Source organism: Symphalangus syndactylus, chromosome 14, assembly GCF_028878055.3.
Source record: "Symphalangus syndactylus isolate Jambi chromosome 14, NHGRI_mSymSyn1-v2.1_pri, whole genome shotgun sequence".
NCBI lineage: Eukaryota > Metazoa > Chordata > Mammalia > Primates > Hylobatidae > Symphalangus > Symphalangus syndactylus.
This window is the reverse complement of record NC_072436.2, coordinates 23,736,347-24,889,779: the sequence shown is the minus strand read 5'-3', so window position 1 is coordinate 24,889,779 and position 1,153,433 is coordinate 23,736,347. Positions and strand designations below refer to the sequence as shown.

Below are 1,153,433 nucleotides of genomic sequence, written 5' to 3'. Positions count from 1 at the left end.
GAACTCTAAATTTCTCTTTGGCAGCAAATACTGACAATCAGGTATTTTCCCGAAGTGATAGACTCACTTCTTCATTTTTTTTTGAGTTGGAGTCTCGCTGTCACCCAGGCTGGAGTGCAATGGTGTGATCTTTGGCTCACTGCAACCTCCGCTTCCTGGGTTCAAGCAATTCTCCTGCCTCAGCCTCCCGAGTAGCTGGGATTACAGGCATGTGCCACCACCCCCTGCTAAATTTTGTATTTTTAGTAGAGACGGGGTTTCACCATATTGGCCAGGCTGGTCTCGAACTCCTGACCTCGTGATCTGCCCGCTTCAGCCTCCCAAAGTGCTGGGATTACAGGCATGAGCCACCAAGCCTGGCCTCACCTCTTCATTTTTAAGAAAATGTTTGGTACACACCCAAGTTGAAATCATTGCTTTTCACAGCACAGCAGCAGACTTTGCCTTCTCTATTCCACTCACAGAAAAGTGAACGGGTAGGGCGTACCTCTCTCAGGCAGTGGGCGCATGTGATTCTGGTGGCCCCACTTTTCCCTGTCAATGTCGAATAGCACATCCCACTCGCTCTGTGACATGCTCTCCAGCTTCCTCTCCTGGACTATTAACTTCAGGCACTTTATCCGCTCCCCAGAGTGGGAGATGAAGTCAGGTCTGTGAAGTTGAAGCGATTCCTAAGGAGGAGAAAAAGCCTGGACCTCACTTTAATGACACAGTCTACGCTCCAGATGCCTAGAAAAACACCACCTGCCCAAGAGGGTTGGAGAAGCCTGATTCAAATGCTGAGAAAATACCTAGAGTTAAAGAATCCTCAGACACCTCCCTGTGGGGGAGAGCTCCAGCAGGGAACCCACAAGGATCAAAGACAGACACGCCTTCAGCATAGACCAGGAACTAATGAAACTGCCTTTGCAAAATTATGATTGAGACAGTGAAAGAGATCTAACTTAACTGACTCCATCTTGTTTCTAACCTCCAAGCTGTCCTTTTTCATTCCTGGGCATAGGCTGAACTAACTTTGGTGGAAACTTAGCTTATAGTTTATAGTTTAAACAAAGATGTTAACAGCACTTTCCTAAAGCAGACCTCCTTCTTGCCTGGGGACTAGATTGGCTTTGTAGGACTAACGTTAGCCACAAGATTAGAAATTATGGTTTAGGAGTCATACAGCTGGAGGCTACAAGATTCTGGCCCTCCCTAAACTGCTCTTAACATCAGTGCATGAGATATTTTGCAGACACTCAACTTAATGGATCAGCTGGCACCACCCAGATCAATAAACTGGCTCATCTGATCTTGTGGCCGCCACCCAGGAACTGACTCAGTGCAAGAAGACAGCTTCAACTCCTTATGATTTCATCCTTGACCAGTCAGCACTCGTGGCTCACTGGCTTCCCCCACCCACCAAGTTATCCTTAAAAACTCTGCTCCCTGAATGCTCAGGGAGACTGATTTGAGTAATAATAAAACTCCAGTCTCCTGCACAGCCGGGTCTGTGTGAATTGCTCTTTCTCTATTGCAATTCCTGTGTCTTGATGAATTGGCTCTGTCCAGGCAGCAGGCAAGGTGAACCCCTTGACTGGTTACATGAAGACTGTGGCAATTACAACTCTCCCAAATATCAACGTGATACAGCTCTGCCCATGGTGCTATTTTAAAGACCTATTGGAACAAATACATCATTAATAACATTTCCTTTATCCCCCAAGGGACATATCAGAAGAGGCTTGGTTTCCTTTAAATCTGACATGGAGCAGAAACAGGAGTTGTGGATGTGGAGGAACATGCATGAGGCTGCACAAGTGTCAGGCCACCGGGCCCTCCACACACAGGGACCCACAAGCCCGATGAGCAGAGCTGCAAATCCTTCCTCCTGTGGCCTTGTCCCCATATCCTGACGGTGATGCACCATCTATGGTTAAGAGTAAGGCAGCCTTTGATGGATGATGAGAAACCCAGCCCTCGTGCTTGAAAGCAGGTGAACTGCGGAGGTGCTTGAAAAGAGGGTCTCAGGCCTACACCTCAGCTCGCCAAGTGACAGAGCCAGCTTCTCTGCGCCTTGCCCTTCTTCTCCCTACACGTAGGGCTAAAGTTAAGTCAACGTCACCGCACCTGCAGGGTTGTTCTCACAAACGGCTTCAGTGGATCTCTGCCATCCTCTCTGCCTGGGCCTGCCAGGGAGCCCCAATCGTCCAGGTGCTGCCCCTGCTAGTTCTCCTCCTGTAGAGGTTCCCTCCAGGGCCTAGTCTTGGTTATTGGTTCAAACCAGGAGACGCCAGGGCCACAAGTCTTGGGCACGTTTTCCTTCTTCGATCTAGACTCCATATTTTCCACAGGAACAAACCAGGAAACCCCTACAGGAAATAGTTTTTACAAGGAAAACAGATTTTTCACTTTTTTTACAGCCCCACCCAGCTTTCATCAAGGACATGCATATGATACAGGCTCTCAGGGGTCTCAGCTGTCAGCAGCCACAGGGTGCCCTTGAGTCTGGTTTCACTGCAGGGATGACTGTGTGACTGCAGTACTGGATACTTTGAAAATCTGACAAGGTGGTGGCTGGGGATAGGTGAGTCCACACAGTGTCACTTGGAAACAAAGCATCTTAGCATTGTAGGTGTTAAAAGAAAAACTTTAGCTGAATTAAATTTAAAACACTTTGAGCAAAAAATGATTCGTGAATCAGGCGGCCTCCTGAGCCAGAATAGGCTCAGAGACTCCAGTGCACCCATGTGGTGGAAGATGATTTATGGACACAAAATGATAAGCAGTGTATGGAAAGTGGAAGTAAGCCACAGAAACAGCCAGATTGGTTCCAGCTCGACATTTGCCTTATTTGAACATGGTTTGAACACTGGGCCACCTTTGATTGGTCAAAACATGGTGAGTGGCAAAGAGTAGGCTATAGTCCATTTACAAGCCCGTTTAGGTTACAGTTTGTGGAGTACAGAGAACCCTTTAGGGTGAACTTAAAATATGTAAGGAGGCCGTAGGCTAAACTTATTTAACACAAGGAACTTGAAATTCACTAGTTTCTCTGCCACAAAATCTGGAAGGAGAAACACCTTCACGGGAATTTTCCTTGTTCCTTTTTAACTTTTGTCCCCAGGAAACAAAGAGCACTTTCACTTCAAGTTTTTCTTCTGACCAAGAAGCAGTCACATCACTGTCCTCTTCTAGTTTAGCCTCACTGGAACTTGGAGTCTGGGAAGTTATCCTGATATTGTGTTTTTTGGCATCGTTCACAGTCTCCAAGTTACCCGAGGACATCTCTGGGAGCAGCCTTGAGCCTGAGTGGGCAGGTTTATTCAAGGAAGGAAGGGAACCCTCTTTAATGTTTCACACACAGAATGCCTTTGTGTGGGGTGAGGGATGGGAGGAGAAGGAGAGAAAGAGAAGGAAGGAGGGGGAGAGGGAGGAAGAAAAGTTTTTTATTTCTAGGTCAGTTTAGACATTAGCGGGAAAGAAGAACTAATATGGGCTCAAAGGGTAAAGGATTTCGATTCAGATGCCAAGTGAGAAAGACAAACCCCAAGTCCTGCCGGCAGTCACCCCGGTAAGGAAGTGGTGGACAGAAGTAAAGGCAGGACCCAAGAGGAGAAGGCAATCAAAAGGGAGGTTTACTTGTGTTTGATAAAATTTAAAGTGTGTAGAAAGGCATCATTGGAAAAGCTTCCTTTCCACTCTTGTTCTCCATTCACTCTGTTCACAACCCCACAGGATTCCAGATAATTGTTTTACATTCAAGCAATTCTTTTCCCTCCTTTATTTGTTAAAAAAAATGCAAGTTGTAGTATGATACACACTGCTGTGCACTTTGATTTTTTTTCTTTTTTTTTTAAATTGTACTTTAAGTTTTAGGGTATATGTGCACAATGTACAGGTTTGTTACATATGTATCCATGTGCCATGTTGGTGTGCTGCACTCATTAACTCATCATTTAGCATTAGGTGTATCTCCTAATGCTATCCCTCCCCGCTCCCCCCACCCCACAACAGTCCCTGGAGTGTGATGTTCCCCTTCCTGTATCCATGTGTTCTCATTGTTCAATTCCCACCTATGAGTGAGAACATGCGGTGTTTGGTTTTTTGTCCTTGCGATAGTTTACTGAGAATGATGGTTTCCAGTTTCATCCATGTCCCTACAAAGGACATGAACTCATCATTTTTTATGGCTGTATAGTATTCCATGGTGTATATGTGCCACATTTTCTTAATCCAGTCTATCGTTGTTGGACATTTGGGTTGGTTCCAAGCCTTCGCTATTGTGAATAGTGCCGCAATAAACATACGTGTGCATGTGACTTTATAGCAGCATGATTTATAGTCCTTTGGGTATATACCCAGTAATGGGATGGCTGGGTCAAATGGTATTTCTAGTTCTAGATCCCTGAGGAATCGCCACACTGACTTCCACAATGGTTGAACTAGTTTACAGTCCCACCAACAGTGTAAAAGTGTTCCTATTTCTCCACATCCTCTCCAGCACCTGTTGTTTCCTGACTTTGATTTTTTTTTTTTTTTTAATTATGTGTCTTGGAGATCTTTCCATACTGGTATAGACAGACCTTCCTCATTCTATGTAGGATTTCATTATCTGGATATACAGTAATTTATTTAACAGTTTGTCTATTGATGGACAAATAAGCTGTTTTAATTTTCTGCTATAACAAACAATGCTTCAATGGTTAATTTTGTACACTATTTTGCACATATGCAAGTATCTGTAGGTTAAATTCCACATGTGCACAGTATATCATAAATTCCAAAAGTAAAAATGCTGGGTGAGCTGGGTGCAGTGGCTCACACCTGTAATCCCAGCACTTTGGGAGGCTGAGGCAGGCAGATCACTTGAGCTCAGGAGTTCGAGACTAGCCTGTGCAATATGGTGAAACCTCGTCTCTACCAAAAAATACAAAAATTAGCTGGGTGGTGGCACATGCCTGTACTCCTAGCTACTTGGGAGGCTGAGGTGGGAGGATCACTTGAGCCTGGGAGACGGAGGTTGCAGTGAGCCAAGGTCATGCCACTGCACTCCAGCCTTAGTGACAGAGTGAGACCCTGTTTCAAAAATAAAAATAAAATTCTGGGGGAAAGTAATTTAGATAGGAATTGTTAAATTACCTTTCACAATGAACCAACTTCTACTTCCACAAGAATATACAAGGGACTCTATTTCCCTACACTCTTGCCATCAAATTTGAATTTTTGCTAATCTGATTGGTGAAAAAAGGCAGTTGAATATAGTTTTAATCTTCATTTGAGAGAGGTTGCATATCTTACATATTTAAGAGCCATTTGTATTTCAATGGAAAAGTTTGAATTTAAGTAATTGTTTTGCATGTATGCTCTTATTTAATTTGTGCTGGTTGCAAAGTGCAGACTTTGAGCACAAGAAACTACTGGTAGATGATGAAATAGAGCAAATCACGTGGTTTCCTACCTGGAAAAAGAAAAGAAACCTTGATATCATTACTGCAACCAATGTCAGTTTCCCACAGGATAAGCAAGCTACAAGTCTCCAGGAGCCCTTTTTAATCCAATTCAAACTGTTCAGATGTAGTTGGGGGAAGCCTGAGACAATGTGCACATGCTGCCATGTATCTGTAATTGTAGTTGGATAGGACCTGAGCTCTTGCAAGATGATAAGACAAAAAATCCTGGCTGTATTCACGGGGCTTGGAACAACTCTGATGGGGATGTTAGGCAAACATTAGTCTGGTGCCTCTTCAGAATGAAATTCTGAATTGACATCTTCATATAATTTTGATGTGAGATAAAGAGGGCTGGGAATAGCTAAAGAAAGTGATGAGCTGCCGAGTGCTCTCCAGCAAAGAGCAGACTCAGACACATAAAGTAGGACAGACACCAAAGACCTGCAAGGCTCCTGAGAAGTCCTGAATGAGTGGAGTATTGCAAAAAATATTGAAGAGTCCCAAAGGCCTTTTAATTATGTTCAGAGCAAGTAGAGCAATGAAGGCAGTTTCAGGGATTGCAGCTGATACTGGACTGACTGTTGGTGATAAAAAGATGAACAATATATGGTTGAACAAACACTATAGTATAAAATAGTATTTCATAAACTTGCACGTTATAAATATCTCTGGCAGAGGGTAAGGATGGCTAACCCAGAATAATGAATTGGAATCTCTAGGGGAGAAGTCTGGGCATCTATATTTTGAATAAATACTAGGGAATTTTCTACTTAGGTCTGGTGGAGGTGAACTAAAGCCCAAGTGAGGACAGGAAACTGAGAGCATCTGATCCCTTGAACTAGATAAACTATATTCCAGGGCCTTCAGGAAACTTCCAACAGAATCCTGGAGAAGAGGAGCTATGTTAGACATTAGAAGACAAGGCCGGGCGCAGTGGCTTACGCCTGTAATCCCAGCACTTTGGGAGGCCGAGACGGGTGGATCACGAGGTCAGGAGATCAAGACCATCCTGGCTAACATGGTGAAACCCCGTCTCTACTAAAAATACAAAAAATTAGCTGGAAGTGATGGTAGGCTCCTGTAGTCCCAGCTACTTGGGAGGCTGAGGCAGGAGAATGGCATGAACCTGGGAGGCAGAGCTTGCAATGAGCCAAGACCACGCCACTGCATTCCAGCCTGGGCGACAGAACGAGACTCCGTCAAAAAAAAAAAAAAAAAAAAAAGACAGGACATGCTTTCATTTACAGAAAGGTTGGTATTGCAAATTGGTGAGTTTAATACTGATGACCCATTAAATTTAGGCTGGACCACCAATTTGATAATTTTCAAGGAACTGGAGGTCGAAGAAAAGATTTGCACATTTCAGCTGGGCTCAGTAAGGCAGGCAGAGTAAGCCCTGCCTGATTAGTCTTGTTTTCCCTAGTAGATATGGTCACTGAGTGACCAAAAAAAGAATGTGTAGTAGAGTACACCTAGATTGGAATAAAATGAGAAAACATTTCATGGCATCTTTGAGGGCTACATGGGTTTGATAATACAAGTTGATAGAACCATAACTGGTTGAACCAACCTTACCCAAATATAATTTCAACATAGAGAGATGCCTTTACTGAGGGGTACATCTTGCATTTGACAACAAATATTTGCTAAGCACCTGCTGTGTGCCAGTCCCTGGGTTTGGCTTGGGCTATTCCTTCTTAGGATTTTACACATCAATGTCATGGAGATATGGAAAGCGGGATAATTTCCGTACAAGGTGCATGTGGGAGTGCCTGAATGGCTGTCAGTTTCCCAAATAATAACAGGAATGATGGGCTAAATCTAGCAAGAGGATATTGAGTAGGGGTAATTCTAAAGGTCTGCACATCAGGCAGGAGGAATGGCAGCAACTTTAATGCAGGAGAAAAAGCTCTATGTCTGGAGTCCAAAGACCTAAGCCAGTCTAAGATCTTCTCTTTCTTAGCTGTCTCTACTCAGGCAAACTACAGCCCCTTTCTGCCTTTATATACGAACACAGGTGCATAAGGGGACATGGACAAAGACAAGCACTGCCATGTTCTGTGGTTCTGGGAGGCTGGCAGCAACCTGGGTGCCTACCACAGGAAAGTTCATGGCTAAATGGGTAGATGTACTCCAGGGAGCATTATGCAATGATTAGAAACCTGAGTTAGATGTACTTATAGCAATGTAGCTAGATCTTGACAATGCAAAACTTAGGAAACATGAAAAATAATGCTATACCTTTTATATGCGTTGATAGTTCATTCATACTTACAAATTATATACTTTTTACAAATTCATGTAAATTGGAAGATATTTACATAATAAGATGGTTGCCTATGGGGAGACAGAAATGAGGATGGGATATGGCAATAAAATTTGAAAAGAGAAGTCATGAACTGAGGAGTACATTTCACTCAACCCTTGGCACCTGAGGTTAAAACAAAATTCCACTTTATCTTGGCATAGAAACTGCATATAATACTCTCTAATCCTATTATTTCACTATGCTTCTAGAATTCATTATGACTAGATTGGAGGTCTGAAAGGGTCTTTTAGACAGAAAATAGAAATACATGAGAAGTTTGAGAATTCACCTTCCCAACTCATAACTGTCATTTCATGTTTGATCAGTCTGGCTTACCTCACTCTCTTATTAATGTCAAGCAAAATAACTTTTATGATTTCTTATTAGAATATGCATGCTTCTTGTAAAAAAATTAAAATTTAGGAGATTATAAAGGAAAAACTCATAATCCATACTTTTAATCTGTTTATGTTGTATTTTGTGCCAGTCATATATACACATATATTTTATTCTTGTCATATGTATACATATCTATATACACATATATAAATATATGTATATATATTTGGGATTATCATATGTATGTATAGCTTTATATCACTCCTTTCTTCTCTTAACGTATGATGAAATTTACCCTTTGGATTCTAAGATATGGCTTTTGACTATAATTTATCTTCATGTATGGGCATGATTGTAAAGACTGATGATATCAACTGTGGTTTGTTTTTTGTTTTTTGTTTTTGAGACGGAGTTTCCCTCTTGTTGCCCAGGCTGGAGTGCAATAGCACGATCTTGGCTCACCACAACATCTGCCTACCGGGTTCAAGCGATTCCCCTGCCTCAGCCTCCCGAGCAGCTGAGATTACAGGCATGCGCCACTACGCCTGGCTAATTTTGTATTTTTAGTAGACATGGGGTTTCTCCATGTTGGTCAGGCTGGTCTCAAACTCCCAACCTCAGATGATCTGCCTGCCTCGGCCACCCAAAGTGTTGGGATTACAGGCGTGAGCCACCGTGCCCAGCCCAAACTGTTTTATAAAAAATGTAAGAAACATTGATAAACATTTAAGTAAACATTAATAAAGCTCTCAATTACTTTTCTCATGGAGGTCTCTCTGTTTGGTAGTTTGCTTGTGTCATTTATTTGCCCACTTGCTGGAAACATGAGCAAATATAAATAAGGAGAGGTCAAAAATGCAGAGAAATCATTCACTATCTTCAGCTTTTTCTTCGTAAAGAAAAACTGTTGAACTTGACCTTTTGTCTTCACTTTTTGTACTGACAATAGTAAACTGTCTCTTCTCCCCCACCAGAAGACAACCAGACACAGAGGAAAAGAGATGCGGAAAGGGGAGGGGATAGAAAAAAGAGAGAAAACACACAGAGAAAGCACAGAGACAAACATAGCAGTAACATAAGAGATATGGGTAGGGAGGAAAGAGTAATCAGAACAAGAATGGAGGCATAAAACAGACACAGTGGGAACCAGAGAGAATGAGGGTGGGGCATGCAGGGCACAAATGCGCATGTGGGTGAGCAGAGGCAGACAGAACAGAGATCAGTCTGTTAGACTGGCAAAGAGATCATAGAGAGAGAAGAGGGCCTGGACTGCAGAGACTGCAGGGAGACAGCACGGGGCAGGGAGACACACAGAAAGATGGAGTCAAATAAGGAGGAGGGATGAGCAGGAAGCTGCAGTTATTCCCTTACAATGACTCCTGAACCCTCAAATGTACAACAAGGTAAAAATGTCCTGGGTAAACAAGCTCAGGAAAAAAGGCATTAACACATTTAAGGAAATCTAGGTCAAAGACAAGACAATTCAAATAAGAAGAAATATAAATGGTCAAAAACATACAACAAAAAATAAAAGCTCAGTGGATGTCATTAAAGAAATGTGAATTGGAATAGATACCATATTCCTAGTCTGTTAGACTGGCAACTGTGAACAAGAGTCACACAATGCTATTGGCAACTATGGATCAGGATGAGCAAATAATTGATTAGACCTCTCAAGAGGACAATTTTGCTGCAAGGATTAAAAATTTTTAATGTGCATACTAGCTAATCCAGAAATTTCATGTTCAAAAATATACCTCAAGGAAATAGAAGAATTCATAAAGATAGAAAAAGACTATTCATCAATCTGTAGATAATGATAAAGAAATATTTTAAATGATTTAAATATCTGTTATTAGGGAACTAATTAAACAGTATAAGTATACAATGGAACTCATAAAGCAATTAAAAATACATAAATCTGTATTTAACACAGAAAGATGTCTATTATATATTAAATGAACAGTTCCAAAACAAAAGTTGGAAATTAGAGTTTCAAATCACTTGGTATAATTCCATTTTTAAAAATAAAACAAGGTATGTGAATCATAAAATATAAAACTGGAAGATTATTTATAAAATGTTAATCGGGACTGTTTCAGGATGGGGAGAATTATGGATGAATTTCAAGGTCTTTTTATTTTCTATGTTGTCTGAACTCTTTATATTTAACTATCCTTTTACCTTTATACTTAATAAAAGGTTACATATTTGGTAATAAAGAGAAAGATGTAAGGTGGTAGAAACATCAACAGAAGCCATCCTGTCACACTTGTCCTCCCCAGTCCATGTGAGGAACGAATAAAGCATGGTTCCAGTGAAGAGGAAGCAGCCTATAGAAACAGAGAAGCTGAGGAAATAGGAGAGAGAGAAACACTGAGAAAACAGATGATGGATTTTAGGAAATAGACAGGTGTAATGAATCTCCTCTTCCATAACTGAAATATACAAACAAACAAAACATGACAAGAACCTTCAGGATCCAGAGAAGGGGCTCACCTCATATCACAAATTTAGAGCTAATACACAGCTCTTTCTCCACAAAGGATCATACATACAGAGGGTGAAAGGTGAGTCACTGCATTCAAAATACCCTACGGATAGCCCACTTTTGATAGAAAAGGTGATTGAGGTAATATGTAGCCCAGGAGAAAGAGATACACTTCTCAACTAGAGACATGCAACTCTGTTTAAAAAAGAAAAAAGCATTTCTGCCCTAGCTTAAATGAAGATTAATCATATACCCCTTCTAGCCAGAAAGAAATCAGAAAAGTGTCTGGAAAATTATCTCTTAGATCTAAATAGCTTAGCTGCATTATAAAGATTTGCTAGAAAAAAAAATCAGGCCCAGCAATATTACCGTACACTAGGAAGCCACCAAAGCAGCCAACAGCCACCTTAAAGAAGCACAAAAGCAAAACCTCAAGGGCGGCCGGGCGCGGTGGCTCACGCTTGTAATCCCAGCACTTTGGGAGGCCGAGGCGGGCGGATCACGAGGTCAGGAGATCGAGACCACGGTGAAACCCCGTCTCTACTAAAAATACAAAAAATTAGCCGGGCGTGGTGGCGGGCGCCTGTAGTCCCAGCTACTCGGAGAGGCTGAGGCAGGAGAATGGCGTGAACCCGGGAGGCGGAGCTTGCAGTGAGCCGAGAGGGCGCCACTGCACTCCAGCCTGGGCGACAGAGCAAGACTCCGTCTCAAAAAAAAAAAAAAAAAAAAACCTCAAGGGCACGTCCCATAGAACTAGGTATTTCCCTTAGCCTGCAATTGGTAAAGCAGCCATCAGTTTGTGAGTTTTAAAACAATCACAGAGAAAATTGCCACTTCAGGAGGTTGTACAGAGTCCTAGAATCATCTACTTCCTCTCTGGCTTCCCCAAGCTCCAAGGAACAAAATTAATACAAACCACACACAATTACCAGTCATGTCCTGGCAAGGGGATTCAAACAGCAACTTATAAACATGTATAAGGCAATTAAAGAGAATTCAACCACATTACTATGGGCAACTAAATGGTATCCATAGTGAGTGAGAGCCCATGGGGGATCTACACTTCCTGCGGGAACCTGTGCAATCCTGGGATGGGAGATTCCTCCTGACCCCCAGGCATATAGACTGATATAGAGAGCTGCCTGCCCAGAGTGTTTACAGAGGCAACACTCAAGTTCACAAGGGACCTCCATAGGCCTTGGACCCCAGAGCAGCCTGGTGCCATCTGCCATACCCCTAATACAAGCTGCAGTTGTGGTGCCTGGGGGTGGTAAGATTGCTCAACTCCCCCTCACAAGACAATGCTTGATGCCAGCTTCTAGCACAGTGACCCCACTTCTGTCTAAACTCTGCGGATGGGTGGAGCCCCATTCTCTCCTACGAAGCACCCAGATGGTGGAGTGAGCGACTCAAGCTACCCCTGCTGCTCATAGCCGGGAGGTGCATACTTGGTGGGGCTTCCTACACAGCAGACCCATTTTTGCCTGAACTCTTTAGGTGGGCAGAGCCCTGTCTTTCCCTGGGAAGCACTCGGACGGTAAAGCAGGTGACTCCACCCACTCCTGCTCCTCCTAGCTGTGTGGGGCACACCATTTGGGGCTCCAAGCATACTGGACCCAACTCTCTCTGAATTCTGTTAGTGGCACAGCTCTGTGTTCCCCTGGGAGGCACCCACATGGTGGAAAACTAACAATGAAATTCTGGCCTTAAACTAGACACTTAACCAATTGGAGCTAGTAAATATCTACAGAATAATCCACCCAACAACCACAGAATATATAATCTTCTTATCCACACACAGAATATATTATAAGGTGGACCACATGCTTGCCCATAAAGCTCTCAATAAATTTTTAAAAAAGAAACATATCAAGCATACTCTTGGACCACAGTGCGATAAAAACAGAACTCAACACCAAGGTGATCTCTCAAAATAACACAAAAACATGGGAATTAAAGCACTTGCTTCTGAATCACTCTTGGGTGAGCAATGAAATTAAGGCAGAAATTTAAAAATTATTTGAAATTAATGAAAATAGAGACACAAATTACCAAAACCCTTGGGCTACAGCTAAAGTGGTGTTACGAGGAAAGTTTATAGTGCTAACTGCCTTCATCAAGAGGTTAGAAAGATCTCAAATTAACCATCTAACATTGCACCTAGAGGAGCTAGACAAAAAAAAAAAAAAAAAAAAAAAAAAAAAAAAAAAAAAACAATTCAACTTCAAAGCTAGTAGAAGAAAAGAAATAACTAAACTCAGAGATAAGCTGAATGAAATTGAGACCCAAAGTCCATCTCAAAAGATCAATGAAATGAAGAGTTGCTTTTTTGAAAGAATAAACAAGATTGATGGATCACTAGCTAGATTAACAAAGAAAAAAAGTAGAAGATACAAATAAGCACAATCAGAAATGACAAAGATGACATTACAACAGATCCCACAAAAATACAAAAGATCCTCGAAGACTATTATGAATGCCTCTATGCACACATATAAGAAAATTTAGAGAAAATGGTTAAATTTCTGGAAACACACAACCTACCAAGATTGAATCAGGAAGAAAGTGAAAACTTCAACAGACCAATAACAATAACAGACCAAGGAATGGAATCAGTAATTAAAAAAAAAAATACCAACTAAAAAGAGCCCTGGATCAGATGGAGTCACAGCTGAATTCTACCAGACATACAAAGAACTTATATAAATCCTACTGAAACTATCCCAAAAAACCGAGGAGAAGGGGCTTTTCCCTAACTCCTTATACAAGGCTAGCATCATCTTGATATCAAAATTTGGCAGAGACACAATGAAAAAAGAAAACTTCAGGCCAATATCGCTGAAGAACATAGATACAAAAATTCTCAACAAAATACTAGCAAACTGAATCCAGGAGCACATCAAAAAAGTTCGTTCACCACCATCAAGCATCAAGTATAGTTTATTCCTGGGATGGAAGGTTGATTCCACATATGCAAATGAATAAATGTGATTCACCACATAAACAGAATTTAAAAACCATATGATCACCTCAGTAGATGCACAAAACATCTTCCATGAAATCCAACACCCCTTCATGATAAAAACCCTTAACAGACAAGGCACTGAAGGAACACACCTCAAAATAATAAGAGCTATCTATGACTAACATAGAGTCAACATCATACTGATTAGGCAAAAGTTGGAAGTATTCCCCTTGAGAACTGGAACAAGACAAGGATGCCCATTCTCACCACTTCTAGTACTGGAATTCTGAGCCAGAGCAATTATGGAAGAGAAAGAAGTGAAAGGCATCCAAATAGGAAAACAAGATGTCAAACGATTTCTTTTTGCTGATGATATGAGTTACACAGAATACCCTAAAGACTCCACCAAAAGCCTCCTGGAACTGATGAACAAATTCAGTAAAGTTTCAGGATACAAAATCAGTATCATTTCTCTATATCAATAACGTTGTAGCTGAGAACCAAATGAAGAACACAATCCCATTTACAATAACCACAAAAACTGAAATACCTAATCAAGGAGGTGAAAGATCTCTACAAGGAGAACTATAAAACATTGCTGAATGAAATCAGAGATGACAAATAAATGGAAAAAACTTCCATGCTTATGGATGAGAAGAATCAATATTATTGTTAAAATGGTCATACTTCCCAAAACAATTTACAGATTCAATGCTATCCCTATCAAAATAGCAATATCATTTTTCACAGAATTAGAAAAATGTATTCTAAAATTCATTTGGAACCAAACAAGAACCCAAATAGTCAAAGCAATCCTAAGCGAAAAGAACAAAGCCAAACATTACCCAACTTCAAACTATACTATAAGGCTACAGTAATCAAAACAGCATGGTACTGCTACAAAAACAGACAAATAGACCAATGGAACAGAGTAGAGAACTCAGAAATAAACCTGCACACCTACAACCTTCTGACCTTCAAAAAATTGGCAAAAATAAGCAATGAAGAAAGAACTCTGTATTCAATAAATGGTGCTGGGATAACTGGCTATCCATATGCAGAAGAAACTGGACCCTTACCTCTCACTATATTAAAAAAAATCAAGGTACATTAGAGGTTTAAATGGAGGACCTCAAAGTATAAAAATCCTAGCAGAAAACCTAGGAAATACCCTTCTCAATATTGGCTTTGTAAAATAATTTATGGCTAAGTCCTGAACAGCAATTGTAACAAAAATAAAAAATTGATGATTGGTACCTAACTAAAGAGCTTCTGCACAGCAAAATAAATGATCAATCAAGAGACAACTCACAGAATGGGAGAAAATATTAGGATGCATCCAAAAAAGATCTAATGTCCAGAATCTGTAAGGAAATGTAAAAATTAAAAAAGCAAAAATCAAATAATTCCATTTGTAAAAAAGGGCAAAGGAGCTGGGCATGGTGGCTCACACCTGTAATCTCAGCACTTGGGGAGGCCAAGGTGGGAAGATCACTTGAAGCCAGGAGTTCAAGACCAGCCTGGCCAATATGGAGAAACCCCATCTCTACTAAACGTAAAAAAATTAGCCAGGTATGGTGTTGCATGCCTGTAATCCCAGCTACTCAGGAGGCTGAGGCATGAGAATTGCTTGAACCTGGGAGGCGGAGGTTGCAGTGAGCCAAGATCGTGCCACTGCATTCCCGGTTAGGTGACAGAGTGAGACTCTTTCCCAAAAAAAAAAAAGGTGGGGGAGAGCAAAAGACAGGAAAAGACACTTCTCAAAACAAGATGTACATGCAGCTGACAAACATGAAAAAATGCTCAACATCACTATTCATCAGAGAAATGCAAATCAAAACCACAATGAAATAACATCTCACACCAGTCAGAATTCTGATTATTAAAAAGTCATAAAATGACAGATGCAGTCAAGGCTGCAGAGAAAAGGGAATGCTTATACACTGTTGGTAGGAATGCAAACTGATTCAGCCACTGTATAAAGCAGTTGGGAGATTTCTTAAAGAACTGAAAAGAACTACTCTTCAACCCAGCAATCCCACTACTGGGTATATATTCAAAGGAAAATAATTCATTCTATCAAAAAAACTCATGTACTCACATGCTCATTCCTGCACTATTCACAATAGCAAAGACGTGAAATCAACCTAGGTGGCCACCAATAGTGGATGGATAAAGAAAATGTGGTACATATACAGTATGAAATACTGTGCAGCCATAAAAATAAAATAAAATAAAATAAAATCATGCCCTTTGCAGCAGGATGGATGGAGCTGGAAGCCACTATTCTAAGCCAATTAATGCAAGAACAGAAAACCAAATACTGTATGTTTTCACTTACAAGTGGGAGCTAAACATTGAATATACATAGACATAAAGATGAGAATAATAGAAGGTGAGGACTTCTAGATAGGAGGAAAGGCAGAGAGAATGGGCTGAAAAACCACCTATTGGATACTATGCTCACCACCTGGGTGATAGGATTATTTGTACCCCAAACCTCAGTGTCAAGCAATATACCCATGTAATAAATCTGCACATGTGCCCTTTAATCTATAATAAAAATTGAAATTATTTAAAAAAGGAATTAGGAAAAGATAAGCTCTACATAACTAAAGTTCTATGTAATTAAACCTCAAACAGGTAGAAGGAGGAAATTGCTAAATGTTAGAATGGAAATAAATAAAACAGAGATTAGGAAAATGCAAGAGAAAATTAAAGAAACCAAAAGTTTGGTCTTTGAAAACATCAACAAAAACTGAAATCTTCAACTAGACTCACCATGGAAAAACTGAAGACTCAAATCACTAAAATTAAGAATGGATGAGGGGATACTATGAACAATCATATACAAGATATTAGACAACCTAGATGAAGTAGACAAATTTCTAGATAAAGAAATGATCAAAATCGATTTAAGAAGAAATAAAAACTCTCAGTAGGCTTATAATGAGAAAAGACTGAGTTAATAATTAGAAAACTTCTCCAAAAGAAAAGCTTGGACCAAGTTTCACTGATAAATTCTGCCAAATATTTAAAGAAGAGGTAACACCAATTATTCACAATCTCACACAAAAAACATAACTAGAAAGATCACTTCTTGATTCCTTCTATGTAGGCCAATATTATCCTGATATCAAAGGCAGACAAAGATATCACAGGAGAACTGCAGACCAATATCCCTTGTGAATACAGATATAAAATACTACAAAAATACTAGCTAACTGAATCCAAGAAGACAGAAAAGGGATTACATATCAAAACCAAGTGGGATTTATCTTAGGAATGCAAGGTTGGTTCATCATATGAATTAATCAATTTAATGCACCATATTGATAGAACAAAGGAAAAACATACAATCAGCTCAACAGAAATAGAAAAGGTATCTGGCAAAATAAAAAACCCTTTCATGGTAAAAACACTCAACAAACCAGGAATAGAAGGGAACTTCCTCAACCTGTTAAAGGACATCTACAAATAACTCACCCCTAACATTATGCTTAATGACTGTCAAGCTTTCCCCTTTAAGATTAGGAACAAGACAAGGACATCCATTCTTGTCACTTCTATTCGACATAGTTCTGGAGGTTCAAACAAAGGCAATCAGCAAAGAAAAAGAAAAAAATAGCATGAGATTAGAAAGAAAAAAGAAAAACCATCTTTATTTTAAGATGACATGGTATTCTATATAGAAAATCCTAAGGCACACATACACACACAAATTGTTAGAGCTGATAAGTTCAGCAAGCTTGTACAATCTATAGTCAATATAAGAAAAATCAGTTGTATTTCTATACACTAGCAGTAAACAGCCAAGAAACGAAATTAGGAAAACAAATTCATTTACAATGACATTAAAAAGAAGAAAATATATAGAAATACATTTAATGACAGATGTGCCAAACTGAAAGAAGTAAAAAGTATAAACATTGTTGAAAGAAATGAAAGAAGACTTAAATAAATGGGAATATATCTCATGTTCGTTGATTGGAAGTCTTAATATTGTTAACATGTCAATACTCCTCAATTCCAACTATAGATTCAATAACATCCCTACCAAGATTCAAGCTACCTTTTATTTTTTTCAGAGGTTGGCAAGCTGATCCTAAAGTTCATAGAACCCATAAATAGCTAAAACAATTTTTTACAAGAAAAACAAAGTTGGAGGACTCACAAGTCAAAATTTACCACAAGAACACAACAATAAGACAGTGTGGTGGTGGCATATGCAGAGACATATGGATTAGTGAAATAGAATTAAGAAACTAGAAATAAACTCTTACATTTGTGGTCAATTAATTTTTGGCAAAGGACCACAGACAATTTAATGGAAGAAAGAGTAATCTCTGCAACAAATGTTGTGAGGTCAACTGGATATCCATACGCAAAAGAATGAAACTGTATCCGCTGCCTCACATCACATACAAAAATTAGCTAAAAAATGATCCTATACCCTAATTTAAGAGCTAAAATTATAATACTCTTAGAAGAAAGCAAAGAAGTAAACTTTTTTGTGTGTGATGTTGGGTTAGGCAATAGTTTTAGACCCAACATGAAAAACACAAATGATAAAATTAGATAAATTGGATTTTGTCAAAACTAAAAATTTTGTACTGCAAATGATACCATCAAGAAAGTGAAAAGCATCCCAAAGAATTGGAGACATGTTTTCAAATAATATAGTGAATAAGGGACTGCTATTCAGAATATATGGAGAACATGTCGAACCCAATAATAAAAGAACAAAAATAAGCCAATTTAAACATGAGCATAGGATCTGAATAGAAATTTCTCCAAAGAAGATATTCAAATGGCTAACAGGCACTTAAAAAGGTGCTCCTCATTATTGGTCATTAGAGAAATGCAAATCAAAACCACAATGAGATGACACTTCACATTCATTAGGATGGCTATAATCAAAAGTCAGAAAATAACAATTATTGATGAGGACGTGGAAATATTGAAACCCTAATATGATCCTGGTGGAAACAGAATACGTTGCAGCCACTTTGGAAAACAATTTGGGAGTTACTCAAAGGTTAAACAGATGGGGGCGTTCCAAGATGGCCAAATAGGAACGGCTGTGGTCTGCAGCTCCCAATGTGATCAACGCAGAAGATGGGTGATTTCTGCATTTCCAACTGAGCTCTGAAGAGAGCAGTCATTCTCCCAGCATGGCGTTTGAGCTCTGAGAATGGACAGACTGCCTCCTCATGTGGGTCCCTGACCCCCATGTAGCCTAACTGGGAGATACCTCCCAGTAGGGGCTGATAGACACCTCATATAAGTGGCTGCCCCTCTGGGGCAAAGCTTGCAGAGGAAGGATCTGGCAGCAATATTTGCTGTTCTGCAGCCTCCGCTGGTGATACCCAGGCAAACAGGGTCTGGAGTAGACCTCCAGCAAACTCCAACAGACCTGCAGCTGAGGGACCTGACTGTTAGAAGGAAAACTAACAAACAGAAAGGGATAGCATCAACATCAACAAAAAGGCCATGTACACCAAAAACCCCATCTGTAGGTCATCAACATCAAAGACCAAAGGTAGATAAAACCACAAAGATGGGGAGAAACCAGAGCAGAAAAGCTGAAAACTCTAAAAATCAGAGTGCCTCTTCTCCTCCTAAGGATTTCAGCTCCTTGCCAGCAAGGGAACAAAGCTGGATGGAGAATGACTTTGACAAGTTGACAGAAGTACGCTTCAGAAGGTCGGTAATAACAAACTTCTCCGAGCTAAAGGAGGATGTTCGAACCCATTGCAAGGAAGCTAAAAACCTTGAAAAAAGATTAGACGAATGGCTAAGTAGAATAGTGTAGAGAAGACCTTAAATGACCTGATGGAGCTGAAAATCACGGCACGAGAACTTTGTGACACATGCACAAGCTTCAATAGCTGATTTGATCAACTGGAAGAAAGCGTATTGGTTATTTATTAATGAAATAAAGCAAGAAGACAAGGTTAAAGAAAAAAGAGTAAAAAGAAACAAACAAATCCTCCAAGAAATACGGGACTATGTGATAAGACCAAATCTACGTCTGATTGGTGTACCTGAAAGCGATGGGGAGAATGGAACCAAGTTGGAAAACACTCTTCAGGATATTATCCAGGAGAACTTCCCCAACCTAGCAAGGCAGGCCCACATTCAAATTCAGGAAATACAGAGAACACCACAAAGATACTCCTCAAGAAGAGCAACCCCAAGACACATAATTGTCAGATTCACCAAGGTTGAAATGAAGGAAAAAATGTTAAGGGCAGCCAAAGAGAAAGGTTGAGTTACCCACAAAGGGAAGCCCATCAGACTAACAGTGGATCTCTCGGCAGAAACCCTACAAGCCAGAAGAGAGTGGGAGCCAATATTTAACATTCTTAAAGAAAAGAATTTTCAACCCAGAATTTCATATCCAGCCAAACTAAGCTTCATAAGTGAAGGAGAAATAAAATCCTTTACAAACAAGCAAATGCTGAAAGATTTTGTCACCACCAGGCCTGCCTTACAAGAGCTCCTGAAGGAAGCACTAAACTTGGAAAGAAACAACCAGTACCAGCCGCTGCAAAAACACGCCAAATTGTAAAACTCATCGATGCTAGGAAGAAACTGCATCAATTAACAGGCAAAATAACCAGTGAACATCATAATGACAGGATCAAATTCACACATAACAATTTAAATCTTAAATGTAAAAGGGCTAAATGTCCCAATTAAAAGACACAGACTGGCAAATTGGATAAGAATCAAGACCCATCGGTGTGCTGTATTCAGGAGACCCATCTCACACGCAAAGACGCATATAGGCTCAAAATAAAGGGATGGAGGAAGATCTACCAAGCAAATGGAAAGCATAAAAAAGCAGGAGTTGCAATCCTCATCTCTAATAAAACAGACTTTAAACCAACAAAGATCAAAAGAGACAAAGAAGGCCATTACATAATGGTAAAGGGATCAATTCAACAAGAAGTGCTAACTATCCTAAATATATATGCACCCAATACAGGAGCACCTAGATTCATAAAGCAAGTCCTTAGAGACCTACAAAGAGACTTAGACTTCCACATAATAATAATGGGAGATTTTAACACCCCACTGTCAATATTAGACAGATCAATGAGACAGAAGGTTAACAAGGATATCCAGGACCTGAACTCAGCTCTGCAACAAGCAGGCCTAATAGACATCTACAGAACTCTCCACTCCAAATCAACAGAATATATATTCTTCTCAGCACCACATCACACTTATTCTAAAATTGACCACATAATTGGAAGTAAAGCCCTCCGCAGCAAATGTAAAAGATCAGAAATCACAAGAAACTGTCTCAGACCACAGTGCAATCAAATTAGAACTCAGGATTAAGAAACTCACTCAAAACCGCACAACTACATGGAAACTGAACAACTTGCTCCTGAATGACTACTGGGTAAATAATGAAATGAAGGCAGAAATAAAGATGTTCTTTGAAACCAATGAGAACAAAGACACAACATACCAGAATCTCTGGGACACATTTAAAGCAGTGTGTAGAGGGAAATTTATAGCACTAAATGCCTACAAGATAAAGCAAGAAAGATCTAAAATTGACAGCCTAACATCACAATGAAAAGAACTAGAGAAGCAAGAGCAAAAAAATTCAAAAGCTAGCAGAAGGCAAGAAATAACTAAGATCAGAGCAGAACTGAAAGAGATAGAGACACAAAAAACCCTTCAAAAAAATCAATGAATCCAGGAGCTGATTTTTTGAGAAGATGAATAAAATTGATAGAACACTAGCAAAACTAATAAAGAAGAAAAGAGAAAAGAATCAAATAGACGCACTAAAAATGATAAAGGGGATATCACCACCAATCCCACAGAAATACAAACTACCATCAGAGAATACAATAAACACCTCTACACAAATAAACTAGAAAATCTAGAAGAAATGGATAAATTCCTGGACACATACATCCTTCCAAGACTAAACCAGGAAGAAGTTGAATCCCTGAATAGACCAATAACAGGCTCTGAAATTGAAGCAATAATAGCCTACCAACCAAAAAAACTCGAGGACCAGATGGATTCACAGCTGAATTCTGCCAGAGGTACAAAGAGGAACTGGTACCACTCCTTCTGAAACTATTCCAATCAATAGAAAAAGAGGGAATCCTCCCTAACTCATTTTATGAGGCCAACATCAACCTGATACCAAAGCCTGGCAGAGACACAACAAAAAAAGAGAATTTTAGACCAATATCCCTGATGAACCTCGATGCGAAAATCCTCAATAAACTACTGGCAAACTGAATACAGCAGCACATCAAAAAGCTTGCCCACTATGATCAAGTGGGCTTCATCCCTGAGATGCAAGGCTGGTTCAACATACGCAAACCAATAAACGTAATCCAGCATATAAACAGAACCAAAGACAAAAACCACATGATTATCTCAATAGATGCAGAAAAGGCCTTTGACAAAATTCAACAGGCCTTCATGCTAAAAACTCTCAATAAACTAGGTATTGATGGAACATATCTCAAAATAATAAGAGCTATTTATGACAAACCCACAGCCAATATCATACTGAATGGGCAAAAACCGGAAGCATTCCCTTTGAAAGCTGGCACAAGACAGAGGTGCCCTCACTCACCACTCCTATTCAACATAGTGTTGAAAGTTCGGGCCAGGGCAATCAGGCAGGAGAAAGAAATAAAGGGTACTCAATTAGGAAATGAGGAAGTCAAATTGTCCCTGTTTGCAGATGACATGATTGTATATCTAGAAAACCCCATCGTCTCAACCCAAAATCTCCTTAAGCTGATAAGCAACTTCAGCAAAGTCTCAGGATACAATATCAATGTGCAAAAATCACAAGTATTCCTATACACCATTAACAGACAGAGAGCCAAATCGTGAGTGAACTCCCATTCACAATTGCTACAAAGAGAATAAAATACCTAGGAATCCAACTTACAAGGGATGTGAAGGACCTCTTCAAGGAGAACTACAAACCACCGCTCAACGAAATAAAAGAGGACACAAACAAATGGAAGAATATTCCATGCTCATGGATAGGAAGAATCAATATCGTGAAAATGGCCATACTGCCCAAAGTAATTTATAGATTCAGTGCCATCTCCATCAAGCTACCAATGACCTTCTTCACAGAATTGGAGAAAAGCTACTTTAAAGTTCATATGGAACCAAAAAGGAGCCCACATTGCCAAGACAATCCTAAGCCAAAAGAACAAAGCTGGATGCATCACGCTACCTGACTTCAAACTATTCCACAAGTCTACAGTAACCAAAACAGCATGGTACTGGTACCAAAACAGATATATAGACCAATGGAACAGAACTGAGGCCTCAGAAATAAGACCACATATCTACAACCATCTGAAATTTGACAAACCTGACAAAAACAAGAAATGGGGAAAGGATTCCCTATTTAATAAATGGTGCTGGGAAAACTGGCTAGCCATATGCAGAAAGCTGAAACTGGATCCCTTCCTTACACCTTATACAAAAATTAATTCAAGATGTATTGAAGACTTAAATGTTAGACCAGAAACCATAAACACCCTAGAAGAAAACCTAGGCAATACCATTCAAGACATAGGCATGGGCAAAGACTTCATGACTAAAACACCAAAAGCAATGGCAACAAAAAACAAAATAGGCAAATGGGATCTAATTAAACTAAAGATCTTCTGCATGGCAAAAGAAACTACCATCAGAGTGAACAGGCAACCTACAGAATGGGAGAAAATTTTTGCAATCTACCCATCTGACAAAGAGCTAATATCTAGAATCTACAAAGAACACAAACAAATTTAGAAGAAAAAAACAGACAACCCCATCAAAAAGCAGGCAAAGGATATGAACAGACACTTCTCAAAAGACGACATCTATGCAGCCAACAGACACATGAAAAAATGCTCATCATCACTTGTCATCAGAGAAATGCAAATCAAAACCACAATGAGATACCATCTCATGCCAGTTAGAATGGCAATCATTAAAAAGTCAGGAAACAACAGATGCTGGAGAGGATGTGGAGAAATAGGAACGCTTTTACACTGTTGGTGGGTGTAAATTAGTTCAACGATTGTGGAAGACAGTGTGGCGATTCCTCAAGGATCTAGAACTAGAATTACCATTGGACCTAGCAATCCCATTACTGGTTATATACCCAAAGGATTATAAATCATGCTACTATAAAGACACATGCACACATATGTTTATTGTGGCACTATTCACAATAGCAAAGACTTGGAACCAACCCAAATGTCCATCAGTGATAGACTGGATTAAGAAAATGTGGCATATATACCCCATGGGATACTATACAGCCATAAAAAAGGATGAGTTCATGTCCTTTGCGGGGACACAGATGAAGCTGGAAACCATCATTCTCAGCAAACTATCACAAGGACAGAAAACTAAACACCGCATGTTCTCACTCATAGGTGAGAACTAAACAATGAGATCACTTGGACACAGGGTGGGGAACATCACATACTGGGGCCTGTAGGGGGGTGGTGGGATGGGGGAGGGATAGCATTAGGAGAAATACCTAATGTAAAGGATAAGTTAATGGGTGTAGCAAACCAACATGGCACATGTATACCTATGTAACAAACCTGCACATTGTGCACATGTACCCTAGAAGTACTAAAAAAAAAAAAAAGGTTAAACAGAGAGTTACCATATGACCTACCTATTCTACTCCTAGGTATATCCAAGGGAACTAAAAAATTATGTAAACACAAAAACTTGTACACAATTTATAACAATTTATAACAGCATTATTTGTGAAAGTGAAAAAGTACAAATAACCCAAGTATCCACCAATTCATGAATATATAAAGAAAACATTGTAAATCCTCATAACGGATTTCATTCTGCAAGCCAAAAAATTAAGTATTGATACATGCTACAACCTTAAAAATATCATGTTAAGTCAAAGAAGCTAGATACAAAAAGCTACATATTTTACAATCCCATTTATGTGGAATGTCTCAAATAGGCAAATCCATAGAGACGGAAAGTAGATTAGTGGTTGCCAGGGCTGAGGCAGGGGTGCAAGAACAAGGATTATGGGAGGTAACTGCTAATGGGCACACGGTTTCTTTTTGGGGAGACAAAAATGTTCAGGAATTAGGGGTGAAAGATGTATAACTTTCTGAATATATAAAAACATGCTGAATTATATACTAAAAATAATGAATTGTATGGTATGTGAACTTTATCTCAATTAAAAAAAAACACAGCTTGACCAACATTGAGACATACCCTAGAAAAGTAACTAGACTTGAAATCTTAAAAACCTACAAGAATCCAGAAATAAGTAAAGCTAGTCAATGTAGCAATACTACTATGATGAGCCGATGCAAAATCCACAAAATATAACAATTATTGGTTAGTTGGGGGAATGTCTGTATGTGGGGGCACAGGTGGGGAGAAGTGCAATCAGTTTCTTAATTTTTCATATGATAGAGTCAATAGATACTGTTTCGTGTCTGAGAGTGATAGATTGAGAAAGTGGTTGAAGCATATCAGTTAATTAGATTACATGGCTACTAAGTTATCAGAAAAACAGCTCAAAGAAACATGTATTATGGCTGGGCACAGTGGCTCATGCCTGTAATCCCAGTACTTTGGGAGGCTGAGGCAGGCAGATCACGAGGTCAGGAGTTTGAGACCAGCCTGACCAACATGGTGAAACCCCATCTCTACCAAAAATACAAAAATTAGCTGGGCGTGGTGGTGCACGCCTGTAATCCCAGCTACTCAGGAGGCTGAGGCAAGAGAATCACTTGAATCTGGGAGGTGGAGGTTGCAGTGAGTCGAGATGGTGCCACTGCACTCCAGCCTGGGCGACAGAGCAAGACACCGTCTCAAAAAAAAAAAAAAAAAAAAAAAAAAAAAGAAAGGAAAAAAAAAGAAACATATATTACATAGCAATAAAAAAAGATTGGAAATGGCAATAAATCAGTAAAAATCATAAGATAGCCTGGATAGCCAAAACAATTTTGAAAGAGAACAACAATGTTGGAGGACTCACACTTCCTGATTTTAAAACATATTACTGGCTGGGCACAGCATCTCAGATGTGTAGTCTCAGGACTTCTGGAGACCCAGACTGGAGAATCACTTGAGCCCAGGAGTTTGATACCAGCCTGGGCAACATAGTGAGACCCCATCTCCGCCAAAAAAAAAAACCAAACAAACAAAAACAAAAACAACCACTGAAAACCCAAACATATTACCAAAGGTGCAATAATCAAAACAGTGTGATAGTAGCATAAAGACAGATGAATAGACCAATGAAATATCATAAAGTGCCCAGAAATAAACTCTGGCATATATGGTTAAATGATTTTTTTTTTTTTTTTTTTTTTGAGACAGAGTCTTGCTCTGTCACCCAGGCTGGAGTTCAGTGGTGCAATCTCAGCTCACTGCAACCTCTGCCTCCCGGGTTCAAGCGATTCTCCTGCCTCAGCCTCCTGAGTATCTAGGACTACAGGGGTGCACCACCATGCCTAGCTAATTTTTTGTATTTTTAGGAGAGACGAGGGTTTCACCTTGTTGGCCAGGCTGGTCTCCAACTCCTGACCTTAGGTGATCCACCTGCCTTGGCCTCCCAAAGTGCTGGGATTACAGGCATGAGCCACTGCACCTGGCCCAGATGATTTTTGACAAGGGTACCAAGAACACTAAATGGGAAAAGTACATTTTTTTCACAAATGATGCTTGGAAACCTGGATATCCACATGCAAAAGAATGAAGTTGGACTCTTGTCTTATATAAAAAAAAACTCAAAATGGATTAAAGACCTATGTGTAAGGCCTAAAACTACAAAAGCCTTGGAAGAAAACAGAGGAGAGGCTTTGTGACATTGAATGTGGCAATGTTTTCTTGGACGTCACATCAAACGCACAGGCAACAAAAGTGAAAATAGACAAATGGGACCACACCAGGCTTAACCTGTGCATCAGGGGACACAATCAACAGACTAAAAGACAACCTATGGAATGAGAGAAAATATTTGCAAATAATGAGTCTGATAAGGGGTTAATATACAGAATACACAAATAACTCTTAGAATTCAACAACGACAACAAAATCAATAAGCTGACCAAAAATGGGCAAGGGAATTGAATAGACATTTCTCCAAAGTTGATATACAAATGGCCAACAAGCATGTGAAAAGATGCTCTGTATCACTTATCATCAGAGCAATGCAAATCAAAACAACAATGAAATATCACCTCACACCCACTAGGATGGCTATTATAAAAAAAAAAAGAAAATAACAAGTGTTGGTGAGGATGTGGAGAAAATGGGTCACATGTGTGCTGTTGGTGGCAATGTAAAATGGCACAACTGCTCTGGAAATCAGTATTGAGCTTCCTCCAAAAGTGAAACTTAGAAACACCATTTGATTCGGCAATCCCTCTTCTGAGCATGTCTCCAAGAGCACAGTAAGCAGGGACTCAAAAAGCTAATAGCATACCCATGTTCACAGCAGCACAACTCATAATAGGCAAAAGGTGGAAGCAACACAGATGCCCATTCACTGAGGAATGGATACATAAACGTGGCACACACAACCCATGGAAAATTATCCTGACTTAAAAAGGGAGGAAATCCTGTCACATGCTACAACATGGATGAATCTTAAGGATCTTATGCTAAGTGAAATGAGTCAGTCACTAAAGGGTAGATATTTTATTTCTCTTATAACACAAAATCAGGAATTAAAAGATATTTCTTATCTTCCAAACTTGGTATCGACAAATTCACAGAGACAGAAAGTAGAATGGTGGTTACCAGAAGCTGGGGGAGGAGGACAAGGGAAGTTGTTATTCAATGGGTATAGAGTTTCAGGTTTGCAATATTCAAATGTTCTGGAGATCTGTGTCACAACAATGTGAATATACAGTAATTAACATTACTGACCTGTACACTTAAGAATGCTTAAGATGGCAAACTTTATGTTAGGTGTTTTTTACTCCTCCCCACCGTTTGAAATGGAATTTAGTTTAAGAAATATTAACTTAATAAGTTTACCAGAAGAGGAAAAAAACAAAAGGGAAAATGATGAAATTTAAACCAAACATATTTGTTACAATGATGAACTTAAGTAGAATTCACTTCAAAAAAAGACGTTCAAATTGGGTGGGTGGAAAAAAAGTTAAATTCAAGTAGTTGCTACTTCCACTTGAACGAAGTGACTCAGAAAAGCCAAAAGTAAAAGGATGGACAAAGAGCAACGGTGCAAATCCAAATTTAATAAAACTGTATTGGATGAAGTAGAATCAAAGGCAAAACATACTCAAAATGTAAAACAAAAGTTACTTTATATGATTTATGGTATGATTCACAGTGAAAGAAGTGTCATTAATATTCATGCCATTAATATTTATGTGCCAGACATAAAATAAAATATATATAACCAGGCCCGTAATCTCAGCACTTTGGGAAGCCGAGGAGGGTGGACTGCTCGAGGTCAGGAGTTTGAGACCATCCTGGCCAACATGGTGAAACCCCCATCTCTACTAAAAATACAAAAATTAGCCGGGCGTGGTGGTGCACACCTGTAGTCCAAGATACTTGGGAGGCTGAGGCAGGAGACTCGTTTGAACCCAGGAGGCAAAGGTTGCAGTAAGCCAAGATTGCGCCACTGCCCTCCAACCTGGGTGACAGAGTCGGATTCCTTCTCAAAAAAAAAAAAAAAAAAAAAAAAAAAAAAAAAAAAAATATATATATATATATATATATATATATATATATATAAAAAACCATTCAATTAACAAAAGATATATTCAATTAACTTAAAATATACTCTTTGAAGCTCTCAACAGATTAAGGAAATCAATATTCAGGAAGAATATAATTAATTTAATTAATAAAAATGATTTAATAGATGTATATTAAGAAATGCATCGTTAGGTGATTTCATTGTTGTGTGAATATCACAGCATATGCTTACTCAAACCTAGATGGTACAGCCTACTATGCATCTAGGCTATAAGGTACAGCCTATTGCTCCTAGGCTACAAACCTGTACAGCATGTCACTCTACTGAATACTGTAGGTCATTTTAACACAGTGGTATTTGTGTATCTAAAATATCTACATAAAGAAAAGGTGTAGGAAAAATATACTATTATATACTATTATAATCTCATGGGACTGCTGTCATTTATATGTTCTGTGGCTGACTGAAACGTTGTTGTGTGGAATCTGACAGTGACTGGAATGTCATTCTCTATTTGGAGGGACTGGGACCAGATTCATCTGGTTGGGTGGTCAGAAGCGGACGGAGCAGGTAGCACTAAGCTGGATCTTGAAGAAAGAATAGAGCCTTAGTCACATATGGGAATTTGGTCAAGTATGTCCTGGCCACTGGCAACAGGATGGGGGTGATGGGGCCTTACTGGTGAATCTCACGTGCCTCCAGACAGAGCTGCTTCTCTGGGCTTGTGAGGCTTTATGCGAATTCCAGCCTCACTAAACACTTGTCAAACCCCTGCCTGCAGGGTCAGCATGCTGTACTGAAAAAGTAAAACAGTGCAGGCTTTGGAGCCAGAGCTACATTAGGTTTGAGCTTTCACTTCCCATATGGGGCCATGGAGAGGAACCCTCAGGTTTCTGAGCCTCAGTTTCCCATTTGCCAAACGGGGATGTTAATAATACCAACCTCAGCTCCAAGGCTGTTGTGAACATGAAATTGCACAACATAGGAAGCCATCTTTCTCACAGTACCGGGCATCTCATAAGTTCTTGGTAAAAAACAGCTATTGCTTCTTCCCTTTATGTTCTAGGCAGTAGTGCTGAGGCAGGCAGTGGAGTAAAATAAGACTCACTGCTGGTGGGAAAGTAAACTACAGCTGACACTTTGGAAAACAGTTTGGTATTTCCTCCAAATGCTACACAGGATTAAAATATGAACCAGCAATTTCACTCCTAGGTATACATCGAAAGAATTGATAATAGGTTTTCAAACAACTGCTTGTACATGAGTGTTCACAGCAGCACCATTCACAATAACCAAAACGTAGAAACAAACTAAATGTCCATCAATGAATGAATGAATGGATAAACAAAGTGCAGTATAAACATACATGGAATATTATTGAGCCCTAAAAAGGAATGAAGTACTGATGCATGATGCAACATGAATGAATTTTGAAAACATTAACTGAAAGAAGCCACACATAAAAGGTCAGATATTGTACAGTTCCATTTATATGAAATATCCACAATAAATAAATCCATAGAGACAGAAAGCAGAGTAGTGGTTGCCAGGGATTGGGGAGAGAGGGAAATAAAGGGTAACCACTTAACAAATAAGGATTTTCCTTTTGCGGTGATAAAAATGATTTGGAACCAGAAAGGGGTGGTCGTTGCACAATATTGTGAATGTACTAAATGCCACTGAATTGTACACATTAATAGGATTAATTGCAATAATAAAATAAAACAGGACACGGGTCTTACCTTTAGGAGCTCACAATCACACCTGAGTCCCTTTAGATTCCCAAGCCTCAGTTTCACTGTCTGAAAGCAGGGCCAAGTGCCTAGAATGTGCAAAGACCTTCAGAGTTTATCTTTTATGCAGAGAATCCCTCATAATTCCTCTTTTCAGAGGTAACGGCTACCAACATTTGGTGGAACCACTCAGACTTTTCTCTCTGCATGCTTGTTTGTGGATATCATTTTTCAATACCATTTTTCCAAAAATAAATTCAAACATATTGTTTTAGAATCTTTTCTTGCTTGGTGCTATAGTTGGACAATGTTTTTCATGTCAGTAAACCCTCATCAGCATTGGTCATGGCTGTGAGGTACTGTGCTACAGAACTAGAGCAGGATTTATTCAGCCAGTCCCCTCTTGTTGCACTTTAGGTTGCTTCTATGTCAATAAACTTTACAGTGATAAACATCCTTATACAAACATCTTTGCACATTTGACCAGTTATTTTCTTGAGCTCTAACCCTAGAAGTTGAATTTGGATCAAGTCTTTTCAAAGGACTTGGAGGTCGAGCAGGGTGGCTCACTTCTGTAATCTCAGTGCTTTGGGAGGCTGAGATGGTAAGACTGCTTGAGCCCAAGGATTAGGGACCAGCCTGGGCAATATAGCAAGACCCCCATCTCTAAAAAAAACTTTTTTTTAATTAGCCAGATGTGGTGGTAGGTGCCTGTAGTCCCAGCTACTTGAGAGGACAAGGGCAGAGGATCACTTGAACCTGTAAGTTTGAGGTTACAGTGAGTTATGACTGTGCCACTGCACTCTGGCCTGAGCAATGGAGCGAGACTCTGTTTTGATTTTAAAAAAGGATTTTGACATGCTGTGTAATGATTCACCAGCAAGGATCTCTCATTTCAGTGTTCCATCAAAAATGTGTGTCTGCACATTTCTTTGTGCTTGTCCTACATTAGCTCATACCATTCTTTTAATTCTTTACCATAACGATAGGTAAAACCTAGATAGTATTTTGATTTTTATTTATTTGATTTCCAGTGAGTTTTTTGTATATTCTTTTTTGTACACTTTTAAAATATATTCATATACCATATTTGCTTCTTCTTTAAAAAATTCTCCATTCTTATCCAGAGTCCATTCTATCCATTTGGCATTTTTTTCCTATTAATTATTAGTAAGGAAACATGAACTTTTCTGTTTTGAGGAAAGCTTCTATTTGAGGAACACTCAAAATGGAAGCCTGAAAAAGAACCATCAAAGAGGGAAAGACAGACCAGGAGAGAAGGGGGTAGGAAATTAACCCATGCGTTAAAGCAGCTGGGTGGCTGCTGTACCCAGAAGCCTCCTCAGTTGACATTATTTGGCTGACTCTTAGTTGCTCTGCTAGGAGCCAGTCTCTTGCACATCTCTGCTCTGATCTTATTTCCCTTACATCTAAGCTCTGGACTGACTCCAGTGCGTTAGTCCATATGGGCTGCTGTAACACAATTTCCATAAACTGGTAAACACTTTACATTTAGCTTGTAAACAGAAATTGATTTCTCACAGCTCTGGAGGCTGGGAATCCAAGATTAAAGTGCCAGTAGATTTACGTCTGGTGAGGACCTGTTCCTCGTAGATGGCACCTTCTGTGTATCCTCACATGACAGAAGGGGCAAACAAACTCCCTTGGGCCTTTCTGTAAGGGCACTGATCCCATATGTGAAGACTTCATCCTCACGACCTAATCACCTCCCAAGACCCCACCTCTGAATACCATCACCTTGGGGATGAGGTTTCAACATAGGAGTTTTGGGGGGACATATTCAGACCATAGCACCCAGGTACCACAAGTGGCTTTAAGAATGCAGGAACTCCCTCAGCGTTCAGCACGTTTGAGGACTATAAAGCATTCCTGGTACTTGGCAGTTAGGAGACCCCTGATGATCTTACCAGGGGTGATTTTAGAGGGTCCATGGAGCCAGCAGCCAGCAGTGAGGAGTGGAAATGAGGTGGCTCCATGTGGAGGTCAGCGTGCTCTTCTGGGCTTACTGTGAGTGACAGCACCATTCGGAGGTAATGGAGGTGAGAGATCTGCACTGGCCACTTTTGGAGTGGAGCCCGGGGAGAGAGTGAGTGAGTCTTCCCTCCAATTAGCAACTGCCTTCCTGTGCGTGTCCGAGTGTAAGGGGTGCTTTCTATGGCGTATAGAAGAATGCTGGGTTATAGATAAGGATGGGGTTCAGATGCTGCAGGGTGATACTGAGCCTGGGAAGCCTGTAAGTTTCATCACAGAACTGGCTCCTCATTGGCTCTCTTCTTCTCTCCTAGCTCCACCCTGTCAGATTCTGTCCTTACTGAACAGAAGAGGCAACTACTGGACAACTGCTTATCATTTCTCTCCCCCTCAAAGGTACAATGCCTCTCCTCTGACCCTCACTCTTAGTTGATAATATCCCTTCCTACTTCATTGTTAAAAACCAAAACACAACAGAAGAGGCAATGGAGAGAACTTCTGCCAAGCCCAGCACATGAACAGTCAGTCAACACTGTCAGTCCGTGTTCACATTCCTGCCTGCCCCTTTTGCATGACTGTCTCATATAGGCCAGCCCCTCCCAACCAATCAAGAGCACCATCCCAAAGGTATCCCCACCGTTATACCATCACTGTTTGGCTTGTCTCTGGATCTCTTCAGCAAACAATTATTTCACCTACATACCAGAAAGCAAAACCTTATTTTACTTTAACTCTTATTTTAGGTTCAGGGGTACAGGTGCAGGTTTGTTATATAAGTAAATTCATGTCATGGGGGTTTATGGTACAGATTATTTCATTACCCAGGTACTAAGACTAGTACCCAAAAATTATTTTTCTGCTCCTCTCCCTCCTCCCACTCTCCACCTTGAGGAAGGCCCCAGTGTCTGTTGTTTCCTTCTTTGTGTTCGTAAGTTCTCATCATTTAGCTCCCACTTATGAGTGAGAACACGTGGTGTTTGATTTTTTTTTTTTCCTTTTTTTGAGGCAGAGTTTCCCTTTTGTTGCCCAGGCTGGAGTGCAATGGCGTGATCTCGGCTCACGGCAACTTCCGCCTCCCAGGTTCAAGCGATTCTCCTGCCTCAGCCTCCAAAGTAACTGGGATTACAGGCATGTGCTACCAAACCTGGCTAATTTTTTTTGTATTTTTAGTAGAGTCGGGGTTTCTCCATGTTGGTCAGGCTGGTCACAAACTCCCAACCCCAGGTGATCCACCCGCTTTGACTTCCCAAAGTGGTGGGATTATAGGCATGAGCCACCGCACCCAGCCTGGTTTTCTTTCTTTTTTTTTGAGACGGAGTCTTGCTCTGTCACCCAGGTTGGAGTGCAGTGGCGCAATCTCGGCTCACTGCAAGCTCCGCCTCCCAGGTTCACGGCATTCTGCTGCCTCAGCCTCTCCGAGTAGCCGGGACTACAGGCGCCCACCACCACGCCCGGCTAATTTTTTGTATTTTTAGTAGAGACGGGGTTTCACCGTGGTCTCCATCTCCTGACCTCGTGATCCGCCCACCTCAGCCTCCCAAAGTGCTGGGATTACAAGCGTGAGCCACTGTACCGGGCCCCAGCCTGGTTTTCTGTTCCTGTGTTAGTTTGGTAAAGATAAGGGCCTCCAGCTCCATCCATGTTCCTGCAAAAGACATGATCTTGTTCTTTTTAATGGCTGCATAGTATTCCATGGTGTATATGTACCACCTTTTCTTTATCCAGTCTGTTATTAATGGGCATTTAGGTTGGTTGCATGTCTTTGCTATTGTGAATACTGCTACAATGAACATTCACATGCATTTCTATGGTAGAATGATTTGTATTTCTCTGGATATATACCTAGTAATGGGATTGCTGAGTCAAACAGTAGTTCTGTAACGAACCTTTTTGACTGCACCCTCCTCTGCAGCTGCCAGGCATCTCCCTGTTTCACTCTGTGGCAAAACTGCTCCACGGTGTCCTCTGCACTCAGCTCCAGTTCCTCTCCTGTGAAACCTTCCCCTGTCAGGAGGTCTTTGGGGACCACTGAACCAACGCTGCTCCTGTCAAGGTCATCAGTCATCCCCATGTTGCTGCACCCTGTGGTCAATATCAGTCACTTCCCAGGCCCCATCTCACTTGACCCATCACAGAAGCCTTCGACTCTGTTGATATTTGTACCATGAACTTTATTCCACAAAGAATAAAGTTTTGAAAACCAGATCTTGTCATCAGTTTTTAAAATTGTTATAATGGATACATACAAAGGAAACTGTGGAATGCATATATTAATATTCAGGTTAGATACAAACGTGCCCTTCCCACCCTGTTGAGTCTTACACATGTGGGGATATTATTCCCCTTGTACAAATTAGGAGAGGGGGGTCAGAGAGGTTAAGACACCTGCAGGAGGCAGAGCTAGGATTTGAACCCAACTCTGACTCTAAAATCTGTATCTCATCCAATAGGCAGCACTGCCCTCAAGGAAGATCCAGGTTTTTTGAAGCCTGAGGTAAATATATTACAGAGCCTGTTTTCAAAATATAAAATTATAAAACCACAGTAGGTTTTTTTTTTTGTAAGGTGCTGGTGCAGGGGAAAGAGGAACTTTGAAGCCTAAGCTTTGTTAGCTTCCCAATAAAACGTGACTCTTCCCTATTCCTGCCCTACTGAGAATACCCAAACTGCCTGTCTGTTGTTCACCCACTCAATACGCACTTACCGAGCACCTACTACCTGTCAGGCTTGTTGTGGGCACTTAACATACGTGAGTGAACCAAAGAGCCAGAGATCCCTGCTTGCAGAGCCTACTAAATACAAATCAACAACAGATGCATATCCTTAGCATTTAGAGCAGGTTAGAGGTGATAAGAAAACTTGGAGCCAGCTATGGAGATAGGGAATGGCCAGGCAGGCTAGGGGTGAAGTGCATTGTGAAATAGGGTGTTCTGGGTAGGACTGGCTGAGAGGAAGGCCTGGGATCAAGGTGTGGTAGAAACCTAGTCACCCTTGAGGCTGCAGGGAAGGTACTCTGCTGATTGGTTATGAGGCACTTATGGCGTTGATCAGCAAATTGGCCTCAAGTACCTAGGGCTGAGTGGTCCGGGGCAAAAGATCAGCCCAAGGCGAAGCAGCTGGTTATCAGGCACTCATGGCCTTGATCAGCAGATTGGCCTAAAGTACCTGGGGCTGGGCAGTCCAGGGCAAAAGATCAGCCCAAGGGGAAGCAGCCTTGTCTGGTGTTCCCCTGACAGCAGGAACACACCTGTGTGTGCCACCAGCCTTGGCCCAACTTCCAGCGGCAGCAAGAGCTGTGGAGCCCCAGGTCGGCTGCCTGAGGCCAGTTATGCACAAGCGGGGTCCCCCGCCCCTGCTCTCCTGATGGACAGTGACAGGATATGAGAAGTTGGCGATGATGTTCCCTAGGGAGAAGAGCTGAGGGGTGGCAAGAAGGGCCTAACCGAGCAGTGGGGTCTGGGTGGGGGACACGTATCTGGAGCCCAGGTGCAGCCAGCCAGGGGCGGGGGAGCACAGGCCCAGGGGCAGCTCCTGTGCAGGGACCTGACTGATGGCTCCAGGTGTGGGTGGTCACTGAGAGGGACGCCTCGGCAGAACTCGGGCCCTTCTTCTTGGTGGAGGCCCAGTTGGGGGAGGGGTGCACCAGTGGGACAGAGAAGGGTCTTTCCAGGGGGACCAGGGGGCACATGTGGAGCCTGGGCAGATGGGGTGGCCAGGGTGGGACCCATAACCCTGCTCCACAGGAACCCCCAGCTCCCCAGGGCACCCTATCCCCCCCACCTCTGCCCACAGTGAACCTGCCACTGCCTCTAGGCCTCCAGTGGGCCAAGATCCTGCATGTGGGAGGGGGAGTCAGAAATGCAACTTCAAGGAGTCAGTCCCAGTTGCTTGGGCAGGTTGGTGGCCCCAGCCCAGAGCCATGGCTTCCTGGGCACCCCACCCCATCCCTGTCCGGTTCCCAGGAGAGGGCTCCATCTCCTTCCTCCTAGTTCACATTCACCTTGACCAACACCTGGCACCCTGGTGGGACACCCCCACCCCCAGTGGGGGGTGCCCTGGACTAGCAGGGCCAGGCCTCCTGGGGCCCCCTGAGGTGGAGAGGGGGCACAGGGTGGGACTAGGGTATGGGTAACCGCCACACACAGTCACCCAGGAGTGTCAGCAATGAAAGAAAATGAATTCGTCTTTCCAGACAGTATGGGGTCTTCCAGGTAGTGTTTCTGCTACTGCTGAACTGAGTGAACTGAGTGCATGAGCCTTGGGGAAGGCCTAGGCGTGGGTTCTAAACTCCTTCCCAGCTGCTGACCCCCAGAGCCCATCTTCTGGTCGTGGAGAAATGGAATTATAAATAAAATCTTCTCCCACCCCAGCAAGCCTCTCTGCAGAGGAAGAAGAGAAAGAAAAACACTTTTATCCTTGAAAAAGCATTAACCCAGAGTGAGATGCGCCTCACAGGCAATGAACTGCTAAGACGCTGCAAAGACAGAAAGAAATCTCACCGCTAATCTAGCCAGTGGGTCCAAACCATTGCACACGTTCTCAAGAGAAGCCATGCCTAGTCCTCAGGTCAGGGGACTGCACAGCACTTTTGATCACACCGAGTTCATCAGAGATTCAACCTCAATTCACTCGACAACCTGCGTCTGCTATCTGACTTCATACAAAGGAAAAACAACCCTTATCTTTATGATAGGAGGTAGATTTATCACACAGCGCAAAAGTTAGGTTCCCGCCCTCCCATGGAGACTGGGAGATAGGGTCCTGGCTGCTCTGATGATAGCGTTTCAAAGACTGGGCTCCCAGGTCCTTCACGAACATAGTCCTGGGTTGCAAAGCTGGCAAGAGGCTTATTTAGCTGTCAAAAAGCTTTGCATGCCCCTCAAAGGGGCAGAGGAAGGATTTAAAATGACAAGTTTTCCAAAGAAAACGCTCTAAGGGACAGAGGATACCTCTTCCTTTAACAAGAAGAATTAAGCCTCATCATTGTTTTTTGTTTTTTTTTTTTCCCGAACATTGTTTCTGAGAGCATTGCCCCATGACTCCTGAGATGTGCCACTAGTTCTGCCGAGCCTAACATGGGGTCTTTGGAGTGAAAATTTCTGTTTTTCCTTATTGCTTAAAAAAATTAAAATCTCAGCTTGTTAGTATTTTGTATAAATCTGCATTCCTTTCAAGAAAACCTTATCTCTGAGGAAGTGCGGTGAGATGTGGTTAAGGCAGCTCCCCAGGCTGGGCTGCTGGTTTGCCCCCGCCCCTCATATAGGCTTCCCTGGTCACCCCTCACTGTCGCAAAGTAAGACCTGAATATGAAAGTTTTCACATGCAGCCCAGATCCACACGCCTTTGGGTTTGCACTTCAGGCATTGTCTGCAGCAAGTGCTCAGTTCCAGGCCAGCTTCCAGAAGCTCCAAGACTCATCCCTTTATTCCGGAATTGAAAATGAACCGAAACTGAGGACTTTTAAACTGGAAGACATTTCAGAAATGATCAAATTTAATAGTTCCCAACCTTCTGGGATCACAGACACCTTTGAAAATCTGATGTAGAAAGTGAGCCAACAAATTTGCAAACCATTGCAAGTTTAAGGAGCCGCTGTGGTGCCCGTGTAGCAGCCCTTCACGTTTTAGTTGAGGAGGCTGCAGCTGAGCCCTGCCTTCCGAGGCAGAGGTCTGAGTTTTTAGTGGGAACAATAGCATCCATGTCACAGCAGGCAACAGAAGCTCACTGGCTACACCAAGTCTGATTTAGAAAACTCTGGGCCTGGCGTGCTGGCTCATGCCTGTAATCCCAGCACTTTAGGAGGCTGAGGCAGGCAGATCACGAGGTCAGGAGTTCGAGACCAGCCTAACCAACATGGAGAAACCCTGTATCTACTAAAAATACAAAAATTAGCCAGGCATGGCGGCGTGCACCTGTAGTCCCAGCTACTTGGGAGGCTGAGGCAGGAGAATAGCTTGACCGGCATGAATGTTAAAATAGGCATCATTAGATTATTCAGAATGGACTCTGTGACAATCAGTTACAGATTATGAACAAGACTTAAGGCCTTGCAAGGCAAGAATTAACACACACCCTAGAAACCACAGAGTCTCCTTCAGTGGGTTTTAAATTGACCCAGGATATTGTGGCTGACTTTCCTACCTGACTCTGGGACAGCATCATGTGGCAGAGGCAGACCCTCTCTCTGAACTGAAGCATTTCTTTTTACCAACTTCACGTCTTTAGACAAAGCTGAACTCTTTCAACCAATTGCCAATCAGAAAATCTTTGAATGCACCTGTGATCTATAAGGCCCCTTGCTGCTTCAAGATATCCCACCTTGTTAGGCCGAGTCAATGTACACCTGTCATGGATTGATTTATGATGTTACTTCAATTCCTGTCCTCTCAAATGTAGAAAACGACGGCCCCAGCATACGTTTTCAGGACCTCTTGAGATCCCCAGACCATGGTCACTCATATTGGCTCAGAAGACACCTCTTTTAGATCATCTAACAGTTTGGTGTTTTTGTTAACAGGCCCCACCGCAGGCCTTAGCACACCCTTTGCTCAGCTTGGGTTTCCCAAACCGGCTACCGGCCCCCAGCCCTCCACTCTCAACCAGCACACTCTTCATCTCACCAGCAGCTCCACCTGTGCTCACCTGGGTGGGCCTCTGTTGGCTGCCGATCTGCACCCATTTCCCACCCCTCCTGACTGCAGGGCGCCCCCTCTGTGGGCAGTGCTCACTGTCACTCAGCCCCTCAGCCCCTCAGCCCCTGAGCTCCCTGGGGTTCTCCATATCTATGGGGTGCTGGCATCCTTCGGCCAGGAGTCCTTTGATAGAACCTGGATTCTGCTGTGAAATGTACAGTCCCCAGAAAGTGTGACTGAGTCCCCGTGTAAACCTTCTCTGTCACCTGGAATGTGGGGCATAGCCCCCACCTTTCTGCTGTGGGTGAGCAAGGAAGCAGACAACATCAACTGGGCTGGCAAACATCCAACATCCTATGCAGTGTCAGTCTTGGGAGGAAGCTGACGCCACGCACAGAATGGCAGAAAAACCAACAGGTCAAACCTACTTTCAGGTCACTCTGTCTGTCTTCCTGGAGTTGGCAGTTTCATGGGCCATTAGATCACCTCTCTTACTTATGACAATTTTAGGTGGCTTTTCAACAAGTGCAGCATAAAAGTCCTAACTGTCAAGTTCATCCTCCTAACAAAGTTATTCTGGATGTGATGTCTCCACCATCGTCCTGTTCCCAGAGCCCCATCAGGTGTGTCTTCCTGGGCGGCAGCCTCGCTTCCAACATCTGGTGCCTTCATGCCAAGTCCAGGCCCGGCACACCTCAGGCCCTTGGGAACTGTTCGTTGAATGAATAAATGAATCTTTCAGGTCTGACAAGGAAAGCCCAGGCTTTTATCAGGAAAGCTACAAAAATGCAGAAGTCACAGTAAATCCTGGGAGCAAGAGACGCCTGAATGTCAACTGAGGTCACTGTGTTTTGAGGAAGCCACAGCCAGGGGTGAGCATGGAGGGAGAGACAGCACACAGGGACAGAGCACAGACCTCTCCCCCTCCATGTGACCGGCAGGTTTCTGACTCTGAATATTGGTCAGACTCACACTAGAAGTACTCTGGTAATTTGGAGCAGGTGCTCACCTCTTGTGATTCCTAGGCCAACTCCTGCTTGATGCTGAAATGTTCTGAGAACACTCTACAGATGAGCCATGGACTTACTGCCCAGACTTGAAGCTCGTTAGACTGTTCCTTGGAGGTGGTATTGGGTGCCAAAGATCCGGAATCTCAGCAGCCTCCACCCACTGGCCCTGGGTCCCTGCTGCTGGCTCCCAGCTTCTGGTCTCTGCTGAGAAAGGCTGCAGGGCAGCACCTTTAGGGGAAGCTTTGACTTTTCCAAATCTGGGCTCTCTCCAGTGTTTTCCTGAATGTTCCTACTGGAAGCCTGGCTGTCGTCTCTGAGCCCTTCCTCATCCTCATCCCTGTGTGAATCATTCCAACTCCTGCCGTTTCTGCCCCAAATGCACCTCCATGTGGCTCATGTCTCCCCTTCTTCACTTCCTCCCTCTGGTGAAGCCACTGCTGTCTCATGGGCCTCTGCTAGCCCGGGCGGCTTCTTTGTGAACACAGCTAGGCACAGCCTCAAGCCATGCAGCCCACTGGATGCAGAGTTTAGCAGGCAAGCAATGCCTTTGAGCAAATAAGAAAAGTTTGCCTTTTCCTTTGGCCAGTCTCAGCTTCGTGCCATGTCTCATGGCTTGGCAATGGGAGGCCCGAATTTAGCTCCTACCAGCCCCTCGGGGCCAGCTGCTCTTGTACAGTGAGCACCTGCATCCCTGTACTGGGGGCCCTGCTCTTGCCTGGATGCGGCACGAGCCTTGAGGGGTAGCTGCTTCCATTCCTACATCCTCATATCCATTGTCCACCTGCAGCCAGAGTGAAGCACACACACACATGCGCGCGCACACACACACACCCCTTCCCCCCTCCATGTATATCAATGTCCTCCCCTTGCTCTTGGAATAGAGTCCAAACTACCTAACCTAGATGACGGGCTCAGCATGGCTAATCATCAATAGGTTAGCTAATCTTTGGAAGGGAAGTTTCCCTTCAATAGCATGTAAGTTGGTGTGGAAAAGGGCTTTTTCTGTTAGGTTTTGCTTTTGCCTATCTTGTATATGTTGCGTCCTTGTAATCGGGCCCCTTGAGATTTCAGCACCACACCATGTTTCGGTGACTGAAATAATGAACATTCTGATCAGACCCTTGCTGGCTTGCACATGTTTAACCACTTGCTTTTGGTCCAATATTCCTTGTTCCCACAACATAATGATAAACTCCTCATGTACTGTTTCTTTCCCCAGCAGGAAGACATTCCTTCAGGGTCAGGAAAAGTTTGCAGAAGAAATGAATGCCTTGAAGGGCACTGTGACCAGCTGCTGACACCCAGAAGCCTGGTTGCTCAACCTGTTATCTGAGACTGAGGAAACACAGACTTTTCCTCTCAATCTCCCTGAACTGCCCCTTCCTCACTCTGCAGCTGCATAAAAACATTCTGCTGCTGCTTCTTTGTTGAACTGAATTTGAGAGATCTTGCTCTGCTGGCTTCTTGCTTTGGCCAAATCGAATAAAACTTTATCTGCAAGCACTCATGTGTCAGTGTTTGGCATCAGCTCCACCTTGGGTACAAGAGCATGAATTTGGGCCTCCCTAACATCTGCAGTGCAAAATATTTAACAATGAGTCCCAGGTGATTGCCTGTGGGGTAGCTTCTGGGTTTCTGCTTCATTCAGTCTTTTTGAGTCCCATCTGTTTCAATTTTCCAGTGCCAGGATAGTGTTGCATAAGAACAACCATAAAATGAAATCAATATTTATTTAGCTCATGAGACTGAAATCAGCAATTTTGGCTGAGCTTGGCTGGGCAGTTCCTCTGGTCTCAGACTGTATTGTGCAAATGCAGTGGGATTGGCTGAAAGACTAGGTCAATGGTGCTTTTTCGTTTTCCCACAGGCTAGCTCAGGCTAATTTTTTGTACTTAGTAGAGTTGGGGTTTCACCATGGTGGGCAGGTTGGTCTTGAACTCCTGACCTCAGGCGATCTACCTGCCTCGGCCTCCCAAAGTGCTGGGTTTACAGGCATCAGCCACTGCACCAGGCCATATTCTACCTCTTGGAGAGTAGCTTCTACCTGTCTGAAACACTGGGATGTCTGATTGGCTATAAAATCCAAGACCCCAAATATGGATTAGCTTTAGATTCCATACAACTAGTATCCCAGTACCACCAAGAGTGAGTCCCCAGGAACCCCACTGGAATCTTTCCTCAGTGGAAACTAGCTTATCTTTGTCTATTTCAAAGCTAGTGCTAATTTCAGTTATTGACTCTTTTGGCCTCCAATCATAAGAGCTGTTAGGAGAATTTTTAGGTGAAACTATTTGAAAGGCAGAAGTGAGCCAGACTAAACAGCAAGATCTGAGGCAACGAGGAGGCAGAATGAAATATGCAGATTATCCACAGACCCAGTATAGGCCCTTGGGAGTTGAAGAACAGGGCCACATAGTTGCATTTGAGCAGGGGTCAGTTAGATTTGTTCATTAATGAATCTGCATAGCTCCTGAACAAAATCCACTGGGAAATGGACCTTTTTGTGCCCCTCCCATTTTATGTTTTCTAATTAAATTTCTAAGTTCAGGATGAAATCCATTTATAAATAGAGTAGTTAATACCATTTCAGTCCCTGCAGGAGATACTCCTTGCTAGTACTTTGAGCCCAGAATGTTTCACAGTATTTCTAAGCAAGTTCTGTAATCTGACACTGGTACATTCTTTCTTTGGTTTACAAGATTGTATGATGTACCAATCAACTTCTGCGGAAAAATTTTAGCACTTGAATTTAAAAGATTTTCAGCAAATTTTTTCCTTTTTTTTTTGAGATGGGGTCTTGCTCTGCTACCCAGGCTGGAGTGCAGTGGCACAGTCATGGCTCTCCATAGCCTCAATCTCCCAGGCTCAGGTGAGCCTCCCACTTCAGCCTCATAAGTAGCTGGGTCTACAGGCATGTGCCATTGAGAGGTGACAGCGTGGTGACAGTGTGCTGGCAGCCCTCGCAGCCCTCGCTCGCTCTCGGCGCCCATTCTGGCCATGCTTGAGGAGCCCTTCAGCCCACTGCTGCACCGTGGGAGCCCATCTCTGCACTGGCCGAGGCCGGAGCCGGCTCCCTCGGCTTGTGGGGAGGTGTGGAGGGAGAGGCACGGGCAGGAACCGGGGCTGTGCGGGGCGCTTGCGGGCCAGCTAGAGTTCTGGGTGGGCGTGGGCTTGGCGGGCCCTGCACTTGGAGTGGTTGGCTGGCCCTGCCAGCCCCGGCAGTGAGGGGCTTAGCACCCAGGCCAGCAGCTGCGGAGGGTGTGCCAGGTCCCCCAGCAGTGCTGGCCCAGCGGTGCTGCACTCTATTTCTCACCAGGCCTTAGCTGCCTCCCCGCGGGGCAGGGCTCAGGACCTGCAGCCCGCCATGCTTGAGTCTTCTCCCCCCACCCACCCCCTGCCTCCCGGGGCTGTGGGCTCCTGCGCAGCCTGAACCTCCCTGACTTGCGCTGCCCCCTGCTCCATGGCACCCGGTCCCATCTACCACCGAATGGCTGAGGAGTGCGGGCACACTGCACAGGACTGGCGGGCAGCTCCACCTGCAGCCCCAGTGTGAGATCCACTGGGTGAGGCCGGCTGGGCTCCCGAGTCTAGTGGGGACTTGGAGAAACTTTGTGTCCTGCTAAGGGATTGTGAGTGCACCAATCAGCACCCTGTGTCTAGCTCAGGGTTTGGGGATGCACCAATCGGCACTCTGTGTCTAGCTAATCTGGTGGGGATTTGGAGAATCTTTATGTCTAGCTAAGGGATTGTGAATGCACCAGTCGGCACTCTGGGTTTATCTCAAGGTTTGTAAATGCATCAATCAGCACTCTGTGTCTAGCTAATCTGGTGGGGACTTGGAGAATCTTTATGTCTAGCCAAGGGATTGTGAATGCACCAATTGGCACTCTGTGTCTAGCTCAAGGTTTGTAAACGCACCAATCAGCACCCTGTCAAAACGGACCAATCAGCTCTCTGTAAAACAGACCAATCGGCTCTCTGTAAAAAGGACCAATCAGCAGGATGTGGGTGGGTCCAGATAAGAGAATAAAAGCAGGCTGCCTGAACCAGCAGTGGCAATCCTCTTGGGTCCCCTTCCAAGGTGTGCAAGCTTTGTTCTTTGCTCTTTGCAATAAATCTTGCTGCTGCTCACTCTTTGGGTCCACACTGCCTTTATAAGCTGTAACACTCACCGCGAAGGTCTGCAGCCTCACTCCTGAGATCAGGGAGACGATGAATCCACCAGGAGGAATGAACGACTCTGCTTGCACCGCCTTAAGAGCTGTAGCACTCACCGTGAAGGTCTGCAGCTTCACTCCTGAGCCAATGAGACCACGAACAAACCAGAAGGAAGAAACTCCCAACACATCCAAACATCAGAAGGAACAAACTCTGGACATGCCACCTTTAAGAACTGTAACACTCACTGTGAGGGTCCACAGCTTCATTCTTGAAGTCAGTGAGACCAAGAACCCACCAATTTCGGACACACCATCATGCCCAGCTAACTTTCTGTATTTTTTGTATAGACAGGGTTTTGCCATGTTGCCCAGGCTGGGATTTGCAGCAATATTTCTAGCTCCTGTTGGGCCTTCTCATGAAGAGGTTTTGGGGGGGGCAGTGGGGGCAGCGTCTTTAATATCTTCCTCAGGTTTGTTCCATTCTGCTGCTGCCATCCATTTTTGAGCTTCACCAGGCCTCCATATCATATGAATAAACTGTTGTATGAACCTTTGTCAGGGAGTGCTGGATCATAATCTCCTATGAGGATTCTGAACTCCTCAGTCAATTTTTGAGGATTTTCTCTTAGATCAGGGAAGTCTTCTACAATAGCTCTAAGCTCAGTTTTAGACCATGAAGTGAAAGTGGTTACAGCAGGCAGGCCTGGATAATCAGAAGGTCTTCCTTTGTGAGGTGAACATCTGATTCCTCTTTTCATCATCTTCAGAGTGAAAGCTTAATTTAGGAAAAAGGTTAGTAGATTCAGAGTACCTAGGTAGAGAGGAATAAACAGAAGAATCAGTTGGGGTTAGTTCAGTCAGAGTACAGTTCTGTTTCATCATGTCCTTAGTCTGTTACTTAAGCTGTTCATTTGCTTTTGCAAAGAATCTTTTAAGGAGGCAATTTTTCATTCGTTTAGTCTTTTAGAGGCTTCCATGTACCAATGAAAGACTACATCCCGCTGTTTTTGTGGGGTTTTTGATCCTCCCTTTTCTAATATGCCTTGCAAATAAACAATTTTATACAAATTAAAACTTCCCTATTGTGGCCATCGTTTCTCTAGTAAGGTTAATCTATTTTTGTAAAAATGTACACGTTCTGGGCCTATAATTTTATATGTAAAATTAGATGGAGTCCCAGAAGGTAGAGTCCCAGAATCTTTGGATTGAGACAAACCCATTATCAAAAAAAAACCAAAGTGCTTACCAGAGATCTGAGGCTCTAACAGAACCCAATCCAGTTAATTACTGATTCAAATTTGATCCTGAACCCAGTCTACTTAAATTTTTCTCCAATAAACTTGGAGAGCTCCAATTAGAAAACAAATTAGTGGAGCTCCGAATCCAAGAGAAAACCCATCTACAACCTCCAGTTACAATCAAGAGAGCAGTGAGCACAACTGGCCTGGTCACCTGGTGTTCCTGGAGGTCACCAGAGTTTTACTTCAAATTGCACTTCCAACACCATATCTGTTAAAACAAAAACCTTAGACAAACTAAATTTAACGGAATTTAATTGAGAAGAAAAAAAAAGACAATTCGTAAATCAGGCACTTCCTAGAATCAGAGCAGATTCAGAGCAACAACAGAGATGCTATGTGGTCGAACAAAATTTATGAATAGAAAAAGGAAAGTGACATGCAGAAAACTGAAGTGAGGTACAGAAATAGCCAAATTGGTTACAGCATGGTGTTTGCCTTATTTGAACATGGTTTGAACAATAGGCTGCTTGTGAGTCACTGAAGTATGGCTGCTGGGATTGGCTGAGGCTCAGCTATTGCTACAGAAGCATCCTTCTAAGTTAGGTTTTCAGTAGGCCTACCTACAAAGTTAGGTTATGGTTCATCCTTAAGGACTCAAGTATGGGAGTCAGGAGGCTTTCTCAGGCCAGATTTTAGTTTGATTTAATAGTTCCAACTTTAAGTCAGTCCTTTGCTCCAATATCTGATCACAGGCTATTAGAAGCAGCCAGGCCATTTCTTGAATGCTTTGCTGCTTAGAAATTTCTTCTACCAGATACCCTAAGTCATTACTCTTAAGTTCAGCCTTCCACAAAGCCCTAGGACATAGATACAATGCAGCCAAGTTCTTTACTAGGGCATAACAAGGGTGAACTTTGCTCCAGTTCCCCATAACTTCCTCATTTCCATCTGAGACCTCATCAGCCTGGCCTTTACTATACATATTTCTGTCCACATTTGGTTAAAACCACTTAACAAATCTCCAAGAAGGTCCAAACCTTTTTTAATCTTTCTGTCTTCTGGGCCCTCCAGACTCTTCCAGCTGCTGCCTCATACCCAGTTCCAAAGCCACTTCCGCATTTTCAGATATCTTTATAGCAACACCCTACTCCTCAGTACCAACTTTCTGTGATAGTCTATTTTGCATTGCTATAAAGAAATATCTGAGACTGGGTAATTTATAATGAAAAGAGGTTTATTTGACTCCCAGTTTTTCAGGCTGTACAAGAATCATACTGCTGGCATCTGCCTCTGGTGAGGGCCTCAGGAAGCTTTTACTCATGGGGAAGGGTGAAGGGGGAGCAGGTGTGTCACATGGCAAGAGAGGGAACCAGAGAGATGCCAGGCTTTTTTAAACAACCAGCTCTCACATGAACTAATAGAGCAACAACTCAGTCATGAGAAGGGCACCAAACCATTCAGGAGAGATCCACTTCTTATGACCTAAACACCTCCTACTAGGTCCAACCTCCAACATTGGGGGTCACATTTCAAAATGAGATTTGAGGAAGACAAATATCCAGACTATATCTACCTTCTAGAGGGGACAGGGCTTCTGCTCCTGGAAATTCAGACCCAGGAATAGGACTTGGCATTCTTCTGTTCCATCTTCTGCCCACTCCCCAGCCACACAGAGCTACTGCTACTTCTTCAATACCTGAAGCTCTCTTTCTGCTTGAGACCTTGGGCCATGCTGTTCCTTTTGCCTGGAACATTCTTATCCCCACCCCATCCCCTTGTTAGTTCAGTGACTCCCTAGCTTCTGAGCCAGGAGGAAGCAGTTCATGCTGTTTTTTTTCTCCCCCCAGCAGTTATTGTAATTTAGTCCTTTGCTACTCAAAGTGTGATCCCCAAACCAGTGCAGCAGCCTTGCTTAGAAGTGTGTTAAAAATAAGTGTGGGGTCTACGGCCGTACCACCCTGAACGTACCCAATCTTATCTGATCTCGAAAAATAAGTGTGAGTACGACGTTTATTATGCCCACAAGATTAACATTAGCAGAATAGTATGAATCCTGTACAGCTTCTTCCTAAATGCAACACAGTGGCCGCCCTCCCATGAGGCAGAGAAATTCAGGTGTTTCCTCTGCTGGTCGATGCTCCCATTGCCTGGGCATTGATGGGCAGTGCTGATTTGCTGATGGCCAGGGAGAGAGGAGGGGCCAGCTGCCCTGACTGGTGCTCATCTTCCTTGGACCAAGTCCACACTCACTGCCAAGGGAGTTAAAAGCTCTTCTTTCCTGAAGGACTCAGATAGGAGGCCCAAAGCTGTAGGAGGGAATGTGTCTGTGTTTGTGAATTGGGGGAGGGTATTATTGGGGCAAGATAGTGGGCGAGGTAACAGGAAGTTAAACTGGAACTTCACACTGAGGCACTGGATATAATAGGTAAGAAATTCTCCTGTGAGATCTGACACAAAAATGAGGAAATGCCAAAGGAGGCTGTCAAGGACAGTTTGGGGTTGCCAGGGTTTGAGGGGAAGGGGATGTGAGGAGTGATGGCTCCATGACGACAGGTTTCCTTCCTGGGTAATGAAAATGTTTTAGGGCTTGATATGGGTGTTGCTTGCAAAACACTGTGAATGCACCAAATGGCAGGGAATTGTACACTTGAAAATGGCTAACTGTATGTTATGTAAATTTTATCTCCAAGTATTGGGAAAAAAGAAGAGTTTAGGTGGCTCTAAAACTCACAAGGAGTATAAGAAGGGTCAGAGAACTAAGACATTGAGGGATTTTTTTTTATGGGGAGAGTTGCTGCTGTGCTGAATCTGCCCTCACCTAGCCCCAGCCAAGGGGCCGATGGGCGGTGCCACTGTGACCCCCAGACAGCTTCTTGGCCAAGGTGATTCCAAGTCCTCCTCTGCCAGGGAGCAACAGGACTGATGTTGACACTTGCCAGAGGAATCTGAAAGTCAAAGTCCACACCTATTTACCTGGAACTCTGGCAGAGGTAGAATGTTGCTGGGTGTGTGTGTGTGTGTGTGTGTGTGTGTGTGACAGCGAGAGAGACAAAGAGACAGGGAGACAGACAGAGAGACAGAGAATGTGGGGGGAGAGAGAGAGATGAGATGGTGGGGAGAGAGAGACAGAGAGAGAGAGGAAACAAAGTGGGGAAGAGGAAGGTAGAGAGAGAGTGAAAGGAAAAGAAAGGAATGACAGAGAGAGAGAGGGAGTGATCGCTTTGACTGAACTGGGGCCATGGGCAGTGGCAGTGGATAAGCCCAGCCCTTGGGAATGTAGGGCCTTCCAGGGAATGGCAAATGCAGATTTGTGATTTGTATAGGGAACTCTCTGGGCAAGCATAGGGTAGGTGACTGATAGTTTTCCAGAAAGTAGGAAGGAGGGAGGGCATGATCTAAGATAATTTTAGAGATCAGTGACTTGGACCCATAAGTGAGAAAATCTAGACTGTTAATTCCAAACTTCCTTTCACCTTTCTTCAGCTAATAAGTAATTTGTTCAATTTGAAGGATGGTATTTTGTTCTGAACCTGGTAAAATTGTAACGACATTCAGATTTCCTTTTACATATTGCTTACTGGTTAAATTAGAATTTCTTTTTTGCTTCATTTTTGTTTTACACGTGTGCATGTGTGAAGATGTGCGTACATGCAGGGGAAGTCTGCCAGCCTGAGACAATCTCACGTTCCTTTATTTTCCCCTATTTTTTATTATGGCATAATATATATAACATACAACTAACCATTTTAATGCGTACAGTTCAGTGGTACTAATTATATTCACAATGGTGTGTAACTGTCACCACAATCTATTTCCAGAAGTTTTTCATCAACATGCAAAAATCACAAGCATTCTTATACACCAATAAAAGACAGAGAGCCAAATCATGAGTGAACTCCCATTCACAATTGCTTCAAAGAGAATAAAATACCTAGAAATCCAACTCACAAGGGATGTGAAGGACCTCTTCAAGAAGAACTAAGTACTAACTGTCAAGTTCATCCTCCTAACAAAGTTATTCTGGATGTGATGTCTCCACCATCGTCCTGTTCCCAGAGCCCCATCAGGTGTGTCCTCCTGGGTGGCAGCCTCGCTTCCAACATCTGGTGCCTTCATGCCAAGTCCAGGCCTGGCACACCACAAGCCCTCGGCCACTGTTTGTTGAATGAATAAATGAATCTTTCAGGTCTCACAAGGAAAGTCCAGTCTTCTATCAGGAAAGCGACACAAATGCAGAAGTCACAGTAAATCCTGGGAGCAAGAGACGCCTGAATGTCAACTGAGGTCGCTGTGTTTTGAGGAAGCCACAGCCACGGGTTAGCATGGAGGGAGAGACAGCACACAGGGACAGAGCACAAACCTCTCCCCCTCCATGTGACCGGCAGGTTTCTGACCCTGAATATTGGTCAGACTCACACTAGAAGTACTCAGTGGTGTTTTGGAGCAGCTGCTCACTTCTTGTGATTCCTAGGCCAACTCCTGTTTGACGCTGAAATGTTCTGAGAACACTCTACAGATGAGCCATGGACTTACTGCCCAAAATTGATGCTCCTTAGACTTCTCCTTGGAGGTGGTATTGGGTACCAAAGATCTGGAATCTCAGCAGCCTCCACCTGCTGGCCCTGGGTCCCTGCTGCTGGCTCCCAGCTTCTGGTCTCTGCTGAGGAAGGCTGCAGGGCAGCACCTTTAGGGGAAGCTTTGACTTTTCCAAATCTGGGCTCTCTCCAGTGTCTTCCTGAATGTTCCTACTGGAAGCCTGGCTGTCGTCTCTGAGCCCTTCCTCATCCTCATCCCTGTGTGAACCATTCCAACTCCTGCCGTTTCTGCCCCAAATGCACCTCCATGTGGCTCATGTCTCCCCTTCTTCACTTCCTCCCTCTGGTGAAGCCACTGCTGTCTCATGGGCCTCTGCTAGCCCGGGCGGCTTCTTTGTGAACACAGAGCTAGGCACAGCCTCAAGCCATGCAGCCCACTGGATGCAGAGTTTAGCAGGCAAGCAATGCCTTTGAGCAAATAAGAAAAGTTTGCCTTTTCCTTTGGCCAGTCTCAGCTTCGTGCCACGTCTCATGGCTTGGCAATGTTAGGCCCGAATTTAGCTCCTACCAGCCCCTCTGGGCCAGCTGCTCTTGTACAGTGAGCACCTGCATCCCTGTACTGGGGGCCCTGCTCTTGCCTGGATGCAGCACGAGCCTTGAGGGGTAGCTGCTTCCATTCCTACCTCCTCAGATCCATTGTCCACCTGCAGCCAGAGTGAAGCACACACACACATGCGCACGCACACACACACACCCCTTCTCCCCTCCATGTATATCAATGCCCTCCCCTTGCTCTTGGAATAGAGTCCAAACTACCTAACCTAGATGACGGGCCCAGCGTGGCTGATCATCAATAGGTTAGCTAATCTTTGGAAGGGAAGTTTCCCTTCAATAGCATGTAAGTTGGTGTTCTGTTAGGTTTTGCTTTTGCTATCTTGTATATGTTGCGTCCTTGTAATCGGGCCCCTTGAGATTTCAGCACCACACCATGTTTCAGTGACTGAAATAATGAACATTCTGATCAGACCCTTGCTGGCTTGCACATGTTAACCACTTGCTTTTGGTCCAGTATTCCTTGTTCCCACAACATAATGATAAACTGCTCATGTACTGTTTCTTTCCCCAGCAGCAAGACATTCCTTCAGGGTCAGGAAAAGTTTGCAGAATGAATGAACGCCTTGAAGGACACTGTGACCAGCTGCTGACACCCAGAGGCCTGGTTTCTCAAAGTGTTATCTGAGACTGAGGAAACACAGACTTTTCCTCTCAATCTCCCTGAACTCCCCCTTCCTCACTCTCTAGCTGCATAAAAGCATTCTGCTGCTGCTTCTTTGTTGAACTGAATTTGAGAGATCTTGCTCTCCTGCCTTCTTGCTTTCGCCACATCGAATGAAACTTTATCTCCAAGCACCCATGTGTCAGTGTTTGGCATCAGCTCCATGTTGGGTACAAGAGCATGAATTTGGGCCTCCCCAACATTTGCAGTGCAAAATATTTAACAATAGGTGTGGCATAGCCTGTGACCAACAGCCAGAACACACACCAGCCACACACAGCCACACATGTCAGCCGAATATCAACCTTGCTAATGGCTGAAATGACCCCCAGACACGGGAAGTGCATGGCACACAACTGTTGACTGAATCAATGAATGGGTGTAGGTGGGGGTTGGTGAGGTGAGTGCAAGGAACTGCCAACAATCGATGCTTCGTGGACCAGGGAAACCTCAGCACGGAGAAGCCTAGCTGGGAAGGGCCTTGTTGCCAAGCGTGGGGACTCAGCCTCTGGCCAATCGTGACTGATTGCAGGGTGAAAGGCACAGTTCTCAGGCTCGTCGTATATGTGTACAGGGACCAGGGTGGATCATATATGTGGACAGGGACCGAGAGTACCAAGTGTGCCAGGTGGCAGAGAGAAGCTCCGGGCATAAACAGGCAAGAGAGGTGGCAGGCCTTCCAGAAGGGCAAGGGACCCCAGGCAGTTCCAGACCCTAAGTCTCCCCCTCCAGGCCATTCCCTTTGACTATAAAGGGGAATGCACACTGGGCTCCCTTCTGTGTTACAGCCCACCTCTTTGACCCTAGGGTTTATGATTACTGAACATTCAGGATCCAACCAATGAGGCAGCCAGCCTGCTTTCAAGGGGTGGGCAAGCCCAGGACGGTATCTCCTGGATGCCAGTGAGCGGCTGAGAGCTGAAGCTCCCTGGACACTCAAGGCTCTTGTGGTGACAGGTGAGGGGACTGGGTGGAAGGACAGTGCTCTGAGCATGCACCTTCCATGGGATCCAGAGGCTGGGCTGTTTTTTGTGCTTGGCTCTTATGCCACCTCAGCAACCTAAAAACTCACAATAAAGCTGGAGGGAGCGTTTCCTGAAACTTGTGTTGGACACAGGATTTCTACGATGTATGATCCCTAGAGAAGGACGAAAGGGTTGCACGTGTGGCCTGCCTGAGGTAGGTGCCCCCTCAATGCACAGAGAAGCTGAGAGAGCCAGAAAAAGGAAACAGAGGGAAGAGCAGTGGGTAGTTCATCTATCAGGGCTTTATAGAAGGTATTTTATTCAATCTTCACAACAACTCTAGAAGGTAGGTTTTCTTCTCCCCTGTTCTATAGATGAAGAAATGGAGGCTCAGAGAGGTTAAGTGACATGCCCAAGGTCACACAGCTAGAAAGGGATGGAACCAGATTCCAATGCAGGTCTTTCTGACTCTACTTTCTCCCAGTGGCAGAGGCCTGCTTCCTCATGGGCAAAAGCGGAAAGACACACCCTTGAGCAGGTCTCCCTGTTCCTGCAAGTCTGGGAGCCATGCAGGCACTCACATGATATTCTCTCTCTTCCCCAGGCCTGGCGTAAAGGTGTGTAGGGAGGCCTAGCTCTGTCTCCCAGACTTAGAGATTTCAGACACAGAAGTCTGTCCATGGCTCCTTATCACATCCGCAAATACCAGGAGAGCGACCGCCAGTGGGTCGTGGGCTTGCTCTCCCGGGGGATGGCCGAGCACATCCCAGCCACCTTCCGGCAATTGCTGAAGCTGCCTCGAAGCCTCCTACTCTTACTTGGGGGGCCCCTCGCCCTACTCCTGGTCTCTGGCTCCTGGCTTCTGGCCCTTGTGTTCAGCCTCAGCCTCCTCCCTGCCCTGTGGTTCCTTGCCAAAAAACCCTGGACGGAGTTTGTAGACATGACATTGCGCACAGACATGTCTGACATCACCAAATCCTACCTGAGTGAGCGTGGCTCCTGCTTCTGGGTGGCTGAGTCTGAAGAGAAGGTGGTGGGCATGGTAGGAGCTCTGCCTGTTGATGATCCCACCTTGAGGGAGAAGCGGTTGCAGCTGTTTCATCTCTTTGTAGACAGTGAGCACCGTCGTCAGGGGATAGCAAAAGCCCTGGCCAGGACTGTCCTCCAGTTTGCCCGGGACCAGGGCTACAGTGAAGTTGTCCTGGACACCAGCACCATCCAGCTCTCTGCCATGGCCCTCTACCAGAGCATGGGCTTCAAGAAGACGGGCCAGTCCTTCTTCTGCGTGTGGGCCAGGCTAGTGGCTCTTCCTACAGTTCATTTCATCTACCGCCTCCCTTCTTCTAAGGTAGGGAGTCTGTGATCTCTTTCTGTGTGTATTGGTCAGAAGAGAATCCATTCAGCTGTAGCAGCAAGCAGTCCCCAACCTTTCACTGCAATGACCTTTCAATGCAATAAAAGCTTATTGTCCATTCACATCTGAGTCCCATGTGATTGCTTGTGGGGTAGCTTCTGGGTTTCTGCTTCATTCATTCTTTTTGATTCCCATCTGTTTCATTTCTCTAGTGCCAGGATAATGTTGTATAAGAACAACCATAAAATGAAACAAATATTTACTTAGTTCATGAGTCTGAAGTCAGCACTTATGGCTGAGCTTGGCTGGGCAGTTCCTCTGGTCTCAGATTGCATTGTACAAATGCAGTGGGATTGGCTGAAAGACTAGGTCAATTGTGCTTTTTCGTTTTCCCTCAGGCTAGCTCAGGCATGGTTTCATAGAAATTGCAGAGGAGCAAAAACAAAAGCAGAAGCAAACAAATGTGTTTTCAAACTCCTGCATGTGTCACATCTTCCCCAAACTCAAGGAGAGAGGAACCTGCCTCTGTAGTGAGAAGGGCTGCAAAGTCACATAGCAAAAGGGTGGAGTGCAGCCTCGGGAGAAGAATTGGGGCCAGAGACACAATCAATCCACTCTAACTCTAGGGTCTCTGCGGAGGGAAGAAGGTGGCCTCTGAGGGGAGTGTAGGATTTACCATGGGCTAGACCTGGAAGTAGTATAACTCTTCCAGGGGATCATAACAGGATACTTGAGACTGGGTAATTTATAAGGAAAAGAGGTTTATTTCGTTCATGGTTTTGCAGGCTGTACAAAAAGCATAGTGCAGGCATCTGCTTCTGGTGAGGGCCTCAGGAATCTTTTACTCATGGTGGAAGCTGAAGGGGGAGCAGGTGTGTCACATGGTGAGACAGCAAGCAAGAGAGATGCTAGGTGCTTTCAAACAACCAGCTTACATGTGAACTAACAGAGCTAGAAGTCATTCATTACCACGGACAGAGCACCAAGCCATTCATGAGGAATCCACCCCTATGACCGAAACACCTCTCACTAGGCCCCACCACTAACATTAGGGGTCATATTTCGACATATTATTTGGAGAGAACAAACATCTAAACTATATCAGTCTGCCCCTTAACCCCAAATCTCATGTCATGTCACATTGCAAAATACAACCATCCCTTCCTAATAGTTCCCCAAAGTCTCAACTTGTTCCAGCATCAACTCAAAAGTCCAGAATCCATAGTTTCATCTGAGCCTCAAGGCAAATTCCTTCTACCTATGAGGCTGTTATATCAAAAACAAGTTACATACTTCCAAGATACAATTGTGTTACAGGTATTGGGTAGGCATTCCCATTCCAAAAGGGAGAAATTGGCCAAAAGAAAGAGGCAACAGGCCCCACACAAGTCTGAAACCCAACAGGGCAAACATTAAATCTGAAACTTCCAAAATCATTTTCCTTAACTCCATACTGGTGATAGGAGTGGGCTTTCAAGGCCTTAAGCAGCCCTGTCTCTATGGCTTTGCTGGGTGCAGCCCACATGGCTGCTCTCACAGGTTGGAATTGAATGCCTGTGGGTCTTCCACGCTGAGGTTGCAAGCTGCTGGTGACTCTGCCTTTCTGGTGTCTGGAGGGCGTTGGCCCCATTTCCACAGCTCCACTGGGCAATGTCCCAGTGGGGACTCTGTATGGGGGTTCCAACCCTATGTTTTCCCATGGCTCTGCCCTAGTACAGGCTCTCTGTGGGGTCTCTGCCCCTGTGGCAGGCTTCTGCTTGGGCAACCAGGCTTTTTGATACACCCTCTGAAATCTAGGTGGAACCTCCCAAGCCTCCTTCACTCTTGCATTTTGCAAGCTTGCAGACCTAAAACCATATGGAAGGCTGGGCATAGTGGCTCACACCTGTAATGCCAGTACTTTGGGAGGCTGACGCATGTGGATCACCTGAGGTCAGGAGTTGGAGACCAGCCTGACCAACATTGTGAAACCCCATCTCTACTAAAAATACAAAATTAGTTGGGCATGATGGTGCATGCCTGCAATCCCAGATACTTGGGATACTGAGGCAGGAGAATCGCTTGAACCCTGGAGGCAGAGGTTGCAGTGAGCCGAGATCGCACCATTGCATTCCAGCCTGGTGACAGGGCAAGACTGTCTCAAAAAAAGAAAAAAAAAAAAACCATATGGAAGCTCCCAAGGCTTAGGGCATATACCCTCTAAAGCAGTGGTCTGAGCTGCACCTGGGGCCCTTTGAGCCAAAGCTAGAGCTGGAGAAGCTGGGATGTGGGAAGTAGCATCCTGAGGTGACATAGGGCAATGGTGCCCTGGGCCTGGTCTCTGAAACCATTCAGTCCTCTAGGCCTGTGGGCCTGTGATAGGAGGGGCCTTCTGAAATGCCTCTGAGGCCTTTTCCCACTGTCTTGAATATTAACACTTGGCTCCCTTTTAGACATGCTAATGTCTCTAGCAAGTAGTTGCTCAGCAGGCTGCTTGGATTCCTCCTTGTCTACCACATGGCCAGGCTGCAAGTTTTATAAATATTTACACCCTCTTTCCATTTTAATTATAAGTTCCGTTAAAAGAAATCCATTAGACAAATTACATTTCACAGAGTTTAATTGATCAAGAAAAATAAATAATTTGCAAATTGGGCAGCCCTCAGAATCACAGCACACACAGACAGACACTAGGGATGCTGTGTTGTCAAAGCAAATTTGTGGACAGAAAAAAGAAAGTTACATACAGAAAATGGAAGTAAGGTACAGAAACAGCCAGACTGGTTACAGCTTGGTGTTTGCCTTATCTGAGCATGATTCAAACAGTCGGCTGCCTGTGAGTGGTTGACGTATGGCCAATGGGATTGGCTGAGACTCAGCTATTGCTAAAGAAGCATCCTCCTAAGTTAGGTTTTCAGTCTGCCTACCTACTAGTTACGTTACGGTTCACCCTTAAGGACTCAACTATGGGAATATGAAGGCTTCCTCAGGCCAGATTTGAATTTCATTTATCAATTCCCCTCTTTTGGTCAGACTCTCAATTTAGAGAAATTGATCAAAACTTTAGGCATTGATGCCACTCTCTCACTATTGTGAACTGTCTGTCTCAGTATGGAATTCACAAGTCTTTTTTTTTTTTTTTTTTCTGAGTCAAAGTCTCGCTCTGTCACCCAGGCTGGAGTACAGTGGCGCGATCTCAGCTTACTGCAAGCTCCGCCTCCTGGGTTCACGCCATTCTCCTGCCTCAGCCTCCCAAGCAGCTGGGACTACAGGCACCCACCACCATACTTAGCTAATTTTTTTTATATTTTTAGTAGAGACGAGGTTTCACCGTTTTAGCCAGGATGATCTTGATCTCCTGACCTCATGATCCGCCTGCCTCGGCCTCTCAAATTGCTGGGATTACAGGCATGAGCCATCATGCCCGGCCAGTTCACAAGTCTTTATTGGTGTGACTGTGAAGTTCACAAGTCACAGCTTCACACTAGGTGAATGATTCTTTACGTTCTTGCTGACCTAGTCGAAGTGAGACCATTCAGTTCTCAATGTATGGCTGCATACAAAACATTTAAGACTTGAGAGGATGCAGCACACCAGGGAACTATTATTATGACTATCAAGAGAATAATATCAAAATACCAAGGTGCACCCCTTAACAAGAGTTCTTATGAAATAAATGAAACCAACTTAAACAAGTCAAAGTTCAGGCAACATAGGCAGTTCAACAATATTAAAGTTTAATTGGTCATAGTTCTTGTTTGAAATGTGATAGCAATTAAGGACCATAGTTCACTGTAAAGTGGCCTGATTTAAAGACATAGCCATTTTCATTGTTACTCTGGTAACACAAGCCATACAAACCTGGACACCTACTAGAAGACATATAAAGACTAGAAACCTTTGGGAAACCCAAGCTTACCATCCACCATTTAGGGTGTCTACAAACCAGCTGTTAGTTGCTGCTGTAAACACACCATGTTTTCCTCTTGAGAGACTTCTTTACTGTATTTGGTGTCAGTGTCTAAAGAAACAGCAGTATCAGCCACCTCTACATTAAGCTTTCTGTAGTAACAAAATCAGGAGACAGATAAGTGCAGCATTCCATTTTGTTCAACACCAAACATAGACCCCAGCTTGAGTAAAAAGGAGATATGAAGCTGCATGATGTTCCGTTAACTGTAACATCTACCTTTTGTTTTTTTGTTTTGTTTTTTTTTTTTTTTTTTTTTTTTATTTTTGGGACAGGGTCTCGCCCTGTCACCCAGGCTGGAGTGCAGTGGGGTGATCTCAGGTCACTACAACCTCTGAATCCTGGGTTCAAGCGATTCTCCTACCTCAGTCTCCCAAGTAGCTGGGACTACAGGCACACGCCACCATGCCTGGCTAATTTTTTGTACTTAGTAGAGACGGAGTTTCACCACAGTGGGCAGGCTGGTCTCGAACTCCTGACCTCAGGCGATCCACCTGCCTTGGCCTCCCAAAGTGCTGGGATTACAGGCATGAGCCACTGCACCAGGCCACATCTACCTTCTGGAGAGTAGCTTCTACCTGTCTGAAACACGGGGATGTCTGATTGGCTATAAAATCCAAGACCCCAAATATGGATTAACTTTAGATTCCATACAACTAGTATCCCGCTACCACCAAGAGTGAGCCGCCCGGAACCCCAATGGAATCTTTCCTCAGTGGAAACTAGCTTATCTTTGTCCATTTCAAAGCTAGTACTAATTTCAGTTATTGACTATTTTGGCCTCCAATCATAAGAGCTGTTAGGAGAATTTTTATGTGAAACTATTCGAAAGGCAGGAGTGAGCCAGACCAAATAGCAAGATCTGAGCCAACAAAGAGGCAGAATGAAATATGCAGATTATCTACAGACCCAAAATAGGCCCTTGGTGGTTGAAAAACAGGGCCATCTAGTTGCATTTGAGAAGGGGTCAGTTACATTTGTTCATTAATAAATCTGCATAGCTGCTGAACAAAATCCATTGAGAAACTGACCTTTTTGTGCCCCCCTTACAGCATGTTGCAAGGGTTATAAAACACTTAGTAAAAAGAGACCCCGTTGAATTTAATCTGGTGACATTATACAAGCAATTACTTGCACTCACATAGGTAATTCCCGTATCTTAAGTGCATGATGCCTGAAAGCACAATATATCTTTTGCAGGCATCACTTGGACTGGTTTTCTATATTTTGGTAATGATCAGGTTATTAATTGAAACAGTTAAGGCAGGGTGTGGTGGCTCATGCCTGTAATCCCAGAACTTTGGGAAACCAAGGCTGGCAGATCACTTGAGGCCAGGAGGTTTGAGACCAGCCTGGCCAACGTAGAGAAACCCTGTCTCTACTAAAAATTCAAAAATCAGCTGGATGCGGTGGTGCATGCCTGTAGTCCCAGCTACTTGGGTGTCTGAGGCAGGAGAATCCCTTGAACCTGGGAGGTAGAGGCTGCAGTGAGCCAAGATCAGGTCACTGCACTCCAACCTTGGCAACAGAGTGAGACTGTCTCAAAAAAAAAAGAAAAAAAAAAAAGGAAAAGTTAAAGTGTTGCTTTTAATGAGTGCAGGGAAGCAAGTAGCAATGGTGTTCAGGATATCAAGGATAGCTTTCCATCCTTCCCTTGGAATTTGGGGGTGACTCTCATTGGGAACACGGAGAGGCATTGGCATTAGTGGAATTGTTTATTTTTTTTGGCAATAAACAACAAACCTAATAACCCACAAACTCTGGTTCTGTGCTAGAGCATACGCTCAAGCTAAAGCCATCCACTGGTTATGGTCTCACGGATTTTCCTGTAGGGAAAAAGAAAGAATTAGGGCAACAGGAAATGAGGAGAAAAGAAAAAACGTAAGGCTTTCATGATGATACAGGAGTCTTGATCTGTGATCTTGGGAAAGCTGTCCACAGCTAGAATGCCATCGGCTCTGGAGAGATATTTCCTTAGACAGCTTTACCTTAAAGTCTCCAGCACGTGTACAGTTCCAGGAGTCTGCAGAGGTCCTTTTGAGTTGTGAGGTGTGGACCCAAGTTTCAAGGCCCTGAAGCTTCGCTGCAGTGTAGGTGTTGAGAAGAACTCAGCATGGTCCCTTCCAAAGAGTTGTCAAGAGGAGCCTTCCTCTGATGTCATTTCCAGAAGACACAATCTGCAGGTTCTAGACTGTGGAAGGTTTGATTATCCTCAGTTGCTGGTGTTGAAAATCTTCCTTTATCTGGTGAAAGTACACTTTGGTATAATGGCCTTGCAGTACTTACTCATATCAGAATTTAGGAGACAGAAAGATGCGTGAGGTTTTACTACTGGGGCATAGGCCTTCTAGTGACTATTTCATAAGGGGTCCACTTATGTTTTTAAGTGAGAGTGGATCTGATTGCCATTAAATCCAATGATAGTACCTTTGGCCAAGGCAACCCAACTGATTCAGTTAACTTTGCAATTTCAGTTTTAATATGCCATTTGTTCTTTCAACCTTTTCAGAAGACTGAGGGCGATTGGGACAATGGTGGTGCCACTGTGTCCATAACACCTTGTTTAACTGCTTTATAACTTCCCTAATAAAATGAATTCCCCCATTGCTGGGGATTTTTCCAGGGATGTTCCATAAAGGAAACACATTTTCTAATATTTTCTTAGCTACTGTCACAGCATCAGCTTTCCTACACAGGAAGGCCTCTACCCAACCAGAAAACATGGAAACTATTACAAGAACATACTGAGACCCCCATTGAGGGTGGCAACTGAATGAAGTCCATCTATAATTGTTCAAATGGTCCATTAGGTGGTGAAAATACAATATATCACCTGAATCTTTTGTTTTTCCAGGACTATGGTTTGACAAGCCAACACTGGTTATAAAATATTCTAGCAGGCTCAGCGCAGTGGCTCACGCCTGTAATCCCAGCACTTTGGGAGGCCGAGGCAGGTGGATCACAAGGTCAGGAGATTGAGACCATCCTGGGTAACATGGTGAAACCCCATCTCTACTAAAAATAAAAAAAATTAGCCGGGCATGGTGGCACACACCTGTAGTCCCAGCTACTTGGGAGGCTGAGGAAGGAGAATCACTTGAACCAGGGAGGCGGAGGGTGCAGTGAGCTGCGATCACAACACTGCACTCCACCCTGGGTGACACAGTGAGACTCCATCTCAAAAAAAAAAAAAAGTATATTCTAGCAATTTTGGAACAGTTATCCCACAAGTACTTTTTCACAATTTGGATGAATTTTTCTGTTCCATGATGAGTTGTAGAGTACAGAGCTTTTGACAATAGAAGCTTCAAAGACTCAGGAAAGACCAGGCAGCCATCTAGGCCCTCTGCAAGTTTGCGCTTAATATTGAATTTATATCCTTTTAGATACTAGTTTTGTTTTTCCAAATCAGGTGCTTTGCATTGTTTATTAAATATGTCATTGTAAGGTAGTTGGCTTCAATTAATCTTATGGAGTTCATTCCGATTTCATATCCTAACAGTTTCAGTGCTAGTTGATTTAGCATAACAATCTGTTAAGCATTCCCTTGATATTCAGATTCAGTTCTGGAGGTATGAGCTTCAATCAATAACAGCAGTCTAGGAGTTTATCTAATTGGAGTCCATTTTTGATGGTGGTCCCACTAGAAGTGAGAAACCCTTAGAGTTTCCATATCATGCCAAAATCATGTACTACTCCTAAAGCGTATCTACTAGCTATCTAAATACTTACTGATTTGTCTTTAGCTATATGACAAGCTTGGGTGAGGGCAAAAATCTTCGAGGGTTAAGCTGACTTATAGAGCTTAGACTAATAGAGCTAATAGAGGAAGGGGACCCTTCTCTATTAACTCATTTTGGTGGTAACAGCATATCCTAGTTGATATTTTCCTTCTGAGCTTAGGACTCATCAACGAAAATGTTAACTCAGGATTGTCCAGTGGACTAACTTGTAAATCAACATGAGGGGCCACTATTTCTGATGCTACACTTACGCAACTGTGGTCTTCACCATCATCAGGCAGCAGTAATAGAGTGGCATGGTTAAGTAAATTGCAGTGTTTTAGATAGAGATTAGAAGGAGATAGAGTATTTCATAAGATGATAGTCTACTTACTAAAAAATGCTGGGTTTGGGTGGAATTTAGCATGTGGGACTTCCAAATTAAGTTCATTTCCTAAAACCAGATCAGCTGAAGCTTCTTTCAGCCTGGTTGCTGCTGCTACTGCTTTTAAACAGGATATACCTTAGCTACTGGGTCTAATTGCAGGCTATAATATGCAATGGGCCTATGTTTCTCCCCATGTTCCTGGGTAAGACTCCCAAATGCCTGATTATTACTTTCATGAGTCAATTAGGTAAACAGTTTACTGCAATTTGGAAGTCCTAAAGCTGGAGGCTGATATAAGGTCAATTTTATTTAGCTAAAAGCCTGCTCATGACTATCATCCCAAGGTAAAGGCTCTGGTACAGCATTTTTTAGGGAGCTCATACAATGGTGAGGTTATTAAGGAAAAATTCAGAACCCAGGAATTTTATATCCCGCAAGTCTAAGAATATATCCTGCAAGTCCAAGAAAATATCCTGCAAGTCCAAGAAAACCTCTTAATTATCTTTTGGTTGCAGGCAAAGGAAAATTTTGAATAGTTTTTAACTTTTTAGGTGAGAGGGAAATCCCTTCAAGTCATGTCCCAAATAATGGACTTTTTTTCCCCTTGAAAACTGACGTTTTTCTATTGAAGCTTTGTGACCTTGATGTGTGAGTTGCTGTAAAAGGTAAACTGAGTCCATTTCAGGGTACTCTTTAGTGGGAGAGCATACAATAAGTCATCTACATACTGAATGAGAGTAGAATTTTGAAGAAACTATAATGTCATAAAGTCCTGATGCAATGCCTGGGAAAATACAAAGAGGCTTCGGTAAACCCTTGCGGCATCACAGTCCATTTCCAAGTGAAGGCAAACAAGCATAGACTCTCCTTATGAACTGGATTGCAAGAAAAAGGCTGAGCAGAGATCTAATATTGTGAACCACTTAAGAATCAGCATATATCTTGGATAATAAAGTATTAGGATTTGGAACTATAGGAAACCTTGCTACTACAATTTTGTTAACTGCCAATAAACCTTGAACAAATCTTCAACCTCATCCATTTAGTTTATTTTAACCAGTAGGATTGGAGTGTTACAAGGGCTGCTGCATAGAATTATAAATCCCTGTTTAATTAAATCTTCTACAATTGGCGAGAGCCCTTGAATTGCTTCTAGTTTTCGTAGATATTGGGTAATTTAGGCAAAAGTTTACAGTGGTCTATTTGGACGTTAATAGGTCCCACACTTTAAATTCTTCCTGTATCAGTTGAGGAAGAGGCCCATAAACATTCAGGTATTTTTGGAAGATCAGGCATTACAGGCCTGAGTTTCAATCTTATTAATTTCTGCCTATAGAGAGCATTAACAATTCTGGTTCAGGAGAATCAGGAAACTGATTCTTATTCCAAGGAAAATTTTACACCCTCTCCACTTTTTAAATTTTTTTAATTTAAAAAATTTCAATAGTTTTGGGAGTACAGGTGGTTTTTTGGTTACATGGACAAGTTCTTTAGTGGTGATTTCTGAGATTTTAGTGCACCCATTTCCCAAGCAGTGTACTCTGTACCCAATATATAGTCTTCTATGCCCTTTCAGCTTTGAAAGTAAATCTCCCCCTAGCAAACTTGCTGGAGCAGTATCACCTAGTACAAAAGTGTGATTTTCTGAAAAATGCCCCAACGTCAGTTGGATGGGTCCAGATATGGGAACCCCTTGAATTTGATTTGAAACTCCCACCACAGAAATAGCCTCTTTAACTCTGAGGGATCTGTTGGCTTATGAAAGTGTGTTTTATGATAGTGGCAGATAAGGTAGCTCCGGTATCCACCAAGACTATACATGAGTCCCCATTTATTGTAACCTCTGTTTCTCCATATTCTTTTAAGGGTATTATGAGGAGTAATATACTGGCAAATCCATCAGAGCCGCTTCAATGCTGATTATCTTCAGGAGAGCTAAGGTCTCTTGTGCTCCCTCTAGTGGTTAACTCAGACTGGCCTAAAGGGAGGGTAATTGGTGGACTGGTATAAAAGGGCACAATCCCTTTTCCACTGTCCTGGTTGTTTGCAATAAGGCAGACATCGTAGGGTGAAGAATTTCTTGCTCTAACACCTCTTGGTTGTGATTTAAAATGAGAATGAGAAGATCCCTTTGGTCTTGGCCCCTGTAACTGTTGTAATTGAAGAGCCATAAGCTTGTTAGCCTTTTGGGTTTTTTCTTGCTCTACAGTCCTCTCAAAATGTTCAGCTAGAGCCACCAATTCAGTCATGGCTGTAACTTCCCATCCCAGTTCAGGTTTTCTAATTAAATTTCTAAGTTCGGGATGAAGTCCATTTATAAACAGAGTAGTTAATACCATTTCAGTCCCTGCAGGAGATACTCCTTGCTAGTACTTTGAGCCCAGAATGTTTCACATTATTTCGAAGCAAGTTCTGTAATCTGACACTAGTTCATTCTTTTTTTGGTTTACAAGATTGTATGATGTACCAATCAACTTTTGTGGAAAAAATTTGGTATTTGAATTTAAAAGATTTTCAGCACATTTTTTTCCTTTTTTTTTTTTGAGACAGGGTCTTGCTCTGCTACCCAGGCTGGAGTGCAGTGGCACAGTCATGGCTCACAGTAGCCTCAAGCTCCCAGGCTCAGGTGATCCTCCCACTTTAGCCTCATAAGTAGCTGGGTCTACAGGCATGTGCCATCATGCCCAGCTAACTTTCTGTACTTTTTGTATAGACAGGGTTTTGCCATGTTGCCCAGGCTGGGATTTGCAGCAACATTTCTAGCTCCTGTTGGGCGTTCTCATGAGGAGGTTTTGGAGGGGGGTGGGCGGAGGCGGGGTCTTTAATATCTTCCCAGGTTTGTTCCATTCTGCTGCTGCCATCCATTTTTGAGCTTCACCAGGCCTCCACATCATATGAATAAATTGTCATATGAACCTTTGTCAGGGAGTCCTGGATCATAATCTCCTATGAGGATTCTAAACTCCTCAGGCAATTTTTGAGGATTTTCTCTTAGATCAGGGAAGTCTTCTACAATAGCTCTAAGTTTTGGACCATGGAGTGAAAGTGGTTACAGCAGGCAGGCCTGGATAATCAGAAGGTCTTCCTTTGTGAGGCGTACATATAATTCCTCCTTTTTCATCATCTTCAGAGTGAAAGGTTAATTTAGCAAAAAGGTTAGTAGACTCAGAGTACGTAGGTAGAGACAAGGAAAAGAAACAGTTGGGGTGAATTCAGGCAGAGTACAGTTCTCTTTCATCATGTCCTTAGTCTGTTGCTTAAGCTGTTCATTTGCTTTTGCAAAGAATCTTTTAAGGAGGCAATTTTTCATTCGTTTAGTCTTTTAGAGGCTCCCATGTGCCAATGAAAGACTATATCCCACTGTTTTTGTGGGGTTTTGATCCCCCTTTTTTCTAATATGCCTTGCAAATAAACAATTTTATACAAATTAAAACTTCCCTATTGTGGCCATCTTTTCTCTACTAAGGTTAATCTATTTTTCTAAAAATGCACAAGTTCTGGGCCCATAATTTTATATATAAAATTAGATGGAGTCCCAGAAGGTAGATTCCTAGAATCTTTGGATTGAGACAAACCCATTATCAAAAAAAAAAAAAAAAGAAAGAAAAAAGTGCCTACCAGAGGTCTGAGGCTCTAACAGAACCCAATCCATTTAATTATTGATTCAAATTTGATCCTGAACCCAGTCCACTTAAATATTGCTCCAATAAACTTGGAGAGCTCCAATTAGAACACAAATTAGTGGAGCTCCGAATCCAAGAGAAAACCCATCTACAACCTCCAGTTACAATCAAGAGAGCAGTGAGCACAACTGGCCTGGTCACCTGGTGTTCCTGGAGGTCACCAGAGTTTTACTTCAAATTGCACTTCCAACACCAGAGCTGTTAAAACAAAAACCTTATAAAAACTAAAAGACTTATAAAACTTTTATAAATTTATAAAAACAAATTTAACAGAATTTAATTGAGAAGAAAAAGAAAAAAGACGATTCGCAAATCAGGCAATCCCTAGAATCACAGCAGATTCAGAGCAACACCAGAGATGCTATGTTGTCGAAAAAAACTTGAATGCTTTGCTGCTTAGAAATTTCTTCTACCAGATACAATAAGTCATTACTCTTAAGTTCAGCCTTCCACAAAGCCCTAGGACATAGATACAATGCAGTCAAGTTCTTTGCTAGGGCATAACAAGGGTGAACTTTGCTCCAGTTCCCCATAACTTCCTCATTTCCATCTGAGACCTCATCAGGCTGGCCTTTACTGTACATATTTCCATCCACATTTGGTTACAATCACTTAACAAATCTCTAAGAAGGTCCAAACCTTTTCTTATCTTTCTGTCTTCTGGGCCCTCCAGACTCTTCCAACTGCTGCCCGATAACCCAGTTCCAAAGCCACTTCCACATTTTCAGATATCTTTATAGCAACACCCTACTCCTCAGTACCAACTTTCTGTGATAGTCTATTTTGCATTGCTATAAAGAAATATCTGAGACTGGGTAATTTATAATGAAAAGAGGTTTATTTGAATCACAGTTTTTCAGGCTGTACAAGAATCACACTGCTGGCATCTGCCTCTGGTGAGGGCCTCAGGAAGCTTTTACTCATGGGGAAGGGTGAAAGGGGAGCAGGTGTGTCACATGGCAAGAGAGGGAACCAGAGAGATGCCAGGCTTTTTAAACAACCAGCTCTCACATGAACTAATAGAGCAACAACTCAGTCATGAGAAGGGCACCAAACCATTCAGGAGAGATCCACTTCTTATGACCTAAACACCTCCTACTAGGTCCAACCTCCAACATTAGGGGTCACATTTCAACATGAGATTTGAAGACAACAAATATCCAGACTGTATCTACCTTCTAGAGGGGACAGGGCTTCTGCTCCTGGAAATTCAGACCCAGGAATAGGACCTGGCATTCTTCTGTTCCATCTTCTGCCCACTCCCCAGCCACACAGAGCTACTGCTACTTCTTCAATACCTGAAGCTCTCTTTCTGCTTGAGACCTTGGGCCATGCTGTTCCTTTTGCCTGGAACATTCTTATCCCCACCCCATCCCCTTGTTAGTTCAGTAACTCCCTAGCTTCTGAGCCAGGAGGAAGCAGTTCATGCTGTTTTTTTTCTCCCCCCAGCAGTTATTGTAATTTAGTCCTTTGCTACTCAAAGTGTGATCCCCAGACCAGTGCAGCAACCTTGCCTAGAAGTGTATTAAAAATAAGTGTGGGGTCAGCTGGGCGCGGTGGCTCACGCCTGTAATCCCAGCACTTTGGGAGGCAGATCACCTGAGGTCCGGAGTTCAAGACCAGCCTGACCAACATGGAGAAACACCGTGTCTACTAAAAATACAAAATTAGGTGGGCGTGGTGGCGCATGTCTGTAATCCCAGCTACTCCAGAAGCTGAGGCAGGAGAATGGCTTGAACCCGGGAGGCGGAGGTTGCTTTGAGCCGAGATTGCGCCACTGCACTCCAGCCTGGGCAACAAGAGTGAAACTCCATCTCAAAAAAAAAAAAAAAAAAAAAAAAAAGTGGGAATCTATGGCCATACCACCCTGAACGCACCCAATCTTGTCTGATCTCAAAAAATAAGTGTGGGTACGACGTTTATTATGCCCACAAGATTTACATTAGCAAAACAGTATCAATCTTGCACAGCTTCTTCCTAAATGCAACACAGCGGCCACCCTCCCATGAGGCAGATAAATTCAGGTGTTTCCTCTGCTGGTCGACGCTCCCATTGCCTGAGCATCGATGGGCAGTGCTGATTTGCTGATGGTCAGGGAGACAAGAGGGACCAGCTGCCCTGACTGGTGCTCATCTTCCTTGGACCAAGTCCACACTCACTGCCAAGGGAGTTAAAAGCTCTTCTTTCCTGGAGGACTCAGATAGGAAGCCTAAAGCTGTAGGAGGGAATGCGTGTGTGTTTGTGAATGGGGGAGGGTATTATTGGGGCAAGATAGTGGGCTCATGGTAACAAGAAGTTAAACTGGAACTTCACGCTGAGGCACTGGATATAATAGGTAAGAAATTTTGCTGTGAGATGTGACACCAAAATGAGGAAATGCCAAAGGAGGCTGTCAAGGACAGTTTGGGGTTGCCAGGGTTTGAGGGGAAGGGGATGTGAGGAGTGATGGCTCCATGACGACAGGTTTCCTTCCTGGGTAATGAAAATGTTTTGCGGCTTGATATGGGTGTTGCTTGCAAAACACTGTGAATGTACCAAATGGCAGGGAACTGTACACTTGAAAATGGCTAACTGTATGTTACGTAAATTTTGTCTCCAAGTATTGGGAAAAAAGAAGAGTTTAGGTGGCTCTAAAACTCACAAGGAGTATAAGAAGGGTTAGAGAAGACATTTAGAGATTTTTTTATGGGGAGAGTTGCTGCTGTGCTGAATCTGCCCTCAACTAGCTCCAGCCAAGGGGCCAATGGGTGGTGCCACTGTGACCCCCAGACAGCTTCTTGGCCAAGGTGATTCCAAGTCCTCCTCTGCCAGGGAGCAACAGGACTGATGTTGACACTTGCCAGAGGAATCTGAAAGTCAAAGTCCACACCTATTGGCCTGGAACTGTGGCAGAGGTAGAATGTTGCTGGGGGTGTGTGTGTGTGTGAGAGACAGAGAGAGAAGGCAGGGGGAGAGAGAGAGGGGAGATGCTGGGGAGAGAGAGACAGAGAGAGAGAGGAAACAGAGAGTGGGGAAGAGGAGGGTAGAGAGAGAGTGAAAGGAAAAGAAAGAATGACAGAGAGGGAGAGGGAGTGATCACTTTGCCTGGACTGGGGCCATGGCAGTGGCAGTGGATGAGCCCAGCCCTTGAGAATGTAGGGGATTTCAGGGAATGGCAAATGCAGATTTGTGATTTGTATAGGGAACTCTCTGGGCAAGCATAGGGTAGGAGATTGATAGTTTTCCAGAAAGTAGGAAGGAGGGAGGGCATGATCTAAGATAATTCTAGAGGTCAATGACTTGGACCCATTAGTGAGAAAATCTAGACTGTTAATTCCAAACTTCCTTTCACCTTTCTTCAGCTAATAAGTAATTTGTTCAATTTGAAGGATGGTATTTCATTCTGAACATGGTAAAATTGTAATGACATTCAGATTTCCTTTAACATATTGCTTACTGGTTAAATTAGAATTTCTTTTTTTGCTTCATTTTTGTTTTACATGTGTGCAAATGTGAAGATGTGCGTACATGCAGGGAAAGTCAGCCAGCCTGAGACAATCTCCCCTTCCTTTTTTTCCTCCTATTTTTTATTACGGTAAAATATATATAACATACAACCATCTTAACGGTGCCTGTGACTCCAGGTCTAGATGCTGGCTTTCACCACTTGACAGGGATTCCCTGCAGTGGGAGAGGTTCAGTGGCCTGGGGCTGACTCATGTCTGAGAAACCCAGAGTGTGGGTTTCAGGGCCTAGCTAGGCTGTGGCCATGAGGTGATTCTGCATTCCTAGAGTTCACCCCAGCATAGGATGCGTAAGTGTTTCCTGAGGACAAGGTTTGGGACATACAAGAGGCTGGCACTGGGCCAAGAAGACTCTGAATCTCAGTGGAGTGACTGCTAGAAACCAGGTTTTGGGAGAAGGAGGAGGAGGACCAGAAGCCGGAGGAAAATCTATTGCCTGCATTGCTGGAGTTATGATCCAATATTCCAGAGGGAGGCCTCAGAAGAAGCCATGAAAACACCCAAGAAAGTCAGCTTGAGACAATGAACTGCCAGGGTGAGAGGGCGGGATGCCAAGCTGTGGTCCCCATCCCCACCACATAGATACACACATACAGATGGGTCAGACACCTCCCTGTGCTGCTGAGAAGGAGAGCCCTGTCAGGCAGGGGCAGAGGGGACTATGCTCCCCTAGACGGTGCGAGAGGCCTGGCAGGGGAAGAGAGAAGATTTTAACTCAAACTCAAGTGGGGAGTTTCGATTATTACACTTTTACTTATGGAGTGGAGACTGGGCTTTCAGTGAGAAGTCAGCGTGGTAGAACGTGTAATCCCCTGATAGTGATCAAAACAGTCGAGGCATTAGGTGAGTTCTTATCTCCAGTATAAGGAAGAAACTCTTCAATTGAGCAGGCTTACAAAAGGCAGTGAGAGACAGGTGCAGCTGGGTCCTAATATTCACAGCAGCATTGTTCGTAAGACCTACACATTATATGTAGTTATAAATCTGTTTATCAAACTGCTTACTGTAAGATTAGAACATATCTGATATAATAAAACTACTCACATAAATTACGGTGCATAATAAAATGAATACCCCTGAACCCAGCACCTGAATGAACTAGAAAGGTCACTACATTTGACAATACTTTCAAAACTAAGTGTCTCTTCTCCAATCCTAGCTCCCTTAAGATGTAACCACTATTTTAAGAAAAAATCCATCTGTCTGTCTATCATCTATCCATCTATCTGTTTGATCCTAAAATGACATGGGTCCCTAGGTGTCCCTGCACGTTTACCTTGGCTTGCTATTGAACCTTATGATGAAAATATCATACAATATATTCTTCTATAGTTTTTTTTTCCCTACTCAACATCGTCTCGAAGACTAAGTTTGATGTTCTTTAATTTTCCCTTCTGTCTAGAACTCTTTTGCATGACATACCACTTGTCATTCACCCATTCTCTTGTCAAAAGACACTTGAGTTGTTTCTAGTTCTTTGCTAGGGTGAAAGGACATGTTTGCTGAAGATGTCTTTGTGAACCTTCCTGGGCTGATTATTGCTATGCACTTTTCAGAAGTGCTGAATTATAGAGTGAATGCAAGCTTCCTCAAGCAGTGTGTGAATTCCAGTTGATCGATATCCCTGTCAACATTTAGAGTGGCAGACAAAGCTTTGTGCCAATCCAACGAGTGTAAAAAGGTATTTTATTCTATCCATAAAAGGCATTTCCCTAATTAATAATGAACTCAGTCTACATTTTATGTTTATGGGCTATTTGTGTTTTTCTATAAAGTTGCCTGCTCATGAGTTTATTTAGCCCATGTGTATTATTAGTCCATTTTCATACTGCTATGAAGAAATACCCAAGACTGGGTAATTTATAAAGAAAAAGGCATATCTTACATGGTGGTAGGCAAGAAAGCGTGTGCAAGGGAACTGCCTTTTATAAAACCCTCAGATCTCATGAGACTTATTCACTATCACAAGAACAACATGGGAAAAACCTGCCCCCATGATTCGATTACCTCCCACCAGGTCCCTCCCACAACACATGGGGATTATGGGAGTTATAATTCAAGATAAGATTTGGGTGTGGACCAATCACAGCAGAACGTGAAGGAAGAGCAAAGGTACATCTTACGTGGTTGTAGGCAAGAGAGGGTGTGCAGGGGAATTGCCCTTTATAAAACCATCAGATCTCATGAGACTTATTTACTATCAGGAGAACAGCATGGGGAAAACCCGCCCCCATGATTCAGTTACCTCCCACTGGGTCCCTCCCACAACATGTGGAAATTATGGGAGCTACTATTTTAGATGAGATTTGGGTGGGGACACAGCCAAACCATATCCCCATATTTCTATGAATTGTCTATTTGTTTTAAAGAGACTTAAATATAAATTGTGTTTTTAAAAAACCGACTCATAGAAATTCTTTATATATTCTGGATACAAATTCTTTGCTGGTCACATGTGCTGCAATTATCTTCTCCCATTTTGTGCCTTGTCTTTTCACTGTCTTTATGGTGCCTTTTGATAAACAAAACATTTATCAAGATGCATTTATCAGTCTTTTTCTTTATGGTTAGCACTTTGTCCCTTAAGACATTTTTCCGTTCGTACTCTCATATTTTCCTCTAAAAATTGTAATGGTTTTGCCTTTCACACTTAAGTCTTTTTTCTTTTTGGTTTTTATTTCTATTAAAATTATGTATGTATCTCTTTTAAACAGCCAGGGTTCGATGCCTCTGTCATGTGAAACAGCAGCCCTTACATTCCCCGGCACCTCTTTCACAGGCTGTGTGGCTCCTGCTCCATTGTCCAGGTCTAGCCTGTCTGCTATCAGCTGCTGAGGAGGGTGAAGACAAGTCTCCTCCATGCATATAAGCACTCCTCCCCCTGCTCAGCTTCCCAGTGTGGTTAGATGGCCCTTTGGGCTACTTCACTATTCTGTGTTATTTTAAGCTAAGCTATACAGTAAGCCATGATGACTTATCCTTTCCTGAAGGCTTTTGATTTGTATCTTTTCCCTTAGAATTGATACTTTTCTTTTTGCCATTGTTCAGTTTTCTGTGTATTTATCACTTATTCAATGCCAAACTCTATCAGATGTCCAAATGTCTCCTCTTAATATTTAGATGACCTGATTTAACGATTAGATCTCCCTGGTCTTTTCCAGCACCTCTGATCTCTCATTTGGATTGTTTACTTTCCGTGTGCCATTCAACAAACTCCACTTAAAAAAAAAAAAAGATAGGGGTCTCACTATGTTGGACAGGTTGATCTTGAACTCCGGGCCTCAAAGGATCCTCCCACCTCAGCCTCCCAAAGTGCTCGGATTACAGGCATGAACCACCACATCCGGCCCCCATTCAACAAATTCTTATTGAGCCGACCACATGCTACATGTTGTGCTAGGCTCCAGAGAAACAAGGAGAACAAGATGGTTGTCATTCTTGCCTTTGTGGAGCTTACCACCAAATTCAGGGGAAAAAAACCCCAACAAATTCTGGAGCAATGTTTCTTATCCCTAATTGTTTGATTGGCTGTGGAGCTGATGCCTGCCTATCATAAGACGGCACCAGTGTGAGGGACTCCTGAGTATGAGAGGGGTCTTCCCCAGTTTCCCGTATGGCCAAGGCTCTCTGCCTAAGTTAGGGATGAATACGGAGAAGTCTCTGAAGCACCTTCCACCTTTTCTCAGTTCACCTCTGTCTCATGAAATGAAGACTGTGATAGCCATTTTGTCAGTCCAGCCCTATACCTGTCTCATAGTTCCTTGAGGTTCCTGGACTTAGTGGAGCAATGGTGAAGCTAGACGAACACTGTGATGAGACGGTGTCAGGGATCAAAGGAATATGTGAATTTGGCCATGACTTTCTGGGGACAGGCTGGACCACTGAACCCCAAGCCCCACGCAGAAGTCTAGCAAGTTGGGCTGACCTCTCAAGAGGGCTCTATTTTCTCCAGAGTGGAGCCTTGGATCTCATCTCTGCAACAATCAGAGTATCCAAAGTAAAGCCACCAGCATTGGAGGAAATGGGTCCAGGACAGAGTGAGACACACACACACATAGGCAGCGATTTTACTCCAGTGTCTATGGAGGAGATGGCTTGGGCTACTGAGCACTTTTTGGCCCATCATAGCTCTCTGAAAGGCTGGCGAGGAGCACATAGGGCTATGGCTACTCGGGCCAAGAAAATTAATAGTCCACGTCTATGTTCCTTGTGACTATGATCCACTTAAAACGTGGCCTAGTCAGGTTTGGAAAATAATGCCCCCATCACCACCAGCCCAGCCTTGTTGGTGGTGGAGTTTCCTTAGATCAGGACTCTCATCTTGGGCAGCTGCAAGAGCCAAGGGCTATGGAGATGAGCCAGGAGTGCCCCCTGGTGGCCAATGTTAGCTTTAATTTTAATACCATTCCCTTTTTCCCATGCCCACTCCCCACCATCCCCTTTCATGAGTATTTCGTGAGAAACTGGGAAAGGGCTGTAAGCAAGGCTTCAGAACCAGTAAAAATAAGTCTGGTATCAGAGGTAAAATCACCCAGCTCCCAGACTCATAAAGACATAGACTGTGTCAACAGTTCAGCTTGGCCTCACTTTCTAAGGACTGGCTATAGACACAAGACAGGGCGGGCCCCCAAGGAGTGAAGGAATTTAACGAATTTGAGCAATTAGCCCGTTTTACAGCCTTCTGCCTTGCAGACTGTTTTGTCTTAAACCCTGTGTGGAAGGTGGTCACCTAGTCAGTTGGAACCAGCTCCTGACAGATCCCAGCAACTTACAGATGAACTCACTTACAGTGAACTTTCCTTATTACAACGCTAAATCCTGCACCCTGGGAGAGCTATAGTTTCATTACCATAAAATGCATCCTATGTGCTGGCATGATGACTCCCTCCATCTGTGTCACTGGGACCCCTCCTCTTCATGTGATGATGCACCCTCTCCCCTCTCGATCACTCCATAAAGCCTTCCTGTCATTTTCTCTTAGGAGACACTGCTTTGGCGAATATTCCCAGAGCTCTTCCTACTTGTGACAAGTACTAAACTCCTATTGATCAAAACCTGTGTTCTCAGCATCTTTTGTTACTCACCAGGCAAACAAACCCTGCTTTTTTTTTTGGAGGCAGTGGGGTGGGAGGGACTGGGAAACAAATCTGGTTGATCCAGATGGGACTATGGACTGAGCCCTGACTCGACCTCCCTTATAGGCTGCTCACAGACGAAGCAGCAGTCTGAGGAAGCATGAGTGGGTTCAGTTGCCTAAGTTGCTGAGGGGGAGATTGGTGAAGGGCCTCAGGGACACCCCCGCCCCCACCAGAAGAGCAGAAGTGGCTGCTTGGACCTTTCATTTGGTGCAATTTTGAGGCAGTAAGTGGTGGTGGTTCTGTGAACTGACTAAAATAATGGTTTTGGTTTTGATCATTAGGACTCTGGGTTGTCAGGTTTAGGACCTAGTTCAAGGGATCCAGGATTGTTGGGAACGGGCAGGACTCCCCTTCAGGTCTAGGAGTTGAGAGACATCTCCATCCATTTTAACAAGGGGAAGCCCTAATATAAAGACAAGGACTCTCATCTTTAAGACTTTGTCCCTGTCTGGTATATCTGTAGGCTGAATGCTTGTCACTTTTGGCAATATTTATGCATCTTTGTGGCCTGAATGAATGTGAAGTCTGGATTCCCTTCCCCTTAGTCTGTGGTAATCCCTAAAATATTGGACTTCCATTTCCCAGCAGTCACAGAACTGTTATTGATTTGAAGAGGCCTAATTTAGAAGGCGGCAGTTTGGGTGGGATTATAATTCCTGGAACCAAAATACAGTGATGTAGAGTTTACATGAGCAGAGTGTGCACCCTCTCCAGAAAGAACACCTGGCTCACTTGATTGATTTACATACCTCCCACCACTCAAGCTGGATCCAGAACTACTCTGGAATATCCATGAGATCTCCAGGGAAGCTACCCAGACTGAACATGATCCTGGGAGAGGCAACCCCTATTATCCTCTCCTAGCTCCCCAGCACCTCCACTCCATCGTGGCCTGGGTGTAGTGGCAAGCTGAAAGGACCAGAAATATCCTACAGGCTAAGAGTTACAGGATTTGTGTCATCACCAATCCCCAGTGGAAGCTCCTTGGAGGGTGGAATCAGACTTCTGGGCAAAGACCCTAGAATATGGGGAACCAGGTCTCAATACTGGAGAAGAGCCCATTACAGTGCCTTCTCCGGCACTGAAAACTATTTGGATACCCATATCCATGACCAAAAAGCAAATGATATATTACCATAACACCATGTGGCCCCATTGTTCCCTAGGGAATCAGGAGAGGTGGTCTGAACATGAGTTACCTACATACATTAATAATACAATTCTCCAACTGGGACTTATTTGGTAAGAAACAAGGTAAATGGGATAAAATACCCTATGTATAATGTCTTATGGCCCTCTTATCAACACCCAGCCCTACAGAAGAAATGCAGGATATGTAATTGGTCAAAGGACCAAAGGGAACAATGTTGCTAATTCTAGAAGCCCCTAGACAGGAAGAACCAGTCATGTGGGGACTTGTAGGGAAGGGAATGAGGAGGAGCCTCTCCTCCTTCAAGAGAAGTGAGGTCCTCTAGTCCTACTCAAAAACTAGAACCTTTGCCAATACAGGGAAGTAACTCCCCTACTTCCTCGGGAATTAAACTCTCAGCACCTCTAGGGAAAAGCAAGGGTCTTCCTCCATACTTGCCAGGCTCTCCAAATTTTGTGGAGCTGGCTGTGGCTCCTGCTATGGCAACAGCAGGCCCCAAAATAAACAATAAAAAATCAACATAAGACCAATATATGATAGAGAAAAATCAATAAAACCCAAAGTGGGTTATTTGGCAATACTAGTGAAATTTATACACTCCTTGGAAAGAGTGATCAGGTAAAAATGACAGGAGGCAAAAATAATATCAGGAATGAAAATGGAACATCACTGCAGATCCTAGAACCTCCAGACATTAACAAAAGGATATTATAACATTGGATCAATCAATTTGTAAATTTCTAGGAAATGAAAAAATTCCTTGGAAAACACAACTTACCAAACCTTGGCATAAAAGGAAAACTGAAATCTGAATAGTTACTGAAAAAAATGATTTCCACAAAAGAAAGTTCAGGCCCAGATGGTTTCACTGGTGAATTCTCCTAATCATTTAAGCAATGAATTACATTACATTCTTCTAGAGAATAAAAAAGAAAAACCTCATCCCAACTCATTTTATGAGGCTTGCAGATGTATCCCTCTTTGCCAGGCAGCACCACTCACCACTCCCCTTCTGACTGGTGGCTGGCTTACTTCCCTCATGCCTCTGAGCAGCATATTCCCATAATGATCTGGCCGTTGTTGATCCCCGTTATCACTGGGGTCCCAGTTTGGGTTGTGTTGGGACTGACACCTCAGTAGTCAAGTAGATTTGGTAGCTCAAGTTACCAGCATAACAAGTTCCCTGAGAGGGAACCCCAGAGTGGGATGGTTCCCACCCAGGCAGGCGTCTGAGGGAGAGGGAGGTTTTGCTTGGGTCTATGCACCTCTTACAACTGCTGATTTGTATAATGAGAAATTCCATCTTAAAGGCTTGCTGGTGAGCCCATGAGAGTTCAGAACTCTCATAAGGGGAATATTCTTCACACATAACCTCACTTGGTCAGACATGCAGACTTTAATGGCAACTCTGCTCATGGCGGCAAAGAAATCTACCATCATGGCCAAAGCTAAGGAAGAGGCAGACAAGATGTAAGCTGATAACATGGGCTACCAAACCTACTTGGCTGCTGAGGTGTCAGTCCCAACAGCCGACCCAAACTGGGACTCCAGTGATAACAGGGATCATTACAGCAATATGCTACTCAGAGGCATGAGGGAAGTAAGCCAGCCACCAATCAATTGGGGAAAACTCCAGGAAACAGAACAAGATCCTAATGAAAATCTATTCCAATTCCTAGAGAGATGACAAGTATGCCTCTGGGATTATCCCCCTTGGGACCCTGACTGTGGACAATAAGGAGATAAGGCATGCGTAAGAAACATTACAGCTGTTACAGGTAGTACAGTTATCCAAAAGGTTACTGGTGGTCCACTGTTTGGGTCACCAGAGGGGAATTCTGAGGTTATAAAAGGAAATAACCTAGCCGACACAGATGCTAAGAAGGCAGCATGAACAGTTGAACGTTTGCAAATCACCCTGATCTCCAGATTTGTCACTCCACAAGTTTCGGCCCTATTACTCAGAAATTAGAAAAATCCAAATGGGAAGGGTATCTCCCACATTAGGATTTGGAAAGATGAGCTATTAATGACAAAGGAAGACTCTAGATTCCAGAAAACCTAGGCTGGGCTATAATTAAATATGTCCATGAATCATCACATTTTGGCATCCGTTCTACACTACTCTAAAGAAATACTTGAGACTGGGTAATTTGTAAAGGAAAGAGGTTTAATGGACTAACAGTTCCACATGGCTGGGGAGGCCTCAGGAAACTTACAATCATGGCAGAAGGCAAATCGGAGGCAAGCTTAGGCTTTCTCACATGGCAGCAGGAGAGAGAAGAGTAAGGAGCAAAGGGGAAACAGCCCCTTATAAAACCATCAGATCTTGTGAGAATTCACTATCACAAGAAGAGCATGGGAGAAACCTCCCCCATGATTCAATCATCTACCCAGGTCTCTCCCTAGGCACGTGGGGATTACGGGGATTACAATTCAAGATGAGATTTGGGTGTGGACGCAAAGCCTAACCATATCAAAACCTTAAGCAATTGGTTGATGAGGGTAATAAAGGTACCCGATCCAAGTGGTAAAATAGACTAAATCTCTAACAGATGCCACAAATATATACAAAATAATGCTCAGATCAGGCTCTCTGTGCCTCAACTAAGGGGCGGGGGCGGGCATACCAGGAGAAGAATGGCAAATAGACTTTACAGTGATGCCCCAGGCACCTGGAAACCTCATGTACCACCTGATTTGTGTGGACACTTTTACTGGCTGGATAGACCTTACCTTGTCACACAGAAAAGGCAAATGATACCAGAGCTTTACTCAAAGATAACCTCTCAAAGTGTGGCTTACCTTGATTGATCCAGAGTGACAATGAAGCTGTCTTTGTTTCCAAAGTTAGCCGGGGGTATTCTCTGCCTTGGAAATCAAATGGAGGCTACATGCAGACTGGAGGCCCCAGTCATCTGAAAAGGACGAAGATACTAATAGAACCATAAAGGTCACTTTAGCTAAACCATGCCAGGAAACTCATGAAAGCTGGCTACAGTGCCTTTCCATCACACTAACATGAGTTCAGCTGGCACAAAAGGGAAAATGAGACTTAGCCCTTTTGAATTACTATACGGAAGAGCTTACCCTGGCACAATGGAACCTTTGACATGCCCTGATGGTGAGACGGAGAGGGATGTAAAACGTATTGTATATTTAGGAAAATTACCACAAGCTCTCAATCCAATATGTTAACCTGTCTTCCAGTTCCCACTGATGTTAAGCTTCACCTATATCAACCTGGAGACTGAGTTCACCTTAAGACTTGGAAATCTAAATCACCTCAAGACCAGCTAAATCCTATCTGCACTGGGTCCCACCCTGTACTGATAACCACTCACTCTTCTCTTAAATTGCAGGGGCTCAGACCCTGGATCTGTCATTCTGATTGAAGCCTTCACCAGCGCCCTCAGACCAGGCTTCATTAGATCCAACTTATTCCTATGAACTGGCCTCTGATCTTAAGCTCCTCTTCCAGAGAAGGGACATAGATAAGTAAAATGTGCCCTTGCAATGCTCTCGATATATCAGGAATTTCTTCATTCTTAGAGGAATCTCTATGCTCTTTTACATTCTGTAAAAACTCTTAACTGGTGCTAAATCACCGTATAGTATATACAACGAACTTGGTCTCTCTCTACTGGTTAGTCCCTTTTATTACCATGGCCAGCGGTCTCTGGGAAGACAATACAATAGTCAGTTTTCCCCACATCACAGTGAAGAGAAATAGCCTGTTCCAATGCTGGATATGCTATGGGCACCCACGAACTTGGTCTGCCCAAGTGACAGGACTTGTGGCAATCCTCACATTTCACTTTCACCCACAGAACTGGAGAAAGCTCCCCTTCCCTGCGGTTACCCTCTTCCCAGAGAGTGAGAAACTCCCTTGCATCACCTCGACTAGTGCCTCTATAGCCAATGCCACCTAGGTGTCAACCTTGCTAAATGGCTCAGCTATACACCAAATATGCAGAAGCTGTGAAATTCCACCAGGGCAGACTTACTACACTGACACAGGACCAGACACAAAAGGGAGGTAACCGGTCTCCTTGAACACTACCACCTGCCACCCCAATATGACTTATTGGTGTCCTGACATGAACATCACTAAAAAATACTGAGGACAGAGCAGTAAATGCAGTTCATGGTGAGGAATACCAAGTCCCAGTTTCTGGTACACCCAGGTAAACAGGCCAACTGCTTATAAGAATAATGTCTCAGCTGACTGCAGGGATAGGGACCACCTGCGGGGTGAGCCTGCCTCCCTTCATGTAAGAATAATGGCACCTGGAGCCAAATAGCACAACTATTAAATGCCTTTTTTTTTTTTTAGAGACTGAGTCTTGCTCTGTCACCCAGGCTGGAGTGCAGAGCCACGATCTCAGCTACTGCAACCTCCGCCTCCTGGGTTCAAGCAATTCTCGTGTCTCAGTAGCTGGGATTACAGGTGCACACCATCATGCCCGGCTAGTTTTTGGATTTTTAGTAGAGACGGGGATTCACCATGTTGGCCAGTTTGTTCTTGAACTCCTGATCTCAAGTATCTGCCTGCTTCAGCGTCCCCAAGTGCTGGGATTACAGTTGTGGGCCACTGCGCCCAGCTAAATTATGTTTATCCCCAAATGAGAATGTGCCCCTCATGGGGCATGTGTTCATCTGTGGGTCCCCCACAAACATCTACCCCATGCTGGTTTGCCTTGAGGTTCTTTCCCTTTACCCCACTTGGCATCGCTCATCCCTGCATGGAGAATGTTTGGATGGAAGGACAATGTACAATTGGCCTGTGAGCCCCTCTGATATTGAGACTGTTGAGGCGGGTCTACTACAAGTCAGGCCAAAAAGAGCAATGAGTTGGGGCCGGGTGCGGTGGCTCACCCGTGTAATCCCAGCACTTTGGGAGGCCAAGGCGAGCGGATCACGAGGTCAGGAGATCGAGATGATCCTGGCTAACACGGTGAAACCCTGTCTCTACTAAAAATACAAAAAAATTACCCGGGCATGGTGGCGGGCGCCTGTGGTCCCAGCTACTCAGGAGGCTGAGGCAGGAGAATGGTGTGAACCAGGGAGGCGGAGCTTGCAGTGAGCTGAGATCGCACCACTGCACTCCAGCCTGGGTGACAGAGCGAGACTCTGTCTCAAAAAAAAAAAAAAAAAAAAAAAAGGCAATGAGTTTAATTTGTGGGAGATGGGAGCAGCATCCAGGACGGCTGCTCTTTGGGGATATGCTTATCATGAAACCACTGTAAAAAACTTGATTAGAAAACTTGAGTCTTTAGCATCCTCAGTTGACTCCTTGGTTACTGTGGTGCTAGATAATGGTACAATATTAGACAATCTTTTAGTGGAACAGGGGGGAGTGTGTGCAGTTACTAATTCCTCTTGCTGTCCCTGAGTAAACATCTTAGGGGAAATAGAAGTTGACATTAAGAAGATCTATGCCCAAGCCTCTTGGTTACATGCTTTTAATCCACAGGGCCATAGTTCTGACTATTTGGAAAGCTATCAAATGGGCAATACCAATTACTTGGTAATATTCTGCCCCTAGTAGAACTACTAACTTTATTGTTTGTACTACTGTTGTTTGGTCCCTGGATCTTCAATCTCTTGGTAAAATTTGTATCCTCCAGATTACAAAAATTTCAACTGCAGCTTCCAACAACAATACCAGCCCTTACAGCCTATCTTGGGAGACCTCAAAACACATTTAGATTTAGTGTCTAGAGATTTTCACTCCCCTAATATCTCTGGACACGGCATCCCTAATCAGCATGAGGTTACAGAAGAACGACCCCTCAAGAATGAGGAGTGACATATCTCTAGGGGAGGAAATTTGTAGGCCAATAGGAAGGAATCCAGGAAGTATAGGAATTTTGTCAATTCAAGCAATCAGCCTGTGTTACAGCCTCTTGCCTTGAAGCCAGTTTTATCCCAAACCCTGTGTGAAATGTGGTCACCTAGTTGGTTGGAACCAGCTCCTGAAAGACCCCGACCACTTAACAGATGAACCCCAGTGAACTTTCCTCATGACCGTGCTAAAGCCTGCACCCCAGGAGAACTGTAGCTTCATTACCATAACATGCAACCTGTGTGCTGGCACCATGACTCACTGCATCTGTGCCACCGGGAACCCTCCTCTACATGTGATGATGCACCCTCTCCCCTCTCCACTGCACCATAAAACCCTCCTGTCACTTTCCCTCAGGGAGACACTGCTTTGTCCCAGTGCTGTTGCTTGTGACAAGTAATAAAATTCCTACTGATCAAAACCTGTGTTCTCATGGAAAGTCATTTGTTACTCTCCAAGAGAATAAATCCTGGTTTGTTTTTGTTTTGATAATATCCAGACAGTGTTCCAAACAATCATTCATTTGATCATTCCAAACTGTCATTGGGAACATACAAAACGCATCGTGATTTACAGTTAAAAGACTGCTTTCTTCATATATTCTCTCCCCTGAAAATACTTGCACTGGTGGTCTTTGCTGGGGAGGGGATGAAATAGAAGCTGCTCTCAGGGAAGAGGACTGAGGAGGCTGGAGTCTCACCTCCAGGAGGGAAAAGGGTGGTGCTTCCCAGGTTAGGTGTGATCTAGGCCTAGGATGAAGTAATTCAAAAGTGAATCCCACCAGAGTTCAGAACCAGGGGCAATGATGCAGCCTCCGCTTGGGCTTCCTGCACCTGTGCAAGAACAAAAACCAAACCAAAACAAAATAAGAGGCTCAAGGTCCTGCCACGCATGGGGAAAGTCTGACGGCTGCAGGAGTGGCTGCATGAGGTGGTGACTCTGTGGTTTGTAGCAGGTGCTCTCAGCCCCCACAGAACTGTGCAGCGTGGGAAGCCATCCTGGGCTCTGGGGCAGAACCGACACTGAGGGAGTCCCTGGGATTGTGAGGTTGATGCCTGGATTCTTCAGCCTGCACTCAGCCAAAGGTCTCCTGGCACAGGACAGGCAGGAAGACTGCAGTTGTGAGACTCTCCACAACATGACCCCTTCCTGCCACCTTCTGTGCTTTGACATTGCCTCAGGAACATGCCCATGGCGGGTGGCCTGGGGAAATACTGTTATAACGTGAAAGCAAGTCCATAGATTTCCGGTTTAAAGGAACCCAGTGGAGATGCTAACAAGTTCTCCTGAGGAGGTGCACTCTGGCTGGGGCTGAGAGGAGCTGGCTGGCAACTGCCACCTGGGCCACCCAGGACCAAATCTAACTGCCCTGGGAAGGTGTCTGGATGCCACAGCTTTGGGCCTAGAGAGAGTCATGCTCATCATTCCTCATCAGACTCCATCTTTGCCTGGGTTCTTTGCAGACCCAGGTTTGAGACAACAATTTGTTTCTATTCTGAATAATAATGTCTCACAAGAGGTGGAAATAGTCACATTGTTTTAGAGTTTATGTAAAGAGCAGCTTAGAGGTATTAACACTCTCATTTTACAGGGAAATTGGCCAAAAGTGCTTCATTACCTTGTCCAGCAAGAAAGGAAAGAACTAGGAGTCGACCTCATGCACCATGGGTTCTTTTCCCAGTGTCCTCTTCGTGGCAGGGAGCCCAGGGGGCAGGATCTGAAAGCTCTGAACTGTGCTTGAGGGCAGGGTCTGCTCTTAGACCCAGCCTCCCAGGAAGTCTTCCTGGTGGACAACTGGCCCTTGCCAACCTTAATACTGGGGTTTGCTGAACTTAGAGTGAGGCTATTGAAAACCTTCCTCCAGCACTTTGGGCCTTAGCTATAATTCCAGGACACATGAAAAAAAAAATCCTGTTACACTCTGATCCAGTTACCAGGTTAAGTGCTTTATCTCATTCATTGACTCATCTGTTTCAGAAGTTGTCCTTTATGTTGTAACTGCTGGTTTCATGTGTAATGATAAATGGTCTGAGGCTTTAATCCCAAAACTGAGTGTGGGTGGAGGAAGATCCATCAGCCAAGGCTGGTTGCCTTTTTCCCCAGCCTACACAGAGAGTCCCTCGGGGAGCTGGACTGGAGCTGAGAGGAGCTCTGGACCCAAGACGCCTCTCCTGCAGCATTCTCTGGGTGTACCCAGAGGGCATCTAACCAGACACCCGCTCCTCAAAGCCCACAACAGTGCTCCCACTACAGCACATTGTGTTTCTAAAGAGACAGGCTACATTTCATTCTAAGAGCCCATTTCCCTCAACTGATGCATTTAGACACCTCGGTGGAGACAATGCATAGCTCCTTGCATCTCTCCAGATGGGAAAGAATTGTTTACTATGAGTTACTCTAAAGTTTTTATTTTCTAAAAGTATAAAAACACATACAAAATGGGACTCATCCTTGAGAAATGATCATATCATTGTAACACACAGCCCAGTGGATACGCCCATTATGCAGAAAGTATTGCTCCCAAACCATTAGGAATTTTAATCACCACTCTGCTCCAGACTCTTTAGAAGTTACTATTTCTAAAATACACATGGACAAAGAATAAGCTTTATTCAGCCAGACTCACAAAAGTAAGGATTGTGCTTCTCTAGTTTCATAAAATAGAATTCCAAGGCTCTGAGGAAAATAAACTTGTGTCAGTCCCAGGGAACTTTTCTCCCCAGAAGGTGATTAGTCACTCTCTGTAGAAGAAAAGAAAGGCAGGAAAGAAGTTAGATATTACTGCCATCAGAGGCAGATGCCTCTCCTCCCCACAGCCATGTCACCAAGGAAAATCAGTGTGGTCCTACTCAAATCTTGTTCATTTTACTCTGCTTCAGAAACTATGGTTGTCATATAAAAAATACTTCCTGAAAGGTTCAGGAAAGAGGATCTGTAATCAATATCTATTATTTCTATAGAGACACAGATAATCCATCAGTTCCCACATACAGTAGCATAAGGAGAGGCCTGGCCCTGCGATGCTGACGCACCAGACAGGCGGTGTGGTGCCTGGGGCCTCCACCTGAGGCACCAGCCTGGGTTCTGGGGCCTGCTCCAGAAGCAGCTCCCATCCCACATCAGTCTGGTGACCGACGGGGTGAGAAGGAAACAATTACAGTGAAGGATATGGCCCTTCAGACATAGGAGCTGGTCTACTTTCTCAGAGAATTAACTGGTAGCACCAACCCTGCCTCATGAGGTTCTTGGAATTGCAGCAACACTGACTCCACTGGGACGATGGGCAGGGCATGGTCACAAGTTGGAGGCCTCTGACCATCCAAGTGGACAACTCTTATGCCGCAGTTACACATTTTCCAGTTTAACAGTTCTAGAGGTATCTGACTCACCAATGAGGGGCATGAAATCACCACCTGGGACTCTGGAATAGAAACTTGATAATTCTGGTATTTCCACCATGATATGTCAATGAACTCCTGTGTGTGAAATTTGGTTTCACTCCAAATGAATGCATGGAAAGGGCCTTACACAATTATGGATGGGGAGCTAAACCTGATTTGAAGTCTAATTACAGATGCCTTCTTCCAGATTTCAACACTGGTCCGGGGCACTCTAACTTCATTCCTCAAATGCGGTTCATTCTGACTGCACACTCAACAGGCAACGTGTTTTCTCCATTTCTCTTTCCCCCAATAAAACCGATCCATCCCACTCTAGACAGAGGACCCACTGACCTTTTTATATAGCTGGGCTCGCAGCCGGTATGACTTATATTCTGATTTTCTCTTCTCTTCTTCTCTCTTTTTCTGTACTTCTGGAAGCTGCTCATAAATCCTTAGAAAGGACACCAGTGAAAGGACAGAAAGCGGGGAGGTTACCAGGGTGCAGAGGCACGAGATCTCCTCTCACCATCCCTCCCTATGCCTCCCACTCTCCAGGAGCTCATCCCTCCCAGAAAGGCCCTGGGCCCCGTTAGATACTCCTGGCCTGGGGGCTCAAAATCTGGAAGGGGAGACAGATAAATACAAACCCAATAAAATCCTAATAGTGCTTACGTCTGGGAAAGAAGTGGGATAAAGGGGGGAAAGGAGTGAGATAAATGAGGTGAACTTCTACTTTCCACTCTACATGCAAAAATGGATTGTTTCAATATAAGATAATGAACAGTGTTACTATTGTGTTTGTAAACACAAGTGAAATTATGGAAAAGTACTGAAATGGTCACATCTATAAAATGTTCTAGAGGAGAAGAAACTTGGTCTGGTGGAAGGAGGTTGGGAAAGGCTCCAGAGAGGAAATTAGAGGTAAGTTGGGTCTTAAGAATAGATAGGAGCTCCGGGTTCGGTGGCTCAAGCCTGTAAACCAAGCACTTTGGAAGGCTGAGGTGGGTGGATCATGAGGTCAGAAGTTCAAGACCAGCCTGGCCAAGATGGTGAAACCCCATCTCTACTAAAACTACAAAAAAAAAAATTAGGTGGGTGCAGTGGCAGACACCCGTAATCCCAGCTACTCAGCAGGCTGAGGCAGGAGAACTACTTGAACCTGGGCGGCAGAGGTTGCAGTGAGCCAAGATTGAGCCACTGCTGCACTACAGCTAGGCGACAAAGTGAGACTCCATCTCAAAAATAATAATAATAAAACAATAATGATAGATAAGAGCAGAAACGGAATGGGGAGAAGAGCAGAAGACACTCAAGGCGGGGAAAATAAGTGTTGGTAAAAATGGAGTCGAGGCTTCCTGAAAAGGAGTGTAAAGGAATAGGTGGGAAACAGGTGGGGGTGAGGGTGAGGTGGGCTGCGGAGGATCTTGTGGCCACGTGAAAAACATGGGATCTGTTCTAGCAGGGGTTGGGTGGCAATGATTTTAAGTTGGGAGACACACAAATGTGCATTTGATAAATGCACTCTCATTGTAAATACGTTTCCAACAAAACAACGGTTAAATAGATTATGAAGTATAATGGAATGTATATGTTACAAGTATGTTTCATGTATATGAAACAAAACTTTCAGAATTTTTAATGTCATAGGAAAGGTTCACAACATAATGTTGCATAAAATAAAGCAAGATACAAACTTGTATATGCAGTATGGTCAACAATTAGAGGAAAAAAGTGTGTGTTATGCAGGTCTCTGCAACTTTCCCACGCCTCCCACCAAAAACAGAACTAGTGTTAGGTTTAGATGGAAGGATGGTAAGTGATACTCATTTTCTTTTTTCTACTTTTCTCTATATTTCCTAAAGTTTTCTATAATCTGGAAAAAAATTACTAGATTAATGCAGGGCTCTGCAGGAAACAGATTAGAGAAGGTGAAGGTATCTCCTGAAGTCCACTCTGGAACAAGTGCTTCCAAAGAGCTACGTTCTTTCCTCTTGAAATCTTTCCTTCTCACGGGAACCTTTAAATATCTTTGGTAGAGACAGGTGATGACAAAAGATGAGTAACACAGGCTCCAGAGATACAAATCCTTAATAGGACACAATTGAAGGCCAAACACTGGGCTTTAACCCCAGCTGTGACCCTAACTTGCTGGGTTACTTCTCCTCTCTGGGTTGTAGTTTCCTAAATATTAAGAGTTACTAGATGATAGTTAAGATTCTCAGATGGAAACAGATCACTTCCTTTAAAAGAAGCCACACAAGAAATAAACGTGAATAGAAGCAACCTAATGAAAATGTACGTACCAGTTTAAAAACAGTTTAAAAAGTCTCTCCAGAAGATGGGCACTGAATCCACTCATATAAGTATACTTCCGGTCGAAAGCATTGATATGTTATAGGAGATGTCCTGCCTGTCTTCCTGTAGGCAAGCTTCCTAGTCCCTTACATCAGGGACTGCTCTTGCTGAAGTGAGACTATAAGTAGCTGCCCCACAACAAACCCTGTATAATTTCCCCTAATTCCATTTTGTGATCTGAGTTAGAATGAAGCAGTGGTTCAAAAACATTTTAGACTTAGGGCCCCCTTCACACTCCTAAACGTTGAGGATCCCAATGTAGGTTTTATCTATTGATACTGTATTAAAAATTAAAATTAAAAATTAAGAAAAACTTTATTTTTTAATTCACTTGAAATAACAATAAGCTTGTGACACGCTAACATAAGAAACTTGTATTTTTAATGAGAAATAAAGATGTTTTGCAAAACAAAAAAATGTTAGTGAGAAAGGTGGCACTGTTTACATTTTTTAGAAAACTCTTTAATGTCTGGTTTAATGGAAGACAGCTGGACTCGTTATCTGCTTCTGTATTAAGTCTGTTGTCCCATCTTGCTCTGGTTAAAGTATACATTAAAAATCCAGCTTACGTACAGATTTTCCACGTACTTGGAAATGAGAGAAGTTATTGTAATATTCTTTTCAGGTAACTCTTGATCTTCTTTGATACTACACCCAAACTTGGTAAGTGATAGTTTCTTTTCTTTTCTTTTTTTTTTTTGAGACAGAGTTTCGCACTTGTTGCCCAGGCTGGTGTGCAGTGGTGCAATATTGGCTCACTGCAACCTCTGCCTCCCAGGTTCAGGCAATTCTCCTGCCTCAGTCTCCAGAGTAGCTGGGATTACAGGTACCCACCACCATGCCCAGCTAATTTCTGTAGTTTTAGTAGAGAAGGCTTTCACCATGTTGGTCAGGCTTGAACTCCTGACCTCAAGTGATCTGCCCACCTTGGACTCCCAAAGTGCTGGGATTACAGGCGTGAGCCACTGTGCCTGGCTGACAAGTGGTAGTTTCTTAAAAATTAGTTGCAAGGTGGAATCTGAAAACATGTCAGTAAATGTTTCCTATTCTGTTACATAAAAATCCATCAGTCTATCTTGTACTATTTGAATGAATCTTCTATCTATTCCCTGATTTTGTAACAAAAAGCAACAATTATTCAGAAAATCCTGGTCCGGGGAGTTATGCAGATCTTCCAAATGTTGACAAATGTATTTAGATAACATGAAAAACATCACATTTGTTAATGTCACTGCTTATCTCATCAGAAAGGTCTAAGTACTAAGAAGTCATCAAGCCCATGGTGGTGAATACAAGTTTTCTAGAATTCTATTGTTGGCTTGAAAACTCACATTTTCTTTGGCAACAGATACTGTCGGACATTTTCCTGAAGTCACAGACTCACTTCTTCATTTTCATGAAAATGTCTGCTACAAATACAAGTCAGAATAATTGGTTTTCTGTCAGTTACTCTTTCAAGTAAAAGTCATGTTCCATGAAAAAGGCAGCTGGTTCAGCTCACGACACAAACCATGGCATAAGTGCTTTTCCTTGAAACAGTCATCATCTTTCACTGTGCAAAGGAAGTGCTTCCTGTGTACCTCCATTTACACTGCTTCCTTGTTCTTCCATCACACTCCTGGCAGGAGGCTGTGCAGGATACAATGCCTACTAGACTAGTACAGTTTGGTGCCACTGTCTTGAATAGTGGTAAGACACCAATGGTTTTACTCCTCTCCCATTACTCTTGCATCATCAGTGCAAATAGCCAACACAGCAAAAAAGGCACAGAACAACCTGGTGTCATTCTGAAATTAGTTTTGACCTTGCAAATCACCTGAAAGGGTCTCAGCAACTTCCAGGACTCCACAGACCACTCTCTGAGAACCACTGGACTAAAGCATCCAAAGCATCCCTTTGGATTGCCTATAAGGGCTGACTAGATAGAGTAAAAAGAAGATTTCAAGAGGAATGCTTAAAGTCCATGAGATAAACTGTTTTAAAGTACCGTTACTTCAGAAGCATTATGCCAACTAAGAGACTATTCTTATTAAAGCAAGTCTCCAAAGAACGCCTAAAAAAGTCAATCTTAACTTATTCACTGGCATTCTCATGATCAATATATGAATATCTGAAATGAATTAATTTTTTAAAATTTTATTTATTATTTTTTGAACACAGAGTCTCAGTCTGTTACCCAGACCAGAGCGTAATGGTGTGATCATAGCTCACTGGAGTCTCAAATTCCTGGGCTTAAGAGATTCTCTCACTTAAGACTCCTGAGTAGGTAGGATTACAGAAATGTACCACCACATCCAACACTCAACTGAATTAATTAATGAGTAGCTAATGCTCGTTCATCATGGCACAAAATTCAAAAATTATAAAAGGTCAAAAAATCTACTACATCAGTTATCCTTTCCAAAGGCAATCAGTATTACCACTGTTTTCTGTCTTCCAGAAATATTCTATGCATATAAAAGCATACACATCTACATAGGTACAAATACTTATTTTTAAAGACCACAAATGGTAACAGTGTTCACATGCTTCGAAGATGTAATTTTTTTAAAAAGTTTAACTTAATGTGTTCTGGAGAACACTGTTCTTTCTCATCCTATTGGATCAATTCCTAGAAATGGGACTGCTAAAATAAAAGGTGTGGCCCAAATACATATTTATTTCAAAATAATCTTTTTTTTAATTTTTTTGAGATGGAGTCTCGTTCTGTCACCCAGATTGGAGTACAGTGGCGCCATCTAAGCTCACTGCAACCTCTGCCTCCCAGGTTCAAGGGATCCTCCCGGCTCAGCCTACTGAGTAGCTGGGATTACAGGCTTGTGCTTCCACACCTGGCTAATTTTTGTATTTTGAGTAGAGACGGGGTTTCACCATGTTGGCCAGGCTGGTCTCGAACTCCTGACCTCAAGTGATCCGCCCACCTTGGCCTCCCAAAGTGCTGGGATTACAGGCGTGAGCCACCGCACCCAGCCTAAAATATTCTTTATTTACATTTAGGTTTCTAATAAAGAGGAGCCTAAGACATGCAAATTAGTGAGGAGTTTTTCATCTTTTGTATATGAGTCATTCATACCATGATGTGCTATTTTTTTTTTCAGTGCCATAAGTGAGAAATGACTCTCACAACTTTCTCATAATGTTTAAACTTGAGCATAATACCTTTATTCTGGGTGCAAGCCAGAGCTCCTGACCACTTGGTGGCCTGGTTTACACTTGTATACGTACTCTTGTTTTCTTGGTCTTACCGTTTGGACCTCTGAATCATTTCCTTCTTGCTGATAGGCTTGTTCTTCTGGATAGCCAGGAAGACTAAGCAAGAGAAGAAAGGGTTTTCAGTGGACGGTGACTTAACCCAGAGGGTGTGGTGCAAGAGCTGGGAGAGGGAGCTGCTAGGACTTGGTGCCCCTACCCTGAGCTGGCAAGACTGAGTGGGGAGCAATGAGCAAGACAAGCCAGAGTTAAACTAGGGTAACAGGGACAGCAGCCTAAGGCCCTAAGGACCTAACACTCTGTAGCAAAGACTAGGCTTTGAATTAGAAAACTGGCCAGTTTCTAGGTAAGGTTGGATGAAAGAATTAGGTCGTGCTTTGTAGTTTTCACAGCTTTCATTATTTTATCAAGATCTGCTTATCATAATTGTTTAGAATGCATACTGCAGAGGAGGGCATCTGGGTTCAAATCTTAGCTTTTACTTACTAGGTATGTCATCTTGGGAGAGGTACTTAATCTCCCTTTGATTCAGTTTTCTCACTATAAAGTACATATATTAATAGTACCTACTGAGAGTGTTGTAAGCGCTAATGTGAACAGTGCCTGGGCAAGATGTAAGGACTATGTGTTTATTATTATTATTACCATCCTAAGAGGTAGGCAAGCCTGGAATCAGCCCCATCTTTTCAGGAAAAGATGGAACTTTTGGAACTAACTTGCTCACAGACACAGAGCTGGTTTAAGATGCAGTGACAGGCCGGGCGCGGTGGCTCACGCTTGTAATCCCAGCACTTTGGGAGGCCGAGGTGGGCGGATCACGAGGTCAGGAGATCGAGACCACGGTGAAACCCCGTCTCTACTAAAAAATACAAAAAATTAGCCGGGCGTGGTGGCGGGCGCCTGTAGTCCCAGCTACAAGGAGAGGCTGAGGCAGGAGAATGGCGTGAACCCAGGAGGCGGAGCTTGCAGTGAGCCGAGATTGCGCCACTGCACTCCAGCCTGGGCGACAGAGCGAGACTCCGTCTCAAAAAAAAAAAAAAAAAAAAAAAAAAAAGATGCAGTGACAGGGCTAGAGTAACTGGGCTTACTTGGATCATGAATGTGCCGACAGCTAAGGTGGGGAGGTTCTGCTAGCTAAGAAGGTTTGAGTCTTGGCAAGAAAAAGGTCGCTGTCTGCCCATGTAACTGGCCTGGCCTGGCCTTTGGCAGGACTCTGCAGCACAGCAGCAGACTTGCCTCCTCTATTCCACTCACAGGAAAGTGAACGGGCAGGGCGTACCTCTCTTGGGCAGCGGGCACATGCGATTCTGGTGGCCCTGCCGTTCCCTGTCAGTGTTGAATAGCCCATCCCGCTCGCTCTGTAACATGCTCTGCAGCTTCCTCTCCTGGACTATTAACTTCAGGCGCTTTATCCGCTCCCCAGAGCGGGAGATGAAGTCAGGTCTGTGAAACTGAAGCGATTCCTACGAAAAAAAAAAAAAAAAAGAGAAAATGCCCAGCCTCAGATTAATGATGCAATCTACTCTCCATATGCCTGGAGACATACCACCTGCCCAAGAGGTTTGGAGAAGCCTGATTCAAATGCCGAGAAAATATCTAGAGTTGAAGAATTCTCTGACACCTCTCTGTGGGGGAGAGCTCCAGCTTGGACCCGCAGGGATCAAAGACACACCTTCAGCATAGGGCAGGAACTAAGACTATGGTGATTACAACTCTCTGAAATGTCAGCACAATACAGCTCTGCCCATGGTGCTATTTTAAAGATCTATTCAAACAAATACATCATTAATAACATTTCCTTTATCCCCCAAGGGACATATGAGAAGAGACTTGGTTTCCTTTAAATCTAACATGGAGCAGAAACAGGAGTTGTGGACATGGAGGAACACGCATGAGGCCGCACAAGCATCAGTCCTCCGGGCCCTCCACACACAGGGACCCACAAGCCCAATAAGCAGAGCTGCAAATCCTCCCTCCTGTGGCCTTGTCCTCAGATCCTGAGGGTGATTCACCATCTATGGTTAAGAGTAAGGCATCCTTTGATGGATGATTAGAAACCCAGCCCTTGTGTGAAAACAGGTGAACTGTGGAGGTGCTTGAAAAGAGGCTCTCAGGCCTACACCTCAGCTCGCCAAGTCACAGAGCCAGCTTCTCTGCGCCTTGCCCTTCTTCTCCCTTCACATAGGGCTAAAGTTAAGTCAACGTCACTGCACCTGCAGGGTTGCTCTCACAAACGGCTTCAGTGGGTCTCTGCCATCCCCTCTGCCTGGGCCTGCCAGGGAGCCCCGACTGTCCAGGTGCTGCCCCTGCGAGTTCTGCTCCCGCAGTGGCTCCCTCCACGGCTTGCTCTTGGTTATTGGTTCAAACCAGGAGATGCCAGGGCCACGAGCCTTGGGTACATTTTCCTTCTTTGATCCAGACTCCACATTTTCCACAGGAACAAACCAGGAAATTCCTACAGGAAATAGTTTTTAGAAGGAAAACAGATTTTTCACTTTTTTACAGCCCCACCCAGCTCTCATCAAGGACATGCATATAATACAGACTCTTAGAGATCTCAGCTGTCAGCAGCCACAGGGTGCTCTCGAGTCTGGTTTCACTGCAAGGATGACTGTGGAACTGCAGTGCTGGACTTTGAAAACCTGACAAGGTGGTGGCTGGGGGTAGGTGGGGGCCACATAGAGTCACTTGGAAACACAGAGGCAGCATCACAGGGGACTTGAAATTCACTAGTTTCTCTACTAGAAGATCTGGATTGAGAAACTGACCTTCATGGGAATTCTTGTTCTTTTTTAACTTTCTGTCCCCAGGATAACCGGTAAAGATTATTTTCTCTTCACGTTTTTCTTCTGACCAAGAAGTCACATCACTGTCCTCTTCCAATTTAGCCTCGCTGGAACTTGGAGTTGGGAAAGTTATCCCAACATCTCGAGTGTTTTTTTTGGCACCGTTCACAATCTCCAGGTTACCTGAGGGGAAGGATCATAGGTGTCTCTGGGAGTAAACTTGAGGCTGAACTGAGATTTATTCAAGTGAGTACATGAACCCTTTTTAATGTTTCAAAAATACAATCCCTTTGTGTATGATGGAGGGATGGGAAGAGAGAGGAAGAGAAGGAAGGACAGGGGAGAGTAGGAAGGAAAAGAGGGAGAAGAAAAAAGAAAGGGTTTCATTTGTAAGTCATTTTAGGTATTAGAGGGAAAGAAGAATGAATATAGGTTCAAAGGGTAAAGAATTTCAACTCTGATCCCAAGGCAGAAAGACAATAAATACTTAGAGTCCTTTTGGTAGTCACCCAGGTAAGGAAGAGCTTGACAGAAGTAAAGACAGGATTTGAGGGGAAGAAACAAATCAAGAAAGTTTATTTATTTTTATTTTATGAAACCAAAAGGTATTGAAAGGCAATAGCTAAAAATCCTCCTTCCTACTTCTGGTCTCCATTTACTCTGTTCACACCACCATATGGTTCCAGAGAATTCATTTTGCACATTTAAGCAATTCTCTTCCCTCCTTTATTTCTCTTATTAAAAAAATTAATATTGTAGTATGCTATACGCTGTTCTGTATCTTTTCTTAAAATCAATTATATGTCTTGGAGAACTTTCCATGTTAGTACAGAGAGACCTTCCTCATTCTATGTAGAATTTCATTCATTATCTAGATATACAATAATTCATGTAATCATTCAGCTATTGAGGAACACCTAAATTCATTTTAATCTCCTGCTATAAAAAACAATGTTTCAGTGGTTAATTTTGTACACTATTTTACACATATGCAAGTATATCTATAGGTTAAATTCCACATATTCATAGTATATCTACAGCAGACATTTCAAAGGTAAAAATGCTGAGTGAAAGTAATTTTGATAGGACCTGTCAAATTGCCTTTCACATTGAACCAACTTCTACTCCCACTGGAATATACAAGGGAACCCATTTCCCTACACTCTTGCCCACAAACTTGCCATCAAACTTGAATTTTTGCCAATCTGATAAGATGAAAACTGGCAGTTGGATATAGTTTTATCTTCATGTCCTTTATTATGATTGAGGTTGAGTATCTTGTATGTTTAAGAGCCATTTCAATGTATTTCAATGAAAAAGTTTAGATTCAAGTAATTACCTGCTTGTGTGCCCTTGTTTAACATGTGTACATTTTGCTTGTTGCAAAAAGTAGAGTTCGAGCTCAGGAAACTACTGGCAGAAGACGAAACAGGGTCAGAAGAAATCACATGGTTTGCTACCTAGAAAAATAAAAGAGATCTTGTTATTATTACCTGCAATCAATGTCACAGTTACTCACAGGATAAGCAAGCCAACAAGTCCTCTTTCTAATCCAATTCAAACTGTTGAGATGCATGTAGAGGAAGCTTGAGATACTGTGAACTTGCTGCCTTGTATCTGTGATAGGGAGAATATTGTAGTTGGATAGGACTTAAGCTGTTGTAAGGTGGTAAGACAAAAAAAAAGCCTGGCTATTTTCACTGGGCTTGGAAAAACTCTGAAGAGAATGCTAGCCAAACATTAGCCTGATGCATCTTCAGAATGAAATTCTGAAGTGACACCTGCATATAATTTTCATGTGAGAAAAAGAGGCCTGGAGATAGCTAAAAAGAGTGATGAACTGAAGACAGTGCTCTCCAATTAAGAGGTGACTCAGACACGTATACTGAGACAAACACCAAAGACCTGCAAGGTTCATGAGACGTCCTGATGAGTAGAGTATTGCAAAAAGTATTAGAGAGTCCCAAAGGCCTTTTAAATTACGTTCAGAGCAAGTAGAGCAATGAGGGCAATTTCAGGGATTGCAGCTGATGGTGGAATGTTGGTGGATGACAAAACGATTAACAAGATATAGCTGAACAAATACTATAGTGTGAAACAGTACTTCTTAAACTTGTTCATTGTTATTATCTCCATTGTTAATAAGGACAGAGGGAGGCTAACCCAGAATAATGAATTGGAATCTCTAGGGGAGGGGTCTGGGCATCTATATGTTGAATAAATGTTAGGGAATTTTCTACTTAGGCAGGTCTGGTGGAGGTAAATTAAAGCCTGGGTGAGGATAGGAAACTGAGCATATCTGATTCCTTGAACTAGATAAACCATATTCCAGAGTCATAAAGAAACTTGTAACAGAATTTTGTTGAGTAGATCTATGTTAGATACTTGAAGAAAGGAAATACTTTGATTTTCGGAAAGGTAGGCATTGCAAACTAGTGGGCTGAACACTGATGACATGTAAAATTTAGGATGCATCACGAATCAGATAATTTGCAAGGAACTTTTGAAAAAAAAGATGAGCAGATTTAAGCCAGGCTCAGTCAGGCAGGCAGAGCATGCCCTGCCAGGTTAGCCTTGTTTTCTCTAGTAGATAAGGTCACTTTACTGGCTAACCAAAAGAATATGTAGCACACCATACCTAGATTTGAACAAAATGCCAGAACATTTCATAGCATCTTTGAGGGCAAGATGGAGTTATATGGGTTGGATGATAATACAAGTTGATAGAATAATAACTGACTGAACCAACCTTATCCAAATATAATTTCAAAACAGAGAGATGTCTTTACTGAGTGGTACACCTTGCATTTGACAACAAATATTTACTAAGCAATTACTGTGTGCAATCACTGGGTTTGGTGCTGGCTATTCCTTCTTAAGATTTTACACATAAATGTCTTAGATATGGAAAGCAGAAGAATTTACATACAATACTCATCAGAGAGAGAGCCTCTGTCAGGATCCCAAATAATAACAGGAATGATGGGCTAAATCAGAGCATGTTTAGTAGGGGCAATTGTAAAGGCCTGCTCATTAGGCAGGAGGAATGGCAGCAACTTTGATGCAGGAAAAAAAAAAAAAAAAAAAGCTCTGCGTCAGGATTCCAAATAGCTAGGCCAGTTTCAGGTCTTCCCTTTATTAGTGGTCTCTACTTAGGCAAGCCACAACCTCTTTGTGTCAGTTTCCCCATCTAGAAAAGGAAACAAAATCTGCATTTTAGAAAGAACAGATGATTTAGATGGTAAAATATAAAACACTAATATAAAACTAGAGACTACCATGATGTTAAAAAAATTTTTTTATTTTCTCCTTAAAAAAAAAGGAACATGAAAAAGAAGTGACTGATATGAAATACATTATACCTTCTCTGCAGCTATAAAAGAGGGGAAGAAAGCATGTTAGGTACTAAAAAAGTATATGTAGGTGTTTGCTTTTTTATTTATAAAATGTCTCTGAAAGAAAATAATCCAGATTGAAAGGAAGAAGTAAAACTGGTTTTATTTACAAATGACATGATCTTCTCTGTAGAAAATACTAAGGAATCCTCAAAGAACTAGAACTAATAACCAAGGTTACCCACATTGCAGAATATAAGATCAATAAGATAAAAAAAAAATTGTAGTTCTATATTCTAGCAAGTGACAACCTGAAAATAAAATTAAGAAAACTATCTCACTCACAATAGCATCAAAAAGAATAAAATATTTAGGAATAAAGTTAACAAAAGAAGTGCAAGGTTTGCACATTAAAAACTAGAAAACATTGCTGGGAGAGATCAGAGGTCAATATAAATGGTGAGACATTCACCATACATGGATTGGAAGTCTCAAAATTGTTAGGATGGCAATTATCCCCAAGTTAATCTGTAGATTCTACACAATCTCTATCAAAATTCCAGCAAGCATTTTTCAAGAAATCTACAAAATGATCTCAACTTTATATGGAAATGGCAAGGACCACAAGGGCCAAAAGTTACTGGAAAAAAAAAAAGAGAGAGAGGTAGAGGACTTATATTTCCTGATTTCAAATCTTATAAAGTTACAGCAATCAAGGCATTGTGGTATCGATATAAGGATAGATATAGATTGGCCGGGCACAGTGGCTCATGCATGTAATCCCAGCCCTTTGAGAGGCCAAGGCAGGAATTCGAGACCAGCCTGGCCAATATGGTGAAACCCGGTCTCTACTAAAAACACAAAAATTAGCTGGGTGTGGTGGTGCACACCTGTAGTCCCAGCTATTTGGGAGGCTGAAGCAGAAGAATCGCTTGAACCCAGGAGACAAAGTTTGCAGTGTGCCGAGATCGTGCCACTGCACTCCAGCCTTGACAACAGAGTGAGACTCCGTCTGAAGGAAAAAAAAAAAAAGATATAGACATATCAATGGAACAGAATGAAAATTCCAAATGAAGCCTTACATATGTGATCAATTAGTGTTCAACAAAGGGGCCAAAGCAACGAACTGGAGAAAATAATATTCTTTTGAACAAATAATGCTGGGACAATTAAATATCCCTATGCAAAGAGATGAAGTTAGACAACACACCATACACAAAAAGTGTACTAAAAATGGATTGTAGACCTAAACATAATAATTAAAACAATAAACTTTTAATGAAAAACATAGGAGAACATCTCTGTGACTTTGGTTAGGCAAACAGTTCTTGAATATAACACCCCAAGTACAATCCACAATCCATAAAAGAAAAACAGTTTAAACGGGACTTCATCTTTACTGTATTAAAACCATTTGCACTTCAAAAGCCACAGCCTGGGAGAAATTATTTACAAAAAATACATCTGATAAAGGACTTATAACCAGAGTATACAGAGAGCTCTTTCAACTCAGTAGGAAGATAACCTAATTTTAAAATGGGCGAAAAGATTTAAAAAGACACTTCATCAAAGAAGATATGAGTGGCCAATAAGCACACAAAATGTTCAACATCATCAGTCATTAGGGAAATTCAAATTAAACTCACAGTAAGATACCACTTCACACCTACTAGAATGGCTATAAATAAAAAGGTGGACAATAGCAAGTGTTGACAAGGAAGTGGAGAAACTGAAGCCCTCACACATTGCAGGCGAGAATGTAAAATGATACAGCCACTTTGGAAAACACTCAGGCAATTTCTGATAAAGTTAAACATAAACCTATCATATGACCTACCAATTTCACTCCTGAGTAAAAACCCAGAAGAAATGAAAATGTATGCCCACACAAAACTTTTACACAAGTATTAATAGCAGCATTCACATCCAAAAAAATCAAACAATCCAAATGTCCATCAACTGAAAGATTAGCAAAATGTGGTATATCCATAAAATGGAATACTATTCAGCAACAAAAAGGAACCACTGATGCATACTACAGCATGGATGAACCTTGAAATCATTATGTTAACAAAAAAAGGCAGATACAAAAGACCACATCTGATGCCATATACATAAAATCTCCAGAAGAGGCAGAAGGCAGACGAGAGGTTGCCTGGGGCTGGGAACGAGGATTGACTGCAAAGAGGTACAAGGGACCTTTTGGTAATGACAGAAATGTTCTAAAACTGGATTTTGGTGATGATTGCAAAACTCTGTAAATTTACTAAAAGTTAACTGTACACTTAAAATGGATGAAATTTTACTGTATACCTCTGGGAAGGAGTGTTGGGTGCTGGGGAACAGGAATAAGAAGGACACTCCTGATCAAATATTTTGTACCATGTGGTTGTACTGTATTACCAGTTCAAGAAATGAGAATAAACAAAACAAAAACTTGTGGGGAAGGGTGTGGCAGTAAAGATTTAAGGAGTTCAACAGGAATAACACACGTTAGGCCACACACATGGTCCAGCCACTGAATGGAAGGTGATAAGTTGTGTTGGTCAACACGCTCTCACTACCTGAAGCACAACAAGCTTAGCTGAGAGGGACACATTTAAAAACAAGATACCAACAAACTTATACCCAGGAAAGCTGCCAAACTCAGAGAATAGAAACCACAGCCCATGTGGAACAGTTCATGGAGTGAAGACATGAGAAAAAACACATCAGGAAAGGAGGTGGGGGCCCGAGAGGCAGAGGGCTAGGTCTGTTTCCTGTGCCTTCAGAGAGCAGCTCTGAGAGCAGAGCCAGGTATTCCAACGCAAGGAGATATTGGATCTAAGTTAAAGCCTTTGAAAACTGGAGCCTTAGGCAAATGGAACTGGCTGCCCCATAAGCAGCACATGAGAGGTGGAGCTACTAGAGGGTGGCCTGTCATTTGGTGCAGATGCAGCAGAAGTGCTGATGGGAGTGGGTAGGATCACAGGACTCCAATGGTCCCTTCCAAGTCTGAGGTTCTGTGAACATCCTGCACTTCCAAAGGACACAAGCAGTCATGGTGTGCACCACAGGGTATGAAAAAACTGACACAATTACACTGGGTTATATGAGGAGCCTTGGAATGTTTCCGTTTTCATTTCAAATTCTTTTTTAGTAATGCTTGCCTATGAAAAGGTAAATATTTAAAAATAGAAAAGTCTAAGAATAAATTCTCTCTCAATCCAATATAATTATCCAGCTCAGTAGGAAGAGGACAATCAAAGGGAGAGACAAAAACAATTGTTTACTAGGATGTGGAAAAACTGAAACCTTCACATACTGCTGGTGGGAATGTTAAATGGTGCAGTCATTTTGGAAAAGTCTGGCAGTTCCTCAAATGATTAAACATAGAGTTGTTGTATGACTAATTCCACTCCTAGGTATATACCCGAGAAATGAAAACATATGCCCTTAAAAAAACTTTTACATGAATGTTCATAGCAGTTTTGTTCACAATAGACAAAAAACAGAAACAACACAAATGTCCATGAACTGATGAATAGATACAATGTGGTATATTCATAGAATGGAATGTCCTTTGGCCATTAAAAGGAATGAGCACATGCTATGAGGTGGATGAACCTTAAAAATACTATGTTAAGTTAATGAAGTCAGTCACGAAAGACTGTATGATTCCATTTATATGAAAGGTCCAGAACAGGCAAATCCATAGAAACAGAAAGTAATTGGTGGTTGCCTGCAGGCTGTGGCAGAGGTGGGAGGTTGAGGAAATGAAGATTGATTGTTAATGTTTACAGGATTTTTTGGAGGGTGTTTAAAATGTTCTAAAATCAGATTACGGTGATGGTTGCACAATTCTGTGACTATATCAAGACCCATTAAACTGTACACGTTAAACAGGTGAAGTTTACGGCATGGGAAATATTTCAAGAAAGGCATAAAATGCACTTATTTATTGTAAGCCAACTGAAAAAAAATGTGGACTATGAAGTCTTGTTTGGAGAAAAAAGCTTATACTCTATAGTTCTGCAACTCCTATGTTACCGAAATCAGAAAAAGATCAACCTTGGAAGGTGATAAACAGTGTTGTTTTCATGTAATAAACCACAAACAATCCTAACAAAAAGGTGGGCACTGGATGCTGTAGGTGTGATGGAGCACTACTTTAAAGCTGGGCCAAGCACAAACTGTCAGAACCATGCCATGTGATGTTGAATCCATCCACAGATTCACAATAATAACAATACACACACCTGCACTCATGTCCCACAATTTGTGCTGAGGACCCATCATGGGATAGAACTTTTTTTTTTTTCTGAATCCATTTATATATGCGGTCAGTAAACCACAACAGTCCACTTTCTTTAGTCCGTGGTAGAGTCCCACACATCTCCTCTAATGATCTCCTCATCCCTCAGGCTTGGGTGTGGAGTAGCCCACTGAGTCCTCTGCAATGGAGCTGACACATAAAAGATTTAGGTGACTATATATTAAATGACATCATCAGCCACCATGGGTTAGGCTTTCTGTTGTACACAATCTTGGAAGGAAATATATGCTGGCTGGCTGCTTCTGTTTTAATTTCCATTATGAGAGCAAACTCACCTGTTGCTGTCTTATACAAGAGTAAGAATAGAAAGTAAATGCACCATCTCAGAGATGTTTCAGGGTTTTTGTAGTACTCTTTAGCTTAATTAAGAACTAAATGAGACTCATTCCCATATTTATTGATTAAAGACATGAGACAGACCTAGAAATAAAAGCTTTTCAATTAAAAAATTACTTGTTAGGTGGAAATTGATCTTAGAAAAATATATCCAACATAGGAAAAGGGCCATGTTTTCTGATATGACCCTACACTGCTATTCCTCAGGTAGGAGGATTGGTACTGCTGGCCTTCAGCTAGCCAGGTGCCTGCTGGGAGATGCTTTTCCTTTAGAGGCATGGGTTTATGCTAATTCATTTATAATCACTCAGGTTTAGGACCAGAGACATACATTGATACAATGGTCAGAGTCAAAATGAGAAATACAGTCTATGGCACCAAAAGATTGTCTTTTCTCGTGAAAAGTTTCTAGAACTGTGTCAATCAACCAGCAAGTATATTTTCAATAAAATTTACTCACCACCAAGGGGTGACACAATGACCAAGTGTCTGTCCAAAAAGTAATGCTTTGACATACATTTAATTCCTAATAAAAAAAGATTGCAGAAGCAGGAACTCAGTAACTATCTATTACTTACCTTTTGGAAATTAGAACTAGTTATCTATTTCTGCCAGTGTGGTTGATCAGAAAACTATGGAAAATCTTCCTCAGAAAATTAACAATGTACTGTGCCTGCATAACAGGTTCTTGAAAAATTTATTTTGGTATGTGAAGAAGTAAAGATTGCAGAGAACAAAGAATTTTGAGTGAATCCAAAATTCAAACAATAGTTAAGAAAATGTATGGCTAAAATGCAGTGGAAATTATTACAGTCAATGATCATTACAACTGAGGTAAAAAAAACTCTAATGGGATAATAAAGTTTCCCAGATAACAGTAGGGCTTTGGGTTGGACAGAAAGAAAATGAATCAAGAGCTAAAACACTCAATTAACTCATAGGAAAACCAGAAGGTTGACAAATGATTATACAATTTTGTAGAGGGTGATAGAGCAAGACAGCATGTTTCCCAAAGGTTTTTCTATCAGCTTTGAAAAATTGCAGCCTGGAAGTAGCCCTATACATTTATTTTATTCTTTGCATTCTCCCAAATATGTTTCCTCTTGGCTTTACTAGCGATGAGAATTACCACCACCTTTACATGGATGACTCTCAAATCTTCATCTCACTCATGATATCCTCATGGGGCCAGATCCATCCAGCTTGTTAAATATTTTCACTTGGATGATCTGATCCAACTTCAAGTTTAATAAATAAAACTCCTTCATATTTCAGTCAGAATTAATTTCCTCTTCAGGTCTGTCGATTTTTATAAGGTGTCCATATGTTATTTCAGTTGTCTTGAATGGAAATTTCAAAAGAACCATGCCAATTATTTACCAATTCTAACTGATTGGAGTCTAGCTTAACAAAAGAACATTAGATTTTTCTAATAAATTAATTTATTGACATTACTTTATTTAAAAATCTTTATTGGCAACTAGCTACCATTTGGAAATAAATTTATACCTATCACACAAAAATAAATTCCATGTAGATTAAAAGCTTAAGCTTAAATTAAAGCTTAAAGCTTCCATATCCCTCAAAAAGTATCAAAAGTAAAGCACGGTAATTTTTTAAAAACAAATCTTGAGGTTGGAAGATCTTTCTTAGCATGAACACAGAAATACAGAAGTACATAACAATACTATTCCAATATTAACACAATGTAATTAATTAATGCTTAAAAATCAATAGGAAGCCAGGGACAGTGGCACATGCCTGTAGTCTCAGCTACTCAGGAGGCTTAGGTGGGAAGATTGGTTGAGGCCAGGAGTTTGAGATCAGCCTGGGCAACATAGCAAGACAACATATCTGAAAAAGAAAAAAAAGTGGCCAGTTGTGGTGGCTCACGCCTGTAATTCCAGCACTTTGGGAGGCCGTGGGCGGATCACAAGGTCAGGAGTTTCAGACCAGCCTGACCAACATGGTGAAACCCCGTCTCTACTAAAAATACAAAAAAATTAGTCAGGTGTGGTGGCACGCGCCTGTAATCCCAACTACTCAGGAGGCTGAGGCAGGAAGATCGCTTGAACCCAGGAGGTGGAAGTTGCAGTGAGCCGAGATCGTGCCACTGCACTCCAGCCTGGGTGACAGAGCGAGACATCTCAAAAAAAAAAAAAAAGAAAAAAAAAAGTAATAAAATAGAATTTAAAAAACAGCAACTATAGTGGTCTCCAAATATGTTTATAAAAATGAACAGGAAAAAAACCTTCAGAGAAAAACAGGCAAAGGACACACAAAGGTAATTCTCAAAGTAAGAAATGTAAATGGCAAATCTAAAACCTAATATAAATGCAATTTAAAGCATTAGCAAAATTCAAAATTATAGTTGTTAAGTTCAGTTTTACTGCATTACAGTTACAGATATGGGCTTACTTACAAAACTTCTGCTTTGAGAATTCATCAATATTTTGTCTAATGTACAATTAATTTTGTAATTATTCCATGGGTATTTGGAACAACTGTGGATGCTGTGTTTTGACAATGAAGTTTTACCAGATATTTAAATCGTTTTTAAATATTGTTATAAAAATTTTCCATGTATTTTCTCACTCATATATATAAATCTGAGAAAAGCTTATTAAAGTATGTCACTCTGTGCTTTTGTCAATTCTATAATTATGTTGGATGAATGAACAAATGAATGTATTCTGGTTGAAAGCATGGTAAATTATATAAAAAACTCTCTTCCCATGGAAATTAAAGAGATACTCTAGATGTTCAAGACAAGTATCATCTCATTAAAAAGAAAAAAAAAAAAAACACCTATCTTCCCATGGTATAGAAACTTGTTTTACTAGTGTTCTGATAAAAATTAGAAATAATTGGCAGAGAAGTAGAAAAGGAAATTTTCATGCACTGCAGGTAGGAATATGACCTGGAAAGCAATTTGGTACTAGTGTAGGAAATTAAGTATACAAGCCTGTAAGCCGAGAATTCCACTTCTGGGTATATATGCTAAAGACAGTTTCAGACAGATGCATAAGGGGACATGGACAAAGACAAGCACTGCCATGTTCTGTGGTGCTGGGGAACTGACAGCAACCTGGGTGCCCATGATAGAAAAGTTCATGCATAAGTGGGTAGACGGGTAGACGCACTCCATAGAGCATTATGCAATTAGAAATCTGGATTAGATATACTTACAGCAATGTAGGCAGACTTTGAAAATACAAAATTTAGCAAACATAACAAAAATAATGGTATACCTTTTACATATGATGAAAGTTCATGCATACTTACAAAATACGTATTTTGTAAGAACTCATGTGATCTGAAAGATATTTACATAAGACTGATTTCCTGTGGGGAGACAGAAATGAGGATGGGATATGGTGATAAAATTTTAAAAGAGGGGTCATGAACTGAGGAGTACATTTAACTCAACCCTTGGCACCGGAAGTTAAAAGGAAACTGTACTTTATCATGACACAGAAACCATGTATACTAGTTCTCTAATCCTATTATTTCACTATACTTCTAGAAGGGTTCATTATGACTAGTTTGGGAAGCTCAAAATGGTCTTTTACACCCAAAATAGAAGTCAATGAGAAATTTGAGAATTCACCTTCTAAGCTTATAACTAACATTTTGTGTTTATCAGTCTGGCTTACCTTATTCTATTATTGTTAAACAAAAACAACTTTTATAGTTTCTTATTAGAAACCATTTACTTCTTGTAAAAAATAGACAAAAATACAAAAGAAAAAATCATAATTCGTATTTTTATAATAATTTCAGGGTTTTTTTTTTTTTTTTTTGACAGAGTCTCGCTCTGTCGCCCAGGCTGGAGTGCGGTGGCGCAATCTCGGCTCACTGCAAGCTCCGCCTCCCGGGTTCACACCATTCTCCTGCCTCAGCCTCTCCGAGTAGCTGGGACTACAGGCGCCCGCCACCACGCCCGGCTAATTTTTTTGTATTTTTTTTTTTTTTTTAGTAGAGACGGGGTTTCACCATGGTCTCGATCTCCTGACCTCGTGATCCGCCCGCCCCAGCCATAATTTCAGTTTTTTGTTCTATGTATGACATATATTTTGTTCCAGTGATATTGATATGTATACATATACATACACATATGTATGTATATTTGGGTTATAATATGTATACATCATTTTATATCTTAACTCTTTCTCTGTAAACGTATAAAAAAATTTATGCTTTGGATTTCAGGATGCTGCTTTTGAGTGTAATTTCTCTTCATATATAGGCATGTAAAGTCTGATATGAACTCCATTTTACAAAAATATATGAAACATTAATAAACATTTAGTTGGACATAAAGCTCTCATTTTCTTTTCTCATGGAGGTCTCTCCGTTTGGTAGTTTGCTTGTGTTGTTTATCTGCCCACCTGCTGGAAACATGAGCTAATATAAATAAGGAGAGATCTAAAATACAGAGAAATCATTCACCATCTTCAGCTTTTTCTTAATAAAGAAAAACTGCTGAATGACCTGTTTTCTTCACTTTTTGTACTGACAATAGTAAACTATCCCTTCTCCCCCACCAGAAGACAACCAGACACCAAGAAACAGAACTGCAGAAGGGAGACAGGAAAGAAAAAGAGTGAAAATACACAGAGAAAGCACAGAGACAAACATAGCAATAACATAAGAGATAAGGGTGGGGGAGGAAAGATTAATCAGAAGAATAGAGACACATAACAGACACACTGGGAACTAGAGAGAACGAGAGTGGGGCATGCGGGGCACAAGTGCATGTGTGGGTGAGCAGAGGCAGACAAAACAGAGAAGCAGACAGAGTGCAAAGAGATCATAAAGAGAGAAGAGGGCCTGGACTGCAGAGACTGCAGGGGAGACAGCATGGGGCAGAGAGAAACATAGAAAGAGCAAGTCAATAGTTTCTTTGTTATGTCCTTTTCTGGTTTTGGTATTAGGGTGATATTGGTTTCACAGAACGATTTAAGGAGGATTCCCTCTTTATCTTTTGGAATTGTTTCAGTAGGATTTGTGCCAATTCTTCTTTCAATGTCTGATAGAATTCAGCTGTGAATCCATCTGGTCCTGGACTTTTTTTTGTTAGCAGTTTTTTAAATTACTGTTTCAATCTCACTACTTTTATTGGTCTGTTCGGAGTTTCTATTTCTTCCTGATTTAATATAGGAGGGTTGTATATTTCCAGGAATTTATCTGTCTCCTCTAGATTTTCTAGTTTGTACGTGTAAAGGTTTTCATAATAGCTTTGAATGATCTTTTGTATTTCTGCGGCATTGGTTGTAATATCTCCCATTTTGTTTCTAATTGAGCTTACTTGGATCTTCTCTCTTCTTTTCTTGGTTAATCTCACTAATGGTCTACCAATTTTGTTTATCTTTTCAAAGAACCAAAAGACCAATATCCCTGATGAACACAGATGCAAAGTCCTCAACAAAATACTAGCTAACCGAATTCAACAGCATATCAAAAAGATAATCCACCATAGTCAAGTGGGTTTCATACCACAGATGCAGGGATGGCTTAACATGCACAAGTCAATAAATGTGATACACCACATAAACAGAATTTAAAATAAAAATCACATGATCATCTCAAAAGATGCAGAAAAAGCATCTGACAAAATTCAGCATCCCTTTATAATTAAAACCCTCAGCAAAATCGGCATAGAAGGGACATACCTTAAGGTAATAAAAGCCATCTATGGCAAACCCACAGCCAAAATTATACTGAATGGGGAAAAGGTTAAAAGGATTTCCCCTGAGAACTGGAACAAGACAAGAATGCCCACTTTCACCCCTGCTATTCAACATTGTACTCGAAGTCCTAGCTAGAGTAATCAGACAAGAGAAAAAAATAAAGAGCACCCAAGCAGGTAAATAGGAAGTCAAACTGTCACTGTTCACTGATGATATGACTGTATACCTAGAAAATCCTAAAGACTCATTCAAAAAGCTCCTAGATCTGATAAATGAATTCAGTAAAGTTACAGGATACAAAATCAATGTACACAAATCAGTAGCAGTAGCACTGCTATGCACCAACAAAGACAAAGCTGAGAAACAAATCAAGGACTCAATCCCTTTTACAACTGCAAAAAAAAAAAAAAAAAAAAACCCTTAGGAATATACCTAACCAAGGAGGTGAAAGATCTCTACAAGGAAAATGAAAACACACTGCTAAAAGAAATCATTGATGACACAAACAAATGGAAACCTATCCCATGCTCATGGATGGCTAGAATTAATATTGTGAAAATGACCATATTGCCAAAAGCAATCTACATATTCAATGCAATTCCCATCAAAATACCATCATCATTCTTCGCAGAACTAGAAAAAACAATCCTAAAATTCATATGGAACCAAAAAAACAGCACACACAGCCGAAGCATGACTAAGCAAAAAGAACAAATCTGGAGGCCTCATTATTACCTGACTTCAAACTATACTACAAGGGTATAGTTAACAAAACAGCATGGTACTGGTATAAAAATAGGCACCAAGACCAATGGAACAGAATAGAGAACAACTGATCTTTGACAAAGCAAACAAAAATATAAAGTGAGGAAAGCACACCCTATTCAACAAATGGTGCTGGGATAATTAGCAAGCCACATACGGGAGAATGAAACTGGATCCTCATCTCTCACCTTACAAAAAAATTAACTCAAGATGGATTAAAGACTTAAATCTAAGACCTGAAACCATAACAATTCTGTAAGATAACACTGGAAAAACTCTTGTAGACATTGGCTTAGGCAAAGAGTTCATGACCAAGAACCCAAAACTAAATGCAACAAAAAACAAAAATAAATAGATGGGACCTGCACATCAAAAGAAATAATCAGCAAACAACCCACAAAATGGGAGAAAATATTTGCAAATCATGCATCCGACAACGGACTAATATGCAGAATCTACAAGGAACTCCAACAAATCAAGAAAAGAACAAATAATCCCATCAAAAAGTGGGCAAAGGACAAGAATAGACAATTCTCAAAAGAAGATATACAAATGGGCTAGGTGCAATGGTTCATGTCTGTAATCCCGGCACTTTGGGAGGCCGAGGTGGGTGGATCACTTGAGGTCAGGAGTTCAAGATCAGCCTGGCCAACATGGTGAAACCACTATTAAAATACAAAATACAAATACAAAAAATTAAATACTAAAAATACAAAAAATTAGCCAGGTATGGTGGTAGGCACCTGCAATCCCAGCTACTCCAGAGGCTGAGGCAGGAGAACTGCTTGAACCTGGGATGCAGTGGTTGCAGTGAGCAGAGATTGTGCCATTGTACTTCAGCCAGGGCGACAAGAGCGAGACTCCGTCTCGGGAAAAAAAAAAAAAGAAAGGCCAACAAGTGTATGAAAAAATGATCATCATCAGCCAGGCGTGGTGGCTTATGCCTGTAATCCCAGCACTTTGGGAGGCTGAGGTAGGCAGATCACGAGGTCAGGAGATCAAGACCATCCTGGCTAAGACAGTGAAACCCCATCTCTACTAAAAATACAAAAAAATTAGCCAGACATGGTGGCACCTGCCTGTAATCCCAGCTACTTGGGAGGCTGAGGCAGGAGAATCGCCTGAACCTGGGAAGCAGAGGTTGCAGTGAGCCAAGACCATGCCACTGCACTCTAGCCTGGGAGACAGAGTGAGACTCTGTCTCAAAAAAAAAAAAAAAAAAAAAAAGCAAGCTCATCATCATTAATTATAAGGGAAATGCGAATTAAAACCATAATGAGATACCACATTACTCCTGTAAGAATGGCCATAATTAAAAAAATAAAAATAAAATAGATGTTGGCATGGACATGGTAAAAAGGGAATATTTTTACACTGCTGGTGGGAATATAAATTAGTATAACCATTATGGAAAACAGTATGGAGATCCCTTAAAGAACTGAAAGTAGAACTACCATTTGATCCAGCAGTCCCACTATTGGGTATCTACCCAGAGGAAAATATGTCATTATATGAAAAAGATACTTGCACATGCATGTTTATAGCAGCATGATTCGCAATTGCAAAAACATAGAAGCAGCCTAAATGTCTATCAACCAATGTGTAGATAAAGAAAATGTGGTACATATACACCATGGAATACTGCTCAGCCATAAAAAGGAATAAAATAATGGCATTTGCAGCAATGTGGAGTTGGAGACCATTCTAAGTGAGGTAACTCAGGAATGGAAAATCAAATATTGTATATTCTCATTTATACAGGGGAGCTAAGTTACGAGGATACAAAGGAATAAGGATGATATAATGGATTTGGGGACTTGGGGGAGAAGGGTGGGAGGGGGGTGAGGAATAAAAGACTACACATTGGGTACAGTGTATACTGCTCAGGTGATGGGTGCACCAAAATCTCAGAAATCACCACTAAAGAACTTATCCATGTAACCAAAAACCACCTGTTCCCTCCAAACTATGGAAATAATAAAGAAACAAAGCAAGCAAGCATATGAAACATTAAATATTAGTACCCAGAAAAGAGGAGCAAAATTAACAGAGTTTTGAATTAAGAACTGTTAATCAAAACTTTTATAACCAACCCAGTTGTTGTTCTGGTACATAAAGGTAACAGTCTCAAATTTGCAAGAACATAAAAGATGATCACTCCTGAACATTTAACAGTCTAGTCAAGCAATAGATTGAAATTAACAAACTCATAAATAGGTATGTGAAAAGGCTCTTGGTAAATACTGACCCTATATTTAAATACAACTAATGTAAAATAACTCATGATCTTATAAAATGGAAGTAAAATGTTCTAATTCTTGAAACAGAAGCTAGTCAATGTAGTAATACTACTACTATAAATGAGCTGAGACAAAATTCACAAAATATAACCACTATTGGTTAGTTGGGGAAAATTATGTGGGGGATAGGTGGGAAGAAGTAAAATCAGTTTCTTAATTTTTCATATGATAGAGCCAATAGATAGTTTCATATCTGATAGTGATAGAGAAAGTGGTTGAAGCATATCAGTTAATTAGATTACAGTTGCTAAGTTATCAAAAAACCAACTCGAAGAAACATGTATTACATAGCAATCAACAAAAAAGATTGGAAATAGCAAGAAATCATTAAAAATGATAAGAAATCCTGAATAGCCAAAACAATTTTGAAAGACAAGAACAGTGTTGGGGGATTCACACTTCCTGATTTGAAAACATATTACCAGAGGAACAGTAATCAAAATAGTGTGATATTAGCATAAAGACAAACAAGCAGACCAATGAAATAAGAAAACATGCCCAGAATAAACTCTCACATATATGTTCAAATGATTTTTGACGAGGGTGCCAAGACCACTCAGTGGGAAAAGGATAGTTTTTTCAACAAATGATGCTTGGATAACTGGATATCCACATGCAAAAGAATGAAATTGGACCCTTATCTTATACCATGTACAAAAATTAACTCAAAATGGGTTAAAGACCTAAATGTAAGACCTAAACCCATATAACTCTTAGAGAAAAAGCTTCATGACACTTAATGTGGCAATAATTTTTTGAATATTACACCAAAATCACAGGCATCAAAAGCAAAAATAGACAAACGGGACCACACTAAACTTAAAAACTTGTACATCAGGGGACACAATCAACAGAGTGAAAGACAACCTATTGAATGGAGAAAATATTTGCAAATCATGTATCTGAGAAGGGGTTAACACACAGAAAATATAAAGCAGTCGTAACAACAACAACAAAAATCGAATAACCTAATTAAAAAACGGGCAGGCCAGGTATGGTGGCTTATACCTATAATCCCAGCACTTTGGGAGGTCAATGGGGAAAGACTGCTTGAGCCCAGGAGTTCAAGACCAGCCTGGACAAAACGAGACCCCGCCTCTAAAAAAAAAAAAAGTAAAAGTGGACTTGAATAGACATTTCTCTAAAGATGACATACAAATAGCCAAAAAGCATATAAAAAATGCTCAGTATCACTAAGCATAAGAGCAATGCAAATCAAAACAATATTACCTCACACCCATGAGGATGGCTACTATAAAAAAAAAAAAAAGTGTTGGTAAGGATGTAAAGAAATTAGAACCCTTGTACACTGTTGGTGGCATTGCAAAATGGTACAACCACTATGGAAAACAGTGTTGAGGCTCCTCAAAAAGTTAAAAATAGAACTACTATATGATCTGGCAATCCTTCTTCTGGGTATGTATCCCAAAGAATTGAAAGCAAGGTCTCAAAAAGACATTTACATACCCATGTTCACAGCAGCACTATTCACCATAGCTAAAAGGTGGAAACAACCCAAATGTCCATCAATGAATATAGATAAACAAAATGTGGTATATGTAAACAGTAGAATATTATACAGAATTAAAAGGGGAGGAAATCCTATAACATGCTACAGCATGGATGAATCTTTAAGATCTTACACTAAGTGAAATAAGTCAGTCACAAAAAGACAAATCTGTATGATTACACTCATATGAGGTATCTAAGGTAATCAAATTCATAGACAGGAAGCAGAATAGTGGTTACCAGGAGCTGGGGGAGGGGGACAAGGGCAGTTGCTGTTCAATGGGTATAGAGTTTCAGGTTTGCAATATGAAAAAGTTCTGGAGATTGGTTTCAACATAGTGTGAATACATTTAACATTATTAACTTGCACACAAGAACAGTTAAGAAGGGAATTTTTTGGTATGTGTTTCTCACCACACACAAGAAATTCACCCCTCTCCTTACTTTGAAATGAAATTTAGTTGAACAAACCTTTATTTAATAAATATATCAGAATGAAAAAAAGCCAAAATAATAAAATTTAAATCAAACATATTTACAACAATAAACTTAAATGGAATAAATTTGTTTCAAAAGAGAGACCTTCAGATTGGGTGGGAAAAAAGTTAAATTCAGATGTTACTAACACTTGAGTGAAGCGACTCAAAAAGGCTAAAAGGATGGGCAAAGAGCAATAGTGCAAACGCAAATTTTAAAAAAACTGTACTGGATGAAGTAAAATCAAAGGCAAATATATTACAAATGTAACACAGGCTGGGCACAGTGGCTTACGCCTGTAATCCCAGCATTTTGGGAGGCCAAGGCGGACAGATCACGAGGTCAGGAGATCAAGACCATCCTGACCAACATGGTGAAACCCTGTCTCTATAAACTACAGAAAATTAGCCAAGCATAGTGGTGCACACCTGTAGTCCCAGCTACTCGGTAGCTGAGGCAGAAGAATCACTTGAACCCAGGAGGCAAAGGTTGCAGTGAGCTGAGATTGTGCCACCGCACTCCAGGCTGGGCAATAGAGACTTGTCTCAAAAAAAAAAAAAAAAAAAAAAAAAAAAAAAAAAAAAGAATGCCCATCATGTACCCTTATATTGATGTCACTCTAGTTATTTTGATGGTCAGAGGGACGCACAACTCCACCTGGGAACGACAAGCAAAAATGGTAGAGTAGAGACCTCCAAGGGAGACAGTGCCTTCTCTAGAAACACCAAAAAATATGGAAAACTGTCAAAACCAACCTTATCTGAACTTTAGAAGATAGTCAAAGGTTTATAGTAACCAAGTGTTTGCTAAACCAGGAGAAAGGCCATCAGCACAAGGTAGAAGAACTTTGTAGCATTTTAACTTAGCCTTCTGCTATCCCCTTACCTAGCATGGTGGTCTTAAAGATGGCAGCCCTTGGTCCTGATGTAGGTATCTGCTCCCAAAGAGAGCACGGAGTAGTACCTTGTTCCCAAGGAATTGTGTTTGTTTTGACATGTCTGAGTATTAACCGTGGACTGACACAAGGGACCTGCCTTAGTTTCGCCTAACATAACTCTCTTAGAGTGAAAAAGTAGTTTTATAGAGGAAGAATGTTCCTTGAAAATATTGAAAACCAAATGAACAAGGCACTACTGCCTGGAGCAAAACTTAACAGTTCGAGGGAAACAACAGACATACTAAAAGCAGGAAAGAAAAACTGAGAATCTTTGGGGCATAAGGGCTTGGAAAATTTCCCATGTATACCAGGGAAACTAGAAAGTGCATGCACAGAGCAAGATGCATGTTCAGAAAAGACCTGAGAAGACCAGATGCTTTCATCACTGGTTGATCTTTAGGCTCAGTACAAGCAGGAAGCAAGTCTAAGGCAGAGTTGTGAATGGCCTGGCTAAGCATTGAAGGAGTGTCCAAATGCAGAAAATCTGCAAAGACTTGGGGAATTTTCTTTTTTCTTTTGCTTTTTTTGGCCCCAGGCATTAAGAAAATCTCTATCAAACAAGTGGCTAGCTACTGAGCTAAAGGAACAGAAATATCACACACCAACAAACAGTACAGTCGTTACAAACATAATTTAGAAAAGTCACTAAGTAAACCAACAACTTTAACTTACAACAAGCAGTAACTACAAACCCTAAAGAAGGGGAGGAAAATCTGATGTCCAGAGTTATCACATCTTAATATTCAAAATGTCAAAATTTTAACAAAACATTATGAGGCATGAAAAGAAACAAGAAAGAATGGCCCATTCACGGGTTAGAGGAGAGAAATAAATAGAAATTCTCCCTTAGGAAGAACACACAGTAGACTTACTAGGCAAAAGCTTTAAATCAACTGTTTTAAACGTGCTCAAAGGGCTAAAGGAAACCATGGATAAAGAACTAAAGGAAATGAGGAGAACAATGTCTCAACAAAGAGAGTATCAATGAAGACAAAGAGGAATCAAATAGAAAATATGAAGCTGAAAAGTACAAGAGCTAAAATGAAAAATTCACTAGAGCAGTTCAATACCAGATTTGATCACACAGATGAAAGATCAGTGAACTTGAAGATAGGTGAAATGAAATTACGTACTCTGAGGGACAGAAAGAAAACAGAAAGAGATGAGTGTGATGGTGCATGCCTTGTAGTCCCAGCTACTCACGAAGCTGAGGCAGAAAGATTTCTTGAGCCCAGAGTTCGAGGCTGCAGTGAGCTATGATTACATCACTGTACTCCAGTCTCGGAGATAGTGTGAAACCCTACTCTAAAAAAATAGAAAATGAAAGAAAACAGAATGAAGAAAAATGAACAGAGCTTAAGAGACTTGTAGGACACCATCAAACTTACCAACGGATGCATATTAGGAATCCCAAAAGAAGAGAGAAAGAAAGGGGCAGAAGGAATATTTGGAGAAATAATGGTTGGAAACTCCTCCAACTTGATAAGGGGAAAACATGAATCTAAACATCTAAGTAGCTCAATGAACTCTTAGTAGGAAAAACTGAAAGAGAGCCACATGTTATAATGAAAATGTCAAAGCCAAAGACAGAGAATCTTGAAAGCAGTAAGAGCAAGGGCAAGCACAGAAGGGATCCTCGGTAAGATTAACTGCTAATTTCTCACCAGAAACCATGGAAGACAATAGGCAGTGAAATGACATATTTGAAATGATGAAAGATAAAAAGTGTAAGACAAGAAATCTATCTCCGGCAAAACTTAAGAATAAAGGAGACTTTGGGAGGCCGAGGTGGGTGGCTCACCTGAGGTCAGGAGTTCAAGACCAGCCTGGCCAACACGGTGAAACCACGTCTCTACTAAAATACAAAAATTAGCTGGGTGTGGTGGTGTGCGCCTGTAATCCCAGCTACCCAGGAGGCTGAGGCAGAAGAATCACTTGAACCCGGGAGGTGGAGGTTGCAGTGAGCCAAGATCGCGCCACTGTACTCCAGCCTGGGTGACAGAGTGAGACTCCGTCTTAAAAAGAAAAAAAAAATAAGGCCAGGTACAGTGGCTCATGCCTGTAATCCCAGCACTTTGGGAGGTCAAGGCAGGTGGATCACCTGAGGTTGTGAGTTCAAGACCAGCCTGGCCAACATGGTGAAACCCCGTCTTTACTAAAAATACAAAAATTACCCAGGCGTGGTGGCAGGCACCTGTAATCTCAGCTACTTGGGAGGTCGAGGCAGGAGAACTGCTGGAACCCGGGAGGTGGAGGTTGCAGTGAGCTTAGATTGTGCCACTGCACTACAGCCGAGGCCGACTCTATCTCAAAAAAAAAAAAAAAGAATAAAGGAGAAATTAAAGACATTCCCAGCTAAACAAAAGTAAATTTGTTACAAGTAGACCTTCCCTATAAGGAATGATAAAGAGAGTACTCCAAGGTGAAATGAAAGGACACTTGACAATACCTTGAAGTTATACACAGAAATAAGGCTTAAAGCATATACATAGAAATAAGGCATAAGAAATAAGGGTAAGACAATTACATAGGTAAAAATAAAGTCCCTATTATACTTCTGGTTTGTAACTCTTCCCTTTTTCCTTATCTGATTTTAAAAACGAATGCATAAAATAATTATAAATCTATTTTAGTGGTGACAAAATGAAGATGTAATCTGTGACTGTAACAATTAAAGAGGAAGGGACGGAGATGTCTACCCACAGTTTTTGTGTATCATTAAAGTTAAGGGGAAGAACAGAGATGTATTAACAACAGTGTTTGTATATTATTGAAGCTAAGTTGGTTTTATTTCATATCAGGTTGTTATATGTTTAAGATATTAATTGTAATCCCCAATGTAACCTGTAAGAAAATAACTATGAAATGTTTAAAAAAAAAAAAAGAAATGAAAAGGGAATAAAACTGGTACACTACAAAAAATCAATTAGATACAAAGAAGGCAGTAGAAATGAAAAACAAAAAAGATATGACATAAAACAAACAACACGGGGAAAGTAAGTCCTTTCTTATGAAATTAAATGTAAATGGATTATACTCGCCAATTAAAAGGCAGAGAGGGCAGAATCGATTATAAAAAATGACCATCTATGTTATGTCTAAAAGAGACTTGCTTTACATCCAAAGACACACAGAGTTAGAAATTAAAAGGATAAAAAAGGTATTCCATGCAAATAGTTATCCAAAAGAGAGCTGGGGTAGTTACCCTAATATCAGATAAAGTAGACTTTACATTAAAAATTGTTACAAGAGACAAAAAGAGGGTTTTGTACTGATAAAAGGATCAATCCATGAAGAGGATATAACAATTATGAACATACACACATCTGACAACAGAGCCCTAAAATATATGAAGCAAAAAACTGACAGATTTCAATGGAGAAATAGATAGTTCCACAGTAATAGCTGGTGACTTCAATAATCCACTTCTGATAGCCATAGAAAAACTGGACAAAAGACTGATAAGGAAATTGAGGACCTGAACCACATTATAAACCAGCTAGACCTAACACAATAGAGAACACTCCAAACAGCAACAGAATACACATTCTTCTTAAATGCATGTGAAATTCTCAAGGACAGATCATATGCAAGGTCATAAATGAAAGATTGAAATAATACAAAATATATTCTCTGATCACAGTGAAGTAAAACCAGAAATCAATAACAAAGAAAGGTGGGGAATTCACAGGTAGAAATTAAACAACACTGTCCTAAACACCCAATGGTCAAAGAAGAAATCAGCAAACACTTTCAATGAAAAAGAAGACAAAACATACCAAAATTTATGGCAAGCAATGAAGGCAGAACTTATCTACAAAAGCAAGGCTCAAAGAGACATTTATAGCTACAAATGCCTACATTAAAGAATAATCCCAAATGAATAACCTAACTTTGAATCATAAGAAATGAGAAGAAAAAAAAACTAAATCCAAAGCAAGCAGAAGTAATAATGCAGATTCAATGGAGATAAATGAAACAGATTTAAAAAAAAAAAAGATAAACAAATTTCTAGAAACACAAACTACAGAAACTGACTCAAGAAGAAACAAAATCTAAATAGACTTAAAAGACATTGAATCAATAATGACAAAAAAATTTCCCCAAAGAAAAACACAGGACCAGATGGCTTTACTGGTGAATTCTACCAAACATTTAAAGAATTAACATCAATCATTAACATTAATCCTTCTTAAACTCATTATCAAAAACTAAGGGGTGGGAAAACTTTCTCATTCTATAAGGCCAGTAGTACCCTGATATAAAGGCAGTAAAGACATCACAAAAAAACTATAGACCAATATTCCTTGTTAATATAGATGTAAAAAGTCCTCTTCAAATTCTAATAAACTGAATCCAGCAGCATATGAATAGAATTTTATGATCAAGTGGTATTTATCTCAGGAATGTTAAAGTTGGTTCAAAATATGATTATCAATAAATATACACCATATTAACAGAATAAAAGAAAAAAACAGGCCAGGCACAATGGCTCACGCCTGTAATCCCAGCACTTTGGGAGACCGAGGTGGGGGTGGATCACCTGAGGTCAGGGGTTCGAGACCAGCCTGGCCAACATGGTGAAACCCTGTCTCTACTAAAAATCCAAAAAAATAGCTCGGCATGGTGTCAGGCACCTGTAATCCCAGCTACTCGGGAGGCTGAAGCAAGAGAATTGGTTGAATCCAGGAGGCAGAGGTTGCAGTGAGCTGAGATCACGCCATTGTACTCCAGCCTGGGCAACAAGAGCGAAACTCTGTCTAAAAAAAAAAAAGAAAAAGAAAAAGAAAAAACTAGTAATCTCAATAGATGCTGAAGAATTTGGCAAACACCAAAATGCTTTGATGACAAAAACACTCATCAAAATAGAAAAAGAAGGGAACTTCCTCAACATGAAATCCTAGAGATCCTTAAAAATCCACACGAAAAAAGAGTTAATAAATTCAGCAAAGCTGCAAGATACAAAATTAGTATGTAAAAATTATTTATATACCTCTACATTAGCAATGAATAATCCAAAAATGAAATTAAGAAATTGCACATATGATAGTATTAAAAACAATGAAATATTTACTAAAATTCATGAAATCTCAAGGGACCCCAAACAGCCAAAATAATTTTGAAAAAAGAACTAAGTTACAGGTTTCACACTACCTGCTTTCAAAACTCATTATAAATATACAGTAAATCAAAACACTGCAGTATTGGCATAAAGAGAGATATACAGACTAACATAATAGAGAGCCCAGACAAAAACCCTCACATATATGGCTAAACCATTTTTGGCAAGAGTACCAAGAACATTCAATGGGGAAAAAACAAAGTCTTTTCAACAAATGATGTTGAGAAAACGGGATATTCACATGCAGAAGAATGAAGGTGGACCCTTATCTTACACCATACACAAAAATTAACTCAAAACGGATCAAAGACCTAAAAGTAAAAGCTAAAATTATTAAACTCTTAAGAAGAAAACTTTCATGACACTGGATTTGGCAAATATTTCTAAGATATGACACCAAACGCACAAGAAACAAAAAAAAAATAGCTAAATTGGACTACATCAAAATTTAAAACTTCTGTATGTCAGAAGACACGGTCAGCAGAGTGACTGTGAAAGAGGCAACCTACAAAATGGGAGAAAATATTTTCAGATCATGTATCTAGTAAGAGATCAATATCCAAAATATACAGAAAATCCAGACAACTCAAAAACCAAAAAATCAAACAGCCAGATTTAAAATGGCCAAATGACTTGAAAAGACATTTTTCAAAAGAAGATATACAAATGGTTAAATAAGCACATAAAAAGATGTGCAACATGAATAATCATTAGGGAAATGCAAATCAAAACCACAATGATACTCACACCCAATTGGATGGCTAGTTTATATATTAAAAAATAGAAAATAAGAGTTGGCAAGGATGCAATAAAATTGAAACCCTTGTGAACTGCTGGTGCGAATATAAACTAAAGCAGTCGCTGTGGAAAAAAGGAGGAGGGTTGGAGGATCCCTTATACACTGCTGATGGGAATGCAAAATGGTGCAGGTACTATGGAATAGTCTGGCAGTTCCTCAATAAGCTAATCCACAGAACTACCATATGGCCCAGCATTTCCATTCCTAGATATATACCCAAAAGAATTGCAGACAGGTGTACACAAATGTTCTATATACATTCTATATTCTATTCACAATAACCAAAAAGTGGAAACAACCCAAATCAATAAATGAATGGATAAACAAAATGTGGCATATACATGCAATGGAATAATACTCAGCTATAAAAAGCAATGAAGTATTGATACATGTTATGTCATGGATGAATATTCAAAACACTATGTCTAAGAGAGAGAAGCCTGATGCCAAGGTCATATATTAAATGATTCCATTTATATGAAACAACCGAATAGGAAAATCCTCAGAGACAGAAAATAGATTACTGGTTGCCAGGGGCTGGTGAGAAGAGGGAACAGAGAGTCACCGCTTAATGGGTACAAGGTTTCCACTGGGTTAATAAAAAATTTCTGGAAATAGATAGTGGTGATGGTTGTAAAACACTGTGAATATACTCAACGCCACAGAATTATATACTTGAAAATGATCAAAACTGTAAACTTTATGTCATGTGTATTTCACTACACACACACAAACCCTCTCCTGGATCCATTTATCTATCTCCCCTATGGAACAAAAGCCTTACTCTGTATCATTCCCAATTCTTCACTTACTTTAGAAAAAAGCATACTCTGTTATTTATATATGTAAACACTGCTAAAAGCTCAATGATGAGAAATAATATTTATAATAAATTGTCTGAACATCTCATGCCTCCCTTTCTCTAGACCAGTGGTCTCCAATTTCTTTTGATCATGTAATCCCACTGAGAAAAAATTTTTTTGGCATAAATGGTCAAAATAGATATTTATTTATATGTTATGTCACTACTGTACTCATAAAATATACACAAAAATATAAATTTTAAAAAGTTGGGAAAAATGAATATAAATTCAAATATTTTTCGTTCCATACTCCACTGAACCATTTTGCAAGCATCCTTCTTTGGAGAGCATGTCTAGTGATACTTGAAATTTTCCTCTTGGGTTAAAGCAATGGCTTACATTTATTGAACCCTTGAGATCTCCCTTATTAACACCATAAACTAAGGAATGTGATAATGGCCTTATAGGAGGATACCCTTTGTTGCACTGCGGTGCCTTCTTTAAGAAGACAGATGAGAGAAATTTATCTTAGGTCTCTGTATCAGAAATATCTGTAATGTTTCTAAAAATTTTGTTCTTTTTATATTAAAAAATGACTGTAATTGATCACAAAATTCTAGCAACACTAAGTGCTAGAAAACATAAAGCCAAATTTGTAGCTCTTTTCTAGCAACCACATCCACAAGGCTTATTTATCTTCCTTCTGGCTTTGACTTGTCTTTCCATTATTCACAATTCCTTATTTACTCATTTTTAAAAAATTATATTGTAGCTCACCCCCGCTTCAATTTTTCAAATCAACTCCATTCTTCGATTACAAAAAAAAAAAAACAAACCTGTATTATTTATGTGTTTGTCTGTGTGTGTGTGTTTAAAAGAACCTCAAATATATTTCTTTAAAGACAGAGAGGAATGAATTAAAAAAAAAAAAAACAAATAAACATAAACCCGGCAATATTGTTCAGGATAGAGATCATTCTAACCTCAAAGCTCCCCCATTTCGGGGGTAAACTTTGCAGATTCTGAAGGATCTAGCAGCAAAGCCCTTCATTCAAAAGGTAATTCGTAAATGAATGTTGATGAAAATAATGACAACTCACAATAGCACTGTACTACACTTTCTCACTCTTTTCCAGTTGGTAAGAAATGGTATTGAGAGGAAAGGGCAAATGGCTTGCTTTTTTCACCTGTGTGCAAAGCTTAACTAAAAAGTCCATGAAGAGGGCAGTCACATTGCCAGATGGAATTTGTAGCCATGTACCTGGATGTGTCTCCTTCTGGTGTGCTCAGAAGTCACTAGGGGATGACCTGTATTCAACACTTTCTTGCTGTGTTTGCTCCGCTTCTCAAGGTATCTCCTCTGTTGGTTGGTGATGCTGCTATATAATTTAATTCGTCTGGGTGACAAACATACTCTTTCATGGCCAAAAGCTTGAATCAACCGGGCAGTGTCAATAGTGGAAACAGAGCTACTCCTCTCGTGCAGAGCCATCTCTCTATCTGTTTGGGTCAATGTATCTGATTCGACAATAGAAGTGGTGCTGGAAAGGATGTTGGTGGTAGTATCTGTGAGCAGCTCACTCTCCTCTGAGGGCTGACAATCCGAAGAAGTGTTGCTTATATAATTAAAACCTGGCTGTTTACTCAGAATATATTTATCAAATTTAATCTGTTCAATTTTAATTTGATTAGGCCTCCCAGCTCGATGAGGGGAAAGCACCTTGCTTTTTTTAAGCTCTCCTGTGTTTTTATGGCTTTTCTCTAGGCTTTTAAACCGCTTCTTTTTCTGAAGCTTATTTCTCTGCTGTTGTCTACCACTCCATTCTTTCACACTTCGTTCCCCTCTGCTAGCATCATGTGTACTTTCTGAGACCTGGAGAGAATGTGTGATTGGATTCTGAAGAATTTTAGCCAAACGATCAAGTCGGTCCACCAAGGACAGTTCTTTCCTGTCACTCAACTCGGGCTGTCTCTGTTGCCTCTGTCGCTCTCGATACTTGTTCCACAGTTCATTCAAACTCACAGTGTGCTGAGTTGTTTGCTCTGGGGTGACCTTCTGATCCCTTTTTGGATCATTAATTTGTCCATTATATTTTGGATAATCTCTAGCTTGACTTTTAGTAGTATCCATCACTTCTTTGTTTCCCAAATTCACATTGATGCTGAGGCTCTTTATTCTGGTATAATCTGTCTTAGTCTTGTCCATGTTTTGATAAGGAAGGGGAAGACAAATGTGTTCTCTATGTTTGTCTGGATGATGCTGAAAGAAATCTTTCCAAGAATGTCTCATGAAAACACTCTTTCCCAAAGATTCATGGCAAATATCTTGATCACTTGGTAGGTGTACGGGATGATGAATGTAAAACTTTGCTGACCTGAAGACAGAATGGGTAGTATTTTCAAATTCTGAATGACATTCGGACTCTGAAAAGGAGAAAAAAAGATTTTGAAAGAACTTAAAAAATTAGCATTCTGTTTAGAAATACTATTCACAATTCTTTAGATACAGAACAAAGACTAAAGGAAAGAATAGTTTATATAACGTATCAGAAAATTCACTGCCTGCACAAAAGACTCATGCCTTGTTCTTAGTAGCCTCACTGGTACAGTAAAAGTTTAAGAGACATGAATTTTGGCCTGGGCTCTGCCACTGACCGGCTATGTGACCTTGGGGAAGGCACTTCAGTTCTCCAGATCATAAAAGCAACTGCTATATGTATTTACCACCTGTTCCGTGTAGGGTGTTATGATATATGCTCTGCATCTATTTTTTTTAATTAATCCTGCTATTAAACCTGACAGATATTGGTAACCCCATATTCGACTAAGAAACCTGACACTTCATTCTCATAATCAGTAATTAAATGGACAAATTTTTTTAAAAACTCTTTTTACATATTTTAGAGCCCTTTGAAATTCCTTTTCTGTGGATGATCTTGACTTTTTTGCCAAATTTTTTTTATTGTGGTAAAAAACACATAAAATTTACCACTTTCTATCTTCACTTTTTGACAACCATCGCTTTATATCAAAAAGGCATTTTTAGACATAATATCTTACAATTTTCTATGGTTTGAATGTTTGAGTCCCTCTAAAATTCACGTTGAAACATAATCCCCAATATAATAGTATTAGGTAGGAGGTGATTAGGTCATGAAGGCTCCACCTTCATGAATGGGATTAGTGCCCTTTGGCCTAAAGGCTCCAGTTTGGCCTTTCCCTGCCTTCCACCACATGAGGATAAAGCAACAAGACACCATTTTGGAAGCAGAGACTGGGCTCTCACCAGACACCCAATCTGCTGGTGCCTTGATCTTAGATCTGCAGAATTTTGTTACAGCAGCAGGAATGAGCTAAGACACAATCATAAACCCTAATTCTAATCTCTAATATGACATCAAAACACTGTTTTAGAGTTCTACATCATGGTCAGAAACAAAGATACACACATGCAATGATGGGATGCTTTTCACCCACACTATAGATTACTGGCAAGCAGAGTTTTCATGAAATACTCTAGGAATCCCTACGGACTTCCCCAGAGTAGAGTGGGACACACAGGGCCTGCATTTATACCTAAAGTATGTAGACTATACAATTTTAGAATTATCTAGAAACATTTACAAATTGGGAGATTTCATTTAGATTCTACAGGTTAAGACTGCAGCTTCTGCACTGAACAAATACAAACAAATATATAATTCTAAATTAGGGGCTACAAAGAACAAAAACAAGCTGATATAAGAGAAATTTAACTGGGAAATGGTAGCTAGAGAAGACTTCTCTGAGGAGGATGAGATGTGAAGTAAAAATGAGAGCTAAACAAACAAACAGGCAGAAGAACATTCTGGGCTAAGGGATCACTTTCTGTGGATGTCCTGAGGCAGCTGCCACCTATGCCAATCCACCTGCTCCCATAACCTTTCTGGATACAGAGACAGCATCACCTCTCCCATTCTTTTAAAGGCAATTTCCTCCACTGCTGCTCTGGAGCCCAACTCATCTTCCCTTCCAGACCTTGCTTCCTTTCCCTATCATCTCTCTCTTCTATCTTTCAGGTTCTCCCTCTCTACTGGATCATTTCCAATGGCTTGAAAACATCATTTAGTATGTATGTTTAGAAAATCCTCACATCTTCCTCCAGGTACTGGCCCACTTCTCTGCTCTTCTTCATAGCCAAGCTTCTAAAGAGGAACCTATTTTCCTCACCTTTACCTCTCTCCCTACCCCAATTCCCTCTTCAAATTACTGCAGAGTACAGCCATACTCCTGGACTAAAACTGCTCTTGCTAATATGATCAATGACCTCAATGTATGGCCAATTCCAGGAAATGTTCTCATTCTATATTCTCTTTCTAGGTAATCTCATCTCTCCCTGTGGCTTTTAGTACCATTTTCATGCTGTTACTTATTTTCAAATTTACATTTCAAGCTATGATTTTTCTTGAGTTCCAACTATATACATGATATATCCACTTGGATGTCACAGCCATCTAACTGAGCTCTATTCTAGCCTCCTTGACAACTGTACCTCCCCTAGTCTTCCACATCTCTGTAAATGGCACATCATCCTACTGCCCAAGCCAAAATCTGGGAGTTATTCTTGATAGTTCCAACTTCCTCCTCTTCCTGTTCCTGTCATTAATCCTTCACCAAACAATCACATATCTATTTCTATTTCGTGTCACAATACTGCAAGTCTCTAATAGGTCTCCTGTACCTTCTTGTACTTTTCCAATCTATTTGTCAAATAGTGGTCAAAGTAGTCTTTTAAAAATATAAGCTGGACTTGTCATTTTCTATTTAGCAATTTTCAATGACCTTCTCTTACACTGAGAACAAAGCCCAAACTCCTTAACAAGAAGTACAAGTATACATAACTTTTCTTCCTCATTTTGTACCACTCTTCCTGATAACTATACTTCAATCATGCTGGCCTTTCCCCTGCTTCATCAAATAGCATGAGCAAAAGCATAAAAGTAGGAAAGCACTGAGGCAATAGGAGATAGTGCAAATATTCAGTATGTATGGCTTATTTCATTTATAAAGCAGAGGAAAGTAAGGTAGCAAAGGTTATTTGGGGCCAAATTCTACAGGGCCTGGAACACTAGGCCAAGGACTTTAAATTTTATTCTTGAAAGAAATGAAGAGCCAGTATACCATTTTGAACAGGGGAGTAACATAATTATGGCTGTATTTCAGGAAGGATACCTTGGCAACAGGATAAATAAAGCAAAAATCTGAAGGGCTATCTAGAATTCATTAAAGCAGTAAGTGAAACGATAAGGAAATAGATAACATTGCTTTAAAATGTTTATTCCCTAATATCAGTATTTTCAGTGAACATAGTCCTCCCAGACTGGGACTGAAGTAAAATACAGAGAGAATAGTAGAAAATAAGTAAGCTGAAGGCTGGGCACGGTGGCTCATGCCTGTAATCCCAGCACTTTGGAAGGCCAATGGGGATAGCTTACTTGAGGTCAAGAGTTCAAGACCAGCCTGGCCAACATGGTGAAACCCCAACTCTACTAAAAATACAAAAATTAGCCAGGTGTGGTGGTGCACACGTGCAATCCCAGCTCCTGTGGTGGCTGAGGAAGGAGAACTGCTTGAACCCAGAGGTGGAGGTTGCAGTGAGTCAAAATCGTGCCACTGCACTCCAGCCTGGACGACACAGCGAGACTTCATCTCAAAAAAGAAGCAGCAGAAGCAGCAGCAAGCTGAATTCCTTAAGTATAAAGGGCTTTATAGAACAACAGGATTTGATAATCACCATCATCTCATGACACTTTGTTAAGAGTAAAGGTCAGATAAGTTGAAGTAGTTATTTACTTCTGATAATGGAATTAATTTTATGCATAACATTTGCAAAATTCTCCCAGAATATATAAAAGTACACTGAAAATATCATTTACTGCTTTTCATTTATTTTTAAATATCTTTCATACCTAGAACTGCAGACTTTTAAAAATTAAACATGCAAAATATTCAAATAATGCAGACAAATTTAATATGAAAAGTAAAGTTCTCCTGGTTATCTCTGAACCTCCTAGTTCCACTTTCTGGTGATAACCAATATTAAACAAGTTTTCTTACAGAAAAATTCCTGCCAAGTAGAGTAAAACTACTTGTTCAAAGCAAGATTTTGTGTATCTACAAACATTTTATATTAAACTGATTTACTTTACCAAAATTTAACCAAATATTTAGGTTGTTTCCAATAGTTTATTCTTCCAAAGCATGCTGCAGTGAACATTTGTCTGTGTGTTTATGTGTAACTTTATTTTATTTTTCTGGGTACAACTTTATCTGTGTATCTGTAATTCCCTTAAATGGAAGTCTGGGTGAAAAGGGAATATTTATTTCAACATTAGTTAGATATCATCCAATTGTTCCACACTTTCAAAAATGTTGCAACAAATTTGCACTTCTAATGATAGTCTTATAAGAGTACATGAATGTTTCCCCATGTACTCAACAATACTAAGGATAATCAAATCTTTTCATCTGTGCTATTGTGACAGGTAAAACAAAATTTGTGGTTTAGTACATTCTTTATTAAGACAGTTAAGTATTTCTTCATATCTTTAATGGCCATTTGCATTTCTTTTACTATAAACTTTTTGTTCAGGTCCTTTGTTTTCCTTTTAGGCTGTCATTGATTTGTAAAAAGCTCTTTGCATAGTAAGAAAATTAGCCCCTTTTCTCAGTTTCTCAATTTTTAAAAATTGTTTTCCCATTTTTCATTTATAAATTGATTTTGCATTGATATTTTCTACCATGAGGACACTTTAATTTTAATATACACATTTATCAAATCTTTGGCTTTATGACTCCAAGATTTTGCCAGACCTTGAAAGCCTTCTTCTGCTCAAATTTATTAGAAAAGTCAGATAACCAGAACTTTTATGATCTCTCTTTTTTATACTTGGATCTTTTATACTTACATTTTGGTGACAGGAGTAAAGTAGGGCTACAACTTAAAATTCTCACAATACTCCAAATGGCTAGCAAAGCATCTTGGCATTATTTGTTGAATAATCCATCTTTTTACAAATGGATCTGAAATGGCACCTTTATCATAGAGTAAGTGCCCACTGTATTTAAGTATTTTCACTGATGTATCAGTCTCTTGTCCCAGTAGCATCCTTTTACTATTATCACTGTATAATTCATTTAAATACGCTGTAAATTGTAATACTGTGATATAATAAATACATATTTTTGCCTTATCCCTAGCTCCTCGCCAGAACTACTAAAACTCTTGTAATTTCCATTTAGGAAAACGTGGTAACAGCAATAGGGCATCTTTTATTATGACATTTGGTTTTTGTACCTGGCTCTTGAAACAGTTCAGGAATGAGTGATAAAGGTTCAAGGAGGTTCTGTTATTCAAAACAAGTCACTTTTGATCACACTTGAGTTTATGTTAATGAGGTGAATTTTAGAAAGCCCCTTAGGATAGGGGGCCTGTTTACCAAGGGAACAACCATATGTTTAGAGGGCTGGAACTTCCAGCCCCAACCCCCCATCTCTGGGGAGAGGACAGGGACTGCAGGTTGAGCCAATCACCAATGGCCAATGATTTAATCAATATTGCCTACGTAATGGCACCTCCATAAAAACCCTAACAGACAGAGTTTGAAGAGCTTCACATTTGGTGAACACAGGAGAAGCTAGGAGGATGGCAGGCCCAGAGAGGACGTGGAAGCTCTGTGCACCTTCCCTATACCTTGCCCATGTATCTCTTCATTTGGTTGTTCATGCATATCCTTTGAAATACCCTTTATCAAGAAATCAGGAAATGTAAGAAAATGTTCCCTAAGTTTTCTGAGCCATTCGAGCAAATTACCAAATCTGAGGAGGGGGTCATGGGATTCTCCCCACCACCCCAATTTGGAGCTAGTTGGTCAGAAGTATAGGAGGCCAAGCCATGCAATTGGTATCTGAAGTGGTGGGCAGTCTTGTGGGACTGAACCCATAACCTGTGAGGACTGTGCTAGGTACAGGTTGTTAGTGTCAGAACTGCTTAATGTGAGGGGAAACCCCACACATTAGGTGTGAATACAGTAGTCCCCCTTATCTGTGGTTTTGCTTTCTAAGGTTTCATTTACCCATAGTCAACCATGGTCCCAAAATATTTAATGGGAAATTCCAGAAACAATTCCTAAGTTTTAAATTGCACGTCGTTGTGAGTAGTATGATGAAATCTCTTGTCATCCTGCTCCATCCAACCCTAGGATGTGAATCCTCCCTTTATCCAGCATGTCCATACGTTTACAGTACCTGCCCCTTAGGCACTTCATAGCTGTCTGGGTTATCAGGGTGACTGTCATGATACTGCACTGCCTGTGCTCAAGTAACCCTAACTGTAGTTAGTAGTAGCCCCAAAGTGCAAAAGCAGTAATGCCAGCAAATTGGTTATGCCAAAGAGAAGCTGTAAAGTGTTTCCTTTAAAAAGATGAAATTTCTTATTTATCATCTATCTATCCACCTGTTTTAATGTCAGAATGCATTAATTTTTTAAAATAAACTTTTAATTTTCGAATAATTTGGATTTACAGAAAAACTGTGACAACAGTACAGATGATTCCCTATATCCCATACCCAGTTTCCCCTATTAACACCTTACATTAATACAATATATTACAATGAATCAATCAATAAAGTTACATTATTATTAACCAAAGTCCATACTTTGTGTTGCCTTGTTTTGTACATACTGTTCTTTTTCTGTTCCAAAATTTTATCCAAGATACCACATTACATTTAATTATCATGTCTCCTTAGGCTTCTCTTAGGTCTGTGAGAATTTCTTAGGCATCCCTTGTTTTTCACGACTTTGACAGTTTTGAGAAGTACTGGTCAAGTATAAATGTCCTTCATTTGAGTTTGTCTCATGTTTTTCTCATTAGACTGGGGTTATGGGTTTTTGGGAAGAAGATTTCAAAGTTAAAATATATTTCTCATTACATATTAAGGGTACATACTATCAACATGACTTACCACTGTTGATGATGATCTTGATGACCTGGCTGAGTCAGTTTGCCAGAATTCTTCACTATACAGTTATTCTTTTTCCCCCTTCCTATAAAAATACACTCTTTGGAAGGAAGTTACTATGTGCAACCCATTAGTTAAGAGTGGGGAGTTATGTTCCACCTCCTTGAGGGTGGAATGTCTACATACATTATTTAGAATTCTGCACAGGAGACTTGTCATTTCCCCCCATTTATTTATTAAATCATTTACTTATATCAGTATGGACTCATAGGTATTTATTTTATACTTTGGTTATGATCCAATACTATTGCTATACTACAGAAATTGTCCCAGCTTTAGCCACTGGGAAGTTTTTTACTTGGTTCCTGTGTTCCATTGACATATTCCCCATCCCTGTGCATTTTTTTGTTTTTCTTTACTTTCTGGCACCACAAAAGGGTTCAGGCTCATCTAATATATTTCCTGTCCCAGTCTGAGAATCAGGCATTTTGCCAAGGAATCCTGGAAATTTGTCATTGTGGGTCTCATTTCTGTTTCTTGTTGTTGATAGTGTTTCTACTAATAGTGCCTTGACTATGAGCTTGGTATTTTAGGGAATATTTTGAGGTCTGGGTTGAAGTTTCTTCAGAGAGATGTGCATTTGCATCCGAAAGGCATGTGAGTTTGCAATACCAACCTACTGCCATTGTTAAATAAATTCTGGGCTTGAGGTTTTTCAGAACACACATGTAGTTTACTGCACTAATAAATTATACCAGTACAAAATTAATGACTGTAAACCTGTGTGAACACTAGTTTGTGGTTATAAATTCTGAAGATAAATTTTGTCTTCTCTCCCCAAACTCATTATCAAGGTTAAAACAGGCAGTTTTCTTCCCGTCCCCTTCTACAAGGACGTGTTTATCTTTTATTCTTACAGTAAGAGTGTAGCCCACTGGAGGCCTACTTTACATGGGAATTTCCTTTAACATTCTTCATTATGGGCGGGCCCTAAGTTTCATGTTATATCCCCAACTTAATGGTCCCATTTGTATGAAAGTCCAGAATAGGGAAATCTACTGAGACAAAAAGTGGATCAGTATTTGCTTAAGTCTCAGGGTTTCTTTTTTGAAGTGAAGAAAATATTCTAAAATTGATTAGTGTGATGGTTGATTGCACTTATCTGTGAATACAGTAAAAATCATTGAATTACATATTTGATTTTGTGTGTGTGTGTGTGTGTGTGCATGCTCTGTCTGCACTTCAGTCTTGCTCTGTCATCCGGACTGAAGTGCAGTGGTGCGATCTTGGCTCACTGCCGCTTCTGCCTCCCGGGTTCAAGTGACTTTCCTGCCTCAGCCTCCTGAATAGCTGAGATTATCGGCATGCACCACCATGCCTGGCTATATTTTGTATTTTCAGTAGAGATGGAGTTTCGCCATGTTGACCATGCTGGTCTTGAACTCTTGATCTCAAGTGATCCACCCACCCCAGCCTCCCAAAGTGCTGAGATTATAGACATGAGCCACTGTGCCCGGCCTGAACTACATATTTTAAATGGGTAAATTATATCTGAATAAAGCTGTATGAAAAAATGTTCTATGGTCTTTTGGAAAGGGTGTTTTTTTTTTTTAAGTTTAACCCACATAGGTTTATGCACGCATGCACACACACACACACACACACACAGCCACACACACCCCACATCAACCTCATTACTTGTATTGTTCCCAGGCGTTTTTTAAACTTCACTTAAAAAAAACAATTTTCATCTCCACGATCTGTCATAAGCTAATTATGTGTGTTCAAGCTCCCCAGTATTATTTTGTATTTGTCCATTTCTCTTTGAAGGTTTCCTAGGGTTGTCTGTTTTTTTTCTCCCTACAAGCAAATTCCACTGTCTGATCCCCCCATTAAGCACCTTTTGCCTCACAATCTATCCTAGGAGTTGTTTTCATATAATTCCATACCTTCATTTTTTTTTTTTTGAGATGGAGTCTCACTCTGTCACCCAGGCTGGAGTGCAGTGGCATGATCTCGGCTCACTGCAAGCTCCGTCCCCCAGGTTCACACCATTCTCCTGCCTCAGCCTCCTGAGTAGCTGGGACTACAGGCGCCCGCCACCATGCCCGGCTAATTTTTTTGCACTTTTAGTAGAGACAGGGTTTCACCATGTTAGCCAGAATGGTCTTGATCTCCTGACCTCTTAATCCGCCCGCCTCAGCCTCCCAAAGTGTTGGGATTACAGGCATGAGCCACTGCACCCCGCCCTCCTTCATTCTTTTTTAAGGCAACATAAATTTTCTTATTGATTGAGCTCCTGGTTTTCGTTTTATGAATTTTTTATGCTAAGTTAGTTGATGTTTAAAGATTTATGCAAAATATCCTCATTGTGGATTGCAAATCAGTATAAAAATATACTTCTTCAATTCCTGCAAAACTTTTGGCGAATTTAACCTCATCTATATTAATGTCCCCAAATTTCTTTTTGATACATCTCTAAGTTTTCTTTTTGCTTTCCACCTTTCTCAGTAATTTTACTTTTGATATGTTTGTTATATAGCATGGAACTGGGTTTGTTTTTTAATATAATCCAAGAAGTTTTTTCTTTAATATAGGTGAATTTAGTTTACTCGTATATAGACTTGCATGCTTTGCTGTCTTTCATTTTATGGCAATTTTTTGTTTTTGTTACAAATTTACTGTTTTCTTTTTCCCTCCCTTTACCTCCATGCTTACCTGTTTTTCTAAATATTTTGGATGTTTTATAGTTTAATTTTAACTCTTTTAGGGGTAAACTTTATAATTTTCTTTTTTTTTTTTTTTGAGATGGAGTTTCACTCTTGTTGCCCAGGTTGGAGTGCAATGGCATGATCTCAGCTCACTGCAACCTCTGCCTCCCAGGTTCAAGCGCTTCTCCTGCCTCAGCCTTCTGAGTAGCTGGGATTACAGGCATGCACCACCATGCCCGGCTAATTTTGTATTTTTAATAGAGATGGGGTTCCTCCATATTGGTCAGGCTGGTCTCAAACTCCTGACCTCAGGTGATCCACCTACCTCAGCCTCCCAAAGTGCTGGAATTACAGGTGTGAGCCACTGCGTCTGGCCTATAATTTTCAACACTATACTTACTTACACATGTATTTTTTGATTTTACAACTTTAAAGGTGAAGTTTGCTCATTTATACCTCCTTTAACCTCCCTGTCCTCTACCTGTCCCCCTGTCTTTTAGCATTTTCTACTTGTTTTTTCTGTATGGAGGCCTGCATGATTCATTCTTTTTCTTTAAAGTTCAGTACTATCGCAAACATACATCTCAGTATTGGACACTATATATAAAATTTTCCTAGGACTTGGTACGCCCTTTTAAATCGCAGATTCAAGCCAGATGTGGTAGCATGTGCCTACAGTCCCAGCTACTCTACAGGCTGAGGTGGGAAGATCACTTGAGCCCAGGAGTTTTGAGGCAACAGTTAGCTATGATCACACCACTGCACTCCAGCCTGGGCAACAGAATGAGACTCCATGTCTAAAAATACATACATACATACATACATACAATTGTAAGTTCCATTCTTCCTTATATCTTTATTTTTCTATTATCTTCTTTAGAGGCAACAACAGATATCATTGTGTTGGATTTTCACTGTCAGTCCTCAAATTCCATCATTTTTTTTTAATTGCTTTCATCTCTTTCTTCTAACTGCTACTTTTTTTTTCATTTCATCTTGTTCTCCTATCCCCTAAATTTCCCTTTCCATTTCATTATTCTATCAATTTTTATTTCATATACTTCATGTCTTCTAAAATTATTCAGAGTGTAAAACATTTAGAAAAAATTTTCTTATCTTCTAGAGTATGCTTTTACAGATTATATTTCCATCTTTCTTTTGCAAGCTATGTCTCCCACACTAACCCCTGTAAAGCTGCAATGTTATATTTCTTCATCTTATGTATTATTTTTGTGTGTGACAAAAAGTATGACATTAAATTAACCATCTTAGCCATTTTTAAGTGTACAGTTCGGTAGTGTTACGTATATTCACATTGTTGTGCAACAATCTCTAACTCTTTCATGTTGTAACACTGAAACTCTATACATACTAAATACTAATTCTCTGTCCACCCTCTCACAAGCCTTGGCAATCACTATTCTACTTTCTATTTCTATGATTTCAGCTACTTTAGGTATTTCATATTGAGGTGGGAAATTAAATAAAAATAAAATTAAAAAGAAAGAGAAGTCAGTTTTCCTGAATTAGGCTGACTTGTCCCAGAGGCAGCAACAGGCACAGCCCAGACCCAGGAAAAGTCTTGATAATATTATCTAATGTGCTCTGGAGACTCTCCCAGCACTCCCTCAAAATAGGGAGTAGAAAAAACAAATTTTCCTTTGTTTTATGGAATGAGTTTATAGATTCCTGTTCTCTGTAATTAGTGACTTTAAGTGTTCTGTTTTATCTAAGAAGTACAATGAAGGTCATGAGAAGCCTGAGTAGGCCTGAACTACAGCTGCCTGGGCACCATAGTGAAGGTTATGGGATAAGCCCGTGCCTAGGCAAACCTAGATAATGGACATCTGGGTTGCAGAGCAACGGTTATGTGCAATCCTGAGTTAAGAATCTGTTACAATTTGATTAACTGTCTTCGTCCTGCTTCTGTATCCCCGCTTTCATGCCACTGTAAGCTTGCTTCAAGCTAGCCCACCCCCTTTTGTGAAGTGTGTATAAAAGTCAAGTGCTGTCTTTGTTCCGGGCCCAGCCTTTGGACGTGAGTCTGCTGGGCCTGAGTGCACTCAATAAAAGATTCTCCTGTTTAAACCCCAGGTCTCTCTCATCCTCCTAAATCCTGCAACATTTGCAAGAAACCATATGGTATTTATCTTTTTGTGACTGGTTTATTTTGCTTAGTATAATGTTCTTGAGGTTCACCTACCTTGTAGTATGTGATAGGATTTCCTTCTTTCTTAAGGCTGCACAATACACTATTTGTATTGTACACAATACAAATATGTATGTAACATATTTTCTTTATTGACAAATAATTCCCATTTTCTTAATACATTCATCTGCTGATGGACATGTGGGTTGCTTCCACCTCTTGATTATAAATAATGCTGCAATAAACATGATTATACAGGTATCTTTTTGAAGTCCTGTTTTGAATTCTTTAGGTTATATGCCCCGCAGTGGCAGTGGGATTGCTGGATCATATAGTAATTCTTTTTTATTACTCTGAGGAACCTCCATACTATTTTACATTAATAGCTACACCATTTTACATTCCCACCAATGGTGAACAAGGGTTTCAATTTCCTTGCATCCTCATGAACATTTGCTATTTTGTTCTTTTGATAGTGGTCATCCTAACAGGTGTGAGTGATATCTCACTGTGGTTTTGATTGGCATCTCTCTTATGATTAGAGAGATTGGGCATCTTTTTATATGCTTGAAATGGCATTTGTATATCTTCTATTGTCTACTCAAGTCCTTTGCTCATTTTAAAATAAGTTATGTTTTTAAAAATAAGTTGCTTGGGTTTTTTTTTTGCTATTGAGTTGCATAAGTTCTTTATATATTCTGAATACTAATCCCTTATCAGATCCATGATTTGCAAATATTTTCTCTCATTCTGTAGAATGCCTATTCACACTCTTGTTTACTTTCGCATGCAGAAGTTTTCAAGTTTGATGTAGTTTCATTGGTCTATTTTTGCTTTTGTTGTCTGTGTTTTTGGTGTTACATCTGAGAAATCACTGCCAAGTTCAATGTCCCGAAGCTTTCCCCTTATGTTTTCTTCTGGGAGTTTTATGGTTTTAAGGTCTTACATGTATGTCATTAACCCTTTTTGAGTTAACTTTTGTATGTGGTGTAAAGAAAAGGTCCACCTTTATTCTTTTAAATATGGATATCTAGTTTTCCCAACACCATTTGTTGAAGAGACTATCCTTTCCCCATTGTGTAGTCTTGGCTATTGTCAAAAAATCACTTATTCTGTATATTCTTGATGTAAGCAGTTGAACCCGGACTATTTCCAAAATCCAGTATGGGTAGATTAGCTCCTTGACTCTTTTCTCTCCTTATGTAGGCTGTTCCATCTTCCTCTAAGAGGTAAAGCTTGATGGCTAGGTAGTAATGTCTTGTGTTCTATATGCTTTTATGTCAGAAAAAGAGGCCCATGGACAAATAGAAATAAATGTGATTTATTGTAATTTTTTAAAAGTTTGTATTGATGGTCTCACTGTCTTTGCTATAGTCTTCTGGAATGCCTTTAAGATTGTCTCTGTTTGGGGACTGAGACAAGATACTTCACTTCTAAAACTATCAGCCTTAGGTATTTATTTATAATCCTGTTTCTAAGTTGCTAATATCTTTTCCAAAAAGTAACAATTATTTTACAAATCTATATATATAGTAACCTAATAGTAGCATCAAAGTACTTTACACAAGAAAGTTTTAAAAAAAGAAAAGGAATTTTTGTTTAACCATGAGGCTATATTCTCATCAGAATGAAATGGAAACACACTAACACTGACCCTCACATACACACAGACACACACACTCACACACAACCCAATCCCATTACCTTCAATATTGATCTGTAGGGATTCTTTATTGCTTGGCCAGGCTTCCTCGGGAACTGTCCTCTTCCTATGGATCTCCTCTTTCTGTGTAATGGCTTTAGTGTCTGGCGAGTTCTTAATTTCTGGGTCTCCTACTTGAGCTGAGTGCTCTGCAGCAGCAGCAGCACTGGAATCTATGAAAGGGAAATTAACACACTATACAGACAGGAACTTGATGTAAAATATTTTTAAATGTCTCTCAAGTACGTATTATGTGAAAGGCTTTGTTAGTGATATTGAAGAAAAAAGATGACTCAGAAATGCGTTTAGAAAATAATTGAAAATTGGGGCAAAAAGTCACATACATAAACAGATATGCCATAAGAAACAGTCAGAAAAAGAGGTATCGGTATTCAAAGAAAGAAAAACTAATTGCAGGTGGGAGTACCACAGAACTCTAGACAACTGATTTTGGCATTAGAAGAGAGCTAAGATGGGATACACATTAAGATCGAAAAAAAAGGGTGACTACATAACAGAAGAATGGTGTCAGGAAAGTAACTTAGCATCTAAGAAACCGAACAAGTATATAGCATTTGATTATGGAATTTATAAGGAAAAGAGGTGAGAACTAGTGTTAGAAAGTTGTTTGGGAGTGGACTCTACAGTTCTGGAAGACAGTGCTAAAAGAGTTTAGATTTTATCCTTACAGGCAATGAAACACTAAAGTTTTTGATTAGGAGATTAACATGATCAAAACTGTTTTTGGAACATTCACTTAGTAATAGTAAAATGGGGTAAAATTCAGAAGTGTTGCCCAGAATACAATCTAACCTTTTTAAACAAGCAATACCTAAAGAAGAGAAGCAGCTAATTATGTTCTAAAATGTTTTAGTTTACAATTGTGGCAGAAACTATCAATACTACCTGTCCTCTAATATCCACTTTCCTTCTCCTCTAAACAGAACCCTAACTTTAGCTGGGCACATTGTTATTAGAATAACAACTCAATTTCCCAGCTTCCCTGGTACATGTGACCATGTGTCTAAGTCTGGCCAATAGAATGCAAAAGAAATGGTACATATAGCTTCTCAGAAGTATCCTTAAAGGAAGGAACGTGCTTTTTCCTTTCCTTTCTTCCTGCTGGTTGCAATATGGGCTGATGGCTACAGCTTAAGAATGAAGGCCAAAAATGTTAGAGTAACAAGAGAGCAACAGCTTTGTTCCAATACTCTGGAGTACCAGGTCAACTCTGGATGCTTGTCTCTGGAGTTTTACAAAAAAGAGAAAGAGTTTTCTGTCTTCTTTAAGCCTATGTTATTTTGCTTTTGTTTTCCTCTCTCAGAGTCAAAACTAATCCTAGCAAATACACTATTAGAGTTATTTAAATCAGCATAATCCCTCTGAAGTAAAGTAACTGATAGGTAGGAAGTAAACAAGCTGAATTCCTAAATAAAGGATTATGTACAAAAATGGTATTAGAGGGTCCGTGTCTCACAGAATTGAGAGATTTTATCAGCAGAGGTAAAAAGTCCATTAAATGAATTTCTGGAAATGAGATTAATTTGTTTACTGTATCCAAAACCCTCCAGAAATATCTCAATTTCAAATACGTTAATTTTACCTGCCAAAGTATATAAAAATATAGCTAAATATACCTTAACTATTTCATATATACATGAGATAGAAGAGAGCTGAAGACGGCAAGAAGAAAATAGAGAATATATTTCTGTTTCTGTTCTTAAGGGAATAGTCTAATTTTAGAAGAACGGAAGAAAATAATACGCAGACAATCCAGTTTAGCTACCTGCAGTATCTTTCTGCAAAGATTCTTTCTCTTTAGCCTGGGCAGCCTCAGTCACTGCCCTTGTACTGTGGATCTCTTTCTGTTTTTTGTCTGAGAGGTTCTCATCCCCAGTGATTAGCACTTGAACTGAGGCATCTGGAATAACGACATCATTTGATTTCAGAAAAGGAAAGATAATGAACACAACAGACAAGTAATCCTCCCCCAAAATTACAAACAAAACCCCAAATCCATTTATATATTAGGAAAAAAGTACCTCTTAGGCTCCACCTGTATAAAAACTGTGACATGAATTGAAAAATTTTTTGTATTTTACTGTGTACAACAACAGTTTAAATAAAATAACATTCTAAAGCCGGGCGGGGTGGCTCACACCTGTAATCCCAGCACTTTGGGGGGCTGAGGCGGGTGGATCACTTGGGGTCAGGAGTTCGAGACCAGCCTGGCCAATATGGTGAAACCCCAACTCTACTAAAAATACAAAAACTAGCAGGCATCGTGGTGCACGCCTGTAGTCCCAGCTACTCAGGTGGCTGATTCAGGAGAATCGCTTGAACCCAGGAGGCGGAGGTTGCAGTGAGCTGAGATTGTGCCACTGCACTCCAGCCGGGATGACAGTGAGACTCTGTCTCAAAAAAATAAAATAAAAAAATAAATAAAATAAAATAAAATAAAAACATTCTAAATAAAATCTGTTCCTTGATGAAACACGTTTGATGCAACAGTAAAAAAAGCAAAAAAAGGAAAGATCAGGTATGTTTTTCCAAGGGAAAAAAGTTTTTATCACTTATGGAGTCAATTTTTATATTTCATATAATCCAAGAAAAGCACTTTTATCATCTAGATTTTATATACAGTATTCTCATACAATTTTTAAAAAATTCCTTGCAGTTATAGCCTTTTAAACTTGTCTAATACTATTTCTCTTTTCTATTTTTCTTGATCATTTTTGAATTTTTTATCTGTAAGTATATTTTTCAACAAAGAAATCAGAAAGGCAATAGAGATTGCCAAAAATGCAAAGAACCAGTTAACTCTTGCTACTTCTTTTAAATTCATACATTTTTCTTACTTCTTATTACTTCAATCCTCCTAATCTCTTTTATCTAAATGTCTTCTGAAATGTTTACATCACTAAAAAATGTTTTAATGTTAATAAAATATTTCAGGCATACCAAAAGTATAGGCAACAAAATGAACACCAAAGTATTTACCATAGAGCTTAAGAAATAAAATATTACAAATATAATGTTCCTTGTGTAAAGTGTTCCCAATGATGCCATTCTCACTTCTCAGTAGCAGCCTTTATACCAAATTTAGAGTTTATCAATATCAAGGATGTTTTGTAATTCTTTACTACATTGCGTATATTAACCAACAATGTACAGCATTGTTTTGTAAGTTTCTTTAAAACTTATATGAAGGGTACAATACTGTCTGTACCTTTACGGACCATGCCTTTTTCACTCAATATTATGATTTTGAGATTTAGTCAATTAATATGTCTTTGATTCTCAATGTTATGTATTATTCTATTGTATTAATATATATGAATACACCTCTGTTGATCAACTTAAGGCTATTTCCTATTTTGAAAAGCAGTGCAATGAACATTCCTGTGAAATGTCTTTGCAGGTGGCATGCATTATAAATATCTTCTCCCAGGCTGTTTCATGTCTTTTAATTGTTTGATATCGTTTATGCAAAAAATTTTTCAGCTTAATAATGGCATATTTATTATATTTTCCCTTTAGGGTAGGTGCTTTGTGTGTCCTGTTTAAGAAATCTTTTATTATCACATGGTCATAAGGACAGACCACCTAAATTCTAAAAACTTAGTTATCCCATTTACTTTTAATATGCCTGGTATACTATACATTTCTGTTTAGTGTGCGGCAGTGATTTATCTGATTTTATTTTTTCCAGATATATATTCATTGGTTCAAACTCTATTGAATAGTTCCTCTTCATCCTTTCTCCACAGACTGTTATGCCATCTCTGTGTACGTTAGGTTTCCACATTCATGGATATGTTTCTGGGTCACCATTCTGTTTCATTTTTATTTCTGTTTATTCCTTTGCAAATGATGTCTTAAATAAGCTACACATGTAATAAGTCTTGATGTCTGGTATGGCAAGATCCCTTATCTTATTCTTTAAATATACTTTTTTTGATTTTCCATAAATATTTTATAATCAGCCTGTCAAGTTCCACGAAAAATCCTACTGGAATTCTGAGTAGCAATGCATTTAATTTAGAAATTAATTTGGCGACATCTTTATTATTACAATTGTGTAATTTTCCAACAATTTAGGTCTTAATATATTTCAACGTAGTTTTATAATTTTCTCTTTAAAATAGTTTTACATGCCCTTTTAGATTCATTTCTAAGTACCATATTGTTTATCTTACACACCCTTTTAGATTCATTTCTAAGTACCATATTGCTTTTTAAAAGATCTTTTTAATTGTACAGTGGAAAATATGGGGGGAAATGTGCACATAAAGAGCTCACTGAATTACAAAAAGCAAGTGTATATAACCTTACCCAGGTTAGGAAATAAAATCTGGCTAGAAACTTACACACTCCCCTCATTCTTCCTTCCATCTCCCCCATGCTGGGGGTAACACCTGATTTTTTTTTTTTTTTTGGAGACGGAGTCTCGCTCTGTCGCCCAGGCTGGAGTGCAGTGGCGCAATCTCGGCTCACTGCAAGCTCCGCCTCCCGGGTTCACGCCATTCTCCTGCATCAGCCTCCTGAGTAGCTGGGACTACAGGCACCTGCCACCACGCCCAGCTAATTTTTTTTTTTTTTTTTTTTTTTTTTTATTTTTAGTAGAGACAGGGTTTCACTGTGTTAGCCAGGATGGTCTTGATCTCCTGACCTCATGATCCACCCACCTTGGCCTCCCAAAGTGCTGGGATTACAGGTAAGAGCCACCACACTCAGTGCTACTTTCTCTATTTCCTGGTCTTCCACATTTCTGAAATGTATTGTTGAATTTACCTACACGTTCTTGCAATTTTTCCTGAATATGTTTGAGAATACACATATAAGCTCACAATTTTATCTTTCCTGGTATATTTGACCCTTTTATTAGTATGAGATAAACTCTTGTATCTACCTTTAATGTTTTTTCTCTTTGCCCTGGGATTCTATTTTGTCTATATTAACACTAGCTTTTCTTTAGTCAGTATTTGCCAAATGTATTTTTTTCTTCTTACTTTTTTGAGGTGAAGGACGATATAAATTCTGATTTAATAAAAATAACAATGTATATGTTTTAAAAGTCAAATAGTTTCATGAGGCTTATAAGAAAAGTCAGCAGTTCCCTCTCCTATCCACTACAGATCCCCAATTTCTTTTTTTTTTTAATTGTTATTATACTTTAAGTTTTAGGGTACCTGTGCACAATGTGCAGGTTTGTTACATATGTATACATGTGCCATGTTGGTGTGCTGCACCCATTAACTCGTCATTTAGCATTAAGTATATCTTCTAATGCTGTCCCTCCCCCCTCCCCTGACTCCGCAACAGTCCCTGGAGTGTGATGTTCCCCTTCCTGTGTCCATGTGTTCTCATTGTTCAATTCTCACCTGTGAGTGAGAACATGCGGTGTTTGGTTTTTTGTCCTTGTGATCGTTTACTGAGAATGATGGTTTCCAGTTTCATCCATGTCCCTACAAAGGACATGAACTCATCATTTTTTATGGCTGCATAGTATTCCATGGTGTATATGTGCCACATTTTCTTAATCCAGTCTATCGTTGTTGGACATTTGGGTTGGTTCCAAATCTTTGCTATTGTGAATAGTGCCGCAATAAACATACGTGTGCATGTGTCTTTATAGCAGCATGATTTATAATCCTTTGGGTATATACCCAGTAATGGGATAGCTGGGTCAAATGGTATTTCTAGTTCTAGATCCCTGAGGAATCGCCACACTGACTTCCACAATGGTTGAATTAGTTTACAGTCCCACTAACAGTGTAAAAGTGTTCCTATTTCTCCACATCCTCTCCAGCACCTGTTGTTTCCTGACTTTTTAATGATCGCCATTCTAACTGGTGTGAGATGGTATCTCATTGTGGTTTTGATTTGCATTTCTCTGATGGCCAGTGATGATGAGCATTTTTTCACGTGTTTTTTGGCTGCATACATGTCTTCTTTTGAGAAGTGTCTGTTCATGTCTTTTGCCCAGTTTTTGATGGGGTTGTTTGCTTTTTTCTTGTAAATTTGTTTGAGTTCATTGTAGATTCTGGATATTAGCCCTTTGTCAGATGAGTAGGTTGCAAAAATTTTCTCCCATTTTGTAGGTTGCCTGTTCACTCTGATGGTAGTTTCTTTTGCTGTGCAGAAGCTCTTTAGTTTAATTAGATCCCATTTGTCAATTTTGGCTTTTGTTGCCATTGTTTTTGGTGTTTTAGACATGAAGTCCTTGCCCATGCCTATGTCCTGAATGGTATTGCCTAGGTTTTCTTCTAGGGTTTTTATGGCTTTAGGTCTAACATGTAAGTCTTTAATCCACCTTCAATTAATTTTTGTAAAACGTGTAAGGAAGGGATCCAGTTTCAGCTTTCTACATATGGCTAGCCAGTTTTCGCAGCACCATTTATTAAATAGGGAATCCTTTCCCCATTGCTTGTTTTTGTCAGGTTTGTCAAAGATCAGATAGTTGTAGATATGTGGCATTATTTCTGAGGGCTCTGTTCTGTTCCATTGATCTATGTCTCTGTTTTGGTACCAGTACCATGCTGTTTTGGTTACTGTAGCCTTGTAGTATCGTTTGAAGTCAGGTAGCATGATGCTTCCAGCTTTGTTCTTTTGGCTTAGGACTGACTTGGCGATGTGGGCTCTTTTTTGGTTCCATATGAACTTTAAAGTAGTTTTTTCCAATTCTGTGAAGAAAGTCATTGGTAGCTTGATGGGGATGGAACTGAATCTATAAATTACCTTGGGCAGTATGGCCATTTTCACGATATTGATTCTTCCAACCCATGAGCATGGAATGTTCTTCCATTTGTTTGTATCCTCTTTTATTTCATTGAGCAGTGGTTTGTAGTTCTCCTTGAAGGGGTCCTTCACGTCCCTTGTAAGTTGGATTCCTAGGTATTTTATTCTCTTTGAAGCAATTGTGAGTGGGAGTTCACTCATGATTTTGCTCCCTGTTTGTCTGTTATTGGTGTACAAGAATGCTTGTGATTTTTGTACATTGATTTTGTATACTGAAACTTTGCTGAAGTTGCTTATCAGCTTGAGGAGATTTTGGGCCAGATCCCCAATTTCTAAAGGCTACCATTTTCAACTCCTTTAGCTATTCATTCGAGGATCAATATCCTTATTTCCTAATAACATGCTTTATACTACCATATCATTTTATATTCCAGAAATTTATACTACCATATCATTTTATGTTCCACAAATTATCTATTGATTTTCTTCTAAGATCAATTACAATCTCGTATCTTTCAGTTCTGGGATCTATTCTTATACTATATACTAAGATCTATGGATTTATCTCATTACAAAACCCTCTTACCCATACATATCCTTTCATCCTATCTTCTGAAAAGTTTTAGCCCTATATTAACGTTCAGTGTTTATATGTCACATAAATAATGGTCTGAGTGATTAAATCAATATTCAATTGAGTCGATATTTAGCATTTACATATGATTGTTTATATAATTATTATTCACAGCTAAGCCAGCTAGTATACTGTAATTACATTTATTTTCTATTACAAACTTCTGCTTTTCCTGAAGAATTAATAACCGCTTTGTTTTTGCATTTTCTGAGTTTCTATGTGCCAATCCCTACTTCATCCTTATAGTTGCAAATAGAACTGAAAATCTCCTGTAAGTATAGTCAATCACATAAGGTATCCTACAAATTTGACTTTTTCCTTGCAAGCTTCAATCTGAATGGGTTCTAGGCCTTGTGTACCACCGCCACAGTGAGAATGCATTTCCCATTTCCTGTGTTGGCCCCCTCCATTTCCTCAATCCCATGTTTTCTTTCTTTCCTTCTTTTGTAACTTAAATAAACTCCCTTGTTTTAGTGAAATAATTTTCTCTCAGAATTCCAAGGTATTATTCCTTTGGTTTCTAACTCTGTTTATCACTTTTGAGAAGTTTGATGCCAGTCTCATTTCCATTTATTTATATGGAATGTATGTTTTCTTTTTGGAAGCTGTTAGAATCTCTTTTCAAATAAGTTTTAAAATGTCAAGGTCATGTGCCTTGGTGTGTATTTTTATGTACATGGTAGTCCCTTTTAGTATGAAACCTCACATCTTTCAGTTCTGAAATTTACTCCTATACTAGTCCTTTGGTTCCTTCTTTTTTGCCTTCTCTATTGTCTTTACAGAATACCTGCTTTGGATGTTGAAACTTTGGGGACAATCTTGAATTTTAAAAAATCTTTTCCCTTCTCTTTATGTTGTATTTTTGAAGAGATTTTCTCACTTTTATATTCCACCCCTTCCACTGAGAATTTTACTTATGATATTTTATGAGCTCATTTAGCTATTACATAGGTCATTGTTCAGTTTCCCAGGCAGGCATTCTCTCCTCTATTCTTCTTTAATTCTCTAAGGCGAGAGGTTCTGAGGCTAGGCTTCTCTCAAGGTGAAATGGCTACTAAGGACTAAGCCAGGAGGAGGGCTTTTCCTTAGGATGCAAAGTCTGTAAGTAGACCAACAGATGGGAGATTGTAGAGGTCCTCAGATAACTGAGCCTGACTTTATTTCAAACATATCATCCTTACCAAATGAAGCCTGGGAGTGAGGTAAAGCTGGTGAGTTCTTTGTGCAGACTTCTGACAGAGTTCACTTCTTTCCTGCCAATTTTTCCACATCTACCCTCACCTGAAGTATCTGACACTGGGATCTTACGGTTATCTGTTTCAACCAAACTGCCACTAGCATATGGATAGTGGAAAACATGTAACGGATTCCCTGGTGCATAAGAGTTTTCATTTATGAACTATATTTTGTAAAAAATTATTTTTTTATTTACTTGGCAGTGTCAATGTTAGCTGGTAGATATGCTTCTTTTGTCTTTTTTTTTTTTTTTTTTTTTTTTTTTGAGACGGAGTCTCGCTGTGTCGCCCAGGCTAGAGTGCAGTGGCGCGATCTTGGCTCACTGCAAGCTCCGCCTCCCGGGTTCACGCCATTCTCCTGCCTCAGCCTCTCCGAGTAGCTGGGACTACAGGCGCCCGCCACCGCGCCCGGCTAATTTTTTGTATTTTTAGTAGAGACGGGGTTTCACCGTGGTCTCGATCTCCTGACCTCGTGATCCGCCCGCCTCGGCCTCCCAAAGTGCTGGGATTACAAGCGTGAGCCACCGCGCCCGGCCGCTTCTTTTGTCTTATTTCAAAAGACATTTATAAAAAGACTTCACTGTGTTTTGAAGTAGAACAAAATTATCTAAAAAAATGTGTGCTTTAACAAGCAGACCTCATTTATTTTTCTCACAAAGGCATTGATGCTATCACACGAAGTCATTAACACTATGCCAAAACTAGAACATAGAGCCACCCTATGTTTAAAAACTGCCCTGGGATCAGTAGCACCTATTTAGCTAATAGTTATACACAGGAACAAAAAAGTATAAATGTAACAAACACAGGCAATTATACATACAGAATTTTCAGTGGCTACTGGAGTTTTCATTTAATAAACATTATCATCTATCAGCTACAAAAGTATAATGGCAGGGGTGCAGAAGAAAAAAAGCTTTTATAAAATAGTGGGGGCCGGACACAGTGGCTGATGCCTGTAATCCCAGCACTTCAGGAGGCCGAGGCAGGCAGATCATCTGAAGTCTGGAATTCAAGACCAGCCTGGCCAACATGGTGAAACCCCACCTCTACTAAAAATACAAAAAATTAGTGTGGAGGCGGGCGCGCCCAGCTACTTGAGGCTGAGGCAGGAGAATCGCTTGAACCCAGGAGGTGGAGGTTGCAGTGAGCCAAGATCGCGCCATCGCACTCCACCCTGGGCAACGAGATCAACACTCCAACTCAAAAAAAAAAAAAAAAAAAGATTGAAACTCAAATACCCACAGTGACCAGCAGACAGATAAGGTGGATGAATGAAGCAGACTGGGTCTCAGAGCTGTGGGGATGGAAGCAAACAAGAGAATGGATGTCCTGCCTGCAGGGGGACAGCCATGGCTCAGCTGCAGCTGATTACCACCATGAATGAATGTGAGCCAAAGGGCAGCCAGATTTTCTGATTTTTCAAGGAAAATCAAAAATCTTAGTTTTGAATGTTGGCGGAAAATTTTAAAAATTTTAAAACAACATGGGGGCTGGATGTGGTGGTTCATGCCTGTAATCTCAGCACTTTGAGAGGCTGAGGCGGGTAGACAGCTTGAGGCCAGGAGTTCAAGACCAGCCCAGGCAACATAGCGAGACCCCCATCACTACAAAAAACCCCCCATCACTAATAAAAAGTATTAGCCAGGCATAGTGGTGTGTGCCTCTGGCCCCAGCTACTCAGAAGGCTGAGGTGGGAGGATCACTGGAGCCCAGGAGTTCAACGCTGCAGTGAGCTATAATTGCATCACTGCACTCCAGCCTGGGTGACACAGTGAGACCCTGTCTTTAAAAAAATTTTTTTTAAAAATCATGTCAGCTATATATCTCCCTACAGAATCCAGCCTATAAGACATTACTTTGTAATATCTGACAGAGATAAACTAATGTGGCAATTTAATCAAGATTTTCTATGGATCTTAGTATCTAAAACATACTTGATTGGGTATTATTTCATTTCAAAAGTTGTATCACATTTTATTCCCTGTTGTGAAAATGAAGTTCATAGTTTTCAAAAATCTCTGAAGCACAATAAAGGATTTTATGAAATTTTGCCTTCTTGTATATGCTCAATATAATAGCAAGGAGAAAAGCTTGTATAACGAAACAGAAAAAAAGGATAAAGATTGGACAGTAATCTCATTTAGGATGAAAAGGGGAGAAAAAGCCACAAAGTATACAAAGCCAATCCAGTTACCTGCATTTTCATTCCGCAAGGGTTCTTCTCCCACTGGCAAGGATGCCTTAGTCAATACCCTCTTACTGTAGATTCCTTCTTTATGTTTAATGTTAACAGTGGCTGAGAGGTCATCATCTCTTGTGCCTAGCACCTGAGCTGGGAAGTCTGGAGCAACGGCATCATTGGATCCTACAGAAAAATGGGGAAGTAATACAAAACACAAATAGCAACATGAGATTGAGAAAGACTTTTTAAAAATTTGCCTCTTAGACCAATTCTATGAAAAAAGCACTACAGACTGGGTGCGATGGCTCATGCCTGTAATCCCAGCACTTTGGAAGGCGGAGGCAGCTGGATTGCCTGAGGTCAGGAGTTCAAGACCAGCCTGGCCAAGATGGTGAAACCCCATTTCTACTAAAAATAGAAAAATTAGCCAGGCGTGGTGGCAGGTGTGTGTAATCCCAGCTACTTGGGAGACTGAGGCAGGAGAATCGCTTGAACCTGGGAGGCAGAGGTTGCAGTGAGCAGAGATCGTGCCACTGCACTGCAGCTTGGGTGGCGGAGTGAGACTCGGTCTTTAAAAAAAAAAAAAAAAAAAAAAGAACAAACAAAAAAAACTACACTACAATGGGTAGGATAATCAGAAGGAAATGTCAGTCAAACTGAAGTTATAAGCCATGTAAAATAAACTCTAATAATACAAGGCAGAGATGCGAATGATATAAAAGAAGATGTAAAATGGAGAATCAGTTCAGGAGAGAGAATATTTCCAGCTCACGATGGTTTTGGAGGAAGGAGAAAATGGATTGTATCTTAGAAAAAAAGTAGTTTTTTGATATAGAGAGGAAGGAAGAAAGGCATTTTAGGCAGAAGTTATAGCATAAGCAAAGACAAGAAGTATTTAAGAATAGTGGACACTTTATGGTCAGGCTGGATTGTAGAATACATTAAGGACAGTGGGAGAAGATATTAAAAAATAGTTGTTTGGGACAAAATTCAGCAGTGCATGGGATCCCAAGCTGAAGAGTATAAACTTTATTGTATATGAAATGCAACATAATGGAATATTTTTAAATAAAATAATAATATATTTAGCTATGTTTCCAGAAGATTCATCTGACAATACAAAAGACAAAACACTAAAAGGAAAATGACAGATGATAAGTAAAAGAGATTTGAAAGTATTTAATTTTCTTTTAAAATATATTTCGATATTTCTACATTCCTTGATAAAATAATCTATAATCCATGCCACATCTAACAGGCAAAAGAACATTTCTGGACGTATAAAGGCTTATACTAATCTTAGATGATTTTTCTAAGATCCTGTATTTCCTGAGCTCCTAGTATGTGCATGGCCATAAGAGCTGGGTAAGTACCTGTATCATTAGTACAGTGCACAATAAGCCATGAATAGTTTTGCAGGACAGATTGCAAGGAAAACACCAAGCCTTCTGGGCCAAATAGATTATACTGGGCTCTTCTCAACTTCTATAACATCACTTTCTCTTATTTGCCTCTTACTTCTCCGGAAACTTATTTTTTATCTTTTCTTCTACCAAATCTCTCAGTGCTGGAGTTCCTCAAGGAGTCAGAACTGGCCTCTCTTCTCTTCCTAGGTAAACTTATCGACCACCAAGGTATATGCTGATGACCAACAAATAATGTACCATTGGCCAAGACCTTTCTTCTGAGCATCCAACTCAGCATTCAGGGACATGGCCAGCTCTTACAGCACTTTTATGGAAATTAGAAAAAGATGTCTCTTTCTCAAATCAAAATGTTTAAGTTACTATATATTGTAGCACAACACAAACAACTGTCAATGGTAGTCATTCTCTTCACAAATTCTCCCAGGGAGTACACACCAGCAGCAGCATGCACACGCACAGTCTGCACCACCACCCCTTGTTCTCCAAGAGAGATGACCCCGTCAAGTTCAGAGTCAGGTGAGGAACAATTACGTCCCTGAGAGCAGTGAATGAATAAGCAAGAGAATCAACCTCAGAGGAGGTGAGAGGCAGCTGAGAGAGTGCAACCACACATGTGTGCGTGTCAGTGAATGTACATATACTTATTTTCCTGTACCTGTGCATAGCTATAGTATGTGCGAGTATAGATTTATGTTTGGGGCAGCACAAGAGTTAACATTATTGCTGCAGAACTCTAACTAAAGATCTGGAATATTCATGCCCATCTGTGTGTTTTCATAAAAGTATATATTTATAATGTGAATAATGTCACCTTATATGTGGCACTATTACCTTAACATGTGTAAAGAAACTCTGCCTACATTCAATTGTAGACCCAACATCTCTATGTGGATGTATAACAGGAATCTCATTTTTAACATGTCCAAAGCAGACATTTTGATCATCTTCCCCAAATCTGCTTTTCTTCCTCAATCTCCACCTCAGTAAACGGCACCTCTATTCACCTAGTTGCTCACGCCAGACATTTTCTTCACGCTTTTCTGCCTCACTCTCCATACTCTTATCACCAAATCTAGGAGAAACTATTTCTAAAAGGAAGCTGACTGTCCATTTCTCCCTATCTCATAGATAACACTGTGATACTCATGCTACCATCTATGGTACTGTCTACAGCAACAGCCTTCTAAATAACTGGTGTCTCTACTTGCACTTTAACCTGGCCCACCATGGCTCTCTGCCTTCCCATCTATAAACCATTTCTCCACATAGTGGCAAGAATAAACTTTACAAGTATAAATCAAACCATAATTGCAGTAGTACCATAATAAAATCCAAACACTTTAATACAGTTGACAAGATCCTGCATGATCTTCAACCTACCTATCTTTAACCATATCTACCCATCACTATGCTCTACCCTGTTAAATAAAATTTATGGGAGTCCATTCCTTTAGACTGAGCTCCTGCACTAGGCCCCAGGAGACCAAGCCAAAATGTAGTCACTTGTCCTAAATGCCATACAATCCAACTGAAACTTTAAGGAAAAAGGAAAGATCCAAAATGGACTTTTCTAAAAACAAGAGATTCACAGCAACTAACTGAAAAAGGGGCCAGTCACCCTGAGCTGGCGTAAAAAGGAACTTATCTCTGCTTTAATCTTTACCAGGAAAGTAACCTTATGTTAATCAATATGCTTTTTTTGGTATTACAGATGATCCACCACTTACAATGGAGTTATGTCCTGGTAAGTCCATCATAGGTTGAAAATATTGTTAGTCAAAATGTATTTAATGCCCCTAACCTACCAAGCATCATAGCTTAGCCCAGCCTACTTTAAACCTACTCAGAACACTTAAAATAGCCTACAGGTGGGCAAAATCATCTAACACGAAGTCTATTTTATAATACAGTGTCAAATAGCTCATATAGTTTATTAAATACCGCACTGAAGTACAGTTTCTACTGAATGTGTATCACTTCCATACCATTGTAAAGTCAAAAAATAGTTAAACGGAACCATTGTAAATTGGGGACTGTCTGTATTGTGTTTCCTTGTTCCTGGTCTGGCTACCTTATCAGAACCAACTGCTCTTCCATGCCCAGTGCACCTTTTCTATATTATAGTATGGGATGTTGCCTGATTCATGAATCGCTACAAAAACCAATCAGATCTTTAAATTTGTTGAAATTTCAACCCATGCTGCCTTCTTTCCATTTGTCAAATGCATCAAGCTCTTTTCTGCTTCAGGGGCTTTCCCCATCTTGTTCCCTCTCGCCAGAACATTCTCACACTCCACTCTTTGCCTACCTAATTCATTCTCATCCTCTAGAGTTCAGCTCAAAAGTTTCTTCCTGGAAAATACCTTCATAAGTTCATAAAACAAAACTGGGTCTACTTGTTTATCTTGGAACTCTTCTTTATTTTCTTAGCATTTATCACTTGTAATTACGTACTTATTTATGGTTTATTTGTTTAATATCTGTCACCCAACGTGAATATAAACTCCATTATAGTTTATTTTGAGCAATACTGAAATTGTAACACCTACCACAGTGTATCTGCCTGGAACACAGTAACATCTTTAATACCTACTGTTTGAATAAACAAATGAACATGAGCTGACAGCTTGCTATCATTAAAAAAAAAAAAAAAAAAAAAAAAAAAAAAAACAAAAAAACAAAAAAACCTGATCATTGTAGAAAATTCAGGAAAGTATGAAGGAAACAATAAAAGAAAACCCAACTAAACCTTGGTTATATATCCTACTAAGTGAACATTTACAGGGATCATACCATATATAGTCTCATTACTATTTTTTCACTAAAGTAGAGATACATTTTAAATGGAATTTAGGGTTTAAAGTCAGCATGTGAGGTGAAAACTTTGCTATAGAGGGTCAAAATCACCCTTGAAGGTACCTTAGGAAGGCATATGTGGAAACTGACATTGTGTCTGCTCAAGAAACCCATCAGGGTCCACTTTTTCCTCCAGGCTTGAAACACATCACTGCGCCTGAATCTGAGCACCTGATGAAGTACCTGACATTGTACCAGAAAAACATTTCTTCAAACTCTAGAATCATACCCAGATAAGCAGGTAAGATGCTTACACCATAAAAGGCAAATGAGGACTACAATTAACTCTGAGAATGAAGTTTCCAATCTTTCATTACATACTCTTCTGTAGTCATATGTTCATAAAGGGTAGAGTGCATGCACAAAACACCTGTACTTTTAAAATTCTTTCTCTCCTCTTTTGTTAAGTATATTTATTTGAACTTGCTTAAGTTAAATACATGTAAGGGACAATATCAACGTATGCTAAAATTATTTATCACAGCTAAAGACATCTCACTGAATTCCACTCATCTAATTGTTTATGCTATCTTAAAGTTTCCTATATTTCTCGTTCTGTTACTTTGCTAATTTCGTATACTCAACCCTGATTTGGAAGACAGGTATCTACTTCTAAAATTCAATTAAGATTTTTGGTAACTTCTTAAGTTTTTTTTAACTGTGGTAAAATATACATAAAATGTAACCATGACCAGGTGCGGTGGCTCATGCCTATAGTCCCAGCACTTTGGGAGGCTGAGGCAGGAAGATCACTTGAGGTCAGGAGTTTGAGACCAGCCTGGCCAACATGGTGAAACCCCGTCTCTGCTAAAAATACAAAAATTAGCTGGGCGTGGTGGCGGGTGCCTATAATCCCAGCCACTCAGGAGGCTAAGGCAGGAGAACTGCTTGAATCTGGGAGGCGGAGGCTGCAGTGAGCTGAGATTGTGCCACTGTACTCCAGCCTGGGTAACAAAGCAAGACTCCGTTTCAAAAAAAAAAAAAAAACCCACAAAAAAGTAATCATTTTTAAGTGTACACTTCAGTGGCATTAAGTATATTCACACTGTTATGCAACCATCACCACCATCTATCTCCAGAACTTATTCATCTTCCCAGACTTAAACTCTGTACCCATTAAATAGTAACTTCCCACTCCCCCTACCCCCAGCCACTGGTAAACACAGTTCTACTTTGTGTCTCCATGAATCTGACTTTTCTAGGTACCTCATATAAGCAGACTGACTTATTTCAGTTGGCCTAATGTCTTCAGAGTTCATCCATGTTGTAGCATGTATCAGAATTTCAGTCCTCTTTAAGGCTGAATAATACTCCATTACACATATATGTTACATTTTGTTATCCATTCATAGATCAGTAGACACTTGGGTTATTTCCACCTCTTGGCCATTGTGAATAATGCTGTTATGAACATGAGTGTACAAATAGCTCTTGAAGATCCTACTTTCACTTTGTTGGGGTATATATTTAAAAGTAGAATTACTGGATCATACTATAATTCTATGTTTAATTTTTTGAAGAATAGCCACAATGTTTTCCATAATGGCTATACCATTTTACATTCCCACCAGCAATAAGCAATGGTTCCAATTTCTCCATGTCCCTGACAACACTGATAATTTTCCATTCTTTGCTTTTTTATTTTTATTTATTTTTTTATTATACTTTAAGTTCTAGGGTACATGTGCAAAACGTGCAGGTTTGTTACATATGTATACATGTGCCATGTTGGTGTGCTGCACCCATTAACTCGTCATTTAACATTAGGTATATCTCCTAATGCTATTCCTCCCCCCTTCCTCCACCCCACAACAGGCCCCGGTGTGTGATGTTCCCTTCCTGTGTCCATGTGTTCTCACTGTTCAATTCCCACCTATGAGTGAGAACATGCGGTGTTTGGTTTTCTGTCTTTACGATAGTTTGGTGAGAATGATGGTTTCCAGCTTCATCCATGTCCCTACAAAGGACATGAACTCATTTTTTATGGCTGCACAGTATTCCATGGTATATATGTGCCACATTTAATTAATCCAGTCTATCGTTGTTGGACATTTGGGTTGGTTCCAAGTCTTTGCTATTGTGAATAGTGCCGCTATAAACATACGTGTGCATGTGTCTTTATAGCAGCATGATTTATAATCCTTTGGGTATATACCCAGTAATGGGATGGCTGGGTCAAATGGTATTTCTAGTTCTAGATCCCTGAGGAATCGCCACACTGACTTCCACAATGGTTGAACTAGTTTACAGTCCCACCAACAGTGTAAAAGTGTTCCTATTTCTCCACATCCTCTCCAGCACCTGTTGTTTCCTGACTTTTTAATGATTGCCATTCTAACTGGTGTAAGATGCTATCTCATTGTGGTTTTGATTTGCATTTCTCTGATGGCCAGTGATGATGAGCATTTTTTCATGTGTCTTTTGGCTGCATGTCTTCTTTTGAGAAGTGTCTGTTCATATCCTTCACCCACTTCTTGATGGGGTTGTTTCTTTCTTGTAAGTTTGTTGGAGTTCATTGTAGATTCTGGATATTAGCCCTTTGTCAGATGGATAGATTGCAAAAGTTTTCTCCCATTCTGTACGTTGCCTGTTCACTCTGGGTTCCAATTTCTCCATGTCCCTGACAACACTGATAATTTTCCATTCTTTGCTTTTTTATTTTTATTTTTTTATTATACTTTAAGTTTTAGTTTCTTTTGCTGTGCAGAAGCTCTTTAGTTTAATTAGATCCCATTTGTCAATTTTGGCTTTTGTTGCCATTGTTTTTGGTGTTTTAGACATGAAGTCCTTGCCCATGCCTATGTCCTGAATGGTATTGCCTAGGTTTTCTTCTAGGGTTTTTATGGCTTTAGGTCTAACATGTAAGTCTTTAATCCATCTTCAATTAATTTTTGTAAAATGTGTAAGGAAGGGATCCAGTTTCAGCTTTCTACATATGGCTAGCCAGTTTTCCCAGCACCATTTATTAAATAGGGAATCCTTTCCCCATTGCTTGTTTTTGTCAGGTTTGTCAAAGATCAGATAGTTGTATATATGCGGCATTATTTCTGAGGGCTCTGTTCTGTTCCATTGGTCTATATCTCTGTTTTGCTACCAGTACCATGCTGTTTTGGTTACTGTAGGCTTGTAGTATAGTTTGAAGTCAGGTAGCGTGATGCCTCCAGCTTTGTTCTTTTGCTTAGGAGTGACTTGGTGATGCGGGCTCTTTTTTGCTTCCATATGAACTTTAAAGTAGTTTTTTCCAATTCTGTGAAGAAAGTCATTGGTAGCTTGATGAGGATGGCATTGAATCTATAAATTACCTTGGGCAGTATGGCCATTTTCATGATATTGATTCTTCCAACCCATGAGCATGGAATGTTCTTCCATTTGTTTGTATCCTCTTTTATTTCATTGAGCAGTGGTTTGTAGTTCTCCTTGAAGAGGTCCTTCACATCCCTTGTAAGTTGGATTCCTAGGTATTTTATTCTCTTTGAAGCAATTGTGAATGGGAGTTCACTCATAATTTGGCTCTCTGTTTGTCTGTTATTGGTGTATAGGAATGCTTGTGATTTTTGCACACTAATTTTGTATCCTGAGACTTTGCTGAAGTTGCTTATCAGCTTAAGGAGATTTTGGGCTGAGACAATGGGGTTTTCTAGATATACAATCATGTCATCTGCAAACAGGGACAATTTGACTTCCTCTTTTCCTAATTGAATACCCTTTATTTCCTTCTCCTGCCTGATTGCCCTGGCCAGAAATTCCAACACTATGTTGAATAGGACTGGTGAGAGAGGGCATCCCTGTCTTGTGCCAGTTTTCAAAGGGAATGCTTCCAGTTTTTGCCCATTCCGTATGATATTGGCTGTGGGTTTGTCATAGATAGCTCTTATTATTTTGAGATACATCCCACCAATAACTAATTTATTGAGAGTTTTTAGCATGAAGGGTTGTTGAATTTTGTCAAAGGCCTTTTCTGCATCTATTGAGATAATCATGTGGTTTTTGTCTTTGGTTCTGTTTATATGCTGGATTACGTTTATTGATTTGCGTATGTTGAACCAGCCTTGCATCCTAGGGATGAAGCCAACTTGATCATGGTGGATAAGCTTTTTGATGTGTTGCTGGATTCGGTTTGCCAATATTTTATTGAGGATTTTTGCATCAATGTTCATCAGGGATATTGGTCTAAAATTCTCTTTTTTTGTTGCATCTCTGCCAGGCTTTGGTATCAGGATGATGCTGGCCTCATAAAACGAGTTAGGGAGGATTCCCTCTTTTTCTATTGATTGGAATAGTTTCAGAAGGAATGGTACCAGCTCCTCCTTGTACCTCTGGTAGAATTCAGCTGTGAATCTGTCTGGTCCTGGACTTTTTTTGGTTGGTAAGCTATTAATTATTGCCTCAATTTCAGAGCCTGTTATTGGTCTATTCAGAGATTCAACTTCTTCCTGGTTTAGTCTTGTGAAGGTATATGTGTCCAGAAATTCATCCATTTCTTCTAGATTTTCTAGTTTATTTGCGTAGAAGTGTTTATAGTATTCTCTGATGGTAGTTTGTATTTCTGTTGGATCGGTGGTGATATGCCCTTTATCATTTTTTATTGCATCTATTTGATCCTTCTCTCTTTTCTTCTTTATTAGTCTGGCTAGAGGTCTATCAATTTTGTTGATCTTTTCAAAAAACCAGCTACAGGATTCAGTGATTTTTTGAAGGGTATTTTGTGTCTCTATTTCCTTCAGTTCTGCTCTGATCTTAGTTATTTCTTGCCTTCTGCTAGCTTTTGAATGTGTTTGCTTTTGCTTCTCTAGTTCTTTTAATTGTGATGTTAGGGTGTCAATTTTAGATCTTTCCTGCTTTCTCTTGTGGGCATTTAGTGCTATAAATTTCCCTCTACACACTGCTTTGAATGTGTCCCAGAGATTCTGGTATGTTGTGTCTTTATTCTCATTGGTTTCAAAGAACATCTTTATTTCTGCCTTCATTTCGTTATGTACCCAGTAGTTATTCAGGAGCAGGTTTTTCAGTTTCCATGTAGTTGAGCAGTTCTGAGTGAGTTTCTTAATCCTGAGTTCTAGTTTGATTGCACTGTGGTCCAAGAGACAATTTGTTATAATTTCTGTTCTTTTACATTTGCTGAGGAGTGCTTTACTTCCAACTATGTGTTCAATTTTAGAATAGGTGTGGTGTGGTGCTGAGAAGAATGTATATTCTGTTGATTTGGCGTGGAGAGTTCTGTAGATGTCTATTATGTCTGCTTGGTTCAGAGCTGAGTTCAATTCCTGGATAGCCTTGTTAACTTTCTGTCTCGTTGATCTGTCTAATGTTGACGGTGGGGTGTTAAAGTCTCCACATTATTGTGTGGGAGTCTAAGTCTCTTTCTAGGTCTCTAAGGACTTGCTTTATGAATCTGGATGCTCCTGTATTGGGTGCACACATATTTAGGATAGTTAGCTCTTCCTGTTGAATTGATCGCTTTACCATTATGTAATGGCCTTCTTTGTCTCTTTTGATCTTTGTTGGTTTAAAGTCTGTTTTATCAGACACTAGGATTGCAACCCCTGCCTTTTTTTGTTTTCCATTTGCTTGGTAGATCTTCCTCCATCCCTGTATTTTGAACCTATGTGTGTCTCTGCATGTGAGATGGGATTCCCGAATACAGCACACTGATGGGTCTTGACTCTTTATCCAGTTTGCCAGTCTGTGTCTTTTAATTGGAGCATTTAGTCCATTTACATTTAAGAGTAATATTGTTACGTGTGAATTTGATCCTGTCATTATGATGTCAGCTGGTTATTTTGCTCGTTAGTTGATGCAGTTTCTTCCTAGCCTTGATGGTCTTTACAATTTGGCATGTGTTTGCAGTGGCTGGTACCAGTTGTTCCTTTCCATGTTTAGTGCTTCCTTCAGGAGCTCTTTTAGGGCAGGCCTGATGGTAACAAAATCTCTCAGTATTTGCTTGTCTGCAAAGGATTTTATTTCTCCTCCACTCATGAAGCTTAGTTTGGCTGGATATGAAATTCTGCGTTGAAAATTCTTTTCTTTAAGAATGTTGACTATCGGCCTCTTCTGGACTGTCTCTTCTTGACTGTCCACTCTCTTCTGGACTGTAGAGTTTCTGCCGAGAGATCAGCTGTTAGTCTGATGGGCTTCCCTTTGTGGGTAACCCGACCTTTCTCTCTGGCTGCCCTTAACATTTTGTCCTTCATTTCAACTTTGGTGAATCTGACAATTATGTGTCTTGGAGTTGCTCTTCTCAAGGAGCATCTTTGTGGCATTCTCTGTATTTCCTGAATCTGAATGTCGGCCTGCCTTGCTAGGTTGGGGAAGTTCTCCTGGGTAATAACCTGCAGAATATTTTCCAACATGGTTCCATTCTCCCTGTCACTTTCAAGTACACCAATCAGATGTAGATCTGGTCTTTTCACATAGTCCCATATTTCTTGGAGGCTTTGTTTCTTTTTATTCTTTTTTCTCTAAACTTCTCTTCTCACTTCATTTCATTCATTTGATCTTCCATCACTGATATCCCTTCTTCCAGTTGATCGAATCGGCTACTGAGGCTTGTGCATTCGTCACGTAGTTCTCGTGCCATGGTTTTCAGCTCCATCAGGTCCTTTAAGGACTTCTCTGCATTAGTTATTCTAGTTAGCCATTCGTCTAATCTTTTTTCAAGGTTTTTAACTTCTTTGCCATGGGTTCGAACTTCCTCCTTTAGCTCGGAGTAGTTTGATCATCTGAAGCCTTCTTCTCTCAACTCGTCAAAGTCATTCTCCGTCCAGCTTTGTTCCGTTGCTGGTGAGGAGCTGCGTTCCTTTGGAGGAGAAGAGGCGCTCCGATTTTTAGAATTTTCAGTTCTTCTGCTCTGTTTTTTCCGCATCTTTGTGGTTTTATCTACCTTTGGTCTTTGATGATGGTGACGTACAGATGGGTTTTGGTGTGGATGTCCTTTCTGTTTGTTAGTTTTCCTTCTAATAGTCAGGACCCTCAGCTGCAGGTCTGTTGGAGCTTGCTGGAGGTCCACTCCAGACCCTGTTTGCCTGGGTATCAGCAGCGGAGGCTGCAGAACAGCGAATATTGGTGAACAGCAAATGTTGCCACCTGATCGTTCCTCTGGAAGTTTTGTCTCAGAGGAGTACCCGACTGTGTGAAATGTCACTCTGCCCCTACTGGGGCATGCCTCCCAGTTAGGCTACTTGGGGGTCAGGGTCCCACTTGAGGAAGCAGTCTGTCTGTTCTCAGATCTCAAGTTGTGTGCTGGGAGAACCACTACTCTCTTCAAAGCTGTCAGACAGGGACATTTAAGTCTGCAGAGGTTTCTGCTGCCTTTTGTTTGGCTATGCCCTGCCCCCAGAGGTGGAGTCTACAGAAGCAGGCAGGCCTCCTTGAGCTGCAGTGGGCTTCACCCAGTTTGAGCTTCCTGGACGCTTTGTTTACCTACTCAAGCCTCTGCAATGGAGGGTGTCCATCCCCCAGCCTCGCTGCCGCCTTGCAGTTTGATCTCAGACTGCTGTGCTAGCAATAAGCGAGGCTCTGTGGGCATAGGACCCTCCAAGCCAGGCATGGGATACAATCTCCTGGTGTGCCATTTGCTAAGACTGCTGGAAAAGCGCAGTATTAGGGTGGGAGTGACCCAATTTTCCAGGTGCCGTCTGTCACCCCTTTCCTTGGCTAGCAAAGGGAATTCCCTGACTCCTTGCGCTTCCCGGGTGAGGCGATGCCTCGCCCTGCTTCGGCTCATGCTCGGTACGCTGCACCCACTGTCCTGCACCCACTATCCGACAATCCCCGTGATGAACCCAGTACCTCAGTTGGAAATGCAGAAATCATTCGTTTTCTGGGTCGCTCACGCTGGGAGCTGTAGACTGGAACTGTTCCTGTTCAGCCACCTTAGCTCCCTCTGCTTGTTTTTTAAAATAACAGTGATTCTAATGGGTGTGAAGTGGTATCTTACTATGGTTTTGTTTGGTATTTCCCTCATGATTAATGATGTAGAGAAGATTTTCAGGTGCTTATTGGCTATTTGCACATCTTCCTTGGAGAAACATCCATCAGATTCTGTGCCCATTTATGAATCAGATTGTTTGGGTTATTGTTGAGTTGTAAGAGTTCCTCACATATTTTAGGTATTAATCTCTCATCAGATAAATGATTTGCAAATATTTTCTCCTATTCTGTGAGTCACCTTTTCATTCTGTTGACTGGATTTTGTGTACAAAAGTTTTGAATTTTTATAAAGTCTCACATATATATTTTTCTTTTGTTGCCTTTGTTTTTTTGTTTTTGTTTTTGTTCTTTGAGACATGGTCTCACTCTGTTGCCCAGAATGGAATGCAGTGGAGCAATCATAGTTCACTGCAGCCTTAAACTCCAGGGTTCAAGTGATACTCATGCCTCAGCCTTCCGAGTAGCTGGGACTACAAGCGTAGGCCATCATGCCTGGCTAATTTTTAATTTTTTGTAGAGACAGGGTCTTGCTATATTGCCCAGGCTGATCTCAAACTCCTGGGCTCAGGCAATCCTCCCTTCTCAGCCTCCCAAAGTGCTGGCATTACAGGCATGAGCCACCGCACCCAGCCTGGACATTTAAATAATACAATGCAGCAACTCTGGAAACCAGATTCTACTTCCATCCCAGGGTTTGGTGTTGTTGCTTTATGTTGTTTTAATAACTTCTCTGAACTAATTCTGTAAAGTCTATATTCTTTTTATACATGGCCACTGAAGTTACTACTCAATTAGCTTAGTGGTCAGCTAATGCCTGAACAGGGATTTCCTTAAATGCCTAGGACCAATAAATCTCCCAGCCTTCATCAAATGGCTCCACACATATGTTGGGATGTACTTTCAACACTGACCTAGGCAGCTGTCAACTCTACCTTAGCCTTCCCTTTTCTTCTTGTACAGATCCTCAAGGTTAGCCAGAGATAAGACCTAGCACCTTGGGTCTTTCCCGAGCATACACAGGCCTATGCATGTATGGCGTCTCCCAGAGTCTTAGGAATATGTCAGAGCCTTTCAAAGAATCTATCAACATCTTATCCTCAACTGTTCCTTTTAAGCTTTTCAGTTAGTTTATTGTTTACCTCAACTGCTAGTCCGCACCTCAGCCACTATGATATTAAAATACTTGTCTGTAAATGTTTTTGATAAACATCTTTCCCTACCCTTCACCAGAGGCCTTTAGCACTGGATGGCCCCCAGTCAGGTCAAGTAAAGATAAGCCTTTTGTGTGGAATCTTCATGGAACCACTAGATAGGTCAAATATTAACAATTCTTTGGGAAGGAAGTTTTAAAAGAGGCCCAGCTCCATTTTGCATCCTCTGGTCTTGGAAAAGAAAGCTATATTTCTTAAGGCTATCACTGAGCTGAGGTACTGGGAATGGGACTAGGGCAAGTTAAAATGCTAACGCTTACTGTGCTTAGTGGGATTTGCCCATTTTTCTTGAATAAATACTCCCTGGGTTGCTATTAAGACTGGTTTATTTGCAGACATTTATCTCTTTCTTTGGATGGCTGTTTCCTTTGCCCCAGTTTTTTGCCATCGTTGTTGTTTGCATGAATTCTATTATTTATCTATTTTCAACTGAAGAACAGTTATTTGGCCCAAATATTTGCTAACAATGATGTATGTCTTGCTCTTGGCCCCAAACTCTAATTGGCTCCTCTCATAGCTATAGATGTACAACATATCCATAGATAATGGCTAGGAATTAGAACAATTCCTAGGCTTTCATCCAGTGTAGGTCTACTGGTCTAAGAAAGGATTGTTTTCTATTCCCAACTTCCTCACTCTCAGAATAGATGAAGAACATGAAAAAACAATCTCAAGTGTGTATGGCAACTAGATCTCTTTTTGTCGTACTGATGCTTACAGTACTTTATTACAGAAACTATATTTCTCAGGATACAGTGTGCCAGTCCTGAGTCATTTTCTCCTCCCATCACCTACACTGTTCAATCTTTCTCTAAGTTAATCTCTCCAACCAGACGGAAGTGTTAGTGATGTATATCGATAGCAGGACACTGGAGGCCTCAGAAAATACTGGCACATCTGACCAGGTTTCTATGGTTTACAGACATTCTGTCTTCTGAACTATGAGTAAGTGGGATAGAAGATTTTCCTACCTACAATCAATTAAGTGAGCTTGTTTTCTTTCTAGTAGCCATTAACAGTATTTTTAAAACCATAGCCTTGCAAGGAGTAAACATTTCTTCATTTATGGCTATAAACTTAACAATCTTAACTTTTGGTGAGTATTTTTGTGGTTCTTTTTTTTCAATGCCATCATTGTGGGAAATTAGGCGAGGTTATATCAGAGGCTTTAATGTAGTTACTATCAGAAGCTAGTTTGGTTCTCTTTCATATAAAAGTAACAAAAATGTCTGCCTAAGACCAGGAGCAACTTCTCCTTTCTTTGTAATTTCTACACATATAATGATATTTATAGACAATCATGGAAAAAACAATTTGTCTAAAGTGAACCAAGTCACATCCTGTCAACAACTCAAAATACTGTCCCACCAATCAAAACCCTACACCACACCAACTCTGCACCCTTAACTTAAAATCTCCATAGGAAATATTTATCTAGTGCCTCCATGGGGTATTATTCATTTCCTAACTCTGCAGCTCTTCTGTAATGGATTCACAGGGATGCTGCAGGATAGTTTAAAATTCTAGGAAAAGGACAGTGATAAACTACTAGCTCAAGGTCAAAGTGTCAACATCAGATAGTGCTATGTTCCTTTCAATGCTGTTGTGCCTTGGCAAAAGCTGGATTTTTGGCAGCTGCTGTAATAAAAAGCAGAAAATAAAAGGGTTCAATCTCATCTCATGGTTTGGGAAGTTGCACAGTGTCCAACAGCTACACATATGTCATTAGTAAGTAATCACTGTTATTTATGAACAAATTCTTTTTTCAAAAATCAAAACCAAAAATAAATAACAAATTTGTTAAATTAGTTGTTAGAGGAAAACAATTAGTATTTATGTCCTAATTTTTTAGTTGCTATTTGAAAAAAAAAATTGCTTATTAAAGCGGAGAAAATAAATCAATGAAACAATAAGGGTACTGTGAACCAAGAAAGCTTAGAAACTTTGCCCTAGACAGAGCCCACTAACCCAAATAATGATCCATACAATTTCCTTCATCAAATATTTATAAATGCTTATATGTATATAATATATCTGATCAAATAACTCACCTATCTGAACCAGAGATCAAGGTATGAAAAGTTCCATATTTCACTGAAAAATTAAAGAGCACTGGACTTTTGTCACTCCAGAATCAACTAGCCAATACACAAATAAAATATCAAATAATAAAACTTTGAATAATTTCTGCATAATACCTGAATGGGAGCTTTCAACGGTGGTATCTGATTTGGAATCTGGAGATGGAGGAATTTGTCTTAATTGTGGAACATAATACATCTTCTTACTACCAGAAGGCTTATATGGCAATAATAAAGGCTGGCCTAAGGAGGTAAAAATCAGAACAATTAATATGAAAAACATTTGTTAATTCACTGAACAAATATGGAATGCCTTCTATGTTTCAGGCAGTGTTCATGACTTTTGGAATTTATGAGTGAACAAAGAGAAATTTATCTCTGCCTTCAAGAAGAATGAGAATTCTAGAGGAGGAAAATATACAGTAAATAATTAACATACTAAATGAGTAAATTATCTAGCATTTTAATAAATTATAAGTGATACAGGGAAAATATAAAAATGCTGAAGGTAATTAGGAATACAGGAGAAATTGGGGTTTAAATGCAGGGGAAACAGTTTAAGTAGGATGGTAGGGATAGGTTTCATTGAGATGATCTTTTGCAATCCATTCCATATATAGATAACTCTAACTAAAAAACATCTTATCTTACATTGAACCCTAACCTGGTCATAATTAAGCCCTTATACTGGTCTTATTCTGCTTCCAGAGTCATAGACAATAAGTCTAATTCTCATCTATGTGACAGGGCTTCAAAACATAGTTTCCAGTGCAAGAGTATGAATTTTCAATATTAAGAAAATACATAAAAGTAAAAATTACAAGGTCCTACCACTCAAGGATAATTATTGTTAACATTTTAATGTATAACTTACCGATCTTTTCTTGTTTTTTATTTGTTTACAAAGTTGTCTGCATATGGTATGCATAATTTGAAATTCAGCTTTTCTACTTTCTATTTGTAATAAAAATATTCATTTTACTTCCTATTCTTCATATTTTTATGGTTATACCACAGATTAAATATAGTCAACTCTTAGCCTAATGTTGAAAATGCAGGTTGTGTTAAAATGTTCAATTACAAAGAATTCTGTGAATAAAGATTTTCCCGTTTATACTTATTCTCCCCCATCACCCACCTGAGGTAAATTCTTTTTACAAAGTGAAAAATTATACCATTCATGATGTTTGTTTGTTTGTTTGTTTGTTTTTTTTGAGACGGAGTCTCGCTCTTTCACCCAGGCTGGAGTGCGGTGGCGCGATCTCAGCTCACTGCAGGCTCCACCCCCCGGGGTTCACGCCATTCTCCTGCCTCAGCCTCCCGCGTAGCTGGGACTACAGGTGCCCGCCACCTCGCCCGGCTAATTTTTTGTATTTTTAGTAGAGACGGGGTTTCACCGTGTTAGCCAGGATGGTCTCGATCTCCTGACCTCGTGATCCACCCGCCTCGGCCTCCCAAAGTGCTGGGATTACAGGCGTGAGCCACCGCGCCCGGCCTCATGATGTTTTTAAAAAAGTACTGACTGCTAAATTGTTTATTAATATGTCTGTGACAATTTAGTCTTCCTCCAACAGCACCTGTATAGTCATTAAGAAATGATTAATTGCTAATAGGGGTAAATGGAACCTCATTTTAAAAATATGCCCTCATCTTACTATTATGGACTTTTTTTTCTATATACTAGTTTTTCTTTCATGATTGGTAGAAACTGTCAAATATACCCTCATGTCCAACTTCCCTCCCTCCTTACATCTATCCATCTATATACACTTCCAATCTCCCTTACAGCCATGTGTGAACGTATGGGTGACTTTGTTCAGCCCATGGGAAGAGTGCAAGAATATGTGAAACTTCCAGGCATTCCAGTAAAGGCATCCCATTAAAGCCCCTCACTTCCTAGATACTGCAGATCATGATAGCTGTAGCAGTTACTCTAGACCCAGAAATGGAAGTCACATTTCCAGAGATGGAAGGATGCCAGAGCCACCAGATATGCAACTCAGCTATCTGCTCTAGACTACTTACCTGTAATTTAGGGTTTCTGTGATAAAATAGCTTATACCATAGCCTAAAGCAGTAAGAAAAGTCTTCCATTCCCAGGAAAGTCTTGGTGATATGCTGGAATCAGAGCCAGTTGACTTGGGGGTATGCAACCTAGTAAGACACCAGCCAAAATGGCCAAGGGAAGCACTTGCGCCACTCCATACCCAAACCTAGACAGCACAGCTTGCAGCTCCAGGAGAGGGTCTTTCCTTTCACTTGGGAAGATGGAAGATTAAACAGACCTTTGTCTTGCAACCTGGATACCAGCTCAGCCACAGTATGATAGAGATGCCAGGCAGAGTCCTGAGGCCTCCATTCCATGACCTAGTTCCTAGACAACATTTCTAGACACACCCTGGGCCAGAAAGGAACTTGCTGCCTTGCAGGGAAGGACCCAGTCCTGGCAGGATTCATCACCTGCTGACTAAAGAGTATTTGGGTCCTGAATAGTCAGCAGTGGTAGCCAGGCAGTACTCACCTGGGTGAGACTCAGAGATGTGCTTGCTTCAGGTGTGACCCAGCACATTTCCCAGCTATGGTGGCTATGAGGAGAGACTCCCTTTCGCTTGAGAAAAGGAGAGGGAAGATTAAATAGGACTTTGTTTTGCAGCTTAGGTGCCAGCTCAGCCACAGAGGGGTAGAGTACAAAGTAAGCTCCAGGAGTTCCTGATTCCAGGTGTTGGCTTGTGGATGGCATTTCTGGACCTGCCCTGGGCCAGAAGGGAGGCCATTGCCCTGAAGTGAGAGACTCAGGCCTAGAAACATTCACCCAAGCTGACGAAAGAGCCCTTGGGCCTTGAATGAATATCAGTGGTAGGCAGCCAGCAGTCACCACAAGCCTGGGGCAGTGGTGGCCATGGGGAGTGACTCCTCTGTTTGTGGAAAAGAGGAAAGAATAAGAAGAACTTTTTGTCTTGTGGCATGGATGCCAGTTCAGCCACAGCAGAATAAAGCACTAAGGTTTCTGACTTCAGGTCATGGCTCCCAGACAGCAATTCTGGACCTGCCTAGGGCCAGGGGGAAATCGCCACCCTGAAGGAAAGCACACAAGACTGCCTGGCTTTGCCACCTGCTGATTGTAGAGCCCCAGACCCTTGAACAAACATAAGCAGTATCCAGCAAGTGGTTCCTGTAGACCTCAGGCGTGTTCTGGCTTCAGGTCTGACCTAGAACAGTCCCACTGGTGGTAGCCACAGGGGTGCTTGGGTCACACCAGCTCCAAGCAGCTCAGCATAGAGACAGACTCCATTTCTTTGGGAGAAAGTAAAGGAAAAGAACAAGAGTCTCTACCTGGTAATCCAGAGAATTTTTCTGGATCTTATCAAAAACTTCTGATATGGTTTGGCTCTGAGTACCCAACCAAATCTCATCTCAAATTGTAATCCCCATGTGTTGAAGCAGAGACCTGGTGGGAAGTGATTAGATTATGGGTGTGGTTCCCCCACCTTGCTGTCATGATAGTGAGGGAGTTCTCATGAGATTTTGATGATTTAAAAGTGGCAGTTTCCCCGAGCTCTCTGTCTCCTGCTGCCATGTAAGATGTGTCTTGCTTCCCCTTCACCTTCTGCCACGATTGTAAGTTTCCTGAGGCCTCCCCAACCATGTGGAACTGTTAGTCAATTAAACCTCTTTTACTTATAAATTACCCAGTCTCAGGTAGTATCTTTAAAGCAGTGTGAAAATGAATACAAAGAATTGGTGCCAGAAGTGGGGCACTGCTATAAAGATAACCTGAACATGTGGAAGCAACTTGGGAACTGGGTAACAGGCAGAGACTGGAACAGTCTGGAAGGCTTAGAGGAAGACAGGAAGATGTGGGAAAGTCTGGAACATTCTAGAGGCTTACTGAATGGTTTTGACCAAAAGTGCTGACAGTGATATGGACAATGAAGTCCAGGTTGAGGTGGTCTCAGATGGAGATGAGAAACTTGTTGGGAACTGGCGTAAAGGTCACTTTTGCTATGCATTAGCAAAGAGACTGGCAGCATTTTGCCCCTGACCTGGAGATCTGAACTTGAAAGAAATGATTTAGGGTATCCGGTGGAAGAAATTTCTAAACAGCAAAGTATTCAAGAGGTGACCTGGCTTATTCTGAAAGCATTCAGTTACATACATTCACAAAGAGAGGGTTTGAAATTGGAATTTATGTTTAAAAGGGAAGCAGGGCATAAAAGTTTGAAAAATTTGCAGCCTGACTATGCAGTAGAAAAGAAAAACCCATTCAAGGAATTCAAGCTGGCTGCAGAAATTTGCATAAGTAATGAGGAGCCAAATGTTAATAGCCAAGACAATGGGGAAAATGTCTCCAGGGCATGTCGGAGATCTTAATGAGAGTCCCTTCCATCACAGGCCTGGAGGCCTAGGAGGGAAAAATGGTTTTGTGGGCCCCACCTAGGGCCCAGCTGCTCTGTGCCGCCTTGGGACTTGGTGCCCTGTGTCCCAGCTGCTCCAGCTCCATCTGTGGCTAAAAGGACAGCTCAGGACATTGCTTCAGAGGGTGCAAGCCCAAAGCTTTGGCAGTTTCACGTGGTGTTGGGCCTACAGGTGCACAGAAGACGAGAGTTGAGCTTTGGGAGCCTCCACCTAGATTTCAGAGGATATATGAATGCCTAGATGTCCAGGAAGAAGTCTGCTGCAGGGGCAGAGCACTCATGGAGAACCTCTACTAGGGCAATGCAGACTGGTAATGTGAGTTGGAGCCCCCACTAACAGTCCCTACTTGGGCACTCTCTAGTGGAGCTGTGAGAAGAGGGCCACCATCCTCTAGACCTCAGAATGGTAGATCCACCAACAGCTTGCACTGTGCACCTGGAAAAGCCACAGGCACTAAACACCAGCTCATGACAGTAGCTGTGGGAGCTGTGGGAGCTGTGCCCTGCAAAACCTCAGGGGTGGAGCTGCCCAAGGCCGTGGGAGCCAAACCCTTGCATCAGCATGCCCTGGATGTATGACATGGAGTCAAAAGAAATTTTGGAGCTTTAAGATTTAATGACTGCCCAGCCAGGTTTCCAACTTGCATGGGGCCTGTAATCCCTTTGTTTTAGCCAACTTCTCCCATTTGGAATGGGACCATTTATCCAATGCCTGTACCCCCACTGTATCTTAGAACTAACTAACTTGTTTTTTATTTTACAGGCTCACAGGCAGAACGGACCTACCTGCCTTGTCTCAGATGAGACTTTGGACTTGGACTTTTGGGTTAATGCTGGAATGAGTTGATTCTGGGGGACTATTAGGAAGGCATGATTGGTTTTTAAATGTGAAAAGGACATGAAATTTGGGAGGGGCTGGGGTGGAATAATATGTGTCCCTAGCCAAATCTCATCTCAAATTGTAATCCCCACATGTTGAGGGAGGGACCTGGTGGGAGGTGATTGGATCATGGGGGCAGTTTCTCTCATGCTGTTCTTGTGATAGTGAGGGAGTTCTCATGAGATCTTGATGGTTTTAACATGGCAGTTATCCCTGAGCTCTCGCTCTCTCCTGCTACCATGTAAGACGTGCCTTGCTTTCCCTTCACCTTCTGCCATGATTGTAAGTTTCCTAAGGCCTCCCCAGCCATGCAGAACTGAGTCAATTGAACTCCCTTTCTTTATAAATTAACCAGTTTCAGGTAGCATACTTACAGCAGTTTGAAAATGGACTAATACAACCTCCAAGGTGGTACCTCTACAAGTCTGCAAGAGTCACAGTGTTACCAGGCTTGAGGTGCCCCCTAATGGAGATATGGCTACAGTGACCAAAAACTCACCATAACACCCAACTCCCTTTGAATTCCTTGAAAGCATTCCCAAGAAGGATGGGTATAAACAAAAGTCAGACTGTGAAGACTACAATAAATACCTAATTCTTCAATGCTCAGACACCAACAAATATCCACAAGCTTCTAGACCATCTATGAAAACGTGACCTCACCAAATGAACTAAATATGACACTAAAAACCAATCCTGGAGAAACAGAGATGTGGAACCTTTCAGAAAAAGAATTCAAAAATATCTGTTTTGACTGGGTGCAGTGGCTCACGCCTATAATTCCAACACTTTGGGAGGCCGGGGCGGGCAGATCACCTGAGGTCAGGAGTACGAGACCAGCCTGGCCAACATGGTGAAACCCCATCTCTACTAAAAACACAAAAATTAGCCAGGTGTGGTGGCACACCCCTGTAGTCCCAGCTACTCGGGAGGGTGAGGCAGGAGAATTGCTTGAACCCAGAGGGCAGAGGCTGCAGCGAGCTGAGACTGCACCACTGTACTCCATCCTCGGTGACAGAGCAAGAGTCCATCTCAAAAAAAAAAAAAAAAAAAAACTGCTTTGGGGAAACTCAAAGAAATTCAAGATAACACAGAGAAAGAACTCAGAATCCTATAAGATAAATTTAACAAAAAGACTGAAATAATTAAAAAGAATCAAGCAGAAATACTGGAGTAGAAAAATACACCTGACACACTAAAGAATGCATCAGACTCTCTTAACAGCAAAATTGATTAAACACAGTGAGCTTGAAGACAGGCTATTTGAAAATACAGTCAGAGGAGACAAAAGAAAAAAAGGAATAAAAAAGAATAAAGCATGCCTACAGGATCTAGAAAATAGCCTCAAAAGGGCAAATCTAAAATAAAAAATAAAAAGCAGTAGACTAAATCCTCCTATCCAAACACATACAGTGGTTGAATGAATGCATAAAAAAACAAGACCCAACCATCTATTTCCTACAAGAAACACAATTAACCTCTAAAGACCACGAATAGACTAAAAATAACGGAATGGAAAAAGATATCCCACGCAAATAGAAACCAAAAGAGAGGAAGAATAGCTATACTCATATCAGACAAAATAGACTTTAAGACAAAAAGTATAAAAACAGACAAAGAAGGTCATTATCTAATGATAAAGAGGTCAATTCAGCAAGAGGATATAACAACTGTAAATATATATGGACTCAACACTGGAGTACCCAGATATATAAAGCAAGTATTCTTACAGCTAAAGAGAGAGATAGAACCTAACACAATAATAGCTGCAAACTTCAACATCCCACTTTCAGTATTGGACAGATCATCCAGACAGAAAAATCAACAAAGATACATTGAATGGACCTAATAGATATTTACAGAACATTTCATCCAACGGCTGCAGAATACACATTGTTCTCAGCACATGGATCATTCTCAAGGATAGGTCATATTTTAGGCCACAAAACAAGTGTTCAAAAATTTAAAAATAACTGTAATTACATCAAGTCATTTCTCTGATCACAGTGAAATAAAACTAGAAATCAGTAACGAGAGGAACTTTGGAAACTATACAAATGCATGGAAATGAAATAATGTTTCTGAATGACCAGTGGGTCAATGAAGAAATCAAGAAAGAAATTTATAAATTTCTTGAGACAAATGATAATGGAAATACAACATACCAAAACCTATGGGATACAGCAAAAGCAGTACTAAAAGGAAAGTTTATAGGTATAAGCACCTACATTAAAAAAAACATAGAAAAACTTCAAATAAACAACCTAACAATGTATGCTAATGAACTAGAAAAGAGAAAATGCAATCTATAATTAGTAGAAAAAAAGAAAGATCAGAGCAGAAATACATAAAATTGAAATGAGAAAAACATCACAAAAGATCAATGAAACAAAAAGTTTGTTTGCTGAAAAGATAAACAAAATCGACAAACCTTTAGCCAGATTAAGAAAAACAGAGAGAAGACTCATGTAAATAAAATAAGAGATTAAAAAAGGCGACATTACAACCTATACCACAGAGATTTAAAGGACGATGAGACACTACTATGAGCAACTTTACACCAATAAATTGAAAAAGCTAGAAAAAAAATTCCTAGAAACATACAACTGATCAACCAGGAAGAAATCCAAAATCGAAAGAGACCAATAACAAGCAACAAGGTCAAAGTTGTAATAAAAAGTCTCCCAGCAAAGAAAAGCTGAGGACTCAATGGCTTAACTGCCGAATTGTACCAAATATTTAAAGAAGAACTAATACCAATCCTACTCAAACTATTCCAAGAAATGGAAGAGGAGAGAATACATCCAAACTCCTTCTACAAGACCAGTAAACCAAAGACACATCAAAAAAAAAAAAAAGAAAAAGAAAAGAAAAGAAAACTACAAGCCAATCTCCCTCATGAATATTGATGCAAAAATCCTCAACAAAATACTAGCAAACCAAATTCAACAACACATTAAAAAGATCATTCATCATGACCAAGAAGGATTCATCCCAGGGATGCAAGGATGGTTTAACATATGCTAATCAATCAACGTGATGCCTCATATCAACAAAATGGAGGACAAAAACCACATGATCGTTTCAATTGACGCTGAAAAAACATTTCTTAAAATTCAACATCTCTTCGTGATAAAAACCCTCAAAAAACTGGGTATAGAGAACACATACCTCAACATAATAAAAGCCATATATGACAGACCCACAGCTAGTATCATACTGAATGGGGAAGAAACTGAAAGCCTTTCCTCTAAGATGTGGAACATGACAAGGATGCCTACTTTCAAAACCATTATTCAACATAGCACCGGAAGTCCTAGCTCGAGCAATCAGACAAGACAAAGATAGAAAGGAGATCCAAATTGGAAAGGAAGAAGTCAAATTATCCTTGTTTGCAGATGATACAATCTTATATTTGTAAAAACCTAGAGCATCCACAATCAATAAATTCAGTAAAGTTGCAGAATACAAAAATCAACATACAAAAATCAGTTCACATTTCTATATGTCAACAGTGAACAATGTGAAAATGAAATTTAAAAAGTAATCCCATTTACAATAGCCACACATAAAATCAAATACCTAGCAATTAACCAAAGAAGTGAAAGATCTCTATAAAGGAAACTATAAAACACTGATGAAAATAATTGAAGAGGACAACAAAAAAATGGAAAAATATTCCATGTTCATGAATTAGAAGAATCAATATTGTTAAAATGTCCATACTACCTAAAGCAATCGGTATTCCACTGAATCTGTATTCAAGGCAATCCCTATCAAAATACTAATAACATTCTTCACAGAAATAGAAAAAATCCTAAAATTTATATGGAACCACAAAAGACCCAGAATAGACAAAGCTATCCTAAGCATAAAGAACGAAACTGGAAGAATCACAATACCTAACTTCAAATTATACTACAATACTATAGTAACCAAAACATCATGGTACTGGCTTAAAAACAGGCACATAAACCAATGAAACAGAACCAGAGAACCCAGAAACAAATCCACACACCTACAGTGAACTCATTTTCGACAAAGGTGCCAAGAACATACACTGAGAAAAAGACAGTCTCTTCAACAAATGGTGCTGGGAAAACTGGTTATCTACATGCAGAAGAATAAAGCTAAACCTCTGTCTTTCACCATATACAGAAATCAAATCAAAATGGATTAAAGACTTAAATGTAAGACCTCAAGCTATGAAACAACTAGAAGAAAACACTGGGAAAACTCTCTAGGACATTAAAGATTAGCGAAGATTTCTTGACTAATACCCCACATACACAGGCAACCAAAGCAAAAATGGACAAATGGGATCACATTATGTTAAAAAGCTTTCACATGGCAAAGGAAACAACAGTGAAGAGACAAACCACAGAATAGGAGGAAACATTTGCAAACTATCCATCTGACAAGTGATTAGTAGCCATAATGTATAAAGAACTGAAACAACTCTACAGGAAAAAAAACTAATAATCCAATTTAAAAATGGGCAAAAGATCTGAACAAACATTTCTCAAAAGAAGACATATAAATGGCAAACAGGCATATGAAAAGGTGCTCAACATCAGTGATCATCAGAGAAATGCAAAGCAAAACTACAATGAGATACCATCTCACCCCAGTTAAAATGGTTTTATTCAAAAGATATACAACAACAAATGTTGGCAAGAATGTGCAGAAAAGGGAACCCTTGTACACTGTTGCTGGGAATGTAAATTAGTACAACCACTACAGAGAACAGTTAGTTTGTAGATTCCTCAAAAAACTACAATTAGAGCTAACATATGATCCAGCAATCCCACTGCTAGGTATATAACCAAAATAAAGTAAATCAGTATGTCAAAGAGATAAATCTGCACCCCATGTTTATTGCAGCACTGTTCACAATAGCTAAAATTTAGAAGCAACCTAAGTGTCCATCAATAGATTAATGGATAAATTAATCTATTACATATACACAATGTAGTACATATACACAAAGGCAGTACATATACACAATGGAATACTATTCAGCCATAAAAAATAATGAGATCCTGTCATTTGCAGCAACATGGATGAAATTGGAGGTCATTATATAAAGTGAAATAAGCCAGGCACAGAAACAAACTTCACATGCTCTCACTTATTTGTGGGATCTAAAAATTTAAACAACTGAATTCATGGACACACGTGAGAGAGAAAGAAGGCTACCAGAGGCTGGGAAGGGTAGTGAGCAGTGTGGGGAAAGTGAGGATTGTTAATGGGTATAAAAATATAGTTAGATACAATCAGTAAGACATAGTATTTGATAGCACAACAGGGTTTACAGTCAATAATTCATTGTACATTTTAAAATAACCAAAAGACAGCTAGGCATGGTGGCTCACATCTGTAATCCAGCACTTTGGGAGGCCGAGGCAGGCAGATCACTTGAGATCAGGAGTTCGAGACCAGCCTGGCCAACATGGTGAAACCCCATCTCTACTAAAAATACAAAAATTAGCCAGGCATGGTGGCGGGTGCCTGGAATCCCAGCTACTCAGGAGGCTGAGGCAAGAGAATTGCTTGAACCAAGGAGGCAGACGTTGCAGTGAGCTGAGATCATGCCACTGTACTCCAGCCTGGGTGACAGAGCAAGACTCCATCTCAAAAAAATAAATACATAAAAAATAAAATAAAATAACCAAAATAATATAACTGGATTGTTAACACAAAGAATGGATAAATGCTTGAGGTGATGGATATCCCATTTACCTTGATGGGATTATTATACACTGTATGCCCATATCAAAATAGCTCATGTACCTCATAAACATCTATGTCTACTATATACCCAGAAAAATTAAAAATAAAAATAAATTTGTAAAGATAAATTAAGCAGTTCAAAAAAACAGTTCCATTAGAACTTTGTGCAGAATTACAGTATAAATTTATGTGGGAATAAATGATATTTTTACAATATTCAGCCTTCCATTCTAGAATCATACCTTTCTTTTAATTTAGTCAATTATTATTTTCTATCTTTACAAAAAGGATTAGTGTTTCCTGCATTAGGTCATTTAAAATTTTTGTTTAGGTTATTTCTGAGCATTTCATAGGGTTGTATTGCTCATATGATTATGAATTTTCAATGTAGCTACCATTTCTCATGGCCGAACGCCTCCAGCTCCTTCCGTTTATCCTTATTCTTATAGACCACGGTTTTCTCTTATATCCTGTAACCATTTCTAGATGGACTCCTAGTTGCTCATCTCTAGTTAATAAAACCCAAAATCCTCTAGACTGATTCTGATTGTCCTGGAGTAGAATGAGCTCTCCTTCTCTGGAAACAATAATCTTTTCTTTTTTTGGTGGGGAGCGGGAAAGGAGTCTCACTCTGTCACCCAGGCTGGAGTGCACTGGCACGATCTCTGCTTACTGAAACCTCCACCTTCCAGATGCAAGCAATTCTCCTGCCTCAGCCTCCCAAGTAGCTGGGATTACAGGCACGTGCCACCATGCCTGGCTAATTTTTGTATTTTTAGTAGAGATGAGGTTTCACCATGTTGGCCAGGCTGGTCTCAAACTCCTGACCCCAAGTGATCTACCCTCCTCAGCCTCCCAAAGGGCTAGGATTACAGGTGTGAGCCACCACGCCTGGCCAGAAACAATAATCTTTATATTACTTAGAACTGTGTCACCATCCTTGGCAACTCTATCATTCTGATGACATTTTGGCAATGAATTCCACATTGTTAGTAGCCTGCTTCTAAGGAAGAAACTCACTTCCAAATGAAGGAAATGAGACAAAAAGTTGATGCCTAAAGGGATTTACTGTCCTTATCCATGCCTTATGGACCATAACTATGCTAAACCTAAAAAAATAAATAAATAAATAAAGTGAGTGAGCTATTTACTGAAAAGTGTTATGGCATAAGCTGGGGGACACCACTTTCTGAGTCTATAATGCTTTCTTATGGGATTTGGGATATGCTCTGAACCATAGATGGTACTTGCCTATACCGAGCACCACATAGAACGCATGCATTTGGGAACAAAGAAGCTTTTTAAGAAGTTTTTGCTTTCAACCTTTGTGACTATGAGTGTTGTTAGATGGAAGATCTTAGAAATAAGAAAGGGACAATTCCACCAGGGACAGGAGCCACCTAGCTACTTAACATTTTTTATATCACTAAAGCAAAACATAGAGCAGCTTACAGATTGCTGACTAAATCTATGATTGACCTGAATTATCCAGAAGAAATAAGGTTACTTTTAAAAAGAAGTAAGATTAACACCTAGAGGTATTAATTTCTATCACTGGGCATGGCAAAGTGACCTCTAAAGAAAGTCCAGTCAAGAAATTAATAAAAAATGACCTTGGCCAGGCGCAGTGGCTTACACCTGTAATCCCAACACTTTGGGAGCCTGAGGTGGGCGGATCACGAGGTGAAGACATCAAGATCATCCTGGCCAACATGGTGAAACTCCATCTCTACTAAAAATACAAAAATTAGCTGGGCATGGTGTTGCGCGCCTGTAGTCCCAGCTACTTGGGAGGCTGAGGCAGGAGAATCCTTGAACCCAGAAGGTGCAGGTTGCAGTGAGCCAAGATCATGCCACTGCACTCCAACCTGGAGATAGTGCGAGACTCCATCTCAAAAAAAAAAAAAAAAAAAAAATGGACCTCAACCTTAGTCTGAGACAACTTAGGAATATTTGTACCACTCTATCAGGCAAAAAGAAAAAAGAAAAAAAAAAGCTGTAGCCTCCAATTCTATTTAGTCGTTCCCATAGTTATTGTTAGAATACTTATTTATTAATTTTCTTTCTCCATCGGTATATATTAAGCTTGATAGCAATGGCTGAATATGTCATGCAGTTCACAGGGTTGGAGAAAATTAACAGCAACGATTGGACAAAATTACAAGGGACCCAGAGCAGAAATGACTATCACATGGGGATGGACCTGAGACAAATAAAGAACTTTTTGAAGTTCTCCAAAACTTTGTTTGGATGCAGTAGTCTTAAGGTTACACTGGACTGCCTGTCTAGGGGAAGAAGTGAATACATAGCAAATAATGGCTGCTTCTGGGAAAGGAAAAAAGCACTGGAGAGGGGTAGAGGAACTTGTTAATTCAGACTAATGGGTAAGTAGTCACGTAGTTAACATACGATTCTTTGTACCTTAAAATGTTTTGTACAAAAAAAAAAAACAAACAAAAAACAAACACCTCATAAAATTTTACTTTTGACCCACAGTGTTGAAAACAACACTTATTACTAAACCAAATAATATTGATTCTTTGATAAAAAGTTTATATGAACCATAAATCATGGCCTCTATAAATTGATCCATTTGATGACAGAAGTTTAAAATATGCTTTTTTTTTTTGGAAACGGAGTCTCGCTGTGTCGCCCAGGCTGGAGTGCAGTGGCATGATCTCGGCTCACTGCAAGCTCTGCCTCCTAGGTTCATGCCATTCTCCTGCCTCAGCCTCCCAAGTAGCTGGGACTACAGGCGCCCGCCACAGTGCCCGGCTATTTTTTTTTTTGTATTTTTAGTAGAGATGGGTTTCATTGTGTTAGCCAGGATGGTCTCGATCTCCTGACCTCGTGATCCGCCCACCTCGGCCTCCCAAAGTGCAGGGATTACAGGCGTGAGCCACCATGCACTGCTTTTATAGTTGTTTCCTCTCTTGTGTTTCTGCCACCACCCTGAGAACACCACACTCTAGGATAGCTATTGACCCATTAGCCTGAGTCTCAGAAAGAAGTATCTGGAACAGACCCAAACCATTTCTGCAGCTTACAGCCAGCCCAACCAAAGTTCAATTGACCCATAAGCCTGTGAGTAGGAAAAACAAATGTCTGCTGTTATAAATCATGGAGATTTTTTAGGTTGTTTGTTATACTGTATCACTGTAACAACAGGTAACCAACACATAAAGGTGTTCTTTGTGATAATTTATTAAACTATATATATATTTTTGGTATGCTTTAATTTCACAAGAAAAATGTTCAAGAATTATAACCATCTTAGTATATAAATGCACTTACTTAAATTCAATGCAATTTAAATGCTGAACCAAACAATTTTCTTTACATTTAGGTATATTCCATCTATATGTGTAGATGGACAAGTTTTTTGTATAAGTAGAGAAACATAAGATGTACTTTGAATAGATTTGTCCAAAATAGTAAATATTTTAAAAATAAGTAAAGTCTCCATCTTCATTTGGGGAAGAATGGAAACTTAATTGTTAATTTTCCTGCTACTTACCCAAAAAAGAAAATAATTTACAATTTGCTCTAATTCTAAATGTTATATGGTACTATCAAAATATCACTGAAACTATAGCATATAAAACACTCTAAATGTTCACCTTATGGTACAGACTGCTACCTATTCACCAAAATCCATTTCTTCTTCATTTTGGAAAACACAGCTAAACCACATTCCTGGCCAGCGGAAAGTGATTTGGGTTACTTCCAGACCTGACATGTAAACATCTCCTATATGTGCTCCTCCATGCTTTTTGTTCCTTCCAGTTGACCATGAAGGTAAATCCAACATAACCTTGGGTTATGTATTTTAAAGAAAACAGAGCAAGAAGACAACCTGGGTCTCTGGCGATTGCTTTATAAGTAAGAGATAAACTGCTATTGTGTTTGCACTGTCACATGTTTATGCATCTATTTGTTATAGTATTTAGTATATATATATACTCTCTCTATATACACACTAATAGTAGTAACATTACTATAATACAAGATATTTATCTGCCCTTTTAAAAGCAGACCTCAATTACTTTCAGTTGTTATGAACTACTTGCATTTTTATTGCAAATATGAGACAAAAATAAGTTTTAACCACAAACGGCATGAGTTCTACATGTTAACTCTGCTAGAAATTAAGATAAAATATAATAAATCATATTCTCTTGACAGCTATGCAAATAAAAGACAGATATAATCATATGGACCCTAATTCTTAAATTAAAATTAGGTTTTCTGACTAGAAAGACACAACCACAAATTTCTAAGATAACTACACAAAAGAGCTGGTCTAACAATCTAAAATGCAATCACATTCTCTTACCATCTGTGCCACGAGAAAAAGTAACCTGCTGGACTGAAGATGATGAGGCAAACTTGACAGGAGCTTTGCGTAGCTTCTGGTTACCAGGCTCTATAATTTCATGTCCATGATCTTCAGCATTAATAAAAATCTCAGATGAAAATAGGGTCTTTTCTGGACTTTCTGTTGTTATCTGAGTGACTGCATCAGATGACAATTTTTCAGAGAAGGCAGAAAGTGAAGTCTTCATCTTCTCTGGTAATCTGACCAAAAAAGAGAAAGAATACAGCAGGTTATATCCTTGGTCTATTAGAGACTGAAATCTCTTTCCAAAAGTGGTTTCAAGGAATATTTAAGTAGCTATAGGAATATATTGTGGACACATCAATGTCAAACATTATTAAGGTAAAATTTCAGCAGTACCCTTTATTTTGTTTGATACAATGTTATCACACGTTTACTTTTATCTTAAAACCTACTTTTAATTTAGAATGTTAAATTATATAATTTAGTTGAGGAAATGCTATTTTTCAGCTGAATTGAAAATACATTTTTTTTAAATTACTGGATGTCCACTATAAATTAGGGGACCTGTGCTAAATACACACAGTGTACAAAGATAAACAAGAAACAGAGCATTCTGTCAAGGAGTTCTGGGAGAACCAGGAGTTTTCAAGGTTGTAGTTATATCTTGAGATCATAGGGAATTAATATTAAAACAGAGTGGAGCAAGTAAATAATTGAATACATAAATAATTGGAAAGAAGCAGTAAATTCTGCTTTAAGAAGAAGTCCAGATAACAGATGTGAATACCTCCCATCAAAGAAGGTTAAGCTTAATCTTCCCCTCCTCCTTTGTGTATGCACTGAACTGAGTGACCGGATTTCAAAAAACAGAATATAAGAAGGAAGAAATAGTAACTTATTTCCATCCTGGAGACACCTAGCAAGCACTGCCTTATCCAAGTGATCAGTTAACATCACCAGTGATGATGTGGATACCACATATGCAACCTAGACAATACCATTCCAGACACAGGAACGGGCAATTTCATGATGAAGACACCAAAAGCAATTGCAACGAAAGCAAAAACTGACAAGTGGGATCTAATTAAACATAAGAGCTTCTGCACAGCAAAAGAAAAATTATCAATAGAGTAAACAGACAACCTATAGAATGGAAGAAAATATTTGCAAACTATGCATCTGATAAAGGTCTAGTATCCACCATTTACAAGGAACTTAGTGGGCAAATGACATGGCAGACACTTTTTAAAAGAAGATATATATGCGGCCACCACGCATATGAAAAAACCTCAGTATCACTGATTACATAGATGCAAATCAAAACCACAATGAGATACCATTTCACATCAATCAGAATGGCTGTTATAAAAAAGTCAAAATATAACAGATGCTGTCAAGGTTGCAGAGAAAAGGGAGTGGTTATACACTGTTTGTGGGAGTGTAAATTAGTTCAACCATTGTAGAAAGCAGTGTGGCAATTCCTCAGAGAGCTAAAACCAGAACCATTTGACTCAGCAATCCGTTGCTGTGTACATACCCAAAGAAATATATATCATTCTACCATAAAGACACATGCACACAAATGTCCATTATAGTACTATTCACAATAACAAAGACATGAATCAACCTAAATGCCCCATAAATGACATACTGGATAAAGAAAATGTGGTACACTTACACCATAGAATACTATGCAGCCATATAAAAGAACAAGATCATGTCTTTTGCAGAACATGGATGGAGCTGGAGGTCATTATCCTTAGCAAACTAATGCAGGAACGAAAACCAAATACTGCATCCTCACATCTATAAGTGGGAGCTAAATGATGAGAAGTCATGGACACAAAGAGGGGAACAACAGACACTGGGGCCTACTTGAGGGTGAAGGGACAGGGGAGACAAACAAAAAAAAAAAACTACTGGGTACCAGGCTTAGTACCTGGGTGACGACATAATCTGTAAACAAACCCCCATGACACAAGCTTACCTACAGAACAAACTGGAACATGTACCCCCTGAACCTAAAAGTTTAAAAATAAAAAGTAGGTCAGGTGTGGTAGCTCACGCCTGTAATCCCAGTATTTTGGGAGGCCGAGGTGGGTGGATCACCTGAGGTCAAAAGTTCGAGACCAGCCTGGCCAACATGGTGAAACCCCATCTCTGCTAATAATACAAAAATTAGCCAGGCGTGGTGGTGCATGCCTGTAATCCCAGCTACTCAGGAGGCTGAGGCAGGAGAATCGCTTGAACCCAGGGGGCAGGGGTTTCAATGAACCGAGATTGCGCCATTGCACTCCAACTTGGGTGACAAGAGCGAAACTCTGTCTCCAAAAAAATAAAAATAAAAATAAAATGAAAAAAAAAAAAGATGTTAACAACAGGAGAAGCTAGGAGAGAGGTATAAGGAACTCTATTATATGTGTATCTTTTCTGTAACTCTAAAATTACTTGAAAATAAGGCCTGGCACAGTGGCTCGCACCTGTGATCCCAGTTCTTTGGGAGGCTGAGGCAGGAGGATCACTTGAGCCAAGGAGTTAGAGGCCACCCTGGGCAATGCGGCAAGACGGTCTCTACAAAACATAAAAAAAATAGGCACAGTGGCATGCGCCTATAGACCCAGCAACTGAGGAGGCTGAGGCAGGAGGATTGCTTGAGACCAAGAGTTCGAGGCAGCAGTGAGCTATGACTGCACCACTGCACTCCAGAGCCTGGGTAACAGAGCAAGACCTTGTCTCTATAAGAAAAAAAAAATAATAAGAAGAATAAAACTTTCAAAAAATCACTTGAAAATAAAGTTTCAAGAAAAGAGAACAATGTTGTATTGTATTAGAGTAATATCTAGAATACATCACAAAAGTAGAACTTTTGAGTCTCTACCATACTCCTACCATTCACTAACTGAAAAGGACAATTATGAGAAAAGAAAAAAAGGTCAATTTCTCTTATGAACATAAATACAAAAATCCTAAACAAAATGTTAGACAACAAAATGTAATGCATGTGTGCGTATGCTGTGTGCTTGCTCTCATTTTACACACACATACATTTGTGTGTAGTTGAATCTCTACCACGATAGTTTACCCCAGGAATGCAAGGTGAGTTAACATAAAAAAAAAAAGTGATTAACCACCTCAACAGAATAAAGGAGAGACACACATGACCATATCAATATAGGCAGAGACAGCATTTAATAAAACTCAGTAACTATGTGTGACAAAAACTCACAGCAAAGAGAAACTACAAAAAACCCTAAAGCAATCATTGTTTTACAGTAGAATGTTGAGAATACTGCCTGTGAGATTAGGAACAAAATAAGGATGCCAACTCTTACCACTTCTATTCAATATTTTAGTAAAGGTGTTAAATGGTATTAGCAGTAAGGCAGGAAAAAAGAAGAGGTATGGATAAGAAAGGAAGAAATAATAGTTACTTTTCATATTTGATAATTGTGTACATAGAAAAATCCAAAAGAATCTACATGTAACTTACTAGGATGTAAGTAATTTTTTAGAAAAGTTGCAAGACACAAGATCAAATTTTTAAAAGTCCATTAGATTTTTCTTTATCATGGAAGTTATATTCTCTGATGGCCAGTGAGGATGAGCATTTTTTCATGTGTTTTTTGGCTGCATAAATGCCTTCTTTTGAGAAGTGTCTGTTCATATCCTTTGCCCACTTTTTGATGGGGTTGTTTTTTTCTTGTAAATTTGTTTGAGTTCATTGTAGATTCTGGATATTAGCCCTTTGTCAGATGAGTAGGTTGCAAAAATTTTCTCCCATTTTGTAGGTTGCCTGCTCACTCTGATGGTAGTTTCTTTTGATGTGCAGAAGCTCTTTAGTTTAATGAGATCCCATTTGTCAATTTTGGCTTTTGTTGCCATTGCTTTTGGTGTTTTAGACATGAAGTCCTTGCCCATGCAGGATGAGAAGGTTGTCATACAGGGTAAAGGCAGTGTGGTGAGTCACTACGCAAGCAAGGTAACAGGAGTCAGTCTGACCTTGAATGTCAGAACCTGAGTGAGGAGGCTGTCTAAATGATGTAGCCTGGCATCTTGAGTCAAATCCTAAACAAGATGAGGGCATCCAAGTAGAGGGAGACCAATGTGAGGTGTCATGAGCCTATGTAGTATGAGGAAGAAATCCATGTGAGGGGGTACTTCAGCATGGGGAGTCAGAACCTAAGTGGGGTGGGGACAGTGTCCATATGTTGAGGGTGATGAGCATTCTGACACGAGGAAGTCAGAGACCAAGTAGGGAGGGGTGGTATACATGTTGAGGAGTGGTCTAGCATGGAGTGCCAAAGCCCAAGCAGGGTGAAAAGAGCATCCACCCAAGGAGACAGATTGAATAAAGTGTTTGAATCCAAGTGGAGAGTTAGGGTCATCCTTGCTGGGGAGAGGGTGGCAAGAGATGAGAGAATTCGTTACATAAAGCATACTGGAAGTGAGGTTACTCACTATTAGATATGAAAGTTATGAAAACAAAGAAAAAAGTAAAATAAAAATTAGAAGAACATATGGTTTTTAATATATACAGATAGAAAAATAAATATTAATGTAAATAAGTGTAGGGCTGGGAGCAACACATATGCCTAGTGTTTAAATCCTAACCTCTAAATAGCACATTCCACTGGAAGAACAGGCTTCTTGGAGAAGTGGTTGATTCCAGAGCTGGAGAAGGAAAAGTATAAGATGAGTCTGAAATATCTTGTGCCAGAAAGCAAAGACATGATCAAAAGATGACAGGGACATATGAAAAGGATATAGAGCCAGCTTGAAGGGGCTGCCACTAGCCACCAAATCTGTATTTTGAGCATCAAAACAAATTACAATAGTAATAATAAATAGAACAAGAAAACTTGGTTTTGTACAATGTAAAAATTTGCAAGTCTGAAATCTAATAAAGAATTGGTATCCAGAATATATAAAGATTCTCTAAATTCAACAGTAAAAAAAATGCAATTAGAAAAGGAGCAAAACAATTTTAATAGAAAACATATAGATAGTAAATGGGCATATTAAAAATGTTCATTGTCAGTAGTAGAGAAATGCAAATTAAAGCAATAATGAGATAACCCCTATATTCCAATCAGGAAGGCTAAATTAAAAAAAAAAATCTGACAGTGGACAGGCGTGGTACCTCACGCCTGTAATCCCAGGGCTTTGGGAGGCCAAGGTGGGCGGATCACAAGGTCAGGAGTTCAAGACCAGCCTGACCAATATGGTGAAACCCCATCTCTACTAAAAATATAAAAATTAGCCAGGTGTGGTAGTACGCACCTATAGTCCCAGCTACTCGGGAAGCTGAGGCAGGAGAATCGCTTGAACCCGGGAGGCAGAGGTCACAGTGAACTGAGATCACGCTACTGAGCTGAGATCGTGCTACTGCACTCCAGCCTGGGTGACAGAGTGAGATTCCATCTCAAAAAAATAAAAAAATAAAAAATACTGACAGTATAAATGCTGATGAGGATGTGGAGGAACTTGATTTCTCATACATTGTTATTGGAAATGCAAAATGTTATAACCACTCTGGAAAACACTCTGGCCGTTTCCTATAAAATTAAACATATACTTACATACAACCCAATAATCACACTCCTGGGTATTAATCCTAGTGCAGTTTCTCAACCTTAGCACTGACATTTTGAAACAATTCTTTGTTGTGGAGGACTGTCTTGTGCATTCTAGGATATTCCACAGCACCTCTGTCTTTTATTTACTAGACACCAGTAGCATTTCTTTCCTAGTCATTACAATCAAAAATGTCTTCAGACATTTCCCATGTTCCCTGAGAGGTAAAATCACTCCTAGTTGAGACCCACTGTCATAGAGAAATAAAAAATTTATGGTCATGTAATAACCAGTACATGAGGGATTCCCGGGCAAGATGGCCAAATAGAACAGCTCCAGTCCGCAGCTCCCAGCAAGACCAATGCAGAAGGCAGGTGATTTCTGCATTTCCAACTAAGGTACCCAGTTCATCTCATTGAGACTGGTTAGACGGTGGCTGCAGCCCGCAGAGGGTGAGCAGCAGCAGGGTGGGGTGTCGCCTCACTCAGGAAGCACAACGGGTTGGGGAACTCCCTCCCCTAGCCAAGGGAAGCCATGAGGACTGTTCTGGCCCAGACACTAGGCTTTTCCCACAGTCTTCGAAACCCACAGACCAGGAGATTCCCTTGGGTGCCTATGCCACCAGGGCCCTGGGTTTCAAGCACAAAACTGAGTGGCCATTTGGGCAGACACCGAGATAGTTGCAGGAGTTTTCTTTTCATACTCCAATGGCGCCTGGAATGCCAGCAAGACAGAACCCTTCACTCCTCTGGAAAGGGGGCTGAAGCCAGGGAGGCAAGTGGTCTAGCTCAGTGGATCTCACCCCCAAGGAGTCCAGCAAGCTAAGATCCACTGGTCTGAAATTCTGACTGCCAGCGCAGCAGCCTGAAGTCGACCTGGGATACTCAAGCTTTGTGAGGAGAAGGGCGTCCACCATTACTGAGGCTTGAGTAGGTGGTTTTCCCCTCACAGTGTAAAGAAAGCCGCTGGGAATTTCCGACTGGGCGAAGCCCAGACTGCCTCTCTAGATTCCTCCTCTCTGGGCAGGGCATCTCTGAAAGAAAGGCAGCAGCCCCAGTCAGGGGCTTATAGATAAAACTCCCATCTCCCTGGGACAGAGCACCTGGGGGAAGGGGCAGCTGTGGGCGCAGCTTCAGCAGACTTAAACGTTCCTGCCTGCCAGCTCTGAATAGAGCAGCAGACCTCCCAGGACAGCCCTCGAGCTCTGCTAAGGGACGGACTGCCTCCACAAGTGGGTCCCTGACCCCTGTGCCTCCTGGTGGGGAGACACCTCCCAGCAGGGGTCAACAGACACCTCACACAAGAGAGCCCTGGCTGGCATCTGGCGGGTGCCCCTCTGGGACGAAACTTCCAGAGGTAGGAGAAGGCCGCAAACTTTGCTGTTCTGCAGCCTTCATTGGTGATACCCAGGCAAACAGGGTCTGGAGTGGACCCCCAGTAAACTCCAGCAGACCTGCAGCAGAGAGGCCTGACTGTTAGAAGGAAAACTAACAAACAGAAAGCAAAAGCATCAACATCAACAAAAAGAATGACCATGCAAAAACCCCATCTGAAGTTCACCAACAGCAAAGACCAAAGGTAGATAAATCCACGAAGATGAGGAAAAGCCAGTGCAAAAAGGCTGAAAATTCCAAAAACCAGAATGCCTCTTCTCCTCCAAAGGATCACAACTCTCACCAGCAACAAAACTGGATGGAGAATGAGTTTGACGAATTGACAGAAGTAGGCTTCAGAAGGTGGGTAATGACAAACTTCTCCAAGCTAAAGGAGCATGTTCTAACGCAATGCAAGGAAGCTAAGAACCTTGATAAAAGGTTAGAGGAATTGCTAATTAGAATAACCAGTTTAGAGATGAACATAAATGACCTGATGGAGCTGAAAAACACAGCACGAGAAATTCGAGAAGCATACACAAGTATCAATAGCTGAATCGACTAAGTGGAAGAAAGGATATCAGAGACTGAAGATCAACTTAATGAAATAAAGTGTGAAGACAAGAAATATGGGACTATGTGACAAGACCAAACCTACGTTTGATTGGTGTACCTGAAAGTGACAGGGAGAACGGAACCAAGCTGGAAAACACTCTGCAGGATATTATCCAGGAGCACTTCCCCAACCTAGCAAGACAGGCCAACATTCAAATTCAAGAAATACAGAGAACACCACAAAGATACTCCTCAAGAAGAGCAACCCCCACTTTGGGAGGCCGAGGCGGGCGGATCACGAGGTCAGGAGATCGAGACCATGGTGAAACCCCGTCTCTACTAAAAATATAAAAAATCAGCCGGGCGTGGTGGCGGGCGCCTGTAGTCCCAGCTACTCGGAGAGGCTGAGGCAGGAGAATGGCGTGAACCCGGGAGGCGGAGCTTGCAGTGAGCTGAGATCGTGCCACTGAACTCCAGCCTGGGTGACAGAGCGAGACTCCGTCTCAAAAAAAAAAAAGAAGAGCAACCCCAAAACACATAAAAGTCAGATTCACCAAGGTTGAAATGAAGGAAAAAATATTAAGGGCAGACAGAGACAAAGGTCAGGTTACCCATAAAGGGAAGCCCATCAGACTAACAGCAGATCTCTCAGCAGAAACCCTACAAGCCAGAAGAGAGTGGGAGCTAACATTCAACATTTTTAAAGAAAAGAATTTTCAACCCAGAATTTCATATCCAGCCAAACTAAGCAGCATAAGTGAAGGAGAAATAAAATTCTTTACAGACACGCAAATGCTGAGGGATTTTGTCACCACCAGGCCTGCCTTACAAGAGCTCCTGAAGGAAGCACTAAATATGGCAAGGAAAAACCAGTACCAGCCACTGCAAAAATAATAATAATAATAATAATAATAAAATGTAAAGACCATCAACACTATGAAGAAACTACATCAACTAATGGGCAAAATAACTAGCTAGCATCATAATGACAGGATCAAATTCACACCTAACAACAGTAACCTTAAATGTAAATGAGCTAAATGCCCCAATTAAAATGCACAGACTGGCAAACTGGATAAAGAGTCAAGACCCATTGGTGTGCTGTATTCAGGAGACCCATCTCATGTGCAAAGACACACATAGGCTCAAAATAAAGGGATGGAGGAAGATTTACCAAGCAAATGGAAAGCAAAACAACAACAACAACAACAACAAAAAACAACAACAAAAAAAACCAGGAGTTGAAATCCTAGTCTCTGATAAAACAGACTTTAAACCAACAAAGATCAAAAAAGACAAAGAAGAGCATTACATAACGGTAAAGGGATCAATGCAACAAGAAGAGCTAGCTATCCTAAATATATATGCACCCAATACAAGAGCACCCAGATTCATAAAGCAAGTTCTTAGAGACCTACAAAGAGACTTAGATTCCCACATGGTAATAGTGGGAGACTTTAACGCCCCATTGTCAATATTAGACAAATCAATGAGACAGAAAATTAACAAGGATATTCAGGACTTGAACTCAGCTCTGGACCAAGCAGACCTAACAGACATCTACAGAACTCTACACCCCAAATCAACAGAATATACATCCTCCTCAGTACTACACAGCACTTATTCTAAAATTGACCACATAATTGGAAGTAAAACACTCCTCAGCAAATGCAGAAGAATGAAAATCATAACAAACAGTCTCTCAGACCACAGTGCAATCAAATTAGAACTCAGGATTAAGAAACTCACTCAGCCGGACGCAGTGGCTCACACCTGTAATCCCAGCATTTTGGGAGGCCGAGGCGGGCGGATCATGAGGTCAGGAGATCGAGACCATCCTGGCTAACACAGTGAAACCCTGTCTCTACTAAAAATACAAAAAGAAATTAGCTGGGCATGGTGGCAGGTGCCTGTAGTCCCAGATGCTTGGGAGACTGAGGCAGGAGAATGGCGTGAACCCAGGAGGCAGAGCTTGCAGTGAGCTGAGATCGCACCACTGCACTCCAGCCTGGGTGACAGAGCGAGACTCAGAAAAAAAAAAAGGAAAGGAGAAAGGAAAGGAAAAAGGAAAGGAAAAAGGAAAGGAAAGGAAAGGAAACGAAAGAAAAGGAAACGAAAGGAAAGAAAAGAAAACTCAAAACCGCACAACTACATGGAAACTAAATAACCTGCTCCTGAATGACTACTGGGTAAATAACAAAATAAAGGCAGCAGTAAGTAAGTTCTATGAAACCAATGAGAACAAAGGCACAACATACCAGAATCTCTGGGACACATTTAAAGCAGTGTGTAGAGGGAAATTCATAGCACTAAATGCCCACAGGAGAAAGCAGGAAAGATCTAAAATCGACACCCTAACATCACAATTAAAAGAACTAGAGAAGCAAGAGCAAACAAATTCAAAAGCTAGCAGAAGACAAGAAATAACTAAGATCAGAGCAGAACTAAAGGAGATAGAGACACAAAAAACCCTTCCAAAAAAATCAGTGAATCCAGGAGCTGGTTTTTTGAAAAGATTAACAAAATAGATAGACCGCTAGCCAGACTAATAAAGAAGAAAAGAGAGAAGAATCAAATAAACACAATAAAAAATGATAAAGGGGAGATCACCACTGATCCCACAGAAATACAAACTACTATTAGAGAATACTACAAACACCTCTATGCAAATAAACTAGAAAATCTAAGAAATGGATAAATTCCTGGACATATACACCCTCCCCAGACTAAACCAGGAAGAAGTCAAATCCCTGAATAGTCCAATGACAAGTTCTGAAATTGAGGCAATAATAGCCTACCAACCAAGAAAAGCCCAGGACCAGATGGATTCACAGCCGAATTCTACCAGAGGTACAAAGAGGAGCTGATACCATTCCTTCTGAAACTATTCCAAACAACAGAAAAAGAGGGACTCCTCCCTAACTCATTTTATGAGGCCAGCATCATCCTGATACCAAAACCTGGCAGAGACACAACAAAAAAGAAAATTTCAGGCCAATATACCTGATAAACATCGATGCAAAAATCCTCAATAAAATACTGGCAAACCTAATCCAGCAGCACATTCAAAAGCTTATCCACCAAGATCAAGTTGGCTTCATCCCTGGGATGTAAGACTGGTTCAACATATGCAAATCAATAAATGTAATCCATCACATAAACAGAACCAATAACAAAAAACCACAATTATCTCAATAGATGCAGAAAAGGCCTTCGATAAAATTCAACACCCCTTCATGCTAAAAACACTCAATAAACTAGGTATTGATGAAACATATCTCAAAAAAATAAGAGCTATTTGTGACAAACCCACAGCCAATATCATACTGAATGGGCAAAAGCTGGTAGCATTCCCCTTGAAAACCGACACAACACAAGGATGGCCTCTCTCGACACTCCTATTCAACATAGTATTGGAAGTTCTGGCCAGGGCAATTGGGCAAGAGAAAGAAATAAAGGGTATTCAAATAGGCAGAGAGGAAGTCAAATTATCTCTGCTTGCAGATGACACGATTCTATATTTAGAAAACCCCATCATCTCAGCCCAAAAACTTCTTAAGCTGATAGGTCACTTCAGCAGTCTCAGGATACAAAATCAATGTGCAAAAATCACAAGCATTCCTATACACCAATAATAGAGAGCCAAATCATGAGCAAACTCGCATTCACAATTGCTACAAAGAGAATAAAATACCTAGGAATACAACACTCAATGGATGTGAAAGACGTCTTCGAGAACTACAAACCACTGCTCAAGGAAATAAGAGAAGACACAAACAAATGGAAAAACATTCCATGCTCATGGATAGGAAGAATTGATATTGTGAAATGGCCATACTGTCCAAAGTAATTTATAGATTCAATGCTATCCTCATCAAGCTACCATTGACTCTCTTCATAGAATTAGAAAAAAACTACTTTAAATTTCATATGGAACCAAAAAAGAGCCTGTATAGCCATGACAATCCTAAGCAAAAAGAACAAAGCTGGAGGCATCATGCTACCTGACTTCAAACTATACTACAAGGCTACAGGAACCAAAACAGCATGGTACTGGTACCAAAACAGATACATAGACCAATGGAACAGAGCAGGGGCTTCAAAAATAACACCACACATCTACAACCATCTGATCTTTGACAAACCTGACAAAAGCAATGGGGAAAGGATTCCATATTTAATAAATGTTAGAAAAACTGACTAGCCATATGCAGAAAAGTGAAACTGGGTCCCTTCCTTACACCTTATACAAAAATTAACTCAAGATGGATTAAAGACTAAACATAAGACCTAAAACCATAAAAACCCTACAAAAAAACCTAGGCAATACCATTCAGGACATAGGCATGGACAAAGACTTCATGACTAAAACACCAAAAGCAATGGCAACAAAAGCCAAACTTGACAAATGAGATCTAATTAAACTAAAGAGCTTCTGCACAGCAAAAGAAACTATCATTAGAGTAAACAGGCAACCTACAGAATGGTAGAAAATTTTGCAGTCTATCCATCTGAAAAAGGGCTGAGATCCACATAATTGGAAGTAAAACACTCCTCAGCAAATGCAAAAGAACAAAAATCAAGGAAATTTAATTTACTTAAGAATGAAAACAAGGAACTCAAACAAATTTACAAGAAAAAAACAAACAACCCCATCAAAAAGTGGGCGAAGGATATAAACAGACACTTTTCAAAAGAAGACATTTATGCAGCCAACAAACATGAAAAAAAGCTCATCATCACTGGTCATTAGAGAAATGCAAATCAAAACCACAATGAGATACCATCTCACGCCAGTTAGAATGGCAATCATTAAAAAGTCAGGAAACAACAGATGCTGGAGAGGATGTGGAGAAACAGGAATGCTTTTACACTGTTGGTGGGAGTGTAAATTAGTTCAACCATTGTGGAAGACAGTGTGGCGATTCCTCAAGGATCTAGAACTAGAAATACCATTTGACCCAGCAATCCCATTACTGGGTATATATCCCAAGGATTATAAATCATTCTGCTATAAAGACACATGCACACATATGTTTACTGCAGCATTATTCACAATAGCAAAGACTTGGAACCAACCCAAATCCCCATCAATATTAGACTGGATAAAGAAAATGTGGCACATATATACCATGGAATACTATGCAGCCACAAAAAAGAATGAGTTCATGTCCTTTGGAGGGACATGGATGAAGCTGGAAACCATCATTCTCAGCAAACTAACACAGGAATAGAAAACCAAACACTGCATGTTCTCACTCATAAGTGAGAGTTCAGAATATATGGGCACAGGGAGGGGAACATCACACACTGGGGCCTGTTGGGGGGTGAGAGGCAAGGGGAGAGATAACATTAGGAGAAATACCTAACGTAGATGACAAGTTGATTGGTGCAGCAAACCACCATGGTACATGTATACCTATGTAACAAACCTGCACGTTCAGCACATGTATTCCAAAACTTAAAGTATAAAAAAAAAAAAGTACATGAATGCTCATAACAGCTTTATTAGTAATAAGCATTGGAAACAATGTCCTTCAACAGGTGAATGGATAAACATAATGTATAAATTCCATATAATGGAATACTGACCAATACAAAGAAATTAACTACTGATACACACAAGTTGAATGGATCTCCAGGTCAGTATGCTGAGTAAGAAGAACACATCTCAAAGTTTACATGTTATATTCCATCTATGTAACACGCTGGATTCCATCTATATAACTTCTCAAAATGACAAAATTATACAGTAGAAAAACAGATCACTAGCTTTCGGGAGTTAAAGAAGGCTGGCTTGAGGGAACAGGGTGTGACTAGAAAAGGGAAGGCACAAGGGAATTCCTTCACAGTGACAGAGCACTTCTGTATCTTGATTGTGATGGTGGTTACATGAAGCTATGCATGTGATTAAATTTTACAGAATTATACATATATGCATTAGAATAACTGAGTGCAAACTTGTGAAATCTAATTAGCGTCTGTAGTACAGTTGACTGTATTGTGCCAATATCAATTTACTGGTTTTGATAATGCATTATAGTTTGTAAGACATTACCAATGGGGAAGCTGAGTGGGGACCTCCCTTGGCTATTTTTGTAACCTCTTGTGAGTCACATATTTTTCTTGTGAGTCTATATGTATTTTCAAATAACAAGATAAAAAGAAAAAAGGTAGCAATTGATCATAACTCACTGAATAAGAAAGATTCTGTACAGATATAAATAAACAAGTAAGCTTGCTGATGAATAAGATGTTTACATAATTTAAATGTACCTTTCCATAAAACACTTAATTACAAAAGAGAAAAGAGTAGCTTGTTTGGGGTATTAAGGTGCCTAAGAGCTTTCATGCCTACTGTGGGATGAAAAGGTACCTGACAGCCACAACCTTATTGAGTTTTAAAGTGATAAAGGTACCTAACAGTCACAACCTTATTGAGTATTAAAGTGATAACTGTCAACAACAGGACAAATTAAAATTGCATGACACTTCATAGGATGCAATGAGTAGAATTCAATGTTACTTCTTTGATTTTCCTACTTAAGATAACTAACCTGAATGTAATCCTGAGGAAACATCAGAGAAAACAAATTGGGGACATTCCACAAGATAACTGGATTGTAATCTTCAGAAGTGTCAACATCATGAAAGTTAAGAAGAGACTAAAGAATTGTTCCAGACTAAAAGAAATGGAAGATACATGATAACTAAATGCAACATATGAGTCTGAACTGCTTCCTGTTGTTATAAAAGACATTACTGGGAGAACTGGAGAAATCTAAATAATGTCTGTAATGCACTAGTATGAATTTCCTAATTCTCATGGCTTTATTGTGGTCATATAGGAGAATGTCCTTTTATAGGAAATGAGAATATATTACACAAAAGTGATTGTGCAGCAGGTCAACAACTATTCCCAAATAACTAAGGAGAATGAGAAGTTCCTTGTGCCATATTTACCTTTTCTATAACTTTGTAATTGTTCCCCTCCCCACAAAATACTCCAAAGAAGATCTAAAGGAGAAACAGAAAATAACAAAAATAACTGGAGATGTATGCTGTTTTCAAATGCTGATTAAACAAGCAGATAAAAATTCAGTAAAGAGGACAATTTCAACAATACAGTTGATCAACTGGACCAATGTAATTCACTACATCAGTAGAAAAAAGGAGAAAACATGTATGATCATATCCATAGAGCAGGAAAAACATCTGAAAAATTAAATATCCATTCATGATAAAACTCACTTAGAAAACACCCTCAACCTGATAGAAGGCACCCATTAAAAATCTACAGGTAATATTAAACTTAATGACGAAATACTAACTCTACTCCCCTACCCTCCAAGAATAGGGAACAGGGCAAGATGTCTGCTTTTACTACTTGTTTTGGTATCATATTCAATGTTCTATCCAGTGCATTAGGCAAGAAAAAGAAAGAAAAGGCATGAGAACTGCAAAGGAAGGAGTAAAACTGCTCTGTTCTCGGGTGAAATGATTATGTATGAAGAATAGACTTTATACCTGAGGATCCCAGTAAATTTAAACAAGAAACTCTTGAAATCTTAGAGGAGTTACTGAACATAAAACAGAGAACAAATAGATATATTTCAACCACTGGAACTTTTGCCTTGTATAAATTCTCTACAGCACTCATTGCCCTAAAACATCCCACAGTAGGCATGAAAGCTCTGACCCAAAGAATAATAAATTAAAATTAAAATTAACTTGTTGGGACCTACAAATTGGCATGACAACAGTATTTCTATATATAAGCAACGAACAATGAGAAAGCTTAAATTTTAAAATGCCATATACCACAGTATATTAACTACTTAGGAATATATTTAGTAGAAGATGTATAAAATCTACACAATGAAAATTACAATATGTTACTGGGAAACATTAAAGATGACTTAAATAAGTGGGGAAGAAAAACCTCACCATGGTTATGCATAGGAAGACTGGAAATTCAAATGCCAGTCTACAAAATTTATCTACAGATTCCATACAATCCCAAAAAAAATCCCAGTATGCTTATTCTAAAATTTGTATGAAAATGCAAAGGACTTGATAGCAAAAATAATTTTGAAAACAAAAACAAGGTTGGAGGACATAACCTGACTTCAAGACTACTATAAAGCTACAGTAATCAAGACATTGTGGTACTGGTGTAAAGATAAATAAAAAGAACAAAGACACAGAGTAGAAACTCTAAAACTTACACATATAAGGCCAAATAATTTTGACCGAGGTTCCAGCTAAATTCAATAAGGAAATAATCATTTTTTGAAAAGTGGTGCTAGAATATTCCTAGGGAAGAAAATGATCCTCAACTGCGTAACTTACATCACAAATGAAAATCTGGAAATAGATCACAGACTTGATCACAAAGTTAAGACCATAACATTTCTACATGAAAATACAGGAGAAAACTTTTACAACACTTGATTAAGCAACATTTTCTTAATTAGGACACAAAAAAGTACTAATCATTAAAAAAAAATTACCAAAGTAGATTTCATCAAAATTAAAGCTTTCTGTTCCCCAAAGACACCATTAAGAAAATGAAAATCACACCACAGACTATGAGAAAATATTCACAATACACAGAGGATTTGTATCTGGAATATATTATAAAAATTCCTATAATACTGAGACAAATAATCCAATGGACAAAAGTGAACAAATACTTCATAAATAAAATCATGCAAATGGGCAAGAGACACAGAAAAGATGCTCAGCATCATTAGTCATCATGGAAATACAAATTAAAATTACAATACCATACTGTTTCATACTCACATTTAGAACGAGTGAAATTAAAAATAACTGTTAATACCCAGTGTTGGCAAGGATGTGGAACAACTGAAACTCACATATGCAGTTAATGGGAACAAAAAACAGTACAAGTGGTTCTAGTTCCAGGTTAGCATATCTAATCCTAGATGAGATGAGCTATAAAACCTAGATAGACTACATGGAGTAGCTATTGGAAGACTCTGGAAAATAACAGAAGCAGGCAGATTGAAGAACACAATATTTGAAATATCATCAAAATGGCAATGAGTTTGCCATCATTTTTGTTTCCTCTGTCATTCCTTGGCCTGAACTCAATATAGCCTGAAACCTTAAGGTGGGTATTAGCATAGACAGAAAGACTTCACAGCAAAGCCTTCTAGTTCAGGCTTCAGGAATGAAAGAAGGGTCTCCCAATACTCTAGAGTGTGGAATCCCCTTTTTCCTTATCTCTGTATATTAGTCATAGCATCCCAGTAATCTCAGGGTGGTAATGGTACAAGCAGTAACAGGCTGGCAGAAGCCTAAAGTTCTGAGGAAGGGAAACCTTCAACTTACACCAAAGGAAATGTGGTCTCAAGAGTGACCACACCTGGTTGGTTTTTTCTCCTTCTGTCCTGTGCCACTTGGCCCTGACACAGAAAGTACATAGAAAAAGGATAAAAGTACCTAGAAAAGGGCCACTAGGCATACACATGGAGGACAGATGTGAACAGCACTGCAAAATCTCTGAAAACTGAATGGACTTGGAACAACAACCTACAGAAGGCTGGCTGGAATTTTTAACCTGAAACTAGTTGGGTCATTGTCTGCTAAAACAAAAACATCAACATTCTCTATAGCATTTAAACAAGACTTGTCATTTCATTACATGTCATTATGAAATACAATCCAAAATTATTCATCATATTTAGAACCAGAAAAATCTCAGCTCAAATGATGTCTTAGTCTGTTTGCACTGCTATTAAGGAATACTTGAGGCTGGGTAATTTACCAAGTAAAAAGGTTTATTTGGCTCACAGTTCTGCAGGCTGGGCAAGAAGCATGGGACCAGCATTTGCTTCTGGTGAGGAACTCAGGAAGCTTCCAATCACAGCAGAAGTGGAAGGGGAGAGCCCACATCACACGGGAAGAGAAAAGAAGTGGAAGGTGGGGAGGAGGGGAGTCATTCTTTTTTAAACAACCAGCTCTTGGGTGAACTACGAGCCAGAACTCACTCATTACCACAGGGAGGTCACTGAGCCATTCATGAGGGATCTGCCCCCATAACCCAAATATCTCTCTTTAGGTCCCACCTCTAATAGTGGGGATCAAATTTCAATATGAGATTTTGAAGAGACAAATATCAAAACTAAATCACATGGGAACAGACACCAAGGCTAGGATAAAAGAGATATCAGAATTCCCTGACAAAAACTATAAAACAGCAGAAATAAATGAAAACTGGATATTTACATGCAGAAGAATGAAGCTAGACCTCTATCTTTCGCCATATACAAAAATCAAATCAAAATGGATTAAAAACTTAAACCTAAGACCTCAAACCATGAAACTACTACAGAAAAACATCCAGGAAAATCTTTAGGATATTGGTCTGGGCAAAAATTTCTTGAGCAATACCCCACAAGCACAGGCAACCAAAGCAAAAATGGACAAATGGGATCACATAAAATTAAAAAGCTTCTTTACAGCAAAGGGTACAATCAATAAAGTGAAGAGACAGCCTACAGAATGGGAGAGAGTATCTGCAAACTACCCATCTCACAAGGGATTAATAACCAGAATATATAAAGAGCTCAAAAAATTCCACAGGAAAAAAATCTAATAATCCGATCAAAACACTAAAACTAAAAAATACAATGAGATATCATCTCACCCCAGTTAAAATGGCTTATATCGAAAAGACAGGCAATAACAAATGCTGGTGAAGATGTGGAGAAAAGGGAACCCTTGTATACTATTGCTTGGAATGTAAATTAGTGCAATCGCTAAGGAGAATAGTTTGAAGGTTCCTTAAAAAAAACTAAAAACTGAGCTACAATATGATCCAGCAATCCTACTGCTGAGTATATACCCAAAAGAAAGGAAATCAGTATATGGAAGACTGATTTTGTTACTCAAAAGCAATCTACAGATTCAATGCAATCCCATGTTTGTTGCAGCACTGTTTGTGGTAAGCTAAGATTTGGAAGCAGCCTATGTGTCCATCAATAGATGGATAAGAAAATGTGGTACATATACACAGTGGAGTACTATTCAGACACAGAAAACGATGAGATCCAGTCATTTACAACAATATGGATGGAACTAGAGATCATTACGTTAAATGGAATAAACCAGGCATAAAAAGACAAACACTGCATGTTCTCACTTATTTGTGGGATCTAAAAATCCAAACAATTCAACTCATGGACATAGAGAGTAGAAGGATGGTTACCAGAGGCTGAGAAGGGTGGTGAGGGGTTTGGGGAGAGATGGGGATGGTTAATGGGCACACACACACACACAAAACATAGAAAGAATGAATAAGACCTACTATATAACACAAAAAGGTGACTATAGTCAATAATAACTGTACATTTTAAAATAACTTAGAGAGTGTAATTGGATTGTTTGCAACTCAGTGGATAAATGCTTGAAGGGATGGATACCCCATTCTTCACAATGTGCTTATTTCACACTGCGTGCCTGTATCAAACATCTCATGTACCCCATAAACATATACACCTACTATGTACCAATGAAAATTAAAAAGAAAAAAAAAAGAAATTTCTACAGCCACCTCAATCTTTCGCAATCACCACCCAGAGCAGTTAGCAGCCACCAACATCAAGGTAAGACTGCCACAAGCAAAAAGTAACTCACTGAAGGTTCAAATAATTGTTAGCATTTTTAAACAATAAAGAATTTTTAAATTAAGGTATGTACTTTTTTTAGACATAACGCTATTACACACTTTATAATAGAGTACAGTATAGTGTAAACATAACTTGTATATGCACTGGGAAACCAAAAAATTCATGTGACCGGCTTTATTGCAGTGGTCTGGAACTGAACCTGCAATATATCTGAGGTATGCCTGTAAACCTATAGGCTTAAAAAAACTCAGCAAACCCTGAACAAGATGTACCAAAGAAATCTATACCTAGAAAAAGAAGACATTACATTAAAAAGACACGTACACACACTTGTACAGCAGCACAATTTGCAACTGCAAAGACATAAAAACCCAAGTGCCCATCAACCAATGAGTAGATAAAGAAAATGTGGTATATATACACCACGGAATACTACTCAGCCATAAAAAGGAATGAAATAATGTCTTTTGCAGTAACTTGGATGGAGCTGGAGGCCATTATTCTAAGTGAAGTAACTCATAAAAACCTAAGTGACCATCAACCAATGACAATTTTTAAATTAAGGTAGGTATATTTTTTTAGACATAACGCTATTATACACTTAATAGAGTACAGTATAGTGTAAACATAACTTGTACATGCACTGGGAAACCAAAAAATTCATGTGACTGGCTTTATTGCAGTCGTCTGGAACTGAACCTGCAATATACCTGAGGTATGTCTGTAAACCTATAGGCTTAAAAAAACTACATATTGGGTATGGTGTGCATATTACTCGGGTGATAGGTGCACTAAAATCTCAGAAATCACCACTAAAGAACTTATCCATGTAAACGAAACAATCTTTACCCCAGAAACGATTGAAATGAAAATTTAAAAATTAAAAAAAAGAAGAAACCCATATCTAGAAGCATAATCAATGTGCTGGAAAAAAATTAAAATAATTAGAGGAAAATGACACATTGTTCTTACATAGAGAACAATGACTCAAATGACTATGAATTTTTTGTCAGAAACCATGGAATCCATAAGGAAGGAGCATATTTTTTAAGTGCTGAAAGAAAAGTACTGCCAACCCAATCACATGATCCATTTAAAAATCAATTAATTGGACTTGATCAAAAGGAATCACCTTTGTTCGTTGAAAGACTTTGTTAAGAGGATAAGAAGACAAGTCGCATACTGTGAAGAGATATTTGCAAATAACATATCCAGAAAAGACTCGTATCCAGAATGTATTAAGAACTCTCAAAACTCACCAATAAGAAAGCAAAAACCCTATTTAAAAAGCACTTCACCAAAGAGGATGGTAAATAAGCTCTTGAAACGGTATTCATAATAATTAGCCATTAAGGAAAGACATGCAAATTAAAACTATGTTGAGATACCACTGTACAACTATAAAAGTGGCTAAAATATATTGACAATTTACGCATTGGTGAGGATGTGGGGTAACTAGAATGCTCACCCATTGCTAGCAGGAATGCAAAATGATACGGACACTCTGAAAAACTAGTATTAGTTTAGCTCTGAATAATTCTTACAAAGTTAAATATACACCTATACCATATAACTCAGGAATCCTCTTCCTTAGTATTTACTGTAGAGAAACAAAAACCTGTATATAAATGTTTACAGCAGTTCTAATTTTAATGGTCCCAAAATAGAAACAACTCAAATATCCTTCAGTGAGTGAATGGATAAACGAACTGAATTACAATAAAATATTATTGCTTTTAATAAAGCAATACAAAAGCACTACTGATCCACACAAGATGGATGAGTCAAATGCATTTTGCAAAGTAAAAAAATCAGACCCAAAAGGCTGTTACGTATTTTATGATTCCATTTGTGTGACACTCTAGAAAGGCAAAACTCCAGGGAAGAAAACAGACCAGGGACTGCCAGGGGTGAGGGATCAGGGGAAAGACTGTCTCCAAAGGAACGGCATGGGGGAATTTGGGGATTGATGGAACTGCTCATATGAAACTGTAGCAATGGATAGAATCGTAAAGCACAGAAAGTGAAGTTTATAAGTACGTAAATTTTTAAAGGTCAACCAGGATATGAGGCAAAGATGGAATGCAGAATGTGACTAATGACTCTAACTATATTATAAATGAATCACGTACTCATACTGAAGAATATGCGGAAGGGAGATGCTGACTTAAGAAACTTTAGCAAACAGCATTTTTGTCTAGATATTTTAATGATTTAAATTCGAAACTGCAGATTAACACTGTACTCTAGATGCAGAATTTGTTTTCCATGTGGGTATGGGCTATGAATTCTGAAACTACTTTATTTATATACTAGGGTAAATATATTACAGATAATGAGAGGCAGTTTTATTGCTATTAGAGACAGAAGTTACAAATAATGAAAGGGGAAAGGCTAGAATCAACTCTGTGGATGTGTACTGGAGTCAGAGGTATCAATATGGACACACGATTTAAAACACACACACACGTTAAAAGGTACAGATATGAGTATACACATAAATTTACAAATCTACCTATATTTCTTAGCTTTATTCACCGAGAAAGGCTAGACACAGCAACATCCCACCAGCAATGAGCATGCCAGGTACTTACATCTTGCTTTCTAAATACTATACTCCTTCCTCCCTTCAAAAATAAGAGGGTTTTTTGGCTGGGCATGGTGGCTCACGTCTGTAATCCCAGCATTTTGGGAGGCTGAGGTGGGCAGATCACCTGAGGTCAGGAGTTCAAGACCAGCCTGGCCAACATGGTGAAACCCTGTCTCTACTAAAAAATACAGAAAATTAGCTGGGCTTGGTGGTGCAGACCTGTAATCCCAGCTACTCTGGAGGTTGAGGCAGGTGAATTGCTTGAACCCAGGAGGTGAAGGTTGCAGTGAGCCAAGATCACGCCACTGCACTCCAGCCTGGGCGACAGAGCAAGACTCCGCCTCAAAAAGAAAGAAAACAACAACAACCACCAAAAAAAAGAGGGTTTTTTAATGAAACAGTTGATTTCAGCTCTGGGGCAGGGTACAGGAGCCAACCTAAAAGTGCTCTAAATAGCTAAAAAGAGAACTTGAGCAACAAAATAGTAATGGTAGCATTGGATTATAATCCAAATAATGAAATAAACACTCATGAGCCTACAGTAATGTAAATAAATAACCTAGGGCGGAATAAATGAGGGAAGAACAATTCTCCTTACAAAAGAATTCCAATTAACAAATGTAGAAGAGATGAAAGACATAAAAAAATTAAAACACTGGAGTAATAACTGCTACAGCCAAGATCCACTCATGAATGCTAAAATTAGTAGTCAAAGTTTAAACAGAAACAGGTTACTTGTATAGTCTAACAAAATCTCCCTCAAATGTTTAGTATCTCCAAAGGAAAAACAGTAACTTTACAGTGGAGAATCCTAGCAGATACCACTTTAGCCAAGTGACCAAGGTTAACATCACCAGTAATGTATATCAACATAATGTGCTCTCTGTTGTGATGTACTGAGAATGCATAACCCTAATCTAACCTTGAACCATCAAACAATACTAAATTGAAGAAGCTTCTTCAAAATAACTGATTAGCACTCTTCAAAGCGTCAAGGTCATGAAAGACAAAAGACTGGGAAACTGTCATAGATTAGAGGAGTCTAAGACATGACAACTAAAATGCAAGATGGAATCCTGGGTTGGATCTGAAACAAAAAAGGTTCATTCGTGGGAAAACCTGGTGAAATCAAAGTTAGACTATATAGTTTTATACCAATAATAATTTCTTATTTTGATAAATATTTTATGGTTATGATGTTATGGTAAGATGTTAACATAAATGGAAGCTTCAGTAAAGGTTACATGGACAACCTCTAAGATGTCCCCCAATGACACCTACCTCCTGGTATTCAGGACCTTGTGGAATTCCCAACCCTTGGGTGAGAGCTTTAGACAGTGACTCATTTCTACTGAAAAGAATGTGGCAGAGGTGACAGGATGACACATCCAAGGGTAGGTTACAAAAACTGTGGCTTTTGTTTTGGGCACCCTCTCTTGCCCTCTCACTGACTCACTAAGGGAAGCTTAGGTGTCATATTATATGAGTGCCTTATAGAATCAAAAAGCCCGTGTCTCTGGCCAAAGCCATGGCCATGTGAGTGAAGCTGGAAGCACATCCTCTCAGGCAAGCCCTGTGATGAGACCACATACCTTGCAGCCAATACCTTGTTTGCAACCTTGTGAGACAACCTAAGCCAGAAGTACCCAAATAAGCTACATTTAGATTTCTGACCTACATAAATTTTCAGATGTTTATTAAGTTGCTACATATCAGGGTAACATGACACACAGCAATAGATAATACAGAAACTCTCTGTGCTATTTCTGCAACTCCTCTGTAAGTCTAAAATTATCTCAAAATGAAAAAGTTTGAATATATTTTATACACATATACTTTATAAATATTTTATACACACATACTTCATAATTTTTTTTTTGAGGCGGAGTCTCGCTTTGTTGCCAGGCTGGAGTGCAGTGGTGCAATCTTGGCTCACTGCAGCCTCCGCCTCCCAGGTTCAAGCAATTCTCCTGCCTCAGCCTCCTGAGTAGCTGGGATTACAGGCGTGCGCCACCATGCCCAGCTAATATTGTATTTTTAGTAAAGATGGGGTTTCTCCATGTTGATCACGCTGGTCTCAAATTCTCAACCTCAGGTGATCCGCCCACCTTGGCCTCCCAAAGTGCTGGGATTACAGGTGTGAGCCACCGCACCCAGCCCTTTATAAATATTTTATAAGGTATTATATATATATATTTACTTATATATATGTTTTATGCATCTGTGTGTGTGTGTGTGTGTGTGTGTGTGTAGTTTGAATTATTTATGGACTGTGGAGTTCGATAAACCTAGGTTCAAATGCCACCTCCGACGCTCAATGGCCATGTGATCTTGGGCAAAATATTTTCTCTAAGTCTCAGGTTTTTTGAATCCACAACTGAGGTAATAATATCTATTTCTGATTATTACACTAAGTATAAGCATCCACTACAAATGTACACCCTGAACCCATGGCATTATTGTTAGTTCACATATATAATCATTATTATTTTCTTCTCATTCATAGCTTTATCTGATTTTTAAGGTATTCAGAACAATATCTTAGCATTTAACCTTTGAAGAGTTTAAAAATTGTATATGAAATTGTCAATGTTTTAATTTCTAAACTTCTCTTTTTTTTTAAAGTATCAATACTGACCAGCCTTGCCAACATGGCAAAACCTCGTCTCTACTAAAAATACAAAAATTAGCCAGGCATGGTGGTACACACCTGTGGTCCCAGTTATTCAGGTGGCTGAGGCGGGAGAGGAACCCAGGGGGCGGAGGTTGCAGTGAACTAAGATCACATCACCGTACTCTGGCCTGGGTAACAGAGCGAGACGCTGTCTCAAAGAAAAAAATTTTTAAAGGTATCATTACTGATCTCTATAGCACTCTACTATTTTTAACATTGAAATCAGAGATTGATCTTGTTTTTTTGCCCGAATCTATTATCTCAATCCCTAACTTTTAGAGCTAGAAGGGACTTTTCAGCATTCCAACCCTTTCCTTCTACATGAGTGCCAAGGATATTAAGTCAGTTGTCCAGGATCATGGTTAGAAGTGTTGGAATTAGGGTTCAAATTCTAGGACAGAGTACTGTGTAGGGGAACAAATCCTTACTTTGATTAACAGAATGCATTTGAATGCTCTTTCTCTTGCCTAGAAACAACATCTTTTGGCACAAGTAACAGTCAGCATCTCAGTTTCCCAGTAGGAAAATAGAGATCTCATCACCTGCTTCATAGGATCATGATGAGAACTAATTAAGATAGCATATCTAAGTTCCTTATTGCCATGACTACTACCACATGTAGATTATGAATAAACATTTCTCTCTTCCTCCTTTCCAAGCCTAGTGCTCTCCACTGTGGTATGATGCCTCTTAAAATACTAAACATACAGGTAGTTCTGCTTCACCATATTGTAAGAGGCTCATTAAAGTAAAACTGAATTAATGGCAAAGTGCTAAAATTGGGCTGAATAATATAAATCTAACGGACTTATCCCTGAATTGGGTTTCCTTTCCTACAATACTCTATGAGGTGGGGCATCATATCAGGGAGCACATTATGTTGACAGATGTTTTACTGGTGATGCTAATCTTCATCATTTGACTAAACTGGTATCTGCCAGGATTTTCCACTGTAAAGCCACTTTCTTTGTAAATACTAAATATTTGAGGGAAGTCATAAAATGGAACCAGAGAGCTGGAGAAGAGAGAGAGAGAGGGAGAGCAGAAGAGAGAGAGCGACCAAGCACCCGTGTACGTGTGTGCAACCTCCAAAGGAGATCTTCAGCATATGTCCAACACAGTAAATCAGTATCATTGGATGATCAAAGATTCTTTTCAAGGTCATTCAATTTTTTAAAACACTTGATGTCAAGTCTTGCCAAAAGCCCTCTGAAAGTATAAACGCATTACTGTCATATGTTCTCTCTTACTTGACACATTTATTCTTTGAAAGACTTGTAGTAATTAGCCAGACACAACCTCCACTCAGAGAAATCACACTGCCTTTCCCCCAAGAACCGATATCTACTTAAGTATTTGAAACCCTTTATCACAAAGTCCATCCAGCTTGCTTGTTATCACAATGAGACTCACCGATCTGCAGATACTGGGGTCCCCTCTGGATTGGAATGTCCTTCGAAATCTGAAATGTTCACTTGTATTTGCCTTGAGGTTACTATCTGGCTATTCTGAGAAGGTATGGTTTTCAAGTCCTGAGTAATAGTGTTACTGTCTAGAAGAGAAGGCTGTACGACTTGGAAATCCAGTGAAGATTTAGGTCCTAGAAAACCTAAAGATTCTTGATCCTGTGCTACAGGTTTACTGGTCAATAATTTGGAGGTTGGTTCCAGTGATCTCGAAGATACAGTATGTAAGTCAAAATTAAACTCACTATTCATCCTCGCTTTAGAAGCAGCATCCAATGAATGGAATCTGTTATTTAAAGTTCCACTATCCAACTTGGAAGAAGTCTTGGGACAAAGAGTTATACGAACAAAAGAAAGTGCTTTTCTATTTGAAGGAGGAGTAGATGCAGATGTTGCTAATGTACAGTGATTTGGGGCTGACTGGGAGACCACAGTATTGAACTTGGCTTCAACATTTATATTAGAAATGTGTGATTTAGGCTTATGTTGATTATTCTTTTCCACTACACAATCCTGACCTTGAGGAAGGGGAAAATGGTGTTTATTCATTAGGTCTTCTACAACTGGCACTTTGGTTTGGCATTGTTCAAGAGAAATGGGAGAAGAAAGGTCTGAAGCTATAGAATCCTGACCTTGAGGAAGGGGAGAATGGTTTTCTCTCATTTGATGATCTACATGTAGGGCTTTGCACTGTTCAAAGAGTTCTCGTTGTTCAAGAAAAATGCAAGAAGGAAGGTCTGGAGCTACATAATCCTGATGTTGAGGAGAGGGAGAATGGTGTTTCCTCACACAGTCATCTGCATGTGGGGCTTTGCTTTGTTCAAAGAGCTCTCGTTGTTCAAGAAAAATGCAAGAAGGAAGATCTGGAGTTACAGCTACATTCTTCTCTTTTACTCCTAGTCTGGAACTCGATCTGCCTACTCCTAGGGTGGAACTTAGTCTGCCCGTGCTAATAAGGGTATGGTTATCAGAAATTTGAGTTTCCTTGAAATTGCTACAATTTGCACTGGTACTGGGCTCAGAATGACTGCCTGTAAAGTCTGATGTTTCTAAGGGTTTTTCTTCTTGAAAAGAATGCTCAAAATCAACAGGTAATTTCTTGCTTTGCCTTCTACCTTCTGCTAAAATAGTCACTTCTTTATCTGGTGAATTACTATGCATTTTAAATGATGAAGGGGAAGAGGTTTTCTGTTTAAGATCTCTAGGAGGATTTTGTTCTTCAGTGAAATGAGAATTAAATACCCCCACAGATGCTCCAGTACACTGGCTACCTTCAGTAACACCAACCTTAACAACAGAGGAATTAGAAATGCATTTAGAATGTCGGTGAGACGAAACAGTGATGGAGGTAGAAAACTTTTTCACGGGTTCTGGGGATGACACTTGTGATGAAGAATGAAAATCCACTTCTTTAGGTGGCACAAAAGCAGGTTCTACTAATTCTGACAGCCAAGGGACCATCTTTTCATGGAATGGCATTCGAAGACCTTTGCTGATTTTGAATTCATCAGGTATAAAGTTTTGAAATGGAGAATGACTTTTTAACTGCAAGGAATTCCAAACTTTGAAATGGGAGTTGTTCTGGTCTAAAGATGCAGAAAGGTTGACGTGCTTGGCTCTGCATGATGATGGGCTCTGCCATCCTCTGGTCATTTCTGAGGGTTCAGCAGATCTGAAAGCACAAAGGTGGCTATCTAGTTGTGGATGTTCAGAAGTTAGAGTCCGGGAACATCCTTTTTCATGGCTCTCAATAATAATGTGACTACATACAGCTTCTGGCTTGCATCCCATTCCCCGTGGACTCTGTAAACCCTAGAAGATATAAACAAGCAGGTTCTTATTTGAAGTAGTCCAAGTAGTTATATACAAATCAGTTTTATACAAATCAGTTTTATACCCACACTAAGATTAGACCATGAAGGTCATGTCATTCTTTTATAATATAACAGGACAAAGAGCACAGCAAGAAAAAAGACAGTTAACTACAGAATAAAATGGCTCACAATGATTAACACCACTCAGAGAGTTCTTCTAAAAAATTTCCACTAAAGTAAACAGCAAAGATTACTACTGTCCACCAGTAAGTATTCTCACCTTTCTTTTAATAATAGAAATCCCTTACTCAAATGTTTGCTAGCCACATAGTCACCAAGTGGGAGACATTTCCTGTTTCTTCTGCAGCTAGTTGTAACCACATTACTAGGTTAAGGCCAATGGGATATGAATGAAGGCATCAAGTACAACTTCTGCTTCCTGTCCTTAAAATCAATTTCTTGACCTGCATGTTCCCCCAATATCACCACCACTATCATCACTATTTTTCTTGCCTGCTGAAAATGGTAATGCATGGAACAACCTTGGAAGTCATGTGTAAGACAGCTTAGTTGTCCAGCCAGCTTGGGTCCCTGGATGACATCAAGGAACAGAGCTCACTTTCCTAACATGAACAATTACATGAAAAAATAAAATTCTATCTTATTTGAGCCACTCTATGTTTGGCTATTACAGAAGCCTGACCTACATCCTAATATTTTACCCCTAAGAATGGGGGGAAAAAAAACCAAGACCTTGTTTCCTGGCACATAGCATCAGTACTCAAAGCTACCATAAATACAACATTTCTTTGAGGTTTCTGTGTTTTACCTATAAAGTCATTATAACTTGGTATTCTATTTGATGATATAGCCACATCTGATTTCATATAAAAATATTTTAAATTATGCTGCAACTCCCCAGGTGATGGAATAGATATATTTTTGATGGCAGCAGCATCCCATCTGGAGTGGCTGCTGCAATGATGCCAGCTGCAGTGGGGAAGGAGCAGCTAGGGCTGCTCGCTCTACCAAGCTGGTGGGAGCCAGGAACAGGCAGAAGCCCCACTCCCTTCTGAGTTGGAGGGGCGGGAACCCTACCCTCCTGGGCACAGCTGCAGCTGCCCAGTCACAGCTGTGGACCCACCACTGCACTCTCACGGATCTTGGAACTCCCCCTGGCCCCTGCAGGCTCAGAAGTGCCTGCTCCCACTGCCAGGCCTCTCCCCACTCCTGGTTCCCGCTCCAATTATAGAGCAAAGTTGAGGCCAAGCCCAGGCACTGTCGCGACCCAGCCAGGTGTGCGCACACTTGGGACAGCACTGACACACCAGTCCAGAACATATAAAGGACACTTACACCTCAAGAACAACAACAACAAAACCTGATTCAAAGATAGGCAAAAATAATAGACATTTCTCCAGAGAAGGTATACAACTGGCCAACCAAAAATGAAAAGAAGCTCAATATTACTAATCATAAGGAAAATGAAAATCACCACCACAATGAGACATCACTTCAGACCTGTTAGAATAGCCATTATTAAGAAGGAAACAAACAAACAGACAGACAAACAAAAAAACAGAAAATAACAAGTATTGGCAAGGATGTGGAGAAATTAGTACCCTCGAACACTGCTGGTGGGAATGTAGCAGTGTAGCCCTTATGGAAAACAGTATGGATCTTCCTCAAAAACTTAAAAATAGAATGATTATATGATCCAGGAATTCCACTTCTGGGTCTATACCCAAAAGAAGTGAAAGCAGGATCTTGAAAACATAATTATAACAAGCATGTTCACAGCAGCACTATTCACAATAGCCAAATGGCAGAAGCAACTCAAGCGTCTATCAACAGATGAATGGATAAACTTTTGTTTGTGGCATACACATACAATGGAATAATATAATCTTAAAAAAGAAGGAAATTCTGACCTTCTTCTGGTTAAAATTCTGGGTGAATTTTAAGAATATACTACTGAATGAAATAAACCAGTGGCAAAAAGACATATACTGTGTGATTCTGCTACTATAAGGTACCTAGAGTAGCCATATTCATAGAGACAGAAAGTAGAATGGTCGTTGCTAGGGCCTAAGGGGAAGGGGAAAATGCGGAGTTGTTGTTTAATGAATATAGAGTTTCAGTATTACAAGATTTAAAAAGCTACAGAGATTGGTTAAACAACAACATGAATGTACTTAACACCACTGAACCATACACTTAACAATGGTTAAGATGATAAATTTCATGTATATTTTATTACAATTAAAAAAATAAACATTTTAATTGCCTCAAATAGAACCACAGATCTAAATATAAAAACTAAATCTCTCAGAAGAAAACGCTAAATCTTTGTGACCCTGGGTTATGTACTGATTTCTTAGATATGTCACCAAAAGTGCAAAGAATAAAAGTCTGATAAGTTAGAGTTCATCAGAATTTAAAACTTTTGTGTATCAAAGGTCACCATCAAGAAAGTAAAAAAGTCTACAGAATGGGAGAAAATATTGGTAAGTCCATAAATCTGCTAAAGGTCTAATATCCAGAATATAAAAAGAATGCTTGCAATTCAACAAAGTAGTAAAGTGATAAATTTATAAATGGGTAAAGAATTTGAATAGGTATTTCATCAGAAAAGATAAATGACCAACAAGCACATGAAAAGATGTTCAACACCATTAGTTGTTAGAACTAGGTAAAAAACACAATAAATACCCCTTAACACCCAACCAGGCTATAATCAAAAAGACAGAAAAAGACAAATGTTGGAAAGGATATGGAGAAATTGAAACCCTCATATACTGCTCATGGGAATGTAAATAGTGCAGCTACTTCAGAAAAAAGTTTAGAAGTTCCTCAACATGTTAAACATGGAGTTACTATATGTCTCAGTAATTCTGTTAGGTATATACCCCAGAGAAATGAAATGCCCACCCTAACACATAAACACTTACTATGTTCATAGCAGCACTATTCACAATGGCCAGAGTGGAAAATCAAAATGTCTACCAACTAATGAGTAAACAAAATATCTATACAATGAAATATAATTTGGCAATAAAAAGGGATGAAGTACTGATTCACATTACAACATGAATGACTCTTGAAAACATTATGCTAAGTAAAAGAAGGCAGTCACAAAAGATCATATATTACAATTCTGTTTATATAAAATGTCCAGAATTGGCAAAAAAGAATTGGGAGAGAAAGTGGACTGGTGTTTGCCTGGGGCTAGGGAATTGGGGGAGAGGGGTGAATGACAACAAAGTTCTAAAATTATGCTATTGTAAAATTCTATAAATAAACTATACACTTTAAATGGGCAAACCTTATGTATTACAGTAAACTATACTGAGATAAAGATGTTATGAAATTACTGGTTAGCTAAAATATGTCTTTTACTAATTTCCAGAGACTATTTTACAATTAAAATTATCTCTTCTCAATAGATCTACATGAGTTTTATCAGGTTATATTATTCTCTCATCATCCAGCTTAATGACACATCAGCCAGGTGCAGTGGCTCAAGCCTGTAATACCAGCACTTTGAGAGACTGAAGTGGAAGGACAGCTTGAGCTCGGGAGGCGGACGTTGCAGTGAGCTATGATCCAGCCACTACACTCCAGCCTGGGTGACGGAGCAAGACCTTGTCACAAACAAACAAACAATGTCAAAGACTTCATATAACAAACCAAAAAAGAAATAAGTAGTTCTTCACCATCATGTAAACCAATACACAGACACACACACACACACACACACACAGAGTCAACAAGCACTAAAAAGTAAAAATCTACTTTCTACATATAAAAGAAATGTATTACCATGTGATACAAAACTTACTTAAAGATCAATAAGCTTTTGGAAACACTTGTTTAAAAAAATAGTTGTCTCAATTTTTTTAATATATAAATTACTACAGTATTTATGGCAGGAATAACTTTGTAAGAAGCTCATAGTTTTGTATTTTATGACTTCAAAACCAGATTAAAAAAAAATCTGTTAAAGCTGACTTCATTAGGGAAAGTATATTTCTACTAATAGAACCAACACCCATGCTAAATATTTAACAATTTGACTATAATGTGTCATGGTGTGGGTCTCTTTGAGTTTAACCCATTTGAAATTCATTTTTCATCAAATTAGGGAAGTTTTCAACCATTATTTCTTCAAATGTTATTTCTGCCCCTTTCTCTCTCTCTTCCCACTAAGAATCCCCTAATGCATATGTTGGTATGCTTGGGGATGTCCCATAGCCCTGTTCATTTTCCTTATTCTTTTCTCTTTCTGCTCCTCGAATGAATAAATCAACTGACCTTTCTTCAAGTTCACTGATTTTGTTCAGACAACTCAACTCAGCTATTGAATCCCTCTAAAGAATTTTTGTTACTGTACTTTTCAGCTGCAGAATTTCTATGTGTTTCCTTTTTATAATTTCTCTGTCGATATTTCTTTTTGGTGGGAAATCCTTTCCTTGGTTTCCTTTAGTTCTTTGCTGATGGTTTTGTTCAGCTCATTGAGTACTTTAAGGTGGGCTTCCTCAGGGATAGTTTCATTAATTTCTCTTTTTTCCTCTGAATGAGTCACACTTTATTTCTTTGCATGCCTTATAATTTGTTGAAAACTGGACATATTGAATATCATAAAGTGACAACTCTGGATACTGGATTCTCCCCTTTCCCTGGAGTTTGCTGTTACTGCTTGTTGTAAGTGTTGTTTAGTGACTATTTCATAAAGCTTACATTCTTTGTTGTGCATGGAACTGAAGTCTGTGCTCACTTAGCTTCAGGGTCAACTACTATTTTGACAGTTTCCTTAAACACCTGCAGCTAAGGAAAGAAAAAAGGTAATAGGAAAGAAAAAAAACACTCCCAGTCTTTTTTGCTCTGTGTTGGGGCATTCCATCAAACCTAAGCCAGGCTGTTTACAACTATATCTTAGCCTTCACATCCTACTTAGGCAGAGCCTGAAGGTCAGCTAGTGGTGAAAGCTTAGGGTCTTCTCAAGCCTTCTCTGAGGAGTTGTCCAATCCTAGGCATGTGCATAGCATTCTCAATTTCTCAGCATACACAAATGCATTTAAAAGTCCTTATACCACCCCGTCTCCTTTTCAGCTGTTCCTTCCTGGCTTTTTGTCTACCTATTCATTGTCCTAATTTTTATCCCCAGACTCAGGCTTCTACAGCTGATACTCTGGCTTTTAAATACTTTTGACACATGATGACAGACAAGCCACCCCAGTCCCAGGAAAGCTCTGAGTTGTGTAAAACAAAAGGAAGCGCTATACTGGTCCTTCAGATACTTCAGACAGGTTAAAACGATCACAATTTTTTGAGAGCAAGATCTGTACTAATCCTTCTGGTGCTAACAGCCTGCACCATGAGTGCAAGCTGCTGTCTTCAAAGTCATTGTTAATCTAGGCACAAGGAATGGTAGGTGAGCAATTTAAGGTGCCATAGTGTTCTCTTTCTGCAGCGCTACAGCTCCCTACTTTTCCTGGTTTTTAATGTTAACTAAATTCCAGAGTTCTATGAAAACTAATCCTGATAGTTTCTGGAAGCTTATTAGGTGTTTTTGTAAGAGCCCTAGAGTTCCCTACTCCACCATATTATATGACTTTTCTCACAAATGTCTTATATGCATAACAAAAGTATTTGACTTTGATTTGCTGATTGCAAATTTCAAATACACATTCTTTATCATATTTGAGGTATTATTCTACTATAAAGAAATATCCTACTCTAAAGAAATATTTTTAATTATAGATTTTATTTTTATTCCCAAATACTTTTTGGAGCTTAATGAAATAATTATGATTTCTCCATTAGATCTAATGTAAAAACTTGTTTATAAATTTCCTAATATTAAACTATCTGCTTTCCCTGTGATACCTATGTAACATCAGTTCCCAATTTCCCCTTCCTCCCAGTCCTTGGCAATCACCATTCTACTCTCTGTTTTCTAAATTTGACTATTTTTAGATATTTCATATAAGTGAAATCATTCAGTATTTGTCTTTCTGTGACTGGATTCTTTCACATAGTGTAATGTCTTACAGGGTCATCCATGTTGTCACATACAGCAGGACTTCCTTAAGACAGAATAATATTCCATTGTATGTATATACCACATTTTCTTTATCCATTCATCTATCGATGTTTATACATCTTGTTTATATATCTTGGCTACTGTGATTAATGCTATTGTGAACATGGGATCTCCTCAAGATTCCGATTTCATTTCCTTTGGATATGTATCCAGAAGTGGGATCATGTGGTAATTCTATTCTTATTTTTTAAGGAATCTCCATACTATTTTCCACAGCAGCTACACCATTTTACATGCCCATCTACAGTGTACAGGGTTCTAATTTCTCCATATCCTCTCCAACACTTGTTACCGTTTGTTTTGTTTTGATATCAGCCATCCTAACAGATATGAAGTGTTAAGTCACGGTGGTTTTGATTTGCATTTTCCCGATGATTAGCGATGTTGAATATCTTTTCATATACAGCACCTTACACATTTGTATGTTTTAAGAAATGTTCATTCAAGTCCTTTACCCATGTTTTAACCAGGTTATTTGTTTTTTGTTTTGGGGATTTTTTTTTTTTTTTTTTGCTGTTGAGTTGCAGGTGTTCCTTATATACTTTGGATATTAACCCCTCATTAGATACATGGTTTGCAAGTATTTTCTCCTATTCCATAGATTACCAGTTCATTCTCTTAACTGTTTTCTTTGCTGTGCAAAAGCTTTTTAATTTGATGCAGTCCTGTTTGTCTATTTTTTTAATTGTTTTTTCTGTAGCTATAAGTTGTTTTCTGTTAAGACTTTGGTAATAACCACAAAGAAAATACCTACAGAAGATATACGAAAGAAAAAATAAAAAAAGGAAGGATCAAAGCAAAATCAACAAATCACAAAGGAAGACAGCAAGAGAGGAGAAAAGGGACAAAAGAACTACAAAAAAGAAAATAATTACAAAATGGAACTAGTAAGTCTTTCTCTATCAATAACTACTTTAATGTAAATGGAGTAAACTCCCTAATCAAAAGACATATAGTGGCTGAATGAATTTTAAAAATAAGATCTAACTATATACTATCTACAAGAGACTCACTTTAGATTTAAGGACACACAGGCTAAAAGTGAAGGAATAGGAAAATATATTCCATGCAGATAGCAACCAAAAGAGCACAAGTGTGGCCATACTATCAGACGATATAGACTTTAAATAAAAAACCATCCCAAGAGACAAAGAAGGTCATATGATAAAAGAGTCAATTCATTAGGAAGATATCACAAGTATAAACATATATACACCCAACATTAGAGTACCTAAATATATAAAGCAAACACTGACAGAACTGAAGGGAAAAATAGCAATACAATAGAAGATGTCAGTACCCCATTTTCAATAATGAATAGAACACACATATACTGAATATTCCACCTAACAGCTGCAGAAAACAGTCTTCTCAACTGCACACAGAACATTCTCCAGGATAGATCACATATTAAGTCATAAAACAAGTCTGAACAAATTTAAGAAGACTGAAATGATACCAAGCTTTTTTTCCCAAGCACAAGAGACTAAAATTAGAAATCAGTAACAGAAGGAAAACTGGGAAAATCACAATTATGTGGGAATTAACAACACACTGTTAAAACAACCAGTGGATCAAAGATGAAATCAAGGAAAATTTAAAAAAAGACAAAAACACAACAAATGAAAACTTACAGGATGAAGCAAAATCAGGACTAAGAGGGAAGTTTCTAATGATAATTGCCTATTTTTAAAGGAAGAAAGATCTCAAATAAGCAATTCAACTTTACACCTCAAGGAACTAGAAAAAAAGAACAAAACTAAGCCCAAAGTTAGCAGAAAGAAGGAAAGAATAAAAATTAGAGCAGAAATAAAAAATAGAAAAACAGGAAGAAATCAACTAAATTGTTAGTTTTTGAAAAGGTAAAAACAATGTTAACATTTAGCTAGACTAAGAAAAAACTAGAAGACTCAAATAAATAAAATCAGAAATAAAAGTGGAGACATCACACTGATGTGAAAGATTCACAATTTCAGGTATGTCTTCTGAGGTTTTTGTTAATGTCCTCAAGTAAATTACGAAGTTTTTATTAGTGTATTAGAACTGTTTATACAGCACAGGAGTTATCTATTACTTGATAGCTTGAGTCACCCATACAAACATCTAAGTCAGGCATTGTTTTTTTCTTTTCGTTAAGAATATACCAAAAAGTTGATAGAATGTTAAAATAAACATGTGAATTCCTTCTATTTAGATTCAACAATTGTCGAACATTTTCCGCTATCCCTCCACAAAGCTTTATCCCTCCACAAAGATTTATCCCTCCACAAAGACACTGTGATTTGACACTTCAACCCTAAATAATTCACCTATCATATAACCACAATGTCATTATCACACCCAGGAAATACTTCATAATGTTACCTAATATTGAGGTAGGTCAGGTACTTTTCTTGGAAGCTAAATGTTTGATCAATAAAGTTTTTCTCTCTCATCATATTTAATCTATTACACGCTTCTGTTTAATTACATTATCTAAGAAAATCAGTCATTTCATGAAAATTTTATACCTAAGAAGAGTTATACATTATATTCTCTTATTATTTCAAATTTTCTAAGTGGTATATCTGGCATGCTCCTTTTCATTTATAACATTGTATGTTTTTCCTTCTCATCTTCTAGCTAGTCAGAGCTTGTCTTTTGATTTGGAATTTTTCCAAGGTCCAAATCTAGATTTTAATGCTCAATTCTATCATTTTTCTGTTTTCTAGTTCATTAACTGATAGGTTTTATTTTATAATTTCCTTCTTACTACTTTCGTAGTTTGGTTTGGTTTATTTTAGAGTACAAGTAAAGTTTATTTCATGGTTTTTTTTCTAAACTTGCTGAGTTACTGGTCCATATACTAAATGATATAAAGTACTGACTTCAAACTTCTTTTTTTTTTTTTTTTTTTTTTTTTTTTTTTTTTGAGACGGAGTCTCGCTGTCGCCCAGGTTGGAGTGCAGTGGCGCAATCTCGGCTCACTGCAGGCTCCGCCTCCCGGGTTCACACCATTCTCCTGCCTCAGCCTCCCGAGTAGCTGGGACTACAGGCACCCGCCACCTCACCCAGCTAATTTTTTGTATTTTTAGTAGAGACGGGGTTTCACCGTGTTAGCCAGGATGGTCTCGATCTCCTGACCTCGTGATCCGCCCGCCTCAGCCTCCCAAAGTGCTGGGATTACCGGCGTGAGCCATCGCGCCTGGCCAAACTTCTCTTCTTCTATTACCAAACAGAAGAGAGAAGGAGAAGAGAGTATTCTGCCGAGAGAAGTCAGTAAATCATTGGGTACAGTGTGGATCTCGTTCTCATAGCATGGAAGGGGCCAAAATGATCTCAATAGTTTTTGACAACAAGTAATCTAAGAGAGTTTCCTTTAGGAGCCTACGAATGTGATTTGTTGGCCTCTGCATTTCTGTGGGGTAGAGGACAGTTAAGATAAATCCTCACCGTGGTTTGGAATTGTATCTGAACATAAAAGTTGTACCTTGATGTAGAAAATAAATAGAAAAAGGACAGAAACAGGTTCCTCCTTATTGTTAATTACTTTAAAAGTAAATAAATTATCCAATCAAAAGAGATTGGCAGAATGATCCAACTATATACTGTCTACAATAGACTCACTTTATAAAATTCTAACATGCTACAACATGGATGAACCACATGAGGCTAAGTGAAATAAGCCAGTCACAAAAAGACAAATATTGTATTATTCCATTTATAGGAAGTACTCAGAGTAATCAAAATCATGAGACGAAAAGGAAAATGGTGGTTGCCTGGGGCAGATGGGGAGACAGAATGAGAAGTTATTATTTAATGGGTATAAGTTTCAGTTTTACAAGACGAAAAGAGTCTTGGAGATGGATGGTGGTGGTGGTTGCACAACAATATGAATGTACTTAACACCAGTAAACTGCACACTTAAAAACAGTTAAGAGGTAAATTTTGTGTTATGTGTATTTTACCATGATAAAAAAAATTTAAAGAAACATCTGCCTTGATTCATTGAAGCAGTCTGTGCCAGCTGGATATAGAGCCTTATTAATAAATACAATGTACTTTCTATGTACTTAGGACTTCTATTAGCCTTTCAAAAGAAATTTTACTATTCTCCAATAAAAGATCTCGTAAATCTTGTTAGATTTATGCCTTGATGCTTTTTATAAAGTTTTTGCTATGATTAGAAATGGTTGCCTTAAGTTCCTTTTCTACAATTTCAATTGTATCTCTTTTTCAATGTTTCCTTTTAATTAATATATAATAAATCTTTAATAAGGTGTACAAATCTGAAGTCAGGCAGTTTATTTTTTATATGTGCTGACAGCAATGTAAATGCTGCCCATATCCAAATATACAAAAACTTCCTATACCTGAGAAGACCTCTTGTGCCTCTTCCCAGTCAATACCACACACCTGACTCCACCAGAGGTAACCATTCTTATCACTTTTCTCACCATTGATTAGTTTTTGAATTTCATATGAATGGAATTATTCAGTATGACTCCTTCGTGTCTGGCTTTTTTGCTAACCATAACGTGTGTGACAGCTTTCAAGGTTGTTGAGGCAGTAGTAGTTTGCTCTCTTTTATGGCTACACAGGATTTCACTGTATGAATAAAGCATAATTGATTCATCTATTCTACTCTTGATATACATTTATGTAGTTTTCAGTTTGGGGCTACTATAATTATTATTGACCACGTCTTCTATTGAACATATGTACTGATGTTTCTTGAGTACGCACCTAAAAAGAAGTAGGAATGAAGTGTCCCAGGTTAGGCATATGTTTACCATTATGAAATAACTATAAATTATTTTAAGAGTTTTGTACCAGTTTACCTTCCCATCAGCAATAAATGACTGTTCCAGTTGCTTCATAACTTTACCAATATTTAGTATTGTTCTCTTTTTAATTTTAGCTACTCTGATATAAAGCAGTATCTCATTATGGTTAATTTGCATTACCTAACAGGCAGTGATACTGAGAATGTTTTCAAATTCTTACTGTCCACTTGGATATCTTCATTTATGAGACACCTACTGAAGTCTTTGGGTAGGAAGAATTGATTTGCATGACTTCCTTATATATTCTGAATTTATGTCCTTTATCAAATATATGTATCCGAAATACCCTCTTCCACTGTGTAGCTTGACTTTTCACTCTTCATGGTGCCTTTTGATTACCAGACATTCTTAATTTTCATGAAGAGCAATTTAGCAATCCTTTCTTTTATGGATAGTGTATTTTTGTTCTTGTTTAAGAAACCTTTGCCTAACCCAACATCATGAAGAGATTTTCAAGAAACTTTATTTTACCTTTCAATGTAAAGTCTATGATCCATCTCAAATTAATTTTGTAGTAAGGTATGATGTAGGGGACAGGGTTATTATAGAAATTGTAACACATATAGTTATCAAGCTAAACTAAATAATACCTAACTTTTTCCCAAACAGTTAAGAAACTTGGAAAAACTTAACTCCATTTATACAGCTTCTAACCTGTAAGATATTGTTGTCATATATTTTAAGTTTATAACATTTTATCTCAGTCATGAAGGTCCTAGTATTTTTGTTTCATATACTTAAGTATTTAGCTTTATTTATCCACAGACTTAACACATCTTTTGCTCTTTAATATTTCCTACATCACAAATTTCCCATATTAGATTATTTCCCTTTAGTCTGAGATAACCACTTAGAATTTTTTAATGAGTACTGAATGAACTGTTTTTGTCTAAAATCATTTTTATATTACCACATTCTTAAAACAGATTTTCACTGACATGCAATTCTAGGTAGATATAATTTATTTTCTTTCAGCACACTGAAGGTATCATCCTAATATATCACCTTTCATTGTTGAAAGAAATCATAATGGAAATTTAAAAATATCTGGAATGGTATAATTAATAATTATATTACATATAAAACTTGTGGGTTGAAAGACAGAGTTGGGGCTGGGAAAGAAATTCAATCTGTTGCAGGCATGATGAAGAGTGGGGCTGAGGGAGAAACATACAAGGGAGTTTAAACAAGTAAATATATGAAGGATAATGGGAGCCAAGTTTCTTACTATCAGGGAAGTGAGTTACAAATAAAGAAAGAAAAAAAGGCTAGAATAACCCTGTAGTACTGGAATGGAATTGGATGTACTAGTATAAACTCAGCTCTCATTTTACAATAAAAGTAATAGATAAGGAAACAGGCATACAGAGGAGAGGGGGGTGTGTGTAATTATGTACATACACATTGTCTGCTGAAAGGGCATAAAGGCAACAGCATCATAGTATCAATAAGCACACCAAGCATACAGATCTTAGTTTCCACATGCCACTCTCTGCTAAAAAGAACCAGGGCCCCTTGGAGAAATGGACAGCTCTAGGGTTGGTGAAAAGAAAATATAAGATATTCCTAGAGTATCTTCCTATCTCAGAAAGTGGGTGAATGCTCATGAAATGAGGGGATCATGAGAAAAACACACAGGAACCAGCTTAAAATGGTTCCAATGGGCAAGTGTGGGATAATTTGAGTATCAAAATAAACAATGATAGTGATAGGTTGTGAACCTCTGAGTAAAAGAAAAATCCGAGAGTCCATAATGATATAAATAAATAAATGGAGAAGGGACACTTTTAACTTACCACAGAATTCCAATGAATGAATGTTGAAGCGATTATGGAATTTTTTTCAATAACCAAATTAAAGCTATTTTATTAATAAATTATTCAGGCAAGTATAAACACTAGATCCTAAACTAGAGATATTTACAGTCTCAAAGAATCTCTCCCTAATATTTATTAACTTATTAATTAATATGTAAAATACACAAACCAGCAGACACCACCTTAAGCAAGTGGTATGAGTTAACATTACAAGTATTGAGACAAATCAACATAATGTGCCTCCTGACAAGCATGAAAAGCACATCATTCTGTGGCTTTCCTACATAAAAATCAAATCTGAATCAAATCATGATAAAACAGCAGATAAATTCAATTTGAGGGAAATCTGCAAAGTAACTAGGTTGTACTCTTCAAAAATGTCAGTCATGAAAGAAAGAAAAAACAGAAGAAACACTCTATACTAAAAAAAAAATCATTTAAAACATGACAAACACTGAAGTAATTTATAACAGGTTTTTCATCAACATTAATATCTACAGGGACATTCAAAAGCTGCATGTGACAAGGGACAACTCTTCATTGTGTGGAACTGTCTTGTACATTATAGAAATAGTAACATACCTGACACCTATCTACTGCATTCCAGAAACAATCCCCAATTACAGTGATGACCCAAGAAAAATCACATAATTTTCCAAAACACCTCTTTGGGAGGCATTTACTACCCCTGTCAAGAACCACTGCCTTCCACAATCTAGTCTTCTCCCTTTCACTCTCACTCTCCAAACACACTGGCGTCCTCCCTTTCCTTTAACACTCCCTTTCCTTTCACACACTCTACCTCAGCAACTGTGTGCATGCTATTTCTGTCTGGAATGCTCTTGTCACTGATAACTGCCTTACTTTCTCACCTTACTCAGATATTTAATTCAATACCTCTTTCTCAGGTTCTGCGTTGACCATTCTGCTTTGTCTCCCTGGCTCTTATCCCACCATCTGACATTTATTTTACTTGTTTGGTTGTTATCCATATACTCTTCCTTAATGTAAGCTCATGATGAAGAAATGTTTGTCTATTTTGTTCAGTGGTGTGTCCTCAGCCTATAGATGAGTGATGGTGCATATCAGGCATTCAATATGTATTTTTGGAATGAATGAATAAATGTCCAACAGTAGGGTAGTGAATAAATTCTTAAGTTCATACAATGGGATATTATATACCCGTAAAATTAGGCTTTTAGAGAAGTTTTAAAGGGAAATCCTAATATATTTAAGTTAAAAAAATGAAAGGTCCAAAATTGTACACAGTGTGGCCAATATGGGTTCCCTAAGAACAAGGCATATCTAGACAAACACTATTTCGCAACTACTCGGTTAATAGACTGAAGAAAGTCAATCATAAGATGGTGAAATACAAGATGGTTGAATGACAGTGTAGTGAAGTACTCAACAGAGGTGTGAGAGTAATCTTATTCAAAAGTTTTAGACTTTAGACTTTTTTTTTTTTTTTTTTTTTTTTTTTGAGACAGAGTCTCCCTCTGTCGCCTAGGCTGGAGTACACTGGCACAATCTTCGGCTCACTACAATCTCCACTTCCTAGGTTCAAGCGATTCTCCTGCCTCAGCTTCCCGAGTAGCTAGGATTACAGGCATGCACCATGACACCCAGGTAATTTTTGTATTTTTAGTAGAGACAGGGTTTCACCATGTTGGCCAGGCTGATCTCGAACTCCTGACCTCAAGTGATCCACCCACCTTGGCTTCCCAAAGTGCTAGGATTACAGGCATGAGCCACCGCACCCAGCCAAAAGTTTTAGACTTTTTATCCATAGCCCTTAGTAAACATTTTTATTGCTAATTTGGATAAAAATGCTTATCAAATACACAAATGGCATAAAGCTGAAAGGGATATTTTAATAAAATAAATGACCAAATTTAGATTAAAAATCATTCCAATAGGCTTGAACACTGATATAAAAGCAATAAAAAGAAATACAGGAGAGTTAAAAAGTATTATACAGGGTGAGGCGTAATGGCTCATGCCTGTAATCCCAGCATTTTTGGAGGCCGAGGCGGGCGGATCACTTGAGGTCAGGTGTTCAAGACCAGCCTGGCCAACATAGTGAAACCCCATCTCTACTAAAAATACAAAAATCAGCTGGACGTGGTGTCATGCGCCACTCACGCAGCTGTAATCCCAGCTACCTAGGAGGCTGAGGCAGGAGAATCACTTGAACCTGGGATGTGGAGGTTGCAGTGAGCCAAGATCACGCCACTGCAGTCCAGCCTGGGCAATAAAGTGAGACTCTGTCTCAAAAATAAGAGGATTTTTTAAAAAGTATTATATAGATACAAGAAATGAGAATAGGAATTTTTTTTTTAATCAAAATTTTTATTATTATTATACTTTAGGTTTTAGGGTACATGTGCACAATGTGCAGGTTTGTTACATATGTATCCATGTGCCATGTTGATTTCCTGCACCCATTAACTCGTCATTTAGCATTAGGTATATCTCCTAATGCTGTCCCTTCCCCCGCCCCCAACCCCACAACAGTCCCCGGAGCGTGATGTTCCCCTTCCTGTGTCCATGAGTTCTCATTGTTCAATTCCCACCTATGAGTGAGAACATGCGGTGTTTGGTTTTTTGTCCTTGCGATAGTTTACTGAGAATGATGTTTTCCAGTTTCATCCATGTCCCTACAAAGGACATGAACTCATCATTTTTTATGGCTGCATAGTATTCCATGGTGCATATGTGCCACATTTTCTTAATCCAGTCTATCGTTGTTGGACATTTGGATTGGTTCCAACTCTTTGCTATTGTGAATAGTGTCGCAATAAACATACGTGTGCATGTGTCTTTATAGCAGCATGATTTATAGTCCTTTGGGTATATACCCAGTGGCTGGGTCAAATGGTATTTCATGAGTGAACTCCCATTCACGATTGCTTCAAAGAGAATAAAATACCTAGGAATCCAACTTACAAGGGATGTGAAGGACCTCTTCAAGGAGAACTACAAACCACTGCTCAATGAAATAAAAGAGGATACAAACAAATGGAAGAACATTCCATGCTCATGGGTTGGAAGAATCAATATCGTGAAAATGGCCATACTGCCCAAGGTAATTTATAGATTCAATGCCATCCCCATCAAGCTACCAATGACTTTCGTCACAGAATTGGAAAAAACTACTTTAAAGTTCATATGGAACCAAAAAAGAGCCCACATCGCCAAGTCAATCCTAAGCCAAAAGAACAAAGCTGGAGGCATCACCCTACCTGACTTCAAACTATACTACAAGGCTACAGTAACCAAAACAGCATGGTACTGGTACCACAACAGAGACATAGATCAATGGAACAGAACAGAGCCCTCAGAAATGATGCCACATATCTACAACTATCTGATCTTTGACAAACCTGACAAAAACAAGAAATGGGGAAAGGATTCCCTATTTAATAAATGGTGCTGGGAAAACTGGCTAGCCATATGTAGAAAGCTGCAGCTGGATCCCTTCCTTACACCTTATACAAAAATTAATTCAAGATGGATTAAAGACTTAAATGTTAGACCTAAAACCATCAAAATCCTACAAGAAAACCTAGGCAATGCCATTCAGGACATAGGCGTGGGCAAGGACTTCATGTCTAAAACACCAAAAGCAATGGCAACAACAGCCAAAATTGACAAATGGGATCTCATTAAACTAAAGAGCTTCTGCACAGCAAAAGAAACTACCATCAGAGTGAACAGGCAACCTACAGAATGGGAGAAAATTTTTGCAACCTACTCATCTGACAAAGGGCTAATATCCAGAATCTACAATGAACTCAAACAAATTTACAAGAAAAAAACAAACAACCCCATCAAAAAGTGGGCAAAGGACATGAACAGACACTTCTCAAAAGAAGACATTTATGCAGCCAAAAAACACATGAAGAAATGCTCCTCATCACTGGCCATCAGAGAAATGCAAATCAAAACCACAGTGAGATACCATCTCACACCAGTTAGAATGGCCATCATTAAAAAATCAGGAAACAACAGGTGCTGGAGAGGATGTGGAGAAATAGGAACACTTTTACACTGTTGGTGGGACTGTAAACTAGTTCAACCATTGTGGAAGTCAGTGTGGCGATTCCTCAGGGATCTAGAACTAGAGAATAGGAATCTTGGCAGCAGTTCACGGTTTTTGTTTGGTTTGGTTTTGCTTTTTTCCTACAACTTTAAGTTTTGAAAGCAGTACATGGTTTTTTTTTTAATGCCCAATTATGCTGTGACCATTAAAGATCTCACAGTACATTGACAGAAAGAGAATTACTGAATATATTTCATGCTGGTCAGATCAGAAGTGAAATTGTGTTTCATCTAATTCAGGACACCTTATTTTAAGAAAAACACAGACAAACTAAAGTCTACCCAAAGGAAGGCAACTTGCTTGCTGAGGGATCTGGAAATATGAACGCAATAAAATAATTTTTAAAAATAGGGAAACACAGATCACTGAGAAAACTATATACTTTTAAACAAATGATGCTAGGATAGTGCTCACTTTGGCAGCATATATACAAATGGTGCTAAGACAACCAATTGCCCATTTTATTATTCTTATTATTTTGTCAATTTTGTTTTTCACAAGCATATACGTAAAACCTAAAATCCAATCTAATTTGTACTTTTCAAACACTTTTCCAAAATTGAGATAATCCAAATAAACTGTATCACTGGAGAATAGTTTTCTAAGAAACTTTGTATGAATCAGGCCATGAAATTCTTGTATGATAGCTATATCAATTCTTTCAGGATTAATAATAGTAATAATAGCTGCCAGTTATTGAGTACTAACCAGACATCACACATTCTACTAAGCATTTTATAGGCATTATCTCACATAATCCACACCAAAACCCTCTAAGATAGGCATTATTATACCCTATTACTGTGCAAAATAGCAGACAAAATGCCTTATCCACAGGAGAATGAATAAATTATCATGTAATCACACACTGGAATACTGTACAGTAATAAGGAACAAATGAAAACTATGCATATCTACATAGAAGCAGCTCAAAACCCTAAGACTGTGTGAAACACTCAGTTCTCAAAAGAATATGTATCATATTGATTCCATCTATAGAGTTCAAAACCATACTGAAGAGAAGGAAAATCATTATATATCAAAATAAGAAATAAAAAGGATATGACTGGGAAAGGAGAAACACAAAACTTCAACAGTATTTGGTAATGTTCTATTTCTCAAGCTCGATAGTCAATATATGGGAATTATTTTTACTTGCTGCTATTCTTTACATAAATGATTCATATATACTCTTTTCTACATATGAAATAGTTAATAGAAGGAAAATATGTACTATTAAAATGAAAGTCATTTATACATAAGCTATTATAGCTGTGTACTCAAGTATTTAAAATAAACATTTGAAAATAGCTGGACTTCATCTGGATTTCAAGATACCACTTTCAAGAGAAAATAAGGGTGACATTTAGTCTTCTCTGTTCTAAAAAAAATTGATAAAACAAGCAAATCGGTTCTTATTTTTCTAAGAAGATAAATTTTTCAAAATATCAACTTGGAATCAATAAAAACTTAACATATCTAGACTGTAAGAATCTAATACTTACATCTTAACTTTTGAAAAATTAAGATGCCTGCCTACGCACAGTGGCTCATGCTTGTAATCCCAACATTTTGGGAGGCCAAGGCAAGAGGATCACTTGAGCCCAAGCGTTCAAGACCAGCCTGGGCAACGTAGAGACTCTGTCTTTGCCAAAAATTTAAAAATTAGCCGAGCAGGGTGACACATGTGGTCCCAGCTACCTGAGAGGCTGAGGTGGGAGGATTCCTTGAGTCTAAGAGTTCAAGGCTGCAGTGAGCTGTGATTGCACTGCTGCACTTCAGCCTGGGCAACAGAGCGAGACTCTGTCTCAAAAACAAAACCAAAAAAGGCTTTAGCCAAATATTATCAGCAACTCAACTGATGCCCAAGTAAGAGATCCTAATTCCATCACCCATTCTTTCATATTTACTTTTTTCATTTCCAGATTTCTTTTATACCTTGGACAAGTCAGTTGTTCTTCCATGACCAAACAACTCTGCCTTGATCTCTTCTACTTTCCTCCTGTCATCTTCATTTAATTCTGAAATGGAGTATCCACAATCATGTGCTAAATTGAACTTCAGATTCCAGGCTGGAGAGAAAGCATACGCTTGAGATAATACAATGCGAAAGTGATAATTTGTAAACAATTCCAAGAACACAGAAGATCATCAATATATGCAATTTAATACCCACTGCAATGCTTAGTATGTCTTCTTCTCAATTATGGCAACGTATTAGATCCTTTCACTGCAAAGTCTGATTTTCTTAGGCCATGCTCTACAGATAATTCTACAAAAAAGCCACTTTGAATCTGGTATTCAATCATATTTATCTTAATCCTCCTTCTAATCATGAGTCCCTTTGCCTCTCCCTTTAGTTCCTGCTACAATTACTCATAATTCCATGACAGCTGATATTTAAAAGTAATAAATACAACTTGGAGGATTTTTTGTAGAATAAAAATGTGCAAGGAACAGCATAGGAAGTTAACCTCAAGGGATGATTTCTAGGTAGGCCTAAATTGCTTTTAAATTGCCTCCCAAAATACATTCCCCATATTGTCTTATAGATTTTTGTTTTTAATGGAATTCTATTAGAAATTAATGAGATTTGTAAATATTCTCTTTTAAACCTCTAACCCAAGTTTTAGTATAAAATACATTGATTTTTTTTTTCAAATGTCTGAGATCAACACCAAGAGTTTTATTAGAAAAGGGAAAGAGAAAATATATGTAGTTTTAGGACAAAAAGCAATTTAGAGCACAGCAAATTTAGGCTCTTTCTGCCTTCAGAATAAGGATACTATAATGTGAGGATTAGAGAAACATGATAGCTTTAGGAGCTCAGGAGCCCAAGCGACCTCTTTACTCTCTGTGATACATCAGAATCTACTTCTCCTAAGAACAAGAACCTAAACTCAGGCTGGTACTATTAATACTGTAACTTAACTACATTATTGGTTAAATAGGCTTTTTATGGATTGTTAGAAGAAATATAGTCATTCTAACAATTCTATTGGAAAATACATTTAGAACTCCAAATATCTAACTTTATTTTTTTCTTGATCTTGTTTGTATTTTTCATTGGCTAAGCTTCCTCAAATCATAAATATCTAACTTTAAACACATTATTAAACTATAACGTTTATAAGCCTGAACCTTTCTTCTTACCGTGTGCTCGTACCTGCCTTTCCTCTTCCTCTGCATTTCTGAGTATTTCTTTAGCATGATTCAGTGAGGATTCACATTGCAGAAGGTTTTTCACATGCGCAGCCAGTGAATCTACACTGCTACCACCACCATCCTCACTCTCTGACACACCCTCTTCCTCTCTGCTATCAGTTATACTTGTCTTGGGTGAAACATATGGAAAGAAGTTTAGAAGAACATCGGAAACTGATTCCAAAGACTCTGGTAAATTACTGTCCCACGAGCAGGAACCATTTCCATCACTGGCATCACTACTTGAATCACTTTTTATGACAGTCATCATAGGGATAATAATTTTATTCCCAATGGTTCCACTACACCCTTCAGGTTCAGACCTCATTACAGATTTGGCTGCTTGATATTGCCTAAGAGTTTCTTCTAATGCCATACTGACTTTGCTCTCTGCTTCCTGTAGAGGACTTCTAACTGTAGTTGAACTAATAAACTCCCAATTTTCAATGCCTCTCTGGCATTTCAAATTCGTCTGTGTGCCAATATCCTTCTGTATGCACCTGCTGCTTGGGCTTTCCTCTGTGAATGGCTGTCTCTGAAGCAAATCACCATTAGATACATCCGTGGAAGAGGGTTCTTTGAAGCAAACCACCTTCTTAGATTGTATAAATGAAATATCACTAATATCTCTGAAAGGGGCAAGGGGAGCAGGAAAATTGCATCGTTTCAGTGCTGTATTTTCTGCCTCCATCAAAAGTGTCCGAATTTCCTTAAGAGTTTTAGAACTATTTTCTGCATCCTGGATTTCTTCAGAGCCAACATCTCTAAAACCTGCAGATTCTGGTTTATTTATTACAACTCTGTCATCAGCCTGAGAATTTAAAAGCACATCATTTGAGCTAACACTGGAGTCAGAAGAATTCAAATTATCTATTAGCCTTTGGACATGTTCTGAAACAAGCTTGTGATTCTCACCATGTGCGTAAGTACCAGAGGGAACTGTTTGTAATCCAGTAATTTGATCAGCTTGCCCAAGAGCACCTGAGATCTTTAGAGCCTCTTCAGTTAGACGTCTATCTGGCAAATCCTTTTGATAGAAAATATCTAGTTTCTCTCGATGTGAAAAGGAACTAGGAAGAGCTGTTGGTAATACTGTTTTCTGGCCAGCTGGTCCAGGAATTGTTGAAACCTTCAGCACCTCTTCAGTTACATGTCTACCTGGCAATTCCTGTGGACTGAAAATATTCGATTTCTCTCTGTGAAAATAAGAACTAGAGAGAGGTATTGGTTTTCCAGTATTCACATCAGCTAGTTCAGGGACAGCTGAAATCTTTAGAATACCTTTACTTTGATCTCTATCTGGCAACTGCTGTTGAAATAAAATATCGGGCTTTACTGTTGGAGAATAGGAACTATGAAAAGCTGTCTGGGATGGAGTCTTCTGGTCATTTGGTCCAATCACAGTTGAAATCTTGGGCTTCTCTATTTGGGAGTAGGAACTAAGGGTAGCTGCTGGGAACTCAGTTTTCTGATCATCTGGCGTATGCACAGTTGAAATCTTGAGTTTCTCTTTATGTGAATGTGAGTAGGAACTAGACAGTTCTATTGGTATCCCAGTCTTCTGCTCTGCTGTTATAGAAACAGGTGAAACTTTCAGAGCCTCTTCTGTGAGATGACTGTCTGGCAACTCCTGTTGAGAGATAACACTGGGCTTCTCTCTATGTGAGTAGTAACTTAAAGGTACTGTTGGTATCTCAGTCTTCTGGTCACCTTGTCCAGGAACAACAAAAACATTTAAAGCTTCTTCAGTAACATCTGGCAACTCCTGCTGATGAAAAATACTGGGCTTCTCTCTGTTTGAGTAGGAACTAGAGGATGCTATTTGTATCCCAGTCTTCTGGTCAGCAGGCCCAGGAACCCCTACTGCTTTCAAAGTTACTTCAGTAAGATCTGGCAACTCCTGCTGATAAGAAATGACAGACTGCTCTCTCTGTGGGTAGGAATTAGAGGACAGGATGTCTATTCCAGTCTTCTGGTCAGCTGGTCCAGGAACTCCTAAAATTTTCAAATCTGCTTCAGTAAAATGCGGCAACTCTTGCTGGTAGGAAATAATGGGCTTCTCTCTGTGTGAGTAGGAAGTAGAGGTTACTGTTGATACCCCAGTCTTCTGGTCAGCTGGTCCAGGAACATTTGAGACTTTCAGAGCCTTTTCAGTTAGATGACTATCTGGCAACTCTTGCTGGTAAGAAATATTAGGCTTCTCTGTATGTGAATAGAAAGAGGAAGTTACAGTAGATAACCCAGTAGTCTGGTCAGCTGGTCGAGGAACAGCTGAAACTTTCAGAGCTTCTTTAGTTAGCTGACTGTCTGGCAGGGCCTGTTGGTAGAAGACAATGGGCTTCTCTCTATATGAGTATAAACTAGAGGATATTGATAGTGTCTCAGTCTTCTGGGCATCTGGTCCAGGAACAGGTGGAACTTTCAGAGCTTCTTCAGGTAAATGACTGTCTGATAGGGTCTGTTGGTAGAAAATGACAGGCTTCCCCCTATTTGAGTAAGTAGTAGAATGTACCGGTATTGTCTCAGTCTTCTGGTCAGCTGGTCCAGGAGCAGCTGAAACTTTCACAACCTCTTTATTTAGAGGACTGTCTAGCAGAGCCTGCTGATAGAAAGTAATGGGCTTCTCTCCAAGTGCATTGGAGCCTAAAGGTCCTGTTGGTATGTCAGTCTTTTTTTCAGTAGGTTCAGAAACAATGGAAACTTTCAGAGCCTCTTCAGGTAGATGACCATCTGGAAAGGCCTGTTTGTAGATAACAATGGGCTTCTCTCCAAATGAGCCAGAAGGAGAGGTTACAGTTGGTGTGCCAATCGTCTGGTCAACTGGTCCAGGAGCAACTGAAACTTCCAAAGCCTCTTCAGGTAGATGACTATGTGGCAAGACTTGTTGGTAGAAAACACCAGGCTTCTCTGTGTGTGAGTAGAAAGTAGAGGGTAAAGTTGGTATCCCAGTCTTCCCGTCAGCTAGCCCAGGAACCGCTGAAACGTTCTTAGCCTCTTCAGTTAGATGACTACCTGGCAACAACTGTTGGTAGAAAACGCTAGGCTTCTCTCTATGTTGTGAGTAGGAAGTAGAGGTTACCGTTGGTGTGCCAGTTGTCTGGTCAACAGGTTCAGAAGCAACTGAAATTTTCAGAGCCTCTTCAGTTGGATGACTATGTGGCAAGACCTGTCCGTAGAAAACACCAGGCTTCTCTGTGTGTGAGTAGAAAGTAGAGGGTAAGGTTGGTATCACAGTCTTCTGGTCAGCTGGTCCAGGAACCGCTGAAACGTTCTTAGACTCTTCAGTTAGATGACTACTTGGCAACGACTGTTGGTAGAAAATGCTGGGCTTCTCTCTATATTGTGAGTAGGAAGCAGAGGTTACCGTTGGTGTGCCAGTTGTCTGGTCAACTGGTTCAGAGGCAACTGAAATTTTCAGAGCCTCTTCAGTTGGATGATTATCTGGCAAGACCTGTTGGTAGAAAATACCAGGCTTCTCTGTGTGTGAGTAAGAAGCAGAGGTTGGAGTTGGTGTCCCAGTCTTCTGGTCAGCTGGTCCAAGAGCAGCTGAAACTTTCTGTGCCTCTTCAGGTATATGACTACCTGGCAAGGTCTGTTGATAGAAAATACCAGGTTTCTCTCTTTGTGGGTAGAAGGTAGAAAGTACTCTTGGTATCCAAGTCTTCTGGTCACCTGGTCCAGTAACAGCTGAAACTTTCTGAGCCTCTTGAGGTATATGAGTACCTGGCAAGGCCTGCTGGTGGAAAATGCTGGGCTTTTCTCTATGTTGTGAGTAGGAAGTTGAGGTTACAGTTGGTGTGCCAGTCTTCTGGTCTGCTGGTCCAGGAGCTACTGAAATTTTCAGAGCCTCTTTAGGCAGATGACTCTCTGGCAAGGTCTGTTGGTAGGAACTACCAGGCTTCTCTCTTTGTGAGTAGAAAGTATAGGGTACTGCTGGTGTGTCAGTCATCTGGTCAGCTGGTCCAGGGAAGGCTGAAACTTTCAGACTCTCTTCAGGTAGATGACTGCCTGATAACACCTGTGGGTACAGAACACTAGGCTTCTCCCTCTGTGGGTAAGAACTAGACTGTACTGCTGGTATCTCAGTCTTCTGGTCAGCTGGTCCAGGGAAGGCTGAAACTTTCAGACTCTCTTCAGGTAGATGACTGTCTGATAACACCTGTGGGTACAAAACACTTGGCTTCTCCCTCTGTGTGTAAGAACTAGACTGTACTGCTGGTATCTCAGTCTTCTCGTCAGCTGGTCCAGGGCCAGTTGAAACTTTCAGAGCATTTTCAGTTGGATGACTATCTGGCAACTCCTGTTGATAGAAAATACTGGGCTTCTCTCTATGTGAGAAGGAACCTGAAGGTACTGTTGGTGTTGGGACAGTCTTCTGGTCAGTCAGTCCAGGAATAGCAGACATTTTCAGAGATTCTCTAGGTAGATCACTGTCTGGCAACTCTTGCTGGTAGAAAACACTAGATTTCTCGCTATGTGAGTGAGAATTAGAGGACACTGTTGGTGTCCCAGTCTTCTGGGCGGCCAATACAGAAACAGCTGAAATCTTCAGAGCTTCTTCAGGTAAAAGAAAGTCTGGCAGGGTCTGCTGGGAAAAAATAATGGGCTTCTCTCTGTGTGAGTAGAAACTAGATGGTGCTGAGGGTATCCCAGTCTTCTGATCACCTGGTCCAGGAACAACTGATAATTTCAGAGCCTCTTCAGTTAGATGACTATTGGGTAAGGTCTGCTGATAGAAAGCACTGGGCTTTTCTCCAAGTGAAGAGGACGCAGAGGAAGTAGAGGTTACAGTTGGTGTCCCAGTCTTCCCATCAGCTGGTCCAGAAATAGCTGAAATTTTCAGAGCCTCTTCGGGTAGACGGCTGTCCAGCAAGGCCTGTTGGTAGAAAATAAGGAGCTTCTCTCTGTGTGAGTATGCACTAGAGGGTACTGTTGGTAGGCCAGTCTTCTGGTCAGCTGGTCCAGCAACAGCTGAAACTTTCAGACCCTCTTCAGGTAGATGACTGTCTGCTAATTCCTGTGGGTACAAAATACTAGGCTTTTCTCTTTGTGAGTAAGAACTAGACTGTACTGCTGGTATCTCAGTCTTCTGGTGAGCTGGTCCAGGAGTGGCTGAAACTTTAAGAGTCTCTTCAGTTTGATGAATGTCTGGGAACTCTTGCTGGTAAAAAATACCAGGCTTCTCTCTCTGTGAGTGGGGAGTAGAGAGTACTGTTGCTGTCCCCGTCTTCTGGTCGGCTGGTCCAGACACATCTGAAACTTTCAGAGCCTGATCAGTTAGATGACCATCTAGCAAGGTCTGTCGATAGAAAAAGAGGAGGTCCTCTCCATGTGAGTGGGATGTAGAGGATACTGTAGGTATTCCCGTCTTCTGCTCCACTGGGCCAGGAGCAGATGAAACTTTCAAAGGCTCTTCAGTTAAGTTACTCTCTGGTAACTCTTGTTGGTAAAAAGTACCAGGCTTCTCTCTATGTGAGTAGGAAGTAGAGGTTAGAGTTGATATGCCAGTTGTCTGGTCAGCTGGTCCAGGAGCAGCTGAAACTTTCAAAGCCTCTTCAGTTAGATGACTGTCTGGCAAGCCCTGCTGGTAGAAAATACTGGGCTTCCCCCTATGTGACTGGGAACTAGAGAGTACTGTTGGTGTTGCAGTCTTCTGGTCAGCTGGTTCAGGAATAGCTGTGACTTTCAGAGTCTCTTCAGTTAGATGAGTATCTGCTAATGTCTTTTGGTTGAGAGTATCAGTGTGTTGACCAGTAGTAGTTTCTAGAGGAGAACTTACAGCCAACTGAGACAGGTCCTCAAGGGACAAGGATAAATGAGATCCAATGTCTGAATCAACAGGAGTGGTAGTGATGCCTGACTTCAGGTTGGATTGAGTAACTTTAGCTATGCCTCCTTTAGAAGTGTCTCCTAAAGAAAAAGAGATTTGTTAATAGTATATAAAATTTTCTATTTTAAAATTCTATGTGCTGAAAAAAAGCAAGCTTTGAGCCTTTAAAAACCTTCTAGAAATGAATCCTAAGGAAACAGCCATGAAAGGAGACAAATATTTGCACACAAAGATATTAATTAGAAAACTAAAGTAAAAATATTTTAAATCTTCAACAACAGAATAATGGTTATAAACAACAGTATATCCAGTGAATGAAATATTATATGGATCTTAAAACTTGGATTTTTAAGAGAATTTTCAATGAGATGGGATAATACCATTGGGTCTAGGATTTGATTTCACCCTACTTACACTCTGTTATTGTGTCTTGTAGGCTGGCAGAAGACATAAGGTCTTCAGTTAGAGACAAAAGACTTTATGATCCCTGGTACAGCAAAGGCTCATCAGCTTATTTTCACGGGTTCCTCTTGCCCCCAAGTCCCACAGGGGCAGTACAATATGGCATAGAGGGATGCTATGCGTGCAGTGAGTTTGAAGGACTCTCCCAACAAATGCACCCTGTATAATATATATATATTTAAGTACATAAAACTGAAAAAGACTCTAAAGGTTACTCTGAAGAGTTTGAACTTAATTCCGTATGGCATGGCAAGTTGTTTACAGTTTTAAAGTTTTCAAGATGAGTGAGAAGGGAATGTAAAAATCTAGGTTGCACAATCCAACAAACATTTCTATAGAAATGTTCTATATCTGCACTAATACAATAATTCTAAATGAAAGCAGTTTTAAACAGCAGTGTAAAGTAAGTGCAACAGAAATGACAGGATTTGACAAGCTGTCCATTCATTCATTGTTCATTCAAAATACATGAATGCTTACTATGTGCCAGGCACTGTTCTACACACAGCAATAAACAAACAGACAATAATCCCTACCTCACAGAGCTTATTTGTATTCTAGCAGGAGGAGGCTGACAATAAATTGGTAAAACATATGACGTGTCAGATGGTGTTAAGATGATTGATATATAGAGCAAGAATTATCTATTCTTTACGTATAGGGAAACCGAGTTGCAAAGATGACCATGTAACAGTGCTTCTCAATGTTGGGATCTTGTTAACTTGCAGATTCTGACTCAGTAGGTCTGGGTGGGACCTGAAATTCTGCATTTCTAACAAGCTCCTTAGGGATGCCCAATGTTATTGGTCCTCAGACCACATTTTAAGTGCAAAGATACATAGTTTTTCTAGAATTGTAGGTGGGTAAGTGACAAAAACTGGTACTTTAACCCTTGAACTCTAAATCCAAATTCTGAGCTCTTTCCACTACAACTGACTGGCTTTCTATGGCCACTGACGAGCTTCAAAGGAGCTGAATATAGAATGAAATGGGTTGAGGAGTGAATTTTAAAGTAAAGAACTAGAAGTATCAAGTATTAACTCTTCAAGAAAAGTAAAAAATTTAAAAATGTAACATGTATTGTAACCTGAGAAGGAATATGGGTTACAAAATTTTGTGAGGTTCTTGCCTGCTGGGTCTAAAGAAAATAAGAAAAGTTTTTGTGAGGAAACAAAACAGGCTCAAGAAGCTAATAAACCAAAACAGATTAACAAAACAAAACCTTGTTTTTCTAAATGATTTCCTGATTTCTCAAAGTTTTTATATCTCTTTGGCCATTGTAAATTATTAGTGACACCATGAATAGGGACAAATGAGATAAATAGCTAAGGAGTTAAGATGTACAGCCCAGGTCCTTGAAAGATCCAGGTTACATAAGATAAGGTCTTCTTAACCTCAGGGGTAAAGAAAAGATTAGTGAAGAAAACTGGAAGAATGACTATAGGTTAAGCTCTTAAAAGCGCGGGAGGAGATGCATGATGTTAAAGAATAATTCTTGTCAGTTCTATATAAAGTTAAGGACATATATGTCAAACTGTCAGAAGAATGGTGATCACAAATCCATTAATTATGATTTATAAAATATGTCTATGTACGTAAGGAGTTCATGATGAAAAATGGTATGTTTTTAGAGTGCTTATTATTCTCTCAGCCCTTGGAAAGAAGAATACACTAAGTGTGAGTGTTACAATATTACTACATAATGATCAAATCTTTGGAGGTTCATTTTCAGAACTAGGGGTGAGTGGAAGAGGTAAGTTTCGACCAAGAAGAGGAAGATGGCTGCCAGAAAAAGACTATACTATACCAAAGTTGTATACTGGTGGGAACTGTATGCCTCTTAGAGATGACATTAAGACTAGCAACCTGGGTATAATTTACTCAAGAACTCTTCTCCATACTAAGGTGCTTAGTAACACAGAAGGCTTCCTTAGGTGACGAAGACAGCACGGTTTTATTTCCCCAAGTATATACTGACATAAGAAGAATAAGCAAGCCCTTTATTTCTCACAGACAAAATGAGGTACAATTCTATACTTCCATTTTACATATGACTAAGAGCCTTTTAATAGTAATCGTTCCAAGTCAATTATTATGGGTTTTAATACTAGCACACACAAATAAATTACTATAGCTCTAATTTTGAGCCCTCTAATTCAGTCACTAATAAGTCTGTAACGGGGCTGGGAAGGTAGTGGGGAGGATGGTTAATGGGTACAAAAATGTAGTTAGAATGAATAAGCTCTAGAATATGATATAGTACAATAAGGTGACTACAGTCAACAATTATTTATAATGCATTTTAAATTAAAAGAGTATAACTGGAATTTTCACAACATAAAGAAATAATGAATGCTTGAGGTGACAGATACTCCATTTACCTTGATGTGATTATTACACATCGTATGTTTGTGTCAAAATATCTCATGTACCCCATAAATATATACACCTACTATGTTCTCGTAAAAACTAAAAATAAAAAAGATTTATTTAAAAAAAGTCTGGGGAAAGCACCTATTATGTGTACAGAGAAGTAAACTCAAATTCATGTTTTTTTAAAAAGACACCAGTGATATTTTAAATGGGTCTTTGTCTTCATTGCTGTTATTCTTGCTTTCTAATTAATTACTATATCATTTTTATAAGTTCCTAATTATCAATTATTGATAACTAAATAATTATAATTTTGTTGTATTTGGTTAACCCCTCAGTAAACTCATAGATGTTTACCTCAACATTCATTATCTTAAATTACATCCTCTCATAACTAAACTATAGCACAATTTATCAGTTCAAACAGGAATTTTTGATACCCTTATTAGCACAGTGGACATAAATATAACCCTTCCAAAGTTCCTGCATACTGATAATTCATTAACGTTGTCCTGTTGATAAATGTATGCCATTTAAATAACTTGCAATACAAAATCAAGTTAAATGTAATAAAATTGCTTAGTTTCAAAAGATAATAGGGCACTGTTTTATAACACAAGAATCACATATACGAGCTAACACTATAGCCTGTAATTTAATTCCTAATTTTGTTGTTGCTATCACTAAGTTCTTTTTCAATGTGAAAGCAGGAATTGTTAGGTTAAGTGCATTATAGACTCTTCCTCATTCCTAAGTGGGCAGGGGTTTCAAAAAGCTAATGAACTGCTGGTGTTGTGAAAAGTTCATGAACTCTGTACTCAAACATCAAATCCCAAACACTATTTCCTAACAGAATAACCCTGGGAAAGTTATACCCTGGTCATAGTAATACCCAGTCATCAAACCACCCTGATAGGTGCACCCCTACTCAAAGAAGTTCCCTCTGAGACAGGAGAAGATGTAATTTCAGATCTTGCTTCCAGGCTCCTCATCTTTAAGAGAACCCTTCAAAGTCCTGCCCCAAACTAAAGTCCTCCCTTACTCTGAGCCACACTCAGGTTCCCTCCCTGCCCTGGGTAACTTGCATCTTCAAGGGAGAAGATACCCAACAAATAACAACCTAAGGTAGTAAGGTTAAACAAAAGACTGGGCATCAACAAAAAGTATGGCAGGAAAACTAAAAGATAAATCAATTAGGTTTAGAGGCAGGGAACATAAACCCCAATACCCACCAAAAAACATAAAGAAAGACATATAGGCCATTCAAGTCACAGAGACAGCCTCATGTTAATCAGAGATCAATAAAATAGTGATAAGACACAAATCCATAGGCCTTCATTACAACTGACATACAGTCAATGAAATACGATACTTACATTTATTTGATCCACTTTCTTGAGAACTGATCCCTGCCAAAATACAAAGCCTACCATCTTATTCTACCCCTCCCCGCGTCTACCCACGCAAGTTAATTCATTTAATATTCATCAATTCATTAAGTCATTCAACAGATATTTATTGAGTAGCTTTCACAGCCAGGTGCAAAAATATATGTATTAGCAAAGCCCCAGCTCTACCCTCAAAGAGCTTAAAGTCCTGTGGGAGACAGAAACAAGTAAAAAAAGCAATTACTAAACTCAGTATAAGGGCAGTGATTAGGGAGGCTGTTTACAGGATACTATTGTAACATATATAAGGAGTATCTGGCTCTTTCTTAAAGAGTCATGTGAACAGTGAAAAACAGAAACATTTTCCTGAAAGACAGCAAAGCTCAGAATGAAAGGATAAAAACCAGAAATTAGGCAAAGATGGGCATATAAAGAATAGGGAAGCATTCCAAGTAGAGAAAATAGCATCTATGAGATCAAGGAGACGAGAAGGTTTAGCATCATGTAGAAATGAGAGTAGTTCACTATGAAAAAAGAGGCAAGTATAAGGCTAAGAAGGTAAGCAGGGACCTTCTACTATGTACTAAGGAGTTTAGAATTTACCCCGAGGTTAAAAATGGAAAGCAAGAACTCCAAACTAGGAAGTGACATTATCAAGTCTGCCCTGTAAACAGACTATTTTGGCTCAATACTGAAAATGAGTGGCAGAGAAGTTGATCAGTTTTCCACTACTAATGCAGTAATTCAGAAAAGAGAATGGGAGTCTGATAGAATCAACAGGATTAAGTGATTGGGCAGGGATGAGGGTGAAAGAAGAATACAAGTTTCTAGCTTGGCTAATAAGTAGACACTCATTCACTGAGAAGAAATAGAGAAGGAAGAGTAGGTTTAAAGAGATGATTGGTTCCATTTTTAAAGTTCTGACATTAAGATGCCTATGGGACATTCAAATGAAGACATTTCATAGTAGTCAGATACAAACATTTGGAGTATGAGATATATCTATCTAGATAGAGTCCTACAATTGGAAGTCATCAGCCATAGAAAATAACTGAAGCCCTAGGTGTTGATATTACCTAGGAAGAAGTTAAAAATCCTTTCTTGCACAAAGCATTGTTTCCTACTATGTCACTACCTGATGCTGTAAACAAGCTGAGGCAGCCAGTACTGTACCACTAACTGATGAACTCTTAAGTTAGGAAACAATCATCGAGACTCTTTCATGCCTTTATCATATGCCAAGATTAGTGTTAAGTATATAATAGAAATTAAATTGGTGCCCTCTCTGAGAAAGAATTTGGAAAAACTGATGGTGTGATATGTTTATGGTAAGGTTATAAAGGCATTTAAAACTTGAAAAACAGAGAGAACAATATGGAATGAAGCTATCAAAATCCTCTTAGAGAAAGTGGGACTTTGGGCAAGTCACTGTAAGTTTCATTTTGCTCAGATAGCAAATAGAATAATAGCAGTGCCCATCATCATAGGTCAGATACAAATATAAAACAATATGGCATAATAATAATAATATGATAAAAGAACACATTGTGCATACCTAATCCAAAAATCTGAAATCCAAAATCCTCTAATGAGTATTTCCTTTGAATATCATGTCAGCAGTCAAAAATTTCCAGATTTTGGACCATTCTGGATTGTGATTTTTCAGATTAGGGATGCTCAACCTGTATTATATAATATACATTATAATAATAATATGTAAAATGCTTAGCAATATGAACAAGCAATAAATGTCAGCTATTATTAATAGTTCAGGATGCGGGCTGCAGATTTTAGAAAAGTTAGTAAAGTTTCATGGCATAGGTGTCCCCACCTTCTGTGGCTTGAGATCCCTGAGTTTATTCAATATTGCCTGAGAAAGATCTTTACCTCGCTTCCCCCATATGATTATTTCTACCAACAACCAAAGACAATAGCACATCTAAGTCAAGTTTTCAAAACTCCAGTTGTCTTCTGGTCCCTGACAAAATGATATAAATTTGCTTCTCCCTCCACTTCTCTAGAAACCAAAAGACAATCAAAAAAAGACTGAAAGATAGAAAGTGAAAGGCAGACTGGCTAAGGACCTCCAGACTGGAGAACAACATGGCAATGACTTCCTCAGTTTTCTTTTTAACTCTCTTACATCTGAGGCTGAACGCTGGAGAGGACGGCAGTGTGGAACTAAGACCAGAAATAGGAATAGGAATAGGAATAGGAATAGGAATAGTGGGAAGGAGAAAGGGAACGAAGGAGGGCAGAAAGAAGTCCAAGAAAAGCCTGCTGTCTATGGCCCATGGACCAAGAAACGGGCTGCCCAGCAGACTTAGCAGACAGTCCCATCTCCCCATACCCTACTCCAACCCAGCGGCAACAGGTAGGCTTGCACCACCTGAACTGTAGTGCCAGCAAAAACCAGGCAGAGAGTCCCAGCAGGTTTGGCATCTCCCTGTCCTCTAGCCAGTAACAAAAGAAGACCTAGGTCCACCATCTCCTAATTCTCCTGTGGTAAAAGGCAGTCCAGGTAGGCACTTTCCTTCCCCAGTGGCACTGGCAAAAATTGAATGGGAAGTCCACTAGCACTGAGAAACCCAGAGAGTAGGTTCAAGGAAATGTTCTCCATCCCAGGGGCCCAGCATCCTACCTAGATGCATCAGGAGGCCTAGAAAAGCATTTTCTACCCCCATGAATGCCATCAACAAGAATCAAGTGCGTGACCCACTGACACCATGTGGTCCAGGGGCAGGCCCAGGGAAATGTTCTCTACTCTGTGGGTTAGCATCTCCCTCTTCCCACACAGCACCAGCAGGCCTTGAGGAAGACCATTCCACCCACATAAGCATCACCAACAGGGACTGAGTGGGAGCCTCAATCGTACCACTGAAGTAGACCAGAATGCAACTTCCCTGAAAACTAAGTTATCTTTGGGATCACAGCCACATAAATAGGCCAGAACATACATGGAAAACCTAAATACAGCAACTGCCTGCTAAACAAAAGATTATAAATAGGAACCAAAGTCTCCTCACATAATATCCAAAATGTCCAGGATATAATCAAAATTCATTTTTACCACTAAGAACCAGGAAAATCACAAATTGACTGAGAAAAGACAATCAAGGCTGGCTGTGGTTGCTCATGCCTATAATCCCAGCACTTTGGGAGGCTGAAGTGGGTGGATCACTTAAGGTCAGGAGTTCAAGACCAGCCTGGCCAACATGATAAAACCCCGTCTCTACTAAAAATACAGAAAGTTAGCTGGGCGTGGTGGCACATGCCCATGATTCCAGCTACTCGGGAGGCTGAGACACGAGAATCGCCTGAACCCCGGAAGCAGAGGTTGCAGTGAGCCGAGAGAGAGAAAGAGATAGCGAGAGAGAGAGAGCGCGAACGCGAGAGAGAGGGAGAAGACAATCAAATGATGCAAACAAGATGAGTCAAATTCAAAGAAATAAAGTCTGAAAACATCCCAAATTTGATGAGACATAAACTTACAGATTAAAGAAAGAAAGTCAGCTCCAAACAGGAAAACTCAAAGAAATCCACGCCAAGGGCCGGGTGCGTTGGCTCACGCCTGTAATACCAGCACTTTGGGAGGCTGAGGCAGGCGGATCACTTGAGGTCAGGAGTTCGAAGCCAGCCTGGCCAACATGGTGAAACCCCGTCTCTACTAAAAATACAAAAAATTAGCCAGGTGTGGTGGCGGGTGCCTGTAATCCCAACTACTTGGGAGGCTGAGGCAGGAGAATGGCGTGAACCCGGGAGGCGGAGCTTGCAGTGAGCTGAGATAGCACCAGTGCACTCCAGCCTGGGTGACAGAGCGAGACTCCGTCTCAAAAATAAATAAATAAATAAATAATTTAAAAAATTAAAGTGAAATTCTAAAATATGTTCATGAAACCCATAGTAAGGCAAGACAAGACAAACAGGAATAAAGTGAAAATAAATAATAAAATTGCAGACTTAAGGCGTAATAGATCAATATTAACTTTAGGTATAAATTGTCTAAATAAACAAATTACATCTGTAATCCCAGCACTTTGGGAGGCCAAGTCGGGTGCATCACAAGGTCAAGAGATGGAGACCATCCTGGCCAACATGGTGAAACCCTGTCTCCATCAAAAATACAAAAATTAGCTGGGTATGGTGGTGTGCACCTATAGTCCCAGATACTCAGGAGGCTGAGGCAGGAGAATCACTTGAACCTGGGAGGCAGAGGTTGCAGTGAGCCGAGATCACGCCACTGTACTCCAGCCTGGTGACACAGCGAGACTCCACCTCAAAATAAATAAACAAACAAACAAACTAAAATACAGATATTAGCAGAGAGGATTTTTTTAAAATGACCCAATTATATGATGTCTACAAAAAATTCACTTCAAACATAATGACATAGGAAGGTTGAAACTAAAAGACAGTTAAAAAGGCCGGGTATGGTGGCTCATGCCTGTAATCCCAGCACTTTGGAAAGTTAAGATGGAAGGATCAGGCTTTGAAAGGCCAGGAGCTGAAAACCAGCCTAGGCAACATAGCAAGACCTTGTCTCTACAAAAAAAAAAAGATTAGCTGGGCATGTTAGTGTGCATCTATAGTCCCAGCTACTCAGAGGGTGAGGCAGAAGGACTGCTTGAGCCCAGGAATTCAAGGCTGTGGAGCTATGATCATATCACTGCACTCCAGCCTGGGCAACAGAGTGAGACCTTATCTTTATTAAAAAAAAAAAAAAAAAAAAAAAAAAGGAAGAAGAAGAAGGAGGAAGAGGAGGAGAAAAAGAAAGAAAGAAGAAAAAAGAGGAAGAAAGAGGAGTAGGAAGAAGAAGAAGAAAGAAGAAAAAAAGGAGGAGGAGGAGAAGAAGAAGAGGAAGAAGAAAGAAAAGAACTATTCTGTAGGAGTGGCTATATAAGATAATCTTCAGAACAAAGACAATTACGAGGGACAAAGAGAATTCTTACATAATTGTAAAGGATCAATCCACCAAGAAGACAAAGCAATCCTAAATGTTCGTGCAACAAAATCCAGTGTGATACAGTAAAGGCACTAAGAAATGGGAATGGAAACTGAAGAGGTAAGAACTAAATCAGTGAGTAAGAATTTAAACAAAATATCTGTCTTTTTTGGTATTTTCTATTGGCCTCTTTCTGCTATTGTATTCCATGAGGTACCATCTTTGACATTTTGCTTTTCTCTCTACCCATGCTCCTTGCTTAACTACTCTTATGGCATAATTTTAATCATGAATTATTTAAGATCTTCCAAATTTGTATTTCCTATTTCCCATTTGTTCAACTGGCTTTGAAGACACTTCAAACCAAATGATCTGACAAATCAAACTCAGTATGTCCAAAACTAAACTGACTGCCCTACTTTCCAATGGTGTCACCAATTCTTTTTCAATAATCCAGATCCAAACTTGTTTCCAATTTATCTTGTAATCTAAACTATTCAAATTATGTTAAGTGTAGCTACTTTACCTGATATGTAAATTATCTTGACTCATACTTTGGAGCCAATTTGAAATGAAGCTCGGCAGTCACTTTCTGCTTGTTATAAAATAGGACCCAGAGGTTTGCCAATAAAAGAATAAGAAATCTAATTTATTGAGAGTTTTTAGCATGAAGGGTTGTTGAATTTTGTCAAAGGCCTTTTCTGCATCTATTGAGATAATCATGTGGTTTTTGTCTTTGGTTCTGTTAATATGCTGGATTACATTTATTGATTTGCGTATGTTGAACCAGCCTTGCATCCCAGGGATGAAGCCCACTTGATCATGGTGGATAAGCTTTTTGATGTGCTGCTGGATTCGGTTTGCCAGTATTTTATTGAGGATTTTTGCATCAATGTTCATCAAGGATATTGGTCTGAAATTCTCTTTTTTGGTTATGTCTCTGCCAGGTTTTGGTATCAGGATGATGCTGGCTTCGTAAAACGTGTTAGGGAGGATTCCCTCTTTTTCTATCGATTGGAATAGTTTCAGAAGGAATGGTACCAGTTCCTCCTTGTACCTCTGGTAGAATTCAGCTGTGAATCCATCAGGTCCTGGACTCTTTTTGGTTGGTAAGCTATTGATTATTGCCACAATTTCAGAACCTGTTATTGGTCTATTCAGAGATTCAACTTCTTCCTGGTTTAGTCTAGGGAGGGTGTATTTGTCGAGGAATTTATCCATTTCTTCTAGATTTTCTTGTTTATTTGCATAGAGGTGTTTGTAGTATTCTCTGATGGTAGATTGTATTTCTGTGGGATTGGTGGTGATATCCCCTTTTTCGTTTTTTATTGCATCTATTTGATTCTTCTCTCTTTTCTTCTTTATTAGTCTTGCTAGCGGTCCATCAATTTTGTTGATCTTTTCAAAAAACCAGCTCCTGGATTCATTAATTTTTTGAAGGGTTTTTTCTGTCTCTATTTCCTTCAGTTCTGCTCTGATTTTAGTTATTTCTAGCCTTCTGCTAGCTTCTGAATGTGTTTGCTCTCGCTTTTCAAGTTCTTTTAATTGTGATGTTAGGGTGTCAATTTTGGATATTTCCTGCTTTCTCTTGTGGGCATTTAGTGCTATAAATTTCCCTCTACACACTGCTTTGAACGTGTCCCAGAGATTCTGGTATGTTGTGTCTTTGTTCTCATTGGTTTCAAAGAACATCTTTATTTCTGCCTTCATTTCATTATGTACCCAATAGTCATTCAGGAGCAGGTTGTTCAGTTTCCATGTAGTTGAGCGGTTTTGACTGAGTTTCTTAATCCTGAGTTCTAGTTTGATTGCACTGTGGTCTGAGAGACAGTTTGTTATAATTTCTGTTCTTTTACATTTGCTGAGGAGAGCTTTACTTCCAACTATGTGGTCAATTTTGGAATAGGTGTGGTGTGGTGCTGAAAAAAATGTATATTCTGTTGACTTGGGGTGGAGAGTTCTGTAGATGTCTATTAGGTCCACTTTATGTAGAGCTGAGTTCAATTCCTGGATATCCTTGTTAACTTTCTGTCTCGTTGATCTGTCTAATGCTGACAGTGGGGTGTTAAAATCTCCCATTATTATTGTATGGGAGTTTAAGTCCCTTTGTAGGTCACTGAGGACTTGCTTTATGAATCTGGGTGATGGGACGTATCTCAAAATAATAAGAGCTATCTACGACAAACCCACAGCCAATATCATACTGAATGGGCAAAAACTGGAAGCATTCCCTCTGAAAACTGGCACAAGGCAGGGATGCCCTCTCTCACCGCTCCTATTCAACATAGTGCTGGAAGTTCTGGCCAGAGCAATCAGGCAGGAGAAGGAAATAAAGGGTATTCAATTAGGAAAAGAGGAAGTCAAATTGTCCCTGTTTGCAGATGACATGATTGTATATCTAGAAAACCCCATTGTCTCAGCCCAAAATCTCCTTAAGCTGATTAGCAACTTCAGCAAAGTCTCAGGATACAAAATTAATGTACAAAAATCACAAGCATTCTTGTACACCAATCACAGACAAACAGAGAGCCAAATCATGAGTGAACTCCCATTCACAATTGCTTCAAAGAGAATAAAATACCTAGGAATCCAACTTACAAGGGATGTGAAGGACCTCTTCAAGGAGAACTACAAACCACTGCTCAATGAAATAAAAGAGGATACAAACAAATGGAAGAACATTCCATGCTCATGGGTTGGAAGAATCAATATCGTGAAAATGGCCATACTGCCCAAGGTAATTTATAGATTCAATGCCATCCCCATCAAGCTACCAGTGACTTTCTTCACAGAATTGGAAAAAACTACTTTAAAGTTCATATGGAACCAAAAAAGAGCCCGCATCGCCAAGTCAATCCTAAGCCAAAAGAACAAAGCTGGAGGCATCACGCTACCTGACTTTAAACTCTACTACAAGGCTACAGTAACCAAAACAGCATGGTACTGGTACCACAACAGAGACATAGATCAATGGAACAGAACAGAGCCCTCAGAAATGATGCCGCATAGCTACAACTATCTGATCTTTGACAAACCTGACAAAAACAAGAAATGGGGAAAGGATTCCCTATTTAATAAATGGTGCTGGGAAAACTGGCTAGCCATATGTAGAAAGCTGCAACTGGATCCCTTCCTTACACCTTATACAAAAATTAATTCAAGATGGATTAAAGACTTATATGTTAGACCTAAAACCATTAAAATCCTACAAGAAAACCTAGGCAATACCATTCAGGACATAGGCGTGGGCAAGGACTTCATGTCTAAAACACCAAAAGCAATGGCAACAAAAGCCAAAATCGACAAATGGGATCTCATTAAACTAAAGAGCTTCTGCACAGCAAAAGAAACTATCATCAGAGTGAACAGACAACCTACAGAATGGGAGAAAATTTTTGCGACCTACTCATCTGACAAAGGGCTAATATCCAGAATCTACAATGAACTCAAACAAATTTACAAGAAAAAAACAAACAACCCCATCAAAAAGTGGGCAGAGGACATGAACAGACACTTCTCAAAAGAAGACATTTATGCAGCCAAAAAACACATGAAGAAATGCTCCTCATCACTGGCCATCAGAGAAATGCAAATCAAAACCACAGTGAGATACCATCTCACACCAGTTAGAATGGCCATCATTAAAAAATCTGGAAACAACAGGTGCTGGAGAGGATGTGGAGAAATAGGAACACTTTTACACTGTTGGTGGGACTGTAAACTAGTTCAACCATTGTGGAAGTCAGTGTGGCGATTCCTCAGGGATCTAGAACTAGAAATACCATTTGACCCAGCCATCCCATTACTGGGTATATACCCAAAGGACTATAAATCATGCTGCTATAAAGACACATGCACACGTATGTTTATTGCGGCACTATTCACAATAGCAAAGAGTTGGAACCAACCCAAATGTCCAACAACGATAGACTGGATTAAGAAAATGTGGCACATATACACCATGGAATACTATGCAGCCATAAAAAATGATGAGTTCATGTCCTTTGTAGTGACATGGATGAAACTGGAAATCATCATTCTCAGCCAACTATCACAAGGACAAAAAACCAAACACCGCATGTTCTCACTCATAGGTGGGAATTGAACAATGAGAACTCATAGACACAGGAAGGGGAACATCACACTCCGGGGACTGTTGTGGGGTGGGGGGAGGGGGGAGGGACAGCATTAGGAGATACACCTAATGCTAAATGACGAGTTAATGGGTGCAGGAAATCAACATGGCACATGGATACATATGTAACAAACCAGCACATTGTGCACATGTACCCTAAAACCCTAAAGTATAATAAAAAAATAAAAATAAAAATAAAAAAAAATAAGAAATCAGGGCAACTAATATCAAGGGACCATTTCAATATAATATGAATCAAACATGGACACAAATATTTCTTTCATTTGCCTCCTCTTCACCCTATTGATGAGGGAGGGATTCCTGCCTGATAGTTCTGGATTGGCTAGATAAAACACTGCACAGAGGAGACTGACGGTAGTTTATTAGTCACATATACTCACAGCTGGGGAAGACACAGGACATGCAGGACCACACAGGAGTTGTACATGGGAACAGAATGAGTAAACAGGAACTATAGGAGGCAGGCTTGTAGTAGCAAGAAGACAGCGTGATTTTTTTTATTTCTGTAGGAGGGTGTGATTGGCTTGTTTGAATAATTTCACAGGTTAGCATGGGACAGAAATCTATGAGGTTGAGTACCAGGTAGAATACAGTTAGTCTCGTTGATAGAGGAACTGGCTGTGTAGGAAGCCTCTCCACTGAGTGGGGGGCATATCTGGCAGGTAATCTTGTGGTTAGGCCCTTTGAGGACCTCGCAGTTTCAGATGTCAAGACTGTGCATAATATTAAATCTTAATGTCAGCCCATACAGCACAATACTACTCTGAGAGATAAGTGAGGAGCTCAGGATCTTACTGGTAGAAATGAGATGCACCATTTTAACCAAATAATTAAAATGGTACAACTGGGTACATCAGTAGGTATAATCCATAAGGTAACAAGGCAGAATGGAAGGGATGTCATGGGAGAAAGGCTGTAAAGAAAGAACACTGGCTGTTGATATTTGCTAATAAGTGAAAAAGAAAGAACACAAGAAGCAACCTACCTCCACCCAGTCCCCACTTATAGAGTGGAAGATTTATCCCAACCTGAGAATACCAAGCTGTAATCACCCCTACTCCCAGCTCACTTGTAGGTGGAGTGAGGGTCCACTCCAGGAGAGGCAATCCAAGAACACGGACTAACTACTACCCCTTTCAGTATCACAATCATAGAGAAGGGGTGTGTTATTCCAAGAGAAGTAGACTAATGAATCTGCCCTCAGATACAGAGCAGTGCCACAAAGCTTCTGCCCAGGAGAGGCAAGCCATAAGAACAGAGCTCCACACATCTCCATAAGGAGAATGACTTTGTTTGAAACAGAGCATAAAAAGCCCAAGCCTAAGGACACTGACAAAATCAATGGAGATCTTGGTGGTGAGCAATTAAGAACTAATCCAAACCAAACACTAAATAACTAAACAACAAAAATATCAAACATTACCAGCCCAGAGAAAGGATCAATATCCAGAGTTGCAACAAGATATTATCCAAAACGTCCAGTTTAGAACAACAGAAAAGTAAGATGTGCAAAAGAAAGTGTGACACCTTCACAGGGGGAACAAAATAGGCAAATCTGCCTTTCAGAGGGCACACACATTGGGCTTAGCCAGTAACAATTAAAAGCAGCTATTATAAACATATTCAAAGGGAAGAAAAGGATGCTTAAAGAATTAAAGATAGGTATGACGGCAAAGTCACATCAAATACAGAATAAAAGACAGAACTTACAAAATAACAAAATGGAAATTCTAAGGCTGAAAAGTACAGTAACTGAAGTGAAAAATTCACTAGAGGCTCAACAGTAGATATGGACAGACAGAAGAAAAAAATCAGCAAACATTAAGATAAATGAATAGAGACTATGCAAACTGAAGAAAAGAAAGAAGAAAGAAGAAAGAAAAACAAACAAAGGCTTAGAGACCAGTGAGACAAGATTACGGGTGCTGATATATGTGGACGGTGATGCAAGAGATGATAACTGGGCAAAAAAGAGAAAGCAGCAGAAAAAATCCTCAAAGAAATGATGGCTGAAAACTTCCCAAATTAGACAAAAGATATTAACTATACATCTGACAATTTCAGTGAGCTCAGAGTAGAATAAACACAGAGATTTACAGAGAGACATGTCATAATCAAGATACTGAAAGTGAAAGACAAAGAGCATATCTTGGAAGCAACAAGAGAAAACAAATTATATAAAAGAGAACATGAATAAGATAATAGCTGACTTCTCATCCAAAATTATGAAGGCCAGAAGATAGTGAAGAGACATATTCAAAGTGCTGAAAAGAAAAAGACTATCAACCAAGAATTCCAAGCCCAGCAAAACTATCTTTCAAAAAGATGAAATAAAAACATGCCAGATACACAAAAACAGGGAACCTGCAGATCCACCTTACAAGAAATAATATAGAAAGTTCCAAAGGCTGAAAAACAATAACGTTTTCATAACAAAACAAATAGTGCTAGTAAAAATAATTACATCGGTAACTACAAAAAGACATGCTTCATTTCCTGTATTCTGTTAACTGATTTTAAAAGCAATTTGAAAATATATAAAGCAGGCTGGCATGGTGGCTCACACGTGTAATCCCAGCACTTTGGGAGGCCAAGGTGGGAAGACTGCTTGAGCCCAGGAGTTCAAGACTAATAACATAGTGAGATCCTACCTCTACCAAAAAAATTTTTTGAAAAATTAGCTCAGTGTAGTGGTACACACCTGTGGGCCTCACGACAGAGGAGGCTGAGGCAGGAGGATCACTTGAGCTCAGGTTAGAGTGAGCTATGATCATGCCACTGCAATCCAACCTGGGCAACAGAGCAAGTCCCCGACTAAAAAAAAAAAAAAAAAAATACTTAAAGGCATTTATATATGTGTGTGAGTGGTATGTATAACAATAATAGCACCAAAAAAAAGAGGGAATAGAGGTATATGGGAGTAAAGGTTCTGTATCACACTAGAATTAAGTTAGTATAAATTAAATCAGAAGTATATTCTGGTAAGATAAATATTATAAGCCCCAGAGTAATCACTAAGAATATAACTTAAAAAAAACTACCTAGAAAATCATTTTAAAAATTAAACTGAAAGTGTCATAATAATGCAATAATAAAAGAGGAACAGAGAAAAGACACAAGACACATGAAAAACCAAATGTAAGTCAGAAAATGTGAATCCAATCACATCAACAATGACACTAAATGCAAACAGATTAAATAATCACATCACGAGGCAAAAATAGAGTTTTAAAATTAAAAACTCAAGATTTAACTATATGCTCTTTACAGCAGATACATCATTTTTTATTAAAAAAATACAAATAGGTTGAAAGTAGAGGGATTTTAAAAGATAAACCATACAAACAGCAACCATAAGAGCTGAAGTGTCTACTCTAACCTAAGACAAAACAGACTTTAAAACAAAAAAAAAAATAAGGAGGAACAATTTATAACAATTAAAAGGTAAATTCTAATTAGTCGGGCATGGTGGCACATGCCTATAGTCCCAGCTACTCAGGAGGCTGAGGCACGAGTCGCTGGAATCCAGAAGGCGGAGGTTGCAGTGAGCCACACACTGCATTTCAGCCTGGGCAACAGAACAAGACTCTGTCTCCAAAAAAAGGTCAATTCATCAGGAATATATAACAATTATAAACATATATGGATCTAACACCATAATGTCAAAATATGTGAAGCAAATCTGAGAGAAAAAGAGGGAGAAATAGACAATTAAACAAAAAGAGTTGAAGACTTCAATACCCTTCTTTTGAAAATGGAGAAAACAGCTACTCAGAAGACCAACAAGGAAACAGAAGATTTGAACACCTAAACCCACTAGAGCTAAGAGACATCTATAGAACACACCACCTAACAACAGCAGAACACACCACCTAACAACAGCAGAACACACCTTCTTCTCAAGTACAAACTGTATATTCTACAGAATAAACTATATGCTTTAGCATGTAGTTTATTTAGTTTATTGTATTTATGTTTTAACATAAAACAAGCCTCAATAAAACTCAAAAAGACAGAAATCATACAAAGTATGTTTTCCAACAAAAATTGAATCAGGTGAAACGTAGTAACAGAGGGAAATTAAACAACACATTCCTAAATAACCGAAGGGTAAATGTAGAACAATCACAATGTAAACTAGAAAATAAGTTTAGACGAACTAAAACAAAAATATAATAAACCAAAACTTAGGACATGCAGCTAACATAGTGCTTAGGAATTTATCAATTTGTATACATACTTGTAATAATAATAAGAGCTTAAATCAATAACCTAACTGTCCACCTTAAAAAACCGAATAAAAGCACAAACTAAACCCAAAGCAAATGGAAGGAAGGAAAAATAATGACTAGAATGAAAATAAATGAAACAAGAATCAGAAAAGAAAAATAAAGATTAGAAAAAAATAAAGAAACCAGTTTATTTGAAAAAATCAGCAAAATTGACAAAATTTAACTAGATTCACCAAAAGGAGAACAAAAGAAGGGGAAAACTTAAGTTACTAAAATCAGGAATGAAAGAGAGGGCATTGTAACTAACCTTACTGAAATGAAAGAGATTACATGGGAATATTATGAACAGATATATGTAAACAGATAGCCTAGCTAAATGGACAAATTCTATTTAAGACACAAATTGCAAAAGCTGATTCATGAAAAATATAAAATCTAAATAGACTTATGGCAAAGAAAGAGATGAAATTAGTAATTTAAAAACTTCCTATAAAGAACAGCCCAGGTAGTTTCACAGTAAATTCTATTCAAAAACAATTAATACCAATCCTTTCCAAACTCTTCCAAGTGATCCTCCCACCTCAGCCTCCCAAAGTACTGAGATTACAAGCATAAGACACTGTACCTGACCCAAAATTTTATTTACTCCAGTAATTTTTATTCAATTTCTACCATCCAATCCCAGGGCTATTTAATGGATTTCATCACCCTTCAAACTGATCCTAATTTAAATCTACTTATTCAATCTGACCAAAATTACCTATTCTTCTAGTGCTCTCAGTAACTTATTCCCACCTCATCTAATCAACTTCATAAAGAAATCTCTGGTCCTTCTATTTTCTCCTAGAATAACAACTCTTCTGGCTTCTCTTTCCCTATGTAGGCTGAAACCAATAGGTGATCAACTCTTCTCTCTTTGACTGCTATCCTTCTACCATACCCATTCAATGTATTCCTGAACCAAGGATCAATACTGTAATTCATCATCTCCATTCCTGAGTGTTAGTAGGAAAAACAAATCAGAGATTCTATACAGGCTGACAATATTATAAAATCATTATCACTAACCTGAGCTGACTTCTCAGAATTGCCCTCCAATCCTTTTACTTTCCCTTGGTCAGCTCCATCTTAAATTCACTTCAACATAAACTGTAAGTCTTCACCAAAGCACTCTCCTCAAAGCCTCTAACCTAATTCCACCACTACTCACCTCCCTCAGCAGATAATCTTGCTTTTACCTCAAAATTGATTTCTCTCAATTTCCTCTCTACAAACTTATTTGCATCCACTCTTGTCATCTTGGGCTCAATCAATTCCTTTTTCCCTTCAAGTCACACAAAGGAATAAACAGATTCTAACATCAGACTCCTCCATATAATTCACTTCTAAACACTGTCATGTAGAATGCAATGAAAAACCAAATGATTCCTCTAATAAAAGATCAGCGGATTTGTGACGGTCTGCATATTTGTGTCCCCCCTGAAAAGCATAGGTTGAAATCCTAATCCCCAAGGTGATGAAATTAAGGAGGTAAGGCTTTTGGAAAGTAAGTAGATCATGAGGACACAGGCCTCATGTTTGGGATTAGTGCCCACTATAAAAAACAACTCCAGAGAGACCCCTTGCCCCTTCCACCACGGGAGGGCACAGAGGAACATGTCATCTATGACAAACAGGCCCTCACAAGACACTGAATCTCCCAGCACTTGATCTTGGAACCAGCCTCTAGAATTGCAAGAAACAAATTTCTGTTGTTTCTAAGCCACACTTAAAGTACTAAGATATTTTTGTAATAGCAGTCTGAAGAGACTAAGACAAGAGTTGTAAACACATCTAATCTGAAGTATAATTATTATAGATATTAAAAAATAAAAATTAGATAGACCTAACAAGATATTTTTTCACAAGGTATCCGTAAGTAGGACATTTACTATCTCCTTTTTCTACGTACCTGCTTTTAAATGTTTAGGAGCCTTTGGCACAGTGTCAGGAGACATCCTCAACATTCTGAGATCTGAAGAATGATATTCCAACTCTCTTGTTGGCTTATGTGGAACAAATGAAGGCAATAAAAATGAAAAAGACTCATTAATGCCCAGATTAGAATGACCCACCTATGAAGAAATGAAGAAAATAAGATATTAATTTCAAACTTCATCTGCTAAAAATAATCCCTCATTTTTACAAAGATAAACACTGAGAAGTTGTACTAGTTACTTAAGATCATAATCTCAAATCTTCTGAATTCATATATAGGTCATATTTTGTTGGGTCAACTCTAGAAGACTAAATCATCCTGAGGGCTTAGAAATCTGTCTATATGTGCACATGTACCCTAAAACCTAAAGTATAATAATAAAATAAAAAAATCTGTCTATATAAAATATTATAGATAGTATGCTTAGAAGTGTTCTGTTACTCAGAAGTTTGGTCCTTATGATCATCGCAGAATTTGAACCATGGGATTATTCTTGACAAGCTCAGGTATTTCTTTTTAAGGTAGAGAGGTGCACTGTGGGCAAGAAAGAGTAAAAAGGAAAAAGAAAACAGGAATATTTTCTAGAAACTCACAAATGTTTAGAAGAAAAATGAGAGTATCAAAGAACTATAACTGTGATCAGTTACCAACAAGCATAAGTCCTCAAACTTCTTAAAAGTAGTGGAGACTATAAATTGGTAGTGAAGTAAAGGTTAACTGCTCAAAAAGAAGTCCCTAATGTTTCATCAGGTCACAAGCCCTTGCTAGAAAAGAAATTAGAAACCAATATTGGTGACACTAATACCTAAACATGTACAACTTTTCACCAAATTCACAGTGCACCCTCACATAAAAATATATATCATTTTTAGGTTGTCTTTATTTCCCTAAAAAAATTATTTCAGTCACATCTTCTCAGGATGAAGTCTAAAAATGTACATAAGCATGAATTTTTCTATCCTCTTTCATCAATTTTTCATTGTGTAGTAATGAACATTCTTAGGAAGCCGTGTGAAGTGTGGAAATGAATATTCCATATCTATTTCTATATCTACATCTACTGCCCAAACAGGTTTCTCTACTTTTCAACTGGTGAAGATTTTGTACCCATCAAGGGACATTTGACAATGCCTGGAAACATTTTTTGCTGTCATAACTTGTGAGGGGAGGGGATGTTACTAGTATCTAACGAATACAGGCCAGGGATGGATGCTGCAAAACATCCTACAATATGCAGGAAACACGCCTCCCACCATAACAAAGAATTATCCAACTCAAAATGATAATGCTGCTAAGAAGCCCTGCTCTCCACATAGCACAAACTTCTTAGTTTTCAATTACCTCACTCCTACAGGAAACTTCTTTGAAGTACAGCCTATATATATACACATATATACATACACATAAATATATATGCATATATATAATGTGCAGTCATGCATCACTTAATGATGTGGATATGTTCTGAGAAATGTGCTGTTAGGCAATTTTGTTGTTGTGCAAACATCACAGAGTGACTTACACAAACCTACAACTGTGTAGCCTATATGGTCTAGCCTACTGCTTCCAGGATACAAACCTATCAGCATGTTACTGCTCTAAATACTGTAGGCAACTGTAACACAATGGCATTTGTGTATCTAAACATATCTAAACATAGGAAAGGTACAGTAAAAATACAGTATTTTAATCTTATGGTACTACCATCATATATGCAGTCTGTCATTAACTGAAATATTGTGTGGCATGAACACATATAATATAGACACTTGTGAGAGGGAGTGTGTGTTTATAGTTTATAGCAGTTTTTCTTCTACAGCTTTCAAACACAGAAATAAAGAAAAATTTTTATTACAAGCTTGACGTCAAAAAAATTTCATTATGTTAAAGTTTCAAAATATAGAACTATTAAAGTAGGTAATACTGGCTGGGCACGGTGGCTCATGCCTGTAATCCCAGAACTTTGGGAGGCCGAGGCAGGTGGATCACGAAGTCAGGAGGTCGAGGCCATCCTGGCTAACACGGTGAAACCCCGTCTCTACTAAAAATACAAAAAATTAGCTGGGCGTGGGGGTGGGCACCTATAGTCCAAGCTACTCAGGAGGCTGAGGCAGGAGAATGGCGTGAACCCGGGAGGTGGAGCTTGCAGTGAGCCGAGACCGCACCACTGCACTCCAGCCTGGGTGACAGTGGGAGACTCTGTCTCAAAAAAAAAGAAAAAAAAAAAAGTAGGTAATATAAAAGAAAATGTAAAATGAAAAACATGAGAAGTATTTATTTAAGAAACCAGCAGATCTTCATTGCTAATTGAAAATGGAAAGAACCAGGAGAAAAAGAAATCAAAATTAGTTTATCTTCCCAATGTTTAATCAATAATGAAGAAAGAATGAAAGATGACCAAGAAACCAGAAAAATACTAATACCTTTCAAAAAAACTCAGGAACTCTACAAGTCAGTCTAATTTTAGGAAAAATATGAGTTATTTTGCTATAGGGCAAGCTGAATTTGGGGTGATGACAATGTTCACAAGAAAACATGCAAAATAAATTAGACAAATATTAGGGTATAAAAACAGAGGTGATAATCATCCACACAGAGACAGGCAACTAGGTCTCCAAAGGTGGGTGGGGGGGGATATGAAGGGGAGAGAAAAGAAATCTAAGGCTTAAACCTTAAATAATTTTTAGAGTTAAATGGCCAAAACAAGAGGTACTAAAATAGCATATTAGGCCAGGCACGGTGGCTCACGCCTGTAACCCCAGCACTTTGGGAGACTGAGGCAGGTGGATAACCTGAGGTCAGGAGTTCGAGACTAGCCTGTCCAACATGGTAAAACCCCGTCTCTACTAAAAAGACAAAAAATTAGCCAGGCATGGTGGCAGGCACCTGTAATCCCAGCTACTTGGGAGGCTGCAGCAGGAGAACTGCTTAAATCCAGGAGACGAAGGTTGCAGTGAGCTGAGATTGTGCCATTGCACTCCAGCCTGGATGACAAGAGCGAAACTCTATCTCAAAAAAAAAAAAAAAAAGCATATTAATTATGTGCTGCTACCAAGAACAAGGAGAAAGAAAAACAAAATAATGATATAAAGTAGGAAACCACCAGAGACTCTAGTAGTCTAGTTTCAGCAAAGTGAAGAGAACTAACAACCAGGCACTATATAAATGTTATATAACTTACCCCATTTAATAGTACAATGTATGAGGTTGATTATTACTATTCCTATTTCCTTATGCAGATCAGGAAAGTGATCCTCCGAAGTATTTGCTCAAGACACAAGGCTAACCAAGTAACTGAACTGGATTTTGACTCAAAATCTCTACGTCCTTTTCACAGTTCCAAGCTGCATCATACATACATGGATACCCAAATAATCATTTATGATGAGTAGATATAAAAGTGAACTAAGTAAGTATGAATGACTCTTCTGTGACACAGATGAGGTGCGTAAGGAAGAAACCAAGGAGTAAGCAAGCCCCTGAAAGCAAGCTAAGCCATGCAGAAAAAGTACTACCACATCTGGCTCCTTGCTTTTCTTTTTTTTTTTTTTTTTTTTTTTTTTTTTTTTTTTTTTTTTTTTGAGAAGGAATCTCGCTCTTTCACCCAGGCTGGAGTGCAGTGGCGCGATCTCAGCTCACTGCAGGCTCCGTCCCCTGGGGTTCACGCCATTCTCCTGCCTCAGCCTCCCGCATAGCTGGGACTACAGGCGCCCACCACCTCGCCCGGCTAATTTTTTGTATTTTTAGTAGAGACGGGGTTTCGCCGAGGCGGGCGGCTCCTTGCTTTTCTGATATTGACATTAAATAACTCCTAGATCTAAGACTAAGACAGATAGAGCTACAATTGAAAGACAATACAGGGAATAATAGCATCTTCCTTAGATTGAAAGAATAATACTTCAGGCTATATTTAAGGACAGATTAAAATTTGGAGCAGTGGTCAAAGCTAGTCTCTGCACATTAACTGAACCTATATATCTTTATTTTTAAAATACATTTTATCTACATGAAAGGTTGATGTAAGTCAAAAAAGTAGTATTAAAAATTTAGAACACTTTCAAAATTGTTACTTTGTTTCTCATTGTTATTGAACTCAACTTTAGGCAATCTCCTTCAAAACCTCTACTCTTGCCAAAATAATGCAAAATCTTAACCTTAGTTTCACCAGGAATAGTTAAAAGGTGGGGGGAGGGGGGAAAGTTTATGGTATGGTGGTTAAGTACATAGATATGGTTAGTTTCAAATACTGGTTCCCCCAATTGCTGAATAATTATGAGCAAGTTCCTAAATCCTCTAAGTGTCAACTGTAAAACAGGGATGATAATAATCTCTAACAATTCTATTTGATAGGATTGACAGATGACAAAAATGAATTGATATATACATGTAACCTCTTAGCATAGTACTTGAGCACAAAGTGTTAACTATCATTTTCATCCCCACTGTTATCAGATTAAAATTAAAGAATGCCTAGTTTAGAATACTAAAGAAAATAAACTAACCTAGTGATTCTGTGTTAAAAAAATTTTAATAAATGTAATAAATTATAAATAAAAGTTCATCATAAAATCTTTGTTCATTTTCTACCAACAATCTGAACCTAAAGGTCTAAATGTGGTTGTAACCCAAACTAACAGAGGTTTACAAAAACATACCAATCTTATACATAGGAAAACAGGAAAAGAGAAGTAACATTAAGTACATCACTATTTTACCTAACTGTATTTAATGAATAACAAGATAAAAGGATATATCACAAGGAAGTAGGGCCCACCTTGGGACAACAAAAGAGGGTATTCATTCAACGGGACCAGAGGAACATTAACGCCAAGGGATCCAAGGATCCAAGCAAATAAATGCCTTCTACAAAAGAATGACGCAGGGAGGGGAACATCACACACCAGAGCCCGTCGTGGGGTAGGGGGTTAGGGGAGGGATAGCATTAGGAGAAATACCTAATTTAGATGACAGGTTGATGGGTGCAGCAAACCACCATGGCACATGTATACCTATGTAACAAACCTGCACGTTTTGCACATGTCCCAGAACTTAATTAAAAAAAAAAAAAAAAAAAAGGCTGACATAAAATTTTTATGACACCCTAGAGTTGCCAGTTTCTAGTACACACACACAATGGTAATAATGATATAAATAGAGAGAGGGAAGAGATATGTATATACATTAGTGTGTTGCTCATTTGGGAAGGAGATACTTCCCTTTGGAGAGACACTGGCCAGTTTGGACGTTAAGCACTTCATTATCCTTCCTGGTCAAACATGGGTCTTATAATTTTCAAGACACCTCTGAAGTCAAGTCTTTCAAGAGCTTCTAAACAGAAATACTTAAATATTCCAGGGACTGTTTCAAGGCTTGTGCATTGAAGACCAGAGGGAAACATTCGAAGTATAAGCTTTTGAAAGTTCCCATGAATAAGCCTAATCTTAACACTGTCTAAAGACTCTTGCTGGCACAACTAGGAAGAGTTAGGCTGCCTCAATATGAAAGGCCTGGAGCCCCATGGGATTGCCTTTTCCAAGACACCACAGAACTAAGTCTTACAGTCTACAAAACATAAACATTTCTTTTATACCAACCTCTAATGGAACATATTCCTGGATATCAGATGAAGAACAGGTACAAGTTACAAGCTGGTACTGAAGGATATAACTTTTCAAATAAAGTATTTTCAAATAAAATTTGAAAATTTTTCAAATAAAATATTCCTCTCCTGGCCCAGAAAAAATGTCAAATAGAAAAACTTACAGGCTTTTCAAAATTGCTTTCCTTCTCAGATGGTAGTTGTAAAGTAGGCTGCCAGTGCAGGGAGCTGTCATGCATCTCCAGATCATCATGAAATTTCTCTAAAGCTGCTAGCTCAATGTACTCACCAGTCAAATGACATTGGTCATGTACCCAGGAAACAGTAAAAAGTAAAATAAAAACAAACAATACGATTTCCTGAAACAATACTGAAAAAGGCTATGTTTCTTACAACCATCATTTTATTGTGTCTCACCTTTCTTTGTAGTTCAGCAACTCTTTCACTGCATACAACAGCGTTTTCATTTAGGCCATCCAGAGTAATGATGTCAGACTCAGCCTTCCCCTGCAGGCCCTCTACAAAATAGGAGTCATTTTGCATAATTGTATGTATAATAAAACTAGGCTCAGCTCCCACAGAACAAGGAATTTCACCTTGGCCTATATCAGCTTTCAGCAATGTCTCTTGGGCGACTGCAATCAATGATGCATCACTGGTCAATGGTAAAAGCAACTTGTGACTTTGCATCACATGCCACCAAGTTTGCTGAAAAGCTGCTTCCTACAGCTGCAGGTGGACCTTTAATGGCATTTCTACAGTTAACATCCTTACCCAAATTAAAGTTTGAGTAATCTGCAACTTCTTCAAAGGTTGGCTGCTTTAAATCTCGTAAAACCAAAGAATCTGAAGTTAATACTTTCACATGATAAATAACATCTGAAGATCCTACCTTCTCTGCAAGGTCAAGAGAAGGAACAGACTTTATCTTCCCAAAGAGAAGAAATGGTTCATTGCTTATATCACACTGAAATAAAGCTGACTGTGTTTTGCCAAGACCAACAGCCTGGTTGTAAGATTTTTCACTCAAAGAAGCAGATGACTTAAACTCCGGAATAACACAAAGTGGCTCAATGAACATTTCCTGAAGAGCATTAGGGGGTGATTTTAAATTTGGATGCCAGTATAGGAAGCTATCATTATCACCCTTTTTATGCAACAATGGTTTTGAAGCTGCTCGTTCAAACACCCCAGGAGTAGACTGATAGCATGGATGTTTAAGCCTATCAAATAAAGAGTTTTCATCATTATAATTTAATGGAGAAAGATCTGGATTTTTTGGCTCTCTCTCGGCTGTCATCTGTTAAATATTTATTGATGTCAGCTTGGATTTCATTTACTGTACTCTCTTTCTTAGAAGGCTCAATAGAGGCAATAACTGCCTCAAAGGCTATATTTTCAGTAGCATCAATATTTTTCTCACCAAAAAGAGAAGTTCCCTTTTGGTTTCTTTCCTCTTGAAAATACAGTTGTTCTGATGTCTCATCCAAGTTGGATATAACAGTCTGAAGAGGACCACCAGAAGCCTCCATTTTAGAGGTATCATGTCCCCTGGAGAGTACATCTGAAACATCCCCTGGAGAGTGCTTCTGAAACTTTTATAGAATTATCAGGAGCTATAACATTCCTAATATACTGTATTTCTAAGAATCTGGATTGCACTTCTGAAGATACTAAATTATTTCTAGTCTCCGTTACTTCAAAACATTGAGATGATTCTTTCTGTAAACCTTCTTCATTTCTTTCATAACCCTCCAAAGAATCCATCTTTTGTTTCACTTCAATCTCAGCTGGAGCCCTTAAATAAACATTCTCAAAATAATGACTATCAGAAGTCAAGAGAACCCCTTTTCCTCTTCTTTCCAACAAACAACACAAGAAAGAATATGACATTTTATTATGATGATGAGCAGCAACTTCACGTGGAAAGGAAACAGTCCTTACTGATTACACACGTTTCTGAGTGGTGCAAAGTTCCCTCTTTGCTCCATGGCACACAGGAAAAGGGGACACTAAAATTGTTACTTCCCTTGGGAATTTTATTTTTATCAATTGTGTCAGATGAATCTGAAAAAGAATCAGGGTACTTACTGGTTAAATATGTTTCTGCCTGCTTAGGTGAATCTTCCTGTTTCCAGTACTGCCCATATAAACAAGCAGCATCAAAATGGTCACTTCTTTTAGTAGCTATGTTTTCATCAGTTATGTCAGATGAAGTTGCAACTAAAACTTGATCTTTATCAGCTAAATTGTTTTCAGGCTGCTGTGTATCTTTTCGTGTCTTCCATGACATATATGAACAAAGATCATCATAACTATCACAGTCTTTGGGAATTTTCAGTTCATCAACAGATGAAATAGTCTCTTCATTATTCCCTTGTTCAGAAGGCAAAAAAGGGCACTGAGACCCAACAGCTGTGCTGCCTATAAGCAGGTGCTGAGATACACTAAAGCAACTGCTTGCTAAGTCTGAAGCTACTTCTGCAGTAGCCTGGAATAAAGCTTCACTAACTTCTGATGGTCGAGAAGACCATTCAGTATCTTCAGACTTATCAGGAATTCCCCTGAAAATATATAGTTAAAAATAAATAAATAACACATTAAAAACATTTAATTTTTAAGTACTAACACAAAAATACATGTCACTGAAATCAAGTTTATTTGAAAAGTGTATTGAAAAACACAGCTCTCCTAATTTCAGACTCCTTTAAGATGGCTGATGACTGAACAAAGCAAATTCTTTGTAACCAACAGGTGAACTACCACCCTATAACCCTGATATTATCTCAGGCTTCTCCTAAAACAATAGACACAGAATGTGATCTTCATAATGATGCCTACCATGATTTTTCATTTAACCTGCATTAACTTTTTTACTAGTTATTTATTGTGCTCTTGAAACCATGCAAGGCCAGGCACAGTGGCTCACACCTATGATCCTAGCACTTTGGGAGGCTGAGGCAGGAGGATCACCTGAAGCCAGGAGTTCAAGACAAGCCTTGGCAATATGGCAAGACCCTATCTCTACAAAAAAATTAAAAATTGGCTGGGCATGGTGGCACATGCCTGTAGTACTAGCTATTATGGAGGCTAAGGCAGGAGGATTGCTTGAGCCCAGAAGTTAGAGGTTACAGTGAGCCATGATGGCACTCCAGCCTGGGCAACAGAGCAAGACTCCATCTAAAAAAAAAAGCAAACAAACAAAAAGAGAAAGAGAAAGAAACCACTCAAGAAGTGATCTATTCCCAAAACACAACAGTAACTTAATCATTAGTTGATGATCTAATATGTACAGATCACTTTTCATAAAAGTGATATAAGGTAATACACAGTATAAGGACAGAGGTTACTTTTTACTTTTAAACATCAATAGTTTTTAATTCAAGGTGGGTTTTCTTTTCAGTTCTAAAAGAAGAAAACATATCCTTGAATAGTTCCAAATATGTTTTGAAAATTCCAGACTTTTCTCCCATTATGACTATTCTAAAGGACATGAATTTGGAGTATCTATTAATTTGGATATGTCTGTTCATAAAAATCTTCTTACTTCATATTGACATCTCCTATAAGGTAAGGAGAGCTAACTAGTCTCATTCAATAACAGCTGAACAAAATGAGAGTGCCAAACAAGTTAGTGAACAAGAAATAAACGCTTTTTGCAGAATAAGGGTGAGAGGGAGGAGAGAGATGATGGGCAGCAGATGGGGAGGTTTATAAGAAGGAAAATCCAGTGTGTCTTCTAAATTAAAATATGCCTGAAATGCCTGAATACATTAGGAATTATTTTTAAATAAACTACTGTCATCTGGTTCATCTCTACACATACGTTACTCTGCCAAATTAATATGCATCAAGTCTTAGTACAGGACTTTGTTACCTTCAGAGTGTGTCCTAAGAGTATCTAAGCCCCACCTCAAAGTCCCACCTTAGCCTGAAGTCACTAATATTAGTAACAACATAGAACAAGAAATGAGAAAGGTTACATGCAAATAAATCATCCTACCTCAGAGGTGCAAAACTTAGTTCACTTTGATGAAATAAAGAATCAGGCGCAAATTCTTGGTCTTGTGTCAAACAGGTCAGCAAAGGCAAATCAGGAGAAGCAAAGCTATCTTGTATGACTGTAAAGTTTCAAATATTAAATGCTGAGTAATGCTGAAAATTGATTATTTACTTAAGTATATAATACTTTAAAGCACCTACATATGCTGCCATATGGAGTTCTACAAGCATTAGAATAATAATATAAAAGCAACAGCAGTAGCAGCTACCATTTGTTGAGAGTCTGACAAGGTCCAGGTGCTTAACACACAATATTTCATTTAATCCTCATGACAACCTTGAAAGATAGGTATTATTATATATATCTTATAGGTGAGGAAACATGATTACAAAACTTACAAAGCATTAAGTAACTTGTCCACATTCAAGTAGCTGAAATGCCAGAGTGAGATTTGAACCCAAGCATTTCAACTTTTAGCAAACGCTCTTAACTATTATGAGTGTTTCTTCCCATCTTACATAATACAGACTACACCCGTTATGTCAAAGCATAGCACAGGAGCTCCTGGGCCCTAAGACACTCTCAGGAGGTACCTAGTGTCAAAATTTTATTCAAAATAATATTAAGATATCATTTGCCTTATTCACTCCCATTCTCTCAAAAAGATACAGTGCCATTTTCCAGAAGCTACAGAATGTATGATACAGCAACAGATTGAATACAGAAACAGACATGAGAGTCTTGCTGTCTTCTATTATGTCAGACATTATAGAATTGTTTAAGTAAAACATGGCCATACTTCTGAACATTTTTGTATTGGAAAAGTTATTTTTTATAAAATATGTACTTTTTCAATGAATTAATAAATACATTTTAAATGTTTCAGTTTTAATTTCTAACGTGGGAAATATCAATAACCCAAATAAACAAAAGCTCTTTGGAGCTGTCAGTGATTTTTAAAAGTGTAAAAGAATCCTGTTACCCAAAAAGTTTGAACTGCTGCTTTAATGAAAAAAAAAAATTCTTGTGATTTCCTGAATGTTGACTTAAATCATTCTTATTTTAATCAGTATACTTTCTTGATTTCAGAATGCCTGTAACACTGTGTACAAAGTGAGGACTCCTCTCTCACACCACTGCTCCCCCTGAAATTACTGCAAATCTAGAGTTCACAGAGCTCACCATGTTGTCATCTGTCCTTTACTTAGTCAAAACACATACTGTCACTGCTTATATACCCTGCATACCTTCCATACAATTCATCACCCTCTTGTTTTAATCTTCAGTCTATCCACTTCCCATCTAAATTGTCAACTGTGTCTACTTTATCCATAGGTATATTCTCAGTGCCTAGCAAAGTACCTGCTACACTTAATAGGTACTCAAAAGAGAGTTATTTATTTACTGAATTAATTAAAAATGAGAAACTGATATATAACAATAACCTTTGCCACCAAGGAACAATTGGTATGGTTCCTCTTTGGCCTTGGCACACAGAAGCAGTCTTAAACCTCCATAACAGTCCTTCACCCCTCTAAAACTCATGAAGAGTTTTTAACAAAGTCCCCAAATACAGTAGAGCTAATGCTACAAGGGGGACCTTTGGGCAAGTAAAGCAAATTTACTATTTCCAGTTAACTGTAGACTGAGTATTTAAAGAACCTGAGAGTCTTTTCTCAAAAAAAATTAGAGTTATCCCTAACCAGGTTTCAGAACCTACAGAAATCCTCAGTACCTAAAATAGCTATTTAGGTATAAGTAAGGAATAGTAAGTAATAAGTAAGTTATAAGCAGCATTTCAGCACCTCCTTAAATATTTAAGAATATCTCAGGGTGGAGTTGGACAGTTAAATCGGTAAATCGGAAAATGTATTTGCTAAATGAGCAGGCCAAAGCTGAAGAGTTAATGATTCTCAAGTGCACAACATTATCTGTGTGTGTGTGATGGGAAGGTGGTGTATTTTACTTGCCATGCCTTTTTCTTACAGCTTTCAACTGCTTCTTGTTTCCTCAAGAATGGATATCTGTTACTGGCTTACATCCCTCTTTTTTGAGGTATCTAACCATTCCGGCACCAGCCATCATCAATGACATTTGCCATTGGCGAGAGCCTAATTATCAAAATGTTAGTACTTATGCGTAACAAAACAGCAATGATAAAATTTCCTCTGCCTATCAGATCCAGGAATCTACTCCAATAATTTAAAATGTTCTGCCCTATCTATAGTAAATGAGAAGCCAGAGTTATAAAACTTTACATTAGAAAACATTTTAGGTCACAAAGTACAATCTCCTCCTCAGTGCTAAAATCCTAACACAGAATTTTGCTAGACATTTTGCAGTGACATGAAGCTCACTTTTTGTCGTTGTTATATAGCCTTTTTTACTATTAAATGGCTCTATTAGAAAGTTCTTTTTTACATCAATCTGAAAAACAGCTTCCCTTTAAGTTATGTATTCATTTTAAACTCTAGGAGTTAGCAAACATTTTTTTATAAAGGGTCAGATGGTAAATATTTTCGGTTTTGTTGGTCATACATACTACTGTTGTTTGTTTTTACAATCCTTTAAAAATGCAAAAATCATTCTCAGCAGATGGACAGTACAAAATCAAGACTTGGCCTGTAAGCTATAGTTTGCAGACTCCTGCTCTACACCATTATAATACAAATCCCATGGTACTGTTATTTTGTGTTTACTGGATTGCCTTCCCAGAAGAGGAGGTAGCTTTCATCTATATATCCCTAGCATCAAACACACAGGAGGCACTTAGATATTTGTTACATGAATGAATAAAAAATAAGTTGCTTCCTTTTTAGCATAACAGCCCTTCAAATATTTGACCATAGCAAAGTCGTCTCTTTTGTCTATCAAAAGATAGTCATCTCCTCCCACAAAGGTACTCTGATTTTGTCAACCTCTTTCTTAAAATGTGGACCTAAAATTGACTTTAATAATCCACATCATAGAATACGTTGGCACTAATACCTTGATTTGGATATGTTTGTGTTGGCAAAGAACTTGCTGAATTAAGTCCTATTCATGCTTCTCTACAAAACTATAAAATCATCTTCATAATTGAATCCCTTAATGATTTTAAAAGTACTTAAAGTTTATCTTTTATAAAGAGCTAATAAATCAGTTCTATACTAAACAGAGGAAAGCAGCAAGATCTACCTCAGACAAGCCACTCAACCTCTTTAACTCAATTTTTGGTTTGAAAGCTAAGGATAATAACATATGCCTTAATTAATTCTAAAAATCAAAAAAGGTAAATATGAACATTTGTTTTTTGTTTTTTTGGGGGGGATCATGGAGTCTCCATTGCTGAGATAACCAAAGTATAATATATTATTCACACCAAAAACTCTGCAAATTCAAGACTGAGGAGGCACACACAGTAGACGGTTATCACCTTTCTGCCTTCTGTGAGCAACAGGATGTGATAAAATGAGAGGCAACTGCACACTTAATATAATTAGATCAGCTAGCCAGTAAAAAACAAACAAACAAACAAAACAGAAATAAGCTAATCCCTTTGAGTAGGTCTCTACAGAGCTCCTTAACTCAAAAAGGGTAATGTTACAAGACTTGCAGTCCCCACAAAACTTACAAATGTGAGGTATTACTACTAGTTAAAATAAAGAGGCATTACCTAGCAATGGAGAACAAAAGAGATCTCTGTTGGGTTCCTTTACTTGATTTTCTGATTGCGTCAATATACCCTCCTCCAGAGAGGGGAAGTCTGTCACTTCGGTATCTTCCGTTCTTACATTAAACCTGGTCTGGGATGTATCCAAGGTTTGGGAAGAGTCCATTTCTTGAGGAAGACAATGCCAAGATGCTGTTTTCTAGAAAAATTTTAAAGGAAACCATGCTAAGTCATTAACTGAATTACCATACATATTAATATTTAGATTAAAATGTCCACTCATGTATTATATAGCTTCCTATTTAATGACATTCTCATCAAAGTTTAGAAAATGTAAAGCTGTTGTTTCTCACAATATTAACTACATTTTAGGCCTCTTCCCATTACTACACATCTCTTTTTTTTTTAATGCAAAAAAACCTTTCATACTAAGTTTTATTGTACGTTGCTGCCAGTGTATATAAAACAATTACCCTTGTGAAATAGAAATTCATGAAAATTCAGAGAGGTAGATATTAAGGACTGACAAAAGTAGAATTTTGTATATTATGGCACATGTGTTCCAGGGATAAGCTTTTGTACAGGCTTCAAATGTAGCTCTCTCTTGAATATTCACTGTATCATGAGAAGTGGCTTGGGAAACCTTTGAAAGATTCATTTTACTACAAAAAGGAACAGACTTTCTGGGATCTGAAGGAATTTGTACTTGAAGATACTCCAGTCAGCAGAGAGTCATGTTAAGCAATCTGCAGACAGAATTGTTTCAAGTCTGCAGCTGCCTGGGAAATTTTTACACGGTTGAGCCCGGCCTTCAGCCAGAGCTGTTGAGCCACTTTCTTCATGGTGGTGACGCTAGAGGGGCCAAACTTGGTGCACGCAAGGGCTGGGCCAATTCATGGGTCCTACTACACATCTCTTGAAGTGTGGAAGAATCACTGGCATTTCCACTATATTTTTTTGTTAGTTCTCATCATTAAATCAATAAATTTGGTTCTACATAATGTTTTACAACTTGATAATAATAAAACTGAAAAAAATATTCCAAACCTAAAGCTGAAGCATTCACTTCAGCTTTAGGTTTGGAATTCACTTGACTGAATTTTTATTAGCTCTACTAGTTTCTAAACGATCCCTGACTCTTCTCAGTATATATAACATTATCATATCACCCATGAATGTGATACATTTGTCTCCTTCAAATATTTACTCTTAAATTAGTGGCAAAATCCAGAGAACTGCTTCTCAAACTACCTATAGGGAAGAACCAGTTTTCCCTACTTCCAATTCATCACAGACTGACACTTTGCTAAAATGCTAACAAAAATTAATGAGAAATAAGCTAATTTTTAAAACTAGTAAAAATAACTAGAAAAATGAAATTTAAAAGTCTTACTATAAGCCCAAGATATAAAACACAAGCCAAATATTTGATTTCTAGGACTAAAAAAAGATAAAATTACTCTATCCAACTACTATAAAAGTTTCTAAACACTTCCTCTCAATTTCTGTACTTATCCCTTGACAGACAAGTAACAAGCAAATCACGGACTGGCACCAATCTACAGATCACACTAAATAACAATGTTGAATTAAAGTCGAATTAAATACTAATGGTGACAAGTTTAAAAGGCATTTTCCTTTTGAATTTAATATTAGTTAATAATTAAGTATATTCTATTATGATATGAAAGTATTTTCATTTTCAAATAATTTTTAGAAATGAACACTAAATTAGCTCAAACTATGTTATAGCATCATTTTCCCCAATTAAACCTGAAAAAGGATAGCAACAATTTTTTTTTTAGACAGGTTCTTGCTATGTTGCCCAGTCTGGACTCAAACTCTGGGCTAAAGTGCTTGATCCTCCCAAGTCAATAAATTTCTTTATATTGAAACATGTTCACATTTCTTACACAGTAGTGGTAGATCAGACGTTTAAATGTTTGCTAGCATATTCTTTAACATTTTCACACATATATGGTCACAACTAAGATTAATCAGTATTTTAGAATGCCCTCATTTTCTTGTTTCATAACGTTCTGTATTTATTTTATATAAGCAACTTCAATCTTCTTTAAAAATTTAAAAGATTTACCAGCGAATCTATTAGTTCCAAAAATCTTTTTGACAGCTGGTACTATCATAACTTTCTCAATTTCCTCCTTAGTAATCCTAGTCTACCTCTATAAAATACTGATAGTTTTGTAGAAAGTCTATTTCACTGAGATTTTTTTCTTAACTCTATTTACTAGGACTACATCTATTTTTCTCTATTTCTTGAATTTACCAACTGTATTATATTTTATAACTTGTTTTTCTCTTTACCGTGTTTCCTCTATTTGCAATTTTTCTTTTTGTGTATGTGTGAGATAGGCTTTTGCTCTGTCAACCAGGCCAGAATACAGTGGCACAATCTCAGCTCACTGTAACCTCTGCCTCTAGGCTCAAGCGATCCTGTCATCCTTAGTATCCTGAGTAGCTGGGACTACTGGCAGGCACTCAGTTAATTTTTTAAAAATTTTTGTAGAGACAGGGGTCTCACTATGTTGCCCAGGCGGGTCTGGAACTCCTAGACTCAAGCGATTCCCGTCTTGGCCTCCCAAAGTGCTGGGATTACAAGTTTTTCAGGCTTTATGTAAAATCTTTGGTTAAATAATTAATTCATTCAATTTGCTTTATTTATTTAAATAAAAACATGAGAAAGTGGCATTATATTGACAGCAACTTTAGATAAATAACGTACTTTCATTATTTTGTAAGTATTCCACTACTAGACTCTTCTTCCTTGATCAACTCAAATGTTTCTAAGAGAATATAGGTATCTTTTAATTCCCAGGTGGCCCAGAATCCATAAAAAGATGTATTACAATTTACAAATATTTTCACAAACATTTTCCAATAAGACTTTTGTCTTTAAAGAGACATTTCCAATATTTAAAATTCATTAATAAAATGTTCATATAGTAAGTTTAAGAAAAAAGATATCCACTATCCACTACATAGTATCAGTTATACGAATACATGCAAAGAAAAAAATGTGGAGAGAAATATTCTAAAATATTAATACTACACTTATGGAATAGCAGACTTTTGACATTCCAAAATACCTCAATCCCTTCGACACTGAATAAATTAATCAGATCTATAACATCAAATTGCTACTGGAAACATGCTTTTCACCTTTCTGATACTTGAAAATAAGAGGAATATGAGAATGATTAATTTTACATTTTTTCTTTTGAGGGCACTCCATTCTATAGGGGACAGGTTAGTGAGCCAACAAAAGGTTTTAAAGCAGGAGAATTCCAATCTTTTTGTGACTCACTAAAGCAAAAATCACTGGTCCCCTGACTCATCTCTTAGCCTCTTTGACCATGGTTTGAGCCTGTATCCCATAGTTCACTCCTCCCCAATAGTGACAGATGTATCCATTAGTCTTCCTGCCCATCCTCTAACCTCCACAGATCACTTACTCTCTAGTTCCTCTACTGCAATAATTTTTTAACTTCATGGAGACAACTATCCTATCACATTTATACTTTTCTTCATTCCTTTCTTATCTGTATTTCCTTCTTTGCCCCTCTGAGAGTTCAGAGTCATCCTTATAATCACTGCCTTGCAAACACACTTAACTTTCTTGCCTTTTTCTCCCATTATCCTACTTGCTCAGCAAAAGCTAACACTGATGGAACCGTCTTCTTGGGTGAATCCAATCAGCAGCATGTTGCTAGAGAAATCACACTCCCAAACTGACTGGGTTTTCTTTAAATTGTTGTCACTAACCCTGAAGGGCACTCAGTATTGCCTGGAAATCCTACTACATTTTCCTGGTGAGTTGAGAGCTCATACCTTCTCTCCTCAGAACTATTGAACGCTCCTAATTTTCAACTGATGACCTTCAATAAGTGTACAGCAGGAGAGAGGAACTCCCTTGTCTTCAACCACCAGATCTACAATCCCCATTACCAGATTTCTATCTTATGACTTGAAAATTAAAAAAAAAGTCACTCTGCCTCTCAAAGGCCTTCCCATCTCATTCCAATTTTTTTCAGTGATTTCCTTCCTATGTGATTCTCCCACTTTCCTTCATCCATTTTTCTCTCATTACTGAATCATTCCTCTCCTATGCAAACATATTCTTATAATTTCCCATTATAAACTGAATTTTTAAAATAACCTCTGTTCAACCTTTTTTAACTTTCTGCATTGTGTATTTTCTTGCTACATTTCAATCATCAAATATTCTTTGTGTTATACCTTTTAAATCAATATAAAAAGGCCAACAAATCTCTAAATATTTTGACAGATGTGGGGAGGGACAACATATAAGCATTCTGACAAATACAAACAAATTTTGAGGGACAAGTAAAAGTTTGACATACATCTCTGGGATTTATCAGTATACAGATGTACTTAAAGTCCTGGATCTGGATGAGACCGCGAACATTCCAACATTTCAAGCAGAGGTTAAAAACTAAATGTGTATAGGGGTATGGGGGTAAGACAAATGAAGTAATCCATCCTGGAATTGGAGAGTAATGGGATTTGTGGCTAACTATGCACTGCATGTTCACTTTAAAGTATTCTATTTCAAAAGTTTTAAAACATTGTGCCAAAAAAAAAACGGTTTTTGAAAACCACATTTGAGTCATACTTGGGTCCACAGCTTACAAATTCTGATTCTAAGGTTTAACAAAGGAAGATAAAGCAGAAAAGGATACTGAGAGAGAACAGCCAGATGAGTATAAAAAAAAAAAACAGAAGAACCCAAGAAAGGAAATAATTTAAAGAAGTTACGTAATGATTAATAATAGTGTCAAATGCTATTTATTGTACCTAAGATGAGGACAGAAAAGTATTCATTGTATTCAGCTACATAAATATTGCTGGTGATACTTGCTTTCAAAGGATTGGGGTCAGAACACAAAGTAGATCAAGTAGAAGAATAGGCAGATCCTAGCCAGTGTAATAAAGCAAAAAAAAAAAAAAAAGGAAAAAAAGAAATGACCTATTTAAAAGTAAAAAACAAAACATAGTTGATATAACTCTGCATAGAAAGTCCTAAAGAATGTATTTTTTAAAAAAGCTACTAAAACTAGTAAGTGAGATTAGCAAGGTAATAGGATACAAGGTCAATATAAAAAGTCAATTATATTTCTATATACTTTTAATGAATAATAGGAAATAGAAATTTCTAAAAATGCCAGTAAGTCTAAGAAAACGTGTAAGATTGGCACACTGAAGACAGCAAAACATTGATGAAGACATGAAAGAGAAATAATAAACTAAGAGAATTGTCATGTTTATGGATTAGAAAACTCAATATTGTTAAGATGTCAAAATTCTCTTCAAATTGATTTATAGACTCAATGAAATCTTAATAAAAAATTCCAGCAGACTTTTAAAATATAAATTGGGCAAGCTAATTCTAAAATTTATATAGAAATTCCAAGAATCTGAAATAATCAATTTTTAAAAAGAGGAACAAAGTGGGAAAACTCACACAACCTGATTTTAAGACAGTACAGTTATTAAGAGTGTAATATTGGCATGAGGATATATATGTAAATCAATGGAATAGTGTGCAGAAATAGACCCACATATATAAGATCAATTAATTTTTTTACAAAGATGTCAAGAAATCCACTGGAAAAAAAGATAACAAATGGTGCTGGAATAACAATTACATATTCATATGTAAGAAAATACAGCTTGGATGCTTCCTTCACACCATATACAAAAACCAACTCAAAGTGGATCTTAGACATAAATGTAAAACCTACAACTATAAAACTTCTGAAAAAGTGGCTCTCAGTTGGGAGAGATTTTGACACGCCTCTCCCTTCAACCATGGAACATTTGGCAATGTCAGAAAACATTTCGGATGGTTACAACTTGGGGGACTATTACTGGTATCTAGTGGGAAGAGGCCAGGAATGCTGTAAACATCTTAGGACACACAGGACAGCCCCCCACAATGAAGAATTATTCAACCCAAAATGTCAATAGTGCCAAGGCTGAGAAACCCTGGTCTAGAAGAAAACATAGAAGAAAAATCTCAGTGACATAAGATTAGGCCAAGATTTCTCAGATAGTACACAAGAAGTATAAACCACAAAAGGAAAAAAAAAATCAATAAACAAGTTTCATCAAAATTAAAACTTCTGTCTTTCAAAGACAGGAGAATACAAAAACATGCCACAGACTGTCTTTGCAAAAGAAATAACTGACAAAGGACTTGCATCTAGAGCGATAAAGAACTCCCAAAGCTCAAAAAATGAAACAAACCAGCCATAAAAAATCAGGAAGAGATTTTAACAGATCTCTCACTGAAGAAGAAACATTGAGGGCAAATAAGCACACAAAAAGATGCTATATATCATTAGTCATTAGAGAAATGCATGTTAAAATCACAGTGAGACACCATAATACATCTCCTAGAGTGTCTAAAATTAAAAAAAAAAAAGAAAGAAAAAAAAGAAAAAACTGATGATACCAACAGCTGCCAAGAATGCAGGGCAACCAGAACTCTCATATACTACTGGGATACAAAATGGTACAGCCACTTTGGAAAAACAGTTTGGTACTTTCTTATAAAGTTAAACATACAATTACCTTATCACTCAACAAACCCATTCCTAGGGGGTTTTTTTGTTTTTTGTTTTTGAGACAGAGTCTCATTCTGTCACCCAGACCGAGTGCACTGGCGCCATCTTAACTCACTGCAACCTCCGCCTCCCAGTTTCAAGTGATTCTCCTGCCTCAGCCTCCTGAGTAGCTGGGATTACAGACATGTGCCACCACACCTGGCTAATTTTTATATTTTTAGTAGAGACGGGGTTTCTACTACACCATATTGGCCAGGCTGGTCTCGAACTCCTGACCTCAAGTGATCCGCCCACTTCAGCCTCCCAAAGTGCTGGGATTACAGGCGTGAGCCACCATGTCCAGCCATTCCTAGGTATTTGCCAAGAGAAATGAAGCAATATGTCTACCGAAAAACCTATATAAATGGAATACTACTCAGTAATAAAAATTAAAGTGGACAAATTATTGATACATGCAACAACATGGATAAATCTCAAAAGCTAAGCCAAGTGAAAGAAGTCAGATTTAAAAGTCTACACACTGTATTATTCTGAAAAGGTAAAACTAAAGAGAAAGAAATTGGATAAGTAGTTGCCAGGGACTAGGAGTTAGGGAAGTGACTGACTACAAAGGGGTACACAGGAACTTTTTGTGAAGTTCATTTTTGTGAAGGCAATGTTGTCTATCTCAAATGTGGTGGTGACTGCATGACTGTATATGTATGTCAAAGCTCACTTGACAAACTGTACATCTAAAAGAGTAAATTTTGATATATTTAACTTATACCTGCAATAAACCTGACTTTTTAAAAATGAGGATAGGATATCAGGAAATAGAAACAGAAAATGTATAGACAACTCTTAAAAATTTCACTGTAACAGGGAGCAGAATATTGACTGAAGCAGTAGCTGGAAGGGAAGAGAGGACGAGACATTTGTAGTAAAGCAGCTGGTGATGACACAGTCTAGACTGTGATCATGGGATGAGTAACTACATACAGGTAGGAGAAGACTGGAAGGAGGTATGGAAGTAAAGATCGCTGGAGATTAGATGAAATACATGAGAACTTCAGGCATTGAATGGGAAATGTATGTTGAAGTGAAAGAAACCAATAAGAGAGAGGAAGACAATGTAGCAAGAGCTAGTTTTCCATGAATAAATAAAGGTAACTCAGATGACAGTAACAAGGATGAACAATTATAGAATAAGAAGGAGAAAAGAAGGAAGTAAACTAGAAAGCGGCATAATGTTCCAGCTATTCTGAGGAACCCAGGCATAAAGGATGAAATGAAGTGCTTTAGGGTCCATCACGGTTCGTATTTTATGAAACAGGAAAAAAAGGAAGACATCAATTTTTGGACTGTGCTCTACCAAAAACATGCCCTCAGAGAATATTTAGAAATATGTCCCAGTATTAGTTTCCTAGGGCTGCTATAACAAAGTGACACAAACTAGGTGGCTTAAAACAACAGAAATTTATTATCTCACAGTTCTGGAGGCCAGAAGTCTGAAATCAAGGTGTTGGCAGGGTCATGCTCCCTCTGAAGACCCTAGGGGAGGGTCCTTCCTTGCTACTTCTACCTTCTGGAAGCCCCAGGCATTCCCTGGATGTGGCAGCATAATTCCAATTTCTGCCTCCATCTTCACATGGCCATCTTCTCCTTGTATGTTTTTCTCCTCACATGGCGCTTTCCTCTTTCATAAGGACACCAGGCAGATTGGATTAAGAGCAAACCCTACTCCAGCGTGATCTTAAATAATTACACCTGCAATCACCAATAAGGTCACATTCTGAGGTACTGGGGATTAGGACTTCAACATATAATTTGTGAGGGCACAATTCAACCCAAAACAATCCTCTTCCATTTAATGGCCCCAGGTACTATGTTTTTTATGGTCAGGGATTGTCTTAACTACTTTCCCTCAGTGATAGTGTATCTCCCTTCCTCCATATCTTGCATCTAACAGGTAATCACTGCAATTTAAAGAAAATTGAAGGTAACAGGAGAAATCTGATACTCAAGTTATTAATCAACCTTAAATACTTAACCATTATTAGTAACACTACATTTTTCCTCCAATAACTCTATATGAGCTTTTTTCCTATTTGCTCGTGATTGTTCCACTTCTTCAAAGTTTATAACTATGTTCTAGAAAAGTGGTTCTCAAAGTGTAGTCCAAAAATCCCTGAGGGTCACTGACACCATTTCAGGGACTGAATGACAGCCTCCTTTCCCTAACTCCTTTTTCATCTATGTAAGGCCAGATTGTCTTCATATATTTCAACCAAAACAATACATCCCAACAAATGAAATGCAGAGCAGACTGAGAATCCAGCTATGATAGGTAATTTATGTATCAAATTGACTGGGTCATGGAGTGTCCAGATACTTGGTTAAACACAATTTTGGATATGTCTGTGAGGTGTGTGTATGTGTGTGGTGTTTTTTGTTTGTTTGTTTGTTTGTTTGTTTTTTGAGACGAGTCTTGCTCCATCGCCCAGGCTGGAGTGTAGTGGCGCAATCTCAGCTCACTGCAACCTCCACCTCCTGGGTTCAAGCGATTCTCTTGCCTCAGCCTCCCAAGTAGCTGGGATTACAAGCATACGTCACCAACACCCGGCTAATTTTTGTATGTTTTTAGTAGGACGGGGTTTCACCATGTTGGCCAGGCTGGTCTTGAACTCCTGACCTCAGGTGATCCACCCATCTCAGCCTCCCAAAGTGCTGGGATTATAGGCTTTAGCCACTGTTCCTGGCCTGTGAGGTGTGTATGAATGAGATTAACATTTGAATCTGGAAACTAAGTAAAGCAGGTTACCCTCTCCAATGTGGGTAGGCCTGATCCAGTACCTTGAAGGCCTAAATAGAACAAAGGCTGAGCAAGAGAGAATGTGTTCTCTCTGCCTGACGGTCTTCCAGCTGGAGGGTATTCTACCTCAGATTCAGATCAAAACTTACACCACTGGTTCTCCTGGTTCTCAAGCCTTTGGACTTGAATTGGAACTATACCATCAGCCCTCCTGTGGCTGCAGTTTGCAGATCTTGGGACTTCTCAGTCTTCATGATCACATAAGCCAATTCCTTATAATAAATATCAATAAAGATATATACATATATATATATACACACACACAGATGTATATAGATAGATAGATGTATCTATCTCCATCCTATTGGTTCTGTTTCTCTGGAGAACCCTGAATAATATATCAACTGAGTTCTAGTAAGCCAGAATTTAAACAATGCTATTCTTCCAACTAATTTTTTTGTTTTGGAAAATAGTCATTTTTTACTTTAAAATATACTATTTATGGTAATATGTAATAGGTTTGTTCTTTCAAAATAAATTTTAAAATAGTTTTAAATGTTTTAATTTCTTGTATGCTAAATATCTATGTAGATAATCCACATAAATAAAAGCTCTTAAGAATATTTGTGAAGAATATAAAGAGTCCTGAGGCCAGGCACAGTGGCTCATGCCTGTAATCTCAATAGTTTTAGGAGGCCGAGGCGAGAGGATCACTTAAGGCCAGGAATGAGAGACCAGCCCAGTAAATATAGAGACCCCCATCTCTATAAAAAATTTTTAAACTAAAAATAAAAATAACAGTCCTGAGTGAGACCCGCCTTCAAAAAAAGTGAACTGCTCTTCTACATATAAAGTTTACAACAATCTATTAGAAAAATAGAATATTTGGCCGAGAGTGGTGGCTCACTCCTGTAATCCTAGCACTTTGAGAGGCCAAGGCAAAGGATCATTTGAGGCCAAGAGCTCAAGACCAGCCTGGGCAACAAAGCGAGACTCCATCTATAAAAAATTTTTTAAAAATAATTAGGTGGGTTTGATGGTATATGTCTGTAGTCCCAACTACTCAAGAGGCTCAGGCAGGAGGATCACTTGATCCCAGAAGTTGGAGGGTGCAGTAAGCTATGATCATGCCACTGCACTCCAGCCTGGGTGACAGAGTGAGACCCTGTCTTAAAAAAAAAAAAAGACAAGAAATCAAAACATAATATTAATGAATATTAATTTATTTCTTTCCATTCTTCATAGCTAAATCAGAATTTCTTGTGCTGCTTATCAAAAAAATAAAAAGTTAGCCAGTTACAGAAGACATACCTGATCATCCCCAGAACCTTGCTGAGCTGCTGTTTCCAAACAGACCACATTAGTATCAGAAATTTGTGTTCTACTATTGCCTTGATATAATATCTGTTGCCATACATGACAGGTCAATGGAACAATCTGAAAATCAAAAGCAGGCTTAAATAGAGTAATAACACAAGCACTATGATTATACAACAAAAATAAACTAATATTTAGACCATACTTCCCAGTTTATAAAGCTCTTTCACATATATGACATTTTGATTTCACAACCATTATACAAGCTATTATCCTTAAGGTTACTCAGTTAGGACACGGCATACTTTTGCATAAACCACAGCAGTTCCTTAACCTCCTTTACCCACAGAGGTAAAAGAAGCAAACAGAAACAAGCAAGTTGTCTACTTTTAAATCTTACTGGCTGAGATGGTTAAAAATCAACCCCAATAATAGGGACTGAAATCAACACATAGCACAGGAAGTGGGAACAAAAGTCAGAATCATTTTGTGAAGTAAGGGGTTGGGGCAGCACTCTCCTCCTAGTGAAAGAAGGCAATAAAAGTTGTGACCATAGCCCAAGGCTGAAGGAACACAAATGGACAGATTACAGGCAATAAAACAAAAATGACCTGGTCAAGCCACCCACTGGTTCAGGGATTGGTTCTTGAGATTTTTCCCAATATCCCTGAAGAATAAGAACTCAGAGCTTCCAATATAAGATTTCCTTCTAAAGAAGATGCCATAAGGGACAAAGCAGAAACAACCACAAAAAGAGCAGGTAGAGAAGAATGCACACAAAGAGAAAACAAAATAACCCTCTTACTAAAAATCAGATTACAAACTATACTTCCAAAGGACTTTAAAATAGTATCTCAGATCCTCCAAGAGATAAAGAAAGATACAAGGTGCACAGTGGCTCACACCTGTAATCCCAGCACTTTGGGAGGCCAAGGCAGGAGGATCACCTGAGGTCAGGAGTTCCAGACCAGCCTGGCCAACATGGCAAAACCCGGTCTCTACTAAAAATACAAAAATTAGCCGGGCGTGATGGCATGCACCTGTAAAAGGGAAAATTAAAACATTCACAGATAAACAAACGCTGAGAGAGTTCATTACCACTAGACCTCACCTGGAAGAAATGCTAATGGCAGTCCTTCAAGTTGAAATTAAAGGATGCTAGATAGTAACTTTAAGCCATAGGAAAATATAAAGTTCTCTGGTAAAGGTAAATACATGGACAAATATAAAAACATTATTTTAATTCTGGTGAGTAACTCCACCTTAATTCTTTTACAGGATTTAAAAGACAAAAGCATAAAAATTAACTATAAATCTACATGCTATGATTTGAGTATCTGTCCCCTCTAAAACTCATGTTAAAACTTAATCCACAATGTGGCAGTATTGAGAGGTAGAACCTATCAGAGGTGATTGGGTCATGAGGGATCTGGGCTCTCATGAATGAATTAATCATGAGGGCAGATCTGAACGGCTTAATGACTTGATGGATTAATGGATTAATGGCTTATCACGAGAGTGGACTGGTAGCTTTATAAGAAGAGGAAGAGAGACCTGAGCTAGCATGCCCAGCCCCCTCACCATGTGCCCTGCACCACCTCAGGATTCTGCAGAGTCCCCATCCGCAAGAAAGCCCTCATCAGGCCCTCACCCTTGACCTTGGATTTCTCAGCCTCCATAACTTTTTAAAATAAACTACCCAGTTTCAAGTATTGTTATAAGCAAGAGAAAACAAAGAAAGTATGTTAATGATTAAACAATATATAAACACGTTACTTGTGACACCAGTAAAATGTTAACAGGGTACTAATAACTCTGGCCAGGTGCAGTGGCTCATGCCTGTAATCCAGCACTTTGGGAGGCAAGGCGAGTGGATTACTTGAGGTCAGGAGTTTGAGACCAGCCTGGCCAACAATGGCGAAACCCCGTCTCTGTTAAAAATGTAAACATTAGTCAAGCATGGTGGGCTGTGCCTGTAGTCCCAGCTACTTGGGAGACTAAGGCAGGAGAATCACTTGAACCCAGGAGGTGGAGGTTGGGGGCCAAAGCTATAAAGGACTAGAGTTTTTATATGTGATTGAAGTGAAGTTGTTACTAGTTTAAACAGGTTGTTATCCTCCTAAGGAGTTTTATGATATTCTCATGGTAACTACAATGAAAATAGCTATAGAATATACACAAAAGGAAATAAGAAAATCAAAATATATCCCTACCAAAAATGTTGACTAAACACAAAGAAAGGTAGAAGGGGAGAAAACGAAAAACAAGCTATGAAAGGACAAAGAAATTACCAAAAAAAAAAAAAAAAACCCCATAGGATTGAAAAACAGGGCCCAACTATATGCTGTTTAGAAGACACTTTGGAACTAAGGACACACACAGGCTCTAAGTAAAAAGATTCAAAAAGATATTCCATGCAAATGGTAACCAAAAGAGAGCAGTAGTGGCTACACTAATATCAGACAAAATACATTTTTAAAGAAAACTGATACCATAGACAAAGGAGAACATTATGGGGTCAATAGACAAATAAGATATAATAACTATATATGTGTCAAACATTGGAGCTCCTAAATACTTAAAGCAAACATTGATAAAATTGAAAGGAGCTCTCCAAAAACAGTGAGAGACTTCAATAACCAACTTTCCATGATGGATAGAACGAGATCAATAAGGAGAGAAAACACCTGAACAGCACTACAGACCAATTGGACCTAACACACATATACAGAACACTCCACCCAACAACAGCACAATATACATTCTTCTCAAGTGCACGTGAAACATTCCCCAGGATACACCGCATGTTAGGCCACAAAGTATTAGGTATCTTTTCTCATCACAACAGAATGAAACTAGAAGGTAGCTGCAGAAAGAAAAGTGGAAAATCAAGAAATTTGTAGAAATTAAACAACAAACTATTAAAAAGACAATGGGTCAAGGAAGAAGTAACAAAGGAAATAAGAAAATACATTAAGACAAAAATGAAAGCACAAAATACCAAGCTTATGGAATGTAGCAAAAGTAGAACTAAGAAGGTAATCTACAGTTGTAAATAACTATATTAAAAAAAATTTCATGTCAATAATCTAATATTACACCTTGAAGAACTAGAAAAAGAAACTAAACCCAAAGCAATCAGAAGGAAAAAATAAGATTAGAGCAAACATAAAGAAAAGAGAATAGAAAAACAGTAGGAAAAAAATCAAGAAAACCAATAGTTATTTGAAAATATCAACAAAACTGACAAACCTTTAGCTAGACTGACTGAGGAAAAAAAAAAAAGCCCTCAAATAACTAAATTTAGAAATGAAAGAGGGGACATGACAACCAATGCCACAGAAATAAAAAGGATCATAGGAGAATACTATGAACAACTGTACTCCAACTAATTGGACAGCCTAGAAGAAACGGATCAATTCCTAGAAACACACAGCCTACCAAGACTGAGTAACATGAAAAAATAAGAAAATCTCAACAGACCAATAACAAGGAAATTGAATCAATAATCCAAAATCTCCCAACAAAGGAAAGCCCATGGCCGGGTGCAGTGGCTCACACCTGTAATCCCAGTACTTTGGGAGGCCAAGGCAGGAGAAATGCTTGAGCTCAGGAGTTAGAGACCAGCCTGGGCAACATGGTGAGATCCTGTCTCTACTAAAAATACAAAGAAAATAGCTGGACATGGTGGTGCTTGCCTGTGGTAACAGCTACTTGGGAGGCTGAGGTGAGAGGACTGCTTGAGCCTGGAGGGCAGAGGTTGCAGTGAGCTGAGATTGCACCACTGCACTCCAGCCTAGGTGAAAAAGTAAGACCCTGTCTCAAAAAAAAAAAAAAAAACCCAAAACAGAGGTCTGGTGAAGCATATAAAGAAGTCGGAAGTAATCACTCCCATCCCCATCACAAAAAAAAAAAAAAAAAAAAAAGCTGAACAAACTAAAAAATCAAAACTCTTCTTATATCCATCAGAGAACTGAGATGAAGGGCAAACTATTGTTCCAAAAATTGGATAGGTACATACACAGGAAATCACAACTTACCAGGGCAGAATCCCAAGAACAGAAATCACTGTGGGAACTAACTAGTACTAGAGAAGAAAAATCTAGTGTAATTGACAAATTGCTGGAGGTGCAACGCAGACAACTTTGAGAATTAAAAGCTGCAGGGAAACCAGTCTTAGGGAGGGCCTCCATACTTCTGTAAGTTTTATCTCCACAACCCCTAGCATGTTACCACAGTCAAGATGAGAGAAAAATACCTACCTTCCAGTTAGGGGGAAGGGGTTGGGGGATAACCATTTTGAATATTCCCAGAATATTTTGTTCTTCTTAGAAAACTTGCCCTCAAACTATTTTACCAGAGCCTAACCAACTAGAGTTTTACAGACTAACTGACCTTAGGGAAAGGAAATACCCAACTTCAGCCCACTCTAACTTTTGAGGAAGGGGAAGGGAAATAACCAACTCAAGCCCACTGGAGCCTTCAACATGGGAGAAGGGAAATGGCCAACTCTAGCCACTTCTAGCCTTCCTGTCTCACCTGTGGGTGGGGGATGAGAAACATTCATGAAGGTCACAGCCCAGAGGAAAGACTGAGACCTAATCACAGGACTATAAAACACTTCCCCTCACCCCCAAAACTTTATCACTGTATCAATAGGGCTCCTGATAGTAACAGAGAAATGTAACTGAAAGAACACCACATCCCAGATCTTATTTAAGAAGAAATCCTTAGGGAAACCCATAGCCAATGGGGGATACAAAATCAAGGTCACCAGGGGAAATTCTAGTCTCTGAAACCTATAGTATGGCAGATAGTAAATACAATACAACTTCTAACGAGATAAATAAAGATATATTTACTTCAGTTCCTTTCACATCCAAGTACATCATGTTTGGTTTTCAACCAAAAATTACAAGGCATACTAAAAGACAAAAACACAGTTTGGAGGAGACTGAGCAAGCATTACAATCAGACTCAGATATGGCAGAGATGTTGGAATTTAAGTTTGGGAAGATTAAAACATTCTGGAGATGGACTATAGTGATGGTTACACAACTATGTGAATGTACTTAATGCCACTTAAAAAATGGTTAAATGGTCAATTTTATGTTATGTGTATTTTACCACAGCAAAAAAGAAAAAAAAAAATCAAGGGGGAAGAAACAAGTAAGCTATTAAACCATGAAAAGACATGGAGGAATTTTAAATGCATATTGCTAAGTGACAGAAGTCATTCTGAAAAGGCTACATACTGTAAGGTTCTAACTATATGACATTGCAAAGACAAAACTACAAAAACAGTAAAAACATTAGTGGTTTCCAGGGTTTCAGAAATAAGGAAGGAATGATGAACAGGTGAAAGTCAAGAGATTTTTAGGACAGTGAAATCATTCCATATGACACCACATGTTCCACCATAATACTGGAAACATGTCATTATTCATTTGTCAAAACCTAAAGAATGTACAAAACAGAGTAAACCATAATAGAAACTACGAATTTTAATAATAATGTATTGGCCAGGTGCGGTGGCTCAAGCCTGTAATCCCAGAACTTTGGGAGGCCAAGGCAGGCAGATCATTTGAGGTCAGGAGTTCGAGACCAGCCTGACCAACACGGTGAAACCCCATCTCTACTAAAAATGCAAAAAAATTAGCTGGGCATGGTGGCACATGCCTGTAATCTCAGCTACTTGGGAGGCTGCAGCATGAGAACTACATGAACTCGGGAGGCTGAGGTTGCAGTAAGCCAAGACTGCCCCACTGTACTCAAGCATGGACAACAGAGCAAGACTCCGTCTCAAAATAAATAAATAAATAATAATGATAATGTATCAATACTAGCTCATCAATTATAACAAATATGCCATGCTACTGCAACACAGAAAGGAGGGAAGGAGGAAGTGGTAAATAAGAATTCTGTACTTTCTGCTCAATTTCTCTGTAAACGTATAGCTACTTCCTAAAAAGATCTATTAATTTTTTTAAAGAACAGAACATCTAGACAAAACACTAACAAGGAAATATAAGATGTGAACAACACTGTAAACAACTAGACCTAATAAGAATCATAGAACATTCCATCTGAGAGCAGCTTAATATACATTCTTTTCGAAGTACAAATGGAACATTCCCTAAGATAGACCATTTGTTAGGCCATAAAACCTCAAAAGTTTAAAATAATTAAAATCATAAGGTATATTCTCAAATCACAATGAATTTAGAAATCAACATCAGAGAAACTCACAAATATGTGGAAAGTAAGTAACAGACTCCTAAATAACCAATAGGTCAAAGAAAAATCATGAAAAAGAATTTTAAGTATTTTGAAATGATAAAACACCACATACCAAAACTTATGAGTTGCGACTAAACTGCTATTCAGAGGGAAATTTATAGTTATAAACATGTATATTACAAGTAGAATAAAGATCAATATTCTAGTCTTCCATCTTAAACTAGAAAAGAGAAAACTAAACCTGAGCAAAGCAGAAGGGTTCAAATGGAAATAGAGAATAGTGAAAAGCAATCAAACCAAAAGTTAGTCTCTTGAAATATCAACAAAATTTTAAAACCTTTAACTAGACTCACCAAGGAGAAAAGAGACTCAAATTACTAAAATAAAAAATAAAAAAGGGGGTCTGGCGTGAACCCGGGAGGCGGAGCTTGCAGTGAGCCGAGATTGCGCCACTGCACTCCAGCCTGGGCGACAGAGTGAGACTCCGTCTCAAAAAAAAAAAAATAAAAATAAAAAAAATAAAAATAAAAAAGGGGACTTCACTGCCAACTTTACAGAAATACAAAGCATTATAAGAGAATACTATTTTTAAACTGTATATCAACAAATTTGATAACTTAGAAGAGATGCACAGATGCCCAGAAAAATCACACATTACTGAAACTGACTTAAGAAAGAATGGACAATCTGAATAGACCCATAACAAGAAAAAAGAGCGATTTAGTAATTAAGATACTATACCCCATCCTGCAACAAAAAAGAGCCCAGACCCATTTGATGTAACCTATCAAACTTTCAAAGAATTAATGCCAGTCCTTCACAAACTCTTCCAAAAACAATAGGAAACTTTCAATTCACTTTATGAGGTCAATATTACCCTGATACCAAACCAGACAAAAGCATCAAAAGAAAACTACAGACCAATATATCTTACAAATATAGATGGAATAACTCTAAACAAAATACAAGCGTGTGTGTGTGTGTGTGTGTGTGTGTGTGTATTTCTATGACAGGCAACACATAAGATGTTTATACACTGTGACAAAGTGAGTTATTTTCACAAGGCTGGTTTAATAACCTAATATAAATTAATGTAATACATCGATTAATAATTTGACAAAATTATTATTAAAAACACTTAAGAAATTAGGGATAGAAACTTCATCAATATGATAAGCGCATCTATTAAAAACCCACAACTAACATCATACTCGGGGGTAAAAGACTGGATGCTTTCTCCCTAAGACAAGCTTGTACAACCCACAACCCAGAACCACGAATGTGGCCCAACACAAATTCGTAAACCTTCTTAAAATAGTATATTTTTGCAATTTTTTTTTTAGCTCATCAGCTATTGTTAGTGTATTTCATGTGTGGCCCAAGACAATTCTTCCAATGTAGCCCAGGGAAGCCAAAAGATTGGACACCCCTGCCCTAAGATCAGGAATAAAAAAGCATATACACTCTTACGCCTCCTATTCAATATTTTACTAAAGGTTCTAGCCAGGGCAATTAGCCATAAATAAAGAAATAAAGAAATAAATAGCATCCAGATTGGAAAGAAAAAATAAAGCTATATATATTTGCCCTTGACATGATCTTTACAAGAAAATCATAGAGAACCCACAAATAATCTATTAGGATGAATAAACAAGTTCAGAAGAGATTCAGAAACAGTATTAATATATATAAAAATCAAGTATTTTTAAACATTTACAATGAATAACCCAAACATTCAATTAAGAAAAATAATTCCACTTACAACACCATTAAAAACAATAAAATACTTTGAAGAATTTAAGAAAAAAAGTGCAATTCTGAAAATTATAAAACATTATTGAAATTTAAAGAAGATCTAATTACAGTTGTATGCCACATAAGAACATTTCCACCAATTACAGACCACATACATAATGGTGGTCCTATAAGATTATAATACTGGCCCAGCATGGTGGCTCAAGCCTCTAATCCCAGCACTTTGGGAGGCCAAGGTGGGCAGATCACTTGAGTCAGGAGTTTGGGACCAGCCTAGGCAACATGACAAAACTCCATCTCTACTAAAAATACAAAAATTAGCCAGGCGTGATGGCACACACCTGTAATTCCAGCTACTCAGGAGGCTGAGACATGAGAATCACTTGAGCCTGGGAAGCGGTGGTTGCAGTGAGAGGAGATTTTGTCACTGCACTCCAGCCTGGGCGACAGAGCGAGACTCTTGTCTCAAAAAAATAAAAATAAAAAAATAAAAATAAAATATATATACATGTAAAATACCATATTTTTACTATACCTTTTCTAAGTATTTGTGTTAGATACACAAATGTATCTAACACAAATACTTACCACGGTGTTACAACTGCCTACAGTATTCAGTATTGCAACACGCTGTACAGGTTTGTAGCCTAGGAGCAAACAGACTATATAGCCTAGGTGTGTAGTAGGCTATGCCATCTAGGTTTGTGTACGTACACTATATGATGTTTGCACAACAATGAAATAGTGTAATGAAACATTTCTCAGAATGTATCCTCATCAATTGACACGACTATAAATGAAAGGATATCCCATGTTCATGAACCAGATGATTAGGCCAGGCACGGTGGCTCAAGCCTGCAATCCCAGCACTTTGAGAGGCCAAGGCAGGTGGATCACTTGAGGTCAGGAGTTCGAGACCAGCCTGGCCAACATGGTGAAACCCTGTCTCTACTAAAGATACAAAAATAAGCCAGGCGTAGTGGTGTGCACCTATAATCCCAGCTACTGGAGGCTGAGACAGGAGAACTGCTTGAACCCAGGAGGCAGAGGTTTCAGTGAGCTGAGATTGCACCACTGCACTCCAGCCTGGGCAAGACTCCATCTCAAAAAAAAAAAAGGACGAGATGATTTAATATCGAGATGACCATACTCCCAAATTGATCTACAGATTCATCACAATCTCTATCAAAATACTAGCTGGCTTCTTTGTAGAAACTGACAAGCTAATCTAAAATTCACATGGAATTGCAAGGGGCTCCAGAATGGCTAAAATATCTTGAAAAAGGAAAGCAAAGTTGGAGAACTCCCCCATTTCAAAACTTACTATAAAGCAATATTAATCAAAAGAGTGTCTCCTAGTCAGGCATGGTGGCTCACGCCTGTAATCCCAGCACATTGAAAGGCCGAGGTGGGCAGATGGCTTTAGCCCAAGAGTTTGAGACCAGCCTGGGCAACATGGTGAGATTCCATCCCTACAAAACCTACAAAAATTAGCCAGGCATGGTGGCATGTGCCTGTAGTTCCAGCTACATGGTAGGCTGAGATAGGAGGTCCACTTGAGCCCAGGAGGTGGAGGTTGCAGTGAGCCGAGATTGCACCACTGCATGCACTCCAGCCTGGGCAACAAAGAGACACCTATCTTAGAAAAAAAAAAAAAAAAGGTGTCTCCTGGCATAAGGTGGGCATACAGATCAATGAAATAGAATTGGGAATCCAGAAATAAACCCATATATCTATGGCTAACTGATTTTCTACAAGGGTACTAAGACCAATCAATGGGGAAAAGAATAGCCTCTTTAACAAATGGTGCTGCAGAAAGACAAACTGCCTATTCTTCCAAGTGGGAGCTAAATAACATGTACATGTGGAAGCAGAGTATGGAATGACAGAGAGTGGAATCTTGGAAGGGTGGGGAGTGTGAGAGTGGGGTGGATGAAGAGAAATTACTTAATGAGTACAACGTAGGCTACTCCACTGATGGATACACTAAAAGCCCTGACTTCACCACTATGCAATATATCAATGTAACAAAATTATACTTGAACTCTATAAATTTACACAAATCAATAAAATTTAAAAAAACAGTGCTGGATAGTCACATACAAAAGAATAAAGTTTGAACCCTTTCTTCACATCATATACAAAAATTAATTCAAAATGGATCAAAGACCTACAAGTAATAGCAATACTATAAAATCTCAAAGAAAACAAAGTAGGTCCTCATGACCTCACATTTGTCTAAGGGACTGTATCTTGTCAATCCCTTGATTGATAAGGGATTATATATGTAATATGCATATACATAAAGAATATATATAAAGAATTCTTACAATCCAATAGTAAATAGACAAATAACCCAATTAAAGAATGGGCAAAAGACCTGAATAGATATTTCTCCAAAGAAGACACACAAATGGCCAAGAAGCACATGAACAGATGCATGAACCATAAGGGAAATGCAAATCAAAACTACAACAAAGTCAGGTAATAACAAGTGCTGATAAGGATGTGGAGAAACTGGAACTCTCATACACTGCTAATAGGAATGCCACTTTGGAAAACAATCTGGCACGTCCTTAAAAAGTTAACAAAATTCCATATGTCGCAAAAATTCTACTCCTAGATATACATCCAAGAGAAATGAATCTATATGTCCACACATACACTTATATAAGAATGTCTATGGTAGCATTATACATAACAGCCAAAAAGTAGGAAAAAAAAATGTCCATCAACTGATGAATGGATATACAAAATATCACATATCCATATAATAAAATATTATTCGGCCATATAAAGTAATGAAGTACTGATACATGCCACATCATAGGTGAATCCTGAAACCATTAAGCTAAGTGAAAGAAGCCCAGTCACAAAAAAAAAAACATATCATTCCATTTATATGAAATGCCCAAAATAGGTAAATCTATAGACAGAAGGTAGATTAATAGTTGCATATGGGGAATGGAAGACAAGGGATATTAGCTAAAGTGTATGGGGTTTCTTTTAGAAGTGATAAAATGTTCTAAAACTGACCGTGATCATGATGGCACATATCTATGAATATACTGAAAACGACTGAATTGTGCACTTTAAATTAAAGGTGAATTGTACAGTATGTGAAAGATACCTCAAAAAAGCGATTAAAATGTTTTTAAGTAAGTCAATTAAGCACTCAACACAAGGAAATACACACAAACACACACACATCAAAGTAAACCTAAGGAAACAGTAAAAGATGAAAACTGAACTTTTTATTAAAATTAATAATTTTTTAATTAAAAAATAAACAGCAACAGAATTAAACTTAAGAGCTGTGTCCTTGAATGAAAAATAAATTAAATAAACCCCTACCTAGTCAAATCAGGAGAAAAATAAAGCATAATTACACAAAATTGGGAATGAGAAGTGAAAATAACCACAGAGGCAAATGAAAAAATAAAGAACACTGTGTAGCACTCCATTAAAATTAACTAGAAACCCTTACTGAAAAGAATGATTTCCTAGGAAAATTATCAAAATTAACCCAAAAAAGGAGAACATATATAGACTACAACCCTGAAAGGAATCCAGAGATAGTTTAAATGGTGATATCTTTCAAACATACAAGAAAGAAAAATTCCTTTGTACTTACACTGTTCCAGAAAAACAAAAATCATCCAAGTACCTTTCATGAAAATGGCATAATATTGATGTCAAGTTTGATAAATACTGGCCAAGAAAACAAAAAACAAACAGAAAAACATTTAAAACCATTATCAAATATCTGCAAATAAAATCTAGCAGTTCCTCAAGAGAAAAGCACACTACGACTAAATAGTTTTTACCCTAGGATTAATATTAAGAATAAAATGTATATGAATAGGTTAAAAAAATAAATTGTGCACTGTAGATAAATTTGGAGATGGGGAGCAGAAACGGGAGAGGTTCAGCCTGTGTTCTCTCCTTTGAAACTGTAACCTGCTTATGGGGGGATGTTGAACTCTGGGTGGGAGACAGAGGTTAAGAGGGAAGATGGGGAAAGAAGATGACAGAGAGGAAACTAAAGATTTCCAAGCACTGTTGAGCCGGGCGCAGTGGCTCATCACATCTGTAATGCCAGCACTTTGGGAGGCCAAGGCGGGTGGATAACCTTGAGGTCAAGAGATCAAGACCATCCTGGCCAACATGGTGAAACCCCATCTCTACTAAAAATACAAAAATTAGCTAGGCACGGTGGCGCGCATCTGTAGTCCCAGCTACTGGGAAGGCTGAGGCAGGAGAATCACTGGAACCCAGGAGGCAGAGGTTGCAGTTAGCCAAGATCGCGCCACTGCCACTCCAGCCTGGTGACAAAAGCGAGAGACTCCATCTAAAAAAAAAAAAAAAAAAAAAAAAAGATTTCCAAGCACTGTTGATGACCCAATTAAAAGTTGGAGACCAAGAATTTCTAGTGATGCCAACCCAGAGAACTGAATTATCTTCCCCAGCACAACTCAGAAATTCAGGTTAAGGAATTACAAGAAGTGTCTGAATGGTCTGTAGGACCAGCATAAAAACAACATAAGGCTCTGAATCACTCACTTCCCTCTTAAAAAGACTCAGTTATAAGACTGGCCATATTTTGCTTCAAATTTAAACAGTATCATAGCTTAACTCAGCCTTAGTAATAGGACTACAAACTTAATCACTGCCTTATATAACACCACTATAACTCCCTTATTATCTAGTGAGATATGAGAGTAAATTGAATAACACAATTTTTTCATTTAACTTGAGAGTAAACTGGATGAAATTAATGTTTCCTATTATTTGATCTCATCCTCTAAATATGCAGCATTAGATGTTATATGACACATCTAAGAATTTCACAGCTCATAAATTTCTAGCAAGAAACATACTAAGCATTTTCTCCTTAAACACTTTCCAACCCATGCCAGTAAGTTTCAATATGCCAGTGAACTAAAGGAAAAATTATCTGAATACTCATTGTATCATCGTAAATCTACCTTTAATACAGAAAATCATCTATATATTCTATATATTATCATATATTCTCTCAGGTACATAAGAAAATATCTAATTTCTCTCAGGGGAAAGAAAAAACCGTGGGGAGGAAAAAAATACTCCAGGCTCTCAGAAGTAAGATTTTCTATTACCCATAGATAGTTCACTATTAGAGGCCGGGCGCGGTGGCTCATGCCTCTAATCCCAATACTTTGGGAGGCTGAGGCAGGCAGATCACAGGTCAGGAGTTCGAGACCAGCCTGGCCAACATGGTGAAACCCCATCTCTACTAAAAATACAAAAATTAGCCAGGCGTGGTGGTGGATGCCTGTAATCCCAGCTACTCGGGAGGCTGAGGCAGGAGAATTGCTTGAACCCAGGAGGCAGAGGTTGCAGTGAACCAAGATCGTGACACTGCACTCCAGCCTGGGCGACAGAGCAAGACTTCATCTCCGTGGGGGAAAAAAGAGAGTTCATTATTAAACAGGATAATAATTTTCCCACATTGGCTGTAGTAAAAGAGGGTTAGCTTAAAAATTCCTCCTCTGGGTCCCTACCTCTCACCATAAGCAAAGATTAACTCAAGATGGATTAAAGACTTCAATATAAGGCCCGAAACTATAACAATCCTAAAGAATTCTTAGGAAAAAAGTTTATGATTAAGACCTCAAAAGCAAATGCAACAAAAATAAAAACAGACAAATGGAACTTAATTAAACTAGAAGAGCTCCTGCACAGCAAAATAAACTACCAACAGAGTAAACAGACAACCTACAGGATGGAAGAAAATATCTGCAAACTATGCATCTGACAAAGGTCTAATATCCAGCATCTATAAGGAACTCAAACAAATCAACAGGAAAAAAAAACAAATAACCCCACTAAAAAGCACGCAAAAGATTGGACACTTCTCAAAAGAAGACATACGAGTGGCCAAAAAACATGAAAAAATGCTCAACATCACTAAGCACCAGAGAAATGCGAATTAAAATCACAATGAGATACCATCTCATACCAGTCAGAATGGCTATTATTAAAAAGTCAAAAAATAGATGTTGTCAAGGATGAGAAGAAAAGGGAACATGTATACACTGTTGTTGGGAATGTGTTGTTCAACTCCTATGGAAAGCAGTATGGAGATTTCTTGAAGAACTCAAACCACAACTACCATTTGACCCAGCAATCCTACTACTGGTTATCTAGTCAAAGGAAAATAAATCATTTCATCCAAAAGACATCTGAGCCAGGCACACTGGCTCACACCTGTAGTCCCAGCACTTTGGGAAGCCAAGGCAGAGTGTCACTTGAGCCCAGGTGTTCTAGACCAGCTAGACTCTATTAAAAAAAAAGAAAAAAGTCTGTGCTCATATGTTTATCACAGCACCGTTCACAATAGCAAAGTCATGAAATCAACCTAAGTGTCCATCAACAACTGAATGGGTAAAGAAAATGTAGTATGTATTAATATACATCGTGGAATATTATGCAGCTATAAACAGAATGAAATCCTGTCCTTTGCAGCAACATGGATGGAGGCTGGAGGCTATTTATCAAGTGAAACAATTCAGAAACAGAAAATCAAATACCACATGCTCTCACTGATAAGACAAGTGGGTACAATGGGTATACAGAGACATAAAGATAAATGAGTGCAATAAGTACACACAGACATAAAGATGGAAATAAACAGATACCGGGGGCTCCAGAAGGAGGAGAGAACGGTTGAAAAATTACCTATCAAGTACAATGTTATACTATCAGGTACAAAGATACATTATTTGGGTGAGAGGTTCACTAGAAGCCCAAACCTCACCATTACGCAATATATCCATGTTAATTACATGCGTAGGTACCCCCAAATCTAAAATTAAATTAAATTAAAATTTTGTTTAAAAAACTCCTCCTCTAGGCTTCAAGATAAAGTTTGAATATTAATAGTTATTCAAGCAAGAAGTCACAGGACAAAATAAAAGTTAGGAGACCTAGTCAACAAGTGTGGCTTTAATTATGGTCTCTATGTAGATGACTTACAACTTGAAATCTCTAGCCCAGCCTTCTCCTTCAATCTTCAAAACCAAACTCATAATCCTAAGATTCACCCAACCAATTCCACCACCCACTCACAGCCACCACCTCCACCATAAATCTGGCCGTATCTTAATATTGGCACAACCATTCAAACAATAACCTAACACCTGGCTACTTCACCTTTCACATCCCATCCGTTATTAAGTATGATGATTTTGCCTCTTAAATATCTCTCAAATCAGTCCACTTTTCCCTGTATCCACCAACACTTCCCTATTCCAAAATTTCATCATCTTTTGCCTGGCAATGCTGCAATGGTCTCCTAATTTATGCCCTTGACCTATGACTACTGCTCCCCATCCCATCTTGCTATCACAGCTGTTCCACACTCTGCTATACACCTGATCTTTCTGAAACACCTAACTTAGCATACATGCCCTCGTTTCAAATATTTTCTTCAACTCCCCAAAGCTCTAGAGATAAAGCCCCTAAATCCTTGGCATAGCACACAAAGCCTTGCAGTCTGTGCTCAAACCACATTGGCTTCTGGGTCCTGGAAAATGCCATGCTCTCTCTCATCAACAGTACCTTTTCATGTGTTTTTCCCTCAGCTAGACGGCTCTTTCCCTCCCCTTTGCCTGATTAACCTTAAACTGTCTTCAGATGTCAGCTCTATCATAACCTCCTCAAGAAGGCTTTCCCAGCTTCACTGACAAGGCCAGATGATCTTACTTTATGCTTTCATAGAATATTAGCACATATTAGTTTCACTTTTATTTATGTGATCATCTGAAATCTGTCTGCCTCTGTCTAGACCATGAACACGAGGAAGGCAGAGACCAAAAATGTTTGGGTTCACCAAGCTTTCTTTAGCACCCAGCACAATGTGTGGCACATGGTGAATTCTAATAATACATGTTCAATGAATTAAGTACCCCCTGGAATATTCACCAGACAAAACAACAACTACTGCTCATTAGTGACAAAACTCTCCACCTTCACTGTCTGTGATGATGGAACTGTTCCATTATCTGCTCTGTCCAATATGGTAACCACTAGCCTAGTGTGGCTGCTGAGCACTTGAAAAGCGGTAAGAACAGACGCATGGAATTTTTCATTTATTTTTAAGTCTTATTCAAAACTGTAATAGTTTTCTCTTTAAGATGTAAAAAGCCACACGTAGCCAGTGGCTACTGTAGTGAACTGTCTTGCTCCTCGAAAAGCAGTAAGTTAAAAAAAGGGGGGGGTAAGAGCAGCAAATTAAATGGAGAGTTATTTTCAAAATGATCTTCGGGGGCCTACCATGAAATCGGCTTTCTCCATTGCGTATTATCTGTGCTTTGTAGTTTTCCAGACTGCTTGGAGCCGCATCACAAGCCTCCTGCATTCGAAGCCTCTCCTATCGGCTGGGGAACCCCTTTATTGCTACAAATGATAGTCCAGGGGAGGAAAACCCGCGCGGAGCCTCTCCAGACTAAATGATCGCGCGGTGTACATTATCCACATTACTCCCTCAGGGGAGTCCTGCAATTCAGTCAAGCTCATCTGCTCACTGTCTCCCCAACAAGATGCTCCCCAGGCAACCACTCGCTCCGGTCCTACACCGCCTTTTCCCTCCTTCAGGGCTCGACACACCCGTGGTCCTCTCTCAGCGTTTCTCACCCCCACTCACGGGGAATGCAGCCTCCCCTGAACGTCTACGGGAGTTCAAAAGGCCCAGGACCCACCGAGGGGTAGGAAACGAGAAGTCTTTGCCACAAAGCCTGGGAGACGCGGAGCAGCCGGCCGGCACCGAGGCTGGAGTCGGGGCAGCCTATTAGCCTCAGCCGCGCGCGTTTTCTCCGTCAGGTGGCGTGACCTGCGGGCGGGCGGAGCACTCGGTGCCCAGCTTCCACCCTAAACTCGCCGCGGCTCCACACCCCTCCCTGGCCCGCCTCACCTTCTCCAGGGAGGTCCGCTCGCCCTCCGAGTAGCGGTGCTGCGGGGGCGACGGCGGAGGCAAAATCCTGCCGGGGTGCGCCTGCAGCCAGGCCTTGGCCTCCTCGTCCTCCTCGTCGTCTGTACTTTCCAGATGCTGGTGCCCGTAGTGAGATTCGGAGTCCAACTCCCGCCCCGCCTCTTCCTCCACCTCCTCCACGACCACTACGTCGTCCAAGTTCGCCGCCGCTGCCTCTGCAGCCTCCTCCTCCTCCTCCTCCAGCTCGCCCTGCCATGGCTGATCCTCGGGCTCCATGTTGGTGTCTCGCTCTAGGCTGCAGAGGAGGAGGGGGGGGAGGGAGGGGAAGGGGAGAGACCTGACTGGCGGTTGTGGCCCAGCGTAGGCTCAGTGCCGCCCGCTTGGGCGGGGCCGGGAGACTGCGCGCGCGTTGCTAGGGACGCCGCGCGAGGCCCGGCGGGAACGCCTTAGGGCGGAGGTTTGCGACAGGTGACGCAGCCGCCTCGCCGCCGTCACCGGCCGGGACCTAGCGAACTGTACTGTAAGCTCACAATAAACCGAGACTGGGCGCCTCCTGGAGCGCCGAGGGCCCCGCGCGAGGACAGTGTAGTTCTTGGCTGGGGTGGAGTTTCGCCCCTGCACAGAGAAGAGATCAAACTCTGGGACGTACCCGTTATAATCACACATGCAAATTATAAAGTTTTAAAGGTTGAGTATCTCCTAACGTGTCAGGCTGTATGGTGGGCACTTGAACCTAACCGTGGAAAAGTGTCACGGGTTGTTAGAGGGATTAAGAACTGGGCACTGGCATCAGAAAGATCGGAGTTTGAATCCTGGCATCACCACTTAAAGCGGTGTGACTTTGTGTCTATAAAACGATGATAATAGGCCATCGCATAGGATGGGTGTGATAATTAAAGGAAATAATCAATGTGAAGGACTTAGTGATAGGTTGGTTATTGTACAATAACTCATTAGATGCTCACGGTTCTGTGAGACAAGTATTACTATTTCATGTATGAAGAATCAGGCTCAAAAAATTAATTTGCCCAAAGTTTCTTACCTCGTAAGTGGCTGACTCGGTATGCCATCCCAGGTCCTCTGTTAGTGTAGGAATTGCCCTGGCCTAGACCAACCAGCTGATAAAGGATAACAGAGCAAATATTTATACTGATAGTACCTGTGTTTTGGTGGTTCGTCAATGACTTTGGAGTGCTTTAAAAACAAAGATTTCCTGACCGCTTCAGGAACCTCTACAAAATGAGTGCAAATTAAAGTATCTTAAGATGTCATGTAACCAAACACCACCTGTACCCCAATAACCTATGGGGAAAATTTTTTAATTAAAATTAAAAAAAAATAATAATCTTGAGATGCTTCACTGTTACCTAAGGAAGTAGCCATAATTAAAGTGGAGTCCAGCAAAACGTCTTCATGGTATTACCCACAATAGTAGACATACATTGATAATGATGCTGAACCAATGTTGGTGGGGCAATTTTGGGTTATTGCCAAGGATGTATGTCTTGCCTACCTGTCAATGACCCAATCCTGGCAAAACTATAAAGGTAGAACATGAACTGGAGCCCAGTCTTGGAGTTCTGTTGAACACCTCTAAATGGACTATGAGTACATTAGGGTTATTTATTCTTAAGGGGTTTAGGGGTTCTCCTTGCTGGAGACCTATTACTGTAATGGTAGAAAAAAATTTATTAATTTTGTATTCCTGAATGTGAAATCTCAATGTTTATCTCCAGTAAGAGGACACACATTTCACTGATATTAAACAACTCTGTAAAGCTTTACCTTTTTAGAAACTCGGCTATCTTTTTGCATCCACAAATTTCAGGAAAGATAAAGAGAACTAATAGAATTCTAAAAAATAGCTTTCAAAGCTCTCTAACTTCCATCTAACTTCCAAAGCCCAAAGTACTTCTATTTGCCTTGATGGCAGTAAGATCAATCCATTCTAAGACCCATAAGTTATCTCCTTCTGAATTAATAACAGGCTTCCTCATGTATTTGTGAATTACTTCCAATACTAGATGCTACTAATATAAGCTGTTATCACTAATTGCTGCAGGGGACTTCCTTTCCCTTTCCCTTTCCCTTTCCCTTTCCCTTTCCTTTCTCTTTCTCTTTCTTTCTTTTTTAGATTGGCATTCACCATCATCGCTCAGTATTCTCCTGGGATTAGTCACCTTAGAGGGCTTCCCTGTCTGCAGAGCCCTGATCCTTGGGGTCCAGCGTGCAGGGCAGACTCCTCTTTGTACCACATTGCTTCTCTGTACCCGAGGAACCTCCCAGGGTCCCGCAGAGGCTCCCTCTACCTGCCCTGGCCTCCCTCACGAGGGCGGGGGATAAGTAAGGAAGTCTCCTTCTTGTCCCATTTCGCACTCTCAAAGCTGAACGTCTACATAGAAGCTTGGAAATTAGAGGGGAAATTTTGGGGGCATAGGCCTAATAGTTAGATTTTATTTTGGAGATCCCTTGGTCTAATGGGGGAGATAGAGTCTGATGGTGGAGGCAATACTGAGCAGATGGATAAAAATCATTTAGAGGGTCAGATAGAGCAGAGGGAGAACAAAGGAGGGGTCCTTGTGGGGAGTGGGGTCCCTCATGGGGGAAGGCTTGGGAGCGAGAGGTCAGGATGGGTCCAGATGCGCACATCCACATCCCCTTTTTCCATAGGAGATGAACGCCCTGTGAGGCCAGGTGGGCGGTGAGATCAATGTGGAGATGGACGCTGCCCCAGGCGTGGACCTGAGCCGCATCCTGAACGAGATGCATGACCAGTATGAGGAGATGGCAGACAAGAACCGCAAGGATGCCGAGGATTGGTTCTTCAGCAAGGTAGGGGCTGCTGCAGGCCAGAGGTCTCTCTTAGGGGCTGGGGCTCAGGGGCCTTAGCACTGACAGTAAGCCAACAGCCAGGTGTCTTTGAGGTGCCGCCTCCTCCGCAAGCTGCATGGACCACAGGGTCACCCACTGCATCAACAGACCTGGAGCTGAGCTCAAGCTGGGATCTGGTGGGTGGGTGGGGAGGTAGGGAGCCCCCACAGAATAAAGGCAGAGGGTAAAGACCTTGGGAGTCCCCACCTCTCTCTCAAGAAGTCAGGAACTAGCACCAAGAGCCAGGCTACAGGTTCTGGCTGGTTCTCAAGTTTCCGGTCTGTGCGTCCCACATGCAGGGATTAACCATAAAAAGTTAACATTTCAAATGGCATGTTTCTGGGCTTTGGGACGTGGGAAGCTGGTGAGAAGGCACCACTCTCTCCACAGTTAGATTTGGGAGGAGACCTGACTTGGGAGAGGGATCCAGGCTCACACCACCCTGTCCTGTGTCCTGTCTGCAGACAGAGGAGCTGAACTGCGAGGTGGCTACCAACAGCGAGCTGGTGCAGAGCGGCAAGAGCGAGATTCTGGAGCTCCGGTGCACCATGCAGGCCTTGGAGATCGAGCTGCAGTCCCAGCTCAGCATGGTTGGAACAGTCCTGTGCATGGGGGTGGGCCCAGAAGAGGGCACTGACAACCCTCACTGACCCCTGGTCTTCCTGCCCTCCTGCACAAAGCATCCCTGGAGGGCAACCTGGCGGAGACAGAGAACCGCTACTGCATGCAGCTGTCCCAGATCCAGGGGCTGATCAGCAGCGTGGAGGAGCAGCTGGCCCAGCTTGGCTGCGAGATGGAGCAGCAGAACCAGGAATACGAGATCCTCCTGGACGTGAATACGTGGCTGGAGCAGGAGATCGCCACCTACCGCCACCTGCTGGAGGGCGAGGATGCCCAGTGAGTGGGGGAGCCTGGGGTCAGGGCTGGGGGCCTCTTGGCAGGGGTGGGGCTCTCAGACTCACATCTAATTTCCTCTCTGTTTTTTTTTTTTCTTTCTTTCTTTCTTTCTTTCAGGCTGACTCAGTACAAGAAAGAACATAAGCATCTTCGTGGCTGAGGCCTTGGGGATTGGGTGCATGGGACAGGCAGCCCACCTGCACATTGCTGGGGCTGGGTCCCCAGGAGCTCCAGGAGTTGATGGCTGTCCCTCAGCAGGGGTGGGAGAAGTGACCCATTAGCACTGAGGATTGATACTCAAGAAAAGATCAAATGAGAGAGATGCTGTCTGGTCTGATGGGGGTGGGGCAGGGAACTGGTCCTTACCTTGGAGATCCTAGTGTGATGGAGGAGACAGGTCCCAGCTCTGGAGATTGTCATCTGATGGGAAGATAGGAACATGGTCTCATGATCTTTGCTCTTGACAGCCTTTGGATGAGCAAAAGCAGTCCTGTCTCTGGGGACTCTAGCCTGATGGGAAATAGGGACATGGTTCCTTGTCCTCCAAATTCCAGTCTGATGGAGAAGATACGATCCTAGCCCCAGGGTTCCTAGTCTAACAGAGGAGACAGGGGCCTCGTTTTTGTCTTGGCCATCCTAGTCTGATGGGGGAGATGGGAGCAAGTCTATGTCCTGGAGACTGCAGAAAAATGGAGACGGATTTCATGGAGTCTACATGGCTCCTCCCTGGCAGATTACACTGGGTCAGAATCAAATAACCCATCTGGGGAGGCAAGACTCACACAGGGCCACCGGCAGAGGGATGGGATGGGAGGGAGGCGGTGGCAGGGACAGGAGGGATGTGTGTGCAGTGTGATGTCGAGGTGCCAGTGGAGGCACTCACAGCACCTGGGGGAGGACGAAGGAGAGAGCCGGCTCCTGTCCATGAGGGCTAGGGGGCAAGCCAGGGTCTCCTGGCCCCTACCCACTTTAAAGTGCCTGCTTCTCCTGCAGCGGTGACCACCCGTCAGGTGTGTAGCATTGTGGAAGAGGTCCAGGATGGCAAGGTCATCTCCTCCCGCGAGCAGGTCCACCAGACCACCCACTGGGGACTCAGCTTCCCCGGCCAGCCCCCCAACAGGCAGGGAGGCAGCTGCCCCATCTGCCCTGCAGTCTTCAGCCTCTCCAGCCTCAGCCCCCTGCTTCAGTCCCTTCCCCATGCTTCCCTGCCTGATGACAATAAAGATCGTTGACTCAGCTATGAAATGTGTCCTTGTTCTGGCCCCTGAAGTGGGCACTAGGGACAAAAGGGTGAAATGGGAAGGAGTGAGGGTGAGGGGAGATGATGCTTGGATACCCTCTGTTGTTGGCTGGCAGGTCAGGGGTCAGCTTAGAACATCATAAAGAGTAAGTCTGGGGAGAGTTTGGAGTGGGGTGCTCGCATCTCCCAAGGGCTGGAGATTTTCAGGGGGTGGTCCAGGCTGCGCTAGACCCGGGGTGGAGTCGGTGTGTCAGGTATGGTCCTAGGTCGCCACTGCTTGCCCTGTGAGTAGCTCTGTGACCTCGGGAAGTTAGGCAGTCACTTCCCTTCACTGAGCCTTGCTTTCCCATCCATAAATGGATGGGAAGATCTCAGGTGTGGGAGCCTGAATCCTCAGAGATGACTCACTCAATCAGTTGCTCCTCCCATCCTGTGGGCTGTGCCCTCCCCCTAGATGGGGCACAAGGTGATCAAGGGCTGGGATACGCACAAAGGGAGGGTGGGTGGGGAAGGTAGGCTGGGTGGTTGGGGCCCCGACTCCTGTGTGAGTCTCAGAAAATCCCGAAGAGGGGCTCCCATTGCCTCCGCCCTGGGAATGTGAGCGGGAGGCTGGTGTTTTCAGGGAAGGCTACGGACCCCAGGCAGGTATGGGAGAAAGGATGGGGCCTCTCTCAGGGATATTTCCTCACATGGTCAGCTGTTGCTCAGGATGCGGACAGGGCGGAGTGGGGGGCACTGCAGATAGGGTGGCTGTGCCCAGGGAGCAGTGCCACTCTCCCTGGCGGTCTGGATCCTCTTTGGTTCCCCACTAGGGACAGGGGTGGCATGAGGGAGGGTAGAAACTGCCTCTTAGGAAAATGAGAAGGAACAGTCCTGCTCCAGCCACTCCCGGCACCCTCTGAGCACCAGCCCCAGCTCTTGCTGGTGGCAGCAAACGTGGCTGTGGGGAGCAGTCTGTGGGAGGTGAGCCTGACACCTGGAAATCTTCCTTCTAGTAAATCTGGAAACTGCCAGGCGGGTTGGCCTGCTTTCCTGGTTTTCTTCAAGCAGGGGGTTAGTGGGAGGAGGGTGCCTCCACCTCATCACTGCTGGAACTGTGGTGTCTCTGCTGCTGCAGAATCAGACCAGGGCCCCCAAACACCCTCTCTCTCCTGGTGCCTGGAAGCTGGGGGTGGTGCCCAGGCCCAAGGAAAATGGGAGTGACCAGAGCCCTCTGAGCCTGGGTTGGTGGGGGTTTGGGACTGGCAGAGGCCAGGGATGGGGATGGGTACTGACCACTGGGGTATGGGTGACTTTGGGCTGGTCACAGGCCCTCCCTGGACCTCAGAGCTATGACATCCTGGGAGAGTGTTTCTCTCTGCAGGGGAGATGGCTGCCTGGAGTCGGGGACTTGCACCGGCAGCGGCATCTGCACGACTCAAAACAAGGGCAGGCTCTGCTCCGTCAGAGGCTGACGTCTCCCTGTTGTCTGGCAGCAAAGGTGGTGCCATGGAGGGCAGGAGGGAGGCACTGTTTGCACCAGGCCCCCACCACACATCCTGCCACAACCAGAAGAACCAGCCTTGGGCTGCAGATGGCTCATTCTGGAGGGTGACTTCATTTGTCTGAATAGACCCCGGAAGCAGGGAAGGTCTGGGGGAAGGCGCCTTGTTGTGTGGATGGGGACACTGAGGCTCCAAGGAGCAGTGACTCAGCCCTTGTCCCAGAGCCTGAGGGGTCAGTAGTGGAGACGGGCACGGGAGGTGAGTGGGCCCCACTTCCATGCTGGGAAGAGGAGCCAAGCCCCCCTCCTCCCTCACCTCAGGCTCCAGGCAGGGCTATCCCTCCCTCCTGTAGAGACTGGGGTCCACAATTACTGATGGCCCGAGTGAGGAGGGGTCAGAGTGTGGGAAGAACCAGAGACAGCCCCAGACTGTGCCCCTCTGCTGGGGAAGAAGCCCTTCTCCACAAAGTGAGTGGGTGGGAGGCTCAGGAGGCCAGAATGGGGGAGCCCCTGGTGTGCCCAGAGAGCTGAGCCAGTAGAGGCAGTGGCTGCCAGGGGCTGGTGGGGAGACTTGAGTGACTTTGTCCAAGGACCCCAAGTGGGCCCAGGATGCTGGGGACGTGTGCCTGGGCTGGATTGGGGACCCAGCTATGGAACTCATGGAGGGACTCACAGTTCGTCCACATCCACCCTGCCCACTGCACAGAATGGTGCACCCCATCATCAAGGCAGAAGCTGCAGATCTGTGGTTGGATTGTGAAGGGCTATGACAGCCCCACCTTCAGAAGTGGGCGTCAAACATGCAGGAGGGGAGAGGACCCCCAAAGGTGGGCCTGGCACTCACAGATTTCCCCAGATCCCGGAAGCCATCACAGGAGCAGAGCCTGGGCCTGGACATTCGTTCTCCCCCAGGAACCCTGCTCCCTCTGTCTCTCTGCAGGGCCCCAGTACCCCATCGTGGCCTGACTTTAGTGTATTGGGATTGTCTTTACCACCTTCTCCCCCAGAAGACTATGTCTCCAGGGCTTCTCTGTCTTGTTCTTTGAGTCTGAGTGCCCAGAACAGCGCCAGGCACATAGTAGGTGCTTTATAAACACCTGCTCATAAACATAACGCTAGCCACCAGCCTTTGCCAGGTGCTTTATTTATTTGGACTCTAATCCCCTAATATGCCTGTGAGGCAGGGCTGTTATTCCCATTTCCCAGAGAAGGAAACTGAGGCTCAGAGAGGCTGAACGTCCTGCCCAAGGTTTCGCCCCTGCTTGCCCCGATTCCAGGCTGCTCTGTCCTGGCTCAGTGGGGCTCTAATTTTCCTTCCTCCTGTCCTGAAGCCTGTGGCTCTGGCTGGTCCCCTCGGGGCTGGGGGCCCTGCAGCAGCCCCTTCTCTCCCCTCAGCTTCTCTGCCCCCCTCCTCAGCCCCCTAAGCTGCCTCCTGCCTTCCCAGCCTGAGTTGGCTGGGGAGCTTGTTAAACAGCCCCACCAGCAGGCTTGTCCTGAGCGGTGCTGATGCGGGAGTTGGAGCAGGGCTGCGAATCTTCTTGGGGACTCTGATGATCTGTCTGGTTGGAGAATCACTGCAAGCCAAGGCGTGGCATTGGCCAATGGTGTTTCCCGGCCGCCTCAGGTATGCCGTGTTCTCCTGCCTCATGCTTGACATGGGCAGGACGAAGGAGGGAGGAAGGAGGCAGGGTGCGGGGAGGAATCCTCTGCCTGGAGGATGCCCACCGGGCTTCTCTGTGCTCACCAGGCTTAGTGGGCCTGGCTCTTGGCCACCTTGGGGCAGGTGTGCATCATTGGTGCAGAGGAAACGCCTCCTCCTCCTCTGTCAACTCAGATCCTCTAAGGTCCTGCTGGTGCCTCCCTCCGCTAGGACCCTTTCAGGGATCAAGGCCAGGAGGGCAGCCCCCTCCTCTACTGCTGAGGCTCAGCAGGGTAGTGCCTACCCCAGCTGCCTCCTATGGTGTGGGCGTGGCAGGCAAGCCCAGCATCCCAGGGTTTCTAGCCAGGTTCTGTATTTTCCAGTGTTAGTTTTCCCTCCAGGGTCAAATGAAAAGTTCTTCTAAGGTCAGAAACTATGTCGTCATCTCCCTCTTCACCCCCAGACCCTGAGACCTGTGCACGCGGCAGAGGCGTGATCTATGGAGTTGGCTGAGCAGTTTGGCGCGTTGGTCAGCAACTTCCTGCAGCTTCTCAGCCCACGCAGATCCTCAGGTCTGCAGTGCTGGACTTGTGTATAATCCCGCCCTGACATCTCCTGGTATGGGGAACTTGGCGGGGTCAGTGAGCCAATGAGAAAGGGGTGTGTGTGCACGCACACACGGTGGGGGCAGAGTGAAGAGTTCTCAGAGACTCCACTGCGAGAGTCGGTGTGAATCCTGGCTTGGGAGTTAGAGCTGGCTCGAGTCTCTGCTCTCTCACTTTTGTGCTGCTTAACCTGGATAAGGCTTTTGCCCTCTCCGGTTGGGGTATTGATAGCCTTTGGTGACCTTGAGGACCATTTTCAGTTCTGAGGGTGATGGGTCTGTGGTTGGATCGGAACTCCAGGCCCACCCTGACACCTGAACACTGAGGTTTTTGTCCAAGATTCCAGGGTCCCCTTTGCCCCTCTTTGGGGTGGGGGTCAGTGTGGGGAAAAGAAAGAGAGATCAGACTATTACTGTGTCTATATAGAAAGAAGTAGACATAAGAAACTCCATTTTGTTCTGTACTAAGAAAAACTCTTCTGCCTTGAGATGCTGTTAATCTGTAACCCTACCCCTAACCCTGTGCTTGCAGAAACATGTGCTGTGTCGACTCAAGGTTTAATGGCTTTAGGACTATACAGGATGTGCTTTGTTAAACAAATGCTTGAAGGCAGCATGCTTGTTAAAACTCATCACCACTCCCTAATCTCAAGTACCCAGGGACACAAAACACTGCGGAAGGCTGCAGGGACCTCTGCCTAGGAAAGCCGGGAATTGTCCAAGGTTTCTCCCCATGTGGCAGTCTGAAATATGGCCTCGTGGGAGGGAAAGACCTAACCCTCCCCTAGCCCGGCACCTGTAAAAGGTCTGTGCTGAGGAGGATTAGTAAAAGAGGAAGGTCTCTTTGCAGTTGAGATAAGAGGAAGGCATCTGTCTCTTGCTCATCCCTGGGCAATGGAATGTCTCAGTGTAAAACCGGATTGTATATTCCATCTACTGAGACAGGAGAAAACTGCCTTAGGGCTGGAGGTGAGACATGCTGGAGGCAATACTGCTCTTTAATGCACGAGGATATTTATGTATGTGCACATCAAAGCACAGCATCTTTTCCTTAACCTTGTTTATGACACAGAGACATTTGTTCACATGTTTTCCTGCTGACCCTCTCCCCACTATTACCCTACTGTCCTGCCACATCCCCCTCTCCCAGATGGTAGAGATGGTAGAGATAATGAGACACTGATTCCCTTGTCTCCCTGGCTCAAGGCTTGTTGTCCTGGCGCCCTTGGAGGAATCGGCAGGAGTGAGGGGCCTCTGCTGCTCTCTGAGGCTGTCAGTACTTGCAGGGAGGAGCGGAGGCTCTCACAAATGGGTTTGGCTCCTCCAGTGCCCTTGAGGGCCCTGTGAGGGGGAGAACAGGCTACCGTGGAAAGTGGGAGGGGGCTCGTTGGAGGGTCTTGCCCACATCCCCCTCCTGCGTGCACAGCACGTCCAATACACATGCACTGAGTACCTGCCCTGAGGAATGGTGGGCCTCCTGTACTTTCTTAGAGTCCAGGAGGAAGAGGAGGAAGAAAAGGTAAAGAGGGAGACCCAGGTAGTAGGGTTAGGGGTCCTGGGCACTCCCCCAGTATTGACTGCCCCACAGGGTGACTCAGGAGGGGACCTGGTACTGGAGCCCACCTGGGGGTGGCAGGTCCCCATGCTTCCTTGTTAGTTTCTTCATAGAGGCCCGAAGATGATTAAGAACAGTGTCATCCACAAACAAATGGAAGGACATTCCATGCTTATGGATAGGAAGAATCAATATCGTGAAAATGGCCATACTGCACAAGGTAATTTATAGATTCAATGCCATCCCCATCAAGCTACCAATGACTTTCTTCACAGAATTGGAAAAAACTACTTTAAAGTTCATATGGAACCAAAAAAGGGTTCCAAGACAATCCTAAGCCAAAAGAACAAAGCTGGAGGCATCACGCTACCTGACTTCAAATTGTACTACAAGGCTGTAGTAACCAAAACAGCATGGTACTGGTACCAAAACAGATATACAGACCAATGGAACAGAACAGAGCCCTCAGAAATAATACCACACATCTACAACCATCTGATCTTTGACAAACCTGACAAAAACAAGAAATGGGGAAAGGATTCCCTCTTTAATAAATGGTGCTGGGAAAACTGGCTAGCCATATGTAGAAAGCTGAAACTGGATCCCTTCCTTACACCTTATACAAAAATTAATTCAAGATGGATTAAAGACTTAAACATTAGACCTAAAACCATAAAAACCCTAGAAGAAAACCTAGGCAATACCATTCAGGACATAGGCATGGGCAAGGACTTCATGCCTAAAACACCAAAAGCAATGGCAACAAAAGCCAAAATAGACAAATGGGATCTAATTAAACTAAAGAGCTTCTGCACAGCAAAAGAAACTACCATCAGAGTGAACAGGCAACCTACAGAATGGGAGAAAATTTTTGCAATCTACTCATCTGACAAAGGGCTAATATCCAGAGTCTACCAAGAACTCAAACAAATTTACAAGAAAAAAACAAACAACCCCATCAACAAGTGGGCGAAGGATATGAACGGACACTTCTCAAAAGAAGACATTTATGCAGCCAAAGATACATGAAAAAATGCCCAGCATCACTGGCCATCAGAGAAATGCAAATCAAAACCACAATGAGATACTATCTTACACCAGTTAGAATGGCGATCATTAAAGAGTCAGGAAAGGGCAGGTGCTGGAGAGGATGTGGAGAAATAGGAACACTTTTACACGGTTGGCAGGACTGTAAACGAGTTCAACCATTGTGGAAGACAGTGTGGCAATTCTTCAAGGATCTAGAACTAGAAATACCATTTGACCCAGCCATCCCATTACTGGGTATATACCCAAAGGACTATAAATCATGCTGCTATAAAGACACATGCACACGTATGTTTATTGCGGCACTATTCACAATAGCAAAGACTTGGAACCAACCCAAATGTCCATCAATGATAGACTGGATTAAGAAAATGTGGCACAAGGCCAGGCGCGGTGGCTCACGCCTGTAATCCCAGCACTTTGGGAGGCCGAGGCGGGCGGATCACGAGGTCAGGAGATCGAGACCATCCTGGCTAACACGGTGAAACCCCGTCTCTACTAAAAGCAAAAAAAAAAATTAGCTGGGTGAGATGGCGGGCGCCTGTAGTCCCAGCTACTCGGGAGGCTGAGGCAGAATAATGGCGTGAACCCCGGGGGGGCGGAGCCTGCAGTGAGCCGAGATTGCGCCACTGCACTCCAGCCTGGGCTACAGCGAGACTCTGCCTCAGAAAAAAAAAAAAAAAGAAAGAAAGAAAATGTGGCACATATACACCATGGAATACTATGCAGCCATAAAAAAGGATGAGTTCATGTCCTTTATAGGGACATGGATGAAGCTGGAAATCATCATTCTCAGCAAACTATTGCAAGGACAAAAAACCAAACACCACATGTTCTCACTCATAGGTGGGAATTGAACAATGAGAACACTTGGACACAGGGTGGGGAACATCACACACTGGGGCCTGTTGTGGGGTGGGGGGAGGGGGGAGGGATAGCATTAGGAGATATACCTAATGCAAATGACTAGTTAATGGGTGCAGCACACCAACATGACACATGTATACATATGTAACAAACCTGCACGTTGTGCACATGTACCCTAGAACTTAAAGTATAAAAAAAAGAAAAAAAAACAGTGTCATCATCCAGGGCCCAGGTATGGAAGAACTGGTCTCGAAAACGTGCCCACAGGCCAGACCTGGACATCTTCATGTGGCACTCTAGGGACAAGGTGGGCATCAGGCCAGGAGAGTTCCCTGGGAAAAGTCAGAGCCCACACCCCATGGCCACTTCAGTCTCCCACTGGGCAGTGCCAGATCCTTTTGTGGCCACCCTGGGGGTCCAGATGTGCACAGAACGCTGTGGCTGGGGGTGCAGCCTGGGCAGAGAAGTGCTCACCACACTCCTGACTTTCATCTGGGTCATGTGAGGGATGGGCTCGGTGTCACTGTGCCCTGCCCAGCCCACCTGGCCAGACCTCCCTCTGGGCCAGAACAGAGGATCATGAGGACAGTGTGAGGAAGCTGCCCTTAGGCTAGTTGGGGTTTGACCCCAGTGATCCCCAGGCCCCATTGGGCACACGTGGACTTACTCCTCTGAACCTTAAAGGCAGTGCTTGTTATCGGCATCAACATCTGTTCCCCTTCCAGCAAATACATGTCCCACAGGCGCAGGGTGAGCCCAAGACAGATCTGTGGGGAAAGTAGGCATGGGATGACCTGGCCCTTCCAGGCTAGGGCTGGTGGCTCGACCTAACCCGTTGGGGCTTCAGTGACCCTCCCCATGAGGGTCACCCGACCCCTCCAGGAAGCTGAGTCAGACAAAGTCTTGCAGCTTCTTATGGGGGGCACTCATTTCAGTGGAGAGAGGGGCTTCCCCAGGGGCCCCTGGACTTGAGGCTCCCCTGAGCCCTCCCAAGTTGGTCCTGGCCCAGTCTGTCCATGAGGCTGGGCCTGAGCCCCGCCCTCTGCCCTGAGATGAGCTGTCTTGGGCAGAGGGTCCTGCTTGTGTGTCCTGTGGGGATCTGCCTGAGCCTCCTGTGGGCTGGAGGTGAGTTGGACCCCCGGCCTGGGGAAGCAGGACACTGCAGGGCAAGGAGGGTCCCTGAGCCAGGGTCTCCCTGTGCCTTCTTACCCCATCATTCAGCATCCAGAGAAGCCAGCTGAACGAGGAACCCTGTGTGCATAGACCTTCCTTGTCCTAATGGGAGGAACAGAGGTGCTCAGGGCCCCCTGGGCTGCCCTAAAAACCTCCCTCTTCCAGGGCCCTCTGAAGATCCTTCCCCAAGTGCAGAACACTGGCCAGTGTCCCAGGCTCCCCGCAACATCTTCCCCTTTCGGAACTCCTGGTGGACACACTGCTCTTAGCCCTGCTCTGAGGGAGCTGGGCCCCCATCCCTGTGCCTCTGTCTCCTCCAGGGCTGGAAAGGAAACCCAACTCCCAGCCCGTGGGGAACCCGACATCCCAGGTCAGGCCCTGGCTGGGACCCAGCCTGTCACCAGCCCCACGTGGGGCTCCAGCCCCCGCTGCTTCTCCAGCCCCCCAGGATGCAGGGCCTCTGGGGAAGAGCCGAGGGGACCATAAACTCACCAGATGCCACATGGTCTCGGGTTGTGACTTGGGTACCACATGCTCCTGATGGTCTTGGAGCCCCTGGACTGTCCCACCATTTGGGCTGTGGAACCCTGAGAAGCCCTCAGCCCATCATGAAATCAGAGCCCTCTCCCAAGTTGTGGAGCCATCAGCTGGAAGAGCTGGGCAGCTGCAGAGCCCCCCAAACCCCAAGGCCTCCCACCCTTCCATCTGGTAACCCCACCATGTGGCCTTGGCACTGGGGAGGAGGGGTGGGAACATCCCCTGGAGCCTGGCTGGAGGTTCTCCTGGAGGTCTCCTGGGCCAGGGTGCAAAAAGGGCAAGCCTGACTTTGAGGCCACGACAGGGGGCGGCCAGAACAGGGTGGGTGCTGGGCTTCGTGGTCGTCTCCTGGAAGTGGCGTTGGGCCAAGGGACACGGGATGGGGAGATGCTGCCATCTGGGCTTGGCTGGCCCGTTTGTGGGTACCAAGGGAAGCTAGAGCCTGGGCAGCTGAAGGGCAGGAGGACTCTCAGGGAGGGGAGAGTCAGCTGCACAGAATCAGAGCCGGAGGGCGTGGCTCCATGATACCGAGGGCGGCCACGGGGAGGATGCGATGCCCTCTGCTGATGAAGATGACAGGTGTCTGACTTGGGCTCCGGGGGTCAGCCCTGGGCTCCTGTGGGACCCTCAGGAGAGACATCCTAAAGGCTCCCAACAAGCTGGTGACACAAGGAAGGTGTCTTCACTGAAAGCCGAGATCACCTGGCCAGGGTGGCTCTCCCTGGGTCTGACTGCGTGAGGCAGAGACATCCTAAAGATTCTTTGTTCTTTCTTTCCTTTCTTTTTAAAGCAAAGCATAACCTTTTAGATCCAAGTTACTGAAAACTTCATTATGCAAGTTTAATTTACACTTCTCTTTCAAATTGTGTCTTTATTGGGACCATCAATTCTTTTTTTTTTTTTTTTCTGTGACAGAGTCTCTCTCTGTCACCTAGGCTGGAGTGCCGTAGTGTGATCTCGGCTCACTGCAACCTCCTGGGTTCAGGTGATTCTCTTGCCTCAGCCTCCCGAGTAGCTGGGACTCCAGACATGTGCCACCATGCCTGGATAATTTTTTGTATTTTTAGTAGAGACAGGGTTTCACCATGTTGTCCAAGCTTGTCTCAAACTCCTGGCCTCTGGTGATCCACCTGCCTCGGCCTCCCAAAGTGCTGGGATTACAGGCATGAGCCACTGTGACTGGCTTTAATTCTCATTTTATTTAAAGATTCTTTCTTGGCTCTGGAGACCTGTCACACTCCTGACTCTCCTGATTCTCTTTGTGTGTGTGTGTGTGGGGGGCGGTTTACATATTTGCTACATAGGTAAACTCATGTCATGGGGGGTTTGGTGCACTAATGATTTCATCACCCAGGTATTAAGCCTAGCACCCATTAGTTATTTTTCCTGATCCTCCCACTCACCATGGCCTTTCTTATCCTACCCTTCACATTAGTATTTCGACTGCATAGTGAGAGTTCAGGCATAACACATATTGTTAGTCAAATCAGTGATTTATTTATTCATCAAATAGAGATTATGTTTCACTATATGTCAGGCATTGCGATTATCACTGGAGACACACTGGTAACTAACACAGACAGTGGAATATAAAACTGACCAATTCCATCTGCATGACCCTGGGCACGTCATTTCAACTGGGAACATCAATTTACCACCTAGGAAATGTCTAAGACCCTCCCAACTCAACCGATTGATAGAGAAAGTCTTACAAATATATAAACACTGAGATAGAATTATATATTCAAGAAATCATCTTTATTAAAAAGAACACAATGTTAAGAAATACAGACTAGATCAGGAGGCTCATCATGTTATAATCATCATGTGCTAGGATTTGGTTTAAATCAACCAACAAGACATGGTGTGAAGTTGGTTTACAATCTGAGAAGACACTCTAAAAAATCTGCCATGATAGGATTATTGTGAGGATCAAATATAATAAGTTGGGGTACAGGACGTGTCGTGTGTGATACCTAGAGTCAGACTACCTGGATTTGAATCCCTGCTCTGGTAGTCATCAGCTTTATGGCCTTGGGAAAATTGCTTAACCTCTATTTACTTTGGTTTCTTCACCTGTTCTACTGAGAAAGTATAATGGTAACTAAATCATAGGGCTGTTTTGAAGAGTAACAGTTCAAACATGTAAACCCCTGTTATGGAAATTGGCACATGGTGACCACTCAATAAATATTACTTATTGTGAACTAAAATTTGTGTAGTTGCTAATCTATCATTAGCATGAAATAAAAGTTTGTTTTCAAACTCCCACATTGCCTTTATTAAACTATAAATTTCTTGAGAACAAGAAACTAAAATAAAATCAACAGGACATGGTCTAGATTTTTGAAGAGCAAATTACATAGATAACTAATCATAACACACTGCGCTGTAATCACAGAGGTAGAGGATGCCCCTTATCAGAACACTGACTGATTCAGCAGTTTCCATTTCCTTTTCTTGCCATCCGCAACTCACAGAAGCCAGTTCTCAGAAACGGAATCACGAGTATGGAGGGGGTTCCCCTAAGAAGTGAGTGAGGGAATGCAATTCGGGGTATCAACGAGAGCTGGGAGGCAGAGGGTGGGGTAAGAAGGAGGCATTGCCTGTGATGTAGGTTTCTAATGAAACAAGTGGCAGAGATACCTTTATTTAGAATTGGTAGCAATATGGGAAGATACGTGGATGCCAAAGCTCTGGTGAAACCTACCATAGCCCCTGATCTTGTCTCTGCTTCTCCTCCCTCAAGACTGGCACTAGCCATCATTGGGGTGGGATGGAAACAGAGCCCATGTGTATTAAAAGACCTAACTCTGCAGACATTTAGGAAGGACAGAGTTCCAAAGGCATGGTCGCACTTGCTTTTGTCCTCCGCTGTTCTCCAGCATTAAGCGTGTCAACTCTAACGCCATTGGGGGGATTTCAAGGCCTGCCCTAGTTTGGTCCCAATTTAGCTTTATCATCCATATTCGCCCCCACTGCTCTGCAGCTCCACTGAAGCACCCCCTCTTTCCTCTGAGCCCACAGTGGCATACCCAGGATTCTGCCTCAGCTGGGCCTCCACTACCCACCCCTATATAGATGCCTAAATCCCGGGTAGTTATGCAGACACAACTAAAGTTCCATCCCTTCCATGAACCCTTCCCCAACCCTCTGGTGGAAGGTCACTTCTTCCCCTCATGGGGTTCTGAACTTTCATTTATTTTTCTACTAAGAGTCTTAGCGCTTTCTGCTAAATGCTACAATTACCTGTTCAGATACTCTACCTGCCCCCACGAGACCAGGGGCATCTCAGAAACAAAGATCATTAAAACCAACTAAATCTATTTCTCATTATAAAATGAGGTATGCTGATTGACTGTGATAGAATAAAATAATAAAGTATGGAAAATTTTTAAAAAGCATATGGATCTGGCAGAGAAGATAGAGACCCTTCCACACCACTGAAATTATGTATTGAAAAGAACAAGGAAAAAACTGCTTCAGTTGGCATGATTTATGTAAGTATAGTATAGGATCCTTAAAATAGTTCAAAGAAATGGAAAATCAAGACTTCATTTTGGCAAAGGCCACTGAACAGAAACTTTAGCATATTTATCAATAATTTCTTTCAGATAGCCGGGCGCGGTGGCTCATGCTTGTAATCCCAGCACTTTGGGAGGCCGAGGCGGATGGATCACGAGGTCAGGAGATCGAGACCACGGTGAAACCCCGTCTCTACTAAAAATACAAAAAATTAGCCGGGTGTGCTGGCGGGTGCCTGTAGTCCCAGCTACTCGGAGAGGCTGAGGCAGGAGAATGGCGTGAACCCGGGAGGCGGAGCTTGCAGTGAGCCGAGACTGCGCCACTGCACTCCAGCCTGGGCGACAGAGCAAGACTCCGTCTCAAAATAAATAAATAAATAAATAATAATTTCTTTCAGATTAAACAACTGACCACAACCCACTTTTCAACCAGTGATGTTCTAAGTTAAATTAAAAAAATTAAATTAAAACAAAATTAGTTCATAAATTTGTGGGCTGACCAAGAAGATAATAAAATCTCACTAAATAAAATGAGAAAAATTCAGAAAAATAAAAAAAAATAAATCACCCATGGACCTATTACACAAATATAAGCACTATTCATTCTTTAAAGCATATATTTCCAAGCATTTTTATTTTTTCCATGCCTAGGGTTGGCATGGAATATATATATATATATTTGTACAATTCTTCAAATTTTGTAGAATTTGTATAATGTTGTATCTTGCTTTTTTTTTAACCACTGATGTTATAAGCATATTTATGCTACTTCATTGATTTTAGGGACTTAATAATAAATGATCTAGTGGATATATCATAATTTCTCATTCCTTGATAGAGAAAAATTTAGCTTTGCTTGTTTTAGAGTTATAAATGATGCTGGGTCAGGTATCTTTATGTTTGAAGATGGCTCCATATTTGGGTTGCTTCCACAGAACTCTTTCCTAGAAATGTTTTTTCTAGGTTAATGGCTACAAATATTTCTAGGCACCTGACATACTGACACCCACTTCTAAAGCATTTTTATCATCCACAACTAGCATTTAACACAGCGCCCTACTCACTCCGTGACTAATAAATAAATGACTGAAACGTGACCTCATGCTTTCTATTCCTCCAGCTTTCATTGAGTTCCTTTCCTCTGAGAGCAGTGGGTGTTGTCCAGCCCTCCACAGCAGCAGCCCATCGTCGACCCTATCCCTGTGGTTAGAGCGGCTGAGGAAGCAGAACTGCAGCTCTGTGGAAAGGAATGGGGCTGGAGAGTTCATGCAAGGACCAGTTTTTTATTTTTATTTTTTTATTTTATTTTATTTTTTGGTGGGGGGACGGAGTTTCACTCTTGTTGTCCAGGCTGGAGTGCAATGGCATGATCTCGGCTCACCACAACCTCCGTCTCCTGGGTTCAAGCAATTCTCCTGCCTCAGCCTCCCGAGTAGCTGGGATTACAGGCATGTGCCACAATGCCCGGCTAATTTTGTATTTTTAGTAGAGTGGGTTTTTCCATCTTGGTCAGGTTGGTCTTGAACTCCTGACCTCAGGTGATCTGCCACCTCGGCCTCCCAAAGTGCTGGGATTACAGGCATGAACCATCCTGCCCCAGCCGCATAGACCAGTTCTTATGAGAAGGGATCAGCTAAGAACAGCCTTGGGTCGACACACACGCCTCTTCACACTCACAGGAGAAACCATTTCCCCATGAAGCTAGAGATGAAACCATTTCCCCATGAAGCTAGAATAGCTCAGAGATGCTATTCTTGGCTATCCTGAGCCCCCGTGGTCAGCAGGGACCCTGAGTTGTGCAACACTCAGCATGACAGCATCACTATGCTTAACAATTTCCCTCCTCACCCCCAGATTCCATTTCCCCATCCTCCAGGGCTGCCTATAAAGAGAAGGAAAGATGGCTTCAGACTTCAGAAGGACACAGGCAGCACAGAGTGGTCAGTCCCTTCTTGGCTCTGCCGACACTCGAGCCCAGATTGCATCACCTGCTCAGAATCATTCAGGTCTCCACTGCTGCCCTTGCTGTCCTCCTCTGCACTGTGGCTCTCTGCAACCAGGTCTTCTCTGTACCACGTGAGTCCGAGTTGTCATTGTGGGTATCACCACTCTCTGGCCATGGTTAGACCACATCAGTCTTTTCTTGTGGCCTGGGAGCCCCCAAGAGAAAAAAGAGAACTTCTTAAAGGGCTGACAAACATCTTGGTCTTTCTCTTCAAGACTTTTATTTTTATCTCTAGAAGGGGTCTTAGCCCTCCTAGTCTCCAGGTATGAGAAGCTAGGTAGGGGCAGGGGAGTTACAGTCCCTTGTACAGATAGAAAAACAGGGTTCAGAACAAATCAGTTTGCAAGAGGCAGAATCCAGGGCTGGTTACTTCCCAGTGGGATCTGTTGTTCACTCTCCAGCTCACCCTAGGTCTGTCCCTTGGATGTCTTATGAGAGATGTCCAAGACTTCTCTTAGGCTGGGGTATGACTTCTTGAACCAGACAAAATTCCCTGAAGAGAGCTGAGATAAGAGAACAGTCCGTCCAGGTATCTGGATCACACAGAGAAACAGAGAACCCACCATGTAGAGTCAAGGAGAAAGAAGGATATAGACAGAAACAAAGAGACATTTCTCGGCAAAAACGCCCAAATGCCTCCCAGTCACTTGGTCTGAGCAAGCCTGCCTTCCTCACCTGCTCGGGGATCAGAAGCTGACTGGCCTTTTCTTCTGAGCTGTGACTCAGGCTCATTCTCTGCCTTTCTCCGCAGTTGCTGCCGACACGCCGACCGCCTGCTGCTTCAGCTACATCTCCCGGCAGATTCCACACAATTTCACAGCTGACTACTTTGAGACCAGCAGCCAGTGCTCCAAGCCCAGTGTCATGTAAGTGCCAGTCTTCCTGCCCACCTCTAGGGAGGTAGGGAGGGTTGGGGTGGGGGCAGAGACAGGCCAGAAGGCCATCCTGGAAAGGCTCAGTCTTCCAGAGCCACGGCTCTGAGGTGTGACCTGACTTGGGGCTGGAGTGGGGCAGGTGTTACAGAGTCAGGAAGGGTTGCACCAGCCCAGAGGAAAGGGACAGGAAGAAGGAGGCAGCAGGGCCACTCCCCCGAGTCCCTGAGAGAAGCTCTCTAGACGGAGATAGGCAGGGGGCCCCTGAGAGAGGAGCAGGCCCTGAGCTGCCCAGCACAGACAGTGGGATGGTGGGGCCATGGTGGGCCCAGGATTCCCCTGCTGGATTCCCCAGTGCTTAACCCTTCCTCCCTTCTCCACAGCTTCGTAACCAAGAGAGGCCGGCAGGTCTGTGCTGACCCCAGTGAGGAGTGGGTCCAGAAATACATCAGTGACCTGGAGCTGAGTGCCTGACCGGTCCAGAAGCTTCGAGGCCCAGTGACCTCGGTGGGCCCAGTGGGGAGTAGGAGCCTGAGCCTTGGGAACATCCCTGTGACCTCCACAGCTACCTCTTCTATGGACTGGTTGTTGCCAAACAGCCACACTGTGGGACTCTCCTTAACTTAAATTTTAATTTATTTATACTATTTAGTTTTTGTAATTTATTTTCGATTTCACAGTGTGTTTGTGATTGTTTGCTCCGAGAGATCCCCCTGTCCTCTCCCCCTTCCCTCACACTGTGTTTGGTGACAACCGAGTGGCTATCATCGGCCTGCTGTAGGCAGTCATGGTACCAAAGCCACCAGACCGACAAATGTATATCGGCTGCTTTTGTTCAGGACTGTGATCGGCCTGGGGAAATAATAAAGATGCTCTTTTAAAAGGTAAACCAGTATTGAGTTTGGTTTTGTTTTTCTGGCAAATCAAAATCACTGGTTAAGAGGAATCATAGGCAAAGATTAGGAAGAGGTGAAATGGAGGGAAATTGGGGGAGATGGGGCGGACTACCACAGAGTTAACCACTTTACAACAGAGACACAGTTCTGGAACACTGAAACTACGAATATGTTATAACTCAAATCATAATATGCATACTCTAGGATAATTCACTACTTGAATGGACACCATTAAGCAGAGTATTCTGTAGTGCATATTTATGATGAATCAAGCTGTTAATAGCAATTACTTACATTGTTGAGGCTTACTCCTACTGAGTGCTTTTTTTTTTTTTTTTTTTGAGACGGAGTCTCACTCTGTTGCCCAGGCTGGAGTGCAGTGGCGCAATCTCAGCTCACTGCAAGCTCGGCCTCCTGGGTTCACGCCATTCTCCTGCCTCAGTCTCTCCAAGTAGCTGGGACTACAGGCGCCCGCCACCACGCCCGGCTAATTTTTTTTGTATTTTTAGTAGAGATGCAGTTTCACCGTGGTCTCGATCTCCTGACCTCGTGATCCGCCCGCCTCGGCCTCCCAAAGTGCTGGGATTACAAGCGTGAGCCACCGCGCCCGGCCTCAGACATCGATTTCTAACCAAGTAATCATAGTTAACATTACCAATAGCAATGGCATAAATTGATATCATGTACTTCCTAATATGATGCACTAAGAAGATTACAATCTCATTTCTCTTGTAATCCCGGCAACAATACAACTGAAATCGCATCATAAGGTAACATCAGACAAACCCAAATGATTGTCTTCTACTCTTTAAAAATATTAAGATTGTGAGGGGGCACAGTGTCTCACCCCTGTAATCCCAGCACTTTGAGAGGCTGAGGTGGGCAAATCGCTTGAGGCCAGGAGTTCAAGACTAGCCTGGCAAACATGGTGAAACCCTGTCTCAACTAACAAAAAATTAAAAATTAAAAATTAAACAGGTGTGGTGGTGGGCACCTGTAATCCCAGCTACTTGGGAAGCTGAGGCAGAAGAAGTTTCAGTGAGGTGAGATTGCACCACTGTACTCCAGCCTGGACAACAGAGCAAGACTCCATCTCAAATATATATATATATATATACATATAAAGATTGTAAGAAAGGAGGAAGAAAAATGGAGGAACTCTTCTAGATCTAAGAAGACTAAAAAGCAGGGCCATGTCATCTGCAGCGGAGAATTAGATGCCACTTGAGAAACAATTTCTAATATACTGGATGCTAGGCACCAAGTGACCAGGCAGTTACAGCTGCCCATCACCAGCTGTATTCTGTCATATCCACCAAGTCATAAGGTCAAGTGTGCCTAGCAACAACTCACAATAAGATGGCAATGGATATACCCTGAAGCTACATGATCAGAAGGTCAAAACTCCACATCATCCATCACTGTTGTACTAATGACATTCCTAAGTGTACATCTATAGCCATATGACCCCATATGATCCCGTAGGACCAGCTTAGAGGGGAGGAAAAAGCCTGAGCTTGGTTCATGGATATGAAGGTCTGTACATGTGTGTAGGTAAACAGAAGGATGATAGCTACAATACAGCTTATTTGAAGAGCATCCTGAAAAACAGTGGTGAGAAAAAAATCCTCCCCATGGGAAGAATTCTGGATGGTCATCTTCCTTGTGTGGAAAAAGAAGTGGCTTACGACTAGAATATATATGAACTCATAGGTAGTGGCTTGACAGAGTCTGACAGGTGAGAAGAAAGATGGGTAGATCAGGTACAAAGAGGACTAGGAGTAGAGGCATGTGAATGAATAAGTGGGGTGGGCACAAAGTGTGAAGATCTTTGATGCACATGTTAACTCCCACTAGCAAGGTACTACATAACCAAATAGAGAAAAAGACTCAGCCAGTTGACAGCATCTGGCCTCTAACACTGGCCACCCCAGTGCTGGCATAGTGGCCACATGACTGAAATGGCTATGGTAACAAGGATGGAGATAATTCATAGGCCCAACAGCATGGTCTCCTATTTATATAGATTGATCTGGATATTGCCTTGGTTGAATGTCCAACCTGGCAAGCAACAGAGACCAGAGGCCAATGTCGAGCCTCCAAGATGACACCATCTCGCAAGCAGACCCACTGGCACATAAGGTATCAAGTTGACTGCATTGGACCTACTTCTACTGAAGGAGTACAGATCCATTATGCTAGGAATCAATACTTATTTGGATATGCAATTGTTTTTCCTGCATCACCATCTGAGGACTTATGGAGTTCAAATCCACTGATACAGGATCCCACATAACATTGCACCAGACCAGGTAACCCATTTTATAGTAAAGCAGGTATGATATTAGGCCCCTGATCACAGGACCAACTGATCACATTACCTACCAAACCATCCAGAAGCTGCCAGCTGATAGAACCTTGAAATGGCCTGTTGAAAGCATAATCAAAGCACCAGCTTTGAGATATGATCCTCTATGATGAAGTATATACTTTAAATCAAACATCTTCATTGTCTCCCCAGTAGGAACAATACATGGATCTGGGAATCAAGGATTTGAAGCAGCAGTGGCCAAGTTATTATTTCTCCCCTTGACTCACTTGGGGACACTTATGCTTTTGTTCCACATCTGAACTCTATAAATAGTTTAAAAGGCCTGGTTTCCAAAAGGGAAACACTTCCACTAGGGGCACAGCAAGTCCTATTGAACTATAAACTACAGATGGTGCCTGGCAACTTTGGGCTCCTTTTGCCAAGAAACCAGCAAGCAAAGATCTCACCATCTTAGAAAGGGTCATTGACCCTGATCATCAGGAGCAAATAGGGCTGCTGCCTCCTCAGTACTCCTTGATACAATTTTGATTATAAAAATCACAGAAACATCAGAAAGGCATAGAGGCCTTTCAGACCCCTCAAGGATGAAGGTCTTTGTCACACCACCAGAAAAGCCACTGAGACCAACAGAAGAGCCAGCCAAGGGTGAGGAGAATACGAAATGGATGATGGTGGAGGAAGAAGATGAGTATCAGTTGCAGTTCGAAGGCCAACTGCAGCATCAGGTGTTGTAGTTTATCTCACTAACCTTACTCTACTGAGTTTCATCCAAGAAAAGAGGTCTATCAGAATCCTGGAGGAGCTATTCTCAGAAAGCATACAAAGCAGCGGATCAAGCAAAAAAACAAACAAAAAAAAGAGTGTATTGTCATGGGTACTATACTGTGCCATCCAATTTTCCTTTAAGGACTGAAGGGCAATGAACTGAGGGAAGTCACAGGTAAACAGTAAAAAATTGAGGCTCTCTTCCAATAGCCCAAAGGGAATTGAATCATGCCAACAACCACTGAGCGAGCTTAGAAGCAAATCCTCCTCCACTTGACCCTTCAGATAAGACTGCAGCCCTGGCCAACCCCTGACACTTCTGTAGAAAATCGATCGACTATAAATGTGTGAGTTTATTTTTGAACTGCCTATTCTCTTACATTGGTCTATGTGTCTGTATTTGTACCAGCTGATTTGATTACTATAGCTTTGTAGTATATTTTGAAGTTAGATAATGTGATGCCTCTAGGTTTGTTCTTCTCATTCAAGATCCCTTTGGCTATTCAGGGGCCTTTGTAGTTTCATACAAATTGTTTTTTCTATTTCTGTGAAAAATGTCATTGGAGTTTTGATAGGGATTGCACTGAATCTGCAGATCACTTTGGGTAACATGGACATTTTAACAATATTAATTCTTCCAATCTATGAACATGAATATTATTCTATTTATTTGTGTCTTTTTTAATTCCTTTCATCAATATTTTATATTTTTCAGCATACAAGTCTTTTGCCTCCTTGGCTAAATTTCTTTCTAAGTATATATATATTTTTTGTAGCTATGTGGATGGAATTGTTTTCTTAATTTCTTTTTCAGATGGTTTGCTATTAGTGTATAGAAATGCTACTGATTTTTGTATGTTAATTTCATATTCTGGAACTTTACTGAATTTGCTTATTAGTTATAACATATGTTTTAAATTTAAAAACAATAAAATGAATTATGAAGCATTTGCAACAGAAGGTGGGACAATACAAAAATATTCTCTCCCCTTTTTCAGAGCCAATGCAGTGATCATGTGTGGGCAGGAGAAGACATTCTAAATGCTTACTGCCCTCTTTCCATGTCTAGAGCTGTTAGGTAGGATAAGAGAGGTCCATTTTTAAAGTGACATGCAACAAATTAAAGAAAACAATGATTCTAAAGCTTTGTGCTTTGAGAGGAGGAAACCAGAGCAGATGGTTTTTTGTTTGGCAAAAATCCCTAAATAGGGCTTTTGGTTTAGAAAGGGGAAATACCACAACCTCTCAAACTCCACTTTCAACACACACACACACACACACACACAACACACACACACACACACAGAGTCTGAAGGAATGAGTTGAGGAAGAAAAAGTAAACTTTTGTTGTTGTTGTTGTTGTTTGTTTGTTTTGAGACAGAGTTTCACTCTTGTCGCCCAGGCTGGAGTGCAATGGCGCCATCTCGACTCACTGCAACCTCCACCTCCCAGGTTCAAGTGATTCTCCTGCCTCAGCCACCAAAGTAGCTGGGGCTACAGGCACCCGCCACCATGCCCAGCTAATTTTTTGTATTATTCTAGAGACGGGGTTTCACCATGTTGGCCAGGCTGGTCTCGACCTCCTGACCTCAGATGATCCACTTGTCTTGGCCTCCTAAAGTGCTGGGATTGCAGGTGTGAGCCACAGCACCCAGCCATAAAATTGGTTTTTAAAGTTAAGTAAAGGGAATTTGGAGCTTTTGAATGAAAGCCTAGAAGGGAGGGGAGCCACTCTGGTTTCTGTAAAAGGAGGAGGAGCAGAGAAGCATCTTGGAGAAAAGATCCAGTCCACATCACATGGAATTGAGTTAAGTTCTGAGAAAGAGGCATGGGTGGGGAGATGCTATGGAGAATGCAGATTGTGGAGAAGTGATGGGTAGTACATAGTGCAGATGGCAAAGGGAAATAACTCCAGGACTTTTGTAAAAACAGGGAATAAAGAGTTGGAGCAGTAGCTGGAAGAAACACGTGAAGTAACAGGGCTTCTTTTTTTAATGGGTGATATTGCTGTATATCTGTATGCTGATTGAAGTGTTCTGATAGAAAGGAAAAAATAAACATGGGTAAGCATTAATTAGAGGAGTAAAATCCTTAAGTAGGAGAGAGAAAACGGGACCTAGCACATGAAGAGAGAGTTTGTCCTTAGATGTTCATCCATTCATTGTAACCTGACAGAAGGCAGATTCCATGGTTGCCAATACTGGTAGAATGATGGACTTGGGAGTGGAAAGATAAAAAAAAAAAAAAAAAAAAAAGAGCTTTTCTATTTTCTCAGTGAAATAAGGAGCCAAGTTATCAGCTAAGGGTGAGGAGAAGGAAGGTGGCTTGAGAAAGGTTGAGAAGAGAAATAGCCACTTTAGAGAGTAAGGGAGTGAACAAACTAGAGAAATATAATAGGATTGTCGGGCAGAGCTGGAGGCCCATGTAAAGTTTGTGTTTATGAATTTAAAATGAGACCTATTGGCATGGTTGTGAGTTTCTCTTTTTTTTTCCAGCCACATTCAGTTCCTCAGGTGCAGGCATAAGGAAGGCAGATGGTACCGGGGATGAGTTTGGCTAGCAAACACTATCGAAGGACAGAAGGACAAGGGAGTTGAATATATGCAAAGGAACAACATCAATGATGGGTCATGGAATTGTAGTGGATGCAGAAAAAAATTTTTGGCACTATGTAAACCCAGCATCAAGTATGCAAATTCAGTCTTATTGACCTGGAAGTCCTTGCTTGCTTCTGTATGCCAATGCTTCTCAAACTTGAGGATGCACAAGAACTATCTGGAAACTTTGTCATAAATGCAGAATTCTGGGCCATACTTAACAATTCTGGAGCACAACACTTGTTTTTGAAATAAGCAGATAGGTAATAGTAACAGAAGGAGGGGGTCTGTGGCCCTTTCTATGAAAAATATTGTACTGCAGATGTTTTATGTGAAAGTGCTTTTATTTATTTGTTTGTTTATTTATTTATTTATTTATTTATTGAGATGGAGTCTCACTCTATCTCCCAGGCTGGAATGCGGTGGCACCATCTCAGCTCACTGAAACCTCCACCTCCCAGATTCAAGCAATTTTCTTGCCTCAGTCTCCCGAGTAGCTGGGATTACAGACCCACATCACCACACCCAGCTAATTTTTGTATATTTAGTAGAGACGGGGTTTCACCATGTTGCCCAGGCTGGTCTCAAACTCCTAACCTCAGGTGATCCACCTGCCTCTGCTTCCCAAAGTGCTGGGATTACAGGCGTGAGCCACCGCGCCCAGCCAAGATCAGGGTTACACACAGGAAAAGTGGGATACCCAGACAATTGTTTATACTGTCAATTTCACAGCCATAGAATGATGACATTCCAAATATTTGCATTTCTTAGCCAGATGACATAACTAAAAGTAAGCTACCATGAAAAGTAACACTGCAATGGCTGAGGCAATAAATTCAGTAGCTTTATTTTTAAATTTCAATTAGGTTCCTTGGATGAACAAGAAACAAATGTGACATTTTATGTGGAATCTAAAAACCACTTTAGCATGGCTTTACATCGGATGCATCAGTTTTCCAAAAAGCCAGAGAACTGTGTTCTGTTGGGGGATAAAAAGATAAACATTCTAAGAAACAATAATTTCTTAAATGTGGTAAATAGCTAAGCCAAACCAAATACATTTTACAAGTATGTAGAATACATGTGATTATGTGAATGAAATCATTTAGTGTGAGGTTTAAGTGATGGGAGAAAACATTAGGGAAATGATAAGACCCTCATTTTCTTTTTCTTTTTCTTTTTCTTTTTTCTTTTTTTAAGACAGAGTCTCGCCCTGTCGCCCAGGTTGGAGTAGAGTGGCACAATCTCAGCTCACTGCAACCTCTGCCTCCCAGGTTCAAGTGATTCTTCTGTCTCAGCCTCCCGAGTAGCTGGGACTACAGGCACGTGCCACCATGCCCGGCTAATCTTTGTATTTTTAGTAGAGAGCGGGTTTCACCATGTTGGCCAGGCTGGCCTCCTGACCTCAAGTGATCCACCCACCTCAGCCTCCCAAAGTGCTGGGATTACAGGCGTGAGCCACTGCGCCCGGCCAAGACCCTCATTTTCAAGAGATAAAATTAAAGGTTCTATATGCAGTGAAGACTGTTCTATAACAGTCAAGATTAAAGGGGAAAAAACAGTATCGGCCCTTTATAGTACTGCATCTGTCTAAAGACCATAAGGGAGAAGATCCTGAAGAAATATATCAACAAAGCTAAGACTTTTTTCAATTATTCTTTTCTCACATTTTTTCTACTGATTTTTATTTAAGCTTATTGTATTTTGTCATGTTTTGTATTTAACATCTCACTAGGGCTCTGCTGTCTTTTGAACAATGGCAATTTATTCAGTGCATTTGTAACTATTTGCAATTAAAATTATGTTCCTCCGTGTCATGCATATTTCTAATAATCAAACCAACCCCCTGAGGTGGGTATTTTTAATCAGTTATCATTCCCTTCTCTCCCACTAGCTGGACACTTCTCAGACTCCTCTCTTCTTAGCTTTGTCTGCTCCCTATTGTCCTCTCCCAGCTGCTAAAACAAGATTGTCAATGTTTTTGAAAGATTTCTAAACCTAGAGCCAACGACAGCTTCAGCCTCTGGCTGGTTCTTACTTCCTGGCATCAGAGACATTTAAATCCTAAATCTGAAACCTTAAAAGGTTAGTAGCTCTAAATGCTGGCCATTACACACTTCTTTATCTCACACAAACCTGGTATCATCTTCCTTAAAATATTTTGCTCTAATGGACACTTTGCTCTAATGGATAATTTTCAAACTCTAGCAATTGCTGGAGAAAGGGGAAATGTTAGATCTTTAGACCAATTATCATTGCCATGAGTTGTTTTGTAACTTGGGGTGAGTTCTCTATAATGTGGGACCAAGATGAGGTAGATATTTTATTATTCAATATTGTTCATTATTATTCAAGCTCAACTTGGAATTATACAAGATGGCATCATTCACCTCAGCATTCATTGAATAAAACCACAACCCTGAGTTTTACAGAAAAGAATTAGAGAAGAGGCTGGGCACGCAGCTCACGCCTGTAATCCTGGCACTTTGCGAGACTGAGATAGGTGGATTGCTTGAGCCCAAGTGTTCAAAACCAGCCTTGGCAACATGGCATAATCCTTTCTCTAATAAAAATATAAAAAACAGCTGGACATGGTGGTGCGTGCCTGTAATCTCAGCTACTCAGAAGGCTGAGATGAAAGGGTCACTTGAGCCCAGAAAGTCGAGGCTGCAATGAGATGTGATCACACCACTGTGCTTCAGCCTGGGTGACGGTGAGACCTTGTCTCAAAAAAAAAAGAATTGGAAAGGAAAATGCAAGTGGGGACACCATCTGCAGCTCACTGCTTCATATCATTGTTTCTCCCTCTCACCCCTCTTTTTAAAAACCCAGTGGCCAAATTCATCTGTTTTTTTGTTTGTTTTTGTTTTTGTTTTGAGATGGAGTTTTGCTCTATTGCCCAGGCTGGAGTGCAATGGCGCGATCTCGGCTCACTGCAACCTCCGCCTCCCAGGTTCAAGTGATTCTCCTGCCTCAGCTTCCCGAATAGCTGGGATTACAGGCGCCCGGCACCACACCAACTAATTTTTGTATTTTTAGTAGAGACGGGGTTTCACCATTTTGGCCAGGCTGCTCTCAAACTCCTGACCTCAGGTGATCCACCCGCCTTGGATCCCAAAGTGCTGGGATTACAGGCATGACCCACAGCGCCTGGCCTCATCTGGTTTTTGACAATCATTATATAACAAAGGCTCTGATTATGATGACGGGCAAGTGGGAGCCCTAGCTAAACGTTCCAGTGTAGACTTACCCTTGAAGCATTTGGGGACTTCAATAGTGCCATCTATACACTGAGCATCTTCTGTATAGCTACACTTCTTTTCCTTATTTTTGCAGAAGAAAGAAACTTTATCACCATGAAGCATTCCATTCTTAAATTTTTCCTGAATCTTTACTCTCTCTCCTTGGTACACCACAGTGGCTTTTTTCACAGGTACTTTACAAGATGCTGAAAGAGAGAATACTTGTAATCAGGACTTAAGAGTTCAGGAAATCTTTCTGAAAGAGAGTATAGCATTTGAAACAGTAGATGAGTACACCTACACAAATTGGTCAAGGCAAGAAAAATCCAAGAATGTACATAGTAAGTAATGGTAATATGATTGCTAATTGCAGTTCTCTATCAATAGAACTATTACTCATAGCTTCCAAGATGGCCTTCTCTTCCCCTACAGTAGCCACAGAAGGTCAGAACAGGAGCATCAGAGCCTCCATTTCAGTGAAAAAAAAAAAAAAACTTCTAACAGATATTGACATTTCATGTAAGCCTACACTGCCCTCTCAGATTGCATTCATTAAGCAGGTGCATCTATCCACCAGCCATTGTGAGTGTTGGCTGATAACAGCTCATAAATACTCTGAAAAATTGCCTTCAGCCATAGGGAAGCCACCTCTCCTAGGAGTTTATGCAAACCACCCCCATCACCACCCCAGGGTCAGGGAAGGGAGCAGCTCAAAGCCAAAGACTGACTGACGAGGGAATATAAAAAGCAGGTCCCCTTGGCTGTCACTGGGATTAACTCAAGGGTGGAATTCACACTCCAGAGCTCCCAGTGGGATCAAACTGAACCTCATTTTAGCAGAGACCACAATTCTCCCTGGCTCGGCATCATTAGCATCACCAGGGAACTTGGCATAAATGCAGATTGTCAGGCCCCATCCCAGATCTACCAAATCAGAAACTCTGAGAGTGGAGCTCAAAAATCCTGTGTTAAAACAAGCCTTCCAGGTGTTGCTAATCCACAGCGAAGTTTGAGAACCGGTGCCTTACCCTCGCAAATCTGCCTCACTCTTTCTTCTCCTGAGACACTCACTAAATCAACCGTACTCGAATCCCTGTCTCAGGGTCTGCTTCTAGGGAACTGTGACCTAAGATGCTAGTTATTTGTCATCTTGCCTGCTGCCCCAGAGTTCCTCTTTCTGCTTAAACTGTCCAGCCCATAGCGGCCTGAGCAGAGTTCTAATGCAAGGCTGTTGTTCTTCACTTATGCATGACACTGATGGGATCAAGGGTAGACACCTAATTCAAAAGGAACCAGCGTCCTCAGGAAAAGATGCCAGTTGGTGATGAATCCTGTAACTGAGAGGGTCTGGTGTATATCAAACCATGTTCAAGATGAATAAGTAGAGAGACAGAAATGGGAGAGACCATTGAGATACGGAAAAAGTAGGAATAGTTCCTGCCTTTCAGTTCCAATCTTCAGGAGCATCAGTTGTATTTCATGTCTTCATCTTCAATGCCCACAAGATCAACTTGCCTGTTGCCTCCTTATAATATCCCCAATTTCCTTGAACTCACTCGAATGTGTGGTTGGTTTTTGCAATGAGAAGAGCCTCAGCTAGACAGAGCACAAAAAGGGGTGGGCATAGTGGCTCACATCTGTAATCACTCGAACCCGGGAGGTGAAGTTTGCAGTGAACTGAGATTCCACCATTACACTCCAGCTAGGCAACAGAGTGAGACTCCAACTCAAAAAAAAAAAAAAAAAAAAAAAAAAAAAATCCATGTGTCTACAATAATACTAAAAAATGATGGATGGAAGAAAAGTTCTTCTCTATAGAGGCCGAGGCGGGCAGATCAACTGAGGTCAGGAGTTCGAAATCAGCCTGGCCACCGTGGCAAAGCCCCATCTCTATTAAAAAATACAAAAATTAGCTAGGCGTGGTGGTGAGGCGCCTGTAATCCCAGCTACTCGGGAGGCTGGGGTAGGAGAATCGCTTGAACCCAGGAGGCAGAGGTGGCAGTGAGCCAAGATCATGCCATTGCACTCCAGCCTGGGTGACAGAGCAAGACTCCATCTCAAAAAAGAAAAAGTGCTCAGAGGCAAAGACTTAAAAGCAAATAAAGAAAGCCCACATGATCTCCCACCGTATCACCAATGCTTACAAAGGATCTGTTTATTTCATACTGTTTAAGGTCAAGGATGCTTCCTAAGCATGACGCTTCCCCATGCACACGTGAGTCCTGAAGTCACATGCCAGCGGCTTCCTAGCAAGTCTGAGCAACAAGTGGAAAAGTGTTGGAACAAGAAAATAGCAAGTAAAGGTGATCCACTGTATCAATTCAGAGATCTTACAGGACCTCACCTATATTTCCATACCTTTACAACTTGGCATGGCAGACCAGTTTCCCAGTTTGGTACATTCTATTTCTTCTGGGCCATCCAGGGAATATCCATCATGGCAGCCAAATGTGGCTTTATCCTTGTAATAAAGGGTTGGTTTTGCAGGATAGTTCACAAATCCATTGTCTGGTCTTGATGGGAATGGGCATTTTACTTCTAAAACATTTAGTCAATAAGACATATTAGTAATAGTAGTGCTATCCAATAGTCATGAAATACTTACATTCTTGTCTCTGTCACGCCACTGAATCACTGTGTGTTCCTGTAACTGGAATGCAATTTATAGTTACCTTGTGCTTAATTCTGTCCCCACTCCTCTTATATTCATGGTACCCTGGATATTAAAAAAGAAACAACCACACTTTGAAAGTAAATTAATGAGACTTCACTAAGTTCTCTGGGTTTTCACATATAATCATAAGGTATTATTTATTGCAAACTTCATCTCTACACAGTCTAAGATGGTGGGTTTGAAAGAAGAAAAGCAAAGTCTGTTTCTAACAAACCATAAAATTAAAATGCAAAGACTGAACCCCCCCATTCACACTTAGTACACCATTATTTGGCTTTAAAATAGTAAATCTTACTGTTATTCAATTCAGACTATGGCAGAAGCCAGCAGGAAATATGTCAGAGAAAAATGGTGCTGCTTCCTGGCCTCCTTAAGATCCTCAACAGTAGAGGCCCAAACCCACATCCTTATGAGCTGCAGTGTGAGAAAGCAAGGCTGGAGCCAGGAGCACAGTATTCTCAGAGGTAGTTTAAGGAGGTAATTAAGGGTACGAACTCCAGAGTCAGACTGCTTGGCTCAATTTTGGTTCTGCCACATATTAAATAAAACAGAATTCATGTGGCCAGGCACAGTGGCTCACTTCGGTAATCCCAGCACTTTGGGAGGCTGAGGTGGACACATCACTTGAGGTCAGAAGTTCAAGAGCAGCCTGGCCAACATGACAAAACCCCATCTCTACTAACAAAAATTAGCCAGGTGTGGTGGCGTGTGCCTGTAATCCCAGCCACTCAGGAGGCTGAGGCAGGAGAATCACTCAAACCCAGGAGGTGAAGGTTGCAGTGAGCTGAGATTGCACCATTATGCTCCAGCCTGGGCAACAGAGTGAGACTCCAACTCAAAAAAAAAAAAAAAAAAAGAACCCATGTGTCTATAATAATACTAAAAAATTTAAAAATGGTGGATGGAGGGAAAGCTCTTCTCTATAGAGGGAAGCCAGTGAATAAATGTAGAAGGAAAAATAGAATTAGAAAGTCACCATTTTTCAGCCACCAATGTCATAATTGACAGATTCAAGGATCATCATTGGATTCTACCATGACTGCCCGACAGTGGATATTCGCATGGTTTCAAAGTATCACCCACAGGTTGCTTACTAATTCCAAGGAAAAAGCAGTGCCTTTACCAACAGGTGATCTAGCACACCTCACCTGACTAAGGATCAAACTAAGCATGGCCAGTGATGGAACAGCTGACACTATGTGCCTCCTGATATGACAGAATGTATTCTTTTTTTTCTTTTTTTTTTTGAGATGGAGTCTAGCTCTGTTGCCCAGGCTGGAGTGCAGTGGCTCAATCTCAGCTCACTGCAACCTCCGCCTCCTGGGTTCAAGTGATTCTCCTGCCTCAACCTCCTGAGCAGCTGGGACTACAGGCGCATGCCACCATGCCCAGCTAATTTTTGTATTTTTAGTAGAGATGGGGTTTCACTATATTGGCCAGGCTGGTCTCGAACTCCTGACCCCGTGATCCACCCACCTCGGCCTCCCAAAGTGCAGAATGTATTCTTAACAATAATATTTAACATGAATCTAATCATGAGTAAATAACCAATCAAGTTCAGATTATGGAACATCCTACAAGACAACTAGCCTGTACTCTTCAAAAATGTCAATGAAAGACAACAAAAGAGGCAAGGACTTATTCTTAATTATAGGAGACTAGGCTCACGCCTGTAATCCCAGCAGTTTGGGAGGCCAAGGCGGGTGGATCATTTTAGTTCAGGAGTTTGAGACCAGCCTGGACAACATGGTGAAATCCCATCTCTACTAAAATTATAAAAATTAGCTGGGCGTGGTGGCAGGTGCCTATATTCCCAGCTACTTGGGAGGCTGAGGCAGGAGAATTGCTCGAACCTGGGAGGTAGAGGTTGCAGTGAGCAGAAATTGCACCACTGCACTCCAGCCTGGGTGACAGAGCGAGACACCATTTCAAAATAATAATAATAATTATTGTTATAGGAGACTAGAGAGACATGACAACTAAATTAAAGGTGTGATTCTTGATTAGATCCTGCATAAAACAAAACTCATGTATCAGAGATACTTCTGGGTTAATTGGGAAAATTTGCATCTGAGATAAATGTTGCATGATATCGTTGTTAATTGTTTATGTTGTAAGAATTATTTGGATTATTATTATTAATAATCCAAAACATATGAAGTGATGATATAAAATGTCCTTGTTCTTAGTATATTCATGCTGAAGTCTTTATGGGCAAGCATCATAATATATACAAGTTATTTTCAGATGATGCAGGAAATAAAAGGGATCTTTCTATGGAGAAACAGAGAGAAAAATGTTACAACATATTAACAGTTGATACATCTAGGTGAAATATTGAAAAAAAAAAAGGAACCTACTTGGGAGAATGAAGTCAGATGACACATATGTAGCAGGAGACCAGTGCCTGGCCCATAGTTGGGTACCCAGAAACGTGCAAGTTACTACTGTTATTGGTAGCTCCTCCATGCTGAAAATCGCTTATGTTTTGAATCATTCACTGGATATCTGTAATATCTACCACTGGAGAAGTTAAGAGTCATGAGAATAACTCTTGGCCGGGAGCAGTGGCTCACACCTGTAATCCCAGCACTTTGAGAGGCCGAGGCAGGCGGATCACTTGAGGTCAGGCGTTTCAGACCAGCCTGATGATCATGGTGAAACTCCGTCTCTACTAAAAATACAAAAATTAGCCAGGCATGGTGGCGGGCGCCTGTAATCCCAGCTACTCGGGAGGCTGAGGCATGAGAATCGCTTGAACCCAGGTGGCAGTGAGCCAAAATCACCCCAGTGCACTCCAGCCTGAGTGACAGTGTGAGACTCTAACTCAAAAAAAAAAAAACAAAAAAACCTCTTTGTGCACATGATAAACTTTATAATTTGTCTGTTTGTTATGCAGCTGACAAACTTAAAGATAGTAATGACAGGTCAAGTTAGAGAAGAAAGAATTTTCATAATTTCTTAAAAATCAAATATTTCTGTGATTCTTAAACTTGGGTAAAGATTTTTAAAATGTGTAACAATCAGACAGCAACCCAGGCTTAAACTTCATCTCCTAGGACTCTCCAGTTTAACCCAGGGACTTCACCCAGAAGAGAACTTCACCAGCCTCGCTGAAATGTCCAGCTGTCCATGGATACATACTGCCTTTCATGTCTCCCCCATGTGGGGTATGCCTTCTCCTCATTCTCTACTCCTCCTCCAAGGCCCATTTCAAAGGTCACCACCTATGGGAAGCTGTCCCAGGCAGCTCCAGACAGTTAATTGCATTATTTGTAATTCCCTTGGGTCAGAAGCCAGGTCTCATTCATCGGGAATCCACAGTGCCCAGCACACTGGCTGGCACATGGTAGATGCTCAATAAACACCTGTTGAATGAGTTCATTGGAAACACTCCATGATAGTCAGAAATTTCAATACCTTTCACAAATGGGATCTTGCCCTACCATACGTATTTTGTCTGATCATTGCACTTACCCCTGCATTCTGGTAATTTAGTCCAATTTCCATGTGTTGTGCAGGTAATTGTATTATTTCCAAACATCGCATGTTGTGGCAAACATTCAAAAACTGCTGTGTCGCGATAGAGGGAATTGTTTCCAGCTGATGGCTTATAAACACGAAGTGTTGCAAATGTAGGTATGGATGGCGGAGGGCAGGTGATGGCTGGGAAAAGAAAGAACTATCATTTCTACGAAAATAGTTAATGCTTTTAAATATACTCTTTCCAGAAAGAAAAAAACACCCTAAGGATAAACTTGAGAAAATGCAAACTGATCAAATTACCAGGGTAAAAATAGTCAATTGTGGACACCTAATAGGAAAATAGGGCCTGCCAGGCATGGTGGCTCACACCTGTAATCCCAACACTTTGGGAGGCTGAGGTGGGCAGATCACTAGAGGTCAGGAATTTCAGACCAGCCTGGCCAGCATGGTAAAACCCTGTCTCTACCAAAAATACAAAAATGAGCCAGGCATGGAGGTGTGTGCCTGTGGTCCCAGCTACTCCAGAGGCTGAGGCAGGAGAATCGCTTGAACCTGGGAGGCAGAGGTTGCAGTGAGCCGAAATGGCACCACTGCACTCCAGCCTGGGCAACAGAGTGAGACTCTGTCTCAAAGAAAAGAAAAGAAAAAAAGAAAAGAAAAGAAAGAAAGAGAGAGAGAGGAAGGAAGGAAGAAAGGAAGGAAGGAAGGAAGGAAAGAAAGAAGGGAGAAAGAGAGAAAGAAACCCTCAAATCAGATGTCCAAACCAGTCAAAACACCAAAAAACGAAGGAAATTTAAGTCTTGTCACAGCCTTTTGCAACAACACAATGGTTAGGTTTTATAAAATCTTTTATTCAAATACTACCTTGGAAGATGCTTCTGGAAGGCAGAATTTGTCCCTCAGTGCTGAGGGACCATCCTGAAATAATGGCTGGTGACAGCAACTTGGTACATAGTAGTTTGGGAATGAGTTCCATTACCAGTTCAGTCTGTTTCTCTTGAATACCTCCCTGCTTTTGGACTCTTGGTATGGATGGAGCTTACCCAAGTAGCTTCAGGAACCCAGAGAGATAGTAGTGGCTTGTCACCCTGACCTGAGTACTATGGAGCTTCAACAAGTTATACTAGCATAAAAGAAGATGGTGCTGACCAAAATGCGACTTACCTTGAATTCTCTAGATCCCTGCTGCTCAAAGTGTGGTCCAGGGGCTAGCAGCACGGGCATAGCCTGGGAAAATAGCTTGTTGGAAATGCAGAAGCTCAGACCCCACGGCAGGTGCCTCAATCAGAATCTACATTTTAACAAGGTGCCCAGGAGACTCATATGTGCATTCAAGTATGAGAAATACTCATTTAAATTAGATTAAAGCTCAAGTAGTCTTTCTATTTATAACTCTTTTGGAAAGTGAATTTATGGCTAGGCACCGTGGTTCACGCCTGTAATCCCAGAGCCCTGAGAGGCTGAGGCAGGTAAGGTTGCTTGAAACCAAGAGTTCAAGACCAGTCTGGGCAACACAGCAAGACCCTGTCTCCACAAAAATTTTGAAAAATTAGCAAAAAATCAGGAAACAACAGGTGCTGGAGAGGATGTGGAGAAATAGGAACACTTTTACACTGTTGGTGGGACTGTAAACTAGTTCAACCATTGTGGAAGTCAGTGTGGCGATTCCTCAGGGATCTAGAACTAGAAATACCATTTGACCCAGCCATCCCATTACTGGGTATATACCCAAAGGACTATAAATCATGCTGCTATAAAGACACATGCACACGTATGTTTATTGCAGCACTATTCACAATAGCAAAGACTTGGAACCAACCCAAATGTCCAACAACGATAGACTGGATTAAGAAAATGTGGCACATATACACCATGGAATACTATGCAGCCATAAAAAATGATGAGTTCATGTCCTTTGTAGGGACATGGATGAAACTGGAAAACATCATTCTCAGTAAACTGTCACAAGGACAAAAAACCAAACACCGCATGTTCTCACTCATAGGTGGGAATTGAACAGTGAGAACTCATGGACACAGGAAGGGGAACATCACACTCCAGGGACTGTTGTGGGGTTGGGGGAGGGGGGAGGGACAGCATTAGGAGATATACCTAAGGCTAAATGACGAGTTAATGGGTGCAGGAAATCAACATGGCACATGGATACATATGTAACAAACCTGCACATTGTGCACATGTACCCTAAAACCTAAAGTATAATTAAAAAAAAAAAAAAATTAGCCAGATCTGGTGGCACTCATCTATAGTTTCAGCTGCTCAGAAGACCGAGAGGATCGCTTGGCCCTAGGAGTTCGAAGTTACAGTGAGCTGTGATCATGCCACTGCACTCCAGCCTGGGCAACAGAGAAAGACCCTATCTCTAAATAAAGAAGCAAATTTACATAATTGGTATAAGTCTGTTTTAAATGAAAACTATAGGAACCATTGTAATCCCTACTGCTGAGTGAAAATTTTTACTTAATTTATCCTTTAAAAACTTTTGTTTTTGCCTGTTCAGGTTTTCTTAAACAATTATTTATTTGAAATTGCTTTACTTTCAACTTGCTTTTTTTTTTGTTTTTTTGAGATGGAGTTTCACTCTTGTTGCCCAGGCTGGAGTGCAATGGTGCGATCTCGGCTCACTGCAACCTCCGCCTCCCAGGTTCAAGTGATTCTCTTGCCTCAGCCTCCCAATTGGCTGGGATTAGAGGCATGTGCCACCATGCCCGACTAATTTTATATTTTTAGTAGAGACGGGGTTTCTCCATGTTGGTCAGGCTGGTCTCGAACTCTTGACCTCAGGTGATCCACCCTCCTTGGACTCCCAAAGTGCTGGGATTACAGGCGTGAGCCACTGCACCTGGCCTCCACTTGCTTTTGCTAAGGACAGACCTCACTGACATGTTGAAGAACTATAGTTAGTATTGTAATGCCTGGGCCTCCTGGTCAAAGATGTATAAATCACAAGTTGGGGAACATAAGAATGTCCTTCCCTACATAAGCAAAGCCCAGAGATGACTCTGACAGCTTGGCTGAGGATCCTCTGAAAAAACAACAGTGCTTTTTGGAGGAATGCCAATCAGCTCCTAGGATGCAAGCCCCTTTGATGGGCTCTTAGCTTACTGTGAAGGTGACTTTCCTCCTCGTCTCCCCCATCACTAGGCTTACTCTCTGAAGGCAGAGCTGCCTCCTTTGGCGTTGCAGCCTCAGTGCTAACACGAGGATCCAGCATACAGTAGATCATCGATTCATGTTTATTGAATAAGTGAATAAATGAATGAATGAAGTTCCAGAGTGGGAGGAAGATGTTTGTTTGATCCTACTGTTTGCAGAAGTACCCCTAGTTAAGTGGTGATAGTCCCTGATAGACCAATGCCACACATATCCAAGCCTCTTCCAAAGCACTATGAGAGCACTGGAGTCAACACACCCAGCAATGACTGGCTTGGATAGAGTAATGACCACAAGGTGGAGAATACAGAATGTGTTAGTGAGTAAAACGCTTTCCTTCTGTCATTCCAAAGTGGTTGTTTCATCTTCTAGAGCAAGATACCAGGATGAATATCCCCCACAAGGGTGACCATTCATCTCATTGAGCTGCCACTGAAGAGTTTCCAGATGTGAGACTTTCCGTGCTAAAACCAGAAAGGTTCTGGGCAAACCAGCTGATCACCTTCCCCACAGACTTACGAGCACAGACAGGAAGCTCTGGGCTCCATTTTCCTTCCTCAGTGCACTTGGCAGAATTAGTGCCATTCAGATAAAACCTGCAAAAGGAAAATTCATTCTATCAAGGAGTAAAATAATCCATCACTGACATCTCAGATATCTTCTCCATTGAGCATTACTTCATATTAATGCTATTGACTTCTTTTCCATTGTATAATGCTGTCTTCCTGACAAACTTAGTACTCATCTATGGCTCATGGAGCCTCCCAACCAATGATGCGGGTGAATCACTGCAGGGTTCCACAGCTGGTGAGTGGAGAACCCAAACCCCTAAATCCCTAATCTTTAAAGAGTTGGCCAAGATGACTGTTTCTAATATAAAGCAAAGAACTATCTCTTTTTCAGGATGACAAAAGTGAACCAAACTGAGTAATCTTCACTATTCATTTTCTTACAGCCTACTGACACCAATGAATAAAAGCAATGCAGTCTATTTCCAATGAAAATATAACATTCTGACTGGGTACTTTGGCTCATACCTGTAATCCCAGCACTTTGGGAGGCCAAGATGGACGGATCACCCGAGCCCAAGAGTTTGAGCCTGGGCAATGTGGCAAAGGCCCAATTTCTACAAAAAATCACCAGGCCATGGTGCTGTGTGCCTATAGTCCAAGCTACTCAAGAGGTAGAGGTGGAAGGAAGGATTCAAAAGGATTTAACCCAGGAGGTCGAGGCTGCAGTGAGCCATGATTGTGCCACTGCACCTGTAAAAAAAAAAAAAAAAAAAAAAAAGAAAGGAAGGAAAAAGGAAGGAAGGAGAGAGACAGAGAAGAAAGAAAGAAAGAAGAAAAGAAAAGATGGAAGGGAGGGAGGGAGGGAAAGAGAGAGAGGAAAGAAAAAAGAAAGAAAGAGAGAGAAAGAAAGAAAGAGGAAGGAAGGAAGGAAAGAAAGAAAGAAAGAAAGAAAGAAAGAAAGAAAGAAAGAAAGAGAAAGAAAGAAAGAAAAAGAAAGAAAGAAAGAAAAGAAAGAAAGAAAAAGAAAGAAAGAAAGAAAGAAAGAAAGAAAGAAAGAAAGAAAGAAAGAAAAGAAAGAAAGAAGCAGGATGCCATGGTGGCTCACACCTGTAATCCCAGCACGTTGGGAGGCCAAGGTGGGTGGATCACAAGGTCAGGAGTTCAAGACAAGCCTGGCCAAGATGGTAAAACCCCATTTCTACTAAAAATACAAAAATTATCTCTGTGTGGTGGCAGGCGCCTGTAATCCCAGCTACTGGGGAAGCTGAGGCAGGAGAATTGCTTGAACCCAGGAGGTGGAGGTTGCAGTGAGCCAAGATCGTGCCACTGCACTCTAGCCTGGGCGACAGAGCAAAAAGAAAGGAAAAAAAGAAAGAAAGAAAAATGTAACATTCTGTCCTTGAAGCCAATTTTCTTAAGGTCATTTGTTACCAGACCCATTGGTAGATTGGTGTTTCAGATGAAAGGTGTGTATTTCTTTCTCACATGTAGTATTCCTTGACCTCCAATCCAAGTAGAAACTTACCCTAGTGGATAGCCAATGTGCTCTCAATAATGTCACAGGGGTGCCTTTGCTCCTTATGAGTCTGTGCCCACCGTAAGTGATTGCTTCCTGGGGATGTGGTACTGCATTGCATTCTCCACTGTCATACTCCCAACCTTCTCCATAGAATTCTCTTCTAGAGACTACCAGGTTGGTCAATCAAATTAGCCTAATAACTAAAGCCCGAGTCTTATTCCTAAAGTATTTTAACCCTATCTAAGATTTGGCCCAGAGATCGTATGGAATTATCATCCAGGTTCAATCATTTTAATGTACCTCCTCTGACAGATAATTAATCAGGAGCAGAAAAATTAGAAACAGTGGTGACTACGTATTTCATTAGTTGTTATACTCTCCAATCCTTACCCCACCCTCAACGCTATGAGACTATCCTGGCTAACACAGTGAAACCCCATCTCTACTAAAAACACCAAGAATTAGCCAGGCGTGGTGGCGGGCGCCTGTAGTCCCAGCTACTCAGGAGGCTGAGGCAGGAGAATGGCGTGAACCCAGGAGGTGGAGCTTGCAGTGAGCCGAGATTGCACCACTGCACTCCAGCCTGGGCGACAGAGCGAGACTCCGTCTCTAAAAAAAAAAAAAAGTGAGACTAAAATCGATTTGCATTTGGAAAGTCCAACCTAAAGGCTGAAAACAAAATATAGACAAGTCTTGATGTTTAGCTTAAGGATACAAAAATGTGCTCAGTCTGTTAACTGCGTAGTTCCATGAAAGTTCTTACCCAGTATTACAAGAAAAACTGATGGTGTTGGGATATTCAAAAGTTGTATAGCGTACTGCTCCATTTTCTAAGATTCCAGCAAAAGGACATACTCTGGCTGTGATACAAAGATAAAAAATGTTACTTTTCTTTGGGTTAAAAAAAACATAAACAGGTGAATTTCTATTTATAGAATTTTTCATTAAATAAAACATATAAATTCATTTTCATCCTTTGGTTCAATAACTTTACTGGTAACTATTCTAAGAAAGCAATTCAAAATAAGACAAGTGATATATGTACAAAATCGTTCGTTACACTGTTTCTCCTAATAACAAAATTTGGACAGGCAGTGGCTCACGCCTGTAATCCCAGCACTTTGGGAGGCAGAGGAGGGTGGATCACTTGAGGTCAGGAATTTGAGACCAGCCTGAACATGGTGAAACCCCATCTCTACTAAAAATACAAAAATTAGCTGGGCATGATGGCGGGTGCCTGTAGTCCCAGCTACTCTGGAGGCTGAGGCAGGAGAATAGCTTGAACCCAGGAGGCGGAGGTTGCGGTGAGCCAAGATGGCACCACTGCACTGGGCAACAGAGTGAGACTCCGTCTCCAAAAAAAAAAAAATTGGATAGTCTAAGGGTTCATCAGGGGACTGTTTTAACTAATCATGATAAATCAACAGTTGAACTATTATGTAGCCAATAAAATATGAATTGTGAAATTTGTGGAGATACAATTTTTATGATATGCTGACGAAAATAGAAAAATACAAAATTGTACCTACTCTGTGCAATAATGCAAAAAGATATGCATGGAAAATGAAAATGAAATTTTTAGTGTTCCAGAGTTATAGCTGATTTTTATTTATTTATTTATTTTTGAGACAGAGTCTCATTCTGTTGCCCAGGCTGGAGTGCAGTGGCACAATCTCGGCTCACTAAAACCTCTGCCTCCCAGGTGATTCTCCTTCCTCAGCCTCCTGAATAGCTGGGACTACAGGCACATGCCGCCATGCCCGGCTAATTTTTTTTATTTTTAGTAGAGATGAGGTTTCACCATGTTGGCCAGGCTGGTCTTGAACTCCTGACCTCAGGTGATCCACCCACCTCAGCCTCCCAAAGCGCTGGGATTAACAGGCGTGAGCCACTGCACCTGGCCCTGATTTAAAGAAAAATTTTCCCTAACGATGTTACAGTGGCTTTTTACTAAAAATTATGTTTAGGCTCTTTAAGCAAAAAAGCATAGTAAAATCAACTTGCATGAGCATGCATAACTTTGACAAAGGTCCTGTTCATATAACCAAAATCACCAGATCCATACATCTATTTTTACTGCTTAACTTCTACATATAATTAAATTTACCATAAATTCAATTTGGTTGATTGCATGATACTTGACTGTAAAGAATAATGCTAGCATGATATCATAGAACCATGTTCTAAGAAATAAAAGCAACCATTTACAGTAAAGCCATAGTGAGATTGATATATTTTACATTATATTATTATTTTAATTTGACATCCGTTCTTGTATGTCCTTATAATATAATATATACATAATGTAGATGAAATTTGTATTCATTTCAGTAACTATTAAGTCTGCTTTCATTTTCAAGTGAAGTCCAAAGATATGATGACTCCCCAGATTTTGTTTTTCCAAATGTCTCTTTGGCATCAGTTGCCATTTCAAAGCCTCTCCACCGTTCTTTTAACTTCTGTAGTGTTTCTTTCTCCTTTTGCCACACCAGATCTCATTTTTAAACCTACCCTAGTTTCAGGCTATGATCTTCTCCTCTTCTATCAATAGCACTACCAGGTTGGTCAATCAAATTAGCCTAATAACTAAAGCCCAAGTCTTATTCCTAAAGTATTTTAACCCTATCCAAGATTTGGCCCAGAGATCATATGGAATTATCATCCAGGTTCAATCATTTTAATGTACCTCCTCTGATAGATAATTAATCAGGAGCAGAAAAATTAGAAACAGTGGTGACTACGTATTTCATTAGTTGTTATACTCTCCAATCCTTACCCCACCCTCAACGCTACGAGACTATCCTGGCTAACACAGTGAAACCCCATCTCTACTAAAAACACCAAGAATTAGCCGGGCATGGTGGCGGGTGCCTGTAGTCCCAGCTACTCAGGAGGCTGAGGCAGGAGAATGGCGTGAACCCAGGAGGCGGAGCTTGCAGTGAGCTGAGATCGCACCACTGCACTTCAGCCTGGAGACAGAGAGAGATTCTGTCTCAAAAAAAAAAAAAAAGAATTTAGTTATTGTTATTATTATTATTATTATTTTAGACTGAGTTTTGCTCTTTTTGCCCAGACTGGAGTGCAATGGCGGGACCTCGGCTCACTGCAACCTCTGCCTCCCAGGTTCAAGTGATTCTCCTGCCTCAGCCTTGCAGTAAGGGATTACCCTTACTCTCTTTGCACAGAGAGAACTCCCCAAGACCTTCTCATTTCTCTCCAACCTGCCTTTCTGTAGCATCTACTGGCCCTCTGCACTCTGAGCATGACGAGGTAGCTTATTCCTCCAAAATACCCAGAATCCAAATGAGGGAAGAGAATGTGAGAGAAGGTACTGACTTACGTGTACATTTCAGAGTGTTGATGGGCCACATTCCTGTGAGAGGGCAGATAAACTTTCTCATCCCTCCCCGGGACACATAGCCCGGCTTGCAGGAATATGTAATCTCTTCTCCTGGCTCATAGAACGTTTTCAATGGGACCACTGTGGAAAATGGTAAATCATCTGGCTTGGGACAGGCTGAAAGAGGGCACAAAGCAGATGGTTAACAAATCTCTATTTGCATTTTAAAGTTCAGCTAAGCCCACAAATGAAAAACGTGTGTACTGTTACCAATTATAAGTATACCAAGTTGCATGCCAAATACCTCATATACACTATCTCATCTAATCCCCTCAACAACCATTTGAAGGAGGTATTATAATTATCCCCATTTTACAGGTCAGTATGCTGAGGCTTAAATTGGCTACATATCTTACAGAGGAGCTTTACACGTGGCAATATTAAAGAATCAGTATCAATCCAGTCTCACCAGCATCCACTCTAAAGATAATTTAGTTATCAGCCAGGCGAGGTTGCTCACACCTGTAATCCCAGCACTTTGGGAGGCTGAGGCGGGTGGATCACGAGGTCAGGAGATAGAGACCAACCTGGCTAACACAGTGAAACCCCGTCTCTACTAAAAATACAAAAAATTAGCCAGATATGGTGGCAGGTGCCTATGGTCCCAGCTACTCAGGAGGCTGAGGCAGGAGAATGGTGTGAACCCAGGAGGCGGAGCTTGCAGTGAGCTGAGATCGCACCACTGCACTTCAGCCTGGAGACAGAGCGAGATTCTGTCTCAAAAAAAAAAAAAAAGAATTCAGTTATTGTTATTATTATTATTATTATTATTATTATTTTAGACTGAGTTTTGCTCTTGTTGCCCAGACTGGAGTGCAATGGTGGGATCTCGGCTCACTGCAACCTCTGCCTCCCAGGTTCAAGTGATTCTCCTGCCTCAGCCTCCCGAGTAGCTGGGATTACAGGCACCTGCCATCACGCCCAGCTAATTTTTGTGTTTTTAGTAAAGACAGGATTTCACTATGTTGCCCAGGCTGGGCTCGAACTCCTGACCTCAACTGATCCGCCCACCTCGGCCATGATGCCCAGCTAATTTTTGTATTTTTACTAGAGACGGGGTTTCACCATGTTGGCCAGACTTGTCTCGAACTCCTGACCTCAGGTGATCCACCTGCCTCGGCCTCCCAAAGTGCTGAGATTACAGACGTGAGCAAGCACGCCCGGCCAAGTTATCATTATTGATCCCTGACATATACAAAGGGGTTGGACATATTAATTATTTTTTCAAAAGCAAAAAGTACTTACTCCGTCCTGCAATAGCAACATGGCAGAGAAAACTCGAGAACAAGATGAGCACTGGAGAAATCATTGTGGATGAGTCACACTGGCACTACCAAAGTGGTTTTCCTCTGCTAAAAAGACAGAGCCAAATATGAAAGCACTTAAACATTAACCATTTTCTGGTGTACTTTTATCTTTGTAAATAGAAGATAAAGTATCATGATTTGAATGGAACTCTGAGACCCACATTCTTTAATCATTTACTTTCCACTTATGTGGCTCTGTTATGAAATCTTTGGGAGATGGTTTCTGTCTTTATAACGTTTTTGTTAATGGCACAAAACAGTTCATTATTGCTTTTGACAAAAACTTGTTGTTTCCCGGGTTGCCTGGACGTGTTCTCCATCTTTTGTTTTGTATATGTTGTAGATGGAACACCAAAAGATCGAAGCTCCTGTTTCACTCACAGCCTTGGCATATAAACTTTGGACAAATACCTACTCTCTGTTCTCAGTCTCCACCTCTCTAAAATGATGTTCCAGTTTTCAGATGTATAATTATAAAGAACGTGTTCAAGGAGGCACTTACAACCTTAATTCCCTAAAAACTGAGCTCAACATCCTCTCTCGCAAGCTCCTGTAGCTCCAGTTAGGACCTTAGAGCTATCCTTGAATTCTCTATCTTCTCTTACGTCAAATCAATACAAAGTCCTGCTCATCCATTCTTAATATGTCTTGGATCTGTCTAGACAGGTTTCTAGATCTGTTTCAGGAATGTGAAAGTTGATTTGAAACTAACAACTCGGGACTCAAAGAAGAAAAAAAACTTGAGTAGGATAAGAGAATGGGCCAGTGCTGATGTTGTTGCTTGAGAGGGTTCGGGAAGGGGGTTGTCTTTGATTCCCTAGTTCTCTTCTACATCATTTGCTTTAAAAACAAATGGATATATAAATGGACAATAGCCAGGCCATATGTGAAAATAGAACTCTGACCCACACATCTGTAGCAACAGGTCTAGAAAGCCAAATCTACAACCTCTATAGCAGTTGGCCCAACTTAAGGCCAACCAGAGAAATCCAAACATATTTCTCTAACCAATCACATGGACACCCCACTTCTAGTTAGTTTCCTTCCATCCTCCCCACACCAGCAATCCGTTGGAGCACACCTGAAGCCTTTCCTTTTTTCTATTATAAAGCTTTCCCACCCCTCTGCCTGACTTTGAGTCTCTGCCAAACACAACTGTTAATGGCTGCCTCCCTTGCTATAGCAAGCTCTGAATAAATAACCTCTGCCTGCTCTCATTTGGGTGATCTTGGTTTATATCCAGAGGTCTAAAGTTCCCTGAGACACATCAGCTTGAGAAATCTCCATCTGTCAGGCAGATGATTCTTAAATTACGCTCCTAATGAATATTCTGTTCCATGATAAGAAGAGTGTGCTGCCACTAATGTGAAATAACAGTGGTCCATCCCTATTTGTCTTTCTAAGGGGAAGGAATTTTGTTCTCTGGATAACTCCCAGGTTCTGCTTTATTGTGGAGAATCTCCTTGATGAGTGAAGAAGAAAGATAACTAATGAAGTCAGGAGGAGCCAAGTCGTTCTGTATAGTAAGATCTGAAGTAGATGGGGAAAAGGAGAGAGAAACCAAACAGGTTGGGCATCAGTTAAAGAAAATTTGAGAAAAGGTTAGAATTGAGACGAGAATGTTTCCAGCAACAGCTACAAACTGAGTGCTTAATACTGAGAGAGGACAAGGAGAAGGGTTTTTAATGATGTTTCCTGGTAGATGGGCTCCCTTGCATTAGGAAACTTGGGGTCTGGGTGTCAAAATAGTTTATATTCTATTTTAGGTGGTTGTTACTTGGCTACATGCAATTTTCAAAAGCCATCAAGCCAAATATTTAAGATCTGTGCGTTTACTTAATTATACTTCAATTGGAAAACTACACACTCCTTTCCTCCTTCTTCTGTCCCTCCCTCCCTCCCTTCTCCTTCCTTCCCTCCCTCCCTTCTCCTTCCTTCCCTCCCTCCCTTCTCCTTTCTTCCCTCCCTCCCTTCTCCTTCCTTCCCTCCCTTTTTCCCTCCCTTCCTCCCTCCCTCCCTCCCTTCCCCCCTCCCTCCTTTCTTCCCTTCCTTCCTTCCTCCCTCCCTCCTTTCTTCCCTTCCTTCCTTCCTCCCTCCCTCCTTTCTTCCCTTCTTTCCTTCCTTCCTCCCTTCCTCCCTCCCTTCCTTCCTTTCTCCTTTCCTCCCTTCCTCCTTCTTTTCATCCTAACTCAGTCTAAAAGTCACAAGGAAGACCTCAAGGGGGAAGTCATGCTTATCTGTGTAAGGATGGCAGCGTGATGGTGTCACAAGCTTTGCTACATATAGGAGATTGAGCAAACAAGCAAATATATTGAGGATAATGGGGGTCAGGTTTCTTACTAACTAAGAGAAGTAACAGTGTGGAAAGAAGGAAAGTTAGCATGAACCTTGAGGTGCTGGATTGAAAATGGAGACAGTACAAATTGTGCATATATATAAACAGATACAGAAATCAATATAGATATAATGGTATGTACATGTGTGTGAATGTATGCCTGAACATACATATAATTCTTAGTTCTGTCCACTAGGATAATAGCAGTACTACATCCAGTAGCAATGAGCACACACAGTGCCTAAATATTTGTTGTTGTTGTTGTTGTTTTTTTAATTAGAGTACGACTCCAGGGTAGACCTGTTTTGTTGTCACTTGGTTGGTTGGTTGGTTTGTCAGTTGTATTTTTCATATGTTTCGCCATGTTGGCCAGGCTGGTCTCGAACTCCTAGCCTCAAGTGATCAACCCGCCTCGGCCTCCCAGAGTACTAGGACTACAGGCGTGAGCCACCACGTCCAGCCCCCACATTGCTTCTGGCCTCTGTGGTAGACCTCCCAGACGAGGCGGCCGGGCAGAGGCGCTCCTCACTTCCCAGACGGGGCGGCCGGACAGAGACGCTCCTCACTTCCCAGACGGGGCGGCCAGGCAGAGACGCTCCTCACTTCCTAGACGGGGTGGCGGCTGGGCAGAGGGGCTCCTCACTTCCCAGACGGGGTGGCCGGGCAGAGGCGCTCGTCATAACCCAGACGATGGGCGGCCAGGCAGAGACGCTCCCCACCTCCCAGACGAGGCGGCGGCCGGGCAGAGGCTGCAATCCTAGCACCCTGGGAGGGCAAGGCAGGCGGCTGGGAGGCGGAGGCTGCAGCGAGCCAAGACCACGCTACCGCACTCCAGCCCGGGCAACACCGAGCACCGAGTGAGCGAGCCTCCGTCTGCAGTCCCAGCACCTTGGGAGGCCGAGGCGGGCAGACCACTCGAGGTCAGGAGCTGGAGACCAGCCTGGCCGACATGGCGAAACCGCGCCTCCAGCCAAAGGAGAAAAACCAGGGAGGGGTGGTGGCGCGCACAGGCAATCCCAGGCAGCCCGCAGGCCAGGGCAGGAGAATCACGGGAGCCTGCAGCGAGCCGAGTGTACTCCAGCCTGGGCCACAGAGGGAAGAAAAGAAAGAAGAAAGCAAGAAGGAAGGAAGGGAGGGAGGGAGGGAGGGAAGGAAGGAAGGAAGGAAGGAAGGAAGGAAGGAAGGAAGGAAGGAAGGAAGGAAGGAAGGAAGGAATATTTGTTGTTAAATGCAATTCTTGGCTAGGCATGGTGGCTAATGCCTGTAATCCCAGCACTTCGGGAAGAAAGAAAGATCGCTTGAGGTCAGGAATTCAAGACCAGCCTAGCCAACATGGTGAAACTCTGTCTCTACAAAAACTACAAAACGTAGCCAAGCATGATGGCAGGTGCCTGTAATCCCAGCTACTCGGGAGGCTGAGACAAGATAATCATTTGAACCCAGAAGGCAGGGGTTGCAGTGAGCCAATGAGATTGCAACACTGCACTCCAGCCTGGGCAACAGAGCGAGACACTATCTAAATAAATAAATAAATGCAATCCACCATCGAAAGGCACCAAAGCTCCTTGGAAAATTGGCTGATTCTTGAACTGGGTCAGGGAAAAGTACAAGATGAGCCTGGAACACCGTCTTGAACAACTTAGGTAATGCTCAGAGAATGATAGGGACATGTCCAAAGGACAGAGAAACCATTTGAAAGGGGCTTTCTTGACTGGGTGTGGTGGCTCACACCTGTAATCCTAGCAGTTCAGGAGGCAGAGGTGGGTGGATCACTTGAGGTCAGGAGTTTGAGACCAGCCTGGCCAACATGGTGAAATCCCGTCTCTACTAAAAATATAAAAATTAGCCGGGCATGGTGGCGTGTACCTGTTATCCCAGCTAGGAGGCTGAGGCAGGGGAATCACTTGAACCCGGGAGGCAGAGGTTGCAGTGAGCCAAGATTGTGACACTGCACTCCAGCCTGGGCGACAGAGTGAGATTCCGTCTCAAAAAAAAAAAAAAAATTGTGAGGAGGTGCTTTCTCTGGTCAAATCTGTGACAGTTTTTCCAAATAAGTAATAATAGTAATGGATTATAATCCACTAAAAAAAATAGGAATCAGTGAGTCCACAGTGATAGTAATAAACAGATTAGCAATTATGTGAAGAGATAAGAAAGTTATTCCTTAGAGTATAATGCCAAGCAATTAATATAGTGGGAATACTGGACTTAGGAAATTGTAATTTGGAAATAATTATGAAACGATTTAATTCTGGCAAAGAAATATCAATTGATGCTAGAACCAGGGGATACAAGTAGGATGAGAAATGTTCATACAGCCTTAAACATGTCTCCACATAAAATAACTATTTATTATAAAGGAGACAAAGAAAAACTTAGAGGGGAAGAACCTGGCAGACACCATCTTAATTAAGTAATCAAAATTAATGTCAGCACTAATGGGATAAATTGGCATGTATGTCCCCACCCAGAGGATACAATGAAAAGGACACAGCATCACTTCTGTGATATTCTGCCAAAAGCTTAGTAACCTAGATTGTGTCATGAGAAGGCACTGTACACACACAAATTGAAGGACATTATGCAAAATGACTGCCTTGTCATCTTCAAAAGAGCAAAAGCCATGAAAGGCAAAGAAAGACTTAGGGAAGCCAGGTGGACATGAGAAGTGGGTGCACAGTGTGGGCCCGAAGGGGCATTTGGTGACACTTGAATGGAAGGGTCTAGGGTCTCTGGGTAAAGAGAACAAGGAAGTTTTTGTTCTATTCTTACAACTTTTCTATATGTTTGTAATTTGAAATCATTTAAAAAATAACGAAAAAGAAAAAGAAGAAAGAAAGAAGGAAGGAAGGAGAGAGAGCGCGCAAGAAAGAAAAAGAAAGAAGGAAGGAGGGAAGGAAGAAGGAAGGAAGAAGGAAGGAAGGAAGAAGGAAGGAAGGAAGGAAGGAAGGACGGACCCTTTTTGTGGTTTCCTTCAAAGTCCTTTTATTGAGATGTGATTTTTAAACTGGATCATATGAGGCCTCAAATTTTATTTGCATCACCCCCTAAGAAGGAATACAAGCTTGGCCCCCACCCCGTTGCCATCATTGACACTCAGCTCCTATTTGCCAGCTACTGAGCTTTGAAAAATTATGCAAAATAACAGTGACAGGAAAATGGAGAAACCACTAAATCAAACTTAGTTTGACGGCTTTTGTGGGCTGTTACATGTGTTTGTAATTACAACTTTGATGTTTACTCTTCAGCTGGTAAAAATTTCCCGTGTTTGAACAATTAAATACAAAGATAATGAATGGTAATCTGCATAATTAATAAATTATGAGTATAATGATTAATTTATTAATAATCATAATTTTGGGATTATGATTATTATTAGCTGGCCACCACGCCCAGCTAATTTTTGTATTTTTAGTAGAGCCAGAGTTTCGCCATGTTAGCCAGGCTGGTCTCGAACTCTTGGACTGAAGTGATCCACCTGCCTCAGCTTCCCAAAGTGCTGAGATTACAGGTGTGAGCCACTGCCTCCAGCTGAACTTGAACATGTCTGAGAACTACAAGATATTCCTAAAACTCTTCCAGAAACACACATGGCCCTAATGAAGAAGTCTTTGGGGAGATAAGATGCAATTGCACCTTTCAATTATTTTCACCTTCCAGTTTGTGATACATTGGTCCACATAATTTTAGCACCATCTGGTTGATCAGTTAACTGATCTGTCTTCCCTCCACGCACTTCAATTCACATTCCCAAAACTAACCTATGATAAAAACTGAGGAGCTGGCTGATTACCAATGTTAAATGACAATTTTAAAGACACATTTAAACTGACCATTGAAGTTTTATTTGGCAGAGCAAGTGGAAAAACTGTTAAAAAAATATGGAATTTTGGCAAATCAAGTGGCTCTCTTGTATTTTCAGGGTTTATACTCACCAGTAAAGATTGGCAACTCTTGGGTTTAATGTTACACTTAACATGCTATTAATATATTTTAACAGGCCAGGCGTGGTGGCTCACACCTGTAATCCCAGCACTTTGGGAGGATGAGGTGGGCGGATCACTTGAGGCCAGGAGTTCGAGACCAGCCTGGCCAACGTGGTGAAACTCCATCTCTACTAAAAATACAAAAAAGTAGCCAGGCATAGTGGCGGGCACCTGTAATCCCAGCTACTCGGGAAGCTGAGACAGGAGAATCGCTTGAACCCGGAAGGCAGAGGTTGCAGTGAGCTGAGATCGCTCATTGCACTCCAGCCTGGGCAACAAGAGCGAAACTCCATCTCAAAATATATATATTATATATTATATATATTATATATAATATATACGTATATTATATATATTATATATAATATATACGTATATTATATATAATTTATATGTATATAAATTATATATACAACATAATATATATTATATAATATATATTATAATATATATTATATATTATAATATATATTATATATTATAATATATAATATATATTATAATATATAATATAATATATAATATATATTATATATTATATAATAATATAAATAACATATATTATAATATATATTATATATTATATAATAATATAAATAACATATTATAATATATATTATATATTACATATTATATATATGTATATATTATATATTATATATATAATACCAATAATATATTATATATATTATATATATATACACATATATATACAAGCATGATCAAGAACACCTGAGAATTTAAGAATATATAAAATAACAACATTTTTATCACAAGTAACATGAGACCTCGTCTTTTGAAACTGTTAATGACTTTATAGCGTTTCTTACCCTAATTTGTAAATTAAACTATAGAGACCTGGATTCAGAGTCCAAGGTTTTTGTATTCCTGAAACCGCATTGCATCACATGTTCAAAAACTTTCTTATTTACTTCCCAAGCAGAGACTTTGACCATGACGTTAAACATTTAGCAACAGTTTAGATTTTTTTAAAAAAACCGACTTTCAATGTTGTCTCTTTCTGAGTTGGAATTCTAGTCAATATCTACCAACCACATTTCAGAGAAAAGATTCAAATGCCTTCTCTTTATGATAAAATATGTCAGGAACTATATATGCATTTATAATGGGTATAAACATGTCACAGGGCTTAATGGGCATGATTAAATATGTCTAGAAATCGATAATGGGCCTAAGTCAGCGCTGGGACATTTTTGTGTGGACACTGGGATCCTCTGAATACAGGTAGCTTTTACCTTGAAAAAACTAGTATCTATATGTTGTAATTTCTATTTTTATCTAGAGTAGTTATTCTTATCCTTGGCTGCATAGTAGATGTTCCCAATTGTTTGTTAAAAATACCAATACTCATAATTTCTGGGTATAGTGCTTTTTAAAACAATTGTGCAGGTAAGTATGATTGAAGTAAGGATAAAGATCCACTGATATAGCATGTCAATGTTTAACTAAGACAAGTTCAACTAATACGGTTCTACCACATACATTTTCTGTCTTGCTAAAGTGAGACTATTTTCTGTACTTTGAATATGACACAGCTCTGAGTCTCTTGTGAATTTTCTCATAAGTGCCGTTAATGCTTTTATTTATTTGGGTGTTGTTTGTTTGTTTGTTTGTTTTTGACAGTGTCTCACTCTGTCGCCCAGGCTGGAGTGCAGTGGCGTGATCACAGGTCATTGCACCACCATGTCCGGCTAATTTTTTGTATTTTTGGTAGAGACAGTGTTTTGTCATATTGTCCAGGCTGGTCCCGAACTCCAGGCCTCAAGTAATCCACCCACCTCTGCCTCCCGAAGTGCTGGGATTACAAGCGTGAGCCACCACCCCCAGCCTTATTTCTTATTTCTTTATTTTTTGTAGAGATGGGGTCTCCCTATGTTGCCCAGGCTGGTCATAAACTCCTGATCTCAAGTGATCTGCCTGCCTTAGCCTCCCAAAGTGCTGGGATTACAAGCATGAGCCACCGTGCCCAGCCTTTCTTTTTTCTTTTTCTTTTTCTTTTTTTTTTTTTTTTTTTTTTTACAAACTGCTACTAAGCCCTTACTAAGCTGTACTTTGTGGTTGATAGCGGAATCTCAGAAATAAACAAGAGTTGACTATTGCCTATAAGGAGTTCGCAGTTTACTAAGACTGAGGTACAATGCTACAATTACAATCATAGAAGAAAGTGTCAGGTGCATGTGTATCCCCACACATAAGGATGTAGTGGCAATGATGAGGATGTTCCAGGTTGTTGCCAAAGCGCAGAGGCATAAAACAGCATCATGCACCCAACAGCTGCAAATTGTTGAGTGTTGCTGGTGCAGAATATTTCAGGTAAGGAATAGCAGGAAACAAAGCTGGAGAGTGGGTAGGAACTAGATGACGAAGGCTCTTTTGTGTTTTTTTTTTGTTTGTTTTGTTTTGTTTTGTTTTGTTTTTGAGACAGTGTCTCACTCTGTTGCCCAGGCTAGAATGCAGTGGTGTAATCTTGGCTCACTGCAACCTCTGCCTCCTGGGTTCAAGCAATTCTCCTGCCTTAGCCTCCTGAGTAGCTGGAGCTACAGGCATGCCAGCACACCTAGCTAATTTTTGTAATTTTTGTAGAGACAGGGTTTCACCATGTTGGCCAAGCTGGTCTCAAACTCCTGACCTCAAGTGATCGGCCTGCCTTGGCCTCCCAAAGTGCTGGGATTACAGGCATGAGCCACCACACCTAGCCCCAAAAGTCACACAGGAATCGAACACCGGCCACCACTGTGAAAGGAGAGAACCTTAGCTACGGAGCTACAACACTGGGCCTAATTTTTGTATTTTTAGTAGAGACGGGGTTTTGCCATCTTGGCCAGGCTGGTCTCGAACTCCTGGCCTCAAGTGATCCGCCTGCCTTGGCCTCCCAAAGAGCTAGGATTACAGGCATGAGCCACTGCACCCAGCTGGCAAAGGCTCTTGTAAGCCACGTTTAGGAATTAGAACTTATCTCGAAGGCAGTGAAGGGGAGGAACAGGATCAGGTTTGTATTTTAGAAAGTATATCAATAGCAGTGTAGAAGACACACTGGGATCAGAGAGTAGTGCAGGGAGAAAGAGAGACTGGAAGAAGAAAAACCATAGTATGTTGACACATAAACTCATCTTCCATTCATTCCACTCTCCAAACCAATGGCATCTTCTCTGGTGTTCATCTATGAGATGAACAATATGAAATTGGCCATCCTGATGAACCAGAACGTGTGCTGCTCTTGTGAAGCATGCATTAGAGGGAAGGAATTTCCTTCCCCTTTTCCCCAAAATCAAGGCCTGAAATGCCAGAGGAATGGAGTCCTAGCTAGGGGCCAAGGTCATTACTTAGAAACTGGCAGGAATTTTGCTAGGCAAATTCACCAACCCATATGTTACATGTTAGATTGGATTTGGAGAAAGGTGCTTAGATATAATTGTGATATCGAGTCTGTGGAGGATGATGTGCATGAAATAGAAAAAGGAGCATAGTCTCTGGCTCTTCACAGAGTGACCCCATCAGAGAATGGAGGCAATTTCATCACTGTGGCAAGACCATGGTGTTATGGCTAAGGACAGAGGTTTTCATCACCGTATACTTGAGTTGGAGTCCTGGCTCTGCCTCTTAGTAGCTGTGTCATCTTGGGCAAGTAACATTCTCTAGTCAAGTTTTCATGTCTAAACTGGAGATAATAAATAAAACCCCCAGTCAGGTGCAGGTGGCTCACACCTGTAATCCTGGCACTTTGGGAGACCAACGTAGGTGGATCACAAGGTCAAGAGATGGAGACCATCCTGGCCAACATGGTGAAACCCTGTCTCTACTAAAAACAAAAAATTAGGTGGACGTGGTGGCACACACCTGTAGTTTTAGCTACTCAGGAGGTTGAGGCAGGAGAATTGCTTGAACCCGGGAGGCGGAGGTTGCAGTGAGCTGAGATAGCACCACTGCACTCCAGCCTGATAACAGAGCGAGACTCTGTCTCAAAAAATAAATAATAAATAAATAAACAAATCCCCCTTCAAATGGGTGTAGTCAGGATTCAATTAGAATGCAGGCAGGATACTTAACTGTAGCTTTATTCATAATGGTGAAAGTAAGCACCAAAATATCCCAAAGCAAAGAAATGGTTAAAATAGAGAGCATCTCCATGATGTAAGACTATGTAGTCATTAAAGAAAAAAGCAATCTTTGAAAACACAAATAATCTGGGAAAGTGCTTATGGCATGAAAATAAAATACACAATTATATACTGAATATGATTCCATTTTGATTATGACATATACAAATGCTGAAAGAAATAACCCTAAGTGGTGATATTATAATGAGTGTTTAATGAAAGTTAGTTCTCATTAACATTCTTCCTGTCATTAATATAAATGCCTCTGATGTCTTACTCCAAAGAATTTGAAATTCCTACACAAAATCACACAAAGGTAGGCATGAGGTTCATGCATGTTAAATGAGCATCCCATAATGATACTGTTTACCTGGTTTTAGTCCCCATGAGTAGCGAAATTGTAAGTCTCCCCAACTTATCTTGGTATAGAAAATAATATAGATGCTTCTGCGACATTCAGTAGGGTCATTATGTCACCCAACTCTCAGCCAGTGACCACCACAAATCACAGCCAGTCCCTCCAGAGTCAGCCGTTCAGCTGGCTGGATCATCTCAGCCCTCTGTACAGTCCCAGTGTGAGAGTCTGGTATCAGCCCCCCAGCTCACTTCATTTTCCTGCTTCACAAAAAGTTCTGAGTTAGGACAAGTTTGAGACAAAAAGGCCATGATGCTTTGGAATACAAAGAAGAGAACACTGAGGCCGGGCACAGGGGCTCACACCTGTAATCCCAGCATTTTGGGAGGTTGAGGCGGGCAGATCACATGAGGTCAGGAGTTCAAGACCAGCCTGGCCAACAAGGTGAAACCCTGTCTCAACTAAAAATACAAAAATTAGCTGGGCATGATGGTGCACATCTGTAGTCCTAGCTACTCAGGAGACCTAAGCAGGAGAATCACTTGAACCCGGGAGGTGGAGGCTGGAGTGAGCTGAGGTCGCACCACTGCATTCCAGCCTGGGCGACAGAGTGAGACTCCAACTCCAAAAAAAAAAAAAAAAAAAAAAGAGAACATTGAGACCTTTCACACAAGTGTCACGGACTATTTAGAAAAACATATTGTGAGAATTAGAAAGAAGTTATGGGGATGATCTCATCACCAGAAAATCTAAAAGGGAATGAGGTTTAACAGATGAGAGCCTGATAATAAGATGCTGGAAATGCATTTGCTGACGATCTGGTGCAGAAGAAGATGAGGAGGCAGCCAGAAAAAAAAAAAAAAGGATGGAGGAAGGGGAATATTACATGGGATGAATTCGAAGTACAGCATAGAGGCCAGGCGTGGTGGCTCATGCCTGTAATCCCAGCACTTTGGGAGGCCGAGGCAGGGGGATCACATGAGACCAGGAGTTAGAGACCAGCCTGGTCAACATGAAGAAACCCCGTCTCTACTAAAGATAAAAAAAAATTAGCCAGGCGTGGTGGTGCACGTCTGTAATCCCAGCTACTCAGGAGGCTGAGGCACGAGAATCGCTTGAGCCCAGGAAGTGGAGGTTGCAATGAGCAGCAATAATGCCATTGCACTCCAACCTAGGCGACAGAGCAAGACTCTGTCTCAAAAACAAACAAACAAACAAAAAAAACAAAAAAAAGTGAAGTACAGTATAAACCAAGTCCATAAAATGTCAGGAGCTCAGCTGACTAAACTAAATCCAAGATGGGATAAAGATCGGAAAAAATGCAAAGACAATAAAGTGTAGAAGTCAGGATGGAAAGAGGAAGGAAGAGTTACTGTATTTCATGAGGAAGATGATTCATACATATGGAATTATACTTTTCTCATTATGAGAGTAATACAGTATCACTTAAATCAATCTGGAAAACAGGAAATGACTAAAAATCCTATAATATCACCATTTAGGGTTATTTCTTTTCAGCATTTGTATATGTCATAATTGGAATTGGAATCATATTCGGTATATTGTTGTATATTTTATTTTCATATCATGAGCACTTTTCCAGATTATTTGTGTCTTCAAAGCTTGCTTTTTTCTTTAATGACTACACAATCTTACATCATGTAGATGTTCTCTATTTTGACCATTTTTTACTTTGGGATATTTGGGTGCTATCTTTCACCATTATGAATAAAGGCACAGTTAAGATTTTTTTTTTTAAGGGAAAGTAAGTTTATTAGGAAAGTAAAGGAATAAAAGAATGGCTTCCCCATAGGCAGAGCAACCAAGATTCTTTTACAAATTTTTTTTCATTGAAACAGAGTCTTGCTGTGTCGCCCAGGCTGGAGTGCCGGTGCAATGGTGCTATCTCGATTCACTGCAACTTCCGCCTCCTGGGTTCAAGCTATTCTCCTGTCTCAGCCTCCCAAGTAACTGGGATTACAGGTGCCCACCACCCATACCTGGCTAATTTTTTGTATTTTTACAAAAGCAGGGTTTCACCATGTTGGCCAGACTGCTCTCGGACTCCTGGCTTCAAGTGATCTGCCCACCTCGGCCTCCCAAAGTTCTGGGATTATAGGCATAAGCCACCGCACTGGGCCCTTTTATAAAATTTTTGAATAAATTATTTCCTTAGGATAGAGTCCTAGATGTGGAATTACTTAAGCAAAGGGCAAAACATATTTAGGGATCTTCAAACATACTGCCTAGTTGCCTTCCTGAAAGGTTAGCCCAATTTTTGTTCCCACTTACAAGGATGAAGTTTCTAAACATAACATAAGGTTAAAAGCTGACAAAGAGAGAGACCGATTATTTAATTGTTAGTTTTCTTCTGACTTATTGGTAGAGTTTGAATATTTGTGCCCCCAAATCTCATACTGAAGTGTAATTCCCAGGGTTGAAGTTGTGACCTGGTGAGAGGTGAACGGATTATGGGCAGATTTCTCAGGAATGGAGTAGCACAATTTCCTTGGTGCATGTGAGTGAGTCCTCATGAGATCTGGTTGTTTAAGTGTGTGGCACCTCCTCCCAGCTCCTTCTCTCGCTCCCTGCTCCCTCTTCACCTTCTACCATGAATAAAAGTTCCTGGAGGCCTCTCCAGAAGCCCAGCAAATGCTGGCTGTGTAAACAGCCTGCACCATAAGCCAATTAAAACTCTTTTCTCTGTAAATTTTCTAGTCTCAGATATTTCTTCACAGCAACCCAAGAACAGACTAAAACACCTATCTAGCAAAAAAAAAAAAAAAAAAAAAAGGAAATTACACTGACACTGAAAAATTAAAATGGATATCAGGAAGATGGAATAAAAGTCCAGCTAGAAAATAATACAAGAAACTAGTTGTCCAAAATGAATTTAGGGGCTAGAAATCCAGGAAAATATATTCCAAGTTGTTAAAGCATGTAATTGTGACCCTGGGAACTTCACTATCAACAATATTTACAATATAGGATGGTAAGGAAGACAATCTAATAACATGAAAATTTTATTTTAAAATTCATGTACAATTGGCTGGGTGAGGTGGCTCACGCCTGTAATCTCAGCCCATTGGGAGGCTGAGGCTGACAGATCACTTGAGTTCACGAGTTTGAGACAAGCCCGGGCAACATAGTGAAACTCCATCTCTACCAAAAATACAAAAATTAGCCAGTCATGGTGGTATGTGCCTGTAGTCCCAGCTACTCAGGAGGCTGAGGCAGGAGGATCACTTGAACCCAGAGGCAGAGGTTGCAGTAAACTGAGATCACACCACTGCACTCCAGCCTGGGCAACAGAGCTAAAACCTGTCTCAATTTAAAAAAATAATAATACATGTACAACACTGTGATACTGTTAAGAATATATACCCACATACACAAACCTGCACATTCTGCACATGTACCCTGGAACTTAACATAAAGATTTTTTTTTTTTTTTTGAGATGGAGACTCTCTCTGTTGCCAGGCTGGAGTGCAGTGGCGCAATCTCGGCTCACTACAACCTCAGCCTCCCCAGTTCAACAGATTCTCCTGCCTCAGCCTCCCAAGTAGCTGGGACTACAGGCGTGCACCACCATGCCCAGCTAATTTTTGTATTTTTAGTAGAGACGGGGTTTCACCATGTTGGCCTGATGGTCTTGATCTCTTGACCTTGCGATCTGCCCACCTCGGCCTCCCAAAGTGCTGGGATTGCAGGCGTGAGCCACCACGCCCAGCCTAAAAATTTTTTTAAAAAGAATATATCTAGAAAAAATGCTCGAAGTTAGTGTACCAAAATATTGAGTATTTGAGTTAGAAGGAGATTTTTTTCTTGTTTTCTCTATTTCCAAATTTTATGTAATGTGTTTGTATTATTTCATGAAGAGAGAAAAAATTATTTTCAAAAGCGATGAACAGGAAAGATGCCTGAAGACACAGGAGGAAAAGCAATAGATTCTGACAGCCAAGCCTCAGTAAGTTTGACATAAATCCACAGCCCAGTGGTGTGAATTGTTAAACAAATGGTTTGTGGGTATGTAGATGAATGTGAAATGATGACTGAAAAATAACATGAACTCTCTTCAAACATTTGAAGGTTTCAACAAATTAAATCCAATTCTGTTTTTTGACATTGTTATTAGGTTAGTAGAAAAGGGGAACACTTTAGCTACAATGTATATTCCTCTTTTAGCAAAGCATTTGATGAGTTATCTACTGGCATCCTTGGGAGTAAGATACAGAACTGTGGATTGGGATATGGTACTTCTAAGTGATTTGACAGCTGCTTGCACAAACTGTATATGAAAAGTTCTGCCCAATAGCTATAACATGAAACACCCAAACTCCACAGAGGTTTATTAGCTGCCATAGGTCTAGATTATATGAAAGTAAAATGAGGACTTGGGGAATGATTCATTATTTTTTAAGAGAGTAGAGGCATGAATGTCTCCCACAAATATCATCTATTGCTTTTTGTTTTAAGCTTTAATCTTTTTTTTTTTCAGATGGAGTCTTTCTCTGTCACCCAGGCTGGAGTGCAGTGACACGATCTCGGCTCACTGCAACCTCTGCCTCCCAGATTAAAGCGATTCTCCTACCTCAGCCTCCCGACTAGCTGGGATTACAGGCATGCCCTACCACGCCTGGCTAATTTTTGTATTTTTAGTAGAGACGGAGTTTCACCATGTTGGTCAGGCTGGTCTGAAACTCCTGACCTTGTGATCCACCCACCTAGGCCTCCCAAAGTTCTGGGATTACAGGGGAGAGCCACTGTGCCCGGCCTTAAACTTAAATCTTTAAATTTATTTATTTATATTTATTTTTGAAACAAGGTCTCACTTTGTCACCCAGGCTGGAGTACACTGGGATGAGCTCCATTCACCGTATCCTCAACCTCCCAGACTCAAGTGATCCTCCCACCTCAGCCTCCCAAGTAGCTGGGACTACAGGTGCAAGCCACCACGCCTAGCTAATTTTTGTTTTGTTTTTTTGTTTGTTTGTTTTGTTTTTGTTTTTGTTTTGGTAGAAACTGGGTTTTGCCATGTTGCCCAGGCTGGTCTTGAACTTCTGGGCTCAAGCAATCTGCTGGCCTCAGCCTCCCAAAGTGCTAAGATTAGAGGCTTGAGCCACCCCGCCTGGCCTATCTTTAAGTTTAAAGTGAGTATGAACACCCACCGATGTTGATTCATATGGCCTCTTCGAGAGGACCATGGATCTTAAGAAGCAGTCTTATGATATTGTGAAAGTAAAATATCTTCAGCCCCCAAAATCACTAAGGAAACCTCAAACTGGAAACTGCTTAAGGCAAACTTGCCCCCTATTCTATTGAAAGTCACCCCTCTGCTCACTGAGATAGATGCATATCTGATTGCCTCCTTTGGAAAAACTAATCAGAAACTCAAAAGAATGTAACCTCTCTGCTTTGGATCTTCCTGCCTTTCTTCAAGCTGTCCCACCTTTCTAGACTGAACCAATGCACTTCTTACATAGAGCGATTAATGTCTCATGTCTCCCTAAAATGTGTAAAGCCAGGCTGTGCCCCGACCACGTTGGGCATATGTCGTCAGGACTTTCTGAGGCTGTGTCACGGGCATGTCCTCAACCTTGGCAAAATAAACTTTCTAAATTAACTGAGACCTGCCTCAGATTTTCTGGGTTCACAATGTCTAGATATGTGAACAAGCACAAATACATCAAGGAGCTTGACAGATGACTGCCCTTGTCTCCTAGATCAAAGGAAATTCAACTTATTATTTAACCTGTCAAGAATATCTGTGCTTTCCCCTTTGTTTCTATGTGTTCTCTAATTAATTTTCTTCAACATGGCATGTCCCCTTCATCTACTTGCTCTGTTTGAAAATCTTCACTTTTATCTGTCTGCCAATATCCCACAGCTGAGGAACCTCACACTATACATACACACAAATATACTCCTCTACCTCCCAATTCATTATTTTAAAAGCTGACATTTAAGAAAAAATTTCAGGCCAGGTGCACTGGCTCACACGTGTAATCCCAGCACTTTGGGAGGCCGAGGCAGGGGGATCACCTGAGGTCAGGAGTTTGAGACCAGCCTGCCCAACATGGTGAAATCCCGTTTCTACTAAAAATACAAAAATCGGCCTGGTATGGTGGTGGGCACCTGCAATCCCAGCTACTCAGGAGGCTGAGGCAGGAGAACCGCTTGAACCTGGGAGGCAGAGGTTGTAGTGAGCAGAGATTGCGCCACTACACTCCAGCCTGGGCAACAGAGCAAGACTCCGTCTTGGAAAAGAAAAAGAAAAAATTTCAAGAATAAGACAATAGGCTGGATCACGCCTGTAATCCCAGCACTTTGGGAGGCCGAGGCAGGCGGATCACCTGAGGTCAGGAGTTCAAGACCAGCCTGGCCAACATTATGAAACCCCATCTCTCCTAAAAATACAAAAAATTAACTGGGTGTAGTGGCGCATGCCTGTAATGCCAGCTACTCAGGAGGCCGAGGCATAAGAATCTCTTGAACCTGAAAGGTGGAGGCTGCAGTGAGCTGAGATCACACCACTGCACACCAGCCTGGGCAACAGAGTGAGACTCTGTGTAAAAAAAAAAAAAAAAAAAGACTATAGAATTCTTTCCTCAGTCCTATTCTGTTCGATATCTTCAACAAATTGGATAAAGAATAAAAACAAGGGCCAGGCATGGTGGCTCATGCCTGTAATCCCAGCACTTTGGGAGGCCGAGGTGGGTGGATCATGAGGTCAGGAGTTCAAGACCAGCCTGGCCAAGATGGTGAAACCCTGTCTCTACTAAAACTACAAAAATTTAGCTGGGCATGGTGGTAGGCACCTGTAATCCCAGCTATTCGAGAGGCTGAGGCAGAGAATTTCTTGAACCTGGGAGGCAGAGGTTGCAGTGAGCTGAGATGGTGCCATTGCACTCCAGCCTGGGCAACAGAGCAAGACTCCGACTCAAAAAGAAAAAAAAAGTATAAGAACAAAACCACAAATTTTCAGATGTTACGCAACTGAGAGAACGCAGACAGAGTTGATCTCAAAAACCTTACCACTTCAGCCAGAAACCACAGGATACATTTCACAAGATCACTGCAAATCTCAGCATGCGGTGAAGTGGAGGAGGAAGCAGCATCAGCTTCTTGAAGAAGTTCCAGATGTTTCTATCAACCACAAGTTTAGCCTGACCTGCTAGTGACACAGCTGAAGTGTAATTGAATTAGGCTGTGTTCAGACACAGAAAACTCCAGTCTTGAACACAATTACTGCTTTGTACTATGTTGGTCAGACCAAAGTTTGGCAGTTCTTCAGGAGCAATCTGAAAAGCCAGACCTCTCTGAAGGACAATGAAAACTCGGAAAATCACGTAACAGGATAATAAGTCAAAGTATCATGAAAGCCTACCCTGGAGAAGACTAAGAAAGTCTCCAAATATTTCAAAAACCATTATGTGGAAGGAGTTTTAAACTTGTTTTCAGTGAATTCTGAGCACAGACTTTCGGTTAATGGGTACCAGTTATAGAGAAGAAAGAAAGATTCAGTGTGTGAAAAAATGGTTTTTTCTTTTTCTTTTTCTTTTTTTTTTTTTTTGAGACAGGGTCTCACTTTGTCCTCCAGGCTGGAGTACAGTGGCACAATCTCAGTTCACTGCAGCCTCGACTTCTGGGGTTCAAACAATCCTCCTGCCTCAGCCCCCACCCCAAGTAGTTGGGACTACAGGTGCTTACCACCATGCCTGGCTAATTTTTGTATTTTTTTGTAAAGACGGATTTCACCATGTTGCCCAGGTTGATCTTGAACTTCTGAGCTCAAGTAATCTGCCTGTCTCTGCCTTCCAAAGTCCTGGAATTACAGATGTGAGCCACGGCACCTGCCCTAATGTTTAATAATTAAAGACTTTCAGCAATAAGGTGGGTTTCTTCAAAAAGTGATGTGCATCCTGTCAATCATAGCATCAAGTTCTAGGCCCTGGAAGTTTAACTGAGTGATCATCCTAAAATAACAGATTGGGTCACTGTTCTGCTTAGATGCTCCATGGCTCCGAATTAAAATGAGAACAAAGGCCAGGCATGGGCCGGGCGCGGTGGCTCACGCTTGTAATCCCAGCACTTTGGGAGGCCGAGGCGGGCGGATCACGAGGTCAGGAGATCGAGACCACGGTGAAACCCCGTCTCTACTAAAAATACAAAAAAATTAGCCGGGCGTGGTGGCGGGCGCCTGTAGTCCCAGCTACTCGGAGAGGCTGAGGCAGGAGAATGGCGTGAACCCGGGAGGCGGAGCTTGCAGTGAGCCGAGATCGCGCCACTGCACTCCAGCCTGGGCGACAGAGCGACAGAGCGAGACTCCGTCTCAAAAAAAAAAAAAAAAAAAAAAAAAAGGCCAGGCATGGTGGCCCACGCCTGGAATCCCAACACTTTGGGAGGCCAAGGCAGGCGGATCACGAGGTCAGATCGAGACCATCCTGGCTAACATGGTGAAACCCCATCTCTACTAAAAAAATACAAAAAATTAGCTGGGCATGGTGGTGGGCGCCTGTAGTCCCAGCTGCTCAGGAGGCTGAGGCAAGAGAATGGTGTGAACCCGGGAGGTGGAGCTTGCAGTGAGCCGAGATCGCACCACTGCACCCCAGCCTGGGTGACAGAGTGAGACTCCGTCTCCAAAAAAAAAAAAAAGAAAAAATTAGAACAAAATGCAAACTCCCTATCCTGGTCTACTAGGCCCTGCGTGATCTGGCTCTGCTGACCTATATCAGCAGCTGTCTCCCTTTTCCTACTTTTCATCCATGTATTCATTTACTCCAGGACTATTCTTCAAGGTCAACCATGTGCTGGCACGGTTGTGAACACAGCAGGCAAAATCTCTACCCTGAAGTTGCTGACATTGTAGTGGGAGAATAAAGACAAAAATAAATGAATAATAAACAAATAGATGAAGGGTTAAGGTAAGTGCTGTGTAGAAAAATGAGCAGGGCAGGCCAGGCACGGTGGCTCACACCTGTCATCCTAGCACTTTAGGAGGCTGAGGCTGAGGCTGACAGATCACTTGAGCTCAGGAGTTCAAGACCAGGCTGGGTAACATGGCAAAACCCCGTCTCTACACAAAATACAAAAATTAGCCGGGTGTGGTGGCAGGTCACGGTTCTCCTGTCCAGCCCACCGCCCCTGGACCACTCCATGTAGGAGTCCTCAATAAACCCTATGTCTCGCTCACTGGCTCCGGGTCTCTTTTTCAGCCTCTCAGACATGGTGCCATCCTTATTAGGGCCAATAAAGGTCCAACACAACACATGCCCCTCAAGGGCTGACTCTGTCTTTGCTGGCTACATCCCCAGCACGTAGACCAGTGCCTGACACAGTCAGTGCTCCAGAAATAGCTATTAACTGACTGATAAGGGAAGCAAGGAGTGAAGTAACGTCGTTGCCCAGAGCCATTTCCCTGGCAACACTTGCCAACTGGAAGTTCACTTCCGCTAATAAAATTCTCTTTGGAAAATACAGATACAGCCTGGGCAACATGGCAAAACTCCATCTCCACAAAAAAACTGCAAAAGAAAAAAATTAGCCAGGCATGATGGCATGCACCTGTGGTCCCAACTAACCAGGAGGCTGAGGTGAGAGAACTGTATGATCCCAGTTCAAGGCTGCAGTGAACCGTGATGGTGCCACCATACTCCAGCCTGGGTGACAGAGCAAGACCCTAGCTTAAAAAAAAAAATAGGCCAGGTGCAGTGGCTCGTGACTGTAATCCCAGCACTTTGGGAGGCTGAAGCGGGTGGATCACAAGGTCAAGAGTTCAAGACCAGCCTGGCCAAGATGGTAAAACCCCATCTCTACTAAAAATACAAAAATTAGCTGGGTGTGGTGGTGGGCGCCGGTAATCCCAGCTACTCGGGAGGCTGAGGGAGGCTGAGGCAGGAGAATCAGCTTGAAACCGGGAGCAGAGGTTGCAGTGAGCAGAGATCACGCCACTGCACTCTAGCTTGGGCAAAAGAGTAAGACTCTGTCTCAAAAAAAAAAAAGAGAGAAAAAAAGAAAATACAAATATAAATATGTCCTGATGTCCTGGAAAAGTTAAGCCTCATTCATACTGTAATATAAATGAATTAATTTCATCAGATGACATATACATAGCAGATAGAGTAGCATTCAAAAGGTAAGCATTTTGGTTGAAACAAAAGGGATTTTTTTTTTTTTTTTTGGCAGAGTCTTGCTCTGTCGCCCAGGCTGGAGTGCAGTGGCACGATCTCTGCTCACTGCAACCTCCAATTCCTGGTTCAAGAGATTCTCCTACCTCAGCCTCTCAAGTAGCTGGGATTACAGGCAACGCACAACCATGCCCAACTAACTTTTGTATTTTTAGTAGAGATAGGGTTTCACCATGTTGGCCAGGATGCTCTCAATCTCCTGACTTTGTGATCTGCCTGCCTCGGCCTCCCAAAGTGCTGGGATTACAGGCTTGAGCCACTGCGCCTGGCCGGGATATCTTTTTATTTTTTTGAGACAGAGTCTTGCTCTTGTCACCCAGGCTGGAGTGCAGTGGTGCGATCTCTGCTCACTGCAACGTCCAATTCCTGGTTCAAGCGATTCTCCTGCCTCAGCCTCCTGAGTAGCTGGAATTACAGGTCAACTGATCTTCCTGCCTCGGCCTCCCAAAGTGCTAGGATTACAGGCATGAGCCACTGCACCTGGCCCAGGAGGAATACCTTGAAGGGAGTTCTAGGCCTCAGTAGCAGCTGGAACAAAGGAGTCAAAGTATGGAAGGAGAGCCAGTGTGATGGCCCAAAGAGAGAGAGGGCAGAATTGGAAAAGATTTAGAAAAGGTGACTGATGGGTCTCAGGACACACCACCCCCAAATATGACTGCAGGTCATTCTGGTCAGAATATGCTACCCCAAAATATGTCTCTTTTATGTATGGGTTATTTCGAGCTGGTTATTTTGAGAAACTGCAGACACAGGAGTATTTCAGAGAAGTCACCCTTTAGTAAGGAAATTTACATCTATAAAGAAAATCATTAGAAATTCCTAAAGGATGGAGAAAGCCTGGACTTTACTCTGCATAACAAACCTGACCCTTGGCCAGAAGCAGTGGTGGCTCACGCCTGTACTCCCAGCACTTTGGGAGGCCAAGGAAGGTGGATCACCTTAGGTCAGGGGTTCAGGACCAGCCTGGCCAACATGGTGAAATCGTCTCTACTAAAAATACAAAAATTAGCCTGGCGTGGTGGTGCATCCTTGCAATCCCAGCTACTCAGAAAGCTGAGGCAGGAGAATGTCTTGAACCCAGGAGGCAGAGCTTGCAGTGAGCCAAGATTCCACCATAGCACTCCAGCCTGGGCGACGAGTGAGACTCCATCTCAAAAAAAAAAAAAAAAAACAAAACAACAAAACTGACCCTTGTTTTTCAGTGCTTTTTCTGGCCACCTTGAAAGACCGTGGGGTCTTTTCCCACACCTTTCTTTCTTTGTTTAATAAAAAGGGCAGCATTTAAACCTGAAGATTAAACTCTTCCTTGGAGATCTACTCTGGAGGTTTATGCATTTCTCCATGGTTTTCTTCCATGTGTACATGAGGTATACACGCTAATAAACTTTCGTTGGTTTTTCTCTTGTTAATCTGCTCAGGGAGTCCCAGTTAAGAACTATGGAGGGTAGAAAGAAAATTATTTTTCTTCCCCTACATAACCAAAGTTAATCTTGTCATCTTATCACATCTCTTGAGGCCCCAGCAGCAGCTGCGTGCAAAGCCTCAGTTGAAAGATAAGATTGCCACTGAATAGTGTTTCTTAACCTTTCTCAAAGTCATTTTTCAAAATAAGCCAATGCAGTTTATTATTTACTGCTTGTCTTCAGATAGTAGCAAGATAGAGCTTCATGTGGCTGTAAATGGGGGAGGAAGTTACTATACCTCCTGACCCTCCTTTTCTTCCACACGTAGATGTTAGTCCTTGAGATGTATTTATCAAAATCAGCATGATAAATATAAAACTCTCAGCTAGGCGTGGTGGCTCACGCCTGTAATCCTAGCACTTTGGGAGGCCGAGGCAGGTGGATCACTTGAGGCCAGGAGTTCGAGACCAGCCTGGCCAACATGACAAAACCCAGTCTCTACTAAAAAGTACAAAAAATTACCCAGGCATGGTGGCACATGCCTGTAATCCCAGCTACTTAGGAGGCTAAGGCATGAGAATCACTTGAACCCAGGAGGTGGAGGTGGTAGTGAGCCAAGATTGTGCCACTGCACGCCAGCCTGGGCGACAGAGTGAGATTGTCTCAAAAAAAAAACAAACTTATGCCCTCATTTCATGTTATTTGAACAAAAGACCATGGCTAACACTAGATCACAGCAATGGACATAAGAGAAAAATTTTTTATCTTGAATTATATGTATTTAACATTTGGGCCATACAGTAGTGTGAATTGTCTATTTCTATTTACATCACCTAAATCAGCCAATAGACTGTGATCTGCATCAACCAACTGGAACTCAGCAAGTGTTGACCAATCAGAACTACATAAATTTGCATTCTTCATTTGCATAAGCAGACCAGAGTGGGAACCTGGGAGGGAACTTTCTCTATAAAAGATAACTCCTCTCTTTGTTCTCTCAGAATGCACCTTTGTTTTGTACCAAAGACTGCATCTCCCTGGTTTACAAATTGTTTACTGGGATGAATTCTCTTGATTTTCTTTAAAAAAATATTTTTCAGTGAATTTGTTGATAATAGTCATGACAATCTAGAACTACAGCAGGACACTAGTTTTTAAAAGTTATTTGAACTTTTTAACATGTGTTAGGCAATACTGATGAAACATCTCTATCTATAGAGATGTATTAAAGTTCTGGCCAGGTGTTGTGACTCATACCTGTAATCCCAGCATTTTGGGAGGCCAAGACAGGTGGATCACCTGAGGTCAGGAGTTCGAGACCAGTCTGGCCAACATGGTGAAACCCCATCTTTACTAAACCTACAAAAATTAGCTGGGCGTGGTGGCAGGCGCCTGTAACCTCAGATATGTGGGAGGCTGAGGCAGGAGAATCACTTGAACTCGGGAGGCGGAGGTTGCAATAAGCTGAGATCGTGCCATTGCACTCCAGCCTGGACAACAAGAGTGAAACTCTGTAAAAAACAAAAAAACAAAAAAACACACACACACAATGTTGTACAATTTTATTTATTTAGTCTATATAACCAAAATGAGGCTTCAAGTCAGCTTAGTTCATCGTCATCCAAGCATACATATTAGGGTTTGGTAATACAAGCACATGTTAAAAAGTATTTCTAGGCCGGGTGCAATGGCTCACGCCTGTAATCCCAGCACTTTGGGAGGCCGAGGCAGGTGGATCACCTGAGATCAGGAGTTCAAGACCAACCTGGCCAACATGGCAAAACCCTGTCTCTACTAATAGATACAAAAATTAGCCAGGCATGGTGGTGGGTGCCTGTAATCCCAGCCACTTGGGAGGCTGAGGCAGCAGAATCGCTTGAACCCGGGAGGCGGAGGTTGCAGTAAGCTGAGATTGCGTCACTACACTCCAGCCTGGGTGACAGAGCAAGATTACATCTCAAAAAAAAAAAAAAGATAAAGGGTGGTGGAGAACAAAGTTTTATCATGCAGATGAAGCCTCCAAGTAGCAGTAACAGGCTTCAGTGAGACTAGATTGTAAATATTTCATATCAGACTTAAAGTCTGCATTGATGTTAATGCTGGAGGGGTATAATGAAGCATATCTGACCCCCACTTCCCCATCATGGCCTGAACAAGTCTTTCAGGTTAAATTTTAGGTGTTCTGGCCAAGGAGGAAGTCCATTCCTATGGTTGTGGGGAGGCCTTCAAATTTTATTTTTGATTAAACCTTCTAGAAGTATCCTATGCATTATGAACATTTTTATACAAATTTCAGCATATTATACATGTTCTTTTTTTTTCTCTCTCTTTGAGGTAGTCTTGCTCTGTTGCTGAGGCTGGAGTGCAGTGGCATGATCTTGACTCACTGAAACCTCTGCCTCCTTGGTTCAAGTGATTCTCGTGCATCAACCTCCAGGGTAGTTGAGACGACAGGCACATGCCACCATGACTGGCTAATTTTTGTATCTCTTGTAGAGATGGGGTTTTGCCATGTTGGTGCCAGGCCAGTCTCGAACTCCTGACCTCAGGTTATTAACCCCCTTGGCCTCCCAAAGTGCTGGCGCTACAGGCGTGAGCCACCACACCCTACCGAAACACATTGTTCTCGATCATGTTTATTTCACTTAGTGTTTTGGTGCCGGGGCGGTGGCTCATGCCTGTAATTCCAGCACTTTGGGAGGCTGAGGCAGGCAGATCACCTGAAGTCAGGCGTTTGAGACCAGCCTGGCCAAAATGGCGAAACTCTGTCTTTACCAAAAATACAAAAATTACCCAGATGTGATAGCGTGCATCTGTAGTTCCAGCTACTCGGGAGGCTGAGCCAGGAGAATCACTTGAACCAGGGTGGCGGAGGATGCAGTAAGCCAAGATCGCACCAGCGCACTCCAGCCTGGATGACAGAGTGAGACTCTATCTAAAAAACAACATATATATATACACACACATATATGTGTGTGTGTCTTGGTGATCATTTCATATCTGTAAATATAGATTTGACTTATTTTTCAAACAACAACATGCTATACTGTATCCATTGTAGGAATATGTCACGATTTATTTAACCAGTACCCTACTCATGGATGTTTAGGTTGTTTCCAGTTTTCTGCTATTACCAACAGTGCTGCTAGGAATATTTTTATATACATTTCTTTGTGCATATGTATAAATATATCCAAAAGATGAATTCATAAAAGCGAAACTGGTACTCCGAGGGTATGTGTATTTTTCTTCTTAATATATATTCTCAAATTATCTCCTATTGGAATTTGGCAGAGATTCTGGAATTGCTTTTCATCAAGGTTGTAACACCCACCACCAACATAGGAAACGCTGGCTATTTATCTCATAATGCCTCTGTGGATGTTTCCTTCAAAGAACACCAGATGGCAGAACAGACCCTAATATGTTTGCCTTGGGTAACAGTGAACTTCCGGACTTGAAGCCTCATTTTGGTTATGTAGGCTGAACAAATAAAGTTGTAGAACCAGTTGTACATTAATAAATCTCTATAGATAGAAATGTATCAATTCCTCAGTAATATCATCAGTAATAGCAGATGGTAGCCTGTGCCTTTTTACCTGTCTACCTGAAAAAAACACTAAAAAGATCCTCATCTTTTGCTCTGTAATTCTTCCCCATTACCCAAACATTACCTTTTCTCCAGCTGAATAATATAGAGCACGTGCGTCAGCAATAATAACTCATGGAGTTTCATTTATGTGTGAAAGTGACTTATTTAGTTCATGTTGTTACAACAAGGAAATGTATGAACATATGTATGTCACATAAGAATATTTCTTCAAGCAAACAGAAATGAATAATTAAAGTTGATGCCTTTACTATAAGGCTTTCATTTGGCAGAACACCAGCAAACCGATTTCAAAGCAGGAAAACATTTTTTCTTCTTTCCTGGAGAGTATGTCATCTGAGCAGAACAAATTCAATTAGCGTTGTACCTGCTTTGCAACTTATGAGAATGCTTTTATGTGTCTGGGTAGCTGCTCTCAACCCATAGCCCACAGCCCACAGCCCACATATACCCAATAGAGAAAGTACTTATGAACTTGTATATGCTCTTCCGTAAAACCCTTTTCAGTCTTCAGGATGTAGTACTTTTTAAATTAATCCTTCATTGCCCCAAAAGATAAACAGGTGGGAAGTTAATGAAATTGGCGTCCTAAGCTACCTGCTGAGGATCAAAATTTGCTACATACTACAGAGCTTATTATTTCCCTTCTTGAGCAAATGACAGATGTCTTATTTTAAAGGTTCTAAGATAAGATATACATAATTTTAGGGGCAGTATCATCTAGTTGCTGTAATTCCTTGGAACACTAAAAGTCCTTAAGCTAAACAGGAAGAGACTCTGCCACAAAGAAGGCAACATTGAGATTAATGAAGATTTATTGGCTAGGCGCGGTGGCTCACACCTGTAATCCCAGCATTTTTGGAGGCCGAGGTGGGTGGATCACTTGAGACCAGGAGTTTGAGACCAGCCTGACCAACATGACTTAATCCTGTCTCTACTAAAAACACACACAAAATCAGCCGGGCGTGGTGGCAGGTGCCTGTAATCCCAGCTACTCCGGAGGCTGAGGCAGGAGGATTGCTTGAACCTGGGAGGCAGTGGTTGCAGTGAACCAAGACCATACCACTTCACTCCAGCCTGCGTGACAAAGCGAGACTCCATCTAAAAAAAAAGAAAAAAAAAGAAAAAAAGATTTATTAAGTACTAGATCTTTCCCAACTGCCATATCACATTACAACTTTATCAGGAAAAAGTTATCACGCCCCTGTTTCAGATTAGGAAACTGTGGCTCAGAAAAGTTAAATAACTTCCCCAAATTAACACAACTGCCAAGGGGCCAAGCAGGAATTTGGATGCAAGTATATCTACCTCCTAGACTGATGGTTCTCGATGTATGGCCCCCAGACCAGCAGCATCACCATCACTAGCATAACCTGGAAATTTTTTATGAAACATCATTTTTCAGGACTCAACCTGCTTCTCCTAAACTAGACACTCTGGGGTTGCAGCCCAGCAATCTATATCTATCTATCTATCTATCTATCTATATATATATATATATATTTTTTTTTTGAGACGGAGTCTTGCTCTGTCACCAGGCTGGAGTGCAGTGGCTCGATCTGGGCTCACTGCAACCTCCGCCTGCTGGGTTCAAGAGATTCTCCTGCCTCAGCCTCCCAAGTAGCTGGGACTACAGGCATGCGCCACCACGCCCAGCTAATTTTTGTGTTTTTAGTAGAGACAGGGTTTCACCATGTTGGCCAGGATGGTCTCGATCTCTTGACCTCGTGATCTGCCAGCCTCGGCCTCCCAAAGTGCTGGGATTACAGGCATGAGCCACCGCACCCGGCTCAGCAATCTATATTTTAACAAGTCCTCTAGGAGATTCTGATGCAAGTTCAAGTTTGAGAACTATTGTCCTAGACACATTCTGCCACAATATCCTGATACATGGGAGGGACGCATGAGAGAGGAAACTAGTGTTCCTCGAGTCACCATCATGAGCCAAACACTGTCATGAGTGTTTTACATCCTATTTCCTTTAATCCTCACAATAGCCATGCAAGTTAGGTGTTCTGTTTTGTTTTGTTTATTATTTATTTATTTATTTTGCGACAGAGTCTCACTCTGTCGCCCAGGCTGGAGTGTAGTGGTGCGATCTCAGCTCATCACAACCTCTGCCTCCCGGGTTCAAGCGATTCTCGTGTCTCAGCCTCCCGTGTAGCTGGGATTACAGATGCGCACCACCACGTCTGTCATGTTTGTATTTTTAGTAGAGATGAGGTTTTCCCCTGGTTGGCCAGGCTGGTCTCAAACTCCTGGCCTTAGGTGATCCACCTACCTCGGCCAAAAGATGCTAGGATTATAGGCATGACCCATTGTGCCCAGCCTTGTTTTTTAAATTTTACACTGAGGAAACTGAAGGTACACTGAGGAAACTGAGGATGATAAGGTCATTTTGTTGAAGCTCCGAATACCAATAAGAGGCACTTTACACTTGGGCCTATCTGATTCCACAGTGTAAACTTCATGCCAAATCCACTAGTAAGTTCTATCCTAACAGTCATATTGGTCGGCTAAGTGTTTGTCTTAAGGGTATTCTTCACACGCAATTGTAATTAGCCTGATTGTGTAGTTTCCCAGCCAAAATCTAGATGAATGATTATAAATGAGAGGGATGCTGCTAGAAATACATTAAAGAGAGACAAAAGTGACAACATGCCAGGCGAATAGTCTAGAAGGAGATAGTAAGAACTACAGAAAAAAATGCATAACTTTAAAAAAATTTAAGACTGTATCACTTTGTAATAAAAAAAGCAATAAAGATTAGTTATAAAAGTTGAGGGTCTGAGGCTGTTTCGTGTATGGGTCTACACTTCAACAATCCCTGAGCTTGTAACTAGAATAAAGAATATCGTAATGATGATTACAAAATCCACTGAAAATAGATTGAATTTTCCATATTAAAGTGTGTGAAGTGCATTTCAAAAAGATATGCATGAGAAATGGTTAAAATGAGAAATGTGTTGACTCGAGACACAAGCTATAGGTTACCTGTGCAACTGATCCATCTGGAATATTACATTCATCAGGGCTGCTATTGCCTGAAACCAATTTGGACTTGGACTGCTGAACCTTCCTGATATGCCTGAATGTTTGTGTGCCTCCAGAATGCATGTCAAGGCCCGGTGAGGTGGCTCATGCTTGTAATCCCAGCACTTTGGGAGGCTGAGGCGGGCGGATCACCTGAGGTCAGGTGTCCAAGAACAGACTGGCCAACATGGTGAAACCCCGTCTCTACTAAAAATACAAAAATTAGTCAGTCATGGTGGCGGGTACCAATAATCCTAGCTGCTCAGGAGGCTGAGGCAGGAGAAGCACTTGAACCCCGGAGGTGGAGGTTGCAGTGAGCCAAGACTGCACCACTGCGCTTCAGCCTGGGTGACAGACCAAGGCTCTGTCTCCAAAAAAAAAAAAAAAAAAAAAGAAAGGCATAGGTCAGGCACAGTTGTTCAGCCTGTAATCCCAGCACTTTGGGAGGCCGAGGCAGGTGAATCACCTGAGGTCAGGAGTTCTAGACCAGCCTGGCCAGCATGGTGAAACCCCATCTCTACTAAAAATACAAAAAAATTAGCTGGCAGTTGCCTGTAATCCCAGCTACTCAGGAGGCTGAGGCAGGAGAATCACTTGAACTTGGGAGGTGGAGGTTGCAGAGAGCAGAGATCGTGCCTCTGCACTCCAGGCTGGGTGACAGAGTGAGGATCTGTCTCAAAAAAAAAAAAAAAAAAAAAAAAAAAAAAATGCATATCAAAACTTAATCCCCAATTCAACAGTATTAAGAGGCAGGACCTTTATGAAGCAATGAATGCCCTTATAAAAGAGTTTGAGGAAGAAAGTTCAGCCTTTCTGCCATGAGAGGGTGTAGTCGGTATTCATGCCTTCTGCCACGTGAGGATTCAGTGACAAGACTCCATCTTGGAATCAGAGACCAGCCGTCACCAGACACTAAATCTGCAGGTGCCTTGATCTTGAACTTCCCAGCCTCCAGAACTGTGAGAAATGAATTCCTGTTGTTTATAAATGAACCTATCCAAGGTATTTGTGTTATAGCAGCAGGAACAGACTGAGACACTTCTTTTTGTCCCATCTTCATTGTGTGTGTTTTTTTGTTTTGTTTTGTTTTGTGATGGAGTTTTGCTGTGTCGCCCAGGCTGGAGTGCAGTGGCAGTGATCTCGGCTCACTGCAACCTCCACTTCCCAGGTTCAAGATGTTCTCCTGCCTCAGCCTCCTGAGTAGCTAGAACTACAGGCGTGTGCCACCACACCCAGCCACTTTTTGTATTTTTAGTAGAGATGGGATTTTGCCATGCTGGCCAGGCAGGTCTCGAACTCCTGACCTCAGGTAATCTGCCCTCCTCAGCTTCCCAAAGTGCTGGGATTATAGGCATAAGCCACTGCACCTGGCCTCTCTTTTTTATTGGTAAAAGGACCTCTTGTTTCATGCAGCCCTAGAGCTTGCTCTCCTAAACTCAAAGGTGGGAAAAGAGACTGAGGTCCTGACTTGGATCCAATTACATGGAAAAGGTCTGGAGCTCAGATTTAACCAAAGACTCCTGAAATAAAAGATAAGAATCCTGGAGGAGCTGACCCATCTTTCATCCTTCTGATACAATAAAAAAGGCCCTATGAGACTGCTGTAGAAGAGACTTCAAATGCCTTCTAAGCCATTGTGGCTACTGTGGGATTGGTTACATATTAGAGAACATTTTTTGTTTGTTTGTTTGCAACATTTCTAACCAGGATTTTCTTTTTTTCTCACTGAGTTATACCAGGCTTTGATAGTTACAAATAAAAAATGAGCTAGCCTACTATCAGAGTCTTGAATGTCCAGGAGAAATAAGACTAAGACTAAGAGTTGTACAGACAATTCTCTTGAATTGGCAAAAAAATAAAATAAAAGTCAGGCCAGTAGCCTTTCATGAGGGTTCTGCCCTACCAGCATCCTTCAGCACAAGATGTACATGCTCCACCAACAGCAAGCCATAGCTGCTAACAAGATCACGGTAATTCAGAGCTCCTGCTGCATCTTGCCTGGGTAGTCAATGAAGTCTCACCAGGGGAAGAAAAGAATGTTCCTTCCTGAATTGTTCATCAGGATGGACTCATTACTGGCTTCTTTCTACTTGGACTGAAGCGACAGGATAGCAATTTAGGGATGGCTGATCTAAAGCACATCAAGGCACGGTCGCTGGGCAGGTGCAGTGGCACCAAATTCAAGGAAACCCCGTAGGTGGTTCCCACCAGCAATGTGGGTTTCAGCCTTTATACCAGCACTATCTGAACAAGCCCCATAAAAAGTGCAGGTTATAAAGCAGAAGCATTTTCCACGTGGGCTAACACATGGGGTGGTTGAGCAAAAAAGCAGTAGAAGAGACGGCCATGCCCAGAGGCCAGCTCAGTTCCTGATCCAGAAGTTACTTTCTGCCTTTCTTCCTCTCTGTTTATACTAGAAACCCCCTTTCTTCAATCTGCTTTATTTTTTATTTTAGAGAGATTGTCTCACTGTGTCACCCAGGCTGGAGTATAATGGCACAGCCATAGCTCACTACAACCTTAAACTCCTGGGCTCACGCCAATCCTCCCACCTCAACCTCTGGAGTAGCTGGGACTACAGGTACGCACCATCACACCTGGCTAAATTTGTTTTTTTAAGAGATGGGGTGTTCCTATGTTGCCCAGACTGGACTTGAATTCCTGGCCTCAAGTAATCCTGCCTCCTTGGCTTCCCAAAGTGCTGAGATTACAGGTGTAAGCCACTTCACCAGGCCCTATCTGCTCTTTTTTTTTTTTTTTTTTTTTTTTGAGATGGAGTCTCACTGTGTCACCCAGGCTGGAGTGCAGTGGCACAATCTTGGCTCACTGCAACCTCCACCTCCCAGGCTCAAGTGATTCTCTTGCCTCAGCCTCCAGAGTAGCTGTGATTACAGGCGCCCACCACCACACCTGGCGAATTTTTGTACTTTTAGTAGAGATGGGATTTCACCATGTTGGCCAGGCTGGTCTCAAACTCCTGACCTCAGGAGTAACACCCACCTTGGCCTCCCATAGTGCTGGGATTACAGCCATGAGCCACTGCACCAGTCCCAATCTGCTTATTAATCTTAGTGTACAGTTCCTACCATGTGCCAGGCATCGTGCTAAGTGCTTTCTATACCTTATCTTATGTGATTCTCACAATTTGCTAAGTCCTATTATTTCCCTCTTTCTCAGATTCAGAAACTGAGGCTCTCAGAGGTTAAGTATTTTGCCCAGGGTCATGCAGTTGTTATGAGGTAGAGCTAGGATTCAGACTCAGGTATTCTGACTCCAGAATCCCCTCACCCTTGCCATTCAAAGTGTGGTCTCTGGAACAGGGACATTGGCAGCAGAAGCAAGTATCATCCATCGCCTCGGAGCTGGTTAGAAATGCAGTCTCCAGGCCAGGCGCGGTGGCTCACGCCTGTAATCCCAGCACTTTGGGAGGCCAAAGCAGGCAGATCACGAGGTCAGGAGATCGAGACCATCCTGGCTAACACGGTGAAACCCCGTCTCTACTAAAAATACAAAAAATTAGCCGGGCGTGGTGGCAGGCGCCTGTAGTCCCAACTACTCCAGAGGCTGAGGTAGGAGACTCACTTGAACCTGGAAAGCAGAGGTTGCAGTGAGCCGAGGTTGCAGTGAGCCGAGATTGCACCACTACATTCCAGCCTGGGTGACAGAGCGAGACTCCATCTCAAAAAAAAAAAAAAAAAAAAAAAAAAATGCAGTCTCCAGTCACACCGCCATGCCTGACACTGAATGAAAATCTGCATTTTATTTTATTTTTTGAGGCAGAGTCTTGCTGTGTTGCCCAGGCTGGAGTGCAATGGTGCCATCTCTGCTCACTGCAACCTCCACCTCCTGAGTTCAAGCAATTCTCCTGCCTCAGCCTCCTGAGTAGCTGGGATTACAGGCATGTGCTATGACACCAGGCTATTTTTCGTATTTTTAGTAGAGACAGGGTTTCACCGTGTTGGCCAGGCTAGTCTCAAACTCCTGACCTCAAGCAATCCACCCACCTCGGCCTCCCAAAATGCTGGGATTATAGGCACGAGCCACTGCACCTGGCCAAAATCTACATTTTAGCAAGATCCCCAGATGAGTCCTGTGTCATTAATCTGATCTAGTGCCCTATGCCTGCTGCCCACTGCTGTGCCTCTCCTCTTCTCCTCCCAATCCAGCTCCACACCCTGGCAACTAAATGCTGGGACAGGTAGGGACCAGGGAGTGCTGGGGGCAGGGGTGGAGAAGGGGCAGTTGTTTACTTAGAGCTCGAGGCTGGCACACATGATGGGTAGGATCCACAGGGATGCTGAGTGGGGGCAACAGAGCAAAACTTCCACAGACATGGAAACAATTTTTATTACTACTTCTCAAGCCTGGCAATGTTTCATGATGCAAATGCGCTTGACTACTCACCGTTCTAGTGTTTCTCTTCAGTGCTTGAATGATTACCAAGACAGAACCACCTACCACTGACCTCTGTTTCTCAGAAAATTTGGACAGTCATTAGAGCCCATTTTAGTGCAGACCTTGTCCCTTTAATAAATGAGTTGAAACTTAAACTCCTTGGCCAGGAATGATAATCCAGCCCTGGAATGGAATAGATCTGGTGTTGGGGTGGGGGTTGGCTAGCATCTCATCCACTGGCTACTCACCCTGGAGTACATCTCCAGGTCTCCAAGGGCTTTTCTGAAATATATCCCTGGATCCTCTCCAATATCAATAAATTAGACTCTGCAGGGGTGCCCAGGAATATACATTTTTTGTTGTTGTTGTTGTTGTTTTTCTTTTTTTTTTCTTGAGATGGAGTCTTGCTCTGTTGCACAACCTGGAATGCAGTGGCGTGATCTCGGCTCACTGCAACCTCCGCCTATCGGGTTCAAGTGATTCTCCTGCCTCAGCCTCCTGAGTAGGTAGGACTACAGGCATGTGCTACCATGCCCGGCTAATTTTTGTATTTTTAGTAGAGATGGGGTTTCACTATGTTAGCCAGGATGATCTCGATCTCTTGACCTCGTGATCCGCCTGCCTCGGCCTCCCAAAGTGCTGGGATTACAGGCATGAGCCACTGAGCCCAGCCGAATATATGTTTTAAATGCTTTCCAATTGAAAATAGTTATTTTGGCTGGGCACAGTGGCTCACCCCTGTAATCCCAGCACTTTGGGAAGCCAAGGCGGGTGGATCACTCGAGGTCAGGAGTTTGAGACCAGTCTGGCCAACATGCTGAAACCTCGTCTCTACTAAAAATACAAAATGAAAACATTATCCAGGCATGGTGGCACACACTTGTAATCCCAGCTACTAGGGAGGCTGAGGCAAGAGAATCGCTTGAACCCGGGAGGCAGAGGTTGCAATGAGCCGAGATCACTCCACCGCACTCCAGCCTGGGTGATGGAGTGAGGCTCTGTCTCAAAAAAAAAAAAAAAAAAGGAAAGAAAAGAAAAAGGAAGGAAGGAAGGAAAGAAAGAAAGAAAAACAAGAAAGAAAGAAAGAAAAAGAAGAAAGAAAGAAAGAAAGAAAGAAAGAAAGAAAGAAAGAAAAAAGAGAAAGAGACAGAAAGAAAGAAAAGAAAATAGTTATTTCTATTATATCACCTCCCTTCTCCCACCAAAAATCCTGGGGACTAGCATAAATCAGCCTCGGCACCTGGTTATCTGAACGATGCTTGGTCACGTCCAGAGGCAGGTAACACTCCCTAATGAGACAGCCCTGTTTCATTTTGAGTCAGCTCCAAATATGAGAAGTTTTTCTCCAGTCTCTGAGGTTGGACTTTGCCTCTCTGAAACCTCCACTGATCATCTCATTTCTAACTCTTTGACCAAACAATATATGCTTAATTTCTCTTTTACCTCCAAGCCATTCCAATATTTGGAGGCAAATGGGAAGTGGAAGGAGCAAGGATTTAGAAATCTATTAGAATTAGGCTCAAATTGCTGCTTTGTCTGATACATGTTACAGCATGGGTGAACTCTGAAGACATGCTAAGTAAGACAGACACAAGAGAAAATATTGTGTCTAAGTCCTCTTACATGAGGTACCTTGAGTAGTCAAATTCATAAAGACAGAAAAAAGAACAGTGGTTATTATTGGAAGGATGGGAGAATGGGGAGTAAGTGTTTAATGGATACAAAGTTTATGTTCAAGATGATGAAAAGTTTCTAGCATTGGATAGTGGTGATCAATGTTGATATGGTTTGGCTGTGTCCCCACCCAAATCTCATCTTGAATTGTTGTTCCCTTTAATCCCCACGTGTCATGGGAGGGAACCAGGGGGAGGTAATTTAATCATTTTGGGGTGGTTACCCTCATGCTGTTCTCATGATAGTGAGTGATTTCTCATGAGATTTGATAGTTTTATAGGGGGCTTCCCCCTACTTGTTCTCATTCTTCTCTCTTGTCTGCTGCCATGTAAGACCTGCCTTTGCTCCTCCTTCGCCTTCCACCATGATTGTGAGGCTTCCCCAGCCATATGGAACTGTGAGTCCATTAAACCTCTTTTCTTTATAAATTACCCAGTCCCAGTTATGTCTTTATTAGCAGTGTAAGAATGGACTAATAGAAATGTACAACATTCTAAATGTGTTTAAGGCCACGAATTTGACATTTAAACATGGATAAATTGTATGTTATGTATATTTTACCACAATAAAAAATTTTTTTAATGCAGCTGTCATTTACTAGTTATGTTATTTCTCTGAGCTGCAGTTTTCTCATCTGTAAAATGGGTACTGTTTAATTATAACTACTGTGCATGTTATTGTGAGGGTCAGATAGATTTAGTTAATTAAAGTACCATCCTTGTTTTTTCATGGAAACTTTGAGAGTAGAAATGTTAATACATGATGACTGATGGGAAATCTGGATTTATAATAGCTGGCATTATTAACACTGCCATAAAATCAAAATGAGCCATCGGTCAGAGAGGGCAGAATTCATGCTTTAAGACATCAGAATAAAAATAAGTTTGAAGATAAAACACCAGGCTTCAAAGACATTTCAGCTTTTAGTGGGCAGTGGAGCTATGGACCCAGATCTGCTCCAGGGGCTCCTGGCTGATTCTCCTCTGGGGTTAGGAAGTTGGCAGTCTGAGAAGCTCTGCTCGAGACAATGGTTCCCAGACCCTGCTGTGTTTCAGAACTGCCTGAGACAATTATTAAACTAAAGACACCTGGTCCCATCCCTGGAGCCTACAATTTAGTCAGGCATTAGTTCAGGATCTGGATGTATTTTTACTTTGCTCAGAGTGAATCTGAGGCACTACCAGGTTTGAGGACCACTGCGCCAGGGACTTCTGGCTCCCCTGACTGCCCAAGAGTAGCTCAAGTAGCTGAGTGAGGAGTTTTGATGGGAGATCTGAGAGATGGTCCTAACGTCCCAGAAGGTCCCCACAGGGCTAAGAGAGGGCAGCCCTAACTTGGGAGCGAAAATCAGTTGAAGGTTTGTATTAATCAGGGTTCTCTACACAAACCTAACAGTAACGTTCTGCTTATATATAGGATTTATTAGGTTGATGCAAAAATAATTGCCATTACTTTCAATGGCAAAAACTGCAATTACTTTTTTTTTTTTTTTTTTTTTGAGATGGAGTCTCAGTCTATCACCCAGGCTGGAGTGCAGTGGCACAACCTCAGCTCACTGCAACCTCCGTCTCCTAGGTTCAAGCGATTCTCCTGCCTCAGCCTCCGGAGTAGTCAGGATTACAGGGATTACAGACAGCTAAATTTTTTTGTATTTTTAATAGAGACAGGGTTTCACCATATTGGCCAGGCTGGTCACGAACTCCTGACCTCAAGTGATCTGCCCGCCTCAGCCTCCCAGAGTGCTGAGATTACAGGTGTGAGCCACTGTGCCTGGCCTGCAATTACTTTTGCACCAACCTAATATTATGAGGAATTGGTTCACCCAATTATGGAGAAGTTCACGAGCTGCCAACTGCAAGCTGGAGACCCAGCAAAGCCCATGATATAATTCAGCCTGAGTGTGAAGGCCTGGAACCAGGGGAACTGGTGATGGAATAATCGCTCTGAGAGCAGGGGAAGAGGAGAGAAGAGGAGATGCTCTGGCTGCCGCAGAGAGACAGGGGAAAAGGAGCAGACTCCTCCTCCTTCTGCCTTTTGTTCTATTCAGGCCTTCGGTGGATTGGACAATGCCTACCTTCATTGGGGAGAGCAATGTACTTTACTGAGTCCACAGATTCAAATGCTTATCTCCTCTGTAAACACCCTCATAGGCCCATTCAGAAATAATGTTGAATCTGGGCCCTCCTTGGCCAGTCATGTTGATACATAAAATCAATAATCACAAAAATCAAAGATGGAAAGTAACCAGAAAGAAACGACAAGGAGACTGCGGCACATCTTTAGACCTGGGTCAAGTTCAGATTAAACTTCATTTGATCAAAAACATGTAATGGGGTCGAAAAACTATCTATCAGGTGCTCTGCTCACTATCTGGGTGATGAAATCATTTATACACCAAATACCAGCAACACACAATCTACCCATGTAAAAGAACTGCACATGTACCCCCTGAACCTAAAGTAATAGTTGAAAAGAGACAAAAGCAACACACACACACACATACACACACACACACATACACACACACACACACACACACACACAAACAAACAACAACAAAAAAACGGGCCGGGCACGGTGGCTCACGCCTGTAATCCCGGCACTTTGGGAGGCCGAGGCAGGTGATCACTTGAAGTCAGGAGTTCGAGACCAGCCTGGTCAACATGACGAAAGCTTGTCTCTACTAAAAAATACAAAAATTAGTCAAGAGTGGTCACACATGCCTGTAGTCCCAGGTACTCGGGAGGCTGAGGCAGACAAATCACTTGAACCTGGGAGGCAGAGGTTGCAGTGAGCCAGGATAGTGCCATTGCACTCCAGCCTGGGCGACAGAGCAAGACTCCATCTCAAAACAAAAACAAAAACAAAAAACATGTAACATAGCTCCACTGTACAGCGTTTGCTTACAGAGGTTGCTTCTGCAGTGAAGAGAATTAGGCATCTGACTTGAGGTACGCTTACCGACTACAGTGAAAGCTGGAAGTTGAAAAGTGAAAGAGTTGTGTGCTGAGTATAAATTCTGGTGCACCAGGCCGGGCGCGGTGGCTCACGCTTGTAATCCCAGCACTTTGGGAGGCCGAGGCGGGCGGATCACGAGGTCAGGAGATCGAGACCACGGTGAAACCCCGTCTCTACTAAAAAAATACAAAAAATTAGCCGGGCGCGGTGGCGGGCGCCTGTAGTCCCAGCTACTCGGAGGCTGAGGCAGGAGAATGGCGTGAACCCGGGAGGCGGAGCTTGCAGTGAGCCGAGATTGCGCCACTGCACTCCAGCCCGGGCGACAGAGCGAGACTCTGTCTCAAAAAAAAAAAAAAAAAAAAAAAAAAAAAAAAAAAAAAATTCTGGTGCACCAAAGGTTCTATTACTTTCTATCTCAAAATCAAATTTCAGTTGCTCTGGGCTCCTACCCAATGACTAGCAGAAAGTTCAATCCTCAAAGATTCCTGAGGCTGTCACTCACTCCTCCTCCACTTGGTCAGAAATTCTTTGGGCTCCTGTGGCCTTAGAAAAGTGGCCCAGCTGTCTATGGCCATGTCAACCTGAACGTTCTCCGTCTGTCTGATCTTGGAAGCTAGGCGGGGTTGAGTCTGGTTAGTACTTGTGGGAGAAAAGTGGGGCAGGGGCTGAGCTAAGGCCTTCGTCCATGATCCCAGCATCTCTCAAGTTGATCCTTGGGTTTCAGGATGCTATGGGTAAGCTCTGGTGCCTGCCAAGACATGGTCTCTGTATGTCAGGCTTTGCTGCTCTGGGGGTCATAGTGACAGCCCCATAGATGTTCTCTTCATTGACTGAAAGGGCCTCATGCACAGGGTGTGCTCATGCATGCTTGAGGGGCAGTCAATTCCCCTCTGGTCAGTTTCTGCCTCCCACACTCCTTCTAACTGCCCCCATTTGGTTATTTCCACAGAACTGGCCCAACTGCCCCTGCAATGAGTCTTCAAACATGCCATACTGGCCTCTCCTTCTCAGGGATGGGAGCGAATGAAGAATGGAGAGTGTAACTTAGGTTGGCAACTTTTTTTTTTTTCTCCTTTTAATAAGTCTCCCTGATCCTGCTGTGAAGCCCCAGGGTTGGTTTAGGTGGGAGGGTCGGGGGCTGAGATGGCTCCTTTCCTTTTTATTACCATCAGCTTATTTGGGTAAAAGACAGAGCTGCCAACCAGTGATGGCTGTGGTAGCCTTGCAGTCAGAGAGAATGTGTTTATGAAGATGGCAGAAAGAGAGCAAGCGGACCCAACCCCACTCCCACCCCACTAAGAAGCCACTTCCCAGCACATACCTTTCCTGAATCATCAGTTGGACCTAATTCCTTTTAGCTGTTAAGAAAAGCCGAATCTTGTCTAAAAACAGTCCCATCTATAATATTAAGTCTGGCCCTAGGGTTTGTGTTAATAAATGACCATAGTGTAAAACAACCTGAAACTTCTGCTTTGCCAATTCTATTCTAGACGTGGATGAATCAGGGTTCTGGGCTGCAAGAAACAGCGAGTAACTGGCAAATGTGAGCAGAAAAGGAATGCACTGGAAGGAAATCAGGGAGCTCATGTATTCTTCGAGAAGACTGGAGAATCGGGCTTGGAAAAGGCAGAGCCAAGGGAGGTGTGGGAGCAGGAAGCCCAGCAAGGGGCTGCACAGACAGCATGACTCTCCCCCTTCTTTTTTAATACCGTTTTTTTATTTGTGCAGTAAACCATTGACTTAAAAAATGTTTTAAGCATTTTGAAGTTACAGTTTAGTAGCATTAAGTACATTCACATTGTTATGCAAATATCATCACCCTCTATCTCTGGATTTTTTCATTTTCCTAAACTGAAACTCTGTATCCATTAAATACTAACTCCTCATTTGCCCCTTCTCCCGGCTGCTGGTAACCACTATTCTACTTTCTGTCTCTATGAATTTGACTATTCTAAGTACTGATGTAAGTACTTAGTATAAGTACTAAGTACCGATGTGATGTAAGTACTCAGTATAAGTACTTAGTATAAGTACTAAGTACCGATGTGATGTAAGTGCTTAGTATAAGTACTAAGTACTGATGTGATGTAAGTACTTAGTATAAGTACTGGGTACTGGTATAAGTACTTAGTATAAGTATTAAGTACTGGTATAAGTACTAAGTATAAGTACTAAGTACTGGTGTAAGTACTTATGTAAGTACTTCGCATAAGTGGAACCACACAACATCTGTCTTTTCATCACTGGCTTATTTCACTTAGCCTAATGTCTTTAAGGTTTGTCCATGTTGTAGGTCAGAATTTCTTTCCTTTTTAAGGCAGAATAATGTTCAATTGTGTGTCTATACCATATTTTGTCTATCCATTCTTCAATCTATAAACTTGGGTTGCTTCCATTTTTGGTTATTGGGAATAATGCTGCTATAAACATGGGTGTGCAAATATCTCTTCAAGTCCCTGCTTTCAACTTTTTGGGTGTATATAACCAGAAATGGGATTGCTGGATCATATTGCAATAATCTTCCTCTCATTCCTACATCTTTATGACCCTCTTAAGATGCAATGTCCAGGGAGGGGTATAGCCAACATTTATGGTGCCGTTGACCACACTTTCTCAGGCTGCCTCTCACTGTGGCCGCAGCTAGGTGCAGGCATGCTTAGTCTTCCACCTAAAGCACCCACTGCTTTTCTGGCTGAACCCCAAGGAATTCACTCAGTTTTCAGTCTGCAGCCCAGACACACTCCAGAGTCTATCCTCACTCAGTGCCCCAGTCCCCCTCCTTTAAAACAAAAACAAAAATAAAACAAAAAACCCGCTTTATTGAGATATTTACATATCATATAATTCACTTATTTAAAATGTAAAGTTCCATTTTTTTAGTATATTCACAGATATGTACAACTATCACCACAGTCGATTAATTTTAGAATATTTTTATCATGCCCAAAACAAACCCTTTAAGCTATCACCCTCCTACTCCCCTAATCCTCTCATCCCTAGGCAACCACTAATCTACTTCGTTTCTCTATAAATTTCCCTGTTGTTAACATTTCAAACAAATGGAATCGTAGAGTACATGGTCTTGTGTGTCTGGTTTCTTTTGCTTAGCATAATCTTGTCAAGATTCACCCATGTTCTAGCATGTATCAAAACTTCATGTGGCTCATGCCTGTAATCCCAGCAGTTTGGGAGGCTGAAGTGGGCAGATCACTTGAGGTCAGGAGTTCGAGACCAGCCTGGCCAAGAGGATGAAGCCCCGTCTCTACCAAAAATACAAAAATTAGCCAGGCATGGTGGTGCGTTCCTGTAATCCCAGCTACTCAGGAGGCTGAGGCAGGAGAAACACTTGAACCCTGGAACCCAGAGGTGAATATTTCAGTGAGCCAAGATTGCACACTGCACTCCTACCTGACAGAGTGAGACTCTGTCTCAAAAAAACAAAACAAAACAAAAAAATCTTCATTCCCTTTTATGGCTGAATAATATTCCACTGTATGGATATACCACATTTTATTTATCCCTTCATCAGTTGATGGACATATTTGGGTTGTTTCCATCTTTTGGCTATTATGACTAGCATTACTATAAATATTCATATACAAGTTTTTGTGTGGACATATGTTTTCATTTCTCTTGGGTACATGACCAGGAGTGAAACTGCTCTAGCCTTCTGTTGTTAAGAGATAACTGTGAGATTTATTCTATACTGTTCATCAGATGGTCCCCAACAGGATGGATGGAGCTCCAGTGTCCACACTGAGAAGCTCAGCAACACAGCCTTCATTGTTGTCACCTCCTTTAACATCTCACTTTCCTCACTCCTACAGCCTTGCTCCCTACGATGACTCCCCAAATAAACTCCTCACACCCATGCCCTTGCCTCTTGCTCTGCTTTCAGGCAATCTAAATTAAGATATGAAAGTTCGGCCAGGCACAGTGGCTCACGCCTGTAAACCCAGCACTTTGGAAGGCCAAGGGAGGCAGATCACTTGAGGTCAGGAGTTCGAGACCAGCCTGGCCAACATAGTGAAACCCCGTCTCTAATAAAAATACAAAAAAATTAGCCAGGCATGGTGGTAGGCACCTTTAATCCCAGCTACTCAGGAGGCTGAGGCAGGAGAATTGCTTGCACCCAGGAGGTGGAGGTTGTGGTGAGCTTCGATTGTGCCACTGCACTCCAGCCTGGATGACGGAGTGAGAACCTGTCTCAAAAAAAAAAAAAAGAAAGATATGAAAGTCCATGATGGTTCAGGCCTGTTTGTATTCCTGTTCGTCATGTGTCAGAGGCAAGAGCATGTGGCCTCTTCACCTTCCATAAAGGGAGATGGCGCCCACTGCACAAGGTGTCTGATGTAAACTAAGAAAAACCAAATAACAACAGCAACCAAAAAAAGACGAAAGTCACAAGGTGATCCCAATGGGTGGAGGAAGAGGACAAGCATGTTAGATGCATATGATGCTAACAGGGGCCCTGTAGGCATTATTCTGTTTAATTCCCACAACAGCCCAGAGAGGTTGATAATTTGCCTGGGGTTATCCCGAAAGTGAAAGAGCCCAGATCAGCAGCCAGGTTCCTCTGATTCCAGTGGCTGTCCTCTGTCACCTCTCCCCACCCTCTGGTCAGTGCTCTTCACAGCAAACTGGTAATTTCCTAACTGCCTTTAAGTGAAAGTATCTTTTTGGCTCCGCATTCTACTGCAAAGGAAGCCAGATGCTATTTTTCAGTCCTGTGAACTTTCCATTTCTGGCAGGTGGCTGGCTCTCCTTTTCCCTGGATAGAATGTAATTTCCATTTGCTTTCCAGCAATCTTATTGATTGAACATGCTTCCAAATTTTTTCATCTTTGACACATTGCTTACAATGTAATTTTACAGGGCAGGAATCATCCCTGTTGAAGAGGAGAGTCCAAGACGGGGCAGCATTCTTGTGTAATGAGTTGCTTTAGCTTTTTCCTTTTTTCTTTTTCTTTTTTTTTTTTTTTTTTGGCTAAAATTAAGAATGTGTCAGTGGCAAACACTAAAAATCCACCCCCATTTACTTCTTGTGGCTGTTCCTGAGGGATGTCAGTGATAAAGTCACCCAACTTACAAACTTTACAGTGAATCACTCATCCCTTTAAAGGCCCTTGAGATGTACGATAACAGCAAAAAAACCCCACCTTTCCAGTAGGATAGCATAACAATTAGAAAATCAGTCATGATGGCAGTGAACCTCAATGTTCTGATCCACAAAATAAGGCTTTGGTGAAGAACAAATGAAATTACATTTGTGAAAGTTTTGCAGTGTGAGCTTTTATTACTCATATCTTTACAAAGAACATAATAGATACTGCTACATTTTTGCAAAGCAAGCTGACATCTGGAGTATGAAACCATCATTAATAATTATCTGTGCTCGTCAGGCATGGTGGATCAAGCCTGTAATCCCAGCACCTTGGGAGGCCAAGGCAGGGGGATTGCTCGAGGCCAGGAGTTTGAGACCAGCCTGGCCAACATAGTGAGACTCCATTTCTATAAAAAATTTAAAAATCAGCCAGGTGTGGTGGCACACACCTAAATTCCTAGCTACTCTGGAGGTTAAGACAGGAGGATTGCTTGAGCCCAGTAATTCAAGGCTATAGTGAGCTATGATTATGCCACTACACCATAGCATGGGAGACAGAGAGAGAGCCTGTCTCTCAAAACAAAACAAAAACAAAACAACAAAAAGCTGGGCACAGTGGCTCACGCCTGCAACCCAAGCACTTTGAGAGGCCAAGGCAGAAGGACTGCTTGAGTCCAGGAGTTATAGACAAGCTGGACAATGTACCAAGACCCCCATCTCTTAAAAAAATGTAGCTGGGCCTGGTGGTACACAACTGTAGTCCCAGCTACTCAAGAGGCTGAGGTGGCAGGATCCCTTGTGCCCAGAAGTTGGAGGATGCAGTGAGCTGTGATAGCTATACACTCCAGCCTAGGTGACAGTGACAGAGCAAGATCCTGTGTCTAAAAAAGAAAAAGAAATGGTATCTGTGCAAAAAAAAAAGTATTCAAAAGTCTAAACCTTGTGTTAGAGACAGCCATTGCACAAACAAGAAGAAGAAAGGGAATTCATTAGACCATGTATAAGTATCAGAAAGAGCCTGAATGTTTTTTTAAATCATTATTATTTACAATTTTTTTTTTTTTTTCAGATGGAGTCTCGCTCTGTCACCCAGGCTGGAGTGCAGTGGCGCGATCTCAGCTCATTGCAAGCTCTGCCTCCCGGGTTCACGCCATTCTCCTGCCTCAGCCTCCCAAGCAGCTGGGACTACAGGTGCCTGTCACCGCGCCTGGCTAATTTTTTGTATTTTTAGTAGAGACGGAGTTTCACCGCATTAGCCAGGATGGTCTCAATCTCCTGACCTCGTGATCTGCTCGTCTCGGCCTCCCAAAGTGCTGGGATTACAGGCATGAGCCACTGCACCCGGCCTATTTACAAAAATTTTTTAGAGACAAGAGTCTTGCTCCATCATCCAGCTGCAGCCTGGACTTCCTGGGCTCTAACAATCCTCCTACCTCAGCCTCCTGAGTAGTTAGTATTACAGGCATAGGCAACCATGCCCGGCTAATTATTTTTAAAGTGTTTTGTAGAGGCAGGGTCTCACTGTGTTGCCCAGGCTGGCCTCAAATTCCAGACCTCACTTGTCATGGTGGCTCACGCCTGTAATCCCAACACTGGGAGGGCAAGGCAGGATCGCTTAAGCCTAGGAGTTCTCGAACTCCAGCATAGTGAGACCCCGTCTCTACCAAAAATACAAAAATTACCCTGACATGGTGGTGCATGCCTGTAATCCCAGCTACTGGGGAGGCTGAGGTGGGAAGCTTGCTCCAGCCTGGGAGGCAGAAGTTGCAGTGAGCCAAGATTGTACCACTGCACTCCAGCCCGGGTGACAGAGTGAGACCCTGTCTCAAAAATAAAATAAATAAAAATAGGCCAGGCATGGTGGCTCACACCTGTAATCCTAGAACTTTGGGAGGCTGAGGTGGGCGGATTGCCTGAGCTCAGGGGTTCGAGACCAGCCTGGGCAAAGTGGTGAAACCCTGTCTCTACTAAAATACAAAAAAAAAATTAGCCGGGCATAGCAGCATGTGCCTGTAATCCCAGCTACTTGGGAGGCTGAGGCAGGAGAATTGCTTCAACCTGGGAAATGGAGGTTGCAGTGAGCTGAGATTGCGCCACTGCACTCCAGTCTGGGCGGCAGAGCAAGACTCCATCTCCAAAAAATAATAATAATAATAGTAAGTAAAATAAAAATAATAAAAATAAGAAATAAATATATAACCTCGTTAGTCCTTACAAAAAGCCAATAGCCTTTGTTCACATAAGTGGAATCCCACTCCCATTTCATAGCTGAGAAAACTGAGGCTCCGAAGAGAAAAGGATTTACCCAAAGTCTCAGGAATTCATCTGAGCCTTATGGACTGCCCCACTACACTGCAGATTATCTTTCCAAGGTATTACATGCCTAAGACAGTCTTTCCAGTGGATGACTCAGTGAGCTGGCACACTTCCAGACTAGCCAGTAGAGTGACCACAGTGTATCAGGAAGATGTGTCACTGAGAAAACAAAACCAGCAAGGATTGTTTAATGCCACAGTGACTCACTGTGCCCAAGGTCCCCCACTCGAACTAGGAGTACTCCCCAGTGGCCTTTCTGCACCTTGCTGATCTTTTCCTACTTAGCTCATCTACTTGTCACACAGTCATTCCCATGTGGCCCCACCCCACCCCAGTCCCACCCGTCCCCCTGATGGAGCCTGCTTCTCATCCTCGGCCGAGGTGTCAGATTGACTTCCAGAGGCCTCTGCAGAGCACTTCTCACTCCAATCTCCTCCAATTCTCTAAGCACAAGCAGGTACCTGGGCATTTCCACGCTGCTCAAGCTAAGAGGTCCCCCTTCCAGCCTGGCTCGTGCTGGTGCTTAGGTGGGGCTCCTGTCCCTGTCCCCTGCAGCTCTGTTGTCTCTGGATATGTCACTCTTTGCACCAGAAAGAACAACCAAGGATCATTCTCAATGCTTCACACAGAAACTCTCTTCTCCCAAATGAATTTCCCGTTCCCTTTCTCAGGGACCCCCAAAGGTATAGCTGCAGCCTCCCAGAACACTTATGCTACAGGAGGCTGCTTAGACCACAGCTGTATTCGGGAAAAGGCAATTTCATTAGGATGTAATGATCTCAGGCCTCCAAAGCCCTGGCTGGCTGGAAAAAGGAGGCTACAGTCAGGGTCCTGTCCAAGCCGCCAGAAGAAATGGCTGATGGCTTTCTAGGCTGCCCCTCTCTGTGCATAATCCTGCTCATATCTCACTGGTCACTTATAGCTGCAAAGGAGTTTAGGAGTGTAGTATCTTAGATGGGCACATATCCCCAGAAAAGCATTGCAAAGCAGGAGGGGCAAATGCAGTTGGGTAGACAACAAGTGTTCTCAGAAGATAAGGACATAGCTGGTTATATGAAGAGTGAGTGTTAAGGTTAGCCACTCCAATACCACACAGATAAGAAAAGGCCCTATGATTTGGCAACCAAGAGATTACTCATGGCCTTGGAAAAAACAAGCCCAGCAGAACACTGGATTGGGAGTGGGGTTAAGCAATGAGTGGGGGTGAGGAAGTGGAGACGTGGGACCCAGACTTTTCTACAGAGATATTTCAGTAAAGAGAAACGAAGGCCAGGCACGGTGGCTCACGCCTGTAATCCCAGCACTTCGGGAGGCCGAGACAGGCAGATCACGAGGTCAGGAGATCAAGACCATCCTGGCTAACACGATGAAACCCCATCTCTACTAAAAATACAAAAAATTAGCTGGGTGTGGTGGTGGGCGCCTGTAGTCCCAGCTACTCGGGAGGCTGAGGCAGGAGAATGGTGTGAACCCGGGAGGTGGAGCTTGCAGTGAGCCGAGACAGTGCCACTGCACTCCAGCCTGGGCAACAGAGCAAGACTCCATCTCAAAAAAAAAAAAAAAAAGAGAGAGAGAAATGAGAGACAGAGAGATAGACAGCTATATCATAAAAATATACACATAATTCCTAACCTTTATTTTGACTGCTTCTTTTCCTCTCCCCAACTCAATCTTGGCAAGAGTTACTAATAGCAAAATCAACTGACCTGAGCTCCAGCTTCTCTCTCTTCATCTTCCCAGGGAAGGTGCTAATGAGGAATGAAATGGCCGAAGGCTGAACTGCGGGAGGGAGAAGTGAAGCTCTGGAACATGTAGCAGCTGAGCGTGGAGCACTGAGGATTTTCTCCATGACAAAAAGGAGTTTTATCATGGCCAGGTATGGTGGCTTATGCCTGTAATTCCAGCACTTTGGAAGGCTGAGGTGGTAGGATTGCTTGAGGCCAGGAGTTCAAGATCAGCCTGAGCAACATAGCAAGACCCCGTCTCTAAAAAAATAATAATAATAAATAAATAAATAAATAAATAAAAAGATTAGCCAGGCATGGTGGCCTGTGCCTGTAGTCCCAGCTACTTGGGAGGCTGAGGTGAGAAGATAGCTTGAGCCCTGGAGGTTGAAATGCAGTGAGCAGTGATAGCACCACTGCACTCCAGCCTGGGTGACAGAGTGAGACCTTTTTTTTTTTTTTCAGTGAAAGTACAGAGATTTATTGCAAAGGCAGGATTACACACTTAAGAAAGGGAAGTGCAAGTGCAATGGGGTTTGGAGTCCCTACATTTATGGGTTTATTGAATTAAGGGGTGGAATATTCATGAAGATTCCTGGAAAAAGATGGAAATTTATCAGAATTGTGGTGTAAACCTAATGCTAAAAAAAGTTCTAATCATAGAAGCACAAAACCCCTTGAGAATTAAAATGAATGAAAATCCATTTGCCTCTTTCATTACCCCTACAACAATAGGACTGCCCATAGTTATTTTAATTATCTTATTCCCAAATATTCTATTCCCATCATGTAGTCGCCTGATCAATAACTGACTGGTTTCTGTACAACAGTGACTAATTCAGCTTGCATTAAAACAGATAATAGTAATGTATAACATCAAAGAATGAATCTATCTCTTTTTGTTTGTTTGTTTTTTTGAGATAGAGAATCACTCTGCTGCCAGGCTGGAATGCAATGGTGCTATCCTGAAACACTGCAACATCCACCTCCCTGGTTCAAGCGATTCCCCTGCCTCAGCCTCCCAAGTAGCTGGTACTACAGGCATGTGCCACCACACCTGGCTAATTTTTTGTATTTTAGTAGAGAAGAGGTTTCACTATGTTGGCCAGGATGGTCTCGATCTCCTCACTTCGTGATCCGCCTGCCTCAGCCTCCCAAAGTGCTGGGATTACAGGTGTGAGCCCACGCGCCCAGCCGCTCTCTTAATTCTTGTGGCAAAGCATTTCTGAACAAGTGAGGGCTATCCTTAAAGCCCTGAGGCAGTACTATCCAGGTGTACTGCTGGGTAATATTAGTTTCAGGATTAGTCCACTCAAATGCAAACAAATATTGAGAGTCAGAGTGTAAAAGGATACAAAATAAAGCATTATTGAAATCTAATACCGTAAACCAATTGGTGTCTCTGGTATTTGGGTAAATATGGTATAAGGATTTGACACTATAGGGCCGGGCGCAGTGGCTCACACCTGTAATCCCAGCACTTTGGGAGGCCAAGGCAGGTGGATCACTTGAGGTCAGGAGTTCAAGATCAGCCTGGCCAACATAATGAAACCCATCTCTACTAAAAATACAAAAATTATCCAGGCATGGTGGTGTGCTCCTGTAGTCCCAGCTACTCGGGAGGCTGAGGCAGGAGAATCACTTCAACCTGGGAGGCTGAGGTTGCACTGAGCTGAGGTTGCGCCATTGCCCTCCAGAGCAAGACTCTGTCTCAAAAAAAAATAAATAAATAATTTAAAAGGATTTGGCACTATAGGATGTAAGGGAATTACAACCTCATTAATAGCTCCTAAGTCTTGAACTAAATGATTATTCTCCATTTGGTTTTTGGACAGGGAGGGAAGGAGTATTACAAAGAGACTGACATGGAACCAGGAGGCCATGTTTTAAAAACTTCTCAAAGGTTGGCGTCCTCACATGGTTTCCGGTTTGAGGGCATATTGGCGCTTGTGTGGGAAATTGTTTTTGACTTTAAAGAGATGATCACGGCAGGGCGTGGTGGCTCACGCCTGTAATCCCAGCACTTTGGGAGGCCGAGGCGTACAAGGTCAGGAGATCGAGACCATCCTGGCTAACATGGTGAAACCCCGTCTCTACTAAAAATACAAAAAAATTAGCCGGGAGTGGTGGCGGGCGCCTGAAGTCCCAGCTACTCAGGAGGCTGAGGCAGGAGAATGGCATGAACCCGGGAGGCGGAGCTTGCAGTGAGCAGAGATCGCACCACTGCACTCCAGCCTGGATGACAGAGCGAGACTCCGTCTCAAAAAATAAGAGACGATCATGTATTGCTTTGCAAGGGGTTTCTTTGTCCCATACTTATGGGTCTACTTGAGACCTTATTTTATGGGGGATCTCCTGTTTTTCTGAGGCTGGTTTAGAAAACAAGCATTGCCAAGAAGGAGGGCCTGATAAACGTAAAGTGGCTCCAAAGCTCGCTAGGAGTCCTAACCCAATAAATGAGCAGGACATTCCAGCATAACCAGAAACTCAGGAGTTACCACATAGTTTTCTAGCCTGCAGCTTACGGGTAAAGTGTTTTGATTTGGGGGTACCATTGACACCCACGACAGTGCAGCTTTTGGAGGATAAGGACCCAGAGTGGCTGTTCAGCACAGAGTAACTGGCCACTGAGTCAATTAAGAAATTAATATTTGCAGCCGGGTGTGGTGGCTCACGCCTGTAATCCCAGCACTTTGGGAGGCTAAGGCGGGTGGATCACGAGGTCAGGAGATCAAGACCATCCTGGCTAACACGGTGAAACCCCATCTCTACTAAAAATACAAAAATTAGCCAGGTGCGGTGGCAGGCACCTGTAGTCCCAGCTACTGGGGAGGCTGAGGCAGGAGAATGGCATGAACCCGGGAGGCGGAGCTTGCAGTGAGCCAAAATTGCGCCACTGCACTCCAGCCTGAGCAACAGAGCGAGCGAGATTCCATCTCAAAAAAAAAAAAAAAAGAAATTAATATTTGCTGGGCACAGTGGCTCATACCTGTAATCCCAGCACTTTGGGAAGCTGAGGCGGATGAATCGCTTGAGCGCAGGAGTTCAAGACCAGCCTGGGCAGCATGGTGAAACTCTGTCTCTACAAAAGAATACAAAAAACTAGCTAGGCATGATCAGGGCTGCCCACAGTCCCAGTAACTCGAGAGGCTGAGGTGGGAGGATTACTTGAACCCAGAAGTTCAAGGCTGCAGTGAGCCCTGATCACACCACTGCTCTCCAGCCTGGGCAACAGAGTGAGAACTCGTCTCAAAAAGAAAAGAAAAAGAAATTAATATTCTTGGCTGGGCACGGTGGCTCACGCCTGTAAAGAAAAAATTTAATTGTTTCTTTTTTTTAAAGACAGAGTCTCACTCTGTCGCCCAGGCTGGAGTGCAGTGTCGCGATCTCAGCTCATTGCAACCTCCACCTCTGGGGTTCAAGCAATTCTCCTGCCTCAGCCCCCCGAGTAGCTGGGATTACAGGAGCCCGCCACCACGCCTGGCTAATTTTTGATATTTTTAGTAGAGATGGGGTTTTGCCATTTTGGCCAGGCTGGTCTCAAACTCCTGACCTCGTGATCCACCTGCCTCAGCCTCCCAAAGTGCTAGGATTACAGGCGTGAGCCACCACGCTCGGCCAAAAATTAATATTCTTACCAGCCACGTGAAGAATCACTGAGGCTTCTCAGTTGTGATGACCATGCCTTTTGTGGGAGCCACCAGGAACCTTGGTCTAGTTACAGCCATGATGGCATCGGGCATTCTCCTTTCCCTTTGGAGCTGAAGGTAATCCCTTTTCCAAAGGCCCTCCTGCTTGCAGTGAAGACAGGGTCTAGGTGGGGTCCCCTGACTGGGACAGTCTTCGCTCCAATGTCTTGGCTTCCCACACTTGAAGCAGCAACCATTGCCTGCAGGTTTGCTGTTAGGCCTGTTTGGTCCATGGGTGAAGCATCCCCCAGGGTGACCCTGAGGTTGCAGGGCGCTGCTTACAGCGACTGCTCTCATTGGAGCATGCTGTCTGTTCTGTTGTTTGCCATGCTGGGTCCTTTCAGCCTCTCCAGCCCCGTCTCTATTATTAAATACCCCAAAAGCCATATCAAGCATTTGATTAATAGGCATTTGGGGTCCTAAAGCCAATTTCTGTAATTTTATTCTGATGTCAGGTGCTGACTGGTTAATAAAGTGCATCTCTAGTAAAATTTGTCCAGCATCAGGATTGGGGTCAATGTTAGTATATTTTGTTAGGGCTTCCACAAGTCACCCCTGACACAAATCTGGGTTGTCATCCTTTCCTTGCGTTATTCCCCTTATTTTATTATAGTTCACAGGCTTATCGGTACATTTTTTATTTTCTTTTTTTTTTCTTTTTTTGAGATGGGGTCTGGCTCTGTTGCCCAGACTGGAGTGCAGTGGCACGATCTTAACTAACTACAACCCCCTCCTCCTAGGCCCAAGCCATCCTCCCATCTCAGCCTCCTAAGTACCTGGGACTACAGGCACATGTTAGCACACCTGGCTAATTTTTGTATTTTTTGTAGAAATGGGGTTTCGCCATGTTGCTTAGGCTGGTCTCAAATTCATGAGATGAAGCGATCCACCTACCTCTGCCTCCCAAAGTGCTGAGATTATAGGCGTGAGCCACCATGCCCAGCCTGGTACATTTTTTTATTCCCTCCACTAAACAAGTCACCATATGATTTATTTTTCTTACATCAGCCTGGCTCTGTTGATCGTTCTGATTAGGGTCATTGTAAGGCATAGATGTGGTCCCCACAGTGTATTGTTCATGGTCCTCAGCTGATGAAATGCCAAGTGCAAGAGCTCAGCCCTTACAATTGGCCACCTCCATGGCCATGACAGAAGACAGGCATTCCTATCCCCTTGGCTGACTGCCTTGGCATCTAGGCATTCCTGCAGCCCTAATGTTGTCCAGGGATCCATGGCCCCTGGGGCTTTGAAAACGGGAAGGCTTTCAAAGACAAGCCAGACAAGCTGTAGGTCTCATTTGAAAGTCGCAAGCCTGCTGATATCCATCTGAATGTTTATCACCAAGTGCAACTTGGAAGTAGAGATGATTCAGCACAGCCAAGAAACAGGAACCTTGAAGGGACCCATTAAGAATCATAGGCCTGGATTTGGCATTCCAGAGGGCAGTATCTAGGGGGCCTATCTTGCTGGGTCCAAAATGTTCACTAAACTTCTGTGTGAAGTAAGAAGAAGCATGGGAAGAGAAAATTGCAAAAGCAGGGGTGTTTTGTTTTGTTTTGTTTTGTTTTTTGAGATGGAGTCTCACTCTGTTGCCCAGGTTGGAGTACAGCAACGTGATCTCTGCTCACTGCAACCTCTGCCTCCTGGGTTCAAGTGATTCTCATGCTTCAGCCTCCCAAGTAGCTGAGACTACGGGCGTGTGCCACCACTCCCGGCTAGTTTTTGTATTTTTGGTAGAGACAGGGTTTCACCATGTTGACCAGGCTGGTCTCGACCTCCTGATCCCAAGTGATCCGCCCACCTCGGCTTCCCAAATTGCTGGGATTACAGGTGTGAGCCACCGTGCCCAGCCGAAAAGCTGAGTTTAAAGAGACACAGGAAAAATGAAACAGCTCCTAACCAGGGTCAGTGTCTTGGCACAGCTGGTCCCTTGGGAAAACAGAAGATCCTTCCCAGAAAAAAGTCACAATGCTCCTTGGAAGCCATCTAGCCAATGCACGGTGCGGGATTTTACCCTCCACCCTCATTAGCCTCCAGTCAGGAAGGACAGTGGCTCCTCAGGGCTACTCAGTGTAGGTTGAAACCCTCCCACCTCCCTGTCATCCCATCAGGATGAACTGGGTTTTCCAGCCAGAGGGAGCAGAGGCGCTACAGCTGAGGCGAGTCAGGCTGCAGTTAACACCAAGGAACAAGGAAGAAATTAGCAGTAACTCCGGAGAGTGAGAAGACCCCGACTAATATTGGAGTAGGATTTACAAACTGCCAGTGGTTCTAGAATTCGGCGACGATACTCCAGCCTAGATGGCCATAAAGATGACACCAGTGGGCTGGGGGAGGTCCCCAAACACTGATGGGACCTCGACCCCAGCTGGTGTCCAGGCTCTTGACATCATCACAAGAAGGCATTCAAAGGTGGGTCAGAAAATAATGAAATTACAGAGATTTATTGCAAAGAGAAAAGCACACACTCAAGAAAGAGGAGTGCAAGCAGACTCAAGGAGAGTCACATGAGAAAATATGTTTTACTGATTCTTACTCCTGCTGGCCCCGGCTTTCTCCTTCCTTGTCTTCCTTTTTTCTCCCCTTGTGATCCTTTCTCTCTTCCATCCCCAACATATATGTCTTAGGTAGGGAACTTAGATTTATTGAGCATCTACTATGTGCCAGGTACTGGGCTTTGGGCCTCATGGACTCCATCTCACTTAATTCTTCCAGCAGCTTTTGGAGGGATGTTCATTATTATTCCCACTTTACAGAAGAGGAAATGGAGGTTCAGGGAGGTTAAATTATCCAGGTCACACAGTCAAATGGATTGGCACTGGGAACTACATCTAGATCTGTTTGACTCTAAAACACTATTCTTTCCTTTATTTTCTGAGGGTCCATGAAGCACTATCAAGGAGCTACAGAATGTCAATTACGTTCCTCTTTGGAGTCTTTGTTGCCCAGGCTAGAATGAAGTGACACAATTGCGGCTCACTGCAACCTCCCACCTTCCAGGTTCAAGCAATTCTCCTGCCTTAGTCTCCCAAGTAGCTGGGACTACAGATGCCTGCCACCACACGTGGCTAATTTTTGTATTTTTAATAGAGATGGAGTTTCACCATGTTGGCCCCGCTGGTCTCAAAATCCTGACCTCAAGTGATCCACCTGCCTCAGCCTCCCAAAGTGCTGAGATTACAGGAGAGAGTCACTGCACCCAGCCCTCAATTGCATCCTTGAGTACAAATTCACATAACACTCATGGAATTCCTGTTTGCTTATGAATTCCAGATCTTCGTATCAGGTGCCACTGATCCGCTAGTAGAAATCCTCCCAAGGAAAAGCTTGAAGAATGCAAGTGCTTTGCTGTCTGTCCAGGTTTTTTGTGAGCCTAAGGAGACACACAAGACTCCAGCTGCTCAGCCAGCCCCTCCGGGAGCCTCAGTCTTTGAGCAAAGTGATGGTGAACGGGAGGCAGAGACCACAGGCTTCTGTTTACAGAATCTCTCAGACAACGGACAAAAGAGTAGCAACTTTCATAACAACTTGACATTGATAGAGTTTCCAATATAACTGGACATTTTCTACTGTTATTGCTCCAATCTTCTTCATGAAAAGTAAAAGAGTGGGCCCGGCACGGCAGCTCATGCCTGTAATCCCAGCACTTTGAGAGGCCGAGGCAGGCGGATCACCTGAGGTCAGGAGTTCAAGACCAGCCTGACCAACATGGAGAAACGCTGTCTGTACCAAAAATACAAAATTAGTTGGGCGTGGTGGTATATGCCTGTAATCCCAGCTACTCGGGAGGCTGAGGTAGGAGAATCACTTGAACCGGGGAGGCAGAGTTTGCCGTGAGCCGAGATTGCGCCATTGCACTCCAGCCTGGGCAACAAGAGTGAAACTCTGTCTCAATAAAAGAAAAAAAAAAGTAAAAGAGGGCAGGGCACGGTGGCTCACTCCTGTAATTTTGGGAGGCAGAGGCAGGAAGATCACCTGAGCCCAGGAGTTCGGGACCAGCCTGGGCAACATAGTGAGCCCTCATCTCTACAAAATAATACAAAAATAAGGTGGATGTGGTGGTGCACACCTGTAGTCCCAGATACTTGGGAGGCTGAGATGGGAGGATTATCTGAGCCCTCAGTGGCTGAGGCTGTAGTGAGCTGTGATCACACCACTACATCCCAGCCTGGGTAACAGAATGAGACCCTGTCTCAAAAATAAGTAAATAAATAAAAAGTAAAAGAAGGTTTTGGTCCTCACTTGGATAATCAGCAGTAATAAAAACATCTGGAATGAATCCACTCAGAGCCTTTCCAATAACCAGTCTCTCTCTCTCTTTCTCTTTCTCTCTGTCTCTCTCTTTAGCACACGTTAAAGTTCTGATTGTTCCTTGAGGATCTTTGTGTGTGTGTGTGTGGAAATCTATCTTAAAGCATATTTTATGTGGCAGAGGAGGCCAAAAATGATGGCTGCATGCTTAGTTATTATTTTTCCATGAAATGGCACTTTAGGGATCCAAATACAGCCTATTTGATCCATAGACATGTATTGATCACTTCCAAGGCTGCGTAAACATTAAAAGACGTCTTTGATGTGGTTAGACAAAGATGCCCTAAACTATGGGTGCCAGTTAACTAGTTAATGCCAAATGTCTGGAGGAGCCAATTTGTTGGTCATTTTTAAAAAAGATCAGTGATGAGCAGTATGAGGTTATCTGAAGCATTTTGTCTTTCATTTTTTAAAAACCTGGATCAAGATACCGTGTGCACTATGAATATTTTTTTTTCAAAGGCAAGTATTATACAGAAGTTATCTCTATGGGGGCCGGGCATGGTGGTTCACACTTGTAATCCCAGCACTTTAGGAGGCTGAGGCAGGTGGATCACCTGAGGTCAGAAGTTCGAGACTAGCCTGGCCAACATGGTTAAACCCTGTCTCTACTAAAAATACAAAAATTAGCTGGGCATGGTGGCGGACATCTGTAATCCCTGCTACTTGGGAGGCTGAGGCAAGAGAATTGCTTGAACCCAAGAGGCAGAGGTTGCAGTGAGCCAAGATCGTGCCATTGCACTCCAGCCTGGATGACAAGAGCGAAACTCCATCTCAAAAAAAAAAAAAAAAAAAAGAAATTATCTCTGTGGGATTGGAGAAGTGGGAGCACTAGGGAGAGAAACACTTCTCTAATATTTGTGTTTGTATTTTATTTTTAACATGCCCTTGAGTCTTCTTTTAAAAGTTTAAAACTAGTTCAAATGCAAAAAGAGCATACCCCCCCACCCTGCCACTCACAGAAAGGGAACACAGGAACAGGATGTTTTTGAGGAAACACACTCCCTCTGTGTAGATTCACTGAAAATATGTCAATTTTTTTTTTTTTTTTTTTTTTTTTTTTTTTTTTTTTTGTGACGGAGTCTTGCTCCGTCACCAGACTGGAGTGCAGTGGCACAATCTTGGCTCACTGCAACCTCTGCCTCCCAGATTCAAGCAATTCTCCTGCCTCAGCCTACCAAGTAGCTGGGACTACAGGTGTGTGCCACCATGCCCAGCTAATTTTCGTATTTCTAGTGAGAAGGGGTTTCACTATGTTAGCCAGGATGGTCTCGATTTCTTGACCTTGTGATCCGCCCACCTCAGCCTCCCAAAGTGCTGGGATTACAGGCATGAGCCACCCCGCCTGGCCAGTGTAATTTCTTTCAAGCTGACGAGCAAAGCACCTTTATCACTAAGATCACTGAAGGAGAAATGGGGAGAGGAGGGTGCCAGGTTTTGCCCCTATCTTGAGTTGTTTGTTTGGTTCTCTGTCCCAAGCACCCACGAGGGGTGAAGGAGAACTACGAGGCAGTGTTCCTAAAATTCTAGGGAACACATTTTTGGCTGTAATTGGCCGAATGTTTCAGGCAAAATCACAACGACTTTAGCTCTCCACTTTGTTTTGTTTGAGAAAGTCTGGTCCCAGCATGCTTAGTTGTGAAGTGGAAATGTTTCTGGTTCTGGGATTCATTAATTCGGAGCCCCCTGCCTGTTCTGTACAGATAAATAAGGGCTCCAGCATCCCAGATGACCACATCTGAAATCCACCCAGAATCTTTTCCAGTAAATAGAAATCTATTTTGTATATTCCTACGGGGAATACAACTGCAGCATGAAGAGATGGTCTCTCTCTATCCTTCACATCCTTCCTTAAAAATATACATGTATCTATTTCTCTATGGATCTGTTTCTCCTATGAAGCAACTTGAGACAAACTGTGGTGGTTAAGCTATTTTATATTATCAAAATAATTGGTGATTGATAGTTCAGTCTAATATTTCAACATTTTCTAGATATTGGAGCAGGTAGAAATGGATATAGCAATAGGTGTATTAAGACACTCTAGATCTGAAAATTCAATTGTGTAAAAGGATAAATTAAGAGCTGTGAATGGTTTTCACTAAATCCTTTTTTTTCCCTAGAGAATTTCTTTGGATGAGAGCTCTTCCTGTTCACCTCAGTATTTGTTGAAAGATGATTATTGGAGAAATAAGTTGGAAAATCAGAAGAACTTAAGACTAAAGTGTGAAAGGTCATTGTGATGGATGATCACTCAAAAATGAAATGAAGTTAGAGCATCTCCCAAAATCATTGATCGTTGGACCAAGACAAATAGATCCAGGCCAGGCACAGTGGCTCATGCGCTTTGGGAAGCCAAGGCAGGGGGATTGCTTGAGGCTAGGAGTTTGAGACCAGCCTGCACAACATAGCGAGATACTATCTCTACCAAAAAAAAATTTAAAAATCACCCATGGCTGGGTGCAGTGGTTCACACATGTAATCCCAGCACTTTGGGATGCTGATGAGGGCAGATCACTTGAGGTCAGGAGTTTGAGGCCAGCCTGGCCAACATGGCAAAACCCCATCTCTACTAAAAATACAAAAATTAGCTGGGTGTGGTGGCACATGCCTGTAATCCTGGCTACTGGGGAGGCTGAGGCAGGAGAATCGCTTGAACCCAGGAGGCAGAGGTTGCAGTGAGCTGAGATCATGCCACTGCACTTCAGCCTGGGCAAAAGAGCAAGACTCCATCAAAAAAAAAATCACCTGGGCACAGTGGTGTGTGCCTGCAGTTCTATTAATTCAGGAGGTTGAGGTAGAAGGATTGCTTGAGACCAGGCGTTGAAGGATGCAGTGAGCTATGATTGTGCCACTGCACTCCAGCCTGGGTGACAGAGCAAGACCTTATCTCCAAAAACAAAAACAAGTAGACTCTGAGCTCTTTAAAGACAGGAACCTTGGCTTTCGCCTCTGATTCCAAGGAGTCTGCAATATGTGTGAGTAAGATCATAAGCCAGGAGCTATGGACTCTGCCCACCATGCTTGAGAGGATCTGGCACAAGCATGCCTTCCCTGAGGCAGCTGGATGTGTTTGGGGTGCCAGTGACCTGGAGACTAGAGGCAGCAAAGTAAAGGAAGGCAGCGAGGGTTCAGAGAAAGGACAGTGACAGGGCAAGGGGGCAGCAAAGATGTTCTGGTTTTTTCATGAGAGGCACAGCTGGTTCAGAGTCTGGATTCTTGGGCACAAAGAGGGAAAGACTGGATGATATCCTTAAAAAAACAGGCACTCTGAGGCGCGGCACGGTGGCTCATGCCTGCAATCCTAGCACTTTGGGAAGCCAAGGCTGGTGGGTCACTTGAGGTCAGGAGTTCAAGACTAGCCTGATCAACATGGCAAAACCCAGTCTCTACTAAAAATACAAAAATTAGCCAGGCGTGGTGGCAGGTGCCTGTAATCCCAGCTACTCAGGAGGCTGAGGCAGAAGAATCGCTTGAACCCAGGAGGTGGAGGTTGCAGTGAGCTGAGATCCCACTACTGTACTCCAGCCTGGGCAACAGAGCAAGACTCCATCTCAGAAAAACAACAAAAACAGGCTGGGTGCAGTGGCTCACACCTGTAATCCCAGAACTTTGGGAGGCCGAGGTGGGCAGATCACCTGAGGTCAGGAGTTCGAGACCAGCCTGGCCAACATGGTGAAACCCCATCTCTACTAAAAATACAAAATTAGCTGGGCATGGTGGCACGTGCCTATAATCCCAGCTGCTCAGGAGGCTGAGGCAGGAGAATCACTTGAACCCGGGAGGTGGAGGTTGCAATGAGCCAAGATCACACCACTGCACTCCAGCCTGGGCAACAAGAGAGAAACTCTGTCTCAAAGCAAAACAAAACAAACAAACAAAAAAAACAACAACAACAAACCAAACAAACAAAAGCCCCAGGCAATCTGAGCATCAGCCTCCAGGCAGAGGCGGGGAAGCAAGGAAGCAGAGGTGCTACAGACAATGTTTATGTTGCTTCCCAAATTCATATGCTAAGATCCTAACTCCCAACCTTCGGGTATCGGGGGGGGGGGGAGGCCTTTGGGAGGTGATCAGGTCATGAGGGCAAAGCCCTCGTGAATGGGATTAGTGCCCTTATAAAAGAGACTCGGGAGAGTCTCATCCTTCTCAGCCTGTGAGGACACAGCAAGAAGGTGTCATCTCTAAGCCAGAAAGTGGCCCTCACCAGATGCCAAATCTGCCAGCACCTTGATCTTGGACTTCCCAGACTCCAGAATAGTGAGAAATAAATGCTCTTTTTTTTTTTTTTTTTTTTGTCAGAGACTGAGTCTTACTCTGTCGCCCAGGCTGGAGTGCAATGGCTCGATCTCGGCTCGCTGTAACCTCCGCCTCCTGGGTTCAAGCGATTCTCCTACCTCAGCTTCCCAAGTAGCTGGGATTACGGGCACGCACCACCATGCCCAGCTAATTTTTGTTTTCTTCATAGTGACGGGGTTTCATCATGTTGGCCAGGCTGGTCTCAAACTCTTGACCTTGTGATTGGCCTGACTTGGCCTCCCAAAGTGCTGGGATTACAGGCGTGAGCCACCTGGCCCAGCTAAATTCTCATTGTTTACAAGTCACCCAGTCTATAGTATTCTGTTATAGCAGTCCCAACAGACTAAGAGAGGGAGAAGAGACTAATTAACACGCTTTTGACAATCTCCCGTTTCACAGGCACCAAAAGGGGAATTTATTTCCGAATCCCTTGTTGTTAAATCTGGAATGATGAAGGGCAAGAAGGCCACTTGTCTCTCAGGTATTCCCCTACTTTCCTGCTGATGCAGGAGATTTTACCGAAAACCAGAAAGATAATCCACAGATCCCCCCACCCTCAAAAAAAATTTTTATTTTATTTTATTATTGGTTTTTTAGATGGAGTTTTGCTCTTGTCGCCCAGGCTGGAGTGCAATGGTGCTATCTCAGCTCACTGCAATCTTCGCCTCCCAGATTCAAGTGATTCTCCTGCCTCAGCTTCCCGAGTAGCTGGGACTACAGGCGTGAGCCACCATGCCTGGCTAATTTTGTATTTTTGGTAGAGACAAGGTTTCACCATGTTGGCCAGGCTAGTCTCAAACTCCTTGCCTCAGGTAATCTGCCTGCCTTGGCCTCTCAAAGTGCTAGGATTACAGGGATGAACCACCACACCTGGCAAAAAAAAATTTAAATGCAAATACATCAGCTGAAGGAGTTAATATTATATGAATGATTTGGTCAATAAAAGGAGGTCTGGCACCAGATTCTCCTTCTGTTCAGCACAGCAAACTAGAATGGACGCTCCATAGATGAGGGATTTTATTTGAGTAACTGCTGTGTCCCCAGTGTCTGGTATATAGGGGGCACTCAAGTAATATTTATCGGGTGTGGAGCGAATGGGCCTAGAATATGCTAGGTGCTGTACCACAAAGTGGGAGAGGTATCAAGAAAGCGTTTTATAACTCTTGTAGTTGGTGAGACAACATAAAAAGATAATTTCCAGACTGTGTTGGAGATAAGTGTGGAGTGTTGTGGAAGCAAAGAGAAAGAACCCAGAAAGACAGGAACTGCTTAACAGTGAACAGGAGGTTCTACTACCACTGACTTGGGAAGGAGTACGCTGAGCAAATATGGCCACCCTGCGGTTATACTCAATGCCTGCCTGGTTATCTTTATGTCCATACAAAGACCAACAGAAATTGCGGACAGAGGTATTTTTGTCTTGATGGTGTAGCTCCTTTAGGTGGGGCAATAGCAGATTTCATTTGCAATGCTTTATTCACATCTATGGAATAAAACTAGGTGTATCTGGCCCAAGTCTTTCTACAGTCTTATTTATCAGGTTGAGCATCCTTTATCCAAAATGCTTAGGACCAGAAGTGTTTTGGATTTCAGATTTTGTGGGGTTTGGGAATATTTGTGTCAGACTTACTGGTTGAACATCCCTTATCTGAATATCTGATATCCCAAATGCTCCAACAAGCATTTCCCTTTGACTGTCATGTCAGAGCTCAAAAAGATTTAGGTTTTGGACCATTTTGGATTTTTGGGTTTGGAATGCTCAACTTGTAGTACTTTAGATTCAAACTGATGAGTTTAAGACAGTTTTATCCATTTTAGTGAGTTTGCTAGTCTGTGTTGAAGAAACTGTGTAGGAAAATCTATGTATAACAACTGTAAAGGAAACTTGTCATTTGCTGCTACCTAGCCTTTGACAGTGTCTGTAATATCATTGTTTGTACCACATTCTATCCATAAACAAAAGTATTGTGGCCAGGCGCAGTGGCTCACGCTTGTAATCCCAGCACTTTGGGAGGCTGAGGTGGGCAGATCTGTTGAGGCCAGGAGTTTGAGATCAGCCTGGGCAACATGGCAAACCCTGTCTCTGCAAAAAATACAAAAATTAGCCAGGCATGGTACTGTGCACCTGTAGCCCTAGTTACTCGGGGGCATTGAGGTGGGAGGATCGCCGAAGCCTGGGAGGCAGAGGTTGCAATGAGCTGAGATCGTGCGCCGCGGCACTCACTCCAGCCTGGGTGACAGAGTGAGACCCTGTCTCAAAACAAAACAAAACAAAACAAAAAAGACAGAACATACTGCACATAAGAGAATTCTCCTGGGCACATAATGGAGAGCACAGAATATGACCGAACACAGATAGTTCACAATCGCAAAGGCACATAATTGTCACCCATTCTCAACTTGCACAGAAGAAATTAGTATTCACTAAGGATTCCCTGCTGCTTACAGCCTCCCAGGTTAAAACACAGATTGTTGTGGAATAAGAAATCACTGAGTAGGCCAGGCATGGTGGCTCACACCTGTAATCCCAACACTTTGGGAAGCCAAGAGATCAAGACCATCCTGGCCAACATGGTGAAACCTTGTCTCTACTAAAAATACAAAAATTAGCTTGGTGTGGTGGTGCGGGACTGTAATCCCAGGTACTCGGGAGGCTGAGGCAGGAGAATCGCTTGAACCTGGGAGGCAAAGGTTGCAGTGAGCTATGATCACACCACTGCACTCCAGCCTGCCGACAGAGCAAGACCCCATCTAAATAAAAAGAAAAGAAAGAAAGAAATGATGAAATCATCGAGTATAGGAGTTTGGGTTCACTTACATCATCTTTGCCTAGTCCAGGTGCTCCAGGTCAACTATACACTCTATCAAAGAAAGAAAAACCTAGCAAATAGGTGGGGACTCCAATAGACATGGTGAAATATTTGTTTTGCTTGCTTGTTCCTCCTTTGAACGACATAAGGAAGCTTCATGTTCAATCACCAGAGGTCATTCTCGCACCACTAGATGGAAGACTTGGCTGCTCGCGACTCTTTCAATATTTACATTGTGCCAGCAGCAGCTTTAGTTCTTCACCAAAAGATCTCCTAAACTGGAAAAACAAAATTCTACTCCACCCTTGAGAGGACCAACTTGGGAGAATTCCTCTTGTCAAGCTCTAAGGGCTCTGCAAGAAAAGATGCTGCCGCTAGCCATGTATGGGAAACCACTGAGGGGATGGACTTAGGGCTGAGCTGTGGGTAAGGCTGCAGGGGTTCAGATCTCTGCTCTGCTAGTTACCCAGTGTATGCTCTTGGCTATGTCATGTAACCTCTTTGTTCCTCGGTTTCCTTATAGGTTACATGGAGATAATATAAACGTCCACCCCATATGATGTAAGGATTGAATGAGTTAAAATCTGCCTATAAAGTGCTTAAAATATTTCCTGGGACATCGTTAAACATTCAGTAAATGTTAAGTGTTTTTGTATTAAGGTTTTTGTCTTGTTACACTTTATAAATAATGTAGTCAGTTTAGTCAGCTATAGATAACTAAATAACCTAGTGTCAAGTAAAGGTATTTATTAGAGACAATGTTTACACATTAACTAATTAAATAATTATTAATTGTTTGAGATGGAGTCTTGCTCTGTCACCCAGGCTGGAGTGCAGTGGCATGATCTCAGCTCACTGCAACCTCCACCTACCGGGTTCAAGCGATTCTCCTGCCTCAGGCTTCTGAGTAGCTGGGATTACAGGTGCCCACCACCATACCCAGCTAATTTTTGTAGTTTTAGTAGAGACAGGGTTTCACCGTGTTGGCCAGCTGGTGTCGAACTCCTGACCTCAAGTGACCTGCCCGCCTGGGCCTTCCAAAATGCTGAGATTAGAGGTGTGAGCCACCACGCCCAGCCTGTTTATACATATAAAAACAATATTTCGGCTGGGCGCGGTGGCTCACGCTTGTAATCCCAGCACTTTGGGAGGCCGAGGCGGGCGGATCACGAGGTCAGGAGATCAAGACCACGGTGAAACCCCGTCTCTACTAAAAAAAAAAATACAAAAAAATTAGCCGGGCGTGGTGGCGGGTGCCTGTAGTCCCAGCTACTTGGAGAGGCTGAGGCAGGAGAATGGCGTGAACCCGGGAGGCGGAGCTTGCAGTGACCCGAGATCCCGCCACTGCACTCCAGCCTGGGTGACAGGGCGAGACTCCGTCTCAAAAAAAACAAAAAAAACAAAACAAAACAATATTTCATAGGTCCAAATGAGCCAGGGAATGTCATTGCGAACTTTCTTTCAAGAAACTTCACTGGATATTGTTGTTGTTTGAGAACAGCTTTGATCAAAAAGCATGCTTTCTCCATCCACTTAATTTACTCCTTTCAAATGCCACTACAATTTTTTCTAAGGCTATGGAGCAGTTTGGGAAGCCAAAATTTCTTTTTCAGTGTTTGACTTTCATTTCTTCACACTTTTTCGGAGCTCAAAAACCGTATTTTGATCACTGACACCCAAACTATAAGAGAAGCACCCAGTGCCAGAGGTAATGACTCTGGATTTGACATCTTTTAGTCCAAGTTCACTCTGAATATGTGTTTGATACTTTTAGGAAAGTAATTCAAACACTCTTAGGAGTTGATGTGCACATTGTACCACATTCATGAAACTTAAGGTTCCTAGTGGTACCTAGATCCTTGTTAAATGTGCATAAATGACAAAATTACATACAAAATCATCAATGTGAGTTTTTATGTCCCCGGGGGTTACTTTGTCATCCTTTTCTTTTGCCCAGAAAAACATTTAGGAGGATATATTTTTAAATTTCATATTTAATTTACTATAGTTACAGATTTTTAACCATATTTAAGTTTTTAAGTGCAGTTTACAAATCTGACTCTTCTGTTTACAAATCACTTTATGGGTGTTTAAGGAAAACAATAATAAACTATCAATTGCCTGACAAAGATTTCCTCATTGAGACAACGCTTGGCCAGGTGCAGTGGCTCATGCCTGTAATCCCAGCAAAGACTTTGGGAGGCCAAGGCGGGAGGGTCACTTGAGCTCAGGAGTTCGAGACCAGACTGGGCAACATTGTGAGACCCTGTCTCTATAAAAAAAATCTTGTTTTATAAAAAAGACTTAAAATTTAAGTAAGGCTGGGTGACGTGGCTTACGCGCGTAATCCTAGAACTTTGGGAGGCTGGGGTGTGCAGATGACTTGAGGTCAGGAGTTTGTGACCTGCCTGGCCAACATGGCAAAACCCTGTCTCTACTGAAAATACGAAAATTAGCTGGGTGTGGTGGCACACACTTGTAATCCCAGCTACTCGGGAGGCTGAGATAGGAGAATTGCTTGAACCTGGGAGGCAGAGGCTGCAGTGAGCTAAGATTGCACCACTGCACTCCAGCCTGGACAACAGAGGGAGACTCCATCACAGAACAAACAAACAAACAGACAAACTTAAGTTTTTATAAACCTAAGTAATTAAACTTATACAACTGGTAATATCTTAAAATTCTCTTAAGTGTTTTAAAAATATTTACAAAATTCATATGATATCAACTTAAAAATCTCAGTCTACAATCATTACTCATTTATATATTTTAAATTTGGAACACAATTAGTCTGTTAAAACTTCTAGTATGCTAACTTCTCTTGAACACAAGTATACACCGTTTGTTTCTAAACTTAAAAAAGCAAACATTTCAGAAGAGAATGCAATGTGGGCCTGTGATGCCAGGGTGACTTTTCTTATATCTTTCTTATGTCTGCCTGCAAGGTTGAGTCCTTTTTTTTTGAGATGGAATTTTGCTCCTGTTGCCCAGGCTGGAGTGCAATGGTGCGATCTCGGCTCACTCCAACCCCTCCTCTCGGGTTCAAGCGGTTCTCTGCCTCAGCCTCCCAAGTAGCTGGGATTACAGGTGCCACCACCACGCCTGGCTAATATTTGCATTTTTAGTAGAGAGGCGGTTTCTTTTTTTTTTTTTTGAGACAGAGTCTTGCTCTGTTGCCCAGGCTAGAGTGCAGTGGGGCAATCTCGGCTCACTGCAAGCTCCGCCTCCCAGGTTCACACCATTCTTCTGCCTCAGCCTCCCGAGTAGCTGGGACTACAGGCGCCTGCCACCACGCCCGGCTAATTTTTTGTATTTTTAGTAGAGACGAGGCTTCACCGTGTTAGCCAGGATGGTCTCGATCTCCTGACCTCGTGATCCGCCCGCCTCGGCCTCCCAAAGTGCTGGGATTACAGGCATGAGCCACTGCGCCCGGCCAAGACAGGGTTTCACCATGTTGGCCAGGCTGGTCTCGAACTGCCGACCTCAGGTGATCCACCCACCTCGGCCTCCTAAAGTGCTGGGATTACAGGTGTGAGCCACTGCTCCCAGCTGAGTTCTTTTTTTTTTTTTTTTTTTTTTTAATATTTGCTTTGCCATTGTCTCCAAAACACAGGCTGTGCTGTGGTGGCATAACAATTATTTTGAGCTGAAGGCATTTGAGAATGAGCAGATGTAGGAAGAAACTTTTTTTTTTCTGGATTCCCTTGAAAGTGGAGACTCCCAAAAGAACTCAACTGTCATAAATTCTAGCCCTGAGCCAGGCGCGGTGGCTCACGCTTGTAATCCCAGCACTTTGGGAGGCCGAGGCGGGCGGATCACGAGGTCAGGAGATCGAGACCACGGTGAAACCCCGTCTCTACTAAAAAAAAATACAAAAAAATTAGCCGGGCCTGGTGGCGGGCGCCTGTAGTCCCAGCTACTCGGAGAGGCTGAGGCAGGAGAATGGCGTGAACCCGGGAGGCGGAGCTTGCAGTGAGCCGAGATTGCGCCACTGCACTCCAGCCTGGGCGACACAGCGAGACTCCGTTTCAAAAAAAAAAAAAAATTCTAGCCCTGAGATTTTCATAACCAGGCTCTCGGCTGTTATCACTAGAGACAGTCGACACTGGGATTAAGAGATCACCTAAACAGACATTCACACAAAACTATTTTATCTTCTATCTGGTCTTCTAAAAGCCCATTTATCTTTCCTAAAAGTCATTAGTTTTCCCCTAATTTGTCCTTCTCTCCCTCTTCTCCATGAAGACAGTATATAAGCCCCAAATTCTAACCGACATTTTGAGTCACACTTTTTTTTTTGAGATGGAGTTTTGCTCTTGTTGCCCAGGCTGGAGTGTAATGGCATGATCTTGGCTCGCTGCAACCTCTGCCTCCCGGGTTCAAGCGATTCTCCTGCCTCAGCCTCCTGAGTAGCTGAGATTACAGGCATGTGCCACCACATCCAGCTGAGTCACATTTTTTTCTATGTTCCTACGCACACACACACACACGTAAATACAAATTTACACATTTATATATATATATGTATATATATAAATTTGACTCTTTGCTTGTTATCTCTCTTTTGTGAGTTTAATTCACAGGACCTAAGTGGGTGGAGGAAAAGTTTTTTTCTCCTTGACACCTATCAACCATACTTAGCCAACATATTTATTCGACATATTCATTTACTGCTTCCTTTCCTCTCTAGGGCCATTCCTATTTTTGTACAAAAATATTGTTATTTTCCCATAAAAATGTACTAGATCTCATTGGCCACCCTCTTTTTTCACTCTTCTTTGCAACAGCATTCTGTAGCCTCTGACTTCAATTTCTCTCCTTCCCTTCTCTCTGAAACTCCCTCTAAACAAGCTTTGACAACCTCCCTCCCACTGAAACTGTCCTGGCTGGGCACAGTAGTACATGCCTGTAGTCTCAGTTACTCAGGGGGCTGAGATGGAAGGATTGCTTGAGTCCAGAAGTTTGAGGCCAGCCTGAGCAGTGTGGTGAGACTCCCATGTCAAAACAAAAGTAAAACAAACAAACAAACAAAAAGACACTGTTTTGTTTATTGTTTATCTGTAGCATCTATAACAGGGCCTGTTATAAGTGCTCAGTTTATGTTTATTAAGTTCTGTTTCTGAATATTTTTTATGTTCTTCCTGTTTGTTAGAATTGCATTTTGTACAGAAATTTGAATGACATTTGAATAGATTCCAAGGCTTTGGGAAGTGTCACTATTCTAGTACTAAGTCTGTGTTAACCACAGATACAATGGCGGATTATACAGTTTGCCAAATAATATTATGTGTGCCTTCCAAAGACCCAGGCTGTCATCACCACATTGAATCTTGTGAAATAGCTCTAAGAGGAGGTGGTCATTCTCTGTCACTTACTGATTTACCTATACGAACCTTGTTAGACACACGTCCTCAAGCAAGTTTTGCTTAAATCTGTGCCCTATGCCTATTGATGGAAGTTTTTACTCCCACCAATATGGGGGGCCTGCAACTTAAACTGACAAAAGACAGGTAACAAGTGACAAGATAAATTTGTAGTCATGCATGTACACAGTCCCACAGTATTTACTCCATTACTGTGTATAGCATAAAGCATCCAAATTATTATTATTATTATTTTTGAGATGGAGTCTCACTCTGTCTCCCAGGGTGGAGTGCAGTGGCGCAATCTCGGCTCACTGCAACCTCTGCCTCCCAGGTTCAAGCAATTCTCTGCCTCAGCCTCCAGAGTAGCTGGGATTACAGGCACCTGCCACCACACCCGGCTAATTTTTTTTGTATTTTTAGTAGAGACGGGGTTTCACCATCTTGGCCAGGCTGGTCTTGAACTCCTGACCTCGTGATCCATCCGTCTTGGCCTCCCAAAGTGCTGAGATTACAGGTGTGAGCCACTGCACCTGACCAAACCATCCAAATTAAAACAGGATCAATGTTTTGAAGGGAGTTACACATGCGTTTTTTGTTTTGTTTTGTTTTGTTTTTTAGACAGGTTCCATTTCGTTGTCCAGGCTGGAGTGGTGGCACAATCTTGGCTTACTGCAACCTCTGCCTCCCCAGTTTAAGCGATTCTCCTGTCTCAGCTTCCCGAGTAGCTGGGATTACAGGCGCCCACCACCATGCCCGGCTAATTGGTGTATTTTTAGTAGAGATGAGGTTTCACCATGTTGGCCAGGCTGGTCCTGAATTCCTGACCTCAAATGATCTGCCTACCTTGGCCTCCTAAAGTGCTGGGATTACAGGCGTGAGCCACCATGCCCGGCCGCACATGTGTATTAAATGATGGCTATTGGCCAGGCACGGTGGCTCACGCCTGTAATCCCAGCACTTTGGGAGGCCGAGGTGGGCGGATCACCTGAGGTCAGGAGTTTGAGACCAGCCTGTCCAACATGGTGAAACCTCATCTCTACTAAAAATACACAAATTAGCCGGGTATGGTGGTGGGCGCCTGTAATCCCAGCTACTTAGGAGGCTGAGGCAGGAGAGTCACTTGAACCTGGGAGGCGGAGGTTGCAGTGAGCCAAGATCACACAACTGCAGTCCAGCCTGGACAACGGAGCGAGACTCCATCTCAAAAAAAAAAAAAAAGATGGTTATTATATAAATAAATATAAGTGGCAAATGTGATAAGTTAAATTTTGCTAGGATCCCTCTCCCATGCCAATCACCAAAGGGAACATAAATTATACAAAGGTAGGGACTATGTTTTGCTCATGACTGTGTCAATATATAATATACAAATAATATCTTGGTATTCTGGGACTTAGCATTCATTGTTGAATGAGTGAATGAGAATCTTGGTAATGACAGCACTTTCTTTCTGCTCAGATGCTGATCCCACCCTAACCTATCCTGTTCACAACTAATTCCTAGACTTTTTATGATGCAAAATCATAAAACGAGGATAGAAGGCTTACCTTAAAGAGAGAAATGGAGGGATTTTTTGGTTGAAAGTCATATATAATAAAGAGTACAAAAAATAATAAAAGAGAGGAGAGGGTGTTAAAAACTGATCTTGTTATGAGTAGAAGGAGGAATCTATTTTGGGAGGGTAGATAAAGGGACTTATTTATTTAAAGACTCACTAATTTTTATATTTTTGGTAGAGACGGGGCTTACCCATGTTGCCCAGGCTGGTCTCAAACTCCTGATCTCAAGGAATCCACCCTCCTTGGCCTCCCAAAGTGCTGGGATTACAGGCATGAGCCACCACAGCCCGGCCATAAGGGGACTTCAGAAAGCCTGCTGAGAATGTGGGAGATGAGAGTGAATGTTAGGAGGAAGAAAGAAGACGAAAGAGGGATCAAAACATCTGGCTGCGGGTTCTAAATTGGATTGGGCATCTAATTGTTTAATGCCTTTCAAGGCATAAGAGAAATAAATGGCATTCTTTTCATTTTAATTTACTTGCTTTTGCCCATTTGATTGTGCTTTTCTTTTCCTTCTCTCTCTTTTTTTTTTTTTTTTGAGACGGAGTCTCGCTCTGTTGCCCAGGTTGGAGTGCAGTGGTGCAATCTTGGTTCACTGCAAGCTCCGCTTCCTGGGTTCATGCCATTCTCCCGCCTCAGCCTCCCAAGTGTCTGGGACTACAGGCGCCCGCCACCATGCCTAGCTAATTTTTTTGTATTTTTAGTAGAGACGGGGTTTCACCGTGTTAGCCAGGAGGGTCTCGATCTACTGATTCATGATCCGCCCTCCTTGGCCTCCCAATCTATTGTACTTTTTCAAATGAGACTCCCCTCCAGGCTAAACCTTTCTCCTTTTGGGCTATAGCAGAAAGACCTGAGCTTCTCAGTGACAGGGAGCGTATCTTCTTTATTTTGTATTCCTGGGACTAGCAAAGTGTCTGCTACAGAGCTGAAGGGTCATGTTTCAGTTTTTGAAAAGGAACTCAACTTGAGCCTCACATCTGCTGGACAGAGTGGGCTTATCTTGGCCCTCCAGGCAAAGTCAGCTGAAGGCCATAGTAGAGACCCAACTGGTTCTTCTCCTAGCTTTCTTCTAGTTTGTTTATTCATTTTGCTGTACTTAGCTCTTTATAACCTTCAACAAATTCAAGGTTTTATTGTGGTATAATTGATTTGCAATAAACTGCACATACTTAAAATGTACAATTTGATGAGTTTTATATGTGCGTAATTGTGAAACCAACAGACAGGGAACATAGCATCACCTCCAGGAGTCTCCTCATGGTGGTTTTATTTCAAGGTTTCATTATCTAGAGATAAAGAGATAAGGAAGGAGATAGATCAAATAGGATTCTTCACAAGTTGATAATTGTTGAATCTGGCTGACAAGGATTCAATGAGATTCATTGTTTGAAACTTTTTATATATGTTTCAAAAAATTCATTTATAAAAGTTTTTCTTTTGTTCTTTTTTAGAAAAAACTTCAGGCCAGGCGCAGTGGCTCACGCCTGTAATCCCAGCACTTTGGGAGGCCGAGGCAGGTGGATCACGAGGTCAGGAGATCGAGACCATCCTGGCTAACACAGTGAAACCCCATCTTTACCAAAAATACAAAAAATTAGCCGGGAGTGGTGGCTGGCACCTGTGGTCCCAGCTACTCGGGAGGCTGAGGCAGGAGAATGGTGTGAACCCAGGAGGCAGAGCTTGCAGTGAGCCGAGATTTTGCCACTGCACTCCAGCCTGGGTGACACAGTGAGATTCCATCTCAAAAAAAAAAAAAAAAGGAAAAACTTCAATATGTTAATTCCTATTGATGATAGAGGCCACAGGCTCCTGTTTAAAAAATTCGGGAAATGTGCATGGCTGGATACTTCTCCCCAGCAAGGTTTGGGGAAGCATTATGAACGAACTTAATACCCTCCCCCATGTCAATTAAACTAGTCACGAATGAAAAGATATGGGGATTATTTGGGTGGGTCCTTTAGAGCTGAAATTTTCTTTTTTTCTTTTTTTTTTTTTTTGGGAGATGGAGTCTCGCTCTGTTGCCCAGGGTGGAGTGCAGTGGCACAGTCTCGGCTCACTGCAACCTCCACCTCCTGGGATCAAGCAATTCTCTCTTTTTTTTTTCTTTTTTTTTTTGAGACGGAGTCTTGCTCTGTCGCCCAGGCTGGAGTGCAGTGGTGCAATCTCGGCTCACTGCAAGCTCCGCCTCCCGGGTTCACACCATTCTCCTGCCTCAGCCTCCCGAGTAGCTGGGACTACAGGTGCCCACCACCACACCCGGCTAATTTTTTGTATTTTTAGTACAGACCAGGTTTCACTGTCTTAGCTAGGATGGTCTCGATCTCCTGACCTCGTGATCTGCCCGTCTTGGCCTCCCAAAGTGTTGGGATTACAGGCGTGAGCTACCGCGCCCGGCTGGGATCAAGCAATTCTCCTGCCTCAGCCCCCCAAGTAGCTGGGACTACAGGCGCATGCTGCCACGCCCAGCTAATTTTTTGTATTTTAGTAGAGATAGGGTTTCACCATGTTGCCCGGGCTGGTCTCGAACTCCTGAACTCAGGCAATTCGCCCGCCTCGGCCTCCTAAAGTGCTAGGATTACAGGTGTGATTCACCGCGCCCGGCAATCTGAAATTTTCAAAGAATTCAAGCATTATGGCTTTGGCTAAAAAGCAATTCATTTATTATTTATTTAGATATGAGGTCTCATTCTGTCACTCAGGCTGGAGTGCAGAGGTATAATCTTGGCTCCTGTAGCCTCAATCTCCTAGGCTCAAAGAATTCTCCTGCCTCAGCCTCCTGAGTAGCTGAGACTACAGGCACATGCCACCATGCCTGGCTAATTTTTTATATATTTTTTGTAGACACGGGATCTCACTATATTGTCCAGCCTAGTCTCAAACTCCTGGGCTCAAATGATCCTCTCACCTTGGCCTCCCAAAATGCTGGGATTATAGGCATGAGCCACTGCATACAGCCCAGATATTTTAAATGTATATTTATATATAATCTTTTTAAAAACCCATACATGCTAACATTCTATGCACATTTCTGCATTTTGCATTTTCACTCATACATCTGGAAGATATTTCTATATCAGTACATATAATTAAAAAAAAAAAAAATCTCATTTTTTAAACAGCTGCAAATAATTCTAGCAAATGAATGCATAATTGATCTAACTAATCTTCTGTGGATAGACATTTAATAATTGTTTGCTACTGGAGTCAGTGCTGCCTTTATACATATGCCTTCATGTACACGTGCATTTATATATGCAAGATACATTTATATAAGTGGAAGTGCTAGGATTACATTTATAAAATGTATCAACCTTTTAAAAATACATGCATCAAAAGGTTTGATACATTTTTAAATCTGACAATTATTGCCAAATTGCTCTGTATCATGTCTGTGTGCGACAATTTACAATCTCGCTAATGATGTATGAAACCATTTGATTCTGTACACACTTAATGAAACAGTGTGTTCCTTACACTTTTTATGTGTGCCCAACTCTTAGGTCACAGTGGGGTTTCAATATGGTCTTAATTTACATTTATCTTTTTATGAGCCAGGTTGAGAATCTCATCATAGGAACTATTTGTATTTCCTTTTCTGAGAACTATCTGTTCATGACATTTGCCATTATTTTTTCTTGGGCTTGTTATTCTTTTTGTTCTTGATTAATATCTGGTGGGATATTTATTCCTACTTTTTTTTTCATTTGGACTGGTGAATTAGCTTGTCTACTTCTAAAAAAATTCTACTTTCATTGGGCTAAGTTACATTTTTGGTTTAATTTAAGAAAAACTGACATTTCAATGTCTCTTCCTGTATGAGAACAGGGCATATCTTTCCATTTATTCAAGACATAAAGTGGGTTTAAACAGGTACATTTTTAAAAGATGGCTACTTGTGGAGTCCAAATTGAGAAGGGCAAGAATGAAAGCAGGAAGACCAATTAAGTGGTCCTGCAGTGGCCCAGGAAAGAGATGATAGAGCTTAGGCTAGGGTTGGGGGTGGATAGATTTGAGATCTGTCCTGGAGGAAGCACCAATTAAACTTTCTCATGGATTGGATATGGGAGTAAGACAAAGGGAAGAATAAGGATGATGCCTAGGTTTTCAACTTGAGCCATTGAGGGACTAGTGATGCTGTGAGATACAAGAGACAGAAAGAGAATCCTAGAAGAAGACTTGCTTAGAAGCAAGGTCCCCAAGCCTCAAACTCCAGGGAGGCTGTCCACAGAAGCTCTTTCAGTGGAGACACAACCAACTGGAATCAATCAACTGGAATCACAACCAACCAGGGCCTCCATTAACCCGTGTGGTACCTTGGTGTGAATTTAAAAATGGTGGCTTTTCTGGGAAGACAGAGGCCCAAAGGTACACTCGGCAAGGACTATGCGAGCTCAGTTTTAGCCCCTACTTAGTCTCTTGACTGGGTGCTCCTGTGCTATGAGCAACCTGCAGGACCAGACCTGGAAGCCTTGGAACTAACCTCCGACTGGGGCATCTGACTTATCCACTCCTATAAAGTATTACCCTGCTCCTTAAACTTACCCCAAAATGGCCCCTGATTCTAGTGTTCTGCTTCTCAGCTAGATCTTCACCTCTACCTATTTAGAGATCTGCCAGTTACAGTGAATCTGACTGCTGCCTGCTTATGCATTTCGGCAGTTGCCTTGCCTCTCCTAAACCTTGAATATAGTGCATAGAATAAAATATAAGCCTTAAGTCATCTTGGTTACCATAAATCTCAGAATGATGCTTTTTCAATACTTATGCAATTCCTATTGCCCAATTTGAAAATGTCCTGGTCCATTTGAAAACAGACCAGTTAGCTGCATAGAGCAGCAAGTTGTAAATTGCATCTGAAAGACCACTGGCTTCAAACTATTGTGATTCTGAGTCATCTGTTTGGTGGTCTGACTTTGGTCCCAGCCTCCAGCCTCTGGGTCCCTCTGGTCTAGGTGACACCTCTCCAAACAGTGTTGAGCTTACTCCTCAAAGGCAGAGGACAGAGGCAGATTCTGAAAAACTCTGTGTTCAGTCTGACATTCCCTGTTCTTTTCCTGCACCTTCCCCATGAAATAGCAGACTCGAAAATAAAATGTACTCATGCCCTCATGATTGACTGACTACCCCCAACCCAGGGAGTTCTCCTGTCTTTAATCTCCATTTTAGTTACACCATGGGGACTTCGGGAGGGCTGCAGTAGATGCTGGCCCACATTTCCATCATTCCTTGCTAGGGACAGTGTTACACTGCATGATAATTGATAAAACCCCACTCTGGGTGCACAGTCCCCTCTCCCCAACTGAGCTAAGGTGTAGGCTATTGATGATTTCATGCCCAGCCCAACTATGAATGAGTTGACTTCCAGTTAATCATTCCTCCTCGTACCCACCAGGAACAACACTAACAACTGAGGCAAGAATGCAAAGCCACAACCTAAAAGAAAACAGACACATTGTTCCATCTGATCTACTGACAGCTAAGACAGTCACTCCATGGAGTAGACAGGAGATTCCCAGGCTGCTGCCAGGGCTCATTCTGTTCTTGTCTTCCCTATGACTTTGCTCAGGATTCCATTATCAGCAACTTCACCCTCCAGCTCTCTCCATCCTCCTATCAAAGCCTCAGGGACATAGAAATAAGCTTGTCTTCGTAAAACGTGCCAGGACCTCCGTCTTAGATAAAAGACGACTATGAGAAAAGAAACTATTTCATTCCACTATGTTCCATTTGATTTCTGCTTTTAAGCAATAAACAACCATGGTTTGAGATGCCTCTAGTGTTTCATGGAGAATTGGGACTACTTCCTCGACATGCCCTGCTCTTCATTCCTCTTTGCTTCTTCCCTTTTTGCCTCCTTGGACTCGAGGGGCGACCATGAGTGGCGAAATTTCTGACCAGATAGAATGACAGGCAGGTGCAGGCTCTTGAAGCACCAAGACTGGCTCAAGAGATTGTAAATGGATCAGTCAAGTGCATGCGCCACTGATGGCCAGTCAGGAGAGCTTCCACTTATTAAAAATACAAAGGACATTCCTATCATCAAGCATCATAATTAGGCAATCTCAAAGAAAACAATATTAGCTCTACTTGGCCTATGTTATATGCTCTAAGAAAGTATTTTAGGAAAGTTTTTTTTTCTTTTAACAAAAATTTATTGAAGGATCAAATGTGTTCTCTTTCTTGGTCTCTTTAGCTCGTTAAGTCGTTTTGGGAACGTCGTGAATCTGGCAAATAAAATAAAACACCAATGAAACGCTGAGAAATGATTATTTCCCTTACGTATTTTAGCGGCCTCCAGGCAGACCTGATAAATATTCACCGAGTGATTAGCTGGTGCATCCCCACCTGCGTCCTTTGCATAGCCATGCCCGCTACTCTTTCACAGGCAGTTTTACTTGGTAATTTACAAATGTACTGGCTGCACTCTGCACCTGACAGTACTGCAGTAATTAGCTTGGGATGCAAAATGATTTCTAAATTAAGGTCCTGGACTTGTAAAATCAAGAAAGCCTGATAATCAACGTCGTCGCTCTGGTGGCCAATGAATAACGGGATAAATACCTAAGACAAATCCTTTAACCATCCCACGTGGTGATAAATGTCCGACGTACAAATTAAAAGTCTCTACCACACGCAGGTGAAATACGGTATAGGTCAAGAAGAGAAGGTAGGGGAAAGGGTCAATGCTTAATTATTTAAAAATTTAAAAATCGCTCTCTTCCTCCTGTAGGAAGGTCTAGAGGCTGGGTCTTTTAGGGCACACGTGATGAAAGAGAGATTTTGGCCAGGTGAAACCTCAGGCTGGTACAGGCTGCTAAAACACGGGCGTCGTGCCCTGGAGACACCGGGGGTCCTGAGGATAGGGAAGGGGCTCCCTGCTGCGTGTGCTCAAGGGTTAGGAGGTGAGCACCGGGCAGGAGGCTCCGGGGCAGGGGCTGCGCGTGGAGCCCACTCCCGGACGCGGGCTCCTCTCGGCCCGGCACGGGTGGCGCAGGACTCCGAGCCCGTCGACAAGAGAGAGAGCGGGAGTGGGAGCAGGAAGACGGGGAGAGGAGGAGGCCGGGCGGCAAGAGCGGAAGAAGAGGAGGAGAACTGAGGCGGAGGAGGGCGAGAGGGAGGAGAGCCGGGCGCAGGAAGGGGAGGAAAGAAAAAGGCGGCGGAGGAGCGCGGACCCGCCACTCCCGACCTCCTCCCCCGCATCCCCACTCGGGCCGGCCCTCCACCGGCCGCCGCCGCCGCCGCCGCCTCCCCTTGCCCAGTCTTCCCAGCACCGCGAGGCGTTCGCTGCCTCCTCCGCGCTCGGCCCGGCCCGCTCAGCCCCGCCACCGCCCCCCGCGCGCGCTCCCGCCGCTCGTCCGCGCGGCCTCGCGCTAGGGGCATGCGCGGTGGGCGGCGCCGCTCCGGGCCGCCTCTGCCGCCGCGAGTAGGAAGCGCGAGCGCCCGGCGCCGGGCTGTCAGTGAGCCTGGGGCCAGCGGGCGAGCCAGCGGCTCCGGCTCCCGCTCCCGCTCTGCGCAGCACCGGCCCGACTCTCCCCGGCCCCCGCCGCGCCCCCTCGCCGCGCCCTCGGCCACCGGTCCGCGCCCCGCTCCCGGGGTCGCCCCGAGCCCGCACCTCTCCCCCGCCGCCCCCGCCCACCCGGCCCTCCGCGGCCGCAGCTCCCCGGCGGAGGCAAGAGGTGGTTGGGGGGGGACCATGGCTGACGTTTTCCCGGGCAACGACTCCACGGCGTCTCAGGACGTGGCCAACCGCTTCGCCCGCAAAGGGGCGCTGAGGCAGAAGAACGTGCACGAGGTGAAGGACCACAAATTCATCGCGCGCTTCTTCAAGCAGCCCACCTTCTGCAGCCACTGCACTGACTTCATCTGGTAGGTGCCGGGCCGGGCACTCCTGCCCCTCTCCTCCCCGCCTCCGGGTCCCGGCACCCCGCGCTCCGGCGCGTCCGCCCCGGGGCTGGCTCACTCCGAGAACTTGGAACCGGCGGGAGTCCGAACTCTTCGCCCAGAGTGACACGCGCGCCCGGCCCTGACACTAGCGGGCAGGACTCCCGGGACGTCGCCGTCCCGCCACACACACCCCCTGGCGCGAGAGGGAGGCTGGCCCCGTGCGGTCGCGGAAGGGATCCCTCTCCGGGCCGGGTCCCTCACCTCCCCGGGCGCGCCCACCCGCCCGCACCCAGCGGAGCGGCCGCTTGCCGAGTGTGAGCCCAGGGGACAGGGGAGGAGGAGAGGCCCTAGGGGGCAAAGGTTCCCGGAGAAACGCACCCCGGAGTAACAGAGGAGCGGCTGCGATTTCGCTGCGCGCGGTCCAAGTTGCTGGCGAGCCTGGCTGGGCGCGTTCGGGGGGGGGGGGGTGTGTTTGTGCTTCCCATCGGGCTGGACTGCGCTGGAATCTTGGGCCCCTGCCTACTGTAGGCTGCATCTACTGGGCACGGAAAGACTGACTTTTCTGAGTGAGCAGAGAGAGAGAGAGCAAACTGTTGAGAGCTTGCAGTGGGGGAGGGGGAGTTCGAGCAGGCAAATGGCACAAGGGCAGAGGGACTCATTTAAAATAGACCCTGTGGGCCAGGCGCGGTGGCTCACGCCTGTAATCCCAGCACTTTGGGAGGCCGAGGCATTTGGATCACCTAAGGTCAGGAGTTCGAGACCAGCCTGGCAAATATGGTGAAACCCCGTGTACTAAGAATACAAAATTAGCCAGGCGTGGTGGCACACGGCTGTAATCCCAGCTACTCGGGAGGCTGAGACAGGAGACTCGCTTTAACCCGGGAGGCGGAGGCTGCAGTGAGTCAAGATCGGGCCACTGCACTCCAGCCTGGGTGAGACAGAGCGAGATTCCGTCTCAAAAAAATAAAATAGACCCTGTCAACTCGAGATTAGACCTGTAACCCTGTTGATGATGACAGAGGCCTTATTTAAGAAAAGTAATGTAAGGGCCAGAGATCAGAGATCAGGTAATCGCCAATGAATTCAGGCGTTCTTAACTCGGAGGGTCCCTGGGGGCTTATGGAGAATCGATACATAGAAGGGCTTCAGGGGTCTCTGAACCCTGTAAAACTGAGTGAAATTGTGTTTGTGAATCTTTTTCCTGGTGAGAGAATTACAGCTTTCATCTGATTCTCAAAAGGTGTGTGACCCTTCTTCCCAGATCACCGTCACGACACAAAAGTTTTGAAAGCTGGAACTAAAGGAGCTCTAGGTCCTCTATAGAGCAGCAGTAGTTTGGTTTTTCTCTTAAGTCGCCTGACGTCCTGACTCTTCTACCTCTTCTTTGTGGTGTAGGAAGTTCCCGACAAGACAGAGCTATGACTAGGGCTTCTTAGCTCCCTCTCCTTCTAGGCCAGGGGGGAGCTGCACAGGGTGGCAGTCACGGAGTGAATCCTGCCACCAGCCAGCTGTGTGGCGCAGGTATCTTGGGCCACTAGAGTGAACATAGTATGGATGGCTCTGTCTGAATCCATCACACCTGGGGAAAAACATCCCAAAGGGCAGGTCCCATGATCGTGGTGCGAATAAGGTGTTTAATTTTTCCTTCCCTTTTTAGACATCTGCTCCCAAGTACGCTGTTATGAAAAGCACAGCCACCTCTATGAGTGATTTCCACTGTCTAGTCAGCATATGAAGCGATTGTGCTCAAAGGAGTAGGTAATCGTAGATAAGGCTATTTAAAATAAAAATTTCGGAGCATCAGGGCAAAGAGAATATTGCATTTGGTTAAGAGGAGGTGGTCAGCTGTGAGAGTCCACTAAAAGGGAACAGACTGCTGATGACTTTTGCAGGAAGTAGGAGAGTTAGAAAGGGACTTGCAGCATATCGAGGCTAGCTAGCTATTGTCTTTCCACTATCAGTTGCCCTTGAAGGATCAGCCCCTGGTGAGCTGAAGAGGCGCTCAGGTCACCACCAATATTGTGAAGTGGAAAATAAAGCCCCCCCCCCCACCCCCCAGTATCCCTGCAACACTCTGCATTTAATTGTAAACCAACCAATTGGAAGTCCCAGGAAACCATCCATGGGGATTGTCTTTTTCAGTTTGCTTTCATTATTGCTTCTACGGGGTCCTTGATTTACAAGTTTATTTCAATATTAAATGACTGATATTTTTAAGCGAAATGTTTAGAGTTAGATATGGTTTTTGGTAGGGGGGATGACTCTAAGTTAATTTTAAAAGTATGTGAAATACTTTGTACATTAAACATTCTATGTGAAGCAAGAGATTATGACTCTCAACCTTCCGAAGAAATTTTAATGCAGTTCATTCTAGTAGAACAATACCTGCAATTGAAAGTCCATGTCAGGGTTCTCTGCTTACAGAGTAAATTCTCTAAAGTCATTTACAAGAACAAAATAGCCTCCATATGTGCTTTGAATGCTGTTGGTTCTCAGTAGAAATTAGATCATGGTAATCTCAAATGCAAACAATAGGAATGATATTTTCTAAGATCTGGTTCCCTAAGCCAAAATTAAATGTCAAAAGTGATGCTGTTTGGCAATTTCTAGACACGGAATATTTTAAACAAATGCATAATAAGTAAGCCACTTTGTTGTCTTTAGGGAAATAAAAACAATTTTCATTTGGTCTTCAGGAACAAAATAAGCAACTTCCTTTTAAAATTTTAACCATAAACTCTTTTGTTACTTGAATATTGTATTGTAGCCAACAAGTTTGAATATACAGTCATGTTCTTGTCTTGAAATTTTAGTATCGATAACATAGTATAAAAAATTGGAAAGAAGCTTGATATATTGAAATAGTTCAGTGATCTTTTATAGGCAGGATTTTTTCCCCCCAAGGTTGAATTTACGCAGTAATCTGACTAGATATTTAGGTATTTTTTTTCTATTAAATCATTGGGTTTCACGGACAAACCTTTAGTGGTAGAGTACTTGGTCACATAACTTGTTTAAAATATGCTATCCAACACAAAATATGTTAAGATATTTTGTTCTTGTTTTTGTTTTTCAGGGGGTTTGGGAAACAAGGCTTCCAGTGCCAAGGTAAGCTGCCACTTTTGGTTTTATTTTCAGGCACAACATGAAATAAGCATTCCAAACAAGAACAATATTTCCAGTCATATTTTCTTTCCAATAAAAAAATGTTATTTAGATAATTTTGAAATACGAGGGCTGTAAATTTGGGCCCTAAAAAAATAATTGGGGCCTACTAATCTGCATATAGAGCTGCCTTTTTCTTATTGAAAAAAAAAAAGGCTTTCTGTAATTTTATTTTTTGCTGAGAACATTCTTGTCAGAAACTGCTGTCTTTGTGTGGGTGTTGAGAAAAAAATGGAATCACTTTGTATTCAAGTGGCTTTTCTTCCTTGTTCTTCCTCTTTGTTTTTATTCTTCATCGCTTTTACTTATGTATTGAGTTGGACTCACTGCAACTAATTTTAGGCCATATTTCATTCTAGTAAGGGTTTGTTTTGTTTAGAATACCAGTTGTCATCGAGAACAAAGTTTGCATGTTTTAAAGTTTCGTTGATGATTTGATGACTGATTTCTATGGTATGACTGTAGCATGCTTTTCTTTCAGCTTACATATCTGACAACACGTGATACCAGCCATCACATACAGAAAGAAATCCATTTGCTTCCCCCTCTGATCTGTAATTGCATTTCACACACATCAAATATCTAACTTTTTGTACTCTCCATTCTATTTGTTTGACTTTTCCTTTTTGAAGAAACCCACTTTATAGCTCATGAAGGCATCACAGGCTCATTAGCTAACTTTTCTGGCTCTCCTGCTCATTGTCTATATTGTGTTTATTTAGTTCTGGTTCCGTTTCCCATCTGGGCATAGATTTATTATTAGGGCAAGCAGAAAGTACATTCTAGCCTGGAGAATATTATGCTAACACTGTTTAATATTAAGTGCATTAGAGAGAAAGGCACTGTGTACTTTCTTACAACTCTGAGATTGTGCTAGTAAATTGGTTGCCTTTTAAAAACTTGTTCAAATTTGTGAACTTGTTTCTTATATACATTTTCTAAACATATTTTAGATGGGAGTATTTTATGGTATGATTATTCATTTAATATTCTACCTTCCTTTCTCCAAGATGTGCTTAAAACCCCTCCTGAATGTATCATTTTCAGAGTTACATTTGAAAATCAAGGGATATTCCTTTTAAAAAGAGAAGAAAGAGAAAAATGTGTTACACCAGTCTCTACAAAAGATGAAAGGAAAACGTAGCTCTTTCTAGTTCTCAAAGTTGTGGGCCTGAACTTTGTAGGTGAGATTTGAGCCTAGGCTTGAACATAACTTTAGGGAGTGTAAAGATGTAAGATTCTGGGCCAATGTGATTGACATCTGTTATTTTTGGTGATACTTTTGGTTTGGGTGGGGACTTACATAAATCTATAAGAAAATTTTTGGACTGAATCTTCTCCGTACTGCTTGTCTGGGAGAAAGTGGTTATCTGGTTCTAAAACTTTTATCATTTTCTGCATAAATTAAAAATAAGGTTGATTAGAATAAGGTTGGCTCCTCTTAGACCCGCTCATCTGAGTAGATTTTGTGGAAATCACAGTGGCCGTAATACTAGGCTCCAGGGGGTTTTGCATGATTTCCCCCAGAGCATCTCCTGAACTTTTAATGGATTAGCGGATTAATAGTTTCATGGCAACATAACTCCCTTTTACCTAAATTATAAAAGTGAAACTCATAAAAATTTTAAACTGTATAAAATAAAAAGTAAAATTGCGTATCCTTCTCTTTTCCCTCCTCCAGGGATAACTTCTGTTTGAGACAACCATTCATTCACTCACTCACACATACTTAGTTTTTAAAAGGAGATCAAAATTTTATATGACTTTGTAACTTGCTCTTTTCACTCAGCAGTAGATGGTGGATATTTTTCCACATCAAAGCATCAGTTCTGCCTTACTCTGCTTAGTGGCTGCATGTGTGGATGTATCCAATTTATTCACCCATTCCTCTATCAAGGGGTATTTTGTAATTCAGTTCTTACTAGTACAAATACCTTTGTCAAGAGCATTATTGGACACTAGTATAGGTATTTCTACAATAGCCAGAAGTGTGTATGTGTGCATCTTAAATTTTAATGGGTACTGCTAAATTGCTCTTCAAGAGTTCCAGTGCACATTTTTTTGTATTAATGGGACTTCCTCTTCATTTTTACCAGTGAAGATATTGGATAATATATATCTTTTACATTTTTTACCAATCTGGTAGGTGAAAAGGGGCCCCTCTTTTAGATTTCCATCTCCTGCCTTATGGGTGAGCTTGAACATTTTTTTTTTTCAAATGTGTTTTAGCCATTTTTGTTGTGTGAATTGCCTTACTTTACCTAATATTTGAAACTCTGGATTTACAAACCAGACAAATTAGAGAAGTGACTATGTGCTTTCTATATAGTTCTTTGCTTTGGTGAAGAATTTAACCTCAGATCTCTTTAAATAATGAATTACCCTGGTGCGTTTACAAATTATAGTTCACAGAAGCCTTTTCCAATAGTATACATTTATTTGTAACATGCTGTCTGCTTGTTATATTTTGTTTACTGTGTCTCATCTGTATTTGACTTCTAGTAGGCATACGCTAGTCCATTATATTTTATTGTTTGTTGTAACTTAAGAAGGATATGTTACCTTGGGATGATGCTTTTAATCCCACAAATATAGTTACCCAGCATTTTCTGTTTTGGCTCCTACCGCAAAATTAATCTTTCTATTAACATCTGACCATCGTAGAGTGTTTAAGTTTTCTTTTAATGCTGTCTAATTTTGTTTTTTTTTCCTTGGTTTCGTTTGATAGAGCATCATTCTTCTGCAGGAAAATAACTCATTCTCATTCATACCTTTGGCAACACACCCTCTGGAAATGGCAGCTGGAGTTTGAAACTGCTTTTTGTATTCCTCATACATCAGAGTATTTTTACCCGATGAGGCAGTGCTTTCTATCCACTAGTATGTAGTATGCTGCTTTGGTTAGTAGGTAAAACATCTGCAGCAAGCGTAGTTTTTCTTTTTTTAACTAGAGAGGTGTGTATGCTCTCAGTGACTCACATATTCATGCAGTAAGTAATATAGCTTTAGATCCAAAATATTTATCTTCATTTTACTTAGTAAATGGTGAGTAGGTATTTGAAGACTAAAGAAATAAGTGAGTTTTAGTCCTTAAAACTGGGTTTGTAATTTATGCCATTTAGAGAATGGCATCTTACAAGCATGTGAAGCACTAAGGTTATTTCTACTTTCATTTATGTTATATCCTGGGGAAGGGAAGGGCGTTTCTCTGGAGAGACTTATTGGCTTATTCCCATTTTCCCTTCATGGACTCTGTGCCATTCTTCTTTATATTGCAATATAGTATACAACCCTGAAAACTGATATTACCAGGGCAAGTAACACAGGATCCCATTGTCAGAATTTGCTGCCTGAAACAGTGAAACCAAGGGCCATTCTTCTGGGGAGGAGAAAGATGAGTGTGTAGTAGATTTCCAAGTGGGAAATACTTTTCTTAAGGACCTCAGAGATAAAGACAAGCGTGTTCCTTCGCAGCTCTGAAGTGACCCTTTTTACATGACTTGGAGTTGCCTTCTTATTTTTGGCTGAATGTTTTTTGCTTGATGTACCCCTAGCACTCATTTCATCTCCATAAGACTAGCAGAGATCTAGTCCTTTTCCTCCCCCTCAGAGAAAGGAGAAGAAGACAGGGAAGTAGATTTGTGTGGTATGGACATTGATGAAGTTGAGTTTCAAGTCTGGAAGGTCTGTTTCCAGTTGGTAGTTTCTGTCTTGCACTGGCTACTTCCAAAGTCAGTCATCAGAGAACAGAGCGATCCACTGTACTGCTCAAATGCACTCTTCCTCTGGGGCAGCAGAGCTGAAACAGTGTTATCTACTGCTTTCAGTACTGGAAAAGGGAAAGAGCCAACTGGATTTTTTTCCCCCTCCTTAGGCGGAGCAACACCCATGCACTTCTCTAATTACAGCTTCTCAAAATGTGACCTGCCTATTTCAAATGCCAAACAGTTACATAGTTTGTTACATCTGCCTAACCTCCACTTGTTTTCCCTAATTTTTTTTTTTTTTGCTATTGTTTGTCTTTTAATATTACAAATGAAAATGTACTACAAACCTAGGCTCTTTGATGAAGATACTCAAGAGATGGCATGAGAATTAAGCTCTGCCAGTAACCATGACCAACAGGAGCCTGTTGTCCCTGAATGATCATCACTGGATTTTGAGGGGTCTGCTGGGAAAGAATTCACATTTTTGTGCTTTCAATGATGCCACGAAGAAGTTGTTTTGAATCTCGAGTCGTTTCCCTGCTAAGAACACAACACATATTGTACTTCATCTGTGACTCCAACTGAAGCTCTGCATTTTTCAGTGTTAAGGGGTTAAAAAATCAGCTACTCTTCCCCTTTGATATTTTGTTTTGAAGGCCTGTTTCAGAGAAGGTGTTTCATTGGCTCATCTGAGCAGGGTGGTGGTTTCTATTCCTTCTGTAAGAATGAAAGTTGGTGTTTAAGGGAAGAAAAAAAAGAATGAGTCTCCTCTTGGCTGTGTGAGCTGAGGGATTCCAGAAAACAAGACTAGTTAAGGAAGGTGGACTTTAAACAGAAAGGGGGCAGTAGCGATTGAGTCACCAGCCTTTCAGAAAAGGAATGCACAGTTGTCCTCATCCGCCACGGTGTTCTGAGAGCCGAGTTGTATGGACAGCAAGTACCAGGAGATAGGAGACTGAGGTACAAGTTGGGTAGAATCATGAGGTTGGCCAGATTGAGCAGAGGATCTGTCTTCCCTCTGTACTGCATTGATCACTGCTGACACTGTGTGGCCTCTGGCTGCCAGCTGGTTTTCAAAGTCAGTGCCAGGGTTTTCCATTATTCTGTCTTCAAGAGGGGTTCAGCCCTTGGTACCTCAGTTTTGATTGGTTACCTATCCCCAAATTGTAAGTTATGTTAATTAGAGATAAATTCTTGGAGGTTTAGTTCCAAAAAGATAGAATCCATGGAAGACTGAGTGTAATTTGAAACCTAGAGGTTTTGTAGTAATGCCAGGTCAAAGCATTATCTCAGTCTCAAAGATGAAATGGTCAATAATGCCTGAATTACAGAGAAAAGTGGTGGAGGTGGACAGTTAGAACTGCCTTTCTGTGGTTGGGTGCAGTGGCTCATGCCTGTCATCCCAGCACTTTGGAAGGTTGAGGCAGTCGGATTGCCTGAGCCCAGAACTTTAAGACCAGCCTGAGCAACATGGCAAAACCCCATCGCTACAAAAAAATACAAAAAGTAGCTGGGCACAGTGCTGCAGCACCTGTGGTCTCAGCTACTTGGGAAGCTGAGGTGGGAGGATCACTTGAGCCTGGGAGGTCAAGGATGCAATGAGGTGTGATTGTGCCACTGCACTCCAGCCTGGGCGACAGAGTGAGACCCTGTCTCAAAAAACAAAACCAAACAACAACAACAACAAAATGCTATTTTTCTTTTCAACCGTGTTTTTCTTCTGTAAAAATGCATTAATACTTAGAAGTAGGGACGCTTAAATAAAACTAGTGTTGAGTGTTCCCATTTGGTGCTACATACTTGTTATAAAATGATTTCTGATTATTGACTTTCTGAATTGCCACTCTTTTACTTTATATGGTAAGTGAAAGTGTTTCGTTAATTTATTCACACATCAATCCTACCCCCGCCACCAGAAGCTGGGGCTGTAGCATATGGAGAGGCTATTTATCCTCATAGGCCGTGAAAGCCGAATAAATGTTTACTTTTGCAGATAAATCTGATGTTTGAGTTTCCTTTTCTGTATATTATTTTATTTTTTTGAGATGGAGTCTCGCTCTTGTCGCCCAGGCTGGGGTGTGATGGTGCAACTTTGACTCACTGCAACCTCTGCCTCCTGGGCTCAAGAAATTCTCATGCCTCGGCCTCCTGAGTAGCTGGGATTACAGGCACATACCATGACACCCAGCTAATTTTTGTATTTTTAGTACAGATGGGGTGTCGCCATGTTGGTCAGGCTAGTCTCGAACTCCTGACCTCAAGTGATCTGCCTGCCTCGGCATCCCAAAGTGCTGGGATTACAGGTGTGAGCTCCCGTGCCCCACCCTTCCTATCACAGGACCTTCACATTGTATCACTTCTCTACTTCTGTTTCCTCTGCTAGTTTTGAGTGCAAGGACTGAGTCTTATTTCTTTTTGTGTCTCCAGTGTGTAATGTGGTGCCTGACACTCAGTAGATACTATGTAAATATTTGTTGGGTGTGTGATTATATAAATATTAAGAGATGTGATATAAATGTTAATAACCAGAAAGATCACAGTGACTTCTGCCTGGCTACCTTTTCTATATTTTTTTAAAGCAAGTTTATAATCCAAAATTGTGCCAACTAAGATCTTAGGATCATTAAAGAAAAATTACTTTTTGAAGCTAAGCATACTTATTCAAAAGAGGGAGCAGAAAATTCTACCTTTATGTATATAATAAGTTAACATACGTAATGGCTAAACCTAACACATTAACACTGTAGAAATAAACCACTTAATGTGTCTTCTTTCTATCTTTAGAAGATTATCCAAGCATCAAGAATAAATCTTATTGCACTGATAAAACAAGAGTGTATCATGGGCTATAGCAGGAGGGGGAAAATGTCTTGGGTATAGGGTGAGAAAGTAAAACCAGCTTTTAGTACTTGTTTGGTACAGTTATTTAAATGTTCTATTTTACTTTGAGATTGGTAATAACTGGAGCTCAATCATCATGCTCCAGAGGGAGTAGTAGCTCAACTTCACTGATTCTGTTATTTTTAAAATTTTTGTACCTGAAAGGTTTTTGTGCCTTAATACATTTTTTGTGCCTTAATACAAGTAATAAGGGTTTTTGTGCTTTAATATGCAAGTAAATGTACAGGAATGGCAGCAGCAGCTTTGGAGTGAAACAGCTGTGATTATGTTTATCATCACAGATTATAATGGTGATTAGAATCACTTTCAAGATTTTATTCAATTGAAAGGAAAGAAAATGAGTATGTATTCAATGCTACATTATGTCAGACATCTAGCTTTCATTCCAAAAGTACCCTATAACAGGATGTTATCCCCATCTTAGAAATAGAGCTAAAGTACTTAACCAGGCTGGTGGGGCGTGTCATGGGTTCAAATTCTAACGGTTCTGCAGAAAACATTCTTCAGAGCCAAGTGGAAACTTTTGGTATGAATGAAGCCTGGATTTATATTAGGAGAGGAAAGAATGATGCCATTATGAAACATTTCTTGGTGACATAAAATTAAGGTTTCACTGTCCTCATCAGTCTGTCAAAATTTCCACGGCAGACCCTTTATTTCAGGTCTTGTTTTCCACCCAAACTGTGAAATCTCATGTTAAACTTAAGGCATGACCACTTCAGTGTTGGCTGTGTCTAGTAGAAATTGCTATAACTGCATAAAAAAAACTCTTTATTAAATTATACAAAAGGGAAAATGGTTTCTGGAAATAGATTTCTATGAAGAATGGAATGGAAGGGAATGATTTGATTAATTGCCAGCACAAGATAAGAATTATTTAAGAGCAAGTCCATCAAGTAAGATTAGCGTAAGGGCAGTTCATCTTTAATGCCTTCACTTGCTGTTCCCCCTCCAATATCTATGAGAAATAGTAGATACATCTGTCCTGTCCAGGGTGACTGCAGTAGGTAGTTAGGAAATAAACCATAAGGGTGTAAATACGAGATATGAGTTTACCTCTGACTTGGACAAGCTTCCTCAAGTTTGAGGGGTTGGGTCAATGAGGGTCCAGTTAACAGTTGAATTGAGAGTAAAATTCTACTGTAGAGATTAACTCATGGTTTTACCATCAGGAAAACTGGTAGTTTTGAGTTAATCTCTATGATAGAATTTCTCTCTCTCTGTCTCTCTCTCTCTCTCTCACTCTCTCTCTCTATATATATATGTGTGTGTGTATATATATGTGTATATATGTGTATGTGTGTATATAGATGTGTGTGTATATGTATGTATGTGTGTGTGTATGTGTGTGTATGTGTGTGTATGTGTATGTGTGTGTATATATGTGTATATATGTGTGTATGTATGTGTGTATACATATATGTGTGTGTGTATGTGTGTGTATGTGTATGTGTGTGTATATATGTGTATATATGTGTATATATGTGTGTATGTATGTGTGTATACATATATGTGTGTGTGTGTGTGTGTGTGTGTATATATATATATATATACACCTAGCTTGTGTGATACACACACAAGCTCGTGTATGGTTGTGCACAAAGTTTATGACATAGGGGTTTTCTTATACTTGAAACGCTACAATTGATAGCACCTATATAGCACTTACTGTATACACTGTTCTAAGCACTCACTTTTAACTCACTTGATCCTCACAAGAATTCTGAAGAGATAGGCAGTGTTGTGATTCCCGTTTTACAGATGAGGAAACAGGCACTGAGGCACAGGGAGGCTTAGTAACTTGTCTACAGCCACATAGTTAGAAAATGGTGGGGCTGGGATTCAGACTTGGGCAGTATGAGTCCAGATGCCATGCTGTTAAGCCAGGTGTTCTGCTGCCTCTTACAATTCTCCTTTTCTTGAAGTTTTGTCACACTTAAATCACACCATTAACTCGAATGTCGAGGTATTAAAGAATGAAGTGTTTTTTTTTTTTTTCTTTTTTTTTTTTTTGAGACGGAGTCTTGCTGTGTTGTCCAGGATGGAGTGCAGTAGTGCGATCTCAACTTACCGCAACCTCCGTCTCCTGGGTTCAAGCAATTCTCCTGTCTCAGCCTCCCGAGTAGCTGGGATTACAGGCATGTGCCATGATGCCCGGTTAATTTTTGTATTCTTAGTAGAGATGGGGTTTCACTGTGTTGGCCAGGCTGGTGTTAAACTCCTGACCTCAGGTGATCCACCTGCCTCGGCCTCCCAAAGTGCTGGGATTACAGGCATGAGCCACCGCGTCCAGCCGGAAGTGTTTTTTCAATTCAGTAGCACTTAATGTGCTTCCTGCCTGTAGTGGGAGGTTATGGCCCGATACATGGACCTCTGTTTAGTCTATGTCATGCCAGACCCTGCAGGGCGTGGGACAGAAGACATGTATGAAAACAACACATGGTAACAGTACGTCTATCACATACATTATATTACATCTTAGTCTGAATGAAATAACAGTTTTTGAAGCATGTGGGAAGGAAGGAGATATTTTTTGAGCTTATCAGGAGATAGCTCTTGTTTTTGGCTTTGTAGGTTGCTAGAATTTCCTTTCATTAGGAAAATGGAGGAAGCTCTTCTAAGGTAAGGGAATGGCATGCGTGAGAGGGATGAGAGTGACTCACGTTCCAGGAGCAGTAGACTGAGATAGCCCATCTTATTTGAGATGTTGCCCCCAGTGACCCCCAAATGGAAGAACAGATTGGAAAAATATGTAGGGAGCTACTTCACGCTTTGCCACATACTCACTCTTTATTAAATACATTGTTTCCTCTTGTATCTTTTTGTTTTCATGTCATTTTCAGAACAAAGTTATAAATACAGGGATTACTATATCTACATGTAGACGTACCGATCTTGGAAAATAACTTCTTGAGTTTAAAACAAGCTTGTTCAACCGGTGGGCCACATGCAGCCCAGGATGGCTTTGAATGTGGCCCAACACAAACTTGAAAACTTTCTTAAAAAATTATGAATTTTTAAAATTTTATTTATTTATTTGTTTTAAAAGCTTATCAGCTATTGTTAGTGTTAGTGTATTTTACATGTGGCCCAAGACAGTTCTTCCACTGTGGCCCAGGGAAGCCAAAAGATTGGACACCCCTGGTTTAAAAAGTGTGCTACTTTGACACTTCTTTCTGCTGATCTCTCTACTGTAAGGAAGCTGGCAATATTGATTATTGATTATATATAGCATCATGTTGGGAGTCCAGGGTCTTACCGCATGGAAATTATGACTGGACATGAGATACTCAGTTATACTAGATATATGTATTAATAAGGGAAAAATAAAGAACTAAAACATTTACATATTAAAAAGCAGCAGCCGGGCACAGTGGCTCATGCCTGTAATCCTAGCACTTTGGGAGGCCGAGGCAGGCAGATCACAAGGTCAGGAAATCGAGACCATCCTGGCTAACACGGTGAAACCCCGTCTCTGCTAAAAATACAAAAAATTAGCCTGGTGCCGTGGCGGGTACTGTAGTCCCAGCTACTCAGGAGGCTGAGGCAGGAGGATGGCGTGAACCTGGAAGGCGGAGCTTGCAGTGAGCCAAGATTGAGCCACTGCACTCCAGCCTGGGTGACAGAGTGAGAATCTGTCTCAAAAAAAAAAAATAAATAAATAAAAATAAATAAATAAAAAATCACCACTTTCTATTTTAGAAACTGTCTACTGATTTATTCAGTCAGAATTTCTGATTCATGATCCGTAGTTTATTCCTCCTCTCTCCATGGGCTAACCTTGGGCTGATGTGTTTTCACTGTGGTCAGAAACCTTGGTAAGGAAAGGAAAGGGGTGCTGCAGTGTACTAGTATGGAGTGTTAGTTTTCATCTGGGATTCAGATTTGAGAAATACAAGTTTACATGATACTGCTACCATGCCACTGTGAACTTACAGTGTACTACCACCCCATGGGTGGAAAGGATGCTGGAACAGAAGCTAAGTAGGCTGCCCTCATGTGTGACTGGTGAATTGGGAAGCTGTAATTTGAAATCAGGCAGATTTAGTGAATGTCTATGTTTCCACTGCAGTAGTTTTTTTTAGTTGCTGAAGCTGTACAGATAAGTAGCCAATCCCTTTTTCTCAACTTATCTCTTCATTTTTTCCTTCTCTTAGGTTTCTAATAAAGAATGATTTGTGGTGCTGTTTGTGGTAATTGGAATAAAACTCTCACTGGTTTAGAAAGCTTGGCTCACAGTTGTAAAGACTTCCATTAGCTTCCATTCAGATTTGTGTTAAAGTTAAATGGCTGTACACTAGCTTAAATCATTTTCCTCCTTTTGTTGAATTCATGCATGCAACTATACATCCTCAGTGAATGAACTGTCCTAAAATGTGAAAATGGGAGATTACTCATTTTAAAAAAATTTAAAGTATTTTAACTTGATTCTTAAGTATTTGCAATGTAGAAAATAGCTTAAAACATGACTGTTAAGTTCTAAATATGAAGGTGTTTTTCTTAATGCTGTTATAGTTGTGAAAAGTTGTACATGGATGACTTAAAATTTAATAGGTGGGTTACAAAATAAGATGATCATATTATGAGTAATTTGCCTAACAGTACTTCTGAAGTTTTCTTTTTAGTGAACCTAATTTTATCATATGCCAAATTTGCTTAATACTAAAGTGACTTTTGTTGCTTTAGTTTCACATTAGTTTCTTCAATCTGAATAGGACATTAATATGGAAAACTTCTCTAGAATTCTTGTTTTAATTAAAAAATGAGGCTTTGTTTCTGTATATCACATATATGTGACTTTAAAATGGAAATGATCGTTAATTACAAACAGTTTAGAAACATGGAGGAATGATTTTTATTTAATTTTTAGGTGCTAATTCAAGTTTAGGGATAATGGCTGATAGGCACCATTATCCTTTTTTTTTCATTTTTACTTATTTTGCACAACTAGGCACCATAGCACGTGCTGGTATTGAGCTAGATTGATGTCTGTGTGATGCAAATTAACTTTCAAGTCATATTTTATAAAGCTGAGTTATTGGGCTGCAGCAGGAATAGTTGGTATGCTTAAAACTTGTCATGGTGGGTTGGGCGTGATGGCTCACACCTATAATCCCAGCACTTTAGGAGGCCGAGGTGGGCAGATTGCTTGAGGTCGGTAGTTTGAGACTAGCCTGGCCAATATGGTGAAGCCTTGTCTCCACTAAAAATACAAAAATTAGTCAGGCGTGATGGTGGGTACCTGTAATCCCAGTTACTTGGGAGGCTGAGGCAGGAGAATTGCTTGAACCCAGGAGGCAGAGGTTGCGGTGAGCCAAGATCACGCCACTGTACCCCAGTCTGGGTAACTCGGTCTCAAAAAAAAAAAAAAAAAAAGACTTGTCATGGTGGCTGGCCTAAGTAGGCAGATCGCTTGAATTCATGAGTTTTAGACCAGCCTGGATAACACAGCAAAAACCTGTCTCTACAAAAAACTATAAAAATTAGCAAGGCTAATTTTTACTAACCTGTAGTCCCAGCTACTTTGGAAGTGGGAAGATTGCTTGAGCCCGGTGGTTGAGGCTGCAGTGAGCTGAGATTGTGCCACTACACTTTAGCCTGAGTGACACAGTGAGACCCTGTCCCCTCCACCCCCACCCAAAAAAAGGCTTGCAATGGTGGTCTGCCATGGTGGTCTGCCATGAATCTAATGAAATGTTGTAGAAGGATAATTTAGAGGCTCTGGGCTTTTTCGTTTAATTTTCTGAGTAATATGACAATTGAAGTATATTGCTAATGCTTTTCTAGATGTTATATATTTTATTTAAAGTAAACTCTGGAAAATAGAAAGCATTTGTGATTTTAATTTTGACAATATCATTTGTGCACAAGTTGTTTTTGGCTGACTTACCCGTTGGTGAAGAATTATTAAAGGTCAAAGTTTTATCTCAAAATTATGAAGCACATTATTAACTTTGGCTTCTGTTGTATTTCCAGTGTGTTCCTTTTTGTCAGGTTATATTTTATATTCTAGGTATTTTGTCCTGATAGCCTGAGACTTTTTCTTATATGGAGACTTTTTCTTAGCATGAAAAAAATTTTTTTTTAAGTAGAATATATTTCATGTCAGATGAGCAAAACTTTTTGTCACTAAGAAATAACTGGGTATGTCTTACAGAACACTGGGTTTTAATATTACTAAAATTATATATTCATAGGTGGTAGTCATGCAATAACCTGAATTCATATACTTCTTTTTTTTTTTTTACTTTTTTATTTGAGACAGAGTCTTGTTCTGTCGCTCAGGGTGGGGGGTACAGTGGTGTGATCTTGGCTCACTGTAACCTCTGCCTACTGGGTTCAAGGGATTTTCCTGCCTCAGTCTCCTAAGTAGCTGGGATTACAGGCGCCTGCCACCAAACCTAAGTAATTTTTTTGTATATTTAGTAGAGACAGGGTTTCGCCATGTTGGACAGGCTGGTCTTGAACACCTGACCTCAAGTAATCTGCCACACCTTGGCCTCCCAAAGTGCTAGGATTACAGGTGTGAGCCACTCTGACTGCCTCTGAATTCCTTTGTTGACCTTCTTGGTGAATCCTGTTGTCATAGGGTCAGGAAAAGCCCTGTTCTTAGAATTTTAGAGTAAGAAAGGACTGTAGAGGCTGTCTAGCCCAGGTTCTTGAATTTATGCCTGTAGAACTGGCTGTAAGAGTTAAGTGACTTGCTGTAAACCAAACCCTGAGAGAGTGGCCACATAAATCTCTAGCCCCTACCTCCTATAGTGTGACCCTGTGCAATGAACCTTTGCACTTGTACTCTGTAGTCTTGACTCTCAAATGCCATTCTCAGTGAGTACAAGTGCCCATCCAATACTCTATTTTTTTTTTTTTTAAGGAAAGCATGAGGGAATCTGCAAACAAAGCAGACACGAGATTCCTTTTATTTTCTTTGAAAAACAGCAGTGCCTTTTAGAGACAAATATGCATCTAAAGTCTAGGAGTTTTACCAGGTAAATAAGGATTGTATATTTAACTTTTATAATTTATAGGTGAACAGTCTAGTAACAACACCAAGAACTTGTATTAAAGAATATTAAAAATGCTTCAGACTTTTGATTTGTATTGGATGAGAATTCATGGACAAGGAAGATGACCCTTCATGAAATTATATATTTTTCCTCTCTAATTTTAACTCTGTGATTCTCTGGCAACAGGCTATACAGTTCTGGTGTTACTTAGTCTGCAAAAATCTTATATTGTTTTCATACCAGAGCTGATTTTGCCTTTTTATATATTACCTAAAATACACACATGCAAATAAATTAACTCATTAGTTAATCTACAAAGGTACATATTTTTAGTAGCTCCCTAAACGAGATTTAAAGCTTGACTGAATGTAGTCATGGAGCTTATTATTTGGTAGTTTTGCATTCTGTAGTTTACGTAACACCATCCTTAAAATTGAAGTTATTTCTGAGTGGTACAAGTCAAATACAGAAGTCAAAGCTTTATTTTTGATAGTTTCAGTGTTGTTGATTTGAGGTTCTGACCTTGGAAATAAAGATACAGAAAGTAAACAAACAAAATATACAAAATAATGGATCTGGTGATAGGAGATTAAACATGGACATTTATGTCTGCTTTTTTCAATGTTTATTTTCTAGCTAAATCCAAGCACAACCTATAAGTCTTATAAATATTCCATGGAAAATTTTCCTTCCTATGCTAGGTTTCTGAGTTGCTTTAAAAATTAGTCTGAAACAATGGTTCCTTTTTTTCTCTTTGGTAAATTTCCCTGGGGGTGTCTCTTGGACATTCTTTATTGCCCTGAGTCTTTGAACCATATTCAGGATGAGAAACTGAAGACAGTTGTTCTGAAGATACTCTGAGGATGGGCAGAAATGACCACTGCTAATTTGATGTGTATGAATAATTTTGAAAAATTTTGATAGAACTTAAGTGCCAAGGACAGTTTCCATGTCACCTTCTTTATTGCTCCTTTGTGCCTGCTATATGGATGTTATTGTCTTCTTTGCATAATGGCCTCCCTTTTCAAATAATTTAGCTCACTTTAAAAAAAAATTTTTTTAGACACAGTCTTGCTTTGTCGTCCATGCTGGAGTGCAGTGGCATGATCTCTGCTCACTACAACCTCTGCCTCCTGGGTTCAAGCGATTCTCCTGCATCAGCCTCCCAAGTAGCTGGGATTACAGGCATGCACCACCACGCTTGGCTAATTTTTGTATTTTTAGTAGAGACAGGGTTTTGCCATTTTGGCCAGGCTGATCTCAAACTCCTGACCTCAGGTGATCCACCTGCCTCAGCCTCCCAAAGTGCTGGGATTACAGGGTGTTAGCTAACTTGTCTTAAAAAAATCTTTGATAGTTCCCAGAATGAAGGGCTGAGGGGACTTGTATTTGTTCCATGAACTCAGACTCATGCTATCCACATCCTGAAGTGATCAAACCATCCTTGGCTCTAACAACTGGAGTTCTTTCTCATCAGTACCCTTCTGAAATCTTTAGAAGAAATAGGTTTCTATGCTCCAAACTTTTTAAACTTTTAGTTGCTTTGGAGTAATATCGCTCTGGGTGAGGTCAGCCTTTTCAGGGTGGTTGCTGAGTGCATTTATATTGGTTCTCATTGGCAGTAATCTCATTTACAAGCATGGTTAATAGAAATGGAAGGCCAAAGATCTTATGTCATTGCCAGGTCTCTTAGGAGAGATGAAATAGGAATTCATGGAGCCTCAGAGATCTGGAAAAGCATCTTCCTGTAGACTAACACTGTCCTGTAGAATTTTGTGTGATCTTGGAGTGTTCCCTAATCTGCACTGTCTAGTATGGTAGCCACTTGCACCATCTGGCTATTAAGCACTTAAAATGTAGAACTGAATTTTTAATTTAATTCATTAAAGTTTAAAGTTAAATGGCTACATGTGGCTAGTGGCTACTGTATTGGAAGATTCAAATTTAGACTATTTTTAAAAAAATTAAAATCTTTAAATTTTTTAAAGAGATGGAGTCTCCCTCTGTCATCCAGGCTAGAGTGCAGTGGTAAAATCCTAGCTCACTGCAGCCTCCAACTCCTAGTCTCAAGTATCCTCCCACTTTAGCCACCCAAGTAGCTAGGACTACAGGCAGTTCTCACCATGCCCAGCTAATTTTTAATTATTTTTTTGTAGAGATGGGGTCTTGCTGTGTTGTCCAGGTTGGCCTCCAACTCCTGACCTCAAGCAATCCTCCTGTCTCGGCCTCCCAAAGTGGTGGCATTATAGGCATGAGCCACTGCACCTGCTAGCTTTGGAGTATTCTTAGGGAGTAACATTGGATCATATTTTTTAAACCTGAATTTCATTGTAAAATAAAACACATATGGAAAACCATGCAAAACAAATGCATAGTTTAATGAATTATATGTCAACATTCCTGTAACCACTGCCCAAGGCTAAGTAGTAAAACTTGACCAGTCCTCCATGTGCCTCATCCCTCCCACCAAAGTAATCACTATTATGACTTTTAGATTCATGGCTTCCTCATGCTTTTTAGTTTTATCACCCAAGTGGTTATCCTTAGGCACTATAGTTTGACCTTGCATCTTTAAAAATAATTGGAAATGTCCTTAAATCTCTTTTAAATGATCACTTCCTCCTCCATCTCCTCCTTTTCCTTATAATTTATCTGGGGGAGTACCTGACTTCTTTTGACCTGTAGAGTTTTCCACAGTCAGAATTTTGCTAATTGCATGCTCCCAGTGCACGTTACCACATTCCTTTGTATTTTCTGCAAATTGGCAGCTTGATCCAGAGGTTCAAATGATCAGACTCAGGTCAATCTGGGTTATTTATTTTTTAAGATGCCTTTGTAACTTCACATGCTTGTTAATTATATGTCTGTTATTGTAGAAAGAACACCAATGGAATGTTTTCTATCAAGGTGTCCAAAATTGAGAGCAGTTAGTATGATTAAATGGTTTATGTTAAATTTTGCTGTATCTAAAATGCAACACTGAGACATCTACTTCGTGCTACTTGTGGAAAATCAGATTGTCAGAGGTTTCTCTAAATGTATTTAGTATGTTCATTGGACCTCTATGCAGATTGAGTTTTTATCAACTGCTTCTGTGGGCAAGAAGTATGTATGGGTGTGTCTGTTGGAGTGGTAGAAAGAATTGCTAATCGCTGGGCATGCCTGTAATCCCAGCACTTTGGGAGTCCGAGGTGGGTGGATCACCTCAGGCCAGGAGTTCGAGACCAGCTTGGCCAACATGATGAAACCCCGTCTCTACCCAAAATACAAAAATTAGCTGGGTATGTTGGCACATGCCTGTAATCCCAGCTACAGTGGAGGCTGAGACAGAATGGCTTGAACCCGGTAGGTAGGTGGAAGTTGCAGTGAGCTGAGATCACACCACTGCACTCCAGCCTGGGCAACACAGCAAGACTCTGACTCAAAAAAAAATTGCTAATCAAATTGTTATAGCCATTTACTTGATTAACTTCACCCACATGACTGTACATACCATCTTTTTTTTTTTTTCCTGGTCTTTTAATTTCCAACACAAGATCAGAATTGGGTTTTAGTTATTTTTGTGCACTGGAACATCTGGTGGCAAAGAGAGCAAGAGGTGAATTGGGTGTGTTCCTGTTTGAAGAAGCAGATGGTCAACAACACTTGGTCCTGCTGTGTATAGAACTTCACATAAACATTGATATGGAGAAAGAGTTTTCATAAAAATTAGCCTCTTCACTCTTATCAGGGAGTTTAAAATATAACCAGATAAATATGACTTAGATACACAAAATACTAAGGATGCTTTTATGAAGAAATACAGGCCGGGATCAGTGGCTCATGCCTGTAATCCCAGCACTTTGGGAGGCTGAGGCAGGCAGATCATCTGAGGTCAGGAGTTTGAGGCCAGCCTGGCCAACATGGTGAAACCCTGTCTCTACTAAAAATACAAAAAAAAGAAAAAAATAGCTGGGCATGGTGGTGTGTGCCTGTAATCCCAGCTACTCGGGAAGGTGAGGCAAGAGAATTGCTTGAACCTGGGAGGCAGAGGTTGCAGTGAGCTGGGATTGTGCCACTGCACTCTAGCCTGGGCAACAGAGTGGGACTCTGTCTCAAAAAAAAAAAAAAAGTCAACATTTATAAGTTAATATATAAAAAAAATTTGAGAGACTTTCCAATGTGATAAAAAAAAGCAGTAGACTGGAAATTAGGTAATCTTGATGTGACTGCAGTTTAGGCCTTTGTCCTCATCTGTGTAAATGGGGGAATTAGACTCTAGTAGGGATAGCAAACATATGACATTCTTGCCAGATACTATGGCAGATAACACTCATTAGTCACGGTCTTCATGGTCTTCACGGTCTTCATTTAACTTCAGAATTCTTCTCAAATTTAGGGCTCCAGTGGCCATTACATATTGGTTGATTGGAATTGACATGGGAGACAACAATTTGCCATTCCTAGGCTGCATCCTTTCCAAGTCCCTTCCTAGCTACAGATCTTCTCCGAGAATAAAGAAAAATCCTTGGAAGCTCTAAATTACCTTGCTAGTCAGTGTTTATAGAACATATTTCTCCCACTTCTTTTAATTCTTCCCTAGAAGCGCAACATCTCAGAAAAACAACTATGCCAGTAAAAATTTTTCCTAAAAATGTTACCCATTGAGATATTGAACGTTTCATGCAAAACAAACCATTGGTCATTGTATATTGGCCTTAGGCCAGAAATGAGTTGGTTTAGAATTGAGTTGGGGAGTGGGGGAAGCCAACAATCCTTTTTATCCCTTGACATTATTTTTCTTTATTAGCAGCATGTAAAATGTTAAATTTTTCTAACTTTTGTTAGGCCCAAGCTGATGTTTATTACTATTCAATTTATGGGAACTCTTTGCAGTTGAAATTTGGTATTTGAGTCACATATTGATTTCATGGTCTTTTACAGAGTTCTGTGACCCAAGTATTCACTCTGTTGCCTCCCGCCCCACTTTAAAAAAAAAATCTGGACAGGAAATAACAAAATACTAGGAGTAGACTTGTGTTTGATCTTATAGGAACCATAATTAAGGGTGAAATAGTGGGATCCTCACCCCAGCAATGCTTGATGATAGTAGGGGGAGAGTGTCCTATTCATAAATCCACAGGAGAGAAAGTCATGTTGAAAACAGCAAGTTGGGAGGCAAATGTTCCCAAAAACCCTTTGAGAACAGGGTGCAGAGAAGAGAGAAAAAAGCCCTAAGGGGTGGGTGGTTGTGATTTATTAAAAGCTTACTCCGAATCCTTTGAGCTAGCTAGAGAGCCCTAGGATTACTTTGAGTTTATAGGACTGCAGCTTTTGCATGCACAATTCCTGTTTTTGCAAATTTGACCTTTAAAATGATTTCCATTCCTGTCTCCCATCCCTCTCCACCTTTCCCCCTTTTAAAACTGGCCTTTTGTGTAAAGTTTTAGGTTTTAGGGTTGATGTGAAGGCCCTAAGACCTCCATCCATGAGTGGCTACCATCCATTCACACACCTAAAAATTATTTAGCAGGCACCATGCTAGTTACTAGGAATAACCGGAGGACCTACCATTTGTTGAGAACCCTCTTCGTGTAGGCGCATTGTTAGGCACTTTATGTAGATATCTTTTCTCATTGAATCTTCACCAAATGAGGACAGATTATTTTCTGGATGCAATTCAGATTTAAGTGTTGCTCAAATCACTCTATGTGACTGGGTTAGTGTTTGAATGTAGAGCTTCATATTGGTTCATTTTGTTTTTCTCATCACATGGATTTTTGTGACATTTCATAAAAAAGGATTTTGAAAGGTAATTTCTCCATGGATTTGTACATCTTTAAAAGCAAATGTTGTCTTCCCTGCCCTCTGCTCTCACTCACCGTAATAAATTGTAAAAATCTGTCTGTAAGAGCATGCTCTTTAATTTCCTGTCTTATATCCTGGTGGTATATCATGATATAAAACAAGTGTGGCTGAGCCTGGCCAATTTATAAGATTGAGGAGGTTTCAAAGATGCATGAAAATGGGTTTACATATAATCAAAGGTTAATTCAACTCTAACATTTTACTTTTGAGGAGCATCCTCTTTTCTGTATCCCTACCTGAGGATGAGAGCTGCTAGGAGCACAGACAACTCAGTAATTGTGTGCCTGCCTCATGCCTAGTCTGTTCATCCTTTTGAGCTGCCGAGATCAATTATGTTGAACATAGCCAGAGTAGGGTGTCGTCTGGGTACAGACTCAGCTTGTCTTGGCATTGGCAGTATGTGACTTCTGTATCTGCTGTGTCCATCCAATTCATATTTTGGAGTTTACTTAGGCCTCTTATTCATCAGTATTTGAAAATTCTTGATAGTCTAAAGTTTGATCCAGGGGAGATTTGCTGAAAGTGATATCAAACAGTACCTTTGTTTTACTTTTGATAATGGATTCATGTAAAAATCACCAGGCATGGTGGTGGACACCTATAGTTCCAGCTACTCAGGAGGCCAAGGTGGGGGGAATCACTTGAGCCCTGGAGTTGAAGGCTATAGTGAGCTATGATCATACCACTACACTCCAGCCTGAGTGACCGAGTGAGACCCTGTCTCTTAATAATAATTAAATAATAGGCCAGGCGTGGTGGCTCACACCTGTAATCCCAGCACTTTGGGGGGCAGAGGTGGACAGATCATGAGGTCAGGAGATCAAGATCATCCTGGCTAACATGGTGAAACCCCGTCTCTACTAAAAAATACAAAAAATTAGCCGGGCGTGGTGGTGGCTGCCTGTAGTCCCAGCTACTTGGGAGGCTGAGGCAGGAGAATGGCGTGAACCCAGGAGGCGGAGCTTGCAGTGAGGTGAGGTCATGCCACTGCACTCCAGCCTGGGCGACAGAGTGAGACTCTGTCTCAAAAAAAAAAAAAAAAAAAAAAAAAAAAAAAAAAAAAAAAAATTGCTGGGTGTGGTGGTGTGCGCCTGTAATTCCAGCTACTGGGGAGACTGAGGCACGAGAATCACTGGAACCCGGGAGGCGGAGATTGCAGTGAGCCGAGATCGTGCCCCTGTACTCCAGCCTGAGCGACACAGTGAGACTGTCTCAAAAATAAAATAAAATTTCTGGATGTTTCTATCATCCTGTGCTCCCATAACCGCCAGCTATCTGACATCAGCTCTGTAAACTTCATGTCCTGTGTCTCCTTCGTCCACATGACTTACATTTTTTTATTTCAATTCATCCTTTCTGCTCTCATCTCTATTTCTCATCTTTTTGAAATTTGTAGTCATCAGATAGCTTTTATTTGAGTATTAATATGACAAGTTTGGAGGATAATTATTTCACAGAATGAGGTCTAAAATTTTAGGTGACTATTCAACAGATTTTTTTCCCTAAGCATTCATTGTCGTATCTGCCAGCCACGGTGTCTGATGCTGGAGATACAAGTGAGCAAAGCTGAGACTACCTCTGCTGGAATCCCTCTAGTGATGGACCCAGCCACTAATCTGAAAATCACGTGGACAAGTAACAAAAGACTGCATATGGAGTTACAAAGGAAAGGGCCACGGGATTTTGGCAGTGTGTAACAGGGGGCCTAACTTAGTCTGAAGGATCAGGAACATCTCTCCTGAGAAGGTAACGTTTTTCCCTCTATTGCCCAGGTAAGAGTCAGTGGTGATCGTAGCTCACTGCAATCTCAATCTCCTGGGCTCAGTCCTCCTGCCTCAGCCTCCGGAGTAGCTGGGTATTAACAGGTGCATGCCCCTGTGCCTGGCTATTAAAAGACAATTTTTTATTTTTTGGTAGAGATGGGGGTCTCTCTATGTTGTCCAGGCCAGTCTTGAACTCCTGGCTGGTCTTGAACTCCTGGCCTCAAGCTATGATCCTCCTACCTTGGCCTCCCAAAGTGTTGGGATTATAGGCATGAACCACCATACCCAGCTGGAAATAATATTTGAATGAACTTTAAAGGAGGAAAGGAGTGAACTGATTGAAAATGAAAGGAAAACCCTTCTAGGTAAAGCAGCCAGCAACTGCAAAGGCCCTAAAAGGGGAACGTTGTGTGTTCTAGAAACTGAAGGCAGAGGCTGGGTGTGGTAGCCCACGCCTGTAATCCCAGCACTTTGGGAGGCTGAAATGGGCAGATCACTTGAGGTCAGGAGTTCGAGACCAGCGTGGACAACATGGGGAAACCCCATCTCTACTAAAAATATGAAAATTAGCCAGGCATGGTGGTGCGTGCCTGTAATCCCAGCTACTTGGGAGAATGAGTCAGGAGAATCTCTTGAACCTGGGAGGCGGAGGTTGCAGTGAGCTGAGATGGTGCCACTGCACTCTAGCCTGGGTGACAGCCAGACTCCATCTCAAAACAAAAAAACAAAAACTGAAGGCAGATTTCATTTGCTGGAGTGTTTTGAATGAGGGTTATTATGGTGAGAAGAGGCTGGAGAGGTAGGCAGGAGCCACCTTGCAGGTCTTAGTCCATTTAGTCCGTGTTAAAAATTCAGTGCTTTAGCCCAAGAACCATGGGAGTCTTTCAAAGGGCTTTAAGCGAGGAGGTGGCCTGATTAGTGTCTCCTCGTGTAGGAGGATCGTGCCTACTGTTACATGAAGAACTAACTAGAAGTGGGCAAGAATGGATGGGGCAGCCTGTTGGGAGGTCTTTCCTCATTCTGGTGAGAGACTTGGTTCCAGAAACCAGATATGTGGTGGAGGACAAACGTTTGCAAATCCAGGATCCTATTTAGGAGGAGAGATCAGCTGGACATGATTTGGATGTGGAAGGGAGAGGAGGGTATCAAAGGTCAGAGGACTGTGGTGCCATTCACTATTATGTAGCATGCTAGAGGAAGACCAGGTTTCGGGGAAGACCATGTGGTTTTAAACCTGTTGAATGAGAAGTGCCTTAGAGGTCTCCAAGTGTATGGTACAGGGACTGGGGCAGAGGGTGATGCCGGGAAGGCAGCTGAATTTAGGTGCTGGAGCTGAGAGAGGCAGCCAGGGCTGGAGAGTCATCTGCTTATAAGTTAAGTTGAATGAATGGCAAGGATTTGAGTGCCTGGAAGACGGCACAGAGAAAAGATGAGAGGGCTGATGGAATCAGTATAGTTTAGTCATCTACGGAGATGAGAATGAACAAGAGAGGGCAGGGTTTGCCCAGAGAGGCAGGAACAAAACCAGGAGCTGTGGTGTTAGGAAAGCCAAGAGAAGAAGAATTTTAAGCAGGAGGTCCCTACTGCCATAGGCAGGGCAAGGTTTCTAGGCAGGGCAAGGTTTCAAGGCAGGAGCTGCCCTGATGGCCTTTGGAGGTTGGAGCTTCATTGTAATGGGCAGAGTAAAGGAAATGCCACTGCAGCTATCTGAGCAGTAATTCCCTGGAGAGTTACCAAGGATTGTTCAGTCAAACACACCCCATCATTTATCTGGATAGTTCTATTTTTCCATACATTGTCTTTGATCGAAATGTTGATCTTTTTTCAACCAGCTGGGATGAAAATGGTGTGAATCGTGTTCTCTCTCTTTAGAAAGAAACTGATAAAATTAGGTTTTCTTTGTTCTTCCTTTTATTTTCATCCATTCAATACCTAGTCCTCACTGAGCTGGTCTTACTCAACCCATTCCCTCTGCTGGTCTGTTGGGTACTAATGACAGATGGAAACAACTGGGAAGATAAGATATTTTCCTGGATTTTTTTTTTTTTTTTTAACAGTTTCACTTTTGTTTCCCAGGCTGGAGTACAGTGGCACGATCTTGGCTCACTGCAACCTCCACTTCCTGCGTTCAAGAGATTCTTCTGCCTCAGCCTCCCAAGTAGCTTGGATTACAGGTGCCCACCACCACGCCCAGTTAATTTTTTGTATTTTTAGTAGAGATGGGGTTTCGCCATCTTGGCTAGGTTGGTCTTGAGCTCCTGACCTCAGGTGATCCCCCCGCCTCTGCCTCCCAAAGTGCTGGGATTACAGGCGTGAGCCATCGCACCTGGCCCCTGGAGATAATATTGATATGTGACCCAGGGAGGTACTAAACTCAACTGTTGCCCCCTTTCCTTTATTTACTTATCCAAGATATTTATCTATACCTATAAAAGGATTTATTATTTTTTAGAATCGTACAGCTGTAATGTCTATTCATCTTATCAGAAGAGATAAAGTGGATCAGTAGGCAAGCATTTGTTGGTGCTTGAGAGAGATTTTATTAAGCTAAAATATTCCATTAGACTCAACTCCATTTTCAAATATTTTGTTAAGAGGGTCTCAGGATGATTATAGGAAAAAGGTATTTGGAAGATTGTGTACACTGACAATAACTAGATTACAAAATTTTATAAATTAGTTAAGATGGACTTTAAAATAGCAACAGGAAAAACAATTTTGGACTCGTCTGCGAGTGCGAGTGAAGCTGATAGTAATGAGATTTATGGGTTCTGGCCCTGCAGGGATCCCAGTAGGGATGAATAAGGCACATGCCTGCTAGTACATTCACTGATTCTGCTCTTGGATATATTATTTACTTCTTTCCTCTTTTAGTAAGACTTTGATCTGTATTAGTAATTGCTCTGTACTTTCAGTTTCTGGAGCAACTCCATAAATTAACAAGGGGTTGTGTCTAAGATGATGCTGATAGCCCTGAAGATGTTTTATTTAGTGCTTTTGGGATGATGCGTAGAGATGGGATGGCAGAAGGAATAATTTGGAATCTTATCTCCCTGCTCCTTGGACTCATGTTATCAGGGGAAGGGAGCTTGGGGATGTGGCTGTCTTAGCTGTGTCCTCTGATGGCCTCGTCTCAGTGGTTTGGGTTGAAAGACTGTATCTCTTGCTTCCTGTCCCGTCAACCTCTCCCTTCGTCTGTTTTTCCTCTTTTGTGCTTAAGTATAAACAGAACCCCTTTGTACCTCTCATCTCTTTATCTTCTGAAGACTCTGATGTGGCTACTATGCTCTCTCATTTGGTTAATGCTACTTTAGGTATTTAGTATCTTTATACTTTTGTTGTGTTAGTTGTGATCAGCAAAGTTCTATGCTGTAGCAACACATTAATCTCAGTGGCTTAACACTACAGAGGTCTACTTCTCCCTTGCTGTTCATATTCATTGTGAGTCCCTACCGGGACTCTCCTCCGCACAGACTTGTAGGATCTCAGTATCTAGAACCTAAGGCCAGATCTTTCAGGAGCTGGGGAGGAGAGACTGGAGGATCTCTCATGGGCTTTTCATTGCTTCAGCTCAAAAACACTTCCACTCAAAGTCATTGGGTAGAGAAAACCACACAACTTAATCTTAAGAGGTGGGGACAGGGGAAGTGGAGCGACCACAAGAAGGGTTGGAACATACAGACGTAAGAATGAGAAAGTCTTATGAGTGTTCTGGTCTCTGCCCCATCTGTATTATCCTTGTTTCTGGGAAGGAAATTTCTGACAGCTGTGTTGCTAGCATAACCTCTTGGTTGTTAAATGCATTGCTGTAGACTTTTCCTTGATGGAAACTTCCTCCAAGACAATATGAACTTTGCATTGTCTCTTTCTTGTTAAAACACTTTTTTATACAGTTTATTTTTTCGTTTGCTGTTGAAGATTTGATCAGTATTTTCCTTTTGAATCCAATGGTAGCAAACCATTTTTTTTTTTTTTTTTTAGAATATATTAGGGCAAAAGAAAACAACTTTTACCGCATTCATAATAGGATGTATAAAAGTAATACCTCTTGGAATAGACCATGGGAATTCTGGTGATACTTAGGGCATCTTATTTGATAAAATATTTTCTTTCTCCTCTCCCTCTCCCTTTTCTCACTCTGTTGCCCAGGCTGGAGTGCAGTGGCATGATCTCAGCTCACTGCAACCTCTGCCTCCTGGGTTCCAGCGATTCTCCTGCCTCAGCCTCCCAAGTAGCTGAGATTACAGGCATGTACCACCATGGCCAGCTAATTTTTGTATTTTTAGTAGAGACAGGGTTTCACCATGTTGGCCAGGATGGTCTTGAACTCCTCACATCAGGTGATCCCCCTGCGTCAGCCTCCCAAAGTGCTAGGGTTACAGGCGTGAGCCATTGCACCTGACCTAAAGTATTTTCAAAGCCTCTGCTATAGAGTATAGTGGGAGATGTGGAGAAGCTGCAGAGGGAGGGGCACATTAGCATCTAAAGACTCTGTTGACCATCATCCACGTTAGGTCCATTCTTCCATTTTCTATGAGGTCTAAAATAGGTTCCTGATTATTTTGTTTTAATTTTTTTTTTTTTTTTTTTTTTTTTTTTGAGATGCAGTCTCGCTCTGTCACCCAGGCTGTAGTGCAGTGGCACGATCTCGGCTCACTGCAAGCTCCACCTCCCAGGTTCACGCCATTCTCCTGCCTCAGCCTCCTGAGTAGCTGGGACTACAGGTGCCCACCTCCACGCCCGGCTAATTTTTTGTATTTTTAGTAGAGATGGGGTTTCACCATGTTAGCCAGGATGGTCTCGATCTCCTGACCTTGTGATCCACCCGCCTTGGCCTCCCAAAGTGCTGCTGGGATTACAGGCATAAGCCAACACACCCGGCTGGTTCCTGATATTTTTAAGGGATTTGTTTGTGATTTAAGAATCTGGCTATTTTATAGGACGCTTAAGTGTTCTTTTTTTAAATAAAATGAAAACTTCAAATTTTCCTTTAGAACCGTTTGACCAGTTACCTCTGTTTCATCTGCCATACATGGAAATAGCTTTCCCAGAGAAACTGACATGAAGGCATACAGTCTACTACATCAATGACATCTACATTACAAATAATTTAAAAATAGTGTATGAAGCAGAGACTGGGTTTACCCATTAGAAAATCTAACAAACTATAGCAAATAAGCATAATTTTCAATGAAAACAGATCCCTCTAAATGCTGCAAATTTTATATTAGTGAAAGAACTCAATCTTTAACTCATATTCTTGTTATAGCATGAATGATCAAGCTGTTTTCTGATAAATAGTTCAAGGATAAAGTGGTCTAATTTGAATAATGGGACTTTATTAGGGGATCTGCATTAATGTGATTTGAAGCACATCTTTGTATGCTCTCTCAGTTGCCTTTTATATAATTACATTCTTTATCAGTCGTTGATAAAGGTTCCGTTCATTTTAACTAGTTTTCAGGTTCCATCAGGGGAGAGAACCTCTTATTCCCCATGCCCTGTGCTTGTGAAGGGGTCTGGGCTACGTAAATGGGATGGAGTGAGAGGGAGTGAAGGGGATTATGTCCTGGCCTTTGCAGTTCGGTTGTCAGCATCCCCCAGGAACCAGTGCCTGACTCCTTGGGTCCATCTGTTCTGAGCCCTGACAGACAGGACAAGTAGAAGTAGGTCTAGTCTTTCTTCCTACTGCAGGGTAATTTGGGAGAGTCTTTAGGATGATGCTGTTCATTGAAACCTGGGGGTTATACTTTTTAAAAAAATGTGTTTCGCTGTCCCCTTACCCTCTGATTATACTAGTCTTGTGTTCTTTTTAGAACACCTAAAATAAAGTGTAAAAAAGTGCAAATAAAGTGTAAAAAAGAGGCCGGGCATGGTGGCTCATGCCTGTAATCCCAGCACTTTGGGAGGCCGGGGTGGGTGGATCACTTGAGGTCAGGAGTTCAAGACTGGCCTGGCCAGCATGGTGAAACCCTATCTCTACTAAAAATACAAAAACTAGCCAGTCGTGGTGGCTCAGCATGTAGTCCCAGCTACTTGGGAGGCTGAGACAGGAGAATTGCTTGAACCCGGGAGTTGGAGGTTACAGTGAGCTGAGATCGTGCCACTGCACCACAGCCTGGGCAACAGAGTGAAACTAGGTCAGAAAACAAAACAAAACACCAAAAAAAACTGTAATAAAGTATAAAAAAGGAATGAAGTTACACATGATCAAGTCATCTCTGTTAATCTTTTGTTATACTCTTCTGTCTTTTTAAGTGTATGTATGCTTATTTTTTTTCCTCATGTTACAAAAATACATTTTTAGGTCTTTTGTTAAGAATATATTGTGATAACTCAATTTAAAAATGGGCAAAGGACTCGAACAGACATTTCTCTAAAGAAGACATACAAATGGCCAATAAGCAGGTGAGGAGATGGTCCACGTTAGGGAAGTGCAAATCAAGACCACAATGAGATACTGCTTCACACCCATTGGATGGCTGTTAAGAAGAGAATAGAAACAAGTGTTGAGAATGTGGATACATTATAACTCTTGTGCATTGCTGGTGGAAATGTAAAATAGTGCAGCTGCTGTGGAAAATGGTGTGAGGGCTTCTCAAAACATTAAACATAGAATTCCTTTATAACCTAGCAATTCCACTTCTGGGTATCTACCTGTAAGAATTGAGATCACAGACTTGACAGACATTTGTACACCCATGTGCATAGCATTGTTCATAATAGCTGAATGGTAGAAGCAACCCAGTGTTTGTCAGTGGATGAATGGGTAAACAAAGTATGGGAACACATAGAGTGGAATATTATTGAGCCTTAAACAGGAAGGGAATTCTGATACATGCTACAATGTGGATGAACTTCAGAGACATTATGCCAAGTGAAATGAGCCAGTAACAAAAGGACAAATGTATAGTTTCAGTTACATGAGTTATACATTTCAAGTAAAACTTCTCAAACTCGTGGAGACAGAAAGTAGAATGGTAGTGAGCTAGGGGTAGGGGGAAATGGGAAGTTCGTTTTTATTTTTATTTCATTTTTTTGAGGCAGGGTCTCACTCTGTCACCCAGGCTGGACTGCAATGGTGTGATCATAGCTCACAACATCCTCCATCTCCTGGCCCAAGCCATCCTCCCGTCTCAGCCTCCCTAATAGCTGAGACTGCAACACATGCACCACCATGCCTGGTTAATTTTTTTGATTTTTTTTTTTTAGTGGAGACGAGGTATGACTATGTTGCCCAGGCTGGTCTCAAACTCCTGGCCTCAAGCATTCCTCCCACCTTGGCCTCTCAAAGTGCTGGGATTACAGGTGAGAGCCTCTACACATAGTGGGAAGTTAGCTTTTAATGGTAGTTCCAGTTTGGGAAGACAACATTCTGCGGGTAGATGATGATGATGATTGCAGAATGGTGTGAGCGTACCTAATGCTGTAGAACTGTGTGCAGTCCAGCCTGGGCAACAAGAGTGAAACTCCGTCTCAAAAAAAATAAAAAATAAAAAAGAACTGTGTGCTTAAAAATGGTTAAAATGTTAAATTGTATGTTATTGCAATTTCAGAGAGTATATTGCGATCATTTCCCACATTACATATTTTTTGAAAATGTGTTTAATATTCCATTTTATAGAATATCTTTTACTATTTTATTTTTAGCCGCTGTCATTTTTCTATTTTTCACTAATGCGAGGAATACTATGATGAATAACCTTGTTTATCAGGTTTTTCTTTATAGATAATTACTTCAGACAAATTCCTAGGGGTGAGATTACTGGGCTACATAGTATGAACCTTTTTAAGGCTCTTGATCCATGTCATCACATTACCCTCAGAATAGTTACTAAATTTCATTTCAGCCAAGCACACTTCCACCAGCAGTGTATGTATGCGGGTGAGCTTTCATTTTATCTTCCCAGACACCATGTGTTATCTTTAAAAATAAATTGCCTGTTAAGCTAAACAATGATATGTCATCATTGTTCCAATTTAATCCATTTTTATTACTGATGACTTCTATTTTTTTTCCACTTCCATTAATAGTACCTGAAATATAGGGAGTGCTTCATATTTGTTGAATGTATTTATTGAGTATCTACTAGGTGCCATATCCTTTTATAGATGTGTGGGACATAATATCAAACAGGACTGAAGTATATTATACTTCTCTTACTGTGTTTACAGTCTAGTGGAAGAGTCAATTAAACAATTGATAGGTGCTATCAGTTGAAATATGCTTGACATGCGAACAAATATTGGTGGTCCCTAACCCAACCTGTAAGAGATGGGGCTTCTGTAAGGACGTGATGTTTAAGCCAAAGTCTGGTTGAATGGGAGGCATCTCAAGGATTCTCCTTCCAGGGGATGAAATGGAGCTCAAGGAAGAAGGAATGTTTCCAGAAGAAAAACCCCAAGATATAAACTAAAGTTGGCCATTTGTATTTTTTCTTACAGGATTTGGCTATTCATTGTCCTTTGCTCTTTTTCCCTCTCTCCTATTGGCTTATTTAATATTTTTTTGGTGGGGGTTAATTTAAAAGTATCCATTATATAGTAAATTATTAAACATTTGCTATTCATATATAATGTTTTACCCTTCTCTGGTTAATTTGCCACATCCTGAACCCCTGCAAATAAGTTTGTGTGCGTGTGTGTGTGTGTGTGTGTGTGTGTGTGTGTGTGTGTGTGATGGAGTTTCACTCTTGTTGCCCAGGCTGGAGTGCAGTGGCGTGATCTCGGCTTACTGCAACCTCTGCCTCCTGGGCTCAAGTGATTGTCCTGCCCTAGCCTCCCAAGTAGCTGGGATTACAGGCGCCTGCCACCACGTCCAGTTAATTTTTTTGTACTTTTAGTAGGGATGGGGTTTCACCATGTTGACCAGGCTGGTCTGGAACTCCTGACCTTAGGTGATCCGCCCTCCTCAGCCTCCCAAAGTGCTGGGATTACAGGCGTGAGCCACTGTGCCCAGCCAGACATGGCTTCTTTATTGTTGTAGGAATCTGTTTAATTTGATCATTTTTACTTCCTCCACAGAGTCAAACTCATAGTCCTGGGAGGAAGATAGGAAGGGGGCAGGCAGGGAGGTTACAGGGGGACTCTGAGATTTCTGAGGGTGAGGAGAGGATGGAAGGTGAGGCAAAGGAATAGATATCGTTGGTGATCCCTAAGGACAGTGACCTTCTCACCTTATGTCAGTCCTCAACATGTAAAGATTTTCCTCCATTTTACAAGTGAGGAAACCAAGTTTCTAAGAGGTAAATATTGTTTGTGGTAGATCTAAGGTTTTATTTTGAGACAGTCTTGCTCTGTCATGCAGGCTGGAGTACAGTGGCATTATCATGGCACACCACAGCCTTGACCTCTCAGGCTCAAGTGATCCTTGTGCCTCAGCCTCAGTAGCTGGGACTACCGGTGGTTGCTCCCATGGCCAGCTTTTTTTTTTTTTTTTTTTTTTTTTTTTTAAGAGATGAGGTTTCACTATGTTTCCCAGGCTTGTCTCATACTCCGGGTCTCAAGCAATCCACCTGTCTTGGCCTCCCAAAATTCTGGGATTACAGGCATGAGCCACTGTACCCAGCATGGATCTAAGTTTTAAACCTGGTCGAGGTAATAGCAAAACCTAACTTTTAAACTTTTAATAATATACCTCAATGCTTTTTTAAAGGGAAGTACTGGAAAACTGGATGCTGGCTTTTTGACTTCTCTTTAAATGTTAAATGAGCTTGACTCCATGGAATTCTTGTAATCTTAAATGCCAAAGCTTTAGACCATAGTGATTAATCACTTTGTGCCTTTCTATAAGTCAAAAAGCCAATTAAAAAAAAACTCTTATTGCTAAAATTTGTAAGCAGTATGGAGATTTGTGTGTGTATGTATGATTGAACCTGGGAATCTTTTTTTTTTCCCCCGTAATTTCCAACTGAGTAGTGATTTATTGTACTTGGAGAGGTAGTTTTAACCCGGTGAATTCCTCTAGCGGTTCTTGCTGAATGATTTTCTAAGGCATTTTGAAAATCTCTTGGGTAGTGCTTTTAACTTGGCTTCACATTTCATCTTTCTTTATTCAGGGAGTGTTTGGATTTTACACCATGCTTGAGGCTGCCATGTCTTGGTTGCAATAACCAGAAAACATTGGTTTTCTTTGGTCACTGACCAAGCTTGTCACTACTCATTTCTGCCTGGCTCTAGACTGAAGACTTCAGTCCAATTTTCAGAATGGCCTCTTTTGACTTACTGTGCAAAACCCCCACTTTGGCTCTGAACCATGCTCTGAATATTAGTATAAGCACCTAATGCTGCTTGACTAAATTGTTATTGTTTAGAGAGGGGGATGAGGAAAGGCTGGCATGGGGAACATCTGTTAGGGCTGTACCTTTTTGTTGTATTAATTTTTCTGACTTCCGGGATTATTTTCATTATTCATCTCTTCAATAAAGCAAATTTGGTATGATAAGGACATAACATTCCCCCCACTCATTTTAAACATATGGGATTTCCAGGCTGTTATTCAAAGCTGTCTTACAGACTAAAATTTAAAATACAAGTGAACCAAGATTCTGCAGCTGAGTCTGGGCTTTGAGGAGCCTACAGTGGGAGAAGGGGGTGAAAAAAACATATTTTGTGGAATGTACTATAACCAACCAATAAGATGTTTTTGCTATTTTAATTGGCTCTTCCTGGCAGGAGTTTCGTACAGTGGTGTCTCAGACACTGACCAAATCTGTTTATGGTAAGTCATTTTTGTAGAGAACAACATTCAACAGGCTATGGTATCACTCCATTTGGAAGTATGTTTCCTGATCTTGAGGTCGTAGAAGAAAATGACAAGAACATACTTGTGCCCACACAGGCCTTCATCTGTCTTGCTGGCGTTCCTTAGACGTTTATTTATTGAAGAGTCCATGGGGCTATATTGAGGGGAGAAACTAGATAGGTTAAGGAATGGATGATAACTGATTCTGAGAGCTCTTGTGCTATCAGAAGGAATGTCATAAATGGTGCTTGAATGAAAGGGTAACCGTTATAGTATCAACAGAAAGATAGAGGATGCTGGTTTTGGAAGCTGACTGGCAACACTGTTGTATCTGGAGTTATAACCTTCCAGAGTGTTACAAAGTTTCCAGTCTATTCTATGTCAGCCCTCAGTGAACTATCATTGAGATTCGGCTGTTTATTTGCCGAAATAGTTAATCTATCTTTCTTTTAAAATTAACGCCTTCTGGAAACAGTGGCTCAACAGGGAAATGAACTCTTCACTAAAATCCCACATTTCTTATGCTTCCACTTGGAATAAGATCTCTCTCCTTAACACAAATAATGTTTGATTTTTTTTAACCACTCTGAAGCTAACTTAGGTTTAATTTTAGTTTATGCTAAAAGTTTTTCTTATGTGACTCCTACAGTTTTCCTAGAGTTATTGAAAAAACTGCTCCTGTAAAGCAAGTTTAGTTTTTATTCTGTTCATTTTAGATCCTTAATATTGTTCTTTCATTACTACTTGAGGGGAATTTAAAAAGAAATATAACAGCTGTTTTGGAGTACATTTGAAAAATGGTAAACTGCAGAATCTGTTGCTTTTCCTGGACTCTCTTCACTCTCCCCCAAAGCCCTTTAAATAGAAGCTGTTTTCCTTTTGCTGCATTAACCCCAAACCCTATCTGATTTCTTCCAGTTGCTGAGCAAAGAGTGGCAGCTTCCCTCTGAAGGCCACCAGAAAGGACCAAAATGTTTGCATGGAAATGGCAACCAAAAAACCCCTAATATTAAGAACCTACCTTGAAATCTGCCAATTATGAGTGGAAGCTTCATCAGATTTTCAAATGGCTTTTATAAAATTATATAATGGAGGTGAAAGTGAAAGGTCTACACTGTAACTCCTATTACATGAGCTAAATGTGTAAGCCTTACCATTTGATGTGCTCTTCTAGGCTTAACAGTAAGGACCATTTTGGAGTTAAAATGGTGTGGATTAGTTCTGTGTTAAACATGTCTTCATCTCATTTATGTATTGTATTAAACTCTTTTGGGGAACAGATAAAAAGGACATTTTAGGCTTTACAAACACGCTACACACCATAAAATGTTTGTTTCAGCCCATTGCTTACTCCAAAGCAATGGCCTTTTGCTTGAAGATAATCTCAATAATGGAAAACAATTACCAAAGGAACTAGGTTTTGGGTGGACGAATTAGCCCTCCACAAGGGACTGCGGAATCCTGGTATTTGAACTGGCAGGGTGTTTGGTTTCTTTTTTTTTTTTTTCTTTTTTTTTTTGGCTTGTTTGTTTTCATTTGTCAGAATATGGCCCCAGTTTGGTTTAAGTTTTGAATGTTCAGGAAGTTCTCAGAGCAGACAGGGGTCCATAAGGACTTAGTAGTGCTTCTACTGTGCAAACAGTGATTTCTTTTTTCTCCAAAAATTAATTTGGCATCAGTGTGATCATGGCTGCTTGATATCTTTTTGTTTTGAAATGGGAGAGCATAAACCACATTCAAAGGAAAAATTAGAGCCTGTGTATTAGAGTATTTAAACTGCTTAATGTAGAGCAAAGGAAAATGTCACAATCAGATGCTGTTGTGTTCTAAGCAAGCAGTGCTTCTCTGGATTTGGATACCTGAGAAATCCTTTATTTAGAAGTCATTCATATTCATCTTTAATACAGCAACTGTGAATATCATTAGCCAGAAGCAATAAATTTTGCAAAAATTATTTGGCAATTGAGAAGGTAGAGTAGCCAGTTGAAGTCCTGTGGGCCCAAGGAGGAACTTGGCAGTGAGTTATTGTTAAAAGCTGCGAGTGCCAGGAGACAGCCCAAGGAGAGTTCTGTGGGAATCAGAGGAGTGTGGGGCCAATTGAGTCCTTATATGATTCATTCCTGCAAGCATGACAGATTATTATGGATCTGAAAAATCACTTGCATGGGTCTTCTCATTCTTTTTCACTCCTCTTTTCTTTCTTTTTAGGAGTGGGTAAGACTTAAAAACCACATACCTCAGGATACATTGCCGAATCATATTTTTTCTGATGGTCGCAGACCTCTGTGTCTAGAAAGCTGCTAGCTTTCTACTATTTAAAATGCAAATTTTGGGGTATGGCAAGCCTCACCATTTCTTCACTGTATGTAGTACTGCTTGCTGGGCAGCAGACAGTAAATATTAAGTAAGCTCTTCAAAATCAGTTTCATTCCATCAGAGCATGGTAACATTTTTTTCCCTGCGTTTAATCTCTAAGGTGCAAATTTTGAGGGATGTTAAGTAATTTTTAAAATTTATCTACTATCTTTGTGTTTGCTGTGAGGTATTTTTCTGGAGAGAGAGAATTAAGTGAGGCATGTTGTTCTGAAGTCTGGGTGCCAGTAATTCTTGCATGGTAGGGAGCTGTGCCTTGCATTGTGTATACATGTCAAATCTCAACATCTCACCTCGAAAGAAGTTTGCCAAAAGGTGTAAAAAGCAGTTCCCAAACAATCCTATGGTTTTGAGTAAGGAGTACTCAAAGAAAGAAAAGGACTGTTTTCAGATGTTTCATAAATGGTACTCAATCACAAATAATTAACTAGGTACTTGACCATGCAGGTATGCTCCCAGCACAGTGCGATAGCAGCTTAGAATTTGAGATTGAACTTTTACCCTGGTTATCTTCAGAATACTGTTTCTCTTTCATTTATGTGAATAAACATGCATTTTGCATGTTACCCTAAACATTTATACATCCTTATACCTTTGCAGTTTACCAAGAAAGGCTTATAAAATTGTGATAAAGATTTCTAGTGAATTATTTTCTTACGGCTCTTATACAGGGAATTCAAGATTTTTGTATTATCTTGAGTCATAGATATAAGTGGTTTGATAGGTTATAAGCTATCTTGACACTGTTCTGCATTTATAAATTCAGCCATTCTGCAAATGTTTCTGGAGCACCTGCTGCACACAGGCACCAAGAACACACCAGCGACTAAGTCAGTTGTGGTCCCTACTTTTGAGGGAGTGTTGAAGTCTATTCAATTAAAAGCCAAATCATGGCCGGACGCGGTGGCTCATGCCTGTAATCCCAGCACTTTGGGAGGCTGAGGTGGGCAGATCATAAGGTCAGGAGTTCGAGACCATCCTGGCCAACTTGGTGAAACCCCGTCTCTACTAAAAAATACAAAAATCAGCCGGACGTGGTGGTGCATGCCTGTCATCCCAGCTACTCGGGAGGCTGAGGCAGGAGAATTGCTTGAATCCAGGAGTCGGAGGTTGCAGTGAGCCGAGATCAGGCCATTGCACTCCAGCCTGAGCAGCAGAGCGAGACTCCATCTCAAAAAAATAAAATAAAAAATAATAAGCATAAATTCAGAGATGGAGATAACTTTGGGAGGCAGGGTGAGCATCTGAACCTATTTGAATGTAGATATAACTAATGCCAAGCAAGGGAATTATGGGGACAGGACAGAATGTCAAAGTTACACACCTAGAAACTGAGCCAAAGTCTGGAGGCGGAGAGAGGAAAAGTAAGAGAAGGTATAAGTGTGCTGGTGTCCACATCTTTGATAGTAGATTTAACTGATTCTGTCTAAAACGAAAACATTGTTCAAAAAAATTGCTTCAGCTTTTTAATATTTTCACCATCTCTTAATCTGAAATTTCGTTAATTTTATTTTGCTAGAGTCAAGAAAAATTACATCAGAAATGAAAATAGCACGTGGAACATGTTCCCATTTTCATAAAATTACTTGTCATCCATCCATGTTCATAGAAAGATGGCTAGAATGGTTTTTGCTTAGTGTTAATGATATTATTTCTGTGTGTTGGCATTTGAGTTGATTTATTCTTACATTTGTCTTTCTACTCTGCATTGCATAAATTCTCTATTTCTTTTTTTAAAAAAGAAGCATAATATGCCAAGATGTTTAAAGTAGATAATTTTGGATGTTGAGAACCTGAATAACTTTTTTTGTAGTTTTAATTTCCAAAATTAGGGGAGAGGGAGAATATTGTTTGGTTTATCGTGCTGACAATAGGTTATATGTTATTTTATGCATATAAATTTAAGTAATTTAAATACCAAGTTACTACTAGTACTTGATTTCCTAAGTTACTGGGAATATACATCATGGGCTGTTCATAATTTTTGGTACTTAATCCATTTCCTCTCTGCCGTGCTTAGCTTTTTCTGTATCACTTTCTTACCCCCTTGTCTATTCTGGGGCCATATCACTCTTTGTTGTCCATCACTGAATGGCCTAACTTCCTTTTTTTTTTTTTTTTTTTTTTTTTTTGAGACAAAGTCTTGCTCTTTTGCCCAGGCTGGACCACAGTGGCGCAATCTCGGCTTACTGCAAGCTCTGCCTCCCGGGTTCATGCCATTCTCCTGCCTCAGCCTCCCGAGTAGCTGGGACTACAGGCACCCACCACCACTCCCGGCTAATTTTTTTGTATTTTTAGTAGAGACGGGGTTTCACCATGTTAGCCAGGATGGTCTCGATCTCCTGACCTCGTGATCCGCCTGCCTTGGCCTCCCAAAGTGCTGGGATTACAAGCGTGAGCCACCGCACCCAGCTTAACTTCCTTTCAAACAAAGTTTCCCTTATTTGGTTGGTTTTCGGTTTTCATGGAAAGCTATTGAAGGGGTGTAGGTGAGTATGGGGTAGGGGAAGGTGGTTTTGTTATGATCAGGTTTAGAAGTTCATTTGGCCTGCTGTGCAGAGACCAGATTGGAGGGAGACTGGAGTGAGTGAGACTATACCAGTTAGGTACTGCTGAACAGTCATCCCTGAAAGTGATGGTGACTTGGACAGAGGAGGTGGGGAGGTAGACATAAGAGGCTGTACTTGAAAAATGGACTAGACTTAGTGGAAGATTAGATATGAAGGGGGGTTGAAGGACAGGGAGTATCCAGGGTGACTTGTAGATTCTGAGCTTGCACAATAGGATGGATGGTGATCCATTTGCTGAGATAAGGCGTGATGGAAGAGGAACTTGATGTTTGTTTATATCTGAATCATCTGAATCATAAGGCTGGACCAGGTAACCTTGGGCTTCATTTTAAAATCGATAGCACTGTAATGCCTACCATTGTATGTTTTCAGTGAGGGCTCGTGAGTGGGTTTCTTGGGCCCCATCCCTCCCTAACTTAGAGGAAAAAAAAATTGTCAGCAGCATTTTCTGGGGAGAGGTTCCTTCCATATTTTTCATTAGGCTTTCCGGGGGGGCATGACTCAAGAAAAATTAAGAACCACTGACTAAGTATGTTTAATCACAGTGACCATTCAATAAATAATTATCATAGGCTTGTAAAGCAGAAGAACAACACTGATGAATGGAAATTTCCTATTCGGCATTTTAGAAGGGAGTTTGAAGTGTTCCTAAGAGCCATTTTCCCATCATGTCTTTTGTGACCACCTAAGACCAAAATGATCACTCAGTCTCTTAATTCCTTTAGCGGTAATTGTGCATGTAGTATTTCTTGGCTTTATTTTTATGTTTTTTTTTGACTATGCTGTTTAGCTTTTCCAATAGAAACAGCTAGCTGTGCTGGGCGCGGTGGCTCACGCCTGTAATCCCGGCACTTTGGGAGGTTGAGGTGGGCAGATAGCTTGAGCTCAGGAGTTTGAAATCAGGCTGGCCAACACGGTGAAACAAAACAAAACAAAAAACAACAACAACAAAACAGTTAGTTGTTATTAGCCTATCCCCATGCTGGCTAAGTTACATAATCATCCCTGTAAAGTTAGTGTTGGCATCCTTATTTTAGAGATGAGGAAACTGAGACTTAGAAATGTTAAGTAAATGAGGCCGGGCGCGGTGGCTCACGCTTGTAATCCCAGCACTTTGGGAGGCTGAGGCGGGCGGATCACGAGGTCAGGAGATCGAGACCACGGTGAAACCCTGTCTCTACTAAAAAATACAAAAAATTAGCCGGGCGTGGTGGCGGACGCCTGTAGTCCCAGCTACTCGGAGAGGCTGAGGCAGGAGAATGGCGTGAACCCGGGAGGCGGAGCTTGCAGTGAGCCGAGATCGCACCACTGCACTCCAGCCTGGGCGACAGAGCAACACTCCGTCTCAAAAAAAAAAAAAAAAAAAAAAAAAAAAAGAAATGTTAAGTAAATGGTAGCTAGTAAGTGGTAGAACTGTGATTTGAATCAAGGCTGTTTGACTCCAGAACTTTCTTTTTGTCACAGGCATTGACAAGTCCTACTGGTTGGCAGAAGTCATACCTATATTTTACTTTTATTTATTTTGAGATGGAGTCCCACTCTGTCGCCCAGGCTGGGGTGCACTTGTGTGATCTCAGCTCTCTGCAACTTCCACCTCCTGGGTTCGAGTAATTCTCCTGCCTCAATCTCCCAAGTAGCTAGGAATGCAGGCACATGCCACCACACCTCATACCTATACTTTGTATTGCACATTGTACATTCAGATTTTTACTGAAAGAACGAATATACATATTGCAATATGATCAAGCCTGTTTTATGTAATGCCCCTGCATATGCCCAGAATCAAGGATTACCCTTTTTATTTTTCTCATTTGTCTCCTATTTCTTTTGCAAACTAAATGCCCTTTACCCCCCACCCTCTATTGCTGGATTTTCTTAGGAACTCTTATACCCTATCTTGCTTTGGAAATAGCAAAATACACAGTATTACAGAATTGTTATCAATTCACACATTTGAGATTTATATCTATGTTACCACCATTGCTTCCCACACCAGTTTTCTAGCTACTTGTGTGTGTGTGTGTATGTGTGTGTGTGTGTGTATTTAAATTGTGATTGAATTAGAAAACCTTGTTAGGAAGTTGAATTTCTGAAGCAGTCGTTTATGTTCAGCCTGTGTAACTAATGGACAATTATCTTTCAGTTTCCTCTGGAATCTTGCTTTAATGACTTTCAGAGTAGTGTTTATATATGCCATCACTTGCCTAATTAGTTTTTAAGGAAATCCGTGTCGTCCCGGGTCATCCTGCCAATAGAGGCAGCATCCAGTTCTCTTGAGCCTCCCGAGGGATGCATTCCCTTCACAAAGTGCTGGAAGCTGGCTTTCCCGGAGCTCCAGGGTCAGGGACCATTTTCCTTTTTTTATCATGGAAATGAGAAAGTCAGTGTCAGGGAGGTGGCTGACTGTACCACAGTCCTCCTGATTGTTGACATATTTCTCTTACCTTAAAACTTGAGTTATTTCATCATAAAATTGCAGGCAGGAAAAATGTATAGAAGCAATAGCCTTCAGATTGAGGATGAAGAAATCTCTCTGAACTTCAAGGAAATTTGGAAATGAGCAAAAATTTTGAAAACATTTGAAAATGGAATTCATAGCCCTAATAAAAAATGCAGTTAAGTGTATCAAACATTTTGATTCCCAGACCAAGCAAGTGCCTGGCATATAATAGATGGCTAATTAATTTCATTGAACGAATACCTAAGTAGATGGTGGATGAATGCCACTGGAACATAATGTCCATGAAGGCGGTGTTGCTGATATTTCTAGCATCATCTAGAAGGTGCTCAGTAACTACATTCTAAGTGAATGACTGAGTGCCAGTAAAAGATAAACTATTGGATTGAGTTATCTTTTTTTACTTTTTTTTTTTTGAGATGGAGTTTCACTCTGTCACTCAAGCTGGAGTGCACACATGGCACTATCTCGGCTCACTGCAACTTCCACCTCCTGGGTTCAGGCGATTCTCCTGCCTCAGCCTCTAAAGTAGCTGGGACTAGAGGCACATGCCACCACGCCTGGCTAGTTTTTTTGTATTTTTAGTAGAGACAGGGTTTCACTGTGTTAGCTAGGATGGTCTCGATCTCCTTACCTAGTGATCTGCACACCTCAGCCTCCCAAAGTGCTAAGATTACAGGCCTAAGCCACCACGCCCTGATGAGGTACCTTTTTTAAATTAAAAAAAAAAATTAGAGACAGTCTTTCTATATTGCCCGGGATGGACTTTTGAACTCTTGGGCTCAAGCCTCTTGCTTCAGCCTCCCAAGTGGTTGGTTTTACAGGTTTGTGCCACTGTGCCTGGCTGTTGGGTGGATTTTAGTATGAAAACTACAGATCCTAAGAGATGATCCCTGGGCATATCAACAAAGTATATATTTTTAAAAGCCAAGCTTATTAGAAATATTGATTGTGTCCTATGATACTGGAAATCCATTTTTATTTGGAAATATTAAATAGAGTTGACATGTTGAATTTTTTAGTATAAATTAAGGCACTAGTTCTCAAACTTTTAGGTCTCAGGATGGCTTTTGGTGCAGTGACTCACTTGTAATCCCAGCACTTTGGGAGGCCAAGGCAAGCAGGTCACTTGAGGTCAGGAGTTCAAGACCAGCCTGGCCAACATGGTGAAACCCCGTCTCTACTAAAAATACAAAAAATAAGCTGGGCATGGTGGCTTGCACCTGCAATCCCAGCTACTCCAGAGGCTGAGGCAGGAGAATCACTTGAACACGGGAGGCGGAGGTTGCAGTGAGCTGAGATCATGCCACTGCATTCCAGCCTGGGTGACAGAGCAAGACTACATCTAAAAAAAAAAAAAAAAATTATTGGAGACTCTAAAGAGTTTTATTTACATAGATTTTATATACTGATACTGGTCATATTAGAAATTTAAAATGAGAGATTTTAAAGATATTAATTGATTTAAAATAGTAATAGTAATCCCTTTATACAGTTACACAAACTACATAATTTTATGAAAAAGGACATTTTCCCAAACAAAAAAAATTTAGTGGGAAGAGTGGTGTTTTACATCCCTCTTCTGACTTAAATAAAACATAGTTGGACTCTCAGCTGCTTCTGCTTCAATCTGTTGTGATATGTTTTGGTTCAAATATATGTCTAACACATATATGTAATTGAAAAAAGCAGGGAATATTTTAATAGCTTTTTCACATAACTGGAGATATTCTTTGATATTTTTGATAGTGGTCGTTGGCAAGTAATAGTTTCTCAAAGGTTGGTTGCAAGGTAGAGAATGAAACCGTGTCTGTGTTTCATATTGGTCCGTCTTATGTGTTGAATGGCTCTTTTATGCGTTGGTGTGACCGCATTCTTTAGTTTGGAAATTACTATTTCATTGAGTTCTGCAGGTTCTTCTAAATGTTGACACATTTCATTATGCAACATCAAAAAAGTCACAATTGTTAGTATCACCATCGGTCTCATCAAAGAGCCTTTAAGTATCATTAGGAAGCCGTCAAGCTGATGGTAGATGCACATTTTCTAAGATTGTATTTTTCACTTGGAAGCTTGAATTTATCATTGGCAATAAATTCTGTCAGTTACTTAAGTGAAGTGAGAGGCTCACTTTATTGTATTTCAAAAAAGTATCTGCCAAATATCCAAGTCTAAGTAACCATATTGTAGTTGTTCTTTTGAGTCAAAGTGGTGTTTCATGGAGAGAGTGGCTGCTCAGCTCAGGACAGCCCTCATCCCTGGAGTGTAGCCAAATGCTTTATGTGTCAGAATACTTACGCAGAATCCAGAATCCTTTTTTTTTTTTTTTTTTTTTTGACACAAAGTCTCGCTCTGTGCCCAGGCCAGAGTGCAGTGGCCCAGTCTCAGCTCACTGCAACCTCCACCTCCTGGGTTCAAGCGATTCTACTGCCTCAGACTTCTGAGTAGTTGGGATTACAGGCACACGCCACCACGCCTGGCTAATTTTTGTAGTTTTAGTAGAGATGGGGTTTCACCATGTTTGCCAGGCTGGTCTCCAACTCCTTGCCTCATGTGATCCACCTGCCTTGACCTCGTAAAGTGCTGGGATTATAGGTGTGAGCCACCATGCCTGGCCCAGAATCAATAATTGTTAATGCTTCATCGAGACTTTCTTAAGTGAAACTGGCATAAAAAACAACAAAAATCCCCTGGGATTTCATGGTGGGAAAAACATAATTCCTGCTAGTACCGCCTGGCACTGTCACCTTGACTCAGGCTAAGGTTCCTGCTGTCACACTACCATTGCTCTTGCACCATCAGTGCAAAAGTCAACACATGGAAAAAGGCAAATAGTGGCTCAGTATTATCATTAAAGTGGTTTGATCATTAGGACCCTTAAGGGTTTGTGGAGCATACTTTGAGGCACACTTTGATTTAAGAGGTTAGAAATATCACATTAAAATTCATACTAATAAAGTGAAATTGTGCCAATTGCCCAAAACAGTGTATAAATCCAAAACTCTTATTTGTCTTGGAGAAATGCATTCAAAACGTAGTCGACACCACTATCTCATTTTGTCTCTGTGTTGTTTTAAGATGGGTTTGCATACTTTCAGCCTCTTAGAGCAGGCAGTTGGAACATTATCCAGCAGCAGGTTGAACAGCAGAGGGGGAGGGCAGCTGGAAGTTAGGCTAATCTAACAAATGAGTCATCCACATGTGGATAATGGAGTTGTAAAATTACTCTCAGCTTTAGTCAGCAGCAACCAAACTGTACAGTTAAAAATTACAGGTCTCCAAAATAGAGACTTCCTGAAAACTTTTAGTGTAGCATTTAACTGAGAATGTATCGAGGGTTTGGTTGAGGATTTTTTCGTAAAACCTTTCTGTTCTGGAAGGCAAGTTTATTATTAAGAGCTTCAGTAATTTCTCTTATGAAGTGTTCAAAATACACCAGAAGCTGAATATAACGTGAGCAGCTGAGTGTTCACCTCAGCTGCGTCCATCAAGTGAATGGTTTGCTCTCTTCCTGTCCATAATTTGAGAGTCAGCCTAATGGTGAGTGGACAATCATCTAATAAAATATTTCATACCTGTGGCAGCAGGTATAAAGCAAATAGCTTATTTTTGCCTTCCATGTAAAGTTTGGCAGTAAAGTTTTTGTTTTGAGGTTTTTGTTTTATAAGAGAAATTAAAATTCTTTCTGGGCTTTTGCTGTTCTCCCCTGAGGTTGAATATGCTGCCTGCCTACCCTGCTACCCCCTGCATTTGGCAAGGTTGCAGATGTCTTAGGGATGGAAAACCAGTAGCCAACACTAAACCAGGCCTTCTGTGTAGACCTGGCTTGGTGAGTATGGAGCTGTTCCACAGTAGAGGTTTGCAAAGAAGCCATCACATCCTTGTTTCCTCTCTCCTTCTGGCTTTTCGTTTTTCTTCTGGCCTTTTGCATGGAAGAAATAAGTCATCCATTTTGAGCAGTTTGGGTGTGGAGAGTTTACCTGTGTGGTTGACTCTGGCAGCACAGAGAGGGTTTTCCCAGGCCTTTAGTTGTCCAGGTCCTGTATTCTCACACCTCCTCCGGGCTGCTGACTGCGCACAAACACAAAATTCATTCCTCCGATAGAACAGCATTTGGCCTGGGTCCCAAAAACGGCTCTCCTCACTTGCGCAGCTTTGATTGAGTGTTAGGTGTCTCTTTGGCTGCCTCCAGTCTCTTATTTTTAGGGCCTTCGTTAATGTCTTCTGTGTGTGAAACATGAAAATGGAGCCATGGCTGCTGGAATTGGAAACTTAGGGTTTTTAGGCCACCATTCCCTTATCACATGGCCTTATCAGGTTATTTAGTTACAGAAGTTAAAAAAAAAAAAAAAAGTCCACGCTAGGAGCCGGCATATGTGGGGAAAGGAGAGAGGGGGCAGCTGAGCACCAAATGGGCAATGAAAAAAGATATTGTAACTAAAGCTCGGGCCAGTGTCCTCAGAGCAGTGGCCTTTCAGGTGCTGGCAGGGGTCTGCTTACAGCTCAGCCTGGTTACAAATGAGGGGATAAATTGGTGGTAACAGTGCCTTTTTATTTTTTTCCTTTTTCCTTTGGAAACTGGCTTTTCACATATTGGAAAACGAGCTTGGATGCTCGGTGTAGGTAACAGGCAGTTCTGATCTGAGAGGAAGGGCTCAGGAAAGGTGTGACCAAATGAGCCGTCTGAGTGGTCAGTGCTGCCCAGGGCTCACCCAGGCAGGGAGCTGGGGTCTTTCATGTGGGTGTCCATGGACCCATAGGAGACAGGGAGGGATTGATTACAGGGGAGACCACTTCTCTTTCCCTTTCCTAAAGGAAACAGAAAAATGAAATAAAAATCTAAAATTATGTTATTTTCCATCTTTGGAATTCTGTTCATTTGTGTTTGGGGCCAGTTTTATTATTTAAAAATTTTTTTTTTGAGACAGGATCTCACTCTGTCACCCAGGCAATGGCACCATCGTGGCTCACTGCAGCCTTGACCTCCCAGGCTCAAGCGATCCTCCCACCTCAGCCTCCCAAGTAGCTGGGACTATAGGTGCACACAGCCACACCTGACTGATTTTTTTTTCCCCTTGGTAGAGATGGGGTTTTGCTGTATTGCCCAGGCTGGCCTTGAACTCCTGGGCTCAAGCAGTCTGCTTGCCTCGGCCTCCCAAACTGCAGGGATTACAGATGTGAGCCACCGTGACTAGCCTGGGACCAGTTTTTGACAGTCCCTAGCATTCCACGAGCATTCGTGTGCAAATGCACAGTCCAGAGGCATGTTTAGTTGACTCTGGTTTCCTCCCTCCCTTTCAATGTGTGGAACTCGCAGCTTTCTTTCTCTGCATTGCTGCGATCTGCCACACTTCTCGTTTTATCATGGACTGCAGTACATTGTAATTGTCTGTGTACCAGTTTCCTCTGTCTTACTAAAGTGTGACTGTTTGATGGAAGGAACTCTGAGTGGACAGGGTCTGTCATAATCACCCCAGTATTCCTCATCTGGTGCTGAGCTTGGTATGTGGTGGGGGCGGGTATGCAGTCAATGTGGAATGGGTGGATGCTTGAATGAGTACAGCCGAATTTCCTGGCCAGGAAAACCATGAAGTGTCAGCACCGTTCTGATTTTATTTCCTCCTTCAGGCTATGGGCGCATGCCAACTAACAGGGCAGGGACTGCCATGGCTAGTAGCTATTACCTACACTCCACCCCAGTTTTGGTGCCCCTGTTTCTGAGTCCTGAGCAAGTGTTCCTGGCATTGTGTTGGTTCCTATGGTATATGTTTTAGTCCATGAGACTCTTTCCTCAGTTTGAAGATCTGAAAGTAAAATGTTTCACCCAAGGTTTTTAGATTCGAGAGCTCATCCCGTAGGCCAGGGAGAGTGAGTATTAATACTTACTGAACCTCTCCCTATATGTGGCTGTGTTTAGAAAGGGCTATTGGGAAACATAAAAAATAGATTTTGACATTGGAAACAAATACATTTTAGTATGTGCTGCTAAAGAAATGTGTGCTATAAGCTATTCTCCTGGGGTTATAAATCATTAAATATTAGCTTTTTAAATGATTAAACATGTGACTGTATCTTATTGGTTACAAATAATAAATGCCTACTCAAACCAGTGTAAACCATAAAAGTAGAATTTGTATAAGGATTCACAGGGTGGTTTATGGGGAGAAGGGCAGGAAATGCTGCCAGGCTACAAGGGAGTCTGGAACCGGGACTAGGGCAGTACCAGGAGCCAAGGCACTGCTCTTTTACCCCGAGAACTCTGGGACTCACCTGTGCTTCTCTCCCAGTATCAGATTTGTTCTCTGTGGCAGTGGTTGGGCTTCCTCCACTTGCCTGCTCTTAAGGCCTAAACTGGCAGTGTCAGGTCGTGAGTATACCTCTGCCTTCAAGTTCAAATGCAAACAGACACAAGTCTCTGTTTAAATTCCTGAGGAAGAATTTGGTTGGCTCAACCTGGTCAGCTGTCCACCCCAGTCCAATGAGCTCTGCCCATGGGAATGGGGCTGGGGAATAAATGTGTCTTAGAGGGCTGATGTGAGATCCCAGAGTCTGAAAGCTGTTTCAAGGTTCTGGAAATAGTCAGGTAGGGCTACAAAACTCAGAGCAAGCCATAGGGTCCAGACAGTACCCTATTTCTTTTATTTCTAATTATTTTCTACTCTGCCTTTTGAGGGAACTCATCAGTGTCTTCCTGAGGCCTGGAGGCTTTTCTGTGACCATGAAATGAACTATCTGAGGCCTGGAGGCTTTTCTGTGACCAAGAAATAAACTATCAAGAGCAGGGCATGGGCTCTGCAGACAGCCCAGAAGTTCTCTGCTGCAGGGCTGTCTAAGTGATAATTCTACTGAGGCGGTTGACATTCTTCTGGATAGCTTTAGAGCAGATGAAAGGGAAAGAATATCAGGAGAAAAAAGAGCATCTTGAATTTGTGGTGTTTTTTGAGGTTTTTTATTTTTTGAGATGGAGTCTCTCTCTCTTGCCAGGCTAGAGTGCAGTGGCGCAATCTCGGCTCATTGCAACCTCTGTCTCCCGTGTTCAAGTGATTCTCCTGCCTCAGCCTCCCAAGTAGCTGGGACTACAGGTGCGCGCCACCACACTCAGCTAATTTTCGTATTTTTAGTAGACATGGGGTTTCACCATGTTGACCAGGCTGGTCTTGAACTCCTGACCTTGTGATCTGCCCACCTCTACCTTCCAAAGTGCTGGGATTACAGGAATGAGCCACCGTGCCCAGCCTGAGTTGTATTATTTTAGGGTTTTGGGAGGAGGGAAGTGGCGAAGAATGGTATATGAAGGGTGTTCTTGATTTTTCTGAGATGAAATAATTTTATCCAGCCATTTATATTTCTATATATTTCTTTAGTATCTGTTTTTAATATCCTGTTAGACGTTTTAGTCTGTCAAGAATTATTGCTAATTGTCAACCAACTAACTGGTTGCAGTGAAGATAGGTTCTTTTTATGCCATGCATTCCAGAGATCTACTACACAGCTGGGTGGCTATGATTTGCATTAAACTAATAAAGTCCCCTGGTTAAAGGGGTATGTCCTAGATTTAACATTTGAAATCCTTTCCATTAAGTACAGCACAAGCAGATCTTTCTGCACATTTTGGTGAAGCTTAACCATTTTTGATGGCTCACTTTGATCCTAATCTTTAATTTTTCTGATTGCTTTTGGTATCCTTCTATTTGGGCTGTCTGTCGAATTTTATGATAGGTATCCTTTAGACAGCGGATATAATCAGGTCATTTGATTCAGAAAAGGAGTTTGCTTTCCCTTCTGACTTCCGTTTTGAAAGCACCAAGGGGCCGGGCACGGTGGCTCATGCCTGTAATCCCAGCACTTTGGGAGGCTGAGGCGGGTGGATCACCTGAGGTGAAGAGTTCAAGACCAGCCTGGCCAACATGGTGAAACCCCGTCTCTACTAATAATACAAAAATTCGCCAGGTGTGGTGGCCTGCGCCTGTAATCCCAGCTATTCAGGAGGCTGAGGCGGGAGAATTGCTTGAACCTGGGAGGCGGAGGTTGCAGTGAGCCAAGATCAGGCCATTGCACTCCAGCCTGGGCAACAGAGTGAGACTCTTTCTCAAAGAAAGCACCGAGGAATTCCCCCAATAGAAACAGTGTGTGGAAAATAATTTGGAAATGAAGGAATTAAGGTGGTCTGAGGTTTTTGTGGCTTGCTCTGTGTTTTATAGCCCTGGTGGGCTGCAAACAGGGATCTTCCTTCAGCTCTCAGAGCAGCCTCAGTCACTGGAAACTTTTTATTTTTTCACTGATGCTGCTTTCTCAGCTTCTAGAATTGCCTCCTTAGTCCTGAGTTAGAATGTCAGAGACAGGTTTTATGCTACTTTGCTGGCAAGGATCACCATCGCACACGTCATGTAGTTTATCTTGAAATTTTATGATTTGGGTATCAGATTCCTTCAAATAAGTTTGTGTCATCTGTTTTGTTGAGAGAGCTTGTGGCTGGGATTGCAGATGTGAACATTGCCTCTTCCTGAATTGTGTCCTTGTGTTGGCTGGTGTGTATCTCCAGAGTCCAGTGTTTTCTTTTGCAAAATGAAGGAGTTGTTCTGCAGTGATCTCAAAGATAATTCCAACCCAGCACACCAGGACTCAAACTTAAGAAAGAATTATTTTTGTTATGAGTCACGTACATTTAGGGTTCCTACTAGACAGAATAGTTAAATATATGCAGCTCTGCTCCATGCAGGCAGGCTCTGGGTCCTCACCTCTGCATACAGGATGCTGAGTGTGGTAGTGGTTTAATCAATACTGTTGGTGGTGTGAATGGATGAATGGTGGCCATTCTGAAACTGCTTTGTAGGATCTAAGCTGTGTTGGGAGCCAATGTAAGTCTGGTCTCTGTCATTTGGAGTATATTTTGAAAATGGAAGATTAAAACCCCTCTTCATTTAAGCTGCCGTCTAAGGTCCTGGACCAGCCTTGGTTCACCCAGGTTTTTTCCTCTGTAGGACATTGGCTCACAGAAAACAGGGCTGCCCCCTTTCCCTGTGTATTTGGCCTCGGACTGCCTACTTGACTAATCAGTTTAAGCTCTTCCCTCTTAGGCCATTAATCCTATTTCTCCAGCCGAGAAGCAGCAGGATAATAGTAATGTGTCCTGTAGCTATTAAAAGATGATATTGCCTTGCACATAAATAAAGTACTTTTTTTTCCTCTGCAAAAGGATGATCAAACAGAAATTTAATTTTCATTTATGCTTTTGCCTTTTTGTGATATTTCTTTGTATCTTCTAGTACAGTCAGGGGAGAACATCATTTTTACTGTTATTGATGGTTATTTTCTACTTGTTTTCAGCATCCTAACAAGGTATTTGCGTTCCTATATATGCTTACATTTTGTCATTCTACGATGAACTCTAGTTGCTCGAGGGGGCGAAAACAGAGTGAACATGGAAATGATCTTTGGCATGTGGTATTTTCTGAAAAACTGAATTTCAAAATAAGCACATTTAGTGGCATTTGCTAACCACAATAATCTCCACATTCCTAGAGGTCAGATTTTCTCATTGAACACATTTTTTTTTCTTTTCAGTTTATATATGCAAAAAGGGCTTCATTAAAACTGAGATCATTCTCATTCAATCTTAAGCTGGCAGCCAACCCAGATCCTTTTAAACCCTGCTGTATGTGCTAATGAAAACTAAGGGAAGTGCTCATGAAAGGGAGGTGGTGAGGCTCCTTCGTCTTCTTGCCTGGAGACTTAACCTGTACATTTCTAGGCTTTTCAGAGTTAAGTATTGCACCTGCTTGTGCAGTGGTGATGGAGCTCCTGAGGTATTTCTGCATTTGCTTCCTGGGTCTTGAATTTCCACCATTAAATTTCAGTCTAGTGGCGGGTGCATGGGTGTGTGTTACATCATTCTGAGTTTTTTTGTACATCCAAAATAATTTTGTCATCACCGTGATCGTGGCTGCCATCATCATTTCGACTTTTGAGAGTCAGTTTATCCTCTGACCCAGCAAATCTGCTTCTGAGAATTAGCGCTAAGCAAGTAATCTTGAATATGGAGGAAGATTTTTTCACAGTGAACCTGCCCGTTGCTGGTTTATTCATAACAGCAAAAACATTGGAAACATCCTTTATGTCCAGTTTTGGGGGAAATGATTCAGTGATGATTGGTACTGTATATTCAAGTAATAGAATATTAAGTATCCTTTCAAATCATTGCTTAGGATTAATATGGAAAAATGCTCTTGAAAATATACCTTCCCAATTATAGGAAAGATAGTAAATTATATTCACAGTATGATTAAAGTGATGTTTTTTTTGAGATGGAGTTTTGCTCTTGTCGCCCAGGCTGGAGTGCAATGGCGCGATCTCGGCTCACTGCAACCTCCGCCTCCTGGGTTCAAGTGATTCTCCTGCCTCAGCCTCCCGAGTAGCTGGGATTTCAGGCACGTGCCACCACGCCCAGCTAATTTTTGTATTTTTAGTAGAGATGGGGTTTTGCCATGTTGGCCAAGCTGGTTTCAAAACTCCTGACCTCAGGTGACCCACCCACCTCAGCCTCCCAAAGTGCTGGGATTACAGGCATTAGCCACCATGCCCATCAGTGATTTTTTTTTAATCCAGTTTTTAAAATACCTGAACAGTGATAGTGTAAAGGACGAGATGATAGAAGACTTTTTTCTTTTCATTTTCTTGATTTTCTTTATCATCTACTTTTTTAAAAGACACCAACATTATTTGCATAACAAAACACCATATAGGCCGGCACGGTGGCTCACGCCTGTAATCCCAGCACTTTGGTAGGCCAAGGCAGGTGGATCACAAGGTCAGGAGATCGAGGCCATCCTAGCTAACACGGTGAAACCCCGTCTCTACTAAAAATACAAAAAATTAGCCGGGCGTGGTGTCGGGTGCCTGTAGTCCCAGCTACTCGGGAGGCTGACACAGGAGAATTGCTTGAACCCAGGAGGCGGAGGTTGCAGTGAGCTGAGATCCGGCCACTGCACTCCAAGCTGGGTGACAGAGTGAGACTCCGTCTCAAAAAAAAAAAAAACCAAAAAAAACCCACCATATAGATGGATATCTAAAAGTGAGTAAGACTTGAAAATCAGCCAGAAATGGTTGCTGTGGTGATAAACATAACCCTTAAAATGATTTTTGAAATTTTTTTTTAAAAAATAGGGTCTTACTCCAGTTGCCCAGCCTGGAGTGCTACTGGAGTGGTGTGATTTCAGCTCACTGCAGCCTTGACCTCTTGGGCTCAGGTGATTCTCCCACCTTAGCCTCCTGAGTAGCTGAGACTACAGCCACACCACCATGCCCAGATATTTACTGATTTTGTACTTTTGGGAGAGACGGAGTTTTGCCATGTTGCCCATGCTGGTCTTGAACTCCTGGGCTCAAGTGATCCACTTGCCTCAGCCTCCCAAAGTGCTGGGGATTATAGGCGTGAGCCACCACGCCCAGCCAAAATGAATTCTTTGGGGTCCAGAAATCTTGTCTTTTGCGATAGTTTGATGGGGAAGAGTTGCTGGGAAATGAGGGTCCCAGGCTAACTCTCAAGTGTGCTTCATGGCTCCTGAGTGCCAGCTCTGAGTCAGGGGTACAGGCACTGGTGGAAGGAGACAGAGAGAGAGGGTGCTGAAGCTGGGTGGTGGGGGAGGGCACTAGAGGCAGCTGTGGTCTAAGTCACACTTGGGTCTTGCATCTGGCTTTCTGCTTTTATTACTATTATACTTTTTAATGCAATGAGCTGTAGATACAAAGCCAGCTTTGAGTTGTTAAGAATAATGAGGTCTGTCCTGACAGTACAGGCAGCAGAGGCATAAGCAAATAAATCCCAATGTATTACAATATGCAATTTTATATTTAGACTTCGAATGCATTATGATGATCATTACAAAAAATATCTATTTCTAATTCTGTTAAGGAAGATGGTATAGCTATAGGGGCTTTGGAATTAGAACACGGTTGAATACTGGCCCTACTTATTAGCTGTGGTTTTTGGATAAGTAATTTAACTTTTCCTGGCAGAGTTTTCTCATTTATAAAATAGAAATAATACTACCTTTCTCATAGGAGTTTGTGCTTATTAAATGAGAGGTAATGTATGTATGGTTCATGGTGTATGTTTGGTAGATGATGATTATCATGAATAACTAGTAAAGTAAGTAATGTTATTTAAGTTATGTTATTAGAAGACCCACTGAATGCTGTGTCAATAGGAACACAGACTGTTATACTAGTTTGGAAGAGAAACCTGGTTCGGATTCTAAACGGTACCTTGGAAGTGCAGATGGACAACAGAATGATTGGAGATGAGTGCCTTGGTAAGCCAGTTCTTTCTGGTGAACTTGGAAGCAGAGAAAAGAGTAACAAAAGTTATGGAATCTAATTATATTAATTAGAATTATATGATGATTATAATAGAATTGCCTTTTGTTCTGGAGTTAATATTTTATAACTTTATAATTAGATCTCTTGAGCATTTGAAAAGTTCAATAAGAAGTACTTGTTTGTGTCATATTAGTCTATTTTAATTGATACACATGCACATAGAGCACAATTTTTTTTTTTAAGATCAAAAAGTTTATTAGTGTTGGGATGGGATTTGATGCACTGAGGTTTTCCCTGGGCAAGATTCTTACCTTCTTTGAGGACTGAATTTAAATAGTTATTCCCAGGAGGGCAGAGGAACTCTTCCGTTGTAATTGAATAATCAGTGTCATTCTTGGTTACCGGATAAACTTAACTGATCACTTAATTGATGCTTTGAATGGCTGCATAATTTGTAAGTTCTTAGAAGCCAGAGATGAGATTTGTTCATGTTTTGCCCTTCTGGTACCTAGAAGGTACTTTGCACATGGTAATAAATACATGTGTGAATTAATAGATGGTAATCTATTACACTCTACCCATTTCCTTCCTCAAAGATTCAAGCCTAAGGCTAACATAATATTGAGAAGAAGAAACATAACTACCTTGCTGTTGACAGTGTAGCAGGAAATGTAATAATGTGTGGAACTTCAGGGTTTCTCGTTCATTCAGTGGTCAGCATACAAAACATGCGTCAGTACCTTTTCTCTTGTCCTCTTAAAATTTTATTTCTTCAGTGAAACCCCGTCTCTACTAAAAATACAAAAAAATTAGCCGGGCGTGGTGGCGGGCGCCTGTAGTCCCAGCTACTCGGAGAGGCTGAGGCAGGAGAATGGCGTGAACCCAGGAGGCGGAGCTTGCAGTGAGCCGAGATTGCGCCACTGCACTCCAGCCTGGGCCACAGAGCGAGACTCCGTCTCAAAAAAAAAAAAAAAAAAAAAAAAAAAAAAAAAAAAATTTTATTTCTTTACCCCCAGAGTGATGTTGGCACATTTGCTCTGCTGAAATGATTTCAAGAGCTCTTCATTGCTGATTCATTTAATGATTACAGCCCAAATGGCCCCACTCCCAGGAGAAATCAAGCACTTTCTTCTGCTTGATTTCTATGGTTACATACATTGTGTCACTTCGAGGAGTTGGAAAGAAATTTAACAGGATATTAGGATGAGAGTACCTTTAAAAAAAAGTCCTGCTAAGGAAGTGTTTCATCCTGGTGAATAATGAAATCAGGTTAAAATTTGCCTTAAGTTAATAATGGCTTTCGACGTAGTCCTTGTTCTCACATTTCATGGGCTGATTGCTTTTTTGTTTTAGCTGAGGTCATGTTAAAACCAAAATAAAGTTATTTGAAAATCTAGTGTAAAATTTTGTTTTTCTATCAATTTGTCATTCCCAGAGCAAATTTGGGGAGAGCCAAGTAAATTAAAAAATGTGAATTTAGGTGATGTTAAGTCTCAGATAGCCCTCAATAAAGAGCTTCTCAGAAAATTCTTGAGCGGCACCAACTTTTGTCACTAATAGTCCACAGACACGCGTCACTTTAATTCTTTGAAAACCTACACTCAACAGAAATGATAAACTTATAAATGATTTTGGAATCTGCTGCCGGTTTCTTAAAAAAAATTATCAGTTTCTTAGTTTATTCTGAACTGGATTCGATAAACAGAAAACTGGTTTCCCCGCCTGTTTAGGAATATATCACATCATGTAATAAGCCTCTTGGAGATGTAACATTGAGCAGATTAAGGCCTCATCTCATTTATAGAAGAATCCCACCCTGGCCATGTGGGTCTGAAACTTTGGAGGGCTTTAACAATGTGTTGAGGTCATTGTCATCTAAAGGGATGACTCAGTGGTTTTATTTACTAGAAATAAATACTAAATAAATAATCTCCACAGATTATCCAGAGGGGTAAGTTGAAGGACGTTGACAGATAACTCAGTAAATTGCGTCCCAAATATTAGTAACAGTTTATTCTATGCCAGCACCAAAAATATTTCAGAAATGCTTTTAGGCTTCTCTCAAGTATGTTGGGAACAGAAAAGGATTATAGAAATATTTATAGTAGGCATAAACTTGCACAAAAGCTCCAAGTACCTTAAGCAAGCTTATTGCAATTATTCTTTTGGAGAACTGGATTAAGTAATTATTTCTTGTAGCCTCTGACTATTTAACCTCCTACTAAACTGCCCATTGTTTAAATGTCTCTTATTTAGCTCTGTTTTTATCACTCCTAAATTTAATATTCTCAAGGCCAAAATTATAGCAGTGATGGTCAGGACGTCTTTGAAGACAATTAGATTCTGAGAGGATAATTTATATGTAGAATTAAGAATATTCATATCACTCAGGAGTATCATAAAAACCATTCTTTCACAATAACTTTTCCACTCAAACATCACGGAACTTGATTACCAAGACCCTAACTGTATTTCACTTCTTTGCAGTATTTGAAGTTGGAGGGAAGGGCTTCCACAGCTGAAGAGTTTGGCTAAACCATGGGACCCTTTCACATTGGCTGAGGGGGTGAGAATGGGTATTGATCCAAGCTAGCCTGCCCTTTTAGTATTTGAGGGTGACAGGGGAAAGGCCTGAAGAGCATCAGTCCTCCATGAGTCTTAGCTGCTCCACAAGAAAAATACTCACTGTTTTCTCATAGGCATTGCCACAGTATTCTCTGACGAGTGTTTAGCAGGCGTGGCCTGGTCTGGGAAAGTCCTCTATTCCTTGGCCCTGCCTGGAAGTTGTGGCGGGGGAGGCCATGGATTGGAAGAAACCCTAAGGTGGATATTCGAAGGGCTCTTAAATGTTGCTTGTGGCAGCTGGGAGCAGGGATACTAATGAGGAAGGACAAGCTCTTGGATTTCAGGTGGTTCAGGAGCCGCAGGCAGGAGTCAGATTTAAGGGATAAGTGGTTCCTATTTTCAGTATCTCCTACACAGGTTTTTGTGGAAAGTCTTAAAACCCACTCTCGTTATCGGAACTGGATAATGCAGGTTCTTGGCCCTTCCAGTGCTACATTGAACCAAGGGTTCAGAAACAATTGAGCGGTGGGTGATCAGTTCCAAAGTGGCGTTTAGAGGAAGTCTCGAAGTGAAGAGGGAGGTTTAGGGAATGAGTTTGGAGTCGTGTTTTCATTTCTTTTGGTTGAAGGAATTTAAGAGTATCGTCTTTATCTGGTTTTATGTATTGCTTTTCTTTTTGTTTGGGGTAGGTGATTAAAAATAGAAAAGTGGGGAGAGAGACAAATTTAGGCTTCAACAAGCTCTCAATGATCTGTGACCATATTGTTTTCGCTGAAGATTATTTACAACATGATGTGGCCTTGGTTGCTGCCGAGCTGGCTTCAGGGCAGTAGATAGGAAGGATGTTTCCAAGGAAAACTACCCTGAATGAACTTGTCCTTGGGTATGTGAGTAACTGATATCAACCAAACCAAATGTCAACAAGTCATTCATTGTGAATCATCCTTTTTCGGTCTTGACACTGCAGATACCAGATCAGTTGATCTCTCTCCTTTGTAAGTCTTTCGAAAGATGCATACATTAGATTTTTTTTTTTTTTTTTTTTTTTTTTAGGACAGAGTCTCGCTCTGTTGTCCAGGCTGGAGTGCAGTGGTGTGACCCTGGCTCACTGTAACCTCCGCTTCCTGGGTTCAAGCAGTTCTCCTGCCTCAGCCTCCCAAGTAGCTGGGATTACAGGCACCTGCCACCACACCTGGCTAATTTTTGTATTTTAGTAGAGATGAGGTTTCACCATATTGGCCAGGCTGATCTTGAACTCCTGACCTCAAGTGATCTGCCTCGGCCTCCCAAAGTGCTAGGATTATAGGCATGAGCCACTGTGCCAGCCCATACATTGGATTTTATTTTCCTCCAACAGCATGGACTCTAGCCAGTCTTCCTGGTTCTGGTTTTCCAATAGTTATCTTTTATTGAAGGTGGTCACTGTTTCTTAAATGTTTATAGATTTACTTTAGCTTTCTATTAAGAAATCAACTAAATCAGATGTACTTGTCCTAATGTAGTAATAAAGAGAATAAAATTGTTAGTGGTTAATATTTCCTGAACATGTTCTCTGCATCAGGCACCATTCTAAGTGGGCCTTGGCTCAGTTTCCACAAAGCCCCATGGAATCTGGTTTACAGAGAACAATATGAGAGTGTCTCTTTCCCCACAGCCTTGCTATAGAGGCATGGCATCATCTAGTGACAATTTTCACCACCTGCTCTATTAAGCCACTTGTGTATTCTAGAAGGGGTTGAGCTCTTTTTTTCTTTCTTCTTCTTCTTCTTTTTTTTTTTTTTTGATACAGAATTTCGCTCTTGTTGCCCAGGCCAGAGTGCACTGGCACGATCTTGTCTCACTGCAACCTCTGCCTCCCGGGTTCAAGCGATTCTCCTGCCTCAGCCTCCTGAGTAGCTGGAATTACAGGCATGCGCCACCATACTGGAGTAACTTTTTGTATTTTTAGTAGAGACTGGGTTTCATCATGTTGGCCAGACTGGTCTCGAACTCCAGACCTCAGGTGGTCCACCCACCTTGGCCTCCCAAAGTGCAGGGGATTACAGGCATGAGCCACCACCATGCCCAGCTAGGTTGAGCTCTTTCTCACCTGTACCTTTTAGTGCCACTTCCTCTGAGCAGACTGTCCCACTCTTTAGCCTTCCTGATGCCTCTTGGCTCTCCGGGCTGGGTGTCATCTGTCCTCTGCTCAGTTGTCCCACGATTTCCAGTGTTCTGTGTTATAATTGCCTGGTGGTTGTTGGATGCCTTCACTGGATCCTGAGCTCCTTAAGGCTGAGATAAGTCTCATCTTTGTGTCTCATGGGCCTGGGACACAGGAGATAACAGGTGAAGTCTGTTGATCTTACCTGATGGGGAAATGTATTTGTTCTGTCTCCCTCAACTAGTGAGGTGCCTTGCAGGTTTTTTTTTTTTTTTCTCTTTTTTAATTTTTTGAGACAGAGTCTCAGTCTATATAGCCCAGGCTGGAGTGCAGTGGTGCGATCTTGGCTCACTGCAACCTCTGCTTCCCAGGTTCAAGCAATTCTTATGCCTCAGCCTCCCGAGTAGTTGGGATTACAGGCATGTGCCACCACGCCGGGCTAATTTTTGTATTTTAGTAGAGATAGGATTTTGCCATGTTGGCCAGGCTGGTCTCAAACTCCCAGTCTCAGGTGATCCACCCGCCTCAGCCTCCTGAAGTGTTGAGATTACAGGTGTGAGCCACTGCGCCTGGCTGCCTTGCAGGCTTTTAGGCACCTCAATGTCTAGTTTTGTCAGAATAGCATCCTAGAGATCTTAGAAATCTTACCTGTTGGAGAAAGTTTTAAAGTGCCCCAAACATCCCAGCAGTTGTGCATCCTTTCACTCACACTAAAATTCATCCTGTTTTGCTTTCACAGGTATGTATATTTTGATGAAGAGACACTGCAAAATTGAGCACCAGCTAGCCTAAGTGTGTAGTAAACATTGCATGACTATCTGTATGTGTTTTATTGTTTTGTTATTTTATTTAGTCAACCTTTCTGTTATTTCACCGTAAGTTTATTTACACAGGGTAATCTCCCATCACAGTTGCATGGAAGGAATCTTAGAGGAAACAGTTACTGACTTTCTTAGTGTGAGATCAGAAAAACGAAGTGTTGGTATTCGCCTTGGGGACTTGCTGTCCTTCATCCTTGGTAAAGCAAACTAGCCATCTGAATGCAAAGGCAGCTCCTTACTTTCCATAAGTAATAAGTCGTGATTTCTTAATGAGGCAAATTATCTATTATTTAGTGAATTCATAGTATTTGTTACAAGTAAATTCATTAAGAAAGAGCGCTATTCCAATAAAACCAATTTAATTTCACAGACAGTTAAGGGGCATCTTCCATGTGCTCTGCACTGTGCTAGCCATGGGGTGGATATAGAAATGGATAAACTAGAGATGGGCTTTTTATTTACTTATTTATTTGTTTTGAGATGGAGTCTCACCCTGTCACCCAGGCTGGAGTGCAGTGGCATGATCTTGGCTCACTGCAACCTCTGCCTCCCGGGTTCAAACGATTCTTCTGCCTCAGCCTCCCGAGTACCTGGGACTACAGGCGCGTGCCACCACGCTTGGCTGATTTTTGTATTTTTAGTAGAGATGGGGTTTCAGCATATTGGCCAGGCTGGTCTCGAACTCCTGACCTTGTGATCTGCCTGCCTCGGCCTCCCAAATTGTTGGGATTACAGGCATGAGTCACTGCGCCTGGCCTGGAATGGGCTTTTTAAAGGAGATTATAGCCAAGGGCAGTGGTGTGCACCTGTAGTCCCAGCTACTCAGGAGGCTGAGGCAGGAGGATCACTTGAGCTCAGGAGCTCTGAGCTGTAGTGCACTGTGCCAACTGGGTGTCTGCACTAAGTTTGGCATCAATATGGTGACCTCCCAGCAGTCGGAGACTACCAGGTTGCCTGAGGGAGGTGTGAACCTACCCAGGTCAGAACTGGAGCAGATCAAGACTCCCATGCTGATCAGTAGTGGGATCTCACCTGCGAATAGCCGCTGCACTCCAGCCTGACCAACATAGACCCCATCTCAATCAATCAGTAAATTCATTTATTCATTCATAGGAATCACAGACAAGGGAATCACTTACCATAAAAAATATACAAAATAAATGACTCCAGAGGCATAAAACCAAAGGGGTTTTGTGCCAAAAAATAGGAATCAAGGAAGTAACATTTGAATTTGATCTTAGGGAATGGATGTACTTTAAACAAGTAGCCCTGTATGGAGAAGAGGAGAGAGGGAACAATAATGAAGAACAGAGACGTGGAGGCTGGAAGATGCCAGCTCTACCAGAAAAAGTAGCAAAAGTCTATGTGGTTGAAGTAGGGGGAGTGCGGGAGCAGGGAGGGTGTGATTGATGCCTGGCAGCTCCCCGTAACGTATGATGAAGTACAGTTTTCCCCTGATTTGGGGTTTCCAGTTCTCCATGGCTGCTGACGGGGCTCCCTCAGGCACACATTAATGGATTCACTCAGCCAGTGATTTTCCTGTTTTCTCTTTCATTTCCACTTTTCTATCCCATCATGGTTTTCTGCATAACCCCATCTAATTTTAGACCAATCTTGATGTGATTTTTTCTTCTACGTGAGTGGCTCAGTGAAGGCTTTCGAATACTATTTTCCCACTTGCATACTGTTTCAGAACCGAAGAAAGTAAAATCTAATTGTACCAGGTTTTTGAAAAGCAGTAGTTTCCATCGTATGTGTTTAAACAGTTCCCAAAGGTCTATCTGTAAGAATCTTTGAAAAGACACATTGCAGCCCAAACCTTAGGAGAAAAGAAAAAGGGGACTTCACATTGTAAAAGCAGCATTTATCTTTGCATCTTCACGTTCCTAGAAAAGACTCTCACCTTTATAAGTGGAGTTTTCTTGTGGCTTTTGTGGGGAGGATTCACTAGAATTAGGGCAGATTTTCTGGAAAGTCCCGAAATTCAGCGTTCTGTTGGATTTCTGGTATCTATTGAGCAAGCCAGTAGGGATAATGAGTCTTGGCATTGAATGTATTCTACGGGAGGGAGGAGAGAGAAGTGGGAGGAAGGTGTCCAGTCTTGCTGTCTTCCTGCAGCCTAAGCACGAGGAAGAAAAGGAGAGGGTGTGAGTAGATGACCTAAGCCCTGGACTAAGCCCTGTAGGTGCAGGATCTCATTTAATCCCCTTTCAGAGGAAACAGCCTGAGATACGTTTGACCCAGGCTTTGTGCTCTTAATCACTGAATGGCTTCCCGTTATTGATGATTTTACTCTGCCTTTATCCTATACTTACTTGTAGGCAGCTATATTCACTTCCTCCAAATAGGTTAACTCTTTGTATACTCTTTGGTACCTGGAATAAGTCCTGTGTAATCCTAAACGCCCAGTAAATATTTCTTAAAATGAAGATGATTCTCCTTGACAGAAAATTGATCTTATTGAGCATATATCCACTGAGAAAACAGACGTATGAATGTTTAATACTCCCTGATTATCGTATACTTTCTTATTTAAGCAGAAGTATAAAACGCATGCCAAAGGCTCACATAAATGATTTATTATGCACCAATTAACGTTATCTGAGCCATGGTTTCTTTTTTTTTTGTTATGAGTTGAGCATTGACAGCAAGGCAGCACTCATTTACCTTTTGTTTCTGTGCAGAAAACATTTGAAATAGGCAACTTGTCTCTCCTGAGTAGTCTGAGAAGTGTGAATGGAGACATTTGTATTAGGTGTCCATCTCATGACCAATATGCTTTGTACTTTTGAAGTTTGCTTTATTCTTAAGATTGTGGTAACTGTAAATCTGCCACTGGAACCATCCCCACAGATTGTCATAATGTGATCAGCTCTAAAAAGATTTCTGCTTTTTAAAGTATATAGCCTTAAGGATAATAATCATATAGATAACCTTTTAGATGTCAACACAGGCAATCTTTTTATGTGTTTTATTCATGATGCAATTACAGTACTTAAAGGAAAAAAAATCCAGAACCCTTACAAGTTCTTTAATAAGTACAAATATAGATTGCTATAGGTAGAAAGTATGTTTTAAAGCAAAACTTTATTACACCATTTTCTGAGGCTTTTATTAATTGCTCTGTTTTCCAGCGAGGCTTTTTCATAGGGATATGCACCTGACTAGCTTATTAAAAATAAATTGCCTTTGCGGTCTTATTTTCAGGGCCTGGTGCTGAAGTTAGAAGGTGATTGGGCAGTTTTGTTTTCCACAGAGAAAAGCAATCCGGGAAGAGATCTTAATTGACCTATTAGCTGAATTGAGGAGATGAATTAGTTGTAGAAAGTTTGTCAAAGTTAAATAATAGCAGTGAGTTTGAAGGCGTGAGCTAGCAGAACTAGAAGAGAAAGGAGAATGAGAAATAACTCACAGGCCAGCTGCATAATGGGGAGAGTGAGCTATAGATGAACTGTGAATGGCTGGCTTGCTCTGTTGGCTGAATTCCTTGAAAAGAAAGGATGAGACATTTTTACTGCAGTAAATCTTATGTGTATCTCTTGTGGATTGAAGAAATTATTGACTCAATATGATTTAAGTTAGAGACAAAGCACACTCACAAAATTCCAAAATCAGTCTTTTAAAAAAGCACTTCATAGTGAGCAAAATTTTAAATTAAATCATCATCTAAATTATGACATGCATTGAGAGGCACAGGTGAGGTTTTTTACTCCACATCGGCCTCCATGTAACAATAATTTTCACGTCAAAGTGATCTTTTCAGGTTTTCAGGTTGCCCTCTTCCCATCTCCTTTCTGTTTTCAGATAATTGGATGAAAGTAAAATCTTTTGAAAACATTGCTTTCAGGGTGCCAAAAGCAAGGCATTTATAACTGGCCTCAATTTGCAAACAATTTAGGAGTTTGATAAGTTTCTAACAGGACCATGGTGAGTTCACAAAATCTGATTTCTTTAATGGAAACAAAAAGTGTGCTTTGTGGAAGTTGATGTTAGGAATTACAAAGAAACCCGCTGTTTAGCACAAGTGCCCGGGCCTTTTGGCCAAGAATTCCTCAGCTTGGAACCTGAGCTAAGAAAAAGCCCCTGGTCACACCTGCAGATAAAAGACTTAGTGAAAGCTGGGAGGACAGGTGAAAAATGATGGTTTGGAAGCCAGAGACTGTTAAATACAAGTAACAGAGGTGAGAGAGGTATCCAGGAAAAGCCACTGCTGTACCTAAAACAGTAGTAGTTAAAAGGAATTAAAAATGTAAAGTCTTAGAAATTTGGAACTCTGCTGTTTCTGTACCTTTCTAAATGATCTCAGCCCTTCAGAGTCTGTTACACTGTTGCATCCTGAAAGATGGTCTTGATAGTAAATGGGTTAAAATGGTCTCATCAGGTCTGTTTTTCTCTCCTGGTTAAATGTCTACTTAGGTTAAATAAAAGCTATCCTGTTGTAGTCAAAACAGTAGTTCCTGGCCTCATAAGACCAGATTTGAATCTGAGCTGTGCTTTTGCTGGCTTTATGGTATTGGGCAAGTTGGCAATGTTCAACTTAATTATGTCTCCTCATTTGCTAAATGGATACCAATTTGTGAGACTATGCTGACAAACCTAAAGTGAACAGGTGAAAGACCCTCTGCAAAATAGCTGCTCAATAAACTGTTGAATGCTAATCCTAAATCAGCACTTAAGAGGTATCACTTACAATGAATTCCCTGTGTTTATAAAATAACTTAACAGGTGCAGTTCCCCTTCATAGGGAGTAACATGAATGAGTAACATCATGTCACCATACTGTTCTGAGAGGTACTTGGCAGATTGGTCAATATTGTGAACTCAGAACTCCAACCGTGGGATCCCAGCCATCCATTCAGTGGCATTTCTACCAGATTGAAGGTTGTTTAATTTTGGCAATTCTTGTACAGAATCCTGTGCATTTTAAGTTAAATTACTGTAGGTAATTGGGGATTTTGAAAATCTAGGCTCAATTGTTGACAATTCCAGTGACCTTTGGTCTGGAGCAAATCCCTTAGCCTATATGTATATATATATATGCATGTGTGTATATATATATTTTTTGTTTGTTTTTTTGGAGACAGAGTTTCTGTCATCCAGGCTGGAGTGCAGTGGCGCGATCTTGACTCAAGGCAACCTCCATCTCCCAGGCTCAAGTGATCCTCCCACCTCAGCCTCCTGAATAGCTGGGACTGCAGGCATACATCACCACATCCGGCTAATTTTTGTATTTTTTTGTAGAGATGGGATTGTGCTATGTTGTCTAGGCTGGTCTCGAACTCCTGAGCTCAAGTAATCTGCCCACCCCAGTCTCCCAAAGTGCTGGGATTACAGGCATAAGCCACCATGCCTGGCCCCTTAGCCTGTATATTTCATGTTTCTCATTCATAATATAAAGACAGAAAAGATGCTTCCTATAGAAAGATAGATGTGGACACAATTTCAAAAATTAAGTTTTATACAAATGTGAAGTACTGCAATTCATGGTGAGCCACTCGGCGTAGTTGTTTTTAGAGTAAAGGGGTTAGCTAGAGGCCTGAGTCTTGCTCCCTGGCCTGGCCCAAATCACCTGACCCAGGAGACATCCCAACCTCTCTAGCTTTTAGTTTCCTAATCTGTAGATTGTGAGGGGGGTTGACTCCATGATTCCGTGAGCTTTCTTCTCAAACATCTCATTCTAGAATATTCCATTGGTCCTTTTCTGTCACCTTCTTCCCAAGTGGTTGTGTAAGGGTGGCTTGTAGGCATTAGGCCAGAGCTGTGCGTTAGCCATAATTCAGATAATACAGCTTATAATTCAGCTTGTGTGGATCAGAAACTCTGCCTAAGGGAAGGCCCAGGTAAAACCTGTAAACTGCTGGAGTTTCATCACAGATGATGCTATTGCAGAGCCTCCAATATTTTGCCTCTTTTTTATGAGCTTTGGTGACTACCCCAGCCTAATGAGGTCCAAGATATCCCAGTACTTCCACGGGAGGATCATGTGAAGATTGCTCTCTGGTTCCAAAATTCCCTCCTAAAACAGCAAGGGTGGCACCTGGGGGAGGAGGAGAGACCTGGGGGAGGAGGAGGGACCTGTGAGAGGAGGAGGGACCTGTGAGAGGGGTATCAGTGATTCTGCAGATGATTCCTCCTCTTCCTGTCCTCTTATTAAAATTCCCTGAGGCTGACTTCAGCTAGATGTTGATCAGATTAAAGCAGTTGATGCTGGGATGAAGGAGTAATAAGCTTGAAAATTTTTAACTTGGACGCCTGGAAGTACTCATTTCATCCCCAAGCATTTTCCATCTCTATCCCAACTAGTCCAGTAAGACCTGTGGCATTGCTGAGCAATAAGCAATGCACCTGCCTGTTTTCACTATTGGATCCAGCTCTGTCCACTCTTTTCTGGGAGAACAGAGGGGATGGGTGGAGTGATGGCCCACTGAGTGCTGGGCTTCTCCATCCTCCATCTGAGTTGGCTGCATTCCTGTCCCAGGCATCCTCCGCCTCTGCTGAGCCACTGCCACTGCTACCTCCAAGTGTCCTTCCTTCCCTCCACATGCAGAATGGAGCTTTCCATCCCCGAAGAACTTGAGCAGCCTGTTTGCATCACTGCCGGGAGACCTGTTCAGTACTGCCAAGCACTGCAGGTATTTCTAGCTCAGTTTTCTTATCATTAGGGTGAACATATTTATCATCCAAACCAGGACACTTTTGAGAGTGAAGGGAGGAGAGCCATTAATAATTAAGCTGGGACAACAGGCATAAACCAGGATTGTCTGGGCAGACTCAAACATATGGTCGCCCTACTTGTTCCCTGTACTTGATGGAAGCCATCCTGACAGTAAGGACAGTCCTTCCACATCCTCTCAACCTCCACAGTGGCACAGACATAATTAGTTTATTGAATGAAGCAATAAATCTATTTTGATAAGCTTTTTTTTTTTTGAGACAGAGTCTTGCTCTGTTGCGATCTTGGCTCACTGCAACCTCTGCCTCCTGGGTTCAAGCGATTTTCCTGCCTCAGCCTCCTGAGTAGCTGGGACTACAGGTGCACACCACCACAGCTGGCTATTTTGATAAGCTTTAATGACAGGGATGGCGAATAGTGGTTAACAGTTAGTGAGCATTGCCAGGTGCAGTATGTGAGGTCAGCACTTTGTATAATTATTTAATCCTCATGATAGCTCTATAGATTTGGTACTATTTTTATTTTCTTTTTTTGTTTTGTTTTGTTTTGTTTTGAGACAGGGTCTCACTCTGTCGCCCAAGATGCGTGTAGTGGTGTGATCATAGGTCACTGCAACCTGGAACTCCCAGGCTCAAGCAATCCTTCCGCCTCAGACTCCTAAGTAGCTGGGACTACAGGTGCGTGCCACCATGCCTGGCTAACATTTTGTGTTTTGTAGAGACAGGATCTCCTTATGTTGCCCAGGCCGGTCTTGAACTCCTGGACTCAAGCGATCTACCACTGCCCGTCCTATTTTTCTGTTTTCTCAGAGGAGAATATTGATGCCTAGAGAAGTTAAAGTCGCTTGAGAGCAGGGAGTAAACAGCAAAGCTAGGGTTCAAACCCAGAGTGTAATCTCATAGGTGCTGTATTATACAGATAAGCTAGATGCAGGGGCAGGCTGGTATGTAAGAGGGCATGTTGCCTGTAGCATTTCTCCTTAGTGAATCTCTGAAACAAATCACATCCTGTTTATTTCCAACAAAAGAGAACAAATTTGGGATTATATCTGATTATAGCGTGCAAGTAGCAAATAAGATATGATGTATGTATTTTTGCAGTTTTTTCTTTCCAAGTTCCCCCATCTTTGGCCAAAATATCACATTTTAAACCCATGAAGAGTTAAATCTAGAGTTAATCACTTAGCATCAGCAGTGCAGCCAGAATTCGCATCTCCTGATTCTAAACTGCCTGACCCTACCCTGGAGTCACTAATGAGGTTGAGAGGAGTGCAGAATTAAGAGATAATTGTTTCAACCACCTGTTCTGCATGAGAGCCTTTCACCATTTTCTGTATGTTTATGAAATGACCATTCTGAAGTTCAGATCCACATAAGACTCATTCAAAATGATCTTCCTCAATGGAAACCGGGGGTGAGTTTTGAACCTGAGAGAGGCAGTCTGCTCTGGTTGGTGAACAGCACAGCTCTGGACCCAGACTGCCTGGGTTTAAATCTCAGCTCTGCCACTTCTAACTTTGTGATTCAGGCAAATTATTTAACTCCCAGTTTTTTTATCTGTAACATGGGGATAATAACAGCGTAAGAGCACTAGCCACATTGGATGGCTATAAGATTGAAATCAATTACTATATGTAAAATTCTTAGAATAGGGCCTGGCATAAAGCAGCGCTGGAACTGTTTTATCTGTAAAATATATGTTGCTTTTTAAAGGCCACTAGATGATACATTAGAGCAGGCAAGGTGCCATCGAGTGACCCAACCCTTTGTCATCTGTGGCAATATTACCTAAAATCTAGACGGTGGATTTTCACCTTCAAAGTGGTTCTTTGGGCACAAGGCAAGTCTTCTGAAACTCCCTACTTGATGCCTGGCACATTATAGGCATCTCATATTTTTTGTTAAATTGAACTGAAAAATTGAAGTGCTTAGTATCTAAACAAATGTAGAAAAGTGAGCAGCTGTATCCAGGGTCTGAAGTTGAAAAGATTTAAAATGTGGTTAGAAACTTCAGGGATGGAGGTTGCATGGGATATTTGTAATTACTTATGGATGATATGAAGACGGTACCTGCTGTATTTTACCACGTATATGAGTCTCTTGGAGATTTCATTTAAAAATGTGTCTTCTGAGTCTGAGATTCTGACTCAGGAGGTCTAGATGGGACCCAGGAATCTGCACTGACTAGGCGGTCTGTGAACCAGACTTGGAGAAACACCATTTTAGTCCAACATCTTGGATGCATGAGCTTATAGCTCCTTGACAATGGCAAAATTAGAAATCTAACTGAAATCACCTGAAAGATGTGCATGCATTGCATATACCATTGGAGACACCCACTCAGAGTTTTCTTATTGAGAGAACATTTCAGTTTTGAATTCATAGATAATTGGGTGGCACTGATGAATCACTAGTTTTTTTTAAATGTAAGCAGTGATACATCCACAAACACTTTCCTGAGAGGTGATAATCTCACGCAAAATTTAAGAAACTTTTATCTTTGGCTGAATCTTTGTGACTGTATTTTATGTTATGTGTATTCTTTATTTTGAGACATCCTGAAATCCTAAATTTTGCTCATTTTTTTAAAAGCCAAATCCCATTATAACTAAGTATATTCTTTTTCAGCAGTTTTCTCTGGGGAGTTTCCTAAATAAATGAATTGAATGGGGGAGCCAGGATGAATGGGTCAGTATGCTCATTGCAGTGCCATCTCTTAAAGGGATAAACTGGCAGCAATCTAAAAGGGCAACAGGCCTGGTGCAGTGGCTCACACCTGTAATCCCAGTACTTTGGGAAGCCAAGGCAGGCAGATCACTTGAGGTCAGATATTCGAGACCAGCCTGCCCAACATGGTGAAAACCCTGCCTCTACTAAAATACAAAAATTAGCTGGGCTTGGTGGCAGGTACCTATAATCCCAGCTACTTGGGAGGCCGAGGCAGCAGAATTGCTGGAACCTGGGGGGTGGAAGTTGCAGTGAGTCAAGATTGCACACTGCACTCCAGCCTGGGCAACAGAGCCAGACTCCTTCTCAAAAAAAAGAGGGGAACAAAGGGAGAGAGATTGATTTATGGCTCACACGCGTAATAAATATACCTGACAATTAACTATGAAAATGTAGAAGTGTATTTGCTGTCATGAAAAGATGTTTGATATATGGGTAAATGAACAAGCATGTTCAAGAACACATTGTAAAAAAATACCATAATACAGCTAATATTTACTGAGTACTTGCTATGTGATGGACACTTGGAACGCATTATCTCATTTAATCCTCATCATAAACCTGTGTGTTTAAAGTACTATTATCTCTATTTTCTGATGAGAGACTTGTGGCCCAGAGAGGGTAAGTGACTTGTCCAAGGTCATACAGCCTGTAAGTGTTCCCCAAAAGCCCATGTACTTCCACTGTTATGCATTACTGCACCTGGGGCAGTAGCCACACACTTTGTTTAAAGGGCCTGTATGAATACACCAAAATATTCACGATATTGATTCACGTTGTAGGAGTTTGGTGATTTAATTAATTTTTCTCTTTCTGCTTCCCTGCATTTTCTTTTTTCTTACAACGGCCAGTTATTAAGTCAACCAACAAATAATTCTAATGGCTTCCTAAATGTAGAAAGTTGGTTAATTTTGGTATTGCTTTTGCCGTTCAGGGATTTACATAGAGACAATCACAGAGATGCTAAACCAGTTAACCTTTTTAGGAAAGTGGCCATTAAAACCCTGCCTCCTGTTTTCATGATCAGTTTTCATCCTAAGATCGGGGAGACTACCTCTGCGTTTGTAACATCTTCAGTACTCAAGGCTTGGATGTAGGAGAGAAGCCAGTGTAAATGGTCCTCAGTTGTTTAGCACCTACTTATCACCCCAGGAGCCCTTAGAGTTAATAAGGAGCCCAGTGCACCAGTGATCAGCTACTTCATTTCCAGAAGTGGGATGTGGGGGCCCTGTTGCTGCAGTGGGGGTTTGAGGGTAGCTGTTCACCTGGGTGCATGTCCTGGATCTCATATTGGGGGCGGCAGTGCTCTCCTGGAAGGGGAGGAGCCAGGGAGGGGTCTGCAAGGGAGGATGGGCCAGGGAGGGAGGGCTCTGAAGCACACCCTTGCTGCCCGGGCAGGGTCTGCATCCAGGGTTCCTTCCTTCCGCCTGGAGCTTTCCCATGAATCCTTCTTCCACCACCTCCTCAACTAGCACCTCCAGCTCTCCCCGCCTGACCCGGCTCCCTCAGCCCACGTGTCCCCTCTTCGACAGCTCTTCTGTGTGCTAAGTGGCACGGACTGCTGTCTGTGGCTTCGGTCCCCGGTGGGGGAGTGCTGGGGTGTTCCTCCTCCTGAGAGACTGTTAGTTGATGGCCCACGTATCTGTTTCTGGGTTTGGTGCTATCAAGGTCACACGGGTGTCGCCCCAGACTCCTCTGCTGCTTACAGGGCCTTGTGCTGGCGTTACCATGGCATCAGCCCAGCCTAGCGGAGACTTGCTATCTGATTTCCATCCTCATCCTCCAGTCCCCTTTGTGCCTCAGCCCCCCTGAATTAATTAAGCAAGCAAACAATCAAGTCTTGTTTGACACTGTTAAAGGGAGCAGGCTTCCTGGTCTGTGGAGAGCTGCAGGGGAGGGATGTGATGACTTAATTACAACTGCCACTTGACTGAGTGTCTGCTAAGTGCGGGCTGCTGAGTTGCATTCTTTTTTTTTTTTTTTTTTTTCTTTCTGAGATAGGGTCTTGCTCTGTCATCCAGGCTGGAGCACAGTGACTTGATCTTGGCTCACTGCAACCTCTGCTTCCTGGGTTCAAGCAGTTCTCGTGTGTCAGTCTCCCGAGGGACTACAGGCACTTGCCACCATGCCTGGCCAATTTTTTATTTGTATTTTTAGTAGAGATGGGATTTCACCATGCTGCCCAGGGTGGTCTCAAACTCCTGGCCTCAAGCAATCTGCCCGCCTTGGCCTCTCGAAGTGCTGGGATTACAGGCATGAGACACCGCACCCGGCCTTAGTTGCATTCTTTATTCTGTTGAATCTTTATCTTTCTGCATGGTATGCAGCCTTGAGGGGGTAATAGCTTAATGGGAGAATTTATAGTTTTACCTGTATATTCGGTGGAAGATTTCAGGTGAGCAGAAGTTCTGGGAGGATTAAGCGTCCAGGGAGATCTTGAGAATGAACACAGTTGAAAATGAAATCAGTCCAGTTGTAAGTAATAAGTGATTGAGGGAAAGGAAGTTCCTTCACCTGGTTAATGAATATTTATTGCCTGTCACCCGGAAACACCCTGGTCTTGGAAGACTTGAGGGTACTGGGTTTGTACAACAGGCAGCTTTTGCATTGGACTTGCTGGCTGAAGCCAGATACCTTACATGGGCTGTACAGTGATGGATGGTTCATTCTTCCTTGGTCTGTTTGGTTGGAAATGGAGTCGATGGTGCTTCTAGCTGATCCCCTTACCTCTGAATTTTGTCCCGGTAGTTGGTGACTCCTTGGTGAAGTCAGTTTAAGTCTCTGGGAAAAGCATCCCATGCATATCGTATTCCAAATGTTCTGTGTAAGCCCCAGGTTTCTTTCACAGGTGCTGTGTTATTAGAGTTCTGGGGGCAGTTCTTGAGGGCATTTGTCTTTTCTGCCAATATTTAAAATAGCTGTTTGCTTTAGGCTTGTTTTACACTTCAGGTCATCTACAAGGGAAATGTTAGTTTGGGGGAAAAGAGATGCAATGAAGAGATAAATATATAAAGATACAGAGGCTCATAAACACTCTGGTTCACAGCTCCTGGCCAGCCCTGTCCATAAGAGCCATATGGACCCGGCATGTGGCTTAATCCTCGTAATCCTGGGTCCCTCAGACAACTGTGAAGGGGGATATTGCTACCTGCTTGCTAACATGCTGAGCTGTGAAGATAACTGAGGTTACAGATAATGAAGTGCTGGGCACTTGCGAAACATGATTTACAATCTCAGCAAAGACTCCATTGTTTATTCAGTATATATTTATTGACTTCCTTCTGTGTGCTAGGTACAGAGCTACATACCAGCTCTCCTTGGAGTGCAGTCCCTGGGCAGGAAGCTTCAGCCTGATGGACACTGTTTCCTAGGTTTCCTGGGCCCTGCTGAAGCCTGCTGCATCAGAATCTTCAGGAATCTGTGTTTAACCACCCTCCCCTGACTGATACCCAGTCATGTTTGAGAAGGCCCCCTGGCACAGTAGGAGAGGTTCAGAGACAAGCTAACTGTTATGGGCGAGGCTGGCACAGGCAGTGGAAGGAGATAGTAAAAGAACAGGTAGTCTGGCCGGGCGCGGTGGCTCACGCCTGTAATCCCAGCACTTTGGGAGGCCGAGGTGGGTGGATCACCTGAGGTCAGGAGTTCAAGACCAGACTGGCCAACATGGTAAAACCCCATCTCTACTAAAAATGCAAAAATTATCTGGGCATGGTGGTGGGCGCCTGTAAGTCCAGCTACTTGGGAGGCTGAGGCATGAGAATCGCTTGAACCTGGGAGGCAGAGACTGCACACAGTGGGCCGAGATCACGCCACTGCACTTCAGCCTGGGTGACAGAGCGAGACTCCATCTCAAAAAAAAAAAAAAAAAAAAAAAAAAAATTGAATAGGTCGTCTGCTGGGTGAGGACCCCTCCACCCCAGCTCTCATCCCCTGGCACAAGGGTTGGAGCACTAGACTTCACGTACCAGTTCAAGATATGCATATCTGGGGAGCTGTCCTGGGCATCTGGGAGAGGGGGTGAGGATGGGTGGGGGTCCCCATGTAAGTCCTTACTTCAGGTTGTGGCTTCTGCATAGCTCCTTATTGTGTGGACCTGTGAGCACACACCCTGGAAAGGCAAGTCAAGGCCTCCTCTCTGCTGGTTTCAAGTGGTGGAGAAGCCCTGCATGATTGAGGCAGAGAAGATGCTGGAAACTCTCGCATCAAACCAGCTCAGAGCTTGAGTTCAGTCCCCTGCAAAATCCCAAAGCCTCAGGATTGATTGATTGATTGATTGATTATTTATTTGAGATGGAGTTTCACTCTTGTCGCCCAGGCTGGAGTGCAATGGCATGATCTCGGCTCACTGCAACCTCTGCCTTCCAGGTTCAAGCGATTTTCCTGCCTCAGCCTCCCAAGTAGCTGGAATTACAGGTGTGTGCCACCACACCCAGCTAATTTTGTATTTTTAGTAGAGATGGGGTTTTGCCGTGTTGGCCAGGCTGGGCTCGAACTCTTGACCTCAGGTGATCTGCCTGCCTCAGCCTTCCAAAGTACTAGGATTACAGGCATGAGTCGCTGCGTCAGGCCCCAGAGCCTCAGGATTTTAGAGCATTGTCAATCCCCTTACTCTCTTGGCTGCCTCAGAAAACCAAGAAACAGGAATTTACTTGTCCCAGGTCTATTTGGGGCTGAGCTAATGCAGAGCCTAGGTACACAGCTGCTTTTATATGTATACATATGTGTGTGTGTGTATACACACACGTATATATATACGTGTATATGTACACGTATATATATACACGTATATATGTATATATACGTGTACATATACACGTATATATGTATATGTCTATTTTACATATATATAATGTCTATATTATATATATATATATAAAATATATATATATATATTTTTTTTTTGAGACAGGACCTCACTCTGTCTCCCAGGCTGCAGGCTGCTAATTAAATTTTTTTTTTTTTTAATAGAGACAGATTCTCACTACATTGCCCAGGCTCGTCTTGAACTCCTGGCCTCAAGTGATCCTCCCCCTTCAACCTCCCAAAGTACTGGGATTAGGCATAAGCCCCTGTCCCTGGCCTGCTGCTTATTACTGTCATTACTGATCGTCATGGTTTACTATGAATGGATAAAAGGGAAAGTTAAGAACCATTGATGGGCACGTTATATTGTACCCAACATATTAATATAAAGGTTCTTCTAGGCTGGGCGTGGTGGCTTACACCTGTAATCCCAGCACTTTGGGAGGCCCAGGTGGGCGGATCACCTGAGGTCAGGAGTTCGAGACCAGCTTGGGCAACATGGCAAAACCCTGTCTCTACTAAAAATACAAAAATTAGCTGGCTGTGGTGGCGTGTGCCTGTAGTCTCAGCTACTCAGGAGGCTGAGGCAGGAGAATCGCTTGAACCTGGAAGGCAGTGAGCTGAGATCGTGCCACTACACTCCAGCCTGGGCGACAGAGCGAGACCCTGTATCAAAAAAATGTTATTCTGATTTTTTTTCCCTCTATCACATATGCCATTTAAAATATAAAGGATGTATGGAGGTATGATTCATGTATCATAAAATTCACCATTTTGGTGTTTTTTTAGTATATTCACGTAATTGAATGACTATTAATACCATCTACTTTGGAACATTTTTGTCACTCCAGAAAGAAACCCGAGACCCTTTAGCAATCACTGTCTATTCTCCCTCTCTGTAGCCCCTGGCAACCATGAATCTACTTTCTGTCTCTTTGAATTTGCCTAGTTTGGACACTTCATATAAATGTAATTTAGCAGGCTGGGCTTAATGTCTCACGGCTGTAATCCTAGCACTTTAGGAGACCAAGGCGGGCAAATCATTGAGGCCAGGAGTTCAAGACCATCCTGGCCAACATGGTGTGAAACCCCATCTCTACTAAAAATACAAAAATTAGCCGGGCATGGTGGCACGTGTCTGTAATCCCAGCTACTTGGGAGGGTGAGGCAGGAGAATTGCTTGAACTCAGGAGACAGAGGTTACAGTGAGCCAGGATCACACCACTACACTCCAGCCTGAGCGACATAGTGAGACTCCATCTCAAAAAAAAAAAAAAAATTATATAATATGTGGCTTTTTGTATCTGGCTTCTTTCACTTAGCATTACATTTTTAAGGTTCATTTATATTGTAGAATGAATCAGTACTTCATTCCTTTTTTATGGCTTAATAATAATTGATTTTATTTATCAGTTGGTAAACAGTTGTTTATCCTTTGACTATTATGAATAGTGCTGCTGTGAACATTCAGTTGTGTATGAGTTTTTTTGTGGACATATATGTTCATTCCTCTCGGGTATATACCTAGGACTGAAATTGCTGGATCATATGTTAATTCCGTGGTTAACATTTTGAGGAATTGCCGAGCTATTTTTCAAAGAAGCGGCCCCATTTTACAATCCTACCAGCAGTATGGTAGAGTTCATATTTCTCCTCATCTTCACTAACATTTATTGTTCATCCTTTTTATTTAGTCAGCCTGGTAAGACTAATAATGTTGAACATCTTTTCATGTGCTTATCGGCCAGATGTATTTTGGAGAAATGTTTCTTCAGATTCTTTGCCCGTTGTTTAATTGGGTTGTCTTTTTATTGTTGAGTTGGAAGAGTTATTTATATATTCTAAACATGAATCCCTTTATCAGATACAGGATTTGCAGATAATTTTCTCCTATTCTGCGAGGTGTCTTTTAGTGATGCCCTTTGAAGCTTCACTAATTGTAATTTCGTAAGGAACAAATGTAAATTTTATACCAGGCTGCACTTTTTGCCTGTTTGGTTTTGGATTTTCTTATTGTTGGTATCATTCATGAAAGACTTAGCAGCATTTCATTGGTTAAAGCTAACTTCAGTTTTGAGGAAGTCCAGTTTGTCTTTTTTTGGGAGGTCGGTCACTTATGCTTTTGGTGTCATAGCCAAGAAACCATTGCCAAATTTAAGGTCATGGATATTCCTGTGTTCCAAGAATTTTAAAGTGTTAGCAACTACACTTAGGTCTGTGATCATTTCGAGTTAATTTTTGAGGTCTTTCTAATTTCTATTAAAAGTAATCTTTAGTCAAGGATATTGAAGTATAAAGCTAAAAAAAAAGCCTTGATTTTTCTAAAAGGGACTGTGGTACTTAGCTCTGTCCTGTCGAAATTACTAGTCACAGGATGCTAAAATTATAGGTTTAGTTTTTTAAGGGAATAAATAAATGCCTCAATCTCAAATTAATTTTGCTCTGAAATTGAGCTGACTACTAAGATGAGATCCAATTTAGGAAGTGTTTTGACATTACCCCCAGTGAGCAATTTGGGAAGCACATAAGCAAAAATAAGAAAGCATTCATATGGGCTGCTTCATAGGGTTTTTTTTTTTTTTTAAGTGTTGTGTTTAACCTTATGAGAAACACTTGAAAGTATGCAACTTGATTGTCTGCCCATACATATATATGTTCGGATGTGTAAGTACAATTTCTGTAGTTTTACTCAGGGAGTAAGTGATGTATCTCTTCAAGTTCCTAATAATTCCCTTTTTAAAAATGAATAAAATAATATTAGATACCTCATGGGTTCTTGTGAGGATTAGAAAAGTTTATTAAAAGGGTTGGAATAAACCTGGCACTTAGTAAATGCTTACAAACTGCTTATTGTTATTAAGTATTCCATTTATTTATCCTGCTATTTCCAGTACATTTTAGCCACCAGCATAATCAGTATTTCTCACTTAATGTTAAATACTGCTATATTTTTGAATTATTGTATAAATATATGCTAATTATGATTTTTGCCCGCAGTAAAGGAATAATAAACAGTTCTCATGAATAACTGAAGTCTAATAATGTTTTTATTGTTTTATAACATTTTTCATTTAGTTATAATTACTTAAATTCAGAAAAGCAATTGTAGAACTGGGTAGCAGAGTGTTTTGGTGTGTTGAGTTACTTGTCCTTAATCACAATAGTTTAACCAATGAAATAATGCTAGGTCTTCTGTGAATGCACCCAAAATAAAAAGCAAAACCAAATGGGCAAAAATGCGGTCTCATATAAGATTTACATTTGTTCCTTATAAATAATCTAAGGTATGTTTCTTTTTTATTTTTCTTTTTATTTTTTTGGAGACAGGGTCTCTTTCTGTCACTCACGCTAGAGTACATTGGCACCATCATAGCTCACTGTAGCCTTGAACTCCTGGGCTCAAGCGATCCTCTTGCTTCAGCCTCCAGAATAGCAGGGACTACAGGTGCAAGCCACCACACCCAGCTAATTTTTGTATTTTTTGTAGAGCCAGGGTCTCGCTATGTTGGCTGGGCTGGTCTCAAACTCTTGGCCTCAAGCAGTCCCCCTTGCCTCGGCCTCCCAAAGTGCTGGGATTACAAGTGTGAGCCACCGTGCCTGGCCAGGTGTCTACTTTCTCTCCCAGACCAAACAGGAGAAAAGTCCTGAATTTGAAAGGGAAACTCATGGAGCATTTTGAAGATGGCTTTAGGCCAGTTATGTGTCAGTTTTTCTAGCTTGGAGTTCAAGGAGCAAAGATGGTTTGTTTGGATGGATGACCTGTGGAAGGAGTAAGTCCACCTGGTGGAAGGTTCAGGATGACAACCCCACGGCCATCCAGGTAGAAATGAAATGACTGCTGGGCATCAGCATGAGAGGGAGGGCCATGAAGTTTAAATTTGAGAGGAGGAGAAGGATTGGACAATCAGGTTGTAAAGTAGCTTGAGGCCAGTTTGGACTTCATTCCACATCTTGCTCTATTCTACAAGGAGTCAGATTTGCCTATGAATGTACTATGTAGCATGGAGCAGCAAAATAGATGTGGATTTGCTAACACATAAAGCTAAAATTTAATAGACCATCCCCACTGTCTTACAGGTTTTCAGTTTTACTGCCCTGCTTGCTGGCTGCTAAGAAATAGTTTAGCTTGTTTTACCGTCACTTTGTAGACATTCTGTGATTTCTCTCTGACCTGTTGTTTCCAAAGCAACAGCATGTAGCCAGTCAAAATACGATTTCACCCTTGTTTGTAGAGCTCTGTAGTAATTAGGAAAGGATTCGAAGCTCCATTTGAAATGCAGGCTGGTAATATGATGATGTGTTGGATGTTTCTCAGTGGAGAATAAGGTGCTCCAAAACCATGGCAGCAAAATACTAAATGTTGTGAGAGAGATGGTGACGTCTTCCTCTGTTTATCTCCATTATGGGAAACTTTTAGATGTGGATTAACTTTGCAGAGGTGGAGCAGTGCAAGGCAAGGAACGTTATCCTGGGGGAGCTGCTTTGGTGGAGAAAACCTGGTGTCCTGCCAAGCCTTGGCCTTCAGGGCGACCATAGGGCTGGTCTTCCACATTGTGGAAGAGAGAGACCTGCTAGTCTTGTGATCTCTACTCGGGAGCAATGCACTGAAGAGAAATGCTTTTAGTTTTGAGTAAAGAGATAGTCATTAAATATTGGCTTCTGCTATTATTTATTTATTTAGACAGAGTCTCACTCTGTTGCCCAGGCTGGAGTGCAGTGGCGCAATCTCAGCTCACTGCAACCTTCGCCTCCCAGGCTTAAGTGATTCTCCTGCCTCAGCCTCCCGAATAGCCGAGACTAGAGGCACGTGCCACCATGCCCGGCTGATATTTGTATTTTTATTAGAGATGGGGTTTCACCGTGTCAGCCAGGCTGGTCTCGAACTCCTGACCTCAAGTGATCTGCCTGCCTCAGCCTCCCAAAGTGCTGGGATTACAGCAGGCCACTGTGCCCAGCTGCCATTTATTTTTATTTTTAAAAAAATATGTGTAATAATACGACAGGAAAAAATAGGGAGTAGACAAAAAAAGTAACGTAAACATAGTGGTTCTCAATCAGGGATGATTCTGCTTCCCAGGAGACACTTGACAGTGTCTGGAGACATTTTTTATTATACTGGGGCTGGAGGGCTGCTACTGGCATCTAGTGGGTAGAGGTTAGGGATGCTGCTCAACATCTTGTATGTAGTGGATAGACACCCCCCCCCCCACTACCACCAACAATAAAGAGTGATCCAGCCCAAAATGCCAGTAGTGCCAAGACTGAGAAATTCTGCAAGAATCTACCCCTAACACATAATAATCCAACCCCTAATTGCGTTATGATGGTATATTTTCTTTCATTATTTTTTTTCCACATTATACGTAACTGTGTACTTAGTTTTTTTGTGTCTGGTTCTCTTCATTGAGCATTATATCCTAACAGAGTAATTTTGTAATTTTCAAAATTTTTAAAACTCACACATTTCTTTCCTATACTACATATATTCTAATTTACTGCTATTCTGAATAACCTGTAATGAATAACTTTGTGTATTTGGCTTTTCTTTTTTTTTAATTTCTAGTTATTTCTTAAGGGTAGTATTTATAAGTGTTCATATTATTTTTCTAAGTGGTGAATTTTTTATGATTCTTGACAGATGTTTCCAAGTTGCTTTCCAAAGGCATGGTACTAATTTCAGTGTCATCAACAATGTATAGACTTCCTGTTTGCTTGTGTTTTTGCCTGCATAAAGCATAAAGTTGTGGGGAGAAACCTATTTTTTTTTTTTTTTTTGGCTAAGTCAATGGACAAAAAGTGGTATGTGTTTGATTAGTAGTGCTTTTGTGTGGGAGAAACATTGTTCTGATCACTGTCGTCACAACCCTCAGAAGTCATGATAAAACCATCTGTTTCTGTTTAACAAAGACTCTGAGAGTTATTCTAGGTCAGTGGAATGATGCCTGTCTGTACTTACTGCGAAGAAGTTTATTAAGAGAAATTGCGGTAGTTTCAACTTTCTTGGAGTACTTTTAAAAGAACAAGATCCACTCAAATTATCATGGAAAATCCTGTCAAACTCTTAAGAAAATTGTCTAGGAGGCCGAAGTGGGTGGACACTTGAGGTCAGGAGTTCAAAACCAGCCAGTACAATATGGCGAAACCCCATCTCTATTAAAAATACAAAAATTAGCCGGGTGTGGTGGTACATGCCTGTAATCCCAGCCACTCGGGAGGCTGAGGCAGGAGAATAGTTTGAACCTGGGAGGCAGAGGTTGTAGTCAGCCGAGATGGTGCCACTTCATCCCAGCCTGGGTGAAAGAACAAGACTCTGTCTCAAAAAAAAAAAAAAAATTGTTTTTGATGAAGCCATTAGTGTTATAGTTAAAATATATTTAGGTATGCTAGGACTCCATTGCACTTTCCTATTTTTTATGAGTTATTTGTGTATTTAATGGGGCACATAGCACTATGACATTTCATATATGTAGAATATATATATATGCTTGACACGTGGAATGGTCAGTGAAAATGTATTAAATATGAATGAACAAACTTCTGCCCGCACTTTAAGGCCAAGAGTATAATTTTCTGCTGTAATGATGACAGAGAGCTGTAGTGGAGTGTGACCTTTTGATGTACTGTTGGTCCTGATTATAGTTTTCTTGACTTTGAAGGCTTGATCAGGAATAAAACCTCCAATTATATCACTTTTTCAGTGGCAAACCTGTTTTACGGAGTAGTGATTTGTCTTGGAACAGGGCTTTGGAAATTCATTAAAAGCAGGGATTTTCTCACATTTCCTAAGAGAATTACAAATATGAAAAGCTGTGGATAAAAATTATCTGATCTTTGAAGATTTGCTCCTTTTTAGAATAAAACGTTTTCTTATATTTTCATGTCATGTTTTCTATGTTTTCTAAATTTTTATTCTTTCTCGAGGGAACCATTCCAAGTTGTACAAGTACATGTCTTTAAATATTTGCATTTGACAATGACTCCCTTCTCTGGTTCTTCTAACATCTTAAATGACTTTTTTTTGTTTTTGTTTTTGTTTTGTTGTTTTGAGACAGAGTCTCGCTCTGTCTCTCAGGCTGGAGTGTAGTGGCGCCATCTTGGCTCACTGCAAGCTCCACCTCCCGGGTTTACGCCATTCTCCTGCCTCAGCCTCTCCGAGTAGCTGGGACTGCAGGTGCCCACCACCACGCCCGGCTAATTTTTTTTGTATTTTTAGTAGAGACGGGGTTTCACTGTGTTAGCCAGGATGGTCTCAATCTCCCGACCTCGTGATCTGCCCCCCTCGGCCTCCCAAAGTGCTGGCATTACAGGTGTGAGCCACTGCGCCTGGCCGACTGTTTTAGTTACTAGTATGTGTCAGTAAATGCCTGAGCAGGGGTTTTGAGAACTCTGCCTTCCTCTTCTTTGACTTTTAAAACTTATTTCTTGTACAGTGTTATCTTTCTGAATTATGTAGCATTTTGCTTTACCCTGGATTAGGTGTCCTCATCTGGGTTGGGTGGTTGTGTAGTACATCATGTGATCAGACAGCAGACATGGACCAGGACGGTCCCTGGCAGGCACCGTGTGGGGCTCAACTCCTTCCTTCCCTTGTCTTATGTTACTCACTGGAGCATTTGCTGCCTTCTCTCCTCTCAGCCCATCAACCTAGAGTTGAGTAGGAAAGAGTGCATTGAATCAAGTATTTAAATTGCTCTGATGGTTTTGTATGTGCTGTAGAAGGAATTCGAAGACAGTTTTCTTTTTGTCATTTTCATGGGAATCAAGAACCTCATTTAATCAGTAGCCTGGTATTAGTTCTAAATCATCCACACATAGATGTGGGGTGATTTTGGTCATGTTATTTTATAGGGCATTGCCCTTCTCCTCCAGCCAAAATATTTGTAATATAAAGCCCATGATTCTATCCTCTCTCTCTGGTTTCATTGATAAACTTATAATATTTTTTTATAAAAACTCTTTTAAAAATTAAAAATAGATCCTGGTATGGTGGCTCACACATGGAATCCCAGCACTTTGGGAGGCCGCGGCCGGAGGATTGCTTGAGCCCAGGAGTTTTAGACCAGCCTGGCCAACACAGGGAGACTCTTCCTGGGCAGCATAGATGCTGCCTCTACAAAATAAAAAAAAAAATTATAATACTTGATAGAAAATTCAAACAGATGGAAGGGCACAATTATTTTTTTTTTCCGAGTTGGAGTCTCATTATGTTGCCTAGGCTGCGTGGCGTGATCTCGGCTCACTGCAACTTCCGCCTCCTGGGGTCAAGCAATTCTCCTGCCTCAGCCTCCCAAGTAGCTGGGATTACAGGCACCCATCACCACGCCCGGCTAATTTTTTTGTATTTTTTAGTAGAGATGGGGTTTTGCCATGTTGGCCAGGCTGGTCTTGAACTGCTTACCTCAGGTAATCCGCCCACCTCGGCCTCCCAAAGTGCTGGGATTACGGGTGAGAGCCACCGCGCCCAGCCAGGCACAGTTATTTTTAAGTTTCTTTTCCCATGCTATAGGTTCATTTTGCAGATGTAACCGCTTTTGAAGTCTCATTGTGTCGTTTAAGAACTGCTTTTGAGGTATCTCTGCCCTACATTGTATCATCCTGCAGTTCTGAGACTTGCTTTTTTCATGAATAATATAGATCTTGGACCTCTTTCCCCATCAGCACAGAGACATAACGTACTTTTGCAATCATTCAGTAGTGCTTCGTTGTGTGGATGTGCCAAAATTTATTTAAGCAGAGCCCAGTTGATGGGCATTTATGTAAAAAACATGCTGTGTTTTGCCTTTTTAAAACAAAGCTGCAGTGAATATCCTTTGACTGCCTGGATTTGAATCCTGGCTCCAGCAGTTGCCAGTTTGTTGACTCTGAGCAAGTTGCTTTACCTCTCATGTCTGCAGGTTTCCCCTCTGTAAAATGGGAATATTAATAATATCTGATGGGTATGTGGAATAAAATAGCCAATACATATGCTACCCAGAACAATGCCTGGGACACAGTCAGTGATCAGTGATCATTAGCTCTGTGTGGCTGCCTGTGCCTTTGCACACTTGAGAGCAAGTCAGCCAAATAAATTCCTAAATGCTGAATTGCCGGGCTGCTGGTTCAAAAAATGTACAATTCAAATTCTGATGGGTACTCCCAGTTGCCCTACACACATTATACCAAGTTATTCTTTCACTAGTAATTAAACTTTTAACCTCTAAAAGCCTTTTTTTTTTTCTTTTAATGTAAGGCTTGAAAGCAAGAACATTCCTTGATTACTTCCTCCTATTTATCTCTACTCTTGGCCTTACTACATCATGACACATCTTATGAAATACTGGTGTGATAATAAGCGTTTTGTGCAGTCCTTCCATGGAAGAACTGGTGAAAATGTAAAGGTTCACAGTGGTCTTCAGACTTGTGTTTGAGTTTCTCCCTTGCAACAAGGTGCCTGACTAAGAGAGTAAAGGTTACTTCCTGCATGTTTAATGGGGCTTGATATTTGCATATGGGCAGGCACATCTTCCTTGATGAACAGTGTTGGGAGCCGTGTGGATGACTGACATCAAGTTGTAGTACAACAGGAAAACATTCCGAGATTAATTTTCCTTTTCACTGGGTAGGGCTAGAGGGCAACTGCAAGTGAAATGCTAGGCTGCAGGTAGATGGTTTGTCTTGAGCCATGAATAATAGTTTAGCAGCAGCATGGGCAGAAAAGTTGAGATTTCTGGATACAGGACCTGGTGAGCCGGGTTCTGTCACAGGGTCAGATCATGTCTAACACCTGGCCATCCCCAGTGCAAAGGAAAACTAGGAGAGAGAGAAGTGAGTATAAGAGGCAGCTGAAGGACTCTTGACAAAGTTGAGAAGGATCTGGTGTCCTGGGAGAGCTCCTGTCTTCTGTAATTAGTGATGCATCTTTTGTAGAGGCTCTTGATGGCTCAGTAAAAGGGAACTTTCATCTTGCCCTTCCTACAGGGCTGAGAGGGGAGGGGTTCTTGGGAAAGTGGCTTTTAGCAGAGAACAATAGAAGCTGTAGGCTGGGCTATCACTTGCTTTGCTACTTCTTAGTTTGTAATCATCCTCTGTGTGTCCCCAAAAGTCCCCCGGTTCTCTCTAAACTGTGGGGCTCCAACTGATTTCCTGTCTGCTCCCCAGGGGTGCCCCACAGCAGTTAGAGCAGCTTGTTGAGAAGGAGCCCCAGGGGTAGGGCAGAGGTGGACTGGAAGCCAGAGAAGGCCACTTGACACAGCGATTGGAGCCCTCCCAGCCTGTGCTTTAGACCTTCCCGATTCCTACCCACTTCACCTTGGAGAGGGACATTTCTTTTCACAATGCCCAAGCTTAACTGTGCTGTCCCGTTCCCAACTGTTCCTATTCAAGATGTCTAGATCTTTGTCCCCCGCCTTGGCGTTCTCCTTTTCTGGTGTGGAGTATCTCTTTTTGAAATAGCTGTCTCAGCTTCAACATAGCAGAGCAGAAAACCTATGTCTGGGCTTGAGGCAGGGGGAGGAAACCATAGATAGATCCAGGAATGGCCAAAGTAAGCAGAGATCCGTGAGCCTGGATGTGTCATGACATAACAAGGATATTTGGGTGGGAGCGGCAGGGATGACATCTTAACTTTCCATGAAATCATAGACATGCTTTCATTATTTTGTAGAATCAAATAATTTTGAAGATAGAGATGTCTGAGTCCATCGATATTTACCTCTTTTTTTTTTCTTTGGGACGGAGTTTTGCTCTTCTTGCCTAGAATGGAGTGTAATGGCGCCATCTCAGCTCACTGCAACCTCCGCCTCCCAGGTTCAAGCGATTCTCTTGCTTCAGCCTCCCAAGTAGCTGGGATTACAGGTGTGCACCACCACATCTGGCTAATTTTGTATTTTTAGTAGAGACGGGATTTCACCATGTTGATTAGGCTGGTCTCGAACTCTTGACCTCAAGTGATCCACCTGCCTTAGCCTCTCAAAGTACTTAGGATTACAGGCATGAGCCACTGCCCCCGGCCGATACTTAGCTCTTATTGGCCATAGTTCTCTTGGAGAATTTGGAGAAAGGTATGGACTTCTCCTCATAAAAATGTATACATGATGTACTTAACCAAACACGTGCATGTAAGTTTAGGGGTTCACAGGCCCTGAAGGTTTGTCTGCATATCTGCACTGTGGGGCAGCTGCACCTTCCTATACACAAAGACCCAGGGTTGTGGAGAGAGGGCATTTGTGTGGGTCACAGAGTTGGAGACAGTGTACCAGAAGTCATTGGTCCGCAGAGCCGTATCTTGCATTTTATACTCCACTATGTTGCTTTGGTGGGAAGGGTGACCTATTTTTTGTTTAATTCGAAGACCTCACTGGGAAAGAAACACATAGAGATGTGGAAGGAAAAGAAAAAGCTGTGGGAAATTGTGAATTCGTGGACATTGATGGTGAAAGGTTCATTTCAACCCTTGATGGGAACATCATGATTCTATTTAAGAAACAGCATCATGTATATGCCTTTCTAATAAAACGGCGCGGCACCTTCCCACACAACTTGCAGCCACGAGGCTAACCAGAGATAAACATGGCTTTCCTTTTCCTTACATCTTCCTGCAACACCCTTCACAATAGCCCACACCAAGAGAGTTCTTAGGGTAAATATCTGTGGTGTTAAATTTCACTTTAATACAGAAAGGTTGACCTTGAAGGGGGAGGGAAGAGAGGAGCACAAGTCACTTGGGCCTCCCAGAGGCAGGCTTGACCTCTCCTGCAGTGTAGTGGATGGGGAGGAACAGCACCTGGGGTTCAGGCTGACCCCAGCTAGACTCTTGGGGGGTCTCTAGCTCTGTGACTGGAGTGGCCTCTGCCTCAGTAGCCTCTCCTGCAGAAGGACAACTTTGCAGGGATATCGTAAGGAATGGAGAGACTGTATTGAAAAATATGCCAGTAGTATCTGGTTCCTATGGGGCCCTCAGATGATGGCCAGCATCATCTTCAACAACATCTTTCATTGTCATCATCATTGCTGCCATAGTTGTCCTGGGCCAGGATGGTTGGCAGTGAGGGGGTCTGGCATGCCCATCGTGCTCTGTGGTGCTCTGGTGCTGTTTGAAACACGCGACTGGTTCTTTTAGAGATTGGCTGAAAAGCATCACCTTTTGTGAACCATGCTGATCAAGTTCATCTATTGTTTGATGTTGGTTGAGAAAATCATTGATCCTAACATTTAATTCTTACACATAGCCTTAATGTTCTTTTTAAGAAAGAGATAGAAGGGCTTTGGCCATGTAAAATGCACACGAATAATGGCTTACCCACTTGCAAATAATCCGTGTGAAAATAAGTTGCTTGGAATAACATAAAATCATGAAGAGGCCGGGCGCAGTAGATCACACCTGTAATCCCAACATTTTGGGAGGCCAAGGCGGGTGGATCACCTGAGGTGTTGGGAGTTACAGACCAGCCTGGCCAACATGGTGAAACCCCATCTCTACTAAAAATACAAAATTAGCCAGGTGTGATGGCGCATGCCTGTAATCCCAGCTACTCGGAGGCTGAGGCAGGAGAATTGCTTGAACCCAGTAGGTGGAGGTTGCAGTGACCTGAGATTACATCATTGTACTCTAGCCTGAGCAACAAGAATGAAACTCAATCTCAAAAAAGAAAAAACAAAAATCATGATGAGTGGACCTTTTTGCAATTTATATATATATTTACCTATATTCAGCAATGCTTCTAATCATGATGTAAACTAATCCTTCTTTGGCTGCAATAGCCAAAATATAGTTATAGGAAATAACCTTCAGAAGAAAAATACATTCCTGAGCTAACAAAAAGCCATATAGGAAAGAAATGAAGTGTGTACAGTGGGCTCTCGCCCAGCTTTTTGTTTTTAAGGAACACTCCATTTTAAAGAGAAAGGCCCAGCCATTTCCACAGATGTGTTTCTCTCTCTCAGCTGTCAGTGGCATCTGCGGTGATTTTCTGGAAAATGGAGAGGAAATGCCATGAACTTGGATTTCAGAGTTCCCCTCTGATTATCAGATTGACCCTCTTGGTGATGAATCCTACCATTGGTCCCCAAAAGGTCATACCTTAGTTACTTTTTAATTATGTGATGCCCATGGGGTGCACAAAAGGAGCTTCATGGGGACTTCATGCGCCTCTCCACTGTCTGCAACTTGAAGCCTAATATGCAAAGCCATCAGAAGAGAATTCCCTATGGGGTGAGCAGCCACAGTTGGCAAACAGCTCCACCATCACAGCCTTGGAGAGGGAGGGCCGTGCAGACTGACCCAACCAAGCCAGGAGTCAACACTAGGGCCATCAGCATGCGAAGCGAAGGAACCAAGTCTGTAGCAGAGGAAGCTCAGCAACCCCAAAGAACTGCTGAGAAGAAATCAGACCCTCCTGAAGACTTCTGGTGCAGTCCACTGCTGGTGTAAAGAGAGATTTTCCATTTTGACAGATCCCATGGACTCATCTTCAGCAAACCATTGGGCAGGGAATCAAAAGTCATCATAAAGACCTCCGGGTGTTTTTCTACATCAGTCCCCTGCATGCTGCGAGTCTTGAAATGGAGCTTGGAGAGCAGCGGGTGGGAGGAGAAGGTCGTCCTCCCTGCTGTTTTTGCTTGGATTGTTTCACCCTGTCCCCACACGTGGACAGATTCATCCGGGTGCTTCAAGGCACCATTCAACTTGCATATACTTTGTTCGTTTATTACACAAATATTTACTGGTTGTAATGTGATCTTTGGGTGCTCCTTGGTTCCCCCTTCCTCCTCCTTCAAGAAAAGATGGATGTTCCTCTCCTTCCTTACACAGCTCCTCCTCATCTCCCATCCAAATGCCTATGGCATCCCCAGTGGTGTCATCTGCTCCACATTGGCCAAGGGTCGGTAGGGTCAGGACAGAGGCCTGTTTGTCACTTCATCTGTTGCACCTACCATAGTGCCTGGAGGTGGAAGCATAAACACTTATTGGATGAGAAGTTTCGTAGTCCTGTTACTCAACCACTAGATGGTCACTTAGTAGCCAAAACCAAAACCAAAAAACAATAGTTTTTTACTTTATTGGACAAGCACTGATTGAGCCCCTTCTGTTTGTTTTTTCACTTCAAAATTATTTTCTTTTGGAAACTTTCAAACAGAAAAGTTGAAAGTACAGAGCAGTGAACACTTGGGTATTCCTCTGTCTGGATCCAGCAACTGTTAACAACTTGGCACACCCACTCTGTCCATCTCCCTCCCCTGTGTGCACACACACATGTGCACAGACACAGCCTCCTCTTGTGCTAAATCATCTGAAAGTAGGCACCCCACCTCTAAATATTTCAGTCTTAGGAATAAGATACGCCATTAGAAAGTGTGGTTACAGGCCGGGCGCAGTGGCTCACGCTTGTAATCCCAGCACTTTGGGAGGCCGAGGCGGGCAGATCACGAGGTCAGGAGATCGAGACCATCCTGGCTGACACGGTGTAACCTCGTGTCTACTAAAAATACAAAAAATTAGCCGGGCATGGTGGCAGGTGCCTGTAGTCCCAGCTGCTCAGGAGGCTGAGGCAGGAGAATGGCATGAACCCGGGATGCGGAGCTTGCAGTGAGCTGAGGTCGTGCCACTGCACTCCAGCCTGGGCGACAGAGCAAGACTCTGTCTCAAAAAAAGAAAAAAAAAAAATGTGGTTACAGAGGACCATGTGCTTTGGGAGTACAGAGTGGGAAAAGTTACTTTCCAAAAAAAAATGGAAACAATTAGAAATGGTTTCTTTGAGAAGGTAACACGTGTGCTGAGCCATTTGCATAGATACTGGTTTACAGTGTTTGGGTCTAAAACTTTAACAAAAGGGAAGAGATACAGTCTTTCAAAAAGCTTATTATCTCCTCAAAAAACTCATTCCCCTTTACCATATTTGGAGGTTTGATTTTTATGATTCCTCTGTGGTTTTGTAATAACCACACTTGATATTTCCTTAGCTTCTCAGGGGCTGTCATTGAAAAAGTGCCTTTAATTTTGCTTGCATTTACTAGTAAGATTTATTCATGTGCAGAGGGGCTACATAGACTAGTGAGGTGTTTAGTCAGCTGCATCTGTCTTGCTGTGCAAAACGCTGGTGAAAGCTCAGTGACTTGGAGCAACACCAAAATCCAATTTTTGCATTTTAATAATAGCTTTATTTTGTGATTATGCTTAACAATTCTATACATCCCTAAATAAAAGAAAGTATAGGCCATTCTAAGCAGTCAGAACTTCAGCTTTTTCTGCCATATAATGGAGGGTTTTGCTATTGAAAATGTGTCCTTGAAGCTGAAAGGCCACCTCTGAGGCGCTCTGGGGAGAGTGTTCGCTTTCCAACAGTCGGGAAGCAAACAAATGGCACACACCCTAGACCAGCAAGAGAAAGGCACTTGCAGGCCTGTTAGGCATTTTGTTGGCTAAATAGAGGGGAAATGATGGAAAACAAATACTGAATATTAGTTTGGGGAGGGAATAACAACAGCTTGTGTGAAATGGAGGTGATTTTAAACATAAGCCAGTGGGTTTCAGAGCATAGGCTATGATGGGAAGTGGTGGGGAGGGGGAAGCTTAGCAAATCTGGGTATTGGTTTTGCCTTTCTTTAGACCCCCTTTTGAGTCTAGTAAGGTTAACCACTCTGGTTAGCTCAGCTTTCTAACAGGTGACTTTACACTGGAGGAACATGTGCAGAAGGCATGGAAGACACATCTTAGAGCAGCCCCAGCTTCTGGTGATTTCATTCATTTGGGTTGCATACCCCATCTGTGTCCCAGGGACTGGGACTGGCCTTCATTACTTTATTGACATGCTTCTCCCGGACACACACACACATCACATTTGCAGCCATCTCAGTTTAGTAGAGGAAATACACGTAACCAAAACACTCCCCCAATCTGTGCTGGAGAACAGCTCGGAGGGACGGGATGGCCCGTCGTTTCCTGACGTTGACTGACTTGAGTGCAAGACCCCAGAGCCTGGGTGTGTGCAGAGGGCAGGTAGCACATGGGTCCCTGCAGGAGCCCCCTCGGCCTTCTTCCATGTGTGTGCACGTGTGTGTGTGTGTGTGTGTACGTGTGTGTGTGTGTGTGTGTGCCCTCAACTGTTGGAGCTGCTGAGGACCACCCCAGGAACCCTCTGGTCAGGCGTGTCTAGCCCAGGCCTGAGTGTAGGGCCTGAGGGTGAGGGTCGGCTTTTAAAAGAGGAGACCTTTGGCTGGGCGTGGTGGCTCACGTCTGTAATCCCAGCACTTTCGGAAGGCAATGTGGGCAGATTACTTGAGGTCAGGAGTTGAGACCAGCCTGGCCAACAAGGTGAAAGCCCATCTCTACCAAAAATCCAAAAATTGGCCTGGGCATGGTGGCAGACTCCTATAATCCCACCTACTGAGGAGACTGAGGCACAAAAATTGCTTGAACCTGGGAGGCGGAGGTTGCAGTGAACTGAGATCACACCATCCCATTCCAGTCTGGGTGACAGACCGAGACTGTCTCAAAAAAAGAAAAAAGAGTGACACTTGAAATATGGGACAAGAGGTTCTGAGGGAGAAGCCTTAGAAAAGGCAGCTCTGTTCTTCCTAGAGGAGTCTTAGTTTAGCGTTTTACCACAAAGAAATATATATTTTTTGAAAGCAGAGGCCCACAGAAGCTGTGATATGGCTAAGCTTAGATGTCCCAGGCCAGGATCGGAACTGGGTGCTTATCTCACACCTCCACACCCAGCACTAGCCCAAGCTGGGACCCATGAGGTGTGCTTGGGTGCAGTTAGGGAGAAAGTCAGGATGGATTGGCAAGGAAAGATTCACTTCCAAAGTACTGGCTTAGCAGAGGAGCTGGCTCACCGTGGGATGAGACTCACCGATGACAGTGTGGTTATTTATGCATAATCTTCACTCATCATTTATTCCCTAATCACGACATCAGGCACACCTGCTGGGTTCTGGGTGCTGAGTATTTGGCAGTGGATAGGACAGTCAAATCCTGTTGTAAAGGGGCTTTTCTTCTGTAGTGTTGGGGGGGATGGGACCCATAATAAGTAAACCCCATGATATGGTTAGGCTTTGTGTCCCCACCCAAATCTCATCTTGAATTGTAATTCCCATAATCCCTATGTATCAAGGGAGAGACATGGTGGAAGTAGTGGAATCACTGGGGCAGTTTCCCCCATGCTGTTCTTGTGATAGTGAATTCTCATGAGATCTCATGGTTTTATATAAGGGGCTCTTTCCCCCTGCTCGGCACTTCTCCTTCCTGCCACCTTGTGAAGAAGATGCCTTGCCTCCCCTTCGCCTTCTGCCATGATTGTAAGTTTCCTGAGGCCTCCCCAGCCATGCTGAACTGTGGGTCGGTTAAACCATTTTACTTTATAAATTACCCTGGCAAGTCTCCCACTGGGAAAAATAATTGGCACAGGCAGCATGACTTTTTAGCATTGTTTCAACATGGGTTTAAACATTTTTTTAAATTGAATATTGTAACTATTAAGTTTAAACCTAAGGATATAGTTGCTAAGTATTGTTCTTCTCTCACTATAATTTAAATTGTTAAGTTATAAAGAACTGGCAGTTCTTATAGCAGTATGAAAACGGACTAATACACCCCACAAACCAATAGGACCATTTGAGACGGTGATGTGAACTCTAAAGAAGATAAACAATGTGATGATGGCTTAGAACAGCATAGTGGAATGGAGATCCAGTGCAAGATTTGCAATTTTAAATATTCTAGTAGCCACATTTTGAAAAGTAAAATGCGAGGGAAACTAGCTTAATGTAACTTATAACCAGTATATTCATAATGTTACCATTATAATATATATAAATAATTGAGATATTTTGCATTTTCTTTGTATTAAGTCTTCTAAATCTGGTGTGTATTTTATACTTAGAGCACATCTCAACTTGGATTAACCACATTTCGTATACTCAATAGGCACACTTGGCTAGTGGCTTTGGCTAGCACAGACTTAGTGCTTGGGGGCGGTGGTACAGGTCCACTTTAGATTGCATGGTTATCTTTAAGAAAAGTCCCGTTAATTAAGCACAAGGAACAGTTCCTACCACTGATCTATGTTGTGTTTTGTTTGCTGCTAATGTGCTCATACATCAAGGTAAATTATTATTTTAATCCAGATTTCAGCTGATTTTTTAACAGCAGTTTTGCTGTGTGCACACTGAATGGGATTCTCCAAGGACAGGCAATGAGAAATCCTTCAACATTATAGGAGGTGACGGTGGAGAGAGATCCCTGTAGTCTTTGAGAGAAGGCTTTGGGGTTTCCAGGGGCTACGTTTTGTCAGAGATCTTCTTTCCTGTACAGGAAAGTAGGTGTTGCAGGTTCCTTCTTTTTCACTCTCTCCTTAATTATGAGAAGGAATTCCACCAACATTGATGTTTAACCTGGAAAGTCTCCCACTAGGGAAAATAATTGGCACAGGCAGCATGTCTATTTTTAGCATTATTTCAATATGGGTTTAAACTGTTTTTTTTTTTAATTGAATATTGTAACTATTAAGTTTAAACCTAAGGATATGGTTGCTAAGTATAGTTCTTCTCTCACCTACTCAGTCTTTGGGTGGGTGAAATGCTACTTGTTGAATGAAATTAGAATAATTTCCATCTGAGTTTTTCAGGTTCAGCTGCAAATCAAGGATAGAGTCAGTTTATGAAGGAAGTTTTGGAAAACATTATTTTGTGTGTGTGAAAATTAGACTTGTGGGAAGGCGTGTGGTAAAAACTGCTAGCAAACACTAGGCAAAATTTTTCAAAAAATAATTTGCCTTTTCCTTCACGTGTAAAAGTCATATATGTTCTTTGGAGCCAATTTGAAAAAGAGAATAAATCATCCATAATGCCATATCTTTACAGTCTTTTTTTTCCTTGTACCTTTAGATGTGTATTTGGTAATGTAGTTTTTACATAGTTTTATGCTGCTTTTTACACTCATCACGTGTATTTTCGCATTTTCTTATTTTTTCAAGAATTTAGCTTTTAAATGGCTGTGTAATATTTTACCTTATAAATGTTCTGTCATTCATTTTCTCTCTTTTTCTTTTTTTTTTTGTGACAGAGTCTTGCTCTGTTGCCCAGACTGGAGTGCAGTGGCACGTTCTCCGCTCATGGCAACCTCTGCCTTCCGGGTTCAAGCGCTTCTCCTGCCTCAGCCTCCGAAGTAGCTGAGATTACAGGCGCCTGCCACCATGCCTGGCCCTATCATTAATTTAACCTTTAATTCACCCTCTATTGTTGTTTTTTATTTTTCATTATAATAATGCTGGCATGAATATCTTTCTACATACACATTTATATGAATATCTAATTATTGCAGTAAAAACTGGTAGAATCAATCATTCGGTCAAACAATAAAGACTTTTTTTTTTTTTTTTTGAGACAGAGTCTCTCTCTGTCACCCAGGCTGAAGTGTGGTGGCACAATCTTGGCTCACTGTAACCTCAGCCTCCCGGGTTCAAGCGATTCTTCTGCCTCAGCCTCCCGAGTAGCTGGGACCAGAGGCACCCGCCACCATGCCCAGCTAATTTTTGTATTTTTCGTAGAGACAGGGTTTCTCCATGTTGGCCAGGCTGGTCTCGAACTCCTGACCTCAGGTGATCCACCTCCCTTGGCCTCCCAAAGTGCTGGGATTAAAGGCGTGAGCCAGCGTGCCCGGCCCCAATGTAGACTTTTTTTTTTTAGGGCTTTTGATATTTGTTGCCAAGTTACCCTCTGAAAACCTAGTGCAAGATTACATTCTCACCCCTGGGGTGTGAGTGCCTTTTGCCCTACAGTCTAGACCGTGCTGGATTTATAATTTTAAGGGAATTTATTAATTTGATAGATGATGGACATGCCATTTTGATGCAGGACTTTTAAGGAAGAAAAGATATATCTTTAAAAAAGTTTTCTGTTTTTCTTTTTTAGCTTGTCTTTTGGAGTTCTTGCCTTTGACTTAAGGAACAAATGTCTTTCTGAGAGATGCTGGGTGTGTGGGTCACAGGTGGTTTATCATTGCCCTTTTTCTTTTTTTTCCAACTCAGCTAAGTTCAGCACTAGTTTTGTGACTTATTATACTGAAGACTTGAATGCATCAAGGGCCTCTAGGGATTTGTGGTAACATCAGGACGTGTAGTCTGTAATATGTCATGGGGGGTGTGAGCCATTCAAGGGGAGTGACTCTTAATGGTACCATTATTCAGGATACAGTGCTGATGCCTGCATCCTGATGGCACCACTGTAGTCCAACTCTATGTTTGTGACATTGTTCATGGCCTCTGCAGAGTTGGGGAGCTCCTCAGCATAAGGCTCTGTGACATAGTCTAAACTCCGAAGAAGTATAGCCATTGTATTTCTTTCCCCAAGGGAGCTGGCATCTACCATCACTGACATTTTTTGAGTCTCTGTACCAGGACATGGACCTCAACTCTTTATTTCCATGATTAATCCCTACGTCAGTGTACATGGCAAGTGCTAGCATTTCCTTTGTTTTATTGATGATAGAATCAAAACTCAGAGGGTTTAGATAATTTCCTTGAAATTACACAGCCAGGAATGGGCAAGGCTGGGAATTGAATGGACTCCAGAACCCATGGTCAAACTCCAAGCTCAATATCTCTGAGACCTGGAAGGAAACGAAACAGACTAAAATCAGAGTAACACTTAAAACCATGAAGATCCCAGCCCAGAGATTCTATCTGCCACATGCAGACACGATTTATACCCATAGCGGGAAACTGAAGAAACAAGGTGCTGGTCGTACAATAATAGACTCAAAACCCAACCACAGTTTTGAAGTGAATAGTGGCTCATGATGGCTTTAAACGTCTTAGGAGAAAAATCAAAGTTGGTGTTGTGGAAGATTAGCTGAAAAAGGTAAGTGGCTAAGAACTAAGTGATGGTTGGAGTGAGGAAGGCATTTTGATGTGGAGAGAGTAAGATGGGGAAGGAAAGCTCCCTGAGTAACTGTAGGATTAGAAGCTGTGAGGAGTGTGGTTTAATCAGACAATTTGGAAGCAAGACAGAGGGAATAGTCCCCATGTGGAGAGTAAGTGTTAGTATTCAAGGTAATCAGAAGGGAAGAGTCAGAAGCATATATAATTAATGAACGAGAAAGGCAGATGGATGATGGGGAGGTGGGTGGCATCACGCTACTCATATGTTCTTTTGATAAGTAAAATTATAGCATAATTTCTCACTCATTGGAAACAAGGTTATGCAATTAGGATCCTGCTGATACTAAAAGCTTCCAGAGATTTTAGTGCACTGGGCAGACAGAATGATGATGTTTACTTTAAAAATCGAACTTCTCTTTCCAGAGACTTAATTTTATTTAATGCTTGATTTTTGTATTTACTGGTTCTGCATTTTCTCATGTAGATTAAGATCCAATTTAGAGAAGAAATATATGGGCAGTTTGGCTGTAGAAAGCACAGACAAATGATGCTGTGGATATTGATGCACCACTTGGTAGACAGCATTTTCTTTTTCTTTTTCTTTTCTTTTTTTTTTTTTTTTGAGACAGGGCCTTGCTCTGTCTTCCGGGCTGGAGTATAGTGGTACGATCATGGCTCACTGTACCCTCAACCTCCTGGGCTCAGTTGATCTTCCCATCTCAGCCTTCCAAGTAGTGGGACACCATGCCCGGCTAATTTTTGTATTTTTTTGTAGAAGATGGGGTTTCGCCCCATTGTCTGGTCATGAACTCCTGAGCTCAAGTGATCTGCCCGCATTGGCTTCCCAGAGTGCTGGGGTTACCTGGCTGACAGCATTCTTTTTTAAAGCAGTAAATGAAAATTTGCATATTCCTTTTAAATTTTTCAAAATTTCAATCTACAGTTTTTAATCTACACAAAAATTGTGGTAAAAGACACCTAACATAAAAATTACAATCTTAACCACTTGTAAGCATACGGTTTGGTAGTGTTAAGTAGATTCACCTTTTGAAACAGACCTCCAGAACTGTTTCGTCTTGCAAAACTGAAACTGCCTATCAAACAACAGCTCTTCATTTCCTCTTCCTTCTAGCCTTTGGCAGTTACTGTTCTACTTTGTTTCTATGAATTTGACTGCTTTAGCTAACTCATAAATGGACTCATACAGTATTTGTCTTTTTGTGATTCACTTGTTTCACTTAGCATAATATCCTCCAGGCTCACCCACACTGTAGCATGTTACAGGCTTTCTTTTTAGGGCTGAATAATATAACATCATATGGATATATACATTGAATATCCCTTATCTGAAATGCTTGGGACCAGAAATGGTTCAGATTGGGGATTTTTTCAGATTTTGGAATATTTGCATAATTCTTCCAGGTTGAGCATCCCTAATCCAAAAATCTGAAATCTGAAATGCTCTAATGAGCATTTCCATGAGCATCATGTTGGTACTTAAAAAGTTTCGAATTTTGGAGCATTTCAGATTTCAGATTTTTGTGTTAGGGATCTTCAACATCATTCTATTTTTTTATCTGTCAATGAATAAAATTACAATTTTAACCACTTGTATGCATACGGTTTGGTAGTAGTGTTAAGTATATTCACCTTTTTTTGTTGTTGTTTGAGATGGAGTCTAGCTCTGTCGCCCAGGCTGGAGTGCAGTGGCACAATCTTGGCTCACCGCACCCTCCACCTCATGGGTTCAGGTAATTCTCGTGCCTTAGCCACCCGAGCAGCTGGGACTACAGGCGCACGCCACCACGCCCAGCTAATTTTTGCATTGTTAGTAGAGATGGGTTTTTGCCATGTTGGCCAGGCTGGTCTCAAACTCCTGACCTCAGGTGATCCCCCCGCCTTGGCCTCCCCAAGTGCTGGGATTACAGGTGTGAGCAACCATGCTTGGGCTAACTATAGTCACCTTTTGAAAGAGACCTCCAGAACTTTTTGTCTGGCAAAACTGAAACTCTCTGCCTATCAAACAACGGCTCTTCGTTGCTTCCACCTCTTAGCTACTCTTGAGCAATGTGGCTATGAACATGGGTGTGCAAATATTTCTGAGACCCTGCTTTCAATTCTATAGGATAGATGCCAGAATTGAGATTGCTGGATTAGATGATGGTTCTATTTAAGTTTTTGAGGGGCTTCTATACAATTTTCCATTGTGGTTACAACCATTTTACAGTCTAACCAACAGTGCACAGAGGTTCCAATTTCTCTGCATCATTGCCAACATCTTTTAAAAACAGTAGCCATCCTAATGGGCCTGAAGACTATCTATGGTTTATTATGTCAAGCTTTTCCTCATGGTTATAAATGAATATTGTGATGAGTGATTTATCTGTGTTTGCTGCTCTGCTCCCCAGGGGAGGATGAGTATACCATATATGTCCATATTGATACCTATCTCAGAGTACTGGTTGTACAAAACTATTCCAGGCATTGTTCTTCTTTAAGTATTTGGGGTGTTTCTTTTTGCTTATAATTTAGTACAAATATTCTCAGTTCAGTTAATAATGAGTCCTACTGTGTGGCAGCTGAGAACACGAAGATAATCAGAACACAGTTCCCGCCCTCAAGGGACTGATGAGAAGTAGCCACGTTTTGTAGGAATGGGCAAATGAAGTGGCAAAGGAAGGTGGCCATGGGTTGCCATAGGAGCCCAGGTGAGAGATGAGGAAAGGAAGCACTAAACCAGGTCGGCTTGTGATGTGGGATAAAGAAGGCTTCTTGCAGGTAAAGCCAGAGCTGAATTTGGAAGATGGTAGGAATTCACCTGCTAACCTGGGAGGTGTGAGTGGAGTGCCTGCGGCTGGACCCACTTTGAGCAATTGGAAAGCCTGTATAGGAAACCATAGGTGGCATGATGCCAAGTGGACGTGACATTCAGGGAGGTGATAGGCAGAAGGTGAGGCCAAAGAATTTGGCTGGATGTGTGTCAGAGAACGTGTTTTTTATGCAATCATTGATGGAAAGCTCATGACGCATTCAGTGATGTGGACGGCTTTGTGGTCTCTGCAGACCACTCTGAGGGCAATTTTGTGAAAGTTCAAGCGAGATAAGGAATGAACTAGGGCAGTGGTAGTAAGGATGAGGAGAAGGGAGAAAACCTGCCAAATACTTTAAAAAATTAGTAGCCATATGCTGGTTAAGTGTGTGAGTGGTGAGACAGAGGGGACATTGAAGATAACCCACAGATTTCTGGCAGTGGTTCTGTGATGTGAAATTAGGAATATAAGAATAGACACTGAGGGTGGACAGGATCAATTCCATTTTGGACATTTTGAGTTTGACGTGTCTGTAGAAGACACAAATGGTGATGTCCAGTTCACCTTGGGTTTGTGAGTCAAATTTGACAGATTCAGATAGAGATGCACTCTTGGTTCTTATTAGATGTATGCAGTAGTTAAAACTATGAAAGCAGATCCATTCCCTATGTTGGAGGGGCCCAAAGAGAAGGAGCAGCCCACCAAGGAGCTGGAGAACGAGAATCAGGGGCGGACCAAGAGGGAGTCGTGTCTCAGGGGCTGGGGAAAGTAGAAAGGCTCCAGAATGAGTGAGTGGTCAGGAACTTCAGATGTAGCAAAAGAGGTCTTAGAATGTAAAGATGGAGTCATTTGCCATGTCAAGATACAAAGACTGAATAAGTTGGCAGCGTGGAGACACAAGGTGGTGTGAAGATCCTTAGGACCTTTGCCCAGGCGGTTTTAGGAGCTTGGTGTTTGGGAAACTAATTTCAGGTAAATGTTTATAATGGCAGTAGAGTGACTATGGAGTACTCCTTCAGGAAACTTAGAAGGAAAGAGGGAAAAGTGAAAAAGAGGCCAATAAATTTTTTTTTTAATTTTAAGAATATGAGAGACTTGAGCATGTTACAGGGCAAGGGAAGAGGTTGTTGATAATTAAAGTAGCTGACATTTTGGAGGGCTTGCTCCGTATCACCTACATCCAACAGCTCTGTATCAAAGAGCTCATCGAATCCATCCAACAACTCTGAGATGTTGGGACAATTACTGTTCCCAGTGTTATGAATGAGAAACTGAGGTACAAGGATGTCAAGTGGCTCTGGGTGACACCAGCAATAAGAGAGCCCAGTTTCTCATAACCTGTGTAGATGTCACCATTTACCAGAGTACTGAGATGTTTGCTGGTTTTGAGGGAGAAGTTGAAGATTTAGGGTAAAGAAGGAATAATTAATAGAACCAAGTTCTAGAAGACACTGGAAGGGATGGGCTGAAAGCTTTGTGAAATTCATTTTTTTAAATGAAGATGAAAAGTTTAATCATAAGGGAAAAATAGGGACAGTAAACAGAGTTGGATAGAGAAAGCTCCTAAATATTGGAGCCTGTCCTGGCTCTGCCTCCTGCAAGAACAGTGGTTTTGGTTTCTTTTCTGCACAAGGTGGTCCTTTTAGTCACATTTATGGATTGATTGGTTTCTTTATTATCACGGTTTGAGCTGTCATCGAGTATGTGACATTCTGTTATTTTAACAGTGTTATATTAAGAACCTACTCTATGTTTGGGTTATTTTCAGTCCAGTGACTTAAATGATAGCATGCCCTCCATTCTTGGTGACTTGTGTTGAGAAATCTTATGCTGGGGACATATTGAAATTGTTGCAGTGTATTTTAATATTACATGTTTTAAAAGATAAGAAGCTCCTATTAGCCTCTGAAATATACCTGGTTTCCAATTTAGTCTACAAAGGAGATGTCATTCCTGACCCTGATTTAGTGGGAGAGACAGAGATGCCTATATTGGATGATGTATTATTCCGTACACACCTACATACACAGCTCTATAATGGTTTAGGAGGCTTCAACAATGGGCAGATAGCAGCCTGCAGCTCCTATTGCATTATGGCTCCCAAATAAGGTGCTAGCATGATTATTTATGAATTTACCCTGTGAGCTATAATTCAAATCCTTGGCCAGTCAAAGGGAAAAATAAATCACTGGGAGTAGTGTTTTACTTAAAACCCATTATAGCAATTTAAGTGAAAGTTTTTTTCAGGTATAAATACCTAGCTCCCTGCAGGAGGGCAAATATTGATGTAGGGGTATCTTTATTAATGGTCTTGGTGAAACTGAAGGAGAATGCATACAATACGGTCTTTCACAGAACTCAGCAGTAGCCATAAATCCATTTATGAACAGTTCAAGTAATAGAGCTTTGAAGCATAACATTAGTTTTCAATAATGATGTTTTTTTTTTAAAAAAAATCAGGTTTAAATGTAATGCATGGGGAAGTGGGGCATAATAAATTTGAATAAGTAAGCATTATTTTTCGGTGGATCCAGCAGATTCCCTTATTATTTATTGTTCAGGTTGTTGAATTTTGTTTATTCAAATAGTAAATAAGACATATTCCAGGGAAGAGCCCTTTGCTTACGCTATATGATTTAAGGCCGGCTGCCGTTTTTCCTGAGCTACATACGCTTCATAATGTTGGAGGAGTCAACTTCAAAAGTCAGCTGGCTGTTCTGCAGACAAGCACCAGACTTGTTATTCACCCTGAATCCTCAGCCTTAGCTCCCCAATCTCTGTTGCGCAGAAAACTACAATTCCTGGGTGCCTGGAAAGAGAGTGACGAATATTAATTTGCCTGACAGTATCCTGCGCAGGACCTCATGCTAGGAGAAGCCCAGGAAATGTTTGTTGGTAGTTTTCACTTTGTCTTGCTAGAAAAGCCTCTACAGGAAATCTCCTCTGCTTCTAGGAACGTCAACTTTCAAATAATCCTGGCCAAGTAGCTGGTTCCTATTCTTGACTCCTTCATGGGGGCGGCAGAGGGGAAAGCTTCCTATGATAATACATTGCAGCATTACGCTGCCCAAAGTGCCAAGGGTGGTTGGGTACTATTCTTAGTGTTTATGTCTTTAGTTCTTGTTCTTTTACTTACTTATTTTGGCAGATTACTGTTTACAAGCCTCAGAAAGTTAGCAGCAAGCTTGTCCCTTAGTCCTTAGCAATAACGTTTGAGAATTGCTGGAACCTGTTTGTCTTGTTAGCAACTACCCAAATACGAAGAAACAAGGCTGCAAGGCAAGCACCAAACTTGTTATTCACCCCGAATCTTCTGCCTTAGCTCCCCAGTCTCCGTTCTACACACTTCCATGCTGGCTGCTGGAAAGGGAGTGGTAGGCCTGTTTTTTTCTTTCTTTTTTTTTTTGAGACAGCGTCTCACTTTGTAGTGCAGGCTGGAGTGCAGTGGCATGATCTCCACTCAGTGCAACCTCCGCCTCCTGGGTTCAGGCAATTCTCCTGCCTCAGCCTCCCGAGTAGCTGAGATGACAGACACACGCCACCATGCCCAGTTAATTTTTGTATTTTTAGTAGAGATGGGGGTTTCACCATGTTGGCCAGGCTGATCTGGAACTCCTGACCTCAAGTGATCTGCTTGCCTCGGCCTCCCAAAGTGCTGGGATTACAGGTGTGAGCCACCGCACCCAGCAAAGAGAGTGGTAGGCCTTTTTGATGGGATTGAAACTGCTCTTCTTGGGATTTCAGCCCACCCCTGCCTCTCCCATCAGGAGAGAAGGCAGGGCACAGCGATTGTCCATGGGCTGGTCTCTGTTCACTTCCCCAAAGTGCTGACACTGCGTGCACTGCACATGCGAGGCAGGTGTGCGAATGAAGCTGCCTGAAGGCCATGGGGGATTTTACGGCTGGTGAACCTGCTGTCCCTGAAGTGTCATTGCTTAAACCTAGAGTTTTCTGCTCACTTCTCATTTTCAATGGTGCATTGGCAAAGTGATGTTGAACTGGAACTTACAACCAGCATTGTCCCTCTGCTTTCCTCAGACTGATCCACGGGCTGTCCACTCCCCTGTGATGCTCTCTGGATCGGGTCAAGCCCTTGCTTTCCTTGGAAAACACTACCTACATTTAGTGGACCACTAGATCTTCTAGCATCCGTTTTCTGTTGCTGCATATTCATTAATAATAGGGAGAAAAAACAACCCAACCCTTGTGTAATTGCTGTTTGAATTTCACAGTTAGAGTAGACATTTAAAGATTTAGTTGGCTTTAAAATGTAAATTTAGAAGTTCCCGGTAGGCAAAGCATATTTCTCTAAGGGTTTATAATCCAATAATTCAATCCCTATTCCTTTACATGTAAAATTAATCTTCCCAATAGGTACAAGATGGAAGGTTCTTGGCGGATGGCTATCTGTGCTCTTCGTTGGCAATTTTTTTTTAACTTGAAAAAGTCAAGCATTTTGGTAGGAGAATATGCTTTGCTGGACTCTGCCAAGTTTCTTGTGGCTGTGTTCCTGTTAGTGGGCTTCAGGGGCTTCCTGTGCACAATTATTGTGGTTGGTGTGGAGGAAAAATGGAATACATTATTTTCATCTTTTCATTAAAAAATGTGGCTTCCTTCCCTTTTCTCCAGCCAGCTGTCAGATTTGAACGCCTGCCCCAGTTTGCTCTGTCATCATCGAGTTAGTGGGTTGAGTGATGGGAGCTGGCAGAAGCCCATTAGAATGATTGCCAGTTTCCAAACACACCCCGAATCCCTTGCTACAGATGTCTAGGAAAACGGGATAACAGAAATTTGCCTCTGGGTTTCAGTACATTGATTGCTTGCTCATTTTAATTACAGGTCTCCCATCAAAGAACGGGGGAGAAAAAGCAGCTTTGAATTAAAAATATGACTTCTTTATGGGTTTAGTTGCTTTACTATGAAGACTTGCTCTAAAAAGAAAGTTTCATTGGATACTCTCAAAGTTCTTTATAAAAAGATCCCCATTGTACAGATGCTGACAACATTCCATGAACAAAAGGCTTATCTGGATCACCTAAGGGTCTGTCTGGAATCCAAAATAAGACTGGTTCCCAGGTGGCTAATTATCACTTTCTGTATCATGCCTGGAGAATACACAGCCTCCTTTGCCAGGAGTCTATGGCAGGGTAGAAAACACTGCCCAGGCAGCTTCATGAAGCATTGTAGCTTTTCCAGGTTTTTTTTTTTTTTTTTTTTTTTTAATGTCATAGAAAAGATACCGGTGGATATGAATCCTTTGTGCTGAAGTTGGATGGCAGTTAGAACTTAAAATTTAAAGAATGCATTTGATCAGTTGGGCTAATCCGTTTGGGTGGTTGGAGCCTGATACCAGGTAGGTAAAATTACACGGCCATCTACTTTCATTCTTTTCCACCCATTTGCAATGCCCTGCACTGTCTGCCAGATGAGAGAGGGATGTCAGCTCAGTGCAGGGTTTTACCACGCCTGGAGAAAAGAGCTCCTGTCTGCTTCTAAGGGACTGCGAATTGCTGGCAACTTCTTGATCTGTAGAGGACACTTCCTTTCCAGGAAATCTAATTTTGAGAAAACGATCGCACTTCTAAAGGTCTTTCCCGTGTGATCTCTAGACAGTCTTCGTTGCTTTAAAACGAAAGCCTGGGTTTTAATATTTTTACACCATTGCATAGATTCAGAGCAACTAATATTTTGCTTGTTCAGTGGACACTTTGTTGAAGTATGAGTTAAATTTATGAATTGTAGTGTTTAGCCAACTTTTTTTTTTTTCATTGGTTTTATCCGTCTTAAAAAGGTCTGGATCTGTGCCCCACCCAAATCTCATGTTGAACTGTGGTCCCCAGTGTTGGAGGTGGGGCCTGGTGGGAGGTGATCAGATCATGGGGGCGGATCCTTTGTGGATGGTTTAGCACCATCACCTTGGGCTGTTATCGTGATAGTGAGTTCTCGGGGATCTGGTGGTTTAAAAGTGTGTAGAATCTCCCCCTGACACTTGTGCCTGCAAGAAAGCTTGCTCCGGCTTTGCTTTCTGCCATGATTGTAAGTTTTCTGAGGCCTCCCCAGAAGCCGAGCGGAAGCCACTGTGCTTCCTGGACAGCCTGCAGTACCATGAGCCAGTTAAACCTCTTTTCTTTATAAATTACCCAGTCACAGGTATTTCTTTACAGCAGTGTGAAAATGGACTCATGCACCATCTATGCATTATTTATTTGGAACTAAATATATCGCAGGAATTGTGCTAGACTGAAAATGCAGTTTGTATATGCACATTTGAAGTTCATGTGATTCTGCTACTCTGAAAAATGTTTTGCATTTTTTGTTTACAAAAATAGATTTCTTTTTCTTTACAGTTAAATTAGCATATTAGTTTAAAAAAGTGTTGTATTTTATCGTTCATTAACAGAATTTTACAATTTTCTAACTTGCCAAAGATTATGGTGTTTATTCTTGAAAACTGCAAGCCCCATTGAAAGTTTGGATGTAACATAGGTATAGATTTTTATGTGTGTTTCTTAGAAATAACAGATAAGCAGTTTAAAATCATTGCTTCCATAAAAGCTGAAATTCGTCTTTTTGAAATAGGTTGGGTAAGGATTTGAGCATTTATGTAATTTGTTGTTGGAACCACCCATCCTCCATGGAGGTTATGCTCAATTACATATTATAAAAATTGGCATTGACACTAATTCACTTTCTGTGTCTCTTTTGGGTAGATGGATGATATACAGCATAAGAAAGATTTACTGGAAAAGATGCTGTAATCAAAATAGGTTGTCCAAGGCAACTATAGGTTGATGGCGTGTTATTTGCAGATACACTGAAATTTCGAAAAAAAGAATATTTGGAAGGAAAAGAATTTCAATCTGATTATCCAGTGTTTTTAGACCTTCTGGCTATGAGATTGAGTTGACTATATTTCATTGACTATTAATTAATTAGTACCTTTGTAATGGTATAATTTAGAGCTCTGCATTTTAGGGCATTACTTTAGTCTCAAGGTTGTTAAATATTGTAACTTGAGCTTTGAAAACTAGTTTGTAAAAATGAGGAAATACATTTAATCCATGTCAACTAGTTTGAATCAATGACATAAATTCCAGCTTGGGCATTAAAGCGCCATGTATATATTTGTGTGTGCTTGTCTAACTGGGACTGTCCATGTCAATCTTCTGTTACCTATTTTTGCCTTGTTTGGTGTATCTAGCTTTTTAAAAAATTGGTTATAGTCTTACTCCATGCATTTTTAGCACAAATCTTCATTTCATTTTACCTTCACCAGTAGAAAAAGAGAAGGTCAACAACAAATAATTTGCTGTTCATTAGTTGACTTGATGTGTGGGAAGTATAGCACTTTAGATTGTAATAGTGGTTGTCAACCAGCCGCGGTGGCTTATGCCTGTAATCCCAGCACTTTGGGAGGCCCAGGTGGGCGGATCACAAGGCTAGGAGTTCAAGACCAGCCCGGCCAACACATGAAACCCCATCTCTACTAAAAATACAAAAATTAGCCGGGCGTGGTGGCGTGCGCCTGTAATCCCAGCTACTTAGGAGGCTGAGGCAGGAGAATCGCTTGAACCCGGGAGGCGGAGGTTGCAATGAGCTGAGATCGCATCGTTGCACTCCCTCCCCAGTCTCAAAAAAAATAAATAAATAAAAAAGAAGAAGAAATAGTGGTTGTCAGTTATCAGAAAACTTCAACTTTTTGGTAAGTTTTTGAGTTACCTCTTGTATATAAAGGCTTGAGGGAGCTTAGGAAGCATTGTGACGTCCACTCATGAAAGACAGAACGTACCAGGGCTGGGACGGGATGGAGGCAGGGGGTGAATAAGACTTAGGGGTTCGTTCTCCCTTTCTCCTCAAGTTCACTTGTTGAAAGTCTTGGATGCTTCCACGAGGCCTTAGGGGGTACCATGTGTAACTTGTGCCTTCTCTATTTTTGCATACAAGGCAGGCGACACCTCCTTGTCTTGGACTCCTGTGGACCATGTCTGTTCCATTGATGAATTAGCATTTATGATAGATTATTTTTCTAGGGATGGAAAAACTTAGGAAAGCCAATGCCTGTTGCCTGCATTAGTATACCTGATAGCTCTGTACAATATATGTTGTTACTCTCTTAGATGGATTGGAAGTATTAGAAACTATCAGCCTCTCAAAATTCTGTATTTGAAAATAGGCTTGTGTTTTAGATAGATAAAATGAGAAGTCTGCAGTATTTTGAGAGCTCCACATAGAAATCAGACTCAGGGCCGGGTGCAGTGGCTCACGCCTGTAATCCCAGCACTTCGGGAGGCCGAGGTGGGTGGATCACAAGGTCAGGAGATCGAGACCATCCTGGTTAACACGGTGAAACCCCGTCTCCACTAAAAAATACAAAAAAATTAGCCGGGCGTGGTGGCAGGCGCCTGTGGTCCCAGCTACTCGGGAGGCTGAGACAGGAGAATGGCGTGAACCTGGGAGGTGGAGCTTGCAGTGAGCCAAGATGGCACCACTGCACTCCAGCCTGGGTGACAGAGCGAGACTCCATCTCAAAAATAAAAATAAAAAAGAGAAGAAATCAGACTCAGTTAGTAGATCCTGCTGGTCTGTCATCATCTACTTTGTTCAGTCGTTCGTTTGTGTGTTCATTCGTTCAACAAACAAGTACCAGCTGTTGGCCTCCTAGTGCCAGGTGCTATGCCAGGCTTGGAGTGAAGGTGAGGACTGGTTCAATATCTCCCCAGTCCCTTTCACGAAACTTTATAGCAAATATATTAATGGATTTCTACCTTGGGAATCTCTCTAATTTTATAGGTGATATCAACAGAGATTTTTTTTTTTTATTAATGATTTTTTTCATTTGTGTTTTCATTATTTGGGGATGCTTTTTCCTATTTATATGAGGAATATTTGTACATGATGAATACTATGAACATTGCAAAAGGATTTCCCATGAATGAACTCACAAATGGAAACTCAGACGTGGCTGGTCTGTGTTGCTTGTCACTGAAAACTGGTCTAAGTCATTAGTTTTTCCTTGTTTGAGGAATCGTTTGCAGTTGCTGAAACTGCTAAATAAACACTTCAGTATAAGAAAATTACATCTTAGCTTAAAAAATGTTGTTATTTTTGGTTTCTGAGAGCAGTTATATAAATTTCCTTCCAATTCATTGACACTGTTAGGTAGTTGAACTTTTTTTTTTTTTTTTTTTTTTTTTTTTTTTTTGAGACAGAGTCTCACTCTGTCACTCAGGCTGGAGTGTGGTGACACGATCTCGGCTCACTGCAACCTCCACCACCTGGGTTCAAGCGATTCTCCTGCCTCAGCCTCCCGAGTAGCTGGAACTACAGGCATACACCACCACGCCTGGCTCATTTTTGTATTTTTAGTAGAGACAGGGTTTTACCATGTTGGCCAGACTGGTTTCAAACTCCTGACTTCAGGCGATCCGCCTGCCTCGGCCTCCCAAAGTGCTGAGATTATAGGCATGAGCCACCTTGCCCAGCCAGGTAGTTGAACTTTTGAACTTAACCAGTAAATTACTTTTTCATGTGTGCGCTCTCTACTCTGGACAGGAATTTGCTTTTGCTTTGCCTTAGAGATGCCCTTACCCACCCACAGAGCCTGAGTGAGCTGATCTGTGCGTAGACTTAGTATTTTCCATGTTTGATAATTGTATATATTCTTTGTTAATTCTGTTTTTGTTTTGTTTGTTTTGTTTTGGGGACAGGGTCTTGCCCATAGGTTGTCTCTATGTTGTCCAGGCCGGTCTTGAATTCCTGGGCTCAAAGGATCCTTCCAAAATGCTGGGATTACAGGCATGAGCCACTGTGCGCAGCCATGCTTGCAAATTCTTAAGTCTTTAAAAAAAGAGCACTCTTTGGTCTTTAGACACACTTAGATGTTTTAAGATTATCTGTGTACTTATTGTTTTGTTAAGAAAACAATCAAGCCTGTAATCCCAGCACTTTGGGAGGCCGAGGCGGGCGGATCACGAGGTCAGGAGATCGAGACCATCCTGGCTAACACGGTGAAACCCCATCTCTACTAAAAATACAAAAAATTAGCCGGGCGTGTTGGCGGGCGCCTGTAGTCCCATCTACTCGGGAGGCTGAGGCAGGAGAATGGCATGAACCCGGGAGGCGGAGCTTGCAGTGAGCCGAGATCGCGCCACTGCACTCCAACCTGGGCGACAGAGCGAGACTCCGTCTCAAACACACACACACACACACACACACACACACACACACACACACACACACACACACAAAACCATGAAAACCCATCCTGAAGTTTTAGTTTTCCTGCCCTCTGGGACAGCTATTCTCAAGGCATGGCCTGTGGACTGCCGGGAGTCTACAAGACCAGAGAGTCTTTAAGGCCAAACCACTTTTCGTGGTAGTACTTAGATGCTTTTGTTGTTTTCACTGTTAACAGTTGCCCGAATGGTGCAAAAGCAGAGGTGGATGAAACTGCTTGTGTCTTGGTGTGAGTTAAGGCAGTGGCTGCACAGCCACTAGCGGCCGTCCTGATCTTCCCCTCCCACCACGTGCAGTAATAAAGGGAAAAAAGTCAGTTTCACTTGAGAGTGGCCTTGATGAAGCAGTATTGATGTCATTAAATCCTGACTGTGCTGCAGGGATTCTTGTCTGAGCAATGGGCCGCCTGCTTTCTGGTATTTTTTGAGAATATGAAAAAAACCTTACTTTTTAAAAATATTCTTTGTAATAAAATGAGAAGTATGGATAGAGCGCCTCTGGGAGAGATCATTATTTTTCAGGAAAAAAAAATCTTTTTTTTTTTTTTTGAGTAATGAATGGAACTAGCCACTGTTCTCATGGAGCATCACTTTTACTTAGTTTAATTAATTAATTAATTTAGTTAAGACTGGGTCTCGTTCCATCACCCAGGCTGGAGTGCAGTGGAATGATCACTGCTTACTGCAGCCTTGACTTCCCGAGCTCAGATGATCCTCCCACTTCAGCCTTCCAAGTAGCTGGGACCACAGGCACACACCACCACACCCAGTTGATTTTTGTATTTTTGGGAGAGATGGGGTTTCTCCATGTTGGTGAGGCTGGTTTCGAACTCCTGAGCTCAAGCCGTCCACCTGGCTTGGCCTCCTGAAGTGCTGGGATTACAAGCGTGAGCCACTGCACCTGGCCTATTTTTAAATTTCTATTTATTTATTTACTTTTGCACTTTTACTTAAAAGAACGACTGACAAATAAGTTTTTCAGACTTGGGCATTTGCCAGACGTTTTCTTTAAAATGAATGAAGTTAATTTGTCAATTCAAGGGAAATAACCCTGAGTATTTGTCCTAAGCCCCAAGTTTGCAAACATCTGCCCTTGGAAAATGGTAGAGTCCACACTAGGAGCTGCAGGGACCCGTTTGCCCCATGAGCTTCTGCAGGGATTTGTGACCGAGCTGGTGTCCTTCCTTTGTGAATTTCCCAAGCGCTTTTGACTTACTTCAGTAGCGAGGTGGCTGTGTTCTGGGTTCGGGTTAGTAGTTTCATGAAGATACACTACCCTTCCCCTTCCTCTGGTCTGTAAGAGATAGGAAAAAACCAAAGTGTTCTTTTTATTCTAATACAGACCACTTCGCCCTTGGCCTCTAAAACGTGAGGATTTCTCCACACCAGCAGCCAATCCGTTCCCCAGCAGATACCAGCCATTAGAGATGGGAAGAACCGAGGTGTTCTTCCTACTCTGATGCACCACTCAACACAACATTTCAGATACCAGATATGTGGAGATTCCGTACCCCCCACAACACACACACCAATGAATTCTCCAGCAGACACCAGCTGTGTAGTTCAGTTCAGTTCTGATGCTGCCCACCTGGCGATAGTGTCAGATCCCACAAGTTAAGGGCTCAGTCCCAAGAGACTACTGCTTCTCTCCTCAGATGCCAACCTAAATCGCCAGATTGTGACCTGTGTTCCCGACTGACTGTCTCTAACTTTGGCTTCCCATTGCCCCTTCTCAGTCTCAGTTCATCTACTAGGGCAGCTCACAGAACTTAGGCAAATACTTATATTTGCTGGTTTATTATAAAGGATATTTCAAGGGATACAGATGAACAGCCAGAAGGATGAGATGCACAGTAGGGCATGTAGGCAGGGGGGTGGAGTATCCATGTCCTTTCCAGATGTGCCAGCCTCCTGGCACCTCAGCAACCAGGAGCTTGTCTGTTACGTAGACATGACTGATGACATCATTGACCATTGGTGATCAACCCTCAGCCTCTCTCCCCTCCCCAGAGGTTAGAGAGTGGGGTTGAGAGTTTCAGCCTCTAATCAGATGATTTTCCTGGCAACCAGCCACCTACGCATCAGGAGACTGTTGAGGAGCCCACCAAGAGTCACCTCATTAGAACAAAAGATGCCCCCATTACCCAACAGATTCCAAAAGATTTTGCAGCTCTGTATCAGACACTCCTGTCCCTCAGGAAATTACAGAGCTCTGATGAGCTCTGTGTTAGGAACTGGGGTCAAAGATTAAGTATTAGGGCTGGGTGTGGTGGCTCATGCCTGTAATCCCAGCACTTTGGGAGGCCAAGGCAGGCAGATCACTAGAGGTCAGGAGTTCGAGATCAGCCTGGCCAACATGGCAATACCCTGTCTCTACTAAAAGTACAAAAAATAGCTGAGCATGGTGGCGGGCGCCTGTAGTCTCAGCTACTGGGGAGGCTGAGGCAGGAGAATCGCTTGAACCAGGAGGCGGAGTTTGCAGTGAGCCAAGATAGCGCCACTGCACTCCAGCCTGGGCAACAGAGTGAGACTTCGTCTGAAAAAAAAAAAAATTAAATATGAGAACAAAAGATGCATATAAATAGATAGGGACATAATGTCCCTATTTATAAGGGTTTCAGGAGCTCTACATCAGGAACTAAATGTATACCAGTGATATGGTTTGGATCTGCATCCCCAACCACATCTCATATGGAATTGTGATCCCCATTGTTGGAGGTGGGGCTTGGTGAGAGGTGATTAGATCATGGGGGTGGATCCTGCACGAATGGTTTAGCACCATCCCCTTGGTGCTGTGAGTGAGTTCTCACAAGATCTGGTCGTTTAAAAGTGTGTAGCACCTCCCTGCTCCCTCTTTCTTCCTCCTGCTCCTGCCATGGAAAACGCCTCCCTCCCCTTTGCCTTCCGCCATGATTGTAAGTTCCCTGAGGCCTCCCCAGAAACAGATGTCACCATGCTTCCTGTACAGCCTGTGGAACTGTGAAGCAATTAAACCTCTTTTCTATATAAATTACCCAGTCTCGGGTATTTCCTTATAGCAATGAGAGAACAGATGAATACAACCAGGGGCCAAATACATATTTCTTATTACACAGCATCATACTTTGTTTCACATGTGTATAACCAAGGATGTTTTTGCTTGTCTTACATAGTATGCCCAGCTTGGCAGTGGATCTAGTCTTTTAGGACTTTTGCTACTAACTATGCTTGGTTTCTGTTTGTGTGTGACAATGTGATTCAAGCAGATGTTTTAGTCCGTGAACACCGGGTGTACTGTGTACTGGAGGAAATAGAAAAAGTCAGGGACTGGTTTGATACATTGTGGTCTTCCTGCATGTACTATATGCCAGGAGACTTACTTCATAGTAAGACATACTATGAAGCCACTAGAAATTGTTTTTAAAGACTAGTTTAGTGACATGATAAGAAGAGTGGCAAGGTACAAATGCCTATAAATAGACCACAATGAAAATATACTTAAATGTACCCAGAGAAAAAGGCCAGAAGGAAGTGCGCCAACGTGATAACGTTTATCTCTCGGTGCTCATATAATGAATAGTTTTTTTTTTCTTTATACTCTTCCACATTTTCCAAATTTTCAAAAATGAGCTTGGATTACTTTTATAATCAGTAATTTAAATAAACTTTTTAAAAGAGCAGCTTATCTATATTTCCTAGTAAAGTCTAGATAATCTCTGCTGACTTTAAATTCAGCAGTATTATATACTTAACCATGATTGAGCTAAAAGATGCTGTCATTGAATTTTTAATTTTGATATGATGTTCATTTAGAAAATAAGTTAGAACCTCCTTTGGACTTTTTCCCTCAGTGAACAGCTTATATCAAATTAGCATGAGGTTGATTCTGAATTGGCTCACACTTGAAGTGAATGTCCTTTGTAATTTTCAAAGTGATCAGTGAGGTATTAGAAGCTTGCTGTAAAGTGGCAGTTTACCTACACTTGCTCAGCTGTAAATTATTAACTTTTGGCCCAAAGGTAGCCCTGGAAGTCCTGAGCTCTTCGTTCAGGAGCATGGTAGGCAGAGGCCAATGGCCTTAAAACCAAGCGGCCAGGTTTCTAAGAGCAGTCTTAAAGCATTCTTCTTTGTTTTCACAAAGATCAAAGATATCCTGAAATCGATGTTAGAGAAGGCGATGTTAGAGAAAGCGTTCAAAGAAGTGTTCAACTTCAAAGAAAAAAAAGTGGTAAGCTTTCTAGCCCTTCCCAGCTCTAAGTGCCCCCAGGGTCTGTTGGTTTCTGGGTAGGTTGGGCGATAGGGACTTTGCCTGGTTGCCTTTTTTGCTGTCTGCTTTCTCATCTGTGAAATGGGGATAACAACAGTGCCTGCTCAAGCTTGTTGGGTGGATTGAATGAATCCGTCCATATAAAATGCCTGGCACATAAGCACTCATCAGCTGTTGTTATAATTAAGGTCAGTCCTTGAAAGGCTTAAAGAAACCTGGGCAGGAGGCTGCTGTAAGTGACAAGCCACCTGCACTGTCAGGCTGCATGCATTCCCATTCGCTAGGTGCCTCCTTGGGAATTCTGGATACAGACTGGCACACAGTGGGCATTCTGTAAATGGTGGTTAAATGGATGAATGAACGGGTAAGACCCCTCCCTCGCTATGAGTTTCTCTTAATCATCTGTAACTAATTCCAAAGTCTCCCATCATGAAAGAGCCTGCACTGTTGTCACCTGCCTCTACTGAGGTGGCTGATAAACTAGCTGCTGCTTGTGACTATCACACAGGCTACAGGTCCTGGACCCACCACCATCCTGACTAGCTGAGAGTGGACACCCAGGAAAAGATGGGTGTGGGCCGTGCAGAAAGCTGCAGCAGAGTGGCATTAGTGCAACTCCACGTGTGTGCCTGACGGGCTGGAACAGGGAGAGGGAAGCAGAGGCAGTGGCAGTGATGGAAGTGTACACAGGCAGAGGTGGCTAGGGGAGTGGGGGAGCATCCATGTGGCCAGCAGCTGGGGACTGACAGGCACAGCTGGATCCTCTGCCACCGTGTAGTGGCCTGCCCAAACTCCACTAAGCCTTTTCAAGGACTGACCTTAATTATAACAGCTGATGAATGCTTACTATGTGCTGGGCATTTTACATAGATGAGTTCATTCAATCCACCCAGTAGTCTCGAGCGGGCACTGTTGTTGTCCCTAGATTAGAGATATCAAAGAAGTTGAACAGGCCCCATCACAGGAAAAAGGAGGTTCTGGGATTTGATCCCTGGCAGCCTGACTCTGAAGCCTGTGTAACCTGGTGCTTCCTCCTGCTGCTGGAAACACGCAGTTCCTGTGTGTGGACTGCCCATCCCGGGTGCCAGAAACCTCACCGTGGATTGTCTGTCTGAGATCTACCCTGTCCATGTGTCACAATATTGGAAAAGGTTCTGTAACTCTGGCCTTTGTCTCAAAAAAAAGTTGGGGGTGGGTGGGCGGTTTCACTCTGTTGCCAGGCTGAAGTGCAATGGCGGGATCTCGGCTCACTGCAACCTCCACCTCCCGGGTTCAGGTGATTCTCCTGCCTCAGCCTCCTGAGCAGCTAGGACAAGAGGTACCTGCTACCACGCCTAGCTAATTTTTGTATTTTTGGTAGAGATGGGGGTTTTGCCATGTTGGCCAGGCTGGTCTCAAACTCCTGAGCTCAAGTGATCCGTTTGCCTCGGCCTCTCAAAGTGCTGGAATTACAGGTGTGAGCCACCGTGCCCAGCCTGGCCTTTTTTTTTTTTTTTTTAATACAATAAAAAGATTAATTGAAAATTATTAAATCCATAGCATAGTTCACTGCAGTTTACCGTATTGTTCAATTTAAGTATAATTACAGACATAGGTGCCCTAATACCACAAAACTGTCTGGCTAGTGTGAACTTTGGTCCCTAAAGATCTGGTGATATCCCTAGCCAGGTGCAGCAGAGGAATTTGTCTTTGCCTGGATTATCATCTTTGGTTGTTACTGTCATGTGTTGCCTCTGTGGCCCATCCATTCCTAGGCTGCAAGGATGGCTTCAGGCCGTTTCTACTTGTAGAGACTTGGAATCTTTCTCTGGAATTGCTCTAAGCTTAGGTTTTCAGTTGAGCAAACACTCATCACATGTACTGCAGAGAGCCCCTGCTGTTTCTTTTCTCAGTTGCACACCACCCCAGGTAAGGAGGATCCCTCTGCCTCCAGTGTCACTGCAAAGCGACAGCTACCTGTTGCCTATTGCCCAGGCTCACATTTGGTTTTTTGCTTGGCTGCCTCTCAGGTAATGGAAGGTGAAACACATGACTTTTTCTGATAGAAATAGTTATTCCTCTGTTGAAATCCAATTTAAATATCATTCTCTGCATGGCAAAAAAGAGTCCTAGAATTGCTCAGGCCATTCTTTGGTTCACAGTCCCCAGGATGCATGCAACTGGGATTTTTCTTAAAAAAACTACTTACCTCTTTTATTTCTGTGGTAACTCCCATGCTAGGAATACAAAACACGAATCTGCACAGCAACGTTGCACACTCTGTACCTGTTTTATTTTCCCCAAATTAGCCATGTTTGAGCGTGGACCTCTTCATGGGCAGTGCAGATCACTCAGCACACATTTCTGTAAACTTTTTGGTGTGCGTGGGTTTTACTGTCTTCTGTTGAAGCTATGTCCCCCATTTGGAAGGACGTGCAGGTGTGAAGGAAGGACAGTTTTGCTGGAAAAGATGGGAATGGCTTGCAAATGTCTGTGGATTAAGCAGATCTAAAGGCTATGAGAAAACTGCCTACTTGTGTGTGTGCGCGTATGTGTATAGTAAATGTATATATGCACACATTTTATATTGACATTCTGTAGATATGTTTGAATACAGAAATAATATATAGTGAAACAGTAAAACCAAGATTTAAGATTGTATCAAAAAGGTACAGTGATTCAGCCATATCCATTTGTCATTTGTTTCAGCCTTTTTTTTTTTTTTTGAGATGGAGTCTCACTCTGTTGCCAGGCTGGAGTGCAGTGGCACGATCTCAGCTCACCGCAACCTCCGCCTCCTGGGTTCAAGCGATTCTCCTGCCTCAGCCTCCTAAGTAGCTGGGACTTACAGGTGCACATCACCACACCTGGTTAATTTTTGTATTTTTAGTAGAGATGGGGTTTCACCATGTTGGCCAGGGTGGCCTCGATCTCCTGACCTCAGGTGATCTGCCCTCCCCAGCCTCCCAAAGTGTGGGATTATAGGCGTGAGCCACTGTGCCCAGCCGGTTTCAGCTTTTTTTTTTTTTTTTTAAGACAGAGTCTCGCTGTGTCGCCCAGGCTGAAGTGCAGTGGCGTGATCTCTGCTCACTGCAAGCTCTGCCTTCCAAGTTCACGCCATTCTCCTGCCTCAGCCTTCTGTGTAGCTGGGACTACAGGCGCCCACCACCACGCCTGGCTATTTTCTTTTTTGTATTTTTAGTAGAGAAGGGGTTTCACCATGTTAGTCAGGATGGTCTCGATCTCCTGACCTTGTGATCACCCGCCTCAGCCTCCCAAAGTGCTGAGATTACAGGCTTGAGCCACTGCACCAGGCCTCAGCTTTTTTTGAGTGTTTTTCTTTCTGCAGTTGATCAGTTGGATCCTCCACATCTTGCGTGTATACATGGGCTCAATTATTATGTTAGGATAATCAAATAAGAATACTAGTTGAATGATTAGCACTGAATGATTGTTAGGCAGTCATTTGCTCAACACTGTTGTCACCTCTTTCTGTAAGCACACTGAGTAGAGACATTTTTTAGGTTTAAATTGACTTAAATGAAAGTGAATTAAAAGGCCTTTTCAAAAGAGTGGGTTTGAAAAACCTTAGTACCCTTTAATACATGTACATTTCTTTCCTTTCTTCATTTAATATAACATGTGTCTGTTGTAACTGTGTTTCTTAAATATTATTTTAAGGTTATATGTTCTTTAATTATGGTCAAATATAATTTGGTCACCAAAAATGAAATAATAGTTTAAAACAAGTAGCTGTCACTAAGTGTGCTAAAAATACTCATTTTGTAATTAATTTTAAAAGCTTTCTTAGTATATTATAAATTTTGTCCTGGTCAAGTACAAATGTACACATCAAAATGCCCATATTGTATCTGTCTATAGTCACTTGATGTGAATTATATGTGAATTTTTTTTGGTTCAAAATTTTACTAACCAGAAGTAATTTTACTAACACTCTGCATGAGAAAAACGGCACAACACAATCTTGAGGTCCCTTCTGAATCATCAGATTATGTTATGCTTCATATGTTAAGGAAAAAAGAAACCTGCCTACTTTATTAAAATTACAAGTTTAATATAGAGTCTTGGAGATTGATGTCTTGGGGCAGGATTGGGAAAGTCTCCAAGGCATAGGTCCATCCATTTATTTCTTCATTTGTTGACCTCTTGTGCCCAGCACTTACTGAGCCACAGCAATGTATAGTAAACATAACGCGTCCTCAGTCAGTGTTTGTTGAAGGGGTAAACAAACCCCGTTCTGAGTCTGTTCTTTTTTTTTTTTTTTTTTTTTTTTTTTTTAAATATGAGACAGAGTCTCGCTCTGTTGCCAGGCTGGAATGCAGTGGCATAATCTCGGCTCACTGCAACCTCTGCCTCCCGAGTTCAAGCGATTCCCCTGCCTCAGCCTCCCAAGTAGCTGGGACTACAGGAGCACGCCACCACGCCCGGCTAATTTTGTATTTTTAGTAGAGACGGGGTTTCACCATGTTGGCCAGGATGGTCTTGATCTCTGGACCTCATGATCCACTTGCCTTGGCTTCCCAAAGTGCTGGGATTACAGGTGTGAGCCACTGCACCTGGCCAGGGGACATGTTCTTAAAGATAGTGAAGCATCAGCTTTGTCTAAGCTTTAGGCAAGAGTTAGAACTAATACAAATGGTCCCAACTTAGCATGGTTCAATTTAAGATTTTTCAACTTCATGATGGTGTAAAAGTGATAGAAATTCAGTAGAAATCGTCCTTCAAGTACCTGTACGACCATTCTGTTTTTCATTTTTCAGCACAGCATTCAGTAAATACACAAGATACTTAACATTTTATTATCAAATAGGCTTTGCGTGAGATGATTTTACTCAACTGTAGGCTAATGTAAGTGTTCTGTGGACAGTTAAGGTAGGCTGGGCTATGATATGATGTTAGGTGTATTAAATGCGTGACAATACTTTCAATATATGGTGGTTTTTCGGAATGTAGCCCATTCTAGGTTGTGGAGCATGGAGCATTTGTAGTCAGAGGGAAGAAAAGACATTTGGAGGATTTTGACTGGCGATTTTTATCATTTTGAGACCAGTTTTGAACTAAGAAGACAGTGAAATCAATGTTCTCTTTTGGCCTGAAGTTTTGGAATTCAGTGATGTCGTTGTCCCCTGCATTCCGCTTCCCCTCCTTTGTGGAATTTCAAAACCCCCTTCACATAATGAGAGAAATTAACCCTGAAGAAAGGACTGGAATTTCTACTAGCTTGTTGATAATGCATTATTGTTATGCTGTCATGGGAAACCTGTCTTCCTAGGTTCTAAGTTGGTGGATGACTGTCTGGTGACGGAGTCCAAGCGTCATTGCACAGTGAAGATGAAAAATGCATGTTGGATGGCTACTCCAGTGAAGTTGAAAAATGCTTGCCTGATAAAATGCTTGCCTGATGGCTACTCCAGTCGGGCACATGCATATACTGCCTTCTGCTTTTGCTCAGGAGGAAGAGAGGTGAAATGGAAAGATTTTGGTTGAGGAATTCAGAGAGGGAGTAAAAAGATTTTGATGTTTGTCATGGGAGTTCACAGGCTCTTCTAATGGAACAGAGAACTGCTCTACGGGCCAGTTTCAGGTTTTTGCCTCTCTGGAAGGAAGGGGCAATCCCTTTTCCCTTTGACCGCTTACCTCTGTTGTCAGTTTGTATAATTATGTCAGAACTCAGCCACAGCCTCTTTTTTTTTTTTTATTGTAGCTCTAGCAAGTGATTTTCAGCTTTATAGAGAAAGATAGCTCTGAAATTTTCTTTCTTCTTTTCTTTTCTTTCTTTCTTTCTTTTTTTGAGACAGAGTCTTACTCTGTTACTCAGGCTGGAGTATAGTGGCACTATCTCAGCTCACTGCAGCCTCCATCTCCCAGGTTCAAGCGATTCTCCTGCCTCAGCCTCCCAAGTAGCTGGGATTACAGGCGCCTGCCACCAGGCCTGGCTAATTTTTTTTTTTTTTTTTTTTTAGTAGAGACTGGGTTTCCATCATGTTGGCCAGGCTCATCTCCAACTCCTGGCCTCAAGTGATCCACCCGTCTTGGCCTCCCAAAGTGTTGGGATTACAGGTGTGAACCACCATGCCCGGTCTTGAAATTTCTTTTTCTCTACTTTTTCCTTTTTACCCACTGTTTAGTTTGCTAGGGCTGCTGTGACAAAGTACCATAGACTGGGTAGCTTAAACAGCAGAAGTTTATTTTTTCACAATTCTGGTGGCTAGATGTTTAAGATCAAGGTGTCAGCAGGGGGTTGGTTTTGTCTGGAGCTTCTCTCCTTGACTCATCGATGCCATCTCCTCCTTGTAGCTTTACATGGTTTTCTCTCTGTCCTTGTTTGTCATAATCTCTTCTCATAAAGATCCCAGTCCTATCAGATTAGAGCCCACCTTAATGACCTCATATAACCCTGTTGCCTTTCTAAAAGGTCCAATTTCCAAATAAGGTCACATTCTGAGATACTGGGGATTGGGACTTTAACATGAATGATTTGAGGGGAGACTAACATGAATTTTTGGGGGGTGAGGTTCAGCCCATAGCACCCACTTCACTTTTTCTTAGTACACTGGCAGTTCTGTTTCAAGAGCTCAGTTAATAATTATTTGATGTGTCATGGATTAGAACATGAAACAGGGATTTTGTTTATTCATAAAACTGTATCCCTAGCACCTAGAGCATAGCGTAAGCCCTCAATAAATACCGGTTGGATATTATTGGATGAATATATGTTATATCTAGAAGAAGGATAAAGGAATGCCCTGAAGACATGTTAGTTTCGAAATGTTCTAAAGGCCCAGAAGGGCAGTGAGGATTTTCATTGCCTTCAGGGCTCTGTGCAATAATATTGAAATAGAGAATCTCACACTGAAGCCAGTCAACAGGACTGACTTCTTATAGCCAGTCCTGTCTTTCCAGCAGCATCATGCAATCTAGGACATTAGAGAGCCCGTGTCAAACCGTTTTTATATACCGTGACACTCTATTTTTAACACAGTGGTTGGATTATTTATAAGCAATCTTAGATTCATTCAATAACCACAGGTAGATAGTGCTCTCACCTCATTAAAGCATTATTGCAGGCCAGGCGTGGTGGCTCACACCTGTAATCCTAGCACTTTGGGAGGCCAAGGCAGGTGGATCGCCTGAGGTCAGGAGTTTGAGACCAGTCTGGCCAACATGGTGAAACCCCATCTCTACTAAAAATACAAAAATTAGCTGAGTGTGGTGGCAGGTACCTGTAATCCCAGCTACTCAGGAGGCCGAGGCAGGAGAATCACTTGAACCAGGGAGGTGGAGGTTGCAGTGAGCCCAGATCATGACATTGCACTCCAGCCTGGGTGATAAGAGCGAGACCTCGTCTCAAAAAAAAAAAAAAAGTATTATTGCAGAGAAGGAGGTACTCTTAGAACTCTGGACTCTGTTAGCAAAAGCATTGGGGATTGATAGCAGATTTAATTTTATTCATGATGCTGAGAGAGTCTCACCGGAATGCAGTGAAGATTTTGCCCCTGGTGTCATCAAGCTGGTAGTACTTTGTTTTATGCCCGGTTTCTTGTCTGATGCAACCTTTTATGCACCATAGTGAAAACTTGTGCTTAACATGTTTACGATCCCATATTTGGAAATCTTGGCTTATTTGAATTTTGCAGGTTTGATAGTTTGATAATTCAGAGAGGTTGGACTCAAATTAATTTTTATCTGTAAACAAGGGATTTACTAACAATAGTTTGGAATGATATGACTAAGAAAGATGTTCATTACTTACAGATCTCTTTAGAAGCATCATTTACATACAATAATTACCTGACTCAGAAGAAAGTCCCCTAGGGAAGTCATCTGACAGTCCTGGTCACTGTCTGTGCTTTAAAGCTGGCTGTTACTGAAGCCTTTAATGCCTACTGTTTTTCTTCCCAGGTAATCTGCAATAGTAATTATGGTTTAGTTGAGTGACCTCCCCCAGTTGAGAAACACAATCATACCATGCAGTAAAAAATATTTAAAGCACACTTATAGTTCTAGAACTTTGCATAGATAACTCTAATTAGTCTGGGAGTGCTTCCCTGGAGCCGAATGTGTTTAAGAATTCAATCTTTTAAGTGCCGGTGATGTCAGTTTGGAGACAGCAGTATGTGGCTCCATTCCACTGTGAATCCTTCGCTAGCTGCAGTGTACTTTAGCTAATAGAATCAAGTGCTTGTCTTCAAGTTTTTTAAGAGCATAAAAACCCTGTTTATTAAAACAATTCTCTTTGGCACTTTGCAGCATTATGATAATGCCGTCTTAGCAGAAGTGTAGAGAGCTGTGAACTCCTAGGGGGAGGCTCTGGAGAAGGACCATTCTTTCCCATTGTATTTCTTCGGGACAAGCATCATTTCTTTCCTTAGTCAAGGGCTTTGTCTCAGCTTGCACTTCACATTTTGAATGTCTTTCTGGAGAAAAGCAACAGCATGATGATGGTTTTCTTTGATGTCTATCTAATATAAACTCCCATTCTCCTGGAACCTCACATATTTTAAAAAATATTACTTGAGGCTGGGCCCAGTGGCTCATGCCTATAATCCCAGCACTTTGGGAGGCCGAGGCTGATGGATCACTTGAGGCCAGGAGTCCAAAACCAGCCTGGGCAACATGTTGAAACTGTGCTAAAAATAAAAAAATCAGCCGGGTATGGTGGCGGCATCTGTAATCCCAGCTACTTGGGAGGCTGAGGCGTGAGAATTGCTTGAACGCAGGAGGCGGAGATTGCACTGAGCTGAGATGGTACCACTGCACTGTAGCCGGGGTGGCAGAGCACGACCCTGTCTCAAACACCCACCCACACACACACACACACACACACACACACGTCTTTGAAGTAAGTTACAGATAGGGATGGAAGTCTTCCAAATCTGGAAAAATCAATGTATGAAAGATCCATAAATATTCTGAATTTGTCTTAATGTGTCTATGCACAATGTAAGGAGTGCAGTGATAGGTTTCTATGCTGTTCCCTCCACCCCACCCCCCTTTTTTTGTGACAGAGTCTTGCTGTGACACCCAGGCTGGTGTGCAGTGGCATGATCTGGGCTCACTGCAGCCTCAACCATCTGGGCTCAAGCGATTCTCCCGCCTCAGCCTCCTGAGTAGCTGGGCCTACAGTCCTGCACCACCGTGCCTGGCTAATTTGTTTTTTTGTATTTTTAGTAGAGATGCGGTTTTACTGTGTTGCCCAGGCTGGTCTCGAACTCCCGAGCTCCAGCAATCCACCCTCCTTGGCCTCCCAATGTGTTGGGATTACAGTCATGATCCACCATGCCCAGCCTGTATACTGTTGCTATATAGAAGAGTCTAGTAAAGCCTGGCTCATATTTGAACATTCAAGAAATAGTCGTTGGTCCTGTCGCTCCCAGAAGCTGCACAATTTTTGACTAAACGTAGCCAAAGTTTTCAGAATCACTGAATGCTGCTAGGTTCTTTTCTTTTCATGATTAATTCAGACAGGCCACATCCCTGCAAGACCCTTCTTCTCCCACTTCCACCAGCATCCACAGACATCTCCCACCAAGGCTACAACCACCGAGCCCTCTGACAGATTTGATCGCACTGCTCAGGCTTACTGTCCTCACTTTGTTCTGTGTGTGGTTTGGTATTTTTCTGTCCTGCCCACCCAGGCCAGGCCTTCCCCACGGTGCTGTGATAGAGTATTGTTATTTGTTGCTTATTTTCTGGAGAAAATCTCTCAATTCCATATCAAACTGTTGTTTGAGGCCTTTTGTTTTCATTGTCAAATGTGTCAGTTGGCAGTCTCTTGAAAAAAATCACATTTGAAGGTATATTCGTAATACCTGGTAGGATGAGAAAAATAATGGTGTTCCTCTGGTCTGTTTACCTGATTCTGAAACTAAACAGTGTTGCATGGAAAGCGATTTTAGGGATCTTAGAAAAGAAGGTGTTGTGTCTTCTTTTTTTTTGAAACCCAGCGATTCAGTTCGCATGTTATTTGTTTGCGTGTCTCTTACCTTTCAAGAACTCGAAGGTATCTGTGACATGGTAACCCCAATGCAAACGGCATTAAATTGTGGAAGCAGGAATGATGTTAAAAGGATTCTTAGAGGTGGTGCCAGTTAGGAGGAGGAAGGAAACCGTTGCATGCCAGGTATGGTGTCACCACACATATTTCGTCCTCGTAGTGATCCTGTGAATTACCCTCCGTGACCACCAGGCTTTCTGGTTGAGCACAGTGAGTCCCCGTCTGGGCAAGGGATGATGTAGCAGCAAATGGCCAAGCTGGCTGGGAGTCACACCCAGGCCTCCTTTGTCTACGTTGGATTACTTTTTCTGTGTCTACCAGCATTAGAAAATGAGAAAAATGTCATTATTTGCGGAAACATAGGGCATTTCAGGTTAGGAAGGAAGCAAGAGTGAAAGTCTAGGATAGAGGTGAACATGAGCCAAGGTATTCGGGGAATGATGATCAGACAGTCCAACTGGCGTGGGGAGTGCTGGTGTAGGGTGGGGAAGGAAAGGTTGGCAAGAAGTCACGCCCTTCTGCCCGACTGAGGAATTGGTTTTCATCATCTATAGGAACTTTTGTAAGTTTTTGAGGAGAAACACTAGTGAGTGACAATTTGGGAGTGGTGTTCGACCATAAAGGTTAGGCAGCATGTGTTGTGCAAAGTGATTATACAGGAGCAAGATTTCAGGTTGTATCAATGGTCCAGGGAGGTAGAGTGAGCAAACAGGAAGACAGGAAGGAATAAGTGAAAAGTTAAAAGATTTGGGTGGTTGCAGAGGGGAGGTGGTTTGAGGAGGAAGATTATTGTAGCACCGTCTGCTGGCACCAGTACTATCTACCCCAGAGCCATTCCTCTTCCTGTGCTGCAAGAACCCCCGTTTTGTTCAACTGTCCAACCCTTGCCCATGTAACTTGGGTAAATCCTGATTGCTTTGAGACAGTCATAGGAATACCCTTCAAGGATGGGCAAGTGATTCCTGTTAGTGAGCAGGTAACTTCTGAGAGAGGTTTCTTTACCCTAAAAAGGGACACAAAGAAGAGGCTGTTTCAGCTGCTGCTGGATGTTGCCATGTGTGCGTGTATCTCCTGGAGCAGTGGCAGCCATCCTGTGACCATGAGGAAAGCTGGCAGAAGGAAACAGGACCTTTGTAGGTGGTTGAGTGGCTAAATTAATTAACGCTAGGGTTTTCCTGCCTCAGACCTTTTTGTAAGATTATTAACCTTTATTGTTTAAAGCAGGGGTTGGCAAACTATGGTCCATGAGCCACCAGCCACTTAAAATTTTTTTTTATTTTTTATTTTTTAAGAGACGAGGTCTTGCTCTGTCTTCCAGGAGCATAGTGGTGCAGTCTTAGCTCACTACAACCTCCACCTCCCAGGCTCAAGCGATCCTCCCACCTCAGCCTCCTAAGTAGCTGGGACTACGGGTGTGTGCCACCATGTCTGGCTAATTTTTGTATTTCTTGTAGAGACGAGGTTTTGCCATGTTACCTAGGCTGGTTTTGAACTCCTAAGCTCAGGCAATTCACCCGCCTCGGCCTCCTAAAATGCTGGGATCATAGGCATGCGCCACCACGCCCGGCCTCACTTGTTTTTTGTAAATAAAGTTTTATTGGCATGCAGCAATGTCATATTGTCTATGGCTGCTTTTGCATTGCAGTGGTGGAATTGAGTAGTTATGAAAGAGAGACAGTATGGTTCACAAAGCCTTAAATATTTGCTATCTGGTCTTTTAGAGAAAAAGTTTGTTCACTTCTGGTCTAAGCTGTTTTGAGTTAGGTTTTCTGTTTATTTGTAGCCAAAGCCTGTTTAAGATGCTGGCCTTGTTTTGTACCTATTAACTGGAGATTGTCATGTAGGCAAGGGCTTTGTAAAGCTGTTGTGCTGTCAGGACTGAAGATGTGCATTTGGGATTCACTTTCATATCTCAGAAAGCAGTTAAGAAAGTTTCTAAGTATGGGGGGTCAATAACATCAAGTGCAGATTGGTTGCAATTTCAGTATGGTGGTGAAAAGCCAAGATGGCAGGTGCTTAAAAAGGGAATAAGTGGGAAGATCAGTTTATTGTCATAAATTAAAAAGAAATGTTTCAGATATTTCACCTGCGAACCTAGGATGCATCTTGATGGTCCTAGATTATGAAAATTAATGTTTAATCTGACTTGCTCCAAATGAGGACAAAGTTAGGCAAAAATGCATCCCATGTAACTTGTTTTTGTAGCCTCTGTGATTCCTCCTCCTGACCTCTGCCATGCTGGTACTGACTGAGCAAAGACTTAAGGTGTATATGAGACCCTCATGTATAATGGTTTGACTGATAGCCCCTTACTTGTATGATTTTTTTTCCCATCATAAATAGTCCTTTTACACAGTAATTGCCCGACTCACGTGATTCACTTTGATTCCACTCTCTGTGGCTGATGTTGCATGAAGGTTGTAGGCACTGCTGTGCCAGAGTCAACAGGGATAAAGAAACCTGATAGATTGATTTGATGGCAAGGATGTGTGATTAGAGAAGGTCGAATCCATAGGCCTTTGCAGGAAGCAGGGATTCCAGCACCGACATTGAGCTGTGTTCAAAATACTAATGAACAGGTGAGATGTCAAAGGAAGACAGCATGAACCAAAGATGATTTATTTGATCACTTCAGGGGGAATAAAACCAGTTGACATCACATCAGAATTCAAGGGAAACTGCACAAGACATTTCAAGAAAGTTGAAAAAGTCCAGAAAAGTTAAGCTGAAAAATTTTTTTTCTTTCTTTTCTTTTTTTTTTTTTTTTTTTCTTTTTTTGAGATGGAATCTTGCTCTGTTACCCAGGCTAGGGTGCAGTGGCACAATCTTCGCTCACTGCAACCTCCACCTCCTGGGTTCAAGCAATTCTCCTGCCTCAGCCTCCCGAGAAGCTGGGACTACAGTCATGTGTCACCATGCCCAGCTAATTTTTTTATTTTTAGTAGAGATGGGTTTTCACCATGTTACTCAGGCTGGTCTCGAACTCCTGACCTCAAGTGATCTGCCCGCCCTGGCCTCCCAAGTTGCTGGGATTACAGATGTGAGCCACCGTGCCCAGCCTGAAAATCTTGAAGGAGAAGGCTGCTACTCCGTGCCTGCTGCATGTATTTAATTTTGATGAAATAGAGAATAAAGGATCATTGAAGGAGTCACTGTAAATTTAAACTCGTACTTAAGCACATACCGCCTGAAGACTTTTAAAAGCCATTAACGTACGTGAAAGTATTAGGTAAAGTTTGAGATAAATTGTCTTATTTTTAAATGTAGTTGGACGATCTTTGGGGGTGATAAAGAACACCTTTTTTGTCACCAGGAGATTTCTTTTCGTGATAGTTTTTCGTGCTCTTCTGCCAGATCCAAACTTCTTGAGAGTATGGACTGTGTCTCTTTTGTTCAGCCAAAATCTGACATACAGCTTGGTATCTAGTAGATGCTTCATAAATGTGTCTTAAATAAATGTGCTTTACTCCTAATTTTATAAGACTTGTGTTTAAGCTGCTTTAGTAGTCAAGCTTCACATAGTAGAAACATCCTCCAAAATGAAGATTGACAACTTAGCTTTAATATTGTTGGGTTTCATGAACGTTAATACATGTGTCTGAATGCATATATGGGGTTTTACTTTCTTTTCATGATGCGTTTTGATGTATTTAACGTTTGAAATTGATTTTTAGAAACAGAACCCCAGTCTATACCATTGCAGCTCTGGGAAGTAAGAGTTTTCTACTTCACTATGGTTTGATTTGTGATTATCATTTAACAACCAGTTAGTAGTGAGGGGTTGCATGTACATTGCATGGAATATTAGGGCTGGGAAGAGATTTAGTGATAGTTGCATCTAGTCCATTTTTTTTTCCAAATGAGGAAACTGAGGTAACTTCTTCACCTAAGGTCCAACTGCCGATTCTTTCCATAGAGGAAAGCTACCACCTATCTGGTTCCTTCTTTCCTCACTGCCCTATCCTCCCTGCCCCCAATCCTGTCTGTACCTCCCTGCAAAATTTAGGCAAAGGTAGAGTCCATCTTCATAAGAGTATACATTGGGTAACAGGATTAATGTGACAGATAGGAAGAAGTTACTATAGGGATGTTGGGAGTGGTGGCTTATGTAGTTTTCTGATTGCTTTAAGATCTTTTACTGAAGTGAAACCTTTATTCTTAGCAGATTTGAGTTCATGGATATAAGCATCTGCTTAGGCTTGTGACCAGCATCTCTGTGGTCTGTGTGATAGAATACTGCTTTTCTCTGCACCCTTCAAGGACTCCTGAGCTACACACTTTTTATTTGATAGAGAAAATTATAGATATACATATCTGTTGGGTGGTTCTGTATGGAAGTTCCGTTTTCTTTGTCTGCACAGCCCCTGATGAGCTCTTCCCTGCTCTTCTGGAAACTGGCCCTCATCCTTCTTTTCCATCAAGGTTCCTCTTCAGGCTTTGAGTGGATTCATGCAGAGAGAGAACAATCTCCCGCCTTTCCCCATTTCAAGTCCCTGAAGCCTCTAGGCTCTGGAGGCAACACCAAATACAGGGGGCAGAGTGTGGTGCCCATCCAGCATCATCAGCTTTTGCAGCCTCAGCCCCCAGCTGACTACAGGGAGACCTCTGCCGTGCCTCCTTTCCCAGGGCCATAGCTCCGGAAGAGCCAGTATCTGGAGTCATGGCCCTGGGACCAGAGGCATGACAGAGGTCTCCTGTAGTCAAAACCTGTGCTTGGGTTCGTGGTAAGCCATCTGAGACATCTGCTGTGTCCCTCCCTTATTCTTAAGGGGTGGTCTTTCTCTCAGGGTTGAAGCCTAAATCTGGGGCATGGGTCTGATGCAGGTCCTTAGGGGGCCAGACCTGTGGTGCACTGAGCCACAAAGAGGTTCCAGATTGAAACCTTTACAGATCTTCCTCCAGTAGAGCTTGATTTTTATTCCTGGTGCAGAGAACTTGCAGGACAAGTTTCATTTGCCCTTCTCTACCATTCCTCCTTTGCCTTTGTCCACATAGACGAGGAGAAAGGTGGCCTTCAGGAGACTTTCTGGGGCACTAGGAAATGGCCAGGTGATAGGACGCAGAGTTGAAGATGGCTATTTTAGGCCAGGGCTCTCAGCACTGTAGCTTGATTACTGCTGATTACTTCAGTTCCTCCCACCAATCCTTTACCTTCCATGCAGAGAGGAAAAGTCCCACTTACTGACTGGCAGAGGGCTTTCCAAGGAAATCACAGGCCCCAAGGAAAAGTGGAGTGTTAATTTGCTTCATGGGGTGAAACTGCTTTCTGAAGGCATGGTTTGGGCCTCCAGTTTGTAATAAAATCACAGCCAGCCCTTATTGTTCACACTGGAAAATTTATTCTTGTTTGTGTACCACTAATGACTAGCTTTCAGAGTGCTTACTTTCTTCTCATAATTGTCCACTAATTTACTGTCCTTCTGATGGGAAGAATAACAATGTATTTGAAGTTCCTTGGGCTACTGGGTTTATTGTTTTCGATACTTTTAGATATTTCAAACGTGGACCTTTTATGTGCTTTATGTTGTGCAATATTCATATTTATTAGGGCTACTTAATAGCGATGTAAATGAGTTCAGTGCAGCTGTGCAGGACAATAGTCATGGAAATGAATTCATCTTGTTGCTTTTTTCTTTTCTTTGGTCGTTCTGATCTTTTCATACTTTTCTTAATGGAACAAGCACATTTCTTCAGGAAAGGTGGCCTCATGTTTTCATTTGTCTGCAGGGCAAATAATTTGAGTTTCATTGCTTCCTGTGGCTCATGATCCAAACTGGTCAGAATAAAGTTGATTGCATCAGAAATATTGCAGAAGTTTAGTCTCTGCTCTCCAGAGGTTGGCTGAGAAAGCTTCACTCTGGGTAGCCGTCTCTTCCCCTCTGCACTCCAGCAATGTCCATGCTTGTCAGTGACACACATTCCCTTCCCCTCCATTGTATTACTCTTAAATTCCTTCTGAAACTAAGAATTTAGCAGCAAATGGAATTGATTCCTGAGTTGGACACATTAGTAGTTCAGCCCTGGTTGCCAGCTCCATGCCTCTTCCGCACATCATTTGCAGCTTTTAATCTTCACTGAAAGCCAATAATTAAGTATAACAGAATTATGTCTGAAGCAAGGCCAAATTGGCACTGGGTAAACCTGAGGACCTGTCCCATGGAAAACCAGTAATAATTTCCCCCTGCATCCTAATTCTTTTTTCATTTCAAATCAGCATTTCCAAAGCACTTTCAAGACCATTCCCTTTTTTTATCCTTAGGCTGAAACATGCCCTGAAAGGAAGGGGAGAATGTTTTAGTGACTCATATTCAAGAAAGAGAACATTGCCAAAAATTTGCAACAACAAGGTAAATTTATTACTCATGCAAGTAAGAAGCAGAGCTCTCTTCAGTGACAGCTTTCCTCAGCAAAGCTGGGAGCCGATCTTGTTTAGGATTTTGGGAAGCGTGAAGTTCGGGGCTGGTCAGGCTTTGAGAGGTGGGAGTGAGAGGTCATTAGCAGGGTCCTTGGATGAGTGCCTTGTTGATCAGCTGTTGACAAAAGCATGGGGATGTCAGAAGCCTGTGTACTGGTTCTGAGCTGTCATTGATTCTTAAACTGGTGGTTTCTTGTTACCATGACTACAGATCATTCCCCCACCTTTACTTCCCCCAAGCACAATCTTCCTCCACACACACTGTTTGATATTTTCTCAGACAAAGCTTCAGGAGAGACCCTCAGGGAGAATCTTCCCTGTGGTTATAATTTTCCTTCCTGATAATATTTTATTTTCAAGGGGTCTGATTTTCATATGCATTAAATATGTGAGAAAACTATGGCTTAGGGAGGTCATGGGGCTTTTCTAAGTTCATGTATTTGGCCAGTTTGAGAAGCTAGGCCTTGTCACTTCTTGAGATCTTAAGAGTCTTGATGCCAGGGACTGGGCCTTACTTGTGTGAGTTTCTTTGGTATTTTGCATGTAGTAGGTCTGTACTTGCTGTTTGTTGATTGAATAAGTGATACCACCAGTGCACTAAGCAGGTCAGATTTTGTTTCTAAGTAAGCAGAGGACCCATCAGTACTGATAAAGCCCAAAAACCCCCACTTTTGCAATCAGCCTATTGTGTATTTGGTTGGAGCAAAAGTAATTGTGGTTTTTGCTATTTTTTTAATGGGAAAAACTGCAATTACTTTTACACCAACCTAAGACCTTTCAGTAAGTGAGAGGGCAGCTTGTGAAGCCAGGCTCTTTGTGAGGTGTGAGCTACTGAAGGTGAAGTGTCCAAAACTAGGCTCTGATGTGTGCAGTTAGCCAGGGGGAAGGAGGTAGTTCAGAAAACCAGGAGGTGGCAGCTAGAATTAAGAATCCCTGCCTCCTTATTTGGATATATCATCACTGCCTTTTTTTTTAAAGCAAGAACTCTAGAGATTAAGTGTTCCAATAACTGGGATGCTTTCAGAAGGCCATGTATACTTCAGTGTATATCCCAGTAGTGTGTGCCCTGGAGGAAACCCCAGGGCCCAGAGCTTCCCCGCAGCCCCGGCCCTGGCCCTGGCCCTGGCCCTGCCCCTGGCCCTTGTCCTGGCCCTGGAGGCATCTTGTAATGAAATTACCTCCACTGAAGTTTCCTATGAACATAGTCAAGAGCAGCCTGTCTCCCTGCTGAGCTATTGCGGATCCCTCCCCCTTCCTCTTCCGCTCTCCTTTCTCGGAAACGTGAAGTGAGGATGCGTGTTTGCTTGTTTTAAGCACAGAGGAGCTAAAGGAGCAGGGATGGAGCTTGAATTCCTCCAGCTCAGAAGTTCACCCGAGGAATTCGTTTTTGTTTTTGTTTTTTATGGAGACAGAGTCTTGCTCTGTCACCCAGGCTGGAGTCCAGTGGTGTTCTCTCAGCTCACTGCAACCTCTGCCTCCCAGGTTCAAGCAATTCTCAGGCCACAGCCTCCCGAGTAGCTGGGACTACAGGCACCCATCACCACGCCCTGCCCATTTTTTATATTTTAGTAGAGACTGGGTTTCACCATGTTGCCCACACTGGTCTCGAACTCCTGAGCTCAAATGATCCACCCATCTTGGCCTCCCAAAGTGTTGGGATTACAGGCGTGAGCCACTGCACCTAGCCCACCTGAGGAGTTTCTGAAACATGTCAGTCAAACCTCCAGCAGTGAGGCCTGGGCACCTGGTTGTTAACTGAGTTTCCCTGAGGACCCTCGGTCTTCCTGATTAGTAGGCCTTGCCATGGTCAGGCTTCCTCAGTTTGTGGATGGAGCAGCTAGGGTGCACAGAGGTGAATCTCCTGAGCCAGGAGCAGCAGAGCCAGGATGGACCCTGACTTCCAGCTTCCCTCAGCCTGAGCTCTTTCTCTCCTGCCACACTCTTCTTGGGCCTTTTGCTGTCACCCTGGGCTTGTCAGGTGCCAGCAGGAGTTCTTGGGCAAATGGGTCCTATTTCTGCTTGAGTCTTGAGGTTTGGAGCAGCTTAGCTGGGAGAGAAGGCAGCATCCTTTAATGGGGCTGGCAGTTTAATGCCATCAAGGGGTGGATGGGAGTGTGAGTGGAAGACAGCCCGTCTTCACTAGACTTTACAATGTGGCTTATCAAGTGCAGTGTTTGTAGACCTTGTGAAGACATCATGGGCCTCACAGTGCTAAGAGGGACCTGAATGAAAGGAAAACAATGGCTTTCAATGACAATTTGGGAAATGTGGGTAATGCACTGATCTGAGCTTAGAGATCCTGTCCTTGGGTGAACAGGGAGAGGTCAGAAATGGGAGGATGCTTGATTCATTCCAGCCACCGCTGCTGGAGTTGTTTTAGCAAAGCTCCCCATTTCTGTAGTCGGTGCTGGCATTTTGACGATTTCCCGTTTTGCTTTGGTGATCTGGAAGCACAGAGCCAGATTTGTAGCTGCTGCTTTGTTCCTAGGCACGCCTTTCTTCCCTGAATGTGGCCTTGGAGTCAGATTGCCCGGGTTCAGACTTTGGTTCCTCAGCTTGTTAGCTGCGTGGCCTACACAGCTTGCTTAACTTCTCTGTGCCTGGGTTAGAATGATAGCACCCCAATAGTCATAATAACAATTCCTCGGTTACAGTATTTACTACCTACCTCGTGGGGTTATTATGAGGAATAAGTACAATCATAATGTCAAGGGCTGAGAGCCTTCCTAGAACATAGTAACTATCCCATTAATGTTCACAAAACTATCACCACTCATGAAATCCTAGCTTGAATATTGACATTAGTCTTGTCTCTCAAACTTAACTCTTTGGTTTGATCGACATTTTCCCTAATGCTGATTTTCACCTTTACTTCTACTTTGCTGTTTGTACTCTTGGGAGTAACGTTTGATGTGTGAATGAAATAAATAAATTCAAATGCCAGGCTTTTACCATGGGATCTAATGTGCTTGAAATCAGAATGCGATAGAAGCTTTTGATAAGCTTGAGGGCAAAGAGGGGCTAGTGCTGCATCCAGGGGTTTCAGCCTGGGGACTGTGTCCTGGCCCTCTCTGTCCAATGCCTTCCTGATTCTCCCCCACTTAGGTTGCTGTCACAGTACCTTGCTAGACCAACCAACTAGCACAGTTTGAGACTTTTCTTTCCTTGCTCTGACTTCTTTGTAAGTGCAGCTTATGTTGTCAAAAAGCTCAAAATGTTGTGACAATAAGGCTGCAGTCCCATGCAACCGGCATTTTGTCATGTGGGTGTGATGGTGCTTGTGTGCTGCGTTCTTATTGGCAATCGTGAGACGCACTCACGGGATCACAGATGCCACCTACAAAAGGTACCTATGTTCCATAAAAACAGGTAGCCTATTTACTTAGCCCTGGACTAGGCTCTGGGAGGGAGGAGAGAGAGGTGGGGGAGTACCAAAGATGAGATGTGTACAAATTTGGTGGGGAGAAAAAGTGTTATATAAAATTGGGAAGATATAAAGCACTGACAAAAAGAAATGTGAAAAGATGTGTTTAAAACAATGCGCGTGAAGCACAAAGTCTATGGGGTGGTTCTCATGAGCAAGCATGGAGGACATTCTATGGGGGTGGTGATCTTACGCTGTGTCTTAAAGCCAAAAAAATGTGAAGAGAGGTTTTCAGATAGAGGATGACATGAGTTAAGTGGATGCAGGCATAGCGCTAAGAATAAAGGAGATTGCGTGTTTGACATGGCCATCATGAAGGACCCACGCTCTGTTGAACCTAGTAGTGAGGTTAGGATTGGAGAGGCCGAGTTATAGGATAAGGAAAGTAGCTTTGTCATCATGGATGAGAGGAAACCACTGCAGCTTCTGAGTGGATCCATGGTGCAAATGGGTGGAAACTGGTGATGCCTGGCAGGAGAAAAGGGGGGTCCCATTTTCAGGCATTATGGAGAAGAGTTACCAGGATTTGTTCAATAATTGGATGGTAAAGAAAAAGAGTGAAGAGAAATAATTCCAAGTCTTCAATGCTTGAGAATCAAGAGGTTGGATGACATTGATGTTGAATGAAAATCATGTGAAAGCTGGAGATGAATGACTTAGCAGGGGGAAGTCATTAGCACTCTTCAAAAGAGGAGAGGCAGTATGTCCCTGAAGTTTGGATTCTGGACTCTGCAGACACCTGGATCAAACCCCAGTTCTACCAGTCATTAGCTTTGCAACCTTGACCAAATGAACCTCTCTGTTTTCCCCATTTATGTGGGTGAAAGTAGCACCTTCCTCATAAGATGGTGGCAAGGATTAAGTGAGAGAACACACGTGAAATGGTTAGAACGGTGCAGGGCATGTGATAAGTACCCACCGAATGCCAGTGCTTTTATTACGGTGAATATTCGTTGTATTGAAAATCAGACACGTAGGTATGGAACCGGTTATGGGAGTGAGGATAAGTCTAGATTTGGGAATCAGTCACAGAGAGGTGGACGATGAAAGTCTGAGAAGAAAGGATCTTGCTAATGGAGTGAACTCAGAGCTTGATAAAGGGAGGGTTAGTGCAAATGGAGCTCAACACTGTGCCTTGGGAAATATCTCTGTGGATTGGTGGGAGCACAATGAGAAATCCAAGAAAGACACAGACAATGAAAAACCAGAGAATTAGGAGGCAAATCGAGAGACTATGTTGTCATGGAAACTGAGGAAGGAGAGTTTTTTTTTTTTTTAAAGATGTCATATAAGTCAGATACAATGAGAATTAAGTGAAAATTGCGGCTAACATAATGTACCACTGATTAGGCTTGAGTATTATTAAACATGCTGGAGCCGTTCAGCTGTGGGATGATTGAGAAGCCAGTTTATGGGATATGGGAACCATGATGGGAGATGATAGGAAGAAGATGGAGTGGTGCTTAGAAGAGGCAGCAAACGAAGCCAGGGGTTAAGAATTTAAAAGCTATATGAAAAGAACTAATAGAGGGCAAGAAATCGGAAATACAGATGCAGGCGGCAATGCATGTGGGAGACCAGGTAGGGAGTTGGCAGCGTGGGAAACACAGAGGAGAAAGGCCCTGCTGAGCAGGTGGAGAGGACCTTTTTTGGCAAACAATGGTGGGGGGATGTGTGCAGTGGTGGAGAAATCTGGATCCAGGGGAAGGCACAGGCTGAGAACAGGTTTTCTCTATCATAATAAATATCTGCCTGTGACTGGTATAAATGTCGATGCTTCTCAAACCTTAAGAAACTTCCAGCGTTTTTTGGTTTTCAAATGATAAGTTTCTTATTCATACTGCTTCTAAGCATTGGGAAAAAAGTAACTCAGGGAGTTTTAAAAAGCTTTTATTTTAAAGAGGTCTTGTCTCCCAGGAAACAACTTTGGAAACAGTTTACAAAGAATTTGCTTTTTCTCACTGACAGATAAGGTGTCTTTTGGTTGGAGCAGAGCCCCAGAGCCAGAGGACCTGCTGCGTGCTTGGCAGTCCCCCAAGCAGACACAATTTAGGAACAGGAAACCCTAGAGAAACCTGAGTCAGGATGCTGTGGGTCCCAGAAGCAACTGGGTAGTTGTTTCCGAGTTTCCTTTTTTTTTTTTTTTGTCAAGCGGGGGGCGGGGAGGGGGCTCGGCTTCAAACTGGAGATTAGCAAATGAGTTGGATATTTACTTAGACAGTTCAGACCCTCATAGGTGAACTCATCTCCCTGTCTGTTTCTGCTTAGTTTTCTGCACATCCTTTCTAAGAGCTGACTTATATCTATAAATACCTTTTAACAGGTTCTCTTCATATTTGGATACCAGGAGTAAATAAGTGATTTTGCAAATATACTCAAGGATTGTGGACTAGGTGCTACTGTGCCCTTTATACAGTCTGGTGGGGGTTGGGGTGGTATGTGTGGAAAAGAGAAACTCTCAAACCCTCAAAGAGGATGGGGAACAATGTCCTGAAAGAACAGGGCTGAGGCAGCAGAAGAGCTGAGGGGTCTCTGTTCTGAACGGGTCCCCCCTTCCCCCTATCTTGTGTGACTGCGGTTGAGAAAGACCTGCAGGATTAAAGGATCTGGTGACCTCAGGACCCCACACTTGCTTGGCAGTGACAGACCTGAGGAATGTATTCTTTCAATTCCTCTATCAGCAAAGCAGCTCAGTAGGTAAAGGGCGAATTCCGGCATTTCAGTGTCTCTTGCCATATTTCTAGCTGATGATTTGTGGACACGTGCCCTTGTGAAATGAGTTGAGTGGTGTGAAATCATGAGCCCAAACCTGTGAACACCCAACTGGGCTTTTTCCTGGCCATAAAAAGCTTGAATAATGGAGTGCTTTAGGAAACAAGTTGTTTGAAAACTCTGTTGAGTTGACTTTCAGCATTCGTGGAACATTATTTTTAAGAACTGGTTATTTCATTTAAAACAGAGTAAGAAGAGAAGATGATTGTATTAGTCTTTTCTCATATTGCTGCAAAGATACTACCTGAGACCGGGTACTTTATAAAGGAAAGAGGTTTAATTGACTCATGGTTCTGCATGGCTGGGGAGGCCTCAGGAAACTCACAATCATGGTAGAAGGGGAAGCAAACATGTCCTTCTTTACAGAGCAGCAGGAAGGAGAATGAACGAGTGCTCAGTGAAGGGGGAAGCCCCTTATAAAACCATCAGCTCTTGTGAGAAACTAACTCACTCTCACGAGAACAGGATGGGGGATACCGCCCCTCATGATTCAATTATCTCCACCTAGTCCCTCCTACGACATGTGGGGATTATGGGAACTACAATTCAAGATGAAATTTGGGTGGGGCCACAGCCAAACCATATCAGTGATTGAGGGGAGAACAGAGAATGAAACATCCCCTCTCAACAGTGGTAGGAATAATTGCCTGTCATCATTATTGTCAGCAGTAACTGACATTTCTTGAAGACCTCAGTGCATAAGGCACTGCACTGAGCACTTTATATTCTGTGTCTTGTTTAATTTCATTCAACCCTCCCAACAGCCTGTACTACATTAAATACTACTGTTACCCACTTTTCTTATTTATTTTTTTTATTTTTTTGAGACAGAGTCTTGCTTTGTTGCCCAGGCTGGAGTGCAATGGCACGATATTGGCTCACTGTAACCTCTGCCTCCCAGGATCAAGCAATTCTTCTGCCTCAGCCTCCCGAGTAGCTGGGACTACAGGCGCGTGCCACCACACACTCAAGCTAATTTTTGTATTTTTTAGTAGAGACAGGGTTTCAGCATATTGGCCAGGCTGGTCTTGAACTCCTGACCTTGTGACCTGCCCGCCTTGGCCTTCCAAAGTGCTGGGATTACAGGCATGAGCCACCGTGCCCGGCCTGTTAACCCACATTTTACAGGTGAAAAAAATTAAGTTGCTCTACCATTTCCACAAATGGCATGGGCTGGCCTATTACTGTCCTGTTCCAAAATACGTGTCTGTCAAGTTGCTCTGCTGCTCTTACAGGGCTCCTCGTTGTCCTATGTGCTTTACAGTTTGAGATCCTTCACGTTGGAGGTTTGTGGAGGACCACAGTTGGAAAATAGGGTGCCTGGGGTCTCTGCTTATCTGCCTTTTTGCCAAAGGATACTATAGGTCATGGCACATGGTCTTTTGCTGATGTTCTTTTTGGCAAGAAGCACTGTTTTTCATCATTTGCCAAGAAAACCTTTTGTGCATTTTACCTTAAGGACCTGGATAGCATAAGCAGAGAAAGGGAATCAGCATTTCCATGTTTTGAAAAGTAAAACAAGGCTCTTTTTGGTCTTTGCACCCCCATGCCCTGGAAATCCCATAATAAGTGCAACTGTCTCCTTCTGCTGATGGATTTCCTAAGTCATTCCCAGAAAGAAGCTGGGTGCTTTGTATCGTATTAATATATTCATCCTAAATAAGGGTCTTGGGTTTTTTCCCCCCTTCCAAGATGTATTAAGAAGATTGCTTACTGTAGGCTTTGATTTATTTATTTCCTGTGAAATGCCAGAAACACCAAGTCCTAAAATCCTAGATCCAAGTCCTCAGTGATTATGACCACACTGAATTGATTAAACTCAAGTGACTGACAAGGCGAATAAAAATAGCCCAAAATGAGTCCAGACCCCATGGTTTTAAGAGCCCCCCACCAGTACCCTAAAGCTACAGGACAGAAAGGACTCCTGATCCTTTGTACCTGAAGAGTGTGGTGCCTAACATATAGCCAGTGTTCATTTGTTTCTTCTTTCTGTATTTTATAAACATAATTACTTTGAATGAATTGGGTTATTCAGGAAGTCAGCACACATCTCCATCTCCTGCTTCCTATTTCTAAAGTCCTAAGGTAGACTTTGCTGACAAGAAGAGACCCCTGCCCCTTCACAGCTTAGAGTGTAGCAGAGAGACGGGTATTCAGGAAATCTCCAAATAGTGACAGAGCCACAGTGGCAGTGAGTGACAGGCAGGAGAACTATAGGACACTGGAAGTGCATACAACTGAGGTGTTACCTAGTCTGGGACTGGTGGTCAAGGGGGCTTTTTTGAGGCCTGGACAACCCACAGACCAAGGGTGGACTAGTGAGAGCCAATGAGGGACACTCTTCAAGATACCAGCGCTTAAAAGATTGGTTGGGCATGATGACTCAGGCCGGGAACCCCAGCACTTTGGGAGGCTGAGATGGGAGGATTACTTGAGCCCAGGAGTTTGAGACCAGCCCTGGCAACACCGTAAGACCCCATCTCTATGAAAAGTAAATTAGTCAGGGCCGGGTGTGGTGGCTCATGCCTGTAATCCCAGCATTTTGGGAGGCTGAGGCGGGCAGATCGCCTGAGCTTAGGAGTTCGAGATCAGCCTGGCAACATGATGAACCCTGTCTCTACTAAAAATACAAAAAATTAGCTGGGCGTAGTAGCAGGCACCTGTAATCCCAGCTACTCAAGAGGCTGAGGCACGAGAATTCCTTGGACCCGGGAGACGGATGTTGCATTGAGCCCAGATCGCGCCACTGCACTCCAGCCTGGGAGACAAAGCGAAACTCTGTCTCCAAAAAAAAAAAAGAGAAAAGTAAATTAGCTAGGCATGATGGTACGTGCCTGTGGTGCCAAGCTCTTCAGGAGGCTGAGGCAGAAGGATGGCCTGAGGCCAGGAGTTCAAGATTGCAGTGAGCTGTGACCACACCTCTGCATTCCAGCCTGGACGACAGAACAAGGCCCTGTTTCCAAAAAAAAAAAAAAAAGATTGGGGTGCTCTTAAGCTCACAGTTCTGACCATCTCCTCTTTCCTAACTGGAGGGAGATCGTGGATCCCTGAGGGGGAAACCTACTTCCCCTTTCACTTCAAAGTCTGCTTCTGTTTCTAAAAATGAACTGAAACCCCATCTGTTTGCTCATGTATTTGAAAACCCTTGAAAATGTTTATTTTTGTACATCTTCGTACGACTCTCCTCTCAGAGCTGCTTCTCCTCTTCAGGTGGTTTCCGGGCACACTGGGGGCGTCTGTGCACCTCCTTTGAGTGGAAGTCAATGCCTGTGATCCCCCTTCTAAAGGAGGCACGGATAGCTTATGTGCGTTTTTTTCAACCTATAGCCAGTTTTCATGTTTTTGTTCTGAAAATAATAATTTTTTTTTTCAGGTGAAGACAAGGAACATTTAATTTACACTGAAATGATTTTTCCTCTTAGACCGTCTGAAAGCTACGATGTATGTATATCTATACCACAATAGATGCTAATGGTGTCCTTTCTGGGTGATGGTCCCAGAGGTGTTTATACCACAGCGTTTCACTCCACTGATAAATGTGGGTGAATGGATGGATGGGCGGACAGGTGGAAATATCACACAAGACTGTGCCCAGGTTCCAGATAGTTTGGCTTTAGGGCCCCAACTCTGCCAAGGGATACTTTTTATATAGCATCATGTTTTTCATCATGATGTTAGTGTCTCTCTCTCTTTTTTTTTTTTTTTTTTTTTTGAGATGGAGTCTCGCTCTGTCGCCCGGTCATGAGTGCAGTGGCACGATCTTAGCTCACTGTGACCTCTGCCTCCCGGGTTCAAGCGATTCTCATGCCTCAGCCTCCTGAGTAGCTGGGACTACAGGTGCCTGCCATGCCTGGCTAATTTTTTTTTTTTTTTTTTTTTTAGTAGAGACAGGGTTTCATATTGGCCAGGCTGGTCTTGAACTCCTGACCTCAAGTGATCCGCCCACCCGGGCCTCCCAAAGTGCTGGGATTACAGGTGTGAACTACTGCACCTGCCTGTAACATCATGATGTTAGTCTCTCTTCTGAATCCAGTCCCCCAGCTCCTTACCTGGCCTCCTTGTACCCATTCCTGGCCCCCTCCCTCCTTTAATCTCTTTTCCACTTCAGAGAGTGATCTTCAGCATTCCCAGCTCCACTCCGCGCTTTCTGCCTCAAATCATTTAAAGGCTTCCCATTGCTTCTAGGATGAAGTCCAGGATCTTTAAACTGGCCTACAAGACCCTGTATCATCAGCTGCCCTGCGCCTCCAGCCGCCTCTCCTCATCACCCACCTTATTCTCCAGGTGCCATGACCTTGCCTCAACTCCCTGCTCTTGTCACCCGCACTTTTTCTTCATAGCCTCCATCCCAGCTGTAATGCAGAATTTTGTTGGATAATTATTTAATTCATATTCACCTCTCCCATTAGACTGCAAGCTTAGCGAGGCCAGGGGCTGTTTTGTTATTTACCCTTGAACCCCAACCCATAGCACATGTAAGTACTCATTTGTCAGGTATTTGTGTTTCATATCCATTTTTTGCCTTTTCTTACATACATGTACACTCTTCTCTCTTTTGAGATAACTTCCAGAATTGAGTGGTTATGAGTAATTCTTGGATCCCTGTTTGCCTCAGAGCCAGTAACTGTTCTCACCTTTTGGGAACCATAAACGCTGCCATTGTTGACCTGAACACGGGGTGACTCTGCCAGGAGCCCTGGCCATCGTCCCTTTTGTGGTGATCATCTGACGTTTGTGCAGCTACACACGTCATATCTCATTTGATCTCACGGACTCCCATTGGTTAGTAGAAACTTTATTTTATAGACAAACAGCTGAAGCTCAGAGGCGTTCAGAAACTTGCCCCATTTGCTGCAAGTGGTCCATGAGGGTCTGGAATCAAGACCTTCTGTTTCTGGTTTGATGCTGGGACTGCTCTTTCTGAATTGTTTCTATGCCTGTCTGTTCAATGTTATAATGATGAGGGGGCCGGTCCCTCACCAGCTGCATTCTGACTGGAGGCCAGAAAATAATGAATGGGAAGTAACTTAGGGGAAAACTATGATGAGGTTGTTGGCATTTGTAATTCTTGGAAAGAAATGTAGCCTTGGAAACTGGAGGCTAAGAAATAAAGCGAGGCTTCTTAGATGTTGTTGTGTATTAAACAGGAAGCCCGTTTGCTCTGGCTGTAGAGTGTGCCCATGAGAGTTTATGGAAGAATGAACTTGACTCAATAACCCACTCAACGCATGATACCCTTTTCTTCAGCTGCAAGTAAATGTCTGTTATGGTGAGTGACATTGTGGCATGTTGGGCTCTATGAAACTGAGTCCACACACAGCCTGCTGTGCTGCCTGCTCTGAAACAGGACGGGCCCTTAGTAAATGCCTTGCTACTGAATGGTAGTCCTCACGATGACATGTGTGGCCCATTTAATGAGCGAAGTAAAGACCACAGAGGATGGAGGAAAGGGCAGGGGGAGACGTTTAGCTAATATTGAATTCCTGACCACCCACACCTAGTGAAAAAGAATGTTCTCTGCTTGCAGAGGCAGTGAATTAGGCTGGCGAGGTACCAAGGGAGGAGGAGAAGTGTGTGGATGGATACCCGCTTCATCTGAGCACAGACTTAACCCAGAAATGCAGGCGGTCAGGAAATCTAATGATGGCTTTGGACCTGGGCAGACTTGAGTTGAGACCTATGCCCTCCGCCTCACCAGCCTCAGAAGGCTGTTGATTGTTTTTCTGAGTCTCAGTTTCTCATTCTGTAATTGGGGGATGATAAGGATAAAACCTGACAAAAGAGTTGTGACTCAAATGCCAGTTCCTAGTACTGGTGTTAGCACAAACCTGAGTAAATACTCATGGATTCAAAGGGGCGAGATGTCAGACCATCCAAGTTATCACGGATGTATTTGCTGAGGGCTCCCTGGGTGCTGACCTGCTCTACAGGTTCTGAATAAGGAGTTGAACAGGGTCTAGTTCCTGTAGTCAGGGCACTTTGGATAGAGAGAAACTGGCTTGCCACCAACTCTCATGGAATCCCAGATGTGTGCGCTTTCATAGTTGAACATTCTGGAATCCAGAGGTGTCTTACATGATGGCCTGTCATAGTTTAATTGGCAGCCTTTTTTTTCTTGGAGGTGCATCTACAATGGCTGGGGGTGTGGATTCTCAGAGACCTATCGTCAGATAGTTCCTTGGAGCGATTCTCAGAGCTAGGCTGCTTAAGGAATGAGGGTTCAGGACTCAGAGCCCTCCTTTTTATGACCTTCCAGGGAACATCCCTTTTCCTGGAGTGTGAAATACTGCATGTTATCAGGTTTGCAGTTTCCTTGAGTTAGGGTGGGGGTGGCACAAGGCTTATCTTTGAGGCTGAGGTTCAGTGGATTTGGAGAAGTGTGTTGGCAATGAATTTCGGGGAGAATCTTCCCCTTGTTGTCTGCCTGTGTAGGAGTTAATTTTAGCAGTTGCAGTTGTGAATTATTTGTCAAAAGATACTCCCACCTCTGAAGCCCTTGTTTGCACCTGGCGGAGACAATAAATCTTCTAAGAGCAAAATATAATTTCCTTCCCTGCTTGTTTCTTTTCTTAGGATTTTAGAAAACCCCACTCAGTTTCTAGAGTTCTTTAACACCTTTCCCCACTACTCAGAACACAACACACCACACACACACACTCTCACACATACAGACTCTCTCACTGACTTTATGGGCCCTTTGCTCTGCTAAACACATAGGCACTGGAGTTTGTAGCAACATGTACCTGCCCCGAATTTGTCATCCAGATGTTGCCTTTGGATGTCAAGTCCTTGACACTGACCCAGGGTGGAACTTCTGCAGTCAAATGCTCTACCCCTGAGCTATCCCCCCTAGGGTGGGACTTCTGAATAAAGCCTGTGCCACTGTCTCTCTGGTTCCTTTCAGCGGGAGCTCCCTGTGGTTTAATGGAGTCTCCACTTGACAAGGAGTGTTTCCAGATGAGAAACCCAGGGAGGGCTGCAAGCAAATGAGAGTGAAAATGGAGCTCTGTCCCACTCCAAATGGCGTCTGGCATTCACATATCAAGGCTGGCTGGGGACAGCTGATCCAGGCTTATCCTGACACTGGAGAGTCCAAACATTGGAGGCCAGAGGCCATTCAGAAGAATTACCTCGGAGCAGAAGGCTTACTAATGAGCATTAAGGAGGAACCCCCCATTCTTAGGGCACAGGCCTAATTGAAACCATCCTGGGAGGAGAACATCTAATTAAGTCTGACTCCTCAGAGGACTCGAATAGTTATGTATGAAGAAATGCTAATCTCGTGGCCTTACTTGTGGCTAGGGAACCTGAGGTGATGCTCAGGACAGCAATACCAGCCCTTAAGGCCTCGCTGTGTGTCCTGGGCTGTGAACAGTGCAGAAGTGCCCTGTCTGTTCCCGTGATTTTGACAGAGGATACCAGAGGCAGAAGTGCTGCTCTTTGGTGGTGTCCTTGGTGGTGTTTTAATCTGTCTACATTAGGGTTGGGTTCACTTTTTTTTTTTCTTGAGACAGGGTCTGGGTCTGGCTCTGGCTCTGTCCAGGCTGGAGTACAATGGCATGATCTCGGCTCACTGCAACCTCTGTCTCCCAGGCTCAAACCATCTTCCCACCTCAGCCTCCCAAGTAGCTGGGACTACAGGTGCATGCCAGTACGCCTGGCTAATTTTTGTATTTTCTGTAGAGACAGGGTTTTGCCGTGTTGCCCAGGCTGGTCTCAAACTCCTGAGCTCAAGTGATCCATGCACCTCGGCCTCTCTAAGTGCTGGGATTACAGGCTTGATTCCAGCCAAAGTGCCTGGCTCACTCTTTGAATTAGAAGTTAAGGTGAGCTTTAGAACCCTGGTCTTTTCTGTGATTTGAAATGTTGCTTCTGGGGAAGGTGCTGTTTTCTAGTTTTATGAAATGATGACTCTTCCCAACACACACACACACACACACACACACACACACACACACACTCACTCACACTCCCACCTCTTGAGAAGACCACAGGAGTTGTGGAGACAGTTGTCCTTGGTGTGGCCAGCCTGGCTGTGGGATATGGGCCTTAAGGTGCAGCACCCCCATTCACCTTCTCCAGGATGGAAACAATTTTCTTCTTTCTCATCAGCCTTGCTCAAGAAATATGCCAGGCATTTTCAATGTCTTCTATCAAGACCCTGAAGGATACTCAGACTACTTCTGTTTAAATGGGGCTTGTTTTTCATAAGCAGTTGCATTGTTGTTGTGGCTAAATTTAGACAGAGCCCCATCTAGATTGTGGTCAAAGGCTATATAAATGCTGCCTCCACTGAGCACCAGGTGGGCTTGTATATTTTGGTGAGTCGTTGCTGCTTGTGACGAGAGGGGTCTGCACACTTAAACCCCACCAAGGCAGCACTGCCCTATTCAGTCTCACCTATGACTCAACCTCAGGAAGCTGAGGACCCAGGTAGCCTTTGGAACTGAGGTGTGCCCCTGGGCTACAGTGGAAGAGGATCTCGGGGCCCTAGTGATCCCTTAGATCTACAAAGCAAAGAGATAGCTTAGAGGAATAGAGGATTTGGTCAGGGTATGTGTGTGTTGGAGGGGTTAGGGCAGTTATTTCTTGTACTGAATTCTGAGGATAAAAACTTCTAGCTTGCTTTGCTTTTTGTCACTCAGTGATTTCTAAAGACAGTACACTTGTGTGTTCAAATCCTTTTTCATGCCTGGAGAAATTCACTTGACTCCCTTTCAGTGTAAGAAGTAGTTTTAACATAGTTCCAGAAACACTTCGATATCAAGCCATCAAAAGACAGACTGCGAAGTCACTCCGAGTGTAAGCACTCTCTGTGGAGGGCCAGCTTTCTGAGAATGTTTTGGCAGGGACTTGAAAATGTCAGTCATGTGTAGACGGGGAAGTGTCATACCCTTGAGATGTATATGGGATGGTGACAGAGTGAGAGAGGCCTTGGAGTGTTGAAAGAAGGGAGCGATTTTTGTAGTGCCAATTCGTTGTCCTCTGAGTAGCTCTTCCCTTAGCCTCTTGCATGCAGCTTTGGCTGGTCGGGGATGCCAGGCGAGTTCTGAGCCGGAGACTCATGGGGAGTCCTCTTGTGCAGCTGACACCTTCTGGAGACACCTTCCTCACTCCCAAAGGCACGGGGCCTGAGTGCTTTCTGAGTAGCCACCTTGGACCATCGGTTCAATAATTTGAATAGTAAAATGTGCGACGGCATTTTCTTGCTAAAGTGAAGCTTATTTGGGGGAGTGAGTTGTTAAAAGAGCAGGGTGGTGGCATAGATGACAGGCGTTCATAAAGCACTGAATTTAGAGATCTGGACCTGGACTGTGCTGCTGAATGTGGAAACCTGGACTCAGTGTGACCATCTCCAAGCTCCTTGGAGCTTCTAGGAGTCTGTCATCAAAGGTGGTTTCCAACAGCCTCCAGAGTCCCCTGGCCCTTTGTGCTCCGTCCCCACCTCCACTCATTCCAGTTTCACCTGGGGCTACGTGACCACCTCCTCACATCTAGGCTCTCCTGCTTCTGAGATGCCCTCTTTCTTGTTTACTGGAGGGCTTGGTTAAGACCAAACTTGGGTACCCTGGGCAATACTAGGGACTCCTGTGCCTCCTTTCCAGAGCATCGTGTGTGGACCCTTTTTGTCATGTAGGTATTTGGCTATTTTTCTGCCTCTGTCGGGCAGTGGGTATCGACAGGTAAGGCTGCCTTATTCACCTTGGTAACTATGAGCACTCAAAAGTGAATGGATTGAATGGAATTAAATCCTTGAAATTACAGTAGAAAGCTTAGGTTCTTTAGAATACAATCGTGGTGAAAGATGGCCTTTGTGTTCTGTTTATTCTGTGCCCTTTTCCCCCCTAACAAGTGATATCGTGCTGTTATTTTGTTTTGTTGATAACATAGTGTGGACTTTGTACTTCTAAACCTTAGGAAAATGTGGATCGTTAGTCATTTTTGTCACATTGCAGTCTGCCCTAATAAACATAGTATTGGAAAAATGAGATCTGTTAAAGGGAATAATGAATTTTGCTGCCTTGGAGCTTGTTGAAAGCTGAAAGTTGGTTTCAGAAATCGAGACGCCTGATGGAAGTTTGTGTATCGTTTTGGCTGCGTTAGGCTCTTCTTGAGCCCTATTAGGCTCGGTGCCATTAAACTGCTATACTTAATGAGGGTGGCACGTTGCAGTGAACTCCCATCCTCCAAAGGCTTTTAAACTTTAGAAACCTGTATATGTGCTGTGCCTACCCTTTATAGTATATATTAAAATAAAGTCACACAAAAATCCAAGTTTAGTGATTAAAATACATTAGGAGTGCATAATTCATGTTATAAGGAAAGTCTGTCCTTTCAGAAGAATTTACTGTGGCTTTCGCTCACTCCTGACATATGATTTGATTTACACCAAACCAAACAAAAATTCAGCAACATCACACATCCCTTTAAGCAATCAATGAAAATGCTCATCCAGTTTTACCCCTCAAAATGTGCTTTAGATAAGTGAGTCTAATGGTATCAAATAATGCCTCTATGGACAGGCATAAGTGAGATTCTGGCAAAAAAAAAAAAAAAATCTAAAAGCTTTTTAAACTTATTGAATCTGTCAGTCTTGCTCAACTTTTTTTTTTTTAGTAGTCATAGTATTTTGAAGAGAGTAGGTCCAGCTTTGAAAAACTCTAAACTTAAAAAAAAAACAAAAAAAAAACAACAAAAAAACAAGGTGGCCAGGTGAGGTGGCTCATGCCTGTAATCCTAGCACTTTGGAATGCTGAGGTGGGAGGATTGCTTGAGCCCACAATTTCCAGATCAGCCTGGGCAACATAGTGAGACCCGGTCTGTACAAAAAATGAATTAAAAAAATAGCTGGGTGTGGTGGCACGTGCTTGTAGGCCTAGCTACTTGGGAAGCTGAGCTGGGAGGATTGCTTGAGCCCAGGAGATGGAAGTGGCAGTGAGCAGCGATAGCACCACTGCACTCCAGCCTGGGCAACAGAGCAAGACCCTATCTCAAAAATAACAACAACAACAACAAAAAACAAAAAAAGGAAAAGCAAAAAAAGCATGAGCTTTAAGGAGAATGGATAGGTAGAGAGATCGAGGAATTTTTTCGTAACTCCTCAGCTATATTGCCTTTAAAAAAAAGTTGTGTATATTACTTTCAGCAAAATTATTTCAGCAAATAAGTATAACACGGCTCTTGTTTATATTCTTTCAATTGAACCTCGTTGCCCAACCAGTAGTACATCCTCAGCCTTTTTTCCTCTCCCCAGATAGCTCATCTTCACTATCCCTAGCACAGCACTAAATGCAAACAAAATGTCCTTATCTGTGAGTCAAGTACAGTTTAGTCTGGAGAAAAGGCCCCTGTGTCTGAAGCTGTTCCTTCTATGAGCCGAACATCAAGTGTTCAAGTCAGAGGGACTACACAGACCAGGACAGGGGCTGGCTTCTAGGGCTGAGGTTGTTGCTGTGATTGTTTTTGGGTGTGCACCTGCAGCGCCTGTGTAAGGGTGGAGACAGTGGTGGGAGGAGTGAAATCTCCCACCGTGGTTGGATGCTGGATGAATGGCCTCAGGTGTAGGCAGTTTTTTTTTTTTTTTTTTTTTTTTTTTTTGCCAGGAGCTTCAGTTTGGAAGCAGCATATATTGTACACGTTGATAACTTTGAAGAAGTGATTTCTTATTGTGCTTCTTGTTCATTTTCAAGGAGGTATCCCTTGGGGAGTGGAAGTGTTTCTTGTTTTTGTTTTTTTTTTTTGAGATGGAGTCTCGCTCTGTCGCCCAGGCTGGAGTGCAGTGGCGCAATCTCGGCTCACTGCAAGCTCCGCCTTCCAGGTTCACGCCATTCTCCTGCCTCAGCCTCTCCGAGTAGCTGGGACTACAGGTGCCCGCCACCACGCCCAGCTAATTTTTTGTATTTTTAGTAGAGGTGGGGTTTCACTGTGGTCTCGATCTCCTGACCTCGTGATTCGCCCGCCTCGGCCTCCCAAAGTGCTGGGATTACAAGCGTGAGCCACCGCGCCCGGCCTGTTTTTGTTTTTTTTAAAGCATTGTTTATAGCCACGACAGAATGTCATTGGAAAGAGGGGAGGCTTTGGAATTACATTTTTATCCCATACTAACTGGGTGACCTTTGACAAGATCGTTAACTCATACAGTTATCGCTTACTGAGTGGAGTTCCTGTTTCATGCTGGAAATCATGCTGGGACCTCAAAGACCTCCTGTTCTGGAGAGAGAGATGCTCAATGGGGGCCAGCAGAGCTAGGCTCACAGGACGGAGCAGGGGTGCCCCAGCCAGTCTGCAAGAGTTGGAACAGCTTGGTGGAAGAGGGACACAGTCCCTCTTAGTCACAGTCTCCTTGTCTGGAAGTAGGGGCAATGGTACTGCAGCGGGGTGATGCTGAGTGCTAAGTAAAACCAGTTAGAAATGCCTTCCACAGAGTCTGATGAATGAACTTGGGTCCCCATCTGCAGTACCTGAAGACGGCCATGTCCCACAGGTGTGTGGTCAGAGGGTGGGCACTTCACAGAAAGCCCCCACAGTGAGGTGGGATGCAGGTGGAGAGAGAAGTCCCGGGAAAAGGGAGGCAGGGGAGGAAACAGAAGGCTTGCGGTTGGAAGAAGACTTCAGCACAGGTGCGCTTTTTCTCTTGTGGATTAGTTATTACCAGGATGACTTTCATCCACACACTTAACACTAGTTGCAGGGACAGTTTTGGGGAAGGGTAGGTTTCTGCTTTCACGGAAGGTAATTACCACAAAAGCTGGTACCAGCAGATGCTGTTCTGATGTTTTGGTTACGCAATCATGGGCCCCTGTACTGTAGTACATTTGTCTTCATAAGCTGTACTGAATTAATTTTTAAAACCGCTAACTGATGCGATTAGTAAAACATTTTGGTTTTTAACTTTTGATGAAAATAGCACTGTTTGGAACTGGGATGCAGGGGTTTCCTGCTGAGTGAAGTTCTAGAATTTTGCTGAAAGTAACATGACCTGCTCTGTGGGTCTCACTCTGTCTCTCTGTTAAGATTGTTGAGCGAATGGAAGAAAAGGAAGACTTGGTGTGTTTCCAGTGATCTATAAGAAATGATGAAGTGAATATGTTCTGTGGATCTCTGTTCTTCTCTCTTTGACTCTTCTATTAACAAAGTGATATCTTAATTTAAAATGATGAAATTTAGGAAATTAGACATTGCTATTCATCTTAGAAGGGAACAAAGTATCTGTGCTGGTCTGGTGAAGGCCACATATTAAATCCTCTTAAAACTTAAAACCGTGCCTTTTTTTCAGATTTGCTCTATGTGTGGATATTCTAATGATTGAATATAATAGGAGTCCATTCTTTTAATTTCAAAACTTTTAGAATACGGAGTTAGAATTTATTTATTTATTACCTAAGACAGGTTCAGTGGAAGATGCTTTTTGATTATTATCACATTTTGGGCTTTTGTTTTTGGTAACATGCAGGCCATATATGAATGAAATTTTGCTATTTCACAGAATGATATGAGCATCCGTTTCTTCTAATTAGAATACGTCTACAGGAGAAGAGGGATTTTAATTTTCATGTTGTAGCAAATGTCTAAGTGTTGACCAGGTATTTTGGAGGAGTAGTACTTTGATCGTATTTGTATTTGCTTTTCTGGTCAGGAGCCTGGATAAGGAAGCACCCCCTAACGGGTCGGTGGAGCAGGGGAAGTGGGGCGAGAGATGGAGAGGAGGGGGCCGGGGCAAGGAAGGATCTGTAGGTCTGCCTTCCTGTCCACAGCACTGCCCACCAGCCACAGCTCCTGAGTCAAAGGCTCTGAAGCAAAGTTGTATGATGAACCTTGGATTGTACAGTTTGGCTAACTCTAGGGTGATCTCTAATAAGGACAAAGGCCAGGGGACAGAAATATCTTTCTTTTGCTCCTGGCAAATCCCATTTTGATTCTATCTCAATCTAACTGTCCAGAAAATTGGATTGAAAGCAGGACACCGCTGGGAAGTAAATCAGATTAGGGCTTCCTCTGCCACAGCCTCCAGCAGACATTTCATTTTGCAGTGCGTGTCCCTCATGTATATGAAGCCGTGTATGGCCCCTCCATGCAGCAGGGCGCGTCCAAGCTGACCCAGTGAACCAAGGCATCAGGTGACCCTCCAATTTGATTCATTGAAAATACTGCTGATGGCTTCATTTTCTCCAGAGAACTGTCTGCACCTCTGTTACTTTCTTTTTATTTGGGTGCCTATGATGACCTCATTGAAGTCTTCATCTTTTTCTTAGCCCATGTAGCGTTTGCTAAGGAGCCAGACCTCAGATAGGAATAGAGAGCCCCAGAATCGAGGTGCAGCACAGGTGCTTCCAGAACCTTCTATTTGGTCCCTTTGGGAAAGGATCATCTGTTTTTGTGAGGCTTAACAGGAAGACAGAACTAGGGAAGAAGCAGGGTGAGGAGGGAGAAATGAAGCTATGTGTAGCGAGAATAAGGATCTGCCGAAATTTATCTTGGGGTTTTTATTTCCTCTTGAAATGTTGTGCATTCCAAGAACCTCGAGGAGTGTTTTTGTTGCCTGATAGGAACCGGCCCGGCTTGTTCCTATTGCACTGAAGCCTTCAGGAATGGGGCCTCTGCACCTGTGATGAAAACGACATCCAAGAAACCCACCAGTGGGTTCCAGAACTTCCTTTCTACAGTGACTTTTTGGGTCACAAAACATAACTAGACAAAAAATTAGCTGGGCATGGTCGCGGGTGCCTGTAGTCCCAGCTACTTGGGAGGCTGAGGCAGGAGAATGGCATGAACCCGGGAGGCGGAGCGTGCAGTGAGCTGAGATTGCACCACTGCATTCCAGCCTGGGTGACAGAGCAAGACTCTGTCTCAAAAACAAGCAAAGAAACAAACAAACAAAAAAACACATACCTAGAAATTATGAGGTTTATAAGGGCTGGTGTCTTAAACCACAAGTGCCTATTTGAACCCCCATTGAGCTTGTAGCATTGAGATGTGCTGCCTGTCACATTCAGCCACGTTTGTACAGTTGTGGCATTTAGGAGTCCTGCCTGGAAGGCCAAGAATATTTTTCCCCTCAGTGGCTTAGGAAATCGAACAGGAGCCCTCATTCCCCTCACTTCCCACTGGCCAGGTGGTCACGGATGTGGAAATATCCCAAACTTGAAACCACTGAAGATGGAGCTCCTGACTTGGAATAGAGGCTCTGGGGTAAGGCAGGCACTGGAGACTTGAGGGAATCCCAGGAAAAGACTGGGAACCAGGACCCATCTGCCCTCATACGGATCCACAGTCCCCTTTCCTTGGGTCCCGTGATCCTTTTTTTTTTTTTTTTTTTTGAGACAGAGTCTTGCTTTGTCACCCAGACTGGAGCGCAGTGGCTTGATCTCAGCTCACTGCAACCTCCACCTCCTGGGTTCAAGCAATTCTTCTGCCTCAGCCTCCTAAGTAGCTGAGATTACAGGCGCCCGCCACCATGCCCAGCTAATTTTTTGTGTTTTTAGTAGAAACGCGTTTCGCCATGTTGGCCAGGCTGGTCTCAAACTCCTGACCTCAGGCGATCCACCCACCTCAGCCTCCCAAAGTGCTGGGATTATAGACGTGCGTCACTGTGCCCAGCCCCCGTGATCTTTAGAGCTGCCCTGCTTGCCTCCCTTTGCGCTGCCCTCGTCTGCTCTAGATCGAATTGGTTTAAGAACTGGGCATCAACTAGGGAGAAAAATCAGAGTAGGGCTTCCTGGAACTCTTCTGGGTTGTTCTGACTAAAATTGGGTTTTACTCAACTTTTCTCTCCCTGATGTAAACACACACATATTTTTTGAGGTTTTAAGTGTGATCATTTAGCTTACATGCAAGTCAAAATACTTTGGGTTTTTTCAGATCCAATAGCAGGGGCATCCAGGCTTTTGAAGCTGTGGGATATGATTTGTGTGTATTTGGGCTAAATTCATTTGTTTATTGATAACCTCGGGTGTTATCATGCTAAACTGTCAGAACTGGATGTGAACCCAGTGCTTATGGAGACTTTATTTATGTCTGGCTTCTTTCTGAAAACAATTCCTCCTCATGCCCTAGTTTCATGTTGTGATTTTAACAGAATTAATCTGAAATGACTCAAAATTATACAATTAATTGCATTCAGCTTCAATTACAGTCTGCTGGCTGAACCAAGCCCACCGCCCTCTCTGGGCAGTAACTTGCACGTGGCAGCTTTGTAGGTGCTAAGGCCCTGTGGACTCCCTGGTCAGTGTGCTGGCTTCCTGGGGAAAGCATTTTGGGGTTGACAGTCCCAGGGGCCTAATGCCTCAGTTGCAAACAAATGCAGGCTGGACCTGGGGCTGCAAAAATGCCAGGTAACAGCAAAGACCATGGAGGCGAGTGTCATGGAATTTGGGATAAATGATAAAACATTCTTTTCTTTTTTAGTAGAAAACCCAGATTTAGGTATTTAGGGATGGAAAAGGCAGGATCTGGGTAGGCATATTAGTCTGTTTTCATGCTACTGATAAAGACATACCCGAAACTGGGCAATTTACAAAAGAAAGAGGTTTAATGGTCTCACAGTTCCATGTGTCTGGGGAGGCCTCACAATCATGGCGGAAGGTGAAAGGCACATCTACATGGCAGCAGACAAGAGTAACAGCCAAGCAAAACAGGTTCCCGTTTATAAAACCATCAGATCTCATGAGAGTTCTTCACTACCACGGTGCTAACAGTCCACCATGATTCAATTAATAACTCCCACTAGGTCCCTCCCACGATGTGTAGGATTTTACGGGAGGTACAATTCGAGATGAGATTTGGGTGGAGACACAGCCAAACCATATCAGTAGGTTTAAGGTTTGGAAGGTCGCCAGCCCCAGGGCAGAGAAGCTTCTACTGGGGATTCCTTTCTTTCTCCTTTTTACTCTGTGCAGTTGTGGGCCCTAGGGTGAGCCAGGTGAGGGCAGGTGCCAGACCACAGGATGGAAGGGCCGGCAGATGGTGGACCCAGGCAGCAGTGGTGGGGATTGAGGGGATGGAGAGGGCTGAGGGAAACTGGGGATGGAGGGCCCTGTGGTTGACACAGCTATAGGTCTGGACTTATTTTTCCCAGATGAGGAATATCTTTAAGTCCACATAATTGGGTCAGAGACTGCTTGTATTCAACTTGCGCTCTTTTGAAATGTTCTTATTCTCCCCACGAACTGACTTTCATTCACACCGTCTGTTTGGCAATACATGACCGAATTTGGAGCCTAGTTCTTTTTGGCAAGAAAAGTTCATTAATTTTAGTCGGCTCCCCACACACTTGACAAATGTGCTTGAAAAAATAAAGGGCCTCTTATCGCCACACAGCCGCCACGAAATTGCCAGGAGTGCTGAGTGCTCACATATAGAGGACGGCCATTTATGTTGATGCTGTGAGAAGAAAAGGTCCCCTGAAGGACTTTGAACGGGAGCTGCCAGGAAAATGATGTTAAATGCAGAAGCATCAGTGAACCCATAGGCTTTATGATCATTTATCATTCCAAATTTGTTAGGATTATCTTCATCTCTTTTATTCTGTAAACACTGATTAACTTTTAAAGGTGATGGAAGTCTGGCTGAGTCAAACTTACTCATCCATCAACTTAGTGGACTTAGAGAAAAGGCCCTGCCGTGGCATTTTGATTAACTGGGATCTTACCTGTGTGGGGTTTTCTTTCCACTTAATATCTAAGAACACAGGGGTGGGAAGAAACTTCAGTGCCTGCCTGCCTTCTGCTCTTTTCTTCATCTGTAAATGAGCATCTGAGAAGGGAGTGAGAAGTTCATATCAGCCTGTGCAGTAGGCCTAGCTACACTCATTTATTTGCTCTCTCTTTTCTGATTTCTCTCTGTACTGGGTTGAGCAATGTCCCCTCAAAATTCATGCTTGTCCAGAACCTCACAATGTCACCTTATTTGCAAATAGGGTCTCTGCAGATGTAAATAGTTAAGATAATGTGGTAGTAGATTAGGGTAGACACTCCATTGACTGTTGTTCTCATAAGAAGACCAGGTGAAGACACAGAGACACACAGGAGGAAGGCCACGAGATGCTGGAGGCAGAGATTGGAACGATGCATCAACAAGCCGAGGAATGCCAAGAATTGCCAAGAGCCACCAGGAACTAGGAGTGAAAGATGAGGAACAGATTCTTAGAGCTTCCAGAAGGAACCAGCCCCGTCAATGCCTTGATTCCAGACTTTTGTCCTCCAGTAGCAGTTCTGAGAATAGATTCCTGTTCTGAGTTACCTAGCTTGTGGTACTTTGCTGGGGCAACCCTGGGAAATGAATAAACTCATTCTACTTCTGAGGTGTCTTTGTTCCGTTTTTAATGCCAGGTACGTACTGCTGCTCATTCTAAATTTCCTCTTGTCCAACCCAAGTTTAAGAGCCGTAAGTGACCTGTTCTAAGTTTTCTTCCCATCCAAGGCTCTGTAAGAGGCCATTGCCCCAAACCAAGGGTTTGGAATAGTCAAAGATCCTCCCCAGATGTGATGCCCAAGTGTTCTCAGCCATGGGTTTGGGGATGATAGATCCCTAAAACTCTTGAACATCTAGACTTTAAAATTGTCATCCACTGTGCTGGCTTCCAGCCACAGGTTCTGTGCTGCTTCCAGCTCCCTTCTCTGCTGTTGGAGATTATGTGGGGACTGACTGTGAGGCAAGTGAATGAAATAGATGGCAGAAAAGACAAAGGCCAAAAAATCCCCTGCACCTACTGGCTTCCCAGATGGTGTCCAAGGAATGAAATAGCTTGAGCTCTGGGCCACACCATATTTCTGTGCTGCCTGTAGCTGTTTTGCTAAGGAGCCCGACCTAGCCTTGGAGGAACAGCTTTCGATGCTGCAAGGAAAGCACAGAGTGGGGATAGCTGATGGGAGTCGTTTCAGTGGTTTAGGCTGACTTGGTGATTCTAGGTATGCCTTAGGCCACTGGCTTGCTGCTTCATCTGTACATGAATGTCATGAATGTCGGAGTAGGGAGTGAGAGGTTCATGTAAACCTCTTAGGTTGTAGGCCCAGCTGTGTGGCCATGGGAGGGTGCTTGGCATGATTAGGATGGAAAACTTTTTTGCCTACACTGATCATGCCAGAGCGATTTAATATTTCAATAAGAATTTAAGGGATAGACTCATCTTGGAGTCGTCTTCTTGTCCTGTTTTCTGACCAGTGTTTTGGGTGTTTGTCCAAGAGAACTTATGAGTTGTTAACTGAGTATTTTGGGCCTATGGGGGTCAGGAGAATAGCATGTTTGTACCTCTACTGAAGGTAGGAGCTACCTTGGCATTTGGGGTGAAGAGATGTGTGGGGTTTCTTAGTGTAGGGGATGGTCTTGGAGCCTAGGAGACCTAAATGGCTCAGTTCTTCTAATTTGTTGAGCCTTGGTGCATCCCTCTCTTGGGGTGATGATAATGGTGCCACCTCAGAGGGCTGTTGACGATGTGAGATGCACATAGAACACAGCATATGGCTCACTGTGAGCTCTCTGGAGAGGTTAGTCATTGAGACGATTTGGCTGTGTCCCCACCCAAATCTCATCTTGAACTGTAGTTCCCATAATCCCCACGTGGAAGGGAGCTGGTGGGAGGTAATTGAATCATGGGGGTGGTTACCTCCATGCTATTCTCATGATAGTGAGTTCTCATGAGATCTGATGGTTCTATAAGGGGCGTTTCCCACTCTTCGCTCTGCAGTTCCCCTTGCTGCCAGCATGTGAAGAAGGACATGTTTGCTTCCCCTTCCATCATGATTGTGAGTTTCCTGAGGCCTCCTCAGCCCTGTGGAACTGTGAGTCAATTAAACCTCTTTCTTTTATAAATGACCCAGTCTTAGGTATGTCTTTTTTAGCAGCGTGAGAATGGACTAATACAGCCATGATCACTAGCTTAGTGTGCTGCTGGGGTCACCTGCTGTACTCCTGTAGACCTCAATCTTTACAGAGTAGAAAAATGAAGCCTTATATCCTCCTGGGCTCTTTTTGTATATCAGAATCTCCGTCACCTCCCACTTACAAATTGGTTTGGAGCAAGCAACCTGACATAAGGAGTATGACCTTCACAAAGTCATGTTGTGAAAGTAGCAGTTTCCAAAACTAGGCAGTGTAAGTGAGAGCTCTAAACCACTTAGTGGATGAGGGTATACTGATTTTAATCTTTAAAAGTTGAGATATTATTGGAACATGAAAGAAAGTCTATTTCGCAGAATCAACCAGTGAGGCATTCCTTCTTTTGTCAGCATCTTACAGTTGCTATGTCAATTAATCTGCTTTCTATTTAGGCCATTGAAATAAAGTTATATCTAAAACCTTGAAGTAAGGTACAAAAAGCCTACAACTTCCTGGAACACAGCTTAGACTCTGGAGTTAAACAAAAATGGACACAGGGGTCTTAAGACCCCCCAGTAGAATATGCAACACTGCTAGGGTGCCTTGAAGATCCTTTTAGGTTTGTCTTCTATTTTTTCTCTTTATTTTCCTTTTTTTTTTTTTTTTTTTTTTGAGACAGGGTTTCTATTCTGTCACCCAGGCTGGAGTGTAGTGGTGCACTCTCAGCTCACTACAACCTCCACTTCCTGGGCTCAAGCAATCCTCTTGTCTCAGCCTCCTAAGTAGCTGAGACTACAGGCGTGCACCACCACGCCCAGCTGATTTTTGTATTTTTAGTAGAGATGGGGTTTCACCATGTTGGCCAGGTTGGTCTTGAACTCCTGAGCTCGGGTGATCCACCCGCCTCAGCCTCCCAAACTGCTGGGATTCCAGGTGTGAGCCACCATGCCCCGCCCCTTTCAGAATCTTCTGAGAATTGTCTTATTGTAATATTCCTTACACATTTATTACCGACTTTCCCATTATGTCATTGGAGAAAGCAAAGGGAAAAGGGGGAAGGAGAGAAGTAACATTTGTTAAATGCTGACTGTGTGCCAACCACTTGACATGTTGCATGTTATCCCCATTTTACAGGTGGGAATTTAGAGGCTGAGGGAGGTAAAGTAACTTGATTAAGTTTACCCTGCTATGAAGTAATGGAGTTGGGATTTGAACCACTAAGGAACACACTCAGGTATTGTAAGTTAAAAAAAAAAAATGGGATAATGATTGAGCACACTGGCTTACACCTGTAATCCTAACACTTTGGGAGATTGAAGTGGGTGGATTGCTTCAGACCAGGAGTTCAAGTCCAGCCTGGGCCATCTGGCAAATCCCCGTCTCAACAACAACAACAACAACAAAAAATACAAAAATTAGCTGGAGGTGGTGGTACACACCTGTAGTCCCAGCTACTCAGGAGGCTGAGGCAGGAGGATCAATTGAGCCCGGGAAGTTGAGGCTGCAGTGAGCCCTGATCATGTTACTGCGCTCCAGCCTGGATGACAGAACAACAATAACAACAACAAAACAAAACACATGATGAATACTCACTGAAAGATCAAATTAGGTTCTCTACCTCTGTTGATGAAGGTAAGAAAGTATATAGTAGAAATCCCTCAGAAATATTAATGGTTAGAATTATTTTTAAAGTTTTGTAAATGTGGGGCAAATTTCTATTTTCTGGAAAATTCTTCTGGTGGAACACCTTGCTCTCTAAAAGTGCCAGATAAATGAGATTCCGCTTGATTTTAGTGCTAACTTCTACGTCCAGTTCTTCCTTGTTGTTATTAAGCAGCAAAGAGAGACACATGGTTGCACACTGGGAGGCTTTTCTCTTTATCTTTACTGTATTTATAGATCTGACTCCGTCGGGGGTGCTTTTAAGTAAGTAATTATTTTGGGGCATTGTTGCTCTTTTTCGTTCAATGCGTAAGTATCACTCTCTACTGCTTCCTGATCTTTTTATTTTTGTTTTTATTTATTTTTTTTAGTACTTTCAAGTGAGAAGGGATGTGGCCTCCCAGCTGGTGTTTGTCAGGGTTATATTGTACATGTGCAGGAAGGGCCACATCAGCAGCCCTTGAGTAATCCATCCGCAGTCTCGAAGGATGAATCATTCATGAAAGCAGTTTTCCATCCCGCTCACTGGATGCAAGCCTTTCTTGCAAAGTTGATTTTTTTTGCAAAATTAACCTTTGCTTTCTGCTTGTTGCCCACACAGCTTTTGAAATAGGAAGCCCACAGAGTTGTATTGTTTTTTTCTAAGTAAGTCTAACGGACTGGGCATTTGTAACTTCAATTATTATCCAAGGTATTGAATTCTACCTATGAAATCTATGAAGGTCATTGCCTGTGGACTTAGAAGTGCCTAGCAGAGTTGAATGTGGTATGTGGGCTGTGTGTGTATGATCCATATGGCTGAAGTCGTGATTCTTACTATTACTATATGATTATGTATTTTTAAAAAATAGCTCCTTCAGATTTTAACTAGTTTTAAAACTCAAAGTATGTGAAAGGGTTTGCACTTGACAGAGGGGGGAAAAAGGCATACTTAATATCCAGGGTTGATAAGCTAAGGCATGCCACCCCTTCTAAGTCCACCCCTTTCATCCTTTACCCCCATTTCTCACACTACTTTTTTGGTGTTTTTGTACATTTTTATTCTTTCTGAGTTGCAGCAGTGCAGACAGGGAGAAGAATTAAAATCACTCTATAGCTTGTCTCTGCTGCTCATTACATTTTAGTGGGATAAAACCTTGTCTTGCCCTCCTAGTTGGAGAACCAGCTGAATTGCACCTTTGAATGTTGCTGGGTTTTGTGCCAACTTGCCAGCTGATGGGGCAGACCAGCAGCTTGAGCGTCTCCTTTGCTGCGGAAGCAGAACTGCGTCCCCATTATTTGACAGGCAGGAAATGGTAAGGTTCGCAAAGCAGGGACTGAAGACTTCAGGTGTCCCAGCTCCTACCCCAGAGGTTGGTCGCAGACACAGATTTATAAAACATCAGTATGTGGAGCCACCTTCTCTGAGGTTGTCTTGTTGTTTTGATGTGTCTGTTTCTTCCTTAAAAAAGCACATCCCAGTTGGGCATGATGGCTGATGCCTGTAATCCCAGCACTTTGGGAGGTTGAGGCAGGTGGATCATTTGAGCCCAGGAGTTGGAGACCAGCCTGGGTGACAAGGCAAAACCCCATCTCTACAAAAAATACAAAGATTAGCAGGGTGTGATAGCACACCCCTGTAGTTCCAGCTACTCAGGGGACTGAGGCAGGAGGATTGCTTGAGCCCAGGAATTCAAGGCTGCAGTGAGCCATGTTCGTGTCACTGCACTCAGGCTAGGTGAAAAAATGAGACCCCATCTCAAAAAAAAAAAAAAAGAAAAGAAAAAGAAAAGAAAATCACATCCCAATCCTAATACTTTTAAAAGTTCATGTGCCAAATTTAATATTCAAGCTGCTAGCATGTTATCTGTCTGTAAAAAAAAATGTTCTTCTAACCAGACTTCTTCCAGACTTGTTTTGATCAGTCTCAATCAGCATATGTCATTGGCACATTTAAGCACAGGTATGTAATTATTAGCAATAGTGAGATGTTCTATAGTGGTGTGCCCGTGTCACCTGAGTTGTGGTGAACAATTTCAAATATCCTTCATTTTCCAGTATTCAAAAATGAGGAAATGACCTCAGATTTCAGTGCTATGATAATTCCCCTAGTTATCTCCCAATTCTGTGCTCATTTTGTGATGCGGCAATTGAGGCTCCGAGATCTCCCATGCTAGGTAGGCACTAAGTGGTAAAAATGATGTAACATTTTCTGGGGAAATGTATCCAAAGATCAATTTGTAATAGAAAAACAGTATTCACTGGGCACTTAGGTTTATATTATGATAGCAGATACTTGAGAACCTTCTTGACGTAGAAGCATTCTGTGGGTTTCGTGGTGGCCCGTGAGTTAATTCACAGCTGGAGTGTGAAATAATTGACCCCTGAGATAATGGTGTATAGGAACTGCGGTTCCTAACAGCCGAGGAGGAGACCGGGGTTCCTAACTACCGAGGAGGAGACTGGGTTCCTAACTACCGAGCATGCTTCTATGGGATGTCATTGAGGTGTTTCCTGTGTCCGTGAACAGTGTCTAGTTTTTTCTTTTTTGACCCTCTGTTTTCATCACTTCTAAGATGAGACCTTGGTTGTGGGCAGAGGGTGTGTGATATATTCTCTTAAACGTCGGGTCTGCTTCCCTCTGTTTGAACTCAAGTTGGACAGACAAATCCCTTCATGGATGGAAGCTGGCTGATGGCTCTGCCGTTTCTGAGATCAGTGCACAAGGCCAAACCCAGTTTGTCAATAACAGCTTCTTCCTCACTGTTTTATGTTTCCAGTGAAACAGCTCCTAGTTTGTAGTACACAAAGGGGAAATGTGAGGCTGGAAAGCAACATAGGATTCTTCATTCCAGACAGCAGCCAGTGGGCCCACTCATGAAAAGTGATGGTTGTGCTTATGAGAGAAGAAAAAAGGCATCTATTAGCTAAAGTTTGCCTTGACATAATAATTACTTCCCGTGTAGCAATTCCATTTTTCTAATACTTGAATGTCTTATTGTATAAGAAAGCAAGGCACTTACTTATTTTTACAACCTTACCTCTAGTTTCTGTGAACGTTTTCATTATATAAATTTGTTTCTTTCTCAAAATAGATAAAAGACACTAACCGTCTTTTTTAATCTACTGAAGCACATGAATAGTGCTCATGTCCATTTTAGGATACTTCTTTTGTAAGCCATGATATAGGTCTTCCCCACCAATGGTGGCAGTTTCTTTAGAGGCAATTTACAAAAACACGAACACCCCTACCTCCCACGTACAGTTTTTGCTTTCTATAAAAATGTTGAATATGTCATAGCTAAGAGGAATGAAATGTCCTCCTGCAGAGAAAAAGAATCTCTTATTAAAAGTAGCCCAGAAGTTTACTGTTGGTGCTTAGAAAATAATTGAAGGATGTGGAAGAAGAATTACAAAGACATGCACACACGTGCACGTGCGCACATGCAAACACACACACACACACATGTTTATGAGTCCCTGACTGGCAATCATAATAAATTATTTCCCCAAAATCAATTTTAAGCCTACAGACTCCAGAGAGGTTGCCTCACTCGGCCTGGAGCAGTGCTGGGTAGAGTCGTTTACTCTCCTGTGGCAGCCTTAGGGCTCTTCAGGTATATATGCGCTCTTAGGCCTCTGTTATCTTCTGTCACTGGGAGACCAGAAACTGCTGCCATGCCTGTTGCCCCGTATAATGTGCAGTTGTTGCTGACTTTTCTCTGAAACCGTAAGAAAAGATCTAGTGACTAGCTGAGTCACTTGAACTATGTGAGTTAAGTCACTTGAACTACACGAGTTAACGGAGCAAACTTGCAGCTACCCAGGAATTTGATTTTATATGGTGAAATTCTTAGCCTTGATTCTGTGTTTTTTTTGTTTTTTTTTTTTTTGTTTTTTGTGTTTTTTTTTTTTTTTTGAGATGGAGTTTGGCTCTGTCACCCAAGCTGGAGTGCAGTGGCATGATCTCAGCTCACTGCAACCTCCACCTCCCGAGTTCAAGCGATTCTCCTGCCTCAGCCTCCTGAGTAGCTGAGACTACAGGCATGTGCCACCATGCCCAGCTAATTTTTTGTATTTTTGGTAGAGACAGGGTTTCACCGTGTTAGGCAGGATGGTCTCGATCTCCTGACCTCATGATCCACCTGCCTTGGCCTCCCAAAGTGCCGGGATTGCAGGCGTGAGCCACTGCGCCCAGCCAGTTTTTTAAATTTGTTTGTTTTGTTTTGTTTTAATTTATTTTTTAGAGAAGTTTTAGGTTCCCAGCAAAACTGAGCAGAAGATACAGAGATTGCCCATGTACCTCATTTCTCTATGCGTGCACAGCATCCTCACTGGCATCATCCCTCACCAGAGTGGTCCATTCATTGCAATTGATGAACCTGAATTGACATTATTATCACCCAAAGTCCACAGTTTATGTAAGAGTTCGCTCTTGGTGTATCTTCTGTGAGTTCTGACAAATGTATCATGATATACAGCCACCATTCTAGTATCATACAGGGTATATTTTCACTGCCCTAAAGATCTTCTATGCTCCACCTATTCATCCCTTTTTCCTCCAACCCTTGGCACCTATTGATCCTTCTACTGTCTCCATGGTTTTGCCTTTTTCAGGATGTCATGTATTTGGAATCATGCAGCATGTAACCTTGTCAGATTGGCTTGTTTCACTTAGTAATATGCATTTATGTTTTTTCTATGTCTTTTCGTGGCTAGATAGCTCATTTCTGTTTAGTGCTAAATAAGATTCTATCATCTGGATGCACCACAGTTCATCCATTCACCTACTGAAGGGCGTCTGGGTTGCTTTCAAGTTTGGGCAGTTACGAAGAAGTCCGCCATAAACATCCGTGTGCAGGTTTTCATACGTTTTAAACTCATTTGGGTAAATATATGACCCAGTGCAATTGTGGGGTAATATGGAAAGAATATGTTTAGTTTTTTAAGAAACTGCCAAACTGTCTTCCAAAGTGGCTGTACCATTTTGCATGCCCTCCAGCAATGAATGAGAGGTCTCGTAGGTCCACATCCTTGTCAGTGTTTGGTGTTGTCCGTGTTTTGGATTTTGGCCATTCTAATAGGTGTGTAGTGGTATCTCATTGTTGCTTTAATTTGCAGATCCCTAACGACATATCATATTGACCATCTTTTCACATGCATATTTGCCATCTGTACATCTTCTTTGCTGAGATATCAGGTCTTTGCCCATTTTTAATTGGGATGTTTGTTTTCCTATTGCTGAATTTTAAGAGTTATTTGTATATATTGGATAATAGTTCTTTATCAGATTTATTTTTTGCAATATTTTCTCCCAGCTTATAATATCTTCTGATTCTTTTGACAGTGTCTTTTGCAGAGCGGAAGTTTTTAATTGTAATGAAATCCAGCTTACCAATTATTTTTTCATGGATTGCTCCTTTGGCCTTTGGTATTGTATCTAAAACATTGTTGCCAAACCCAAGGTCATCTAGATTTTTCTCCTTTGTTATTTTGTAGAGTTTTATAATTTTGTGTTTCGGTTTTTTAAATTAAATACAAAGGGATTGGTGGTTTTTATTTCTTGGTAGAAACATAGTTTGTTTCTTTACCAGTGACATAACCAATAACTTAAGTAAATAAATGAATGACTAGGAAACTCTTGACTAGGCCAATCCCCACAGCCTTAATAACCACAACTTAACATTTGCAGAATATGAAGGACTAATCCTTCAGTTTATCTTTTATGTCTATCCAGAACTTTAGTCCTGTGAGCTGTTTTGTAAACGAGATTTGTTTTGTGGGAAAGGGAATTTTATTTCATGGCTTCCCTAAGAAATTGATATCACTGGGTAATTCTTAAATTTGACTTATCATAGTGGTGTATCTGGAAGGAATTTGTCAACTGATATGTTATAATTATTTTTTAATATTTTAATTTTTGAGATAGGTCTTACTCTCTTGCCCAGACTGGAGTGCAGTGGTGTGATCATGGTTCACAGCAGCCTCAAACTCCTGGGCTCAAGAGATCCTCCCACCTCAGCCTCCTGAGTAGGTGGGACCAAAGGCATGTGCCACTATGACTGGCTAGTTAATTTTTTTTTTTTTTTTTAAGTAGAGATGAGGTCTTGCTATGTTGTTGCCCAAGCTGGTTTCATACTCCTGAGCCCGAGCAGTCCTCCCACCTTGGCCCTTCAAAAGTGTTGAGATTACAGGTGGGAGCCACTGTGCCTGGCCTGATATGTTTTAATTCTAACAGTAGATCTGCATAGAGAGAAAAGTTGGTATTATGAACAAAGGTAGCTTTAATTCCAAGAGACAACCATCCCCATTCCACGACCTCTTTCCACCCAAGCAAGGAAATTTATTGAGGCCAGTAACATGTTAAATGCATTTTGGAGTTACTTCCATGTACTTACTTTCTTATTGTGTAAGATTTGACTTTTTTTTTAGGGAGTTTCTTCACATGGATAACTCAGTTTGTATAGCCTGATGTAATCTCAGCAATAAGTCAAGTTTTTCTTCTGTAGGGCTATATAGTTCTCTGACATAGGAAATCATTCTTAGTTCCATTATGTTAAGAAGAAACAGAAGCATTTTACATCCAAGTGCACCAGCAGCTGTTTTGTTATGTAGCTGCTGTGTGCAGAGCCCAATACTGAGAATTTTAAGAAGTCACTGAAATATGTCGAAGCACGAGGATGGGTCTGGATCTCCTCACTCTAGATGCCTGTACCTTTTTTCTGTAGTCAGTGAATGAAATTTTGGAAAGTGAACTGCACATGTGGAAAGAATTTGTGTGTGGGTGGAGGAAGCATCTAACGGGAACTGAGCTGGGAGAAACAGAGCTTGGTCCCAGGTGTCCCAGCTGGAAGAGCTTGAAGCCAGATCCAGGGAGCCCTACATTCGAGGCCACCTGCACTGCTCACAAGCCACAGGCCTTGGGAAGCCCTTTCTGGGAACTCATTTGTGGAGCTGAGATGGGAGTCTGAGTTATTCTGCAAAGTGGTTCCCATTGAGCAACAAGTGACTTTCTCTTCCTCCACGTTTTCTTCTCGTTACCTCAAAACGGAACAAACTTCTTGGCAAAATACCATTTAACATAATTTGGCCACACTGAACATTTAAAAATAAAGGGCTGGGTGCGGTGGCTCACGCTTGTAATCCTAGCACTTTGGGAGGCCGAAGCGGGCGGATCACGAGGTCAGGAGATCGAGACCATCCTGGCTAACACGGTGAAACCCCGTCTCTACTAAAAATACAAAAAAGAAAATTAGCCAGGTGTGGTGGCGGGCGCCTGTGGTCCCCGCTGCTCGGGAGGTTGAGGCAAAACCCGGGAGGCGGAGCTTGCAGTGAGCCGAGATTGCGTCACTGCACTCCAGCCTGGGCGACAGAGCGAGACTCCGTCTCAAAAATAAATAAATGAATAAATAAATAATCAGAGATGGAGTCTGTGCTGTTAAGAATTGAAAAGTATTCCACATAAAATCTAAATATCATTTTTTTAATTAAAATTTTGGTGTAATGCACAAAAACTTGAAACTTCAGCTTTTAATAGAATTGACTTTATTTCTAAAGAGAAGTGGAAATAACTGGTGCTAACATTAGCAGTAAAAGCCTTTGACATGTGAATTCCTTCATGCTGGGTTCAAAGAAGGGAAGTCCACGTGGATATTTGAATTGTGACCTCTTTCTTCATTTAAAAAAAAAAAAAAAGACTTAAATTACTCATGCCCTCAGTTTAAATTTGTGACTGACATTTGAAACTATGGAATGATTCACTTTTCTTTGTAGCAAGAAAACTTGAAAATGAAAGCAAAATGATGCTCATATTCAAACTGAACCTACAATGAAAAGATGTTTGCTGATGGCTTCGTTGCCCTGCAAACACACAATGACAGAGGTGGCTGTCTGTTGTTCAATACCTTATTTTCCTCTTCCTCTGAGCATCTTAGAGAGGGATGACTGCATGTTGCCTCATGCGCAGGAGGTGGTGTGCAGAGATCTTTTGGTTTGTATCGTGGCTTACAGACTCTCATTTAGGCCATGGCACGGTACATTCCAATACCATGAGTGGTTAAATCTCAGGAATTCCAAAGTGTATGAACGGAGTGATGTCAGCTGTACTCTCATTTCATGCTATGTAGCCAGATGTCATGTAGCTAATCTCAGCAGTTACTATACATAGTGTGCTATAACTGGCTGATTTAAGGTAAACTGCCTCAGTTTCCTCATCTGTAAATGATGGCTTTTGACTAAATAATAGCTTAGTTTTCATTGTGAACAAAATGCTTGTTTAGCTGGGCAAACACGTTTTTTTTTGGCAGAAAAACAGCCCTATCACCAATAGTACCTCCTCTAGTGCTTTTAAAAATTAGAATGAAATTTTGTTTGTACATTTTTGTTTGTTTTTGACAGTCTCACTGTGTCGCCCAGGCTGAAGTGCAGTGGCACCATCTTGGCTCACCACAGCCTCAAACTCCTGGGCTCAAGCGATCCTCCTGCTTCAGCCTCCTGAGTAGCTGGGACCGCAGGTGCATGCTAGTATGCCTAGCTAATTTTTTAATTTTTTGTGGTGATGGGGTCTCACTATGTTGCTCAGGCCTGTCTTGAACTACTGGGCTCAAGCGATGCCCCCGCCTTGGCCTCCCAAAGTGCTGGGATTACAGGGATGAGCCACTGCGTCTGGCCTTGGTTGTACTTAAAAAACAAAAGCAAAAAATAAAAAAAAACAACAGAAAACTTTTCATGGCTCCCAGGAGCATTTATATGACTAACAAGTGATCTTTCCTTGCTGATAGTTCCACTTTCCTTGTGTTTGACAGAAATGACTCTTAGTTTAGGAACTCCTCATTAGCTGTTTCCAGGAGCAGTGGGGTGTCATTTTGATGCTTCTTTATTTCTTCGACACAACTAAAATACAAGGTGAAGATACGAGGTCTCTGAAATGATAAAGCTACATTTGTCAAAAAGCACATATTTTCCATTCAACATTTTGGCTTAAAGAAATGAAAACTACAGAATGACTTTTTCCTTTATCTGGGTCTATGCTGTGTACTTACCTATTTAAAAAGATATACAGATGAAAAATATTTTTTGAAATGAACTTGTCTGAAGCAAGACGCACACTCTTGCAGCAACATCACGAGGCCTCTCTCACTGAGGACTCTGTCCCCATTTGTGTGGGCTGGCTGGGTCGCTGGCTGTGGGAGGCACACATTTGTTATCTTGGTGCAGCAGTTTGTAGTCAGCTGACTTGTTCCTGCACATGCATTTTTTTTTTCCTGGCAAGTCATAATTCATGTTTTTCCTAAGGTCCAACCCTATTATAACTGACAAATCCTATCTGGCTGAGAAACATGGGCACCCTTCTGTTTTTGCCTCTTGTTCGCAACATATTTGTATGCTTTTCAATAGGAAGCTGACCTGGAGTAAATGCCCAGGGTTGTCTGAGGTCTCTAAATGGAAGGTGTGGTCTGAAACCAGCTAACTATGGCAGCATTAGGGCAAGAGCACACATGTAAAGGACTTGTGAAGAAGGGTGGAGGGTGGGAAAGTGGGAGGGGTGAGAGCTAACATGAATGAAACTGAAGAGAAACAGAAGTTGTGGCTGGCATGCAGGAGAAACCCGGATTCCCATTCACCACTTCCTCTCACCTCCAGAAATTACCCACCATTCCTCTCTATTTTGCAATCCTATTTCCCCTGAAGGTTCTGCTTTGAATGCTGTCTTCCCAGCAGAAATGTTGAAGGGAAGTAGCTCAGCCCAGTTCCCTTCTGGGCCACCACTTTCAACTATAGACTTTCTAGTCAGAGCCAAGAAGGCCATGGACTCTGAGAATGGCATTTAAAGTCTCTGCCGGGCTCCACTTAGTTCCTCTTCCCCTACAGATGCCTTATTCCCTCGAAATGCAAGTGAGGCTCCGTGGCCACAGTTTCCTTCCTCTTTCTGTCCACATTTCAGTCGCTCACCATCTCGAGAACACTGGGGCACCCTCCTCTACCCCCAGCAAGAGCTGTCATTTAGTTGTGATCCACAAATCTGCTAAAGAGAAAGGTGCCCTGCTATCATTTTACAAAGGCTTGCTTGGAACACATTCTGCCATTCTTTTTTGCTGCTCTGTGGCCTGAGTGATGATTTGTTTAGTGTAGGAGTAAATATGAGGGGCACTGTATTTCTTAAAAAAAAAAAAAAAAAATTTAGTGACATATGCTCATTGGGGGAAATAAGATAGAAATAAATAATATTGAAAACAAACACCCCTCAATCACGTGACAACCACAATATAGCACTTTGGTGAAAGTGGTCTTAATTTAAAAAGAAAGTCCATCTTTCTAGGTATCTGAGCAATTCATTACTATTCTATGTAATTTTTGTGAGTTTATAATTAATTTTGTAGATTGGGATTTACTAGCACGTGATACCTTGTAAAGAACATTTTACATTAAATTATCTTCCTCCCTAGCACATTGCCTAATTCTGTCACTTGTATTATTGAGGAAACATTTGCAAGTAGGACAAAAAGCTGTCTGCAAATACTTAAGCTTTGAGTTGTTTTTTTCTGAAATGCAAACACAATCAATTGGGTTAAGTCTCCCAGCCCCTAAGTGGGGGGTATTTATGTTTTTTTAGGAGAGAAACTTTGGAAGTAAATCAGAAGTACCTAGGGCCAATGGCCAGAGTCTTAGAGGAAACATAAACCTCTAGGATCCAGTGAGTATCCACAAGCTTAGAGCACTGCGAAAGAAACAGTTGGGTTAGCGTTTTACTAGGAAGGTCAGAGATGATTTGGAAAGTTAACCTTTCTAAGTGGTAATTACCCTCAATATGTGTCTGTTGTGGCATGCTGTGTACATTCACTGCTTTTTTTTTTTAGTGGGAAAATAACAACATGACTCGGCTGCATGTCCCAGGAAGAGGCCACAGAAATGAAACCTCAGGGTCACATGCCATGAAGGAGATTCCCCTGACATATTTTAGAGCTGATGCTTAATGGACCTGAACAAGTTTGGTTTTTTTTTTTTAAAAAAAAAGACAGAGTTTTGCTCTTTGGCCCAGGCTGGAGTGAAGTGGCACAATCTCGGCTCACTGTAACCTCTGCCACCCCCCCAACCCCCACCCCTGCCAACCCGGTTCAAGCGATTCTTCTGCCTCAGCCTCTTGAGTAACTGGGATTACAGGCACCCCCGCCACAATGCCTGTCTAATTTTTGTATTTTTAGTAGAGACGGGGTTTCACCATGTTGGCCAGGCTGGTCTTGACCTCCTGACCTCAGGTGATCCACCCGCCTCAGCCTCCCAAAGTGCTGGGATTACAGGCGTGAGTCACCGTGCCTGGCCCCAGTTTGCTTTTTTACAGGGCAGAAACTGAAGGGCACTTGGAGCTACCCGCCTGGCTTTAGGGACCTGATCTGTGCAGACGTGGTAATTCCCCACATGTCGATGCAGTTCAGACTTAAAGGGCACAGTCAGCCCTTCGTTTCAATATCAAGAATTGCCCTTTTGAAAGGGTCTTGAAGGACTTGACATTCTAGGATTTAATTATTAGGGAGATGAGCAGAGGCAATGAGATGCAACTCTGAAACAAATGTTTAACCACTTGAGTAGAAGAGGAAACAGAGTGAATTAAAACTTGAAAAGTGATCTTCAAATGGGCTTCCCCCCTTGTAGGCTGATTAGACGACAACTAGCATCTCCAACTAACAGTATGTATAATTAGACAGCCCTCTAGGTTATATCTCAAGTGAGAAAAGAAATATGCCCTTTTCTTCGCCTTTCCTTAGTTTTGGCCTGTATTTGGGAACCTTTTTTTTTTTTTTAGTTTAGTTTTTTTTTGTTTTGTTTTAAATTGCACTTCTACAAAGTGCTCTACAAGTTGCAGAGCATGAGAATATATACAAGAGCTTTAGCTTCATTTAGGACATATTATATTCTCTAATTCCTGAAACTTCAGATTAATTTAGTATTTGATGACCTAATATTGTGTTTCCTCAATTTTGTTCTGTAAGTAGCATTCATCAGCGCAAAGTTTATTTTATGTTGGTGGCATTCAGTAAGTGACAAATCACAAAGAAAGATTGGATACTCTCGTGTATCAAATATACTTTGAACTGTGTTCTCTGGCAATGCCATAGATTGTAACTGCAACTGACAACTTGTACTTCTAAGAGAGCATTTATCATTGTTGGATGTGCATTGTGTCTGTCTGCTAATTAGCTTGTGAAGTCCCTCAGGTTATTCATCTCATAGAGGCCAGTGTCTGGCACAGAATAGGTAGCCACTGAAGGTATCCTGAGTGGAACTGAGTTGCAACAGTGTGTTACAGACAGTATAGTCCACAAGGAAAAGTAGTCATCACTGAGCAGAACTGCACTTTGCAGCCCTCCATGATTTTAGGGGAGAGCAAATATAAAACACGTTTTCAAACGGGTGAGTCTGACTAACTTGGAAAATTGAATGGACTGTTTTCTAATTTTTTTTTTTTTTTGCATCTGGGATATAAAGCAACAGTGAAAGTTACTTTTTAAAAATGGGCTGAAGAGTGAGAAATGAATCTGTCTTATCAAATCCACAGAGGGTTACCTTTATTACTGTGCTTCCCTTCATCCCATGCCTGCCTGCTTTCATGACAAGTTGCAGTGAAGTCGTATCTGGCTGTGAGAAGTGACTTGCCTTCAGGGTCACTGTGAACCATGTGGGTGGGGCCGGGCAAATGCGTATTCAAGTACTATAAAATATTTAGAAGCAGAAGATTCAAAATTTGACCAATCAGTTTGATCAAGTATAATTTCTGTTTTTTTTTTTTAAAGACATGGTTTTGCTGTGTTGCCCAGGCAGGAATGCAGGGGCTCCATCATAGATCACTGCAGCCTGGAACTCCTGGGCTCAAGCAATCCTTTCCTGCCTCAGCCTTCAGAGTAGCTAGGATTACAGGCTTGCACCACTGCCCCTGGCTAATTTTTTAAATTTCTGCAAAGATGAAGTCTTGCTATGTTGCCCAGGAGTGGTCCTCTCGCTTCAGCCTCCCAAAGTGCTGGGATTACAGGCGTGGACCACCAAACTCAGCCTAAGTTTTACTATAACCAATGAGGCAACCTCCATGGAGACCAAGAAGAGGGAGCGATACCTTTTAGACATCTTGACTTTTGTCTTCTGGTTCCAGGAACTGCTATTGCTAGGAAAAGGAAGTCCTGTCTGCTCACAGCCCAGCAGCCTCTGTGCAGGTGGCCCTGGGTTGGCTCGTTGATGGTAGTGGTGGAAATTTCTCAGTCATTACTTACAGCCTGTGAATCCTATTAGCATTTCTCCAATTTTCTCTGTTTTTGTCAAGGGAACAGAAATCCATTATCAGGTATTTCCACAAAATTGACCTCATATTTCCTTCCTGGGTTTAATGCTCAGTTGCCAAAATAGAAGTGAAGAGTCAGCAGAGTTGATGTGAAGTCACTTGGAGTGAATATCTTCAAATTAACAAGACGTAACATCCCTTTCCTGCCTTTAGCCCACAAATGCCCACCTCTGCTGAGCCACCTTCTTGCAAAGGAGGATTTTGGAAAAGATCTTTTGGGATTATGTCAGGATCCCACATATAAAGTAGCAGGAGAATGTCGAGTTCCATGGGAAATGACTCTAGGTCATTTTTCCATTTTCAGAGAAATCAGTGCCTTTGAAAGAGACCATAGCTTTTTCTGCCTCCGACTGAACTTGCCTAATTTGTGGAGGTGAATGAGGCAGCCTTTGTTCTCTGCCAGGCTTTAGTCAGAGCCCTTAAGCATGGCTTGTTGTCCAGAGCATGGTAGAGAAATTTAGAGCATCATCGTAACTGTAGCACCACCAAAAATAATAACCACAGGAGCTACCATTACGGAGGAATTGCCCCATGCCCTGTAGCCACCTCTCCTCCCCTACTTCCCCACTCCCCCACTCCTCCTTCCACTCCTGCTCCAGTATTGCATATTTTTACCTGACTGCAGCGGGCTGCCCCCCCGGTAGCACACTCCTTTGACCTAGACTTTGGGTCTTTGTAGCTCTGGTGCTTGTACCTGCTCCCTCTGCCCTGGGCCGAGATTCTCAGTCTCTGGGATTGGCTTCAATCTCTGTGTTTCCCCAGTACCTTGCTTACCCCTTCACACGCGTGTGGATTGCACGGACTCGCCCTGGCTTGCTCACACGAAACACTCTCCTACCCATCTCTTCCTTTCAGCTGGAGCCGCTGTGCCCATTTCAGACTCTGCCTTCACACCTGGACTCCAGCCCTTCCCTTGTAACAGCCCTCCTTCAGGAAGGGGGCACTTGCAGCCTAGACCCTCAGTTACCAGAGTCCCTCAGAGCAGCCTTTCCCATTCTACTGTTGTTCAAGTGTGATGGTAGAGAAAATGAGAGCATCATGATAACTGTAGCACCATCCAAAGTAATAACTACAGTAGCTACTATTAAGGAGTACAGTGTCTAGCAGCTAATGTTTTGGTAGAAGCTCAAGCCAACACGCCTGTAATCCCAGCACTTTGGGAGGCCGAGGTGGGTGGATCAGCTGAGGTCAGGAGTTCAAGACCAGCCTGACCAACATGGTGAAACCCCGTCTCTACTAAAAATACAAAATTAGCTGGGCATGGTGGCACATACCTGTAATCCTAGCTGCTCGGGAGGCTGAGGCAGGAGAATCGCTTGAACCAGGAAAGCAGAGGTTGCGGTGGTGAGCTGAGATCACGCCATTGCACTCCAGTCTGGTTCTGGGCAACAAGAGCGAAACTTTGTCTCCAAAAAGAAAAAAAAAAAAAGAAAGCTCAAGCCAGACCGTCAGGATTCAAGCTCAGCCTCACACATATGAACTGTGTGACTTTGCAGTTTACTACTTCTTGCCACATCGCTGTTTCTCATCCTTAATAAATAAAAGCATTTATGAAGAAGATTATTAATACCATCAGTATTATGAAGACTCTTATCGTTGATCCTTATTTTCTCATGGGACCTATCAAGTTCAAGTGACCTAACATTATACAATTTAACCTATTCTTCTGCAGCAACACCCAGATGGGGAGGAACCCAAAACACCGATGGTGCTATTGATATGTTCAGAACTTTCCAGTGACATTGTCTCTGTTTTCTTGTGTATGTGCATGCACGCACGAGAGCTTTAAAAATTGATGGGGACCCTGGGCTGCTGGCTAAGGAGCTCTCCTGCCTGATGCCCAGACAATGTTGTATCTGTATACATTTGCTGGGAAGAGGAGTCAGCCTAGCTGGAAGGCTGCTATTGTTATGCAAATTGGAAAAGGACACTTTTAAGCTACACTCTTGCAAAATGGCTGAGGGTGGCAGTGTGCTTAGGGCTCCAGAAGAGTTTAATCGTTGTAATGAATCCGATGGAAAAGGACCAAGTTTGCTGCTTCAAGATCCATATTCCACCTTCAGCTGTAAAATAAAGCGCTCTCTCCTGAAAGAGAGCTTTATCTCTCCTGAAATAAAGCGCTCTTTTTTTCTTCTGAAGAATCCTTTAGCTGTGTTTTATTACACCGGAAGCCCATTTCCTCAACTTAAAGTAATGATTAACAACAACTAAAGCTTTTTCTCAATGTGGTTGAATTCGGTAGTTTTGGGATTCAGGATGGATGTAGAAAAAGGTTTGTGTGTTGCGCGTAACCTCGATCGTGTAGAGTATGTGGATGCTTTCCCCAGTATTCACATGGAGCAGTTATGCAGGATCTGCAGCAGCAACAGCTCTGGTGACCACTGAGTCCTCTCTTCTCCGTTTCCAGGCAGACCTTACATCTTTCTCTCTGAAAGTGAGCTGAAATCTGATACCCTGTAACCTCCACCCTTTGTTTCTACAGGATTTCCATCCTTCAGGGACAAACAGAACAAGCTTAATCCTTCCTGCAAATATCAGGTCTTCAAGTATTTGCAGACAGCTAAGTTGCAAGCTGTTTTCCCTTTCAGGTGAATCCCCCACTCCCCTTAGGAAGTGGTTTCCAGTTTCATTCTCTTGTCGTTGGAAAACTTACCTCAGACAGAGGCTGCAACCACAACAATGAGGGCTTGGAACCCTGAACCATGTCTCAGAAGGAGTAAATAAAGATTTGTTGTATGGAACTCTCACCTCCTCCATCCTAGATAATATACCTCTGTTAATGCAGTCTCTTCTCCTAGTAGCTCTTTTGGCAGCCACGGCACCGCATTAATGTGTTCGTTAAAATGCCTCAGTCTTTTCAGCTGTCGATCTACATTTCTGTAGTTTTGAAGCTAGGTATGGGGATTTTCGAATGATCCTTATTACTCAGTGGAGTCTTGATCGCTATTAGCTTGGTCCAGTTTTGGATTTTCCTGTTGGTTTCTAATTTAGTCATGCAGGATGTGTACTGTCTTTCCCAGCTTCCCGTTTCCCATTTGAGACATTTGCCTTGTGTGAGTTCATCGAGGTATGGAAAATGGAGCCTCATAGCAGCCTGTTACCTCTCCTAAACCAATCGCCCTCTCAGCTCACATGTAATGCGGATACCTTTTATCTTGGGTACTTGTTAGAAGGTCTTCTTTATATCTGTGTCTTACAGATACAGATAATTGCACATTGTAGGAACTGATTAATGCCCAGGGGACTGAGTGCCATCACACAGAATTGTGGAACGAGAGATTTTGATTGTGGTCAATGAAGATTTTCCTTCTTAATTGTGAGGGGTCCTTTTTAATTATTAGTATAACTGATTTTCTTCTTATTTTTTAGTTTTTATTTTTTGAGATGGAGTCTTGCTCTGTCACCTAGGCTGGAACACAGTGGTGTGACCTCTGCTCACTTGCAACCTCTGCCTCCCAGGTTCAAGCGATTCTCATGCCTCAGCCTCCCGAGTAGCTGGGATTACATGTGCCTGCCACCAGGCCTGGCTAATTTTTTTGTATTTTTAGTAGAGGCAGAGTTTTGCTATGTTGGCCAGGCTGGCCTTGAACTCCTGACCTCAAGTGATTCTCCTGCCTCGGCCTCCCAAAGTGCTGGGATTACAGGTGTGAGTCACCATGCCCGGCCAATTTTCTTCTACTCTCGGACTGGAAGAGGCTCTGGTTTCTGCGACCGTTTCTACCTTTAGATGGACGTGGTCACACTTTGAGGGCCTTGAGTTGTTGGTGTTGAAGAGGGGATGGCGGGCCCAAGCTCTGCAAGCCTGATGCTTGGGGGCATGTTGCCTCTCTGCTGCACAGCACTTCCTGCCGTTGTCCTGGTCAAGCTGGGTTTCCCGATTTACGGGAGAGCTTGGGCTCAGAGGGAGGCTGTGAGGAGCCCCGAGAGAATGCCAGCCAAGGCCCTGCCTGGTCTAACCCTGCCAGTGCCTGGCCTTTGGGTGGAACTGGGAGGGCTGGGGAAGGAGGTTATGAGAGGCACAAGCTCTGGTTCTCTGCCATTACCTCTCAGCCTAGAAGTGGCCGTTGGATTCCTTTGTATGTTTTCTCTTTATAGTAAATAAAGAGGAAATTTCTCCCCTCACTGGCCTGTGTAGGCTACAGTTGCCTGAGGCTCAGCCTTGCCTGTTCTTCTAATCACTGACTTTCTTTTTAGTTGGATTCTCTTTTTCTTCATTTAAAAATACGCCACATTTCCTTTCCCTCAGTCTTGTTGCAAGTTCCCAATAATTTTGGAGTCCTGTTAAAAGACCTGTACTTTTTATAAATTTGCTTTCCCTTCAATCTGGAGAAAGAGAAGAGGAATTACTTGGAGAGTGTCTACTGTGTCTCAGGGCTAGGCTGAAGCTTCACGTACATCATCCTGTCTGTCCTTAACAATCCTGCAAGGCTGGTGGTACTAATTTCTATTTTAGAGTCGGAGACAGTTGAGAATGTGAGCTTCACATACCCAAGGTCATGCAGCTGGAGAAGAGGGGTGTGAAGGTGAGGACACAGGGCACTGTCCACCCACCCTACCAGGACGAGGGGCTTCGTGCTAAACTCTGGCCCATTAGAAACCACCTGGGAAACATAAATACCCACGGATACAGCCATTTCAAAGATCCATGCTTAGACCAGAACATTTAGCACAAAGCCAAACCCACAGAAACTTCAAAAGGAATAAAAATATCATGTTAATGTTAAGAAAAATTATTTAAAATTTGGAAATAAGGCATAAAGGTAACAGCAGCATGTAGTTCTTCAAATGTTAGCCAGAGGCTTTGCTTAACAGGCCTACCCAAGGGTTATTTGTTTAGGGTGTCATACCTGGCTTTGTTTTTAACTTTTAAAAAATAACAACTTTGTGGCCAGGCTCGGTGGTTCACACCTGTAATCCCAGCACTTTGGGAGACTGAGGCGGGTGGATCACCTGAGGTCAGGAGTTTGAGACAAGCCTCGCCAACACGGTGAAACCCCGTCTCTACTAAAAATACAAAAATTAGCCGAGCGTGGTGGCGGGCCCCTGTAGTCCTAGCTACTTGGGAGGCTGAAGCAGGAGAATTGCTTGAACCTGGTAGATGGAGGTTGTGGTGAGCTGAGATTGCACCACTGCACTCCAGCCTGGGCAACAGAGTGAGACTCCGTCTCAAAACAAAAAACAAACACAGCTTTGTAATATAATTCACGTAATGTACAATTCACCCATTTAAAGTGTACACTTCAGGGGTTTCTAGTAATTTCAGAGTTGTGTAACCATCAGCACAGTCCATTTTAGAACATTCTCATTGCCCCAGAAAGAAACCTGTTAGCAGTTACTCCCCATTCTCTAACTGGGCAGACTTCTTTCGGATGTATTTATTGGTGGACTCTAATTCTTGTTTGACCTAGCTTTACCAACTTAGTTGTTCCCTCTGTAAACCAAAAAGTACCCGAGACATGTCTCAATCAGTTTAGAAGTTTATTTTGCCAAGGTTAAGGATGTGCGCCCAGGAGACAGGTCTGTGCTTTTCGCCAAAGATGATTTTGAGTGCTTCAATGTTTAAAGGGGAAGGAGGAAGAAATTGTAAAAGATGTGGGTAGATAAGAGGCAGAGGGTTGCATTCTTTTCAGTCTTTCATCAGCTGTTCACATGTGAGAGGGAGTAGAGGAATAGTCACTTGTGCATTCCTCTAGCTCCGTGAATCTGCTTTTTTGTTGTTGTTTATTTTATTTTATTTTTTTGAGATGGAGTTTCACTCTTGTTGCCCAGACTGGAGTGCAGTGGCACAATCTCAGCTTGCTGCAATCTCTGCCTTCCGGGTTCAAGTGATTCTCCTGCCTCAGCCTCCCGAGTTGCTGAGATTACAGCCATGTGCCACCACACCTGGCTAATTTTGTATTTTTAGTAGAGATGGGGTTTCACCATGTTGGTCAGGCTGGTCTTGAACTCCTTACCTCAGGTGATCCACCCACCTTGGCCTTCCGAAGTGTTGGGATTACAGGCATGAACCACCGCGCCCAGCCCATATTCAACTTATTTTTTAAATGATAATTCATAAAACACTTTAGGATCTTGCATTGCAATAGCATTGTTATGAACATTGCTCCAAAGTTAAGATTTTTAATTTCTTAAGTAATACATTAATGGTTGAAAAATTTAGAGAATATAGGTGAACAAAAATAAAAGTAAAATTAAATTTTCCCAAACACTGCCCTAGAGACAGCCCGTGTATCACGTTGGTCTGTGTCCTTATAGACTTTTTCTCTTGCAACAACAACTTGTAGTATTTTTAAAACAGTAAATAGCCCCCACATCATGATTATTGTTAAATATAAGTTTTTGGAAGCACTGTGTATAAGTGTAGATTAAAAACCATTTTGGTTTACTATAAAAACCCTGGAAGACAACCTAGGCAACACCATTGAGGACATAGGCATGGGCAAAGATTTCATGATGAAGACGCCAAAAGCAATTGTGACAAAAGCAAAAATTGACAAATGGCATCTAATTAAACTTAACAGCTTCTGCACAGCAAAAGAAACTATCAACTGAGTAAACAACCTACAGAATGGGAGAAAATTTTTGCAAGCTATGCATCTGGCAAAGATCTAATATCCAGCATCTATAAGGAACTTAAATTTACAAGAAAAAAACAACCCCATAAAAAATTGGGCAAAGACACGAAAAGACACTTTTCAAAAGAAGACATACATACAGCCAACAATCATGAAAAAACACTCAACATCACTGATCATTAGAGAAATGCAAATCAAACATTGAAATACCATCTCACACCAGTCAGAATAGCTGTTACTAAAAAGTCAAAAAACAATAGATGCTGGTGAGGTTGTGGAGAAAAAGGAACACTTTTACACTTATGGTGGAAATGTAAATTAGTTCAACCATTGTGGAAGACAGTGTGGCCATTCCTCAAAGAGCTAAAAGCAGAACTACCATTCGACCCAGCAATCCCATTACTAGGTATATACCCAAAGGAATATAAATTGTTCTGTTATAAAGACACATGCACACTTATGTTCACTGCAACACTATTCACAATAGGAAAGACATGGAATTAACCTAAATGCCCATCAATGATAGACTGGATAAAGAAAACGTGGTACTATACACCATGGAATACTATGCAGCCATAAAAAGGAACAAGATCATGTCCTTTGCAGGGAAATGGATGGAGCTGGAGGCAGTTATCCTTACCAAGCTAACACAGGAACAGAAAACCAAATACTGCACATTCTCACTTATAAGGAGCAGCTAAACAGTGAGAACACACGGACACACAGAGGGGAACAATACACAATGAGGCCTGTCGGAAGGTGGAGGGTGAGAAGAGGGAGAGGATCAGGAGAAATAACTCATGGATACATGGCTTCATATCTGGGTGATGAAACAATCTGTACAGCAAACCCCCATGACACAGTTTACCCATATAACCTGCATAGGTATCCCTGAACTTAAAAAAAAAACCATTTTGGTTTTAGAATTCTGAATAACAATTTATCATATTTATTTTTAAATTCATTTTGTCTTATATTTTCTGGCATCCAGTTTGGAAAGGTAATATATTTATTTTGTAAGATTTTTCTTTAGTTTTTAAAATTTGCGGGTGCTTCTATGCCTTCATATCCTTCTTTGTGTGGAGACTTCCCTGGTTCCTTTGTCTCATGTTTTTCCCCAGTTGCTCTTCACTGTTACCCATGGGCATTAGAATCCCTTGGACGCTTTCAGATTTCCTTTTTGGAAGCCCCTGGCCCCATTCCTTTGTAATTATGTGGTGTTCCACGTCCCCGATGTTTTATTAGTTCCCAACATACTTGATATAAGAGAGGTAATTAGTGTATTATGGCTTCTTTTTGAATTGTTCCCCAAGATAAGCAGAGGGAAATGTTACATGGGTAAAAATTTACATAATAATGTGACCAGGCTTTGTCACAAATGCTCACTGTAATCATGAGAAAATGAAAGCATTTTATTTATGGAAAGTTTCCACATGTATTTGTCTCTAAGAATTAAAAATTGCCACTGCGTTATGGTGGCCTCAGATTTCAGAAGCAACATTGTGCTGTGTTTACTTGTACCGTGCCCTGCCTTTCTAACCAAACTTGAACACCCTCCTTTCGGTTCTGAGACTGTTTTATGGCCATTCCACCACTGATTGAAACCAAAGCCAAACCAGAACATTAAATATGAAATGCTTTTTCCCTCACCCACAGGAGCTTTGTAATTATATGGCTTAAAAAAAAAAAAAAGCACTGAATTCTTAAATGAGAGTGTTTAGTAAAATATTTGGAACAGCTTCAGCTTCCTACTTTCCTTCAGTGAACCATGGCCGAAGGTAACGTTTTCTTGGTCAATGTGAATTGCATTCCTTCCCCCTGGTGCTTGATTTTCCTTTGACCTACTCCATCTCCATAGTTTGCATGAGGTGGCCCAAGCCTCTTTCCATAATTTTACATAGGTGTTACCGCAGAACGCTGCCAGATGGCTGCCTGTCTTGGTGGGGAGAAGTCCCTGGATCTGCTGTCCTTTTTCATTCTCAGCACTAGCGTCATTTCTGCCACAAGTCTTCCCTGAACTCAAGGCTGGGCTGAGGGCTATTCCCCAGGCATTCACACCTTACATTGACAAGACCTTCCTCCGCTTGTATGATCCTGAAATGCTCTCTTAGTGACTCTTTTCCAAACTAGACTCAAAGCTCCGGGGGGGCCCTGAGCGCAGTTGATCTTTACAACCACTAGGGCCCAGTACCATATCTGGGATGTAGCTATTGCTCGATAAATATTTGTTGACCAGAAGGTAAGTGAACCGAGTACTCCCTATCCATTGTCTGTTTCTTCTTGCCTACGTTCCTGCCAACCTCTGTATATTTATGACTACCACTCTTCAGTCCGAGGCCTAATAGACTTGCCCCAGTCAGCTCCTTCCTGATTTCATGTAAGAGTGACACAATTGAATACTTCTTCCTTCCTGAAACGTTTCCCCCTGTCAGATGTTGGGGCTCCTGCTCTCTGCTCGCCTCTCTCCTAGGCCTGTCTCTGAGGTTTGGCCAACTCCTCTTGTCATCCCTCCAGCACTGTGAGCAAGGAATTCTGGTTCTCCCCACACCATCTTTTTTGAAATTGCATTCGAGGTCTCCGGCATCTCTTCTAGGCAGATGCCTGAAGGGACTGGGCTTCATGTAGTCTTCCCAGGCCTGCCAGGCTTTCCGGCCTTCAACTAGGAGCTTCATGCGTGTCTGTGGAAGGAGTGACCAATGGACAAACGTACAACTCTGTTTTGAAAGTGGATTGGGGCTGGGTGCGGTGGCTCACGCCTGTAATCCCAGCACTTTGGGGGGCAGAGGTGGTCACAAGGTCGGGAGTTCAAGACTAGCCTGGCCAACATGGTGAAACCCCCATCTCTACTAAAAATACAAAAATTAGCCAGGTGTGGTGGCGGGCACCTGTAATCCCAGCTACGTGGGAGGCTGAGGCAGGAGAATCACTTGAACCTGGGAGGCAGAGCAAGATTGTCTCAAAAAAAAAGGAAAAAAAAAAGAAAAAAAAGAAAGTGGATCGAGTATGAATTATGAAATTGCAAAGACTAGAAGGATAGATGTGGGTCTTGCAAGGCCTTGCCCTTGAGTTTGTAAACAACTGGCTTGTTTAATAAACAAATATGTGCTAAGGATGATGGCTCCTCATGGAACTTAGGGCATGAAATCATTGACTTCAGAATAAAACCGTAGCTTAGGACCCAAAGAGAAGAACAGAGGCAAGGAAGAATCATGACCTCACTCACTGCTTACCCCTTCCAGTGCCCACCTAGAACCCTTCAGGGATCATAGCTTCAAAACCCTTCCAGTGGATTCTTTCTGAAGTTCATTCTCAGACTCTCAGTGATCTTTACTACCTTTTAAATTAGGAATGTTCTTCACAAAAAGGAATGCTACAGGTTACTTCACTGAGTACGAGGTGAAGATTCCAAGTGTTCATTTTCTGGGTGGCTGTATATTATTTGTGTGGGAACCCACATTCTTATCTCACCACTAAAGATTAAGAAAGTACTTTCACCAGCCAGCAAGCATCACTTGTATGTGGTCATTGTATGATTACAACGGCAGGTACCAGCTGGTGTATTAAGGAGAACACACACATACAAAGGCAATGATTTTAAATTGGACTTTGGATTAAAGTAATATATTTAACCCCTTAAGAGTTCTGACTGTATTAAACTCATTTATAATCATGAGCAAATGAGTCTATACTAATGCCTCAGATGTTTTTGAATTTGGCAACTTCTATTTCCTAATTGTGATTTAGGTTTAAATAACTTTTTCACTTATGCTCACCTGTAATCTTTATGTGCCTTTATTTTTCCCCGTGGAAGTATTCACTGGACCCTAATTCATTAGTTTGGTAATAGCTCTTTGCTGCTTTCGACTTAAAGGTACCCTCGGTATTTTTTTTTTTTTTTTTGAGACAGAATCTCGCTCTTTTTGCCCAGGCCGGAGTGCAGTGGCGCTATCTCGGCTCACTGCAAGCTCCGCCTCCCGGGTTCACGCCGTTTTCCTGCCTCAGCCTCCCGAGTAGCTGGGACTACAGGTGCCTGCCACCGCACCCGGCTAATTTTTTGTATTTTTAGTAGAGACGGGGTTTCACCGTGTTAGCCAGGATGGTCTCGATCTCCTGACCTCGTGATCCGCCCATCATGGCCTCCCAAAGTGCTGGGATTACAGGCGTGAGCCACCGCGCCTGGCTACCCTCGATATTTTTAACAGACACAGACGTGCTGTCCCGTGGAGCTGTGGGGGAAGAATGCCTTGAATCCTTAACCACTTGCTCTTGTTCATAGTACTTAATTTTCACTTGCTGAATCATTTGCTTCCTAAACACCACCTTGTTGCATGTATTAGTTTCTTAGGGCTGTCATAACAAATTACCACAAACCGGGCAGCTTAAACAACAGAAGTGTGTTGCCTCAGTTCCAAAGGCTCGATGCTGGCAGGGTGGGTTCCTTCAGAAAGCTGCAAGAGAGAATCTGTTCCATGACCCCCTGGCTTCACATGAGTTCTCCCAGGGTGTGTTTATGTCAAAATTTCCCCCCGCCTTTTTTTTTTTTTTTTTTTTTTTTTTGAGACAGAGTCTGTGTCGCCCAGGCTGGAGTGCGGCGGTGCAGTCTCAGCTCCCTGCAAGCTCTGCCTCCCAGTTCACGCCATTCTTCTGCCTCAGCCTCCCAAATAGCTGGAACTACAGGTGCCCACCACCTCTCGCAGCTAATTTTTGTATTTTTAGTAGAGACAAGGTTTCACTGTGTTATCTAGGATGGTGTCGATCTCCTGACCTCATGATCCACTCGCCTTGGCCTCCAAAGTGCTGGGATTATGGGAGTGAGCCACCGCACCCAGCCTAAATTTCCCTTTTTTGTAAGGATGCCAGTCATATTGGATTAGAGGCCTTACCTTATGCCAGTGTGACCCCATCTTCTCTAATTATGTCTGCAGCAGCACTTTTTCCAAATAAGATCACATTCTGAGGTACTGAAAGTTAGAACATCAACATGAATTTTGTGGGGATAGTTTGTATCAGTCCGTTTTCATGCTGCTGATAAAGACATACCTGAGACTAGGTAATTTATTAAGAGAAAGAAGTTTAATGGGCTCACAGTTAGTTCTACATGGCTGGGGAGGCCTCACAGTCATGGCAGAAGGTGAAAGCCTTGTCTTACATGGTGTCAGGCAAGAAAGAGAAGGAGAGCCATGTGAAAGGGGAAACCCCTTGTAAAACCTTCGAATCTCGTGAGACTTATTCACTACGACAAGAACAGTATGGGGGAAAGCACCCCCGTGATTCAGTTGTCTCCCACTGGGCCCCTCCCACAACACGTGGGAATTATTTGAACTACAATTCAAGATGAGATCTGGGTGGGGACACAGCCAAACCATATCACAGTTCAACCCCTAGGAGTATAGCTAATACCTGAAATAATCAGATGACATTTTTATTTGGCAATTCTGTGTAGGAGAGATGGGTAGAAACAATAGTAAATTGCATTGAGTATGTGATCAGAGACTATCGAGAAAGGCAACTGTTGTCAGATCCTAAATTATATGAAAGAATCTGGGGGGTTGTTTTTGACATATGTCATATAAACGTAACTTATTTCTCAGGTTTCTTCTCTTATTTTTTTCTGACCAGCTCTTTGTCTATACTGATTCAATAATTTCCCAATGTCCTTCAGCTAATGGAGAAAAAGAGTTTGACCCCATTTGTAAAATCCAATCTAACTAATGTATTTATTTATATTTTAGCTTTTTATTTTGTACATTTTCATGTATCTGGAAAAGCAGAGAGAATAGTGTAATAAAAACCATATACTCTTGCAGGTTTAATAATTGTCAACTATTACCAATCTTGTTTCATCCATCTTCTCTCCACATATTTTTCTTGCTGGAGTCTTACTAAGGAATTGCAGATATCCTATTATTTCACTTGTGTAATTTTTTTAAGTTAGAGAAATATAATGTTATACTTTCTCACTATTGAAATTAAGGAGGAGAAAAGTAAAACTACTTAATGATAAGTATTAGGACTACACCTTGGCTTTTACATTGTAATGAATTTGAAGAAGGAAAAGCAGGAGATAAAGGAGGAGTGGGGAGGGTGGGGATGGGAAGAGAGAGGATGTGAGAGACACCAGCTCCTTTACACGTTTCTCTCCCTACCACATTTCCCTCCCTAACTAAACTCTGAGTTCCTCGAGGGCAGAAACTGTGTCTTGGTCCCCCAGTTACCTTCATGCCTGATAGGGAATTGGTGTATAGTAAGTGTACATCAGTAAACATTTACTGAATAATTGAATGAATAAAAGAATGAATGATGCTCCCCCAAAACCTTGCATGGAAAAATACAGAGACACGCTCAGAAAAATACACATTTAGCTCTAGAGGTAAGAAAAAAGAAATAAAAAGATCTGAAAGGTACATTGCTTCTCACAGTTTCCAGGATATTTTCGCTCACATTTAGATCCTGTGTAGCATGTCTGCAGCCCCACCAAGAAACAGGACTATCTTAATGTGCTAAGTGCTTATGCCCTTAGCGAGGTGGAGAGGTTTCATCCATGCTGTGAGAGCTCATTCTTCATTTGCATTAAGTGAGAATCGAAGCCTGAGTTCTGAGTGTTTTGACTACCTTCCATCCTCTCAGAATTCTGGAGCCACACTTTGTTTTGCCTGCCATTTGGGAGAAGATTGGGGTTGCTGTGAAACTTAAAAGTGCTACACATTTTGCTGAAGAAAGAGACTGCAGTCTCAGATGTCCATACTGCAGGCAGACCTACACGCTTATAGATGTGAGTGACATTGATGCAGGGGAAACAAGTCCTGTTCCACTACACTGAGGAGGCCTTGGACTGAAGGCAAGAGAGAGAGAAGGCAAAGCCCGGTCCAGCCTCCTTAGCTCCTTGCAACTCACTCTCAAACCCCAGTTTAAGTAATTCCAGACTGTAAAACAAAAACCTTAAAAATACTGCAGAGAGAAGTTTGGTATTAGAGTCATGGTAAACCCTTGTGTAGAACGTGTTGCAATAATTATTTTTTAAGGTCAAAATTAGGAAACCTGACATGCACACTGGGTTGTGGGTGTTCAGACATGAAGCTCGTACTGCCGAGTGATGAAGGCTTTATGCCCTTACGAGATTAAAGGAAAGTGGGACTCATCAGATGATTCTGAAATCAGCCCCCAAACAGTGCTTGATCTGAGTTTTCAAAAGCAAACCTTCAGGTTTCTCTTTAAATATTTTTGCGTGATTTGTCATATACTTATCCTTAAGAGTTGTTTTGTTGTTGTTGTTGTTGTTGTTGTTGCTTCCATAAAGCAGATACCCTTTTATGCTACAGGTACTCAAGATTTCATTCATGTGTGTTCTTAGTCGATACGAGAAAAATCTATTTCATTGTAGTTCTGAGTTGAATATGGGAATAAGTTGAAATAAGTAAAAGAAGGAGACTGTTTATCTGTTGGCAAACATGTCACTGTCATCATCTGCGTCCTTCTAAGTGTGTGGCTTCTGGGCCATCATGGGTGAGTAATGACCACATCTCATCACCATTCTCATCTTTTCTCCTTGGCTCTGGAAGGAGTCTTTTATACTAGTGATTGCCCGACTGTTGAGATTTTTCTTTCCTTAACCCTCTCCAGCCCCCCTGCTCTCTCCTGACTCTTCCCACCCCTCAGACAGCCTCGTCCTTTCTACCGTCAACCAGAAAACTTGGGTGTTTCCAGGACTCGCCTTGCAGTTCTCCCTCGCCATGAAGACACCTCTCATGGCTTGGTCCACAGTCCCCCGTTGTCTTTTGGCCTCTAACCTTGAATTTCCACCTGCTTGCCTGACACATCTATCTGGGTGACCTAGCAGCATATTATACTTTTCTCAAATTGAGACCCCTGATTATTGTTTCATTATTTTTTATTGATATATAATAGTTGTACATATTTTGGGGGTACATGTGATATTTTGATACAGGTATCAAAATACCATCCAAAGAGTTCATTGGGAACATGTGCACAGGTATCAAAATATCAGATGCACCCCCAAAATATGCACAACTATTATATATCTACATACAATGTGTAATGATAAAATCAGGGCAACTGAAATATTCATCATCTCAAACATTTATCTTTTGTGTTGGGAACATTACAGATCTTTTCTTCTAGCTATTTTGAAATATACAATAAGTTATTAACTATAATTTCCCTGCTGTGCTATCGATTACTAGAACTTATTCCTCCTATCTAACTGCATTTTTCAACCTGTTAACTAACTGAGCTTCATCCCTTTTTTCTCTTTTTTCTTCCCAGCCTCTGGTAGTAGCCACCATTCTACTCGTTACCTCTGTGAGATCCACTTTTTTAGCTCCCACATATGAGTGAGAGCATATGATGTTTGTCTTCCTGTGCCTGGCTTATGTCGTGTCACATAATGACCTCAGTTCCATTCATGTTGCTGCAAATGATAGGATTTCATTCTTTTTTATGGTTGAATAATACTCCATTTTGTAGACATACTACATCATCTTTATCCATTCATCTGTTGATGGGCATTAGGTTGATTCTGTATCTTGGCTACTGTGAATGGTGCTACAGTGAAAGTGGGATTACAGATGTCTCTTCGGTAGACTGATTTCCTTTCTTTCTGATGTCTACGCAGCAGTGGGATTGGCGAATCTTACGGTAGCTCTGTGTTTAGTTGTTTGCGAACGTCCATAGTGCTTTCTGTAGTGGCTCTACCACTTTACATTCCCACCAGCAGCATCCCAGCCGTCTCTTTTCTCCGCATCCTCACCAGTATCTGTTCTTTTTTGTCCTTTTGATAATAGCCATTCTAACTGTGGTGGGATGTTACTGTGATTTTCGTTTGCATTTCCTTCATAATTAGTGATGATGAACATTTTTTCTTCTACCTGTTGGCCATTTGTTTGTTGTCTTTTGAGAAATGTCTATTCAGGTCTTTTGCCCGTTTTAAAATTGTTGAGCGAAGAGTTCGAGAATATTTTTTCCAATTCTGTAGGTTGTTTCTTCATTTTGTTTCCTTTGCTGCACAGAAGCTTCTTAGCTTGATGTAATACCATTTGTCTGTTTTTGCTTTTGTTTTCTATGCTTTTGAGGTCTTACCCCAAAATTTTGTCCAGACCGTAATGCCCTGTAGCATAAAACCCCTGTTTAAACAACATGAAGAGTAGTTTCTCCTCTTTGAGCTCGTATAATACTCAGGTTGCAAGTCCCCAAGTCCAAGTTAATTCTTAACTTGCCCCTTGGTCTTCTCTGTTCATTTTCTACAACCTGCCAATTTACCCTTTAGTATTTAGAATTATTTCTGTGGAAAGTACAGAAAACTCATTCAAACTGGCGTGAACAATAAAAGCATATATGATATGACTTTGTGGATTCAAGTGTATTAAATTATATGGTATGTAAATGAAGGAAATGACATTTTTAAAGGGTATTTAATGGTTCGCGTGACTGAGCAGTCTGAAGGTGATAGCCTTGCTGGCGCCAAGATCTGGTTTCTTTCTTTCACCTCTGAGTCTTCTGTACTCTGTTTCATCATAAGGCTCACCTCTTGGTTGCAGAATGGTAACACCATTTACTCAGTGGCTCTGGACAGAAGCTGGGGGCCATTCTTGACTCACCTTTCCTTCACATCCCACATTCAGTCTCAGCCCTGTCTTCAAAGTATATCTCAGGTCCAACCAGGGAAGAATGCACAAAAGATGCTCAGTAGTCTTTGCTGAAATTAGAAAAAAAGAAGGCAAGGGAAGAATTTAAGATGAATCTTCTAAAGAAGGAGGAAAGAGGCTTGCCTGCTTAGAATTGGGAATACTGGATTTTTGAAAGGGTTCATTGGGAGCATGTGTACAGATGCTGAAAGGCAGAATCAAGGTGCTGTCTGAAGAATGACATTCTTTATAATATGTGATAGAGCACATTTATTTGATTTGTTTTCACACAACTTTTAATGTGTATCCCAGGAGAAGACTGTTTTCATTGTTACAAATCTGAAACCAATAATTTTCTTTTAACATGCAGATATAATATAAGCTCACTTTTTCATTTTACTTTCCCTACAAAGCTGAAAGCAGTTGACTTGCCTTAGAGATTTTCCTTTCTATATTCTGCTGTGACATTGCCTTTCATTAATCCCTTCCAGCTAAGCAAAATTTAATTAGAACCATATCACACGATGGCAGCCATTTTTGTATTTAAAAAAAGAATTCAAAGAAGCTCAGCTACCAGTCTTCTCTTCTAAACAAAGTCTATTATATTTAGTAGGTTCTTTCCAGAATTCAGAATTTGTTACATAATGGCTTTTTCTTCATTAATTTTGGATAATAGGGAATTTCTGTGCCTGTGTTCCGTTTTACATGACTGTGACCTGAATTTGAAATGACATGGACTTGAGGGGGAAAGGAAAGGAAATTATTTTTTAAAGGAGAAATGGAAAATGACCCTTAGCAGTGCATATATATATATATTCCCCCCCTCAGTGAATATAGCAATCCATGTAGGTGTAAATAGGGATGAACCCATTTTGCATATAGATTCAGTGACCAAATGTCTCAGTAGTTTGGCAGGAAAGCCAAGCCTGCAGCCTGAGGGGCCTCACTTCCACCATCATTATTGACAATTATGTGCTCAAGTGAGCAGGGAGGGTGCAAGGAACATGTTTCTAATCCTCAAAGACTATGTGAGTCCTTTGCTCTCAAGTCTGAATTTTCCCTTTGTCTCCACTTTATGCCAGCACTGATTTTATTTAGAATTTTATAGAATGGAAGCAAATTTATTCTTTCTTTCATCCTTTCTTTTCTTTCTTTCTTTTCCTTCCTTCCTTTCCCTTTCCCTTTACTTCCTTTCTATCCTTTCTTTTTTTTTTTTTTTCTTTCTTTCTTGAGACAGGGTCTCACTCTGTCACCCAGGCTGGAGTACAGTGGCGTGATCTCAGCTCACTGCAACCTCCATCCTCCTGAGTTCAAGCCATCCTCCTGCCTCAGCCACCCAAGTAGCTGGGATTACAGGCATGCAACACCACACCCAGCTAATTTTTGTAATTTTAGTAGAGACAGGGTTTCACCATATTGGCCAGGCTGGTCTCAAACTCTTGACCTCAAGTGATCTGCCTGTCTTGGCCTCCTAAAGTGCTGGATTACAGGTGTGAGCAACCACACCTGGCCCAAATACTCTTTCTTGATGTCATAATGAACTCAATTATGAACACAAGTAATCATAAAAAGTCTATATAAGCAAGGCTCTTACTGCCTCTTCCTATTCCTCTTATTTATAATTTCATAAATATTGTTCTGGGTTGATAAGTTAAAAATTTTTATAGTAGGTTTTGTATAAGATTTACCTTTTTAGCCATTTTAAATGTACACGTCAGTGGCATTAAGTACATTCCCAGTGTTAGACGACCATCACTACCATCCATTTCCAGAACTCTTTTTTTTTTTTTTTTTTTTTTTTGAGATGGAGTTTTGCTCTTGCTACCCACACTGGAGTGCAATGGCAGGATCTCAGCTCACTGCAACCTCCGCCTCCCGGGTTGAAGCAATTTTTCTGCCTCAGCCTCCCAAGTAGTTGGGATTACAGGTGCCCACCACCACGCCCGGCTACTTTTTTGTATTTTTAGTAGACACGGGATTTCACCATGTTGGCCAGTTGGTCTCGAACTCCTGATCTCAAGTGGTCTGCCCATCTTGGCCTCCCAAAGTGCTGGGATTACAGGTGTGAGCCACCATGCCCTGCCACATTCTTTTCCTTTTTAAATAATAGCCATTCTAATGGGTATGAAGTGGTGATGAATTACTTTTAATTGGAATTTTCCCTCAGCTTGCAACCATGGCTGACGTGTGTGTGATTCGTGTTGGTTGCACGCTTGAGGAGGAATTTGCCTTGATTGACTGGAAGCACTGTGCTGCAGCTGATTCCTGTATCTGTGGCATCAGTTTGCCATATTCTTTTCTTTTTTTCTGTAAACCTCTTTTCATGAATGAAGTCTCTGGACTTACCATTTGTTCAAGATCACTCTAGGAAACATTGTCCAGGGTTGAGAGCCCCAGCTCATCCATCCATAGGGTGATGACTTTTGACACAGAAACAAGGTACTCTGAGGTCCCTGTGTGTGTCTTAATGGGCCAAGACTCATTGTTGCTAAATTATTCAAATTCATGGGGGAGCAGCATCAGAGGGAGTGCTGTTTCCCTCACAAGAGTGTTTGCCTTCAGCACACCCTTTTCTGGTTTTTGTTCTCTTTAAGCTCATGAGCACAATTGAGAACCACTGTTCACATCAACATGGCAGCGTCAAAATACACCTCAATTTTTCCCACAATTTTTATGAATTCTTTTTGTTGTTGTTGTTTAGACTGGAGTCTCGCTCTGTCGCCCAGGCTGGAGTGCGGTGGTGCTATCTCGGCTCACTGCAAGCTCTGCCTCCCGGGTTCACGCCATTCTCCTGCCTCAGCCTCCCGATTAGCTGGGACTACAGGCGCCCGCCACCATGCCCGGCTAATTTTTTGTATTTTTTAGTTGAGACGGGGTTTCACCATGTTAGCCAGGATGATCTCGATCTCTTGTTTTTTTGTTGTTGTTTTTTTGAGATGGAGTCTTGCTCCATCACCCAGGCTGCACTGGAGTGCAGTGGTGTCATCTCAGCTCACAGCAACCTCTGCCTCCCGGATTCAAGCAATTCTCCTGCCTCAGCCTCCCAAGTAGCTGGGATTACAGGCACAAGCCACCACGCCTTGCTAATTTTTGTATTTTTAGTAGAGACATGTTTTGCCATATTGGCCAGGGTGGTCTCGAACTCCTAACCTCAAGTGATCTGCCCACCTCAGCCTCCCAAAATGCAGGGATTACAGGCATGACCCACCACTCCTGGCTGTATGAATTCTTGAGCCAAACACAGGTGACTGTTACATGTTCTGTTTCTGAGATATACTTTTGACCAGTGGTGAAAACTCTCCGTAAGTTCCATCTAGTTTACTTCCATAAGCAAGATTAGCAAGGAATATGGATCACTAGATTGGGTGTTCTCAGTTTTAAAGCCAGGTAATTAATGTCAAGATTTGTTATTTGGCCAAGTCGGTGGTCTTTATTATTTTTTTGTCCCACCATGTCATTTGCTCAGTGTGATTTGTTCATTTCCTGTGTCATCCATCACTGCTGGGGAGCATACGCATATCACATAGAGGATTAGAGGAAAGTGATTTTGTGCTTAGAAAATAATTGAATGAAGATTTACTTTGTGACTGGAAGCTGCAGGATAGCGTCCTGTTTTAAAACTTCTCATTGGGTTATATAACCAGAGGTGACCTAAAGTCTTTGAAGATAAGGCTCCATCTCTGAGTGAGTTTTTGTTGGATAGCCTATGATTGCTTGAGCAAAGACTTGTTTAAGGGCCAAGAGTGGCCCCCATGACAATCATCAGGTGGAATCTTCCTTGACACATCTCCACTTCCTTCCAGCTGAGTGGCTGCTGTCTTTAAGTTGCCTTCCTTCTACCAAGGTCAGGGAGATGTTTGCTGAAGGTTTGCTATGTAACAGGTACCACCTTATTACCTCTTTACTCCAATTTCCTTTGCTTCATATACCATGGTGAGATGAATTCCTTTAGAGCCCCAAATTAAAAAAAGACAAAAAGCAATAGCTCCTGATTTTTAGCCAGGGGAAAGCCTATGTTGTCCATCTCCAGGTAAACCTAATGCATCCTTTTGTTTTATTGAGCCAGTCTTTTCCTCTTTCAAAGACACTAGCAAGGCTTCTCAAATGTCTTCATTAGATTATCTTACAAAATATGCATTACCCAATTTAGTTTGGAACTTGGACCCAAAGATCAAGGCCAGCCATCTGTGATTTTTGGAACCTTTGGCTGTTGCTCAGTTTTCTGGGGCAGCCTTTCCCAGGCACATGCTGCATGCAGCAAGCGTCGGCCAACCTCCAAGCTCCTCTTCCCTGCTCCCCTCACGGTAAGTGGGGGTGTTGGGGAAGAGAGGGGGCATCTACACTTTTTCTCCTTAGTCACCCAGGATTGGGCACATTCTGTTTCTTCTTCCTTTGGAGATCATCCATTCTGAATTCCGAATCTTCAAGTAGGCTTAGAGGGCTCTTTATCCCTCAGATAACGTGTCTATGAGTGGCTGTCTGGAAACACATGGCCCTTCTGTCTGCCTCTCATAGGGTGAATCCAGTCCTTCAAATGGGAATCTTTCATGTAAGGTAGGTGGGCGAGGGGGTAGTTAAGGCAGGTCGGGAGGAAATTATTTTGGGATAGGTAAAGTTTTTGCTGCCCCTGCAAATTGTACTGGATAATGAGGGCCTGGGTCTTCTTAGGATAAAATTTGGCATAAGAGATTTTTTGAGGTGTACAATAGAAATACTTCCAGCTGTAGATACATAATTGCATTGACCTGTAAATCGTAGACAGAAAGAACAGATACAAAAAGCAAACTATTCTTCCATGGGATTTGATAAGTGTGAGTTTTCTTAACAGTGTTCATCTGAATATGGAGATGGTTTTTTTTTAAAAGAGATGAAAGGCCCAAGTGTTTGAACGATTAAGTAGGGAATAAGAATGCTTATTTTCCAACCGAAACACTGCATCTGTAATAAACCATGATGAGGAAGTAATGCCCCTGTAACCTTTTTCCTTTGGTAATTTATCTTTCTAATTCTAGGGATGAAAGATGACTCTGTGCCTGGGGAGAGAGAGCAGATCAGATTAATTTGTGCCATCACAGCACAGCTTTATTATCCATCCTTCGAGAGTTTTGCAATCAAGATGCTTTTAGCAGAAACACAGTGGAGAAAGGCCACTTCTCTCAGGGCTTGTAGGAGCTAAGCACTGCCCTTTGAGTGTCTCTGTGCTGCCTGGGCAGCCAAGAGGGCTGTTTTCTTCTATTCACACTCACCTCCTCCTGCCCCTGACTGTGCAGAGCAGACAGGTGTGGCCAGCGTGCTCCACAGCTAGCAGGATCCCTCACCCAGGGCACCTCCCCCTCTAAAGGGATGCTTGCTTTAAGAGATCTCCACTTGTCACCTTTCTGTGGATGGTTCCTGTTTGGATATCTGGCTCTTTGTCTGCTCAATGCCGGGCTTGCATTTTCTTTTTTAAAATGTATATTTTTACAGTGACATGGTATCATGAGTACCTTTAAAATGTGTATTTTTACAATCACATTATATTATGATTACCTTAAAAGAAAACCCTTTAAAAAGAATTATCCATGATTCTATTTCCCTAATATATTGTATCTTCATCCTCTGGGTTTTATATATATGTATACGTGTATGTCTATGTGGGTATATTTGTGTGTGTATGTGTGTGTGTCTATTTTGTCATGTACCCATTTTCCTGTTGACCATGTAAAAAATCTTGGCATCAGCTCTGTGCCCTTTCTGCTCTGGAAATCCTGCCAGTGCATATGACATGATGAAAGGAGAGGGGGTCGTGGTGTCCAGCAACTCTTAGCATGAATCCCAGTTCCATCACATGGTGACTCACCTTGGGAAAGACCATCCTTTGTTTGTTGGTTCATTCATCTATCCATCTGTCTGTCCTCCCTGCCTCCCTTCCTGTCTCCCGTTCACAAGCATTCACTGTACTGTTGTACAGCATGCTAGATGTGGGGGATCTGGGCAGCATTTTCCCATCCATAAAATATAGATATTGCAGCATATTAAGGAGCGTTGTTAGGAGGATTCAATTTGCTAATGCATGTGAAGGGACCCAGTACAACAACAGCAACAGCCTGACATGTGATAGGATGCTCGGTAAATGGTGCTGTGTGGTCAGTCAGCAAGTCTCATCGTTCTTGTGTAATTTCCCTGGCCTCTGTTACTTCCATTTCTTAGCAGCCTGCATGATGATGGCCAATTACTTTCATACCTAGACTATGCAAGAGGCTTCTAACGAGGCATTATAGGCCTCAATCTATTCTATTAAATTCTTCCTATTAGCACCATTTGCACTTCTAAAGCGTTGTTTTTGTCTGTGTTACTCTTGATTCAGAACCTTTCAGTGATTTCCGAGGCTATTCTGAATTTCTTACTGGCCACTCACAGCCCTCTCAGTACTCTGGGCTCCTCTTGGGATTTCAGCTCTGAGCCATCCTGCCACCCTCTTCCACCTACGGAAATGACTCACCCTCTTTGGTCTTCTATATCTACTGCCATATGTGCAGGGAACTGTATTATCATTGGTGGGAGGAGAAAATAGCGTACGAGCCACACATTTGGGAAGCTCTAACCTTCCTTGTGCAGTGTCTTAGTTCATTTTTGCTGCTATAACAGAATACCTGAGACTAGGTAATTTGTAAAGAACATAAATTTGTTTTCTTACAGTTCTAGAGGCCGGGAAGTCCAAGATCAAGGTGCCAGCATTGAGCAAGGGCCTGTTTACTGCATGCTCCCAGGGGGAGGAAGACCTTGTCCTCATGTGGCAGAAGGCAGAAGGGCAAAGAGACAAAAGGGGGCTCTACTCACCTTTTTGTAATGACATTAATTCTACCCCTGAGGGCAAAGCCCTCATGGCCGAGTTACCCCCCAAGGGTCCCATCTCCCAAAACTGCCACTATGGCAACCAAATTTCAACATGGGTTTCAGAGCTGACATGAAATCAAACCACAGCATGCAGTAAAGACTTAGGACTAACCTAGTATTCCTGAGGGTATACTGTTTTTTTAACATGTTATTATTCAACAAATGATAAGAGTAGTAGATGATGCCTTTTTGGAGCTAGACTTCAAGCTTTCAAGGAGAGACTAGGTCATTTATTTTTTGCATCCTCTATCTTATTACCATCAATACAAACCTTTCAGGGGGCCATGTGCAGTGGCTCACGCCTGTAATCCCAGCACTTTGGGAAGCCAAGGCGGGCAGATTGCTTGAGCTTAGGAGTTTCAGACTAGCCTGGGCAACATGGTGAAACCCTGTCTCTACAAAAATGTAAAAATTAGCAGGGTATGGTGGCACTTGCCTATATTCCCAGCTACTTGGGAGTCTGAGGCAGGAGGATTTCTTGAACCCAGGTGGTTGAGGCTGCAGTGAGCCAAGATCACCCCACTGCACTCCAGCCTGGGTGACAAAGTGAGACCCGGTCTCAAAAAAAAAAAAAAAATACCTCTTAGGGGATTACTTTCTATAACAGTTATTTTGTTGATTCATCCTCAGGACTATTTATCAAAACCATGTTAAGCTTTGAAAATATTTACTGGGTAGTAGATTTTGCTGAATTTGCAGTAACTCTCCCAACTGGTGACAGAATCTGTAGCAAAAAGACAGATACAGGAAGGTGTTAAGGTGTTTCCTAAGATTGTTTTGATTCATTTCAAAGGTCTGTTTTCTGTAGATTGCATTTGTGTCCGAATGAGTTTATTAAGTTGCTGAGGAAGTCCTCCAACCCACATTTAGGAATACTCACACAATTTATAATCAGTTATTTTCTTTCTATTTTATTTCAACCACGGAATACAATGTTTATATACATTTATATGTGTGTGTTAGTGTGTTGCTATAGGAAGGTGCAAAGTATTTTATTTTATTTTATTTTTTGAGATGGAGTTTCACTCTTGTCGCCCAGTCTGGAGTGCAGTGGCATGGATCTTGGCTCACTGCAAACTCCACCTCCCGCGTTCAAGCGATTATCCTGCCTCAACCTCCTGAGTAGCTGGGATTACAGGCGCCCATCACCATGGCCAGCTAATTTTTTTGTGTGTCTGTATTTTTAGTAGAGATGGGGTTTTACCATGTTGGCCAGGCTGCTCTTGAACTCCTGACCTCAAGTGATCCACCTGCCTCGGCCTCCCAAAGTGCTCAGATTACAGGCATGAACTGCCGTGCCCGGCTAGGATGGTGCAAAATGTTCTAAATTTTGTTTCTCAGTTTCTACTTTGGGAAACTGCCTTACAATCTGATTCTCCTCTCCCTCAACTTCAGAGAGTAAGAGTCACAGTTTGTGGCCCTGTCAGTGCTGGCATTTTGGGACTCTGTTATCTATGAGTCTAATCAATACCAAGTGTTGCTGATTCTAGAATGAAATGCCTTCTGATTGCTGTTTATAAGATTCCGTCTGTAGTGAAATTAAATTGACGTCTAACAGCAAGTATCTCTGTTTGGGAAATAAAGCTCGTATGTTAAATCATGTCTATTCTAATTTTAGTTTTCTTTTCTCTCTATCAGTTTGCTGTTTTGTGGTCCACAAGAGGTGCCATGAATTTGTTACTTTTTCTTGTCCGGGTGCGGATAAGGGACCTGACACTGATGTAAGTAGTCCGGAAATCATGATTTGATGTCAATGTGGATTTCTGAGCTTTAATTTTTTTAATGCCTGTGCAACTGTTAGTTTTGGCACTTACTGTTAATGGGAAGACTCAATTCTCATAGAGCGTTGGCTTGTACTAATGAGCAGATTTATAGCCCATATGAGCTCTGGACTACGTCTTAGAGAAATTCTCAGAGGAGAATTTCTTGGTAGTATGTACTGCTCCACTTTGGGCAGCTGCATTGACTAAATCCACCAAATTTATCATAATAGCTTTCATAAACACAATGCAGTTGTTGACAAATTTTACAATGAACATTTATCACCCTTCAGTTTGTTTCCCTCCCCTCCGCTCTCCTCCCCTCCTCTCCCCTCCCCACCCTTCCCATCCTCTTCGATGGAGTCTCACTCTGTTGCCCAGGCTGGAGTGCAGTGGCACGATCTCAGCTCACTGCAACCTCTGCCTTCCAGGTTCAAGCGATTTTCCTGCCTCAGCCTCCTGAGTAGCTGGCACTATAGATTTGCACCACCACACACAGCTAATTTTTGTATTTTTAGTAGAGGGGGTTTCATCATGTTGGCAGTCTGTTCTTGAACTCCTGACCTCAAGCGATCCACCTGTCTTGGGCTCCCAAAGTGCTGGGATTACAGGTGTGAGCCACCCGGCCCTGCCACCCTTCAGTTTACTTCTAAGCTGAAATAAACCAATAGGAGCATCATTGCTTTGGGCCAGTGTAACAAACTGCTCCTGGTTTACTCCAGGGGATTCTTGCTGCCTTTTCGGTGTATATTAAAAATACTGCTGCTGATTGAAATAATTTAGCATCTGTTTCACTGAACAGTGATCTCTGAAGTTGCCCATGTGTGAACACATAATTTCATCTCTTTGTATACAATTCTGATGATCTCTGTTGCATCTCTTGTGTACTTAAAACTGGGATCCACAGGCTGGGCACGGTGGCTCATACCTGTAATCTAAGCACTTTGGAAAACCGAGGCGGGTAGATCACCTGAGGTTGGGAGTTTGAAACCAGCCTGACCAACATGGAGAAACCCTGTCTCTACTAAAAGTACAAAATTAGCTGGGCGTGGTGGCACATCCTATAATCCTAGCTTCTCAGGAGGCCGAGGCAGGAAAATCGCTTGAACCCACGAGGCGGAGGTCGCGGTGAGCTGATATTCCACCGTGGTACTCCAACCTAGGCAACAAGAGCAAAACTCCGTCTCAAAAAAAAAAAAAAAAAAAGGATCCACAAAGAAGTCATGGAAAATACCAATGTCTAAAATATGTTGCATGGAGAGAAACTTCAGCTGTTATATGAAAAGTAATAGTTTAACTGAATAAAAAAATTTGTCAGGCAGGCTTAGCAAAGTAGACATTGCTGTTCTGAATTGCTTTTGCTTGATCAGTTTAGTCACTCAAGTTGTGTGCTTGAAGCGATTTCCATCTTTAATGCCTGTTCCCTTCAGGAAACTTTGATTTGAAAGTGGCTTTCTCAGTGCAGGCAATACTAAATTCTTCCCTCTGTGAAAGATGACATTTTTGCAGTGTGCTCTGAGGGATTCCGATTTGCGTTGTTGTAACACAAGTAAGAAGGAAGTTACCGTTTGGTGTTCAGTGCACAGGAACATGCACAATGGGGTTAGGGTGATCGTGGAGGCAAGATGGAGTGCCTGTTGTGGGCTCTGAGCCACCATGGGTTCCACAAAGGCTCACAGGACAAGGGAGCCAGAGGAAGCTCAGGCGTCATCTTGTTTTATAACTTCATGGACAAGGAAGCCCAAGTCCATGAATGTTGAGTGACTTGCTTGGATACAAACAAAACTAGTTAGTGTCATTCCCCCACCCTCCCCCTCGCCCCCGCCACTTTCCATACTTCTCTTCTGGCATATTCTGGAATATTGTCTTCCTTTGGGGCATTTTAGAGATAAAAATAGCTGGAACGTAAAGTACTAACTTTTCCAAAAAGCCAAGTCCCATTGCACTTGTTTGGAGTTGTCTAAAACCTCATGTCATAGCCTTTCACTTCCTTGCTCATCATTCCCATCTTCATCTTGCTGTATTTTTCTTTCCTCTCTTCTCTTCTCTCTCCTCCCATTTCTGCCCCATCAAGAATGGGGAGGGAGGATGTGCAGGCTTCAAGATGTGAGTAGCTTGTCTGACCCCCTTCTCTTCCTTTTTTTTTTTCTCCTTCTACTTTTTCATTCTTTTGGTTAAGTATTCTTTATTGAGAACCCATAATGGGCCAAAGTCTGTGCTGAGTCCTGGGGTATAACACTAAGCACAGAGATGTGCTTCTTGCCCTCCTGGACATTCTGCTGGGGGAAGGCAGACATTGAAATATCACTAATTAAAATAGGATACAGGTATACTGAGCAGGTTTCTCTAAGGGACCTATTGCATTTAAACTGAGCTTGACGAATGGGTAGGAGATAGGCAGACAAAAGGAAGGGTGTGTGTGTGCGTGCGCATGCGCATGTGTGCACATATGCATGCTGGGCTGTATGGGGCCCTGGAAAAGGCTATTTCGGACAAAGGGAAGAGCAAGTGAGAACGCCAAGATATGGGAAGGAGTTTAATCAATAACAAACAGAAAGCTGGGAGTTGGGTGTCTGGGAAGGATTTTGGGCACAGTCTTAGGAGCACCGGGGGCCCCGGAAAGGTTTTAACCTAAAAATGATGAGGTCCGATTTGCATCTTAAAAAGGTTACTCTGGTTGCCTTGTGAGAAATGAATTGGGCAGGAAGTGTGCTTGGTGTACTGGTGGAGATGGGGAAATAGCAAAGGCTGGAGAATACTGTGTAGAGGTACTTCCCCTCTGGGCGATGTGATGGGGACTTGGTGTAGACGGACGCAATGGGATGGACAGAGTTAACTCATTCAAGATACGTTTAGGAGCCAAATCTGCAGTTCTTGGTCATTGTTGGATCAGGGAGATGGAGATGTTGAAAATAACTCCCTGGCTTCTGGCATGAACACATGAATGGATGGAGGTACATGAAAGCCATGGAGACTCTGGAGGGACAGCATGTATTTGGGAGAGTGAGATGGGGCAGATCAGGGGTTTCACTTTGGTCATAGTCTGTTCCTGTTGCTAACACAAAATACTGTAGACTGGGTACTTTGTAATTAATAGGAAATGTTTACTCACAGTTCTGGAGGCTGGGAAGTCCGAGATCAAAGTGCCAGCAGATTCTGTATCTGGCGTGAGCTGGGCTCTGCTTCCTGGATGGTGTCTTTTTGCTGTGTACTCACATGACAGAAGGGCTAAAAGGAGAAAAAAGGGTAAACAGGTCACTTGTACCTCTTTTATAAGGGAGCTGATCCCATTCAGGAAGGTTCCACCTTATGGCTGAATCACCTCCTAAAGGGCTCATCTCTTAATACAATCACATTTGCGGTTAAGTTTCAGCATATGAATCTTCGGGAACATGGACCATTAGCAGACACCTTCAGTGTGAGATGTCTGACACTGGGAGTCAGTTGAGTATGGAGGCAGGTGTGGCAGTCAGAAGCGGGGTATGTCCTGAAGATAAAGATGCCTATGATTTTTTTTTAAGGCCTTGGATGTGGATCATTTTGCCTAGGGAGAGGGTATAGAGTGGGGAGAGAAGGGATTAGGTCCCAGGAGAGAGCTCTAAGGAACTCCAACATGTTGCATGGGAGAGGAAGATCAGGGTAGGGAAACCAAGCAGGGGCAGCCAGAAAAGTAGGAAGAAAACCAGGGGAGTGTGATGCTGATTGAACGATTTCCTAAAGGGGCTATAGGCCAACACTGTGATCGTATCTCTGTGTTTGTTATGAATTCTCTACGTTGTTGATACTGCTTATAAGTAGGTAGCATACAGTTTGTAAAGGACAATCTTATTTACATGGGAAAGTCTTTGTTTATGCCCACCATGGATTAATTGATGTCTATTAATTATTTTTGGTAACTCCTTTCATGCTCAGATTTTTTATCTTGTTTGGCTGATCATTATGGGGTCATCCTACTCCTAGGGCCTGGAGCCAGGTAAAAAGCTTTAGAAAAGATATGCTTGGTGCGAAATATAACGGAAACACACCTGTGAGCTGATGCCCAGCCATGTCCTGCTCCTAATCTTGTGTTGACTTTCTATAGATGCTGAGTCTTACACTTAAAATATCCTTGAAAGTGATGATGATTAGATGAATTTTTTTAATGTGAAAGAGAAAGAGATATATTAGATATTCAGTGCAGTCCTGCCTGCCTGGTTCACAAAAGATCATGCATTCACCCAAAAGATCATGCATTCACACCTGCATCCATACTCAACTGACTCTCAGTGTCAGACATCTCATGTTCAATGTGTCTACTAATGGTCCATGTCCCCAAAAATTCATATGCTGAAACTTAACTGCCAATGTGATTGTATTAAGAGGTGGGCCCTTTAGGAGGTGATTCAGCCATGAGGTAGAGCCTTCTTGAATGGGACCAGCTCCCTTATAAGAGAGGTACAAGGGAGCTGTTACCGCCATTTCCCCTTTTAGCCCTTCTGTCATGTGTATACACAGCAAAAGCACCATCCAGGAAGCAGAGCCTAGCTGGTGCCAGATACAGAATCTGCTGGCATCTTGATCTTGGAAAAGAAAGGAGAAAATTTGATTTTTGGTCTTTGGAGCAAGAGACCTATGACTAGGGCTTTCTGCAGCCAAGGCCTGAGAAGTGTTGACTGGCTCTACACAGGATGATTTACTTACTGTGCAAATCTGCAAGCAAGTCTTATGAAGGTACAAGGTGGCCAAACTGTCCTGCACCAGGGAGATAGTTGGAAAATCATGAAGGCATTGGGAGGTAGAACTGAGCTGAGATGCTAGAATTTTCTTATTTTATTCTTTTCTGAATACCATTTTTCTGCAAATCCCAGAAGTATTGAGCCAGAAGAGGTGTTAAAGATTTATCTGGGTTAACCTTATTTTGTTGATGAGGAGACAACTAAGGCAAAAATGATCTGGGGTACTGTCATATGTTATCTGTTGAGTATCCAGTGGGCTTGTGGTTGATTCTTTCAAGGCAATTGGCTATGAAGAGAAACGAGATGTTGGTGGCTTGACTGGATTGTGCTGCCAGTGGAGCACATTGACAGCTATTCCTTGGTGCATTTGTTGAAAATTCTGGTCAGGTGTTTGGAAAACTAGCAGGCTTATTTTACCATCTTGAGAATTATCTTATTCTCCTGTCCTTTTCAGTGTCTTAGAAGTCGATCCAATAAAAAATGCCTGCTAGCAGGCTCAATGAGAAAGACCAGTGAAAAGAATGGGAGGTTTCAGAATTTAAGAGAAAAAAATTGCCCTAAGCATTTTTCCCCTGAAAAATTCAAAAATTTTAAATTAGAATTTTTTTTTTCATACCATGGAGAATGGTTAAGATGTCCTGTTCATGTGCTGCTTAATAGTACCTTAATTGAGCTTGGCAGACTCTAACACATTCACAGACGGGGAAAAAGCAGGTACAATCCTTGTGAAATCCTCAAATATTGTACCTGCTCTGCCATCTTCAAGACGAAAGGATGGGAAAAGTACTGAGAAATAAAATAGCAATACCCAGGTTACAGTAGCCAGATGGGAAGACATTACAAAGTTCTTTTGAACAGAGATGCTCTTCAAGACTCAAGGAGCAGTTGTAGTTGAGAGTGTGCATTAGTGCAGGGAATCTTGGCAGAGAAAAGGCTCCTGGGTTCACAGAAGACCCTCCCTGGAGATCCTCAGGCCAATTTCTCAAGGATCCTCTGCCCCTTCTGGATGAGATGGCATTCTGTACCAGCAAATCTAGAGCAAAAAGCTGAGCAATTCCTAGACTTTAAGTCCGTCCCCATACACGCTGAGTAGTGAAGGAATGAAAGCAGAAGACTTAAAAGAACCAGCGTTAGCGGTGAGCTCATTCCCTGGCGCTGCCTGTGTTTGCAGCTGGGTCTCAGGCTTGGACGCTGCAGTATGTGGCTCATGGAACGAGCAGCTCTCTTCTTACCTGGTGTTGGGAAGGCACTTTGAGTTGGTGCAGGATGTATGTTTCCAGGTGTGTGGCCCCAGAATGCAGCTTGGGGCTCTGCCCAGTACCCCATTCCCACATCCGAGGTTTCATCAGGCAACATAAAATAAGACAAAAGTGCTCTGTGTTTAGAAATAGCTTTTACCCCTTCTCCACCAAATTAAGATGCAGACTTGGACAAGGGCAGGTAGAAGGAGAGTAGGGCCGTGGTGTTTGGGGCAGTGGGAGTAGTGAGCGTGGCTTTGCTCTGCTGAAGGGCAACAAGTGCCCATGCTTCTTTGGCTGCCATCGATCGCCTGCCTCCGTGGGCTTCTCTTCCCTGCTCTGGCCATGATGGGGCAGGGCAGATTCAGGAAGGGCTAGTGGTGTGGGGTCTGCAGGGCTGGCTCTTTCCAGACTTCTTCCTCTCACTTCTTAAAACCTTAGCTCACCAGCATCTTCTTGATCAATGCGGAGCTCCCTGTTCTTAGAAGAGTTTCTATTCATTTTCGATTATGTCTGTTCATGAAGCCCACCCTGCTACGAAGAGGACAAACGGGGTCTGGGAGCTTCCCCTTATGCATCTGTGCATGGATGTATGGATATGTATTTGTGTGTGTATGTTTATTAGCCCATTCAGTCCTTTTTAAAATTCTTTTTTTTTTTTTTCTTGAGATGGAGTCTCACTCTGTTTCCCAGGCTGGAGTGCAGTGGCGCGATCTTGGCTCACTGCAGCCTCTACCTCCTGGATTCAAGTGATTCTCTTTTCTCAGTCTCCTAAGTAGCTGGGACTACAGGTATGCACCACCACACTCGGCTAATTTTTGTATTTTTAGTAGAGATGGAGTTTCACCATATTGGTCAGGCTGGTCTCGAACTCCTGACCTTAGGTGATCCACTCACCTAGGCCTCCCAACGTGCTGGGATTACAGGCATGAGCCACTGTGCCTGGCCCTTTTTAAAATTCGTTTTCTCTGTGTCTTAAGTGAGAAAGCTACAAAGCAGCACTTTGAGAGAATCATACCAAGCTCAGTCCTGCCCTTTGGGCCACAATGTACAACTTCCCCTGCCCTCCAGCTTTTTTTTTTTGAGACGGAGTCTCGCTCTGTCACCCAGGCTGGAGTGCAGTGGCGCGATCTCGGCTCACTGCAAGCTGCGCCTCCCGGGTTCACGCCATTCTCTTGCCTCAGCCTCCCAAGTAGCTGGGATTACAGTTGCACTCCACCAGGCCTGGCTAATTTTTTTTTGTATTTTTAGTAGAGACGGGGTTTCACCATGTCAGCCAGGATGGTCTCGATCTCCAGACCTTGTGATCCGCCCGCCTTGGCCTCCCAAAGTGCTGGTATTACAGGCATGAGCCACCACACCCGGCGTGCCCCCCAGCTTTCTCATCAAAAGTTGTAGGGAGAGAAGCTGTTCTTATGTGTCATCCATAAAATAACACACATGCTAAGCAACTGTTTACACATAATCTTTAGAGTGTTTACTCTGTGTATTGGATATGTGGACATTTGAGAAAGTAAGGGGTGGTAGTGGGAGAGAGTGGGAGAGGGATTCATTAAAAGGCTTCAAGCGTCTGGAGGTAGTAAGCTTTCCCCGCATTTTTGTTGAGCCATTATGTTTTTATTTGTCCCGTGCATTTTTACCAGTGACCCTGGCTTCTCTGGGGAGAAACTTTTCCCACAGTATTTTGCATGTTTTATGTTTGAACTGTCCCGTTGGACAGAATTCAGGTGACCTCGCAGGTTATTGCTGTACCTCACCTGGCAGACAACCAACATGTATACCGGTGACGTCACAGGTTCGCTGAAACCTGCCAGAATGTTTGGAAGGGGACCAAATGAATACATTAATTAACTTGTTAAAAGATAGAGAGGCTTGCTTCAGACCTGGGTACACCTTCAAGTCAGTGAAGATCGTAAAACTGATCTGTTTGAAGACGCTGAAAGCACTGACTGTAAACACTTAAAGCTAAAAACAGAACCTATTGCACAAATTGCTACAAACCAAAAGTGATATCCCCTGTGAGACTGGACTCCTTGGAGGACTATATGTCTAGAAAGCAAAATTGCTTTCTTTTCTTTACTACAATCTTGAGAATTCTCTCTTTCTCCAGTCCTTTTCAGTGTCTTAGAAACTGGTCAAATAAAAAAGGCTGCTGAAATGTTGAAAATTCAGCATTTCAAAGATTCATTTATAATAAAATTTAAAGCATTTAAAATAAACCTAGAAATAAATTTAACAGTGAATCTTCTGGTTTTTTTCGAAGTGTACTTTTAAACATTTAATTTAGAAAAAGATGATGTTGTGAGCAAAGCCAGTTCTACCTCCAAACCATTTTTATATTCCTGAACTGACACAGTAAAGTTAGATTTGTATGAGGTACAGGAGCTAAAAAGTTGCATTTAAAATTCAGCAGAGTATATAGTGCAGAGAGTCCTGGAGTGGAAATTGGGAGTCCTGCTGGGCCATATTACTGAAGCCCTTTCTAGACCTTTGTTTCCTTATGTATAGATATGGAGGTCGAATTTAGTGATCTTTAAAGTTGCCTTCAGCCCCAAGTTTCATTATAGTCCCTCTGTTATCAAACATTGATTGACAGCCCTGTACTATGAAGGTTATAAAGGTAATGAGAGTTCCTGGCCTCCCAGTGCAGGGATTATCCTCTAAAAGCAAGGATAAGCCAATCAGGCAAAGAGTTGTACTATAAGATTGCACAGGGTAGGCCAGGAGCAGTGGCTCACGCCTGTAGCACTTTTGGAGGCCGAGGAAGGTGGATCACCTGAGGTCAGGAGCTCGAGACTAGCCAGGCTGACCAACATGGTGAAACCCCATCTCTACTAAAAATACAAAATTAGCCGGGCGTGGTGGCACATATCTGTAATCCCAGCTGCTTGGGAGACTGAGGCAGGAGAATTGCCTGAACCTGGGAGGCAGAGGTTGCAGTGAGCCAAGATTGCACCATTGCACTCCAGCCTGGGCAACAAGAGTGAAACTGTGTCTCAAAAAAGAAAAAGAAAAAAAAAAAAAGATTGCACAGGGTAGGTGCCATAAGTGGGGAAGAAATAAAATGCTGCTGAGTTTAGCAGGGAGAGAGCCAGCCTGCATCTAATGGGAGAATGCAGGAAGAGATTCATGAAGATGGTGACATTTCAAGATGTATTTCAATTCTTTTCATCATTTTCCTTTAAAAATAAGTCCGTCAGTGTTTTCCTGTTGCTCATGTTGGCCCATGGGAGTTACATCTCTTGCCTAATGCTGCCATCCAGCAGTGCCTATGCTCAGGTGACATATTTGCCAGTGTACCTGTCATAAGAGTGCATGGAGGGAAGCCTGTAATGTTCTGCATGTCCTGTCAGGACACCCCCTCCCATGAGCCTCTGAGGAAGCCCGAGTCCATTTCTGAAACCACCCTCAGCACTTGCCCGCAGGTACCCTTCTTCACTTGCTGTGATGCCACAGGAAACCTTAAAAAGAAGTTATTTCGGGGAAACAAACCCAACAAAAAAACTCCAGTGCTAATTCTGCTCTTTAGTGGGTGGATTATTTTATGTACCAGATTCACAGTAACAGAAGTATTTCCTACAAGGGAAGGGACTCCTGCTGCACTTGGACCAAATTAATTTAGCTGGGAGTTAAAAATAGCCTTAAGACTTCTATCCTCATCTGTAGTTCTGATGAGCAAAAGGAGACAGTGGGGGAGTGGGTGGCATGGCCATTCTCTTGACCCACCAACCTCTGGCCACAGGGAAGAGGGAGGGATGAGTATTTGCCCAGTGGTCTGCACCTGATTAGCTGGGAAAAAATGCACGATGTAATTACAAAGAAAATGCTCCCATTTTCACCAATCTTTGGAAGGCATGTTTTCAAGGGAGTCACCCTAGGGGCTTTTCAGCTTAATCCCTAGGTTGTAGTTCCTACCTCCCATCTTTGGAACTCCACTTTTGAATGGCCTGGACAGCCAGTAGTACATCCTTTTCAAAATCTTTACCCTTGCCGAGTTGTCAGCCTCTGAGAGGGTGGTGAGATTATTTGGGGAGGCAGACAAAAGGCCAGGGGAACCCAGTCAGAATGAGGGAGCCCTTTGAGGTGGGTAGAATTGTTTTTGGTCAAAAAAGGAGGTGAGATGATAAATTGAGTGATTTTGTTGTGAAACTTATAAAAGGCCTCTGACATCAAGTCTGGGAACAGACCTTTGTGTATTAACCATAGAGAGTGTGTTTGCATCATTGTATAATGTCTCTGGGGCACTTTTAGTTAATATGGTTATTTATTTATTTACTTACTTATTTTGAATTTTAGAGATGAGACTTGCTATGTTGCCCAGGCTGGACTTGAACTCCTGGACTCAAGTGATCCTCCTGCCTCAGCCTCCTGAGTAGCTGGGGAGACAGGCATGAGCAGCTTCACCTGGGGCATGTTTGGTTTTTAAAAAATTATTTACTCGGAGGCTAGGTGTGGTGGCTCACGCCTGTAATCCCAGCACTTTGGGAGGTCAAGGCAGGTGGATCACCTAAGGTCAGGAGTTTGAGACCAGCCTGGCCAACATGGTGAAACTCCATCTCTACTAAAAGTACAAAATTTAGCCGGGCGTGGTGGTGCGTGTCTGTTCTCCCAGTTACTTGGGAGGCTGAGGCAGGAGAATTGCTCAAACCCGGGAGGCGGAGGTTGCAGTGAGCCAAGATCACGCCATTGCATTCCAGTCTGGGCGACAGAGTGAGACTCTGTCGAAAAAAAAAAAAATTATTTACTCAAGATCTGGCCTAGGCAACGTAGCGAGACTGTATTTCTTAAATTGAAAAAAAAAAATGGTCATATTACTTAATGATCATGTTTACACAGTGAATTCTTTGTGAGAGGGTCCTGTGTGTTTCCTCTTTGAAAACTGAGTGCCTGATACAGGGCCCGGCACAAATTAGATACTCAAAAAATCTTCGTTGAACCAAAGAGAATGAGTCGGTGAAGGTCTGATAACCTAATTTGATCACCAGTTGTATTTATCGGGTCTTGAATTACTTGAATATTTCCAGCTATGCGTGAGACTTTTACTGAACTCCCCTAATACCCAAGAGTAGCCGTCTCATCAGCGTCATTATTACGGCTGATGCTGGCGGTGTGGGGGAACACACCTGATGGGCTTTTCTGTTTTTCCCAGTAACTGTTTCAAAGTGTAGTCTTCACTATTTGGAATTTAGTTTAAGAAGTAGTGGGTGAGGCAATAGCTTTTGACTGGTTGGGATCAACAATTGGTATGATGGATTCCTTGTATTTTTCTGATCAATCCAAGTGACTCAGTAATACTAGACATTTCATGATGTACAAACAGCCAAATTGCCTGTCCCTGAGAACTGTTGTTGGAAATGGTGTCTGGAGAGCCTGCTGTAGGAGTGCAAATTCTCAGAAGCCCAGAGTTGGAAGATCCACGGCACAAGATGTGACATCTTTGTGATACTCTCTCACCATGTATTTAGCGTCTCTTATGTGTCTGGTGCATTTATTCATTGTATGTAATCATTAAATGTTTCTTGAGCATTTATTGTGTGTGAGGTATTATGGGAGGCAAAGGTTAAAAAACACGGTTCTTGTCTTCAAACAACTTATCCTTAGTGGGAAGTCATGTATATGAATAAATACTACTATTCAAATAGTCACTTCGGTGGATAACATACATAAACACACTAGGTATGCATCATTGTTCCCATTGTACAGGTGTGCAAATTGAAGCTTGGGGTAGTTAAGTGATTCTCCTGAGTGCAGTACTAAGTGGAGCACTAAGCTTTGAACTGGACCTCTCAACTTCCAAACCTGTTCTTTTTCCACGGTACCATGTGACTGAACAGCAAAGCTAACTTAGGGGCAGGTTTTCTGTCAGTGAAGGCTCTGTTTTTGTGGGTGGAGTCTGGAGTCATTGTGACTATGAGAAATCTTAAAATGGTAAAAGAAATTTGGAATCATACAATCCTGAGACATTAACAGTAAAAACATTGACAAGACAGATCAGCAATGTGAACTAGTAAAGACAGAAGCATGTGGGGCTGATGGGACCAGGTGGGAGCTGGCAGCAGTTTGGAGACTTGGTTTAGGTCCTTCCGAAGAGGGTGCAGAGTGGGACTTTTCAGGACATTGGGTTTCTGGAAAGATCCATTTCAAGTGTCTACACCCTCAGCTGAAAGCCAGCCCAGAGAGCTTTTTGGCTCATGCTGGACTCATTCCTGGATTCTGATGAGTCATGTTTTTTAGAAGCTGAACTTCTAAACTTCTAAGCTGAGTCCCTTTCAATTAGCTGGTACCTTCTTCACCTTGGCTTTGTTTTCTGTTTTTGATGCTTAATACATTTCCAGCAGGAGATTTAGGAAGGGTCTGTGGACAGAGAAGTAGATTTCCCAGGATCTAAGAAAAGAAGGAAGGTTTACTGTGGATATTCTAGCTGTCATTATAACTGTGCTGTTTTATTTATTTACAAATGGATCATGGGCCAGAACCAATCATAACAATCAAATGAACCCACTCACTGTTTCAGCCTCTGATGGTGGCTAAGAGAGAAACAGCAAGTGGGGAGCACCCCCGCCCCCTACAGTCGCTTCTATTATGTTGTACCGGAAGCTGGGATCCAGCACCCTCAAACGTAGAGGCTTGTACTAGCAAGAGTCACATGGACAGTGGGAAGGTCCATTCTAATTATTTTGTTAGTAATTCAGCCTGTTCTATTTATTCTTATAATCTAGCATATTCCAAAACATATTTGTTTTGAGAATGATAAACCAAGGGGAAAAGTCAGGTTCTAAGAAGAATGTCATGGCCATGAAGATAACATTGCCGTTGGGCATTGCCGTGGTCCTGACTGGGTGAAGGTTTCCCAGTAACCATCTTTGTGTGGAAAGAGCGCTCTGCTCCTCATGTTCGGGATGTCATGCCACCCACTTACGTCACTGTCCTCAGCCTTCCAGCACTCTTGCCTGTTCTCCGTGCATCTCTTCCGCCCTGTAAGGCAATGCTTACGTCACCCTGGTTGATCATGGTGTAACACCCAGCTGTCCTCTGCACACAGGATCCCAAGCCAGAAGCCTCGGGATTTTCTTGGTTGTCTCCACCTTTTTTTTTGTCTCACGCACCTAATAGGTTTCCAAGTGCTACGAGTTCTGCTTTCAACTCTCTTTCCTCTCCATCTCCATAGCCACCGTCTTTGTGAAGGTTTTGCTGTGTGCTGTGAGTTGGTCTTACTGACTCTGGACTGTTTCTCCTCTATGAACTGTCTTTCATATTGCCACCCTGTGGTACTCCAGTTTTTTTTTTTTTTTTTAATGTGATTATGCACTCTCTTGCTTATCATTTTCCAAGGTTGGTACAGAGTCACTCACAGCAGCCTCACTGGCTGTTAGCTGTGGCTGCTGGCTAGGGTGTCCTAAGGTCTGCCCCACATTAGCTTGGGAGGGTAGTGCAGGTTTTTTACAAGGGAGTGGCAGTTTTCGAAGAAGGAACACCTCAGTGTACACACACTTAACAGGCTTCCCCTGGCGCTGTGTTTCCCAGTGTTTCATTGGCCAAAGCCCAGAGTCACTGTGAAGGTTTATGAATCAGGGTTCTCCAGAGAAAAGGAGTGTGTGTGTGTGTGTGTGTGTGTGTGTGTGTGTGTGTGTGTAAGTAAAGAGATTTGATATAAGATGTTGACTCAATGCAATTATGGAGGCCGGCAAGTCCCAGGATTTGCAGGGTGAGCTGGCAAGTTGGAGACCCAGGAGAGCCAGTAGGATAGTACCAGTCTGATTCTGAAGGTCCGGGAGCCAGGACAGCTGATGATGTAAGTTCCAGTCCAAGTTCAAAGGCAGGCAAGCTTAAGACATCAGCTCTTAAGTAAGAGCTGATGTTTTATATTGAGTCCAAGAGCAAGAAAAAGCTGGTGACCAAATCTCAAGGCCTTCAGGCAAGAAGAATCCTCTCTTACTTGGAGGAGAGGCAGCCTTTTTGTTCCATTCAGGCCTTCAACAGATTGGATGAGATCCACCTGCACTAGGAAGGACAGTCTGCTTTGCTGAACCTCCCGATCTAAATGTTAGTATCATACAAAAACACCATTGTATAAACACCCAGAATAACATATGACCAAATGTCTGGGCACCCGGGGCCCAGTCAAGTTGGCACATAAAATTAACTATCACAGAAGGGTGTGGAACCTGGGGGTATGAGTCACTGGGGCCGTTAGTGTAACCATTTGCCACAGGCAGACTTGTTTGGGTTATATTATAATTCTTTCCTGTAAATCTTACTCGTCTCTGTATCCCCAATGCCTAGTACGATCTCTGACTTATAGTAGGTGATCATTAATGTTTGTTGAAAGAGCGAATGAATGGAAAAAAAATGAAGTCTTTGATTTCCTAAAGAAAATGAAAATAATTTCGTAGGCTCGAGTCAAGCTTGTCCAACCCACCTTATTTTGTTGTCGTGGTGGTTCTGTTTTGTTTTGTTTGAGACTTTTAGCAACCTGAAGCCATGGTTTTTAAATTTCTGTCTCTAGTGATAAGCAGAAAAGAGGGATGAGGAAGGGGCTTTACTGGCCCAACAAGAAACAGAAACTAAGAACCCATGACTGCATTCTCTCCCTTGGACACTCCTAGGAGTGGAATATCTGTGAAATGTTTCCTGGGATTCTCTCAGAATCAATACCAGCCACTTCCTGATTGCAAGTTACCATCTTTAGAAAGATAATTTTGTTTTCGGGGGAAAAGGTTTTTTGTGTTGAGGGACTCTTCAGTGCTTGAAGTTTGAGCCTAACAAAATTATGAAAGATGCCCACTGAACTGTGCCTGCTGTGTGACCAGAATCTCTTAACCTCATGAGCATTTTTTGGTTAAATGTTGATAGAAAAAACTGCCTATTGAAAGGCAAAACTTGTTTTGTGACCTGCGTATTTTAGGGTGATCGTCCTTGAAGTGATGGCTTATCGTGTAGAGAGGTTTATAACCAATTGCAATTCAAAAGGGAGGAATGGAGAGAGCTAAGACCTTAAGGAGTCAATAGCCTTTGATTTCTTTCCCGTTTGATCACTGCCTTTCTGGGTATATTCCTGCCTTTACATAGCCTGCCTTTGCCAGGATAGAGACTGTCTTCAGAAATCTTAGAATTTACTATTCTTGTTCATGAGAAATTGTTATGAGATTGCTGTAGGAAAGTATGTATTTTACTAATTTTATTATTATTTTTTTGAGTTGGGTTCTCACTCTGTCGCCGAGGCTGGAGTGCAGTGGCCCAATCATGGCTCACTGCAGCATCAACCTCCCTGGGCTCAGGTAATTCTCCTACTTCAGCTTCCCTAGTAGCTGGAACTACAGGCATGCACCACCATGCCCGGCTAATTTTCGTGTTTTTTGTAGAGACGGGATTTTGCCTTGTTGCCCAGGCTGGTCTTGAACTCTGGTACTCAAGTGATCTGCTCCCCCCGCCCCCGCCACCCAAATAATATAACACGCAGATTATAACTGCTTTACAATAGGTGAGGCATTTTTTTTCGTGTCATAAAACATGCCTGTAATGAATGCCTTTAGGAAAGCAATACGCCTATTGCTAGCTTTCTGCACTTTCCAGTCCCAAGCCTGTTCCTCCTCATCCCTTTTTCAAGGCAGGAAGCTTTGTAGAATGAGCATGGGATATCAATGTTTAAAACATAAGAATTTCATACTCAAAAATGATCTTCTCTGTGGAGGTGGGTGATTTTAGGTTTCTAGATATTAAGCTTGTATTATGACTCATTTGTTCTTAAACAGGTTGTTCTCCAGTAACTAAAATTAATCACAAAAGACCAAGGAGGCTTGAAAAAGAAGGGGAGTTCATATAGCAGGTCTTAAAATTAGAAAGGCAGGGCTGCTCTCTTTTGCATTTGCTAAGTTTGAATGATGCACCAGGATTTAGGTAATTCATCATAATCGTTTTTTTTTCCCTATTAAGAATTGGTAACTGGGAATAACTTAATGTGTAAAACTAGACGGGGAAGAAAATGGTAGGCTGAATATTTAAGAAGGAATCACATTCCTAGGTATTAAAGGGGCTTGGTCTTGAGGATTTGCTGCGCACCATCAGTTTGGACACGTGTGCTCAAATCAGGTCATTCTCTCATATAGTGAACTTTGTTTTTTTTTTTTTGAGATGGAGTCTCGCTCTGTCACCCAGGCTGGCGTGATCTTGGGTCACTGCAACCTCTGCCTCCCAGGCTCAAGAAATTCTCCTGCCTCAGCCTCCTGAGTAGCTGGGATTACAGGTGCGCACCACCACACTCGGCTTATTTTTGTATTTTTAGTGGAGACAGGGTTTCACCATGTTGGACAGGGTGGTCTTGAACTCCTGATCTCGGGTGATCTACCCCCCTCAGCCTCCCAAAGTGCTGGGATTACAGGCATGAGCTACTGTACCCAGCTGTCAGATAGTGAACTTCTGTCCATCTGGCAGCCAGACAATGAGAGAGTCCAGCACAGTAGTGCCTCTGAAGAAATACACTGCTTGCCAAATAGCTTCCTAGCTTGGCTCCTGGTTTCCGTTCCCATCCCCTACAGTTTACCTTCCACAATAGCCAGCCTGATGTTTTGCATGTGTTAATATCAGGCAGATCAAATCATTGTGTCACTCCCTCTGAACCCTTCAGTGCCCTCCTCTTAACCACCGGAATAAAAAATATATATACCCAGCCTGGCCAACATGGTGAAACCACGTCTCTACTAAAAATACAAAAATTAGCTGGGCTTGTTGACTGGCACCTGTAATCTCAGCTACTCAAGTGGCTGAGGCAGGAGAATCACTTGAACCTGGGAGGCGGAGGTTGCAGTGAGCTGAGATCACACCATTGCACTTAGCCTTGATGGCAGAGCAAGACCCTGTCTCCAAAAAAAAAAAGAAAGTGTGTGTGTGTGTGTGTGTGTATTTCTTTCTTTCCTTGGTCCACAAGGCCCATCATGATTGTGATCTGGCTCCTGCACACCTCACTGACCAGAACATCCCAAGCTCATTTGCACCCCAGGGCTGCTGCCCTGGGTGGTTCCTCTTCATAGAACTGATCTTCATGATGCTCGTTCATACCATTTCAGACTCCGCTGAAATACTGCCTCCTTCAAGAGCCTTTATAGATCATACCCCTCTCGTAATTATTATTTTTGAGCTGGTCCAGGCTGGAGTGCAGTGGCGCAAACTTGGCTCACTGCAACTTCCACCTCCCAGGTTCGAGCAATTCTCCTGCCTCAGCCTCTTGATTGGCTGGGATTACAGGCGTGCACCACCAAGCCCGGCTAATTTTTGTATTTTTAGTACAGACAAGGTTTCACCATGTTGGCCAGGCTGATCTCGAACTCCTGGCCTCAGTTGACCTGCCTGCCTCTGCCTCCCAAAGTGCTGGGATTACAGGCGTGAGCCACTGCACCTGGTCCCCCTCATTATTTTCTGTTACTTTATCTCTATGTACTTCAAAGCCCCTGCCATCATCTAAAACCTTACAATTTATTTGTTTCTTGATTATTGTGTATCTTTCCACCAACTGGAAAGCACCGTGAGAGCAGGATGTTATCTCACCCTTCTGTTTAACCTAAAATGGTGCCTGATGCGTGGTAGGTGCTCAGTGAGTGTTTGTTGGCTGGATGAGTGAATGCATTTTAGTTGCACAAGGGAGGTGAAAGATCTTACAGGGTTTTTTGTTTCCTTTTAACAATAAAACTAAAGGGAAATGTCCTAAGATCAATAGAGACTTTTTCCTTTGTATGACTGTGATGCCATGCCAGTGAAGCCTGAGACCTGCCGTGTGATTGGACATCTTCCAAGTAAAAGGTGTGTTCTTCTTAATCTTAATGTTTAGAATATGTGGCCTATAAAATTAATTTTAAAATAAAATACATACAATCAATCTTATTTAACTAGAATACTTAACCAACCACTAGATTCTGAATGTTGCCCATTCTGGATAAGTGAAGTAAATGTTGAATTTAAAACCTTGAGAATAATTTGTATCTAATAGGATCCTAACCTTGAATATTATGGCTGCATATTGACTTGGGATCAGTGTCCTCTCTTAGATTGTCCTCTGCAGTCATTAATTTTTGTCTGCTAATATTCTTGGTGAGCAGTAGGGAGTTGTTAAGTAAATTGATACATCAGTGTGATAAAATACGTGCAGCCATTAAGAATGATGCTTATAAAGACATAGAAAAATGCTTATATGATGCTAGGTGCAAAAGCTTAATATAAAGTTATTGCCATGATTGTCACTACAGCAGAGTTAGTGTGGGGGAGCAGGAAGTAGAAGGGAACCTAAAAGATGGAAATCATTTAATTGATTTTTAAGGTGATTTGACATAGGGAGATTTTCTTTTTGGATTTAATCTTGTTAGAACAATACAGTTTTGAACAGTTCTAAAATTCTGTTAGTACAGTAGTCCCCACTTATCTGTGGTTTCAGTTACTTTTAGTATAGTACACTAAGATATTTTGAGAGACCACATTCACATAACTTTTATTACATACAGTATATTAGTATAATTGTTCTATTTTACAATTAGTTACTGTTATTAATCTCTTACTGTGCCTGATTTATAAATTTATCTTTAACATGGGTATGTATGTATAGGAAAAACATAGTATATGTAGGGTTTGGTACTATCCACGGTTTCAGGCATTTACTGGGGTTTCTTGGGATGTAGGCCCTACAGATGAAAGGGCGACTGTACTTGTACCTTTCTCTAGTCTAGGCCATGTAATTCTCTTGAAATATGACGGAGCGCTGTCACCTCCCAGAATGCTACGTGAATGAAACATACCCACCCATCTGAGAACTCTCCTTCGCCCAACAGTGTGATGAGAAAGATGTCTGTTGCAGATATCTACACTGCCTCATGTTAAGTGTGTCATCCTGGGATTCAAACGTGAGTAATAGAAAACCTGACTCAGCAGTGGCTTGAACTGAATAGGAGGCTTGCTCTCCTCATTTAACAAAATGTCCAGAACAGGGCAGTCCAAAGCTGATACAGCAGCTCCACGATTCTGTGTGGGACCCGGCCTCCTCCAGCCTTTAGTTTAGCTGTCTTGTCTTGTAGGCTTCTTTCTTTCATTCTCATCTTTGTTACCCAGTAGGTGTGAGATGCCTGCTTCATTAGCATCCTACCCATGCTCCAAGCAGGAGGCGAGCCAAAGGTGAACTCAAATCACAGATGCTTGTTAAGGCCGTTCCCATTCAAAGAACTCCTCCAGAAACAATTCCATTCCAGCAGTTTCCATTTACATCATCTTGGCCAGAACTGTATCATGTAGCCACTCCGATTTGGAAAATGTTAGGTTTCTGGTTTATTTGGATGGTTCTGTTTGCTTGCTTTTGTTGAACATGTTTCTACGTGGAACAGAGTTAACTTAGTTTCGGGATAAAGAAGGGATGTGGCCAGGTGCGGTGGCTCACGCACATAATCCCAGCACTTTGGGAGGCCGAGGCGGTTGGATCACTAGGTCAAGAGATCAAGACCATCCTGGCTAACATGGTGAAACCCCGTCTCTACTAAAAATACAAAAAAATTAGCTGGGCATGGTGGCCTGTGCCTGTAGTCCTAGCTACTCGGGATGCTGAGGCAGGAGAATCACTTGAACCTGGAAGGCGGAGGTTGCAGTGAGCCGAGATTGCACCGCTGCACTCCAGCCTGGGTGACAGAGCAAGACTCTGTCTCAAAAAAAAAAAAAAAAAAAAAGAATGAATGTTGGATAGGTAACTAACAGTGAACTCTGTCGTAAAGTTGCTGAGGATTGATTGCATCACCATGTGTGCACACCTGTGTAAGTCTTTTCAGTGCTCCCATTGCTGTGACTTCATCTCTAATACAGGAAGGATTCTGTTACATGATGTCATGACAGATTTTGAGATACAGTGGAATTAACTGAGTTTCTTGATCTGTTAATGACAGAAAAAGGAGACAGGGATGAGGAGGTCTTGTGTGAGCTTTTCTGTTTTTGCGGGGGTAGGGTGTCTCACTGCTTTTGCCCAGGCTTGAGTGCAGTGGTGTGGTCACGGCTCACTGCAGCCTCGACTCTCTGGGCTCAGGTGATCCTCCCCCCATCAGCCTCCCAAGTAGCTGGGACTGCAGGACTGCATCACCATACCCAGCTAATTTTTTATACTTTTAATAGAGATGGGGCCTCGCTATGTTGCCCTGGCTGGTCTTGAACTCCTGGGCTGAAGCAATCCGCCCACCTCAGCTTCGCAGAGTGTTGGGATTACAGGTGTGAGTCACCGCGCCCAGAAATGAGTTTTTGCTTTTGTTTTTTGTTTTTTTTTTAAACAAGCATTTTCTTTTATCTGTAAACACTTTGTTGGTTCTCTGTGTTTGGTAGTTGTACTACGTCTAAGTTATTTATTTTGTTAGGAACATTTTGTTGTGATCATGAAGTATTTTGAGATTCAATACTTGTGTTTATTCAGTCATAATATTCTTATTATATAATGGTTCCTGATAGTAGATATAAGGATTGATTGAAGCAAAGCATGTGTATTAATAAACTCAGTATTTATTAAAGCAGCTTGGGTTGCCTGCAGAAATGGCAGAGCATCCCTAAGGCTGAGGGAGGCGGGGCTCCTCCGTGGGTAGCAGACTTCATCTGCAGGACAATGTGCAGCACAGGCTGCGGGTATTAAAGGAGGGATCAAGAAACTGGTATTACCAGGGGCACTTGGGAGGATAGGGGATCAGGTAAGCCATAGCATAGAGACCCAGAAAATGAGCCAGGAATGTTCAGTGTGAAAAAAAGAATAACGCTGGGTGCGGTGGCTCACCCCTGCAATCCCAGCACTTTGGAAAGCCGAGGCGGGTGAATCACTTGAGGTCAGGGGTTCGAGACCAGCCTGGCCAACGTGGCGAGACCCTGTCTCTACTAAAAATACAAAAATTAGCCAGGCGTGATGGTGGGTGCCTATAATCCCAGCTACTTGGGAGGCTGAGGCTGGAGAATCACTTGAACCTGGGAGGCAGAGGTTGCAGTGAGCTGAGATCATACCACTGCACTCCAGCCTGGGCAACAGAGCAAGACTCTGTCTAAAAAAAAAAGAATAAGTTGCAGGACTTGATATGAGAGCTGCCTTTCTAGGAAGAAGGGTGGACTTACCTTGGGAACTCCATGTGCTGACCCAGACCACTGACAAGGCGTTATCAGGGGACAGCATTTTATACAACCCTGAGAAAAATCTCCAGTGAGTAGGTGTTTCCAGCAACAGAACAAGGACTGCAGAACAGGGAGGCTGAGGTGGCTTAACAAGAAATGCTAGCTCTGATCTGGGCTGAAGCAGCAGTGATGGTTCCCTTAGGCTGGAATTTGACATGAGGCTAGGATGGATATTGGGTTTTCTCTCTGGAATACCTCAGCTCCTCCTGTGCCACCTGGCTGATTTGTACTCTTCAAGAATTGGAATTGGCTAGTGGTTCACGCCTATAATCCCAGCACTTTGGGAGGCCGAGGCGGGTGGATCACAAGGTCAAGAAATCAAGACCATCCTGGCCAACATGGTGAAACCTTGTCTCTACTAAAAATACAAAAATTAGCTGGGCGTGGTGGTGCGCACCTGTAGTCCCAGCTACTCGGGAGGCTGAGGCAGGAGAATCACTTGAACCCGGGAGGTAGAGGTTGCAGTGAGCTGAGGTTGGGCCACTGCACTCCAGCCTGGCGACAGAGTGAGAGTCCATCTCAAAAAAAAAAAAAATTTCAGAATTAGCATCTCAGGAGATTTTCCTGACTACTCCCTGTCCCCCCATGGACTCCTTTCTTCCCCTCCCTGCCCCCAATTCAGTTGCTTCTCTTCCACCTCCTGCGTACCTCTTTGAAGACTTTCGTACCTCTTGTTGTAATTGTTTCTCTGTGTCTGCCCATACACTGTGGCACTTGAGGGTAAAACCTATCTTTCATCTCCCTGTCCCTGTCCTCAGTGGTTACACAGAATCTGGCATGTATCTGGCTCTCAGCAAATATTTATTGAATTAGCAAGTAAATGGATAGAGATCAGATTCTGCTTGAGTTAACCTTGACGTTAGACCGAATTTCTGTTCTAACTTTTTTCACGCCAAAACCATTCTAACAGGTTTTTCTGAGCCAATCTGTTGTGGCCTCTTAGCATAATGGACAGTTACTGAGAAAAAAGAATAACACCGAGTTCTTGGCACAAGTACCGTCTAGTTGAGGTGTGCAACTTCCGTGCTTGTGACGAGGTTGAAAATTACTCATCAAGCTGTTTTTGCAAAGCAGTTACTGCATATCAGTTTACGCATGAAAAGTCCACTCTGTGTCTGTGTTGATGACCATAACGTGGACCATCTAATGGCTAGGATGTTTAGGGTGATTGTGAGTACGGCTGCAGGTTCCCTTTTGCTTATTGAAATAGAATAACCAGAGAAGAACAAGGCAAGTTTTAAAAATAACTTGGTACACATGTAGGTGAAATAACCTTACCTCCCAGTAGCTGAGAGAAAAAAAAAAGGTCTCAATGCTGGCTGTTGTTCCAGGATATTTTTAGTAAGATGGCCGTATTGTCTTTGATGGTCAATGAAGGAATAATGGCAGAAAAAAGTATTAGGCGAAGAGAAGGCTACGGGCATTGCTTGGTGTTTCATTTAATTTCCACCTCATCCACCAGAGAAAAGCAAACATAAGCAGAGGCTGATAATGAGCACAGTAGAAAGGAAAATGTGATGTGTCCTTTCCTTGTATTTGGTTGATAATATGTCATTTGCTTATACCACATTCTGTTGGGAGGTATTTTCAGTCTGTGGCTTTGTAAATTGAAGGGCCTCCTAAGAAACTCCTGTTTCATAAGATATTCTCTGTCTTAACTTTATTCAGGAAAAAATATGATTTTTTGGAGTTGCTTAATAGTTTTTAGCTTTTAAATAAGTATAGTTTATTTACCACAGCATTTGAAGTATCAGGATTTTACTGTGAATGCTACCAGAAAGGTTTGTTCTATTTTTACGAGAATCTTCTTAGGGAAATTGATGAACCTGGTAACCTAATTTTAGACCTCCTGAAATTTGGCAGATGGATGGTATTTATAGTGTTCTGAATCAGTCCCTATTAGACATTTAAAAATAGTCACATCATTAGAGAATATATTCAAAAAAGAAAAGATTTTTAACCTGAAATCTAATGCCCAGAAAATTTTTAGTCTCCTAAACTGGGTGTGCATTTTGGTAACAGTTTCTAAAAAGCCTTTTTGTACTCTCCTCATTCTCTTTCCTGTGTGATGCTGCTGTTGTCATGGAAACATCTTGGAGTTGCTTTGTTAATACCGTGTAAGGGACTCCCTGATATGGAGAGTTACTGCAGGTCATTATCATCAGCACAGAGCTTTAATATCAAGTGTTGTGCTATGATGCATACACTACAAAGCTCGGAAATCTGTGTTTGGAGGTTACACTAAAGACATTTAACCTTGACACCCATAAACACTACACAAACATCAGGGTCTTCAGTCATAGAACCTCTAAAAGTAGAGGCAATGGGCTCCTGCCATTTCTGTTGCAGATAGTGAGCTATGTCCTGGTTTGGGGCCGGCCGTTGTTAGGTTCTCCATTAGGGATGGCTTATTGAGAAAGGAGGATTTGGAAGATTGTTGAGTGAGTCCAGGAAAGGAGCAAACCGAAAGTTCACATGGATTGTTGGAAATTTCCAACAACAGTTTAGATGGAAATTGGCTCCCGGGATGAAGAATGGCTGTGCATATTGTGTTTGAGTGCTTGGAGGCCTCTAGCTAGAATGTTTTTAATAGCAAGTTTGCAGCTTGTAAAATGGTCCAGTCAGATATTCATGCAAGGCATTTTACGATGTACGTGATTTTGTTGATTGGGGCCTTAAGGTGGGAGTGAAGCAATTGGAAGGTATAGTGGACTCTTGCTGCCCTGGGACTATCTCTTGCCTTCCCACTTAATCAGCACATACCATAACCTTCCTGGCCCTCAGTTTCCTCACCTTTCAATTGGTGATTCTTTTACAAGTTACACTGGGAATTAAATGGGGTGGATGATGATAAAGGATCTTGTCGTGCCTGGTGCTTGGTAAGCAGTAATTCCTCCAGCCTCCACTTTCTTTAACATTCCCTATGCCAGCAGTTCTCAAAGGGGCCTCCCAGACCTCAGCATCAGTATCACCTGGGAGCTCATTAGCAGATATTCACACACTACAGATCTTCTGAAGCAGCAAGGCAGCAGCCGGGGCCTGGCATTCTGCATTTCCCAAAGTCTCCAAGTAATGCCTATGTTTGAGAATCACAACCCTAGACTATGTTTCTGGGGCCAAATTATCTTGGATGTGGTTGAGATTCCATGTAGGATTCCTGGCAATTCCCAGAGCTCGTACACTTCGCTGTTAAAATAAGGTATTGGATAAGGTGGCTTTTGGATTCCTAAGCTATTGGAAGACCAGGATAACTGGTTTGTTTTGTTTGTTTGTCTGTTTTGGCTGAAATGCAGTGATCTGATCATAGCTCACTATAGCCTCAGGCACATGCCACCCACACTGCTATTTTTTTTTTTTTTTTTTTTGAGACAGAGTCTTGCTCTGTCACCCAGGCTGGAGTGCAGTAGTGTGATCTCGGCTCACTGCAACCTTCACCTCCTGGGTTCAAGCAATTCTTCTGCCTCAGCCTTCCAAGTAGCTGGGATTATGGGTGCCTACCACCATGCTCAGCTAATTTTTGTACTTTTAGTAGAGATGGGGTTTCGCCATGTTGGCCAGGCTGGTCTCAAACTCCTGACCTCAGGTGATCCACCTGCCTCGGCCTCCCAAAGTGCTGTGATTACAGGTGTGAGCCACCGCGCCCAGCCCACCCTGCTAATTTTTAAATCTTTTATAGAGTCAGGGTCTTGCTATGTTGCCCAGGCTGGTCTCAAAACTCCTGGCCTCAGGCAATCCTGCCTCAGCCTCCCAGAGTGCTGGGATTACAGGTGTGAGCCACTTCAAAGAACAGAATAACTTTGAATGCATAGGTCTATTTGTATTTATCTTGCTATCAAAAGGCACGTTAAGTTCAACTTATCAAAGTTAATGCAGTTAGCAACCATTTTTCCCCTAAATTTCAGGTATCCAGATTTATTATTTAGAATTATACTTTCTCCTTGGGCTGAAAAAACAGTTGGCCACACTTTTCTAACTCTATATTCTTCATTCCTATTCCAATGTGACTGCTGATTTCTGACTTTTAAAACCTAAAAGATTTCTTCCTAAACTTATCAGGAAAAGTAAAATGACTCCAGTATCACTTGCCACTGCTATTTTAGAGACAATGAAATTCTCTGAGGTCTGTCATTCCTGATTTTATTGCTTTGTAAAAGGCTGCTATAGAATGTTTTTTAAAAATTCAATGATTTAAAAGTCTCCATGCCAGGGCAACACTGGCACATGAAGAGGCAGGAGGTCTTCATATAGGAGATGCTTCGGGGACAGTGTGGCTTGTGGCAGCCTCAGGACTCTGGGCATCTGTCCACTCAGTACAAACCAAACTGCAGCTCCAATTAATGTTGATTTGGAAATTGCCCCCTTAAAAAAAAAAGTACTAAAAATGTTTGACATTTACCAGATTTCTGCAGCAGTCTGCAGTTTCTCTTGCAAGTATATTCACAGACAGTGAAAGGAAGTATTTGGCAATTGCTAACTCATGTTTTTATATAGTGTAGAAGGCCAAAGATGGTAATAATGTCCTATTATAGTGATGGGGATCTATAGTGTAAAGTATAATGACCATAAAAGAATTCCCATTTTTATAGTTTTTAAACATGATTTCAGCATCCAGAGGCAAACTCCTATGTAAGGATAATGGTTGTGCATGGCCGCAGAGATTTTTTTTCTTTAATTCTCAATTGCTTTTCACCCTTAATTTTTCTAATAAGTACTATCTCCCAAGATCCCAGAAGATGGTACAAATGAGAAAATAAGGTTTATCTTTTCTCTAAGAAAGACTAAACTGTGACTTTTTTTTTCCTTTTTTTGGCTAATTAGGACAACAAAAGTAAACATCCAATTATGCAGTGATGAAATCGAGTCATCAGGCTGGAGCTGGATTCTTTAGTGTCTTAAGTTACAGTAAATATTGAAAAGAAGGACTTTATGCAGTAGGACTGTTTTCAAGAAAAAGAAGACCAGTCTCAGCCAAATTCAAATATCTTGTAGAGAATAAATGCCTCTTGGGTTTATGGATTTATACCATATGTGTGAGAAGAGAAAATAGGGTCAAAAATTGTTGTATTTCTTGATTCTTTGAAAGGCGAGAACATTGGCTTGGAAAATAGGGACACCTGGTTTCTAGTGTTAGATAAATCTTCAGAATACAGAATGCTCTTTGAAATAACAAAATACTTGAGTGAAGGAAAGAATTGAGGAACGAACTTAAATTTAGCTCTGAAAGAATTCTTTCTTCAGTCTGTGGTTCCCTTAGCTACTATTCAATCTCTCATTTCCATCTTAGCCATATTTTAGCTTCCACCCTGTGTGACAGAGACAGGGGTCTTTCTCTTGGTTTGGAGCACACATCCCTCAACATGTCCAGTAGGGAGCTCCTGGGCGACAGGTCCTGCAGGTGGATGTGGACCAGGAGCCCTGTGGGAGGAATGTGCCCCCGGGGAGAGCTGGTGGACACCCCCAGTGGCAGGCCACCTGGGGCAAAGCCAGTGGAACCTGACTATGGCAGGATGAGAACACCAGTATTTTATAATGCCCACTTTTTTGTTCACTTCTTGCAGTTTCTGTGTTTATTTCGTGTTAGCATTTAGTAGTATCTTTATGAGTTTATCTCAGTTATGCTAGGCAGAAAGGTGCTCTTGTCAGTTGGCAGGACCAAAAGGAGAGAAGAGGCAGGGGGAAGAGGGGACAGTAATTGAAGTAGGAGCACCTTGAGCAAAGTGAAACATGGGAGGGAAATGGAAGCTCCTGTTTGTGATCTCCCGGAGAGGCTCAGTCCATTGCCAGGTGCCGTGTGGTTGTGTAATAAAGAGACCAAATTCTTCCTGTACTGGGGGTTCGTGCTGAACCCCACCTTTGTTGAAGGGGAGGAACCAGCTGCCCAAGGCAAACTAGAAGCATGCTTGCAGGAGAGAAGGTTAAGACACAGAGTTTATGTGCATAGCAGTGAAAACCGTAGTGTCTGTTCTGAAGTTTGGGAAAATAGTGTGAGACTGTCTAGCTGGGTCTGTCATTGGCTGATGTGTAGTATGTGTGGGTCGCTCATTAAAAAAAAAAAAGCCAGGCCCCAAAGGAAGAGGGCATTATTCATAATGAAACCTACTATGAATCCAATGGGGTGTTGATTTCTGCTCCTTCCTGGGCTGTGCCACCAGGACTTCCTTGATAGACCTTTGGTGTCATCATGAATTCTGTTACTGATCCTGGAATAAAGATTTGGTGCCCTCTGGTTTCCAATAATATCCAGAGATGGCCATGGAGGATTTGGATGGGAGAGATTAAAGTTTGTATACAGGAGAGAAGACAGTACTCTCTGAAGTGTGTGTGGCCTGAGTCACCTGGTAAAGGTGGGCTTGGGTCAGGTTCTGGTCACACTGTCATTCTGGCTGCAGAGAAACAAGCAAGATGAGTCAATCAGTGTAGGATTTCAGAATGTGGGGCTCTGACTTCCCAAATTCGGCTGCACATCTGAATCACCTGGGATACTTTCCAAAATGCATTCCCCCAGTTCCTCCCCGAAATTCAGGCAGGTCATTCTTAGGAAAAACTGGGAGTTAAAAAGCACAAACTTTGGAGTCAAATAGCACTTGGGTTGAATCTCAGCATCAACATCTTTTATTGGTTGTATGACCTTGAGCAGGGCATTTAACCTCTCCAGACCACAGTTTGTCTGTGGGCAGAAGACAAACAATCCTACTTATTTATAGAGTTTTGGGATGAATTAGATGAAATAATGCATGTAAAATGCCTAGCTCTTTGCCCAGCATATAGTAATCATTCAGTAAATATTAGCTTATGTTTAACCAAAATGTGTGTGTCAGATCCCTGCTTAGCACTGTGGGAATGTGCAAAAGAATTAGAAAAATCATGCTGCCTTCCCTGAGAATATGGCTGAGAAAAGCGAGTGCACCTGACTAATTGGTGAGTTCTGGCAGGAGGAGGGGACATTGTAATGAAGCTCAGATTGCTGGAAGATGCTGGAAGGATGCACTTTGGACCTAAGGCAGGTCCAGGGTGGTGCCTGGTGGACATGAAGAAGGCAGCGACTTTCAGAGCGAGCATCAGAGGGGCTTGTAATGAACAGAATTGCCTTCTGATGATGTCAACATATCTAATACAAGACTCTGACTAATTACTATTTATAGTTGCTTATGTTCAAAAGCTTGTTTATGCTGCAAGTAAGGCTGAAAACTGTCAGCAGGGTGTAGTGGAAAGAGCTCAGAGCTGAGTCTGAACTCCTCAGTTTTTATCCCATCTGTGCTGCTGACTAGCTGGGTGACATCAGACAAGCCTGACAACTCCCAGGCCTCAGCCTCTGCACCATATACAGGGTGTGTGTGAGTGGGAGGAGATGGGGGATTAGACAACAGCTGGGGTCTTCTGGCTCCAACATTCAACAAAAACATTTACTGCACTTCTTTCCCAAAACTTACTGCGTGTCCTGATTTTCAATTCCTGATACTCTGTAAGGGGCATTGTTCCGTGGAAGACTGTGTGTTTTGCTAATTTTTTGCTTGCGATTCAGATTCCTTTAAAGTTAGCAAAGAGCATTTTTGTTCCATTGGAATAATATAAGAAGTATCCTTCATTATGCTTTCATTTGTTTTTGAGTCACAAGAAACTGTTACTGTTGTTTTGGGAGACTGATGCGGGAATGTCTTAGCACATCATTTCTCTGCTCTAATTTTAAATACGGGTAGTCCCTGACTTATAAACAGTTGACTTGAGATGACCCATATGTACAGTTAGTACTATCTCAGATGTCAGAATACAGTTCTAATCTCCTACTGCAGAACTCTTCCGTAATTTTTCTATCAGAACACCTAGGAGATGTCTATTCTTTTCATTTCACAGATCTTCACTGCTTGCCTTTTATGGGCCAGGTTCTCTTCTGTGCCCTGGGTATCCAACAGTGAACTAAACAGACAAATCTCTGTGCTCACAGAGCTTAGGTTACAGTGCCATTGGCCTGGAAGGCACGCTTGCCTATTGCCCCAGGTGAGGAGGAGTCTGTGACAGGTGTCTGGGTCTGTCTTCCTCTATCCAAGATCACTTCCCCCGCCTCTTCCCTGCAAGGAGACTAAGTCATAAAACCACAATGCCTTTTTATGTGGAAACAATAGAATATGTGACTGCTAGGTATATGTAGTGTACTGCGAAGAATAGCCACAGATCCTCCCATTCTGGTTACATGTTCTCTTATAACATGTCTTTGCCATGCTTTCAGTCAGATGTCTATTTCTCTACTCCTGTGAGTCAAGTGGCTTTGTGACTTCCTTTGACCAGTAGAATGCAGTGCAGTTGACATCATGGGACTTCTGAGCTGAGGTATTAAGAGGCCTCACATATCCCACTCCTGCTCATTCGCTCAGAACTTCTGCAGCCACAGAAGTTCTGATTACCCTCCTGGAGGATGAGAGACCACGTGGAGCAGAAATGAGTGTAAAACAAACCAGCACCATTGAGTTAGGCCATCAGGCACCTGCAGCTGCATAAGCTTTCACCAGCTTAAAGTCTCAAGATGCTCACCATCAGCATCATATTTTTTTGTTACTAATAATTGAAAGATGTAAATATTTATGAACTTAATATAGATATTAATATATTTCCTATTTGTCATGAATGAAATAGGCCCTGGAAGGTTGGCACTGGAAAATGCCTTTCACATTTTGGACCATCCACTTAGAGACACATTTTTGGAAAAGAACCACTTGAAATCTGGTGCCCAGCTGTACATGTGTTTTGTGGAGAGAGAGAGATTAGCACTGGCACGTGTGAGACAGTGGTTAGTGAAGGGTGGAAGATTGCCAGGGCACATGGACCTGCTTCAGATGGATGTAAATAGTTGGAGTGTACTGGAAAGGCGTGGGTCTAACATGATCCTGACCAGAGTTTGGACAAGTATGGTTTCATTCTGGGGGACTGACACTTCTTTCCTAGAAGTGTTGATGAAAGTCATGACTCAGTAATATCAGAAGTGTGGGACCAAAGTGGAAAATAAACTCCTGTCTTCATGAATTAAACAGAAACATGTCAGGGCCACTCCATACTCTTTTTCCTGTCTTCCAAAAGTCTTTTATTTTTTTTAATTCAGAAGAAGGTCTGGGAATATTCTGTGCACATAATTATTTTATAAACAATATTTAATTCCCTTGCTAATAATACTTCCTATAAATAATAAGAGTCATCATGGTTCCAGATTACCTTTATAATAATGATACACCATATGTTTAAAGAAATGGTCTAAAAGACATACTGCTGTGATTGAAAAATTTTTGGAAATTGTGTATGCTAACTGTATATTGCTCTACAGAAATCTGTTTTGATCAGTGGATAAAAGCAGCTACACATAACTATGAGGAAATCTTGAGACCATTTATTAGTAATTAAATATATAGCTGAAATATGTGTCTATGAATATCTGAAAATTGTTTCATAGGAGATGGTTTTCAGTTAAGATGATTGGGTGGCTTTGAAATAAATAAGTGGTTTGGTTTATGATTAATGGATTTATTAATTTGCTGTGGTCACCTAACAATCCACCCCAGAAGTTGGTGGCTTTACAACAACAATCATATTATCGCTTACAGTCATGTTATCACTTGCAGACATAATCAGCTGTCACATGAGGGTTGGCTGATTTCACCTGTGCTCAGCTAGGCACCTCGGCCTCTCATTGTGAGGCTGTGAATGGACTCTGCGCCATGTACCTCTTCTCCACTTCTGACCTGGGGCAGCTAGCTTGGGTGTGCTCTTTCCAGGGCTAAGGGGGCAAGGCAAACCCAGGAGGACGGGCAGAAACACTAAGTCTGCTTCATTCTAGGCTTGGTAGGGGCATGTTGTTACTTCTGTCTCATTATGTTGGCCAAAGTGAGTCACGTGGCTAAGCTCAAAGTTAGGAAGCAGGGAAATAGACTGTATCTTTAGGGGAGGAATTTCAAAGTCATATGAAAAAAAAGGTACGGATACTACAGCCAGGGATGAACATTTGGGGCCAGTAATTATATTCACCCCTGTGTCTGTGTGACTCCTAAGAAGAGCCAAGACTTGTTAAAGATGAGCGGAGAGGTAAATTAGTTTAGAGATGGTGAAGAAGCAGTTTGGGGATACTTTGGTCTGCGTATAACATTGAAGACACCTGTCTTTCCCTGGATACCAGGGGTTGCAAACTATAGCTTATTGGGCCACATCCTGCCCAAGGCTTGTTTTATTGGAACACAACCATGTCCAGTAGTTTCTGTGTGTCTTGTGACAGCTGCTCAGCCCTGCCACAGACAGTTGAATACTTGAGGCAGAGACTGAGTGGCCTACAGAGTTGAAAACAATGACTACCAGGCTCTTTGCAGGTAAAGTTAGCTGACCCCTGTTTGATATGATGCAATTGAATAGAAGCCATTCGGCTATAATCTCCACCTCTCGACCTGCCCGCCCCACACTCGCCCCAGTTCCTTTTAGGGTTTTCCTACTGTGCTTTGCATGCTCATTATTCTGTGTTTTTATAAAATAGGTAAAATAGGAGGTAAAGTAATCCTGGTGCCTGGCTGTTGGCACTGATGACCAATGCAATTTGCATCCACAGGTCATAATCCTTAAAGTTTATAAGGCGACAAATTGCAGATTAGAGGACATACAAATGAGGGAGCCAGTTGCTACTTTTGCCTTTATTATTAATGTTTTGTGGGTCTGCGGGTCATTCATGATGTTAGACAATAGGGTGATTATTTCTGTTCTGCTGAAAGACAATCTGATTGTGTTTTGTATAGAATGAGGCACTGATCCGCTCTGCCTGCCTCCCATGAGAAATGCCGCAGACCTTTGTCTGCTCAAACCTCCTCCCTTCAGCTCTGGTATTGTGATGGAAGTAATTGCCCAGGCCTCATGGGTCAGCATATATCTGTACTGCTGTTTATTCTTCTTTCTACTTTTTAAGGACTAAAATCACTTTCTTATAAAATATTATAAAGACATTTTAAAAGAAAAGACTGTCCATTGTATTTTTCCACCCCCTTAAAATCATAATGATCTTTTCAACTGGGTGGGACTTGATTTGGTTTAAAAACAATAATCTTGGTGACTGTATGGAAATACGAGAAATGTTTAATACAGTATTCCATTAAAAACATGATACAGGTTGGGCGCAGTGGCTCACGCCTGAAATCCCAGCACTTTGGGAGGCCAAGGCAGGCGGATCACTTGAGGTCTGGGGTTTGAGACTAGCCTGGCCAACATGGTGAGATGGTGAAACCCCATGTCTACTAAAAATACAAGAATTATCCAGGCGTGGTGGCAGGCACCTGTAAGCCCAGCTGCTCAGGAGGCTGAGGCAGGAGAATTGCTTGAACCCGGGAGGCAGAGGTTGCAGTGAGCCGACGTGGCACCACTGCACTCCAGCCTGGGTGACAGAGTGAACGAAACTCTGTCTCAAAAAAAAAAAAAAAAAAAGATGCATAATTGCTGCAGGTATATGATTGCAACCATGGAATAAGTAGGTATGTACATGTGGTAGATAGAATGATGTGCCTTCCCCCTGAAGATATCTATGTCCTAATATCCAGACCCTGTGAGTGTGTTTCCTACATGGAAAAGAGTATAATGCAGATGTGATTAAGTTAAGGGTCTCGTGAGAGATTACCGTGGGTTATCTGGGTAGGTCCAGTGTAATCACAAAGGACCTTCTAAGAGTGAGGGATGAACTCACAAAAGGATGCAGAAGCAGAGTTGGGAGGGTTGCCCTTCGAATGTGGAGGAAGGGGCCGTGGGCCAAGGAATACAGGTGGCCTCTTAATACTGGAAAAGGCAAGGAAGCAGGGGCCCCCGGAACTCCTGCGAGCACCTCCATAGTAGCCTTATAAGACTCATTTTGGAAGTCTGATCCCAAAACTGTGAGGTAATAAATTTGTTTTGCTTTAAGTCACTAAGTTTTTGGTATTCTGTTACAGCAGCAATGAAAAACTAATATGGCAGATAAGACTGGAAGGGAAGATATTTTAAAATTATAGTTGGAGGTACAGTATATTTTAGTTTGTGTATTTGGATTGGGTGCTTGTGAGTTTACTTTGGTTGGTTAAGAGGCAACAGATGACTTTTAAATGTTAGAGATGGGAAAAATGGTAGTTTCAAGTTCACATTTAAGTACAAATGATGAATAAGCCCAGCAAAATTGTTCTCCAGTTTGGGTTTTGATGTATTGGGTTCAAATGGTTCCAGCCTTAATGGAGAAGCCAGTTTCTTTTTTCTTGTGGTTTTATTGTTTTTAAGCCTCTGTCTGGTTTTCAGTAGAGTTTGAACTTAAATATCATCTTTGATTACTATTGGTGTCCTTGTAGTTAAGGTCTTTGCAAAAGTTTGAGTGCAAGTATTAAGCTAAAAACATGTTTTTAAACTTTCACAAATTTTATAAGATGACAATAGCATTCTGTAACGTAGACATTATGGTAATAGCGATTTTCTCTCCATCCCTATTTTGTCCAGCGATTTCCAAGTTATAAGATGTGAATAAGACTAACTGCTCACTTCCACCAGCAGCTGACCTGGTGGGCTTTTGAGTTCAAAGAGTCGTTTCTTCATCTTACCTCTGGCACTGCAGGGCCGTGTGACCTTGCAGAGCCTTGTTTCTCATTGATGAAAGGAGCTCGTGCCTCATGAAGCCACTGGTAAGGGCCATGGAGCTACGGGCCATCAAGCTTCCTGCCCATCACTTGTGGGTGGAATTGACATTACCCGATGAGCTCCTCCTGGGGTCACCTGGGAGGGAGTGGCCCATGGGTGGAATGACAAAATCTCGTAGTCAGTCTTTGCAGTTTTCTCCACAGGTAAAATGAGATTTTGGAAAATTTTCATTTGTTTGTATTTGTCCCAAGGTGAGCCTTACATATTTTGAGCAACAAAATGAAGATCATTATGAAAATGTCTTTATGGAAGCACTCTAGGGCCGTTGTTCATTTTTATGAGTCCTTGTGCTAAGTCCCTGAGTACTGTGGCTCATGGCTTAGCTGGCTAAATCAGAGTCAAAATTCTCCTTAAGCCTCAAAATAAGCTGCCGATTATACTGCCTGTTGGCCAGACTAATCAAATACATTTGCTGTTTCAGCTGACTCCAGATACTTTTCCTTGCTTCTCCTTGGTTCTTTAACTGTCATCCCAGATCTGCGACGTGCAATAAGGAAAACTGAGTCAGGGAGGAAGTAGGATTCCTTTTGCCGCTATGAACCACATTAGCTTTGGATTGTCCATAGAATGCATCCTTAACAGTTCTTGGAAAATGAATGATATTTGGTTCCTTCCCCAAGTTCAGTTTTCTTTGGCAGCTGCAAAGCATATCCTAGCTAGAATCCTTATCGTCTTGAAGTTCATCAAAGATTTTGAACAGTCATGGTGGAGACACAACCTAAGTACGTTCATTCCCATTGAGACGATCCTTTGGTTTGAGCAATGGAAGGAGGAATAAACACATGAATATATTTTATTGAATCCCAGAGACCCTGAAACACCAAGACTCATTAATATATGCATACATGGATGGCAGAATAATAAACCTCACCCGACCTGTCAGCGTACTCTCAGTTTTTAAGGTTCTCCCAAAACAGGGAAACTGAAAAATACTTGGGCAGAAAGAAAATATCATCAAATAACACCTATTTCTTTTCAGCTATAGAGATGGCTGGATATCAAAAGCACCACAGGAGCTTTGCAATTTGTTGCCTCTTTTCAGCCCTCAGCTTGACTCTCAGTTTTCAAGAGGGAGAAAATGAATGTTTCCCAGCATTCTCTGTCCTTTGCTCCAAAGAAGTGAGGAGGTGTTGGCTTCCAAACCTTCCGTATTTTCTTATTGCTGTTAGAGGGATCAACTGCATGTTTCCTGAGGGAAAAGGGTGGCTCACTGACCTACTTGAAGGCATTCTCTCAGTGGAAGCTGGGCAAGAGAATCTAGGGATTTCTTTTGCAGGTTTCTGTGCAGTGCCCCTGCCATCAAGCTGCCTAAAATGTGAATATTCCTTCCCCGCGTTTCATAGGTGGTAATATTGGGGCAAGTGGTGGAGGATCTAAAAAAAAAAAAAATCTTTGTGCTCCCTACCTTGCCCCTGGTATGGATTAAACAGCCAGCACCCTCCTTCCCTTATACCCTGAGGGCCGGCCTCCTGACAATATTTCCAGTTGCTCCATTGATTACTTAGATTTTTGGGGACACAAGGGCCCATGTCGTGTCTTCCTGACCACACTTTTAGTTGCTCTATTGATTACTTAGATTTTTGTTGGCAATTAGGAGCTTTTCAGTAACATTCTTTGCTCCATCGGTAGTCGCTGCTGGCTCCTGTTCACTCAGGAAACACCGGAGCACAGGGCTTCAGGAAAGCCTTCTATTAAATGGACAGAGGCCCCAGCAGAGCTCCTGCGTGTTCATCTGCTCAGCCAGAGACAGCTGGAGGTCAGGAGGAGCCCCGTTCACATAGGGTTCTGCAGCCTTGGAGCCACCGTTTCTTCCAAGTACTCTTCAGATCAGTGGTTCTTAGCCCTGCTTGAACCGTAGAGTCCTCCGAGGAGCTTTCAAATGAAGCCTGGCAGCCTGGGCAGGTTGCAGGTTCATTAAATCCACATCTCCGGGGTGGGAGCCAGTGGCATCCTTGCTTTGCCAGAACTCCCCCAGTGACCCTAATGTGAAACCTGGGCTGAGAGCCCCTGCCTGAGCTCGATTATTTTCACCTGTGGACGTAGGCGATCGCTTCCCTTTGTGGCTGTTGTCAGGAGGCAGAAAATCCCCTGGGTTGTTGGCTCCCTGGAGTCTTACTTTTACAGCGTGCCCTGTTTCAGGTGCAGCGACCTGACTGACGTTCTTACAAATCACCTTTCAGTGGCCTCCTGTCACTGCTGTCTCCCTTCAAGGGTTAAATAAGCCTCTCTCACGCATTCCTTTTCACACCTGTGTTGTGTATTATTGGCAGGCCTCAGTCCTCAGGGTGTCAAATGGAACTGATGGATGCCAGACATCGTGGATATCTGCAAGTCCTGGTTGGTGCCCAGGGACTTGAAGAGTAGACTTTCTTCTCAAACTTTTCTTCGTGCTGTTTTCCTTCCCCAGACCTCATAGTCTGGAGCCCATGTTTCCAGGGGTGGAATTTGATTTCCCCAGAGAGGACCTGTGTTCGGCTTCTGGGCTGAGGAGCTAAGCGGCCGAGCCTCTCTCAGCCCTCTGTGGATTCGCTCCTGCATTATTCAGCGCCTTTGCTGACAGAGCATGTTCCACTTCTGAGCAGATCAGGGTGAATTTCCAAGAGGGAACATTGTAGATGGTTTGCCTTTAGGGATGGATTTTCTTACTCCCAAGTGACTCACTTCTGGTAAAATTAAAAACAAAACAAAACAAAAACCAAAACCTTGAGTCCCTTGAGTCTGTCCCTACCATCTTTGCTCAGAGGGAATTAAGGAGCCAATTCAGAGATTTAAAAAGGTCACGTGATGATTCATTATCTTTTTGCTGGTTGTTTCCTTCCCCGCCTCCCCCCACCGCCCGCCCGCCCCCCCCCCCCGCTGCTGCCCGCCCCGCCCCCCGCTGCTGCCCGCCCACTGACTTGTAGTTTTCCATAAGCATTTATTCATCCTTGAATTTTTTTTTTAGACAGAGACTTGCTCTGTCACCCAGGGTGGAGTGCAGTGGTGCGATCTTGGCTCACTGCAACCTCCACCTCCTGGGTTTGAGCAATTCTTGTGCTTCCACCTCCCGAGGAGCTGGGACTACAAGCATGCCCCACCATGCCCGACTAATTTTTGTATTTTTAGTAGATACAGGGTTCATGGCCAGGCTGGTCTTGAACTCCTGACTTCAGGTGATCCGCCCACATTGGCCTCCCAAAATGCTAGGATTACAGGTGTCAGCCACTGTGCCCAGTCCATCCTTGAAGTTTAACTGCAACCCCATCTCCTTCCCTCTTTGCATGGGGTAAAACCCTACTGCAAGGACTCACTAGAATTCCTTCCACTCACATCCCTGCCGATGATCTCAGGCCTTGCTGTCAATTGCTGTGACCATGGACAAGTTGCCTTGCTGCCTCTCCTGAACGTGGGAGGCATACAAGGTCTTTTTTCAGGGGTTTATTCCCAGCAGCTGAACTGCTGCTATTGGTGGAATTGGTTTGCACACACAGCATCCCGGGGAGTGGAACAGTGCTTTCTTAGCACAAAACAGACACGTTTGCTTCCCTTCTTTCAGTGAAGGGGAATCCACGGCTGGAAAATACTGGAAGGCAATTGTAGCCTTAGGCAGTCAGCAACACTTCAGTCCTTTGGAAGTGGATTTTAAGAAGAGGAGACTTCAAACGGTAGAGCTCTTTGTGATGTACCTCTTAGAGAATACCTTTTTGATTCCTGCACTTCTCCTCTCACCAAGTGATACTTAAAGGGATGCCCTAAAACAGTAGTAAAGTCATAGGCCCTTTCTTATAAATTTCATGAATTCACTATTTTTTCCCCATCACGTCTTCTCTTAACCAATGTAACGGCATTTGGTTTGCCTAAAAGAAGAACTATTTCCTCTGCTCCTGGGCTCACCATTAATTCCAATGAGATAGGCCTTTCTCCTCTAAAGGCAGCAGGGCATTGGCCAAATCTCCTGTTTTACTGCATCCCTTTTTGGAGCTCAATATTGGCCTGTCCTGATCGCCCCTGGTTTGCCTCAGAATAATTATTAAGGGTATGTGTCTCGAAACAAATCACACCCAAGGCTGCTAACCTGTGTGTTGACTGCTTGATTTATAATGAATGCTGAATTTGGCTAGGCAAATGAGAAATGTGGTAGGGTCAGCCTTCTGCCTCCTTCTGGTTTACAGACTGATCTTGCCCATTCGTTTTTCCCATTTAAGGCTTTAATTTGATACCCAGTGGGCAACCAGGCAAGATCCAGAGGAGACTGTCCAGGCTGCCACCCCCCTGGCCAGGCAGACCCCGTTCCTTTTGCGAGTTTCCTGCAAGGCTGTTGTTGACTCGGGGGAGCGGCTTTTAGTTGCTCAGGCTTCTTTCTGCTGCTGCAGAGGAATGTGTTCCCCCGTAGAGGCTGTTGGAAAGGGCAGCGCAGACAAGCCGGCTTCTCAGGCATTTAAACAAGTTGTCTGGAGGTTGTCGGACTGCAGCGCATCAGCCCCTTCTTTTGTTCGTTCTGTAATGCCACAGTGTTTATGGAGCCCTGCCTTTTGGAGGAGGGGCAAGTGGAGCTTCCAACTTTTAGCCTATGTGTTTCTGTCATTCAGAGGCAATTTGAAGATCATGATCTTTTCTGGAACTGCTGCCTCCCCCCCCCGAAAAAAAATTAGAAAATGGTTAGTTTTGATTACATTCACCTTGACCACTTTTTTCCCAAGTGAAACTGACCACGATTCTGTGTTGGAGCCAAGATCTTGTATTTGCATATTCCCCTCGGGTAGAAACTGGGTCAGTTATTATTGTTCTAACTAGCAGGCAGAATTGGGGTCTCTGAGGCAAGAGGGAGATTCCATTGTCTTCTGTGTATTCTGCTGGTATTTCATATCTGATGAAGGTCGCTTCTTATCCCTAATTGACTTCCTCTTGGGTTTTGTATTCTGAGTATTAGAAATCACAAGTTGATCGGGCTGGGCGTGGTATTTCAAGCCTGGAATCCCAGCACTTTGGGAGGCCAAGGCGGGCGGATCATGAGGTCAAGAGATCGAGACCATCCTGGCTAACATGGTGAAACCCCATCTCTGCTAAAAATACAAAAAATTAGCCAGATGTGGTGGCGGGCGCCTGTAGTCCCAGCTACTTGGGAGGCCGAGGCAGGAGAATGGCACGAACCCGGGAGGTGGAGCTTGCAGTGAGCCGAGATCACGCCACTGCACTCCAGCCTGGGTGACAGAGCAAGACTGTCTCAAAAAAAAAAAACCAAAAAAAAACAAAAACAAAAAAAAAAAACACCACAAGTTGATCTTTCTGAATGTTGGGGCCCAATGTATTTGAGTAATAAACTTGTAACATGAGGGAAATGGACAAGTGAACCTTTTTAAGGACTCATGGTAATTTGACCCTCTCCTGTATGATTCTTTTTTTTTTGAGACAGAGTCTCGCTCTGTCACCCAGGCTGGAGTACAGTGGCACAATCTCGGCTCACTGCAAGCTCCGCCTCCCGGGTTCACACCGTTCTCCTGCCTCAGCCTCTCCGAGTAGCTGGGACTACAGGCGTCTGCCACCACGCCCGGCTAATTTTTTTGTATTTTTAGTAGAGACGGGGTTTCACCGTGGTCTCGATCTCCTGACCTCGTGATCTGCCCGCCTCGGTCTCCCAAAGTGCTGGGATTACAAGCGTGAGCCACTGCACCCGGCCTCCTGTATGATTCTTTACTGACAGTGACATGAAGGGGAATTGCCTGGGGTAGACTTCAGCTGTCTAGTGTCATATGCTGATTTTATTAATCCAAAGATTTCTGATTGGAATATATTTCCATTTCAATGGGACTAGAGTATAAAGAATGCTTTGTTACAATTATTTACTTACACCACCACCACAATAAGTAATAATAGTAGTTAGCATTTACCCTGTGTGTGTTACCTACAAGGTGCTGTTCTCAGCACTTCATGCGAATTATTCCTCAAATTATCCCCAAACTCTCTGAGATTGCACTGTTACCATTTTGCTTCATAGCTAAAGAAACAGCTTAGAGAGGTTGAGTAACTCCTCCAAGGCATACTCAGCAGCAGGCAGGACTTGAACCTGCATTGCGATTTGTGAATTCACACTGCCTGTCTACACTGCCTCTTGCACATCTCATATTTTGCCAGATGGGAAAACTCACCAAGGATGAGGCTTCCTTAAGATCTTCTTGAGTATAAATAGGCCATCTGTTGATCTGTGTGTCCATCAGGTTAGGGGGCTCTTACCTCAAGCCAACATATGGCAGAAAAGATGTGTATTGATGTCTTGTGGGATAGTTAATAAAACACAAATGTGCAGTGCAGCTTCTTTAACCTGCTCCATCTTGGACCCAAATTCCCCCACCCCTGCTGCCAAACAGGCCTCTACCTGATGGGGTGGGTGTCCCCATCAGCTCTGTGCTGGCCCAGCTTCCTTGGGATTGGCTCTCATCAGAGTAAGGGCACAATACACAGCTTTTGAAAGGTTCTGCAGATGACCAGAGCCTGAGACCTTTTCTTGGCAGCTGGTGTCAGTTCCCTGTTGGATCTGTCCTTCCCTTCTTAATCCTAGTGGGATCTCCTCACTACCTGGTCACTATCTCTGTTCTCACAACAAGATTTAAACAATTATAGGATATCAGTGCACTGTGAGACCACAAAGTCTTCTAGTCCATTCCCCTCCTTTTAATGAGGGGCCCACACAGCTGTGGGGTTGTATCATCCAAGCCAGACCTCCAGTTTCCTTTTCACTAAAATACCTGCCTTTGAAATAAAAGTGAAAACTTACATCAAAACAGCATCATGCCTGGAACATACTGAATGGACAGCATTTCCTTTCTTTGCCCTCCTTATTCCCCTGATTATTAATTATTTGCCTGACTTTGGATAGCTGTTGGCTTCTGTCCTCTGATATTAATGTACTCATAATTTCTGTTTCTTACCTGGTTTTGAACTAATTGCTCTATTTTTATTTTTTATTTATTTTTTGGCACATGCTCTGCCTCTCCAATTCTGACATTTCTTGCAGTCCTCTCAGTATATTTCTGATCACAGTCCCAAATGACATTGAAAAGCCCTGACAGGAAAATGCTGTGTAAGAAACATGAGCTATTTGTGTGACTAGAACTTTCCTGGTGTAAGTTCAGAACTTTCCAGAACTTTCCTGAACTTTACTCTGTCCAGACCATCTGAATGCAGATGTCAGACTTGTGGATAGATCCTCCACTGATCAATCATTCAGAGAAAAGCCGCAGAAAACACACAAGATTAGAAAAATAAAACCCACATGGAAAGGCTTTAGTGAGGTTAGAGCATAGATTATGCAGTCTGGGAAAAGAAGGATAACGCAGATTAAAATACCTGAAATATTAGAATAGCATAAACATAGTTAACTTCAGAGCCGGAAGACCAGGGTTGAATCTTGGCTTCTTCTCTTACTGGCCATGTAACCTTGGGCTTCTTGCTTAACCCCTCTGAGCTGCAGAAGGGGGGATGCTGCTGTTGATGTCATCATCACCAATGGCAGCAGTAGAAGCTATCAGTGATGGTGGTTATCACTTTTGTTACCATTGTTATTAGTAAGGAGAGCTAACAATACAGGCTCCAACTGCTCTTCCCCTGTGGGAATTACAGTTTTCTGCAGTGGATCATGTGACAGATTCCTGTGGATTCCTGGGACAGATTCAGCCACCTGTCCTTTCTTCTATCCTCCTGTACTCATCAGATTGAGCACCATGTGGGTCCAGTCCGTGAGATGAGTGCTTGATAGATAGAGGTGAATGATGGGGGCTTGGTCTCACGGAGCCAACCTGTAAAATCCTCTCCACCATATCCAGTGCATACAGCTGGGCATTCTTTGTGTAGATCACCCCAGTTATTAGAATCTCTGTTTCAGTAATTCACTCTCTGGGCTCCAGTTCTTCCTTGTGAATTTTACTCTCAGGGAAGCTCCGACTGTGCTCCTGAAGCTTTTTTTATTCATAGTAATTTAGCACGCATCCAGGAATTGAGGACTCTTGCCTACCCAAAATCAGAGGTGGGGAGGAAAACCACGGTATTTCAGTCCTTTTGTTCTTTTTGAGATCTGTAATTCACCAAAGCCAAGTCCACCAAGGTAAATTATTACCATAATTTATGGTGAGAATTATTTGGGGCCACAGATGTCACGTGGAAGCTTGCAGGTAAGTATCATTGAGAAAGTACAAAATTTTGAAATGAACTCTAACCTTATGAGTCTGTTGCTCTAAGGATCTAAGGATTTTAGGAGGTAGTGTTAAGAATCACGACTGCATTGTTAAACGTCAAGTGTTCTTTGTGATTTGATTGAGACTGTAGTTGGGATTCTTTAGGTTCTATATGTGGGGCACCACTTAAATATTAACATTCTTGGGAAGATTTTGTATAGACCACCTTCTCTGTCATCCAAATGCTGTGTGGTCTTCAGAGCATGTTATAAGAAAAGTCATGAGACACAAATCTGATGGAACTTTCTTTAGCATTTGTTTAAGACTTGTCATCTTCCCATCTCGTCTTTGCAGTAGAAAAATACCAACGTTTCCCTGAACAAAATAGAAGTATTTTCCACTTCTCCATTTCTGAAGCTCCTAGACGTTTTATATTTCTTTTGATTAAGAGATTGCTTCGTATCCAGGAGCCTTTGCATGGTGCCTTTTCTTTTACTGGTTTGTTTATTTATTTGGGAGATGGTGTCTTGCTCTGTCACCCAGGCTGGAGTTCATTGGCATGATCTCGGCTCACTGCAATCTCCACCTCCTGGGTTTAAGGGGTTCTCGTGCCTCAGCTTCCCGAGTGGCTGGGATTACAGGTTCACACCACCATGCCCAGCTTATTTTTTGTATTTTTAGTAGAGACAGCGTTTTACCATGTTGCCTAAGCTGGTCTCCTGAGCTCAGGCAATCTGCCCGCCTCTGCCTCCCAAAGTGCTAGAATTACAGGTGTGAGCCACCACGCCTGGCTCCTTTTCTTTTTCTTGATGTTACTGAAGACTTTATTTTGGAAGTAGTGAGGGCCCAGAGCTGATCCCTTCTGGAGATGTGTCACAGGGTAAAGAACGTGGCTTTGAAACTCCAACTCTGTCACTTAAAGCCATGCATCTTTCAGAGTTACTTAACCACTCTGAACCTTAGTTTCCTCTTCTGCAAAATGGGAGACTAGCAACCTGCCACCCAACTGACTGCTCTGGGCTATTTATGAGACGGTCCCTGCTCTCAGGAGACATCCCTCTTTGGATTATTCATCCTCCCTCATCTGCATTGGAGAGATGCAGTTGGTGCCTCTCCTACAGAAGGGGTGTTAGGAGGCTGTTGCGTTTGTCGCCAGGGAGGTGATGTTTTCCCCATTGGGAACCCTAGGCTGGCAAACTTCGAGAAATGTCTGTGGCAGCTTGAATGCTGCTATTTAAGAGCTGATGAAGAGGCAGCTTGGAGAAAACCTCAAGCTTATTTGGTTGAGTGGGGTGGCTTTGTGAGAATTAAATAATGAGTAGACCTGAAGCATCTGGTGGGATCTCCAGCAGTTAGTAAATGGCAGCTATTTTTATTCTCATCCCTTGTTGGCAGTACTGTCCTGTTCCAGTGATGGGCATTAGTGGCATTTGGGACTTGAGGATAACCTTCATAGGTTGGAATGAGTACTGCAGCAAAACAGAATTCTGTGCTTAGCCAGAAAGCATTCCAGTTAGCAAACTACCTGACAATGTAATGTGCCCAGAGGACCCAGGAGGGCCATCCCAGGGAGAACAGCCTCGCCATTTCTGCTGACCACACGCTGTCTCCTGAGCCCCGGTATCTGAAGCCCTCATCGCAGGCGTAGGCATATTAACAGTTATGCCGCCAGACTTTTATCAGCAGTCTGTACTTCTCCTTTTATCTTCTGAACTGTGATGAAAAGAACAGTCCACTCCCTTCTGATCTCAACACTTACCAAAGCTCATCTGTTCACAGGCAAATGTACTAAAACATTTTTTACTGGAGACTGAGTTTCATGTGTAGACATCATTGTATTTCTGTGTGGTGTCCTCAGATTTTCACTCTTGTTTTTTCCCCAACTGCCTTTTTTTAAAACTCCTTTGCACTCTTAAACATCAGGCTGAGTGTATGTGTGTAAATAAACGCTTTAGGTGGAGAATATCATTCTGCTATGACGAGCCATCAAGCGGCACAGCAAGAAACAATACGTTTCTAATTTGTGAATTATTCTTACGTTTCCCCTTTGCAAGGCTAGTTATTTCATTAAATTCATTTAATTTAAGCTTTCAATCTTTTTTTTTGTTTTTTTTTTTTTTTTGAGACGGAGTCTTGCTCTGTCCTCCAGGCTGGAGTGCAGTGGCATGATCTCAGCTCACTGCAAGCTCCGCCTCCCAGGTTCATGCCATTCTCCTGCCTCAGCCTCCTGAGTAGCTGGGACTACAGGCGCCTGCCACCACACCCGGCATATTTTTTTTTATTTTTAGTAGAGATGGGCTTTCGCTGTGTTAGCCAGGATAGTCTCGATCACCTGACCTCATGATTCACCCGCCTCGGCCTCCCAAAGTGCTGGGATTACAGGTGTGAGCCATGGCGCCCGGCCTAAGGTTTCAATCTTAATAAGAATGGCTAACTTTTAGATGAGAGTTTTACATCAGAAAACCTCATTGTACCCAGAGAGATGCGTCTTTAATTCAGATTTGAAGGGATGAGTTTCCTTTTTCTGGATTAAACAGCTCACTCAGACACACCAAATGAATGCAGTGTGCAGTCCTCAGTGGCACCAGTCACAGAAGAGTGAAAAGCATAAAACAGTTTTAGAAAAGGTCACCACACTTAGAAATAGAAATCCACCCTTGCTCATGCAACCCGAGGGATTTGAAAATAATTTCAAAAATCAATTTAAACATGTAGGCCACCTGTCTTTTGGAGAGATGCAGTTGGTGCCTCTCCTGCAGAAGGGGTGTTAGGAGGCTGTTGTGTTTGTTGCCAGGGAGGTGATGTTTTCCCCATTGGGAACCCTAGGCCAGCAAACTTTGGGAAGTGTCTGTGGCAGCTTGAATGCTGCTATTTAAGAGCTGATGAAGAGGCAGCTTGGAGAAAACCTCAAAAATAAATACTCTGATTCATCATTGTTGTTCAGGCTTTCCAGCCATCGGAGCCAGCCCAGGGTTCTGAGACAAAGGGTAACATTCAGCACAGAGCCCAGCGTAGAGTCTGGAGCCCTGACTGTCTCTAAAAGAGGGGGCGGAGAGGGAGGCAGCTGCCTGCAAACCCTGGAATGGGGCTTGACGCTGGGGGGACAGCGTGTGCTAGTTTTGCTGCTTTGGGGGTGAGGAGAGGATGAATAATCCAAAGAGGGACGTCTCCCGAGAGCAGGGACCATCTCATAAATAGCCCAGAGCAGTCAGTTGGGTGGCGGGCTGCCGTGCGGGGGCTGCAGTTAGAAGCAGCACTCGGAGTGGAGTGGGGCCTCCCAGCGGGGCCCTGCTGCACTTTGTGAGTGCTCTGTGGTCGAAGGCCAGCTGGGCCTGAAGGCAGAACATCTGGATTTTGCAGAGGGTTCCTAGGCAGAGACGGAATTCAGGCTGTTGGCTCTGTGAGACCTTGTGTGAAACCCCTGGTTCTGTCTCTGTCACTTGTTTGAGTCCCCCATTTCTCTGTCTATCAAAAGATTGAATATGGTGGCTTACAACAGAGGCAGTCGAGGGTAATTGTTAGTATCATGGTTTGACCTCGAGATCTGGCACTTCCTGGACCTATTTCCTTGTATATTTCTCTGTGCACTCCCCGAGCCTCCCTTTTCTCAGCTGAGAAAATGGTCACACCTATGGTATCCCACACTGTGGAAAATGACCAAATAAGACAAGGTATGTGCAAGTATTTGGTAGAACCCTACAGAGGTAGGAAGTGGCTGTTACTAGCTGTTTCCACTGGTACTCTCTGGCCATCTCAGAGCTGTTTAGGGACCGTTCCAGCTACGGGGCGGGGTGGGGGCAAGATTTAGAGTAGACTCTCAAATGATTCTATCTTATTCTTTGTAAGAACGAACTCTAGTAAGATAGTTTGAACAAAGATGTGAGCATGAGGGGTTTTGTTTTGTTTTTTAACTAGATTTTAGTATGTTGTGTGCTGTTTCTCCACTGCACAGATTGACCAAGAGTTAGCTGCAGATCGTGGTTCAGTAAGAAGGTCTTGTGGTACGTGCTCCTGCGGCCCCCACCTCAAACTGTTGCCTCTGGTGTTCTTGAAAGAAATGAGGGGACCTTTGCCAGAGCCAAGGGAAAATGCAAGATTTTGGAGGCTTAGCCCCTTTATTGTTTTTTTCCCCTGTTGCTTATATTGATTTCTGCAGCAAAGAGCAGTTGACTGGGATTGAAAGCTACTCTGCTGGTCTTGGATGTGGAAGAAAAAATAATTCCCACTTTCCAAATAGAGGCTTATCCAGAGGCAGCAGAAGCCAGAGGCAGCAGATGCTAACTGCAGTTCTGCAGGCAGGAATTGCATGTGCAAAGCAGAGCTGATGTCCAATCCACGCCTCATGGCACTTTGGAAGTGCATCTGACACAGTTTGCCTGCCATACACAAGCCGCAAAGACTTTTTGAGGCGACAAGTTGTGCCAAAAATTAAGTAAAAATGACACGGCTTCATATGACGTTTACATATCTGTATTTTCGAGGTTTCAGAACATGTGCCCTATAAAAATGTACAACTGCATTGTTTAAAACCCTTCTGAGTCTCTTAGGATTTTCTATCCATGCATGCCTCTTAGTTATCACTTAAATATCAAGGCCCTAAGCTTGCATGAGCCCCTAAAATGTTTTTTAGTCCCACAGTAAGTTTTTGGCTGACCACATTTGTTCTATGTAAGGCTGATAACAAGCCACGACGTGGCATCTCACAGTGGGACTTTAGTATCAGGCATTTACAGAGGCCTGAAGCTCATGTTGCAGTTATTATGGTTCTATATAAAGCCCCAGGGGAAAAAGTCACTTCATACTTTTAAAATTACTAGTTAATGTTTAAGGAGTTTATACGGAGTGGACTGAGCCAAGCATTTTCCCCTTAACTTTAAAATTATTACAGAGCGGCCTTAAGAAACTGTTCTGTATCAGAACAGTTTAAAATATGACCTTTTTCTTTCTTTATGCTTAGGATTTTCACGATGTGGTTTGCAATTAATTTGTATGTGCACAGTCTTCGTGCTAGTTTCTGTGGACATACAGTGGTGCTACTTGGCCTTAAGAGCTTCCTGTGTGTGGATGGGAGATAGGCCATGTGTGCTGTAAGAAAACTCAGAGCACAGAAGTCGCACATGAGAGTACCAGGTGCTGAGTACCATGGGGGTGAGAGCAAGGAGGGATTATTTCTGCCCTAAGAAGGCTTCTTGGGAAATAGAGCAGTTATGAAGGGCCTGGAAAGATGTTCCAATAAGACTTGGGTGAGGAGACACTATAGTCCCAAGTAGGGGAGGGCAGAGCACCCTGAGTAGAGGCGTGGTGTCAGGAAGTGTGAGAATTCTTCAGAAACCGATAGTTGGAAGGGATTCCTCTGCAAAGGCCTGCGGAGGGATATGAAGGTTGGAAAGACAAGTGGGAGCCATTGGGGGGACTCAGCAAATGTGTATTGTATCGTGTGTGTTTCACTTGGAAAATTATCATGCTATTAATGAGAAAGTACAGATTAATGCATTTTTTTGTTTTACTGGATTCAAATTATATTTGACAAGTCATTTCATTCTAGTGTATGCATGTGATTCTCTTGGAATGAGGGTAACATTTTAAAGATAGGATTTGATGAGTCAATGAGGTATTTTTCAAGTAGATTGCTGTACTTAGAAAATGTTATAGTCATAAAATATCTTGGAGTTACAGTTAAAGGGTCAATTATTGTTTCATCTATAGGCATCCAATTAAAGTTGAATTATGCTGTTATTTTCACTCAATTTCCAAAGCTATGCACTTCCATAATTTCTATCCATGTTTATAGTCAGTATAATGTTTAATACAATGTGCCTGATTTAGCACTTTGCGTTATAAATTTTGCCTGATACATAATCAACTTATTTTCTTCCATATGATGACAGATTTCTTCACAGTGAATGGAGCTTAGTGTATTTATATAAAATATAAGTCTGGGAGAGTTTCCATTATAGTTCAAGTATATTAATTTAATGTTCAAAAGAATGCAGTATTTGTGGTTTCCTGGCATTCTTTGAATACCATGTGGCTCTTCTCTCTTCCTTCTCACCAAAACCCCAGTCACTTTATTATTTGTATAATAAGAAACTGTAAGATACTAAAACATAAGTTACTGTGAGGTCTGGCTTTTGATGCTATGAAGTACCCTTTGTTATTTGAGACTAATGAAATGAAATCAGTGAGTTCCAGCTTGTCTACTAGTATGTTGCTTGAAACAATTACATTCTTTTGAACATTAAATTTATATATTTGAACTATAAGGAAACTCTCCCAGACTTGTATTTTATATAAATACTGTAAGCTCCATTGACCATGCAGAAATCTGTCAGCATATGAGAGGAACAAGCGGATTATTTATCAGGCAGATTTTATAATGCAGAAATACGACGCAACATAGTGCTGTGGTGAAGACAGAATTGAACATTGTTAGACACTTAGTAATCCCAAGAGGCATCATGAAGTCCATGTACCCTACACCATAGAAAAGGCCACACCCCAAAGTTCTGAAACAAGCCTGGTTTGCTGGATTTCTGGTGTCAAATGTCAGAAGCAGAAAATGGGAGGATGGTAAAACAGTAGACTCAGTGAGAGCAGGACTGAACTTCAGCAGGCCCCGTAACTGTCCAGAAACAAGATTGCTAGGCTGAACGCTGTGGCTCACGCCTGTAATCCCAGTACTTTGGGAGGCCAAGGCAGGCAGATCACTTGAGGTCAGGAGTTCGAGACCAGCCTGGCCAACTTGGTGAAACCCTGACTGTACTAAAAAAATACAAAAATTAGCCAAGTATGATGGTGCGCACCTGTAGTCCCTGCTACTGGGGTGGTGGGGGGAGCTGAGGCAGGAGAATTGCTGGAACCTGGGAGGTGGAGACTGCAGTGAGCCAAGATCAGACCACTGCACTCTAGCCTGGGCGACACAGCGAGACCTCATCTCAAACAACAACAACTACAAAAGATTTCTCACGGCCACTTAGTTTAGGAAGAAGACCCCCATGTAGTTCATGAACCATTGCTGTGAACCAAAATACTATAAACACTAGTATTCTAGGTCACCACTGTGATCATTGAGAAAATGTTAAAGTATATTGACATATTTTGTTTAAGAAAACAAGGGACTTAAAGTGCATTTTAGAAATATTTGTACACATGCTGGTTTAAAAAAGGAAAGACTAAAAACAAGCCTTAGTACATAAAAAGAAAATATTCAGTTTTCCAGAAAATGAGGATACTCCCTTACAATGAGAGTTACATGAAGCCTTGTTACAGTACTTTTAGTCTTCTTTATTCAAAGAAAGAATTACCAATATCATTTTTTTTTAAGATGGAGTCTTGCTTTGTCACCCAGGCTGGAGTACTGTGGCATGATCTCAGCTCACTGCAACTGCCGCCTCCTGGGTTCAAGCCATTCTCCTGTCTCACCCTCCCAAGTAGCTGGGATTACAAGCATGTGCCACCACACCCAGCTAATTTTTGCATTTTTAGTAGAGATGGTGTTTCACCATGTTGGTCAGGCAGGTTTTGAACTGTTGACCTCAGGTGATCCACCTGCCTCGGCCTCCCAAAGTGCTGGGATTACAGGCATGAGCCACCATGCCTGGCCACCAGTATCATTTTTTAAAAGTAAATTATTACGATTTCCCTAGTTGGTTAATAAATTGCCATTATTTTCTCTATTTTACAGATGATGAAATGATAAGTAACTCACCCAAGGTTACATTATTTAAGTTAATCAAATGTTTATTGATTGCCAGACTTTTTTCTAGGCTTAAGCAAATGTTGGAAAATACTTCTCTGAGCTTTCAAAAATGTTATTTCTACTTGTCAGTGCTGCAGGAGTTTAATACAGATAATATAGGCTGGGCGCGGTGGCTCACTCCTGTAATCCCAGCACTTTGGGAAGCCGAGGCAGGCGGATCACGAGGTCAGGAGATCGAGACCATCCTGGCTAACATGGTGAAACCCCATCTCTACTAAAAAATACAAAAAATTAGCCAGGCATGGTGGTGGGCGCCTGTAGTCCCAGCTACTCGGGAGGCTGAGGCAGGAGAATGGGGTGAACCCGGGAAGTGGAGCTTACAGTGAGCCGAGATCATGCCACTGCACTCCTGCCTGGGCAACAGAGCGAGACTCTGTCTCAAAAAAAAAAAAAAAAAAAAAAAAAAAAAAAAACAGATAATTTATCTACATACCGTATGACTTTACATTTAAAAATGTTTGTATCCTTGTAGTAAGACTGTTATTTTTTTTAATCCTACATCACATCATGCATTCTTGAGTGTGAGCTACCTGTGTTTTTGTCTAGGGCTAGATTACTAGAGCTAAAATATCAGGAGAATTAATGAGAAAAAAAGGCTTAACCACTGAGGCTCTGTCAATATCAGTTTTTATGGCAGGCTATGTTTACTTTCTTCAAGGAAAAATGTCAGGCAAAATTTTATCACCACAAATACAAAAGAGAAGAACATTTTAAAAACCTGATCATTATAGAAATCATAGTCAGTGCAGAATGTTTCCTGCAGAATCCAAGTGTTCAACAAATGTTGGTGGAAAATATGAAGTGTGTCATGTGATTGGAAAGTCATTTACCATATTCATTTTTCTTTTAGGAAAAAAAGTAAATTAGATTTTGTATGAGAATAAACCTTACTGAGACTTGTTAATTTTGCTCTGAAATTTACTGTTTGATATTAATCTGGCCAGTCTAGCTTTCTTTTAGATTAATGTTACCATGACATTTCATTTTTTATCCTTTTACTTTTCATATAACTGCATCTTTAAGTCTAAAATGAGTTTCATATAGGCAGTATCAGTATGTAGTCTGGTCCTTTTTTATCTGCTGTGACAATCTTTGCCATTTAATTGCACTCTTTACACCATTTATATGTAATGGAATTATCATTAATTTACATGGAATTATAATTTACATTTAATGACCACTATCTTTTTATTTGCATTCAGTTCATCCTTTTGTTCCCTTTTTCCTTCTGTTGGGATGAGTATTTTTAATTACTTCATTTTATTATGTTTGGCTATATTAGTTTCTAATATGATTAGCTGTATTAGTTTCTAAGGCTGCCATAACAGAGTAACATAGAGTGTCTTAAAACAGCAGAAATGTATTCATACACAGTTCTGAAAGCTAGAAGTCCAAAATTAAGGCCTTGGCGGGGTCATGCTTCCTTTGAAGGCTCTTGGCAAGAATCTTTCCTTGCATTTTCCTATGTTCTGTTAGTTGCCAGTAATCCTCTATGTTCATTGGCTTGTGGCTGCATCACTCCAATTTCCGCCTCTGTCGTCACATGGCCATCTTCCCTCTGTGTGTGCCTGCCATTTCCAAATCTTTCTTTCCTTATAAAAATAGCAATCATTGGATTTAGGGGCTACCCTAATCCAATATTCACCTCATGTTACTTCATTACATTTGCAAAGACCTTATTTCCAAATAACGCCACATTCTCGTAGACCTGGAGTAAAGACTTTGAGATATTGTTTTGGGGAACACAATACAACCCACAGCATTAATTTTACCTCTTCGTGTTTTGTTTTGTTTTGTTTGTGGTTGCTGTAGGGCTTGTAATATAAATCTTTAATTAATCAGTCTACTTTCCAACAATATTATACCATATCACATATGGTGTAAGAACCTTACAACAGTTTACTTGCATTTCCCCTCATTTTGCCAAGCATCAAACACTATGGCTTTAAGCTCCTGTAGCATCTCCCATATCTGTCCCCTCCTCTATATTCCTACTACTGCTGACTAAGGTGAGCTCCTTGTTATTTCTTGCCTTTCGTCTTCAGTAGTCTGGAGTTTCACCAGTTTACGTTTGCGATCTTGCCCTTACCTATCTACCTTCCTTTCTCACTTAGGTATTGTGTTTATGTCTCCAAATATGCCTGTGTATGTTATATCTCTGTACTTTGCTCACACTGAACTTGAACACCCTCCCCTCCACTTATCTTTCAAACAGTTATTTCCCTTTCAAACCCAAGACAAGTCTTGCCTTCTTTGAATCACTCAATACAGTCAGCTGTGGTCTCCCTCTGTGCCCTGCTGTGGATGACACACACTCCAATATCAGTCCCAATCCCAGGTCCTGTTACGTTTTACTGGATAATTTGTCTATCCTCTTCCTCCAAGGGGACAAGAACCTTGTGAGAGTCATCTCCTTGCACCTAGGATGTCACCAGACTGATAATCACTGTTTGATGAATGTACACTGAATGAAGTTATCAATGAATCAGTAAGTTGAGTGCTGGTTTCACTAGTCCTTACTATTTACTGAGAATTGTTTACAAATGACTAAATGTTCCCTTAGTAGGTGTTGTGATGAATCCTACCTACCCTGGGTAAGTTCCTTGACTATTCGTTGTTAACTTCGTCGAAAGTTATTTGAGAATCAGGAGTCATTTTGACAGCTTCAAATATTGACAGAAGGCTGTGGACATATTTTCCAGATGCCTTAAAAAAATAGGATGATTTCCTCATTGAAGTAGAAAATAACTCTTGATACCACCAGTTCAACTCAAATATTTACTTGGACAAATATTTATTTGCAAGCAAAGAAACCATCTTATGGCATTTTATTCTGACACATTAAAGCACTTACCATAAGAAAACCATACATCTTTTAGATAATTTTGACCGGAAACATTGGAAGGACATTCATGACATATCCTGGCTGCTTAGAGGTTTGCAAAACATGCTGCTCCACTCTTTTTTTCTTAGGCCTGTGCACAGATCCCAAGTCATTTTTCAAATCTGGAAGTGTTTAAAGGGTTGTAGTGTTTTCTGATTAGAGAAACCTTACGAATTGTAGCTGTAATTGTGGGGCTAGAGCCTGAGGGAGCTTTTCGCTGATTCTTGTTCGGGGGGATTTCCTTGAAGTCGACAGTGGAAGAACATTATAAAGCAAAAACTATAGCTCCTTACACTTCTCCTTAGCTGTGAAAATAAAGACCAGAAAATTTACTGAGATGATGGTGAAGGCCACCAAACCTCACAGGGCTGTGTCAGCTGGTACCTATGAGGGCGCCCCTCCTTGACACTTCCTTCCTCTTGGCAGGAAGGAGAGGGGCAGAAAGTCATCTCCTGCCGCCTCCCTCCCCCCAGAAAATGATTTATAATGCTTGAGGGATCTACTGTGAGCAAAGTTCAACACACATGCCTAAAGGACAAGTCCTCTAACAAATGAGGACTTAGCAAGTTGCCTACCAGGCACCAAGCTGTGTGTACCACACAGGTATTTCTCACTTAATCTTTACAAAAACCCATTAAGATAGGTGATCTGGTGTCCTGAGAGGTGGCCCTCTCTCATGCATATCTGTATCCCAATCCCTGGAACCTGTAACTATTGCCTTATTTGGAAAAAAAGGGTCTTGAGGTGACCCCATCCCGGACTATCCGCATGGGCCCTAAATGCCATCTCATGGGCTTTCTAAAAGGCGAGGCTGAGATGGGAGCAATGCTGACGAGGCAGGGCGGCTAGAGGAGGTGGGAGCTGGATTCCCTCCTAGCGCCTACAGAATACGTTTCAGCAAGTTTTTTTTTTTTTTTTTGAAGCAGGCTCTCTCTCTGTTGCCCAGGCTGGAGTGTAGTGGCGCAATCACAGCTTACTGCAGCCTCCGCCTCCTGGGCTCAAGCAATCCTCCTGCCTCAGCCTCCTGAGTAGCTGGGACCACAAGTGCACAACCACACCCAGCTAATTTTTGTATTTTTTGGTAGAGATGGAGTTTTGCCATGTTGACAGGCTGGTTGCAAACTCCTGTGCTCAACTGACCCGCCTGTCTTGACCTCCCAGAGTGCTGGGATTACAGGCATGAGCCACTGTGCCGGGCCACTTTCTGTAATTTTAAGCTACCAAGTTTATGGCAATTTTTTTTTACAATAACCACAGGAAGTCCATGCAGGTGCCATTATTGCCTTGTTTTACAGAGGGGGAAACTGAGGCTTACAGAGATGGATTAAGGTGCTCAAGTTTGTAAATTGGGTGTGGGTGGAGCTCGGATGCACGCTCAGTCCTTCGTCCAGAGCCTGGGCTCTCAACTTCTTCCCAGTGAAGAAATGCAAATTTGCTTCTGTGACTGATAACAGGGTGGGTGGGTACCAGCCAGGGTCTGGTGTAGCTCAGCAGGTTGCTCCCTTCTGCCATGGGATAATAAGAATCACGTGTGGCCCAGGCCCCTCTAAAGAGATTGAAGTCTTAGAGGAGGTTGGTATCTCTCCAGGCCACGGGACGGGAATGACAGTGCGTTTGCCTGTGTCGTAGCCACCTGCTTCTAATCAGCACTTTAAAGGGGGCAGAAACCACAGATTTCACATAAATTGATATTGAGCAGCTGTGTGAATTCCATTTGGAGCTCCTCTGGTGGTGGTTCTAACCCAAATTATTTAAAGTATTTGGTAGGAACACAAGCCACTTGCTGATGAGAGAGAGGAGTAAAAAAGACACTGATTTTTCCATTCTAGAAATTTTATTTCTTAAAGCAAGAAAGAAATCTTTAATTGCCTCCTATGTTGCTGTTTTTATTCGCCCCTTTTTAGTGGTCAGTGGGGTGTGTTTCTTAATTGTGATGGCACAGATAGAATTCACCTTGATCCCAAACAAGAAGTGAAGGGGATTAAGAAATCTAAAAGGAATGAAGTTTATGGAAACGTGAGTCACCTCTCGTCACACACCACTACCTCCTCCCCAAGTCAAGAAATTCCTCTGAAATTCCCTGCATGTTTCTCTTTAGTCTCTTAAGACCCCTGGGTACTTGCATCTCCATTTAGAACAACTTGAGAGAATCCCTGGCCTATTGTATTTCATATACTTCCCAGTGTCTCACACACAAGCAGACTTGCTTTTCTGACATGTTCAGAGGTTTACTCTTTTTTCTCAGGTAAAGGGACGTAGCCATGATGGAAAATGAGATCCCAAGACTAAAACCAGTTAGATGATGTTCATCTGCTTCTGAGCCAGCATTCTCTCACAAAGGCTTCCCTTTGAGATCTTCCTGGGTGTAGGTCCTTGGGGAAAACATGCCAAGTTTCTGCACAGACTGTCCCATCTCTTGACAATTGAAAGTTCCAAGGCAGGTTAAAGAAGGCTCTGGGTCCGGGTGCAGTGGTCCACGTCTGTAATCCCAACACTTTGGGAGGCCAAGGCAGGTAGATCACCTGAATTCAGGAGTTCAAGACCAGCCTGGCAAACATAGTGAAACCCTGTCTCTACTAAAAATACAAAAATTAGCTGGGTGTGGTGATGGGCATCTGTAGTCCCAGCTACTCGGGAGGCTGAGGCAGGAGAATGGCTTGAACCCAGGAGGTGGAGGTAGCAGTGAACAAAGATCGTGCCACTGCACTCCAGCCTGGGCAACAGAGTGAGACTGTGTCTCAAAAACAATCAATCAATCGATCAGTCAATAAGGCTCTGGGAATAGAAATGGGAAAGATTCTCCAGTGTGGGCAAAGGAAAGCACAACCTTGATTAAAGCTTCCTGACAGCATTAGATGCCCATTCATTCACTGCCTCCTCCATGGTGCGATGCGAGTGCAAAGGAAGCGACACATTCGTCTTTCTTGCAAAGAGCTTGCAATGCTGTATTCTGTTGAGCATGTAAGAGTGGGGAGCTGTGTGTGTTTTATGAAAATGTCTTTTGTTACCAAGCGTAGCTCTTATTAAACGGCTTCTTCTCTTTTAAAGCCTATATAACTTATGAGTTACATGGGCGGTTACATCAATTTTGTGTTGGAATGTAGTAAATTATCCCAAAACACAGTGGCTTAAAACAATTGATGTTTATTATTTCACGGCGTCTTTTTTTATTGTTGGTTTTTGAGACAAAGTCTCACTCTGTCGCCCAGGCTGGAGTGCAGTGGCACAGTCATGACTCACTGTAGCCTTGATCTCCTGGCCTCAAGTGATCCTCCCACCTTAGCCTTGTGAGTAGCTGGGACCACAGGCATGCACCGCCACACCTGGCTAATTTTTTATACTTTTCTGTAGAGACAGGGTTTTGCCATCTTTGGGTCAGAAATTGGTACCCAGCTGAGCAAGGTGTCTGCCTCAGGGACTCACACAAGGCTGCAATCAGGGTATGGGCTGGGGCTGCAGCCATCTCAAGGCTTGAGTAGGAGAGGACCCATTTCCAGGCCTGCTTTTCACAGGGTTTAGTTCCTTGCAAGCTGTTGGAGGAAGCCTCCCTTGATTCCTTGCCATAGGGCAGCTCACAGCATGGTAGCTGGCTTCCATCAGAGTGAGTAAGAGAGGGCAAGCCAGATGAAATCAGTCTTATAACCTAATCCAGGAGTGACATCTCATCACTTTTGCTATATTCCATGTACTTGAAGTGAGTCACTAGGTCCAGCCCATACTCAAGGGGAGGATATTGTTTGAACACTTAAGTACCAGGACAGGGGACAGGGGCAAATTAGAGGGGAACTCAGAGGCTGCCTACCATAGCAGAACAGTAAGTTACACTTGAAGCAAACGTATTTATGACAATCCTAACTTATATATATATATAAATTATATATATAATTATATATGTATTATATAATTATAAATTATATATATAATTATATATGTATTATATAATTATATATTATATAATAAATATATAATATTTATATTATAATATAATATATAAAATATATTTATAAATTTTATATTATATATATTTATGTATATATAATATATATAAATTTATATAATATATAATTATTATATATTATTATGTTATAATTATATATTATATTATATATAATGTATATATAACCCTAATTTATATAAATAATATATAATATATAAATTATATTAATAATTAATTTATATAATATATAATATATATAATTATATATATAATTTATATAAATTATATATAATCCTAATTTGTATATATTTCTTTCCTTTAATGAAGTATAATTCACATATTACAAAATGCATAGATCTTAAGTGCATAGTTTGATGAATTCTGAAAAATGTGTAGGATTTTTTTATTTTATAAACCCCTGGGCCATGAGATTTCTTTAAATGCCAAATACTATAGATTTATCTACAGTGTATGTATTTATGTACAATGTAAACAATAGGTGTATTTGGCCAGGCACAATGACTCATGCCCGTAATCCCAGCACTTGTGGAGGCTGAGGTGGGCAGATCACTTGAGCCCAGGAGTTTGAGACCAGTCTGGGCAACATGACAAAATCCTATCTCTAGGAAAAAATACAAAATTAGCTGGGCATGGTGGTGCATGCCTATACTCCCAGTGACTCAGGAGGTTGAGGCAGGAGAATCAACAGAGACTGGGAGTTAGAGGCTGCAGTGAGCCACGATCACACCACTGCACTCCAGTCTGGGTAATAGCTAAGACCCTGTCTCCAAAACAAAACAAAAAGATGTAGTTGTTATGTATTGCATATAACAAATGTCCCTAAAATGTCGTGGCTTAAAGCAACACCATTTATTTTCTCACAGTTTCTGTGGGTCACAGTTCAGCTGTGTGCTTGTGATTGAGGGTTTCTCCCGGGCTGTGGCTCAGAAATCTAATAATCTAAGGCTCAACTAGGGAAGGATCTGCTTCTAAGCCTGCTCATGCGATGGCAGGATTCAGTTCCTTGTTGACGTTAGACTGGACCCTTAATTCCTTATGGCTGTTGGATGGACTTTGCCCTCAGTTCCTTGCCCCATGGGCTGCTTGCTTCCTAAAAGCATCCAAACCGAGACTGCACTATCAGTAGAGAACTATCAGCAGGATCGCAGTCATGGTCTTTTATACTCTAATCACATAGGTGACAACCTGATGTTTTCACCATAGTCTGTTCATTTGAAGCGAGCCACTAGGTCCAGCCCACGCTCAAGGAGAGACTGACTACACAAGGGCATGAGCACCAGGAGGCAGGGACACACTGAGAGCCATGTCACATGCCGCCTCCCACCATGTATGATGAAATACACTGTAGACATAACTGTTTTAAGAGCCTACCAGTTTTATGACCCCAAGTATGTCTTTTTAGTAGAACATCTAAATATAGACAGCTAGAAGAACTAAATTTTATAAAAATCTGAGTAATTTTTTTTTTTTTGAGACAGGGTCTCGCTCTGTTGCCCATGCCAGAGTTCAGTGGCATGATCTCGGCTCACTGGCAGCCTCTGCCCCCCGGGTTCAAGTGATTCTCCTGCCTCAGCCTCCCAGGTAGCTGGGACTACAGGCGCGTACCAGCATGCCTGGCTAATTTTTACATTTTTAGTAGAGATGGGGTTTTGCCATGTTGCCCAGGCTGGTCTCAAACTCCTGAGCTCAAGCGATCCACCCGCCTCAGCCTCCCAAAGCCCTGGGATTATAGCGTGAGCCACCCTGCACCCGGCCTGATGAATGATTTTTAAATTGTGTCTCCCCTATGCTCAAATGAGATTGGATCAAATAATGTTTTCTCTAGCAAATAAATAATTCCATAGCTAGAAAGATCTTTGGTAGGTAGTTTCCTTCCTCTTGTGTGTTCCCTGAGCTCTCCTACTGACATTTTGGAATATTTTCACAGATTCTTGAATGCTTCTCCCTGCCAGAGGTAAAGAGCTTAACTCTTATCCTCTTAAGTATGGACTAGATTTCATGATTTGCTTCTAATGGATAGAATATGGTAGCAGTGACAGTGTGTGACTTCTGAGAATAGCTGTAAAAGGCATCATAGCTTCCTCATTGCTGTTTTTCTTGGATCACTTACTCTGGGGAAGCCCAGCAGCCATGCCACGAGGGCACTCAAGCAGCCTTTGAAGGAGCTGCTAGTGAGGAACTGAGTCTCCCTGCTGACATTGACATGAGCGAAGCATCTTGGAAATGGATCCTTTCATTTTTCAGGTACCGTGCCAGGCCCGTGAGGGAACCAAGACGTGTAAGACATGGCCTCTCTTTAGTGCTTAAGGAGTAGAGAACACTGGTGCCATCTCATTGTTCAGGAGATGAAGTGTGTGGCCGGGGTGATCCAGAGAGTCTCCTTGAAAGTATAGTGTTGAGCCTTGGACCTTGGGGTAGAATTCAGACAGGGTGATGGACAGCTAAAGTGGCTGGGGTATAGCATGAGGTTATTAAAATGATGGGGCTGAGAAGTACAAGACCTGTAAGTGGAGAGCTGGGCACCAGACATTGGCATGAAGAGAAAGAAGATACCTGTGTTCAGAAGTGACCCTGCCAGGGCAGAGTTAAGACTTTTTGCTGGTCAGGTATGGTGGCTCACACCTGTCATCCCAAAACTTTGGGAGGCCAAGGCGGGAGAATTGCTCTAGACCAGCTTGGGCAACGTCACGTGACCCTGTCTCTATGGAGGGGGGGAGTAAAGAGAAAAAAAGTTATTTCTCAAAAAATAGCCTTGGACTTGTTCAAATTTGGATCAAGTGTGAACTTGTCCCAGCGGAGCCATGGAGCCCAGGCTGTGTGTCAGAAAGCCTGCAAAAGGCTTCCTTGACCCAGAAGATTTTTAGAGCTCCATTACCAATCATGCTATGACACATTTCTTGTCCCCATTGGGGCCTGTGTTTCAAACTTTGGGCTGGAAGAGAACATTCCCGTGACTACTCACATCATATCTATTACCTACAACTCTTCTCCCCTGTATTGCTAGCCTGTCTCTACCTTTTGAGATCCTACTTACTTTCCAAAGGTAAGGTGACCTGTTAATTTTAAAGGACTTTTTTTTGGTGGGGGGCACTAGCAAATAAATTAAATCTATGGATGTGAAGGGAGTTTGGTTATGACATCCACTGCCCCATTAGCAGCCTTGTCCTTCCTCTTGGCTTCCCAAGCTGTGTGTTCTGTTGAAGAGGAGGCCTCTCCTTGCCCCAGGAATGGACCGGCCATTTGGGTTTATCTGTTGCCTCTGAACACTTGTAGTACTGTGTTGATACCATCCCACTGTACTTGAGATTCCACGTTGTCACCTTAAGTAGATTGTAAATTCTTTTTTTTTTTTTTTCTTTTAAGAGACAGGGTCTCACTCTGTTGCCCAGGCTGGAGAGCAGTGGCATGATCTCAGCTCACTGCAACCTCTGCCTCACAGTTTCTGGCAATTCTCCTGCCTCAGCCTCCTGAGTAGCTGAGACTACAGGCACACGCTGCCACGCCCAGCTAAGTTTTTGTATTTTAGTAGACATGGGGTTTCACCCTGTTGCCCAGGCTGGTCTCGAACTCCTGAGCTCAGGCAATCCACCCACCTCGGCCTCCCAAAGTGCTGGGATTACAGACGTGAGCCACCATGCCCAGCCAGTAGATTGTAAATTCTTTGAAGGCAGGTATCATCTTTCTGTGCAGTCAGCACAGCATTTTAAATGCAATGCTTGCTTAGGAAGGGCTGTTTTTCTTTCTGGATTGTTGAGTGTGGCAGATGGAGGGAGTGCCACGCAACCAGACTTCTTGGCTACGACACACACGCGGCTTCTTTTATGGAAGTTGCCACCTGCAGATCCCTCACCACCAAGAACATGCTTTTCTGCCATATTGCAGAATCTTTGTGGAGGATCCTCGTTCTTCCTTAACTTCCTTTGTGCCACACGCTTCCCCACTTCACTTGGGCACCTTTGAACAGAGAAGCAGGATTGCTGCCTCCCCTCCAATGTAATAAATGCTCTTTACAAATGTCCCTCCTTGGAAATATATCTTGTAGAAATCCTAGTTTCTAACTTCATCCAAGAAATTTCTAGACAACTTGTAGCCTAGATTATCCTTTAAGAGCCACTTACACTACTGGAAAACAACTCCACCCAGGTTCTTATTTGAGTTACAGGGACAAGAAGTCTTTGGATTGTGGGTTTAAAAAAAATTTTTTTTCTTATTGCTGAGACTTCTGTTATGAACTACCACAGTTGACAAACTGTTAGTTTCCATAGCAATTTTAGACTGTCCTTAGGTGAAGGGTTTCCCTTCCAGTTGCTATTTAAGATTAAACATGTGTGGAATCCAAGAAGTCACAAAAGTATTTCATGTGTCATACCTTGGCAATGTGTGCTACTAATTATTTTTTTGTTCCTGTCGTTAAATATAGAGCCTTCTCATTTATTTTGTCAAATGAATTTTCCTCTACTACTTTTTTTTTTAAAGAAAGATGCTCTGTGAAAAAGGAAGCCATTCATCCATCCAGGTGAGTTCGAGTCAGCCATGGGGCCTCTTCCCTGGGACTGGAACTCTTTTTGACTGAGCTGCACCTTTGGGCATTGAGTTTCTGTTTACCACCTGGATACTTTCCATTTTGAACACATTTGGGCCTTTCACTGAAAGGCACTTTAAAAATTCAAGGTTTTCGCATCATCACTGAAAACATCTACTAAAATATGCATTTGTACCTGGAGTCATTTAAAACAAATGAGTTAACCTCCTGTGCTCTGAGAATAATCTTTTCTTTCTTCTTTTTTTTTTTTTTTCGGTCAAGACAATAGTCTTCATGGGCATTAGGTGACAACAGCTATGCATTTTAGTCCATAATACATTATTTAAAGAGGTTATTGAAAAGGTTGATTCCTGGAGCTAAAGAAATGGAAATATTTAACCAAAAGAAGAGAAAATTTGAAGACCTCAAAGCCTTCATGAGACGTTTGAAAGGCAGTTGAATGTGGAGAGGGTATGCTATCTGCTATGGTTTGGCTCTGTTCCCCCACCCAAATCTCACCTTGAATTGTGTCAAGAGCAAGAACAGTTGGAGACAACTGAATCATGGGGGGGGCAGTGTTTTTCCCATGCTGTTCTCATGATAGTTCTCAGAGATCTGATAGTTTTATAAGGGGCTTACCCCTTTGCTCAGCTCTCATTCTTCTCCTGCCACCTTGTGAAGAAGGACTTGTTTGCATCCCCTTCCACCATGATTTTAAGTTTCCTGAGGCCTCCCCAGGCCTGTGGACTGTGAGTCAATTAAATCCCTTTCCCTTATAAATTACCCCGTCTCGGGTATGTCCTTATAACAGCATGAGAATGGAGTAATACACTACCTGATACTCCCCGGGGAAGAACCCCACAGCATCAGGTTAGGGGATAAGGAAACCAATTTGGGTCAATGGAGGAGCAAATTTGCCAGCAGTTTGGAGCTGTTGATAGTTGGATTAGATGGTTTCATGAAATTTTGAGCCTCTGGATTCAGAGACCAAGTGACCATCTTCCCCTTGCGCTGAGGGAATTTCTTCACCTGGTTGGAAATGGAATGATAGGTAGGATCCAGAAGGGCTATCTAACTTGATAATTTATGTGATTGTTTTCTCATTTAAGGGAGAGAATATGATCTACAGTGTTTCTGATTTTTTTTAAGGGCCTTGGGGAAGGAAGGACATAATGAATTATTCAGAGACTTCTCTCTGTGAAGCAAGTTGCACAGAGACAGACAACTTGATACAAATTACGATTCTAAAATTGTTAGTAATATATTTTATTCATGCACTCTACTTACAATAGATTTCCTGCTTGACATTTCTTAAACATATCACTCATGATCCCACAGTTGCTCTTTGAATGGGTGCGAAACCTGTGCAAAAAAAAAAAATGATGTACTCAGTCTAATGGATTATGCAAGTCTTAAAATATCTCAAGAAAAAGATTACTCTTTAGGATTTTCGAATGAATAAATTCAATATAATTGTTGGTGCAACTGCTCTCTCATGTAATAGGTACCAAAATCTGATTCGTGTTTTATATTGGAGGGACAGGTACTTTTCTGAATAATCTTAATAAAGGCAAATAAATACCTCTTCTAGGGTGCTTTATAGTAGAGCCCACAAAGGTTTTCTTCAGCAATACTATCAGTACTGCTTTTCTCTCCATACTTCCAAAACCTACAATTTTTTGCCAGTACTTTTTCCCTGTTTTCTTCTGAGTGGTAAAATCCATCTGGGCAGATTTTCTACAGGCCTGTGAGGGGGTGTTAGCCAGAGAGCAGTGTTTTGAGCCCATATACAGAATAGGTGCCTCTGGATAGAAGTTCCCTTCCCAGTATCCTCTTCCAGGCCCCAGTTCTACACAGGCAGAGGACACCATCCCCATGCAGTCCAGACACCTGCCAGCAAATGCACTCATTTGCTGACATCTAGGGAGCCTTGTGATGCTTCTGAATACTGCCCACTGTTCCCAAATGCTGAAATATTTAAGAACTTTATAGCTCTAGCCAATATGGGAACAGCTGTACATTCAGGAATGCTCGTGAAGTGTGGCAGGGCCCTGCACTGCTAGGCTTGAGGCCCAGGCTCCTGGTGGTCGGTTTGATTGGTGGTTCATCCACGCACCTGATAGTTATTTATGGCTACGTGCTAGGTACTGTGCAGACACCAAAGCATAAACATTTCCCCTCCTGGGGCCTCTGGTCTTGTTGAAGAGACTGACAGTCAACATGTATGCCAATAGATACATTATTTGTTTAAAGTCACAGTAGGTGCTGTGTAGGCGAAAAACAAGGAGTGCTGGTAAGGAATAGGAGAAGAGGGCTTTGCTGGGATGGGACCTTTAGCAGAGACTTGGGGGATGTGTGGGATCAGTCTAGGGAGAGGAGAGGGGAGCATGCCAGGGAGAAAGGAGCTTGGCCGAGGACCTAGAACACCCGGGGCAAAGGGGGACCTAGTGCAGGCTGAGGCAGGTGAGCTGGGCAGAGGCAGACAGGGCCCAGTGCAGTGAGGAATGTGATTCTCATCCAGCTGCAAAGGGAAGAGTTACAAGGTTTTAGGCTAGGAGTGAGATCATCATAAAGATGGCCCTGACTACTGCCTAGGAGGAGTGGAGAGTGAGGAGGGAGGGAGGACAGACTGTAAGTGGAAAAGAGAGAATGTGAGAAGAGTAGCGGTTGTCAATTGCAGTTGTTTTAGTCCAAGATGATGATACCCGCAGCTGGGGCGGTGGCAGCGAAAGCAGCTGATGGTGAAGGTCTGCATGGAGGTTCGGCCGTGGACCTGAGGGGTAATCTGCCACGTAGTTCAAAACGATGACCCTCAGACCGGGCATGCTTCTCAGTTAACATCTGATGCTGCCCTACTAAAGGCAAAACGGATGGTCCAATGCAGGCAAGGCGGAAATAGTGCTGGTAAGAACTGAGAGCACCTGTGCTTGCCATCCCTGTGCATTGGAACAGGCCCTGGCTTCCCTCTGGGCTCAAGTGGAACTGTTTGGACAGTACATATTTGAATCTGTGACAGCTCTTGCACTGGACTGGGAAAGTTTTGGGCAAAAGGAGTCCTTGAATCAGAGACTCTTAATGCAGGGACAGACCTTAAAAGCCCTCCAGGCCGGGCACGGTGGCTCATGCCTGTAATCCCAGCACTTTGGGAGGCCGAGGTGGATGGATCACGAGGTCAGGAGTTCAAGACCAGCCTGGCCAAGATGGTGAAACTCTGTCTCTCCTAAAATTACAAAAACAAAATTAGCTGGGCGTGGTGGTGGGAGCCTGTAATCCCAGCTACTCAGGAGGCTGAGGCAGAGAATTGCTTGAACCCAGGAGGCGGAGGTTGCAGTGAGCCAAGATCGCGCCACTGCACTCCAGCCTGGGCGACAGAGTGAGTCTCTGTCTAAAAAAAAAAAAAAGCTCTCCAGTACCCTCATCTTAGAGTTTAGGGAACTCAGGCTCAGAGAGGTTTGAGTTATTCATACAAAGACATGCAGGCGGTGAGTGACAGAGAGAAACTATCCAATGAGCCAAACTTTTTTTTTTTTTTTAAGAATTTTGAATGATAGACTTATAAGTCTTCATTAAGTCCTTCTAGGATCTAATTTTTATAAATCCCTTCAGAACTAATTTATTTAAGGATTAAGCCAGTCAAAATCCCAGAACTGTTTCAAGTCAACAGCTTAAAAGTGGAATCTGAATGTTAACCAAGATAATTTTCCTTGTATGTGGACGGCTGTAATTGGGCCCCAGTCTCTCATGTGAAAAGCCAAACGGATTCAGATCTAATGAGTTCTGGCCACTGGGGCAGATGGATTTTGGAATTTGCTATTTATAGTGTTTTCGAGTGTCACCTTCCCCTTTTAATAAGCACTGAGCTGTGATCTGGCCCCAGGAGCCTGGAGCACATTGGTAGGTGTGCTGGGGGCCTCACAGCCGAGTGACTTCTGGTCCAGGTTTGGAGTTGAAGGTTTAAGTTGGGATGTTGGCTATTCCTCAGAAGTGAGGATGTGTTCTTCCAAATAAATGGTGATCAATCCCTTGGAGAGCTGATGGGGGTGTGCTTGGTGGAGGGAGGTGCACCCCCAGAGGCTTGAGGAGGGCAGTTGCATTTCACATGCTGAGGAGAGTGGTGGTGTGGTTAAATCAGGAATAAAAAAAATATGAAAAATATGAAGAAATTGTCAGGGAGAGCTTCAGCTGGGCCCGAAGGAAATCGAGAGAATGAGCAAATGGAAATGCAATTTAAAATGTAAAATACAAACTGAAATCAAAGCCATTTCTATGAAACATCAGGAATATTCTGTAAGTATTGCTGGTCAGGAAAGCACAAAAAATTGTCTGTGTTTTGAGCCCATTGTCAGTGTGTTTTTCGAGGGGAAGTTCTGATTTTTGCTGAGGAGTTATTCCGAGTTGTGAAGTGGTGTGGTGTTGGGAAGAACACCAGCAACTCCAGGCCAGCCGCTCCATCTCCTGGAATCTCCCTTTTCTCATCTGTAAGATAGGAGTCAGGGTGGCCTCCATCTGATCACAGTGAATTGTTCAGAGGCTCAAAAGAGATAATGTACCCAACATTTTGTAAGCCCTATGACACCATTCAAAGTCGATTGCCTCCCAGCTCTGTTTTCTAAAATCAGGCTGTACATTTGAATCATCTGAGGAACTTAAGACTCTTACCAGCCCCACCACTGGCATTTTTCATTCTCTTGGACATTAGAGGTTTTCCAAAGCCCTGGAGGTCATTCTGCTGGGCAAGCCTGGCTGACGGGGCTCTGAGGTGTTGGAGGGCCTGTCCACCCTTGCCTTTGGGAAACCAGCCAGCCAGTGGTCCAAGGAGATTGTCGGCTGTCTTCCCAAGTCAGCGCCATCTTCCTTCCTGCTCATTTCCTGTCTCCCAGTTTTTCCCTGGAACTTTTCCATTTAAATATGAATTCAGCTGCAGCCCACTGGGATCCGAAGTACTAGTGAGTTGACTGCCTGAGGAGGTGGGCCTGTGGAGAACCAGAGCTACAATTTTCCGCAAAACATATCATTTTAAATGATTCTGAAGCCTGTTAAATTATACTGATGGAATTAATCTGATAAAGTGGTAACAGGGTAGATACACCAAAATGATCGCTTTCACATGCTTTTTAATTCAGTCAAAATTAATGAAAGATCTTGTGTTTACAGATGGAACTGGAGTTTAAAATTCTGAGTACGGAATTCATTAGCCTGTTTTAATGCATAAATCTAACTTCCTTGTCTGTGCGTGAAACTGAACTAGACTGCAGCTCGATACTACTCTGCCAAGAGAACAGGCAGAAGGAAGCCACATTTTACCCTTGAAGCCGGGTTAGCCCCTTGCCTTGATCATGCCACTAAGCATGTATGTTTCTAGTCTGAATCCTTTTGGCTTTGTCATTCAGCGTGTATCATGTCCACACCCAGGGGTAATTCCTGTCTTAGAAATAAGGCGTATGATCCAGCAATTACACTTCTGGATATAGACCCAGAAGAGGGTGTCGAAGAGATGCTTGTACGCCCATGTTCTTAGCAGCAGCAACATTCACAATAGATGAGAGGTGGAAGCAACCCAAGTGCCTATTAAGCAGACGAATGGATAAACAAAATGTGGTAACTACATATGATAGAGTGTTGTTCAGTCTTCAAGAAGAAAGAAATGCTGACACCGGCTGCAGTGTGAATGAACCCTGAAGACTTTATGCTAAATGAAAAAGCCACTCAAAAAAGGACAGATACTAAATGATTATATGAGGTACTTAGAATAGTCAGAAATCATGGCAAGTAGAATGATGGCTTCTAGAGGCTACAGGGAAGGAGGAATGTTAATGGGTATAGAGTTTCAGTTGAGGAAGATGAAAGAGTTGTTGAGGTAGATGGTGGTGACGGTTGCAGAACAATGTGAATGTACTTACTGCCATACAACTGTACACTTAAAAATGGTTAAAGTGGCCAATTTAATTATATATATATAATTAAGATATATATAATTAAATATATATAATTAAATTATATACATATATATCTCTCACCACAATAAAAAGTAAAACATAAAAGAATAGAGGTATCTATAGGAGCTCTCTGCCCTAATTCAGATGAGTACCACCCTGTAAACGCTGGTGAAGTCTACAGGATTTTTGCCAGCATGGCAACCACCATGCTGTCCATTCTTGGTCAGACCTGTAGAAGGGAAACAGCAGTTGTGGAAGTCTGTCTCAGGCACACCTCAGGGGAAACTCATCTGACAAGGACACAGACATTTTTCTAGGTTCCCTGAGTCTTCTGTGTGGTCCATCCTACCAGCTGGAGTTATCGGATATTCCAGTGTATGTGAAAATAATAGCTAAGATTTTTTTTTTTTTTTTTTTTTGAGACGGAGTCTTGCTCTTTCACCCAGGCCGGAGTGCAGTGGCGCTATCTCGGCTCACTGCAAACTCCGCTTTCTGGGTTCACGCCATTCTCCTACCTCAGCCTCCCAAGTAGCTGGGACTACAGGCACCCGCCACCACGCCCAGCTAATTTTTGTATTTTTAGTAGAGACTGGGTTTTACTGTGTTGGCCAGGCTGGTCTTGAATTCCTGGCCTCAAGTGATCTGCCTGCCTTAGCCTCCCAAAGTGCTGGGATTATAGGCATGAGCCACTGTGCCCGGCATGCTAAAATTTTTAAAAACACTGTATGCCAAGTCCTGTGAAAAATACTTTAAATGGAACAGCCATTTTAAAGGATTCTCTTATTATCCCCATTGTAGAGATGGGCAAAACAAGGGTGGAAAGAACGGTTGTCCATGACACACAAGCACCAGAGCCAGGATTTGACAGGCAGACTAGCTGTGTCCATCTTGTACATGCATCCTCCATGGGTCGAGTAAGTGCCCGGAAATTAGTTTGATAATTTTTTTTTTTTTTTTTGAGATGGAGTCTTGCTCTGTTGCCCAGGCTGGGGTGGCATGATCTCAGCTCACTGCAACCTTCACCTACTGGGTTCAAGCAATTCTTCTGCCTCAGCCTCCTGAGTAGCTGGGGTTACAGGTGCGTGCCACCATGCCCGGCTAATTTTTGTATTTTTAGTAGAGACGGGGTTTCACCATGTTGGCCAGGCTGGTCTCAAACTCCTGGCCTCAGATGATCTGCCCACCTTGGCCTCCCAAAGTGCTGGGATTACAGGCGTGAGCCACTGTGCCTGGCCAGCTTGATAAATTTTTATGCAGAATGGTTTTATTTTATTATTATTTGGAAGGGAATAGTGGCCCTTCTCCGTGATTTCTGGTTATATACCTGTAACTATAGCAGCTATTTCATGCTATTAGCTTTTTCTTTTTAAAAAAATTTTTTTTAGACCCATTGTTTTTAGGGTTATAGGAAAATAGAGTGGCAAGTACAGTGTTCCCTTATACCTGCTCCACTCAACAGTCTCCTCTCTTACTAACATCTTGCATTGATTAGCGTGGTACATTTCTTACAACTGATGCAATATTATTAACAAAAGTCCATGGTCTACATTAGGGTTCGGTCTTGGTGGTGTAGTCTGTGGGTTTGGACAAATGTGTCATGGCCCGTATCCACCTTTATAGTATCATACAGAGGATCTTCACTGCCCTAAAAATCCTCTGTGCTCCATCTTGTTCTTCCCTCCCTCCCATCAGCCCCTGATCCTTCTATCGCCTCCATAGTTTTTCCTTTCCTGGAATGTCATATAGTTGAAGTCATGCAGTATGTAGCCTGTTCACATTGGCTTCTTTCACTTAGTAATATGCACTTTAGTTTCCTCCATGCCTTTTCTTGGCTTGATAGTTCATTTCTTTTTAGTGCTAAGTCATATTCCATCATCTGGATGTACCATGGTTTATCCATTCACCTATTCAAGGGTATCTTGGTTGCTTCCAAGTCCTGTGCTCTTTTAAGATTTCAGTTTTTGACTTTTGATGTGACAAGATGGGAAGGGCCACAAAAAATCTCATTCTTTCTCTCCTGTTGACTCAGTCTGAATACTCCAGACTCTGCTGACCTGTGTGATTCGGTCTAGGAGCCATAGGCTCTATGAGGCTGTTGAACAGTTGAAATGCAGCAGGTCCAAATGGAGATGTTTGTACTGTCTGTGCAGAAGCACATTGGATTTCAGACTTAGTATAAACAAAAGAGTGTAAAGTAGCATTAATTTCTTACATCGGTTATGTATAGAAATGATCATTTATATCTGTTGGATTATATAAAACATTTAAAAATTGTTGTACTTGTTTCTTATTTATTTATTTTGAGGCAGAGTCTCGCTCTGTTGCCCAGGTTGGGGTGCAGTGGTGCCATCTCGGCTCAGTGCAGCCTCTGCCTCCCAGGTTCAAGGGATTCTCCTGCCTCAGCCTCCCAAGTAGCTAGAATTACATGTGCCCACCACCACACCTGGCTAATTTTTGTATTTTTAGTAGAGACGAGGTTTCGCCATGTTGGTCAGGCTAATCTCGAACTCCTGACCTCAGGTGATCATCCACCTGCCTCGAACTCCCAGAGTGCTGGGATTATAGGTATGAGCCATTGTGCCCAGCCTCTTTTAAATTGTTTAATGAGACTACTAGGAAACTGTGAATTACTTACAGCTCACATCATGTTTCTGTTGGATGGTGCTGCTGGGAAAAAGAGGAATGTGTGGCTTTTGTCCATGGTGCCCCTTTAAGGACGTTATTCAGTTGATGTTTCTCAGGTACCTGCTATGTGCCAAGCACTGTTGAAGCACTTCAGATAATTCAGTGATTGAAAGAAACAAAACCCATGACTTTGTGGGTTTTAGTACATTAGATTTGAATATTATCAAATTATTTTGGCATTTTTTACTCCACAGTAGCACTACTCTTTTTAAAAGACCAGTGCCGGCTGGGTCCGATGGCTTGTGCCTGTAATCCCAGCACTTTGGGAGGCTGAGGTGCGTGGATCACGAGGTCAGGAGTTCAAGACTAGCCTGGCCAAGATGGTGAAACCCCGTCTCTACTAAAAATACAAAAATTAGCTGGGGGCAGTGGCAGGCGCCTGTAGTCCCAGCTACTCGGGAGGCTGAGGCAGGAGAATCACTTGAACCTGGTTGGCAGAGGTGGCAGTGAGCCAAGATCACGCCACTGCACTCCAGCCTGGGTGACAGAGTGAGACTCCGTGTCAAAACAACAACCACACCACTACCACAACAACAACAACAAACACACACCAGTGCCCCAGGAAAGACAAAGGAGGCTTTAGGATATGTCCCGGTTCTCATTCTGGTCCCAACACTTATTATTGGTGTAACTTTTGGCAGTTCCTTACCCGTTAAGCCTTGGTTTCCTATCCATAAAATGGGACTAAGTAATTCCTCTCATAGAGTGCTGCTTGTGCAACATGGGGTCAGAATGAGCACTCAGGAAGTGATTCCCACTCAGCCCGCATCCCTTCCTGGAGCACTGCGGCTTTGGAATTCTTGTCTCTAGCCCAGCTCTTACAACCCCCGAGAGCATGCTCAGCAGGGGAAAGCTGCTCTAAAGTTCAATTTGCATTGTACTTTCTCCATTTACATTTCTTGACCTTTCGCTTTCTCATCCAGCAGTCCCCAGTGGGGTGTCTGTGTTCTAAGGCACCCACCTAACCTCTTTCTGAATTTTAATCCCAGCTCTGGCTAAAAGCCTGAAAGCAAAATATGTATCGTAGCTCCACAATTATAACGTGGGACTTTCTTTATAAAATGAAGTTGCTCTAGCAGAAAGCCAGGGCTACAAATCAGTAGCGGCTTCAGGATGCGTGGCCTCTTTCTGGCAGAGGAGGTCCCTTTTTCTTCTCAGTGGTGGTGTTTCTTCCAACATCTATGCATGTTGAAGTCTGGAGAAAGCTGATGCTGAGAGATATGTACTAATGAAATGCACAGGTGTTATCTCTTTCTGTTCCAAGTCCCTGTGTGCCCTCCTGTCTTGGTGGATGGCATGGCAGGACATAGAAACACTTGGAACCTGTTTATGATTTTCTATAAAGGCCTTGCCTGTAGCCCATTGATCTACCTACTATGTATATTCATTTTAATGCTGTTTTTGAGTCTGTTGACTACCCCAGGAAATCGAAGTTGACTACCACATCCCTAGTCCTCAAGTGTCTTGCCTGCAGTGAGGTTATCTGGCCTATTAGAATTAAGGACTAAAATGCAGGAGCTGGGGTCACACCTGCCAGCTGTTTGTGAGCCCTGAAGATGTTGGGGATTTAAATTTTAGATAGATCATTGTAGCTGCAAGGGGTAGGACAGATAGATGGAGTATCCAGAGTCCTTGGATACCTTGTCTTCCTGGACCCCCTCTCCGCACCCTTGGGCTAAGATGCACTCTTGAACACATTTCTTCTATGGCCCCTTTCAGATCTGTTGATGATATCTGGATTCCTTCTTTCAGAGTGACCCAGCTCAGTCCCAGGGAAGGGGCAGATGGGCTCTGTTGCCTGTCTCAAACTTCCCTTACTTTATTTTCTTTTGAGGTTTTATCAGTTCAGAAGTGGAAAAAAGATGGATGCCATTTGCTTTAGAAATATTTTATATGTTTTAAGGAGAAAGAAGCAGAGAATATACTTTTAGATGAGCACACTGTAAAATACCAGTAGGACAGACTTGTTGGAAGACAGGCATTGTGAAGAACTGTTTTTTTGTTTTTTTGTTTTTTTGCAACGGCTTTCCCCACTTTGGGAAATGAGAACTTATGCCCTCCTGAATGTTGTATTTGATGGGCCTTAGATCCATGGGGGAATTTTATTTTTTTTTTAGGAAAAGGTAACCTACTAAGTATAGTCATATCCTTCTAGCATGAAATATAATCATTTATTAGACCAGAACTGTTTGTTAATTCAGCAGTGTGTCTTGAAAAAGAGCCACCCTCAAATTTAAAGTAGAAATAGATTCTTCATTCTACACCTTTTTGATAATCAGATTTGCTTTCCTGGTCTCAATGTAGGTGCCCCTGCTGTTCGGTGTTTGGGACACAGCCCCCGAGTAAGTCCAAGGAGAGCTCAGGGTTAGGCAGTATGGGCCATGAGCCCCTTGCCAGCCTCCCAGAGACTTTGAGAGGGGATGTTTGGGGGAAGATGCTTAATGAAAGGATGTTTTGTAATTTAGAGAGAAAAAGGAAATTTATCCCATAGATAACTAAACTCTCAATGGGAATATTAGAAAATACAATTGTCACATTATGTAATATTTGTACATTTTCCACTGCAAGTAAGAATGCATCCTTTCCTTAATTTTAAAATATGGAAAAGGTTGACCTTTCTGCTACCATAAGAAAAATCAAGGGAAAAGAAGGTTTTATACATGATATGGGGAACTTGGTATAATTATTTAGCTCAGTATGAAAAACAGCTTTTATATAAGGTATATATATAGAAATATAAGGTAATTAATTCCTCTAAGTATGAAATGCAGTCTTGAAAAAATAGAAAACAGGCGCCAAGGTGACGAGATAGGAAGACAAGCTGGGTGTTGTGCAGCGGCACCGAACAACTTCTGGAACATTCCAGAGCGTGGCCTTGTATCTGGAGAGAGCCTCCTGGCTTCTGTGTGGCGACTGAGACTGACCCCTGCTGGCGGGTTGTTGCTAAACCATGGCTGTTAATGAAGCAGGGCATAGGTGGTTAAGCAGGAGATCCTGCCAGGACACAGGCAGGTCTGTCTCTGAGGCCAGGCATTGCAGCAACCCTTGATGCTGTTGCCTGAATTCCCAGTGGGAAGAAAAATGGACCCAGCAGTTTTTAGTGTTTTGGACTCAGTTTCTACCATTTCTCCCCTTTCCCAGTCTGGAATGTCAGTGTTTGCTCTCTCCTGCCTCCCCTCTGTTACCTCAAGGTTTCATGGAAATAAAAAGCCCTGCTAACATCACAAAGAGGCTGAAAATTCCAGATCCACCTCGGAGCCAGACACTTGAGAAATTTGATGCCAAGGTACCCTGTGTTTGGGAAAACATCCATATTAGGTTTATTGAAGAATGATTTGAAAAATTCCTATAAGTGAAAATCAGATGGGAAGAAGTCCAAAAATCTGATTCATGCCATGACTGTGATACAACCAAGATCTTCTTAAGCCAGTGGATGGAGAAGAGAGATAATGTACAATATTTTTATGTGTTTCCTGGAAAAATTCTTGAACGGATTATAAAAAGCACTAAGCGTAAAGGAAAATGTTAATACATTGGACTGCATTAAATAATAGACCAGCAGAGGCCTGGCATGGTGACTCGTGCCTGTAATCCCAGAACTTTAGGAGGCCGAGGCAGACAGATCACTTGAGGTCAGTAGTTTGAGATTGGTCTGGCCAACATGATGAAATCCCATCTCTAGTAAAATTATAAAATTAGCTGGGCATGGTGGCACACACCTGTAATCCCAGCTGCTCGGGAGGCTGAAGCATGAGAATCACTTGAACCCCAAAGGCAGAGGTTGCAGTGAGCTGAGATGACACCACTGCACTCCAGCCTAGATGACAGAATGAGACTCTGTCTCAAAAAAACCCCAAAAAATAAATGTGCAGAGTCTTTATTTCTGGTAGAGGTTAGTGTTTTCCATTACATTTTCCACCAGCTTGTTCTGGGAGCTGCTTTTGGGTGCTGGTGAGGAGTAATTCATGGTTTAGGAAGCTTGAGTGTGGGTGCTGGGTCCTCTGCTTGTTGCTCAGCAGGGTATTGGAGGCCAGGAAGGCTGGCGCTGCAGAAATCTGTCTTCAGTGTACTCGCTGCTGTTGCCATGGACAGCTCATTGGTATAGCTGGTGTGGAGCTAGTGAAGTAGGGATGCTTTTAAAATGAAATTTTAAAAATGGGGTTTGAGAAGTACATAAACAGTTCCTTGTGGCATAAAATGACATTATAATCATTTAATTTTGAGATGATTTAAAAATCATTTCCTCATGTTCTATGTTCTACAGTTTACCAGTCAGGAAAAAAGATAATTTTGTGGGACTCAATGAAGTGATGAAATTGAGAACAAAGCCTTTCATCTTTGGACTTACACTTCCATGTTCCTAAAAGAGTTAGGCAGGGATATGTAGGTAAATCAAAGACTGGAAACTTGGGGTCTTTGGAAATGTTTTTCTGGGTCATCTTTTTAGTCTTAAAGCTAAGCCTTCAGTTGCCAAGCAGTGGTTTTTTTCAATGAATGAGGCTGGTCAATAGGGTATCTATATTTTAAAACCCTCAACCACAAGTAACACCCTACACAAAAACCATTTACAGATAGATAGTAGACCTAATTGTAAAACAATAAATGTTCTAGAAAATGACAGAGAACATGTTTATGAAGTTGAGGTACAAAATAATTTTGTAAACAGGATCTAAATAGAACTAACCTTAAAGGAAAAGATTAATAAATTAGGCATTTTTGTTAATTGAAACATTAAAGAATGAAAGGTAGACTGGTATCGGGGGAAGATATTTGCTATACTTATACCTATTAAAGGGCTTGTGTCCTGAATTTAAAAAAAAAAAAAAAAAAAAAGGTTGGGCACGGTGGCTCACGCCTGTAATCCCAGCACTTTGGGAGGCCGAGGCGGTCGGGGATCGCCTGAGGTCAGGAGTTCAAGACCAGCCTGGCCAACATGGTGAAACTGTTTCTACTAAAAATACAAAAATTAGCCAGGCATGGTGGCAGGCACCTGTAATCCCAGCTACTTGGGAGGCTGAGACAGGAGAATCACTTGAACCCAGGAGGCAGAGGTTGCAGTGAGCTGAGACTGTGCCACTGCACTCCAGCCTGAGCCAAGAGTGAAATTCCATCTCAAAAAAAAAAAAAAAAAAAAAAAAACCTCCCCCTACAGATCAGTAAGAAAAAGACAATCCAGTAGAAAAATGGGGAGGAGATTTGTAAACTTCATGAAAGAGGATATAAAAATGGACAATAAACATAAAGTGTTCAACCTGGGTCATCAGGGGAATGCAAATTAACACTGCAACGGGATGTCACCAGCAGTCATAAGAAAGAATAAAATGAAAAAGACCACAGTACTAAGTGTTGGTGAGGACATGCTCCTGGTATGCGAGTTGCTATAACCACTTTAGAAAACTGTCAGTATTGACTAAAGCTGAATACACACTCCTGTTACACAGCAATTCTTCTCCTAGGTGGATCCCCAAAAGAAACATGTGCATGTGTACCCCAAAAATCATGCCCAAAATGTTCACAGCAGTATTATTCATAATTGCCTTAACTTGGAAGCAACTCAGATGTTCCTCACATGTAGAATGGATTTTTTTTGTATAATCCTATCATGGGGAACTGTGCAACCCCGAATGAAAAACCTATTATGTGCAACAAAAGTGTGATTCTTGCAGACATAACACTGAGAGAAAGAACCCAGGCACAGAATTATGTTTTCTGTATATAAAGCTCAAAAAGAGGCAACGCTCTTCTCTAGTGCCTAGGGGTCAAGATAACCACATCTTGCTGGGGAGAAGAGTGACTAGAACAGGCACAAGGGGACTTCTGGGGCTCTCGTTCCATTCTGACGATGGACGGGTTTGTGGATACACAGATGAGATTATGTTGTGAGAATCCATCAGGCTGCATATTATGACTTGTGCATGTAAAATGTATGCTACACCTAATAAAACGTGTTTATTTTAGAAATGCCTTCAGTATGTACAGCTATGATAGATCAATAGAAAAAATAAAACGCTTTAAAATTTCTTTAAAAAATTTTAAAAAGCAGTGCCTTCAAACACCCAGGCTACTGCGCAGCGTGTTGCTGCTGTCTGTGATGCCTGCGAGGCATGGGTAAGAGGAGGAGGTGGTTCCAGTGAGTAGAGTGAGATCGTGATATTGCTAAATCACTTTCTTAGGGTGTGAAAGACTCTGCTTTAGCTCTTTTTCGGGCTTTTCTGCCATGCCTTACTAGTTTTGGCAGTTTTCCTATTAAAATTATATGTAATGTCTTGATATAACTGTGCTCGTCTGGAGCTGTGTATTTAAATAGCTGTAAACTTCTCAACCCAAATTGTGGGAATTAAATTTCCATTAGCAGATTGGCAGCATAATCTGGTGGGATGTTCTCTGGGCCCAAAGCCAGGAGCCCTGGGTTCTAGTTACAGCTTCTAGTCCTGACCTGGAGCATGTCACTCAGCCATCCTCCGTGGGTACCTCCTCCTGAAAATAATATTAAATCTACATATGGAAGTCACATCCACCCACCTCTAAGGTTGCTGTGAAGGTAAGGGAAGGTAGTATCTGTGAGCACTGTTTGCAAATTGCAACTGCAGAGTCATAAATCTGCTTGCATAAACCACACATTCCAGAGGGGTCCTAATCGTGTTTACATATACTTCTTAAATTTCGTACTAAATGTCTGTAGACATGAAGATGTGAAAACAAAAGTTTAGTGAAAAAATAACCAACAGAATGGAGGAATTCTGGAGAAGTCTTAACATGTAGTGTTTTCTCGTTCCTAATCCCTATCATCTTGTGGCATTGCGTGTACTTATTTCTGTGTTTTCATGTTATTAACTGACTGTTTTGGATGGTTGAATATACAGGAGAGGTGCTGGTTCAGGAAATAATTGTTTTTTTTAACCCATATTTCAAAAGTAATTCTTGTCGGCATATACAAATATGTTTAAATTTTATTATTTGCCTTTTAACAAATTACAACATGCCACACTCGGAGTAAGTTTGACACACCTTAATCATTTTAACTCATTATCACTAAAATTTGCAGCAGTCTCCTTCATGGAAGAAAAAGTTAATTTGGTGGAGCCTTTAGTCAAATTAATTGGTCAGAAGAAATACTGTATACTTAACTGAAAGAGGGGCAAAAAAAACCATGTTTTAATGAACTTAAATTTAATTGAACAACCTTCCTCAATGAATGTTTTAGAAATTGTTTTTCTCAGGAAACAAACTATTGACCTAGGCGAAAAAAAGAAACTTTTGTTTGACAGTAGACATATACTTTTGCAAATAAAACCTTCCACAGAACCTGAGTCCGTGGGGCAGATAAAAGACCACTCTGAAGCAGGGGTGGGAGTGGAGAGGGTAGAAAAATGGGTGGTAGATCTTACCACTGAGTGTTTTGCTATGGAAATGCGAAGTCTGTTGGATACCATGAAAAGCCAGATAACTATTAGCCTGTGTGATGGTGCAGGGAACATTCTGTGTGTGGTTGTATTATGTTGACATTCCATCCAGTGTGCCACTCCATGTAATTCCGTCTGACGTGCCACTCCGTGTAATTGGGATGCTCTCTGTTCACTTAGCTGATAGAGGTGGGATTCAGAGACTGTGGTGTCTGTGATGCTGTGATCCTAGACAAGGTAAGTGCCTAATACCTCTAGATGCTGATAGATTAAGCTTTGGTTGAATTTATAGTTTCCAGAATGAATATTGTACTTTGAGAGGCTATAAAGAATATCAGGCTGGGCATGGTGGCTCACGCCTGTAATCCCAGCACTTTGGGAGACCGAGTTTGGTGGGCAGAGCAGATCACCTGAGGTCAGGAGTTTGAGACCAGCCTGCCCAACATGGCAAAACCCCATCTCTACTAGAAGTACAAAAATTAGCCAGGCGTGGTGGTGGGCACCTGTAATCCCAGCTACTTGGGAGGCTGAGGCGGGAGAATAGCGTGAGCCCGGGAGGGAGAGGTTGCAGTGAGCCAAGATTGCACCATGACACTCCAGTCTGGGCCACAGAGCAAGACTCCATCTCGTTGCGGGGGGTGGGGGCAGTGTTGTGGGGAGAAGAATATCAGTCACTGAGAAAATATCCAAGATGAACCACCTTTCCAGAAATGTTCCAGTTAATCAAATTATCCTGGTAACTCACAGCTCACTGCAGCCTTAATCTCCTGGGATCAAAAGATCCTGCCACCTCAGCCTCCCAACTAACTGGGACCATAGGTGCACAACACCATGCCTGGCTTTTTGATTTTTTGTAGAAATGGGCTCTTGCCATGTTGCCCAGACTGGTCTCAAAATTCTGGGCTCAAGCAGTCCTCCTGCCTTGGCCTCCTAAAGTGCTGGGTCATGAGCCACCCCACCTGGCCCTGAGGCTTTTTTTACTAAAATATTTTAAAATGTTATATATTTTTAAAACTAGTTTTTGCTATAGTATGAGATGAATATCTGTCCCCTTTTGAGTAAATTTCAGTAAAAAAATACAGAATCCTGTAATTCAGTGATAAGGGAGTTGGGGAGGCCCTTACTTTCAAAGCTGAAGAATTACATCCCCTTCTGCCATTTCTGAAAGGATTCTGAGAATTGCTGGCTTGGGAACTTTTAAAAGTGTGTATTTGTTTTTGTGAGTTTGTAAGAGCTGCGTTCTGTCTGCAGAGGAACTTGTTAATGAATCCCTCCTCTTATGATATTTTATATAGAAATGCTTGGTTCGTGGGTTGCGCCCATGACATAAACTCTGGGAAATAAGAAAATTATAGACAAACCAAAATAGAAAGCAGCTCCTCTCTCAAGGTGAGTGCAGCAGTTGTCAATGGATAAAAGGACCTTGTCATGAGCAGCTAAGCTCACACTCCTGAAATGCCTTTTCATTGTAAGAGTGAAAACGAGAGATAAAGGAGGTTTTTTTCTGAGTAATTCTAGCTTCCCTGGCACACTATGAGCAACAGATAGAGGCCAACTTTAAAATCTCCATGACTGAATTATACTGCCAAAACTTGTGATCTGTTCGTTTTCTGCTGAAATCAGGAATACATGGGTCATTAATATCAAGTAGAATAGAAAAGAGAAAAGCAGTACCTAAACGCAACTATCTTTTTTATCCTCAGTTGGAAAAGTGTCTTTTTTCTTCTAATTATAAAGATACTGCATGCTCATTACAGGAAGTTCTAAGAGTATCAAAAAGTGTGAAGAATAAAAGATTACCCAAAATTCTGGGAAAAGATTGTCATAACAATGTTGACAAGCATTTATAACAAAGCATGACATTATTCTTTGACATTATGCTTTGTTGTTTTTTTTAACAAGCTACATCTAGCTTCTTAAGTATTATTTTTCATTTTGAAGTGCAACTTTCACCCACCAGAATATACATTGAACTCATAAAAATATTCCATGTTTTCAAAAGATGAAATACAACCTGTAAATAAACACCTAGAAAAATGGCCTCCCTGGGCACAGGGGTGCATGCCAGTAGTCCCAGCTCCTCAGGAGGCTGAGACTGGAGGATCACTTGAGGCCAAAGGTTTGAGACCAGCCTGGGTTTAACACAGACCCCCATGTCTAAAAAATGAATTTATTTAAAAAATTTTAAAAATGGCCCAACGGGTATTAAAGACAACAGTGTAAAACAAGATCCTGCATATTAAGTTAATGAAAATACAATACCCAGGGTTAAAAAGGGAGCCAAAAATGGCAGTCTTTTTCTGTCTTATGGCCTATATGTTGATATGGTATATTTGGAAATGAATTTGGTGATATGTATCAATAAGCTTTACTGTTTATAATCTTGATCTGATAACTTCATTTTTGTATTTATTTGCCTAAAGAAAGACTCTATAAGGGTGTTTGTGTTGAAATGGTCATTCCTGTGGAAATGGTGTACATGGAATGGGCTGTACCTCAGTTGGACTTCAATTCAAATGGCTGTCTACCAGCTCCGAGCCTTGGGCAAGTCACTTAACCTCTAAGCCTCAGTCTCTACATTTTTAAATGGGGATGACAATAATCCCTGCCTCAGAATGTTTTTATGAAGATTACAATGGAATTTAATATGCAAAGCACTTAGAACCCTGTCTAGCACAGAGAAACACTCAGCGCAGTTGTCACCCCTTCTCTGTAGGGGATACATTCCATGGATCCCCGTGGTAGCCTAAAACTCCAATAGTGTCAACTCTATATAAGCAGGTTGATTATCCCTAATCTGAAAATTTGAAATGTTCCAAAATCCATAACTCAGCGGTGAAAGGAAATCCCCACTGGGGCATTTTGGATTTTCAGATTGAGGCGTTTAACCAGTTAGCATAAAACAGATATTCCAAAATAAAAAAAAAAAAAACTAAATTCAAAACACTTCTGGGTCCCAAGCATTTTGGATAAGGGATACCCAATCTGTACTATGTTTCTTATGCATTAATATGTCTGATCCATTTATAAATTAAGCACAGTAAGAGATTAACAACAATAATAAAACAAAACAATTATAACAATATACTGTAGTAAAAGTTATGTGAATGGGGTCTCTCTCTCTCTGAAAATATCATACTGTTGATGTTAGCAATCTGGGCCTATGAAATTTCACTTATTGTTCACTTATTTCACTTATTATTCACTTAAAGTAATTTCCAGCTTCTCTTTGACATATCTGAATTGCCGGCGTCACTACTCTGGCACTTTAGGGCCATTATGAAGTGAAATAAGGATTCCCTCAGCTCAAGCTCTGTGATACCTCAACAGTTGATCTATAACCGATGGCTACGAAGTGACTAAGAGGCGGTAGCAGCGTCTACAGAAGAGGTCTGCTGGACAAAGGGATGATTCACATCCCAGATAATATAGTGGGATGGTATGAGATTTCATCACACTATTCAGAATTGTGTGTAATTTAAAACTTACGAATTGGGCCAGGTATGGTAGCTCATGCCTGTAATCTCAGCATTTTGGGAGGCTGCAGTGGGCAGATCACCTGAGGTCAGGAGTTCAAGACCAGCATGGCCAACATGGTGAAACCCCATCTCTACTAAAAATAAAAAAATTAGCCGAGCATGGTGGTGCACACCTATAATCCCAGCTACTCAGCAGGCTGAGGCAGGTGGAGGTTGCAGTGAGCCGAGATCGCATCCTTGCACTCCAGCCTGGGCGACAAGAGCGAAACTCTGTCTTAAAAAAATAAATAATACTTATGAGTTATTTCTGGAATTTTCCTTTTAATATATTCAGACTGAGGCTGACCACAGGTAATTGAAACTGGAAAGCAAAACCACACATACAGGGATTACATGTAAACATTGCCTGTTACCACCTTACGCATTGCTGTGAGGCTTGAATGGAGTAACACCTGAGGGCAGTGTCTGCATAGAGTAAGCCAGCATCCCATGTTAGATGATATTCTTAGTGTTAGTATTAGTACAGAGAACTTAGAAACAGGACCGGGCACATGGCTCACGCCTGTAATCCCAGCACTTTGGGAGGCCGAGGTGGGTGGATCATGAGGTCAGGAGTTTGAGACCAGCCTAACCAACATGGTGAAACTCTGTCTCTACAAAAAATACAAAAATTAGCCGGATGTGGTGATGCATGCCTGTAATCCCAGCTACTCTGGAGGCTGAGGCAGGAGAAGTGCTTGAACCTGGGAGGTGGAGGTTGAAGTGAGCCAAGATTGTGCCACTGCACTCCAGCCTGGGCGACACACCCAGACTCCGTCTCAAACAAAAACTTAGAAACAAATATTCATCTAATAACTGGAGGAAAAGCAAAATAAGTGTCAGATGGAGGCTATGCTATGAAGACTATGTCACAGTTGGTTACAACACAGTATTCATTGTAAGAATACCAAATTTTATGTGCACGGTTGCTGTACCAAAGGATATGTGCATAGGAAGATGAAGTAAAAGGAGATTTATTCCACAATTATAGCACCAGCTTCCATGGTGCCTGGCAAAGCATGAGGAAGCTTGGGTTTTGGCCTGTTGAAATTAATTTAAAGCATGAGACAGACTTAAGCTCATGCTATAGAGACCATTAAGATGAAGGAAGAGCTTGATAATTCTGGACCAGTCTATAATTTGAAATAAATGTATTTTGAAGTGCCAAAGCCAGTGGCTCTTTACTGCAGCATGTAATTTGATTCCTATTGATTTTTGCAAGGTGCTTGAGGACTTTTTTCATGCTGAAATTTCATTTCTGCTGTTCACAGGACAAGAGAAATTTGATACCCATGTACGACTTGACCAGGCCCGAAATTTCACTTTATTTGATGGTTCGGCTAGTCATATATAAATTAGTGGGTTCAGGCTTCAGTGGGGAACACACACAGAGCCAGCAGCTGTAGCCTGTTCCTGTCTCCTGAGTAAGGAGCATTCACGATGTTCTTTTCACTTAGAGAGGGCTTAGGGAGGATTTATGTGTTCACTGTCTCTCATTTCTGTTCTCAAACCCTTGTTTTCTCCGTGGAAAATGGTGATGTACTTTTTTTTTTTTTTTTTTTTTTTTTGAGACAGGGTCTTGCTCTTTAACCCAGGCTGGAGTCCAGTGGTGCGATCTTGGCTCACTGCAGCCTCCACCTCCCGGGCTCAGGTGATCCTCCCACCCCAGCCTCCCAAGTAGCTGGCACTACAAACAACACACCACCAGCTAATTTTTGTATTTTTGGTAGGGACAGGGTTTGGCCATGTTGCCCAGGCTGGTCTTGAACTTCTGGGCTGAAGCGATCTGCCTGCCTCTGCCTCCCAGAGTGCTGGGATTACAGGTATGAGCCACCGTGCCTGGCCCTGTGATGCACTTTTGATCACAGTGGTATTTGGTCAAAGGAGTTAAAAGATGACAGAATAAATAGGCTTGTGGGCTAGGGAGCATCCAGGAGGGACACCTGGTCTTCCATGAGAGTGCGGCGATAGGGATCTTTGCATCCCTCTCTCACATTGGTCAAGGCCTCATTTCTACTCCTGATGTCTACTCCTGGTTTGGGCCTGAGAGGTGCAAGCTCCCTTTCCAGAGTAGAATAAGCAGATGGTGACTCTGAGCAACGTGGGATGTGGACTGCAGCCTGGGCAAGGGAGTCCCTTGAGATGAGTCCTCCATAGCAGCCAGGTTGCCACACTGACTTCTGGCTCTCCTGACTCAGTCCACTTTTAGTCTTTTTCTGCAGGCCATGAAATAGCTCAGCCCGACCTGCTTCAGACCTGGAGCTCAGCCAGCCTGCACTTCGGCTCTGGTTACGGCTTGGAGATCTGCTTTGTTTCTAGCCCAGGGAGGTGCGTAGTTTGTATGGGAGTGAACTACATCTTTTTAAAAATACATTTCCTTCTTTTCTTTTTTATTGTGTCCATGTATTTAGAGCTAAAGGAGAGGTCCACAGCATGAGCTTATGCTTCACCTTAGCCAGAAGTCCCCGCCACATTTATCCTTACATCAGAGAGTGACACTGGAATGAGGACGGGGCAGTGGGGGGTGGGGGGTGGGGCGCTGCCCTAGCCTGTTCCCAGATGCTGCATAAGTCATCGTTTTCAATCCTGTGTGCTTAGCTTCCGACCCCCGTCACCCTGCCGCCCCCTCGGAAGCTGCCGCACACCTGCTCTGTGCCATGGGCCAGCCGGAGTGCAGGGTTTGTGTCATGTGCCCCCTCCACCCCATGAGCTCTTTCTTTAACCTTTCTCCTGCAACTCCTCCTCAGCCCGCTTTGAAATGCCAAATTCAGAAGCTGTGTTTCCCTTCCTCAGCCAGCTAACAAGAGACTGAATTTTTTTAAGAAAACAAAACAACCCTCATTGTCTCCCTTTGATATTTGCCTTTCACCTCGTCTGTCTCAGGGTTGGGGCATCCACCTAGGCCAGCACTCTGGAAAGACGCCTCACCTCCGGCAGGTAGAGCCCAGCAAGTCGGCCCAGGCTTCCGCACATGGTCATGTCCCCATGGGTTTGTCCACATGGGTTTGTCCTTGGAAACCCTTCAGCTCTAGGGAACCTCAAGTCCTTGGCGAAGGATAAAGTGGAAGGGGAATGCAGCATGAGGGAGTCTTTCTGTTCATATTCAATGCCCGAAAATGATGACAGTTCAGGAAGTGCACCTTCTAGATGAGGTGGTCTCAGCAAGCCTTAAAACCATCTGGTCAACAAGAGTAAAACATGTATAAGGCCATGAATGTACCTGGGACTGGTTTGGTTTGGTTTGGTTTGCACATACTACCCCCTCCTCTGACTGATGTGTGAATAAGAAAGTAAACCCAGCCCCCGCCAAGTCGCTCTAAAGAAGTAGCCCTGTCTTGGATGGCCAGGTTTGTCTTCCACACCCTTTAGTGTAGAAGACATGAGGGCCCACCTCTGCATCCTGGTGTGTGGTTCCTGTCCTCTTCATCCAGATCTGTGACTGTCATGATAGTGTCCTAACTGACCACCTGTCTCTCTGGTCTTGTGCCTCCTCCCAGCCGTCCTCGGGCCCCCTTGCACTGTGGATCACGTCCCCATGCCAACGCTCACCTGTTTCGACCTGTGGGTGGCTCCCCGCACAGCTTGCCAGGCAGGCCTCTGCGAACTGACTCTGGGCGTGCTCTCCGGCCCCACCGTTGCTTCTCACCTCTGCACTTGCAAGAGGCTACTTGTGCTTCTGTGTGGGCCGTGGCCTCTCAGGGCTCCCTGCGTCTGTGGGGGCTGCTGCTTTCTGCCTGGAGCATGTGCACATGCGCGTTCCCAAGTCAGTAAACAGTCAGTCCCTTCTGTGGCGCTGGCACAAAGCAGAGAGCAAGAGAAGTGGCTTTGCCCCCCATTGAACAGACAGACTAGTAGGGAAGACAGACATCAAGCTAGTCATCCGGCCATAATTACATAATTACCCTTTGTGACAAGAGCTGTGAAGTGGCAGGAAAGAAGCAGACCAGGGTCAAGGATGGCCTTCCTGTGGTGTGATGTGTAAGCTGGAATTTGGGTAGGAAATAGCTGGAGAAAGAGCCTGAAGAAAGATGTTTCCGGAACCTGCGATCAAGATGTGTGAAAGTCGTGATGGGAAAATGAGGATAATGGTAGCGGTGGGTAGGGGTCAGAGGTCACGCTTACCAAGGGTTTACTGTGTCAGGCACGGGTCTGTGTTACTTCATCACGTCCTCATACGACACTGCAAGAATGGTCCTTTTACCATCCCCACTGCACATATGTGAAAACTGAGGCACAGAGAGGCCAGTGGGCATGCCTGAGCTCACGTGGCTGGTAGGGTGGCGAGATTTGGACCCAGGTAGTCTGGGTCCCAGGATCAAGCTGCAGTCACTGCAGCATCTTGCTGGGACCTTGAAAGTGGCCTTTGTGACTGGAACTGAAACCAGGGAGCTAAGGCTGGAAGGCAGAGGCAGGGCCAGGGAGATGGTTTAGGAAGTGAGTGATGGAATTTGGATTTTTATGTGATCAGACTTAGTTGGGAGGACAGTGGATTGAAGGAGAGGCAAGGGAAGGAGGCAGAGAGAGGAATTATACACCGAAGGTTAAAAAAAAAATCGAGGGTTGGACTTCCCTCCTTCCTTCACCTAGTGCTTTCTCCTTGTCCTTCAAGACCTGGTGCAGGTGTCCCTTTCTCTCCTCGGCTCACTCTCTTTCTCTGCACCGGAGATCCTCAAGATCAGGGGAGATGTCTTGGCATCTCTCAGGGTTCCTCATGCGCAGGGTGCTCTCTACAAACAGATGGAAAGAATGGAGGGAAAATAGTTACAAAGCTAAGAAGCAAGATGTTTTATTGAGTAATTTAACTTTTCAAGTTCATAACTCTGATGTGACTTTCACAGTGTAAGCTGCCTGCGGCTGATACTTTACTTATGGAGTACCAGTGGTCTGTTATTCAAGCTAAAATTTCCATTTCCTTATTAGCCTGAGTGACCAGCATTACTCCCCTAGCTCCACATTCTTAGAGAGTCAGGAGGTCGCTTTCAGCAGGCCAGTCTGTACACGACCTGCTGGTGCCTCAGCATTCCTTACTCAGATCTCAGAGACCCTGGGATTTTGCAGTGCTCTGGAAAGCTGAGAGGGCTGGCACTGGGGGCTGGCTGGGATGGGAACAGGCTGCCCCTCTTGGCTCTCCATATAGGCCTGAGAGCCACATGGTCCCACATGAGACACTGAGCCATGTTTGGGCTCCGCCTCCAGGGTTCCATGCATTCTTAGCATCTCAGCAATCCAAGGACAAACACATCAGCTTCCCCGTAGCTAAACATAAGAAAGTTGTCCGTGTTTTAATATAAACTTTACTGACATTTAAACATGCATACTTCATGAAAAGTGCAGTATTATCAATGTGCAGTAAAATGGGTTTTCGCCAACTAAACACGCTTATGATCACAACATGCCCAGATTTGCACCCAGATCGGGAAACAGAACATGCCACCCTGCGTCCTTCTTGCTTCCCTTCTGTTTACTGCACTCCTCACGAAGGTAACCTTTGTCATCGCTTCTAACAGCCTGGATTAATTTTGCCTGTTTTTTGAGCTTTCTACCAATGGAATCATACAATGTGTAGAGAGGATGTAGGTTTAAGATGAGATTTGTTCCCCACCCCCCGCCAATGCTCGATTTATCCCATGTTCCTAGAAATAATAGAGATAACACAAGTGGAAAGACAGTCTCACAGTCTCATGAGAGGAAGGTTACCCATCAGGGGTGAAACCATACTTGGCACAGAGCCACTTGTTAGGATTTAGCAGTAATTAAAATGACTGTTGTTTATAAATTGTTTTATGAGTACATTAGTGCCTTGTTTATTTTTTATCACCAGAGAAAGACTGATCCTTCTAAGTAAATGTTCTAGATCAGTGGTGAGCAAACTTTCTCAGCCAAGGGCCAGCTAGTAAATATGTTTGGCTTTGCAGGCGCATATGGTCTTTGTTGCAACCACTCAATTCTGCTCTTGGGATCCAAAAGCTGCCTTGGACAATATATGCACAAATGAGGCTGGCTGTGCTCCAAAAAAGCTCCATTTGTGGACATTGAAATAGGAAGTTCACATAATTTTCACTTGTCACGAAATATTATTCTTCCAACTTTTTAAACTTGAACCATATTTGAGAGGGAATCTTTCTGAAGTGTTTTTTTTGTTTGTTTTTGAGACAGAGTCTCGCTCTGTCCCCCAGGCTGGAGTGCAGTGGCACAATCTCGGCTCACTGCAACCTCCGCCTCCTGGGTTCATACTGTTCTCCTGCCTCAGCCTCCTGTGTAGCTGGGACTACAGGCACCCGCCACCACGCCTGGCTTATTTTTCATATTTTTAATAGAGATGGGGTTTCACTATGTTAGCCAGGATGGTCTCCATCTCCTGACCTCGTGATCTGCCCACCTCAGCCTCCCAAAGTGCTGGGATTACAGGCATGAGCCACTGTGCCCGGCCATCTTTCTGAAGCTTTTAGACACTGATCTAAATTCTCAGGATGAGCTGAGAACATTTTCTTAGTAAATATGGGCAACATGATTTAATAAAACATAGAAACCCTGGCACTGTCCTTTTGCCGTGTCTCTTTGGGCAAGTTTAAACTTCTCTGGGTCTGTTTCATCTTCTATGGGATGAGGATAATAGCAAGAACATTTAGCCAGTAGCCCCAGGAGAGCCATGCTAGTTATTTGTGAACAGAACCCCATCTGAAGAGTCACAGAGGATCCTAGTTGGTCAGCATCCAGGCTGTGGCAGTTGTTAAATATTTTGAATGTCACTCTTTGTCATGACATCCTCTCTACTGAGGTCTTGTATATACTATGGCCAGCATTTGCCTCATATATAGTAATTGCTGTTTCTCCTCTTCCCATGGAAATGGCTGTAGGCATTCTTGGCTAAGAGGGATACTTTACTTCTGTATTAACTACCGCAACTCAAGGACTTCTGTGCTACAGGTGGAATATCCTTATCCAAAATGCCTGGAACCAGATGTGTTTTAGATTCAGATTTTTGGATTTGGGATTTGTTATAGTTTGGCTGTGTCCCCACCCAAATCTCACCTTGAATTGTAATAATCCCCACATGTCAAGGGTGGTGCCAGGTGGAGATAATGGAATCCTGGGGGTGGTTCCCCCCATACTGTTCTCATGGTAGTGGGTAAGTCTCACGAGAGCTGATGGTTTTATAAATGGGAGTTCCCCTGCACAAGCTCTCTTGCCTGCCGCCACGTAAGATGTGACTTTGCTCCTCATTTGCCTTCCACCATGATTGTGAGGCCTCCCCAGCCTTGTGGAATTGTGAGTCCATTAAACCTCTTTCCTTTATAAATTGCCCAGTCTTGGGTATGTCTTTATTAGCAGCGTGAGAACAGACTAATACAGGATTCTAGACCTGTAGTTTGTATAGTTTTCTATTCCCCTAGTGGCCACCAGGATGTGAGCTGTACCTTCACCTAGCCTACCTTTAAGTCAGCTCCTCTACCAGCTCTACCTTCCTGTTTCAGATTGGTAGGCTGATTAAAACTCTCTAAAGCCAGAGGAGTCCTGCATTCCACCCTCAGCTGAGTGTGAGCCCTGTGTGACCTCGGAAGTCAGCAGCACGGACTTTGGGGCCAGACAGCCTGGTGGAACCCCAGGCCCTGCCATTGATGTTATGTGCATCCTGGGACGTGTTACTTACCCTCTCTGTTCTTCAGTTTCCTCCTCTGTGAAATGGGGAGAAATAGCACCTACTGCATAGTTGCTGTGAGGATTAGGTGAATTAGTGTGTGAGAACATTTCAAACAGTCCAGGAAGCATTATGTAAATATTTGCTATCATTATTTTTTTGTTTTCACTCAAAACACATTGTTTGGTTCTGATGTTTGCTAGAGATAGTTGAGGTTCCCGGGTATATGACCTCCAGGTTAGAGAAGTTACATATGAAGTGACAGATTTGGTATTGGGGGGAATCTCATGGGCATTTTTTTTTAGGATTTGATTATTTTCTGTTGTGTCTCATTGTCCTCTTTTTAATAGCTCTAGACATCTAACCCTGAGCTAGTATTTTACTGTTCTGTTACTCATAAAAATTCTGAAATGCAGGGTTAAGAATAGACAATCAAGTCTTAAGTGCTTTGCAAAATGAATTTATTCCTTTGAGTATTAAAGTGATGTCCTGAAGGAAGTCACAGTTAATGGTTAGTTTCCTTTAGAGAAATATTCTTGAAGAATTATAGTGCTGCTCTCACATATCTTTGATGGAAACCAAACAACTCCTGGGTTAATGTTTAGTTAAATGAACCAAAAAAAAAAAGTATCACTTTGCTTAGTTAGAAGCAGAGGAAAATATTAATTATTCGAATGGAGAAATGTTTGAAAATGAGAAATTACGGTGGTGGGATTACAGATGATAAGTATTTTTCTTTTTTTGAAGATGGATTTGCTTTTTAAAAGGAAAGGGGGAAAAAGCCTGAAGCTGTTACAGTATGTCTCTAAACTAAGTTATCTTCACTGCAATCTAACGTTGTGCAGCTAAGTATCATAAAATTAAGACCCACAGCCTAAACCCTTTAATAGGTAAGACTATTCTAAGACACTGGTAACACATCTCTGAAAAGTGCTGGCGTTTTGTGCTGTTAGTTTCCTGTGCTGATTTTGGTTTGAGTTCACAGCAGAAGTCTGTTGGATGGGCAGAAAGGAAGAATCATCACGTTGGGACACAAGCCTGAATCCTGTCTGTCCTTTGCATTCTTCCTTCCCCCACGTCGTCCTGGCTCGGGCAAGTCTGTGAGGTAAAGGTTGGTGGCTTAGCTTCCCAGGGCTTCTGTAACAAATTATCACAATCTGGTAGTTTTTATTGTTTTGTTTTTTGTTTGTTTGTTTGTTGTTCTTGTTTTTTAGATGGAGTCTCACTCTGTCGCCCAGGCTGGAGTGCAGTGGCTCGATCTCGGCTCACTGCAACCTCTGCCTCCCGGTTTCAAGCAATTCTCCTGCCTCAGCCTCCTGAGTAGCTGCAACTACAGGCGCCCGCCACCACACCCAGCTAATTTTTGTATTTTTTTTTTTTAGTAGAGACAGGGTTCTACCATATTGATCAGGCTGGTTTCGACCTCCTGACCTCAGGTGATCTGCCTGCCTCGGCCCCCCAAAGTGCTGGGATTACAGGCATGAGCCACCATGCCCGGCCAATCTGGTAGTTTTAAAACAACAGAAATTTATTGTATTATAGTTCGGGAGCCCAGAAGTCCCAAATCAACATGTCAGGAGGGCCACACTCCCTCCAAAGTCTCAGGGGAAGATCTTTCCTGGCCTTTTCCCACTCCAGGGGGCTTCTGTTGTTCCTTGCCCTGTGACCACATTACTCCATTCTCTGCTGCTGTCTTCACACGGCCTTCTTCCCTTTGTCTCTGTCAAATCCCCATCGTCTTTCTAAGGACACCAGTCATTGGAATTGAGGCCTACCCTAAATCCAGGATGATCTCATCTCGAGGTCTTTATTTACCTGCAAAAACCTTACTTCTACATGAAGTGGCATTGTTCGTCTGGGTTAATACCTGAGGTTCGTTGCCTCACGCCAAGGAAATCAAGGACACAGACATACAAGGAGTGAGTTTAAAAGCAGGAGTTTAATAAGCAAGAGAAAGAGGAAAGCTCTCTCTCCTGCAGAGGGAGAGGGGCTCCTGAGTGAGTCTTCCAGTTCCATGGTGAAATGCATGGGGGGGTTTTATAGATGAGCGTGAAGAGGCGGTGTCTGATTTACATAGGGCCCAAATGATTGGTCAGATAGGTGTGCCATTTACATAGTGTAGGAAGAAGCTGGCTGCCCCACCCTAATCTTTTGTTATGCGGGTGGGTTCTCTACCTGGCCAGTGCCATGTTGCCTGCTTCTTTATTGCACACCTGGCTGACAAAAGGGATGATGGACCCTCCATGTCGAACACACCTGGCCCCCAGGTAGCCATTTCCTATTGGCAGAGCTGCCGGCATTCACCCGTGCAGGCTTCCAGCTTGCTTATCTATGTCTGCCGCTCGATTTTACAGGCTGCTTTGCTAGAAAAGAAATAATTTGGGGGCTGCTTTTTGTTAAAAGAGAAACCTTGCTGAGGACTCTCTTACCCTCGCTAACTGCCTAAATAATTTCTTTCTAGTTCCTGTAGCACACATAAGGTTACATTCTCAGGTATTGGGGATTAAGACTTGGGACCACTCCTTAAGCCACTGTAGCTGACCTCACAGATGTCTTAGCTGACCACCAGGCAGGGGTTTCTACCCAAGGACGCACTTCCCCATTCCCCATGGCACTGGCAATGTGGAGTGGGGAGCCGCAGAGCAGGGAGCCAGCAGCTTAAGTTTGAAATCCAGCTCCCCGTTCTTGAGACTGGAACCTGGAGGGCATTATTAAATGTCTCCCAGCCTTGGTTCCTGTCTTGTGTAAAGTGAAGGTGATGGTGTCTACCCCTCTGGGTCACAAGAAGCATGTGAGAGAATATGGGAAAGCAGCTGGCAGGGTGCACGAGTTACAGCAGGAACTCAATATGTGTCCTTGAGTCTGAATGCAGTCACTCAAGGTCCTTAGTATTAACTGTCTTGCTCTCAGGTGGATGATGTTTGAGGATTAACGAATCTATTGGGTGAATCCAGATAAATGGGGAGTTGACCTTTCTGGATGACACAGGTTGTTGATCATGAGTTAACATATTCAATAAGTTAATATAAAGAGTCTTGGCAGTGCCTGGTGCGGCAAAGGGACGTATATCTGTGGTTGTCATTGTCGTTGCTGTGGTTGCCATTGCTATGGCACCATAACCCTGTTGATCTGAACCAGTAGAGATGAAGCCTTGAGGTGGCCCCTGGAGATCACGGCTGAGGAGCCCTAAGCCCACCCCCAGGTATGTTGTGAAAGTGGCTGCGTTCTTTCCTTTACCTAACTTGTGATATCCTTCAGCCCAGGACTCAGTACACAGTGGGCCCTCAAAAAATAGGATTAACTATTAACTGAAAGATCTTATTCCAGGTGTTCAGGGAATGAGCAGAATTAGCGTGACTTTCTGCTAATAATATCTTCAACTGATGTGATGACAGTAGAGTTCCACCAGTGGCCACTGCAAAAGACACAGAACACACAAAATCCTCTCTCCTTTTATCAGAAGGAAGAGCTTCTCCATCCTTTCAACCTTGGACCAGTAATTGGTCCCTTTAGGAGTTAGTTTAAGAAAAGCCATGCATGCCTTAGCCAGCCTGAAGTCAGACCCTTAATGGGAAGCTGGTGCTTTATTGATGCTCAGTAACAGAACACTGCTTTGAGCTCAAAATAACTTCCACTAAGCTCCTTCCACAGCTTGCTCCCTAGGTGGCTTAATGTTTTGCTGCTGTCTGAACTTGTATATACTCCAGTGAAGCTTGAGTTTCTCCATGGTCGTCATCCACTATCACCAGTTAACATGGGCTGAATGTCCATAACATGTCAGACTCAGTCGGGATGCATAAAGGAGACCCCGTACCTGCACTGGGGTTGTGGGCCTGAGGGCCATTAGAACTCTAGATGGCTGCACAGACACAGGTGAGGCTGTGGAGCAAAGGCAGAGTCGATGGTGAAGGGCCTATTTTTAACATTTATTGCCACCATATTGCTCCTATGATGTCGTTATGGTCTCTGTGAGTCCGGGCAGTGGTTAGTGTCTACTCAGAAACCTCGCAATGTCTGTCCTCCTGGGATAGAATGTGAACAGAATCCAGGTCTAGAGTCACGGATGTTGAATGTGATAGTACATTTCCTGGTATCACTAAGGTCTGATCTCTTCCCATTTTCCTACAGTTCTATGAACACTTCTTTCTAACACAGTGTTTTCTTGGGGCTAATTTTAAGTTATTTTTTGGGGACTATCATCCCTTATATCCTTCTCCTTTCCTTCCAAGGTATCCCAAAGTTGATGTGCAGTGTTACTGCACACTTTTTCAGCATGTGCAAGTCTGTCTAGCTTATAATCTAGCATCATGTTGTGTTGTTTTACATTTTATATAAATTGTATTATACTCTACAGATTGGTTTGTAACTTGTTTTCTGTCCAACCTGGTAGGTTTGAGATTTATCCATATTGATTTATGTAGATCTAGTTCATTCATTTTACTTGTTTTATATAATGACAATAATTTGTTCATTTTCCTAATGGAGGACAGCTAGATTGCTTCCACGTTTATGCTCTTTTAAACAGATATATATATATATATATATATATCCTGCAGTAGCTCTTCTTGTGAGATTCTCCTATGTGAGAATTCCCCTAGGTCTGGGGTGTACTTAGAAGGGGAACTGCCAGTCATATGTATCTTTAACTTTACTAGCTTTGGCAACTTGCTCTGCAAAGTGTCTGAACCAATTTACATTCTACCAGCAGTGTTGGAGGATTCTACTTCCTCAAATTCTTACCAGTGAATGCTTTTATCAGGTTGACCAAAAAGTTTCCATGTGGCTGGGGTGAAATAGCAGGTATTTGCCTCTCTGTGATTGCTGGGAAGGTTAAACACCTTTTCATATGTTGATTAGCCATCAGTGTTGCTTCTTCTGTGAATCCTTTGTTTATATCTCTAGCACCTTTTCCCTCCTTCCTGTTTTGGGGATGAGGAAGAGAGATGATGCTTTACTCACTGATTGGTAGAAATTCTTTACATATTCTGGATACTAATTTTTTGTTGATATAAGTTGCAAATTATCTTCTCCTGGGATGTGAGATTTTCATAAAATATTTTGATGAAAGAAAAATAAGAAATAGGGAAGAGCATTCAACCTTTAACAGAAGCATCTGTAAAAGGGTCTATTTATTCTGCTCCTGAGACAAGTTGGTGGTGTGTTAAATTAATGAATCATTACAGTTCTCATATACGCAGTTATCATTACATGAGCCTTTTTTATTCCTTTCTGAGGTTTTGTTTTGTTTTGCTTTGCCTTTTTTTTTTTTTTTTTGAGACAGAGTTTCACTTTGTTGCCCAGGCTGGTGTGCAGTGGCACCATGTCAGCTAACTGCAACCTCCCCCTCCCAGGTTCAAGCAATTCTACTGCCCCAGCCTCCTGAGTAGCTGGGATTACAGGCACCCATCACCATGCTCGGCTGATTTTTTGCATTTTTGTAGAGACGGGGTATCACCATGTTGCTCAGGCTGATCTCGAACTACTGAGCTCAGGCAATCCACCTGTCTCGGTCTCCCAAAGTGCTAGGATTACAGACATGAGCCACTGCACCGGCCTTGCATTGCCTTTTTAAGGCATCACCTTTAGGGACTTGCCTTCGTTCTTGATGGTTCTCCAGGCTCATTTGTTTGAGACTTTAGTAACAAGTTGCTGATACCTTAGGTAATGATACTTACAATGACCTAAGTCCCAGATGAATGTGAAGTCTGCCCACTTCCAGATCGTGGTATCTTAAGTTCTTATGACCCATAAAAGACTTAGACTAGCTTCTTGACACCTACCAGCTCATGGGTGATTAGCTCCCATCCTCCCAAACTGGAAACAATCCATTTCATTACAAACCCACCAAAAAGCATAATTCTGTCCACCAAGAGATAATGGCTGTTAGTACCCTGACATATATCCTGTTAAACTTTTTCTAATACCTATGAGTATATGAATATCATATAACTAAAGTGATCATAAAATACTTATTTTAGATTGTAGGTTTTTTACCCAATACATGTCTCAGAAGTCTTCCTAGGTTAATGCATACATTCCTACAGTGGCAGCTTTAATGGCTGTATAGTATTCCATTGTTATCTTGAAGATTTTAAAAGATCTTTTTTGTTGGCTATGTGGCTGATTTCCATTTTTTTTTTTACTGTAAGGAGCAATCGTTAAGTTAACCTTCTTGTACATGGATGTTTGTGAACGTCTAAAATCTAAGACCTGGAATTGCAGGGTGAAAGTTACACTGATCTCTACGACTTTTGTTGTATACCCTACAGGTGTTTAGCATGATGGGGAGGGGAAGTTGTCTGGTGCTGTCATTTGGAGGAAACTTACTGAGCATGAATTGGGGATACGAAGATGATAAGATGATCTCACTCCCTTGTGTCAGGGGCTCATGGTCTAGGGCAGCAGTCTTCAACCTTTTTGGTGCAAGGACTGGTTTCATGGAAGATAGTTTTTCCATGGACCAGGTGGTGGGGTGGTTTCAGGATGAAACTTTCCACCTCAGATCATCAGGCATTAGATTCTCAGCAGGAGGGCACAGCCTAGATCTCTCAATGTACAGTTCACAATAGGGTTTGCACTCCTATGAGAATCTCATGCCACCACTGATCTTATGGGAGGCAGAGTTCAGGCAGTAATACTTGCTTGCCCGCCGCTCACCTGCTGTGCACCCCGGTTCCTAACAGGCCATGGATAGGCACCAGTCCACGGCCTGGCAGTTGGGCAGGAGGCAGCAGGCTCAGGACATGAGGAAACTGACCCTAGGAGGAAGGAGGTTGGTCTCCAGTTTAAGGAGATAGATATCAACTGCCTGAAATTCTCTGGAGACAATACCCCCGGCTCCCCTCTCCACACATCAGCCCTCTGTCTAAATGATAAAAAATGATTCCCTTGACTAAAAGCACAGCCCTTGCTGTATCTGAGGTGAGCCACAAAACCTCTTGCACTTCAGTCTCCACCCGTTAGTTGTCGAGAATAATAGATGTAGCTTGCTCTGCCTCACAGCCAAGAGATGCAGGGCACATAATGGATGGAAGAGTGCTCGGCCACTGTGAAGCTCTGTGTAAATGTTGTATGCACAGTATCCCCAATGCTGTCCTTGGAGCATGCACGATGGCGTCTGATGAATAACAGCTCTGAGAAGATGTTAAAGAGGATGCTGGGCTGGGCGTAGTGGCTCACGCCTGTAATCCCAGCACTTTGGGAGGCCAAGGCGTGTGGATCACCTGAGGTCAGGAGTTCGAGACCAGCCTGCCCAACATGGTGAAACTCCATCTCTACTAAAAATACAAAAATTAGCCAGGCATGGTGTCAGGTGCCTGTAATCCCAGCTACGTGGGAGGCTGAGGCAGGAGAATCACTTGAACCCGGGAGGCGGAGATTGCAGTGAGCTGAGATCATGCCATTGCACTCCAGCCTGGGCAATAGAGCAAGACTCCGTCTCAAAAAAAACAAAAAACGGGTGCCGGTCCTGAAATGAGACCTCCCTTCTGAACCGGAGTGTGGACAGCCCAGAACCCACCGCCACAGCATAGAATCCTCAGCTGAACATCATTGGGGGAGCACATGGGCTCTGCTTGCACGTGGGCTGGGTTCAAATCCCAGGTCTGCCATTTCCAGCTCTGTAACCTCAGACAAGTGACTCAACCCCCTGTACCGCATTTTCCACATCTGTGACATCTGGTGATCACAGAGTTTTTGTGAGAATTAAATAAGGCGTATAAAGTGCTCAGACTGTGACTTGGTGTGGTCAATGCTCAATATATGTAAGCTTTTATTGTTGTTGTTGTTATTTACAACTTTTTGTTGTTGTTGTTGTTTTAAAGACAGGGTCTTGCCCTGTTGCCCAGGCTCGAATGTAGTGGCATGATGAGGGCTCGCTGTAGCCTTGACTTCCCAGCCTCAAGCAATTGCCCTTCCTCAGCCCCACAAGTTCCTAGGACTACAGGCGTGCACCACCATGCCCAGCTAATTTTTTTTTAATTTTAGTAGAGATGAGGTCTTGCCGTGTTGCCCAGGCTGGTCTTGAACTCCCGGGCTCAAATCATCCTCCCACTTCGGCCTCCCAAAGTGTTGGGATTACAGGTGTGAGCCACTGTGCCTGGCCATATTTGCAGCTTGTTAATACTTACAAGGAAACTGTTAGAACAGAAAAAAAATCATTCCCTTGACCATTTAAAAGCATTCTAAAATCAAGTTCTTGTTTTCAGATAGTTTTCATTCATTGTTCTGGTACTTCCTAAATAGTTCCTTCCCAGTAAAAGTGCCCCACTTTGGTGGTTTAATTGTAGGCCATGAGGATTCGCTTTTTCCATGTAAAGTTGGAAGAAAAAGTTGGTTTGCTGCTACAGGAAATGAGTAGAAGCTCTGTTGCCCTCGGCAGCCTTGTGGAGTTGCCCTGGAAGCCTGTGTCCAGAGCTGTCTCCCAGGTCATCCTATTGCTGCACTATGGCCGACTCCCATGCAGAGAGGGTCCTTTTATAAAAACCTAAACATAACCATGTTGAGAGAGCAGTCATCCCTGGTGAACCTGTTTTTAAAATTATCTCTGAAACCAGTTGCCTTTGTTCTGAGATGATCTTTGTGCACCCAGGGGTCCTAGAACGTTAGACCCAAGAGTGTCTGGTACTAGCTTTGGGGGTCTCATGGCCTAGGATGCAATATTTTAATGGATAGGATCAACATCGAGTAAATTTTAATTTTTCTAAATAAAGACATTATTAAAAGTTACCAGCTGGGTGCTGTGGCTCATGCCTGTAATTCCAGTACTTTGAGAGGCCGAGGCAGGCAGATCACCTGAGGTCAGGAGTTTGAGACCAGCCTGGCTAACATGGCAAAACCGCGTCTCTACTAAAAACACAAAAATTAGCCGGGCACGATGCTGCATGCCTGTAGTCCCAGCTACTTGGGAGGCTGAGGCGGGAGAATCGCTTGAACCCAAGAGGTGGAGGTTGCCATGAGCCAAGATTGCACCACTGCACTCCAGTCTGGGCGATCAGTTTCAAAAAAAAAGTTACCATTGGCCAAACCACCATTTTATCAAAGAAAAGTTTATTTTAGCACCCACCCTCCTCAAAAAATAGAAAAAGGAAGGAAGCAAAGACATAAGCCTGGTACATTTCCAAAGACTATATAAATTAATTTCATGTAAAACTTCCTCCTTTGTTCTTGTTTTTCGCCGGTGCGTCCAAGGAATCACAGACTTCATGTACGCAAAGAAAAGGAGATAAAATGACTTGCTCTGAGTGGTCTAGTAAATCACACTCAGGCAAGACTGGAGCACAAACGGTTCTCCTGAAAATTCCTTCTAGGCTGCTAGTTAGTGAGTTGTTTAAACTGACTCTAATCCTTTTGTTGTGCAGATGCAAACTGTGATGCAGTTGAATTATATGATTTGTTTTCTAAATTGTTCATAACCAAAAAACATCGATTCTTTTTTTTTTTTTTGAGACAAAGTCTCGCTCTGTCACCCGAGCTGGAGTGCAGTGGCACAATCTCGGCCCACTGCAACTTCCGCCTCCTGGGTTCAAGCGATTCTCCTGCCTCAGCCTCCTGAGTAGCTGGGATTACAGGCATGTGCCACCACCCTCAGATAATTCTGTATTTTTAGTAGAGACAAGATTTCACCACATTGGTCAGGCTGGTCTCGAACTCCTGACCTCATGGTCTGCCTGCCTCAGCCTCCCAAAGTGCTGGGATTACAGGCATTAGCCACCGCACCCGGCCTAATTCATTTTATTAAATAAAGAAACATTTATTTAGAGTTTAAATGTCTGATCCTGAGGTTGCGTCAGGGTAAAGACTAAGCTGCTGTAATAAAGACATGAAATTAGTGGCTAAGGAAAGAGAGAAGTTGATGTTTCCTCCCATGTAGCAGTCCTTGGTGGGGCAGCTTGGCTCCATGTGGTCATTCAGGGACCTGAGGTGCTTCCATCCTGATGCTCTGTTGTTTTTCTTGAGTGCTTTCGTGGTTTGCGTGGTGGAAGCTGGATTGCTATTGTGTGTGCATGGAAGTGGAGGAAGAGGATGAGGCACCAAAGCTCTATGTCTTGAGGCCAAGACCCATAAGCATCACAGCACTCTGTGCACAGACCACTAGCCCAAGCCCAGTAAAGCAGTTGCATATAATTGCAAGAGAGGCAGGCAAATGGAGTCCCCAGCTGGAGGCCACATGCACAGCTGAAACTTGGGGGTGGAGGGAGGAGGGGTTCCTATCACTAAAAGAAGAGGAGAATGACTACTTGGGAACAAAGAGCAGATGCTTTGTCATGGACATGAAGATATTTTTAATCCATTCTGTTTTTCTGTCTAGCAGAATGGGAAAAGGAAACACCTGCTTCTAGAACTGTTCCAGTGTTCTGCCCATCCTACCAGACTCTCCATATATTTGGAGGGCAAAGATTGAGGCCGACATCTCTTCGTGTAAAAGTAAATTTATCTGGCTGGGTGTGGGGGCCCACGCCTGTAATCCCAGCACTTTGGGAGGCTGAGGCAGGTGGATCACCTGAGGTCAGGAGTCATGACCAGCCTGGCCAACATGGAAAAACCCCATCTCTACTAAAAATACAACAAATTAGCCAGGCATGGTGGCGTCTGCCTGTAATCCCAGCTACTCGGGAGGCTGAGGTGGGAGAATCACTTGAACCTGGGAAGCAGAGGTTGCAGTGAGCTGAGATCGCACCATTGCACTCCAGCCTAGGCAACAAGAGTGAAACTCCGTCTCAAAATCAATCAATCAATCCATCAATCAATCAATCAATCTATCCCACATTGGTGATTTCCCTGAAGGTCTGGTACAATGGTGGATTCCAAGCCTTTCTCTTTTTCCCAACCATGGCTCTTCCACTGGAGTATTTCACAGGGATATCCAAGGACACTGTGGGAAGAAGATCTTGGATCCCCAAAGCCCAAATCTGATCGCATTGCCCAGTGTTAGTGATGACAGCTCTTCCTGGCGTATGTCGGTTGGGTGGGATAAGTCTAAAGACCACAGGAAGTTTTAGAGCCTAAATTTACCAACTTTCGGCCCCTGCTTGATGATGCTCAACAGAACGAACAAAGCTGTAGATTACTTGTCCAGATGGCCTCTTTATTTTTAGATTGGTGATCAGTTTCCAGTGTCTCTTTATTTCTTCACCATGATGGTCTGAATGATGACTTCAATGAAGGGCAAACTCAGGCACTCTAGGAAAGATGCATTACTTAGCGTGTTATTGCCTGACACGTTCTGGGAAATCACAGGAAAATCATCTTCATGTGCAACATGTGGGTTGTTTTTTTTTTTTTAATTTATTTGCTTGTTTTTGGCACATTTACACTTAAATTCCCCAGATCCAAGAAAATGACTTCCCAGTTCCTGGGGAAAATAAATTACGAATGGAAATGGAACCCAGCTCCTCTCTACCACACAGGGCCCAGAACATCGTGTTCTCTGCTGCAAAACTGCGTAGATCAGGTTGGCCACATAACTGCAGGTGCCTCACTGATCCACATTCCTCAGTTAAGGACCAAGATAGAAACCTTTATATATACTCTCACTGAGGGAATTAATGAATGTCTGTGTTAGTTTCCTAGGGCTACCGTAACAAATTGCCACATTTCGGTGGCTGAAAACAATAGACATGTATTCTCTCACAATTCAGGGGGCCAGAAGTCCAAAATCAAGAGGCTGGCAGAAAACAAGGTGGTTCATTCCATCCCATGACTCCCTCCTAGTTTCTGCTGGTGTTCAGCAGTCTTTGCCAATCTTTGCTTTGATGACGCATTATTCTAATGTCTGCCCCTGTCTTCACATGACCCTCTTCCCTGTTCCTCCAATTTTCAAATCTCCTTCTTCTTTTTTAAAAAATTATAGATAGGATCTCTCTCTGTCGCCCAGGCTGGAGTACAGCGGTGTGATCTTAGCTCGCTGTATCCTCAAACTCCTGGGCTCAAGCGAGCCTTTCACCTTGGCCCCCCAAAGTGCTAGGATTACAGGTGTGAGCCAGTGCACCTGGCCTTCCCTCACTTTTCTTTCGCAAGTACATCAGTCGTTGAATTTAGAGCTCATCCTAAATTCTAGATGACCTTATCTCAAGATCCTCAACTTAGGTATATTTGCAAAAACTCTATTTTCTTTTTTTTCTTTCTTTTTTTTTTTTTTTTTTCAGACGGAGTCTCGTTCTGTCGCCCAGGCTGGAGTGCAGTGGCATGATTTTGGCTCACTGCAAGCTCTGCCTCCTGAGTTCACGCCATTCTCGTGCCTCAGCCTCCCAAGTAGCTGGGACTACAGGTGCCCGCCATCACGCCCAGCCAATTTTTTTGTATCTTTAATAGAGACGGGGTTTCACCATGTTAGCTAGGATGGTTTCAATCTCCTGACCTCGTGATCCGCCCACTTCGGCCTCCTGGATTATAGGCGTGAGCCACCGCGCCTGGCCAAATTTATTTATTTTCAAATAAAGTCACATTCACAGATACCAGGGATTAGGACTTGGGCATGTCTTTTCAAGGGATGCGGTTCCACCCACTACAATATCATAGCAAACATGCATCAAAAAGGTTAAATCCATTACTACCGATCCCATGTTGTGTTGACTGCAAAGGCATACGGCATCAAGCCCTGGAAATGTAACAGGCCCATTTTTCGCAGTTGGAAAATTAGAAGTGCTAGAAAGAGAGCTGGCTTATCCTGTAGGGATGGGTGGTGGGTCGCCTCAGGCCCTCCTTTCATTCTCAGGGACCCCGTTTGCACAGCTGTGCGTGGAGCTGGCTAGCACGTTGTCAGCAACGCTTCTTTCATTTGTGCTTGCTCCCTTAGTCTCTGTAACTAGCGGGCGGGTGTGGTGCCTGTCATTCATCTCCCAGGGCTTGATAAATGTTATTATACTTCCTGATGGGTACCTTCTGGCGTATTTACCACTTTGTACCTTTGCTGTTTATTGTGGTTCCTTGGAGCCCAATAAAAGCAAGATAAAAAAAGCAAGTAAGAACAGGGCAGGAAAAGTCAGAACTGTAATTTAGTCATGTAAGGTTCAGTTGGATGCGTTTTTCCTTTGCCCCCCCTGCCTTCTCCGCTGGGCTGTTCAGAGCCAGGTTCTGCTCCACTTCATCCCAGTGACATTACGCACCCCCACATCCCCATCCTTTCTGGGGTGATCAGTATTCAGTGCATGATGGAAAGGGGAAGATTTTAGTTCATATCAGATGTTCAGAATCTTTGTAGGAAATTGAAAAAATATTAAACTTAAAACAATTTATTCTTTTAAAATATGTATTATGAGGGATGTTGTAGTATAGCCACTGTGGAATGAGAGAAAATATTATACAGATCTGAGCATGTAGCAGGTGTGGAGCACTCAGGTTTCACGGGTGGCCTTGGAGGTTCTGGCTCTGATGCTACAGAGACAGCCAAGTATAAAGGGGTCCCTGAGAACCTCTGACCCGGCCTGTGCACTGGGAGGAGTGTGCGCTTGGGGGGAGCCATGGAATTTTGTGCTGTCTGCAGTGGGGAGGAGCCTGGCCTCTCCTGTTCCGGGGCGGTAACCGGGGATTCAGTCTGTGAGGCGGGAAGCCCACTAGGAGGACTCTCACTTTGCTGAGTCCCTCTTTCCCTTTTTTCTTTTTCACCCAATAAACCCTGTCCTCTCACCCTTCAAAGTGTCTGTGAGCCTAATCTTTCATGGTCGTGTGACAAGAGCCCGGCTTTTAGCTGAACTAAAGAGAAAGCCTTACAGCACTACCATCCAGCGTCCTCCTCCTTCCTGCCCTGGATTCTTTAGAAATGACTGGAAACTCTCTCCAGAAGGTGTTTTCTGTGACGGCATAAATGGATCACTGGAGGCCCAGGGCCAGTGCTGTCTCTCTGCTGTGCTTCCTTAGAATTCTGGCCCTCAGCCCTTTCCTGAATGCCTCATCTCCTTGAGGGTAAAAGGAGCAAGAGAACACTGTTGTCGCAGACGCTTCATGTGAATTGTTCCATTTTTAAGACAAAGGACGACAGTTGGCCTTAAAAATAAATCTCATTTGTGTTTCTTTAGGTTGTGGAGAAGTAAAGAATTTTCGAAATGGGTCCTTTTTATATACAAACGTTTGTCTAAATAGAACATCTTTAGATCTTAAAACGAACAGCAAAGCGAGCACTGGGAGATGCTTCTGTTGTGGGCTTTGGTGGACAGAGAGAGAGGTGAAGTTCTCTTCTATCCCTTTTTCTCTTTCAAATAATTGTTTTTATTGTGGTGAAATATCCATAGCATAAAATTTACCACTTTTAACTGTGGAATATACAGTGTAGTCATGTTTAGCACATTCATAATGTCATGTACTCATCACCACCATCCATCTCCAGAGCTTCCTTGTCCTCCCTGAATGAAGCTCTGTACTCATGAAACACCAGCTCCTAATTTTCCCTCCCCTCCAGCCCCTGGTAACCACCATTCTACCTTCTGTCTCTATGAATTTGACTGCTCCAGACACCTCACATAAGCAGAATCATTCAGTATTTGTCATTTTGTGACTGGCTTCTTATTTCACTTAGTATAAAGTCCTCAGGGTTCATTCATGTAGTCACGTGTCAGAATTTTATTCAGTTTTAAGACTGAATAATATCTCACTGTATGGATATACCGCCCTTTGTTGATTCACTCATCAATGGACACTTGAGTTGTTTCCACCTTCCCCCGCTTCCCACTGAAGCCTTCATCTCCATCAGTTCCCGGCTGTCACTCCCTGCCTCTCCTTGGTGATCGCCTCTGGAACAGAATTTTGCTGTTAGGAGCCACTCCTGTCAACAGGATTTCCCAGAGTGTGTTAAAAGAAAAATCAAACAGTTAATAGCTCTAAATAAGAACTTGCTTTGGGTAAGCTTTGGTGACATCTGCGAGAAAAAGAAAGTGGACTGGGAGACAGGGAGGGTTCCTGGCATAATAAACATTTTCTTAAACCTTTATGCAAATCCCAGATTAGTAGATATTGCGGGAGTCAATTTCTAAAAGAAAACTTGATTTCTGAAGGCCATGCACAGTTATTCTCTTTCTCCATGTGTTTTGTTTGTAAGAGGAAAACTGGAATAGAAAATGTTTGCTGCAGCCAAGGTTTTCTCTTGTCCCCTTGGTAGGTGGAAACCAAGTGCTGGATGAAATTGTGTCTGGATGCTGAATAAAGCCATGGTTTGCTGAATTCATTTTGGCAGCATACACTGAGGACAAAGCACCAGTGTACAACCACACTACTTAATTAGGATTCTCTGAAGACATGCCAATAGCATCTGCTTCTCAGAAGTAATGCTGCAAAAAGATTAGTCTTGATTTTGAGTATGACTTGATTTAGCCAGATGCATAGGCCCACTTCCTTAAAAGAAAGTCCAAATTTATCTTCTGTGTTCTTTGAGGGAGTGGCAACCTAGAATCAGCTTGAAACATAAAATGTGGAAAGTAAAATTTTTACAATTACGATTACACTTCTAGGATTTAGTAAACCTTTAACCACCAAGAGACTGGACTTAGGGGTGCGTTGCCTGTGATAGGATGCTAAGTTGTTTCTTGGCAGAAACATGGGGATTGTTAAACTAGGATGGTAAAGAGTGACTTTGTCTGTGTCAGCTACTCTGAAGCTATCCCTGAGTCCCCTGGAAGACATGAGCATCCCTTCCTCCATGACCCTAAGGCTCCTTATGAATAATACCACATTAGAGCACTTGTCATGTCATGGTGGAATTTTCATGTGTACATGGGGTTTCTTGTACACACGTGTGTACACAAAGGGTACAGACTCTGCATTGTTTTATTCCAAGCATGGGGCCAATGTATTGCAGTAACAGGGACAACCATTTATTATTTGGCTACTGATCACAGTGAGAAAGGCATCACCATTTCACAACTGAGGACCAAGTAGTTTAGAATTCCCTCTAGTCACTCAACTCATAAGTGGACCTGTGAGACCTGTGGGACTCCAAAGCTGGTGGTTTTCTCATCAGAACATGATTTCCGTGTTGGCGGGAAGACACCATATGTCTCATAAAAGAGTTAATGATCAAAATCACGATGACATTCTTCATACTCACTGGAATGGCCATGATCAAAAAAGATAATAGTAAGTGTTGATGAGGATGTGGACAAATTGAAACCCTCATAACTTCTGGAATGTACACTGGTACAGCTCCTTTGAAAGAGTATTTGGCAGTCACTCAAAAAGTTAAAGTTTCCATAAGACCCAACAATTCCTCTTCTAGGTATATACTGAAGAGAATGAAAACATATGTTCTTACAAAAATTAATACAGGAAGGGTCATAGCAGCATCATTCATAGTAGCCAAATGTCCGTCAGCTGATGAATGGCTAAGTAAGTGATATATTCATGCAGCTGAATGTGATTAGGCAACAAAAAGGAATGAAATACAACACATGCTGCAACATAGATGGACCTCGGAGACATCCTGCTCCGTAAAAGAAGCCAGACGCAGTAAGTCACATATTATATGATTCCATTTATATGAAACATCCAGAATAAGCAAATCTGTATAGACAGAAAGTAGGTTAGTGGTTACCTAGGGCTGGGGATGGGGAGCATTTGAAGGGGATTAAGGAGGAACTGCTAATGACTTTGAGGTTCCTTTTTGAGATGACAAATTGTGATACTGGTAGCACACTGTAGTAAAAACCATTGAACTGTATACTTTAAGTAGATGAATTGTCTGGTATGTGAATTGTATCTCAAAGCTGTATATAAAAAATAATTAATGAGGCCAGATGTGGCTGCTCATGCCTGTAATCCCAGCACTTTGGGAGGCTGAGGCAGGCAGATCACTTGAGGCCAGGAGTTCAAGACCAGCCTGGCAAAAACCCCCCCTCTACTAAAGATACAAAAAAAAAAAAAAAAAAATTAGCTGCCCATGGGGGTGGCTGCCTGTAATCCCAGCTACTCAGGAGACTGAGGCAGGAGAATTGCTTGAACCTGGGATGCAGAGGTTGCAGTGAGCCGAGATTGTGCCACTCAACTTCAGCTTGGGTGACAGAGCAAGACTTCATCTCAAAAAAATAAATAAATAAATAAATAAATAAATAAATAAATAATAATTAATGAAGATCCTTGCCTGCCTCAACAGTCGCTAATTACTGTTAGTAGCTCCTATATACTATTAGCATCAGGTTGGCATTACACTGTGATAACCTGGTCCAGTGTTTCCTTTCAGAACTTAGCTTTTGTGCACCTGTTTCACTCTGGGCACTTGTAGGGGCTCAACTATTAATGCTTAATGGTGGTAAGGAAGCATCACAGAAGATTTGCTAATTATCAAAGTCACATTGAACGTGTTCCATTTTCATTCATCTTCATGTTCTGAAAGGCTCCAATGAATCCCCTCTAATGGTCTGTTACGTGAGCCTTTTGGAGAGACACAGCACCCTTCCTGGCAGGCAGGGAGCCTCTGATCAGATACAGCCCCATCTTCCTAAAGCTTTGAGAGCAGTGAGGACTCCAGTGAGTTATACTGACTGACTGCTACCACGACCCTGTTTACACTCACTCTTTGCAAGATGTCAGGTTCCTGTGTTCCTAGCCAAAATGGTGGGGGAATGAAGCTCTTGCTGCCTTTTTGTTTTGTTTTGTCTTTTGAGACAGGGTCTCAGTCTGTTGTCCAGGCTGGAGTGCAGTGAGCCTTGACCTCCTGGGCTGAAGCAATCCCTCTACCTCAACCTCCTGAATAGCTGGGACTACAGGCATGCTCCACCATGCCCAACTAATTATTAAATTTTTTGTAGAGGCAGTCTCCCTACATTGCCTAGGTTGATCCAGGAACTTTTGGGCTCTAGTGATCCTCCCTTCTCAGCCTCCCAAAGTGCTGGGATTACAGGCGTCAGCCACCACACCTGGCCTAAGCTCTTGTTTCTGATACCTTTCCTCCCTGCACCATAAACGCTTACAAAATCCAAGGTCCTATTTCAGAATATTACTACCTCACCGGGAGCCTTTGTATCATCCTTTTGTCCCCATTGAACATCCTCCTTTATTGATGAGGTGTTGAGCCCTTGGTCACCTCCAAGTACATTGAGTGTTCTATCAATGACATCTCACTGCTGAGATGGTTATTAGCGGAGCGGTATGTCCTCAGAGGCCACATGAGTAAATGTGGGTTTTTCAGAGATGGGGTTGGCAATGTAGCTAAATTGCATTCTTAAGAGCAGAACCCACAAAGGCTCAATGTCTACAGTTCATCAGCATCTTTCAGAGACTCATTCATTCATTTGACAGATGCCCCGCACTGCTCTAGGTCCTGGGTAGAGGCTGATGTCACGGAGCCGATGTGTGGATGCATGTGGCAGAGATGCAGTGAGAGCTGTGATGCCTGTGGGGAGCATACAGAGTAAGAGACACATCAGTGTGAAGTCAGGTGGGCAGGAAGGCTACTCCTCTGTGGCCCACGCCTCCCTCTGTAGCATAGTTACACCCGGCTGCTGCATTTGGTCTTCCAGAACTCCTTGATACTCCATAGTCCATGCCATGCACGGTCTGTTACACAGTCATGTTTAGGAGTGTTGGGAGGGCCACCACTAGAATGAAAGTTCAAGAAGAATGGGGTTATTGCTGGGCTTGTTTCCCTTCGATTCACCTGCATTTATAGCTGTACCTAGTAGGTAGCAGACACTCAAATATCTGTCAAATCAGCAAATATTAAATATCTCTACAAATACCTGTAGAATCAACCAATATTAAAATGATATAGTCCCCCTTGGTTGTAAGAAAGAAATTAAGGCAAAGGGGAACAAAGAAAATTTTAAGATATTAAGCTAAATGTCTAAGATAGATAAATAGTGTGAATTCAAACGATGAAGATACTGAACCAGATGTCTGTGTGTTTCTCCATCTCACCACCAATATATTTTAATTACATTAATCAGACCCGGACCATGGTCTGATTTTCCAGTGGTAAGAGCTCTTGCCCAGCTCTTACTTGCTCTCAAAAACATTTCCTTCTCTTTAACATATGTAAATACCTACCTTCGGATGCATGCATATTCACATAGCCACAGATATACACACACATGTAAGTGTAATCATCAGTTTATGAGATAAATTAGTGATGCGGTTCTGATTTCATCTTTCTGTGCTACCAGATTTTTCCAAGTACGTATTCACCTTAGTTGAAAAAACATGCTGCTGAATCTAATTGTTGTTCTTTAAATTTAAACTGCTACTTATTAAGGAAGAGTGAATAATTATTCCATAAATGGTCCTTATTGAATATTTATTGAATATTGGTGAGTTTAATGGAATTAACTCATCAATAATTTGGGAGAATAGGGAATTTAGATACTCTTTGCATACTGTGCATGAAAATAATAAATTATTTAATAATGAAAGATGAAAGGCTTAAATATAGTAAAGTTCAACCAGGCGGGGGGCAGTGGCTCACGCCTGTAATCACAGCACTTTGGGAGGCTGAGGTGGGTGGATCACAAGGTCAGGAGATCGAGACCATCCTGGCCAACATGGTGAAACCCCATCTTTACTAAAAATATAAAAATCAGCTGGGTGTGGTGGCACGTGCCTGTAATCCCAGCTACTCGGGAGGCTGAGCAGGAGAATCGCTTGAACCCAGGAAGCAGAGATTGCAGTGAGCTGAAATCGCACCACTGCACTTCAGCCTAGTAACAGTAAGACTCCGTCTCAAAAAAAATAATAAAATGAAGTTAAACCAAAGAAATACCAGGAGACAATAACATTAAAGAAGTCTAAAAGAGCCCATACGAATGTGTAAGGACCCCAACAGATAAACTGGCAAAAGAATTCTAAAAGAGAGCTTACAGTAGAGGGAATATAATTACCACACAGACAAACATTCTGGTTCTTTAACAAAGATATTAAAATTAGAAAAATAAAGTACTATAATATTTCTCACATATTTAATTAGCAAAGCATTTCAAAAATGAGTATCAGGCCGGGCGCGGTGGCTCACGCTTGTAATCCCAGCACTTTGGGAGGCCGAGGCGGGCGGATCACGAGGTCAGGAGATTGAGACCACGGTGAAACCCCGTCTCTACTAAAAATACAAAAAAAATTATCCGGGCGTGGTGGCGGGAGCCTGTAGTCCCAGCTACTCGGAGAGGCTGAGGCAGGAGAATGGCGTGAACCCGGGAGGCGGAGCTTGCAGTGAGCCAAGATTGCGCCACTGCACTCCAGCCTGGGCGACAGAGCGAGACTCTGTCTCAAAAAAAAAAAAAAAAAAAAAAAGAATATCAATTGCTGGGAAAGAGCAATATTTTTCTATGTTTCAGGTTATGTCGTAAATTGATACTGTTCTTGGAAATCAGTGGCCATATATATCAAGAGCTGTAAAACATTTGTGGCTATTCTATTTCTAGAAATCTCTTCTAAAACATACAAAAATATAAAAATGAAAGACTAATGATGCAAATTATGACTCATTTATATGGTCATTTAAAAATCAGAAAAATAAAAATTCAGTTACTAAGATTTTAAAGTTATATGTACTGTAAGTACAGTAAAAAACAGGCATGTTTAAAATTACTGAAAGGAAATAATTAAAATGACCCAGTGATAGAGTTGTGGTGGAGTTCTGGGAAATTTTTTCATTTTCTTATTTTGTAATGCAGTTGCTTTTAAGTTTTAAAACACTTTTATAAATAGACTTTATATTTCTAAGAGTTATGCTTCATAGAATATTAAGTTTTTGCAGATTATTTCAATCGGTAAAAATCAAAAGATGCCGGCTCTCTTGGCCAACTTTTAAATTAAAATACTAATTAAGCATTTATTACCATAAGAGAAAAATAAGCTTAAAACACCTTTCATTAACTCTACTTTTGCCAAACCACTCTAGAATTAAATGATTCTCTTTCTTTCCCAATTTACATAGTTCTGTGGGAAAAAATCGGACATACAATGAGTTAAGTGGAGAATTGTTGCAAGCAAGCCATGAACTGCCTTTTAAAAGCTTATCCTTTTGAGGGGAAGAGACATGGATTCTCTACTTCATCCCCTCAGTTAAACAGAAATCTGAGTCTTGCATATTTAAAGATAAAAACATACTTAATTTTTAAAGTTATTGTTTTGGTCCAGTTTAGAAAATACCACCTCATTTTCTCCTCCCTTATGTCTTGATATTGATCCCAAAGAATGTGCGTCAAACTAAGAAAGTTAATTTTCATGTAGCAACATCTAGTTCCTTAGGCAATTCAGGGGACTCTTGAGTGCTTATGCTCAGAGCTTTTGCTGCTGTTTCTAGATTCCACCTTCTGTTAGCTTCTCACAAGCAGTCCGGAATTTGGTAGAGTGTTGGGGGCCGGGGGCTCATGAAGTCAGATTCCAACGTGCAGGGTTTGTTTGAGATGCCTGTAGGATCAACCAGGTTTCACCTCTGGATGTATGTTTAATTCAGTGGACGTTGTCATTTTGATGGCACATGCCCTTCAGTAAAAAGAGGTTAAAAGTATTCTAAAATGAGGTGGTGGATTATCTGCTTGGGTAGCTACGTGGTCTCTGAAGTCTCTTCCATTTCAAGATAAAATTGCCAAAGACAATTTTTACAGATTTGGAACTTTCTGAGCGGGTGATACGCATTAGGGTTTTGGTGGTGCCGATTTTTGCATCCAGAGGTTGGCGCTGACTTCTGTCATCGGCTGGTCTTAGAACACATTGAAGCACACCGATTGGAGCACACCGACTGAAGCTCACTGATTGGAGCACACCGACTGAAGCTCACTGATTGGAGCACACCGATTGGAGCACACCAATTGGTGCACACTGATAGGCTTTTGCTTTTGGAGCTTGGTTATTGTGCAATGTTCCCACTTACCTAATCATCACTTTGTTGGTGGTGGAGTTGGGGGCCTCACTCTGGTTCCAAGCAAGTCATTAGAATGATCTACAATTTGCAGTTCTGAAATCAGGAAAACTCGGGGTTTCTCCAAAGCCTGCATTAAACAGATTTTTTTCTTTCTTGAGGGTCCAGATCCATACTTAAATTTTACTTGAATTTTAATGAGTAATATTTTCCCATCAGTGGCCTAACGCACTATAAATTATATATGCTGCACATTAAATTCATTCTTATTTTTTCACAGACTGGACTTAATGGCATTTGTTGTTTCGTATACCCTATGTGATAGAAATTTGTTGCTGAAAAGGAATTCAGGGGTCGTCCAGACCAGTGGTTTCCAAACCTCACTCTTCAGGAAGAAAGCAAACAAAAATCCTCCAGTTTCATTATGGACCTGATGAATGAGACACCACGGAGTATGGCCCAGGAATCTGTTCTCATAAAGGTCTCCAGGAAGGTTGGGAAGGAGGAGGGAAGAGCGTAGTGCTATTCTCCCTGAAAGGAAATAGGCCAAGAGTTGACTGTTGTGTTAGCTGGTAATGGGTACTTAGGGATACATTATTCTCTCTGCCCTTTGCATGTATTTGAAATTTTCCGTAATGAAAAGACTTTTAAAAAAAATTAAATAAAAGCTTCCCAGGTGATCCCTGAAAGTCAGCCAGGTTTGGGCAGCACAATCAATCCGCCTCTCCCCCTTAACAGGTGAGAACACGAAGGCGAAGGAGGCCATGCAGTTTGCGTGGATGAAGAACTTATATAGGATCTAGAACTCCTGTTTCTGCCCCATAGGCCTAAGCCTTTGACTCCTCACGGCCTCCTCAAACTAATCATTTTGCTGACCTTCTTAGCATTTTAAAAGAGAATTAATAAATCTGACTTGTATGATTCACTTATTTTGTTTTAAACACAGAGGAGTGTTGAGTGTTTTTTGAGATGTTTTTCTTTCTTCACACATTTTTCTCTCTAAGATCCTTTTAAACCCATTCCATTGGACTTCAAGGTAGCTATTGGCTTTTCAAACATAGGTTATGGGGCTACTACTTTGCCGCTAGTTAGCGTGTGAGGCCACTGGTAAAAGAATGAATGAATGAGCAGTAAAGGTGCTGAAAAGTGTAATGCGTGTCTATATGAAGCAGCGTCTATTGAGCAAACCGGAGAGACCAGCCCCATCCTGGAAAATTAAAACAATGGTACTGTGACTCTGCCTATTGCCAATCATTGATCAGTCCTGTCGGTCTGGCTTAACCTTCTAAAGCTCTTTACCACAGTGTATAGATAAGTTGCCTATCATGTAAATACATCTTACTGATTTTGTCAGGCAGCCAGCCAGTTTCGTTAAAAATGCATCAAATTGTCTGAATGATTTGACCAGAAACCCCAAGAGTCAGTGTGAGGAGGAAAGAAAGAGGAAGAGAAGGGGGAAAAAAAAGGGAAGGAAAAAGAGAAATACCACCTAATTGACACAAAAGGAATGATCATTGGGGCTACCATGGCTTTTGTTTGGTTTTAGCAAGGTTTTATTTTTTTTTTTTTAACTGTCAATGAAAACAAGAATTTGTGTTGCAGGAAAAACAAACAAAGTATTTCCTACTGTACCCTCAACACAAAGCATTTCTGGGCACCAAAATACGGAGAGATGTTGCCCCCCACCCACACACAAAGCAACTGTCCAACAGACACCAACCGGGTGTCCTGTAGTTCAGTGTAATTCTGAGATTATCTACCTGGAGATAGCATCAGGTCCCACAGGATAAGGGCTCAGTCCCACAACACTGCCCCCCACCACCCCTGCTTCAGACACTACTTACAAGTACAGGTTACCCATAACTGCTGTCCAATTTAGCTACAAATTGACCCCCTTTTTTGGTTCTCTTGTTTGCTAGGACAGCTCGCAGAACTCAGGAATGCACGTTACTTACATTTACCAGTTTATTATCAAGGATATTACAAAGGATACAAATGCACAGCCAGCTGGAGGAGATGCACAGGACAAGGGATGTGAGGAGGGGCCCAGAGCTTCCATGGCCTCCCCGGACCCACCATCAGCCAGATGCTTTCTGAACCGTGAAGTCCAGAGACTTTTATGGAGGCCTTCTCACACAGGCATGACATGATTCACTCCATCTCCAGACCCTCACCCCTTCCTGGAGACTGGGGAGCAGTAGGGCTGAAAGTTTCAAGCTTCTACTCATGGCTTGGTCTTTCCAGTGACCAGCCTCCATCCAGGAACCCGCCCAGAGTCACCCCATGATAACAAGACACTCGCATCACCCAGAAAATTCCAAGGGATTAGCTCTGTTTCAGGATGTTGGAAATGAGTGCTCGATGTCGCAAAGGAAATAACACTCAAACAGAAAATATCTCAGCAAAGCAAATTTACTTCTGCAGAAGGGTGCTTCCTGTTTCAGTCACGATCGCAAGAGCACACCGAACAAGGGAAGGAAGGGGTTTTTAACCTTAACTCAGTTCCTGTCTCTGTGTCCTTCCCCTATTGATTGGGGTTGGACTGCACAACCTAAGATCTAAGCTGACCCGATTGGATACTGTTTGAAATTGCGGAGGGCTAGTTGGGTGGGAAAGGAGAGACTGTCCGTTACAGTACAAGGCATGTCAGGGTGCAGCAAGAGCAGGAAGGGTGGTTTAAATACTAGAAACGAGAGTACAAGGAAGTTGGGCTTCAGAACAAAGAACAAGGACATTACACAGTTAAACCCTTTGAAGAGGAATTTTATCATCCCTGACAAGGAACTGGGGTCAAAGACCAAATATTAGAACAAAAAAGTCTCCTAACATCCCTGTTGCTCAGGAATTACAAAGATTTTAGAATCTCTGGGCCAGGAACTGGGGAAGGAGACCAAGTGAATATTTCTTATTATATCCTAGTATTGCTTTATTTTTGTTATAGATTTATCAAGATACAATTCATGTACCCATAAGCTTCACCCATTTAAAGTGTATAGCTCAGTGATTTTTTGTGTATGCCTAGAGTTGTACAAACGCTACCATAATCTAATTTTCGGATATATTCATCACCCCTAAAAGAAACTCTATACTTACTAGTAGTCATCTCCCTTTTCCCCATTATCTCAACCCTTGGCAACCACTAATCTACTTTTTGTCTCTATGGATTTGTCTATTCCGGACACTTCACATAAATGGAATAATACAGTAAGTGGCCTTTTGTAACTGGCTTCTTGTATTGTGTTTTCAGGGTTCATCCATGTTGTAGCATGTTGTAGTGCTTCATTGTTTTAATGGCCTAATAATATTCCATTGTATGAGTGTACCACATTTTGGCTATCCATCATCAGTTGATGGACATTTAGGTTGTGTCCACATTTTGGCTATTGTGAATAATTCTGCCATGAACATTACAGGTTTCATGTGGACACATGTTTTCTGTTTTCTTGGGTCTATACCTAGGAGTAGAATTGCAGGGTCATATGTATTAAGCATTCTGAAGAACTGACAGTTTTCTGAAGTGGTTACACCATTTTATGGTTCCTCCAGCAATTAGTTAAGGGTTCTGATTTCTCCACATCCTTGCCAACATTCATAGTTAGAGATCTTCTTGATTCTAGCCATCCTGGTGGATGTGAAGTGGTACCTCATCGTGGTTTTGATTTGCATTTCCCTATGGCTAATGATGTTGAACATGTTTTTATGTGTTCATTGGTCATTATGTATCTTCTTTGGAGAGCATGTATTCAAATCCTTGGTGCATTTTTATAATGGAATTATTTATCTTACCATTGATGGGAAAAACACTTGTTTTATTTTACACATATCTCATTTTGTGAGTAAAAAAAAAAAAAAAAAAAAGATTGGAGGCCAGGTGCAGTGGCTCATGCCTATAATCCCAGCACTTTGAGAGGCTGAGGTGGGCAGATCACCTGAGGTCAGGAGTTTGAAACCAGCCTGGTCAACATGGTAAAACCCTGTCCCTACTAAAAATACAAAAATTAGCTGGGCGTGGTGGCAGTTGCCTGTAATCCCAGCTACTTGGGAGGCTGAGGCAGGAGAATCGCTTGAACCCAGGAGGTGGAGGTTGCAGTGAGCCAAGACCACACCATTGCACTCTAGCCTGGGCAACAAGAGCAAAAGTCTGTCTCAAAAAAAAAAAAAAAAAAAAAAAGACTGGAAAAAATAACAGATATTTTAAACACCCAAGAGACATTATGAACAGTTTGATTGACTTATAGTTCCATGTAACCTAATTTTAGGGCTCATTCTGGTAGTGGGAGAAACCTGACATTGATAATATATAAATAGAGCACACACACAGAATCCTGAATCCTTTTAATGCCTGTTAGGATAGGTGCTAAGCCTGCTGGGAGAATACTGAGTTAGTGGAGATAACTGATTTACATTGAGAACATTCTGATATTTGTGAATTTCTCATGTTATATAAATTAGAGATTCATATGTGCAATTGAGAATATTTCACTGATTCTGTTGGAGGCTTTTTTTTGTCTTTAGCTAAGTTGTATGGAAACTCAAGAGATAAGTATCTCATTTGTGGTATTGTGAATTTTTCCAGGGGAAGAAAACCTTTTTTCTCTTACAAACAGTTGAAGAAAATTATCTTTTCTGTTTTTAAATTATCATAATTGGGTTTCTCCATCACAGATTTGTCAAACTATAGAGTATGTATAAAGTCATGTTTATTCATTTGATATTCTCAACATAAGTATACTAAACTTGATTATGTTAATTCAGAAGAATAGAACATTAAGCTTAGAATTAGGCAAATATATACAAGTTGCAATTGTGTACAGGGATTGCTTATATTTCCAGGATAAAATCAAATCTTATCCCCAAATCTAATTAGCAGCTGTTCATTGGTGTATTTGACCTACAGCAGCCAACTTTTCTCACCTCAATAACCACTACATCATCAACAGATGCAGCAGAGCCTTGACCGCTAATTAGAGTTCTCTGCCAGAATCCTAGAGCCTGATGTAGGCTCTGTGAAGAGTTGAGTCAAGGACATCCCAGCAGTGGTTTTTGGAGGAACAAAAATTAGAGGTTAAATGCATAGCAGTCTACACGAGAGAGATGGTTATTTTTTTAGATGCACAGAAGTGGATCTCAGTATTATAAATACTTTTATTAATCAGTGCTCTTTGCTACTTTAAATCTGTTTCCAAACTCTACTAGTTTGCTAAAGCTGCTGCAGCCAATTACCAAACTTGTTTTCTTAAAACAACGGAAATTTATTCCCTCACAATTCTGAGGCTAGAAGTCTAAAAGACACCCATCAAGGTGTCTCTAGGCCATGCTTTGTGCGAGCCTCTAGGGAAGAATCCTTCCTTGCCTCTTCCTGGCTTCTGGGGGCTCCCAGCAACCCCTGTGTTCCCCAGCGTGCTGCTACATCACTCCAGTCTCTGCCTCCGATTTACATGGCCATCTCCTCTCTGTGTATCTGTGTGTGTGTGTCCTTTTCCTTCTTGTAAGGACACCAGTCATTGGATTTAGGGCCCACCTTAATCCAGTATGACCTCATCCTTTTTTTTTTTTTTTTTTGAGCCAGAGTCTTGCTCTGTCACCCAAGCTGTAGTGGCACGATCTCTGCTCACTGTAACCTTCGCCTCCCAGATTCAAGGGACTCTTGTGCCTCAGCCTCCCTAGTAGCTAGGACTACAGGTGTGCACCATCACACCCAGGTAATTTTTGTATTTTTAGTAGAGATGGGGTTTCACCATGATGGCCAGGCTTGTCTCAAACTGGCTTCAAGTGATCCACGTGCCTTGGCCTCCCCGAGTGCTGGGATTACAGGCATGAGCCACCATGCCCAGCTGACCTCATCTTAATTTAACTAAATTGCACCTGCAGAGACCCTATTTCCAGATAATATCACATTCTCAGATTCCAGCTGGATGTGAACTGGAGGGGCAAGGGGGGTTGGGAGGATGGGACACACAAACCTAGCCACTCCGTTTTTGAGGTACGTTTTTAACGATTGTAGATTTTCATGTATGCTACCTATCAAACAAGGTAACAAACGACATCTCACAGATTTGGGGGCATATGTTTGCATATTTCCGTAAGGACTCTAAAAATCCAGATGGAAATTGATATTTTTGAGGCATCTACCACATGTGAGGCAGTTTTGCATCAATTACCTCCTTTAATTCTGTGAAGTTACTTTCTATTTATTCTGGTTCCTCATATAATTGCAATTTGCTGAATTTGTTGGTGAGTTCTTAAAAATGTTACCGTTTCCTACCTGTTAACCATATCTGTGTTTATCTCATGCCAAATATATAAATAACTCTTCCTCAGCCACTTAACAGCTAAATTTGGGAGAGATTCTGAAACTACATGAGCCTCAGTTTCCTCATCTGTAAAAGGGGGCCAGCAATTCATCGTTAACCTTGTGACATTGTGGTGGCTGGCAAATACCGTGTCAAACAGGAAGTGTTCCACAAGTGGCAGTTCCTCTTGTTATGCTTTTCTTTTTTTTTTTTTTTTTGAGACGGAGTCTCGCTCTGTCGCCCAGGCTGGAGTGCAGTGGCGCAATCTCGTCTCACTGCAAGCTCCGCCTCCCGGGTTCATGCCGTTCTCCTGCCTCAGCCTCTCCGAGTAGCTGGGACTACAGGCGCCCGTCACCACGCCCGGCTAATTTTTTGTATTTTTAGTAGAGACAGGGTTTCACCGTGGTCTCGATCTCCTGACCTCGTGATTTGCCCGCCTTGGCCTCCCAAAGTGCTGGGATTACAAGCGTGAGCCACTGCGCCCAGCCTGTTATGCTTTTCTTAAAGCTCTTTTGGAGGTGTGCACAAATTCTTACTCTTTTTGTGCTTACTGCCTAAAAGGGTTTAGGGATACATGTATGGTACCATCCTGTTTTCCAGTAGAGACATTGTAATTCATGGGCATATCAGTTAAGAATTGGATGCAGCTGTATACAGTACAAAAATTCCAAATAACAGCAGACTGAATGACAATGTTTATTTTTCCCTCATGTGAAAGGAGTAGGCAGGGGGTGGGCCAGGGCTTCAGAGCAGCTCCACAGTCATCAGGAACGAGGCTTTGTGTCTCTGTTGTACCATCCAAGCCCGAGGATTCCATGCACAGTCCCCTCTGACCCCAAATGGCTGTGTAGCTCCAGCCCTCATGTTTGTGTTGCATGCTACAAACATGTAAAAGGACAACCAGGATGCCTCTCCCAGCTGAGTGGCCTCCCTCTAGGCAGCTTTTCAGGAAGTTTCCACATAACACTTCCACTAATATCTCATTTGTTCGGTGACCACGTTTAGCTGCAAAGAAGGGGAAAAATGTTTTCTTCTGTTTCAGGCCTCGGTGTGCCCAGCTCAAATGAGGGTTCTCTTATGAAGGAGGGAGGGGAGTGGATGTCGGGGTGGGTAACCAGCATTCTGTGCCGTAATGGGATTGTATTCTGTAGGGCTCTGAAGATAGCACTTGGGGATTGAGGAGTCTGGTCTGGGAAGTGAACCTTGTATGTAGCTCTGTATCTAGGGTTCTAAACATCCTGCTTTAGAACTACAGCTTTATAAGTGATTTTTGAAACAACTCATTCATAGGCAGAGAACTGTCTATCCTTCAAGCCTGAGAGAAAATGAATAATTTATCTTTCCATTTTGATCACCTGCCACTGTAGCGTTGGTTCTTCCAGGCCTGTGTGTGCCCTGGGAGGGTGAAACAAAGCTTTGCCAGAGGTGCCTCCACTGTAAAGCAAACCCACAGACCGTAACTGTTGAAACTAGCACATCCCTGCGCAGTGAAAAGGGCATTCCGTCACCACCTTGGGCCTGGTCAGGGTTTCAATGAAATCCCTTCCCTTATGTTCTACTGGCATTGAACATAAGGGAAGGGATTTCACTGAAATGTTGAATGTTCAAATCCAAGCGGCTTCAAGGAATCCCCCCAGCTCCCTTGCTGTCAGGACAGGAGGTGGATCTCTGGGACCTCTTGAAACTGCTTGGAATTGGAACATTCGTTGCTTTTCTCTAGACCCAGAACTAAGGCAGCTTGCTCAATGCCTTGCTCAGCCATTTCGCCGAGTGAGGTTTTATGCAGTGTTACTCATCACTACTCTGAATCCCAGTTTCAGATTGCAGGACAAACACACACCTTTTTAATCATTGATGCCCCTTCCTAAGGGCCCAATCAGAAAGTCTGACTGGGTCCTAGCAAATCATTCCTTGTCAAATGTCCATGAACGCCAGTTCTAGGAAGAATGAAATAAATAGTAAAAATTTGTAGAAATCAACATATCATATGGAATTAGCTTAGCACATTCCAGTGGCTGTAGGGGTCCTTGTCCCCCCATTCTCACCTTAGTAATAAATATAGAAAGAACATTGTCCATTCAACCATAAGACTTGGATTCTGGCTGTGCTGTGACACCTGGTAGCTGAATGTCTTTGAGCACATCTTTCCTCACATGGATGATGAGTGAGGTGCAATGATGAAGGCCCTCTGTGGCTTTGTGATTTGTTTACTTGATTATTTATTGATTCCATTCATGTTGCAGATGTCTGTTGAGTATCTGCTATGCCCAGGCACCGTGCCAGGCACTGGGGGCACACAGAGTGAATAAGGCACGAGGGCAAGTTCCATCCATCTCTAAGAGCCGTGCAGACTGAGGCTGGAGCTGCGTGCACAGGGTTATCTGCCCCCAGCTACTGGAGCCCATTTCCAAGATGGTGGAAACCACTTAGTGGAGTCTACACTGCAATGAGACAGATTTGCTCTCAACCATCGTCACACTGTTAATTAATTAGCTTCCACTGTGTTAAGTGCCATAAGCCTTTGTTCCAGAGAAATCCAAGTGGGAGAAAAAGAGCAGAGTGGCTGGAAGCTTAGGTGGTGAGGAGGCACAGAGGAGGGAGAGGGGGCTGGGGCCAGGGAGCTGCTCTCATGGGCAATGGGAAGCTAACATAATGACACGGTGGGGCCGTGGTCAGTTTCTTGGTGGGAGCCCCCAGGAGCTCCAGCTTTCCTGTGGCTCAGTTGAAGTTTGGGTACGAACGGGGCATTGGGCTGAACAGTTCACATTGTTAAATAAGTTCCTCATTTATAATTCTCATTAACACAACATTTATAAAATACAGCCTCTGGAAAAGTGACACAAAATGCATTATAATATGTCATTCTCAATTTTTTAATAATGAAAAATGTGAGATGCCCAAGATCAAAGGAGGCAGATGTTCAGGGAGCTGTTTCATCTGAGAGCCTGATGGGGACAGGATGATGGACTGGGTTTTAAAAATGGACTATCTGGTCAGTTTCATGTCTTTTGACCTACCTAGGTACGGGCTGTTTTCCTCATGTTTGTAATCTAGTTTAGGAGCTTTTTCCCATCCTGGCTCATCGGCTGGTTCGAAGCCTCACTTTATTCTTCAGAAAGGCCTTGGTCTGTCCACCACCAGATGTCTCGTGTGTTATCTGACACATACCAGCTTCATGGATATCAAAGGGGGAGGATTACAGGGCCATTGAGATCAAAACAGAGCAAGTTTGATGATGAACCAGGGGAAACAGGCCAAGATTTGTCCCTAATGGGCTTGTTCCATCCATTTGAGTAAATTATGCATGGGCTGGCTTGGAGCTGCCAGCAGAAACAGATAGATCTGCTTCCAGCTACCAAGCCCAGATCCAAATATGGAAGAAACCACAAGGCAGCCACTGACGGTGGCCACAAATGGGCACATAGTTTATCTTCACTTTTTAAAAACCATATTAAAATTGAGTCAGCACTCCATAGAACTGCTTGATGACCACCAGGCCTTCCTTCATAAAGTTCTTATGAAGAACATGAACTTTTTGGAAATGAAGCACTTATAATGACTATCTAGCAGAGTAGGAACTAAGAACTTCTTATGTTGCAATGAGAGAGCCATTCTCATTGTTTTGAACCAATACCGAGACTTTTGTCAGGCCAAGAGGCAGCAGGCTAATTTCTCAACCTTTCAGGTGCTAGAAACACATTGTATCATGAAAGTGTAGTTGCCCCAACATGGTACCCTGTTGATTTTTAAGTCAAGGGCAACTTCATTCTTTTGGTACACTATTGGAAGAGTCTTGTCCTGGAGGTGTTAAGATTGCCTTCGTTAAACATAGTCATTCAGGCCGGGCACAGTGGCTCATGCCTGTAATCCCAACACTTTGGAAGGCCGAGGTGGGTGGATCACCTGAAGTCAGGAGTTTGAGACCAGCCTGACCAACATGGCGAAACTCCATCTCTACTAAAAATACAAAAATTAGCTGGGCATGGTGGTGGGTGCCTGTAATTCCAGCTACTTGGGAAGCTGAGGTGGGAGAATTGCTTGAACCCAGGAGGCAGAGGTTGCAGTGAGCTGAGATCGTGCCATTGCACTCCAGCCTGGCTGATGAGTGAAACTCCATCTCAAAAAAAAAAAAAAAAAAAAAAAAAGAACATAGTCATTCATTTCTTCATTCACTTTCATTTTTTTCTAAGTGTATACATACAATCTTTACTCTGTCTATAGTCTCTACACAAAGTATAAGTATTTCATTTATTAGGAGAAAACTTTAACTGTTTTGGGGCCCATTATAATGACTTTTTAACACATCACAACTTCAGAATTATGATTTTAAAAAACTTTAATACCAGGTACAGTTTTGAGAAAGCTCTGGGGCATTGAATAGCTCTGTGGCTCCCAAAGATAAGTCGTAGACATCACAATAACAAGAGATTATAGTATTTGAGACCTTACTCATGAATTTTAATAAAAGGCTGTGTGACTCAAGCAATTTCATATTCCGGGAAATGTTCAAATTCTGTACTACATGCCTACATTCTGCAGGGTTAGGCTGGGAACATAAACCTTTTCTGAGAATCTGAAGAGAATTACAGCTAAGGCAACTGTGTCCCACAGGTATAAATCTTCCCTCCCTCCCTTCCTTCCTTCCATTTGCTCATTTATTCACCTACCTATTGATTATCATAATTTTATCAACTTTTAGAATCTTGAGACTTTCCCCAGGAAATAGATAAGCAGGGGGAGCCCATATAAGTAAAGTTGATCTCATTGGGCATAATTAGCTCAAATATTATATACTCTTCCCTCAAGAACTGAGAATGTAGGGCTTTATAGATTTTAAAAAATCTCATAGTCTTGGCAGTTTTTTTCTGGCAGTCCAAGTCAGCTGGAGGAACTAGGGTCGGGAAACTAGTTTTGCAAACTGGCAGAAGTAGTGATTCTTTACTAAGATGGCTCAATTGAGTCTCTCTCATAAACTGTTAGATTATGGGCGTCAGAGCTGTTTCCAAAAGGAAACAAATTGGAGTCCCTCTCCTCACTCTCTTTCCTGTCATCTAGGTAAATTGTTTAAAATTGGTCTGTGACTCTGGCAGGTGTCAACCCCTCCAAGTGACTGTAGGTTTGGGGTTCCCCTAAAGCCAAATGTGTAGATGATGAAAGCATTAAGAGCTTCTAACCATGAGAGCAACAGCTGACGCCATCTACGCGGGGCTGTTGGGTTTTTTCCTCTGGAAGAAAGTGACAGTTGGATGCCTGGCACTTTCACATGGCCTATTTTCCCCATGGGAAGTTTTATAAAAATATCCATTAAGGCTGGTTTGTATATGCAACAGAAGGGCATAATATGCCCCTCAAATGAGTATCATTATCTCCATCCATGAACTAAAAGCCTTTGAGGGATGGCAATGCTGTGCAAATTCCACAAAGCCACAGCTTTTGGCAGAGCTCAACTATGTGGAAACCGATCTCTTCTCTCTCCCCGTCTCAGTGTCTCAAGGAAAAACCTCATTAAGCAGACACCTTAAGAAGTGTATTATCTTCCCTTTAAACCGCCGAAAGGGAGGGAAGAAAAGGAGGGAGGTGAGAGTGAAGCTGCCTGTGTCATGTCCAGAAGACTATCTGGAAGTGTTTTTTACCCTTCTTTGCTTTCTTAATCACGTCGATGAGGTTATAAAGTCATGAAGGAGACTAGATTTGGTAGTTACTTTAAAACAGCCCAAAACACTTATAAAAACAGGTTTTTGGGGGGTAACGAAAAAAATTTAAGTCAGCCACACCATCATGTGTTCCCTTAAATAGACACAGTGGGGTCATCGATAACATAGACACATGCTCCATACAGAATGGGTCATGCAGCTTTCAAAGAGCAGCCCTTCCTCAAGGAGCTGTGTCACTTGAATACTCGTCAAAGAAATTATCCATGCCGCTTCTTTCTAACTCAGTGAAAACTTGATGAAATAGATAAAATCCACAAAGCTGTTCAGCTCTTCATTGAACAGCCTGTTTTAGCTGGTGCCTATTTTCCTGAGATTATAAAAAATCCAGTTCCCTCTTTACAATAGTCGCCAAAAACCTCCATTTCCACAAAGGGAGTAGGATTGCCTCTGGTCAGTAAATGGCGATTTCACCTCCAGGTAGGCAGAAGAAAAGGGGAAGCAATAAGTGGGAGGGAAGCACTTACAACAGGAAAATGCAACTTTTCCAGAAGTGTCCAGCAGACTTGTGTTGAGATCTGACTGGCCAGCTATGGCCTGTGGCTACCTATAGTTGCAAGAGAATCAGGGAAATGTATTTTGTTAGCTAAACATGTCATTTCAACAAAGCTCAGAAATCTATGCATACGGGGAAAAAAAATGAATGGCTTTTGGTCAGAGGCCTAGCAGTGTCTGCTACTGGAAGGGAATTCAGGCCCAGGAAGTGAAAACTGAGTGATTCTATCTAAGAAGTCAAAGTGAACACAGTGAATAGTTTGCATCCCATCCACATAGCTCACTATCAGCAGTCCACAGAAAGTGTACATTGACTGTACCTGGAGGGCCAAAATTTCAGCCAAACATCTTGCCTAATTGTTCTGTGCATGTTTTGTAAGGGGAAATAGATCTGTCTTGCAGCTGACAAAATAGCCTTGAGTCTTAGAGTACATTTTATCATGGAGCATCTGAAAATAACTCAGCTCTGAAGTTCCATGATGAAGTTGTCCCCTGGCAATGGGGTAAAAATAAGTCTTTATCCATTCATCAGCACAAGTTTAGCTAGGCTCTTTCAATGACTTAGTTCTAGCTTATGCATCTGCTCCTACAACAATATTAACTCCTAATACTCTCCCTAAAGAGGAACTGAAAGTTCTGTAGAGAAGACTCTGGTTGACCTTGATGTTCATCAAGATGAGAGGCTCTCTTTTGTTCTCAAGATTCTGGATTAAATGAGCTGCCCCAGTCAATGAAAACTTGGGGCTTTAGGGACCTAACAGAGCCAACCCAGAAGAAGGGCTAGGTGTTTGATTTTCATTAAATGGCATTTACTTGTCAACACTGTAATTCTTGGAATTCAGGTGTGTCTTTAAATATTTCCACTAGAAGCTAATCAAAATCATGATTTTATCCATTGAAGCATTTAAAAATGTGATTATTTCTTCTCCAAGGATCTGGAAACCCTATTTCCTCGTATTCTTTGTGTTTAAAAACATACTTTGCTTTAAGTTTACTACTGTAAAACCTGTTATAATCAATTCAATCATACCACCCGTTTTGACCACTTAGTGTTCAGAGGATTATTTGCTCCATTTAGGAATTAGAAATCTTCATATCTTCATTAGAACCAGATTTCTTTGCAAAGTCTGTGGTTCTTGTAGTGGGAGTTAAGAGGAAGCATTAAAAATATCTGCTTCGTTCATGGAGTAGATGCACTTTTCAGGACAGATCCCTGTCACCGATCTGGTGTTTTCTTTGAAAATGTCACAGAAGCCTCCAAGAATGGCAAGCAAAAGTGAGAAATAATACCTCCTCTAGGTGCATACATCCCAGATGTGATCAGAAAGAGCTGATTTGAAGCAGTGTATTTGCATACGTCAAAATAATCTGATCCTCTAATGCATTTCCTCTGTTAAGCCATAGCAGGATTTTGCAGCTAAATTCAGAGTCAGCAAGAAGAAAACGGTCTTTAAAAATAAGTTGAGGCTGGTTGCAGTGGCTCCTACCTGTAATCCCAGCAATTTGGGCGGCCACGGCGGGAGGATTGCTTGAGGCCAGGAGTTCAAGATCTGCCCGGGCAACATAGTGAAACTCCATCCATTTAAAAACAACAACAACAACAACAAACAGCTAGCCATGGCAGTAGCTACTCAGGAAGCTGAGGCAGGAGGATTGCTTGAGCCCAGGAGTTCAAGGTTATAGAGAGTTGTAATCGTACCACTGCACTTCAGCCTGGGTGCCAGAGAGAGACCTTATCTCTCAAAGAAAAATAAAATAGGTTGACTAACAGTCATAATAACCAGCAGCCTTCCTGCAGACTCCTCGTAAATACTGAGTTGTTTATAATTAATTATTTGCAAACAATGGCCTTCTCTTTCTGTAACCTGAGAAATGAGATTAACAATAACAGAGGAAAGCCGATTACAAACAGATACGTTTACCATCAAAATTTTAGCCCAGCAGGGCAGATCAGAAGCCCCAGATGGCTCACTTCTTTTAATCTGTGCTTAAGAATGCAGTGACCGCCTGGGCGCGGTGGCTCTCGCTTGTAATCCCAGCACTTTGGGAGGCCGAGGCGGGCGGATCACGAGGTCAGGAGATCGAGACCACGGTGAAACCCCGTCTCTACTAAAAATACAAAAAATTAGCCGGGCGTGGTGGCGGGCGCCTGCAGTCCCAGCTACTCGGAGAGGCTGAGGCAGGAGAATGGCGTGAACCCGGGAGGCGGAGCTTGCAGTGAGCCGAGATTGCGCCACTGCACTCCAGCCTGGGTGACAGAGCGAGACTCCGTCTCAAAAAAAAAAAAAAGAATGCAGTGACCATATAACAAAGAATTTAAAAATTAATTGTAATAAGAGAATTGACCCATGGTGGTTACCTTTTCTTAGGATCATGGTTTTCATTTTAATGCGGAAAACTGACATCCCCTGGAAAAATAGATATTAGAGTAACACTTGTTGGGTAATTAACTCAATAAACAAGGGAACTGACTTGTATTAGTCCATTTTCATGCTGCTAATAAAGACATACCCGAGACTGGGAAGAAAAGTAGGTTTAATAGACTCACAGTTCCACATGGCTGGGGAGGCCTCACAATCATGGTGGAAGGTGAAAGGCACTTCTTACATGGTGGCAGCAAGAGAGATGAGAGAGAATCAAAAGTGGAAACCCCTTATAAAACCATCAGATCGTGTGAGACTTACTACTACGAGAACAATATGGGGGAAACCACCCCCAGGATTCAATCGTCTACCACCAGGTCCCTCCCACGACATGTGGGAATTATGGGAGTACAATTCAAGATGAGATTTGGGTGGGGACACAGAGCCAAACTATATCATGACTCTTCCCAGGAAACCGTTGATTTGTGAGTTACATATAGGCTCTGCTGCTTATTTAGTCTTTTCTCCCATTTCCTGGAGGACAGACATTAGGACAGTTTTTCTTCCCTATCTTGTGCTGGTGGTAAAGCGTCACCACATCCCATTTCTTTGGTGAAAGAAGTTGAATTGCTCCTTCTTTGCACCAGAATGCCTGTGTTATCACTTGTAGCAATAGAAATTCACAAATGTAATCAGATGAAAGGTCTAGAATTTTCCTCAGTGGATAACAATATAAGTATCACTTGATTATTCCATCCTTAATTACTGACCTCAGCCAGATATTTTTTTTGCCTGAACTTGAGGTGGGCTTTTAAAGAGACAGGTACACATCAGTGGGTAATAGATTTGTTTAGAGACCTCGGAAGCCTGATTTGCAAAGTAACTTCATGTAATGATGTGTCACCCATGAAGGAATGGGCGGAAAGCTGCAGCTTGGGTTAAATGTCACCATTGTCATTATCTTCAGCAAACATGTATTGAGCTCCCAGGAGATATGCAACGTGGTCTCTGATCTCCAAGAGTGTGCCGTGCCTTGGGAGGGAATGTAGGATTCATTCGTTTGACAGATGTTCACAAAGAACCTGCTTGATGCAGTGGCCCTCTTTTGGGTGCCGGAAGCTCAACCATGAGCAAGGCAGATCAGGTCCCCACTACTTGTAGAATTTACATTTTAAAGAAAAAGTTGAGTTTAAACAAAAATGGAATAAGAAAGATAAAGCTAAATAAGAAATAAATTAAGATAACAGAAGAAAAGCTCTGGAGGCCCCCTTTAACCGAGAGAGTCAAGGAAAACCTGGAGGAGTAGGAGGCAGGCACAGTTGAGTTGAGCCCTGAGTGACAAGTGAGGCATCCTCCTGAAGAGCTGGGGTGCCTGGCTCCAGGCTGATGGACAGCAAATGCAAAGGCCCTGAGGCAAGGAAATGTTTAAAACCTATGCTGAGAAGAGGTGAAGAGAGGGGAGAGAGGGACTTTCCTGACCAGGGCAGGGAGTAGGGGGCTGTGCCCAAAGACACTGAGGAAAGCTTGTAGGGTGTCGTCAAGTTGACAGAGAGTCCTGTGGTGGGAAAAGAGATTGAACAATTACATTGGGCCAAATGGTAGCCGGACTAAGTAGGCACTGGGAGCGACTCGAGGTTTTTGAGCAAGGGAGTGATGCATGCCAGTCAGTGAATCCTAAAGAGTTAATCTGACTGGGGTAGAGTGTGGAATGGGGAAGGAAGCCACCAAGAGGCTAGATATGGGGCTGTAAGGCCTGGCTTAGTCTGGTAAAGTGGGATTAGCATGAAAGGGCCAGTTCAAGAGACATTGCCAGCCACATGGACAGTTCATCTTGGCCAGTTATCTCCAGACTCTGAAACTCTCTCTCAGTCTGTCTCTACTATTGTAGTACTTTGGGGAAGGAGTAGGGAGAAAAAGATCATAGACTTGAACAATTCAGGTGTCACTGGGCAGAGGGTTCTAAATTTGCACTCTACAACACAGTAGCCACTAGTCACCTGTGACTATTTAAATTTAAATGAATTATTTGGCCAGGCATGGTGGCTCACACCTGTAATCCCAGCACTTTGGGAGGCCAAGGTGGGTGGATCACTTGAGCTTAAGAGTTTGAGACCAGCCTGGCCAACATGGTGAAACCCCCTCTCTACTAAAAATACAAAAAATTAGCCGGGTATGGTGGCAGGTGCCTGTAATCCCAGCTACTCTGGAGACTGAGGGAGGAGAATCTCTTGAACCCAGGAAGCGGTGGTTGCAGTGGGCCAAGATTGTGCCTAGGTGGCAGAGCGAGACTCCATCTCAATAAATAAAAGAATTATTTGCAAATAATTGCATCATTAGAAAAAAAATATAAATGAATGAAATGTAAAGAATTCATTAGGAGTCACCACATTTCAAAGTCTCAGTAGTCATAGAAAGCTAATGGTTACTATATTGAACAGCATGGATAAAATACTTCCCTCATTGCAGAAGATTCTGTTGGACAGTATTGGGCTGGATCACGAATTTTCTGATGAACAAGTCCTTCATCTTTCTATAGATCACGAGAAGGTCTCCCATGGTGTCTTATATCGCAAACTACTTTGCTGTTGAAACTTCTGTTTGTACAGAATGTTTCCTCTTACGGATACCAATTAAGTTCTTTGTGATATTACATTGGTTGGACTGTCAAATGTTGTGTGCTTAACAAAGAGTAATAGAAAAATCACTTTCCAGAACAGAATGTTTGAATTGCATGTATCATAGAAACTGAGTAAAAATTTCAGCCTGATTTAACGTCTTTGGAGTAGACTTCTTAAAGGAGAGGGATATGAACGCTGTAAAACACAAATTCATCAGAAGTGCAATGACAGCAGGGTTCCTCTCTACTCTGCTGGTGACAAACTTTAAAACTCTATTGATTGTATCTCTCGATGTCATTCTATTCCCCTCTAGTGGAATAAAAGGTATCTGTCTTTCTATTCCAGCTTGGACACATTTGCAGTAGTAGGAATAGAAATCTAGAGATAATAAAGATAGAAGATAGCATTGTCGCTTATTTTCATATCATGATAGGCTGCTGCTTTACATTTTACCCTTTTTCCTGTTCTCAGGGGAAAATAGCCTTCTGTTCTCTGTCTATTTGAGCTACTTGGAGAAAAAAAAGTTTAGATATCTATCCTATGTATCACTATTTATCCTGATACCAGAAGAAGCCTTATTGCCCAATATGTTACTAGGATGTGCCATTGATTCAGTGTCTAGCACAGGGTCAGACCCACTGAGTTAGAGGCATGGGTTGAAGTCCTGATTTTACCACTTAACTATCCATGGCTTCAAATTCAATCATTTACTTTCCTGAATCTCCGTCTCTTCATCTTCAAACTGGAGACTGTCCTTTGACTCTCCATGGTCATGACAAGATAAAAGGAAATAATGGAAGCTCATTGAAAGTTAAGGTGGACTCTGCACATTTATGTGGCCTCATTCCCCCCCACCACCACTCTGCCCACGGCAGCATCCTTTTAGGAAAGATGGATAAACAGGTAAACTAGAAATATGTTTTCAAACCCTCTGTGTACAGGTGAAGCATGGTGGGGCTGGGGCTACCTTTAAGTTGGTTGCAAGAGCCCAAAGGCTACCATTTGGTTTGGTTATATTTCCTTTTTTCTTTTTTCTCTCTCTCTTTTTTTCTTTTTTCTTTTTTTTGAGGCAGAGTCTCACTCTGTCACCCAGCAGTGGCACCATCTTGGCTAACTGGAACTTCTGCCTCCCGGGCTCAAGCAATCTTCCCACCTCAGCCTTCCAAGTAGCTGGGACCATAGGTGCACACCACCATGCCTGGCATATATATATATATATATGTATATATGTGTGTATATATATATATATATATATATATATACATATACATATATATATGTGTGTATATATATATATGTGTGTGTATATATATATACATATACATATATATATATATTTTTTTTTTTTTTTTTAAGACAGTGTCTCACTCGGTTGCCCAGGCTGGAGTGCAGTGGCGTGGTCTTGGCTCACTGCAACCTCTGCCTCCCAGGTTCACGCCATTCTCCTGCCTCAGCCTCCCGAGTAGCTGGGACTACAGGCGCCCACCACCACGCCCGGCTAATTTTTTTTTGTATTTTTAGTGGAGATGGGGTTTCACTGTGTTAGCCAGGCTGGTCTTGATCTCCTGACCTCGTGATCCACCCGCCTCATCCTCCCAAAGTGCTAGGATTACAGGCGTGAGCCACCATGCCCGGCCTAGTTTTTGGATTTTTGGTAGAGACAGGGTTTTGCCATGTTGGCCAGGCTGGTCTCAAACTCCTGGATTCAAGTAATCCACCTGCCTGGGCCTCCCAAAGTTCTGGGATTACAGGCATGAGCCATCGCGCCCCGCCATTTTTTCTTTTAAATGTTGAGTTATTCTAAGTTTAAAGTGGTTAATAGGAAAAACAATAATTTTTGGAACAGTAGCAGTTACAGTATTTCTCTAGTCTCAAAAAGAGCATTCTCACTAGAGGTATCCACAGAAATGCACTTAAATGCCACTTCCCTCCCCTTTATTCCAGCCACCATGTCATAACCTCCCTCTGCAGAGCAGAGAAGTAAGCTCTAAAGACTAGACATTTGTTGCGGCAAACAGTGCTGAATTTCTGCCTTTATTTTAACACAACTATCTGCTGCATGTAGAAATATTAGGATATTTGCAGAGATATTTTTATTAGGTATTTGTTTTGCTTTAAAAAACAACCCAGAAAGGTGAATTTCAAATGCACACAGTAGGTTTCTGCCATCCTAAAGGCAAACTTCAAAATTTTTTAACAGCTAAGCAAACCATGCCAGTGGGTTAAGATGCAGGATTGGAAGTCTCTGATGCTGTCCTGGGGCGTGGGGGTGGGGGGGATGTATCAATGAGTACTATTTTGGTCATTATTCTTCAGGTTGAGTTCTGGGAGGCATTGCTCAGGATGCATTTAATGCCACAAGGGAAAGTGCATTAGTGTTGCCTTCTATTGTTTAAAGAAAAGGAGGGAGAGAGGAAGGAATACATCCATGTGATACTTTTGCATGCTCTGTGACCACCAGCACACAAACAAATGCAGAGATGCTGAGAAGTGCAAAGTGAGACATGGAAGGGCAGGTGCTAATGGACAATGCAACTGTACTTGTGATGGTGCTTTTCACGAGTGAAGGCCAAGGTGGAAGTGTCTTTTACCCAGTCACAGCTATAAAACCGAATCCAGTGGATCAATGTAAAACTAAGTGCCAAAGAGGCCAATAGCAGTCTAGAACTACGTGTGAGTGTGCGTGTGTTTCGTCTGTGAGGTTCTCCTGTTTTACGGCTTCCTGCCAGCCATCCTTAACTAACACATGGTTGGAAATTCAGTATTCCCCCCAAAAAAATTGAACCTTCATAGTTTCTCAGTTCCTGGTTTTAGAAAAGGAATGAAGGGGTATCAATAAAAGATCAAGTGCATCTTTGAGGAGAGAATGGCTTGCTGCCATCGAAGAGAAGAAAACCTCACCCATCAATGTGTGGAGGCTTTGAGCAGTCACTGAGCAGATGGGGTTGGTGGAGGCACCTAACTTGTGCACGGCCAAATGCCCAAGCCTAACAAAAACGGACAAAAAACAAGAATTAACATAGCACTTTTTAGCTAAGATGTAAAACTGGTTACTGGCAAGCTTATTCCAGCAGGCTCAGCAAGCGTCCAGCACAACCACGAGCAGCTTGATCAAAAACAGACCTCTGCCTCTCGGTGGATAGCTTTTGCTTTTAATATTTTATGTTCACCTCTTTGGCTCAAGATTTCCACTTCTGGCTTTTATCCTGAGGAACTGATAAGACACTTGCACAGTGTGTGCTTATAGATGCTCATGGTAGTGTTACCCATAACAGTGAAAAACAAAATCACCTGAATGTTTAGGAATTAGGGGTTGATTAAATCCGTTATAGTGTGAATTTATGATGAACTATCATACAGTAAGATGTGACACTGATTTATATTTAATGACGTGGAAAAATGTTTAACACAAACTTAGATTTTTTTAAAAAGCTACATACCAGCCTCTCTCTCTCTCTCTTTTTTTCTCTCTCATCTTTCTTGAATGAAATCTACCAAAATGTTAATGTGTATATACTTCTTTCGACTTAACTACCTTTTCTAATTTTGTTACAGCAACTATGGTTTTACCTACTTAAAAGAACATGTGACCTAAACAATAGAAAATTAGTAACAAATTACTAGAATACTATTTTACCATAAACTGCACATTTTGTTTTTTAAAGTGAGGTTATAACCAAAAAGATCATTGAACATCAATAAATAAAATTGGCTGGGCGCTGTGGCTCACACCTGTAATCCCAGCACTTTGGGAGGCCAAGGTGGGCGGATCACCTGAGGTCAGGAGTTTGAGACCAGCCTGATCACATGGAGAAACCCCGTCTCTACTAAAAATACAAAAAAATTAGCCAGGCGTGTTGGTGCATGCCTGTTATCCCAGCTACTCAGGAGGCTGAGGCAGGAGAATCACTTAAACCTGCGAGGCAGAGGTTGCAGTGAGCCAAGATTGCGCCATTGCACTCCAGCCTGGGCAACAAGAGTGAAACTCCATCTCAAAAACAAAAAAAGAAAAGAAATAAAATTTATCTTAACATGGGTAAGAGGGGTTGCTGCTTGGGAAATATCTACTGGAAGTAATGAGGTGAGGAGTCAGGGTGAAGGTCGGAGGTACCTAAAGAGACAGTCCTGCCCATTTGGACTTGGCAGTCGAGAAAAAGACATGGTTACACCTTCTGCCTCCTCTGTGTGTTTAATAGATGAACAAATACCAGCTGCTGGGGAAACTTACGACATTATAGTGAGGCATAAAAATCAGCCCTCTTGTAAATAATGTTATGCTATTCGAAGTTCGTGACAAAAATGAGTGCAGAATCCCAGTCATATTAGCTTGCTACTACCAAAGAGTAGGCTTCAAAATTTGACCCACATCATCACAGAATAGCAGACAGGGTACCTCACACAATGACCTGATCCTGTTTTTACTAAATTAAGTGAAAATGATGGGATCTTGCAGACTCTGAATAAATGTGTTTTTGTTTATCTCTGAGTTGTTCTCAGATAGTCGTACAGACTTGGCCATGAATTCTTGTAGAAGACTTATCACTTTGTACAGGGCTGGCAGAGGTTTGCATAATTTAGATGCTTCTTGTATTCCTATTTTACGTTCCTTTCCAACTATGGTATTGGAACTAACCAAGTCTGTAATTAGCATAAACATTATTTGGTGCTAAAAAATTGTATCAAATTTTAATAGAGGATAGATCAGTGGTTGTCAGGGGTTAGGGGAGGGGAGGTATGACTATAAAGGGGATGGCATGGAGGAGCTTCTTTGTGGAGATGGGGAAGTTCCGTATCATGAATATGAATGTGATAAAATTTCACAGAACTACACACACATACCCTCCTATACAATGAGCACATGTGAAATCCATATATAGTCTGTTCATAGCATTGGGCCAGTGTCCATTTCTGGGTTTTGATCATGTGCTATGGTTATGTATAATGCTGTTATTTGAGTAAGCTGGTGAAAGGTCCATGGGAATTCTCTGTGCTGTTTTTACAGCTTGTGAGTCTAAAATTATTACAAAATAAATTTTTTAAATAACATTTTTTAAAAATGTGAGCTATTCCTGAAAAGATTGCTATTCTCAGAGTACCATAAAGCTAGTTAAAGTAGTCAGTACCCCCAACTGGATGCACAAAGAAATATAATATTTGAATGACTTTTTCCTTAGAGGAATCAGTATGACAATAGGAAAAAGAAAAATAACGATTTATCCTTGAAACAAAAACTGGAACAAAAACATGACTTAAGTATATAGTGTAAGTATGTGCTTAAATACTAAGTAGATAGGGTAGAGAAAGACATACAGGAGTATCTGTGGAATATTGTATTATTGCCCCCCACTAATTGTTCCCTTACCTCTCCGATGATCATAGGTCCTACCCATTGCTATGTGACTTGTAGCCCCTCCCTGAATGCAGAGCATCCCCAACCTAGGGTCAGTCTTGGCCCAAGGGAGTGAAGTTTAGCTGCTTCAAGAAGCATTGACAGACTGTCATTCAGTTTCACCTCTTGCTTTTCCTTTCCTCTGCCATGAGAATAGCATGTCCCAAATAGCAGTTGTTCCTTCATCCCTAGGTCCTGGAATAAGTAGACAGGTGCTCCTTCCCTGAAGCTCTTGATATATAACATGAGTGAGAAATAAACCTAGGCCAATGAGATTTTGAGGTCGTTTGGCACTGCTTTATTGCTAAGCTAAAATTATATCTACAAGATGGATGGTTTCACTGGGCATCACCAACTTGAAACTATTTTCAGTTGAACTCAAACCTACAAGCTTTCAAAGTTTGAAGTCCTAACCCATCCTGTGGTTCTTTACCAAATAATATAAAACAGCAGTAGATACTAAGCTTTCTGAGGGCGATTGTAGATTGTATTATTGTTTAAAATATTTGCTGTCCACTTCTGGGGAGGATATTACACCCTGCCCTGTTGACTTCCAGATTGGCCATGTGCCTTGCTTTGGCCAGTGACATGCAAACAGAAATGATGACACCATTTCCAAGCAGGAGATACATAAGCCGTTGAGTACTCTGCCATTTCTTTTTCTCCTCTGCTGTGAGATTGCATATATCCTAGATAGTGACTGCTAAAGTCCGTAAGTGAAAAGTGAGATAAATTTTTGTTGTGGGAAGCCACTGAAAATTAGAAGTGATTTGTTAACAGTATAACCTAGCCTCTTCCAAGTTAGATAGGACCTGAGCCACACCTGGAGTCTTCACATGGTGGGCATACCACCTGGCCCATAGTAGGTGCACACTAAATAATTTTTTTTAGACAAAATGAAGAAATTGATAGGTACCTAGGAAATAACCTTATTTTTAAATGAGTTATGTTTAGGGTTTGTGATTGAATACTTACACATTTTAAACATCTTATTTTTATTACTATTACTTTAAAGACAGGGTGTCACTATGTTGCCCAGGCTGAAGTGCAGTGGCTATTCACAGGCATGATCATGGCGCATTACAGCCTCGAACACCTGGGCTTAAGCAATCCTCCTGCCTCAGCTTCCCAAATAGCTGGGACCACAAGCATGCGCCACTGCACCTCACTTATCTTTTTTTAATATCAGAATTCCATATTAAACCATCAAAGGTTTTTGAAATGTAAAAGTTGTGCAGGGTGACTATAATCAATAATAACTATACATTTTAAAATAACTTAAGGAGCATAATTGGATTGTAACTCAATGGATGTTTGAGGGGATGAATACTCCATTCTCCATGATGCGCTTATTTCACATTGCATGCCTGTATCAAAACATGACATGTACCCCATAAATATATACACCTATTTACTCACAAAAGTTGAAAATAAATTTGTGTAAAGTTGATTGATGATGGAGCAAAAACTGGACATAAAACAATATCTTGAGATGTTAATGAATAAGATATATTATGAAATAGGAAGATGGTCTTAATAGCTTTTCATTAAGAGTTGTATTGGTGGCTTGTGATATTAAATATCTTCATAGTGCCTTCACGTAGACACCTTCCTCTGCAGATTGGTAGAGAAACTGCCAACAAAGCCCCTGTGTAGTGAGATGAGGTGGTTGTGCTCCAGTTCCTCCAGCACGCTAGGCTTTCCCCCCAGTGGTGTCTCATGAAGCAGTCGGAATATAGCCAGTGTAATCAGCTGGACTTCATGGTAATTTGGGTTACATAGACAATGTATGGATTTATTTTTTAACTTAAATCTTTTCAGATAATGTTAAAAGTCTCCTTTTACTTTCATCTCTGAACCTAATCTGTCCCCACACTTTCCCAGAGTCATTTACTTATTTATCAATCTAGAAAAAAGCTGTCTTACTGTTCAGAGTAGGGGGCTTTTTTTTTTTTTTTTTTTTTGAGACAGGGTCTTGCTCTGTTACCCAGGCTGGAGTGCAGTGGCATGATCAGGGCTTACTGCACTCACCTCCTGGGCTCAAGCAATCCTCCCACCTCAGCCTCCTGAGTAGCTGGGACTAAAGGCATAGGCCACCACCCCCAGCTAATTTTTTTTTTTTTTTTAAGTAGAGATGAGGTCTCTTATGTTGCCCCAGCTAGTCTTGAACTCCTGAGCTCAAATGATCCTCCCAAAGTGCTTGTTTCTGTTTTTTACATAAAAGTCATTATATTTTATGTCTTGTGTTGTGGGTTGCTGTTTTCATTAGATAATATATCTTAGAGATCGGTCCATGATTTTACAGAAAGATCTAGCTCATTTGATTTAACTGCCATGGAGTATTCCATAGTATAACTATATTACAGTTTATTTAGCCATTGCCTTGCTGATAGAGATTTATCTAGAATTTTTTAAATAATTTATTGCTTCCCATTGAATGATTACAGCATCTTGCATAGCTGGGCAAAGGACTCATAAGAAACCTACTAGCAAAACCTGGTTTGACAGGTTCATCCAACTGTATAGATGAGTGTTATTCACCAGAATAAACTGAAGTGTTACATTGCAGATCAAAAATTAATGAGCGTCACCAAAAACTGAATTTCTTTCGCTCTTTCTTAGAAAAGGAAACATCCAACAAGACCAGTATGGTCAGAGGCCAAGCGTGATCCTAAGCCCAAATGGAGAGTGGGCCAGGCAAACCCAGCAGCCTGAGAGGGGCATGGCAGCCTTGCTGAGTACATGATACACAATGTCATAATTACAGTGGTCCCCAAGTTACATGCAACCACCCTGATCGTATGACCTGGTTTTGGTAATACTCTCATGTTAACCACAAAAATTTTAAATAGGTCTTTTTTTATATCATAGAGTTAAAAAAAAAAACTGCTTCCTACTTCCCTAAATTTCTTAAGAAATTTAAGATCGCAGTAATGTTGCTAGATTTGCCCTTAAAGCAGTGTTTTGGGTGTTTCTCATATAGTCAGCATGTGGGTGACATTTAGACCCAAGCTTGGCTTACAAGCATGATTCATGAGAACACATCAGATGGTGACAGCAGAGAATTTCCCTTGGTACTTAGAGGGGAGTAGCTTCAAGGAGCCATACTGCTCTGGCTGCTGGAGGAAGTTGCACCGCAGAGCTTCTGTTGGTTAAAAACAGTGTTTTCTAGAAACCCTTAAAGCCTGAACCCCCAGCCCTCAATGACAGTCAGTTTGGTCCTTCAAGAGAAACCTATGGGGCATTTTGGAGGCATTCAAATATGGGTGGAAAATTGAAGCCAGGATGACCTCTAACCAAAACCCTGCCATTATTTTACTCATTGCATTAAAAGCACATGTGCAGTGATGTCAATTCAAATATGAACATACTCATTCAAAAAACATCATTGGTTGCCTGCCTCCTGGTGGGAAGGGAACATTAACTCCTCTAGAGATTTCACACTGCACATAGCTAGATTAGTCTCCAGCCTCAACTACTGCGTTTGCAGACTTACCTAGAATATGACTTCCAGATGGCTATGGACACAACAAGAATGTATCTAGGAAATGTGGCGCCCGGTCAGCATCCGAATTCTGCACAGTGTAGATCCATGTGTTTATTTTAACAAATTGCAAATGATAGTGGTAATGATGATGGTGATAAAGAGAGACTTTGGAAAATCTTGGTAGAAATGTTGAGAAATGTTTCCAAGGAAGACTAATTAAGTTGCTATATTATAAAACTAAGAAATGAGAAACAGGCCAGAGGATGCTTTCAATAGAATTTGAATTTTTCACTTGTCATTTTTTTCTAAGAGATTTAGATTTGTAGGTTAGACTTTATTTGTGCCTATGAAAAGTGATTAGCTCAAAGCCTTCATTTTTTTCTCCCAACCACATATATGACAGAAGTGTCTGAGCTGTATTTTTCCTTCTTTCGTTATAATATAATGTCAGGCTTGTGACATATGACAGCAGGTTTCACACTCCACTTAATGACAGGCTGCCAGTTCCTGGAGAACTAAAAAGGAAGATTAACATGTATTTCACTAAAAAGGAAAATGTTATTAACTTGGTAATCGTGAAGACTTGGTGTGCACCAGATATTTCTTTGTGGCCCTAAGTCTAGCCAGACTTGCTGTAACTTATCTGTGGGATGACTCTATCTACAGCCCTTTGGTGCACAGTGATAAAAGTGTGCTTTGTTAAGGATTTAGTAGTTGCTTTCATACACATTTACTGAAGGTCTACCATGTAGGAGATAAAATGATTTCAGAGGATACAAAGACGGACTTCTACATTCAGATAGTTTTGCAGTTCAAGAGGAACCTATTAATGTCGCTTTCCTCTTTTTACCTTGGTTTCCAGGAAGCTCAGAGATAATGTTAATACTTAATCCTCAGTTCAGCAACATCCTTTAGGACCTCTCTTTCCTCCCTGTTAGACTGTCATGTCAGTCCTCTGTGTGTGGGAGGTGAGAGATAAATGATGAAAAATTAAAGGGGATGTAGACAGAATCATAATTATCATAAGTGGCAGAATATGTTAAGTGGCTTGCAAAAGACAGAAATAAAATGCTCTGGAAGGTCAGATGAAGGAGAGAAATTGTAACTGGTATTGACATCTGGAGAGACTTCCTAGAGGAGGAAGGAGACTTTGATATTGACTTTTCAGCTGTTTCAGCATGTGGAGTCCTGGCAGGTGGAGGCAGCAGCCGAAATGAAGACAGCAGCCGAGATGAAGACACCCAGGGTGCCTGCCATCTGGGACTCACCGAAGAGAAAGATCAGATGTTCAGGTTTATAGATGTAGGAAAGGATCCTGAGGCTGCTCTGATCATTTGCATGATGAATTTGATGAATTTGGCAGCTATCAGGAGACCTACTCTTGGGCCAGTGGGGGCAGCTTATGCCCTGGTATTGTGGTGTTCACCTTATCTGTCCATCCAGGTCACAGGCATCACCTGGAAGCCACAAGCCTTACCCACCTTTCAATCCCTCATGGCCCAGGCCGGCACCACACTTTGCCTGAGCTCTCATTCAGCCTGTGCCTTGAAATGATTTTGTTTTGAAAAACGGGTCAGAAAGGTTTGGAAACAGCAGTGTGTTTCCTTTACTTAGAGAAAAGCATCCTAATTCTGCTTTTCAGATAAATCTTTAGACTCATCTTCCCACGACTCCTTAACATGAGATCAGGGGGTTATATATTTAATGAAGAAGTAACAGATGTTCCTTTGGTGCCGTTCTACTTGAGTTAATGTATTTCACCAGCCAATATTACTGTATTCCCTATTCAGTAAACAGTATATTTAATGCATATGTAGCACAGTAAATGCTCTTGCATTGGAATTATGCATATAAAATCTGATGAAACCCTAAACTCTGTAGTTTACTTAATGGTATAGTAGCATTGTCCTGGGTCTGCAAATATGCCATGGTTATGTAAGATGTTATCACTGGGGAAGCTGGATGAAAAGTATGAAGGAACAGTCTGTACTATTTTTGCAAATTCTTGTGAGTCTTAAATTATTTCAAATTAAATAGCTTTAAAAAAAAGAATTAAAGAGATGATCTAGTCCAGTTGTTTTCAACTTTAATTTTAGCAGTGGTCTCCCTCTTCTGCTTTCTCCTGCCTCTATCCTCAGCATCCTTAGGCACCACCTGACATTTTTAAAATGCTGATCCCACCCAATACATTTAGGCTCCAGATGAGGAAATCAGGGCCCACAGACGTAAAATGCATCACTATTTAGAGGCTATTGATAGAAACACAGCGAGCCTGGGGAGTTTTTAGGACGAGTTGCTCTCTGCAGATCTTCATGACTCACAGCTCTGTCGCTAACACTGTGGTTTCTTTTGTCAGACTAGGTGAGATTAATTAGACTGGAAAAGAGTTTCCATGCTCCTGCATCCCATTGCTGCAGTGCAAGAAATGGCATCATCTATATAATTGAGACGGTGCAAGAGGTGGTTTGGGTTAGCAGACGGTTTCACAAAACACCACTCAGGGCGTTTGCCAAGAGGACTGGCTTGAAAGTCCAGGAATGGGGTGCAGAAGTCGGGAATGCAGGACCTAGGAGGAAGTCCCTTGACTTCTGCCAGCTTGGCCTTCACTCTGACCACCTATGAGGCCTGAGGGTGATTAACCCTGAGGATGGGGAGCCCTGTTCCTCCCCATCCAGGCCCAAGTCACTGAAGTATTTTGGGGAAACCCTGGGCACCTTGAAGTTTGCTCCTAAGGATAATGTAATAATAATAATAATTGCTTATATTTGTCTAAGGATTTTCAGGTTGCAAAGTCTTTCTCTTATATTCCCTAAGTTGAGTGTCACCCCTTGCGCATGACACGGGCAGATTGGTTTTATTTCTGCTTTATAAATAAATGACATGACTTTTCCAAGGTAAGAGTTTATGCCGGGACTGGGGTCAGAACACAGGTCTCCACAGTCCTGCTAAATGCTCTTCTCGTAGGAGACTCTCTTGTTCTAAACAAAGATCTTGGTTATTGTAAAGCACCTGTGCACACTTGCTGATCAACAAACAGCTGGTGCTATTATTATTACTGTCATTGTTGTAATTCATAGGCAGGATCTTTGGCCACATGTAATTTTGGGGTGTGACAACTCCAAGACTTGCTGGTTCTCCAGACTTAGGCAGGAGGTAGAAGCGATGGTTTCCTCTCTTCCTACACCTCCAAACGGTGAGAGCCTGAAGGCGCCATATGGCTGTTGCATGAGTAAGCCTTAGGTTTTCCTGAAAAGTGAGTTGCCTGTGTGCCATGTCAATGGAGATCTATGTGACAACCAACTGGTATGACAACTACCCTGGGGCTGCCTGGCACGCACATACTCCTGAGGGCTCCGTGTGAGCTGCCATTCTTTATTTATTTAGTGCCATTTGTTGATGCCTCTTTTCTGCAGGGAAAACTGGTTCCTTCATTTCCCCTGGCATCTTCTGTGCCCTCCGCACTGTAGGACGCAACCTTTCCTGTCAACACAGGTACTTTTAATTGGTGCTGGCACCAGCCTACTCCCTGAACATTCTTCCTGATGTCCTGGGATCTTGGGAAAAGTGGTGGGCTTCCCTAATGGTGGAAGTCTAAGGCCATACTTCAGACCGTGGACCCAACTACTGCTTTCTAGAAGAAATAACCTATCAAGGAAGATGTTGATGTTTCACACCCTGAGAGAGACATTTAGGAGGTAAACCACTGACCTGCCTCAAGGATATCATTAATCATCTACACATAGAGGTGCTAGGTACTCACCTCACACCTGTGACACACTTACTAAATATTTGTTGAATGACCTTCTAGAGCAGTGGTTTTCCAGTCTTTCGTGTGTCTGCCGACACGAGGATCACTGGCACGGGCTGTGAGGCCCCACCCCCAGAGTTTCTGACTCGGTTGGTCTGGGAAAGGACTAAATACTATGCCTTTCTAACAAGTTCCAGGTGATGTGACGCTGTGCGGGAACCATGCTTTGAAAACCCTTGTCCTAAAGCAGGCCTTGGCAAACTTTTCCTAAAAGGACCCAAATAGTAAATATTTTAGATTTTGTGGCCCACACAGTCTCTGTCATAATTACTGAACTCTGCCATTGTAGCCAAAGAAAATATGTAAATAAAGGAGCATGTCTGTTTTCCAATAAAATTTTATTTACAAAAACAGGTGGTGGACTTGTTTCCAAAAAAAAAAATATATATATATATATACACACACACATATGTATATATATGTGTGTGTATATATATATATATATGTTGCAAATATAAAAATGGTGTTGTAAATATATTGAGAGCCAGATCCTCATTCTGGGTAGATCTCCAAAAGCTCTTGTGATGGGAATCCAATGTTGGTCACATCGTAGGTCTGTGCTCTCTGAAGCAGCACAAATACAAAACTTGGAGTGAAACAGAGATGAGTGTTGTTCCTGTGCAAGGATGACGTGCAGATGTGTGAACCATTTCATATAAAAAAAAATCTGAGGTCTGATGTTCATCAACCATGTGATTTGGGGAAGGTCATTAACATCTCTGTAAAACAAGGATAATTACGCAGTAAAAACTAGGGGAAAATGCTTACTTTTATAAGTTCTGGGTGGTGCAGACACGAGGGGTTTACTATTCTTTATACTTCTCTGTATGATTGAACTATTTCAGAATTCTCAAATCTGTGTCTTTAAAAAGTAGTCGTAGGCCGGGTGCGGTGGCTCACGCCTGTAATCCCAGCACTTTGGGATGACAAGGCGGGCGGATCACAATGTCAGGAGATCGAGACCATCCTGGCTAACAAGGTGAAACCCCGTCTCCACTAAAAATACAAAAAATTAGCCAGGCGTGGTAGTGGGTGCCTGTAGTCCCAGCTACTCGGGAGGCTGAGGCAGGAGTATGGCGTGAACCTGGGAGGCAGAGCTTGCAGTGAGCAGAGATCATGCCACTGCACTCTAGCCTGGTCAACAGAGCAAGACTCTGTCTCAGAAAAAGAAAAAAAAAAGTAGTCATAACAATCCTTTGGCATATATGTGGCTTAGGGTTTAGGTTCTATAGTCAACCAAAAGATAAATTACCTTATAGTCAGAATCACCTTTGGAATTCCCCGAAATCACCAGCACCAAGGCCCTCAGAAAGTCAGCAGCCAAGAATATTCTACTTTATGTCACTTTGTGTTGGAGCAACCCTGAGAGAAAGGTTAATTCAAGCTTATTATGTCTACAGTAGATCTCTGGATCTCCTGCCCTTCCCCAAACCCTGTGCTTCTAAAGTCTTGCTTAATTCAGTGGATGGCCACTCTGCCTTTACAGCTGCTCAGGCTGCAAAGAGTGATTCAAGAGGAAGAACTTAATAGGAATGAGTCCTGATAGGTACCTGTTGAATATGAAATTGTTTTATAGTTCCAATGGAACAGCAGAGTCTATGGCCATACCACCCTGAACATGCCTGATCGAAAGCTAAGCAGGGTCGGGTCCGGTTAGTACTTGGATGGGAGACAAATAGATCATCCAAGTAGGAGCTCAGGGCTCTACTATTATTTATTTATTTATTTTTTGAGATGGAGGCTTGCTCTGTCGCCCAGGCTGGAGTGCAGTGGCATAATCTCAGCTCACTGCAACCTCCACCTCCTGGGCTCAAGCGATTCTCCTGCCTCAGCCTCCCAAGTAGCTGGGATTACAGGCACGCGCCACCACGCCTGGGTAATTTTTGTATTTTTAGTAGAGACAGGGTATCACCATGTTGGCCAGGCTAGTCTCAAACTCCTGATCTCAGGTGATCTGCCTGCCTCGGCCTCCCAAAGTGCTGAGATTACAGGTGTGTGCCACCGTGCCTGGCCTACTTTTATATATTAATGAACAGAGGAGGCCGGGCACAGTGGCACATGCCTGTAATCCCAGCACTTTGGGAGGCCGAAGCAAGTAGATCACCTGACGTCAGGAGTTTGAGACCAGCCTGAGTAACATGGTGAAACCCCATCTCTACTAAAAATTAAAAAAAAAAAAAATTAGGTGTGGTGGCAGGCACCTGTCATCCCAGCTACTTGGGAGGCTGAGACAGGAGAATTGCTTGAACCTGGGAAGCAGAGGTTGCAGTGAGCCGAGATCGTGCCACTGCACTCCAGCCTGGGCGACAGAGTGAGACTTCGTCTCAAAAAATAATAATAATAAAATTGAACAAATAAATAAGCAGAGGCCCCAGAAGCAGAGGCGCTTGTCTGCACTACCTGCGTGGTACCTACCTACCCTGTGATATGGCACTCTTCTAAGCATTTTACAAAGACTGACTCGTTTTGTCCTTATTTATAGTAACCACAGAAGACAGATGCTGTTAATTTCCCAGCTTACAGATGAGGCAGAAAGGATAAGTAATTTGTCCAAGGCCATGCCTCTGGGTAGTAGCAGAGCTGGAACCTGAACCCAGACAGTGACTCCAGAGTCTATGCTCTTTAACCACGATGGTCTTCTGTATACCATTTTTCTTCCCTATGCGTAATCTGTGAGTTGAAGAACAAAAGCTTAAAAATCTAAAAGGTGTCTGGTTGCACCTTCGGTGGTCTATGTGGTATGCTAGAGAAGGTAATGAAATTGCAGTGGGCTATGGGGAAGCGTAATTTCAGTGCCTTTCCAATTTTCATCTGACTGTGCTGAGTTTCCCTGTAAAAAGCATAAAATACTTTGGAGATGGTACAGAAGCAGCAAAATGTACCTGTCAAGTTTGGATGTAGATCTGGTTTCGCAGTGTATTGTATTTCTGGATACCCTGTCCAAGAGGAGATCTCCTGAATGATCCATTTAGGGTTGTTCCGTTCACTTCACAAACACACTGATTTTGTGTCTACTTGCGCCCCAGCCTGCGCTAGGCACTGGGGAGACAGAGATGCCAAGTTGTTTAAAACACTGTGCTTGTCCCCAAGGGCTTTGGTGACCATAGCTCCAGAAGTAATAGCTTTGGTGGAAACTGTGGTATGTGCAAATTTCACCCCATAAAGAGAGGAAACATAGGTATTCATTATATTAAAACATGATGCGGGCCAGGTGTGGTGGTTCATGCCTGTAATCCCAGCACTTTGGGAAGCTAAGGCTGGTGGATCACCTGAGGTCAGGAGTTCGAGACCAGCCTGGCCAACATGGTGAAACCCCATCTCTACTAAAAATACAAAAATACCCACGTCATGGCGGGTACCTGTAATCCCAGTTACTCAGGAGGCTGAGGCAGGAGAATCGCTTGAACCCAGGAGGCGGAGGTTGCAGTGAGCTGAGATTGTGCCACTGCACTCCAGCCTGGGTGACGAGCAAGACTGTGTCTCAAAAAACAACAGTAAATATTTTAGATATTTATTAAATATATAAATATTTAGTGGCGAAGTCACCACCACCCATTGTGTGACTCCAGAGAATGATGCACAGTCTGGTGTTATCGAACCTTGACTTGGGGCTGGGGACTGGTGGGGCCTGAGCTTGGCTTAATCTGAAAATGTGGTCCTTTCATGACTAAAATGAGCATTGTGCTTCTTCTCCTCCCAGGACCCCAGGAGCAAGCACAAGTTCAAAATCCACACTTATGGAAGCCCCACCTTCTGCGATCACTGTGGGTCACTGCTTTATGGACTTATCCATCAAGGAATGAAATGTGACAGTAAGTAAGTTTTCTTTTCCAGTTCATAGCGAGGCTCTGTAGCTCATGCTCAGGGTTTGCTGAGCAAGGAAGGCTCAGTAACTTTTCAACACCAACTCTTCAATAGAATTAGTTCAGATATATACCAGACTGACGAAGTGTAGATTCTTCCATTGTCAAAGTTCCAGTTTATTAAACTACTTGATTGCCTCATTATGAACCCCCAAAAAGCACTCGATTTATAAATGAGGTTGGTGGGTGCTGTCACTTTTTTTGTTTTGTTTTTTTAGTGGCAGAAGTCTTCAATCACTGTAAAATATAGCCTAGTCAAACCCCAAAGAAGACTCCCACCGCCAGGTCCACATTTGGTTATAGCTTCAAAATAAGCCAAGAAACCGTACTCATTATCTTCCTGTGTCTCTAATTAGTGGGTGGACTGTGGAAAAATCCAGTAGGCTCTTCTTAAAACTGAAACCAAAATGAACATAAAAACCAGAATAGCATCTTATTTAAGTTCGCTGACCGTGCATATTTATGGACAGATCAAATGTATATTAGCCCAGCTCAAAACACTGAGGACCACTGACAAGCAACACACCAGCCCTTTTCTGTTATTTTTTGTTATGTGTGTATCTCCATCAACTACCAGGAGGAAAGAAAAGCAACTATAAAGACTCTTTGCTTTGATCATTCTTTTATTTTTTTTTTTTGGAGGCGGAGTCTCACTCTGTCACCCAGGCTGGAGTGCAGTGGCGTGATGTCGGCTCACTGCAAGCTCCACCTCCCGAGTTCACACCATTCTCCTGCCTCAGCCTCCCAAGTAGCTGGGACTACAGGTCCCCACCACCACACCCAGCTAATTTTTTGTATTTTTAGTAGAGATGGGGTTTCACTGTGTTAGCCAGGATAGTCTCGATCTCCTAACCTCGTGATCCACCTGCCTCGGCCTCCCAAAATGCTGGGATTATAGGCGTGAGCTACCACACCCAACCTGCTTTGATCATTCTTTTTTTTTTTTTTTTTTTTGAGACAGAGTCTCGCTCTGTCGCCCAGGCTGGAGTGCAGTGGCGCAATCTGGGCTCACTGCAAGCTCCACCTCCCGGGTTCACGCCATTCTCCTGCCTCAGCCTCTCCGAGTAGCTGGGACTACAGGCGCCCGCCACCACACCCGGCTAATTTTTTTTATTTTTAGGAGAGACGGGGTTTCACCGTGGTCTCGATCTTCTGACCTCGTGATCTGCCCGCCTTGGCCTCCCAAAGTGCTGGGATTACAAGCGTGAGCCACCGCGCCCGGCCTGATCATTCTTAAAGTATGAGATTCCTCAGGCTATGTTTAAATACAAGTTGATACCTTTAGGACATGAAAAGTTAATTGCCGAGCCTGTTTTTCTAATAGATCGGCAAGCATTGTGGAAATATCAGCCTATTGTCATTTGCTAATGACTATTGCCATTTGCTATGATGGCCAGAAGCTGATATTTGTGTTTTGTTTTTTTTTTTTTTTTTTTGAGATGGGACTCTCGCTCTGTCACCCAGGCTGGAGTGCAGTGGCGCAATCTCGGCTCACTGCAAGCTCCGCCTCCTGGGTTCACGCCATTCTCCTGCCTCAGCCTCTCCTAGTAGCTGGGACTACAGGCGCCCGCCACCATGCCCGGCTAATTTTTTTTTTTGAATTTTTGGTAGAGACAGGGTTTCACCGTGGTCTCGATCTTCTGACCTCGTGATTCGCCCGCCTCTGCCTCCCAAAGTGCTGGGATTACAAGCATGAGCCACCGCACCCGGCCAGAAGCTGATATTTGTATCTTACATGGAGCAAACTGTAGAAAAAGGAACATAAACGAGCATTATAGAGTAGATGGAGTTTCTCAGGACACAGGGATTCTTCACCTTACAGAGTTGTACGGCGTCACAACCAAATGCAGTGTTTGTTTGCTTCAAGAAACGCTGGGATTTCCACCTGTAATCCCAGCACTTTGGGAGGCCTAGGCAGGAGGATCACCTGAGGTCAGGAGTTCAAGACCAGCCTGACCAACATAGTGAAACCCTGTCTCTACTAAAAATACAAAATTAGTCGGGTGGTGGTGGGCACCTGTAATCCCAGCTACTCAGGAGGCTGAGGCAGGAGAATTGCTTGAACCTGGCAGGCGGTGGTTGTGGTGAGCCAAGATTGTGCCATTGCACTCCAGCCTGGGCAAACAAAAGTGAAACTTGGTCTCAAAAAACTAGAAAAATAAAGAAACCCTGGCATTCCAAAGACATGGTTTTCAGGGGTTCTGCAAGGGCTTACAACTTAAGTGCATTTGTAAATATATTTTAACTACTTCAAAACTGGGAACAAAATAAATATTCGAATGTGTTACATACTCAACCTTCACTCCTTGGGCAGAACTTGCAGTCAGGTTTCTCCTACAGCATCCTCTTCACTGAAGAGTCGGCTGGGATGGGGAAGTATAGCATTAGACACTGTTCCTGTTTGTACTTAGTTTTCTGTATGAATCAGGATTTTTGGATGCTGTACCACTTTAACAAAATGCAAAAATAAATGTGGAGGCTGGTCTGAGACATTAACTGGTTTCAAAGTTTTGTTTGTATCAGAGGGCTTTATTGGTGATCCTTGAATGTCTTTCTAATAAATAAATAGTATAAATTTGTGTTTGTTAGCTGAGTTTATGCTAATAAAATAACACTCATATGGTTTACATCATTAGATTTTGCTTTAGATTTTGTTTGCAAAATGGTTTCCTTACTAAAGATTTTTGAAAACCGCTCTCCTGGACCAGTGCTTTTTGATCTGGTTTTGTTTTAAACTCTTTTTCTTTGGAATATTAAGGCTTCTGTGGCTGCCGCCTGTGCTCCTTTCTGGAGACAGGAGGAAAACATGCCAATAAGCCCCAGGACTGCAACCCCTACTGACCTTAACTTCTGCAGGAAAAAGCCTCTTCCCATGCCCCTCCACCTTGTACAATTGCAATCCTAGATAGAGTTCCAGTTGGGATGGGACAGGGCATCAGGGGGCAGTTAGCAACAACAACTTGAGTGGGCCAACCTCTCATTTTGTAGAGTTGGAAATGAAATTAGAGCAAATCAGCTTCCCAAGATATACAGCGGAGACTGAAACGTGGCCTAGTGCACTTTCACCTCCCGTGCCCTCCCCGTTGCCTGTGTGCTTTCCAGAGGCTCTGGCATTTACTGCCTTCACATTGCAAATTTTGCCCAGACGCTTAAAGACATGACATGGTTAACACAAGCGATATTCATAACACAGCTTTTCAGGAGCCTTTATATTGGCTAAATTCGAGGTGTAGAATTTTGAACAGTTAGCCTTGGAAATAGAAGCCTAATAGCATCCACATTTGTGAATTGGCTAATTGTTCTTTCCTTAGTATGTCCATCATTCTGCCGTCAGTGTTTAATCGGAGCAGTATACATTATTCATGATGCATTTTCCAATTTACTTTATCGTGTTAAAATTAAACACTCAAAATGAAACGGAGAGGAAGACCCCACCTTGATGATTACAGAATAACCTTATTAGTGTCCTGGCAAGGATTTGTGAGGATTCCAGTGGCCTTCCCTCCTTCTGGAAGCCTAAAGGTACAAGGGTGATCGAGCTAGAACACCCACACACAGTCTTCTGTTTGTTTCCGGCACACAGGATTCTTTTCAGGGTTTCTTTGGTTCATTGCAATAATACTGATCTTTTTTTATCCTCCCCCTGTCTCACCCACGTAATGTCAGCTGTAAGGAATGGCTGATCATGCTAGGCGGGTATTTGTTTTACTTGGAATGATATTTAAATATTTGAAGACAGGTTTAAAATATCAAATACAGGTTCTTTGGGGAGAAAAACACAGGCAATGTACTTAAACCTTGTTGAAAATACAAGGTTAGCTGAGGAAAGGAAAATTTAATGAATTTTCTATACTCAATCCACAGATTTTCACTCTTTCTCAGTGGTAAGCCCAGAATGGCATAAAGAATTCATTAGCAAAAAGTCTTATGTTTAAGCTGGGTGCAGTGGTTCACATCCGTAGTCCCAGTGCTTTAGGAGGCCTAGATGGGAGGACCACTTGAGCCCAGGAGTTCAAGGCTGCAGTGAGCTAGGATTATGCCACTGCACTCCAGCCTGAGAGACAAAAGGAGACCCTGTCTGAAGAAAAAAAAAAAATCCTGTGTTTAACATTTTCATATTATTTTGCCTCTGTGTACATAAAATATTAATTAAGCTGAGCTTTGTACATATTTACCTGTGTGAATTTTGTATATTGTTAAATATTGGAAACAACCACAGAAGGCCAAGCTGGGATATTTTGTTTCAGTGAAGACTGAGCAAATATGGTATGTGTATTTTAAGGATATTGTCACTCACATGAAGCCTGTGCTGTACAGGACATCTGCTAACAGTTCCTTATGTCACCAAAAACATTATAGCAAAGTATCGAGTTGGGGGTAACTCATTTTCACTTCTGCTCATGCACCAAAACACTGAGGAGCGGTGGTTGGAGTCCATATGCCCAGCTCACCCTCTCCTTTCTTGATTCGCAGCCTGCGATATGAACGTTCACAAGCAATGCGTCATCAATGTCCCCAGCCTCTGCGGAATGGATCACACAGAGAAGAGGGGGCGGATTTACCTAAAGGCTGAGGTTGCTGATGAAAAGCTCCATGTCGCAGGTGAGGCTTGCTCATCCCGGAACAGCATTGTGGGCAGGCATTTGGATGAAGGTTACGCTGATATTAAGGCAGGGTGGGGGCTGGGCTGGATGCCCTGAGGCCTTTGGAGAGGCAGTCACCCTGGTGGAACCATCACTGTCTCAGAGTCCTCCAGTCCTCTGAGCCCTCGGGTTAATACACCTCCCAGGAGATGGGTCTGTACACCCAAATTCCCAAATACTCAATGTCACACAAAGTCACAACCACTGTGTGGATTGGGCTATTCTGACAGCATGGCCTGTGTACTCTCCTCCCGGTGACAGGGGGTCAGGGGAGCCAATTAATCAAAATGCTGTTGGAGGGAATGGAACTAGAACAAGGGGAGGCGAATGGATGGATGACCCAGGTGTTTTGTGGCATTGGGCTGTGATGGCCCAATAAATCCACCTCAGCAATAGCAACAGCCATTGAGTGCTTTTGCTTCCTCTGTGTTAGGTATGGTGCTAGGAACTTCACATAGATTAATTATTTAGACCTGACACCTATCTGGTTATTAGCCTCATTTTCCAGAAGAGGAAACAGAGGCACAGAGAGATCAATCACTTGCAGTGTTACAGTTAGTGAGGAGCTGGGATAGGAACGGAGGCATTTGACTCCAGATACTGTGCTTGTAATTACCACACCTCCTACAAACAGCCTGGCTATGGGACCAGAATTCCCTATCCACAGGCCTGGTTACTCCCTCCTCGGGGCTGTTTCTGAGTGGGTTCTGCCACAGCATGGCTTTTCCTTTGGTTTTCCCACCAAATCCACTTTTGGTTCATCGGCACACTCAGTCAAGTTATCCTGGAGTCTTATTGGCCTAGGACCCATCCTGTGTCCTCAAGATGTCTTGAGTTCTCGGTACCATGACCCACTCCATGTTGGTATATGGTTCAACTCTCAGACATCAACCTATTTCCTTATACCTGGGGGGGGGTCCCTCAGGGACCAACTGTATACATTACTCTTGTTGACAAGGGCGTTCATTTTCATTTGATCAGCAAGGTGTCTTCCATTTGTATCTAGGAATTTGAAGCTGTCATAAACATGGAAAAACTGATGCTAATCTATTATGTTTAGATAACAGAAAGCATCATAGAAGAAGGGCTTAGGAGGATCTGTTTAAGAAAAAAGGGAAGATGGGGGCTTCCAAAGAAAAGCTTACTTTTGGAAACATCCTCAGATTTTTCCTTTGAAAGATAAGCAAATGTTCTAACCAGGGCTTTCCCCGCAGGTAAGAACTCAGAGAAAACCAAAGGATTCCAAGGTATCGCTGGGAGAGGGTAACAGTGTGCCCCTGGATAACCTTGAAACCAGCTATAGCTGATGGTCAAAATGGAATTGGGAATGAAATCCCTATCATAGATACAGAATCCCTTCTGACTTTTTGTAGTTTTTAGAGAAATTCTTTTATTTTTCTCAAGACCATCCCTATTGTGCCATTGCCTTTGGGGCTGTGGTTGTCACCTGCATTTCTTTTTAATGGGCTGATGCTTTCCTTGGAATCCACTCTGCCCTTATCTGACAGCCAGGGCCCCTCTGACTGGGCACTGATGCTCACTGCCCAGAGGCAGATGGTGTTCCTCGGGGGCCATGAGCTAGGCCATGAGACCCCTCTGCAACATCACAGCCTTGCTCTTGTTTCTCTTTCCAACTAAGGCTTCCACATTGTCAAAACCATGTATGGGGGGAGCAGATTTTGCAGTCGAGGGGAAAATTACCATAAAACCTAGTCTCCATCGGTGGTAAGGGATCAAGGAGCATAAAAGTAGAATGCCTTTGGGCTAAACATTTCTATGCTTTTCTTACCTTTTCCTTCATTTCCAAAGCTACTGCTGTCACAATAGAATAGACATCACAGGTGAATATTCAGAGTTTAATTATGGGTTTACATGTGGATACCTTATGGCTCGCTGTAAGGCAAGAATGCCTGAAATGTTTAGCTGGCATTCATTGTGTTTCTAGATAAAGCAAAACACGTGCTCTGCATGCTGGACACACCCCGTGCCATCTTCTGTAATAAAGGCAGCAACCATATGGTACTGCCTGAACCTTCCAGTCTCTCCTATAAACCTCAAGAGCCTTGCAGATCTAAAACTGCACAGAGAGGCACAGATGCCCTGGCTAGGGTGGCACAGGTACACAGGTGGAAGAGAAAGGTCAGGCTTCATCATGCTAGAGCTTACATCAGGCTAATTCCTCTACCGTTGCCAAGAGTTGAACTTGACTCACAATTGTAGAATCAGCTTAAGGAACAAGACCTTTCACTGGATTGGACGTCGACTTTTTACATGTGAAAGCCAGCCAGTATTACTTATGCCAACTATCTGGGCCAAGTCCCTTGAGAATTAGTTTAAAATTTTTTGTAGAGCTATAGCTCCACTCTAGGAATGCGAATTCAGCAAGTTTCATAATAATAATAATAAATGTCTTATTCCATTCAGGCCGCTATCTCAAAATACCTTAGACTGGGTTACTTATAAATAATAGGAATTTATGTATCACAATTCTGGAAGCTGGGAAGTTCAAGATCGAGGCCCCAGCAGATTCAGTGTCTGGTGAAGGCTCCGTCTCTGCTTCATAGATGGCACTTCTCACTGTGTCCTCACATGGCAGAAAGAAGGCAGGCTGTGTCCTCACATGGTGCAAGGAGCGATCTTGCTCCCTGTCATCTCTTTTATAAGGCTCTGCGTTTGGATGAAGGTTATCCCAAAAGGATTACTTCCCAAAGGCCCTACCTCTTAATACTATCACACCGGGAATCCAGCCTGAAGATATGAATTCAGACCACAGCAAATAGTAGCAGCAGCTCACAGCTATTCAGTGCTTCCTCCACAGGACCACTTTCTAAGTACTTTATGTACTAACTTTCATTCAAATCTGTGAAGAAGTTGACTTTATTATCCTTACTTTATAGATGAAGAAACGGAGACACAAGGAAATGAAGTGACTCACCCAGAGTCACACAGATGGTAAATTGGATGGCTAAATATTTAAATGGCAGATGCAGAGAGAAGATATTTTGATGACAGTATCCATAAGAATTGGAATCTATTTTTAAAGTACAGTTGTGTGTGTGAAGGGAATCCAATCTTAAGTATGGAAAGTCAGGCTCAAGGAAATAACTAATTAGTAATTACATCTTTAACATTTTTAATTTAAAGTAATTTAAGATTTTCAGAAAAGTTGCACGCATAGTACAGAGTTCTCGTACACCCTTCACCCAGCAACCCCCAATGTTAATGCACTTGTATAAATATAGTACCTGATAAATTTATGAAAAATAGGTACTTAACAGCCAGGTGCAGTGTCTCACACCTGTAATCCCAGCACTTTGGGAGGCCGAAGTGGGTGGATCGCTTGAGGTCAGGAGCTTGAGACCAGCCTGGCCAACATGGTAAAACCCCATCTCTACTAAAAATACAAAAAATTAGCCAAGTGTGATGGCATGCGCATGTAGTCCCAGCTACTCAGGAGGCTGAGGCAGGATAATCACTTGAACCCAGGACGTGGAGGTTGCAATGAACCCGAGACTGTGCCACTGCACTCCAGCCTGGGCGACAGAGCGAGAGTCCATCTCAAAGAAACAAAACACAAAAAACAACAAAAAAAAAAACCAGAAAGAAAGAAAAAATAGGTACCCTCATTAGTTACTAGGAATTTTTTTAAAGAGCCAAATAGAAGACATCAGACTCATCTTATTTCAATATAAAAGGACCACAAGTGGTACTAAGCAGAGCCCCCTTGGGGCAGTGCTTGCCAGTGATGGGTGGCACCCCCATGCCCGTTATCTGCCTGCACCTTCTCCCAACCAAATAGTTCAGGCATGAGTTTTTCTTGAGAAATGTTTTCATACCAATAGCTACCATGTATTGAGTGCTTGCTCTATATTTATCGTTCATAAGCCTGGACCTTTATGCTCAGCATTTTATATTCATTGCTTCATTGACTCCCCAAACAATCCCATGAAGTAAATACTATTATTATCCTCCCTCTTGAAATGAGCAAAAGAGCTGAGAGAAAGGAAGGAAATGGCTCCAAGTTACAGGGTGGAAAGTGATGTAGTTGGGGCCGCAGCCCAGGCCTGGCTTCCACACCCTTGCTTTCAGTGCACAGGCTATGAATGTTTCAAGTCTCTCTTATTAGAGTCTCCTTTGGAACAAACAATAAACCCATAAATATTTGCTGAACCCACAATCAGCACCCCACAAGGTTCTTTGAGGTCACGGAGAGTCCAAACATGGGACTTAAAACCAGGGGAGAAAAGAGTAACACAAGAAGAGAATAAAGAACAACCCACATCCAAGTAAAATTAAGTGCCAGGTACATGGTGATGAAATAGCACACCCTTGGGAGGTGTTGAGGGTGGGAAAGGGGACAGAGAAGGAAGGACCCCGTGGAGAAACAGCCGACTGAATGCTGTAGGTATCTGAGAGGCAGAATGGGAAGAAAGCTCCAATTGAGAGAGTCAGAGGGCTGTGGGAATTAGCCTGATGGTGGCTTTCATGAGAACACAAATATAAACCATAAGCCATCACGTGCAGAGTTTATGGTCCAAATGTGAGTGATTTCTCGGAAAATGCACTTAAACCTAAACCCTGAGCAGCTGTGTTAATTGCCAGGTTAGTTCAAACTGTGTCTTACCTGTGTGGAATCACTCAGGTTGAAGATAATTCCCAAAGTAACATAGAAACTCCCAACAGGAGCTCTGCTTCAGGATGGAAACCACTCTTTGCAGTCAGAGATGAGTTTTCTTTCTAGCTTGGTGGGGTATTTATGGGAAAGCCCTGAGCTTTGGTGGTGTATTTTTATTTTTTGCCTTCGGGCGGTGGTGCTGATGTTATCAAAATGGTGTTGGGGTTTTTTTTTTTTTCTTCTGATAGGAGATTGTAATAGGTTTTCTACACTCTAGTGTGTTTTGTAAATTCGGTTTATAGGAGTAGTAAAAAAAAATCCCTCATGGGAACCAATTTTCAATTTAATCTTGTAAGTAAATGGAAAAAATATCGCGTGCTTTACAGCTGTTTCAGGAGCACGTCTCTCCCACAAATAGATTATTCTGAAGAAGAGTCTAATTTTCTCAACAACTTGAGGTTGTTAATTTGGTGTGGAGATTAAAGTTTTAAACTGAACTCTGGTCGGGGAGGGGAAGACTTCCTCCCAGCTCTTCCAGCCCAGACTCCTCCTGCCTACCTAGGGTCCTGCGCGATTCGATGTCTGTCACCCCTGCAGATACGGAGACTCACCCTCATCTTATTGTGATTAAAACAATGATATTCCCGCTGTGTGTTCTTCCACCTTATCATGGTATATTTGCTACAGAATGAAGGAAATGAGCCTCAGCTTTGTATGATAATCGTTCATTTTTTTGCTTCACCCATTGATCATACATTATTGAGCGTGTGTCCTGCTCTCTTCCCGGCACCAGGGATGCTAAGATGATTAAGACCTAGACCATATCACAGACTGTGTGGCCTTTGGAGGAGAATTCAGGCATGAAAAAGAATTGCCAGGTGCTGTTCCTCCTGCAGTGGGAGTTTGGGAGAAGGGGAGCCTCAATGGCCCTGGGGAGGCAGCAGGTGACAGCTTCACATCGGAAGTGGCAGTGGAGCCGGGAGGATAGGGAAGGAAGGAGAGGGCATTCCAGGCAAAGATGCAGAGTGTGTTCAGGAAGCTCAGCACCATCTAGGATGTCAGGAATTTCAAGTGAGAGTTGGAGAGAGCTGGAGGGAAGTTTGTTTCTTTCCATTTTCAAAGTATGAGAGCTGCAATTATCAGTTTACCAGTTGCACAATCCTTAGGAGCCATGCCCCCAGGCTCTGAGTTAAATATTTCTTTTTAAAACAGGAAGATTTTAAGTTCCAGGTAGCTACGTTTTCAACAAGAACAGAGCATCAGTCTTCTAGCCTGAACTCTACACATCACCCTGAGATTCACAGTGAGCAGAGACCTTCTCTGTCATTGCTGGGTAAGGAGACGCAGCAGGTAGCCCATCCTTTCCCTAAAGGCTTTGCACAGGTACCTTTTGCAGTGGCAGACAGGCTGTGGAATATAATAACTTGTTCGGGGCTGCCAGCAAGGAAATGCATCAAGCTCCTTATTTAAAGGAAAAGGTATTAGTTGGAAGTCATTTCTGTTCAATAAATCTTGGTTATGGGATTTGGATCCAGATCAGGAACGTAGATGGTGACACAGCAAATGTATCTGCTTCTTTGGGTTGGGATGGAAAGGATGCTGGCTAGAAGCTGCTTATCCTCAGGGGCACCCAGAGTGTCCACTGCTGGTGATGCTGCATTTGACCACCTGGTTTGGTGTTCTCAGCAGATACCCCCACTGCAGAGGTATTTTTGTTGTTGTTGTTTGTAATTAATAAGGAATCTGGATGTCATACTTGATGACCAGCAACCTCCCACCTAATGGTTTTAGCTTTAATTTGTTATGTTATGTTATGTTATGTTATGTTATGTTATGTTATGTTATGTTATGTTTGTTATGTTATGTTATGATGGAGTCTCACTCTGTCACCCAGGCTGGAGTGCAGTGGCACAATCTTGGCTCATTGCAAACTCCGTCTCCCAGATTCAAGCGATTCTCCTCCCTCAGCCTCTCGAGTAGTTTGGATTATAGGCGTGTGCCACCATGCCTGGCTAATTTTTGTTTTTTTGGTAGAGACAAGGTTCCACCATGTTAGCTAGGCTGATCTTGAACTCCTGACTTGAGGTGATCCACCTGCCTTGACCTCCCAAAGTGTTGGGATTACAGGCGTGAGCCACCGTGCCTGGCCGACCATTCTCGATTAAAAAGAGAGTAAGGAGACATAATTACCAAATGCAATCTGTAACTCTTGGTTGGATCCTGGATCCAAGAAAAAAAAAAAAGCAGTAAAGAACATTTGGGGGACAGTGGGGACAGTTGAATCTGGACTGTATTTTAGAGAATGTTTTAGTACCAGTGTGAAGTTTCTGGGTGGTAATGGTCATGTGATTATGGAGGGGAGTGCTGAAATATTTTAGGGGTCATTTTTCCTAATGTCTGCAACCTGCTTCCAAATGGCTCAACAAAAGCAAAAAAAAAACGGACAGAAATCTAAAAATAGGACCAGGCGGGGGTTGGGGGCAAGAAGAGAGGGTGTGTGCAGGCAAGAGCACCTGTGGTGGAATAATAGTGACTCTACAAAGTGATATAGATGTTCAGTGTACTTTTCTTTCAACTTCATTCCCAAAAACTTGGGCAATGATATCTATGTCTGGAGCTTTGTTTCAGTTGATCGTACTTAAATGTACTCTGTAGAGGTCATTGGCTAGAAGGAAGCCCCCGCTGAAGCAGCCATCAGAGCGCCTCAGCAGTTCAGCTTCCCTGCCTCCACTCTCTTACTCTATGACCCTCCCCTGCCTTTGTCCACGGCCACCAACGCCTTTCCTTTTGTGGATGGCAGACCAAAGGAGACAATTATTCTGCCTCAACTCTGTGTTTCCTTGTGGCTCTGCATAGAGGCTGGGCCCAGAAGCCTGGTTCATGAAGAGCACTCACCTGGCCCCTGGCCCCCGTTAAACAAGTGAGTCACTATTTCTTCAGAGCCACCTGGGACTGGCTGCATGGGACTTGCCATGACACAGCCGGCCAGACTGCCACAGGCAGGTTCTGGGAACTGTACACTCACATGGATGGGCAGGGGCTGCCTGGGATTGGGAGCCACTAGTGGTCTATGTCCCCAAGAGCTTGTGTATGACCCCCATTTTCCAAATAGCTCAGGCAGAAAAGAAAATGTGAATTAAACAACTAAAGGAGTCATATGTAGGTATGTGTACATATGTGTAAGAAGTAGGCTGGGCATGGTGACTCATGCCTGTAGTCCCAGCTACTCAGGAAGCTGAGGCAGGAGGATCTCTTGAGCCCAGGAGTTTGAGACCAGTCTGGGCAACATGGCAAGACCTCGGGCATACAAAAAGAAAAAATAAATTAACCAGATGTAGTGGTGTGCACCTGTAGTCCCAGCTACTCAGGAGGCTGAGGCAGAAGGATCGCTTGAGCCCAGGAGTTTGAGGTAACAGGGATCTGTGATGGCACCACTGCATGCCAGCCTGGGTGAAAGAGCAAAACCCCATCTCCAAAAAAAATAGTAGTTGTGGGCACAGTATTGGTAAAGCTATTACTTATTGTATAAATAAACATCAAGGAGTTGGAGAATGGCTGAGTGGGCCGTTTGCATTCTGCATCTCCCCTCCCCTTGGATACCTCTCTCCCTGATCTGGGGGTTCCATGCCTACTTTAAAGACACCAGCTTCTATTTCCTGCAAGTTTCCATCTCTTAAAAAAAAAAAACCAACAAGCTTTATGATGCTCACATATGAGAAACTACTTCCTTTAGTTTGGGTTTAAATACTGGTAAAGAAAAGTCCGTAATAAGAGGGGTAACTGCTGTTCATGACAAAGCACATTTTATCTCCATGGCTTTGTAGAAGTTTCATGAATCCACTAACATCAGCTAATTCTGAAAGTGATAGGCGTTGTTGCGTTAACTTTCCCTGGGGAGAGGCACAGCAAGCCTGGGTCCTCTCTTTCGTAGGTGGAGAAGTAAGAATGAGTGTGGGGTTCAGTGTTCTTGCAGAGAGGATTGGTGGGTCCGTTTAGCTCGGGAAGTGGTCGCAGCATCTAGCCAGGGGACCCTTATTATCCGATGATCTCTCCATACCTGGCCTCTTGCAAATGGAGATGCTAACCGAGACCCAGCCAGTCACAGCAGTAGCAGCTGCCTAGAAAGGGGACATGAAGGGCAAACCAGAGAAGCTCCGGGTGTTTCTTGAATGCACAGATCCTGTGAGAAGAGAAACCGACACTGATTGAACACTTTTCGTGTACCAGGCCGTGACTGGATGCTTTCCTATGTATTATTTCATCACAACCACCTTTTGGGAAAAATGCTATCATCATCAGCAGCATCATCATCATTGTTTTGTAACTGAGGAAACTGAGGTTTGGAGAGCCCCCGCAGCCTGCCCAGCTGCCTCTAGCACACACGCATGCCCTTCCCGCTATAGTAAGCAGCTGACCCTTGGCTCTGGCTGAGGGAAGATCCTGTGATTACTCACAGCCGTTTCCCTTGAGTACAGACACAGCCCACACTGTTGCTTCAAGTGCTTGCAATTTCACATTTCTATCCTGCAATTAATAGTGGAGGCTACTCTGGGATGGTTCCGAAGCTCCTGTGATTACCGTTCTGTTGGCACCACTGGGGGTGAGGGTCTGTCCTCACCTCCCCAGACCCTCCATTTTCCAGGGTTTCCATAATGGCTGGAAATAAAAATGGCAGCAGGGAATCCAGCTGAAGTCTTCTGTGCTGGAAAATGAAGAATTCAAATGGGCAGAAGGATGGAAACAAGCCGCTTCAGGGCATGTTTTGACAGTGTGTGAGTTGCGTGGGCATGCAACTGGGCCAGCCCTTTCTTGGCATCCTTCTGGCTCTTTCTTACTGGTGCCAGTTCTTCCCCATTGGAGACTCATCCTGCTCTCACATTCTCACAGTCTTCAAAGAAATCAAATCTAGCAGTCACCTGCCTTGAGTTCACTGGTGCTTAACATCAAGGCACATCCTTGGCACAAGAAAACAGGAAAGTGCCTCTTAGCTAAAACATACAGCGGTGCACTTGTACCAGAAGAAAGCCTGCACATTATCCCGTTCAAATGCATATGCTTTTGGGTCATGACTGGCATGTTTTCAGTGGATTTATCTACTGTATCATCTTCCTTGATTGGGCATTCCTAAATATCAGTGTCTTATGTCCACATGACCCCTTCTGCAGCCAGTACCTTGCCCATCTCCCCATATTTACCCCTTACATATGTCCCCTACACGTTTGCACTTAGATTTCCAAGCCATGCGCGGCTTCCCCAGTGTGGCAGGCAACAGCCCACCAGTGTTTCCTCCCTCCTCACCTTTGCTTGTGCCATTTTCCCTGCTCCCCAAAGAACGTCTTTTTAACATTCAGCTCCAGTTACCTTTAGGAAGCCTCTCCTCACATTTTATGCCCTGCCTGAAACCAACCACTTTCTCTCCATGCCCTTTATAGCATGTATTATGAGATTTCACCTGCGTGTTTATTTACATGTTGATCTCCTTCCACTATATCATAAGTCCTTTGAGGTCAGAGATAGTGTCTTATCTCCTGTACCCAGCCCAGTGCCTCAAATTTGTACCAAATATGTGTCTGTTGAGCCAATGATGATGGTGATGGAAGTACACAATACAGCATAGAAACTGACTCAGGCTTTTACTGCACTCCTCACCCCAAATCCAAGTGACTCTCCCCATTTTAGCCCTACATCTGGATCAAGTTAAAATGATCCTGTTTTCACCCAATTCATAAAGCCATATGACTTCTGGGATCCTTTAGAGAAGCATATATCAGCTAAGAAAAAGGTTGCATCTTCTCAGAGACACATCATTATTTACATTCCAACTGTGGTACCTCGTCCTGACTGATCTGTGGCTCAGCTTAATGTCAGATATGTACAGACTTGCAGCATGCCATCCCACAGATTTTTATTCATGCTTGATTCTCTGAGCTTTTCACTCTGGGTGCTTAGTCACTAGATGTGCGTGGGAGGCAGCAAGATTGGAACAAGGGGCAAAGAGTTGCCAGTGTCATTTCCTTCATTGCAGCGTTTGTCTTTGTTGTAAAGCACCCTGGTATCCATGCTCATGGTGACATAGTTTCTCTTTCTCCTGCTTAAGATACCCCAAGCCCCCAGATTCTTTATAGGGTCATCAGTCATCTGTCATCTTTGACTTCAGTGACTCCTGCCAGAAGGAAACACTCTTAAAGATAGGCTTTGAATGCTTACATCCCTGGAAGAGAAGCAAATTATTTCTGGGGCCTCTTTCAAGATTACCCCATTAGCATACAGAGACATTGACATTGACTGAGCAGGTCATTCTTGTGCAGGATTTTAATTGCTTCTAATTATAGGATTATCATTTAAGCACAAGATTAATTGCTATGAAATTATTGCAAGGAACTTTATCTTCTTCTGGAAAGTAAATGTGTTAGCCAAGTGAGAAATCTCTTAGAAGCTTGCAAATGATGTCTTTTCAATCACTTTCCGTTGAAACTTTCTTCTAATGCTTGGGGAATGAGAGAGAGATCTTGGGGGATCAGGATGGAAGACGAAATAAATAACAGATAAATGCTCCTTTTGGTTCCCGATTCTCCATCAAATGGGGGGAAAACTTGAAGTGTTTGGGAATGGTTATGTTCACCAATGGAAATGTCCTAAAATAAATGCAGAATTTTTTTTCCTCTCTTGATCCATGTCATCTTCAACAGTGGGTAGGAATGGCTCAGTAGGAAGCTAGAATAGGCAGGTGCTGTCCTATGGTCCTTTTCAACACCAAGCTGCTCTGATATCTTAGCAAAAAAAAAAAAAAATATATATATATATATATATTCAGATGTGTTGTAAAGGAATCTGCAATTAACGTGTATACACCTGCTCTGATTATTGGCATCAAAATGGTACAGAGAAACATCAGACTGTGTGCATCTTAGCTTCTGGGCATTTCCAACTGGAAAGATTCAGATTTCCTGAGGAAATATGAGATAAGTTAGCTCCTGAGCTGGTTCTAAAATATCCCCATTTGAATAGGGGGCCGTGGCCACCTACTGGAAGCTGCACAGAGCATCTCCATGGGGGACTTTTTATACTGAGAAGAATGGTAGCCGCCTTTACATGCATTTCCCTTTTTAATTAATGCAAGGTTTGTGGTTAATTAAAGACAGTCAGGGTCCCTTTTCAAACCAAAGCAGGCACTTTTTCCTAGAATAATAAAGAGAGAATAGAAGCAAGGCAAACTTCCTATAAAAGTTTTTGCAGTGGGGGTGGTGAATTTGGGGAATGCGGCCCGAAGGAAGTGTTGTTTCATCAACTTCGACTCACTTGAGGTAGGGAATGTAATCAGAAGAGACACCTTCCTCACTGAACACCCAGCAGGGAGATGGCTCTTTTTCTGGGAAATGCCGCACTGACCTCCCTTTCCCTTTGTTAAGTCACTCTGCTGGGAGTGGGGGTACAGTGCAGGAGGGACATATTTCTCTGGGATATATTGCTGCTGTCATCTTACGGCCTGCACAGGTGACTAGTCATGGAAGAACTCTCACAGGTGAACATCTGCCCAAAAGAGAAAGTGTATGTGCAGTGAATGTTAGAAATAGCACCAGAGCCCTCCTTACTCTTTGCTAATACCCAACCTCTCTGAAAGACCCTGAAGTCTGTTTCAATCCCTCCCACCCCAATATGGCAGGGACTCTGATATCCTTAGAACTTCTGGCTTCTGAAGGATGCTAGTATATATTTGAAAAACTAAAAAATCCCAGCATACTTTACATGACCAACACTCCATAAAGAAAGAAAACAGCAGGGTTGTGTTTATAAAATAATAGAAGTGACTTGCATTTAGAGGATAGTATGGTGCATTAGTCTGTTCTCACGCTGCTATGAAGAAATACCCGAGACTGGTAATTTATAGAGGAAAGAGGTTTAATTGACTCAGTTCTGCAGGGCTGGGGAGGCCTCAGGAAACTTACAATCATGGCAGAAGAAGAAGCAAACACGTCCTTCTTCACATGGCGGCAGAAAGGAGAAGAAGAATGAGAGCCCAGTGAAGGGGAAAGCCCCTTATAAAACCATCAGATCTCAGCTGGGCACAGTGGCTCACGCCTGTAATCCCAGCACTTTGGTAGGTCAAGGTGGGCAGATCACCTGAGGTCAAGGGTTCAAGACCAGCCTGGCCAACATGATGAGACCCCATCTCTACTAAAAATACAAAAAATTAGCTGGGCATGTTGGTGGGCACCTATAATCCCAGCTGCTTGAGAGGCTGAGGCAGAGGCAGGAGAATTGCTTGAACCTGGGAGGCAGAGGTTGCAGTGAGCTGAGATGGCACCATTGCACTCCAGCCTGGGCAACAAGAGCAAAACTCTGTCTCTAAAAACAACAACAACAGATCTCATTATCTTCACCTCATCCTTCTTACGACCTGTGGGGATTATGAGAACTCCAATTCAAGGTGAGATTTGGGTGGGGACACAGCCAAACCATATCATATGGCGTTGGCTTTGAAGTCAGGTAGACTGGATTTGACTCCCAACTATAGCACTAATTAATGTTGAGTAAGTATTAGGGGTTGTTACTCTATTAATGGAGTTTTGCTCCAGTCACATTAAGTCATGTAGTTCAATGGACTGAAGCATGTCACTTTATTGACAAATTAACTCTTTCAGTCCTGATTCTTTCTTGGTGTAGCTATAACCACAGTGGGACTCCAGCAGCCCCAACCAAGAAAATCTAACCCCAGACCTCATTTGTTTTTTCTTCACCACGCCCACCAAGCAAGACACAGGAACACACTGTGAAATCACTTTCAAAATTGGAAGGCCTCTGTATGAGCAGAACAGTTGCATATTAAGCTGAGGATATTAACCTTAAAGATTTTAACTGGCTGTGAACCTTGACTTCATGGCTTAACCTCTCTTTGTTTCCCTCTCCTCATCTGCAAATTCAAATTAAGGCACTTGAACTACATGAAACCTGGCATTCCCTTCAGCTCTGGCATTTTGTTGAGAGCTGTTTCAGAGAGAACTAATCGGTGGTGCCAATAAGTGTGCCCCTTCCTGAGGAACTGATGATAGATTGGAGACTCTAGGGACTCTGCAAATGAGTGAGGCCTGAGAGGCTGCTGGTCCAGTAATTTTCAAACAAGTTGGAACATCACATCTAGTTTGAGATGATATTCAAATGATATTTCACCAGAGTTACTCTGATTGAAGGGGAGAAAATAGGGTACTCACCTTCTTGCTCCTCCACCAGCCATGAAGAGACTCTGTGGAGCAGAGTTTGAAAGTCACAGATGTAGGCTGGGTGTAGGACCTCACACCTATAGTCCCAGTACTTTGAGAGGCGGAAGCAGAAGATCCGTTGAGGCCAGAAGTTCAAGACCATCCTGGGAAACAGAATAAGACCTTGTCTCTATAAAGAGTAAAAATAAATATAATTGAAAAATTAAAAATAAAAATTAGCTGGGCATGGTGCCACACATGCACTTGTGGTCCCAACTACTCAGGAGGCTGATGTAGGAGGATCACCTGAGCCCAGGAGTTTGAGGCTGCAGTGAGCCAAGATTGCAGCACTGCATTCCAGCCTGGGTAGCAGAGTAAGACTCCGTCACAAAAAAAAAAAGAAGTCACTGATGTGATTGTTATCACACTGTGCTGGGGTCTGTGCACCCAGTGCAGCAAAGCTAAATGCTGATGTTGGGTAAACAGTAGGAGAAACTGAGGCATTTATTGCCAAGCAAGAAGAATCGAGCAGCTCGTGCTGACAACGAACTGGCAGATAGCTCACAGGTATCCATTATTTAAAGGCAGGAAGGCGAAGGTTACAGTCGTAGTCATCATTCAGTACATAGGGGCTACACGTTGGTTTGACCCAAACAGGTGGGACGTCCCAAAGCTGGGGAGGCAGTGTGCCACAGTCATGGCTGGATCGAAATATCTTCTGATTTGTGATTAGTTAATGAGGCAAAGCTTTGTCTAAGAATTAGGGATCAACAACAAAAAAAAACAATGTTAGCTCTGGCTTTTGGGTAAAAAAGCATTGAAGGGAGATGGAAGAATGTAGAACAAAGAACAGCAGTCAGAGTGCTGTCCTCTGCTCCCCCCATCCAAGGGCTGTGTGCCAGTGGATCCGTTTGGTGGGGTCCAGTTTTCTGAAACAACTCAAGGGCATGTGTTTAGATGTTATCTTTAATTTCTACGGAAAACAAAACATCTCCTAACTTCCTTGCTGTTGCTTTAACTTACTGTTACCTTCTTCCTTGTCCAGTTGCTCATTTACTTCTCAAGGCTACCTAAGTGCCTGGAATTTTCCTTGAAGGAACTCAAGATTTTCCTTTATTTCCACGTTAGGGGGTGCTCCTGCCCAGGGACCCTCTGTCTCGTGGTCCATCCCCTTCATTTCATGCGTAAGAACCAATGCTCAGGGAATTTGGCTACTATGTAGGGTCTTTGGGGTTGTAAAGGATAAAACCGGCCGGGCGCGGTGGCTCACGCCTGTAATCCCAGCACTTTGGGAGGCCGAGGCGGGCGGATCACAAGGTCAGGAGATCAAGACCATCCTGGCTAACATGGTGAAAACCTGTCTCTACTACAATAATAATACAAAAAATTAGCCGGGCATGGTGGCGGGCGCCTGTAGTCCCAGCTACTCGGGAGGTTGAGGCAGGAGAATGGCGTGAACGCGGAAGGCAGAGCTTGGAGTGAGCCGAGATTACGCCACTGCACTCCAGCCTGGGCAACAGAGCAAGACTCTGTCTTAAAAATAAGTAAATAAAGGATAAAACCAACCCACTCAGGTAGAAAGGGGAATTAGCACAAGAAATCTAGAGTATCATCAAACGCAAGGGTGGGGGAAAACCTTGGGGCCATAAGAATACTGAGAACCCAAGATTCTCTTTCTGTATCTCACCTCTTCTTTCTCCATACTGCCTTCATTTGCATTGCAGAAAACATGGCCCTAGACAATTCTACAGCTTCACCTCTTACAGCTTCATGTCTTCTACTGTGTCAGTCATAAATCCAAAAATTCTGGGAAAGGGATTTATCGGCTCAGTCTGGGTCACATGCCACCCTGGACCATTGGACTGTGACTGGAGGGCAGATATGGGGTGGGGTGGGAGGTGGGAGACATTTTCAGGAACAAAGAGTAGTGAGAAGCAGACAAAACTGTAGGTAACACAACACTGCCATGAAACGTGAGCCAGGATTGTGCAGGAAGTGTGTTCAGGAGGAGGGATGCAGCCAGGCTCCTGCCTTCTACTTCGATGCTCCCTTCCTTCAACCACGTTGCACATCCATGAAATTACTCAAGAGGTACAGTGGCTGAGCTTATGTACAAAAGTTGGATATGACTCATCAGTTCCTTTTGAACACATCAACATGCTCCTGGCCTGGCCAGTCTCCAAAATCAGCCAAGGGTAAAGAAAAAAATTTGATTGAGTGACATTTGTCCAATTCAGCCACCCAGTGCATTAATCACCCTTCTTATTTAGAAGCTGTAAAACAGCACAACAGGTTCCAGGCATAAATGGTGTTGATGTGGAAGAGAGTGAGTGATGGTGGTACGCGCAGGAAGCAGAGTCCTTTGAATGGGCTCACGGGGAGATTGTGGAACAAGTGGCTCAGGAAGGTGGAGCTGTTTGATGAGGGCCTAGGAACTGGACAAGACCCTCCAGAATGCATTTTGAGCCATTGGCCTTGGACAACCTTCCCCTACAGCAGCTTTTTCTGCAGGCCACCTTGCTGCCTTGGCAGACCCTCACCCCTCACCCCTCACCCCCGGAGCTTTTCTTTCACGAGGAATTCCTATTGCGAGAATAAACAAAGGTAGTTGGCAGCATGCTAACAATGCCTCTGGGTTCTTAGCCTCTGTCCCGAGAAGAGCCAGCCAGGCAACCTGGCTTTCATTCGGCAAGGGAAAAGAAAAGCAAGGTACCTTTTATCCCTGAATCATCGCCACAAGGCCCTCTCAGGTCAGGAAAATGATGTGTTTCTTGCTTGGTTTGTAAACCATGTGGATGATACCCAGAATATCAGGTCCTTTCTCTCTCTCTTCCACCCAAACGAAAGCACTTAGATGTCACATGCCCACCTTGTAAGGCCTCGTGGGGTTTAGTATCCTCATCCTGTGCACAGGCCTTGACTCATGGGCTCTACAACATTGGCTGTCTTCCTGTTTAATTTCCCTTTCTACTGACAGTTTTGTCAATTCAGTGATGGCTTTAGCGCCACGGCTCAGCGGCACACAAGCAGCTTGAGACATCAGTGGTTTGGGGGTCATTTTAGTTATTTCATGGAATGAAAAGTTTTACATCCAAGATACTCGGCCTCCAGTCATTTCTTTTTCGTATCAATTTAGTCTCTCCTTAGTTTTGGTGCGTGTGGTTGACTTGTGGTAGTCTAAGGTGTTGACGGACTGGCCCAGAGAGAGATCCCAAAGCTAATGAGAATGTGTCCAGGTTCTTGTTTGATTTTGTTTCGGTTTGATTTTGATTGTGGTCGAGATAAGAGGCTTTTCCAGGTGAAAATCTCTTAGGCCTGACATCATACCTGTAATTAATGCTTATCTTCAGCTTTATACTCTCAGATTAAAGACAGCAATGGTATAACAGCAAGTCTGGAAAGAATAAAGTTTACTCCTGTTTTGTCTCTCTCTCCAAAGACCATAGCGTTCCAGAGACAGATACTGATAGTCTCTTGTGCTCATGAGCTCCTAGTAGCTCCTGATAAGTACATTTCTCAGAGAATCAGCGCTGAGCCCATTTGTGGGGAACAAGTGTATGGGAAAGTCGTCGATTCTGCAGGTGTTGGGAACAGTTCTGGAATGGGATGGCAGATCCCTCTTCTGCTGGTAGATGGAGGAAGGATACCCTTGCCGGTGGACAGTTGCCTCCTTATCAGGAATTGTGCCTCATGCTCAGCCAGGGCATTCCAGGCAAGGAAGCCGAGCAAAGCCCACTGGAAGACAGGGCTCCCTCGGGCACAAACAAGAACAGCTTCCTGCTCCTCTCCAGCCTCAAAGGTTTGTGCACCTTGTCCCTCAGATAAAGGTGGTAGAAAGAAGGTTGGTGTCACTGGACTTCGTCTCTTAGGGTGATTCAGCTACTTCAGGCGAGGGGTTGGGAGGAACCAATAAATATTTTTGTCTTTGTTTGCCACACTGATGTGAATGCTTATAATTTTATTAGCAGCTGCCTGGGAGCCAGGCCTGACTTAATTTAATTTAATCTCCTGGGTTATTTCAGTTCGGCTTAGTCTATTTTAAGCACAGATGAAGAGGAAATAATCAGACCGAGGGGGAAGATGAGGGAAGGGCCGGAGGGGCCATCCGCTGCCATTGCTAGTTCCTCAGGCTTAACTTGTGTTGATATAAAGGGAATGACTTCATGGAGGCAGGTTAGCCAGACGAAGTTCTAGCTCTCACTGTTTTGTCTCTGGTATCATCACCTTGTTCTGTAAGAAAAGAAGCATGATATCAGCTTTGTTGGGGGAGGGAGGATGGGGGATATTAATTATGCCGCTAGAAATACAAATGGAGCAATTTTCTTGTGCCAGGCAGGACTGAACAGTGACACCTTCCCCAGCCCTTCCCTTTCTCCTTTTAGCAGACTCGCTGATCACTGTGTTGTGGTAGCTCTTTCTCTTTGGAGTGTTTTCTGTTGTTGTTGTTTGGTTTTTTGGTTTTGTTTTTTGTTTTTTTTTTTGAGACAGGGTCTCAGTCACCCAGGCTGGAGTTCAGTGGCGTGATCTTGACTCACTGCAACCTCTGTCTCCCAGGTTCAAGTGATTCTCGTGGCTCAGCTTCCTGAGTAGCTGGAACTGCAGGCACATGCCACCACGCCCTGCTAATTTTTGTATTTTTAGTAGAGATAGGGTTTCGCCATGTTGGCCGGGCTGGTCTCAAACTCCTGGCCTCAAGTGATCCACCCTCCTCGGGCTCCCAAAGTGCTGGGATTCTAGGTGTGAGCCACCACGCCCAACCATCTTTGGAGTGTTTTGATGCCCTGGGATTGGTGGTTTGGGAGGCAGGATGCCAGAGCCTCCCCTTTGAGCAGTGTCTTCTGAGTGAATATGTGGTTCAGAGGCCCACTCAGCAAAGCCCAAGGCCCAAAGACCACCAAGTCCTGTGGCCTGGGCTGCCATGCCTGCTGTGAGCCCAGGAGCTGTGTCCCAAGGCCACCCCTGCCCCCAGGGCCTGTGAGGCTGTGCATTTGGTTTGGTACCAGGAATGATCAAGAACCAGAGAAATTCATGGCCCCAGTCAGAGAACCCAAAGGTAATGAGAATGTCCAGAGACGGTTTTTTTTAAAAAACAGTGATTGAGATGATAAGAGGTATTGCCAGGTGAAAATCTCTTAGCCTTGGCATCATCAAAGAAGAGAGATTCATCATCTCATCATGAAGAGAAATTCATCCCAATTTCTTGTTTCTTTGGGGGTTTTGTTTTGTTTTGGTTTTTGGGTTTTTTTTTTTTTGGCAATGTCTTGCTCTGCCACTCAGGCTGGAGGGCAGTGTTGCGATCATAGCTTACCGCAGCCATGATGAGCCCCCGGGCTCAAGTGATTCTTCTGCCTCAGCCTCTGTAGCTGGGACTACCACACCTGGCTGATTTTTAAAATGTTTGTACAGATAGGGTCTGACCACATTACCAGGCTGGTCTCAAACTCCTGGCCTCAAGCAATCTTCCCACCTCAGTCTACCAAAGTTATGGGATTACAGGTGTGAGCCACTGTGCCCGGCTCATTGCAGTTTTATATGCCAACCCTGAAAGCAGAAAATTGTATCCCCACTGAAGTGTTGGTTTCATGAACCCAGGGATTTTATGGGTCTTTTTCATTGCAGAATCCCCAAACTTATGGTGCCTGGGACCCAGCGTGTTCTCAGTGTGTGTCTGAATGACACTGGAGGGTTTTTTCTGGATGATACTGATAATTACAAAAGTTAAGAGTTATTAAGTGCTTATTTTGTGCCAAGCACTATGCCAAGGGTTTTACTTGTATAATCTTGTTTAATATTTAAACAGTTCCTATTGCATGAAACTCTTATCTCCATTTAAATGGAGGCATAGAGGATTTCAGGAACTTGCCAGGTGACAAGGTGGAGCTAGAACTTGAATCTAGGCAGAACATTTTTATCTGTGTCTTGAGAGTTTCCATGAGAACATGACCAAAAGGTTTTTTGGTACATGCTGAGTCACCTGCATGAGTGTTCATTCAGAACCATCCTCCCAACACCCTGCACAGTGGAGAGTCCCTGAGAAGAGAGCATTGCTGGGCTTGGGGCTGAGTGTAGGAGTGGCAAGAGGGGGGGAGCGTCTCAGGTCCAAGTACCTCCCATGGCTCATTAAAGTCACCTGAGTAGGCCTGCTAAGCACTCACTCCTCCATGCTGGGTTTCTCAAAGTGTGCTGCTGGTCTACCTGGGGTGGGGTAGAGTACTTCCCCACTCTAGGCTTCCTGAATCAGATTCTCTAAGAACAAGAGCAGAGCCTGCAAGTAAATTCTATTTTTAGTGAGTTCTCCAAGGTGGTTCTTATGCACCTAACATTTGAGACCTGCAGCTATGGGTATTTTTGCTCCTAGCCTTTGCAGTATGTTAGATTTACTTAAAAACATACAAGTGTCTATATGCTTGGGATGGGGTTGGAGGGAATTTATTAAAACTAGAGTTCTTCTTTATCCAGAACAGCACACACATTAGGAAAGGCAATAGCATCTGAAGACAGAGGAGTGGCATGTAGCTCATTTTGGCCTTTCTTGTTGAAGGCCCGTAGGTTCACTCTTGGGATGACCAGGCCCGTCGAGACCAATTCCTATGTAGTCCTGACTGGGCAGTCCCTCAGGATGCCAGTTTATGAATTTACACAGAGAAATAAAATTGACCATATGACTTGATGAGAGCAATCAGTGTGGAGGAGATACCAGGCAAGGCATAATGAACCCATTTTATTGATTTGTCACATTAAACACCGTCACATAGACCACATAGAGCAGAAATCCACTTTGGGAGTGCTTTCTTTCCCTACAGACAAACCTCAGGGGACTCAGAATGCTGCCTAGTAAACATAGGATTATAACAAGGGGTTGTGATAAATGTTGGATGGCAGCAGACTAAGGTTTAACATTTATCTCAAGTTAGAGGCCGGCTACTGTGCTGCTGGGGCCAGAAGCACTTGAAGTCGAATGCTTAGATGCCTCTCCTTGGACCTGTGTCATAGGCTCTGCTGACATTTGCTTGGACCCTCTGCTTTCTCACTGCTCATTTGAACATATTCATACTGGACACAGGCTGGTCCTACAAGCCTAGCACCTCTCAGAACCCGCTCTCCTTCAGGAGACTTTGAGAAGCTCTGCTCTGATCCAATATTGATGAATCCAGTAGTTTGTTTATTTCCAAAGAAAGATCTTGCTTTCCTCATTTCCTACTACCCAAGGAAGGGGGAATCACCTCATTATGGCTCCAAATTTCAACAGATGTTATATAATGGGCTATATAAGTATTCCTGTATCTTCATTCTTTGCAAAAATGCCTTCCCCAAAATCTGATTCTTTGTCTGTCATATAAATGATATGTAGAATTTTGTATCCTACCTTCTAGGAGAAAGAGTGGCTGTAACTCTCCATGCCTCTCCAAAGCACCCTTTGAATTCCCCCACACACACAAATTTAGAGATTATTTCCAGGACAAAGGACTATATGAAGGACCTTTAACTATCTAGTACCCAGACTAGAAACGTAGACTTTGGTGATATCATGAAAACAAAGGCATAATCATGTGCTATGAAAATGGATTAGGAGGCAGCTTCTGTTCACAGTAGAATCTTAAGAGATTTCCCTGTCCAGCCAACTCCCTTGCTTTCTAGACTGAATATAAAAACTCACTAAAGATTGCCCAAGAAAGTGAGCAGCAGGACAGAGCAAGCCAAAGGTCCCTGCCCAGTCCCTTCCCCCACCTCTGCCACCCTTTAAATCCCATCTGGAATGTCTGCGTGTTTAGTTCAGTTGGAGGTTAGGGATCTAGGAGGTGAAATGGCCACCAGGATGATGTCAAATCAAGTTAAACAGATACAGCCTTGGCCTTTAAAGAACAGACCACACTGGAGGCATATGTATTCATCCGTTCTTACACTGCTAATAAAGACATACCCGAGACTGAGTAATTTATCAAGGAAAAAGGTTTAATTGACTCAGAGTTCAGCATGTCTAGGGAGGCCTCAGGAAACTTACAATCATGGTGGAATCTTCACATGGTGGCAGCAAGAAGTGCATAGTAGAGTGGGGAAAAGCCCCTTATAAAACCATCAGATCTTGTGAGAATTCACTCACTGTCACAAGAACAGCATGGAGGTAACTGCCCCCATGATTCAGTTACCTCCCACCAGGTCCCTCCCACAACACATGGGGATTAGGGGAACTATAAGATGAGATTTGGGCTCAGACACAGAGCCAAACCACATCAAGGAACCACATTCAAAAGCCACACACACAGTGACAAGTTAACAACATGAAAGCAAAGGTAAGGGTGTCTGCCATGAGAACTGATGGTAAGCAGCTTAGATTTGAACTGAGTGGCCAAGAGTAATTTATTCCACTTCCAATTAACCAGACTTTCTAGAAACAGTGGAATTCCAAGAGCTACTTAAGAAATCCAGATATCCTTGCATTTCTGGATTGAATTGAGGGAACCAGTTGGTAACCTCTGAAATGCAGTCTCTCTCATGTCCCTCTGAAATGTTAAGAAGATTCAGGAAGTGACAGAAACCCACGATCAAGACTGGCAAACCACTTACTGCCACCTTGGAGAAATTTCTGTTGCCCATTAGCCCAGTGGTCCTGTGTTAAGAAACAATTATCAGTGGTCTGGCCATACTGGATGCATGAAAAAACCGAAGTCCTGCACAGCTGAAAGAAAGCAAGAAGATTTTTTAGGCCTCCCCTTTTGCTCAGATAAACAGGGTCTTCAACCAGCCAAAAAACCTGGGAGGCATTCCTTTGCTATGGAGGTTCTCTTATTTCAGAGGACCAAAATACTGTCTTCTCTCATCTTTCCGTACAGTCTACAAATAGACTGTAACTTCCAAAGGAAAAAGAAAAGGGCTGTTCTTGGTGAGTTATGTCCTGAGGGTTAGCAGCTCTGCAAGTGAAGTATAGTGGACACAGGTGTGGAGGTGAGAAGAACTTGAGGGTCAGGGGATTCTAACTTTAAACGGACTTTATAGATTCAGGATGTGTAATTACCAAGCACTGTGAATTGGAATTAGCAAGCACTGTGAATTGGATATGATCCTACCTGGCTCCAGCAAAAACATACTCGTCATTGGACTAAGAGCCATGAACATCAACTTGAGTGCCCTGGAAGAGGGAAGCAAGTTCTCTAGTGTCCCAGTAAACAGTGGATAGAGCCAATGTGGCATACAGGCGGTATCTTTGGGCAAATAACACATCTGGATGTACTTGTCTTTGAGGACAAGTAAAGAAAGAAAACAAGCCCAAAATATGGGGCCCATTTTTAAAATATGGGAGATAAAGTGAAAGGGATAGTATCATGGAGAACGTATTTGAATATAGATTATCGGATGAAATGAAATTACAGAAGAGTATTTGAGAAAACTCCATACACATTATAATAGGGTGCAGGAGGCTGGGCACAGTGGCTTACACCTGTAATCCCACCACTCTGGGAGGCCAAGGCAAAAGGATCACTTGAGGCCAGGAGTTTTGAGACCAGCCTGGGCAACATAGCAAGTTCTGCCTCTACAAAAAAATTTAAAAATTAGCCAGGCATGGTGGCACACACCTGTAGTCCCAGCTACTCAGGAGACTGAGGTGGGAGGATTGTGGAGCCCATGAGTTCAAGGCTGCAGTGAGCTATGATCTCATCACTGCACTCCAGCCTGGGTGACATTGTGAGACCCTCTCTTAAAAAAAAAAAAAAAAAATGCACAATCTCTGTAAAACAGGAGCATAATGCCATTTGAACAAACAAGTTGAGAGGTAAAGCAAGCAGAATGAGATTTTTTTAAAATGATAGTGGGCTATATAAAGAGACAGAAAAGATGAAAGGAAGTGGACAAGTAAATGCCAGTTTCCAGTAAGGAAATTTATAGTACATAATTAAAATCTTCGTGGTGCAACAAACAGCAGAATTGGCATTGCAGAAAATCAAATCAGCACTGTGCAAGAATCCTGGAAAGCTCTTCTAGAATGCAGGCAAAAGGACAAAACGATAGTGATGAAAGAGAGAATAATGAAAAATGGAAGACTGGGAACAGGATATAAATTGAGAATAATAGCTTTGTCCCAAGGATAAAAGAAGAAAAAATGGAAAAAGAAGCACTAATTCAATATGATAGGACCAAATTTATGGAGCATTCAAATGAAAAGGAATGCACTCTGTTCCTACAAAATTAACTGAAAGAAGTCTGCATTTAAAAACATTCTGGGCCGGGTGCGATGGCTCACACCTATAATTGCAGCACTTTGGGAGGCCGAAGTTGGGCAGATCACCTGAACTCAAGAGTTCAAGACCAGCCTGGGCAACATGGTGAAACCCCGTCTCTACCAAAAATACAAAAAATTAGCCGGGCATGGTGGTGGGCGCCTGTAGTCCCAGCTACTCTGGAGGCTGAGGCACGAGAATCGCTTGAACCCAGGAGGCGGAGGTTGCAGTGAGCTGAGATTGTGCCACTGCACTCCAGCCTGGGTGACAGAGTGAGACTCCATCTCAGAAAAGAAACATTCTGGAAAACTTTTAATTACAAAGAAAGAAAACAAATACCTTTTCTTTAGAATATATAGGTGACCTACAGGAGAACAAAAACTAGGTTGTCACTAGACCTCTAATCGTATGCACTACTAAATTTTAAGAGAAAAGAAAACATCACTTACAGAGTTTGGAAGAACAAAGTGAATTGGCCCCAAATCTCTCACCCAGCCAAGTTGCCAGTCGTGGCATATTCTCAGAGATGCAAGAGCTCAGAATATACATCACCCACACTTTCTTGAAAATTATTTAAAGGCGAGCTAAAGAGGACGGCAAGATGAAGTAAAATTTAAAAGTTCAGGGATGGGAAGTCATATAAGGATAAGCAGTAAGCATTAAAATCAGTTGAACCTGTTAATGTGGAGAACAGCTATCAAAACTATAACTCATATAAAAATTATGACAAGCATTAGAGATCCCATACTCCAGATAATTTTACAGTAACAAAAACAGGAAGTAGGATGGGAGGTCACAGTGAGTAAGAACAGAGCATGCGCAATGCTTCATACCCTTGGGGAGAGGGGTCAGAAGAGACTATCTCATTCTTTCCTTTGGTGATCGGAGAAATGTAGGATAAAAAATGTTTTGGGTTGAATCTTGAGATAGTCAGCAGTAGAATTTAAACAACATTTTAAAAATTTTGGCCAGGCATTATGACTCACACTTGTAATTCCATCACTTTGGGAAGCTGAGGTGGGAGAATTGCTTGAACTCAGGAGTTGAAGATGGGCCTGGACATGGTGAAATTGCCATCTCTACCAAAAAAAAAAAAAAAATGACCGGTGTGATGGCATGTGTCTGTAGTCCCAGCTACTCGGGAGGCTGAGGTAGGAGGATTGCTTGAGCACAGGAGGTCAAAGGCTGCAGTGAGCCATGATCACACTACTATACTCCAGCCTGGGTGGCAGAGTGAGACCCTATCTCAAAAATAAATAAAAAAAAATTTTAAAAAATTATAGAAAAAATAAATGCAAAGAAAACAGAGTATAGTAAAAGAGTGAAGACCAGGTGCAATGGCTCATGCCTGTAATCCCAGCACTTCGGGAGGCCGAGGCAGGCGGATCAAGAGGTCAGGAGTTTGAGACCAGTCTGGCCAACATACCGAAACCCCATCTCTACTAAAAAGACAAAAAATTAGCCTGCTGTGGTGGTGTGTGCCTGTAATCCCAGCTACTTGGGAGGCTGAGGTAGGAGAATGGCCTGAACCCGGGAGGCAGAGTTTGCAGTGAGCCGAGATTGCACCATTGCACGCCAGCCCAGGTGACAGTGGGAAACTCGTCTCAAAAAAAAAAAAACAACAAAAGACTAAAAACAGAGCAAGTAACTAGGACACAGAAGGACAATAACAAGTGAAGCCCCATACAACAGAGGCAGCCAAGAAGTGGGGGGAGTTTTAAGAACATACTGGAATTGGGCTGCCTGTGTTTTCAGCCCCTCCCCTTGTTAGCTGGGTGACCTTGTCCTAGGTACTACTTAATCTCTCCAAGCCTCAGCTTCCCCATCTATAAAATGGGGATACCAAGTAGGGTTATTTAATAAAAAATAACATCTATAAAATAGGGATATCAAGTAGGGTTATTACAGAGGTTAGTTAATATGTCCAAGGTCTGAGTACCTTATCAGGTACATACTTGTGGGTACGAATATTGAGGATAAGGTAACAGATTAAACTGCCCACCATTTTCAGATGGGATGTTTTGCTAAAATTCAGCGATATCCTATGAATAAGACCTACACGTAAAGTAAAATGACCCATAAACACTGAGAAAAAGGATGGGCAGTGATTTATGAGATGAAAAGAAAGAAAGCAATGGAAGTAGAATTGCCCCAAGTCAGGAAACTCTATGTACCTGGATGGAGAAAGCCAAGTCGGGGGCTTGTACCACTAACATGCATTGGAAATCTAGAACAATTTAAAGTCTAAGCTTTTTGCACGAATTAGCAGAAAGTTGAAGAAGATAAAATACATGGCCCTGAAAACAGAGCGAATATTAACAAACAGAAGCCACGCAGACCAATGGGAAAGATAGGGCTTGTTCCACTAATAATGTTGAGAAGTTGTCTAAACATTTGGAGGAAAATAAATTAGATCTTCCTTCACACTGTACACCAAAATAAATTTCAAATGGTCTTAAAAGTTAAATATAAAAAGGAAACAAAATAATTAAAACTTAGGTGAATATTAAGCTAATCTCAGAAAGGGCAAGCTTTTTGTAAGCCTAACAGAAATGGAAAAAATAAAAGGAAATGTTTGACAGATTTAACTACATAATAAGTTAAGCTCTGTTTCTAGAAGAATGGTGACATGTAACACAGTTTGCAGCAACTATGACAAAGGGCTTTTATCATTTGTATCTCAACAACTCTTCTGACACAGTAAGAAAACTTGTTACTACCTTCTAGAAAACTTGAATAAAGAGCTAAGTCAGGCAGAAATAAATACAAATGGGCAAATAACCATGGAAAAAAATTTAACCTCAAAAATAAGAAAGTCAAAATTACAGTGTTATTCTTTAGTTTTCTCACCACATCTTGATACGGTTTTGGTAAGATTTTGGTAACTTTTAGAGGAGTAATTTGGCAATGTATGCCAAGAATCTTGAATAATTTTCCATCCTTTAATCTACTTGCAAGAATGTATTCTTATTCTTCTCTGCATCAGAAATTCTGTGGCGCTCTTAAACACACAGGGTATGATCAGACTTGCACGGCATAAATAGAACAAGAAAAAAAGTATCAGAAATTTCAATGAATATTTATGCATGAAGATGATCAGTTGCTATGTTATTTGTAAAGGTGAAAAATGATAAACTTTGTAGATGCCCCCAAACAGGGAATTGATTAAATAAATTCTGATTAGCCATAAAACGAGATGTTAGACATTTAAAATGTTTTCAAAGCATACTTTGTTATAAAGGCATGTTCTAAAACTTTATTCCTAGTGTGATGTGAATTCTATAAAAATAAATATTTCAATGTAGATAGATGTGGAAGATACTGGCCATAAATATGCTAATGTGCCAATGTTGATTCTCCCATACAGAAGTATAGTTGTTTTAGTTTTCTTCTTTATACTTTTTTTTTTTTTTTTTTGAGACGGAGTCTCGCTCTGTCGCCCAGGCTGGAGTGCAGTGGCGCAATCTCAGCTCACTGCAAGCTCCGCCTCTCGGGTTCACGCCATTCTCCTGCTTCAGCCTCTCCGAGTAGCTGGGACTACAGGCGCTCGCCACCACGCCCGGCTAATTTTTTTGTATTTTTAGTAGAGACGGGATTTCACCGTGGTCTCGATCTCCTGACCTCGTGATCCGCCCACCTCGGCCTCCCAAAGTGCTGGGATTACAAGCGTGAGCCACCGCGCCCGGCCAACCTGTGTTTTCCGGTACGTGAATGGGACAGAAATTTACTCCTATCACCAGGCAGCCAGCCTCACCAGCAAAACAGAATATTCATTCACTAAATAGGTTCCAAATAAGAAAATGGTTAATGTCCCTCAGTCCAAGTTTGTGTACGGGGCCATATGAAGCTGGGAAGCAATGTTTGAGCAGGTGTATTTTTAGTGTATCTCATTATTCTTGCCTTTGTCTCTGGTAATAAGGAAACAAATATCAAAATTTAGGGGTCATTATTTCTAAACATGAAAGAGATTACATCAGAAATTCTGCAACATTCATAAACACAGACGGTGTCAGCAGACTTGATACAGCATAAATAGAACAAATGCAGTGAACTAGACAGCACCCAGACCCAGTTTGTACACAGAATCTCAGTCTATAATTACCCAGTCAAAAATTGTTCATCGTGGTTGATGACACCTGTGCATTTTATTTCCTGAAATCTAGAGAAGTTCCACGTAATCATTATTTAACCAAGAGCAAAAGTCCCTTTCTGACCCATTTTTCCTGTAAGTGGAGATACATCCTATGCTCTTTTGTCTTTGTGGGTACAGAGATTCTTTCTTCAAAGCATTTAACATTTTCAAAAAAGTGTGCGACTCCTTTTGGCCTGGCTTTCTTCGCCCGTGAAAAGGCCTGGGTGGTTTTTGCTTGTCCAAGAGTCCCTCCAAATGGACGCTTTATGTACTGCAACCAAGAGCTGAGAAGTTTCCAAGCTTTCCTGTCTGCGTTAACGTTCCAGTCATTCAGCAGGAATCCGTTGAGCGCAGATTTTATCTTGTCTGTCCCGTGTTGCCCTGGGGAAGTGATACCTGGGGGTGGGAGGGGGTGTGGCCCTTGCCCTCAAGGTGCTGTCAGTCTGTAGACATGGAACACCTTTGGGCTGGGCTAGGCTGGCAGGAGAGTGGAAGGGCAGAGGAAATGGGTCTTGTGCAAGGCTAAGGGCTGACAGCACTGAGATGGATGGAGGAGTGTCCCCAGCGATGGGGCAGTGTGGACCCAGAAGCACAGAGCAAGGTGGGCAGAGACATACATGTGTTCAGCAGTTACTCAGTTCACGCATGGTGCTGTGCTGGGCAGTGGGGGTTCAAAATAACTAAAAGAGACTAACCTTGTTGGTGTGGAGTGGTTCTTTTGGGTTATATAAATACTAAATGTGATAGGTTGCATGCAGTTAAATATTTAACATATAGAACCAACCCGTCAGAACCAATGCCAACTCCTAAGTCATACCAGCATCTGCTAGGGGAATGTGGGCCAGAAGACGGAGCGTCACTGACATTTAGATAGAGGTGTTCAAGTAAATGGTAGGAAACAGATTAGAGGCCTGTTTTCCATATTGGGAACCTAAAAGATATTGCAACCAAGTGTCACTCAAGTTATGGTAAAGAATCTCTCAGTTCTAACTTGTTAATGGGAGAAGAATATGACTTTTTTTGTTCCTTCTGGCCAAATGATTCTAGTGAATCAGTCTGATGAGTGGCAGTGCCTGGGCTGCCACCCACAACCAACTCTCACCTGTCCTGTCGACTCTTCATTGTTCACGCTTGAGAAATCAGTTACCTCCTTATGCCATGGAAGGCCTGACTGCAGTGCTCGCCCACCAGTGGGAAGTCGTGCCCACACCAGTGGCAAGATATGCCACCACCATCATGGACCAACCACCCAACGCCTCCTATCCAAAGGCAGATCCCAGCGAGCACTTGCTCTCTGTTGCCGGGACTTCTCCCAGCTCCAAAACCGCCTTAGTCTGATCTATTAATATATCTTTTTAACTGGGTGGCTCATAAACAACAGAAGTTTACTTCTCACAGTTATGGAGGCTGGAGACTCCAAGATCAGGGCACAGGAAGACTCAGTGGCTAGAGAGGGCCCATTTGCCGACAGTCCCACGTCCTCACAGGGTGGAAGGGCAAACCAGCTCCCTCGGGCTTCTCTTATAAGGGCACTGATCCTCTTCATGGAGGCTCTGTCCTCCTGGCCTAATCACCTCCCAAAGGCCCCTCCTCTTAGTGCCATCACCTTGGGGGTTAGGATTTCAAACACAAATTGGGGGCAGGAGGCACAAACATTCAGACCACAGCACAGAGCTCTTCCCATCCCCAGCCGAAGTAGGAATGACCCAGAGGAAGGCTGCTGTCCCTTTGCACACAGGTTCTGAAAGTGCGTGGGGAGAGGATGATCCCTCCGTCCCTGCAGAACCAGGCTCTTGAAGCATACAGCAGAGGTTCTCTACCCAGGGCCTACCCTAGAATGTCATCAGAACTGCAGTGTTGTATTAAAGGGGCGCATGGCTTAAAGAGAATGGAGAATGCCCAGCCCAGAGGTCCAGAGTGTTTTAGGATGTGCCTGTTACCCAAAGTTAAAGCCTATGTGCATCAGGAGTGTCATTTGGGAGCTACACTTCCCAGCCCCCTCTCCTGCGGCCGCCGGAGCCTGCCTGGGCCCCTTCTCCTGAAACGGCCTTCTGTGCCCACGATAGCCCCTAGCGATGCCAGTTCTGGTTCCTCCATGGGGTCCCACGCCAGCTGACCCAGTAGTACCTATAACGTGTCCCACCGTTGCCAGGGCTTATGTGTCTGCATGGCTTTAGAGGCTCCAAGTCAGAGCCCCTAAACCCCTTGCCTTATTGCTAGACAGCTTGACCGCCCCCGGAACATCACGTGGGAAGGGCGCTCGGTAAATCCTGTTCCGGAGGCAATCTGTCACTCCACCAGTTTCCCAATCAACATTTGCTGAGGAGTTCTGGCTCCCAGTGCAGAACTGACTTGTGGCAACATGAGGGAACTGGCAGCTTCTTAGACCCAAGTTCTCCCTCGCAGCATCGTCAGAAGAGGCCCAAAGTAGAGACGCAAACAAACCCCGAGAACAGCGTGTTCTTCCCAGTAACGTGACCAGGAAAATGTGAGCCGGAGGAAACTTGAGAGCTCCATGGTGCAGCTGAGCTGGTGGGGTGAGGGTTTTTTCCCTTTTTCTATCTGGTCCAGCCCATTGGCCACTTGAGATGCTCCTGTGGTCTCAAGTGAGACCACACTTTCTCAGCAGGACAAGGCCTGAGCTCTGGAAAAATGCAGCTAGAATAACGAGGAAGTAGAGGGGCCTCTCCCACACCAGGCTTGCCCCGACAGGTCAGCTTGCTTGTGGCCCAGCGCTACTGCGTACATGTTCCTTTAAAATCCCTATTTCCGGAACAGCCGTTACATAATTAAAGAATGGCCCAGTGCATATCCTACGGTGCTCACTGTTTACACTTGCTCCTGTGTGGGGCTAAGGTGTGGGACCAGCGGGGGAAGCCTGAACAAGGTGGGGTTGGCCAATTGCGACAGGTCACGACCAGATCAAACGCCCTGAGGAGGAGGCTGTGAGTCAGGTTTGTCCAGAAGTGCCAACTGCTGCACCAGAAAAGCCAGGAGAAAAGAAGCAAGCATAAGGTGCACATGAGAGGTGCTGGTTTCTGAAGGTTCTGCTAAGACAGGAGAAGGTGGATTGTAGGTCCTGTCAGGAGACACACCCTCTCCCCCAACCCCCAGCCCAGAACCCCTTCCTTGCTTTAGCACAACGTCAAAGTTTAGAGGCTCAGCTCAAAGCAGAAGGAACCTAAGGGAAGTAGAGCTTCCTCTTTTGTGTCACTTTCTCCTCCACTCACTGTGTTGGTGGGGTGGTGTTTGTTCTATGCTGCGGGTCAGCAAACTACGGCCCAAGGTCCAAATCTGGCCCACAGCTTATTCTATTTATTTATTTATTTTTTGAGACTGAGTCTCACTGTATCGCCCAGGCTGGAGCACAGTGGCACGATCTCGGCTCACTGAAACCTCTGGCTCCTGGGTTGAAGCAATTCTCCTGCCTCAGACTCCTGAGTAGCTGGGACTACAGGCACACGCCGCTACACCCAGCTAATTATTTGTATTTTAATAGAGACGAGTTTTCACTGTGTTGCCCAGGCTAGTCTCAAGCTCCTGAGCTCAGGCAGTCCACCCACCTTGGCCTCCCAAAGTGCTAGGATTACAGGCATGAGCCACCGTGCCTGGCCTGTTTTTAAAATAAAGTTTTATTGGAACACAGCTGTGTTCGTTTGTTCACATTTTGTCCGTGTCTGCTTTCGCTATGCAGTAGACCTGAATAGTGGCAGTAGAGACTTCATGACCTGCAAAACCTAAACGACTGATGATCTGGCTCTTTTTAGAAAAGGTTTGCTATCTCCTATTCCACACTAATAGGTGAACCTGAATGCAGAGGTCACCTTGTGAGGACCACACAGAGGTTAATGCCCAGGCCCCTGAGGCAGGACTGAGTTGTACTCCTGACTCCATCCCTTACTAAATGTCCAACCTTGAGCAGGTTTGTTAACATCTCTCTGCCTTCGTTTTGTCATCTGGAAAATGGGCATCTGAGTCATTATTTCACAGGAGTATTGTGAGTATTAAGTGAGTGGGTGTAGTAAAGCACGTGGAAACCTGTCAGTAAAGTCCTCTTTGTTCATTCAGATATAACTCACAGTCATAATATTCACCTTTTAAAAATGTACAGTGTAGTGGTTTTCAGTATATTCACAAGATTGTGCAACCGCCACCACCGTCTAACCCAGAAGATTTTCATCACTTCAGGAAGAAATTCCTCAGTAGTACTTGTAGTAGGATGAATAACCACCACCCAAAGACATCAGATCTTAATCCCTGGAATCCGTAAATGTGCCATTAATTTGGAAAAAGGATCTTTGCAAATGTGATAAAGTTAAGCATCTTGAGGTGGGGAAATTATTCTGGATGATCTGGATGGGCCCTAAATGTGATCACATGTGTGTCCTTAGAGAGGCATAGAGAGAAATTATAGGCACAGAGAAGAAGGTGATGTGGCCACAAGCCAAGTCATGCCTGCCGCCACTGGAAGCTGGAAGAGGCCTGGAGTGGATTTTCTTCTAGAGCCTCCAGAAGGAGCATGGCCCTGCGGAACCCCTGATTTTGGCCTGGCGATGTGGATGTTGGACTCTTGGCCTCCAGAACTGCAAGAGAATACATTTCTGTAGTCTTAACTGGGAAGTTTGTGTATACTTTGTTCCAGCAGCCACAGGAAACTGAGGATACCTATTGCTAAGATTACTATTGATGTCATCCTGCTAGCAGAAGGCAGGCCAGAGCTAGAGTTAAGTCCTGGGATCTGAACTGGGGCAGTGTGAGCTTTAGCATACTCCACTTAGTGGTGGAGAAGCCTACTTAAGCCAACAGGCATTCATCTGGCAGGGATCCCACACCTTTTCCCCCACACCACTTACTTTTTTGTTTCCTCCTGCATAGGGCTAAACAGTCCTTGTTGACTGAAAAAAAAAAAAAAAAAAGGACAGTCCCAGCCACCAAACAGGCTTCTCGTAGTATGCACACCATTGTCATTGGGAACATGACTGTAGGGAAATGAACACTGTTTTAGATACATTTACGCTATTTTGTGGAGTGTCATTTTCCCTTGGTTTCAATATTTGTTTTGTGGCCTTAAAAATCTACATCAGTGCAAATTTACCCAGCTCATTTTCACACCCATTGCAATCTTCTTTTCCCTCTATGCTTTCCATGTGCTGTTTGTCCTAGAATTGGTAACTGCAGCAGAGAGAGAGAGAACCCACAAAGCACCATTTCCTCTTTGGTGGCATGGTTGCTGGGTACTCACTGGCTATGTGGTCACTGGGTATATCGTGGTCTTCATTGATTCGGTCCCTGGCCTGTTGGTTCTTAGGCAGATGTCAGCACATTCCAGCTGTAGTGACTGGAGTACCCCAGTGTACTAAGAGGTTTATTGGTTTTAGAATTGCATCCCCGAAGCTACTACACTCGCACCTTTTTTTTTTTTCTTTGAGACGAAGTCTCGCTCTGTCACCCAGGCTGGAGTGCAGTGGCGCAATCTCGGCTCACTGCAAGCTCTGCCGCCCAGGTTCACGCCATTCTCCTGCCTCAGCCTCCCAAGTAGCTGTGACTACAGGCGTCCACCACCACGCCCGGCTAATTTTTTTATATTGTTAGTGGAGACGGGGTTTCACCGTGTTAGCCAGGATGGTCTCGATCTCCTGACCTCGTGATCCGCCCGCCTTGGCCTCTCGAAGTGCTGGGATTACAGGCTTGAGCCACCGTGCCTGGCCTACACTCACACCTTTAAATCAGGTGCAGCACCTTTAAACCCCTTCACTAAGTTCAAGGCACCAAAGCACAGACATAGCTGTGCAGGCTTTGCCTGCCTGCCCACCTCTCCTCTAGGCACACCCATGGCTCAGTACAGCACTGCAAGCTGTGTGTTCACTTTTCCCTCTGTGCTCTTTGGCCACCCATCCTTCTAGTGGAAGAGTGTTTCCTTTCCTCCTCGTTCCCGGAGCAATGTTTTCCTCCATCCGCTCCTAGCTGAGGCTGACTTCACCACCTCTTCTCTGGGACTTTGTCTTGCTCAAGTCATTTCTATACAACAGCAAGCGAAAGTGGAGTTTTGTACAGTCAGAAGCTCGCCCCAGCTCGGCTACTCATTAGCTTTATGTGGTGGACAGGTTATTTCACCTGTCTCTGCCTGAAGGCCCTATCTGCAAGGGGCTTGATAATAGCATCTTTTTACGTGAAATTAATTTATGGATCTAAAGTCCTTAGAGAGAACATTCTTGATATCTAATAATTATCAAAATAATGAATTCTCTGGGTTTGAAGTCATTTTTTATTCCTTAAAGACAAGGCTCCTGGGTTGGGGAAGCGTCCTTCACTCCGTGGCCTGGTGTTGAATGACATGAAGTTCTTTTGACCACAGACACTAAATCTCGCCTGTTTCCAGCACTTACCTGCCCTTCCACCAACATTTTTGCGTTCACATTTCTTTTGCTGTGGGTAACTTCAAACAAAGAAGGGTTTGTTTGTTTGTTTTTTCTGCAGTGTCAGAGAAGATTTTTGCTCATGCCTGGCGTGGAGTAGGATTCGAGAATTTTGTTTACTCTTGCTTTTGCTGTCAGGCAGGGGTGGAGGTAGGAGGTGTCACGGGGTCAGCACACACTGAACAATCCTGACTTTTGCAGTAATTCTGTTTTGAGGCTTTGTCCTTGTTTTTGGCTTTTAAGTAGAAGTCAGGAACAGGGGTGCTCTTGGAAGGGGGGAGAAAAAGCAATAAAAACAGAGAATTATTTCCTAAAGCAAAACAGATTATTTGAAGGGCCATGTTGTCCTTAAATCTGGAGACACTTGACTTTTGTGCATTACTAAACAGTGTCTCTGTATAGACATGAACCCTTTGATGGGCAGGGTCACTGTGGGTCAGTGCTGACAAGTCTGGTCCTCAGGCAACAGGAATACAGCTGTGTCCTCAACAAAGCTTTTGGTGTTGTGCCCGTGGATGAATCCTTCAGAACCTCTGCATGACCTTACTTTGACCCATTGCCCAGCTAGAGCACCCTCAGAGTGAGATTAAAAATCCACAATGGGGGTGGGGGAGGTGGGAAAGGGGCACACGCTGGGTAGGTTCAGCAGTGTTGCCACCGATCTAGCTTTTATGCAAGGCAGTGAGTCACGGGTGTTTATCATTCCACCCCACCATTTATGCTACATATATTCTCTGGATTAAGAAACCACCTGGAGGGGCTGGGTGCAGTGGCTCAGGCCTGTAATCCCAGCACTTTGAGAGGCCAAGGTAGGTGGATCACTTGAGGTCAGGGGTTCGAGACCAGCCTAGCCAACATGGTGAAACCCCGTCTCTACTAAAAATACAAAAATTAGCCAGGCATAATGGTGGGCGCTTGTAGTTCCAGCTACTCAGGAGGCTGACGCAGGAGAATCGCTTGAACCAGGGATGCGGAAGTTGCAGTGAGCCAAGATTGCGCCACTGCCCTCCAGCCTGGGCGACAGAGGGAGACTCCATCTCAAAAAACAGAAGGAAAGCATCTGGACCGTTCTCTGAATGGATTGCATTGATCCGCTGGATCCAATGGATCAAGGATTGCATTGAGTTATTTTTTTTAATTGCAAATTATTTTGGAGCACCTAGTTGCTGACTGTTTCACTGTAGCCTAATGGGGTCTGTTACCCTGAGGAAACAGCCCTGCTTCTGGGGTCAGAGAGAACTGAATAATGGTGGGGGTAGTGGTGGTGATGGCAATGATGATAAAGATAGCAAATGCTTCTTTAACACTACCATTAGTAATAACAGCAAATATATAAGACTTACTTTGTCCTGGGTTCTCTTCTAAATGCTTTGCGTATATCAATTCACTTAGTTTCTCAGCAACCCTATGGGTTAGGCACTGTTATTGTCCCTGTTTTACAGATGAATAAACTGCAAAGTGGCCGGGCGCCGTGGCTCACGCTTGTAATCCCAGCACTTTGGGAGGCCAAGGCGGGCGGATCACGAGGTCAGGAGATCGAGACCACGGTGAAACCCCGTCTCTACTAAAAATACAAAAAATTAGCCGGGCGTGGTGGCGGGTGCCTGTAGTCCCAGCTACTCGGAGAGGCTGAGGCAGGAGAATGGCGTGAACCTGGGAGGCGGAGCTTGCAGTGAGCCGAGATTGCGCCACTGCACTCCAGCCTGGGTGACAGGGCGAGACTCCGTCTCAAAAAAAAAAAAAAAAAAAAAACTGCGAAGTTGGGTAATTTATCCAAAGCCATACAGCTAATAAGTGGCAGGGCAGAGATTTGACCCTAGCTGCCCACGCTCTTGGCCCCTAAGTGATGCTGCCCCTGAGAAGTCACCCACCACCTGCAGCACCCATTCACGTAGAGACAGCCTGACTTTCCCCTGTGTGCCATCAGATGTGTATCCCTCACTCAGGTGCCTGCAAGCCTTTGTGAGCGCACCTTGCTTCTCCCAGAGAAAGCTTAGCGGTCACTCCCGCCTGGCTTCCTGCCTGGGTCCACATCTCCACTTTTCATCAAGCAGGCTCTTGGCAAAATCACTGGCTTCATTGCCTAGCCTGCACTGTACCATCTACTGTGGTGCACCTGTGGCTTAGATTCTCCAGTCCGGCTAGGGCGGCCCAGTCCTCTGAGCTGATGAGACAGCCCATCTGCCTGTATCACCACCCCATTCCTGAACGTTTACTTAAAACTCTAAAACTCTCATGTCCTGGGCTCCTGAGCCACCTGCATCAGGGATCACTGGGTAGGTGATTCTCAATCTTTATTATCTTATTTGAATGGGTTTTATCCAGAAATGATAGGTTACATGATCAGGAAATTATATAACCTTCTAACCCAGGCTGGTTTTTCTCAGTGCCGGGCTTGACAGCTGATAATTTCAAAGCAGCCATCTAAAGCCAAAAAAATGAGAATATAATTAGTATTCTGTATTTCTATTAAAGTTCTGGAATTACAGAATAGACTTTCTATTCTGAAATGGCCAGTACCATGGCACAGATGTATTTCCTCAGCAGATGTCTCCTCCTCATAAAGGCTGCAGAACTGCTAATGAGCTGTGATAGAAAAGCATTCTTCCCGCGTTCCCTGCCAGGGCCCTGGGCCCATTTGGGCAGACCTCAGGGAGCAGTCACTGCTTCTGCAGCTGAAGGAGCAAATGAAATGTGTTGTTTCTATACTGTTGTGTTTAGAGACTACCTGTCTTTTGGAACTTGAGTTGGCATGATAGATCTTTTAAAAAAAATCTCATTTTCAGTGGTGTATGTATCAAAGTAGTGTGATTTTGTTGTTGTTGTTGTTGTTGTTGTTTCCTTATCTTAATTCTGTGGGTAGAAAGAATTTGGTTCTTTTAGAAAGTGAAAGACAAGAAATGAGCCGTGGGACCCGTGCCGGCTCTGTTCTTCTTGGACCCGGTACTGCTCTTAGGCTGTGGAATATTCCACTTCCTTAATAACTCGGAATTGGCATTCCCTCCAGCTGTGCTTCCCAAATGTGGGATGGGGCCACTGATGGGTGTGACTTTTGGTTGCACTTGAGGTGATTTCTGAAGGTACTATACGGATGTTAAAAAAACATTAAATTACGTGATGAGTTAGTTATTCTCAATTTTCTTTCAATCTTAGTTGAAGCAGCAAAGACTTCTGGAGCTGGAATATCCTTAACACTCTAGCACTTGTTAATTTCCCCTTTGTAGCTAAGAGACAGAAGATCTCAGGCAACTGGATCCAGCTAGAAATGAATAACATCGATTTTCACTGTGTTTACTTTTATGGTTACCTTCCATTTATGGCAAACAATCTTGGTTTTCTGTTTCCTATAGTGATACATTTCCTTTTTAAATGATGGATATTAAAAAGCGAGCCTATTTAAAGAAAAATGTGAATGATAGTCGAAGTCTTCAAATGATGTCAGTGTACTAGGCCAGGGAGCACACTTGGAGAGCGAGTGCTGGGTGCGGTGAACAGTGCCTGGGCCTGGCTTCACCTGAGACTCACCTGGGGAGCTTAAAGATCCTGATGCCTGGGCGTCAACCCGGACCAAGTAGATCTGACTCTCTGAGAGTGGGGCCCAGGGATCAGTGTTTGACTAAAACATCCCAGGTGTTTCCAGGGTGTAGCTGAGGTTGAGAACGTCTGCCCACCTATCCTGGGGCAGCGTCCTCACCCTCTGACTCCACAACTTTTTTTTTTTGGGGGGGGGGGTCTGGGGGTATAGAGTCTCACTGTGTCACTCAGGCTGGAGTGCAGTGGCACGATCTCGGCTCACTGCAGCCTCCGCCTCCGGGGTTCAAGCGATTCTCGTGCCTCAGTCTCCTGAGTATCTGTGATTACAGGTGCCCACCAGCACGCCCGGCTTTTTGTATTTTTAGTAGAAACGGGGTTTCACCATGTTGGCTAGACTGGTCTCAAACTCCCAACATCATGTGATCCACCTGCCTCAACCTCCCAAAGTGTTGGGATTTGACTCCACATCTTGATCGTATCTTTCTCGTTTCTCTCTTCTGTCTCTAGCCCTTGTTCTCATCTGCTTCCCCACTTCAATTGTCCTCTTATTTTCTCTTTCCTAGCTTCCCCTCTTCCATCTTCCTTACAGCTATTCCTATGAGTAATGCCCCCTAGCATTGCCTCTTAGCCTGACATTCTTGAAACCATACAGTTGCAACCCTGTTAGAACATTACCACACTGTACTGTTTTCCCCAGCATTTGCTTGCCACTCCGTAAGCTGTTGGTGCAGTTTCTTCGCATCTAAGCTTTGTCGATTTTGTTCTCTACCAGTAACTTGTATTAAGAGCAATTATGATCATCACTATTGTGCTCTCACCGTGTGCCTATCACTGCTCTAAGCACTTTACATGTATGAGCCTACTTATTCCTGACTTGAAGAAGATACAATTTTCCAGATGAGGAAACTTAGGGAGATAAAATAGCTTGTCCACAACCACAGAGTGGCAGAGCCAGAATTCAAATGCAGGCAGCTTTGCCCCAGATCCCACACTCTGAGCAGATGGGACCCCAAGTTAGTTGCTCGTAATCCTGATTCAGGTGTCCTGGCATGCCGTGAGTCACACGTCACACAGGCTGTTCTCTGCTGCAATAAGAAATTGAAATTTGGACCCACTATCAGCTTCAATGACATTTGGAATTGATAACTCTTTTTATTTTCAACTTAAATGGTAGTATCTCAGTAGGAAGCTCACAGCCTTAAATCCCATCAAGATTTTAACTCATCACCATTCCGAAGAGATCTTACTTAAATGATTTTTTGTGTATGTGTTGTCCATCGGGAATATAAATTGAAGATATAAAAGCCAGCACCCGCAATAATTCTGCCACTGTCAGGAGGCAACCCAGGACCTCTTGGTGACTTTAATAAGGGTCTTCTTTGGCTTATCCAGGATGTGACCTTCTGCAGCCTCCAGTGTTAGACATTCCAGGGCATTTTCTGCCTTTTAAAAAGCATCTGATTCTCATTCTTGTGTTTAATCAGAGAGAGACCGTTGGCCTCTTTCCATTCCTCATAGGAGAGCTCCATTTTTGTGCTCACATTTTTCATCTTTGGTGATACTCAGGGTTGATGTTTTAGTGGGCTAGACATTCTGCATTGGATTAAAACCTTTCACATGAACTTGGTGAATTCTCCAGTGACCAAGTCTCCTGGGGGCCTCCAACTCTACAGATTTCAGCATGGTAAGAGTGGAAAGGAGTCCAGAACATCATGCCTGGGGTATAGTGAGCACTCACATCATGGATTTTTTTTTTTTCATTTTCCAAGCCCCCAACCATATAAAGTATTTTATAAACATTATTTTATTTGATTCTCCCAACAATTCTATACCACTGGAATTATGCCCCTCTTCATTTTTCTAGATGAAGAGACAGAGGCTTAGAGACTAAGCTTGCCAGTGCTCAGGGTTATATGGTGAAGGAGGCAGAGTTTGCACGTACACCTGCTGAGCCACAGGAACCATGCCTATGTGTTTTATTTATGTGCTCTCTGCTCCCCGAGATGAATGAGGTTAGATATTTTCTTAGGAGAAGAAATACTTGGAAGGCACAAATGGGGTACAACAAACATATGTTCAGCTTCTCTGTGGCTAGGAGACCTGAGCCAGCCCCCTCCCCCTCAATGGTTGAATATAGTCCCACCTGTTACCCACCTGTGTAAGGCTGCCAGGTAAGGAGGACGTAAGGCTGTTGGCTGGCAGGAGGCAGCACGCAGTAGGTCCACAGACTAGTAAAGGCAATGCCTGTCTCTGACTTCTGATCTTAGGGCTGTACCTCCCTCATTTGTGTCCAAAGACCCAACATCTTTAGGATTCTCCTCCTGCCCCCTCCCCATCTAACTCTGCCTACTGACAACTCCAGTGCCTTCTTCTCAAGTTCTGTAATTCTTAATTTAGTAATCAAACTATGCTGATAAACTGTGCTAATTGCCTAGATCTGTGGTTCTGCAACTTTTATGGACATCAGAATCACATGGAGGCTTGGTAAACACAGATCATTGGACCCCACCCCAGAGTTCTGATTCAGGAGGTGATGCCAGTGCCGCCGGTCCAGGGTCCACACTGTGGGAACCACTGAACCAGGGAGCCTGGTCCCAGTTATACGTGTGTTGATGGTGTCTGACCAGTTGGGTATCTGATAATTCAGCCTTACTGGGGAAAATGCCATGGGAAGATAATGAGGAAGGCGTTTGGGGTAGGAGGCTCAGGCTTTTGTCCCTTCGTCATAGCAGTAGATAATTACATTTTACGTTGGTGTGCAGTGGCTTTAGACAGCTTCTCAACGGTTGTGAGCCTCTGCCAGCTCTTAAATCTTTGAGCCTGTTTTTCTCTGTGGATGAAATGGCCTTTCCTTCTAATTATTTTTGATTCTCGTATCAGGTTTCTCAAGCTAGGATTGCATTGGAAGCACCTGGAGGTCTTGTTAAAGTGAGGATTCTGAGTTATTAAGTCTAAGGTGGGACCCAAGGTTCTGCATGTCTAATGAGCTCCCAGGTGATGTAGATGCTGCTGGTCCATGGACCAGCACTGGGCAGCAATTCTGAGTTACAGCTGTATACAGCAGTGGTGCTTGCCCCTGCTGCCCAGTAGAATCACCCAAGGAGCTTTTAAAAACGAATACTTGAGCCACATTCCTTGGAGATTCTGGTTTAATTCTGGGGATTAGAATTTTTAACGCCCCCATTCCCCAATCCCCATGTGATTCCAATGTACAGTCAGAGTTGGAAGCCATTGGCCTTTACCCACAAAAAGGGATAACACTTTCTGGAAGCTCAGGTGCATGTGTGGCACCATGGACCAGGCCGGGCTGGTCGCTTCCATGTGGGGAGGATGCAGCATTACTCCTGGGGAGCTGCAAAGGTCACCTGGGAATCTTGTTACAATTACGGATTCTACTTTGGCAGGTTTGGGGTGGGACCTGGGTTTCTGCATTTCTAGTAGATATCTTAGTGTTGTTGATGCTGCCAGTCCAGGCTGGTGCTAAGTCCCAAGACCCACCCACAGGGGCCCACACGATGCCCATTATCTCTGCTGGTGGTGGCAGCGGGTAGCTTTTCTCATGTCCAGCGTTAGAGGCTTTTGGCTTCCACCATCTGTCTCCTTAAACACCATCTGATGTCTCTTTTATTCAGCTTGGTATTGACACAGGACACCAGGCAATATAGGTCCGTTCTCTGTTTGTAATATCTTCTTCCTTTTCTCTTCACAGTACGAGATGCAAAAAATCTAATCCCTATGGATCCAAACGGGCTTTCAGATCCTTATGTGAAGCTGAAACTTATTCCTGATCCCAAGAATGAAAGCAAGCAAAAAACCAAAACCATCCGCTCCACACTAAATCCCCAGTGGAATGAGTCCTTTACATTGTAAGTGGTCTCTCCTTGATCAAATTTCGTTCCTATACACCATGCAGTTGCCCACCTCATTATTTGAGGTAATGAAGTAGGTTCATTATAAACATCTTTAAACATCAGTCCTAGACCTCCTCAGGCTGCCATTAGGGAGGTAGCTATTAGCACCTGTTTGATAGATAGTAATTTGATTTACCAAGAGTTGCATAATTCAGGCCTCAGATTATTATCTAATCTGGATAAACAATTCTATTTAAGGTATTAAAGATGATATAAAAGTGTGTCAGGTGTGTCCACCTCTTGATGGACTTAGGTTCTTTTGAGAGTTAGGGGAGGGCATAAGGCAAGAATTTAAATAATTTTTAGACCACAGAATGAGTGAGTAATATAGAAAGTGTTATTGCCACTGAAATGGGAAGATCATTCTTGCCTTCAAAGAGAGAAGACTTCCTGGAAAAGGTGACATTTAAAGCCAGCCTGGGAGGGTTGCCAGGATTTCAGAGGTAGAGATGGTAGAAGGGGAAGAAGGAAGGAGGGAATAAATAAGTCAGGAGGACTGAGTGCAACTGAGGGAACGCAAGAGGTCCCCTTTGTAGACTAGTATACAGGAAGCAGTTTTTCTGTGGACAACCAGAAAGGTAGCTGTCTATTCTAGAGGGACCAGCAAGCTCTGCTCTATAAAGGATCAGATAGTATATATTTTAGGCCTTGTGGGTCATACAGCCTCTGTTGCACCTGTATAACTTTCTAGTGCCAAAGGAGCCATAGGCAATATGTAAACAAATAGCCATGGCTGCATTCTAATAAAACTTTATTTATAAAAATAGACAGTGGGCTAGATTTGGCCCATGGGTCATAGTTTGTTAACTCCTCCTGTAGTGCTTTGGTTGCCAGCATAAGGGGTTGGTATTTTACTGGACCAGGAAGAGAAATATACTATTTCTGTATCTCAGGCTCAAATCATATACATGTGGTATCTCCCAAGAAACCATGATCAAGATAACCTAGTGTTTGCATGTGTGTGTGTCTTGCAGCAAATTGAAACCTTCAGACAAAGACCGACGACTGTCTGTAGAAATCTGGGACTGGGATCGAACAACAAGGAATGACTTCATGGGATCCCTTTCCTTTGGAGTTTCGGAGCTAATGAAGATGCCGGCCAGTGGATGGTATGGAAGCCGCTTAGGTTGAATATGTCTGAAAGCATCAGACCATTTAGACAGTTAGGTTTCAGTCTCTCAAATGTCAGTTGAGGCCAGATATGGTGCCTCATGCTTGTAATCCCAGCACTTCAAGAGGCCAAGGCAGGTGGATTGCTTGAGCCCTGAAGTTTGAGACCAGCCTGGGCAACATGGAGAAACCCCATCTCTACAGAAAATGCAAAAATTAGCCAGGCGTGGTGGTGTACACCTGTGGTCCCAGCTACTCAGGAGGCTGAGGCATGAGGATCGCTTGAGCCCAGGAGGTTGAGGCTGCAGTGAGCTGTGATTCCACCACTGCCCTCCAGCCTGCTCAACAGAGCTACCCTGTCTCAAAAATATAAAAATTTTTTAAAAGTCAAATGTCTACTTATCTGGCTGTAGCCGTTCCATAGGATGCATTTCACAAAACAGCTTGACTAGAGGTTGCAGGAGAAGGCTTGCTAAACTTGCGGTGGTAACTCTTTTTCTCCTGTCTTTGAAAGGTACAAGTTGCTTAACCAAGAAGAAGGTGAGTACTACAATGTACCTATCCCAGAAGGGGACGAAGAAGGAAACATGGAACTCAGGCAGAAATTCGAGGTGAGGATTAACAAAATGCCTGGAAACACCTTTCCTTTAGAAAAGCCTGACTTCAGGAAGGGCCGAGATGTTGTGGTCACGTTTTTGAAAGGCAAAAAAGTAATCTAAATGTTAGTGATCTTTTTCTTTATTTAAAAACATAAATGTTGTTCGTTCCCTTTCCTTTGCAAGCTGTTGACTTTTTATGACTCTTATCACTTAGAAAATGGAAACTGGAAATATCCCAGAACTGAGAGCATGGTTGATTTCTGCATAAGGGATCGGTTTGCACATCACTGGGGAGAGAAGCAGGCTCTGAGGGCAAGATTGTTCTTACAAAGGAGGACTTGTGCTCTTCTGAAAAGGAAGAAGTCATTTTGGCCTTTCCTTGGGAGCTCATTTGTGTGTAATCAGGCTATCATCTGAGACTTTTTTTTTTCTACAGAAAGTACAAGGTTCCTAATTTTGTTCTGAAAAACCAGCTTAAACAAATATGCCTTTGTGTGTGATCCCTTTTTATTTATGCTCCAGATGTTTAGCAAAGGCCACCTCCTTCTCTTCTTCTTCTTGGTATTTGTGTTTGCCTCTGTCCCGGATTCACTGGTCTTTTTTCTTCTCCTCCTCTGCTCCTTACTTCTCTTTTTCTTCTCCTCTCTCTCCCTTCTCCTCTTCATTTACCAGACATCTCAGCTTTTAATAAACAGTTCTTTTCTCTAAGCACCTTGCTTATGTTTTAAAGTCACAACTTCTAATATTTTTCTGTTTCGCTAATCACCCTTCATTTTGGCTGTTCGAGGGACTCCTAGAGTAGCCTTTTCAGTCTGTGTAACTGGTTAATTCCTTTGTGAATCTTTCTCTTCTTCAGAATTGTTAGAATTCCCCGGAATTTCCCCACTCTAGGGCTATACACGTGCACACGCACATGTGTGTAGATGCTGAACTGTTACTGAAATGTTGACACTAATGGGATGCTGATGCTCCTGTTTTCCTTCTTCCGTTGTTCTCCAAGAAACATACAGATCTGAGGGGTGGGGAAGAGTGGTCTTGGGGAGATAATAAACCTCCTTCATGCCCCCCACAAAAGAAACATATAGGTCTTATCCAGAGAGAATGAATCCCAAAGGATGTAAAACATGCAGTTGTTCAAATTACTTTGTTAAACTGATGTTTGGTTAAAGTTGATGTTTGTGGCAAATACTAAATGGCAGGGGCTCTTTGGTTAGATGTCCTTGGGAGCACAGATGAGTGAAATGATTCACAGATAATAAATGGCAATGAACAGCAGGCCTTGGGATTGAGGCAGGAGGGAGTGGTGGAGACTAGGGTGAGCTGGTAAGCTTCAGCCCTGTCTGCAGGTGGCAGCTACTGCTACCCTGCCCCACTCAATGTTTCTTACACGTGAATCCAGGCCCTGTGTTGCCGGATCTTCCTTCTTCCAGAGAAGCCAGAAATCCAGGTTTTAATGTGATACATTCTGATTTATCTTAATGTTGGCAGAGTTCTAATGTTAAAACTTAGAACCAGGCCGTGTGCGGTGGCTCACTCCTGTAATCCCAGTATTTTGGGAGGATGAGGCAGGCAGATCACTTGAGGTCAGGAGTTCAAGACTGGCCAACATGGCGAAACCCAATCTCTACTAAAAATACAAAAATTAGCCGAGTTTGGTGGCATGCACCTGTACTCCCAGCTGCTCCAGAGGCTGAGACATGAGAATCACTTAAACCTGGGAGGCGGAAGTTGCAGTGAGCCGAATTTCTGCCACTGCACTCCAGCCTGGGCAACAGAGCAAGACTCTGTCTCAAAAAAAAAAAAAAAAAATTTAGAACTGTCCGGATGTGGTAGCTCACACCTGTAGTCTCAGTACTTAAAGAGGCCAAGGCAGGCAGGTTGCTTAAGCTCACAAGTTTGAAACCAGCCTGGGCAAGATGGCAAAACCCAGCCTCTACAAAAAATACAAAAACTAGCAGGGTGTGGTGGCATGCACCCGTAATCCTAGCTACTTGGTGGCTGAGACACAAGAATCACTTGAACCTGGGAGGCAGAGGTTACAGTGAGCCAAGATCACGCCAGTGCACTCCAGACTGGGCAAGAGTGAGACCCTGACTCAAAACAAACAAAAAACTTAGAACTCTGTGTAGGTCAAATATGCATCTATTGCTTTAGACACCAGTAGGATTCAACCAGTAAGAACCAGCTTGCAGTCTCTGCTCTTCAAAGATAGAGAAAAAATAGTTATATATATTACAATATGTATAAATATAAATGTGTTTGTATCTGTGTAACTACTATTTGTCTATCGATAGAAAAGAATGAGATTCTTTTCAAAGACGCCTTATAATATTTAGAGGAATTCAAGTACAAAGATGAAAGTCAAGGTTTTGGGCAGGTTCAAATGTCTATGCCAGGCATAGCTCCTTTTCAATTTGTATTTCTTCCCTTGCTTCATTATCTATTTCCACCCTTACCCTGCAGCTGAGGATGCAGACCCCAGGGTACTGGACAGGACCACCTTGAGCCCCATCCCTGATGTCACACCACCTCTGTGACAGACGGATCCTTCTAGAGAGAGTTTCAGGACTGAGTGCCCGCATTCTTCAGCTGTCTCAGGCAGGGGAGGAACCTGAGGAGCCAGAAAGAACCTTCCTTACTGAATGTTATGCCATGGCGTTGATCACGAGAACTCACTGGGTCAGGGGCTATTGACGCAGAAAGAATGCATTTGAGGGAGGAACAGCACGGGCGTTCCCCACAGGGTTCCTCACAGTAATGTCTGAAACTTAGCTTTGCTGCTGGAGAAATATTGACCCACTCTGTGCTTCATTGTCGTGGCTTCCTGGTGAGTAAACTTCCTGTTTTTCTGGGCAGTGAGTTCAGCTTTTTATAAAGGTCAGGGTTCTAAACAAACAAACAAAACACAAGCCAGAGAGCCTGAGCAAAAGCGAAGCATTTCTCTTGGGAGGCTGGTCAGAGGCCACGGGGGTGTTGCTGCTTACTATTCCTCCTCCTGGGAGGGCTGTGGACTTGGCAGGAGCGCCAGCCCAAGGCTGTGAGCATCCTGGGGAGAGGTGGCATCAGCAGAGTTGCATGGGGTGGAGGCTCTGCTCTTTAGCCTATTGAGGTCTATGCTTGGAGCATCTACATGAACTGCATTCTAGCCTTTGCTTTAAATACCTTTCAGCTTATAATTCCCAGATTTTACTCGAATTACATTAGCTCATTGGCTTAGAGCATTTAAAAAAAACACAACTGCGAGAGACTCGGCAGAAAGCCACTAGAGGATGGCGTCAAAAAGATGCTGAAAATTTTACGACAGCTGCCATGCTTCATTTTAAATACATATTGAGATCAGATTTTAGGCAGGGGTTCAATCATGTAATGGTGTTTTGTTGAGGTCTATAAATGTGAGAGTTGCAAGACTTCCCCAGTGCCAAGTTACTGGGAAGGGATGCACCAGGGCAGAAAGGCTGGCATCCACATTTGAGCAGTTCTGGGTAGCAGCCAGGCTTTGCAAACAGGGTGCCAATTGGCATCAGGTCCAATTTGAGGCACCTCTTTGAGTCCCCACCCCGTTTCCTCCCTCTCGGCCTCTAGCATGAGTGCTTCCCAGTGTCTCCAAGCTCCCCTCTCTGGGCCCTTTCTTGCCAAATAACTGCCATTCTAACTTGCTTTCCATCACATTAGTCTTTTCTTCCCTACCCACTCTTTCATAGATACTTTGCCACCCTCCAGTAACAGTTTGATTCAGCTGAGTAAGATTTTTTTGTTAAGTTCAGCGATGAATCTGTATTGGTTGAAACACATGTGAGGGTTCGTCCTGTTGGGAACAGGCATCGCTCAGTGGGATCACACAGTGTCCAGTCTGTCCTTATCCTTCCATGTCCGGCCCTGTTTTCTAAAAAGGTTCCCTCCATGCAGTTTTCGAATCCTTCTCCAGAAATCAAAAGTCATTCAGTTGGATGAAAGAGAAATCAAATGAGCATTTACAACTCTGCCACTGCATTAGTATTCATTTGATAATTAGGTGGAAAGTTTTTGCAGTTTAAATGGTTGGTTCTCAAATCTTGGCAAACAGAATGATCAGTGACTGGAGCTCTTAGGAGCCAAGGAATATTCCAGGGTGGCTGGAGATGACCTTCCTCGCTAGTAGAGATCCTGCTAGAGCAGTTCATCCTCCTACAGACAAAACAAACCAGAACCTTGATTGCAATATTCATGGACAATGTGTCTGTGGGCCTTTAATCTGTTCCATGTTTGTCATCAAGTAAAGTACACATGGTCCCCGATTCACAAACATAAATGATGCATTTTTCCATTTGTTAAAAAAAGTAAGGTGCCAGCAGTGGGCTAAGCAGACAGTTCCTGCTTTCTTTGGAGCTTACGTTCTGTACCTGTGGGCCCTGCTGCAAAAATCTTTGGGAACAAAGCAGGGAGCTTATCACATCCCCTGTGCTGGCCAGTGATTCCCCTGCATCTCCAGGCACTATTGAGGACAACTGAGATTGCTGTTCTTCCCTCTCACTGCTTGATCTCTGCTCCCTGTGATGAGGCTCACGGCCAGAGTTGGGAAAAGGTCCACCTTGCATTAGAGGCAGTGCAGAGGATGGGTTAGCTCTGCTCAGCAAACTTTTTCTGTACCTAGTCAGATAATAAATATTTTAGGCTTTGTGGGCCACGCAGTATCTGGTATAACACTCAAGTCTGCCGTTGCAGCTCAAAAGCAGCCACAAATACATAAACAAATGAGTGTTGGTGTATTCCAATAACACGTTACTTACAAAAACAGGTGGCAGACCAGACCTGGCCCAAGGGCCAGTTTGCCAACTTCTGGTTTAGCCCATAGGCTGTAGAATCAAATCCTAGTTTAGTCACTTATTTACTATGTGATCTCTCTGTGCATTGGCGTGCTTAACTGTAAATGGAAAAAATAGGTCAGGATAACTAGTTCTGTTTTTCTATTAGTTATAAATAGAACTAATATCCTGATATGACAGGATATTAGTTGTTGTCAGGGAAGTAAATATAATACCACAATGAGAAGTCAGCTTGCACTGATCCTTTTCGATGCAATGGTTTGATGTCGAGTCCCGATAGCAAACTGAAAAGTGAGCACATATGAAAGATGATTTGGCTGGGCGCGGTGGCTCACGCCTGTAATCCTAGCACTTTGGGAGGCCAAGATGGTGGATCACAAGGTCAAGAGTTCAAGACAAGCCTGGCCAAGATGGTGAAACTCTGTCTCTACTAAAAATACAAAAAATTAGCTGGGCGTAGTGGCGGGCGCCTGTAATCCCAGCTACTCAGGAGACTGAGGCAGAGAATTGCTTGAACCCGGGAGGTGGAGGTTGCAGTGAGCTGAGATTGCACCACTGCACTCCAGCCTGGGCAATAGAGCGAGATTCCGTCTCAAAAAAAAAAAAGAGATGTGATGTAAACCACACCAAGAATCAACACAAGTATAATCATAATGATTGTTGCAGCTAATAATTCATTAGAGAAGTGATTATGTTAACAACAGAAAGGTCACAGTTGATTGACTACCGATAGCATTCACGTGAAGGTCCAGTACTTTTGTTGGTGTAATATTGCCCTCTGATCTTTTACAAAATCTGGGATCTGAATCATTCACATCTTGAGCTGTACCCAGGGAGTTACATGCTACATTCACATTTCCAGTGATTTAAAAAAAAAAAAAGATGTCTTCTAGCCACATCTTTCCCTCTTTTAAAATACAGAAGTTCTTATTGTCATTCGCATTTCATTTCCAGGGCTTTTAGTAAGCTTAGTATTTTTGTTTCATGTTTAACCGTCAGTTGATTCTTTCCCTGAGCCTACTTGGGCTACATCTACCTTCAGAGCCTTGGAGTTGTCCTAGAATCAAGAAAATGGGCTGAGAGGTAGGGGAAGGGGAAAGGTGAGGGGAAGGGAGTTCTGGGACCACTTTCTAGGCCTGCCTGGGATCCAGCCACTTCCTATCCCCAGAGTTACATTCCTTCCTTTCCTCAGCCCCCCTTCCTCTTGTGCAGAGCCTTTCTCCTAAGCTTGGCCCCTCTTCCCTAGGGCTGTTTACTGTGCCCAAGACCTTCTTCCCCAATCCTGCAACCTCAAGAGAAATCGAGCCAGAAGGGCAAATAACCCCAGCCATGGACCTGGCTCCCTGGGGCCGAGGGCACTTCAGGACAAGTGGTGAAGACCACGTCTCCCTTCTCCAAGCTTCAGATTTCACAAAACGAAACATACATTTGCTCATTTTGTTCCAGTATCACAATGACTACTTTTAATTTGCATTTTGATGGCTTTTAGCTGGGAATGGACTTTCAATGAACTCATTTCTACCTATGGGGTGCTTATCTACTCCATGTGCTGTTAACAGTTAATGGAGATTCTAATATTAAAAAGTCAAGCAGCTTTCCTTAAATGAGCCTACACCATTCAATTTTGCTCAATTGTCCAGGCTTTTTATTGTTTTTGTCATTTATTATTTCGTTCATCATTTAAAAAACAGAGCAAATTAAGAAGCTAAAAGCACCTTGGCCTTTTCCTCTTCTTACTGTAACCGTAACTTTTGCTGTACACCATTGCTCTATTCCAGAGCAAGTTAAACATCTAATATTAAAAAAGCCAAAAAAGACACTTGTAGCAGAATGAAGACAGCTAAGAGGCAGCACACTTAGGGCTTTGTCTGCGATGGGATATTTCTGTTGTCAGAATATAATGAAAAATGATGTCCCGTTAGAAAGTTGATGGATAATATATCACATATTACTCTTTTGAGTATCTGGACCCAAGAAAACAAGATGAATTTATTTAAATTGCAGTGTCCCTTGAAGCTTGTATGAACTCTCTAAAGGGAAATACTTTTAAAGTTCTTATAAAGAGAGAAATTTATAGCCAAATGTGAAAAATGAAGTGCAGTTTTGAGGACCAGTTCCCATCCTGTCCCTTCCTGGGGAGCAAGAGGTGTGACGTTGATGGAACAGTGATAAAAGCAGGGGGAATCATGGCAAACACCTGCTGTGTGATGATTAGATGCTAGGCAGTTTCTGTTCTGGGCATGGTATATTCCTTTCATTTGAGAAGTGGTATTGCATAGTGGTTAGAAGCCTCAGTATTGGACCCAGACTTCTAGATTCAAATCCTGCCCCTTTTATATTCCAGTCTTATGACCTGGGACAGGTTACTCAATGTTTGAGCATGGTATTTTTCTAGAAGGAATATGCAATTTAAAATAGCCATAGTTTCATATCTCTGCTCTACCACTTCCCAGCTGATGATCTTGGATAAGTTCCTTAAACTCTCTGACCTTTGTTTTCCTTGTTTACGAAGTGGAAATAATAATACAGCCTGCTGCATAGGACTGCTGGGAGGATTCACTCAGTTCACTATGTAAGTTGCTTAGACTAGTACCTGGCATAGAATAAGTGCCCAATAAAGGTTTGCTAATTATATGAAATGGACACGATTTGCCCAAGCTTGGTTTTGATTTATATTTATGAAAAGTTATTTATATGTGCAAATGAGGTGCTATCAAGAGGTAAGAGCATTCTTAGAACCCTGTTTTGAGCATTAGAAATTGTTATCAAGGACTTATTTCTGAGAACAGACCAGTGGATTGGTTGTTCCAACATTTATAGTTTCTTAGAACCTGAAGCTGAACCCGAATTCTGCTATCTTGATGACGTTTTCAGCAGACAGGCTTCCCAGTTCATCTCTACTTTCACTCATTTTCTCCTGACACCTGGCACCCAGGAGGCTGGTGAAGGTTGTTTGAACTTGAGTGCATACCTGATCGAGAGCTTTGGCATCTGAGAGACCTGCCTTTTGTACCTGCTCCCAGGTTGCTAATGCCACTTTGGCCTGACTCTGCCGTAAGCATCTGTGCTCTGCCTTAGAACCTCAAGTCAACCCCCTCATAATTAGTGTGATTTTCCCCAGTCATAGACCATCGTCATCACACCTCGCCTGTCTCCTCAGAGAGTCGAGAAAGCCTTGGAAATTCTTCTACCCATTAGACGTCAGCCCAGAGGAACCCAGTCTGTCTACCTCTTGTGATTTGAAGCACATTGTCAGCTAAATAATCACATAATCATAAATTCTAAAAAGTAAATAGCTACATTTTGCCTTATCTTGAAAATCCTCTAGAGCCACACTATCACAATAGAATCTAAAGCTAGATGTCAGCACAGTGGTAGAATAGGAGCTTTCACCATCATTGCCCTGTAGATGCATCAATTTTGACAACTACCTATGGACAAGAATATCTTTGTAGGAGTCTGGGAGGCCAGCAGAGAAGTTTCAGCACACTGTTGGAGGAAAAACATCTACAAATAAACACACTGAAGAGGGTAGGAAGAACTAGTTTTACTTTATCTGTATTACCCCTCCCTCAAGGCAGCACTGCTCAGAGCCAAGAGAGACTCTCTCACCTGTAATTCCTCCTAAGGGGGAAAGTGAGAGCATAGTAAGTAAGCACCCGGCTCCCCCAGCCATCCAGAGCACTGCCCAAGAGCCCCACTTCTTTCTCACCTCACCCAGATTGCTGAGATAATCAGCATGGCTGAGAGATGGGGAGAGGCTGAGAGCAGGAAAGGGAAGCTGCTGACCCTCTGAAGTGTTCTATGGACTCCATCAGGAAGCCCATCCACGAGCTGCTTGAGACACCTCATCTACTGTTCCCAAACTCTGCACCCCCCCACCCCCAGACTGGCTCCCTAAATGTGCCCCCATGGACAGTGAATGCAAGCATATTATGCAGACAGCCAGCTCAACTCTGTGGGATTTGGAGAAGGTGCACAAACTTGAGTATTTCAGGACACAATCCTAGGGAAAACAAAGAGGAGGCTCTTAGCACCTAACCTAGCTTTGCAGAATTGAAAGAAGGCATGCAATGTCAAGAATTAGCCCTCAAGAGGGAAAAAGAAATGTAGAGCAGGTGCATCCATAGAAAAGGATTAAGAGAGTCTCATTATCCATAGACAGGCTGACTGGTGAAGGCATTTCTCTCCTGATGCCAGTCAATAAGGATTGGAGGAGGAGACTGCCTCCTCCTTCAAATGTGAAGACAGCATTTGAAGGAACAAGACTTCAAAGGACAGCACTTCAAGGAACATGAGAAGTTAAGGAGCCATGACATCACAAAGGGACACAATATTCCAGTAAGCAACTACTAAAAAATGGAGATCTAAAAATGACCTGACAAAGAATTTAATTATTTTAAGGAAGCTCAGAGAGCTACAAGAGGATACAGACAACAAAATCAGAATAACAAGGGCTCAATAAAAAGATTATAAATCATTTTTAAAAAGAACCAAACAGAAATTTTGGAGGTGAAGAATACAATGAATGAAATGAAAAATTCAATAGAGAGTAACAACAGCAGATTTGATCAAGCAGAAGAAAGAATCCATGAACTTAAAGACAGCTCACTTAAAATTACCAAGTCAGAAGAAAGCAGAAAAAAGTGAAAAGGAATGAAGAAAGCCTATGGGATTTATGGGACAACATCAAAAGGGCTAACATTTGCATTGTGGAAATTCTAGAAGGGAAAAAGAGAAAGGGGAAGAAAGCTTATATAAAGAAATGATGGCCCAGGTGTGGTGGTTCATGCCTCTAATCCCAGCACTTTGGGGAGACTGAGGCAGGTGGATCACTTGAGGCCAAGAATTCGAGACCAGCCTGGCCAACATAGCAAAACCCCATGTCTACTAAAAATACAAAAAAAAAAAAATAGGTGTAGTGGTGCATGCCTATAGTGCCAGTACTTGGGAGGCTGAGGCTCAGGAATCACTTGAACCTGGGAGGCAGAGATTGCGGTGAGCTGAGATTTTGCCACTGCACTCCAGCCTGGGTGAAAGAGTGAGACTGTCTTAAAAAAAAAAAGAAACAAATGGCTGCAAAGTTCCCAAGTTTGGAGAAAGATATGGACAGTAGAAAAGGTAAGCAAGCCAGGCACAGTAGCATGTGCCTGTAGTCCCAGCTACTTAGAGGGCTGAGGCAGGAGGATGGCTTGAGCTCAGGAATTTGAGGCTGTGGAGCAGCTTTGATTGTGCCTGTGAATAGCCAGTGCACTGCAGCCTGGGCAACGTAACTAGACTCTCTCTCAAAAAAAAAAAAGAAAGAAAAGATTAACAAAACTAAGAGTTGATTTTTTTGAAAACATAAACAAAATTGGTAAACCTTTAGCTAGACTAAGAAAAAAGAGAGAAGACCAATAAATAAAATCAGAAATGAAGGAGACATTACAACTGATACCACAGAAATACATAAGATCATAGGAGACTACTCTGAACTGCCACACACCAACAAATTGGATAACCCAGAAGATATGAATAAATTTCTAGAAACATACAACCTACCAAGACTGAATCATAAAGAAATAGAAAATCTGAGTAGGCCAATAATGAATAAGGAGGTGGAACCAGTTATCAAAGATCTCCCAGGAAAGAAAAGCCCAATACCTAATGGCTTCACTGGTGAATGCTACCAAACACTTTTTAAGAGACAAGGTCTCGCTCTGTTGCCCAGGCTAGAGTGCTGTAGCACAATCATAGCTCACTGCAGCTCAAATTCCTGGGCTCAAGCAATCCTCCTGCCTCAGCCTCCCGAATAGCTGGGACTACAGGCATGCACCACCACACCCAGCTAATTTGTAGGGATGAGGTCTTGATGTGTTTCCCAGGCTGGTCTCAAACTCCTGGCCTCAACTGAATTCCTAGCCTCAAGCCTTGTCCTCCCTTTGCTGGGCCACTGTGCCCAGACTCTACCAAACATTTAAATAAGAATTAATACCAATCCTTCTCAAACTCTTCCAAAACACTGAAAGGGAAAGAACATGCCTGAGTTCATTTTATGGGGCCAGCATGGCCCTGATACCAAATCCAGGCAAGGACACAACAAGAAAATAAAATTAAAGGCCAATATTTCCAATGAACAGAGATGTAAAAATTCTCAACAAAATACTATCAAACCAAATTCACCATCACATTAAAAGGATGATACGCTGTGATCAGGTGGGATTTATTCCTGTGATGCAAGGATGATTTAACATAAACAAATCAATCAATGTGATACACAACATTAACAGAATGAAGGATAAAAATTGTATGATTATTTTCATAGATGCAGAAAAAGGATTAGACAAAATTTAATGCCCTTTCAAAATAAAACCTCTCAACAAATTAGGTATAAAGGAATGTACCTCAACACAGTAATAGCCGTTTATGACAAGGCCACAGCTAACATCCTACTCAATGGTAAAAAGCTGAAAGTTCTTCCTTTCAGATCATGAACAAGATGAGGATGCCCATTCTCTCCACTTCTATTCAACATAGTACTGGAAGTTCTACCAATGCACCTAGGCAAGAAAAAGAAAAGGCATCCAAATCAGAAAGGAAGAAGTAAGTCTCTGTCTGCAGATGACATGATTGTGTATATGTATAGAAGACCTTAAAGACAGCACCAAAGAACTTGTTAGAACTAATGATCAAATTCAGAAAGTTGCAGGATACAAAATCAAAATACAAAAATCAGTTGTGTTTCTCTATGCTAACAATGAACTATTCAAAACAATATAAGAAAACAATTGTATTTACAGTAGCATCAAAAAGAACAAAATACTCAAGAATAAATTTAACCGAGGAGGTGAAATATCTGTACACTGAAAAATAGAAAACACTGATGAAAGAAATAATAATACCCAAATAAATGGGAAGATATCCCCTGTTCCTGGATTGGAAGAATTAATATTGTCAAAATGTTTGTACTACCCAAAGCTATCTACAGATTATATGTAATCCTTATCAAAATGCCAATTATTAGTATAATTTGTTTCCATAGAGGAAAAAATAATCCCAAAATTTGTATGAAGCCACAAAAGACCCTGAATAGCTAAAGTAATATGGAGCAAGAAGAATAGGTATCACACTTTCTGATCCAAATTATGTCACACATTTATAATAACACAGTATGGTACTGGCATACAAACTGACATACAAACCAGTAGAACAGAATAGAAAGCCCAGAAATAAACCCCACACATACGTGGTCAACTATCTTTGACAAAGGCATCAAGGATACAGAATGGAGCAAGGATAGTCTCTTGAATAAAAGGTGTTGGGAAAACTGGATATCCACATACCAAAAAATGAAATTGGATTAGATGCATTTCATAGCATATACAAATGTCAACTCAAAATGGACTAAAGACTTAAATATGTAAAACCTGAAACCATAGAACTAGAAGAAAACATACTTGGGGGGAAAGCTTCATGACATTGGTCTTGACAATGGTTTTTTTGATATGACACCAAAAGCACTGGCAACAAAAGCAAAAATAAACAAGTGGTACTACATCAAACTAAAAGTTTCTGCACAACAAAGGAAACAAGCAACAAAATTAAAAGGCAACCTGTGGAATAGGAGAAAATATTTGCAAACCATATATCCAATAAGAGTTTAATATCCAAAATGTATAAGGAACTCATATAATACAACTCAAAGACAAAAATAAAAAAGAAAACCCACAGATTTTAAAATGGGCAAAAGACCTGAATAGACATTTTTCAAAATGAGACATACAAATGGCTAACAGGTAAAGGAAAAGGTGCTTAATGTTGCTTATCAGGGAAATTTAAGTCAAAATTGTCAAAATTATAATGAGGTATCCCTGCAGACCTGTTAGGATGACAGTTATCAAAAAGTCAAAAGATAAGTGTTATTGAGGACGTGGAGAAAATTATATACACTGTTGGTGGGAACGTAAATTGGCATATCAGTTATGGAAAGACAGTATGGAGGTCTCTTAAATACTTGAAAATAAAGCTACCATATGATCCAGCAGTCCTGATTCTGGGTATATATCCAAAGGAAATAAAAATCACTGTCCCAGAAGAGATATCTGTACTCCCAAGTTCCTTGCAGCATTATTCACAATAGCCAAGATATGGAAACAGTCTGTTCATTAATAGATGAATGCATAAAGAAAATGCCTGTCACATACATATCTCATTTATGTGTGTGTATATTCATATATATATATACACATATATACATATAAAGCTCAATTATATATACACACATATATGTATATATGTGTGTGTGTGTGTGTGTATATATATATATGTATAATTGAGCCTTTAAAAAGAAGAAACATTTGTAATGCATGGATGAACCTGGAGGACATTATGCTAAGTGAAATAAACCAGACACAGAAACACAAATAGTGCATGTTTTCACTTATATGTGGAATCTAAGAAAGTCAAACTCACAGAAACAAAATAGAAGTGTGGTTACCATGGGTTGAGCGGCGTGTTGGAGAAATGAGGAGATGTTGGTTAAATACAAACTTTCAGCTTTAAGATGAATAAGTTCTGGAGAGCTAATGTACAGCATGGTGACCAATAATAATAATGTGTTTTTATACTAGAAATTTGCTGAGTAGATCTTAAAGATTCTCACCACACACACACAATGGTAACTGTAAGGTGATGGATATGTTAATTAGTTTGATTGTAGTAATCATTTGATGGTGGATATGTACACAGAACATCACATTGTATACCTTAAACAATGATTAATACCATTTTGTTACAGTCATGCCTCTATACAGGGATGCCTTCTGAAAATGTGTCACTAAGAGATTTCATCATGCAAACATCATAGAGTGTGTTTACACAAGCATAGATGGTGTAACCTATTCCACACCTAGGCTATGTGGTGTAACCTATTGCTTCTAGGCTATAAACCTGTACAGATGCTGACTGCTGTAGGCAATTGTAACACAATGCTAAGCATTTGTGTATCTAAACATAGAAAAGGTACAGTAAAAATACAATGTAAAAGAAAAAAAGTGGTACACCAGTATAGGGCACTTACCCTGAATGGAGGTTGCAGGACTGGAAGTTACTCTGGGTAAGTGAGTGAGTGGTGATGGAATGTGCTAGAACAATACTGCAAGCCACCACAACACTTAGGCTACACTCAATTTATTTTTAAAATCTTCTTTCTTCAGTAGTAACCTTAGCCTACAGTAACTATTTTACTTTATAAACTTTTAAAAAAGTTTTGACTCATAATAACACTTAAATAACACTTAAAACACATTGTATAGCTGTACAAAAATATTTTTATCTCCTTATTCTATAAGTCTATTTAAAATTTTTTTAATTAAATTAATTTAAAAATGTTTAATTTTTTTTCTATTAAAAAAATTTTTTTTGACCCTACACAGGGTCAGGATCATCTACATGGCTGTCCTCCACCTCTGCATCTTGTCCCACTGGAAGGTCTTCAGGGGCAGTAATACCCATGGAGCTGTCATCACCCCTGATAACAATGCCTTCTGGAATACCTCCTGAAGGCTCTGCCTAAGGCTGTTTTACAGTTAACCTTTGTTTTAATAAGTAGGAAAAAATAAGGCCTGATGTGGTGGCTCACGCCTGTAATCCCAGCAAGTTTGCCAGGCCAAGGCAGGTGGATCACCTGAGGTCAGGAGTTCAAGACCAGCTGGGCCAACATAGTGAAACCCTGTCTCTACTAAAAATACAAAAATTAGCCAGGCGTGGTGGTGAGAGCTTATAATCCCAGCTACTTGGGAGGCTGGGGCAGTAGAATCACTTGAACCCAGGAGGTGGAGGTTGCAGTGAGCTGAGATCGTGCCATTGCACTCCAGCCTGGGTGACAGACTGAGACTCCGTCTCAAGAAAAAAAAAAAATAGAAAAAATAAATATATTCTAAGATAACAATAAAAGTATAGTGAATACATAAACCAGTTATATAGTCATTTATTATTGACTATGGTGTACTATACATAATTGAATGTGCTATATTTTTCTGTGACTGGCAGTACAGTACCTTTGTTTACACCAGCATCACCACAAACATGTAATGTGTTGTGCAACAATGTTACAGTGTCTGTGATGTAGACATCACTGGGTAATAGGAAATTTTCATCTCCATGATAATCTTATAGGACCACCATCATTTATGCGGTCCATCGTTGACCAAAATGTCATTGTGTAGTGCCTGACTATATATAAAACCTTTTTCTACATTTATAATCTCAGCAAAGTTAAAAAAAAAATCAGGAATAGGTTAAGTTCAGAACTGGGCTTGAATTTAAAATCCCCACTATTAACACCACCACTATTGATTTGGTTTCACTTAAACATCATCTTCTGTCCCATAAATTAGTGCTGTTATTTGGAAATGTGTCTATAACACTTCGCTCAATTTTAATTTGTATCTTTATTACAGCTTTAGAGTTGTTAGTGTACTAGTAGATATATTAAGGCTTATAGTTATCTGTACATACATATTCTACTAACTCTAATAAAATTTGTTAACACATGGAGCAAAAAAATAATCTCAAGCTAGCTTAACAATGGCTTCTGTCCAAACTAGACCCCCAGTAATATTAGGATGAATTAAGTCTCATGCAGAGAAATATGTGTGTGTCTTCACAGTTCTTGTATTTGTGACCATTCAGAACTATATGAAGGTCTAAGCCAAAAGAAATTCGTGATCTTGAATGAGCTGTTTTGTGAGGATTATAAATCCAGATACTACAGGAAGTATCACCCTGGATTCAGATTGTCTGAAAAATCAAATGTATATCTGTTTTTACTTATTCAAGGGAAACATTTTGAGATTATCCTTCTTACTAATTAACAAATTAATATGATCCAATTAAACTATAATTAAGGTACTTAAATCAACAAAGATGAGACTGTTGCTAGGTTATATGTGGAAAGAGCAAGCAAGCATTTTTCTCTTTTATCAGAATTAGATTTTCTCAAAGCCTCCATTGTCTTTGAAGACTTTATCTAATTCAGAATGCTCTTTTCCAGTTGGGGGAAAAATAAAACCACAAAACACAGTTCACTAGAGACCCTCAGATAAATTGTAGCTATTTGTTGATCTGATCAGCCCTGCCACGGTTACTATGGAAACCAGAGTACTTGCAGGTGACCTTTTAGACACAAAACAAAAAAATCTATGTGCCCCAATATGCTCTCTGCTTTTTTGTCCCTAAATAGCTTACTTAATTACTTTCTTAACTGTGTGATGTTAAGGGGGAAAAAAATCTATAAAATGCACAGCAGTTGAAAGAGATATTTTAAGGTTTATCCTTCAGCTTTGTCTTACAAGCAAAGTCTTAAACTGATATAGGAGACAGGTCAGTAGTAGAAATCATTTTCAAACACTCATTAGATCACTGTCAACAGAGGTTAACCTGGCATTCAACTGGGCAGACCCAAAGGAAGCACGACAGCCTCTGAAAGCAACTGTACAGAATTTCTCATGAGTCTGTAAGGGAGGGTGCATGCATTTATATTAGAGTGCTGGCAGCAGGCTTCCAGTTTAATTTGTCTCGAGGAAATAATTTTGTTGGGAAACCAAAAAAGATTATGCATTCTAGTTGTCTGTCTAATGAATTCCTGAAACAGCATAAAAGCCCTGTGTCTTGTAGTTACAGGGATGGCCTTGTGGGTGGATGTTGCTGGTTAAAGAAATATTAGTTACTATCACACAAGCCTGATATTAAATGTTAGAGGCAGCTTTGCAAATGTCCCCAGGCCCTGGTACCCACAGGGAATGAGCAGGTACCAAGGGTGCCACCCTTCATTTACAGGAACTGGAAGGAGGGAAGACAGAGCCGATGTCCACTGGCACTAGCATGAACATGGCAGCTAAGCATTGGCACAAGTCTTCATGGCTCTATCTCAAGCACCTAAGAGGAAATTAAAGCCCCTAAAATAAAATTAAGAGACCTAGAATAAGGGTGACACCAAACATAATGCTATTTGTTGTTTTCCCCAAAAAACATGCCCTACAGAGAATTAAGATTGCATGTCCTGGCCGGGCGTGGTGGCTTATGCTTGTAATCCCAGCACTTTGGGAGGCCGAGGCGGGCGGATCACGAGGTCAGGAGATCGAGACCATGGTGAAACCCCGTCTCTACTAAAAATACAAAAAATTAGCCAGGCGTGGTGGCGGGTGCCTGTAGTCGCAGCTACTCGGAGAGGCTGAGGCAGGAGAATGGCGTGAACTCAGGAGGCGGGGCTTGCAGTGAGCCAAGATTGTGCCGCTGCACTCCAGCCTGGATGACAGAGTGAGACTCTGTCTCAAAAAAAAAAAAAAAAAAAAGATTGCATGTCCCTGGAGCGGTAAATCTCAAGGGTTCTCAACTCCCTGGGTATCCTGAAAGAGGAAGCGGCGAGCAGCCTGAGCTCTAGATCTTGCACCTCCAAGTGTGGGAGCTGATTAAAAATGCAGAGTCTCAGAGCCCAGCCCAGCCTCTGATCCAGTCAGAATATTATTTTAACAAGGTCCCCAGGTATTCCTGAGCCCATTAAAGTTTGAGAAATGCTGGTCAAGAAGATGAAACCTATTGACTGATGAGTAAACAAATTCAGTCTCCTGTGGTCGTGAAGACAGCAAGGATAGACTTCATCACCTCCAGTATCCGTATTAAATAGTGTAGGGATCAGTGCACTATGACCCACACCCAACCACCTGCTTTGGTATATACAGCCTATGAGCTAAGTAAGAGTGGTTTCAAGGCCGGGCGCGGTGGCTCACGCCTGTAATCCCAACACTTTGGGAGGCCGAGATGGGTGGATCACAAGGTCAGGAGATCGAGACCATCCTGGCTAACACGGTGAAATCCCGTCTCTACTAAAAATACAAAAAAAAAAAAAAAAAAAAAAAAGCCAGGCATGATGGCAGGCGCCTGTAGTCCCAGCTGGAGGCTGAAGCAGGAGAATGGCGTGAACCCGGGAGGCGGAGCTTGCAGTGAGCCGAGATCACACCACTGCACTCCAGCCTGGGCGACAGGGAGACTCTGTCTCAAAAAAAAAAAGAAAAAAAAAAAGAAAGAGTGGTTTCAGTATTTTTAAGTGGTTGAAAAAAAGAAGGATATTTGTGAGACATGAAAATTTGGTGAAATCCAAAATCTGGTGCCCATAAATAGATTTTTATTAACACAACCACATTCATTCATTTGTGTGTTGTCCACGGCTGCTCCTTCGCTACCACAGCAGAGTTGAGTCCCTGCAAAAGAGACTGCATGGGCCTCAAAGCCTAAATGTATGCCCTCTGGTCCTTTACAGAAAAAGTCTGTGACCTCTGGGTTAATGGAATAATAGGGTATTCAAACTGGGAGAGATGTTTAAGATCATGTTTGTTGATGGGAAAACAAAAGCAAAAGGGAGTGTGCTCAAAGCTAGTTAGTGCAGGACCCAGACCTCCTGTGTGAGTTGATGCTTCTGTCTCATACCCTGTCCCTTCCCGCACACCCTTCCCTATGACACCCCTTTTCTGACTCCTCTCCATGTATCCACCATGCTCATTAATGCATCTCAGCCCATGCTTGTGCTCCTTGGAGAGACCCTCCCTTCTCCTCCACTTCCATCAGTCCCAGGCTTTTCAAATCCTACGTGTCCCTTTACGTGGTTCTCCAGCCTCTTAAAATTGCCCTGACTGTGCAGTCTAAAGACTGCTCACTTGCCAGACACACCTGTAAGATGTGTCACCTTCCTGATTCCAGAGTAAGAACCTCAGGCCCTCCTCTGAATGCTTTGAAGTCTAAACATCAGGCCCATGAGAAGTCCACCCTTCACCTGCACTTTTTTGACAGCCCAGAGGAAGATGTCTTTGCCAACATCTTTATGAGGCTAGTTGGAGGCCTTCAGGGGAGAGGCCATTTTAGAGCCACGAGCACCTCCCTTTCTTCCTCTAGCAGTTGTGTAAAACTCACGTGTGTGACAAATCTGGTTGCTCTTGAAGATGTACCAGTTTCTTTCCCATACATTTTATGGTTCCAGAAATCAGTAATTCTGGACATTTCTAACTGGTGGATGCTGCATCTACTGTGTGTCAAGCACTGTCCCTGGGGCTAGAGACAGAACCTTGCTCTTGGGAACATTGTGGAGTAGTACTAAGGGATATGAGACCTTGTACCTCATCTCCACTTTCTGGAAACGACCCCTGACCCTCACAGTGGAGGGAAGCTTACACCCTCTCTCCTAAATAGTAGCTAGCCTAGATCAGCGGGAGTCTGACCCAGGCCACAAGTCAGTTCTTTATCCACGTAGCAGTATCTCCAGCTCTTGAGATGCTGAGTAAGCCTCACTGCTGAAAAGATTATGGCTCGCCTGATGTAACATGGCTTTTACAGGCAGCTAGGACCACAGAGGCCTCAGAGAATTCAAAATCAGAGCTCCCCAAATGGGGTCCAGGAACGTGTGGCCGAGGTGCTCATGGTGTTGTATTTTGGTTTTAGTTTGTTTTCAGGGATGAGGCCTCTTTACCCATTAGGACTGTTGCCTTGATGTACACATGATGGTAGCACTTCCCAGTTCATCAGGCCAGCCAAGTGGGGTCATAGATGTCCTTGTTCAGGAATTCAGGGAACTCAGTAGCTGTCGTGTCTTCAGCACTTAATTGAAAACCAAGTGGTTAACATTTGGCACTAGTGCAGCTTCCTGCCACTTGCCACTTTCACCTTGAGCAGAGGTGTTTTGCTTCCTCATCTCCCTTCCCAGCATCCAGGGATTCCCTGGGAGCTCTTGCAGATGTGTAGAGCAAGAGGTGCTATGCGTATCTGGGCTGGGTCACTTCAGCCTTTCCTTTGATTTTTTTTTTTTTTTTTCCAGAGGAGATTTGGGATGGTTTGTCATGTCCAAGTGTGAAACAGCCTTAGAGTTCTTTCTAGGTCCACTTGAGTCTAAGAATAACTACCCAGTGGCTGCCGGAAGGCTGTGAAGCCACATAGCAATTGTATCAAGGCGTTTCTGCAAAATGTTTTCTGTCTCCCTGTAGAAAGAAGCAGGTGACCTATTGGAGATGGCAGTTGGAGATAGGAACCTCCTAAAGTTATGCCATGTACTTCTCAGGGCATCCCAGCTACTCACTACAGAGTACCCTATGCCTATAGATACCCAAGCAAAGATCAGGCAACCCTATGAGAAAGATGCAGGAGAAATGCCAGATTAAATTTCCTCTAAGGCTGTGTCCAATACCAAGATTCCAATAAGGGTGTTTCTGTTGCTATTGTTAGTTCCCTTTAATCTTGATGTGGATTAAGATCGCTATCCTAAAATAGAGTTTTTGGGGTTGGAACAAAATGGCCTATTTTAGGGACAATCATAAGTGGATTTGTGATTACTGACTTTTAAAGGCCCATAATGATAAAATGGAATAGAAGAAAAGCAAACCCTGGTTGTGTGGCATTCAGTCAACTGGAGCTTGGTTAACTCACTGTCCCACCAGCTTATGTTTCGTCAGTCATCTTGGACACTTCCAAGATACTGAAGAGCCTTCTGAATCACCAAGAAAAAACAAAATCTTTTTACTAATAGTTTTCATGGTAAGCAGGTTTGGTTTCATCGTCATTTATTGAAAAATGGCAATCTGTATATAACATTACTGGGCACCTTGCTATGTGCTGCCTCAAATGAGTTGATTCGCCAAATACTCCAGGACCCCGTCATGAGAACTGGCCGATGGCAAAACATGTCCCTGAATGTAGTGGAGCTGTTTGATGTGAGACCACTTTCAGACACGGAAATGCCACAAGGAAGAGAGAAGGGTCCTGTCCTCATAAAGCTTGATTCTAGGCCTTTCACTATTCAAACAAGGAAGAGTTACTTCCTACCCCTCCAAGGGTCAAATGAGACCTGCACCTGGGGTGCCTCCGGAGTAGAGTGCCCTGGAAGGTTCACCGTGCCTTCTCTCCTGACCCTGGTGCTGTGTCTCGGGGTCACCGTCTGTCTGCTGTGCCTGCCTGCATCGTAATTGGAACCTGTGCTGTGTTGTACTCAATCTCGTTTTCTCACACTGCTAATTGTGTGTAGCATTTCCTGTGTGTAGCATTTCTCCTACTAACCTGGCAGTTTTTCTCCTTCTGCTATCTTTTACAGGGCTGTCATGTCCGCTTCTTAAAGGTAGTTTCCTCCGCTCTCTCCTCATCCACTTTCCTTCCACAAAACACTTGCCTCAGTTTTTGTGGCTCCCGGGCCTCAGCCTGCAGCCATGCTCTCCACCCTTAAGGATGCACTGCGTGTTCTGGTAGCTTGAATCTCACACCTACTTGTGTCTTAGTCTGTGTGCTCCCTTCCAAGCAGCCACAGCCCTCCCATGAAAAAAAAAATGCCATGTCTTAATCACCCAGAGAATAGACCAGTCTCCCCTCCTCTTCAGATTAGGTTAGTTTAAAATTTTACCTGCTGGGCACGGTGGCTCACACCTGCAATCCCAGCACTTTGGGAGGCCGAGGCAAGTGGATCAGCCGAGGTCTGGAGTTCAAGACCAGCCTGCCCAACATGGTGAAACCCCATCTCTACCAAAAAAAAAAAAAAAAAAAAAATACAAAAATTAGCCAGGCATGATGGCAGGTGCCTATAATCCCAGCTACTCAGGAGGCTGAGGTAGGAGAATCACTTGAACCTGGGAGGCAGAGGGTGCAGTGAGCCAAGATCGCACCATTGCACTCCAGCCTGGGCAACAGAGTAAGACTCCATCTCAAAAAATAAATAAATAAATAAAATTTTACCAAGCAAATATCAAAACCTCCTATCAGTGATTAAAGTTCAAGTCTGTATTGAAAGCATCCATCCAGTGAACAGAAAGAGTGCATCTTTAAATGGACAGCTCATTTTCCTTTCTTTCTGTTAATATCTTTCAATCACATATGAATTAAGACTCATTTTCAGTTTTATAGGCATACATCTGCATTAGCATGCAATCAGTATGGTGTATTTACACTACATGAGTGTGTTCATATGGATGATGTAGTGTAATATATCATAGGCTGAAATCCTGTAATTGTTCTGATGTTCTTAATGCCTGGCTTAATCCTTCTCACTCTTATTTCATTTTTTCTCATTTTTTAATGTTTTCCCAACTCAATCATTGCAATCTAATCAACCATTCTATGCCCAGACTATGGAGGGGAATTTTGCAACTTGCATGTAAATGGTTTTAAAAACCTGGTCTATTATTGTCATTTCTGATAGCACCACTCTTCTGGGAAGCTGGTTAGGGCCACACACCAGCTGTGCTCTCAGCGTATTGCCTGTGTTCGTAATTAAAATCAGCCCAAGATTGTTGCAGTGCTTTCATGTTCGCATTGGAACAAACTGGAAAATTTAAACCCTCAAATGCTCGGGTGGAGGATTTGCAAGGGGATAAACCCTACTCCCCCAGCCCAAGCTGGAATCAACATCTAATACTCTCTCAAAAACACTGTCCTAAAGACAGCATCTAATAAATCATGTTTTTAGAGTTTCTCATCTCTAGAACTTGTATCTCACCCTGCAGATGTGCCTGTTAGAGGAACCACAGGAGATTTGTGACCTAGAGATACTGGTAATGAGAAAGAAAAAAAATATTCCTTGAGGTTTCATAAGTCTTGCAGAGTGTGGTAAATACTGTGTGTGAAAACTGCCTTTCAGGGCTTCTGTTGTTACTGGCCCCCCCGCCCCGACCCCCGCCCTTGTCTGTGTTTGAAAACCCTGTCCCATGATTCAATGCGACGTGTTGACTTTGGACACACATCTCCAGAGGTTGGCCACACCTGAATACACTGAGCCTCTGTGCAACTTCTTCCCATGGAGTAAAACCCTCCAGCATTCTCAGAGGAGAGAGGCACCTCTTGATCACTCCAGGAGGTGGAAACAGTTCCTGTTTAAAAACCAGGTAAACCCCTCTCATTGCACCCTGTGCTACTTCAGAGGAACACCTCCACTCTGGTGGAAGGAACTCACACTTGGGTCCTGGAACCCTCATTGGGACCCAAACCTCTCCCACTTGTGTGGCCTGATGTGCCTGAGCGCTGTTTGTGTCCATTTTATTATGTTGAAAACTTTGTTATTCCAAAGAAACATATGAATCACAGGGCTTAGTTTCCCAGCATGTCGGAAAGCTGGGTGCTGGTGTAAAACTCAGATGTGGCTGAAAAGGGAAGTAATGAGAGGGGAGAAAAATAAGAAGAAAGAGTTAGGGTGAGGCTTTCACCTCCCTGGGTTCTTGCCTGGCTCCTCCTAGCTCTAATGAGGGGCTGTCCCTGTCCCCTTCTCCTTAAGGACTGTCCCTCTTCTCCCACCTGCTGGGCAACGTGGCTGTCACCTCATCATTCCAAGAAGGCAGCAGGGTGTGGCGAGGAAGTGCCACACTGCCTGGATTCAAGGGTTCAAATCCCAGCTCCACCATTTCGTAGCTGCATAGCCTGAGGCCGCTCAGCTCATCTCTCTTGCCTCAATTTCTCCAAGTCTAAAATGGAAATGGTAAAAGGACCAACCTCCTAGGGATGTTGGGAGGATTAAATAAGTATGGAAGGTGCCTAGAACAGTGCCTGGCTAGATTTGTGTTTGCTGCAGTCATTACTCAGCCTTTTCTCTACCTTCCATCCGCAGGAGTTATGAATTACAGAGTTTTCCCTAATGGAGGTGTCACTGTGCATTGCTGGTTTCCAAGAAGCCATTGCCAAGTTAAAGTGAACTCTTCATTGTCCTTTTTTCTCTTTTTTCTTTTTTCTTTTTTTTTTTTTTTTTTGAGATGGAGTCTCACTCTGTCACCCAGGCTGGAGTGCAATGGTGTTCATTGCAACCTCCACCTCCCAGGTTCAAGCAATTCTCCTGCCTCAGCCTCCTGAGTAGCTGGGACTACAGGCGCGCACCACCACGCCTGGCCAATTTTTTAATTTTTTGTAGAGAAGGGGTTTCACCATATTGGCCGGGCTGGTCTTGAACTCCTGACCTTGTGATCCACCTGCCTTGGCCTCCCAAAGTACTGAGATTACAGTCGTGAGCCACCGCACCCGACCTTATTGTGCTTTCTAAACCACTCCCGGGCCCCAGGTTGGGAGACCCCAGTTGTACATTAGGTACAAATAACCCATCAGATAGGAAAGTGCTCCCGGTACCCCACCCTACTCCCACCTGCAGCAGTGAAGCGAGGCCATCTTGAATTCATTTAAGCACAGAGATGAGAAGTGTCAAGTCAACAAAGTCTTTTTTCTGACATGCTTTGTGTTGGTGCTTCTTTTTTATGTTTCCTGTGTGGTTTTGTTATGAGGACAAGAAATAGGCTACTCTACCTGAGAAAGAAAATGTCACCCACATGTTGGAAATTCACCCTGACCCAGGCAGTGATAATAGCGTGCCTCCGCTCGCTGACACCTCTCTTCAAAGTGGCTTCCTTGGCTTGGTCATGAGCTAATCTTTACCTTGTGGCTTTTTCTGAAAATAGACTTGTCAACACTCAGTCCGAGTCTGGCCCCCAGTCACTGGTTTTCTCTGTTGACATGCTGCAAAGAATTGTGCAGGAAGGGCTCTGTCCATGAGTTACCAATGGTCATGGGTGGGCAGCCGGGTCTGCTCAGAGCTGATGGCTTGGGTGGGGGCAGGCAGGACACAGCCATAGTCTCAGCTTTTACTAGGAGTATTCCTTTTGTGACTCACATTCCCCCAGGCCCTCACAGCCTGTGGATACCCTTAGGGTCACAATAATTGTATTAATTTAGACTCCCTGGCTCTTTCCTGGCCCATTAACATAAAACTTCTATTCACTTCCAAAGCCCAGCAGTCACAGCTGGGAGATCCCAGGAGTATCTCGTGCGGTGGTGAAGTGATCCCATCACACACCTTTCCTCTCCAGTGTGAGGCCCTCTGCTTTGAGGCTACTTGCATCCCAGCCATGTTCCCCACCACCCGCTGCTTCCCTCGGGGAGAAAGCCCCCTTGTGAGTCCACGCCCCCCAAGCTGCCAGGCCTCATGCATGGGGCCAGAGTGCTAGGGTGCAAATACCATGTGTAAAAGGAAAAGTGTCCTGACCTCAGCTGCCCTTGTCCCCTCAGGCCTGTGCCCACCATTGGAGACAGGAAACACCTACCTCCACCTTGCCCTCAGGCAGCCCCTCCTGCTGGAGACCAACTCCTCAGTCCTGTCCAAGTCCCCTGAGGGCAGCTGGGAAGCCCCTGTCTTTTTAGGAGAGGTCTCACTGTTCCACCCCCTCATCTCTTCCCCCTTCCTGGAATGGGAATTTGTCTTCTGATGCTGCCACCTGGCAGCAGGCGATGGCTGTGGCAAGACTACTCAGAATGGCAGCAGCCACCGGCCCCAAGCTCTGATCACTCCCTCGCAACTGCAGGATGGCAAGGCTCCCAAGCCTGCAGGAGGAGAAAGGAGTGTTTTGACCCATTTTACAGATGAGGCCTTAGAGAAGTGAGCAGTGCCTTTACTGATGTCTCAGACCACTGCTGGCAGACCCCAGATCCCATGCTTATCACCTTCCTGAGCGCCTAGTGAGCTGCCTGACACAGAGGGCCCGGAGAATAGCCCAGAAGAGTGCAGCTGCTGCCAGCCTTGGAAGCAGGTGTCCCATTGAGCTATAATTAGGCCCCTCGGTTTTAAAAACTGGTGTGGATTAAAAAGGCTCAGTAAGGGTAGGATGAAATCAATGATTATGGAAATATTGTGCTAAATTTAATGACAGTCAGCCCTGCTTTCAAATTGCTTTTCAAATTGACATTTATAAAATGTCAGAGACATTTTATAAAAATTTTCCATTGAGTAGTTGAGCAGTGTATCCAGCATTTCGGGGATAGGATGTGTTTTTTGTTTTGTTTTGTTTTTTTCTTTTCTCTGTGAGGATGCCCAGTCATCCTGTTTTCCTTTTCTGCAGCAGCTGCACAGCCATGGAGGGAAGGCTCTGGAACCTTCTTCCTTGGGGAACTGGGCTTTCTTGCCAGTTATAGCCTGGGTGCGTTTTTTGTTACTGTTTTCTATTCACTTCAGGAGCTGCTGTTCTGTGCTCGCTTAGCTTCAGTTGGATTTTCCCAGAAGTGGCTTTTTCATTGAACTCTGCTCTCATGTGACTGTCATTACTTCTCACTATTTTCCAGGTCATTCTTTGTTTCTAAGATAAACACAGTGGCTCCCTCGGACCACTCCAGGGCCCCCTGCAGCCCTCATTGCCTCCCTTTCCCCCAGGCCCTTTCTTGGATCTGTGGCTTGCAGAGTCTGCACCCAGTCAAGGGTTTGGAAAGATTCAGGAGACACAGAAAGGCCTACAACTGTTTGGATCTTTGTTTTCTAGAAATAGAGCACCCAGAGATCTTAAAACCCGCTTTTGGCATCTGTAGTTCCGTTGGCACTCTATAGTTCCATTGGCATTTTGCAAAGTCCTGGCACTTACATTAGTGATTCAGGTCATCTACTATGAAGGATACAGTTTTTTTGCATCTACGTAGACACAATTTTGTGTCTTATTTGTGCCATCTTGCCCCATTTATTGGGACTTCACCTCTGTAAGGCAGACTAGTGAATCTTAGGTGGATTTCTGCTAAAAGATCCCAGCCAAAATGCAGTTGCTTCAGAAACTGAATACCACAAGAGGGCAGTAAAGATTTGCAAATGAAAGATTCCATGACACCTGCACACAACAAATAGCAATGAACTTTTGCCTGGATGTCTTTACATTTTAGTGGACATAGAGATGAGATCACTACCTTGTGCTCCCAGTTACTCCTTGGCTTTAGAGGATCTTCAGTGTGCTGCAAAGAAGTCAAGGGTTTCCCAAGAGCTGGATGGTTCCTTCAGTCTATTCTTGCTTGCACGGGGCCCCGACCCATTTTCTATCTCCCCGGCTTTTTTTTAGCACCAGAGAATTCCCCACTTCGAAGCCATGTTGCTGACAGTCTGAAAAACTATTTACTTTGATGACGTTTCTGAGTTCATGTGATTCTTGACCCTGCCACAGCCAACCCATAAAGCCAGTGTGGTGTTAATTCCAAAGGGGAACATTCATAGCAGGAAAAGGAATATGTTTCCAAAAATGATTAAGTGCCCAAAGTTCTCGAACAATGCTATGTCCTGGCTGTATCAGTGCGCACTAGGCCTTCCTCTAAGCTGGGCATCAGATGCAAGTGTGCCATCAGCTCCCTGGTGGGAGAAAAACATTTTTGCAGATGGAAAAACTTAAGGTCATTGGTGGGGAATCCTCATGTAAGCCTGGAGATTTAGCAGTTGGGGAGAACGCGGTACAAGGGCAAACTGCCTTTCCAGGAGGTGTTTAGCAGGTGAGACAAGGGGTGCACCATCAAGATTAGCGATCCTAACAGATGTGTCAATTATCAACAGACAAATCTGGGAAACGGAAAAAATTGGTTGGCTGTAAAGAAAATCACACACCGGGATACTAGAGGTGAATATTATATGGTGTGAAAAGAACCAAGCACTTTGCAGTTTCCACATCTGGCAAAGTGCCAACACATCAGGGTCCCACGTTTCTCCTTGGAGTATGGCTCGGTTGCCATGACAACAGAGGCCCTCTCGCTGCCTGTGAATTTATTTTAACCCTGGCAACAGCCAAAGTGGGTGTGTCCATGAAAATATTTCTCGTTAAGAAAACGATTGAATGTGTTGCCCTTAAATTTTGCTCTGCTGAATACATACTTCATTCACCACCATTATTTGGCTGCAAAATTTCCTTTTCCTGTGCTGCCTGGCATAGCAAGCATTGTGGAAGAGCCTGAATAGTGATTTAATTCTAGTGCTCTTGAGATTCTTAATTGTCGCTGTTCTGATAGATTAAGGAGATACAGACATTGTACTGAAATCTAACTGCAAATGAGGATGAATGATTTGAGAACCTGCATGATATAGGGCAAGGGTCGTCAAACTGCAGGCCACAGCCCAGACCCCAGCTGCTGCCTGTTTTCACCATTAAGGCTTTATTGGAACACAGCTTCCCTCCTTTACTCACTTTTGTAGCTTTCAAACTACAATGGCAGAGTTGGAGAGTTACGACAGAGACAGTATTTGGCCCACAAAGCCACAAATATTTACTATCTGGACCTTTACAGAAAAAGTTTGCTTACCCTCGATGTAGGAGGACGAGCACTAGGTTCAAAGACCGGAGTTCTGGATTCAGAGCTCAGGATGGAAAACTGATTTAGACACAATCACGGTGCCCCCTGGGCTCATTCTCCTCATCTGTAACATGGGCAGCCTTGATGAGACTATCCCCAAGTTGCTTTTGAATTCTAAAAGCTCTGTCATCCTCCTGCTGTTAGTCAAAGGTTACAGCCCAGATGGGGCAACCCTTAGCACAGGGAAACGCACGGGATGATCCAGCATCCAGTTTCAGGGCCTCTGTAGAGAACAGAGCGTCCTTCTCTTCCTCCCCCAGCACTGCCATGAAGCGGCGCAGAGGCTGTAGTGAAGTTAGCTCTCCAGACCTCAGCATCTTCACCTGCATCCTAGGCAGGTCAGACTCCGCAGGGACCCTTTTGTGGCTGACAGTCTCTGGTTCTGAGGCCCTCGCTGCAGTTGCCAGCAGGAGAAGGAATGACTCATGCCTGTGATTTGCTGGTCACCTGTGATTCCCGCCTCCGGGAGAAAACTCCAAGTAGCAGGTGTTGACCCAGTTGTGTGGGAGGAGTCACCCAGGCCCTTATTTCCAGGTTGCACTTACAGATCGGATTGTGCAACCAGAAAAATGCCGTCAGAAGGAAGTGGGGTGGCTTGGGGGACTGACTTACTAAGGATCACTGTTAAGCTCTCCATACAAATTAGCTCCCCTTCTGTCTTAGTCCACTCGGGCTGCTATAGCAAAATACCATAAACTGCATGGCTTACAAACTGCGTGTTTCTCTCTTAGTTCTGAATGCTGGGAAGTGTAAGATCAAGGCAGGTGAGGTGTCTGGTGAAGGCTCACTTTCTGATTCACAGATGGCATCTTCTGGCTTTGCCCACACATGGTAGATGGGATGAAGAGCCTCTTAGTCCTCTTTTTATTAAAGTATTTATTATTTAGAGACACGGTCTCATTCTGATGCCCAGGTGGGAGTGCAGTGGCACAATCACTGTTCACTGCAGCCTCGAATTCCTGGGCTCAAGCAATCCTCCCACTTCAGCCTCCCGAGTAGCTAGGACTGCAGGTGCATGCCACTGTGCCTGGCTAATCTTTAAAATTATTTCTTGTAGAGATGGGGGTCTCACTGTGTTGACTAGGCTGTTCTCAAACTCCCAGCCTCAAGCTATCTTTCTGCCTCAGCCTTTCAAAAGTGCTGGGATTAGAGGCATCAGCCTGGGAATCACACCCAGCTTCTGAGGCCTCTTTTATAAGGGCACTAATCCCATTCATGAGGGATCCACCCTCATGACCTAGTCACCTTCCAAAGGCCCTGCCTCCTGATACCATCACCTTGGGGCTAAGGATTTCAACATGTGAATTTGAGGGAGACACATTCAAACCATAGCACCTTCCAAGACCACTTTCTATGTTGTGGAAGGAAAGATGTGTTTTTGTTTTGACATCTGAACATAAAACACATATACACAGCCCCATCTGAGAAAGAAGTACAGTTAGAAATTCCAACCGTGTGGCCGGGCACGGTGGCTCATGCTTGTGATCCCAGCACTTTGGGAGGCCGAGGCGGGTGGATCACGAGGTCAGGAGATCGAGACCACGGTGAAACCCCGTCTCTACTAAAAATACAAAAAATTAGCCGGGCGTGGTGGCGGGCGCCTGTAGTCCCAGCTACTCGGAGAGGCTGAGGCAGGAGAATGGCGTGAACCTGGGAGGCAGAGCTTGTAGTGAGCCGAGATTGCGCCACTGCACTCCAGCCTGGGCGACAGAGCGAGACCCCGTCTCAAGAAAGGAAAAAAAAAAAAAAATTGCAACCGTGAGTTTAGACACACAACCCAAAAGAAACCAAGAGCCTGCCTTCAGGGATTAGGCTGCTTTGACTCTAGGCTTCTTCCTCTTCTCTCTGACTTTTCATGGTGAGATTAAAATGTCTGTCCTTGTGCAGCTGGGCACAAGTGTACTTGTTTGTGATCTCCCCAAAAAGGTCTCAAACAAGTAATTAATATTTCATTCGTCCAGGAATATATCCTGGGGACTTCAAGGATGCACACAGATTTAGACCACAAAATTGTTCGTCTGCATGTTATTGAAAACAGAACTAGGAAAAACCTAGGTGTCTAACAATAAGGAATGGTTACATCAGCTACAGTAGAGCTGTGTAGTGGGATATGATACAGTCACTCAAATCACGTGGCAGAAGAGTGCTTATAACAAGAAGTTCACAATAAGCAAAGGGGAGAAGCAGGTTACAAACAATCTGATTCTATCTGTATCACATAGGAAATCATGAAAAGAAAGGATTAGGAAAATGTCCACCAGAATGTTATTAATGATTACCTCTGGGTGATAAAATTATAGGATTTTAGTATATATGCTGCCAAAGTGAGTATAAAATTTTAGATGTTTTAGGCCAGCTGTGGTGGCTCACACCTGCAATCCCAGCACTTTGGGAGGCCGAGGTGGGTGGATCACTTGAGGTCAGGACTTCGAGACCAGCCTGGCCAACATGGTGAAACCCCATCTCTACTAAAAATACAAAAATTAGCCAGGCATGGTGACATGTTCCTGTAATCCCAGCTACTGAGGAGGCTGAGGTACGAGAATCGCTTGAACCCGGGAGGCGGAGGTTGCAGCAAGCCGAGATCACACCACTGCACTCCAGTCTGGATGACAGAGCGAGACTCCGTCTCAAAAATAAAAATAAATTAAAAATAAAATTATAAATATTTTAAATTTTGCTCTCTTTTTTTCTGGCGTATCCATGCCTGTTAAATTTTCTAAAATGAGCAGGTATACTTTTATAACAAGAGGCAGCCTTGTTGTAGAAATTATTTTAAAGCAACATTTCTGCCTCTTAAAAATGTTATATGAAAAGCTTCCTCCCCCATATACTCTACTCATTGCTTCTGCAAATATTTGAGGACCACCGTGCCCCAGACACCATCCTAGGCACTGGAGCTGTGCCGGGGAACAAAACAGATGAGCTGTCCTTGCTCATCCCAGTGGCCAAAGAAAGTAACAAACAAATAGAGAAATACAGAATCGGTAATGAGAAGAGAGGGAGGGAGTATGCATTGCAGAAGCCGGTGCAGGGACAATGTCAGAAGGAGTAGGGAGCCTCGGGGTTAAAGCATCCTTTGAGCAGAGATAGAAAGGAGTCCCCTGCCTATCTGGGTCAGAGGAAGTGCCCAACTGCAAAGGCCCTCAGGCGGCAGCGTGCTTGGCATGTCCCAGCGGATGAAGTATTGAGCCAGAGAACAGCGGACATTTTATTTACTCTAACTGTGATACCCAGGAAGCTGTCATGCCCATTAAGTAGCATCATTTTAACCTGTTGCCCCATTACCAAGTAGAAGATAATAGATATCATGACTTGGAGCTTATTAGAAATACACAGGCCATATTCCACTAACGACACCGTGAAAACCCTCAGTTCCTTTGTGGCTTTCTGTTTCCGAAACACTTGATCTCTCTTAACTAACGTTGCAGTGGGTGCAGGTAAAGGCATTACCTTAGAGGTATGATGCTGTGCTGGACATCCTTGCTTACATATGGCATGGCTATTTCTGTGAACCATGCCCTGTTACATGGAATAGCAATGAATTACCATCGGTGTTGTTTTGCCAATGTTGTTCAGATTAGCCGTGAATACAGAGGACTTTCATCGTTGTACAAAAAATGGTAGGAGAAATCCACAGTTATTCATTTGTTCCTATAGTTGGTCATTGTTGGCCTGTCCGTGGAATCTTAGAAGTAGAAAGAAGCTTCTGTTGTCAAGTTCATCTCTCCACACGTTGCAACTGTCTTTGATAAATATATTAATCAAAGCCTTATTTTCGAGAATGCTAAGAGATCATGTATTTTTGAAGACATATTTACAAAATAGGTGAGAATGAACACATTTAAAGTGGAATGTAGTTACGTTACTGGAAAGAAGTCCCAATCCAGACCCCAAGAGAGAGTTCTTGGATTTCATGGAAGAATTTGGGGCAAGTCCACAGAGTAAAGTGAAAGCAAGTTTACCAAGAAAGTAAAGGAATAAAAGAATGGGCCGGATGCGGTGGCTCACACCTGTAATCCCAGCACTTTGGGAGGCCGAGGTGGGCGGATCATGAGGTCAGGAGATCGAGACCATCCTGGCTAACATGGTGAAACCCCATCTCTACTAAAAATACAAAAAAATTAGTCGGGTGTGGTGGTAGGCACCTGTAGTCCCAGCTACTCAGGAGGCTGAGGCAGGAGAATGGCGTCAACCTGGAGGCGGAGCTTGCAGTGAGCCGAGATAGGGCCACTGCACTCCAGCCTGGGCAACAGAGCAAGATTCCGTCTCAAAAAAAAAAGAATGGCTGCTCCATAGGCAGAGCAACCCCCAAGGGCTGCTGGTTGGCTATTTTTATGGTTATTTCTTGATCATATGCTTTAAAAGGTGTGGATGATTCATGAGTTTTCTGGGAAAGGGGCAGGCAATTCCCAGCACTGAGGATTCCTTCCCTTTTTAGACCATATGGGGTAACCGCTGGATGTTACCATGGCATTTATAGACTGTCATGGCACTAGTGGGAGTGTCTTTTAGCATGCTAATGTTTATAATTAGCATATAATGAGCAGCAAGGAGGCCAGAGGTCGCTTTCCTCGCCATCTTGATTTTGGTAGGTTTTGGCTGGCTTCATTACTGCATCCTGTTTTATCGTCAGGGTCTTTATGGTCTGTACCTTCTGAGAACAGTCCTGCTGACCTCTTGTTTTATCCTGTGACTAAGAATGCCTGACCTCCCAGGAGTGCAAATGCAGCCCAACAGGTCTCACCTCATTTTACCCAGCCGCTATTCAAGATGGAGTTGCTCTGGTTTGAACGCCTCTGACAATTAGACATTAAACAATACTTCAGAGGCTGCCCAGAAGTTCTGTGATTATGAGATGGACCCACTGGGAGCCCTGGAGTTATGGTTCAGATTCTGATTCTTAACTGTAGATGAATCTTTGGACCTGTATTCATACTGGAGATAAATCAGCACCTGTTGTAAGAATTTCTGGGCAGAGGGCTATTGTATTAGAGGTCAGAAATTTCTATTTTTATGATCTGTCTGATTTCCCACATAGTGTATATTCATTATATAAAATTCAAACATAGCAGAGTATCTATGGTATTAAGTTAAACCCTTTGAGATTACTGTTAAGGTGGGTCAGACTGTCACAGCTCAGCAGCTGCAAACTTTTTTTTTTTTTTTTTTTTTTTTGAGACGGAGTCTTGCTGTGTCACCCAGGCTGGAGTGCAGTGGCGCGATCTCGGCTCACTGCAAGCTCCGCCTCCCGGGTTCAGGCCATTCTCCTGCCTCAGCCTCCCGAGGAGCTGGGACTACAGGCGCCCGCCAACACGCCCGGCTAATTTTTTGTATTTTTAGTAGAGACAGGGTTTCACCGTGTTAGCCAGGATGGTCTCGATCTCCTGACCTCGTGATCCGCCCGCCTCGGCCTCCCAAAGTGCTGGGATTACAGGCTTGAGCCACCGCGCCCGGCCTCAAACTTTTAACCTGTTAGAAAATGAACGTCTCCAGCCATCCAGCCCCTCATAGATACACAATGTAAGTCATTTGTTGCCACCACCTCTCAATTTTAATTTGAAAAAAACCCTAATAGGGAGCTGAATATGGAGAGCTTCTCACATTACACACGGATAGCTTCAGACACAGATGTTTTTACACATGTACCATAACCCCCATGTAGGCGAATTTGGGTTGCAATATTCAGATTCATTTTGTGTGATTTGCCTTACAGAATGCCACTGCAGGAGCCGTTTGAATTGTTAATAGCTTCAATGATTGCAAACTATTGCGACTTTTCAAGAATGTATCTGTGGTATAAAGTGAGACGTGTCAGTCATCAGTAAATTTTCCAATGAGGAAGGAACACTGCCTGGTCTCACAGCCTGGTCTTTCAAGTGGCATCACAATGCCAAACTTGAACCAAATGCGAATATGCCAATTTTTGAGGAACCTAAAAATCCTGGATTCTGGGTTGTTGAATCATAGCCAATAAACTGTGAGGTGCTTTAGTCCCATTTTGAAAAAAAGAGCATGCTACAGCTTCTGCATTTAACGTCACTTCATTCTATTTACAACATTACATATTGTAGTTCTCATTTTTATTTCCTTTTAAAAATTTGTGCCATTTTATTAAGTCAGGGTCTTTTCCTGCTGCTGTCTTAACCCAGCCCCCTTAAGGGCTTCAGTAGGCTTTCTGGAAATCAGGGTGGACAGCTAGAGCCAAGACCCATTGCCTCTTGTGCCCCCCTTAGGAGGGTGTGGGAGCCCACGGGGATGTGCCTCAACCTCACAACAGGTCATAAGCTCCTGCAAAGCCCATTTGTAGCCTCATACATCTCTGTAGGTCACAGGGTTTCTGGTCTGTGAGTTAGCCCACAGAACTCTAGCCCAGGCAGCATGCAGTTGCTCATTGAATCCCAGAGGCCTTCAGTGTACAGTCACGGAGGAGGTGCATGCCAGAAGCTTGAAGGAAAGTGCAGTCTCCTGGACTTTGTCTCCTTTCTGGGTCAGAGCAAAGAAGACCAGGGTAACGCTGGGTGCGGTGGCTCCTGCCTGTAATCCCAACACTTTGGGAGGCTGAGGCAGGTGGATCACCTGAGCTCAGGAGTTCAAGACTAGCCTAGCCAACGTGGTAAAACCCATCTCTACTAAAAATACAAAAATTAGCCAGGCATGGTGGCATGCGCCTGTAATCCCAGCTACTCGGGAGGCTGAGGCAGGAGAATCGCTTGAACCCAGGAGGTGGAGGTTGCGGTGAGCCAAGATCATGCCACTACACTCCAGCCTGGTGGACAGAGTGAGACTCCGTCTCAAAAAAAAAAAAAAAAAAGAAGATGACGACCAGGGTGGAGGGAATAAAGCATGAGATGCTACACTAGAGTCCTTTTGCAAAGGATACCTTATTTCACCTTCAGTGCAGTCCAGAGAGATAGCCCAGCATAGCGCAGGGACACAGTCTTCTTACTACTATATTACAGATAAGGAACCCGGGGCTCAGAGAGGCAGTGTCATTTGTCCAGAGTCACAGAGCAAAAATGGTAAGATTAAGATTTGATCCGAGCTCTTTGGAATCCAAGTTCAGGGCTCTTTCCAGAGTTGCCCACTGATTTTATATAATAACTGAAGATTGTGGATGGTAGAAAGGGTCTCAGAGACGAGTGAATTTGACAGGGATGTTGGAACTTGGAGAAATGTCCAAACTGTCTTAGATCAGCATTTCTCAATCTTAAATGTGCACAGGACCCACCCAAAGATTTTCTTTAAAATGCATGTTTGGACTTAGTAGATCTGGGGTGGGGCCCAAGAGTCTGCATTTCTGCCAAGCCTCTAGCTGATGCTGCTGGTCCTAGGACCAGTGCCCAGCTACTCGGGAGGCTGAGGCAGGAGAATGGCGTGAACCCGGGAGGCAGAGGTTGCAGTGAGCCAAGATCGCGCCACTGCACGCCAGCATGGGTGACAGAGCGAGACTCCATCTCAAAAAAAAAAAGAAAAAAAGAACTGAACAAACATCATCAGAGCTGAAAGGGGATTCCTCCTGGTGCAGGGGTGGAAGACAGTTTCACAGGAGGATGGCAGTACTGAGAGCCATGGGGGTCTCCAGCCTGTTGACTGCTGCTCAGAGCCTGGTCCCCCACCGCTTTCTTAACCGAACTTGGAAATGAGTGAGATGGACTCAAGATTTGGGACACATCAGCAGGAGCGTTTCTAATGAGTCAATATCTGCTTGAGGTCAGCAGCCCAGTGCATGCTCTGCTCTGAGCATTCATTCATCTTCAGGGGACATTCTGCGTTTCTGCATTTCATCCTCTACATTCAGAATTTTCCATTTGCTCAGGCCCCCAGCAGGGCGTCTGGCCACGTTGGGCCATGTTTGCATTGCTGGAGTAAAGGATGCCAGCACACTTACCCTTCTACTTCCTCAGGTTTTCTGAAATCTCTGCAGTTAGGCTGTTGGCTTCAGCTTTATCCCTAGACGTATATTGATTTTATTTGCACTCCTGGTGAAGTCTGAATTACAGTCATGACAACTAGAGTTATGTCAACAATATACAAGCCAGGAAGGGCAGATCTCTTAATTCTGCTGGGAGGCCAGTTGCCAAACAATGCATTAAAAAGCTCAGAGAAAGAAAAATGGTCAGCTCAGGGCTCACTGTTGCTCTTGAGCCAGAGATCCTAGCTGGATCTTGGGCAAGCCAGACTTCTCAGCAGAGGAATAGCCCTTCAGAGAAACCCTTCCAAGGGCATGGTTTCAGCTTGCTGGCCTGGCTAACTAGTCTCGTGTGGCCTCTGGGGAGGGTCATCATGTGGCCAACCACCCTAAAGGCAGGAGAGCCCTCCCAGCACTTCTGTGGCTGTCCCAGCATGAACAGTGATTGCCTGAGAGAAAAAGTTCAGATTCTGTATGAAGATGCAAATGCATGGAGTCCTGGGCTGCTTGTCTGCACCAGCTTACCTAACTATCAGCTGCCTTTTTATGTTAGTTTGTCATCTGGCCAACTAGTGCTGGCTACAAGTTGGCCTCTGTCAGTTCTGTCAGTCTTAGTGCTTAATGAGCACAAATGTGAATGAATGAGAGAGAGAACTCTGAATTTTGAATGTATGTGCCTGATATAGTGCTTGGTCTCAAGATACAAACTTGAGCAAGACTTGGTCCTTACCTCCTAGGATCTCATAGGCTAGTGAGGAAGACAGATCAATAAATCCAAGAAGAGGCTGGGTGTGGTGGCTCACACCTGTAATCCCAGCACTTTGCGAGGCTGAGGTGGGCGGATCACTTGAGCTCAGAAATTTGAGACCAGCCTGGGCAACATGATGAAACCCCATGTCTACAAAAAAAAAAAAAATTAGCTGGGTGTGGTGATATATGCTTGTAGTCCCAGCTACTCAGGAGGCTGAGATGGGAGGATCACTTGAGCCCAGGAGGTTGAGGTTGCAGTGAACCATGATTATGCTACTGCACTCCAGCCTGGGCAACAGTGAGACCCCGTCTAGAAAAAAAAAAAAAATTCCAAGAAGAAATGTGTGTGTTAGGTTCCCCAGAATCTGACGCAGCCCCACGGTTTTCAGAAGTTCATTCCTGAAGGAATCTCAGGAGACATGGGTGAGGAGTAGAGAAGGGAGCCAGGGAAGGGGAGGACCCAGCCAAGGGTGTGTTCTCAAGCTGGTGACCACTGTGGGCAGCTGGAGCTTGGTCTTCTTGTGAGCTGGAGGAACATTCTGGAACAGGCTTCCTGTTCCCATAACTCAGACACCTCGGGCTCCCTCTGCAGGATTGGCCTGAATGGAACCCTCAGGTGTTCGCAGGTGTGCAGGACAGAAAGCTCAGGAGATATGGTTGGGGCCCTGTCTGCTGCAGGTTGGAAATTCCAGAGAAACCAAAAGGAGGCACTTGAGTTGGACTTTGAAGGTGAACAGAACAGCAAGACCCCTGCCCTCCCAGACTTGCAGTCAGGTGTCAACGGGTTCCGGGAAGAAAGCTAATGGGGAGAAGGAAGGAGTGTTGGGGTTTCAGGAAGACCACTGTGGAGGATGACTGTGAACAGCAGAAGAGGGAAGGGTGGAGCTGGCGTCTCAAGGCACGAGGCAGGTGGGAGCTTGCGGCAGGCTGGCATGGCTGGGACCGAGGCGGAGGGAGTGGTGGGAAATAAGCCCAGAGACAAGCAGAGCGAGTCTCCTCCTAGCCATCAAAGCGCTCAGCCTTCTCTCTGTCGTGTGTGAAGCCAGTGAATCCAGGACAGCATCACTGTCTTTTTTTTTTTTTTTTTTTTTCGAGACAGGGTCTCACTCTATCACCCAGGCCGGAGGGCAGTGGCACAATCTCGGCTCACTGCAACCTTCGCCTCCTGGGTTTAAGCGATTCTTCCACCTCAGCCTCCCAAGGTAGCTGGGACTACAGGCGCCTACCACCACGCTGGCTAATTTTTGTATTTTTTTTGGTAGAGATGGGGTTTCACCATGTTGGCTAGGCTGGTCTTGAACTCCTGACCTCAGGTGATCCGCCTGCTTTGGCCTCCCAAAGTGCTGGGATTACAGGCGTGAGCCACCGTGCATGGCTCTTGCTGTCATTTTAGCAGTAGCCCGCCAGCGAGAGCAACGGGACATCTTTGGGGAGGGGTTTTGATGCCGGTGGGCTAGGGGAAGTCCCAAAACGCTGGTGGGACCTCGAACTTAGCCGGTGTCCAGGCTCTTGATACTGCCATAGGAAGGAATTCAAGGATGAGTCAGAAGATAGTGAAAATATGGAGATTTATTGCAAAGTGACCAGTACACACTCAAGAAAGAGAAAGTCAGGCATACTCCAGAGAGAGTGGCGTGCAAGGGGGTTTGGGGCCTGCTACCTTTATGGGCTTCTTTAAGGGGTGGAATATTCCTGAAGATTCCCAGAAAAAGGTGGAGATTTCTCAGAAATGTGGTGCCACCTGTTTTTACACTAAATATTGGTGTTCCTGGAATGACCATGGCCCTGGTGGGTAGAGGATTGAGGATGTTAATGAGCGGACAGTGAGGTCCCAGGTGAAGCTGGGTCAAATCCAGCACCATGTTGAGTCCAGTTGGTCTTAGCCAGCTTGGCCCACATCCTGATGTTTAGGGTCTTGTGGGCCCCTAGCTTACGCAGTTATTTCAACATTTTTTTTTTCTTTTTTGCTAGTCCTGTGAAACTGCTGCCTGGAATTTTCTGTTCTCCTGCTACCACCTTGTATTATTCCTGTTTCAGTTTTCTTGAAGTAATAGCAGTTGAGCTGGGACCTGAAGGAGTGGGAGAGGTCAGCCAGGCTAGGGGTGGAGGAGAAACGGCAGGCCAGGGAAGACAGGGTCTTCAGGAAGACGGAGGTGCTGACCGAAGGTCTGGAGGTCAAGCCTCGCACTGCATCTGATCTTGCCCTGGCGCCCCTGCCCACCTGGAAGTCCTCTATGGTTCTTTGTCCCCCTGCCCTCAGGCATCCCCCGCCCCCAGTGACGTAGCTGCTCAGATATCCACTGGCTGTCTCCCTCAACCCCAGCATTGATTAGACCCAGATTGAAAGTGGGACTTGCTCAAAGCCAGGCCCAGACCCCTGAGGTTGCCATACTGTGGAGTTTCCTACCTTAAAAGAGCTGATTTCGAAAACTCAGCATTGGATGGCTCTGTGTCCTTTGGCAGCAAGGCCTGCAGGTGGCAGCGTGGAGATGGGCTCAGGAAGTGTGTTCTGTAGTGGGAACAGAAGTGCTGCTCTTGATGGGAGCAAGGGCATGAAGATGCTGGGTCTGCTCTGATCTCAGGGCTGGCTGAGGCTGGGGAGAAATCCATTCCGACCTTCTGGGCCAGGCCACTGAGAAGCCACCTCTCTGATATGGATGTGGTCAGCCTGCCCTGGACCCCACACACCGGTCTGTCTCCTTCCCAACCAGCTGCCTGCTCTACCAGCCTCCAGAAACTCAGCTCTGCTTCTGGCTGAAAAGAATCTGCCCAGACAGAGCAGAAGCCTATGGCGTCCTCTGCCCAGCTTTACCTTGTGTGAGCAGGTGTCTCCTTTGTGGATGTTCCTCTCAAACCTGGTGATTGATTTGAGACCTGAGGCCAAGGTCATATTGCAAATAAGTTCAGAAGTACTTGAATATAAAAATGCTTCTGTCAGCCTTTAGCCTGACTGTGGGCAATGTCTCATGCTTATAACCAGACTAAGATGATAACATGAAACTCACAAGGCCGTCGTTAGGTTATGTCTGCAGTGAGGCGGTAGATGGCAATGTGTGTGAAAAGGTCCCCTGCTGGCCGGGCGTGGTGGCTCATGCTTGTAATCCCAGCACTTTGGGAGGCCGAGGCAGGCGGATCACGAGGTCAGGAGATTGAGACCACGGTGAAACTCCGTCTCTACTAAAAATACAAAAAAATTAGCCGGGTGTGGTGGCGGGCGCCTGTAGTCCCAGCTACTCGGAGAGGCTGAGGCAGGAGCATGGTGTGAACCTGGGAGGCGGAGCTTGCGGTGAGCCGAGATTGCGCCACTGCACTCCAGCCTGTGCGACAGAGCGAGACTCCATCTCAAAAAAAAAAAAAAAGAAAGAAATGTCCCCTGCCTATCTGGAGGCTCATCACTGCATCAGCCCACATCCCCTGACTGTGCTGGTGAAGTGTCAAAGGAGGAAGGAGGAATGACTGCCTGGGAATGTCAGAGGAGTCCAGCATAGCTGGGTAGAACCACATGCTACAGTTGGAAGCTGGGCATTCATTGGTAGTATGAATAGCAACTTCACTCAGGTGAAAGTGGTTTTCAACAGTTTCAAGCACCTCAGATCAGCAAGTCAGTTGTGTTTGGGTGTTTTCAGGTGTTATTGTGAATCCTGAGAAAATACAATTAATCTGTGCCTCTTTCTGATAACTTTTTTCTTATTCTAAGTCAGAAGTGCAGAGCAGGGTGGCATAATCGGTATTCTCATCTCAAATTTGCACTTCCTATCTATTCTTTTAAATTTAGACACAGCCGGTCGGGTGCGGTGGCTCACGCCTGTAATACCAGCACTTTGGGAGGCCGAGATGGATGGATCAGGAGTTGGAGACCAGCCTGGCCAACACAGCAAAACCCCATATCTACTAAAAATACAAAAAAATTAGCTTGGCTTGGTGGCGTGCACCTGTAATCCCAGCTAATCGGGAGGCAGAGGTTGCAGTGAGCTGGGATTGCGCCACTGCACTCCAGCCTGGGCGACATGAGCGAAACTCTGTCTCAAAAAAATAAAAATTAAAAATTAAATGTAGACACAGCCTAGGAAGTTTCTCAACTTAGAATCGTTGCTGGGGCCAGTGTTTAGAGGACTGGGCTGGCCCTGCTGAAGTGGGCAGGCCAGTATGTGTAGCATCACAGTTCCTGTTTTATCTTTATGGGCCTTCTACGTTTCCAGTGGCCCCAAATTCACAGGTGTTTCCACTACATGCTGCCAACAGAGGTGGAACTCAACTGTGTTTCACACTTTCAGTCTGGAAGCAAAAATATCAGGGCAATCTCTCCCTCATGTTTTAATGTCTCTGGTCAAATGGGGGCACTCAACTCATCAGAGCATGTTCACAAGCCCTGAGACTTCATCCCTGTATGAGCGAGTTATTCTTTTTTTTTTTTTTGAGACAGAGTCTTGCTCTGTAGCCCCAGCTGGAGTGCAGTGGCGCAATCTCACCCACTGCTGCCTCCGCCTCCCAGGTCCTGGTTCAAGCAATTTTCCTGCCTCAGCCTCCCGAGTAGCTGGGATTACAGGCACGTGCCACCATGCCCAGCTAATTTTTGTATTTTTTTAGTGGAGACGGGGTTTCACCACGTTGGCCAGGCTTGTCTTGAATTCCTGATCTCGTGATCCACCTACCTCGGCCTCCCAAAGTGCTGGGATTACAGGTGTGAGCCACCATGCCTGGCCACGAGCAAGTTATTCTTATCGGAGAAAAGCATCGCCAAACAGCACAGCATCTGATACGCACATTTGGGCTTCAGTTCTGTATTTGTTCAGCCAGAGAGCTGAGTGCATGTCCTATGCCAAGTACTGTTACAGTTGGGAATCTGGACACAGCTGGCAGTGTCACAGGGTGAACCCCAAAACTGGGGTTCAGCCTAAGAGGCCACATGGGTTCTTGGCTTTGGGCAGGAGGGAATTCAAGAGCAAACCTACAGAGTAAACTGAAAGCAAGTTTATTAAGAAAGTAAAGGAATAAGAGGGTGGCTACTCCATAGGCAGAGCAGCCCTGCAGGCTGCTGATTGGCTATTTTTGTGGTTATTTCTTGATCAAATGCTAAATGAGGGGTGGATTATTCATGAGTTTTCTGGGAAAGGGGCAAGAATTCCTGGAACTGAGGATTCCCCTTTCACACCATGTAGGGTAACTTCCACATGTTGCCATGACATTTGTAAACTGTCTTGGTGCTGGCAGGAGTTTCCTATAGCATGCCAATGTGTTATAATTAGCATACGATGAGCAGCCAGGAGACCTGAGATGGCTTTCATTGTCTTGTTGGTTTTGGCGGGTTTTGGCTGGCTTCTTTACCACAGACTGTTTTATTAGGGGTTCTTTGTGACCTGTATCTTGTGAAACCAGTCCTGCTGAATTCCTGTATCAGCAGGGACTCCTCCTGCAAATGCAGAGGCTCCCCAAGAGAGCACAAGGGGGCTCAATCAGTACTTGTGGGTTGAAGGCATGGTGGTGCTCCAAGAGGGACGACGGATGATTCCTTGGAAGAATTCTCTGCTGCTGATCCATAGTAGAGCCCCTTGAGTGCCTTCCTTAACCTCCTTCACCATCATCTTGGTAACCACCGAGGTGTTGACTGGAGTGAGTTCCTGGCAAGAGCTCCAGAGCTCAGGTCTGCTGCACTAGGGAGGGAGGTGCACCTTCTCATTAAGAATGGGCGGGGCACAGTGGCTCATGCCTGTAATCCCAGCACTTTGGGAGGCCGAGGCAGGTGGATCACCTGAGGTCAGGAGTTTGAGACTAGGCTGCCTAACGTGGCGAAACCCCGTCTCTACTAAAAATGCAAAAAATTAGGCGTGGTGGTGAATCCTAGCTACTCAAGAGGCTGAGGCAGGAGAATCGCTTGAACCTGGGAGGCAGAAGTTGCAGTGAGCCGAGATTGCGCCACTGCACTGCGCTCCAGCCTGGGCAACAAGAGCAAAACTCCGTCTCAAAAAAAAAAAGAATGCATCCAAGGCAAGAATCATTGCCCTAGGGCTCAGGGATGTGGCTGTGGAGGTCTAGCCAGGGGCCAGGGTCCTGGACGTGTCAGCAGCTAACGCTTCTTACAACCAGCTCCTCCCCGTCAGGCAGATGTTCAAAAATCAGTCTTGTGCCAGGAGACTCGGCCCACTCCAGGCCTCTGCAGGGCTCTTTCGGCAACAGTGAGACATCCGTGGGTTTATTTACCTGCCTTTTTCTGCTGAGCCCTTTTACCTTTTGCCTTTGACATGGATTCTGAGGCCCTGGTGAGAGTTGTGAGGGCAGGGCCCCCTTTAGAGCTTCTGAAAACTCCTCTGGTTGCTCGCCCGCCAGGCATTGACCAGATATTCTTCAGTCACAAAGGGCATCTTGTGCTCCTTTTTTTTCTTTTCTTTTTTTTTTTTTTTTTTTTTTTTTTGAGACAGAGTCTTGCTCTGTCTCCCAGGCTGGAGTGCAATGGCACAATCTCAGCTCACTGCAACCTCTGCCCTCCGGTTCAAGCGATTCTCCTGCCTCAGCCTCCCAAGTAGCTGCGATTACAGGCACGCACCACCATGCCCAGCTGATTTTTGTATTTTCAGTAGAGACGGGGTTTCACCATGTTGGCCAGGCTGGTCTCAAACTCCAGACCTCAGGTGATCCACCCACCTCGGCCTCCCAAAGTGCTGGCATCTCTTCTTATGCACATCACCATGTCTTTTTGTGAGTTCAACTCTTGATTTAAAGGAAAAAAAAAAAAAAAAACCCAACCCCTGTTCTTACTGTGCATTTGGAAATAGCAGTGAATCATCCCAACAGCTTTGCCATTTTAAGCAGTTCCTCTCCAGAGAACATTTTCCTCCCTTTTGGTGTGGGTACAAGTTTTCCTTTATGCAGATTAATTTTAAATTGGAAAATCTACAAATATGAAAAGCATCAGTACACAGTTTATTTCCTTTATTATGTTCATGGACCCGAAGCACTCTTTTTCCCAAGAAGTCAACTTTGACATACTAGAATTACAACCAACTATGCCTATACGGATCCCCACGCCATCAGTTCTAGGTTGACTATGTAAAGAGTTGTCTCTTAATAGGGAGAGCAGTTTTCTGCTACTTTGCAGACCTTCCCCGTAGGGTGAGTGTAGCTGCTGATATCTGAACAGACACTCAATCCTCACCCTTTGTTCCTTTCCTCACCCCATCCCACCTCCAAGCAAACATTAAACTCAGTTACAACGTGGTGGTTTCTGTCACTCTTTCCCCAGAAAAATGACCCACATGTTTCCCATTTGTGCTTGTTATTTAGAAAGCCAAACTTGGCCCTGCTGGCAACAAAGTCATCAGTCCCTCTGAAGACAGGAAACAACCTTCCAACAACCTTGACCGAGTGAAACTCACGGACTTCAATTTCCTCATGGTGTTGGGGAAGGGGAGTTTTGGAAAGGTAAGAGGACAGTCTTCTGCAAATTGCAGGGGCTTCTGCAGAGTATGTCAAATCAGTTTTGTTCTCCCCGCAGTTTCCAGAATAGCACATTAGATTTCCCTGTGATTCGAGGTCAGGAGATTGAGACCATCCTGGCTAACATGGTGAAACCCCGTCTCTACTAAAAATACAAAAAATTAGCTGGGCGTGGTGGTGGGCGCCTGTAGTCCCAGCTACTTGGGAGGCCGAGGCAGGAGAATGGCGTGAACCTGGGAGGCGGAGCTTGCAGTGAGCTGAGATCACACCACTGCACTCCAGCCTGGGAGACAGAGCGAGACTCTGTCTCAAAAAAAAAAAAAAAAAGATTTCCCTGTGATTTGTATAGTCGTCCAGAAGACCACCAGGATGGCTAAATGGTAGAAAGGAGAGGTTTATTGGTGATAGCAGTTTGCAAACCCGGAAAAGAAAGTGTGGTGTGAAATGAAGGTGCCCTCTCTTTGAGGAGAGAAAGGGCAGGTTAGGTTTTATGCCTCACAGGGTCCATGTTACACAGTAGAGTCATCCATATTCAACAGGTTTGGGGGGAAAGCTATACTTATCTGTGCGGGAAGCCTTGCACAGGCACAATGGATGAACATCTATGTAACATGCATCTCATGTTCACTTTGGGGTGGGGACTTAGCATTAAAATGAGGTGGAATTTGCCTAGGCACGGTGGCTTATGCCTGTAATCCCAGCACTTTGGGAGGCCAAGGCAGGTGGACCACTTGAGGTCAGGAGTTTGAGACCAGCCTGGCAAAAATGGTGAAACCCCATCTCTACTAAAAATACAAAAATTAGCTGGGTGTGGTGATGTGCACCTGTGATCCCAGCTACTCGGGAAGCTGAGGCAGGAGAATCGCTGGAACCTGGGAGGTGGAGGTTGCAGTGAGCCAAGATCATGCCACTGCACTCCAGCCTGGGCAACAGAGGGAGACTCCGTCTCAAATAAATAAATAAATAAATAAAGGTGGAAGTTGGCTCTTTAGATCAAAAGGTGAACCACAGGACCCAAAAACAGTTTGTGTGCAGGCTCTGCAAGCTGCTGAAACTGGCTTAAGGTCTGCAGTTGCATCACAGAAAAGAATGTTTGTAAGGCCAGCCCTCTGTCCAGTTTGAGTCATAGTGATCTGAGTTGTCAATCAAAGTTAGGAGGGGCCTGACAGCTCGTACTGCTAGGGAGTTTAGCGAGAGTGGCTTATCTTGTAGCTGTAGGGATTTAGAAATTTGCCATGCCAGCTGGGCCCTGAATCCTCAACCCATAGATAACTATTTCCTTAACTTTAATGTTACCAGAAAGGGGTCCTGATCCAGACCCCAAGAGGAAGGTTCTTGGACCTCAAGCAAGAAAGAATTCAGAGCGAGTCCACAGAATAAAGTGAAAGTCAGTTTGTTAGAGAAGTAAAGAAATGAAAGAACAGCTACTCCATAGGCAGAGCAGCAGCATGGGCTGCTTGACTGAGTATACTTAGAGGTATTTCTTGATCATATGCTAAACAAGGGTTTTATTATTCATGAGTTTTCTGGGAAAGGGGTGGGCAATTCCCAGAACTGAGGGTTCCTCCATCTTGTAAACTATATAAGGTAACTTCTGGGCATTGCCATGGCATTTGTAAACTTTGGGGGCGCTGGTGGGAGTGTCTTTTCACATGCTAATAATGCATATAATAAGCAGTGAGGGTAGCCAGAGGTTATTCTCATTGCCATCTTGGATTTGGTGCATTTTGGCTGGCTTCTTTACTGCATCCTGTTTTATCAGCAGGGTCTTTCTGACCTGTGTCTTGTGATACTAGCCCTGCTGACCTCCTGTCTCATCCTGCAACTAAGAATGCCCGACCTCCTGCGAATGCGGCCCAGCAGATCTCAGCCTTAGTTTTCCCATCCCTTATTCAAGATGGAGTTGCTCTGGTTCGAATGCCTCTGACATTAGGGTCCATCTTAGTTGATAAAGAGGCATCTATTTGGTCTCTCAGATCAGAGTGCACAGTCCTCACCTGGTTTCTACTTCCTTAAAAACAACTGCATCCAAAAAGCTATAGTGGGTTCACTGTGTGTTACTATTTCTCAGTGTTCAGAACAGAGGGGATACTCTGAAATGCTGGTTGATGAATTGTTTTCACAACTAAAAATTAAATGTTCACTTGTAGTAAGCAAATACAATCATTAAGAGATACTGACATGGGGTCTTCAGCAATTTGCCTGTATCTTATTTGGTTTCTGTGGCCCCACATTTCGTAGACCCAGAAACTGATTTCAAGCCTAGGTTCTTGACTTGAGAGATTATAAATGTCAGTCAGCTTTCACTCTAAGGATACTCCTGAAAAATGTGCATAATTCCAGACTAATCCTGATACAGAATGTTGAGTATTCATTTTAGCAGCCAAAATAGTGCCATCATGTGGCAGTGGCCTATACCATTTACAAATCTTGGCAGCGTTGAAGTTTCGCAAATGCTGGAGAGACTGAATTTGTAGTGATGTGTAGAATTTCCAAATTTGCACATAAAGTTTAATATTTTTATGTCCCGCATTGACAAAGGTGCACAAACTGTCACTGAGCCATCATCTGGCCTGGTTCCTTCCCTCCGCCCCCCAAGATGTGTGCTTACAAGTGTTCAGGTTGTTCTTGACGTGTTCTCAGGTGATGCTTGCTGACAGGAAGGGCACAGAAGAACTGTATGCAATCAAAATCCTAAAGAAGGATGTGGTGATTCAGGATGATGACGTGGAGTGCACCATGGTAGAAAAGCGAGTCTTGGCCCTGCTTGACAAACCCCCGTTCTTGACGCAGCTGCACTCCTGCTTCCAGACAGTGGTAAGGACTCTGGGGATCCCTGCAATGCAGCACCCAGCTCTCAGAGCTACGCCTCAGCCCAAAGGTTCTTAGCATCCTTGTTCCTTTGGAGAAGGCTGGAGAAAGGTGTGATGTGATGTCAAGCAGAGGTGACTGGGGACCACCTCTCACCTCTCTCACTGGTAGATTTGAGGCATGCCTTCTCTGTGATGTCCTCTGCTTGGCATTCATGCCATTTAATTCAGCAAACATTTCTTTTTCTTTTTCTTTCTTTTTGAGACAGGATCTCGCTCTCTTGTCCAGGCTAGAGTGCAGTGGCATGGTCACGGCCCACTGCAGTCTCGAGTAGTTGAGACCACAGATGTACCCCACCACACTCAGCTAGTTTTTGTATTTTTAGTAGAGATGGAGTTTCGCCATGTTGCCCAGGCTGGTCTTAAACTCCTGAGCTCAAGCAATCCCCCTACGTTGGCCTCCTAAAGTGCTGGGATTACGGGTGTGAGCCACTGTGCCTGGCCTCAATTCAGCAAATATTTCCATGAAAGGTTTTTCTTCATGCCTGGTACTGTGCTAAGACTTGGGGATACAAAAAAAAAACTCACAGTCTTGGCTTTTTTATTTTTATTTTTTGAGATGGAGTCTCGCTCTGTTCCCCAGGCTGGAGTGCAATGGTGCAATCTCTGCTCACTGCAACCTCCACCTCCCAGGCTCAAGGGATTCTCCTGCTCAGCCTCTCAAGCAGCTGAGATTACAGGTATCTGCCACCACGCCTGGCTAATTTTTGTATTTTTAGTAGAGATGGAGTTTCACCATGTTGGCCAGGCCAGTCTTGAACTTCTGACCTCATGTGATCCACCCGCCTCGGCTTCCCAAAGTGCTGGGATTACAGGCATGAGCCATCACGCCCAGCCACAGACTTGGCTTTTTAAGACCGCTGGTTCTGCTGCCAAACATGGCATTGGAGCATAAGGAGACTTGATTTTGTAAAAGAGCATGTTCTTGTTCAATGTCACACAACAGGGATTGGAAAACTGTGGCCTGTTCTCTATGGCCCGTGAGTTTAGGAAAGGTCACAATAAGGAAATCCAAAGAGTCATATATCGTGACACGTGAAAATTAGGTGACATTCAAATTTCAGCATCCATAAACAGCTGTTTTGGGACATTGCCACACTCCTTCCTGTACCTGTCATCTACAGCTGCTTTTGCACCATGAAGGCAGAGTTGAGTCGCTGCAAGAGACACTCACAGCCTAAAATATTAATACATACTGCTGGCCCTTTATGGAAAAAGTTTGCTGAGTTATGTCATAAAGTAAAACTAAATAGAGGACAAAAAAGAACATTCCAAAGCACTAATCAGTCCGTTGCAGGGCTTGCAGGTGGCCTACAAGAAACATAGACGTGGCCGGGCATGGTGGCTCACGCCTGTAATCCCAGCACTTTGGGAGGCCGAGGTGGGCGGATCACGAGGTCAGGAGATCGAGACCATCCTGGCTAACACGGTGAAACCCCGTCTCTACTAAAAAATACAAAAAATTAGCCAGGCATGGTGGCAGGCGCCTGTAGTCCCAGCTGCTCGGAAGGCTGAGGCAGGAGAATGGCGTGAACCCAGAAGGTGGAGCTTGCAGTGAGCCGAGATCGCAGCATTGCACTCCAGCCTGGGCGACAGAGCGAGACTCCATCTCAAAAAGAAAAAAAAGAAACATAGACGTTTAGATGGCACCATAGTGAGACATTGCCAAAGCCGGTCTTTCCACTCCTCAGAGGCTGTCCATTTTAAATATGACTCCATAATCAGTAGCTATAATTGATGCAATTATTACTATTTTCAACTGCCCATTGATCGACTGTCTGTCTTATGCCTCTTTGAAAACTCTTGGGAGGAGCCTCTCAGTGCTTTTGGGTTTTAGAATCTCAAAATGGCTTTGCAGCCACACGGAGCCTCTGGGTGTGTAGCAGCAGCCGCGGAGTCAGGCGCCGGCCACTACGTGTCAGCCTAGCACTGGCGGCACGTTGAGCTTCCTGCTCCCAGCCATTCCCACTGACTGTGAATCAAGTCACGCCCGGGAGAGACAAGAGCAGCATGCTCGGAAGAGACAACCACAGCTCTGAATCCCAGCCCAGAGCCTGTAACCCTGGTTACCCTGATTAAGCTCTGGAAAGCTACAAAACAAAGAAATGAAGATGAAATTAAAGTTCATAACAGGAAAGCTAGAGATTGGGGCTCCCAGGGTTGCTTCCTGGCTATTAGCACCAGCTTCATCATTTTTTTTCTCCCTGTGCAGCACTTTAATGTTTAATATCCTCTGTGAAATGGGGATGTTTTCTAGCAGAGAGCAGAGGTCATTATTTCACTGTTAAACCCCTCCATCTTCCTATCTGTCCCAGCATAATGTCCTCATGAATATGCAGATTTATTTGGGTCTATGATACATGCCCATCATGGGGCCAACACTTAGCCTACCCGTGACAGAGAAAATAGAAAAACAGTGTTTGGGCATATTACAGATGCAAAAGAACATTTGATTAGCCTATCCATTTAGAGTCCCCTGTCCCATTTCCAGTAAATATCATTGAGCATGTGTAATCCTAAGCCTGAGAGATGTGTTTTCAGGAGTATCCATTTAAACACGATACTACATTAGTATGGCACGCCTCCCAGACACTGCAAACCAGCCTTTAAACATTTTGACCATGGAGAAGCACTAGTTAAAATAAAATAATTGCCTTATGTGGATTCCTCACACCATCCCTTACTTAGAAATTTGTTATATGTATAGGAAAATAGGGAAGAATGTTCGAGGCCATTACTGTAATAGAGAGTATATGTAACAGGAAGGCACATTGATGGAGAGCCAGTATTTCAGGGTTATGTAATGACTTTATACTTCCCAAGGCCCTCATGCAGTAGGGTTTATTACTTATTCTTTGGAAAAAAAAGTGAAAGAGCTCTAAACTGAGCACATCTGCCCGTGCAGTCCCCATTTAACTAATGAGAAAGCAAAACACAACCTGTGAAGAGTAAAGGAAGCCGCTTGGCTGGGGAGGAGCCCTGCTCATGTGTTGAACCTTGGTCTGCAGGATCGGCTGTACTTCGTCATGGAGTATGTCAACGGTGGGGACCTCATGTACCACATTCAGCAAGTAGGAAAATTTAAGGAACCACAAGCAGTGTGAGTATTATTTTTAAAGTCCCTTAATTTGAGCAACCAAGTTCTACCAACTGGAAACTTTTTTTTTTTTCCTTGAGATGGGAGTCTCACTCTGTCACTCAGGCTTTGCCTCCCAGGCTCAGGTGATTCTCCCACCTCAGCCTCCTGAGTAGCTGGGACTACAGGTGTGCGCCACCACACCTGGCTAATTTTCTGTGTTTTTGGTAGAGATGGGGTTTCACCATCTTGCCCAGGCTGGTCCCGAACTCTTGAGCTCAAGCTGTGTGCCCACCTTGGCCTCCCAAAGTGCTGGGATTACAGGCGTGAGTGAGCCACCATGCCCAGCCCCAACTGGGAACTTCTGCTGGGTGAAATGGGAAAGTGGGATTCCGCCCAGTTTTAGGTTGAATGTTATAAACCTAAACATGGGAGGCGGGGGGCAGATATACTGGTAGGATCCATCTAAGATGGTTCCTAAGGAGCAGTTTATTCTATTTCCAATATTTCCAATAAACTGGAAATGCTGCCATATCCCGTCATCACCCAGGTCCACCCTCATTGACGGAGTTATTCTTATCTATTGAACAAATGGTTATCACACCCCTGCTCTGCACCAGGCACTGGGGGTGTGAAAAGAATGAGGTGCTCCCTTTCCGGAGGGAGTTTACACTCCACCCTGGAGTTGGAGAAGTCACCTAACAATTAACAGTGTGTTGCTGTAACTTTAGAGACTTGCACAGGATACCAGGATACCACGTAAGCCCCTAAAAATTAGGGGGAGAGGGAAGTGCACCCCCACAAAATGACCGGCTCAGAGGTGGGGGAAGAGCCTTCCAGGAAGAGATGTGAACAGAGGCAGAAGCAAGTCCAGGGAAGCAGCCTTGCAGCTCAGCAGGTGTGGGAGATGCTGTGAGATTATTTGAGGGGTGGGGGAGGGGGGAACGTGGTAGGTGGGGCTCTGGGTGAAGAGCCTGGTAAGGAGCCTGGCTGCGGAGGAGGGAAGAGGGAAGGCACTGCAGTGGGGCTTGCACCATCAGATTCAGTTTTTGCAGAGCTCTCTGGGGGAAGAAGAAAGCATGAAAGGGAATGGTAGAGGCTGGTGCAGGTGCTGGTGAGACTCTTTGTAGATGAGAAGGAATGGAGCTGTGGTTAGGGCTAGACTTGGGAGCCAAAGAGGAATAAGTGTCTTTGAAAAACACCCTGGAGGAAGAAAAGCAGAACTTATTGACTATGGAGGAGAGAAGAGAGAAATCTCTTCCAGTGAGACTGCATTTTAGGCTTGGGTCAGGGCAGCCACCAAGGAGGAGGTGGTTTGGGGGGAGATTCATGAGCTCAGTTAAGAACGTTTTATTGGAATGCACCTTGCCTGACGGGATGCAGGAGTCGGCAGCACAGGAGGAAGACATGGGCTCCAGGTGAAAATGAGAGATTCATCTGAGGGATGTGGGGAGCTGGGACTTTGGTGCCAGAAAACATCATCTCACCTCTCAGGGGCCGGGAAGTCTCAGGAAACACCAGTGGAGCAAGCCTAAACAAAGGGCGAGTTTAGTTCCCCAGTGAGGAAACCTTGTGGGCATGTACCCTGATGAATGAAGTCAGCACCTGTTAATAGGATTCTGGCTGCTGTGCCATCTAAGAGACAAATTGGAAGAATTTTTGGCCTGTGAGGGATTATCCACCCTAGGGAAGATTAACTGAAGGCAGAATAGGGAAGTCTTTGGTTGCAAGCTTTAAAAGTGTGAAGGGGGATTTTTCTGCCCTTATTGATTGTTCCTTTTAAGTTTTCAGAAATGCCTGTTATTTTCTTCTGTCTTATGTTGTATTTATAAAGCCTTAAAATACTCAGATTATAAAATAAAGCGTGGTCACACAGGACTATAAAGAGCAGGTAGCACAGAGTCACCCTGTGTTATAAAGTCACATAAAGGTGTCTGGTCCAATATCCTTTCATTATATTATTTGTGTTGCAGAAACGTTTAGAAAAGCATGAAAAATAATGTAAAGATCACCTGTAGTAATCCCATCTCTTCACCCTCCCCCTTCCTGTACTCTTCTAGCCTTCAGAGGTGGCCCCTCATTAAGGGTTTGGTCTTGATCATTAGAGATTTTTTTTTTCTCCTCATGTAGACACGTGTGCTTATTTTGAGCCTCCTGCATGTGATATTTCCACAGGCACAGTCTTGTGGCTTCTTGGACTTCAAAGACTCCTGAATGCTATGCAGATTTTTAAATATTCGCCCCCTTTTACTCTGAGTTTCAGCTGTTAATGTATTAACAATTTTGAAGTGAATAAAAAGTTACTGCTTTTTATTATGAATTATTTAAAAGAGTAAACTCAGATATGAATCATGATGTGTGTCTCATTTATGCCAACACTTGCAAGGAATGAAAACACTAGCTAAAGGGTTCATCAACCACTATACTTTGCCTTCCAGAGAGTAATTGTATTATATTTTCAAACACCAGTGTATTCTGCCAGTGAATAGGAAAATGGAAATTTTCTCTACACTGCCATACTCCTGACATAGAATAGTCTAACTGGTATCTACCCTTTAAATGATTGTATTAGAAATTACTCTGCAGGCAATAAGCTACTTGTCCACCTTCCCCATACAAGAATAAGAAGCTGGTCTCATTGGTTTTATTAGCTGTCTCATTCACGGATGAGCTAGAGAACAAAGTGATGGAGGGAGGACCAGGGGTTGGAAGAACACGTGCAGGCGATGCTGGTCTCTGAAAGCCTCTGGGTCTGACATTCTTTACTCTTTGATGCTTGAACTTGAGAATGAAAAGTATACAGGCATCTAAGGAAGCAAGTGAGAAACCTGAAGCCCATTTTCTTTTGCAGATTCTATGCGGCAGAGATTTCCATCGGATTGTTCTTTCTTCATAAAAGAGGAATCATTTATAGGTGTGTATTGAAGCCCTCCTACCAGCACCTCAGCAGAGAGGTTAGCTGGGACTCTGTGGGCATGTCATTCTGGAATGGCGACTTAAGACGCAGAGTTGATAACCCCCCAGGAGGAACAGAGACCTGCTGGGACCCTCCTTCCTCCTCACCCTGGAGGCAAATCAGAGCCACCTTCTGATTTCTAGACCTCAAAGATTTTATATCTTGTTTCTGCTTTTTGTCGTGTCAGCTACTCGGGAGGCTGAGGCAGGAGAATGGCGTAATCCCTGGAGGCAGAGCTTGCAGTGAGCCAAGATCACGCCACTGCACTCCAGCCTGGGCAACAGAGCGAGACTCCATCTCAAAAGAAAAAAAAAAAGAAAACACATTTTTCTCTCCATTGACAGCTCCTTCCACTGCCTTTTCTTTGGAATGGAGGTCAGGGAGCAATGGAAACTGAATTCCTGTTATAGATGTTCAGCAGAAGAACACAGGGAACTGGGGAGAGGCAAGGAAAAAAATCTGTTGAATTAAATTCTGCTCGTTAGTAGCTCTGCTGAAAGTCTGGTGCCAAAGAAGGAAGAATTTCTTCCAGTATTAATTGAAGCATAATTAGAAGGATATATGGCACAGGCAGAATGGAAGGGACATGCGTATGACCCAGTGAAGTGGTTCTAAACCCATGATTTTGCAAACCTGGTCATGTGTCAGACCCCCCGTGTGGGACATGAATAAATCAAATGATTGAGACTTCCCCAGATGTGCTCACTTGGAAATCTCTAGAGTCACAGACACAGGCAAGATTGGGAATCACTAGTCCAGTCGTTTAGTCATCCATTCAGTATGCATTTAAGCACCTGCTGTAGCCCAGGCACAATATTAGTCTCTGAAGATATCAACACACAGTAACTCTTGATACTGCTCTCCAGGGACTTACAGTTAATATTGCCATTGAGCTGACCGGTATTCAAATATCGTTCTATTTCACCAGCTCCAAAGCAAACTATGTTATGTCATGGAAAGGACTCTGATGTTAACCTGGTTCCTTGCAGGGATCTGAAGTTAGATAACGTCATGTTGGATTCAGAAGGACATATCAAAATTGCTGACTTTGGGATGTGCAAGGAACACATGATGGATGGAGTCACGACCAGGACCTTCTGTGGAACTCCAGATTACATCGCCCCAGAGGTAGGAACCCCAGTGATCGTTTTCTCGACCAGGACTCCCAAACTGTAAACACAGCCCTCTCATGGGATATGGGGTCGCTAGCAAATCATAAAGTCAATGCATGGTCACAACCACTAAATGGACTAAACTGGACAAAACAGACTAAAATAGAGGAAATAGGAGAGCCCATTGCACATAGTAAGGTTGTGTCTTGCTTCCTGAAACTGTTGTTTGCTCCATGTGAGCCCGTTGCTTGGGAAAATGTATTTGTTACATGGTCGTGGTCAAAATAATTTAAGAAACACTGTTGGCTAGGTACGGTGGCCCACACCTGTAATCCCAGCACTTTGGGAGGCCGAGGTAGGTGGATCATAAGGACAGGAGTTCAAGACCAGCCTGGCCAACATGGTGAAGCCCCATCTCTACTAAAAATACAAAAAAAAAAAAATTAGCCAGGCATGGTGGCGCACACCTATAATCCCCAGCTCCTCAGGAGGCTGAGGCAGGAGAATCGCTTGAACCTGGGAGGCAGAGGTTGCAGTGAGCTGAGATCACGCCATTGCACTCCAGCCTGGGTGACAGCGAGACTCTGTCCCCCCAAAAAAGAAATACTGTTGAGTGGAGGGAATTGATTGTGAAAATACTCTGCCTGGAAAGCAGGGTGAGGTGGTTGCAGTGATGGCATTTTAGCAGCATCGCAGTGATGACTGTTCTAAACTGCATGTTGTCTGGTCTAGGAAGAATGTATCAGTGTGGTTCTAAGCAAAATGGTTCCAGGACTTGTACCGCGCTGCTCTGTTTTTGTTATAACACTTACTGAGGATTTTTTTTCCTGTTTTATGAAACATGCCACATGTCAATGATAGAATGGGTTGTCACTGTAATCACTGTAGAGCCAACTTTCCATCCACACACAGTCCTATGGATGCCACAGTTTTTTCCCATCTGAACCCCAGCATGGTGGAGACCAGTGGATCCAAAGCTGAGCCAGCTTCAGCTCTTCATAGTGCCCTCAGATGAGCTGTTGGCAGCCGGTCTCACATTTATTCAACAGATTACCCTGTGCATTTATCTCAGAGACAGTAGGGATAGTGAAAAAGGCACCCGCAAGCTCAGAAGTCAGATCCATGTGAGCTTCAATCTGGAATCTGTTATTTACAGACTGTGGGAACTCAGGTGAGTTACTTAACGTCTCTGAACACCATTTCTTCAGCAGCACGTTAGGGATGATACCCTCCTTGTAGAATTGCTGTGTGGACTAAAGTGCCTAATACAACATTTTGCATCTAGTAGACCCTCCATAGTCATTATTCCAAAAGGGAAGCTGCTTTTTATTCCTTTGTGAAGACCTTTTAGTTTTATGATATTTCAAGACAGTGTGGACACGCAGACTTCATTTAGAAACTTAAATTCTGAATCGCATAGCCAGAGGTGATATGTGATCTTGCTGCATAACTTACTGGGATTTTCCCCCAAAAGAACTCCCTCATTAGTACCTCCAGACATGAGGTGAAATTAAATAGTCTTATTTTTCAAATATGAGGAATAGACAGGGTACTGTCAGAAATACAACCTCCTGATGTAGTATTTATTCTGAAGCCTGTTTCTAGATGACAGGTATTAAGCAGGCTGTGATTATGCGCCATTCAGGCTTCATTTAACAATTCAGCAGATGCTGTAAAAGCTTAGTGGCGGGGAATGGCAGCATTTTTAGGAATAAAGGTGGCATTGAACCTCATCTCTATTAAGACCAGGTCTCTCCTGTTGCGACAAATAGCTCTTTGTGTTCAGTAACACCTCAGCTGTCTAATAACACCAGGAACAACAGTGTCCAGTAGAGACAAAATTTTCCATATCATTAAGGTTTGTCCATTTGAGTGTCTTGTCTTTTTTTGGTGTTGCAGTTCGGTATCGTTCACGGTATGAGTTCCTGTTGCCACTGTAACAGATAACCACAAACTCAGCAGTTTAAAATAACTCAGATTTATTATCTTGTGGTTCTGGAGATCAGAAGTCAAAAATCAGCCTCACTGGGCTAAAGTCAAACTGTGGGCAGGGCTGGTTTCTTCTGGAAGCTTTAGGGGAATACCTGTTGCCATCCATGCCTTTTCCAACATCAAGAGGCCACCACCTGCATTCCTTGGCTCGTGGTGCCTTCTTCCCTCCTCCATGCAACGTAGCATCTTCCAATCTCTCTGTCTTTTCCAACTGCAACCCTCCAGCCTCCCTCTTCTCCTACAAGGATCTTTGGGATTATATGGGGCCCACTTGGATAATCCAGGATCATCTCCCTAACTCAAGATCCTTAACTTGCCTCTGCAAAATCCTTTTTACTGCATAAAGGTAATAGATTCACAGGTTCCAGGGATAAGGATGTGGACATCTGTGGGGGAGAGGGGACTTAGCCTATCACTCTTGTTATATGTTGGAGAACCTCCTCACCGTCCTCAACAGGGACACCTAAACACACTTCTGTCATGTCTTGGTAACTTCGGGCCTCTTCGTACACAGAGAATACTCTGCTCTCGCTCTAGTTACTTTCACATCTGAAGCCTTCATTCCCCTCCCTACATCTACTGTACAAGCAATAATAGAGGAAGTGACCACCTTCTGTTGTCTACCATGTGCCAGGCACATGATAAACTTTCTCTTGGCTGGGCGCAGTGGCTCACTCCTATAATCCCAGTGCTTTGGGGCCAAGGCAGGTGGATCAATTGAGGTGGAAGTTCAAGACCAGCCTAGCCAACATAGTGAAACCCTGTCTCTACTAAAAAATACAAAAATTAGCTGGGCGTGGTGGCGGGTGCCTGTAATCCCAGCTGCTCAGGAGGCTGAGGCAGGAGAATCGCTTGAACCTGGGAGGCAGAGATTGCAGTGAGCTAAGATCGTGCCACTGCACTCCAGCCTGGGCAACAGAGTAAGACACCGTCTCAAAAATAAATAAATAAATAAATAAATAAATAAATAAATAAATAAATAAATAATTATAATAAACCTTCTCTCATTTAATCCTCATGACAAGCCCCACAGGGAGGTAGCATCAGATCTGTGTTTCAGATGAAGTGACAGAGGTGGTTAGTAACATATCTAAGGCCATGTTACTGAGAAATGCCAGAATTAGGCTTCGATCCCAAGCCCAGGTCACCTCCAAACCTTTGCACTGCTCACTACACTAAACTGCTGAAAACTTGAGTGACTCACGTGTCCAGACAGTGCTCTGCGTGCTTACTGTGCTTAAGCATGGTGCCGCAAGGGATACAAAAAGACATCAGATGGCCCTTGCCCTCCAAGTGCTTTCAGTTTATAAGAAGTGACATCATACTGACCAGCAGGAACGAAAATCTATATGTGGATTCCAGTCGGCTTTCATTGAAAACATCAGGCACCACTGCTTTGGAAAATCAATAATCACCTTAAGGTTGTTTCACCTTTTTTGTTGGCTTGCTTTTTTTTTTTTTTTTTTTTTTTTTTTCTGAGACAGAGCCTCACTCTGTTGCCCAGGCTGGAGTGCCACAGCTCACTGCAGCCTCAACCTCCTGGGCTCAGGGGATCCTCCTGCCTCAGTCCGTAGGTTGCTGGTACTACAGGTGTGTGCCACCACCTGTGCCTAGCCTGTTCCAGCTTTTGCTAGCATTTTTTCCTCATAAGTGTTCAGTAATTTGGCATATTTGGCCACACAAATACTTACAGTATAGAGAAAGATCAGATAGGTTCAAGGTTTCAAAATGTGTGGAAAGGTTAAAATAATCCTGTCCTCTGTGCAAATACTCCTGTCAGGCAGAAACAAAATCATTATGTCGCATGGCATTCTCCTTAATAGGCAAAGCGGAGGCTTAAGTATTTATGGCTATTTGTTCAAAAACCTTGAAATCGATTAATACTGTAGCATCTCCTTAGCCAGCGAAGCCGAGCTGAGGCGGAAAATGTCACTAACAGATGAGAGTTTGAAGTTGAAATGGACACCACAGAAGGAGCACTCATCAGAAAATGATTCCTAAAGCTGACGCAGAGGGTCCTCTTTGCTTTGACATAGAAAGAATTCTTCGGGGTCAATGAGAGTCCTTGAGCAGGCCAAGCAAAGGCTTCATTTGGATTTAATCCGTCTCTGAAAGTTAGTTATTTTGGGTATGTGAGATCCAGTCACAAGTCAAGTAGATCCCAGCAGCCAAGAATCAGACTCCAGACAATAGCATTGCGCACTCTCTCCTGGAAGAAAGAGAAGGAGCAGGAAATGAGTGTCTGCTTCTGGCCTGTGTCCCGAGAACCCCCTGCTGCAGTGAGAGCAAAGCTTTTCATTTTATTTATTTTATATAATTTTATTCTATGAGTTTTGTTTTTTTAAAGACAGAGTTTCGCTCTGTCTTCCAGGCTGGAGTGCAGTAGCAATCATAGCTCCCTGCAGTCTCAATCTCCTGGGCTCAAGTGATCCTCCCACCTCAACCTCTTGAGTAACTGGGACTACAAGCACGTGCCACCACGCCTGCTAATTTAAAAAAGTTTTTTGTAGGGATGGGGGTCTCGCTGTGTTGCCCAGACTGGTCTCAATTTCCTGGGCTCAGGCAGTCCTCCTGCCTTGGCCTCCCAAAGCGCTAGAATTACAGGCCTGAGACACTGTGCCCGGGCCTGAAGTGAAGCTTTTTCAAATGTGCCATGTAGAGTCTTCCTCACAGCATTGCTATGGCAGGGGCTACGTTAGACCACACACAAAGGACATCACCCGTGATACACTGACTTCTCTGCACCAAACCCCCTGAGCACTTCTGACTTGCCACATGTTATGCATGAGCAGAAGTTCAGTGACTTGCCCAATGTCACATAGCTGGAGCAAGAGCAAAGGTGGGATTTGGATCCGAGACGTTCTGACCGAAGCCCATGCATTCTTTTTACCTATTGCATTGTCTCCAGAGATATGAGAGAAAAAGCAAGTAAAAGTGAGCACTCAGTTTGGGCCATGTTTTCTTGGCCACTCACTTATCTCAATGGGAATCAGAGACCTGAGTCATGATCAGAGATGCAGTGAGTGACGCGGAATTGCATTCCAGCTGTTAACCCCAGGGAGATCCCTTAGAAACCAAGGGTGATCCCATGCACATGTATGTTTATTGCAGCACTATTCACAATAGCAAAGACTTGGAACCAACCCAAATGTCCAACAACAATAGACTGGATTAAGAAAATGTGGCACATATACACCATGGAATACTATGCAGCCATAAAAAATGATGAGTTCGTGTCCTTTGTAGGGACATGGATGAAATTGGAAATCATCATTCTCAGTAAACTATCGCAAGGACAAAAAACCAAACACCGCATGTTCTCACTCATAGGTGGGAATTGAACAATGAGCACTCATGGACACAGGAAGGGGAACATCACACTCCGGGGACTGTTGTGGGGTGGGGGGAGGGGGGAGGGACAGCATTAGGAGATATACCTAATGCTAAATGACGAGTTAATGGGTGCAGGAAATCAACATGGCACATGGATACATATGTAACAAACCTGCACATTGTGCACATGTACCCTAAAACCTAAAGTATAAAAAAAAAAAAAAAAGAAACCAAGGGTGATCCAGCCACATGCAAGCCCCTCCCCAGTACGTGGGCATCGATCTGTTGGCATGTTCAGGGTGCCCCCTGAGTGCTGGGTGCTGTTCCAGACCCCTCCATCCTCAGGCCAGTTCCTCTTCTTTTTCCTTCCACCCAGCATGTCCCACCCCAGGCATCTGCCCAGAGATCACCTTGGGGAGGCCCCCTGCCCTGGTGACCCTATTTAAACCTGCAAACCTCCAGTCCCATCCAGGACTGCTGACCCCTGTCCCTGCTGTTTTTCCATGGCACTCATCCGCCTTGGAGAGACAAAGATATACTCCTGAATTGATTTTTCAGTCTGTCTCACCAAGCTTCACCAAGGGCAGAATTTCATCTGGTGTTGGCTGCTGTGCCCCCACCCCAGGGTCTGGAGCAGTGCCTGGCACTCAGTGTGTACTTGGCATAGGTGCCTGCACGCTGCACTCCTAGATGTGGCCACCTAGAAATCTGCAGGGGAGACACCGCAGGAGGACAGAGATGAAGCCTTGGAGACTGAGAGGGGTGGAACTCTTTAGCCAGGTGATTGGAAGGGTGACTTCCAAGGCCATCACAGGTGTGGGGCTGATGGTATGTGTCACAGTGCAGAGAAGGGCCACACCACCTCATGTCATTGGCTGAAGACAACCAGCAGGTTGGGGGACCTGAGTATCTGAAGGTCGATGGGACATCATCCCAGGCCCCCCAGACAGCCCCAGCTGACCCCAGAGACTTCTCCTGGCCTCTGGGGAAAGGATTGTAGAGAGGGATAGAAAATAAGAGTATCTAAAGGTTCAAAGAGAAAATAACTCATGTGATATACATGCAGCCAGGCAGTCAGGCAGTAAATTAGCACTGGCCACCAAGAAGAAAGGGGGAGAATGAGATACAGGGAGAGAAAAGCCAATCAGCGCCAGCAATGGCTCCTCTGAGATCAGCCGCTTCTGAACCATGGGACCCGCACCAGCCCAGCAAGGGCAGGAGCAAAGAAAAGCACTTGATGAAAGAAACAGAATGATAAACCAAAGGGTGGCTTTCTTTCTATCAAAGGGCAATTTTCCTCTATAGAGGGTCATGGTCCAGTGACTCCAGCATTGCAAGAGAGAAAATGAAGCTGCCGCTTTCCCTCAAAGAAATATTTAAAGAGCCAAAGCCAGGCTTTCCTTTGGGGTCTTCTTTAAGTTGTGCAATTCTCAGATCTTTTCTAGGAATTATGTTGGTTTTATTATCTCATATATTGTATTGTCTGCCTGCAGCTCTTTAACTGTCTCATAATTCTCCCGGCCTTGTAGTTTAATCAGTTTAGCCTCTTCTCTGGAGCACTGGGCACCTTCTGTGATATTGTGGTCTGTGAAACAAATGTGGCCCTCTCCTTTCTGCTGAGCCCCCCAACTTCCAATCCTTCCTCCAGAAGTAACCAGCTCCTGGTGGATTCGCTGCCCCATCGCAAATGCCTGCTACATCCCAGACCAGGGCTGAGCACCTTGTTTATTTTGTTTAATCCTAAGTCGATTCTAATTCCTAGATGTGAAACTGAAGCACAGAGATTTGTTAATTTTCCCCACCTCCCCAGTTCAATGCAGACTTGTTTTTAAACACAGGACTGAGCAACTTTTCCCTGTGGTGACTGTTACCCTGGGAGGAAGGGCCTGCAGACATCAGCTCCAATGCTACCCAGATAACATGTCACTCCACATGTGCCAGTGAGCTGCTCTCACAGGCCCGTTACTGGCTTTCAGAGCTCAGACAATGCTCTGTTAGATTTTTACTCCTGGTATTTGGCGGCATGCATTAATTAGCCCTTTATTTAGGGATTTGCTTAAATCCTGTAAAAGTGGGTCAGAGATTTCTGAGCTTTATTTCGCCTCTTTCTTTGTAACATTGCCCAGGCGATGGCAGGATGGAGGTGGGTATCATGAGAGATTACTAACATTTGTTCATTTCTTGCTATGCACCATGCACTTACGCCTGTTATCACATTTAATTCTTACAATAGCCCTCTAAGGTAAATGGTATTATTCATGCTTTACAAACACTGTAAAGGAGACTGGAGAGGAGAAGGGACCTGCCCAGGGCTCACAGGTGGCACATGGCAGGGGCAGAATGCTGGCCCGCCAGCCTCAGAGCACAGGCTGGCGCCCGATGCCATCCATGGCCAGTTGCTGCCTCAGTGTATCACTTATTGCCCTGTCTCCAAATCATATCTGTAGAGACCCACTAGACTTTGAGACTTCCTGGTTCTGGAAAATCCTTTAATCCAGCTAATAAAGCTCTTACAGACACAAGTTATTCCTAACTCACACTTTATTCCTTTACTGTACAAGCAGTTATTTTGTTCTGATGCATAATTAACATTTTGCACAGCTTCTCTGCTGACCCCAGAGGAGGCCTGAGATGAGCAGGGTCCTATAGGTGGGTGCTGAGCTGGGACTCCTGCCCAGCTTTTCCCTAACACCTGCTACGCCCCTGCCACCCTCAGAGGGAGAGACCAGGGAAAAGGGCTGCTGCTTCCTTCCTCCCAGGAAGCATGGCTAGGGGGACCTCAGGAAACTTACAATCATGGTGGAAGGGGAAGGGGAAGGGGAAGCAGGCACATCTTCCATAGCCAGAGCAAGAGCAAGAGAGAGAGCAGGGAGGTGCTACCCACTTTCAAACAACCAGATCTCATGAGAACTCTGCAACGAGAATAGCACTAGGCGGATGATGCTAAACCATTCATGAGAAACTGCTCCCATGAGCCAGTCACCTCCCACCAGGCCCCACCTCCGGCACTGGGGATTACATTTCAGCATGAAATGTGGGTAGGGACACAGATCCAAACTGTATTATAAACTCTGGCTACAGTACTGCTATTTTAAGAACTTGGGGTGACATCTGTATAATAGGGTATAATCACAGCATCTTCCTCAAAGCCCAACTTTGAGGGCTCAGTGAGTCTGGCCATAATGACTTAGCCTGCCTCAGAGGGAGCACTCCGGAAAGCCTTGTCCATTATTTGGCAGTTGTTTCAATTATCTATTGATGTGTAATCGCCCCAGAACATAATGGCTTAAAACAATAATCACGCTGGGCTGGGCGTGGTAGCTCACACCCGTAATCCCAGCATTTTGGAAGGCTGGGGCCGGAGGATCACCTGAGGCCAGGAGTTCGAGACCAGCCTGGCCAACCTGGTGAAACCCCATCTCTACTAAAAATACAAAAAATTAGCTGGGTGTGGTGGCAGACACCTGTAGTCCCAGCTACTCAGGAGGTTGAGGCAGGAGGGTCACTTGAACCTGGGAGGTAGGGGCTGTGGTGAGCTGAGATCATGCCAGTGTTCTCCAGCCTGGGTAACAGCAAGACTCTGTCACCAAATAAATAAAGTTAATGCTGTGATTCTTGGAGCCGGGGCCTCCATCAGGACCTGGCAGGTGGACTCCTTGCTGCTGCAGGGACATCTGTACCATGGCTCTTCTGGGGCTGGAGGGCCCAAGGTACCTTCCAGCTATTGGCCAAGGCCACATGGGTTCTCCTCTACCTGGTCCTTCTTTCCATGCAGCCACTTGTCACTGAGCTGCTTGACATGGTGCTGGCTACTAAAAAGGCAAAAACAGAAGCCACAGGCTGCTGAAGTCTACACCTGGAACTGAACTGTGTTACTTCCAACACATTCTGCAAGTCAAAGACAGTGAGGACTAGGCAAGAGGGCCCCTGCCCTGTGTTCTAGAGCAGAGCTGAGCAAACTTTCTCTGCCAGGGACTAAATAAAAAATAGGCTTTTCCTAAATCTAAATTTTAGATTTTTGCCAAGAGGCAAAATTGAGCAACTGTTCTTGCCAAAATCATTTTACATTTAAAAATGTAAAAAGCATGCTTAGCTCACAGGCTGTACAAAGACTGGATTTGGCCTACAGGCTACGGTTTGTTAAGCCCTGCCTTGGTGGGTTCTCCTCTCCCCCACGGTCTCCAGGCTGGGCTCTCCTTATAGGGTTAGAGTCTGCAGGGCCAGTGCCCACTCAGAGCCTGCTCTCCGACCCCTTTTAGACAACAACCTGGGTACTCAGAGCCTGGAATTCCCTTCCAGGGCCTCTTGCCAAGACCCATGTGAACACCACCCTGCTGGCGTATGCACTCCTGTGGCCAGTGGAGGAGTCAGTGTGCGGCTGTTTGCAGGGGCTGTGGGACGCAGTTAGACATACAGGTTGGGGTGCTATGATGGAGAGGGCCTGGGAAGAGAAGTGGGGTGGGTCATGTCAATAGTACATTCTTAGGCCTCCACATACTGGAGTGGAATCTCAGGGGTCCATGAATTCTTAAGTCAAACTTGGCCTTCCAGGTTCTTGGGAAATGTAAAGGACTGAATTGCATCCCCACGCCCCCGCCCCACAAATGCATGTGCTGAAGCCCTAACCTCCAGTGTGACTATTCTGTAGAGATAAGGCCTTGAGGAAGGTAATTAGGGGAGAATGAACTCATCAAGGTGGCGCTCTGATCTGATAGGAGTAGTGTTCTTACGGGGAGGGGAAGAGGCCACAGGAGTGTGCATATGGAATAAAAGCCACATCAGAACACAGCGAGAAGGAGGCAGCCAGCACGGCACCAAGAGAGCCCTCACCAGAAGCCCACCTGCCGGCACCTTCATCCTGGACTTCCAGCCTCCAGACCCAAGAGAAATTTCTGTTGTTTAAGCCACCCAGTCTGTGGTGTTTTATGAGGGTAGCTCAAGCCAACCAATACAGGAAGGTACTTGTGTCAAGGGGTGGGAAAGAGCATACTGTATTTAACAGTCTGTTAGCTTGATTTGTAATACTTATACTTAGATAAAGGCTATGTGAGTCTGAGTTATTCTTGTCCCAGCTCCCTCACCCCACCTGTTAGAGATGGCCTCATCCTAGGTCAATAGGGAGTTGTGGGTTAGGGCCAAGTAGATTGTTATAAAGCGAGATGTATTTTATATATTCATCTCTTTTTCCATATATATATTCATATATATATGTATGTGTATGTATTCGTACAATCAACATCATTGTCACTCTTATCAAGCAGAACAGGAAGGAATAAATAAAGGCCCCAGAGGGCAGGGGCAGGATCTCAGATGTCTTTGTCCCATTCACAGCTCCTTCTTACACAGAGCGGGCACCATGCGTGACAGGAAAGCAAAAGCCAGGATGAATCCTGGCCCCATCTGCCACCTCCCCACTGTGCATGTGACTCTGGTCACCTCATTTGAGCTTGCTGTGCCTCGACTTGTCCAGTGGTAAACGAGGGTATGACCTAGCACAGTGCTGGCTTAAAGACTGTGCTCAGGGGTGGCTCTGATTCACATTTGATTTATAGTCAATATTACATTCTTTGTGCATCTCACCATTAAGGAGGTTCCTGAAAACCTTGGTGGGGGAAAAGAGAGGATCTAAAGAGGTGTTTGATTTCTTCGACATAACGAGAAATTAAAGAAGTTAGCTGGGCATGGCGCTGGAGAGGTCCCGTGGGCCAAGTCGATTAGACGGTGTGGGGTGGGCCATGTCAATATTACATTCTTAGGCCTCCACATACTGGAGTGGAATCTCAGGGTTCCATGAATTCTGAAGTCAAACTTGGCCTTCCAGGTCGTTGGGAAATGTTAAGGACGGAATTGCACCTGTCAGATCAGGGCCCCACCTTGATGAGTTCATTCTCCCCTAATTACCTCCTTCAAGGCCTTACCTCTACAGAACAGTCACACTGGGGGTTAGCGCTTCAGCACACGGATTTGGTGGCGGAGCATGCAATTCCAAGGTCGGGTGACCCAACTCAATTAGATGACGTTTTTCCAGACCAAGTCACTCCACAGTCACCTTCGTGATTTCTGCCAGGATCAGCTAGCCTTACCAAAGAGCTAAAAAGAGATTTATCCCAAACGAGAGCTTCCTTGGAAGCATTCCATGAAGACTTGAAATAGTGCTGCCTCCCGCCACCTGACCCAGTATTGTCAGTGCCTCCTCTGAGGATCACAGAAAATCACACCCCACGCTCCCTCAGTGCATATTCCAGACTTGGAGAAGCGCCACATGGGGTGGCGGTGGGGAGAACGCCTTTCTGCCGGATCAAAAGCCCAGCACTTTATTCAGAGTTTTATTTATGGCTCCTTCGGAAGGTTAGTCCAGTCACGCCTCCTTAATAACCGCCTCATCACACATGATTCAGGTGTCCTGGGGCCACTTCACGCTCCTGGCTTCCTGGCCCAAAGCCCAGGAGACCGCTGAACCCCACTGCCTGACATTATTTGCCGGCGAGACACCACTGGTGAAGTGTTTGTCTTTTCTTATAGCTTATTTTATTGAAGGTTGTTCTTTTAGTCAAACACCAGTCAAACACCTTTTCAGTTCTTTGTGTTTGCTGAGCACCCAGGGCTGTCTCGCCCAGCCTTGAATTGTTTCCAGGTACCTTGCAAGCCAGTATCGTACAGTTCTTTTCTGCACAGAAAAAGTACAGACTTCTGGTTTCCAGTCCAGCATGTTAGGAGCTTAGACGTCATCATTGCATCCTAACAAGTGAAAAGCTGGACTGGAAAATCAACAATTCTTCCTAGAGCCATTGGCGCCTCCCACGCGGGAGACCTGGGTTCATTTCCCGACCAGTGCACCAGCATTGGTGGTTCAGTGGTAGAATTCTTGCCTCCCTAGAGCCATTGGAAAAATGAGGTAACAGGGCAAACCACTGTCCCCAAAATTAGACAGACAGATACAGATAATTACAACTTACCAGAACAGAAACCTCCCTGGGTACCAGTGCTGGGGTGCACAAACCTGATCTGTAATTGGCAAATTGCTGGAGGCTAAGTGTGGACAAGTCTGAGAAACAGTCACCGGGGCTCCACGCTTTTTTGAGTTTTCCCTCAGGAAGCTTTGCCAGGTCCTCACAGTGAATGCTGGAGAAAAATTGCCTCATGCTTCTGGCAGGGAGAGGAGAAAAGTAATAACCATTGTGGAATATGCCAGAGCATCCTGTTCTTCTTAACAAGGGCTTCCCTCAGGAGATGCTAATGTGAGCTTAATCTCCTGGAGTTTTATCAGAACCTAACCTACCTAGAAGAAGGGACATACCCGATTCCAATCCCCTCCACCCATTCTCTCCCACCTCAGAGGAGGAGGGGGGAGACCAAGAAGCACTTGTGAAGGTCACAATCCACAGGCACAGGCTCCCCACAAGACAGAGACCTCATCTTCGGACTGTAGCACACTTCCCCTCTGCACACCTCACCACCACATTACTAAAGGCTCATGTACCACAGTTCCTTTCACCCAGTGTGCCATGTCCAGCCCTCAAGAAAACAATTACAGCACACTAAATGGCAAAAAAAAGCAATTTGAAGAGAGGAAGCAAGCATCAGATGCAGACTCAAATGTGGCAAGGATGTTGGAATGATAACCAGGAGTTTTTTTTTTTTTTTTTTTTTTTTTTTTGGGGAGATGGAGTCTTGCTCTGTCACCCAGGCTGGAGTCCAGTAGCATGATCTTGGCTCACTGCAACCTCCGCCTCCTGGATTCAAGCGAGTCTCCTGCCTCAGTAGTCTCATCCCCAAGTAGCTGGGATGATTACAGGCATGAGCCACCACGCCCAGCTAAATTTTTGTATTTTTAGTAGAGACAGCGTTTCACCATGTTGCCCAGGCTGGTCTTGAACTCCTGACCTCAAATGTTCCGCCTGCCTCAGTCTCCCAAAGTGCTGGGATTACAGGCGTGAGCCACTGTGCCTGGCCATAACCAGGAATTTTTTAAAACTATGATTAATTTGCTAGGGGCTTTAGTGGAAAAAAGTAGACAGCATGCAAGAACAGATGGGCAGTGTAAGCAGAGAGAAATTCCAAGAAAGAAAAGATGCTCGAGATCAGAAATACTGGAGCAGAAATGAAGAATGCCTTTGATGGGCTCATCTGTAGACTGGACACAGCTGAGTCTGGGGTGACTGAGCCTGAGGATATGGCAATAAAAACTTCCAAAACGGAAAAGCAAAGACTGAAAAAAAAAAATGGAACAGACTATCCAAGAACTGTGGGACAACTACAAAAGATATATGCCCTGGAAACACCGGAAGGAGACATAAGAGAGAAAGATTGAAGCAATTGGGACAGAGAATGTCCCCTGAGTTAATGTCAGACACCAAATCACAGATCCAGGAAGCTCAAATGACACAAAGTAGGACAAATGCTCAAACAAAACAAAAAACTAGGCATATCATTTTCAAACTGCAGAAAATCAAAGAATTTTGAGGGAAGCCCAGAGTGGGAAAAATAACACATTACCTAAAGAAGGGCAAAGACAGTAGAGTGAAATATGTAAAGTTTTGGGAGGGAAAAAAAAAAAGAACCTAGAATTGTGTACCCTGCAAAATTGTCCTTCAAAACGGAAAGAGAAATAAAGACTTTCTCAGACAAAAACAAAGGAAATGTGTTGCCAGTAGACCAGCCTGGCAAGAAATGTTAAAAGAAGTTTTTTTTTTTTTTTTTTTTGAGACGGAGTCTCACTCTGTCGCCCAGGCTGGAGTGCAGTGGCGCCATCGCAGCTCACTGCAAGCTACGCCTCCCGGATTCACACCATTCTCCTGCCTCAACCTCCCGAGTAGCTGGGACTACAGGTGCCTGCCACCACGCCTGGCTAATGTTTTTGTATTTTTAGTAGAGACGGGGTTTCACTATGTTATCCTGGATGGTCTCGATCTCCTGACCTCGTGATCCACCCGCCTCAGCCTCCCAAAGTGCTGGGATTACAGGTGTGAGCCACTCCGCCCGGCCAAAAGAAGTTCTTTAGAGAGAAGGAAAATAACATAGGTCAGAAACTTGGATCTCCATGGAGAAAGGAAGGGCAGGCTTTGCAGATGCTGCCGCCACCCATAGCCCCCTGCAACAGCCGTGGTCAGCCCCACTGTGTTCTTCAACATGAAGCCGCATCTCTTTGAAGCTGTTTGCAGGCTACATTCCAAAAACAGCAGAAAACTTTTGTGCTCTGAGCACTGGAGAGAAATGATTTGGTTATAAGGGCTCTTTGCTTTCACAGAAATCATGCCAGGGTTTGTGTGTCAGAGTAATTACTTCACACACCATCAAATTTCCAAGAAAATTTGCTGGTATCAAGAAAGAAATTTGATCTACGGGAAGAAATTTGATGGCGAGCGCTTCATCCTGGAGCATACAGGTCCTGGCATCTTGTCCATGGCAAATGTTAGACCCAATACAAATGGTTCCTGGTTTCTCATCTGCACTGCCAAGGCTGAGTGGTTGAATGGCAGACTGGCATGCATGTGGTTTTTGGCAAGGTGAAGAGAATATCGTGGAAACCATGGAGCACTTTGGGTCCAAGAATGCCAAGACCAGCAAGAAGCTCATCATTGCTGACTGTGGACAACTCTAATAAATTTGACTCATGTTCTATCTTAACCACCAGACATTCCTTCCGTAGCTCAGGGGAGCACCCCTCCACCCCATGCGCTCGCGGTAGCCTCTCATCTTTGTGCTCTTGCTGCAGTTCCTTGGGTTCCATATTTTCCTTATTCCCTTCCATGCCTGGTTGAATTGCAGAGTTCAGTTTATGATTATGAAATTAAAACTAACAAGAGCATCAGAGAAGGCCTAGGTGAAAGTAAAATACTTTTGTTTTTAGTATTCTTGATCTAACATGAATTGTTTCAAAATAATATCAACATATTCTAGTGTGTGCGTATTCTATGTATAAGTGAAATGAACGAGAGCAGTGATAGAAGGGACAAGAGGGAAGAATTAGGGTTATTTTGTTATTATAAGCTACTTTCACTATGCGTGAAGTGTTACAGTGTTATTTGAAAGTAGACTTGGTTTAGTTGTAAATATATATTGCATATTCTAAGGCAACCACTAAGAAAAGGAAAAAAAGGAAGTCAGTGATATGCTAAGAAAAGAAACAATGGAATCATATAAAATGCTCAGCTAAACCCACAAGAGGCAGAAAAGTAGTGGGAGACAAAAAAAAATGGACAAGGGCCACAAATAGAAGACAGTAACAAATACGGCAGCGATTAATCCAGTTATATCACAAATCACTTTCAAAGTCATCGGTCTAAATGCAGCAATTAAAAGATTGCCAGACTAGATCAAAAAACAAGACTTTATACAAGCAATCCACTTTAAGTATAAAGACACATATAGATTAAAAGTAAGTGGGTATAAAAGATATATCATGCTAATACTAATCAAAGAAATTAGGAAATCACTATATTAATCGCAAATAGAGCAGACCTCAGAGCAAGGAAAGTTATCATGGAAGGGCATTACATAATGATAAAGGGGTCAAGTCTCCAAGAAAACACAGCAGTTGTTAATGTGTGCACCTAACAGCAGAGCATTGAAATACATGTGGCCAAACATGATAGAACTGCAGGTAGAAATAGATGAATCCACTATTTTATTTGAAGGCTTCAGTGCCCCTCTGTCAGAAATAGACATATCCCGCAAGGAGAGAATCAGTAGGGGCAGAGTTGAACTCAGCAATACTGTCCTGTAGACTCTACTTCATCCAACAACAGCAGAATAACATACATTCTTCACAAGCTCACATAGAACATTCACCAATATAGACCACATTCTGTGCCATAAAACACACCTTAACAAACTGAAAATAATAGAAACCATGCAGTGTCTTCTCTCACAACACAATAGACCTAAACTAAAAATCAATAACAGAAAGATAGCTAGAAAATTCCAAAATACTTGAAGATTAAAGAACCCTTCTAAATAACGTGGGTCAAAGAAGAAGTTTAAAAAGAAATTTTAAAATATTGTTAAAGAAATGAAAACGTAGATACGACTTATCAAATGTTGTACAGTGCAATTAAAGCAGGGCTTAGGAAATTATAGTATTGAATGCATATATTAGAAAAGAAGAAAGCTCTAAAATCAATCACCTAAGCTTCCATCTTAGGAAACTAGAGAAAGAAGAGCAAATTAAATCCACAGTCAGCAAAAGAAAAGAAAAACTAGAGCAGAAACCAATGAAATAGAAAATAAAACACAGAGAAAATCAACAAACCCAAAAGGAAGTTCTTTGAAAACATCAATAACATTGATAAGCCTCAAGTCAAATTAAGAAAAAGAGAGAGCACAAGTTACTAATAAATGAAAGAGAGGATATCATTACAGATCCCATGGATGTTAAAGGATGATAAACACCAGCATAGAAAACTACAGACTAATACCTCTCATGAACATAGATGCAAAAATCCTCAACAAAATATTAGCAAGTTGAATCCAACATGCAGAGTAGGAATTAACTGCTGTTTGAAGCCAGTATAAACAATTGCAAACACTGCCTTCATTTGATCCTCTTCTGACCTTTTGTGGGAGGGGTACTTAGGCTGTTCTGCTGTTTGCTTCCCATTCTTGTAGGGAGGTAAAAAAAAAAAAAGGTGGTTACTCTAAATAGATTTTAAAGCACTTTCATTGGTGTAATTACTATTAGATCATTTTCTGTTTTCACCAATTCTACATAGAGCCACAATTTTTGTCTAAATAGAAAATACATAGGCTGGGCACATTGGCTCAGGCCTGTAATCCCAGCACTTTGGGAGGCTGAGGTGGGCGGATCACAAGGTCAGGAGATTGAGACCATCCTGGCCAACATGGTGAAACTCAGTCTCTACTAAAAATACAAAAATTAGCCGGGTGTGGTGGTGTGTGCCTGTGGTCCTAGCTACTCAGGAGCCTGAGGCAGGAGAATCACTTGAACTTGGGAGGCAGAGGTTGCAGTGAGCCAAGATCACACCACTGCACTCCAGCCTGGTGACAGAGCAAGACTGTGTCTCAAAAAAAAAAAAAAGATACATAGTTTGAACTCTAGACTTTGTTTTTAATCTTGTAATTTTCTTTATTTTTCTTATTTATTTGGTGGTGGTGGTTGTTGAGATGGAGTCTTGCTCTGTTGCCCAGGCTAAAGTGCAGTGGCACGATCTTGGCTCACTGCAACCTCCACCTCCCGGGTTCAAGCAATTCTCATGCCTCAACCTCCTGAACAGCTGGGATTACAGGCACTTGCCACCACACCCGGCTAATTTTTGTATTTTTGTAGAGATGGGGTTTCACCATGTTGGACAGGCTGGTCTTGAACTCCTGACCTCAAGTAATCTGCCCACCCTGGCCTCCCAAAGTGCTGGAATTACAAACGTGAGCCACTGTGCCTGGCCAGTTTTCTTTATTTTTATATAATGCACTTTGTCCAAGGCTTTCAAATATTGCAGTCATTTCCCATGTGATATAGTAAGATCCTTGATCTTGGATATCATATCTTAGCGTATTTGTCTGTTTTCCTGGTTAGTTTGGTAATCTGTGATACCTAGCAGAGTGCCCAACCCATAGAAATGTACAGTCAGCCATACTCAGTGGGAGTGAGCAAAGGAGAGGGCTAAGGAGGGTGTTCTAATACCATGAGAAAACAGAGAAGCCTGAATTTTGCTGCTCTAGTAAAAATCAATTTAATTGCCTGAGGGGAGATTTTTTAAAAATCTGTTTGATTCACTTCTGTACCTGATTACCTGATTCACTTCTGATTTGCTATGTCTGGTACACAGTAAATTAATATTTGCTGAAAGAATGAATGGAAGGTTTATTGTCGCTTAAGAATTTCCAGGTGTCAGCAATCATTTGAGTGTTTAACATATACGAGAATGTTTCCGCTGTCCCCCTCTGAGCCAAGTTTAGTTTATTTCCGTGAATAACTTTCACCCACCTGCTTATTTCTGGTAGGCCAGTTCTTATTTCTAATGTTAGGCAGTATGGAGTTATGTATACTCAGCTGCAGTAAGCACATTTTAATGCACATAATGCCATTTAATCCCCACCACCTACTTGTCAGGTGGATGCTGAAATCCCAAGATCACAGCTGAGGAAATGGAAGCTCAGAGAGGCTAACCAACTTGCCCAAAGTCACACAGCTCCTGGCCTCCAGCAGTTGGGTTCAGAGCTCCCTCACCCCATTCTGCTTCCCGCTTGTATCCTGAGCTTGGCTATGCCATTGGAAAGGAGTTTGATTAGGAAGTATCTCGATTGAGAGTTGGGGGTGTTTCACTTCTCCCCTGCTGCAAGACTTTCTGTTTATGACACTCTGGTCTCTGTTCTGATGCTTTAAAAAGAGGACACGGTCAGGAGACCTGAGGCCTCTCTCTTCCTGACCTTGCTGCTAACCAGCCCAATGACCTCAGCAAGCCACTGTGCCACTTTGAGCCTCAGGATCCTCTTCAGAACCCTGAAAACACCTTTTTTACTTAATTTTTTTTTTTTAGACAGAGTCTCACTCTGTTACCCAGGCCGGAGTGCAGTGCATCATGGCTCCCTCAACCTCCACCTCCTGGGTTCAAGTGATTCTCCTGCCTCAGCCTCCCAAATAGCTGGGATCACAGGCATGTGCCACCACGTCCAGCTGATTTTTGTATTTTTAGTAGAGACAAGAGTTTCACCATGTTGGCCAGGCTGGTCTCGAACTCCTGACCTCAAGTGATCCTATCGCCTTGGCCTCCCAAAGTGCTGGGATTACAGGCATGAGCCACTGCGCCCAGCTTGAAAACATTTTTCCAAATCATCCCTTCAGACTTAGCAATCCAGCAATTCTAACAGCCCTTTTGATTTTGCACTTGAGAGGCAGGCAGTGTCTGTGGAGTGGTCTTGGATCAGATCCACTAGTTCTTCAACACAACCTTGTGTCCGCCCTGTGCCTGAGGTTCTGGTGCTGGGTACACATGTGGATGGCCCAGCCCCAACCAGGGAGAGGTCTGGGTTGAGTAGGGGCAGACAGTCTCAGTAGACATGACAAAGGCTCCAGGAGTTGTGGGCCCCACAGGAGCAAGTAGAGGACATAGTTACCAAACTCAAGATCCCAGCTGTCAGATCAGAACACCCAGAAAACCTTCAGGCCTCTCTTCTTTCTTTGCAAATGGTGCTGTTTGGACGCGTCAGACAGTGCTTCGACCATGTTACATGTAAAGAATGCCTCTGGGGTCCTGTGTTCTATCTTTGGGAATGGATGATGTTTTTCAAAACAAATGTAATTTTTCCAACAAAATGTTTTTGTTTTTTGAAAAAAAAGGAAAGGGTATTCTTTGTTTCCCTGAAACAGTAAAAGGACGTGAGCGTGTTTTATGCATAAAGGCCACCGGTATTTTGTAATGACAGCTTGGGAAGAGGCTTTTGTGGCCAGGCCTTTTATTGAAGATTGGGCTCTACGGGTTTGGTATGTATGTACAGCACAAAAATGAAGAGTAAAATCCCAGTTCAAGTGCAGCCAAGAACAGGAGAGTGAATCTCCACACACATACTTTATAGGTCCATGGGTTCCTTCAAGAAAAATCCTTTAGAGCCAAGAGCTCCTGATTGGAGGCATCTTGGCTGTTTTGATCCTGTTAAGCGTTTGGGCCCCTTTTCAGCAGGAGTCATGTAAACTGGGCGAGTACCCACCATAGCTGTATAGGGAACCACACTGGATCAAGGCCTTAGTATAGAAAAAGAGTCAGAAGTATGGATGCCAAAGCCGATGACCAGGATTCTAATCCAAGCGTTGCTGCTTGTGAGTTGTGTAATGCTGGGCAAGCTACGCTGCCTCTCTGTACCTTATTTCCTCATCTTTGCAATGGGTCTTATGAGGATTAGGTGAGCTTCAGAGCTAAAGAGCCTGGCTCTCAGCACATGCCTACGGTGGTGATGTTGGTTACGGCTACTGTTAATATTGCCAGTGGCATCTAAAACCTTCCTGTGCTGTCCTCAAGCTCTCCCAGGCTGGAGCTTTCAGAAGTTAGAAAGCTCCTGGAGTCCCACCTTCTCTGGGAGGCATGTGAGTGTGAAGCCCTGGTAGAGAGTGGAAGGCTGGGTGGCCTTGGAGCGACACCCTTCCAGCTGCTGCAGGCCGTTGGCCTTGTACAAGACAAGAAGCTACCCCCTGGTCCCTTTAATGCCCTGGTCCTGTTCCCGGGCTGGAAGAAAGTTCATTCACATCTCACTTTTACAAGACAGGCAGCCATTTGTAACATGCTGACATTGCCCCAAGCAGTTGGCTCGTGTAAGTATAATAATAATGATCTAAAGGACAAATAGCAGTAAAATTGAATGACAGTGGCCCTGTTGGGGGTCTGTCTTTGGAGCCACAGCTCAACCTCCCATGTGCGGCGGGGAAATCCGCCAGCTCTAGCCCTTCTTGCCAACTCTGCCTCTCCTTTTGTGAGTTTCTCCATTATGGGAAACCAGATTGCCGTCGCAGCCCCTTGCCTGGGGCTTCAGGATATCAGGCAGCCCCAGGCTTGGCTGCAAGCCCGCATTGGCCCACAAGCGCCAGAGACACCTGCTCTTATCCCCATAGGGGACAGACAAGAGAGTCTCCTCATCCATTCCATGGTCTCTGAACCTGGTCCTCAGCCCAAAGCTGGATCCCTAGACCAGTGAGAGCCAGAGAACCAGAATGGGCCATAGGAGCTGGTGGAAATCAGATGGTCTCAGCCAGCACTGTCCAACAAAAGTAAAATACAAGCCAAAACTGCGTTTAGCAGACAAGTTTTTAACAAGTTGGAAAGGAAACAGATGAAGTTAATTTATTAATAAAAACATTTAATGAAGGCCAGTCATGGTGGCTCACGCCTTCAATCCCAGCACTCTGGGAGGGTGAGGCAGGCAGATCACCTGAGATCAGGAGTTCAAGACCATCCTGGCCAACATGGTGAAACCCCATCTCTACAAAAAATATAAAAATATAAAAATTAGCCATAATGATGGGTGCCTGTAATCCCAGCTACGCGGGAGACTGAGGCGGGAGAATCGCTTGAACCTGGGAGGCAGAGGTTGCAGTTAGCCGAGATCATGTCACTGCACTCCAGCCTGGGTGACAGAGCAAGACTTTGTCTTAAAAAAAAAAAAAAATATATATATATATATATATATATAAATGTAAATATATATTTATATAATGAGCTATTTTGCATTTTTTATACTAAGTCTTCAAAATATGATGTGGATTTCACACCTACAGCACATCTCAGTTTGGACTAGCCACGTTTCATCTGCTCAGAAACCACAAGTGGTCAGTGGCCACTGTATTGGATAGTGGCTCTAGACAGCTGAATAGGGACAGTATAGCCAACATCCTAAGTCAGTGTATCTGAATGTTTATCTTCCAGTGGGGCTCTCTAACACTATTTTCCCTTTTACAGTGAGGCTTTGGTTAACCGGAGGTATTTATTAACCACAGCTGCTCATTGAGGGAAAGATATGCTTTATTCCAAAAATGAATTTGCAGTGGTGAGGTTGTGCCCTATACCTGTATCTTAGATCTTCAGGACCTCCCGTGTTATCTGGTACACAAGCCAAAGGTGACACGTTTCTCTGGGAAGAAATGCTCTGGCTAGATTCTAAACCCCACCCTGTTGTTACAATCGAAGGCACTGCAGTGTTCAGAGTGACTTTGTAATCTTGGCCCAGTGGCTGAGCAGGCGGACTCTATGCGGCTGATGAGGGTAAGTGCTGTCGCAAGAAAAACGAGCCTTGGCGCTTGGCATCGTGCTTTTGGTAAGCCTTGGAGGAAGGAGAGCGTGTTATCAGAAGGAGTCATGGGAATTTAATGCCTTGGAAATAGAAAATGAAGAGCCAGCTGGGAGCCAACTTGTTGTGGAACTTAAAGGAAAACCTATCAGGTGTCCATGGCCTTTAGGATTCATGAATCCTTCTGACCAGAAACAGGACTCCCACACCCTTGCCTATTGATGGCTTTCCAGATTCGGACATCAGTTTCCATCACCCAAGTAGAGAGATGTGGTTGGCAAGACTGCTCAGGCACTGTAGAATATAGGATAGGAAACAAAGTATAACCTCCTTTGTTCAGCCTTCACTGATCCTTTACCTGAACACGCAACAACACTAGTGCTTCAGCCCTGCTTCTGTTAAAAACAAACTTTGGGAGGCCAAGGCGGGTGGATTACCTGAGGTCAGGAGTTCGAGAGCAGCCTGGGCAACATGGCAAAACACTGTCTCTACTAAAAATACAAAAATTAGCTGGGCATGGTGGCGGGCGCCTATAATTCCAGCTACTCGGGAGGCTGGGGCAGGAGAATTGCTTGAATCTGGGAGGCAGAGGTTGCAGTGAGCTGAGATTGCACCATTGCACTCCAGCCTGGACAACAAGAGCGAAACTCCATCTCAAAAAAAAAACAAAAACTTAATGAAACACCAAGTAATATAACATACACAGATGGTGGGGACTGGCTTTAACAAAGTTAAACATAGTTTAACATAGTTACGAGAGCAAATTTTATTCAAGTGCTTTTGAAATATAGTTACTTAAAACAATTGAAATGATGCTTTCCAATAAATCTCTTTAATCCTCAGGGCCCTTTGATTAATATTTCATTAATCCCAGTATCGATGTATTTGAAAACACATTGAAAAGATAAAATTGTATCTTTAAAATAAATGTGTCAATATTCAGTTCCACATATTAATTGATTGGCTTTGAGCAAGTCTCTAAACTTCCAGAACCTATTTTCTCCCTATAAAATGAGAATACAGTAAGACCTCACTTAACGTTATCGATAGGTTCTTGGAAACTGTGACTTCAAGTGAAATGATGTATAACAAAACTAGGTTTTTCTCCCTCATCAGCATTATAAGGAAATAATGTTATTTGAGGACCTGCCGTATGTTGTTTTGCTTAAAATCACAATTTCCAAGAACTTACTGCTGGTACGGAGTGAAGACGGACTGTGATAACTCTGCATCATCAGATTACACAAGATGTGTGTAGTGGGTACAACCTGCAGTAGGTGCCCAGAAAGTGGACTTTCACTCACCCAAAGAGAATTTCTATTGCCCTTCTACTTGGTCAGGACAGGATTTGTAGAAAAGCTGAGATTATGTGATTCGCTTACATGAAGGAAGAAGTTTTTAGAATGGACAACTCTTGCTGCCACAGCAATCCCTGAAATCTCAGTGGCTTAACACAACCAATATTTCCTTACTGCTCACACACAGTCTGATGCAAATCAGGCAACCCTCCTCCATCTTGTGGCTGAGCCATCTGGAACAGGTGGCCCCTAGAATCACAGTGACAGGAGGCAAATGGGCTTTTAATTGCCTCAACCCAAAAGGGCAACATCACTTCCTCTCCCTGTCCATTGGCCAGAACTAGTCACGTGGCTCCAAAGCAGAGGAGATTATGAAATGTAGGGGAGCACGTGGGCTGTTTGGGGAATACTATCTGATGCTGAGGGTTTGCTCCTTTCATTCTAATTTGTTCTCTGATATGGCAATATGATATCCTATTAATCATCTTCCCACTGACTTGTTTTGTTTTTGAGATGGAGTCTCTCTCTCTTGCCCGGTCTAGAGTACAGTGGCACGATCTCAGCTCACTGTAAACTCTGCCTCCCATTTTCCTGCCTCAGCCTCCTGAGTAGCTGGGATTACAGGTGTGTGCCACCGGACCCAGGTAATTTTTGTATTTTTAGTAGAGACGGAGTTTCGCCATGTTAGCCACGCTGGTCCCAAACTCCTGACCTCAAGTGATCCGCCCACCTTGGCCTCCCAAAGTGCTGGGATTACAAGCATGAGCCACCATGCCCAGCCATTTTTTTCTTTTTTTTTTTTCTTTTTTTGGTGGAGATTAGGGTCTTGCTATGTTGCCCAAGCTAGTGTCCAATTCCTGGACTCAAGTGATCCTCTTGCCTCGGCCTCCTGAGGTGCTGGGATTACAGGCATGAGCCACTGCACCTGTCCCCTATTCATTTTTAAGTTTGCTTTCTGGGGTAGGTTTATCTTTGCCATTAACCTAGGTTTTACACCACTGGAATTGAAGTGAAATTATCCCCCCACTGCAATTAGTCCATTTTCACACTGCTATAAAGAACTACCTGAGACTGGGTAATTTCTGAAGTAAAGAGGCTTAACAAGAAGCATGACTGGGAGGTCTCAGGAAACTTACAATCATGGCAGAAGGCAGAGGGGAAGTAAGCATGTCTTACCATGGCGGAGCAGGGGAGAGAGAGAGAACAAGGTGGGAAGTGCCAAACGCTTTTAAACCATCAGATCTTGTGAGAACACACTCACTATCATGGAGAACAGCAAGGGGAAATCCGCCCCCATGAGCCAATCACCTCCCTCCAGGCCCTTCCGCCCGACAGGTGGGGATTGCAATTTGAGGTGAGATTTGGGTGGGGACACGATATGGTTTATGGACACAAACCATATCGAGAGGTAAGCAGTGGCTTTCAGGAGTTAGCCGAGCAGTTTTAATGGATTTTTTTCCTTTGCTTAAGGGTGTAGGTTAAGTGTACTAAGCATGTACTAAGTGGAGAATGGATAAGCAGACTTGATACTGCCACTATTCTCAAGGAAATGGCTTTGTTTTTGTTAGTTTGAAATGAGAATCCAGTGTATAAATCAGCTCTTGATCTTTTAGACTGAGGGGCTGTGGAAGGGACGACTCATTTCAGTTAAAATAGGCATTTCCAGGCTGGGCATGGTGGCTTATACCTGTAATCCCAACACGCCTATGCAACAAAGCAAAATCCTGTCTCTCTAAAAAAAATTGTTAAAAAATTATCTGGGTTCGATGGCGCATGCCTGTGGTCCCAGCTACTTAGGAGGCTGGGTGGGAGGATTGCTTGAGCCCAGGAGTTGAGGCTGCATTGAGCTATGATTATGCCACTGCCTTCCAGCCTGGGCAGCAGAGCAAGACACTATCTCAAAAAAAAAAAAAAAAAAAAAAAAAAAATAGCATTTCCAAATAGCCAGTATGAATCAGATCTTAATTTTCCTGTGTTTAATACTTTGCTTTGGCTTGAACTGTTAGAGAAGTACGTCAGTAGCTAGCTGCTGAGTTACAAATATGTTAATTTTTCCTATGCATTTATCCTTTAGCATTCTAGTCCCCCAGGACCATCTTGAGAACAGTGTGGCCTGCTGCACAAGCTTTTCTCCCTTGCAAATTTTGTTTGGGGAAAGCCACATTTCCCACCTAGCATCACAGAGTGTGTTTTTCTTTAATTTTATAATTTGCAGCTCTACAAAGACTCTGTTGATAGGGGCAAGGTATATGAGACAATAATTATGTTTGTGGAACCTTGTCACATTTTCTTAGACTATTATTTTAGAGAACAGCCCTAAGCCGAGACATTGGGTCTTGTGATCCTTTTCAGAGAAAATCGTTGGGCTCGTTAATCCTTTGATTCAAGTCTTTTTTAAAATGATATTTTCCAGTTTGACCAATTGAAGATTTCCCACTAAGATAAATGGAAGAGACTTATCATTTGATCAAAATTATAGCAGTGCTTGATGTTTACCTACCACCCTACAGTTTTCAAACAAAATCCATTTACATTCACTCATTTAATTATCCCCCTGGTTTTTCTGGATAAGCAGAGTTTCCCATGGGTGGAATGCTTCCATTCTTGGGAATACTTTATATTTCCTCTCAGATTTGTACATATCTAGTTGGCACAGCTTCTGCTATTTAGTTGCAAGAAATAGAGAATGCCACTAGAGAAACAGATGGAAAGACAAGAAACAGATCCAAGTATGTGTAAGTTCATTTGTTCATTCATGCATCCATTCACTAATCTATTTATTCATTATTCATTAAACAAAGTTATTAAATATACTATGGCAGTATCTCCCATAGGAGGTAATATGATAGGGTATTTAAAAGTAGAATGCTGGAGTAGGAAAGCTTCCATGTAAACATTTGTTCAGACACTTGCTAATTTTAAGTTTTTCACAATTTTTTAATCTAGGCAATTGGGAAATTATATAGTCAATCTGTGTTTGTATGGTATAGCAGTGCTGTGTTTTCTGTTCTAACTTCAAAAAAACAAATGGAAACAGAATTGCCCAGTGATTACAATGGCACCAGCCTAGATCAGCCAGCATTTAGCTGACTCCCAGATGTGTAAGCACCCAGCCAAGATCAGCAACGCCCCCTGACTGGCCCCCTTGAAAGACTTAAAGGTAGTCCTAAAATTAATATAGCACCTTCTTTCTGATCTAGGTAGAAGTAAGTGTCTAAATGTTTCTAGCGCTATGGTAGTGTCTGCCACGGCAGCAGTAGCAATGAGGGCAGCTGTGTTGAGGAAGAGTGAGGGTTCCAACTTTCCTGCTGATCTGGGAAGTATTGGATGTGGACGGTTGCAGTGTCAGAGAAAAAGCAGCCGATAGACCTAGGTCTCTTGGTGAAGACGATGAGTTTGAGGAGTTCCTTGCCAAAGACTGGGCTGGCTTAGATGAAGATGCACGTGTCTGGGAAGATAATTGGGATAATCTTAAGGCCAGAAGTTTGAGAATTTGGAAAGTGGGCACTTGTTTACTGGTGGGAGTGAACGTGCTACTGTTTTGAGTAACCTGGCAATGTGCCTTTTTTTTTTTTTTTTTTTTGAGACAGCGTCTTACTCTGTCACCCAGGCTGGAGTACAGTGGGGGCGATCTTGGCTCACTGCAACCTCTGCCTCATGGGTTCAAGCAACTCTCCTGCCTCAGCCTCCCGAGTAGCTGGGATTACAGGCATGCACCACCACACCCAGCTAACTTTTTTGTATTTTTAGTAGAAACAGGGTTTCACCATGTTGGCCAGGCTGGCCTCAAACTCCTGACCTCAAGTAATCCACCCACCTCGGCTTCCCAAAGTGCTGGAATTACAGTCATGAGCCACTGCCCCTGGCCAGCAATGTGTCTTAAAAAGTTTTACTTTTGAGTTAGAAGCATTTATTTTGACCCACCAATTCTATTGACAGGAATTTATTTTGCAGAAATAGTCAAAGGTCTTGTCAAGATACTCATGATATTGGCCGGGCGCGGTGGCTCACGCTTGTAATCCCAGCACTTTGGGAGGCCGAGGCGGGCGGATCACGAGGTCAGGAGATCGAGACCCCGGTGAAACCCCGTCTCTACTAAAAAAAAAAAAAAATACAAAAAATTAGCCGGGCGTGGTGGCGGGCGCCTGTAGTCCCAGGTACTCGGAGAGGCTGAGGCAGGAGAATGGCGTGAACCCGGGAGGCGGAGCTTGCAGTGAGCCGAGATCGCGCCACTGCACTCCAGCCTGGGCGACAGAGCGAGACTCCGTCTCAAAAAAAAAAAAAGATACTCATGATATATTATTAAATAAACAAACTGACCACAGAATGGCAGGTTCGCATAATTCAGTTTTTAATGCATATGCACACATATATCACACCTAGAAAAAATATGGAGAGGTTTTATATGAAAATAACATTAATATTTCTGGATAGTGATCATAAACAATTTTACTTCCTTATTTCTTCTTTTTTTTTTTTTTTTTTTTGGAGACAGAGTCTCGCTCTCTTGCCCAGACTGGAGTGCAATGGTGCACAATCTTGGCTCTTTGCAACCTCCGCCTCCTGGGTTCAAGTGATTCTCCTACCTCAGCTTCCCAAGTAGCTGGGACTACAGGCAGGCGTCACCATGCCCAGCTAATTTTTGTATTTTTAGTAGAGACGGGGTTTTACCATGTTGGCCAGGATGGTCTCCATCTCTTGACCTCAGGTGATCTGCCCACCTCGTCCTCCCAAAGTGCTGGGATTACAGGCATGAGCCACCACGCCCGCCGCTTCCTTATTTCTTTAGCTTTTCATTTTCTTTCTAATTGTTCTATAATGAGCATGCATGGCTTCTGGAATTTTTTTAAAAAGCACAAAAAGATTATTTTTAACAGAATGGTTTTACCTAGTAATGGAAAATATAATGACATTGGTATCAGGGAGATAAATTCAGTCCAGCCCTTTTGGGAGAGCAATTTACCATTGTATCAAAGGTTATAAAAATATGCAACTCCTTTGATGCAAAATTTTGTCTGGGAACTGGAATGAGATGTATCATCTCCGGGTAATAGACTGGAGACTCATTTCTTGGGGTTTTTTATGTGTGTATTTTCCAAGTTTTCAGAAAAGAATGTGCAGAACAAAGGTTGTAAAAGAAATTAGAGACCCCTTGTAGGTTCCTATGTTTATATCATTTTCTTGTCAAGGAAATGAGCTACAAAGGTGCCAGATCTAATTTTGTTTATCCTTGTTGCTGCCCACACTTAGACAAACTGTTGGTGCTCGTGTTTCTCATTCTACATGCAGAAATGTTAGTAATACATTAAAGAAATGAAAGTGGGCAGACATGCAGAAAGTTTTTTGTCCGAGGACATTTAATTAGACATTCTGGGCCATTAAAAAAAAAATCCCAGAACATTTCTAAGTAAAAATTGTAAGCGAAATGGCAGAATGGTTATGCTGAGTACCTGTTAGTGTGTCTTGACCTTGAATCCTGGTGTGTGATCCATGGGTCTGGGAATTGTGTGCAGCAGGTACACAGCCTACCTGAGAGGTAATGAAGCCAGTGTTTTAATAAGCCCTGCCATACTTAGAAATTCGAATCCATGTTACTCCCTTCCACGAAGGGAGGTTATAGAATTATTCTAGTACTTCTGATAGCCACAAAGGTAGCAGGAAGTGTAGAATGAGCTCCCTGTGGACCCATCACCCAATTTCAACAGCTGCCAGCATTTGCCAACTCATTTCATCTATTTTTCTCCCACCTCATTTATTGAAGTGTTTTTTTTTAATTTAAGATATCATGTCAGTTCACCCATAAATACTTTATCTCTTATCTATTTCACCCATAAATATACTCATTTCTAACTGATAAGCACACTTTAAAAATGTTGTAATATTATTATTACTTTTCAAGAGACACAGTCTTGCTACGTTGCCCAGGCTAGTCTCAAACTCTTGGGCTCAAGTGATCCTCCTGCCTCAGCCTCTCAAGTAGCTGGGACTCCAGACTCACACCACCACACCCAGCTAAAAAACATGTTTTCTAACTAGTCAACATACCATTATGCCACCTAACAAAATGAATGGTAAGTCCTCAGTATCATCTGACATCCAGATTGTATCTTAATTTTCCCAGTTGTTTCAAATTTTCTTTGTTGCAGTTGGCTCTAGATATTATATTTGCTTACTACATTTTGTCTTTTTAAAAATGTTTTAAAACTTCTGTTTTTCAACAGACTGAATGTATATCATCGTTGCACTTCTCTGTGCCACACAAGAAAACTACAGTGTTTCCTTATCATCATCCTTACTATTATACTCGTAGTAAAGCCCTGTTACATAGTTTGATCATCTTATATGTCAGACTCAAACTCTGAATGAGCTCTGGCTTTTCCTTTTTTTTTTTTTAATTAAAAAAAAATTTTTTAATAGAGACAGGATCTTACTATGTTGCCCAAGCTGGTTTCAAACTCCTGGACCCAAGCATTCTTCCTGCCTCGGCCTCCCAAAGTGCTGGGATTAGAGATGTGAGCGGCCTCTGGCTTTTTCTCAAAATTAAATCCACCTCAGTGTCCACATACTTTCTGTCAGTGAGGATAATTAAAACTACCTTCAGACAGTGCTGTGGCATCTCCAGGTGGATTCAGAACAAGATTCCCCAGACCAGCTGTGGGCAGTGAATCACAGGGTGATAGTTCTCTGTGTGTCTGATTTGAAGGGTCCTCTTCCCTTGGTGTAACATCAAAGACAGATCTTAGCACCTCATCTGCATGAACTGAGTGTATAAATGCCTACCTGCTTGACTTACCTGTTCTGACAGGGGCTGTTGGACTTACCACTAATGTAATTGATGTGTTTGTTTTCATACAGATAATCGCTTATCAGCCATATGGAAAATCTGTGGACTGGTGGGCCTATGGCGTCCTGTTGTATGAAATGCTTGCTGGGCAGGTAATGTTTTGCTACATTTTCATATTTGTTTATTGCTGTGTTATGTGAATACTTCAGCTCTGGTTGGGCCTCGAGAGCAGGACCTGACGTTTTAGTGCGGCTAGTGTTGGCGTGACTTCCCTGACCCAGGCGAAAGAGGGAGAAACGCCCCCTTCAAAGTGGATCATGTTCAGTATGCACAGAAATTATCTCTGGTCATAGAAACTCCAAATTGAAAGCTACAACCTGAGTGTAGACAGTGTCGGTTTCACGTTATGAAATGTGCATGTTGGCCAGGCTTAGTGGTTAATGGCTGTAATCCCAGCACTTTCAGAAGCCGAGGCAGGAGGATCGCCTGAGGTCAGGAGTTTGAGACCACCCTGGCCAACATGGCAAAACCGCATCTCTACTAAAAATACAAAAATTAGCCAGGCGTGGTGGTGCACGTCTGTAAACTCAGCTACTTGGGCCACTGAGGCATGAGAATTGCTTAAGCCTGAGAGGCGGAGGCTGCAGTGAGCCAAGATCGTACCACTGTACTGCAGGCTGGGCAACAGAGTGAGACGGTCTCAAAAAAGAAAAAAGGAATGTGCACGTTGATGACAGCAGTGGCCTCTAAGTTTTCAGTATCTTAAAACTGGGGTTGGGTTATATGGTTCCGTACAAGTTTGTCTGCAAAGATTGCCCCAGCTGCTGCCCATGTGTGTAATTAGTAGTAGTATTTAAGGAAGAAGACAGTTACCTTGAAGAAGTGTTTTAATAGTTTCTCCCCATCTCCTCCTATCTCACCCTTGGCAATTCATTGTAATTTTCACAGAAGTCCAGTGAGGCTGAACTTCCAGTTAAGGAAAGTAAATTAGCTTTCTCTTATGATGTGACATGTACTAGATAACCATGTGCCTTATTGCCTAACATGGCACTTTCTAATGGCCTTAATATCTGTGTCATCAGTGTGAGTTGTACTAGCTGCCACTTCTAGGCCTGTCCCCTAAGACATCCTTTATGACTGTCCTCATGTTCTCGGCTGAAATTAGGAGGAATTAGTGGAGAAATCTGAGACCCTACGAGATGGTGGTGCGGATGGATGCGAGAAACCTGAGTCCTTAAATGACTCTGTGGGTCAGGGTCCACCCCCACGTAGGACACATCCTTGGCAAAGTCCTATGTGGGGGTGGGGCACTGACCCACAGGGTCATTCAAGGACCCAGGTTTCTCCTATCCATCAGCCCTACTACCTTTTAGGGTCTCAGATTTCTCCACTAATTCCTCCTCCTTTCAGCCGAGCGCATGATCAGTCACATAGGATTTCTTAGGGGCTGGCCTAGAAATGGCATGTATTACTTCCACCTAGATTCCACTGGCCACTTGGCCCCACTGGGACACAAAGAGGCAGGAAGTATAGCATATCTGAGAGCTCAGCAGGGGAAGCAGATCTCTGCCTTATACTAAACATGATTCTGCCGTGGGCAGCTTTTTATAATTCCCAGCACTCACATGCTAGTGCCAAGACCTGTGACTCTCCATAGCCAGAAGCCTTAGAGACAATGGAAAGAGATGGCCATGCTGTGTGGCAGAGCCACCCCCAAAGACATCTTTATTTCTGGGGAAAAAAGTCTTCCCTTCCCACATGTTACGTCCATTGACTCATTTATTCATTCACTCACTACGTATTTATTCATTGAATGCTTACGATGTGCACGGCCATAAGGGTGAACAAAACAGACGAGAATCCTTTCCTTCGTGGAGCTTACAGCTTAGAGGAGGAGAGACAGCAGACAGGTTAGATAAGGAAAATGTATAACACAGCAGAGATAAGCTAGGAAGAAAAGTAATAAAGCAGGAAAGAAGATAGTGTTGGGAGAGGTTGAAATTTTAGCTAGAATGGCCAGAGAGTATAAGGTTAAGACCTAAAGGAAGTATGGGGATGTCTGTGTGCATATCTGTTGAAAGAGCATCCCAGGCAGAGGGAGCCACCGCGCGAAGGCCCTAAGGCCAGGGAGTGTGCAGCCGTGTTTAAGAAATGGAAGCTGCCAGGAGGGCTAGGACAGAGTTGAGCTAGAGAGGGAGGGAGTAGGAGGCCTGAGGCCACAGAGGAAGAGGCTCTGGGTCCTGTTGTTAGCGGTGGCACATCCCTATGAGGCTGCAGCAACCTCAGTTCTTGCCTCCTCAGAAGAAAGAATTTGACTGCGGGGGCATCAGGTAGAGTGAGAGCCTAAGACAAGCTGTTTTCGTTTTTTTGTTTATTTGTTTTTTTGAGACGGAGTCTTGCTCTGTCGCCCCAGGCTGGAGTGCAGTGGCGAGATCTCAGCTCATGACAACCTCCGCCTCCCAGGTTCAAGCAATTTTGCTGCCTCAGCCTCCTTAGTAGATGGGATTACAGGCACCTGCCAACACGCTTGGCTAATTTTTGTATTTTTAGTAGAGATGAGATTTCACCATCTTGGCCAAGCTGGTCCTGAACTCCTGACCTCGTGATCCACCCTCCTCAGCCTCCCAAAGTGCTGGGATTAAAGGCGTGAGCCACCGCACCCAGCCGAAGACAAGTTTTGGAGAGGAATGAAAGTTTATGGAAAAGCTTTCGAGCAGGAACAAAAGGAAGTAAAGTGCACTTGGAAGAGGGCCAAGCTGGCGACTTGAGAGATCAAGTGCACTCTTTGACTTTTGACTTGGGGTTTTATGCGTTGGCATTCTTCCAGGGTCTTACATCTCTTCTCCTCTGATTCTTCCCTTGGGATGGGTGCAGTGGCCTGCTAGTGCTTGGGAGGGGCGGCATGTGCAGTGTGTTTACTGGAGTTACATGTGTGCTCAGCTGAGGCATTCTTCCCTTACCAGTCAGACATCCCTAGAAAGTGGTGTACCAGTTAAACTCCGCCACGTTGCCTCTTCTTGTGCATGCTTGAGCCCACTCACCCAACTCCTGAGATCTTATTGGGAAGCTGCTGCTCACCAGTTTCAGGTGTTTCTCTTTACTGGGAGACTGCCTTTCCTAGGTGCTGGCTGCGACCAGTTATTATTTTAGAGAGACAGTTAACCACCTGACCATCACCTGATGGTCGCCTGACATTCCTGGTGGGTAGGGGGAGCCCTCCCCTCCTGCCCCACCCATGTCCGAACAGCCACCTATCGTAACACTGCGAACCTGAAGGTCATCTCCAGACCAGGGGCTTTGCCTCTAGGATGGGAGGCTGTGGATGATCTCTCCTTTATGTGTCTTTCATTATATTTCCTAAATACTGAAATGGTCTTGTAGACATTGAAAGACATAAAGCTTTAGCCTGCATTTGATCATTATTTCTCAATGGTGTTAGGACTTGACTGACATCAAAAGAGTGGTTTACTATTTATTTAGTTCCCCTCCCCCAACCCCAAATCAAAGCATTCCTCTTAGGCCAAATATGTCCATGTGTAAACACAGAAAGGCAGTTCGTACACAGTCACCGTCAGTGAGTCAGCAGCTGGGGAAACGAGTTGTCTGCTCCTCAGGTTAATTTACCCCTCTTTAAAATTTTGACAGTAAAATTCGGCTCTGAATTACAGGCCCCCTAGGAGTCCTGCTGTTCATGAAGGCACAAAAAGCCAAGTCCCCCTCTTGATCCCACTTGAATGTTCAGCTCTTGAGTCTGGAAAACAAACCCTGCTTTCATTAAGAGTCACATTTGCATACGCTAACAAGCAAAAGGGGCTGGGTGGAAACAAAGCCAGGATCTGTTTCCGAGGGCGCTTTACAAGAGGTCACGTGAGTAGACTCTTGGCCAGCAGGAGACAAGAATTTCAGAACCCAGGCCTGCAGGCAAGTCCTCTCCCCTCCCGCTGCCTGGCTTCTCTCCTCTCCAAGCCTTCCTGGGACCTCATTCCCTAGGGGAGAGCTCAGGGAATGCTGTCTTCTGGCAGAGAAGTCCCCTTTGGGGGATGCATTTTGAAGCCGTACCACACTGGCCTCAGACCTCATTTGCAAATTGGCCTTGAGGTGGTTTCCAGGCCTTATTTAAAGGTTTCCCTACTAAGCTTACGCCCCCTGGAGAGCACCAGGCTCCTGCTGTCAATAGCTCTGCAAACTTTCTGGCCTGTTTCCAATATTTCGTTTCATGCGCGTCCGTGTGAAGAGACCACCAAACAGGCTTTGTGTGAGCAATAAAGCTTTTAATCACCTGGGTGCAGGCGGGCTGAGTTCAAAAAGAGAGTCAGCGAAGGGAGATAAAGGTGGGGCCATTTTATAGGATTTGGGTAGGTAAAGGAAAATTACAGTCAAAGGGGGTTTGTTCTCTGGCGAGCAGGAGTGGGGGTTGCAAGGTGCTCAGTGGGGGCGCTTTTTGAGCCAGGATGAGCCAGGAAAAGGACTTTCACAAGGTAGCGTCATCACTTAAGGCAAGGACTGGCCATTTACCTTCTTTTGTGGTGGAATGTCATCAGTTAAGGTGGGGCAGGGCATATTCACTTCTTTTGTGATTCTTCAGTTACTTCAGGCCATCTGGGCGTATACGTGCAAGTCACAGGGGATGCGATGGCTTGGCTTGGGCTCAGAGGCCTGACATTTCCCACACTGCTTCTCAGAGGCACTTAGCCTGCCTTATATGCATACCTTCAGGTCTCCACAATCTCTATTGAAAACGGTGATGGCCAGGCGCGGTGGCTCACACCTGTAATCCCAGCACTTTGTGAGGCTGAGGCAGGCAGATCACGAGGTCAGGAGATTGAGACCATCCTGGCTAACACAGTGAAACCCAGTCTCTACTAAAAATGCAAAAAAAAATTAGCCGGTCGTGGTGGCGGGCGTGCCGGTAGCCCCAGCTACTCGGGAGGCTGAGGCAAGAGAATGGCGTGAACCCGGGAAGCAGGTTGCAGTGAGCCAAGATCGCGCAACTGCACTCCAGCCTGGGCGATAGAGAGAGACTCCGTCTCAGAAAAAAAAAGAAAAAAACCAGTGATATTTTTTAAAGATGACACCTTAGACCGGGCGCAGTGGCTCATCCCTTTGGGGCACTTGGGAGGCCAAGGTGGGTGGATCACTTGAGTCCAGGAGTTGGAGACCAGGGCAACATGACAAAATCCCATCTACAAAAGATACAAAAATTAGCTGGGTGTGGTGGCAAGTGCCTGTAGTCCCAGCTGCTCAGGAGGCTGAGGTGGGAGGATTGATTGAGCCCGGGGGGTCAAGGCTAGCGGTGAGCCATGATCATCACACCGCTGCACTCCAGCCTGGGTGAGAGAGTGAGACCCTGTCTCCAAAAAAAAAAAAAAAAAAGACTCCTTAAAGGCATTCCACATTCTGGTGCTATGGCAGGCACAGATAACAACAGCCTTTGTTCCTCTAAATCTCCACCTCACCTGCCGCAAACACAGTGTTTTCATTCAAACCCCCTTCTTCATCTTTCTCTCTGACTCCTCAATGCAAATTTAAACGTATTCCTAGGCTGTGACTCAGCTCAGAAAGGATAATGAAGGCTCTACCCAGTATTATCCACAGCCCCTCCAAGCTTCAATCCCAGAGACCCAGCAAAGGGAATAGATGTTGTTATTGAAAAGTAAGATTAATGATAAAGTTGTTGGACAGGGTTTTGGTCTAAATTTGTCCTCTTTAATCGCAGAGGGCTGAAGATGAGCAGGAAAAAATAGTTTATTGCCATTTTCTTCTCATTTGCTTTATTTATTGTCAGCAGCCAAGGGGGCAGTTAAGAATAAACAGCCTGAGTCTTTATTCAGTTCCTGGACTGCTTGACAAATACGATCACTTTTGGGGCATAAATAGTGTTTACCCAGCACTCTAATGAGCATCTTGCGCCTGCAAGTGTTCTCGGTGATCGTCATAAAGGGACCAGCCCTCTCCTTATGCCCTTTTCTCCCTGGGTTATTTATGCTTTGGCTTCACTCCTACTGAATCAGTAATCGCCACTTCATCTCAGAACTTCTGCCTGAATTGTCCAGGGGAGCATGCCCGGCCCCCAGCCCAGGTTTCCGTGATTTGCAAATAAGTGTGGCCTCTATGACCACTTCCTAGCTGAGATCGCACCAGTGCAGTGAGGTGGCTCACAGCTGTGATTAGGAATCCTTTTTTGCAAAATGTGAACCATCACTCCTCATGTGTTGGTTTCCACAAATCACATATTGTTAAAGTTGGAAGGAGTGGGATGAGAGGGGATAGAACCCATTCAGAAAATGTTTATACCAACCCAAGACTTTTCAACAGGTAGCTTATCCTGGAACATTGAATCCAGATTTGTAGAAATTAAAAACCATAGGAATGGGGGAAAGAGGTGAGAGAAGGCATCCAAAATGGTCATGTACTAAAGCACCTGAGTGACACGTTACGCCCATGGTCCCCAGGCTAAGTGGCTGGAAAGGAAAAGGAATAGACTTAATAACTAATAGACTTAATAACTTTTCACCATTCCCTTGCCTTCAACGCCAGGGCCTGAGAGCGAGTGATTACCTGTCAGATGCTCCAGGGAGACTTAAGCCTAAAGAGATTTAACAAAGGCCGTAAATGTGTTCACATTTTTTAGGCTAGAGGATGCTACACCTGGGACGTTATTAGGGGGATGTGATTCAGAGAAGAAAACAATGGTATGCACAGGTGTCTCTAGTAGCATTAGTGATGAGGGTACATGCTGGAAGCAATTGTAAACGTGCCGTGGAACAGTGGATCTGTCCTGATGACACATCACCTCAGTGGCATTCAGCTCATGGGAACACTGGCGGCAGCAAAGAAAATGTATTTGCAACAGTTGGTGAAAAACAAAACTCCAAATTATGCATCATAATTTGAAAATAATATAAGAGGCTGGGCACGGTGGTTCACGCCTATAGTCCCAGCACTTTGGGAGGCCCAGGTGGGTGGATCACGAGGTCAGGAGTTTGTAGACCAGCCTGGCCAAGGTGGTGAAACCCCGTCTCTACTAAAAATACAAAAATTAGTTGGGCGTGGTGGTGCATGCCTGTAATCCCAGCTACTCGGGAGGCCGAGGTGGGAGAATCACTTGAACCTGGGAGGCAGAAGGTTGCAGTGAGCCAAGATCGCACCACTGTACTCTAGCCTGGGTGACAGGCAAGACTCAGTCTCAAAAAAAAAAAAGAGAAAATAATAAAGCATAAGAACCCACATAAAAATAAGAGCAATTTTTGTGTCCAGGTAAAGGGAATGGGAATGCTTTTTTCGTAGACTTCCCTTCCCTACCATATTACATAATTTTCATTTAAAATAGGGCTTCAGGCCAGGCGTGGTGGCGCACACCTGTAATCCCAGCACTTTGGGAGGCCAAGGCGGGCAGATCACTTGAGGTCAGGAGTTCAAGACCAGCCTGACCAACATGGTGAAACTCCATCTCTACTAAAAATACAAAAAAGTAGCCAGGCATGGTGATGTGCACCTGTAATCCCAGCCACTCAGGAGGCTGAGGCAGGAGAATCACTTGAACCCAGGAGGCGGAGGCTTCAGTGAGCTGAGATCGCACCACTGCACTCCAGCCTGGGCAACAGAGTGAGACTCCATCTCAAAAAAATAAAAAATATAAAAATAAAACACAGGCTCCCGGGAGCTTTTCTGAATGTGCTGGTCATTACTGCTATTTACCAGGTACTCCTAGTCTTCCTCCCTCCTGGCTCAGTAGGATTGTACTTCCTTTCTCATGTGTATTTGTGGGGTGTCGGGGAGCAACATATGACCAGCACTGGCCAATGAGATCAGAAGGGAGGTGCTCCAGGGTGGGTCTGGAAGTGCAGGTACAAGACACTGCAGAGCTGCTGCTCCAGCGTTTGCTGCAGCAAGACCATGATGGCAGCTGCTCCATCCCAGTGGGTCCCTGAATGCAACCAGCAGAGTCCTCTCTGACCCCCAACGTACAGGTAGCATAAGCAGGTAGTGAAACGTGTTGTTTTATGCTTTGGAGATGGTCTCGGTTGTTTGTTTCCACAGCAGGACCCAGCCTGTCCTTACTGATACCCGAAGGCACAGTTAAGATACCAATAGTCTACATCTTGAAGTAAGCCAGTCACAGAGACATGTATTGTATCACCCCACTTATATGAGATGTCTACAGTAGTCAAATCATAGCGACAGAAAGTCGAAGGGTGGCTGTCAGGGGCTGTGGGGACAGGAGAATGGGGAGTCTTATTTTGTGAGTGGAGTTTCAGTTGGGAGGATGAAAAAGTTCTGGAGATGGCCGGTGGTGATGGTTACGGAAAAACATGAACGTACTTAATGCCACAGTGCAGTGCACTTAAAAGCGGTTAAGATGGTAAATTTTGTGATATATATATATATATATATATATAGTGTGTGTGTATGTGTGTGTGTGTGTGTGACAGAGTCTCGCTCTGTTGCCCAGGCTGGAGTGCAGTGGTGCAATCTCGGCTCACTGCAACCTCCGCCTCCCAGGTTCAAGCTATTCTGCTTCAGCCTCCCAGGTAGCAGGGACTACAGGCGCACTCTACCATGCCCAGCTAATTTTTGTATTTTTAGTAGAGATGGGGTTTCACCACGTTGCCCAGGCTGGTCTCAAACTCTTGACCTCGTGATCTGCCCACCTCGGCCTCCCAAAGTGCTGGGATTATAGGTATGAGCAACCACACCCAGCCTGTGTTATATATATTTTATCACAATTAAAAAAAATAGTCTCTATCTTTGCAACAGAGGAAACAGACTAGGAAAAAGGATGCCTTTGATTTGATGGTATTCCAAAGCTGGGAGGAGGCACTTAACTACTCCTCTTCCCTACACCCAAGAACAGCCCCCTTTTTAGGCCGGGCGCAGTGGCTCATGCCTGTAATCCCAGCACTTTGGGAGGCCGAGGCGGGTGGATCACAAGGTCAGGAGATCGAGACCACGGTGAAACCCCATCTCTACTAAAAATACAAAAAAAAATTAGCCAGGCACGGTGGCAGGCGCCTGTAGTCCCAGCTACTCGGGAGGCCGAGGCAGGAGAATGGCGTGAACCCGGGAGGCGGAGCTTGCAGTGAGCCGAGGTCGCGCCACTGCACTCCAGCCTGGGCAACAGAGCGAGACTCCATCTCAAAAAAAAAAAAAAGAACAGCCCCCTTTTACCTTCTTCAGGTTCATGCCATCTTCAACCAGCAGGAATTTGGGGAAGCAACACAGAAGCTGCGTCGGCCAGCAGCTGGGAAAGAGGGAGCCAGCCTGATTCCCATCTATTCATTAGAGCTGGAAAACCATGCCAGGTCTCTAGCCCAGAGGCCAGTCGCTCTCTACGGGATGACTGGAAACATCTCAGGCCCCCAGGGCTGCCCCCTCCTTCATTTTCAGAACTCATCACTGCATATTGTGCAGGCTGTGAATCAGCCTTCTAAAATTTACCCCAACACTCTTGCCCTCATTAGAGTCCTCTTTACATGCTGGGTGGGCCTGTAGCCGAGTACCCCCCGCCTGACTTCACCCCTACCAGGAGCAGTGCTGGATGTCACCCTTCACATTGGGGCAGGCAGAATTGCTCATAATGGCTAAGAGCCCCAGCCTCCAAATTCAGGATGCCTGGGTTAGCACCTGTGTCCTGAGACTGATTTGCGGAGTGAGCAGTGCCACCCAAGCCATCTGCACAGCGCATGACATGCAGAGAGAGGCTGAGAAGTGAACGCCACTGTGGTCACGTTTGCTGCTCCTCCCCTCATGCCCACGATGCTCCTGCCTTATTGGGTAATATAGACTCACAGCAGTGAAAAACGTGAGGAGCAGAGACATGTCCCCTCCCTGAGATGTGGTGACAGAGAATCCCTAATCCTTGGGGCCACATCAAGGCTGGAATGCACAGAGGGTGTTTGGTCTTGTGGCTTTCTTATAGCTTAGGCATCTTATTCCACCAGGCAAGCCTAAGAGGCCTCTGAGAATCCTTCCAGCCCTGGACTAAGAATTCACATTGAGTTAAACAGCTTTGTTCACTGCAGGACTTCTCAGGGCCTTTACAACTTAAATGTTAAAGCAGATTGCCAGAGAGGGGTATAGGATGCAAACTTGGACCCAGGAGGATGCTGTAGGATTAATGTTCTGAGGAATATTCTTTGGGAAGTGTCAGTATCCAGCCTTCAGTGGGGCCCAGAGAAGTCTTGAAGTAAAAGTCCTCCTTTCATCTATAGAATCGAATCCCCGATACAGCCATTCCCCTACAGAAATGAGCATATGGAGGGACAGCTCACCTGGCAAAGCTGGTTCCCATGCCAGGAGACAATTAAGTAGGTGTGGTAGGCCAGTGCCCTGCACAGAATGTTCCCCAAACAATTCCTGGCCTTCCACATTTGGAGGTGGGGTGGCTGCAGCTGCATTGACCTAATCCTCTTCAGATGAGAAGAAGCTTCTCACTGCCCTACTCAAGACAGATTCCTGGGCAAGCTCCACCTGTGCTCCTTACAGAACGTTTCTCTTAGGCCTTTGGTTTGCATTGTCTGTGACTTGGCCCCTGCAGCGTTCCTGCAGCTAAGATTCAAGCACCTCCAGAGAGGCTGGTTGAATCTTGCTGGCACCTTTGTCACTGCCCAACAAGGTGCACCCCATTTAGCTCGCTTCGGGGGCATGCAGCCTACACAGTCGCACAGGGCCGAAGCCCACAAGAGCTCTGTGCATTTGGTTTGGTGCTCTGCTGTCGCATGTGGAAATTCTTAATAATTTTTAAATGAGGGACTCCTGTTTTCATTTTGCACTGAGACTTAGAAAGTATGTGTCTGGCCCTGACCAGAGGCCCTCTTGGGCTATGTGGTGAGGTGCCAATCAGTGACCTGGAAGCACAGCCTCTGCCCCGCTCCCCGCCAGGGCATGTTTGCATTGCAGAGAGCATCATACAGCCAGTTCAGGAGCCTTGAGCCCCTGCAAGGTGCAGGCCACGCCCTGAGCAGAAACCACACCAAGTTTTTGTTTTGGAAACAGAGTCTTGCTCTGTCTCCCAGGCTAGAGTGCAGCAGCGAAATCTCAGCTCAGTGCAACTTCCGCCTCCTGGGTTCAAGTGATTCTCATGCCTCAGCCTCCCGAGGAGCTGGGACTACAGGCGTGCACCACCACAGTCAGCTAATTTTTTGTGTTTTTAGTAAAGATGAAGTTTCGCCATGTTGGCCAGGCTGGTCTTGAACTCCTGACCTCAGGTGATCCACCCACCTTGGCCTCCCAAAGTGCTGGGATTACAGGCATGAGCCACCACGCCCGGCTACTACATTTGTTTTAGTTACAAAAATCTCCTTCGCCAAAACTCAGCCAGGTTTATGGATCACTAATGAAGGAAAATGAGAAATGTCATGAGTGTCCTATAATAGGTGTCCAGAAGAGGCAGGCTGTGTGCTGTTGGGCAGGGAAGATACGATGGGGTGGACACAGGGACGACCTGCACTGTAGCTCCGTCACAGCTCTCCCCCACCACTGCCTGCCCTGCCCTCTGCAGACGAAAGCCACATGTCCCCCTGATGGCACAGGTAGCTGTCCCTGCTGACAGAGGTGGCCGTCGGCAGCCTGCACCCCTGGTGGGTGCCCCCCCAAGCTGCCCTGGGGGCCTGTCAGGCTCCATGTTGCTCCTGCTGGTGGAAGTCACTGTGGCCAGCTGCCCCTGCCCTGCTCTGAGTCCCTCACAGGCAGGTTCATTTTAGCTCTCTTCACCCACCTGCAGCTTCCACCAAATTAAACCTTCCTTATACCAAGCACTTACAACAGAAAAAGAGGCCTATTTATTTGTATTTCCAGACCAACAAATGTTGAGTGGTACCAGATGCCCAGGCCTCTCTCTGTCCTCCCACTGGGGCTCTCTGTAGACTTGGCATCTTTCCCTCAGGGCACGTGGCTCCTGTTCAGGATTGGGCAGGAGACTGAGGTCAGGTCTCGGGTGTTGAATGAACAGGTTGAGGTGATTTGTGGGTGGTGGTTGAGGGGAGGGACGTACTTGGCTCAACGGCTGCCTCTGACTTGGGAGAAAATGTTTGATAAGAAGGGCATCCTTCTGACTACTGCGCAGTTACCTGTGATCCAGGATTCAGTTCAGAATTAAGCCAGACACCATCACTGTGTGACCTGCCCGTGTCAGCCAAAGTGACTGACTCCTCTTTCCCACAAGAAGGTAACATCTGGAGATTAAACAAGAGGAGTCTGTACAAGCACTGGTCCTTGCTCTGCCTTTCTTACACTAAGCTCAAGGTTACGGAGCCAAAGGGGGAGCATTACGGAATTTCCCGTGAACACTTTCCTCCTGTGCCATTCCGCCAGAGTGACAGGGAAGTGATGGATCCCTCAGGACTACAGACGTGGTGGAGGAAAAAGTTCAAAGGGCATCGTGAGCTCAGCCTTTCTTCCTAGAAGATTCTCAAGGCCCCTCCCAAGAGAGTTGCTCTGTCTTAAATAATAGTACTGCTAAGTTACCTTCACTGGGCACTTATTGGGTACAACACAAAATACAAGGCACTTTACTCCCAGAAACCCCATCTTACAAATTGGAGAACTGTGTTTTTGTTTTTGAGACAGAATCTCGCTCTGTTGCCCAGGCTGGAGTGCAGTGGCGCAATCTCAGCTCACTGCAAGCTCTGCCTCCCAGGTTCACACCATTCTCCTGCCTCAGCCTCCCGAGTAGCTGGGACTACAGGTGCCCGCCACCACACCCGGCTAATTTTTTGTATTTTTAGTAGAGACAGGGTTTCACTGTGTTAGGATGGTCTCGATCACCTGACCTCGTGATCCGCCCGCCTCGGCCTCCCAAAGTGCTGGGATTACAGGCGTGAGCCACCGCGCCCGGCCTAGAGAACTGTGTTTTAAAGAACTAAGTCATTTGCCTGTGGACACCCAGCTAGGAAGTTAGCAGAGCTAGAATTCTGGCCCAGATCCACCTGATTCTAAAGCCATGAGCTCCCATGGGGCCACCGTGCCTTCCTGTCTCAGCCTGGTAACTGTAAACCCAGTCAAAGCGGATGAGGGAGGAGTCCAATGGAAGCTAAGGTCCCGACTCACTGCCACTGCACAGGCGGAAGGCCCCCAGCAGAGCAGCTCCTTGTTGGGTCAGAGGCCTGGTGTGAATTACTGGGAACATCCTCTTAGGCCATGTTCTCAAGTCCCCTTCACCCCAAATGAAAGTGTTGGCATTTTCTACCGGCCACCCCCACCTTCTGACTACAAAGCTGTCTGTAACCTAACTTGATCATAATTAGATTTTTAGCACATAATTACAAGATTAATGGATTAATCATAGTTTATTTGCAAATCATTAAAAACGTTACTCAAAAACACTTTCCCTAAAGATTGTTTGGGTTGCCCAGGGCAAGATAATTAACGAGGCAGAGGGGAAAAAATGAAAAACACACAACCGTCAACCTCATTAAAGATGATCAAATAAACCCTCAAGTTAGCTGAGCGAACTGTGCAGCCTGTGGTGAGGCTGAGAAACCTGGTCTGTTCCTTGGTGCTGAATTGGCTCTTCAGGCACCATGTGAATGAATTACTCTGCCTAAATACTTTCCCATCTTTCTTTTTTTTCCCGGAACAGCCTCCATTTGATGGTGAAGATGAAGACGAGCTATTTCAGTCTATCATGGAGCACAACGTTTCCTATCCAAAATCCTTGTCCAAGGAGGCTGTTTCTATCTGCAAAGGAGTAAGTCGATTTGGATACCTTTTGTGATCATGGACCAAGAGCTTTGGTAGGAGAAATACTTTCCCCACACTTCTAAGAGAGATAGCAGGAATACCACAAACCCATACCACTGCATTTTGGCCATCGAGGGTTGGGGCTTGGTGTCATGCCCCAAGATAACCAGCACCCCAAATTTGGACAGCATGGATTAGTCTTGGCCTGTTTTGAACTCTGCACAAACCGAACCTTGTAGTGTTGCTCCTGGCCTGGCTGATTTCACTCAATATTGTGATTGACGATTTAGTTCCTCCTTTTATATTGCTATGCAACGTTCCACTGTGCGAACACACCATCGTTTCCTTATCCATTCTACTGGGCAGGGCGCAGTGGTGAAAGTGAAGGCCAGGAGAATAGATTGGAATCCCAATACTTCCTGGGACTCTGGCCCAGTCACCTAATGACTGTACTGCACTTTTCATTCTAATCCATTTCATAAAATTGTGGTGGGGACTACCAGATGTCATCAGAGGCCCTTAGAAAGTGTGTGCTCTCGTCTTCTGTCTCACTTGGTGTGACTTAGTTAGTTCTTTGCTACACTTTTCTTGAGCTATAGCATACATACAGAAATGGGCACAAATCATCAATATGCTGATAAATGAATCTTCACAAAATGAATCCACCCATGTAATTGCACCCAGATCAAGAAACCGTGTTTCCACCACCCTGGAAGCCCCCTCCTGTCCCATCTACAGTCACTACCCCGCCCCAAGATAACCTGCCCCCCAACTTTGGACAGCATGGATTAGTCCTGCCTGTTTTGAACTCTGCACAAATGAACCTTACACTGTGGCTCCTGGCCTGGCTGCTTTCACTCAATATTGTGATTGAGGATTTTGTCTGCATTGCTGTGTGGGGCTATATAGTTCCTCCTGTCATATTGCTATGCAGTGTTCCACTGTTCTACTTCTGGTGGATATATGGATTTTTCCTCCTTTGGTTTGAGGCTGTCACAAACAGAACTGCTGTGATGCTGTGAACCTTCTGGGGCATGTGTTTTGGTGAAGATATGCGTACACTTTGGTTGAAGAAATGCTCTAGGAATAGAGTTGCTGATCATGACGTGTCTAGTTTTGAATGGTCAAGAGTTAGATCACAAAGCTATTTTCTTTTTTTTTTTTTTTTTTTTTTTTTTGAGATGGAGTCTTGCTCTGTCGCCCAGGCTGGAGTACAGTGGTGTGATCTCGGCTCACTGCAAGCTCTGCCTCCTGGGTTGACACCATTCTCCTTTCTCAGCCTCCCGAGTAGCTGGGACTACAGGTGCCCGCCACCATGCCCGGCTAATTTTTTGTATTTTAGTAGAGACGGGGTTTCACCATGTTAGCCAGGATGGTCTCGATCTCCTGACCTCGTGATCCGCCTGCCTCGGCCTCCCAAAGTGCTGGGATTACAGGCGTGAGCCACCACGCCCGGCCGCAAAGCTATTTTCAGGCTTAGTAAGATGGAGTACAATATACCCTTAACAGTATCTGGTGAGTGTGATCATTTGTGAGGCATTTCTCACGTGTCTGAGGTCGGGAGGAACTGGCTTCTGCCTTCGAAGAGCTCATAGTCGGTGTTTGTCTCTGTGTCCTGCAGTGGGCAAGTTGGAATTAACTAGTCACCTTCCTTGTTATAGCATTTAGTTTTCTAATCTATGAGTCTTTGATTGATAACATTTTGGCCCAGACAATACATAGACATATGATGCTTATTATGGCATCCTCTGTGATGCTAGACTGTGATGCTTTCAGCACACACAATTTTTAGTGCATGCTTCTTTTTTTTATTACCAGATACACGGATAGCATGGTGTCTCCAAAACACATAACGTGTGAGATGTCTGTTTAAATTCTTCTTCCATTTGGCCATGGGTTCAGATTGCTTCCCTGTTCCCTTATCTTGAAAACCACCATAGGAAGGGCTATACTTGCCAATGTCATTTTTGTGAGTTGGCTTCACTCCATACAAGCCACTGAGTGTCTTGGTCAGCTCTCCGAGATGCTGTCAGGCGTCTGCAAAGTCAGGGCTGTAGGCAGAGCTAGGCAAATGGAAGGTGCTGTGTCTGGGAAGCCCTTGACATCCGTTGTTCTCTTTTTCTCCTTTTCCTTTCTAGCTGATGACCAAACACCCAGCCAAGCGGCTGGGCTGTGGGCCTGAGGGGGAGAGGGACGTGAGAGAACATGCCTTCTTCCGGAGGATCGACTGGGAAAAACTGGAGAACAGGGAGATCCAGCCACCATTCAAGCCCAAAGTGGTGAGTCCAGAAAAGCAACCTGTTTTCTGAGCCCCATGTCCCCAAATTCTGGGAGTATCCCACTCACCTCTTTTCTTGGAGAGAGGAGGCCGGTGGACCCTGGCTTGTACAGGGTGAGGAAACCGGCCAGGTTTCAGCCTTGTCCTCAGTCCTGTGGCCTCAGCAGCCAGGATTCCTGCTGCCTTCAGAGAGTAAGGACCAATAAGGCAGGGAGGGGAACCCTGTGCACACTTCACCCTCCAGCTGGGCAGCTGCAGAGCACCCCCGCACAATTAGGGAGTGAGGGCAGCTATGCTTTCGGTCTGGACTTTGTGGACTCGCACCCAGCAGGGCTGTATTCACAGCCTTCAGTCCTCAGCGGGACTCAGGCTTCGTGTCTGTCTCCGGCTTTCCTGGATTTGCCTGGCACCGACGGGAGCCCTGAAGCACAACCCCATCCTAGCCAGCTCCTAGGCAGGTCCTGGGCCCCGCCCCCTCTTCCACCACTGCCTCCACTGCAGGGAGTGAGTGTCAGCCACCAATTCTGATGTTGTCAGCTTTTTTCACACGCTCCCTGTTTGATTCCCATTTTTTTCATTTATTTAAACACTGTGTGCCAGGCCCTGTTCTCAGTGCCTTGCGAATATTAATTCACTCAATCATCCCAGCAGCCCTGCGAGATGGGTACTATGGTCCCCCATTTGCAGTGGAGAAAACAGGCTCAGAGAGGCTGAGTAACTTGCCAGAAGACACACAGCTGATAGGTGGTGGAACCGGGACGAGTCTGTGTCCTCACCTGCTGCACCATCGCTCTGTCTCAGCGACTGCCCTGACGCTGATGCTGCAGGTCCTAGTTGTTGATTGCGGCCAGCAAATGCCTTTCATGTTTATATCTCTAGAGGTAAACTGAGAGCCTTTAAGAAGTTAGCCTCCTCACTCAATCACCTGCCACTTTGCAGAGCCTCCAAGGGCGTCCTGTTTCTAAGGGCCGGGCGGACTGTGCCTTCCAGCTCTGCCACCATCTTGGCCGGCATCGGGCAGCTCCCCATCATGCCTCTGCCTGGAGACTGCAGAGAGCTGCTTTATGCCACAGTCAGTTTCAGAAGCATCGCCATGTTGGTTTCGCTCAAATCTATCTCCTCTGACAGGTGCCCCATGAGCAGGCCAGGGGACCCGCCTGGGGTGGCACAGTTGCCAACTGGGGGGCACACAGCCTTGTTCTTAGAGCAGCAACTTCCTCACCATGTGTGCCTCTGTGTCCTCTACCCCAAGAATAAAACTGCCGTTGGTGAGCCCACTGGATTTTATTTTTCGAAGATATTTTTAGCACACACTGGAGAAAAACTAAAATTAATCAGGTCAGTTGACTTCCTCCTGAATCATCGTTTCAAATAAGGCCCTTTTGTATCTGCCACCCCCACCTTTTCTTTAGCCAGCTGTGCACACTGATTTCAGGGGGCTGTCACGGGCTCCTGCCCCTCAACATACAAAATCTGGTCTGGAGGTTTTGGGGGATGGGGAGAGTGATTAATGATGCTGCAAGTGGCCTCAGTAGAAAATTCTGCTGGGGATTATTTTTTTTTACTCTTCTGCCTTTAATATTTATTTGTCATCTTAAAATATGAAGGTTATGCAACAGCATCTTGAACGCACCTTGGTTTCTTTGTAGGAACAATGTAGAGATGCGTACTGACCCCGCCTTGAGGGTTGAGCAAAATCCAATTACTTGTCAGTCACTTTCTAGAAAGAGATGATTTGCAGCAAAACCAACCATAAAACATGTCTTTTTCTATTTATTCCCACCTTATGGCAGGAGAGAGTGTTTATTTGCATAGTCTCCCACGTTTTGTGGATACTCGGCCCTAAGCTCGGATATAGGGAAGACAAGAGGGCAACTTGGCTCCGGCAGGCAAGAATGTGAATTTTTCCCTGTGGTCCACGGAAATCACTGGAAGCAAAGTTGTACCCACGGCAGGCAGCTGAGTTAGGAGCAGTGTTTATTTATATTTTATTCCTGGAGTGCTACTGTTTGCTGGGTGTTTTGTTTTTGTTTTTTAACTGAATGCTGGTTAAAATTAAGAAGAAAGGATAAATTGCCCCTAGCTGTGAAGAAATAGCCCCTGAACTCACAAATGGAGGCAGAAATTGTGGACCTAGGCCCTAAAACTGGAGGTTTCATGCGAAAGGTCCTACTTGGTGAGAGCTCTGGCCAGAAGGAAGGAAGAGATTTCTCAGGCAGAAGCCCATGTTCTGCTGGAAAACCTGTGCACAAAAGAGGAAGGAGCTAGAAAGAATACAGACGGACAGGAAATGGACCCACAGAGGGAACAACAACAGTGAAGATAGAAGCACGTGGCTGCAGGGGGACCCGTAGACAGTGTGTCCAAAAGCAGAGAGCGTCAAGGGCAGAGAGATAAATGGGGCAAGCTCTGCTTCCTGGAAGGGCAGCGATGTGCCTCTTGAGAGCTGTTTCTTCTAGTCCTTGCACCGTGCCAGGCAGCTGAGTGAGGCTCATTGCAGCATGTCATGCAAGGGCTGGCACCACCACCTTCAGCGGTCTCTGAAGACTGTGCTCTGTTCAGTGGTGACACGCTGGAGCAGAGACACCATGCCAAGAGCCATTCCAGTGGCTGGAGAGGACATTTAGAACAGCAAAAAGCAACCGAAGTCGAAGCTGCACAATACGCTCTGGTTAATACAAACAGCAGGAGAGAACTAGCGGCGTAGAAGTTATTCTGGGATGTGGTGTTCCAGCTTCCTTGGTGAAAAATGTACTGTAGTTCCCTGATCCAGAGCTAACTGAAAAGTGAAATGTGTTTACAGAACTGAGCATTCTCTGATGGGTCATTTTGTTATTTCAAAGAGAGACGTAACAATGCCAGCCTAAATAGTGCTGCTGGAGAAACGATCGGGCAAACGTCACACAGCCGGCGACTCTCACCATGAGCCCATTTCTGAGTGGTTCTCGCCTCTCAGCAGTTCTTATAACCCTGGCTCACCAACTTTTCTGTCTTGGTGAAGTCTGCCTGATGGTTTTTTAGCAAGCGCTGGTGAGTCAATTTCCCTGAGACTTGCAGGCTTAAGGACAGGTAGCTGTTCTCACGTGCAGTACCGCTCCTGGCTCCCATGGAATTAAACCTTTGCTTACTACCAAATACCAGTAGCGGGACTTCAGGTTCTCACAGTTATTTGCAAACTGCTTCTACAGATCAGATTGAGCTTGTAAGATCAAGAGTCTATCATCTTTGTTTTATTAATTTTTAAATTTTTTGAACCTCCAATGAAAGAGTCTTCCAGAATCACTGACTTCCCTAAGGAGGGTAGTATTCCACTGCTGGACAGCCACAGAGCTTATCAGGGAATCATGGTTCCTCTAGTGTGCTGTCTTAATCCCTCTTCCTGACTGCCAGAGTGACTTGACTAAAGTTAACCTTTAGACCACAGTGCCATGCAAAATGCGATCCCAGCGCAAAAAGCATCTCACAATGCCGTGATTCGTCGGGAGGTTAGCACAGGACTTTCCATCTCACGGCTACATTAAGGTCAAGATCTGCAATACAGCTGTGGGTTGGATTCTGTATAAGGTCACACGTAAAGGAGAACAGAAAGAGGAGAGTGACCAGCATCGGGTGTGCGGGACAGTGGCCATCTCCCTTAGCAGTGGCCGCTTCCCCTGGTGGTGGCTGACTCCCCTGGTGGTGGCAGTATCCCATGGCGGTGGTCATCTCTCCTGACAGTGGCAAGCCTGGAGGCTGAGATGTGAGGGAAGAACCTGCCCCTGTGGCAGTCAATAGTGGGAGAGTCCAGTCCTGGACAGAGCCATATCTGTCCCTAAAAAGCTACCATGTGCCACTGTAAAGACGCTGATTTTCTGGAAGATGGGACAATCACTTCGCAGGGATTATTCTGTAAAAAAAAAACCGCAAAGACAACCACAGACAACAGTGCTGTGAGCCCTGGACAAAGGCAGCCAATTAACTAGCTCTTCCTCTTTATGAGCAAAACACAAAACAAGCTGGTTTCAGGGATCTCTTCAAGGAAGCACAATACGAAGCATCCTCTGCTCCCAGGGTGCGAGGACCGTCAGCTCAGTGAGGGCTGTCAGCTCAGCCTGATGTTCCCAACAACAAACCCGAGTCATCAAAAAGAGGCCTGTAGGCCAGGCGTGGTGGCTCATGCCTGTAATCCCAGCACTTTGGGAGGTCGAGGCAGGTGGATCTCCTGAGGTCAGGAGTCCAAGACCTACTAAAAATACAAAAATTAGCTGGGCATGGTGGCACGAACCTATAATCCCAGCTACTTGGGAGGCTGAGACAGGAGAATCGCTTGAACCTGGGAGGCGGAGGTTGCAGTGAGCCCAGATTGCGTCATTGCACTACAGCCTGGGCGACAAGAATGAAACTCCGTCTCAAAAAAAAAAAAGACCCGAAATGTTCAGAAGAGTCAATAAGGAGAAATTTTAAGTTTAAAACAGATGTCGCCTCTGGAAAGGGTAATCTTCAGTGACTGAGGCAGCAGTGGATGTCCACCCTACCTCCCAGCGTCAGGTGAGCGTGGAGGCACCGTGGGGAGGAGGGTGCAGCCAGCGGCTTGGCCCAGCAACCAGAAGGCTCACCAAGGGAAGGAAAGCGCTTTCGGCTTTGCCAGAAAAATAAAAGCTCCAGGATTCTGATCCACCCTCACTTTGAATTTTGTAGCTTTTTATTCTGATTTATAATTAATGTGAATGAAATGGCCAAGAACAGCCTTCAAATTTCCACTCATCCTGCCTATGTGATCAGTAGCAGTTTATACAAATACCAGGAGCATAAGGTTAATTGATTTTTCTTTTTTTAGTTCTAGCCGTTGGCACCAAGGAGCAGAATAGCTAGTTCATAGGCAAGCCAGAATCTTTCACTGTACTTAAATGGTTATTAGAGAGGGAGAAATTAATCTATAATGTTAACACAAGAAATGTATTCCAGAGTGGGCAGGCAGAGCACATTGGAAATAGACCTTTCACAGATGGCCATTTTTTTGTGAAATTACTGTAGGTATTCTATTTTTTAAAAGGCAGAAAGAATAGAACTTTCTTCAGGACATTGTCATCCAGTGACCCACAGCAAGAGCCAAAGAGAATAAGAACGTTGAGGACATCCCTGCAGCAAGAACACACAATCGGGGTTCCTTTTCCCAGTCACCACAAAGTCCTTCATTTCCCAGTGCCATTAGCTTGCTTTAGAGAGCTTGATGATCATTTCTTATCAAAGCTGGTGCAAGGATCCTTTTTTTTTTTTAATTTTATTTTGAAATAATTTCCAATTTCAGACTTGTAGAAGGGCCAGGAAAGTAATTTAAAGAACTCCTGCATTCCTTTACCCCGGTTCCCTAAATGTTAACATTCTAGCATGTTCATGTTATACTCTTTTTTTTTTTTTTTGAGATGGAGTTTCACTCTGTCACCCAGGCTGGAGTGCAGTGGTGTGATCTCAGCTCACTGCAACCTCCACCTCCCAGGTTCAAGCAATTCTCCTGCCTCAGCCTCCTGAGTAGCTGGGATTACAGGTACCTGCCACCACACCTGGCTAATTTTTTTTAATATTTTTAGTAGAGACGGGGTTTTGCCATGTTGGCCAGGCTGGTCTCAAACTCCTGACCTCAAGTGATCCGCCTGCCTCGGCCTCCCAAAGTGCTGAGATTACAGGCTGACCTTGGTATCATTCTTTTTCTATATCTCTGTCTGTGTGTAGGTACAGACACACATATCTGTTAGGTTGGAGCAAAAGTAATTGCGGTTTTTGCCGTTACTTTTCATTCTTTTTGCCATTACTTTTGCACGAACCTTAATATATACTTATTTTTTTCTGAACCATTTGAGAGTAAGTTGCAGAATTAATGCTTCTTTACACCTAGATAATTCCATGTGTATTTCCTGAACATAAGGACATCTCCTGGTACTATGTTCTTTTAATAATTACTCCAGCAAGCTAGGTATGTAGTGCAGGGGCTCTGCAGGTAAAAGGAGGAGGGAGGGTCCCTGGCATGGCTGTGTCATGGATCAGATACCATAGGCAGCCTGGGCCACATCTCATCAGTTCTCTAGGGTTTCAGGCAGCTTCATTCTCTTGGCCTTTCTGTTGGGCCAATAACAATGATGCCAATTAAAATTGAGATCTCAAGATGGGAAGGTTTGTCGACGACATACAAACACTAACCAGCCTTTGGAGACTACAGAAGTCACATCATGCTGTATCTAGGTTTGATTTAAAACCCTAAACTAGTCTGAGACAGCACCTTTTACTTGGCTAATTAGAGGCAAGCAGTTTTTCCTATTCTTTAATCATTACTCTCTCAAATACTTTTCTGCGTAGCAGAGAAATTGGAAGAAATGAGACATTTAAACTAATAATCAATATAAATAAGCATCATTATTGCAAGCCTCAGGGAGCTTCAGTGATGAGTGGTGGCATAAATACAGACCCTGTGTACATGAAATTGTATGAATTGACAGGTTTCCATTGTTGGCAGTGAAGGTTTCCAACAACGATGGCCATTACAACTTTTCTTGGAAAAAGAGCTTTAAATCCTCTAAATCTGGCCATTAACATAAAGACCAAATGGAGTACATGTTTTTATTCCATAGATTACAGCCCATGATAAGCCAGAGCCTTCACCCTCATACACACGTGGCTCTCACACCTATAGCGATCCCCTCATTTAATGTGTGGCCTATGGCCTCTGTCTATCAGCAAACTCATCAACGGAATCAGCCTTCCTCCAGAACACAGTTTTCCCTTTCTGAGATAATGCTGCAGTGCTGTAGGTGAGCTGAGTACTGTTTAATTTTGTCAGAGAAACCAAAAACTATATGAAGTTGGCAGGAGGTGAAAGGGGTCCCAATCCCTTAGAAAAAATTACTATTAACATGCTCTCTCTATCTGGTGAAATGAACAGTTAAGTGGTAGAGAAGGGCATAAATGAAAAGATATCTCTCCAACTACTGGTCCTACTCTTCATGATCTTTTCTGTAACCTTCCAGAAAGTTTCTGTGTGTGTAAACATATACACAGATGAGGTTGTGCTGTGTTAAACACACCTTGCGTCTTTCACGTAGCAATGTATCCGAGAGGTGTTTCCGCATCAGCTCACGTGGGTTTATAGCATTCTTTACGTGTCCATTCCCGATTCTGGACTTGCAAGGCCAGGAACTGACTATTCTCCAAATCCTCTCCTTTGTCCGTTCTTATTCTCCAGACTTTGTGTACCAAAATGCACTGGCTTCAGTGGGCCTCCAGGTCTTCGGTGAGCACGTTTCCAGAACCTTGGGTGACTAAATGAGCAAACTAACCCCACTTTATAACTCTTAACTGTGTGCCCCTGCTTGTGTTGGTCATGCACGTAGCCCGTTCCCTGAGCATGCTAATCTTCAGAGAAAGGGCAGACCAATGGCCAGACCCCTTTGCTGGATGGTTCCTTAGTATGGACATTACCTCCCAGGAAGCCCAAGCAAAATGCACCAGCCCCTTTCTGCTGTTATTTAACTTAGAAGACGCTGTGCAACCACGAGTCAGAGAGCTGTGCAGATGGTGGCGATGTGGTTGCTAATGCACTCCACTGTACCCCAGCACTGGGACTTGAATACAAGTAAGGGTTCCCCTACGATGAAGCACATCCTGCATTTGGTCATCGTAAGGGATAGCTCCCACCTCGTTAGGTTTCCTTTCTCCATAATCTTGCAATATCCCTTTATTCTTTATTTGTTCTGCATCCTTCCTCCTCTTCTGGGTTTTGTTTGGTTTTGCTTTTTAACAACAGTGTTTCGAGCCACTCGTATTTCCCATAACTCCCATAGCTGTGACCGTGGGGTTATATTCTACATGACTCAGATGCCGAGGTAAAGGGCAGGGGTGAGACCAACACGTGTATTGCTCATGCTCAGAGGCCTCTCACAGGTAAGAATCAGCCATGAAGCCAACTCCTGCATTGCATCTCAGTCTCCCCCACACCCTATCACAGAAGGAAAGGGGCTGTGAGCAGTGTGTTTGCCACACAAGGCTTCAGTGGGGGCACACTGCAATCCCAGATTCCACCCAGAGTCCACATCATTCATGTTTCGTAACATCTTTACCAATGCCTGATTTCTCTTGGGTCTGTTGCATTCATTGACAGTTTGACCAAATGGGTAGGAATATAAAAAACAACAAAGGAGTTCATTCCTGAATCCAAAGATCAGAAAGAGGGAGGTAGCTTATTAATAACGTTCATTCATCCCTCAGATATCAATCACATGCCTTTTACACACCAGCGCTTGCTTTGCAGGGTGTACCTTATGTCTGTCCTGCCTCCTCACTGAGGAAGGGCCTCATGCCCACTAGTTGTTCCCTGGATCCTCACAACAGCCTGGGAAGGTGGATGGTCACATCACCATCTTACCTTCACAGAGAGATGCACTGAGTTTGCCAAAGCTATATACATTGGGGCTCTTGATCTCTGGCCACATCCTTCTCCCCTCTGTGTCCCCACTTTCTCTTGGGTGCCAACAACGCCTGGTCTCAGGGAGTTCAAGAGTCACACGCCGACTGGTTGGGTCTGACCACCCCGATGCCCTCTTCCCCTTTATCTCAGTCCCATACCCATCGTGTGGTACGTCACATTCCAGAGGGCAAAAGCTTCAGTCGGCGAAAGGTGTGGGTGACCTTTGGAGGTGGAGATAGTGCACACCCAGCCCAGTTTTGCTCACAAGGTATAAATGTTACTTTTAGCAGCCATGTGCTGTTGGGTGGCCTAGAGCTCTGAGGCCATGGACAGCCATACCTGCCCACTGTCACAGACTGCTGTAGAGGCTGCCCTTCCAATGGCGGTGGTGATCTACCTGCCTGCCTCATCCCTGAGGAGTGGCAGGAGGCTGCCTGCAGTCATCTTTTACTCATTGACTTGGCGTTCATGCAGTCATGCTACGTGCCCCCTCAGCCCTTTAGCCTCTTTGCCTCTTCTTGCTCTCTGCTCAGCTCCAAGATGGCACCCGAGGCCATTGCCCATCAAGCTCATCGTGATGAGTAAGGTTAGATCATTGATAGTAGGAAGAATCTCTTCCACATTAGGAATGCAGTACCTTCTTGAATCTACTGCTTTTCCTTTCTCCAAGGATCCAAAAATCTCTGGTTTTCCTCATCTTTTTCAGTAGGCGGCGGCAGTGGTGGTGGTGGTGGTGGTGGTGGTGGTGGTGATGGTGATGGTGGTGGTGGTGGTGGTGATGGTGGTGGTGGTGGTGATGATGATGGTGGTGGTGATGGTGGTGGTGGTGGTGGTGATGGTGATGGTGGTGGTGGTGGTGGTGGTGGTGATGGTGGTGATGGTGATGGTGATGGTGGTGGTGATGAGGGTAGTTTTCCACATTAACATCTTGGAAAACAAGTAGTTCAAGATCTTCTCCAATTTGTCTTATAGTAGATTGTCTATTTCCAGGGCTACTTTTGCTAAGAGCTGTGGAAGGCTCATTTATAATGCATTGGCAGACCTCCCATGGTGGAAAAGGAAACGATATTTCTCACCACACCGAATCTGGAGTAGAAATAGCTGTGCTGCCCCCTGCCTCTTGGTGGGGGGAAGAAGACGTCTTTGTGGTTTGATCTCCCTCAGAATAAAAAGTTCTCCTGAGTCTCCTAGCTGATCTAACCCTCAGGTCATCCTGCAGCCCTTCCAGGCTTTCTTCCCAGTTGGTTGCTGTGACACACCCATGGCTCATTTCTGTCCTGTGGTTGATGTGGCTGAACTTCAGTGGTTCAGTTTCTACTCTTTGCCCTCGGCCTGTGCCTGCCTCTTGTCTCTCCACCGAAGTGAACCAGTTTAAGAAAAACTTTGATTTGTTAAAGTGAGATTTCTCCCTCTTTGAGTTCAGGGAAAATTCCAAAGAGATTTACAGTGAGAAAGAAGAGGAAGGTGTTTCCAGCAGTGAGCAGTTTTGAGACCAGAAGCCACACAGCAGCACTCAGTGTGACTTCAGGGCAGCAACTGGATTGATCTGGCTCCACAACTTCCCCCTTAGCTCTGCAGACCTCAGCACAGGCGGAGTAAGAGCCCTTAACCAGGAAAGGATTTTTGCCTCATTTTATCACAGTACTTAGCATTTTGAGCAGTGGGTGCCCTCAGGAGTGACCCTTCTCTGGACACCAGCTTTAGAATTGGATGTCCTCAAGCCTCCCTCTCCAGGCTTCTCAGTGGGAAGGTTTCTGTGGTCCCCTTGAGAAATCTTTTAGTTTGCTTTTTTATTTTTCCTTGGCAGTAAAGCCATGGCGTTTGGAAACGTCCCATTGGACGATGATTCGTGAATGCCATAAAGACAGGACTAAAAGGAAAGGGTCAGACCTGTGCACTCTTTTTGCAGAACACACAGATACATTTAGAGCAGGACAGACATCCAGCCTAGACGTCTATCTGTGCAGCCCTAAACTCATCAATGTGTCCTGTGAAAGGGGGAGAGAACATTTTGCCTTGCTTTGCTCATCCTTTTAGAGACTCATGTCCTTTTATTATATTTTTTCCAGAAATTCTTTCTTGCTCATCTCTGCATGGTTAGTGAGTATCAAGAGAAGCACAGATGATCTCTTATTAAAGGAGCATGCATCCCAGCCTCTGGGAGCCCTGACTGTAGATTCACTTGAATTCTTCCAGGCAATGAGTATTGATGAATCAGGTTCTAAAAGAATGTTCCCAAAGCCAACTCTACTGAGCTGTCACACTTGCTCCAAATGCTTTTGCCTTGGGACTTCTGCCGCTTCTCCATTCTTCACTCTTGCATACAGCTACTCCTGCCTGATTCCCTAGTTTGGCTTCATGTCTGTCCTCACACTGATGTTAGGACCTATCAGCCTCATACGATAGTCTTGGTACATATATCCCAGAGTTTCTCAGCAGCAGTTACTGTTGACATTTTCAACCAATCATTCTTTGGGGCGGGGACAGTATCCTGGGCCTTGCAGGATGTTCCGTACCATCCCTGGCCTCTGCCCCCAGATGCCAGGCTTGTCCCGCCCAAGTCATGATGACCAAAAACGGGTTCCCTGGGGGCAGAATCATCCCTGGTTGAGAACCACTGGTATATCCAGAGGAGGGCTATTTCTTTGGCTGTTGTCATCTGAATGTGGAATTCCAAGGAAAGTTGGTTTCTGTTTGTTTAACTGATAAATTAAGTACAGATTCCTGGTTAATTCCTAGGAAGAAACAGCATGCCCTTATTTATTTTTCAAAGAGCCTTTCTCAGTGTTTGCAAATGGCCTGTGCACATAGGGTGGTGTGAATTGCAGATTCTGCCTCTGCTGACCTTGGCTTTGAGGTGCTTTGCGCTCTTCCAAGGAAATACACCACGGAAACGTGGGATGTGAGAGTGGAAGCTTTGCTACCCCACATGTGGGAGGCAGGACGGATGTGACAGTAAGCCTCATGTCTGTATGGCTCCACAGATTAACTTAAAAGCCCACAGACAGCCCCTGTCTCTCATCCCCTCTGCCCCACAATACTCACCGTTCATTGTGGTGTGAAATCTCCTTGGGTGAAGAGTAGATGTTTGCTTATTAAAATGGAAATAAGCCCAGAGGCTGGGCGCGGTGGCTCACACCTGTAATCCCGGCACTTTGGGAGACCAAGGCCGGCAGATTGCTTGAGCCCAGGAGTTCGAGACCAGCCTGAGCAACACGGTGAAACCCTGTCAATACAAAAAATGCAAAAAATAGTCAGATGTGGTGGTGCGCACCCGCAGTCCCAGCTACTCAGGAGGCTGAGGTGGGAGGAATGATTGAGCTCAGGTGGTTGAGGCTGCAGTGAGTCGTGCTCACACCACTGTACACCAGCCTGGGTGACAGAGTGAGACCCTGTCTCAAAAAAGAAAAAAAAAAATAAGCCCAGAAAGGAAAGCTGTTTGTCATAAAGACCTTACTTTGAATTTATGACATGCTTTCCACCTCAACAGGTACTTAGGAGCAGGTTTTATTTGATGAAAAGTAGGTGGTAAAAGGGTAATGAAAGTAGCTTCGTGGCTGGGCATGGTGGCTCATGCCTGTAATCCCAGCTACTTGGGAGGCTGAGGCAGGAGAATCACTGGAACCCAGGAGGCAGAGGTTGCAGTGAGCCGAGATCATGCCACTGCACTCTAGTCTGGGCGACAGAGCAAGACTCCATCTCAAAAAAAAAAAAAAAAACGAAAATAGGTTCTCAAGCACACCTCCTAGAAGATAAAGTGTGAAAAAGGAGCTGAGAAAGCACAGCCCGTGAGACTCAACTACCTTATAAAAACACTAGCAGCACATGCTGGCCTCTCGCCTCGGCTGGGTTCTGTGCAAAACCCCATACATTTGACCTTCATGACAGCCTTGGGCAGGAGGTGTGATTGTTCTCCCAATGTTACAGATGAGCAAACTGGGTGGACCTCACTTCATAGTTAACGCAGAGCTATTCTCTATTAGAGACCCAAGGATGCCTGGTTAGTTTGAAATGTGTGCTAGCTCAGAGTTAATTCATATTGGCCCTGTGGCGCTAGCAGCAGGTCTAAGGGCAATAATTGGCAACATCTTGAAAATCATTCTTAGGATCCTCAGTGAAACTCCCAGCTCTTCCTGCTTCAGAGTCACCCTGGGCTCCCAGGGACTTCAACACGCCACTACCCTTGTGGGTGGCTGACAAAGTGAAGAGAACACTCCTTCCCCACTTTTGGGGTCAGGCTACTAAGCCATGCTGCCTAAGTGGCTGTGTGTCTCAGAGACCCCAATGCAGCAGTTCTGCCTGCAGCCTTGACGCTCACAGAGCACCCCAGTGAACCCTGGAGGAGAGGAACAGCCAAGACAGCAGGCCTCTCCCTGCCTCCCCAGGGCGCCATGCAAACCTCCTCCAGCCTGAAACCACCCTGCAAATGAGCTCCAGTCACCCAGCCTACCCACTGGCCAGCTGTGTCTAGGTGTGCTAAATCCTAGCTGGGCCAGGTGCAAATCTCCCAGCCTTGCCGCCACACCTACTTCATATCGCTTGAAGCTTAATTTAGGGGCTGGGGTTGCTAGAGCAACCCAGTAGGAAGGCAAGGATAACACAGTTTTTACTTCACTACAAATATTGCGGCAAAGAACCAGATGTGGGGCAGTAACTCACCCCTCGCTTGGTCCAGGGGTAACTGCCTGCAGCCCCAGCCGACATCCTGGCCTTTCAACACGGAGCTGTGACTGACAGCCCTGCGTGCGTGGCTTCTGTGCTGTCAGCTCTGCTTGTTCAGTGAGGTGTACCTGAGGGGACAGGGGCTGTCCCCTTGTTGCTGCCTCATTGCCAGCCGTGCATTCCCACCCAGGGCTTCTGTTTGGGGTATTTCAAGGTTTACAGTTGGGTAACTCGTCGTTGTCTGCTGTGCCTGGCTTTTGAATCCAGTAGGCCTGCAAGTCCTCCGAGATTCCTCCTGCCTAACCAGCCCTGAGTTCCCCAGGGCCGTGCCCCTCCCCAGAGAGGGCCCTCGGAGAGCTGCTCCCGCATTGTCACGTTGACTGACCTTTTTGTCTTTTCTCCACAGTGCGGCAAAGGAGCAGAAAACTTTGACAAGTTCTTCACACGAGGACAGCCCGTCTTAACACCGCCTGATCAGCTGGTTATTGCTAACATAGACCAGTCTGATTTTGAAGGGTTCTCGTATGTCAATCCCCAGTTTGTGCACCCCATCTTACAGAGTGCAGTATGAAACTCACCAGCGAGAACAAACGCCTCCCCAGCCCCCCAGCCCTCCCCGCAGTGGGAAGTGATCCTTAACCCTAAAATTTTAAGGCCACGGCCTTGTGTCTGATTCCATATGGAGGCCTGAAAATTGTAGGGTTATTAGTCCAAATGTGATCAACTGTTCAGGGTCTCTCTCTTACAACCAAGAACATTATCTTAGTGGAAGATGGTACGTCATGCACAGTGTCCAGTTTAATTCTGTAGAAGTTACATCTGGCTCTAGGTTAACCCTTCCTAGAAAGCAAACAGACTGTTGCCCCATTTTGGGTACAATTTGATATACTTTCCATACCCTCCATCTGTGGATTTTTCAGCATCGGAATCCCCCAACCAGAGATGTTAAAGTGAGCCTGCCCCAGGAAACATCTCCACCCACGACGTCTTTGGAATCCAAGAACAGGAAGCCAAGAGAGTGAGCAGGGAGGGATTGGGGGTGGGGGAGGCCTCAAAATACCCGCTGCGTCCATTCTCTGCCTCCGTGGAAACAGCCCCTAGAATCTGAAAGGCCGGGATGAACCTAATCACTGTTCCCAAACATTGACAAATCCTAACCCAGCCATGGTCCAGCAGTTACCAGTTGAAACAAAAAAACCTCAGATGAGTGTTGGGTGAATGTGTCATCTGGTACCCTCCTTGGGTGATAACTGTCTTGATACTTTCATTCTTTGTAAGAGGCCAAATCGTCTAAGGACGTTGCTGAACAAGCGTGTGAAATCATTTCAGATTAAGGATAAGCCAGTGTGTACATACGTTCATTTTAATCTCTGGGAGATTATTTTTCCATCCAGGGTGCCATCAGTAATCATGCCACTACTCACCAGTGTTGTTCGCCAACACCCACCCCCACACACACCAACATTTTGCTGCCTACCTTGTTATCCTTCTCAAGAAGCTGAAGTGTACGCCCTCTCCCCTTTTGTACTTATTTATTTAATAGGCTGCAGTGTCGTTGATGAAAGTACGATGTACAGTAACTTAATGGAAGTGTTGACTCTAGCATCAGCCCCTACTGATTGATTTTCCTCCCTTCTCTAGCCCTGGATGTCCACTTAGGGAGAAAAAGAATACGGTTTTGGTTCCCATTTCTAGTTCATGTTGAATGACAGGCCTGGAGCTGTAGATCAGGAAACCCGGATGCCTAACAGCTCAAAGATGTTTTATTGATAGAAGGATTTTAATATGTTTTGCAAATGCATCATGCAATGAATTTTGCATGTTTATAATAAACCTTAATAACAAGTGAATCTATATTATTGCTATAATCGTATCGAGTATAAAGAGAGTATTATAATAATTTTATAAGACACAATTGTGCTCTATTTGTGCAGGTTCTTGTTTCTAATCCTCTTTTCTAATTAAGTTTTAGCTGAATCCCTTGCTTCTGTGCTTTCCCTCCCTGCACATGGGCACTGTATCAGATAGATTACTTTTTAAATGTAGATAAAATTTCAAAAATGAATGGCTACTTTACATGATAGATTAGGCTCTTACTACATATGTGTGTGTATATATATGTGTTTGATTCTACCTGCAAACAAATTTTTATTGGTGAGGACTATTTTTGAGCTGACCCTCCCTCTTAGTTTCTTAATGCCACCTTTCATCCTGGTTCCTCCACCACTCTTCCTCTTGGGGACAACAGGAGGTGTCTGATTCCGGTCTGCCTAGTACGTTGGTGCATACGTGGCGTTGCCGCAGCACCTGGGCTGACCTTTGTGTGTTCGTGTGTGTGTGTTTCCTTTTTCCCTTCCGCCTGCGACTGTTGCTGACTCCAGGGGTGGGAGGGATGGGGAGACTCCCCTCTTGCTGTGTGTACTGGACACGCAGGAAGCATGCTGTCTTGCTGCCTCTGCAATGACCTGTCGTTTGCTCCAGCACGCACAAACTTCATGAGACCAACACAGCCGTGCCCTGCAGGCACCAGCACATGCTCTTCAGAGGCTGCGGCCTTTCTTCCAGCCATTGTGGCACTGGCCTTTCCAGCCTTGGGAGGAGCATGCTGCTTTGGTGAGACACCCCCATGCAAGGTCCTCAGAGGAGCTGGGTTCTACCACAAACAGAAACAGAATGAAAGTAGCTGTCGGTCCTTGTAGAGAGCCGCTCTCTTTCCTCCCAGAAGCATCTCCCAGCTAAGCTCGCATTATTTTTCTCCTCTGGCTGTTTGCCTGAAGTTCACAGAACACACAACCATGAAAGGCTTTTTGAGGTGGGAGGCCTAGGTGGTCCTGGCAACCCTGAGTAGAAGGAGAGACGGGGTAGGGAACAGGCCCGGCCAGAAAAGAACCATTTTTTTCTGCCATCTTTTATGCACCATAGACATCAAGACTCCAGGGGGGCCTGGCTCCCCTGTCCCTGCAGCCCTGCGGGTCAGTGCACGATCTGGGTTTGTGTCCTGACCAGGTGCGCCTCCTTTGATCCAAGGGGAAAGGGACTGGTTTACAGAAAGAGCCTAGGAGACAAAAGGGCCAGTCCCCCTGCCCAGAATGGAGCAGCAGCAGGACAGACCCCCATGAGGCCCCCCAGAGAGGAGGAAGGTCCCACGGAGGAACACATGAGGTTAGGGAGCCTTGTTCAGCACCCCAAACGACCTGCCTATTTAAAGCAAGCGGCAGGCCTAGGCCTTCCCTGCAACCCCAACACCCACAAGTTTGTTTCTCTAGGAAACACATTCACCGTCTCAGCTGGCTGTTCTTCTCTCAGACTGTGTGGCAAAGTTTTCCAAGAAAATGCCCCGGCAGGGGTGCCCAGCACACTGCCTGAGGGACAACAGACATCAGAACAAACCCCCGGGGAGAAACAGTCAAAATCAGGGCCTGGTGCAGTGTTGTCATGTGGAACCTGCTTTATCCATTGCTGAGTGTTGAATGTGGGTAATGATTAGGGCTTTACAGATCTCAGCAGCCAAAGACAGTTACTGTTGGAAGACTGTCATGTAGATAACCATGAGCAATGGCTCGCCTCAGAATCAGTTTATAAAATTCTATGGTACTGGCCCCTTCGTGGGCATTGTGTGAAATGAGATGGTGGCGAGGGGTGCGCTGTGGAACTGCTGCAGCCACGCAGGAGGTCCTGGGGGACCCTTTAGGAAGTCCTTGCCCCTGAGCACTGCCTGATTGCCAGGGCCTGCAGAGATCTAGGCCACCTGGCAGAATCTAGCACCGTCCAAATCCCCACAGGACCCATGGAGCTATGACCACACCAGGCCATTCAAATGGCTGCGCATTATCTTCCCTTGGAAGGTGGCCACTCCATGGTGGCAGAGCCTTTCCCTGAGGCTGCAGGCCACGGGCTGGCAGCCCATGTCTTGGCATTTCAATTGAAGGTCACCAGGTGCTGGGTTTGAAAGGAAGTCACTGGAGTGCTGCCAGGGGCTGTCCTCCAAGGTTAATGCGAGGCCCACATCCAGGCAAGAACAAATTCAAAAGGCAGATCAGAAACCACAGGAGTCAAAATTATTGCTCCGGCAGTGCTTCCCTTCCTTTCATCCACTGGCTTCGTGTGGTCCATGCAGGGCCACTGTCTGCCCTTTCTGATGCCGTGTCTTAGGCCTTCTTATTCAGAATTTTGATAGAAAACCGTGGGGCTAAGAGCTCTGGAAGCCTGGCCGGAAAGACCAAGGTTCATGCAGCCCAGCAAATGATTGTTGAGCACCTCTCTGAGCCAAAGTCCTTAGGCGAGTGTGGTGACTTCCTGGAAGGAGGATGCAGACTTCCAGAGAGCCCCCCGCGGACGTGCTGAGAAGGGAGAGGGAGGCGGGGGCTGTAGTCAGGAAGGAGCCAGAGAAGAACAGGGTTTGGGTGCATCCAGAAATATGCCTGCAGTAGGAGGGAGAGGAAGGGGTGCCACTGTCAACGGCTTCCCATCGGAGGTGGTTGGTGCAGATGGAAGTTTCCGTCTGCTGGCCCTCAAGAGAGTGTTTTACCAGGGACACAGTCTGTTCCTCCTCAGAAAACACCCCCCAAATGCTAACAACATCCCCACCAGCTGCTAGAAGCCCCTTTCCCCTCCCCACCTTGAAGTAGCTCATAGTTCTCTGGGCAGAGCCAGACCATCCAGTGTACCGCAGAGGCCAGTAGGTTCCTGCCCGTTTTCCTCTCTGGCTTCCTGCCAAGAATTATGGCAGCTGAGGATGAATGGAGAACTAACTAACACCGCACAGTTAACAACTAACACCACAGTTCCCACCTGGTTCCACTTAGCAGGAGACATTTCAGAGATTTTTTTTGTTTTTGTTTTTGTTTCTGTTTTTTTTTTTTTTTTTTTTTTGCTGGGATTTGTTTTCTCAGTACTGAAAATAGAAAAAGTGACAGTCTTGTATTTTTAAAAGCCTCAGAAAGGTGATACCATCTGCCAGTCATTTTCTCACTTTGGTCTTCTGAAATCACCTATTTCTTGTGTGTGCACATCACACCATTTCCTGTTTCTTTATAACCCAACAAGGGTAGGGGTGCCTGTTTCCCCTGCTGGGCACACCAGACAATCGTAATCACAAAACAGACACTGAGCCAGGGGCCCAAAGGGTGTGATCATGAGAGTTACCGGGACAGCAGTAGGCATGACAGTCACCAGGAAGGACAAGGGTGCTCTGTTGTTAGTGGCCACACACCAATTTGACAAGGAGTGTTGTGAAATTTATTTTTATTTTTATTTTATTTTATTTTTTGAGACGGAGTTTCACTCTTGTTGCCCAGGCTGGAGTGCAGTGGCACAATCTCGGCTCACTGCAACCGCCACCTCCCAGGTTCAAGCGATTCTCCTGCCTCAGCCTCCCGAGTAGCTGGGACTACAGGTGCACGCCACCACACCCAGCTAATTTTTGTATTTTTAGTAGAGATGGGGTGTCACCATGTTGGTCAGGATGGTCTTGAACTCCTGACCTCATGATCTGCCCGCCTTGGCCTCCCAAAGTGCTGGGATTACAGGCATGAGCCACCATGCCCAGCCAAAATATTTTTTAAAAGTCATTTTCCTTAAGCTGCTTGGGGTACATGTTGTGAAATACACTGGACAGTCAACATTCCTGTCTCCTCCCATTCGGGGTGACAGATCCAGGGAACGTTATCTGTTTCTGCTGTTAGAAGATCCAGAAAATTGGGAAGGTTACCTGATGTACACATGGATGAAGGCTGTCATCTAGAAATGGGGTCAACCACAATTGTGTTAATTCCGTAGTGTCAGGGATTCTTCGGGCAGGTCAACAGCATGAACGATTCTGACCCTTAGGCCTCCCATCTATGTGATCAAGTGACAGTTAATAACCGTGGAGGTCACACTCAGCCATCCAACAGCCTTACAGTGACCCTACACGAAAGCCCACAAATTCCAAAGACTTTTTCTTAACCTAAAGGAAGAAATTATTTGTTAATTCCAGTACAGCAACTGAATATACTGGGCTATTTGTACTTTTTTATAAAGAACTTTAATAATAATTCTTTAAAAATGAGTTTTCAGAACAAAGCAACTGACGATTTCCTAAGATTCCAATGCCCTGGAGCTTGAAGGAGGACTTAGCCTGGGTCAGCTGGAGCGCCCTCGACCTGCTCTCCCACTGCCAGATTTTCCCATGCTCCTAGGGCATGGAGTCCACATGGGAATGACTGCAAGTTCTGGTGGAACTTGGCAGACTGATGCTCTGCGGGTTTTTAATAGACACTGGGGACAACTGCTTAAGGTTTAGAAACTTCCAAATCACAAGAAAGACATTTTTAGTGTCCCCCATCCAGAAGCAGCCCTGGAATAGGATTCCCAGGGGTTTCTGGGACCCCTTTCCTTGCTCCATGAGGCTCTGTGGCCACCTTTTGGCAGGAGGAGGATGCTTCCTTGGCTCTGTGCCCAGACTCCCCTGGTCCCCAGGTCTCACGCATTGGGTGAAGATTCAGAGATGCCCTGTAAGGATTTTGCCCACTGGGCAACTCAGAAATACTTCGATCTCCCAAGATATGAGGCAGCAGCAAACATGCCTATTGACGTCTGTTTCATAGTTATCGCTTATGCGAGTAGACAGAACTCGACTTTTCAGAAAATAGTTGTCAAGTCCACTTTATAAGAACCTTCTTTTCTAAAATAAGATAAAAGGCGGCTTTGCATTTTCTGATTAAACGACTGTGTCTTTGTCACCTCTGCTTAACTTGAGGAGTATCCATTCCTGTGATTGTAAACTTTTGTTGATATTCTTCCTGGAAGAATGTAATTCTTTTCTTGAAGGGTTGGCTTACTAGAATATTCAAAATCAATCATGAAGGCAGTTACTATTTTGAGTCTAAAGGTTTTCTAAAAACCTCACATCCCTTCTGTTAGGGTCTTTTAGAATATCTTTTATAAACAAGCATTTGAAGTCATTGCTTTTGCTACATGATTTGTGTGTGTGAAGGACATACCACGCTTAAATCATTAATTGAGAAACATCATATAAGACCCAACTTTGTTTGGAGGAAGAGACGGAGGTTGAGGTGTTTCCTGCTGTGTAAGCACCTACTGACAAAATGTAGAGGCCATTCAACCGTCAAACACCATTTGGTTATATAGCAGAGGAGATGGATGTATAAATTACTGCATTGCTTTTTTTTCAGTTTGTGTAACCTCTAATCTCCGTTTGCATGATACGCTTTGTTAGAAACATTAATTGTAGTTTGGGAGCAAGTGTATATGAATAAAGATAATGATCATTCCTTTCTGTAGTTGGCCTTATTTACATCCCTTTGCGGTATGGCAATTATTTTTCCTCCAGTGTTCAACAAATAGCATTTGACTTCAGACACGCTCCGCAGAACACTTTTATGTCTTCATCTGTTTTTCAGGCATGACCCTCCATTTATAGTGGCATTTTTTTTTTTTTTTTTTACTTAAAAAATATATCTTGCTTTGAATCAAAGCCCAAACAGTGACTGGGATGGCATTCTGGCAGGTCCTGCATTCATTCATTCATGCACTGTTCACAGAGCACCTGCTTAGGGCCAGGAGTTGTGTCAGGCCCTGGGGAAGAAGAGGCTGGCATGGCCCCTGCCTGCACGGAGCTTACAGTCTTGTGCCCCAAACTGCAAGGGACGCCCAGCAACTGATGACATCTTCCAAGGCTGGATGGTGCCCTTCCCCTGGAAGGAACGATTCCAGAATGAATTCTGCTCAAGTCTTGAGATGTTTTCTCCAAAAATAGGTATTTTTCGCACATCCTGTTGGCCACCCTGTGGGTGCAGCTTCAGGACCGTCCCCACTCTGAGTGTCAGCCGCCTCGTTCTGCATTTATTCACGGTTGAAAAATTGGGGGAAATGTTCAAATGCGGAACATTCAAAAATACCCAGTACTTAACAAGTCAACGCAATAGAGGGAATTTTCCTCAAAAAGAATTATAACAGGCTGGGCAAGGTGGCTGATACCCATAATCCCAGCACTTTGGGAGGCCAAGGCGGGAGGATCACTTAAGGCCAGGAGGTTGATGCTGCAGTGAGCTACGATTGCACCACTGCACTCTAGCCTGGGTGACAGAAGGAGACCTCGTCTCTTAAAAAAAAAAATCAACAACAAACACCAAAGCCAAGATCTAACCTTGGCAAAGTCAATCTTTGCTGATTTCCTCACCTCCTTTTGGGGGATGCTCTTCCCTCGTGCTCATGGCTTCAACCCACTGCTGCCACCCTCCCTCCCATAGCCCCCTAATCCTGCAGCCGCCCAGCGCAGCCCGTTCCTCCCAGCACACTCTGCATCCACACACATGCCTCCCTGCGTTCTCTTCCCTCTGGGCCTTGCTCCCAGCTAGATTACTCGAGTGTCAGCATCCTCTCGGTGGATTTTTCCCTCCCTAAGATGCCGCAGTCACACTCAACCTCCTGGAAGTGAAGGGTCTTTCAGCTGCCAATGCGAGGGCTGGCGGGAAAGCTATTTTGAAGAAAAAGGGCAATTTTCAGTCTTCAGAGCAATGTGGTCTCTGCCCCACTGGGCTGGCCCTGACCTTCACTCCGGGCTGGTTGACCTCACATATGTGTGTAGCTGTAGCTATTCCTCACCTTACGTTGCCCAGCAGAGTAGCTTACCATGGCCATTGAGCATGCCCTCTGCTTCCGCCAGTGTGCTGTTTTATTTTATTTCATTTTTCCTGCAATGCAGAATGAAGCAGAGTGGGCCACCAAGCTGCATCCTCACAGGCATCTGGTGACCCGAGGGACTGAGTAGCTCCACCCAAGTTTAGCCCTGCAGGGAGGTCTCAGAGGTATATCCAATATAGCTGGTCCTCCTGGCCCCACAGAGGCAGCAGCGACAACCTGAGCACCAGGCAGTGGACAATTGCCCTTCCAGGGGCATTGTGTGCCACCCAAAGTGGATGCTCAAAAGCGAGTCCTTCTGTCCAGTACTGGCCTCCCTGTCACATGCCCACCATGCCCATCGAGTTCATGAGCAGGCACTGTTGGGTCTACTCTAAATCAGGGTTCTCAGCCAGAGGCCATGCAGCCACCCATGGGGCACTTGGCAATGCCTGGAGACTGTTTTGGTTATCATAACTAGAAGGAAGTTTTATTGGCATCAAGTGGATAGAGGCCAGGGGTGCTGCTAAACATCCTGCCATGCACAGGATACCCCCAGCCCTCAACGAGGGGTCATCCCACTCAAATGTCAGCGCTGCTGCTGTTACAAACCCTATTCTAAAACATACTCTGAGTTCCCCTTCTCTCCATCTCCCCTGTTCTTCCTCTCTGGCCTCCTTGACCCTCATGGCCCTCTCTGCTCAGCAGCCAGCAGAACCTTGCCTGAGCAAGTCCCTTCCCTGTTGAAAGCCCTCTGTGGCTCCCATCACCCAGCCTTCCCCATGGCCTTTCATCCTCACATGCCCGGCTCTGGGACCAAGGATTCAATGGTTGGGAGAGTGAGCTCAGAGAGCCGCTAACTGGCTTCCTCTCTCTCTCGCTCTGTGTGTGTGTGTGTGTGTGTGTGCGCGCGCGCGCGCGCGCACACACACACCCTTTCCCATGAGAATAGAAGCTCTAAGAGGAGCCGGCTTGTCCATCCTGTTTGCTGCTACATCCCAGCGCCTAGAGCACAGCCTGGCAGATAATAGGAGCTCAAAATGTTTGTTGAATGATTGAGTCAATTAATGGTTCCCAAGACCACTCTGAGCCTAGCAACGTGTTCCAGAAACACTTACTAGGCCATGGGGCTTTGCCCTGGAGGTGTTCACACACTAATGAAGGAGATAAGATATACACAAAAAACTAATTAAAGATCATCTCTCAAACTCATGATGAGCTTCAGCCTAGGAAACACCAGTTCTCAACCTCTGTCCTTCAGCCCAGAATCTACAGGCGATGGCTGCCTATGGTTGCGCTTGAGTGATTATTTAACTCCCTGAGCTTCCCTCCTGCCCCTGGCTTATTGTGTGCCCTGGGGATGAAATTATGGTTCAGCTAAAATGCTAATGCACACGGGCAAAGGCCAAGGCCATCTATTTTCACACTCTGTCCCCATCCTGGGAGTGCCCATCACAGAGAGCAGGGCATTGCCTGCAGGGAGTGGGCGAGAAGTGCTTTTGGCTCTAAGAAAGCAGAACTGGATGTCTCCCCAAGATTCTTTTTTTAACAAAGCTAATTCAATAAATACATTGCAAAGAGGCTTATTCTAGGCATAAGGGGAGAAAGTGGAAAATGGTTCTAGAGAAATGAAAGAGCTAGTGGTGGGCTCAGGAGCTCAACAGACAGGTGGAAATGGCACAAACCAAAAGTCTAAAGGGGGCTGTAAATGGTAGCATGCAAACTGCGCACACACACACGAACACACATGCACACAGAGACGCACACACACACATGCACACAGACACACATGCAAACACACATGCATGCACACAGACACACATACGTGCACACACAGATGCACACACACTGGTTGATTACCACAAGGGTACCAGGCACTCTTCTAAGTTCTTTATGCGCATTTATTTAAAGCCCACAATGACAGCCCCTGCCCCCAGATGGGTACTGTTCACTGTGCCCATTTTACAGAAGAAGAAAGGGAAGTCCAGGGAGCTTAAATAACAACACATAGGTGAGCAACACCAAACAAACGGAGCCAACTGAAAGAGCAAAGATGTGAACATGCCAGATGCCTTCCTGGGGGAGGAGGCAGGGAGACTGAGGTCTGATGGAAAGGCTGGAAAGGAGAAGTCCCAAACAAGCAGACACCAGCACGCAGGCAGGAGGGGAAGGGCTGGCATGCAGGCAGTGCCTAGCTTGTCATCTGAACACACCCATCTCATTTAATCCTCATGGCACCTCCATGGGATGGAGGACATTGTTCACATCTCACAGATGGGGAAACTGAACCCCAAAGTAATTAACCAGCTTCCAGATACACAACTCCTAAGCAGCACAGCCAGGCTGGGCACTGAGTCTGATCTTCCTAGCCTTGTCCCATGAGGGGGTCAGATGTAGAAATGGGTAGGGAGCTTCAGGGCCAGATCCTGCTGGGGACCTTCTCCCCTACTGTGATTCCTTTCAAAGTCCATCCTATTACCAAGGGAGATGTTCCTTGCTCTTGGCTGACTCTGATGTCTATGAGACTAGATGCCCTCCTAGAACTGTTTCCAGAAGGCTTTCTCCCACCATCACCCTCCTTCTCTTGACTTTTTTTTTTTTTTTTTTTTTTTGAGCTGTCTGGGCGTGGGCGGAGAGAGAAAAATAGCATCACAGTTCTCAGAACACAGCAGGTTCCTCTGCAGCCGCCCTCACCTGACTGACTTGCCTGGAAAGGCCCAGGAGGAAGGAGGAAGCGGGCAGGAATGGCTGGTGGGCCCCAGGCTCCCCCTCCCACCACAGGACAGCCCCACATTGAGATCCCAGCTCCACCTACCCCAGGAGTCAAAAACTATCCAAGGCAAGCATCATCCAGTGGGTAGAACAACTTGTCAAAAATCACTGATTTCTTGGGCAATGGGCAGCCGGGGGAGGAAAGGTTGGGCTTGGTTAAGTCGGAATACTGTGGGAATGCTTTTGGGTTTTTGGAAAATTTACAAAAATAACACCTGCTTATTGTAGCTAAGACAGATGAGAAAAAGAAAATCCCAGCTTCCCAAGATGGTTAAACTTTTTGATTCCTTGCTAACTTTATTTATTATTCATCATCTTGTTATCTTTTCAAGACCGTACCACGGTATTAGCCTGTTTTCACGCTGCTGATAAAGACATACCTGAGACTGAGTAATTTACCAAGAAAAGGAGGTTTCATGGACTCACAGTTCCATGTTGGTGGTGGGGGGGCCCCACAATCATGACAGAAGGCGAAAGGCATGTCTTACATGATGGCAGACAAGAGAGAATGAGAATCAACTGAAAGGGGTAACCCTTGATAAAACCATCAGATCTCATGAGACTTATTCACTGCCATGAGAACAGTATGGGGGAAACCGCCTCCACAATTCAATTATCTCCCACTGAGTCCCTCCCACAACACACGGGAATTATGGGAGCTACAGTTCAAGATGAGATTTGGGTGGGGACACAGACAAACCATATCAACCTCAAAGCCCTCTTATCAGACTCCACTGGGCCTTGACATTGGTCACTGAAAGCTTGGATCACAGATGTTAACACATACATCCTTTAAACATTTTATTATAACTTTTTTTTTTTTTGAGGCGGAGTTTCACTTTGTTGCCTAGGCTGGAGTGTAGTGGTGCGATCTCAGCTCACTGCAACTTCCGCCTCCCGAGTTCAAGCAATTCTCCTGCCTCGACCTCCTGAGTAGCTGTGACTACAGGTGTGCGCCACCATGCCCAGCTAATTTTTGTATTTTTAGTAGAGACGGGTTTTCACTATGTTGGCCAGGCTGGTCTCGAACTCCTGACCTTGTGATCCACCCGCCTCAGCCTCCCAAAGTGCTGGGATTACAGGTGTGAGCCACTGTGCCTGGCCTTTATTGTAACTTAAAAGCCAATAAATGCATGACCGTTTAGTAAGGGTGGGGACTTCTCTCTGAGCACGAAATTTCTTTCTTGCATTAAATATGCCCATAATACTTGTCTTACAGTTTCCAATTTGGGTTTATTTGAAGAGAAGCCAGATAGTCACAAAGCTGAATGCAAAGTCCACTTCGATTTTTGCAATATTTCTTAATCTTTTACAGTTGCCTTGCCCACACTGTCTCTGTAGCTGTTTTTAAAAACTCGTTATTCTTTTTCTTAAACATTCTATTTTGTGTTCATTGAAACAACTCTAAGCTTTGCACTTGTATTTCATTGGTTTATGTGGAATTTGATTCATTACTTAACTACAAAGCAATGTAGCAGACATTCAATGTTTTGGGAATAAAATTGACATTTTCTTACTAATTCCCCTATTGTTGGAATTTTAGATTTTCCTGGCTTTTAAATTATTTTGAAAACTCGTGTTGAACACCTTTGTTCTAAAATTTTAAATGCATTTTGGATTATATCTCCCACTGGATTCCTGGAAATACAATAGCTGAACTTTTTTTTTTTTTTTTTTTTGAGACGGAGTCTCACTCTGTCACCCAGGCTGGAGTGCAGTGGCGCGATCTTGGCTCACTGCAAGCTCTACCTCCTGGGTTCACAACATTCTCCTGAGTAGCTGGGACTACAGGCGCCCACCACCACACCTGGCTAATTTTTTATATTTTTAGTAGAGACAGGGTTTCACCGTGTTAGCCAGGATGATCTCAATCTCCTGACCTCGTGACCCACCCACCTTGGCCTCCCAAAGTGCTGGTATTACAGGCATGAGCCACCATGCCCAGACAATAGCTGAACATTTTTTAGACTCTTGGTACTTCTTATTTCCTGTTTTTCTTCTTGAACCCTGTTTTCTTTTCTTTTCTTTTTTTCTTTTTAGATGAAGTCTCACCCTGTCACCCAGGCTGGAGTGCAGTGATGCAGTCTCAGGTCACTGAAGCCTTCGTCTCCCGGGTTTAAGCAATCCTCCTGCCCTAGCCTTCCAAGTAGCTGGGACTACAGGCGTGCACCACCACGCCTGGCTAATTTTTGTCTTTTTCTGGTAGAGTCAAGGTTTCATCATGTTGGCCAGAGGCTGGTCTCAAACTCCTGACTTCAAGTGATCCGCCTGCCTCGGCCTCCCAAAGTGCTGGGATTACAGGCGTGAGCCACCACACCTGGCCAAAGCCTTGTTTTCTATGGTGACATTTTCTTGCTCTCAGATCAAGTAGTAACGAGTGTTTCTTTTCAATGTCATGCTGTTCTTAGTTGGTTTGTTATCAAGTGCCTTCATTCAGTCAACAAATATTTATGTGAGCTTTAAACTGTGCACCAGGGGTTCAGTGACTACCAGGGCTCATAGTCAGGGGTGTTTTTGACTTTTGCCTCTTTCTATAGATTTTTAAGTGGCTTGCAAGTAAAAGACCTCAAGTGAATAATAAAATAAGAGTACATCAGGAACAAGGTCAATGCAAATATCTTGCTATGATTTGGATACAGTTTGTTTGTCCCCACCAAAACTCATGATGAAATTTGATCTCCAGTATGGCAGTGTTGGGAGGTGGGGCCTATGGGAGGTATATGGGTCATGGGAGTGGGTTTCTCATGAATAGGCTAATGTCCCCCCTTAGGGGTGGGTGAGTTCTCACTCTCAAAGGAAAGGATATTCCATGAAGAGTGGGTTGTTAAAAATAGTCTGACTTCCTTGATTTTGATCTCTTGCGTCCTTTCTTACCAAGTGATCTCTTTGCACATGCCAGCTCCCCTTCCACTTTCAACTCCCCCGCCATGAGTTGAACCAGTCTGAGTCCCTCACCAGATGCATATGCCCAACCTTGAACTTTCTAGCCACCAGAATTGTAAGCCAAATTGCTTCTTTATAAACTACTCAGTCTCAGGTGTTCTATTATAGCAACACAAAATGGATAAAGACAGAAAATTGGTACCAAGAGTGGGGTGTTGCTATAAAGATACCTGAAAATGTGGAAGTGGCTTTTGGAACAGGATAATGAGCAGAGGTTAGAAGAGTTTGAAGGAACGGGCATTAAAGAGATTGCATTGCTTGGAGTGGAGCATGAAGGACAATTCTGGTGAGGGCTTAGAAGATGAGCTGGAACTTCTAAGAGACTGGTTAAGTGTTCATGACCAGAATGCCAATAGAAACATGGACAGTAAAGGCCATGATAATGAGGTGTCAGATGGAAATGATGATGGCACCAATGCTTACCACTTAGGCTCTTTGGAGTGGAGGCATGGGTCGAACCTGGGGCTACTTGAGCAGGGAGCAGTGTCACAAAGCAGTGCAGGGCTGGGGCATCCATGTCCACTTGGTACTAGTTCTGCAGGCCAGGTGTGCAGAATCCAAGAGTGCTAGAAGTGTGGTGGCTTCCACCTAGATTTCACAGATATATCAAAATGCCTGGGAGCCCAGGGAGAAACCTGCCCCACGGGTGGAGCCACTACAGACAGTTCTCACTGAGGCAATGCCTAGTGTGGAGCAGGGTCACCACTGGGACCCCAGAACTACAGAGCCATTGGCAGCATACAATATCCATCTGGCAAAACCACAGGCACCCAACTGCAACCCATGGAAGTAGCCAGGTGGGCTGCACCCAACAAAGACATGGCAGCATACTAGACATAATGGCCTGAGGCCTTTGCAAGCCCAGCCCTGGAACCAGCGCGTCCAGGATGTGGGACATGCAGACAAAGGAGATTATTATGAAGTTTTAAGATTTAATGTCTGGCCAGGTGCAGTGGCTCACGCCTGTAATCCCAGCACTTTGAGAGGCCGAGGTGGGTGGATCACGAGGTCAGGAGATCGAGACCATCCTGGCTAACATGGTGAAACCCTGTCTCTACTAAAAATAAAAAAAATTAGCCAGGTGTGGTGGCGGGCACCTGTAGTCCCAGCTACTCGGGAAGCTGAGGCAGGAGAATGGCGTGAACCCAGGAGGTGGAGCTTTCAGTGAGCCGAGATGGCGCCGCTGCACTCCAGCCTGGGTGACAGAGCGAGACTCTGTCTCAAAAGAAAAAAAAAAAGATTTCCTGTCTTCCCTGCTGTGTTTCAGACTTTTGTGGGGCCTGTTACTCTTTTCTTTTGGCCTATTTGTCTCTTTTGGGATGGGAATATTTACCAAATGTCTGCGCCACTGTTTTATCTTGGAAGCAAATAACTTGCTTTTTATTTTACAGGCTCATAGCTGGAAGGAGCTCGCCTTAGGTCTCAGATGAGACTTTGGACTTTTAAGTTGATGCTGAAACAAGGCAAGACTTTGAGGCCTATTAGGATGCACTGATTGTATTTTTCATGTGAAAAGGACATGAGTTTCATGGGGCCAGGGGCAGAATGCTGTGGTCTGGGTGTAGTTTGTTTGTCCTCACCAAAACTCATGTTGAAATTTGATCTCCAATGTGGCAGCGTTGAGAAGTGGGAGTCACTGGGAGGTGTTTGGGTCATGGGGCAGATCCCTCATGAATGGCGTGGTGCTCTTCTCAAAGTAGTGAGTGAGTTCTCTCAGGAATAGATTAGTTCCCTCCTGAGTGGGCTGTGTGAAAGCCAGGATGCCCCTCGGGTGTTGCCCCTTTTCAGGTGTCTGCTTCCCCTTTGACGTTCTGCCACGTGGTGACGCAGCACAAAAGCCCTCACTGAAACCAGGGCGATGGCCTTGAACTTCTCAGCCTGCGGAACAATAAGCTAAAGAAGGCTCTTTTCTTTATAAATCACCCAGCCTCAGGCATTCTGTAACAGCAACATTAAACAAACTACAACATATCCCTTTTCCGCAAGAGTCAACAAAATTGCTGTTGTTGATTCTCAAACTTGGCTTTGCATTTTCTAACAGTCAATAAAAGTGGGAACCATGGTCAGTTATGTGGTTGTCATTACTGGAAAAGAGGAAGCATATGTGTTCCTTTGGGAAATAAAGCTTTTCCTAGCACTGAATCCAAAAGACATTTCTTGAGTATAATTTTATTACCTAGAAGAGACACCAAGCAATATCAGAAGTGATGTCCTCAACAACATTTTGAAGTTTTGTTGAAACAATAAATGCACTATCAAATTTCACAAAGCCTTTGTTTAGTGTTCTTCATCAAGTTTGGGGCATATTAAAATACAGCTTCATGAAGGACCAAGAAACTCAACCCAAGTCTCCAGGTAAATAACAAATTATCTAGTCCAACTTGGTCCAAAAAAAGAATTTAGAATTCCTGGAGGAAAAAGAACAATGAAATACCATGTTTTTATCTGTTAACTTGGCAGAAAATATGCTTTCTTTAAAGATTAAATCCCAATTTTGGCAAGAGTTGGGAAAGTCAGCCCTCTCATGCCCTGTGGGTGGGAATATAAATTGGTACAATCTTTTTTAGAGGGCAATTTGGCACTAAGTAACAGGAGCCTTAAAAATGTGCTTACACACAGCAATTCTGCTTTGGGGGATCTTTTTCCTCTAAAGAAATAACCAAAAATGCACCCAAAGACTTAGGTACAAAATGTTTGTTTTGCTCCGCCTCTTTGGGTGGCAGTAAACACAGATGGACCCAACCAGGGGCTGGCACTGCAAATCTCTGGAGCCAAGGCAGCTCTGGGAGATGGATTTTTTCTCTCACTCATGTAAGCTCCTCAGCTTCTTTCTCTTTTTGAAACTTTTTATTTTGGAATAATTTAAGACTCAAAATAATGTGCCAGAATAGCTCCCCTGTACCCTTCGCCCGGCTTCTTCAATGATAACACCTTACTTAACAATAGTACATTATTAAAACCAGAAAAGGGACACAGTAGAATTTTTTTTTTTTTTTTTTGAAGCGGAGTCTCGCCCTGTCACCCACCAGGCTGGAGTGCAGCGGTGTGATCTTGGCTCACTGTAACCTCTGCCTCCCGGGTTCAAGCAATTCTCCTGCCTCAGCCTCCGGAGTAGCTGGGATTACAGGAGAGCACCACCATGCACAACTAACTTTTTTGTATTTCTTTTTTTAAAAAAAAATACAGATGGGGTTAGAATACTCTTGACTAAACTATAGGCCTTATTTGAATTTCACCAGGTTTTACATACACCATACACTCATTGTGTGTGTGTGTGTGTGTGTGTGTGAGACTATGAAATAATATGTATAGATTCATGTAACCACCACCATAATCAAGATCCAGAACTCTTCTATCCAGAAAGAAATTCACCTATGCTACCCCTTTGTCATCATGCCCCACCCCCCGCCGTAGCCCCTGGCAACCACAGCTCTGTTTCCCATCACTGTAATTTTGTCATTTCAGGAGTGTGATATAAATGGAAGCACACAGGATATAACCTTTAACCTCCTGGTGCGTTTCTTCCTCCCCAGCCTGCATTTTCTCAAAAGGTCAACGGACCACAACTTCCTCTGGCCCCTCCTTAGCCTCTGATCATGCTTTTCACATCAGCGTCCATTGATGAGTGAGTCTCACTTGGTACTTTTGTCCCGAGAGAGGGAATCCTACAGCCCGGTGCATGTGTGGGTCCGGCCATGTCATCAGTCACTGACAAGTTGGCTGGATTTACTGTCCAGGGGTCAGGCTCTCATGTCTGGTCCATTCATCCGTGGCGGAGGGGAGCAAGCTGTTTGACACAAAACAAGGCCACCTTGCCCATCCCATCATCAAAGAGATGAACAAAGGGAGATCCCCTCTGAGAAGGGCTCTGCAAGGCAGATGCTTTAACTGCTATATCTACTTCACAGGTCATTGGAAAGAGCCTAAATTCTTGCTAACAGAACTCCAGTTTAGGGCTAATTTATGATCATCAGTTTGGGGCTGATTTATGATAGCCCTCCCTGAGTGCTCCAGGGCCCCAGGGCATGGATGCTCTTGGGTGTAAGCCCGTCATGGGAATTCCATTTTCCTTGCCAGTGGCTGGTTTAGGCAGAGCCTGTGAGACACAACGAGACCCAAGTGAGAACTCCAAGGAGCCATTCTTGGCCTCCAAAAGTCCTGTGGGAATTAACTGGAGATCAGCTCGACATCAAAGAGCTCCCAGGGGTTTCTCAAATAGGGGATAGCATCATTCTGTGTGGTTTCTCCAGAGGGCCTTACTCAGGGAATATTGGACAGAAAACCGCTTCTGTGCATGAACAGTTTATAGCAAAACAAGACAGAACAAAAACCAATAACTATGGAGAGAAGACAAACGGCCAGAGAGGAGATGCTGGGAAATTTTATTAGACTAGAAAAACGCAGAGTAATCGTTTTGTGAGTTGACGTCAAAGGCCCCATGTGGTTTCTGTGCCTGGGAAGGTTCTAATGCCTTCCTCAGGTACCTGGTACTCAAAGCCTGGTGTCCCCAGGCTTTGCTGCAGTTCCAAAGGAGCAGAACACTGTCCCCTCGTCCAGCAGCATTAGCCCACCCAGGGAGTGGATATCGTCCTCACCTATCGGTGGGGTGACTATATAACTAACTGTTATATATATAACTATATTCCAAACCAGGACAGGTGTGAAAGTGCAAGAGAGAGCCACTAACTCTCCTGGGGTCATGGTCATGAGCCAGGACCACCCAAAGCAGCTGTAGGGTCACCCAGGAAGCTGCCTCACTGCTTCTGGTAAGAGCCCTGCCACCTGCCCCACCTCCCCTCACTTTTTGGGAGATGCCCATCCCCTACTCTAAGCTTGTGACTCTGTTATCATATCTATTTCAGGGCTTCTCAACCTCGACACTGCTGACATTTGAGTCTGCATTATTCTTTATTGGGAGGGGCTGTCCTGTGCCTTGTAGAATATTTAACAGCATCCCCGGCCTCCACCCACTAGAGGCCAGTGATAATTCCTCCCACAGTGCCTCTGGACATTGGGCAAATGTCCCCTGGGGGGCAAATAGCTCTAATCCCATCCTTCCGGCCCAGGTGTGCCTCTGAGTTAAAGCTTCCCTGGACAGTTAATGGCTTTCTAATCTTGGGCTTAAAGAGACTGAGTCACAGGGCAGGGCAGGAGGCCACCTATGAGAATGGGCAAAATGGGGCTGTGGAGGACCCCTCAAGAATTGGGAGAAATATGTTCCTTTTTCCCCAAGGTTGTTTCTAGAATCCTTGCTATGACATGCAGGGGCTGGTGTCTCCATAGGAGACCATCCAAGCCTCCCAACCAAATGACCTCCATAGCCCTGGAGAACCAAGTGGGGATACAGTCCAGAAACATGTTGCACCTGCAGTGGGGAGATTGTAGCTGGGTCACCCCCACCCCACTGGGACATGCCAGGCACATTGAATGAATGAATTCCAGTTTAGTCTTAAACTCACTGATGGACTCTGTGTGAGTGCATTTAATTTCTCTGATCTTTAATTTGCTCACTGGAATGACAAAGAAAAGATTGCTGATCTGCCTTACATGGGTGCAGGGTGAAATGACCTCCTCCAACCCATTCTCTCAGAGGCCATTTAGGAGATCCAGAAGCATCTATCTGGGGATGGCCACCGCTGGTTACTGCGGGGTCTTTGTAAGGAAAGTGAGGCCTGGAGGGAGAGGGCCACTCCATGAGTACAATAGGGACTAACCTGCTGTTTCACCAGGAGCATGGTAAGAGTAGCAAATCTCAGTCCTCATGTGACACCAGACCATAATGTCCTTGGAGGAAAATTAGGACTTGGTGGAGTGAGATACTTTGCTCTTAAGTAACTAAAGAAGGGGTGGGGGTCTGTGTCTTTCACTAGTAGGGATATTCATCAGGATTCAGAGCCAGGGGAGATTTTTTCCCATATCAGTAGGACCATACCCCCATGCCCGCCTGCTTTGAAGCCAGCAGATAGATGTGTAGACAGAAAAAAGTCTCAGTTAACATCTAGCCCAGTGGTTTTCACCCAGTGGTAACTCCGGCAATTACCAATGTTGGCAACATCTGGAGATATTTTGGGTTGTCACAGTTGGGAAAGGGGTACTACTGGCAGTTAGAGGCACAGGGGCCAGAGAGGCTGCTAACCATCCTGCAGTGAGCAGGGCAGCACCACCCACCCTGTCCCGTCCCACTCCCTTCAATGATACATCAATAGTTTTAAGGTTGAGCTGGGTGTGGCTCATGCCTGTAATCCCAGCACTTTGAGAGACTGAGACAGGCAGATTGCTTGAGGCCAGGAGCTTGAGACCAGCCTGGGCAATATGGTGAAACCCCATCTCTACTAAAAATACAAAAAAAAAATTAGCTGGGTATGGGGATGCATGCCTGTAGTCCCAGCTGCTCAAGAGGCTGAGGTGGGAAGATCACCTGAGCCCAGGGGGTCAAGGCTGTAACAAGCCAAGACTGTGTCACTGCACTCTAGTCTGAGTGTCAGAGTGAGATCCTGTCAAAAAAAAAAAAAAAGTCTTGAGGTTGAGAAACCATGATAAGACTGGGACACTAGGGTTTGTCCTCCATCCCTGGGATTCCCATGGGGAAAGCTGGGGGTCTCCACCCTCCCCCACCCATGGGAATAAAGGCTGGAGTTAGAGGCCATATCTCCCACTCCTCTGAGGTTGTCTTGAGCTATCAGTGGAAGAACTGCTTGACCCCGCTGCAGAGTCCAGCACTCATGAGGTCTAGGGAAGACACGGAAGGGTCCTGACCCAGGCCAGGACCTTTTGGCTATGGCCACAGGGGCTGGCACTGGGCAACGCCTACAGACTCACAGAAGACACCTGACCAGGTGAGATCTAAGCTAGTATCCCCCATCCTCCCTTTCTGGGTAGGGTGGCACCTCCCTTCTTCCCCCGGGGGGGCCACAGAGGGGCCCCAGCATGCCCAGGTGACTCATTACCAGGTTCATCAACAGCACCCAGAAAACTTTCTTCCTTTACTGTTCCCTCCCTGCCTCTCCTGTGATTACACACTACCAACACATGCTCCCAGGACGGAGCCTGGCACTTTAGCAGACAACTGTGAATGATCTAGAAACACGACCCTCCCTGCAGGGATTTAGAATTGAATATGCACTAAAACTCAAATTATAACAGGAATCATTTGCTACTTTGGGCCAGGCCTTGTGCTGCACACTTTGAGTACAGCATCTCCCTCATTCTCTCAACAGCCTCTCAAGGTGGGTATTATAAGCATTATGCCTGCTTTTCAAATGATGAGTCCAAAACTTACAAGGATTAAGTAACTTACCAAAGGTTCTTGGCTACAGTGGCAGACAAAGATGAGATGCAACCTGAGACCCAGCTGACTCCAAGGCACATGCTCCTAATCCTTGGTGAGCCTCCGCTGGGACTGTTCCATCAGTGAGTTTCAGGTAGGCAGAGGAGCTGCTTCCCAGTGACTGAAGCTCCTGAAACCATCCCTCTGGCTGCAAGCAGCCTTGTCCTCTCAACCCGGGGGCCCTCCATAACTGCCATTGTCTTGAACAAGAGCAGGATCACAGCCTGTGCTAAACTTTCTCCTATAAAAACAAACTCTGACAGGAAACTTTAGGCACTTCCCAGTAGATGATGGTGGCTGAGAAGCTGGAAATCTTTTCTACCCCACTGTGGGAGCAGAATCTCTGGTCTTCACAAGTGATGGCTGAACGATGTGTCAACCTTCATTGAGGCTTCCAGAAGCTAGAGGCTTCCAGATAACTGGAGTCAGGCCCGTTTTCTAAGAGGCCTATTTGCCATGCCCAGGTGGAGTCCTACTTCCTGTAACCAAGCTCAGATGAATCCTACATACCTTTGCTGGTTCCAGAAAGGCAGCTGGACCTGTGGCAAAGCAACATCGCTTGGATTTCAGCAGTGGGTGTTCCCTACCTGGGGGCTCACCATCCCTTGCCATTTCCTCAGGATACTTGCACAAAACCAGCGTCATAGGCTCCATACCCACTAGGATGGCTAGAGTCTCAACAACCAACCAAACAAGGGAAATAACAAGTATTGATGAGGATGTGAAGACACTGGAACCTTCCTACATAATTGGTGAGATGCAGTCACTATGGTCAACAGCCTTTCCATTCATCTAAAAGTTAAACATGGGGCTACCATATGACCTAGCAATTCCACTCCAACATATATACCCAAGAGAAGTACAAACAGGTGTTCAAACAAGTACATGTACACCAATGTTCCCAACAGCACTATTGACAATAGCCAAAAGGTGGAACAGCTCAAATGTTCATCAGTGGATGAATGGATAAACAAATTTTGACACACACACACACACATACGAGTATTACTCAATCAGAAAAAAGGGACAAAGTACTGATGCATGCTTCAATGTGAATGAACCTCCGAAACTTATGCTAAGTAAAAGAAGCCAGATACAAAGGGTTATGTATGAAGCCATCCTCCTTACATGAAATATTCAGAATAATCAACTCCACAGACGCAGAAAGCAAATTGGTGGTTGCCGGCAGGGAAGAATGGGGAATAACGGCTTAAGGAGCATGGATTTCCTTTTGGGATAATTAATGTGTTTTGGAACTAGATAGAGATGGTAGTTGCATAACACTGTGAATGTACTAAATGCCACTGAGTTGTTCAATTTAAAAGGTTAATTTTATGTTATGAATTCATGATTTTATCTCAATACAATTTTTTTCTTAATTAAAAAAATTAGCATCATAGTTATACCCGCCTGGGCAGGGGGCTGGGTGGGTGCATTCTAAAAGTACTGTATTCTTCCTTAAGCTGTACAGGACAGGCTGTACAGGTTGCTTTAGTAAACAACATTTGCTCCTTCTTCCAATAGCCGTCTCCAAGTTTCTCTTTGAGGACCTGTTCCCATCACACTTTCCAGTCCGGATGCCAGTGATCTGAGTCCATTCATTCACTTTCCTGGTTTTCTGTCACTTGCCATCGAAACAGTCCTGACTGATACAGCCATCTTCAATGTTTCTGTGGAGCATACCCTAGTTTTTGTTTAATTTCAAGAGGCCATTGAGAGATGTTCATGTCGCAATGTGAAAATTCTAGCTTCCAACCCTCTACTTCAATCTGTACAGAAAATTTCAAGTTTCAAGTTACATTTAAAATGTTTTTTATGATGGTGACAATGTCCATGTACTTGAAGCCAATAAACTACACCATTTAAAAATAGTTACAAAGGTAAATTTTATGTTCTGCATATTTTACCACAGTATAAAAAATAATAATAAACGTTATTTTTTCTGACTATATGATCATTGTAAAAAAAAAACCTTGAGCAATATAGGAAAGTATGAAGAACATAATTATCATCTACAATGTCTGTTTCAGGGCTAACAACTGCTAACACTTTGGTATATTTCCTTGTAGTCTTTTTTATTTTTTACAGTGTGAAATACTGTGTATATATACACACTGTGAAAAATAAAAAGGACTGTTGTTGTTAACCCTGAAACAGACATTATAGATGATAATTATATTCTTCTTCATGCTTTTCTATATTGCTCAAGTTTTTTTTTACCATAAATGTATAGACACAACAAATAACATTTTTTTTATACAGTGGTATATATATATATATACACACACACATACAGTGAAAAATCAATGAAAAAATAAATTATATAGTTTTTGCCCTGATTTTTATTTAACATTATACCACGAACATTTTTTCTACCTTTAAATTGTGTAGGCCAGGCGCGGTGGTTCACGCTTGTAATCCCAGCACTTTGGGAGGCCGAGGCGGGCGGATCACGAGGTCAGGAGATCGAGACCACGGTGAAACCCCGTCTCTACTAAAAATACATAAAAAAAAAATTAGCCGGGCGTGGTGGCGGGCGCCTGTAGTCCCAGCTACTCAGAGAGGCTGAGGCAGGAGAATGGCGTGAACCCGGGAGGCGGAGCTTGTAGTGAGCCGAGATCGCGCCACTGCACTCCAGCCTGGGTGACAGAGCAAGACTCCGTCTCAAATAAATAAATAAATAAATAAATAAATAAATAAAATAAATTGTGTATTAGTCCGTTTTCACGCTGCTGATAAAGACATACTTGAGACTGGGTAATTTATAAATTTATAAAGAAAAAGAGGTTTAATGGATTCACAGTTCCACGTGTCTGGGGAGGCCTCATAATCATGGCGGAAGGTGAAAGCCACCTCTTACATGGCAGCACCAGGCAAGACAGAATGAGAGCCAAGCAAAAGGGGTTTCCCCTTATAAAACCATCAGGTCTCGTGAGACTTACTGACTACCACGAGAACAGTATGGGGGAACCGCCCCCATAATTCAATTATCTCCCACCGGGTCCCTCCCAAAACACGTGGGAATTATGGGAGCCACAATTCAAGATGGGATTTGGGTGGGGACACAGCCAAAGCATATCAATTGTAATTGAAACTTAACTTTCAGTGGCTGCATAATATTCCATCCTGTGGGTACAAGATACTTAAGCTAATTAATTCCCTAATGGTAGATATTTAGAGAGTCTCCTATTCGTCTCCATCATAAAATAAAATGAAGATGAATATTGATATTTAGATTCCCAGAAGAGGGAAAGGAACAATTGCAATGCTTTTGGTCCAAACTGCAGATAGCCCCACAGAAAGTATCCATAGAATCGCCCTTTTCTCAAGCCTTAATCACTGACTGAAGCTTTAATCACTGACCATCAGCCTGGGATGGCAGCTGGTGGGTCCCTTATGGAGACCTGTGGCTGGAAGTCACTGTCATGGCTGGAGGGGACACTTCTGGCCCCCATCCCTACTGACTGGCACCTCGGTGACATACACTGCTTCCTTCCCAGATGCTGCCTGCCTAGAAAACCACTCTTTCAAAGCTTTTTTTTTCCCCATTAACGTCAAAGCTAGGAAATGGCTACTTAAGATGTTATTTTCTGTCATACCAGGAGCCAGGAAATTAGGGAGGTGGCATGAGCCTGGTCCTGCTTTCTTTGTTCTGAAACACATGGAAATGCTCTCATTTCCTGGCTTCCCTTTCTCCTCACTCCTATCCCCGTCCCTACCTTCCAGGGCCCTTGGCTTTGTTTTGGGGGCCTTCCCCACACCATGCCACTGAGGTCTGTCCTGTGCAGTGTGCCCTGCGGAAGGCGGCAGCTATTTGACCTCTCTTCCCTTGGAACCATCCAGAAACCTGCTGAGCTGGCGGCCACAGCAGCCACACTTCTCACGGGCTGAGCGTCTAAGGAGCCGCTCGTGTGTAACACCATAGCCTACGTGAATCCGTGCTGACATCCGCACAGATGAACGGATCAGATGAGATTTTATCTCCCTGAGGCCCATGGGCACGAGTCACTGGAGTTTTATGGGGTCCAGTAAAGAGCAAGGAAAAGTCCGGGTCTTACAAGGCTGTAATCGCCTCTTACAAAGATTCTCCCCCAACCACCTGGTGCCTTAGCCCTGCAGGGAGCTGTCCAGGTGCTGACCCATTTAAGCGTAGCTTTCTGAGCCGCCTTCAGACCTTCCCCGCCAAGGTTTTTTCCTCCCTGTTCCTGATGTATTCTGCTCCATCTGGGGCTTTTATTGGGTGTCGTTTCCTTTACCACCCTGTAACTTTCTTAGCAGTCAAAATGGAGAAGAGTCTTCATTTTGCTGATGGGCGCCCTGCCCTTGGAACTGTTTTATAAGCAATGATCCAGTTACTAAGGGGAAAAATGATGAGAGCAGAGGACGAACAGCTGGTCTTAGGGGAGCCGGGAGGGCAGCTGGGAGAACAGCCAGTGGGAATCCGAGCGGCTGCTCGGTGATCTGGCAGGGACGCGGATGGCTGTGTGAACTCTCCCAGGCTTCACACTCGGATGCATCCGGAACAGGAGACAGCACACTCTCAATGAGGAAGAGATGTGGTTCTTAGGAAGCCACATTTGAGCCCTGATAAGGCCCTTAGTGGGCTGTGGAGAGGAGAGGGACGCTAGCTGGGAGGGGCTGTGGGGAACAGCTCAGACTGAACTGAGAGGTGGTGGAAAAAGGAGGGATGTGGCGAGGGCTGAGCGAGGGGGGAAGGGAGAGGTAGGGCCAATGTCCCTGCAGACTCCACCCCCACCCCTACACGCAAAGTCAAGTCCAGGAGAAAAAGAGGGAAACACAAGACTGAGTCCATGAGCAAGGAGGGGCACGTGAGTGAACAATCTCGTCTGGAGGCTTAACACACCCAAAAGCACAGCCCCACCTTCTAGGTCCCCACCAACCAGCTCGTACTGGAAGTGCCATTTGGTGGCCCAGCCTCCTGCGTGAAGCAGAATGGACAATCAGCCTCTTGCTTCCTGAAGCACAGTATTCCTTGGGCCTCCTTGCCAGCGACTGTCACCTCCGCTTTCTCTGTTTGCTCAGGCATCCAGGCTACATGGCTCTGACACAGCTCCCTGGGTCCCCTGCTGAGACCAACTTTTGCAAGCTTAAGCCCTGACAGCTGGCCTAAAGATTCCAGCTGTTGTGCCCACTCACGGCATGGGTGATGCTGATGTGGATGGAGCCTCAATATGCCATTCTCCTTTGAGCACTAGAATTTGGCCATATATAGGGCAAATTACCTCTTTAATCCTCCATAGCCTTATCTGGAAATAGGGGCTAGCAATTATCCTAGCTCAGAGGGCCATTGTGAAAATTAAATGTCTTAACACATGGTAAGCACTTAGCAGAGTGCATGGCATGTTATTGATATTAGCTGTAGTGGGGATTAATATTATTATTATTAGCCAACCCTTTATAGGGGCAGCTCCACAGTGAGCTCAATTCTTCTTGCTCTGGCCTTGACCAGGTTTTTCTGCCTAAACCCCCTCCCAACTTCATGGGGCCCTCTTCCCTCTCCTTCAACCTCCTGACATACACACGTACGCACACTGCACATTTTCAGGTACTGCTCATTTCAAACTTGACCTGGATCTGCTGAGAAGCTCTGGTCTCCTCCATCCCCAACATGATTGAAGGTGCCTTGATCGGTCTGGTATTGATCGGTCTGGTATTGACCGTCCCACATCAGTGTTGATGACCACTTAGATCTGGAGTTTGGAATTCCATCTCTGCTCTACAGTAGGAGCAAAACCTGTTTGCTTAAATAAACCAGTTGGTGTGTACTAGAAGATATACACAGCTCATGCTGTGTGGCTGCCAGAGGTCAGTAAGGAATCTCTACTCCTTGTCATCACGTGGGAGTTCAGTGTGACAGAGTGCCATCTTGACACCTGTCTCCACAATCCCAAAGGCAGAGAGATGAGCATGGCAAAGCACTCAGTGACTCCAAAAGCTTCCACCTGGAAGTGACACATGTCACCACCTCCACCCCCAAGGGACCAGAAGGAGGCTGCCTGGCTGGAAGACATTTCCTCCTCCCAGACATAACTGGGCCTCTTCCTTGTCATCTACACAGGCACATGCTGCAAAGAATGTGCACATGGATGTGTGTTTCTCATTAAGATCTAATGAGTGAAGCCATCAGATTTGTTCAGACTGGCCCAGGATTCAGAGAGAGAGCTGAGGTTTTATGAAACTCCCCAACCAATGGGAAATCCATGAATTATTAAAAGGATAGAAAAAGAGACCCAGGGAGGAAGGGCTCCTCCATTATTCATCACGCCTGGAGTCCCCAAATCCCCAAGCACAGCTGTTGGCTTTTACACCTACAGCATTTTCCCATTATGTCTACAGTGAGCCTTTCAAACGCGCCGTGTTGGCAGCCTCCGAGCAGTGCTCCCGCCCACGTCACCCGCTGCCTGTCTCATTATCTGAACCTGTCCATGGCCCAATCGTGGGACACAGACGTTGGTGTTGCTCACCCACCTTCACTCTCAGGCTTCCTGATCACAGACCTGAGGGCCAAGCTCCTTACAAGAACTGGGAGGCCTCTCCCACTCTGGCCCCAATTGTCTCTTCAGTTTTGTCTCCCTCCATTTCCCATGCCCACCCTACCTCAGACCATTTGCCTTTCCCTGAATGTAATCTGATATTCTCAGGCCTTCACCTAGGATGACCCCTTTGCCTGAAACTCCCTTCCCAACCCTCTGTCTACCTGGTGAATTTCTATTTATCATTTACGGCCAGATCAGAGGAAGGGAAACTAACTTTGGCTGAGAGTTCCCAATGTGTCAGACCCTTGTGCAAACATGATCTCACTTTTGCAAACCAGTGAGGTTGGCGTTATCACCAGCACCAGAGACATAATTTTGTGGGGTCTGGTGCAACAATTAACATATAGCCCCTTGCTGAAAACTGATCAAGAATTTTGAGATGGCAAAATCAGATCATCAAACCAGGCACAGAGCCTTCCTAAGAGCAAGGCTTTGAGAACCATGAAGCCAGCTTTGGTTATGGAGAAGTGAACCAAAGCTCAGAGAGGTTAAGTAACTTGTCCAAGGTCACACAGCTAGTTAGGGGAAGAGCCAGGTTGAAGACCTCATTCCATCAGATCCAAATTGCTGTTTTTCAACTACCCATGTTTTGGGGACTTCCCCACTTGCCTTGGGCAGAATGACTGGGGAGGAGGCTGTGAGCACCCTTGGACACTATCTTCCCCCCTCTTTTTTTTTTTTTTTTTGAGATGGAGTCTTGCTCTGTCGCCCAGGCTGGAGTGCAGTGATGCAATCTCAGCTCACTGCAAGCTCTGCCTCCCAGGTTCACGTCATTCTCCTGCCTCAGCCTCCCGAATAGCTGGGACTACAGGTGCCTGCCACCTTGCCCGGCTAATTTTTTGTGTGTGTTTTTTAGTAGAGACGGGGTTTCACCATGTTAGCCAGGGTGGTCTTGATCTCCCGACCTTGTGATCTGCCTGCCTCGGCCTCCCTAAGTGCTGGGATCACAGGTGTGAGCCACTGCGCCCAGCCACTAGCTTCCCTTTTAAAGGGTGTTTTCTGCAACCAATTGATCTGTTATTTCTCCATAAGCATTGCAAGATGATCCAGAGAATAGGGTCACACAGATCAAAAAGGGGGCCTATCTAGGGGGCAAGTGGACATTCTGGGATTGTTCAATTAGCCCACAAGGGAGGACATTCCCTCTTCCACCCACCCCTTTCCTCACACCCAACACCAGGCAGTCTGCTCACCCCCACTCCATACACTTACTCTTCAATGGCTGGAGGACATGGTGACGGCCCGCAGAGGTGACCCACAGGGCATGGATCTCAGGCCGGGCTCTCTGGGCTTTGCTGGGAAAATGACATGCAGACTTTGCAAAAGGCACATCTCCTGGGTGCTTTGCCCGTTTTCGTCTTTTCATTTCATTGATCCAGCTCCCTCTGAGGTTTTCTTTGGTGGTTTTCTCCTTGACAGCTTTAGTCTTGGGGAGATGTGTCCAACTTCCAGTCATTCATTCAGCAATACTATGTGCCTACTGTGCATCAGACTTTCTCCTTTTAAGGGACTCCCAGCATAGTTAGGGAGATTGACAGTAAATTCATCATTGTCATACTGGTGAGAGCTGTGCAAGAGGCTCCTGGGACCAGAGACGAAGAAGAAATCCATTCTTGGATTTCCATCAGGGTATTCTGGGGGATAGAGAAGAACACTCTTGGGGTAGGTGGGAAAAGGGAGAAAAAGCAGAAAACTGCATAGGCCTAAAATGCTGTGAATAGACACGTGGTGTATCCTTTCCAAAAACCTTCAGTTGTCCCAACTCTACCTGGTCCCATTCACATGTGACAAAGTGCTCCCATGTCAGGAGACCTCAGCAACATAGACGCTTCTATAAGGGTTTCTGCCCTACAGTTTTAAACTAATATGTTCACTGCTGATGTCTCATTATTTAGCAACCAACTTTGCCCCCAAATATTTCCACATGCCACATCTCTGACCCCCTCTTGGTCTGCAGGGATTTTACAGATCTTTGAGGGAAAGCTGCTGGTCTGTGAGCATCTGCATCAGTGTGCCAGACAAAGATATTGGTCAGGCTGTCATTTCAAAGCAATAAAGATGTGTGGCTATGCAGGCCAGGAAGAGTTAGCCCTTGGGTCCCCCTTCCAACCTGGCTGACCACACTGGCTCCAGCTGCCACTTTCAAATTAGTCATAGATTAACAAACATCTATTGAGCACCTATTGGGTGTCCAGGACCCAGAGACTAAAGGAGACATAGAACCTAAGAAAGGAAGAAATGGGCCGGGCGCGGTGGCTCGCGCTTGTAATCCCAGCACTTTGGGAGGCCGAGGCGGGCGGATCACGAGGTCAGGAGATCGAGGCCATCCTGGCTAACACAGTGAAACCCCGTCTCTACTAAAAAAAATACAAAAAATTAGCCGGGCGTGGTGGCGGGCGCCTGTAGTCCCAGCTACTCAGAGAGGCTGAGGCAGGAGAATGGCGTGAACCCGGGAGGCGGAGCTTGCAGTGAGCCGAGATTGCGCCACTGCACTCCAGCCTGGGAGACAGAGCGAGACTCCGTCTCAAAAAAAAAAAAAAAAAAAAAAAAGAAAGGAAGAAATGTTTTAATGTTAGTTGCCACCATTTATTGGACATATATTTCCATTTTACAGTTAAGAGGGACAAACACTTTGCTTAAGGCCACACAGTACAAAAGCATAGTGGGGCTTTAAAGCCTCAGATTCTGCACCTAGACAGGCCTGAGCTGCAATCCTGGCTCTGCCATTTTCCAGCTGTGTGTCCTCAGACTCCTCACTTAAGTGCCCTGTGCCTCAGTCTTCTCATCTGTAAAGTGGGATTTGTGTGAGAATTAAATGACTTAATGCATGTGAAGCTCATTGAACGCTTACACTAGTAAGTGCTCAATAAATACTAGCTGGCATTGTTGTTCTATCATCGTCATCATCATCATCATCATCCTCCTTATTTAAAAGCAGCAGCAACAGCAGAGGCTGCAGCCCCAGCTGCTGGAATTTGAAGGTGAGTCTGACTCCAGGCAGGGCCTCCCAGCCCTATGCGAACTCTGAAAGCCTCTCCTCTCCCACGCCAGCCCCCGACTCTTCACCTGTCACCCCCACGAGGGTGCTCACCCCAGAGGTGCTCACCTCCCAGGCTGGGAGACCGCATCTGACCGGTCCCAAACCCCGCCCGCAGCTGGCAGCGCCGAGGTGGGGAGGCCCCGCCCTCGGCCCCGCCCCCTGCCCGCCCCTCCCTCTCGGGGTCCGGGGCGCGAGCTGCGGCGGCGGCGGCCACGGTCACTGGCGCCGAGCGGTTCCGGCTGACTGGACGGGGCGGGCGTCCCGGGCAGCCTAGAGCGGTGCCTCCCGCCCCTCGCGCCCAGCCGGCGAGGGACATTGGACCTGGGTCGGGGGTTGCGGCCGCTCCAGCGAGGTAAGAGCCGGGAAGACCGGGAGAGACCACCTCTTCCATCCTCGGGGGTCCCTGGGGGACGGTCTCCCACCGGTGCTGGGCCGCGGCGCCGGGCTGCGCCCCCATGACGGCCCAGCCAGGGGCAGAGGCCGGAAAGCCCCAGCGATCGCGCACCCTGGGACAGTGTGGTGGGGAGCGCCGGCGTGTGTATGCGCGTGTGCGTGTGTCTATCTGTCCATCTGTCTGTCCCAAGGATGTGTCGGGGGAGATAATGACGCCCCCTCTTTGCAGTCGCTTCTAGGCAGTTTACCCACGCCAAAGCTGAGGGCAGACTTTTCCACGACGGACTTGAATGGGGCTGGCAGAATTATCTGGATAATGCAGGAAGGGATAAGCCCACCACCACCTGTTGAGCTGGGCTGTCGGCCTATGTGGGTCCAACTCCCCGCTTATCACAGCCTGCAGGGTGGCCTCATTTGTCCAGCTTGTGGGACCCGGGGCTTCCTTCTCCTGCCTGTGAGGAGGGTTGATAGGAAGAGGTGTCCCTGCCAGGAGCCACTGAGCAGAGATGGACTCGAGGGGGTGATCAGTGTGGTGCGATGGGGACTCCACCGCAGGTGCTGGGCGTGAGGTGTCAACCCCCTAGGCACACCCCAAATTTGGATTTCCCCAGTCACTCCAAAGCCTCTCATTGTGATTACCCGATCTCTGCTCTCATCCTAATTTGGCAGTTGATGAAGGTGCAGCTTGTTAAAAATGTTAAAGTGAAATCAAATTATCACTTCCTAGGACCGAAAATGATTTGAGAAATAATTCCGGGAGCCTGGCTGGGGAGGAAAGAAGCTCATATTCTGATGAGCTTCTCCAGGGCTGCCCCGGGGCTGCCTCCGGTACCTGCCAGGCACATCGGTGGTTGAGGAAGCCCTTGTTCCCAGAAAGGAAGGATTCACCCACTTCGCACTGGATTATCAGTGACTGGGTTAGAGCAGGACCCAGGACAGGATCCCCAAGTGGGAGCTGTCTCAGTTTGACAGATGTCACATACAAGCTGTCACCGAGGCTGGCTTCTGCTCCACATCCATCCTGGGGAACACAAGATGGGGCTTCCCCTCCCGGCGACCTCACACCCATTCCCCTCATTTCCACAAACCTCAAGTCTTGATCCATTAACAGCCAGGATTGCCTGGGTGTGGGTGTGGGACCTCGATTGGCTCTGATGTCCTGGTTTCAGAGTATCTCAGGACCACAGGCATCTCAGTGGCAGGTTGGTGGCACCTCTTTGCAGACCCTGTAGCCAGCCCCTCATGCCGAAGTCTCCTGCCTGCCTGAGAAGCCCTAGCTTTGCCTCACTTCTCTGCTAACACAGCCCCTGGAGGTAGCTGGGGGACACCTCATCTCAGGGCCAGGTCCCCAGGGTGCCTAACAGGGTGAAATCTGTGCTTGTGCCTGAGACCTCCCCACCCCCAAACCTCCTCCCTCTTGTCATGTGGAAGGCAGTGGATGTGCTGAGGGGCTGGGTAGTCCAGTTCAGCGGAAGATAGGGAGGTGGCCCTGCTGCAGCTGAGGCTGTTGGTGATGTGAGAACCCCAGCATCCTGGCTGGCTGCACCCCAGGCCCCACAAGCCAACAGCAAGCTTGAGGGAGCTCAGCCATTCTCAGGCTTGTCAGCTGGGGCTCTGTGACTTGGTGCAGGGGAAGACTGGCTGAATTGTTCACGCTTGTTTGGAAGAGACTGGCCTTAGGTTGTTGTGGAAAACGTGAGCTCCAAACCCTGCTAGGTCCCTGACTGTGTGACATTGGCCAACTTACAGAATGCTTGGAGGCTCAGCTTCCTCATCTGTAAGATGGGTCTGGCAGGGTGTTTTGAGAATCAAGTAAGGTCACGAATGACAGTGTCCATTTTACTGGAGGTGGTTCAGGGCTGGTGTTGTGGCCTCTGCTTTCTCTAGCCCCCAGCCTGACTCTCTGACATTGGACTTGAGGGAAGTGGCTGTGTAGCTAGGATCCCTCATGCCATCCTTAGAGGTGGGGGAAGTGGTGTGAATTTTAGTACCAGGGTAGCTCAGAGATTGAGCTTGGATTCCCAAAAAGTGAGGATGGAGGATGTAACCCAGTCTCCAGCAAGCTCTGCCTCTGCAGGGAGCTGGCACTTCTGTCCCCAGCTTCTGCCCCGAGCCATTGGTGCCCTGGGCCCACCCCACACAGCCTTCTGGCTCATTGACACTTGGCACGTGCCTGCTCTGTCATCTTATTCTGAGTTTTGGGTCAGTCCTACTCCCTGGCAGAATTGAGACCAGCTACTTGAGACTTCAGGGGCACCAGGACAACCCCTGCCCACCAAATATCATCCTGTTCCCCCAAACCTAGCCATCTGATGCTTAATATCCCACCGTTAGAGACTTATTCCTGTGGTTCACAGTCTTATGTCAGTTACTAATCCTTAGCATCAGTGACTTGTTTAGAAGCTTTCAGGACCTTGGAGAGGAGAGAAAGAGCAGGCAGAACAGAGAGGAGGGAAAAAGAAGCTTGGGGAGTGTAGGAGAGAGAAGATTGTACTTTGCCAGCCTCACAGTTCTGCAGAGACAGGCCTAGCTCTAAGCTCAAGAAGGCCCCAGGGAGAAGGAGAGGCTTGGGGCGAGGGGGAAGGGGTCGGCCTCAGGCAGAGAAAGTTGTGAATATCAAGTGGGAATTCTCGGTGTGAATACAGGGTGGGTGCCAGGCCTGTGGCTGGGTGGGGCTCCGGCAGCCTGTTCGAGAGGTGAAATAGTCCCTGATGCAAAAGCATCCTTTCTTTTCATGCTGCTCTACCCGCCGCTCAGAACACTCCACGTGGGGTTTCGTGTGTTCTATGGGTGGTGCCCTCTGCATTAGGAGAGGCTGGCCTGGTCACGCTGGCTGTTTAAAATTGTCAATGATAATTTGTTAGGTCAGCAAAATGACAGAGTATCCCCTGCCTGGCTGTGCCTCCCTGAAAATTCCCCTGTCACTCCCCTTGCCCTTTCTTGAAAGAAGCAAAAACGGCATAATTCACTCAGACCCAAGAGTCTCCTAGGCTGAGAGTGGCCTGGGGAGAGCAGAGTTCGGCTGGGATCACCCTGAAAAGGCCTGTGGAAGTGATTCCTTTCTCAGTTGGGCACAAGGTCCTGAGTTTTCCAGTGTGGGAGCAAGCAGAAGGGGGGACGGAGGGGTGAGAACTGAGAGTCCCTGCTCATGGCAGCCCATGGCCAGGCTCCTTCTGGGGAGGAGAAGGCTGGCATCACCTGGGCGCCCAGGGGGCTTGATGATGTGGACTGGTCCTGGCTGGTGAAGCCCCAGCAATGAGCAGTTTGCTGCCTTTTCTGGATGCTCCAGGGGGCAGAGCCTGGACCAAAAGAAGATGTTTTAAGTCAACAGTATGACCTATTGGCCATGAGCACCCAAGGGACCATCCTTAAGGATGATTCTCGACCACATCTGTTCTTAAATAATAACAATGACAACAATGATGATAGCAGCTCCTCAGTCTTCCATAATGAGCGTTTATTGAGCACCTGCTATGCATGTGCTGTCTGCTGTTCTAAGTAATGGAGATATGACTGGAGTATTATTGGCATTTGGGGCTGCCTTGTTCTTCTGTTTGGTGCAGGGGAGGCTGTCCTGGGCAGTGTAGGATGCTCTGTAACAGTGCTGGTCTCTATCCATGAGATGCCAGTAGCACCCCAGTCCCTCACCCATTCTTTTTTTTTTTTTTTTTTTTTTTGAGACAGAGTCTCACTCTGTCACCCAGGCTGGAGTGCAGTGGCGCGATACTGGCTCACTGCAACCTGCGCCTCCCGGGTTCAAGTGAACCTCCTGCCTCAGCCTCCTGAGTAGCTGGGATTACAGGCATGTGCCACCATGCCCAGCTAATTTTTATATTTTTAGTAGAGATGGGGTTTTCCCATGTTGGCCAAGGTGGTCTCGATCTCCTGATCTCGTGATCTACCCGAGGATCCCAAAGTGCTGGGATTACAGGCATGAGCCACCACGGCTGGCCACCCCCACCCATTCTGACAACCAAAAATGTCTCCAGAGATTGCCAAAAATCCCCTGGGAGGCAAAGTAACCTGCTGTTGAGAACCTCTGGGGATACAGCTAGAAAGAAAGACAAAAATCAATCCCGTTTCTTAGGAGCAAGTATTCCACAGAGCAAAATGAACAATACATATGCTGTAGGAGTAGAAAATGGAGGAGGCTGCTTGGTGAAGTTGCTAGAAAGGTCAAGCAGGGTCAGGGTTTAGAGAGCACAGGTGAGGCAGGGTTGCCATTTTCGAAAGGAGCCCCAGGAAGGGCCTCACTGCACAGGTGACATTTATTAGAGGTGGGAAGGTGGGGAGAGAGCGAGAAGGGGAGAGCTGGGAAAGAGCTTCCAAGCAGCTGCAGGAAGAGAAAGTGGAGGAACATGGAGGGGGTCAGTGAGTCTGGGAGGTGGGCAGTGTGGGAACAGCTGGGTGGGCTCTGATGGGCCCCCCATTACCGAGGGCTGTGAGCTTTCTCTGTGAGTAGAAAGGGGAGGTCAGTGAGCGCTCACTACTTGCTAGGCACAAACGCCACTCTAGGGCTGTTCCGCGCACGTGCACTGAAGTCCTATCAGGTAAGTGTTATTCCTTTACTTGATTGCTCAATTGAGAAAAGCAAGGCCCAGAAGGGTTAAGGAATTCAGGCAGCACTGTTGGGGCATGAGCATGGGCAGCCCACTCTCTACTGTCCACACTAAAATGTGGACTTCGGAGCCACACAGAACTGAGTTCAAATCCCAGCACAGTCTCTTCCTAGCCAGGTGGCCTTAGACGAGCCACAGAATCTCTCTGGCCCTCAGTTTTCTCTGGGAACCAGTGATCCCCGCTTTGCACGGCTTTTGTTGGGAGTGCTGTCCTCAGTGCCCCCTCACTGGCCCCCTCTGTGTGCACCCGTGCCAGAGAGAAGTCAGAGGGCAGGTGGCCCCCTCCCAATCCACCCAGCCATGGGCGCGTGCTCTGGACTTGTGTATCTATCCACCGAGCTGCAGCAATACCGTCTGCTGAGGTCAAAGCCGATATCCCAGGAGGTCAGGGAAAGTTAAGCGCTCCCTCTCCCAGAGCTGAGGAGGAGGTGTGGCCCTTTCAAAGTCAGCATCTCCCGGGATCTTCAGGGCCAGCCTGCTGGGTTCCCTCTGATGAGGCTGCCCCGGCTTCCCCAGGAAGCTAAGCCTGAACCCAAGTTAGGGATCATGGCGCTGAGCAGGGGCAGCACAGGCTCCGTTAGCAAGATTCTGTAGCCTCAGAACCCCTAAGACTTAAATCCGGAGGGCCTCAATGAACCCATCTGGCAGGTTCACATTATCCCAGAGGCACATGTCAGAGGCAGGTTCATCACTGAAAATGTGGGTTTTAAAAATACCCCAGAGTTGAAAAACGAGAAGCAGCTGCTGGTATCCACAGACACCTCCCCAATAACTCTCAGTGTCGAACCCCTCTGCTCCTCTTGCGTGGGGATGTCTTCCTTGGGGATGAACTGCAGTGACAGCGAGACCCCAGGAAGGAAGTTTCCTGGGACTGTCGGGCACACCGGTGTGTCGCTGTGTGCTCCAGATGTGTGAGGTCCCTCTCAGGAGGTGTGTGCGTTTGCCAGTGTGTCTTTGTGCATTTGCCCTGTTTGATCCCTGAGTAAGTGGCTATCGGAGTTGGTGTGTCCTCCAGAGCCTGTGGCTTCTGATGATGGTGGGATGTTACAGCCATATGACTTTGCTGGGCAGGCCCTGTGAACCTCAAATATCTGAGATAGGTCTCAGTTAATTTAGGAAGTTGATTTTGCCAAGGTTGAAGACGTGTGCCGGTGACAGCCTCAGGAGGTTCTGATGACATGTGCCCAAGGTGGTTGGGGCACAGCTTGGTTTTATACATTTCAGGGAGCCATGAGATATCAATCGATATATGTAAGATGTACATTGGTTCTGTCCAGAAAGGCAGGACAAATCGGAGCATGGAGGGGGCTTTCAGGTCACAGGTAGGTGAGAGACAGATGGTCACATTCGTCTGAGTTTCTGATTGGCCATTCCAAAAGAGGCAATCAGATATGCATCTATCTCAGTGAGCAGAGGGGTGACATTGAATAGAATGGGAGGCAAGTTTGCCTTAAGCAGTTCCCACTTCACTTTTCCCTTTAGCTTAGTGATTTGGGGGCCCCAAGATTTATTTTCCTTTCCCAGCCCCATCCAGGAGAACATCCTCAAACACCCACTGCTGGGAGTGGCTGCTTCCACTCACCTGAAGATAATGCCCAGCAGGTGGCAGCCCTTTCTGTACCTGTCCAAAGGAGCATCCTACCCAGCTGTCTCCCACTGCCCTAGGCAAGAAGAGACGGGCAGGACAGCAGGGATGCCTCCTGCCCAGGAATCTTCTCAGGGGGCTGCCACAGGAGGAGCCCTGGCTTCAGGATGGGCAACAGGAGACCGGGGTTTGAGCCCCAGTGACTCTCAGTGCATGAGCTTAGACAAGTCGCCACACTCCTCTGGGCCTCTGCTTCCCATCTGTAAAAGGACGGGATGGGAGAGGATTCATCTTCTCCACAACCTATTTCTGGAACGTCTGCTCTGTGTCAAGGGTCAGGTGTGTTTTATGGAATTAAACTGTCCCTCCCTTAGAGGGTTTCCTGTCCAGAACCTCTGAAGGTCCTCCAGCTCCAGAGCTCAAGGGACTGTGAATTATTTGAAAATCAAGCTGGACAGAGGCACCACGGAGCAGATAGAGCTGTGGAGCCAAGTGAGAAATCAGAGTATCTTCCATCACATGAAAAGTAAAGGCCAGAAGAGGGTGCCACTTTCCCAGTGTGGTTTAGGGGGGCTTCAACTCCCTGCTCTCTCTGGCCCCACTGCCCACCATGCCCTCACCTTTACTGCCAGATGGGCTGGGCTGGTGGTCTGCAGAGGAAGCCTGTGAAATAGAAAAGCGATTCCAGGGTGGGGGAGTGGCTTATCAGCCTCCACCAGGCAAGGCAAGGTGGTGAGAGGGTCGCATCCCGGCCTGGGAGGGTTTATATCTGGCCTGTACCACCCACTGCCCCAGAACCTTAACCAAGTTCCCTGCTGGCTCTTGCTCAGTCTTTTCCATGGGTAAGACAGATAATGAGAGCACTGTCGGGAGGGTTTGTGGTTGTTGCAGATAAAGGAAACTTTACAGATGAGAAGCCCAAGGCTCAGAGAGGTTGAGCCACTGCCCAGTTACCCACTTAATAAGTGGCAGTGCTGAGATTTGAACCCAGGTCTCTTGGAAGTCAAGCCTGTGGGCTCTTTCTGTTCAGTGTAGCTCAAGCAAAAAGGCAGAGTTGATTAGAGGCCTTAGGTGTGTCCTGGAACTCAAGGATGGGCCTCACAGTCCGATTTCATGACAACCCGGAATCCGGAGTTAAAGAGAGGCAGGACTGACAGCTCTTGCAGCCTCTCTAACATCAGGGCCAGCAGACCGAGTTTCCTCTGCAGACCTCAGGCCATAAGAGCCCCAGGCAGCCTGATGGACCTTAAAAAGAGATGGGCACTTCCTAAGAGGAAGCGTCTGATGGGGCTGGCTACGTCGGGTGTTCACGTTTGGCCAAGCAGCTGGGACCAGGCGATGTGCCTATAAGGACCACTGCTAGGGTAGAGGGGTCAGTTCTTGGAGAAAGAGCAGGGACTGTGGGGAGCAAACAGGCCAGTGGGCAAGTGGGACAGATGGCCTATGAGTTGGCTGAGTAATTTTCTAAAGCACTGTCTTCAGTCCTGCATGCCAGCAACTGGAAAGAGGCTGATGTGTTAGGACATTTCCGAAAGATGGTGGCCAATGATAACTCCCACCACTTTGGGAGCATCTAGCTTCTACTTGACACGTATTGCACTATTCAATGGAATCCCCTACCATAGTCTTGGTTGAGGGTATTATGATTCCCATTTTACAGATGAGGAAACCAAAGCTCAGTAGCTTGCCTACAATCCCATGGTTGATAAGTGGCAAAGCCAGGATTTGAACCTAGGCCCTTCTGATGCTAATGGGGGCAAGCTTTCACTGCGCCACTCTGAAGTCCAGCACCTAAAGAAGTAAAGGCACCAAACAAAGGAGAGGAACAGCTTGGAGGGCAAAGGGGGACAGGACATTTCAAGAGCTACAGTTTGGACGGAAGTTGCTCATGCTTCAGGGACCCTTGTTGCTTTTGGTTTTTATTTTCTGGTTATTGAAGTAATTTCTGTTTCTGGCACAATGTTTGGGAAATGAGACCTATCTCCGTAATCCCAGAGAGTAAATCTGAATTGGTAGGAAAAGACCTTACCAGGAGGCAGATGTGGTGCAGTATTGGGCAAACTTCTGCTCACGTAGGGTTAGCTGATGGGAAGTTTCCCATCTTCCCCTGCATTTAAACCCAGGCTGCCTGGATCACAGTGGAGCAAGGATGCTGCAGGGGGTGGTCCTGCTCCAGAGTTGGGACTTCCACGAGCCCTTCGTGGGTGGAGACAGCCTGCTCCCAACTCAAAGGCAGCTGGCATAGTGGTGAAGGTCAGGTAGAGGGTGCTGCTCCTATCTGGAAAGAAGCCAGCTGTCAGCCTGGTCCTGGGTGGGGGGAGGCAGGAACCACTGGAATAAGCCAGTGTTGCAATTGCTCTTACACTGGGTGCTCTCAAGCAAAAGAGTACAAGCTGCTCCTGGAATTTGTCTCTGTGCAATTTGGCATGGGGGACGCAGCTGGGAAGAAAGAGGACCTTGACTCGGAGGGGAGAGAGCCTGGGCTGGGGGGTTGTCCATACTCTCTGGGGTCTGGAGTGATGAACCAGATGGCAGATCTGTGCTGTCCCTTCCAGAGCCAGATGCCTGCAGGAGCATGGGTCACTGGTAGTTCTCTGATAGGAGGTAGCAGGACGATAGAGTAATTCTAGGAGCTAATACTCATTGGGTGCTTATCACTGTCAAAGTCTTTGTAAGCATCCTGTTGTCTAATCCTTATGAGGTACACCTTATCATCATGTGTGTTTTCAGAGCAGGCATCCAGCTCTGCTGTAAGCATTAGCTCGGGAATTCAAACCTGGGCTATTAATCACTAGTCCTGGGACCCTGACATATGCACTGTGCGGTGGACAAAGGGAATGTGGGATTTGGAGCTCAACTGTTCCATGTGGCCTTAGGTGAGTCATTTTACCTCTTTGAGCCTCAGTTTCCTTAATTCTAAAATGAGAAGGAGAGCAGCTACTATATAAGGTTGACATGATGATAAAATTATAAAGGAGAAGACAGATGTCATACAAGAGGTCCTCGATATATTGGCAACCACTCACTTTGTCTTCCTGGTGCTGTGGACACAGAGTTCATCATATCTTCTCCATATTGTCTGAACGAGGCTCAACCGAAGTTTGTGGCTGGGAAGAGCGAAGTTAACGGGTCCTTATAGACCACGGTGTCAGTGATCTCGGCCCCAAAGCCATTGTGTGCAAGGGAATGGCTATGATGATGACAAGTTCCTACTTTAGATTTCCCATACTGAGTGCTCTACTGAATGTCTACAAGGTCACTATCATGAAACACATTTTATAGGTGAAGAAACTGAGGCACAGGGAGGTTAAGTAACTCATCCAAAGTCACCAAGCTCATAGGTCCAGGATTTGAACCTCAGGAGCCCATGTTCTTTCTGAACCCTTGGAATCTGTGAAAGGCAAGTGTAACCAAAATGTCTAGCATAGGGTCTGACTCTTCCAAAATTCTCTTCTCTTCATTTAAAACAAAAACTATTCCTCAAAGACACATGCACACGTATGTTTATTGCAGCACTATTTACAATGGCAAAGACTTGGAACCAACCCAAATGCCCATCAATGATAGACTAGATAAAGAAAATGTGGCACATATACAGCATGGAATATTATGCAGCCATAAAAAGAATGAGTTCATGTCCTTTGCAGGGACATGGATGAAGCTGGAAACCATCATCCTCAGCAAACTAACACAAGAATAGAAAACCAAACACCACATGTTCTCACTCATCAGCGGGAGTTGAACAACGAGAACACATGGACATAGGGAGGGGAATATCACACACAGGGACCTGTTGGGTGGGGGGGCAAGGGGAAGGAGAACATTAGGACAAATACCTAATGCATATGGGGCTTAAAACCTAGACGATGGGTTGATAGGTGCAGCAAACCACCATGGCACATGTATACCTTGTAACAAACCTGCACGTTCTGCACACGTATCCCAGAACTTAAAGTAAAATTTAAAAAACAAAAAACAAAAAACTATTCTATATATGGGAACCAGGTGATGGAATGGACTAGCTCAAAGATCAGCTTTTCCTGGAAGCTTTCCCAGATGTTACCCAATTAGGGGACCTTGTCTGTGCTCCCGTGGCATCCCCAGCACACCTCCATCAGCCAACTTGCCCCCTGCACTGCCAACATTGGTGCCTTCCCAGCTACCCCACTAGACCAGGGGATCACCAAAGGGATATTACTGCCTGCTTGTTAAATAGCATTCATGCCATGGTCACTGAAATCAATGCCCAGTGTCTCCTTTGCCCTTTGGAGATCTGCCTTGGCCCAAAAAGCTTATGTCCCCCAGTGCTAATCACAGACCTCCATGGAGGTCAGTTATTAAGACCTTCAAGGCAAGTCCCATCCCTGGGGTCTTGTCTCCATCCACTCTGGGAGGCAGGGAGCCACTTGACCCACAATGTGCAGTTGCAAGACCTTAAGGACCGGACCTCCTGCCTCTTGGGGCTCCAAGACCAGGTGACATGTGAAAGGACGTGGCCAACAGAGGCACATTTTCTAACAGGAGGGGTAGCTGAGGGAGGCCGGTGTTTACTGAGCCGTTACTTCGTGGCCCACTCTATGCCAAGCACTTCGCTTCCAGTCTCCTTTAATATCCTCCCCCAGCAACCTCCCTGACCCTCATAATTGCTTGTATGCATACACTTTGGGTATGCGTTTTTTTAAATCGTGGTGAATCATATTCTTTGATATAAATAGATGCAATATTTAGGGGTTTTTATTGTGGCACAATACACATAACATAAAATCTACCATTTTAACCATTTTAAAGTGTGTGATTCAGTGGCATTTAATACATTCAAATGTTGTGCAACTCTCAGCATTCTCTAGTTTCAGAATATTTTCATCACCCGTGAAGCAGTCACTCCCATTCCCTCTTTTCCCAAGTCCCTGGCAACCTCTAATCTGCTTTCTGTCCCTCTAGATTTGCCTTTTATGGACACATCACATAAATGGAATTATAATCATACAACAAGTGACCCCTGTGTCTGGCTTCTTTCACTTCACATAATGTTTTCAAGGTTCATTCATGTTGCAGCATGCATCCGTGCTTCCTTCCATTTTATGGCTGGATAATATTCCATTTTATGGACGTATCACAGTGTGTCCATTCATAAAATGGAATATTATCTAGCCATAAAATGGAACGAAGTGCTGCTCATGCATGCTACCACACGAATGGAAATTTGGGTTATTTCCATCTTTGGACTTATGAATAATGCTGTGATGAACATTCATGTACAAGTATTTGTCTGAACACCTGCTTTCAATTCTCTTGGGTATATCCCTAGGAGTGGGGTTACTGGATCATCTGGTAACTCTGTGTGCAACATACTGAGGTGCCACCAAACTGTTTTCCACAGTGGCTGCATCACTTTATGCTCCCGCCTGCAAAGTATGAGGGTTCCAATTTCTCCACATCCTCGCCAAAACTTACAATTTTCCTGAAAACCTTTCAAAGTGTGGTTACCCATATTTTACAGATACACACGTGGAGGCACTGAGCAGTGAAGCAAACTTGTCAAAAGCTACACACCTGCTTGGTGGCAGAGCCAGAGTTTGTGCTCAGGGACTGTGCACACTTAGCTACCAACCTGTTTACTTCGTGGCTCTTGTGAGGCTGAGAAGTCAGAGGCTTGAGGCTTGAAGGAGCTCCATTCTGTTCTTGGCTCCTGTCTGTGCATCTAGCACCCTCTGTCTCCCAGAGTGTCCCTTGGACTTCTGTACCTGGACACAACTTGCCCTCTAGAGGCCCCACTCATGGGCAGTAAGTGTTGGTGTGCCAGAAAGCAACAGCTTCTATATTAGTCCCTTTTCATATTGCTATAAAGAAATACCTAAGGCTGGATAATTTATAAAAGAAAAAGAGAATTAATGGACTCAGAGTTCCACATGGCTGGGGAGCCCTCACAATCATGGCGGAAGGTGAAGGAGGAGCAAAGGCACATCTTACATGGCGGCAGGCAAGAGAGTGTGTGCAGGGGAACTGCCCTTTATGAAGCCATCAGCTCTCGTGAGACTTACTATCCCGAGAACAGCACGGGGAGAAACCCACCCCCATGATTCAATTACCTCCCCCCGGGTCCCTCCCATGACACATAGGGATTATGGGAGCTACAATTCAAGATGAGATTTGGGTGGGGACACAGCCAAACCATATCACCTTCCCCCTAGGGTGATATATCCAGATACCCCTCACCCACCTTCCCCCAGCCAGGGCCCTAGGAGACAGGGGACTTCCTATGTAAATCTCACTTGGTCTTAAAATAGGTATCTGTTCCCTGGTGGGCAGCCCTCCCTTGCACCTCTTCATCCCAGAGGTGAAGATGACTGGGCCAAACTCACCTTGCTCTGCAGAAGGGGCGTGCCAGGTGCTCTGAGGCCTGCAGATGCACAGCACCAAGGCCAACTCCCTCCTTCCAGGGCACAAGGCATGTCTCTGATGGAGCCCAGACTCCTGGCTGGGGTAGGCTGTGAGTGATGGGGTCAGGTGGGCCCCCACCAGCTTCCCGGAAGGAGTGTTGTTTCCTGGAGAAGGGTGGGATTTGCTCTGTGCATGGAAAATGTCTTTTTTTTTCCTCACCCTTCATGTCGGGACAACCTCGTTGCTCCCACCCACCTTCAAATCCAGCTCCACCTGAGATTGCTGGTAGCAGGGGTCTTGATCTTTTTTCTGAATCTGAACCTGACAGCCCAGCCCTCTGTGACTGGTTGCTGCCCACTCTGCATCCTTCCTGAGGGACATTGCTCCATTTCTGGGTGTCCCTGTGTTCTCCCCTCATTGCAGTCCCACAGGAAACTTCCAGAAGTTCCAAATACCACGGACGCATTCCCAAGTGAGAAGATGGAGGGCTCCATAGGTGACCGAAGTTTCAGGGACAGCACACCATTGAATGTCACACCATCAGATGGGGGCTGCAGGGCCAAGGCCAGAACCTGGCTTAATCAGCAGTGGGGACAGTCCCAGGTATGGACTGGGCCCTACGTACAGTCACCTCGTATTCCCTACCACAACCCTGAAACAACACTGGGACTATCCTCACTGAGGACAAACCTTTATAGATTCAGACTAAAGTGTTACTGGCTGATAGGACCGTTTGCACCACTTGGATTTCTGCTCAGTTTTGAAGGCATTTGAGTCTGAGTTGGGTAGGAGCTTTTACCTTGGCAAGGGAGATGAATTTGAGGTCCTGGTAGTGGCCCTGCTCCCCTCCTTGGACCTTCTCCCTCAGCCCCTACACCAGCTGGTGACCCACGTTCAGACCCTGCTGAGCAGACCCCAGCGCTGGATGCAAGGAGAAGCCAGAAGGTCTGACCTTGACCTTGGGATTAACAGTGTTTTACCCAGTGCTTTCCTATGGGGCTGTGACCTCCTTGGCTCCTTCGATTAAGCCTAGGAAGATGACATTATGAGTGACACAGACGCTGAGAGGGGTGTCCTCCCCAGGATGGCCAGGGCAGGACCTGAACTTTGTGCCTTCTGGGGTGCGATCAGATGAATAGGCTGCCGCTGTGTGCATTGATTGAGTGCTTGTTGTCAGCCCTAGAGCCGTCAGGCCATGGCTGCCCATTAAGGGAGTACCGCTGGGTTCACCCAGCTTCAAGATCAATTCATGTCAAAACTGCAGCCAACATTTTCCCCATCTGCCTCTGCGGAGGGAAATAAACCAGGGGAGGCAGAATACAGAGACATCATTCCCGGTGATCAATTTCCTCCGCCCCCTCTTCCCTCCGGATGGGAACGGCCGTCTCCATCCTGATGGATGCATTGTTGTGGGGAGGGTGAGGAACACTCATCCTCTGAGGCACCCGGGGTTGGGGGCAGGGGTGGGGGGAGCCGCACTGGGATGGGAGGGGCAGAGGAGGAGGAGGCCAGCAGGCCAGATGGAGCCAGCCCAGGAAGGCAGGGCAGGAACGCAGAAGGCAGCAGTGTTCCCACCCCGGGAGGGCAGATCCAGCAGTGGGGTGGTGGCCAGGAGCCCCTCACTCAGGGTGCCCAACCCTGAACCTGGGGATTACACTTTCTGGCTGAGTGGCCTTGGGCTGTGTTCTGGGATCTGCTTGGGGAATGCACCCTACCTCTGCAGGCTGAATGACTGAACACAGGTGGGGGACCACATCCCAGAAGGCACAAAATTCAGGTCCTGCCCTAGCCTCCCTGGGCAGGACACCCCTCTCAGCCTTTGTGTTCTCACAGGTGAGATGGATCACGCCACCCATAATGTCATCTTCCTAGGCTTGGTGGGAGGAGCCACGGAGGTCACAACCCCATAGGAAAGCATTGAGTAAAACACTGTGAACCCCAGGGTCAAGGTCAGGCAATGTAGGCGCACACACCTCTGTGACGTATCCTTTCTCCCTCTTGCCTGATGATTCTGCTGTTGCCTTTCCAAGCTCCTGGGTGTGTGATCTTTTTGCGGTCAAGTGGTCAAAAGATACAGTTTAGAAATTAAATAATTAAGGAAGAAGAATTAAAATCCCCTAGTGCTTCAGGAGGTGGGTCCCGGTACAACTGCCAGTCAATCCAGCCTGGAGCCGAGTTCAGTAGATCACAAAGGGGTCAGGAGAGGTGAGAAAGCCCCTGCAGCCAGGCAGCCCCTCGGGTCTCGAAAGCAGGCTGCAAGTGGACTCCACCCCAGCCTGTCTTCCTGCCCTCCATTCTGCAACCCTTTTGTGTCTTCCCTTGAAAGACTTCTCCCCATCCCTGCTCTTTTGGCCTCAGACTGAAATGGACTGGGGGAGGGGGTCTGAGGACCCCATTAATGGCCTGCTGAGCTCCATGTGACTTGGGCATTTGCAGGCAGAGGTCAGTTGTCCATTAAACGATGGAACTGAGCACTCCACTTAGCAGTGTATATGGGACACAGTTAAATAATGAAACAAAAATAGAACATTGCAAAAGCCGGGGGCAGGCTGGCTTGTGCCCCAGGAAGAAGCAGAGAAAGCCATCCCAGGGAGAGGGGAAGAAATTCACTGTTGACCTCCCTCTTCCATGAAATGCTCTAGTTTAAAGTATATTTTTTCTTTACATATAGGTTATCTTTTGTTGACTTTTAAAATTAAAGTTCACGTATATATACATATACAAATACATATATATACACACACACACAATGCAGTTGGAAAAATAATTTGTGCTCATTGCAGCACACTGGGAAATGCAGAAGAATAGAAAGAGGCAGCTTTCCCTCTTCTCCATCCATAATGTGGGGTTGGGGGTGTTAGAGCTTTCCAATACCACCCCTAGGAAAGGGAGGGGGATAAAAAATATGTACTGAATTTGAGACTACTAGTTTTGGCAGCGGAGTACCAACTGTCAGCACTTCGGAAGGTTTTAAAATACATCATTGACTTATAAGAGAGAAGGAAATCCCCAGGGAGCTGAAACTCAAAGCCTTGAGTGTGTGAGCTAATGCTAAGGAGAACCAGGGGGTACTGGATCCAGATATGTGCCATCATAGCTCAAGTCTGGAATTGTAATGCCCACCCATGGACTGTAAAATGCGGTCTTGGGCCCCGGCAAGGCCAGAAGTTGGCACTGAGACTCCCCCTCCATGAAGGGGAGGCTAAAATTTGCCAACTACCAGCCCAAAATATTGCCAGGACATTTAGCTCTGCCCAGATTCTCGAGGAAGGTGGAGGAGGGTCTCCTCCAAAAAAAACAAAGACTGAAGAATGAGCTGCTCACAGGTACAGAATCTAAGTTTCTAACACCCTCCAGGGAGAGAAATCCTGAGCTAAGAATTTAATTTAAAATCAGATCCTGGACTGATGGAACTTCTAGCTCATCCAGCTGAATCAAATCCAAAACCACTTTCCAGAGAGTCTTCCAGGACCCAGAGTACATAGGATTCCCATAGGGATGGTTAGGGGGAAGCCTTGCTGAAGATGAGCTCACAATAAAAATTACAGACCACATGAGGGCAAGGTTTAACCTTGAGGCAACTTAGTACAGACAGCAAATGGGGAAATTAGCACTTCAGAAACATGGTTGTAGAACAGTGTGGAAAAGTCTATAAAATAAATCCATTGTGTTTAAAACAACAAGGAGATAAAAGGAGCAGAAACCATATTAAAATAACGAGCAGATTTCTCATCAGCAACAATGAAATAAAGATAAACAACAAAATCTAGAGCTGGTTGTTTGTAAGAGCTGAATAAAATTGCCCAAACTGAGGAAATATCAGAAAAGGAAAAAGAGAGAGAAAACATAAACAATACTGGGAACGAGAAAAAGACTAAAATGATATGTAGGATAATCATTATTTAACACCTAAGAGAATATCATGAGAGAGTTTATGCAAATATGGGTGACTTTCTGGGAAGTCACTCAAAAAGATATAGAAAACCTAAATAGATTGTAGCCATTAACACAATTGATAATGGTTAATCTTAGGTCTTGATCCAAGTGGATTCAGGGACACCTGGATAGCTGATAAAGCATTGTTTCCAGATGTGCCATGAGGGCGTTTTGGCAGGAGATTGGCATGTGAGTTGGACTGAGTGGGAAAGATCCACTCTCAGTGTGGATGGGCACCATCTAATCAGCTGGGGCCTGGATAGAACAAAAAGGCCGGGGACAGGCAAATTTGCTTTCTTTCCCCTGGAGGTGGGACACCACCTTTCTTCTGCCCGTGGACATCAGAACTTCAGGCTTTCTGGTCTTTGGACTCTGAGACTTGCACCAGCAGTCTCCCGGGTTCTCAGGCCTTTGGCCTCGGAATGAGAGTAGCACTGTAGGTCTTCCCTGGTTCCGAGGCTTTCAGAGTTGGGCTGAGCCACAGTGCTGTTATACCTGAGTCCACAGCTTGCAGGCGGCCTGTTGTGGGACTTCTCAGTCTCCGTAATCATGTGAGCCAATTCCGGCAGCAAATCCCTTCTCACATATGTATATATCATCTCCCATTTCTGTCTCTCTGGCGAACCCTAATACAAAATTGAAGCAGAATTAAAATATACCCACAGAAAGAAACAGGCCCACATGGTTTTACTTGGCAAGTTTTACCAAACCTTTAAGAAACTGAAAATTGCTGTTTTATGCAAACTTATTTAGAAAGTGAATATCACTTTTAAAAAGGTATAATTAGTATATAATGAAATTTACCACTTCTAGGTATACAGTTTGATAAATGTGTAATCATGATAATATAGAACATTTCAATCACCTCAGAAAAGTATCTTGTGCCTCTTTGCAGCGAATGCCCTGCCCTCTGCTGATCTGCTTTCTCTTCCTATAGTTTTGGCTTTTCTACAAGTTCATATAAAGGAAATCATACAATATGTAGTCTTTTGTGTCTGAACTCTTGCCTGCCTGCCTTCTTCCCTTCGCTTCCCTTTTCTCTCCCTCCCTCCCTTCCTTCCTTCCTCTCTCTCTTTCTCTCTCTCTCTTCTCTCTTCTTTCTCTCTTCTCTTTCTCTCTTCTCCTTCTCTCTTCTCCTTCTCTCTTCTCCTTCTCCCTTCCCTTCCCTTCCCTTCCCTTCCCTTCCCTTCCCTTCCCTTCCCTTCCCTTCCCTTCCCTTCTCACAATCTTGCCTAGGCTGGTGTCAAACTCCTGGGCTGAAGCAATCCTCTCGCCTTGGCTTCCCAAAGTGCCGGGATTACAGGTGTGAGCAACCATGCCCACCTGTGCCTGGACTCTCATTTGGCATAATGCTTTTAAGATATCACCCATGTAGTTGTATACATGAGTAGTTTATTCCTTTGTATTGCAGAGTAGTATTCTATATACCACAGTTTGTTTATCTATTCACCAGTTTTGGACATTGGGGTTGTTTCTAGTTTGGGACTATATGAATCAAGCTGCACTCGGGTGTAAGTCTTTATGCAACCACAAGTTTTCATTTTTCTAGGAGTTCCACCTAGGAGTAGAATTTCTGGTTGTGTGGCAAGAGCATGTTTGACTTTACAAAAAGCTGCAAAACTGCTTTCCAAAGCAGTTGTACCATTTTGCATTTCTACCAGCAACATATGAGAGCTGCAGTTTCTCCAAACCTTCTCCAATATTTAGTATGGCCAATCTTTTTAATTTTAGCCATTCTAGTATGTGTGTAATGGTATCTCATTGTGGTTCAACTGAAACTTTGATGATGAAACTAAACAGATTAAGAGTATATATGTAAGACAACAAAAGCAAGCTATGTCCCAGTAATGCGTGGGTTGTTTAACATTACAAAATCTATAAGTATAATTGAAATAAGCACATTATTTCAGTAAATGCAGAAAAAAATGGCAAAAATCAATATAATTATAAAACAAACAAAAACAAAAACAAAACCTCTTTGCAAACAACAGAGAACTTCCTTACCCTGATAAGCTGTATTTTCAACAAATATCACATGTAATGGTAAAATGTTAGAATCATTCTCTTTCAAATTAGACAAGAATATCACTGTCATCACTTTTATGTCATGAAGTCCCTAGACAGTGCACCAAGACAAGAAAAAAAAGAGGTATCAGAATTAGAATGAAAAACTACAAAACTATCAATATTCACAGGCTATATGCTCATCCTCATAGAAAATCCAAAGGAACCTTACGCAGCAAAGTTGCTAGATACAAGACCAACATACGTAAATCAATAATAGTACAATACCTTTAATTTAAATTTAAATTTAAATTTAAGAATGTCTCAAAAGTTAGCATTAAAAAAGTGAAAAGGCCGAGTGCGGTGGCTCACGCCTGTAATCTCAGCACTTTGGGAGGCCGAGGTGGGTGGATCACAAGGTCAGAAGATCGAGACCATCCTGGCTAACACGGTGAAACCCCGTCTCTACTAAAAATACAAAAATTAGCCGGGCATGGTGGCGGGTGCCTGTAGTCCCAGCTACTCGGGAGGCTGAGGCAGGAGAATGGCGTGAACCTGGGAGGCACAATGCAGTGAGCTGAGATCATGCCACTGCACTCCAGCCTGGGCGACAGAGCCAGACTCTGTCTCAAAAAATATATATATATATAGTGAAAAGATTGGGAGGCTGAGGTGGGTGGATCACTTGAGGTCAGGAGTTCGAGACCAGCCTGGCCAACATGGTGAAACCCCATCTCTACTAAAAATACAAAAAATTAGCTGGGCATGGTGGTGGGCACCTGTAATCCTAGCTACTTGGGAGGCTGAGGCAGGAGAATCGCTTGAATCTGGGAGGCGAAGGTTGCAGTGAGCCAAGATTGCGCCACTGCACTCCAGCCTGGGCAACAGGAGCAAGACTCCATCTCAAAAAAAAAAAAGAAAGAAAGAAAAAAGAAAAGAAAAACTGCAGACTGTGCAGAACGTTTCAGCACATACCTATGGCAAAATATTAATATCCACAACACCTCAAGAACTCCCATAGATGAATAAGAAAGAAGATGAAGAATCCAATAGAAAAAAAAATGGGAAAAAGACATGAACAGGTGTTTCACAGAAACGGGAAGAGAAAAATGGCCAAACATAAAAAGATACCCCATATCACCAGCAATCATAGAAATGCCAGTTAAGATGACAATGGAATATCATTTGATTCTCACTGTGATTGATAAAAATTAAGATATGTGACAATACCAAATGTTGGTGAGGATATGAAGGCATGAGAATTCTTACATACTGCAGGTGGTAGAACTACACTGAAAAACAATTGGCATTGCCTAGCAAAATAAAGCCCATTTCACCCCTCAAACACCCCCCAATACAAGGATCATGTTATTGCCACCATTTAATATCTTTACTGAATGAGACTCAGAAAGCTCAAGTGTCTTGTCAGAGTTCACATAAGCTACAATGTTCCCGATTCTTTTCTTTTTTCTACTCTCTTAACAGGCAGCGATTCTCTGAGTGGCTTTGCGGCAGGAATAGGAACCCTAAATCTGCCCTTAATTGGCCCCAAGCCGGGGAGCTCTGTCCCGGCTGTGCCTTCAGGCTCTTCAGGACTCTGGGCCACACCACCGTGTTCAGCCGGCAGGGGGCGACCTCTTCCCTGGTTGGGCATTGCCCCTTAGCTCCAGGAAGACAGCTCCAGGAAACTCCTTAATTTTAAAAAGAGGAATGATCATTATGTCATTAAATAAAAAAGTTGTGCATATGTATTTTTTTTTTTTTTTGAGACAGAGTCTCACCCTGTCACCCAGGCTGGAGCGCAGTGGTGTGATCTCGGTTCACTGCAACCTCTGCCCCCAGAGTTCAAGTGATTCTGCTGCCTCAGGCTCCAGCCACGCCTGGCTAATTTTTGTACTTTTAGTAGAGACGGAGGTTTCACCATGTTGGTCAGGCTGGTCTTGAACTCCTGGCCTCAGGTGATCTGCCCGCCTTGGCCTCCCAAAGTGCTGGGATTACAGGCGTGAGCCACCGCACCCGGCCATGCATATGTATTAAACAAAATCGAGGAAAAGAAACTAAAGTAGAAAGAATAAACACATTCATCCACAATCCTATTATCAAAGCAACTATTATGAATATTTGTATACTCATCATCCCACATTTTAAAAGATTCTTTTTTAGGAATTAGCAAACAAACTATTGATGCTTTGTATCCCAAAATTTTGTTGTTGTTGTCGTTTAACATTACCTTACCACGTTCTCCGTCAATGACTACATAATAGTCCCTTGAGTGAGTAAACCATAGTTCCTGTAACTCTTCTTTGCAGAGAGGCATGTTGGTGGTTTTGAGCATTGTGCTATTATCAACAACAGTGAATCAACATTTTTGTGTATTTTGTACTTGTGTTTATATTTTTTAGTAGCAATTCCCAGAAGTAGAATCACTGGAACCAAGAGAGATGAAAATGCTTAACGCTCAACTAAATTGCTTTCCAAAAGAGTTAAATACTTTTATGCTCCTGCCAGCAGAGAATGGAAGTTATTGTTTCAGAGGTGAAATTTTTTAAATAATTAAACTTTTGATTTTGAGATACTGTAGATTCACATGGAGTTGTTGGAAATATACTGAGAGACTCAATGTAGTTTTTTACCCCGTTTCACCCAATGGCAACATCTTGCAAAATTATAGTACAAATTTATAGTACAAAATTATAGTACAAAATTATAGTACAAAAGGATACTGTATAGGATATCCTGGTAACCAAGATGCTGACATTGATATAGTCAAGGATATAGAAAATTTCCATCATAACAAGGATCCCTCGTGTTGCCCCCCCTCCTTTTTTTTTTTTTTTTTGAGACGGAGTCTCGCTCTGTCGCCCAGGCTGGAGTGCAGTGGCGCTATCTCGGCTCACTGCAACCTCCGCCTCCCAGGTTCAAGCAATTCTCCTGTCTCAGCCTCCTGAACAGCTGGCATTACAGGTACATGCCACCATGCCTGGCTACTTTTTTGTATTTTTAGTAGAGACGGGGTTTCACCATGTTGGCCAGGCTGGTCTCAAACTCCTGACCTCAGGTGATGCACCTGCCTCAGCCTCTCAAAGTACTGGGATTACAGGTGTGAGCCACCACACCCGGCCTCGTGTTGTCCCTTTATAGCCACACTGGCCTCTTCCTCTCTCCTCTCTCTGTTCCTGACCCTAACAACCACTAATCTGTTTTCCATTTCTTTATTTTTGTCATTGCAAGAATGTTATATAAGTGGAATCATGAAGTGAAGTTTTAAAGAAAATTATCATCAAAAACAAATACTTATCAATAGAAGAAATATAGAAAACACATTTTTATTTCAATTTTTAAGTTTTTTTTTTTTTTTTTTTTTTTGATAAGGTCTCACTGTGTCACCCAGGCTGGAGTGCAGGGACACTACAGCCTCTTCCTCCGTGTGGGCTCAAGGGATTCTCCTACCTAGCCTCTCAAGTAGCTGAGACTACAAATGCATGGGGTAATTTTTAGATTTTTTGTAGAGACAAGGTTTCACTATATTACCCAGGCTGGTCTTGAACTCCAGACCTCAAGCGATCCTTCCATATTGGCCTCCCAAAGTGTTGGGATTATAGGCATGAGCCACCTTGCCTGGCCTGAGAACACGTTTTTAAACTGGCTGGTCCATACACCAGCGCTGTCCAATAAGAATGTAATACAAGCCACATGATGTAACTGAAAGTTTTTTATAGCCACTCTAAAAAAGTATAAAGACACAGGTTAAATTAATTTTAATAGTATATTTTATTTAGCCCAATATGCCATTTCAACATGTAATCAATATTTTTTAAATCACTGAGATAGTTTACATTCTTATTCATACTACATCTTAGAAATCTGGGGTATGTGTTCTACTTACTGCGTGTCTCACTTTGGACTTACCACATTTCCAGTGCCCAAGAGCCACCTGTGGCTGGCTAGTGGCCGCCATATTGGGCAGCTCAGCTCTAGTCCAGAGTAAACCAAAATCAGATCATGAGTGTGTGGTCTGCATATCTTTAGGCCTGTGGGGGACCTCACATTGGCTAGTGGCTCTTAGCCTTGGCTGCACATTCGAATCAACTGAGAGTTTTAAAAAACACTAATACCTGGTCCCAGCCCACTCCATCCCACCCCCAGAAGGTCACATATAGTTGGTCTCAGAAGCAACTCAGCATTGGGATTATTTTAAATCCCCCCAGATGACACTCATGGGCAGCGGGGATTAAGGACCATTGATATATGGGTTTGGGGTTGGGTTCTATCCAATCCTTTCTGGGCGTGGGCTCCTGGGAGAGGTCATGGGCACGACATGCCTTTTCTCCTCTCAGTTCCTTACCTGACTTCTTGGAAAGCAGACATTTTCCTCTCTAGCAGCTTCTGGGAGGTTCTGGGCTTTCTGGCCTTGCAACATCCTGCACCTCCCCAGCCCACCCCAAATCTCTGCCTCCTTCACCTAGAGACAGTGAACAAGGCTGGTTTTAAACTGGGGTGCACACAAGCTTCCCCACCCATTGCTCCCAATCCATGAGCGCCATCTTCTGAGGCCCAGTATTTTCCACCCTGGGCTCAGCCAGCCTGGTGGTCAACCTTGCCTCCTTTCTGGATGCGGGAGTGAAGACGGCCATTTGATGACAGCCCAGGGCCTACATCCTCATAGCAGATCTGCAGAGGGATGGCCATTCCTGTATTATTGATGAGGCTCTGAGTGGCTGAGTGAGTTCCCAGATAGCCCCAGCTCCTCAACTGGCAGGACTAAGAGTCCCAGGCCTGGGGCTCCCCCACCCGCCACGCCCTCCCCAGCACCTCTGCATCTGCCTGATGGGATCTCCAGCTGAGCGGCAAGCAGGAGGGGTGGCATGAGCCAGGCTGAGGTAAACGCTTGTCCTGCCTTGCACTTCTTTTTCCAGACCAGTGCTCTGCGATGCCCAGCAGCACGTTGCTAGCTGAGGAACAGGGCAAGCTGCAGCCCCCTCCCTCCCCCCACCTTCTCACCAACTGTCTCCCGGGAGACCCCTGAAGAGTGAAATCTCCGCCTCCATCCTGGCAGTGGGGTCCCTCCCCAGGCCTCTTATTCTACCATCCAGTCAGGAGATAGTAACCACTCTTTAAAGTGACTCTTGAGAGATGAATTCAAGATACTCACAATGTTCTTTAAAGAGAGGTGGTCAAGGTGTGAATACCTTGAATTCATCTCTCAAGAGTCACTAGTCATCTGCCAAGGCACAGCCTTGTGGTGACAGCAACTGCACCCTCTGAGGGCCACCTTCCAGGGCCATAAGAAGCCATGGCCTTTGCTGTGGCTCCTATATGACCTTGGGCTTCCTCAGTCGTAGGCACATGCTCCAACCCAGGCAGCCAGGCACTCAGGTGTGCTCAGACACCTTTTCATCTGAAGTCACGGGGGCAGAGATGGGGAGGAGAAAACACCAAGTTGAAAACTGACTCCTCTGATAAATACATCATCCATTGGAAAGTTTTTTTCTCTCCTTCTGCGTCTAGTTCAAGAGCCTTGCCCTGAAGTAGCTGGTACATCATTTCTCTTTTTGTACTCATGTTTGCGGGGCTAGAACTCAGGGCTTATGGGCGTTGTGTCTGGACCCCCAGCAACCTGTCTAGTTCCTCTGTTTGACTCGGCTTTGGGGGAGAAGCGGAGAGATAGAGTGTGGTGGAGGGAAGGAGAGGTTTGGGTATGTGTCCTACATATCATTAGAATCCTGGTTTACAGTAAAATGTGCTGGAGGCAGGAAAACGATGCTGGGAGGAGGTATTTATAGAAGCGCATCACAGTGCTTTGTAACCTGGCAGGGCCATATTTGGTTGTCTTGTGAGAATCCTCCTTGGGCAGCACCGTGTTTCTCTTGAGGGGCGTGTCTTCTGCACGGCGCTGAGGCTGGCTCCAAGTGCATCCTAGGGAGCTTTGCTAAAGCCAGATTGGTTTCCCTCCCCAGGCTTCTCCAATCACTCCTTCCTCCCTTCACCCCAAAAGGAAGAATCAGCAGAAAAATACATTTTCTCTTAAAACAGAAATACTAGCTCTAATCATGGAGGGGGTTGGGCATGATCAAGAATAACTCAGTGTCCAGCAAGAAACATTCGGTTACTTTCTCCCCTCTCGCTCCTCCTTCTCCTCCCCATTCCCCTCTTCTCTTCCTCTCCACCCTCTCCCTCCTCCCCTCTTCCTTCTTCTCCACCTCCTCCATAATCACTATTTTGTAAGGAAAATGCTGGGTTCGTCCATCCACTCGCATGATGCAAAGGCCCAGGAGAAAAGGACTTGAATCTTTAGCTCACTTATCTTAGGCAAGAAGCTGATACTGTTGAGAAAAATCAGGTCAGAGTTTCCATTTGCCATTCAGGAATCTTTGTTTTTCAGAAGTGAGAGTTTTCAAGGTGGTGAGCTAAGCATTCTGTCCAAGCTTACCTATGCAACCCCATGAGAACCAGGCTGAGAGGTGAATGAGAGACAGTTTAGTATAGCAGATAACTGGGCTAGATTGCTGGGTTCAAATCCCAGCTCCACCAGTTTCTAGCTGGGTGACCTTGGGCAAATAGCTTTACCATTCTGTGTCCCAACCCCTTTATCTGTAAAGTGGGGACAATAAGCTTGATGAAGATGAGCTATGCCACACCCAGACCCATCATAGTCAAAATGTCAAAAGAGAAAGATAACATCTTGAAAGCATGGAGAGAAATGTGGTTCATCACACACGAGGGAACTCCCCTATAAGAGTAAGAGCTGACTTCTCATCAAACACAGTGGAGTCAAGAAGGCAGTGGGTCCGTCTATTTAAAGTGCTGGAAGAAAAAAAATACCGTCAGCCAAGAATCTTACAGCAACAAAACGATCCTCCAGAAATGAAGATGGAATGAAAATACCCCAGATAAACAGAAACTAAGAGAATGTGTTGCTGGGAGAGCCACTTGACAAAAAAAAAAAAAAAAAAAAAAAATGCTAAAAGAAGGTCTTCAGATTGAAAGCAGGTGACATCAGACATTAATTTGAATTCTCATAAAAAACAGAGAGGACCAGTAAAGATAATTATGTAGATCAAGCCTGTCCAACCCATGGCCCATGGGCTGCATGTGGCCCAGGACAGCTTTGAATGCAGCCCAACACAAATACGTAAACTTTCTTAAAACATTATAAGACTTTTTTGATTTTTCTTTTTTAGCTCATCAGCTATCGTTAATGTTAGTATATTTTATGTGTGGCCCAAGACAATTCTTCTTCCAATGTGGCACAGGGAAGCCAGAAGATCAGACAACCCTGATGTAGATAATTGGGTAAAAAAGTAATCATATATAATATGTAAGCATTTTATATATTACATTGTGCACATGCACACACACAACAGAAGTATAATTGCATATTTCTTCTCAACAGATATAAAAAGCCATTGTATAAAAATATGTATATAATTGAATTGTTGGGCTTATCACATATGGAATTGTAATATATTTGACAATAACAGCAGAGAGGAGTTGGGAGAAGGAGAAGCCAGGCTGTATTGAGGTAAGGAAATGACGTCAAGTGGTAACTCACATACACAGGAAGAAATGAAGAGAACCAGAATAATTAATTAAAAGGTTAATGTAACACGTTTGTTTTAAAAGAATACCTATGTGCACTTACCATGTGCCAGGCTAGAGTCTCTATTTTAAGCTCGTTACGTGTGTTACCTTGTAACCCTTTGAAGAAGATGCCATTGTTATCCCTGTTTTAATCATAGTGCCTACTGCAAAGCGTTGTTGGGGGATTGTGTGAATTAATATGTGTAAATTGCTAGAACAGTGTCTGGCACGTGGTCCTGGTCCAATAAATGTCATCCTGCTGGAATAGGGGTGCAGACGTACATGGGTGAGGGTGGCTGAGGAAGGGTGAAAAAGCCCTGGCGTGGCTTCCTTGCAGGCTTCTGAAGCCTGGGTCTGATAGATGACCAGTGTCACTAGAATTAGATCAAGTCTGAACATTGTTTTTGTCTACACATATTAACACACAGGGTGCCAAATTGTTTTCCATTTCTCGCTGGCTCTTATTGCACCCAGTAGCCGCGGGGGCAGTGAGCACTGGGTGTTCAGCTGGAGCTGCCAGAGATGGTGGCCCAAGCAGCCTCCTAATTGCCAACAGTTAAGACTTCGTGTCACTGAATTATGAAGTTTGCAACCCCCATTGCCACTATGTTTAAGTGGAATCTAAGGAAGAAGAAAGCATGCAATCCTGCCTTTTCTAAAGGGTGGTTTGCTTTCTGCAAATGCTGAAAAATAAAAATCAATTTCTGGTGTGGTGGGAGTTGGGTGGTGGCTCCCTTCATCTTGGGGCTGGTCTTTGGGCTGGAGTGTTTCTCCTACTGCTGGGGTCCCTGGTGTGCCCTATGGCCGAGTTGTGATTTGGCATGGCAGAGAGTTGGGTTGTACCTGCAGGGCATGGCTGATGGTGGGTCTGGAAGTGATTCGAGTCATTAGTCAGAGGAGCAGAAAGCCCCAAGAAGCAGAAATATTTGCTCAAGAACTCATCTCTATGTTGCTGGAAAAAGGCAGAATTTTGTTTTAAATGTATGGATTAAATGGAAGAGAAAGCTGATCTCTATCTCTTCACAGGTGTTAAGTGTTGGGGAGACGTGAATAGGGTCTGCGCTTGGGGGCTACACACGCCCAGCTATGAATCCAAACTGTCACTTACAAGCTGCCTTAGAGAACTCTCTCTCTCTGTATATATGTGTGCATGTGTGCACACACACGCACGTGTGTATGCAAAAGTGCACATACATACACACATATATATAATATATAAAATGCTTATGTAGTATATATGATTGCTTTTTTACCCAAGAGTATCACACTTTCCACATTGAGCATATGGAACTTCCTCATATGTAATAGTTACAGAATATTCCATTATATGGTTGAATCCTAATTTATTTAACGAGCATTACCCGCCCCCCTCCCCAGCATTGGTCATTGAAGCAGCAGAGATATGCTTCCACATGCATCTTAGCATAGGTTTCTCAATATAGCCATAAAGTACATTCCTAGCTATGGAATTACTAGGTCATAGAATAATTACATGTTTAATTTTGGTGGATTCCACCAAATAGATCTGTACACTCACTCCTACCAAGAGTATATGAGAGTGCTGTGTCTTACAACCTTGTCTGCCAGCATATTCTCTCTCTCTCTCTCTGTGTGTGTGTGTGTGTGAGTGTGTGTGTGTGTGAGTGTGTGTGTGTCTCAGAAGGGGTTTACCAGTTCTACTGGTGGATATTGTATGTTTGTTTTTTATTCATTAATTTCTGCTGTCTTATTATTTCTTTTCTCCTATTATGGGGTTTATTTGCATTCTTTTTTCCACTTTCTTGGGCTAGGTAGTTAGATGGTTTACTTCTAGCCCTTCTTTTTTTTCTAATATATGCTCTTAAGGTTATAATTTTCCTTCTAAGCTAACTTTGCTTTACCCAACAAGTTTTGATAAGTTATGTGTCTATCATTATTCAGTTCAACAGACAAAGAGAACATCTTAAATTTAGTCAGAGAACAAAAGGCACATTAACTTCAAAATAATTCTACATATAGTTCAAACCCACAAGATAATATTATTATTCCTTTTTTCCTTTTTACACTCACTGTTTTTTTGTTGTTCTTGTTTTGAGATGGAGTCTCGCTCTGTCACCCAGGCTGGAGTACAGTGGCGCCACCTCGGCTCACTGTAACCTCCGCCTCCTGGGTTCAAGCAATTCTCCTACCTCTGCCTCCCAAGTAGCTGGGAATACAAGCATGCACCACCACGCCCAGTTAATTTTTGTATTTTTAGTAGAGACAAGGTTTCACCATGTTGACCAGGCTGGTCTCGAACTCCTGACCTCAGGTGATCTGCCCACCTCATCATCCCAAAGTGCTGGGATTACAGGCATCAGCCACCACCCCTGGCCTACACCCACTCTTTATTGAGATTTATACACATAATCACTCTTTTCATTGCTCCTCTTCTCTTCTGCATTTCTATGCTTCAGTGCTGATCATTCTGCCTGAAGCATCTGTTTAGTAATTTTTTCAATTCAAGTCTGCTGATGACAACTTTCCTCCATTTTTGCTTGTCTGAAAATATTTCTATGTTGCCTTCAATGTTGAGGGATATTTTTACTGGATAGGAAATTCTAAGTGGACGATTACTTTCTTTAAGCATATTAAAGGTGTTTTCATGTTATGTTCTGGCATTCATCATTCCTGTGTCTGATGTTTTCATGCCTCTTGATATGTCTGGTAACTTTTGATTGAATGCTAGACATCTGTGTGGAACACAATAGAAGTTTTGGCATTGTCATCTTCCCCAAGGTAGGATTCACTTTTGCTTTTGGCAATCTGTTAGATAGGAGAAGGTTACCTATATCCAGTCATGAATTGAGCTGATTTGAAGATGAGTTTCAGTCTTTGTGAAGGCGGATCTATTACTTGCTCACCTAGAGTAGGAGCCTTCCCAGACCTCCATTTGAAAGATTGAGCTATTTACCAGACCTGTCCTCTTTGGCAAGCTCTCAACTCCATTGTTGAGTCCATAGCATCATAAGATTGCTGTACCATCTGCACAACTTTTTGTTCTGCCTCTCAGACTCTCATTCTGTGTGAACTGGCACATACTTCAACTGCAGAGGTTGTACAAAATGTAAGGCTTATCTCAATGCACTTCCTTCATCTTCAGTTATTGACCTCTAAAATATTGGTTTCCTTGATTGTGCTCCAATGTCTTCAAATAGATTTAATCCAACTGTTTCAATTATTTTCAGCAAGAAGGTTGGTCCAATGCTGTATAAGCTAGTTCATTATTGCCAGAAATGGAAGTCTGAACTCTCTTTTTATTTCCATTGATTGATTGATTGTTTCATCAGCATCAAACTTTTAATTTTTGTAGCTGCTCAATAAGCATGAATAGCTGGTAGTTCCCACTCATTTATGTTCATCTTTAAAAGAAATATCCTGGTTATTCTAAAATGCATCCTTTAGACTAACCCCAGAACCATGTGTCATTTTCTAAACCAAACTCATTGCATTGAATTCATAGGTTAATTCAAAGAAGAGTTGATATTTTTATAACATTGTATTCCTATTTTAAAATGTGATATTTTATTTATCAGTCTCGTTTTATGTTCATCAATATATATTTTTAAGGTGAGGTCTCACTATGTTGCCCAGGCTAGTCTTGAATTCCTGAGCTCAAGCCATCCTCCCACCTCAGCCTCCCAAGTGTTGAGATTACAGGCATAAGCCACTGTGCCTTGGTCGTTCAGCAGTAGTTTTAAGGTTTTCTTTATGTAGCACCGGCATATAACTTATTAAGTTTATTTCCAATAGTTTACCATTTTGTTACTATATAGATATTATTTTTTAATGCATTATATTTTCTGACTGGCTACTATTTGTGTGTAGCTGTTTATTTTTAATGTTATTTTTGTGTATAGCCATTTATCTCAACTCTTGTATTTTTTTTGTTTTTTTTTTCAGCTGGTTTTGATTTGGGCATCCATATGTTTACAGTGTTGCACAAGTGGTATGATGATGCACCCCAGAAAGTTTCAAATCACTGATGTAAGACATTCTGCTTTACATAGGAGGTCTTGGAATTTTCTGGAGTACCATCAATAGTATAGAGCTCTCAGTCTAGCAAATCATGTAGCTACAGCAAACAGAGCTGAGCAGAGCCCAGGTTCCAAATTCTCAGCAGAAACAGGGACTCTTCTGTTGTGGGGTTGTTTCAAATTCTCTCTGTCTATGTAGTAGGACATTTGTTGTACCTCAGGCATTAGGGGTAAAAATGCCTTTAAAATCTTTCATATCAAGCCTGACAAAATTTCTTTTTTGTCTTTTTGAGACAGAGTCTCGCTCTGTCACCCAGGCTGCAGGGTAGTGGCACGATCTTAGCTCACTGCAAGCTCCACCTCCTGGGTTCATGCCATTCTCCTGCCTCAGCCTCCCAAGTAGTTGGGACTACAGGCGCTCAAGACCATGCCCGGCTAATTTTTTTTTTTTTTTTTTTTTGTATTTTCAGTAGAGACGGGGTTTCACTGTGTTAGCCAGGATGGTCTCGATCTCCTGACCTCGTGATCCACCCACCTCAGCCTCCCAAAGTGCTGGGATTACGGGCATGAGCCACCGTGCCCAGCCAAGTCTGACAAAATTTCTAAGAATGCTAAAACAATTCGTATTGTTTAATCCGGAAATTCCACTTAATTACACTTGCAGAATTTATCCTGAGAAAATTCTTGCAGATGCCCACAGATATTTAGCTGTAAGTATGGTTATTTACTGTAGATTACAATAGAGGAAATTTTGGAAACAACCTAGATGTTCTAGAGTAGAGAAATGGCTACATCAATTTTGGTATATGCAAATCAGAGACTATATATATTCTGCAGCTACTAAAAACAGTGCAGAAAATATTTATGCTATTAAGTAAAATAAAACTAGGCCCCACTATGGATGGTATGTGCAGTATGGTCCCTTTTTTAAATATTTTTTTTGACAGAGTCTTGCTCTGTCACCCAGGCTGGAGTGCAGTGGTGTGATCATAGCATAACCTTGAACTCCTGGGCTCAAGTGATTTTCTCACTTCAGTCTCCTGAAGCACTGGGATTATAGCACTCCACCACCTTCCATTTTATTTAATTTTGAAATTTTATTTTAAGTTCCAGTATACATGTGCAAGGTTTGTAGGCTTGTTAACCTAGGTAAACGTGTGTCATGGTGGTTTGCCACACCTATCAACCCATAACCTAGGTATTAATCCCTGCATGCATTAGCTATCTGTCCTGATGTTCTCCCTCCCTCTGTCCCCTGCCCCCCGCACTGACAGGCCCTGGTGTGTGTTTTTCCCCTCCCTGTGTCCATGTGTTCTCATTGTTCACCTCCCACTTATGAGTGAGGACATGCAGTATTTGGTTTTCTGTTCCTGTGTTAGTTTGCTGAGGATGATGGCTTCCAGATTCATCCATGTCCCTGCAAAGGACATGATTGCATCCTTTTTATGGCTGCATAGTATTCCATGGTGTATATGTACCACATTTTCTTTAGTCTATCATTGATGAGTTGATTCCATGTCTTTGCTCTTGTGAATAGGGCTGCAATAAACATACATGTGCATGTATCTTTATAATAGAATGATTTATATTCCTTTGGGTATATACCCAGTAATGGCATTCTTGGGTCAAATGGTATTTCTGGTTCTAGATCCTTGAGGAATATCCATACTGTCTTCCAAAATGGTTGAACTAATTTACATTCTCACCAACAGTGTAAAAGCACTCCAATTTCCATACAGCCTTGCCAGCATCTATTGTTTCTTGACTTCTTAATAATCACCATTCTGACTGACATGAGATGGTATCTCATTGTGGTTTGGATTTGTATTTCTCCAGTGATCAGTGATGTTGAGCTTTTTTTTCATATGTTTGTTGGCCACATAAATGTCTTCTTTTGAGAAGTGTCTGTTCATGTCCTTTGCCTACCTTTTTATGGGGTTGTTTGTTTTTTTTCTTGTAAATTTGTTTAAGTTCCTTGTAAATTCTGGATATTAGACCTTTGTCAGATGGGTAGATTGCAAAAACTTTCTCCCATTCTGTCGGCTGTCTGCTCACTTTGATGATAGTTTCTTTTGCTGTGCAGAACCTCTTTAGTTTGATTAGATCCTGTTTGTCAATTTTTGCTTTTGTTGCAATTGCTTTTGGTGATTTCATCATAAAATCTTTGCCCATGCCTGTGTCCTGAATGGTATTGGCTATATTTTCTTCTAGGATTTTTATGGTTTGGGGTTTTACATTTAAGTCTTTAATCCATCTTGAGTTAATTTTTGTATAAGGTGTAAGGAAGGGGTCCAGTTTCAGTTTTCTGTATACGGCTAGCCAGTTTTCCAAGCACCATTTATTACATAAGGAATCCCTTCCCCATTGCTTGTTTTTGTCAGGTTTGTTGAAGATCAGATGGTTGTAGATGTGTGATCTTATTTCTGAGATATCTATTCTGTTACATTGATGTATGTGTCTGTTTGGGTACCAGTGCCATGCTGTTTTGATTACTGTAGCCTTGTAGTATTATTTGAAGTCATGTAGCACGATACCTTCAGTTTTGTTCTTTTTGCTTAGGATTGACTTTCCATTTTAAATACATAGAAAATTTCTTCAAAGAAAACAATGATATAATTATTACTATCACTACTTGGTTAGTGCTACCTGGTTAGATGGCCCTCCTACTTGGTGTTTGTGTCCATGCCTTTGGGGAAATATTGTGATATTTATGAGACATCTTGTTGGACTTTCAGTAAAGGCACTGTCAGCTCTCTCTCCAGCTGGACTTCTTCTTTTGTTAAGAGCAGTGACCCTTGCTGGATGCCTGTCATGCCCCTTGGTCCCTATCGAAACTGGACCATCAGTTACCTCCTGCCAAACCAAGGATGAGAGGAGTTGCATTAGACACTGACCTCCACTCCAGGAAGCTTTGGAATGCAGTGTGGCAGGGGTGTGCCAGAGTTCTGTATCCTCAGCTCTGTAGCCTGGACTCCTGGCAGACAGGCTAGCTGTGGCTTTGCTTTTAGTCTTGGGGCAGAGACAGCCTCACACTCCAAAAGCATAATCCTGGGGTTTTGTTTTTGTCAAAGGATAGGAATCCCTGACCGGCAATGCTCACTCTCCAAAGGGCCTCAACAACGTGGCAGAGAGAGTTTGGTGGGGCCAGCAGGGAAAACGGGCCACTCATCGGGACCTCCCTCCCCCATTAGCTGGCAGCTTCATGACCACTTGTTGGGGGCCAGTGCCTCTAACTAAGAGGATCCCAGGTTGGAAGAGCAGGACTGTAATGACACCTAGAGGTCTCCAGTCTCCAGATGACACAACCCCTTCTGATGCTGAGTCCCTGCTGTGCTTGACATGTCCTTAGTACACACTTGACCCATGTTTGCTAACATTATATTTATTCTTTGTCTACCGAGATGCCACTGTGCCCACCATGAAGACACCTTTTACATCATTAAACAGAGCATTCTATCTCCTCACATCAGAAAAAACTAACATCTCTCCAATTTGTTGATATGGAGGTGAGAGAGGAGACAGGAGGGCTGAAATTTGCCAGGGATGGAAAATAAAATTCTGCAGGGAGCAACTGCCATGGAAGTTGGAGAGCTGGACAAAGAGGAGAAAGTCTGAGCCATTTTGCCCTTTTCAGGGGCAAATTTACCTTATTAAATCTGCCTTGTTGTTTATCGCTCTTTGGATATCAGGTTGTGCTTCTTTCTTTCTTTCTTTCTTTTTTCTTTTTGAGATGGAGTCTCGCTCTGTCATCCAGGTTGGAGTGCGATGGCGCAATCTTGGCTCACTGCAACCTCCGCCTCCCAGGTTCTAGTGATTCTTGTGCCTCAGCCTCCCTAGTAGCTGGGATTACAGGTATGTGCCATCATGCCAGGCTAATTTTTATATTTTTAGTAGAAACAGGGTTTCACCAAGTTGGCCAGGCTGGTCTCAAACTCCTGACCTCAAGTGATTTCCCTGACTCGGCCTCTCAAAGTGCTGGGATTACAGGTGTGAGCCACCTTGCCTGGCCAGGTTGTGCTACTTTCTGATTGCAGCATTGTACTGAGATGGCATGAGGTAGCCGAGACTTACTTGATAAGTCTTTCATAAGTCTTCACAATAACTCTTTTTTTTAATTATACTTTAAGTTTTAGGGTACATGTGCACAATGTGCAGGTTTGTTACATATGTATACATACGCCATGTTGGTGTGCTGCACCCATTAACTCGTCATTTAACATTAGGTATATCTCCTAATGCTATCCCTCCCCCCTCCTCTCACCCCACAACAGGCCCCAGTGTGTGATGTTCCCCTTCCTGTGTCCACGTGTTCTCATTGTTCAATTCCCACCTATGAGTGAGAACATGCGGTGTTTGGTTTTTTGTCCTTGTGATAGTTTGCTGAGAATGATGGTTTCCAGCTTCATCCATGTCCAGTTAGAATGGCGATCATTAAAAAGTCAGGAAACAACAGGTGCTGGAGGGGATGTGGAGAAATAGGAACACTTTTACATTGTTGGAGGACTGTAAACTAGTTCAACCATTGTGGAAATCAGTGTGGCGATTCCTCAGGGATCTAGAACTAGAAATACCATTTGACCCAGCAATCCCATTACTGGGTATATACCCAAAGGATTATAAATCATGCTGCTATAAAGACACATGCACACATATGTTTATTGTGGCACTATTCACAGTAGCAAAGACTTGGAACCAACCCAAATGTCTAACAATGATAGACTGGATTAAGAAAATGTGGCACACATACACCAAGGAATACTATGTAGCCATAAAAAATGATGAGTTCGTGTCCTTTGTAGGGACGTGGATGAAGCTGGAAACCACAATAACTCTTATGAAGTTATCCCTGTTTTACAGATGAAGAGACTGAGGTTCAGAGTGGCCATGTGACTGGCCCAGGATGGTACATGGGAGAGCCAGCATTACATCCCAGATTTGCCTACTTCCATGTGCCATTCACTCCCCCATGTAACTGTAAACTCCAGGGACTAAACTATGACCCTCAAGCCCTCTGTCACTGTCGCATTCTGGACAAGGTCATGCCTGGAGTTTATATCACATCTAGGTAGTGAGAAGGAGCTAAGTACGTGAATAAAGAAGTTATTTTGGTAACTTCTGTTGTATATCAAATTGTCTTGAAACGTAATGGTATAAGGCTGGGCGTAGTGACTCATGCCTGTAATCCCAGCACTTCGGGAGGCCGAGGTGGGTGGATCACGAGGTCAAGAGATTGAGACCATCCTGGCCAACATGGTGAAACCCCATCTCTACTAAAAATACAAAAAATTAGCTGGGCGTGGTGGCAGGCTCCTGTAATCCCAGTTACTTGGGAGGCTGAGGCAGGAGAATCGCTTGAACCCGGGAGGCGGAGGTTGCAGTGAGCCAAGATCGTGCCACTGCACTCCAGCCTGGGCAAAAAGAGTGAAACTCCATCTCAAAAAAAAGAAAAAGAAAAAAAGAAACATAATGGTATAAAACAACAACTGTTTTATTGTGCTCATGATTTTGTGGGTGTGGAATTTGGGAAGTGCTCAACTAGGCAGTTTTTACATGGAGTTTCTCATGCAGATGCAGTCAGATGTTGGCCAGGGCTGCTGTTATCCAAAGGCTCGACTGGGCTGGACGTCCATCCAAGACGGCCCAATCTCATGGCTGGCAGCTAGTGCTGGCCCCTGGCTGGAAGCTTAGTTGAGCTGTCAAGCAGAGCACCTGCACATAATCTCTAAACAAGTGGTTCTCAACCAGAGGTGGTTTTCCCTTCAAAGGGACACTTTTGTCTATCACAACTAGAGTGCTACCAACATCTGGTGGATAGAGGCTAAGGATGCTATAAAACAACCCTCAGTGCACATGACAGCCTCCAGCAACAAAGAAATATTCAGCCACAAATGTCCATAGGGCTGAGGTGGAGAAACCCTGTTCTAAAGCATGGTGGTCCCAGGGTGTCAGGTTTCTTACGTGAGGCTGGCTTCCCCTGAGTGAACTCCAGAGAAAACCAGGTGGAAGCTATATCTCCTCTTATGACCCAGCCTCAGAAGTCACATAGCGCCAGGTGTGGTGGCTCACACCTATAATCCTAACACTTTGAGAGGCCAAAGCGGGTGAATCAGTTGAGGTCAGGAGTTCAAGACCAGCCTGGCTGACATGGTGAAACCCCATCTCTACTTAAAAATATAAAAATTAGCTGAGTGTGGTGGTGGACACCTGTAATCCCAGCTACTTGGGAGGCTGAGGCAGGAGAATTGCTTGAACCTGGGAGGCAGAGTTTGCAGTGAGCAGAGATCATGCCATTGCACCTCCAGCCTGGGCGACAGAGTGAAACTCCATCTCAAAAAAAAAAAAAAAAAAAAAAGTCACATAGCATCACTTCTGTGTACTTTGTTTGTCAAAGCAGTCACAAAGCTGCCTAGACTCAAGGACAGGAGACAGGGCCCCCGCCTCTCAGTGAGAGGAGTGTCAAAGATTTTGTGGTCATTTTTTCACAACCAAGGAAGATAATGGGGATCAGCATGGTGGGAAGCAGGCAGGGCCAGAGAAACACTGGGGGTTTTCCTCTGGTCACCAGCCCATCCTGCTGGACACTGGCCACTCTGACACTGAGTCACTGGACAAGCTCCCAGGAGCAGCTCTTGTCACTGGCTCCAAAGCCTTGTCAAGAACCCCTACACCATGAACCCTTTATCAAAGCACTCTGCGTTTTCTCTGGACCAGTAGGAAACTGAGATCAGGGTGTCTGCATTTGACTCTCTTTCCACTTCCTTCCTCCTTCCATCCATCTTTCCCAGCAGTTGATAACTGGGCTATCACTTGCTCCTCTAACCTCACCTACCTCTGGGCACCTAAGCACTTCATTGCAAGTCCTTTTATTATTGGCTTGAGCAGGGGAATGTGCCATTAATGATTTAATCTTCACAAGACATTTCTCCCTAATTGCTAGTCATAGATGATAATTAGCAACTGTTAATTCCTGATAATTAACAAGCTAATACTTAGAGGTAATGGCGCCTGGGTAATCATCTTAAAAAGCTCCCGTCTCTACTAAAAATACAAAAAAATTAGCCGGGTGTGGTGGCAGGCACCTGTAGTCCCAGCTACTCAGGAGGCTGAGGCAGGAGAATGGCGTGCACCTGGGAGTCGGAGCTTGCAGTGAGCTGAGATCGTGCCACTGCACTCCAGACTGGGTGACAGAGCCAGACTCTGTCTCAAAAAAAAAAAAAAAAAAAAAAAAAACCTCAAGAAGGCTGCCTGCTTCTGGAACCCAGCCCTCAAAAGATGACACTACATGTTGGCATCTCTAGCCCAGGAGTTTAGCTGGAGCCCTGCACTTTTGTATACAAGGACAGTGATTGGAGAATAGATCACTCTAATCTTTAATTAAGTTTTCTTCTCTGATTCTGGAAGCAATACATGTTCTTTGAGAAACTTTGTTGAGCACAGAGAAGTATTTAAAAAACCATGCATAACCTAATTACCTGGAAGCAGCCGTCATCAACATTTTGGGTTATTTCTTTCCAGTCTGTGAATTTTGTATACATTTGAGTTTAAGTTAAAAGTGTGATGTTGCATTCAACTTCATCAATTTACTATTATAGTGTAAACATTTTCTCTTGTGATAGCAACTTATAAAAAATGGCTCCTCTCCTATAAGAAAAATCAAATGAATGTGAGATTCATGGGACAGAGAAGGAACTGTGTAAAAGCAGAAGCTCGAACAAGGGTCTAGGAATGCAGTCCAGACTAGGGTGTCTTCAAGCGCCCTCCTGTCCTACTGAAGACACCGGGTGGGAGAATATGTACACACATGCACAACTACGTAGGAAAAAAGACTAAAAGGCAATGAACTAAGATATTAATGATGATGGTCTCAGAGTGGGAAAGTGCAGGCAATTTTCATTTTCTGTGTTATATAATTTTCTGCGCGATACAGAAAAAAAAGCACAGGGTCAGGATCTAAAGTATTGCTAGTGCACACTTTTATCTTTCCAAGTAACTGGCTGGGTTATCCCAGGTACTTCTCCCCTCTGGATGTTGATTTCCTGTGTGTGGTTTGAGGGAAGTATTAGTCCTGCCACCCCACTAGGTGGGTTTCAGAAGTAGAAATCCTGGGTCATAGTACACCTCCAAGATACTACCAGAAGATATGACTGGATGACTCCCAGCAATATGCCCTATAGTATCAAACAAGAAGCCTTTATGTGACACTTGGCCGCTTCTAAAGAAACATTTCTGAATACTGTGTCTCGTACATTTCTAGATAGCCTGAGCGACCTACTTTGGATTATTTTCCTTCTTCCCAACACTCTTTGAGCCCCTATTTCATCAGTAGGGAGATGATGTAGTCCAAGCATAGACTTTGGAGTTAGACCTAGGTTTAAAACCAGCCTACGGCTCACCTGTGGCTTCCTGTAGGCTAGTCCACATCTCTAACCCTGAGTTTCTCCATCCACAAAGTGGCGCGAATCCCACCTACTCATGGGGTTATCATGAGGTCCTGATGAAACCCTGTACATGAAGGGGTTTGCACAGTGCCTGGGAGCTAACCCATACTCAGTCAATAATATGATTTATTTATAAATAAATAAGATTACATAATAGAAGCATAGATATAATTTTGTAATGAATAAGATTGCTATTTTCCACCCCAGGTAGCATTCCATAAATGTATTACATACTGTGGAAATAGATGAAACTTTTTGGTTTTCATAGGTATATTCCAGGCTTTAGGATCTGCTATTGTAGAGTTTGGCAGGCAAGGTCATTTTTAGCCTCTTTTATTTCTTGCTTTTGTAGATTAAGATCCAATCTCCTCTCCACTTTCATTTTTCCAAATCTCCAAGACATGAATCTTTTTCATCTCCCTGCCAAGCTTAACATCAAGATTGGCTGCTCAGCTTCGACCAGGCAACAGCAGTCGTGCTTCGGAAGCTCTGATCCATTCTCTCTGCAAGACTCAGGGGCTTAGTCCACTGTTGCTTAATAACAATACCTTATGCCAGGATCATGCTTTAGATTTTTTTCAAAGCATAGTCATATCTGCTGTCGTGTTTAATCACACCAGCAATTTTGTGGAGTGAGCAAGGCAGGTCTTCCTATTCTTCTGGGCAGGCAGTGTGGGTCCCAAAGTGGGTTTCACAGAACATGATGTCTTTTTTTTTCTTTGCTCAAATAAGTTTGGAAAATACAGAAATAAGCAAAGCTAAGCAGACTTTTCAAAGCCTTTATCATAATGTGCAATGCGGTTCTTCAAGAACTAGGTGCAGTGCTTCTCACAAGCTAGGTTTTTTTTTTTCCTTTTAACCAGAGTCACTTTTTCTAGAATATTCCATGGAATTATTGCTCCATGGAACCCACTTTGGATAAACTCATGGGAGTGGGAGTTTGAGAATGCAAGCCTTGAGAAAGGGCTTGGGAGTGGGGCAAGGTAAGGTTCAAATGCAGGCACTAACATTTGCTAGCTGAGTGCTCTTGTGCAAGCTTCTTACCCTCTCTGATCCTCAGTTTGCTCACTTGTAAAATGGGGATGGTAATAGAATAGCCAGGATTAAATTGGGGAGTAAGGTGCTTAACAGGATGCCTAACAATGATAAACATTCAATATACTTTGGCTTTGATTATTAGTCTCTTCCTCCATGTTATCTAGGAGAAAATCAGGCTTCAGAGAGTGTCTTAGTTTGTTCTGTGTTGCTGTAAGAGAATACCTGAGACTGGATAATTTATAAAGAAAAGAGGTTTATTTAGCTCTTGGTTCTGCAGGCTGAGACGTTCAAGGCCATATCCCTGGCCTATGATGAGGGCTTTCATAAGGCATCACAACACAGCAGAGAAGGGCAAGAAGGAAACGGAGGAAACCTGAGGCTTTATAACAACTCAGTCTCAAGGGAACTAATTCATTCCTTCAAACTAATCCAGTCTTCGAGGGTGAGAACTCACCACCATGGAAACAGCACCAAGCCATTCCTGAGGGATCCCATGACCCCAGACACCTACCGCTAGGCCCACCTCCCAACACTGCCACATTGAGGATCAAATTTCAACATGAGCTTTTGTGAAGACAAACAAACCACCTTATCCAAACCATAGCAGAGAGGTTAATTTCTCAACCTTACATGGATCTTTAGTGGCATGGTTGAGTGTAAGTTCAAGGCTCTGTTCACCTTTGGGAGCCATATCCCTTTGTTCTCCACTGCTCCCCTTACCCCTGCTAACCATCCTTGGTGTTTCAATTCCATTTCCTTTGGCAGATGTTGGGACTTTGTGAGCTTCAAGTGTAAATGACAGGGTTTGGCTAACTACTATTAATATAAAAATACTATCATTACAACATCATTACCACTTCCCACCAGTCGGCAGCAGGCTTGCCTTGGGCCTCTGCTAGGAGTCGGCTTCTCTTCCCCAGGACCTGGGTTCTGCCTGTTATGATGCTACCCCACCTTCAGTCAGAACGGGATGCTGTGGTTTCCCATGTTTCCAGCTCGCAAATTCTGCAAGCGGCAACACCTCTGATTTTGTCACCTCTTCCTCAGCTGCAAGCACAGGGCTTATAGGCGCTTTACTAGATACCTGTGCTAGATACAAGCTGTCCTCCTCCCCTCTGCCCCCACTGTTGCATGGAGAATGACTTGGCTGGGTGGAGAGGGCTGACTGTTTGGCGTTTCATTTCTCCCTCCTTTGTCAAAGCCAACACAGGAAGGATCATTGTAGCTTAAAGCCCTGTGTTCTTCAGCCTTGCAAACATGGACATAGACTCACGCATGCCTCCGGGAAGCCAATGTGTGGCTCACTCTGTAGATCAATCAACTTTCCCATGATCAACTGCTAGAGCAGGGCCGGCTCTGTGGAATCAGGGCCGGTGTGCACCCCTCAACCCCTTCTCACAAAGAGGTTCTAAACTCTCCCACTCTTCTCCTACAGTCAACTCAGACTCTGCAGACAAATCTGGCTTCTGTCCCTTTTCAGCTGTCTCAATACCCACCTGTGCCTCGGATCTCAACTGGAACATGATATCATCCCTGGGGCAGGCCCTAGGACACCACTGGAGCCCTGATATTGGTGGACTGCACTGAAGCGCTGCTGCACCTTTTTCCTAAACATCACTAATATCCTGTTTCAAAAGTTTTGACTTTGCAATATTGCAAGGCGCCAGTGAAAGATGCTGACAGGGTAGCAAACTTGCAGCCAAGGCTGGCTTGGGTGACACAACCTTTCTGAGTTGCCCCAGGCCTCATCCTCTTCTAGAGATGGCTCTGCCTGCCCCTTCCAGCCCCACTGGATGACCCCTTCTGGGCCCTTGTCATATCCTGGCCTTTCCCCATCATAGCAGTTGCTACATTACAATGTCGTCACCTGTTTGCTTGGCACAGCACTTCTCAGATTTTAGTAGGCAGACAACTCACCTGGATCCTGTTAAAATGCAGATTTCAATTTAGGATGTTGGAGAGGCCAGAGAGTCGATTTTTCTAACCAGCTGCCTGGTGATGCCTATATGGCTGGTCCGTGGACCATACTTTGAGTAGCAAAGACCAATTGTTTTGAACTTCTGCTACACATTAGAATCACCTGGCAGAATTTAAAAATACCATTGCCCAGGCCCCACTTGAGCCCAATTGAATCAGAATCTCTTGGAGCAGCGCCAGGGTATCAGGGATTTTTAGACACTTCCTAGGTGGCTCTAGATTACAGCCAGAGCACAGAAGCCCTGAGACTGGCTCTGCGCTCCATGGGGGCTGGCATCCACCTGCCTTGCTCTCCACTGTTTTCTAGCTCCAAGTCCAGTGCCTGACCCTGGCAGATATCAGCAGGTGGGGCTTGTGGTTGACCTTGCTTAGACACTTAGCTTCTCTTTTTCTCGATCAGAGCTGGCCCCTGCAGATACATCGTGCTGAGCAGGCAAGAGTCAGCCCATTTCTGATTAGGTGGATTTAGGAGGCTGTTGCACTTGGACTGTGGTGTGGCTTCTTTACTTATGTTGACCCAGTCCTGCAACTTATTAGAGTCACATGAGGAGGACACCGTCCTGCAAGAAGTCTTCCCTGCCCCTCTACTCCTTCCCAAGGCTGCTGCCATTTTCCTGTCTGGAGCTGGCATCTCTCACAGAGTCTGTTTGAGCCTCAGAATCCTTTTCAACACAGAGAAGCTCACCCAGCAGAGTTCTCTCCTCCATTCTTCCTCTCTACTTCCTGGACAGGTCTCTACCACAGCCCTCAATGGGTCGCATTTAATTGCTTTGGGGGTGCCTTTGTTCTTCTAGATGGGAAACCCTTCAACGGCAAGGATAGTGTCATGTTCATTTTTGTATCTCCCATGTCTGGCACAATGGGTTGCTGAATGAAAGAATGAATGAATGGCGGTACCCAGCAAGGGGACTCCCAGAGAGGACAAGGGGGTCCCTGCAGTGGCATGCCAAGAACGCTCTGAATTGCTGTGTGGTTAGGGGGAGGGTGGCACCTCTGTTGCAGTGACCTGGTGTCCTGGGGGTTGCCTGGTGGTCTTTACCTATCCATTGAGCCAGGTTGGGGGTTGACTTTAGTTACGGGTTCCTCATCTTGGTCTTCTCAGAGCCGTGGGTACTGCCACCTGCTCATCCACTCTCCCTAGCCCCAGAGCGCAGTCCGTGCTGGTGGGAGCGTGGCGACTGCCTGCACAGCAACAGTCCAGGAAGATGAGTGCCTGCGGGAGGAAGGCCCTGACCCTGCTGAGCAGTGTCTTTGCTGTCTGTGGCTTGGGCCTCCTGGGTATCGCAGTCAGCACCGACTACTGGCTGTACCTGGAGGAGGGTGTGATTGTGCCCCAGAACCAGAGCACCGAGATCAAGATGTCCCTGCACTCAGGCCTCTGGCGGGTCTGCTTCCTTGCAGGTAAGGGTGCCCAGGGTTGGGGACAGCCCTGCCTCCTGACATCACCTGCCCCGAGAGGTCCCTCCCTGGGAAGAGATGGCCAAGAGATGCTGGAAGGAGACTGTTCACCATGGATGATCCCTATATATGGCGGGTGGTGCTCCCTGCAGTGACTGGGACCCCGTTCCAAACTCAAGTCCTGATTCTCGATGTCCATTTGAGCCAGTCTTTTCACCTCCCAGGTCTTCCTTCCTGAAAGATGAATGTAACTATGCCTTCCCCACACTCTGCTCCCGGGACTGGATGCGAATGACACTGCACAGATCTCAAATGTTCATGCATGCTTTAGCTCTTTGAAGTATTGATCCCATATAATTCTCCCAACAGTACTGCAAGACAGGACTTGTTATTTCCACTTTGCAAATGCAGAAATGAAGATTCAAAGAGGTTAAGTCCCCTTAACTCAGTTTCCTTGCATCCACTAGTTTACAGAATACAAAATACTTGGCAGGTTCTCTGTTCCTCCCTCCATAAAATGGCACAGAGGAAACACATGAGCAGGTCCCTCCAGCTCTGCAGCATGGTAGAGGTTCTGACCCCACTTATCTAGGCCTGCCTTTTTACTCACTAGGGCTTCCCTGTAACCCTTCAAGTTACCACTCCAAGAATTCTATCCTTTATCCCTTTATCATGGCCCAAGATCAGCCTGCACAAGAAAAGCATCTCCAAGTCATACAAGACTAGCTGCAAGCTGGGCTGGCCTGGATTGCCACAGCATGGTCACTGGGCTTTTCTTGGTAGGGGCCTGTAACTTATGTGTGCATTGGGGAGAGACACAGTTTGGCTCTCCCAGCCTTTTTCCTCCCACCTTGATAGTACAGCTTTGGGGGTTGGAGTGGGTATTTTTTCCTACCAGTATTTAGCAGAGAAGACACCTCAAGGTGTTGAGTCTGCCATGGGAATGGCATCCAACTCTGACTTCTTCTGCCCCAGACTGCGTGGCATTGGTCTGTGCTTAAATCTGGAGTTTGAGGTCACTAGGATCTGATTTCCAGGGTGGTTGACAAGGCTTTTGGAGTTTTGCTCCATGACACCTACTCTGGAGAATCTAAGTCAGCTATGCACCATTGTCAGCCCCATCTGGCCAAACGCAGTGAGATGGCACCAGATGTTCACTCAGCATGGAGAGTTTGCAATACCAACCTCTTTTCACGTGACTCTTGGTGCTTGGGTCCATACTCACACAGGCGCTTCTCCAGGAAGGTTGTCATGTCAGGACGTGCCTCCACCTCTGCTGTGGGCTATGAGCCAGGGACAGGACCCCCATAGGGTTTAGGTCCAGCTCAGGTGCAAAGACACAGCAGGTCAAAGATCCTAAAACACTTCGAAATACCATTTGAATGGACTAACTTCAAATCTATGTTCAAGAAGGACCTGGAAATGTGATTCTTGTCTCCACAGGTGAGGAGCGGGGGCGTTGCTTCACCATAGAATATGTGATGCCCATGAACACCCAGCTGACATCCGAGTCCACGGTCAATGTTCTAAGTAAGTGCCTTGAGTCTCGCAACCTGGGCCACTGGCTGGACAGAGAGGAGCAAGGCAGAGGGAAGAGTCAGTGTGCCAGCATATTTCTCAAGAGGAATGCCCTTAGACTCAGCTGGGTGTGCTGTCCCGTTAATTAGAGATAATCCACTAGAGCTTAATTTTCCAGTAGTGAAAACAGGTTGCTGGAGTCTCCCAGTCTACTGACCCAGGCATCAGTCAGGGAACTGAGCTCTCTGGACCCCAGGGAGCCTGACTTCATGGCTTTGACCTCAACAGAGTCGGTTCTGCCCCCAGTGTGAATTTGCAATATTGCAATGCAATTCTGATACTAATCACCTGGAGTTAACAGAGACTCCACAGGTTTAAGGTCTCAGTCCCCAATGAGACTACCCTTATTTCAGATGCCAGCTGCAAGTTCAGAGGTCCCTGGTCTCCTGCACTTCTGACCAATTAGCTCCAAATATGGGAGCTCCCATAACTGTCAGGTTCAGTAATTGCAAAAATGACACAGAACTCAGGAAAGTGCTATACTTACCATTCCAATTTTATTACAAAGGACACAGATCAGGACCAGGCAGATGAAGAGACACATACAGCAAGGTCTGGGGGTGGGTCCTGAATGTGGAGCTTCAGAATCTTCTCTCCATGGAATCAGGTTGTGTCACCATCTTCACACACTGATGTGTTCATCAACCAGGAAGCTCAACTGAGCTTTGGTGTCCAGAGTTTTTATTGGGTTTCATTACATAGGCATGATTGATTACATTATTGATCATGTGATTGAACTCACCCTCTAGCCCCTTACCTTACCCAGAGGCCAGGCTGATATCACCTGGCTCAAAACCCCAATCTTCTAATCCCATGGTTGGTGTTTCTAGCCCCCATCCTGAGTCACCTGGTTAGCAAAAATTCAGGTGTGGTTGAGAGACCCACCATGAATAACAAAGACACTCCAATCCTTGGAAAATTCCAAGAATTTAGAGGTGATCTCTCAGGAACCAGGGACAAAGACTATCCCCAACAGAATTGCTCCCCAAGTAATTATAAGTTGAAGAAAACAGGCTGTAACTGTCCCCTGCACCATTCAGAGCAACCCCTTGCCCAAGGAAATGGTGAATCTGCCTGTAAGAGGAAGCAAGACAGAATGACCCGGCCCTTCCACAGCTGCCATATTTGCCAGTGGTATGGACTCCATATTGGCAGACAGTGTGGACCCCCAAGAGGGTAGTAGCTTATGCCTGGAGGAAATGACAGAGGCCCTGAAGATGCTGGCACTTGAAGTCAGACCTTCCAGACCCACCTCAGGGACAAAAGTCCTGCTAGTAATGGGAGATCCCCAGGCCACCTGATGGGGGTAGAGTCTGGGGAACCCCTGCAGGGATGGGGCTTTGAGGACCTGTTGGTAGACACTGCCAGGAACACTCAACTCGGGATGATGAGGAATGAATCAGGCCTGGAGGCTGACAGGCCGCCCTTTTGTCCCGTTAATTAGAGATGATCCGCTCAGCCACACCATTCCCTCTGGTCAGCCTCTTCTTCATGTTCATTGGCTTTATCCTGAGCAACATCGGACACATCCGTCCCCACCGGACGATACTGGCCTTTGTCTCTGGCATCTTCTTTATCCTCTCAGGTAAGTTGTGTTGTTTTCTTTTCTTGCACCCTGGATTTTTTTTTTTTTTTTTTTTTTTTGAAACAGAGTCTTTCTTGCTCTGGCACCCACGCTGGAGTACAGTGGCTCGATCTCGGCTAACTGCAACCTCCACCTCCCGGATTCAAGCAATTCTCCTGCCTCAGTCTCCCAAGTAGCTGAGATTACAGGTGCCTGCCACCACACCTGGCTAATTTTTGTATTTTTAGTAAAGATGGGGTTTTTCCATGTTAGCCAGGTTGATCTCGAACTCCTGAGCTCAAGCAATTCAACTGCCCTGGCCTCCCAAAGTTCTGAGATTACAGGCATAAGCCACTGTGCCCAGCCACCCTGGACTTTTGCTGTTTAACTCCCAAAAGGCTCTGCACTGGAAAGTCCTGGAATTAGGATAGGCTGAGTCAGTCATCCAGACAGAATTGAGTCAGAGCTGGAGGAAACATCTGAGGACCCTGGGCCCATTATTACCTTCCAGAAGAGCAACAGAGGCTCCACAGGAGGGGTGACTGCACAGGCTCCCCTCTGGCAAATCTGGGATTGGGACCCAGGGTTCCTTCCTCACTCCACACATCACTATCACTGCACCTAAGGACTTTTTAATTCCCACCATCTTGAGTATTCCTATTTTTGTAGGGGCTATGTCTTCATATTTGTGCATGAATATTAAACACAATCTGCCTTTGGAATAATGGGTCCTTCACCCCTCATCCCCCAGCTGTCCTCAGGAAACTTCTGCTGTCTCCTTCCCTCTCCAGTCACACCCCACACCGTAAACCCTCCTAGACCCCTTCAACATGGACTTGTCTTCCTGGACTGATGCCAGGTTGTACTTCATTCTTTCTTCTTTTTATTCATTCATGATATCTACCAGGCCTTATTCTGGCTGCTGGCATCACTGCCTACAAAAAGGGCAGTGTAATGGGAGATACAAACAGTAGACAGGAGATAGGAACCCAGTGTGAATAAGACTATGAATGGTGGCCAGCAAGGACTGCAAGGGGGCCAAGACCAGTGACTGAAACTCAGGGCAAAGGTTGGTCATGGAAGACTACCAGGAGGAGGTGAGCTAAAGGATGAGTAAGAATTAGGCAAAGAAGTGAGGTTGGGGGTGGGGGTGGAAAAGGGGCCTGGAGGAAAGTGGGAGGATGAAGCACTGGGGGAACTGAGTGTAATCATTGTTCATAAGGGCAGGTGCAAGGAAAAATGTAGTGAGAAGAGAGACTGGGGAAGGCATCCGAGGTCATCTTATGGATTTGGGGCTTTAGGAGAAGACTTAGATGGATTTTGAGCCAAGGGATGACACGATTGGGTTTGGATTTTAGAATGACCATGCTGGGGAATGGAGGGAGGGAGGGAAGCAAGACAGGAGGCAGGGAGACTAGGCAAGAGGCTATTCCAATAGTAGAGGCGATGGCCCAAACAGGGGGATGATGGTGGAGAAGAGAGAAATGAGAGGGTTCAAGTGACATTTGAGAGGTAAACTCAACAGTACTAGGATGAGGCTTCCAGGGAAGAGTCAAGGTGAGTGACAATTTCTTGCTTGAGCACTGGGTGGATGGCATATCACATCATTGATTCGGGGATCACAGGAGAAGGAGCAGATTTGGGCAGATCATGAGTTTAGTGTGGGAATTGCTGAGTTTGAGGTGTCCTTATGACATCTGGGAGGAGGTGTCCAGAAAGCTGCCAGAGGTCAGTGTCTGGGGCTCATGGGAGTGACTTGGACCAAAGATAGAGATTGGAGAGCTATCAGCTTAGGGAGTGGGAGAGGAATCCATGGACTTGGATGAGATTACTCATGGCTGGTGTGTAGAGTGAGAAGGGGAAAGAAAACAGCAAATAAAGGTGGGCTCTTTCTCCTTTTCAAGGTGACCTGTGCATTTTCATGGAGACCTTTTCTTTTGGAGATAATGACTCGGGCCAAAGGAGTGGCTCTTGGGGCATGTAATTTAGGTGCCCCGGACTGACTGACTGGTTAGGGATCCTGGGGAGAAGATGCTTGGATGGCAAATGGATGGGTGAATGGCTTGAATAATTGATAGATGGATGGATGGGTGGGTGGGTGGATGGGCAGATGGAAAGAAAGGAAAAACAGCTATTGGATACCAAGCATTCTGATTACCACCTGACTCCTAAGTAATTTTAGGATCCTTTTCCCAATATTTTCTTGTCAACGTAGCTTGGGAGCCAGGTGGCAGTCAGAAAGTCTGATGTCCAAGAGCCACTCTTTCTTTCTCCATCCATCCATCCATCCATCCACACACCTACCCACTCTTCTTTCCATCCATCTGTCCATCCATTTTTCAATCTACCCACCAACCCATCATCCATCCATTCTTCCATCTATCAATCCATCATTCCACCCTTCCACGCATTAACCCAACACATATTTATTGAGCACCAGCAATGTCATCAGCCCAGCCTTTGCATGGTGATATTTCCACATAGTCTAAGAGGTACAGACCCAGAGTTAGTTAAGCTTTTTATTTTTCCTTCTGTGAACTTCACGATAGCCAAAGCTATAAACAGTAGCTTTGACATACATGAGGTTTTTCAGCAGTGGGCTACAGGATCAGAAATCTAAGTTTGAGATGGGCCACATGAAGTCATTTCAATGATAACAATAAAGAGTGTTCATTTAGGGCACCAATGACTCAAACATAAGTACTAGGAAGGTTTCGGTCACACCAATTTTCCTTTAGCATTCATCCTTCCAGATGCCCTAGTTTCATAAAATAATGTGAGTGGAATTAAACCTGAACAGCTCAAAACAGAGTAATTAATTATGTCTTGATTCAATTACAGCTACTAATTGACAGAATTGATGCCTGAGGCAGTCATTTGCACAATGGCAGTAGGACGTTGGTCCCCCCGGCCTCCTGATTTAAAGCTTGCCAAAATCTGGACAAAATCCCTTTACCTCCCTTACCTAAAGATCTCAGACAGGCCACACCTTGTGGTCAGGTGGGTTGCACAGACCATGGGCCACATGGGGGAACTCCGAAATGATAGGTGCCACCTACCACCTTGGCTATCTCTGCCCACGGGGCCTATTTTACCCTTCAGTTCTGTAAAAGCCACTTTCTAGCTCAGTGGTTCACAGCCCTCTTAAGAAAATGCAGTGCCAGGCGCAGTGGCTCACGCCTGTAATCCCAGCACTTTGGGAGGCCGAGGCGGGTGATCACTCGAGGTTAGGAGTTTGAGACCAACCTGGCCAACATGGAGAAACCTCGTCTCTACTAAACACACAAAATTAGCCGGGCATGGTGGCAGGCACCTGTAATCCCAGCTACTCGGGAGGCTGAGGCAGAAGAATCACTTGAACCCGGGAGGCAGAGGTTGCAGTGAGCCGAGATCACGCCATTGCCCTCCAGCCTGGGTGACAAGAGTGAAAATCCACCCCCAAAAAAGAAAAAAAAAAAATACAGCGCCAGGTCCCCACCCTAGGCCAGGTGTATCAGAATGTCCAGAGCTGGGGCTCAGGCCTATGTGACAGATACGCACAGCAGGGTGCGAACCACTGGGCTTAGCCCATGGCTTAGGAGGGCAGCTATATAGGAGCTTCTTCCCTGAAACTATCTGCTGTCTAGAAGGTGCTGGTCTAAACAGGGTGTTCGGGAGGAAAGTTTCTGCTCTCCTTTGAACTCCACTGAGAGCATTGGTACCCTAAGGCTGGCGGCTTTGGTCCTGAATTGCAAAGGGAGGTGGGTGCCGCCTCAGCAAACTTCCTGAGCCTCTGGGCTGAGCATCCCCTCTCCCCTGCTGCCTGACCAGGCCTCTCTCTCGTGGTGGGCCTGGTGCTCTACATCTCCAGCATCAACGACGAGATGCTCAACAGGACCAAGGACGCAGAGACCTACTTCAACTACAAGTATGGGTGGTCGTTTGCCTTCGCTGCCATCTCCTTCCTTTTAACGGAGGTAAAGCCCATCACCCTAAGTAGGCATAGGCTGGGGCTGGGCACCGCCCCACTGAGCCAGGGAGAGTGGGGAAGGGGGAGGGGGGACATTCCACAACCATTTTGGACCCTGGACCACCCACCCTACTTCCCTTCCTCATCCCAGAATGTGTCACTGTCTTACCTTCCTGGGTCCCCTCCAGCCAGGATGTCTCCAGGGCCCTGCTCCTGTCCCCACGTCCACTTCCCACCCCAGTCGAGCTGTGTCCTGTGCAGACCCCAGCCAGGGGAGATGAGGCAGGCCCCAGCAGCGAGTCCATCCTCTGCTGTCTTCTCCCTGTAGAGTGCCGGGGTGATGTCTGTGTACCTGTTCATGAAGCGGTACACCGCGGAGGACATGTACAGGCCCCACCCTGGCTTCTACCGCCCTCGGCTGAGCAACTGCTCCGATTACTCAGGCCAGTTCCTACACCCAGACGCCTGGGTCAGGGGCCGCAGCCCCTCCGACATCTCCAGTGAGGCCTCCCTGCAGATGAACAGCAACTACCCCGCCTTGCTCAAGTGCCCCGACTATGACCAGATGTCCTCTTCGCCCTGCTGAGCCTCGGCCACCCCCATCCCTGGACTGTGGGTGGCCAGACAACCCTTCCTGTTCTCTCCAGGTGACCCCTGAGCCCCAGGCCTGTGGTTGACAGGCCCAGGCCACCCACGCTTAGCTGTTGTCACTTGACCCCAGTCCTCTCCCTGCTTCTCCAGAAGGGCTCTAACTGCCCCAGCGTGGGTATGGGAGTCTGGAGTCTGCGGGCAAGCTGATTGTCTGGGAACATGGGAGAAGCCCCGCCCATGTGAGTGCCAATCATAGCAATGGCTCCAGGAAGCCAGCAGCTCCCCCCAAGCCCAGGAGACACCGATGTACCCTTTGTATATTCTTCCTGCACCCCCAGCTTCATGGCCCTAGGCCAGGGCCAGCTCTGAGATGCCAAGCTCCTTACACAGATGCAGCCGGACTCGTGCACTTGCCAACTGGCCTGGCCATTCATGTTCAAGATCTGCACCATCTGGCCGAAAGGTGACTCTGATATAGAGGTCTGGCTGACTTAGACATGTCAGGCTGTCAGTGTTCCTTCTGAACTCCTTTCTCCTTTTTTGTCACCCACGTCCCTCCACATGACACACCTGTCCATGCACTTCCCTCCCTGACACAGGCTGTGAACCTTTTCTCCTTTACTCACACCAGAACTCAGCTGCCCTGGGCCCTGGCCCTAAGGGACTAAGGGTAGCTCTGAGGCCACACTGATGAAGTCACAAAGAGGTGTTAATGGCTGAAGACATCGTAATATGTATGGCCCTTTGATAACATATTTTACAAGAGCCTTTTATGCCTTAACCCAAATAACTGATTCTGACAATGAGAATTTTAGAATCGGGCTGGTCTGAGTTCCTATTATCTGACAAAGTTTCTGGTCCTGGGGATACTGTCCCCTTACAAGGGCAATATTTCCAGACCAAGGCCCTAAGATGGAATCTTGTAGACAGCTGTCGAAACCACCTAAGTGGAAGGTAGCCTTTGAAGAGGCTGCCTGGGAGTGGGAGCTGGATTTGATGACACCTGGTGCATCTTGAGTTCAAAGAAGAAAGGTAGACTTGGAATAATCCAGCTGCTCTCCGAAGGCTGCCTGTGAACATTTGGGGGTTGCCAATTTAATCCTAATATAGAGGAGTGTCTGCTTCCTGGGTGTAGGACAGATGTGGGCAAATCAGATTTTTCCAGAAGACCAGGCAGTGTGACACCCATTCTTCTGGTGGGAAACTGGAGCCAGGAGGGTTTCAATCACCCTCCGCAAGTCCCCAGAAGCCACTGCAAGCCATGCCCTCCTTCAGCTCTCCAAGTGTTGGCTCAGCTTAGACGTTTTTGGTTTTGAGATTTTGAGTAGCAAAACAATGCTGTGTGTCGCTGCTGTGCCCGCTCTCCTCTTGCCCTCTTTAAGATGTCATTAGTTTCTGAGAACAGAAAACCATGGTGGTGACACATGGGCTCCAGCACGTAGTCCAGAAAGCTGCACATCTGGTGTGCGCAGCCTTGGAGGGGCGGTGTGTTAGGCAGCCGGGCTGCCGCAATGAACTACCACAGACTGGGTGGCTTAAATAACACACATGAATTTTCCTACAGTTCTGGGGACTGGAGTCCAAGATCAAGGTGTTGGCAGGATTGGTTCCTTCTGAGGCCTCTGTCCTTGGCTTGCAGATGGCTACCTTCCTGCTGTGTCCTCACGTGGTCTGTGTGCCCGTGACCCTGGTGTCCCTCAGTGTGCCCAAATTCCCTCTCCTGATAAGGACACCAGTCAGATTGGATTCGGATCCATCCCTAATTAATTGGTGGTTAATTTTCATGAAATAACCTCTTTAAAGTCTCTATCTCCAAATACAGTCATATTCTGAGGTACTGGGGGTCATTCTACAAATGAATTTAGGGAAGACAGAGTTTAGCCCATGACAGGTATTTTGTTGCTGGATTCTTCCATTTGTCTTGCAGCATGGTAGAGGAGAAGGATAAGAGAAGCCAGTTCTGGTCCCAATTCAGCCACTCATTCACCACGAATCCTTGGGCAACACCCTTCCACTCTGAGGGGCTTGGCCTAAATGGTTTCCAAGCCCACTCCCCTCCCACCCACCCACAACTCCAATGACTCAGCCTCCTGTGGGAGGATCTCTGTTGCTTCTGTATGTGACTTTTCAATCATTGCCTATAAACTGATAGCAACTGTGAGACCCCCCTCCGTCTCCACTGGCACCCTTGCAATGACTGTTGTATTCTTCAGTTACTGTTTACAGAATAATACCAAAACCATGTTCTCCTCACCGCAAAGTAAAGGAATCAGTTTTTGTGCTTGGAGACAGTTAGATAGCGTTTCCAAACTGGACAATCATTTAGGTAAGCGCTACTCCAATTTTTATCAATGTATTAGCTCCTAATTGCACTTTTCTCTCTCTAGAACACTCTTTCTCTGTCACTGTGCCAAGCTTGTTTTTTGTGCACCTGGAAAAAGTAGAATCCACTCCTAAATACAAGCTGATTGTGGACTCAGACATCACTAGGTTCATTCTTCACTGGCCCTGATGCTGAGCTGCTAAATGAAGGAGCCCTTAGCCTGGGAAGATGTGGTTTACACGCATCTTAGGAACAGGTTCTTGGTCATTTTTTCCCCATCGGGGGTGGGTGCATGTGTTAATAATCACATCACCATCACAATTTCCTTTCTGTCTGTAAATTCATCTCAGAATCAGGGCCTAGTTGTGGCCTCTCCTCAATCAGGAGATTTTTACCAAACATTAACATGTACAAACTCAACTCAGAAATCATAAATTAGGGTCTCTTCTTCAATATACATTCTGATCTTTTGTTTCCTCAAGCAGTGTAAAAAAATGGGAGGGGTAGACTAATAAACCCAAGTGTCATGAATTATGGAATAAAATGACTTGGGGTAATCAGCCATTAACAGGGAACAATCTGACATTGGTTCCCCCATACCTGGAACTTACTACCCTCCTTTTTTTTTTTTTTTTTTTGAGATGATGTCTTGCTCTGTCACCCAGGCTGGAGTGCATGTAAGAGTTAAAGAAGGAGGAAAGAACCATGAAAAGTGGCTCAATAGTCAAAGACAGGTTTATTTTGGAGAATAAACCTGAGAGGGGCTTCTGGACGATTTCGGTCAGGAGCACTCTCTCTTACAGACTAAGACTATTTATTGGTGAGAGAGCTTGGAATGTTTCTGTGTGGGAAAGAAGTTTACGGCAGGGTTGGAAAGTCTCTGGTCAGAGAAGAGGTTATCTTGGGGCTGACATCTCTCTGGCTGGAGGGGAGGTTATCTCAGGGCTGGCATGTCTCTGATTGGGGAGGGGTTTGGAATGTTTCTGATCAGAGATGTCATTTGTGGTTTATGGTCCTGCTGACCTTAGCCATTAGGCTGATGCCCTTTGAATTTAGGTGGGTTTTTTTTTTATCAAGGTGAACTTTAAAATGGCAGTGCTTGTCCAAGATGGTGAAGCTCCTGCTCTGTCAGGCAGTGGTGTGATCTCGGCTCACTGCAACCTCTGCCTCCTGGGCTCAAGCAATTCTCCTGCCTCAGCCTCCCAAGTAGCTGGGATCACAGGCATGCACCATCATGCCCAGCTAATTTTTTTATTTTTAGTAGAGACGGGGTTTCCCCATGTTGGCCAGGTTGGTCTTGAACTCCTGACCTCAAGTGATCCACCTGCCTTGGCCTCCCAAAGTGCTGGGATTACAGGCATGAGCCACTGTGCCCATCCCCTACCCTCTTTCTTGTCCCATGGGCGAGTCAGTGATGTCCTCCCAGCCCCACCAGTGACCTTCAGAAGAATCATGTGTTACCAGGTGGTTGAGAACCACTGGCTTAGACATACTGGGATTTATCACAGTAGCTGGGGATAAGGCCACCTTCTCCTGAGTCTGGGTGGGGAGTGGTGGCATCCCAAACAAAATGCAAGAGAAGGAGGGAGAATGGTGCTGGGTGGACTCCTGAGGAGGTGGAAGCCCCAGGGACCCCCCTTCTTGCTCTGTCTCAGCCTGCACCAGCCCCACCTCCTCCAAAAAGGCTGTGCCTGGGGCAAGATGCCAAATTCATAGGCTCATGCCCAGCCTCTCTGCCTCTGAGCCCTTTCCCCAAGGAGCTGGTATTCACTGGTATGCAGCTGGAACCTGCCCCTGGAAAGAGGATAGAGAGCATTCTGGAGCCAACGTGGCCTCCAGCCCACTGTCAGGACCAAGGATGAACTTTGGGCTGTGAACAGGGATGATAAATCCCCAGAAATGATCTCGTGTCTCGGGCTCTGACTATCAAGTTCAGGTCAATCTTCATCACTGGTCTTTGAATAATTCATTTTGTGCTCAGCAGTTGTGAAAAAGAACAAGACTCAAAGGCTTTAGAGGTTTCTGATTAAGCAATAAAGGAACCACGTATCACAACGTTCCCAGCAGACTAACTTGGGCCAATTTTTAGTTTAAATCCACCCACACTCATACACCTCCTACCCTATTTCAGATACAACAATGTGTGTGAAAACACGATGTAAACGGTAAAGTCCTCCTTGGATTAAGTTATTTTCATTAACAAAATGGTGAAGAGACTAAATTAAACCACATAAGGTGAGTAGCAGCTATTCAATCCATAGCAATTCTCAGTGTCCTAAATGATCAATTCTGGAGAGCATCCTACAAGGTCAGTTCACAGGCTTGGGATTCACCCAAGAATGGATTCACCATCTTCAACCCAGACACAGTCTCTTGCAAATGTCGATTTAGATACTGTGACTTCAGCTTCAGCCCCAGCAGGTCATCACCAACATCATCACCACCAACATGCATCTAAAATCCTTATCAGAGTCCTTGGCACCTAATAGGTATTTTGCAAGCATTATCTCACGTAACCCTTTCCATCCTGTACGTAGAATACTAAGACCTAAAGAAGTTTAGGGACTTGCTCATAACTGCACAGCTGGTAATATTTGCACTGCTCTGCTCTGCAAGTCCTGTTTCAAGTGCACCCCCAAGAGCCTGGCACCTACAGTCCTAAATGTTCTGCATGGTAAATGTATCCTCTTCTATAATCAGAGAAATAATCCAGGTTCCCATCCAAAGATAAATGGGGGAAGGAAAGGTCTAAATGCAAACAACGGTGATGTGTCGTTTCCTGAAAGTCTCTACACATTAATCCTGACTCCTTCTCTCCCGTCCCTACTCATGATGCCAACCAATGTTGGAAATGGCTCCAGGAAAACTCCAGATTTTCCTAACTGTGGTCAGCCAGTGGTGGAACCTCACCACACTCTTGTTCTGGAGAAACTGGAGCAACTGGAGAAAGACTCATGACACAAGTTTGGCCATGGAACATGTTTGGAGTGTGTGGTTAGGGGTCATCTGATGCATCCTACCAACGTGACCCCAAGGAAAGTGCTGGAGGAATTGGGCTCAGATCCTAGAGAGAAGCTCATTTCAGACTCTGGCCTCCGGATTCCATTTTCCTGGCTGACTCCCAGGGCACCATGGAGCAAATGGCCAGTGGGTGTGCCATGGGAGGTGAGACCCCCCCCCAGCATTCTGAAGCCCAGCAGCTGGAGAGGAGGAAGAGATGTTTCGTTTGTTCATGATGTTTCCTGAAGCACCAGAAGTGTGAGCTCCTGAGGTGATGGCTGTGTGGGGTGCAAAGAAAAAAAAAGTGAAGTGAGAATGAATTTTACTTAGATGCAAGAAGTGTCACCTTGTTGTGTTAAATCAAATTAAATCTGTCTGAGCCCCTATTCACCTGGGTGGTGAGAAATTCAGTGTTCCCCAGGGTTCCATGGGAATCCAATGGGGAGGGGATGCCAGTGGCTGCCAGGCTGGAAATCCAAAGTTCAGCAGTGTAGGTGCCAGGGTTCTTGACACCTGGTGTCCTGTGTCCTCACAAACACCATCCTGCCACCCCTCTCAGGCCCTGCCAAGGACTCTGGTCACTGCTGCTCTAGGAACCCATCAATTGCACCTCCTCACTCATTTCCTTCCGAGTGTGGGGACTGTCCCCATGGGTTGACTGCTCTCCCCGACCTCCAAGGACTCCTTCCAATCTGCCACTCCAAGGGAGGATCCTGCACATCCTTCCTCAGTGGATCCTTAGAAACTCAATGGTGGGCTTTTTTGCCTGGATTGGGGGAAGAAAAACGATGGGGAAAATGAAGTATTCATAATAATTTTCCCTGTGAGCCTATTAATAATAAATTAGTACTAATATATTATTTTGGTTATTGCTACTATTTCTTTAGCACCTACTATATAACAGCTTCTGTCCTGGGCTGTTTATCCAGCGTGATTTCATTTTCTTGATTTTCTTTGAATACTAGTGCAGAATCTGAGTTAGTTACCCTCTCCAGTTCATGATGTACAGCCATTATTGGTTCACACAAGGCCTGGCTCTTGATTTTTTATTCATTCATTCATTTTTTTTCCTTCCCCCTCCACCCCATGAGCAACCATTCAGATGTGTTTAATATATATATATTTTTGTTTCTATGTGCTCCTTAAATGCATATTGTTTTCTGGCATGTGTATTTTAATGTAAATAAAGGGTACTGCATTATATATGCATCTCTCTTTCTCACTTTGTCATCCAGCACTGCTTTTACAATCTTCTGCTTTCCTCCATGAACATACAGTTCATTGCTCCTAACTGCTGCCAAGCACTCCACAGCCTTTACTTTTTGCCTAAACCCCAGTGAAAATCCCAGTAATTAGCACCAGGAAAGTGGGATTTGGAGGCCAGAGTCTGACATGACTCATGTTTAGGATCTGACAGCAATTCCCCCAGCATTTCTCTTAAGTAGGGGTTGCTTCCAACTCCCCCACAACACACGCACCAAACAGCACTGCTGAAAATACAGCTGTCCATCTCCCCTTACAGATCTGACAACCATTTCTTGGGGCTACACCGAGGGGTGGGTGTAATGCATCGCAGGCTATGTTTGCACTTAATTTAATCCAACACGTTCTCATTGTTCTTCAGCAAAGATGCTCCAGTTCATACTCCCCGTGTCCCCCATCCCCGCTAAAACAGCCCAGAATTCCTCTATCTCAACACTATTGACATTTTGAGCCAGAACGTTCTTTGTTGTGGGTGCTGATCTTTGCGTTGCAGGAAGTTCAGCAGTATCTCTAGCCCCTATCACGGGATGCCAGTAGCATCCGTATCCTCTGTTTGTGGCAACCAAAATCTCCAGATGTCCCCTGAGTGGAAAACTGTCTCCAGCTGTGAGCTACTTAGGCTTCCCTAGCTTTCTCCTTTTTGTCAGTGTAGTGGGTTCCACCCTACATTCCCAGCAATCCTACAGCCACACTACCCTCAAAACACCTGATCTCAGAAGTGAAGCAGGGTTAAGCCTGGTTAGTACCTGGCCAGGAGAAGATGGTACAATGAACTCCCTGGTACCCATCACTCAGCTTCCACAAGGACCAACTCATGTCTGACCCCAGATTCTTTGGAAGCAAATCCCAAACATATATTACTTCTTCTGCAATGATTTCCCACCATATCGGCAAAAAATCAGGATTCTTTTAAAATCACAGTGCCAATGATACACTTAAAACAATAATTTCTTGATGTCATCAAATGTCCAGTTCAATGTTCAGATTTTCCTTATTATTTTTATTTTTATTTTTAGATGGAGTCTCACTGTCGCCCAGGCTGGAGTGCAGTGGCGTGATCTTGGCTCACTGCAACCTCCGCCTCCCATGTTCAAGCAATTCTCTGCCTCCACCTCCCAAATAGCTGGGATTACAGGCACCTGCCATCATACCTGGCTAATTTTTGTATTTTTAATAGAGACGGGGTTTCACCATATTGACCAGGCTGGTCTTGAACTCCACCTCATGATGCACCCCACCTCAGCCTCCCAAAGTGCTGGGATTACAGGTGTGAGCCACTGCAACCGGCTGATTTTCCTAGTTATTATCTAAAATATGCATATGTGTCAGTGCTTTACTGTTTATCAAGACCCATACAATATCCTGGCCTCGCAATTGCTTTCAGGTCTCTTACATTTCATCCTTGAGTTTCTCCTCCTTACCCACTATCAGTTGGCCCATAGAGTATCACATAGCCCGGAATGTTCTGACTGTATCACCCTGGGGTTGGTGAATGTTTCCTTCCATTGCATTTCCTGTGAATTGGTAGACGGATCTAGAAGCTTGATTGGACGCAGGTCTGACCTGTTAACAGTGAAACTCCTTCAGGAGACATGTGACACCTGGCCTTCTGGCTGTCTCTTTTTTTTTTTTTTTTTTTTTGAGACAGAGTCTTGGTCTGTCACCCAGGCTGGAGTGCAGTGGTGCCATCTCGGCTCACTGGAAACTCCGCCTCCCGGGTTCGAGCGATTCTCCTGCCTCAGCCTCTCAAGCAGCTGGGATTATAGATGCCCACACAACACCCAGCTAATTTTTGTATTTTTAGCAGAGACAGGGTTTCATCATGTTGGACAGGCTGGTCTCAAATTCCTGACCTCAAGTGATCCTCCTGCCTCAGCCTCCCAAAGTGCTGAGATTATAGGCATGAGCTACCGCGCCCGGCCATGGCTGTCTTTCTTCCAGGAAGTTAGCAGTCATTAATAGTCATGGCCCAGGTTCATTACGGTGTTAGTGGTTGCATAGAGGTGATGTTCTAACACCATTCTTTCTTCATTATGAGCTAGAGTACTGCTGTTCAGAGAAATCTCCCTTCAACTGCTCTCGAGTTTCTGTGCCTCGGTCCTCATTCCACTCTGTGGCTGCACACAACTGCCCCACAGATGCACCCAGGCCCCAGTGCATGGACATGGGGATGGTTTCCAGCAACAACATCCACCTGTAACATTCTGCCAGCCCCCCCATCCTCAGAAGTCACTCTCATCTTCATTTTTCACAAATCTCCAAGTCGTGAATATTTATGTCCTTATCCTTTCTGGCTCCTGTGTTTTTCTTCTGCTTCGAGGCCATGAAACAATCACATCGAGACATCTCCTCTGAGAAGTCTGCCCTGATTCAATGTCTCAAGAATGGCCTCTTCTTTGCCAGGTTTTGGAGAGGCCCAGGGCAAGGCTAGAGGCCTTTCCCAGGGAGGCTGGGAGGGTTTCAAGTTTGCCTTGGCACAAGGCGATGTTGCCGGGAGCTAACACCCCCACTTCTGCTCCCACGTGGAGAGGGGACTTTCTGGAGGCCCCCGCCAGCTGTGAGTCACCAGCTCCTGAGCCCCAAACCCCACAGAAGAAATGCAAATGGATTCTGGTGAATAGAGAACTCAAGCCACCTCTGTGTGGGAGAGGATGTTATAATATCAGGCTGTCGGCAAATTAACGTTATTAAACAAATGCACAAAAATAGCAGCCATAATTATTCCCATACAGTAGCTCAATCTGGAACTTTCAGGGTGTTTTTGTTCCCCCTCTAAACACACGGCTGTCGCTGCTCCTGTGGTCCTTCCTCCTTCCTTCTCTCCAAGACGCTGCAGAGCAAAGAGGCCTCAAGCAAGCTCCCGAACCTCTTTGTTTCCCTGGGAAATGATAAAATCACGGGAGCTAAGATTTCTTCAACACCTAAGTGCCAGGCCCGTTATGTATAGAATTCGATTTACAACCTAATGAAGGAAATGCTGTTGTTCCCATTGGACAGATTAGCAAGCTGAGTCCAAGAGAGGCCATGTAACTTGCCTTGTGGTCACTGGGCTCCAGGATATGAACGCCTGGGCTTGAGCAACCTGTGACCTTTGCCCTTTGCTCCGACTTGCTGCTCCAAATGTTCCTCTCCCCAGTATCTTCCTCTGTCTCTCTAGAGATGCTTCACCTCAAAGAACCTGCCCATGGTACCATGGCTTTTGAAGGCTGCTCTGTTCCAGGGAGCTCCATATCTCCCTGCTTGGGATGGCCTCTGCCCAGGGCCAGGTTTGGGCCAGGGTCCCTCGCAGGAGAGCAGAACAGTGGGGATCGAGGAGGGGTGAGGTGCTAGCAGAGCCCAGCTTCCTGGCAAGTTGGCATGAGGACACAAAGTCATGGGGGAGGTGAGAGGCCCGGAAGGGGGGCGCCCCAAGCACAGATCTGAGCATCACTCCAGCCAGGCTGGCCAGGCTGGGCATGTGATTGCAGGAGCCTGTGTCCTGCAGCAAATGGGGCCCGTCCTGGCAGCAGCCCGCTTCTCGCTCTGACAGGCGGATCAGTCCCCCTCTCTGAGCCTCCTTCTCCACATGATGCCTGCCTCTGTGTCAGGCCATAAACGTCACATGTTATGCAAAGGATGCATGTGACAGGTGCCCATTAGGGATATCACTGGGGATACAGCCATAAAGGGCCTTCCCAGGAGCCACATTCTGGGCTGGAACTGGGTGTGGAGACAGCAGTCAAGCCCAGGTCTTGCCCCTTTGTCGTCAGGAAGCTGTCCAGGGAGCAGAGAAGCCATGATGATGCTGTCGATGACTCCCGTGATTACCATGCGGTGGATGTCGTGAGCCCACCTGTGGGGAAAAGAAAGAGACCAGATTGTTACCGTGTCTGTGTAGAAAGGAGTAGACATAGGAGACTCCATTTTGTTCTGTACTAAGAAAAATTCTTCTGCCTTGAGATGCTGTTAATCTATAACCTTACCCCCAACTCTGCGCAAGTTGACACAGCACATGTTTCAGAGAGCACAGAGTTGGGGGTAAGGTTGTAGATTAACAGCATCTCAAGGCAGAAGAATTTTTCTTAGTACAGAACAAAATGGAGTCTCCTATGTCTACTCCTTTCTACACAGACACGGTAATAATCTGATCTCTTTCTTTTCCCCACACCCACCCAGATGTCCCTGCTGTCAAGGCCATGTCAGTCTGGGCGACTGGGAGGCCTGTCCTCAGGCAACCCTCAGCCATCAGCCGTTACCCTGGGAGCTGCCTCAGCTGCAGAGCGCCACCTCGCCCTTGGTCATGCCCTGCCCTGGGCAGCCCACATCCAGGGACCAGTGGGCTGGAAACAAAGGCGTGGCAATCTCAGGCGACTCAGGGTAACTCTGAAAGGCTGTTCTGCCTCCGGCGCACCCTAGGAGTGGGGCCTGCTCTGCAGCCGGGTTCCCCCCCTGCCCATCGCTCCTCCCACCCTTCCTTTCCCAAGTGCCTGGCTCCAGGACATCTCCAATCCCCTGCCAGCTCTTTCTCCTTGCTGCTTTCTGAGGAATCCAACCTGCAACATATTATCACTATAATTATATAAGTGCTGATGATGTAGCCCAGGACTGCTTGCAGGTGAGTCTAAGTTGAGAGAAATTGCAGGCAGCCGCAGGAACATGTCATGAGGAACAACTTTAGTTTTTGGCTGCCCGAGGGCCACTCTCCCCTTCTTCGGCCAAGGAGTGAGGAAAGGACTCGGGCTGGGTTATAGTTCCTCATCCCAGCTCTGCTGTTGAGGGGTAAGGTTGGGCAGCTTATGTAGTGCCAGGCACCAGGTCAGGCCTTTTGTGAATATGACTGCACCTAAGCACATCAATCATGGGTTCCCATCTCACAGGATTAAAGAGGTCACTTGTCCAAGGTTACACAGCTAATGAATGGTGGGACTGGGATTCAATGTTTTTCACACGGGGCTCCGAGGGGCCCTGGGACATTCATGGGGTCCCTGGAGGGAAGAGTGTGAGGAGGAGGTGAAGAGGAGGCTGAGAAGAGGAGGCAGAGTAGGGGAGGCTGAGTAGTTGGTGCTCCCCAGCCTTCAATGGCGGCAACTCAACCTGCACGGATTTCACGTGCCGGCATCTCAGGCAGCCTGTGCTTAATGTTCCCAATGTCATGTTGACTTTTCCACGCAGAAGTGGTTCTGGAATCAGACAGCTCCAAGCAGCTGACCTTTCCTGCATGCAATTCTGTCTGCCTCGAGTCACTTCAATCTACTGATTTTGCTCTGCCCTTAGGAACCACACCAAACAGACCCTGCTTTTCAGCTCAGCCCCTGAGAGTAACCTGTCCTCACTGAGTGGCCAACCACGTCCCCTCCCTCTTTTCCCTCCTGTAGGTGCTGTACTTCCGGGATGTTTCATCCTCCTGGTCACTGTCTTCTGTAGCTCCTCCAGATTGCAATGTCTCTTTAAAACATAATTTCCAGAATTGATTCAAAACTCTAGCACCAAATGTCAGGGACTCTTATGTTTCTTGATGTGAGCATCACGTATTTGCTCATTTTCTTTGTTAAGAAAATGACCTAAAACCCGTAATCTTCAATGCACAGGTGCTCTGCAGGTCAGCAGTGCCTAAGCTGTCTTCACCAGCCTGTGCATGGAAAATTGGTCTGGGGAGCCAAAAGCCAATACTTTACATTTACCCCTTTACCAGATTGTACATTTGACCATTGAACATAGAACTTGCACCCGTGAAAAGTCATTTTTCCCCCAAATTCATATGCTTACCCAATTTTATCAAGGCAAAAAGCTAACAATTCTGCCCTCTTATGGCCAATTTATTGTTTTCCTCTTCTTTAACAAATTTTCCTGGAACAGAATGGGACAAGCGATTCCCTATGTAGTTTTGACATTGTGTAGCCCACATTTTCTTTAGGATAACTCCCATCTGCTGGTGGAAATGGAGAAGAACCTATAATAAGGTTGCCGGTGAGGGTAGTTTCAGGAGCCTGGCTCCTTAGCCCTAGCTGTCCACCCACCATGCTTGGCAACTGTGGCTGCCCTGGAATGCAGGAGAAACTTCTATCTACAAAGAACCTCCAACTGCATTCCAGCCTGGGCGACAAAGCGAGACTCCGTCTCAAAAAAATAAAATAAAAGAACCTCCAAAAGGACTAGGAATCAGCCTCCAGTGCTTCCTATTTAATTTTGAAACAATCTTATAGAAACAAACTTACAGAAAAGTTGCAAGTCCAGAACAAAGAACCCTTTTGTAAAGGAGGGCTCCCAGGCGTTTATGGTAAATGGCACCCTCCGGTCTCAGAAACTTTTTCACAGCACTCCTAGGCCAAAAGCACCCAACAGTTCTATTTATCAAGTACAAATAGCCCCCAACTTGCAATGGTTCACTTATGATTTCTCTGCTTTACAACGGTGCTGTGAAAGTGATACACATTCAGTCAAAACCATACTTGGAATTTTGAATTTTGATCTTTCCCTGGCTGGGGATGCACAGTGCAAATACTCCCACATGAGATATTCAGCACTTAATCATAACACAGGCTTTGTATTAGATGATGTTGCCCATCTGTAGGCTAATGTACGTGCTCTGAGCATGTTTAAGGTAGGCTAGGCTAAACAATGATGTTCAGCAAATTAGGTGTATTAAATGCATTTTCAGCAGGGTGCGGCGGCTCACGTCTGTAATCCCAGCACTTTGGGAGGCCGTGGCAGGAGAATCACTTGAGCTCAGGAGTTCAAGACCAGCCTGGGCAACATAGTGAGACCACGTATCTAATTAAAAATTTATTAAAAGGATAAATAACAAAAATGCATTTCGACATATATTTTCAACTTACAATGGGTTTATTGGGACATAATCCCATAGTAAGACAAGGAGCATCTGTAGTTAGAATTCTGTGCATTGGTCCTCATTCCACCCTGGAGCTGCACAGGCTCTGCTGTGTGGAAGGCCCCAGGCCCCAGTGGAGGGTCACGGGGATCGTTTCCGGCAATAACATCCACATGTAGCATCTGCCCGCCCTCCTCCAGAAGCCACACTTTCATCTTCATTTTTGACACAAATCTGGAAGTCGTGAATATTCATGTTATTATTCTTCTGGCCCCTGTGCGTTCCCTCTGCTCCAAAGCCATGAAACAACCACATCACACATTCCCCTCTATGCAGTCTGCCCTGATTAAATGGCTTGAGAATGGCCACTTCTTTGTCAGGTTTTGGAGAGGCCATTCTCAGGGAGGCTGAATAGTGGTAGGCTGGTAGATGTTGCTGTGTTTCCGTCAAACATTTAAAGTATTCTGGTGGGGCACAGTGGCTCATGCCTGTAATCACAGCACTTTGGGAGGCCAAGGTGGGCGGATCATGAGGTCAGGAGATCGAGACCATCCTGGCCAAGATGGTGAAACCCCGTCTCTACTAAATATACAAAAATTAGCCGGGCATGGTGGTGTGTGCCTGTAATCCCAGCTACTCTGGATGCTGAAGCAGGAGAATCGCTCAAACCCAGGAGGCGGAGGTTGCAGTGAGAGCTGAGATTGCACCACTGCACTCCAGCCTGGGCGACAGAGCGAGACTCTGTCTCAAAATAAAATAAAAAAAAAATAAAATAAAGTATCCTATGGCACTTATGAGAGTTTACTGCAGCGCCCTGGGGCACCTCAGAACATGGCTTGGGAACCGTAGTTGTGGGCTAGTAAGTTGCCAGCTTGGTGCCCCGTTATCCTTAAATTCTTTAGTGTATGTTTCCTGCAAAGGACATTCTCCTACACAGCCTAACACATTCATCCCCACCAGAATCCACAACAACGCATCGCTACCATTCAAACGCCACAATGGAGGTCGGTACTGGGACTCACAGTGGACCAAAGGAGGGAGTGACCAGCAGGACTGATGGGACTCTTTGCAAAGGGAAAAGATGAATGGGAGTTTCCCAGGTGGGAGGGGACACTATGCCATGCCACACAGGCTTAGGGAAACTTGGCGTGTTTGGGAATGCAAAGTTCACTAAGGCTGGAGCTTAAAGACCAGAGACATATGTTGGGGCCAGAGACAAAAGACCCTTGAACTCCAGACGAAGGACTGTGAAGCTCATCCAAAAGGCAATAGGGAGCCAAAAGACATTTCAGGCAGAGGTCAGGCAAGCCAGCTTCATTTCTGAGAAGAGTCTGCTGGGCGGTAGTATAGATGGTGGAAGGAGTAGGGAGAGAGGCTGGGCTGGGACAGGAGTCAGGGGTACTCAGGAGCCCAGGTGGGGCCAGGGGCTGGAGGGCAGCCCCCCAAGGCCAGGGCCTGCTAATTCCCAACCCACACGAGACTGTGAAGATGGAGACTAGCCCTCTGCTTTGTCTGCATCAACCCTGCACCTCATCGTGCATTGTATGTTTTTTTTTGTTGTTTTTTTGTTTTGTTTTTGAGACGGAGTCTTGCTCTGTCGCCCAGGCTGGAGTGCAGTGGCGCAATCTCGGCTCACTGCAAGCTCCGCCTCCCGGGTTCACGCCATTCTCCTGCCTCAGCCTCTCCGAGTAGCTGGGACTACAGGCGCCCGCCACCACGCCCGGCTAATTTTTTGTATTTTTAGTAGAGACGGGGTTTCACTGTAGTCTCGATCTTCTGACCTCGTGATCCGCCCGCCTCGGCCTCCCAAAGTGCTGGGATTACAAGCGTGAGCCACCGCGCCCGGCCCTTGTATTGTAACGTAGCACAGTGTAGGCAATCTCAAAGCAGATCCGTCCAAACACAGGTGTGAGAAACCGACCAAAGCCACGTGGAGGAGTTCAGTTCTCAGGACACAGCACATCTCTCAGTTAATTCTGGAAGCTCTGAAGTCAGAGGACTGGACTTGTTTTAAGGCTCTGCCATGTGGCAGCTCTGGGGTCCCAGCTACTCACCTCACCTCTGTCTTCCTCTTAACTTAACAAGAGGATAATAAGAATCAACTTTATGAGCTGCATGAGGATTCAAGGAAGACAGCCTCATAAGATTCTTAGCCAGTACCCAGCACAGAGTAAGAGTAAAGTAAATGTCAGCTAATACCTTCACACTTCTGGAAAGGTCTGTGTCTCATCAGAGGAGTTTCTTTCATCACAGACCAAGCCAAGGGCCAACAGTTTGTGTAAACAGCAAATTATTACGAAGCAACATGTTGGGGCTGGGGGCTGGGAGCTTGAGATGAAGATGGAGATACGGTTGGAGCAGGGTAGGTATATTAGCCTGTTTTCACACTGCTATAAAGAACTGCCCGAGACTGGGTGATTTATAAAGGAAAGTGGTTTAATGACTCACGGTTCAGCATGGCTGGAGAGGCCTCAGGAAACCTACAGTCGTGGTGGAAGGCAAAGGGGAAGCAAGGCACCTCCTTCACAAGGCAGCAGGAAGAAGAAGTGCCAAGCAAAGGGGGAAGAGCCCCTTATAAAACCATCAGATCTCGTGAGAACTCACTCACTATCACGAGAACAGCATGAGGGAAACCACCCCCATGATTCGATTACCTCCACCTGGTCTCTCCCTTGACAGGTGAGGATTATGGGGATTACAATTCAACATGAGATTTGAGTGAGGACACAAAGCCTAACCATATCAAGGCTTTCAGGCTGCAGAATGGGAAGCTGGAAAGGAAATCCAGAATCCAGCAAGATGCTTTGACTCAAAGAACTGGGCAAGAGCAGAGACTAAGCAGAGGCCATGGGGTAGATGGATGGATGGGGGAGGGGAGTCGGGAGAGGTTCTGGAGCTGGCAGGCACAGAGCAGAGGGCAGGGATGGCATGAAGCAGCGTCACCTGCCTCTGCCCATTCAGAACACAGAAGCCCCGCCTGCCGATTCCTGGTGTCCTCAAAAGGCAGAGGGAGGCAATGGCAGCATTCACGGCCAGGCTTAGAGGCCACACTCTAGGGAGTCTGGGGAGGGGGAATCATCCCTGGGACAATCTTGGCCCAGCTCCTGGGGGCAGCAGGGAGGGCAGTGGGGAGGGATGCAAGTCGGCCGGCATGGACCCACACACAGAAGCCTTGACAGAAAGAGAGGCCGTTCCTACATTGCTTCTTGGTTGCAGTCATTGGTGCATGATCTATGAGAGAAGGGGATTTCCTCTGGGCGAGGAGCCTGCAATGGACTGAATGTGAATGTCCCTGTAATATTCCTGTGTTGAAATCCTAACCCCTGGTGTGATGGTGTTAGGAGATGGAGCCTTTAGCAGGCAACTGGGTCACGAATGGGGATACTGCCCTTATTAAAGCGACCCCGCAGAGATTCCTCGCCCTCTTTCCATCATGTGGGAATACAAAGAGAAGCCAGTCGTCTGTAGCCTGAAAGAGAGCCTTTAGCAGCCCCGGACCATGCAGGCACCCTGATCTCAGACTTCTAGCCTCCAGAACTGCGAGAAACAATGTCTGTTGTTTAGATACCACCCAGACTACAGTACTGTGTTACAGCAGCGATAGTGGACTAACAGAAGCCCCAAAGATGATTAAAATTAAACAAAGATAATTAAAATTAAATAGATTTTTTTAAAAGAAGAAACACCAAAAACCCACTGCAGTTCAAACACACTTACCTGGACAGAAAATTTTTAGGGAAAAAAAAAGATAGCCGCAATACACACACACACACACACACAGACAACCCAAATGCCAAGCTTCCGAATGCAGAGCAGGTGTGTCCCACCGGGAGGACATTGCCATCAGGAGGCTCTGGCTGATAATTAAGCACAAACGTATACAGAGGCATGGCTGTAGCCAGAGAACATTGTAGATCATTGTGAAATTTCACCACCTCTAGCTAATGAGAAGAAAAATGTGGAGAATCTAGCAATCGCCTCCAAAAGCTTTCGCTTAGTGCCAGTACAATCTAAGAACAAGGAAGGGGTCAGAGAAGGGCCATGACAGAAGGAGAGGCCAGGAGGGGGCAGGCCCCGGGCACAGGGTTTGAGCCCCTGTGTCTGGGGCTGTGGGAGAGGACTCGCTGATAGCAAGAGTTACTGCTGGCAGAGTTCCCATTTTTTCAGCTCTTGCCCCTCGATCTGGGAATGTGCCGCTCACTTCCTGTAGTCTTTCTGCCTTTGAGAATGAATTTCTAAACAGTAAAGATCCAGCTCTATGAATTCACCAGCCATGACTTTAAAACAAGTTTACTGACTTCAGAGAGGCACACCTGTCATTGACTTGGGGGGCCATTTAGGGAATCAAGTGCCCCTCACTAGGGCCCAGCTGGTTGGCATGGAAACCCTCAGTGCACAGATGCAGGCTCTGGCAGGTTCTGGCATATTCTGGGGCACAGCAAACTCCCCCGCTGTTCTGATGCAGCCCATCTTGGCGCCCCGGAGCCTGTCCATGGCTAAAAGCCAAACCACGTCAACGTTGAGATATTTTCCACCAGCACGTTATCAGTCAACAAATAATGGGAACACTAGACATTGAGTAAATAAATACGAATTTGAACAGGGGACCCAAAGGGGTTGCTGACCAGTGGGGTCTGTGGTCAGGGAAGGCTTCCCTGAGGAAATGATGCTTCAGCCCAGTCCTGGATGAATGAGTGAGGGCTCCGCAAGGAAAGGTCTTGGACAGAGGATTTCATGGGACTGTCATGGGAAAGGCTCTGAGGTGGGCTTGAGAAACTAAGAGGAGCCCAGGATAGCAAGCAGGAGAGTGGAAGAACATAAGGGGTGGAGGTTATGGTTGGGGTGAAAATGCAGGCAATAACTGTTGTGCACATTACTTGGCATTTTTTAAAGGGGGCAGGGGTGATGAGCACCATTTTTCATAAAAACAGTCAACTCCTGCCGGGTGTGGTGGCTCACGCCTGTAATCCCAGTGCTTTGGGAGGCCGAGGCAGGCAGATCGCCTAAGGTCGGGAGTTCGAGACCAGTCTGGCCAGCATGGTGAAACCCCGTCTCTACTAAAAATACAAAAATTAGCCAGGGGTGGTGGCAGGTGCCTGTAATCCCAGCTACTTGGGAAGCTGAGGCAAGAGAATGGTTTGAACCCGGGAGGCGGAGGTTGCAGTGAGCCAAGATCGCACCATTGCATTCCTCCAGCCTGGGGGACAGAGTGAGACTCCGTCTCAAAAAAAACAACAACAAAAACGGTCAACTCCAAACTTCTCCCAATCCAGACAGACCAGTTCACAAGGGCCTAATGTCTTTCTCTACCAGGTAGAGAATGGCCTGATGAAACAGTGGCTATTTTCCCCACTGCTTACATGAGAACACAGAGTCTTGGAGAATCCAAATAACTTGCCCCAAACCAGGAGGCCAACATGTGAAGGATCCTGAGATTTGGAATAAGATTTGTCTGACTTAATTTCCGTCCTGGCACAATTTGCGTGCCGCCTGCAACTGAGTTTTCCTTGAAGCATCACTCACTCCGCCATTGAGTGATATTTACTGAGTGCCTACTGCATGCCAGAGGCTGTTGTAGGCAGAGTCCCGGCCCTCGAGGAGCTTATCTTCTGGAGTGGGGATGAGAGGATAGAACGCAAGAACCACAGGAACACACACCCATCACAGGCGTAGTGCAATGATGAAGATACAATAGAATCAGGTGGAAGAGACTCGGGAGGCCTCTCTGAGGACGTGCTATTTGGGTTGAGACATGAATGGCAGGGGACATTTGTGGACTCTATTAACGATAAAGGTTGTGATTACGTTCAGAAAATGGCGGCTTAATTCATATGAATGTGAAATGTGGCACGGAGCCATGATCAAGGTCGCCTCCTCAGACGCAAAGGCAGAAGCGCCCTCTGGTGTCCAGATCCAGCAATTGCATGGATTGAGCCGGCAGAAACTCAAAACTCGGGGTGTATTCAACATCCGCAGATACAAGATACAATTCCTTGTATAAGTCCCTGCAATTCAGAGGCAGTACGATGAGTGTTCTTAAGCCATAAATCAGTAAACATCCCCTAAATAAATAAATAAAAATATCTGAACTTCACGTAGATCCGTCTATGCCCACACGTGCCATATTTTTTGCAACATCTAGGTACCACTTGTGATCTTAATATTAACCTTTTTCCTGTGAATCAACTTGTTTGCTAAAATACATTTCATTTAAAAGAAAAATCTTTTGCCACCTCCTACAGTAAATGGAAATCCAATATCATGCACCAAAAAAGTAGAAGACAGATACAAGACAAATCCACGCAACGCCAAATCACATGGTTTGATTTCTTCTGGACCTCAGGCCTGGCTCTGTGTTTGTTACAAGAGGGTGGCTGGGGTATGAGAGATAAAAAAAAAGCAAGACTGAGGCTTGCCTTAATTAAACGGAGTGAAAGACACTGAGAGGAGAATAATTTTCTCATTGGGAGATTGGATATTATTTAAGGTCATGCTCCTGGGCCCCTAAAGTTCTGGGGTGCAATGCCCTGGGGACTCCAAAAACTCAAGACTATGTATGTTTTCTTGTCCAGGCACGGAATTGACAAGGAAGACTGGAAAATGGCCCTGGTGACCAAAAACCAACTCCCACCCCTCACTCCCTCTCGGGCCCAGCATGGTTGAGTATTAAAGGATCACACAAGGAATGATAAAACTGAAGAGAAACGAGGTCTCCTGATTCCCACTCCAGTGCTCTTTCTCTGCACCTGGGGAGGCCAGTGTCATCCGTTAAGTGCAACAAAATCCTCCTTTTTTTTTTTTTTTTTTCTGAGACGGAGTCTCTCTGTTACCCAGGCTGGAGGGCAGTGGCGTCACCTCTGCTCACTGCAACCTCCACCTCCTGGGTTCAAGTGATTCTCCTGTAGCCTCTCGAGTAGCTGGGACTGTAGGCGCATGCCCAGCTAATTTTTGTATTTTTAGTAGAGATGGGGTTTCACTGGTCTTGAACTCCTGACCTCAGATGATCCACCCACCTCAGGTGATCCACCCGCCACCCAAAGTGCTAGGATTACAGGCATGAGCCACTGCACCCAGCCATTTTCTTTCTTTTTCTTTTTTTTTTTTTAGATAGGGTCTTCGTTGCCCAGGCTGGAGTGCAGTGGCATGATCTCGGCTCACTGCAACCTCTGCTTCCCAGGTTGAAGCAACTTTCCCACTTCAGCCTCTTGAGTAGCTGGGACTACAGGTGCATGCCACCATGCCTGGCCAATTTTTGTATTTTTTGGTAGAGACGGGGTTTCACTATGTTGGCCAGGCTGGTCTTGAACTCCCAACCTCAAGTGATCAGCCTGCCTCGGCCTCCCAAAGTGCTGGGATTACAGGCATGAGCCACCACGCCCGGCCAAAATCCTCCTTTTGTACAACTCTGTTTCATCCTTTGAAAGCTACTTCACAACAAATCTGAGTTATACGTATGACTCTCAGTACTTCTTAATAAGTTTGTGCATCATGATTTAGTAGTCAAGGGGGAAATAATGGAGAAGCGATTATACAAACATAACTTCCCAAAGTAGAATTTTTAGAGAAGTTACCATGTACAGTTGTTCTCCAGAATTCATCTCATGGTCTAATTCCTCATCAGTCTGGAGAAACAGGTCTTTTTCTGATCCACTTGGAGACTTGAGACTGGATGGCGGCTGGAAGAGGCTGACCGGACAGCGACCAGGACCAGGATGGGATTTCATAGCAGGCAGATGCAACTCACCAACATGCTGCCAGTGCCAAATGTCCCTAATCAGTCATTTGCCAACTGCCATTTTTTTGTTTCTTTTTTTTAATTAATTTTTTTTGCACACAAAACAATAAACATTTTCTAAAAATACATACAAACAAAAAGATGCATATCAAACATTAGGAAGGTTGCACATGGGAAGACGGGGAATAGAAATGGGGGGTGGGAATTAAAGAAAATAAATGAGAGAGGGACTTTGTATGCATCAAAGATAATAACTCAATCCTCCATTTGACAAAGAAGAAGCAGAAGGAAGAGGAAGAAAAAGAAAGTGGGATAAAGGATCAGAAAGGGAGGAAAATAGAAAAAATTAGAGTATGACTCCAGGGTAGACCTGTTTTGTTGTCACTGGGTTGGTTGGTTGGTTTGTCTGTTGTATTTTTCATATGTTTCGCCATGTTGGCCAGGCTGGTCTAGAACCCCTAGCCTCAAGTGATAAACCCGCCTCGGCCTCCCAGAGTGGTGGGACTACAGGCGTGAGCCACCACGTCCAGCCCCCACATTGCTTCTGGTCTCCGTGGTAGACCTCCCAGACGGCGGCCGGGCAGAGGTGCTCCCCACATCCCAGACGGGGCGGCCCGGCAGAGGCACTCCCCACATCCCAGACGGGGCGGCCGGGCAGAGGCACTCCTCACTTCCCAGACGGGGCGGCCGGGCAGAGGCGCTCCTCACTTCCTAGACGGGGTGGTGGCCGGGCAGAGGGGCTCCTCACTTCCTGGAAGGGGAGGCCGGGCAGAGGCGCTCCTCACATCCCAGACAATGGGCGGCCAGGCAGAGGCGCTCCTCACTTCCCAGACAGGGTAGCTGGGCAGAGGCGCTCCTCACTTCCCAGACAATGGGCGGCCGGGTAGAGGCGCTCCTCACTTCCCAGACGGGGCAGCCGGGCAGAGGCGCTCCTCACTTCTTCCCAGACGGGGCGGCCGGGCAGAGGCGCTCCTCACTTCCCAGACGATGGGCGGCCGGGCAGAGGCGCTCCTCACTTCCCAGATGATGGGCGGCCCGGCAGAGGCGCTCCTCACTTCTTCCCAGATGGGGCGGCCGGGCAGAGGCGCTCACTTCTTCCCAGACGGGGCGACCGGGCAGAGGCGCTCCTCACTTCCCAGACGATGGGTGGCCGGGCAGAGGCGCTCCTCACTTCTTCCCAGACGGGGCGGCCGGGCAGAGGCTCTCCTCACTTCCCAGACGGAGCGGCCGGGCAGAGGCGCTCCTCACATCGCAGACGGGGCGGCCTGGCAGAGGCACTCCTCACTTCCCAGACGGGGCGGCCGGGCAGAGGTGCTCCTCACATCCCAGACAATGGGCGGCCAGGCAGAGACGCTCCTCACTTCCTAGACGGGGTGGCGGCCGGGCAGAGGCTGCAATCCCAGCACCCTGGGAGGCCAAGGCAGGCGGCTGGGAGGCGGAGGCTGCAGCGAGCCAAGACCACGCCACCGCACTCCAGCCCGGGCAACACCGAGCACCGAGTGAGCGAGACTCTGTCTGCAGTCCCAGCACCTCGGGAGGCCGAGGCGGGAAGAGCAGTCGGGGTCAGGAGCTGGAGAGCAGCCTGGCCAACATGGCGAAACTGCGCCTCCAGCCAAAGGAGAAAAAGCAGTCAGCAGTGGTGGCGCGCGCCGGCAATCCCAGCCGGTGGCAGGGAGTCTGCAGCGAGCCGAGTAGATTCCAGCGTGGGCCACAGAGGGAAGAAAAGAAAAGAAAAGAAAAGAAAAGAAAAGAAAAAAAAGAAAAGAAAAGAAAAGAAAAGAAAAGAAAAGAAAAGAAAAGAAAGAGGGAGGGAGGGAGGGAGGGAGGGAAGGAGGGAGGGAGGGAGGGAAGGAAGGAGGGAAGGAAGGCCAATTGCCATTTTTAGCCCAGACTATACATTTCCAAAACCTAAGGATCTGCTTATAAAACCTGATTGGAAATGAGATCAGGAAGAGCAGACACAACGTAAGAAATTAGGAAGCTCAAGCTGGAATTCCCAAGACTGAAGAAAGCCAGGTTGCTTTTCTGAGCATGGGGACACCATCCGGACCAAAAGTGGCTCCTTCCCACCTTCCCTGGGACCCCTCCACGGGAAACAGTGGAAATCAGCATGCTGGCAGCCTGGATAACGAGATTTCCACATCTCCCCAGCTCCATCTGCTCTTCTGTCTGCCGCAGCTCTCAGCTGGAAACACAGACCCTAAAGGGACAGTGGCCTTGACTTCCTGGTGGGGAAAAGGGTGAAAGGCCCGGTTAAGAGATTGCTTTGCTACAACGTCTGGACCGGAGCTTTTGAGCTTTCTGAACTTAGAAGGTGCGGACCTTGTTCTTACAAGGTCCATATCCAAGTGATTATATGGTTAGTAGGTGCTGCTTGAGAACACACAAAACCCATTAAAAGTTACTATTGGATTTCATTGTACTGTGGAATAAATGTATAGTTTATTCATCACAATAGCTTCTACCCAACTGTGAAAACAGTAATCTGTGCACATTTGAGATGCAGGGTTATGCTCTGTCTGTGGGGGCAGCTTGTCCACGTGAACTCTGAGACTCTGACAGCTGGTCACTGTCCCTTTGGAGACTGTGGCCCGCTTCCTGGGAGTCTCCTCTGCTTTAGATCATTCATACAAATAGCACCTATAATGCAGAGACATGGGGACTGGGCTCCACACCCCGCCATCAGCAGTCATTGATGTTTGAGCTTAAGTGATAGTCTCTTTTTTCAACTCAGGGTTTGTGACTCCAGAATTTTAGATGAAGCAATTGTTTTGGATTCATGCAACCTAAAGAGGTTCCCTCCAATGACCTGGGGCTAGGTGTTCATCTCCCCTCCACCGCCTCTGCCCAGACTGAGCAGATAATTGAGGTGAGAGGGTCTTGGGTCAGGTTGGCGGGGACAGAGGAATGGTGAGTTTGCCCAGATATACAAGACCTTTGCTTTATAAATTTACAAGAGAATTGCCTGATTTGAGAATTTAAGTGGATTCCAACCCTTTGCCCTTTCACTCTGTCAAAAATACTGTAACTCTTACTTTGCATAATAATGTTTAATTGTGTGCCGCACATTTCAGAGCATACTGAACATGCATCTCAGGGCAGAGGATGGTGTTTGCAAAGCAGGAATTTTGCACTTATTAGACACATTCAATTATTTTCAAGGATAAATCTCATCAAACTGCATTTTATCCTTAGATGTTAACTTTTAGATCCTGACCCCTGAGAAAGGGGTTAACGTCGCAGTATGAGAGCAGGGAGGGGTAGGCTTCTATCACAGCACTGAGGGCGACAAAAATGAATGACGATAATTGCAGAAACTTTTAGTGACCCTGGGAGACAGCTCTACAGCACTGGGGATTATGTTGTAAATGGTGCTCACGTATTTAGTTTCACATTTTTAACTTCTTCAAGTGGGAATTTAATTTTTTTTTTTTTTAGACAGAATCTCGCTCTGCCTCCCAGGCTGGAGTGCAGTGGTGCGATCTTGGCTCACTGCAACCTCCACCTCCCTGGTTCAAGCGATTCTCCTGCCTCAGCCTCCTGAGTAGCTGGGATTACAGGCATGTGCCACCACGCCTGGCTAATTTTTGTATTTTTAGCAGGCTGGTCTCGAACTCCTGACCTCAGGTGATCCACCCACCATGGCCTCCCAAAGTGCTAGGGTTACAGGTGTGAGCCACTGCACCTGGCCAGGAATTTAATATTAAATTGCCCAAAATTTAATTATTCAAAACTGCTACAGATACAAAAGACTGAAAACCATTAAATGGAAATTTTGAGGCCAAAAATCGGTTCATTCATTATTCATTCAACAGATACGGATTACACTAATGTGCAACCAGTGTGTGTTAGTCCCTTTGTTAGAGCTGGGACAGCCCTTGGCCCCCCGTTGCTAAGCCGCAAGGTCCCAGAATCTAGATGCTTGCACCTGGGCTGTCACAGGGCAGAGGGCACCAAGGATGCTCAAACTGTTATATGTGCCTCATGCCCATCTGTGGACACCAGTGGATGAAGAGTGGGTTTGACTGTCCCAGAGCTTTAGTAAGGCAGCTTCGTGGGGTCTCCAAAAAAGAACCCAGCTCTCGGAGCAAGGAGCTCCAGTTTCTCACCCCAGCTCTGTGCAGCTCTTGTGTAGTTTGCAGGCAGTGGTCCATGCCTGGACTCCCGCCCCTGTGCCCAGGCTCTGCCTCTCCCCTCTGCACACTCACCGGGCACACCTCCAGCCCTGCTGAACTCAAACCACCTTGCGGTCATAGCCGGGGCCGCCAATGGGTCCTCAGTGCTGCTGGTGGTCGGGCTCTGTGTCTGAGTCTGTTCAGCCCCCGGCCACCTGGTCACTAGCTTGGACTTTTCTCTTCTGGCCTCAAGCCCCCAACACCTTCTCCATCTCGGCAGATTGATCTTCATGTTCCTTCACCGAGGAAATTGAAGCAGCCACCTCTTTGCTGACATCCGTGCCACCTGTGCCATCATCCCTCCTGTCACTGAGGATAGCCTGTCCATGTCCCCCTCCTGTTTCCTGGATCCCAAGACCCCACTCAAGGCCTCAGCCCCAGCCACCCTTCCCTCTTCCCTGTAGTGCTGAGTTTCCCTCTGCTAGACCCTTCTTGCATGGTTCGTCTCCCATCTCGAAAAGGAACAGATCAGAATAAAAGCTTTTCTGGCACCTCAAACCCTCCTGCTACTGCCCAGTTTTATATTCGCTGCCTAGGGCTCCTTCCCTCCCACCCTTTTTTTTTTTTTTTTGAGACGGAGTCTCACTCTGTCGCCCAGGCTGGAGTGCAGTGGTGCGATCTCGGCTCACTGCAAGCTCCGCCTCCAGGGTTCACGCCATTCTCCTGCCTCAGCCTCCTGAGTAGCTGGGACTACAGGCGCCTGCCACCACGCCCGGCTAATTTTTTGTATTTGTAGTAGAGAGAGGGTTTCACTGTGTTAGCCAGGATGGTCTCGATCTCCTGGCCTCGTGATCTGCCCACCTTGGCCTCCCAAAGTGCTGGGATTACAAGCGTGAGCCACCGCACCTGGCCCCCTCCCATCCTCTTTTTAACCTGTCCATCAGACTTTTGCCTCAACCACTGCACTGAAACTGCTGTCATCAGCGTTACCAGTGGTCCCCACATTGTTAAATTCAATGCCAGCCCTCAGGACGGTTTTTGTTTTTGTTTTTGCTTTTTTTGAGAGAGGGTCTCACTCTTGCCCAGGCTGGAGTGCAGTGGTGCAATCACCGTACACAGCAGCCTCGACCTCCTGGACTCAAGCGATCATCTCACCTCAGCCTCTGGAGAAGCTGGGACTACAGGCACGCAGCACCACACTCGGCTAATTTTGTTTTTGTTTGTTTTTTTGAGATAGAGTCTCACTCTTACCTAGGCTGGAGTGCAGTGGCACAATCACAGTTCACTGCACCCATGACCTCTTGGGCTCAACTAATCCTCCCGCCTCAGTCTCTTGAGTAGCCAGGACTACAGGTGTGCCACCATCATGCCTGGCTAATTTGTGTATTTTTGGTAGAGACGGGGTTTTCCCATGTTGTCCAGGCTGGTCTTGAACTTCTGGACTCAAGTGATCCACCAACCTCAGCCTCCCAAAGTGCTGGGATTACAGGCGTGAAACATCGTGCCTGGCCACGATGGTCTTTTTTGACCTATCTGCCATCAGATACAATTGATTAATTCCTCCTCCTCGAAGCACGACGTTCATCTGTCCTTCAGGATACATCCCTCCCAGACACTCACTCTCCAGCCCCTTCCCTGACTCCTCCTCATCTCTTGAACACTAAGCACGAAGGCTTCCAGGGCTCAGTTCCTAGACCTTTTCTCTCCTCTGTACTTGTTCCTTGAGGAGTCCATCCGATCTCATGGTTTACATACCACACACACGTCCACACTGACACATCCCAAACACACATCTCTACCGAGACCCCGCCCCTGAGCTCCAAACCCCAGCTGGCTGGTTGACTTCTCCACCAGAAGAGCTAATAGACATCATTCATTTCACTTCTGGAACTGAACTTCTGACTCCGCCCAAAGGCCACTCGCCGTTAGTCTTCCTAACTCTCGTAATGACTGTGCCATTCTTCATTGCTCTGAGCAAACGTCTTAGGATCTTTTTCAGCTCTTTGCTTCTTCCCACCTTCTCCCAACCCAATCCTCTTGGCTCTACCTTCCAAATACATCCAGAATCCACATCCACTGATAGATGAATGGATAAACAGAATGTGGCTTAGTCATACAATGGAATATTCTTCAGCCTTTAAAAGGAAGGCAATTCTGCCACATGCTGCCACATGTGTGGGCCTTGAAGATACTAGACTAGGTGAAATAAGCCAGGCACAAAAGGAAAAATACTGTATGATTTCAATTACATGAAGTACTTGGAATAGGCAAATTCCTACAGACAGAAAGAAGAAGAGGGGTTGCCAGGAGCTAGGGGAGTGGGCGATGGAGAGTGAGTGTTTAAAGAAGACAAGGTTACAGTTTTGCAGGATGAAGAGTTCTGTGGAAGGGAGGTGGTGCTGGGTTGCATAACAATGTGAATGTATGTAAGGCTACTACTGAACTCTACACTGAAAAATGGTTAAGATGGGGCTCGGCGTGGTGGCTCATGACCCTAATCCCAGCACTTTGGGAGACTGAGGTAGGCGGATCACCTGAGGTCAGGAGTTCAATACCAACCCGGCCAACATGGTGAAACATCTACTAAAAATACAAAACTTAGCCAGGCGTAGTAGCGCGCCTGTAGTCCCAGCTACTTGGGAGGCTGAGGCAGGTTGAACCTGGGACACAGAGGTTGCAGTGAGCCAAGATCATGCCACTGTACTCCAGCCTGGGGTGACAGAGTGAGACCCCGTCTCAAATAAATAAATAAATAAATAAATAAAATGGTTAAGATAATAAATTTTATGTCTTGTGTATTATACCACAATTAAAATAAATTTTTAAAAAACACTGGGCCAGGTGCAGTGGGTCACGCCTGTAATCCCAGCACTTTGGGAGGCCGAGGAGGGAGGATCACAAGGTCAGGAGATGCAGACCATCCTGGCCAACATGGTGAAATCCTTTCTCTACTAACAATATAAAAATCAGCTGGGCATGGTGGCACATGCCTGTAATCCCAGCTACTTGGGAGGCTGAGGCAGAAGAATCGCTTGAACCAGGGTGTTGGAGGTTGCAGTGAGCCGAGATTACGCCACTGCACTCCAGCCTGGAGACAGAGTGAGACTCCATCTCAAAAACAAGACAAAACAAGACAAATCAAGACAAAACAAAACAAAACACCCACCTAGAATCTGATCCCTTCTTACCCACTTTATTGCTACCATCCCCCTCCGAGCCACAGACAACTCTCTCTGGAATTATTGACGTGGTCCTTGGTCTCCACCAGCAGTCAGAGGGATCTCGGGAAATCCAAGTTTCGCCACTTCTTACCTCTGCTCCGAGCCCTCCACAGCTCCCCTCTCACCCTCTGGGTTACAGCAGCCTTATAACATCAGTGGGCTCAGCTGCTGGCTGTCTCCAAATGAGGCAAAGAGAAGGTCAGGGCCGAAGTCCTGGGTCTGCACTAGAGGCTCCCTGCTTTCCTGGCCTCACCTCTCACTTCTTCCCCCTCCATGGATCCCCCCCCGCATGCTTCCCTGCCCCAGGGCAGCTGCTTCCTACCCTTGAAACTCTCTTATTTTCTTTCTCTTTTTTTTTTTGAGACAGGATCTCTCTCTATTGCCCAGGCTGGAGTGTAGTGGCAAGATCACAGCTTACTGCAGCCTCAACCTCCGGGCTCAAGCAATCCCCCCACCTTAGCTCCCTAAAGTAGCTGAGGCTACAGATGCACACCACTATGTCTGGCTAATTTCTGTATTTTTTTGTAGAGACGAGGTCTCACTATATTGTCCAGGTTGGTCTCAAACTCCCGAGCTCAAGTGATCTGCCCACCTTGGGCTCCCAAAGTGCTGGGATTATAGGTGTGGGCCACCTCGCCTGGACCTGAAACTCTCTTCTGATCAATATCTGCTTGGCTACCCCTATCACCCCTTCAGTATTTTCTGACCTTCTTGGCCAGACCTTCCCTTGCTGGACCACTGAACATTGCAACTCCAGCCAAGCACCCCCTACCTCTCTCCCTGGACTATTTCCCTCCACCTGTGAACACCCGACATGCTTTGCATTCTGGTGTGTTCTTCACTGTGTATCTCCCTCACTAGAACATAAGCTCACGAGGGCAGGGATTTTTGTCTACTCTGATCGCTGACATATCCACAGTGCCTAAACCAGGGCCTGGCAGATATTAGGTGGTCAATAAATCTTTGGTGCATGGAAAAGTGAGTGAATCCATGGTCAAGTTATTTCACCCCATGATGCCTCTGTGAGGCCGTCCAGGACGGTGCTTTGCAAACTTTAGAATGTGTCAGAATGACACAGAAAGCTGGTCGAGGGGACAGCTGGAGTCTGTCCCAGAGATTCTGCTTCGGGGTCTGGGGAGGAGGTGAGATGCACCGTTTCTAAGAAGTCCTGGGTCTTGCTGATGCTGCAGCTGGTCCAGTATTTCACTGCTGTTCAGGGGTTGGATGAAACCCTGGGGCAGGGAGAGGGAGGCAGGCACCTACCAGGGACAGTGGTATGATGAGAGCCTCCCTTGTGCCAGTGGAGCTCCCACTGGCTTTGCCAGCCCGGGACGGGGAGCCTCTGCCTGCTGGAAGCTCTGCAGAAGTGGGAGGTGGAAGGGACACTGGCAGGAGCCGCCCGGGAAATCAGCTCTGGAGCAGCATACAGCCCTCCTTCCTGCCAGGGTGTCCAGCCCAGACTTGACCCACTGGCCAGGAAATAGCAGGAGATGTGCCCTTGGTGCACAAGCAGCTCGGAAAACCCCCTTTGCCCCCGAGACACCAGTTGTCTTCACTTTAAGGAAGCACTTATAGACCCCACGCAGCTCCTGAGCCGCACCGAGTCACACAGGTGCTGATCTCACCTGCATTCTCTCTGTTCCTTTGTAATTCCACCCCCTCCTCATCTTCCTCTTCCATCTCTCTTTCTCTCTCTCACACACACACACACACACACACACACGTGCGCGCACATACACACACACACGATCATCCCTCCTAATCCCTCCACCTCACACACAGAAGGCATGCATCACTCATCCCACCCACAGAAGTCCACACGCAAATTCACCCCACACATCTTACACTCCTACCTCTCCCACAAGCATGTACACGTGTGTGCCTGCAGCTCATGTACACAGAAAGGCCCAAAAGGTCTCTGCCAATCTCCTCACCCACACACACCTCGAACGCACCCGTCTCCAGAAAAACACATATGCAAGCCCAGAGCCTCACCCATACCCATGCCCGACACACACACACACATGCACACAGGCACACACACTCACATTCTCGAGCACATGCATGCATGCACACACATGCATGCACACACAGGCACATACACACACATGGGCACGCACAGACACACGCATGTGCACAGGTGCACACACCACCCCTTCTTCCCCTAAGACTTCTCTAGGAGTTTTTGGTCCTAGCTTTGCTCTGCCATCTTGAAGACACACCCTACAGGGTATGGCTTCCGTCACGCCCAAATGCCTGTCCTGAGCTCTGATCTGCCCACCCTCAGGCCCACCTCTGGGAGAGGAGATGCATGCTGAGGATACTCTCCAGGAGCAGCTAGGAGGTGGCATTCCAGGATCAACACCACTCATTTCTGCAGGTGCTGGGGAATCATCATCCTGCTAGCAAGCAAAGGCACCTGTAGTCTGCTGGGCGCTGTTCAGACCCCAGGAAATGAGAAATAAGAAGCTTCAGGCCCTGCCTTTAAAGAGCTCACAATCCAGGCAAGAGAGTAGAGGGGCAGCTCTGGATGTTAGGGGCTATTATATGGTTACTGGAGACACTGGGGACCCAGATGGGAGTTGTCAGACCTACTTGGATGGACTACAAAGGAGGGGATGGTTGGGCAGGACCTTAAAGAGTGAGCAGGCATTTGGCCAGGCAGGCAAGGAGCCTAAGACACTCCAGGCAGCAGAAAAAGGACAGAGACCTAAGTGAGCTTGCCCCCCTCGGGGAGCCACCAATCGTTTTGTGTGATCACAGCAAAGCAGGGAGGTGGAGGGCAAGTGGAAGATGCGAGGCTGGAGAGGTAAAGGGACTTCATCACTAAGGAGCTGGTGCAAGACTATGGTGCATGGGCAGCCTTATTGTTTGGGCGATGGAGAGCTGTTGGAAGTCACTAGATTTGTGTTACATGGGGGTCACGCTGGTGGAGACAGGAAGGAGTGGGAATGGTACTAGAGATAGAAAGGCCCAGAGGCACCCGTGGATATAGCATAGGATTAGATTTGGCTACAAAAAATCCAAAATAATAGTAGCTTAACAAGATAAAATTCGTAATTCTTTCTCATATCCAAGAAGCGGGGAGGTATGGCTTGTGTGGCTCTCATGGTATCAGGGACCCAGGCTTTCTATCTTGTTGTTGTGACACAAGGGGATTCCATTCCTACAATCATCTGTGATCCAAAGTGGCTGCTGGAGCTCCAGGCATCACATCTACATTCCAGTTAGGGGGAAAAGGGAAAAGAAAACAACACCTTCTATTTAAGGACAATTCCTGAAAGTTACCTATACAAATTCTCTCACATAGTTTAGGGTGGGATGTAGTCATATGGGTCTCACCTTGCTACAAAGAGAGGCAAGGAAATGTAGTCTTTATTCAAGGTGGCCATGTGTCCAGCCAAACACTAAGGGTTCTGTGACTATGGCACTTGGTGGTGGAGTGGTCGTGAGCCTGGCTTTAGCTAGGAGGCTTCTACACTACATTACCTTGACCAAAGGCAGACACATGAACACACCCACCTTCCTCCCTCAAACGATATTCTCTCCAAACTGAGCTGCAGACTTCAACCTCTTCTCCAATGATGTGCCGGACATCACAGGGAACGTGAGAGAGACATTAAGACAGTCTGCAAAGCTTACAGTTTCCTTCAAGAGCCCAAAAAAAGGGCACAAAATAAACAATAGAAACTAACAAGAAACAAGCACCCCCCAACATGGATATAATCCGTGTAAAATAGATGGTTCTGGGCATAAGCACCCGCGATGGTTCCAAAGGGGAAAGGTCAGTGGGGATCCCACAGTCAGGGACTTTTAAAGGAGAGGGGGCCCACGAAGACTCAAAGAAAGCTGGTCCCAAGAGGAAAAAGAAAACTTTCACTCTCTCTTTACTATATTATTATTATTACATTGGCTTATAGGGCATAGCGAGCCAAAGGTTCAGGGTAGCGTGCAAAGAAGTTGTCAGTCAGAACAAGGGCTCACTTTGAGCCTGGTCATTCTTTTTTTTTTGAGACGGAGTCTCACTCTGTCACCCAGACTGGAGTGCAGTGGCGCGATCTCAGCTCATTGCAACCTCCCCCTCCCAGGTTCAGGCCGTTCTCCTGCCTCAGCCTCTCGAGTAGCTGGGACTACAGGCGTCTGCCACCACGCTCGGCTAATTTTTTTGTATTTTTAATAGAGGCGGGGTTTCAACATGTTAGCCGGGATGGTCTCAATCTCCCGACCTCGTGATCCACCTGCCTCGGGCTCCCAGAGCCTGGTCATTCTTAAACAGTGGGCAGAGTCTCTTGAGAGTCTTTGCTGAACTGAGAGCATTTACAGAGGCCCACGTGGTGGGCAGGATGGAGTGATCCTCCAGTGGACCTTTCTGAACCACCTTGGACTCTTGCCTACCAGCTGCTATGTCCCCACGGTCAGGTTGCAGGCACCCGCTAGTCCTCGACCCCTGCAGAACTTCCCTGGCTCTGCCATGTGACCCTCACCAGTGGCCCCTCCACTTTGCTTTGCCCTCCTGGTGGGCCCCCTCCCATCCTGCTCTCTCTGGTTGGGACCCGTTGCCTTTGGCCTGTCTTTTGCCTTCTTGCCCCTCAGCCCTATCCTGGTGTCTGGGGCACTGGTCTTATTGCTGCTGCCACTGTGTTTGTGTGTTCGTTTTTAAGCTATCCCTTTATTCCAAGCCCAAAAGCCTTGTTATAGCTCCTGCTCCTTGAACCCCAGGCTGACCCAGAGACCAGGTCCAGCTCGGGAAGGGAATTGGGACCTTCTTCTTCCTGTTCCTCTCTGCTAGGGCATTAGCATTTCCCCAAGATAGTTTTGAAGACTTTGCTTGGCTTGGCAGGCCAGCGCAGTGAGCCCCACCACCAGTGACCTGATGGTAGCAAGGGGCTCACTGATAAGGGTTTGAACGATACCTTTCTGGGGTGGACATGGCTCCTGCATTTCCAATTGTCTGCCCCAGTAGGCCGCCAAAGCGCTGCTCAGTCTTGCTGGAGGCCTGGGTGGGTGGGAGTGGTCAGGAGGAGAGGGGAGGGGAACACAAGATCAGAAAAGAAGAGACTGGGCTCTGAGAGGACCTCTGGGCAAGGACGGGAATGATTAGAAGGGACGTTGGGGAGTGCCCACTGAGCTGGCATAGAGCAATTTGCTCAGGAGCCCAGTGGGTGCCTGGATGGCGAAGTCACAATGCGACACATCCAAAGGCTGTGCTTGTGCTTCCCTCCAGCATGGACTAGATAACAATGCAGAAGGAAGCCACCGGGGGAGCAGCAGTGCTTGGGGATGGAAATGGTCCTGGTGGCATTTGGGTCTTTGTAAAGATGCAGCTATCCCTGAGTTTCCAGCTACATCCCTGCACTTCCCACAGCTAGTTCTTCAACTCATCCAACAAACCAAATACATTCCTTTTGGCTTAACCTTGATTGAGTGCTTCTGTCACTTACAACCAAAAGAATTCTGACTCAAATCCACTCATCTGCATAATACACTCCCCTGGGTGTCCCCAGTGAAATGCATCACTGCCCCTTCTTTTTTTTTTTTTGAGACAGATTCTCGCTCTGTTGCCAAGGCTGGCGCAATCTTGGCTCACTGCAACCTCTGCCTCCCTGGTTCAAGTGATTCTCCTGCCTCAGCCTTGCGAGTACCTGGGACTAAAGGTGTGAGCAACTATGCCTGGCTAATTTTTGTATTTTTAGTAGAGACAGTTTCGCCATGTTGGCCAGGCTGGTTTTGAACTCCTGACCTCAAGTGATCCACCCACCTCGGCCTCCCAAAGTGCTGGGATTACAGGCATGAGCCACCACGCCCAGCCGAGTCCATGCTTTTTAACCACTGTGGACAGTCCTGCCCACGGCACTTCACGGGCCCAGAAGATGAAAAAGCCCACATCCCTTCATTCCTCCTGACCAGCCTCTTCTGCTCTGATTTGCAAGGAACCCAAGCTGTTCTGCATTCCAGGGCCAGGAGAGGACCAGGACAAGGCGAGAGCATCCCTGGGCATTGCTCTCTTTGCATTTCATGAGATGCTGTGAGCTCTTCAGAGGGAGTGATAGGCCGGTTTCCAGATGGCACACCTGTGGCTGCACTTTCGTGGTCCTGCTTTGATGAGTGGTTGCCTTTGAAAGTGCAGGGCAGGGAAAGAGATGCAGACAGCAGGTGCAGGTTCTGCTCCAAGCACCACCTTCTCCCTGGAAGAGGAAGTCTCCTGGGACTAAGTCATTGCTTTTTTTTCTAATAAATAAAAATCTAAAGTAAACTAAAATCTTCACAGGTATCCTGCGTTCTGTTCTCAGAGATGAAAAGATTTAAAGCATGCTCTCTCTCTCACACACACACACACATACACACACACGCACATGCACACACACCCCTTCTCCAGCCTTCTCTCCTGCTGGCCTCCTCTTCTCTCTGAAGCTTGTTTGTGAAGCTCAGCCTAGCGAGTCTGTCTTCTGGAGCGTCAAGACTCAGTATCAGTGGCAACATCAAAGAAATGTGTTCTTTTCATATGCTTGTCTGCTCGTGTCTAAATCCAGAGTAATGATTTTCTCCTAAATGAATAGCTCTTCGCTGCTTTCCCTCTCCCGTATAAAGTGGAGCAGCGAGCAGTTTGCTGGTACTGGATCAGACCGCACCCCGTGACAACTCAGCATATTGTCTGTTCATCTTAGAAGAAACCTTTCTTTGCTTTCATGTGAATTTGCGTCTGAACGATTTGCTGATGCCATGTGACATATCATGACAGGGGAAGAATAACAAAGCTTATTAGTGGGGTTGGTAGGAGGAGCATGGGGTTTGCGAGCTCTATTCCTTCTTCCACAAATACCTCCTGAGCAGCTACTGTGTGCTTGGCATTCTGAGTGCATGAAATTGTATCCTAGCGAGATGTGCGTCCCTCTCCCTGACTGGGAGCAAAGACCATGCACCTAACACAGTGCTTGGCATAAACTAAATCTCTGTCACATAAATGGGTCTTTGGTATTATTATGTAGTGGATTGCATAAAGCACCAGGGTATTTTGCAGCTCCTCCCAGTAAGAGATGAAGTCATTGATTTCACCACCCCTTGAATCAGAGCTGGGCTTGTCTTGCATTGGCCAATGGAATACCATGAAACTGACATGTGATTGCTAATCATAAGCGTCAAGAGGCCCTGCACCTTCCCCTCTTGCTGCTCTGGGAACCCTGAGCCATCATGTGAAGGAGTCCGGACCAGCCTGCTGAGTGACGGTGATGAGAGACACATGTTACCCCCAGCATCACAGCAAGCAGCCAGTTGACTTCCAGAGGCAGCACCACCGAGCTGACTGGCAGCTGAATACAGACACATGGGTGAGCCCAGCCAAGATTGGCTAAGTCTGGCTCAGACCAGAAGAACCACTTAGATGAGCCCAGTCTAAACTGCCAACTCACAAAACTGTGAGCTAAAGAAATCATCATTGATTTTTAATCTTTAATAATGTTTTTTGCCCAGTTTTTCAGTTAATACAGTGATACATATTTTATATAATGTTTTGAAAATATGTACTACTACTCTTAACATTCAGTATTCTTTGTTTAATGCATACAGAGATATCTACTATGTATAGATTCTGATATGATAGGAAAAAAACAACAAACTCTTTTTTCCTTTGTATTCTGAGATATTGGAAAAACCAAAGTGGTTTTTCTACTCTGTACTTGATATGGTTTGGCTGTGTCCCCACCCAAATCTCATCTTGAATTTTAACTCCCACAATTCCCATGTGTTGTGGAAGGAACCTGGTGGGCAGTTTTTGAATTATGGGGCGGGTCTTTCCTGTGCTGTTCTCGCGATAGTGAATGAGTCTCATGAGATCTGATGGTTTTAAAAATGGGAGTTTCCCTGCACAAGCTCTCTCTGTCTCTTTGCCTGCTGCCATCTATGTAAGACATCACTTGCTCCTCCTTGCCTTCCACCATGACTGTGAGGCCTCCCCAGCCATGTGGAATTGTAAGTCCATTAAATCTCTTTTTCTTCCCAGTCTTGGGTATGTCTTTATCAGCAGCATGAAAATGGACTAATACACTACTCAACACAACACTTCCAACACCTGCTATGTTGGGGTTGTTTCTCCACATACCAAGCAATTCTCCAGCAGACTGTAGCTGGGTGTCCTCTTATTATATTCAACTCTGACCATGTCTACCTGGAGATAGTGTATGATCCCACAGGTTGAGGACTCAGTCCCACAAGACTACCCCCCACCTCAGATGCCAGTCACAAATAGTAGGTTGTCACCTATACTTCTGACCAACCTGTTACAAGTTGGGGTTCCCAAGACCCCCTCTTGGGTTCAATCAATTTTCTAGAGTGGCTCACAGAACTCAGGGAAACACTTTACTACCCATTTATGATAAAGAACATTATGAAGGATACAGACAAATGGCCAGATGGAAGAGATGCATAGGCCAAGCTGTAGGGGCGAGGAGTGCAGAGCCTCCATGGCTTCTCTGGGCATGCCACCCTCCAAGAACCTACATTGTGTTTAGCTATCTGGAGGCTCTTTAACCCTTTCCTTTGGGATTTTTATTGAGGCTTCATTACATAGGCATGATTGATTACATAATTGACCAATGGTGATCAACTTAACCTTCAGTTCCTCTCCCTCCCAAGAGGCTGGGGGGTGGGGCTAAAAGTTCCAACCTCCTAATCATACTTTAGTCTTTCCAGTAACCAACCCCCATCCAGAAGCTACCTAGGGAACTCCTGGCCACCAGTCATTCATTATCATACAAAGGATATTCTTATCACTCTGGAGACTCCAAAGGTTTTTGGAGCTGTATGACAGGGAATGAGGAGGAAGACCAAATATTTTTTTCACAATATTGCATAGATGTTCATGTACAACATTGCACAATATTGCATACAGAGTAATAATAACCTCCAGTAGGTTCTTAGTTGCAAAGGATAGATTAATAAGAGAAAAACAAGCAGAAATTTATTAACATGTATATTTCATATATGCATGGGAGACAACCAGAGAATGAGTAGTTCTCAAAGAGGTGGCTTTGAATTCTAACTTCTACAGCATCTTCAACAAAGAACAATAAATCTTTTTATTATTATTATACTTTAAGTTCTGGGATACATGTGCAGAACATGCAGGTTTGTTGAATAGGTATACACGTGCCATGGTGGTTTGCTGCACCTATCAACCTGTCATCTACATTCGGCATTTCTCCTAATGCTATCCTTCCCCCAGCCCCTGACTTCCCAACAGGCCCTGGTGTGTGATGTTCTCCTCCCTGTGTCCATGTGTTCTCATTGTTCAACTCCTACTTATGAGTGAGAACATGCAGTGTTTGGTTTTCTGTTCCTGTGTTTGCTAAGAATGATGGTTTCCAACTTTATCCATGTCCCTGCAAAGGACATGAATTCATCCTTTTTATGGCTCCATAGTATTCCATGGTGTATATGTGCCACATTTTCTTTATCCAGTCTATCACTGATGGGCATTTGGGTTGGTTCCAAGTCTTTGCTCTTGTGAACAGTGCTGCAATAAACATACGTGTGCATGTGTCTATATAGTAGAATGATTTATAATCCTTTGGGCATATACCCAGTAATGGGATTGCTGGGTCAAATGGTATTTCTGGCTCTAGATCCTTGAGGAATCATCACACTGACTTCCACAATGGTTGAACTAATTTACAGTCCCACCAACAATGTAAAATCGTTCCTATTCCTCCACATCCTCTCCAGCATCTGTTGTTTCCTGACTTTTTAATGATCACCATTCTAACTGGCATGAAATGATATCTCACTGTGGTTTTGGTTTGCATTTCTCTAATGACCAGTGATGACGAGCTTTTTTTCATATGTTTGTTGGCCACATAAATGTCTTCTTTTAAGAAATGTCTGTTTATACCCTTCCCCCACTTTTTGATGGGGTTGTTTGCTTTTTTCTTGTAAATTTGTTTAAGTTCTTTGTCGATTCTGGATATTAGCCCTTTGTCAGATGGATAGATTGCAAAAATTTTCTCCTGTTCTGTAGGTTGCCTAGAAGTGTAAATCTTTAGAGAAGTGACAAAACAAAGGAAAAAGACTTTGAGTCTCTATGGGAAGCAATTTGAGGGGGTGGAGAGACAAGTAAATGGCAGATAAAAGCTAGTTTGTAAAGCTTGTTAATGTAAATTCCTGTGGTGTCATCTAAAGCTGTCTTCTGTGATTAACCTTTGTTCTGTCTGGTAGAGAGGGAGGCAGGATACTTGTCTTTGCAAATCTATGTCCTGCTTTCAGGCAATAGAGGGAGGAGGGAACATGGTCCTGTATTTGATTCATCTTAATTGCCTTCAGTTCAACAATCTTTCATATTTTGGGAGGCATATTCTAGTCTCCCACATTCATTAAATTAAACAAAAGGGGAATAGGATCACACTCTATAGACTAAATTGTATTCTACTTTTTTTAACTTAATGAATTGTGAACACTTTTGTTGCAATGAAGTACTATCTTATAGTATTTTTGTTAACCATATGTATTTTATTTCATTGTTGTTCATTGAAATAACCCCTTATGGATGGACATTGACATCGTTTTTATATTTGCTATTTGAAATAAGATTGTGATGACTATACTTACAAAAAATATCTTAAGATCTACCTCTGATTATTTCCTTAGGACAAATTATTTTTAGATGGAAGTGCTGGATTAAAGAAAAGTTCCGTTTTCAAGGCCTTGGATCATATTGTCACACTGCTGTACAGAAGCAGTTCTCAAACCTTTTGGTCTCAGTGCTTTTTTACACTCTTAAAAAATGCTGAAGATCCCAAAGAGCTTGTGTTTATGTTAGTTACTTCTATCAATATGTGGCTGCGTTTTAGAGAGCACAGAGAGGCAAAGGGGATGGAGTGGGTACTAGCTATTTTAGAAATTAAAGCATAGAGATTTTAAGAATATTAATTCATTTAAAATAATGACAATAAACTCCTTAAATGCTAACATAAATTAAGGTAACATGTTATTTACAAAACAAAAAATATTTAGTGTGAAGAATGGCACAGATTTACATTTTTGCAAATCTCATCAAAATCTAGCTCAATGAAAGATGCTGGATTCTCCTATCTGCTTCTGCATCAATATGTTGTGAAATGACACATCACAGAGCCTGTGGAAAGCTCCATTGTCTACCAGGGAGAGAATGAGAGTAGAAAAGGCAAAAACCATCTTAGTATTATTATGAAAATAGTTGGATCACCTGCAGATCTTCAAAGGGCCTCAGGAAGCCCTAGGGGTCCAGGGAACATTACGTTTAAAAAACAAATTTAAAAATCTTTACTAACTTGTTAAACAAAAAGTAAAATCTCTTCGTTGCTATTTTCTAAATATCTTTTTGAGGCCTAAATTACATACCATAAAGTTTACCGATTTAAAGTGTATAAATCATCATTGCTTTAAGACACTAAGTTTTCGGGTTGTTACACAGCCAAAGCTAACTGATATAAATTATGTATTAACATTGACAGTGAAAGAGAAGCATTGAATAAATAGCATGAAAAAGCATAAGATGAATAGCTTCTGTATAGTTACAACAGTTAAATCAATATGTGGCATTATTATTGCTATTATTATTATTGGTAACAGTCAAATATTTGCTGAGTTCCTGCTGTAAGCATTTATTATTCTCTATCTCATTCAGATTTCTCTATAACCACCCTGTGAAAGATGATTAATTAGCTCAATTTCTGTTCCCACAGATTTAAAGAAATTATTATCGTCCATCACAGTGGTGCTATGTCGATACCACCCCTGCTCCCAAACAGTGAGTGAGATGTACAAATGTGAAACATCAAAAGAATGCCATCCATTTCTTCTTTCATTTATTTATTTTCTAAATGTTTGTTGAGGATCCAAATTGCACCAGGCTCTGTGCTGGACTCTGGGGGAGACAGAGACCAAGGATGAATTTCCCCCGACCTGCTCCTACATTCACGGACTATGATGGTGTTGAGATACATCTCAGATTAGTTCATTAATGCTGGCTCACATCTCAACACTCTTTCCAAGCTGAGTGAGGTCGGGCGCAACCGTGGGCAGTCTCACACTGGAGGTAGGACTAAGTGCAGTTGGGCTGTGGGAGGAGAGTCAGTGTTTTAGGGAGCACAGAGAAGCAAAGGCAATAAGTGTGGATATCAGAGAGAAGAACCCCGAGGACTGAGGGATGATATTAAGGCAGAGGGAGATCACACTGCCAGGAAAGGTAGGGCTAATTGGATAATCCAGGACCTAAAGGTTTCAATGGAATAGTCCAGAGACAGCAAAAATGAGGTACACCTGCTGCTACGTCTTTGTTCTGAATGGCAGAATCATTCCACTTCCTACAGAGCCTGAGTCTTTCTCAACCCAGTGATCCAGGAAGCCACCACAAAGCAATCAGAGTGTGCATACATGATGAACCCTATTTGCCATTGTTGAAATAGTCATTCTCTCTCTTGGGGACAAAAGACAAATGTTCAGTAGGCTCCAGATAAGGTGAATCATAGGGTAAAATAGAGAACTCTGGAGCTAGACTTACTGAGGTTGGATCCTGGTTTCTCTACATACCAACTGTAGGACCTTGTGCAAGATATGTGATCTCTCTGTTCCTCAGTTTCCATGTCTGAAAAATAGGAATAATAGAATTGCTAAGAGGCATATATGAGATAGTACATTCTAAACATAGCAATGCCCAGCATATCACTATTTCATTCCAGTGCTCCTACTCTTCACTTCTTAATCTTTCCCCATTGCAGCAGTCAACCAACCTCCAATTGGATTGAAACAAGAAAATAGACTTAGCAAAGGTGGGTAAAGCATGTGAATGTTACAGTTTTGCTGTGTAGACAAGGACAGAGCCCACGACTTCAAACAGCCTCTGGGGAGAAAAGTCATTACCAGTCCTGCCAAGCCCTAGCTGAGCATCCCTAGAGACACGCCCAGCAAAAAGTGAGGTGTCTTAGTTCTAGATTTAGGGGACAGCACATTGATGTGTTCCTTTTCTCTACGATTTTTAGAAACCCTCATGATTACTCAGTTCCACTGACTATGTTATCTGTTTGGTTAATTTGATGTCTTAACATTGGGAGGACAACACTAGAAATGAAGTACCAAGGGGAGAAGAAAATCAATCTCACAAATAAAGCCTCTGTGATTTCCAGATTTCATAATAGGGAGCCAGGGAGGATCTAAATGTATTTGCATAGATTCCCCATTGCATACAGAACTCCTTCCCATGAATAAGAAAATAGTCTATAAGACAGCAGAAAACTAAGCAAAGACTATGATCAGGGAGTTCACTGGAAAAGAAATATTAATAGCTTTGAAATAAATGAAAAGATGTTAACTATCTTGAGATACCATATTTTACCTACAAGATGGGCAAAGTTGTTATAATTTGATAATACTCAATGTTGGAAGGTGTGAGAGGAGACAGGTGCTCTCATACATTGATGATGGAGGCATTAAATAGTAGAACCTCATGCAGATCAATTTGACAATATCAATCACAATTACAAATCCCATAACAGAACTGTACACGTGTGAAATGACACATATGTGAGATTATTATTGTGGTGTAATTTGTGTTAGTTAAAGTTGAGAAACAACAAATCAATAGGCACTTGTTAAATAAATTATGATACAGCTGCATAATGGAAAAATATATAGGTATAAAAGGGGAATAAGAAGGATCTTATATATAGAAATGGGATTATCTCCAAGATATATTGATAAGGTACGATGAGTCAATTAAGCCTCTTTTCTTTATAAATTACCCAGTCTCAGGCAGTTCTTTATAACAGTGTGAGAATGAACTAATACAGTGCTTTTGCCTCTTCCCTGTTTCAGCCAGTCTTCAGTCTGGTCTGGAGACCAAGCCCTGCCTCTGGGGTTGAGTTCCACCTCCTACCTCAGAAGTGACCTATAGAACTTGTGCGAGTTACAGGAGTTGCTTTTCTAACTTCCATTTTTCACTCTGTTGTTGCCCAGAGCTGCCTTGTAGAGTCCAAGCAGACACCATAGGAAGAGAAAGGCCCTGGGGACTAAAAGATCAAGAGGAGAGAGAGGAAGGAGGGAGCAGACCCAGCCAGCCCGCAGCTGTTCAAGCCATCTCAGCTGAAGAGCCAGTGTCGACCAACACCCTGTGAAGCAGAGTCGACCTAGCTCTGGCGAGTCCTGTCCAATTGCTGAATTGTGAGCGAATAAATGAGTGCTGTTTTAAGCTACCAAATTCTGGGGTGAATTTTATACAGGAATAGAAAATGGATTCTAGAGAACGCATCAACAATGTTATCTTGCCATACAAACATTATTTCATTTAATCCTCACAGCAACTGTCAAGGTAGGCATTAATGCCCTTGTTCTGCAGATGAGGAAACTGAGACTCTGGGAGCTTAAATTACATAGCTAGGGCCACACAGCTTGTGTGTGCTCAAGCTGGGATTCGAACTCAGGGTTGTCAAACTCTAAAGGCTTTGCTTTCGGCCCCACCGTCCAGCACTGCAGCTTTGAGGTCTGTGTGCAGACAAGCAATGCATGTTTGTCTCTGTTCCCATGTGACACCAAATTCAGAACACACCTGGCAGAAAACTAAATAGCACTGGCCCTGGATCTTAGTGAGATGTGAAGGCCAGCACCGTGGTCTGAGACATTTTCTCCAAATTAGTGATTTGAAGTGGTGAGATCTCTCAAAAACACAGCTTTCCAAGCTTTTGAAAATGACTAGGAAACATGTGCTGAAAGGTAAAGAAAGCTGGATAACAGACCTATAAATCAGTACTGTGGAATAGCCACTCTATCTTCATTTAAAAACCCAGTCTTAGGGCTGGGCACAGTGGCTCATGCCTGTAATCCAGCTCATTGGGAGGTCCAGGTGGGAGGACTGCTTTAGCCCAGGAGTTCGAGACTAGCCTGGGCAACACTGTGAGACCCTGTCTCTACCAAAAAAATTAAAAATTAGCTGGGCATGGTGGTGTGTGCCTGAGCTACTCAGAGGAACCCTTGAGCCTGGGAGGTGGAGGCTGCAGTGAGCCATGATCACACCACTGCACTCCAGCCTCAGTGACAGATTGAGACCCTGTCTCAAAAAATCAAATCAAATTAAAACCTAGTCTTAGACCACCAGATCCTATTTGGAATGATGGAATCTTCACGTTGAATGGTGCATTTATCACAGTTCTTAGGTGCAAGCACCAGGACCCACTCTAGCTGGTCTCAGCTGAAACGGAATTTTTTTAAAGGCTAATATGCAAATCATAGATTGTGCAGGAAGTCAGGGAATCAGGCTTGGAGGGGGCAGCACATTCTACCAGTAGCTCCCAGTAGAGAGGCTCCTGCCGCCAACACAGGAACCTCAGCTCCCACCACCGGTGTGCCCTGCATGGCTGTTACCACCAGGACTCCACCACTGCTGTCCCTCCCCACTAAAGGACAAGGCACAAGCTGTGCCTCTCTGTTGCCTAATACTGCCCTGCCCATGGGAGGCTCATGCCTGTGCATCTGATGGTGGTGTCCAGGTCACATGACAGTATCATAGCAGCAAAGGAGGCTGGGAAAGTGAGTTCTGGTTTCTACCTGGGGGCAGAGGATGGAAATTCATCATTTGGGAAGCTCTCCAAACATAGGAAGGGCCATCTCCAAGACAACAAACAGAAGGAATCCTAGAGACCACACTTTCCCTGACACTTTCTATCAACAGATGAGGAAACTGAGGCTCAGGGAGGGGAAGGGTTTTGCCTGGCATCACACAGAGAGTGAAAGGTTATGACCGGAATTCTAGTGATAGCCACAATCTTCACCTTGGCCAGCTTTTGGGCCAGTGTCTGTTAGTTATACTTGATGTTTTCATTCATTCTTTCAGCAAGTATTTCATGCTGTGCCAGACACAGTGCTAAGACTGGGACACAATATCAAATGTGACTTCACTCCTACCTTCAGGAAACTTACAGTGTGGTAGGGAAGACCCCAGGTAAGTGAGCCAGCCAGCGCCATGTGCTAAAAGACACTCTTCCAAGGGGGGAGGGTGCGGTGGCTCACGCCTGCAATCCCGGCACTTAGGGAGGCCGAAGTGGGTAGATCATGAGGTCAGGAGATCAAGACCCTCCTGGCTAACACAGTGAAACCCTGTTTCTACTAAAAATACAAAAAATTAGCCAGGCGTGGTGGCAGGCGCCTGTAGTCCCAGCTACTCGGGAGGCTGAGGCAGGAGAATGGCGTGAACCCAGGAGGCGGAGCTTGCAGTGAGCCAAGATCGTGCCATTGCACTCCAGCCTGGGAGACAGAGTGAGACTCCGTCTCAAAAAAAAAAAAAAAAGACACTCTTCCCCTACCTGACCATGTCCATAATCACTGATACACAGCTCAATGCCCCCTCCTCCAGGAAGCCTTCCCTCACCAGCTCAGCCTGCAGCCACAGCTCCATACCATTCATCCTTTCTTCAACTAACATTTACGGAGCACCCAGGATGCTCGGTCAACAAACCTAGAAACCACTGAGATGCTTAACCTATTTACAGGTGCTATGATGGCTTATTAAGAGGCTAATTGGGCATTAGAGGGAAGGCTGCTTGCCAACCCTGATGTTTCCAAAAATTCTCCCAGAGGAAGTACTGCTTAAGTTGACATTTGAGAGATGGATAGGTGTTTTCAAGGCAGTCGAGGTGAGGAAGAGTGTTCCACGCAGTGAAAACAGTGCTAGCAAGGGCATGGAGGTGGGGAATGGCCTTTTAAATTTTTATTATTTTATTTTATTTTATTTTATTTTAATTTAATTTTATTTTTTGAGACAGGCTCTATAGCTCTGTCACCCAGGCTGTAGTGTAGTGCCACGATCATGGCTTACTGCATTCCTCTTGGGCTCAAGCAATCTTCCCACCTCAGTCTCTCCGGTAGCTGGGACTACAGGCACACACCATCATGCCCAGATAATTTTTAAAAAATTTTTTGTAGAGTCACGGTTTCACCATGTTGGCCAGCCTGGTGTCAAACTCCTGGGCTCAAGCACTCTGCCCACCTTGGCCTCTCAAAGTGCTGGGATTACAGGTGTGAGCCACCACACCCAGCAGGAATGGCCTTTAATTCCACCCCAGTCTCATGACCCTTCACAGACACCATCCTGGGCTGTGGGCATCTTTTTTCAGAATGCTGGAGTGCAAGACCCCATTCTTACTCTCGTCCGTATTTCTCAGGCTTTTGCACTGAAATAATGTCTGAGATTCTTGTTTGCTCCCCTAGTCACCCTGCTGGACTTTGAGCCTCATGGGAGATGATTTAAACCCCTCAGTGAGAGGCATTTTCCTTTACACGTGAAATATGTCGTCACATTCCCATCACCCCAATTGCTCTTGGGTGAAAATAAATAGATAAATAAGTAATTTTTCACAAAATTAATTAGCAGAGAAGAAGATGCTAATGTGTTTTGCCAACTGTACCTCTCCCCAGCTTGCTCCTAGCCAGCCTGGGGTTGAGGAAGGGCTCTGCCTGCTTGGAGCTGGCACCTTCAGAGATGGCAGGCAATCCTGAGTACAGTGGTATGGGGACTTCTCTCTACCTGCGGGCCAAGTGGATTCCCCTTTCCCAATGAATGAATGTTTGTGTTAGTGGAAAGGCCTGTGACGGGACAGAGCCCAGGTTCTGGATCCAGACAGATCTGGGCTGGATTTCTGCATGGCTGTTTAGCAGCCATAAGGACTGCCTTAACATCACTTTTCTCAACTGCAAAATGAAGTTTGCTGAAGATGCCTGTCTTCCAGGGTAGTTTCGAGGATTCAATGAGATGGTGTATGGAAAGTTCTGGAACCAGGTGTATGATCTCCATCTTACAGATGAGAGCCCTCAGGCTCACAGAGGCAGGTAAGGTGACCTGCCTAAGGTCACGCTGCCTGTGAGCTAGGATCTACCTGGTCCGTCCTCATGATCTCACACTGTGCTAGCCTTCTCCTTGGCAGAGACCAGAATATTCCTTGAAACAGCCGTGGATCTCAGGTCCTATGACAGCAGGCAGGAGAGGGAAAGCCAATACCCAAGAGGTTTTCAAGGAACCATCTCCAAAACAAAAGTGGGGACCCCTCCAGACCCATAGAAAAAATGAAGGGAAGAAATATACAAATGACTCTGATTGGAACCTGTTGGCCGTGTACTCGATGGAGGGCTGTGGGCAGACCCTGCGCAGGACCCAGGAGTCCTGCGGTTCCAGTCTTCTCACTTAAACCACAGGAGAGAGAGCACCCCCGGCGGGGGAGGGTCAGCTCAGATCTGGAACCAGAGTGCCTAGGTTCAGACATGGGTCCTGCTACTTCCAATCTGTGTGGGTCTGACATGGGAACGCCAACACTCCTGTTGGATTGTTGACTGGCCTGGGAGGCTCAGTAGAACGGCTGACTCACAGAGAGCTCTCAGGGGCTGCCTGCCATTACGTCCACTCTCCAGACTTCAATTTACTCTTGGGTCTTAATTTGTTCAGCAACAGGATTAAAGGATAGGAGCAAATGGCCCTTAAGTTGCCTTCCAGCTCTGGAATTAGTAACCCTGTGTACGTCAGTTAGGTTATTTTGGTTGCATGCAGTAGACTGGCAACTCTGTCTAAGCTGCATAGAAAGAGCTTTGTGTGATGGAGGTGGGCAGAGGAAGGCTCGTAGAAGCAGAGAAAATGGGACAGAAACAGAGAGGGGGTCCAAGATCAGGGTGGTGGGTACCACTGGTCACCTTCTCTAGGGACCCAGTACCAGGAGGGATCCATATCTTTGCATTAACGTTGGTCAGCAGAGGGAACGGCGCCTGGGTCAGCAGTCCCTTCATGCTGCACCTAGGGGACAGGAGGACCTCCAAGGGGAGACGAGGTGCCATTGCCCACAGAAAGGGGAATGGACACCACCGGGGCAAAGCCAAAAGAAGCCCACCACCCTACGTAGTGTGACAAAGGTCCAGAAACACAACTCTGATTCTACCAACAGGGATGAACACACTTAAGACAACTATGCCTAGTGCCGTTGAGAGCTTTGAGGTGCTGGCTGTTCCCACTGTCACTATCCATAGTCTGGGGCTTTCCTTCGTCTTCAAAAAAAAAAATCATCTCCATCTTGAAGGATTCCATTTCATTGTGAGTTACTCAAAAGTCAAGGCCAGCACCAAAGACGGTATCCAGCACACAGTAGGTCTGATATATGCCAATTGAATTGGGATGGTCAGGTAATTCCCCTGCAGGTGACATTTCCAGAAAAGTAATGGGGTGTGTGACCCTGTACACACTGAGGTCCATCCCCTCTGTTCCAGGTTGTCACAGATGCTCTGACATTTGCAGGGAAGGAGTGGACCTGCCACATGATCCAAAGCATGTGCAGGAGATTTGAGAGATCAGGACATCCGCCATCCTTCAGTCTGTGGAAGGAGAGTGCGATAATATTCCCCAGGGGAAAATGCATAGCAAGCACTCTCCTGCCTCCCAGAGGTGACAAGGTGTCCCCCCACCACAGATTGATACAGGGGGCAACAGCATCTTGGAGAGAAGCACAGGCAAGAGAGAGGAGAGGAGCTCAGACCAGGTCTATGTGGGATCCAGTGATTTCTAAGTCGAGATGTCCAGCTCTGGGCAATTTACTTAACTTTTCTGAACCTAAGCTTCTTCCTTTGAAAAATGGAGATAGTTACAATACCTAGTGCATCAAGGTTGTCGTGAGATTTGATGAGTAAATAATTCATCTCACCAATATTTGTTGGACACCTAATATGTGTTGGTTGCTCTTCTAGGTGCCTGCGCTACATAAATGATCAAAATAGAGACACCTGCCTTCCTGGAGCTTTCATCACAGTGAACTAGGTGCTCTAACTATTACTAGAGTGTGAATGACTTTCCTCTCCAAGTGGCAGCAGCAGCAGTGTAGTTGGCTAAGTGCCAGACCACTTCGGTTGGGATGCATTCACCAGGTCTCTTTCCAAAGATTCCATGTCTCCTTCTTCTAAGCAATGAAGTTAGGGGTGAACATGTGCCTTGCTTTGGCCAATGCAACGTAAGCAGAAATGACAGTTGTCCTGGGTGGAAACTTTAAGAGCTAGCACACAGCACACCATGATTCCTCCCCGGAGCTGCAGTACTCAGGGACACATGGGACCAGATAGGTGCCTGGGTGACTGAGAGCCACGGAGCCCCCGTGTGGAACTACAGTGGACATGTAGCCTGAGTGAGAAGTAGACTTTCATGGTATTAAAACCCTGAGATTTGGGGGTTGCTTGTTATTGCCGCATAACAGAGCATCTCCTGATGGATAAAACTGACCTCCCCATCTCGAGTCTTGGCAGAGCTTTCCATGGTGCAAGCCTTGTCGTTATATACGAACAGATCACCAGAAGCATAACTGTAGGTCACTAAGCAGAGAGTGTAAATGTCGGAGCCCTGTCCTGTTTCCTCACTCTTTGCACTAAGTACACTGGGCAGTTTCCACATCTTGAATTTGCTCTCTGTGTAAACAGTGGCCGTCACCCCATCCCCGTCTGCTCCAGGGTATCAGACGACTACAGTTTCCAGCCCAGGTTGGACGCAGCAGGCCCGCATCCAGGATCCCCCTGTCATCCCATCTACTGAAGTTTCCAACTGTGGATCCCTTCCGGCAGGGCCTCCCATCGCTGTCAACCTCAGGAAGCCAAGAAGCAGTCTTCCCTCTTCCCTCTCCTGCTTTCAGTTTGGCTTCTCTGATCCAGTACCGGTCTGCTACCCTCTCTTTCTGTCTCTGTTTATTGGGGACCTCCTGTGACCATTATTTCAGGAAACAAACTCCTTTAAACCTCCCCCCACCCCCAGCCTCTTCAAAGACAGGTGAAGCAGTTAGAGTCCCACTAGGAAAACAGAAGCCCTTCTGAGTATTTGAAACAGACAGAATCCAACCTAGGGAATTACATGGGCAGTGGGGTGGGGTGGAGAGCTGAGAAGCCAAACTGCCATGGCAAGGCAGCCCAGACATGAGCAACAGCAGGAAGGAGCCATCAGCTCTCATCTGGAGAGACAGAGGGAGGAGGGCCTGGGGTTCACCAGGGGAAGGTGGAACCAGAGCAGGCTGGAGCCAGAGCCTGCAAAGAGACGCAGCCACTGAAGACAGGGAAGGAGGGGAATGCTGGAACTTCTCTCTTCCTGCCGCCCTCCACCTCCTCCCACTAGCTGAATGATCTGGGAGTGAAGGACACAGTGCCCCAAGCTTTCCCCATATATCACCTGCTGCCCCATAACCCTCGGCGGTAGAGGCTGCTCTTTCTCCCACATCCCACTTAGCACAGGGCACAGGGCTATGCTGGCTTTTCCTCTGAGTTTTTCCGTCTTGGTTGGTGACACTGCCAACTCAATAACCCATGCCCAATCCCTTTCTTCCTTACTTGCCTCCACTCTAGGTGCTAGAAAAGTTAAAAAGTTAAAAACTAATTTTCCCAGTCTCCCTGTAACTAAGGTTGGCCAAAGTTTTTGTTTTCTTGCTAAAATGTAACAGACATGTGGCTGTGACCACCTCTTTCCCCTTCTTCTTGTCTTGAATGCCATGAAAATATCTGGTGCAGCAGCAGCCATCTTGCAACCATGAGGTAAAAGGCTAGTACATTAAGGATGGTAGGAGAGGCCAGTGCCTGTAATCCCAGCACTTTGGGAGGCTGAGGCAGGCAGATCACCTGAGGTCAGAAGTTCAAGGCCAGTCTGGCCAACATGGTGAAACCCCGTCTCTACTAAAAATACAAAATAATTAGACAGTCATGGTGCATAGTGGTGGGCACCTGTAATACTAGCTACTGGGGAAGCTGAGGCAGGAGAATCCCTTGAACCCAGGAGGCGGCGGTTGCAGTGAGCCGAGATCACACCACTGCATTCCAGCCTGGGCGACAAGAGCAAAACTCTGTCTCAAAAAAAAAAAAAAAAAAAAAAAAAAAGAATAGAACAGCAGAAAAAATAAAAACCCTGGGTCTTTAATGACACTATTGAAATGTTAAGCTAGCCCTAAAAGGTTCACCTCCAGACTTCTCAATATGTGAAAATAATTAAATGGCTTTATTGCTTAGATCTCTGTTAAGTTTCTCTTACAGCTGCAAGCGTTTCTAAAACAATATCACCTATGCAGCTTCCCAAGCAGGGATCTCAGGGGTAAAATTCAGCTCCCTGTTCTCTCTCACCCTCCATGTCCCATGACTCATGGAGTCCTGGAGATGTTTATCTCCTTGGTGTCTCACCTCCTCCCCTCCTTGCCACGATGACTGACTACATCATAGGTCAGATTCTCATGCACCCCTATCCAATCTTTCCTTCCGGAGCTTCTCCCCATGCAGCCAGACGGATCTTTCTAAAATGCATACATTGCATGTTGGATAATGTTTCTTTTTGGCTTAAAAACTTGGGCCAGGCACATGGGCTTACACCTGTAATTCCACCACTTTGGGAGGCTGAGGCGGGGGGTATCACTTGAGGCCAGGCATTCGAGAGCAGCCATGGCCAACATGGCGAAACCCCGTCTCTACTAAAAATACAAAAATTAGCCAGATGTGGTGGCAGATTTCTGTAATCCCAGCTACTTGAGAGGCAGAGGCACAAGAATTGCTCGAGCCCAGAGGCGGAGGTTGCAGTGAGCGGAGATCGCACCATTGCACTCCAGCCTGTGCAACAGAGGGAGACTCTGTCTCACAAAAACAAACAAACAAAACAGAACAAAACAAAATAAAACAAAACTTGTCCTGGTCCCAGCTCCCCGCTGCCTTCAGAACAAAACCTAAACTGCTTAGCTTGGCAGACACAGCCCTTGTGACTTAGCTCACCAAACCTCAGCCATTCCTCCTCTTGAACTTCCCACTCCAGCCATATAAGCTGCTAACCATTCCCTAAAGTCGTTTTCTGGTTACAAGCCTTTGTATTCTCCACCCCACACTGCCTCAATGATCTAACGGCTCCCCAGCTCGGGGAGGCCTTCCCAGACCCTAGCTCACCCCACCCTCCCCTGTAACTGCTTCTTTCCCTGCTTGCACCCAGCTCTGTAGCTCTTTTATTTGCTTGCTTTTTCCTTCCTCCCTCACCAGAAAGTCGGTTCCTTGACAACAGGGCCATGAGTGTTATTCATCTCTATATTCCCAGGGCCTGACACGCTGCAGGGACTTGATAAATGTGTGTGGAGTAAGAGGGTGAATGAGTGAGTGAGTGAATGAGGCCGTGCCTTCGGGAAGCTGTGAAGTCAGCTGCAGGGAGGAGCTGACTTTTTGTGGATTTTGCAGAGAGGACAGAACAGCAATGACCTGTCTTTCAAAACCTGCCGAATAACCTGGCTTTCTGGAACTTTGCCCAACCAGTTTTAGGGAGGTGAACTCCTGCCCGTGTGGAGACGTAGCTATGTCCCTTCTCCTTAAATGAATTTTGTCTCAAGCCACCTGCCACCAGGGATCCACCTCAAAGCACGATTTTCCCAGAAACCTTCCATTTGTCTTAGAACATCTGAGGAGAGGAGGCTGAGATTTCAGATTCATCTCTGAAATTCCTTGGAGGCCTCCCATTCCCTTCCTTCTCAGAGGGGAAGATGACTTTTCCCGCAGCTCTGAGATTGACACGCTTGTCTCAGATGGGAAAAGAAGGGCTACAGGGGTAAGAGTTGTGCATCCTCTTAATGACAACAAGGCACATTTGTCCTGCTGGTGAATAAATTATTATCGCGTGGATTACACAGCCCTCCTGTTACACAGCAGTTCAGCGCCAAAGCCCTCTAAGTCATAAAGGAAGGCATAATAAAGAATTATGAGATCCGGTAAAATGAAAATTGGAATCAATTAGTTCCCTTCAGATGAGAGCTGCTCATAGAACATTCATTATCCTCACCCTGCTGTGTGGTGGGCGGGGTGGGGGTGGAGGGGAAACCTGTTTTCTTACAAGTGGCCATTGTCACCCATTAAACAGCCTCCAACACTGCTCCCTGATTTCTCCTGTGTTCATGCGTCCCCACGGGGAGAAGCAGAAGATGCCAGATCAAAGGGGCAGTTATTAACTCCATGCCAGTCCCTGCGATCTCAGCGCCACCTGGGATCGGGCTGATAGGGCTGTTGGACTGTTGGAGTGAAGTCCTTCTCAGCTGCAGCTGTACAGTCAATGCAATTTTAGGTTTCATTCAGGAAACAGCAGTTCCTTAGCTGATGTATTAAATCAATTAGACGCCAACGGCTGCAGAGGCCAAGGCAGCTTCCTGGGCGAGCGCCCGTTACCAGGATCCTGAATCACACAAGTGTCGGTAAGGTATTGCCCACTCTATTCTGAGGGATGCATCCGTGAAAGCTCAAGATTGGCTGTGGAAATACACATGGCCAGCCAGTTTTGAGAACCAGGGGGATTGGGAAGGGGTCTAGGAGGCAAATGGCTGCTTTCTCTCTTCTGCTTCCTTTTTAGTTTAGTTTTCCTGGAAATTTCCATCTGATAAAAATGCCCAAAGCCATCTTCGAACAAGTGCAAATCTCTCCCTAACTCTCCCTGCCCACTGCCTCTGCCTTTGCCCAAGCCAGCACCTTCTCTTGCCCAAAGCCTCCTCTCTACAGCCCTCTGATCTGTGCTCCATGCTGGCGCTGGATTCATCTTTCTGAAAGGAGGTTCGCTCCCGTTGCTTTGAAACTCCTTCAACAGCCCACCCTGGCTTTTAAGAAAAGATGCCACGCCATTGCTCCTTCCAGCCTCCCTCCAGCAGGCAGCTGCACGTGCCGTGCCCCTGGCCCAAGAGCTCTTCTATGCTTTTCTCATCGTTTTGGGAGCTTCTGTAAATATCCCCTTCTCCAAGAAGTGTCCCCTGCCTCCCCAGACCAGGGAAAGAACCCTGATTCTCTGGAATCCTTCAGCCCCTGCACACTCGCCATGCAGAATTGTCACCTGTTTGCTTGGAACTTCCGGGAGGCAGATTTAGGCCTTTGATTCTATCTATAGCTCAGCACCCAGCAAATGGCAACTGCTTGATCGGCATTTGTGGCAGGGCTGAATGAAGGAACGGGCTTCTGGAGAAGGAAAATTTGTATTTTCTGGGCCTGGTAGTAGAGAGTGCAGGTGAGAGAGGTGTGTGCCAGATGAGACAGGGGAGAAAGATTGGGGAAAGGAAGGGCTCTGGGAACCAGGAGAAATGCCAGTCCTTTCATCCTCATTTTGCTGTTCAATTTGGCAACCACGCAGTGACATGTGAGGAAGGTCTGGTGGGGTGATGATCCAGCTCTGAAGGCAGCTGAGAAACGCTGCTTCTGAAAGTGGCCACGCCAAACCAGAAGTCTCCCCTTTTGGCTCAAGCAATCCCACCCCAGGACTTGTTTAATGAGGTATCTTGAGGACCATGGAGAAGAGGTTGGGACAGGCCATGGCCACAGAGGGAAGAGACTGGCTCAACTGGCCTGAGACCTGGATTTGAATCCTGAGTCTGCCACGCGCTGCAAGTTAGTGGGGGAAATGGCTTAAGCCCTTGAGCCTCAGGCTTCACGTCTGTAAAACGGGAACAAAGTGAGGTTGTCAAGGGGATTAAATGAGATAATGTTTACGGAGCATGTAATATAGTATCTGGGGCCATGAAGTAAAATGTTAGTGCCATCATGATCACCTAGGAACCTCCCAAACCTGGAAAAGAAGTGGCAAGGCAGGAGCTAGTTAGCAGAGCTAGAAAGGATGGTGGAGGCTTGCTCATGAGGACTAGGAAAGAAGTAGGGGGGTCCTTGAGCTCAGTCACGGGAGGAACGAACTTGGGCTCCTACTTGAAGACCACCTGCCTTGCTTGGCTACAAAGCCAAGAATGTGTGTGTTTGAAGGGGAGGGTCCCTTGGCTTGGGCTGAGGACAGGAGGTTTAGCTGAGTGTCTGGACTTGAACTCGACCTTCCAAAGCCCAGATTCTGGTCCTCTACTGATCTCCCACCTGCCCAATCAGCCCAACTCGCCCAACCAGCTGTCATGCAGGTCCAGCCATGAAGCCACAGCCATCCCGAGGGCTCAGCCAAAACCCCAGGCAGCACCAAGAGACCTGACTTGTTGTTCCTGCTGCCCTCCACCACACCGTGTGGCAGCCCAGGCCTCAGCCCACCAGGGAAGTGCTCCCTGCCCAGGGTGGCCCCCAGCTTGTGGTGGGGGGATCAAGTGCCATGCAAAGCTGGCTGCAGCCTGGCAGGGCCCAAGGCAGCCTGGCATAGCCCAAGGCAGCCCCTGATTCCACAGGGATGGCGTTTTCAGCAAGCTCGTGAAATTAATTAAATGCCTCTCTTCATTCTGGCTCTGTAATTTATCGCAGCATTTGTCCCTGCTTTTTTATATTAGAAAATAATGGAAATTATTCCTTAAATAATCAATTTTTATAGCTTACATTTAATTTATGAAAGAATGACAGGCCTAGAGCTCTGCCTGTGACCACAACTTCGTTCTCCATCTGCCTCTTTCCCTGGGTGCCTTTGCCCAGGAGGAAGGGAAAAGCGCAAGGGAGGTGAGGGGAAGAGGGCCAGTCCGTAGGTCCTACCGATTTCTTTGCAGCAGGTCCAGCAATACCTAAGCAATTCAGACTCGGATGAGGAAGAGTGGAGGGGAAGGTCTGGGGTGCTGCTCACCACGCTTTTCCTGGGCAGGTTGCTCCCTCTCAGCCCAAGGCCCCACAAGCCTTTATTTTGATCCACATGGCTCTATTTTTGACATGCTCTGCTTCTGGCTGACTTCTGTGGTCAGGCTGATCAAAACATGTCAGTTCTGCACTCAAAACCCTCCAGATGCTCCCCTGTAGCTCTCAGGGTGAGATTCCAGCTGCCCATTTCAGCTCTTGGGCCGGCCAGCTCTTGTTGCAGCCACTGCATTTCCAGCCCCTCTGACCCTACCGGTGGCCCTGCTGTCTGGGATGGCTTTCCCCAGGCCCTCCTTCACGGGACAACCCTTCAAGTCCATTCTTCAAAAGTCGGCTCTGGGAAGCCTTCCCCAAGCACAGCCCTTTGCTCCCACCACAGCCGCCCAGGTCACCCCACACCTGCTTTCCACACCTCAGCTGCTGATTTGCCAACTGCCCTCTCTCGGCACTGAGAGCCTGGTGAGGGTGGGACCCATGCCTCATTTGACTTTGACCTCCCATGAGCTGGTGCAGGACCTGGCACTTAGAGGATAAATCAGTGCCCCGGGCCACCACAAATGACCACAAACGTAGTGGCTTACAACACACATCTAACAGGGATAGAATCAGGAGCGCAAGTCTGGCTGGGCTAAAATCCAGCCTGGCAGGGATGCGTTCCTTCCTGGGGGCTCTCAGGAAACTTGGTTTCCTTGCTCTTTCCAGCTTTTAGAGGCTGCCTGCATGCCACAGTTCGTGGCATCTTCCATCTTCAGAGCCAGCCACGGTGGGGTGCGTGCTTCCCACGTGGTATCACTCCGACCTCCTCTTCTACCTCTTTCTTCCACTTTTAAAGGCCCCTTGCGATTCCATTTAGGCCAAACCAGGATAATCTTATCTCAAAGTCAGCTAATTTGCTACCTTCATTCCCCCTGCAACCTCAATTCCCCTTTATCACTCAACATAACATATCCACAGGTTCCATGGATAAGGAAGCGGGCAGCCTTGGGGGGCCATTATTCTGCCCACCACAGTAAGAATGCAATCCTTCATGTTGAGCAAAGATGAATGAGTGAGATGAACCTACAAACTTCATGGACCATCAATTCTTTGCATCTTTTTGCCTCTATCGTAAGTGGCTACTGAACCGCCTAAAAGTGCTTCTTTGGAATCACACACTGGAAATCATCTGTTCGGAGAAAACCAGCCGAGGCTGGGCTTCCTCCTCACTGTGACCACCGCATTTCACGAAAAATCTATCCAGACCGTGGTGCCTGCACACGACCCACCCTGGCTCTGCACCCAGGGTCCTGTGTCTGCGCTTCTCCCCTATAAGTGGGTTGCCTTTCCTCACAAACCAAACCCCAAACGCGCAACGGAGAATCACCCCTGCGAGTTCACTCCCCACTCTGGTACCTTCAGTGAACTCTCCTGGCACAAGTGGGTGGATGCCACTCTAGAAAACCATATATAGGTAAAAATCTGATTTTGCAAGGAGGGTCTGTTAGAAGTCGATTACTCATTACAGAAGGATACACCACGTGGTCTCTCAAAAGCGCAGGTTTCCGGGAGCACTTTAACGCAGGAGCTGGTGTACGACTTTGAGAGTGACAGGAGGCATTGTCTGGCAGGCGTCACATACTCCGCCACCCACAGGAGCCAGCCAGGAAGACAACGGAAATGATGAATCAAGCCCAGTAAGAGAGTCCTTTGCCAGATTGAGGCAAGCATGCACAACGTCATTTTATGCTGGTAACGTGACACGGTTCACAATATTGTCCCATAATTCTATTTGGACAGCTCCTTCTCTTAAGCCTAGACCAGAGTTAGCTAGCATCCCCCCCGCCCCTTTCTGTGTTTTTATTCTGGGGGAGAACTAGAGCTGGTTGCTACAGCAACCAATTTATTTCTGCAAGTGCATTTTAACTTCCCTCAGATGTTCTATTTAACGGGAACTTTTCCCTTCTTGGGGTCTGACTTTTGCAGCATGCTTTCACTAAGCTTGAAACCCTTCCTTTTCTGCTGCCTTAGGGTTAATACACACATTTACTTAACAGAGGGAAAAACAACAACAACAACAAAAAAAAACACAAAACACCCAACTTTAAAAACAAGGCATTTGGAGAGGAGAGAAAAACAAAGTAATTACATTTCCAACTCTGCTGTCATATCAAACTTGTAGGGTCTTGGGAGCTGTGGCATTTACCATACAAGTGTTTGTTCTTCTTTACTCCTCTCCCCACCGTATAGCTCAGAAAATATATTCATTTACTTTTTCACTCAACAAATATTTATTGAGCACTTCTGTATGCCAGGCCTTATGCTTTAGGTGGTGGAGTTTCAGAATTGAACAAAACAGACCTGGGTCCCTCCTGGAGTTTGCCAGGTATGGGAAAGATAGGCTTAAACACACTGACATGCAAATCCTGATGTTGATTATGGGGATGAGAGATATGAAGAAAGGAGCACGCCATCCAGACTACTGGTCTGGAACAGCCTCTCTGAGAAGGTGATGTTTCAGTTGAGATTGAACTTGAGACTGAACTTGAACTTGAAACCAAGAATTGAGACCTGAGAGAAGGAACTCTCTCAGAGCTGGAAAGGAGCTTGGTAGGTTGGAGGGAGGGACAGTGGCCAGTGTGGCAGCCTCTCAGGGAAAAGGGAACCTGAGCTCAAGGTGGAGCTGCAGGTAAGGACCAGATCACATAGGGCAGGCCAGGTGTGGGCATTCATATTTGACCCTCAGTGCACGGGAAGACTCTCTGACATGGTTTTCAGCAGACAAGTGAAGTGATTGACATTTGCACAGATCCTCTGGCTGCCAAGGAGAGAACGCACTGAGGGAATGTAGGTGGCAATTCTGAAGGAAGAGGACAGCGTCGCTGAAGGAGGGTTTTCCAGGCATCCAGAGGACGGAAGCAGGTGGCCTGGCCAGGAGGTGGCAGCAAGACAGGGAGAGGTGGACAGGGTAGAAATGCGTCTTGGACATAACACTGGCAGGATCTGGTGGTGGGTTGGCTGTGGTCTGTGGCCTGAGTCACAGGCCAATGGTGGTGCTGTACTGAGATGGAGAAGCTGGAAAAGGAGTGGGTTTGGAAGGAGGAAATGGCACCGTGGCACCTGCCTCCTGCTCAGAACCCTCGTCATGCAATTACTCTTTATGCAATTCCACTTTTGAGTCTGTCTCCCGCTCGGAATGGGAGGTTCCATGAGGGCTGCGGTCACACCTGCACAGTTCAACGCTGCATTTTTTTTTTTTTTTTTGAGACAAGGTCTTGCTCCTTCACCCAGGCTGGAGTGCAGTGGTGCAATCTCAGCTCACTGCAGCCTGGAACTCCTGGGCTCAAGCCATCCTTTCACCTCGGCCACTCAAAGTGCTGGGACTACAGGCATGAGCCACAATGCCCGGCCCACTGCTCCATTCTGAGTAGTGCTCACAGTGCCTGGCACCGGAAGGCCCTCGGATATCCACTGTATTCATTTCCTAAGGTTGCAGTAACAAATTACCAGGTGGCTTAAAAAAAAAAAAGAAACATATTTTCTCACAGTTCTGGAAGTCAGAAGGCTGAAATCCAGGTGCAGATAGGGGTCGGTTCCTTGAGGAAGCCCTAGAGAAAACCCGTTCCGCGACTGTCCCTCGTTTTGGGGGCTGCTGGCAGTCTGCGGTGCTCCTGGGCTTGTTGGCGCCTTGCTCCAATCTCTGCTTTCTCCTCTGTGTGTCTTTTCCCCTTCTCTCCTAAGGACACTTGTCATTGGACCTAGGGCCTACCTTAATTGAGGATGATCTCATCTCAAGATCCTTAACTTGGTTACAGCTGCAAAAACGCTTTTTCCAAATAAGGCCACATTTGCAGGCTCTGGGCATTAGGACTCAGGCATACTTTTTGGGCAGTCACAATTCAACCCACTTCATCCACCAACTGAGAAAATGAACGAGTGTGTACCCGGCGATTTCTGGTTGATTGGAGAACGAAGTGTAACTCAAACCCCGGGTCAGAGAGCAAAGCCCTGGCTTTTCAACCAGCCTTCTGTGGGAGCTGTTTGTATTCACCACCAATTTCTCTAAGTTGGTCATTTAGGGATGTATCCATAACACAGCATGTCAGGTAGGTGACTCAGTGAATAAACTGGAGAGAAGTTGAGTCATAGTTAAAAGCGGACTTAACATTCCAAAGGTGAACAGCAATCCAGCCTCGAGGTTGAAGCCATTCTTATGCCTCTTCCAGCCAAGGCAGAGACAGATAAATAAATAGCATCACTGAGCCAGGCGGCACAGCGTGACCTCCAGGCCCGCACCCCTCTCAGGCATCCTGCCTGGCCAGTCTACCTCCTTCCAGAAGCAATGAATGTTTCCAGCATGGAGCAGGAGGCAGGTCAACAAATGCTGTTCTAAACATCTTGGTCAAGCTTGCTGTGACCTCCCATCCTGCCATAGACACCTTAGGTCACAGGCAGCCTCCTCTCCACACTGCCACCCTGCAATGAGGGCCACCCCCTCTGGAAACTACACGGGGTCCGCTGCTAAAAAGTGGGAGGTTTGTCTGTGTGCCCCACAATCCAGGCAGAGAGGCCCAGGGCAGAGGGGACCTTCCAGGGGTACATGGCACCCTTCGAAGGCCTCAGAACACGTCTGCATTTACAAGCTGACCACAGCCACCAACACTTAGTCTTAGGAACCCGACTTCTTCCTACCTACGAAGGTTTTCCACAAGCTTTTGTCTCCTAGAGACCCTGCCCCATCCCAGGCCCTGCCCGGCTGACCATCCTCCCCTCCAGTATGAAGAGTCTGTCTGTCCTGATCCAAGACAGGCAAGTACCAGACCCTGGAGGAAGGCAAGTGACATTGCAGGGGGACAAGCAGAAAAGTGCCTGAGGAGCCCAAAGGCCAGGCTCTCCTGGGACTGAGAGCAGCAGCTCTGGCTCCAGGGACACACAAGGATGCACGTGGCAGGAACTGGGACTGTCACGAGCAAGGCCAAGTGCTCTCCCTGGGTGCTGAGTTTCTTTGATCACCAGACCTGAGAAGGGCCCTTTTCCACAGGGGCCTTGGGACTCCTGACTTTGCTGCCTCAGCATGAAAGTGTCCTGTCTCCCCAGCTGAGCCCCTCTCTGGGAGGCAGGTCCCCATCCCCTGGGCCTTCCTGCTGGGGTGTGCTGCTCTCCCCACATTGTGTGGGCACTAGCACTATCCACTTAGCACCTCAACCCCCCGGGGCCTCTTCACTAGTCTCCCAGGGGCTCCCCTAAAAGCTACTTGCTCCTGAGCTCCAATTGTAATCAAGTCCCAAAGCAGCTGGGTTTAAAGACACAATTATGCATTATGGATAAAGGGCAGGTCACCCTCCCCCGCCAGCCAGCTGGGCATCTGTGCTTGCCCCACGGCTCCCATCAGAGGCTCCAGCAGGCCTGTCCCCTCCCCTGGGCGCACAGAGCAAGCCAAGGCGCCCCTTGGTGCCTGCAGCCCCAGGAGCCGAGCACGGGGCTCCTGGCTGCAGCCGCGGAAAGGCCCTCTTGCTGGGATCCCACTACAAATTGATGAACGCTAATGACCTGCTTCCTCCATCTGGTACCACAATCACGAAGATGCTCCCAAATGCTGGGAGTTGGGGGGTATTCTTTTTTTCTTTTCCTTTTTGCCTTTTTTTCAAATATTTATGAAGAGATTTTCCATTTATCCTGACACGTCTTCTCCACCGTGGGTGTCAGCTGGGAGGGCTCAGACAACAAACTCCAGAAGGTGTTTTCCCCAAAGCAGCATCTGGCTCCATTGGCAAGTACAGCGGGTGGTTTGCTGGGAATTGGCCGAGGAAGAGGGAGGAGGAGCCACAGGCTGGCAGCCTCCGGTCCTGGCTCTGTGATGCTCCCAGGGATGGGGCTGGAGCATCCCAAGAGAGCAGCCAGGATACAGGACCTCACAGGCACCCCCACCAGCCTCTCTCTCACTCTCACCCTTCAAGTCTTCTGGTCTGATGCCAAAGCTCCCCAGGTCCCCAGGTAAACCACCTGGGTGGTGACCAGTTCTCCATGGCAGCCTCTGAGTCTTCTTCAGTGACAATTCCCAGTGGGGCAAGTTGGTAAAGGAGAGGGTGCTGGCTTGGCCCCTGCCTCTCAAGCTCTCCCCTTCCAGGAAGCCTTCTAAAGGCAGAGCCAGAGGCCTCCCTCATTCTCCCTGATGGGCATTTCCCACCTTTGGGGACAGTGTGACCCACACCGGGGGCAGAGGGAGTTGGCTGGGCAGCAGGGCTAGAAGTAGCAATAAGAACCTTATGGAATCTCCCAGGTCACACCAGCTTAACTGCTGTCTTCTGTACTCACTGTGGCACAGCCAGCCAAATGGATCCAGGAACCCCCAGCCCCACATTCCTTGATAGTTACCAGAGTCTGACTCAGGCTGTATCTGCCAAAGATGAATTCTGGTGAAAATCAAACACTTTCCAGGAGATCTTGGGTCCAAACTCATCATGGCTTTGTGCCCTTGATAGTGCCTGGGCTGCTCATTAGCAATCACTGGGGAACTTCAAAAAATATCAATGCCCAGCCCCACTCCAGCATGGTCAGAATACCCGAGTTGGGCATATATTTCTAAAATCTCCCAAGTCATTGTCAATGGCATCTGGGGTTGAAAACTATTGAGCTATGGGAAGACTATGTCCCCTGGACACAGGCAGTCCTGGACTGGAGTCCTTGCTCTTTTACTTACTTGCTGTGACCTGGAATCAGTTACTTGCCTTCCCAAACCCTCAGCTGCACCATCTCTAAAATGGGGATAACAACATTTTTCTTGTCCTAAGGTGCCCAGCACATGTAACTGTTCAACAAAGTCAAGCTGCTATTAATCATCTTCCATCACGAACCCATTTTCCGGGACAAGAGACTGCTGGTGTTGAGTATGCAGAGCAGCCCAGTAAGGCAGCCGGCCAGGCAGCTGCTTCCAGCCATGCACAGAACGGGACCTTGGAACTGTTACCTCCCTTACCTGCAGAACAGCCTCAAGGTCTCACTTCTGGGTATCAAGGCTGCAAGAGGGCAATTCAGTCCTTACCTCTGGGTATCAAGGCTGCAAGAGGGCAATTCAGTCCTTACCTCTGGGTATCAAGGCTGCAAGAGGGCAATTGAGTCATGGGCCATACCACTCCCTAGGTGACGACATTCCCAACAGATGCAGCACCAGTCAAAGAATATCTCTCTGAGGCCGGGTGCGGTGGCTCACACCTGTAATCCCAGCACTTTGGGAAGCTAAGGTGGGCAGATCACCTGAGGTCAGGAATTTGAGACCAGCCTGGCCAACATGGTGAAACCCTGTCTCTACTAAAAATTCAAAAATTAACCGGGCATGGTGGCGCATGCCTGTAATCCCAGCTACTTGGGATGCAGAGGCAGGAGAATCACTTGAACCTGGGAGGCAGAGGTTGAAGTGAGCTGAGATTGCGCCACTGCACTCCAGCCTGGGTGACAGAGTGAGACTCTGTCTCGAAAAAAAAAAAAAGAGTATCTCTCCTTGAATTTTTAAAGGATCTAGAGCATTTAAAATATCTCCTCTAGGAAGCCAATGTGTCTCCCATCCTGTTTATCTGGAAATGGTCTGTTATCAGATTCAGCCGAAAGCAGAGCCAGATGCGAGTGTTTGAAAACTCACTCTGCTTGGCACCGCCCTGGGTGGGCCAGGGTGGCATGGGGAAGCCCTGAGGCCCACCACAGTCATGCAGGGAGCAAATGCTTCTGGGCAGACACTCCAGTGATCCTGCAGACCACTTGAAGAGGCCCCCAAGGCCCCAGGAGCATTGCTCACTCGTAAGTAAATATGATTTCTTATTTTGTGTTATGTACATCTCCTGGTGACATCTGCTGATGCCAGACCATCTTGCCTGGGTCAGCTGGGCACCAATGTCTTCTTCAAATCTCATGGCAGCTTTACCAAAGCAGGTGCCACTCTGCCAATGGATTGCTGGGATGAGTGGGCCTGGAAGAGTTGAGTTTCTTGCCATAGCCCTTTTCCTATACCACACTTTGCCGCCACTTCCTGGACAAGAAAAGAATTTGAAGAGAGTTTTGGCAACTGACTGCAATGATTTCTTTTTTTTTGAGATGGAGTTTCACTCTTGTTGCCCACGCTGGAGTGCAATGGTGCGATCTTGGCTCACTGCAACCTCTGCCTCCCAGGTTCAAGCGACTCTCTTGCCTCAGCCACCCAAGTAGCTGAGATTAAGGCTCCCGTCACCACACTGGGCTATTTTTTTTTTTGTATTTTTAGTAGAGATAGGGTTTCAGCATGTTGGCCAGGCTGGTCTTGAACTCCTGACTTAGGTGATCCACCCGCCTTGGCCTCCCAAAGTGTTGGGATTACAGGCATAAGCCACCACGCCCAACCAGCAATGATTTCAATAATGTCTTCATCCCCAAGAAGACCCACATAGGTTCCAAGGAGACAATATGAACCAATAGGGAGGGCTCTGCTAAAAGGGGAAAAAAAACAACAACAGTATTTCCGGATTAGATAAATTAATGGGTCTGTATTACAAAGGGTGCTTGAGTCCAGTGACATCAGTGGTTGCTGGCAGTTGAGGATAAGCAGTAGCTTCAACTTAGTTGTCAGGGAGTATTAATGAGCAAGATAATAAAAGTTACTCTTTATTTAGTAAGTATTTAAATCAAAATTATAAGCACAGGTTCTGTATACAGATCACAGAGGCTTAAAATCAGGCAACGCTTGGCAAGCAATTTACCTTCTCCATGCCTTCGTTACCTTTCGGTAAAATGAGGTCGATAACAGTATCTATCTCAAAGTATTTTGGAAAAAATCAAATAAGTTAATGTATGGCCAAGCACGTCCAAAAGAGCTTGATACACACAAAGAGCTCAGTAAGCATCAACTATTAGCATTTCTGTGTGAATATTTTCCCTGGGCTTACTGAATCTGCACAATAACCAACCCGATGAGGCCAGTGTTTGGTTTCCCATCTTACTGGGGCCCAGAGAGGTTCAGCCACTAGTCCTAAGCCACACAGCTGCAAATGACAAAGCAGAAGTGGAAACGCAGGTCAGCCTGAATCTGATGCCTTTCCTTTCCACCTCATCAAAAGGCCTTGGAGAGAAAAGTGACAAAGACTCAGCAGCTCTTCTGTGACAAGCAGGAATCACGGACATAGGAGGCAGAGGGCAGGGAGTCAATTGATAGCCGCAATCCAAAAAGATGTCTGCAGTATAGAGCAAGCCCTCCCACCCAGTAGCAAGCAGAGCTCCAGGAGGGCTGAGACCAACCCACCCCCGACCCCCCAGCAGCCAAGTGAAAGCCCAGGGAGGCTGGAGATGAAAAGGAAGGTGTGGTTCGGAAGGTGAAGGTACCTGAACCTCCGTGGAACCAAACATTTCATTCAGCAACCAATCACTTAGCAGGGTTGCACATAAAACGCGCCCTCTTCTTCCAGCCCCTGCACCAGGCTGTTATATTTTAGGAATTAAAAGCTCTGCTTGGTAAAAGCACAAATGACATGTTTGCTGAAGAATGTGCTGTCACTGACCATCCTCCCCGCCCCCTCCCGCACCTGTTTTCAAACGTTTCAGCCTCTGAGTGCAGACGATTGCCTCCTTGGGGTTCTTCTCAACCCTTTGAGAGTCAGCTCAGTTTCAGAGGCCAGCCGTGGACAAAGGAACCTCTCGGCCTGTTTGTCCTGTAGAGTGTTTTGAAAAGAATGTTCTCAGAATAACCAGCTGATGCTAAAGCGTGCTGGGCCGGAAGCTTTGGCCAAGCCAGGCCGTTAATATCAACATGCTCATCAACCGGGCTGGTTCCAGAACAGATTCTAGCAAGGGAGGCCGCTTGCAGGGCACAGTCCATACTGGGATCCGGTTTGCAAACATACAGGTCTGGCTAAGCCCACACGGACTTCACTCACAGTTCACTGTGTTGTTTGCTGCTTAAGGGTACTGGGTTTTTCTGCCATCACAGTAAATGAAAATGCCCAGGAGAGGGTAGCAGCCAGAGGCCAGAGGCATCTCAGAGGGGCCACTGGGTACCTGGGTCAGGGGCTGGCCCTCCGCCCTCCACTTTGGCCAGCATCAGGGCAGGTGCTGGGGGTAACAGCCAGGAGGGAGGAAGAGAAGGGTGGGCTCCCAAGGCTGGTGGCTTCTAGAACCTGCCTGCCATCAGCCCAGCTCACTCCTACCTGCCCAGGAAATGGGGAGCCTTCTCCAAACTCCAGACCCACCGCCAACAGCTTAAAAAGCACAGCTGTTTCCTAACCTCTCCACCCTCATGTGAATTTTATTATTATTATTATTAGTTTTAGATGGAGTCTCACTCTGTTGCCCAGGCTGGAGTGCGGTGGTGTGATCTCGGCTCACTGCAACCTCTACCTCCTAGGTTCAAGTGATTCTCCTGCCTCAGCCTCCTGAGTAGCTGGGATTATAGGCGCCTCCCTCCCCCTCACCCAACCACGCCCGGTTAACTTTTTTTGTATTTTTAGTAGATACGGGGTTTCACCAGGTTGGCCAAGCTGGTCTTGAACTCTTGATCTCAAGTGATCCACCCACCTCGGCTTCCCAAAGTGCTGGGATTACAGGCGTGAGTCACCACACCTGGCCCCTCATGTGACTTTGATCATCATTTGAACTTGATTTCATCTGGATAAATATATGAGGAGGAGCACGTGAGGAAGAGATGGGCAAAGAGGCCTCTGTGCCCTTCAGGGAGTGGGGTGCAGTGTAGTAGCAGATGGAGCCCAGCTGTGCTCCAGGCAGAGCTGCGTTCAAACCCTGGTTCAGCCACTTGCTCTCTGTTTAGCTGCAAGTTCACCACTTACACAATGGGGATAAAAGCGTCCTCTTTATATGGTTGTTGTGATGGATAACTGAAACAAGAGACTCAATGACTGGCACCCAGAGGACACTCACAAAATGCTATCTCCCTTCTCTCTGCACTTCTAGGTCCTGGCCTGGCATGGAGATGGTGAGTGTGCCACTGTTTTATCGCAGCTGAGCTGGAAAAAAAAATGCTGTGTATCCAGCTTCCATCACCTTGAATGGGATATCCGTGATAAGCAAATGAAATGGAATAAACTTGAATACATAAAACCATGTAGCATTTTCTGATCTCCCTCAAATACTGAAGCAAAAAAAAAAAAAAAAAGAGAGAGAAAAAAAAAGAAAGTCATCCTTGCAGCGTGCATAATCTGATGGAGGGGAGGCTGGTAGGACCCAGATCTCCAGGCATTCTTCTTAAAGGCTGAGCAGGCCGGATGGGTTGCAGATAAGCCTCCACACCGAGCCGAGCCCCGGAATCTTCTGAGCCTCATCCCCAAGCCTTGGCTATAGAAACTAGAAATCATGCTTTGTGTCAATTCACCTGAGATCTCACCCAGGCTCCTCAAATCCCCTCACTAAGCCTTCTGAAATCACCAGAACCATCTGCTTTGGGTTCAGAAATGAGATACTACAAAAGTTGACACACAAAGGTCATTATTTCTGGAGGACAAAGAGGTAAAACAAAGCTTTTCCTAAAGGCTTTGGGAGCTGCTGCAGAAAGCAACTGCGTTCCCCTGGCTGGTGGAGGGCTCTCCTGTCTTCTCGCCTGGGCTGCAGATGCAGCCGGCTTGGCCACTTGGACGTGCAGGTTATGCAACGTGAGCACCCTAATACCATCTTCCCCTCCCACAGCCGCCGCCCGGGTGCCTCACCCTGGAGCTGGGATTGTCCAGGGCTCTGGGCTTGTTAAGGCTCTGTCTTCACAGCCAAAGTGAAGAATTGAGGTAATTACCTAAATGATTCAGTAAGGAGGAAAGACACCACCACGGGTGGAAAAAGACGGTTTGGGAGACTGGTCCGAGTGACTGGCAAATATCGCCACCTTCTCAGCTGGCAAGGGAGGTAATAATACACGTTTACTTGTTCACACCCCCAGCAGTAACATTTATACGGGCGGTGGGGGGGCAGTTCATGGCGGGAGAGGATACCAAGTGTCCAGTCTCTCCAAAACAAGACCAGTCCAGGACCTCCTCCTAGGCAAGAGAAGAGCACATCCCTCCCTTGATTCTGGAAGTGTCACATGGGAGAAACTCCAGGGTCCTCAGGCAGCAGTTAAATACTGTCATTTAGAGTTCTGTAATCTGGCTGAGCAGAAATTTCCAGATTTAAATTGTGCTCACCCAGGCATGATGAATGGTCTCAGCCAGTCTTGGGTTTGCTCCAGCTCCCCGTGCCGGCGGTCAAGTCCTTATGCGACTCCACAGTCTACACCCTCATAACCGCAGGACCAAGTGCAGCTGCCAGTGGATGTCCGCAAACAGAAAGGCAAACTGCGGAGCTTCCGTTGGGGTCCCCCTGAATTAACAGTTAATAATAATGACACAGCCCAGCAGTATTTAACAATGGCAAATAGGTTGTTTAGCGTCCTTGGAAAAACTCTGGCCTTGAAGTCACTGAGATCTGAGCTAAGATCTGACCCCACCATCCTCCAGGTGTGAAACCTGGGGCAAGTTACTCAGGTCTCTGCACCTCATATTCCCCTAGTGTTGTCAGGGGGTGATAGTGAGAATTAACAGTGAATGTAGGCCGGGCACGGTGGCTCACACCTGTAATCCCAGCACTTTGGGAGACTGAGGCAAGTGGATCATTTGAGGCCAGGAGTTCGAAACCAGCCTGGCCAGATGATGGCGAAACCCCATCTCTACTAAAAATACAAAAGTTAGCCCGGCATGGTGGCACACACCTGTGGTCCTGGCTACTCAAGAGGCTGAGGCAGGAGGATTGCTTGAACCTAGGAGGTACAGGTTGCAGTGAGCCAAAATCGTGCCACTGCACTCCAGCCTGGGTGACAGAGTGAGACTCCATCTCAAAAAAAAAAAAAAAAAATTTTTTTTAAAGTGGATGTAATATATGCCTCCTAGACAGTGTTGGGCTCACTGTCTCTAAAAAAAGGCAGAAAAGCCAGAATTTACTGCCCAGTCCACAAATGGCGGCTAAGTGTACATCACACGTAAAGTGGCTTTTTTTTTTTTTTTTTTTTGAGACGAGTCTCACTCTGTTGCCAGGCTGGAGTGCAGTGGCGTGATCTCGGCTCACTGCAACAACCGCCTCCTGGGTTCAAGCGATTCTCTTGCCTCAGCCTGCGGAGTGGCTGGGAATACAGGCGTGTGCCACCACGCCCAGCTAATTTTTGTATTTTTTAGTAAAGACAGGGTTTCACCATGTTGGCCACAATGGTCTTGATCTCCTGACCTCATGATCCGCCTGCCTCAGCCTCCCAAAGTGCCGGGATTACAGCCATGAACCACCACGCCCAGCACAAGGTGGCTTTTTTTTGACCCTTGAAACAACTTTTTTTTTTTTTTTTTTGAGACGGAGTCTCACTCTATCACCCAGGCTGGAGTGCAGTGGCATGACCTTGGCTCACTGAAACCTCCGCCTCCCGAGTTGAAGCGAATCTCCTGCCTCAGCCTCCCGAGGAGCTGGGATTACAGGTGAGCACCACCACACCCAGCTAATTTTTTTTTTTTTTTTTTTTTTTTTTAGTAGAGACAGGGTTTCACCATGTTGGCCAGGCTGGTCTGGAACTCCTGACCTCAAGTGATCCCCCTGCCTTGGCCTCCCAAAGTGCTGGGATTACAGGCATGGGCCACCGTGCCCGACCAACCCTTCAAACAACTCGGAAAGTTGCACTAGAGAGGTATCCTTTTCCCAGGTGGTTTCGGCTCGTCCAGATCACCTTGCTAGTTAGTCCCAGAGCCCGCATGCGAAGGTGACTGACTTGGCTTCTGGTCCAGTGCGTTCTCAACTCTCCCACACACTTTTCTGCAAGTGGAGGAGTGAGAGCTGGTCTACCAAGGTTCTGATGAAGGAAGATTTTGGTTTTGTCTCCCATGGGATGAACATGAGGACTGCTTGCTTGGAGGAGGGCCCCACCACCTAAGTGTCATCTCTGCCATCTAATAGGTGATTGGGGGAAGCTGCTGCTCTCCACCCCCGAAGATCAGGTTCATACAACTTACATTCATTTGTTTCTCCCAAAGTCCCTGAGGAAGGCTGCAAGTGGGACAGGGTGGAGGGGGATGTTCCTGAGTAACCCAGTGGCTGGCTCAGGACATGGGTTTTCACACCATGCTTTGTGGAACCCAGGGTCTAGAGAGGTGCTTTGGGGGCTGCAGTGCATGTGTGGGTGGGTGAGTACCAGTGCCCTGGGCCCCTCATTCAACCAGAGCCATGCCAACCCTTACCTACAAGGCTATTGGGTAGGAGACCTGGTTTGTTTACGTTGGGCTTCCATTTATGATTTAATTTGAAACAATGATTGTTAGAAGAGGAAGAAGAAGAAGAAGAGATGGAGGAAGATGAGGAGGAAGAGGAGGAGGAGAAGGGGAGGGGGAGGAGGAGGAGGAGGAGGAGGAGGAGGAGGAGGAGGAGGAGGAGGAGGAGAGAAGAACTTGGGATTCATTTTCCTGGAGTTTCTGAGAACAGAACCTAGACTTAATCCTAGTGGCTGTTAGGGTTGGAGGTGGGTAGCCCTGTTCTGGGTCAGAGCAAACCATCTCACACCTTCTGGTCCACTTACACATACACTGGGCACCTGCTGGGTGCAGAACTCCAGATCCGGTGGCAGGTGGGTTAAAGTAAATTAGAGGTGATGACCCTCGTCCTTTGTGACTTGGAAAGCAGAATAGACACCTCAAGGGCAGAAGGGGCCAACAAACAATCACTGGCGCAGTCAGCCTGGTCCTCAGGCTCTGTCACCTTGTGATGTTTGTTTTTTCCCTTTATGTATATGTGATCTATTCCTCCCAATCAGACTATAATTTTCCAAGTGGCAAGAAACAACTCTCACTCAGCAAACATTTGCTAAGCCCTTACCATGTATGCCAGTCACAGGAAAGGCTCACAATCTTGTGGGACAGAGAACAGTGATTTCAACACGGGGAGTGGGGACCAGGGAAGGTGCCACAAAGAAAGTTAAGCTTCATCTTGCAAGAATAGCAGTACTCCCTATACCTTTTTCCATATCCTGGGGTCCAGTGCAGCCAGGGATGCCAACAACAGGACCATCTGGACATGTCAAAGGGCGCTGCACCTCCTGATGCTGGGCTCTGAGAACTTCCTGGAGGGAGGGGTTTGGAGCTGGGTCTGGAAAAAGGAGCCCGGACCGGCTCCCTGGAGAAGGGAGTGTGTCCAGGTTGTGATCACGGCCAGCAGCAAAGGCAATTAAGTGAAGCCAGCAGGGCTTGGGGGCAGAGGCTGACAATAAAGGCCAGGGGAGGGAAAGCCGGTTAAGCTCCAGTAGAGCAAAAGGCAAAACGAAATAAAGGCATGGCCAAAGGGCTGGGAGAGAGAGGGAAAAGGCTGGCGGGTGGAGTGTTGGAATCTAACACAACTGGAGTGTTCCTGGACTCTAGCAGTAATAGACCCTCAAAAATGTGAGCACAGAGGAGCGCCCCATCTTCAATCTCAGCCTTGCCACCACTCTAGAAAGCAGAGACCCTGTGTTCTCCCCAAAGGACCTCTCGCTGGCATCGCCCTTCTCCCTCAACCCCAAGTCACCGTCCTTCTAGGCCCCGCAAGGGGATCTGGAGGAGCAGGAACCACCTGGGTTGGGGTGGGGCCTGCCCCGGCCCGGCGTGGCTTGCAGGGTCTGGCAGCTGTGTCCCACATCTGGGGTTTCAGGAATTCTGACCTGAACACGCACTCCCACACTCACCTTCATCACCAGGTGAACAGGCACAGAGGGGAAAGGAGGGACACACCCACCCACGCCCTCCTCCACAAATTAAAGAATCCGCAGGGCCGTCGGAGGGGAGGCTGGATGTCCTGGGCGGGTAAGACAGGTGGCTGGAGACGCGCCTTCCCTTCGGTCCTCCTGGGGAACACTTCCCTCGGCTTCCTTCACTCCAATAATGTGAATGAACCCTGGGAGAGGAAGACAGAGAGCGCGCGGGCGCAGGGAGGGGAGGGGAGGCGAGGGGGAGAAAATCCGGGCTGGAGAGAGAGGGGAGCGCAGAGGAGCGCACAGCCGGGCGGGGGCCGAGGCGCGAGGGGCGGTGCCGAGAGGAACGGGGCGCGGGCCCGGAGCGCGGCGGCGGCGGCGGCGGGGGAGGCGCGGAGGGCGCAGGGCGGAGGCGCGGGCCGAGGGGGGAGGGCGAGCGGAGAGGGAGGAGCCCCCGGCCGCCGCCGCTAGCCCGCCCGGCGGCCCGCGCAGCCCGCACTCGCCGCCGCGCTTCGGAGTTTGAGCCCCAGCGCTACCGGAGCGCAGGCACGCCCGGGGCGCGGGGTCGGAGCGCGCAGCGCGGCGCCGCCCCCCGGCCCTCGGCCCCCCAACCCCGGCGCCCGCGGAGCGGCGCGCGGAGGGAGGAGGGCGGGCGGGCGCGGCGGGCCGGGCCGGCGGGCGGCGGACTATGAGGCGCCCACCATGGTGCGATGCGACCGCGGGCTGCAGATGCTGCTGACCACGGCCGGAGCCTTCGCCGCCTTCTCGCTCATGGCCATCGCCATCGGCACCGACTACTGGCTCTACTCCAGCGCGCACATCTGCAACGGCACCAACCTGACCATGGACGACGGGCCCCCGCCCCGCCGCGCCCGCGGCGACCTCACCCACTCTGGGCTGTGGCGGGTGTGCTGCATCGAAGGTACGGCCAGCCCCGACCCCTCGCCGCCACACACACACACACACACACACACACACACACACACACATAAACGCTCGCGCGCGCGCGCGCACACACGCGCACACACTGCCCGGCGCGCGGGCCGGGGAGAGGGTGGGCGCGGCGCTGGCTCCGCGCGAGACACAAAGGAGCCGGAGCGGGCGGGCGGGTCCCCTGGCAGCCAGCTGTACATCAGCTCTGGTCCCTCTCGGCTGGGGACCTCCCCAGCACACCGATCCCACAAACTCTCCACGCGCACACCCCCTCGCCCACAGACACAATGAAACACACCGAAACTCAAGCACGCGCGCATAGCCCGGGACCCGAGCGATCCCCAGGGGCCGCGCCGGCACCCCCGGGGGAGGTGGAGGCTGGCGAGGGGGCGGGAGGAGGCTGGGGTTGGGGGGAGCGGACGGGAGGGGGGAGGGGTTGCTTGGCAACCGGTGTCTGTGCTATTGCTATGGGAACTGGCCATCCTGGGGCGGGGCCGGCCGGGGGCGGGGCGCGTCGGTGCCGCTGGGCGCTCTCGACATGCTCGGGACGAGGGGTGGGGGCAGAAGTAGGGGCTGGGGCGCGGTCGGAGCCGGGGTAGGGGCTGAGTTCCGAGCGGATCTACGGTAGCTGGGTAGGCCGAGCCCGACGCCCGCCTCTTCTCCCACGGAGTCACCGGCCCGCTCCTCGCTGCGGGGTGGGGTGGTGAGGGGAGCGACACCGAGTCTCCCCCAACGGAGACGTTGACCTCGGTCGCGGCCCCTCAGCAGGGTGGCTGCGGAGACCTCAGTAGAAAACTAGGGTGTGCAGGACCGATCTGCGGACCGGGAACAGACTGGGAGGGGCGTGGTCATCTCGTCGGAGCTGGGTGCTGCGACCCCCAAATGCGACTGGAGGCTGAGTAGTAGGTGTCATGACGTTGGAATGCTAGGGGACCAGGATTTCGGCCCCGGGACCGTGGGGACAGCTCCCTACTGGGGAGGGGCCTGGATGCCTCCAACGCCAAAATGCGCTCGGCTTCGGCGCCTTCCGGGCGCCCTTCTGCCCGGCTGCGGAACTTGAACTAACAGGTGGCTGCGGAGGGGCCACCTGGGCCCGGCAAGGTTGGGCACAGGTTTGCTGCTTAAGCGTGGCGCTCAGATCGGGGACCGGGTGGAGGGGCTTGGTGGGGGCTTTCCTTTGATTTTTCAAAAACGCTTGGACAGAATTCCCTCTTTCTTTTTCGGTAACCTTTCCCCGAGTGTTAACTCCGCCCCTTGGTTGTTTGGGAAGTTCTCCCACACACCTAGCCTTCCTTACTGCAGTTCCAACCCCTGCACAGAGTTCAGCCGCGGTTGTTTCTTGGTGGAGGTTGGCAAGGAGCTCTTAAAACCATAGCCCTTTTCTGGCCGCATTTGAAGTCATCTGAAAAGAGGCTTTGTGAAGCTGGATCTGCTTAGTGAAGTCAGCTTGGCCCCTTTTTCCCCTCCAGACCATGCTTGTTCTCATCTCATCGGGGATCCTGCCCACCTCTGTCTCTCACCCCCACTCCCAAAAGCGGCTGCTTTGCCCTTTGCAATTTGGAGCCTAATGGCAGGGCTGAGTGGCGTCTGTAGGTAACAGAAATGTGCAATCAGTAGTTCGAGAAACACAGCCACACAAAAGAGCCAGTGGGCTCATGATCACACCCTCCTCTTTTCTTTTGAAAAACATCATTTTTAGTGTGCAATTGCTCAGATCACGAACACCTACTCCTCTCCTCTGGAGAATGTACCCACGTCACTACCTGCCACAGCACCTGAGCTGGATACAGAGCAGGGGCTGCAATGCCCCATATTCCACCTCACAAGCAAGTTCCATCAGGTGCCATCTGCCTGGCACAGTAAGTCATAAGTCATGCCACTGGCACGACCCGAAGGCATGTGTGGATCCAGGGCCTTCCAGTTTCCCAGTGGAAATTCTGAAACTAACTCCTCCCCGCCAGCAAACCTGGCTTCCTTTATTAATTCCTCATCCTAATTAGGATTAATGCTGCACTTAGCATCTTGCCAGCTGCCTTGAGCCATTTGCACTTCGGTGTTCATCAAGAGAGCCCCGAGCTGATCTGGGCAGCTGGCTCCGCTAGCAGAGGGAGCCATCTGGGGGACCTCACTGAAAGAACTGGGCTGCCTGTGTTATTCCCCAATGCTCAGCAGTTCTGAGGGCCAGAACATCCTTGTGGGACCCAGGGCTGGGAGAGTGGGTTCAAGATTCCTTGGCTAGAATCATTGTGACAGTCCCTCAACCTGGGTGGGAACTGACAGCTTTTCTCATAAAAAGCACATCCCTAGACCAACAGCTCTCAACCAGCTGACACCTCACCTCCTGCGATGCCTCCACCTGCCAGCAAGTAGCCAGAGCTGAGGCCTGGACAGCACCTTAACCCTAGGCCACTTTCTGGGGACATGGAGGGGAGGGTTACCTCCATGTTGGCTTTCATGTATAAAATGCATTGTTTCCACCTGTTCTCTAGAAAAGTATCCCAAAGCATTACCTCCAAAGCAAAATGAACAGAAGAAAATGAAAAAATCAAACCTCTGGGCTGAAACTAAAGAAATACTGCAGCAGGCAGCTAATAAGACTCCGAGGGTAAAGGCAGAACTCTGAAGGGTTTGCTGGCAACTGGCAAACAGCAGATTCAATTGCATGTTCGTGTTTTATAAATGATGTTGCCGGGCCAGGAAGCCCAGCCCTCTGTGTACTTAAGGCATCCATGCATTCTGGCAGGGCTGTGTGCAAAAGACTGATGCTCCCAGCTACACCAGGGCTGACCTTGTCTTAGCCTCTTTCTACCCCTCAAATCAAAGTCTCTCCCTTCTGCCCGCCCCTCCGCTGGAAAGTGTCAGAATACTCAAGTGTGCAGAGCCTTGTGCACTTACCTCGTGGCCCGCCCATGACAGCCCTGGGAAGGCACTGTCTTCACCCCCATCTGCAGATGATCGAGGGAGGTGCAGAGAGGTTCAGGGACTTGCCCAGAGGCGCCCAGGGAGGAGGCAGCCGGGCCAGATTGGAGCCTTTGTCTCACTACAAAGCTCTTCTCACCAGATCGTCCTGCCTTTTCCCAAACAGCTTCTGGGTTGCCATTAAAAATAGAACCAAGTACTTGACTACCCAGTGGAGCCCAGCTCTGAGGTTGGGCTGGCGGCAGCATGAAGGCATTAGAAGTGAGGATGCACAACGGATACATAAATTGCATAACACACCTTTTCCCTTCTTTTCTCTTCCCTTCTTTTCCCTTCTCCCTTTTTTGCTTCCTCTCCTCTCTTCTCTTCTCCCCTCCTCCCCTCTCTTCTTCTCTCCCTCCCCTTCCCTCACCTTCCCTCTCCTCCTCCTCTCCCTCCTCTCCTCTCCTCCCCTTCCCTCCTTCCCTCCTTCCTCTCCTCCCCTCCCCTTCCCTCCTTCTCCCTTCCCTTCCTCTCTTCTCCTCTCCTTTTCTTTCCTCCCTTTTCCTCTTTCTCTTTCAGTCTTTGTCTATGTCTCTCTCCCAATCTGTTTCTCAGTCTCTCTGTGTCACTATCTATCTCTTTCTCTTTTTTCTCTCCTTCCACTGTGCGCTAGACTGGGCGCCACAGTCAGTCATCTCCCTGCCTTCTGAGACACTCACCTCATTCTTTGTGCCTTTGGTGACACCCAGCCAAGCCTGAGGACATAGGAAAGGGGTAGTAAAACTTTTTTCAAGGTTTATCAAAGGCATCACCAGCCAACATTTGTTGAATCTCATGCATTCTGGAATTCAGTGGGTACAGAATGTAAGCAAACATCACAGAGCATGTACTCTTGCCAGGGGCAGAAGAGCCCATGTAGATGTGGAAGGGAAGAGGAGCCTCTGGGCCCAGAGGGCAGCAGCTTGTGCCACATGCCAAGGCCCTACCACCCACACCAACTCTAGAGTGCTCACTAGAGCCACCCAGTCCCCGTGCTGCCATCAGGAAAGCTCTCCACCCAAAAAGAAGGGTCCTGGCGCCTCAGCCGTGCCCCTCCCCCAATCTGATGGAGAAAGCTGCCTCCAGCATGCCCACAGCTCTGCCAGGGCCTTAATATAGCAGCCTTGATGCCAGGGGTGGCCCCCGTGCCTGTTTTGTGCCAGCTCTATGCTGGGCACTAGTGGGGGAAGTTATGGAGAAGGTTCTGGAACCTGAGAGTGAAGGAGTTCTTTGCCCCAGTCACGTTCACGTGTCTCATCTGGGCAGCATCCTGCACATCAGTGTACCCAACCTTTCTTCCCACCATGGCACACTGAGGAAGAGGAAGCATTAGCCCTGCACCCTGGGGAGGGGAGTGAGAAGACAGCCATGTATGTCTCCCAAGGGGCCCCAGCTGCCCCGAGCCCCGCCCAGGCGCCCACAAGTGGGAGGCTCACTTTTTCCAAAGAGTTTCCTGAAACTCCTTCCTGGTGGGTCAGCTGCATGGCTCTGTCTTAAACCACACTGCCTACACAGGACCATTCAGAGAGGTTTCATCAAATAATAGCCTTTCTCCACCCACTCCAGGCCTGGTGCTGGGCTTGAAACTTTTCTTATCTGTGTTTGCTTTTATTTTATCTTGAAATAACCCAGAGGCAGCCTGTCCAGTCAGGCCCAGGTGGGTGACAGCATCAGAGCAGGCACCCCTTCCCTGATGCGCTAAATACCACCAGCTAGAATCCTCACCCTGGACCCCCTTTGCCCTTGGTTGCTAATCATCACAGCCATCACTGTGGAAGACCTTCATGCAGGACTCACATTCGTGCATGTAGTTGCCAGCAACACCTCAAGGTACATATTAATTGTTTGCCTTTTATAGTTGTAGAAAATGAGGCTTAAGAAGTGCACAGCTCCTGAGTATTGCATCTCACTCCCCGGATCACGGCCAAGGTGGAACATAGGAGCTCTTCTTTCCACTAGTCAGGGGAAATCCTTTATTGGAAGCACGCAGATTTGGAAGGGGCAGGTAAGGGGGTTGTTGGAGTCAGCTTGGGCTGACATCATAAAATATATGATAGACTGGATGGTTTAGACCACAGATGTGAACTTCTCACAGTTCTGGAGGCTGGGAAGTCCAAGATTAAAGTGTCGCTGGACTCAGTTCCTGGTGAGGTCCCTCTTCCTGGCTTGCAGATGGCTGGCTTCTTCATACAAGTTCCACAGGGCATAACTCAGGAGCACCAAGGGTTATGGGTTTAGCATCAGCTGCCCCTCACACCAGGGCAGGGTTTCTCAGCCTTAGCACTGCTGACACTGGGGCCAGATCATTCTATTAAAATGCTCACATGGTGGAGAGAGAGGGCGCCAGCTTTTTGGTCCTTTCTTACAAGGGCATTGATCTGATCATGACCCTCACAACCTCATCTAAACCTAATCACTTCCCAGAGGCCCTGTCTCCAAATACCATCGTTTACACAGAGGATTATGTCTTCATCATACGAATTTTGGGGGCACACAGACATGTGTCCATCACAGACATGTTCTCGCCCTGTCTCAGCTGGTGGTACTCTCCAATCATTCAGGAAGAGGCCCTTCAAAAAGTCTCAGTAGGAAAATCAGCAGATCTTTAAAATAAATCCCCTGTGCCAGTCTCCACCAACAGCCCAGACTCTGAGGATTTCCAGGACATAGTGACAGAAGTGCCGAGTAGGAAGGGGCCTCGGGTCACCAGACCCTGAGTGTCAGAGGCGAGGAAGCCACAGCTAAACTGGAACAGCAATGTGCAGGGAAGGGGGCCTGGTGGGCCTCTGTCTGCTCATCTGAAAATGGGGCCTGGCTGTTCTGGAACACTCCTCCCACCTCTCACTCTTTGTCACACAAACCCCAGAGAGCCTCTGCCCATAGCTTCCACATTGAAGGTAGGTCGGTGTGGCCTCATGGAGGGTCCTTGCCGGAGGAGGGGTTTCCAGCCAGAAGAGCCTTGGAGGTTACTTAGTTCAGTGACTTTTGACCCTTTTGCTGCTGAGACACACACACAAGCTACAAGTCACCCGCCTGCTGGGTGTGCTGCTGTTCCCTCATTCATTCTTTCAGCACAGGCTCACTGAACACCTGGTCTGTATCAGACATGCAGGGCTCAGGGTCACAGCTGCAGAAAGGACAGACAGGTCCCTGCTGTCCTGGAATTGATATTCCTATGTATGAGGCAGTTGGCACTTCTAGGTGCAGATTTATGTTATGGTGAAAACAGAGCAGGGGGCGTGTGGGGAGTGGCTGGAGGGGGCTGCTGTTGGCTGGTCAAGGGGACAGGAAATTGTCAGGGAAGGTCATGTTTAAGCCAAAACCTGAACCAGAAAAAGGACCCGGAGGGAGAACCTTCTAGGAGGAGGAAAGGGCAAGCCGAGGCCCCGAGCAGGAGGGAACCTGGTGAGGACAGAGGAGAGGGAGCAAGGAAGAGGTCAGGGGGTGGGCTGGGGAGGCTCTGAGGTCAGGGTTAGAAGCCTGCTTTATTTCATATGAGATCGGTGCTATTGCAGAACTTCGGGCAAGGAAGTACGGTGATCTGGTTTATGTTTTTAGCAGACCTTCTGACTGCATTTGGAGATGAAGATACCAGGAGGCAGGGGAGGCTACCAGAGACCCATCTGGACATTGTGGCAGACTGGAGACCTGGGGCTACATGGCAGCAGCAGAGATGGGAAAAGTGGAGGGATGGCCCGGAGAAGGGGATGAGGAATGAAGGGTGACCTCCCAGATTTGGGGCCACAGCAGCCGGCTAGGCGGCAGCACCATGGCCAAGTAGGGAAAGACAGAAGAAGGAACAGTTGTGGGAAAGAAAGCCAAAGGTATGCCCACGGGGGTGCCAGATTCTGACACTACTGCCTGACACCCCACAGCCTAAAGTAGTGCTGGACAGTTCCATAGAGCGTAACTCAGGAGCACCAAGGGTTATGGGTTCAGCATCGGTTGCCCCTTGGAGCAGGGCAGGGTTTCTCACCTGTAGCACTGCTGACGCTGGGGCCGGATGCTCTGTTGCAGGAGCTGTCCTGTGTGCTGTCGGTGTTTAGCAGCATCCCTGGCCTCCCCGCACTGGAACCAGTAGCGCTTCTCCTTCTCCAGCTGTGACAACCAAAAATGGGCTCAGACTTTGCATATGTCCCTGGAGGACAAAACTGCCCCCATGGAGAACCTCTCGAGTCTAGGGGAAGCATCGTTTAGGTTTGCAGGGACAGAGGGCAGATGGGGAATTCCAGATAGTAGCTGGAATTCCAGTCACTTCACTTCCCTTCGAGAAAGCACATGGGGCCTGGCGAGGTGACTCACGCCTGTAATCCCAGCACTTTGGGAGGCCGAGGCAGGCGGATCACCTGAGGTCAGGAGTTCAAGACCAGCCTGGCCAACATGGTGAAACCCCGTCTCTACTAAAAATACAAAAATTAGCCGGGCGTAGTGGTGCATGCTTGTCATTCCAGCTACTCGGGAGGCTGAGGCAGGAGAATTGCTTGAATGTGGGAGGCAGAGGTTGCAGTGAGCTGAGATCCCACCACTGCACTCCAGCCTGGGTGACAGAGCAAGACTCTGTCTCAGAAAAAAAAAAAACAAAACAGGCCAGGTGCAGTGCCTCACGCCTATAATCTTAGCACTTTGGAAGGCCAAGGCGGATGGATCACCTGAGGTCAGGAGTTCGAGACCACGCTGACCAATATAGTGAAACCCTAACTCTACTAAAAATACAAAAGTTAGCCAGAATGGTGGCGGGCACCTGTAGTCCCAGCTACTCCTGAGACAGGAGAATTGCTTAAACCTGGGAGGCGGAGGTTGCACTGAGCCGAGAGCTCGCCACTACACCCCAGCCTGGGCAATAGAGCAAGACTCCATCAAAAAAAAAAAAAAAAGAGAAAGCACATGAAACACAAGTAGGGGAAGCGATCCTATCCGTGGGATGACCTGGCATATGCTTTAGGGGCCAGCCCCAGTCCTTTATTAATAGTAATGCTTACCCTACCCACAATGCCCAGAAGGTGTCCACCCTGGAGCTGAGAACCACTATTGCTGCCCAGTTCTTATGCCGTGCAAGCCAGGGAAACTCAAGACAGGTGAGGCAGAGTGACTTACGCAAGGTGGCATGGCTCAGGAGCAGAAAGCGACTGTGGGGCTGCCTGGCTGGAGCCGTGTCCCAGCATAACCTCCCCTTGGGTGCATACCTGGGCGAAGGTTGGGCAACACACAGCCACCATAGTGTGAGGCAGCAGTAGGTGCAGAACAGCGATGGAAACTCCCTCCCGCGGTCTCTGTGCCTCGGGCCTCCATCGCGGTTAGCCTGCATACAATCTCAGAGAAGCGGCACTGCCCTCCACAACAGCCTCCCCTCAACAAGGATGCTCTCCCCAGCGGGTGCATGGGCTTGGTCTTCTGGGAAACAGCTTCAAAAAGGGAACAAACTGGTTCTAAGCTCCAGGGAGGGGCCAGGGAAGGCCTGCCTGGATCTGCCCCCAATGTCCCGTCCCCCAATTCTTGTTCTGCATCCCTGTGATACGCCGGGAAGTGCTGCGTGAGGCTGTCTTTTCTGAACTGCGAGGCAGGACATGGTACCAGACAAAGGACTTTTTTTCTAGCATTATCAACTTCTTCCAATGAAAAACCTTTCAAAGCTGTGAAAATGACATCCCGTGATTTCACTGTTTGTTTACTTCTTCCTCCTTCAACCATAAAAGAAAGAAAGGGACAAGATAAATAAAGAGATGAGGGACTGGGGCGGATAGAAAAATCAAGTAGGAAAATGAGAGATGATGGCTGCATCCAGCTAGTGTCCACAGTACTGACTGCAGAAGCCAGCTGGGGGCCGAGGCAGGCCACAGCTTTGTCGCTGAGCTTCCTGGGGGCCAGGACAAAGAAAGGAGTATGGCCAGAGGTGTGTTCACAGGGGGCATACAATAAAAGGGGAATATTTCATAATAGAAGCCCAGCTCTTCCTGATACAGAGGCCTAGAAAAAATGATGCCCCTTATTCGAGGGACATTCTGTTAAAATGGACTCTGTTGAAAAGGCAGCCTGGGGTAGGGGAAAGAGGCCAGGCTTTGGGGTTGGACCTCCAGAGTTCAAAACCCCAATTTCCAGGCAGCTGTGTAGCTTTGGGCAGGTTAGGTGACCTCTCTTGAGTTCTTGTTGACGTCTGGAAAGTGGGATAATGAGGCAGTGAATGGAAAGGTGCCCAGCACATACCTGTGGATGCCCCCCGCGCGGAGTGCTTCTTAGGATACCTCTGGGTGGAATCAGCGGTCCCTGGTGTCTGCATTCTTCCAGGCTCCTGGGTGTGAGCCGATGAGGTGAGGACAATGACAGACTGAGCTGCCGACCCCCAACGTGCACAGGGGACCCTTCTGGTGAAGCACCACACCCTTTACAAAGCAGCCACTTCTGCCCCCACAGGCCCCAGGCTCTCTGCAGGCTTTTCCCAGGGTCTGTCTGGAGTTGGGCTTGAGTCAAACCCTTTCCTCCACCATTAGTCCGCGTGGAAGCCACCGCATCAGATGGCTTTGCGGTGCGTGGGCTTGTAAGGGCTTTGGACTTTAACTGCAGCTGCTCTTGCACCTCCACGCCCTCCCTCCCTCCCACCCCGACGCCGTACCCTGCCTCTGAGGACTGTAGACCCAGAGCAAGCTCTCCACATCACCACATCCAACCCGGCCTGCCTGCTACCATGGAAAGCCCACAGAGGTGGAGGTGTCGGGAAATGCTGTTTAACTGCCTCTCCTCCTTCCACCGCTATCACCCCATTTCTGAAAGAGAATGTGGAAAGGTAGAGGGCAGTTTCTTGACTCAAGCCCAGCTCCAGACAGAGCCGGGGAAAAACCAAATGAGTAAAAATCATCAGTCTCCCTGGTTCACCTGCCGCTAGCATCTGTCACCTCCTGGGTCCAGGGACACAGGAAGGGGCTGGATCTTCATTCCAGCTCCCCCTCTCCTCCCCACCATGAGTCCACATGGAAGCAGCAGCATCAGACGGCCAGCATTGAAGCCACATGGCCCCGGGTTTGAGTCCAGACTCCCACTTGTCAGCTGTGTGTCTTCAGACAAATTGCCTAACCTCTCTGAACTTCATTGTTCAGAGAGCAATTTTTCCTTCACTGTTAAGTTAGGAGCATCATAGAATCAACCCTGGGGTTGTTGTGAAGTTATATGAGAAAAAACATGGAAAATACCCCTTCTCATGCCTGGCACCTTATAGATATTCAAAACATATCATCGCTGTCTCTCTATTTCCATGTTTCCTGAACCTTGGAATTTTTCCCAGAAGACATAAGTTGCCCAAATTTTGTAAGCTGCCCCAGGTCAGCTCACCAGCCGGCAGGGTCCAGGAATGGAAGAAGCTGAGCCCCCCATTGGAGGCCCCAGTGTTATTCCCTCACCTCTCAGAGGCAGGGCGGTTCTGAATGGCTCCTGTGAACTGCAAAATCAGAGGCTGAGGCTCTCAGCTGGGAGCTGAAAGAGGGCCTAGCACCCAGGCTGTGCCTGGACTGGGGATGGCAGCCACCCAGGTGTGTGTTCTCAACATCACATTTTCTGGCACAATGACTTTGCCAAGTGCCCTAGCCTGGCCCCAAGGAGGCAGAGAGGAACTGGGGAACTTCCAGTAGCCTCAGGGGTGGGAACTGAGTGCCCAGATTGATACTCAGGAACAGAGACAGCGCTCTTGGGGGTTGTGGCTGACCCGCGCACCTCCCTGTCACTTACCGCGTCCTGCCGCGTCAGGCATGAGGCTGCAGCGGTGACCTCCCGGTGTCTCAGGGCCAGGGCCAGGGTAGAGGAGGACAAGGGACCGGAGTGAAAACCATCAGGATTGGAGTCAGGGGACCTGTGGCCTGGTCCTGACTCTGCCACTCGCCATCTGGACAGTCTTTGGCTTGTCACTCAACCTCCTACAGCCTCGGTTTGCTCGGCTGTCAAATTGGCAAATAAAACCTGTCCTCCCCTCCCTCTTCCCCCTGTCTTTTCTCTTTCCTCCCGTCGTCCTCCCCTCCCTCCTCCCTCCATCCTCCCCTCCCTCCAACTTCTTTCCATCCCTCCATCCTTCCCACCTCCATCCCTCTCTCTATCTTCCACCCTCCTCCCTCCAACTTCCCTCCCTCCTTCCAACTTTCCTCCATCCTCTCCATCCTCCCTCTTTCCTTCCCTCCATCCTCCCTCCCTCCTTCCTCTCTTTATTCTTTCTTCCTCATCCCTCCCTCCCTGCATCTTCCATTCCTCCTTTCTCCTCCCCATCATCCCTCCTCCCTGCCTTCATCTTCTTTCTATCCCGAGTCCTCCGTGCCCCGCCCCGCCCCCAGGGTTCTGTGAACATCCAAGCCGAGGATGTTTGCGAAAGTGCTGTGAGAAGCACAGCGGTCGTGCTCCCACAGAGGCACCACACAGGACACACACAGTGACTTCAGGCTCCTTTTCCTGGAAACACTGTTGGCTGTGGCCTCTTTTCCCTCTGACACCTTGGCAAGGAGGAGCCTGCTGGTGGTAACCTCACACATCGGTTGTGCTTCCCGCCAGTGTGCTCTCGCTTGGACAGCACCGCCCCCTCCGTCTCCAGCCCACTGGGTCACCAGTTCTTCCATCCAGCAGATGTTGCCAAGAGCCTACTCTGTGCCTAGCAGAGACAGAAGTCTGTCTCCTGCAGCATCCCTCGGGGTTCCTTGCACCCTCCCCAGGCCTGTGGGCTCCACCTCCGGCACACGCCCACTGCCTTCCTTCCCTCCATCTCTCTCCATCTCAGAGCACTCCCAGCGCTGTCGTGTCTCGCCTGGATGCCCGCTGTAGAGTCCTGACTGGTCACTCTCCCTGCCCTCCACACACAGCTAGAAAGAGCCTGTAAAAATATCAACCAGATCACATCATTCCCCAGCTCAGTACCTTCTGGTGAGACCACATCCCTCTGCGATAAAGTCAGGCTCATTCCCTGATACCTGAAGCCCCATGGATCCAGCCCGCCCCGCACTCTGACTCTCCAGGAGCTTCGTGTGCAGAAGGGAGTCGAAGATGACATCTGAGCTAAGTCTGTGTGATGGTCAGTAGAACGGAGGGTTGTGGGCGGGGGATGGATGAGCACTGCATTTGAATCCCGCTCTGCCCTGTGTTAGCTCTGTGACCTTGGACAGATTCCTTAGCTTCTCTGAGCCTCAGTTATTTTCTCATCTGTAAAACGGGGATATAATAATAGACCCTCCCCTCCCCCATCTCATCAGTTGATCAGAACGATTAAATGAGATTGGACGTCGGAAGCCCTGAGGGTGGCCCAGGCACCATGGGGCAGGGAGCAGAGCTGGGTGCAGAACCAGACGTCACCTCTCTTTTGTTCTTTTCTGAGAGCTACCACACGCACCTGCAGGGCCAGGGGCTGCCTTGGAGAGCAGAATTACTTAAAACTCTGTCGTTCTCAGGTGTTTGTGGGGCACCTGCTGAGTGCCTGGCTTCAGGCCGGGCATTGTGGGCACAGAAAGCCCCCAGGGTATTTACTCTTTGGTTCTGGGGACCCTGGGGCACCAGCAGTAGGAAAGATACCATACAGGGCACGATGTGGAGAGGGCAACAGAACACGTCCTAGACGTTAGGGGCTCCTCCTGGACGCCCTAAGGAGGCCTATCCCATAGGGTTGTCAGGAGAATCAGATGGGAAATACACACAGGGCTCCCCGCACACCTGTCTCACTGTAGACCTGAAATAAACAGCAACTCGTTTGCTTGGCGTCTTGGAGAGGAGGTAGGATATGGTGATAAAGGGCCCAGATCCCAGAGTGAGTCAGGGTTTGAATCCAGGATCTGCCTCCTACTAGCTGTGGGGCCTTAAGCCAGTCATTGCACCTCCTTTGAACCTCAGTTGCTTTCTCTGCAATATGGGATTGTTAGCAATACCTGCTATGCAAGTTTGCTGGCAGGAGTCGCGATAAAGTATCTAAGTGCTTGCTTTGGAGCTGGCATAACATGTGTTCAATGCATGGTAGTTATCTGCTAACCCAAAAAATACATGGCACATGGGGACAGGGGAGGGGACCCAGAGTGAAGATGGGTCTTGGAGGAAGCGGGGGCTTCGGTTCTTAATTCCCAGGGTTCCTCCTGCCCACTTCACCCCTCCCCCACACACCAAAGCACAGGCAAGAAAAGGACACAGATCCCCAAAGACTCCCTGAGGACATTTCAGGACACCCAGGCTCCCTTCCAGGGGCCAGACAGTCCGGCCAAGGCCGTGTCACCAGCTCATCATTAACATGCGATGGGGGAGGGATGCCCCGTACTCGCTTCCGGCCCTCAGCTCTGAAAAGCCTGATAACAAGTGCACATTGATGGCCCAGGTTCCCCAGGGCGAGCACGCTGTCCCTGCCTCGCATCTGAGCCTTCGCCCGAGACGTTTTCTCGCTTCAGCAGTTTGGCATGTCATACAAAGGGGCTCTGATTTTTCCTGATATCCAACTCCTCTTGCATGAAAAATGGCTTTGGTTGTCTTTCTGCCTGCGGATTCCTGAGTGTGAGTCGAGGCCAGATGCCTGGTGGGCAGAGAGTCCTCACTCGCTTAACCGTTTGGAGGATCTCCCGTCTTCTACCTTGGTGACCACCTGTGGCCTGTGGCCTTCAGGTTCAGTCTCTGGGGAGTTCCCTGCTGGCTGCAGGCCTGCCCCTCACCCTCTTTCCGGCCAACCCCCTTCCCTCACCCTGGTGGTTTCTGATGTGTCTCCAGTTTCCTTCTTTGAGCTGCTGCCATTCTCACAGTCCAGGTCACCACACCCACCCGGCCAACCCGAGGTTCCTTTTTGTATGAGCATCCTCTGCAACCCAAACCCATTTTCCCCATTCCCCAGTGCCTTCTTCCCTTCCTCTCTTCCCTCTTTCTCTCTTTTCTTTCTTCCTTGTATTTCTAATTAATTCTTCCCCTTTTCCCTTTGAGTCTGCCATCTTTGTAAACCACACAAGCCCTCTCCTGCTTCCTGTTCAAGTCAGTCTTTTGAAAGTTCTTGAAGCATTTCCTAGATAAAAATGTATTATTTTAACTCTGTGATTATTAGGAGGGTTATTAAACATGAAGAGAATTCTATTAAATAGCAAATTGAGTGAGCCAAAAACCCACAGATGTGGAACCTTTGAAGATCATCTGGTACGAAATAGATGTGACTGTGCCAATGGCTGCTTTATTAAGCTGGGAACAAATATTGGAAGGAAATTCACCAAAATGTTAAACTGGTGGTCATGAGAATGAGGAGTGACTTATCTGATCTCCTTCTATCTTTTTTCGAACTTCTGTGATGCAGAGAGGAAAAAATATAAACCCAATATTTAGATGAAAAGCATCCCAAGCCCAGTCTCCAGACACATGAATGGGTGTGTACGCTGATTTGACACGCTGGTGTTTGTTCTTTTTATGCTTTTTTTTTTTTTTTTGAGATGGACTCTCACTCTGTAGCCCAGGCTGGAGTGCAGTGGTGCTATCTCGGCTCACTGCAAACCTCCACCTCCTGGGTCCCAGTTCAAGTAATTCTCCTGCCTCAGCCTCCCAAGTAGCTGGGATTACAGGCACGTGCCACCATGCCCAGCTAATTTTTGTATTTTTGGTAGAGATGGGGTTTCACCATGTTAGCCAGGCTGGTCTTGAACTCCTGACCTCGTGATCTGCCCACCTCGGCCTCCCAAAGTGCTGGGATTACAGGCATGAGCCACTGCGCCTAGCCTGTTCTTTTTATTCTTAAATTCATCCAGGAACACGCTCCCAGGCACCATGCCCAGCGACTTCTTGCCAGCATTTTATTATAGGCCACTTCTGACTTATAACCAAATTGATTCCTGGATCAAAGCCTTTGCGAGCCAACCACAATTGAATCTTTATTTCCTGTAAGCAGAATTTCCACATGGGGCTTCCATCCCTAGAAATCCATCTCTTATAATAAAAGTGCTAAAACTGACCATGAAAGTAAGTGAGAAGGAAATAAAACCCAGATCTATGCTCTTACAAACTTTTATCACATATGTAAACCTAAGTACTTAATCGGAAAGCTGTGTTGTGAGAGGCCCCCCAGGGAGAATTTTTCTGCCTGAATCAGACGGCTCAAGATTTCTTAATACGTGGGTCCAGTGAAGTTTGAGCAGAAGATGCTTGCTTTTTTAAATTATTTCCCTAGGAAATTGCCCTGTGGCAAGCTTAAGCAGGCTTCATTGCACCAAAAATCTTCAAACTCTTTAAAATAAAAGATTCTTTTGCCTCAAAAATTTTCCATTGACAATTCCCTTTGTGTAAATTCTTTTTTTTTCTTTTTTTTTTTTTGAGACTGAGTTTCACTCTATTGCCCAGGCTGGAGTGCAGTGGCACAATCTCATCTCACTGCAAGCTTCACTGGGTTCAAGCAATTCTCCTGCCTCAGCCTCCTGAGTAGCTGAGATTACAGGCGTGCACCACCACACCTGGCTAACGTTTGTATTTTCAGTAGAGACGGGGTTTCACCATGTTGGCCAGGCTGGTTTCAAACTCCTGACCTCAGGCAATCCGCCTGCCTCAGCCTCCCCTAAAGTCCTGGGATTACAGGCGTGAGCCACCACACCCGGCCTTGTTAGAAACATCTTTGCATTTCTTCCAGAGGTTCCTCTAAAAGAACAAAAAAAAAGAAAAAGAAAAAAATCTTTGCATGGTGAATACTGGAGGAAAGGCAGTTTCCAATGTGACTCGTGCACCCCTGAAACAATCCCTCACTCTTTGTGGCAGTGAGTCAGTTGACCCTTCAAATGTCCATCAATGCAGAGACACAAGCTTCCCCTTGTGTCTTTGTTGCCAGGTGCCCAGAATGTTACCTTTCGTTCTTAGCAAGAGTTTCAGTTAAGGCAGAAGCGCGAGGGAATATGGAAGAAGATGCTGACCAAGTCCGGCATCCTCCAGCTGAGATTCCCAGTACTAGGACTACAACATTATCCCTCAGTTCTAATCAAATTTGCTACCTTCAATAGTAATGTCTGTTCCTTTCTTCTTGTTCAGTCTTTCCTATAGCTGAAAACAAAGCAATCATCTTCAACCCTCAATAGCCCTTCATATTCTTGGAAGCAGCTTTTTTGGGTCCCTCTTTGGTCTACCCATCTCTGGAGGAAAGGGAAGGAAATTTACCTGGTTTTTTGTTTTGAAACCTAGTTGCTTTCTCTAGATTGTGGCTTGAAACATACAAGCCTTTGTGCAAAGCACTGGGTCAGGGTTGGGGGTGCTGGGGCCGAGAGAACCACAGGAGACCCACTCTGTTTGTCACCGGTGGCCTCTTGAGCCGCTCATGAGTAGGAAGGTGCTCAGGCTAGCCTGGCAAGGTCCCCTCCGCCCTAGCGGCTTATCCATTCAACACCCTCCTGCTTGCTCCTCTGTTTAGAGTCCAAAATTATGCATAGTTTAAAAAATAAGAGCAAATGCCTACTGAGCCCTCGCTATGCACCAAGCACATTATGTATTATCTCAAGAACTTTCCATATGTTATCTCAACTTATCTTTGTAACAGCTATAATTTCACACTAATTACTTAACTGTGATTTAATCAGATTTCAGGTATATTATTGCAGAAAAAGAGCTAACTCTTATAAAAAAAATTTTTTAGAGATAGGGTCTCACTCTGTCGCACAGGCTAGAGTGCAGTGGTGGGATCATAGTGTGTCCAGAGTCGGTTCATTCTGGTGGGTTCGTGGTCTCGCTGACTTCAAGAATGAAGCCGGGGACCTTTGCAGTGAGTGTTACAGCTCTTAAAGGTGGCACGGACCCAAGAGTGAGCAGCAGCAAGATTTATTGTGAAAAGTGAAGGAACAAGCTTCCACAGGTGGAAGGGGACCCAAGCAGATTGCCGCTGCTGGCTAGGGTGGCCAGCTTTTATTCCTTTATTTGTCCCTGCCCATGTCCTGCTGATTGGTCCACTTTACAGTGTTGATTGGTTCGTTTTACAGAGTGCTGATTGATCTGTTTTACAGAGTGCTGACTGGTCCATTTTACAAACCTCTAGCTAGCCATAGAGCACTGATTGGTGTGTTTTTACAGAGTACCGATTGGCACATTTTACAAACCTCTAGCTAGCCACAGAGTGCTGATTGGTGCATTTTACAAACCTCTAGCTAGCTACAGGGCATTGATTGGTGTGTTTTACAATCCTAGCCACAGAGCGCTGATTGGTGCATTTTACAATCCTCTAGCTAGCTACAGGGCATTAATTGGTGTGTTTTACAATCCTAGCTACAGAGTGCTGATTGGTGCATTTTACAAACCTCTAGCTAGCTACAGGGCATTGATTGGTGTGTTTTACAATCCTAGCTACAGAGTGCTGATTGGTGCATTTTACAATCCTCTTGTAAGACAAAAGTTCTCCAAGTCCCCACTCAACCCAGGAAGTCCAGCTGGCTTCACCTCTCAATAGCTCACTGTGGCTTTGAATTCCAGGGCTCAAGCAATCCTCCCACCTCAGCCTCTTGAGTATCTAGGACTGCAGACATGCACCACCATGCCCATCTAATTTTAATTTTTTTATAGAGATGGGGTCTTGCTCTGTTGCCCAGGCTGGCTTCAAACTCCTGGGCTCAAGCGATCCTCCTGCTTCAGCCTCCCAAGTAGCTGGATTTACAGACATAAGCCACCATGCTTGGCTATGAGATCAAACTCTACTGTGGTTCCTATTATGTGCCAGGGATTGCCCTGTGCGCTTCATATAGATTCACTTGCTTAATCCTCCGCCAGCCTGTGAGGCAGGTGCTAGCACTACTTCCATGGTGTAGATGCAGAAACTAAGGCACGGGGAAGTTAAGTAACTTGCCCAAGGCCCCAGAGCCAACAAGTGGTGAAGTCAGAATTGAACCCCAGGCTGTCTGGCTTCAGATTCCATTCTCTTCATTCGGCTATACCTCCTCCCAGTTGGTAACAGTGGTAGCTATGACATGAAAATCTCTGCAGGCACTGCAGAGTTCACTTCCTCCTCACAATGCAGCATGGATCGCACTCCCCTTGTGGGAGACTCACCAGCCTGTGACACCCCCCAGCACCTGCACCCAGGTCTCCAGCCCCAAAGCCCCTGGCAAGATCTTTCTCAGCCCCATGCTAAAAACAGTCATGTGCCTGCTGCACGTTGGGGAAAAGGCGAGGTTGTGGGGTGGCTCAGTGTCCTGCGAATATCCAAAATAACCCACGGTGACCCCAGGAATCTGGGGCCACAGTGCAGGCTACTCAGGCTGGAGGAGGAGTTTGGATGGGAAGAGAGCAGGACCCGCCCCTCAGGTGTGTCCCCGTGGTTGCCAGATGCTGGCTGTGGGCTGGGCTGGCACAGCAGGCTTCTTGGAGGAGGTGGGCACAGCGTCGTGACCAGAACAACGCACGATGCCAGGCCCCAAGTCTGACTCATGCAGCCTAGAGAGAAAGGATTCTGCTGTCAGACTGAGGGCGGCTCTTCAGATGGGGCACTCTCCGCAAAGAAGGTGAAAATCATTCTGCTAGAGACAGCTCCTTTAAGAAGACATTAACCATGCACTTCAAAGCCCTGGAACCCATGTTTTGCAGGGGCTGCCACCCGCTGGCACACTTTCACACCCAGGTTCTGGTTGTTGGCATTCACGTGGTGACTCCCAGCTCTCACAATGCAGATAGAAAAACAGGCTGATCATACTGTGTGTTTCCATTCATATCCTGTTCAAACGCGGGCAAAACGAATGCAAGGCAATGGAGTTCAGCACAGTGGCTCCCTTTGTGGGCTGTGGTCTAGGAGGGTGCAAGGTGTGTGAACAATGTTCTATATCTTGATCAGGGTGCTGGTTATACGGGTGTAGACACATGTTCATTGAACTGCACTCTTAGGATTACTCTCTGTAGATTATCTTCAGTAAAAATTTAAAATAGCAGCCAGTTGCAATGGCTTGAACCTGTAATCCTAGCACTTTGGGAAGCCAAGGCAGGAGGATCACTAGAGGCCAGGAGTTCAAGACCAGGCTGGGCAGCATAACGAGACCCCATTTCTAACAACAACAAAAAATTAATTAGCTGGACATGGTGGTGCACACCTTTAGCCCTAGCTACACGGGAGGCTGAGGTGGGAGGATTGCCTGAGCCCTGGAGTTTGAGGCTCCACTGCACTCCAGCTCTGGGCAATAAGCAAGACCCTGTCTCAAAACAAAAACAAAAAAACATATAGGTCTGGGATGACAAAGACTCCCAGGTGGCCCGCCACCAGCCCGCATCCACCCCCATTCGTCCCCAACTGCTGGCCTGTGTTTTCTTCAGTCCTAGGCAATCCAGCAAATACTCTTCAGGAATGTGTGTGCCTAGCCCTGTGCTACGTTCTGGGGACTTGTTCATTCATTCATTCAGCACTTATTTTTGCACCCAACCTCTTGGGAACAGGGTTTGACCTTCTGGAGGAGACAGATACTCCTGTATCTGCAGATTCTGAGACTCGGAGCTGTTCAGAATGACATGACCTCCCACTTGTTCCTGCCTCGCCATCTGCTTGTGCTGTCTCTCATGGGATCCTCATAACCCCACAGGAAGGTGGGTTCTGTCACCCTGGGTTCTTCACCCAGAAGGCGAAGCAGCAGAGGCAGAGTTTGACTTGAACCCAACCCTGAGTTTAGACTCAAGCCTGAGCCTGCCCCAGGGTCCCCCGGCTTACCAGGCTGGGAGTCTGTGCTGACAACAAGCCCAGCGTCATTCTGCTCACCTCGACCTCATCCTTGGGGAAATGCCCTACTGAGCCAAGCACACCAGCTCGAGACCAGACCAAAGGGTGGCAGGGGACTGACATGTTTGGGGTGAGGAGGGTCTGACCCAAGGGCAAAGAATGACCTTGCTTCTCTGAGACTGTCCTCTCTCCCAGCCTGGGCAGCTGTGATCGGGAGATACTGCCTGGTACCCTGCCCTGGGGGGCTCCCACCACCAGCCCTCATCCTGCCTCATCTGTTTCCCACTCCCTACCTGCATTTTCTTAGTCTCTATTCAAATCCAGAAAATGCTCATTGAGGATTTGAAAACTAAACCCCAGGCTGAGTCCTGGGCACTCCCAGATTCATTCATTCATTCATTCAGCAAATATTTATTGAGTGTCTGCTACTGCTCAGGCGGCATTCGAAGTGATAGGGAAAGTTTTCTTCAAAGCAGAGAATAAAACAGACAGCAATTCAGTAATGATTCTATTGTCCAAGAGACACAAACAAAAAGCAAGAAAAGAAAGGAGCGTCAAAGTGAGGCTTGTGATGTTAGAATGTCATTTGTCTTAGTGCACTCAATTCCAGGGAGGCTTGACCTCTATCAGCCTGAGAAAGTCCCAGGGGGCTTCCCAGAGGAGGCAACATTACTCTTGTCTTGCAGAATGCTTAAGAGTTCCCCAGGCAGGGGAATATACAGAGGCGCACGTTTTCCTTCCTGAATGCACACATGCAGTCTCCTATTCATTCTTTATTCATCCAGCAGACATTTTATGGAGCACCCAGATGAAAACTAGAATCCTGTCCTGTTCCTCAAAGAAATCAGTGTCCAGTGGGAGAAAGGAAACAGAGGGACGGCCATCTATTATGATTCTGCGTGGAAATGCATTAAGTGCATGTCCAAGGAGTGGCAGTAGCACAGAATGGGAAGAGGAAGGTCCTTAGAGGCAAGGGATGTGGTCAGGGAAGTTTCTAGATGGCAAGTCATGTGAGCCAGTTTAGGAAGATGGACACAAGTTTGTTTAAAAGAGGAAAAAAAAAAAAAAGAAGAGGGTTCCAGGCGGGGCGCAGGCAAAGTTCCGGAAACATCATGCCTGCTCCTGGACATTCCATAGTCACCCAGTGCCTACCAGGGGCCCCTGGCCCTGAGTGAGCCCCTCGGATGCACGGGACAGAGGGGTTGTTCCCAAATGCCTAAGAAATCTGGTGCTATCGAAACAGAAAGCCTCTTATGAGAGAAGGCCAGAAGCTGGGAACAGGGAGGTAGGAGGACAGAAACAAAAGGGCCCTTCGCTCCATCATACCTGCTTTAGGAGCCTGCCTCTGGCCCTCCTGGCCCAACCGTGCGGGTTGAGGGTCTCACCAAAGGGACATTCAGAGCTGATGTATGTCTGGAGAGCTCTTGTGGCTTCTCCTGTGCAGGACGGAGTGGAGGGAGCAAGGCTAGGGCAGGGGCACTTGTCAGGGAAACACTGGAAAATTCCAGCCCAGGGTGATGAGTCCTGAATTAGGACAGTGGAATGGAGGAGATGGTGGATTTGAAGGAGATGATGCCTTGGAAATAGACTGGATGCAAGAATGATAACCCATTATGGGGGAGGGTGATGTCACTGAGCAAGACAGGACACACAGGAGGAGCAGAAGACATACGAGTGAGGCGGATAAGTCCAGCTCCAGGGGGAGGGCACAGATTGGTTGGAGCAGATTGTACAAGGCTTGCTTCTTAACTAATGTCTTCACTCTTTAACTATCTCCAATTTACAGAGGAGGAAACAGAGGCACACTGGGTTACAGTAACATCCTCAAGTGGCAGGGCATTTAAGTGGCAGAATTGGGGCTGGGATTTGAACCTGGGCAGTCTGGCTCCAGTCGCCACGTCCCTAACCTCCACACTGTACTATCTCTTGTGCCAGGAAACCCTAAGGAGACCCTCACCTTCTAGATGCAGGGTGGGAGCCTCGAACTTCCTTGGAGTTGTGAGAGGAGCTGGCATCTGTTTCTTAGCAGGATACAGGGTTGCTCTGCATCCCAGGATCCTACAGATGTGAACATAAGGGGAGAAACAGAGCTCGTCACTGAGGCCTCCTCAGCTCTGTTCCTGGAAGGACTATGCAGGCCAGTGGCCCTTCCCACCCCAGCCATCCCTCCATCCTGCAGTGCTGGCTGGGAGAGAACGTTGCCACCTGCTTACTGTCTAGAAACCACTAGCTGTCAACACCCCAGGACTAAGCCCTGGAGGACCCAAAACACAGTGACGAGATATGCTACAACATGAATGAACTTCAAAAATGTGCTAGGTGAAAGACTCCAGACACAAAACCCACTGTATGAGTTTGCCAGGGCTTCTAGGCTTAAACAACAGAAGCATATTGTCTCACAGTTCTGGAGGCTGGAAGTTCAAAATCAAGGTGTCAGCAGGGTTGGTTCCTTCTGAAAGCCATAAGAGAGAATTGGTTCCTTCTGAAGGCCGTAAGAGAGAATTTAGCTTCCAGTGGTTGCTGGCAATCTTTGGTGTCCCTTGGCTTTGTAGAAGCATCACCTTCATCTCCGCCTTCTCTTCACATGGTGTTTTCCCTGGGTGCATGTGTCTCTGTCCAAATTTCTCTTTTTATAAGAACACCAGTCATACTGGATTAGGGTCTACCCTAATGATATCATCCTTAACTATACTACATCTGTAATGACTTTATTTCCAAATGAGGCCACATTCTGAGATACTGGGGGTTAGGACTTAAATGAATGGATTTGGTGGGGGGAGGGAACACAGTCAATTCTTAACAGCCACATCTTGGGTGATTCCATTTATATGAAATATCCAATGTATTTACAGAAAAAAAGGCAGCAGATTTGTGGTTGCCAGGGGCTGAGGGGAGAGGGGAATGGGATTGACTGCTTAATGAGTACAGGGTTTCCATTTGGGATGATGAAAATTTTCTGAAACAAGGAAACAGGCTCAGAAAGATTAGGTAACTTGCCTGAGGTCACACAGCTGCTAAGTGGTTAGGATGGGATTTGTTCCAAAGTTTGTATTCTTTCTATCGCAACTGGGTTCAAGTGGAGGTTTCTCCTTGGACAAATTATTTAGATTCCCAGACCCTCATTTCCTTATCTACACAATAGAGTCAACATATCACCCTTATCCTCTACCCATGTGAGAATTCACGGAACTCACCTAGTGAGAGTCACTGGTACATTCTGAGTGCTTAATAAATGGTCATTACCATTACTCTGTCAGTCAGGGTCCATCCAGGAAAACAGAAACCACTCTGTGTCTTTCAGACAGAGGAAATTTAATAGAGGGAGTTGATCACTGGGGTGATGGAAGAGCCGAGAAGCCAAACAGGAGAAGCATCGGGCACTGAGATGTGGGCGGCTGCAGAAAGCCCCTTTCGGAGAGAAAATGAGAGAGTGGTTTTACCGGAGGAGGTTGGGACCACAGAGGGAGGGGCTTTCCAGAAGTAACTAGACCCCCAGAGAGATGCAGCAACTGCAGAAACACTGTCCAAGGAAGAGGGGGCAAAATACCCTGACTTTCACCTTTTGACGGCCCTCTTTTCCATCAGAGCCTCCTACTGATCAAACCTGCCCAGAAGCCAAGGGCCAGGGAGCCTGGGAAGCATGGTTCCTGGGTAAAGCAGCGATCTCAGCGGTGCATTCAGCTGGTGAGCAGAGCTTACTGTTGGTCTCTGTGTGCTGGTTCATGCACGATGTTGACATGCCCGAGACTGGGCATGGTCTCAGTGTGTGCATACTCTAGGTATGCACCCAGGAAAGGAGGCAGAGTGGGAACCCTTGAGAGTGTGCTTTATGGCTATACATCCTTTTGTGTGTGTGTGTGTGTGTGTGTGTGTATGTATATATACACACATACACATGCAACTGCACACAGTGTGGTCACAGAGCTACCACCCTGATAGCACCCAGCCTGGCTGCGTGAATCCCCATGTAGTGCACCTGTTTGCATGTGAGGCCATCACACAGCATCTGCAGCTCCATCTGCCTGCAGCTCATCCTGTCCTGTTGCCATGGCGGGAAGACCCAGGCTGGAGCACACGCATCAGGGCTCAGCACTCTCTGCTCCAGGGTGTCCTGTGACTCGGCCAGTCCGGTCATCAGAGCTATTGTGTGCATGTATCTCATCTCCAAAGAGCCGCCGGCAAGCAGGAGAGGAAAAGGCCCTCGAATCTGCGGCACCAGCTTTTCTTTGAAGTGAGGAAGCAGAGTTTCTATTTTTCTTGGAAATCCAGCTCCATCGTGAGGGATGTTGCTGCATCTGCCTCTTGGTTCCACGTGTCTGCCTGGCCTCCTGCAGGGCCTCCCCGCCCATCCCCATCACTTGCCCCCTCGCCTCGCCTCACCTCAGTAATGCATCCGGCCCTTGCATCTGTCACCAGTCGGATGCAACAGAGCAGCAGCTCATGGTCTCTGCTGCTCTCGAGAGGCTCTGAGGAGATATGGGATGTCAGAGGGGTCTCTTTGCCTCTCTTAGACCAAAATCTTCCTGAAATTTCTTGGTGGGGGCTTCCCATTTCTAGTTCTATCATATGTAAGGCATTGAAAAGGCAAAGGAGGCAGGGCGCGGTGGCTCAGGCCCATGATCTCTGCGCTTTGAGAAGCCGAGGTGGGTGGATCACTTGAGGCCAGGAATTCAAGACCAGCCTGACCAACATGGTGAAACCCCGTCTCTACTAAAAATACACAAAAAATTAGCTAGTCGTGGTGGTAGGTGACTGTAATCCCAGCTACTCAGGAGGCTGAGGCAGGATAATCACTTGAATCCAGGAGGTGGAGGTTGCAGTGAGCCAAGATCGTGCCACTGTACTCCAGCCTGGGCAATAGAGCAAGACTCTGCCTCAAAAACAAACAAACAAACGAAGGCAAGAGAGTTAAATGAGAAGAGAAACAGAAGCTGCTAAGAGCTTTTTATTCCCAACATCTTTAGCTTCAGGGAGAATTATGGATGGAACTGTGTCCCCTAAAAAGATATGTCAAAGCCCTAATGCCTGGAACCTGGGAATGTGACCTTATTTGGAAATAGAGTCTTTTTGGATGTCATCAAGTTAAGATGAGGTCATACTCCATTAGAATAGGCCCTCGTTTAATAGACTGGGTCCTTATAAAAAAAAAAAAAAGGAGAAGAGACAGACATAGATGGAGAAGGACACAGAAGATGGAGGCAGAGATTGCAGTGATGCAGCTACAAGCCAGGGAATGCTCAGGGTTGCCAGCAAACACCAGGAGCTAAGAGAAAGACATGGGGCAGATCCTTCCCTAGATCCTTCAGAAAGAGCATGGCCCCGCTGACACTTCGATGTTGGACTTCTAGCCCTCAGAACCATTCGAGGATAAACTTCTGTTGTTTTAAGCCACCTCGTTTGTGGTGCATTGTCATGGCAGCCCCAGAAAACCAATACAAGGAGATTAATTCAGCCTTGCAAATAACTGCCGAATTAACCTCGCTTCTAAAGTGTTTCTCATGCTGCTCTCCGAGAGGGGGGTAGCCTCAAATAAAAGAAAGTTGATTTTGTTAGCAACGGTGTGTTGAGAACTCCCTTTGTAGGCTAAGAACATGTATGTGTCACCTCCCTGAACCGCCCACGAACCTCCCAATGTGGGTACTGTTCCTTTCCTGATTGACAGTGGAGGAAACTGAGTCTTGGGTGAAACACTTTTGTCAAAGCAACATGAAAATTTTTTCTTTCTTTCTGGGTCAGTGACTATTTCCAAGGCTGGACTAGGGTCCTGAAGGCAAAATGAGCGACTTTGGGTGAGAAATACATTCATTTTCTTTGTGCTTCTTAACAAATTGACAAAACTTAGTGGCTGAAAACAACACAGATTTATTATCTCCCAGTCTCTGTGGACTGGGAGTCTGGACACACTTAGCCGCATCTGCTGCTTCAGTCTCCAAGGACGCAATTGAGATGTTGGCCAGGCAGCTTCCCTTTCTTAGCTTGGGGACCTCTTGCATGCTCACTGGTTGTTGGCAGAATTGACCTGGTTGTGGTTATGAGACAAAGACTGCCATTCTCTTGCTAGCCATCAGCCAGGACTTCTCAGCTCCTGGGGGCTACCCACAGTCCTTGCCACGTGGCCCCCTTGGCAGTTGACTGCATGGCTATTTGTTTTTTTCCAGGCCAACAGGAACATCTCTGATTTCTTCTCCTCCAATCTGCCACAACAGAGTCTTATATTACGTAATTGAATCATATTCACAGGTTCCTCCAACACTCAAGGGGAGGGCGTTATACAGAGGCACACAGCAGCGGGTGTGTATCTTTTGGGCCATCTTAGAACTCTGCCTACCACAGATGGAAGGGGCTTTGGTGCAAAGGGTGGTTTCTGGTCAGATGAACTTGACTTTGAGTTCTGGTTCTGTCCCTCACTAGGGGTGGAGAGTTGATCTTAGGAAGTTTTCTTCTGCACTCTTTAAATCTAAGTCTCCTTATTTTATTTTATTTTATTTATTTATTTTTGAGACGGAGTCTCGCTCTGTCACCCAGGCGGGAGTGCAGTGGTGCAATCTCGGTTCACTGCAAGCTCCGCCTCACGGGTTCACACCATTCTCCTGCCTCAGCCTCCCGAGTAGCTGGGACTACACGCTCCCGCCACCATGCCCGGCTAATTTTTTGTATTTTTAGTAGAGACGGGGCTTTCACTGTGTTAGCCAGGATGGTCTCGATCTCCTGACCTCATGATCTGTCCGCCTCAGCCTCCCAAAGTGCTGGGATTACAGGAGTAAGCCACCGCGCCCGGCCTAAGTCTCCTTATTTTAAAAAGGGGTACATTAATACCAGACTCAAAGGGCTGATATGAGGATTAGATGAGTTAAACCGTAAAGCGCTGGCAGTTGCTAGGAGCTCGGTGAATGGCGCTCCCTCCCTCCCTTTTGCAAGCAAATCTCCAGCACAGAGGAAAATACAGGTGGGTGGCACAGGTGGAAGGCACCTAGTCCTGGAGTCGGAAGCCTCCCTGGGCTCCAGCTTGATCTCGGCAGGTCTTACCCATCTCACCGTTTCCACTGCCCTTTCCCCTTCTCCCAAATGGTAAGAATCACAGCAGCTTTGCCTGGTGAAAGATGAAGATGAATTGCGATCCCCAAACAAACAAACAAACAAACAAAAAAACACTTCCGAAAGACCTCTCCTTCCTGTACTGTGTGTGGCATGTTTCTCCTCTTCCCAGAAGCCAGATCCCTTATGAGGAGGGCCCCCCTCCCCTCCTAGTGCTGAGCGAAGCAGTCGTTGTGCAGGTTGGTGGCAGATGTCTTTGCTCCTGGGTGGTCACTGATTGGTCCATTTAGCCGCTTGAGTCTGTTCTCCCGTTGGGTCTTCAGTAGACTGGCAACACCTCCCTACTCACATGGGTAAGGATATGGGCCTGCGAGGATGTGTGTCAGTTGTTTTGCCCCCCATCCTGGTGGGGAACCATCCAGACAGGATTCAGCCCCCAGATATTAACCCTGAGTAAGACCTGACAACTCCCAACCACATGTTCATGATTCTCCGATATGTGACCCACCAGGAAGGCATGTCTTCAGCCGAAGGCCGGAAACGTTGTACATTTCAGGGCATCACCTGGCCCTGATGTTGAAGTGTACAGAAGCCAGAGGTGTGAAGGCAGGATCTGCAGGCCGACTTCTCTTCACCACTTCAAAGGAGAGTCCCAACTTGAAATTTCACTGTCTGGTTTACACTTCCTGCCTCTCTTACCACCATGCCTGCTGGAATGTGAGCTGCCTGCCCACCCAACTCACTCTGTCCATCCGTCAAGACTCACTCAAAGGTGACCTTCCCCACAAAGCCTTACTATTCTCCAGTTGGTGCTGACACCTTCCTTCTCTGGACTCCTGGAGCACTGGGTTTGCGCCCAGATTTTGGCCAGATGTGTTATGTCATGTCACGGGGTACCTGGTTGTTCTGCCAAGCTCCTGGGGGGCTGTGTTGCCTCCTGTCTCGCCCTTGAGTACCTGATTGCCCCACCAAGTCAGCACCCTCAGTGAATGTTCGCTACATGAATGAATAGGTCCTGTAGATTGGGGAGGAGACGGGTGGGGACCCCATGTTGGATCAATCTGAGAATCTCTGTATGGGAAGTTTCAAAAAGTTGAGATAGAGGCAGGAGAATGGCATGAACCCGGGAGGCGGAGCTTGCAGTGAGCCAAGATTGCACCACTGCACTCCAGCCGGGTGACAGAGCGAGACTCCGTCTCAAAAAAAAAAAAAAAAAAAACCACAAATGTTCAAAAAGTTGAGATAAGAAGAGCTTATTTGGGTCCTATCCCCACCTATCATTCATTCACCATTCATTCATTCATTCATTCAACCTAGCACTGGTTCTCCCAGGCACAGGGGATCCATCAAATAAGAAAGGCCTCCCAGCAGCACAAAACAAACCTGGCGCTACCCACCAGCACACCCACCTTCCTCGAAGGGGGTTATGTCTAGAAAATAGCTGGAAGCAACCTGCCATGGCTGGATAGGGGGAGGGTCAGGTGGGAGCTGCCCGTGTGGGCCCCTTCGAGGCATCCCATGGCTCCCCAGAGCCTGGTTCAGAGCCCCTGGCCTGGTGGAGGCTTCCTGAGAAGGTAACAGAGCCGGAGAGGCTGTTGCGTTTGCACCGGTTTCTCCATCCTAGGGCCGAGGGCCTTGGCTGGATGAGCCCAAAGCTGGACTTCCCAGACACTAAAGCATTGTGGGCCCTTCCTGAGTGTCATTTTGCACTTGCCATTGTGTGTTATTTTTCTTTATGAAGGCCTGTCTGCTTACACAAACTTCAGGGCCCAACAGAATCTGGATCTGCCCTCGTTTGGCCATACATAAAACCCCAGATAGAACCATCACCCAAGTGGGACTTCTCAGGAAGATCGGGCCCCTTTGTGTAGGTTTCCCAGAGGAAGGGCCCACCTTGCTCCCAGCGTGCTCTGTGTCTACAGCAGCTGGCCTGGCTCATCCACTGGGTTGGGACAGGCTGTGAGAACCCTCAGGGTAGCACCTGTGGCGCTCAGCTGGCATCCACTGGGGCTCAGCCACCCCAATCCCCACCTAGGGGACTCCAAGGCTGCCTGGTGGTGGCTCGTGTGGGCCTGAGGCCTGTGGCGGGGGCCTCAGCACCATTTCGGGGCTTGGCATTTGCTGAGAGGTTTTCCATCATTTATTAATGAGCGTTGGCAGCGGTCCTGTGAATTAGGGTTCAGTTGGAGACGAAGCTCTGAGCGGCTGGGCAGGCAGGGCCGCTGGCTGGCAGGGCTGTGTCATCACTGGTGCTGGAAGAGGGTTTGCTCCTGCCACTGAGGCCACTCCCTATGGCTACACCCCAAAGAAGAACTTCGTCTTCCCAGAGGAGAGATCATACATTTGGGGGCGGAAGGCTGCCTGACCCTCTAGCTGGGGCCAGGCTTGGACAGCTCACAATCTCCTCCATTGCCAGGTCACCAGGGCACCCCCACGCCTGTTCTTGCACACACAAGGGGGCTCACCCAGGGACAAAAGTGCTTAAAAAGTAACCATGTGAGATGATGGATTCTTTTTTTTTTTTTTTTTTGAGATGGAGTCTTGCTGTGTCACCCAGGCTGGAGTGCAGTGGTGCAATCTCGGCTCATTGCAACCTCTGCCTCCAGGGTTCAAGCGATTCTCCTGCCTCAGCCTTCCAAGTAGCTGGGACCATAGGCGCCCGCCACCATACCCAGCTAACTTTTGTATTTTCAGTAAAGATGGCATTTCACCATATTGGCCAGGCTGGTCTCAAACTCCTGACCTTGTGATCCACCCACCTTGGCCTCCCAAAGTGCTGGGATTACAGGTGTGAGCCACCACACCTGGCCAGTGAGATTCTTTCACTTGCTTCAGGGTAGTAACTACTGTACTATCCATCTGTCTCTATATGTATCCCATAGCATCATGTTGTAAACCCCAAATATACACATGAAAAATAAAAACATTTTTTTTAAGAGACCAGAGGTGCAGTGGCTCACAGCTATAATTTCAGCACTTTGGGAGGCCGAGGTGAGAGGATTACTTGAAGCCACAAGTTCAAGACCAGCCTGGGCAACATGGTGAAACCCCGTCTCAACTAAAAATAGAAAATTAGGCGGGTGTAGTGGAGCATGCCTATAGTATTAGCTACTCGGGAGGCTGAGGTGAGAGGATTGCTTGAGCCCAGAAATTTGAGGCTGCAGTGAGCTATGATCAAGCCACTGCACTCTAGCCTAGGTGACAGAGTGAGACCCTATTTCAAAAAAAAAAAAAAAGTGCCCCTCCGCTACTGGCAGACACGCATGGAGAAGATGCCTCAGCACACCGTGTGTGTCAGGACCTCGCGTGTTTGCCTTGCCCTCGCCCTGGGAGGTAGATCTTGTCATTATCCTGGCTGCACAGAGGGATTAAGCAAGCAGCCCATGCTGCTGTCAGCCAGAATGCCAGCCTGGCCCCCCAGGGGCCCAGTCCTGGTGATCACGGAGCCTGGGAGCTGGGTGTCATGCAAATAGAAAGCATGCCCTTTGGAACCAGATAGAATGATGTTCAGGTCCTGGCTCTCTCCAGTCGGTCATCTCCCAGAGCCACCGTTTCCTCCTCTGTGAAATGGGAACAGCAGTCCCTATCTCCTGGATTTTCAGGAAGATTCACTGATGTAACAGCAACATCAATGTCATTGTGCCTGAACAGAGTTAGCACTCAGCGCCTCCTCCATACCTTCTCAGAGGCCAGTGGTAGTGGAGGGTGAGGGAGTGAGAGATCTTCCCAGGACGAGGGCAGGGTGGGGAATCGGGGCATTGGTAGGAGGAGGACTGGAGCCATTCGCCGCCTTGAATATCCAGAAATCTATGGCCGTGGGATGCAGCTCAAGAGAGCCGCTTTGCAAAGTACCTTGCAAAGAAAGATCCATCTCAGATCTTTCTTTTTTTTTAACAAGTTTCCCCCCGGGCCAATTTCAAATCAAGTTCAATCTGGTATCTAACAGTGAAAAGCTCATTACCCAGAGTCATTAGATGTAGAATATTCAGGCCTCTGTGGAGGTGGCCCTGGCGCCCTCATGCCACTGCCCTGGGTCGTGGCACCGTGATAAACTTTATTTTCCAGCTGTTATTCGCCGCACCTCTGGAAATGGGTGTCTCCGGCTTCTGTCCATTGAGAGGGAGTTTCTGCTGGAGAACTGAAGGATGTGCTATTCCTATGTCTGGATCCAAACCTCGACCGGGAGGGAAAATGGCTTAATGAATAATGAAAGCTTTGCGATCACACGGCAGCCTCTCATGAAGCCTGAGGAAGGTTGGGCTCTTCCGCCCCAGCTAAGCAAAGGGGAGGCACCGGAAGGGCAGAATGGAACCTTGCAGGGTTGGGGGCCTCACGAGTCCACGCCTGGGTTTGCCAGCATCTTCTCGGAGTAGGCCAGCATTTCTTCTGAAATATCGGGACTGCAGGAATTTATGACAGTGTGGGTTGTGTTAAAAATGAGATCTAGGCCGGGTGCAATGGCTCACCCCTGTAATCTCAGCACTTTGGGAGGCCGAGGCAGGCAGATCATGAGGTCAGGAGTTCAAGACCAGCCTAAGATGGTGAAACCCCATCTCTACTAAAAATACAAAAATTAGCCAGGTGTGGTGGTGGGCACCTGTAATCCCAGCTACTCGGGAGGCTGAGGCAGGAGAATTGCTTGAACCCAGGAGGCAGAGGTTGCAGTGAGCCAAGATCATGCCATTGCACTCCGGCCTGGGTGACAGAGCAAGACTCTGTCTTGAAAAAAAAAAAATGGGTTCTATACAGACCTCTAGGTTTTTCCATTTTTCCTTGTTGCCATCAGTTCAACCTATTTGTGAGGGGGTGATTTTTACTTTGGTTTTGGAACTGAGTGACATGAAACCAGTCTGACATCTGGTCCCACTGAATCCCAAACCATGGTTTTGAGTGTGGCCCATTGGATTCGCCTCTAGGACATTAATATTTATCACATTACAGTCAAGCCATGCTTCCAGGAACGACTTGTTGACTTAGGAGGTTGACGACAAGCAGCTCATTCCAGTGGCATCTTGTGGATGGGGCACTACATGCTCTGCCAATGGCTCTCTGCTTCGTGGCTGGACATTCTGATGGCATTCCTGGGTATCTCACTCGCTAGTGGTAAAGAGGGCAGAGGGCAGAGTGGATTTTTTTTTTCTGCCTTTTGCACGCAGACACAGAGCCAGGGAGCCAGGAGAGAGCAGTGCCTCCCCTGGCCTCCTAGATCCTGAGTCCCTCAGAGCCCTCTTTGGAGAAAGAACATCAGTCCAATTCTTTTTTTTTTTTTTTTTTTTAGACAGGGTCTCGCTCTGTCACCCAGGCTGGAGTGCAGTGGTGTGATCTCGGCTCACTGCAACTTCTGCCTCCCGGATTCAACCAATTCTCCCACCTCGGCCTCCCCAGTAGCTGGGACTACAGGTGCACACCATGATGCTCAGCCAATTTTTGTATTTTTTGGTAGAGACGGGGTTTCACCATATTGGCCAGGCTGGTCTCAAACTCCTGACCTCAGGTGATCTGCCTGCCTTGGCCTCCCAGAGTGCTGGGACTATGGATGTGAGCCAACGCGCCCAGCCCATTAGTGCAATTCAACCAACATGAATCGAGCAGAGACTAAATAGAAGGCTTTGGTTTAAAGACAAGTCAGTCTCAGACCCAGACCCCTGGCTCACGGGGAGACACAATTTAGAAATAATGCAGGAGGTTACAATGACAAGGATGTGCACAGACCATTATGAGAATGCAAAAGAGAAGAGGGGGACAGGTCCCCGAGGGCTTCTTGGAAGGGGTGGCACCTGCCCTGATGACTTATGAGAGTTTATAAGGGGACGAGGGGAGGACAAAGGGAACAGCCCAAGCCGGAAGATGGTCCGAAACAGCATGAATGGGGAACCCAGCAGAGCTCAGGGTTATTGGAGGGCGGGGCCGGCGGCAGGACTCAGGGTCAGCAGGAACCAGCCGTGATGACTGGCATGACCAAACTCTATCCTGCAGGAGGTGGAAGGTCAGCGATGGTGCTGTGGTCAAAGTCCTATGTCACCAGATTGTCCTGCAGGTGGTTTTGAGGGAAGCAGCAACAGGGATACCAGTAAAAAGGAAGAGTTATGCAAACCCAAACTAGGGCAGGGCAGTGTGGATGGAGAAAGGGGGTGGATTTGAGGCATCAAGGAGGTGGAATTCCAAGGTTGGCTGATGGATGAAATACAGGCAGGATGAGGAAGAGGGAAGAGTCAAGATGCCCTCCAGTGAGGACCCCCAGAGGGTGGGAGCAAGAAAGCAATGAGAGTAGGTGGAGGGTTACAAAGGGCAGGATGACAGCTTAGTTTGAGCCATGCTGAGCCCTGTGGCCCCTGTTAGACTTCTAGGTGGAGATGTCCCCGGGGGTGGGATGTCTGAGTCTGCGGAATTGCAATGCAAAGAGAATGGTTAAAACCAGGCAGGGTGTAGTGGCTCACGCCTGTAATCCCAGCAGTTTGGGAGGCTGAGGCGGGCAGATCACTTGAGGTCAGGAGTTCGAGACCAGCCTGGCCAACATGGGAAAACCCCGTCTCTACTAAAAATACAAAAATTAGCTGGGCGTGGTAGCACACGCCTGTAATCCCAGCTATGTGGGAAGCTGAGGCAAGAGGATCGCTTGAGCCTGGGAGGCGGAGGTTGCAGTGAGCCAAGAGCACGCCACTGCCCTCCAGCCTGGGCAACGGGAGTGAGACCCTGTCAAAAAAAAAAAAAAAGCCCACACCTGTGCAGAGGTCACCAACAGGAGCATGCGAATGGAAATTGAGGACAGAGGAGAAGCTGCACACCCCTGAGAAGGAAGGGAAGGAGGAGGAGATCCTGAGAGAGACTGGAAAGGACCAGTCAGGGAGTGATTAGGAGGGCGTGAGAGAGAAAGGCCACAGGAACCAGGAAAGGGACCACATGTGAGAAGAACTGCAAAGCTCAAGGATGTTGGGCTGTTTCCCTTGCAATGTCAGGGTTCAGGACACGTCAGGGCTGTTCTGGATAGAGTGGCACTGGAGGAAGACTCCATCTATGCCGCAAATGTTGAGGCCCCCAATCTGAAGCAGAGTTCCCCACAGTGAGGCCTCAGACATCCTGCAGACCATTGGAGATCTTTTTTATTTTTAAAGAGATGGGGTCTTGCTCTGTCCCCCAGGCTGGAGTGCAGTGGTGCAGTCACGGCTCACTGCAGCCTCCAACTCTGGGCTTAGGTGATCCTCCTGCCTCAGCCTCCTGAATAGCTAAGACTACGGGTGCACACCACCATGCCTGACTAATTTTTTAAATTTGCTTTTTGTAGAGATGGGGTCTTACTTGAACTCCTGGACTCAAGCAATCCTCCCCGCTCGACCTCCCAAAGCGCTGGGATTGCACCGCACCCATCCCTGGGATACTTATTTATCCCTGAGCCTCAGATTGAAAACTGGTAGTTGAGGGTGCTGGCCTGAAGCCAAGTTCCCAACCTTCAGGAGGTGCATCCACTGCCCTGAGTGCTCCCCACTTACTCTCTCTCCCAAGCCCCCAGGCAGGCAGCTCCTTGTCAGTGCCTGGCTGAGCTCACCCAGGGCCATACCCGGGGCCTCGGGCATGCTCTGGGGCTGCCCTTTCATGCCCTGCCTCTTGCTCAGTTTCCAAGTCTGTTTTATTTGGGAACAATCTGCACGCCCTTCTTCCTCACCCCCACCCTGCCTTCTCACATGAGCCCCTTTCCAAAGAGACACACCGGTTAACTGGAGCATGGGTGCCTAGCATAGGACAGAAGCTGGTGAAGGGGAGATGCTCCTGAGATGGTCCGGGAGCTCAAAGAACATCCCACCATTTGGGCTGGGCCTCCCTCAGCTCCTGAATTGCCAGTTGGTGCCTGCTTGTATTTCTTCATATAGTTTGAGAGGTGGTGGAGCAGAGTGGTTTAGGCACTCAGGCTCTGAAGGATGATGGCTTGGGTTCTAGCCCCAGGCCTGCACTAGATGGGCAACCCTGGGCAACTCACTGAACCTCTCAGGACCTCAGTTTCTTCATCTGTAAAATGGAGTGTCTGACAATGGCAGCACCTGCATGAGAGGGTTGCAGTGAGGACTGAATGAGTTAGAATATGAAGTACATAGAACAGCGATGACCTCAACAAGTATTAGCTGCTATTACTGTAACAGTTGGCAGTAGAGTTGTTGGTGGTGGTCATTGTGGTAGTTAGCAAGGGAATAGCTCCCTGACCCCAGGGCACCACCCCCACAGACTTCGGTCCTACGTTCTGTGTCCATCTCAGAAGACTGGTGTATTAGTCTGTTTTTGCACTGCTACAAATAAATGCCTGAGACCGGGTAATTTATAAGGAAAGAGGCTTAATTAACTCACAGTTCCACATGGCTAGGGAGGCCTCAGGAAGCTTACAATCATGGCGGAAGGCAAAGGGGAAGCATGCACCTTTTTCACAAGGCGGCAGGAGACAGCGAACTAAGAGGAAACTTCCAAGCACTTATAAAACCATCAGATCTCGTGAGAACTCACTCACTATCAGGAGAAGACCATGGGGGGAAACTGCCCCCATGATCCAATCACCTCCTGCCTTCAACACATGGGGATTACAGGTCCCCCCATCAATACGTGGGGATTACAGTTCCCTCCATTGACACGTGGGAATACAATCCGAGATGAGATTTGGGTGGGGACACAGGGTCAAACCATATCAGCTGGCAAGAAGCCAGAGCAACTGTGATCTATTAGGATAGATGAGGCTCCTTGTCTAGGCTGTCGGAGTGCGAGGCCTCCCAAGGGAAGGGCTTTATTTAGATGAATTAGAGAGAGAGCCACCGCCTCCTCCCCAGCTGGCTTTCAACTTGTCCCTGGCATGGGGATGGTGGGTAATAGATGAAGAAGCCACCCAGAGCATTTAGATGAAATTAGTGGTGTCCAAATCTCGATTGCCCTCCTAATCAGGTGATGAATGTGGCTCCCCACCGCCTATTTCCACCTGGCTTCCACCCGGCTTCCACCCGGCCTTCCCCAGGCTCTCTCTGCAAGCAGAATCGCTGCATTCAGGACTCTCTCTTTCCTTGTGTCGTTGACAGCATTTCTCTTGCTTAATGGTGGGGAGCTGGAGTATAGCTTCCCATTAACTTTTATCCTTCCCATAAACAGCCTGCTTAACTCATGATGTTCCACTCTGTTCCCAGGGTTTGCTCTGTCTCCCTCCCAGCCAGCCTGTTCTCACTGTGTCCCAGCCCACCAAGCCCCACGCCTGGGCTCTCCTGTGCCTGTGGAAGGAGGGAAGCTGGATTTTACATTTTATTTACTGTTTTTTTTTTTTTTAATGCAAGCAAAAGCCTCAAGCCTTAGCTCCAAAACTCCGGGAGGAAGCTGAGGCTGAGTGATCTGCGCCTGGGATTTCAGGAGCCTGGAGCCAGGAGAGGGGGCAAGGGTGCAGGGTGCCTGCTCTGGGGCATGAATCTTGCCATGTGGGCATGGTCTCTGGGACTGACCAGAGGAGGGAGAGACATAGGACAAGTGAGGGCCAGTGGCCAAGGTCCCTAGGCCCTGAGTGAAGTAGCACAGGGAAGGCCGCTTTGGGAGGGTGCTAGTGTCCCTAAGCCAGGACAGCTTTCGGGACAGGGGGATGGATGGTTAGTCTGAAGATGGACAGCAATGGGGGCACAAGTTATCCTTGGGGATCCTCCCTTTCTGCTCCAAGTCAGCAGAGGACCTTGAGTGAGACCCTTTTCCCAGAGCCTGGATTCTGACTGGCCTCCCTGCCTCCACTCTGTCCTCCATCCTGGAGGGGAACAGACCTTCCTAAAAAGCAAATCTTGTATATCAGATGGTAAGCTTCACACCCTGATATGGTTTGGCTGTGTCCCCACCCAAATCTCATCTTGAATTGTAGCTCCTGTAATCCCCACGTGTCATGGGAGGGACCCGGGGGGAGGTAATTGAATCATGGGGGTGGGTTATTCCTATCCTGGTCCCGTGGTAGTAAATAAGTCTCACGAGATCGATGGTTTTATAAAGGGCAGTTCCCCTTCACACACTCTCTTGCCTGCTGCCATGCAAGAGGTGCCTTTGCTCCTCCTTCACCTTCCACCATGATTGTGAGGGCTCCCAGCCACTTGGAACTGTGAGTCCATTAAACCTCTTTTTCTTTATAAATTACCTAGTCTGGGGTATGCCTTTATTAGCAGCATAAGAACAGACTAAAACACACCTCCACATGGATCCCTCCAGCTCCCAGGCCCCTGAGGCCCTGCCACTCCTGTCCCCTCCCTCTGGTTCTCTAATTCCAGCCCCACCGGCTTCCTTTTGCCTCCTCAGACAGGCTCTGACCCCTCTGGGCCTCTGTCTGCAGTAGCCGCTGTGTCTTTACCTTGCTAATTTTTGCTCCACCTTCAAGGTGCAGCTGTACTGCGGGTTCCTCTGAATAGCCTCCCTGACCCGCTTACAGGCTATCCCAGGCCCCCTCATGCCACTCAAAGGCATGGATGGGATGACTCTGGCACCTTCACCACCACAGCCAGGGCCTAGCATGGTGCCTGGCACCCGGCAGGCTCTTAATGTGTCAGCGCTGTTTTGAATCTAGGGTTCTACTGGACGACCAAGTCTGCAGCTTTTCCTCCAGGACTTGAGGGGCCCTCATGGGAGAGATGAAATGGACATTTCTCTGTGATTCCATAAGGAATGGAAGATACAGGGTCCCACCATAGCAAAGCTCTTCCTGGAAAGCCACCAGTGGGCAGGGCGCAGGCAGGATGTTGGGTGCCATGGGGCTTGGGATGCTGGGCCATGGGCACCAGGTGTGACCGATTAGCCCAGGAGCTCTGAGGCCTTGCCTAAGCCCATGATCTGGCGGCTCCTCACCAAGTGACCGAGAAGCACTAGGGTGCTGGCAGGGGATGGAGAATTCTAACCTGGTGCTCCAGACCACAGATATGGGAGTGTATTCGTCCATTTTCATACTGCTATGAAGAAATACCTGAGACTTGGCAATGTATAGAGAAAATGAGGTTCAATGGACTCACAGTTCCACATGGCTGGAGAGGCCTCACAATCATAACAGAAGGCCAAGGAGGAACAAAGGCACGTCTTACATGGCGGTGGACAAGAGAGCGTGTGCAGGGGAACTGCTCTTTATAAAACCACCAGATCTCATTAGACTTATTCCCTATCATGAGAACAGCATGGGAGAGGCCCGCCACCATGATTCAATTACCTCCCACTGGGTCCCTCCCATGAGATGTAGGGATTACAGGAGCTACAATTCAAGATGAGATTTGTGTGGGGACACAGCCAAACCATATCAGGGAGGTGGTGAGAGGGATCTTAAAAACTGGGTTTGAACTTGGCATCTGGCTCCCCTGGAAGAACTGTTCTCAGCCCTGGAGGTACCCCAGAAATGCATGTGTGCTCCCTCATCCTGGCCTGGTTGCCAGAAAGTACTGGCAACCTAGCAGACCTGGCAGGTGTGTGCCCTCCCAGACACTGGTTCTCTCCACCTCTCATCTCTTTCTTTCTCTGTCTCTCTCTCTTTCCATCCTCAAATAGAATAGGGAGGCAGGGAATCATAGCAGTGACAGCACTAGCTGTAGGATCAGACAGAAGCAGGTGAGAGAATCCTGGCTGTGCTACCTTGGGCAAGTTACTTGCCCTCTCTGAACCTTGGCTTTCTCATCTGTAAAATGGGTGTATAGGACCTCCCCCTTCATAAGTTCTTTTTGAAGCTTAATGAGTAAATGGAAAGAGTTTAGCACATGCTTTGCAGGGAATATAGTGTTCAACCAAAGCCAACACTTAGTCCATTAGTCATGAGGCTCAGGGAAAAACAGGGTTACTTTGCTGGGCCTTCTAAGAGTCAGGGAAGCTCTGCTTCTTTTGGAAGCCACAGTATTATGGGTATAGGAGGACTAGGAAGAGTCTGTGTCAGTCCTGATAGGGGGCAAACCTGGCCTGCTCACTTCTGACAATAAGACCAGCTGCCTCTTTGTTATTAGAACAGGGCTGATTATAACAACAGCAAACATGTTTTAAGCACATACCATGGGACAGGCACAGTGACATTTAAAAACTGCATACAATTGTTTAATCCCCCAAATCACCCTCAGTTTATCCCCATTTGTGATCCCCATTTCACAGATGGGAAAAATGAGGCACAGAGAAGTGAATTAGGACCCCAGATCATACAGCTAATAGGTGGTAACAAAGCCAGAACTCAAACCCAAGCAAAATGACTTCAGAACGTACTGTCTCTATGCTATCCAGCCAAAGGATGATCAATAGGTATTTTATCAACTAGTAGCTCCTGAGTGGAGCACTGTGTTGAGGATTCAGACTGTGATCAGGGGAGAAAAGTACTGTGATTGATTAGCAATGTCTGCCATGGGCTGGGAAGGGGGAGACTCAGTTCTGTGCAGGACGTTTATTCATCACCAACCACTGCACTATTGACATTTGGAGCTAAGTCGTTATTTGTTGGGGCAGGGTAGGGAGTCATCGTGTGCATTGTAGAATGTTTAGCAGCATCCCTGGCCACCAGTTGCCAGTAGCACTTTGCCCTGCAACCCCAAGTTGTGACAATCACAACTGTCTCCAGCTTTTGTCAAATGTCACCTGGGAGGCAAAATCACCCCCCATAGAGAACCTTGCACTAGAGCAGGCAGTGGACAGGGGCAAAGGAGCTCTAAACTTGAAGTTAGGTGACCAACATTCAAAGCTTGGCTATGCCACCAATCAGCTTGTCACCATGGAAATGGCCCTTCACCTCTCCAGGCAGCAAATTCTTAATATGTGAAGTGAATGGGGTGAAGTGGATGATCCCAAGGGTCCCTTCTAGAAGTTTATGATTATCTACTGTGATGCTCCCTCCCTTGCCCAGCCCCTTCAATTAAAACTCTCAGGTTATTGGAGCATAACTTCCCAGAGATCTGCAGAGGCAAACCAACGGAAAAGCTGAAATCTGCAGAGAGCTGTTTCGCCCTTTACAGCTCCATAGTTGTTCCTCATTTAAAAAGAAAGAAATGAAGAAAAGGAAAAACAACAACAACAACAACCCTTAGTACTGAGGTTTCATCCAAGCAGCAGTTATCCAGTAGATGCAAGGAGAAAAATCACAGAGACAATAACTGAATACCCATTTCCCTGTGTTAGGAGAGAAAAGGAGCAATTGGTTGGGGAAATCTCTCCGGCTCCGTTCAATTATGAATCTCGGCAGGAAGCCTGGAAAATCCTGGCCTTCTCTGGAACAAAGTGTTGGAGGAGGCGTGAGGCTGGTGCTGTGGGTTCTTGAAGAACTCGCTGAGCCAGATGAGAGATGGTGAGAGGGTGTAGCCAGGCTCCCACCTCCTGCCCCAAGGGGAAGGAGGGGTTGGCAGGGAAGGCCCAGGGCCTTGAGGAGCCAGGGGCTCTGGGGCCCAAAAGCTGTCTCCAGGGTCCTCTTGGCAGGCATTTCATGCAATGGTGGCTCTGATGCAGGAGGACCCTTCTCCAAGGGCTTGGTTCATTGACTACTGGCAAGGAGGTTGGCTTTTTTTTTTTTTTTTTTTTTTTTGAGATGGAATCTTGCTTTGTTGCTGAGGCTGTAGCACAGTGGCACGATCTCAGCTCACTGCAGCCTCTGCCTCCCAGATTCAAGCAATTCTCCTGCCTCAGCCTCCCAAGTAGCCAGGATTACAGGCGCCTGCCACCACGCCTGGCTATTTTTAGTAGAGACAGGGTTTTACCATGTTGGCCAGGCTGGTCTTGAACTTCTGAGATCAGGTGATCCACCCACGTCAGCCTCCCAAAGTGCTGGGATTACAGGTGTGAGCCGCTGCACCTGGCCTTTTGTTTGTTTTGTTTTTGTTTTTGTTTTTAATCAGAATGGGAGAGAAACCTTCATCTATGGGGACTCTTCTCCCTGCTGGCCACACATGGTGCTGTTCTTCCTTGTGGCAACCGTGTGAGGCCTGTAGATGTCTCAATATCCATAGAGAGGACACACAGATGCTGAAAGGTTGTCTGAGTAGCCTAACAGTGTTTTCTGAGGACACCCTCAGCCCTTCAGGTGACTGAGACCTCAGACGACTGTAATACACAGGCCACAAGCTTCCATGCAGCATGGGGCTGGTGCTCAGCATCCTCATCCCCGATACAGCATCCTTCCTTTCCCAGGAGCCCTGTGGTCTCCAGGGAACCCATGCTTATTTTTGTGTCTTAGAAAGTGTTGCAGACCTGTGCTGAGACATGGAGTAGAGCCTGGGCTTTGGAGCCCTGGAAAAGCCGGTTGGAATCTCCTTCCCCCAGTGAAGGTACAGCTGGTTGGGGTTCTGCCGGTTGCAAGCACATAAACCAACTTCTCTGACCTGATCCACAAAGAGGACTTGCTTTTTTTAAGACAGGGTCTCAGTCCTGTCACCCAGGCTGGAGTGCAGTGATACAATCTCAGCTCACTGCAGCCTCGACTTCCCAGGCTCAGTTGATTCTCCCAGCTCAGCCTCCCGAGTAGCTGGGGCTATAGGCACCCACCACCATGCCCAGCTAACTTGTGTACTTTTAGTAGAGATGAGGTCTTGCCATGTTGCCCGAGCTGGTCTCAAACTCCTGGGCTCAAGCAATCCGCCCACTTCAGCCTCCCAAAGTGCCGGGATTACAGATGTGAGGCACCGTGCCCAGTCCCAAAGAGGACTTTATTGGAAGGATGTGGAAGGGTCCCAAAGGATGGAAGGGAGAGCTTAACAGCCAAGATGAAGGAAGGAAATAGGCAGGAGCCTCCATAGCTGGCATCCTGAACCACTCAAGAATACCCCTTTAAAAACTCCCAGAAGTCCCTTGGTCTATGGGTCTCCTCTGTCTCTGATCCAAAAGTATACACTTCCAAGAAAACCTCTGATTGGTCCAGCTTGGGCCAGAGGTCTTCCCAGGAGCCTTGGCTGGGGGCAGGGCTATGTCATGCGGCCACTGGGGGAAGTTTTGTGTGAAGGACTCATTCCCAGAGAAAGGGGCTCCCCAGTGGTAGACCCCTGAGGACCATCGGAACCTCAGTATGGGTGTAGTGCAAGGCAGACGGCCCACTCCCTCTCCGCCCACCTTCTGCCCCTCTGAATCACCACACAGGTGCTCACAAGATTTTTAGCGTCCAGGACCCAGAGCGATGTCTCTGCTTACCACACAAGCTTTGACCTCCAGGTTCCAGGTTCACAGAGAGAATTTGGAGGTAGAAATGGATTCTCTCCAAGAACCCTGCTTCCTAAGGGAACCAGAATGGGCTGCAGACAGGTCTCAGTCCCCGAGTGGATTTTGTACCAGAGTCCAGTGCCTCCCTTCTGCTGATCACAAAGGTGATCTCTCTCCCAAATCCTCCACTGGCCCCACTCCAGGCTGCTCCATTGAAAGGAAACACCTTTTCGGACCTTGTAGTTCCCTGGACTGCTAGAGGCAGGTAGGGTCTTGGGGACAGGGCTGCTGCCCCACTGCCTGGTTCTACAGATGAGCAGACAGAAGGAACAATGGGCCCGAGTCACTATGGAAGCCATTATCTTCTGTTGGGTCTGAAACAGTGCAGCTCACGGCCCAGCACTCCTCAGGATGGCTCTCTCCTTGTGGCTGGCAGAGGCGAGAGGTGAGGCAGGCTGAGTCCAAGGGGCCTGACACCATCCCATCAACCACCCCTCCCTGCCCGGGAGCCTCTGGCAGCCTCAGGAAGCTGCCAACTTGAAGCCAGAATTGAAATGTGTCCCTTTTCACAAGGCACTCCACCATGAGGGGCAGTGATGAGGAGAGAGCTTGTTCCTCATAGGTGAGTGGGGGCTGCCGTGTCGAGGCAGCCAGGCTCCTCTGGGGCTAAAAGAGGCCACCCAAGGGCCTGAGGGTGGGATCCAAAAGCCCTAACAGGCCAAATGATAGCAGCCAGGCTGGGGACAGAATGACAGACATTCAGAGCCTGGAGGGTCTAGAGCTCCGGGCATGAGCCATGAGTTTTCCAGCTTCAGGAAAGCTCCCAGGGCACCTCGGCTGATGGCATGAAATCCAGTCTCCTTACAGGATGGTTCCAGCTCCCTCCAGGACTGCAGCCCCACCTGCTTACTCAGCCTCAGTACTGTCCCCGTCACCTCCCCAGGCAAGGTCCCTTCCAGAAGCTCATGCCAAACATGCCTCTGGGCTTTGTCTCACCTGGGCCACCATATGCCAAGTACTACTTCCTCTGTGTGAACCCCAGCCCCTCCCCAAGCTTCCCAGACACCCCATTCAGCACTTGTCCCTTATTCTTTGAAATTCCACAAACCTGCTCCTTCTCTCATAGTGTCACTGGCTCTCTTGTTCTAGGTAATGTGTTCACTCACCTCCCCAGCTAGGTCGTAAGTTCTCTCAGGCAGGATCCACGGGGCCTGGTGTCAATCAATGAATACCAAACTAAAAGAAAGAATGGGCAACGGATTGAGTGGGTGAACCTTGTCCACCTCAAAAGAAAAGCCCCAAACAGATTCTAGCGGGACCACGAGGCACCTCAGTGACTTTAAGCTATCAAAGAAGAAATGAGGCTGGATGCAGTGGCTCACATCTATAATTCCAGAACTTTGGGAGGTCAAGGCAGGTGGATCACTTGAGATCAGGAGTTCAAGACCAGCCTGGCCAACGTGGTAAAACCCCGTCTCTACTAAAAATACAAAAATTAGCCAGGTGTGGTGGCCGGTGCCTGTAGTCCCAGCTACCCGGGAGGTGGAGGCAGGAGAATCTCTTGAACCCAGGAGGCAGAGGTTGCAGTGAGCTGAGATTGCACCACTGCACTCTAGCCTGGGCGACAGAGCGAGACTCTATCTCAAAACAAACAAACAAAAAACAAACTCAAACAGATTCTAGAGGGACCACAAGGCACCTCGATGACTCTAAACTATCAAAAAAGAAATAAGCCTGTGTGAATCTTTTAGCAGTTGCCAGTGATAGTCGTCCTCATTTGCCCAAAGAAACTTCCCAGACTCTGAATGGCAAGCATTTATTATTTTTAGCCCCTCTCTTAACTCTAATTGGAACACAGTCTAGTCTAAAGACATCTCCGAGAAATGAGGAGTTGAAAACCATATACTCACACTCATGACATCATCACGATTTAGCCTTCTCAAGGTGCCTTGACCAACATGGGTCTCATTGGGTCTCACTTGAGATATGAAAGGTTGTAAAAATATTTCCCCCATTTTCTGAATGAGGAGTGGCTTCCCTGACCTCTACTCTGCAGCCTGGGCCAGGCTCCTTGGTGATGTGCTGTCGGAAACTCAGGACTCTTTCTAAGCCCTTTCCTCAGTCGTCACTGAATGCCTGTGGAACCAGAAAGCTTCAGAAGGGCAGAGCCCGTGTCTGTCCTGTTCTCCTCTTGTATTACTGATTATTGCTCTAACAGAAATATGCCCAAATGTATAATGCCTTAAACATAGTAGGAGTTCATTTCCTGCTCATGCAACAGTCCAAATCGGTGGCCCTCTCAACGGACATCTGTGTTCCACAGAGTGATTCAGGGACCCAGGCTTCTCTCATCCCATGGCAGGTTGGGAGGGAGTGGAGATGGAGGGCCACCCCCACTGCTCTTGAGCCTTGTCCAGGAGTGGCTCACATCACTTCAGCTCACATTCCACTGGACAACTGGGTCACAGGCCACCTCGAACTGCAAGGGAAGCTGAGAAATACAGTGTAGCCGTGCGCACCGTAAGAAGAGGAAACAGGTTCTAGCAAGCAGACACCCTGCTACATCTCTGAGTCCCCAGCATCTCACACACAGCAGGTGCTCAATAAATGTAAGTTCAATGAAGGAACCGAAGGTCATAGTGGCTTACCAGGGTCTCATGGAGAGCCACTAGCAGGCCAGGAATCTAGGGCTCCCTGAGAAAGCCTGACCCAGCCCAGACTGCCTCTCCACGCCTGGAGTTTCGCTCAAGAACCCATGGAGAGGTTTCCCAACAGCCTGGCTTGCTGAAGCTGGAGAGAGGCCAGCCCGTAGGAGACCAGAGTGTGCCAAGTAGGAAATAACAGTTATTAGGGGGTTTCTTTGGCGCTCGGCATGGAAGTGGAGGAATTACGAGGGGGACCTCTAAGGGAGAATTGCGGGGAGCAGGGGGCAGGGCTGGGCAAAGAGCTGAGGCGTGGGGAATCAAGGAGCCTCGAGTTTGTTAGCAGCAGCTTGGAGCACTGGCTGGTGGGCCTGACCAGTGCACCTGCTCCAAACCCTGGGTTAGGGGTTAAATTGCACCCCACCCCATCCCCATCGAAAATTATTATGTTGAAGTCCTAACCCCAGTACCTCAGAATGTGACCTGATTTAGAGACAGGCTCTTTACAGAGGTAATCAAGTTCAAATGAGGCCTTTTGAGGCCGAGGTGGGTGGATCACTTGAGGTCAGGAGTTCGAGACCAGCCTGGCCAACATGGTGAAACCCCGTCTCTACTAAAAATAACAAAACTTAGCCAGCTACTCAGAAGGCTAAGGCAGGCGAATCACTTGAACCCTGGAGGTGGAAGTTGCAGTGAGCCAAGATTGCACCATTGCACTCCAGCCTGGGTGACAGGGTGAGACCCTGACTCAAAAAGAAAAAAATGGTGCCTTTAGATTGGGGCCCAATCCAGTATATGACTGGTGCCCTTAAGAAAAGGGGAAATTTGGACACAGACACACGCACACAGAGAGAATATGATATGAAGAGAAGGCAGAGATGGGGTTGATGCTTCTACAAGCCAAGGAACGCCAGAGATCACCAGCAAACACCAGAAGCAAGGTAGTCATGGAAGAGCTTCCTCCCTCACAGCTCTCAGGAGGAACCAACCCCATCAACACCTTGATCTTGGACTTCAAGCCTCCAGAACTGTAAGGCAATACCTTTCTGTCATGAAATCCCCCAGTTTATGGTGCTTCGTTAAAGTAACCCCAGAAAACTAATGCACCCTGCCTGTCTGTGCTAGAATGATCTTGACCAAGTCACTTCCATCCTGGCCTCCAGTCCCTCTTCTGAAACCACGTCCAAGGACAGGAGCCAGTGTCTCCCCAAACCAAGAACATCGCTTGTCATTGCGCTGGGCTGCATTTCTTGGTTTTACATCTCCTTACTGCTCCTATCCCATGCAGCTGCCTTTAAGAAGGGTACCTCCCTGGGCCTTCCAACCTGAAGTCACCCCTCCCTTAGTCCATTCAGGCTGCTAACAAACTACAAAATATAGTGTATGTATAGTATATAACAAAATACTATAAATTGGGTGGCTTACAATACAATAGAAATTTATTTCTCATGGTTCTGGAGGCTGGGAAGTCCAAGATCAAGGCACCAGCAGATTTGGTGTCTGGTGAGGGCCGCTTCCTGGTTTATAGATGGTGCCTTCTTGCTGTGTTCTCACGTAGTTGAAGGGACAAACAAGCTCTCCAGAGTCTCTTTTAAAAGGACTCTAATCACATTTGTGAGAACTCCACTAATCACCTCCTAACATCATCACCTCAGGGTTAGGAGTTCGGCATATGAATTTGGGGGTGGGGGACACAAATATTCAGACTACAGCATCCCCACCATGGAGACTGTACAATAAACTCCCATGTCCTCTGCCCACCATGCAAGACCCCACCCCATCCCAGCTCCTTCTGCCTCTACCTCTCCCATCACTGCTACCCAACCATGCCAGGACAGCTGTGGTTTGGGAACCTTCCCACCTTTGCCCCGACTGTCCCCTTTGTTTGCACCAGACACAGTGGTGCCTTCTCTGCACACATCAGCCCTTCTCAGAAATCCTAACCTTGCTCCCCAGCCAAGCTCTGCCTTCGTGCCCATGCCTACCCTCCCTGACTACTTGCTGTCCCAGTGGTGTGGGGCCCTGGGTTGACGTCCCTGCTGCTTCAGCACCTCTGCCTGCTAGTGAAGGATTAACACAGCCTGAAGCATCAGCCAATACCCTCAGCCCCAGAGTCTAATCCTAAGGAGTGTTGGGGACACATGCTTCCCCATCGTGCTGAAGCCACACAGAATGTCTTGGAGCTCTGTGTTCTTCTGCCTCCCTGGTGTGTGAAGTAGGGGCACAGACTCTGAAGCCAGGCAGCCTGGGTTCAGATCCCAGTTAGGGCACTTAGTAACAAGGGGTGTTTGCCTGTCTACCATATAGGGTTAGCATGAAGATTCAGTTAATAAATGTCAGGTGTTCAAAATATTGCTTGATACATCATAGGTGCTAAGTACAGTAAATATTTGCTGTCACTCTTATGAGGACAGAGCTCTTTCATGCCCCCATCACCTATCAGCCCAGCTAAAGTCCTGTTGCCCCTCAGTTCCCCACCTCCTCCATGAAGTCCCAGGCAGGTCATTTCCAGGATGGTCTGTAGCCTTCTGGAAACATAGAGCCTTCTAGTCTTTCTAGGCTGTTTCCTTCCTTCCTGTGGAAATGGGGTGGTGTGGGAGGGGGCCAGGCTCTGAGTAGCTCTGGGAAAACCTTGAGGAGAAGTAGTCATGGCAGATGATTGGCAGGAGGACAGAGAGACACAGGCATGCTCTGAGCTCCTGCAGCCTGCCCCTCTCTGAGACACAGACATGGTCCATTTGGCCCTTGGACCAGGGCTGTGACCCGAGTACAGCTACCCCCTTTCACAGTGTACAGTCCAGGGAAACCTCTCCAATTTGGAGTAGCTGGGAGATGGCCGCTTTAAATTATGGTAAAGTTCGCATTGATGGCTCTCTAGAACAATACATGCTGTTTGATTATTTTGCAGTTTCTAAGTTAATTCAACTAAAATTGCCGGGATGCTTGGCCCAGGTGTGGTCTTCATCCTCACTGCCTTCTCTGGTCTGTGTGGCCTCAGTAGGTGTTCCTTCCTGGTCCCTGGACTGAGTCTGGGCTTCTTTCCCCCTCCTCTTCTAGTGTTGCCTGGAGAGAGTGGGGATCATGGAGGATGTTCTGAAATCACGTATCTGAGCAGCCCCCGCAGGGGTGTGTGTTCCCAGAGGTGGACTCCACACCTTCATCATCTCAGCTTTGAGCTCGGCCACAATTTTAGGACAAGAGTCCACAGCCTAACACGCCTCAGACCCCTTCCCCTGTCTTCACGCATGGCGCCACCTGAAATGATGCTGATACTCATTTATTTTATCTTCTTGTGTCAATAGCCCCCCTTGCCCTGCTCCACCAGAATGAGAGCTCCGTGAGGGCCGGGACTCTGTCTTACTCAAACTGGCAGCCCCAGCACTTAGAACATTGCTATGGGCTCTGTAAATTGCTGTTAAGGAATGAATGAATGAATGAATGAATGAATGGAGATGAGTAAACAGTGACAATACTGTCGAGCAATGAATGATAGAGTGATGAGCAAACGGTGAAAGTCTGTTGAGAATGAATGAGTGATGCATGAGTGAACAGGAAAGGTCCCACTCAGTATCATCTTCTACTTGCCCTCTTTCCTTTTTATGCACGCTCGTACCCTCCTAGATCCTAAAGGGGAGTTGTGCTGCTGGGCCGCCTTCTCCCTGGCTTCCACAGCCCCAGCCAATCTGAGGCTGCCTTCTTTCCCAGGGCCTGGAGACTCCCAATACCTGACAGCTGTTTCCTTGAAGCTAACCCAGTGCACCTGGTGGCTATCTGGTTTCGCTTCCTTTTCTGTTTTGGGGAAAAAGACCAGCTGGGCCTCACCTCCTGTACAGCCCCAGCCCTGCATCTATAGAGCATTCTTGGAAAGGCCGCGTTGGGGCGGTGTGGGAGGAGCACTGGACAAGGAGTCAGGAGGCTGGATTCCAGGGTGCCCCGTGCAGGAGACCAGGTGTCCCCTGAGCCTCCCTTTCCTCTTCTGTCAAATGGAGCAGAGAAGACTTTGCTTTACAGCATAGGGTAGAATGCCTAATCGTTCTGCTGTGAGCTTTGTGGAAGCGGGTCCTTCAGCATCCCTAAGCCTCTTTCTCCATCTTCAAAGGAGCATTATTGCAGAGATGAAATGGGCTGAAGCATTCAACACACCCAGCCTTCATCGTAGCTTGAGTCCAGGGCTGGCATGCAGGGGGTGTATCTTGGGTGGCCATCCTAGGGACCAGGCATCAGGAAGGGGAGAGCCAGTGCAAGGATGTCCTGAGCTGATGACCACCTGGGTTGGTCCTACTGGGACCCACCCCTTCAGAAGCAGTGTAGAATGGACTTCAGAACTGCCCACCAAGGGACGGCGTTTGGGGATCTTTATCCACCAGCTCCCATCCCATCCTCCACTGTTCAAAGGTTTCCCCCCAGGGTGGTTAATCCCTCAGACTTCCAGTTGCACGTGCACGAGTGCAGAGTCGTTCCCTCAGGCAACCTACTCAGTGCTGTGGGCAGAAAGCAAGAAGTAATTGGTGCAGCTGAATTGAGGTGTCAGCAGGCCCCACCTGCACAGAGCTGGTCGCTTGCAGCAGCCATGTGTGGCTGGGGTAAAAGGCCAAGAGGTACGATGTGGACAGAAGGGTGACCATACACTCTCAGTAGGTGCCTGTGGCAGCTGTGAATGTGAGGATCAAATGAGGTCATGCTTTTGAAAATGCATTGCAAATGAGAAAGGATGACATGAATGAGCGCCATCAGCAAGTTGCCCTCTGACATGCTTTTCTCCAGGATTCCCTTAATGACAATGGCCTCAGGTGGCCCAGATGGAGGCTTAGTGCCCCTGAAATGGCTCACAGGATGACCAGCTCACCCCGTTTGCCTGGACTCTTCCAACGTTCCTATGTCCCTGGAACCCATCGGGTCCTGGGGGTTGGCCATTCAACTGTACTTGGGGATATGACACCAAGGCATGACCTTCACAGAGGTCATGGAAGGAGAGGCTCAAATGCTGCCCACACACCCTCTGGCCCCCAGGGTTCACACCTTGCTTCCCAGCTCCCATGTCCAAGTGCATCTGCTGTCATTTCAGACTCACCACCTCATTTTCACTTGGAGTCGAAGAATCTGGTCCCTTTTCTACTTTTATTGGTTCATTTTCAGATACTGTAGGAAATTCAGAAAACACAGAGCAATGTAAAGAAGAAAAATGTAACTCGCTCATTACTCTATCGCTCAGAAATAAAACACTGGACACATTTGGGGATATTTCTTTTCAGATGCTTCCTGTACCCATAGAAATATACTTCTAATGAGGCCAGGTGTGATGGCTCACATCCGTAAACCCAGCGCTTTGGGAGGCCGAGGTGGGTGGATCACCTGAGGTCAGGAATTCGAGACCAACCTGGCCAACATGGTGAAACCCCATCTCTACCAAAAATACAAAAATTAGCCAGGCTTAGTGGCATGCATCTGTAGTCCCGGCTACTTGGGAGGCTGAGGCAGGAGAATTGCTTGAACCCGGGAGGTGGAGGTTGCAGTGAGCCAAGACCATGCCATTGCACTCCAGCCTGGGCCACAGAGTGAGACTCATCTCAAAAAAAAAAAGAAAGAAATATACTTTTAACGAATATGTCTCCTGATTTGTGCAGATGAAGGGATATACACGTGTGCAGACGAGCCTGTACCTGCTCATGAAGGGGCATGCACACCTGTGCACACACCCCATGCCTGTTATTTACAAAACAGTCATAGAATCTTCAAGCAGGACCATCTCCCTCTGGTCCAATTCCTAGGTTTTCTAGATGAAGAAGTAACTTGCCTGAGGCCGAGTGACTAACAAAGTCTCACGCTAGTGGTCTCCTGGCCCTCAGGAAGGCGAGGGCCACAGTGTCTCTGGCAGCACAGCCCAGCAACCCCTGTCTCCACCTCATGACCTCAGCATTCCTGCAGCCCAGCCAGTCAGGAGCTCACAATTAGCCACCCTAAATATCACTTAATAGATAGCACAGCAAATGGCCCATGTATGGAGAGCAAACACGTGTGAAGCGGATTGAAAATGGCTTTCTTTCTTACTCCTTGCGTCGGCCATTAATTTTCTCCTTACTAAATGCCCTAGGCCAACCAGCTCCCATCCCATTAGCGTTAGGCCAACGCTAACAAAATTAAATTTGACAGGGATAAATGTGAAGTCCTTAGTGCCAAACATTATACTCCACAAAAACAGATTTGGGGGAGGTGAGGCAACTTTTGTGAAAAAAGAATCCTAGGAGACCAAGTCAATAGCGATACCCAGTCCCATTAACAGAAGCATGGAGTCCAGAGAAGAGAAGAAAGTGCCAATGTGGTTTGAGCTGGTCAGACCCAGCCTGAACGCTGGGTTTGGTGGTGGAGCTGTGCCTCCAGGCACCAAGAGTTGGGAGCAAGCCCAGAGGAGGGAGCCAGGGAGAAGAAGGCACTTGAAACTGCCAGTAAAAAATGGCAGCTGAGCACAGTGGCTCACACCTGTAATCCCAGCACTTTGGGAGGCCGCGGTGGGTGGATTGCTTGAGGTCAAGTTCAAGACCAGCCTGACCAACATGGTGAAATCCAGTCTCTACTAAAAATACAAAAATTAGCCAGTGGTGGTGGTGCATACCTGTAGTCTCAGTTACTTGGGAGGCTGAGGCACAAGAATTGCTTGAACCCAGGAAGCAGAGGTTGCAGTGAGCCGAGATCGCACCACTGCACTCCAGCCTGGGCGACAGAGCGAGACTCCATCTCCAAAAAAAAGAAAGAAATAGCTGAAGATGTTGGCTTAGAGAGGATGTTTAGGGGAAATATCCCACATTCTTGGCTCTAGGGACAGAGAACAATCTCATTCACTCTCCACGGGGCTGAAGACAGCTCGTGCCCTTCTCCGCCGCCTCGTTAGTAATAGCTGGAAACAACAGGTGTCCCTTCGTGGGCGAATGATGAAACAAACAATGCTGCATCCATGCCACAGAATTCCGCTCAGAAATAACACGGAGCAAACTACCGATACGCATGACAGCTCGGATGAGTCCTGAGGGGGTTAGGCTGAGTGAGAACAGCCGGTCCCCAAAGCTTACATGCTGTATGAGTCCGTTTGTAGGAGAGTCTCAAAATGACAAAACTATTGACATGGAGAACATATTCCTGGCTGCCTTGGGTCAGGGAGGGGATGGGCAGGAGGGCTTGGGTGGAGCTGTGTGAGGGCAGCGTGGGGACTCCTTGCAGTGACCGAGTGTTCTGTATCCTGACTGTCAATGTCAGCGTCCTGGTTGTGATATTGCACTACAGTTTTGCACGATGTTGTCATGGGGAGAAGCTGAGTATAAAGGGTAGGTGGATGGTTCCAGTAGTATTTCTTACAACTGCATGTGACTCTACAATTATTTCAAGACAAGTGTAATTTTTTTTAAGATGGGCAGAACCCCACGCATATATACGTGGAAGGTTGTGCCCACGAAGGAGCATCTAAGAAGACACACGGTGGACTTAGCAGCCTGCCGCTCCAAAGCAAATCAGGAAAGAGAGACTCCTTTTTCTTTTTCAACCTGTTATTGCCACTTGTCCCACCATGCATGTGTGACTTGGTGATTTTGCTTAGACCCGTGAAGTAGCCCAAAAAAACGTGTGTGGGGAAGGGGAGGAATGGGGTAAGGGAGGCACAGCAAAGAGCTTGGTCTCACCCACCCACGGCTGGCAAAGTGCCTACTCCAGGTCTCCAGGAACATTCCGAGCCTGCCGTGTGAGAGCCAGGAGTGAGAGGGGATGTAGCCGGCCCACTCTGGCCTTTGTGTCCCCACCCCACCACCCTGAGGCCAGCCTGTCTTGGCGTTCCTTCCTCTTGCTCACAAACCCTCATGGTTCTCCACCAATTCAGCCTCTCATGAAGGAGCGAGGGTGGGTCATTTCTAGATCCAACAGCAGCAACCCCCCAACTCTGAGCCACCACCGTGGGCCCAGCATCACCCTAAGTGCCTTTCAAGTATGACATGGTGTAATTCTCCTAAGATCCCCAGGATATAAGGGCTATGGCTCTGCCCATTCTACAGATGAGGAAACCGAGGGGTTAATAACTACGTTGTTCGTGCTGGATCCCATGCAGAGGACACTCCTACCATCACCTCTGAGACCCTCTCTCTGCCTCCCCATCATCCTGCCCCCCACCGCTGGCCCCCAGGGCCCATGGACCTTCAGGAAGCAGGGTTGTCACTGAACACTCCAGCTCCTTGGAGGCAGCAGCTGAAGGGGCCCAGTGGAGGAAAGAGCTTGGGGACGGCAGCTGGTAATCAGCTTCTTGGTGACCAGGTAGAAGGGCAGCATGCTTGCAGCTCGCCAGGGATCTCTCCTGGTTGGAAGCATGAGAGGTGGACGTGCACCCGGACCCTGCCACCAGGACTGTGCTCCTGACTGACTGAGGCAAGGGGGGACGCCTGCAGCCGCTGCAGAAAAGGAATTGGCCCCAGTTGGAAACTGCCCCTTTGGTGTCAAGATGAGCTTGTGGCTCCCAGGCTGCAGGAGTGGGGGGCTGACCGAGGGAAGGGGTTGTCTGGCACGGATGGGACGTGGCGGCAACACCCTGTGCCCCTGGCAACCAATGTCCAGTGCTGTGGTGGGCATTCTCAGACTTCAGGGAAGCAGAGGACTAGGAGAGTGGGGCAGAAGATTCTGGAAGGGAGGAGTGGCCTGTCCTACATTACGAAGCTACCCAGGGAGTCTGGCCCCCCACCCATGAGAGCCACTTCTCAGAGTAGGGAGGAAGAAACCAAGCAGGTGATGGTCTCAGCCCTTCTGGAAGTTTCTCTTGCTCTGTCCTCTCTTCCTTCAATCACATTGAGTGAGGGGATTGGAATCTGCACCAGCTGTGTACCTGAGGAAGGAGTCACCATAACTGTGGTTTTTTGAGTTTTTTTTGAGACAGGGTCTGGCTCTGTTGCCCAGGCTGGAGTGCAGTGATGTGGTCTCGGCTCACTGCAACCTCCACCTCCTGGGCTCAAGTGATCCTCCCATCTAAGCCTCCCGAGTAGCTGGGATTACAAGTGCACCCCACCACATCCAGCTAATTTTTGTACTTGTAGGAGAAATGGGGTTTCACCATATTGCCCAGGCTGGTCTCGAACTCCTGGGCTTAAGCGATCCACCCTCCTCGGCCTCCCAAAGTGGTGGGATTACAGGCGTGAGCCACTGCACCCAGCCATAACTATGGTTTAAGAGAGGGAAAGACAGACAGACAGACTGCAACCCCACCCTTGCCTTCACATGTCTTGCTTCCCTGCCTGGAAATCCCCCTGTGCCCCATTCCCAGTGGGCAAATTCTTTGTTTTTGGTTTTGTTTTTTTTGGTTTTTTTTTTGAGACAGAGTCTTGCTCTGTCGCCAGGCTGGAGTGTAGTGGCGCGATCTTGGCTCACTGCAACCTCTGCCTCCCAGGTTCAAGTGATTCTTGTGCCTCAGCCTCACCGAGTAGCTGGGACTACAGGCGTTCGCCACCACGCCCAGCTAATTTTTGTATTTTTAGTAGGCACGGGGTTTCACCATGTTGGCCAGGATGGTCTCAATTTCCTGACCTCGTGATCTGCCCACCTCGGCCTCCCAAAGTGCTGGGATTATAGGCGTGAGCCACCGTGCCCAGCCTGTTTGTTTTTTTTTTCAAGATGTGGCTAACAGTCCCTTGGGTAGAGGGATCCAACCTCCTGCTTGCCCAGGGCAGCTCTGCATGGCACCTCTTGTCTCAATGGTTATTCATGCTGGGTCCTATTACTCTCACGTGCATCCACCCTTGGACCATAACTAGGGTCACCTTTGGGGCATATCTCTCCTGGTGTAGCCATTCTCTGTGTGTCTCTCCCATGCCCCCACCAGACTGGGACGCTGGAGCCTGCCTTTCTCCTCTGTCTGTCCCCAGGACCTGCACAGAGGCTCACACACGCGGCAACCGTGTCTGGAGTGAACGGATGAGTGAACCCAGACAGCATTTACAGTGTTCTTTTCCTCTCATTCCTTCCAGGGATCTATAAAGGGCACTGCTTCCGGATCAATCACTTCCCAGAGGACAATGACTACGACCACGACAGCTCGGAGTACCTCCTCCGTGAGTGTCAAGAGGCCTGGACTCTCTTTCTGTGGGGAGGGGGAAGGGTGGGAGGAGGCGGCTGGAGGAAAGAGAGACATTGGGCATGGAGAGGGTGATTGTCTCGGGATGGTCCACTCACTCTCTTACTTATTCAGACATCGTGAGTTTGGAGGATGGAGTTTTGCTCATCATTGCCATGACATACTGGGTATCTCAATGGGGTTATTTGGCTGAGAGGCCTGTACCCTGGGGAGACAGGCCTGTGCCCTGGGGAGACAGATCTGAGCAGAAAGCCTGCTGGGTGTGGCTGGCTTCAGAGTTACTGATTGGCTGGAGCTGGGGCTGGAGCAAGGAAAGTTAAAGATATAGACTCTGCCCAGGCTGGGCCTCCCTGCAGGGTGTGGCACTCCAAGCACACTGGGGCCTCCCCACCCTCTCCTGCACACTCTCTTCCATTCCAGTCTTGAAAAATCAGGTACAGTCACACACCAAGACAGCCTCGTGGGGTGCTGGGAGACCCAGGGGAGAAGGCGAGGAAGGTGCCAGGGAGCAGCCTCTGACGTACGGTCCTGAAGTCTTTTCAGCACCGCCTCTGCCCATGGCAGCCTCCACCTGCTCCTGGGTCCGGTGGCTGCATGTGGCCCCCAGACTGAAGCCCGGAAGTCATAGCACAAGCTCAATTCCAAATGACAAACCCAGCCCCCACACTAAGTCCAGATCTCATCCCTGGGCCTGTGAATACCTCCCTGGGAGCAGCCAGGGAGGAGCCTGCAAATAGAAAAATAGCACCATTTCGGAGTCATTTTCCCCTTTCACATTAACCAAGACACATGAAGAGCAGCTCACAGCAGCACCCCTGGGGCTTGGACCCAGCCTTGTTGATGGAGAATCGATACCAGCATCCTCAGAGAGCACAATTCACTCTGCACCTGCTTATGGATCGTTTTTTCTAAGAGAAAGGATTTTGATTCTGAGTCATCTGGTGAAATAGAACAGCACGCGGTTCCCATAGAGCCTGGGGCAGTGTCAGGCTGCTGCGACCAGGCCCAGAACATGAAATAATTTGGCCACCGCTCTGCCTCCCATCCTTCCTCCCTCACCTTCTCCTCCTCCTGCCTATGCTCCGGTGCTGCTTACCGGGGGCCCACACTGAACCAAGCAAATGAGATTTCCACAGGGTCACCAGAGATAGTTGTGCAGGTTGCACACTGCACAACTCAAGGGATGTCCCATGCGTAAGTTATGGTATGAACATTCTTCCAGTTGTACAGTGCATGTCTGCACAACCTGCTACAGAGGCCCTTGGTGCTCAGCCTAGCTGGGATGGCTCAATTGAAAATCAGCCCCAACTCAGAATCTGCCTTTCTCTGCCCAATCCAGGGCAATCAGGTGGTTCTTAAAGCTCTGGGGGCAGATGTGCCCATGGCCCAACCCTGGGACTATAAGGAAAGAGGCATTAGAGAAACAAACTGTTCCCTCTCCATTTCCCACTGGAGCTCCCCTGAGGTTATGGGCGTTGGTGCTCGTTGTTCTTTACTCTCCTGTCTCTGTCCCATTCATGGTCCCGGAGCGCTGGGGTCTCTTTCTGGGTTGGCCTCAAGATACAGTAGCCCAGAGGTCACCTCATGTGGCTTCCCGATCTCCCAGCAGGCAGCAGATGTTACACTCAAACAGTATGAATGAAGGATGTTTACAGAAGGACCATTTACAAAGGTGCAGACGAGGTTAAGGGAAACCCACAAGGGCTGGAGAGCACCCTGGGGCCAGCAATAGCCAGGAGCCGTTACCCTCCTCGGCCTGGATAGGTGAGGGGGACAGGTGTGGGAGCCTGGAGGAGGGACCGGTAGGGACAGGGCCACCTGGCAGGAGCTGCAGCTGTCGGGAAGCAATGCCACCCCTTTACCTATAGCTGGGCACAACTCCCTCACCAACACCCTTCTCCAAAAGCCAGAGGCGGGAGCCCGAGGATTCGGTCCACACAGTCAGCTTGGCCCAGGGCAGGATGGAGTGAGGATCTGGAAGAGCAAGAAAAACAAAAACGAGTGAGCTGTTCCAGGTCCTCTGGGGAGGGTGCAAGGCGGGGAGGGCTGCAGAGTGATTTTCCCAGATATAATGATGGTGACAGCACAACCGCAATTAGAGCTCATTGGGGAAGGCCATGTTCTCCTTAAGTGTACGCTGTGGGGAAAGCAGCCAGGTTCATTAACAAGCTCAGAGATGCACATGGAAGAGACAGCTTGATGGCTTTCGGGCCTGTGGTCTCTGCTGCTGGCAGAAGTCAGGGCGGGGTGGAGCTGAACTGACTTCCCGACAGGGAGGTGTTTTTCCACTCGGTGGCTGCAGAAACAGGGATATCTGGCCCTAAAACCAAGCTCTGCATGTGTCTTTGATCATCCTTTTATCTCCAGAGTGCAGGTGCCTGTGAGCTTGGAGCCGGAGGGGCTGAGCAACTTTCAGAGACAGGCCAAGGTCGTGATCACCAGACAACTGGCATGTGTTTCCAGGGCCACCCTGATTTCTAATATTTTGTCTTCTGGTCTCTGTCCAGACTATGGCTCCTCAAAATATGTAGAAGCACAGGAGGGAGGTCTCTGGCGGCTATTTGCAAGAAGTGAGGGTTCATGAGAGTTCGTTTATTCATTCATTTAACAAGTTATTGCAGCCAGACGCAGTGGTTCGCTCCTGTAATCCCAGCACTTTGGGAGGCCAAGGCGGGAAGATCACTTGAGGTTAGGAGTTCCAGCTTGGTCAACATAGTGAGACCTCATCTCTACAAAAAATAAAAATAAATTAGCCAGAAATGATGGCACACGCCTCCAGTCCCAGCTATTCAGGAGGCTAAGGTGGGAGGATCACTTGAGCCAAGGAAGTTGAGGCTGCTGTGAGCCACGATCGTGCCACTGCACTCCAGCCTGCATGACAGAGCAAGATCCCATCTTAAAAAAAAAAAAAAAAGTTACTGTGGGCCTACTGTGTGCCAGGCACTGTATTAGACATGTGGAGTACAGCAGCAAAGAAAACAGGGCTCTGCCCTCCGGGTGGAGAATGGGTGTTTTGGAGAAGGCAGCAGAAGCTTCCATGGTGGGGCTGCCTGCAGGTGCCTGTTTCAGGCCGGCTCATCTGCGTAGGCGTGGAGCACCAAACCTGGTAGATCCAAGGCTGCGCTGCTCCCACCCAGTCTTTGACAATTCAAGAAGGAACTCCGCCCCCAGCCACACATTCTGAAGCCTTCCACAGAAACTAGGCTTGTGTTGTTTGTTGCAAGCCCCCTGAAGGCCTCTGAGCTCTTACGATGTCACTGCTGATTTGCAGATTCACAGCCCAAGATTTGAGGGGGTCACCACCCCACATCCTTCCTACCTTCTCTTCCACAGGCCCTGCTGGTCCCAGGGGTTCCTGCCCACCTTGCCCTGGGCCTGGTGCCCCTCTCCAAGTCTGCATTTCCAGTTAGGTGGATAACTTCTGTGCCAGGCCGCAGGGGGCTGGTGTCAGGGCTACTGGGAGTCCCTAGTGTGCCGGGGGGTGAGTTAGAAGGAAGTGTCTGGTCTCCTGGCAGATGCAGATCCTCTGCCAGAGCTTGATATGGCCAGCAGGGCATGGGCTGGACTTCAGCCTCACTCATCCCTCCACCCCTTAGCCACCTGTGCTGTGCCCGACCTGCACCACTGTCCGTGGCAATCCCAGCTGGCATCTGCACATCCACAGCTCAGGAATAAGTCTGTGTGGCAAGGCATAGGTGCTTGTGTGACTTACCTGGGCAGGATGGATGGCTCTGAGCCAAGCCTGGGCATCCAGTGATCTTAGAGCAACTGGGCTTTTTTTTTTTTTTTTTTTAAGACGGAGTCTTGCTCTTTCACCTAGGCTGGAGTGCAGTGGCGCGATCTTGGCTCATTGCGACCTCTGCCTCCCAGGTTCAGGCGATTCTTGTGCCTCAGCCTCCTGAATAGCTGGGATTACAGGCACCTGCCACTATACCCAGCTGATTTTTCTATTTTTAGTACAGACTGGGTTTCACAATGTTGGCCAGGCTGGTCTCAAACTCCTGACCTCAAGTGATCCATTCACCTCGGGCTCCCAAAGTTCTGGATGGACTTCCTTCTTTCGGATTCCTCTGACCTGTCTGCAGAACGAGGACATTGAGGGGATGACTGACCTCAACTTTTCTGGCCATCACAGCTCAGAGGCACATTTCAGAAACACACAGGAAACTTCATCCCAGAGCCCGCTGCTGCCAGAAGGCAGAGAGGAATCGGAGAGGAGGCGGCACCAGAGAGAAGAACTGCATTTAATGCCCCCAGACAATCCCCTCTCTGTGAAGCAGGGACACACACTGATGCGTTCACAAAAAAGGAGACAAACCCTGCCTTCAGAGGAGAGGCTGACAGCCCTGAAACCCGCTCAGCTGGCCGGGGCGGGCGGCGCCTGCCAGTGCGGCCCGACTCACTGTCCCCTGCGGGGGCCACCAAGGGTCCATGCAGCCGAGATTTCTACGGGGCTGGGAGACAGCAGGTGCTTGGGAAAGGCCAAGCTCTGGGCTTCCCTTTCCCAAGTCTCCCTTCCCTCCCTCTGGCCTTCCTCCCACCCCAGACGCTAAGGGAGGGCACCCTAAGCCGCTACTGGGTGCTTGACATTTTCTCACGGTAACCCTCCGATGGGGCATGTTCATTTCCCAAGGCCACTGTAACAAATGATCAAAACTGCGTGACTTGCAACAGAAATTCACTGTCATGGTGTGGAAGCCAGAGCCCAAAGTCAAGATGTTGGGGGACCCTGCTTTCTCTGAAGGCTCTAGGAGAGGCCATTCCTCTTCCAGCTTTGGAGGTGGTTGGCACTCCTTGGCTCATGGCAGCACCATTGGGTCTCTGCCTCTGTCTTCACAGCCCCTTCTCCACTGTGTCTTCTCCTAAGGTTCTTATAAGGATGCTCGTCATTGGATCTAGGGCCCACCGGATTCATCCTGGATGATCTCAGCTTGAGATTCTTAACTGAGTCACGTCTGACAGCCCTCTTCTTCGTTTTTTTTTTTTTTTTTTTTTTTTGAGACGGAGTCTTGCTCTGTTGCCCAGACTGGAGTGCAGTGGCTCAATCTCAGCTCACTGAAATTTCCGGCTAATTTTTTGTATTTTTAGTAGAGATGCGATTTCACCGTGCTAGCCAGGATGGTCTCGATCTCCTGACCTCGTGATCTGCCTGCCTTGGCCTCCCAAAGTGCTGGGATTACAGGTGTGAGCCACCTCGCCCAGCCTTTTTTTTTTTTTTAGACAGAATCTCGCTCTTGTCACCCAGGCTGGAGTACAATGGCACAATCTCTGCTCACTGCAACCTCCACCTCTGGGGTTCAAGAGATTATCCTGCCTCAGCCTCCCTAGTAGCTGGGATTACAGGAGCCCACCACCATGCCCGGCTAATTTTTTTTGTTGTTTTTAGTAGAGACGGGGTTTCACCATGTTGCCCAGGTTGGTCTCGAACTCCTGACCTCAGGTGATCCGCCTGCCATGGCCTCCCAAAGTGCTGGGATTACAGGCATGAGCCACCATGCCTGGCCAAGGCCCTTTTTCCAAATAAGATCAATTACAGGTCCTAAGAGTTAGGACACAGGTATATTCTAGGGAGGCTGCAATTCAACTCCCTACAGGTAGATGTTACCATTCCCAAGTTATAAAAGGGGACTGAGGTGGTCACCAAAGTCAGCTGTCCCTGGTCAGCTAGTCAGTGGCAGAGCGAGGTTAGTCAGTGGCAGAGCCCTGGTGTCAGGGCTACAAAGGTGGTTCTGTGGATACTGTGGGTCACGAGCATCCCTCTCGGCCCAGCCAAACCTCCCCTGCGACTTCAGGCCAGTCATGAGGTCCCACATCCTTGTCTGTCACCTGGAGGATGATGACGATGATGGTGATGATGATGATGATGATGATCAAGGTATAGAATGGCCAGGCCCAGTGCTATACACCTTACATGTACAAAACCAAGTGTAGGACACTGGTGCTAGGAGGAACCTTATTCCACAGACGGGAAGCTGAGTTTTGGAGAGTGAAAGTGACTTGGCCAAGGCTACACAGCCAGCATGCCACAGCAGGGCCCACGCCCAGACCCACCTAATGCCAATGCCTGTGCTCTCAAGCACTGACCAGGGCCACCCTTTGTGGACACTGCTTCCCAGCCTTCCAGGGGCTTCACGGAGACTGTGTTCATGCAAGGGCTTACGGGGCTGTGCAGCGTCACAAAAATGTGATGTGGTTTGTTGCTTTCATGGCTGTTACTATGGTCTCCCTGGTGCCCATTCCCAGGGAGAGACTAAACAAGAGGTAGCCAGATGTGACTCCAGAGTGAAGGGCAGGCCTGGAGCCCCTGCTTGCATCTGATCCAATGGCCCTGAGCCTCCCCAGGCCCTGGCCCACCTCGAGTCTCCAGGTCCTAATGGGAATCTCAAATCCTGGGGAAGGGCCTGGAGCTAGAAGGTTCCTGGGAGACATACACAGCCATGCCTGGGAGGGCACCTGATCTCACTGCCCTCTGCTTTGTGCCCCCCACCTCCCTGGCCAGGCATCGTGCGAGCCTCCAGCGTCTTCCCCATCCTCAGCACCATCCTGCTTCTGCTGGGTGGCCTGTGCATCGGTGCCGGCAGGATCTACAGCCGCAAGAACAACATTGTCCTCAGCGCCGGCATCCTCTTCGTGGCTGCAGGTGAGCCGCCCGCCCGGGCTGGTGCTGGGCCGGGAGCTAGGGACACAGGAGTGCCTGTTTCGCGTGGTCCTCACTGCCAGGGAGTGTGCATCCTGCGGGGGAATGCAGACATAACATCGCCACATGCAACTGACTTGTAAAGTCCCAGTGTTTAGGACTGGGGGTGGATGGAGAATGGGGAGCAGCTGCCGAACAGGGCTTCCTTTCGGGGTGACAGAAATGTTTTCGATGCTTGCACAACATTTTGAATGCACCAAAAGCCACTGGATTGTGCTCTTCAAAAGGGTTACTTTTATCTTGCATGAATTTCACCTCAACCGAAAAATAAGTCCAAGTGTGCAAAGTGGTGGGTGGGGTTCAGCTGGTAGTTTTACAAGCCTGTAACAGGAGCCTGGCTGGGTAAGGCGGTCAGGGAGGTGCCGAGGGGAACCATGCCAAAACTCGAAGGAGTTGGCCAGGTAAAGACAGGGCGAGGGCCCAGAATGGGCATGAGTGGCCGTCTTGCAGAGGAAGCAGAAGTCCAGGGTGCCCGGGGAAGAGTGAGCAGGGAAGCTCGGCAGAGCAGGCGGCCCCCGCCCATCCCAACTGCCCCAACCCTCCTGGCTACGAGAAGGCAGCAGCACCTCAGAGCCATGCCCGTTTTCCCCGGAAAGTGCCACCGGGGAATAGCCACAGAGCTGTGGGTGACAGTGACATGCCACCTTGGCTGAGGATGGGAGGGCCTGGCGTGGTGCCGCACACGTGGGCCTCCCAGAGCACCCTTTTCCTGTCCTGCATTCCCTCGCCCTTTCTCCTGGAGAGGGTAGATGACTTCTGTTCACATCCTGGGACCCGGGGCCACTGCAGTAGAGGGGCTGGCTCCAGCTCTGCAGCCGCTGCTGGGGAGCCGAGGTGCCGGGCCCCAGTTCTACACCACTCCAGCGTCTGTTTCCTTCCAACGCGATAAATAGACGTGTGTGGAGTGGGTGTGCTGCGAGTGATGTGGGGGCTGTACATGTGTCAGGAGTGTGGTGTGTGTATGTGTTTGAGAACTGTGATTGTGTGTGTGGTGTATGTGTGTGTTTGAGGACTGTGTGTTTGTGCATGTGAAGAGTGTGGGATGTGTGTATTTGAGGGCTGTGGTGTGCTTGAGGACTGTGGTGTGTTTGTGTGAGGAGTGTGCTGTGTGTGTTTGAGGACTGTGGTGTGTTTGTGTGTGTGAAGAGTGTGGTGTGTGTATATTTGAGGACTGTGGTGTTTGTATGTGCAAAGAGTGTGGTGTGTTTGTGCGTGTTAAGAGTGGTGTGTGTGTGTGTATTTGAGGACTGGGGTGTGTGTGTGTATTTGAGGACTGTGGTGTGTTTGTGTGTGTGAGGACTATGGTGTGTGTGTGTGTCTGAGGAGTGTGTGTGTGCATTTGAGGACTGTGGTGTGTGTGTGTCTGAGACGTGTGGTGTGCGTGTGTGTATTTGAGGACTGTGGTGTGTGTGTGTCTGAGGAGTGTGTGTGTGTATTTGAGGACTGTGGTGTGTGTGTGTCTGAGACGTGTGGTGTGTGTGTGTATTTGAGGACTGTGGTGTGTGTGTGTGTGAGGACTATGGTATATGTGTGTCTGAGGAGTGTAGTGTGTGTGTATTTGAGGACTGTGGTGTGTTTGTGTGTGTGAGGACTATGGTGTGTGTGTGTGTGTGTGTGCACGTGTGTGTGTGTTGGGAAGAGGAGCCTGTGTTGAGGGTCTCCTGGGAGAAGCATGAACCTCCCTCCTTGCCAGGTCCCCCCGCCCTTCCCTTCTCCCCCCCAGCTCCTTTCTCTCTCTCCTGCCCCAGTGCCCACCATCTGCTCCTTGAAGCAGTCATTTTTCACAAGATGTGAGCCGTTTAGGAGGTCCCGGCTGTGACCCCTGAACACTGCCCCGGAGCGTCCTCCCCAAGGCAGGGAGAGAAGACTCCAGTCACATCAGAAACCACAGTGGCCATGCCAGCGCTCTGTGAGCCCGACCCCACCATCCCCGCTCCTGCGGAGGAGGCACACAGGCGGTCCAGCAGCTCAGGTGGCTTCCCTGAAGTCACACGCACGGTGGCAAAGACATGCTGTGCCCCGGGCTGCCAGCCTCCAAAGCCCCTCGAGGTGCCCCCTGCAGGTGCCCGTGCCCCCAGGAGAAGCCGTTTCAAAGGCAGGCCCAGATGCCTGGTTCCACCAGAGGGGCTTGGAGCCCGGACCCAGAGACCTATAGCCAAAGAAAATGAGTCCAGGCAGAGAAGGTGGCCGCGGCTGGCTGCAGGGAAGCAATGGGGAGGCCGGCAAGGGGACACTGGCTTAGTCCCTGGTGCATGGGGCACTAGTGGGGACTGAGCAGGGCGGCAGGCACTGGGTCGTGTGTGGGGCCTGGCTTCGGGCCACCAGCCCTAGCAGGGAGGTCGGACAGGCTCTTAAAGAACTCGAGGTGGAAAACGGTAGGTGCCACAGGAGAAGGAAAGATTCCAACACTGGGAAAGTCGGAAGAAGATACAAGACTTCTCTGGGAAACTGGAATTCATGGAGTTGTTATTTAAGAAACATTTTTCCAACTCATGCCGAATACAGAGTGGGGAAGAAAACACAAAGCTAGGGAAGCAGCAAGAGAGAGATCAGAGGGGAGAAAGGTGAACTAGCGGTGGCTCACGCCTGTAATCCCAGCACTTTGGGAGGCCGAGGCGGGTGGATCACTGGCGGTCAGGAGTTCGAGACCAGCCTGGCCAACATGGTGAAACCCTGTCTCTACCAAAAAATACAAAAATTAGCTGGATGTGGTGGCAGGTGCCTGTAATCCCAGCTACTTGGGAGGCTGAGGCATGAGAATCACCTGAACCTGGGAGGCGGAGGTGGTAGAGAGCCAAGATCACGCCACCGCACTCCAGCCTGGGCGACAGAGCAAGACCCTGTCTCAAAAAAATAAATAAATAAAAAGCGAACTAGTAGGGTAAAAAAAACCATGTTGGAAAGGGTTCTTATTGAACACAACAGAAGAGACAAGGAGTCGAAACCCAGGACTGGTGTGCTCAGGGCAGGATTGCTGGATCCCTTAGCAGAAGATATTCTAACCCTTCCACACAGGGTGGGTGCCGCAGAAAATGGACAGAGGATGTGGACAGTGCAGAGACGAACACAACACAGCACTTTACGATAAAATGCAATGGACGGTAACTGAACTTACAGCAGGCACCGTGTGCTGGGTGCTGTTGTGAGCACTTTGTATATATCAGCTCATTTAATCCTCACACCAGCCCAGTGAGGTGTGGACCACGGTTACTCCCACTTTACAGATGAGGAGACTGACGCATAGGGAGTGGGAGAAATTTGCCAAAAGTCACACACTGGTATTTGGTAGAACCAGAACTCAAACCGCACCAGTGTGGCTCTGTTCAACCTCCCTTAGAATAAGAGAGAATCGGATGAACGCAACAATGGCTATTTTTCACTTCCCATATTGGCAAAGAACCAGAAGTCTGATAATATTCATGATAGGCTGCTGGGACATTTGTACACTTACGGTGTACTGTAGACAGTGACTGTAAATTTCAAACACTAAATGCAATGTAATATCCTGAATCCATCCAGGGACAGAGAAAGGACATGAGTACAAACCCAGTAAAATCCAAGTAAAGGCCGGGCATGGTGGCTCACACGTATTATCCCAGCACTTTGGGAGGCTGAGGCAGGTGGATCACATAAGGTCCCGAGTTTGAGACCAGCCTAGCCACATGGTGCAAATCCTGTCTCTACTAAAAATACAAAAATTACCCAGGCATGGTGGTGTGTGCCTGTAATCCCAGCTACTCAGGAGGCTGAGGCAGGAGAATCGCTTGAACCCAGGAGGCGGAGGTTGCAGTGAGCAGAGATAGCGCCACTGCACTCCAGTCTGGGCAGCAGAGTGAGACTGAGACTCTGTCTGAAAAAACAAGGCTGGGTGTGGTGGCTCACGCCTGGAATCCCAGCACTTTGGGAGGCCGAGGCAGGTGGATCACGAGGTTAGGGGTTCGAGACCAGCCTGACTAATGTGGTAAAACCCCGTCTCTACTAAAAATACAAAAAAAATTGGCTGGGCGTGGCAGCGGGCATCTGTAATCCCAGCTACTCAGGAGGCTGAGGCAGAAGAATTGCTTGAACCTGGGAGGCAGAGGTTGCAGTGAGCCGAGATTGTGCCACTGCACTCCAGCCTGGGCAACAGAGCGAGATTCTGTCTCCAAAAAACAAACAAACAAACAAACAAACAAACAAATCTATGTAAAGTCTGAAGTAATGTACCAGGTTTGTTTCTTTGTTGTGGCGACTGTTCCACATAATGTAAAATGTTAACATTAGGGAGAACTGGATGAGGAGTATATGAAACTCTCCGGACCTTACAACTGTTTGGTAAATCAAAAATTATTACCAAATAAACATGTATTTTAAGTGTTTGAATGCACATGGCCCAGCAGTTTCACTGCAAGGAGTGCACCCCGTAGTTGTATCCATGTGCACATGTGAGGCTGTAGACACAAGGATGTCTAAGGCAACCTTGTCACAGCAGAGGGCAGGGAGCCACCCTGACATCTCCCGAAAAGGCCTGGTTAGGTGGGTCGTGAGACTTCCGTATGGCGGTGCCGCATGTAGTTAGAAAGACAGGGGCAGCTCTCCATGGCCTGATTCAGAATCGTCTCTCAGATGTACTATTAAGAGAAAAACTAAGCAGCCAGAGTATTGTGCAAAGGAAATAATAGGGGTGTGTGTGTGTGTCTGTGTGTGTGTGTGTGTGTGTGTAGGAGAGAAATTTTTTTTCTGGAAGGACATACGAAAGAAGATAACAGTAGTTGCCTTAAAGACGGGCACTGGGGGCTGAGAGTGTGTTTTATTGTATACCTCATTTGAACTTTGTACTCTATTACCCATTCAACATTAATTACTGAAAAGAAAAATTAGCAACCAGAATAAAGAAATACTCATCAGAGAAGGGAGTGTCCACTTGTTCCCTGCCCTGCCTGTCCCGCTGTGGCTCTAACCTCTGCCTGTCTCCCTCCCTGGCCCTGCTCCCCGCTCCCCGCTCCCCGCTTCCCTTTCAGGCCTCAGCAACATCATCGGTATCATCGTCTACATTTCCAGCAACACAGGTGACCCAAGTGACAAGCGGGACGAAGACAAAAAGAACCATTACAACTACGGCTGGTCTTTTTACTTTGGAGCTCTGTCTTTCATTGTGGCTGAGACCGTGGGCGTCCTGGCTGTAAACATTTACATTGAAAAAAATAAAGAGTTGAGGTTTAAGACCAAACGGGAATTCCTTAAGGCGTCTTCCTCTTCTCCTTATGCCAGGATGCCGAGCTACAGGTACCGGCGACGGCGCTCGAGGTCCAGCTCAAGGTCCACCGAGGCCTCGCCCTCCAGGGACGTGTCGCCCATGGGCCTGAAGATCACGGGGGCCATCCCTATGGGGGAGCTGTCCATGTACACGCTGTCCAGGGAGCCCCTCAAGGTGACCACTGCAGCCAGCTACAGCCCCGACCAGGAGGCCAGCTTCCTGCAGGTGCATGACTTTTTCCAGCAGGACCTGAAGGAAGGTTTCCACGTCAGCATGCTGAACCGACGGACAACCCCTGTGTGAGCCGCCTGCCCTTTCTCTCCGCTCCGGCCTTTCCCCAGAACGGCTCTTTTTGCCACACAGGACGGCATGTGATCCTCAAGACGACGAACAATGAACTAAAGCCAAACGCAGCCCTCCCTGGCCTCCAGAGGTGGCGTGGGCTGGCTTTGCATGAAGGTTGTGCTGGGAGACCGGATCTGGGGCTGCAGAAGAAGCTGAAGGCTGACTTTGTCCCCTCCCCCAAAAAGGGTGTTTTGATGCCCCAGGGTCTCTGAAATATCCCAGGAAGCCCCAGAGCTTTCCTGAGGCTGCCTGGCCTTGATCAACTCGGGAAGACAACACTGAGCCATTATCTCCTCTTGGAAATGAATCTTGCCAGAAAAACGGGATTTAAGGGCCTTTCCTCCTTGCCTGGGCGTCAGGCCACCAGAAGGCTCTGCTGGACGCCAAGAGGTCTTTGGGCTTTTGTCAGCTGCTTTTGAACCTGAGGTTCCTGTGTCGTTGAGCCAGAAATCAGACCACCGAAGCTCACTCCCTTCCTCTCCATCTCTCCCTCTCTCCGAGACTCTGGCGGTGGCCTATGATCCTGAAGACAGCTGTGCAGCCAACTGGTGCTTCGGCCTTTGCGCTGTCCTGGGGCCAGCTTCCCTCGACCTAGGGAGGCCATGGCCTGTGGAGGAGGCCCAGGTAAAGGCTGGGGGCTGTTGCTGGCTATCCTCTCTGCTTCTGGAAGTTTCTGCCTCACTCAGAATGGGCAGGACAGACCCACTGACTGGACTTCAGAGTCTGGAGGGTTCCATCGGTCAGGGGAATGGTGGCCACGTGGCCTCTTGCTGTGTCCCTTGTCATAGATCCGAGGAGCAACTCTGCCCCCTGAGCATTGGGGGTCCCAGGGGAGAGGTGGACAGACACCTCCCTCCAACTGGCATTTGGCAACAGGAGCCTGGACTTCCATGCAAGAAAGGGAGACCTAAGGGTGAACAGTGGCCAAAAAAAACCCTAGAGAATAAACATCCATTTCCTGGGTGGTTACAGATCATGACTTCCTGCAAATCAACGCCAGGAGAGCAACTTACGTTCATTTCTTTGTCTTAAAAAGTAGCAGCAACTGGCCCCACAGCGCCTATCATTGTAATTTATTGTGCCACCACCTAACAGGACGGAGTGGAGGGAATTTGGATAAACGGGCCGAGCTGGGCTTCTCTTCCTCCCTACAGAGGGGAGATCTCAGCTCTTTGTCCGGAGCTGAGGAAGTGGTTTCTGTGTTTTACAGTTTTTCCAGCCATTCTTTTTTCCCCCTCCTGAAGCAAGCAAAGAGTGTGGAAGCGTGTGCAGGCTTGGAAGAAGAACTCTCCAGAACGTGGAACTTAACCCTCTTTTATATAAAACATGTGCTTTCTAAAGAAAAATTGTTTCTTATTTTTTGAGACTCCCTGATCCAGCCTGGAGTCGCCTGTAGTCCTGGTAGCTGCCGTGCTTGGAAATAACGAGTGCATCCTTATCTCAGCTACCTGCTCACAGCCCATGGGTGGGTGGACTCGGCCCCCCGGAGTACAGACCCAGGTCCGTTCGGCCTAGTGATGATGTCATCGTCTGTCCCACCTTCCTTTGCCCCCAGGAAAGGACGCATCCACCGATGGCGGCCCCAGCTGACTGCTGCCGTGTGCTGGGGAGCTGAAATGAGGCCTGCCAGGCCCCTGTGTGCTGTACTCCAGAGCCTTCGCTCCCTTCAGGGTTGGCAACATCTGGTGGCATGTCCAAGTGGCCCAGCAGCGGATGCTGAAGCACTGGAGTTCAAGGCCTTCACCTGCTCTAGGCCAGCCCTGTCACCACACCCACCACCTCCACTGCCATGACCAGGCTGAAGGCAGGGAACGCCCTCCCCAGACCCACCGTCCAGCAAGGCCCCGAGACTTTTCTTCTGTGATTTCCAAAAGCAAGGCAGCCGCGCTGTTCTGTTTCCTGTCCATCCGCCACCTCCCTCCCGCTGCCCCAGAAGTTTCTATCATTCCATGGAGAAAGCTGTGTTCCAATGAATCCTACCTCTTGCCCAGTCCCAGGCAGAGTAAGCAGGGCCCACCTAGGGCCCAAGAAAGAGTAGGAAGAAGGGGACGAGCCGGGAGCAAAACCACCTCAGACACCCGGGCCTTCTCAGCCTTCTCCCCGCGGCCAGCCGGGTCTCCGGGGACCCTGGGCCCTGGGCCGCCCATTCGTGGCCCTCCCGCTGCATCTCAGACCTGACTCCCACCCGGGGGGATGTGGTGGCCTGTGCCCGCCTTCTCTCCCACCTCCCGACCCGCCCCCTCGCCCCCACCCCTGTGTGTTTCGCCAGTTAAGCACCTGTGACTCCACTACCTACTACTGGTTTTGGGTTGGTTGTTCTGTCTTTTTTTTAATTAAATAAAAACATTTTTAAAATGTTCTCTTCTTGATGTGGGGAAGCGAGGGAAGGGCCCCCCATTAGTCTTTGTGGGCAGTTAGGGTAAACAGATGTCCCTGGGTCTGGGGTACACTGTGCCCCTCCCCCCCAACCCCCCACCGCCAGAAAAGAAGAAGGAGGCCCAGGGGGTGGGGAGCCCAGGCTCTGGTCAAGGCCGGGTTTTCTGGCTTTAATCTGGGTCACTGGCCACCACCCCAGTACCAACGGCTGGTTTCAAACTTCTGGGTGGTGCCATTGAGGTGGCTTTTCCCCGATGAGCCAGATGATACACAGGCTCTTCTGGGTGGGGTCTGGGCCCCTGGGCAGCCAAGAGAGCCAGGCCTGTCCTCCCGTGGGGTGGAGGCCAGCCGGAGCCACAGCCGCCAAGGCCCTAAAGTTGTCCCAAGTGGTTTCAAAGAAGGCTACTAGCCAGCATCCGTTCCCCTCCGAATTCTGAAATGATTACAAAGTAGAGCATCCCTATGACTAAAATGTGAGCATCATGGCTGGCAATGCCAGATGGGAGGATGTGACTCAGACCAGAGGCCAAATTAGCTTCCTCCACTGTCACTGGACAGTCCCAGGCAGGGCATCCGACCGCCCCTGCCCCAGGCCACAGGGAGGAGTAAGGTAAGGAACTGAGAGAGGGGTCAGAGGGACCCCTCTAGCCTGGGCAATGGCCAACAAATTGCACAGTACCCAGCAGACGACCACTGCAGACAGCCAGGTTCACCCTCACAGGTGGGCACAGACCTCCACCTTCCCCTCATTGGAGGCATGAGGAGGGATAAGCAGCACCCTCTCCTGGTCCTGCCCAAGCTGCAGCCCAGGAGACCTTTGCATCCAATTACACTTTGCCTTTTCTTTCTTTCTTTTTTGAGATGGAGTCTCGCTCTGTCTCTCAGGCTGGAGTGCAGTGACATCACCTCAGCTCACTGCAACCTCCGTCTCCTGGGTTCACGCCTCAGCCTCCCAAGTAGCTGGGACTACAGGCGCCCGCTACCACGCCCAGCTAATTTTTTGTATTTTTAGTAGAGACGAGGTTTCACCGTGTTAGCCAGGATGGTCTCGATCTCCTGACTTCGTGATCCACCCGCTGGGCTTCCCAAAGTACTGGAATTACAGGCATGACCCACGGCGCCAGGCCTGCCTTCTTTTCAGGACTCTGCCCTTGAGTTTTCTTGCTAAGAGCTGCAGGCTTCACTGCTCCTCCTGGAACCAAGAGGCACCAAACTCTTGAGCCTCCTTCAAGAGAACTTCGGTCTCACGAAAATCTTTCCTACCCAGGTCCCAGAGAAACGCATGGAGCAGGGAGGCTGAGGGCCCAGTGTCCCTATATCCCTGCATCGGAGCTGCAGGAACCACTCTTGGCTTATCTGAACTTTCTGCCCCACCTTTTAACATTCTTTCCTCCTATCAGAGACAGGCACCTGGGGAAACTGATGCACTGAGCCACCAGGCCCTGGGGCCAAGGAGCTCAGGCCTTTGCCCACCCCTACCTGCTGACCCCCTGCCAAGCTCCGAGCAATCATTCCACGCTGCCCAGAGTCAGCACCCTGTGCCAGAACTTCTCTGTCTCCTGTTTATTCTTAGCCCCTAGGAAACTGGCTCAGCACAAGCTTCTCAGCCATCCTGGGTAGACTCCCAGGCCAGTCTGCATTTAGTGACTTGGTTCCACCTCCCATGGTCACGTGGTCCCGTGTTTAGTTCAACTAAAAACTTTGCCTCCATAACATGCAGGGTTAGAGCCACAGTAACTGGCACAGAGATAATTATTCTAGTTCCCGAATCAAAATGCTGCTGATTAAACAATGGGTGCACCAAAATCTCAGAAATCACCCCTAAAGAACGTATTCATGTAATCAAACACTACCTGTTCCCCAAAAACCTATTGAAATAAAAAATAAATTTAAAAAAAATGCTGCTGAGGGCCAGGCACTGTGGTTCATGCCTGTAATCCCAGCACTTTGGGAGGCTGAGGCAGGTGGATCACTTGAGGTCAGGAGTTTGAGACCATCCTGGCCAACACAGTGAAACCCCTGGTTCTACTAAAAATACAAAAATTAGCCAGGCGTGGTGGCTCACACTTGTAGTCCCAGCTACTCGGGAGGCTGAGGCAGAAGAATCGCTTGAACCCGGAAGGCAAAGGTTGCAGTAGCCGAGATCCTGCCACTGCACTACAGCCTGAGCAACAGAGCGAGACTCTTTAAAAAATAAATGCTGCTGAAAACCCCCGCTCCTCCAGCCCAGTAGCCCCAATCTATCCTGGCACTGGTGTTACTTAGAATAGGCCGACTACCCAACCAACAATCCCAAGCATATACAGGCTTCATAGAATAGAAGCTCATTTCTGACTCCTATAAAATCCACTCAGCTGCCGGGCGCGGTGGCTCACGCTTGTAATCCCAGCACTTTGGGAGGCCGAGGCGGGCGGATCACGAGGTCAGGAGATCGAGACCACAGTGAAACCCCGTCTCTAAAAATACAAAAAAATTAGCCGGGCGTAGTGGCGGGCGCCTGTAGTCCCAGCTACTCGGAGAGGCTGAGGCAGGAGAATGGCGTGAACCGGGGAGGCGGAGCTTGCAGTGAGCCGAGATTGCGCCACCGCACTCCAGCCTGGGCGACAGAGCGAGACTCCGTCAAAAAAAAAAAAAAAATCCACTCAGCTGTGCAGGGGTGGGTCCTAGGCTCCACCCAGTCATGCAGACATTCAGAGACCCGTGGAGGCTCTGCCATCTTCAACATGGGCTTCTTAGATTGCTCTGGGCATTGATGTCCAGTGGGCAGTTGGAGGGGAGAGAGAATAGATGATCCTGTGGGTGGAGAGCCTTGTGGGAGGTTTTAATAGACCAGGAAGTTGTGACTTCACCCTCTGTCCACATGCCATTGGCCAGAACTCAATCACATGGCCATGTCTAAGAGCAGGGGAAGGTGGGAAATGTAGTCTAGTTCAGGGGAAAAGGAAAACAGCTTGGGGAAGAGCTGGTCAGTGTCAGCCCCCTGGTCTCTGTCTTTTGTTTGGTAACTCCCTCCTTGGCCTCCCTCCGCCGAACTTTTTTGGGCATGCCCACTTTAAAGTGACAGCTTTTCCTGGGACTGCATCAACTGTGTGTCCTGAGCCCCTCCTTCAGCTCCAACGGGATGTCTGACCTCTTCTCTGCTCCAGATGCTCCATCTGTAGCAACGGTCCATACTACCTTCAACCCAGGTTGGAGGGACGGTCTTGAGCTTGTGGCTAGACCCAAACAAGAACCACGAAATTATTGAACATCATGCTCGACAGAAGTGGCAGATACTTTAGGAATATCTCATTCAACTTGATCTTTATATCCACGATCAAGGTACCAGCAGAAAAATGCATACATTTGATCATTATAGAAAAGGATCAGGCCCCAAGAGGGAAGGAGAGGGATAGAAGGAAGGAAAAATGGAAGGAAGGAAGAAAATCATTTTTTGAGAATTTTCATAACAACCACAAAAGGGAGATATCACTAGCCCAGTGGTTTTCAAGTAGGGGCAATTTTGCATCTCAAGGTGTTGTTTACCAATATCTGGAGATATTTTTGTTTGTCATAACTTGAAAGGGGGGTGCTGCTGACATCTATTGGCAGAGGCTGAGGATGCTGCTAAATATCCTACAACGCACCAAACAGCCCCCTGCTTCATCCCCCAAAAGAATAATCTGCCACAAATATCAATCGCGCTGAGGCTGAGAAGCCCCACACTCACCTGATCCAACAGTGAGGGAAACTGAGGCACAGAAAGGGTGACACCACTCATGCACCATCACATGGCAAGTTTTTGGTGCTTAGTGTATCCAGGCTGTGGGCATACTAGGAAAACGCATATATTTAATCCCAGCATCTCCTTTCCTTGCAACCCATTTAGATTTCTGCCTTTTTCTTCTTCGTTGTTGAACCACCAGTTTCAGAAACAGACATTGGAATTTGAGGAAGGGAATGGGAAATGGCTCCTGTCCCCAGGGAGTGGGGCATTCTTGGAAGCCTGCGTCCCTGTGTCTGGGAACAGAATGATGATGGAGTTCAATCAGAACAGGCAGCAGGAGAACAAGCCCAGAAGCCTGGCCCAGCCTGACACAGGGACTCAACCCCCTCTGCCCACACCCCAGAAGCTGCAGTGAGGTGGTAGAGGAACAGAAAGATGGAGATCAAAACCCAGCTCCTCCCTTCCAAGGGGCAGCACTGGGCAAGTCACCCAGCCTCTTTCAGAGCCCGTTCGCTCCTCAGTCACATGAGGCAGGTGACATACCTCACCTCACATTGTTGGGAGAATGAATTACACTTTCAACAAGGAAATGCACATAAACACCCCAGTTCAGTGACTGGTATTCAAGTGAGTGTTCAGGAATGTTTGTTGACAAACAATACTAAAGGAATTTCTCAAAGTGGATTATTCTAGAAAAGCCCTTGGAGGCAGTGCTCTGAGAGCCAGGCCCAGAGGGTGCCTGGTGCACTGCACTTTGCTTTGGGAGAAACCTGCCATCTGCTCACACCTGGGAGCGGCCCCTGCTGCCAGCTCCTTCTATTGCCGAAGCCCATTTGTTTTCACCCTCAGTGTCCTGGGCTGCTGGGCAGAGGTGGTCAGGGCAGCTGTGTGCCTGCTGCTTTCTTTGCAGGACCTGACAACCCCCAAACCCTGCTGGGGCCCTCCTGGTTCCATGAAGGTTATGCAGGCTGCAAGAGCCCAGTCCTGACCAGGTCCCAGGTGCCCTGTTATGGGTCCCTAACGTGGAACCACAGGAGCTGGCACCAAGGAGGGGCCTGGGAGAAAGAGGGGGTGCGTGGATGGGACGTAAGGGGGCAAGGGAGACCTTCCTGCAGGGAGCTCAGAACCAGCCATGTTCTGAGACTTCATCTCCCTGCATTGGTACCCAAGACAGCCTAGCCCTAGAGATCTGGGGCAGGGAGAGGGATGAGAGGAGAGAAATGGTTGCTCAGGGACCTTAGAATCCAGAGGGTGGAAGATGGGGCAGATATACCTGAGAAAGATGTTCTTAAACTTGCAGCTTTCAGCAAAACTGCCGGTGCAACCTCAAGAACAGAAGTCCTGCAATCGAAGAGAGTTACCAACCCACATCCTTGTGTGCTTAGAGCCCATTCCCTCCTGAGTCACCTAAGGAAGGTAGCATCCCCCAAACAGCAGTGTTGGAGCTGCAGGAGAGGAGGTGTGGAGGGACCTACACCTGACTTTTGTCCCCTAATAACTATTCTGGGGACACATTCACTCCTATGGGACACCCAGAGGCCAAGGAAAAGATCGGGCCTTCTTGTCTACCTCCAAACCCAGCCAGGAGCTTGTCCACATGCTCAGCCTGAGGGCCTGGGCTTTGGGGACAGCAGCCTCAGCCACCACCTGCCCTCACTACCCCCACCACTCCACAGCCAGCAGCTTCGTACTTCTCTCCTCTCCAAAGGCTGAACCTGCTTCATCCACCAGACCAGACATTTAGCCATCCTCTGCCACCCAAAATAGAATTCCCTCCAGCTGCCTAGTATATCCGACAGTAGGGCTGCATGACAAACTGCCTCAAAACACAGTGGTGTTAAAACAACCATTCAATATACTCAAGGACTCTTGTCTCTGCTTGAGCAAGACAGGGTGAGGATGAATTTTCCTCTGCTTCACTGTCTGGGGCCTCAGCTGGCAGACTCCAAGGCTGGGGGCTGGAATCATCTGGAGGTTCCCCCCTTAACTCACATGTCTGGTGGTTGATGCTGGCACTTGACCAAGACCTTAGGTTCAGTTTTCAGCCTGAATCTCTACACGTGGACTCTCTGTGTGACCTGAGCTTCCTCACAGCATAGTGGTTGAGTCCAAAGACGAGTGTCTCAAGAGTAAGAGAGAAAGCTGGAGGTCTCAGAAAGCATAGAGCATCACTTTCAGTGTATGGTAAGGGTTGGAATGGTCAAAAGACCACTTAGGGTTCAAGGGGAGAGGAAATAGACTCCACCAGTTTATGGGGAGTAACAAGGTTCTGGAAGAAAAAGTGGGAGCAGAAATCCTGCTCTGGTCGTGTTTTGGAATCTGCTCCCCTCATCTCTCTAGTACCTTGTCAGGCTCTAGGCTTCTCCACCCACAGACCCTCCCTCCCACCCTCCATCTCCACTGTGCCCCCTGGAACTTGCCACCTCTTTACATCTCCTCACTGTGGTCTCCTTCCACCTCCCGGCATAAAAGAAACCATGCCCTCACCCAAGGAACTGTGTCCTCCCTGGTGAAAGCTGCCCGTTCTGTAGAGGTTCTCTGCCCAGGTTCCCAATATAGCACTCCCGGCAGCCCAGCCCCAGACTCAGTCCCAAGAGATACACAGGTGGGAAGGGAGAAAGGATCTGAGGGACCTTAGACTCCAGGGACTGGCTGAGGCAGACACGCCTGAGACAGGTGTTTTTTAACTTGCAGCTTCCAACAAAACAGCTGGTGCAATCTCAGGAATAGAAGTCAACGATAACAGATGGTTATGAACTCATGTCCTTGCACTTGGAATTGCAGGCAAGGAGAGTTGGTGGTGGTGGTTGGGGGATGCTAACACCTGCAAACCATCACTCCTCCACCCTCCTGGGGAAAAGTTTTCTCCTCTGAGGGTCTAAGTTGGCCATCCTGAGCCCTTTCTCAACCCCATCATCTCCCCAACTCCTTCCTGGCCACTCCCTCACTTTCATCAAAGACTTCACCTTGGCTAAAGCCTTCCTCTGTACCCCAAATACTGCCACCATCACAGCACATCAATGTCCATGGGGCCAACCACTCTGACTCCCTGACCACACAGCTCTCTGGTCTTCTTGCCTCCATTGATTTTTATCTCCAATCTTGACCTTGTCATCACGCCTAACTGTCCCAGTGTAATCTTCAGGGCCATCATTCTTCTCTCTGACCACAGTCTCCAATGCTCCCAATTCCTCCATGCTCTCTTCACCATGACACCCATTCTTCAACCTCATCAAGCCTCCAGGTCTTGACTCCTTCATTTTCTCCCAATCTATCAATCCTTCCTGGTTTCAGGGCCATCCTAAACAGTCTAGACCATGGTGAGACATCATTTAACCTCGCCTTTGCCAACACCTCAGTTCCCTTGGGCTCTCTTCTAATATTTGTCTCCTAGAAGATCCCCAACCCTCTTCCAATCTCACCTTTCAAATTTTCTCCATCTCTGCACCTGAGCCTCAGGGTACCACCAGAGAAAATCAAGTGATTTATAAATTGGTGCCTGTGGGAGGCAGAATGGTGGTCCCCTGAGATGTCCACATCCTAATCCCTGGAACCTGTGAATATGTGGCCTTACATGACAAAAAGGACTTTGAGAATGTGATTAAATTAAGAATCTTCAGATGCTCGGATTATCCTGGATTATCTGGGTAGCCCCAGATAGAAGGACAAGGGTCCCTCTAAGGGAAAGAGGGAGGCAGGAGTGTTGGAGGAGGGCTGTGACAGAGCAGCAGAGGTCAGAGTGATGGGACTGCTGGCTTTGAAGAAGGAAGAGGCCACAAGCTGAGGACGACTGGCAGCCTCTAGAGGGCAGGAAATCTGAGGGGTCTCCCCTGGAGCTTCCAGAAGAAACACAGCCCTGCCAACACTTTCATTTTTAGCTCAGTGGGACTTAAAACCTCCAGAACTGATACGATAATAAATTTGTATTGTTTAAGCCACCAAGTTTGAGGTAATTTGTTCCAAGAGCAGGAGCCAATGAATACAATCCCATGTGTATGCACGGGGCTGGTACTATGCTGCACCCCAGCTATCATCCTCAATGCCCTTGATATGGTTTGGCTGTGTCCCCACTCAAATCTCATCTTGAATTGTAGCTCCCATAATTCCCATGTGTCGTGGGAGGGACCAGGTGGAGATGATTGAATGATGGGGGCAGTTTCTCCCATACTGTTCTCATGGTAGTGAATAAGTCTCCTGAGATCTGATGGTTTCATAGATGGGAGTTCCCCTGCACAAGTTCTCTTGCCTGCCACCATATAAGACATCCCTTTGCTCTTCCTTGTCTTCCACCATGATTGTGAGGCCTCCCCAGCCATGTGGAACTGTGAGTCCATTAAATCTCTTTCCTTTATAAATTACCCAGTCTCGGGTAAGTCTTTATTAGCAGCATGAGAACAGACTAAAACAGCCCTTGTCAGTGGGCACCACAATACTCACAACAGCTATTTCAGACTCTCACTACCTCCACGAAACCCTCCACCCATCATTTCCATCTCCTATTGTCAGCCATTGGCCCCACTTCTGAGGTCAACAAGAAAACAGGAGCCTTTAGATGGCAATCCCCTCACCTCCCCACCCCTCATGACTCATCTCTTGCTTGGTCTTTTCTATCCTGGTGGGGGAGGTCACCTCCCTCTTTCTGTCCATTGCCAGCCCTTTCATTTGAGGTCTGCTCATTCCCATCCTCTCCCCTAGAATCTTGCATTTCTGTCTTAAAACAGCAAATACCAGGCCGGATGCGGTGGCCGACGCCTGTAATCCCAGCACATTGGGAGGCCAAGGTGGGCAGATCACGAGGTCAGGAGATCGAGACCATCCTGGCTAACAAGGTGAAACCCCGTCTCTACAAAAAATACAAAAATTAGCCGGATGTGGTGCAGGCGCCTGTAGTCCCAGCTACTCGGGAGGCTGAGGCAGGAGAATGGCTTGAACCCGGGAGGTGGAGCTTGCAGTGAGCCGAGATTGCGCCACTGCACTCCAGCCTGGGCGACAGAGCGAGACTCCATCTCAAGAAAAAAAAAAAAAAAAATACGGCAAATGCCAAACTTTCCTCATGCCTCTCCTTCCCTTCTAAGCTAAGCACTTCACAAAAATGTCTACACTTGTCTACTGTTCCTCGCCTCCCATTTCCCTCCTCAATTTACTGCAGTCTGCCTTGATTTTTTACCTGCCAGTTGTCAAAACCAATGGACGTGTTTCAATCTTGACCTCTGTAGTGCCAGAACTTATCAGCCACTCTTGCCTTCTAGGGCTGTCCTCTGCTCCTGACCTCTAAGACACTACCCTCTTGGTTTCCTCTATTTCTCTGCCTTCTCCTTCTTTTCTCCTTTGCTGGCTTGGTTTCCATTCTGTATCCTTATATCTTAGGCCACAGAACTCCCGGATTCCACTCTTGGAGCTCCTCTCCTCTTTACCTCATCACTTCCCTTGAGTAACCTCATTCCCTCTCACTATTACAACCACTACCAAGTCCATATGTCTAACTCAGATCCTTCCCCAAGCTCCAGATCTCCTCCTGGTGTGTCTGCGGTAGACCGACCTTGTCTCCCAAAATCTGTTCTCCCCTCTTCCATGGTAATAGAGAGCTTTAGCTTGCTAAATGTCCACCCAGCTAATCTCCGGGGCCCTTGGAGATGGTCAGAGGTATAAGTTCTCAACAATTTAAGTGTTTTGTGCAACCAGTGTGTCCACTGCTTATAAGGAAATTGTTTGGTTTGAACTCTCACTCTTTCCCCCTTCTTGTGGTCTGGAGCTGCCATGTTAGTGACCCTGGCCTTGCACACGAGGACGATACCCCAGAGCATGGTGGAGCAATAAGACAGAAAGCACCTGTGTTCCATTAATGACTGGATGGAGACTATCACCCTGCCAGCCAGACTGCTTGAAAGAGAGGCATGCCATGCTTCTGCCCAGTTAAGCCACTGCCTTTGGGGGTCTCATTGTGATAGCAGCATGGCTTGTATCTAATGAATACAATGCCTGAGCCCGAACCCACCTCCTGAACACTCAGTCTTTTCTCCTTCAGCTCATCTCGTCTGTCAGTAGCATCACTGTCCACCCCCGGCCTCCGAGTCTGAAATCCCAGCTCCTTCCTTCCATGTTTAGTCTCTCACAAAATCCCTTTGGGTCTCCCACCTGTGGGTCCTCCCAGTAGACCCCTTCCTGCTTTGGTTGCCACTGCCATCTCTGTCTTTGTTCAGGCTTTTGTTATTTCCATCTCAGCCCCTTCTATTGCCTGCATTGCTGCTGGGCCAGAGTATTAGTCCATTTTCACACTGCTATAAAGATACTACCTGAGACAGGGTAATTTATAAAGGAAAGAGGTTTGATTGACTCACAGTTCCACATGACTGGGGAGGCCTCAGGAAACTTACAGTCATGGCAGAAGGTGAAGCAGAAGCAAATACTCTCTTCACAAGGCAGCAGGAAAGAGAGAGAGAGAGAGAGAAGGAGGAAGCGCCAGACACTTATCAACCAACCTGATCTCATGAGAACTTCCTCATTATCATGAGAACAGTATGAGGGAAAACCACGATCCAATCACCTCCCATCACGTGGGGATTACATGTCGGGATTACAATTTGGATTGACATGTGGCGATTACAATTTGGATTACAATTCAAGATGAGATTTGGGTGGGGATTCAGTCAAACCATATCATCCAGGTAGATGTAGACACATCAATGCTCTGTTTAAAACCCTTCTGCATGCTGGTCACGGTGGCTCATGCTGTAATCCCAGCACTTTGGGAGGCCGAGGTGGGTGGATTGCTCAAGGCCAGGAGTTCGAGACCAGCCTGGCCAACATGGCAAAACCCCATCTCTACCAAAAAAAAAATACAAAAATTAGCCGGGCATGGTGGCAGGCACCCGTAGTCCTGGCTGAGATGGGAGAATTGCTTGAACCCGGGAGGCAGAGGTTGCAGTGAGTCAAGATCGCCTTCTGCACTTCAGACTGGGTGACAGAGCGAAACCCTGACTCAAAAAACAAAAACAAAAAACAAAACAAAAAAACCTCTTCCACAGCTCCAGATACTCTTAGACAAAAGTACGCTATTTTCTGACGTGACTTGTTGGGCTCTGCAAGATCTGATCCCCACCGATCTCTCCAGCCGTGTCTCTCTGTTCCCCCACTTGCCTCCCTTGCACCTTCCCAGACCTAACCACTTATGCAGCTTAGAATCTGGACCCCTCCTCCTCATAACCTCCACGCCTGCTCTTCTCCTGCCAGCTGGTCCTTCCTTCCTCTGTCCTCACCCCACTCAGCCTCCATTTCACCCATGAGGTCTCCTGACTACCCCCTCCAGTGTCACTGGGGTCCCCAAGGCTGCCCTGGAGTCGTCTTAATGATTCACTAGGAGGACTTACAGAACTCAGAAAACCTGTTATACTCATGGTTGCAGGTTATTGCAGTGAGAGAATCCAGATTAAAATCAGCACAAGAAAGGGGTGCAGAGGGCAGAGTTCAAGAGAGACCAGGCGTGGGCTTTCAGTCGTCTCCCCCAAGGGAGTTGAACAGACTTCATTCTCCCAGCAGTGCTGTGTGACTACATGCACAAAGTGTCGCCAACCAGGGAAGCTCATCTGAGGTGAGACTTGGTGTTCAGGTTTTTTATTGAGGGTCGGTGCCTATGTGACTGACCTTAGCTACTCAGTATTCAGTCCCCTATCCCAGAGGTCAAACTATCTGAGGTGGTCCAGGGCCCTTACCATCAATCACATTGTTAGCCTAAACTATCTGGTGTTGTCCAAGACTCCAGTTAGGCAAAAACATTCTTATCAGGTAGAGTATTCCAAGGGCACAGAGGTTATCTCCCAGGAGCAAGTTAAGGGCCAGTTCTTTCTTTGGAATGTGTAGGGTTTGGACAACCCAGGCCTGCTGAGTTAACCCTTTACTGAACACCAATGTTCCCAGCATGCCCTCTGCTATCCATCAGAGCAGACTCATGTTAGTTGATGCCTGACTCTCCCACCAGACTGTGGGCTTCTAGAGGGCAGACTTGATGTCTTATTCATATTCTAATAGCCCTACAGTGATCAGTAAGTGTTTGATGAATGAATGAATGACAACAGTCACAAAATAATATTTCCCTAGCTCCATCACCACCCATTCTGCAGGAACCACTGTCATCATCAGATTTCTCCAGAAGCATTCCCAGAGTGAGAGTAGTGAGGCGGACAGTCAATGGGGATTGGCAGATTCTCATCAAATTTCTATTCTCTTGGCTAGAAAATCATCATCATTATCTTTTGACTCTGACCTGCTCAACAAAATGTTTCCTGCTGCTGCCCAAGCCATGGGCACCAACACTGCAGGTGCCCAGCCCTCTCAGAGTCCCATGAAGCTTCTTGTGAAATAACATACATCACAGTCTTCATGTGCATGTTACACGTGCACACATGCATTACCGCATTTAATTCTTGCTATAACCCCATGAGGTAGTTATGATCCTCCTTTCTTTGTGAGCAAGAAACAGGCTCAGAAAGGTGACCCATCTCTCACAAGGCACACACACAGTCAACAGCAAAGCTGGGGTTCCAGGGTATGACTGTCACTTCCAGAAAGGACATGCGCTTTCCCTAACAGCTGTGTGCTCCACACAGCAGCCACCCCGGCACACTGACATGATGCTCACCACATCCTAGGCATCACCTGTACAATTACTTGCTTCATCTTTTCCTTTAAGTTGTCACTTTTAATTTGACCTTGCCCTAAAGAAATTATATTAATGATATAATTCAGATCCTCATGAAAAGAAATATGAAAATCTTTAGGACACGGTGGCTCGCACCTGTAATTGCAGCACTTTGGGAGGCCGAGGCAGGTGGATCACTTGAGGTCAGGAATTTGAGACCAGCCTGGCCAACATGGTGAATCTCCCTCTCTACTAAAAATACAGAAATTAGCTGGGCATGGTAGCACATGCCTATAATTCCAGCTACTTGAGAAGCTGAGGCAGGAGAATTGCTTGAACCCTGGAGGCGGAGATTGCAGTGAGCTGCGATCACACCACTGCACTCCAGCCTGGGTGATAGAGGGAGACTCCATCTCAAAAAAAGAAACATAAAAGTCTTTAAATCATGGGCTGCCTGCTCTCCTCCTGCAGGGGTGTACAGGGCGCACTTTGAGAACTCCAGCTGTGGGCTCAAGTCTCCCGAGGGGTCCATGTCCTGCCTGGAGCTCCTCTTCTCCACACCTCTCCACGCAGGCTGAGTTCTGTCCCAGGAGACCCCACAGCCCCTCCCAGTATGATCTCAGATGCCCTAACAGTTTGTGGACTCCTCAAGGGCAGGGAGTGGGTCTTCTTCGGCTTGGCAGGGCAGAAATCCCGGCGTGGGCCTTATTGTGCCCCAACTTAACTATGGCCCAAGCCCTGGCTGGCCTGTATGTTCTGGAGGCCTCAGGAGGGTCCTGGATCATTCCCTCAGGAGGGAAATGGCCACTGTGGTCAGGGCAGCCAGAAAAAGCTGCCAGAAGTGGAAGCTAGCAGAGGGGCGTTGCGAAACAGAGGGAGTTGGGGCTGGTGTGGATAGGATAAAAACATCTCATGGGTGCAAATAAGCATCAACATCTGGAAAACAGAACAGGAAAGGAGCCCCCCAAATTTCCCACAACACTGTGAGTGCCAGGCATCCAGGGCAAACCATTACGTCCTTTGCTGAATCAAGTACTCAATACTCTATTAAATGCATGACGGCCACTCTCTGGTCTCCTCTTATGAGAACACTGCTACAGTCGGGCTCTGTGTCCCCACCCAAATCTCACCTTGAATTGTAATAATTCCGTGTCATGGGAAGGACCCAGTGGGAGGTAATTGAATCATGAGGGTGAGTCTTTCCTCTGCTGCTCTCACGATAGTGAATAAATCTCACAAGATCTGATGGTCTTATAAAGGGCAGTTCCCTGCACGTGCTCTCTTGCCTGACACCATGTAAGATATGCGTTTGCTCCTTCTTCACCTTCCGCCATGATTGTGAGGCCTCCCCAGCCACGTGGAACTGTGAGTCCATTCAACCTCTTTCCTTTATAAGTTACCAGTCTCGGGCATGTCTTTATTAGCGGTGTGAGAACAGACTAATACAGACACTGCTCCCATTACAAGGGCCCTACTTCCATGAGCTCATTTCATTATCTCCCAAAGATCCCACCTCTACACACCATCACACTGGGGGTTAGGCTTCAACATATGAACTTGGGGGAAACATGATTCAGCCCATAGCACCTACTATGGCTAAGCTGGTCCAATGCACTCCCTCCAGCCCTTCCACCTGCTCCGCAGCCAGGCCTGTTGCCTTCATTTTACAAGAGGCAGCTTAGAAAGGCTAATGACTTACTGGAAGCTGTACAGCTGAGGCCAAGCAGTGCAGGGATTTGCTTGGGGCTGGCCAGCTCCATCACCCTCTAGCTTGGTCTCCCTCTTGCATGCTGCCTCCCTGAGATCCTCCTCTCCCTGTTGCCCTGGAAAGGGTGAGATCTGGGGGGAGGACATGAATGTTGCCCTGCCCAACTTTCAGCAAATGCCTGTGGCTACTGAAGTCCCTTCCTGGCCCTGCCAAGCCCTTGGGGAACCAGGCAGGCTGCGTGGCAGTACATCTGTGAGCAGAAAAGGTGTATTTGAGGGAGCTTTTAGTAAACAGGGAAGAGAAAGCAGAAGCTACCTGCCCACGGTAGCTGCAGCTGCCGGTCTTGTGATGCGACTTACACAAAGATGACTTCAAAAGGCAGAGGCCATCAATCTTTAATGCTTTCACTGCACTGGGGCGGAGGACTCCGGACCCCTGCATGGGGCACAAACCTGCCCCCCACCGAGGGAAAGAGCAGCAGAAGTTCCTGGTTGCTGTCCTCACCAAGGCCTGGCATCTTTGAAGGGCCTGCAATGTCATCATGGCTGGCGCTGGGTGCACCCTCTGGGCTGGGCCCTTTCAGGGTGCTTTCCAAGGCCGCCAGAGGCTCTTGGCACCGAAGAGCTTAGGGCATCCACCCCCACCACACCAGGAAATTCAAAAGACACTTTCATTCTTCCAATGACACTGTATTTACTTGTAATGCTAAAATTAAATAGCTTCTTGCTAGATATTCTGTCTTAAAACACTGGAACCCTCTTCTGGCTCCCCAGCTACTGCTTTGCTGGGGTGCCTGGCACTCAGTAGGTCTGCTCAAGTTGTCCAGCACCCCCTGAGATCCCCAGGTGCCAGGATCCTGAGGCTGGGCCCCCACAAACAACAAGAGAGGGCTCAGAGGCTGCGGCTATGTCCCAGCTTCTGGGAGTTCCCCATGGAGACGGTCTACCCACCTGGTGACAGGCAGTTTCTCTGCGAGCTGAAGCAGGGGCGGCGGCATATGTCAACAATCAGTCAGTGATCAGTCAGTTGTGATGGATTAGCGCCCACAGGGAACACAGAGGCGGGGGGACAGGGAGGAAGGGAAGCAGAGATGAGAACAGTGGGGAAAGAAGCTCTCAGGAGATTGTAATATGGATAAGAGACTGATTTTAAAAATATGAAAGTTTGGATGGAACTGCAAAAAGCACAAGCCTGTGGCTGGAGACACGAGGGTTCAGCTCAGCCTTGGGGCTGTTCACCAGGTGGTCCTGGCTCGTCACGTCTCCTCTCTGGGCTGCAGATTCCTAATCTGTCACAATAGATCTTGAAGTTTCTTCCCAGGTCCAACCATTCGTTAGGACTTCAGGTCCTGAAACCTGGCTTCCTCATTTTCCCGCTGTGTGACCTTGGACAAGTGACTTCATGTCTCTGAGCTTCCATGTCCTTGTCTGTGAAATGGCAGTAACAGTTGTAGTCCCCTTGTGGATTGGTGTGATGAGTAGCTGTGATGATGGATGAAGGCTTAGCAGAGTACCTGGTAGATAGTAAGCACTCACTGAAGATGAGCCACTGTTCTGATTATCATCATCATGAACTTTCTGTGATTCTAAGGCTGGAGGCCGAAACATTTCTGTCCACATGGGCAGAGTCTCTGTAAATCATGTCAATCTGAGGCCAGGATTTTGAAGCTCAAGGCCGCACCCAGCTCAGGAGGCTATTCCTGGTCATGCATCAGCCTCTCGGCTACACCCAAAAACGGCCACCCTGTGAGCCGAGAAGGAAGAGATGACACAACCCAGTAGAGACGTAGAGGCCAGAGCCTCCGGGACCAGCCTGGGGGCCAGGCGGTTCACAGGACCCTCGGAAGGTGGTCGATCCCGGGCTTTCTGTGTTCTCTGCCGTATCTGCACACCCATGAGCTCCTAATGATCCCCTATAAATCAACCTATTCATTCTTTTTTACTCACACACTTATTTTGCAAATTAAAACACAACTGGAAAATCGTTATCACCTGCTGTTAATAGAAGGCAAAACCAAAGACAGTGCCCCGAAAACGGAACGACCAAGTCCAGCAGGATTCCTCGTCCTCTTCAGGCCGTTCTCGCTTTGTTTCAAAGGACACTTTACAGGCAATAATGACACTGACCTCGAACGGAGCTTTGCTCTGGACCCGGTTTTGGGGATGGAAAGAGAATTGAAAAGGGAGTAATGTCCTCGTGGAGAGATCAGAGTTGGGTAAGGCCAGGCCTGGGAACCACCTAAAATCTTCCTATGGTTTGGGGGATGCCGTGGGGTTTGTGGCTAAAATGCTTGCCTAAGAGGTGGACTCCACAGGCCCTGGACGGGGTCCCCTGGATGTCCCTAGACAGAATCCTAGCCCCCCAGATCCCAGGATGAGAACCTACTCACTGCCCTGCCGGTAACAGGCTTACCCCGTGGGAGCCCGGGACAGCCATGGAGCCCACAGCTCCTGGTCTCCTCCCCTGGCCTGGGCTGCCCTTTCCCATC

At 44.0% G+C, this 1,153,433-nt stretch overlaps 9 protein-coding genes and 3 pseudogenes across 19 annotated transcripts; 8 read left to right on the top strand and 4 right to left on the bottom strand.

Moving 5' to 3' along the window:
• Window positions 1-51,359: 51,359 nt before the first annotated feature.
• Window positions 51,360-54,012, top strand: NAT8 (N-acetyltransferase 8 (putative)). The gene is made up of 2 exons (XM_055242949.2): window positions 51,360-51,811; window positions 52,424-54,012. The coding sequence occupies exon 2, from the start codon at window positions 52,499-52,501 to the stop codon at window positions 53,180-53,182; it is 684 nt and encodes a 227-aa protein (XP_055098924.1). The 5' UTR covers window positions 51,360-51,811; window positions 52,424-52,498; the 3' UTR covers window positions 53,183-54,012.
• Window positions 54,013-55,754: 1,742 nt separating this feature from the next.
• ALMS1 (ALMS1 centrosome and basal body associated protein) lies at window positions 55,755-290,284 on the bottom strand. 7 transcript variants are annotated; one of them, XR_010115578.1, is made up of 25 exons: window positions 289,957-290,283; window positions 273,003-273,128; window positions 262,296-262,491; window positions 258,641-258,758; window positions 256,729-257,201; window positions 255,055-255,155; window positions 249,012-249,174; window positions 223,627-229,587; window positions 222,412-222,545; window positions 201,753-203,617; window positions 175,908-176,149; window positions 160,661-160,786; window positions 145,052-145,222; window positions 136,031-136,165; window positions 134,247-134,417; window positions 119,941-121,103; window positions 93,628-93,748; window positions 92,271-92,471; window positions 91,716-91,957; window positions 90,782-90,965; window positions 89,538-89,601; window positions 84,289-84,388; window positions 83,181-83,295; window positions 77,512-77,624; window positions 55,755-67,130 (listed from the first exon to the last, which is right to left on the bottom strand). XR_010115578.1 is itself a non-coding variant. In XM_055242948.2 (24 exons), exons 1-24 carry the CDS (start codon window positions 290,248-290,250, stop codon window positions 83,251-83,253), a joined length of 12,186 nt encoding a protein of 4,061 aa, XP_055098923.1. In that variant the 5' UTR covers window positions 290,251-290,282; the 3' UTR covers window positions 82,947-83,250. The 7 variants fall into 7 exon arrangements, 6 of the variants coding, with proteins under 6 accessions (XP_055098923.1, XP_063473539.1, XP_055098918.1 ...); XM_055242948.2 differs by lacking the exons at window positions 55,755-67,130; window positions 77,512-77,624 and having other exon boundaries at window positions 82,947-83,295; window positions 223,627-227,695; window positions 227,837-229,587; window positions 249,012-249,105; window positions 289,957-290,282; XM_063617469.1 differs by lacking the exons at window positions 55,755-67,130; window positions 77,512-77,624 and having other exon boundaries at window positions 82,947-83,295; window positions 289,957-290,282.
• Window positions 262,577-263,185, bottom strand: LOC129462719 (guanine nucleotide-binding protein G(I)/G(S)/G(O) subunit gamma-5-like; annotated as a pseudogene).
• Window positions 290,285-291,900: 1,616 nt separating the features above from the next.
• LOC129462926 (keratin, type I cytoskeletal 17-like) lies at window positions 291,901-295,012 on the top strand (annotated as a pseudogene).
• A 4,377-nt stretch (window positions 295,013-299,389) lies between these two features.
• Window positions 299,390-304,527, bottom strand: LOC129462925 (putative TBC1 domain family member 29). Its single transcript, XM_055243413.2, has 6 exons — window positions 304,416-304,527; window positions 304,069-304,337; window positions 303,387-303,452; window positions 302,845-302,944; window positions 300,332-300,380; window positions 299,390-300,049 (listed from the first exon to the last, which is right to left on the bottom strand). Exons 1-6 carry the CDS (start codon window positions 304,525-304,527, stop codon window positions 299,824-299,826), a joined length of 822 nt encoding a protein of 273 aa, XP_055099388.1. The 3' UTR covers window positions 299,390-299,823.
• Window positions 304,528-306,556: 2,029 nt separating this feature from the next.
• On the top strand, window positions 306,557-311,177 carry LOC129462924 (uncharacterized). The gene is made up of 5 exons (XM_055243412.2): window positions 306,557-306,658; window positions 308,532-308,616; window positions 309,266-309,487; window positions 310,168-310,282; window positions 310,672-311,177. The coding sequence occupies exons 1-5, from the start codon at window positions 306,557-306,559 to the stop codon at window positions 310,760-310,762; spliced, it is 615 nt and encodes a 204-aa protein (XP_055099387.1). The 3' UTR covers window positions 310,763-311,177.
• A 6,524-nt stretch (window positions 311,178-317,701) lies between these two features.
• Window positions 317,702-354,052, bottom strand: APOH (apolipoprotein H). The gene is made up of 9 exons (XM_055243386.2): window positions 354,020-354,052; window positions 336,128-336,234; window positions 334,823-334,999; window positions 332,246-332,342; window positions 329,971-330,047; window positions 326,272-326,460; window positions 322,479-322,658; window positions 320,129-320,326; window positions 317,702-317,857 (listed from the first exon to the last, which is right to left on the bottom strand). The coding sequence occupies exons 2-9, from the start codon at window positions 336,189-336,191 to the stop codon at window positions 317,802-317,804; spliced, it is 1,038 nt and encodes a 345-aa protein (XP_055099361.1). The 5' UTR covers window positions 336,192-336,234; window positions 354,020-354,052; the 3' UTR covers window positions 317,702-317,801.
• Window positions 354,053-412,824: 58,772 nt separating this feature from the next.
• On the top strand, window positions 412,825-921,177 carry PRKCA (protein kinase C alpha). Of its 3 annotated transcripts, XM_055243385.2 has the most exons (18): window positions 412,825-413,291; window positions 416,386-416,417; window positions 608,161-608,243; window positions 752,151-752,262; window positions 756,787-756,915; window positions 798,774-798,930; window positions 799,950-800,084; window positions 800,600-800,696; window positions 821,705-821,734; window positions 844,545-844,682; window positions 847,341-847,514; window positions 850,576-850,667; window positions 853,495-853,557; window positions 854,589-854,727; window positions 884,921-885,001; window positions 898,429-898,536; window positions 900,668-900,808; window positions 914,310-921,177. In XM_055243385.2, the coding sequence occupies exons 1-18, from the start codon at window positions 413,119-413,121 to the stop codon at window positions 914,472-914,474; spliced, it is 2,049 nt and encodes a 682-aa protein (XP_055099360.1). In that variant the 5' UTR covers window positions 412,825-413,118; the 3' UTR covers window positions 914,475-921,177. The 3 variants fall into 3 exon arrangements, with proteins under 3 accessions (XP_055099360.1, XP_055099359.1, XP_063473568.1); XM_055243384.2 differs by lacking the exon at window positions 821,705-821,734; XM_063617498.1 differs by lacking the exons at window positions 412,825-413,291; window positions 416,386-416,417; window positions 821,705-821,734 and adding an exon at window positions 480,100-480,323.
• On the top strand, window positions 879,650-881,610 carry LOC134732341 (26S proteasome complex subunit SEM1-like; annotated as a pseudogene).
• A 24,207-nt stretch (window positions 921,178-945,384) lies between the features above and the next one.
• Window positions 945,385-1,002,717, top strand: CACNG5 (calcium voltage-gated channel auxiliary subunit gamma 5). Of its 3 annotated transcripts, XM_063617534.1 has the most exons (6): window positions 945,400-945,516; window positions 988,214-988,512; window positions 989,953-990,039; window positions 991,532-991,672; window positions 995,462-995,607; window positions 995,929-997,404. In XM_063617534.1, the coding sequence occupies exons 2-6, from the start codon at window positions 988,317-988,319 to the stop codon at window positions 996,184-996,186; spliced, it is 828 nt and encodes a 275-aa protein (XP_063473604.1). In that variant the 5' UTR covers window positions 945,400-945,516; window positions 988,214-988,316; the 3' UTR covers window positions 996,187-997,404. The 3 variants fall into 3 exon arrangements, with proteins under 3 accessions (XP_063473605.1, XP_063473604.1, XP_063473603.1); XM_063617535.1 differs by lacking the exons at window positions 995,462-995,607; window positions 995,929-997,404 and adding an exon at window positions 1,001,376-1,002,717 and having other exon boundaries at window positions 945,385-945,516; XM_063617533.1 differs by lacking the exon at window positions 995,929-997,404 and having other exon boundaries at window positions 995,462-995,928.
• A 64,578-nt stretch (window positions 1,002,718-1,067,295) lies between these two features.
• CACNG4 (calcium voltage-gated channel auxiliary subunit gamma 4) lies at window positions 1,067,296-1,136,879 on the top strand. Its single transcript, XM_055243313.2, has 4 exons — window positions 1,067,296-1,067,786; window positions 1,122,136-1,122,219; window positions 1,128,742-1,128,882; window positions 1,133,940-1,136,879. The coding sequence occupies exons 1-4, from the start codon at window positions 1,067,567-1,067,569 to the stop codon at window positions 1,134,476-1,134,478; spliced, it is 984 nt and encodes a 327-aa protein (XP_055099288.1). The 5' UTR covers window positions 1,067,296-1,067,566; the 3' UTR covers window positions 1,134,479-1,136,879.
• LOC129462923 (uncharacterized) lies at window positions 1,134,833-1,136,879 on the top strand (the record flags this gene model as incomplete). The annotated part of the gene is made up of 1 exon (XM_055243411.2): window positions 1,134,833-1,136,879. A coding segment is annotated over one exon (720 nt), but the record flags the coding sequence as incomplete, so codon positions are not given.
• Window positions 1,136,880-1,153,433: the final 16,554 nt, after the last annotated feature.

What these genes read in the sequence shown, in the direction of transcription:
- LOC129462925 (XM_055243413.2), bottom strand. Translation starts at nt 304,527, where the DNA reads ATGTCTCTCCTGAGGGTCCCACAGGAGCCCAGGGCTGACCCCCGGAGC. An exon ending in CCTCCCCGTGGCCGCCCTCG is followed by an intron (nt 304,338 to 304,415) that starts GTATCATGGAGC and finishes CCTGCCCTTCAG; the next exon opens with CTGCCCAGGCTCTAGCTTCC. An exon ending in TGCCTTTAAGGTTCAGAGGA is followed by an intron (nt 300,381 to 302,844) that starts GTAAGTCCACGT and finishes AATCATCTTCGG; the next exon opens with GCCTCTATGAAGAAACTAAC.
- APOH (XM_055243386.2), bottom strand. Translation starts at nt 336,191, where the DNA reads ATGATTTCTCCAGTGCTCATCTTGTTCTCGAGTTTTCTCTGCCATGTT. An exon ending in TGTTGCTATTGCAGGACGGA is followed by an intron (nt 335,000 to 336,127) that starts GTAAGTACTTTT and finishes GCCCTCTTTCAG; the next exon opens with CCTGTCCCAAGCCAGATGAT. An exon ending in TAAATTACCAGAATGCAGGG is followed by an intron (nt 322,659 to 326,271) that starts GTAAGTGCAATG and finishes TAAATGTTTTAG; the next exon opens with AAGTAAAATGCCCATTCCCA.
- CACNG5 (XM_063617533.1), top strand. Translation starts at nt 988,317, where the DNA reads ATGAGTGCCTGCGGGAGGAAGGCCCTGACCCTGCTGAGCAGTGTCTTT. An exon ending in GTCCACGGTCAATGTTCTAA is followed by an intron (nt 990,040 to 991,531) that starts GTAAGTGCCTTG and finishes CCCGTTAATTAG; the next exon opens with AGATGATCCGCTCAGCCACA. An exon ending in CATCTTCTTTATCCTCTCAG is followed by an intron (nt 991,673 to 995,461) that starts GTAAGTTGTGTT and finishes CTGCCTGACCAG; the next exon opens with GCCTCTCTCTCGTGGTGGGC.
- ALMS1 (XM_063617469.1), bottom strand. Translation starts at nt 290,250, where the DNA reads ATGGAGCCCGAGGATCAGCCATGGCAGGGCGAGCTGGAGGAGGAGGAG. An exon ending in CTAAGTTTTGCACCTCTGAG is followed by an intron (nt 257,202 to 258,640) that starts GTAGGATGATTT and finishes ATATATTTTCAG; the next exon opens with GGGAATTCCTGATAAGTCTG. An exon ending in TTGTGAGAGCAACCCTGCAG is followed by an intron (nt 90,966 to 91,715) that starts GTGCAGTGACGT and finishes TTTTTTTCGTAG; the next exon opens with GAATCGCTTCAGTTTCACAG.
- NAT8 (XM_055242949.2), top strand. Translation starts at nt 52,499, where the DNA reads ATGGCTCCTTATCACATCCGCAAATACCAGGAGAGCGACCGCCAGTGG.
- LOC129462924 (XM_055243412.2), top strand. Translation starts at nt 306,557, where the DNA reads ATGGGAAGATACGTGGATGCCAAAGCTCTGGTGAAACCTACCATAGCC. An exon ending in TGGCACTAGCCATCATTGGG is followed by an intron (nt 306,659 to 308,531) that starts GTGGGATGGAAA and finishes CTATTCCTCCAG; the next exon opens with CTTTCATTGAGTTCCTTTCC. An exon ending in TCGTCGACCCTATCCCTGTG is followed by an intron (nt 308,617 to 309,265) that starts GTTAGAGCGGCT and finishes CCTCACCCCCAG; the next exon opens with ATTCCATTTCCCCATCCTCC.
- CACNG4 (XM_055243313.2), top strand. Translation starts at nt 1,067,567, where the DNA reads ATGGTGCGATGCGACCGCGGGCTGCAGATGCTGCTGACCACGGCCGGA. An exon ending in CAGCTCGGAGTACCTCCTCC is followed by an intron (nt 1,122,220 to 1,128,741) that starts GTGAGTGTCAAG and finishes CTCCCTGGCCAG; the next exon opens with GCATCGTGCGAGCCTCCAGC. An exon ending in CATCCTCTTCGTGGCTGCAG is followed by an intron (nt 1,128,883 to 1,133,939) that starts GTGAGCCGCCCG and finishes CTTCCCTTTCAG; the next exon opens with GCCTCAGCAACATCATCGGT.
- PRKCA (XM_055243385.2), top strand. Translation starts at nt 413,119, where the DNA reads ATGGCTGACGTTTTCCCGGGCAACGACTCCACGGCGTCTCAGGACGTG. An exon ending in ATAAGGGACCTGACACTGAT is followed by an intron (nt 608,244 to 752,150) that starts GTAAGTAGTCCG and finishes TTCTCCTCCCAG; the next exon opens with GACCCCAGGAGCAAGCACAA. An exon ending in CAGATTACATCGCCCCAGAG is followed by an intron (nt 854,728 to 884,920) that starts GTAGGAACCCCA and finishes GTTTTCATACAG; the next exon opens with ATAATCGCTTATCAGCCATA.